This window comes from Hemitrygon akajei, chromosome 1, assembly GCF_048418815.1.
Source record: "Hemitrygon akajei chromosome 1, sHemAka1.3, whole genome shotgun sequence".
NCBI lineage: Eukaryota > Metazoa > Chordata > Chondrichthyes > Myliobatiformes > Dasyatidae > Hemitrygon > Hemitrygon akajei.
Window position 1 is genome coordinate 61195800 of NC_133124.1, and position 1051523 is coordinate 62247322.

At 40.8% G+C, this 1051523-nt stretch overlaps 1 protein-coding gene across 8 annotated transcripts; it reads left to right on the top strand.

Moving 5' to 3' along the window:
* Positions 1-8437: 8437 nt before the first annotated feature.
* On the top strand, positions 8438-954566 carry LOC140726975 (RNA-binding Raly-like protein). Of its 8 annotated transcripts, none has more exons than XM_073044065.1 (8): positions 8438-8707; positions 343740-343799; positions 466740-467011; positions 746761-746836; positions 836081-836128; positions 882237-882400; positions 915886-915999; positions 952760-954566. In XM_073044065.1, exons 3-8 carry the CDS (start codon positions 466756-466758, stop codon positions 952942-952944), a joined length of 843 nt encoding a protein of 280 aa, XP_072900166.1. In that variant the 5' UTR covers positions 8438-8707; positions 343740-343799; positions 466740-466755; the 3' UTR covers positions 952945-954566. The 8 variants fall into 8 exon arrangements, with proteins under 8 accessions (XP_072900166.1, XP_072900176.1, XP_072900148.1 ...); XM_073044047.1 differs by having other exon boundaries at positions 8439-8707; positions 836078-836128; XM_073044075.1 differs by lacking the exon at positions 836081-836128.
* Positions 954567-1051523: the final 96957 nt, after the last annotated feature.

Below are 1051523 nucleotides of genomic sequence, written 5' to 3' on the forward strand. Positions count from 1 at the left end.
CTCCACAGGTGGCTAATGATGAAGCAAATATCTCTACAAGGACGTCTATGATTTCTTCCGTGTTCTCCAATGAGGTCTGGGGGGTACACTTAGTCAGGTTCTAGGGATTTGCCTGCTTTAATGCACTTCCAGGCTGCAAATAAATCCTTCCAGTAATTGGCAGATATTCCAAGACCTCACTACTTTTACCCTAGTTTTTTTTGGCATCCTTTTTTGGATACTTTCCTTAGTAAACAAAAGAAGAACTAAACATTTAAAATCTCAGCCTTCTCCTGTGGCTCCACATACAGGTGAGCCTGATAGTCTTTAAGAGGACCTAGTCTCTCACTAGTCATCATTTTGTTAACATTACTTTAACCCTGTAAACCAAATACATCGCATACCCTTTTTTTGCCTTCCGATTTCCCTCTTAAGGCTGATCTTAAACTGCTTATATTCATCAAAGGATTCATTCATACCCAGTTGCATAAACAAGATGTATGCTCTTCTTTCCTTTCAGTTCGTCCTGACGAAGGGTCTCGGCCCGAAACGTCGACAGTACTTCTCCTTATAGATGCTGCCTGGCCTGCTGTGTTCCACCAGCATTTTGTGTGTGGTGTATGCTTATTTCTTTTTCTTTACCTTAGTTTCAATATCCCTTGTCAGCTAGTGTTTCCTGAACTTGATATGTCTACTCATCACCCGAACAGGAACAGGCTGCCCCTGGACTCTTGATATGAACATTTCAAAAGCCATTTGATGAGATTTTTTTCTATGGATCTATGGTAGTTTGTCTGGGGCGAAGAATATATTGCTTTCACATGAATTAATGAAAGGAAAATCAGGCTCTTTTCCTTTATATATGTCCACAGATTCAAGAAAAACTTGCTTGATAAAATAAAACCTCATGATTTCAGTAGATTTAAAGTTAGCAACATAAAAAGGGCCACACTCATCACTAAATAACATAATTAATTTACTTTAGGTCTGTCAACAAATTTTTCAACAGATGTTTTGGTTGTTTCAGGGCTATGGGTAGACACAAGTAATGCATGCAGATTGTATTTGATTTTGTGAGGTAGAAGATGGAGTACAAAGGAAGATGCATTACTCAAGGTTTGATTATTGCCCGAGGATTTATTTATTTTTATTTATTGAGATACACAGCGCGGAACAGGGCCTTCTGACCCATTGAGCGGCACCGCCCACAACCCACCTATGTAACCCTAGTCTAACCACAGGACAATTTACAATGAACAATTAATCTACGGTATGTCTTTGGACTCTGGGATGAAAAACAGAGCACTCAGAGGAAACCCACATGCTCAAGAGAAGGACGTATAAACTTCTTACAGAGGACGCCAGAAATGAACTCTGAACTCTGCCCCGAGGTATAATAGTGACACGCTACAGTGGTGCAGATTTTCTCATCTGGTCAGTGGTTTTCACACCATTAACCTGCCTCAATATCCTATCTGCATTTAATAAAAAAATAAGATTGAATTAATACTTCTCCACTCATTTTGGCATCTATCTCAACAACCTTCTCAGCACTAATTTTAAACAAGATTCTCATGCACATCATGGTTGAGAGGTTACACACAGTAGGATCCAGACACCTCCAGAGGCAAGCTCATAGATAGCTAATGCAGGCTCTAGCTCAGACATGGAACAGGAACCATCAGAATATTACACAGCCCATTGTATAGCAAGCATCTCGTTACTGTTGTACACAATGAGAATTTACCTTGAAATCTGAAGGCCAATGTACAAGTTTATATACAATCTTGACATGGAGAGGGCTGAGAAATTTAATGACATAACTCACAATAATCCCCAAACATTTGACAATAATCAGCAAACTTCATAATTCAGGAAAAATTACACACTTTAATGTGGATGTCACAATGCATCGATATAGGATGTTGTGTTCTTTTTACTATGTGTTCTTGGGGTAATACCTTCAGTATTCATCATCAACTGCTAGTTAGTCATCTGTGGAAGCAATGCAATGGCTGATGTGTTGGGTCACGACCCTGCAACAGGACTGACTGTGTGGAGGAAATATAACCAGTCATCATGACCCCGTGGGCCTCTCTGACTTGCCCTAGAGTGTTGGTCTTCTAGGTTTCTCTAGCACCAGTATTTACTAATTGTTGTCTTAATGAGTCATTAAGACCATTACTTTCTGATAAATATGGTCAGTTAATTGAGACCTACACTGATTTCCAGCATTCTATGATTATTTAAAGAGGACACTTGTTTAGTGCATTAGCAGAGTCATTTTGTTGGAAAGGATGATTTGTCTTGCAGTATCACTCAGTTGTTCCTCCAAGGCTCTGTTAGTTTTCCTATGTCTAACCTTTTATTTCCATCACTTCATGGGGAATCTGCAGAGTCGAGCCATTGTCAGTAATTCCCATGACTGAGGCCACCTTCTACCACAGCCACATTGAGCCGGTGCCAGCAACTGCTGTGACAGAGAAGAGAGCCTGCTTTCCTCCATGCTTGGGTCTAGATCTGGGAGCAAACGCCATGACAGCCAGTGTAATGAAGTGAGAGAAATAGATGGGGCAAGACCTGATAGGTGTTAATAGGTGCCTTGGGTTAGTGAAGGAGGGATGATGGAAAGACAGGAGAGGATAAGAGGGACAAGTGAGGGAAGAAGAAACCCAGGTAAATCCATGTGTGGGTGATAGGCCTATGGAAAGGGGAAGTCTGAAGAAAGGGAAAGAGTATCCGGGTGGACTGGTAGGAGTGAGCTCCATTGACTGCTTACTCATGATTTCTGGGCCACATTAAAGCAATTACTGCTCAGTTCTGGGAACCTGCATCATAATGATATGATAGAGAAAATAAATTAATTTTCAGAGAAGGTGGGTAAAGGATGGGAAGAACAAAGGGAATATCTCTGATAGTATAAGCGAATTTAACAGTAGGAATATTGGTAAGAATCAGATTATACTGCTTTGTCTGAGTATTATATTGCTAATGGCAAGCTGTGGGTTGTGGCTGGCAGACCAAACTATACAAAAGGAAAATGAAAAACTAACCAAAATTATGACAGATACTGTTGATCATTTTCTTGGTCAACTAACTTAGGTTAGTGAATGACCATATAAGTCCTAATTATTTCAAACTACTTGCAATTTTATTCTATCACCTTATTATATCAAATGAAAATATGCATGTAATTCTAGAATTCTATTGGTTCTTTTGGACAAAATTCACCCAAACAACTTTCTCACCAGCACTAAAATTGGGACAAATGACAGAACCTTCTCCCTGACCCAGACACAAGGGTCATCCTTGCAACAGTCAGTCTCACTTGGTAGTCTCCTGAGTTTTCACTTGTTTGTCTACTCCAAAAACTCTTCATTATTATTTTCCCTCAATCAGTTCTGCACTTCATACTTTGATTCAGTTGACTCATTCTCTTGGTTCATTTGGCCATCCTGTGCCCACCTCTCATTAGTTCTGGACCAAGGATCAAGATGGCACTACTCCTTCCCAAACAAGACATAACTCCAATGCCATTCCTTTGCTTTTTTACTGAAGAAGACCATTTCACCTCAGTTATAGCCAGCTCAGACGCAGGGCTCAGTTTACTCCAGTTCATGGACAAAGATTATTCCTCTTATAAGGCCATGTTGATTCTTCTGCATTATCAAAGAACATCCCACAAATAACTTCTTATTTGGAAATGATTACTGACTAGCAAATCATGTGTAAGGCCTTTGTTATTTCTCCTTTTAAAGTACTTTATCCCAGAAAAGGTTATTTCAGGAAACTTCTTCCACCACCCAGCAATAACAAAGTTTTCTTTTGTCTACTCATGCACTGTTCTTGATTTGTTCTAGCTAGATGTTCTACTAAATTTTTAATTTCTTCAGGCCAACAGCTGAATTGACCAATTTTGTTACAAATAGAAATAAACAGTTGGAGAAATCGATATTGAGGGCTGAAGATCGCAAAATGCTAAATTGAAGATGAGGTCTTCTGCAAAGTACTTTTGTAATCTGCCTTGATTTCTCCATCGTAGAAGAAGCCATATTGTGAATACTCCTGCAATACAGCATCGATTAGCAAACAACAAATAAATCACCTAGAAAGATGGATTAAGACACTGGAAGGTCAGAAAGAAAGAGGTGAAAGAGCACCGATGTTGCCTCACCTGAGGTCATAGACGAAATAGCCATTCTACAGACAGTAGAATGTGAGATGGAAGAATGGACTGTAAAGAGAGCAAGCCTTTCAAAAAGCTGAAAGAGGAGGGGAATATGCAGTATATCTGATGATTTGAGCTAGCAGAAATTACAAAGATTTATCCATTCAATGTGGAAGCTGGTGGGTGGAATGTAAGGACCAAGGGAGCTCTTTCCGTGCTCTTCCCATATCCAGAAAGGCAGGTTTCAAAGATTTCACATTTAATGTCAGAGAAATGCATACAATATATATCCTGAAATGCTTTTTTCTTCTCAATCATCTGCGAGAAACAAAGAAGTGCCCCCATAGAATGATTAACAGTTAAATGTTAGAACCCCAAAGTCCTCCCCCCACCCGCTCCTCACCAGGTGACAGCAGAGGTGCAGGAAACAGGTGAGATACAGTCAACGGCTCTGTCCACTAGTCATGATTTAGGAAGAAGGACGCATCTGTGCTGAATGTCATCAGTGTAGCAAATGTGATGGAGACATTAGAATTGGGACAAGAATCCTTATTGGAGGTGGGGTGGGGTAAAAGTGTTCATGACAGGCACCAAATACATTCTAGTACCTCCACCACTCTAGCTTCAAATGATCAGCATGTTACTGCAAGAAGATTAGTGTCAAAACTCTCAAGCCAGCTCCTTGCAGACAGTGTTCCATAAACAGCTGTCAACTGCTCTGCGGCTCATCATAAGGGGTATCGGAAAAAAGGTTCCCTACAAAGAAGAACTAGAATTCATTTTATAAGATTGATGAGGAGATCATGGAGTTTATCAATTGCAAGTTTTAAGTGTTTCTGGATTGGAAGCTTTACCTTCATTCAAATGAAAATTTAAAAAAATGCCACGGGCACCTGAAGGCAGAGGAGAAAACCTGGAAGAACTGATGGTTATAGAGAGATGTGTTGAGCCAGTCAGGATTCTTCAGTGCTGTTAAAACTATCTTTGGTCTAAACACCCAATTCCATTCCCCATCAAGAGTAAATAGCAATAGTGAAATCATCAGGGAAAAAGAGGCAGTCAAAAATCATTGGACATAATAGTTCAAAGATATCCTTAACATGATACTACCCCTGATATAAGTGTCCTGAAATCCATGCATGAGCCATCCTAGCTACCGGGCCTGACTAGCAAATAGTCAAGAAAGCTTTATCCCAACTCAAAAGTAACAAGGCTTCATGAGCAGACAGGCTGCTTGCTGAGATCCTGAAAGTCAATAGTGAAAAGCTCCAGTCAAAAATGCTCAAGCTAGATATTCATGGCTTAAATCGAACATAAAAGGATATACTGTGGACCCTTTGAAATACCATAATTCTGACTGTATTAAGATAGGAAACAAGGCTAACTGTGTTAATTACAGAGGGGGCTCCTTTCCATTTATCATTGGGAGATAATGATTATTTCATGGGGTAAACTTCCTCTGTGAAGCACTGAAAATGACAGTGAATGCCCCAATTAACCTTAAACGTTATAAGAATTCTCCGAAGCAGTTTTAATGTATTTTGAGAAATTGTTATATGACAGTAAGAATACAAATAAACTCAAAAGTCATCTACCTTTCTTTAGGATTAAAAATTAATCAACGGCAATGGAAGATTCCAGCACTGGCAGATTCGCCTACATGGACAGTATCTTTCAGATAGATGGTGGGACCAAGGATAACATCCAGCACAGACTAAAATTGTCTTCAGATCAAAGCGCAACATAATGAGGATCAACTAATTACAACATTCACACCAAGGTGAAGCTGTACCAGAGCTATGTTCAGTCCACACTCTTGCACAGATCAGTATGCTAGTGTGTGACAAGAAGTGACCTTGCCTAGCTGTTGTCATTCCACACCACAAGCCTTTGGAAGATCCTGTATATTTTCTGGCCTGGAAAGCTGTCCAACCACACCCTACTCCTTCAGTGCCATCAATAGGACATGCCACAATCATAATGAGGAAACGCTGGAGATGGATTGGGCACGTGATTAGAAGACAGGCCAACTCCATCCAAGACAGCACTTCAATAGACCTCTGAAAGGTGGAGGAAATGCAGGAGACCAAAGGCAATTTGGCACTGTACCATAGAGACAGAAGTGAGGTCCCTGACCCACACCTGGGACACAATAGAGAAGATGACCAAGGACAGAAAGAGAAGGAAAACCTTTATTGCTGCCCTAAACACCAATAAAAAGGTGTTAATGTTCAGTACGAAAGTAAGTAAAGGAAGAACCACTGATTAAAATGAACCAGAATGTTTGATTTGTGGTGTACATTTGTAATGTTTTCCAGGCAAAGGTAACAGTAGATTCCACATCCAAATGGATGACATTAGATCTGAAAATGACAGAGTGACACAAGAAATTTTGCAGACACCGGAAGTCTTGAGCTACACACTCAAAGTGCTAAAGGAACTCAGCAAGTCAAGCAGCATCTATGGAGGGGAATAAACAGTCAATGAACAGTACGTTTTGCTGGAAATGGTGAAAGCACTTTTGTAATAAGTGTGTTCCAATTTTCCAATTCTGTTACTTTAGTGTGAATCCTTCATTGATTTTGTCATAGTTGTTATTCTTCGGATTTAGTGAGTATGCCCGCAAGAAAGTGAATCTCAGGGTTATATATGGTGACGTATATGTACTTTGATAATACCTTTACTTTGAATTTTGAACTTTGTTTAATGATGTTGATGTGAAGAAGATTTTACAGTCAAAACAACCCATTGAGTCAATACCCACGAATTTCAAACTGAAATAATTGAAAGGCACAGAAAAACCTGCAAAGCTCATGTCTGCCGCTATAGCTCGAACTGTGGAGCTTACTATTGGAACATTAGATAAAAGGACTGGATTAGGGTCTGAACACTTTGGTCTAATTATCCTTCTCTACTAACCCTTCTCGTCCTGTCAACACAGGACGCATCCGTTACGCAGTGCCAGAAAGGTTCATTTATGTTATAAAATAGACGCAAACAATAAAATCAATACAAATTCTGTTTCGGTACTTTTATATTCTTAGTTTTAATAGTCTTTCCAGTAATAAACCACATAGATGTCTTTAGCTATGATTCCAATTCTCATTACCAAAGAACAATTTAGCTACCTCCCTAGTGGTATTTCCAAAAAAAAATCACTGGCAGTAGTTATTTTTAAACCAGTGTGCGCTTTATGATCAATCTTTCAAAAGCAAAAAGATCTGAAGAAAGTAAAAATGAACCGACGAGAGCGGACGGTTAGGTCGATTTAAGCACACCAATCTGTGGGCGACATGCTTAATTATACTGGGCTTGAGATGATGTTACTTGACAAAGTCAAAGGAAATATACATGTGCATCCGTTATAAAGGACGGATGACAATCATGTTATTGTCGTTAGGTCCACAATTAAATGAATTTGCAAATTTAGTCCATTTAGGAAGAAGCTGGGCAGAAACAAAAAAAACTATTAAAATCGATGTTATTTTAACTATCCCTTTCGTTTACGTTATGATTACAAGTGGTCATGCGCTTGTGTCAGAGGCTTACTATGTGATTGAAGGTTGGTCTGAACATGATATATCGTTTTGATTGCATGTTCTTGTGTGGGGAACAGTTATCAATTGTGAACTCTGAAAGTTTTCTTTTGATTTATATGGGGCGCCGTCCGAAATGATGTCAATGCAAACATGATGTTTCACCTTTTTGGCATTAAGCCTTTTCATCGATGTCTGTGGGCCATGTGTTGTCTCCTAGCTTCAGCACACTCCGAAACTACAAATCGGCGTGGAGTGCAGCGTGCAGTGTTTAATCAATGCATTAAGATACACATACAAACTGTAAAAACGAATAAAATACTCCGCTGCTGGTTAATTTTGTGTCCGCACACCCACGCTCCACAAGACGGCGAGAACGCTCTTCTGCCTCCTGCACCCCACTTGCCACACGATCATAACTATCTATTACCATGTTACAAATAAAACAGTCCGCACACAAAACATGAAATATTTCATGCATTTCGACAGAAGCCGAGTCAGTAACTAAAACGGAATTTCTCTTAGAAATGCATAAGCCGTGTGACAGGTTTACACACGTCTGGACGAGCTGAAAGCCCTGCATTTTGAGAGGCCAGGTGGACAGCCCATGAGAAAGTGCAGAAGGTGAGATGAGTTGCAGCATCTGTCTTCCCCACCTTCCCCTAGACAACGCGCTGCCCCACTGCCTCCCTCCAACCCAGCGGACTGCACCACATGATTCTGAGGGATGCGCAGCCCGGTCTCCAGGAGATGCGCCGATTGCAGCGGCGGCTGCGAGAGCAAGCGGATGTGAAACGCCTGAGCGAAACGTGAAAACGGCTCGACGGACTGGGTGCAGAGCAGATAAATGAAGACGAGCGTTGGTTTTGGGGGGATTTGTGGCCGTGCCATCCATTGAGCGTTGCCGGCAGCAGGTTCTCGCATCACGTGCCTTTGCCTGAGGCTGAGGGAGGGCGCTTCATTACTTCTTCCACCGCCATATTACAAACTTCGCTATTTTTCTCTCTTGAATTTTTCGCGCTTGGTGAGTAGGTTTTTTTTCTATCTGGATTTTTTCGGTGCTTTTTTGTCATTTTAATTCTTTTTTTAAAAGAATCTTTTTAAAGAAAATCGAGCCCAAGAAGCATGGTTTATAAATTCTATTCTGCAGAATAAGTTCTTGCATGCTGTAGAGTGAGAAGTCAGTGACGGCATTGGCAAAAGGAACTGGCTTTATGTGTATATTTTGTAATTTCTTTTTTGTTATTGTCGCCAGTCAAAAATATTTTTAACACGCATGCATAGCCGTAGTTTTTTTAAAAGACAATTCTACTATTGTGCTCATTCTATTTGCAAAGCGTTATTAGTGTATTTTTCCATATCGGTATTGACACAACCTGTGTGCTTCGCTTGGTTGAGCTGAAGTGACAAGCCACAAAAAGCACGACCTGATGCAAGTTTTCATTGTCAACAAAAGTGTTTTGCAGACTTTTCTACATTTTTTAACGAAAAACTTTTCTTGCAGGTTGTTGCTAGAGCACTTTTTTCTTGAAGTCCTTTCCCTAAATGCGTCCATTATTTCATATGGTTGGTTTTTAAAAATTAAACCAAAGAAAGAACAAATTTTGATTTCAGTTGTTAAACTTTTTTTAATCAGTAAAACCCAAAACAAAGTTGTGGATGGCTGTGGAAGGTTTCGGGGGGAAAGTTAAGTGCGTTACTGGTTATATTGTGACAAAGGCACATCAGTTCTTCATGGCCAATATAATGTAACCCTATCACTGTCAGAAAAGATGGGAATAAAATGTTGATAAATAAAGTAAATAACGTGTGTTTCATTTAATGATTTCTTCCGGCTGGTCTGCCTAATGTGTCCATTGCGCTGTAGAGTTATTTCCGTATTTGCGGCATTGCTGCCGAATATTCATTGTGTTTTCAATAAACTGCATCCATGGGAACTTGTGAGATGCTTTCCGATGAAGAGCTTCTGACAACAGTATGGGAGAATCACTGTAAACGGTGCCGCTGCGATGTAAGTAACTGTGGTCTGTCGGCCAAAATGACCGTGACACATTGCGATGCTTGACTTTACCTATATGTGTGTTCGGACGAGAGCCCGTCATCTACAGGAATTGCACGTTTCCATTTTTATCACAAATGATTTCATTGGAAGCAGTGCCGTTCATTGGGCGTTCGGAAGACAGTTTGCCAGTTATTGAGTAAAGGGTATCTATTGAAGAACACTCTTGTCCTGAATTCGATCGTTGTAAGGAATGAGGGTGGCAGGTAAATGGATAATGTCATTTATTAATGCAGAAGTTTGGGAAGTTCTAGCCAAATTCAATATTGTGCAAGCAAAGCGACTGACAAGCATTCTTATCTGTGTGAGGAGGATCTGGCAATGCAGTTCACATCTCCAAAATGTTCTCAGTGAAAGGGAAAATGCTTCCCACTGGTTTTGAGAAACAACATGTTGTAGAAATTAGATCTGACTAGAATGAAAATTGTCCAGATGCATTCTGTTCTTTTTTCAGCAGGTAGCTCTGAAGATTTAATATCAGAGATGCAATCTGCCTTTAAGAACCAATTTCTTTTTTTTTTGATAAGCAATTAACTACTTTAGATTTCTTGACTGGTGAACCATTTTGTCACTAGTGAACCATCTATGTGTGCTGTTTGATGAAGGAGCATACATTGCAGTTGTAATAAGACTGCCAAACACAGATTTGAAATACTTACTGGGAAGGTGCTAACAGTATACTAATGGGTAGAAAGTGTTTAATTATTGAAAGTTTGTCCTTTTTACTTTTTTCAAACATTATCCAATAGTTATATAGAGTCAATTCATATATTGTTAAAAAAGAGAAAATGAATAGAGTTTCAACTGTTAATAATTAGCTTAGCAAAGTTGTTATTTCTTCCAGAATACAATTTAATTTGAGGGCAGCCCTCAACATGATTGATGCCTCAAAAGAGAGTCACAAATGCTTCATTATGACATTTAGTACAAAAGCAGAATGGCAGAAACCTGCTTAAAACATGCTGGAAATACTCTGAACCTCAGAATCTTCCATTCAGAACTCAGTTTCCAGCATTCACTGTATACCGTCTGAATTTATTAAAGCTGCTGAATGTTCTCTTAGCTGAGACGCATCTTGGCTGGCAGTTAATAAAGAGCATTTTTAAACCTGATGATAAAACAACAATCTCGTGATAATTGGCATTGAAACATTATACAAAAATATTAACATAGTAGGATGAACCGCAGTTCCCAAAAAAAAATGGTTCTGTTGGACGTAAAAAGCTCTGTAGCAGGGGCCAGATTTTCAGATACTCCATTTTTAATAGAAACAGGGACAGAGTAGGGCATCCCATTCCGGTGCAGAATGTGTTGGTCTGCTGCCTTCTATTCTTGCCACAAGTGACTGGGTTGCCAGGCCTTGGGAATTTTGGCAGCTGAAAGCAAAGCAAAGATAAGGTAAGTGACTTTTACAGCACTGCTTTGTAAACCAAGAGAAGAGGAGAGTTTACTTCACTATGACAAATTAGTTAGTAAATACTCATCCCACTCTATTCTGTTCCCTCTCAAACCACCATCAACAACATCCTATCTCCTCCCCACCCCCCCAACCAACATCCCAATCTACGCATCTGCTGTTGTACAATTGGTTCGACAGTATAGATATCCCCCGTTACTCGGGGTGAGAGTAGAATTATATCCAATTTGAATTACCTATATTTAATTTCTGCATGAAATTATGAAAAAGTAGTGTCTTAATGCTTTTGTACAACCCAAACTCCTTTGTACAAATCAAGGCCTATACAGACTATTCGATTGGTGATGCACTTGAATGATTTATTTCCCCAACCTGTTCTCCACCCCCCCACCCATATATTATCATTTATTTAGAATTCTGATCATATAAAGTTGGGTAGCAGTGCATTTATCTAGTCTCGTTCTATTATATTTGCATGATGTTAATTTTTGAATATAGATTTATACTTTTTGTCATGAAACTGAATACTAGTGGACTGAGGTCAGGTTCACAAAAGATGAGTGATATCATTTTGAATGTTGCTGCTGGGCATGGGAGTGATAGTAACGAGCAATGAGAATGTTCTGCTTCTGACGATATTAACATTTTCTATATTGATAGTTCAATCAATGAAATATCACCTTTGTAGTTTGTGTTGAATACTGGTTAAACTGCAGTTGATGGGGTGATGAGATGTCAAAAGCTAATTTAACCACAACTAGAAAATGATAAACAGTACCAGGTAATATCAAAATTAAATGTATCAGGAAAAAAAACTTTGATTCTATTTTGAAGTACTGTGCGCCCTTTGTGACTCTGTATCGGGATCTAGGTCATCTGAGGCAGGAGTTGATTTCATGCCATAGCCAACCTTTTTTTAAAGAACTTCATTACAGTTAATGTAAGTGCCACCGGACAGTAGTTATTGACGCAGGTCACCTTATTTTGGGTACTAGTATAATTGATGCCAGAAGTAAGAGATTGAATATGTCCATAAATCCTGCAGCTATTTGGTCGAAACAGGTCCTCAGTATGCCCCTGGACAAGGCAACTTCTACAGATTTGCCCTCTTGAAGGATGCCAGGGCATCAGTCTCAGTGACTGAGATTACGGTATCATTTGACGATGAGGGTGTGTCAAAGGTTTCTGTATTAAAGCATACATAGATACTGAGTTCATCCAGCCATGATGGGTTGTTGCCATTTATGTTAACGGATCTCGCTTTGTAGGAAGTTATATTATGCAAGCCCTGCCAGGGTAGCCAAGTGACCATTTGTGGTTCCAGTTCAGTTTCAAATTGCCTCTGTCCTCCATTGTCCTTCCAGAGGTAAGTACATGGTATCTGGATTTCCTACATAGCTCTGGGTTGCCAGCCTTAAATACCACAGATCTAGTCCTCAGCAAATTTTGAATCAGATCATGCATCCAGGGCTTCTGGTTGGGGAAGACTCAGAATGTTTTGGTGGGTGCACACTTATCCACGCATGTCCTTATAAAGTCACTGGTGATGGCGGTGTATTCAGCTAGGTCCAGTGGTTAATCCTTGAACATGTCTGGACATAATCCTGAACTCAGTCCTCGGCTTCTGCTGTCTAGCTCTTTGTGGTCTCCTTCACCAGTGCAACCCTCATCAGTCTGTGTCTGTCTATGGGCAGAAGAATGGTCAGATTTACAAACGTGCAGGGGTGGGATGGAATGGTAGGCATTCTTGATGGTGGTGTAGCAGTGGTCAAATGCGTTGAGCCCTCTGGTGTTGTAGGTGATTTGTTTTTAGATTAGAAAGCTTTTGACAGGAACAGGCCGTTCGCCCCAACAAGGTTTGCCAAAGTCCTATTTGCATAGTGTGCTAAAATAACTAGCATGTTGATAATCGTCTGACAGAGACTTCTTCAAACAGGGCTGAAGAAAGCTGCCGCAGTGTAACACATGTTGGGGTATGCTGCTTTGTATTACATTGTCATAGGCATTCGTGTGGCATAAATACAATGAAAATTTTGCTTTTTTCAGCAGTGTCACAGTATTTTACCAGACATGGACAAACATAAATTAACATAAAATTTCAGTACTTGGGTGAAAATCGAGCCATAAAGTAAACATAATACGAGTGCAAAACTAAGAGTGAGAACAAATAAAGGAAGCGTTCAGATTTTTCAGGTCAATTGAATCTGCTGGTAGTGGGGAAGAAACTGCTGATGAATCTTAAGGTGTTGTTCTTAAGTCTCCTGTACCTATCACTTGATGGCAGCAGGAGAAGGGCACATGGTTTGACCGGTGAGGGGTTGAGGCGTGATTCCTAGTGATGGATACTGCTTTCTGGAGACATTATTTCTTTAATGATGGAGGTGAGCTGTGACTGATGAAACTAACTGACCCCACCACTATCAGTGTGTGTGTGGAAACCTGATGTTTTTCTTTAATGTTGTTGAGGGGTAGCTTCTGAATGTGTACTTGGTGAGAGCAAAGTATAGCTCCTTAGGCACCACAGCATAGATGTGAGAGAAATGTCAGCGCTGGTTATCCGCTGCCGTGAGTGAAAAGATAACAGAGCTTGACAAATACCGACTGACATAATGGAGTATATTGGTGCTGGATGGTGTGGTCAGTCACATTAAGTTAAGAAACAAAGGGAAGTTATTGTTGTCACAATCACAAAAGGTATAATCTATGACCATTTTAGTACCACATCAGAGACATAAACCTTTGGGGTAAAGGAAGGCACGGAGATCTGGGCAAAGAAGTAGGCACAAGCCTTGAGTGGGGGCCGGTGGTGGCTGCCAATCTATTCAGTCTCAAGATTGGAGGCTGAGGACAGCAAATACTATTAGGCTCACAAGATGAGATACATGTGATTTCTAAACTTTGCATCTAATTCTAGATGCTAATTTGGTGCATGAAGGTGAATTTCATTTTCTGTACCTCTTGCTTAAAGTGGCATGGCAGTGCAGCAGAGAAGACAAGAAGACACGATATCAGAATTAGATAGAACCAACACGTCCAACCACCCAGTTTCAATCGTGACCAATGTGTCTGTGGAGTTTCTACGTTCTCCATGTGATTGCTACGTTTACCCCAGATTCCTTTTGCATCCCAATAACGTGCCAGCTGGCAGTTTAACTGGCTGGTACAAAGTACCCTGCTGTAAATATGTGAAGGGAGAATTGTGTTTGGGGTGGGGGGGTAGATTTAATTGGATGTAAGAGAGAATTGATTGGAAGGCAATAAATGAAGAAATAGGATTGTTCTAGTAAGTAGTGCAGACCTAATGTGCCAGATGGCCTCCTGTATCAGAAGAAAAAAAAATCTAAAATGAGCAACCTAAATTATTTTTTATTCATTTGTTATAGTGGCCAGATCTTGCTGGACACATCCTCCTACCCAAATTTGTTGCTGGAACTTACCTTAACTGGAGAGCTGAGCTTTCTGGGACAATGTGCATAGCAGAAAGGAGATCAGAATCTGATCTGATCAGAATTAGAATCAGAATCAGGTTTAATACCACTGGCATATGTCATGAAATTCATTGCTTTGTGGCAGCAGCACATTGCAATACAGAATAGTAACTATAAATTACAATAAAAACTACTGTATAAAAAAAGCAAAATTTAATTGAATAAGTAGTGTAAAAAGCCAAGAAAAGGCTACTGAGGTAACATTCATGATGGCAGAGGGGAAGAAACTGTTCTTGAAACATTTGAGTGTGTGTTTTCAGGATCCTGTACTTCCTCCCTGATAGTAGCAATGAGAGAAGAGCATATCCTAGGTGACAGGGGCCCTTAATGATGGATGCCTCCTTTTTGAGGCATGACCTTTTAAAGGCTTCCTGGATGCTCGAAAGGATGGTGTCCATGTTGGAGCTGGCTGAGTTTACAACTCTGTGCAGCTTTTGCTGATCCTGTGCAGTGGCCCCTCCATACCAGATGGTGATAGAACCAGTTAGAATGCTCTCCATGGTACATCTGTAGAAATATGCAAGTGTCTTTGGTGACACACCAATCCTCCTTAGACTCCTAATGAGTTATAGCCACTGTCATGCCTTCTTTCTAATTGCATAAATATGTTGGGCCCAGGGATTTAAAACCACTCACACTTTCCACATCTCAATGAGGACTGGAGTGTGTTCCCTTGACTTCCTCATCCTGAAGTCCACATTCAATTACTTGGTCTTACTGACATTGAGTGCAAGGTTGTTGTTGTGACACCACTAAACCAGCTGATCTATCTCACTCCTGTATACCTCCTTGTCACCATTGAAAATCGGTCGTGTCATCAACAAAGTTAGAGATGGCATTTAAGCTGTGCCTAGCCAGACAATTGTTCTAAAACATTTTAAATTTATATGAAACAAAATGCATAAATAATTAAACAATGAAGTAATGTAATTTTGTAAATTTCTTTTTGCCTTCCAATCTTTTGTCCTCTAAACCTTATTGAAATGAATGGGGTTTTGAATTTGGCACCATTTATGACAGTTCAAGAGGCATTTCCCAGAAATCAAACTACAGATGGCGGAAATCTGAAATAATAATAGAAATGTCAGAAACAAGCCGCAGGTCAAGTATCATTTGTGGAAGGAGAAATAGATTTAATGTTTCAGTTCTGTGGGAGGTGGGGAAGAGAAATTTAATGTACAATTTTCAGTTGCAGAGAAAGTGGAGGTAGTATGTGTAGAACAACTGGTATCTTGCTGATAGAGTGAAATTAAATAAGTTAATATAGCAGTTAAAGTTGCTGTTAGAATTATATTATCACTCTTTGTGTAACGTGTTGCTAATAGCAAAGTTGTTAACTATGCACAGTAGACCAGGCTTACTAACAGAAAAGAAAAACTGAGCCAAACTTACGACAAGCAGAAATAAACAGTCATTGTACAGGTAAAAAGTGAGTTATTTAAATTTGGAGAATAGTGATAACTATTTCCAACAGTAGACCTGACCAGTTTCGCTCCACCACTACTCTCCTCCGTCAGGTGGAACTGGTCCTCAAACTCAACGATTTTCCTTTGAACTCCTCCCATTTTATCCAAATCACCATGCAGTATGGGCATACACAACATGAGCCCTAGCACTCCTGCAGTTTGTTGGCTGTGTGGAACAGTCCATGTTCCAAGCCTTCCTTGTTAATGCTCCCCAAATCTTTCTGTGCTACATTGATGACTACATTGATGCTGCTTCATGCACACATGCTGAGCTCGTCAATTTCATTAATTTAAGCTTCCAGCTACCACCTGCCCTTAAATGTACTTTGTTCATTTCAGATGTCTCTCTCCACTTTCTCCATCTCTTTCTCTTTCTCTGGAGACAAACCGTCTACCAATATCACTTATATATAAACCTACCAACTTCCATGGCTATCTTGACTATACATCTTCCCACCTTGCTTCCTATAAAAATACCATTCCCTTTTCTGAGTTCCTTCATCTCCACTGCATTTGTTCCCTGGATGAGGCTTTCCTTTCTAGGACATAAGAGATTCAAAGAACAGGGTTTCCCTTCCTCCATCATTGGTGCTGTACTCAGCTGCTTTTCCATTTCTCGGACATCCTGTTTTCTCCGAAACCTCCACCATCTTCAATGGTATCCTACCAGCAAACACATCTTTATCTTCCCCACCACATTCCACTTTCAGCAGGAATCCCACCCTCTATGATTCCCCTGTTCATTCATCCCTTCCCACTAATCTCCCTTCTGGCATTTATCCCTGCAAGAGGAGAAAGTGCCCCATCGCCCTAATGACCTCCTTCCTCACCTCTATTCAGGGCCCCATAGAGACCTTCCAGGTGAGGCAACATTTCACCTGTGAATCTGTTGTATTCTGTGCTCCCAATGTGGTCTCTTCTATATGGGTGAGACCAGATGTAGACTGGAGGCCAAGCACCTTCATCCAACTGCAAAGGGCAACCATTTTAATTCCAGTACCCATTCCCATTCCAACATGTCACTCCATGGCCTCCTCTTCTGCCCTTTCAGGTGATGTGGTGTAATTCTTGAAGCTTGTATTATGCTCATTGGAACAGTGACGTAACATTTTTGAAGGAGCCCATGGTTGACTGAAACCTGGTGGTCACATCAGTGGAGTTCAAACATTTGTTCTGCAAAATAGTCACCCAACCTGTGTTTGGTCTCTCCAATGTAGACGAGAAAACATGGTGAACACGAGATGCAGTACACTAGATTGGAAATGCATTTGATCAAAGAGATCTTAGAATAGTTTGAAAGTAACAGGTGAAAGCAGAGGTCTTGTCTGTCTTGTGTTGCATATATAAGGGCCAGGAGATAGGAAGTGGTCGGTGATATGACAGGGTGGTCCAAATGGTCACTGAGTGGGCAATTCCCTGCAAAATGCTGAAAGAGTTCGGGAAGGGAATACATGCCGGGTGGTGGAATCTTGCTGGAGCCGGTGGAAATTGCAACGGATAATCTGCAGGTGGAGTCTGAAGGGTTTGAAGCAGTTTTTGCTCTTTCCTGGAGGAGAGTGAGAATAAAGATGAAATGTAGTCAATTCCTCACAGAGTATTCTGAGCAGTGTTGGACCCTTTAGAAAGGATGCGCTGGAACTGGAGAGGATTCAAAGGATGTTCACAAAAATGATTCCAGGATTATATAAGGAGTGTTTGATGGCTCTGGGCCTGTATTCACTGGAATTCAGAAGAATGACGGATGCCCTATTTGAAAGCTATCAAATGGTGAAAGGCTTTAATAGAGTGGATGTGGAGAGGATGTTTCTTATGGTGGGAGTGTCTAAGACCAGAGGACAAAGCCTCAGAATAGAGTGACATCCTTTTAGAATGAAGCTGAGTAGGAATTTCTTCAACAATTTCTTCAGCCAGACAGTGGTGAATCTGTGGAATTCTTTGCCACAGGCAGCTGTGGAGGCCAAGTCTTTGTGTATATTTAAGGCCGAGGTTGTTTGATTCTTGATTGGTCAGGCACGAAGGGATAGGAGGGCTAGGCAGAAGACTGGGGCTGAGAGGAGAAATGGATCAGCCATGATGAATTGATGGAGCAGACTCGATGGGCCAAATGGCCGAATTCTGCTGTTATGTCTTTTGAAATTCAGGCTTTATTCAGTACAGTAGAGAAGAAACCAAGGTGCATATAGATGGGAGGCACCTGTGCAGAATCTGCATCTCATCGATATCTCCCACCTCTGGCTTCGTCTTCTGTGTATTGTTTGACCTATTGAGCCTGTCAGCTATCTATACCTGGCCCAACATATTGATGTATTTACAAAGAAAGCATGACTCGGGCTATATTACATTAGGAGCTGGAGGTGAATTGGTATGTCACAAAGACTCTCACAAATTTCTACAGATGTACTGTGGTGAGCTTTCTAACTGGTTGCATCACTGTCTGGTGTGGAGGGCCCAATGCACAGGATCAGAAAAAGCTGCAGAAAGTTGTAAACTCAGCTGACTCCATCGTGGCAATTAGCCTCCCCAGCGTCAAATACACTTTCAAAAGGCGATGCCTCAAAAAGGCAGGATTCATCGTTAAGGACCTCCATTACTCAGTACCTGCCCTCTTATCATTGCTACCATCATGAGGAGGTACATGAGCCTGAAGACACACACACACATTTCAGGAACAGCTTCTTACCCACCGCCATCAGATTAATGAATGGACAATGAACCCCTGGACACTCAAGAGTATTTTCCCTCACCTTTTGCATTTATTTAATTTGTATATTTATATTTATTATAATATATTGTTTTGTTGCAATGCACTGTTGTCACAGAATAACAAATTTCACGATTCATCCCAGTGATATTAAATTTGATACTGATTCTTGCAGCTTTGCTATCGGGGACACATAACACAAAGAAGCATGCTCTGATTCTAACTGACAGTGAGTCACTCGGACTCCATTTATCAGAGGTATTCTCTTTCTGTGGTCATCTCTTGCTCAACTTCTCTGCTACTGAAACTAATTTGCTTTCTCTCTTTCCCAGTCCTAACAAAATTCTTGGGCCAGTAATGTTAACCCTTTCTCTTTCCGAAAGGAACTGAGTTTCACTGATGGATTCCATGCAGGACCTACTGCAATTTCAACAGGTGATTGCAGCAGTCATAGTTCATGCTACCTAATCTGTTAAAAAAATATAAAAACACGAAAGATTCTGCAGATGCTGGAAATCCAGAGCAATATACAGAAAATGCTGGAGGAACTCAGCAGGTCAGGCAGCATCTATGAAGAGGAATAAACAGTTGAAGCTTCATGCTAACTAAGGCTCTTCATCAGGACTGAAAAAGGAGTTGGAAGAAGCCAGAGGAAGTAGGTGGAGAAGGGGAAGAAGTTGAAGCTGACAAGTGATAGTGAAATCAGGTGAGGGAGAAGGTGGATGGATGGGCAAGGAAAGATGAAGTAAGAAGCTGGAGAGGTGGGAGGTGGAAGAGGTAAAGGCTGAAAAAGGAATCTGACAGGTGAAAACAATGGACCATGGGAGAAAGAAATGGAAGAGGAGAAGGGGAGGATAGCTGGTGGCGTGTAATTTGACTTCACAATCCCATTCTCACATGTCATCAAAGGTTATGGGGAGAAAGCTAGGAACTGGGGTTGATGAGGAGAAAAAAAGGATCAGCCATGATTGAATGGTGGGACAGACTCAATGGGCCAGGTGGCCTAATCTGCTCTCATGTCTTGTGTCGGTCCACTACTACTGTAATGAGGCCACACTCAGATTGGAGGAGCAACACGTTATATTCCATCTGATCTTAATGATCTTTAACTGACAGTAATTTTCCCCCTCCCCCTCTCTGTCTTTTTCCATTTTCCTCCTTCTGTCTCCCTCTTGCCCCTTGTCATTTCCATACTTGCTCCCTCTGGAGCCCCTCCTTCAGCACTTTGTGTGCATTGCTCATGATAAAAATCTTGTGTTGAGCAACTGGAAATTTATTAATGATTCAAGGTACATTTCTTACCAAAGTATATATGCAGTATCCATCCTGGAATTCATCTTCCTGCAGAGTCACAAGACAAACACCATGGAACCCTTTCAAAGAAAGCACCAAACACCCAAAGCACAAAAAAGAACAAATTGTGCAAAAGGCAAAAATAAATGTGAGAGTAACACACAGAATATTAAACATCAAGCTATAGGGTCCTTGAAATAGTAAGGGAATGTTCAGTTTTGTTCAGTTCAATTCAATTTAGCGCTCTGTCGTTCACTGACCAGGCTGCAGAGCCAGTCCAGCCTGATCAAAATCATGCAAAGTAGCAATTTAAGAAATGGAGTAACCAGAAATCAGAAACATAAATAACATGAGCTCAAAGTTCTCTAAAAATGAGTGAAATTCACAAAGCACGCTGAATAAACCTTGTCGGAGACTCCAGCACTTTACTCTGGTTGCAGCGAGCAAAAGGGAAAGGGAGACCAATCAAACACAAGTGGAGGGCGCTGAACACTCTCTTGCTTTCTGCCCTCATCCTCGTTAACTCTCATTGATTACTTTTAATAAGTAATTAAATGTACAAATAGGATATGCTATTGGAGTTGAGTACATTGTGTTAGACAGTAGTGTAACACTGCTCCAATTGGTGTTGGAATTGAGTTCAGCCTGATGAAATAGAAGGTTTCTGTTAATAGTTTGCAAGATTACAACTTTGGGAAGCTCAGTTCAAACCTAATGAGCATGAGCTCACAGTACAGTATCTTACTTATTTGGCCATTAGTTTTTAAATTGAAGAGTAAGAGGAAAGCTTGCTGTATTAGCGTTAAACTGAGACTGTAACTGACACATTGCTGGAACAGAGGAGTGGGTTCCTTACTTGGTGTGGTAATGCAAGTCTGGAGGAAAATGAAAACTTTTTTAGTGACAGTTACCTCTGAGAACAAAAGTATCATGGACTTAAGCTACAACATGAACTCAGTGCATTTGACAACTCAAGGCGTATAAATAACAACGTAATGTCATTAAATGTACTCTTTAACATAATAGACATGTTATGTTCCTGAATTTGATTCTTAAGTATGTGAGAGAACAAAAATAATCCAGGACAATATTTAATTCTGTAGTATTGTATCATGATGATTTGCGTTTCATTCTGTTTAAATTTGTGGGGGCAGAAAATTGGAAAAATAGTTACTTGTTAAAAGGAAACAAAGCCTTTGTCAAATACAGACTTAAGCAGAGGTAGGAGACTTGCTCATTGCCTACACAGAGTGGCTATATGTTTTCCAGGATTGCCAGAATGCCTTTCAGAAGCTGGCAGCACTCCATGAATCCATGCAATGCAAGAACTGCAATACAAATGGAACCCCTGATGCTGTTTTTATGGAGTGACAGATTAGTGAGTTTCTCAACACAAAATGAAAATCAGAACAACTTGACGCTGAAAATCTAAAATAAAAACTTTTCAAGACCAAAATCCTTTGTCAGAATATTTAGATGCTGCCTGACCAGTTGACTCTACCTTGCATTTCCTATCTTTCCTCCCTTCAATAAACATCTGGACATATGACAGGCAAGGAGAATCAGAAATCTGTGTGGCACTGTTACCTTAGTGCTCAACATTGACTGACCGTGCTCCACCACCCTCTTCCCATCATTTTCCTTAAAACCCCAACAAAACTTGTTTTGTTATTTTAACTCCATATTTCCCTTCCTATATCATTAATGTTCATTATTTTAGTATTTTTATCAATTTAAAAATATCCAAGTGCTTCATTTATCACTTTCAGTATCTTACCTGCTCTGACCCATTTTTGAGTTGATGTGAGCCAGTTTTTAGATTATATCAATTAACAAAAAAATCTCCAAATTCAGAAAAAAATTGCTGAAGAATTAATTGAAGCTAATTATTTGAATAAATTCCCCAGTAAAGAAGTATGGAATAATTGGGTATATTATGTTACCCATAAAAATTACTGTGGTGTAATAAATAGTCTGCCTTGCAGCATGGGTTAATGTCTGATTGTGCTTTGCTACACTTCAAATGGAAAGATTTCAGTACAAATTTGTTAATGAGAATGGGTGTAGCACATATTAGGGATTAAGAAGTTTTGTGATGATTTTTGCTTATATTTTAGGATGATGGTTCACAATCAATCTGAAACCAGTAGGATCCTAGTCATGCACATGCTTGTGAAAGCTAATGTAATGTTTTAAGTGTCTACTTTCTTAAAATATTGAGGTAAGACTTGCCTAAGGGTATAAAGTGCTCAAAAGATCAAATACCATGCCCAAACATTTTTTATGCCTTGGTTGGTACAGCACTGTAGTTGCATTCTCTGTGATGTTAAACTAAATAAGATATGAGAAGTCTGCACCACACTATGTTTCTGAGAATTATCGACGTCACATTGAAGTTATTCATTCATCTTACACTTTTACAGACATAATTTCTAAGTAGAATAAATCCTTTGAATATAAGAATTATATATTATTTGCTTAGTCTACTTTAATTTGTAGATATTGATACAGTTGTCATGGCAACCTTTCTAGACTACATGGTTGGCACATATGGTATACAATGCCTTGAAAAAATATTCAGCACCAAACCCTTTGCCCATATAAATGGTACAACCAGGGGTTTTGATCAATTTAACTGAGAGTAAAGCCCAAAAACCTGCGTCATCCCGCTTTGCTCAGTACTTAATTGAACTACCTCTCGCAGCTACTATAGCCAGTAGTCTTTTTGGATAAATCTCTATTAGCTTTGCACAAGATGATGAAAAAAGATTTACCCATTCCTCCTAACAAAATTGCTCAAGCTGTGCCAGGTTAGTTGAGGAGTAGTAGTGGGCATAATCTTGAGCTATTGCCAGAGTTATTCGATCAGGTTAAGTAAGGGACTCTGACTGGTTTACTCAAGAACAGCAATTTTCTTCATTTGAAGCCACTCCATGGTTGCTCTGGCTTTGAGTCTTTGTCCTGCTGAAAGATGAATTTCCTCTCCAGTTTAAACTTTCTGGCAGAGGCTGGCAAATTTTTATCCAGGATCTCTCTGTATTTAACAGCATTCCACTTCCCATCAATCTTGACCAGATTTCCAGCCCCTGCTCCTGGAAAAACATCCCCATAGCATGATGCTACCTCCACCATACTTTACAGTAGGGATGCCGTTGCCTGGCTGATACGCAGTTTTAGATTTACGCCACACATAGCGCTTAATGTTGAGGTCAAAAAGTTCCACTTTAGTCTTATCCAACCACAAGACCTTCTTCCCACATCTTTACAGTATCTTCTAAGTGGTGCTTTGCCAAGCCTTTACAGGCAAGGATATGTTTTTTTTTAGCCAGGGTTTCTTCCTGGCCACTCTTCCATAAATGCCCTTTTTGTGCAAGACCTTAGAGATTGTGGAGCCATAAATTTCATCTTCAGTTGACTTCTGCAGCTTACTCAGAGAGACTGTTGGTGTCACAATAGCTTCTCTTAAAAAGGTTTTAAAGTACATTTGTTATCAAAGTATGTAAAATTATATAACCTTGAGATATGTCTGCTTACACGTAGCCACAAAGCAAGAAATCCAAAACAACCCAAATAAAAAAGAAGAAAGAGCAAGACCCAATACACAGAAAGAGTAAAAACACAGATCATTCAAACGATAGGAGCAGGCAACAGCGTTTTGAACCACATTGAGTCCATAGCCCTGAATCCCAGAGTAGGCCCAAAGCTTTGGTCTCAGTTCTTTGGATTAACAGGACAACACAGACACAAAGCCCAGGAGTCAAAGCCAAAGCGCCAAGGAGACAGGTGTGAACATCATGGGAGACCAAACAAAATTGGCCTGACCCTCGCCTCTGTTCCTGATGCCCTACCTTTCCATTCTATCTAGGCTGGCGTTTAAATTGTCCAAACACTGTATCATACTGCTCATTCTTCTCTGGTGACTAAGTTTAGAGTGGTAACGTGACCTAGTCAGTGTGGCTCTTGTTTTGTGTTTTTTCTACTTTTTCATGATGGACTGCACTGAGCTCAGAGGTATATTCAGTGCCTTTGAGATGATGTTCTACCCAGTGCTTCTCTACTATCATTTCTCTGACTTGTCTTCAATGCGCTTTTGTTTTCATTTTGGTTTGGTCTGTTGAAAATCGCTCATAATTAATACAGAGAAATTAATTCATTGAAAAAAGGTAACTCTCCAATTTTCTACATCAACAGATTGGGTGAGTTGGTCAGGTAATATACAGTGTTGCACCCGAGGAAAGTTAACATATTAATTACAAAGGGTATGAATACTTTTTCAGCCTCACTATGTTCTTTTTTCATTAACTTGTTGACAGGTTTTGGAATTTTTCTTTCAATTTGACATGATCCATAATGTTTTGTAGATTACCTCAAAAATTCTACTTCAATATATCATAAATTTAGAAAATGAGACTGCAAAATGTGAAAATAGTTGTGGGGGCTGTATATTTTTTCAAGCCACTGTATGAATCTATATAAATGTAGCAAGTACTTATCTGGAAATATAGTTATGAAGATCAGTGTTTCACATTTCTGTTGACAATGCTTTTTCAGAAGCAGCAATATTGATTTTAAAGCATGAAGCTTTTCTATTTTAAGTGGCCATTTGTAAAGGATTCTACACTAATACTGATCTTTTTTTTTGAATTTTCACTTGTGTAATTAACATTGCTGAAATGTATTTACCAACAGAAGATTTTCTGGATAAACCTTAACTCTGACCAGCTGTTGTAAACAGAGCTTGGAAATGTTGCACAAGTGTGGAATTGTGAAACTGATTTTTCATGTGGATCAAACTTGTTTATGTTTGAGTTTCATCTCAAATGTCAGCACCCAGGGGTGGAGGAGTAAACTCAATCCCTTCATATCAATATTATATAGCATCTGTTTGCATATGGTCTTTTGATGTAGTTTCCAAATGGAAATTTGTCAAACTTGTACTTTTCCAAATACACCACACTGAGATAGCAGATAATGAAGCAAACAGAATTGGACATGCTGGAAGTCTCATATCTCAATCAGAACGTGATGGGCTTTCTCAGTAGATTAAGTATCCGTAGAAAGAGAAATAGAGTTAAGCATTTACCTTGAAAACCCTTCAACCTGAAATTATAAATGTTTCTCTCTGTCCAACATGTATTCAGCTGACAATATAGGAAGTAAGTGTTGTTTCAAAATAATTGGAATATTGATAATTATGTGAGGAGAAAATTGTTGTGAAGAAGAATGGGTGAAGGGATCTGACGTGGGGTTTGGATCAAAGCAGAAGTTTTGGTTAGGAACTCATCTTACGGAATTGCTGTGTGGCTACCTTTCTTGCATTGATCAAACCCAGAAAACTGAATGTCCACTTTACTTACCTATTTCTGAATGTGCAGTCAGGGCATCTGGAGGCAGACCTTTAACACTCCACCAAACTCATCTGAAACTGAAGATGGCCCTTTTTCATGAAATTCATGCAAATGCCACTTAGCTTATTTTAGTTTAGCTTTTTCTGTAGCTTTAAAATAGGTGCATACACATACACAAGAAGCAAAAACAATAGGGAGACTATATTTACTGTTTAAATGTGCTGGCTATTAGAGTTCACTTTGATAAATTGCAGAGCAGCAGCTGGCATTTTGTATTGAAACTTTTAGCAGGTCTTTGATAATACAGATTGAGATGCCATTGTGGTTGTAGAGGAAGCAAATGAACACTAAGGTATAAGCATCTTTAGATTGACCGCTGCAGTGAGAAGAGTCAAAAGATAGAAGCTCCCTTGATATTTTTCCCCACTTCAGTGCATGTATGAGAACTGTATTAGTTCAGTGCAGCAAGGATTTGTATGTGAGAATACTTCTGTCTACCTGAGAGATCATGGTAGTTTTACAGCCAGTGGTGTGGCAAACACTGCTGGTTAACATGACGGTGTACTCACCCTTCCATACTGCTTTGCATGGCACTGCTGTTCATTTTGATTCTTCCATGCTGTACCAGGTGACGTTAATCAATACACGTCTGTATCTTTGTGCTTCATATCAGAACCTGTGATTTCCCTTCTGCATACAAGAAAATACAGTCCATCCCTAGGTAATGAATGACTTCTGTCTTTTTACTACTCATGTATATGAAGGATGTTAGAAATAAAGTTTCTTAATTTGTAAACATTTAAGAGTTAATTTTGCTCATAAATCTGAAAATAGACAATATGAGGCTTGATTTAGTTGAGCAGAGCTGGGAATGTTGAGCACACTCACTTGCTCACTTATTGAGTGACTGTGGAAGGCTAGTGGCTGCTCTTCCTGCATCTGCTCTCACTCCCATCACACTGATCCTCTGGCGCACATTGTTCGTTTTTGACACGTGAATAGATCAGGTTAAAAAATGCTCTTGGAAACTACCTGTATGGGAGCTTGTTTGTATGTACAAGTTTCCATAAGATGGGTATTCATAACCCAGGAATGACTTGCACTGTAGCTTCTGGGAAGTGAAAATCTGCAGATGCTGGAAGCACTCAGCAGGTCAGGCAGCATCAACGGGAAGAATTTTTGGTCAGAGATCGTCAGCACCACTAATCACTGTTTGTCAAAAAAGAGAGATTGGTTACCCTTTTATATAGGCAACTTGGAAGCTACTTTGGGGTACTCATAAAGCAAAGTAAATGAAAATGCAAATTCTGCTCGGCCGAAACGTCGACTTTCCAAAGATGCTGCCTGGCCTGCTGAGTTCCTCCAACATTTTGTATTGCAAAAATCAAGTCCTAAAGGGACAGGTTTTAGGGCAGAATATAAGTTGTCACCAGGTTCTGTAAGGGTTCCATTCCTGAGGACTGTCAACACATGATATCCCCATAAGTCAAAAATATACTTTTTCTAAAGAAACCCATGTTATATAATTCTACAAACACTTGTTATAGTTCTCTTATTTCATTAAAAATCACCATATTGCTACCCATATGAAAGTAATAGAATATACAGACAACTTCCATGTTGCACCCATATGGGAACAAATTCATTTGTACAGAATTCATAAATCACAACCAAAATAATTAAGATACTGAATAAAAGTTACTCTTTCAGAATTTATGTGGGGAAAGAAAAAACAGTAAATTTTTTCAACATGTGTTTAGTGACGTGCAGATGACGCACCTCTGCATTTCTAAAATTCAAAACATAGACTGTTTATTGGGTGTGTGTCTTCTAATGTTATTAAATTTAAACAAGAACTTGTCTTGGAGGGAATAAAGCCTGTTTACTATAACCTCCCCACAGTAATCAGATACCATTGTCCATAAAGAATCTGCTCTAATAGTTTCACTACAGGAGAGTTGCTTTGGAAATTGACATGTGATTGCTTCTACTGATATCTGTGCACAATATACACTACATCCACTGATACTTCAGGTTCATTGAAACCAGCCATTGCGCGTGGGTTATCCTGATTCGATTCCATTGTAACTGGGCAGTGGAAGGCAATAAAGTTCATGTCAATTTGTCCTCGCCAATATAATTCCGTACAAAACTTGTGGTCAAAATCAACTAATGCACTTGTGAAACAGAACTGGCAGCCAGTCTATATTATGAAACATTGCAGTTATTACTAGCATGAAAAATGCATGGGAAAAATTTGCATAAAGTTGGACTTATGTAGGTCGAGTCCTTGGCAACCTAGGGAACCCCTGCACCAGAATGTAGGGCCTTGTCCACTGAAAATATGGCCAGCAATAGTAGAGGAATCAAGTCAAGGACTACCAAGAGGAAAAAAAATGAAAGTAGTAGATGTCTTGGACTGTAGAGCAAGACAAAACCATGGGGTCAAGGCATCGAAAATATGGTGATCATTTAAAATTTAAGGTATTGCCCAACTAGAAGCTATTACAGGTTAGCAAAAAGAAGGAGCAATGAGGGAATAGAATCTGAGTTAGGACAGGGTGTGGGAAAGCCTTGTCTATGGACAGTATGATCTGAGTTAGGACAGGGTGTGGGAAAGTCTTGTCTATGGACAATACAATCTGAGTTAGGACAGGGTGTGGGAAAGCCTTGTCTATGGACAATACAATCTGAGTTAGGACAGGGTGTGGGAAAGTCTTGTCTATGGACAATACAATCTGAGTTAGGACAGGGTGTGGGAAAGTCTTGTCTATGGACAATACAATCTGAGTTAGGACAGGGTGTGGGAAAGCCTTGTCTATGGACAATACAATCTGAGTTAGGACAGGGTGTGGGAAAGCCTTGTCTATGGACAGTATGATCTGAGTTAGGACAGGGTGTGGGAAAGCCTTGTCTATGGACAGTACAATCTGAGTTAGGACAGGGTGTGGGAAAGCCTTGTCTATGGACATACAATCTGAGTTAGGACAGGGTGTGGGAAAGCCTCGTCTATGGACATACAATCTGAGTTAGGACAGGGTGTGGGAAAGCCTCATCTTTGGACAATACAATCTGAGTTAGGACAGGGTGTGGGAAAGCCTTGTCTATGGACAATACAATCTGAGTTAGGACAGGGTGTGGGAAAGCCTTGTCTATGGACAGTACGATCTGAGTTAGGACAGGGTGTGGGAAAGCCTTGTCTATGGACAAAACAATCTGAGTTAGGACAGGGTGTGAGAAAGCCTTGTCTATGGACAATACAATCTGAGTTAGGACAGGGTGTGGGAAAGCCTTGTCTATGGACAGTATGATCTGAGTTAGGACAGGGTGTGGGAAAGCCTTGTCTATGGACAATACAATCTGAGTTAGGACAGGGTGTGGGAAAGCCTTGTCTATGGACAGTATGATCTGAGTTAGGACAGGGTGTGGGAAAGCCTTGTCTATGGACAGTACGATCTGAGTTAGGACAGGGTGTGGGAAAGCCTTGTCTATGGACAATACAATCTGAGTTAGGACAGGGTGTGGGAAAGTCTTGTCTATGGACAATACAATCTGAGTTAGGACAGGGTGTGGGAAAGTCTTGTCTATGGACAATACAATCTGAGTTAGGACAGGGTGTGGGAAAGCCTTGTCTATGGACAATACAATAAAAGTGGTATTGTTTAGATGCAGCAAAGATGTGGTTTAGGTTTTAGCAGCTTATGAGATGAGGTAGTAAGAGACTAATGCTAAAGAAATGATACTATGATATCCTCATTGAAGTAATGCATGAACTGATTGTTAAGAACAGATGAATGATTTTAATGAGGAACTTTGACAATGTTGCTAGAAGCAACATTTCTGTTCAGGCTTCAAAATGAAGCATTTGCTTTTGTTACACATTTAACTTCATTTCTTGGTATTATAGATATGAGCAGCTCTTTTGTCATCTCAGACAGTCCCCTGTGATTGTGGATGACTTATTTTCACTCTACACCTGTGGTTTCTGGGTTTTGAGGTTACTGATATGGCCAATGTAGCACCTGCTTACTCTGCTACAGATGGAACCAGACTGGCAGGAAGATTGTTGGTGAGGTTCTGTACACGTGTGTTTTATGCTGTACTTCGACATTGTCCTGTTACGTGAACTTGAAGTACACTGTGCTATTCTAAAAGCTGGTTCGCTATTCTGAACAGTGATGGACGCAAAATTCCTATGTTTGTTGTGTGAATTAAACTCCATTTGCCAATCCTTAACACACTTACTCAACTGATCAAGGTCCCAATGTATCTCCTGATTACTATCTTCACAGGCAATGTAAGATTCCTGATTAGCCGTGATTTTAGTGCTAGCATAGAGATCTTTTCTTTAAAAACATCTTTTTCTCTGTTGGTTGAAGCTGTACTGAAATACTGATGGTAATGATGAATGTCTTCACTTAAGGCTTGGATATTAGGTTGTAAGAATTAGTTTACAATTTTCAGCATCTCTTCATGGACCTTCATGCTGGTTTTCATTTAGCAGAAGAATTAATCCTGCCTTATGCTTCACAAATTGAGTTGACAGCAATATTAATGATTTGGAAGAGAATTTATATGACCTAATTAGTAAGTTCACCAATGACACCAAAGGAGTGTAGTTGACAGTCAAGAGGGTTATCTGATCTAGATCTACTGGGGAAAGTATGCCAGCACAGAGTACACAATCCCTAAATAACAGTTTGAGTTACTGTTGGGATGGAGGATCTAGCAGAGGAAAGCCACAGTGGTCAGGACTCTGGCATTGAGTCTGGCTCCGTGGCTCAGAAGGGAAGAGATGGGGAGAAGAGGTGAGTTGTACTGATAGTGCATTCATTGCTTAGGGGAACAGACAGGAGGTTCTGTGTATGAGAACGAGATTCACGGATTATATGCTTCCTCCCGAATGCTAGGGTTAGGGTCATCTCTGACAAGTCTACAATATTTTTTAGTGGGAGGGTGAGCAACCACAGGTCATCGTCGTCCATGTCAGTACCAATGTCACCGTAGGAAGTGTGACGAGGTCCTGCAAAGTGAGTTCAAAGAGTTAGGTGCTCGGTTAAAGGACAGGACCTCCAGGTTTAGAGTCATCGAGAAGTACAGCACAGAAAAAGACTCTTCGACCCATCTAGTCCATGACAAAACTATTTAAACAACTCACTCCCAGCAACCTGCACCGGAACCATTTTCCTCCATACCTCTACTGTCCATGTACCTATCCAAACTTCTCTTAAATGTTGAAATCAGGCGTATATGCACCACTTGTACTGGCAGTTCATTCCACACTCTCACAGCACTCTGAATGAAGAAGTTCCCCTTAAACTTCTCACATTTCACCTTAGCCTATAACCTCTGGTTGTAGTCCCACCCAACCTCAGTGGAAAAAGCCTGTTTGCATTTACCTTATCTATACACCTCATAATGTTGTATACCTCTATCAAATCTCCTCTCAATCTTCTACATTCTAAAGATTATAGTCCTAACGTATTCAGTCTTTCCCTATAACTCAGGTGCTCCAGACCCAGCAACATCCTTGTGAATTTTCTCTGCACTTTCTCAACCTTGTTTACATCTTTGCTGTAGGTAGGTGACCAAAACTGCACACAGTACTTCAAATTAGGCCTCACCAACATCTTGTACAACTTCAACATAACATCCCATTCTCATACATTGAGGGCCAATGCGCCAGAAGTTTTCTATATGACCCCATCAGCCTGTGACATTAATTTCAACTAATTATATACCTGTATTCCCAGATTCCTTTGTTCTATTGCACTCCTCAGTGCCCTACCGTTCACCACGTGAGACCACTGGTTGGTCCTACCAAAGTGCAAAATCTCAGACTTGTCTGCATTAAATTCCATCTGCCATTTTCAGCCCATTTTTGCCGCTGACGCAGATCCCTCTGCATAGCATGATTTCCTTCCTCACTGGCCATTACACACCCAATCTTCTTGTTATCTGCAAATTTGCTGATTCAGTTAACCACATTATCATCCAGATAGATGGCAAACAGCAAAAGAGCCAGCCCAGATGCCTGTGGCATCTTGCTATCTATGAATCATTGCTGAGTCCTAATTTGGAGTATCGTGTGCAATTCTAGTCACCTACTTATAGGAATGATGTTAATGAGATTGGGAAAAATGCTGAGAAAATTTACAAGAATGTTGCCAGGAAGACCTGAGTTACTGGGAAAGGTTGAATAGATTGGGACTTTATTCCCTGGAATGTAGGAGACTGCGGGGATATTTGATAGAGGTATACAAAATTATGAGGCTATACATAGAGGGAATGCAAGCAGGCTTTTTCCATTGGGGTTGGGTGTGACATAACTAAAGCTCATGGGATAAGGATGAAAGGAGAAATGTTTAAGGGGAACATGAGGGGGAACTTCTCTCAGGGTATGGTGAGAGTGTGGAACGAGCTGCCAATGGAAGTGGTGGGTGTGGGTTAGATTTCAACACTTAAGAGAAATTTGGATTGCTACATGGATTGGAAGGGTATTGAGGGCTATGGCCATGGTTCACATAAATGGAACTAGGCAGATTAGTAGTTCAAACTGGACTAAATGAGCTGTAAGACCTGTATCTGTGCTGTAGCGTTCTATAATTCTATGGGCATGGGAATGACAGCTAGAATGTAAATTAGACAAGTTTGACTTGGCAAGTTAAACCAGGGCAGCACATACACAGTGAATGACAGGTCCAGGAGAGTGGTATTGAACAGAGGAACCTTGTGACATACTTCACTGAAAGTGGCACATGGGTAGACAGGATGGTGAAGAAGGTGTATGATATGCCTGCCTTTATTGGCTGAGATACTGAATGCATTTTTAGATGTCATATTACAGTTTCAGTTCGGCTGCACTTTGAATATTGCATGCAGATCTGGTTGTTATGCTATTGGAAGGATGGAATTATGTTAAAGTATATAGAAAAGAGTTACTGAAATAATGTCTGGATTGGAAGCTTGAGTTAAAAGAGAGACAAAAGAGGCTAAGACGAAAGAGGAAACACGAGGAAATCTGCAGATGCTGGAAATTCAAACAACAACACACACAAAATGCTGGTGGAACACAGCAGGCCAGGCAGCATCTATAAGGAGAAGCACTGTCGACGTTTCGGGCCGAGACCCTTCGTCAGGACTAACTGAAAGGAACGATACTAAGAGATTTGAAAGTAGTGGGGGGAGGGGGAAATGCAAAATGATAGGAGAAGACCGGAGGAGGTGGGATGAAGCTAAGAGCTGGAAAGGTGATTGACGAAAGTGATACAGAGCTGGAGAAGGGAAAGGATCATGGGACGGGAGGCCTTGGGAGAAAGAAGGGGGGGGGGAGCACCAGAGGGAGATGGAGAACAGGCAGAGTGATGGGCAGAGAGAGAGAAAAAAACCAAACAACTAAATATGTCAGGGATGGGGTAAGAAGGGGAGGAGGGGCATTAACGGAAGTTAGAGAAGTCAATGTTCATGCCATCAGGTTGGAGGCTACCCAGCCGGTATATAAGGTGGTGTTCCTCCAACCTGAGTGTGGCTTCATCTTGACAGTAGAGGAGGCCATGGATAGACATATCAGAATGGGAATGGGACGTGGAATTAAAATGTGTGGCCACTGGGAGATCCTGCTTTCTCTGGTGAACAGAGTGTAGGTGTTCAGCAAAACGGTCTCCAAGTCTGTGTTGGGCCTCACCAATATATAAAAGGCCATATCGGGAGCACTGGACGCAGTATACCACACCAGCCGACTCACAGGTGAAGTGTCGCCTCACCTGGAAGGACTGTCTGGGGCCCTGAATGGCCTGTTCTCCATCTCCCTCTGGTGCTTCCCCCCTCCCCCTTTCTTTCTCCCGAGGCCTCCCGTCCCATGATCCTTTCCCTTCTCCAGCTCTGTATCACTTTCGCCAATCACCTCTCCAGCTCTTAGCTTCATCCCACCCCCTCCGGTCTTCTCCTATCATTTCGCATTTCCCCCTCCCCCCACTACTTTCAAATCTCTTAGTATCTTTCCTTTCTCGGCCCGAAACTTCAACAGTGCTTCTCCTTATAGATGCTGCTTGGCCTGCTGTGTTCCTCCAGCATTTTGTGTGTGCTGTAAGATGAAAGAGGTTTTCCCTGATGCGAAGGATGGTAAGGTGTGAAGTTTTAGAGATTTAGAAAACTATAAGAAGCGTATATAGTCACAATCTTTTGCCCAAATTAGAAGGCTCTATAATTAGAAAGCACAGGTTTACACTGAGAGGGTAAGAATTTTTTTTTGTAATTTATTTTTTATTGAAGTTCATCATCAAACAAACATTTCCATAAGATGTATTTCAGACATTGTACATAGATATATATATCACAAATCTCCACAAAGTATTTATCTGAGGTATACACTTATAGAAAAGAGCGGAAAGAAAAAACCAGCAGAAGGAAAAAACTATGAACAAGTAGGGAGTGATCTTTTTTTTACGACATATTCATTGATTTGTGAGAATAAAATCAGGCCTATGAGGCATTATGTAGTTAAACCATTTTTCCCAGTATGAATCAAACCACTGTTGCGTTGGGGAAAAATAACCTGCCCCCAGATCCTATTTAAATTCTTAACCTCGCATCTGTTAATCATGAGAGAGGGTAAGAATTTAAATGGGATCTGGGGGCAGGTTATTTTTCCCCAACGGAATAGTAGTTATATGGAATGAGCTGCCAGAGGAGTTAGTAGAGGTGAGTGTACTTACAATGTTTAAAAGACATTTCGACATGTGTGGATATGGGTGAAATGCAAGCTAATGGGATTAGCATACATGTGTTTCTTGGTCAGAATGGACAAGTTAGGCTGAAGAGTTATTTCTGTGCTGTATAAGGCAATGATCCCTTGTATTGAAATGGCATGGTGCTGCATCTCCAAACATGTATGTCCATGAGTGTCTATTGAAATTTGGCTTTTGAGTTTGGGTGATATTGAGTCTGGACTGGAGGTAACATAATTCAAACAGTTTTCACATCGGTCTTGCATTATTTTCACCCCAGTGTGAAACTTGTTGAATGCGAGGTGAGTGACTACACTGGGTGATATTGAAAGATGCTTCAGGTCAGTGATGCTGGTTCGTTTTGGAGACCTGTTGGTTATGATCATGGCATCATGAAGCAAACAGAAGATGGAGATAAATTAGTACCAACAGTCAAATTTGAGGTTAATGCTCCGCTGCCCTTCCTAACTGATGGAGTCAAAGGCTTCAGTGAAGTTGATAAATAACACTGGACAGAAGGATTTCTTTCAGAGGCATTGCTTCCTCAGAATAGTTCTGTAGTGGTGATAGACTGCTTGTAGCTGAAACCAAGTGTAATTTCAGGCTGCTTGTATCACATAGGAATTTGGAGAAACAGGAAATTAACTTTTATTGAATATAATGCATTTAATTGCATAATGGTCTTGACACTTTGCAATAGTTCAACTAAACTAAAAATATTTCGATGATGATTTTCATTTGCAATTACCATCTGGGGCTTCTCACTTAAATGTCCAACAATGATCAGCCAGCATTGATGGATTCCAGTTGCCCAAATACTGTTTCTCCACAACTGCAATGTTCTGGTGAAATCTTCAACATGCTCATCACTGACAGTGCCAAGATTTGGAAGGAGGAAGTCTAAATGGGAATACAGAAACTGAATCTTTAGTGACATATTGCACTTCATGGTCTTGTATGCTTAAAGCATACTGTTTGCACATGGTTTGGTGCTCTGTAAATGCCAAAAAAAATCAACAACATGGAAGAGAGGTGACCTGATGGAGGTGTATAAGATGATGAGCGGCATTGACTGTGTAAATAGTCAGCAGCTTTTTCCCAGGGCTGAATTGGCTGCCACAAGAGGATGCAAGTTTAAGGTACTGGGGTGTAAGTACAGAGGAGATGTCAGAGAGTGGTGAGTGCGTGGAATGGGCTGACAGCAACGGTGGTGGAGACGGATACGATAGAGTCTCTTAAGAGACTTTTGGGTAGGTACATGGAGCTTAGCAAAATAGAGGGCTATGAGTAACCATAGTAATTTCTAAGGTAGGGACATGTTTGGCACAACTTTGTGGGCTGAAGGGCCTGTATTGTGCTGTAGGTTTTCTATGCTCGATTGCCTTTATGCAGTTTTCTCTGGTCCCACCAGAAGTTCTTCGAATGGTCTGTGTCATTGATGACCTGTTTGATTTGTGGACCAAGAAAAATGCCTTCCTTAATCTATTAGTTATTCTGGGAATCATCTGTCTCAGATATTGAAATCCTTCACTGACATTTTTGCACCTGGTTATAGCAGATACCACCCTTGCAGTTTTGAAACCAGTAATTCTGATTTGCCTTTGACAAACCAAAGTTTCTGACCACGTCATTTACAGTAACTCAGACTGAGTTATCGGATGAGGCTCACTCAACATAAGGAGTTCAAAATCTGTATCAAAATTAGTGACATTTTCCATTCCTGGCTCAGGCATCATGGCACAAGCCTCCTCTAGATTTCATGTCTCTGGTGGCTTCAGTACTGGAAGACTATCATGATGCAGTGCCTGAAGGGAGATGGGCGTTGACTTCTGAGTGCCTTGAGCCAAGCTCTCAGATCGACAGTGCATGTTGTGCAACAAATGTGAAGAGCCCAGGTTTTATCTTAGTCACCAATTTTACACCCAAAGTAGAGCTCATAAGAGGAGCCACGCTCTGTCTTTGAGATTTATGCGTACACTCACCACAAATATAACAGATAGTATCACGGCTGTTGCAACATTACTGAGACATTTTGCTATCACTAATACTAATGAAAGTATAATTACTTATGAGTATACACAATATGCTATGCGCATAGACTATGCACATCAATGTGATCGCAAACCAATATACATGTAAATGCAATGCATAGAACGATGTGTGCATGATGCTTTTGTAGCCTTTCTAAATCCTGTCCTGCCATGCAGCATCTGCCTTGCCCAAGCATGCGCAGACATGCCTGGTCAAGATAGAAACTATTCAACTTACATTGTGGACAACATTTTAATTGACTTGAATTATGAATTGAAATAACAAATACTGGTGATTTTAAAAAATAGTGCATGATAGAGAAATTTCATAGTGATTTAGCAGCCCAAACACCATAAGGTACACCCAAAAGTATTAAGGAACCAAAATCTGTGTGGTCCAGTGTAATTGGTGCTTCATCATGCAGTTCTCTTGAAGTTGTGCTGTGAAGATCTTTAAATGGATAGAATTCACCATTGTGATTCAGAAGCAGTTTGTTAGCCACTAAGAATTGCTAGTTGAGAAGGACTGTGACAGTAACTTGCCCTGTGACAGACATCTTGGACACCTCATTGAATACTGCACTGGATTTGTCTCCTTTCATGAACTTTTAATGTTCCTCCATGTTTGATTGACCTTCCATCCCTTTTCCAGATATGGATAACAAGGTTGTGGATGTGTGACTTAAGTTCTTCCCCAAGCATTAGATCTTCAGCAGGGATACTAAATGCACAATGGGTCTTGTAGTTTTATCTTTAGTTGACCTGCATTTTTTAACTTCCTGTTAATTAGGAGTGATGGCAAGATTTGGCTGGATAGATGAGAATGAGGTCAAACACAGAGTCGTAGTTTAGAAAATGTTCAAAGTGACTCTTTCAGCACGAGCAAACTGCCTGTTTCCTTAATGAGTTCGTCTTTGTCAGGTGAAGTATTGGGTGATTGTTGTCAATGGTTTTTACTGGAGAACTTGTGCAAATTTTGGCTGTGAGTGAGTTGCTGCTTTCCTTCTGTTCTTTCCATCCACCTTTTGTTCCTTAAGACACCAGTTTAAGCTAGATCTTCACCTTTAACTTTGAAGATATGGTACGGTATATACAGACATTCTTTCTATTTGTGTTTGTTGTGTGATGGATTCCTGATCTTGTTATGATCCTGTGAGATCAGGAATTGTTTACTTGCACTGCACTTTTTTGGTAGCTTTTACATTTTATTTTGCATTGTTATTGTTTTACCTTATTTTAGCTCAAGACACTGTGAAATAATTTGATCTGTATAAACTGTATGCAAGACAGGCTTTCCACTGTATCTTGGAACATGTGACAATGATAAACCAATGAAATATGAAATTGCTGTGTAAATATTATTTAAAAGGACAAGAGAGATTAAATGTAGCATGGCAATTTATTTTAAGGTTTCTGCATACAATACTAATATGTGATGTACAGTATTTTTGATCAGTTTTCATGTAACTGGCACTCTCCATTCCCTCCAGGTGTCTAGGAGCATTCTGTATTTGCTAGTTGTTGATAATATACTTACTGTAGTTGCATTACACCATGTCAAAGTAGTTAAGCAGCTATTTAATCAATAGGTTCCAAATTGTTAATTTTAATAATGCCCTGTGGTACTGCTAAATAGATAATCTATGCACAAGTAATCAGTAAACAGGACCACAAACAAGAAAAGACAAGGTTCATCTCCACAAAGGGTATGACGTGTCATTCTGCTGAGGAGACTGACACAATGAATGTAAGTCAAGCTATTTTGTTCCCCGTAGAAAACAAAGAAGTCCTGCCCCGAGTTGGTTTAGCACAACTTGCTGCAGTCAATCAATGGCCTGCAAATAGACTGGTAATCTTCAAGTCGGCTGGGATTCATAGCATCGCATCCATGCTAAATCAAATAATGGGAAAGGAACAGAGCAAACAGAATACAAAACATTTTCAAAACCCTGTTCTTTTAATTTTGTTTCCAACCATTAGAATAATTCCACATCAACCTATTGTAATGGTACTGAAAACCTAAAGCAGTGAATATTCAAATACTGACAAATGAACTATTATAAATAATAAGTTAAATATGGAACGTGAACAAGTAAAGATGATTGATAGGAAATAGCACAATTGTCCTATTTTCCATTTTCTATTGCTTGACAGCATACATTTTACAGGTCATTAATATATGAAGTAAGAAATTACCTCAAAATGAAGCTTGCAAAATAATCTCTCTGAGAATAGATAATAAACCACTTAAAATTCCTTCTTTGTTCATTACATGTAAGAGAGCCACCCCTCTTAACCTAGGAAATTTGTTGCAGATTTAGTTATTGGATTTTGTATATTGATGAAATTTACATCTTATGCAACAGCATCATATATTTCATTATGTCATTACATTAATGCTAAACAAACATGGCTATTTTCAGCAAATTCTGAAACTTAATAGAGATTTTGCTCCAGTCACAATGGCTAATGTACATTTTTTTAAACAAATTTGTCTTCAATATGTTAAGGAAATGTGATTACTATATTAGAATACTTTAATACATCAGAAAGAAGTTATTGATGAAAATTAACTAATAGATATTTAAATGTAAAATAAAATATTCTAACAGCAAAAGGGAAATCTGGCAATCACAGACTGTTTTATTACACATTACAGGTGTGTTTAGATGCAGTTTACATCATTCTTCCCAAAAGTCAGATAGAATTACCAATGTATTTTTAATTATATTTAAACTATTAATATGTTGACTGCAGGATACTTTTTTTTGTTTGGGAGTTCAATGGAACAGAATGGTGAGTGAAGTTATCCCCTATGGTTCAACACCCTGATGGTTGAGGGGAAATAACTGTTCCAGAGACTGGTGGTGCAGGTCCTGATAGTCTTGTACCATCTTCCTGATGGCAGCAGCGAGAAGAGAGCATAGCCTGGATGGTGTGGGTCCTTGATGATAGATGCTGCTTTTCTGTGACAGTACTCCATGTAGATGTGCTCAGTAGTGGGGAGGGCTTTACCATTGATGCACGGGCCATATCCATTACTGTTTGCAGGCTTTTCCCTGACAAAGGCATTAGTGTTTCCATACAAAGCTGTAATACATGCAGTCAATATACTCTCTACCAAACATCTATAGAAGTTCTTCAAAATTTTAGATGGCATGCTGAATCTACACAAACTTCTAAGAAAGTCAAAGTACTGGCATGCTTTCTTCATAATACCATTTGTGTGCTGGACCCAGCACAAATCCTCTGATATGATAATACCAAGGAATTTAAAGTTGCTGACCCTCTCCAACTCTGATTTCTCTCCCCCCCCCCCCCATGAGGACTGGCTTATGGGTCTCTGGTTTCCTCCTGAGTGCCAGTGCCTTAAAAACCCTCAGCATTACATCCTTTCCTTTCATATTCCAGTCAATCCAAACTGACTAGGTTACCTCCTAAGAAGGAGGTATATTGTAGGTATAGGCAGTAAGGAACACATTCAGTACTTGAGGAGTGGAAGCTTTAGAGATATGATGAACAAAGTATTTGTAAGCTCAAATGTTACAAATGTATTTCTCTGAGATATGCTACATTCTAGAGGAGAACTAATTATCTCCCAATCCCTGTCCCACTTCTGCCTGGATTGCCCATTCCACGAAGAGTAAGCTCACTGGCTCTCAGATAGTAAATAAGAATTTGTTTTCAGTATATTATGATTTTCTCTGCTATTTTAATATATGTGATAAGCCCATTTATTTTTTAAAAATATATACTGATTCAATTGACTTTATTACTTACATCCTTCATATACATAAGTAAAAATCTTTACGTTACATCTCCATCTAAATGAGCAATGTGTAATTTATAATTATAATAAATAGTACTGTATGTACAACAGGATAGTCAATATAATATAGAAATACAGTTGAATCAGCATGAGTTAATCAGTTTGATGGCCTGGTGGAAGAAGCTGTCCTGGAGCCTGTTGGTCCTGGTTTTTATGCTGCTGTACCATTTCCTGGATGGTAGAAGTTGGAACAGTTTGAGATGGGGTGACTCAGGTCCCCAGTAATCCTTTAGGCTCTTTTTACACACCTGTCTTTGTAAATGTCCTGAATAATGGGAAGTTCACATCTACAGATGTGCTGGGCTGTCTGCACCACTCTCTGCAGAGTCCTGTGATTGAGGGAAGTACAGTTCTCATACCAGGCAGTGATGTAGCCAGTCAGGATGCTCTCAATTGTGCCCCTGTAGAAAGTTCTTAGGATCTGGGGGCCCATACCAAACTTCTTCATCCGTCTGAAGTGAAAGAGGCACTGTTGTGCCTTTTTCATCACACAGCTGGTGTGTACAGACCACATGAGATCCTCAGTGATGTTTATGCCAAGGAGCTTAAAGCTATTCACCCTCTCAACCCCAGCTCCATTGATGTCAATAGGGATTAGCCTGTCTCCATTCTTCCTGTAGCCCACAGCCAGCTCCTTTGTTTCTGCGACATTGAGGAAGAGGCTGTTTTCTTGACACCACTGTGTCAGGGTGCTGACTTCTTCTCTGTAGGCTGCCTCATTATTATTTGAGATTAGGCCAATCAGTACAGTGTTATGTACCCCTAGGGTTCATGTTTTCTGTGGACAATCACTTTCTCACATTCTAGAGAATGAGACTGACTTTTGGACACTGTTTGAGCTGTTACAGAGAGAGAGAGAGGGAGATGTCCAACACAGAGACTTTGTTATTAAGAGAGAGAGAGAGAGACAAAGACTGCTCAGAAGATTGATGTTATGGTTTCTCTACAACCTTGTTTACTTTTCCATAAGGACACTTGCCTGCTTGTAAAGTTCTTACAGAGAGAGGAGGACGGGGCAGATTGATGGACAGCTGGTGTCCAACATGTGGAGATAAATACCAGGCCCGCTGATACACAGACAAACACACGGTTTTGGACACTGCACGAGTTTTGTTGTACCCACAGGAAGGTGAGGTTTTTGGAGGATTGATTCAGGGAAATCGACCAGGGGCTCTTGCAGTGTGAAAAGGTGTGACCGGTGGGGAATTATTTGTGTGTCCACCCTTGCCTGGGTGATAATTCCATCACTGAAAAACAGTCGCATTGTGTTATGGTCACAGTGGGTGACTTCAACAGGATTTCAGAGGACAACAGGGATTTCACAAGACAACGGGAAGATCGACGGCATCCGCTCACCTCTCATCTCTCTCTCTCTCTCTCTCTCTCCAATGCTACTCAACTAACTACCACAAACTGAACTGAACTCTCTTCATCATCGTAAGACTATATCCATCCACCCCTAGGCTTGAAAGAGCGTAGTCTTGTTCCTATTTCCACACTTATGTGTGTTGGTTCTTTAACCCGTCACTGGGTATGTGACAGTAGTGTCATCAGCAAATTTAATTAGCAGATTGGAGTTGTGGGTGGCAACACAGTCATGGGTATACAGAGAGTATAGGAGTGGGCTTAGTACACAACCCTGAGGGGCACCTGTGTTGAGAGTCAGAGGGGTGGAGGGGTGGAGCCCACCCTTACCACTTGCCGGCAATCTGACAGGAAGTCCAGAATCCAGCTGCACACGGCAGGGTGGAGGCTGAGGTCTCTGAGCTTCTTGTCAAGCCTGGAGGGAATTATACTGTTGAATGTTGAACTGTAGTCCAATAACAGCATTCTCACATAAGCATCCTTCTTCTCCAGATGTGTATGGGATGGTGTGTAGAGCTATTGTTGTTAATATTACGGAAGATTAAAGATGTGCATTTTTATCATTTGGTACATCAGATTGTTACCATCATTTATAATGTTATAGTTTTTGGAGAAAATAAAACAATTTGAGGAAGATGTTGAGAAATGGGTAAGTGGAGTAACTATGCCCTTGTGGCATTTTGTAGTTCAAAAACATGAGTTTGCTTCATATGATAACACAAAAAGAAACTTCTTCAACTTCTTGAACCTTTGACAAACTTTTATGGCTGTGCAGTGGAGACGATACAGACTGGTTGTTTTACAACCTGGTATGAAAGCACCAATGCCCTTGAATGGAAAAACCTACAAGAAGCAGTGGATACAGCCCAGTCCTTCATGGGTAAAGCCCATCCCCTAAAAAGAACATTTACAAAAAAGCAGCATCCATCATGCAGACAATACTCTCTTCTCGATGCTGTCATCAGGAAGGAGATACTGGAACCTCAGAACCCACAGCACCAGGTTTAGCAACAGTTAATTCTTCTCAAAGACCAGAGGGGGTGATCACTCAACATCACTCACTCCAACACTGAACTGTTCCTGCAACCTATGGACTGACTTTCAAGGACTCTAGAACTCATGTTCTTGATAGTTATTCTTTATTCATTTATTATTAATATTATTTTGTTTACCTATTTTTCTTTTTGTATATGTAGCTTTTCCTCTTTTGCAAATTGGCTGTTGGTCCATCTTGTAGGTTGTTTTTCATTGATTCTATAGTTTCCCTTTGTATTTACTGTGAATGCTGCAAGAAAATGTATTTCAGTGGGTATATGGTGACATAGATGTACTTTGACAATAGATTTACTTCGAAGTTTGAACTTTGAAATGCTGTTGAACATTTTAACTCTGCACATCTTAAAATTATATGCACTTTGATAAATACTCTGGTTAAGTTATATCTTAACTGTGACAGTTGTGCTGCAATGATAGCATTTTGTCTTCTATATTTGTAGATTGTGAGGATTAATGTTGAGGAGGTGTTAGCTTGTCACTGAGAGCATCTTTTGTGTGATATATTTGAATAGATTCCTTGTCTATATGTTTGGGTCGATGTAAAATTTGCATTGAATAGTTTTAAGAAGAAAAAGTGTATCTCTTGTGTCTTAATGACAGTTTATGGTCTATGAACACCATTTATTCTATAGTCATTGCTTGGATATCCCTATGCACAACTTGGTTGCCATAATCTTTAATGGCAACTATATATATATATATATATCCATTTCATAAGTAAATCATTATTGTTGAAACATTCTGAAGATACGAAATACTGTGCAAATATGAGTAACTTGTGAGCCAAGTCTTGATGTGCATTGGATTCCATTTAATTTTTTCTTATAGGGACCAGTATATTTGATCCAATTAAGCTACCATTTAACTGAGTAACAAATCATGTATTTAAATGAAATGTACAGAACCAATTAGAACATTGCCAATACTACTGTGGTAATATAAAACTGTATTAGTTCCTAATAGTTAACGAGGGAGGATTGAATCCAGAGTGTGCTGACACGTTGTTTTGATTGACTGTAAATGAACAAATTCAGTGCAGACTCCTAGTACAAATAATGGACTGCCTACATATAATGATTTCAATGATTGCATCCTCCAAATCATCACTTTTATTGCAACATGCATAATACATAGTTGACACCTTCAAATTCTTCATAGTTCCTAACTTGTTCAAGTAGTGAAATCGTTTCATTTTCACTCCCAGTAGTTTCTGACATCCTCAAGCCTGAATGCTTGAAACCGCAATGAGGAAAGCAGTTCTAAATTGCCATACTGCTTATTGCTTGTCTGCTATCAGTGACGAAGATCACTGCTGTGTGAGCACAAACACATGTGATTGATAGAATTTAAAAACTGTTCACTCTAAGAACAGTGTAGTGTCTAATGGCCACACAAATGCTAATGACTAACACTAGTTAGAAGTTGTTTAGAACAGTCTCTTGCCCCAGTTAAGCAGCAGGGTGTCCCAAATAAATGAAGGAAATCTCAGTTATTTTCTTGAATAGCTTTTGTTCTTTAAGTGTTGTCCCAAATAAGTGGCTGCCCTGATTAACTGATGCCCCAATTAACTGGAATCCTCTGTACTTGCTCTCAAGTTTGTTGTTTCATTGTATTGACTTTATTACAAAATGCAGTTAAAATTGGTTTTATGGTTGAGCTGTTTTATTGTGTATTACTTAGAATCCATTATTTTAGAGCTATTTTTCTAAATTTCAATATCTGGTTCTTTATCTTTAATTGCCTGTACAACTTAAGGGCTTTATGCCCCAGCTAGCCCATAGACATTTGCCCAAGGACAGTGTGTACCCATTATGAAACAGGTTTGAAGTTCTATAATTTGATATAACCACTTGTTTTTGTTTTGTCTTTGATAACCTGCATATGTGGTCTTCATTAAAGGTCTTTTTATTACATGTAGACTGTTTATGTAATATATTTATCTGCAGCTATGCAATTATCTTTTTCTGCATTCTTAGTTTAGTATACTAATCTGGATAACTGAATGAGGTGTTTAACTTGTAAATGCACAAATCCATTTTTCATTAAAGTTGACTGTATTGTACAACATTGCGAACAAATGGGTTGACATTTTCATATGAAACATCTTTGTCCATCATTTTAAGGAAGCCACTTAACTACTTAGAATAGTGTCTTTGTCCACTACTGAACAAAGGAATGTTATCTGCCTGAACACCATCATTACTCATGCTGTACAGTGTGATTCTGATGTATTCTGAATCACACTGAAGCATTGCCGCGTAATGCATAAGTTACTGAGTTGTAACAGAGATATTCGAAGTAAGGAGTTTATATGCACGTATTGCTGATATTAAGTTGCACCAGAGTGGAAAACACACCCTAGTTACTGAAGACACAGCAGCACTATACATTTGTGATATAAATTACAGCTATCACATATCAAATATTACTCAAGTAGAAATGGATGAAGTATACAGTAAGAGGAAAATGTGAAGGAGTTTAACATCTTGGTCTTTTATCAACTACCACTATATATTTTATTTTAGAAGCTAGGAACTTTCACATTTCACAGTCGATATATTTTATTTTGGAATACATTTGAATTTTCTGTTAGAAGGATAATGAGCTATTCTTGATGATACAGTGATAGAATCTCAAGTCTTAATTACAATTCTCGTCATTCTAATATATTGATGATAAATGAGCAAGTGGAAAATATCAGTGGGTCTCTTGAGTATGTTTAGTACAGACAGGCTGCATGTATTGTGTCCTTTGTTAGTGTCATCCACTAGCAAACCTTGATGTTGGAAGAGACAACTGTTGCTGGGTAAATCCAAGAACACACAATTCATGGAAGTTCTCTCCAACTATGGAAGATCAGAATCAAGTTAATTATCATCAGCATGTGACATGAAATTGGTTAATTTAGCAGCAGCAGTTCAATGAAATACATAATAGAAAAAAACTATATTTAGAACATTTATATTTATAAACATATTTAGAAAAAAACTAAAATAAGATAATAAATAAATCAATTACAGTATACATATATTGAATACCTCTGATACTTTTCTTCCAAAATTGACAGAATCACTTGTACTCCATATCTCAGGCAAAAGGACAAAGACCTGGGAATAAACATGCATACTTGTAATCCTCAGGATTATCAAAGCCTAACATGGGCACATCAACATACCATCAAGCTCCCATAATATTATTAGTCAAAAGTCTGACATGCATACAAACATTTATTTCTGTGAATGACAGAACTAGTTGGCTCTCCCTCCTCATGTTTAGCACATTCACTTTTTCAGAAGGTTGTAAATTTCATTGGCTCCATCTTGGGTACTAGCCTACAAAGTACCCAGGCCACCTTCAAGGAGCGGTGTCCCAGGAAGACAGCATCCATTTTTAAGGACCCCCAGCACACAGGGCTGATTGTTACCTTTTCTCATTGTTACCATCAGGTAGGAGGTACAGAAGCCTGAAGGCACACACTCAGTGATTCAGGAACAGCTTCTTCTCCTCTGCCATCTGATTCCTAAGTAGACATTGAACCCATGAACATTACCTCACTACCAAGTTTATTTTTTGTACATTTTCTAATTTACACACAATACCAATGCCAATGCATGGATATCTGTTAAAATGGAACAAGTTTGTTAACCGGATCCATAGTTCTGGAAAAGGACATCATGGTGGATTATTATAAACAGTGGGTTGATAATAACTGCAGCATTCTGTCCATTTATGGGTGTCACAGTTTAGGAAAGATGTGAAAGCTTTCAAGGTGGGCAAAAGTGATTTACTTAAAAATATTCCAGGGATAAGGGACTTTGTTTATGTGGATAGATTGGAAAATGAAGTATGGTTCTCCATGGAATAGAAAAAGAGATTTGATGGAGGTGTTTAAAATTGTGAAGGTAGAGAGAAATATTTCCTTTGAGAGCACGGATATTGAATAATAACAATAGGCAAGATAACCAAAAATGACATGTTTTCTTTTAACACGGTGAATCGTTAGGGTGTGCAATGGACTGTTGGGGATAGTAGTGGAGAAAGACTTAATTGTAGTACATAAAATTGAGCTGGATAAAAGTCTGACATGAGTTAATTTGTAGGACTTGAATAGGGAGTGGGTGAATTGGATGAACTAGAATGCACCAACCAGTATAGTGTTGATGACTGAATGGTCTCTCCCATTCTTTGTTTAAATTGCAGTGATTCTAATATTGACATCTGGATAACATCAGTTTACAGTCTGATATTCTCTGCTTTTACTCTGTTAGTCAGTTTTATCACTACCGTACATATCCACATTAATGCCACGGGTTTAAACTTTGACTAAAAAAAACCACTCCTGACTAACCAAATGGGCAAAATTTAGATTAGATTAGATTCATTAATAACATGCAAATCAAAATATACAGTGAAATGCATTGTTTGCATTAGCAACCAACACAGTGTGAGGAAGTGCTGTGGGCAGGTTGCAAGTGTCACCAAACTTTCCAGCACCAGCATAGCATGCCTGCAACGTTTAGCAAAATAACATGCAGCCAATGTACACCAAGCAACAATAGCAAAAGAAACTCCTTTCCCACACCCCCTCCATCCATCTACACACATACAGATGGGCCTCCAACCTCAGGGCAGTTCATGTCCAGGGTTTTGACCTCCAGACTGGACTGCAGACATTGGGTTCTGTCCTCTACACTCGCCTGTCTTGGGCTTTAACCATCGTGCTTCGATCTCCAGACTCAACAACATTGGTGCTTGCTGACCTCTGGGCATCTTCCCCTAGACTCGACTATCAAGGGCTTCTGACCTCAGGACCTGCTGACTGATCTCAGGGCTCCAGTGCTGGGACTCGTCTCCTCGAAGATCACCAGCCTTTGTTCTTGTGGCTCCATACACCTCAGACCTCCTGTCTTTAAGGATCACTGGCCTCTGACCTTAGAATAATCTGACCTGAACTCTGAACTCTGGTTCCTTCCCCTAAATCTTCATTTACCGTTCCTGACCTCTCTCTCTCCCCTCATCTTTACCTGACCCATAACTTCCTGCTCTGTTCCCAGGAACCATCCCTCCAAACCTAAACTATCTGAACCATGAACCTGGCAGACATCACAGCTTACATCAGCTCTCACATAAATATGTGAATTTAAATTGACAGTGACAAACTTGGGTCTGCAACGAGGATCTCAGACTTGATAGGCAATTGCATTGAAAAATAGACAAATATAGATTTGGCAAAAGTGGACCAAGAAATTAGAATAAAAGTTGATATGCAGTGGCAACTATTGTAAAGGCTATGTATGTGAATTTGATAAGATCCCACAAAAAGTTCACAAGATAAGGAGCTCGGTATCAAGGATAATTATAAGCATGGAAGTGGATCTGTTAAGTGACAGAAAGCAGAGCGTAGAGAGAAATGGGTCGCTTTCAGACTGGCTACTGGTGAATAGCAGAATGCCACAGGGATCAGAACTAAGATTTTGGATATTTATAGTTTTTACTAATGATTTAAAGAAGATTCCAAGTGTATTGCAATCAGGTTTACTGCTTTAAAAAGAAGTGTCATTAAGCTGTGAGGTGGACTTAAAGTTAATATTAAGAAGAAATAAACAGTTCAAATGAGTGTGATAGAAGACAGCAGTTGGAGCATTATTTCAGTTTGTTTATTTTGGTGGAATGTATTTAAATATATACAAAGTCCTGATGAAGGGTCTCAGCCTGAAATTTCTTAGATGTTGCCTGACCTGTTGAGGTCCTTGAGTATTTTGTATGTGTTACTGTGGATTTCCAGCATCTGCATAATCTCTTGTGTTTAAGTATTTGAATGTTATGTGATGTGGGTGTCCATGTCAGTATAAGAGGAATGGAGAATTAGCAGACATATTCTAAATGCCTTTTATCTTCTGAAGTAATTGTGGAATGGTTTTGGTGTAAGACAGCTGAAGTATAACACTCAGGAAATTATGTTACAACTACCAGGCTTTAGTAAGCTTCTGTCTGGGTTACTGTGAACATTTTTTGCCTTTATTACCGAGGTTATAATGCCTTGTTTGCAGCTCAAAGAAAGTTTATCCGACTTATTGCTGGGAATGGGGTTGTCTTACATGGAAAGACTGAATGCATTCGGCATAAATTTTACTTATTTCAGAAGAATGTAGGGTTATCTCACTAAATCATGTAATATTCAAGCTGCCATGAATAAAGGGCAGAGTTAAAGATAAGGAGGAATTTCTTATAACACTTTTTTTTTACCCAAAAGCTGTAGATGCTGAATCACTAACCATATGAAAGGCTGAGATACACTTTGAAGGGTTAATGTGAAGAGGCAGGAGTTGATGCCAATAATCTGATTATCCACAATTTTATTAAGCAACAAAATAAACTCAATGGCCGTGTGGTTTTCTCTTGCTCGTATTTCTTTTGTTCTTATCTTAATGAACCGGAAAGAACACTAATCCATCCAGCCTGTCCTGCATAATTGTGATCAGTTGTTTATTGCAATCAATGTGTGCTCCATCCTCCAATATAACCTCCTTGTAATCCTCATGTTTATGTTATCAAAGAACTTAAAATTCAAGGTAGTTAAGCACATCTCTCATTTATTCACTCACTTTCTTCCAATAATTAATTTTATCTAGAGTTATCATCTCTAGAGATTGCCTGACATCAAATTTAGGCACATTTGCAGTTTTATCTCCCCAATTTACAGACAGGATTACAGAACAATCACCAGGTGCATCACAAGGCTGCGTGCTTAGCCTTCTGCTCTACTTGCTTTATACTGCGAGGCCAAGTGCAACTGCAATTCCATATTTAAATTTGCTGATAACATCGCTGTTGAAGGCTGGATCAAAGGTGGTGATGAATCAGCATACATGGTGCCTATAAAAAGTATTCACCCCCCCCCCCCTTTGGAAGTTTTCATGTTTTATTTTATTACGACATTATATCACAAGTGGAGCTGACTTAGCTTTGTTGAAACTGAATAACAGAAAAGGACTCTTTTGTGTTGAAGTGAAAACTGATCTCCACATAGTGAACTAAATTAAGCACAAAATAATTGATTGTATAAGTATTCCCCTCCCTCATAATATGAAACACCTATCATCACTAGTGCAGCCAATTGGTTTTAGAAGTCAAATAATTAATTAAATGGAGATCACCTATGTGCCATCACAATGTTTCAATTCATTGTAGTAAAATATACCTGTTCTGGAAGGTCCAACTGCTGGTGAGTCAGTGTCCAGGTAAAAATTGCACCATGAAGGTAAAAGAACACTCCAATCAGCTCTGTGAATAGATTATTGAAAAATGCAAGTCAGGAAATGGACACGAAAAAAAAAAATCCAAATCACTGAATATTGCTGGAGTACAGTAATTCAGTCATCAAAAAAAGGGAAAGAATATGGCACAGCTGTAAATCTGCCTACAGCCGGCTGTCCTCAAAAATTGAGTGACTGTGCAAGAATGGGACTAGTGAGGAAGGCCACCAAGAGAACTATGACAAATCTAGGCGTCACAAGCTTCAGTGGCTGAAATGGGAGATACCGTACAATCAACTGTTGCCTGGGTGCTTCACCAGTCACAGTTTTATGGGAAAGTGGCAAAGCCCCTGTTTTCATATGAATTCTCAGCTAGAGATTGCTAGAAGCATGTGGGAAACTCTGAAATTAGCTGGAAAAAGGATCTATGGTCAGATGAACTGAAAATTGAACTTTTTGGTAATCAGACTAAACACTAGGTTTGGTGTAAGCCAAACACTGCACATCATCCCTACTGTGAAGCATGGTGGTGGCTGCATCGTGCTGTGGGGATGCTTCACTGCAACAGGCCCTGGAAGGCTTGAGGGTGAAATGAATGCAGCAAAATACAGGGAAATCCTGATACAGTCTGCAAGAGAACTGTGACTTGGGAGACGGTTTGTTTTCCTTCAAGACAATCAACTTAAGCATAAATCCAAAGCTACATAAGAATGACTAAGTCAGAGTCCAGACTTCCCTCCAATTGAAAATCTGTGGCTGGACTTGAAAAGGGCTGTTCACTCACAATCTTCATGCAATCTGACAGAGCTTGTGCAGTTTGGTAAAGAAGAATGGGGAAAATTGCAGTGTCCAGATGTGCAAAGCTGATAGAGACCTATCCACACAGACTCGAGGCTGTAATTGCTGCCAAAGGTGCATCTACTAAATATTGACTTGGAGGGGGTGAGTAATTGTGCAATCAATTATTTTGTGTTTAATAATTGTAATAAATTTACATCACTTTGTAGAGATTTGTTTTCACTTTCACACAGAAGAGACTTTTTCTGTTGATCAGTGTCAAAAAAGCCAAATTAAATCCACTGATTCAATGTTATAAAAGAATAAAACATAAAAGCCTCCAAGGAGGGCGAATACTTCTTGTATGCACTGTAAGGGGGACATTGAAAATCTGGCGGAGTGGTGCCAAAACAAACTCTTACACAACGGCAGCGGTGTCAAAGAGTTGATTATTGGCTTCAGGAGAAGGAAACCAGAGGTCCGTGAGCCAGTCCTCATCGTGGGATCAGAGGTGGAGAGGGTCAGCAATTTTAAATTCCTCTGTGTTATCATTCCTGGGCCCAGTAAGTAAGTGAAATAACAAAGAAGCATGGCAGTGCCTCTGCTTCCTAAGAAGTTGGTAAGATTCAGCATGATATCTAAAACTTAAATGGACTTCTATGGATATGTGGTGGAGAGTGTATTGACTGGTTGCAACTAGACTGATATGGAAACACCAGTGCCCTTGAATAGGAAATCCTTTTTTTAAAAAAAATGTAGTGGATACTTCCCACTGCATCATGAGTAAAGCCTTCCCCACCATTGAGCACATCTACACAGAGCACTGTAATAGGAAAGTAGTATCCATCATTGTGGAGCCCCACCAGCCTGACCATGCACTTTTCTCAGTGCTGCCATCGGGAAGAAGGTACAGGAGCCTCAGAACACACTCCACCAGATTCGGGAACACTTGTTACCCCTCAACCATCAGATTCTTAAACCAAAAGGGATAATTTCACTTGCCCCATCACTGAAATGTGCCCACAAACTGTAGACTCACTTTCAAGGACTCTTCATCTCATATTCTCAATTTTGCTAGCTTGATTTATTTATTTATTTTCATAGTTTGTTGTCTTTTGCACATTGGTCGTTTATCCTGTTGGATGTGGTCTTCCATTCATTCTATTATGTTTCTTGGATTTTCTGAGTAAACAAATCTCTGGATTGTATAAGGTGACATATATGTACCTTGATAATAAATTTACCTTGAACTACTGCATTCAGTAATTAAAATAAAAGCTGTTATACTAGAAATCTAAAATAATATTTTTTTTAAAAACAGGCAATACTCATCAAGTCAGACAGCACTGGCAGAGATAGAATGAGAGTTAATGTTTCTGCTCAATGGCCTTCGATCAGTCTGATGTAATTGCAACTCTGCAGATTTATATTGATAACATCTCCACAGTGAAGTTCAAGAGTATGGCACAGCTGTTTTGCCTGTAATCTGTTCCATCATACATGTCCTTTAATATCCCCATTAATTAACCCAAATTCAAACGCATCTTTGGGATGTGGAAGGCAACCAGAGCACCTGAGAATGCAAATTCCACCCAGAGAGCACTTGAAGTCAGGGTGGAACCTGGATCACTGATGCTGTGAGAATGCAACAACATTGAGTTATGGTTCATCTCATTCAGTTCCTCTAATCTGCTCTCCAGCACTGTAAATAATGTACATCCTCCTTAGCGAATATGAAAAGAAAGTTCTTAGTATTTTAGAGATGTTTCATTAAATTAGCTTTTGGTAAATTGTTATTATTGTTTGCAAATGTTCATTTTCATCTTGGCTGCTATTCCCCTCTATTGAATTATTTTTCCTTTCTATTTGAGTTTTCTATACACTCTATTGAACATGTTCTCCAACGTGTTATGAATTTGGCCTTTATGTCAAATGTCCATTTCATCCAAGTACTTCTAATTTTGGATGCACATGTTTCTCTTCATTGGAATGTGCCCATTTTGTATCTGAATTATCACCTCTGTGAAAGTCTGCCATTGTTCTTAAATAGTAATAAGCCATATCTTCCTGGCCATTGCTAACAGAAGCCATGAATCTTACTTATAGCCTCTGCAATTTGGAAGTTGTTTAAATGACTGCATATTTCAGTGGCATTGCTCAGCCCTTGTGTGAGCAGATGGCATTTGTTATTGACGATCCGACAGTGTTGTCATGACTGCACATATTGTCTGCTTAGTGGCAGGAAGCACGTCTGTAACTCCTCATTGCTTGGCATGTATAATGTGCACAGAACAGTGGATTAATTTAAGTATTGTCAAAAGATTTGGGCTGTGGACGTGCATTGGAACTGGGTACTGCATGGTATTCCAGAGATGTATGGAAAAGCTTTTCATCTGGCTAGAAAAGTGCTTAGTCTTGGAGTTCTCTTGATGGTCAGCATCTTCAGCCTCCAGCTCCATTGTTATCAGAAGCAGGCCACCAACTTGCTGTCCACAATCCACTGGACTCCTTACCATTGGGAACATATTGGTACAATGTGAAGTCTGCAAAAGCTGGAACTCCAGAGCAAAACACACATAGGCAGCATCTATGGAAAAGAGTAAACAGTTGACCTTGCAGGCTGAGGCCCTTCTTGAGGACTGGAAAGGAAGGGGAAGATGTCTGAATTAAAAAGGTGGGGTAGGGAAAGGAGGGTAGCTGGAAGGTGATAGGTGAAACCAGGTGGGTGGGACAGCTCAAGGGCAGGTGAAGAAAGTATCTGATGGAAGAGTGGACAATAGGAGAAAGGGAGAGGGAGGGTTGGGGGTAGTAATAGGCAGGTGAGAAGAAGTCAGAGTGGGTAATAGAAGTAAGGGGTTGGGTGGGAATTTTCACTGGAAGGAGAAATCAACCTTAATGCCATCAGGTTGGAGGTACCCAGATGGAATATAAGGCGTTGCTCCTCTACCCTGTGGGTGGCCTCATCTTGATACAAGAAGAGGCCATGGACTGACATGTTGAAAAGGGAATTGAAATGTTTTTCCACTGGGAAGTCGCACTTGTTGCAGATGGAGTGGGAACTGGATGACGAAGTGGTTCCCCCAATACACAAAGGGTCTCACTCATGTAGAGGAGGCTACATCAGGAGCACCAGACAGAATAGACAATCGCAGCAGATTCACAGGTGAAGTGTTGACTTGCCTGGAAGGACTTTTTTAGGATCCTGCTCTGTGTGGCGGAACTGGTCCTCACCCTGAATATTTGTTTCCTTCAGCTGTTCCCAGTTTCTCCTAGCCCAAGCAGTAGCCAAGGGCACTCGCATGGGCCCAATCTAAGCCTGCTTCTTTGCCAGCTATGTGGAACATAATGTTTGAAGCCTTCCCTGATTATACTCCACATCTCCTCCTCCGCTTCAATGCTGCTGATTCATGAACCCATGCTGAGGTTGTCAATTTTATCAACTTTGCTTTTAACTTCCACCCTGGCTTAAATTAAATGGTCCATCTCTGATACCTCCCTCCCCTCTCTTGATCTCTCTGGAGATAAACTGTCAACCTACATCTTTTATAAACCCACAGTTATCTCGACTATACCTCTTCCCACTCTGTCTCTGTCACATCCGTTCCCAGGATACAGCTTCCTTTCCTGTTCTGAACAAGGGTCTCAGCTTGAAACATCAACTGTTTACTCTTTTCCATATTTGCTGCCTGACCTGCTGAGTTTCACCAGCATTTTCTGTGTGTTGCTTTGGTACGAATAGCCAACATCCAATGGTATGTTTATAGCAAGATCAAAATAACATAAATGCCTTTGGAAAACTGAATCCAGTGTTTGGTTCCAATCCACCTATGCCAGATCCCTTTAAAACTCACTGAAGTAAGTCTTTCGGTTGTGAATTTTAATAATTGTATTGTTCTTCTTTTCGCTATAACAGTGCTGAGTGTCATAGAGTTCATTTTCAGTTTGTGTTTTGAATGTGGTACTATTGGCTCAAGTTTGCACTGAACATGAGCCATAAAGCTGCATTCACTGCATGAACAGGTCGATTATTCAAGAAGCCATTGATTTCATGTGTAAAGAAAAACCTGCTGACAGCTAATCTAATAGCTGTCACCTCATTCTGCTAATTTATCTAATTCCAATAATACTTCCATATGGATACAATTGAGTTCTACCATAAATTTAAATACTTCAATTAAATCTCCATGAAGTCCATACTGTTCTCAAGTGTGAAGACCTAGCTCCCTGAACCAGTTATGACAACCAAGTCCATTTAATTGAATTGCCTCCACTGATCCTTATTAATGTCTTTTAAATCACCTACCAAATATTGGGCAAAACATCATAGATAAACTCCAAGTAGTTGCTCAAGTTGATGCTTCAATTTGAATTTGGATGGTTACAGTCTTTGTTACTATGCTGTTCCAATTATCCAAATAATTAGTTTTTTTTAGGTTATTTTCATCACATCGATCTATAAAAACTCTGGGTGTTACAATGTTCTTTTTATTCATCGTGCATTCAGTTTCTCATCAACATCATCCAAAAACAAAGCATCAATTTCTCAGAAGACACGAGGTAGCTTTGCTGGAAATCTGGAGTGTCACGCACAACTCTGAAGAGACTTGGCAAGTCAGTCATTGTCGATGGAGGAAATGAGCAATCGACTTTTCTGGCCAAGACCCTTCATCACGACTTTCCTTCCAAGGCAGAAGCCAGACTAAGTGTTGTGGGTGTAGGGTGATGTCTGCTTACAGGTGAGAGGGAGAAGGGAATGTGAATGATGTGAGAAATTGGGAGGGGATAGGTGGTAGAGGCGAAGGGTTGAAAAGAAGAAACAGTAGACCATGGAATAAAGGATGAGGTGGAGAAACAATGGGAGTGAGATGTGGGTAATGGGCAGTTCATGAGGGAGGAGGAGCAGCAAGGGGCCAGAGAGATAAGGGAAAGCAAACGTTGGGAGAAGTGACTGAAGGGAATGGATGCTGAGAGTTTAGAAAATTGGTGCAGGTTAGAGGCTACCACGTCTTTGACTTCCTTGTCTGTTCATCCATACCCACCAATTATTTCTTTACTTCTTCTTCTCCAGGCACTTAACACTACAACAAATCTAAATGTTACACCTGCTCCTACACCAACTCTGTCACCACTATTCAGGGCGTCCTGAATAACAGTCCATCCTAGCAAGGCAGCACTTCACTTGTGAATCTATCAGTGTCATTTATTGCATCTGGTGCTCCCAGCATGGCCTTCTACTTTGGAGAGATCTGATGCAAATTGGGGGATCACTTCATTGAGCACTTTTGCTCTATCTGCCATAACACCCAGGATCTCCTGGTAGCCATATATTTGAATTCCGTTTCCCATTCTTACAATGACAAGTCTGTCCATGGCCTCCTCTCCTGATTAGTTAAGGCCAGATACAGATCGGAGGAGCTGTACCTCATTCCATCTTGGTAGTCTCCAAGCTGACATTGATTTCTCCAACTAATGGTTCCCTTTCTGCTCTCTTCCCCCCCCCCCCACCTTCATAACCTGCCCACCACTTACTTTCCTCCCCCAAGTTACCTATTTCCTTTATTCCATGGTCTACTACCCTCTCCATCAGGTTCCTTCTACTTAAGCCTTTTGTGACTTCCACATATCCCCTCTCAGCTTCTCAACTCATTCCTTCCCCATCCAATGCACCTTCCTACTTCCCCCATTTCACCTGAATTCAATTATCACCCACCAGCTATGCCCCTCTTTCTCCAATCTTTTATTCTAGCTTCCATTTTTTTCCCAGTCCTAATGAAGGATCATGGCCAGAAATGTTAATATATTGATTTTCCTCTATAGATGCTTACCTGCTGAATTTCCTTGGTGCTGTGTGTGTTGCTCTCAATTTCTAAAGGTATGCTGATCAGACCAACTCACTGTAAATTGGCAAACATTCATTACCGAATAATTAATTGCCCAACATCCAGAACTGAATAAGTAATAATTTCCTCTTCCCTCCTCACTCAACTAAATATTGAAAAGACCAGAAGCACTACTGTTGGTTCCCATTATAAGCTCCATTTACTGTTCTTCAACTCCATTCATTCCCTGGCATTGGTCCGTAACTGACCAAGGCTGGTTAAAATCTTGGTCTCAGCCTTGACCCTCTGATAAGGTTCTGACCACTGGTTTGCATTTCCAGATTGCTGTCCTGCCCCTCCTCTGCTTAGCACTGCTGAAGTCTTTATCTTTAACTTTGTTATCTTAGGATGTGATTATTCCTACTAACTCCTAGCCAGCTACTCTCAATATACCTGTAAATATGGTTGTCCAAAATACTGCAGCCAAAGCCCTGGTCATGCTTCATCTCTATGCTAACAGAACTATATTGCTGCTAGTTGAGCAATACTACAGTTTCAAATTTTCACCCTTGTATCCAAATCTCTCCATCAGCTTGATTTTCACTATTGTAACTTTGAGAGGACTAGAGGAGATTTAACAGGTCAAGCACCGGCAGTTGTATCTTTAGTTGGCAAAGTGAATTCTCAAATTTCTGCCTGAAATCTCTCTTCCAAGACACATGATCACATTAACGTGCATCCCCCTTATCAGGCTCTGTTCAAATTTTGTATGATAATGCTGCAGTGAACACTGGGGTATTTTACTATTTTAATGAAGATTTGTACTTTAAATTGTCATTGGTGCTGATAATAAGGAAGGGGAGTTCATGCTGTTCTTTTAACCAAAATTATGACTTAATACTTTCCTTTTTCTACTTGCAGTGAAGGTCCTTGAGGCAATTTAAATTACTTTCCAGAGCTCACAAAGCTTCTTAAGGATCAGCAGAGAATGACACACTTGGCCCCTGAGGATCATTGATATGGAGAGTGGAAAATTTCAAGTGCTGTAGTAGGGATGTTCCTTTTAAGATTAGAGCTAAAAATATATTTGTTAGGGAGAGAGCTAGCATTATCTATATATGGCTGTCCCCATCTTTGACCTTGGAATGTTTTATGTTGATATGTAAAGTTATAAGTAGAAAATAATGGATTTTGAGTAGCCAATCTCTTGCTTCACAATCATAAGAATATTAAGATTGACAGGATGAGTAAAGCTTTAATTCAAAGATGTATACTTAACTACAGCACAAGAATGGTTTACTTTTAAATAAATTAATAGGTAAATGAAAGTTGTTGTAAAAGGAGGCTTGTATAAAATTTAATTTCCAATACTAATTATGGTAGATCCATTCATTTTTTTGTGTTGAAGGTGAGGATAGTAGCAAAAAAGGATGAAGGGATTAAAAGCAGAGGTTGATGATGAGATAAGGTAACATGGATTACTTTTGCATGACTGGATGATCATAAATTTTTGTGTTTTTAAAATTCCTTTTGGTAGACTTGAGTGAAGCCAGCTGGAGCTGAATGTGAATTGGCCAAATTTTATGGATTTGCACCACATCACTCACAGAGGTAACACTGGTTGCTGTGGTAACTTCTATGGTTGGATAGGGTGGATTCTCTTTAGGGCCAGATCTTTCTATGTAGAAGTAAATTAATGGTTGAGCAAACTGACTAGAGGACAGGTGTTATACCAAAGAGGAGCACAATTAATAGCAATTATATAGTCAAGTTGTTGTAAGTATGAATATTTTCAGGAATGATAGATAAAGGCAATGAACTTCTAAAAAGTGCAGCCTAGATGGTGATGTGATGGGGATAGGTTGAACCATGTGGATTGGAAATATTTAGTGAGTTGTCAAAAATATATAAAAAGACATTTTAGATTTGGATTTAAGCTGTAAATTCCAATGAAACCGGTAGTGCTGTGATGCAGATTAGAATCAATGGAAGGAAGAATTGCGTAGTAGAATGGCTGAGACAATGTAGCTGAGAGGTTTGCTTGGAAGAAGGTAAATGAGTTGATAGCAGAGCACGAGTTTTAAAGGAGGTGGGAGGGATGAAATAGCTGAATTGATTTAAGGGGTGAATTTTGGTTTGGTGATGAATGGCAGGGTGACAGCCTGGTGGGGTTGCACTTGGGCAGATGGGAAGACGTTTAGTCAAATGGCCAAACGTTTGTTTCATTCAGCTTTAACTGAAACTTAGCAGACAGGTGAAAAAGACAGAAGATAGTAGAAATTACCATAACTAAGTAATCTGCTGCTCAAAAAACTGCTTCTACTCACTAATTTCTGAACAGCTTCCTCTGGGAAATGAAAAAGAACCAAGGCTACTTCAAGGTGTTGGGGAGGGAATTCATCTCTGAACGCCACATAATCAAAACAAATGGCAGCAGTATAAATGACCACATAATTGTCTGACTTCGGCTTTATCTGCTTCTCCAAGAAATCATCTAGCTTCTTTGAATGTTTGCTGTCAAACTGTATCTATGGTATTTTACTAGCCAATCTGTTTAGTGTCCAGATGGTTGAAATATATCTTTTCATCAACTCACCAAATGTTAAGCTTGTCTAGATTATACATGTATCCCTGTGTTGGCACGAACTTGTACAAGTAATCTATCCCATTTACATTCTAGTCCTTTAATTATTCAAAAATATGCCCGATTTTCCTCAAGTCTTCATTTTGTTGGAGAAAAATGTCACAATTTGTAAAGCCTGTTAAGAGGGGCTGTGTAAATGGAAAAAAAAATCCTGTAAAACTTATCTGAGTTTAGGGCTTTCAGAATTTCTTGCCACAGAAAGTTTCAAGATTAGGGTAAAAGATAGATATGGCTTCTAATCATATTCCCAGCATGGGACTAGGTGAGCGTCTTTAATTTGAATTTGACATTCATAGCAATGGTAGCAGACTTGAGTAGGTGCTTGCAACTGGTCTCTATGTTGAATTAATGATATAAATAACATAAATTCAAACCAGAATATGCTATTACCTCTGCAGCTGATAAATCCAAATCAATGGCAGAGACCAATACAGTCTGTTGTTGCAGGAGTTTTTCCCTTGGGGTTTATTCCTGAAGCCTTCCCCATGATTGGGTATAGCTGCAAGGCAGTGGAAGTTTGAAACCTAGATGAGCTGCTCAAAGTGACTGGTTTTAAGGCGGCAGTAACCCACCTTCGCCCTTTCTCCTATCAGTAGAAATGGTTCTGCCAGGCTTGGTCGCTAAGCCACACGTGAGGACCAGGAGCTGGGCTTAGTTGTCAGAGGCTATTTGTGGCACATGTTTATCCCCACTACCTCCTTCAGCTATGACAACCTTTACTACAACACTATTAATTGTTAGCTGCCAATGTAGACCATTTATTTATTATTTTTTCTCTCAGCAAGCATTCTGATACCAATACAGATTTTTGTATAGACCACATGAAATAATGTAATGATTTAATCCAGATCATTTATGTATGTTATGAAAGATAACAGCCCCAGTAATAATCCTTATGGTATCCCACTTCATTTCACATGAATTTCTGATGTAACTACTAATGCAGTGTATTGATGTTCAGTCAATTCCCATGCTTCCTCCAGGTCTATCCTTCAATTTCACAGTATATTCAGAAAATACAGAAAACCTTTGAGCGTGCAGATTTAGTGTGTAACAATGCACAACACTTTTCACAGAATAAGATCATTTTATTTAATTACAAAAAATGCTTTGTATTAGCATGATTTGTTTTGTGAACATTCCAGGAGCATTAAAGCTTGAAGTATTTTTGTGTTCCAGTCCCTCAGTGTGCATGGATAACTAGGGTACTTACGGATCGGGCCCTCACTTCATCCATGAATTTACTGACCCCTTTAATAATACAGTTCCTGAGTTCGAATCCAAGTCGGGTTGAGGGTTAAGCTATCAACTCGGTCTCATAAAAACAAGAATAGCTTGCTACAGAAATACTGTTATGACAGTGCCCCGATAACTCCACTGCTGAGTTAAAGGATATTATTCTTCTTCTTTAATAATACGGTACTTTCCTTTAAAGAAGCTATTTTCTAACCTTTCAAAAATATAATTTATTCACTTACTTATAAATTCTCCTGTCAAGGTTATACAGATCATGATAATGATCAAATCAGGGATATTCTTGGTATCATGGAGCTTCAACAGCAGCAAAAAAGTACACCAGAACAAACGGTGACTAGACCTGGCACCTTCCCCCTCCCCCTTCTAACATTGCTATGAAGCCAAGGAATCAAATCTGGCTTGAGGAGTATAGAATCTCATAGAGTAACAGAATACATACATCAAAATGTGGTGAGCTGGCAGCTCTGTGAATCTAAACCTTGGAACTGCATGTGTGCTCATCAACTATAACAGCATTCAACAGACTGAGGAAGAGAACTCTCAAGCAGCGGATCAGATTTAAGCTTTGTAATCTCACCAGATCTGGTTAGAAATGATGATTGTAGAGTTAAACATTAAACATGAGCAGTTGTGTCTGCACCTGGAGTAATGTGTATGGTTGTGGTCACCCTGTTTCGGAAAATGTTAAACTGGAAAGAGGGCAGAAAAGATTTACCAGGACATTGACTGGATTTGAGAACCTGAGGTTACAAGGAGAGATTGTGTAGTCTAAGACTTTATTTCCCAGAACGTAAGAGATTGAGGGTGACCTGATAGTGGCTTTATAGGAACACAGTGATATTGACAAGGTGAGAGCACATGGTCCCTTTCCTAGGGAATGAACAGTTGTTTAAAAATGAGGGCATAGGTTTAAGATCAAAGTTGAGATATTTAAAAGGGACATCAAGGACAACTTTTATTCATACAACAGGTGATGTGTATTTTGAATGAGCTGCAAGGGGGAAAAATAACTGAGGCAAGAACATTAGTAACATTGAAAAGCCATCTGTATAATTACATGGTTAGGAGTGGTTTAAAGGGCTACAGGGCAAATGGGACTAGGCCCCTGGGCAGCACTATTGGCATGGACCAAAGGGCCAATTTCCATGCTGTATGAATTTGAGTAGGAAGAGGAGGCTCCATGAACATTCCCATCCTTAAAGATAATGTAGACTCTGGCTTGTAAGTGTTGGTGACAAGGCTAAGGTATTTGCAACTATGTTTAGTTAGATGTGCTGAACAGATGATCCATCACAGCTTCCGAATGAGATCTCTGCCGTTATTGGTTAAGAAGGGCAATCAGGATCATCTAGAAAATTACAAGTCAGTGAGCCTTACATTATTGGGGAAGATTGTTGGGCCAGGATTTGTTTACATTGGGAAAGGTATAGACTTGTTCGGGATGGTTGGCTTGGATTTGTGTGGGGGGTAGGACACGCCACAGAAACTTGAATTTCTACACAGGATGCTGGCTGTGTGGAACGTGCTGCCAGTAGGAGTGGTAAAAACAGATATGATAGCAATATTTGTCTGGTTGTATTTTTACTAATATTCTATTTGTGCTTGAATATGCAAAGGCTGGGCCTTAAAGCTGCAGTGTTGCCTAGTGGGAGTTGGGGCAGCTTGATATGTATTATTGGTGGGCTGAAGGGTCTGGGCTATATACATACATATTCTGCATCATTGCATTTTACTGATATTCTATGTGGATTTGTTGACTTGTATGTGCAAAGACTGGGCAACAAGCTGTGGTGTTGTGGGGGCTGCATGTCAGGGCTCTTTTATTTTGTGAGTGTGTTCTTGTGTATGACTGTTGGTAAAATGTTTTCGCACCTTGATCCCATAGTAATGCTGTCTTGTTTGGCTGTATTCTGGAGTATTTGTGTGTGGTTGAATGACAATTAAACTTCAATTGAATTTAAGAGGCATTTAGACAGCCACCTGAACAGGCCAGAATAGTAGAGATGTGTGGAGCTTGTGTAGCCAGGTGCAATCAATCTGGGTTGGCATTACGGTCAGCACGGACACTGTGGGCTGAAAGGCCTGTTCCTGCCCTGTACTGTTCTATGTTTCTATGCCTGGTAACAGAAATCAGTCTCAAATCAATCTGATTTGCTCCTTTGTGATATCAAGAAACAACTCAAAGCATTTGATCCAACTAAGGCTAAGGGACCATACAATATTCCTTTTGTGGTGCTGGAAATCAGTCTAAAACTAGCTGCCCCTCTTGCCAGTCAGTTCCAGTACACTTACAATATAGGCATCCACCCAGGAATGACATGTTGGGCAAAATAAGACAAAACCAGTCTGGCTAAGTACTGTGCAAACTACTTAACTTATCGTCAATCATCATTGAACGAGAGTTGATTCACAGGCTTCATAGCAATATTAGAGTGATGAATATGGCAGACTACAAGTTTACAGAGTGTGATGATATGTGTACATTGCTGTTGCTGAAACACTGTGATGCCTCTCTGATGGACAGTTTTCACCATGGTCATGATGTTTATGACCTTGACGGAGGATGGGTAATCAGGTGTCATCTTGCAGTGATATCAAGCAGTATGTATTCACCAGTAACCTCGCACTAACACAGTAGGGATGTCACAGGCTTCGTCCAAAGAACTGAATTCCAAATTCAAGGTGAGAAGGATTGCACTTGAAAATGAGGCAGAATTTTATTAAATATGGCATCAAGGAACTTTGATAACAGGCATCAAGGGAAAAACATCCTTATGTTTGGAGCCATCAGGTAAATGCTTCAGTAAGTAAAATGGTTGTGATAGTTGGAGATCATTACCCTAGTCCTAGGACATCACTGCAGAATTTTCGTGGTGTTTTGTACTAGACTCATCCACCTTCAGTGCTTCATTAAAGACCTTGTTTCCGATGTAAGTTCAAAAATGGAGGAGGATTATACAATGTTCTGTTTCATTCACAACCTGTCAGAAAAAGAATCGGCCCATGCCGCCGTGTCAGTACAACCTGGAAAATATTCCGACATGGGCTTAAGTTTCAAGTAACATTACAGCTACCAAAGTGTTGGGCAATTGCCATTGCGATCAGCATCCTGGGAGTCACCATTGATCAGAAACCCAGATACACCAACTACATACAGTAAATACTAGAGCACGCAAGAACAGGTCAGAAGCTGGGTGAGCCACATCCTAACACCACAAAGCCTTTATACTGTCAACAAATCACAAGCCAGGAGTGTGATAGAATATGTTGCACTTCCCTAGATGAATACAACGTCAGCATCTGAACCTTGACACCCCCGAGGACAAAGAAGTTTGTTTTGATTTGTACCCCATTAACCATCTTTATCATTCATTCCTAAAACCCCAGTCTATGGCGGATGCAGTGTTTCCTCAACAGAGTGGACTGGTTATTCACCTAGGTTATTCTGGGAGCAGTTTACAAACCTGCAGCCATTACCTGAAGTGCAACGGCAGCAGGCATTTAAACACCACCAGCAAAATCACCTGCAACTTGCACATCGAAGTAGTTCTGAAATACATCACCACTGCTTCATTATCATTGGGCCTTAACTGTGGAACCAACAGCATTATTGACGTGACTGCACAAAAAGACTGCAAAAGTTTAAGAAGACAGTTTACTGCCAATTTCTCAAGGGTATTTCAGATGGGCAATAAAGGGTATCCTTGTGAGTGCCTTGCAGATCCTGTAAAATTAACTAGAAAAATCCACCCGAGTAATGAGCTTACAACTATTGCAACACATGGTGTATATCTGAAAACATAATCTCATTTGTTTCACTCTCCTGAGCTTTCCAAGCAAAGCTGCGGATTTCTGTCCTTCAAATATTTATCCAATTTCCTTCTGAAAATTATAATTATTGATTCTGCTGTCACAACACTTTCAGAACTGTTTATTAAATATACTTATTTCCATCTAGTGCTTTTGTTTATTCTGTAACTTTCTTTAAATTTGAATGCTTCACTTACTGAATGTGCAGCCAAGGAAAATGTTTTTCTTATTTTATCAGAACCTTCTTAGTTTGATTGTCTCTGTTAAGAATGTCCTTAGTCTCCTTTGTCGTAAGGAGAATAGTCTTGTTTTTGTACTATCTCCACGCAAGCCCCCTTTAACAACCCTGTACATCCCTCCAGTATTTGAAATCTTTCTAAATTGCACTGTACTGATTGACCATGTAACTTCAGTTGAGGCCAAAATAATATTGTTAAGATCTAGCATAACTACTTTCCTAATATACTGTTATAAAACCAAAGAATCTAAATGTCTTCTCCGGTGGCTTTCTCAGTTTTTGGGACCTGGAGTCATAGAGCAATACAGCATGAATGCAGGCCTTGCATCCCAGTGAGTCCACACGGATCACATTGCCCACTCAGGTAGTTCCAATTTCCAGTGCTCAGCTCATATCGCCCAAGCTCCAATCCTCCAAGTACAATGCAAGTGCTTCTTAAATGATTCTATTATACTTTCCTCTGGCAATTCATTCCATACACTCTGCATGAAGCAGTTTCCCCTTGGGTCCCTTTTTAAATCTTTCCACTTTCACCCCAACCTGTGCTCACTATTTTTGGTATCCCCTTCTCTGGAGGACTTTTTACCATCTACATTATCAATGCCTTCCATAATTTTAAATACTTCTATAAGGTTGTCCCTCATTCTCCTACATATGCAGGATTAAAGACCAACCTCTCCTTGTAACTTGGGCCCTCTGATCTTAGCAACATTCTTGTAACACTCTCCTGCACTCTTTCCAGTTTATTCATGCCCTTCTTACAATGCAATGACCAAAACTGTACATAGTACTTCAGGTGCAGTCTCACTTTCAAGGCCTAGATATTAGATTCTGCAGACCAGTCTTTGTGTTATGTGCTACCATCTTGCTATCACTCTAAATTAATCAGTAACATGATTTACCTCAAGTCATGTCTTCCACAAAATTAGAACCAGCTTCTTCCATGCACCATTCACATTGTAGGTGTTGTTTCCCTGATGTTGGGCCTATAACTAATGAAATAATTACAATATTTAGTTTACACTGAAAAAATGTGAACTCTAAACTCCACGCAGTGACTATTGTAGAAAAATCTCGGGAGAACTTTAAGCATGGTGTGCCAGCTTTTTTTCCTTTCAACTTAAAGGAATATTCTGCTGACATCAGGAGACCTGGATGGCAGATTCAGAGCTGGCTTCAATTTGTTCAAAGCTCACTTCAGAGTGTTCTCAAACACTGCTTTCAAAGAATTAGCTCCTGAACTGTTCAGTCAATAGATAGATAGATAGATAGATAGATACTTTATTCATCCCCATGGGGAAATTCAACATTTTTTCCAATGTCCCATACACTTGTTGTAGCAAAAACTCATTACATACAATACTTAACTCAGTAATAATATGATATGCATCTAAATCACTAACTCAAAAAGCATTAATAATAGCTTTAAAAAAAAGTTCTTAAGTCCTGGCAGTTGAATTGTAAAGCCTAATGGCATTGGGGAGTATTGACCTCTTCATCCTGTCTGAGGAGCATTGCATCGACAGTAACCTGTCGCTGAAACTGCTTCTCTGTCTCTGGATGGTGCTATGTAGAGGATGTTCAGGGTTTTCCATAATTGACCGTAGCCTACTCAGCGCCCTTCGCTCAGCTACCGATGTTAAACTCTCCAGTACTTTGCCCACGACAGAGCCCGCCTTCCTTATCAGATGCCTTGGTGTTGAAAGTACTGACCACATTCCATTACAGGAAACTACAGAATATGTTCAACAGGCCACGCAGGAAGGTTTATGGCCCTTAGGACAAGAGGCACAGACATGTCCTCCTGTGAAGCACCTGGTGACGGGGAGTCTTCGGCAGCATCATATAGTACCTGATTGTTGATGAGCTATCTTTGCTTTTCAAACTCAAATCACAGTCTTCAGGCTAATGTGTTTTATCTTCTTCACAATCTCAGTATCAGGCTCACAGATCCTGGGCAACTGAATCATTCTGGGTCGAGGCAGCACCAGATTTCTGGCATGTTTCTCGATATACCATTCTCCTTGCATTGGAGAGGTTTCTGAGGACTTCTACCAATTAAAGGAATTATTTTGTTGAGGAGAAAGGAATCTCATTTTGTAAAGACCAGGGCATTCTCAACATTTGGATTTTTCAATGTTTATAGTCTATATAAATACATTTCATTATATTTGTTCCCATTAGAAACCCATTTAATAAAAATTACCTATTTTTCAAATGAGATTTTCTATTTCCTAAATGTTCCACAGACTATGGATCATAAGAACATTTTACCATGGTTTCTGGCACTTTCTTTAACTTCCTCTTTTGCTAACATTTGGGATTATGATTTAATGATAATGAATGTTACCCTTATTTAGAAATGAGAAATCTCTAATGGGACTACAGCTGTGGTTTATTGTAAGGCATTAAAGTAATTGACCTCTCTGTTAACTGATAATCTCAAGATCTCAGTTCATGACAATGGGGTGTGATCTATGCAGTGTCACAATTTCCAAAATAAGCACTTTCTCTATTATATCTGTTGATTCAGTCCATATTTAATAGGAGGTACCCAGTGAATGGTCAACATGGAAGCGATGTTTCGTCGAACTATGTGAACTTACTGTACTAATCCTTTTGTAGGAGTTCCTTCCTTAGAGGATGCTATCAGAAGTATTGTAAGATCAGGGGAAAATCCTGAGAAAGGAGTTATCTTTGTAGTAGCCAGAATAATATTTCATCAATCAACGTCTTTCACAATCCTGTACTCCACACTATATAACATCAAGGAAGATATTGTTCAAACATATTGACATATGAAATCCTTTTGGATGAGGCATGTCGCGATGCCAGCAGCTGCTATACCAAGGTGACTAACTTGTGCAGTCATAATGTGCCCTGCTGCTATAGAGAGTATGCTATTTTAAGAGTACAGATTACCTTCTAATCAATAAAGCAATAAAGTGACAAAAATTGTTTTGAATTTTTGAGAGATTTCATCTGGAATCTAGCAGATCACGTTTTCAAGATTCCATCTGGTTGTCACCCACTTCCATTTGATTAATTTTAGAATTTGTTTTGAGGGGTGCTGACTTGGAACTCAAGCTTTTTTGATTTTGTGTGTTCTTCTTGTCACAACACTGGACCCTGCCGCAGGGTCTGGACGCCCACACAGATGGGCTGTGGAACAAGATTGGCAATCATGCTCATGAGTATGCATGTGCCAGCCAATTAGCAGTTAATTGTGGATGGTATTTAACTCCCTTCCTCTTGTTTCAATCTTGTTGAATCTTGACCAGGAGTGCAGCAACGTCAATGGAAATGCGCCCTTAGTCTTTGTTCTGGGAAAGAAGTTTGCCATTTAGATCAAGACTGTAAAGGATAGTATCCTAGTTATAGCCACAGTGTTAGTGTTAGGTTTCAGTTTGAAAGTTTCAGTTAATGGCCCTATTGGCCCAGTGTTTATTATTTTTCCTTTAATTCTGCACAGTTTTTATTAAAAGTCAGAGAACTGTTCACCCACTTCAGTGTGTCTTTCTCTGCACTTGGGGCCATCACTGCATATCCTTGTTACTTCTTGTGTCTTTGTCAATTTCTCTCATGTCTTGAAGGTCAGTGAGTAATTTAAGGTATCAAGGTAGTAAGGAGCACTCGGACTAATTGGATATAACATCAGATGTTAAGACTAGGTGCCATTTAACAAAAATTAGATCCAGCATTTGTAGCAGAGACGTTAGAAAATACTTTGGCATGCACAGCATGGATGCAATTTGGAACATCCTTCTGCTGATAGCATCAGATGCCCATTTCAGTCTTAATTCCTTGTTGGTGAAAAATATTGAGTTCTGAAATAGGTCACAGATCAACCATGAAATCATTCTTCTTATCGTGTCCACGGGCAGTCTCTGCATGGCCCAGCCAGAACAGGACACATTTTTGTGCCTTGTTGTTGAATTCGGCAAGATCTGCAACAGTACAGGGTTCCTCTAGTGACGGGCATTGCAGGAGATGTTGCATAGTTTGTGGCTCAGTTCCACATTCATGAGTTGTCAGACTGGTTGTATATCCCCATTTGCTTAGTGACACTATTGAACAACCTACACCAGTCCTAATTCTGTTAAAACACTTCCAGGTTGCCTGGTTGCAATTAGCTTCTGGGGGAAGGTTTTCATCTGGTGGAATTTCCATCGTTGGGGGTTGTTTGAGACTGGCGAGCCAGTCTTTCCACAAGGCAATATGGGCTTCAGATGGGGTTGATTGTAATGGAACAACACTGTTTGTGAAGCTCTTCCTTGACTTTAGGCAGCTGGGTGTAGGTGTGTGACCATATAGAGGGTGCCTCTCATCTGATGTTTGACGGAGTCGTTCTTTCTTGCTGGCTACTGTTCTTGTATCGGGGGAGCGATACCTACCAGGATATATAGGCTGTTGGTGTTTGTTGGTTTTAATCAACCTGTGATAAGTCGGCAGCTTGCATTCAGAATGGCATCCATCTTCTTAGCACGAGTAGATCTTTCCCATGCAGGGCAGGCATATTCAGCAGTGGAATAGCAAAGAGCAAGTGCACTGGCTCGCAATGGTTTTGAGCTTGCTCCCTATTTTGTGTTAGTGAGCTTACTAAGGATGTTGTTTCGTGCACTCACTTCTGCCTTTGTCTTATTGATGTGGTTCTTGAAAGTGAGGCATCTGTCAAAGGTGACCCCTCAGCAGATAGGGTGCTCGCGATGTGTCAGTGTTGCTCACACCAAGTTACTTTAAGCTGTCGTTTGGCTTCACGGTTCCTGAGGTGGAATGCACAAACTTGCATCTTTGATGGGTTTGCACAGAGGTAGTTTTGTTCCTAGTAGGATGTTAGTCCCTCAAAGGCCTCAGAAAGTATTTTTTCCACAGTGTTAAAATCAGTGCTCTGGGCAGTGATGCATAAGTCATTAGCATATATAAAACAGCATGTGACATCATCTATAGGTTGGTCATTCGTGTAGATGTCGTACAGCAGCAGTACAAGCACACTTCCCCAAGGAAGACCATACTTCTGAATACGCCACCTGCTGCGCTTCCACCTAGTTCAACACAGAACCGGCCATTCTGAAGCATGCTTTCTAACAGCTTTGTTAAGTGAATATCTTTTGTCATCTCCAGGATCTTGCAGAGGAGACGTCTATGGTTCACTGTATCGTAAGCTGCTGACAAGTCTACAAAAACAGCACCTGTTACCATCCCTTGCTCAAAACCATCTTCGATACATTGTGTGAGGTTGAGCAGTTGGCTTGTTGTTGATTTGCTGGGGTGGAAACCTGCTTGCTCTGGAATGATCTTCTCATCAACAGTTTGTGCAATCCTATTGAGTATCAGGCGTTCAAACCACTTATTGGTGTGGCAAAGCAGTGAGATTGGCTGGAAACTCTTAGGATCTGACAGATCTTTTCTGGGCTTTAATAGTGCTATTACATGTGACTTCTGCCAAATACTAGGTAGCTTGTGTGTTGCCAGACAGTGGTTGAACAATTATAGGAGCCATTTCTTTGCTTGCTGTTCAAATTGCTTCATCTGTTCTGATGCTATGTTGTCAAGACCAATTGCTTTCCCGTGTTTTAGACTGGGTATACCATTTTCCAGCTCTTCCATAGTGAATGGTCCAGTGAAGCCAGAGATATTGCTGTATTACTTCCTATCTAGTTGTGCTCTTGGTTGTTTCTTGTTGGTTTTTCCATTTAGGAACAACTGGTGTGCAACTTGGTTAACAGATACATTGGGATGTTGGGCAGCTCTCTTGGGATTGCCTCCAAGTTTGCGTATCAGAGACCATGCCTTGCTGTTTTTTGCAAGATCTGTTGTCTCTATCAAGGTGTTCCAAGCGTTTTGATGTTCTTGAGAGATACTTAACATCACCCTCTCACCGGCAGTTATTGTTTCCTCTGAGAAGGGGTCAGATTCAAACATTGAGACATTCTCCCTGTAAAGTTCAGCATTCTCTTTGGTGAGACCCTTTGGTAGTTTTCTGGGCAGCTTTTGCGAACAGGTTGTAGTGCTCAGGTAGTGGTTTAATATGTTTAATCTTATGGTCAAGTGCTCTTGTGAACCCATTCCAATCAGCCTTATAGATGAAGTGCCTTTTGAATGGTACAATGGTTGGTAACACTGCTGCATTTATCTGAATACCAATAGGACAGTGCTGTGTCTGTGGTATTGGGTCTGTGACAAGCTTATTGCAGAGGCCAGCGATGTCGTTGCTGACAATGGCGAGATCTGGGTTATAACGGTACTTCCAGCGGGCACTGTGGAAGGAGGCTGGCAATTTAGGATCGTGGATGAGACTAAGCTGGTCAATGTCCATCCATTCTTCGACTGCTTCTCCATCGTTGTTAGACTCTTTGTACCCCCATTGGGTACTGTGGCTATTAAAGTCTCTAATGATTATCTGTGGTTTACTATGCAGTTGGATACAGGGTTAGAGAAGCTGAAAATTGTGCCCTGTGGCTTGTACACTGAGGTCACTACTACTTTGCTGAGCTCTACAGTTAGAATTTCAATGTTGTCCTCCTCTGTTTTAGAACAGGCTTCTACGACTGAACCAGCTCTAACAAATACAGTGCTGCCATATTGTCTTTGAGGTCTTTCAATAACCAAGGATGATCCTGGTATTTTTGGGCGGTTGTTTTCACTTTGTCTGTGTATCTCCTGCAGGCAGAGGACATCACACTGCAACTTGTTGCATAATGTAGTGAGGATGTTTTGTTTAGCTGCAGAGAATCCTTCAAAGTTAGCAGATATAACAGTCAATGCCGGTCTTGAAAAAGACCCGTGTTTCTGACATTGATGACCTCTGTCTTCAGGCATGATCAAATCAATGGTACAAAAATGTTGAATACACTACTTGCTGTGTGTGGTGGTAGAATTGGTTGAAACAGGGCCCTGACCTGAATGCTTCTACCTTGGCCCCATGAAATCATTGAAAGCAGGCTTAAGGGGCTTTATTACTGTTTTTTCAATATTCCAATCCAAAACAATTTGAATACAACAAATAACTAACAATAGATTGGAGATGTGCAAAGGGGACACTGTTAAAATAGATTTAGAAATATAACAGTCCCAAAAGTCATAACCAAGATTTAAATAATAAAATAAGAAAAGCAGGCAAAGAAGAGTGGACTTGTTTAAGATTGGAGTCTGGGCTATTAAATGGTATTTCTCATTAACCTTCATCAGAGAGGCAAGTGCTACCAATTTAATGGTAAAGTACAAGACAATAACAATATTGGATAGATTTAAAACAGACACAAAGCAAATACAGTGGATTCTGCACATCATGACCTGTATATTTTGCCCAATTAAGCAGCTGTCCCAATTAGCCAAAGTTTTGTGGAAATTGTTTGAAAAATATAAAAAAGACAAACTGTGTAACAAATTATGTACATAAATGTAAATGAAATCCATAGAAATATAGAAACATAGAAAACCTAGAGCACAATACAGGCCCTTCCGCCCACAAAGTTGTGCCAAACATGTCCCTTCCTTAGAAATTACTAGGCTTACCCATAGCTCTCTATTTTTCTAAGCTCCATGTACCTATCCAAAAGTCTGTTAAAAGACCCTATCGTATCCGCCTCCAACACCGTTGCTGGCAGCCCATTGCACACACTCACCACTCTCTGAGTAAAAAAAAAAATTACCCCTGACATCTCCTCTGTATCTATTCCACAGCACCTTAAACCCGTGTCCTCTTGTGGCAAACATTTCAGCCCTGGGAAAAAGCCTCTGACTATCCACACTATCAATGCCTCTCATTATCTTATACACCTCTATCAGGTCACCTCTCATCCTCCATCGCTCTAAGGAGAAAAGGTCGAGTTCACTCAACCTGTTTTCATAAGGCATGCTCCCCAATCCAGACAACATCCTTGTAAATCTTCTCTACACCTTTTCTATGGCTTCCACATCCTTCTTGTAGTGAGGCGACCAGAACTGAGCACAGTACTCCAAGTGGGGTCTGACCAGGGTCCTATATAGCTGCAACATTACCCCTCTGCTCCTAAATTCAATTCCATGATTGATGAAGGCCAATACACCGTATGGCTTTTTAACCACAGAGTCAACCTGCGCAGCAGCTTTGAGCATCCTATGGACTCAGACCCCAAGATCCCTCTGATCTTCCACACTGCCAAGAGTCTCATCATTAATACTATATTCTGCCATCATACCAAATGATACCATCATGCCACCTACCAAAATGATCCATCTCACACTTATCTGGGTTGAACTCCATCTTCCACTTCTCAGCCCAGTTTTGCATCCTACCAATGTCCCGCTGTAACCTCTGACAGCTCTCCACACTATCCACAACACCAATCTGTCCCTCACCTTCAACTCCAACACCCTGACCTTTTCAATCTGCCCTGCATTTAAATGAGGAAAAAAAACACCTCATTTGTCACTCTTAGGCCTGGGCCCTTCCACTTCAGTTCAACCCCAAGTCCACTCCAACGATGGGCAAAGCACTAACTCATTCCTCACTCTTGGGCCTGGGCTCCGCCACCTCAACTCAGCTCTTAATTGACCTGTTCAATCTGGCCCAGAGCTTAAATCAGTCAGACACCAGCTCACTCTTCACTTAAGCCCAGTACCTGCCATTTTGATCTGGCCTCAAGTCCGCTTCAGCAACTGGCAAACATTGGCTTGTTTCTCACTCTTGGGCCCAGGCCCATCTGCCTTGATTTGGCCCATAACCACTGTGCCAGCACATTGTACCTTCAAGACTCCAGTTCACCAAGTTTTCCAGAACACCATAAGAAAGCCAGGTCATACAGGGGGTTCAAGAGCAGAACTCCAGAAGGGAAGATGCAGACTAACAACTGCAGTGATCATTGTTCAGAAAAAGAATGATTAATAGAGCAGTTAGCAGTGACAAGCTGTCATCACAAATTGGATAACCACGATTTTATCTATGCTTTAACATGCCCTTCACTCTCCATGAAGAATTGCATTATGCTTTTTGGCTGTTGGATCCATGAGAACTGACTTTACGTGCTATCACTGGCATAACCCTATTTCACTGGGGTAAGAGGCCCGGCAACTAATCTCAGCTGGCTTAGCCTGCCTGTCAATGCACTGCACCGGGGTGTGGTCACTGTCGCATGCAAACATCTACTTGGAGGCTGAGTGTCCTGTGGGCCTAAAGGTGAATGTGCTACCCCAACATGGACACAGCAAGCCCCTTCACCAGAGGTGCTACCCTTCCCTGGACACACTATATAGAATGAATTCCTCCGTTGATAACTATTAGGAACTAATGCATAGTTTTATAGTACTGTAGTAGCATTGGAAGATTCCAATTTGTACTGGATTACTGGATTTTCCTTACTCTTTGTGATTTTTATAAATGACTCTCAACCTTTGTGTCATCAGCAAACATACTAACTCATCCAGGTCATGTATAACCCTGAGAGTAATTTTTTACAATAAATCCAATAACAATAGAATCAATGAAAGACTACACCAACAATGAAGACAACCAGTATGCAAAAGACAACAAACTGCAAAACAAAAAGAAAGAAGGATGCGATTTAGCAAATAAACAAGCAATACAAATATTGAGAGCGTGAGATGATCAGCCTTGAAAGTGTGTCAATAGATTGTGGAAACAGTTTAGAGATGGGGCAAGTGAAGTTATCTTCACTGGTTCAACAACCTATTGGTTGAGGGGTAATAACTGTTCATGGACCTGTTGCTGTGGGTCCTGAGGCTCCTGTACCACCTGCCCAATGGCAACAGTGAGAAGAGAGCATGGCCTGGATTGTGGGGTTCCTGATGATGAATGCTGTTTTCCTGTGATGGTGCTTCAAGTAAATGTGCTCAATGGTGGGGAGGGCTTTATCTGTGATGGACTGGATGTTTCCACTACTTTCTGTAGGATTTTCCATTCAAGGGCATTGGTGTTTCTATACAAAGCCATAACACATCCAGTGAATATATTCTCCACCACACATCTATAAAAGTTAGTCAAAATTTTACATCTCATGCTGAACCTTTGCAAGTAGGGGTGCTGTTGTGCTTGTAACTGCAATTGTATTCTGGGAACAGGTCATGTCCTCTGAAATGATAACATTGAAGAATTTCAAGTTCCTGACCTTTTCATAGTTCCTAAATTGTTGAAGTACTGAAATCGCTTCATATTTACTCCTGGCAGTTTCTGGCATCTCTAAGCCTGAATGTTTGAAACTGCAGTAAACAAAAGGGTTCTGAATTGTCTTGCTGCTTATTTCTTGCCAACTATCAGTGACAAAAAACACTGATTTTTGAACACAAACATAGACAACTGGTGCTATTTAAAAGCTCTGTTTTAACCAAAGTGTAGTGTCTAAAAGCCACACAAGTTCACGTGACTGACATTAATTAGAAACAGTTTGGCAATAGTCTTCTGTCCCAATTAAGTAGTATAGTGTCCCAAATAAGCAAATGGAATCCGGCCTCTTTTCTTAACTCGTTTTTGTTTTTTAAGAGTTGTCCCAAACAACAGGCTGCCCCAATTAACTGATGGCCCAATTATTTGGGATCTAGAGTACTTGAAAATTTTGGTCATTCATAAAGTAATGTCACCCAAAAGGGATATTATATAACATTTATTTACTGAGGAAAGTAAGTGTAGCAACTGCATTTCCTCTTGAGTTCAACCTTCCTAGTTGTTTTAGAAATGAAGCTTGCAGGAAAGCACTGGGAAGCTGTACCCATGCTAAAAACAGGACTAAAACATTTGCAGCCAACCAGGCTTCCCACAAATGAGTCCACCATTACAAGAACTAACCTTCAAACAATTCTGTTCATTCAATGTGATATCAGGTAATAGCTAAGTACACAAGATGCTGCAAAATCAATGGAACCAGATAGCATCTCACGGAGATGCACTGTAGGACTGGATGTGCCTCTACTCAAACTGTTCAATGCGGTTACAAGTATTTACTCTACCCAACAATGTGGAAACTTGTCAAACTACGTGCTGTTTATAAAAACAAGGCAAATCTGATTTGGATAATCAATTTATTATCAGTCATCAGCAAATTGATGGGTTGGCATTTTCAACACTGCTATTAAGCATTATTTTCTTGATAATACTATGCAGATTGATGCTTATTATGACTTGCACTGGGTCTTAGCTCTCATCACAGCCTTAGCACAAGAGAGAATAATTCAAAAGCAAGATAAAAGTGGCCACTCATGACATCAAGTCAGCATTTGATTGAGTTTGGAATCAAAGAGCCCTGGTAAACCTGAATTTAATGGGAATAAAATGCAGCATTACCCAGTTTAGCACAGAATATAGTTGTGGTTAGTTTGACTTGTACTAAAACATATGAAATCTATTACCTATTAAATGTGAAACAAAAGGAAAGCTACACTAATTAACTGGTTAGGCCATAGGCAAAAGTTACTTTTAATTCTTAGCCCCACTCTTTTGAAAGGACAATGAGGCCTTGTAGAAGAAGCAAAAGAAAATGGTAGCAGGGAAAGTTGAATAGACTTAATGGAAGTATTAAAAAATCATGAAGACTGTCAAGGGTTGTTTCTAGACAAGTGAGATTTGCAGTCTTTGGCAAAGGAACAAGCAAAGGCATGCAGTGAGCTGTTATGGTCTGAACTACCTCGTGAAATATCCCCGAACACTGATTCAGTGGTAACGTTTAAAAAGTGCTAAGAACTTGAAAGTGAGGGGGGAGTTGGAATTAAAAAGCTACATGGAAAGAAGTATGTGATAGGACTAATTAGATGATGTCACCAAGGTTCAGCATAGGCAAAATAGGGCAAATAACTCCCTTTGGTGCTTTTTCATTCTGTATAGATATGGAGCTTGACTCATAAGGGAACACATTCAATAAAAGTTCAGCTAATTTAATTAAAAGTTTGAGATTTTGTATCGTTGATATTCAGTTGATATTTAGAGATGTGGCAAGGCAGTGATTTCAAAGTTCATTCTACAAATGGCATTTATTAAAGAAATGTGCATATATTTTAAAAAGACATTAAATGGAAATATTACTATTGTTAGCTCCACAGATTTAGTTTAAAACCAGTTACTGAAATTATCATGGCTTCTTTTTCCCTGCCACAATTTTTCAAAGTAAATTTAGGATTGTGTGTGGCTTTCAGTTCTGTCTGATGCAAGCATTTGTAAGCAGCTGCTCAAATAAGGTTTCTGGATGTTTGTATTTATTCTACACATCATGTTATCTTGCCCAGGACTGCCCAGGCAGTGATGGGTTTTTCATGAAAGCCACACTAGATGTTAAACTTATGGGCCAGGAGGACCAAGAGAAATTGAAAAAATAAACTTCAGTATACTGGGAATTATTAATGGGGAATAGATAAATAATGGACAGCAATCTGAGATATTCGGTGAAATAGTTGCAAATTTGGTAGGTGTGCGACTTGGAGAAAAATCTACAAGTGTGTTTTCCCATGTACCTTCTCATCCTTGGTGGTTGATACTGGGGTATTGAGAAATGTTGCTGGACTAGTCTGGATGAGTAATGAGGTATAGTTTGCAGATAATACCCACCACAACCACTGTGTACTCCTTGTAGAAGGAAAGAACGTTTAGGATAATCGATAGAATACCAAACAGGTGCTTAGCTTTGTACTAATGTTGCCGATCATCTTGTCTGTTGGCACAACAGTCATCATGTTCTTAACTTGTGCTTTTTTAATATAGATAATGGAAAAATTTTCCACTACCTGGAAGTGTCATTTGAGGTAAATATTTGGCAGCAATTTATTGGAAAGTACATGGTTCTTAATAGAACCATTGATAATTGAACTGTTGATATTGACTACTGATGGTAAAGTTAGATTTTCCTTGATCAGTATGAATTCCTGGGCATTTTCCAAATTGTTGATTAACAGTGCCTCAGCTATAATAAAATTCCTTGACTTGGCTAATTATCTCTGCCTCCTAGTCTTTTTTTCCCGCTGTGGCACAGATAAGGCGCTGTCTTAGCCTGTAGCCTTGCTACACCCAATGCAAGATCAGAACTCAGCAAGCAGATGGCATCTGTGGCAAAAGAAAGAATCAATTTCAGCATTTATCCATCAATAACTCTGGATTTCTCTCCATTTATCCTGAATAACCTGTGAATATTACCAATCATGACTTTTAGTTTTTACATAGTTTCCTCGCATTCAGGCCTTTTATGCATTCTGTTCATCACAAGTGATAGTTTCACTTATCTTACGACACAGAAGGAAGACCTTCAGACCATTGTGAATATGCCAACTCCATCAGCCCTATTCCCACACTTATTTTCTTTTAACTTAAGTTCTCTCACACATGCAGCAACTGCCTCCAAAGGTAATTTATTGGAACCAATAAACCACTCGTACATTTTTGGGAATTGTGAGGAAACTGAAATATCCAGAGAAATCTGTCAGAATCACGGAATCCAAACTCTAAGTAGCACCAGGGCCAGTTTCTGGAGCTCTGTGCAGCTACACTATCTGATGTGCCAACCACTGGGAGGGCAAGGTAGTGTTGCAGTTAACATAACACATTACAGTTGAAAGCTGGGTTTATTTCCTGCCCCTGTCTGTAAGGAATTTGTACGTTCTCTCCTCTGGATGTTCTGGTTTCTTCCCACATTCCAAAGATGTGTGGGTTAATAGGTTAATTGGTCACTTGGGTCTATTCGACAGTCCTGCAGAAGAGTTTCGGCCTGAAATGTTGAATGTGCTCTTTTCCATAGATGCTGCCTGGCCTGCTGAGTTCCTCCAGCATTTTGTATGTGTTGGTTGGATTTCGAGCATCTGCAGATTTTCTTGTTTCTGATGGGTGGCATGGGATTGTTGGACCAGAAGGTGTGTTACTGTGCCATATCTCTAAATAAAATAAAATTTGAACTTTATTACTCCATCCTCCAAAATGTGTTTTTTGCCTCAGTTATTAATGATTTTTAGATGAGCTGGATGATGCCTCTGGCTGCTTGCAGATGTTTTCAATACTTGGTTGTCATAGAAGTATGAGAGGCATCAGAAACTGAACAATGTACGTTGAGAGATATTAGTATATTTAATATTAGCTGAGAAATAATTACACACACTTGGAGTCCAGAATATTGGAACAGGCATTGGAGGCTGTAGTGATGCATTTATCAAACCACCAAAAGTCATTTTTTATTTTGTTTCCATACATTACATTAATTGCTCCTTATTACAAATGGATCAGTGTCTAGACATGGATTAGCACAACAAAGTAGTACTACAAAGAACAATTTTTGTTTAACACTTGGCTTTATAAACTTAACAATTATATAAAAATGTTGAGCAAAAACTAGAATTACATAAAAGTATTTTTGCCTTGGCAGAATATCGATTTATGATTGACTATCACTGTTCTTGTTCAGAACCTGAATTTGTTAGCCAGTTGGCTTGTTAAAAATGTCCTATGATAAATGAAAAGGACAAACTCGGGTTTTATTTGGAAGTTAGAACAAATTTCTAAGTGGAGGTGCTTTAAAGAACCAGCTTGAGAGAAGCATATTTTTGTAATAATAGAAGCACAATTCTTACAGCTAGAATGCTTCCTATTCAGTTGAACCTGTAAATCATAAGTGTTAGCAAAGAGCTAAGGAATTTATTGCAAATCACATTTGGTTCTTTCAGCTTAGAATAATTTGTATAGTGATTTAATGGCCAGGATTTTCTTTTTCTTTCAGTTACCTCCTTTATGAAAGTTGCATTGAAATATACCAAAGGTGAATTCTGTCTGATGGTAAATCTGATTATCAGTATAATTTCATTTTTTATGGAATACAGCATATAAAATGTGTTTATTTTCAGTAGTGAATTATATGGAAATTATATAGATCAGCCCAACAGGTATGACTCCTTCAGAGTAACGGGTATGGCCTTATGAAGATCTTTAAACTATCACAGCTGTTCAATGTGTGACAGAATGCAGTTTATTCCTGTTGTGTTCTTTACCTATAACTAATGAGACCCAAAGCCCTGATATCGGACAATGTCAGAACTCAAAATACTCCTTTATTCAGTAAACCATGTAATTACATAATCTCAAAAGTCAAAACTCAACTGTACATCCCAACACATGACTAATTAACTGATTCACCCAAGAATATTAAAGATGTTGATCTGAACGGTGATCAATCAGTGAAAGTCAGCCTCAGTTTGGTGTCAGCTGACGATTAGGTGTTGGTTGTTTCAGCTCACCACAGCACCTCCCTCAATGATTACCTGTAGGATTTGAGCTGAGGGGCGATTTGGTTTGGATCAACTGACTTGCGCCGGAGATCAGCCCTTAGTGGTTGCAGGCTAGTGGTTGCTTGCTTGTTGTGATGTTGTTTGTGGCAGTGCCAGCACTGGTGGTTGGTTCGGTTGGGGTAAATTGAACCTTTCCTGGAGAAGATGTAGATCCAGCTCTGTGTTTCATGATCTGTCTGACAAATTTGTGTCTTCAGTACCATGTGGTCAGTACTGGTTGATGCAGCAACACCAACGATGCCCATCTATGATAACTTTGTAAAGCACTTCCCCATTTGTTTGCCAGTCTGACCTGGTACCAAAGGATATTGCCATTGGGATACTGTCTGATTCACACTGTAGCTCCCGGCTTGAATAACTTCATCCATTGACCTAAATATATGTGGCTGCCTTTGTGCATCTGACCATCTTCTGTCTCAGATATTGGACAAGTGATAGCGTTGCATCCAGCACTGTGCGCAGTTTTCTTCCAAAAGCACTTCAGCTAGTGACTTCCCATCAGGCTTAGATGTGTCAGCAGAAATGTGTTGAGAGCCTCGGTGGATGCTCCTTCCTCCCTTAGTTTCGGAAGCGACTATTTGAAGGTATCTGGTTGGGCATTGGATGGAGGTGAGAGGATGTGGATAATGCCACTGTTCTGGGAGAGAGGAGCAAACTGCTGTGAACTGAATTGAGTGCTGTTGTCAGAAACAAGTATTTCTGGCATCCAAAGCAGCTGAAGATCTGTAGTAGCTGTTGAATGGTCAGCAGGGTTAATATTTACTAGACTCCATGGTCTGGTAGTTTGGCTCTACTTGGATTCTTTGTTGCCATAGAACATTGAGTACACTGTCTGTATACAGATGTGATATCTTCATCTATGCCTGGCCAGTACGCAAAGCTTCTTTGCAAAGCTTTCATCTGATTGATGCCTGGGTGACCACGGTGGAATTGTTTCAGTCCTTTTGGTTGAAGTGTTCATGGAATTGCTGTTCTGTCTCCAAACATCATGCAGGAGTCCACAGTTGATGACATCGGTAAAAGAGTGTGACAACTTCTTCAACCTTAACCGGCCACCCATCAGCAAGGTATCTGGAGATGCACTGATTAAGAAGATCTGCAGCCATTTCTGCTCTGATCTTGTTGACCATGACCAGAAGATCTTCAGCAACATTCCATACAACCCAATGGACTTCAGAAATTGCAGCCATGATTCTGTTTTCAGTAACCTGCTGATTCATATGTCTGGAGGAGGCATCTGCCTGACCAAGTTACTGGGTTGATGTGTACTTGATTTCAAATTCTTAGGCTTATAATGTCATTGACCATATTGTAGATGGTTAGCTGCATTCACCCAGATGCCTTAGACCTAAAGATGGACAACAGTGTCTTGTAATTACTCGGGTGAGTGAATTGTCTGCCATAAGGCATCTTGAGGAGTTTCTTTACAGCAAAGATGGTCCCAAGGCTTCCTTCTGGATTTCTCCATAGTTCTTTTCTGCTGTGGTCAGTGATCTGGCTGCATGTATGATGGCTTTTTCTGAACCTCCAGGGAAGATTTGGGATGTGGCAGGTCCCACCCTGTTGATGTTGGATGCATCCATCATGGCAATGATTGGTCAAAACCCTCTTGGTATTGTATGGACCATTTCCACATAACATCCTTGCTCAGCAGGGCAATGAGTGGCTCCCTCAGCCAGTGCTTTGCTGGGAGAAATGCTGAATAATGACTGATCAGGCCCAGGTGGAGGTATCTTTAGATAAGCTGTGATGTTTTTGGAACCTGGACAATGACTGTCCTCACCTATGATGAATCCGAGATACTTGATTGTAAACATCAGGAGGCCGCATTTTTTTCTGCCCAAAGTCATGTAGTTTCTTCAAAAAGTAGTCAACCAAGACAGGGTATTGGCAGAGCTCTGTTTGATCTATGCCCATTACAATGATATTGTAGTGATGAGCAGCAAAACCATCAATGTCACTCAGACTGGCATCCATAACTGTTGGGGAAAAAAGGAGCTGCCCAGATGGAGGACAGAAGACAACCCCTTATCTGCTGTAATGGTGAGAAGCTCCTGTGAAGTTTCTGCTACTTTTACTTGGAGGTAGGCTTCATCCAGTGTCTTTGTACAGACCTCATCCAGAGGAATGCTGCAGAAATCAAGCTTGTCCATTCAGTCAATGCTTAGGAGATTAAGATCTATCTGGTATGTTAGGTAACAGATACCATTGACTTGGTACCATACATGCACAGTGAAACTGAAATTTTATAAATCAGTTGGAGAGTTTCACCTGATGCACTGCAGGCTGAGTGGTGAGTTGATTTCACTAATGGGGACTGAGGTGCCCACTATGTGCATTTCAAGATGGTGATGTATGATGCCATATCAAGTTGTAGCTTGACCAACTATTGATAAATATGTTGATATATTGTCTCCTGGGTGTGGTCAACTTTGAACATGATCAGTAAATTTTTGTAGATTTTAATGGCTTTTGAAAGTTCTTATTCTTGCATTTCACTGGCCAAGGAGGCAGTTAAGAACGGGGGGGGGGGGGGGGCAAAAATACTTGTTGAGCATGGCATTGGCATTTTCTACAAATGTGTTTCTTGTATTGGCAGTTTCTTGCATAATGCCACACACCACAGTTCCAGCAAGTTGTGTTTGGCCGCTTGGAGACTAAGTGATGTCCAGACCACTGGAAACAGCATTGACATGCCTCAAGTTCTACCAGGTTCACCAATTGCTGACACTCTTGATGACACCAGCATATGTGCTGAAGTTATTGGTGTCATGCTTAATGCATTTTAGGCATTGATTGTGAATGCTGAAGAGAGATGACTGCTCTCCAAAAACATTTGTTAGCTCTCAGACAGTTAAGTCAAACAATTAAGTCACACGTGACTTCCACGATTCATCTTTACTGGTGAATTCAACCCAGAATATCCTTTGGAATGTTTAAACCATGATTTAAATGTAACCCCCGAAGCAGTATCGAAATGGAAATCGACAATAAACACAACTACTGACTTACATGAATTCTGTTCAGTGTTTGACCCCAGCATCGTTGGACTCATTGATAAACTGCTGGTCAAAGTTGTGATTAACTTCAACTTGGCCACCTCAAATTGAGATTGCTACTGTTGTAGAATTGCCATGTCAATATATATAGAACACCTCATCACCAATTTACTGTGTTTGCTCACCTATAACTACTGATGAGACCTGAAGCTAGGAGATGGAACAATGCTGGAACTCAAGATACTCCTTTCTTCAGTAATCCACTCCACTACAAAATTTCAAATCTCAACTGTACATCCCAAAGTATGCCTATTTAAATGATATACCCAAGAACGTTGAAGACATTGATTAGAAAAACGATTAAATAGTGAAAGCCACCCTGGAATTGGTGGCCAGCTGACCAATGGGTGTTGGTTATTTCAGCTCACTGTTAACAATTCTTCAACCATCTAAAATTAAGCTAAATAGAGGCAGACATGTCTAGTTTGCTGGACACAATGGTCTGCATGGACAAGTTGGATTGAACAGTCTCAGTGTTGTAATGTACTCCATGTAGATTCCATGAAGCTTTGGCTTTGAAGTGAAGAACATTAGAGAATATGCAACATATTTTAAAGCAAAGCTCAGAAACACTAAATTACTGCTCCTTTATGAAATCCAGAAGCATTACTATTGTCATTCTGTGCATTTACTGGATTGGTGTGGTCATGTTGCAAATAATTGAACTGAATTGACTTTATTTCTAACATCCTTCACATAATTGAGTAAAAATCTTTACATTGAGTCTCCATCTGAATGTGCAAATTATAGTAATTTATAATAATTAGTATGTACTGTAAGATGTACAACAAAACAGTCAATATAGCTTAGAAATACAATTATGTCAGTGTGATTTAATCAGTCTGATGTCTTGGTGGAAGAAGCTGTCCAGGAGCCTGTTGGTCCTGGCTTTAATGCTGCAGTACCATTTTGCGGATAGTAGCAGCTGGAATAGATGGTGGTTGGGGTGATTTGGTTCTCCAGTGATCCTTTGGGCTCTTTTTACATACCTGTCTTTGTAAATGTCCTGTATCGTTCACATCTACAGATGTGCTGGGCTGTCCACACCACTCTCTGCAGAGTCCTGCGATTGAGGGAAGTACAGTTCCCATACCAGGCAGTGATGCAGCCAGTCAGGATGCTCTCCATTGTGCTCCTGTAAAATGTCCTTAGGATTTGGGGACTTCTGCCAAACTTCAGCTGTCTGAAGTGAAAGAGGCACTGTTGTGCTTTTTTTCATCACATAATAGGTATGTACAGATTAAGTGAGATCACTGATGATGTGTATACCAAGGAATGTGAAGCTGTTCACCCTCTCAACCCCAGATCCATTGATGTCAATCGGGGTTAGCCTGTTTCCATTCCTCCCGTAATCCACAACCAGCTCCTTTGTTCTTGTGATGTTGTTTTCTTGACACCACTGTGTCAGGGTGATGACCTCTTCTCCATAGGCTGCCTTATTATTTGACATAAGGCCAGTCAATGTACTATTATCTGCAAATATAATTAACAGATTGGAGCTGTGGGTGGTGACCCAATGACGGATATACAGAGAGTAATGAAGATATCTTGGGACACAGCCCTGAGGAGCTCCTGTATTGAGGGGCAAAGGTGAGGGAGTCCACTCTTACCACCAGCCAGCAATCTGACCGAAAGTCCAGCATCTAGCTACACCAGACAGGGTGAAGGCTGATGTCTCTGAGTTTCTTCTCAAGCCAGATGGGAATTATGGTCTTAGTGCAAGAACAGCATTCTCACATCAGTGTCCCTCTTCTCAGGTGTGCAAGGATGGGGTGTAGAGCTGTGGCTATTGCAACATCTGTCGGTTGGTTGTGTCAGTAGGTGAATTGTAGGAGGGCCAGTGTGGGTGGTAGCATGCTGCAGGTATAGTCCTTGACCAGCCTCTCAAAGCATTTGCTTATTATTGAAGTGAGTGTGACAGGATGCCAGTCGTTCAGACATGTTACCTTGCTCTTTTTAGGTGCAGGGACAATGGTGGATGTTTTGAAGCAGGAAGGCACTCTACACTGGGAGAGGGAGAGTTTAGAAATGTCTGTAAATAGACCTGCCAGTTGTGCCATGCACACTCCGAGTACCTGCCCTGGGATGCGGTCCGGTCCCATAGCCTTGTAACTGTCCACTCATTGCAAAAACATGCGTACTTCAGCCTCGGGGATGACAAAGGTATAGGTCACATCAGCTGTAGGTCTCCTCCAGGGCTCAGTGTTGGCAACATTGAATCAAGTGTTTAAATTTTTTTTAGCTCATCTGAGAGAGAGGCAGAGATGTTGAAAACGCCACTGCGTTTAGCTTTGAAATTTGCGATGGTGTGCAGACTTTGCCATAAGCTGCATGTGTTGTTGGTGGAGAGTTGTGTCTGAACCTTGTCCCTGTATTGTTGCTTCACTTCCTTGATGACTTTGTGTAGATCGTAGCTGTGTTTTTTGAGTTCCTGGTGGTTATTGGCAGCGAAAGCTCTGTCTCGCGCAGTGAATGCAGCACACATGGAACTGTTGATCCAGGGTTTCTGGTTTGGATACACCTGACTGATTTTTTTTTGGGGGGACAACGTCTTTGATGTACTTCTGGATGAAACTCATGGCAGCTTCTGTGAACTTGGAGACATCCTTATCACAAAGGACATTCCAGTTGACTTCATCAAAGCAGTCCTGTAGCATGGAGTCTGATTGGTCGGACCAACAGTGGATGGTTTTAACTGTGGCTGCCCCTTGTTTTAGTTTCTGCCTGTACACGGGCAGAAGCAGGATGGAGGAGTGATCAGACTTCCCAAATGGCAAACTGAGGAGCTCTTTGTAAGCATTGTGGAAGGGAGAGTAGCCTTGGTAGAATATGCTATCTCCCCATGTGTTCACCTGGATGTGTTGACAAAACTTCACAGAGACTTCAGTCAGCACTGCTCGATTAAAGTCTCTGGCAATGATGACAGCCACCTCCAGGGTGTTGATAGTCTCGTACTGTTCCTTAAGAGCCAGGTCAGTATCAGCCTGTGGTGGAATATACACAGCTGTGATAATAACAGCCGTGAACTCCCTAGGCAACCAGAAAGGTCTGCACAGCAGAACAAGGTACCCCAGATCTGGGGAACAAAAGGATTTGAGGGTATGCACATTCCAGGGGTCACTCCAAGCACTATTGACCATGAAGCATACCCCACCTCCTTTACTCTTCCCAGAGAGGGTTTTGGACCTATCTGCCTGGAACAGGGTGTACCCTAAGGGCTTGATAGCATGATCTGGTGTCTCCTCCAACAACCAAGTCTCCACAAAGCACAAAACACTACATTCCTTTGTTTCCCACTGATCGGAGATTCTGGCTCTCAATTCACACAGCTTTTTGTCCAGGGACTGGACATAAGCTAGGAGTATGCCGATTAGCATGCTGCCTCAGTACTTAACCTCAATTATGTAATAATTATTATAATTAAATAATTATTTACTATCTAAATAATGTGAGATAATCAATGGCATAGGCCTAGTATAGTAAGTGTACACATAGGTTGAACTTAAAAGGCTTTGGACATTCTTTTAATGTTTATTTTAAAGGACACTTTTACAAATTCTCCCAACTTCCTTTATTTCCCTCTCTGACTTTTTACCTCTTATCTGCCTATTACTTTCTCCAGGTCCCCTCCTTCTTCTCTTTCTCCTATGGTCCACGCTCTCCTATCAGATTCCTTCCTTTCCAGCTCTTGACCTTTCCCACCCACCTGGCTTTTCCTGTCACCTTCCAGTTCACTGCCTCCTCCTCCCCCCACCTTTTTATTATGGCATCTTCCTTTCCTCATCAGTCCTAAAGAAGGGTCTTGGCCCGAAACGTTCACTATCTATTTCCATAGATGCAGCCTGACCAACTGAGTTCCTCCATTTTGTGTATGTTCCTTTGGACTCCCAGCATCTGCAAATGTTTTTGTTTATTATTTTAAAGTTATTCAGTTTCAATGGACCAAAAACTGCTGGAGATGTTTTTTTGACAGAAGTCAATCATTTTGATAATTGCACTATCCAGTTGATGGCCCTGCATTAATCCTTACAGTACTCTACATTGAAGCAGATCAAACAGTGGATAGTCTGTCATGGCTGCCTTGTATGAAGGCAACAAATAATTAGGAACAATTTCAAGTGGTCGTTGATGATTTTCCAGGCAGACCTGAAGATATGGTCAGGATCAGTATATGAATTTATGGGTTTGACTGAGTAGGAGGAGGGAGTGAATGAAGAGACTAGATTGTTCAGGAAATGATAGCGTAAGCTGTTATTTAATAATGGGGGTTAAATACTGCAGGTTTTGAAGGGACCATTAACACAAGCACTGACGGAAGCACAGCATTTCGAACTGTATTATGAAATTAGTGTGTACAGCTGGCTGACATTATTTCTTAATGTGTATATGACTACCAATGACAGCAGCACAAGGGGTGCCTGAGCTGCAATCCGACCTTCTGTGCACACTCGTTAAGAGAGGTGCTTGTCCAGATTTTTCTGCATTCTTCAGCTGCAGCCTTCTATTATTCCGGTGCAACTACAAGAAAAAGCAGTATGTGTTGGGAATATACAGTGTAAAGGTAGTAAGGTAGAAGGGCTAAAGTGTGTGTACTTCAATGCAAGAAGCATCAGGAACAAAGGTGATGAACTGAGAGCTTGGATACATACATGGAATTACGATGTAGTGGCCATTACGGAGACTTGGCTGGCACCAGGGTAGGAATGGATTCTCAATATTCCTAGATTTCAGTGCTTTAAAAGGGATGGGGGGGGGGGAGGGAGAAGGGGTGGCATTACTGGTCAGGGATACTATTACAGCTACAGAAAGGGTGGGTAATGTAGCAGGATCCTCTTTTGAGTCAGTATGGGTGGAAGTCAGGAACAGGAAGGGAGCAGTTACTCTATTGGGGGTATTCAATAGGCCCCCTGGTAGCAGCAGAGATATCGAGGAGCAGATTGGGAGGCAGATTTTGGAAAGGTGCAAAAATAACAGGATTGATATCATGGGTGACTTTAACTTCCCTAATATTGATTGGCACCTGATTAGTTCCAAGGGTTTGGATGGGGCAGTGTTTGTTAAGTGTGTCCAGGGCTGATTCCTGTCACAGTAATGTGACAGGCCGACTAGGGGGAATGCCATACTAGATCTAGTATTAGGTAATGAACCGGGTCAGGTCACAGATCTGTCAGTGGGTGAGCATCTGAGGGACAGTGATCACTGCTCCCTGGCCTTTAGCATTATCATGGAAAAGGATAGAATCAGAGAGGACAGGAAAATCTTTAATTGGGGAAGGGCAAATTATGAGGCTATAAGGCTAGAAATTGTGGGTGTGAATTGGGATGATGTTTTTGCAGGGAAATGTACTATGGACATGTGGTCAATGTTTAAGGATCTTGCAGGATGTTAGGGAAAAATTTGTCCCGGTGAGGAAGATAAGGAATGGTAGGGTGAAGGAACCATGGGTGACAAGTGAGGTGGAAAATCAAGTCAGGTGGAAGAAGGCAGCATACATGAGGTTTAGGAAACAAGGATCAGATGGGTCTATTGAGGAATATAGGGCAGCAAGAAAGGAGCTTAAGAAGGGGCTGAGAAGAGCAAGAAGGGGGCATGAGAAGGCCTTGGCAAGTAGGGTAAAGGAAAACCCCAAGGCATTCTTCAATTATGTGAAGAACAAAAGGATGACAGGAGTGAAGGTAGGACTGATTAGAGATAAAGGTGGGAAGATGTGCCTGGAGGCTGTGGAAGGGAGCGAGGTCCTCAATGAATACTTCGCTTCGGTATTCACCAATGAGAGGGATCTTGATGATGGTGAGGACAATATGAGTGAGGTTGATGTTCTGGAGCATGTTGATATTAAGGGAGAGGAGGTGTTGGAGTTGCTAAAATACATTAGGACGGATAAATCCCCGGGGCTTGACGAAATATTCCCCAGGCTGTTCCATGAGGTGAGGGAAGAGATTGCTGAGCCTCTGGCTAGGATCTTTATGTGCTTGTTGTCCACGGGAATGGTATCGGAGGATTGGAGGGAGGCGAATGTTGTTCCCTTATTCAAAAAAGATAATGGGGATAGTCTGGGTAATTATAGACCAGTGAGCCTTGCATCTGTGGTGGGAAAGCTGTTGGAAAAGTTTCTTAGAGATAGGATCTATGGGCATTTAGAGAATCGTGGTCTGATCAGGGACAGTCAGCATGGCTTTGTGAAGGGCAGATCATGTCTAACAAGCCTGATAGAGTTCTTTAAGGAGGTGACCAGGCATACAGATGAAAGTAGTGCAGTGGATGTGATCTACATGGATTTTAGTAAGGCATTTGACAAGGTTCCACACGGTAGCCTTATTCAGAAAGTCAGAAGGCATGGGATCCAGGGAAGTTTGGCCAGGTGGATTCAGAATTGGCTTGCCTGCAGAAGGCAGAGGGTCGTGGTGGAGGGAGTACATTCAGATTGGAGGGTTATGACTAGTGGTGCCCTACAAGGATCTGTTCTGGGACCTCTACTTTTTGTGATTTTTATTAATGACCTGAATGTGGGGGTAGAAGGGTGGGTTGGCAAGTTTGCAGATGACACAAAGGTTGGTGGTGTTGTAGATAGTGTAGAGGATTGTTGAAGATTGCAGAGAGACATTGATAGGATGCAGAAGTGGGCTGAGAAGTGGCAGATGGAGTTCAACCTGGAGAAGTGTGAGGTGGTACACTTTGGAAGGACAAACTCCAAGGTAGAGTACAAATTAAATGGCAGTGGAAGGAACAGCGGGATCTGGGAATACATGTCCACAGATCCCTGAAAGTTGCCTCACAGGTAGATAGGGTAGTTAAGAAAGCTTATGGGGTGTTAGCTTTCATAAGTCGAGGGATAGAGTTTAAGAGTCGCGGGGTAATGATGCAGCTCTATAAAACTCTGGTTAGGCCACACTTGGAGTACTGTGTCCAGTTCTGGTCACCTCACTATAGGAAGGATGTGGAAACATTGCAAGAGAACAGAGGAGATTTACCAGGATGCTACCTGGTTTAGAGAGTATGGATTATGATCAGAAATTAAGGGAGCTAGGTCTTTACTCTTTAGTAAAGAAGGGGGATGAGAGGAGACATGATAGAGGTATACAAGATATTAATAGATGGAGTGAATAACCAGCGCCTCTTCCCTAGGGCACCACTGCTCAGTACAAGAGGACATAGCTTTAAGGTAAGGAGAGGGAAGTTCAAGGGGGATATTAGAGGAAGGTTTTTCACTCAGAGAGTGGTTGGTGTGTGGAATGCACTGCCTGAGTCAGTGGTGGAGGCAGATACACTAGTGAAGTTTAAGAGACTACTAGACAGGTATATGGAGGAATTTAAGGTAGGGGGTTATATGGGAGGCAGGGTTTGAGGGTCGGCACAAATGTGCTGTACTATTCTATGTTCTTTATACTTGGAGGCTGTACTGACAATGTGGTTGAGATGCTTGAATACTGTAGATATTGCATGCAAGAGCTATGGTGTGAGAACATGGATATTGACAGCAGGAGGTTCCAACTGTATGAATAGTAGCGGTGGGAGGTGTTGCATTAATCATAGGAAAATGAAGAGAAACGTAAAGGGCTGGCTTTGGATTTTCTATATAGTGAGTCTGAGGTGTGGAAATGGATTATTAAAATTGCTTCTATACTTTGAGGAGTCTGCATTTCTAACAGTAGTAAAGACATGTATTGACGGGTCTGGGCTCCTTGTATTAACAGGATGATAAATGTGTTCCCAACCCATTTTCACCTCACTCCCTTTACAAAGGGAGTAGAATCACTCCTTTTTAGTTCTCTATCTGGAATAGGTCACCATCTGAGAATTAATCTACAGTTTACAGATAATTCACTCTTCAGATGTATTTTCATTTATCTGATGTTAGAGCACATACAATTGTTACTGTGTGTAGATAGCATCACAGATTTTCAGCTTTCAACTTGCCCACATGGAAGAACAGTCAATGAATTTATAGGAACAAACTGGCAACACCCCTGAATGTTTTAAGGAGATCTCAGAACCTGTCCCAGCATTAATAGATACATGTGAGCTATACATTCTGTATTCTATACGTTCTATCCACTATACATTCTGTGCCTATTTGCCATAACTTTTTTTTTAAATGGGAAAACGTGTTGCATCTCTTTCCACATACAGGACATGGCTATATTTATTTATTATAACAACAGTGATGTGGCTTCTCACCATTTGAAATATTTTGACCAGCGGTTCATGACTGCTGAGCTACAGTCTTATTTATTTTGACTCAGCTGGAAGAGATAAATCACATTTGGTCATCGTTTTTGTTCCAATCACACTTGTAACAGATGATGAAATTCCTGAGATGGTGACGTGATCAGAACGTAACTAATAAAATAGTTATTTATGAGGTGCAGCATTAAATTTAATCTACAATTGAAGCAATATTACATATTAAATGACTACTGTTGATGGTGCTTTTGACAAATCTGGTAAATTTTAAGACAAGTGATCCCAGGGGTAATAGTTTCATTTACTAACCCAATGGATTGAGATGCTGTTAAAATTGTAAATCAAGGACACAAGTAAATTCTGCTTGTAAGGCTTCAGGCTGCAGCTAAATTCAGGGATTTTCTACAGAAACTGAGTACTTAAAGCGTGCAAGCTTTGAACACAATTGGACATGTCCCAGAATTAAACTGAAGAAAGAACAGCTGTTAGACAAATTCTTCGTAATGATGAAGAGCATGCTGTAATGTTATTGAATCAGAGGAGCAGTGAATTAGCTTAGAGCATTCGCAATGAGTAGCAAAAAGATCATAAATTTCACAACTTCAAAGTAAGGTTGTAGAATGAAAGAAATTTGAAGGTTATAATTTTACAAAATTACCATCAATAGTTTTTGCACTATTTACAGAAGTGATTTGATTTGCCATTGGAAATATGATGTCAATACTTTCAGTTGACAGCAAATTGTCAAGGGATTAGTAGTTAATCGAGAGAACGTTCTGTGAAATACTAAATGTTAAAGTTGCACAGCAGCAAAGAAAACAAAAATTTAATTTTATTATTGATAGTTGGTATTATGAAAAATAAGACTGTACAGTACATTTCTTGAGAATTAGGATAGGTGTGAAGAAGTGAACAGGATTAAGGAGTTATAAAATGTCAAAAGCATCAAAAAGAAATTAATACCATAAATGCCAGTAAAGCACTCTAATTCGATGGAAGCAAAGATGAATGAAGTCTACACAGATAGGTTCTCTTCAAACGAGAGATTTGACCAAATTCTACAACAGCTGTGGCAAGATCCTTTTTTACGTAGTATACTTTTAACTTAAATTTCAAACAACTTCAAAAGACCTCTATCAAATATAAAATTGGCCACATAAAGAGCTAAAAGCAAAGCAATAATTTGCAAAGATTACATTTTATCAGAGCCAGAAGGAACTTTGAAGGGAGTTCTGAAGTTTAAGGCCTTGGCATCTGAAGACACAATCACTAAGGAGATCCAGACCAGATATGCTATAGACCAAGAAAAAAATGACAAAAAGAGAACATGGGTTTCAGACAGTAAGGATTTTGTAATCAAAATATAAGGTTTATATATATTCCTCCTCGCAGATGATCCTACACTGGTGAACCTCAGGCGTGTGTGCTTAGCCCACTGCTCTACTCTTTGTATTTGCATGACTGCGTGGCTAGGCATTGCTCAAATACCATCTATAAATTTGCTGACAGTACAACCATTATTGGTAGAATCTCAGGTGGTGATGAGAGGGTGTACAGGAGTGAGACATGCCAACTGGTGGAGTGGTGCCACAGCAACAACCTGGCACTCAACGTCAGTAAGACAAAAGAGCTGATTGTGGACTTCAGGAAGGGTAAGATGAAGGAGCACATACCAATCCTCATAGAGGGAGCAGAAGTGGAGAGAGTGAGCAGCTTCAAATTCCTTGGTGTCAATATCTCTGAGGATCTAACCTGGTCCCAACATAGCGATGAGTTATGAAGAAGGCAAGAAAGCAGATATATTTGGTGAGGCGTTTGAAGAGATTTGGCATGTCAACAAATACACACAAAAACTTCTATAGTTGTACCGTGGAGAGCATTCTGACAGGCTGCATCACTATCTGGTATGGAGGGACTACTGCACAGGACCGAAAGAAGCTGCAGAAGGTTGTAAATCTAGTCAGCTCCATCTTGGGCACTAGCCTACAAAGTACCCAGGACATCTTTAGGGAGCGGTATCTCAGAAAGGCAGCGTCCATTATTAAAGACCTCCAGTACCCAGGGCATGCCCTTTTCTCACTGTTATCATCAGGTAGGAGGTACAGAAGCCTGAAGGCACACACTCAACAATTCAGGAACAGCTTCTTCCCCTCTACCATCCAATTCCTAAATGGACATTAAAGCTTTAGACACTGCCTCACTTTTTATAACATAGTTTTTCTGTTTTTGTACATTTTTAAAAATCTATTCAATATATGTAATTGATTTACTTTATTATGTTTTATTTTATTTATTGGTATTATTTTTTCTCTCTCTGCAAATTATGTATTGCATTGAACTGTTGCTGCTGTTAAGTTAACAAATTTCACATCACATGCTGGTGATAATAAACTTGACTCTGATTCTGAAATTGAGGTATGACCAGTGTAAATCTGAAAGCCTTATGGCAGTGGGAAAATTGTTTATGTTGCAAGTTAGGAAGATTGCACAAGAGGTTTGGATGACATTTACAGACTAGGTGTGAATACCTGGCCAGGAAATGTATTGGAATAATCAAACTTGTACATAACAAAGATATGGATTAGCACCTTAGCAGTATGCAGAGGCAGGGTGTTGAGTATTTTTTTATGAGGGCTAAAAGATGGGCAGACTTGATGATTAAATGGACAAGATGTCTGAAACTACTTGGACCAGGGTAGAGGATCCTCTTTATGAAATTCCAATATTAGTTACATAACAGCTTTGCCCATCCAGCACTGGACATCATCCAAAACTTTTAGGTGGCTGTGGAAACTTTAGGGTGGCTGTGGGAACGTAGTGTCAAAAGAATGGGGGGGGGGGGGGGGAAATGTCTTCTGTGTGCAGGTGGAAACGAAACCTGAATTTTCAGATGGCACTGTTGGAGGGGCTTCCCAATATGAAGAAGAAATGGGAGGAAGCTAGAAGTGGATAATTTGATTGGCAGTTGTTAAGGCTTGACTTGTTCCAAAAATAATCATTACAAAGGATTAATATATATGATTAATAAATGGTTTATTAATAATTAGAATTGATCTTGCTTCCGGTAACCACTCTTTTCTGTTCCCCTCCCACTTTGTTTCCTCTTATCCCCTTTGGCCCCTTTACCTCTCTTTCCCCTTGCCTGCCTTCTGAGCAGCTCATTACTCACAGCTTTCTCCCTCTGGTACCTCGCCTCCTTTCCAGTATTCCATGGTGATGCACCATCAATAACTCTCGGAGACGGGAGGCGAACGATAGGCTTTTATTAGCAGCAAGAGCCCACCACACAACATCTTGGAGACTGAGGGGGGAGCCGTGCCTCCAATCGCCTTTATACAGGGGTCTGTGGGAGGAGCCACAGGAGCAGTCAGCAGGGGGGGGGGGGGGGGCGTGTCCAGACAGGTATATGTAGTTCACCACATTCAACCCACCTTTGTTTTAAAAGAGAGTCCCCACGGGGCGAAATTTCTTACAAGTATATTTACAGGTTAAGTCTATCAGGTGGTCTAATCTGTCGCTGCGATCTACATAACACCGGCTGTGATTGTACAGGTGCCGGTGGTGATTGCATCGGAGACGGTGGTTGTGCTGGCTCCGGCCTGACTTGAGGTGTCAGCCCATTATGTGTCAGTAATCCCTCATGCATGTGTGGGGCGCCTGGTATGGGAATGTCGTGAGGAGTCTGTGTAGGGCTTGGTGTGCGCGGTGTCTCGTGGGTATACACCCCGGTGGGTACGGGGTTCATACTCACCGTGGAGTGTTTAGGGTAGGGGTCTGGTGCTCCTGCGGGTGCCAGGTCGCGGACAGAGACTGTGTCCTCCCGGCCATCAGGTAAGACCATGTAGGCATACTGGGGGTTGGCATGAAGTAGGTGAACCCTCTCGACCATCGGGGAGTATTTATTGCTCCTCGCATGTTTCCGGAGCAGCACTGGCCCTGGGGATGTCAGCCAAGCCAGTAGGGTGGTCCCAGTGTCAGACTTCCTGGGAAAAGAAAAGAATCGCTCATGAGGGGTGGCATTGGTGGACGTACATAACAGGGAGTGGATGGAGTGGAGTGCCTCGGGGAGGACCTCCTGCCAGCGAGAGACCGGCAATCCCTTTGACTTAAGGGCTAAAAGTGTGGCCTTCCACACTGTGGCATTCTCTCTCTCCACCTGTCCATTTCACCGGGGATTATAGCTCATGGTCCTACTAGTAGCAATGCCCCGAGCCAGCAGGTACTGGCGCAGCTCGTCACTCATAAAGGAGGACCCTCTATCACTGTGGATATAGCAGGGATATCCGAACAGAGTGAAGAGCTGGCGCAGGGCTTTTATGACGGATGTGGTAGTGGTGTCGGGGCAGGGGATGGCAAAGGGGAACCGCGAGTACTCGTCGATAATGTTGAGAAAGTAGACGCGGTCGGTGGAGGGAAGGGGGCCCTTAAAGTCGACACTCAGTCGCTCAAAGGGGTGGGTGGCCTTGATAAGTTGTGCCTTTTCAGGACGGTAGAAGTGTAGTTAGCACTCAGCGCAGACTTGGCAGTCCCTGGTCATCGTCCTGATGTCCTCAAGGGAGTAAGGCAGGTTCCGGGCTTTCACAAAATGGTAAAATCGGGTGACCCCCGGCAAAGATCTGCATGGAGGGCGTTTAGCCAGTTGAGCTGCACGCTAGCACACGCTCCCCGGGATAGGGCATCGGGGGCTCATGGAGCCTTCCAGGCCGGTACAGGATATCATAGTTGTAGGTGGAGAGTTCCATTCTCCACCGCAAAATTTTATCATTTTTGATTTTGCCCCGCTGTTGGTTGCTAAACATGAACGTAACTGAGCGCTGGTCGGTCAGCAAGGTGAACCTTTTGCCGGCGAGATAGTGCCTCCAGTGCCTAATAGCTACCACTATGGCCTGGGCTTCTTTCTCCACCGCGGAGTGCCGAATTTCAGGGCCTTGAAGGGTATGAGAAGAATGCTACTGGCCTGCCTGCCTGATTGAGGGTAGCAGCCAGCGTGAAGTCGGAGGCGTCATTCTCTACTTGGAAGGGAATGGTCTCGTCCACCGCATGCATCGTTGCTTTGGCAATGTCCCCTTTAATGCGGCTGAGAGGGGGAATGCGGTGGACTTGACCGGGGGGGGGGGGGGTGCTTGTCTGCGTAGTGAGAGACCCATTGGGCGTAATAGGAAAAGAAGCCCAGGCACCGTTTGAGGGCTCTGAGGGTGGTGGGAAGAGGGAGTTCCAACAGGGGGCGCATACGGTCGGGATCAGGGCCAATGACCCCGTTCTCCACGACATACCCAAGGATAGCGAGTCGGGTGGTTCCGAACACACACTTGTCCCTGTTATAGGTAAGGTTAAGAGCTTTGGCCGCTTGGAAAAATCATTGGAGGTTAGTGTTGTGATCCGGCCAGTCGTGACTGCAGATGGTGATGTTATCCAGATATGGGAACGTGGCCTTCAGTTGGCACTGGTCCATCATCCGGTCCTTTTCCCTCTGGAAGACAGAGACACCATTCGTGACACCAAAGGGGACGCGCAGGAAGTGATAGAGCCTGCCGCCTGCCTCGAAGGCGGTGTAGGGGCGGTCCTCTGGGCGGATGGGGAGCTGATGGTAAGCGAATTTCAGGTCTATGGTCGAGTACATCTTGTACTGAGCTATCTGATTGACCATATCCGCGATGCGTGGTAGGGGGTACACGTCAAGCTGCGTGAACCTATTGATGGTCTGGCTATAGTCCACGACCATCCTATTTTTCTGCCCGGTCTGAACAACAACCACCTGGGCCCTCCAAGGACTTGTGCTTGGCTCAATGATCCGACTGAATGAAGGCCCTGTCCCCCACGCTGTACCTCCTGCTTTTAGTTGCCACAGGCTTACAGTCGGGGGTCAGGTTAGCAAACAGCGGTGGGGGAAGGATCTTGATGGTGGAGAGGCTGCAAGTGGTGTCAGTAGCGCAGCTGTTAGCATGGTGCTGGGTGGGATGTGCGGGTCAGTGTGTGTGTGTGGTCAGTAGTGGGGTATATGATGAAGTCCCACAAAACTGAGGATTCCTGACAATGAGTGGTGGGAGGGGCCCATCATACTCCATTGTCACACTTTTCAGGTGGCTCTGGAAGTCGAGCCCCAATAGCACAGGGGCACACAGTTGAGGCATGACCAGTAACGCAAAGTCCCGATATTCTGTGCCCTGCACCACCAATGTCGCTACAAACCACCCCGGATGTCTGTGGAATGCGATCCAGAAGCCATGGTGACCCTCTGGCTTACCGGCTGTGTCATGAGTCCGTAGCGTTGCACCGTGTCCGAGTGAATAAAACTCTCAGTGCTGCCCGTGTCAAACAGGCAGCTAGTCCTGTGCCCCTCCACCAGGATGTCCATCATTGACCTTGCGAGCTGATGTGGAGCGCTTTGGTCGAGGGTTACGGAGGCCAGAGTTGAATCGCTGTCTTGGTGCCTGGTAAGCATCCGTGGGTCGGAGGCGGGGCAAGGTGGCGCCGACAAAGATGGCCGCCCCCATGCCTTGCGTGAGGCAGGCAGGCAAGATGGCGGCGACCAAGATGGCAACCCCCATGCCTCGCACGCGGCGCTGCTCGACCCCGCTCGTGGTTTAGACTTACAGGCCTTGGCGAAGTGGCCCTTCTTTCTGCAGCTGGAGCAGATAGCTTCTCGGGCCAGGTAGCGTTTTTGGGGGTGCTTTGAGTCCGCAGAAGTAATACTGCACGGACTTGCGACTGGCAGCAGCCATGGTCGATTCGCCGGAGGGTTGCAGGGAGTTCACAGACTTGAGAGTGGCAGCAGCTGTGGTCGATTCGCCAGCGGGTGGCGGGGTCTGCAGCGTCCATGGGACCGGCGGGAGATCGCGCGGCTGGACAGCGTGTCGGCCAGCTCGATCGCCGACTGTAAGGTAAGATCGGCATTTTCCAGCATCCGCTGGCGCACGTACACTGACCTGATCCCCGTAACAAAAGCGTCTCGTACCAGGAGCTCCGCATGCTGTTCCGCCGTCAGTCCCTTGCAGTCGCAGGCCTGCACGAGTGTCTGTAGGGCCCAGACAAACTCAGCGCTCGACTCTCCAGCCCGCTGCCGCCGCGTCACTAAGCGATGTCTTGCGTAGACAGTGTTCACCGGCCACAGGTACTGTCTTTTGAGGGTGTCCAGTGCCCCCTGGTAGGTCAGCAGGTCCCTGATTAGGGAGTATACCTGCGGACTGACCCTGGAGAGGAGAACTCTGTGCATGATGGCAGGCTTAGTCACGGGAATCTCTTCCAGGTACGATTGGAAGCATGCAAGCCAGAGTTCAAAGGCAATGACTGCTTCTGGAGATTGAGGATCAATGTCCAATTTATCTGGTCATAAAATGCTCTCCATGTTTTAAAATTGCAGCGAATAAAATTGATGCACCATCAATAACTCTCGGAGACGGGAGGCGAACGATAGGCTTTTATTAGCTTCAAGAGATCACGATTAGCAGCAAGAGACCACCACACAACATCCTGGAGACTGAGGGAGGAGCAGTGCCTCCAATCGCCTTTATACAGAGGTCTGTGGGAGGAGCCACAGGAGCAGTCAGCAGAGGGGTGTGTCCAGACAGGTATATGTAGTTCACCACACATGGTCTACTGTCCTGTCCAATCAGATTCCTCCTTCAGTCTTCCACCCAGCTTCTTACATCATTACCTTTATCCACCCCCAGCACCTAGATTCACCGATCACCTACCAGATTGGGCGTCTCTGCCTCTCCCCACCTTTTATTCTGTTTCCAGTCCTGATGCAGGGTCTTAGCCTGAAGTTTCAACTGTCCGTTTCCCCCCATAGATACTGCCTGACTTGAATTCCTCCAGCATTTTGTGTCTGTTATTACAATTGAAGTTGTTGTTCAGCTTTATTTTCCCATTGATGAACACAACCCACTTTATCAGTTTGTGAGATGAATGTAAGCTTGGATTCAAGCATTTATTAAAAATGTGTCTATATTCTAATGTATTGCCCCAATTTTAATGCAATGTGTAGATAGTGGTAAAGTAATTATATCTGCTGAGTTTAAAAAAAAATGAAAAAACAAAATTGCATGGTTTTGTTTTATTAAGTTATTTATTGGAATGATGTGGTAGAAAGGAATTGAATCTAAAAAGCTGTTAAGTGTTTTTTCCAAGTACATTTAAGTGAAAATAACTGCCTTTAAATAGACAGAAAATGGAAGCTGGCATTTTTCTAATGAGGCATGCATTAGATTGTGATGTACAATGGTGACTTAATAAATAGACCAGATTTATTTGAAGTGAGTTGGAATATATTTAAATTATATATTGTACAAACTGAATTATATTAACAATACAAATAGAATCACTATAATTTAATAGCCTCTAATGGGAATTTGTAATTTAATGTGCAAAATACTCAAGTGAAAGTATCGTCATTACAATGACATTCTGTCAAATAAATGTTTACAATTCTGGCTGATATGGGAAAAGAACTGTTGCTTTATCAATGTTAACTCTACTGTGTGGAGGGATTGTGCCAGATCTTAATGTTAATAGATTTGTATTTATAAGTGAATATAGTTTAAATCTGTGTGATCCCGAAATGCATGTTTTCCTTCAAAATGTATTTTCAATTATTATTTATACAAGTGTTAAGCTTTTATTTGCATTACATATTGAAACCATTTAACGAGTGTGTAACATTGTTTACATAGTGTAAATGGAATGATAAAAACAAATCCAATGATCTATTTTAAAAAAAATCCTGCTTCAAATTTCTGATTCTAGGCAGCCAGAGTATAATCCAATACAGGAAGCTGGGATAATATGGTTATCAATGACACACTTATCATATTCCTGGGTTTCCCCTCACTGTTTTCACTTGTGTAATAGTTAATACCATTTTAATCCTCTTTAGAGAGGAAGACATCAAAGTCATTAATGTCTCTGTAATTGTGTTTCATTAGTTCATTGTAGCAGACTAATAGGCCTTATCATTTAAACAAGGCAAGGCAAACTGTCAGTCAGCTTTCCCTTCTTTCTCCTCCCACTATGCCCTCCCCATCTCAGCCACAAAATAGACTATTCCGTGTATATTTCAGACAGATAATAAGTACAATCAATGGAAGTATAATCAATGTTTGACCTTCGCATCAGTGGACCAGGAGGGATAAATGGTGAATTTTGATAAGCGCTGTGTATGAATGATATGTAATTTTCAATGAATCAGATCACATTTGTTAGTTTAAAATACGGTATGCAGTATAATATCAAAATACAAGCAGAAAGAGATCCAGAAACCTTCTATCCCAAACCACAAAATCAAGAATATTTATTTCCCTTCAACCACTGGGTTTTTGAACCTATGGGCAAAACACTAATCCTAAATTGAGCAACATTATGACCATTTTGACCACCTTGCACTGAAATGAAGATATCTTTGTTCAAATTGGGGTTTTTTTTTGCAAAATGCATTAGAATTTGTTCAACTCGTGTTTTGGTTCTGAGTATTGCTTATGTGATGCTATAGGCCTGCAATGCTGCAGCAAGTACGTTTTTCTTTGCACCAGTGCAGATATGTGTTTGACAATCTCACCTTTGACTTTTATGTCATAATTAGTTTGCAGTTGCTTCATAAGGAAAATGCAACCCAGCTTCTCACAGATAATAAGATAGAATATGGTCTGAAACTAAAGCTGCTGCTGTATTTAATAGTACAAAGCAGGCTTCAGTGTAGGATAAATATTAATATTTAATGAGCCAATTGTAATATATTTCTGGCATCCCTCCAGGTCAGGAACTGAAAATGAATTGGGGCCTTGAGTGAAAATGGCCCCACATTATGCATAGAAAGTACTGAAACCTTTTGTTCTTTAGGAAGTCATAAAATTGGTGTTTTACAACACCTGACCCTTTGGTCAGGCATTTAATGAAATTTCTTTAAAGGTAAATGTACAAACAGTGCAATGCTGGTATTACTTTTGACATTGAGGAGTTTCGCCTTGGGATGGTCAGTCATAGCTGCAACCTTACCTAATCATGTATATGTTTTTTGTTGATAATATGATGTTCATTGATGTTAAGGAACAAAAAATCATTCATCTTGCCAATTATTCAACAATGAAGCACCAAAGATCAATACTTCAGACATGAGTGAAAAAGGGACTTGGGATATGTTAGGAAAAAAACTGTTTATTCCATGAATATGTAACAACTCCTTTTACTAAGGTAGTATAATTGAAGATTATATTAATACTTCTAAAATAACAATTAAATAACAGAAATACATTGCACAGTTAGTCATAGAAACACAGCCAGAAACAGGTCCTTTGGCCAATCTAGTCTGTGCTGAACCATTTAAGCTGCCTACTCCCATTAACCTGCACAATTACCATAGCCCTGCGTACCCCTACCATCCATGTACATATCCAAGCATTGAAATAAAGCACACATGGATGTCTTGCGCTGGCAACTCATTCCACACTCTCACCACCCTCTGAGTGAAGAAGTTTCCCCTCAAGTTCCCCTTAAACTCTTCACCTTTTCAACCTTAACTCATGACCTCTAGTTGTAGTCCCATCCAATCTCAGTGAAAAATGCCTGCTTGCATATACCCTGTCCAGACGCCACATAATTCTGTGTACCTTCATCAAATCTCCCCTCAGTCTTCTATGACCCAAGGAATAAACTTCTAATCTATTCAAATTTTCCTTTTCACTCGGGTTCTCCAGTCCCGGCAACATCTTTGAAGATTTTCTTTGTACTCTTTCAACCTTATTTACATCTTTCCTGTAAGTAGGTGATCAAATCTACATGCAATACTCCAAATTAGGCCTTACCACTGTCTTGTACAACTTCAACATAACATCACATCTCCTATACTCAATACTTTAAGGTGGGACTATTATAAATGTTTCTGTAAAGGTTAAACATCTCTTAAATACTTCAAATGTTCATTCTTTTTTTATGGGAGTATCAGTCCTTCTGTAAGTCAGTGCTAGTCACGCACACATCCAAATCTCAATGACTGCCTTCATGATTACAGTATAAAATGAAATATTAATATCACATCCATATTCTAATTCAAGAATGTTATGTATGAAGCAAGTTGAATCATCATAATTAGATAATCTGATTGCATTAGAAATTTAGATGAACAAATAAGAATGGTGCATCATGGTTTAGTAGTTACAATTGCACAAAACAGAACTGTGGTAATGGGATCTTTTGTTGTGTAAACGACTATGCTAAATCTTAAGGTCAATTTCCAGAATCATGTGTTGTAATTACTTTACAAAACTGCCACCATCAGCAACCTTGACTTCGGTAGTAATACAGTATGGAAATAATTAGTGTAACCTTAACAGATGGTTTTCCTCATCACCTACAAAAACATAGATGCAGAAGTGTTAATTGAAGCCTTGAATATACTGTATGCTTTCTATCAATTTTCCTGATTCTCATAAGTGTGATTGAGTCTGTTCCAGCAGCCAGATATTTTTTCCCTCAATCACAGACCTGTAGGAATATAGGAATATCTGTTTACTTTATGCAAGATCTGTCAGACTTTCTGCTTAAAGCTATTCCTGTTTTTTTTTAAATGAAAACGCAGGGCAGCTGAGTGCATGGGGAATTTGTTGTGTTTGTAAAAACACATAGGAAGAAGTTGTGGCATTTTTTCAGATGGCTAGAATATTTTGATTTCATGGCAAATTGCGCAACTAATATTCGCTGAAACAATCATAAACAAAGTGAAAGGTAAAAACTTGAATTGGAAAAAGCAAGAAAACCTTGAGGTTATGTTGATTATTGACGTGTAACTAGATCACAAACACATCTGTAGCCCACAGTTTATTGATCACCTTACCCTTTCCTCACTCACTGCCAAATGTTCTCATTTGATTTAGAAGGTGCACAGATTAATGGGTTGCCATTTTACAGATTAATTAAGATATAGAAGTCTAATTTTTGAGTTAAAAGCATCAAGCAAGGCTAGCATTTATTGTTATCTATGTATTCTTGAGAAAGAGGTGGTAAACTGCTGTTTTGAATGACTGTATTCCATCTATTAATGATACACCTAAGTGTTATCACAACAGTGATTAGTAATACGAGATATTAATTGAATTGAGCCATCCACCTTGTCAAGTCTGCTCCACCATTCAATCATGGCTGATTTTATTTCTGTCAATCCAATTCTTCTGCCTTTTCCTCATAACCATCAACCTCCTGATGTGGGATATTTATCTAAGTCTAATTGGTATGTGATGTTGAAGGTAAACATGGAAGTGATAGGATACCACTGGCCATGCAGCCTTTGATCTTCAAGGTGTGGAGGGTTTGGATGTATTGAGAACTTAGAGGGAGTTAACCATGAAGCATGATTGATCCCAACTGTGCCTTCGTCTAATATTAGTTTCTGACAGGGATTACTGGATAATGATCGTCAGCAGGCATTTTGGTTCAATGGTTTAATTTAATGTCTGAGAATGTACATAGTATATGTCCTGAAATGTTTACTCTTTGCAGACACCCATGAAGGAGAGAGGGGAAAAATCCCCAAAGAATGAATGACAGAAAAACATCAAAGCGTAAAGCTCCCTCCCATTCACAAGCAAAGCATCAACACTTAGTCCGCCCCACCCCCCCCCCCCAACACACAGCTGTTCCAGCAAAAAAACATCATTTTTTGTTTCACTTTTCCCACCTATGAACATAGGAACTTGTAAGAACACCAAGTTCATTGTGGAGACAATGGGCTCACTCTGGACAGTAAAGACTACGGTGTGTTTTTAACCCAGTTGATATGTACAGCTTAATAAGTGTGTACTCTGAATTGGAAAATTGGGGTCATTAACACAAAAGTGGAGTGAATGCAATCATTTCATGTCCTATAGAGAATAGTAGAACACAATACAAGCCTTTAAGCTCACAATGTTGTACTGACCAAAAAAAACTACTCGATCCATTGAATGCTTTGTTCCTACACACTCCATAACCCTTTATTTCTCTTACATCCATGTGCCTATTTCAGAATTATTCATTTATTTCAAAGTTCACAGTTCAGAAGTAAAAATTATTATCAGAGAACATACCTGTCACCACATACAACCCTGAGATTCTTTTTCTGTGATGGTCCTTAGCAAATCTATAGAACTGTAACTGTAAACATCAGGAACTGTAAACAAACTATGCAAATGCAGATATAAATAAATAGCAATAAATAACAAGCATGAAATAACAATATAACAGTCTTTCAATGAGTGTGGCTATCACCTGTTGTTCAAGAGACTGTTGGCTGAGAGGTAGCAACAGTTCTTGAACCTGATGGTGAGAGTCCTGAGGCATCTGTAGCTTCTACCTGATGGTAGCAGCGAGAAAAAGTCGTGAGGATTTTTGATGCTAGATGCTGCTTTTCTACAGCAGCATTTCATGTAGATGTGTTCAATGGCCGGGAGGATTTTCTACCTTTTATAGGATTTTCAGCTCAAAGGTATTTGTGTTCCCATACCAGGCCGTAATGCAGCCAGTCAGCACACTTTCCACCACACATCTACAGAGGTTGTCAAGATTTTTGACATGCTAAACATCCACAGACTCCTGAGAAAGTAGAGGCACTGTTATGCTTCCTTTGCAATAATATTTACATGATGGGTCCTCTGAGATAGTGACACCCAGGAATTTAAAGTTACTGACCTTCTTCACCTCTGACCCTCCAATGAGCACTGGCTTGTGGATCTCTGGTTTCCCTCTCCTGAAGTCTATAATCAGTGCCTTGGTCTTAATGACATTGAGTGAGAGGCTTTTGTTACTGCACAACTCAGCCATGCTTTCAATCTCCCTCCTATATGCTGGTTCATCACCCCCTTTGATTCAGCTCTCTGATTTATCCTGTGTATTGAAACATACAGTGAAATACATTGTTTGTATTAATAACCAACACAACCTAAGGATATGCTTTGGGCAACTGCAAGTATAGTCACACATTCTGGTATCCAAATAGCATTTCCACAACGTCCAGCAGAACTACATGAGTAACAACAACAACAAAAGCAAAATAAGCTTCTTTTCTTTCTTTCTCCCTCCCTCCTACCCATCCACTCACACGCGCACACCCACAACCAAACCTCCATTTCCAGCCTCCAGACCCTGGCTGAGGAACAGAGACATCAAGCTTCTGACTTCCAGATCAACCACAGTCTTGAAGAGTCTCAAGAGTTAGTCTTGATCCAAGGGCTCAGGGATATTGGGACTTTGAACACTGGGCCTTCTATTCTGGACTTGCACAGGTCTTGAACCCTGCACTCACTGACCTATACAACTTTCTCATCCTCCTTTGATCGAAAGCAAAAAGTCCTAGCTTTCTCAATCTTCCCTCATAAGACATGTTCTCTAATCCAGGCAGCTTCCTGATGAGTCTCTTTTCAACCCTCTCTAAAGCTTCTATGTCTTTCCCACAATGAGACAACCTTATGAAAATTTTGTAACCATTTATGTTCTTTTGAATGCAGGCATTGTTATAATGCAGACAAGAATAAAACTCAAAAGGCTTGGTTAAATTAAAATCACAATAACTATATTTCTTTCTAGCATAACTGTTCATTTGTTATTAAACAGATTAGGCAATCTATGAGTTACATTTACCAGCTGAAAATTAAAATCTTGCACCTAAATGCATTTTAAATTTTCATACGCTTCATTCAGACTTCTACGTCCATCAACTTGCATACTAACTTTGTAGTTGTTATAGCTGATCTTTTGCCGTAACGTCCAGATATGGAAATTACTTCGGTTCTTACTTTGCATCTATAAACACACTCCTTAAACTCAATTGAGAGCTGAGTTTGTATACCATAAGTTGCTATCGATCTTGAGGATCTTGTAATATGCAAGAATTACAAGACAATAAATATTGGATTGATACATTGATAATACAGTGCTTTAATTGCTGAATTTTCTTCTAGAAATAATTTTGATCTTGTATTCCTATTCCTATGTTTTTGTGAGCAGGTGTAATGGTAACTGTGTCCATTGAATACTAGAATGAAGCAACACTAACAGTGTCACTGTATACACTCAGCTATAGCATTTACTGCATTCAGCAAGCACATGTCCTGTTATGGTATTGAAACAGCCGTTTGATGCCATTTTAAATAAAATTGGGAGGAAATATTCTAAAATTTCATTTTAATGAAAATACCTGTAATGTTTTCATTCAGTTTACCATTAAAATTGCCTAATTTAACCATTCCCAATGATAACACTAGACAACAATCATTTTCAAAAGTATTGCTTTCTCAATTTATTTATGATGGTATGCTTGAAGCTGAACACAAATATAATTTCAGACTACTTGTATCAAGTAGGAATTTGGAGAAGCAAGAAATTAACTTTTATTGAACGTAATGTGTTTAATTGAATAATGGTGTTGATGCTTTGATTAGCTGAACTAAGCTAAAAATGTTTTGTTGATGATTTTCATTTCTACTGAGTGTCTAAGGCTTCTCACTTCAGTGTCCAACAATAATCAGCCAGCATTGATGGATTCCAATTGCTCTGATACAGTTTCTCCATGACTGCAATGTCTTGGTAAAACTTTTCTCTATACTCATCTCTGACAACACCAAGATTTGCAGGGAAGAAGTCTAAATGGGAATGCAGAAAATAAATTTTTAGTGACATGCTGCACTTCATGGTTTTGTATGCTTAATGCAGGTTGTTGACCTGCTGCATGTAGCTTGGTGCTCTTCGTTGCCAGTCTGTAGTCAATAACATCCTTGAATGCCTTCCACACGACTTTTTTTCTGGTCCTGCTAGAAGTTCTTCGAATTGTCTGTCATTTATGACATGTTTGATTTGTGCACCGACAAAAATGCCTTCCTAAATCTTGGCGTCGGTTATTCTGACTTGAATTATGAATTAAAATAACAAATGCAGGCAATTAAAACAAATCACGATGCTTGATAGGGAAATTTCATGGTCAGCGGCCCAAACTCCATAAGACTCCATAACATCCAAAAAAATATTCGGGGAGTAAAATCTTTGTCCAGTGCAATTGATCAAAAAATCTTAATGTATCTTAAGAATTTTTACAAAATTTTTGAGAAATAATACTGAGAAACAACTCACAGAAACAAATTGTTCCTTGCTTGCATAGAGAGCATCAAACATTGTATCAACCTGCAATCAGCTCTTTTCAAGTTGTTCAGTCAGATGGTCATTAACAGAGGCATGTATGAATCACCTGTCTCTGCCAAGTGTGGAGTGACAGAGTACCAGGGAATTTATTTAAACAATGAAAGATAAAAGGGAAAGTAGCAAAATTTAGATCTGAATTGCAGAGTGACGAGGAAGTTATGCAGTAGTCATGTAAAATTTTACTTAACTAATAATTTGTAGTCCAAATATTTTCATATTTAGAATTATCTGTCGTATTTAGAATTTTACTTAACCTTTTGGGTTTGTTCAGTTGTATTATAATGACATAGAGTGCAATATTTTTGCATGCAGAGATATTTTAAATAGGTCTGAATTTTACTGGAGCGCTACCTTCAGTAATCTCACATTCTGCAGATCTTCGATTCCTCTGTCGTATTTAGAATATTTTATGCTCAGAGAATTACCTAAGGGGAAAATCAAATTGGTCTGCAAACTCAGGTTATTGCACCAGGAATTTAATAACCCTACTGTTTCATCAATAGCTTCAGTATTCTAAAGAGCTTGGCCTTTTGACACTGTAAGCTAATTAATGGGCAAGTCTGATGTTTACAGTTTTCAGTTGATCAAAGCAATGTGTTTCCTGTGGGAGAAGCTACCTTTGCACAGCAGAAAAGAAGTGTCTGTCAAATTTAGGCATGGTGTGAAGATGATGAATCCTAGAAAGTTTTTAAAAAATTAATAATTGTCAGGTGTTCCTCAGTCATTTGATTGGAATTTTGAAGAGGAATTTAAAAGGAATTTAAGAGGAATTTGTCAGAGCTGGGGAGCAGCCAATACCCGCCAAAAGAACATCGGCAGGCATCCTGACCTCTGCAAGGGACTGGCAGCTGTTGGTGGACCTCGGAGGCAGCTGAAGTTCCCCGACCATATTGCAGCCACCACCCTGCGACCAGACATTGTCCTTGTGTCTGAGTCTACCAAGCAGGTGGTGCTGCTGGAGCTGACAGTCCCATGGGAAGATCGCTTGGAAGAGGCCATTGAAAGGAAGCTCTCCAAGTTCGCAGGACTGGTCAGCAACTGCCAGCAGTCTGGATGGAGAGCAAGGTGTCTCCCAGTGGAGGCTGGTTGTAGGGGATTCACAGCCTGTTCCTTAACTAGAGCCTTCAGCAATTTGGGCATCGAAGGAGAGAGGAAGAGGAGAGCCATCTGCAATACCACCAATGTGGCAGAGAGGGCCTCAAGATGGCTGTGGCTCAAGAAGGGAGCCATGGAGTCATGTGTAGCTAGCCATCTGGACACAAGCTGGGGTCTGATCAGCCCCGGCTGGGTCACCTGGAGGAGGGTATATGATGTTGAAAGACCTGAAACATCCGATGATTCCAGTAACATCACTGATGATGTGTCCAGAGGCATCAGTAGATGTATGTACACAGCAAGATACCAAAACTGTGAAACTAGATTGGAAAATAACACTTATTATATTTTTGTGCAAATTGGTCATAAAAGCATGTTGTGCATGTTTGCACATGCCATTTCCATTTTGTTTTGCATTTTGCACATGTGCTGTGATTAATGAAAACCTCATCAACTTCTGACATAACCAGTGAAATTTCAACCAATGGCCCTCATTGTTCACTCACAGGCAAATGAGTATAGTGCACAACAAGTCAGGAACCACATATGAACTAGAAACACTCTCATCAAACAAGCTTTTTATCTTTACTGATTCCTCTTCCTTGCTTTCCATATGCTGCTTTTCTACACTGTTGAAACTTTTGCTTTCCTTTCCCCTGTTTTATCCCCCCTGCCACACACAGTGCTGCTGTCCTCTTCTCATCTCCCTTTGGTATCATGGAAACTTCTACAGCAGCCATGGAGAAAACTCATTAATATCCACAACCCGATTCCTATTGGACAGTTTGTGAATGGAGTAACAGCTGTCATCTCAACAAATACTGCCATTTGGTATCTTATGCATCTAAATCAAACAAAAGTACAATACCAATCTTTTAAGTAAGGAATTTTCTCATAACATAATTCGCCATTTTGTGCAAAATGCTGACTAGCTGCATTATGTCCTGGATGGGATCACCAATGTCTTTGAGCGGACAATCCTACAACCGATATTGGATTCAGCCCAGTTCCTCATGGATGAAGCCCTCCTAATTGAATACATCTACATGAATCGTTGCCATAGGAAAGCAGCATCCATTATCAAAGATCCTCACCATCCAGGCCATGATCATTTCTCACTACTGCCATCAGGTAGAAGGTATCTTAGGACTCGCATCACCAGGTTCAAGAACAGTTACTACCACTCAACCATCAGACTCTTGATCAAAAGCAGATAGCTACATTAATTTAAGAACTCCGTTATATTGTTCATGCTTATTATTAATTGCTATTTATTTATATCTGCATTTGCACAGTTTGTTGTCCATTGATCCTGTTTACAGTTACTGTTCTATAAATTTGCTAAGTATGCCCGCAGAAAAAGTATCTCAGCATTCTATGTGGTGATGTGTATATACTCTGATAATAAACTTCACTTCGACTTTGAAGTGTGATGCTTTTTCAGGGAATCAGAAATATGTGTAATTCTGAGCTTAAGAATACTGTATAAGTGCTCTGTCACGTGCACGTTGGGACAAGATTAACGTGGCATTAAAGGGAATAAGTGAATAATGTGATAGGGTAAAGGAATGATACAAACCAGTAATTCCATTTGAAATGTTACCATGTTAATCCAAGTAGCCCAGTCAAATCTCTGCTTTGATCCAGTAGAAAACTTCTCTTATTGGAATACTGTGAAGCATTTGTGTTAACCCAATAAAGCTGGCTAATGCATTTTGAAGAGCATTTAAAGTTAACTAGATGTTAAAATAGAATAGGAAATGCACACAGAACAGTTGAACCTAATCCATAACTTTAGTTAATTTCTATATTGAATTGCAATGATTGGTGACATTGTAGAACATGCTATTTAGCAGTGCCTGCATGTGTAGTAAAAAGCATATTCCACCCTGGTGCTTTTGTCACCTGGGACTATATTCACAACACAACTAGAGCTCCTTTACTGTGTGAGGAAGACGTTTTTCATTATGCTGATTGTGTAATTATAATATATTGAGCAGCTGTAGTGCTCAAAATGTAATTTCGGCACATGATACTGTGCTCCATGCATAGAGTATGTCAGGTTTTTACTTATGGGTAAGTGCTTGCAACCTGATACACTAGGTTTCAGAGTGCTTGGCACTTGTCATATATAACCAGTTTATGAATGCAGAAAAACAGTCTCAGAAGGCCTTTGACAAGACACCCCACATGAGGCTGCTTAACAAGTTAAAAGCCCATGGTACTACAGGGAAGATAGTGGCATGGGTAGAGCATTGGCTGATTGAAAGGAGGCAAAGAGTGGAACGTTATGTCAATGACTTGGAAGATGGCAAATGTGATGTTAGCATTCATTTGAGAGGACTGGAATATAAAAGCAAGGATATAATGTTGAGGCTTTATAAAACACTGGTGAGGCCTCTCTTGGAGTATTGTGAACAGTTTTGGGCCCCTTAGAAAGGATGTGCTGACATTGGAGAGGATTCAAAGAGGTTCATGAAAGTGATTCCAGGATTGAAAACATTTTCATATGAGAAGCATTTGATGGCTGAGGGCCTCCACTCACTGGAATTCAGAAGAATGAGGGATAAACCTCATTGAAACCAATCGCATGTTGAAAGGCCTGAATAAAGAGGATGTTTCCTACAGTACAAGAGTCTAAAACCAGAGGACATAGCCTCAAAGTAGAGGGGCATCCTTTTAGAACAGAGATGAGGAATTTCTTTAGCCAGAGAATGGTGAATCTATGGAATCCATTGCCACAGCTGGCAGTGGAGGCCAAACCTTTGAGTATATTGAAGGCAGAGGTTGATAGATTAGTCAGAGCATGAAGAGATACAAGGAGAAGGCAGGAAATTGGGGTTGAGAGAGAAATTGGATCAGCTTGGTGAAATGGCAGAGCATACTTGATGGGTCAAATGGCCTAATCCTGCTTGGATATCTTAGTCTTATGGTCTAAGCTTTACCAACTTGAGTGGAGTTCATGTTGAGAAAAATTTTTTTACTGTCGTTTGACTGGATGTGTTTGGATACAATGGGAAGAGCTTTGTAGAGTTCCTCAGCAGCCCAGGTGTGAGGACAGTGTTGTTGTCAGAGCCCTGTTGAAGTTGAGAGAGAGGATAAAAGCAGATTCGAGCAAGACTGTCTTACTAGGATGTGCAAATGCTGAAAATGTTGGCATCAGAGGCCTAAACTCAGATGCAGATAAAAGAAGGGCAGGGTCAAGTGGGGCAGCCATTGTTGGAGTGTACCAGGGACAGAGTGTGAAAACTTTGGCTTACCAGGCTTCAGCACGAACAGGCAAAGGCACTGTTAAGAAGAAGTAAGCCTTTTACTGTTTTTAGTATAGGGTAGTCAGGATGGAATGCTCCTGTCAGATGTGGGAATTCAGGATCCCTGATGGTTTCCTTCATGACTACATCTATGGGAAGTATAACCCAACTTCAGCACCTGACTGGGTCAAAGAGTTAGAGCTGGAGTTGGATGTACTCAGAATCATTTGGGTGTCTGAAGGTATTATAGACATTTGAAGAGGTGATCACACTCAGTGTACAGGATTTGGATGGTAGATGGGTGACCACTGGGAGGGGAAGGGGATTAAGAAGTCAGGGCAGGGTTACCCTCTGGCCATTCCCCTCAGCAACAAGTATGCCTCTGTGGATACTGTTTGGGTGTGGGGAGTGGGGAATGACCCAACAGATCACAGCAGCAGTGCAAAGGCTGGTGGCTCTGTCTCAACAGGTAAGGGCAAAGTCAGGCAGTGCAAAAGTTATAGTGGACTCAATAGTTAGGGGACAGAAAGGAGATTCTATGGCCACAAAAGAGATAACAGGATGGTATGTTGCCTCCTGGGTGTTAGGGTCCATGATGTGTTGGATGGCTGCAGGACATTCCCAAGGGGGAGGGAGAACAGCCAATGGTTGTGGTGCATATTGGCATCAATAACAGAGGAAGAAAAGTGGAAGAGGTCCAACACAATGAATATATTCAGTTAGGAACAAGGCTGAAGAGAAAGATCTCCAAGGTTTTAATCTCTGGATTACTCCCTGTGCCATGCCCTAGAGCAGGTCAGAATGGGGCGATAGCACAGATGAATGAGTGGCCGCAGAGATGGTGCAGGAGGCAGGGTTCCAAGTTCTTCAATCATTGAAACCTTTTCTGGGGAAGGGGTGACCTGTACAAGAGGGACAGGTTGCACATGAGCTGGAGGAGAACCAATATCCTGGCCTCAATGTTTGCTGATGCTACCCGGAAGAGTTTAAACTCGTTTTGCAGGGGGCTGAGAACCACAACCCAGGTCAGTAAGGGAAGGATTAGGCCAGTAGGTAGATGTCAGGGAAAGTATTAAAAGGCAGTTCGAAGTGTGTATATTTTAACACTAGGAGTATTATGGGTAGGCTGATGGATTTAGAGCATGGACCAGTACATGGAACTACAATGTTGTAGCCATTGTAGTTTGAAATTTGATTGAGAGAGGGGTATGAATTGGTGATTAATGTACCAGGTCTTTGAAGTTTTAGAAAAGATAGAGGAGGAGAGAAAGGGTAGGGGTGGGAGTTACACTACTAATCAGGGAAAATATCACAGCCACACTCTTGGGAGATACATAGAGGGGTCAGACACTGAGACAATTTGGGTGGAATTCAGGAATAAGAAGGGTACAATCATACTGATGAGATTGTACTGCAGACCTCCTAATAGCCACTGGGACATTGAGGAACAAATATGCAATCAGATTGAGGAAATGTGTAAGAATAATAGGGTTGTTGTAATGGGAATTTCAACTCCCCTAATACACACTGGGGCCACCTTAGTGTAAGGGGTTTAGATGGGGCAGAGTTTAAGTGCATCCAGGAGGGTTTCTTAAATCAATATATAGACAGTCATATGAGAGGAAGGTCCACACTAGACTTGATAATTGGGTAATGAGCCTGACCACATGACTGTCCTTTCAGTGGATGAGCAGTTAGGGAATTGTGACCACACTCCTTAACTTTCAGGATGGCTGTGGACCAGGATAGGTATAGTCCTTGTGGGAGAGCTTTAATTTAGAGTAGGGCAAGTGGATTAGGCAGGACCTAAGCAGTGTTCATTGGGATCACTTTTTCTTTGGCATATCCACATCAGACATGTGGCGAGTGTTTAAACATCTATTGCACTGAGTGCAGGAAAGGTATGTTCCTGTTAGAAGAAAGGTTGGGATGGAAAGATGAGAGAGCCTTGAATATTCAGAGAGGTGATGAATTTAGTCAAGAAGAAAAAGAAAAGGTATACAAAGCTTCAGAGGTTAGTAAAAAACAAAGTGAGTATAAAGAAGTCAATAAAGAACTAAAGAAAGGATTTAGGAAAGTCAGGAGAGGCCATGAAAAATCCTTCACAACCAGGATTAAGGTGAATCCTCCTGATGAAAGGTTTCGGCCCAAAATGTCGTCACTACCTCCTCCCATAGATGCTGTCCGGCCTGCTGAGTTCTGCCAGCATTTTGTGTTTTTATTAAGGTGAATCCTAAGGCATTCAATACAGTGCAAGAGGATAACTAGGAAGAGAGTGGGACCATACAAGGATAAAGGGGTGAAAACTTGCTTGAATGCAGAGAATGTGAGTGACGTACTTATTAAGTACCTTGCTTCAGTATATACCAAGGAAAAGGATATGCGGGAACAGGAGATTAGTGCTGAGTGTAAAAATATGTTAAGGTGTTAAAAGGTCAAGGAGGAGGAAGTGTTGAGCCTCCTAATGAGTATTAAGGTGGATGAGTCCCCAGAGCCAAAAGGGTTTCCCCAGGTTATTGAAAGAGGTAAGATTGCTGGGTCCTTGACCAGTATCTTTGTGTCCCCTCTAGCCACAAGTGGCACAGGTAAGGTCCCGGAGGACTGCCAAGTGGCTAATGTTGTACCTATATCTAAGCAGGGAACAAGGGAAAATCCTCCTGGGAACTAGAGACCAGTGAGTCTCACGTCAGTTGTAGGGAAATTGCTGGAGAAAATTCTTGGGGATAGGATACATGAGCATTTGGAAACCCATGGCCTAATTAGCGAGAGTCAACGTGGCTTTGAGCTTGGCAGGTTATGCCTTACCAACTTGACTGAGTTTTTTTGACAAGGTGATGAGAGTAATTGTTGAGGGTAGAGCAGTGGATGTTGTCTCCTTGGATTTTAGTAAGGCATTTGACAAAGTCCCTCATTTTCTGCCCAATCCAGAAATTAAGATGCATGGTGTCCACAGTGAATTGGCTGTTTGGATTCAAAAATGACTTGAAGAAAATGTAGAAATATAGATGGGTGGGTTAGTAAAATTGTGGACGATACAAAGGTTGGTGGAGTTGTTGACGGTGTAGAAGATTGGCAAAGAATACAGCATGATCTAGATCAATTGCTGATATGAGCTGAGAAATGGCAGATGGAGTTTAATCCAGATAACCATGAGGTGTTGCATCTTGGTCAGGCAACTGCAAGGAGATAGTTCTCTGTTAAGGGAATGATCCTTAACAGTGTTGCTGAGCAGAGAGATCTGGGGATCCAAGGTCATAGCTCCTTAAAAGTTGTGACGCAGGTAGATAAGGTGGCTAAGAAAGCTGATTGAATGCTTGCTTTTATTAGTCAAGGCACTGAGTTCAAAAGTCAGGAGGTTATGTTGCAACTTTATAAAACTTTGGTTAAACCACATCGGGAGGATTGCATACAGTTCTGGCTGCCTGACTATAGAAAGGATGTTGAGGCTTTGGAGAGGGGGTAGAATAGGTTTACCAGGATGCTGCTTGGTTTGGAGTGCACATCCTATCACAAGAGGCTGGATAAACATGTTGTTTTCTCTGGAACGCCAGAGGCTGAGGGGTGATCTGATAGAGGTTTACAAGATTATGAGAGGCATAGATAGAGCGGACAAAGTATCTGTTTCCCAGGGTTGATATGTCTAATACCAGAGGGCATGCATTGAAGCTGAGAGGGGGTAGCTTCAAGAGGGATGTGAGGGGTAAATTTTTTTACTCGGTATGATGGATGCCTGGAATGCACTGCTTGGTATGGTGATAGAAGCAAATACATGAGAGACTTTTAAGAGATGTTTTGATAGGCACATAAGTGTGAGGAAGATGGAGAGATGTGGGCATGGTGCAAGTAGGAGGGAGAAGTGTTTGATTTGCTTTTTAGCTGGTTTAACACAACATTGTGAGCTGTTCCTGTTTGTACTGTTCTATGTTCTATGTAGTAGTCAGCTACTGCATTTACATGTTTATGCGTGTTTGGAGACTGAGCTATCATCATCAACTTGCTCACTGAAAACTACGTACAATAACTTGCATCTTACACTCATCCATAAGACCTCCATCAGCCTACGTTCTCTCTGACAATGCATAGTCACAACGAGATCCTGGGAAATATGGACAACTTTCTACATGTCAGAAGCATCCTCGACAAAGACAAGCATCAATTCATGAATTTCATGATGCCTTGAATGGGCCACAAAAGCTTTGGTTAATTGAGGAAAAAGATGTTCTTTTTTAAAAAAAAACAAGAACGCTGACTTCACCTAAAACTCCACATGCTTGTGACCTATGCCCTTTGCATGGTCCATCAAGAGGCACTTCAAGGTTCCAGCCTCCAGCATTTAAGTCATAGTTACACTCAGTTGACACCATTGGGCTGTTACCAGATGGCCAAACAGGCTCCCTGTTCTGAGCTCTGTCATTCCAAGAAGTCTATAAGCAAAAGGAAAGATTCAAGGATGCACTCAAGGCCTCCTTTTTTGAGAAAACACATCTCCTCTGTTCCAGAGAATCTTTGTCCCATGAATGTGCAAAGTGGAGAAGCAGTATTTGAAACAGTGTTTAGAACCTTGAGCTATGTATTGGGAACACACAGAGGTTATGCATAAGTAACAGCTCACCTTGCCCATCAGGCATCTGTGACGATCAAAAAATTCGCATATGAGACAGGAGCAGAATTAGGCCATTTGGCCCATTGAGTTTGTTCCGCTATTCAATCATGGCTGATCCATTTGTCTCCTCCTTAGCCCCACTCTCCGGTTTTCTCCTTGTAACCTTTGATGCCATGTCCAATCAAGAACCTATCAATCTCTGCCTTAAATACTCCCAATGACCTGCTTTCCACAGCTGCCTATGGTTCCACAAATTCACCACCCTCTGGCTAAAGAAGTCATTTGGCTTAGAAGTAGAATAAAACAAGCCAATTTGAAGATATTACAAATAGGAATACTAAGTTACTGCTTTGTTGTTCAAGTATAGGTTCTATAGTTATTGTTATCTGAAAAAATTACTATCTTACAGAATACCTTGCACAAAATTGTAGTAATGTGAAAATATGGACAAATTGTTGGAGATCAGCAAAATCAGCACAAGTTTTGCCTTTACTGTTTATGCATGTAACAAATCTAATTGGTTCACAATGTCACTAGTTAATATGGGTAAGTTAGGCTCTTCTGAGTTTACTCATCTCAGATCCCAATGAGTCTGTATGAAATTGTTATGAAATCATTCTAGTGATTTACTACAATCCATCTTAAAATTCATCCCATGCGGTTCAAGTTAGCAATCTTGTCGTGCGAGGCCCCTTGGGTAAGAGTGACCATAATATGGTGGAATTCTTCATTAAGATGGACAGTGACATAGTTAATTCAGAAACAAGGATTCTGAACTTAAAGAAGGGTAACTTTGAAGGTATGAGACGTGAATTAGCTAAGATAAACTGGCAAATGATACTTAAAGGGTTGATGGTGGATATGCAATGGCCAGTATTTAAAGATCGCATGGATGAACTACAACAATTGGTCATCCCAGTATGGCAAAAGAATAAACCAGGGAAGGTAGTGCATCCATGGCTGTCAAGGGAAATTAGGGATAGTATCAAGTCCAAAGAAGAAACATATAAATTAGCAAAAAAAAGCAGCTCACCTGAAGACTGGGAGAAATTCGGAGACCAGCAGAGGAGGACAAAGGGCTTAATTAGGAAAGGGAAAAAAGATTATGAGAGAAAGCTGGCAGGGAACATAAAAACTGACTGTAAAAGCTTTTATAGATATGTGAAAAGAAAGATTGGTCAAGACAAATGTAGGTCCTTTACAATCAGAAACAGGTGAATTGATCATAGGGAACAAAGACATGGCAGACCAATTGAATAACTACTTTGGTTCTGTCTTCACTAAGGAGGACATAAATAATCTTCCGGAAATAGTAAGGGACCGAGGGTCTAGTGAGATGGAGGAACTGAGGGAAATACATGTTAGTAGGGAAGTGGTGTTAGGTAAATTGAAGGGATTAAAGGCAGATAAATCCCCAGGGCCAGATGGTCTGCATCCCAGAGTGCTTAAGGAAGTAGCCCAAGAAATAGTGGATGCATTAGTGATAATTTTTCAAAACTCCTTAGATTCTGGATTAGTTCCTGAGGTTTGGAGGGTGGCTAATGTAACCCCACTTTTTAAAAAAAGGAGGGAGAGAGAAACCGGGGAATTATAGACCGGTTAGTCTGACATCAGTAGTGGGGAAAATGCTAGAGTCGGTTATCAAAGATGTGATAACAGCACATTTGTAAAGAGGTGAAATCATCGGACAAAGTCAGCATGGATTTGTGAAAGGAAAATCATGTCTGACGAATCTTATAGAATTTTTTGAAGATGTAACTAGTAGAGTGGATAGGGGAGAGCCAGTGGATGTGATATATTTAGATTTTCAAAAGGCTTTTGACAAGGTCCCACACAGGAGATCAGTGTGCAAACATAAAGCACACGGTATTGGGGGTATGGTATTGATGTGGATAGAGAATTGGTTGGCAGACAGGAAGCAAAGAGTGGGAGTAAACGGGACCTTTTCAGAATGGCAGGCAGTGACTAGTGGGGTACCACAAGGCTCATTGCTGGGACCCCAATTGTTTACAATATATATTAATGATTTAGATGAGGGAATTAAATGCAGCATCTCCAAGTTTGCGAATGACACGAAGCTGGGCAGCAGTGTTAGCTGTGAGGAGGATGCTAAGAGGATGCAGGGTGACTTGGATAGGTTAGGTGAGTGGGCAAATTCATGGCAGATGCAATTTAATGTGGATAAATGTGAGGTTATCCACTTTGGTTGCAAGAACAGGAAAACAGATTATTATCTGAACGGTGGCCGATTAGGAAAAGGGGAGGTGCAACGAGACCTGGGTGTCATTGTACAGCAGTCATTGAAGGTGGGCATGCAGGTACAGCAGGCGGTGAAAAAGGCAAATGGTATGTTGGCATTCATAGCAAAAGGATTTGAGTACAGGAGCAGGGAGGTTCTACTGCAGTTGTACAAGGCCTTGGTGAGACCGCACCTAGAATATTGTGTGCAGTTTTTGTCCCCTAATCCGAGGAAAGACATTCTTGCCATAGAGGGAGTACAGAGAAGGTTCACCATATTGATTCCTGGGATGGCAGGACTTTCATATGAAGAAAGACTAGATCGACTAGGCTTATACTCACTGGAATTTATAAGATTGAGGGGGGGATCTTATTGAAACGTATAAAATTCTAAAGGGATTGGACAGGCTAGATGCAGGAAGATTGTTTCCGATGTTAGGGAAGTCCAGAATGAGGGGTCACAGTTTAAGGATAAAGGAGAAGCCTTTTAGGATCAAGATGAGGAAAAACTTCTTCACACAGAGAGTGGTGAATCTGTGGAATTCTCTGCCACAGGAAACAGTTGAGGCCAGTTCATTGGCTATATTTAAGAGGAAGTTCGATATGGCCCTTGTGGCTAAAGGGATCGGGGGTATGGAGAGAAAGCAAGTACAGGGTTCTGAGTTGGATGATCAGCCATGATCATACTGAATGGCGGTGCAGGCTCGAAGGGCCGAATGGCCTACTCCTGCACCTATTTTCTATGTTTCTATGTTTATGTTTCTAAGATCACATCAAATTTAACTGACAGATAACAGACCAGAAAGTGCAAGAAGGGAATTCCCAGATAAGGCATCAGTGTCATTGGTCTTGTCTCAATTCTCTCCAGTGGAGTAGAGTGCCTCCCTTGTGATTTGTCAACTGTATCTAGACTTGATACATGAGCAGTCACTGCACAGTTCAGTCACAGTTTTTTTGAGTTACTGTATATTCTAGCAATTTGTCTATTTCTATTTCAACAGCGAATGGGTGATTATTGCCTATACTGTATATGCAATCATCAAATCTACTGAGGTGTCTTATTCTCTTCGAACTTTGTTATCTTTCAATTGCCCTTTCATGGATTAGCTATATTTTTTTTCAATTCTCTATAATACCATACACTTGTAATCAGAAAAGAGATTGATGAAACTTAATGCATGCATATTCTAACAACTCATACCATTTTACTTGTCTCAGCTGGTGCTGCTGCCTCTATTTTATCAGGCATGCTTTGCAAATATGACCAGCTTGTGAGGGCTTTTGGAGTAGAAGCTATGTAAGTAACTGAGGAACAGAAGTGGCTGTGTCCTGAGAAGTTGCACTTTTTATGCTATAAAAATTGCTGTTGTGCTATGTTAATAAGGAAAGAGTTTGATTTGTCTGGAACGGATTTCCTCCTTTACATAGTAAGCATTCCAAGTCAAGTAGTGGATGCATTTCCCCACCTTAGGTGGATTATTTTAACAACAATGAACTGAGCTTTGCACTATAGAATGTTTTCCTCTTGTAATTGACAATTAAGAAGAAATCCAGTTAGTTTGGAAGCTTTTGCTGGACCTTTGATCCTATCAAAATGCAGATTCTAAATTTACTTTTTGTTGGTTTAAAGGTTCATTTATTATCAAAGTATGTATGCAATATACCAACACTAAGATTCTTCTCCAGATAGCCGTGAAACAAAAAAAAATCAAGGAGCTCAGTTGAAAGAGAAACATCAAACCCTTTCACCCTTACCCGCACAAAAAAAAGAATGGCATCATGGTCATCCACCTCTCAAACCCCCTCCTCCCGCACAAAAATTCAGCAACAATATTGCTCACCAAACCTCCCTCCGCCATATGAAATGCAACAAGAACATCAATCCCCCAAACCCCCTCCCTCTGCACAAAAGAAAGAGAAAGAATGGCCCAAAACACAGAATATAAAAACCATAAGACAGAAAAAATGCATAGTCCAAATTCATAAGCCCAGAACCTGGTTATCATCCTCCAACATAATTGAAAGAGAGAGCCGTGTCTCGAGCACAGTACCTACCCTCTGGGTACAACAATGGGCCACACAGGCTCCTCTGGAAGCAGAGGGATCAAAAGGCAGATAGCCAGTTAGGTTAACCCTAACCCTAACTCTAACACTTGCCTTCCTTTCACATTAGGTGCAATGTTTCAATCTTTCTTATCAATTTAGTTGGTGAATAATGGAAGATTTAATTGGTGAAATGGAGTTGATCATCGGCTCGCATCCTGTCTTGGGAAGTTTCTTCATTTCAAGGTCTTGAGGGTTTGACCTCAGAGCTAGAATCTTCTCGGAGACAGCAAAGCACTCGATCACTCAATCGATCTCCAAACTGTAAATCACAGTTTGGCTCCAACAGTGCCAAAGTGCAGTTGGTGCCTAAGGCAGGGGTTCCCAATCTGGGGTTCATGAACCCTTTGGTTAATGGAAGGTTCCATGGCATAAGAAAAGTTGGGAATCCCTAGCCTAAGCCTATGGAACTAATTATCTGTCCACACAGGGAACGTATATAACACACACAAAATGATGAAGGAACTCAGTAAGTCGGGCATCATCTATGGAGGGGAGTATATAGTCAATGTTTCAAGCCAAGACCCTTTCGTCATATAAGAGTGTTAGTTTATGTGAATATGGAATCGACTGAGTGACTTCCGGTATTCAGGAATCTCCTTGTTGCTGTCTAACTTTAACAGAAGTTATGTTAGGAAATGCACCTTGGTGGTTGGATTAAATTAACATCCCCGTAACAGGGTGTAAATCACATTTTTTTACAGGTTGTGTCTTTGATATTATAATCACAAAAATGAATTGCAGGTTATCCGGCTGTCTTTCATTTGTGAGCCAAAAATTGAGTTTTGCCAAAACTGAATCATCAAAATACTGCATACGGCTTTGAGCTGTATATTGAATTCTCTACTCTACTGGCCTTTTCCATTAATAAATTTCTATCAGCATGCCATGTCCACTGACGTTTTAAAAATGAATTAATGGTGTTCTAAAGTAAATAGTGGTATTAGCCTTTGATATATCATCTGGCATGTACTTTTCCTCTTTTCCTTGAGTAATTTATCTGTGACTAGAACATGAGGTGATACACAGTAATCATCTCATGGAGCAATTTGTAGATGCATCACACTGGTTCAGTCTTTTCAGCTAATATGCAGTTACTGTGCATTTCAGTTTTTCACTATAATTTTGACTTTCAACAGAAGCCTGTTTATAAATCTTGCAAACAGTAATGCGTACAAAAAACCTGGCTTAGATACTATCATTCATTTATTGACTATGGAAGGAATTACATGAAAGATGTTAGTGAGGTATTGCTATGAGTCACTGAAGTTCCCAAACTGGGGGCATGCTTTAGTGCTGTTGAGTAGGGAATTCAGGAAGAACCCAGCATTGGAGGACTAGATTTGGATGTATTTCCAAGTCAAGATAGTGTGACCTGGAGGGAATTTTTAAATAATATTTCCATGTTGTCCTTCTCCATCTTGGTGATGGAAATCACAGGTTTGGCAGGTATGGAAGAAGTATCCTTGACAATTTGTTATAAGGTCAGCAAGGATAAAGATCCTTTGGCCCCACACATCTACGCCGACTGTGTTGACAGTTGAGCTAATACCATCTGCCTGAGCTTGGCCCGTGGCCCTCTAAGCCTCTCTATCAATATAGTTATCTATATGTTTTTTTAAATTTTGCTCATGTATCTGCCTCAACCACAATTTCTGGCAGCTCATTTCACATATGCACCAATATACATATTAACAAATATCTCTAATCCACCAGGGTTCCTGAAACCTGCCAGCTTTGTCTTAATCCCTAAGAGAAATGTGAAGGTCATAGACTCTTAACACTTTACACTCAATACACTTTAAAAGCCTCCTACTCCTTTCTCAGCAAACAATCTCACCCAATCACCCTCTGCAAAATCCTCCCAAATGGCTCCAAAATTTACTCAGCCTCAGTTCTGGTCCCTAACCTATAAACCCATCATATTCTTCTCCATAAACTGGTTTAAAGTTAATAGAGTTATTGTCACTGGACACTTCTGCCCCTTTCACCAACAACCTTGTACTCAGTGTCAGTAGGACCGAAGAATGGATTGTGAATATCAGGAAGGTGAAGTTGAGGGAATACACGTCAGCGGTGGAAAGGGTGAGCAGTTTCTGAATATTATATCCTGGACCCAATATATTGATGCAATTACAAAGAAAACATAACAGCAAACTGTATTTCATTAGGAATTTGAAGAGTCTTGGTATGTCATTGTATTCAATCAGGTTTGTGGGTCCAGAAAGTGAGACAGGAAATGCATTGACTTCATATAGGTGTATTAATCATTTATTTACAGACAGTAAAAATTCGAGCAAACATTCATTTTCCACAAATTACAGACAATACAAAACCACGTACACAACAAACATTCAAGCATTCAACAAGCATACTTAGTTAAAAGTGTGCACAGACAGCATAGCTTCCCAATGGTCTTGCCTTAAAGGAAGAAGAGAGCAAGCCCTTTCCACGTGCTATTTTATATACCCAGGATGTTTGAAACTGGATACCAGGCAGCTATCCAATGGGAAAATTGGCTGCACTTTCTAAACTAACCAATCACAGTGTAAGTGGCTTTTGACAATCAGAATAAGACATGCCCCCACAGGACAATCGCCAGAGACTTGTGCAAATTTCTATAGATGTACCATGGCGAGCATTCTAACTGGTTGCATCACCACCTAGTTTGGAGGGGCTTCTGCACAGGATCAGAAAAAACTGTAGAAATTTGCAAACCAATGAGCTCCATCATGGGCACTAACCTCCCCACCATCGAGGACACCTTCAAAAGACAATGCCTCAAAAAGGCAGTATCTATCATTATGGACCCCCATCGTCCAGGACATGCCCTCCTCTCATTGCTACCATTGAGGAGGAGGTACAGAAGCCAGAAGACGCACACTCATTGTTTCGGAAACAGCTTCTTCTCTGCCAGCAGATTTCTAAATGGTCATTGAACTCATGTACATTATCTCACTACTTTTTTCTCAAGTTGCACCCCGTCTAGTAGGTTTCTTTATATATTGATAAAGAAGGCTTTATTGAACACATTTCACAAGCTCCACTCCCTCCAACTAGGTCAATATTAGGGGAGTTATAATCTCCCACTGATACTGCCATATTATATTTACAGCTAGCTGCAATCTCTCTACCTGGCTGCTCTTTCAATCCCATCAGGATGATCATCCCTTTGTTTGTACATCCTACCCATATGGCCTTATTGGATAATCCTCCATAATTATCCTCTGAGGGCCATTGTTATGTCCTCGTCCATCAAGAAGGCACCTAACCCTCCTCTCCCACCTGCATCTCTGTCACACCTGTGACATCTGTGTTTGGGAACAGTGAGCCAATCCAGCCCTTCCAGCAGCATTGTTTCTGTTATCCCAGTCCCCAGAGCCAATCCATGCTCTCAGTTAAGCCAATTGGATTAACATAAAAACAGTTTACTTCTTTGTTCCTTTACTGAGTTCTTGACTATCTTCATGAATAAACTTGTTCTCATTGGCTACTGAGTTTCCCTTGAGTTTCTCATCCGCCACTCTACTGTTCAGGGTCCTATCCCCTTATCACTCTAGCTTAAACTCTTGAACAGCACTAACAAATCTTCAAGCCAGGATATTTGTTCCCCTCTAGTTCAGATGAAATCACTGGAGCAGACTCGAGGAGCCAAATTGCCTAATTGTGCTCCTATATTTTATGGTCAATCTGTATTGCTTGTACAAGAGAATCTCCTATCCTAGAAGAAATGCCAGTGACTCCAATGGATTGTGGTGTGTTTTTGTTTGTGGTGCAAACAGACACAATAGAGCTCTGGAGGATAGTAGTGAGAATTTAGGGTAGTTCAGTTAAACAAGCTTCTGTGAATCATTGGAGCTGTACTTATCGAAGTAAGCAGAAAGAAATCCATCACAGTCCTGATACAGGTCCTGCAGACTATTGCAGCAAAACATGGCATGTTACGTTTGAATAAGCTGAATCTCAGCTTCAAACAGGTAATACCAACATCTCAACTAAGATAGTGGCAGAAACTGTCCCTGGAAGAAGCAAATTAATATTGTTCTGCCATAGAACATTTTTGATTACAGGCTACCGGTAATAATGACAAAATTTAGGACAGCACCAGCCACAAGGCATCAAGATCAGTTGAAAGACTCTCTCAGACACTTTCTTCTACATGCTGCCCCAGAAGGGAATAAAGGAGAACAAGTTAAGTTCTGTCATATTTCACTGTCTCTAGTAACTTTTCTTTCTTTAACTGCATGTTGTCGTATCTACTAGAGGGTTGGGGGTCTGTGTGGAGTGGGTGGTGGTAAGGAAAAGAGAGGGTCAACATTTAGGGTCAGAAGTCCAATAGGGACCTGGATTTAGGGTTAGAAATCTTAATGGGGCCAAGTCAAGAATTGGATGTCTGACCAGGTGTTGATGAGTGAATCTGCTGCATTGGGGTGAGGGGAGGTGTTGTTAGTGGCTGTTAATTGTAGGAAGTCCAGTTGTTGGCTTGAAGGTGTTTTCAAGGTCTAATAGGGGCTAGGGAGAAGGATCAGAAACCCATTCTGATCTTGGGGAAGGATAAGTCAGATCTCCCATTGGAACCTCATGAATGTTAATCGAATGATTGGCGGATGGAGATATTGACCTATCTTGGAAATCTGGTGAATTGGGAGAGGTCGGGGAGTGGTGGGCACAGAGTCTGAGAAGAGCTAGAAGTGCCTAAATTGTAAGGGGTCCACTGTGCGCATTTCTAATGCCTACACCAAGGAGGTGCCCTTGGTTGCTTTGTAAGTTTCCAGTGTTAGGTATGCTTATAACAATGTGACCTCATTTCCTTGGAACTGTTTAAAGGATTGCTGCATAGGGAATATAATTCCTTAGTGTGCTTAGCATGAAAAGTGGGTCATCTTCCTGAGTGAGATCTGAGGCTAGAAGTGGCTGGTTGAATTTCTAGAATGATCTGATTCAACCAGAAAATGTTTGCAGTTGTAATCTGTTCCAGAGATAATTGATTTTCACTTACTTGGCACTGAAAAAGACAAGCCCGTGTGACTGAATTTCAGTATTTTCACTCAATTGTCATGTACATTGCATTTGTGGATACCAAACTGCAAGTAATTAGCATGTGGGGAGCTGCAGTGCATCCAGTTGGAACCACAATGAGAACTAACAAAAAAAATACTAGAAGCTAGGTTGTACCTAATTAAAATACTTCTCTAACACATTAAGTTATTCCCAGAAATACTTTACTCAGAAAATTAATGGGAGAAGTCAGATTCAAAGAAAACTGAAATTAAATAGTTTTGCTCTGTAACAAACACAGTTGATAAACAAGATTTTCCCAAAGGATAAAATGAATACAATCAATGCAAATATCTTAATGGAGAAGTATACTGGCAAAGAAGATCATCTTAACTCATTTAGTATAATGGTGTTCAGTAATGTTGGAGGAAATTATACCAAATGGTGCTCTAGCGTTTTTCTTCCCTTGTGGTGTGTTACGCAGGTTGAAGAAGGTAATTTGAAAATAGCTCTCCCAGTGACAACTCTATTTTGTCTGTAGGAGTTTGAGACTGACACTTCATGAGAGAGTTCACATATTGAAACAGTTCACCTTGTAAATAATGAATAAATTACCATCTAATTTTCCTGCATACAGGATGCTTTGAAGGTGTAAGATGCATTCAGCGTTTCAGCACTATCACTGGTTTTGTGAATTACAGTCTAATCTCTGAATGGCCTTTAAAGCAGAGCTGGGTGACAGAAGGAGTAGTAAATGAAATCTGTCACTGAGCATGGAGATTGGATGACCTCCCTTATATGTCCATGCCTCACAAACTTTGAGTAATGACAGAGATCAGTGGCATAATCCTGGAATGGTCCTGAGGCTAGGAACTAAGAGTGACTGTAACTAGAGCATCCATGGATAAATGTGTGGCATTGTGGATCCATGGGAAAATGTAGTGAGTCCAAAGCTTTGGCTCTTTAAATACCACTGAGTTGATCATGATTGTTCTGTAACTGCATGAGAATTGCTGATTTTCAGTCTGTGGCAAACTATGTATACCTGTCTGGACACGCCCCTCTGCTGACTGCTCCTGTGGCTCCTCCCACAGACCCCTGTATAAAGGCGATTGGAGGCACTGCTCCCCCCTCAGTCTCCGAGATGCCGTGATCCCTTTTGCTGCTAATAAAAGCCTATCGTTCACCTCCCGTCTCCGAGAGTTATTCATGGTGCATCACAGTCTATGTTGAAAACTTCACGAGGGAGAATTATTATGTATTGCCCAACTGTTACAACTGTCCAAGACACTGGCCTTTGACAAGATGCTATACAAGAGTCATTTTAATAAATTAAAAGCTGATGGTATTACTGGAGTGATTCTAGCATAGATAGAGCCTTTGCTGATTGGCAGGAGGCAAAGAGTGGGAATAAAGGGAGCCTTTTCTGATTTGTGGCTGGTGACTAGTAGTGCTCCACAGAAGTCTATGTTGGGACCGCTGCGTTTTATGTTATATGTCAATAATCTGGATGACAGAATTGATGGCTTTGTGGACAAGTTTATGGGTGATACGAAGATAGGTGGAGGGGCAGGTAGTGTTGAGGAAACAGAGGGGTTGCAGAAGGATTTAATCAGGTTAAGAGAATGGGTGAAAGAAGTGGCAGATGGAATATAGTGTCAGGAATTGAATGGTCATGCACTTTGACAGAAGAAATAAAAGTGTAGACTATTTTCTAAATAGAAAATTCAAAAAAAATCTGAGTTGCAAAGGGACCTGGAAGTCTTCATGCAGGATTCTCTAAAGGTTAGGACAGCTGCCTGAGTCCGGAAGGCAAATGCAAAGTTAGCATTCATTTTGAGAGGACTAGAATATAAAAGCAAGGATGTATTGTTGAGGCTTCATAAGGCACTGATGAGGCCTCACTTGGGGTATTGTGAATGGTTTTGGGCCTCCCTGACACTGGAAAGGGTTCAAAAGAGGTTCACAGAAATGATTCTGAGATTGAAAGGTTTATCATATGAGGAGCGTTTGATAGCTCTGGACTTGTACTCACTAGAATTCAGAAGAATGAGGAGGGATCTCATGAAATCTAATGTTATGTTGAAAGACCTTGATAGAGTGGATGTGAAGAGGATGTTTCGTATGGTAGGGGAGTCTAAGACCAGAGGGCACAGCCTCAGAATAGAGAGATGTCCATTTAGCATAGAGATGAGGAGGAATTTCTTTTAGCCAGAGAATGGTGGATCTGTGGAATTCATTGTCACTGGTGGCTGTGGAGGCCAAGTAAATGGATATATTTAAGGTAGAAGTTGACAGATTCTTAATTAGGCAGGACATGAAGGGTTATAGAGAGAAGGCAGGAGATTGGGGTGGGAGTGAAATGGATCAGCCATAATGAAATGGCTGAGCGGAATCAATGGGCTAAATGGCCTAATTCTGCTCCTATATCTTATGGTCTTATGGAGATCACCTTTGGAGTATTGTGTACCATTCTAGTTGTCTAGCTATAGATAGGATGCCATTAATCTATAAAGGTTGCAGAAAAAATTTGCAAGGGCTGTAGGGCTTGTGTTATAAGGAGAGATTGGATTGTCTGGGACATTTTTCCTCAGAGGGTAAGAAGCTGAGCAGTGATGACCTTACAGAGGCATACAAAATCATTAGGGCCAAAGATAAGTTGCATGGTTACTGCCTTTTTTCAAGGATAGGGGAGTTTTAAAAAAAGATTTAAGGTGAAAGGGAAAGGGGAAAGATTTAAACAAGATGTTAGGGCCAGTTTTCTACATGTTGATTGGTGATCATGTGGAGCAAACTATCAACAGATATTGTAAAAACAGGTACAATAATGCTTAGAAGTCATTCAGATAGGTACATGGATAGGAAAGGTTTACAAGGATATGGGCTAAATACAAATAAAACTAGCTCAGAAAGGCAGTTTGGTCTGTATGGATGAGTTGGGCCATAAGATCTATTTGCATTTGCATCAGAGCTATGTAACTCTCAGTCTATGCTGATATCATTTGTGAAGTTCTGCAGCGGAGAAGGTCAGGGGAGAAGAAAAATCCCACCAAAGAATGCAGAAACAAGATGTTTCAACAGGCATAAGAATCAAATAAATGTGTGTAAAATTACTCTAGTCTGTATTAAACCTTTTTCTTCAAAAGCATATTGTGTCAGTGATGGCACAATTTCAGCCACCATGTCTAATACCAACTATTGAGTCTTCTCTGCTGACCATCGTCCCATCAAAGTTCCATCCCTTCTTAGGTGATTTTTTCTTTATAGTATTCACATTAAATAATGTTAAACTGCCTTTTATCATGATTTATTGCAAAATGTATCCTCCTTTTGCAGCATCAAAGAAAGCTATTAAGCATTTTGAGAACAATGAGAGGTTTTTTTGTTTGGAGCTGTAAAAATGAACTTGTGGCCCCAGATGTCAACATATGCACTAGGATTGATCTGAAGGACATTGAATTAGACAGCACTGTACAGATCATTTGGTCAGTTTGAAGTACATTAAGCACCCTATCTCAGATAGAACAGAGCAGTGACGGAATAGGATCAAAGAAGAACAACCAGGATAATACCAGCCAGAGGGAAGAAAGCTATGAAGAAAGGCTTGTTACAGATGTTATTTATGTTTCTGTAAAGAAGACAAAAAAGAGGCAAAGACACGTCTTTAAAATATCAAGAAACAAGGAAGCTAACTTCTCTTTTATTGGATGATCAGCACTGCATTAGAAGATATATCCTTAATCAAAGTTATAAGTTTTCCTTGCAGGATATTGCAAATTTGGAACGCGTCCCCTGAGAAGGATAAATCCAAAGGAGACAGAATAAACTATACCTAAAAATATTGTTGCCGATAATAACAAACACATCTAGAAATTGGATTATCCTAAATAGAAAGTTCAAAGTAAACATGTCTCGATTTAAGTCAGCTTGGTTTAGATGCAGTATTGGGATGGCTAAAATAGTGAAAATGCTCTATCACATTTTGACTGTCTAGAGCTGCCTTTAAACTCTAAATGTGAAGCCCTGATCATTAGTGACTCAATATCTGCCTATTTATTCTGTTCTAATTAGTCTCAAGTAATTTGCCCTGAAAGGGAGCTCTCAACAAGTCAAAAGACTGGTATATTCTCAGAGCCATTCTAGCAGCAAAGAAAGCTATGCAGGACACTAACCCCAGCCCCTCCCTCCTTGACCATTTACTGATACTGGTATCAACATTTTATACCTGAGATGGTGCTGTAGATCAAATGTGATAGGAGGTGGCTATTGAGATTACCTCTATGATTAACTCCTATCTTCCTGATAATAGTTCTAAAATAAATTTAATTATGTTGGATATGTAAAGGCATGTGATCTGGCACTTCAGAATCATACCCCCATGCGCATCCATGACACACAACTAGAAGCCTCTCTCACACTCCTCAGTTCTTAACTCACACACAGAAAGGCCTATTCTGTTGTACCAGCCATTTTTCTAACTGTTCATTTGCATTCCCTTTATCTCAACTCTTTTAAATAGCACACATACTTACACGTGCACCCAAAAATCCATAAGAATCTTCAAACTCCTTCGCACAAAAAAAGTTGTGTGGTTGAAAATTGACTTAACCCAGAATTGAGCAACATTGCTTCCATTTTTGGATATCATGGTCCTTAAAGGGAAACTTGCCTTCTGCCTTTCAGTAGCCTTTTTGTTCATCTTTACACCATTTTAAAGACAATTCCTCCTCACCAAGTGACATTGAAAATTGTGTAATTTTTCAAAATTTGTTCTCTGACAGATTCTCAGCCTCGTTGATTTGCAACACAATAGTGACATCGTACTCTCAGAACACGCAGGTTTTACTTTCCCCATTTGGATGGACTGTTCCACAGGCTGACTGCCAATATTACTTAAAATGTCAGGGGCAGACATTTCATTGTCAACTTGAAGACAGTGTACTGGTTTACTCCACTTGTGGGCATTTAGTGTTCTTGTGTAGAGAGCATGTGACCAACCAAATACCATGGTCCTCAGCAAATCAGGAATAATCAGCTGCTGCTTGGAGACGTAAGGAAGTTCTTTGGGACAATGAGCTTAAACCCTTTAGAACAGGTTAGGTACAGTGCCTATATGGATGTATGCACAAAGAGGTAGCAAATTTCTGCTGCAGATGTCTTCTAGATCCATTTGTCTTTGGAGAGCTAGAGACAAGAGAGCAGCTTCCTTTGTCTTGGTAAGGTGGAGTCTATCAACATGAACATTCACCTCTTCCCCTGTCTATACTGCAATTACAATCTGATCACTAACTCAACTGGATCTATACCAAGCCTCTCATTGCTAGAGGTAAAACGGATGTGTGGTACTGTACCTAATCCCAAAGCCTTTGGTTGTATCCCTGGAGAATCTGTGTAAAGGTGTACTGAGATGAGACTCCCTGTCATCTTAAGTGCATGTCTTCTCATATTAGACATTTTGACACCTCCATATTGTAAAAACATGTCTACCATAGGCTAACATGATAAAAACAATTCTGCTTTAAATTTTTATTTGTCTTTAAACCTAGCTTACACAATACCTGTGCTCTGTACAGCAGCTTCAATATCATTGTGATCCCTGAATCTGATGGCTTTTAGCAAGAATTGAAATATCTGGTTCAGCAAAAGCCTTAAGTACCTGTGCTTAACAACGTCCAAGGTTTCTGTTTTTTTGTGAGTATGTGGTTCACTGCACTGAAGCCCCTTTCAATAAGGTAGGAGGATGGAAAAGCAACAAAGAGCAGTTTGGCTCTTCTCCAAAGAACAGGAAACTTCATAGGACAGTGTAGCCACATACAGCAAAAGCCAACAGTTTTGAAAAAGCATTTTTGCTTCATTGTGAATTCTAATATTTTTTTCTTGCAAGCTCAATTCCTGTTCTTCCACCTTGCAAAGAAATGGGCTAATTACTTATTCTGGAATTTCCAGGTTGTTCAAATCCTGGTATCAATTCTGAAAATCATTCTTCTGTGACTGCAGGGGTAAGTAGTACTCTTGCAAATCACCAGCTGTGAAAGAGGTGCCAAACTTTCCATCTAGGAAAACTGTGAGAACATTTGTCTCCCAATGTTTTGATTATGTACTTCCAATATTCTGATAAAAGTGGACACTGCACTTTTGCCTGGATTAAGTTCAAATTTTCGCCCTACATTTTCATGTTGAGAATGTTCATTTTGTCATACAGATCGATGAGGTATATCACATCTCCACATAGAAGTTCAAACTTGTTTCTCAAGCTCTTGTTGACTTAAATCAAAAATTCAATCAGTGTCAAAAAGATCACAGAAACGCTTTAAGCAGCAGTGTTTTGACAACCAGTGCACTTCAGTGTGAAGAAGCACGTTTTCAAACACTTCATCATTATCTTGGCATAACTGGTGAAATATTCTGATATTTAATAGATGAGCTTTAATTTTGTTGACAACAGATTCCGGCTTGAGAAAAGTCACTGGCTGAGGTTTTTGGCTGCAAGATGTTGATGATGAATTACAGAAATTGATTGTAAAAAGACTTTGATTTTTTTTTCAAAAATGCCACTAAACCAGCATGGTGACCTGTTATGTATGGTGCTTCACCTGTTGCACAAAAAATCATGTTCCTAATTGGAATGCTTTTATCCTCAATATACATTTTGAGTTCGCTGTAGATTGATTCTCTGTTGATATTTGTTTTTAACTTTTTACAAAATAGAATCTCTTCATAAACTTTTTCATTTTTGATCAACCATACATATGCTATTAGCAATGCCTCATTGTTTTGCACAGTTGACTCACCCAGTTGTATCCTAAATTCTGTTTTTTGTAGCTCTGTGCATTGTTGATACTCAATGTCTTCACTCATTTCATCAATACAATGAGCTACAGAATTATTACGCAGAGGAATTGATTTTAAAGTACTGATGTCTATTTTGAGAACAGCAGTGAGCATTTCTGATACAGTAGGCATTATTAATCTTTCACCAATTGCATGAGATTTTCTACACTTTACTATCATTTTAGAAATTTTATAAGAAGCAATGAAACCAGTGTCAAGGTCATTTTTAGCTTTCTTGGCAAATGACTTGAGTGTGCAGCACTTTTCAATTGCTTCTTTCATCTTCTGAACATAAGGTACCAAAAGTAGCCTTTTCAAGGTGTCTTTTACAGAAATGTTCCTGCAATCTTGATGGCTTCATGACTTCATTAGACAGTACAGTATTAGAAATGGGGCTTCACTGATCTGAGGGGAGTGGAATAAAACCATTCTCCAGGTATGTAACATTGTATTGACACACTTTGTGTAGTTTCTGTTTCTTAGGAAGATTAGAATTCAAGGCTTCACGACCTCCAGACTTATAGAGATTGCTCTGTATATGTTTATCCATCTTTAATAGGGTTAAATTAAAATCAATCAACAGAAACTGGGAATACCTACTGGATGTTGATGATGGCAGCGAATTGACATGGATGGAATGATAATAGTGGCGCGCAAAGGAACGGCAAGGTGATGTAAAAGACGATCACAACATTGAAAATTACGTTGACAAGGATTCAGATTGGAATCTGAATGTTAGTCAGGATAGAGCTGGTGTCAGCAAGCTACCTTTATACTATTCCAGTCAGCATAATTGACCAATCACAGAAGGTCTCTAAGCCCCGAAGACTGACCACACGTATGAAGCCGAGGTCGCTTTGAACACCTCCAGACAATTCCTCTGGGTCTGCAGGTTCACAGATTGGCTCTATTTCACTGCTTGGTTCTGGCCAGTGCAATATCATTGTGTGACCTGTTTTCCATAGATCTGTAGAGAAAGCTGAGAGGGTGTACTTGACTTACCAACTGTTAAATTTCATGAACTCGTTCCATGCCACAAGTCAGGTGGAACTGTTAGGCACCCTGGCTGTTAATTTATGCTTCCCCAATAATGTTAGTTTGGTTGGTAAAGTTGGATTAGAGTGCCGAGGTTCAGATGTGTTGTGACAATGAGTGCTCACTGCCTGCAGAAGCTATGGCTCTCCCTGTGGTCCAGCACCTCATCCTCTTCTTTACAAGTGCCTGCTCTACTGACGGTCGGTCAAGTCTCGTGCCTCAAGTTCGGGTGCCACTTACCACCCCCACCCAAGAACTCCTCCTCAACAATTTCTATTTCCCCAAATGCCCCCTTAGGCCAAGCAGCCGCCCCCTGCTGGGAATCATTGTTGTACACTATCGAGAATGCTATACGTGTAGTGGTTGGTGTGACGCTATTAGAGCCTGGGGTGTTGGAGTTCCGAATTCAGTTCCAGTGACCTCTGTAAGAAGTCTGTACATCCTTCCTGTGGAATGCATGGGCTTTCTCCAGGTGCTCCAGTTACCTCTCACAGTGCAAAGAAGTACCTGAAGGTAGGTTAATTAGTCATTGTAAGTTAGTCTGTGATTTGGTTGGGATTAACTTGCGGGGTGTTGAGGTTTGCTGAGTGATGTGGCTCCGAGGCCTAGTCCATGCTATACCTCCAAATACATAAATAAAACCTTTATGTTGTCTGCAAATTTACTAACTAAACCATTGGCATTTTCCTGACAAACAGTAGACATCCCAGTGTGAAAATAAAGGCTGTGTTCTTTTTCATGTTATTGGAATACAATTTTTGCACCTCTCCTACTATAAATGATTTTAAAAATGTACAAAGTTAAAAGATTATTTTTAATTTTGATATTTTTCACAGCACCATATAAATAATGAGTGATTATTAGGGACAGTTTTATTTTGTGCAGAAGTAACTAAGTGATACTGGAAAATTTTTAAATCCTTTTGTGGTTGTTTGTGGAGACTGGTAATATGTCCGATTATGAAGTATGGAATTCTTCAAAACAAGGATTTTAAAAGACTGCAGAGCAGGGTTTTCTACCTACAGGTTTTCCCCAGGTAATGAATGCTTGACACATGCACATTCCCACATATGAACACGTTCCCATAATATTAAATTTGATGCCTTTTCATATTTTTATCTTTCTGTTCATATTTATTGTTCTTTCTCATTTTTGTATATTTTCTGACTAATGTATAGCATACAGTTATGAATATATGTGAAAGCAGAACTTGTTCATTACCCAGTGATGATTTGTACTTGTGTTTATTTTCTGCCCAGATTCCAATATAATTGATTAAACTAGCATAAATGCTCAGTGAATTTTGAAAGTGAGTGACATTCAGAAACAGTTGGCCTTGTGTTTTGTGCAATATCTCGGCTAGTTTACTGTATTGTTACATACCCTTGCACCCACGAGTGGAAAACAGGTTTTCTTATTGAAAATGTTTCTTCTTGCTGATTTTTGTTTGCTGTGCTGTGGGTCTGGTTATCATTCTTCAATGCATCAAGAAATAGTTGTACTATAAAATCAAAAGTTGGTTATGTTTTATTAGGTTGCTTGAGGACCTATTCTTGTTCTTCCCCTATTTATTGTACCCATCAGGAAGATTTCTGAAATCCTCCTGCATATCTCTGTCAATCTAAGATTTGATAATTCCAGTAAATCCCGAGTTAGCTTCCCACATTCTGCAGTAAATCACCCAAAACATCTTTTGCACACATTTGAAATCACAGTAAGCGGACTTCACAGATTTTGCAGCACTCGGGCCGAGCAGTCTGTCCACTGATCTTGCATTAAAATAAAATATTGCATGTCCAGCAGGTCCATTGATTTCAATGGAAAGAAATGGTATGCACACTTATGTTTCCTTTTTATGAACTGTAATGAAATTGATTTAATTCAGATTATTTTAGTGTATTTGTGTTTTGATGTCTTATGGTGTATTAAATTTATGAAACAATTAATTTAGGAATAGTGTTTGAATGTTTCTGAAAGCCAAAGGTGCGTGCATGGATTTGATTTGAATGGCTGTTTTAACATTTGGTGTGCCTGGGCAGAGAGTTGCCAGTTCTCTAGCGAGTCAATTGGGGGAACAAGCCAGTGATGCTCGGAAAGGCTTCATGGTTTATGAGCTTGGGTGGCTCACTGGTGAATGGAAGGTTCTCCCTCTATTACTTCAGTGGGGATTGTAAGATAAAATTTCAATCATTTCACTGCTATAACACACCACTTCCATGAAGTTGCTGCATCCAATAACAGAAGTGATTAGGACAGAGGTTTGTGCAAGTTTGTTTCTCATACAGTCGATTTGTATCCTTGCATCAGGCAAAGTATTGTGTCTCAATTTAAGGAATTGTCTTGAACTAGAGGATTAGAGGTTCTGTTCCATTCTTTGGTTGTGGATTGATTTGGAAAATTGCCAGCAGCTTGTATCCTCAGTCATGGTATTTCTTAAGGGATGGATGAAAACAGTACTTTTGTTTTCTCGTTCAGGTGTTCTGTTTGTTTAGGTTACCCTTTCTCCTATACATTTTCACAAAAGTGTAACTTAATTTATAGGTACCATAGCAAAGCAAGAGGCTGGCATTTCTGGGATGAAATAGATGATAGATTTCATCCAAACTCATGGATTGAATGTGTGATCAAGTCATGGACACCTAGAAAGTGTGAAGAAACCTCAAGGATCAATTTGATCTCAATTAAGTTGATATATTGATTTTATTGAGTAAACTCAATATCATTCGCAGATTTGCAATTTCAGAAAATTTCCTGTTCATGACAGAATATCATTAATTGTACCTGGATGGATTTTTGCATAAGTAATTTTTGTGCAGATTATGCATTTATCATTAAGAAAGTGAGAGAAATAATTATATCACAGTTGTATTCAGAAATTTTGTGTTGTACAAATGTGATTGATAACTTCTTTGAATCGATAGTCATTATTAGCCTTCTTAAATTATAATCAGCAGCTGTCTGAAGAAATAATGAACTTGTATATCCAAGTTACGGTCAACAGAACAAAAAATTAGACGTTTTTGGACCATGCAGTGTAGTATTCCAGGCAGCTGTTTTTTTTTTCATAAATTATAAAGTGCTCTATCATTTATCACACCGCCATTTATCATTAGATCAATGATTCGCTGACATTTGCAAGGATGTCTTAAATTTCCACATAACTTGCTTTTTCTTGAAAGCCAGTGGGCAGTGTTTTGTACTTGAAGTACTGATGACCAGAAAAGACATGCAGATATGTGACTTATTTTGTCTCCTAAGTAGGATATAATTTAGTAAACACTTGCACCTGGTGCATGTTGTACATTCTGTACTTGAAATATTGTTTTTCATAGCTAAAGCATTACTTATAAAACTAAAGACTGTTGATTACTTAAAACTATCTATTAGACAGACTGTTTTATTATCTGCTGTGTATTGCCTGCAGTGCCTGCTGTAATATATCATGTCGATTGGTGCAGTTCATCATGCCTTTATGGCAGACGTTATGATACAAAGAACAACTAGAGAAAACAAGCTTGAAGGATAAAGATACAATAATTAATATGATAAATTCTACTCAGCTATCAACCTTTGACAAAATCCTAGTTTGTCTACTAATTGCAATCAGTTTTACAGGTGAGCCAATGAATATTAAGCTGATGTATTTTTCTCAAGCATTTTTGCACAGAAAAGTTCCAATGTATTTCAATGTAATTTATTTTGTAAATCATGTGACAGCTTATAGTTCAGAGTTTTCGTCTTGCAATTAAGACATTGTTAGTTCAAAAAGGCATTGCTGCTTTCGATGTCATTATAAGATCTATCTCAACATCATCTTGATAAACACCTGGGTGTCCTAGTTGGGATATAAGTAAGCTTGATATTTGCCAAGATAGGGCAACTGGACAGAAGCCAACTCCAAGCATGTCACATGCCAGAGTCTTGGGCCTAATAGTGCTCAGTTTTGATATGGGATGAATGAAATACAGAGTAGAACTCTTCTTAATCTTCCTGAGCCTCAAGCTGAAAGGAATCACTTGTTCAAGATGATACATCTTCAGACACCAGCTATAGAATGGTTGCTGTGAGTGACGTAGAATCAGCATTGTATTAATGAAAATGAATAGCGTGAACCTGGTGAAAGTAACTAAGCCAAGGCTGAGTACTGCTGTTACATTCTTCCTTCCTTATTTGTATCTCTGTCATGCCTGTAGCATCTGTCTACTGAACATTGAGCTGCCAGTACTGCCTTCTCTCAGCTACTGTATGCTTATGTTATGGATATAACATCTCAGTCCTCAGAGCCAATCCATGCTCTGAGTTTGTCTGTCTTACCTGTTAAACCTTGTGAATTGAAATAAATGCAGTTAAACTGGGTATTCCTTTCCCTGCCTTTACTGTGCCCCTAGCTATCCTGATTACTAAACTTGCTTTTGCTGGCTACTGCTTTATGCCACGGCATGCTCCTGCTCTTGCTCAGAGTCGCACCAGCTTGCCAATGGAGTTGTAACCCTGCGTGTAACACTAGCAAATTTTCCTGCAAGGATATTGCTCGCTTTGGTTCAAGTGCAAACTGTCCCTCTTGTATGCGTTGCCTTTACCCTAGAATAATCCCAGTGGTCTAAGAATTGGAATTCTTGTCCTCAGCACCAGATCTTCAGCCACAAATGCATCTGATTTATCTCTTTTGACCTCGCCAGCATATGGTACCTTTAGCAATCCTGAGATCACTACTTCCAAGGTCCTGGCTCTTAACTTCTTACCTAATTCCCTATACTTATTCTGCAGAATATCATTCCTTTTCTACCTGTGTATGTTATTCATACCAACATGTAAAATAACCTCTGGCTCTTTGCCTCTCTGAGATATTCGTAACCCTGGCAACCATGAGGCAATGCACCGTCCTAACTTCCCCCCTGTGCTGCAGAATCTCCAGTATCTTCCCTGCCACCCATTATCCAGTCTCCTATCAATATCTACTGCACCTTTAGCCTCTGAGCCTCAGAGCTGGTCACAGAGATCTGACTAATGCTGCTAGCCCCCCCCCCCATCTTCTCAACAATATACCTGTAACAAGGGGTATAGTTACAGGAATACCCTGCACTGACTGCCTAACCCACCCACCCTCCCTTACTTTTCCTGGTGGTCATCCTTGTACTTGAAGCCTGTACCTTGGTTGTGATCACCTCAGTAAAAATCTCATCTATCAAGTTCTCAGCTTGCCGGATCACCTGAGCAAGTCCAAAACCAGCTCCATTTCCTTGACCTGCTCTGTCAGTACTTTCCACCGATGACATCATCAAGGAGACCATGACTTCCCACATCTGTCAGGAGGAGCTTTTCTCTTACCTCATCTACCATCCTGTCCTTGCTGTACCAAATACTAAATTAAGCCTCACCTATTCTTAAAACTCAAGTATCTGCTCTTGCTCTAGATGTTAGAATCTAGAGCAAAATCTAACTGCTGGAGAAACTCAGCATCTCTGAAGGCAAAGGGATGGTCAATGCTTGGGGCCACATCAGTACATTTATGAGAAATGTTGACTGTCCCTCTGCCGCCATGGATACTGCCTGACCAGTTGAGTTTGTCCAGTGGTTTGTTGTTTGCTCAATTGGTGCACAGTTTGGTTCCAGCAAGTTTCAATAGCCTCTCCTGTTTTATTGATAATATTAACCTGTTTGAGTTTTTCATGTGAGCTGACAGGCCATTTTCAATCTGGAATGTGATAAATATGTATTTATGCATTCAAAAGCAAGGCCAACTTCGTGGTGATGCTCATCAGAAACTAATCATATCCTTGTGACTTAGAAACCGTACGTGATATTTTCAGCATCAGTATCATGTGGTGAAATGAACTTCAGTGAACCAGCTCCCCACTTTGTACTCTTGCTGACAGTTGATACAGAGTGTGTTGGTTGGTGGGAGAACAAAAGGCATGGGACAGTGAGTGGTACCAGACTCAATTGCTAGCCAGCTGCACATATCTTGGAGCAATTGTTGGACTGAAAACAAGTCGTCGCTCTTGGTTCACAGATGCTGCTGCTTTTGAGAAGCTATTTTGATCATTTGACAATATCTCTGAAAGTCACAGACTGAACCAGAGAACATTCTTTATTGGAATTGCACCCATCTAGGGGGCTGTTGAATTTATTCTTCCAACACCTGTAGCAATTTAGTTGACCCCCTCCAAAAATCTTCCCTAATCGTCTGTTCAACCTTCACTTTCCACTCTGGAGTATTTCTTCTCAGTCACAGGTTTTTATGCTTTGTTTTATGGAGACACTGCAACTCATTATTCCTGCCCTTGCCATATTGGATTTCATGAAAGGACACACTTAATCATCCTATCCAATTTTATCTCCACTTGCACAGAAACTCCAGCAAAACTGCCTTAATGACACAGAACTCTCCCTGCCTAATTTTTCTCTATTTGTTACAACTGGTGAGATAGTAAAGCAGCCTATTAACGAAGCAAGCCTGTGTTTGAAGTGGCAAATCCATTAAGGATGACTGAGCCACAATCTTTCTCTGCCTATCCATCTTCACCTGTTTGAGAGTTGCTATTTACTGAGGACTTTTGGAGGCTAATTGCTCATGTTTAACAATATTTTATCTTCATTTTAGAGCTATCATAAAAATAACCCCCTTTTGGCTTTCAGGAGTGATAGTGTTGTGGAATCTAGAAGAAAACAGCAGGAAACACTAAGTTTTGTTTCCCTTTCATTTCTGAGTTGTGACACGTACTGTAGGGCTTCATATGAAACCAGGACCTGTTGTGTTGTTCTCTTCCCCCACAGCCCACCCTCTCACTCCACCCCCAACTGGGCATTAGTAAAAAAAATGGCAGAATTTATTATCAGTTAGAGGTCTTAAAGTGTGTGTTGTGAAACTGTGTATTGTGAAAGGATTTGGCAACTTGCCTGCTAAGGAGTGAGTACTGGTGGAAAGCACTGACCTGATCTTTGTGAAAATACCATCTCCTTTCCCTCCCTGATACAGGACCATTTCTATTGTGTGTTGGACAGGAAGATCACATGGAGAAGGGGAAAAGACTTGAGGGGAAGGCTAATTTTGCCTGATAATGCCCTTGTACTCCCACCTTGTGTATTTATAGTACCCAGGTAAATGTTGGATTCTGCTTGTGTCTATTGCAGAAACCAAAAGACAGTTCTTCCCAAATAAGTCTTCTTGCCACAGTTCCATCCTGAAAAGAATCCCAGATTGAGGCAGAGACCCTGCCTTTCAAACAACAAAAGAAAGATTGTGGGTAGAGATGGTGATCAAGAGTAACAGGCAGAGATTCATGTGATTGGGTATTAATCTTGTCTCCATAATGTTCTTTCTGGACTTGCAACTGTGCAATGGTATGACTAATTATACTTTTTAAGGAGTCATTGTTGTCCCATCGCATAGAGATTTTTAATGGGAAAATTGTTGCCCCATATATTATGCACCACAGCAAGTTTTAAGAATTTACAGTCCTAATTGTAATGTATGATTGGGTTATCACAAGAAGATGGATAGGGGCAGGAGTAGACTACCAGGTTCCTCAAGCCTAACCCACCATTCAATACAATCATTGGTCATTTACTCTGGCCTCAACTCCTCTTCTGTGCTAGTTCTTTAAACTCTTCAATTTTTTGATCTATCAAATGTTTGTCTAGCTCCACTTTAGATGCTTGTAATGATTCAGCTACTATCACCTGCTGGGGCAGAGAATTCCAGTGATTCACTAACCTCTGCAATTAGTAATTTCTATCTATCACTGTTTTGAATAACCAACCCTCAATCTTGTCGTGTTGCTCCCTTGTACGAGACTCTCCTAGTACTGAAAACATCCAAATTACTACTCTGTCAAGACCCCTTAGAGTCTTCTATGCTTGAATAAGGTCATCCCTCATTCTTCTAAGTGTAGATCATCTTGGCTGAGAGTATTCAGGCTGATTGCAGAATTTCCATTATTGCCTCATCAAAAATCACCAAATTTAATACAAGGACCAAACTGGAGCTTTCCTTCTTTAACCTGTTCTGAGAGGGTTATGAAAAATAGGCAATTTAAATATTTTGCCCATAGAATCTATTTTGATTTCTTGGTATGTGAGAAATAAATGCATATATTGTGTATACTTTCCTGAGTCGTGACCAATATTTAAATTTGAAGTCAATTTAATTTCAGACAATATGGTGCAAATAGATCTTAGGTTAAAAGTTAAATGTTATCCAATGTACAAATTGATTATAATGGAAAAATCCTTAAAGTATTATTGAAAAGAAGCAACTACCTTAAAATTAATCATTAGTAATAGCTAATAATTTATTTTATCTATTACTGCAAAGTCATGGATCAACAAATTTGATTATTTACTTTGTTCTTAATGTATATTGATTAAAAAAAGTATGCTAATAATACTTAAGGTTTAAATTTGTTCACAATTTTTGAGATAATTGACTCAAATCTGCCTTCCGGCATTACAAAGAAATAAATAGAAATTAGAACATGGAGGAAGCCTTTCAAGTCAAATAGGCATTGTCAGCACTTACTGTGCATCAAAGCAAACATTTCTAATCATATTTACCCATCACATTCACTATCTCTTCATCTCATTGGCTTTCATCCACCATCATATCCCAAGTGAAGCAAAATACCAGATAAAACGTGTGTGTGTGTGTGTGTGTGTGTGTGTGTGTGTGTGTGTGTGTGTGTGTGTGTGTGTGTGTGTGTGTGTGTGTGTGTGTGTGTGTGTGTGTGTGTGTGTGTGTGTGTGTGTGTGTGTGTGTGTGTGGTGGGGGGAAGAGAAAGTCAGTGTTTCATATTATTGACAAAAGCACTGCTTGTTCTACTGATTGTTTGCACTATTTTCTGTTCCCCATTTTCCTAATTGACAGACTTCCTGCATCATCCTTTATACCTGGCAGCCAGCCCGTTCTCAGTTCTATTAAATGTGTGAGAATCAGTCATTAAACTTTTTGAAGTTTCTTTTTGCTATTTAATGAGAATTTGGCTGCTATGTAAACTGGCTCTGCATAACTTGTTTTTGTTCCATATCCCTTTAAACACTTGTTTGTAAAGAAACGGAATCAGTCTTAGATTTATCATGAACATAGTCTACCATCCATTGTCATTTGCAAAGGAGAATTCCAAGTTGCCATGATCGACTGAATGTATGAGCATTCCTTAACTTCCATTCTCAAGTCCTGATTCTAACCCCAAGTCTTATACTGCCCACCAATGGAAATAGTTTATATATATCTAGAATAGTGATGAAATTATGTTCTGACCCTGATCACTGTCATGTAACTCCTTCTCATCCTAATGCTCTGCAAAAGTTTTTACATCACTTTCTGGCTCTATAGTTCTGAATTGAATTTCCTGAGGATACAGAGTATGGCATTGAAACAAAAATTAAATAACTAAGTCTTATTTAGAGTCTTGGACTAACAGTTCACAGACCCAAGATCAAGTCCCATAATGGCAGGTGTCATTAGAAACAATGAACTGAAACAAACATTGTATTGTCTATAAAATCACATCATGTTCAATGCGGACCTTCAGGAGCTTAAATTTACCATCCTTCCTTGAACTACTTAATCTGTGATAGCATAGTTCACATTTAAATGCCTCTGTGAATTAACTAGCAAACCATTCAATTTCAGCAAGGCAGACACAAGAGACTGAACAAACTGCTGAACTTTCCATTGATTCTAACCCTAAGTCTTACTCTTGCCACCAATGGAGATAGTTTATCTATATCTTGCATAGTAATAAAATCATATTCTGACCCTGACCACTGTCCATGTAACTCCCTCTCATCCTAATGCTCCATAAAGTTTGTTAGCTCACACTATATTTCACAATCATTCAAGTAATTGGTCGAACCATTTTAATGAAAAGAAGCCTGAACAACCACTATAAATATAATTTTTGTTTGTGTTGCTTCCAGCATCACTATTTGCTGTCTTAAGGTATTTTTTATCCAATTTGTAAGATATCGCCATATTTCAGTTCTTTTTTCCCTGTAGAGTTCTTAGTGCTCTTGGTTTTATTTTCATTACATTTCCTCATGCAAGTCCTCAAGTTTATTTTGCCTAAAATAGCTACACTGTACAGTACTCATAAACTGACCTGTGAATAATATTGTTTCATTTCAGTATATTTTCCTGGAGTTTTGTGCAATAAAAATAACAATGCACAGATCTCATATATACATTTTTCAGATCCAAAACCTATCTACTCCTGTTATTTACAAAGGTATTGCCAGAACTTGAGAGATAGAGAAATGTTGAATTGCTTCGGACCCTGGAGCATAGAAGAATGAGGGAAGATCTTCTAGAGGTATATAAAATATGCTACTATAATATATCTCTGCAGATACCAAAGTTCAACTTGTAAGGAACTACTGTATGTTTCATTAGGCTCCCTGGAATATAAGCTGGTGTATGCAAGATGTCAAGCTAACAGTTGGCAGATTACAATGTTACATCCAAAAAGTAGTGGAGGAGGATACCTATGATGCAGAAATAAAATAATGCAGGTGTGGGACATTGAAAATACAAAGGAAGTTCCTGAAAAATTCAGTGGGTCATGGAGGGGAAAATAATGCCAATGTGTTATTTTGTTCAATAACAAAACAAGTGATTTTCTGTTGCATCAGCAATCATACTGTATCTGCAGCTGTTGATGAAAAAGAGCTGTGACACCAAACTTGTATGTGAAAACTGGCTGCAGCAGTAAGCACACATCTTCTGCAAATGTGATTATCTGCCTTAGTTGACTTGATCAGCATTTCTGATCTGACTACTGTTCATGATTGCACTTAATTTTAAAAAAAGATATGGCAGAAAAAGTCTCAAAGAGCAACTACTTTCATAAGTTCTCCTGAAGTCAAGCACTTCCCTCATACTAATTTAATCTGATTTTCCTTTCTCCCTTAGCTGTTAACTTATTTGTTACTGCTTCAGCATATGGGTTACATAAAACAAGATTCCTGTTATGAGCTTGAGCTCAGAAATTGTTTTGAAGCTTTCCAAGTCGAAAGGAGGTGGCAGAGGTCACCTCAAGGTGGCTGGGATCAAGTGCATATACTGTAGTAAATGCAGGGCAGTACAAAAGAAAGACATTGAGAGAGAGAGAAAAAAGGAAACGTGGAAGCTTTGACTGAGAAGATCAAGAAAAATCCAAAGAAGATTTTCTAAATATATTAAGGGGAAAAGAGTAACTAGAGAATAGAGCAAAGAGATAAAACCAAAGGGGACATATTTGTGTGAAGCCGCAGGAGGACGACATGAAAATCAGATTATGGAATTAGAAAAAGAGGAAAGTAAACAGAAAGGTCTTGAGGATATTCATTAATGGAGAGGAGATGCTAGATGAATTAAGAAATATGAAGGTAGACAAATCTCCAGGGCCTGACCAGGTATATCCTGGAATGCTGTAGGAGGATAGAGAAGAAATCGTGGGAGCACTGGCTGAGATATTTCCATCATCATTTGTCAAGGGTGAGGTGTTGGTAGACTTGAGGGTAGTGAATGTTCTGCAAAGAAAAACCTGGGAGCTATGGTCAAGTAAGTCTAATATCTGTTGTAAGTAAGGTACTGGAGCGGATTTTGGTGGATAAGATGCACATAGATCTGGAAAAATAGGCTGATAACCGGTAGTCAATGATAGCTTTGTGCATGGAAGATCATGTCTTACAAACTTGGCTAAGTTTTTGATGATGTAGCCAGGGAATTTTATTTATTTATTAAGAGATGCAGGACAGAGCAGGGACTTCAGGTCCAAGGAACTGCACTGACCAGCAACTCAGCAACTTGGCCTAACCACAGGACAATTTACAATGACCACTTAACTCTCTAACTGGTATATCTTTGAAATGATGGGGGAAACCGGCACACCCAGAGGAAAACCCCCCTCCTTCACAGGGAGGATATGCCAACTCCTTACACACAACGCTGACATTGAAATCCAATCTAGGATGGCCTGATCTGTAATAGCATTGTGCTTATTGCTGTGCTACTGTGGCACCCAGTTGATGAGGGTAGGGCTGTAGAAGTGGTTTATGGACCTGTCAGATCCATGATAAGGTTACACAAGATAAGCTGCTCTGGAGGGTTAAATCAAATGGGAATCTCACTGGCTAATTGGATACACAGTAAGCTTGAAGGTAGAAAACAGAAGGTTGTTTCTTGGACTGGAGACTAGTTGTGTGCCTTGGGGATCAGTGCTAGACAAGTTGTTTGCCATCTACATCAACAATTTGGATAAGATTATACAGGACATGCTTAACCTGTGACCCTGCTGAACCTCACATCACAGCGCTAAACAGTATTGCACCCAAATTGTACTGTCTCAGTACTTCTTTATTTGTATGCTGTAACACTTACTTTTTATTTGCAATTATCTTGTAAATAACACTATTCTTTGCATTTCTGGTTAGAGAGCTAACTGCATTTCATTGGCTTTGTATCTGTACTCGGCACAATGACAATAAAGTTGAATCTGATCTAAATCTAATCTAATCAGTTTGCAAATGAATTAAAGAAGGTGGATCTTGATCAGCTGAGTAAGAAGAACAAGGAATGGCAAATGGATTTTAAATTGGATAAGAGTGAGGTTTTGCATTATGAAAAGTTGAAGCCTGGTAGGACCTTCACAGTGAATGGCAAAGCAATGGTAAGTGCGTAAGTGTCACGAGCTAGAGAAGGTCAGAACAGGTAGATAGTGCAAACGAATGAGTGGCAGAGGAGATGGTGCATGTGAAAGAGTTTCAAGTTCTTGAATCATTGGAACCTTTTTTGGGGGAAGGGGTGACCTGTACAAGTGTCATGGGTTGCACCTGAACTGGAGGGGGACCAATATCCTGGGAGGGTTTAAATTAGATTTGCAAGGGGTGGGAACTGAAATGAAGAGGCGGTTGGAGCACACATAAAGGCAGATTGTAGGGAGATTGTGAGGAAGGATAGATGAATGATTGAGCAAAAAGATGCACTCAGCCAGATGGTTTGAGATGTGTCTATTTTAATGCAACGAGTGTCATAAACAAGGTGGATGAACTTAGTGTGGATCAATACATGGAACTATGATATTAGATAGATAGATAGATACTTTATTCATCCCCATGGGGAAATTCAACTTTTTTTCCAATGTCCCATACACTTGTTGTAGCAAAACTAATTACATACAATACTTAACTCAGTAAAAAATATGACATGCATCTAAATCACTATCTCAAAAAGCATTAATAATAGCTTTTAAAAAGTTCTTAAGTCCTGGCGGTTGAATTGTAAAGCCTAATGGCATTGGGGAGTATTGACCTCTTCATCCTGTCTGAGGAGCATTGCATCGATAGTAACCTGTCGCTGAAACTGCTTCTCTGTCTCTGGATGGTGCTATGTAGAGGATGTTCAGAGTTTTCCATAATTGACCGTAGCCTACTCAGCGCCCTTCGCTCAGCTACCGATGTTAAACTCTCCAGTACTTTGCCCACGACAGAGCCCGCCTTCCTTACCAGCTTATTAAGACGTGAGGCGTCCCTCTTCTTAATGCTTCCTCCCCAACATGCCACCACGAAGAAGAGGGCGCTCTCCACAACTGACCTATAGAACATCTTCAGCATCTCACTACAGACATTGAATGACGCCAACCTTCTAAGGAAGTACAGTCGACTCTGTGCCTTCCCGCACAAGGCATCTGTGTTGGCAGTCCAGTCTAGCTTCTCGTCCAACTGTACTCCCAGATACTTGTAGGTCTTAACCTGCTCCACACATTCTCCATTAATGATCACTGGCTCCATATGAGGCCTAGATCTCCTAAAGTCCACCACCATCTCCTTGGTCTTGGTGATATTGAGACGCAGGTAGTTTGAGTTGCACCATATCACAAAGTCCTGTATCAGTTTCCCATACTCCTCCTCCTGTCCATTCCTGACACACCCCACTATGGCCGTGTCATCAGCGAACTTCTGCATATGGCAGGACTCCGAGTTATATTGGAAGTCCGATGTGTACAGGGTGAACAGGACCGGAGAGAGCACGGTCCCCTGCGGCGCTCCTGTGCTGCTGACCACTGTGTCAGACCTACAGTCTCCCAACCGCACATACTGAGGTCTATCTGTCAAGTAGTCCACTATCCAATCCACCATGTGAGAGTCTACTCCCATCTCTGTTAGTTTGTGCCTTAAGATCTTGGGCTGGATGGTGTTAAAGGCACTAGAGAAGTCCAGGAATGTAATCCTCACAGAACCACTGACCCCCATCTAGGTGAGAGAGGGATTTGTGCAGCAAATACATGATAGCATCCTCCACTCCCACCTTCTCCTTATACGCAAACTGAAGAGGGTCCCGGGCGTGCCTGGTTTGTGGCCTCAGATTCTGTATTATCAGCCGCTCCATGGTCTTCATCATGTGCGACGTCAAGGCAACAGGTCTGAAGTCATTCAACTCCTTTGGTTGTGGTTTCTTCGGTACCGGGACAATACAGGATGTTTTCCATTGTCTGGGTACTCTTTTCTGCTCCAGGCTCATGTTGAAGATGCGCTGTAGTGGTTCTCCCAGCTCAGTCGTACAGGCCCTCAGTAATCATGGGGAAACTCCATCCGGTCCAGCCGCCTTGCTGGTACAGATCTTCCTCAGTTGACCTTCCACCTGTGCAGCCGTAATCCTGGGCGTGGGCAAGGTCTCCTGTGAGTGGCTATTTTCCTGTGAGGGAAGTAAGCCTAGTGTGGAGTTCTGCGGTGAGGATGAGATTGTGCTGTCGAACCTATTGAAGAAGTTGTTCAGCTGGTTCGCTTTCTCCACATCTCCACTTATGTTTGCCCCCCGCTTTGCACCGCATCCGGTGATGATCTTCATCCCATCCCACACCTCCTTCATGCTTTTTTTCTGCAGCTTTTGTTCTAGCTTCCTCCTATACTGCTCCTTTGCCCCCCTTATCTGTACTCTGAGTTCCTTCTGAACTCTTTTAAGCTCCAACCGATCACCATCTTTAAAGGCCCTCTTCTTCTGGTTTAGGAGGCCTTTGATGTGACTAGTGATCCAGGGCTTATTATTGGGATAGCAGCGAACAGTTCTAACAGGGACAACGGCATCCACACAAAAGTTAATATAGTCCGTTGTGCATTCAGTGACCTCCTCAACGCCCCCACAGAGCCCCCCTTGCAGTACATCCCAGTTAGTAGTACCGAAGCAGTCTCTCAGGGCCTGTTCAGCTTCAGGAGTCCACTTCCTAAAAGAGCGTGTGGTAGTGGGATGCCTCATCACAATTGATTTATATCTGGGCTGTAACAAGACCAGGTTGTGATCAGCTTTCCCCAATGAAGGCAATGGGGATGCACTATATGCCTCCTCTACGTTTGCATACAGTAGGTCAATAGTCCTATTACCCCTGGTGTAGCAATCCATGTACTGGGAGAAAGCAGGTAGTGTCTTGTCCAAAGTCACATGGTTGAAGTCCCCTGTATGGTCATTACAGAGGCTTGGATGTCTCGGGCTGGAACAGTTGCTGAGAGTGTCAGGCTTCAGAAATTTCAAAAAGGACAAGGGAGAGAGCCAAAAGAGGTGGGGGTGTGACATTGCTAATCAGGGATAGTATCACGGCTGCAAAAAAGGAAGAAGTAATAGAGAGATTGTCTATTGAGTCAGTATGGGTGGAAGTCAGAAGCAGAAAGGGGGAAATAACCTTACTGGGTGTCTTTTATAGCCCCCCCCCCCCCCGGAATAGTAACAGAGACATTGAGGAGTAGATAGAAAGGCAGATTCTGGAATGGTGCAATAATAGTAGGGTTGTTGTGATGGGTGATTCTAACTTTCTTAATATTGACTGTCATCTCCTTAGCTAAAATGGCTAACACTAAAGGGCATAGTTTTAAGGTGCTTGGAAATAGGTACGGGGGGATGTCAGAGGTAAGATTTTCACACAGAGAGTGGTGGGTGTGTAGAATGCACTGCCAGTGATGGTGGTAGAGGTGGATACAATAGGGTCTTTTAAGAAACCCTTTTATGGGTACATGGAGCTGAAGAAAAAAAAGAGGGCTATGCGGTAGGGAAATTCTAGGCAGTTTCTAGAGTAGGTTACAAGGTCGACACAACATCGCAGGCCTAAGGGACTCCTGTAATGTGCTGTAGATTTCTGTGTTCTATGTTCAAGTAGAATGGATGAACCTTAAAGTACAAGTGCATGTTTCTCTAAAAGTGAAGTTACAGGTAGTCAGGGTGGTGAAGAAGGCTTTTGGCATGCTGGCTGGCCCTTGTAAGTCAGGGACTTGAGTATAAAGTTGGGAGGTCGTGCTGCGGTTGGACAGGATATTGTTGAGGTTGCCATTGGAGTATTGTGTACACTGTTGTTTGCTATGCTATAGGAAAGGTGAATTTCAACTGGAAAAAGTGCAGCAAAGATCTGCAATGGTGTTGTCAGGCCTTGAGAGACTGAGTTGTACGAAGAGGTATAACAGGCTAGGACTTCATTCCTTACAGCGTAGGAAACTGACAGGTGGTCTTATAGAGCTGAATATGTAAAATCATGAATGGCATAATACACTCTACATTTTTCCTAGTATTACAGAATCAAGAACTAGGGGGTGAGAGGGGTAAAATTTCACAGGAATTTGTTGGACAACACTTTTATACAAACGATCATATGTATGTGGAATGAGCTGCCAGAGGAAGTAGTTGAGGCAAATAGAAAAGCAGCTGTTAAAAGGCAATTTGCCAAGTACATAGATTGGAAAAGTTGAGAGGTTTATAGTTCAAACACTGTCAAATGGGACTGGCTTGGATGGGGCATCTTGCTCAGCTTGGACCAGCTGGGTTGAAGGGCTAACTCTAAGTATCTGTGATTGTTCAAGTTCCTCTGAACATAATCATAAAAATATCACAAGATACAATCAAACAGAAGGCAAACATTCTTGCATTTTTCTTTTCGCAACATTGGCAATAGCTTTAAATTCCATCCTTCCCAGAAGATGTCAAGCATTGGTAGATTAATTAGTGACCTGGTAATTGTTTTATCGCACATACTACACGGGGGTGCTTTTGGATTGTGTGCCAGATGGTTACAACATTGGCAGTGTCTGTGCGATCCAGTCTTTCACTTGCTTTCAATTTCAAGTTCAGGTTTATTGCCATTCAACTGTACCTGTATAGAGCTAAATGAATCAAGTTTGCTCTGGGTCTAAGGTGCAAAACACAGTACATATATCACATGAAGTAATATTAACCCAACAATGTTAACAGATAATGAAAACAAATCTGTGAATGTACAAGTTGACATAAAGTGAATACATGACATCTTGCTAAATATACACCAGTACAATGCTTCTGGTGCTGTCATAAATAATGTGTACTCAGCGGTAGAAGAGTGTTGAAAAGTCTCAGCCTGGGGGAAGAAGCTGTTAATCAGCCTAACAGTCCTTGTGCATATACTGTGGTACTTTGTCCCTGATGGTAGGAGGTCAAAGAGACAGTGGTGTGGATGGGAGCTGTCCTTGATAATGCAGGGGGTTCTGTGGATGCAGGACTTCTGGTATATGTTGAGGATTGGAGGGGTGGTGGGGAAGAGAAACCCTGATGATCCTCTCAGCAGTCTTCACAGCAGTCTTACGCAGAGAGGTTAGAGAGACTGGGCTTATACACGCTGGAATTAAGGAGATTGAGAGGGGATCTGATTGCAACATATAAGATTATTAAGGGATTGGACAAGATAGAGGCAGGAAACATGTTCCAGATGCTGGGAGAGTCCAGTACCAGAGGGCATGGTTTGAGAATAAGGGGTAGGTCATTTAGGACAGAGTTAAGGAAAAAATTCTTCTCCCAGAGAGTTGTGGGGGTCTGGAATGCACTGCCTCGGAAGGCAGTGGAGGCCAATTCTCTGGATGCTTTCAAGAAGGAGCTAGATAGGTATCTTATGGATATGGGAATCAAGGGATATGGGGACAAGGCAGGAACCGGGTATTGATAGTAGATGATCAACCATGATCTCAGAATGGCGGTGCAGGCTCGAAGGGCCGAATGGTCTACTTCTGCACCTATTGTCTATTGTCTATTGTTCACAATCTGTTGCAGGATCTGGTGGTCAGCTGCCTTTCAATTCCCATACCAGTCAGGGATGCAGCTGATCAAAAAACTCTTGATGGGGCTCCAATAGAATATGGTTAGGATAGAGTCAGGGAGCTTTGCTCCCCTTAGTCTCCTCAGGAAGTGGAGGCACTGCTGTGCTTTCTTGACTGAAGAGAGCTGGTGTTGAGGGACCAGGTGAGATCATCCATGATGAGCACTCCAAGAAACTTGGTGCTTCTGACTCTCCACAGAGGAGCATGATGTGCATTAGGAAGTGGTCAGCCTGTGCTTCAAGCTGCCATCCATGAATTGTTTGTCTCTTTCATTTATACCAAGTAGATTAAACATTCTGCTTTGTTACAATTTATTTTCCAATAATCTAACAATGTATTCCGTCAACTCTCCAATGTAACCACAAAAAGCTAGTGTAGGAAAGGAATGCATGATGTCCATAAAGCACTGTGGATAAATGTCTAATGTGGTTGTACTGAGCAATAGAAAACAGGAAAGGTCCAGGGCTTAATCTCTGGCCCGTTGAGATGGGTTATGTTATGTTGGGAGAACAGCGGGAGGATATAATGTTCCAAGAAAGAAGAATGAAAAACAAATTCTTCTGGTCAATATTTAGTGGTCCATACAGCAACATATGCGTGGATCCTGCATGAATTTTGTTTCATGCTTGATTCGGTTTACAATGCTTCGACTCACATATCATTTTTTTTCTTTTTATTCATTGCTAAGTAACATTTGTTGAAAGAAAGATGGGGAGGGATACTAATTTGTAATTATATACGTGGACCCTTTGCAAATGAGGAATGAAAATTTGCAAACAAATTATAACCATGTCTTTAAAGAGTCATGTCTGCAAGCCTAGGATTTGAATACAAACAGTGCACAGATAAAATATAGTCACAATGAAGTAGACTTTTCCACACAAGGAGCCAATTCCATATCTCCTGACAATAGTAATTTTATGTCCTAAGTCAAACAGTCTTTTATTTTTTTTTTAATTTGATACATAACTTTTTCATTAGTGCACCAGCTTTGTGGTAAAATTCTGATATCCCATGAAAAGAATCTGTTGGCTTAAAAGGATGCTGAGTCAGTAGGTTTACCCATTCCAGATGATCCTTTGAACAGGTACATCCAGTGCTGTACCTTTGGGAAAAGATGCACAGGTCGAGGAAAATGATGTAAATGATTTTTTGCCTTTCTACCCCCATCCTTGCATTACATATGACATTACAGCACATGAGGACATGAGGAACATCCATGCAGAAAATCCTCCATCACTATGGAGCTTACTGATAGTTGTACTTCGTATTGTTTAAGTAGGTTTAAAGAAAAAGAACCAGCTTATTTTGCTGCTTTTATTCTTGATTGGACAGGAGTCCTATTTCCAGCTGTGTTTCTGCAAATTTAATGACATAGGTTATTTGCTGCAGTCCAGATTTTCTGGGTGGGAATCTATACTGATTGAGGTTTACCTTCATCCGAGATGCCGTTGTGGCTTCAGTGTTGCTGCAGAATGCTGCAACCTTTGGAAAAGCTTCCAATTCTCTTCAGTTTTTAGGTAATAGTTTCTGGACCGTATAGAACAAACTTGATGCCTAAAGCTTTAGTTAAATATTAGAAAGATTGTTAGCAATTATCAACATTAAAACTTAGAAAATTAGTTGTTGATTATAAAAGTGTTATCAAAGCCCTTCTTTTGGTAGGCAGCGATGACAATAAGCAGATATATCCAACAAGTGGCTGTCACAATAAATGTCAACAGATTAAATCAGTAATGTAAGTATACTATATACTAGTGAGAAATTTAAGTTACTTTCACTCCTGCTGGGATTAAACCAGGGTCGAAGGATTTCGGCCTGAAATGACGGCTATTTACACTGTTCCATAGATGCTTCCTAGCCTGCTGAGTTCCTCTGGCATTTTGTGTATGTTCCTTAGACTTCCAGCATCAGCAGATTTTCTTGTGCAAGTTTACAGCCTTGCTTAATTACATTTTAAACATATTCTGCAGACCTTCCAGGTCTACTGGAATTTTACTGAACGTAGCACACTGGACTCTGCAGTAGTTTCTAATCTATTTTGCTGTAATTAGTATTCAGCAATGTCAATGTTGAAATGGCACAAATGTTGACAGATTGAAGTGAATGAGCATCAGTTAACATAGATTGTGATAGATGTTCTATATGAATCTGACCATGCAGGTATACAAGCAAAAAGAATCCTTTTCAGCAATTAAGCATCTTGAATAGCAAGAATCGGATTGTCTACAATTAAAATGCTTTTAGAAAATGCCCAGGAGTTCCAAGAGTCTATCTGAACACTTTCTAAATTCAGTTTGATTTTTTTTTTTCTAAAACTTACAACTGCATTTTTAAAGTCACACCTGACTAAATTTATAGAAGCAGAAAGTGGGCTTTAGGTGCCACAGTGGTGGTGAGTAAAGCTGCTTTCTCACTGCTTCAGTGACTTCAGTTCAGCCTTGATCTATGGTACTGTGTAGGTGGAGCTTTCACATTTTCCCTGCTAATACATGTATTTCTTTCAGGTGCTCTGGTCTCACCCCATATTCTAAAGATGTGGGTGTTGATAGGTTAATAGGTGACAATGAGTTGCCTCTGCTGTGTTAGGTGAGTGCTGGAACATGCAGGAAGTTGTTGGAAATATGAGGAGAATAAAATGAGATTAGCGTAGATGGTTGCTTACTGGTTAGCCTAGACTTATGGAGCCAAAATGCCCTTTCAACTGCATTTGAATCTATGATTCTGTAATATTTATCTCAGCTACAAAACCAATTGCTGAAATGCTCACCTATTCTTGTATGATAACTCTGCATTAAAACCTGGCTTCTTTCACTGTGGTAGTTCATAAGAGCATAAGAAATAGGAGCAGGTGCTCACCATTTAATAAGATCATGGTTGATCTAGCAATGGACTCAACTTTAGCACCCTGTCTTTTTCCTCATAACACTTAATACCCCTGCTATGCAAAAATTTAACTATTTCTTAAGAGCATTTAATGAGGTAAGATCTATTGCTTTCCTAGGCAAAAAATATTCCACAGATTCACTACTCTCAAGGACAGGCAGTTTCTCCTCATCTCCATTCTAAATCAATTCCCCTGAATTTTGAGTCCTTTGTCCTAATTCTAATTTCACTCACCAGTGAAATTAGATACTTTCCTTCCTCCATCTTATCTATCCCTTTCAAAAATCATTGGACTCTGGTATGGTTCTGGAGGACTGGAAAATTGATAATGTCACTTCACTCTGTAAGAAAGAGGGGAGGCAACAGACCAGTTAGCCTGACCTCAGTGGTTGGAAAGAAGTTGGAGTCAGTTTTTAAGGATGAGGTTATGGGGTACCTGGTGACTCAGGACAAAGTCAGCATGATCTCTTTAAGGGAAAATCTTGCCTGACAAACCTGTGCAGATTTTCCAAATCCTCTGAACAATTTGCTTTTCCATTCAATTTAGTGTACATCAGCAGATGTAGATATGGTGCATTCAGTTCCTTCTTCCAGATTGTTAAAGTATATTGTGAACAGTTGCGGGCCCACCACCAGCCCTTGTGGCCCTGTGCTTACTACTGACCGGCAACCAAAGAAACATCTATTTATCCAAATTCCATGCTAGTATATTACCTCCAACTTTAGGTACCCTTATCTTATGGATAAGTCTTTAGTTTGGCACCTTATTGAACATCTTCTGATACTCCAATACAAAACATTTACCTGTTCCTCCATTCACTGTGATCATTATATCCTCAAAGAAATCCAGTAAGATTGTCAAACATGGTCCTCTTGATTCCATGCTGTTTCTGCCTGATGGGACCACTTTTAACTAGATGTTCCGCTATTTCTTTCTTAATGATAGCTTCAGGCAGTTTTCCAACTACAGACATTAAGTTAATTGGTTTGTAGTTACCCTTGCTGCATGCCTACATACAGTTCACAGTACACCCCAATTTTTGCTGTCAATGCAGAATCCTTCAATGGATGTGCAATGGGCAGTGGATGAGCTGTTCATCAGCAAATCTCTCAGCTTTTCATGGAGCACAATTAGTCTCCATTCTCATTAGCCAAAGCTGCTCATTATTCTAGGATCATGCTGTAATGGAAAAATAATCTCCAGCCTTACTGCAAACAATCTTCCTGAAAAAAATTTGCTCATCCCTGTCTTAAATACCCTGCCTTATCTATTCCAAGTGTGAGGAACTAATGCTCTAATTTGTTACTTAATGCTAAACCAATCTGATCTGTTTGCTGACTTCCTACCCTCTCACTTGATCGTGATGCTGAAATGGTCCAGTGTTACACCTACGCTGGACTTAACTTGAGTCCCTTGCTTGATTTTCCTCTATCTCATGCTTTCACCAACTCATCACACCTTCTGTTATTTCAATTCAACTCCAACCAAAGATTAAATGCATTTTTTTAAATTCCTTCGCCCACTGCCATAATTTCTTGTCTCTCTCAGCCCTGAGTCTTAAACTAACAAATAATTTGCCCTCAGTCTACAAAAGAAGCCTCTCTTTTCAACTTCAGTTGAGATGAGCTTAGTGCACATATTTGCATTGTTACTAAGATTCATCTAGTTCTACTTTTGCAACATATTTAACATATTCACCTAGCAACCTTAAATATTTCCCGTCACTTACAAAGTACAAGTTGGGAATTGGATGAGATACTCTCATATCAGTAAGTGCTATTTTCAAACACCTCCTTGGTCTCTCCAAACATCATCATGATCATTTTTCCATTCCTACAACCGTCCAAAACATCTGAACTCCATAATTTAGTTGTTTATTCCACTGAGGGTAATGCTTTCACCTGCTATGGCTTAAATTATAAAATTACTTATCAATTCCTCCTCCTTTAGGACCCTGCTCAAAAGCCTCATGGGTTCAAGCATTTGTTTTTCAGCCCTAATATCTCCTCTGGTGGAATGTCAAATGTTATGTCACAACATTTGCATGAATCACTGTGGCATGATGAATTACATTTAAAGACATTTTAAAATACCAGCATCTTTCCAGGCCCTGATTCTGAATATTTGGTAACTTCAGTTCACAACACAATGATTTTAAAGCTGCGGAATAAATGTCCAAAACCACCTAAATCTCTGAAACACTTCAACTTCAATGCAAAACACTTCTGTATGACAATAATCATCTAGTTTTTTGTTGTAAGTTGATAACTTGTATACTGAAGAGCAATGTTTCCTCTAATTTTTAGTAGTGTGTGCAAAAATCTTGTACATTTTTTTTCCTGTGACAAAAGTATGTGCGCGCTGAATGCACACGTAGCACAGTTTATGTAGGTTTACAAAATATTTACAATAGACAATAGGTGAGGAAGTAGACCATTCGGCCCTTTGAGCCTGCACCGCCATTCTGAGATCATGGCTGATCATCTACTATCAATACCCAGTTCCTGCCTTGTCCCCATATCCCTTGATTCCCCTATCCATAAGATACCTATCTAGCTCCTTCTTGAAAGCATAAAACATAAAGCATATTTGACATAAAACTGCACAGAATAACAACAAAATAACATATATATTTAAGTCACTCAGTTATTTTTTTTCTGTCTCCTGTCTTTGAAATTTACCCATTCTTTGTAAACTCTATCTGGACTAATAGAACTTCCATCCAATTGATAGCTTTTGATTCTCATTAATATATCCAAATGACATTCACCTGAATGGTTTCTCAGCTTGTTTTTGAGTTGATTCATTAGGCTAAAGCCTCGCTCACAGTCCGCACTAGACGCAAGAAAGGTTCCCCCAATGTCCATCAACTGTGCAAGGTCGCGAAACTGTTCATTTTGAAGTACAAATGCCAACATTTGAGTAAAGTTTGGAATCAGTTTGGATTTAATTTTTTCTTGTATGGAAAATTTGAAATCATTAAACTGTCTTAACTATTACAGTAATTTCAGCTGGAAAATTGTGATATTTTAGACATAAAGCATAACTTGTTCATCGCCAAATGTGAAGTCAGCTAACAACATACTGTCGATAAGAACTTTGATCTCCTCTGGGTTTGATCGTTTTCGCTCTTGCTTATCTGCACTCAACCATAACATGCACAGCACTCCTGTAACGCGTAATGACAAGTTCTGTTGCCTGAGCTTTTGTACACCATACAATTGCGATTCACTTGCCAAATGACGCTTCAAAAAGTCAAGTTTCAAAATATCATCCCACTGCTTTCCACTAGCAAATTCTCCAGCAACTTTCGCATTCAGACAATACAAACAGAGAACTCCAGTTTCCAAATTATACATAAATATTTCTAGCAGCTGAACGTTTATGACCTCATGAGCTTTCAGTGCAGCATTTTTTACTATTTTGTTAAGCCATTCAACTTTAAACAAATTTGCAGTTCTCTTGCACTGCACGCCCTTCGCTTCTTTTGAATTTGACATAGTGAATTAATATTTTTTCAGTAAAAACTTAGTAAGCTATCTACAGGATTTGAAACAGATCTTTGTAAACTTTACGATATGAACACTGTCTGCCAAAGATGGCTGCCACCATGATGCAGCTGTACAAACCGGAACAGGAAAGGTGAGGTGATGTAAATTAGTGACATGCATTGTGGTATTTGAAAAACTGACTAACTAGTTAACCGAAACTTTTAGCTAAAAGATTATTTTCAAAAAGTATAATTATTAATTACTACTTTATTTTAGATAACTAACCTTTTGTGTTCACATTAATTTCCTTTGTGCACTGGTTGAAAAATGTGTGTGCATGCGCACACACGCACAGCTTAGAGGGAACATAGCTGAAGATCAGTTTTAGACCACTTATTTAAGAAAAGATGTGCTGGCATTGGAGAGGGTCTAGAGGAGGTTCATGAGAATGATAACTACCGGTATATAACCATATAACAATTACAGCACGGAAACAGGCCATCTCGGCCCTTCTAGTCCGTGCCGAATGCTTACTCTCACCTAGTCCCACCTACCTGCACTCAGCCCATAGCCCTCCAATCCTTTCCTGTCCATATACCTATCCAATTTTTTTTTAAATGACAATATCAAACCTGCCTCTACCACTTCTACTGGAATCTCATTCCAAACAGCTACCACTCTCTGTGTAAAGAAGTTCCCCCTCGTGTTACCCCTAAACTTTTGCCCCTTAACTCTCAACTCATGTCCTCTTGTTTGAATCTCCCCTACTCTCAATGGAAAAAGCCTATCCACGTCAACTCTATCTATCTCCCTCATAATTTTAAATACCTCTATCAAGTCCCCTCTCAATCTTCTACACTCCAAAGAATAAAGACCTAACTTGTTCAACCTTTCTCTGTAACTTAGGTGCTGAAACCCAGGTAACATTCTAGTAAATCTCCTCTGTTCTCTCTCTATTTTGTTGACATCTTTCCTATAATTCAGTGACCAGAACTGTACACAATACTCCAAATTTGGCCTCACCAATGCCTTGTACAATTTTAACATTACTTCCCAACTCCTATACTCAATGCTCTGATTTATAAAGGCCAGCATACCAAAAGCTTTCTTCACCACCCTATCCACATGCGATTCCTCCTTCAGGGAACTATGCACCCTTATTCCTAGATCACTCTGTTCTACTGCATTCCTCAATGCCCTACCATTTACCATGTATGTCCTATTTTGATTATTCCTACCAAAATGTAGCACCTCACACTTATCAGCATTAAACTCCATCTGCCATCTTTCAGCCCACTCTTCTAACTGGCCTAAATCTCTCTGCAAGCTTTGCAAACCTACTTCATTATCCACAACGCCACCTATCTTAGTATCATCTGCATACTTACGAATCCAATTACCACCCCATCATCCAGATCATTAATGTATATGACAAACAACATTGGACCCAGTACAGATCCCTGAGGCACACCACTAGTCACCGGCTTCCAACCTGACAAACAGTTATCCGCTACTACTCTCTGGCATCTCCTATCCAGCCACTGGATCCCAGGAATGAAAAGGTTAACTTATGAAGAGCGTTTGATGGCTCTGGGTATGTACTCACTGGATATTAGAAAAATGAGGGCAATCTCATTAATACCAATCGACTATTAAAAGGGCTAAATAGAGTGGATGTGAAGAGAATGTTTCCTTTAGTGGTTGAGCCAATGACCAGAGCGCATAGCCTCAGAACAGAAGGATTTCTCATAAGAACAGAGATGTGGAGGAACTTCTTTAGCCAAATGGTGATAAATCTGTGGAATTCTTTGCCACAGACAGCTGTGGAGGCCAATTAATTGGGCACATTTAAAGCAGAGGTTGTTAAGTTCTTGATTAGTAAGGGTGCCAAAGGTTTTGGGGAGAAAGCAGGAAAGTAGGGTTGAGACAGATAATAAATCAGCCATGATGGATTGGTGGAGCAGACTCAAGTGGCCTACCTCTGCTCCCATGTCTTATGGTCTTAAGATACGAAAAGTTCTGGCATTTATTTTGAACTTTCCCTGATCACAGAGCATTCAAAATGTTTTCAAGCCAACGAAGAACCTTTTGAAATATTGTAGGAAATGCAGCAGTCCATTTGTGCACCCGATTCACCGAACTGTGATAATGGCCAGTTAATCTACTTTAATGATGCTGTTCGAGGGATAAATATTCATCTCTGTTCCTAATCAAAATAACACTATGATTTTTTTACATCTGCCCGAAAGACAGAGATGAAAATTGTTTTGCATCTGATCCAAAAGGCAACAAAGAGTGCATAAACAACCCTGCACTCTGCACCAAAAGTAATGTATGTGTTATTAAAAATGATTATACTGCATAGTAGTTTCAGACTATGAGAAAATCGTAGAAGGAATTCATTGTGTCTTCTATCTTAAATTATGAACAGAAATAATATTGAGAGCAGTAATGTATTTCAGAATACATGTGTAAATCCTTCAAGATGGAGCAATAATCATTAAAGAACATTGTGGTCATCCAGTCAGAAGGCTCAGTTGTAGTATATTGAAAAAATAAATTTAAGTGCTTTGGAATTTGTGCTGTCTGTGCAGAATTCTCAAATGGGCTTATAAAAACAAGACACAGGAACAGGACTAAGCTGATCAGCCCCTTGAGCTTGCTGTGCTATTCAGTAAGATGTTCACTGATAAAATCTTGACCTTGGGCATCACCTTCCTACTCTCTCTCTCCATCCCCTTGATTCCCTTGTAATTCAAATATCTGTCAGTCTCTGCCTTGAGTATATTCAATGATTCCAACTCACAGTTCTTTGGGATAGCGAATTCCAGAGTTCTATCATCTTATGAGAGAAATAATTCTTTTCTGTTTTTATATGGACGACCGCTTAGTTCTAAAACCATGCTGTTCTAGATACCCCCCATTAAGGGAAACATCACCTCATTATCCATCCTCCTTAGAATCTTATGCTTTAGTAAGATAATTTCTCATCATTCTACACTCCTGTGAGTGTTGGCCCACCCTACTCATATTTTCTTCATATATCAACCCATTCATTCTGCAAATCAATTTTTAAAAAATGTCTCCCCACTGCTTCCAATGCCATCTTTCTTTAACTTTGGAGTCCACATCTGTGTGTAGTGCTCCAGATGTGGTCCCACCAGTGTCCTTTAAAGTTACATCAAAACTTCTGACCTTCATAAAACATAACTCTTGCAATAAAGCACATTACAATAGCCTTATAAATTATTTGCTCTACCTGTGTGCCAATCGTGTGATTTACACAATCTAACTCTGCAACATTCTGCAGTAAGTAAAAATTTACCTCTTCATTCTTACTACCAACATGGATAACCTCACAACACACACAAAATGCTGGAGGAACTCTGCAGATTAGCCAGCATCTATGGAAAAGAATACAGTTGACGTTTTGGACCAAGACCCTTCAGCAGGGATGGAGATTAAAAAATGAGTAGATTTAAAAGTTGGGGGGTAAAGAGGGAGAAACAAAGGTGATGGGTGAAAACAGGAGGGGACGGTTGAAGTAAAGAGCTGGGAAGTTGATTAGTGACATGTTCCCAGGAAGGATACATGGCTGTGGTAGTGGGTCTGGGTAAGCTTGTGGCCACAGAGGTCACAGAGGGGGAGCAGTGAGAGAAGGTTTCACTGAAATCCCATCAAAGGGAAGATTTTAACTTCTTCAGCGAAGGCATCCCTGGAAGACACTTCACGGTGTAGTAATCAATCACAAACATGAGGAAATCTGTGGATGTTGGAAATCCGAGCAATGCACACAAAATGCTGGAGGAACTCAGCAGGCCAAGCAGCATCTATGGAAAAGAGTACAGTCGACGTTTTGGGCCAAGACCCTTCAGCAGGAGTCACATTTTTCTCACATTTTCCTCGATCTGCCAATTTCTTCCCTGCTCATTTAATCCATTGATCAGATTTTGTTTTTATTTTATTCCAAAGCATGTGTAAAGCAAGCTGTTAAACTTGTTGCTCTGCTTAAAAAAAAGGTTAATTTCAGAAAATCATTATATTGCACAAAACCACCCCTTTGATGCATTTCTGTCCATTCTGAGATGCTGTTTACATTTGCAATGCTGCAGCAGTTGGAAAGAATTTTGGGAGGTTGCAGTAGTCTTTCTTCATCAAAGCTGAATTGGAAAGCAGTATGATAATTACTGTACTTCCTAGTGCAAAATTCTCATCAAAGCTCAGCAAGAAATCATTTGATGTATGAGTTAATTGATGGGGCATAAAACTAGACGCTTCAAATGTTGGAAGTACTCAATAAGTCAGTCCACATGAGGGAAGAAGGGGCTAGGGCTTGAGATGTTCTGAAGGCTTATACATAGAGATGAATTTTTGTTTTAGATGCTGGTTATCTGTTTATCTTCAATATATGTATTTTCAAAATTAGTTGCTTTTCATTACTGTAGCATTTTAAATTTTTTCTAAGATTTAACTTAAAATCAAATGAGCCCTTAATCTATTAAACCAGATATTGTGTGAACACAATATATGAAAATAATTATTATATCTCCTTTGTAGCAGTTGAACAAGAAATGTTCCTGGGTAATGCCTCTTCTGTATGAGATATTTAATTTTTCTGTTCTTCAAATAGAGCACAATGATAGTTTGTGCATTAGCTCGAGTCCATTTTAACTTCTTTTGAAGATTAAGGTGGTAGTGATTGTGGCAGAATGTTTGCGATGATTTAGTATACATTTTATGAGTAGAATCGGCCTGAGTGGTAAATTCTGATACTTTCCTGCATTAGTAAGGATTAGGCAGTATTTTCTTTAATCTTCTGGATTATATATTATGTTACCTGAAAATTAAGCACTTCATTGCAGCATTTTTTCCTGCAATGGGAGTTTGCTCAGTAAATAAGTGATTTTGATGTTCTGAAATTTAAAAAGAACATGTGGAAATGCAGCCAAAACCTGCTTAGAGAAATTCCAATTTAGCTGATCTTTATTGTTAATAATTCTGCCTCCTCAGGCTCCACCATTCTATTGGAAACTTGTCATGATCAACAACTACAGAAAAGTAGCTCTTGTCTCTTCTTCCTTGTAAACTACTGCTCAATTTCCAGCGTTCCTGACTTATTTAGAGTTTTTGAGCATGCCATCATCTCATCTCAGCATGATCGTTCCTGGAACACTTTCTTCGGTTCCCAATAATACTGTTCCTGCCTTAGAATCAAGTTGGCTCTTATGAAGGTCACAAATGGTATTCTGTGTGACTATGACAAAGGTGAACTGTTCTTCTCATTCTCAATATTTGACACTCTTTCACTTAGTCAGCTTTTTCCATTTTTACATATCCAACCACAACTTGAAGAAGATTGCTTTCTCCTCCCTCACATTTAATATCCCACAAGCAGCTATCATGACATTCCTGTCTTCCATCCAACACTGCCCCTTTGTATCTCTATCTTTATGCACAACACTCAACTGTGTTTCATCTCTTTGCTGTATACCTCCATATCTGTAATGTGTTTGACAATCCCAATTGAATGAACTGCAATTTTCTCCAACTAAATGTTGGAAAGTCTAAAGCCATTATATTTGGACCCTTCAACAGACTTGGTCACCTGGTAGTTGATTCTTTCCACTTTCTGGCAAATACTTGAGGTCAGATTAAACTGTCTACAACTTCATCGTTATGACTGACCCTGAGATGAATTTATAAACCACTGTCCCATGCCGGTATTAAGACTGTCTATTTCCATCTCAGAAATGTTCTTTGGTTTTGCCTCTTCTTTATCAAAATATCCCCATTATTAAAATTTTACATATAGGCTGAACTATACCATTACATATCTAGCTAACTTATAAATTTTATTTTCTATAAAGTTGAGGTTACTCAAAGCTACTGAGTGTGTCACTGCTCATATTAAGTCCCGGTCACCTAGCACCTCTGTGTGACTGACTGACACTTAATCTTGCTACTGTTTTTTTTTCTAAACTTACTGTAGCTTTGTCCCTCTATATCAAATAACCTCTATTAGCTATACAAACGGAAAAGTTATCTATGTTCCTCAACTTTAAGTCCCTTGGACTTACCTTGTGTATAATTCTTCACCTGTAAAAGTCTTTCTTTTGGTTCCTAGTGCTTTAAGATATGTGGTATCTTTACCAAACTGCTTTACCTCTCTGTTCTTTGATGTACAGTTTTACCTGAGAAAACTCTTTTCAGGTGACTTGCACTAGTTTAATATGATAAAGGTATTAAGTACAATTTATTGTTGGTTAGCAATGTGAAAATAATACATCATTAGCAAATCCAATCGCCATCATTTCAATCAGGCAATCTTATACCTGTTTTTATGTATTTATATTTGGGATGGCAAGGTAGTGAAGTGGTTAGCACAATGTCTGTCTCTGCATGGGATATGCAGAACAATCTATCTTTCACTCCCACCGGCTGCCTTCCTCACCTACTACTCTGGTGCTCTAATAACTGTTTTGCTCCTTCCTGCTCTCATATGGAGGATGGAAGGTGTGCTGGAAAAACCATAATGCTTGAAGGTTAACCCTACCCTCTCTGCAGATGCTCACTGAATTGCTGAGCATTTCCACCAGGTTTTGGTTTTACTTTAGATTTAAAACACTCTGCGGTTGTTTTGTGTCTCATATTAACACAGATTAGTGTCATTATTGTAGAAGCTTGAAATTCCTTTGCAAGTGTCACTTGATCCTAGGTTGCTCCATTTTATATAAGACTCATAAATGTTAAGTACCAATGTAATGAAAAAAGGGGCAAGCTTGAATACATGGAGTTAGGTGACATCAACTTTTACCTCATTAAATGATGGATGCTGCAAAATTACCTTTTCCAGTTTTTGTGTTCCTACATAAGCATTCAGAACTGCTTGAGGATGCAAAGAATTCTTCTTATTTACTTTGATAACCATGTATAACATGAGCAATAACAAGTAAATTATAAAACGTTGCTTACCTACATAAAATAACATGTTTCTTTCTCAATCTTTTTTATTGAGTTTCGAGTAGATAAACATAATGATACAAAGAGATGGGGATTACATTAATAATAGTTAACATATACAGACACAGACTCTGAGTAACGTATGTAATCTAAGCCTCCCAAAAAGTCCCCTTAAAATAAAAAATAAACAAAATAAAAACAAAATGGAACAGAAGCTGGGCCACCATGTTTCATCGGTTAAAATCATTATTTGTCATTAACTCCGCTCCTCTATACACAAACAAAAAGTTATTGAGAAGGATTCGGAAAAGGTCGGCTTACATCATTTGAAAATGTTGAATAAATGGCCTCCAAATTTCTTAAAATTTAACTGAAGGGTCGATAGTGCCACTCCTAATTTTTTTTCCAAGTTTAAACATGTTATAGTTTGGGAAAACGATTGAAATGTAATAGGGGGATTAGAATCTTTCTATTTAAATAAAATGGATCTTCTGGCTATTAATGTAACAAATGCAATCAAATGGAAAGCTGAAGGGGATAATTGACTAGAGTCCATCACTGGTAATCCAAAAATTGCAGTAATAGGATGAGGTTGTAAATCAATACGCAAAACTGCTGAAATAAAATCAAAAATGTCCATTATTTCCAGTATTTTTCCAAAAGAGGGCAAGACCAGAACATATGTGTCAAGGAAGCTATCGCAGACTTGCATCTGTCACGGACAGGATTTATATGGCAATAAAAACGAGCTAACTTATCCTTAGACATATGGGCTCTATGAACCACCTTAAACTGTATCAAAGTGCGTCTAGCACACATTGAAGAGTGTTAACTAGTCGGAGAATTTCCCCCCATTTCTCTATAGGTAAAGATACCTGAAGTTCTCTTTCCCATTCATTCTTAATTTTATCAGATGCACCTGGACGTATTTTCATAATCAGATAAAATAACATATTTGGACCGTGTAATATAGATTTCCTGATCAAAAAAATTACTGTGAATTTGTATTTGTGAGTCAGCATCTGTGAAACGAGAAAGGTATGCTTGTTCCCTCAGGCCATTTCATTCCTCCCATACTTTCTGTGTCTTCCTGATATATCTTTTGATGGAGAGCAGTTGTGAAGTACAGCAGGAGTTCCATGGAAGCTGTCTTGTGATCACTATCCTCGGCATAAATCAGATTCCCATTTCTCCATGCTTGCAGAAAGAAACTGGCAGTTCATTACTGGATCATGGAGACTCATTCTTTATAACCATGGTAAAATCCCCTGTGAGTTATAAAGAAGGAAATTATAACCTTATGGGTGATTTTTTAATGTTTAAACTTAGTACCTAATTTACTTTCTGCATTAACAAACATAAAAAAATTGCATTCACAATGAGCTTATATTTTATTGCTTTTTTAAGAGTTTTCAGTTCATTTTGTCCAGAAGTTATTGCACAGCACAGTTCCAAAAATATTATTTGAAAACATGTAATAACTTGTATTTAATTATTGTGAGTTATGAAAACAGTAATCTCATGTCATTGTTAAAAAGAACTTGTGCATTGGGACTTTATTTTGATCCTAGTCATTACAAGTGTTTCCAGGGAATATTGTTAAAAAGGGATTTGTCACATATTTGCTGTCTTGTGGAATTAATACATTGCTATACCATTTAAATTCCTTTGTAATTAGAAAGTGCTTGTAGCTAATGAGAGAAATGAGCAGATCGTTTGCATGTAATTAATTGCACAGGCTAATTAGTAATGGTTCGGTGGCTATCTAGTGACTTTCTTTAAATTACTTAACAAATGCTTTGTATTCCAATTGATCTTGTAATTTAAAAACAGAAGATGCTGTATTCACCTTCCACTCTGGGGACAGGTAAAATACTATAGTAGATTCAATTGGAAAAAGACTACATCACTATCTTGGAATTTAAAATTAAATCCTTTATGCAGGTATAAATCAATACTTGAAAATAGTTGATTTTCTATATATTTAACTCAAGAATTTTGCAGCTGTAATGAATATCTGTGGGCCAGTTTTGAAATCGTGGTATCTACCCCAAATGCTGGCAAACAAGCCTGAGGTTCCAGTACATGTAACTCAAAGACTATTTCTTTCTGACATTGCAATGCAGTAGTTAGCACTGCTACTCAAAACTGGATCCAGGTTTCATCCTGACTAGGTAATATCAGTGAAGCATCTGTATATCCTCTTGTAAATGTGGCAGCTTCCTCTGACCTCCCATATACCAAAATCATGCTAGTACGTTAACTGCTGTAAATTGTGCAATAGTATCTGTTGAGCCCCTCCGTTGGTCGTGATCGATCATGGATGTAATATTATTTGCAAATCAGGGCAGTTGGTAAGCAGATGTTGCCCATGTAGCAGGCTCCTTCTCTCCATGCAGCTGATGAATCCAATACAGTTTGGCACCAGCAGCATCACAGGAGTTGTCAGTCACCATTGAGCTCAACCTGGGACAGCTTTCAGGACTCCAGCCCCAGATTTTTCCTCAGGGTTTACTGCCAAAGCCTTCCACATGAATTGAATTGAATTGACTTTATTTCTTACATCCTTCATATACATGAGGTGTAAAAATCTTTACATTACGTTTCTGACTAAATGTGCAATATGCAATCATAATAATTTATAGTAATTTATAATAAATAGAACAGTCAATATAACATAGAAATACACTGGAATCGTGGTTGGGGTGACTCAGTCTGCACTGATCCTTCAGGCCCTTTTTTCACATCTGTCTTTGTAAATGTCCTGAACCATGGGAAGTTCACAACTATAGATGTGCTGGGCTGTCCGCACCACTCTCTGCAGAATCTTGCGATTAAGGAAGGTACAGTTCCCATACCAAGCAGTGATGCAGCCAGTCAAAATGCTCTCAATTGTGCCACTGTAAAAAGTTCTTAAGATTTGGGGGCCTATACCAAATTTTCTCAACCGTCTGAGGTGAAAGAGGCGTTATTGTGCCTTTTTCACCACATGGCTGGTGTGTACAGACCATGTGAGGTCCCTCTCAACCCCAGATCCATTGATGTCAATAGGGGTTAACTCATCTCCATTCCTCCTATAATCTACAACCAGCTCCTTTGTTTTTGTGACATTGAGGGAGAGGGTGTTTTCTTGATACCACTGTGTCAGAGAGATGACTTCTTCCCTGTAGGCCACCTTGTTATTGTTTGAGATTAGGCCAATCGATGTAGTGTTGTCGGCAAATTTAATCAACAGATTAGAGCTGTGGGTGGCTACACAGTCATGGGTATACAGGGAGTAAAGGAGGAGACAGTATACAGCCTTGAGGGGCTCCTGTGTTGACTGTCAGAGGGTTGGAGGTGACTGACTCCCGGCGATCTGACAGAAAGTCTAGGATCCAGCTGCACAGAGCAGGGTCAAGGCTGAGGTCTAGGAGCTTCCTGCCGAGCCTGGATGGAATTCTGGTGTTGAATGCTGAACTGTAGTCCAAGAATAGAATTCTCACATAAGCGTCCTTCTTTTCCAGATGTATAAGTGAGTATAGACGCAAGGCAATGGCGGTTTAAGATCAGAGTGTTCCTTCATCTGCTCGAAACAACTGTTCTTAAGGTGCCTTTGTCCCTTCTCCTGTCAGTCGAAACTGTTCCACTGGGCTTAGTAACTAAGCTGCATGGGAAGACCAGAAGCTGGATATGGTTGTTATATAATTGTTATGTTTATCAGAGGTTATTTGTGACACATGCCATTAGGAGTATTTGACAAATAGTAGGAGCTTATCCCCACTACCACCTCTGGCTACAACAACCTTAAGGAACAAGTATCATTTAATGGCAAGTAGAATTGTTCATGAGAATGTCTGAGAAGTTAAGTTGCAGGTGTACAAGAAAATAAGGAAAGGGGAATGGGACTAATATGGTTGCTCTACTGGGAGCTGACACTAACCAGATGTGCTGGGAACCTCCATCTATTCCACTGTAATTAGGAACAACACCTTATATTCTGTTTGGGTGGCATGAACATTGATATCTCAAACTTCTGGTAATACCCCCAACCCCTCCCCTTTCCATTCCTCATCCCCCTTTTCCCTCTCTCACCTTATTTCCTTTTCTCGGTGCTCCTCCCCTTTTTTCTTTCTTCCATGGCCTTCTGTCTCTTTCACTAATCAACTTCCCCACTCTTTACTTCGTCCCTCCCCCTCTAGGTTTCACCTGTCACCTGGTGCTTCTCACTCCCTCCCCCCACCTGTTAAATCTACTCCTCAGCTTTTTTTCTCCAGTCCTGCCAGTGTTCCAGCCCGAAGCGTCAACTATACTTTGTTTTCCATAGATGCTGCTTAGCCTACTGAGTTCCTCCAGCATTTTGTGTGTGTGGCTAACTATATGTCTCAGACTCTTGCTTCACAAACTCTGTTTTTCCTATCACTCAGTCCGGCAGAGGTGACAGCATAATTGTAGGCAGTCAGGACTAAATGGCTTGCAAGTCGAGACAAATGTAATCAAAATCCAATTTAATATCACTGGCGTATGTCGTGAAGTTTGTTAACTTAGCGACAGCAAATCATTGCAAAACATGATAAACAGAAAAAAAATGTAAATCAATTATTGTAATTATATATATGTATATTAAATAGAGAAATTAAAAATAGTGTACATACAGAAATAATAAAAGTGAGGTATTGTTCATGGGTTCAAAGTCCATTTAGGAATCGGATGAGCAGAGAAGAAGCTGTTCCTGAATCGGCTGAACTTAGGCAAAAAAACCTCTTGTTAATGAACATGTAACATCCTCCTCCCACAGCTGATGTATTAATGTTACTCAGAGTGAACTAGACTTGGAAGAAGCAAGGGTGTAGACAGCTCTCAGGATGACAGATTCAATGCCCATCACCAGGTAGACCATGTGGTAATGATAATATTTTAACCTCATCCTCACTTACATATTATAAATCCATCAGTCCCTGACTGCGTTGGTAGGGGTGGCCACCATGAAGTTCTTGGAGAAGCTGTCTACTATTTTTACACAGAGGCACTATCCATCATATTGTAATGCATGAGCGTCATGTGAATTGAAATTCATTCAAAATTGATCTGCTACCTAAAAACTGGGCACTCATGAGACAGTATTGGCCATCAGCAGCAACAATAATGCAAGCAACCACAAACTTTAATCTCCAGCTCCACAGTGTGCCTTCTGCAGTTAAGCCAACACTAAATCTGGTTGAGTGAGGAGTGAAGACATGCTTTGATGAACCTTGAGACATGGGAGCAGAATTATGCCCATCAAGTCAGCTCTGCCAACACAAGCTGTATCACACAGTAGCAGGAGAGCTCAAATCACAAATGAGAAAATCTGCAGATGCTGTAAATCCAAGCAACACACACAAAATGCCGGAGGAAATCAGCAGGCCAGGGAGTATCTATGGAAAAAAGTACAGCTGACATTTTAGGCCAAAACCCTTCGGCAGGACTGGAGAGAAAAAAAAACTGAGGAGTGGATTTAAAAGGTAATGGGAGGGGAGAGAGAAACACCAGGTGACAGGTGAAACCTGGAGGGGGAGTGATGAAGTAAAGAGCTGGGAAGTTGATTGGTGAAAAGAGACAAAAGGCCATGGAAGAAAGAAAAAGGGGGGAGGAGCACCAGAAGGAGGTGATGGGTGGGCAAGGATACAAGGTGAGGGAAGGAGAAGGGAATGGGAAATGGTGGAGGAGGAGGGTTTGGGGGGGCATTACTGGAAGTTTGAGAAATCAATGTCCATCAGGTTGGAGGCCACCCAAATGGAATAAAAGGTGTTGTTCCTCCAGCCTAAGTGTGGCCTCATCATGACAGTAGAGAAGGCCATGGATGGACATATCGTAATGGGAATGGGAAGTGGAATTAAAATGGGTAGCCACTGAAAGATCCTACTTGTTCTGGCCGATGGAGTGCAGATGCTTGGTGAAGCGGTCTCCCAATCTGCGTCGGGTCTCACAGATATACAGGAGGCCACACTGGGAGCACCAAACACCGTATATGACCCCAACAGACCCACAGGTGAAGTGTTGTCTCTGTTTAGTACCCTGAATGATAGTGAGGGAAGAGGTGTAGGGGCAGGTGTTGCACTTGTTCCACTTCCATGAGGAAGATCAGTGGGGAGGGACAAATGGACAAGGGAGTTGCGTAGAGAGCAATCCCTGTGGAAAGCAGAAAGTGGGGGGAGGGAAAGATGTGCTTGGTGCTGGGATCCCATTAAAAGTGGCGGATGTTTTGGAGAATTATGTGCTGGACAAGGAGGCTGTAGGGTGAGGCCAGCACAAGAGGAACCCTATCCCTGGTAGAGTGGTGGGAGGATGGGGTAAGAGCTGACATACATATGTGATTTGGAAGAGATGTGGTTGAGGGCAGTGTTGTCAGTGGAGGAAGGGAAGCCCCTTTCTCTGAAAAAGAAGGACATCTCATTTGTTCCAGAGTGAAAAGCCTCATCCTGAGATCAGATGCAGCAGACACGGAGGAATTGAGAGAAGGAAGAGCTCAAATTCTTGGCATGTTTCTTCAACAGGCTTGCCACTTACTGTGTGAAGAAATCTGGAGCTGAATTTGGATCTTCAGCCATTTTGAATGGAGCGCCCTGCTCAGTAGCCTATTCCTGCTCCTAATCACTTTGTTTATAACCTGGTGAAGCTACAATGTGTGACAACAGGCATGATAAACAGAAAAGCAGCAGAAACACAACTAAGGAATGGATCACATTAAAGTTGTGCATTCTTGCTACATCCAGCTGCTAACTGTGGTGCCCAGAGGTACAGTTGGTAGTGCTGCTGTCACCTAGGTCCAGCAACCTGGGTTTCATCCTGACCACCTTTGTTACCTGTGTGGGATTTGAACATTCTTCCTTTGATCACATGGGTTTTTCATGGGAGCTCTAGTTTTCCCGAACTTCCCAAAAACCTACTGGTAGGTACTGTCGGTGGATGGGAGAATATGCAAGAGGAAAATAGATGGTATAATGGGATTGCTCTGGTGCCAGGATAGGCTTGATGGGCCAAGTAGCCCCTTACAACATAAAGACCGTGGGGATTATGTAATTTGGTGAACAGTTGAGCAAACGATAAAAGGAATATACTTCATGAGTAGCTACAGTAAATCTTCAGTGGTATTGGTGCATGGTAAGTGAATACAAATGAAGCATTTGCAGTCCCTCTCAATCAGATATGCTAAGTAGATGATTCACTTTTCCCCCTTTCTGAAGGGCCTCACCATCACAGAGGGTAATTTATGCTGATTACTTCACATATCAAGAAACAGCCATGAACACTTGATGCATCACAAGTGATGGGCTTCGGCAGTATCATGGCTGCAGTGCTGCCTCAGCTCTAATTCAGGTTTTCCCGTACAGCTACTATAGAAACCTGTCAATGTGGAAACTGCCAAGTATATCTTTTAAGATTTTTAAACAAAACCAGGGTTAGGAAAGATATCATTCCCATACTAGCTACTCTACATTGGCTTCCAGTATCTTTTAGAGTTGATTTTAAAGCTCATAATGGTCTGGGACTGGAGTACATCACAGCATCATTTGGTTTTATAACCGCACTTGATCTCTCAGGTCTTCTTCCACTGCTCTCTTAAATTTAGACAATCTCCCTCAAAAGATAATTGGCTGGTCAGATTTTTTTTTTTGAACTATGCTCCTAATCTGTAGAACCCAATACCTAAAGCTATAACAAATGGAGACATAGTTGACACTTTTAAACACCAACTCAACACCTAGAGTATTTCTTTAACCTTGCTTTTAACTAACACCTTTTTGTCTTTTCTTTTTATGTCTGTACTTGTATCTGATTGTAAAACATTTTGAACTGCATCATCTGTATGAAAAGTGCTCTATAAATAAAGTTATTATTATCTTTTACAAAAGGCTCAAGACAATGCAATACAACTAACAATTCTTGAAACATGAGAAGAATACTTATACAAGGTTTTGTTGGCAGTATTAACTCACCAATAACTTCCTCACTGACGCTTAACTTGAGTTCTGCCAGAACCTTTTAGGTTCAGACCACTTCACATCCTTGATTCAATGAAGAGTGTTGAAGGAGTCCCATAATCAAAATATGAAATATATTACCTGATGAACCAATGGGCACAACTGAGTATTTAATAAGTATAATATTTTCTTTACCCCCTCTTCTAGGGATGCTGAGGTTAATCATATTGTCTGTTCTGCATTGACTTCATTGATGCCAGACTGAAATCAACTATTTACCCACAGCACTTTTGTTTGGTGGACTTGGTCTGGCAAATGTTTAATTCTGGAAACTTCCTTGAGAATCAGCAAATAAATTTTGCATATGAAATCAAATCAGGGCGAAGCTTGTATCAAAAACTATATCTTTGAAATAAATCATGCAGCTTTTCAGACTGTTTGCCCCAGTCTGACAGCAGTATAATTTAAACCAAACAACATTATAATCCTATTTTAATGATGTAATGTGCTACTTTTGTAAAATAATCTTTCTGTTGTCTGGTCATGGAGTCATAAAATGAAACAGCACAGAAGAAACCCAATTAATCCATCCAACCATCAAGTACTCATCTGTACTAATCCTCACTCTCTCACTTTATTTATGAAGATCAGACAAAGCAGTTGAATCATACCATTGCATCTTCTAGCACTATTGTGCCCAGTCGAACATGGCTAATGTTTTGTTTTAGGCATTAAATGAAGCACACTCCTGCCCAGATGCCTTTGTCATTAAAATGAGTAGTTGTTCATGACTAAACAGAAAATAAGACAGAATGGGACCAGAACATGTATTGGATCAGGAAGAAAATATAACAAAATCAGTTTCTTATTATACTGAAAAAGTATCTTACCACTCCTTGTTCATTTTTTTGTTTATAATGCACATGTAGTTTAATTTCAGGAAAATAATAGTCTAATATCTGTGGAAGGTGAAGTAACAAGACTGGTCTGTGTCACTGTGTAGTTGAGGAATCCTTTACATATAATCCAGATGTTTTTCATTACAATTATCTAAAAGGATGATTTTTGTTTCTTATTGTCAAGTACTTCTGCTAACGAATCTCCAACGGACAATATAAAACATTCCTTTCTTTAAAAAACTGTTAATCTATTCTAAGAAGAAATCTGCTGACTTTCCGATTTCAGACAGAATGGTTCAGCTCCAAGCACTCTAAAGGAGGGCATAACAGTTTTTCTATTCTCACTTGTGATATATTTGAAAACTTGCACCAATACCATTGAAATTATCAGCTTTAGGCTTTTTGTCCCCTTGTAAACTTATTCCCACATTATGTCTTTTTCTTTTTCAAAAATAAGATTCTAGATGAATCCCTTTCCAGACCAATTTGTGAATATATGCTTATATGTTGGTCTAAACTCCCTATGCAAACAGAAAGGCTCAAACATGGTTTTCTGATGCACTTTCCAAGCAGTTAAATACACTGTAAATACAAGCTGTCCCCATCTCTACATTCATTGAATTATCTGGCAATGTGTTAATGCCATTCATGTTTCCAGAAGCAATGTGCAGTTGTAGTGTTTGAGGTGATGTTACATAGAACCCAACTCCTCATTAGGTCCAGTAGGACTCTGAACTGTGATATTCCTCCACAGAGCCTTCGGATGGTTGCACTGATCTTCACTGCAACATTCAGCATGTACTCCTTCACCTTGGAATGTGCCAGTCAAAAACATTTGCCTGTGGCCAAACTTATTACATTGAAAGTCCCAACAAGTTTTGGGAATATCAAGCTATGTCCTTCACCAGGCTGACAATCTTCCAGCAGTTGTCTTAATGTACATCCCTGGGAACTGCCCATAGACTGAAAGTCCTCTGTTATGTAGCTGTTTAAGGTGAACTTCAGCAAAGATCTCTTCAAATATACAGATACCACTTTTAGATATTACGCAGGACTTGGCTTTCCAATTTGACAGTTGATTGAGGAGAACATGCCAGTCACCATAGTGAAATAAAGGTGAGATCATTATGAAGCCGTCAGGAGCAGCATGTATGTTCTTGCCATCTATGATCTCTAGGCCACAAATTTTGCAGCCTGGAACAGACAAACTTTAGCCATGTTTCTATTTTCATGGTGTTAAGAGTCTCAGGTTTTAGTGGTTGATTGGCTGCCCTGTAATTAACGTTAAAAAGCAAACTTGCATCTAAGTAGTGTGTTTCATGACACACAGCAATAGAATCTGACCAGCACAGTGTTGAGGTGCTGTTCAGATGAATATTGACATCGGTGCTGTTGATGTGGAGTTTGCACATTCTCCCCATAACAGTGTGGGTTTCCTCCAGGTCTTCCATGGGTTGGTAGCTTAATTGACCATTATAAATTGTCCGCAAGTGTGTCAGTAAACGGTGGAAGTGGGGGAAAGTTGATGGGAATGCAGGGAGAATAAAATGGGAATGCTGAACCTTTAGTGTAAAAATAGTTAATTGATGCTCAGCACAGACTTGATAGGCCAAAAGGCCTCAGAGTGTAAAAAGAAAAAAAAAGTAATTCAATCCATTTGAAAAGCATATGATCAATGCTGTAATGCAAGAAGACATATTGAGAATCTGTGCACAGTCATGATACAATGATGCTGTTTTCAGATTAATATTGCAGAATTCTAAAATGAAAACACAAAATGGTGGAAACGCTCAGCATCTGTTGAGAGAGAAGCAGAGTAAATGTTTCACGCCAGTGACCTTTGAACACTTGCTAAGTCTAAGCTTTTTTGATGAATACTCATTGCCATGAAACATTTTCTCTCTACGGATGTTGCCTGACCTGCTGGATAGTTCCAGCATCTGCAGATTTTTGCTTTTCAATGAGTAGAATTTCTATACTCTTTTTTTTAATCGTTGTCTCAATTCTTTTATCGGCACGAGAGGGTGAGTGGACTTTGGTTCAATATCATAAGGGAAAGATTACATTTCTGACAAGTTAGCAATCCCACAGTATGACTTGGGAATGTGACAAGAGCCAATAACCAAAATATTCAGCTTCAGTAAATTTAAAGGTGAGATGAAAGGAATGTTTTTCTAGATTTGGAAACTTGGCAGTGTTTGCTGAATTGAAATTTCTTTTAACCAGTGTGACAAGATGCTTGTATTTTGCTATTAATTTGTCACACACTATGATTTTAGTAGAAGTGGAAATGATAATTATGTCAGATTAAATGAAGGGTATTATAGGCACTTGGAACCTAGTACAATTTCCTCTGCGTTCTAATTGCCTTGAAATCTGATGTACAGGCTGGCTAGCAGTAAGTAGTTACAAATCAACTAGCTCAACCATGGAATTAAAACTTAAGTTCCTCTGGACTGTAAGAGTTTCAATTGTTAACTTTGTCTGTTTTTCCGATGTTTCTTATGATTGTAGACTTCTAATATTATTTATAATAATTCATATATTAAAGAATTTGAATTGAATTCTTACACCCTTCGCAATCATACTAAGTTAGAAGAATTTATAATAAATAGAACAATCAATGTAACATAGAAATACACTCAAATCAGCGTGAGTTCATCAGTCTGATGGCCAGGTAGAAGAAGCTGTCCTGGAACCAGTTGGTCCTGGCTTTTATGCTGCTGTACCGTTTCCCAGATTGTAGCAGTGGAATAGATTGTGATTGGGGTGACTTAGGTCCCCAATGATCCTTCAGGCCCTCTTTTCACACCTTTCTTTGTAAATGTCCTGAATAATGGGAAGTTCACATCTACAGATGCACATTGATATATTGAATTGTTTTTTAATTATTGGATCGCACACAAAAATATAAAATTGGCATTTTACCATACAAAGTAAATTCCTAAAACATGTAATCAATTATTTTAGCACATACATTTCATATTTTTGAGGTAGCAAAATTTTTCATCTGTCATCTCCTCAGTACACATCAGACTGAAAATCTTTGTAGTAAAGTTAATGGCAGTGATGATTGTAAGGGATAAAATGCATTCAAAAGGCACATGCATTAAGGACTAGCATTAGTGTTTGCTTTACCATGCCTTATAACCCCTGTAAAATTTATTTCTGGAACTTGACAGCTCTGCATATGTTACATTTTTCTCTACTAACAATAGAGCTATAATAATAAAATATTCTGTAGCAAAGCAATCGAGCTCCCAATAACAGAGAAGGAAAACATTTCACTATGCAGACAGCTGCAGCCAGAAAATGTCAATTATTTGGAGCTCAGTGTTCAGCTTCACAAATTTATCACATCTTTGATGCGAATAGATGAAGGCTCTGTCCAAAGCTACAGAGATAAAAGAAAATAATTTGAGGGTAAATTATTCCTAGATAACCATTACTTCTCAAAGCGCAAAGTTTGAAGCTCAAAGTTAACTTATCAAAGTTCATGTACCGGTATGTCACCATATACAAACCTAAGATTTGTTTTCTTGTGGGCATCCTCAATAAATCCAGTAACTATAATGGAATCAAAAAAAGACTGAACCCATCAGTGCAGACAACCAGTGTGCAAAAGACAATAAACTATGAAAATACAAAATAAAAATTGAAATAATAATAATTAATAAATAAGCAAAAAAAAATTGAGAACCTGAGATGAAGAGTCCTTGAAAGTGAGTCCATAGTTTGAGGGAGCAGTTCATTAATGGGGTTATATTTTAAATATTTTAAGTTACCTAAGCCTTTAATAGGTCAGACTTCAGCAAAGATCTCTATTTTACTGCAGGATATGTTACTATTACTAATTTGTCTCTAAGATCAAAGTCGCTTTCAACAGGCCTTCATTTCCCGTTTGGGATCTTAGCAGCCTTTGCTTATGATGCAGGGCACTTCATGAGTTTAGAGCTTTAGTCATTGCTAATAAAAAAAAACTACATCTTAACGTAGAATAGGAAATCATACCGAGTTTTCTACAGGTCCGGCAGATCAGCGATACTTAGCCATTCGAGGCAAAAGTGTTTTAGATTTGAATTAGACCTTTACTGCTTTATCTGAGTTTTTCCAGTGTAATAAGGGGATTTGAAAGAACAATATTGATCTGGTTATAAGCATTGTGCCAAGTAAATCAAGATGAAATTCAACTGGGCAGAAGTGGAATGGGAACTGGAATTGGTTTATTATTGTCACGTGTACTTGAGTACAATGAAAAGCTTGACTTCCATACTGTTCATACAGATCATATCATTAAATAGTGCATTGAGATAAAACAATAACAGAATGCACAATGAAATATACCTGCGACAGAGAAAACACTGTGCATGCAAACAACAAGGTGCAAAATCATACTGAGGTAAATTGTGGGGTCAACAAACCATCTCATCTTACTAGGGAACATTCAAAATCCTTATAACAGCAGGGTAGAAGCTGTCCTTAAACATGGTAGTATCTGCTTTCAGACTTTAGTAGCTTCTGTCCAATGGAAGAGGGAAGAAGAGAGTATGACCTGGATGGGTGGGATCTTTGATTATGCTGGTTACCTCACTGAAGCAGCATGAAGTATGGACAGAATCCATGGAGGGAAGGCTTGTTTCTGTGATGTGCTGAGCCATGTCTATAACTCTGCTGTTTCTTGTGGTCATGTGCAGAGCAGTTACCATACCAAGCTGTTATGTATCCATATAGCATGCTTTCTATGGTACATCAATAAAAATTGGTAAGGGTCACTAGGAACATACCAAACTTCTTTAGCTTCCTGAAGAAGTAGAGGCATTAGTGAGCTTCCTTGGTCATGGTGTCTATGTGGTTGGACAGGACAAGTTATTAGTAATGTTCATTCCTAGCAACTTGATGCTTTCATTCCTCTCAGCCTGAACACCATCGATGTAGACAGGAGCATGTGCATTGTCCCTTTTCAGTGACTAGTTCTTTTGTTTTGCTGACATTGAGAGAATCAATGAGTCCTGAAGAAGGGTCTCAACTGTTTGTTCATTTCCATGGAAGCTGCCTGACCTGCTGAGTTCTTCCAATATTTTGTGTGCATTGTTTTGGATTTCCAGCATCTGCAGAATTCCTTGCAATTATGTTACTAAGCTCCTTATTTCCTTCCTGCAGTCCAACTCATCATTATTTAAGTATAGTCTTCTACAGGAGTCTCATCTGCAAAAGCAGGGAGGGAGTTAGAGCAAAGTCTGGCCATGTAGTCATGAGTGTAGAGGAGGTAGAATAGGGGACTGAGATGCAGCTTTATGGAGCAGCCGTGTTGAGGAAAATCGTGGCAGGGATGTTGCTGCCTATGCTTACTGATTGTGATCTGTTGGTCAGGAAGTCGAGTGCAAAGCTGCCAGTTTTATGTATAAGTGTTGGAAAACAAGTACTACACCTGTTTGAAATTGGAGCTTAAAAGAGAAAATGTTTCTCCAGGCTGGTCAGCACCAAAGGACAGGGAAATGGAGCCAATATTTCAGATCAATTACCTTTGCATAGTCCTTTTGGCTGCTTTGCTTTGAGTTCTGTCAGGTCAGATCCATGTGGCAAATGTCTGCTCAGTGGACAGTTAAAGTGGCTTTGAGTTTGGTTGCCTCAATTAACACTCCACTCACAAGTTGCATTGATGAATCAAGAGTTATTTAGGAATGAAGTTTCAAGGCACTTGTTTTTGCCCTGCAGAACTCCAGAGGCAAACTTCCAAGGCAATGAAAGAACATAGGATTATAAGTCAGCAAATGTAAGGGATAATAAAACACTGATTAGAAATGGAGAGCATTATTGAAACACGCTTGTACAGCAGCTTTTATCTTACTTTCCGGTTCCTCGTTTTGTTTCTTCCCACTTGACCTGAGCTGAATATTTTCCCATGAAGCATTAGTTTAAGTTTGTCATAGAAATAGATACCCAGATTATATGCAAAATGCCATGAAAATTAGCTTTTCTTCAACTTGCCATATGCACACACATACACAGATACAGATTCACTAAAGGTTTGGTTCAACTAGCTAATTAACTAACATTTCAGTTATGTTTTATCATGCCAAAACATTCACAAATTATCTTAAACACTACCCTATAATCAGTTTCCAGATCTCTTTCCCTGCCACAGATCTAGGGCACTCATATGCCTGACTGATTTCCATTCATGAGAAATGTCATTTCCATTGTATTCTTCCTATTTATCCCTTCTTTAGGACTGTCCTAATTTAATGAGTAATGTTAAGCAACAGGATCCTGAGGATGATAGGCAACAATCAGATAAATGTATCCCTGGTTGATGTTACTTCCCATTTTTTTTACCACTAGTGATTTTTTTTCACATATTTATAAAATTATCTAGATTTTAAGGTGTCCTGAACAGCTTACATGCACCTGATGGCAGCGGTTCAACAGAATACCTGGGACAGAAAGAAGAGATGAGGGATGGAGAAAGTACAAGAAGACCTTTCTATCACCCATGATATGAATAGGTTCTTTATCACACTGAAAGACATGAAATGTTCTATCATACATGCAACCATCCCACTGAGAGCCATGAACTGAGGTGCACTCATCAGGGTAAGAAAAATGGTCAATGCACAAAAAAAAACTTCTTTAACTACAACTCTGTCCTTAACCTGAGTTCTCTGGACTCCATTCAATAGGAATGTAGGCAGACCAGCCTTGCTGCCATTTCTGACTAAAAGGAAGGTGAAATAGCCATATCTCAACTCAACAATAACAAGACCTCCGAGGCAGATTACATCCTTGTTGAAATCCAAAACCAATTCCAAATACACGGCCTAATTATCCACGTCTGGGAGGAGGAAGATTTGCCAACAGATTTCAGAAATGCTGTAGTCCTATAATCTTGACCATTATCAAGAAGGCAACCAAATCCAAAGAGTTCTCTGTTTGACTATGTCAAGTCACTGCCTATACCCAGTGGCCAAAGTGCAGCTTTGTAAATTGCAGTATGGATTTGGTCTATCTCGAAGAACAGTCAGTGTTACTTCATTGCATGATAACTCCAAGAAAAATGTAGGGAGAAGCCGTAGCACTTACCATAGTGACATTCAAGCTCATAGAAGCCTTAACTCCTTCAACTGGGAATGACTGTGCAACTCTGTTCTTAAATATGCAAATAAAGGGCAAAAAAGAAGCACTTTCTGAAAAGTATTCGGGAGGAAATTCAAGAGATTCAAGATCGTTTAATGTTATTTTCAGTACGCAAGTGTAAAAGAGAAAAAAATAATTGTTACTCTGGGTCCAATGTAGCACAGAAAAAAGCACAATAAGACGAAGAATACAATAAAAAAGACAATAAATAAATCTAAATATGTAAGATAGTTTATGTACATAGATTGATTATATGTCCATAAATTAATGTTAGGTACAGAAATGTCTGTACGTAAGGTGGCTGAAAGGAAATGATAAAGGAATGGTCCTGGGGTATGTGGAGGGGTGGATTAGTGGGTGGACATGTTGATCATCCCGACTAATTGGTGAAAGTAACATAACTTCTTTCCCCCCCACCCCCATTTCTGCTTTCCACAGAGATCGATCTTTACATAACTCCCTTTTTCATTCAACCCTCCCCAATGATCTCACTCCTGATACTTATCCTTGCAAGCAGTACAGGTGCCACACCTGCCCCTACACCTCTCCATTCACTCCCATTCAGGGTCCCAAACAGTTGTTCCAAGTGAGGCAACACATCACCTGTGATTCTGTTGGGGTCATCTACAGTATTTGGTGCTCCCGATGTGGCCACCTGTATATCGGTGAGACCCAACGTAGATTTGGAGACTGCTTTGCTGATTAGTTATGCTCTGTCCGCCAATAATTGCTCCCCACTCTTTCACCATTCCCATTCCTGTTTCCTTCTCTCACCTTATCTCCTTAATTGCTCATCACCTCCCTCTTCCCTGTTTTCCATGGTCTTCTACCCTTGCCTATCAGATTCCCCCTTCTCCAGTCCTTCATCTCTTTCACTAATCAAATTCCCTGCTCTTTACCTCACCACTGCCCCTCTCTCAGTTTCACCTCTCATCTTCCAACTTGTATTTCTTCCTCCCGTCCTCCCACCTTCTTGCTCTAAATTCTCATCATTTTTTCCAGTCCTGATGGCGGGTCTTGGCCTGAAAGGTCGACTGTTTACTCTTGTCCATTGATGCTGCCTGGCCTGCTGAGTTCCTCCAGCATTTTGAGTGTGTTGTTTGGATTTCTAGCATCAGCAGATTTCCTCATCTTAGCTTCCTCCCCGATGGGAGTAGGGCAATCAGTCCATTAGCAGGGTGAGTGGGACTCTTCATGATGTCTCTGGTGCTTTTCCGTCACCTTTCTGTATATATGTTCTTGATGGCAGGTGCTCTGGTATTGGTGATGTCTTGGACAGTTTTGACAACCCGTTATAGAGTATTTCTGTCCGCCATAGTGCAGTTTCTGTAGAACGCAGTGATGCAGCTTGTTAGAATGCCCTCTACTGTGCATCTGTAGAATGATGTGCATTACCCAGCTCTCTTCAGCCTCATCAGTAAAAAGTGGCATTGGTGAGCTTTCCTGATTGTGTGGAATGTGTTCTTGGGACCATGAGTGGTAGTGCGGGATGTAAACAATCAGGAATTTGAAACTGTTCGCAGTTTCCAGTGCTGTGCCATTGATGTAGAGAAGGGTGCAGGCTCTCCTGAAGTCAATAACCATCTCCTTTATATTGTTAATATTGAGGAAGAGTTTTTTGAAGTTTTTGAACATGCCATGCCAGCTATTCAAGGCACTTCATGATAATTAGGGTCAGTGCCATTAAGTGGTAGTTGGTTAGTTCTGAAGGAGTAGGATTCTTTGGCACAGAGATAGAGGCTGATTTGAAATTTGTGGGGTCAGCAGCGCGGATGAGTGAAGTGTTGAAGATGTCCATGAAGACATCAGTGAACTGGTGTGCATATTCCCAGAGTACTCGGCCTGGGATGTTGTCTAGCCTGACTGCCTTATGTGGATTTAATCTCTTTTGAGTCCTTCTCACATCTACTGCTGTTACAGACAGTGCAGTGGGAGTGGGTAGCTTTTGTGGCCGGCATTGTATTGCATGCCTCAAAATATGCAAAAAAAGTTGTCACTGGTACAATTAACACTGTTATTCCTCACATAGTCAATAACGCCTTTGATGCTCAATCACATACACTAGTGTTTGTTATCAGAATGTGTTCCTGAATTTTTTCTATGTATTCGGTCTTTGCATTCTTAATGCCTAAGATGAGATTGCGTCTGGCTGCTCTGTGAGGTCTTCTGTCTCCAGACTTGAAGGGCTTTTAGTAGGGTGTGCATGTCTGCTTTCAGCTAGGGGCTTCTGGTTGGGCCATGAAATAACCATTCTTGAGGTACCAGTGTCATCTACATGCTCACCAATGTTGCTGGTGACAGATGAGGCATATTCCTTGAGGTCTTCTTCATTTGTGGCGGTGTCCTTGAGCATCTGCCAGATGGTTCATTCCAAGCAGTCTTGAAGCATAGAGACTGCCTCATTAGGCCATCCAGTGATGGCCATCTTGACTGGTTTCTCCATTTTCAGCTCTAGTCAGTATGGTGGGATTAACACTATGCAAACCAGGTCAGAGAAGCCAAGATGAGGGCACGGGTTAACTTTCAAGTACCATGTCAGTCTTTATAAACATGGTCCAGTCTGTTTGTCCCCCTAGTGGCTACGGTGACGTGTTGGTGGAATTTGGGTAAAATGGACTACCGGTTAACATAATTGATGTCTCCTGCAATTATGAAGAGACCATCTGGTTGCTAGTTTTGTAGAAAGTCCTGATCAATATCCTTATAGACAATTCAGAAGTGATTCTTTGAAGGATATAATACTGGCAAATGAAATTGGGTTTGGCTTCAGTAGGAGAACCTTCGATAATAGTAATCATTGGATCATATGGTAAAGGGGCAAGGAGAAGTTTAAAATTGACCTCAGTTGGAGGAGCAATAACTTCAATAGCCACAAAAAAGTGGAACCAGGTATTTGTCGTGAAAGCTGGAATTGAATTAAAGGAGATGCTTCTGCTATGATCTAGCTTCATTCCCACAAAAGAAGAAAAGGGAAGGCAAATCCAGTATCTCAAAGGGAAGAAAACTGATAGAAAGTATGATGTGCAGGTAAAAAGATGTATGATGGATGCCAACTAAAAAACTCGGGAGAAGAACCAGACTGAATACAAAAGCTGACAGGGACGGAAATCTTAAAAAAAAAGGAAAGTAAAGCAGAAGATAATTACAGATAATATAAAAGGAAGCCCAAAAGTCTTTTGAATGGTAATAGAAGAATGATGGGGCAGATTAAAGACAAGCAACTGTGATTAAGCTAGGGTTACATCAGGGTCCTGCTGGGTGGTGCAACTGGAAGGGCTAGAAGAGCCTATTCCATACTGTATCTCAATAACTAAATAAACATGATGTGGTCCTGGAGGCATAAACACTGGTGAGACATTAAATGATGATTTAGCATTGTTCTGTACCAATGAAGCAGATGCAGCCAAAATCTCAGTGACTGGGAAAGTACTAGAAATCTTGGAGAGAACGCTTTAAAAGGAAGCTGTACCAGAAAGGTTGGCAATGTTCCAACAGGTCACTGGGTCCAGGTGGGTGATGAAAGGCCATTCAGTTGAAACAATAACTGTTTCCCTCTCCTACTGAATCCAAATCCAATTTCATAACTGTCTATGCTTGACTTTGATTTTGAGTGGAAATAATTGATAGTGTTGCGAGAAAAATGTCAGGAATGAGAGAGATGAGATTACCCTACTGGGATCTGGCACAAACTTGATGGGCCAAATGGCCTTCTAGGCACTTATAATTTAATGATTCCAATATGTTCCTGCTACGATTCAGTGCCTGCTTGGCCCCAGGATGTCATATCTTCTAATCATTATACCAGCTGCTACTCCTGTGGTTTCCATTCCTGGTCATGGTTAAAAGTCATCTTTCATCGAAATCTCCACATTTTGGTCATTGATGGTATCCATGCACATTTACCAGATTCATGGCAGAAGAAAACTGTCCATACATTCGCCGAGTGAAGGGATTTTGAGGATAGATCAAAAGCTTCCAAAAACCTATACAGACTAGGCAGGAACTCACATTTTATTGTAATCTTTGATTAATGTTGATTCAACTCAAAGTCCAAATTTAAAGCAAAAAAAATCTTTAATAGCTGGAAATTAGTTATAACAAAATACAAATGTCTTTTTTTGTAGTTTCCTTTTTAAAAATAAGAATGCAATGTTACTGCCAAATAAAAACATCCAGTTCAAATCAGTATAAATTACTGTCATGCATATTTACGCTTGACAGGTGATAACATAAACCTTTTAAAGATCTACTGTCATTAACAAATTGTCTATCCAACGCCAACAACCTGTACCTTTCGGTAATCTTGAAAAGTTACATCAACAAAAGTCAAAAGTAAGTGTTCAGGAAATCAAAGATATTTGGGAAAAATACTTGTATTCTGCCAAGTCTAACCAAAGCTCATCATTTCTGGTCATCGAGTCCATTTTATAAACTACTGCAGTTTTATCTATTTCACTCTGCAGTAGATTGTTCACTTCAGTTCCACTAACGTGGAAAGATTGGCTTTACTTGTTACATGTATATCAAAACACTGGAATGTCAGTGTCTTTGTTTATCTGAAACAGAAATTACTCTAGCTCTTTGCAGGAGTCCTGAGGTGTCTTCATTTGCATTGTATGCATCTATTTGTCACGTTATGACTTCCTTCTCACCCAACCTTGGCAGCTATAAAGAAGGCAAGACAGAGGCTATATTTCATTAGAAATTTGAGGGCATATGGTTTGTCACCTAATACATTTGAAAATCTGTACAGATGTACCATGGAGAGCATTCTGACAGGCTGCATCAGGGTCTGATATGGGGGGTGGGGGGAGGTAGGGGGAGCTACTGCACAGGATCAAAAGAAGCTACAGAAAATTGTAAAATTAGTCAGCTCCATCTTGGGTACTAGTCTCCATAGTATCCAAGACATTTTCATGGAATGATGCTTCAGAAAGGCAGCATCCATTATTAAGGATCCCTATCACCCAAGACATGCCTTCTTCTCATTGTTACCATCAGGAAGGAGATACAGAAGCCTGAAGGCTCACACTCAATGATTCAGGAACAGCTTATTTCCCTCTGCCATGCGATTTCTAAAGGAAAATTGAACCCATGCACACTACCTCACTTTTTTATTATTTCTGTTTTTGCACTACTTTTTAATTTAACTATTTAATATACATATTTGCATACTATTTTTTCCCTATATTATAATGATTTACATTGTACGGCTGCTACTAGGTTAACAAATTTCACAATATATGCCAGTGATATTAAGCCTAATTCTGATTCTGGAGACACAAGAGACCGCAGATGTTTGAGTCTGTAGCAAATAGAAACCGAACTATTGGTGGAACTCAGCAGTTTCAGAAGCATCTTTGGAGGGAAATGGCCTTCCGATATTTCAGGTCCAGACACATCATCCGAACCCAGATGAAGTTTCATAACCAAAAACTGGGATTGTCCAGATTGTCCCTCCACAGATGCTGCCTGACCCATTGAGTTCCACCTGCAGTTCATTCTTTTTTTGCTCTTAGTTGACTGATATTTGTTTTTATCACACAAAAAGAAGCAGAAATTATTTCCTCTCTTTACTGTAGATGATTTTCTTTTTGCTGTTGCCATGAATACCATCTCAATTCCGATTCACTGTTACAGTATTTTCTTTTTTTTTTGCTGGATTATAGATGTCAATCTTCACTTTTACAGCTGCCTCTGTTCCAAACTGAAAAGGAGTTGGCTTACAGTTGGACAAAATTCACTACCAATCAACTTAGATGAGTTGGAAATTTTTCCAGTTCCTAGGTCAATAAAACCATGAGTGGCTAAATTTCATAAATTATTCCATCCTCTGCCTATTGCAATGTTTCCGTCTATTGAGACTTTGATGTAAATGTAACATTTTAGTATAAATTGTAACCAGATTACTTTTTGTGATGAGAGAAAGGTGGTAATAGTTATGGTGTGCTCTCACTAAACTGTTTCTACAATGCATAGCCAATTGTAACTCAGATGAGGAGGCTCAATGTTGGCAAGGTCAGTCAAGGTGAAGGATTTTCTTTTGTTTCTTTTAAGTCAGTAGTAACTTGAGGGGTAGGAATAGATCAGGTGGACTGGTATGCTCGTGTGAAATATGGGAGATCGGGGAGATGTCAAGTGTTCTTGACACTATAATTGCAGGATGTGTGTCCACCTGCAGCTCCTGGCAGACTGTATGGATCAGTTGAAATATCAGTTAGAGTCACCAAGGGGCATACAGAAGGCAGAAAGTATGGATAATAGTTTCACGGAAGTGGTCACAGTGCAAGTTCGCCCAAGTAGATGGATGACTTCCAGAAGAGCCAGGCAGGTACTGCAGAAGCCCCCTTTGGTTGTTCCCCTCTCATGCCAGTTTACTGCTTTGAATTCTGTTGTGGCAGGATGGACTCTCGGGAGAAAGCAACAGCAGCCTAAACAACTGCCTCACAACAGGCCCTGTTTACATGACAGCAGGTCATTTTCTAAGTGGGCAACAGTGATGAGGAATTTGATAGGCAGGGGATAAAGCATTTCTGTGACTGTGTGTGAAACTCCGGGACGGGGTGTTGCCGTTCTGGTGTCAGGGACAAGGAGATTTTTGAGCAGTCTCAGGACTTTCTGAAAGGAGATGTGAGCTGCCAGAAGTCATTGGCCATATCACTACCAATCAGATAAACTGGAAGAGAGATTAGAGATTGAGAATTTATGGAGTTAGACAGAAAGATAAAGGCCAGATCCTCTAGGGCTGTAATTTCAAGATTACTCCCATTGTCACATGCTAATAAGACCAGAAGTAGGAAAATAGTGCAGTTGAATCTGTGGCTAAAGACCTGGTAGGACCAGTACTGGACAGGTTGCACCTAAACTGGTCAGACACTAATGAACTTGCAGGGTGATAGCTAGTGCTTTTCAGGGTGGTTTAAACTTGAGGGGTAAACTTTATGTTCATAGAGGACTTGAGCATGGAATGAAGCGGGCTGAAACGAGCCATGAATTTCCCTTGGCAGGTGGAAATAAAGAGAATCCCAAGGCATTTTATATGCATATTAGGAACAAGGGGGTAGGGTAGGTCCACAGAGCGACAAAGGAGGGGGTGTATGGATAGAGCCAAAGAAAGTGGGTTATCTTTTAATTGATACCAAGGAAATGGCCATGGATGATGACGAGATTGGGGAGGGATATGTCTAAGGCATGCTGATATTCAGGAGGATTATTTGGGTATCTAGAAGAACATTAAGGTGCATAAGTCCTCTGGACCTGATGGGATCTTTCTCAGAATATTGAAGGAAGGAAGGGACAAAATGTTTCATCTTTGTATTCTCTTACACCATGGTGAGGTGACAGAAGCCAAGTGTATTCCTTTGTTTAGGAAGTGCAATAGGTCAAGCCAGGAAGTGTCTAGTGATCTTAAATTAGTTATCAGTAAATATTGGAGAAGATCTTAGGGATATGATTTACTTTATTTTGGAAAAACATGGACTTACTTGTGACAGTAAGACAGGCTTTGTGGTGGGGAGGTCCTTTGTCGCAGACTTGATTGAGTTTTAAGGAAACAACGAAAGTGATTGATGCAGTTAGGTGAGAAGGGAAGTGTTTAAGGAGGATTTGTACTGGATATTTTCATATTCAGATAGTTTTGGGTGCCTGGGACCCACTGCCAGGGAAGGTTGTAGGAGCAGACACAATAGCAGCAATTAAGAGGCGTTCAGACAGACGCATAAACAAGCAGGGAATAGAAGGATACAGACCACGTACAGGCAGATGGGATTCATTTAGACTGACATCACAGTTGGCAGAAACATGAGGGCCAAAGAGGCCCTACTTCTGCGCTATGTTGTTCCATGTTCTGAGAATACCTCATGCAACACATTTGTAAATCTTTTTATTCATGTTGACTGGCTATCAGACTATTTTGAAAAGAGATTATGTAATTAGTAACATGGCCTAGATAACGTGATCCTGTTGGTGTGTATATTAGGTAGAATTTATACTGTAATTCATCTAAGTCTCCTAAAGGAAGAGTGAAAACTACTTTTTCTTGTCTCCAATCCAATTTGGATTGCTATCAAAATTTCCTTCATGATAGTTCAATGTTTCAGTATTGAAGCAAAACAATAAACGTTGAGTGAACGTAGTGCATATTTTTACTTTAATTTTTGTCATGATAATTTACTTTCTAGGCCTTATTTACCCAGAGCTTGTCTACTTATCTACAAACTGGATCCATTATTTTCACTGTATATTTCTTGGACACTTTTTATACTAATATGCAAATATTTCTTGTGTCCTTGAAGTTAGTATATTCTCTAAGTTGAAGTTAGTATATTCTATAAGAATGAATTGTTAAGTTGATTCAGAAATTTGATATTCATTGCAGTTTCCAGTTGCCAGAACATTTTGCACTGTTTCTGTAATACATCAGATTTCTTGAAATGTTGGTTTTTTGACAAAGCAAACTGGCAAAAAAGATGACATTGCATTCTAGTCTTTTATGTCTGGTTGAATTTATTAGGGTAAAATGATTTAGAGCTATCAATGTTATAAAAACAAGAGATTCTGCAGATTCTGGAAATCCAGAGTAACACATAAAAAATGCTGGATTAGGGCCAAAAATTTAGACTGTTTATTCCTTTCCATAGGTGTTGCCTGATCTGCTGAGTTCCTCCAGCACTTTGTATGTGTTACTAAGCTATCAATATTGTCCTCAGCTTTTCTATGTTGTGCATTGTGCAGAAGAATGGAATCTGATTGTGTTTTCAGAGATTGCTGATTAATTTAGGCTGATGAGGGATAAACTTTATTCTAATTTGTACAAAGTAGTGCTTTGATAGAATGAACGAGGAGAAATTAGTTCCACTGAAATCAGACTCAGTAACTAGAGATGCAAATAAAGATAACTAGAGGGTGAGAAAAGTTTGCATTTATATTTTGGAATGTACTGCATTAGAGATAGTGGAAGTGGATCAAATAATAACTTTCAAAAGGGAATAGGATATGTTCTTGAAAAAGACAAAAATACAGGGCTTAAACTGATACTCAAAGGAGCAGGTATAATTGGTAGCTCTTTGAAAACCAGTACAGGCCTATAGACATAATCTTTTCCTTTGTACAGCTGATTGTAATGATTAGGGAGAGAAATTCATTTAGCTTTTATTCATAGCAAAGTTGTAAACATAATGATGCAGACTGACTTTACACTGTCAAGTTGGGGGATATAGGAAAACGAGTACATGTTAGCCAAACATTGTGGAAGATCATAGAAGATGTGCAGTGTGGAGCACTATAATTTATCAGATTTTCAGCTGTGATTATTCTAAAGGGTAAGTGAAATGTGAAGTATGGAAATTAATTTGTGCTGAACTTGAATTCTTTCAGTGCTTTGCTTTGTTTTTTTTTAAAAACTTGATACCTGCCAGGAAGTTAGATCATTTCCTCTCCGTGATCCCTCTACTTACTGGCTTAATGCACAATCTTGTGTTAACCTGGCACCACTTCTGAGCCTTCCCACAAATCCATCTGGATGTAACCCAGGGTCTAACTAATTTCTTTTGCATATCCTCTGTTGTCTGAGCCCTTGACGGAAAGGCAGTCTCTTGTGTCACGTCTATTCAGAACTGAGCTTCCCAGTGGCAGGTTGACAAGCAGAATGCTTGTTGGCCTTCTGCACAGCAACTATTCAGAACATCTTTGACAGCATCAACTAAGCTTCAGGCCATTTCTTTTATTGTGAGGAAAATAGCAAAAACAGATGTTGAGTAAAATAGAAGTGATTTATGCATATGGCTTTGAATTCTTGTAAAGTTCATTTATTAGTTGCAATTAACCTAATTCACAAATGTACTCACTGAACAGTAAATGGTATTCAGCCTTCTGGTCTTTTCAGGCTCTATGTAAGGGTAATCCGGTTAGAACCTCTCTTTTGTGCTCCCTCTCTACCTTGCAATTGTTGTGTTCCTTTCAGAGGCATTTCCAGTTCACTTTGGAACACCTCCCTTCACTACTATCTCTGGCAGTGCATTCTAGACCCTGACAACTTGCTGTATAAAACTCGTATCACTTTTGATTCTTCTGCTGACAACTTCATTCTGCATCACCTGGCTTATCAGCAATTCACCGATGAAAACAGCGTCTCATTTTCTATTCTGTCTTGTTTCTTTCTTTAATAGCTGACTTATTCCTAGATCAATTCATCATCTACAAATGGCTCCAATCTTTTTCTGGGCATCATACACAAAATGCTGGAGGAACTCGGGAGGTCAGGCAGCATCTATGGAAGGGAATATACAGTCAATGTTTTGGGATGAGAAAGGTCTAACCCCAAAATGTTGACTGTTTATTCTCCACCACAGACGCTGCCTGACCCGGTGAGTTCCTCCAGGAATTTGTGAGTGTTGCTTTGGATTTCCAGCATCTAGAGAATCTCTTGTATTTGTACTTTATTGAGCATTATAGCTCAAGATTGATCGACCATATGTAGCAAGTCATTAGGGAATGCCGAACTGAAACTAACAGCTTTCATTCAGTAAAGTAGCAGTTGAACTTCTCATTCTTTGTGCAACTTCCACAGACATACTTAAAGAACATAAGAGTGTACAAATTAGAAGCAAAGTTGTACCATATCATCAACTTTGTGATGTGTCCATTACACAACACATTTCCGAAATCCCTGTAATTATAGTAAGTTCCTCAGTGTAATGATGGTGAACATAAATGTTTCTGGCATCACTGAACTGTAAACTTAGTAGTCTTCATCATGTTAATGGTACACTGCTCTGATGCAACCATATCAGACCTAAGCCAAAACTGGCAGCAGCTAGGTTGACTTCTGCAGTGCAGGAAAAGTATCAAGATGGTCCTCTTGACAGCATATAATTTTAAACCTGTTACTCTTTATCCAATTATCCAGTCACACCAGATGAAGCTTTAAGGTTGGCTTGTCTCTAAATGTTTTTTGGGGTTCAATGTTTGACACACACTCTGATTTGCATATTTACAAAATGCCTACCATCTCAAATAGCAGACCATCTAATAAGAGGCCATTTTATGCTGTGAAGCACGAGTGTAGTTGCCGTTTTCCTTGATGTCAGAGACAGAACTACCCATTTGTGCTCTGTTGAGCTGCTTAAAGTCTCTTTCCATAAGATTTTTGTATATTGTGATGATTCTTCTTGTCACTTCTAAAGTAGAATTTGAGATACAACAGTTGACACCTTCTGTGCAACCCGAAGAGAACTTGATAACAAACTTCACATTGCTGATTCTGATATTAACACGTGTACCCACAGCTTTAAGCACAGCACTGTCAAATTTAGTTATATTGCACACATTTCATACCGGGTTTCAAACTCACTAGGTTTTGAATTAGATAACATTTTTTTTTAGTAGGCTCTTTGGACATTTTGCAGATTGCAGCCAGTTGAAAGCCCTGATTGTCCTGTTGGACTAGTCCTCTGTCTAATAGTTTCTGAACTATGTGTAAAAAATGAGACAGAGATCGGAAGTGCTGGATCTGTGCCTTTGATATTTTTTTCTGGGTGACAAGCAGGCACGAGTAAGGATGTAGCAATATAATTATGCATAAGTAATGCAATAACATCTACTGCATAATGTTTTGACATCGCACTTCTATCATCTGACAGAATGAGCATGCAGGTTGTTGGTTATGGCACAGTTATAAAAGTACTTTAAGTATTAGTAACAAAATAAATGCAATAGTGATTGTGTATTACTTTATTAATTATTTTCTCCATAGATACGGGTTCTCACAGGGCTATTCTTAGGCATCTCAGTACCTTTGTTTTGCTTGCCATGTTTTACTCCTTTTTCTGCAAACGAGACAAAGTGTCTTTACCGTTTATTTTCCAAAAGATTTCATGTTTTTATGCTGGTTATGTAATTTTTCTTCAAACTTTTTAACCCTTTTAAATTCCATATACATGCTGGTTTCTAATCCTATCACTAGAAACATGTATTTGCTCAAATCTCCACTGGGTTCTCCACCAGCCCCTGTCTCTATCCTCTCTTCGTCTCCATGGGACGGGAGGCCTAGGGAGAAAGAAAGGGGGAGGGGAGCACCAGAGGGAGATGCAATTCCCCTCCCTCTTTCTTTCTCCCTAGGCCTCCCGTCCCATGATCATTTCCCTTCTCCAGCTCTGTATCCCTTTTGCCAATCACCTTAACGGCTCTCAGCTCCAACCCACCCCCTCCGGTCTTCTCCTATCATTTCACATTTTCCCCTCCCCCACTTACTTTCAAATCTCTTACTATCTTCCCTTTCACTTAGTCCTGATGAAGGGTCTCAGCCCGAAAGGTCGACAGCGCTTCTTCCTATAGATGCTGCCTGGCCTGCTGCGTCCCTGTGGTGAACTACATATACCTGTCTGGACATGCCCCCTGCTGACTGCTCCTGTGGCTCCTCCCACAGACCCCGGTATAAAGGCGATTGAGGCCTGAGCCCGGCCTCTCAGTCTCCAGGATGTAGTATGGTGGTCAACCACTGCTTGTTCCTTCTTCCAGTCAATAAAAGCTGATATCTCGCCTTTACGTCTCAGAGTGAGTTATTGATGGTGCATCAGTTCCACCGGTGCATTTTGTGTGTGTGGCTTGAATTTCCAGCATCTGCAGATTTCCTCGCGTTCGTCCTAATCTTAAGGAACGTGTTTGAAAATATTTTAGAGTATTTCTTTGTAGCTAGTTTTATTGCATGAAGGTGTTGATTACTGTTATTATAGATATGCATTTGATCTCCAAGCAGAGTTGGGACTCCAGCCATGTTGAGTCACGATGGTTGAACATATTTTCTTTTCTGGGAGCCATAGTTTGCCTGAAAATTGAAGGGCAAATAAGACACAGTGTCGACACAGCAGTAGCTAACTTCCCCAGGAGTGGTAATTTCAGGTGCTTTAGCTTTGTTTGGTAGAACAACCTTCAGCACATCAAGGAGCTTATACTAAAGAGAAGGGATATATTTCTGATAACCATCTGAAGAATTGAATTCCCTTGGTCCAGAAGGTCCTGAAAAACCTCAGTAATTATTTCTCCAGGTTAACAATGGATCTTCCACTGAAATTACTGCAGAAGATGGAAAAAGCTCCTGTGGAAATTAATAGCATAGATGCAACAAGCACCTACGAAGTAATTACTGCTAAGTGTTGCTTAAAGATATGTCTCATGTGCTCGCAATCACGAGCTCATATTGATTTTTGGCTGTCGTCTCATTGATTAGATAATTGGGCTTTGATGTCCTTGGTTTCTGGTTAGAACAGAAAGGGTCAAGTAAGAAAGATGTTGTTGCTTTCATGCTGTGAGCAGCCATTCAAAGCAGCAGCAATTTTTTAGCACACAATACACACCAGAAAACATCAAGAAGTTTACGGACAAACAGGAGAAACCTCCGATTGACGTGAGAGCATTTCCAATAAAGTGCTGCACAAAAAATATTGCAACAATTATGTTTGCTTTATCAATGCAACTAAGTCTGCAGTGGTATCAGGAATGTTCACTAAACAGTAAAAAAAAATGAAAGAATTGGCAAACAACCATTAAATACATCCCCATTATCTCCATTCTTTCTTGGCCCGTGTACTTAGATTTTAGTGTTGTTTTAAATAAATGTTGAAGACAGCCAAAAGTATATGATTAAATCCTTAGATTTGTTCTCGTAATTATAGTTCAGGATTCTCTCCTATGCACAGGAGTTCCTTTGATAGCTATCTATAGTTTCCTATCATTTCTGTTTACCAGATTTCTTGCTACATTTAAAAGAGTTTGTCGGCAGAGTTAGAGGCATTGGAGAGGTAGCAGCCAAGGTTGTTAAAAGAAATAGAAGGAATCCAAAGATCTGAAACTGTTTAGCCTGGTGTTTTCCAGAATGTTGAGAGGGGAATGAAGGCAGAGGAGGTTACTGCAAGGTAATATTTTTCATGGATTGTAATATAGGTAAGTACAGAGCAAAAGAACACCATTTGAGCTGTCACTATCATGAAACTCTTTTAAAAAATCATTTTGCCACTTCTCGATGTCTTTCAGCATTTTTTTATTAAAGAATGTCTGCAGTTACCTTTTGAAAGCTACAATTTATCAATTGATGTCAACCCATCAGGTAGTGCTTTTTAAACCGATCCACTCACTATGTAAAAGATTTTCCATACATCCCCTTTGTGTATTTACCATTCACTTTAGTATGTACTCTCTGACTATCAATCCTTCGGTCACTGAAAACAACTTCTTTATTTGTGTCATCTAAATTCCTTATAGGATTTTCAGCACCATTATCAATGCATTGTCTTCTCTGCCTTATGGAGAACAAGCCCTGTGTAAAATTGTTCCCTCAATCCTTCTTCCCTGCAAGCATTCTAATAGGTCATCTCTACACTCACTCCAATACTTCATATTCATCAAAATATATGGTGGCCAGAACTTCACAGGAGTTCCAGCGTGGGCCAAACTCCTGATTTCTTTTTCTTATTTCCTCTATTTAGAAAGCAATTATTGGCTGCTTTAATAATATGTCCCATTGTTTTCAAAGATGTGTACATTTATGCTCCTAGATAACCTCTTTTCTCACACCCCTTTTAAATTATACTAATTACTTGAATTGATTCTTGTAATTTTTTCCTATCATTCAGCCAATGCTCTATCCATGCTAGTATCTCTCCTGTAATACCGTGGACTCTTAACTTGTTAAATAGCCTCATGTGTGGCACCTTGTCAAAGGCCTTCTGAAAATCCAAGTACACAACATCGATTGATTCTACTTTGTCTATCCTGCTTGTTACTTCTTCAAAAATTCAAACAGAATTGTTAGGCAAGATTTTCCCCTAAGGAAACCATGCTGAATTCAGCCTGTTACCATGTGTCTTCCAAGCACCCCGAAGCCACATCTCTAACAATCGACTCCAAGTTCTGGGTCTGTGGTTTGTGGATTGGATAGTAATTCCTGGCCGCTCCTTTTTCTGTTGTTATTTTGCTCTTATAGGTGACTTTGAACTGGGGTGGCCTGCAGATAACGAACACTCAGCTACACTGAGTATGGACTCTTTCGATTTTGTGTTTCTATATTCAGTGTTTTCACTTGCTCTTTCTTGTTGCCATTTGTGTGGTTTGTTATTTGCGTGGGGGAGGGGGGTTGATGATTTTCTTTGAACAGGTTTCTTGGTTTTCTTCATTTCGTGACTGTCTGTGGAGAAGACGAAACTCAGTTGTATACTGCATACATAATTTGATGATAAATATACTGAATCCTCTGATCTTCCCAACTACTGTGACCGCATATTTACTGTATTTTGCTAATCCCTGCATACAGACCACTGCTTAAACCAGAAGGTGCCACCTCAGTGCAGTAGGACTTCTTCAAAAGCATGGAGACTGGAGCGTATTCAGGGAGGCAGCTACCTACGATCATCACATCGACAATGATGAATATGCATTATTAGTAACTGGCTACATAGTAAAGTGCATTGAGGACATTACTGTGATTAAATGCTACATGCCACAGCAAACCAGGAACTATAGCTGATAACAGGGGTTCGTGCAGTGCTTAGGAATTGGGATTCTGCCTTCAGATCAGGGACGACTCTAAGGTCAGCAAGAGCCGCAATCTCCCGTACCATGAGGAAGACAAAACGTGAGTATGCACAGACACCTTTGTGACAATAGGGACAAACAGAGCTTGTAGCATGTTATAACGAATTGCGTCTACCTTGCATGTCAACAACAGTGGCGCCTTGCTTCCTGATGAGTAGAATGCATTCTATGCATCGTTTGACACATTGGATGATATGACATTGAGGAAAGCCCCCTCTCCACCTAGGGAACAGGCACCCTGACTGGCTGCAGCCAAGGTGAGGAGGATCCTAGCCTTGGTAAACCCATGCAAAGCTGTGGAACAGGATAACACACCTAGTCAAGTGATGAAGTAACACAAGTCTAAATGAACATCTTTAATAACTCTCTGAAACAGTTCCCTGTACCCGCTGACTTCAAGGCAGTCACCATCATTCCAGTGCCCAAGAGAGCAATGGTAACTGGCCTAAATGATTACCGCATAGTGGAACTGACCAACAATTATGAAGTGCTTTGAGTGGCTGGTAATAGATTGTAATGAATCCCACCTTCCAGTTGCAATGGACCCTTTCCAGTTCACCTGAAGCTAAACCGGTCCACTGATGATGCCCTAATCTCGACCCTCCACTCCACCCTGTGAAACCTAGTAAGTAGTGATTCATACACCAGGATGTTGTTCATCGACTTCAGCTTAGCATTTATCATGATCATCCCTCAGAGACTGGTGGGTAAGCTGTTCTTGTTGCAATTCAACACCCCTCTCTGTAACTGGATCTTGGTCTTCTTGATGCAAAGACCCCAATCAGTCCAAGTTGGCAGCAATATCTCAAGCTACATCATGCTGAGCTCTAGCACCCCCCAGGGCTGTGTGCTCAACCCCACTGCTGTTGAGCTACTGATTCATGACTGCACTGCCAGATTCAGCTCAGACCACATTGTTATGTTTGCTGATGATACTATGATGGTTGGCTTCATCAGCAACAGTAATGAGTTGGCATAAAGAGAGGCTTGCCCAATGGTGTGAGAACAACAACTGGACTCAATGTGGACAAGATGAAAGAGATGATTGTAGACTTCAGGAAGACACAGCTTGACCACTCTTCATTGCACATCAATTGCTCTGCCTTGGAGACAGTGAAGAGTGCGAAGTTTCTTGGAGTATGTGTAACAGATGATCTAACCTGGAACCACAACACCACCTTGCTATTCAGGAAGGCACAGCAGTGTCTACACTTTCTGAGGAGATTGAGGTGTGCAAGGTTCCCTGACCTCAATTTTCTGCAGGAGTACCATCGAGAGTGTCCTGTCTGGCTGCATCATTGTGATGCATCTTTGTGTAGTATGGAGCAGCAAGGTATCAAACTGCAAGACTTTATGGAGGACAGAAAAAAGCACTGAGAAGATCTTCAGGGTCTCTGTCTACCTCTATTTGTGACATTTAACTGGAGTGTTGCAAATGAAGGGTCCAAAGCATAATTGAGGATCCCTACCACGAATCCCTCAATTTCTGAGGGGGCTGACATAAGAAAGTTCTACCAATGGCTGTAAATAGCAGGGCTGAGGGATATCACAGAGGTGCTGCTCATGGCTGCACAAGAACAGGCACTGAGCTAAGAGCAAAAGAAGCAGGGCTGTATCACACCAGACAAGGCCCAAGGTGCAGACTGTGCAAGGAATTCACTGAAACCTTCCAGCACATGAGTAGCAGGGTGCAAGATGCAGACAGTGACAGCATACACTGAACGGCACAATCAAGTTGCAGGAATTGTGTACAGGAACATCTGTGCTGGGTATGGAGTAGACACTCCCAAGTCTAAATGGAAAATGCCAACGGATTTACCACCCTCTGACTAAAGTAATTACTCCACATCTCAGTTCTAAATGGACGTCCTTCAATCCTGAGGTCATGCCCTCTTGTCCTAGAGTCCGTACCATGGGAAATAACTTTGCCATATCTATTCTGTTCAGGCCTTTTAACATTTGGAATGTTTCTTTGAGAACCCCCCTCATTCTCCTGAACTCCAGGGAATACAGCCCAAGAGCTGCCAGACGTTCCTCAAATGGTAACCCTTTCATTCCTGGAATCATTCTCGTGAATCGTCTCTGAACCCTCTCCAATGTCAGTATATCCTTTCTAAAATGAGGAGCCCATAACTGCACAAAATACTTCAAGTGTGGTCTCACGAGTGTTTTATAGAGCCTCAACATCACACCCCTGCTCTTATATTGTATACCTCTAGAAATGAATGCCAACATTAAAACATCGCATTCCTCCACTTCACAACTGGCTCAACCTGGAGGTTAACCTTTGTGTATCCTGCACAAGGACTCTCAAGTCCCTTTGCATCTTTGCATTTTGAATTCTCTCCCCATCTAAATAATAGTCTGCCCATTTATTTCTACCACCATAGTGCATGACCATACACTTTTCAACATTGTATTTCATTTGCCACTTCTTTGCCCATTTCCCTATACTATCTAAGTCTCTCTGCAGGCTCTCTGTTTCCTCAACACTACCAGATCCTCCACCTTCCTTTGTATCATTGGCAAATTTAGCCACAAATCCATAAATTCCATAGTCCAAATCATTGATATACATAGTAAAAAGCAGCGGTCCCAACACAGACCCCTGTGGAGCTCCACTGGTAACCGGCAGCCAGCCAGAGTAGGATCCCTTTATTCCCACTCTGTATTCTGCTGATCAGCCAATGCTCCACCCATGCTAGTAACTCCCCTGTAATTCCATGGGCTCTGAGCTTGCTAAGCAGCCTCATGTGCGGCAGCTTGTGAAAATCCAAGTACACCACATTTACTGCATCTGCTTTGTCTACTCTGCTTGTAATTTCCTCAAAAAATTGCAGTAGATTAGTCAGGCAGGATTTTCCTTTCAGGAAACCATGCTGGTTTTGGCCTATCTTGTCACATGCCTCCAGGTATTAGGTAATCTCATCCCTAACAATCGATTCCAACAGCTTCCCAGCCACTGATGTAAGGCTAACAGGTCTATAGTTTCCTTTCTGCTGCCTCCCACCCTTCTTAAATAGCAGAGTATTAATTGCAATTTTTCAGTCATCCGGTACAATGCCAGAATCTATTGATTCTTGAAAGATAATTTTTAATGCCTCCACAATCTCTCCAGCTACTTCCTTCAGAACCCAAGAGTGCATTCCATCAGGTCCAGGAGATTTATCCACCCTCAGACCATTAAGCTTCCCGAGCACCTTCTCAGTCATAATTTTCACTGCACATACTGCACATCCTTGACAATCTTGAATGTCCAGTATACTGCAGATGTTTTCCACCGCGGAGAGTAATGCAAAATATGCATTTAGTTCCTCTGCCATCTCTGCGTTTCTCGTTACAAAATCTCCAGTGTCATTTTCTATTAGTCCTATATCTACACTCAACTCTCTTTTACTCTTTATTTTCTTAAAAAAAGCTTTTAGTATCTTCTTTAATATTAGTCACCAGCTTCCTTTCATAATTCATCCTTTCCTTCCTAATGACCTTCTTAGTTTATTTCTGCAAGTCTTTAAAAGCTTCCCAATCTTCTATCTTTCCACTAGCTTTGGCTTCTTTGTGTGCTCTCTCTTTTGCTATTACTTTGTCTCTGACTTCACTTGTCAGCCATGGTAGTGTCCTTCTTCCAGCTGATTTTTTTTTCTTATTTGGAATATATCTCTCTTACACTCCTCTCATTTTTTGCAGAAGCTCCAGCTGCTCTGCTGTCCTTTCTGCTAGTGTCCCTTTCCAGTCAACTTCGACCAGTTTCCCTCACATGCCATTGTAATTTCCTTTATTCCACTGAAATACTGACACATGGGAATTTAGTTTCTCCTTCTCAAATTTCAAAGTGAACTTGATCATATTGTGATCACTGTTCCCGAAGTGTTCCTTAACCTTAAGCTCCCTTATCACCCCCGGATCATTACACAACACCCAATCCAGCACAGCTGATCCCCTAGTGGGCTCAACAACAAACTGTTCTAAAAATCCATCCCTTAGGCATTCTACAATTTTTCTCTCTTAATGTCCAGTACTGGCCTAGTTTTCCCAATCCAATTTCATGTTAAAATCCCCAACAATTATCATGACATTGCCCTTCTGACATGCCTTTTCTATCTCCTGCTGTAATTTGTAATCCACATTCCAGCAGTTGTATACAACTGTCAATAGGGTCCTTTTACCCTAGCCCTTTACTCAACCCATCGAGACTCTACACCTTCTGATCCTATGTCATCCCTTTCTAATGATTTAATATTATTTTTTAAACACAGGGTCACACCACCCCTCTGCCTACTAATCTATCTTTCCGATACACTGTATATCATAGAACATAGAACATAGAATAGTACAGCACATTACAGGCCCTTCGGCCCACAATGTTGTGCCGGCCCTCAAACCCTGCCTGCCATATAACCCCCCACCTTAAATTCCTCCATATAACTGTCTAGTAGTCTCTTAAACTTCACTAGTGTATCTGCCTCCACCACTGACTCAGGCAGTGCATTCCACGCACCAACCACTCTCTGAGTGAAAAACCTTCCTCTACTATCCCTCTTGAACCTTCATCCTCTTACCTTAAAGCCATGTACTGAGCAGTGGTGCCCTGGAGAAGAGGCGCTGGCTGTCCACTCTATCTATTCCTCTTAATATCTTGTACACCTCTATCATGTCTCCTCTCATCCTCCTCCTGTCCAAAGAGTAAAGCTGCAGACGACACAAAGGTTGGTGGTGTTGTAGATGGTGTAGAGGATTGTCGAAGATTGCAGAGAGACGTTGATAGGATGCAGAAGTGGGCTGAGAAGTGGCAGATGGAGTTCAATCCGGAGAAGTGTGAGGTGGTACACTTTGGAAGGACAAACTCCAAGGCAGAGTACAAAGTAAATGGCAGGATAGTTGGAAGTGTGGAGGAGCAGAGGGATCTGGGGGTACATGTCCACAGATCCCTGAAAGTTGCCTCACAGGTAGATAGGGTAGTTAAGAAAGCTTATGAGGTGTTAGCTTTCATAAGTCGAGGGATAGAGTTTAAGAGACGTGATGTAATGATGCAGCTGTATAAAACTCTAGCTAGGCCACACTTGGAGTACTGTGTCCAGTTCTGGTTGCCTCAGTATAAGAAGGATATCCTTGGGCATTCAACTCCCAATGGCAGCCATCCTTTAGCCAATTTTCAGAGATGGCCACAATGTCATACTTGCCAATCTGTAGCTGAATTTCAAAATCGTCCATTGTATTTCTTATGCTGCGTGCATTCAAATATAACTCTTTCAGTCCAGTATTTGTTGCTTTCTGTTTTAACTGCACCATGCCTCTATTGCCCTGTAACTCATCCCACTGACTGTGATTATGCCTCACCTCCTGTATGTCCTTTCTATCTTCTCTGTTGCACACTGTCTTTGATTTATTTCTGTTTTCCCCTTCCTCAGCCCTATTATTCCAGTTCCCATCCCCCTGCCAAATTAGTTTAAACCCTCCCTAACAGCTCTATTAAACCTGCCTGCTAGGATATTGGACCCCTTTGGGTTCAAGTGTAACCTGCCCTTTTTGTACAGGTCATACTACACCAGAAGATCCCCCAGTGATCCAGTAATCCGAAGTCCTTCCCCCTACACCAGTCTCTCAGCCACATATTAATATACCTGATCATGCTATTCTTGCGCTCATTAGCACATGGCACAGGTGGAAATCCTAAGATTACTACCCTGGAGGTCCTGCTTTTCAGCTTCCTGCCTAACTCCCTGAATTCTCACTTCAGGACCTCCTCCCTTTTTCTACCTATGTCATTGGTACCAATGTGTACCAAGACTTCTGGCTGTTCACCCTCTCCCTTCAGAATACTCTGCGCCCGATCTGAGACATCCCGTACCTTGGCACCTGGGAGGCAACACACCACGCGGGTATCTCTATCAGGCTGACAGAACCTCCTGTCTGTTCCACCTGCAATGGAATCCCCTATGACCACAGCATTCCTCATCTACTTCTCTCTGTCCTGCACCACGGAACCAGGCTCAGTGCCAGAGACCCGATCGCCGTGGTCGTCCTCTGTTAGGTCACCCCACCCCCTCAACAGCCTCCAAAACGCGATAATGATTACTGAGGGGAATGGCCACAGGGGTGCTCTCTACTATCTGAGCTCTTCCCGTCCCTTCCCTGACAGTCACTCACCTATCTAACTCCTGCAGCCTCGGAGTGATTAACTCCTTGTAGCTCCTATCTATACCCTGCTCACTTTCCCTAATAAGCTGTAGATCATCAAGCTGTGGCTCTAGATCCCTAACATCATATCTCAGGAGCTGCATCTCGGTGCACCTAGCACAGATGTGGCCATCTGGGAGACTGGAAGATTCCCATCCGACCCCCGGGGCAAAGTACAAACCCTACAGACGTGTTCTTTATTCCTCTTTTAAAAAATGGAAAGAGAAAAAAAGTCCACTTACCCACTTACCTCGCTGAAGCCTGAATGAGCCAAAGCCCTACCACTCTGCCTCAGATCACTCTGTTAATGACCACTCCACTAGGCAGGGTCTCTCTTTTATGCCTGAACCTCCCCTGCTATCTAACTCATGACTGCTGCTTCAGTTATAGTGACTGATAGGCCAGGTGCAATGGACAAATGCTTTCGAAGCTCCCTTTTTAAGTAACTGCCACTGACCTGTGAGTAATCCCTTTTGGTAAAGCTCTGTTGATGCCACTGATAGGCCATGTACAATGGCACTTGAAGCTGTGACACCCGGACTAGGAGAGTGGCTTCAACAAATCTTGGGAACAACATCTGAGATTTCGGTCCAGAAGAGCACACTACTAGTGTTACGTATCCCGTAACTGGATCACTTACCAGCAAAGATAGAGAGGTCCGCTGAAGTCTGATGGTACCATTTTCAAACGTTTTTATTTATAAAGGGGCACAAAAGTAAGGTTAATACAAACATTCAGATACCATAAGTCGTCAATACTCAATCTAAAGCGCAGGTATAGTAATAACCAATAAGAAATAAACTCTATCATTGTCTAGGGGTAATGTATATATTGTCCGCTGTATATCTGAAAGTCTCTTGCGGTCACTGCAGTTCCACCAGCTGCCATCTGTTGTGGTGTCGCGTTGGTGCACTTTGTTAAAGAGAGAGAGATAGAGATTAAATGAATCAGTTACCCGGCGGGGTTTTCCAACCTTTAGGAGTTCGATTCGTCGGAGTCTCATTGGGGAATGGACGCTCACTTGTGGCCTCCCCTGTAGCTAAGCCGTTCTCTCGTGGTGAGGTTACCAATCCCAGGCAAATAAAAGACGCACACGAACCCCACCACCGGCTGTCGCTATTAAAACGCTGTCGCAGGATTTCTAGAGTGTCTTCTGGTGCGTCAGGGGGGCCGTCTTTACAACCCCTCTTTTATCTGAACTCCCGGGGTCTCAGATGTCAATCAGGTTGGGATGATGCAATCTCTCTCCATCTCTCTACCCACGTTGCCCTGAGGGTATACACGTAGTACAGTTCCCAATTCACAAAGGTGTCTCCACGAGACAATGACCACAGTCGCCAGCTTGGCCTCGCCGTGAAACGAGGGACACCGCACGTATCTCTCTCTTCTCTTGGGTCATTGACCCCCCCTTCACTAGGGCTCTGGCGATTCTCACAAAGGAGGGGGCTGGGATCATAACACGAGGAACAGAGAGGATACTGCACTGACCCTCAAGCTTTAAGGCCTCTGGGAGAGGACCCGAGATTGAGAAAAAAGTACACATACACACCACCCATAAGGGGTGAGAATTGTTTTATTATATGTAGATATATGTAAAAATATGTGTGTATATGTATACACAAACACACACACACACACATATGTATGTGTATAGAGTGCCTATAAAAATGATTTACACCCCCTCTTGAAGTTTTCATGTTTTATTGTTTTAAATCATTGAACCACAGTGGATTTAATTATTTGACACTGATCAACAGAAAAAATTCTTTTGTGTCAGTGTGAAAACAAATTTCTACAAATTGGTCTAAATTCATTACAATCATTAAACGTCAAATAACTCATTGCATAACTATTCACCCCCTTCAAGTCAGTATTTAGTAGATGCATCTTAGGCAGCAATTACAGCCTTGAGTCTGTGTGGATAGGTCTCTATCAGCTTTGCACATCTGGACACTGCAGTTTTTTTCCCTATTCTTCTTTACAAAACTGCTCAAGCTCTGTCAGATTGTATGGGGATTGTGAGTGAACAGCCCTTTTCAAGTCGAGCACAAATTCTCAGTTGGATTGAGATCCAGACTCTGACTTGGCACTCCAGGATATTAAGGTTTGTTGTTATTAAGCCATCCCTGTGTAGCTTTATGTAAGGGATCATTGTCTAGCTGGAAAACAAACTTTCACCCAAGTCACAGTTTTCTTGCAGACTGCTTCAGGTTTTCCTCCAGGATTTCCCTGTATTTGTTGCATTCATTTTACCCTCTGCCTTCACAAGCCTTCCAGGGTCTGCTACAGTGATATATCCCCACAGCATGATGCAGGCACCATCGTGCTTCATGATAGGGATGGTTCTTTTTGATGACGTGCAGTGTTTGGCTTTAGCCAAACATAACATTTAGTCTGCTGGCCAAAAAGCTCGATTTTGATTTCATCAAGCCTTAGAACCATCTTCCAGCTGACCTCAGAGTCCATAGGACCAAACACAGGAGCAGAATTAGGCCATTCATCCCATTGAGTCTGCTACACCATTCCATCATGGCTGATCCCAGATCCCACTCAACCCCATACACCTGCCATCTCGCCATATCCTTTGATGCCCTGGCCAAACAGGAAGCGATCAACTTCTACCTTAATTGTATGCACGGACTTGGCCTCCACTGCAGTTTTTGGCAGAGCATTCCACAGATTTATTACTCTCTGGCTAAAAAAAATTCCTCCTGACCCCTCTGTTCTAAAGGGTTGCCCTTCAATTTTGAGGGTGTGCCCTCTAGTTCTGCATATTCCCACCATCAGAAACAGCCTCTCCACATCCACCCTATCTAGTCCTTTCAACATTCAGTAGGTTTCAAAGAGATACCTCTCCCCACCCCCACATTTTTATAACTTCCAGTGGATCCAGGCCCAAAACTGCTAAATGTCTCTTCATTCCCCGAATTATCCTCATGAACCTCCCACATGCCCTCTGGTAAACTCTAGCCAAGATTTCATGGGAGTTTTTTTTTAATGGAGGCTTTCTCTTTGTCGCTTTCCCATAAAGCACCCAGGCAACAGTTGTATACGCAATCTCTCCCATCTCTAACACTGAAGCTTGTGTCTCCTCCAGAATTGTCATAGGTCTCTTAGTGGCCTCCCTCAATAGTCCCTTTCTTGCACAGTCACTCAGTTTTTGAGGATGGCTTGTTCTAGACAGATTTACAGCTGGGACATATTTTTTTCTATTTCTTGATGATTGACCTAAATGTTCTCCAAGGGATATTCAGTGACTTAGAAATTTTCTTGTATATCCTGACTTGTGCTTTTCAAGATCCTTTTCGTGGACTTGCTCGAAGTGTTCTTTTGTCTTCATGGTGTAGTTTTTGCCAGGATACTCTGTTATGTACCCCTGGGATTCATATTTTTCAGTAGACTGTCACTTCAAAATGCCGGGAGAATGAGACTAACTCGTGGACAGTTTGAACTGCTCCAGAGAGAGAGAGAGAGGTGGAGTTATTTGATGGACAATCAATGTTATGGTTTCTCTGCAGCTTGTTTTGAATATACAAGGACACAGATGCACACAGAGCTGGAGTCAAGATGGATTTGGTCAATGAAAGACACCAGTGAGTCGGTCGCTGGTTTAAACTTTTAGTAGCCCAAAAGGGGTGAGTTGAGATCGATCCTGAGTATTGATAAATAACTCTCACAAGTGCTGCAACTGGAACAAGTTTGCATAGAAGAGGGGAGAGGAGAGGTGTGTCGACCCTTGCCTGGGTGGTGGTTCCCTTGAAGATGGTCCCCTTTGTGATAAGCTACTGTTGGTGATAATCCATACGTGGATTCTGTTTGAGTATCCTGTGGCCACCACTTTGTGACGTCCCGTATCTGAATTCGGGTGTGGTACCACTTGTGTTGAAAGGATATTTTTTTGAAGATCACTGTCAGTGATACTTCGTGTGTGGAGTGGAACAACTTTGGAGATAAAGCCTACTGCTATTGTTATTTTGTATTGTTGTTGTCGAATCTGTGGAATATCGATGTAATTGCCTTCTCACAACATTCGCCTTTGGATTACAAACATCTCGCATTAATTAACCTGTACATTTGAACTGAATTTTCTTACGCACCATTGTAAGATTGTATCACTTATCACCTAAGCTTGAAGAAGTTGGGGGATCTATATATTTATACCTATATATGCATAAACATTAACTCTTAATTTACCTGGTTTAAGTTACTATATGACGTAGTTACTAATAAAATAGTGTTTTGTTTACAGCAAAACCAGACTCCAGGTGTTCTGTTGTTGCTGATACTTTCACAGGGCTGTGTGTACATAACAATGACTCACCAGCAGTCGCACCTTTTAGATTCAGGTGTATTTTTACAACAATTGCAATCCCTTGACTGCACACAAGTCTCCAAGAACACATCTCCATTTAACTAATTATGTGACTTCTGAAACCAATTGGCTGCACCAGTGATGATTTTGGTGTCATACTGAAGGGGTGAATACTTGTGCAATCAATTATTTTGTGCTGTGTATTTGTAATTAACTTAGATCACTTTGTAGAGACATTTTTTCACTTTGACACGGAAGAGTCTTTTTCTGTTGATTAATGTCTAATTAAATCCACTGTGATTCAATGTTGTAAAACAATAAGACATGATCAAGGGGGTTGAGTACTTCTTAAAGGCACAATATATACTGTATATATACAGCCAGACGACAATAAATGTAAAATTATGAGTAGTACATTTTATTATTTTGCTTTCTAAATGGAAGTAACAATACTGAGAAAGAGGTATGGATTGCATATCCAGCAAAATGTTGTTGCAAATAAGAGAAACCAATGTTCCTTTCATATTCCTTTCACTGCCAGTGGAGACGAGACCTCACAGACCTTGCTTGACTCATACCTCTTAAAAGTCTGTGCAAGCCTGCTTTTCAGTACACAGAAGGAATGAACTTGCCTTAAAGTACCTTCTCTAATGACAAATATTGGGTAGAAAGGAGGGCAGTAATTGGAAAAAAGAAGTTATGGGCAGTTGACAAGTCCAAGGCTATTAGTACTTGAGTTCCATTGCCGGAGAGTCGTGAGGATTGGTAAGAGGCACTCAGAGATAAGTAAGGCATTGCAATTACATGCCAATTGAAGGAATCAAGAGCGCAGACAAAGTAACAAATATTTCATAATGAATGGAGTCAGCTAGCAACAAAAGAAAATCTCAAAAGCTTTTCACAAAAACAGCAATTTCTGGAGAAAAAGATGAAGAACTCCTGGAGGAATTTTCATTCATAGACAAAAAAATTGTCATGGTGAGTGGTCAGCATATTTGAAGCTAACAGTGGAATGCTGAGCTGATTTCCATTGCCGAGCATTCAAGCTGTTACTTGCTGAGTTTCTGGCCCAGAGTAGGGAAATGGGCAATTGAAAGGTCATAAGACCTCCACCATGATGCTAAAATAAGGGAGTGAAAAAAGAGATATGGTGGGGACCATTTAGAGATGATATACAGAAAGGATTTGTCTGTACTTGGAGCTAGTCAATGAATTCTTTTGAAGTTTTGGTAGGTTCCCTTAATGCAAAGCAAAGGTTCTTGTACCAGCAACAGGCTTTTGGCTCTTATGCAAGTTGTGCATAAGTATACTTACACATGCTCTGCAGTATCATGGTAATCTTCCATCTAAATAGCACTCTCCTGCACTATCCATTCATCCCTTCATTCTATCGTATTTAGACATCTATTCATCCACATTTTGAAACCAATCAGTGACTTGAGCTTCCACAGTTCCCTGGATCAGAGAATTCATGATCATTATTGAATTTTGTCTTTGTTTTAACAAATTGCTTACAATTTATTTTGAACCTTTGTTGTTTTCTTGGCTAGGAGAACATTCATCCTACATTTACCATGCCAGGTCTTCTAAGTATGTGTCAATGAGGTAATTTCTCATTCTTCTATGATCTAGAGATTTTACCAATAAAAAGAGATTTCATCAAATGGAATGGCCATTCTGAAAGTGGGCCAGTATTAGGAGTGGAAAGCTGAGGATCTGGCTTGAGAGGCTTTGGTGAGGAGGCACAGGTGTGAGGAGCAGATAAGAATCTGGTAACACATGAAAAATGCTGGAGGAACTCAAAAGGTAGGGCAGCATCTATGGAGAGGAGTAAAGAGTCAATGTTCTGGGCTGAGACCTTCATTAGGACTGGAAAGGAGGGGGGTAGAATTCAGAATATGGGGAGTGGAGGGGAAAGGAGCAAGTTGGATGGCGATAGGTGAAGCCAGGTGAGAGCTAAGGTAGGTGGGTGGATGGGGGAGGATGAAATAAGAAGCTGGATGGTGATAGGTGTAAAAAGTAAAGGGCTGAAGAATAAAGAATCTGATAGGAGAAGAGAGTAGACATGAGAGCAAGGGAAGGAGGAGGAGCACCAGAGGGAGGTGTTGGGCAGGCAAGAAGGATAGGGTTAAGAATGGAGCCAGAATGGGGAATGGAAAAGGACAGAAAGGGGAGGATGAGAAATTACCAGAAGTTGGAGAAATCGATGTTCATGCTATCACTTCGGAAGCTACCCAGATGGAATATGAGTTGTTAATCCTTCAACCTAAGAGTGGCAACATCATGGCAGTAGAGGACCAATATGTCAGAATGGGAACGTGGAGTGGAATTAGTATGGTTTTCCACTGGAAAATCCTCCCAGTTGTGGATGGAGCAAAAGTGCTTGACAAAGTGGTCTCTTAATCTAAGTTGAGTCTCATTGATGTAGAGGAGGCTGCACCAGGAACACCAGATACAAGTCTTGCAGGTGACGGACATATTATTTGGAACATGTTGGCCAGGTTTTAGGAAATGAGCCAGTTCAGATGACAGACCTGATAGTGGGTGAGCATTTTGGGAATAGTGACCACAACTCATTATGTTTTGAAACGTCGACTGTACTTCTCCCTATAGATGCTGCCTGGCCTGCTGCGTTCCACTTGCATTTTGTGTGTTGTTTGAATTTTCCACATCTGCAGATTTCCTCATGTGCACGTCATTATGTTTTTAGGCAGTTATGAATAAGGATATAGTTGGATCTGACAGGATGGGCACCAACCTGAGGGAGAGCAAATTATGACAGGATGAGACAGCAGCTTTATGGTGTTGATTGGGAGCAACTGCTGTCGGACAACTCCATGTCTGACATGTAGGAGTTTAAAGAGCAGCTGATCAGAGTTCATGATCTGCATGGTTCGAGCAAAGAGTAAGGACAAGGAGGGTAAGCTAAGGAACCTTGGATGATCTGGGAGGTCCTAAACTTATTTAGGAAGCATTAGGTTTAGGAAGCTAAAATTAGACTGGAGCCATGTGCAATATAAAGATAGCAGGAAAGTGCTCAAGCAGGCAATTAAGAAGGCACAAAAAGGCCATGAAGTGCCCTTGGTGGGCAGGGTCAAGAATAATCCCAAGTCACTTACTGTATCCATACATTAAAATATCCATATATATTCTGTTGTTTGTGAAAAATATCAGTGATTTGGATGAAAATGTAGATGTGTGGATTAGCAAGTTTGTGGATAACACCAAGATTAGTAGAGATGTGAACAGTGTAAAGGACTATCAAATATACTGCAATATAGATCATTTACAGATATGGGCAGAGAAGTTGCAGATGGAGTTAAATTCCAGCAAGTGTAGGGTGTTGCACCTTGGGAGTTCAAAGAGAAGGGAAAATATGCAGTTAATGATAGGCCCCTTAACAGCACAGAAGTATAGAGGGATCTTGGGGTCCAAGTCCATCGTTCACAGAAGGTGGGTGTGCAAGTGGATAAGAAGGTTTTAAAAAAAGGTATATGGAATGCATTTCTTCATTGGTAGGGTGTTGAGTCTAAGAGTAAGGAAGTCATGCTGTAGGTATATCAAACTTCATTTTGTGCAACTCTGGTCACTATTATAGGAAGGATGTGGAGACTGTGAAAATGGCAGAGAAGTTGCTTTAAATTATGAGAGGCATGGATAGAGTGGTCTGTTGTAATAGTTTCCCCAAAGAGACGTCAAATAACAGGCAGCATACTTTTAAGGCTGAACTAGTGATGTTTAAAGGCAGCATGAGGGTAAGTTTTACTATGCAGAGAGTGTTAGGTACCTGGACCGGGTTACTCGCAGTAGTAATGAAATCAGGCAGTTTGGTGAAGTGTTATGATTTTGATAGACGCGTGAATATGAAGGGATTGGGGGCATATAGATGGTAAGCAGGAGGAGGATATTTACTATAAATTGGCATTAAGGTCAACACATTATCATGGACAAAACAGCCTGTCCAGAGCTCTACTGTTCTGTGGCCTATATTCTAATAAAGATCTCATTTATTCATTTGCTCCTTCTATGATAGGACTTCCATCTTCCCGGTGAATCTTCACAGCACTATTCTAATACCTTCTTTAGATAAAGAGACCATAATTGTGTAGAATTCTCTGGCTCTGCTCTCATGAAAGTCTTATTTCATTATACTAACATATTTTAAGGTTATTATAGCCAGCAGTGGTAATGGGGACAAGACCCAACTCTCTATTAAACGTTTCCAATGGCGAGCATCTCAAATAGCCAATGACAACCACATCCAGCTCCTGACCTTCACTTGTGGCTTAGCTAGTAAGCTCAGCGGAATTGTTTCTACTGACAGGAGAAAGGTTACTGGTGCCTTAAAACCACTTGCTTCAGGCAGATGAGGCTCATCAGCCATCATTGGCAGCTCATCTAGGAGAAGGAAAACCCTGATCGCAAACATTCGCTGCCTTGTAGCTATACCCACTCATAGGGAAGGCTTCAGGGGTAAACCCCTATTTTAAAAAAATCCGGTATTGAAGTCTCTAAAGCAGTCCTAAGTTGAGTTCAATGTTGACCGGCTTCTCCAGCTGGTGCCAAACTGTATAGGTGTCTGCCATTTTGATTTATCATCTGTGTAGAAAGGGGGAGGCTGGTATATGGGCAACAGCTTGCTCTCAATATCACACAGCCGTAGCTTGCATACTGACTTGCATATCACGTACAGTGCTGAGAGGCAACATCTATGTTTGACCCCAACCACCAGCGGGCCTCAAAGTTTTTACTAATTTGTTCAAATCCTCTAGGAATAAAAGTCTTCCTAACTGCCTGCAGCAACTGCACATTAGATTATTGATCTCAAAGGAAATCACAGTGTCACAGTAACATTACATGTGCACAGATATACAAATATTAAAAGGGCAGTAAGAAAGAATAAATAAATAAGTTATCTTAAAAATAAGATGTACAAGATTTACAAGTCAAAGATTAGAAGATTTACTTGTTCACACAGATAAGATGGTAGTGCAAGAATTACTGTAATATTATACAGTAATAGGTGCATATTCACACCATCCAGATAAGAAGTAATGGTAATATTGCGATAGCAGGGTGTGGTTAACAGAGTTTAAACAGACCTCTGGTAAACAGAGGTTAATGACAGTCTAACAGGAGGGGTTTGTCACTTCCCTAACTATAGATTGACTTATTTTAGAGTCTAATGGCCAAAGGTAACAATAACCTCATATAGCACTCTTCGGAGCAGTGCAGTTGTCATAGTCTATTACTGGAAGTGCTCCTCTGTTCAGCCAAGCTGGCATGCAGAGGGTGAGAAACATTGTCCAGAATTGCAAGGATTTTCCAGAGGGTCGTTTGTTTTACCACGGGCTCCAGTATGTCCAGTTTGACTCCTATAACAGAGCCAGCCTTTCTAATCAGTTTATTGAGCCTGTTGGCATCACCCGTGTTGATGCCATTGCCCATACACCACCATGTGGAAGATTGTACTGGCAACAACTGCTGGTAGAACATGTGAAGGAGAGGCCTGCATACTTCAAAGGACCACAGTCTCCTCAGGAAATAGAGGCAACTGTGGCCCTTCTTGTATACAACCTCTGTTGGTGTTCCACTCAAATCTATCATGCAGGAGCGCCTCCTGGTACTCGTAGGTCCTCACCACACCCACATCCTCACCATCAATAGTAACAGAGAGCACTGCAGGCTTAGTCTTCATAAGGTCAATCGCCATCTCCTTTGTCTTACTGATGTTGAGCTGCAGATGATTCAGCTTGCACCATTTGACAAAGTCCTCCACCAGGGCCCTGTATTCATCCTCTTGTCCTCCCTTTATACAACCATCTATTGCTGAGTCATCAGAGAATTTTTGTGCCGATGACATGACTTAGTGTTGGATCTAAGGTCTGAGGTGTACAGGAAGGTACCCAATTCAAACCCTTGTGGGGCCCAGTGCTGCTTATGGCCACCTATGTCACAGCTCTGAAGCTGCACAAGCTGTGTTCTGCCAGTCAGGTAGTCCATTATCCAGGATACAATGTAAGTGTCAACCTGCATTGAATGGACCTTTTCATCCAGCAATGATGGCTGGATGTTATTGAAGACACTTTGAGAAATCAAAAGACATGATCTTCACAGTATGCTCCTGTTCATCCAAATGAGAGTAGCCTCAGTTCAGCAGGTAAATGACAGCATCAGCAACCTTAATGTGTTTCTGGTAGGCAAACTGCAAGAGATCAAGGGCTGATCTGACCAGGGGTTGGAGGTGAGCCAGGACCAACCTCTCTCGAGTCTTTATGATGTGTGAGGTCATGGCAACTGGACGCTAGTCATTCTGGATTTTTGGTCGGCCCTTCTGGGGTTCTGGGACCACACATGATGTTTTCCACACAGGTGAAGTTTGAGACAGTAGCATTTGGTATGTGGAGGTATGGAAGGTAGGTGCAGGGCAAGGAAGGGATGTAGACAATGGCAGCCTGTGTTGTTCATCCACATGTTGAACTGGAGGAGGGAGGAAGGGAAGCTTTGATGCTGAGAGAGCATTTGGTGCATCAGCACCTGTGGTGAGATGTTGAGGGTGGGGTGTGAACAGGAGGTCAAACTTATTGAAGAATTGGTTTAACTCATTAGCCCATACATGGCTGCATTCCAAGGCTCTACAGCTAGGTTGATTGAAGCCAGTGATGTCTTCATGCCTCTCCACACCTCCCGTATGCTACTCTGCCTAACTTTGTTCTCTAGCTTTCTCCTGTACTCTTCTTTTGCCACCTTGATCTCCTTTAGCTCCCTCTACACATTTTAATTCCTCCATCTCCTGATCTAATGGCTGTTTATGTGGTTTAGAAGAGCCTTCAGATCATTAGTGACACAAGGTTTGTTGTTGGGGAAGCAGCGAACATTCCTTGAAGGTGTCACTGTGTCCATACAGCAGCTGATGTAGCCAGTGATGCAATCAGTAAATCTGTTAATATCTCCTCATATGGTTCACAAAGCACATTCCAGTCAGTAACCTCAAAGCAGCCCTTCAAGGCCTTGACGGCCTCTGGAGACCTTTTTTTTACTATTTTGGTGGTAGCTAGCTTTCTCTGTACTTTGGGCTTATACAAGGGCATGAAGTGATCCAGGTTGTTATCTAATCTTCCAAGTGCGGGGAAAGCTGTGGAGCTCTATACATCTTTAACATCTGCATACAAAAGGTCCAGTGTTTTACTTTCTCTTGTATGACACTTGACAAACTGGTTGAATATTGCAACGAACAAATTGGGGTGTTGAGTTTGGAGTCTCGCCATGGTAGTGTGTATGACATCACACGCAGCATTAAGACTGTGTCAGGAAGGCGGAATGAAAAAATACGGTGTGGCTAAACACGCGCAGTAGATAATACGGATGCAAGCTCACAGCAAGCAGTTGAACGTCCGGACTGCAGATTCATTCTTTCACAGAAATGTGATCGGGATTGCACCATCTGTTGTTCACAAACACAGCAAGGAAGGTCACCTCTCTTCCTCTTCCTGCACTCTAGAATAACCCTGTCTGCTCGCACTGTTGAAAACACATTCACAGTAGCATTGGAATCTGGGATTTGCTTGTGTAGCCATGCCTTGGTGAAACACAATGCTGCATTCCAGTATTCATTCTATATCCTAGTAAGTATTGCTAGCTCCTCTGTTTTATTTGCCAATGATATTACATTCCCCATGATGATAGATGAGAGTTATGGTTTATATCTCCATCTCATGTTGCACCGCTCTTTACCCGATCTGCTGCCTTGGTACCTCCGCCTCAGCTCATCCAGAGTATCGAGCTTCTGCTGGGTAAACAAAGCCTGCTTCCCAGAGAATGTTAACTGCTCCTTATATACAGCATTGCCTCCACTACTGTAGTCACAGCACTCAATGGAATAAAGCATCCCAACGCCAGAAGGATGGTGAAAGTGTTTTTAAACAGATTAATGTGCATTGTTTTTTCACAGTCTTGCTAGCCAGTACAAAAACAAACAAAAGAAACAAGCTAAATCATGTTAAGACAAGCAAACACATGAAACTACTGTAATGTGCTGCTGCCTCGCACAATGCAAACATTATGCCCAAGGACAGCCTGGTCCTTTTATACATAAGCATTTTCCAATCAATCTCTCAGCATTTCTGTTTTCTCTATCAATGCTGATACTCACATGTTTTCACATTGTACTCCATCTGCCATCTCCTTGCCCAATTTCCATCCACTTGAAGTCTCTGCATTCTCATGACACTTCACATACCTACTGAATATTGTGTTGCCAGCAGATAGAAATCACAATCTAGTATCTGCAGTCTTTGTGTCTCCATAGAAATGTTATATGTAGTACCTCCAGTCAGCCCATTGATGAATAGCAGATGATATGAGAGTTGGTGGTTTTGTGGATAATGAGGAAGGTTGTCTAAGGCTACAACAGATGGATCAGATAAAATGTTGGGCATATTCTTGATAGATGAAATTCAATCCCAACAAGAGTGAGGTGCTGCATTTTGGAAGTCAGATAGGGATAGGCAGTGGTTATCGACTTCATTAAAGCCTGTGTGGATGAGTGTGTGTCTACGGAAACTTGCTGTACATTCCCAAGCCTTGGAAGAACCAGGAGGTCCATCGTCTGCTGATGGCTAGATCTGTGGCATTTAATTCTGGTGACCCAGGCCCGTACAAGCAAAAAAGGGAAGGCTTGTGGAAGGCTCTTTCAAAAGTGAAGATACAATTCCAAGCAAGTTTGGAGGTGATGTCAGGTGCACGTTAACCCCAGCAGGGTTTGCAGGAAGTAAATTCCTACAAAGCAAAACCCAATAGCATGAATAGCTGTGTACAGTTCTGGTCACCGAATTATAGGAAAGATATCAACAAAATAGAGAGAGTACAGAGGAGATTCACTAGACTGTTACCTGGGTTTCAGCACCTAAGTTACAGAGAAAGGTTGAACAAGTTAGGTCTTTATTCTTTGGAGCGTAGAAGGTTGAGGGGGGACTTGATAGAGGTATTTAAAATTATAAGGGAGATAGATAGAGTTGACGTTGATAGGCTTTTTCCATTGAGAGTAGGGGAGATTCAAACAAGAGGACATGGGTTGAGAGTTAAGGGACAAAAGTTTAGGGGTAACGCAAGGGGGAACTTCTTAACTCAGAGAGTGGTAGCTGTGTGGAACGAGCTTCCAGTAGAAGTGGTAGAGTCAGGTTCAATTTTGTCATTTAAAACAAAAATTGGATAGGTATATTGGCAGGAAAGGAATGGAGGGTTATGGGCTGAGTGCAGGTCAGTGGGACTAGGTGAGAGTAAGCATTCCACACGGACTAGAAGGGCCGACATGGCCTGTTTCCGTGCTGTAATTGTTATATGCTTATATGGTTATATAGCTGTGATGCTTCACTAATAGATGAGTTCAATGCCTTTTATTCCTACTTTGAAAGGGAGAATTTAACTATAGCTGTGAAGATCCCTGCTGCACCCAGTGATCTCCAACTTGGAGGCCAATGTCAGGCTGCCTTTCAAGAGGGTGAACCCTCACAAAGTGGCAAGCCCTGATGGAGTACCTGATAAGGCATTGAAAACTTGTGCCAACCAACTGGCAGGTGTTTTTAAGAGCATTTTCAATCTCATTGCTATGGTCGGCTGTTACCACCTGCTTCAAAAGGGCAACAATTATACAAGTGCCAGAGAAGAATAGAGTAAGTTGTCTTATATCATCCAATAGCACTCATATCTATGGTGACGAAATGCTTTGAGAGATTGGTCATGGCCAGAATCAGCACCTGCCTCGGCAAGGACCTGGCCCCACTGCAATTTGCCTATTTCCACAAAAGGTCTACAGCAGATGCAATCTCAATGGCTCTTCACACAGCCTTGGATCACCTGGACAATACAAACGCGTATGTCAGGATGCTGTTCGTTGACTATAGCTCAGTGATAACTCCAGCATTCCCACAGTTCTGACTGATAAGCTTTGAAACCTTTGTCTCTGTATCTCCCTCTGGAAAAAGACCCTCAACTTCCTAATCAGAAGACCACAATTTGTGCGGGTTGGTATTAATATCTCCTCCTAACTGACGGTCAACACTGGCACACCTCAGGGGTGTGTGCTTAGCCCACTGCCCTACTTTCTCTATACCCATGACTGTGTGACTAGGCATAGCACAAATGCGATCTATAAATTTTGCTGATACTACACATTGTTGGCAGAGTCTCAGATGGAGAAGAGAGTTCATACAGGAGCAAGATATGCCAGCTAGTTGAGTGGTGTCACAGTAACAATCTTGCACTCAACGTCAGTAAGAACAAAGAGGTGATTGTGGACTTCAGAGAGGGTAGCACGAGGAAACTAATGCTCATAGAGGGATCAGAAGTGGAGAGAGAGTGAGCAATTTCACATTCCTGGGTGTCAAGGTCTCTGAGTATCTATCGTGGTCCTAAAATACCAATGCAGCTATATTTTATTAGGAATTTGAGGAGATTTGGTTTGTCACCTAACACACTTGAAATCTTATGCAGATATACCACGGAGAGCGTTCTGACAGGCTGCATCACTCTCTGGTATGGAGAGAGGGGCTACTGCACAGTATTGAAAGATGCTACAGAACGTTGTAAAATTTAGTCAGCTCCATCTTGGGTATCATTCTACATAGTATCCAAGACATCTTCAAGAAGCAGTACCTCAGAAAGGCAACAACCATCATTAAGGACCTAGGACATGCTCTCTTCTCGTTGCTTCCATCAGGAAGGAGCTACCTTTCATAAGACAAGGCAAGAATACAGAAGTTAAGATCTTAATTTTAATTTATTAAACTGATTAGAAGTTTAGTAATGTCTACATGAGTAATGATTAAACTCATTGGAGTTGAGAAAAATGAAGGGGATCTCATTGAAACCTATTTAATATTGATATGCCCAGGTAGAGTGAACATAGAGAGGATGTTTCCAATAGTGGGGGAGTCTAGGACTAGAGTACACAGCCTCAGAGTATAAGGACATCCCTTTAGAACACAGAACAGGAGGAATTTCTTTAGCCAGAGGCTGGTGAATCTGTTGAATTCATTGCCACAGACAGCTATGCAGACCAAGTCATTTGGTATATTAAAAGGGGAGGTTTTAATTTCTTGAAGGCCATTTCTTGATTAGTAATGGCATCAAAGGTTATGCAAAGAAGGCAAAAGAGAGATAATGGTTCAGCCATGATTGGATGGTGGAGCAGACTCAATGAGCTGAATGGCCTAATTCTGTTTCTATGTCTCATGGTCTTGTGGAGTAATTGCTGCAAAGGGAGTTTGGTAAAACAATTACATAACTGGAGCTTCTCTTATCTGCATGGGAAGTGATGGGTTAGTTCATTTCAATGTTGCTTTGAGACAGCACTGGTTCCAAAGGAATGTAACTTTACTACTGCCTTGCAGTAGAACTTTCTGTAGTGTGGATCATAAGGAGGTGGAGAAGCTCAGGTCATAATACTGGATGACCTGGCGACATTCAAATTCCTTTTTGTTCTACATTAAGTGCCCTTCAGAAAGACTTACTGTTCAGAATAAGTGAGATCTATGATGGCAAAAGGATCTGCTCATCAATAAATACCATGGTCATGTGTGTCGAGGAGCAGACACTGCCGTGACACTTCAAGAATAAGGTCAAAGAGTAGAGTACAGTTGAACTTTACCTGTTCTTTGGCTCTCATTGCATTCTGCCAATGGAGATTCTATCCCTAACGTCAAAGTGTTTCTCCAGCAAATTTTAACTTCAAAAGGACTTTCCCGGTGTTGCTTCTGTTGCAAGGTAGTATCATATTGAATTGTTTGCTGTTGTTCTGAAAACAAGAATCAATGTAGCAAATTGGTAAGTACATGTGCTTTATATTGGCATTACTGTGAAAGCAAGAAAAAATGACCACCTCAGGGATATGGCTCATGTTAGTGGGCATCCTAATGTATGGAATATAAATTGCTTGGAATTGTAGCTGAATCTCCATACACCACACTATTTATTCAAACTTCTGTCTGAAGACGGGTTTCCACTCACAATTTCAATGCCAAGAAAATAAACGTTATCTGTGTATATATTCTAAAAGAAAATTTCATTTCTGGCACAGATCACTGCACAAAGAAGGCAATTCCATTCATTTGGCCTACACAGATTTAAATGTTGATCTGGATTAAAGGTTTGGGTTTCACCATAAATAAGGTAACAAAATATAAAGGAGATCCTGTTAGCAAAATAAGATCTGGATTAGGCTGCAAATGGATTCCATTGAGGGCCCGAAACAGCTATCAAAAGGAGAATATTTCATCTAATCTTATTTTGGCTGGATTTCAATTGAGGTCCCTAAGGTGACAGCACAGCTCTGTACTCATGATGACACCCTATCCTTTTTTTAAATTGAACCTGTACAGATCATCTCTTCAGGGATAATAAAGCTTTGCTCTCAGACAGGCAGATTATTTTTCAATTAGGTTTTCATCTCCACTAAATTCTTGCTTTACATATTTATAAAATCCCATCACAGCCAAGTCAAATTTATTTCAATCATTTATACCATGCCAAAAATGAAAACAGCTGCAACACCAGATGGGCAAAACGCTAACAGATTCACACGATATAAAAAGCTAAAGCTCCAGAGAAGCATCCATACAGGAACTATGTTTGTAAAGAAGGATTTCATCAAAACCACATTACAAATGGTAATTTTAGTTGAATTATATTTTCATTTAAGATTTTGCTTGCGGTGACATTTTTAATTCCCATTTAGGATCCAGAAGCTGTTGGCAAGGCCGATATCTATTGCCCATCACTTTTGTCACTGTGAAAATGAAAGTGAGCTGCTGCCTTGAATCACTAGTCTTCTGGTGAAGGTACTGCGCTTTATTGTCACCCCAGTCCTAAAAATTTATGTACTACTTTGGTGGACTTGGAAACTCCAATGTATGCCATATACAAAATTGGGTCCACGTACTTGGCATGCTGTTGCAACAGTACCTCCTAATCTCTGATCTCTGTCAAAAAGAAAAATTAGTGGAACAGGCACTTAGGAATCTGGAATTCCCTTGAATGACTTAGAAATATATCCCTGAATTTTCATCATTGCTGGATTTAAATACTGGAACTCTCCATCTAACAACTCTATAGAAAAAGCAGAAAGTCTGTAGTCATTCAAGCAAGCAGTTCATAGCCAGCTTTCTGCTGCCAATTATGGATGGGCAATAAACACTGGCCTGGTCCACAATGCCAACATCACATAAATGTACTAAAAAAGTAGCATCATTTCCATCATTGCAATGAGACTACAGATTCCGCACTTGATTAGAGATGTCATAATTCCCATCTGAACTGTTCTGACAAATAAAATGAATGCAACTACACAGATGCATACTAACAACAGCTCAGACAAGTGCAAAGTGATCTTTTCAAATGGTGGAAAAGACATATAAACTACTGGAACTGAACTCCACTCTGCACTTTGGCTCTCCTGTTTGAGTGATTATATTTATTACAATATTGATTGACGTTGTTACTAAATTTAAGGGAAAAATATGAATTATTAACTTCATTTCAACCATTCCAAAAAGAATACTGAAATACTGAAGTAGATTTTAACTGATAATTAAATTTAAATAAAAACAACAGCTAGATTGAGGGAGGGCTATTTGTTGGGACCAAAGCAATGTAATGTCAATAAATCTATCTAAGTAAAAACTGTGTCTTAAAGCTGTTAAGGAAAACAAACAAATGCAATGTATGGCCAGCTTTTCAATTTTGAAGCTGAGGATAGTGAATGATTTACGAGTGAATGCATCACTGGTCATTCCCAATGACTGAATGTACATGTCTGTCTAATGCTTGTTTTACAGAATGTTTTGTAGCCACCATGAAAAAGTAATTATATCAAGTGATTGTACCATTGGGGTGACTGAAATTATACTATAAGTGTGCATTAAATCAATTTAAAAATATCCACCTAAATTTTTGAAAGAGGAAGTACTGTACTACTACTTAACAAGGTTGTCTTTGAGGCATGCACTACCCTAAGTATCTGTAACAATGGATACTGGAATTCCACAATTAACTTGACTGTGAAGATACCTTTACCAATATGAGTTTTAACAGGAGTTTTTAATGATGGCTCATCAACACCTACTCAAAGATAATATGGAACGACAAGCAAAGATTATGTGAACAAATGATAAAAATATGGTTCAATACGTAAGCGACTTCTACATATTGCAAATCTTTATACTAGCCAGCACCTTAATGACTCTGTCATCTCTAAAACTACTACAACTGTATAGCTATTAGAAGTCTATTGCAAAGACAGATCAGAATGTTCCTATGGTGGTAAAACAGAACAACAAGACCAGGGTATAATGTACATTCAATAGTTGCATAGCTTGTACAAAGTTTAGTGATGTTGTTAATTTGGTGACATGCACTTATCCTCTATTGATTGATTGATTGCTAACCATATGTTAATTCGGTAATGCCCATTACAGAATTACAGCCACATGCACAAGTAGGCCAGATAAATGAATGCTTCATTTCAGGTTGGATCTATATAAAGCACTGTATTCCAGTACATAAACACACCAGAATTCCCAGGGCAAGTAAATTCCTAATTCCTACCAGCTATCTTATTTATGCTTTACATGTTTAGAGACTTATAAATTGTTAATGCAATTTTCACTTGTGCTGTGGAGCTCAAGACAAGAATCAGGTTTAATGTCAATGGCATGTGTTGTGAAATTTATTTTTTTATGGTTGCAGTACACTGCAATACTTAATCAATTTTAAATGGTAAATTACAATAAGAAATACACACACACACACACACACACACACACACACACACACACACACACACACACACACACACACACACACACACACACACACACACACACACACACACACACACACACACACACACACACACACACACACACACACAATTCCTGAAACATTCAGTGTGAGTCTTCAAGTTCCTGTCCCTTTTCCTTGATGGTAGCAAAGAGGGCATGTCCTGGTTGATTACACCTTTTGAAGGTGTCCTCTGTTGTGTATTTAATATTTCAGTAATATTTGAGTAATATTGTAAATATATTGTTTGAAATATAGAAACATAGAAAACCTACAGCACAATACAGGCCCTTTAACCCACAATGCTGTGCCGAACATGTACTTGCTTTAGAAATTAGCTAGCATTACCCATAGCCCTCTATTTTTCGAAGCCCTATGTACCTATCCAGGAGTCTCTTAAAAGACCTTATCGATTCCGCCTCCACCACCGTCACCGGCAGCCCATTAGATGCACTCACCGCTCTCTGTGTACAAAAATTTATCCCTGACATCTCCTGTGATAGCCATTTAAGCCCTGGGAAAAAGCCTCTGAGTATCCACACGATCAATGCCTCTCATCATCTTATACACCTCTATCAGGTCACCTCTCATCCTCCACCGCTCCAAGAAATAAAAGCCGAGTTCAATAACCAGGAATAAAAACCAGGCACGCCCAGGATCCTCTTCAGTTTGCGTATAAGGAGAAGGTGGGAGTGGAGGATGCTATCACGTATTTGCTGCACAAATCACTCTCTCACCTAGATGGGGTCAGTTGTGCTGTGAGGATTACATTCCTTGACTTCTCTAGTGCCTTTAACACCATCCAGCCCAAGATCTTAAGGCACAAACTAATGGAGATGGGAGTAGACTCTCACATGGTGGATTGGATAGTGGACTACTTGACAGATAGACCTCAGTATGTGCGGTTGGGAGACTGTAGGTCTGACACGGTGGTCAGCAGCACAGGAGCGCCGCAGGGAACCGTACTCTCTCCGGTCCTGTTCACCCTGTACACATCAGACTTCCAATATAACTCGGAGTCCTGCCATGTGCAGAAGTTTGCTGACGACACGGCCATAGTGGGGTGTGTCAGGAATGGACAGGAGGAGGAGTATAGGAAACTGATACAGGACTTTGTGATATGGTGCAACTCAAACTACCTGCGTCTCAATATCACCAAGACCAAGGAGATGGTGGTGAACTTTAGGAGATCTAGGCCTCATATGGAGCCAGTGATCATTAATGGAGAATGTGTGGAGCAGGTTAAGACCTACAAGTATCTGGGAGTACAGTTAGACGAGAAGCTAGACTGGACTGCCAACACAGATGCCTTGTGCAGGAAGGCACAGAGTCGACTGTACTTCCTTAGAAGGTTGGCGTCATTCAATGTCTGTAGTGAGATGCTGAAGATGTTCTATAGGTCAGTTGTGGAGAGCGCCCTCTTCTTTGTGGTGGCGTGTTGGGGAGGAAGCATTAAGAAGAGGGACGCCTCACGTCTTAATAAGCTGGTAAGGAAGGCGGGCTCTGTCGTGGGCAAAGTACTGGAGAGTTTAACATCGGTAGCTGAGCGAAGGGCGCTGAGTATGGAAAACTCTGAACATCCTCTACATAGCACCATCCAGAGACAGAGAAGCAGTTTCAGCGACAGGTTACTATTGATGCAATTCTCCTCAGACAGGATGAAGAGGTCAATACTCCCCAATGCCATTAGGCTTTACAATTCAACCGCCAGGACTTAAGAACTTTTTAAAAGCTATTATTAATGCTTTTTGAGATAGTGATTTAGATGCATATCATATTTTTTACTGAGTTAAGTATTGTATGTAATTAGTTTTGCTACAACAAGTGTATGGGACATTGGAAAAAATGTTGAATTTCCCCATGGGGATGAATAAAGTATCTATCTATCTATCTATCACTCAACCTATTCTCATTAGGCATGCTCCCCAATCCAGGTAACATCTTTGTAAGTCTCCTCTGCACCCTTTCTATAATTTCCAAATCCTTCCTTTAATGAGGTGACCAGAACTGAGCACAGTACTCCATGTGGGGTCTGACCAGGATCCTATCTAGCTGCAAAATTACTTCTCAGCTGTTAAACTCAATCCCACTTTTGATGAAGGGCAATGCACCATATTGCCTTCTTAACCACATAGTCAATCTGTGTAGCAGCTTTGAGTGTCTTATGGACTTGAACCCCAAGATCTCTCTGATCCTCCACACTGCCAAGAGTCTTACCATTAATACTATATTCTGCCATCATATTTGACCTACCAAAATGAACCACCTCACACTTATCTGGGTTGAACTACATCTGCCACTTCTCAGCCCAGTTTTGCATCCTATCGATGTCCTGCTGTAACCTCTGACAGCCTCCACACTATCCACAACACCCCCAACCATTGTGTCATCAGCAAATTTACTAACCCATTCCCCCCTCCCCCACATCGTCATCCAGATCATTTATAAAAATCACAAAGAGAAGGGGTCCCAGAACAGATCCCTGAGGCACACCACTGGTCACTAACCTCCATGTAGAATATGACCTGTCTACAACCACTCTTTGCCTTGTGTAGGCAAGCCAATTCTGGATCCATAAAGCAAGGTCCCATGGATCCCATGCCTCCTTACTTTCTCAATAAGCCTTGGATGGGGTACCTTATCAAATGCCCTGCTGAAATCCATATACACTACATCTACTGCTCTTCCTTCATCAATGTGTTTAGTCACAAACTCAAAAGATTCGATCAGGCTCGTTAGGCATGACCTGCCTTTGACAAAGCCATGCTGGCTATTCCTATTCATATAATGCCTCTCCAAATGTTCATACATCCTGTCTCTTGGGATCTTCTCCATCAACTTACCAACCACTTAAGTATTTTGTGTTATTTACATAATGAACACACAGCAGACCCCATACTCAGGTCTCGGGTCTACATGGCCACCTAAAATGGCTGGAAAGTGCAGCAGAAATTCCAGTTCCCCCAGTTTTACCAGTGCTGGGATGAATTTGCTATTGATGGGGATTGACTTGTATGGGGATTGAGAGTTGTTGTACCATCCAAGCTGAGATGGATGATGGATGGAGGATAAATTGTTGGAGGAGCTACATGTTGGTCATCTAGGCATGGCCAAAATGAAAATATTGGCTCAAAGCTTTGTCTAGAGGCCTGGGATAGATCAGCAGATCAAGCAGCTTGCCATATACTGTTCTGGATGCTAACAAGTCCAGAAGATGGCAAGAGTGATAACCGTGACAATGGCCTTCACTGTCATGGCAGAGGATTCATGTGGATTTTGCAAGACCATTCATGGGTATCTTGGTCGTAGTAGATGTAGCTACAAAGTGGCTAGAAATGTTCCCAATAGTTTCACTACAGCCTTGCACACTGCTGATGTGATGAGAAGCCACTTAGCAATGACTGCTGTTCCAGAACACTTAGTGACAATGGACCACAGTTTGTTGCAGAACAGTTTCAGTCATTCCTGAAAATGAATATAGTAAGACATATTACATCTGCACCTTCCCACCGAGCTACAAACAGCTTGGTGGAAAGGCTTGTCCAAAATCTATAGAACACACAGTGAGCAGTGTCAGTAGAGCATACTACACTGTCACTGAACCAGAAGCTCACCAAGTTCCTCCTCGTATATTGCAGCATTGCTCAACTACCAACAACTGACCAGCTATGCTGTTCCTGGGGCATCCCTTGCTTGGATCTCCTCAAACACGATCACAGAAGGAGTATTCCGAAAAAATATCTGAGGCAAATTGAGAGCTCCTCAACAAGGAGGTTTGATGTTTCACTTGTGGACAAGCAGCCCTGGTGAGGGACTACAGAGGTGACCAAAAGTGGGTACTTGGGAAGATTAAGGACAGAACTGGACCACTCTCCTACACAGTGGAGATTGTATCTGATGTCATCTGGAGATGACACATTGATCTGTTGAGGAGAGCAGGGTCAATTGTTAGAGATGAAAGATATTCAGAGCTGTCAGAACCACTTCCTTCAGTCCTAGGGTCAACTCTTACAACCACCAAGGAGGAGGCGCAGAACCTGAGATTGTTTCACAGCCACAAGTCTCACCTGCCAAGCACAGTGACCACACACCTCCCCCCAATCAGGAAAGATGTTATCCTACAAGAGTAACCACGTCTCCACAGCAATTAAATCTTTAGGCCTAATTAGACAATTTAAAATTTAGTGTGCTGTGGATGTGGATATCAATATAGTAGTTGTATTATATACAGTAGTATATATAGGAGGTAAAATTAAATGTACATGAGTTATCCCTGGCTCCCGTGTTTTTCTTTCAGTTAGTTTTATGTTTTGGAATTGCAAAACGTAACATCCTCAGTGTTGGGGAGACTGGTGCCCATGATGGAGTTGGCTAAGTTTACAACTTTCTGCAGCTTTTCCCGATTTTGCGCAATGGCCCCTCCATATCAGACAGTGATGTCATTACAAAGAAGGTATGACGGTGAATTCTTGTAGAAATTTCTGAGAGTCTTTGGTGACGTACCATCTCGTCAAAATCCTAATAATATATAGCCAAATTTGTGCCTTCTTTGTAATTGCATCATTATGCTGGGCCCAAGATAGATCTTCAGAGCTGTTGACACCCAGCAACTTGAATCAGCTCACATTTCTACTGCTGAACCCTCTGAGGACTGGTGTGTGTTCCCTCGAATTCTTTTTAATGAAGTCCACAATCAATTCCTTGGTCTTAATGACATTGAGAGAAGGTTGTTGTTCAACCAGCTAATTTATCTTCCTCCAGTATGCTTCCCCATCACCTCTGTGATTCTAATAACAATAGCTGTATCATCGGCAAATTTGTTGATGGCATTTGAGTTGTGCCTAGCCACACAGTCATGGTGTAAAGAGAGTAGAGCAGTAGGCTAAGCACACATCCTTGAAGTGGATTAGTGTTGACTGTCAGTGAGGAGATGTTATTTCAGATTTGCACTGGTGAGGAACATAAGTATCCTGTTGCAGAGGGAGGTACAACAGTTTTGTTGATTAGAACTGAGCATTTGATTGTGTTGAACGCTAAGCTGCAATCAATAAACAGCAGCCTGATGTAGATATGGCTATTGTCCTGGTGATCCAAGGCTGAGTGGGGAACTAGTAAGATTGCATCTGCTGTGGCGATAGGCAAATTGCAGCGAGTCCAGGTCCTTGCTTAGTTAGGGAATGATACTGGCCATGACTGACCTCTCAAAGCACTTCTTCACAGTAAATGTGAGTACAACTGGCTGATAGTCATTGAGGCAGCTCACCCCCACTCTTCTTCGGCACAGGTATAATTGTCACCCTTTTGAACCAGGTAGGAACCTCCGACAGCAGTAGTGAGAGATTGAAGATGTCCTTGAACACTCTTGCAATTGGTTGGCACAGGTTTTCAGTGCCCTACCAGGTACACCATCAGGACCTGATGCCGTGTGAGGTTTCACCCTCTTGACAGGTGTCGGGCTCCGAGACAAAGATCACAGGGTCACCAGATACTGTAGTGATTTAACTAGGTGTCATTTTATTCTCCTTTCAAGGCATGTACAAAAGGTGTTCAGCTCCTCTGGGAATGAAGTGTCACAGCCATTCACAATATTAGGATTCATCTTGTAGAAAGGAATGGACTACAGAAACCCTGGCAGAGTAGCCTTCTGTAGGTTGTACTTGTACTTGTTGTATAGTTCTGAATCACCAGTCTTGAATGTCACAGATCTAGCCATTGGCAGACCCTGACTCTGCTGGTTCACCTACAGCTTTTGGTTTGGTGATGTCTGGTACACTTTATTTCGAGATGCAGTGTGGAACAGGCCCTTTAAGCTGCACCGCCCAGAAAAACCCCTGATCACCCCAACTTAACTTTAAACTAATCATGGGACAGTTTACGATGTTCAGTTTACAAACACAGTTCATCTTTGGATTTTGGGAGGTCGCTGGAGCACCTGGGGAAAACTCACGCATTCCACAGGAAAGATGTACAGAGACTCCTCAAAGGCACACGTTCATCCATACAGGGCCTTGATGAAGCTTGTGACAACTGTGGCTTATTCATTCAGATTCACAAATGAGTTCCTGAATATTGTCCACTCAAAGCTGCTCCAACTCCCTTGACCATACCTTCTTGGTCCTCACCACTAGCGTTGTGGTCTTTAATCTCTGCCTACACACCAGGAGTAGAAGTACAGCCATGATTGGACTTGCCAACATGTGGGTCAGTGGTCGCAACGCTTACTTTGCCAAATCACAAATGGACAGTTCATACATATATTTCCCAATACTTACGATGGCAAAGTACATGGTGCACACATTTAGGTAAATGAATGGAATATCTGGTATCAGCAGGTCTTTAAAGTGCTCTTGGCTAAGCTTCTAAAATTGCTGAGACACCAAACAGCTTCATTTAGTGAACAAGTACCGGTGTTCTTATTATTTCTTTCTGAAAGAAAGACTCTCCAAGCAATAATAGAACAAGTCACCTTTTATCAAGTCTGGCTCATCGATAACCTAAAAATGGGTAATAAGTAATGAAGAAATTATTTAGCTTAACCAAAGACACCAAGGTATGTCAATAGATATACGTTTATTTCACCAATCCTGTTATTGATTGTCATATGACAAAGAATGTAGGTATTTTGTTAATAATGATAAATGCTGTAGTGTTCTCGCACAGCTGTAACAGAACTCTGAACTAAACACCAAGCTTAAACCAGTCAATGAGGCGGTCCCAGTAAGATTAACCGTTTGCTGTTCACTCTTCCACATTAACGTATGGTGAAAACTGTTGATAAAACAATACAAAATATATACAGTATTTGTTTCCTTCTTGATATCACATTTACATCATAAATACTTGCAAAGTCAAACTACAACAACTATATTACATTAAAGTGCAACATACAGTCAGAATCTACCTACGCCATCGACTGCTTTAAATACACTTCAACACAAACTATCCGCAACTCTTTAAATAACAAAAACATAAACTTTATCAACCGTCATTACTTTTAACAGAATCAGCGTTAACATTTTTAATTCAACATATCAATTATCTCATGAACTTCACTGATGTTTCTAGTGCGTAGAAAGAAAACTTTTCTCGCGCTGATCCTGCACACATGAGCCCCCTCCTTCCCATTTCTCCAAACCGGTATTTTCCCACAAGACGCGGCGAAACTGGGTGTGACATCATCGCATGCCGCGATATATCACAGACAACAAATTTACTTTAAACAATCTTAACTTTAACTAGAAAACGATAACAAACGAATTAATAAAGCGTAAGTATAATAAACTAAACAAGTGCCATAAAGGCAACACACTTCCCGCCTGACCGTCATAGGGTCACAGTGAACATAATACAAAACTTCAGTCTCTAAATCAGTCCTTAGGTATTTTGTTAATAATGATAAATGCCTTTGCATTTTTGTCAACATTCACTCTGTGCATCTTTGTACATGTATAGGTATGGCTATTTTAGGAATTATATAGATCAAGGTTTTACTAAATATGGGAACTCAAAAATAATCATAGCTACAAAATAAATAACAACAGCAAAGATATTTATTAAAAAAACTAAACCAGTATCAAGCCTGCCCATGGAAAAGATTGCACTTGATTTATGAAGGTTGATCTAGATTTTAGATTTAGATTCTTTCAGGATGGTAACAGGCCCTTCTGGCGCAATGAGCCTGCACCACACATTTACATCCGCACATATGATGTGAGCAATTAAGCCACTTGCCCATACATCTTTGAGATGTGGGAACAAACTGGAGTACCTGGAGGAAGCTGCTGTGGTCATGGGCAGAATGTTGTGTATTTAATATTTCAGTGATATCTAAGTGAGATTTTAAATACTATATTATAATATGATATTAAACAGTCTTTGTTATTTAAGTAATTCACTACAGGATATAAGTAAGAGTACGTGAATGGCATATGGCATTATGCCACCACATCATATGTCAGCATTTCACTAAAGTAAAAACAAAACTAACATGCACACATTCTAGACACCCTTGTTTTTCTTTCAATTAGTTTTGTTTTGGAGTTACAAATTTTAGCAGTAGTGATGAGGAAGTTTTAATTGAGACAGAGACATATCTACTATTGAAGTGCAGTGAGATGTTCAAGTTGAAAACAAAATGCAGCCCAAGTTCTTCAGAAGGAAGGAGATGACCTAGTTTTAAAAAAGGCACAAAATGGACTAATTCACGGGTTCCTTAATGATGAGTACAGAGTGGTAATAGTAACAAATTTAATTAAAATAAAGCAGAAATGGCTGGCTACATTGGAAAGTTAGACACATTCAATTGCACAAGAACTAGCTGGATATTGTATACTGAGTGAATTGAGCAGCAGTACTTTGAAGCAAATGAAATTGCCAATAAAAAGTGAGTAGCAGTTTTGCTGAGTGCATGAGGTGGATAAGCATTCAGTTTGCTTAGATGTTTGATGGCTCCAACCAAACCAGCTGAAATGAAGTTTGCTGATGTTGTGAATGTTATGCAGAACTGGCTTGAATGCAGCAATGTACTGTTTGGAATGCCAACACATCCGAAAGGAACCTGTCCAGAGCTGCCAGAACCTCTTCCTTCAGTCCCAGGGTCAACTCTTACAACCACCGTGGAGGAGGCTCCAGAACCTGAGATTGTTTCACAGCCACAAGTCTCACCTGCCAAGCAGAATGACCCTCAGGAAAGATGTTATCGCACAACAGTAGGAAATCCTGCACAGCAATTAAATCTTTTGGCCTTAATGGGACAATTTAAAATTTACTATGCTATGTATGTCTATATAGCAGTTCTATTGTATACAGTAGTATACATATACGTATATTCATATGTACATAAGATGCTTTCTATATTGAGTTGGAGTTTATAGCTAAGCAGGGAGAACTGTGTATTTCATATTTCAGTAATATTTGAGTAATATTGCAAATACATTTGATTTATCATTCTTTAAGTTATTCATTATGGGTTATATGTAAAAGTACATGAATGGCACACATCATTACACCACCACATCATATGTGGCATCTCACTAAAATAAAAATTAAACTAAGGTACATGCATTACAGGCTCCAACAAATGGTGCAAATGTGTGTCTTAAATGTTTATCTTATGATTACAGGTCCCTGTTGAACATTGGTAGTATAAAATACTGCAAGTCCAGTGCATTGGATCATTGGCGAGACCGACAGTTGATGAATTGCGTAGCCTTGATTGTTACGCAAATCAGGCCCTGAGCCTTCATACCATGGCATTAACTGTTACAGCCATCCAGGGAGGAGCTGCTGGAGGTGTTGTGGGAAAGAATAGAGGAGTGGGGGGCATGATAGAATCCATGCTGAGTTGAGAGCTTGCCCATCCAATGTTCGCTCCCAGCAGACAAGTTGGATTGCCTGCAGCTGACTCAACGCGAGTGAAGCCCATTTATCTTCGTCTATACGAACCAGTGCAAGATGAGGAACTGCTGCATACTTGTTCTTGCAGAAACTTAGCTCTAGGACAACATCCCATCCACCATCAATCTTAAGGCCATGCCACCCAGGGACTTGTGCTAATAGTATTTTTTGTGACTACGTGTTGTGAGCTGCGTGTGACTGTATGAACTGTGGTTTGCACCTTGGCCCCAGAGGAACATGGTTTTGTTTAGCTATATACGTATGTATGGTTGAGTGACAATTAAACTTGAACTTAATGATGTAGTAGGTCAGTTGTAAAGCCATTCCAACCCAATGCCATGAAAAAATCATGGGAAGTTTTAAGCTCTGACCTGCAATTAGCTGTCAAGTGAGATGATTAGCAGCCATTTACTGTAGCTCTGAAGAACATGTTGCAGCATTGTAATCTTGATGTATTTTAAGATTTCAGGCTGTGTGAATTTATGGTTGAACATATCTAAACATGCAAGATCTAATATCTGAGTGACCTCCAGAAATGCAAAGGAGGTTCATCCAGTACTGCGTGTTAGTGTTAATCTATATTTGGACATATGACAGGAACAGTAGTAGAAGCTCCAATGTAAATCCAGGTAAGCAAAAGTGTTATGAGAAATAATTATAGTGGGAAACTGCTGCTGTTACTATAGGAAATGCGCAACTCTTGGTGCAGAGATAGAAAACATTATAGGCTGTCCAAAGATTGACAGTGAACCAGAACGCTGGCCGTACAAGTCCTAATGAAAAGGATGAACTATAGCAGAAAATCATGAAAGGCAAGGGGTCACAACACAAGATAGAAGAGCAAGGCAAGAAATAGTTTGGATACTACCTACAACTCTTGACAATGTATAAATGAGGCAATCATAGTCTGTTCTACCAGAACAGAGGCACTTGTATTCATAAGTTTAGTCAGATATCATGAGTACCTCAAAATTAGGAAAATATTCCCAAGAAAATTAGAACAAATAGACTGATGATCCGACATAAGACATCCGACCTCCGATGATCGAGCTTCACTCCAAGTGAGGTAAGGCCGGGTAAGTTCCTTACAAAGGAGAAAGTTTCAAAAGTTGAGGCAAGTATTGGGTAGGTCATGGCAGCTGAGATTGGCCCCGTGGTTTGTTCATCCTGCAGCATGTGGGAAATCAGGGATACTTCCAGTGTCTCTGACGACTATGTGTGCAGGAGGTGTGTCCAACTGCAGCTTCTGGCAGACCGCATTGAGCATCTGGAGCTGTGATTGGATTCATACTGAAGCATCCGCGATGCTGAGAAAGTCGTGAATAGCACATTCAGTGAGTTGGCCACACCGCAGGTAAAGGCTACACAGGCAGAAAGGGAAGGGGTGGCCACTAGACAGCGTAGCAGTAGGCAGGTAGTGCAGGAGTCCCCTGGGGTCATCTCCCTCCTAAACAGATATACTGTTTTGGATACTGTTGGGGGAGATGTCTCATCAGGGGAAGGCAGCAGCAGCCGAGTTCATTGCACCATGGGTGGCTCTGCGGCACAGGAGGGAAGGAAAAGGAGTGGGAGAGCTATAGTGATAGGGGATTCGATTGTAAGGGGAATAGATAGGCATTTCTGTGGCCGCAAACGAGACTCCAGGATGGTATGTTGCCTCCCTGGTGCAAGGGTCAAGGATGTCTCTGAGCGGCTGCAGGACATTCTGGAATGGGAGGGTGAACAGCCAGTGGTCGTGGTGCACATAGGTACCAACGATATAGGTAAAAAACGGGATGAGATCCTACAAGGTGAATTTAGGGAGTTAGGAGATAAACTAAAAAGTAGGACCACAAAGGTAATAATCTCTGGATTATTACCAGTGCCACGTGCTAGTCAGAGTAGAAATAGGAGGATATTTCAGATGAATACGTGGCTTGAAAAATGGTGCAAGGGGGAGGGATTCAAATTTCTGGGGCATTGGAACCAGTTCTGCGGGAGGTGGGACCGGTATAAACAAGACGATCTGCACCTGGGCTGGACTGGAACCAATGTCCTAGGGGGAGCGTTTGCTACTGCTGTTCAGGAGGCTTTAAACTAATGTGGCAGGGGGATGGGAACAAGTGCAGAGAGACAGAGGGGTGTAAAATGAGGGTAGAAGCAAAAAGTAGTAAGGTGAAAAGTAAAAGTGGCAGGCAGGCAAATCCAGGGCAAAAAGCAAAAAGGGCCACTTTTCAACATAATTGTATAAGGGCTAAGAGTGTTGTAAAAACAAGCCTGAAGGCTTTGTGTGTCAATGCAAGGAGCATTCGTAACAAAGTGGATGAATTGAATGTGCAGATAGTTATTAATGAATATGATATAGTTGGGATCACAGAGACATGGCTCCAGGGTGACCAAGGGTGGGAGCTCAACATCCAGGAATGTTCAATATTCAGGAGGGATAGACAGGAAAGAAAAGGAGGTGGGGTAGCATTGCTGGTTAGAGAGGAGATTAATGCAATAGAAAGGAAGGACATTAGCCTGGAGGATGTAGAATTGATATGGGTAGAACTGCATAACACTAAGGGGCAGAAAACGCTGGTCGGAGTTGTGTACAGGCCACCTAACAGTAGCAGTGAGGTTGGGGATGGCATTAAACAGGAAATTAGAAATGCATGCAAAAAAGGAACAGTAGTTATAATGGGTGACTTCAATCAACATATTGATTGGGTGAACCAAATTGGTAAGGGTGCTGAGGAAGAGGATTTCTTGGAATGTATGCGGGATGGTTTTCTGAACCAACTAGAGAGCAGGCCATTCTAGATTGGGTATTGAGCAATGAGGAAGGGTTAGTTAGCAATCTTGTCGTGCGAGGCCCCTTGGGTAAGAGTGACCATAATATGGTGGAATTCTTCATTAAGATGGAGAGTGGCATAGTTAATTCGGAAACAAAGGTTCTGAACTTAAAGAAGGGTAACTTTGAAGGTATGAGACGTGAATTAGCTAAGATAAACTGGCAAATGATACTTAAAGAGTTGACGGTGGATATGCAATGGCAAGCATTTAAAGATTGCAGGAATGAACTACAACAATTGTTCATCCCAGTTTGGCAAAAGAATAAACCAGGGAAGGTAGTGCACCCGTGGCTGACAAGGGAAATTAGGGATAGTATCAAGTCCAAAGAAGAAACATATAAATTAGCAAAAAAAAGCGGCACACCTGAGGACTGGGAGAAATTCAGAGACTAGCAGAGGAGGACAAAGGGCTTAATTAGGAAAGGGAAAAAAGATTATGAGAGAAAGCTGGCAGGGAACATAAAAACTGACTGTAAAAGCTTTTATAGATACGTGAAAAGAAAAAGATTAATCAAGACAAATGTAGGTCCTTTACAGTCAGAAACAGGTGAATTGATCATAGGGAACAAAGACATGGCAGACCAATTGAATAACTACTTTGCTTCTGTCTTCACTAAGGAGGACATAAATAATCTTCCGGAAATAGTAAGGGACCGAGGGTCTAGTGAGATGGAGGAACTGAGGGAAATACATGTTAGTAGGGAAGTGGTATTAGGTAAATTGAAGGGATTAAAGGCAGATAAATCCCCAGGGCCAGATGGTCTGCATCCCAGAGTGCTTAAGGAAGTAGCCCAAGAAATAGTGGCTGCATTAGTGATAATTTTTCAAAACTCCTTAGATTCTGGATTAGTTCCTGAGGATTGGAGGGTGGCTAATGTAACCCCACTTTTTAAAAAAGGAGGGAGAGAGAAACCGGGGAATTATAGACCGGTTAGTTTGACATCGGTGGTGGGGAAAATGCTAGAGTCGGATGTCAAAGATGTGATAACAGCACATTTGGAAAGAGGTGAAATCATCGGACAAAGTCAGCATGGATTTGTGAAAGGAAAATCATGTCTGACGTATCTTATAGAATTTTTTGAAGATATAACTGGTAGAGTGGAAAGGGGAGAGCCAGTGGATGTGGTATATTTAGATTTTCAAAAGGCTTTTGACAAGGTCCCACACAGGAGATTAGTGTGCAAACTTAAAGCACACGGTATTGGGGGTATGGTATTGATGTGGATAGAGAATTGGTTGGCAGACAGGAAGCAAAGAATGGGAGTAAACGGGACCTTTTCAGAATGGCAGGCAGTGACTAGTGGGGTACCGCAAGGCTCAGTGCTGGGACCCCAGTTGTTTACAATATATATTAATGATTTAGATGAGGAAATCAAATGCAGCATCTCCAAGTTTGCGGATGACACAAAGCTGGGCGGCGGTGTTAGCTGTGAGGAGGATGCTAAGAGGATGCAGGGTGACTTGGATAGGTTAGGTGAGTGGGCAAATTCATGGCAGATGCAATTTAATGTGGATAAATGTGAGGTTATCCACTTTGCTTGCAAGAACAGGAAAACAGATTATTATCTGAATGGTGGCCGATTAGGAAAAGGGGAGATGCAACGAGACCTGGGTGTCATTGTACACCAGTCATTGAAGGTGGGCATGCAGGTACAGCAGGCGGTGAAAAAGGCAAATGGTATGTTGGCATTCATAGCAAAAGGATTTGAGTACAGGAGCAGGGAGGTTCTACTGCAGTTGTACACGGTCTTGGTGAGACCTCACCTAGAATATTGTGTGCAGTTTTGGTCCCCTAATCTGAGGAAAGACATTCTTGCCATAGAGGGAGTACAGAGAAGGTTCACCAGATTGATTCCTGGGATGGCAGGACTTTCATAGGAAGAAAGACTGGATCGACTAGGCTTATACTCACTGGAATTTAGAAGATTGAGGGGGGATCTTATTGAAACGTATAAAATTCTAAAGGGATTGGACAGGCAGGAAGATTGTTTCCAATGTTGGGGAAGTCCAGAACGAGGGGTCACAGTTTAAGAATAAAGGAGAAGCCTTTTAGGACCGAGATGAGGAAAAACTTCTTCACACAGAGAGTGGTGAATCTGTGGAATTCTCTGCCACAGGAAACAGTTGAGGCCGGTTCATTGGCTATATTAAAGAGGAAGTTAGATATGGCCCTTGTGGCTAAAGGGATCAGGGGGTATGGAGAGAAAGCAGGTACAGGGTTTTGAGTTGGATGATCAACCATGATCATACTGAATGGTGGTGTAGGTTCAAAGGGCCGAATGGCCTACTCCTGCAGCTATTTTCTATGTTTCTATAATGAAGGCAAGGTTGTTGAATATAGTGATTATGTTGACAGACTGACTTTGTTAGGATAAGATTGGTTGAAGGAACTGAGAGTAGATGAGAAATATTTATTTTATGTTGATTTGCAAAGCCATCTGTGGCAATATGAAGATGAGTTTATATATTCAAATACAGTATCTGGATAGACAGAAGCATTAAGCCTATATACATGTATAACCAGATGGCAGACCAATCTATTGTAAACCCTGGCCCGTGCCCTGTACATGGAAAGTTCCAGCAGTAGAAAAGCTATGTAAATTTAACAGATCAAAGTATTGGTGGAAGTTGCACAAAGTAAGTTGCCGATGTCCAGCAGAGTGATTGGAGGAAAGTATCCAACTCATCATACATTACATATTGAGCTTTAATAGAGTAGCAGATGATGAATAATCCCCTCTACCCAACATCCCAAAGGTGGTTTACTGAAGCTACTGAAGAAAACTGGCTAACTGCCAATGCTTCACAGACTGATCTGCTGTTTTCAGGAGGGATAAGGTCAGCTACGACAGGGTAATATTGGAACCCTTTGAGATCCACAATGAGGTCAAATAGTGTTGCTTTCTGGAAATGACACTCTTTGGAATTTTCTTTTCCTGACTGCTGTCATGTTTTTGGCTCGTCGACAGCGGGTGTCTATTTACACATCAGAACAGAAGGAAAGCTGTTCAGCCTCACATGCCAGGCTGCCAAGACATAAAGTGTGCCAGCCTTTCATTAGGGAGGAATCCCATGGCACCAGTGAAATACTAGCATCCCATACTTAGGCTCACCTTTAGAGGCTCATGGATAACCTCTCTCATGCTTACAGATTGATGATAAGCATCTAAAATAGAAAGATCACTGTTCAAAGTCTGCAATATCACCATTAATTAATATTGAACCATTTGATAATGTGCTGCCGGATTTGCTGACTGTTTCACAAGACTGTACAGTTACCAGCAATCCATCACATGGTGTTCAAATGAAAATGTACATCACAAAAGCAGTGGCTATTTGTCTAGGCTCAGCAAGAGGGTGTGGTCCAATTGGCAACAGAGTATAAACTGAGTCTCCCAAGCCTTCGCCCATAGAACACTCATATTCAACGCCGAGGCTTGGAAACATATGGCAGACATGAGAAAAAGCTTAATGCTTTTCATTTTTGATGAATCAGATGCATCTTAGGCATGGCCTGGTGGAATAAGAGCATCTTGAGAGTTCTGACTCCCATTTGCTTGTTTTGACTGCCATTCGCAGTGATCAGACTGATGACATTTGACACAATGAACCAGCTGCATGGTCATGGAGATATGGGAGATAGATAGATACTTTATTCATCCCGATGGGGAAATTCAACATTTTTTCCAATGTCCCATACACTTGTTGTAGCAAAACTAATTACATACAATACTTAACTCAGTAAAAATATGATATGCATCTAAATCACTCTCTCAAAAAGCATTAATAATAGCTTTTAAAAAGTTCTTAAGTAGTTTACTTAAATACATTAAATACAATCAACCCCGGCACTTTAACATATCTTACTCCTGGTGGTTGAATTGTAAAGCCTAATGGCATTGGGGAGTATTGACCTCTTCATCCTGTCTGAGGAGCATTGCATCGATAGCAACCTGTCGCTGAAACTGCTTTTCTGTCTCTGGATGGTGCTATGTAGAGGATGTTCAGGGTTTTCCATAATTGACCGTAGCCTACTCAGCGCCCTTCGCTCAGCTACCGATGTTATACTCTCCAGTACTTTGCCCACGACAGAGCCCGCCTTCCTTACCAGCTTATTAAGACGTGAGGCGTCCCTCTTCTTCATGCTGCCTCCCCAACATGCCACCACAAAGAAGAGGGCGCTCTCCACAACTGACCTATAGAACATCTTCAGCATCTCACTACAGACATTGAATGACGCCAACCTTCTAAGGAAGTACAGTCAACTCTGTGCCTTCCTGCACAAGGCATCTGTGTTGGCAGATATGGGAGAGATAGCTCCCAATGGTCGAGCCTTTGGAGGCTGACTGACCAGGGGACATATTGGAAACAGTGAAGCAAAAAGGGAAGTTTGCTGGTGAGAAGAGGGCCAGCAGTCCACAGCCCTCATTTTGGAGTACTGTGTCCAATTCTGGTTGCCCAATTGAAGGAAGTTGGTGGAGGCTTTGAAAAAAGTGCAAAAGTGCTTTAGCAGGATGTTGCCTGGATTAAAAGGTATTCAGTTATAAGGCTGAGCAAATATGGACTGTTTACTCTGGGACATCGGAGGCTGATGGAGACTGACAGAAGTTGATAAAGTTATGAAAGACATAGATAGGGTAGATTGTCAGAATCTTTTGCCTAGGTTAGTAATGTCAAGTACTAGAGGACATTTAAGACAAGAGTGAGGACATTTAAAGGGTAAGTTCTTTGCACAGAAGGTGGTCAGTGGCTGGAACGACTGCCAGAGATAATGGTGGAAGCAGATAAGATAGTGGCTTAAGTGACTGTGAGACAGGCAAATGCATATGCAGTAATGGAGGGGTGTGGATCATTTACAGGCAAAAGAGATTGAATTCGATTCGGTATCATGTTCAGTGTGGACATTGTGGGCCGAAGGGCCTGATCCTCTGCTGTACTGTTCTATGTTACTTTTTGTCCACATCAAGTGAGGCAAAGCCTGCTCTGGGGCTCCAACTAGACAAGATGATGCTCAGCACTGATTTATTCACCAGGACTCAGAGTTTCTGCAAAAAAATGGCAGGAAAAAAATATTTTTACAGAGATAAACTTGCTCTCTCATTTATATGCTCTGCTTGATGTTGATTTAAAAAGGAAGGTATTCACAATTAATGCCCTTGGAGAGTTATTATTGTCTTCATAGGCAGATCTTCAGGGTGTGTAATGATTGTTCTACTCCAGTCTTGAAGAGTAGAGGATATCTGCATGGTTGTTCTTTGTGTGGAGGAATTGTGTATTACCACACAGTCATGACGGAGCAAGGTCTTTGCCAAGACAATTGGAGACCAGCTTATACTTGGTCAATGTACCACATACTTTATCTCAGTAATTTCCATTTCTCGTGGTTATCTTTTGTCTCTAGAAATCTATCAATCACTTTTTAAAATACAAACACTTTGTATATTCAGCAACATGACCTTTGCAAGCTTTTGTGGGAGAGAATACTACAAGGCCACTATCTTCTGAATGAAAAGAAAATTTGTGTCTGTCCTAAATGTCATACCCCTTGAGACTGTGACTTCTGTGATCTTCTCCGCATCTAGCCTGTTGAGCTCTGTAAGAATCCTATATATTTCAATCAGATCACCTTTCACACTTCATCACTGTACATACAAACTAATTACCCAAACTCTCCTCAACAGTTCTTGCTAGGGAGCATTTTGTGCACACCTGTTGTGAGGGTTCCTTTTTTAATTAAACAGAAAAAATGAAGCATACAATATTCCAGGATATATTCCCTCCAAAGCAATTTACATAACTGTTACAAGGTACAAATGTTGTCCATTTCCTTTTCTCAATACGGCCATTATATTGAGTATAGAACACTGAAACAAAATGCCTTAGTGACACCTTGTCACAATCTCAGGACAGTAGCCAGATAATTTGTCATGGACATAAACAAAGGAGCCTAGATGCAGATTATGTTAGTGCTGATAAGTACAACCCACTAATGTGCCACTTCAGATGGAAAAGAGCTTTTCCCTGAATTTATATCAGCAATTATGAAAAATATGTGGATCACCTTTTGGTACTAATTAACAACCATACAAAATGGCTTGAATGCATCGATGTGAGTCTACACAATAATCTTTTTCCCCATGTGGTGAATATGAAGTCTTACTGAACAAGAGTCCATGGTTCAGATTGTAACTGAACAATTTATTAAGAGTATTAAAATAAAACATTAATTAAATATCATAATATAAAAGAAAGAATCACTACTTCCAAAGCGGAGACATGAACCATTGCAGCATTCATTCTACTGGAACATAGCTTGTTAGATCATAACACAATCCTGAGAAGGATAGAATCCTGCTGAAAAACCGATGAATCAAAGACTTAAACAAAGTTGACCCCCTTCTCAAACGCATCTCTCCCATTTCCCGCACATCTGCCCTCACCCCATTCGCTCACCACCCCACTCGGGATAGGGCTCCCCTTGTCCTCACCTACCACCCCACCAGCCTTCGGGTCCAACCTATAATTCTCCGCAACTTCCGCCACCTCCAACGGGATCCCACTACCAAACACATCTTTCCCTCCCCTCCCCCTTTCTGCTTTCCGCAGGGATCGCTCCCTACGCGACTCCCTTGTCCACTCGTCCCCCCCATCCCTTCCCACCGATCTCCCTCCTGGCACTTATCCTTGTAAGTGGAACAAGTGCTACACCTGTCCTTACACTTCCTCCCTCACCACCATTCAGGGCCCCAGACAGTCCTTCCAGGTGAGGTGACACTTCACCTGTGAGTCGGCTGGTGTGGTATACTGCGTCCGGTGTTCTCAGTGTGGCCTTTTATATATTGGTGAGACCCGACGCAGACTGGGAGACCATTTCGCTGAACACCTACGCTCTGTCCGCCAGAGAAAGCAGGATCTCCCAGTGGCCACACATTTTAATTCCGCATCCCATTCCCATTCTGATATGTCTATCCATGGCCTCCTCTACTGTCAAGATGAAGCCACACTCAGGTTGGAGGAACAACACCATATATACCGGCTGGGTAGCCTCCAACTTGATGGCATGAACATTGACTTCTCTAACTTCTGTTAATGCCCCTCCTCCCCTTCTTATCCCATCCCTGATAGATTTAGTGTTTTCCCCCCTCCTTTTTTTTCTCTCTATCTTTCTGCCCATCACTCTGCCTGTTCTCCATCTCTCTCTGGTGCTCCCCCCCTCCTTTCTTTCTCCTGAGGCCTCCCGTCCCATGATCCTTTCCCTTCTCCAGCTCTGTATCCCTTTTGCCTATCACCTTTCCAGCTCCCAGCTTCATCCCACCCCCTCCGGTCTTCTCCTATCATTTTGCATTTTCCCCTCCCCTCTTACTTTCAAATCTCTTACTATTGTTCCTTTCAGTTAGTCCTGATGAAGGGTCTTGGCCCGAAACATTGACAGTGCTTCTCCTTATTGATGCTGCCTGGCCTGCTGCGTTCCACCAGAATTTTGTGTGTGTTGCTTGAATTTCCAGCATCTGCAGATTTCCTCGTGTGAGACCCTTCCAAACTGATTTGGAGGAGAAAATTGTGAAGGAGAAATGAAAGCATTAACCATAATGACACAAGCCACAAGGAAAATCTTTAATGATGGACGCCACCTTTTTGAGGCATCACCTTTTGAAGATGTCCTTGATGATGGGGAGGCTAGTGCCCATGATAGAGCTAGCAGAGTTCGCAACTTTCTGTAGCTTTGTCCAATCCTGTGCAATGGCCTCTCCATGCCTGACTGTGATGCAACCAGTTAGAAAACTCTTCATGGTACACCTGTAGGAATTTAGTAGTCTTTGGTGACATACCAAGTCTCTTCAGACTCCTCATGAAATATACTCGCTGTCATGCCTTCTTTGTAATTGCATCAATATGTTGAGCCCAGGATAAATCTTAAGAGATGTTGAAACCAGGAATCTGAAACTGCTCAACTTTGCCACCACTGTTCACTCAATGAGAACTGATGTGTGTTCCCTCGACCTCCTTTCTAAAGTGCGTGATCAATTCCTTGGTTATACTGACATTGAGTGCAAGGTTGTTGTTGCAATGCCACTCAACCAGATGATCTATCTCACTCCTGTATGTATCCTCCTCACCATCTGAAATTCTGCCAACAATAGTTGAGCCTTCAAAAAAGTTATAGATGGCATTTGAGCTGTGACAGAAGAGAAATCAGCTAAGCATGCATCCTTGAGGTGCTCCAGTGTTGACTGTCAGTGAGGAGCAGATGTTATTTCCGATCTGTGCAGACTATGGTCTCCCAGTAAGGAAGCCGAGGGTTCAGTTGTAGGGGGAGGTGCAGAGGCACAGGTTTTGGAGCTTGTTGATTAGAACAAGGTACACTTGTGTTGAGCACTTAGCTCTAGACAATAAACAGCAGTCTGACATAGGTATAACTGTTGTCCAGGTGATCTAAGGCCACGTGGAGAGCTGGTGAGGTTACATCTGCTGTAGACCTATTGTAATGATAAGAAAATTGCAGTGAGTCCAGGTCCTTGCTGAAGCAAAGGTTGATTCTGGCCATGACCAACCTCTCAAAGCGCTTCATCACCACAGATGTGAGTGCATCTGGGCGATAGTCACTGAGGCAGCTCACTCTGCTCTTCTTGGCCACTGGTATGATTGTCGCCCTTTTGTAACAGGTGGGAAACTCCTGACTGCAGCAGTGAGTGATTGAAGATGTCCTTGAACACTCATGCCAATTGATTGGTTTAGGTTTTCAGAGCCCTACCAGGTACACCATCAGGGCCTGACCATTGAAGTGTTTATCCTCTTGAAAGATGTTCTGACATTGGCCTTCAAGACGGAGTTCACAAGGTTACCGGATGCTGCAGAGATTTGCACTGGTGTAGTTTTATTTTTACACTCTTTCAAAACATGCATTAAAGGTATTGAGCTCAACTGAGAGTGAATTATCACAGAGGTTCATGATGTTCGGTTTCACTTTGTAGGAAGTAATGGTCTGCAAACACCTCCAGAGCAGATGTGCATCTGATTCCATCTCTAGACTCAATCAGAACTGTTTCCTCACCCTTAAAATAGCCTTCCAGCGCTTGGACATGGACATCTTAGATAGCTTTGGATCATCAGTCTCGAGTGTCACAGATCTAGCCATCTCTTGTTCATCCAGCTTTTAGTTTGGGTATGTCCAGTATATCGTCTAAGGCACTCACTCACCCACACAGATCTTGATTAAATCAGTGAAAACTGTGTTACATTCATTCAGGCTCAAAGATGAATTCCTTAATGTTATCCAGCCCACCAACTCAAAGCAGTCCTGTAATTGCTCCTCTACTCCTCACCACCAGTGCTGTGCTTTTTAGACTATGCCTGTATGATGGGAATAGAAGTACAGCAGATGATTGGATTTTCCAAAGCGTGGGTGTGGGATGGCACAGTAACTGTATATGATGATGGTATAACAGGTCAAGTGTGTTGACTCCTGATTCCACAGGTGATATGATTGTGATGGTTGTTCAGAGACTTCTTCAAGCTGACCTGTTTAAAGAAGTCAAAGCTAGTTGAATGCATCAGCATGTACAATTTAGTACCTGCTGATAATGTTGCTCAGCCCCTTCAGTGCCTGCCTGACTTTGCACACTGAGGTGGAATGTACACTGCTACCAGAATGACGGTGGAGAACTCTCTCGGTAGATGAAATAGACGAAATTTGACCACTAGATTTTCCAGGTCGGGTGAGCAGGACTGAGATGGAACTCACCACATTCGTACACCATGATGAGCTAATCATAAAGCATACACCACCTCATTTGCCTTTAAAATACTGAGCCGTCCTGTCTTTGTTGAGAATGGTGACACCATCGAGCTGCAACGCTGTATCTGGAATGGTGGGGAATAGCAATGTTTTCACGAAGCACTGTACTCAGCAGTCTCTGATGTCCTTCTGGTACTGCAATCTTGCTCTGAGGACTTCAATTTTATTTTCCAGAGACTTTACATTTGTCAGCAGGATAGTCAGGAGAAGAAGTCTAGTTCAAAGTACGTATACAATATACAACATTGAGATGTGTCTCCTTACAGGCAGCCACAAACAGAAACCCAATAGAACTCGTTAAAGAAGACCATCAAACACCCGTTGTGTAGAAAAAAAATAACAAATGGTGCAAACAATAAAAGTAAGCAAAGAATGTTCAGAACTGAAGTTCACAAAAGTGAGTCCACAGCCTCAAAGCCAGTCATGGTCACTCCATTAGTTGTCGGTCACAGCCTCAGTTCAGTAGTGCAAAGATGAGTAAACCTAGTGGAGCAGTGAGCTGAACACCAGCCCATGTTTCATCTCCATCCCCAAAAACCTGACCATTTCAATCTGGCCTAGCACTGAAATCCTTACTCTTGGACCCAATACCCACTGCCCAGATTCTGCCCATACCTGGCCTTTACAATTCAACCCGGTTTAGAAAATCTACAGCACAATACAGGCCTTTCAGCCCATAATACTGTGCCAAACATGTACTTACTTCAGAAATTACCTCGGGTTACCCATAGCCCTCTATTTTTCTAAGCTCCATGTACCCATCCAGGAGTCTCTTAAAAGACCCTATTGTATCCACCTCCAGCACCATCGCCGGCAGTCCATTCCATGCACTCACCACTCTCTGTGTAGAAAACTTACCCCTGACATCTCCTCTGTACCTACTTTCAAGCACCTTACAACTGTGCCCTCTTGTGTTAGCCATTTCAGCTCAGGGAAAAAGCCTCTGACTATCCACATGATCAATTCCTCTCATCATCTTATACACCTCTATCAGGTCACCTCTCATTCTCCATCGCTTCAAGGAGAGAAGGCCAAGTTCACTCAACCTATTCTCATAAAGCATACTCCTCAATCCAGGCAACATCCTTAAAAATCTCCTTTCTATGGCTTCCCCATCCTTCCGATACGACCAGAACTGAGCACAGTACTCCAAGTGGGGTCTGACCAGGTCCTATATAGCTGTAATAGTTGTTTAAGATGGTGTTGGTGAAACACAGCAACAACGTGCTGGCAGAAAACACAACTATTACTTCATTACTCACACTTTTTCTCAAAAATGATCACTGCATTCAATAGTCTGTAACTTCCATTTCAGAGTTTAGCTTTTGAATCGCCTAGCGACCTGGCATTTTTGCAGTATGAACTGAAGTTTAAGTCCTCTATGGTTCATTCATACCTGTAGACCAGCTCTTCCAGCATACAGTACACTGGAGTATAACAAGAAGACTGTGAGGTTAAAGGTCTTTCTACTATGACTGATCCTGTAATATTAGTGATGAAAAGCTGGATGAGATTGTGTCATGCAATGCAAGGTTGGACCATCTTCTAGCAAACTCTATGTTCTGAGCAGCAGCCATCAACACTTTTGGGAAGTTCAAAGAGAACATGTAAATTACCAACTGCCTAATATCATAATGTATAAATATTAATTTATCCTAAATGTGGCCTTTTATTTAAAAATGTGGTAGTGATAATATTGGTCATGCACAGATATTGTTCCTTTAAGGTAGTTACTTGTTTAAAGTTTGTGTTACATGACAAACTGTTGTTTGAATTGCAATGAAGTCAATAGAAAGTTCGGGAGAGGTGGCCTGTGACAACTCCTTGAATAAAGTGGACACATCTTGGTTTGAGCATCTTCTCTCTTGTGTGTATTCATGGAGGCTGCACATTTTATACATTTGGAATGTACAGGGTACACATATCCCACAACAGAGGAATTTTCATCGTCTTTGTTTCAAAGGGTGCAACAGTGAAAATGCAAGGTAGTTTGGCAATAATTCATATCTCCATAATGCAAATTGGTTATAGCATGATTGATGGACCAGTAAATGCCATCTGCAGACCACAGTGATCAGAAAACCTGTTTAAGTCTCTGCTTTGAAGAAAGGTGCATATACCCTGTTATAACTCGACTTAGGAATATTACTATTGAGTTACACCAGAGATGCCTGAATGAGGAGGCTTACTGTGACTTCTTCCTTTGGGCACCAAAGTATTTATAACAGAAGAGCATAGGAGCAGGAGTCGGCTATCTGGTCTGTCAAGCCTGCTCCATCATCCAATAGGATCATGGCTGATCTGGCCATGGACTCAGCTCACCTACCTGCATTTTCCACATAACCCTTACTCCTCCTGCTATATATATATATATCTGTATCTTAAGTATATTTAATGAGGTAGGCAGTACTGCTTCGATGGGGAGACAATTCCATAGATTCACAAATCTCTGGGAAAAAGTTTATTGTTATCTCCATCCTACATCTATTCCCCCAAACCTTGAAACTATCTACCTCATTCAACCATGGAACCAACTTCCCTGCCTCTATCTTATCTGTCCCTTTTATAATTATGTGCTTCTGTAAGATACCCTCTGATTCACATGAATAATAGCGAGAATAGTCCCTGGCAAGCCAATCTCTCCTCAAAGGTTAACCCTCTCATCCCTGTGGAATTAACCTTGTGAACCTTCTCAGCACCATTCCCAAAGCCAGAGTGTCTGCTCAAGTAAGGACTCTAGAACGCATGCAGTACTGCAGGTGCAGACTCACCAGTACTCTATACAGTTGCAGAAAAAAAACTTCCTGCTCTTAAATTCAATTCTTCTGGCAATGAAAGCCAATATTCCAACTGCCTTCTTGATTACCTGTTGCAACTTCCAACTAACCTTTTACAATTCCTACAGAAGTGCTCCCAAATACCTCTACACAACTACATTCTTCTAGCCCTTGTAGAATGTTTCATGACAGTCCTAGCTTCAGTGTAAATGTGCCAAACCATCTGTAATGTTACACCATGCTGACTGTACAAAATAGGAGTGCTGTTGGATATATGTTGACTGCCTACTTTCCCTCCATAGGTGCTGCATGACCCCTGACTTCCTCTACCTTTTTGTGTTTGTACGGAGCTTACTCCAAAGTCTATGCTGTAGAGAACAAAATATATTGCAGATGCAGGAATCCGGAACAATCTCGCTCTCTCTCTCTCTGGCTATCCATCCCATAGGATGATGATGGTTCCTTTCAGTCAGTTAGTGGGGTTTGATATGTGCGTCCTGGAGTGGCTGTACAGGCCGATCCTTGACAGGCACTGCTTGCCATATACTTGGCAGCTGAGGCCTGGAGGGGCAGCAGGGGCAGAAGCTCTGTTGTGGCGCTTCCTGTGCCTTTCCTCTGTTGCCTCTATGAGCTTCTTCTCAGCAGCGTCCACATCTTTTCTGATGGCGTCCCTCCACTGTGAGCAATCTTGAGCCAGATCCTCCCATGTTGATGGAGCAGTGTCAGCTTTCCTGAGACTCCTGTGCAGAACATCCTTGTACCGTGGTCACTGGCCTCCTCGTTTTCGGGTACCACTGGACAGTTGGCCCTACAAGATGTCCTTGGGCAGTCTTCAGTCAGGCATTCTGACAACATGTCCTGCTCAGTGCAGTTGGGCTGACATCACCAAGGTTGAAACTGCTGGGATTCCGGCTCAAGAGAGGACCTCGGTATTGGAGACCTTGTCTCGCCAGGTGATCTTCATCAGAGAACGTAGGTGACTCTGCTGCAGTTGGTCAAGCTGGCGTAAGTGACTCTGATATAGGCACCACGTCTCACACCGGTATAGCAAGGCTGATATGAGAATGGCCCTCTATACCTTGCACTTGGTGGCCAACCTGATGTTCTGTGACCAAACTCGATCTATCAGCTGAGCAAAGGCAAAACAGGCTTTTCTGGTTCTTCACTCAATCTCTACATTCAGAGAAGCTGAGGATGTTATTATGCTGCGCAGGTAGCAAAACTTGTTGACAGCATTGAGATGGGTGTCATCATAGCTTGAGCCAGGAGCTGGTTGGTACAAAATGTCCGTCTTTTTCAGGCTGATTGTCAGTCCGAAGGTTTTGGCTGCACTGGCAAAGCGACTGGTGATCTCCGTAAGTCTTCGAGAGAGTGGGCACCCAGTGCACAGTCATCAGCAAACTGTAGCTCATGCGCCACAATGTCCCTGTCTTTTGTTTTTGCTCTCACTCTTGCAAGGTTGAGGAGCCCACTATCAACCCTCATTTGTAGGAAGACCCCTGACTTCAGGTCTGATGTGGCATCCTGAAGTACAGCAGCGAAGAATAGTCCAAACAGAGTAGGAACCAAAACACAACCCTGTTTTACACCGTTGCTGATGGGAAATGGGTCTGACAACTCACCACACATGTTGATGCGGCCTTCCGTGCCTTTGTGGAACTGACGGATAATGTTGTTCAGGTGTGGGGGGCAACCGAATTTTGGTAGGAGCTTCCACAAGCCATCTCTACCAACAGTGTCAAATGCTTTGTTTAGATCAACAAATGTGACATAGAGACTTCACTGCTGCTCAACAAATTTCTCTTGGGGCTGCCTCAGTGAGAAGCTCATGTCCGCTGTACTACGGCCTGTTCGAAAACCACACTGGGTTTCTGGAAGGATGTTGTCACTGATGTTAGGCACCAAGCATCTAAGGACAATCTTCGCAAGGCATTTTCCTGCAACTGACAGAAGAGAGATGCCACAGTAATAGTTGCAGTCTCTCTTGTCTCCCTTGTTCTCCAAGATGGTCATGATTGATGCATCTTTGAAGTCTTGTGGTAGTTCTGCAGCTCCCACAACTTTGTGAACAGCAGGCATGATATCAGTGTGTTATCACCATACTGGTAGATACCGTCAGGCCCTGGTGCTTTGTTGGGTTTTAGCTGTTTGATGGCTTTGATGACCTTGTGAAGAGTAGGGGGAGCATCTAGCTCGAACGGTATGGGTCGAGGGTGTACTCTGCCCTGTGCTTCATCTGTGATGGTTCCTGGTCTGTTCAGCAGCTTGTGGAGGTGTTCTTGCCACCTTTTCATGTGCTCTGACTTCTCAGTGAAGTTGGATGTACTGTCCTTGCTCAGGAGGTGTGAGGAGGTGTGAGGTGTAGGTGTTGCTCAGAGAAGTTGGATGTACTGTCCTTGCTCAGGAGTTGTGAGGTGCCTTGTTTCGATGGACCATACACAACCATGATTGCTTCATAGAAGCTTCTTGAGTCATTACAGTCAGCGAACAATAAACAGAATCTGGAAGAACTCAGTGGGTCACATCGTATTTGTGGAGGCAACAATGTCAAGTTTCTGCTTCAGTTGTTGAGTTCTCTCTACAGAAGAGACTCTCCAGCCCTGACTGAGAGCTCAGGTTTTACTTCTCTCAGTGGTGTTTTGAATGATTTTATGAGGAAAAATAGTTCCAACCTGCCCTCTGAACTTACCACAATGACGAAGCAATGTCAAGGCATGAATCAGGAAAGTGAGACCCTGTAGATCAAGGGAAGAGCAGCAGCAGGGAAATACCTAAGGAAGTGAAGCAGGAACTGCAACAACTGATCTCTCTGTGTCCGAGCGAGTCTCTGGTACAAAAAGTCAATGTGCCTGTAACTTTTATAGACATAGAACTGTCAATGAGTCAGGACGTCAGTGCTTATCAAACAGTGGAACTAGCCATTACTTTGTGATGGTTTGTTTGTGGAATTAATTGCTCTGCTGCCTAGAAAACCTGGAGGTGAAATTTGCCTTGGGCTGTAACACAAGATGAGCAAAAATAAATTAGCAGTGTATTCTATGTTCCCCCTCACTGGAGAGAAAAATTTGGCCAGATTGTAAACGGGCTGCTGTTTGTTAATGGATTAGTTTACACAGCCTCCAAAGATTAATTTCTTACCTAGGTTTCATTTGCTCACTGATCTATATTTTCTAAATTCTGAATTATAAAGAAAAGTAACTTAATTGGTGTATATAATACTGTAAATATCTGTAAGATATACAGCTGTGTAACAATTGCAGCTTAGTAGTGATTAAATCTCCAAAGAGATATTGCCACTTCAATGTAACATAACAATCGATGTGCTTCCAGAAGTTATAGCTGTGCCTCAGAACTACACCTCCATTAAAACTTACAGAAAAAAGATCTAAACACCATGTCCCTTTCAGCTTCAGCAAGTGGTTTATCAAGTATCCTTTCCAGTGTGCTATAGTATAATACACAAATAAAGTCACAGAAATGAAATGGATAACAGTGATGGGTTAGTGATCAGTATGCCAGGTCAGTGTTTCCAAGCACAGGATGGAATGTGGTCCAGGTTTTCATGTTTTTTACACCTCAGGTGTAGAGGTGACAGAAGCATTTGCACATCAAGAGTCCAATTAATAACTGACTGCATACTGCTTGCTCCTAACTTTGAAAATATCACTTTCAAATGTCACCCAAAGACTACATGGCCATAAATAAGATAGTTCTGTATTCTGCTTTGAAAACGTGCCTACATCTCCACATAATATATGTGTCTCCACCTGGTAATTTGTATCTCTATTTTGGGAATAATTCTGTTTCCACCTTGTTACAGTTATTATGGTCATTTGAGTTATAGAAATATGCCTTAAGGAATGCGAAAATAACTACCCTAAAATTCCAAGATATAGAATAAAATTTGCTTTTATGATCATTTTTGAACTTGTATTTCTTGAAGCATGCACAGATAACGTTGCTTTTATTTAGCATGGTAGGTATATCTGTAGCAGTTATTTTTTCATGTTATTGTTCCTCAAGACATCCAAAGGCAAGGACAGAAAATTTAACAGTAAGTTGTAAACCTAAATGGCTACTGTTATTTGTTGTAAGTGATATTATTGAACTACTTTACTTATATTTGATATATGTTTAAAAGTATCTGTCTCCATTCAAATTTAAGGCTATAAGGCAATAAGCATCTACTTTTGTGTGTGTTTTCAAATGCAGCAAATCTCTATGTGGGACCCCCCTCCCCACTGTGAACTAGCCACTGCGGTGCACTTCATTACTGTTAAGAGAAAAACATCCTGAAGGAAAATATCTTCACTTACAACATGAGATACAATGGGAAATCAGGTTTTATGAAAAATTATACATTAATTCTATACTATAAAATTTATTAATTATAACTAATATTAGTCTCTATATTAACTTTAATTCCAGGTGAACAATTTTACCTTATCTAGCTATACACTTACTGGGATTTAATTACACAGGATAGTAGGTCAGGGTTTATTTAGTAATAGGATTGGTTGCTTTTTAATCTGAATAGTTATAGAAGTTTTTTAATATTTGAAAAAGGAGCTTATTTCAAAAATATGTTCAATACTGAATATTCAAATTTCCAAGTACATTTATATTTTAAATAATGCAAGAATATTGAGAATATTACCGCCCCTTGTAAAGTCTTTAGAATATTGCACCAAATCTCTCAAAATGTTAAAGATCATAAAGTAACATATACTGCATGTCTACCCCTCTGAAGATAGGTAGAAACCTAGAAACATAGGAAACCTACAGCACGATACAGGCCCTTCGGCCCACAAAGCTGTGCCGAACAAGTCCCTACCTCAGAACGACCTAGGCTTTACCCATCGTCCTAAGACCATTTGTTCTTTATTTCATCAGACTTAGTTGGTTTGTGTGATAATATGTTTGCTTTATTTTGCAAACTTGAGCCAAAATGAAAAATGTCATGAATGGTTAGATTTGAATTGATAAAAAATATTTTCATACCCAACCATAAGGTTTGCCATAGAAAATATAAAATGAGAAATGAGTATTTTTTTACATTTCACTGGGAACAGATTTATTCTTCTTCTAATGCTTGTGCAAGATGTGCTACATATTATACCCTTTCAAATATTTATGCATTAGACCAGGTTTCAAGTCACAGAAGCTACCTTCAATTAAACCTTGGACAAGGAGTTTGATGACCAGCAACTGAAACTTCAGCTTGAGGTATTCAGAGGTTAGATTTTGTGGTGACAAACTGAAGTTTGATCTCATAAGAGCAATGTTTACAAAGCATGGTATCCAGGAGGACATTCAACTTCTTCTATAAATTAGAAGAATGGCTTCAAAATGTAGCTATCATATTAAACCCCCATCAATGAGATGCTGGTGAGCAATCATAAAAACAGATTTATTCCTGTGTGCTTAACCTATCATTCTGCTTCTATTCAGTGGCAGACCAGGCTAAGAAAAGAATTGCAAAACCTTCTTCAAACTTCCTTGATTAAATTGTAAAGAGACCTAAGAGAGCTATGTGACAGTCAAACGTATTATTGGCCAAGCAATTAAAATAGGTCTACAGGACAGAAGATGCGGGAATTACAAAGCAATGTCAACACATTTTCTGCAGATTTACTGGAGAAGAAGGAAAGGGAAAAGGCTATCTTAGATTGGGTGTTGAGTAATAACCCAGATCTTATTAGGGAGCTTAATATAAAGCAATCTACAGGAGGCAGTGATCATGATATGTTTTGAATTCATACTGCAACTTGAGAGGGAGAACCATAAGTCACATGTATCAGTATCATTATGGAATATAAGGAATTACAGAGGCATGAGCAAGGATCTTGCCCAGCTAGATTAGAGAAGGACACTGGCAGGGATGACGGCAGAACAGAAATGGCTGAAGTTTCTGGGAATAATTCACAAGGTGCAGAACAGATATGTCCTACAGAAGAAGATGCTCTCAAATGGCAGGACTAGGGATCAGTGGCTGGCAAAAGAAGTTAAGGACTGCATAAAAGCCAAGGGAAAGGTTGTTTAAGTGAGTGGGAAGTTGGACGTTTGGAAAGCTTCTAAAATCCAACAAAAGGAAACTAAGAAAGCTATAAGAGGGGAAAAGGTGAAATATGAGGGCAAACTAGCCAATAATATAATGCAGGATATTCAAAGTTTTTTCAGTTATATAAAGAGTAAAAGGGAGGTGAGAGTTGAAATTGGACCACTGGAAAATTATGCTGGTGAGGTAGTAATGGGGGACAAAGAACTGGCAGATGAATCTAAGTACTTTGTTTTGATCCTTACTGTGGAAGACACTTGCTGTAAGCCAAATGTCTGTGAGTGTGAGGGAGCAGGAGTGAGTGCCATTGCTATTACAAAGGAAAAAGTGCTAGGCAAACTGAAAGGTCTTATGGTGGAAAGTCACCTGGCCAGATGGACTACATCCCAGAGTCCTGAGAGAGGTTGCTGAAGAGATGATGGATGCATTGGTTACGATCTTTCAAACATCATTTGATTCCGGCATGGTCCTGGTGGACTGGAAAACTGCAAATGTCACTCCACTCTTTAAGAAAGGAGGAACACAAAAGAGAAAATTATAAACAAGAGAAAATCTGCAGATGCTGGAAATCCACGCAACACACACAAAATGCTGGAGGAACTCAGCTGGCCAGGCAGCACCTGTGGAAAAGATTATAATCAATGTTCCGGCAAAGACCCTTCAGCAGGTCCCTGAACTTCCATCTAAAATCAGGACTGATTTCTATAGATGCAGTCTGGACTGCTGAAATTCTCCAGCACTTTGTGTGTGTTTCAGGGGAAATTATAGGCCAGTTAGTCTCACCTCAGAGGTTGGGAAAGTGTTGCAGTCCATTATTAGGATGCAATTTCAGGGTACTTGGAGAATAATGATAAAATAATTCAAAGTCAGCATGGATTCTATCAAGGCAAATCTTCCCTGACAGATCTGTTAGAATTCTTTGAGGAACTAATAAGCAGGGTGGACAAAGGAGAGGCAGTGGATGAAATTTACTTAGATTTTCAGAAAGCATTTGATAAGGTGCCTCACGTGAGGTTGCTTAACAAGATAAAATCCTATGGTGTTACAGGAAAGATACCGGCATGGATAGAGGAATGGCTGACAGGCAGGAAGCAATGAGAGGGAATAAAGGGGCCTTTTCTGTTTGGCTGTTGGTGACTAGTGGTGTTCCTCAGGGGTCAGTATTGGGACTGTTTCTTCTCACATTGTTTGTCAATGATTTAAATAATGGAATTGATGGCTTTGTGGCAAAGCTTGTGGATGAGATGAAGATAGGTGGAGGGCTAGGGAGCTGAGGAAGCAATGCAATTGCAGCAGGACTTACACAAATTGGATGAATGGACAAAAATGAGGCAGGTGGAATATGGTGTTGGGACATGTATGATAATGCATTTTGGTAAAAGGAACAATAATATGGACCATTATCTGAATGGGGAGAAGGTTCAAACATCAGAGGTGCAGAGGGACTTAGGAGTCCTCGTGCAAGACTCCCAGAAGTTTAATTCACTGGTTGAGTCTGTGGTAAAGAAGGCAAACACAAAGTTTCCATTTAGATCAAGGGGAATAGAATATAAAAACAAGGAGATATTGCTGAAGCTATAGTAGACATTTGTCAGGGGAGTATTGTCTACAGTTTTGGGCCACATATCTCAGAGAGAATGTATTGCCATTGGACAGAGTCCAGGGGAAATTCATGAGGATGATTCCAGGAATTAAGGCGTTAACTTATGAGGTGCGTTTGGCAGCTTTGGGTCTCTACTCTCTGGAATTTAGAAGAATGTTTGGCGATCTCATTGATACTACCGAATGTTGAAAGGACTAGATAGGGTGGATGTGGAGAGGATGTTTCGTATGGTTGGGGTATCTAGAACTAGAGGACACAGCCTCAAAATTGAGAGGAGACAATTTAAAACAGAAGTAAGGAGGAATTTTTTTTAGCCAAAGAGTGGTGAATCTATGGAATGCTGTGGAATTTGTGATAGAATGCTGATTGGTCGGGACTTCAAGGTATATGGTGAGAGTGCAGGTGTATGGATTGAATGGGATCTGGAAGTAGCCATGAAGAAGTGACAGACTGGACTCAATGGGCTGAATGATCTCATTCCGCTTCTGTGTCTTATAGATATCTGTCATGTGTAGATTGAAACACCCGTGCTTCCTCCTGTCCATAAGATCCCTCCTTGTAGCTTGCTTGGCATTCACCTGCTTCTGCAACAAGGTGATGAAGCAGTGGGTGATGATAATGGGCATCAATTTTCTCATTAGATGCAGAGCACTTTGTGAGGATAGCTTTCAAGGACAGACACCAAATTGTACAATGATCAAGTGAGTGAGGGAGCTGGATGGATAATTAGGGGATATGAGTAATTTGATAATGGAAGATTCTCTGTCTTGTGACATAAGTGGTTCTAAGGACATGAGAGACTCAGCTTGCCAATGTGTAATGAAGGAGATTGATTAGCTGCAGATATCATCATACATTGATTTAAGGGAATAATAGATAAACTCATAAGGTAGAAAAGAATAGAGTGATAGAGTGATTAGATGAAAAAGAGTAAGGGGAAGATGGATGGAGTCTAAACAGCAACATGTATCTGTTGTGATGAATGACTTGTATCTGAGTTGTAAATGTGACATGAAATTATACATCCTAAGATTAAAGACTAGTGGTGTGCTCTTGACTATTATGTTTTTATTCAATAATGGTTGCTTTGGGTGTCAGTATCCCAAATGAAATAAAATTATCAACAAGTTATATTTTCCTTAACAATATCCTTGGCAGCTATTGTTCAATAAGCCGCTCACGTTGTTGAGGGAGTTTTACTCATTTAAATGATCAACATCAACTTCCCGAAATCAAAGGAAGCTATCAGAATGGAGCCCACACTGAGGTGCAGATTTAAGAAGATGAAACATTAGGATCAAATGCAAGAGAAAGCATTCTTGTTCAGGCTTAAATTGTTATGAAAATGATCTGTCATATGAGTGATTCTGACTCAGGATCATGTAGGTGTTCTGAAATAAAGCCTTGTTTCTTTAGAGTGCCCGCAGACATAGAACTATTTCAAGTCAATTATGGCAGTAAAATTCTGACAAGAAATAAGGCAGGCAATGTGTGGTATGACTGAAACAGTTGATCTACAGTCGATTAAGGGACAAAGTAGGAACATCATGTTTTCAGAGATAAAGCCTGACATACTGATTAGTTTACTACTTTCTGTTTCTCTTTCACTATGTGGCAAAAACTGGAGGCAACAGCCATGCGTTTAGAAAGAGCTGGTGGGCTATAGCCTTCAGTCTGTGTTAGAATGAATGTTTATCTGCCATTCTCACCACCCTCACTCCCCCCTTTAGTGTTTAAAGAGTAAATTGGTCCTTAACACTTCCCTAAGAAAGCATTGATTATATACAATCTTTACAAGAAGTACCACAATTAGGTCAAAAAGAAACAAGTTCATTGTAGGGCAAAATGGTACAGGCTGGGTGAATAACTGTATGGTTGAAGGGAAGTAGCTGTTTCTGAACCTGGTGGTGTGGAACATCAGGCTTCTGCACCTGCTGCCCAATGGTACCTCAGAGAAGATTGATTGGTTTGGATGGCAGGGAAATTTGATGATAATGTTGGCTTCTTATAGATATTACCTCATGTAGATATTACCATTGCTGGGGAAGGATGTGCCTTAGATATATTGGCCAGTGTCCATTACTCCATGCAGTTTCTTATATTACTGCGTACTTGTATTGCCATACCAGACTATGAGGCAGCCAAATTCTATGGATTGGCAGCATAATCTTTCCTTCAATTATTGATTGGCATTTGAAGAAGATATTCATATATTAGATAAAACGTTTGAAAGTAAACTATGAGGAGAATCGGTTACAGTTTCCTGAACGATGTTGAAATAGACACCATTCTGTTAACACAAATTGCATCAATATGGATCTCAATGCTCTACCGTACTTTGAAAAACAAGGCCCACCTTTGTGCATTTGTTATCATGATCTGATTTTCAGATCTTCCAATGAAGTTACGATGTTTAAATCCCTTTTCTGTCTTGCCTTAGCTAAACATACAGTAGCTAAAATCCCACAAATAGCCACAGAAGCCTAGTTTATGGAGCGGCAGAAGTTCCTCTCTTGAATACAAACACATAGGCATTGAAGTGGGTAAAACAAGAGTTTTGTCTCAGTTATAATGCCCACTACATTTTACTTGTAATAAATGCTTACTTATTTCAGTGCAGATTGAAATTAACATTCCTTTCTTGCTGACAATCAACATACGTGCACCTTAGCATACTTAGCCTGCTGCTCTACTCTTGCTACACTCATGACCGTAGGGCTAAGCAGAGTTCACTGCCATCTATAAATCTGCCGATGACACAACGGTTGTCAATAGAATCTCATATGGTGCTGAAGAGGTCTACAGGTGTGAGATAGATCAGCTGGTTGAGTGTATCTCAACAACCTTGAACTCAACATCAGTAAGACTACACAAATGATCGTAGAGTTCAGAAAAGGGAAACTGGGGAAACACACAGCAATTCTCACTGATAGGTCGGCAGGGGAAAGGCTGAGTAGCCTTAAGTTACTGATGGAATAATGATGCAATTATGAGAAAGGTACCCCAACAGCTGTATTTCATTAGAAGTTTGTGGAGATTTGATACTCTAGCAAATTTCTACAGATGTACTGTGGAGAGTATTCTGACTGGTTGCATCACTATCTGATATGGCTGATGTACAGGATCTGAAAAGGCTGCAGTGAATTGTAAACTCAATTAGCTTCATCATGGGCACTAGTCTCCACGCCATTGAGGTCATGTTCAAAAGGCAATGCCTCAAGAAGGCAGCATTTATCAAGAAGAGCCCTTCAAAATTTTGCTCTGTTTTTGCACTACATACAGACATATACTGTATGTACTTCTTGTAATTTATCATAATTTTAAGTATTGCAATTTACTGCAGCCGCAGAACATCAAATTTCATGACATATGTCAGTGATAATAAGCCTGATTTTGATTTTATCCTATCAGCAGCATTTTAAATGTGTTTTGAAACCATGATACTCCTTTCACAGGTTCAGAAGCCCAGATAAATTCTGCTAACAGGACATGATTTGGCAGTTGTTTTTAGGTCATAAAAATGCTATTTATATCAAAGTTGAAATTAAACAGGCTTAAATTTTTAGGTCTTTTTAGATGATAGAGCAAAAATAATTTGAAGATAATCTAATATTTATATCTGGACATGAGTAAAATTTTATTTTTACTATTTACTTCAAAGAATGGGTGTTTGAAAAGGGACAATTTAGCCTTGTATACAGTGATTTATGCATGCACTTTGAGTCTTTGCAGTGCAGTCCCCAGTGCTTCAAGCATTGCTGAAGATCATTAATGAAACTACCAACGTCCACACTTCTTTGCACCAGTTAATAGGCCGTAAGGAAAAGCTCATTGAGATCACTGTAGTTTCATAGCCTTAGTGAATAATCTCCAGTACATTGTGAGAGATCAGTCAGTGACTGATGATTGACTAGCAGACACATATCATGCCACTATTTAAATGCCTCTGGTGTGTATGAAAGACGCTAAATTTTTGGACTACGTAGCAAAAGACAAGTGATGAAAACAGGAGATCCTATTTACTGGAAAACCACCTTATACTGATGACACTTTGCTGGCTTTCTTATGGATGGTAAATGTCAGTGAACTGTGTTGTGCAGAGTAATTGGTGCATGCTCAGAATTAATTGAGAGGCTGAGGGATGATGACTATGTGGAGAGCACTGACATTTTTTGAATGGTAGCAATAACAGCAGATGCTTCTATTGTAATTCACCCAGCAGATGTGAAAGGAGAAATCTGTTTGGCATTAAAATGCAAAAGCAGATGAATTTTTTTCAGCCTCACACAATAATTTAATATGAATACCAACAATAGCGCTTACGATTCAAGTCATCTGTACAACAGGTACACATCACAGGCATATCTGGTGAAAGGCACCATTATTTGCTCTGAAGTGAAATTGTGCTTGGTTGCAGCTAGTTACTGGGCCCTTAGTTTCAAAACAGTAACTACAGCATGTGTGCACACCCCAGTGAAATAAACATGTTGCATTTCACCTTGGTAAAAGACTTAGAAAGAAAGAGCTACTTAAATTTATATATAGCTCCTTTTACATTCTTTTCAAGACATTCCAGAGGATGGGAATTTGACGGGATAGTCAAGAAAGAGAAAAATAATGCTGTAGTTGGAAGTTGGAAATGAGTAAGCAAAATACTTAAACGGCAGAGCCAAATGGCTGATCAGATCGGACTACAGAAAACGGTGAAAGGCCAACTGTAGTTGTATTACATTTAAATGCATGCTGTATTTTCAATAGTGTGGATGAACTAGGGGCTCAAATATATGAGAGAGAAGTTAAACAAATGCTAGTGTCAAGTTTCACAGAAGCAGCTGCAAAAACCCTCCCAGATACACTGACAATACAATGATGAAATAAACAAAATTAGTATGAATAAGAGAACTGGAACAATTAATGAAATTTAATTTGAAAACCAAAAAATCCCAAGCCTGTGTTAATGTACATCTCAAATTCTGAAAGAGGTAATTATGATGACAGTGTTATGTATGGTTATTACCTTCCAAAATTCCATAGATTCTGGAATGATTCCAGTAGATCGCATAATAGAAAATGTGACCTTGCACTCCCCTGCTTATGGAAAGAGGCAAAGAGAAATTAGGGATCTCTCTGTGGCTCTGACATTGATCATAGGGAAAATGTTGGAATAGAAGATGTAATATCCAGCTACTGAGAAATTAGTAGTATGACTTAGCTGTGTCAAAGTGGATTTATAATAGGAGAATAATTTTTGACAAAAATCTTTGAATTTTCTGAGGATGTATAATATCTGAATGAAGAAATGAAGATAAACCAGTTAATAAACTGCACTTTGATCTTCACTGGACTTTTGATTGCTGATTCAGGCTAAACTTGCTGAGTAATATACTAGTGTACATTAAGAGTTAGCTAGAAGATAGAAAGCACAGAGTAGGATTAAAGAGTCAATAGATTGGCATACTGTGATTGGTAGGATACCAGAAATATCGATGCTAATCTATTCTTGTCACCATCTACACAGTATATCACAACTTAAGCAAAGAGGGCCTAATATAATATTTCCAAGTTTGTTGGTAAGTGGAAATGTGTGGAGTGGGGAATAAACAGAGAGATTTAAAGGATTTAAACAAACTAATAGAAGGAAGTCCAATATACAATGGGAATCACAGGATTATGCACGTCGTGGAAAAAAACTGAAGTGCTGAGTACTTGGTTAAATGGTGAGCAATTTGAAAATATTGATGTTCAATGAGACCTGGATGTCCTTGTTGACATTATTGAAAGCTAACCTGCAGCTGTAGTGAGTAATTAGGAAGGAAGACAATATGTTGGCCTTTACGACCAGAGGACTTTAGTACCAGAATACAAATTAAGACTGAGATTCCTCCCCAATAGTTTGCACACCACTGACGTAAGACTCATTGGTTTACAATTCCGAGGATTATCCTTGTTAACTTTCTTGAAGAACGGAACAATCTTTGCTACTCTTCAGTCTTTCGGTACCACTCCTGTGACCAGGGAGGTCACAAAGATCGTCATCAATACCACAGCAACCTCTTTCCTCACTTTCCATAGTGACCTAATAATAGTGTTAGAGCCTTAGAAAAAGATGAAGAGAGATAAGAACCAATCTGGACCCAGGTTCTTATCTCTCCTAATGTTTTTCAGAAGCTCTAACACTATCTTTTTCTTAACCTCAACATTCAAAGCATAACAACCTGTCCAATGCTGATCTCACATTTGTCAAAATCCCCCACTTCAGGTGACACTAAATCAAAGTACTGTATTCATTAAGGATCTCCTCTGTCTCCAGGTACATGTTTGCCCTTTTATCTCTGAGTGCCCTGCTCTCACTCTTGTCGACTTCCTGTTCTTCACATACATGTAGAACTCATCTGGGTTTTCCTTAATCCTAATCACCAAGGCCTTCTTGAGTCCCCTTTTAGCTCTTCTAAGGCCTTTCTTAGCTCCCTTCTGGCTACCTTATAACTCTCAAGAGCCTTGCCTGATTTTTGTGTTCTCAACCTTAAGTCTTTTTCATCCTTTCTCTTGACTAAGAGTTCCATTTCTCTTGTCAAACATGGTTCCTTTACCCTACCATTCTTCCCTGACTCAGTGAGAAAAACCTATCCAGAACCCTATCAAGCTCCACATATCTGTTGTTCATTCCCGTGAGAACATCAGTTCCCAATTTACACTCCAAAATTCCTGTATAATACCGAGGTATTTAAGCCTCCTCCAATTAAAAACTTTCCTATATTATCTGCTCCTATGTTTGTTTTATTTATTTTGTTGTTTGTTTTTCCTGGAGATACAGAGCTTGTCCATGGTTATACCAGAAGTCAGTAAGTTGTGGTCACTATCATACACTTCAATATATCAGTCACCTGACCAGGTTGCCTTGTAGCAGATCCAGTATGGCCTTTCTTCTAGTCTGCATGTCTACGTATTGTGAAGGGAATCTTTCCTGGTCACAGCTACCAAATTCTCCCCCATCTAAATTTTTTGCACAAAGGCAATGCCAATCAATATTGGGGAGTTGAAGTCGGCTATGAGAACAACGCTGTTATTTTTGCACCTTTCTAAAATATGCCTCCTAACCTGCTTCTCAGTGTTCCTGTTGCTATAGGGGGTTCTATAGGATACTCCCAATGGAGGGATTGCTCCCTTTCTGTTTCTGACTTCCATCCACTCTGATTCAGTTGACACTCTCTACATCATCCTCCCTTTCTTCAGCTGTGATACTATTCCTGATTAGCAACTCCACTCCCCCACCTCTTTTACCTCCCTCCCTGTTCCTTATGAAACATCTAAATCCTGGACATGAATCAGTCAATCTTGCCCTGGCAACAACCAAATCTCTGCTACGGCCACAGCATTGTAATTCCATGTACTGATCTAAGTGCATCACCCTCATTCTTAATACTTCTCGCATTAAGGTAAACATATTTCAACCTATCAAACTGACTATATTTATGCTCTATTTACTGCCTATCCTTCCTCACAGTCTTTCGGGATATGGTATCTATCTTTACGCCAATAGCTACATCATCTGATCTAACATTCTGGTTTTCATTTCCCCTGTCAATGTAGCATAAATTCTCCTCAGCAGCTCGAGCAAACCTTCCTGCAAGGACATTGGTCCCTCAAAGTTCATATGTAACCCATCCCATTTGTACAGGTCATAACCTTCTTAGAAGAGATCCCATACAACATTGGAACATAGAATAGTACGTCATAGGAATAGTCTCTCCAGTCATGATGTCCCAAATTAACTAAACTTAATAATTAAATGCTTAACTAAACTAATCCCATCTGCCTACACATCGTCCATATCCCTCCATTCTCTACACAGTTATGTGCCTATTTAAGAGTCTCTTAAATGCCTCTATTATATACATCTCCACTACTACTCTTGCCAGTGTTCTGCAGGCATCATTATGCTTCATGTACTAAAAAAATACTTACTACACATATCTCCTTTGAATATATCCCCTCTCACCTTAAATGTACGCCCTCTAGTATTAGACATTTCGAGCCTGGGAAAAAGATTCTGGCTGTCTACTCTATCAACACCTCACATAATAATCTCATTAACTTCTCACTGGTCTCCCCTCTGCCGCCACTACTCCAGAGAAAACGACCCACATTTGTCTACACTTTCCACATTGCATATGCCCTCTAATCCAGGTAGCTTCTTGGGAAACCTCTTCTGCACCCTCTTCAAAGCCTCTGCATCATTCCTTTATGAAGTAACCAGAATGGAAAGTAATAATGCAGATGTGACCTAACCAGAGATTTATAAATCTGCAAAATAACTTTCTGAAACTTGAAAAGAGAAAAAGAAAAATAACAGGAAATGTGAGAATCAGTCAGCAGGCCTGGTAGCAAAAAGCCTGACATATCCAGAGTTCTGTTTGTTTCAGACTTGGATGGTATAAACACTCAGCTGCTACATTATTGCTGGGTCAATAGATTTATTGATGGAGTTGTCCACAAGTTCCATGCTGGAGAAGGTGGTTTTAAGATTTTTGCAAAGAACTGCTTTTGATTTGGTTGCAGGCCTCTCCAAAGCATCTTATTACTCTGTAAGAACATAGAACATAGAATAGTACAGCATAGTACAGGCCCTTCGGCCCACAATGTTGTGCCGACCCTCAAACCCTGACTCCCATATAACCCCCCACCTTAAATTCCTCCATATACCTGTCTAGTAGTCTCTTAAACTTCACTAGTGTATCTGCCTCCAACACTGACTCAGGCAGTGCATTCCACGCACCAACCACTCTCTGAGTGAAAAACCTTCCTCTACTATCCCCCTTGAACTTCCCTCCTCTTACCTTAAAGCCATGTCCACTTGTACTGTGCAGTGGTGCCCTGGGGAAGAGGTACTGGCTGTCCACTCTGTCTATTCCTCTTAATATCTTGTACACCTCTATCATGTCTCCTTTCATCCTCCTTCTCTCCAAAGAGTAAAGCCCTAGCTCCCTTAATCTCTGATCATAATCCATACTCTCTAAACCAGGTAGCATCCTGGTAAATCTCCTCTGTACCCTTTCCAATGCTTCCACATCCTTCCTATAGTGAAGCGACCAGAACTGGACACAGTACTCCAAGTGTGGCCTAACTAGAGTTTTATAGAGCTGCATCATTACATTGCGTCTCTTAAACTCTATCCCTCGACTTATGAAAGCTAACACCCCATAAGCTTTCTTAACTACCCTATCTACCTGTGAGGCAACTTTCAGGGATCTGTCGACATGTACCTCCAGATCCCTCTGCTCCTCCACACTACCAAGTATCCTGCCATTTACTTTGTACTCTGCCTTGGAGTTTGTCTTTCCAAAGTGTACCACTTCACACTTCTCCGGGTTGAACTCCATCTGCCACTTCTCAGCCCACTTCTGCATCCTATCAATGTCTCTCTGCAATCTTCGACAATCCTCTACACTATCTACAACACACCAACCTTTGTGTTGTCTGCAAACTTACCAACCCACCCTTCTACCCCCACATCTAGGTCGTTAATAAAAATCACAAAAAGTAGAGGTCCCAGAACAGATCCTTGTAGGACACCATTAGTCACAACCCTCCAATCTGAATGTACTCCCTCCACCATGACCCTCTGCCTTCTGCAGGCAAGCCAATTCTGAATCCTCCTGGCCAAACTTCCCTGGATCCCATGCCTTCTGACTTTCTGAATAAGCCTACCATGTGGAACTTCGTCAAATGCCTTACTAAAATCCATGTAGATAAACTGCTCCCTTCCTGTTCATGACTTCTACCCATACTGACTCAAAAGAGGATCCTGCTACATTACGCACCCTTTCTGCAGCTGTAATAGTATCTCTGACCAGTAATGCCACCCCTCCTCCCCTTTATCCCCCATCTCTATCCCTCTTAAAGCACTGAAATCCAGGAATATTGAGAATCCATTCCTGCCCTGGTGCCAGCCAAGTCTCCGTAATGGCCACTACATCATAATTCGATGTATGTATCCAAGCTCTCAGTTCATCACCTTTGTACCTGATGCTTCTTGCATTGAAGTACACACACTTTAGCCCTTCTACCTTACTACCTTTATATCCTTTATTCAGCTGCTCTTTCCTCAAAGCCTCTCTATATGTTAGATCTGGCTTTACTCCATGCACTTCTTTCACTGCTCTATCACTCCGGGTCCCATCCCCCTTGCAAATTAGTTTAAACCCTCCCGAACCATGCTAGCAAACCTACCAGCAAGGATGTTGCTCCCCCTCGAGTTCAGGTGCAACCCATGCAATCTGTACAGGTCCCACCTTCTCCAGAAGAGATCCCAAAGGTCCAAAAATCTAAAACCTTGCCCCCTGCACCAACTCCTCAGCCACGCATTCAACTGTCATCTCCTCCAATTCTTACCATCACTATCACGTAGTACTGGCAGCAATCCTGAGAACGCCACCCTTGAGGTCCTGTTCTTCAGCCTTCTGCCTAGTTCCTGAAACTCACACTTCAGGACCTCATCCCTCTTCCTGCCTATGTCGTTGGTCCCAACATGTATCACGACTTCTGGTTGCTTTCCCTCTCGTACCAGGATGTCATGCACCCGGTCAGAGACATCCCGGACCCTGGCACCCGGGAGGCAACAAACCATGCAGGTTTCCTTCTCATGTCCACAAAATCTCCTGTCTGCTCCCCTGAATATAGAGTCTCCAATGACGACAGCCCTCCTCTTCTCCGTCCCATCCTTCTACACCACAGGGTTAGACTCAGTGCCAGAGGCCCTGCCACTGTGGCTCACACCTGGTCAGTCATCCTCACCAACAGCATCCAGGACAGTAAACTTATTATTCAGGGGAATGGCTACAGTGCCTGCTTCCTGGCAGGTTTTTCTATTCACCAAGGGTTGTAATGTCTTTGCCAAAAAGACTTTTAACACAGCCCAGCCCAGTTAGTCATAATCTGGTTCTTTTAGAATAGAATTCATATATGATCATACCAACTGGTGAACTGTCATCTGTACACCTGCATAATTTCCTCTAATAAAAATTATGGGGCCAGAATCTGAACTAGTACAAAGGATCTCTTGCAGTCCTTGTAAGCAACAAGTGATGTCGGTTAAATTGTGAAAGAAAAAGATAAAGCACAAGTTAACTGCTTTGATTATCTGCAGCTACTCAGTCAAAGAGGCGGTAGGATGAAGTAAAGTTGGAAAGTGAAAGATAGAATAAACATATCTAATAAACATAACTAATCTTTAAAGATTCAACCCTACTGCTAGCTACAGATTCAGTAGTCAGCCAATATCCAGTTTTCTGTTTCAGCTGATATCACCCTCTCAACAGAAGATGAAACAAGTATTCTTCCCTTCTCACCTGCAGTTGTTTTTTTTTGTGTTATGTTTTCCAATAAGCAAAACAGATTTGGTGCTGAAAACCATCTCGAGTGCTCTGGTTGAGAACCCAAGATTATCTTCACAATCAGCAATCACGGTGGACTTCAAAGTAATCAAGTATGTGAACACACTGTGGTTCTTTTTGTTAGGTCATCTGAGAGATGTTAGCTTGGAAAAATTTTCTTTGCTGGTTCTTTGACACCTTGATTTGTTCAGAGTGACACTTCTGTTGTTAGTATAATTTGTGGTCAAACTGTGAGGATAATAGAGCAAATTAAACAGTGGTCAGTCCATTTGTCGTTGGTAATTATAAACTGTGATTACAGTCTTTTGTTACAGTCCTTGCAGTCTCTTGCTTGGTGCATAATCTAACAAGTGCCTGTCCAATTTCAGTTAAAACAGCTGCCATTCTGCTCTTTTCCCCTCTGCTTATGATCTACCCAGTTTGTTCAACAACTACCCTCAGCCTCCCAACACCTTTTTCCTTACCTCTTCTTTCTCCTCCTCCACCCACTCCATCTGTCAATCAACCTCTCACTCCTCCCACTGGGTCTCTTCCACCATTGTTCCAATCTGCTCACCCCAGCACCATTATTTGATTTTACTATCAGACTTCAAGGTTTAAAGTAAATTTATTATCAAATAATATATGTCACTATATACTGCACCACCCCGTGATTCATTTTCTTGTGGAAAATTTTCATTTTCTCACTACAGGAAGTATGTGGGAACTATAGAAAGGTTGCAGAGGAGATTTACAAGGCTGTTGCCTGGATTGAGGAGCAGGCCTCATGAGAATAGGTTGAGTGATCTCAGCCTTTTCTCCTTGGAGTGGCAGAAGATGAGAGATGACCTGATAGAGGTGTATAAGATGATGAGAGGCATTAAGCGTGTGGATAGCCAGAGGCTTTTTCCCAGGGCTGAAATGGCTAACATGAGAGGGCTCAGTTTTAAGGTGCTTGAAAGTAGGTACAGAGATGTCAGGGGTAAGTTTTTTATGCAGAAAGTGGTGAGTGTATGGAATGGGCAGCCAGCAACAGTGGTGGAGGCGGAAACGATAGGGTCTTTTAAGAGACTCCTGGATAGGTACATGGAGCTTAGAAAAATAGAGGCTATGGGTAACCCTAGGTATTTTCTAAGGTAAGTACATGTTCAGCAGAACATTGTGGGTTGAAGGACCTGTGTTGTGCTGTAGGTTTTCTATATTTCTATGAACACTACAGCCAGTTGATCAGCACAGGTCTTCGGTACTTGGTCAGGTAATCCATCTTGGTAAGACACTGTCCGTGGATTCACAGTCCTGAAGGATGTTGTCACATTGGCTTCAGTGACTTTAATCACAAGGTCGTCAGGGCAGTGGGATTTGGTGAGTTGCCTCTATGTTTTGTCTGTCAAAGTGAGCATAAAAAGGGCATTGAGCTCATCTGCGATTGAAACCTTGTTGTCACATATGCCATTTGGTTTTACTTTGTTGGAGGTGATAGAATTCAAGCCCAGGCACAGCTGTTGAGCATCCTTCTATGAATCTGGTTTAGTCTGGAACTGCCAGTTCGGAAGCGAGATGGTTTTGTGGAGGTCTTGTATTTTCCTTGGTCGCCAGACCTGAAGGCCACTGATCTGGTCCTCAGCAGATTGCAGGTCTCTTGGTTCATCCAAGGATTTTGATTGGGGAAGACTCTAATTGATTTTGTGGGGGCACACCCATCATGACTGAGTTCATAAACTCCGTGGCCACCATGACATAGTTGGCCAGCTCCTCTGATGAGTCCTTGAACATGGCCCAATCCACCGACTAAATGCAGCCCCACAGCCACTCCTCTGCCTCTCACAACCACTACGTCATTGTTCTTACCTCTGGAGCCTTACACTTCAGCCTCTGCCTGTATGCGTGTTAGAGGAGCATAACCAGATGCTCAGATTTCCTGAAATGTGTTCTAGTGATGGAATGGTGGTCTAACAGTGATCAACTGTGTTGAAACCCTAGGTGCTGCAGCTGATATATTCATCTTGTTCAGCCCTTTGTCCCAGACTGTGTTGCTTTTTCCACTTTTGCCCCTTCCATTGCCAGTCACTTCTCCTTGCTGGGTACTACTTAGCTTACACGCTTGCCATCTTTTGCTCCACTCCTTTCCCTCACCTCCTTATGCTGGCAGTGTCCTCTCTATCTTTTGGTCCAGATGTAAGGTCTTGGCCTGAAACATTAGCTGTCCATTTCCTTCCATGGATGTTGCCTGAGCAGTTGAATTCCTTCAGAACATTGCATGTTGCATTGGATTCCAGTGTCTGCAGTCTCTACATCTACAGAAATTGTTGACAGATTAATGATGGGGTGTGGTGAACTGAGGAGATGATGAGATGGTTAGTACAATAAGGCCTTAAGCCTGACTGCTCAAATGAAGTGGTTAACTTAGTCCAGTAGATCAACTCTATGACCATCTTTCCTATTGCCTTCTTAAAATGTAGATAGTGTTTTCTATTGTTGTCAATATATTTCATCTCTCTGCCCTTTCATCTTCTCCTCCATGCTTTCTAGCCCATGGTCTCACTCAAAATTAGTTACTGTTCTTTCTTGCATAACAATGTTTTCAGCAACCTCCGTGGGCTTTACCTTTTACCTGAAGCAGACTAGTTTAAACAATAGCTTGAACTAGAGCTGAAATACAGCAATATGGGCCGTTGATTAATTTGTACAGCCGATTAACACTGAATAGTTGCAGAAATTTTTATAGTGAACAGGCAACACAATTTGACATGCTGCCTGCATAACATAGATTGGACATGAGGTAATTGTGCACCACAGTCCTCATATCTCTTTGATCCATTATATCAGGAAGTCTATCAATCTGTGCTTTGAATTAACTCAGTGATTAGGTTTCCGTATTTCCCCAGGGCAGAGATTTCCAAAGATTTGCCACCACTAGTCATTAAATAAAGAAGTGGGTTTTTGCTAGGTTAATGTCTCTCTGCAGCCATTTCATAGCTTGAAAAACATAACCATTTTACCATCTCTGTTCTTTGTTCTTATGAAATAAGTATTACCCAAAATAGCTAAATTCATGTCTCTTTGTGGGAGTAATATTCTATTATAGGGGCTCCAGATTTACTAAAAGGGCCATACAATTAGGACAAACATGACAGGTTTCTTTACTTATTGATTAGGAAGTTTTTTATTGATTTATTTACCTTTGAGTGTTGTTCATGATCAGTCAATTACTTTATTCTGTGCTGACAATGATCGATTTTTAACCTATTAGGAATCAGGAGATACGGGGACAAGGCAACAAAGAGATGATGCAGTAGTTCAAACCTTTTGAAAGTTATAGTAGGCTTGATATGCCCTCAAGCCTGTTCCAGCTTTTATGCCTTGTGTCTTTATGTTCCTTGATAGAGGTGTTCAGTATATTAGGAATCTATATTTAAAATTTTAATCAAGAGTCAGATCATTTGCAATGTCTTTGTTGTAGCTTTTGGATGCAGTTGTCCATGAGACCTCATGTGCTATTCAACAATAGAAGGGATGAACATTGATAAGTGACTAGCTTTTCTCATCCTTGAATATTCTATTCTTATCAACTAAAATGATAGTATGCTTTCTTGTGTTACATTGAACCATATCCAATCAATAAACATCCTCCATTGTCAAATGGATACATTTACTAAGGTATCAGCTGATGCATCAATTTTCTGTTCAGTACGTCAGCATCACTGATTTCAGCAAAAAATCGGTAATGGAACAAATGGGGCCAAAACTATGTGAAAGATGAACAAAAATCACCATGCACAATGAAAAAAAAAGAAATCAATTGAACCAGGGACGAAGAAAAAACTTACATTTATATTGTACCTTTCTTCTGGGAGTCCCAGTGTGTTATATGCAGGAAAGTACTTTGGAAACCTAATCAACATTGGCATAGCTTTACCAATAAAGATATCCTCTACATGAGGAAAAAGCTAGCTTAACATCTCATCAGAAAGATGATATGCAATATTTCCCCAGTCTTATAGTCTAGATTTATGTGCTCCAGTTTCTAGAGAAAAGAATCAATTCCACAACTTTCTAATTCTATTGATACTGCTAACAATTGAGACAAGTCTGATATATCATCTATATCTAATAATATTGAGTAAGATATATCACTTTTAAGATGACAATATTTTATTTAATAAAGAAAATAACTTGGTAGAGGAAAACAAGCAAAGGTGTACAGAGTAAATAGGTCATTCAGTTGTTTCGTTCTGTCAGTATGGTCTGCTTTAACATGAGCTATGTTCCACTTTGTTAATCTCCTCAAGTGTAGTTCAACAAAATACTTCCTGAACATTCCAGGTAGAATTTGAGCCATAATGGTCATAGTTTTTGACTGTGGTTGGGTCGCAGAGCCTGAATTTCTCTAACAGTTAGAGATAGTGCGCAAAAAATTCAGTCTGTCTTGTTTGATACCTATCCAAGTTGAAAGTTCCAGGTCGATATTTGCTTATTTTCCAGCTGCACAAGAATCAATGCAATCCTTCATGTATTTGATTTTCTTTCTGTACTTCCATTTCTAACCTCAGTCCCATCCCTATTAAAATATTTATCAAGGTTTGTAAATGTATTAGCTGACTCAACATTGACAATTTTGCTGGGAGTCAACTTTAAGGATGTCCTACCTTTCTGTGCCTAACAGCAGTTTTGACTCAGTTCTCGGGTTCCAATTCAGCAAAGTTCAAGACTAATATTTCAATCCAGTATTGAGAGTTGGCTACACTCTTGGCATTATCATATTATAGAAGAGATGTTTAACTATGACTCAATTTTCCCTCTCAGTTGGATATAAAAACTTCAATAGCATTGACCAAAGAAGAGTCAGAGAATATTTTGATGCCTTTGATAGTTACCCATCAACCAATACAGTGCTAGCTCTTTGCTGTGAATCCTTGTTATGTGCAAATTGGCTTCTGACTAATGACTAATTAATTGGCAGTGAAATGCATTGGGATGTCCGAAGATTATGAAAAAACCTTATATAAGTACAATTTTGTCCTTTGATGCTTAATCTTCTATGAAACTTATTAAATTTATATATGTAGCTTCCAGTTCTATGCTCCCAGTCCACATTAATTAGATTATCTTATATATATCTCTCAGTATTTTGTGAACCCATTTTAAATCATTCCTCAGTCTTCCTTTTTCTATCATGGGCAAATTCAGTTCAGTGAGTACATATTCAAAATTGAATGTACAGGCCTAGGTTTATTCTTGTTACTTTCCCTCTAAGCTTTCATTTGTTTGCCAATATTCTTCTGAAAAATAGCTGTTCAGTGAATTAAATGAGTTTTACAAAGAGTATGTCAAGATGAGAGATTTTGTTTTTCTCTCAGAAATTGAATCAAGATTTCCTGTAACTAGTAGTGTGTCACAGGGATTGGTGCTGGATCCTTTGTTGTAGCATCTCATTCCACACTCTCATCATACTCTGAGTGAAGAAGTTCTCCCTCTTGTTCCCCTTAAAAATTTCACCTTTCACCCTTAACCCATGACCTCTAAATATAGCTTATAACCTGTTTGCACTTACTCTATTTATACCCCTCATAAGTTTGTATATCTCTGTCCTCTCCCCTCATTCTTCTATGTTCTAGGAAATAAAGGTCTAACCTATTCAACCTTATCGTATAACTCTGGATTTCAAGTCCTGGCAACATCCTTGTAAATTTTCTCTGAATTGTTCAATCTTATTTACATCTTTCCTATAGGTACATGACCAAAACTGCACGCTATATTCCAAATTCAGTCTCACCAATGTCTTATACAATTCAAAGGTTGAAAGGTCAAATTTAATGTCAGAGAAATGTATACAACATACTTCCTGAAAAGTTTTTCTTCGCAAACATCCATGAAAACAGAAGTGCCTCAAAGAATAAACAACAGTTAAACGTGAGCGCCCCAAAGTCCCCCCAGCTCCCTCCTCCCGTGCATAAGCAGCAGCGAGCAACGATCCCCCCTCCCCCACCAGCAAAAAAAAAACTCGCATCGGTACCATCACCGAGCCCAAGTGTGTGCTAAGCAATAGCAAAGACACAGACCAAAGTTACCCCAAAGGCTTCGTATTTCATCCAAAATTCGACAAACCACAAGTTCTCTCTCTCTCCCTGGCAAGAGAGAGGGAGGTGTCCCCCATTTTCACAGCAAGTGGAAGACATAACAACAACCCACTGGTTTACGATGTTAAAAGTCCATTTCATCGCTTTTCTTTGAGCTCTGTGTCTGAAGATCGCAAAGACCTCAGGTCATCTCCAATTTCAACATAATATCCCAACTCCTGTACTCAGTACATTGATTTATGAAGACCAATGTGCCAAAAGCTTTCTTTATGACTAACGGAGATGGGAGTAGACTCTTACATGGTGGATTGGATAGTGGACTACTTGACAGATAGACCTCAGTATGTGCGGTTGGGAGACTGTAGGTCTGACACAGTGGTCAGCAGCACAGGAGCGCCACAGGGAACCGTACTCTCTCCGGTCCTGTTCACCCTGTACACATCTGACTTCCAATATAACTCGGAGTCCTGCCATGTGCAGAAGTTCGCTGATGACACGGCCATAGTGGGGTGTGTCAGAAATGGACAGGAGGAGGAGTATAGGAAACTGATACAGGACTTTGTGATATGGTGCAACTCAAACTACCTGCGTCTCAATGTCACCAAGACCAAGGAGATGGTGGTGGACTTTAGGAGACCTAGGACTCACATGGAGCCAGTGATCATTAATGGAGAGTGTGTGGAGCAGGTTAAGACCTACAAGTATCTGGGAGTACAGTTGGACGAGAAGCTAGACTGGACTGCCAACACAGATGCCTTGTGCAGGAAGGCACAGAGTCGACTGTACTTCCTTAGAAGGTTGGCGTCATTCAATGTCTGCAGTGAGATGCTGAAGATGTTCTATAGGTCAGTTGTTGAGAGCGCCCTCTTCTTTGTGGTGGCGTGTTGGGGAGGAAGCATTAAGAAGAAGGACGCCTCACGTCTTAATAAGCTGATAAGGAAGGCGGGCTCTGTCGTGGGCAAAGTACTGGAGAGTTTAACATCGGTAGCTGAGCGAAGGGCGCTGAGTAGGCTACGGTCAATTATGGAAAACCCTGAACATCCTCTACATAGCACCATCCAGAGACAGAGAAGCAGTTTCAGCGACAGGTTACTGTCGATGCAATGCTCCTCAGACAGGATGAAGAGGTCAATACTCCCCAATGCCATTAGGCTTTACAATTCAACTGCCAGGACTTAAGAACTTTTTAAAGCTATTATTAATGCTTTTTGAGCTAGTGATTTAGATGCATATCATATTATTACTGAGTTAAGTATTGTATTGTATGTAATGAGTTTTTGCTACAACAAGTGTACGGGACATTGGAAAAAATGCTGAATTTCCCCATGGGGATGAATAAAGTATCTATCTATCTATCTATCTATCTATCTATCTATTTACCTGTGATGTCACTTTCAATGAATATAGATCTGTATTCCCAGATTCCTCTGTTCTTCTGCACTCAACATGCAAGACTTACCCTAGTTAGTCCTCCCAAAGTGCCACACCTCAAAATTTTCTGCATTAAATTCCATCTATGATGTTTCATCATACAGCTGGTCCAGATTGCACTGCAAGCTTTATAGTTTTCCTCACTCTCCACTAACTCCCAGTCTTGGTGCCATCCACAAATTTGCTGATCCAGTTCACCACATTATCATCTCGATCATTGATATACAGTAGCTAACAAACAACAACAGACCCAGCACCAATCCCTGCAGCACACTACCAATCATAGGCCTCCAGGCAGAGGGACAACCATCTACTACCACTCTCTGTTCTTTCCTGTAAAGCCAATGTCTAATCCAATATACTACCTCATCCTGAATGTCGAGTGGCTGAACCTTCCTTGCGGGACCTTGTCAAATACCTTGCTAAAGTCCATACAGATAACACATCCACTGCTTTGCCCTCATCATCTTTTCTGGTAACATCATCAAAAAAGCTCTATAAAATTGATTGGACACTACTTAGCATGCACAAAGCTAGTTGACTATCCCTAATCAGTCCTTGTCTATCCAAATACTTATACTGTATATCCCACCTCTTAGAGTCTAAATTAGAATACCATCCAATAACTTTTCCACTCAGAATATCACGCTCATCAGTTTATAATTTCCTGGCTTATTCTTAAAGCCTTTCTTAAACATCAGAACAACATTAGCTGTAGTCCAATCCTCCAGAACCTCTCCATGACTAAAGATGTTTTAAATATCTCTGCTCAGGTCCCTGCAATTTCTGCACTTGCCTCCCACAGAGTTCCAGGAAACACTTTGTCAGGCCTTGTGGATTTATCCACCCTTATCTGCCTCAAAACAGTTAACACTTCCTCCTCCATAATCTGTATCAGGTCCATGAATACCCCACTGAATATCTTCACATCTATAGGCTCTGTGTTCATCTCCCAAGTAAATACAGATGCAAAAAATCAGTTTAAGAACTCCCTCATTTATTTTGGCTTCATGCATAGATTACGACTCTGATCTTCCAGGGAACCAGCTCTGCTACTTGCTACACACACAAAATGCTGGTAGAACACAGCAGGCCAGGCAGCATCTATAGGGAGAAGCGCTGTCGACGTTTCGGGCCGAGACCCTTCGTCAGGACTAACTGAAAGGAAAGATAGTAAGAGATTTGAAAGTAGAGGGGGGAGGGGGAAATGCAAAATGATAGGAGAAGACCAGAGGGGTTGGGATGAAGCTAAGAGCTGGAAAGGTGATTGGTGAAAGTGATACAGAGCTGGAGAAGGGAAAGGATCATGGGACAGGAGGCCTCAGGAGAAAGAAGGGGGGGGGGAGCACCAGAGGGAGATAGAGAACAGGCAAACAACTAAATATGTCAGGGATGGGGTAAGAAGGGGAGGAGGGGCATTAACAGAAGTTAGAGAAGTCAATGTTCATGCCATCAGGTTGGAGGCTACCCAGCCGGTATATAAGGTGTTGTTCCTCCAACCTGAGTTTGGATTCATTTTGACAATAGAGGAGGCCATGGATAGACATATCAGAATGGGAATGGGATGTGGAATTAAAATGTGTGGCCACTGGGAAATCCTGCTTTTTCTGGCGGACCGAGCGTAGGTGTTCCACGAAACGGTCTCCCAGTCTGCGTCGGGTCTCACCCATATTTAAAAGGCCACACCGGGAGCACCGGACGCAATATACCACACCAGCCGACTCACAGGTGAAGTGTCGCCTCACCTGGAAGGACTGTCTGGGGCCCTGAATGGTGGTGATGGAGGAAGTGTAAGGGCAGGTGTAGCACTTGTTCCGTTTACAAGGATAAGTGCCAGGAGGGAGATCGGTGGGAAGGGATGGGGGGGACAAGTGGACAAGGGAGTCGCATAGGGAGCGATCCCTGCGAAAAGCAGAAAGAGGGGGGGAGGGAAAAATGTGTTTGGTAGTGGGATCCCGTTGGAGGTGGCGGAAGTTACGGAGAATTATACGTTGGACCTGGAGGCTGGTGGGGTGGTAGGTAAGGATAAGGGGAACCCTATCCCAAGTGGGGTGGCGGGTGGATGGGGTGAGGGCAGATGTGCGGGAAATGGGAGAGATGTGTTTGAGAGCAGAGTTGATGGTGGATGAAGGGAAGCCCCTTTGTTTAAAAAAGGAAGACATCTCCTTCGTCCTGGAATGAAAAGCCTCATCCTGAGAGCAGATGCGGCGGAGACGGAGGAATTGTGAGAAGGGGATAGCCTTTTTGCAAGAGACAGGGTGGGAAGAGGAATAGTCCAGGTAGCTGTAAGAGTCTGTAGGCTTATACCTTGGAGGTAGGTGCTTAGAAGTAGGTACAAAAGAAATGTCAGGGGTAAGTTTTTTACACAGAGAGTGGTGAGTGCGTGGAATGGTCTGCCGGCAATGGTGGTGGAGGCGGATATGATAGGGTCTTTTAAGAGTCTACTGGATAGGTACATGGAGCTTAGAAAAACTAGAGGTATATGGGTAACCCTAGGTTATTTCTAAAGTAAGTACATGTTCAGCACAACATTGTGGGCCAAATGGCTTGTATTGTGCTGTAAGTTTTCTGTGATTTCTATGTTTCTATCTGGTTAGGCTTTCTACGTACTGATTAGACCGGAAGACCATAGGAGCGGAATTAGGCCATTCAGCCCATCATGTCTGCTCCGCCATTCCATCATGGCAGATCCTGGATCCCATTCAACCCCATACTTCTCGCCATCTCCTTTGATGCCTTGACTGATCAGAAAACGATCAAACTCCACCTTAAATATACCCACGGACTAGGCCTCCCCCGCAGGTTGTGGCAGAGCATTCCACAGACTTACTACTCTCTGACAAAAAAAATTCCTCCTTACCTCTGTTCTAAAAGGTCACCACTCAATTTTGAGCCTGAGCCCTCTAGTTCTAGATACCCCCACCACAGGAAACATCCTCTCCACATCCACCCTATCAAGTCCTTTCAACATTCGGAACATGAGATGAGATCCCACCCCCTCCCCCCATTCTTCTAAATTCCAGTGAGTACAGGCCCAAAGCAGCCAAATGCTTCTCATATGTTAACCCCTTCATTCTCAGAATCATCCTAGTGAACCTCCTCTGGACTTTCTCCAATGACAACACATCCTCTCTGAGATATGGTGCACAAAATCGTTGACAATACTCAAGTGCAGCCTGACTAGTGCCTTATAAAGGCTCCGAATTATATACTTGGTTTTATATTCTATTCCCCTTGAAATAAATGCCAACATTTCATTTACCTTCTTTATCACAGGCTCAGCCTCTAAAGTAAACTTTTGGGAGTGTTGAGCGAGGACACCTATCCCTCTGATGTTTGAACCTTCTCCCCATTTAGATAATAGTCCACACTATTGTTCCATTTTACCAAAATGCATTATCATATATTTCACAACACTGTATTCCATTTGCCACTTTTTTGCCCATTTGTCCAATTTGTCTAAGTCCCGCTGCAATTGCATTGCTTCCTCAGCACTACTTATGTCTCAACCTATCCCCGTATCATCCACAAACTTTGCCACAAATCCATCAATTCCATTATAAAAATCATTGACAAACAATGTGGAAAGCTGCGGTCCAATACTGACCCTTAAGGAACACCACTAGTCACTGGCAGGCAAACAGAATAGGCCCCTTTTGTACCCGCTCACTGCCATTCATTCTGCTCTCCAAGCCAGTATCTTTTCTGTAATGCCATAGGACTTCATCTTGGTAAGCAGCCTCACGTGTGGCATCTTATCAAACACCTTCTGAAAATCCAAATAAATGGCATCCAATGCCTCTCCTACATCCATTCTGGTTGTTATTTCATTGAGAAATTCTAACAGATTTGTCAGGCAAGAGATCCCTTCATAGAAACTATACTGACTTTAACTTAAACAACAACACACAAAATGCTGGTGGAACACAGCAGGCCAGGCAGCATCTATAGGGAGAAGCGCTGTCGACGTTTCAGGCCGAGACCCTTCGTCAGGACTAACTGAAAGGAAAGATAGTAAGAGATTTGAAAGTAGTGGGGGGGAGGGGGAAATGGGAAATGATAGGAGAAGACCGGAGGGGGTGGGATGAAGCTAAGAGCTGGAAAAGAGACGGCCTATCTACTGATATCTACTATAAGCTACCTCCTGTGGTACTTCCTGTGGTGGGACTCTCACAGCTACCTGGACTACTCCTCTTCCCACCCTGTCTCTTGCAAAAAGGCTATCCCCTTCTCACAATTCCTCCGTCTCCACCGCATCTGCCCTCAGGATGAGGCTTTTCATTCCAGGACAAAGGAGATGTCTTCCTTTTTTAAACAAAGGGGCTTCCCTTCGTCCACCATCAACTCTGCTCTCAAACGCATCTCTCCCATTTCCCGCACATCTGCCCTCACCCCATCCACCTACCACCCCACCAGCCTCCAGGTCCAACATATAATTCTCGTAACTTCCGCCACCTCCAACGGGATCCCACTACCAAACACATTTTTCCCTCCCCCCCTTTCTGCTTTTCGTAGGGATCGCTCCCTACGCAACTCCCTTGTCCATTCGTTTCCCCCCATCCCTTCCCACCGATCTCTCTCCTGGCACTTATCCTTGTAAACGGAACAAGTGCTACACCTGCCCTTACACTTCCTCCCTCACCACCATTCAGGGCCCCAGACAGTCCTTCCAGGTGAGGCGACACTTCACCTGTGAGTCAGCTGGTGTGGTATACCGCGTCCGGTGCTCCCGGTGTGGCCTTTTATATATTAGTGAGACCCGACGCAGACTGGGAGACCGCTTTGCGGAACACCTACGCTCGGTCCGCCAGAGAAAGCAGGATCTCCCAGTGGCCACACGTTTTAATTCCACGTCCCATTCCCATTCTGATATGTCTATCCATGGCCTCCTCTATTGTCAAAATGAATCCAAACTCAGGTTGGAGGAACAACACCTTATGTACCGGCTGGGTAGCCTTCAACCTGATGGCATGAACATTGACTTCTCTAACTTCTGTTAATGCCCCTCCTCCCCTTCTTACCCCATCCCTGACATATTTAGTTGTTTGCCTGTTCTCCATCTCCCTCTGGTGCTCCCCCCCCCCTTCTTTCTCCCAAGGCCTCCCGTCCCACGATCCTTTCCCTTCTCCAGCTCTGTATCACTTTCACCAATCACCTTTCCAGCTCTTAGCTTCATCCCACCCCCTCTGGTCTTCTCCTATCATTTCGCATTTCCCCCTCCCCCCACTACTTTCAAATCGCTTACTATCTTTCCTTTCGGTTAGTCCTGACAAAGGGTCTCGGCCCAAAATGTCGACAGCGCTTCTCCCTATAGATGCTGCCTGGCCTGCTGTGTTCCACCAGCATTTTGTGTGTGTTGTTGTTTGAATTTCCAGCATCTGCAGATTTCCTTGTGTTTGCTGACTTTGACTTATTTTGTTATTAGTTTCCAAGTACCCTGAAACCTCATCCTTGATAATAGACTCCAACAGTTTCCCGAACATTGAGGTTAAGCTAAGTGGGCTATAGTTTCCTTCCTTTTGTCTTCCTCCTTTCTTAAAGAGTGGAGTGACATTTGTATTCTTCCAGTCCTCCGGATCATCCCAGAATCAAGTGATTCTTGAAAGATCAAGACCCTTACATCCATTAACTCTTCTGTAACCTCTCTCGGGACTCTGGCCCAGGTGATTTATCCCTCTTAAGACCTCTGAGTTTGCCAAGCACTGTTTCCCTTGTAATAGCAATGATGCTCTCTCTTGCTTCCTGATACTCATGGACCTCTGGCACACTGCTAGTCCTTCCCATAGTGAAGACAGATGCAAAGTACACATTAAGTTCATGTGCTATTTCTTTGTCGCCCATTGCTACATCACCAGCATCATTTTCCAGTTGTCCAATATCAACTCTCACCTCCTTTTTTTCTCTTTATATAACTGAAAAAAAAACTTCTGGCATCCCACTTTATATTATTGGCTAATCTGCCCTCATATTTCATCTTTTCCCTTCTTATAGCTGTTTTAGTTGCCTTTTGTTGGCTAGCACGAGAGGGCATAGTTTTAAGATGCTTGGAATTAGGTACAGAGGAGATGTCAGGGGTAAGTTTTTTATACAGAGGGTGGTGAGTGCATAGAATGGGCTGCTGGCGGTGGTGGTGGAGGCGGAAACATTAGGGTCTTTTAAGAGACTCCTAGATGGCTAAATGGAGCTTAGAAAAATAGAGGGCTATGGGTAAAGCCTAGGTAGTTCTAAGGTAGGGGCATGTTTGGCACAGCTTTGAGGGCTGAAGGGCCTGTATTGTGCTGTATGTTTCTATATTGGTTGGATTTTGCTGGATTTGATGGATTAAGAAAACTTTCCTGAATACAACTGACAAATTCTTTCCCATCCAGCCCTTTTTCTGTGTGGGAAGTCCCAGTCAATATGTGGAAGGTTAAAACCATTTACTGTAATAACCTTATGTTTCTTGTGATCTGTCTACAATTATGTTTTCTCTAAATTCCTCGGATTGTGTGTGGTCTATAATGTAATCCCATTAACATGGTCATACCTGTCTTATTCTTCAATTCTACCCATAAGTCCTCACTAGATGGGCTCTCCCATCTTTCCTGACATAGCACTGCTGTGACATTTTCCCTGGCTAGTAATGTCACCCATCCCCTTTAATCCTTCCTGCTCTATCATGTGTAAACAACAGAACTCTGGAACATTGAGTTGCCAGTACTGCCCCTCTTGCAACTGAGTCTCTCTAATGGCTGCAATGTCATAATTACATGTGCTGATCTATAACCTAAGCGCATCAGTCTTTCCTACAATACTCATTGCAATTAAATATGCGCAGCTTAAAACATAAGTCCCACCATATTCAACCTTTTGATTACTGACACTGCATGTAGGCTTATGAAGATCTTTCTCCAAAACTAATCCACTATCTGTTCTGGCACTCTGGTTCTCATTCATGACAACTGTAGTTTAAACACTGGTGCAGCACTAGAAAGCCTTCCCGCAAGGGTATTAGTCCTCATACAGTTCCGGTGCAAACGTTCCTTTCTGTCCAGGTCCCATCTTTCTGGAAAAGAGCCCAACGATCCAAAAATCAGAAGCTCTCCTTCCTGCATTAATTCTTTAGCCATCTGTTAAACTATCAATCCTGAGATCTCAACGCTGCAGGTTCTGTTCTTCAATTTAGTACCTCCCTCGATGCAATTTACAGCACCTCATCACTCAACCTACCCATTTCATTGGTACCAACGTGGACCATGATCTCTGACTGCTCAGCCTCCAACTTAAGAAAGCTGGAGACTTGATCCAAGATGTCCCTGACCCTAGCATCCTGGAGGCAACAACCCCTCCAGGAATCTTGTTCTTGTCCACAGAACATCCTTTCTGTTCCCCTAGCCAATTGAATGCCCTGTCAATAAGTCTGCCTCTTTTCCCCCTTCCCTTCTGAGCCACAGAGCCAGACTCATTGCCAGAAACCTGCTTGCTGTGGTTTCTGCTGTGCCTGATTGAATTTTTTGAGGATGTGACTGAACACATTGATGAAGGAAGAGCAGTAGATGTAGTGTATATGGATTTCAGCAAGGCATTTGATAAGGTACCCCATGCAAGGCTTACTGAGAAAATAAGGAGACATGGGATCCAAGGAGACCTTGCTTTGTGGATCCAGAACTGACTTGCCCACAGAAGGCAAAGAGTGGTTGTAGATGGGTCATATTCTGCATAGAGGTCAGTCACCAGTGGGGTGCCTCAGGGATCTGTTCTGGGACCCTTACTCTTTGTTATTTTTATAAATGACCTGGATGAGGAAGTGGAGGGATACATTAGTAAGTTTGCTGATGACACAAAGGTTGGAGATGTTGTGAAGAGAGTGGGGGGCTGTCAGAGGTTACAGCCGGACATTGATAGGATGCAAAACTGGGCTGAGAAGTGGTAGATGGAGTTCAACCCAGATAAATGTGAGGTGGTTTATTTTGGTAGGTCAAATATGATGGCAGAATATAGTATTAACGGTAAGAATCTTGGCAATGTGGAGGATCAGAAGGATCTTGGAGTCCAGGTCCATAAACACTCAAAGCTGCTGCGCAGGTTGCCTCTGTAGTCAAGAAGGCGTACGGTGCATTGGCCTTCATCAACTGTGGGTTTGAGTTTAAGAGCCAAGAGGTAGTGTTGCAGCTCTATAGGACCCTGGTCAGACTCCACTTGGAGTACTGTGCTCATTTCTGGTCGCCTCACTACAGGAAGGATGTGGGAGCCATAGGAAGGGTGCAGAGGAGATTTACAAGGATGTTGCCCCGATTGGGGAGCATGCCTTATGAGAATAGGTTGGGTGAACTCGGCCTGTTCTCCTTGGCATTGATTGTATGCATAGTCAGAGGCTTTTTCCCAGGGCTGAAATGGTTGCTACAAGAGGACGCAGGTTTAAGGTGCTGGGGAGTAGATACAGAGGAGATGTCAGGGGTACGTTTTTTACTTAGAGAGTGGTGAGTGAGTGGAATGGGCTGCCAGCAACGGTGGTGGAGGTGGATACGATGGGTTCTTTTAAGAGACTTCTAGATAGGTACATGGAGATTAATAAAATAGAGGACTATAGGTAAGCCTAGTAATTTTTAAGGTAGGGACATGTTCTGCACAACTTTGTGGGCTGAAGGGCCTGTATTGTGCTAAAGGTTTTTTATGTTTCTATGTTTCTCCATAGCAGCCCCCCCCCCCCCCACCAACAGTATCTAATGTGCTATATTGAGGGGAATGGCCACAGGCATACTCTGCACTGGTTCCCTGCTCCCTTTCCCTCCCCTGCCAGTCACCAAGGTGCATGCCTCCTACAATTTCGGGGTAACTACCTCCTTGTAGCTCCTATCTATCACCTCCTCATTATCCCATATTATGATGATGCTGCTCCAGTTCCTTAACATGATCTGTGAAGAACTGGAGCTTGATTCACTTCATACAGATGTAGTTATCAGGGAGACTGGAGGTCTCCCAGAGTTCCCACATCTCAAAGAAAGAACATACCTCTAATTCTGAATCCATTCTCACTGCACTAGCAATGTACTAACAGAAAACATTTCTTACTACAAACTAGTGCCAAGTCCTTGAGTCTAGGACCAGAAAGCATAGCGTCAGAATACAAAGACATCCCTTTAGATTAGAGATGAGGAAGAACTTAGTTCAGGAGAGGGTGGTTAATCTGTGGAGTTCATTGCCATGGATGGCAATGGAGGCCAAGCCAGTATGTATTTTTAAAGCAGACCTTGATAGATTCTTGATTATTAATGGTGTCAAAGGCTATATGATGAAAGTAGGAGAATGTGGTTGTGGGGATTATAAATCAGCCATGATGCAATAGTGGAGCAGACTCGATGGGCCAAATGCCACAGTTCTAATTCTATGTCTTATGGTCTTATGACTTTATAATAAACTGATTTACTAATTTATAGGGTAGAACTCTACCCGCGCTGAAAGTTTCAGGAAGGAGAGAAGAAATACATTAAGTGCAGAAGAGCTAATGGAATTGGTGACTACAAGTGATGACTTATTAGATTATCAATACAAACTGAAATTACTTATATCAGACACTTAAGAAATCAAAAGTGTGTGACAGGCTCCTAACCTTTAGAAGAATCTGCTTAAGGAGTCAAATGTTCTTTTATTATTTTGTATTTAATACAGTTGTTGGTGTATAATTCACTGCAGGCAACTGGAGCTATCAACTCCAATTCTTTTGTTCCTTTTCAACACTCAAATAGATTGCTTGTGGCATTGATTATGAGTAGTCTAAACCTGGAGAGCAGTTTATGTGGCTTTGTTGCAGTCTAAATGTGGTTCACAGTAGGCAACAAATTTACTGAAGTATTCCATGTCTGCCACAAGGTTAAAAAAAGTAGACATTTTACTGATGCGATAGAACAAGGCATGTAGATATATCCTTGATTTGCTAATATGAATCTTCATGCCTCTACAAAGTCTCTTATTACAAAGGAGTTATATGATTTTATTTGGTCTTCAATGGTGGCAAGATTTTTATTATCTATGTCTAAGATATAGATGTTATATCATTGAACTGCTATCTTTCTCTTTTTCCCTTTCTCTTCTAATTTTTTTCTTGATTGTTAGATGTTAGAGAAACTGAGTGAAATGGGGCTAATGCAGAAAATCTGTAGTGAAAAAATAATCTTTTGTTAATAGATGGAGTCATTGTCAGCAACTGGATGGTCTCTTGCTGTACCTATATCTCATGATTATTAAGGTTGCTTTTGTTTGCTTTATTTGTCCTGCTGGTATTGCTGATTTTTTGAAGTATTTGTAAGTCTAGCATTGGGCAGGGAACATTTCCCTAATTTGTTTGCTTTTCAGTGAGGACCACCAAAACAGGAGTACCGACTGACTTATGTGTTTCAAATTCAGAAATTGGCAAGGTTGCCTTAACATTGGCTTAATGATTCCTTTTCGCTGAAAAGAAGTTCCCTACAGTGACTTAATAATAACAGGAGAAACCATCGACTAAATATTGTTATTTAATAACTCAAAGTATAATCTAATGTAAAATAAGTGATTTTTTATTCCAGGATGCATTTGGGAATTATTTTACTTCTACATATTTGAATCATTTAACTATTGTTAATCTAACAATGAACTGGCTTAAATAACAATGTTGGTATCAATCATGATTTTTCTTCACAGTCACTGATTTTTTTCACTGATTCCATCTGGGATCACATCATCAAGTATGAAATCTTTAAAATTTGTGATGCCAGAAGTTCTTCTTGAGAAGATAATTCTGTGTTCAGGTTCTTGCATAACATACAGTTTGCAAAAGTTTCAGCAAGTTCCAGACGTTTGGATCAAAACCACACATTTATGCATAAAGCAATGGAGGGGGGAGTGGCAGAATTTGAACTGCTGTCTCATGGCTCCAGCTATTCAGGTTCAGTCCTGACCCTACGTGCTGTTGCTGTGGAATTTGCACATTCCCCGGTGACCATGTGGGCTTTCCCGAGTCTGTCAGGTTTCCTCGCATATCCCCATGATGTGTGAGTGGCAGACTAATTTGTCACTGTAAGTTGTGCCTGCTGTGCAGATGAGAGAGGGCATCTGAGAGAGTTAATAGAAATGTGAAGAATTTAGTTTGCAGGGAAAATTAGCAGGAGAATGGGATTGCTTCGTGAGCAGGTATAACCTAATGGGATGAAATGGACTCTTTCTATGTCACAATAAAGTATGAACAATTTGAAAGACTACTTTATTCATAAATAGGTCATGGACATTATTGGCAATACCTAAATTTATTGTGCATCACTAATTTCCCTTGACATGAGAAGGTAATTAAATATTAACCACGGTGGAGAGTCCAGAGTCAAATACAGACTAGACTGGGTAAGGATGGCAGATTTTCTTCCTTTAAGGATATTTATTAACCAGATGGGATCTTATAACAATTCTGTAGTTTTGTGATGACTGCTCCTGAAATTAGTATTTTTTCTTTAAGTTCCAGATTCATTACTTGAATTTAAATTCCCTGATTGCCATGATGAAATTCAAACTCATGTCACTGAATTAGAACTCTGCTGGTGAATCCTGTAATTAACCCATTATGGAAATACCAACCTATTAAAACCTGGTTGGGCTGAATGTGCACTTCAGGGTCATGTGGCAAATTCAGGCCAAGCTCCAAACAAGCATTAGCTGGGGAATAACATCATTACATGCACATCTGACAAGGAAAGCACATCATCTGTGCAAACACGATTCATGACCACAGCCTGATTAAATTTCCACAGTGGCGGGAATCACCATAGAAACCAATGTAATGGTTTCCACTGTGAAAAAATTACTATCAAGCATGTAGCTCTGTGAAGAACAGCCGTATTCAATCAGATTTCTAGATCTGGTTGTTTGAATGGATCCAGCATTGGATGGAATTATATAAAGCGAAAGCACCAACTGGTGGATTTTTTGTAAAATACGACCATCATCAATTATCCCAGAAAAACTGAGTTCTGTCCATTTGGATAGGTTATTTGTTCTGTTACATATTAAATTGATTTGAGTCTGTGATCTGCAAATGATATTCTTCTCAGTTCCCAAGATGCCAAGTTTAATTTCCTCAAGAGTTATAATTTATTACTGTTATGTCTAGATGTTGATCAGTTTGACTTTTAGACGTTCTGAATGCAAGTATCTTTTGAAGTCAGCAGTTCAGGAAAGAGAATGCATAGTATATATTACTATTTGTTAATGCTAATGACTACATGACAACAGTTCTATTTATCTTCCATGGTCACATTATTAGGTACACCTGTACACCTGCTCATTAATGCAAATATCTAATTAGTTAATCATGTGGCAGCAATACATGCATAAAAACATGTAGACGTGCATCAGGAGGTTCAGTTATTGTTCAAACCAAACTTCAGAATGCTGGAAAAAATGGGACCTAAGTGACTTTGACTATGGAATGAATTTTGGTGCTAGACAGGGTGGTTTGAGTGTCTCAAAAACGGCTGAGCTACTGGAATTTTCATGCACAACAGTCTATAGAGTTTACAGAGAATGGTGCGAGATAAAAACAAATCCAGTGAGCAGCTGTGCTCTGAGCGAAAATCTCTTATTAATGAGAGAGGTCAGAGCAGAGGATACTGGCTAAAATGGTGCAAGGAAGGTGACAGCAATTCAAATAACCGCATGTTACAACAGTGGCATGCAGAAGAGCATCTCTGAATGCAAACATGTTGAACGTTGAACTGGATGGGCAGCAGCTGCAAAAGAACATGAATGTACACTCAGGAGATACGTAATAAAGAGGTCACTGGCTGTCTATCCCTTGTGATATACAAACTAGCCAAAAATGCAAAGATCAACCAGCAAAGCATATACAAATTACAAATATACAAATGTTATAAATATTCTAACACAGGACACAATTTTTGAAAGTAAAACAGTGAAGGTGCATGAGATCTTAAACAAAACAAACATAAAAATGCTCGAAATACTCAATGGATGAGGCAGTATCTGTGGAGAACAAAAGTTTCAAGTTAATTACCTTTTTTATAAGAACTGTTTCACCGTTTCAATTCTGATGTAAATTCATCAATCTGAAGTGATAGCTGTTCATCTTTTGACAGATGCAGTTTGACCAGCTGAGTCTTTCCAGATTATTCTGTTTGAAAGTTCTATGATGAAGGTCTCAGCTTCAAGCTAGTTGAGTGAGTTGAATCACAAATGAGAAAATCTGCAGATGCTGGAAATCGAAGCAACACACACACACAAAATGCTGGAGGACCTCAGCAGGCCAGGCAGCATCTATGGAAAGGAGTAAACAGTCGATGTTCCAGGCCTGAAATTTCACCTGTTTACTCTTTTCCGTAGATGCTCAGTTTCTCCAGCATTTTAAGTGTGTTGCCTGAGTGAGTTGAATATTCTTTTTGAAGAACTTTCCTTGTTTATTTTCAGAATATATTCAGTCAGATTAATCTTAAAATACTCTTACCATCTTTCAGGATCAATGATTGGGAAAGGTTAAATTTATCTGAGACCCCTTGCTCCTTATTGGCTCACATACATCTTTACTAACATTGAAATTGTTCATGGCTCCTGCTGAATATTGACGCAGTGGCAATAAGAATCCAAATATGTGGTTTAATGATGTCATTGGTAACACTGTGACAAGTTAGCTTTGGTGTTTAAAGTCAAAGTTGAGTTTATTGTCATAAGCACAAGTACGCTTAACTGATTTGCTGCAGCATAATGGGCACATAGCATCAGATAAGCAGTTTTCACTAGGGAAAAAAATATAAATTATACACAACCTTAACAAGAAAGAACATAATTAGAACAAAAAAAAGTCCATTTTTGTGCAAAATAGTCCAAGTGGTCCAAGTATTGCTTTACTGAGGTGGTGATTAGAGTTGTGCAGGTTGGTTCAAGAAGTGAATGGTTGAAGAGAAGCAGCTGTTTTTGAACCTATGGTTTGGGACTTAAGGCTTCTACACTTTCTGCACAATGGTAGCTGTGAGAAGATAGCATGACCTGGATGGGGGAAGTTTATTGATGGATGTTGCCTTCCTGAGGCAACCCATCATGTAGATACGACTGATGGTTGGAAGGGATGTGCACATGATGCATTGGGCTGAATCCATTACTCTCATTACATTTTAACATTCTTTTGCATTTCAATTGCTCTACCAGACCATACTGTAGATATTTTCTACAGTACATCTGTAGAAGTTTGGTAGTGTTTGGTGACGTGCTGAACTTCCTTAACCTTATAAGAAAGTAAAGATGCCAGCACACCTTCCTTGTGCTGTAACGTACCCCGTAACTGGGTCACTTACCAGCAAAGATAGAGAGGTCCGTTGAAGTCTGATGGGACTATTTTTAACAGTATTTATTGATAAAAATACACAAAAATAATATCAATGCAAACATACAGATAATATACGTCATCAATACTACATCTAAAAGCGCGGGTATAATAATAATCAATAAGAAATAGCTCTATCATTGTCTAGGGGATAATGTATTGTCCGATGGAAATATAAAAGTCACTCAAGTTCATTTAGGCTGCAGTTTTTGGTTGGAGAGAGAGAGACGGAGTTTAGAACTTGCCCGTTTTCCTTTCTATGATGTCGATCCTTCGAAATGTCGTCGGTGTCCTTTTCCTTTTAGCTAAGCCGTCTTCCGTGATCAGCCCCACCAATTCCGAGGCAAATGGAAAAGGACGCATGTGGGCTTTCCACCGGCTGCCGCTATTAAATGCAGTCACGGGATTTCTATTGTTTCTCCTGGTGCGTCTGAAAGGGGGTTGTTCCCCAGACCCTCTTTTATCCTTACTCACGGGGTCTCAGATGTCAATCAGGTTGGGAGGATGCCATCCCCCAACCAGCCCATGTTGCTCATTCCTTGAGGACGTCGATGAATAGCACAGTGCTCAATACACAATTCCGTCTCCAAGAGACAATGGCCGTTTCCCGTAGCTTTGTATCGTTGAGGGGCCAGGACATTCCAAACCCCCTGTGGATTCTGCGTCTCTCTCTCATTTCCTGGGTCTCCTGACCTGACTTAATAGCGATCTTGCGATTCTCAAAAAGGAGGGGGCACAGGCGTAACAGTGCTAAGCCCAGCACTGATCATCTGATGCGTTAAAACTCAGAAGTTAAAACAGCTGACTTTCTCCACTGTAGATCTTCTGCCAAACTGCTGGATATTCACCCTTTTTACCCTTCCTGAGGTTAATCTGCTCTTTAGTTTTACTGGCACTGAGCAAGAATCTTGTAGCAGCACACATACCCTCATTCACAAGGGGCAGGAAAAAGTTATGGTACATTAAAATTGATGGTCCCTCACCTCCTTTGTGTTTTCAGGTACGCTACTTGTTTTGGTTCTCTCACCCCAATTTAAAAGCAAACCTTGCAGCTTAAACTATGAATAATCTTACCTGACTGCAGCTAGATTAATCTGACGATGGTCGAACATCCCAAACTTTATTGATTTTATTTTACCAGCAGCCTGGGCAGTTCTCACAAGGTCATGTTGGAGGAGATTTTTGATCAGGCGTCAAAAGCACTGTCTTTACGTACATCAAACATGACAAATGGTGCCTTGATAGGGTGGCTTTACTCATTCAGTTTGACACCGGTTACAAGCAGACGAATGAGTGGGCCACAAACTTCCAGGGTGTCTTTGGATTAACAAGTCTTTTGGAGTTGACAACAGCCCTCACGGAAATTCATGCCCCAAGTGTGAACTCCATAATTATGTGAGTTAAATAAACTTTCACTCCCTGAGCTACAGTTACTGTGTGATCATTGAGACAAATTCATCTCTGTTAATGTACGTCAAGCTGGGAACTGCCAGAGCACATTTATACTCTGTAGACTTGCTTCCTTTTGTTTATTTCAAGGTCAAGTAGCAGGGTAACTGCTAAATGACAAGAAACAACAACATATCTCATGGTTTGGCAGGCCACAGCATAGACCCTGTAGATGAGTGTTGAAGACTGCCATAGATTCAAACCAGAACTGTTGAATTATAAAGATGCAGAGTTGGATTACAATATACATGGAGTACATGACACACGTTATAATAATATGTATTAGCCTCAGAATTGTGCTCCCTATCAAAGGGCTATTGGTGGAAACCCCAGATGATGTTGAAGATTTGCTGTCGGGGACTGTTCTCTTACTGCAGAGAGAGATTGGGATATCTCCATAAATGGCAAAACAAATATTTATTTGCAACACACACAAAATGCTGGAGGAACTCAGCCAGCCAGTCAGCGTCTTTGAAAAACAAATACTTATTTGTTGTCTTACCCCAAATAACTCATGTAGTTTCAACTGATGTGAAGTTTCTTCAAAGTGCAACTATTGTCGCTTACATCCAGTGATTTCATTAAAAAATAATGCCAGAGCACAAGAACCACACAATGCTTTTCCCAACTACTTCAAATCTAGGCAAGCATCAAGCCTTCACTAGCTGCATCCACTCTGATATTTATTTTTACAACATTACTCATTTCCCTACCCAGGCAGACTGCTTGTGTCTTCACAACATTTTTTTTTCCCTCTCTGTTGTTTATTCTGGCACTTCTTCCAAGTGTTACCTGAAGACATGAACATCAGCTCTCTTGGAAGAGAGTCTTGAGTTAGTAAGTCCTGAAATGAATTCAGCAGTATCTGGCTTTATCTCATAATCCCTAGAGTACAATCCAGGCAAACCACTGAAAAAGGCTTTGAATTGCCCAAACACTTCTACATTCTGATATCCAGCCACATTGGAAAGCACTCCTGCTATTCCATTGATAATGAGCACAGGACATGGGGCATCAGTAGTCAGCTGGAGAATAAATGTAAAAAATCCAGTTCTTTAAATCCCCTAGAAAGATTAAATTGGATGTTGTATTGGTTCCTTGAGTTGCTATTCATGGTTATTTTTGAAAGCTGTAGTAAATCAAGCACTCCAAATGGTCTTTCAAATACTGCATTACATCATTCATCACATCTGTGCTGGAATGGCTAGCTAAACACAGCATGTGGGATATGTGAATTCTTGAAACTTGTTTTCTCCACACTGCAATGCAGTGGTGAAAATACCTCCTAAAAATCAGTTTATAACATCCAGTGGACTCTTCTGTTATCCCATGCTGTTTTATGTGATAAACATTTAACCTTGTGAGGAAATGAATGGTTGTTTTTCTTCAGACTCTGTAACATTGTTCACCAAATACTGTATAAAATATTTGTGTAAAGGGAAGTCCTGACATGTATTACTATTGAGTGATTTCTCACAATTAAATAGCATCCAAACATCACATCAATCACTCTCCTCTTTCTGCTTTTTCATGTCCTAACTATCTCTAAGAATTCAATGGGTTGAAAGGCTGAAAAATGAGAATTTCAGAACTGTTAGATGACAGCATTTAAAAATATACCAAACCATTGCATTTTCTTGATATTTTCTTTATTTACTGTGTGTAGGCATTGCTGAAAAGATCAGCATTTATTATCCATGCCTAATTTCTTTAGGAAAATTTAAGAATCATTAATCTGCTTTTTATGTTGCAATTGAGTAACTGCAGGATGTGTTGGAGCGTGTCGAGTGTGTTAGTCATGCCATTAACTGTCAAAGATAGTTAGAGACTTTGTTGATGTAATTGGCCAGTCCCTGGCAGTTGTATGGTGGGTACATCTTTCCAGTTACTTGACCATGCTGAAGCCATCAAGGAAGGAGGAGCATTGATCCAGCTGAAGATGATTGCCCATCAACCTTGAAGAATCCAGGTTAAAATATCTTGCAACAGGGATAATGGTCCTCCAGTATTCATTCCTTTGCTCAGGAGCTGACACTATTGGATGGAGAGGCTTCCAAATCCCAGTGAATTAGGTACTCATAAACAAATGCTGCCATATTGTTTGAGACAGTCACTTTAGGAATTATATTCTTTTCTCCAACTTTGCACCAAAGCTGTAATAGGGTCTGGATCTGAGTGGTGCTGATGAAGCTCAAACTGTGCATCATTGAACAGGTTAAGAGTCAGTTAACTACTGCTTGATAGTATCAAGATTGTTTGTCATCTCTAGTATACACATGCAAGGGAGAACAAAATAATCGTTACTCCAGATCCGAATCAGCACAAGTAAAAACACCATATTTTTAAAAATCACAATAAATATAAATATATAAGATAGCTTATATACATAGCACTGTCAGCCACAGGTCCTGTCACTTCATTGATGGTTGGCAGTTAGAGCAGTGATCGGCTTAATTGAATTGCTCTGTGTTTTATGATGATGACATATCTAGACAGCTTTCTGCATCATCGCATGGATGTCAGTATCACAGATAGGCTGGAATAATTTGACTAGGGATGTGGTTAGATAAAGAAAACAGATCTAAAACACTATATAGATATTGCTAGTTACCATTATTTTGCTGTAAAAAGTGGTTTCCTTCTTAATTTCATATGGAGTGAATTGAATTGGCGGCAGAATGGACCTTGTGATAGTCAATCATGGAAAACCCTGAACATCCTCTACATAGCACCATCCAGAGACAGAGAAGCAGCTTCAGCGACAGGTTGCTATCGATGCAATGCTCCTCAGACAGGATGAAGAGATCATTACTCCCCAATGCCATTCGGCTTTACAATTCAACCGCCAGGGGAAAGATATGTTAAAGTGCCGGGGTTATGACTGAGCTTAAGTTACCATTCAATGTATTTTAGTAAACTATTTAAGAACTTTTTAAAAGCTATTTATTAATGCTTTTTTTGAGAGGGTGATTTTAGATGCATATCATATTTATACTGAGTTAAGTATTGTATGTAATTAGTTTTTGATACAATAAGTGTATGGGACATTGGAAAAATGTTGAATTTCCCCATGGGGATGAATAAAGTATCTATCTATCTATCTATCTATCTAGTGGAAGCCTTGGAAGAGAGCTGAGATGGATCAGCCACTTGGTGCTTCTATCTGAGGAGTTTGCAGTTGGTTTAAACTCGTCTTTACTTCTAGCTTCTCCCATCTGTTGTTCAACTGTCTATAACTATGCTCACCATGAAAAATATATACTCAATGCAAATCTGAAGGGTACATGGTACCTGAAAAATGTCAGAACAGTACCTCGTGAAGAAAGGAAATATAGTGAAAATAATATCAGTGATCACTATACATATTTCATAAAGCACTTACAATTTTCCTATTCAAAGTTTGCACTGCTCTGGAGATAATGGAAAGGTCACATTTAATCAATCAAATGTTAACAACCAGCATTACTTTTATTTGTGTCATGTGCATTTTTAGTTGCACATGAAATTTGTATATTATCAGAGTGATTCAGATTGACTGCATAATTGTAAAAAGAAATGACTTTGTTCAAGGGTAATTTTCTTTTTCTTGACACTCAGATGGTATCTAAAAGGCAGAATTTTTGTTGGGTGATTCATCTTACATATAATTTTAGGAACATTTGCTGATTCAAAGCTATTAAAATAGACATGAATTATGCATAAATTATTAGTGAATGATATACCTGCTATATGTTGGAAGTATACAGTCCAGTTCTATATAAACACCAAATAAAATTGACCTAAAAAGGCACATGTGATTTTGAAAGCTAACATTATGTCAGTGTAGGACAGGGACTTAAAAAGATTTAAGGAGCTTATTAAGATGAGGAGCACTTAAAACACTATGTCAATTCCTACTCTTCCTGGTAATGACCTAAATTAAAATCCCCTGTATTAATGGCTTAGGTTGTCAATGTGATGAGGAACACTGCTCAACACAAAGTTAGCTGCTCTTAGCCAGTCAGTAATTGATAATGCAGCTGCTCTCAATTCCCATTTTGAAAAAGGCATGTGTGAGAATGATGATTGACACCCAGTTCAGGTAGATTTAATCTCACTTGTATACCCAGCATCAAGATAGTAATAGTTACTCCTGCCATCTAGATGAATGTAAGTATGGCTATAAAGCAAAAGGGGGAAAAATCAGATGAGTTTAATGCTTTTCATTGTCTGTATTTTAGAAGCTTTATAGCTTTTTAAATGTCTCTGAATGTCAGAAATATTTTTTAAAAATTACTAAATATTCCTGTCAGTTTTTGCAGCTTGTAAAACTAGGTTAGGGGTTTATCAGCCAGTAAAGACTTCTGAAAACATTTTGGGAACAGAATTTCTCCAGTACACCATGGTGGAACTATGTATCACTTAGGGCTCACTGGTGGAGTCCAAAATGCTGGTCCGGCCCTCTCGTTCAGATAGTAAGTGCAGATTCAGGATCGGTGGAGATCAGAAATGTGTGCAATGAGGTCGTGGCAGCAAATTTTGGTTCAGCATGTTATCACTTCTGCATAAACAGAACTTCTTATTGTGAAGGAATGTGCAAAAATGTATTTATATGCTAAAGAAAGGGCAGAACTGAACTTAATCTTGGGAAATATTGCTGCACTGTGGTTGGAGTGTTAGAGGGAGAGTATTTTGGAGATAGTTGAATTTCTCAGTGAGGTAATGGAATATACTGATGAAGGCTGAGTAGTTGATGTAGATCACATTGACTTTGGTTAACCCTTTTACAAGGTCCCACAAGGTAAACTGGTCCAGAACATTAGAGCCAATGGAATCTAAAACTATTTGGCAAATAGGGTCCAAAACTGATTTGGTAGCAGAGGGACCTTGATTAACAAGTCCAACAAAACCTAAAGGTGGAAGCACAGATAAATAAAATGGCGAAGAAGGTATACAGGATACTTGCTTTCATTAACTGGGTCATATAAAAACAGTGAGGTTAATGTACAACTTTACAAAACACTTGTGGGATTGCAACTATATCATTATTTATAGTTCTGATCACCACAAATAGAAAGCATGTGATAGCACTGAAACAGATGCAAATAAAAATTCATGAGATACTGTCAGGGATGGAGTGTTTTCTTTATGGAGTGGAATGAAATAAGCTGGATTTGTTTTCCTTAAGAGTGGAAGAGGCTGATGGAGAACATGTTTAATGGAGATACAATTATAAGGCACATAGAATGGTAGGTAATTGGAAACTTTTCCCATTGCAGAATTGTCTAAAGACTAGATCCCATTAGTTTTAATACAATTGTTCAATACAATCATTTAATTCAATTTCCAAATTATAAATTTAAATATTTATTTTATATCATTGTATAAACATTTTCAGTTGGAATAACCAAAATACTGAGTTAATTCTGTTTCTGTGGAAAATTTGGAGAAAAGGCTGAGCTAGGCTGTGACTGGGCTAAGTTTAATATTATTCATATGAAACAGTCCTGTTTAGAACTGCAAGCATAAAAAGTCCTCAAAGAGTTTAGAAGAACCTCCTTCCAAGCAATAGATTGACTGTTGGGTCTCAGGGAATCAATTTTTACTGATTTAGAGAAATCATTGTTGAGGAATCCAGAATGAAGCTTTCATTAGCCTTAAATATCATATGCTTTTCATTGAAACAATCTTGTTTTGCAGCAAAAGTTGTCTTAATTTAAATTGGGTTATCTCTGACATGAATGAACTTTGAATGAACTTCGTAAGAATGAAATGTAAAATGTAGAAAACAGATAAAGCCCATGCAAAACTTTGAAACTGTAAAAACCTACAAAACATGATGGCTGATCTGATTTCAAAGTTCAAGGTACACTTATCATCAAGTATGCATGCAGTATACAACCCTGAAGTTCGTCCTCCCACAGATCGCCATGAAACAAAGAAACACTACGGAACCCGTTCAAAGAAAACATCAAACACCTAATGTGCAAGAAAAAAAATAATTTTGCAAATGGCAAAAATGAGCAAAAAACACAGAATATAAAACATCAAACCACAGAGTCAAAGAAACAATCTAGGAATGTTCAGTTTAGGTCAATTTAGCGCAGTGTCATTCATTGACCGCAGGCTGCAGAGCCAGACTGTCGCGAACAAAACCTCACTAAGTAGCAATAAGAAATGGAGTAACCATGAACGACCTAGTCCTGTCCACAAACCACATCGATTAAACCTTGCCTAAGACCCAAGTCTTAGAGACAGACCATTTAAACGCAGGTAGACAGTGCAGAAAACCCACTCACCTTCTGCTCTCATCCTCGATTTCAATCTTGTTCACTGCTTAAATTGGCAAGATTGAAGAAAAATAGAGTTGATCATGGGCTCACACCCCCTATCCAGGCTTCTTGTACTTCAGGCCATACACTCTGCTTGAAAACTCGCCAAACTCCCTTGGAGACAGCAAAATACCAGATCACTCAGTCGGCCCGAGAGCACACAATCAAAATGTAAACCACAGGCTCTGATAGTAGCAGAATCATATCTGAAAGAAGAAGAAAAAGCAAAAGAAGTCATTTTGTGAATGGTCTGAAGGATGTCGCCTTTAGCCAAGTTTAGTTTCACCTTAACTTTCCTGGATATTCCCCTTTACTCTTGTGTCCACTGCTGACTCAGAATCTGCTGACCTGAGCCTCAAATACATTCAATGTTTCAGCTTCCATAGATCTCCAGGATCAAGGATTTTATGATTCATTATCCTCTGATAGAAGAAATTCCTCATAGAAAGGTGACTCAATATTTTTGAACTACATTCCCCATAGTTCAAAGATAAGGAGTCACAAATTTAGAAAGGAATTCTACATGTTTCGATAAGATCTTGTTCTGAACTACGAAGGCATAGACCCATCTTGCACAGTTATTCCTCATAAAACAGTCTTTCATCCCTTGAATCAAGCCAGTACATCTCTGAATTGTGCTTTCCTAAATACTTGCAATTCAGCATCAAGTTGTAACAATAACAATTAAATCAGTTATATTGTTAACCATACCAATCACATCATATTTCATTATAAATTAGGCCTGCTCCCCAACAAAGTTGGCAAATACAGTCTATATGTTCCTAGAAGAGCGAAGCATGCACCTGCAGATAAAAGGTCTTGACTTGAAACGTAAAACATTCATTTCCCTCCACGGATGCTGCCTGACCCATTGAGTTTCTCCAGACCTTGTATGTTGCTCCAGATTCCAGCATCAGCAGTTTCTTGTGTCTCCAGTGTTTAATTCCTATTGGACTTGGTGTCAATCCTTGTTCCTTAAGAGAAGACTTCATTGAAAAGGCATGCTGATCCTCAGGCCCATTTACATCATACTCTCTTACACTTCCTCATGTTACGTTTGTATTAGGTCCCTAATCTAAGTTTTCTTCAGAGACTAAAATCCGATTGAAAGGAAAAACACGGAGCCAGGAATAACATGTCATTGTCTCATTTTTACTTTTAGTGAATATATATATATAAATAATCTACTATATAGACATCTACAATAGATGTAAAAGGGAGGTGAGTGCTGATATGAGACCACTGGAAAACGATGCTGGTGAGGTAGTAATGGAGGATAAGGAAATGGTGGATGAACTTAATGGGTACTTTGCATTTGTCTTCACTGTGGAAGACACTACCAGTGTGCCAGATCCTGTGAGTGTGAGGGAGCAGGAGTGAGTGTCATTGCTATTACAAAGGAAAAAGTGCTAGGCAAACTCAGAGGTCTTAACGTGGATAAGGCACCTGGATCAGCTGGACTACATCCAGAGTCCTGAGAGAGGTTGCTAAAGAGAAAACAGATGCATTAGGCATAATCTTTCAAGAATCAGTTGATTCTGGCATGGTCCCAGAGGACTGGAAGATTGCAAATGCCACTCCAGTCTTTTCTTTTTAACTTTATTTTTATTGTTTTGCCAATAATAGAACAAACAGGTTAAAAACAGATAGACAGGGTCATCATAGGTGAAGTAAAATCCTTATCTTATAATAGAAAAAAATGAATAGAGAAATGGGCTACATTACTGTATCAAGGTTAACCAAACTCTTATGTCCATAATTGTCCTTTAAAGTCTCAGGGGACCTTAAGATCCATGACTTTAAAGTCCATTCTGCAGGTTCCCTCATAGAAAGAAATAAAACAAAGTTCTTCAAACCAAATAAATGTACAGTGAAGAAGTCATTTCAGGTTCAAATAAAATGTCCAATTTTCCCAGTATCTTTCAAATTTTTTAGTGGCACGTCTCAGAGATAGAGAGTCAATCATTCCATAATATAAATTTCTTGAACTATTTCTATCCATTTCAGGACTGTAGGAAACTCTTTGCTTAGCCACTTCCTGGTAATTACTTTCTTCCTAGCTACTAGTAGTATTTCTAACAAACACCTTTCATGCTTTCTGAGCCCATTTGGCACATTACCCAAATAAATAACATTAAAAGTCAAAATTAATCTCTGGGCTCACTCCAGTCTTTTAGAAGGGAAGGTAATTGTCTTGGGTTCATTTAAAACTTCCTCATTGCCACTCTTATGTTTTGTAACTTCAGAAATTAATTTTAAAAAAACATAGGGAGCCCAGGGAATTAGTTTCAATTTTTATTTTTAACGAGACACGCACTTATGACATGGTGACATGCAGATGTATGCCATTCATGTACATATAACCCATAATGAATTACATAAACAACAAGAATGCTTAATCAAGCAATGTATTTACAATATTACTCAAATATTGCTGAAAGGTTAAATACACAATGCAGCCTGTTTTAGGTGTGGGATTTTTTTCCCTCATAGCTTGAAGATTCAATTGGGAACATAGTTTCTCCAGCTGAGTTTTAACTGCTGTACTGCTGATCTGAAACCAGGCAGAACAAGTTAATAACTCCCCAGACATTTCTGATACAGTAGTAAAATCCAAGCTTTCACTGAACAAAAGCTGTCTGGCTTATTTTTTAATTCTTCTAATACAAGAGAGGTACATTCTTCTGATTCCATTTGTGTATACATATATTCATATGAAGTCATACAGAAAACATAATTGGGGAAAGGAGAATGAAGAGAAAACAGAAAGAGTGTATAAGACATGGCATATAATTTGAATTCTAGTGCACAATTGGAAGTTACTGATGATGCAGTTACCTAGAACCAGTTTGAATGAAGTGCATACACCAAGCAATACAAATGCGTTGCAATTTTATTTTCTTTGCTATGCATTTGGAAATTGATTTTTTGTGGAGTGGTACATGATCACAATCATTTCATGGTAGAATCACAACTGGGTGCTTCTGAATAGAAATCACACTTATACTAGAAGAAGCATATGGATAGCAAGAATCCATATTCTGTCTGAGCTCTACCTGTCTTTTGTCATCATTCTGGCTCAGAGATTTAACTGCAATTTTATTATCTGTCATTATGCTAGGTTTTGTATCAAACTTTCCTACTTTTATCTGTCAGTCTGGACGTTGAAATGCCAGTAATTATTTCTCCAGGTTATAAATATAATTTCAAATCATTGCCAAACATTATTAGATGTCCACTCTTATGCAGCAATCAGAAAGCTGACAGTTCATCCAGCTCTGTTCTGTAGCATATGCTGTCATGTAATGACTTGAGAAAGTAACTCAGAAAACCATGAAATCCTTCCTTCATCCAGTTAAAATGCTGCTGATCGAGTTTGCTAACAGAACAAAGAAGCTGGCATTTAAATTCTCTTGTCCATCCCTCTGCATTTTAAGGCCATTATCACATCAGCATTCACAGATTTGTGGGGTTTATTTTAGTCCCAAATAAGGTGATTACAGACACCCTGTTGATCAACTAATTATTGAACAGTCATAAATTGGGAAATGTTTCACAGTATCTCTGCATATTTAGTCATTTCTGAACCTATCAGAATGACTGTAGTTCAATCAACATTATACAAAGACGGGCAATGAATAACAAAAGGTATTCCTTTGAAGATAAATAACTGCAGTTAGGCACAGGGAAAACTCTGCACTTTAAACAGCAAAACTGACAGGCTATTAACTAAGCCATTTCTCCATTTCTGGCATCAATTTTAATTGCTGCACTATTAGTAATGCTGCCTTTAGTTGCATGGCTCTGGGCTTTGGGATCACTTCCCAAAGGCTCTTACCAATGCTGTCTTTGAAGATTCTCCTTAAAACCTACATTTTCAACTAGTCCAAATATTTTCTTATGAGATGCAAAACACAACTTGCTTGACCTTTCCACAATGTGTAGAGTGGTGCGACAAAACATCATTTCACATTCAGTTGCACGTTGTTGTCCTGACCCTCATTCTCCATATTCAAACCCATGGGTGTATAGATTATTTTAAAAATGAGCTGTAAAGTAATTCCTTGCTCAAATATTTATGTCCAAAATGGTCATAAAATCAAATAAGGGTCAACACTTTCATATAAAACCTGCTATGCAACTGTTAAAAAGGAAAACTTTTATATCAGTGAGAAATGAAGATACATGAATACAAATTGAAAGTGTTGAGCAGCATATTAATTTTATTTTGATTAGGCTTAATTAAATTAATGTCATTGCAATGAAGTTGTTCATGTTGAAGGGAAGGTGCTCTAAAATGTTACAGTTTATACTTTGTCTATCCAGTACTGTGAGAATGATTGTAAGATCTCCATATGTGGTGAACTACATATACCTGTCTGGACACGCCCCTCTGCTGACTGCTCCTGTGGCTCCTCCCACAGACCCCTGTATAAAGACAGTTGGAGGCACTGCTCCTCCCTCAGTCTCCAAGATGTTGTGTGGTGGTCTCTTGCAGCTAATAAAAGCTTATCGTTCGCCTCCCATCTCCGAGATTTATTGATTGTGCATCAATTTTATTCGCTGCAATTTTAAAACATGGAGAGCATTTTATGACCAGATAAATTGTACATTGATCCTCAATCTCCCAAAGCAGCCATTGCCTTTGAACTCTGGCTTGCATGCTTCCAATCGTACCTGGAAGAGATTCCCATGACTGAGCCTGCCATCATGCACAGAGTTCTCCTCTCCAGGGTCAGTCCGTGGGTATACTGCCTAATCAGGGACCTGCTGATCTACCAAGGGGCACTGGACGCCCTCAAAAGACAGTACCTGCGGCCGGTGAACACCGTCTACGCAAGACATCGCTTAGCGGCACGGCGGCAGCGGGCCGGAGAGTCGAGCGCTGAGTTTGTCCGGGCCCTACAGACACTCGTGCGGGCCTGCGACTGCAGGGGACTGATGGCGGAGCAGCATACGGAGCTCCTGGTACGAGACACCTTCGTTACGGGGATCAGGTCAGTGTACGTGCGCCAGCGGCTGCTGGAAAATGCCGATCTTGCCTTACGCTCCGCGATTGAGACGGCCGACACGCTGGAGGCTGCTCTGCACAACGCTGACGCTGTCCAGCCGTGCAATTTCCCGCCGGTCCCATGGACGCTGCAGACCCCGCCACCCGGCCAATCGACCTCAGCTGCTGCCACTCGCGAGTCCGTGAACGCCACGCAACCCTCCGGTGAATCGACCACAGCTGCTGCCACTCGCGAGTCCATGAAGTCCCCGCAATTGACCATGGCTCCTGCCAGTTGCAAGTCCGCGCAATGTTAGTTCTGCGGACTCGAAAAGCACCCCTGAAAACGCTGCCCGGCCCAAGAAACTACCTGCTCCAGCTGTGGAAAGAAAGGCCACTTCGTCAAGGCCTGTAAGTCTAAACCACGAGCGGGGTCGAGCAGCGCCGCCATCTTGGTTGCCGCCATCTTGCCTGCCCGCCTCGTGCAAGGCATGGGGGCGGCCATCTTTGTCGGCGCCACCTCACCCCGCCTCCAACCCATGGGTGCTTACCGGGCACCAAGACGGCAATTCAACTCTGGCCTCCGTAAACCTCGAAAAAAATGCTCCACACCAGCTTGCAAGGTCAATGATGGACATCCTTGTGGAGGGGTACAGGACTAACTGCCTGTTTGACACGGGCAGCACTGAGAGTTTTATTCACTCGGACACAGTGCAACGCTGCGGACTCGTGACACGGCCGGTAAGCCAGAGGGTCACCATGGCTTCTGGATCGCATTCCACAGACATCCGGGGGGGTTGTGTAGCGACATTGGTGGTGAAGGGCACAGAATATCGGGACTTTGCGTTACTGGTCATGCCTCAACTGTGTGCCCCTGTGCTATTGGGGCTCAACTTCCAGAGCCACCTAAAAAGTGTGACAATGGCGTATGACGGGCCCCTCCCACCAATCACTGTCAGGAATCCTCAGTTTTGTGGGACTTCGTCATATACTCCGCTACTGACCCCCCCCCCCCACACACACACACACACACACACACACACACACACACACACACACACACACACACACACACACACACACACACACACACATCCCACCCAGCACCATGCCAACAGCCGTGCTACTGACACCACTTGCAGCCTCTCCACCCTCAAGATCCCTCCCCCACCGCTGTACGCCAACCTGACCCCCAACTGTAAACCTGTGGCAACTAAAAGCAGGAGGTACAGCGCGGGGGACAGGGCCTTCATTCAGTCGGAGGTGCAGCAGCTGCTCAGTGAGGGGATCATTGAGCCAAGCACAAGTCCTTGGAGGGCCCAGGTGGTCATTGTTAGGACAGGGCAGAAAAATAGGATGGTCGTGGACTATAGCCAGACCATCAATAGGTTCACGCAGCTTGACGCGTACCCCCTACCCTGCATCGCGGATATGGTCAACCAGATAGCTCAGTACAAGGTGTACTCAACCATAGATCTGAAATCCGCTTATCACCAGCTCCCCATCCGCCCGGAGGACCGCCCTTATACCGCCTTCGAGGCGGGCGGCAGGCTCTATCACTTCCTGCGCGTCCCATTCGGTGTCACAAATGGTGTCTCTATCTTCCAGAGGGAAATGGACCGGATGGTGGACCAGTGCCAACTGAAGGCCACATTCCCATATCTGGATAACATCACCATCTGCGGTCACAACTGGCAGGATCACGACACTAACCTCCAACGATTTTTCCAAGCGGCCAAAGCTCTTAACCTTACCTATAACAGGGACAAGTGTGTGTTTGGAACCACCTGACTTGCTATTCTTGGGTATGTCGTGGAGAACGGGGTCATTGGCCCTGACCCCGACCGTATGCACCCCCTGTTGGAACTCCCTCTTCCCACCACCCTCAGAGCCCTCAAACGGTACCTGGGCTTCTTTTCCTATTACGCCCAATGGGTCCCCCATTACGCAGACAAGGCCCGTCCCCTGGTCAAGTTCACCACATTTCCCCTCTCAGCTGAGGCCTGCGCAGCATTCAGCTGCATTAAAGGGGACATTGCCAAAGCAACGATGCATGCGGTGGACGAGACCATTCCCTTCCAAGTAGAGAGTGACGCCTCCGAACTTCGCGCTGGCTGCTACCCTCAATCAGTAAGGCAGGCCAGTAGCATTTTTCTCTCGTACCCTTCAAGGCCCTGAAATTCGGCACTCCACGGTGGAGAAAGAAGCCCAGGCCATAGTGGAAGCTATTAGGCACTGGAGGCACTATCTCGCCGGCAAAAGGTTCACCTTGCTGACCAACCAGCGCTCAGTTGCATTCATGTTCAGCAACCAACAGCGGGGCAAAATCAAAAATGATAAAATTTTGCAGTGGAGAATAGAACTCTCCACCTACAACTATGATATCCTGTACCGGCCTGGAAGGCTCAATGAGCCCCCGATGCCCTATCCCGGGGAGCGTGTGCCAGCGCGCAGCTCGACCGGCTATACGCCCTCCATGCAGATCTTTGCCACCCGGGGGTCACCCGATTTTACCATTTCGTGAAAGCCTGGAACCTGCCTTACTCCCTTGAGGACATCAGGACGATGACCAGGGACTGCCAAGTCTGCGCTGAGTGCAAACCGCACTCCTACCGTCCTGAAAAGGCACAACTTATCAAGGCCACCCTCCCCTTTGAGCGACTGAGTGTCGACTTTAAGGGCCCCCTTCCCTCCACCGACCGCAATGTCTACTTTCTCAACATAATCGACGAGTACTCGCGGTTTCCCTTTGCAATCCCCTGCCCTGATACCACTGCCACGTCCGTCATAAAAGCCCTGCACCAGCTCTTCACTCTGTTCGGATATCCCTGCTATATCCACGGTGATAGAAGGTCCTCCTTTATGAGTTACGAGCTGCGCCAGTACCTGCTGGCTAGGGGTATTGCTACTAGTAGGACCACGAGCTATAATCCCTGGGGAAATGGACAGGTGGAGAGGGAGAATGCCACAGTGTGGAAGGCCACACTCTTAGCCCTTAAGTCAAAGGGATTGCCGGTCTCTCAATGGCAGGAGGTCCTCCCCGAGGCACTCCACTCCATCCGCTCCCTGTTATGCACATCCACCAATGCCACCCCTCATGAGCGACTCTTTTCTTTTCCCAGGAAGTCTGCCACTGGGACCACCCTCCCGGCTTGGCTGATGTCCCCAGGGCCAGTGCTGCTCCGGAAACATGTGAGAAGCAATAAATACTCTCCGATGGTCGAGAGGGTTCACCTACTTCATGCGAACCCCCAGTATGCCTATGTGGTTTTACCTGATGGGCGGGAGGACACTATCTCCATCTGCAACCTGGCGCCTGCAGGAGCACCAAACCCCTACCCTGAACACTCCACGGTGACTATGAACCCTGTACCCACTGAGGTGTATACCCACGAGACATCGCGCACACCAAGCCCTACACATACTCCTCACAACACTCCCATACCAGGCGCCACACACATGCATGAGGGATCACTGACGCCTAGTGGGCTGACACCTCAAGTCAGGCCGGAGCCAGCACAACCACCGTCTCCGGTGCAATCACCACCGGTGCTACGTAGATCGCAGTGACAGACTCGACTGCCCGATAGACTCAACCTGTAAATATACTTGTAAGAAACTTCGCCCCATGGGGACACTCTTTTAAAACAAACGGGGGGTGAATGTGGTGAACTACATATACCCATCTGGACATGCCCCTCTGCTGACTGCTCCTGTGGCTCCTCCCACAGACCCCTGTATAAAGGCGATTGGAGGCACTGCTACCCCCTCAGTCTCCAGGATGTTGTGTGATGGGCTCTTGCTGCTAATCGTGGTCTCTTGCAGTTAATAAAAGCCTATCGTTCGCCTCCCGTCTCCGAGAGTTATTGATGGTGCATCACCATAGTCAGGAGTATAAACCCTTTGTTGTCCCAAAGACAGCTGATCACAATGCACCATTTTGCTCAAGCATTCTCTTCATCAACACCTCAAAAGAAAGTCTTGTATCTTTCACAACCATTTCAAGATATTCCGGACTAACTTGAAGCCAATAAAATACTTTTGAAATGTGGTCAAGTCGGAAAAGAAGTGGTGAAAAGCAGTTCTGTAAGAATGACCAGATCATCTATTTTTAGTCTTGTGTGAGAAACATTTGTTATATCTATCAATTGCACACTTTTCCTGCTGTCCAAAATAGTCATCTGAGAGCACAGACAGAGCCTAGATTTAATCTTAGTTTAGCAGGTATCAGAAATTAATTTCCTATCATTATTGTAAAAAGTAAATGTTTCATTTAATTGGGTTCGTTGGATTGAACATTGCAGGACACAACTATTGCCAGTCTAGGACACTATAGAAACGTAACAGTTAGTGCAATACTATTTCAGCTCAGGGTATTCCGGATTTTGGAGTTCAATTCAGGCATTGTTCTGTAAGGAGTCCCTGTACAACCTCCCTATGGAATGGAGGGATTTTCTCCGAGTTCTCTGATTTCCTCCCACAGTCCAAAGATGTACCAGGTTGTTGTGAACTATCCCGTGATTAGGTTCGTGTTAAAGGGTTTCTAGGAAGGCACTGCTCAAAGGTGCAGGAGGACCCACTCCACACTGCATAGCTAAAACAAACAAATCAATAAATGTTTAGTATTACTTGTCAGGAAAGAATCTTGAATTCTGCAGCCAATAACTATGCGACACTAGAATTAAACCTGAGTTTTGAGCTCATGTCTCTGGAGAGGCATTTGATCCCACAGACACTGAGGTGAAAATAGTATATACTGAACTAAGCCTGCCTTAGCTTGGGACCAAACTGATTTTGTATTTGCCTAAGGAAAGTTTCTTTTAGGAGTAAATTTGGTTTTCCTTCCATCTTCGTACAGCAACTGAAAGATGCATGCCTTTTACAATGTAATGGATGTTCCTCATTGAAGAAGTGAAAACCGAAAAGAGCTGAGCTCGGTTCCACTGAACTGTGCAATTACAATGAACTGTCACTATGCATGTGTAACATCCACAAGATACGAATACACCTGGGGTTTCAGCTGGTTCAAAGTGCTGCATATTTTTCTGAAGCCACCTTTTAACTAGTTATCTATTCATAAATATAAAATGCAAACAGATGATTTCTTTTCATTCCCAAAACACCGCCTTTATTTCTTTCTGACTTGCAACAGAACTTTTTAAAAAACTAATAACTGGGCATCAGTTTCGTATGTTGTCAAAAATTATTTTACTGTTATGTTGAAGTAGTTGATCTCAGAGGGAGTCCAGTAGGAACATGGTAATTGGCATGGAATGAGGGGGTACAAACAAGCCAATGACTATGATTGTAGCCACACTGTGTGAAATATGTTTCTCTTGGTATTGGATATAGACACGAACAGCCTGTTCATTTTGTACTTAAGTGACAGATGACATTCGCTAACAAGACATATAACTGAAAAATGACTGATATACAAAATGCGATTAGCATCACTGTGAGTAAAATAAAAATCTCAGATGAGTGCCTTTAGGAGCAGTAGATGCTCCTGGATAAAATAGAAAAAAGGGCACTATATTTTGTTGGTCACCTAAATTATTTTTGTTTAATTGAACCTTTGAAACCTTTTCAGCAAAGACATTATCATCTTGCACTATATCTCTAATGACATCTTTATGACTGAAATGGGTTTTACTGAAAAGGTTTGAAGACAATGGATATTATATGAACGTTAGTGGAGTGTTGCATTCAAAGATGGTTGCTGTGCTAACAGTTGGGTACATGTGTCAGACAGAGTTTAAATATTCATCTGTGCTCTACAAATATATAATTTCCAGCAAAAGTTTTTTTTTCTTGCTCAACCAGGCTCATTTTAAAATTTGAAGTAATAGGTGGTTAGCAGCTATACAAAGGTATAATTATCTAAAAATTCAATTGCATAACACTTTCTTTCTCCCCAGTGGTATGCAATAAAAAATCATTTTTCTTCTGGTGTGAGATACGATAACAATCATTTCTGGGTCATGTCACATCACTAGTAATTTGAATGGACATTTCTAGGCAAATGAGTTTTGTGCCATAATTCCCTGCACAATCTTTCAGAGCAAATACAGGAAACGGAATTTGGACCAGCCTCTGCAGGGAGCACTCACTATTAGATGTTACAGGACAACTTACCCAGCAGAGTGGCAGACAGAGATACCTCTTAGTTAAATAGTTTATTCTTCTTTTCCCTGCTCTCACATCCCATCTGCCACCAAGTGGAAAACTGACCTGAAATCCACCATCTCATGTTTCCCTCCTTGCCCCACAAATATCCAAAACTCTATCAAGCCTCCCAACCTTCACTCTAATCTCATAACAATTCAACAATGATCACATCTCTGCAGACCTCAAATCACTATTTGTGACCTGAATTGGGCAACACAAGAAATAATGAGAGTGGTGGATCTTCGAACATTGCCTCAAGACATGACTTACAACTGAAGGTTAAAGGCATGAGTCATCGGGTCATAGAAAAGTGCAGCACAGAAACAGGCCCTTCGGCCCTTCTAGTCTGTGCTGAACCAATAAACGTGCCTTCTCCCATCAACCTGCACCCATACCATAATCCCCCATATCCCTGCCATCTTTGTACCTATCCAAGCTTCCTTTCAATGCTGAAATTGAGCTTGCATACACCACTTGTTCCACTCATGATTCTCTGAGTGAAGAAGTTTCCCCTCATGTTCCCCTTCCTAACCTATTCAACCTTTCCACATAACCCAACACCATCCTTGTAAATTTTCTCTGTACCCTTTCAAACTTATTTACATCTTTCACATAAGTAGGTGACCGAAACTGCACACAATACTCCAAATTAGGCCTCACCAACATCTTATATAACTTCAACATAACATCTTATCTCCTGTACTTAATACTTTGATCTATGAAGGCCAATGTGCCAAAAGCTTTCTTTATATCCCTATCTACCTGTGCTACCATGTTCAATGAGTTATGGACCTTTATTCCCAGATCCCTTTGTTCTACTACACTCCTCAGTGCCCTCCCGTTCACTATGTAAGACCTACCCTGACTGGTCATACCAAAGGGCAAGACCTCACACTTATTTGAATTAAATTCCATTTGCCATTTTTCAGCTCATTTTTCCACCTGGTCCAGATCACACTGCAAGCTCGAATAGTCTTTCTTGCTGTCCCCTACATCCCCAATTGTCAGAGACAGAATCAGAATCAGGTTTATTATCACCAACATGTGACGTGAAATTTGTTAACTTAGCAGCAGCAGTTCAATGCAATACATAATCTAGCAGAGAAGGAAAAAAATAATAAATAAAATAATAATAAATAAACAAGTAAATCAATTACGTATAAATTTACTTACAGATTTAAAAGAATGTGCAAAAACAGAAATACTGTATATTTAATAAAAGTGAGGTAGTGTCCAAAGCTTCAATTTCCATTTAGGAATCGAATGGCAGAGGGGAAGAAGCTGTTCCTGAATCACTGGGTGTGTGTCTTCAGGCCTCTGTATCTACTACCTGATGGTAACAGTGAGAAAAGGGCATGCCCTGGGTGCTGGAGGTCCTTAACAATGGATGCTGCCTTTCTCAGACACTGCTCCCGCAAGATGTCCTCTTTGTAGGCTAGTGCCCAAGAAGGAGCTGACTAGATTCACAACCTCCTGCAGCTTTTGTCGGTCTTGTGCAGTAGCCCCTCCATACCAGACAGTGTTGCAGCCTGTCAGAATGCTCTCCACAGTACAACTAAAGAAGTTTTTGAGTGCATTTGTTGACATGCCAAATCTCTTCAAATGCCTCACCAAGTATAGCCGCTGTCTTGCCTTCTATATCGATATGCTTGGACCAGGTTAGATCCTCAGAGATCTTGACACTGAGGAACTTGAAGCTGCTCACTCTCTCCACTTCTGATCCCTCTATGAGGATTGGTATGTGTTCCTTCATCTTACCCTTCCTGAAGTCCACAATCAGCTCTTTCGTCTTACTGATGTTGAGTGCCAGGTTGTTGCTGTGGCACCGTTCTACTCGTTGACATATCTTACTCCTGCATGTCCTCTTGTCATGACCTGAGATTCTATCAACAATGGTATCGTCAGCAAATTTATAGATGGTATTTCAGCTATGCCTAACCACACAGTCGTGTATATAGAGAGTAGAGTTGTGGACTAAGCACACATCCCTGAGGTGCGCCAGTGTTGATCATCAGCAAGGAGGAGATGTTATCACCAATCCACACAAATTATGGTCTTCCGGTTAGGAAATCAAGGATCCAACTGCAGAGGGAGGTACAGAGGCTCAGGTTCTGCAACTTCTCAATCAGGATTATGGAAATGATGGTATTAAATGCTGAGCTATAGTTAATGAACAGCATCCTGATGTAGGTGTTTTTGTTGTCTAGGTGGTCTAAAACCGTGTGGAGAGCCATTGAGATTGTGTCTGCCATTGACCTATTGTAGCGATAGGTAAATTGCAATGGATCCAGGTCCTTGCTGAGGCAGGAGTTCAGTCTAGTAGTGTCATCGGCAAATTTACAGATCCAATTAACCACATTATATTCAGGTCATTGATATAGATGACAAATAACAACAAGCCCAACAGCAATCCCTGTGGCCCTCCACTAATCACAGTCCTCCAGTCAGAGAGACAACCATCCACTACTTTTCTCTGGCTTCTCTCAGGAAGTCAATTTCTAATCTAATCTACTACCTCATCTTCAATGCCAAGCAACTGAACCTTCTTGACCAACCTTCCATGTGGGCCCTTGTCAAATGCCTTGCTGACATCCATGTAGCCAACATCCACTGCCTTGCCTTCATACACTTTCCTGGTAACTTCCTCGAAAAATTCTATAAGATTTGTTAGACATAACCTACTACACATAAAGCCATGCTAACTATCCCTAATCAGTGCCTGTCTGTCCAAATTCTCACATATCCGATCCCTTAGAATAACTTCCAATAATGTTCACACTACTAATTTCAAGGTCACCAGACTATAATTTCCTGGTTTATTTTTAGAACCTTTTGTAAACAGCAGAACACCATAAGCTATCCTCCAATCCATTGGTACCTCACCTGTTGCTAAGCATGATTTAAATATCTCTGATAGGGCTCCTGCAATTTCCACACTTGCACCACACAGGGTCTGAAGGAACACCTTATCAGGCCCTGGGGATGTATCCACACTAACTTGCCTCAGGACAGTGAACACTTTCTCCTCTGTAATCTGTATACAGTCCATGTCCTCACTGCTGCTTTGCCTCACTTCTGTAGGCCGTATGTCCGTCTCCTGAGCAAATACAGATGCAAAATTCCCTTTAAGGTCTCCCCCATCTCTTTTAGCTCCCTGGATAGATTACCATTCTGATTTTCTAGAGAACCAAATTTTGTCCCTTGCAGCCATTTTGCTTCTAACATTATCTGTAGAATCCCTTGGGATTCTTCTTCACCTTGTCAACTCGGGCAATCAGGAGGCCTAAATTCTTACATTTAGCCCTTCTGATTGCTTTCTTAAGTGTTTTCTTGCTGTTCTTATATTCCATAAGTACCACATTTGTTCCTATCTGTCTACACCTGCTATGCACCTCCTTTTTCCCTTAACTAGGGCCTCAATATCTTTTGAAGACCAAGGTTCCATAAATCTGATCCCTTTGCCTTTTTATTATGACAGGCACATACAAGCTTTTTACTTTCAAAAGTTCACTTTTAAATACCTCCCACTTACCAAGTACACCTTTCCCAGAAAACAGCCCGTCCCAATCCACACTTGCCAGATCCTTTCTTATAACATCAAAAATGACTTTTCTCTAGTTTAGAATCTCAACCAGTGAATTGGATGTATCTTTTTCCATACTTACTTTGAAACTAGTGGAAATGCAAAAGATTCCCCTATGCAATCTTTTGTCACCTGCCCTGCCTCATTCCCTAATAACACATCAAGTATCGAGCACTCTTCCATTGGGACTTCCATGTACTGATTAAGGGAATGTTCCTGAAAACAAATGATAAACACTATCATATCCAGTCCTTTACAGTATGGTTGTCCCAATTACTATGTGGAAAGTTAAAATAACCTACTATAACAACCTTGTGTTTCTTGCAACTGTCTGTGATCTCTCCACAGACTTGTTCTTTAAATCCTGCCAACTGTTGAGTGATCTATAATTTAGCACCATTCATGTAGTCATACATTTCTTATTCCTTAGTTCTACCCATAACTTCTCAGTAGACAAATTCTCCAGTCTGTCCTGACTGAGCAGTGCCATGACATTTTCACTGTGTAGTGACACCACCCCACCCTCTTTAATCCTTACAGTTCTGTTTCATCAAAAACTACGGAACACTGGAATATTAAGCTGCCAGTCCTGCCTCTGCTGTATCAAAGTCTCACTAATGGCTACAATATCATAATTCCATGTGCTGATCCTTGTTCTGAACCCATCTGCCTTTCTCACAATGCTTCTTGCACTGAAATATACACAGCTCAGGATATTAGTCGCATCATGCTCAATCTTTTGATTTCTGATTTTGTCTGAGTTCTTAACAACATGTCTTCACAACCTCTAAACCATCTGTTCTGAAGGCTTAGATACCATTGTTACGAAAACCCCGTAACCAGGTAACTTACCAGCAAAGATAGATGGATCAGCTGAGTCGGATGCTACTATTTTCAAACGTTTTATTCAATAAGGGCACAAACGTATGGTTCATACAAAACATTCAAATCGTCAAAACTCAATCTAAACACCGGTGTAACCATAATCAATCAGAAATAAGCTCTTTCGTTGTCTAGGGTATATAATACTGAGTCCAATTGGAAATATAAAGAGTCACTCTGAAGTCTGCAGGCTTTTGGTTTCACGTGTTGGAGAGAGAGAGAGATAAAACGGAAAAACTTGCCCAACACATCCGTGGAATCAGGGGAGCGATCTTCCCCGTTGTTAGTTAAAAGCGATCTTCCGTTGGTTCCAGCCACAAACCCCGCATTCGGAATTTAACGCACGTGGCTTATTTCAAAATGGCTTCCCGTTCCCACGGGAAGCGTTATCGTGCTTCTTGGTGTCTCCTTGGTGCGTCTGAGGGTCGTCCTCTTTCAGACCCTTCTTTATACTGCCTCACGGGATCTCAGGTGTCAATCAGGTTGCAGGTGATGCAATCTCTCTCTCAACCAGCCCACTTTGCCCGAGGGCTTTACAATGTCCCTGCGAGTTGGCACGTCTGCAGTTCCCAGGTGTCTCCTGAGAACAATGCCACAGTCACCAGCTTTTGTCCCAGTGGAATGTCTTTCCATTTCCTGTGTCCATTCAGCCTGTCTCTCTCTCTCTCTTGGGTCATTGACCCCCCTTTCCCTAGAGCTCTTGCAATTCTCACAAAGGAGGGGGCTGGTATCATAACACCTCCCCTCTTAAAAAGGTTTTTACCAGCGGTTAAAACCCAGAGTGGTACAGTCTTACAGAAATTTTGAATCTAATACAATACAGCTGCTTTTCTTTTCACTACAGAGTAATACAGTTATACATTCAAGTCAGCATCTAAACAGTTAACAAGTACAGTGCCCCTTTTCTTTAATACCTTAACCTCATGTGCCCTACTAACGCCTGGTAGCATCAAACTTCAGCTCAATAACCACCTTATTTATTTGCTTTCTTCGGCAACATAACTAAGGAGGTGTGATCTTAGCTTACATACATCTACAAAGGTTCATGCAAAAGACAAATTTTTATGCTACTTTCAAACTTAACAGTCAAGCTTCCATGGGTGTTGTCTTTATTATTCACATACTTTGTCAAAATCCCTTAAAACCGGCTTCTGCTATTTTAAAAATCGCGCCCCCATTAACCCTCGCCCTTTTTCCGGTTAATTCCCTCGTGGCGATCTTGGGCACCCTGGCGAAATAAGCTTTCGCCCGCTCCTTTCATAGGAGTTATTTTATCAGCGTGTTCCAAACTTAGACCACCCAATTCCTTAATTTTAGGCCATTTGTCGTTTTTCTCTTCAGGACCCGTCATGCTATTAGTTTCCAATTTAAGATCCGCAAGCGATCTCGCTTTGTTCAGACAGCATTTCAAATTCTGCCTTTTCACAGCACCCTCTTGAATAACAATAGCGTGTGGGGCACCTTTACATTCCAAATCAACCTGTAATTGATTCGCAGGCACCGTGTTACCAAGCCATTGTCTCTGCAGCCTGGTTGCTGCTTCTGACATCAATCCAGACATTAAATTTTCTTCCTTTGATTTGGGAATTACAGATTTCCCGTCTCCCTCCACAACAACAGTTATCTCCCCATTCGTAAACTCCACATTAACTCTGAAGACCCCCTTCTGTACAACCCTCTGGGAACTCACACTTCCCAAGGTTAACCCCTTTTTCCCCGAACCAGGTCTATCTGACTCACGAGGACGGCCGCCCCGTCCCCCTGAATCAAACACCTCAGACTTCCCCTGAGCTCTGTTACCAGGTTCAGCACCACGTGCGCCCCCATCTTGGACACACTCAAACGGGACATTGGCCCCTTCCAGGCTTTCAATACCCGTACCTTTTTCAAATTCTAACGTCCCCCGATCCTTCCAGTTACTCTCTAGGCAGCCCCCCGTTGGGGAAGGCGCAACCCTGCGAGCTGAAACAACCTCCTCGGCCATTTCAGCTGACTTCTCCACGGCAAGGGTACCCTTCTCCTCTAAGACTGCCCTCATTTCACTCTCGGGACCATCGAGAACATCTTTAGGACTCTCAACTTCTCCAAACAATTCTGCCAAACCAGACAGATCAACCACGTCCAACTCTGGACGTTTTAACAGCTTTATCCGTTTCTCATCTTTATTTCCTACCTCTAGGACCTTTCTCTTCACTAAGGGGAGGGCTATCTCCTTACCCTTACCCCATTTTACTTTACTACCTTCCGTTTTACCACCCTCTGAACCCTCGTGGTGTAGGGTCGGTAAAAACGTCTGGGCCAATTTCAAACTGCGCGCGGTCCCAGTCGCCGCTCTCGACAGGCTGCGAGTGACCGCGCATGCGCGATAGCTCGGGGACTCCATGGGCGGGGCCTCAACTATCAGGGCGGTTCCCATCTTCCCACCCGCGAGGTCATTACCCAACAGGAGGTCCACGCCCTCCCCCGGTAACTCCGGCAGGACTCCTAGCTCCACAGGTCCCGACACCAACTCGCAATCGAGAAAGACCCTATGCAAAGGCACGACCGCGGTCTGGTTCCCGATTCCTCTCAGGGCAACCTCCCCCGTCCGAGGGCCGAAATTTAACACATTACGGCTAATTAACGATAGTTCCGCCCCCGTGTCTCTCCAAATTCGTACAGGGATGGGGGGGTCCCCTTCCCTCAAAGACACGGTTCCTTCGGAACTAAATGTCTCCCGCCCCTCCGGTACTCCATCTACCTGGGGCCCTCTTGTCAACGTCCTGATTACCACTGCACGCCCGATAGGGATCGCTGCTCTCTCCCTCTCTGGCTCCTTTCTCAGAGCAAAGCACTTTGATGCAATATGTCCCACCTTTCCACAATTAAAACAGTTTAAACCAGGAGATCTCCAGGTTTCCTGTCTGCTATCCTCACTTTTTGTGCTAGCTCCCGGTGGAGTCTCTCCCTTAGCCGGCGGACTGTCCCTACCATTCCGACGGTCTCTCGGGTAACTTTGTGGCGAGGAAAACTTTGTCTTGTGGGTTAGGGCATATTCATCTGCGAGCCTAGCCATCTCTGAGATGGACTGATTCGTCCTCTCACTTAAATACATTCGGATCTCTTCCGGAACGCAACTTTTAAATTCCTCAATCAAAACTAGCTCCCTGAGACGCCCATAGTCCTCGGCCACCTTTTCAGCTGTGCACCAACGATTCAAGAGCACACCCTTCTCATGGGCTAGCTCGGTATACGTTTGATTCCACCCTCTTTTTAAATTTCGGAACCTTTGTCTATACGCCTCAGGTACTAACTCGTAACCTCGGAGAATGGCCTCCTTTACTTGATCATAATTCCCGTCCCTTTCTGTGGGCAGCGCGGCATATACCCGCTGTGCTTTTCCTCGTAACACACTTTGTAACAACGCCACCCATTGCTCTCTGGGCCACTGCTGATTCTCTGCCACCTTTTCAAAGAGCAAGAAATAACTATCAACATCCGTCTCCTCGAACGGGGGGACCAACCTCAACGCCCGACTAATATCAAACCCCTCTTTCTCTCCCCCTTGAGTTCTTCGCTCTTGTTTTCGCCTGTCCAGCTCCAATTCATAGTTCCTCTGTTTCTCTCTCTCTTCTGCTTCTAGCTGCTTTAGTTTGAACACCTGCTCTCTTTCCCTCTCGGCTTCTCTTGCCCTCTCGGCTTCTCTCTCTGCAGCCTTCTGAGCTGCGTCTATTTCTAGCTGCTTTATTTTAAACTCATGTTCCAGCCTTGCTTTCTCCAACTCTGCCTGATTTGTCCCACTCACTAATCTCCTTTCGGGAATATTTTCCAAATCCTCAGCTGTAAACACCTTCTTCCCAACGTAGTGCTGTTGTATGACCCTTAGCACTTCCTGCTTTTTCATTGCTGGCTTCACCGCTGTGAGGTCTAAGGCCTGCGCCAAACTTACTAAGTCTGATTTTGTAGCCTTCCCTAGCGCCTCTACCGTCGGGTTTCTCCTAAATTCCGACACATCCATCTTTGCTGGTTTCCCGTCTGACTACCTGCGTAACCAGATTTAAGTTTGGACTTACAGCCCGATTCACTGACCTCCCCCCTTTTTGGTGTCAAATCCCGAGACGAGAACCCCACTTGTTACGAAAACCCCGTAACCAGGTAACTTACCAGCAAAGATAGATGGATCAGCTGAGTCGGATGCTACTATTTTCAAACGTTTTATTCAATAAGGGCACAAACGTATGGTTCATACAAAACATTCAAATCGTCAAAACTCAATCTAAACACCGGTGTAACCATAATCAATCAGAAATAAGCTCTTTTGTTGTCTAGGGTATATAATACTGAGTCCAATTGGAAATATAAAGAGTCACTCTGAAGTCTGCAGGCTTTTGGTTTCACGTGTTGGAGAGAGAGAGAGATAAAACGGAAAAACTTGCCCAACACATCCGTGGAATCAGGGGAGCGATCTTCCCCGTTGTTAGTTAAAAGCGATCTTCCGTTGGTTCCAGCCACAAACCCCGCATTCGGAATTTAACGCACGTGGCTTATTTCAAAATGGCTTCCCGTTCCCACGGGAAGCGTTATCGTGCTTCTTGGTGTCTCCTTGGTGCGTCTGAGGGTCGTCCTCTTTCAGACCCTTCTTTATACTGCCTCACGGGATCTCAGGTGTCAATCAGGTTGCAGGTGATGCAATCTCTCTCTCAACCAGCCCACTTTGCCCGAGGGCTTTACAATGTCCCTGCGAGTTGGCACGTCTGCAGTTCCCAGGTGTCTCCTGAGAACAATGCCACAGTCACCAGCTTTTGTCCCAGTGGAATGTCTTTCCATTTCCTGTGTCCATTCAGCCTGTCTCTCTCTCTCTCTTGGGTCATTGACCCCCCTTTCCCTAGAGCTCTTGCAATTCTCACAAAGGAGGGGGCTGGTATCATAACACCATCCATCTACAACTCTTGTTTAACTGCACCCCACCCTTGCCCCGCTGTGCAGCAGGAGCTAACTTTCCAGCTAGGATATTATACCCCTCATGTTCAGGTGCAAACAGTCTCTTCTGTGAAGGTCCCACCTTCCTGGGATGAGAGCCCAATGATCCAAAATTCAGACACACTCTATTCTACACCAACTCCTTAGCCATGTGTTAAACTGTATGATCTTCCTATTTCTGAGCTCACTGGCACGTGGCATGGCAAACAGTACTGAGATCACAACCTTCAATGTCCTTTCCTTTAACTTAGCACCTAACTCCCTTGACTCAGTTTGCAGAAGCTCGTCACTCTTCCTGCTTATGTTATTGTTAGTTAAATGGACTATGACCTCTGTCTGCTGACCATCCATCTTAATAAAGCTGAGGACTTGATCCAAGATGTCCCTGGGAGGCAACACACCATCTGGAAATCTCATTCTTGTACACAGAGCCTCCTTTCTGTTTCCCTAACTAACAAATCCCCTATCACCACAGCACGCCTCTTCTTCCCCCTTCACTTCCGGTTCAGTGAGCCAGACTCAGTGCTAGATACCTGACCGCTGTGACTTTCCTCTGCGAGATCATTCCCCTCTACAGTGTCCAAGTGGTATACACTTTGTCAGCCTGAGTGAGGTACATCCTCATTTGCTTCCAATTGCTGATAGGCCACTGACTACAGCATTTGCAGCCATTGTTGTAGATGGATAATTCATCATGGCCTCATCGATAAGACCATAAATTATATGAGCAGAATTAGGCCATTTGGCTCATAAAGTCTCCTCTGCCATTTCATCATTGCTGATCCATTTTTCCTCTCAACCCCGATCTCCTGCCTTCTCCCTGTATCTCTTCATGCTTTGACCAATTCAGAATCTATCAATCTCTGTCTTAAACATACATAAAGGCTTGGCCTCCACAGCTGCCTGTGGCACTGAATTCTGCAGATTCACCACTCTCTGTCTTAAGAAATTCCTCCACATCTCCATTCTAAAAGGATGCCCTGCTATTCTAAGGCTGTGTCTTTTGGCATTAACTCTCCCACCATAGGGAACACCCTCTCTACATCCACTCTGTCAAGGCCTTTCGCCACTCAATACCTTTCAATCAGGACCTCCCTCATTCTTCTGAATTCTGGTGAATGAAATGATCAATCCTGGAACCTCCTTTGAACCCTCTCCAGTGTCTAAGATAAGGGGCCCAAAGCTGCCCCCAATATTCCAAGTAAGGCCTCACCAGTGCCTTATAAAGCCTCAACATTCCATGCATCTTCAAGTTTTTACTAATATGGAAGCAAGTTATTCAAATACATATTGTATGTTATTTGAATGATATGAGTCCATTGCAACAACAAAAGCAATGGGTATGACAGAATCCCAGATGTAGTTCTGTAGTTGAAGCTTTGTGCTCCTGAACTAACTGTGTCTCTAACCAAGTTGTTTGTGGACAATTGCAATTGCCACACCCGTGACAATTATGAAGCCTAATTCTCCCTAGGAATTTCTCACACAAAAAGTAGAGCAAATTCAATCCAGAAAAATAGCACCATACAAAGTGGTGGTAAGCATGTTTAACAGTTTGTCAAATGCCCACTGATGTGTGGTTCAGGTTATGACAGGACTGCTCAACTCTAGATCTCATTACAACCCTGGTCCAATCTAAAACAAATAATCCTTTATGCCAATGCAGTATCTGATTAAGTGTGGCATCAAAAATTCTGATTAAAAATTAATCACTGGGAAATGGCGGCAATCTCTCAAGTGAATGGAATCAAACTAAAAGTAAATAGCTATAAGACCAGACATCTCTGCCATTGATGTACAAGTTTCTTAAGGTGATTTTCAATGCCTATCAATCTTCATCATTCTAGGATGTGCAAGTTCAGTAGTGGAAATCCTGGGGTTTCCTCTCTATCATTATGGGTGAATAAATTTCATAACAATGACTGCAACAGATTAAAATCAAGCCTCACTATCAACTTATTATGCAATTAAGGGCAGTCAACAAAAACTGACCTTACCAGAGAAATTGACATCCCTTATTCCCAGAATCATTTTGGTAAATCATTTCCACACCCTCTTCAAAGATTTCACATTTTTCCAGGAGTGGGAGCTCTCAGCTGGGTTATGGATCAATCAATATTTTATAAAGACTCAATGCTTCTATATATTTTACCTTTATTTATAAAACCCAGTAGCCCAAATATTTTAATCCCTTCCGTAAGTGAAGCACCTATATTCCCAATACTTCCTGCTCTTGCTCCCATTGTAGAATTGTACCCTCTTTGCATTTTTCCTACCAAAATGTAACATCTCACATCTTTCAACATCAAATTTTAGCTCCTATCCTACACCCAATATGCAAGGCTATCTGCATCAACTTGAAATCAATTATTAGCCTTCCCATATTTCAGTGGCCATCCAAATTTGTCTCATGTGAATATTTGGAAATAATACCCTATATACGTACAAATCCAAAATCTTTATGGAAACAAAGGAAAGTTTTGGTTCTGGACTAACCTCTGGGAGCTCCACCATTCTGAAAACAAATTTTTCTACTTTTTTTAACCTATTTCCAGTTCCAAATGCTGATAGAGGAATTGGAAATTAGTCTACTAAATAGGACAAGTGAGGTAATCTCGAGTTCCTTTAATCACACAATGATAAGGTATGGAAGTAATCACCCTTAATAATCAGTTCCAAGAGCTAAACCCCAAAGATCTCAATGCAAGAAGCATGATTTTATAGGAATGTTCAAAATCAATGAATGAAATGCCAGATCCTACGAATTGCATTTCCGACCTCAGTTAATCTTCAATTCATTACAATATTATCATATGTTTATCAATAATCTCTGTCAGTCTGGAATTGGATTCAACATTCATATGCTGTACCACAAATCAGCAGCTTAAAATCGCATGCCCAAATCTTAAAGCTTGCACACATCTTTCACCCAGGATACAGGACAATTTCCACAGTCACATCACCCAACAACATTTTCCAACAATTATTGACATACTTTCCTCACTCATACAAAAGGAAATCTTGAACAACTGGATGCAGCATATCCTATTCTACATGGAGAAAATCTTATCGGTCATTCTTTGCATTTGCTGAGGCTGAAATCATGAAAGACATTGCTATTCTTACTTCATCATCCGCTAAATTCCTATGTCTCATGCTTTTAACTTTATAAGGGCTTCTTCCCCGTTCCCACTCTTAGTTGGTTCCCATTTTCACACCATAGTTTCATCCTTGTCCCTCTTCCTTTTCAGGGAATCATGACCATAAGATATACGAGCAGAAATTCTCGTATGAGCAGGATTAGGCCATTCAGCCCATTAATACTGCTACACTATTTGGTCATAGCTGATTTACTATCACTCTCAATCCCATTCTCTTGAATTTTCCCAGTAACCACTAATGCCCTTACTAATCCAGAGCCTATCAAATTCCACTTTAAATATACCCAATGACTTGCTCTCCACATCTGTCTTTGGCAATGAATTCCACAAATTCACCACCCTTTGGCTAAAGAATTCCTCCTCATCTCTGTTCTAGAGGGATCTCCTATTCCGAGGCTGTGCCCTCTGATCCTAGACTCCCACACTATAGGAAACACCCACTCCATGTCGCCACTATCTAGGCCTTTCATATTTGATGTGTTTCAATGAGATCCACCCCCCCCCCCCCCATTCTTCTAAACTCCACCAAGTATAGCCCTAAAATCATCATATGTTATCAAGATCTAGAGAAGAGGGGGAGGGGCAGCAAAAAGATAGTGATGATAATAAAATGCAGTTTTCATTGGAGTATACACTTCACACCACCAGCTCAGTTAAATAATTAGCAGGTTAGCATGGAGATGCGACTCTATATAGGTGGTCTGTAGTCGGAACACAAATCAAGGATACAACCCTTGTCAGCTTACTTAGAAGCCACATGAGTTCTGTTGGAGAGCATTTAAGTTAGGACATTGTGGGGCAGCTGTAGAAGAAGGCTGATAACTGACGTGTTCAGTGCATTACAAAGTCATCTAAAACTTTTGTTCAGTAACAAAGAATATGGAGCAATTTAGCACAGAGTTTGGACTTCACCTTTTGTAGCCTTGAATTCCATTAACCTAATGAGGATTAATGTTGCAGTTTCCATTTGAGCAGGACCACCCAACATCTGAGTGCTGCACTGGAGGCTCGATCGTGAGTCTGGATTATAACATATATTTGGGTTTTCAAGCTGTTCTAGCTGTTCATCAATCTATCCAGCAATCTTCTAACTAGTAAATTACCAGTTTGCTGAGGCATCTCACCTGGCCCCATAAAATCTGACCTGCATTCCTTTTCAGGAAGGCGGCATTCATCTTCAAAGCCTTATATTCTGCTTGGAAGCCCCTTGCTGATACAGTGCACACATTTAGTCAGGACTGACTGCTTCATCTAGAAACTAATGAAAGCTGTTCTCAATCCGCAGCATCTCCACTGCAAGTCAGCAGCCTTTCATCAACCACTGAATAGAAATGAACAGAAGCACACCCTGCGATAAAGGAATGTAAAACGTTAATTAATTGATTTTCCATGAATGTTTATTTTGTGATGGTTTTTTTATTTGTGATGGTCAATGATGGAAGCAGAATTAAATTCTAACTTAACTCAGGCAGTAAAAGATTCTCAATATTTCAGGTTCCCTTTCATTAACACCACTTCCTTTTCCTATTGGTGCCATACCACATCTAGAGTTTGAAATAACTAAAAAAATTTCCAATTGCCTATAAAATAATGACAATGGCTAGAAGAAATTAATTGCCTATTAGCAGTAATTTATTTATTATGTATTTAAGTAGTACTAATGAGATGCCTCTCTATTGCTGATCATGTTGTCTATTAAACTTCAAAACTGTTTCAATATTGTCAAATCAGTATTGCAAACTGATTGAGCTGGCAACCTGTTTTGTATTCTTCTACCATATATTTGTTGTACATATTTTAATCCCCTTACTAATAAATCATTCAGTGCAATTCACTCTTCAATTGTGAGGCACATTGTACACATAATTTTGGAACTCTGGGAATATTCTATGGCCAAAAATATGTACAAGTGAACTCAGTTCATCACTGCTTATCTCTGAATATGTATTATAAATGCAACATTTAACAGGGGATTTGATTAAATATTCTTTGTGCTGACATTTATATTCTTTAATTGGGCATAGGATATAAATCACAACAAATATCTAGGCTGCTAGAGTGGCTTTGTCATATCTGAAGTATCAGAAAAGCAAGCAAGCATTAACAGCACTGGGAACAAATTAAATAACTGGGGGGAGTTGCTTCATTTTCAGCAAAGCTTTAACAATCTTTTACTCCAGTAATTGTAAGTAACTTCAGTAACTAGAAATCTACTTTCATGGTGAAAGGAGTTTGTAAAGCATTTGGGTCAATGCATATTAATATGTTTAGCCAGTCTGATTTTTATCAGATGCTTATCTCATTTCACTGAAGAATACATGCTTGAAGGTTGGATGGTGCAAGGCTGAATTACTCAGTTAAGAAAGCGCTGCAGGAAGTGGGTGATCCATGTGGAATCAAAAATGGAAGGATGGCAAATTTTGGCAGACAAGATTCATTAAAAGTGTCACTCTGAATCTTAAAAATTAAAATTGTAAGTGCATAGCCTGGCATTCTGAGGGAGTCGGTAGTCAAGCAATTTCTTTATGACACCCTGAAGAACACTCAAACTGGTCTCAGCTCCATATGGGTAAAGTTTGTTCAGATTTTCAGGCATGGCTTTATGTTTGGTGATTTACTGTCTTCCTCTTTAAGACAGCACTAAGGTCTTAGTTCTAGAGGCACATCAGGTAGCATATCTGGAAAGAGTCTATCTTTCCACAGGTGCTGTCTAATAGAACCAATTCCTATTATCTGAAGTTTTTTTAAAAATTTGTATTTAAGATCCCAATAACTTAATGGCATTCACTTGTTCATGTGTATGAGGGGTTCTGACCTAGCTCACATAAAGTTTTATGGAAAATATCAAGGAGGTCTGAAGGTTCTGAATCCATACCAGTGATAATGCCAGGAATTAGTTGTGCTTTTCTGTGGATGTTACTGCTTCCAGCACTGTGTACAGATGTAAACTATGTGTGCTACCGTCTATCCTGCCAGCTGTTCCTGCACTGCACCTGTGAGCTATACTGGGAATCAGAATCGTGTTTATTATCACTGAGATGTGATGTGAAATCTGTTAACTTAGCAGCAACAGTTCAATGCAATACATAATATAGAAAAAATAAAAATAATAATAAATAAATAAGTAAATCTATTACAGTATACATATAATGAATAGATTAAAATCATACAAAAAACATAAATACTGAATATTAAAAAACTAAGGTAGTGTCCAAGGGTTTGATGCCCATTTAGAAATCAGATGGCAGAGGGGAAGAAGTTGTTCTTGAATTGCTGAGTGTGTGCCTTCAGGCTTCTGTACCTCCTACTTGATGGTAACAGTGAGAAAAGGTCATGCTCTGGGTGCTGGAGGTCTTTAATAATGGATGCTGCCTTTCTGAGACTCTGCTCCTTGAAGATGTCCTCGGTACTTTTTAGGCTAATACCCAAGATGGAGCTGACTAGATTTACAACCTTCTGCAGCTTCTTTCGGTCCCGTGCAGTAGCCCTTCCATACCAGACAGTGATGCAACTTATCAGAGTGGTCTCCATGGTACAATTATAGAAGTTTTTGAGTGTATTTGTTGACACGACAAATCTCTTCAAATTCCTAATAAAGTACAGCTGCTGTCTTGCCTTCTTTATAACTACATTGATATGCTGGGACCAGGTTAGATCCTCAGAGATCTTGCCACCCAGGAATTTGAAACTGCTCACTCTCTCCACTTCTAATCCCTCTATGAGGATTGGTATGTGTTCCCTTGCCTTACCCTTCCAGAAGTCCACATTCAGCTCTTTCATCTTACTACGTAGAGTGCCAGTTTGTTGCTGCGACACCACTCCACTAGTCCGCATATCTCACTCCTATACGCCCTCTCGTCACCACCTGAGATTCTACCAACAATGGTTGTATCGTCAGCAAGTTTATAGATGGTATTTGAGCTATGCCTAGCCACACGGTCATGTGTTTATAGTGAGTAGAGCAGTGGGCTAAGCAAACACCCCTGAAGTGCACCAGGGTTGATCATCAACAAGTAGGAGATGTTATCGCCAATCCACACAGATTGTGGTCTTCTGGTTGGGAAGTCAAGGATCCAATTGCAGAGGGAGGTACAGAGGCTCAAGTTCTGCAACTTCTCAGTCAGGATTGTGGGAATGATGAGCTATAGTCGATGAACTGCATCCTGACATAGGTGTTTGTGTTGTTTAGGTGGTCTAAAGCCATATGCAGAGCCATTGAGAATGCTCTACCATTGACCTATTGTGATGACAGGCAAATTGCAATGGGTCCATGTCCTTGCTGAGGCAGGAGTTCAGCCTAGTCTCTCAAAACACTTCATCACTGTAGATGTGAGTGCTACCGGGCGATAGTCATTAAGGCAACTCACATTATTCTTCTTAGGCACTGGTATAATTGTTGCCTTTTTGAAGCAAGTGGGAACTTCTGCCCATAGCAGTGAGAGGTTGAAAATGTCCATGGATACTCCTACTAGTTGATCAGCACAGGTTTTCAGAGCCTTACCAGGTACTCCATTGGGACCTCCCACCTTGTGAGGGTTCACTCTCTTTAAAGACAGCCTAATCAGTCTCTGAGAAGATATCACAGGATCACCAGGTGCAGCAGGGATCTTCACTGCTGCAGTTGTATTCTTCCTTTCAAAGTGAGCATAGAAGACGTTGAGTTCATCTGATGGTGAAGCATTGCTGCCAATCATCCTGTTGGATTTCGCTTTGTAGGAAGTAATGTCTTGCGAACCCTGCCAGAGTTGTTGTGCATTTGATGTCGCCTCCAACCTCATTCAAAATTGTCTCTTCGCCCTTGAAATAGCCCTCCACAAATCATACCTGGTTTTCTGGTACAAGCCTGGGTCGCCAGACTTGAATGCCACAGACCAAGCCTTCAGCAGATGGCATGCCTCCTGCTTCATCCACGGCTTTGGGTTTGGAATCCACTGATTTCCCAGTTCTCAAAATGGTAATCTCACTGCCCCAGCCCCAGATCAATCACCACACACTCTATTTAATTGAATGGGAGACTTTGGCTCCAGTAAAAAGGTATATAGTCTTCCTTTATTATTTATTGATACTATTTTCAATGTTCTTAATTGATTTGTGGAATGTGAATTTGTTTTGTAGAATGTTAGGTGCCAAGCTATATCGGCCCTTGCCCTTCCCTTGTACAACATCGGTGGCGTGGAAAAGGGAGACTTGCAAAATGGGCAACAGGTGGTCTCCCATACATCCCTGCCCAGGCCTGCGCCCTGGAAACTTCCCAAAGCGCAAATCCATGGTCTCTTGAGACTAACAGATGCCTATAAGTGCAAAACAAAATTAGCCATCTTTTTGAATGTTTAAGTCCCATTAATATGGACATCACTGTCAGTCTGTGAGCCTGGGGATTGAGCTCTGTGAATGCCTTTAGCTATCTTCACTGAGAGAGGTACTGTGCTACTCAGGGCGGTGCTAAATTGTAGGAGCCAGACATCCAGAGGATGATGGGGCCACAATGGAACAAAAAGCCTGTCATCAGTTCTAGGCCAGCAGAAGATCTTGATCATGCTTTGGTGAGGTTAAGTACAGAAAGTTTTGGGTAGCACAAACATCAGCATGCATTAAGTGGACTAAATAACTTGTTTCAATTGCATAATAGTGAGCAAAATCATGTAACATAGCACAAAATTATTTGAGAATATTCTTTCAAAAGGTCAAAAAATACTGTACATTCCAGGACTCACTATTTGAAAGGGACTGATTAGATTAGCATAATTATTCTTTCCCTTCTGGAAAACTGGGATGCTGTAATTATTTTCCATATGTGAGGAAAGGGCGAGGCAAAACTCCAAAACTGTTTCAAACCAGTGATCCATTATGGTAAGTGTGAACATCAGCAAGACCAGGATCTGACTTACCTGCGTAATCAAACTAAGAACTGTATTATGCTTTCTAAATCTCAGCTTGATTACCAGACAGCAACCAAGCAAACCTACTCCAACACAAATTAATTTCATTAGGAGGGGAGTGGGGAAAATACATCAGCAGTATCAGCTTCAAAATATGTTAATGAAGAAAATCAAAACTGCATGTGAAGTACTTGATCCTCTTTGCTTTTGTGTTTGGCCACTAAGAGAGATAGATTAATAGGCATGTTATACATGAACACAGTGCAGTGTTATGACATTTATGTATTTAGTATAATCGCAACAAATCTTGCTGTTCTGACAAATTTGCTGATATTGCAACAAAAGAAGCAGCTCTAAAGCCATTTTCGAGGTTTAATATTCTAATCAGCACTTTCAATTTTATAACTTGCTAACCATTTAACACACCACTGATTGAAAGACATTAAATTTGCATAAAATTTAAATTTTAATTTTTAAAGATTAAATTTAGTGCTTTCTCATAATGATCCACATTAACATAAACTACATGTATTGGACTAATTCTGCAGTATATGAATTTTTTGATCAAAGAGTTTTGTTTTTATGTTTACAGAGTGTGAATATTTTCTTTAATTCACACTTCAGCTTACAAATGAAAACATCACAATTTGTTCCCCTCAGCCAATTTGCCGACCAAATTGAATTTCTCTATTTATATTAGTCTTGATTTCAATCACTGCCTTAGAAACTTGGTGATACCTTCATCAACATTTACAAGCAAGTTTCTTTGTGATAGAATTTAGTGATTACACAATGTATGAAAATAACAAATATTCTACATGGAGCTTAATATACAAAAATAAATGACTCAAGGTACACTCAGGTATTTCAGACCGTTCAGTTTTTGGAGATCAATAATAAATGTGGTGTGCTACATTCTGCACAAGTAATAGAATGGACTGGAGCCATTGCAAAGTAATACCACTCTTCATCCTCTCTTCATCAGAGAGGAATGCGTTGAAGAAGGTGACCAGATTACATATAACGTACTAAAGGTTCAGAAGACCATTATTTTAACGACTTTTTCTTGATGTAATGGTTAATTATATTTTAATGTGAAATTTCTTTTTAACAAATTATTTTGAGAAGATGTTTCAAAGTCTTACTAAAAAAGAGTTAAACTGAATTGTTACTGTAGTTCCGTTTGTCATGAAATGGAATGACAACTTTTTTTCCATTGCTAGATTTGAAAATAAACATTTTAGTTTTGCAATTGTAGACTTTAAGATTGGCTGATTTTTGTTGAACTATTTTGTCGAGTAATGTATAAAAAGGTTTGTGTTTAGACATGGCTGCCCAACCTGAGCACAGAAGGACCTTACCTTGTGTGCCTGACATTCCACTTCCCCGTCAAATTAAGGTGAGCCACAGCATTGTCACATATGAGGAGTAACTATGAAAGCTGTGATTGAAAACAAGTGCAAGAATTAGACAAGTGCAAGATCAAGAGTGGCCTTGTTTAGCAAATCCTAGATCAAGCCCCATTTGTATCCCCAAGCAAAGTTCTACAGCGTATGCTACTGTTCATGACCTTAGGAAACTCCTAGATAGTTATACCCCTCAAAGTAATTTAGAATTAGGATCCTATTGCACTGACAGAAGCTTGGCAATCAATCACGAAAACAACAATATGGTAATGATTCTGTTCTGTGATGGAGTTGGTGTGATGCCTAAATGCAGGTTATGGTACTAAGGAAACTGGCTTTTTTTGAAATTACATCTGCTGAGACGGTATTTCATCTAAAAGACAGGACCTTCTGATGAAGGGTCTTGGCCTGAAATGTCGACTGTTTATTCCCATCCACAGGTGCTGCTGGACCTGCTGAGCTCCTTCAATGCAGTGTGTATATTGCTCTAGATTTCCAGTATCTGCTGTGCCTCTTGTGTCTATAAACTTTCAACTTGTTGATAATCAAACAAAAACCTGCTGGTTCTAGAAATCTGAAACAGAAATAGAAACTGCTGGAAATACTCACAGGTCAGACAGTAGCTATGGAAATAAAATGCAATCTGGCTTATTGAGTATTTCGGCATTTTCTGCTTTTACCTTTCATTTTAAGCTGCCTCAGATCTCCCTATTATTTTTCTTTTTGATCTGACACACACACAAAGGAAAATCTCTAAGAGCCTCTCAATGGCGCAACTGCTACTACTGAACTCCCCAACAAAAAAAAACACATAGGTAGCATGTTCCTTGTAAATGTTTAAAGTATCACCCTTCTGAGGTGACAAATTTCTAAACCATCCAAATTTATAGGGTAGTGACACATTGGCAGGAGTTTTTACATTGTAAGAATATTCCCGGCTGTACTGGGCATTTATTAAAATATAAATATGCTGGTTGGTTATAACCAACTTTGTACTTATAATCTTCAGCTCTATTGCAAACACTGATGGTGGTGTATTTACAATATTTACAGTATTTATTTAGTTCTATACTTGGATAATATATTCTGTGTTGTGGTTGCGAATGTGTGATATCTAATTTGATAAAAGGTGTACGTATGGAGCAGCAATTCCAGTTTGAGTTTACTCTTGTGTGTAAGAAATAGCAAGTGAGTTATTTCCTTAATAAACTAAATTTGTTTATTTGAGTAATTCTGGCAGTTCAAGTATATTCCAGGTGATGAGCATCTAGCTGAGTAAAGGATACTCAGGACACAACAATGCTCTTGCAAAAAACTTGCTCCAAAACATAATGTGCATAAGAATCAACCATCTGGGAGCCATTTGCTGAATATTAAATTATTGTCTCAGCAATTACTCATATTCCCAATAGCCTTATATTTTTCATGTGAATTTGTATTGCAAGATTCTGTTTTACTCCTGGCTTCTCATCTAGCACGCATAAAGATTTTTATTGTCGCAGATGTAACATTCAAAGTTGTAAAAGGCTGGAAATTGGGAATCAAGACTGTATTTAAAGAAAGAAGCAGTTAATTCTGAAAACTCCAACAGGATGCAAATCCATCTGATTTTTCAATTTTATCAGAAAATATAAGGACATGTTAATGAAGATTGTTATTTCTGTTTGATTGTCTACTCCAGTTCCAATTTTTGTCCTTTGCCTTTTTGCTCCACTGCACAACTGCTTGAATCTGATTGATGCAGTTGCACATATATTTTACATGAGATTGAACACTTTAAAATTAGAAGACTCTGTGGAGAAGCACAAGCAATGGTCAAATTCAACCAGCCTCAGTGAGTTATATATTTTGATATGTGCTGGTATAGTAAAGCTTTCCTAAGGGCAGTGCATTGAGTAGTTTGTTGTGTTGACTGCAGACAGGATATTCCTGCCATGAGCCAAAGTTTAGATAGGTCTTATGGACTAGATTCTCTTACAATATTTTGTTTTTGCAGATCCTTGGTTGTTCATTTGATAACTTGGCAGGGGAAAATTGCATTGAGGTAAAATAAAAATGAATAATGGATTCTCAGGATTAGCAAATTGAGTAAATATTCTCATGAAAAGTAAACATGCACATCCACAAACAGAAGGCGAAATAGTACTTTAGCCGTATTGCTGATAAATTCTACATGTTATATCTGATCATCTACATTTACAAAATTAAGACCATTGATAACAACATCTTGGGTTTCTTGAACCTTAATGAAGACTTACTCAAGCACTTTGGATATTAGTGAGCCATACCTCCTGGTGTAAGTCCCATTTTACATTTCCCACTATTGATAATGTCAAAATTGATCCTGCCCAGGGCTCACAGGTAAGACATAAGGCAGAGGAGTAGAATTAGGACATTTGCCCATTAAGTTTATTCCACCATTCAATTACGGCTGATTTATTATCCTTCTCAATCCCATGTCTTTTCCATGTAACCTTAGACACCCTTCCTAATCAAGAAACTATCAAACGGTCACAATTAATTCTTTTGATTTACTACCCTATGGCTAAAGAACTGCCACCTCATCTTTGTTCTAAAGGTACATCATTCTATTATGCAGCTGTGCTCTCTGATTCTAGACTCCTCCACAAGAGGAAACGTCCTTTCCATGTCCACTCTACATGGAACGTTAAATATTTGAAAGGTTTCAATGAGATCCCCACTCATTCTTCTAAAATCCATTAAGTACAGGTGCAGAGCAATCTAATGCTGCTAATATGTTAATCCTTTCATTCCTGGGATCATCTCAAAAAGCCTCCTCTGGACACTTTCTTAGATAAGGGGCCAAAAACTGTTCACCATATCCCAAGTGCAGTCTGACCAGTGCCTTATAAAGCCTCAGTGTTACATCCTTGCTTTTATAGTCTAACATTCATTTGCCTTCCTTACTATGAGTCAACATGCAAGGTAACCTTTAGGGAATCCTGCACTAGGATTTCCAAGTTCCTGACACCAAAGGAGTGGATGCAAAGCACGAGAAAGCTATCCCACTGCGGGATGATGGCTTATGAATGCTGAGTGGCCCTGGTAAAGCCGTTCTGGGATTCGGGCTTCTCAAACTTTTATTCCACTTTTACTCCAACTACAATCCAACTTTCCTACTTCTATTCCTTGTCATATCACCAGGGACAAGGGGAATTACTTTTGTGGTGAAAACTAGCATAACTGCTAACTCTTGTATCTTGAGTAGACTTCGAATAATTCTTGTGTAATAGTAGTTATGTTGCTGGGTTGGTATACTTGAGCACTAGATTCTTTGTATGTGGATGATATTCTGAACAAGTTATGAGACCATAAACATTCCAACTGAAGACTCTTCAAGGCTGGTCATGCTTTTTGTCAAGCTGTTTCAGTGCAGATACACCATGGCATCAACTCTCCATGTAGAAAATTTCCCAAGTATGTCATATTCATAAATGCAAGACAAATCCAATCAGAATCCTCATCTTTCTCTCAAGTCCTGATAAAAGGGGCTCAGCTTGAAATATCAACTGTACTCTTTTCCATAGATGTTGTCTGGCCTGCTGAGTTCCTCCAGCACATTGTTTGGGTTGCTTGGATTTCCAGCATCTGCAGATTTTCTCTCGTTTCAGAATCAAATTCAGGTTGGATATCATTGACATATGTTGCAAAATTTGCTGTTTTGTGGCAGCAGTACATTGCAATACATAATAATATAGACTATAGATTACAATAAATGGCCAAGTGGTTAAGGCGTTCATCTAGTTATCTGAAAGTCGCTAGTTCCAGCCTTGGCTGAGGCTGTGTGTGTGTCCTTGAGCAAGGCACTTAACAACACATTGCTCTGCGACGACACCAGTGCCAAGCTGCATGGGTCCTAGTGCCCTTCCCTTGGACAACATTGGTGGCGTGGAGAGGGGAGACTTGCAGCTTGGGCAACTGCCGGTCTTCCATAAAAAAAAACCTTGCCCAGGCTTGCGCCCTGCAAACTTTCCAAGGTGCAAATCCATGGTCTCACAAGACTAACGGAGGCCTACACATATATAGTGCAAAAAGAGAGGGAAAAATATTGAAAACAAGAAAAAATCTGCCGATGCGGGAAATTCAAGCAACACACACAAAATGCTGGAGGGACTCAGCTGGCCAGGCAGCACCAATGGAAAAGAGTAAACAGTTGACGTTTCCGGCCGAATACTTTCAGTGGGAAAATATTAAGATGGCTCTCATGGGTTCATTGTCCATTCAGAAATCTGAAGCTGCTTTTGAAATGATGAGTATGTGTCTTCACGCTCCTGTACCTCCTCCTTAATAGTAACAATGAGAGGGCATGAACTGGGTGATAGGAGTCCTTAATGATGGATGCCATCTTCTTGAAGCATTGCCTTTAGAATGTGTTCAGGATGCAGGGGAGACTAGTGCCCTTGATGAAGGTGGCTGCGTTTATAACTTTCAGCAGCTTTTTCTGATCCTGTGCAGTAGGCCCTCCATACCAGGCAGTGATTTAGAATGCTCTCCATGTTACATCTATTGAAACTTGCAAGTGTCTTTGGTGACATACCAATTCTTTTAATCTCTTAATGAAGTATAGCCACTGTCAAGCCTTCATTGTAATTGGATCAATATGTTGGACCCAGGATAGATTCTCAGAGATGATGACACCCAGGAATTTGAAACTTGAAACCCTTTTCACTTCTGATCCCTCCATAAGGTCTGAGGTTTCCTTGAATTCTCCTTTCTGGTGTCCACATTCAATTCCTTGGTCGCACTGACATTGAATGCAATGTATTCTATTTGATTCCTGTATGCTTCCTTGTAATTATCCAAAATTCTGCCAACAAGAGTGGTGTTATCAGCAAATTTAGAGATGGAATTTGAGCTGTGCCTATCGTGGGTGCAGAGAGAATACGGCCCTGGTCTAAGTACGCAACCTTGAGGTGCACCACTGTTGACTGTCAGTGGGGATGAGGTGTTATTTTCTATCTGCACAGACTGAGGAAGTCAAGGATTTAGTTGAAGAAAGAGGTGCAGAGGCCTAGGTTTTGGAGCTTAGATTATAATTGGGGGTATGATTGTGTTGAATGCTGAGCTGGAGTCAATAAACAGCAGCTTAACATACTGTAGGTATTTCTATTTTCCAGGTCATCCAAGGCCAAGTGGAGAGCCAGTGAGACTGCAGGCACTGTAGACCTATTGTGCAAATTGCAGTGGGTTCTGGTCCTTGCCTAGGCAGGAAATGATTCTAGCCATGGCCAACCTCTCAAAGCACTTCATCAATATAGATGTGATTGCTACTGGCATTCTAATTAGAATAGACCAATTAGTTCATTATTACCAAATATCCACTCTCAGAGTATTGGAATGTATCATCCACATGCTATCAAATGATGTTCACATACCAGTAATCTGCTCTACTATGCCAGGGCCACTCAGCTCGGAAAAACTTATCACGGATGTAATACAAACATGATCCTAAAATCTAAACTCCAGAGATGAGATGAGGGAGACTTTGGTGGATTTAAGGCAGCATTTGACCAAAGTCATGTCAATTATCCCTTTCAAAATTTAACTAAATGGGAGTCAGACCAGGAGATTAAGTACCCATAGAGTATTGCAGCATCTCTGTTAAAGAGTTAAAGATCATTGGTGTTGTCTCATGACTCCATTGCATTTACACCAGCATCTTGTGGTTTTCAAACCATTGTAGCTCATTTTCTTTTTAAATATTAAGAAGGTTAGGAACAGATCTTCTTCTTCAGTATGCAGCTTTTGCATCCTGGGAAATACAAATGTGAGCCCAGTGCCTCTCACTGCAGATGTCCTTGCATGGATCAGCTTAATAAATTCAAAGCATGTCCAAACCTAGATATTGCACTAAAATTGCTGATCTGCCAGAGTGCCCATGCCAACCTCTGCCTGTCATAAACACAAGGATTTTGCAGATGCTGGAAATCCAGAGTAACACACAAAAAGTGATGGAGGAACCTGCAGGTCAGGGAGTATCTATGGAGAGGAGAAAAGAATCAATGTTTTGGGCAGAGGCCCTTCATTTAGATCTCTCATTAGGTCCTGGCCCAAAATATTGACTCTTTATCCTTTTTCGTAGACACTGCCTGACCTGCTGAGTTTCACTAACATTTTGTGTGTGTTACTCTGTCTGCCATTGTGCATCTGTGTGGGTAGTTAGCCACAATTGTTAATAATGTAATTTTGTGATTCTTCTGATCTCATGTCCTATCACCCCCTATCTAAGTGTTTCACTTGAGTACATACATAACACTGTGATGTTGCCAGTGCAGGGAATGCTATTAAACCTTGCAATAGAAATGAATATAAATGTCTACCTGTGGTTGAATACACTGCAGCTATGTCTATACTTTTTGCTAACACATCACTTTTAACTTTATATATCTTAATATTACTAGACAAATAACCTCTTCCTCAATGTCAATAAGACAAAAAAGATGAATACCAACTTCAGGAAACCTGTACCACTCACTGATGGAAACTGCGAGGAGTTTCAAACTCCAAGCAGTGCACATCTCACACAATCTCTCATGGTCCCAGAATACACACCTACAGTCAAGAAAGCTCAGCACCACCTCTACTTCCTGAGCAGGCTGAAGAGAGCTGGTCTATGTACACCAGTACTCATGGCCTTTTACAGATGTACAGTGGAGAGCATTCTAACATGTTGCATCACTGTGTGCTACAGAAACTGCCCTGGAGTGGACAGCAAGAGCTCTACAATGGGTAGTTAAAAATGTCCAGTGCTTCATTGGCACCAGTCTACCCACCATCAAGAACATATTTACAGAAAGATAATGGGAAAGAAACAGCAATAACATGAACACTCCCATCAATTCTGCTTATTTGTCCCGCTCCCAACAGGGAAGAAGCTATACAGTACCCATGCTGGGACCAGGAGAACATCATTGTCTTCTTTACGGTTATTGTGTTTCCTTATGCTGCATGGGATCCAGAGTAACAATTATTTTGTTCTCCTTTACACCCATGGAAAAAGATAATAAACAGTCTTGGGCCTTGAAATTACATGTCCTCCCTTTTTCTGAAGCTCAAGCAATTGTGCATGCTTTTTCAAATGGAACAGTGTTATATTAAAGGGCTTAGCCTGACTACTTTCAACTGTAAGTCCACAGACACAAAAAAAATCACTTAATGCATGGTATCAAAACAACCCAAAATTATAGTTGTGCAATAAATTCTTTAGCTTAACAATAGAACCACCAATCATTTCTCAAAGCTTTTGACTGTGACTACAGAATATACAGCCAACAAAAATTCTGAGGGCACTGGATTGAAGGAATTTCAACAGCTTCATTAAATGAGACATTGATTGCCTCTGAGGTACTAATAAATTAACTAGCACTTTTCTGGGTACCTGACCTTAATTCCATCAGTAGGGTAGCTTTCTTACACTTCTGAATATCAGTTCACTGTCACTCCCTTCTGAAACTTATACAATGTTATTAGAACAGTGAAGCCTTTTTATTCATTCCACATATTATCATTTTATCAAAATTATTCAGCCTTCAACCACCCTTCTGTGAGCTCTGCATGATTTCATGACTCACAATTTGAGTGACTAAAATTCTACCCTTGGCATCTTCTTTTTTGTGGTCCTTTGAGGTTCCCAGCTCAGATCACTCTCACTTTCTGATGTTCATCTTCACTGCCTGTATTGTGATAGGCTCCTTATGTAGCTTTGTGGCTGATGAACTGAACAGATTTACAAGCTCAGCCAGCATAGCAGGGGTCTCTCCAGACTAGTTCAGCAAGCCTCTACAGACAATTGCCTGCTTAATGGCACTCACCCTTTTACAGCCAATATTAAATACACTACTGAAACACTAAATAAACATTTGCTGAAATCATGCCACAAAATGAAATGCATCAAAATATCTAACATATAACATTCCACAAACGTTATCAATTAGTAATGCATAATGAACTTAAAAGACCTTGTAGGGATCATAAGTATACTCAGCTGCTAAAACTGTATGTAAAGTGCTCTATTCACAGTAGAAATAGAACCTAATCAATTGAATCATAAGAAGATTATCCCTCACACCAGCAGTTATCAAAGAATAATGAATGTTGGAAAACACAAAATAAATCCTATTGAGCTGAAAAAAAAATGTATGGAAGAATAAAGGCCTAGAACAAAGCACAGAGAAGAAATTTAAAATGAAAGGTTCAATGAAGCAGTACAACAGCATAAAGCACAAATAAATAATGCATATTAAAGAAGAACTGCATCATCAGATACTTGGACAGTGCTTCCCACAATGTTTAATTTATCCTGCTGTGTTAACTAGAATACAAGTATGGTTAACATATTCTATAACAACAGAGGATGACTTGGTTGTGCTTTGGCTTTGGCATCATTTGTACAACCTGGCTTCAAACCAAATACAGACTGTTGCAATGTAAGTTACCCTTGCTATTTATTGGAAAGTAGTATCGCTGCAGTTTTACCTGCAGCAGAAACCATTGTCAGTATCATACTGTTGTCTCCACCGTTCATCAGGGATTTTGATTTTAAAACCAAAGGCCTATAATATGGAACTATCCACCCTGATTTAAAGCTACAGAAAAGCTTAGCATAATCAGTCAAAATAATAGGGAAGCCTAATGTAATCAGAACAAGTCAGCATGCTATTATGAAAGGTAAATCATTTGGACAAATTTATTAGGGTTCTTCAAAAATGTAACAAATAGAGTTGATAGAGGGGAAACTGTAGATGCAGTATATTTGGATTTCCAGAAGGCATATGTTGCAGAAGAAAAAAGCTCGAGGAGTTGTGTTACTGTAGATCAAAGGCATAGTTGACAGTGAGTCTAAATTGGGGGATCCCATCTCTTTTTATGCAACAGACCAATAACATTAAGCAAGGACGAGGAAATCTGCAGATGCTGGAAATTCAAGCAACACACACAAAATGCTGGTGGAACACAGCAGGCCAGGCAGCATCTATAGGAAGAAGTATAGTTGACGTTTCAGGCCGAGACCCTTCATCAGGTCTAACAGAAAGAAGAGATAGTAAAAGCTTTGAAAGTGGGAGGGGGAGATCCAAAATGATAGGAGAAGACAGGAGGGGGAGGGATGAAGCTAAGAGCTGGAAAGTTGATTGGCAAAAGGGATACAGAGCTGGAGAAGGGAGAGGAACATGGGACAGGAGGCCTAGGGATTAAGAAAGGGGGAGTGGGGCACAAGAGCAAGATGGAGAGCAGGCAAGGAGTGATTGTGAGAGGGGCAGAGAGAGAAAAAAGGGAAAAAATAACAAACAAACAAACAAATAAATAAATAAGCACTGGGGTAAGAAGGGGAGGAGGGGCATTAACGGAAGTTAGAGAAGTCAATGTTCATGCCATCAGGTTGGAGGCTACCCAGCCGGTATATATGGTGTTATTCCGCCAACCTGAGTGTGGCTTCATCTTGACAGTAGAGGAGGCCATGGATAGACATATCAGAATGGGAATGGGACGTGTAATTAAAATGTGTGGCCACTGGGAAATCCTGCTTCCTCTGGCAGACCGAGCGTAGGTGTTCAGCGAAACGGTCTCCCAGTCTGTGTCGGGTCTCACCAATATATAAAAGGCCACACCGGGAGTACCGGACGCAGTATATCAGACCAGCCAACTCACAGGTGAAATGTCGCCTCACCTGGAAGGACGGTCTAGGGCCCTGAATGGTGGTGAGGGATGAGGTGTAAGGGCAGGTGTAGCACTTGTTCCGCCTACAAGGACAAATGCCAGAAGGGAGATTGGTGAGAAGGGATGGGGAGGACGAATGGACAAGGGAATTGCATAGGGAGCAATCCTTGTGGAAAGCAGAAAGTGGGTGGGAGGGGTGGGAAAGATATGCTTGGTGGTGGGATCCCGTTGGAGGTGGCAGAAGTTACAGAGAATATGTTGGACCCAGAAGCTGGTAAGGTGGTAGGTGAGGACAAGGGGAACCCTATCCCGAGTGGTATGGCAGGAGGATGGGGTTTCATGCACAACTGGGAGCAGATGTGCATGAAATGGGAGAGATGCATTTGAGAGCAGAGTTGATGGTGGAGGAAGGGAAGCTCCAGAACGAGGGGTCACAGTTTAAGGATAAAGGGGAAGCCTTTTAGGACTGAGATGAGGAAAAACTTCTTCACACAGAGAATGGTGAATTTGTGGAATTCTCTGCCATAGGAAACAGTTGAGATCGGTTCATTGGCTATATTTAAGGGATGTTAGATATGTCCCTTGTGGCTAAAGGGATCAGGGGGTATGGAGAGAAAGCAGGTACAGGGTTCCGAGTTGGATGATCAGCGGTGATCATACTGAATGGCGGTGCAGGCTCGAAGGGCCGAATGGCCTACTCCTGCACCTATTTTCTATGTTTCTATGTTTATTTCTTTAAAAAAGGAAGACATCTCCTTCGTCCTGGAATGAAAAGCCTCATCCTGAGAGCAGATGCGGCAGAGATGAAGAAATTGCGAGAAGGGGATAGCATTTTTGCAGGAGACAGGGTGGGAAGAGGAATAGTCCAGGTTGCTGTGAGAGTCCATAGGCTTATAGTAGACATCAGTAGATAAGCTGTCTCCAGAGATAGAGACAGAAAGGTCAAGAAAGGAGAAGGTTTAAGCAAGGGGTCTGTTTTATTTTGGGAGGATGTAACTTGGGCAGTAGCCCAAGAATCAATTCTTGGCCCTCAATTATTTATCCAATAATATTAATGACCAGGAGGAGGGTGCAAAGAATAAGGTATTCTAGTGTGCTGATGGCATAAAAACTAGTTGACCACAATGTTGCAATGAGGGTGTTGTGACTCTGCAACAGGATATAGATAGATTTAGTATGTGAGTGAAAACTTGGCAAATGGAAATTAGTGTGAGCAATTTGTGAGGTTTTACTATCGTTAGAGATTAATACTATATTTTCCATGAATGAATGTACTATGTGTGTGAAAATTTCATGTTACTTAAGAAAGAAAAATGTGGAAAGGAAAATTCTGCCTTTGCCTCTGAAATGGAACATGGCCACAGAATCTGATATCTACTGGAAGCAGTGGATCTAAGGCAGCTCTGATGTCCATAACGACAGGTGTGGAGGCAGGCAGTCTGTTTCACCAAGATACCGGTGGAAGGGGTGGGTAGTAGAAAGAACCCTGCATGCTGGGTGGCTCAAGAACCACCGAGAGCTGAACTGAAGTTAGTGGGAGGAAATTATCACAGAGCTCGCTGAGGGTTTAGGACCAGGAGTGCAACAAGGTTATGAAGTTCATCCTTGTGGTTAAGATTGCTGAAAGCAGCAACAGATCCCATCTGCCATAAATTCCATCACCATATTTCCACACTCAACCTTCACTTACAGGTTAATCTCAGATATGTGTCCATATATTCAAGCATAAGATTTATAACAAAGTAAAAACAATCTGCAGAAACATAATAAGCTATCTCATCCATATAATTAGTCAGCTCCTTCCTTTTCATAACTTCATGGCACTTCATTAGCTTTTTATTCACTAATTAAGATCAATTCTACAGCTACGGTTCTTTCAAATCAGCACAAATAATTAAGGGCAGGACTCTGGAAATCACTCTTTAACCCAATAGACTAATTAAACTGGTGATGTATGGAGACTGAAGGAGGAGGTTGCACTGAGTGCAGAGCAAGGTGCCATGAACTACAAACTGCAACAGAGGATTCTAACCATCTCCCAGTGGTTTAGTCAATTGGAGGAGAGGGTTCTGGCTACTATGGACTTGGCTTACACAGAGTGAGTAGCCAGAAGTAGATCAGAGATGATTGAGGATGAGCTGCCCAAGTGTGCCCGCTGCAATAAGTTGAAACATGTTGTTTGTTCCATTGTCTTCTCTGGTGTGGCAGATGCCCAATTGATGAGTGAGGCTTTGACATCTGGCTTCTCCCCTCTGTCCTTTCCAGTCCTGATGAAGGGTCTCATCCCGAAATGTCGACTGTTTATTCCTTACAATGGATGCTGCCTGACCTGCTGGGTTCCTCCAGCATTTTGTGTGAATTACTCTGGATTTCCAGCTTCTGCAGGATCTCTTTGTGTTTTTTCCATGTGCAGCCTCTTTCCAGCCAAGTGATTGGTCTGCCTCACTATAGATTTCTGAATTTTGTGATCTCTGGCAGCAAATGATAATAAAGAACGTAAAATAAGTTTAACTTCAAATAAAATTGCTGAAACAAAAATATATCTGGGATCTTACAGATGACATTGAAGGTGTTTAAAATGGGTATTCATAAAACCTATGGAAAAATTCTAATGTACTCCTAATTGATCTTCCTAGCCATGTCCTAAGAGAATTCTTGCTGAATTTTCATATTATATGATACTCGGCACAACACATACAATGCTGTCCACCTTCATCGGCTCAAACCCACACTGAATAATTTAGTGAGGGCAGACCCAAATTCTTTCTCAGAAGCAGACTTTCTACACTACTGTTTAAATTAGGTTTTAGTTGTCAAATCAATGTGATTAAATTCATAAAACTCGATGAAATTATTTTGTCCATTTTTGACAGGTTCCAAAGCACTGTTAAGTTCTGGTTCAAATTTGGACAGTCTCTATTAAATAATCTTACTGCTCTTGCTGTTTTGGAAGACAAACTCAGGACTATAAACTCCAAAGTGACCAATATGGGTCATTTGGTCTTGCTTGAGCCTGCAACAGCCTGGGCTGAAGGACAGTAGGGATGAATATGCTTCATGTCGTTCATTTGTGCCAGTGTGGGGATCACTATCATGGCTTGTTACGTGCTGTGCCTTGCGCCTTACACTGCTGTGTGAGGATAACAAACACAGAGCATCCACAATCTTGTAGGCCCATCTCCTTTCCCCTCAACACATCACAGTTTAATGAGTCTGATGGATCAAAGAACAACTTCCTGACCCCCATCTTTATTTGTGTTGGCTTGAAAGCACAATGGCAGTAGGTCTTACGTGGTGAATGAAAAGCCAGTGAAGTGTCATTGAGTGGGTGAATAGGAGCCGGTTAATTGTATGAATGAGATAGTTCATTTATGTCTCTGTAGAGTATTCCTTTTGCAGACATGTATTTTCAGTTGTGTTGCAAGTGAGACGCAATAATAGAAAAGGAAGGCTCAAGGAGTATAGTATTTTCTGGTATCCTTCTATTTTGTAGTGTATAAGGTGCTGGAATTCTTGGTTGTGGTTGAAAATTGGTTGGGAACATCCAATGTGAATGTTGAGAACATCACTGAACCCAATATAATCCCATTATATATGGTGGGAAGGGAGTCTTCTCATTACTCTTAAATACAGAGAACTAACATTAATGGCATTATTAGGACTTCATGCCTTTAGAAAGGTATAATGATTAACTGAGAAATTTTTTATTCCACACTATGACTAAGTTCTGCTAGGATCCTTTCCCAATCTCGGTTTTGCTTTTGGAACAAGGCCACTTTACTACTAACAAAGCAGCTTAAGCACCAAAGAAATGTGGGCCAATTACAGTTACAGTGTAAATGACCTGTTCCTGCAAATTTAATTTGAGTCTGTAAACTTACATTTTGATGGATGGAGGTTAAATTTTGCCTTTATTATGTCAGGAGCATTGTTCACGTTGCAATTTCAGACACCAATGGAAAAGAAATCTGGCATGCTAATGGTGGAAAAAGAAATATGATGGATGGATAAAGTTGGTTGAGTGATAATAGAACAAAAGTTGTTTTTGTGCTAAAAAGGGTCTGATCTATGTTCAGGATGGATACTTTCAGGATATAAAGGTGAACAGACAGACCAGGATATGGACATTGAAAAAAGAGCACAAATCTCTCTTTGCTGATTGTCTGATTCAGTTGTTAGGCAGAAATGAGTCTGGATTAACAATAAAAACACTAATAATTCAGTCATAATTTATGAAATTCATATAAAAGACAAATTACAATAGTGAGCAGCATATAGACCTGTAGAAGGAATAATGTATTAAGACAAAATATTGTGCTGTGTACAATGCTTCACACATTACCTAGAAAAGATAAATTTATAAACACAAGAGATTCTGTAGATGCTAGAAAGGTAAGTTTAAGATTATTTCAAAAATGGATGTGGCTGCACATTCTACAAAATTACTATTCTTCTGATTTTCTTCAATGCAGAAAAAGTATTGAAGAAAATTACCTTTGAGCCTGACCTCCATTTCCTTATGCATTACCAACTGCTCTGCAGCCACGGAGCAATTTAAGCAGCTCAAAATCTTGGTCAGACTTTCCTCATCAATGAGAAATATTTCTGTCATTTGTCAGCTGAAACTAAAAATCATATTTCCAAACCTTGAGAAAATACCTCTCTCACTCTTGCTCTCTCTCATTATTACAAAATATTTTTGATGGTGCTCTGTCAGCTCTCTAACAATTCATCTGCATCCATGTATTACTACTATTCAATGAGATCTAGCCAGGTGTTTTGGCTGCATTCAAGAAGGCAGAAAATGAATTCCAATTATTGATTTATTTAGGGCATGACAATAAATGTATTCTGTAATTAAGTAGCTTTTCCATGGACCTGTTTCAGCAGTAGGGGAATTACAATGGGTTGAGGTTGTTTGTGAGGCTGAAGATGATGTGCGTCATGACCAGCCTCCTGAAGCACTACATTATGATGGATGTCACAGCCACAGGGCAGTAGTCATTAAGGCACAGTCATGTGGAAATCTGGCTTTTTGTTCAGTGGTTTCACTCCCAATAAAAAATAAATGCATCTTCCATTAGCCTGCATTTGCATTGGTATAATTGTTGATAATATTTGACAGTATATGTGATTGATTTACTGAACTGGGAAATTAGGTCATTTAACTTTATGCTTCTGTCTATTCCAAACTCCCTCATAAGAGTGAACAGTACATTTATCTTCCACTAAATACCATTCATATACCTGTCTAATGAAGAGAAAGGATAGGCAGAGACTGTAATCCTTTTATTTAATAGGTAACTATGGAGGTTCTAATAGAAAACATTAGAGAAGTCTGATGAAGTATGCACACAATGCCATTTCAATGCTCTTTGGACAGGATGCTACATTTCTGTTTACATTTTTAAAAAACATTTAATGGAGTCATTACTCCATTTTCATTTTGCATGGATGTCATGCAACAAACCGAAAAAAATATTGTGCAACAGACACATACTGTTCTGTTTGTCCATTTTCCTATCCCCATCCCTCCTTACCCCCAACCATGGCCCACCCAAAACCTGAAAGGCTTAAAGATTTAAGACATCTCAAACATGGATGGTTTAAGTTATTAGTCTATGGTTTCATAATATTCCGGAGCTAAATAGCTGAATGAAGAGTATTAGTGAGTAAATATTATACTTACACTCCTCAGGGTTATTGTACTTCTTGGACCCATACTGTTTCTTTTATATCTGATTTGATATTTCTCTTATGGGTTTGAGGCTATGTAGCAATCTGAGCTATAAAATGGGTTGTAGCAGATGTTCAAACACATAATAACACATCTGGAGGGCAATAGTTTTATTCTTTTAGAATATGTTGGAAAGCCCAGCAATTATTGCTCAATCATAATTGCCTTTTCACCATTTCACCACATCCCATAAAAAACAACAATTAACTCAGAGTGCATCAATTATGTGCATTTATTTTACTTGCAGCAAGGGGAGACCATCACTGCACAAACACCGGTGATGGCCTCCAAAAAAAAAAAAGACAATATAGCCACCCCATTGTGCACAAGTACAGCTACCCATGCTTCAGTTCAAGGAAAGGATATATTCTGTCCTTCTGTTCAATCAGTGTATTTGGCATTCTTCCAGTAATGCATATCCTACTCTGCAGTTTGTCAAGGACTCAGTTTCCATCAGCAAAATGTTGCACAAACTCTATTAGCAAAGCACTCTGGTATAATACAGGTTGCATTTTGTTAGAGATGAAAATGCCGTTTTGTTACTACACATAAAGTACATTTCAACACCCTGAAAGTGATAAACCTTTGTAGTCTGTGTTATAGATTCTTAGCTTGTTTGCTGTTACATAGGATGTCCTAGGATTTGAAGGAGAATTTAAGAGTGTCCTTTGCCTTTCAGAAAAAAAAATGGAAATCTCTCAAATGTTTTGAAAAGTTGCTGTGTCCATAGTGTATCAGTAGTAGAGGGAGTAACCATACAATGTGATGGATGGCATATCAATCAAGCAGGATCGTTTGTACTAAATTATATAAACTTTTGAGGACTGTTTGAGTTTCATTCTTGCAGTCAAATGAAGATGATGAAAAGGATTTATTAGGAGATGAGTCAAATGCCATGAATTATCAAATGTGGAGACACAGAGGATTCTGCAGATGCTGGAAATTTTGAGTAAAACACACAAAATAATGGAAAACTCAGCAGGGCAGTCACCACCTACTGAGGGAAATGAACTGTCAATGTTTTTGACCAATACCAGGATATCATACCTCAAAACATCAACTGATCATTATCCTGCATAGATTCTGCCTGACGTATTAGTTCCTCCATTATTTTGTGTGTCTTGCTTTAGTAATGAAGATATACTTAACATGCTGCTTGTTTCTAGCCAGTATATACCTGATAATTACAATAGTGGGGATTTCTTCTTCAAATTACTTGTCAGATGTGCTATTGACTTTACCTTCACCCCTTTCTGCATTTCCGTGCTTCATACATTGTTAGATGATGGCTATACAAGTATATAATAAAGTCTGAATCCAAATTGAACAGAAGCAGAAAGACTGATAAGTAAATGCTGAATAGAATAGACAATAATTTCCTTCCATCCTGTTGATCTTTGAGATTAGACTGAATGGGTTGGAAATGGCCAGATTAGATTTGTCCTGCTTTTTTGTACACAGGACATGGGAGAACATGTTTTACTTTGTTGCATAATTTCCATTGTACTAGAACAGCATGGCTTGGGTACAGTTAGGCTGTAGTACAGTTCTTCTGCACAATGGTGCTGTTGCTGCCAAAGTTTAGTTGCAAACAGCTTCTTTTTGGTGTCATCTAAAATACATCAAGTTTGAAGCTTCTATAATGCTAAGAACCTCGAGGAAAGATTGTGATATACCATCACACTCCACACCATTGCCAAAGTTTCTTGCAATTCTTGTGTGTATCATAAAATTCAACATCATATTTCTGAACTATCATTCAATTGATGGAGGAATTTTTTCCCACTGTGAAGTTGTTGGACCCTTTCTGAGTAGATATATGGCCTGTAGCAAACACATCTTCTGCCTCCACTTTTTCAAAGCTGTAGGAATACCATCTGGTTTCTGCTGAAGCATGAATTATAATAGCTGGTAGCATTATTGGTTGCTGTTTTATTTGGGTGTTCTTTAATACCATTTATTGTAGGTTTGTTTTCTGTTCCCTAAGGGAAAAAAAGGATTAGATTCCTCTTGAAAAAGGATTAAAAATAAATACTGATTTACCTGTGAGAAAAAAAATGGAAAATAGAATGACATCCCACTCTCCTTTCCTCTGTCAGCTTGTCATTTCTTTCATTGAAAACCGTTTGTTACTTTTAAATATCTTGGGTAATGCATTGAGAGCCTGCACATCACGCTGTAGTTGTACATTGACAACTTAGTTATTTTATTTAATCATTTGGTTCTAGTTCATTGGCCTAGATCAATCTGAAAAATTTGATGTTCACATTTGGCTTATTGTTTCCTGATGATATCCAGACCTTAAATGTATTTAACCTCAATTAAACATGTTTAATGTCTGATTTGTTTTGTTATTGTGCCTTCAAACCGGATCTTATTTTCACATATTGGAATTCTTGAAATTATTTCTAGTCTTTCCATCATACTGCTTGGGGAAATAAGGGAAGGGTGCCTTTATTAATCTGACTGGAGTCCTTTTTCTTTGTGGATGTCATAGCTTCCTATATCTTGTAGGTGCCTGATGGTGAAGATATATGGATTAGGAGTGAGGAGAACTTTAGAAACAATCTCTGGGTAAGTGATTCTTTAACCGCTCATATTGGTTTTTTTTCTTAATTGGAGTGTGTGTAACCACTTATTTTCATCTTAATGAGATGAACTGCAACTATCCTATGGACCATATCTGGTGAAAGTTTGAACATGGAGAAAAATATGAGGATAAATGTTTTGTGTCAACATTTAAGTATAAAATGCAGTGCCAATTACACAGATTTTCAAAGAGAAAAAAAAATGAAAGGTTGAATAGGAACACAAATTTCATGAAGGATGCAAGCTGACAGTGCTCCAGGATTGCTGCGTTTCTTGGATCAGTGCTATTTGTTATCTTGAAGTAGACAGTTATTAGACTGCATGAACTATAATTTAAGTTGTATCAAGCAACCAAAGATACTATAATTCACATCCTTTCAAATTTCTATTTAAACACTCATTAACCAATTTAATTTGAATTTCCATAGAGTCAGTTGGGTATTGTAGAAATAGCAAGGAGTCCGTGATTGATGGTGGATCTTTATGTTCACCACATAAGTGGGCTGAATCTAAAGCTGTGGAACTTGCATGGTATCTAAAGAGTGTAGTAACTATCAGAGTGCAGTAGGCCAATAACCAACAAAGGTGCCGAATTCTATTAAGAACACAACCCTGAAGTTTTATGTACTATAAGATAGAGGTTATAGGCATAGGAACTCAAACACCTTTATTCTGTTCTGTAGTAATTGCCTAGCAATTGACATAGTGTCTTGGTTGAAAAGGATGGCCAGGCAATTGTTTGTGGAGTTTAGAATTGGGTTTCCAGAGAGGGCTGGGTGAGTGGGAGTTGCGTCAACCCAAGGTATAGTTAGGACATCCCAGGAAGGGTAACTGAGGGCATGAGGGGCAGAGATCTTGATGGGAAGAAATTTTGTTTAAAAGAAGTGATACTCCAGCATTGAATTCCATGATCTTGGTAATTCAATGGTAATGAAGCAGGCCTCACAAGCTATCTGAAGCCCTGTTTCTGCAGGAATAAGGCAAAATAATGCCGCTATGATTTGGGCATATATTACACACTTTTATAAATCTACATATGACTGGGTCCTTTAATGCGGTAGAGTGTGTAAAGTGCATAGAGGATCCACAAGAAAATTGCTTTACCCTAGAAAATGTAGTAAATTCATTGATATCTCTGTACAAACTTATTGAAATTGTATTAAATAGCAAACATAAATATGTAACCCAACTTCTTGGCCAATTGCTCATGAATAAGAGAATTTTTCAGCTGTTAAGAAGAGAATGACAAAAGGTGTTCCACAGATATGTTAAATTTTGCTTATAACATTTACATAAAAAACAATGTATGGAAAGCAATTTTGCAGGAAGAATATGTATGGCATTAGAAGCTCAATTATAACTCAAGGTGTATGACATAAATAGGATGAATGAGAAGATACAAATGGAAAAATAGGTTTACCGTTTTGTTTTGATGGTAACACACACAAATTGCTGGAGGAACTCAGAAGGTCAGGCAACCTCTGTGGAGAGGAATAAACAGTTTATGCTTCAGCTGAGACCCTTCATCAGGACTTGAAAGGAAAGGTGACAAAGCTTTCATCAGGACTAGAAAGGCCAGCAAGGAGTGCAAGCTTACAGTTAATAGGTAAAACCAGGTGAAGGGGGAAGGTGGATGGATGGGTGAGGGGAGATGAAGTGTGAAGTGGGGAGGTGAGAGGTGGAAAAGGTAAAGGACTGAAGAAGGAATCAGAGAGGAGAGGAGTGCAGACCATGGGAGAAAAGGCAGAAGTAGGAGGGGCACTAGGGAGTTGATAGGCAAGTGAGGAGAAGAAGAGGGATAAGAGGGGAGCCAGAATGGGAAATGGTAAAAAGAGAAGGGGAAGTGATGAGAAATTACCAGAAGTTAGAGAAATTGTTGTTCATGCCATCAGGTTGGAGGACTCCTAGATAGAATATGAGGTGTTACTTCTCCAACCTGATAGTGATCTCATCGTGACAGCAGAGGAGACCATATGGACCAACATATGGGAATGGGAAGTAGAATTAAAATGTGTGGCCATTGGGAAATCTCACTTGCTATGCAGACAGAGTGATGGTACTCAATTAAGCAACGTTTCAACCTGCTTTGATAGACATCTCTAGTTTGCCATCTATTGGAAAGTAACAATTATCTTGTAAATAAATTCACATAGGTCCTGATATTGTGAAATAAAAAGGAATGGGATTTCATAGTGGATCACAAATCAAACTCATGGCCTGAACTAATGTAAAACTTTGTGGCATTGGTTGGACAAACTAGCATATCTCGAAACTGCATCCTGTCACCCTGTGTTGAAGTTCTTTGATTATATAATCTGTTCCATTTAATGCAGTGCATTCACAGGGTGCTTCAGTGTTCCCAGCTTAAATACTTAGGATTTACTTTGCTCTTACGAACATCACAGCTTTTCATAGGCATTGTGTTACTCTACTCCTTGTGATGGATAGAACTATAGAACACTACAGCACAGTACAGGCCCTTCAGCCCTCCATCTTGTGCTGACCCATATAATCCTTTTAAAAAAAGTACTAAACCCACACTACCACATAACCCTCTATTTTTCTTTTAGCCATGTGCCTGTCCAAGAGGCTCTTAATTACCCTTAATGTTTTAGCTTCCACCACCATCCCTGGCAAGTCATTCCAGTCACTCATAACCGTCTGTGTAAAAAAACTTATCCCTGATGTCTCCCCTAAACTTCCCTCCCTTAATTTTGTACATATGCCCTCTGGTGTTTGCTATTGGTGCCCTGGGAAACAGGTACTGACTATCCACCCTATCTATGCCTCTCATAATCTTGTAGACCTCTATCAAGTCCCCTCTCATTCTTCTACGCTCCAAAGAGAAAAGTCCCAGCTCTGCTAACCTTGCTTCATATGACTTGTTCTCCAAACCAGGCAACATCCTGGTAAATCTCCTCTGCAGCCTCTCCATAGTTTTCACATCATTCCAATAATGAGGTGACCAGAATTGAACACAATATGAATTATAGAATGAAGAAAAAATCTATAGCAACAACCTGGAGAAATAATCTTGACATGTTTAAAGAGAAATGTTAAGGCTGGAGGGGGTTAGTACTCACAGTTATCTGTAAGTCAGTCCACAGAGAACACTGATCAAGATTTTCCTTTGTTGGTATTCTTACAAATCTAATGGAAGAGGTCTTCAGTAGCATATTGTTATTGCTTTAGAAGGACCAGTGGTTCTCAAAGAGACCACTGGCTTTGGTTTCTCTTTTTTTGCCAGCAAGCTGCTTCCAGGCTGTCTTGGTCTTTACTTGCAAGAGATGATCAACATATTAAGATTTCAATGGACACCAATATCAAGAATGAGAGGTCTACTACAGTGAGCAATATTCTTTATGTCATGATAAACACACACACATAGCTTTAAAGACACTAGAAAAGAAGCTTGGATTTAGATGACCATTGAGAGCCTGCATGTCACCATTATTTCACTGATGTGTAATCATGGCAAAGGTATGTGAGTTACTGCAATGCTGTGACCATCAACATGTCTTTTAAATTTTTCCTGATGTCTAGAGCAAGACCACTAGAACACAAGGGATACCTCTTCCAAATTTGAATAATAGGCGCTATCTAAACAACACATGTGTAAAGCAAGCTATGGGAAGCACAAAGCAACATTTTATGTGTTTTTCTTGCTTGAGGGGCTTACAGCAATGTAGCAAATATAAGCATGCCAATGATAACCATGCCATTTGTTGGATTCTGCACAATTAACATTAAGGTAGAACAGCATTTTTATTGCCTTCTCTGCATCGTCCCTATCTGAAAGAGTACTAACAGTGTTAGTACTTGATTTGGCATTGGAGGACTTTGAAACAGTTAGTGTCCTTTCATTCTGACAAAGCACATAAAGAGATTCAGGTGAAGAAACCACAGGTCAAAGCGGTGGGTGTATAATGGTATTAATAATCATTTCTAACACAATACTGGCTAACTCCATTTATAATAATAGACAATAGACAGTAGGTGCAGGAGTAGGCCATTTGGCCCTTCTAGCCAGCACTGCCATTCACTGTGATCATGGCTGATCATACACAATTAGTACCCCGTTCCTGCCCTCTCCCCATATCCCTTGACCCCGCTATCTATAAGAGCTCTATCTAGCTCTATCTAATATTAGTTGATGGTGAGGAATCAGACTTGCTGATATTCTATGAAAAGGCAGTAAGTGACATTCCTGCTGAACAACTGCCATTCCATATTTCCATTAACTTGTAGGAAAGCAGGCTGCAGATAAAAACAACAGGAGCTGTAAATCTGAAATAAACATGTTAAATGCTGGAAACAGTCAGCAAATCACACATCTGTGAAAAGGGTCCTCAACCTGAACTATTAATACTGTTTCTCTTTCCATAGATGCTGTCTGACCTGCTGTGTGTTTCTGGCACTTTCTTCTATTACTGAAGATGAGTGATTTTTGTGAAAACTTCTGTGCACTGACTCCTTCAGTCTATCCAAGAATGATATTCACTCCTACACCATGCAGTTTCAAGCCCAGAGTCTACATGTCAGCTACTTGAGCTACCATAAAAGCAATAGTAGTTTTGAAGCTTATGTCCCTGGAGAGTGTTAGACGCATCAGGATAGACTGCAGAATGCTAATGCTGTGAGGGTTGACCTAGAGCCCAGTCGCAGATTCTTACAGTCATAGTCATAAAACTCCTGTACCTTGCTTCACTTAACTTCTAAAAAGGCAAGGTTTAAAAGCAGATGCTCAAGGTGCATGTGTGGAAAAACATCCTTTTCCATTGCTCAGGAACAATCCTCATCTGAACCTGGAGAGAATTTGCAGGCCCACGACTTGATGGTAGCTATCCCTGCCACAAGTAGCTGAGTTATCTCTGCCATTATTAGCTGCTGTTGAGCAATAGAGCTGGGTGTTTCATTACATTGCAATAAAACTAAATTAATTAATATGTGAATTTTTCAGTTTTCTCATAAGGATTAAATTTTTCAATGTCCATTAATAAGGACTGTAATGACCAAACAAGAAATAAATTTAGTATCATGTAAATGAAAAGCTAAATAGCACCAAATGATTTTAGTGACCGTACTACATATTTGTGCATTTCTCTGAAATTCATTATGATGTACAGATAACATTCAGATACCACCTTCATAGTACCTGTATGCCTTAAGAAATCTCATCATGATTAGTGTTGCAGGATCACTAATCACTACTTGTTCCTTCTTGAACAGTACCATTGGCCCATGTGATCCTCTTTCAATATCTTTTGTTTGTATGCTGCCTTGTCTTTCAGAGGTCAAGGGGAAATGTTAATTGAGGGCTGAAGAGATGTATGAGGCTTTGATTAAATCTATAAATGCAAAATGTGAGTCAAGTAAGACACAATCAGAATGTGTTGGATCAAAAATAGGTAAAGAATAAAATGAGAAAAGAAGTATGAAGGCAAATAATTATTGCTTAAAGACTAGAAAGAATAAATGATGCTGATGGGAAAGACCAAGGAAGAGATGGATGTGTGTCTGCAAAGGGAATGTGAAGTAGAGTAATGTAGGCTGGCTGAAAAAGATGTTGGAGAGCAGTGAATTCCTGGTAGGGTGTGAGGCAAAGGACTTTTCATTCTTGTGTATCTTTTTATGTTGTGGGTTCATCACTATGCTTACTGATATTACGGCTTTTTTTCTAGATGGCCTCCAACTAGGCCATGCTCTCTTGCTGCTACCATAAGAAAGAATATCCTCACCACCAGGTTCAGGAACATGTATTACCTTCAAACATCAGGCTCTATCTGATTCCACAACCTATGCATCTACTCACTTTCAAGAACTCTACAACTTGTTCTCGGTATTATTTATTTACTTATTTTACTTATTTATTATTATTATTTGTTTCTTCTTGTAACTCATGTTCACGTTTATCTGACTGTATGCATTTATATAATAAATAAGTAAAGTAGATAAATAAATAATGCAAACACAAGGAAATCTGCAGATGCTGGAAATTCAAGCAACACACACAAAATGCCCATGGAACGCAGCAGGCCAGGCAGCATCTATAGGAAGAAGCACTGTCAATGTTTCTGGCTGAGACCCTTCATCACGACTGTGAGAGAGGGTTTTACTGAACTCCCGTCGAAGAGAAGATTTAAACTTCTTCAGTGTAGGCATCACTGGCAGAGGCTTCGCAGTAGTGAATTTAAAGAGCAAACACAAGGAAATCTGCAGATGCTGGAAATTTAAGCAACAAAATGCTGGTGGAACGCAGCAGGCTTGGCAGCATCTATAGGAAGAAGTACAGTTGACGTTTCGGGCCGAGACCCTTCGTCAGGACTTCCACCAGCATTTTAAATAAATAATAATACTGAGAACATGAGTTGTAGAGTTCTTGAAAGTAAGTAGGTAGGTTGTGGAATCTGTTCAAAGTTGAGGTGAGCGAACTGGAGCCTAATGTTTGAAGGGTAATAACTGTTCCTGAAGCCTGGTGGTGTGGGACATAAAGCTCCTGTAGAGAGAGAGAGAGAGAGAGAGAGAGAGTGTGTGTGTGTGTGTGTGTGTGTGATATATGCTATTTGGGTGCACTGTGGTCTGTAGGAACATTGCTCCGTTTTTCATTTGGTTGTATATATTACTATAAATATTAAATATCATTCAAAATGCATATAGTAAAGCACAGTACAGGAAAACAGTAAACAGTTTGCTGTCATAGTAGTGGCAGTGGATTCATTAGTTTCATAGCCTGAGAGAAGAAGCTGTTATTCAATCTGGAAGTTCTAGTCCTCACACTTCTGTACCTCCTTTCTGATGGTAGCGAGTTAAAATTACTGTGAGATGGGTGGTAGGGATCGTCAACAATACTTTGGACCCTTTGTCTGCAACACTCCCAGTAAATGTTACAATGAGCAGAGGGAGGGAGAGAGAATTCCATGATCCTCTCAGCATTTTTTATTGGCCTCTGGGGGAACGGTGGTTCAATGCCTTGCAGCTTCTGTGCCACACAATGATGCAGCCAGACAGGACACTCCCGATGGTGCTTCTGTAGAAAGTTGTTAGAATGAGGATAGGAAACCTTGCACACCTCATTCTCCTCAGAAAGTGCAAACGCTGCTATACAGTTTTGTAGTTTCTCTTCTTTTGCACATTGGATGTTTTTATTTGTGTATAGTTCTTCATTCATTCTAATGTATTTCTCCATTCTACTGTGAATGCCTGAAAGAAAATGAACCTCAGAGCAGATATTGTGTCAGAGGCTCAGTCACTTTCTTAGGGACACCAGTATGCCTGCTTGTTAATGCAAATATCTAATCAGCCAATCACGTGGCAGCAACTCAATGCATAAGAACATGCTGACATGGTCAAGAGGTTCACTTGCTGTTCAGACCAAACATCAGACTGAGGAAGAAATGGGATCTAAGTGACTTTGACTGGTTGATCGGTGCCAGACGGGGTGGTTTCAGTATCTCAGAAACGGCTGATCTCCTGGGATTTTCATACATAACAGTCTCTGGAGTTTACAGAGAATAGGGCAACAAACAAAATAACATGCAGTGAGTCGCAGTTCTGTGGGCAAAAATCCCTTGTTAATGAGAGATGTCTGGCCAGACTAGTTCCAGCTGACACAAAGGCAACGGTAACTCAGATAACCACACTGTTGTGATGTGCAGAAGAGCATCTCTGAACACACATCAAAACTTGAAGAGTTTTGCTACAATAGCAGTTGACCAGGAACATACACTCAGTGGTCAATTTATTAATTACAGGAAGTACCTATTAAAATGACTACTGAGTGTATGCATACTTTGATAACAAAATTTACTTTGAAATTTGAAATTCTTTCCATTCTTGTAAGGTCATCAGTATGCTTCTGCACTGAATGCATCTGAAGATAAGAAAGACAGCAATCTTATCCATGCTTGGTGGATAGATTTTGGTGCCCACCTTATAATGAGGACCCAGACTTCAAAGAAGCCTGTCTTTGGCTCCTTTGGTGAGCTTTGAACTAATATCAAACCTAAACCTCAAAATCTAGCCTAAAGGTAAAGTCAAAAGTCTAATTCTCAAGATCAGTTGCATTATACTGTAGCGCTTCAGTCACTAATTCCCTTATGTATGGTCCTTTCTCTGTAGATGTGCAGCATAGAATTCCCGAGTTGCTGGGTAATATCAAATGATCATTTCAAAAGAACTGATGAAAGGTCATCAGCTTGAAATATTTAAATTTTTATTTTAAATTAATTCAGTGACAGCATTTTACTTCCATAAAGAAGGTATATGCACTTACATAATTTTTCAAGACAGACATAACATCAGGATTTCAGTGTAGAGATTCAAGATTCACAATCTTTTAATGTCCTTTCCAGTACATAGGTGTAATGAAGAACATAATAATTGTTACTCTGGATCTACTACAACGCAAAAAAAACACAATAAAATAAGGAACACAATAACAAAAAGCACAAAAAATATAAATACGTGAGATAGCTTGATTTTATGTCCATAATAGATCAGGAATGTCTGTACATATAGTGGATAGGAAAAGGTAATGTTGTGCTGGTAGGAGCTGTAATGATATGGGTTAGTGTTGGAGGTCTTGAGCAGCTTTACTGTTTAGGGAAAGTAACCATTTTGAGTCTGATTGACCTGGCAAGGCCTCTTTCCTGATGGGAGTGGAACAAACATTCCATGAGCAGGGCACTTTTGATTCTTCATGATATTAGTGGCCCTTTCTCCAGTACCTTTCTTTATACATGCCTTTGAAGGCAGGTAGGCTGGTGCTACTGATGCGTTGTTCAGTTTTGATAACCCATTGTAAAACCTTCCTGTCTGCTGTAGTGCAGTTTCTGTACCATACATTGATACAGAATTTAGGATGCTCTCTACTGCAGAACTGTACAATGACATGAGTATAGGTGTGCATAGTGCAAATCTCTTCAGTCTCCTCAGGCATTGTGTACTTTCCTGATTGTATGGAATGTGACCATGAAAGGTTGTGTGAGATGTGCTCTCACAGGTGTTTGAAACTCTTCAGTTTCCACTGCTGTGCTGCCAATGTGAAGAAGGATGAGCATGCTGTGAGTTCTCCTGAAGTCAATAACCATCTCCTTTGTTTTGTTGATATTGAGGAAGAGGTTATTTTCCTGGTACCAAATCTCTATAGACTGCCTCATTCTTTTTGGTGATAAGCCCTACCACTGTTGTGGTATTGGCAAACTTTATTGGTAATTTGTACATAGAAATATTGAAACATCAAGCGAAATGTATCATTTACATCACGACCAACACAGTCCAAAATGGCCGAACCACAGTCCAAGCATGTGCTGGGGCAGTCTCCAAGTGTCCCCACATTCCGCCACCAACATAGCTTGCCCACGACTTACTAACTCTAACCATTATGTCTCTGGAATGTGGGAGGAAATTTTAAAAAGCTGAGGAAACACCCGTGGTCACAAGGAAAACATTGAACTTCCTTACAGAAAGCAGAGGGAATTAAACTCGAATGTTTGGCACTGTAAAATACGCACTATCCACTATGCTACTGTGCTAATCCAGCTTTCTCTCCTCCTCTCCAAAATCCACCAACTGGAGACAAAGAGAAAAATAAGACATATTTAAGCAAAGAGAAGCAGACACTTCTAATGTAGAGAAGTGAAAGGATGATCTGAAATTGTTAAATTCAATAGTAGATACCTATCATAAATTACAAGTTACGGAGTTTCAGATACTTAAGTGGTATCCATGGAGCATACTTTCAGCATTAAGGACATAATTAGGAGTATAAGATAAGATATAGAAGCAGAATAAGACCATTCAGCCCATAGTCATTTTTCTACCATTCAAATATGGCTTTTTTTCAAACCCATTCTCCTACCCTCTCCGCACAAACTTACCCCTCTTATCTATATAGAATAGCAAATTTTGCCATAAATACACCCAATAACTTGCCCGTCACAGCCCTCTGTGGCAAAAAAACAAATTCCATAGATTCACCCCCCTCTGGCGGAAGAGATCCTTCCTCATCTCAGTTGCAAAAGGACATCGCTTTATTCTGAGGTGACACTTTCCTACAAAAGGAAGCATCCTCTCCATACCTACTCTATCAAGACCTTTCAGATTCCAGCAGGTATCAATGAGATTGTCCTTTGTCCTTCTGAACTCCATCGAGTATAGTCCCAGAGACATCAAACATTCCTTGTCCATCAATAGAGGAAGAAGCAACAACACACATAGCTTATGGCAAGGTCTGCACACCATCAAAGCTAAACGCAGTGGAGTTTCCAGCTTCGCTGCCTCTCTCCCAGAACAGCTAAAACTTTTTTACACTTGATTCAATGTTGCCAACACTGACGAGCCCCTGAGGGGAACTGGCTGATGGGACCTGCAGCTTGGTCATCTCTGAGGATAAAGTATGTAGGTGTTCTCAACGAGTGGACAGTTATAAGACTGCGGGACCGGACGGCATCCTAGGGCGGGTACTCAGAGTGTGCATGGTACAACTGGCAGGTGTGTTTGCAGACATTTTTAGTCTCTCCCTCTCCCAGTGTAGAGTGCCCTGCTGCTTCAAAACATCCACCATTGTTCCTGTACCTAAAATGACCAAGGTAGCGTATCTGAATGGCTGGTGTCCTGTCACACTCAACTCAATAATAAGCAAATGCTTTGAGAGGCAGGTCAAGGACTACATCTGCAGCTTGCTACCGCCCACACTGGACCTCCTACAATTCACCTACTGACACAACCAACCAACAGATGATGCAATAGCCACAGCTCTTCACACTGTCCTTACACACCTGAAGAAGAGGGATGCTTATGTGAGAATGCTGTTCTTGGACTACAGTTCAACATTTAACACTATAATTCCCTCCTGGCTTGACAAGAAGCTCACAGACCTCGGCCTTCACCCTGTCTTGTGTAGCTGGATCCTAGACTTCCTGTCAGATCACCAGCAGGTGGTAAGAGTGGGGTCCCTCACCTCTGCTCCTCTGATCCTCAGGCCTTTGTCCTAAGCCCCCTCTGTATACCCATGACTGTGTCGCCACCCACAGTTCTAATCTGCTAATTAAATTTACTAACAACACTATATTGATTGGCCTAATCTCAAATAATAATGAGACAGCCTACAGAAAAGAAGTCATCACCCTGACACAATGGTGTCAAGAAAACAACCTCTCCCTCAATGTCACAGAAGCAAAGGAGCCGGTTGTGGATTACAGGAGGAATGGTGACAGGCTAACCCCCATTGATATCAATGGATCTGGGGTTGAGAGGGTGAACAGCTTTAAGCTCCTCAGCATAAACATCACCGAGGATCTCACATGGTCTGTACGTACTGGCTGCGTGGTGAAAAAAGTATAATAGCGCCTCTTTCACCTCAGACGGTTGAAGAAGTTTGGTATAGGCCCCCAAATCCTAAAAACTTTCTACAGGGGCACAATAAGAGAGCATTCTGACTGGCTGCATCTCTGCCTGGTATGGGAACTGTACCTCCCTCAGTCGAAGGACCCTGAAGAGAGTGGTGCGGACAGCCTAGTGCATCTGTAGATGTTAACTTCCCACTATTCAGGACATTTACAAAGACAGGTGTGTAAAAAGGGCCTGGAGGATCATTGAGGACCTGAGTCACCCCAGCCACAAACTGTTCCAGCTGCTACCATCCGGGAAACGAAACTGCAGCATAAAAGCCAGGACCAACAGGCTCCGGGACAGCTTCTTCCACCAGGCCATCAGACTGATTAATTCACACTGATATAATTGTATTTGTATGTTATATTGACTGTTCTATTGTACATACTATTTATTATGTTTCTATAAATTGCACATTTAGATGGAGATGTAATGTAAAGATTTTCACTCCTCATGTAAATGAAGGATGTAAGAAATAAAGTCAATTTAATTCACTATAATGGATAATTTTTCACCTTTTTCATATCTGGAATAAAGTATTACCCATTCATTAACATACTTATTGTAACACATTATCAGCTTTTACTGCAGAAGACATAGAAAATAAAATTTTGTATCTTTACAAGGCACTGGTGAAAGTGTACAATTTTGGTCTGCATGTTTATGTAAGAATCTACTGCATTGAAAATTAATAAATTGCAGGTTGAAAATATAAAATAAAGTTGGAAAATACTGGATACACTCAGCAGTCAACACAAGAAAAGCAGTTAGTTTCTTGTCAAAGGTTATTCATCAGAATTTGAAAAGTTAATAAAACAAATTAGCTTCAGCTCCAGACAAGTGGGGGAGGGTTAGAAACCATAAGAGCTAAGGAAATATCTCTGATATAAGAGTGATAGGGTGAAGCTTAATAAATCTGCTTAATGAATGGATGAGGACAGTTGGTAGCTTAACATCCAAGGATACACATTGTTTTGAAAGCACAGGCAGGTAGGCAGAAGGGTTTGGGTGGCAAACCAAACCCTTAGGATCAGAAGATGAAGAATCTTTGTGGGCAGAGTTTAGGTCAATGTTACAATAGTGATGGGGGATTTCAACATGTAGATAGATTTGGAATATCCAGCTGGTTCTGGATCCTAAGAGAGCGAATTTGTAGAATGGCAATGAAATGGCTTTTTAGAGCAGCTTGTGGTTGGGTTCTCCAAGGGAATGACAATACTGGAATGTGTAATGACCCAGACTGAATTACAAGGCTTAAGGTAAAGGAGGTAGTGATCATAATATGACAGAATTTACCCTGCACTTTGAGAAAAAACAGCTAAAATCAGAAATAATATTGTTACAGTGGAGTAAAGGGAATTACAGAGGCATGAGAGAGGAGCTGGCCAGAGTTGATTGGAAGGGGACACTAGCAGGTATGATGGTAGAACAACAATGGCTGGTGTTTCTGGGAGTAATTCAGAAGGTTCAGGAAAGGTATGTCCCAAAGATAAAGAAGTATTCTAAAGGAAGAATGAGGCAACTGTGACCGACAGGGGAAGTCAAAAGAGAGGGCATATAATACAGCAAAAATTATTGGGAAGGTAGAGGGTCCAGAAACTTTTAAAAACCAACAGAAGGTGACTAAAAAAGCCATAAAGACAGAAAAGAGAAAATATGAAGGTAAGCAAGCTAATAATATAAAAGATACAAGAAGCTTTTTCCAGATACACTGTATATAAGCAGTAAAAAAAAAAGATGAGTGTGAATATCGGACCACAGGAAAATGACACCGGAGAGGTAGTGGAGGACAAAGAAATGGCAGAGAAACAAAAAAAATATTTTGTTGTCGGGCTTCACTGTGGAAGACACTAGTAGTATGCCAGAAATGCGAGAGTGACGGGGCAGAAGTGAGTGTCATTGTTATTACTAAGGAGAAGATGCTTGGGAAGCTGAAAATTCTGAAGGTAGCTAAGTTACCTGGACCACATGGACCACACCACAGGGTTCTGTGAGAAGCAGCTGAGAGATCATGGAGGCATTAGTACAGAGCTTTCAAGAATCACTAGATTCTGGAGTGATTCCTGAGAACTGGAAAACTGCAAATGCCAACCTACTTTTTGGGAAGGGAGGGAGGCAGAAGAAAGGAAATTATAGACTAGTTAGCCTAACTTCAGTGGTTAGAAAGATGTTGGAATCTATTATTAAAGATAAGGTTTCAGGATACTTGGAAACATATAATAAAAAACGCCTGTCAACATGGTTTTCTAACAGGAAAATCTTGTCTAACAAGTTTGTTTGTATTCTTTGAGAAAATGACAGGCATAGATGACTGTGTAGGCCAAATCATTGGGTATATTTAAGGAAGAAGTTGATAGGTTCTTGATTAATCAGCCCATCAAAGGTAACAAGGAGAAGGAAACGGAATGGGGTTGAGAGGGAAAATAAATCAACCATGATGAAATGGCAGAGTAGACTCAATAGGCCAAATGGACTAATTCTGCTCATAGGGCTTCCAATCAAAGGGAGGGACAATACATAATGGGACATGTCAAAGCTGTGAAATGTTGGTCAGAGCTGTTCAAGTGTGTTGGTAAAAGAAAATGCCCAGCAGATCAAGCAGTATCTATGGGGACAGGAACATGAAGGTATTATGGCCAGCTCTTACACAAAGAGAAAAAGTGAGTTATCTGAAATTATTCAATTTTATATTGATTTCCAAAGGCTGCTAAAACCTCGAAAGAAGCTGAGATGTCATTACTCAACTATATATTGGGCTTTGCTGGAAGAATACAGGAAGCTGTAGTTAGATAACCAAAGTTGAGAAGAGAATTAAAAGGCCAGACAACTTGAAACTCAGAGATTTCAAAGTAGACTGAACTCAACATGCAGTGTGTTTTCTTTATTGTACATATATTTCAATTTTTATACTTGCAATTCGATGAGAGTTCATTTTGTTGATTTCCAAGATGAAAAGGTTAATGTCTGAATGATGTCTGGGTTTAGACTTTCAAAGAATACATTGTAACCTTATGGAAACATAGAAGAATCCAAAGGGGTTTGACAAGATGAGTGTTATGAAGATGTTTATCTCTTAGAAGTATATTGAACAATGTATAAGCTCAAAGTGTAATTTGATTTACTCCAACCCCTGTCTCGTATGCTCTTCCAATATATTTGCACATACTTAAATTCCCAAAGTATGGGAAGGTTGATGATTAAAAATTCATCTCACTGTTGCAATTCCTATAACATTTTCTCCTAGATATCCTGAATATTTTACCAAGATCCACATTAACATTTAAATGTGTCTGCAAAATACTAAGCAGTACTTAATTTTAGATCATAAGCTTTAAGAGCAGAATTAGGCAATTTGGCCCATGACGTCTGCTGCACCACTTACGGTAATCATGGTCGATTTATTTTCCTTCACAACACCATTTTCCTGCCTTCTCCTTGTAACCTCTGTTGTCCTTACTAATCAAGAACCTATTAATTTCCACAACAAATTCCAAATATTCTTCAACCACTGACTGTAGAAATTCTCCATCATCTCTGTTCTAAAGGGATGTCCTTCTTTTCTGAGGCTGTGCCTTCTGGTCCTAACCTTTTCCATTTTGGAAGCATTCTCTCCACATCCACTCAATCTGGGCCTTTCAATATTCAATAGGTTTCAATGAAATTATTCCCTCCCCCATTCCTCTAAATTCCAGGGTGTACAGGAACTAGAGCCATCAAACACTCTGCATACGTTAACCATTTCATTCCAGGGATTATTCTTATAAACCTTCATTATCCAAGTTGTTGACATATAACATTAAAAGAAGTGGCCTCAACACCAATCCCTGTAGAACTAATAGCCGGCATCCAACCAGAAAAAGATACCTTAATTCCTATTATTTGCCTTCTGTCTGTCAGGCGGCCCATCTTCTATCCATGCTAGTATCTTTTCTGTAATACCAAGGGCTCTTATCTTGTTTAGCAACCTCATGTACAGCAGTTTGTCAAAGACCTTCTGAAAATCTGAGTAAACAACATCCACTGACTCTCCATTGTCTATCCTGCCTGTTATTTCCTCAAAGAATTCTAACAGATTTGTCAGCAAGATTTCCCCTTAAGGAAACTATGCTGACTCCTGGCCTATGTTATCGTGTGCCTCCAGGTACCCCAAAACCTCATTCTTAATAATAGGCTCTAGCATCTTGTCAACCACTAAATTCAAGCTAACTGGCCTATAATTTTCCATTTTTGCCTCCCTTCCTTCCTAAAAAGAGGAATGATATTTGTAATTTTCAAGTTATCCAGAACCATTCCAGAATGTAGTGATTCGTGAAAAGTCACTACAAATGCCTCCGCAATCTCTTTAGATGCCTCTTTCAGAAAGCTGGTGTCAATCTGGTCCAGGTGACTTATCTGCCTTCTGGCCTTATGACTTCCCAGGCACCTTCTCCTTAATAATAGCAACATACTCACTCCTCCATCGCTGTCCCCCCTCCCAATCGATACCTTTATATTTTGGGCGTACTGTTGATAACTTCCACAGTGATGACTGACACAAATACTTGTTCACTTCATTTGCCATATCTGTTTTCCCGATTATTACTTCTCCACCATCATGTTCCAGCGGTCCAATTTCCACTCTTATCATTCTTTTACTCTTTATATATCTGAAAAACTTTTGGTATCTTCTTTCATATTATTAGCTAGCTTATTTAATCTTTTCTCTCCTTTTTTTATAGTTACCTTCTGTTGGTTTTTAAAAGCTTCTCACTCATCTCTGCTGTATTGTCTGCCCCCTCTTGTTTTTATGCTGTCTTTGACTTCCTTTGTCATCCACGGTTGCCTCATCCTCCCTTTAGAATGCTTCTTCATCTTAGAGATGAACCCGTCTTGCATTCTCCAAATTACTCCCATAAACTCCAGTCATCATAAAAATTATGATTTTAGAAGTCATTTGCTTCATGAATTATTCCTAGCATAATTACAACTGTTATTTTCACATTTTGTTTTTTTTTGACTAAGTTCACCATTCATTATGTACTGACCACATTCATTAGTTTTGCATTGACCTATAATTTTAAGTATGGCATATTTGTAAATGTCATGCCTGCTGTTAATAACTGCCTCCAATGTCTGCAAACACAAAGCTCCAATACAGAGTTCTCAAATTTAAATAGAGACCAATTAACAATTGCTATTTGGTTATCAAGAAAATTGTTTTGAATATCTGTGCCAGACACTTGTGTTTGCTTCTTTATTCCAAATTATCCTATGTTCATTTTCTGTATCTGCATTTCTTTACTTATATTCTGTTCGACACAGAATATTTTTTTCCTAATATGATATGGGAATCATGTCTGAAAGTCAAAACTTTTGGAATCCCATCAAAAAATATTCATTCAGAAGTGATAAAAGGTCATCACCCAAAAATATTACTTGTTTTCTCTCTCACCTGACCTGTTTTCATTTTAGATTTCCATCATACATTGTATTTTCCAAATGCTTAGTTGCAGTTTATGTACTTGTCTTTTAGCAGCATGACATAATGTATTCAGAATTCCTACAGCATTGTGATGTAGGAAAAGAAATTCAGATATATTAAAATCACAGAGTGAGATTTAGAGTCATAGAAAGGTACAGCAGAGAAGCAGGCCCTATGGTCCATCTGGTCTGTGCCAAACCATTTAACGCCATCGACCTGCACCCTCCATACCCTTCCCATCCATGTACCTATCCAAACGTCTCTTAAACATTGAAATTGAACGTGCATACACGATTTGCACAGGCAGCTTGTTCCACACTCTCGTGAGCTTCTGAGAGAAGATATTTCCCATCATATTCCCCTTAAACATTTTATCTTTCACCCTTGACACATGACATATAGTTATAGTCACACACATCCTCAGTGGAAAAAGCAAGTTTGCATTTAACCTTTCTATACATCCCATAATTTTGTATTCCAAATCTCCCCTCAATCTTAAATGTTCCAAGGAATAAAGTCCAAACTTATTCCTTCAATCTTTCCTTGTATCTCAGGTCCTCCTGGTTTTGGCAACATCGTTCTAGATTTTCTCTGTACTCTTTCAACCTTATTTGCATCTTTCTTGTAGGTAGAAGACCACAACTGTACACAATACTCCAAATTAAGCTTTACCAACAATGTGCACAACTTCAATATAATATCCCATCTCCTGCTTTGATTTCTTAAGGCCAATCTGCCAAAAGCTTTCTTTCCAACCCCACATATGAATTCTGGACCTGTATTCCCAGATCCCTTTGTTCTATGGCACTCTTCAGTGTCCCACCGTTTGTTGTGTTAGAACTACCCTGGTTGGTCCTCCTGAAGTGCAGTACCTTGCACTTGTCTGCATTAAATTCCATCTGTCATTTTTCAGCCCACTTTTCCAACTGGTCCAGATCCCACTGCAGGTGGGTAGTGTTTCTTGCTGTCCATCACACCCCCAATCTTGGTGTCATCTGCAAATTTGCTGATCCAGTTAACCACATTATCATCCAGATCATTAATATAGATGACAAACCTCAACGAACCCAGTGCCAATCCCTGCAGCACACCACTAGTCACAGGCCTCCCGTCAGAGAGGCAACCCACAAAGGTATTCCACAAAGCCAATGTTTAATCCAATATGTGAGAACTGCCTTGCCTTCCTAGGTATTGGAATCTTCCAGTGTTTGAATATCTGCCTGGCCCATATTTTCTTTTTTTTACCTTGCCCATTATCCTTTTTTTCCGATTTATTATGTTCACATTAATGTTGGATTTATTCTACATGCCTTTAAAAATAATTAAATAACTCACTTTGTACTTTCTGAACTGATCTTGACTGGTTGGTTTGATGCCAACAATGGAACTGCTCCATCTATCTTCTGTGAGGATGTGAAAGTGCCAATGTCATTATTCGAAGAAGAGCAACAGAGTTCTCATCCCTTGGCTAATGAGTACGCTTCAACCCACAACTATAAGGTAATCTTGGCTGAGGATCCAGGAATTAGGATGGCAGTGAAAGAGCATTGGCTGCAGAGTGTGGAGTGAGCTGGAGCCAACAGAGCAAGCCACAAAGCAAGAACAACAACGTCTTGAGTTTGGAGTTTACAAAGATGTAGATGAGCTTCACAGCATTAGTTCAAAGTTCAAAGTTAATTTATCATCAAAGCACATATATGTCACCATATATGACCCAGAGATTCATTTTCTTGCAGGCATTCACATTAAATACAAAGAGACACAATAGACTCAATGAAAGACTGCAAGTAAAACCAAAGTGGAAAAGACAAAGAAATGTGCAAATACAAAGCAAAAAAGCAAAATAATAAATAAGCAATAATATCGAAAACAGGAGATGAAGAATCTTTGAAAGTGAGTCCTTAGGTTGTGGGATCAGTTCAGTGACGGGACAGGTGAAGTTGAGTGAAGTTATCCCTCTAGTTCAAAAGCTTGATTATTAAGGATTAATAACTGTTCCTGAACCTGGTGGGATGTAAGGTTTCAATTTCATCTAACCAAAGAGGCCTGGATTAACAGAAGATCCAAAATCAAAGTACTTTTATCCCTATTATCAATGTGTGCTCTGATGTTGGACTTTCATTGGGAACCCGTACAGTCACAAATGCTGAGACTACCAAAACTGTCACTTGCATTCACAAAATATCTTGAACATCTTTATGTTGATAATTCCATTGTATTTCAGCAGAATTTTCAAAATAAATTTTGAATTGACCAGCTGCAACATTATAGGCCTTTTCTGATTATTTACTTAATTAAACAACTCAGATTAATGTGAAAAATATGTGGGATTTTTTTTACTGAGATAAACACCAGTAATGTAACCAGAAATGGGCTTACTGCTTTGAATGAGCTTGACAGACAGGATCAAAAGTGTGTGGCAACCCGTAGATGGATTAAACAGTGGGGAGTAATAAAATGGACTGATGCACTCAATGTACCAACAAAGCCTGGAGAAAGGAATAGGAAATGATTGGGTTCCCTAAGGCAGCACCATGCTCAATTCTGTATGACAATGAATGGCTGCACTATTCATTATCTCTGATTGCTAATTACCCCTCTGAAAGATTCAGCTGTGTCTGCTGCTGGATAATTAGCTTAGAAATTTATAGTTACAGTTCAGAGCAGTGTTTCCATTGCAAAGATTCTTGATATCTGATTTTAAAATATTCTTCTTTTCTTTCCTGCTTCCATTAACCCTTTAAATTAATCACATTTCTATGGTGACTCCCAGCCAGTGAGTAGGATGTCCTGAACTGATTTTAAAATTCATTTCCCAAATCATGTTTCCATTTCAAAAGTTATTGAAAATTGAGAGCTACTTGCTGAAATTATATCTTTGACCTGTTTGGAGAGGCAAGGAAGGAATATTTTTGGATTTTATGTTTAAGAGAACGAGCTGTATATTTGCCAGAGTCTGTTCCCTGATTAAGCCAATATAGTCATGGGATACTTCAACATGCAGGTCGATTTAGAAAATCAGGTTGTAAGTGGATCCCAAGAGAGTGAGTTTGATGAATGCCTATGAGATGGCTTTTTAGAGCAGTTTGTCTTTGAGCCTACCTGAGGAGCAGCTATACTGGATTGGGTGTTATGTAATGAACCGGAGGTAGTTAGGGAGCTTATGATAAAAGTACATTTAGGAGGCAGTGATCACAATATGATTGGGTTCAACTGGAAATTTGTTAAGGAGAAAGTAAAGTCTGATGTAGCAGTATTTCAATGACAGTGATATGAGAGAGGAGTTAGCCAAAGTAAATTGGAAGGAGATGCTGGCAGGGATGACAGCAGATCAGTAATGGCTTGAGTTTCTGGGAAATATCAGGAAGGTGCAGGATAGATGTATTCCAAAAACAAAGAAATACTCAAATGGCAAAATAGTCACAGTTACTGACAAGGGAACTCATAGCTAATGTAAAAGAAAAAGAGAAGGCATACAACAAAGCAAAAATTAATGGGAAGACAGAGGATTGGAAAGCTTTAAAAACCCTACAGAAAGCAACTAAAAGAATCATTAGGGGGACAAGATAAAATATGAAAGCAACTTAGCAAACAATATCAAAATGAATAGTAAAAGCTTTTTCAAGTGTATAAAAAATAAAAGAGAGATGAGAGTGGATATAGGACCACTAAAAAATGAGGCCAGAGAAATAATAATAGGGGACAAGGAGATGGCAAATGAACTAAATGAGTATTTTACATCAATCTTCACTGTGGAAGACACCAGCAGTGTGCCAGATGTTGAAGGGTGTGAGAGAAGAGAAGAGAGTGTTGTTACTATTACAAGGGAGAACATGCTCAAAAAGCTAAAAGACCTAAAGGTACATAAGTCACCTGGGCCAGATGAAGTGCACCCTAGGGTTTCAAAGACTGTGGAGGCATTAGTAATGATCTTTCATAAATCATTGGACTCTCGGTTCAGTTAAGTTTCAGTTTATTGTCATTTAGAAACCACAAATGCAATGCAGTTAAAAAATGAGACAATGTTCCTCCAGAATGATATCACAAAAGCACGTGACAAAACAGACTACACCAGAAAATCCACATAACGTTTGGCAATCCCCAATCCAGAGTCCGGAGAGGCTGCTGCGTATTAATATCACGCTACCATCTTAACGCGTTCCCCGGAAAGGAGCTCCAAACCCACCAGACAAAACAAGACCAAAAAACTAAAGCTACAAGACCTGCACAAAGCCACATAGTTACAACATATAGTTACAACAGTGCAAAAAACAGCATAATTGATAAAAAAAAAGACCATGGGCACAGTAAAAATAGTCCAAAGATGTTAAAAGACTATAAGTTCAAGAGAAACCACCACACAGTTTCCACAAGTCCTCAGGGTCCCGATAGACTCGTCATCCCACGCAGGTGGCAGAAGGGAATACCCCCGCTATGGACTTCCACAGCACTACCGGACTCAGCCTCGCAGACACAGCACACAATGAAAGCTCTGGCATGGTGCCAGAGGACTGGAAAATTGCAAAATGTCACTCCGCTCTTTAAAAAAGGAGCAAGCAGCAGAAAGGAAATTATAGACCAGATGGCCTGACCTCAGTTGTTGGGAAGATGTTAGTCAATTGTTAATGATGAGGCGAAGGAGTATTTGGTGACATCAGACAAGACAGGTCAAAGTCAACATGGTTTACTTAAGGGAAGATCTTGCCAGACAAAACTGTTAGAATTCTTTGAGGAGATTACACGCAAGATAGAAAAAAGGGATGCAGCGGATTTTGTATATTTGGACTTTCAGAAGGCCTTTGACAAGGTGCTACACATGAGGCTGCTTATCACGATAAGAACCCAGTTGATTGGTAGGAGGCAGCGAGTGGGAATAAAAGGATCCTTGACTGGTTGGCTGCCAGTGACTAGTGGTGTTCTGCAGGGGTTGGTGTCGGGACCGCTTCATTTTATGCTGTATCTCAATGATTTAGATGATGGAATAGACAACTTTGTTGTCAAGTTTGCAAATGATATGAAGATTGGTGGAGGAGCAGGTAGTTTTGAGGAAACAAGTAGGCTGCAGAAGGACAGACAGATTAGGAGAATGGGCAAGTAAGTGGCAATTTAAATACAATGCTGGAAGCTGATGATCATGCACTTTGGTAGAAGAAATAAATGTGCAGACTATTTTCTAAACAGGAAGAAAATCCAAAAATCGGAGATGCATGTGGACTCGGGAGTCCTTGTGCAGAACACCCTAAAGGTTAACTTGCAGACAGAGACAGTGGCGAGGATGGCAAATGCAATGTTAGCATTCATTTCAAGAGGTCTTAAATACAGGTGTGGAATATGATGCTGAGGCTTTATAATGCACTGTTAAGGCCTCACCTTGAGTATTGTGAACAGTTTTGGGCTCCTTATCCAAGAAAAAAATTTGCTGGCACTGGAGAGTGTTCAAGGGGTTTCACAAGGATAATTCCAGGAATGAAAGGGTTATCATACGAGGAATGTTTGATGGCTCTGGGTCTGTACTCACTGAAATTTTGAGGGATGAAAGAAAATCTCATTGAAACCTTTCAAATGTTGAAAGGCCTAGACAGAGAAGATGTTGAAAGAATGGTTCCCATGATCGGTGAATCTAGGACAAGGGGGCACAGTCTCAGGATAGAGGGGCATCCATTTAAAACAGAGATGAGGAGAAATTTCTTTAGCCAGAGGGTGGTGAATTTGTTGAATTACCGCAGGCAGCTGTGGAGGCCACATTGTTGGATTGTTTATTTAAGGCAGTGCTTAGTCGGTTCTTGGTTGGACATGGCATCAAAGGTTATGGGGAGAAAGCTGTGGAGTAAGGCTGAGAAAGGGTAAAAGAAGAATCAGCCATGATTGAATGGTAGAGCAGACTCGATGGGCCAAATGACCTAATTCTGCTCCTATGTCTTATGATCTTTTTATTATTGAAGCCTACTGGATAAAAATGTGTGGCCACTTGATGACGGGCTTAACGTCATAAATGTGAACAATTGTAAAGTGATCCAACGCAATCCAGAAACAAGGCAAAAGCGGAAAGTTTTCAAGGGGACAAGAGGGGAACGTTTTTCCCACAAAGGGTCAGGGTTATATGGAATGAGCTGCCAGAGGAAGTGGCAGAGGTGGGCAGAATTTCAATTTTTAAAAGACATTGGACAGGTACACAGATGGGAAATGATAAAAGAATTTAGATGAAACGCTGGCAAATGTGACTAATTCTGGTAGAAAACTTGGTTGCCTTGGATGAGTTGCTTTTAAAACCAGACTTATTCAACATCTATCAGGTAGGAGACATGGTGCACTTCGTCTGGCTTTGCCTACATGTGACTGCATTTCCATAGGGAACAACTGGCCAACTATGAAGAAGTTAATGTTTCTTTACATTCTACAAAGAAGTAAAGGCCACCAGTAAAGCAGATTCATTATCACCTTCTCAAATGCAATTGGAAATAAGCAATAAAAGCAACTTATCCAGCTGTCTACACTCTACATTTTACCACAAAACAGTTGTTTGGTAGAGATGGGGAAATCCCTGTTTCTGGTAAAGTTTTACATGTTGAAAATGGCAGAAAAACAGCATATAAACCAGATATTTGTAATGTAGAATCTATTAAGTATAGCCTTTACTTCACTTTAGCATTTAGGATGTTCTGTTTGTATGTGCTCAGTCATAACCAGAAAATCAGAAACACTGGTATCAGATGAATCTCCCAACCTGAGCAACACACACAAAACGTTGCAGGAACTTAGTAGTCAGACACCATCAATAGGGACAGATAGGCAGTGTTCTGGGCTGAGACCCTTCATCAGGACTGGAAAAGAAGGGGCAGAAGCTAGAATAAGAAGGTGAAGGGAGGGGAGGAGTTCAAATGCCAGGGGATAGGTAAAATCAGGTGAGGGGAAGGTAGGTTGGTGGGGAAGGGGAATAAAGTGAGAAACTGTATGAAAGAAATAAAGGGTTGAGAAGAAGGAATCAGATAGGAGAGGACAGAGGAATAAAAGGAAGGAGGTGGGGAACCAGAGGGAAGTGATGAGCAGGTTGGGAGGTTGGGGAAAGAGAAGAGAAAGCATAAGAAGGCCACCAGAATACGATAAAAAGGGTAAGGGTGAATGGCCTTAGTTTATCAAAAATATATCTCCTTTTGTTTTAAGAATGTTCAATAGCCCTTTGAGAGAAAAAGCCTCTGTTTCTACCCTAATTGAACAATGTGTTAGATTTAAACAACTAGTTTCAGACCTACCCAGAAGAGAAAATATTCTCTCCACATCATTTCTGTCATTTACCCTCAGGAGCCTTGTATCTTTCATCCAAGCACCCTCTCGCTCTTCTAAACTACTACAGATACAAACCCAGTTTGTTCTCTCTTTCCCCATGAGACAACCTGGGTATTATGCCAGAAATTCTCTGAGCTGTTTCTATTGAATTAACATTCATGCTTAAGTATCAAGACCAATACAGTATATGACATTTCAGTTGTGATCCCACCAATGTTCTATATAACTTAAGTGGAACATCCCTGCCTATGTATTCAATTCCTCTAGCAATAAAAAGTAAAACTTTGATATCTTTCACAATTCCTTGCTGTACTTACATATCAGCCTTTTATGAATTATACATTAGGACACCAAGATTCCTCTCCAACTCAGAGCTTTCTGATCTCTCAACAGTTCACTCACATATTTTACATATTTTTTACCAATAACTTCGTAATTTAGAAATTCATTGTTGAGTTTGAAGCAGTGAAAAATATTTCCGATCACTTGTTTTTCCAGTGCCTCTTGATTTGAAAAGGCTTCTTAATATCTTTTCAAAGCATATTAAATTACCTCCAATGGATTAATAATTTGGAATCTTACAACATTTTTTAAAGGTTTGAACATGCTATGCACCTTATACATTGTAAATGTCTTGGAAAATTATTCTTACACTGTAAAGGGCTCTGACATATTTTGAATGACTGATGGCTGATGCTTATTAGTAAGCAGACTTGTGAGATCTTATTCTGAGATGCCAGCACAAAGGTTTCAAAATGGCCTTGCTGTCAAAATACTGCTCATGTAGTTACTAATGTTTGTGCCTGCTTTGTGTTATTTCCTCCTGCAACTTCCTGTCCACTATAAAGCAAATACAACTGTGCTGCTGGATGCCACTAAAGTAGGCTGGTGCAGAGGAAATGCCACTTACATAAATAAGTTGTTTTTTCTTTGCATTTATGGTGAAGTTCCAGTGACAGCAAAAGCAGCCCTGAGGAATTCCTAAAATACCATGCTGCAAGGAATGAAAAATCCAGTCAGTGTGAAAAAGCCTTGTGAAATTGATGGCTGTGGTGGCATCTTGGAAGTTCAGGAAAATAAATCGCTGTTCTTATATAGCATCTTTCACATCGCTCTCAAGATGTTTCCTTATTGTTTAGAACCAATGAAAAACTTTCAAAACGCAGCACTGAACATTTTGCAAGATTGAGGCTATGGTCTACCCACGACTGATTTTCATGACAGTCAAAAAGCTAAACAACTGAAAGTTCTACCATGTGTTCTCCATAGCCTTAATGGCCTTATCCAGCTTTCTCAGTCTTATGTATTAACATTAAGTTTGTGCAAATCAAATGGTGTGCTGAGATGGTGATGCCAGCTGATTCATGAGGGATCATCGGAATTTCTGAAGCAAGAAATAATTTTTCTATATCCCAATGACCTACAGATCTTACGTTTAAATGGAAGTCAATGTCATCATGGAAATGGCAATTAATAATATAGCTTTATATTGCTAAATATCAAATAGAAAAATAGGTTTGTAACTTTACAGTTGAAAGGCTAAGAAGTTAAATTTCTTTTATATCTGAAACAGTTTTGTTTAAAAATACCTCAGTAGAAACATACTTGGTTTTTGTAAAAGATCTGAGCTGTTGTAGGCGGGATTGTTGTTCTTCCAAATAAACCAAACACATGATGATAAATGAGCTTTGTAATGTGTTCCACCAAATATCTAATATTGTGTCTTAGAAGCAGAAAAAAAACGAGGAAACAAGTAACTGTCTGCATATTAAAACTGTGGAATAACAGCACATGCCCTTTGGCAACCAAACCTTTGTGCTGTCCTTGCCCGTCCTGCAGAAATGAAGAATGAAGGCACCATGGTCAAATTCCCCTTAGAGAGCACATTGTCTTTTATTTATATGTGGCGACTATGAGAGTAAAATCAAGTTTCTGTGTATCATTACTTTTGTCTCTCTCTACTGCTTAACCACTTTATAGTTGAAATTGAGCGACTAATCTTTCAACATAGTAAAGGTTGGACACATACCATTTTAATAAAGGGAGTTTCATCGGTGGGCTGTATGTTCCACAACCACAAGTTCCAGCAACTATGAGGCTCTGTGAACAGGCAGTTTTAGCTCCGGATTATAAATTCTAGTAATTAATTTATTTTTGACAATCAGAGCCTTTTTCTCTCAGGTTTATGGTGCAGGAACAAGTGCTGAAGTTGGCCAGCTTCCTGGTGCTGGTGCTCAATGATCAGGTTACGGCTGACTGAATGGTGAGAAAGTTCCTTCTAGCACTGACTACAGCAGTCGGGACAGTTTTTTGAAAGAGGAACTAAGCTGAAGGTGATATACTCTCTTTCAGCAAAAATATTTGTAGATTTGAGCTCCAGAGGTCAGTCATTTCACCCTCCTCCGTACCTTCACTCCCATTCTTCAGAGCAGAAAATGCAAAAGTGCTTGCTGGCTATAATATGTTCTTCTGTTTCCTCAATAAGGGCTTCCTGAATTTAATTCCAATTCTGTTCAAACTAACCCCAGTCTCTTGTCACTCCCTGCACCTTTTACTATCCTAGCATGCAATTTCATTCTCTGCTCCCTCTCTGTAGCCTTCAACACAATTTATTCTGATCTGATCCTTCCCTCGCCCCTAAGACCTTTCAATGTCCTATCCATTCTCATCCCACTGACTACTCTCTCTTTGTGCCCTACAGTATCCCACCTATTCTTTTGCTCAGCTACCTTAACTTCCTGAACCTTTCAATATGGCACCAATACCTCCCTTTACTTCCTGTGCCCTCAATATCCAGGTCAAATTTGAGCATCAGCAGTTCTTTCCTCCACTGCAGGTGCACCACCACAGTCAATTAGTTCTTGTGTCACAGTTTGCTGTAGTAAATATGTCTGAATATATAGGGGAATGAGTTTGGCAGATTGGGCCGTTATGGGCGAATTTATTCATTGTGTTCATTGAGATGTGTGTGTGAAGATTATAGTTCAGTTTGTGAGGGAGTGTTGGGAACAAATCTAGATGAACTGAAATAATTGTTGGGTTCATTTTTTTAATTTAGTTGACATAGTGTGTGTAGAATAGGTCCTTCTGGCCCTTCAAACCATGCCACCCAGTTTAAGCCTGGCTTGAAATCCTAACCTTTACCTCTGCTGTTAGTCATCCCACTGTCATTCCATAATGATTCCATACGACTCTCTGTTTCCTTATACATAATAAAACAAATGTTCTTTTGATTTCCTTCACCATGTAGCACCACAAACTATTGATGGCTTTTCCCTATTTATCAGTTACACTACACCATTCCAAATAATGTTAATCCCTCCACAATCATATTGGAAACACAATGGAAGATTCAGATTGGTTTTAAACAGTGCATATCATCTTTATATAAGACCATCAAATATTGACTTTCCACACCCCTCCCCACCCAACCCCCACCCCCCAGCTAATTCAGCAGTCAGTGAACAGTAACGTTAGCAATCACTGGACACAGACATCAGGCAGCAAAAAGTAGTATTAAATGAGAAAAGGGCAGTCAACCATCACAATCCTTTGTCCTGTATTCCAGAACTGCTTTAGGGGCTTATTTAGTGTTAACAGTGTTTTTTTCTTTAATAATTTGAAATTGTTATTTATGGTGAGAATTAAACTTTTTTATTAGTCCAAATTGACACATTTTTTAATCCAAAATGCAGAGGGCAAAGAGGCAGCTTAAAATGATAGCAGCTTGCACTGTGTTCTTGGTGTCGTTCTGCCAATCACGCCACTATCCTAACTCAGGCAAAGCAAAGAGAGAAGGTTGTAATAATCTTAGCCTAAGACACTTATAGTGTTACAGCTTTGGGACACAGCCACTCTCTCCCATCACAAACTTCCCCCATTCACTGAATCTCTCTCAACCCACAGACACTCCTTAACACCACAGGCTTGGGATTAGTCCAGACATTGGAGCTAAATGTGAGGCTTTTGCTCATTCTTCATGTGGCCTCATGGGTTTCCTCTGGGTGCTTTGCATTCTCTCACATCCCAAAAACTAGGAGATTAATTGACAAATTACTCCTCGTCTCTAAGTAAGTAATTCTGGGGTAAGTTTATGTGAATGTGGGAAGCATAACATGGAATGAGTAAAGGTAGGTTCTCAATCATTGACCAGGTAGTCCAGGATTGTGTTTTATGATGTTCACTCTGAGAATAAGTCAATTTCTGAAGGTCTGCTCCTGGCATGATGTCACACCATATCTAGGGGCAATTGACTCTCCTGAGGATTTGCACAGTAATGGTTGTCTGGGCTCTACAAGGAAACCAATCCTGCCGAGCTTTAGTATTACACTTCCTTCCACTGCAGGAATCTCCTGCGAAACATGTACTGACCCACAACACAGATTAAAGGTTAGCTTTATTTGTCACATATACATCAAAACATATAGTAAATTGCACCATTTGTGTCAAATCTGTGACACACCTATGACGCACCTGGGGCCAACATAGCATGCCAGCAGCTTACTAATTAACTCACTAACCCTAGACAGACAGACATACTTTATTGATCCCAAGGGAAATCGGTTTCGTTACAGCCGCACCAACCAAGAATAGTGTAGAAATATAGCAATATAAAACTATAAATAATTAAATAATAATAAGTTAATCATGCCAAGTGGAAATAAGTGCAGGACCAGCCTATTGGCTCAGGGTGTCTGACACTCTGAGGGAGGAGTTGTAAAGTTTGATGGCCACAGGCAGGAATGACTTCCTATGACGCTCAGTTTTACATCTCAGTGGAATGAGTCTCTGACTGAATGTACTCCTGTGCCTAACCAGTACATTATGGAGTGAATGGGAGTCATTGTCCAAGATGGCATGTAACTTGGACAGCATCCTCTTTTCAGACACCATGCATACATTTTTGGAATGTCAAAGGAAACTGAAGCACCTGGAGGAAACCTGTGCAATCACAGGGAGAACATTCAAACCTGTTACCCACAGCAGAGGGAATCAAACCCTTATCGGCGATGGCTGGCGTGGTAAAGTAATTGCGCTAATTTCTATGCTACCATGCTGTCTATGACATCATAAACCACCTGGGGTTAATTTGCTTCCTCCTCTGATACTTTCAGACTATGTCCCATCTTCTTGTTTTATTAAAAGTTCACCATCCACTGAGCCTTAAAAATTGACCTTTTAATAATTTAGGTTTTCAGAAATATAGCAAATGATTCATCATAAAAAGCATCCCTCTCATACTGGAGCTGTTTTTAATAAAGAAAAGCACTTCTACCTGAATTCCATCTGCCATTTTATGCCTTCTCAATAGGAAGAATAATTACAAGCATTACATGTCAATAAACAATAAAAGAATATCATCTGATTTTAAATTTTTTATAAATTGTTTTGGGATCGGAAGGGGTTCATCAGATACTGGGGCTTGATATGGGTAGTAAAACTGATACTTCTCCAATAAATTGTTTTCACATTACATCTTGGTGAGATTGTCTGAATGCACAATGATTCTTGATTTTTAACAACATATTAGAGAAAACTTGCCTGTGGTATATGAGAAGTGACCCATAGTGTTCCGATATCTATGCGATTGGAGCCAGTGAGAATATATTCTGACAACAGTAACTGCCACAGACCTTATGCATCATGGGATACAATCTGTCCCACTGCAGCAAAGCAAAAATAAAATTGTATTGCATTCAGCAAATCCGTTCCTAATGAATTTTAGTGTTAAGCCCTCCAACAACAACTAATATCCATTATTAGCAAAACATAGCTTCTTCAACATTCCAAGCCTGATAGAATTATGGAATAGCTGTGATAGCATAGGCAGCTGTATGGTCCATTGAATACATGCCAGCCCCTAGCCTTATTCTTTTCTCTTTCCACATACCCTAGCAAATTATTCACTCTCTCAAGTGCCTATCCAATTCTTGTTAAGAAACTGAATTATTGATTCAGTTTCTACAAGGTAATAACTTCTAGATCAAATCTGCTCTGCATGAATTGTTTTATTTTCTCAGATGGTCATAGAAGATAAAACATTAGTGCACATTACGGACGCTTTGGCCCATGGTGTTGAGCCAATCTTTTAATCTTCTCCAAGATCAATCCAATGCTTCCCTCCATGTGGTTCCCTCCACGTGCCTATCTGAAGCTCTTTTAAGAATCAGAATCAGGTTTAATACTACTGGCATATGTTATGAAATGTGTTGCTTTGAGGCGGCAGCACATTGCAATACAGAATAATAAGAACTATAAATTACAATAAATAGTATGTATTAAAAAAGAAAATTAAATTAAATTAATCATGCTAAAAGAGAGGAAAATCATACTGATGTAGTGTTCATGGTTGATTGTCCATTCCGAAATATAATGGTGGAGGAGAAGAAGCTGATCCTGAAATGTTGAGTGCCTGTCTTCAGTCCTTAATGTATCTGCATCTGGTAGCAAGTTCCAGGTGCCCACCAATCTCTGAGTAAAAGCATTGGCTCTTTGAATCTGATGCTTATTCAACAGAAGCAATTACTTTCATGACCACATGTTCTGCAGAAAGTCCTGACTGCCCCCTACAATCCTTCAATCTTTTGTCATAGAATGTAATGATTGCTCAGGTTCTTGAATCAACTGTTAATAAGATCATCAGTGACAGGAGCAGAATTGGGCCATTTGGCCCATCGAGTCCACTCCACCATTTCATCATGGCTGATCCGTTTTCCCTCTCAGCCCCGATCTCATGCCTTCTCCCCATATCCCTTCATGCCCTGACTAATCAAGAATCTATCAAAGTCTGCTTTGAATATAGTTGCATGTGCCAACGAATTCCACAGATTCACCACTCTCTGACTAAAGAAATTCCTCCTCATCTCTATTCTGAAGCTGCATCCTCTGGTCTTAGACTCCCCCACCATCCTCTCCACATCCACTGTACCAAAGCCTTTCAACATTCGATAGGTTTCATTAAGGTCATCCCTCATACTTCTGAATACCAGTAAGTAGAGGCTCAGCGCCATCAAACGCTCCTCATACGATAACCCATTCAATCCCAGAATCATCCTTTGAACCCTCTCCAACATCAGCACACCTTTTCTTTGATAAGGGGCCCAAAATTACTCACAATACTCCGAGTGAGGCCTCACCAGTGCTTTATAAAATCTCAACATTACATCCTTGCTTTTATATTCTAGTCCTCTGAAAATGAATGCTGATATTACATTTGCCTTCCTCACCACTGACTCACCACTGCTTGTTACTTCTTCAAAGAATTCCAGCAGATTTGTCAGGCAAGACAGATTTTCCCTTGAGGAAATGATGCTGACTCCTGCCTATTTTATCATGTGCCTCCTGAAACCACATCCTTAACAATCAACTCCAACATTTTCCCAACCACTGAGCTCAGACTAACTGGCCAATAATTTCCTTCCTTCTGCCTCCGTCCCTTCTTGAAGAGTGCAGTTCCATTTGCAGTTCTCCATTCCTCCAGATCCATGCCAGAATCAATTGATCCTTGAAAAATCATTAATAATGCCTCCACAAACTCTTCAGCCACCTCATTCAGAACCCTGAGGTGTAGTCCATCTGGTCCAGGTGACATATCTACCTACTTTTAGACCTTTCAGTGTCCCAAGAACCTTCTCCATTGTAATGGCAACTCCACATACTTCTGTCCCCTGACATTCTCAAACTTCCAGTATACTGCTAGAGTCTTCCACAGTGAAGTCCAATGCAAAATACTTATTCAGTTCATGCGCCATTTCCTTCTCCCTCATTACTACCTCTCTAGCAGAATTTTCCAATGGTCTGATATCTACTCTCGCCTCGCTTTTACACTTAATATATCTGAAGAACTATAGGAACCATTCCCTCTATTTATGCACTTCTATCAAATTCCTGTCAAGCTTCTATGCGTCAAAGATACCATGCCAGCTTTCCAGATCTGACTGTACAGGTCATCCCCCATTTGTGGTGAATTGTTCAAAATTCGGACAGTGCACAAGTCAGAAATGTAACCAGAAAATGACTTCCCATGAAGCAGAAGATTTCTGTACTCCCACTGTAGTGAGTAAATCTATACAGCTGCTCTCCCAAATCCTAATTTGTATGTACAAACTATATACAAAGCTAACATTTGAAAGATGGGATGAATGTGTATACCTAACTGTTTCATCACTCAACTATTCAAACAAATCTTGCGTGTACCCTGTGATGGATATTCACTGTCCAGGGCCCGGGTGGGGGCATTTTGTCACGTTTAGCTTTCTGGCACAGCTGCTGATCCTTCCAGGTGCCAAAGAGTTGTTTTTGATTACCGTAAGTTAAACATCCAGGTAATATTCTTTGCTCAGCCTCTTGTCATAAACAAACAAAAGGGGCCTTGTTTAGTCCATTATTTAATCCAGAGAAAAGAACTACAGTTTAACTGAACAAATCACATGTGTGAAAAGTCACCAAGTAACAAAAAGAATAGCATAAATGTTTGATGGCAGTGAAGCTTGTTAGGAATGGTCAAGGAATGACAAAAGGTGTGATAGAAAAACTGTGTGACTAGGATACATCCCTCTGCCTTCAATTTCTGCAGCAAGTAGCTCATTAGTTTGCAACTTTTTAGCTTAAGGAATTGTACTTGTGTTTTCAAAATCCTTTGTGCTTAACTAATTGTAACTTGCAAATCTTTTATAAGATAAAAATAAAACTCTGTGAGTCTTAAATATGCTTTAAGGATTTTATCTAAATTTGCAAAAAGCTGAAATTAAACGAACTGTGTTTAAACTTACTTGTTTTCTGGATGTATCGCCTCCTTGGTAGGGAGGAGGGACCCACCATTCAAATAGTGGGTATTGACATCATGCAAGATAAACAGGAAAGTGATCTAACCTTTGAAGACTAGATGACTATAGTATAACCGCTCTTTAATGAGGGCTCCCGTAGCCATCTACGGTATATTGCATAGGGTTTAAGATTCTGTACTCGCTTGAGTACAGAATTTCGGGGACAGCAAACCCAGTACCATTATTAACCCCTCCAGGACCTTAACTTCCTCCCTAAAGTTTGATAACCAGAATTGGATGTAGTGTCCCATCTGCAGCTGAACCAGTGTTCTGTATAGGATGAGCATAAATTCCCTCCTTTTGTTTCTCATGCCTTTATTTTCTGAATCCTAAGGACCTACAGTATGTTACCAATCATTCTCTCAACATGCCCTGGCACTTCTAAGAACTGAAACCTACACTTGTTCAGGATTCAAATTAATTAGCACTGAATTTTAATTTTCCTGTAAACTGTAACTTGATAGATGATGATAATCTTTAAAGATTTTCCAAAAGGATTCAATTATCTCCAGTTACAGACCAAACAGCTGGAAATGCTCAGCTGGTAATACAGCAACTGTGAAGAGACAAACAGAGTTAATGTTTCAGTTAAAAATAAAATGAATCAGAAATGGATAAATGTAAAAATGCACTAGTTTTGAATGAAGTACAGAGTCAGGGAAAGTGACTGAGCAAGAGAGACCTCTACTGGACTGAAAGTGGTTAGCTTTCAGCAAAAATAAAAGGGAGGTAGTAATGGCATAGGGCACAAAACATGATTCTAAATTGCAGCTTTAAAACCAGCTCTTGAGGTCAGAGGAAATAACAATAATGGATATAGTCTAAAATTATTGAACCCTATATGGAGTCAAGAACCTTGCAGAGCACTGGATCAGAAATTGTCACTGTTCCTCTAGCTTCCTTTAGCTTCATTGGAATAAAGTAAAAAAAAAATTGAGATATATCAAATCAGAAGAAAGTTTCAAAAGTCAAAAAAAGTTGTTTGCCACACTAAAAGGATATGTTCAACAAACTCTGGAGACTGCATTGTAAATACTAAAATGAAAGAAGTACAAGTAAGCCATTTTTCCATACATGAGGGAGGATTGTTTGGGTTCTGGGTGATGGTGAGTTAAAGGGCAATTGCTGGAAGCAGAATGGGTATTGGAGCTGAAGGAAGAGTATTATGTCACACCCTGGTCCAGTCAGTCTATTTAGAGCAATGTAAGCCGAGGGGATGAAAAGATACGTTCACTGAGGAATATCATGCTGAGCATAGTTCAAATAGCAGTGGATGATCTATTCAATATGGAGGTTGGTGTTCTGGAAGATGAGGACAGGAGGAACATTATTATTCTTCTGAGCTGGAAAGGAATCAGGGCAGAAATATGAGATGGATATGGTTGAATATCCAATGATCTATGTGAATTGAAAATCTGTTTGAGAATGAAAGGAACACATGTCCAAAGCAATAGGAAAAGTGGCATTTCAGGGAAAATAATATTTTTATAAATATTGATTAGACTTCAGGAAAAGAGGTTCAGAGGTTAATTAAAACCAAGAAGAATTTGGAAGTAAATTGTGTGAGGGCAAGAGACAAGTGGAAAAGAAATAGAGGTAAAATTGATGCTTTCTGATTGAGGTGAGACAGGCAATTAATACTGAAATCTAAGAATCTTATGGGTTATTTTAATGACAGTGAGCAGAGTCAAAGGAAACAATATTGATCGTAAGAACAAGATCAGTCAGCCAGGGATGGGTGGTCATAGAGGAGGGCTGTTGAACATTCAGGTTTGAAGCTAAGATCCAGCAAGGTGTAGAAGTTCATTGGCTTGAGTTTGCTAATTTTGAGAGACTGGGTGGCCTGTCTAAAAAGACTGGGAAACTGAAAAATACTACAATGTGAGAGAGCCCAAAAGAGATCCAGATACACGTCAGAATTGAGTCGGTAATGGGGTGGGTCGTCCCAAAGGGCAAGGAATGGGATGAAATGATAGAACAATCAGAGTACTGCTTGTGGATCTTCAGTGTGTTGTGTGATTGTGAATTTGAAGATAATAGGTCAGTGGGGGTTAGCAGGAAGTGTCAAAACAGTTGATTTTCAGTTTCAATGAAATAGAAATTTCTTCAACCATTATGCAAAATGCTTCTCTTGTCAGTAAGTTTACTGAACATGTCAGAGTTGAATCAGTGCAAATGGAGTGTTCCAGGTTGAGAGAAAGCTAAATGAGAGTATGTGGTGGATTAGCAAAACTGAAGTGCCCTATATGTCATACTGATAACGACCTCTGAAAAGGGCATGGGAAGAGGCCAGAGGGGCTTTCCTATTAGAAAGTGAATTTTGATAATCAGAGAAATTAGAGAAGTATTCCCTAAAAAGACTTCATACCCATCGACAGTTCAGTTCCATGATGCTCCACAATATTGATATTTTTGGAAAGAAAATAGGCGATATCCATTCCCAGCAAAAATTGAGAAACTATGCAACTTTAGCTTGACAATTGGCATAAAATTCACAAACAAGAGAAATCCCAGACAGATACAGTTATTTATCTTTCAATATTACTGTAATTACTGAACCTTCACCATCAACATCTGAAAGGAAAGTACATTATATTTTGAACAATGATTAAATAAACCCAGGGCTAGCTAGTTAGAAAATAGGTAATCACCTTATCGGATATAAGTTAAAATGAGTAACTGATAACCTCAGTGTCATCTGCAACGCTAATGTGTTCAAATGAATGGCATTGCACTGTATCAAGCCTACTCTGCAGTATGATGCCATGGAATTTATTGTCCATCACGATCCTCATTAACATGCTTTTATAGGTACAAGTCCATCCTTAAACAGGACGTTATTGACTTCAGTGGCATTGAACTGGGAAATATTAATTCTGATTGCTAGCTGCACTTGAATCTACAATGAAGGCATAAATCAAATTTAACAAGAATATCCATTAAGTGAAAGTCACAGCTAGCATCATAATATATAATATCAAGAATAAAGACTGAGTCACACTAATAAAATTCCTTCGGCCAGTAGTCTAACAAACTGAATAGCATACTTAAAAAGAGCCAACAGGAGAATTTCATATGTTCTGATTATCACAAAAAAAGTTTCTTTTGATTTCCAAAGACAGCAAATCAATATTGACTGTATAGTTAAAATAAAGAGTGCGTATGACTGTAATATGCTTGAACACACTCTTTAACTTAAAATGATGGCAAAATGCTCAAGGAAAAGCATAAACAATTCACTGTATCTCAGTTCCCTGGGAGATCTAGAAGGATCTCAGTGGAGTATGAGCAGCAAATTCTATTTGTCTGTAATGCACTGGGACTTTGTCCACAACAGACAACCCTGACTGGAGAATGGAAATCAGAAACTAACTACTTATAATATTTCAGTAACACATAGAAACAAAAGATTTATAGTTTTAACAAAAATGGGGAATGGCTCCTACATTTACTGTCATCAAAACTATTGTTCATCGGACTGATACACATTGGCATAGTCTACACATTGACCTGAGATAGGGAATTAGTTTAATCAAACAAATAGCATGTAATGAATAAAGATAGAGTCTGGAGGGTAGAAAACTCATGATACTGTGTTCACATCGAATTTCTTATGAATTTTTTAAGTTCTGTCTGTGTCCAGTTTTCTATTTGGAAAGCATTAAGAAATTGCAAAGCATGAAGTGTAGAATTTCTATTCCAAATAACCTGCATTGCATATGCAATAAATAGGCAAATTCAGATATACTTGGTGTGTGACCAATTTCACTTGCATCACTTGTAGCTTTGATGGCTTATTTAGCAATTAGTGTCAGCAGCTAAAGGCTTGGTTTGAAGCAGTGGAGATCTCAAAAAGTCATAGATGCGTCCTAATACTTGATGCGTTAAGAGATCCCCTGCAGTTGTCACCAGCTTTGTTTTTATGCAACTGGTCAATGCAAAATTACTCATTATTCCATGTGGTTATGTATGGAATATAACATGACAGCACATCACAAAAGAAAATGCCTGAGCTGTATCCTCTTTGTAAGCTTATAAAATTAAATGTGTTTCAGAAGTAGTAGGTAGAATGATAAGCAACCCATACAGAATGCTGGAGGAACTCAGCAAATTCCTGCATCAATGGAGAGGAACAAGCAGGTGACTTCTCAAGGTGAGGCCCTTCATTTGAATTACTTCATCAGAACTTGGCGGTTTGTTCCCTCCATAAATGCAGTTCCTCCAGCATTTTGTGCGTGCCGCTCAAGATTTACAGCATCTGCAGAATCTCTCGTGTCTCTAAGTAGGATGATAATTATAGGTTACTTCTCATGAGGCAAGGAGTTTATCAGTGCTGTGTTATTGGGACTGATCCCCTCTGAGCCAATACAGATTCTCATTTGAAGAATGAATGAGAAATACTGTAGGAGCGAATCTGATTCCCACTCAAGCAGTATTATTTAACAAATGTCTGTGTTTAAAAATAACTTCAAAATAATTCATCTTTGTTTTTCTCTGCATACATTCAAATTAACAAATAGGATGAGATTCTTTGTGCTCCTGCACTACAGAAAATTGGAGACCTCTTACACCCATAAGCCATTAATGATCATCCAGTTGGCACCAAGCACGATAGTCTAGGACCTGTAGTGATAGAGGATTAGATAGTGAAGAGGTCTGAAATTAAAACAGACTATATTGGAAATACTTAGCAAATCTGTCTGAATCTGGAGAGGCAGAGTGAAATTTTCAGTCAGCTTTTCATGGGAGTTAGGAAAATTGCAGAGAAGGGGGCAAGGCAGTGAGAATAAGAGAAAATTTTGGAGAGGCTGAAGGATACAAGTGGTGATAGTGCTGCTGTTGGTTGACAAAGGCTGATATGGAATTCTATGGGAGCAATGAATGGGAGGAGATGAATGAGGACAACGAGGGGGATAGAGAACAATGCTGAATGAAACACTACAGCTGCTGGGAATCTGAAAAGTAAGACTACTGGCAGTAGTCAGCAGATCAGCTATCACCTATGAAGAGAAGTTGATTACTTTTTATCAGATACAAATTGGAAAGGCTGGTTATCTGAAATTGATAAATTCATTGATGACTTCTGAGAGCTGGGTGATGAAACATTTCAGTTAGATAGGAGAGCAGGAAGCAGCAATGATGCTGCTTCTATTGTATTGGGAATGGAAGTGAGTGAGAGGTCCTGTCTAAGATTGAAATAATGTTTGTTGAAAATACTACACAGCGACCAGTATGCTGTGGACCCGTGTTAAATCCCTAAGCTGTATTTTTGATTCAGAATTTTTAAAAAAACGAGTTGCTAATTATTGAAGCAAAGGACAGTGGTGGAGTGAAAACTCTGTTCAAACAGAAAGTGAAAAGTCCTCAGACTATTTAACTGAGTGATGAAGAATTGAAGAATCTTGTCATTCTTTGGGTAAGTAAGTCAGCTGGGAAAGGAAACTGTCAAAATAATGGAAGGGAAACAGGAAGAGATTGCGCAAGGATGTGGAAGCTATGGAGAGGGTGCAGAGGAGATTTACCAGGATGTTGCCTGGTTTGGAGAACAAGTCATATGAAGCAAGGTTAGCAGAGCTGGGACTTTTCTCTTTGGAGCGTAGAAGAATGAGTGGGGACTTGATAGAGGTCTACAAGATTATGAGTGGCGTAGATAGGGTGGATAGTCAGTACCTGTTTCCCAGGGCACCAATAGCAAACACCAGAGGACATATGTACAAAATTAAGGGAGGGAAGTTTAGGAGAGACATCAGGGGTAAGTGTGGAACGACTTGCCAGGGATGGTGGTGGAAGCTAAAACATTAGGGGTATTTAAGATCCTCTTGGACAGACACATGGATGAAAGAAAAGTGGAGGGTTACAGGGTAGTGTGGGTTTAGTACTTTTCTTTTAAAGATTATATGGGTCAGCACAACATGGAAGGCTGAAGGGCCTGTACTGTGCTGTAGTGTTCTATGGTTCTAAGGGGTGCAAAAGATTGAAAATAGGATTAAGTCTATCTGTGGAAAAAGAACAAGCTGAAATGAAGCATATACCAGAACAATCTGAATTGTGGATCTTGGGGAGGATATAGATCCGTCCATGTGTGGACCTAGTACTGTGAGCCTTAGACTGTTGACCGAAGATCTCCAGAGAAATTAGGTCAATTGCTATCAGGGAAATATTTGGTGACGAGGCTGTGACCCAAAATGCAATATGAGAAGGAGTCAGAAAGTTGGCACTTAGCCTTAGTGAGATGGGTCACTCTGTCAAAAATAGCAGTAGGTTTGATAATGTTAGGTTGGTACATGTGCAACATACTGCAAGCTTAGAGTGGGAGAGATAAGAATGAGTAGATGTCTGTTCAAGTATAGAATTAAAATCCAGTCCAATCCTGAACAGGGACAATTGAAACCTAACTTATAAATTTAAGTTTGTTGGGTTTGAGTTAAGTGTCTGGGGTCAACAGCTGTAATATTACACTACATAAACCAATGGCAGATTGTTCTAATTGTAATTTACAAACAAAGATTATACTAAGTTGCTCAAGTTCAATTTTATTGTCATCTGACTTGTATATACAGTATGTATATATACAACCAAATGAAACAATGTTCCTCCAGACCACGGTACACCCACACATCATATATCACACACAGCACATAAACTAAAATATTACACTATAAATAAGTTAACAAAATATCATTCAAAATGCATGTAGTAAAGATCAGCAGTGGTGAACAGTAAACATCAACGATTTAGATGAAGGCATTGAGAATAACATCTGCAAGTTTGCTGATGATACTAAGCTGGCTGGCAGTGTGACATGTGATGAGGATGTTAGGAGAATTCAGGGTGACTTTGATAGGCTGAGTGAGTGGGCAGATACTTGGCAGATGACGTTTAATGTGAATAAGTGTGAGGTTATCCACTTTGGGAGTAAGAACAGGAAGGCAGATTATTATCTGAACTGTGTAGAGTTAGGTAAGGGAGAAATACAAAGAGATCTAGGAGTCGTTGTTCATCAGTCACTGAAGGTGAATGAGCAAGTGCAGCAGGCAGTGAAGAAGGCTAATGGAATGTTGGCCTTTATTACAAAGGGAATTGAGTACAAGAGCAAGGAAATCCTTTTGCATTTGTACAGGGCCCTGCTGAGACCACACCTGGAGTATTGTGCACAGTTTTGGTCTCCAGGGTTAAGGAAGGACATCCTGGCTGTAGAGGAAGTGCAGCGTAGATTCACAAGGTTAATTCCTGGGATGTCTGGACTGTCTTACGCAGAGAGGTTAGAGAGACTGGGCTTGTACACGCTGGAATTAAGGAGATTGAGAGGGGATCTGATTGCAACATATAAGATTATTAAGGGATTGGACAAGATAGAGGCAGGAAATATGTTCCAGATGCTGGGAGAGTCCAGTACCAGAGGGCATGGTTTGAGAATAAAGGGTAGGTCATTTAGGACAGAGTTAAGGAAAAACTTCTTCTCCCAGAGAGTTGTGGGGGTCTGGAATGCACTGCCTCGAAAGGCAGTGGAGGCCAATTCTCTGGATGCTTTCAGGAAGGAGCTAGATAGGTATCTTATGGATAGGAGAATCAAGGGATATGGGGACAAAGCAGGAACCGGGTATTGATAGTAGATGATCAGCCATGATCTCAGAATGGCGGTGCAGGCTCGAAGGGCCGAATGGTCTACTTCTGCACCTATTGTCTATTAACATAATAACTATTAGCTTGATGTTTACAGTAAACAGTGATGAGACCTCAGGGTATTTATTGGTCTCACGGCCTGAGGTAATAAACGGTTACCCAGTCTGGCGGTTCTAGACCAGATGATTTTGTACCTCCAAGTGGGTCAGAGAGATTGTGGGAAGGGTGGTCAGGTTCCTCAACAATGCTTTGGGCCCTTCATCTGCAATACTTCCAGTAAATATAACAAATAGGAGGAAGGAAGGCCCCAAAGATACTCTCAGCAGTTTTTAATATCCTTTTTAGGGTCTTGTGATCCAATGCCTTGCAGCTTCCATATCACACACTGATGCAGCCAGACAGGATGCTCTCGATGGTGCTCCAGTAGAAAGTTGTTAGAATGTGGGCAGGGAGCCTTGTACACCTCAATCTTCTCAGAAAGTAAAAATGCTGCTGTGCTTGTCTTGACTAGTGAGGAGGTGTTGTTGGTCCAGGTTAGATCGTATATTATGTGCAAATCAAGAAACTTTGTGCTCTTCACTCTCTCCATGGCAGAGCCATTGATGTGCAAGTGATCATCCTGTGCCTTCTTGATGACTGCAATCATCTATTTTTTTCTTGATTATGTGGAGACTCAGGTTGTTGTACTCATACCATCCAACAAGCCTCTCTCCCTTCTGTCTGTATGCTGACTTATCATTTTTGCGAATGAGTGAACACTACAATAGTCGACCATCAGATTGTTCAGGGAGAAGAAGTAATCCCACCTTGTACTTGAATAGAAACTCACTGTCATGGAAGAATGCTCAGAGACCATCCTGGTGACCTGGACTGCAATAAACTGGAACCTCTGATCCTGTTGTCCTTCTTTGCCAACCAGTCTGTTTCCCATGTTATACCTTAGGCTTCCTAACAAAAGATGAAGGAGTTGGTTACTGAGCAATAAAAATTAGGAAAATGAGACAGAATCTTGTAGGTAGTGAGTATCAGAGGAAGTGGAGATTGGGGTTGAACCAATAGGCGTAGGCAAAGACAGGCAAGTTTATTTTACTAGTGTGCTGCTTGTTGGTTACTATGGTAGCAACTACAAAGAATAGCTGGCCTTCAAGAAAAATCTCTGTCTTAACATCCAAAGATTGCGTAGGACATGATATAGATGCAAATTTTCCTCTCTGGACACGTAGAAACATTATTTCCAGAACTAGAAGGTGTATCAGAAATTGATAAGGAAAGGACATATGTTTTCAACCTGTGAAAAGAACTGAATTAGTCTCTATCTCTATAAATTCCTATTAAAAGTTAAAAACAATGTGGACTTTTCAAGACATAAACGTGTAAGCTTTTGGATACCAAGGGAAATAGGGTTAGTGAAGAAAGAGGTACTGAAATAAAGGATTGATTGTAGTTTTATGGAATGGCAAAATAAGCATGTGGCCAAAATATCATGAACTGTTTCATTTCTATTTCTTACATCATTGTTGTTATTTAAAATATATTTTTAGTTCCAATCCTGTAGAACATTTGAGACTTGATTATTACTTCAAGGTAATTTTGATGACAGTTGTTAATAAGAAACTGTCTGTCCCTCTCCTCCTCTATTTATTAATGTATCTTCCCACATTCTAGTTACTAATTATGGTGCTGGGTTTGTGTTGGAGTTGAAATAAAATGTTTCTCTCTCAATTTAAATGCTGAACTGCTGTATCTAAAATGTAATCCAGAGAAAGTAACACTTAGTACAGAAATTATGGGGAGGGAAGTTGATTATGCCCCAATGGTTTAGGAGCCATTTTTATCACCTTCAGAATATGGTATGAAAGAAAGAACCAAGAGCATGTTATCACTGAATCCTTAAATAGCCAGATATACAATTTGCTCTGATGAATGGACAAAGGAATTTTCTGAAAAATAACAGGCTTCCTGATCAAATTTATAGCGTGGGGACTAAGGTTCTGAGCAGTTCATTTATCAATTTGAAGATGAGAAATCATGGAGTCACAGAATCATAAGACCACAAGACATACAAGCAGAATTAGGCTATTCGGCCCATCAGGTCTGCTCTGCCATTCTATCCCTCTCAACCCCATTCAGGCCCTTTGACCCATCTAGTCTGTGCTGTTCCATCAACCGGCACCCAGACCATAGCCCTCTATACCCCTCCCATCCATATACCTATTCAGATTTCTCAAATGTTGAAATTAACCCCACATCTACTACTTACGTTGACAAATTGTTCCACACTCTCACCATCTTTTGAGTGAAGAAGTTCCCTGTCATGTTCCCCTTAAGCATTTCACCTTTCACCCTAACCCATGACCTCTAGTTGTAGTCTCACCTAACCTCAATGGAAAAAGCTGGCTGCATTTATCTTATCTATACCCCTCATGATTTTGCAGACCTTTACCTAATCTCCACTCAGTCTTCTTAGGAATAAAGTCCAAACCTATTCAACCTTTCATTATAACTCAGGTCCTCAAGCCCTGACAACATCTTGTCAATTTTCTCTGTACTCTTTCAATGCTACTTACATCTTTCCTGTAGGAAGGTGACCAAAACTGCACACAATACTCCAAATACGGCCTCTCCAATGTCTTATACAATTTCAATATAACATTCCATGTCCTATACGCACTACACTGATTTCTGAAGGCCAATATGACCAAAGCATTCTTTACAACTCTATCTACGTTTGTACTTGTGATGCCATTTTCAAGGAATTATGTACCTGTATTCCCAGATCCTTCTGGTCTACCACACTCCTCAGTGCCCTACAATTCACTGTGTAAGTCCTACCATGGTTGGTCCTACCCAAAAGCAACACCTAGCACTAATCTGCATTAAATTCCATCTGCCATTTTTTAGCCCAATTCACCAGCTGGTCCAGATCCCACTGTTATCTTTATAGTCTTCCTTGCTGTCCACTACACCTTAATACTTGCTGTCATCTGCAAATTTGATGATCCATTTAGCCACATTATCGTCCAGATCATTGATATATACAGGAGGTGACAAACACAATGGATCCAGCACTGATCTCTGTGGCACTCCACTAGTCACAGGCCTCCAGTCAGAGACGCAATCATCTACTACCACTCTCTGGCTTCTTCCGCGAGGCCAATAGCTACTCCAATTTACTAACTCATCTTGAATGCCACGTGACTGAACCTTCTTGACCAACCTCCCATGCGGGACCTTGTCAAGCCCTTGCTAAAGTCCACATAGACAACATGTACTGCATGGCCTTCATCAATGTTCCTGATAACTTCCTCAAGAAACTCTATAAGATCGGTAAATCACAACTACCATGCACAAAGTCATGCTGACTAACTCTAATCAGTCCCTGTCTTTCGAAATACTCACACATCTGGTTCCTTAGAGTATCTTCCAATAACTTTCCCACTACTGATGTCAGGCTCACTTGCTTATAATTTCCTGGCTTATTCTTAGATCTTTTCTTAAACAGTGGAACAACACAAGTGATCCTCCAAACCTCTGTTGCCTTACCCATGGCTAAGAATGCTTTAGATATCTTTGCTATGGCCTCTGCATTTTCTGCACCAGCTTTCCACAGGATCCAAAGAAACACATTATCTGAAGCTGTGGAATTTATCCACCCTAATTTACTTCAAGACAGCAAACACATAAATCTGCATAAAGTTCATGATTTCGTTGTTGCTTTGTCTTTCATCTATAGACTCTGTCCTCGCTTAGTTAAGTTCAAATGCAAAAGAATAATTTATGATCTCCCCCAGTGCTTTCGACTCCCCTTACAGATTACCACTCTGATCTTCCAGAGGACAAATTTTGACCCTTGCTATCCTTTTGCTCTCAATATACCTGTAGAAGCCCTTTGGATTCTCCTTCACCTTGTCTGCTAGAGTAACCTCATGTCTTCTTTTAGCCCTCCTGATTTCCTTCTTAAATGTTCTCCTGAATTTGTTATACTCAACAAGTACCTTATTTGTTCCTACTTGCTATATGTACTATGATCCTTCTTCTTCTTCTGAAACCAGGGTGTCAATATCTCTCAAAAACCATGATTCCCTATCCTTGTCTTTTATCTTGACAGGAGCACAGAGATCTCAAAATTTCACTTACTAAGTACACCTTTGCCAGAAAACAACCTGTCCCAAACCACACTTGCCAAATCCTTTCTGATACCATAAAAATTGGCTTTTTACCAATTTAGGATCTCAACTTAAGTGCTATACCTATGCTTTCTATAATTACCTTGAAACTAATGGCATTATGATAACTAGATGCCAAGATTTACCCTACACAATCTTCTGTCACCTACCCTGTCTAATTCCCTAATAGATTTCATATTTTACTCTCTCTAGTTGGGACTTCAATGTACTGATTAAAGAAACTTGCCTGAATGCATTTAACAAACTGTTTTCCTTGCAGCCCTTTTACAGTATAGAAGTTCCAGTGAATATGAGAAAAGTTAAAATCACCTACTATCACAACTCTATGTTTCCAGCAACAGTCTGCGATCTCTACAAATTTATTCCTCTAAAACCCGTGGACTATTGGGTGGTCTATAATATAATCCCGTCAATTTAGTCATATGTTTCTTATTCCTCAGTTTTAGCCTGACGAACTGTCCAGTCTGTCCTGACAAAGCTCTTCCGTGACATTTTCCTTGACTAGTAACATCACTCTCCCCCTTTAATCCCTCCCACTCTATCATGCCTAAAATAACGAAATCCAGGAACATTGAGATGCCAGACCTGCCCCTTTTACAACTGAATCTCACTAATGGCTACAATGTCATAATTCCAATGCTGATAAGTGCCCTAAGCTCATCTGCCTTTCCTGCATTGAAATATATGCAGCTCCAAATGTTACTGTCACCGTGTTTGACCTTTTGATTCCTGACTTTGTGTTTAGGCTTAGCAACATCTTTCTCCACAACCACTCCACTATCTGTTCTGGTGCTCTGGTTCCCATTTCCCTACAGCTCCAGTTTAAATCCCCAGTGCAAAACAAGCAAACCTTTCCACTAGGATATGAGTCCCCCTCCAGTTCAAGTGCAAACCATTTCTTCTGTACAGGTCCCACCTTCCCTGAAAGAGAGCCAATGATCCAAAAATCTGGCGCTATCCCTCCTGCAACAACTCCTTAGCCACATGTTAAACAATATGATCTTCCAATTTCTGGCCTCGCCAGCACATGGCACAGGTAGTAATCCTGAGATCTGTCCTTTAACTTAGCAGCTAACTCCCTGAACTCACTTTGCAGGACCTCGTCACCCCTCCTACTCTTATGATTTGTCCCAATGTGGAGCACAACTTCTGGCTACTCAACCCCACTTAAGAATGCTGTGGACTCGATCTGAGACATCCCTGACCCTAGCACCCAGGAGCCAACATAATATTCAGGAGGACTCTTGAAAATCTGGATCACTTTCCATAATTCAAGAGACATTTTTCATTGAAGGTACATTTAATGAAGAACTACATTACTAGCTCCACTGCAGTATAACCTTCACCAGCTGAGGAAAAGGATGTTCAAGTGAGCCCTTAACCCAAGCCCCAAGCTTGCTGTCTGTGTCTGCCATGTAGGAGTGACCCTCACACTCCTCCATGCTTCAGAGCTATAGATATTCCACACAAATATTATATGTAAATGACAGAGGGAGCACAAGATCTGACCCTGTCAAGCACCACCCGCCCCCGATGTGTCAGAGTTTGAAAATATCACACAGGATTCTTCAGCCAACCTACAGCTCAGTGAAATGGAGTAGAAACTAATCATGCACAACCCAGAGTGACTACCTAAGAAGGGCATATCCACTAGGAACATCCAATCCAAAGATATGTAAGGAGTAAAACACAATTTTTATTTAACTTAGGTGTTGAGACTAATTGATGTCAGATTCTCAACATCGTTCACCACATCAGCTAACTGTTAAATACTGTTACCACTTATATGTTATTCAACAGCAGTACTGATGATTTAGAGACTAATATATTTAATGGCATGCCCTTGTCTTTTGGAAAATACTGGACTTCTCTTTTTTAAAAATGCAATTCTTCAATATGTTTTTTTTAATCACATTTGGTATGGAGTTTCTCTACTGTGAAATTAATCTAACCCAACAGACTTTAAGTAATTTTCTGAAGCAGCACAGTGTGGAAAGAATGGATACCCACTTTATGCAAAACAGATGATCAAGGAGCGCCATCTCCATCTTGATTACTTAAATCTCTCATGGGTTTCATGAAAAGCCTTTAAAGGACTTTTAAAATCATTAATAGCTCTGTGAAAGTGTGAAGTAACTATCCATCTGCACCCTAGCAAATCTGTTTCTTGACGCCATTAGTTCTACATAACAATGGTAGCTGCTTACTAAAAAGAAGAATCAAAAGTAATAGAGAACACAAGATCAGTTTTTTGTGTTCCATTAATCTAACTAACAAAGCGTAGCATCTCAGCAATGTTATTCTTCTGCCCCTGATACCATAAACTGGATTTCGTTAGTTTGAGGCTGGCTGGCTTCCATGCTGCATTGGCCCTGTCCCTTCTTGCCCACAGCCTGCAAGCTGCACTTTCCAGGAAACTAAATTGTTTTTGAACCTGTGGTGCTATTTATGCAAAGCAATCCAGTTTTAAAAAAATATTTTGATATAATTAAGAGCAACTCTTATAAGAGAAACAATTTAGAATGATTCAGCACCAAAGTCAGCTAATCAACCCAATGTGACTGTGCAAACTTTTTGAAAGAACCAGCCAGTTAGTGCCACTCTCCTAATTTTTCACATAGCCCCATTTTTTGTTCTTTTCAAATATTTATCAAATTTATTTTTGCAACTTTTTGTTGAATCAGCATCCATTTCCAGGTCAGCATTTTAATTTGCTTTGTAAATCATCCGCCCTTTATCTTTTAGCTAATTATCTTAGATCTGCATCTTTTTGGGGACTGACTTCTTGCATCCATTACCCTCACCCATGCTTATAGCAAATGTAGAAAAAAAATCAATGATAATGTTCCATATAATATGAATCAAATCTTCCTATTTTATAGATGTGAAGGCAGAATAAAAGTCAAGATTGAATGAATACTGTCTGAACACAGCAGAGGATGAATCATGCTTTACAGTTATTAATGGCTCTCTTGAAATAGATTGAAACTATTGAAATTAACATTACAATATGTTATATATATTGGCCTTCCCAATAATGTCCATATCAAATGAGTTAATTAAAAATACATCATATCCTGAAAAACATTCCAAAATAATAGCCATGTTCGGAAATTAAAGTTCTTAGCACAGCAATGGTTTCCATACCTCAACAAGTACGCTGCATATTCAAAATTCAAGGATACACCATTAAAAATGCTTGGTGAAAGAAATATTGCTTTTTAACTTTGTTAAATGGGTTCATAATCCACGTGCAGTAGCCATTGGTCCTTTCCTTCAGTTAAATGCTCAATGGCCTTGTTAAGAATGAAGTCATTTGCTGACTTTCAAGGACACAGACATTAGGCTGATTTTTTGAGAGTGAATACGATCCATTCATTTTCATGTACATTGTCTGTACAAAAGCAAAATACTGTACAACTGATGATAAAGTGAAAGAATTAAATTTCTTACAAGTTTTCAAACCATTTGTAATTTCTCATTGGATTTTTATTATTTTACCTTTAAACTTTTAAGAGCATTAATATAGTTTGTGAATGAAAGATCATAATCAATCTTGTTTTGCTACAGAAATCCTGACTATCTGAAGGCAGAACAAAATTAAAACTCAAATTAATAGTGAAAGAATGAAGCAAATGCTGAACTTGCATTTGTTGTGAAAGGATCTTTGTTTTAAAATGATATGTTCAGGTACATTGCTAATAGATATCCTGTGGGGTTATTCAAAAAGAGAGGTTCAAAAGAGAAATGATTTATAAACATGCAATTACTATGTTCCAAACACATTGATTGCTTTAGGTATCAGGCAGCTTCAAAAGATCAAGTCTCCATGCCATTTCCTGTGGCAGAAATATTCGAGAGCCATGCTGGATTTGAAGCTCTGTACAGAGTTATCCTGCTTTTTAGATGTACAGTCAGCCCTCCTTTTCCATGGGGAATTGGTTCCAAGGACCCCCTGCAGATACCAAAAAACGCGGATGCTCAAGTCCCTTATTTAACCTGTCTCAATGTGGTGGTCTTTAAGACCCAGTGGAACCCCGGACCTTATTTAACATGTATCAGTGCGGTGGAGTCTAGGACCCGGTGCAGGGTTTCTGTTCATGAAAATAATCACAATCACAATTGAAAATAAAGTGGAAGTAATAAAGAAATCGGAAAAAGGTGAAACGCCATCGGTCATTGGAAAAGCGTTAGACTGCAGTCGGTCAACGATCGGAGCAATTTTAATGGAGTGTGTGAAAGGCCCTGCCCCATTGAAAGCTACAATTATTACTAAGCAACACAGTGGTTTAATTATTGAAATACATATGTTTCTTAAGTGTTTTATATGCATAGAAAGGTAAAATATATATTATATACTAAGACCAACATTTTACTAACTGAGGCTACATAATACCGGACGTACCTGTTCTGACTTCAAATCTGACTTAAAGACGGACTCAGGAACGGTATTCGTTCATAACCCGGGGACTGCCTGTACTTTTAAATCATCTCTAGATTACTTACAATACCTAATACAATGTAAATTCTATGTAAATAGTTGTTATACTGTATTGTTTAGGGAAAAATGACAAGAAAAAAATAGTCTGTGCATGCTCAAACTACAAGTGCTGGAGAGAAAACTTCCGGGTTTTCCTGATCCACGGTTGTTTGAATCTGCGCATGCGGAACCCGCGGATAAGGAGGGCCGACTGTATTGCAGACATCCAAGTAGTACTATAAATGCACCCAAAGCTTCAAGAAAATATTTGAATAATGGTCGTCTACTTACAGTACATTTATTCCCTTTCATGGATCTGATCCATTGATTGGTCAACACATGATAAGCTCTTTTATAATGCCAACGCTTGGCGGGAACACTGCAGCAGTTATTTAAAGTACACATTCCCTCCATTCAATTTAGATGCTGATTAGTTTTCTCAGATTCAATATGTTATTTTGTTTTCGACTTTCATACGAAAATGATGAAATTAAATAACAGCTTTGAGTTTGTACGGGACTGGTCTTGAATGCAAAGGAAAGAAACAACTCCGGTGATAGGTGATCTCCTAGGCCCGTCTCGAGATGGAATGCAGGAAAAATAAAAATATGGGAAAGAGCAGGAGATGGAAGCAATGTGCACGAGACTATGCGACCATGTTCAGGAAGCCATTCTCATACCTCACTGAAGCAATATACACTGTGTGATGAACATGCTCCAATAATAGTCCTTGTTGTTTTTCTGTAAATCACTGTCTCCAGGAGGAAATAGAAGGCTGTCTACATCAGGAAGAAGGTACATACAATACATTACCAGCAGACAAGACAAAACAGGATATGAATGCAAGATGATTAGCCATGATTGTAAGCTCCCTCAAGTTCCATTGCAAGAACCCACATCATCTTGTATGTTCCATTTCAACAGACTGGCAATATCACTGATTCATCATTCTTCAGTGGAGAGTGATGAATTGATAAATGCATTTTCCTGTGGCTACCAGCAGTTCAGCAAATAACTTTAAGCTTGTAAGCAGTGAAAATGAATTTTTCCTGCACGAGTCCTCTGCATTGCCTTTACACTGATTAGCACCAAATTCAAGAAATTGGCTGTAGCTTAAGAAATAGCTTGTGATCAATGTGGAGCCCAAGCACAGATATGCATGTTCCATGTTTGTGCAGAATGCAGATGAAATGTAACTGAGCAGATATATCACATGTTCAGACAAAACTTCCAGTGTCGGTGCAATTCAGAAAGATTGCTGCATCCTTGATCCTGCTTTAGATTTTGTGATTTATTTTTTCTGAACTGAAGAACCAGTCTTTGTCATCACCAAGTCAAAAGGAAGTGGGCAACGAGGAAAAGAAGGAAGAACACCACAAAGAGATATGTCTCAATATCTGATTTTGTTCACTCATTAAGATGCTGGAGATAGCAATACTTTGAACTAACGAGAGTATTTGTAAGTTACATTGTACAAAGCTTCATTTCTGAAACTAATAGCTTTCTCAACAGAGACAGATATCTTATGGAATTGTCAACCCAAATCATTGCAGCCACGCACAGAGAACAGTTGGTAAAACTTTACAGTTGTAAAAATGGTGATCAGAATTACATTTGTTAAAAGATAGCAAAACTTGAGTGCCACAGATACAAGAACTTTTTGTCAATAATAAATCTCCTACAGTACGTCCAATGCACCAACTCTGGAATTAATTTTCAATCTTCTTTGATAATTTCTAAGAGTCAAAATATACTTTTGATAGTATATTTCCTTTAAATTTCAATTTCAGTTTTTATGTTCTTGCTTCCTTCATGAGGATCATGTCTCTGCTTATGGATGGGGTGTTAATTGCAGTGTGAGCGAGTGGGAGAGAAAACAATCAGCTGCAGTCTTACTGTTATTTCCATCTGTGTCTCTGATGCATATTTAGCATACAAAATGGCAGTGTCATTAAACTGGTTGTGCATTGTGTAGACCAAAGTAAATCTATTAAGTCTGCATCGCCTGATCTGTCGAAATAGGTTAATTTTATGGTAGATTGAAGATAGGATGGTGTTATAGACTGTTGAGGAAGAAAGTGAATGGGGAAATAATTGAACAGACACAACTGTATTTGTTGTTGCAACCAATTATCGCTAAAATTTATTTGTTTCTGTGCTTGAAGAAATAAAACTGCGGTTCAGTTAATGGACTGTTGCCATGCACAACAGTGGCAATGTCCCTGCAGGTGCCTGTGGCAAAGAAATGGAGTACTCTGGTTTCCGGGGATGTGTGTGGCACCAGATGGTGCACCTCCTTCATAGCTTTCCAGCTGATTCTTTTTCAATATATCTCTTCCCTAGGGTAGTTTGCTGTATGAGTGATGGCAAATATTGCCAGGTACATTAGCTTTTAGTTCACTTTTTATTATCACATTGCTACAAAACAGTATATCACTGTATCCATTCTTTGAGGCTCAGAGGAATCTTGGAGTAGCTGCTCAACCATATGGTGTTTCTTGTTAAAGCACCAAGGAGTCTGAAACCAATTGATGATTATTTTTGGATTATATTGCAGAAATATGCCTGGTGTGCATTTGATAAGATTTCCACATCAGGTACATGTTAACTGATGTCATTTCTAATGGAGCGGACCTTTAAAAGCATTGCTGGGGGAATTACGCTACGTATTCCAAAGATTAAGAACTGATACATACTTCCCACTTTATAGTATTATCTTCTCCCGTCTTTGCAAACCACATACTTATATCAGGCTCCAGCCTCTGATCTCCCAATGGCTTCCTCATTCCTTCTATATTCCCAGTGTTCTAACCCTTTAAAGCTTCTATCTTCTAATTCCAGATGGTCTCCACCCTTCCATAGCCAATTACACGATTCTTCCTGCCAATCTGAGTCTAATCCTCTGAGGTCCAGACAGATCCAAACTCCTTCATCTGCCACAATACTCTCGTCTTTTGATGGCAAACCTGACCTAATGCAGCTCAGATCAACGGCCAACCCAACTTACAACTCTCCTGACTTCAGTTTCTGATAGCTGAACTCATGTGCCAATCCTCACATGCTGACCCGATCACTCTTCGCCAACCTCACTCTTCCAGTAATGAATCTGCCCTCAGTTTCTAACCCCAACCATTACTTGTAAAGTAAAAGGTACAATGTTGGCTCAGTTACAATGATAAACTCATGACCCAGATGGTATTACAATGCTGTACAAGAACAATGCAGCTAGATTTTACCTATGCAGTAAGATGTCAAGGCCATTACCCATATCCTGTAATGTTTCTAAATCTATACATGATACCCGGCTGGAAGCCTGAGAACATAGAACATAGAATAATACAGCACAGTACAGGCCCTTCGGCCCACAATGTTGTGCTGACCCTCAAACCCTGCCTCCCATATAACCCCCCATCTTAACTTCCTCCATATACCTGTTTAGTAGTCTCTTAAATTTCACTAGTGTATCTGCCTCCACCACTGACTCAGGCAGTGCATTCCATGCACCAACCATTCTCTGAGTAAAAAACCTTCTTCTAATATCCCCCTTGAACTTTCCACCCCTTACCTGAAAGCCATGTCCTCTTGTTTTGAGCAGTTGTGCCCTGGGGAAGAGGTGCTGGCTGTCCACTCTATCTATTCCTCTTAATATCTTGTATACCTCTATGATGTCTCCTCTCATCCTCCTTCTCTCCAGAGAGTAAAGCCCTAGCTCCCTTAATCTCTGATCATCTGAAGAAGAGTTTCTTCATCTACCCATGGTGTTATAGCATAAATTCAACACCACAGATAATCATGAACTCCCTCTTTGTTTTCATTAACCTTCCACTTCAGTGGACGAGATAACATTTTCTTTTCATGGGCAATTTTCAAAGACAAGAGCTTTTAGCAGCATATATTTATAACTAGTGGAAGATTCTGAATATTAGGAATATGAATGTTAAATCTTTCCCCTATTTCACTCTTCTATCACAATCCTCTAATATCAAAGCATTTGGCAATTAGTAGGAAATATATGACTAGTTTCCTACATTTGAAAGTTCAAAGTAAATTTACTATCAAAATACGTATGCTGTATGTCACCATATACTACCTTGACATTCATTTTACAAATACCAGAATATTTTGAAACTATATTTCAAGGATAACCCTTTATGCAACATAACTTATAGTTCCTTAGATTATTAAATCCAAACTAGATTTAATTATTAGACTTCTCAATTCAATAGATATTCTTTCTCAAGCAAAAAGGCTTTGAATTCAGCACTGTTTTCTGTATTATCAATCTTTACATATTATATTATTTTAACTTATGGTCTTCATTATTAATAGGTACTTTTGAGCAATTAGTGTCATATAGTAAGATTTGCTTTATTTGATCAAATTAGGATTCAAGATTCAATTGTGTTTAATAGTGCAACATCCAAATTATTTCACAAATGTGAAGAATTAGAAATAAATCAGATTTTTCAGGTCAGATGCAACAGATCAGGCAGCATTTGTAAAGGAATGAAAAGGTCATGTCTCATTTTAGGATATTTAATCAGAAAGGCAGCTTCTCCATTGAAGCTATCCAACATGTCGAACATTTCTAGCATGATACTGGTTTTGAGCTGCTCCATAATCCAGGAAATTAAAAAATACTGTCAGTGAAGCAATGCCAATGATAGTTTCTAAGTTTAATCATAGTTTGACAGTAAATGAACAGCTGTACAGCACAAAGAGTTCCCAGTTACTTCTTTAAAAAATGAATTTGAATATTAATTGTTTAAGAGATGTTTCAACTTTATTGTACATTGATATTATAGTGTAGAGAAACTAATTTTCATCAATTATATATCTGCTAAGTTACTGTCTTTCATGATTTTGCTCCATGCTTCACTCTTTGAGATACTTCAAGAGTATTTATATTGGTTTATTATTGTCACATGTATCAAGATAAAGTGAAAAGCTTGTTTTGCACACTGTTTATACAGATTAAGTCATGACACAGTGCATAGAGCTAGAATAAGGTAGAACAATAACAATGCAGAAAAACGTGTAAAAGCTGCTGAACAATGTACAGTGCAGGTAAATGATAAAGTGCAGGATCATAATGAGGTAGATTGTGAGACCAAGAGTCCATTTTATTGTACAAGAGGTCTGTTCAAGTGTCTGATAACAGCGGGATAAAAGCTGTCCTTCAGCCTGGTAGTACATGCTTTCAGCCATTTGTAGTTCTGCCCGATGAGAGAGGGGAAAAGCAAGAATGTCCAGGGTTGGGCAGGGGGATGTCTTTGATTATGCCGATTGCTTTACTTCAAGTAACTTAAATGTTCTGCATGTTTATTATAAAGACAATTGATTTTATCAGTGTGAAAGCTTGATGATTCAAAACTTTGAAGATTTTTTTAATATAAGACCATAAGATATAGGAGCAGAAGTAAGCCATTCGGCCCAATGAGTCTGCTCCGCCATTCAATCATGGCTGATCCGATTCTTCCAGTCCTCCCCCCTCCCCTGCCTTCTCCCCATACCCTTTGATGCCCTGGCCAATCAAGAACCTATCTATCTCTGCCTTAAATGCACCCAATGACTTGGCCTCCACAGCTGCTCGTGGCAACAAATTCCACAGATTTACCACCCTCTGGCAAAAGTAAATTCTCCACATCTCCATTCAAAATGGACATCCTTCAATCTTGAAGTTGTGCCCTCTTGTCCTAAACTCCCTTACCATGGGAAATAATTTTGCCATATCTAATCTGTTCAGGCCTTTTAACATTCGGAATGTTTCTATGAGATTCCCACTCATTCTCCTGAACTCCAGGGAATACAACCCAAGAACTGCCAGCCGCTCCTCATATTGTAACCCTTTCACTCCTGGAATCATTCTCTCATGAATCTTCTCTGAACCCTCTCCAATGTTAGTATATCTTTTCTAAAATAATAAGCCCAAAACTGCAAACAATACTCCAAATGTGGTCCCATGAGTGTCTTATAGATCCTGCACATGACAATCATGCTCTTATATTCTACACCTCTAGAAATGAATGCCAACATTGAGTTCACCACCAACTCAACCTGGAGGTTGAACTTTAGGGTATCCTACACAAGGACTCCCGAGTCCCTTTGCATCTCGGCATTTTCAATTCTCTCCCCATCTAAATAAAAGTCTGTCCGTTTATTTCTTCCACCAAAGTGCATGACCATACACTATCCAACATTGTATTTCATTTGCCACTTCTTTGCCCATTCCTCTAAACTATCTAAGTCTCTCTGCAGATTCTCTGTTTCCTCAACACTACCTGCTCCTCCACCTGTCTTTGTATAATCGGCAAAGTTAGCCACAAATTGATTAATCCCGTAGTCTAAATCATTGATATACAGCGTAAAAAGCAGCAGTCCCAACACCGACCCCTGTGGAACTCCACTGGTAACCGGCAGCCAGTTAGAATAGGATCCCTTTTTTCCCCACTCTCTGTTTTCTGCTGATCAACCAATGCTCCACCCATGCCAGTGTATATATATATAAAATACTTCATTGTAGGTGTACATGACTAAGCATATGAACCATATTGTAACATTAGGAATAGAAGTACAGTAAGGTGAAGAGCTTAATTTTATTGTAGAACTATGTTTTGGTCTTTGATTTGTCATGGTTGTGAAAGTATGGAACATTTATTGTAATCAAATTTGTTAGCGAATTGTTTTTGTTTGCATGTAGACATTTGTACAAATGAATAATTGTAAGTAAAAATAGCTCAATATCTCAAATATCTTGTTAAAATTTGATGCAGTAATTAGCAATAAAGAACCATGCAGAGCAAAGAGAATCTTCATAATTCATCTCACATTTCCACAGTTTGATTAGTTTCATTCTTTTGTAAAATGTTATTAACTTGAGCAAATTGACTGGCTTGCTACCTACTTCTGTAAAGCCTGCACATGCAAGCTCCTCCAAGTCTCTACTCAGCTAACAAGAGGCACCTGTCAGTCATTTTCAACTGATCACCTGCACCCTATTTAAACCCAGCTTTCACCCACAATCCTTGTTAATACATATGAACCAACCAGCCTTAACCAATTCTCCTAGCCTTCATTTACCTCATTGCCTGTGGTGTTTAGTACCTCTTCTCTTTTGTTTTGTGGCTCTCCGTGGCTTGTAACTTTGCAATTTATTATTAAAGTTATTTCTCACCAATAAATAGTCATTGCTCCTTTATAAAGTCTGAACATTACATCCTTGTTTTTATTTTCTAGCCCTCTTGAAATGAACACTAACATCACTTTTGCCTTCCTCACCACTGTCTCAACCTGCAAATTAACCTTTAGGGAATCCTGCACAAGGACTCCAAAGTCTCTTTGCACCTCCACTTTTTGTATTATCTCTTCATTTAGAAAATAGCCAACCTTTTCATTTCTTCTACCAAAGTACATGACACATTTCCTGACACCGTATTCCATCTGCCACATCTTTGCCCTTTCTCCTGATCCATCTAAATCCATCTGTAGCCTCTACTTCATCAAAACTACCTACTGCTCCACCTATCTTCATATCATCTGGAGACTTTGCAACAAAGCCATCAATTCCGCCATCCAAATCATTGATATGTAACATTTAAAAAAAAACCCAGTCCCAACACAGACCCTTGTGGCTCACTAACAAGAGAAATCTGCAGATGTTGGAAATCCAAGCAACACACAAAATACTGGAGGAACTCAGCAGGCCAGGCAGCACCTATGGTAAAGAGTGCAGTCAACATTTCAGGCTGAGACCCTTGAGCAGGGAACTCTACTAGTCACCAGCTGCCAAACAGAAAAGACTCCCTTTATTCCCACTCTTTGCCTCCTGCCAATCAGCCACTGCTTTATCTATGCTAGAATCTTTCCTGTAATTCCATGGGTTCATAACTTGTTAAGCAACCTCATGTGTGGCACCTTGTCAAAGGCCTTCTGAATATCTAAGTACACAACATCAACCAATTATTCTATGTCTATCCTGCTTGCTAGTTCTTCAAAGAATTCCAACAGATTTGTCAGGCAAGATTTTCCCTTGAGGAAACGATGCTGACTATGGCCTATTTTATCATGTGCCTCCAAGTACCCAGAAACTACATCCTTAACAATTAACTCCAACATTTTCCCTACACAGGTCAGACTAACTGGCCTATAATTTTCTTTCTTTTACTTTTTTCCTTTCTTGAAGAGTGGAGTGATGTTTGCAATTTTCCACTCTTCCAGAACCACTCCAGAATTTAGTTATTCTGGAAAGATTATTACTATTGTACACCATCTGATAATGACATCCTCCAAGACACGTTACACAGGTATGTGTTCATCTACCTCAAAACTACTTTCATCTTTCCAAGGACACCCATGACCATGTCTGTAATCTCCATTCAATGCTTCAGCATCTCCTCAAAAACCAACAGTACTGCAAGTTAGAAAACTGCCAGGTTCATACATATCATTTTATTCCTGGGTTATGTCCTTTCACCTCAAGGTATAACCCTGGACACAGAGAAAGGGAATGACACAATTGAATGGCCCCAATCACACTCCCTCAAACAGCAACAGCACTTTTTGGTTCTGTAATTTCTACCGCTGTTTCATCAGAAACTACAGCCAAATTTCCACTTCTCTCTCCTCGCTCAACATGGATAACTTACCTCATGGATAAACTAGTCTGCTGTTGTAGACAATGCTTTCGAGGAGTTCAAGACATGCTTCTCGTCCACTCCTATTCTCTACCATTTGACCCCCTCCAGACCTTTTGTGATAGAAGTGGAGACATCTGACATGAGATCTGGGGTCATCCTCTCCCAGTGAGCTTTGGACAGGAAGACATATTCCTCATGCCTTCTTCTTATGCAAGTTCAACTCTATTCAGCATCATTATGGAATAGGAGACAGGGAGCCACTTGCTATTAAATGGACCTTGGGGGAACAGAGATATTGGCTGATGGGAAACACCAAGCCTTTCCTGATATGGACTAACCATCAGAAACTTTTATCTACTGCAAACCTGCAAACTCAGCCCACGTTAGGCTCACTGGGCCCTCTTCTTTGAGGAATTCAACTTCACCATATCCTACCAACTCTGCTCCAGGAACATTGAAGGGGATTCTCTGTCATGACAGTTCAATCCAGCCGCAGTGGAAATTGACACACAGCCCACCCATTCCACCCTCCCAGATGCACTCTGAGGGGCTCCCCTGGGACCACTCCTCATCCCTCTCCAGCCATCCAGTGCACAACAGACTTTCTGCGATGCTGCTTCTGGTGACCCACCATAATCACAGATGTACGTCACTGCCTGCCCTCAATTTGCCCAGTTCAATCTCTCCAACTAGTAGCCCTCTGGGCTCCTACAGCCCCAGCCAGTCTCTCAACACTCATGCTCCCACATCATTATGGATTTCATCACAGATTTGTCGCCTTCCAATGGGACCATGGTGATCTCGATAGTGGTGGACCGGTATTCCAAGCCAACCCACTTCATTGCTCTCCCCACACTTCTGTCAGCCACTGAGGTGGCAGACCTGGTTCTCCAACGTGTAGTCTGCTTCCCTGATTTCCCCAAGGACATTGTGTCAGACTGGGGCTATAGTTCATCTCCCACCTCTGGTGAGACCTTTTCCCTCCTTTGCACCTCAGTGACTTTGTTCTCTGGCTATCACCTGCAGACCAATAGACAGTCAGAAAGAACCAATCAGCAAATAGCAAAATTTCTGCAATGCTTTGCCGCCTCTGACCCTTTCATGTGGGAAAAATATCTGCCCTGGGTTGAGCTGTTCGACAATCTACGTTCATCCTCTGCCACAGGTATGTCACCCTTTAATTGCTTTAAGGCTACCCCCAGCCCACACTGTGGGCCTGTTTCGCCAGTGGCGGAATGTTTGGGAGAGGGAATGGAAGGTTGTCCTTGTTGCCAACCATACCCAACAGCCACCAGGCGAACCGCTGTCAGTGCCCAGCTAGACTACTCTGGCTGTCCACCTGAGATCATCTGCCCCACGCACTGATTCCCACAAGCTCACACCCTGGTTCATTGGTCCCTTCATGATTACCCATTGCATCATCTCAGTCATTCAACATCTCCGGCTGCCACTGTCTTTCAGGATCTCAGCTACCTTGCAATTGTCCTGCCTCAGGCCTGTTGTCCATGGACAAGTCAACCCATCTGAGCCTGCGCCTCCAAAACCCAAGGATGGTGGAAGGTTGTCCAGTGTGCGCTGTTCACCAGTTAGTGGATTGTGGACAGGGTGTGCAGCACCTGCTTGACTGGGAAGGGTATGTCCCGGAGGAGAGATCCTGGCTACCGTTCAGTTACACCTTGGATCCATCACTCATTCAGGAGATCCAGTGGACCCATCTGGATCATCCTGGCCTGATAACGGCCAGTTATCAGGGTGGTGGGTCCTGTCAGGGTTGCACACACAAGCTTCTCCCAGTTTCCATCCAGTTATCAGGAGTCACTTGCCAGTCATTTCTAACTCAACACCTGCAGCCTATTTAAACCCAGCCTTAACACATTGCCCCTAGCCCTCAGTTACCTTGTTGTCTGTGGTACTTGGCACCTCTTCTCTCTTGTTTTGTGCCCCCCCCCCACAGGACTTGTTATTTTGCAGTTTATTTTTAAAATAATCACTCACCACTAAATTGTGTCCACTGCTTTGCATTGGGGTCAAGCCTCCTCTATGTTTCCTGACAACTTTGGAGTGATTACCAAACTGAAACAGTACTTCATTATTCCTTCAATACTCCAGCTTAAGTTAGGATACTTTATATGTTTTTGGAGATCTTGACTATAAATGTGCTATTTAAAGAACCTTGAACAGTCAAATTTCCAAACACTTTCATTGTCCTACAATAAAAAGAGAGAAATATGGCAGGGGGATGGGAACCCACACAAAAATGAAAAGGGAAGTGATGCAGAGACCAAAGCTAGAGTTAGTGAAGAAAAAAGTAAGAGTAGAGTGCGTAAAAGTAAAAGGCAAAAATTGCACAGGTCACTAGATTCTAAAAGGACAATGGGTATAAGGGCACTTAATCTAAATGCCTTGTATTGGAAACAAGGTTAGTGAACTTGTGGCACAGATCAGTACCAAGGCATATGATTTAGTGGCATTACAGAAACTTGGTTGCAACGTGGAGATGACTGGGAATTAAATATCCAAGGGTATCAGGTAATACGGAAAGATAGGCAGGAAGGGTGGGTGGCGCTCTTGATTAGGGATGAGATCAGGGTGATTGTGAGAGACGATATAAGATCTACAGAGCAGAATCTCCATCTGGGTAGAGATTAAGAATAGTAAAGGGAAAAAAATCACTGGTGGGAGTTGTCTATAGGCCACCTAATAAAAATATTGCAGTGGCAGAGGCGATTAACCAAGAAATAACTGAGGCTTGTAAGAACGGAACGGCAGTTGTCATGGGGGAGTATAACTTCCACATAGATTGGGTGAATCAGGTTGGTCAAGGAAGTCTTGAGGAGGACTTCATAGAATGCATCCGTGATGGCTTTGTTGAGCAGCATGTTAGTGAACCTACAAGGGAAAATACTATCTTAGATCCAGTCCTGTGCAATCAGACAGGTTATTAATGATCTTGTAGTCAGGGATCCTCTTGGAAAGAATGATCATAGTATGATTGAATTTCACATTCAGATAGAGGATGAAATAGTAAGATCTAAAACTAGTGCATTATGCTTGAACAAGGGAGACTACAATGGGATGAGGGAGGAGTTGGCTAATGTGGATTGGCAGCACAGGCTATTTGGTAGGACAGTTGAGGAACAGTGGAGTACTTTCAAAAAGATTTTCCACAGTGCTCAGCAAAAGTATATTCCAGTCAAAAGTAAGGACAGTAGGTGTGGGGTGAGCCAGCCTTGGATAACTAGGGAAATAAAAGATAGTATCAAATTAAAAGCTTGTGTGTACAAAGTCACAAAGAGTAGTGGGAGACTGGAGGATTGGGAGAACTTTAAAAAACAACAGAGAACAACTAAACAAGAAATAAGGAAAGGGAAGATAGAGTACGAAAGTAAATTAGCACAAAATTTAAAAACAGATAGCAAAAAGTTTTTATAAATATATAAAGCCGAAGAGGGTGGCTGAAGTCAATGTAGGTCCCTTAGAAGACGAGAAGGGGAGATTGATATTGAATGATAAGGAAATGGCTGAGGTGTTGAACGACCATTTTTTGTCAGTCTTCTTGGTGGAGGACACGTTTAATATGCCAAAGAAGGATGTTATGGATGAAATGGGAGGTGAGGACCTTGATAAAATCACTATCACTAAAGAGATAGTGATGAGCAAACTAGAGGGCCTGAAGGTAGATAAGTCCCCTGGCCCTGATGGGATGCATCCCAAGGTGCTGAGGGAATTGGCAGAGGTTGTAGTAGACATGTTGGTAATCATTTATCAAAACTCTCTAGACTCTGGGCAGGATCCGGTGGATTGGAAGACATCAAATGTCACGCCACTTTTTAAAAAAGGATTTAGGCAAAAGACAGGCAACTATAGGCCAGCTAGCTTAACATCTGTAGTTGGGAAAATGCTTGAAGCTGTCATTAAGGAAGAAATAGTGAAACATTTAGAAAGGAGTGGTTCCATTAGACAGACACAGTATGGATTCAGAAAGGGCAGGTCCTGTTTGACAAATTTACTGGAGTTCTTTGGGGACATAATGAGTGAAGTGGATAGCGGGTAACAGATGGATGTCATATACAAAGATACTTGGATTTCCAGAAGGCGTTTGATAAGGTGCTGCATAAGAGAATTATAAATAAGATACAGATGCATGGAGTTGGAGGAAGTGTATTGGCATGGATAGAGGATTGGTTAACCAATAGAAGCAGAATAAATGGGTGTTTCTCCGGTTGGCAGTCAGTGGTGAGTGAGGTGCCGCAGGGGTCAGTGCTGGGCCCACAGCTGTTTACCATTTACATTAATGATTTGGAAGAGGGGACTGAGTGTGGTGTAGCAACATTTGCTGATGACACTAAACTGAGTGGAAAAGCAAATTGTACAGAGGATGTGAAGAGTCTGCAGTGGGATATAGATAGGTTAAGTGAGTGGACCAAGGTTTGACAGATGGAATACAACATTGGTAAATGTGAGATCATCCATTTTGGAAGGAATAATAGAAGAGCAGATTGTTATTTAAATGAAGAAAGATCGCAGAATGCTGTTGTGCAGAGGGACTTGGGAGTGTTTGTTCATGAATCGCAGAAAGTTGGCTTGCAGGTGCAACACATTATTAAGAACGTAAATGGAATGTTGGCCTTCGTTGCTAGAGGGATTGAATTCAAGAGCAAGGAGGTCATGTTGCAACTATACAGGATACTGGTGAGGCCGCACCTGGAGTACTGTGTGCAGTTCTGGTCTCCATACTTGAGGAAGGATGTACTGGATTTGGAGGTGGTGCAGAGGAGGTTCACCAGGTTGATTCCAGAGCTGAAGGGGTTAACCAATGAGGAGAGATTGAGTCGCCTGGGACTATACTCTCTGGAGTTCAGAAGAATGAGAGGGGATCTTATAGAAACATACAAAATTTTGAAAGGCATAGATAAGATAGAAGTAAGAAAGTTGTTTCCATTGGTAGGTGAGACTAGAACTAGGGGACATTGCCTCAAGATTCAGGGGAGAAGATTTAAGATGGAGATAAGGAGAAACTGTTTTTCCCAGAGAGTGGTGAATCTGTGGAATTCTCTGCTCAGGGAAGCAGTTGAGGCTTCTTCACTAAATATATTTAAGAAGCAGTTAGATAGATTTTTACATAGTATGGGAATTAAGTGTTATGGGTAAAAGGCAGGTAGATGGAGCTGAGTTTACGGACAGATAGGCCATGACCTAATTGAATGGCAGGGCAGGCTCGATGGGCCGGATAGCCTACTCCTGCTCCTATTTCTTATGTTCTCATGTAAAAGCTGGAAATACTCATCAGGTCAGGGCACTTCTGTGGGAAGAGAAACAGAGTCAATATTTCATGTCAAAGACCCTTTGATAACTCTGTAACAAGAGAAAATCTGCAGATGCTGGAAATCCAAGCGACACACACAAAATGCTGGAGGAACTCAGCAAGCCAGGCAACATTTATGGAAAAAAAGTACAGTCGACGTTTCAGTCGGAAATGTCAACTGTACTTTTTTTCTATAGATGCTGCCTGGCCTGCTGAATTCCTCCAGCAGTTTGTGTGTTGTTAACTCTGTACATCTTCCCACAGATATATTGCCAGAATTTTCTATTTTGTTTCAGTTTTCCAACATCTACAGTGCTTTTAATTTTTCTTTCCATTGACCTCACGCTGAAAAGTTGTGGAAAAAGTTAAAGCTTGTTTACACTACAATATGCATGTATTGTATTATATTTCAATGAGGTCTAAGTGACTACATTATTTATGGAATCTTTCATCAAAGTGAAAAGAAATATATCTGAATCAAAATCTAATTTTTTTTTTCTCCAGTCCTGATGAAAATTTTTGGCCTGAAAGATCGACTGTTTACTCTTTTCCATGGATGCTGCCTGACCCACTGAGTTCTCCAGCATTTTGTGTGTGTTGCTCAAGATCTAATAGATTGATACTGCATTTTTAAACAACCGCTAAATTTGACAGCACAGAAGCAAAGAATGCTTCATGTCTAGCTACAGTACTCAAACCCTAAGATTTTAAAAATCTGCAGAGTACAGTATGCAGACCAGCAAAGGGAGGTGGAGACTCAATTAAGCAAAGAAATTAATCTAAAATACTGATGGCAGGCACAATGAAATAAATTTGCATCATGTCATGGAAAAGCTCATTCTTGTTTTTACAGTTCAGCATTTTTGTCAGACCACTGGAGGATTCCTTACTTAAATTGTGCATTGTGAATGACTGAAAGCAGCTCGTTTCTTCATCTGAGTCTGATGAGTAAAATCTGAGCCTATTGCAATAACCAGTGCAGAGAAATAATGGAAGCTGTATGCTAAAATGAAGCAATAATCTGAAAACATTTCAATTTATTTGGTATTCTAAATTGTTTTTCAATGTTCTTTTCATCGAGGTTGTCAACATTGAAACAACTTAACATTCTATCATGAAGGAAAGGTCACAGGAAAGAACGAGAAATTTTATTGTGATGCCATCATGAAAATATTTTAAAAAACTGAATTTGTAATGTCAGACTTTAATGTCAAAACATTTCTTATTATGGATGTGTGCCAAATAATAGTTATTTGGAATAACTGCATGCTATCCTGATACAAATGCTATTATTTTTTTGAAGTAGTGGGGCCTAAATTCAACAAGCAGGTACAAAAGAAATGCCATGGAAATAATGGAAAGCAGGCTTTCCAATTTCAACTGGTTCAAGGCCAATTACAAGGTCAGCACCACCACAATCATGGAGCTTTCATATGCAGATGACAACACCATCACTGCAAACTCTAAAGGGGACCTTCAATATACTGTATCCTGAATGCCTTTGCCAAAGCATATAATGCTCTGGGTCTTATTTTGAAAGGACACAGGTCCTGTATCAGTCACTGCCCAACCTTCCATTTATCCACCCCTCCATAAAAGTTGACGATATCACCCTTGAAAATATAGAACATTTTCACTACTTTGGCAGCATTCTCTCCTCAAAAACAGACACGGATTCAGAGATCAATCCACATCTAAGCAGTGCTAGCGAGTCAATGCAAGGTTAAGAAGAAGTCTTTAAACACTGCAACCCACAGTTCTAAACAAAACTTTTGGCCTATCGAGCAGTCATCCTTCCTACATTACTGTATGGAACAGAATCATGAATCAGGTGTCTGAAAGCCCTGGAACAATCCCACCAAAGATCCTTACAAACGATCGAGGATCAGCTGGAAGAACAGATGCACTAACACCAGCAAACTGGAGTGCACCAGCATGAACAGCATTTCCACCATTATAAAGCAACACCAACTCCGTCTTGTCATTCAGATGCCTAATTCACGTCTCCCCAAACAAATCCTTTACTCCCATTTGAAGGAAGGTCAGCAAGCTCCTGGTGAGCAACAAAAATATTTCAAAGATAATCTCACAATCATCCTGATGAAATTCTATAAACTGCGAAGATATTACACTCAATAAATACACCTGGAAGAAATTGTTCAATAGGAAGCTGCGCTACAAGAAAGCGACCTCCATTGTGTCACAGAGAACAAGTGGCTTTTGTGAAAGACGAGACTGAACACCCACAGCCTCCACTTATCCCTGCCCACACTGCACCAGAACATTTGGATCCTCTTACAACCACCTGAGAACCCACCAATAGATAACCTCTTGGGAGAACATCATACTCAACTCAAATGTTTGCACTGCTTCTGAAGAAGTTTGTTTTACTTTTCAATGATAAGCCACACCTCCTTGACCTCCAAAGAAGTAAAGGATGCTGGTGTACCTTCCTTGTGGTTGCATCTGTGTGCAGGACAGATTATCCAATGCCCAAAAATTTAAACCAACTGACTTCAAATGTGGACTGACACATGCTCACCCATCTTCTGCATCCTGAAGTCAACATGCAGCCCTTTAGTTTTAATGACAATGAGCAAGAGGTTGCTGTTTGACATCTCTCAACCAGGTGTCCTAACTTGTGCTTGTATGATAACTCATCACCACCTGTAAATTGTCCAACAAGAGTGATGGTGGATGAACAGATGATCAAAACAATGGATGAACATCGAGAGATGAAGAATAGAGATAACAATGTGAATCTCTACAAAATTCTGGAAACTCTAAGCAGATCAGGCAGCATTTGTAGCATGAGAAATGATGTTAGTATTTTGGGTCAAAGACCCTCATCAGAATGGGAAAAGGCAGCTTCTGAGGAAAGGGTAACAGAGTGAATATATTGGTAGCTACTGAAGTTACTGTTGGTATTTAATCAGACTTCTTGCTGGTCACACCTTGTACCTCTGGGAGCTTAATCACCTCACCTGGGAGTCTTCAAACTGTAATGTATGGATCTATTTCTTTTAGAGCAATGACTCCCCCCCACCCTGCCAGCACTGCATATTGATCTGCTGTCTGTGCATGTGCTGTTGTCTACACATGCACATTGTTTTCTCTCTCTCTCCCTCTCTCATTCCAATGTGAATACACCAGTTAAAACCATCTTCCAGCGTGCGTGCCTTCATTTGATTGATAGGTAGTTGTGCACAGACACAACACGAATGGCCTCCCTTTCAAGGCTGCGCTGAGATTTTTCCATGCACCTGGTCTACAGAGCAGCAATAGGCCTCACAGTGGGGGACACCAAGAGGAAAAAATGTTTCTAGCCTAATCAGGGACTCAGTGAATAATTATGGGGTGGGGATTGATTGGTGATTTTGATGTATCCTAGCAAAGGGAAAGCAGGCTGGAAGTTTCATATATATTTTAAAAATATATACCTTTCCTTTCCATGTTATTGTCCCAGAAAACCTAAGTGATCCTTAACAGTGCTCCATTTTCATGCAGGTGGCCACGAGGCCATGCTCCAGTTTAAGAAATTCCTCCAAGGGTTTCTCTGTCAATCACCTGGGAAACATGTCATTATGCACACAGGGCCTCCCTGCTACCCTCTCCAATGACTGACAAGTGGTGTGGAGTTTGCTAAGACCCAACCTGCAGTACAGTGAGCAGAGACATTGTAGTCACTCACTAACTGAGTCATTGGCAGATTTGTAACTGAGTATTTAGAAATGGATATCTGGAACTTTCATTTCCCTGCCACAAAATATTGTTAAAGTAGATTCCATTAAAAGCTATTCAAACAGTTGTTGAAAAAAAGAGCTAAATTAGCCCCATTGTTTCAGATCAATAAGAGAAAGAATGAATTGCATGTGTAGAGTGCCTTTTTCCAAGCAATATAGACAATGAAATACTGTTAAAACAGAGTTGCTATTGTAAGGTAACAGTAGAGGGATAAACAGATTGAAATGTGAGTGCGATGTAACAAAATACAAACTGAACATCGAACAAAGAACAATACAGCACAAAAACAGACTATTTGGCACACAATTTTGTGCCGAACCAGCAAAAAAGCAAATCAAAATCACCCAAATACTAATCCTTCCTAATTACATAATATCCAGAATCCCTCCATCTTCCTTATGTCTATGTGCCTACCTTAACATTCCCTGAAAAGCCTAATGTATTTGCCTCTATCACCACACCAGACATTGCATTCCAGGCATCCATTCCTCTTTGAGTAACAACCTGACACCTCAAAACCCCGTTTGAACCTACCCCCTCTCACCTTCAATGCATGTCAAGTCAAATCAAGTCAAGTCACTTTTTATTGTCATTTCGACTATAACTGCTGGTACAGTACACAGTAAAAATGAGACAACGTTCTTCAGGACCATGGTTCTACATGAAACAGTACAAAAACTACACTGAACTACGTGAAAACAACACTGAAAAAAACTACACTAGACTACAGACCTACCCAGGACTGCATAAAGTGCACAAAACAGTGCAGGCGTTACAATAAATAATAAACAAGACAACAGGCACAGTAGAGGGCAGTAAGTTGGTGTCAGTCCAGACTCTGGGTATCGAGGAATCTGATGGTTTGGGGGAAGAAACTGTTACATAGTCTGGTCATTTGAGCCTGAATGCTTCGGTGCCTTTTCCCAGATGGCAGAAGGGAGAAGAGTTTGTATGAGGGGTGCGTGGGGTCCTTCATAATGCTGTTTGCTTTGTGGATGCAGCGTGTGGTATAAATCTCCGTAATGACGGGAAGAGAGACCTCGATGATCTTCTCAGCTGACCTCACTATCTGCTGCAGGGTCTTGCAATCCGAGGTGGTGCAATTTCCAAACCAGGCAGTGATGCAGCTGCTCAGGATGCTCTCAATACAACCCCTGTAGAATGTGGTACAGTATCAGGTATTAGATATTTCAACCCTGGGAGACAGATACTCTATCTATGCCTCTCATAATCTTATAAGTCATTATCAGATCTACCTGCAGCCTCCCCGGCTCCAGAGAAAACAACACAAGTTTATCCAGCCTCACATGATAGCACATGCCTTTGAAACCATTCAGCATCCTGGTGAACCTCTTCCGCACCCTCCCCTAAGCTTCAACATCCTTCCAATAGCAGGGCAACCAGAAATGTAAGTAATACTGCAGATGTACCCTAACTGGAGTTTTATAAAGTTGCAACGTCACCTCTTGACTTTTGAACTCAGTGCTCCGACTAATAAAAGCATACATTCCATTAGTCTTCTTAACTGCCTTATTGATCTATGTAGCCCCTCTTAAGGAGCTGTGAACTTGGATTCCAAGATCTATCTGCTCAGCAGTGCTGTTAAGGATTTTCCCCTTTGTGTACTGTCTCCTTGCTTTTGCCCTACCAAGGTACAACACGTCACACTTATCAGGGTTAAACATCATCTGCCATTTCTCTGTCCATATCTGCAAGTGATGTATATCATGCTGTATTCTTTGTCAGTCTTCTACACTATCCACAACTCCCAATCTCGGTATCATCCGCAAATTTATGAACCCACCATCTACATTTTCATCCAGGTCGTTTATATATATCACAAAGGGTAGAGGTCCCAGCACAGATCCCTGAGGAACACCACTAATTACAGATCTCCAGCTCAAATAAGTCCCATTACCCATTGTCTTCTATGTGCAAGCCAGCTCAGAATCCAAACACACAATTTGCCTCAGACTCCATGTATCTTAATCTTCTGGATTAGCCTCCCATGAGGGACTTTGTCAAACACCTTACTAAAATCCATATAGACAACATCCACTGCCCTACCTCATCAATAATCTCTCTTGTCACTTCGTCAAAAAACTCAATCAAGTTGTTAAGTCACGCCCTGTCCCACACAAAGCCATGCTGACTCTTCCTAATTAGGTCATGGATTTCCAAATGCTCATATATCCTATCCCTAAGAATTTTCTCCAGCAATTTCCCTACAACTGCTGTGAGACTCACCGGTCTATAGTTCCCAGGATTTTCTGTTGTTCCCTTCTTAAATAGAGGTACAACATGTCCTCCGGGACCTTAGCTATGGCTAGAAGGGGCCTGAAGATAATGATCAATCTTGTCTCTTGCCTTTTTCAGTAATCTGAGATAGATCCCTTCAGGTCCTGGGGACTCATCCACCTTAATACTCATTAGGAGGCCCAACACTTCCTCCTCCTTGACCTCTAAATGTCTTAACATATTTACACACACAGCACTGACCTCCTGGTCCTCCATGTCCTTTTCCCTGGTAAATACTGGAGCAAAGTACTCATTAAGTACCACACTCATTCTCCGCATCCAAGCAAATGTTACCCACTTTATCCTTGAGTGGTCCTCTTGCTCTTGATGTATGTATAGAATGCTTTGGGATTCACTTAATCCTTCTTGCCAAGGACTTCTTATAGACTCTCCTGGCTTTCCTCATTCCTTTCTCGAGTTCATTTCTGGCTTTTTTATATCCTCATTTGCTTCATTTGAAACTAATTTCCAAAGCTTTACATACTTTCCCTTTTTCTTCTTGACTTAATTCATCAGCTCTCTGGACATCCAAGGTTCTCTTATCCACCCTTTTTTTCTAACAGGAACATACCTGTCCTGAACTCTGTGCAATTGTTCTTTAAACACCCCCTGCATGTCTGATGTAAACATGCCAGAGAAAAGGCATTCTCAATTAACTCTTCTTAGGTCCTCCCTAATGGCCTCGTAATTTGATCTACTCCAATTTAAAACTCTCCCACAAGGACCATACGTATCCTTATCTAGGGCTATCCTGAAAATTAAGGAGTTGTGATCACTGTTCCCTAACTACTCACCCACTGAAAGGTCAGTCACCTGGCTCGGCTCATTGGCCTTTTCTCTCATTGGACCATCTGTATATAGATTTTAGAAACCTTCCTGGATACACTTAACAAATTTTACCCCATCTAAACCCCTTGCACTAAGAAGGTGCCAGTTTATATTCGGGAAGCTGAAATCACCCATGATGACAACCCAATTATTTTTACACATTTTCTTAATCTGATTACCTATCTGTTTCTTAATGTCCTGGTGGTGATTGGGCAGGGGTGGTGGGGGTTTGTTGTACAATCCCAAAAGTGTGATTGCATCCTTCCTATTCCTGAGTTCTATCCAAACGGACTCAGAGCCTGACCTCTCCAGTATGTTTCTCCTGAGTGCAGTTGTGATATTATCCCTGATTAGTAGTGTAACTCCCCCTCCCCCAACCCCACAACCTTTATCTCTTTCTCTATCTTTTTTAAAAACATTGAAAACCTGGTACAGTAATCACCCATTCCTGCCACTCTCTCAACCAGCTTCAGTAATGGCCTTAACGGCCATAACATCGTAGTTCCATGACCTGATCCAAGCTCTAAGTAAATCACACTTACCTATAATACTCCTAGCATTAAAATATACACACCTTACACTATCCAACCCATCATACCTGTTATTTTGATTTTGCCTTTCAATACTTTCCCTGACATCTACCTTCAGAATGAGAATCACAATCAGGTTTATTATCACCGACATGATTCGTGAAATTTGCTAACTTAGCAGCAGCAGTTCAATGCAATACATAATATTGAAGAAAAAAATAAAATCATAATTATAAATAAATAAGTAAATCAATTACAGTATACATATATTTAATAGATTAGATAGATAGATAGATACTTTATTCATCCACATGGGGAAATTCAACTTTTTTCCAATGTCCCATACACTTGTTGTAGCAAAACTAATTACATACAATACTTAACTCAATAAAAAATATGATATGCATCTAAATCACTATCTCAAAAAGCATTAATAATAGCTTTTAAAAAGTTCTTAAGTCCTGGCGGTAGAATTGTAAAGCCTAATGGCATTGGGGAGTATTGACCTCTTCATCCTGTCTGAGGAGCATTGCATCGATAGTAACCTGTCGCTGAAACTGCTTCTCTGTCTCTGGATGGTGCTATGTAGAGGATGTTCAGAGTTTTCCATAATTGACCGTAGCCTACTCAGCGCCCTTCGCTCAGCTACCGATGTTAAAATCGTGCAAAGACCAGAAATAATATATATTAAAAAAGTGAAGTAGTGTTCAAGAGTTCAATGTCCATTTAGGAATCAGATGACAGAGGGTAAGAAGCTGTTCCTGAATCACTGAGTGTGGGCCTTCAGGCTTCTGTACCTCCTACCTGATGGTAACAGTGAGAAAAGGGCATGCCCTGGGTGCTTGAGGACCTTAATAATGGACATTGCCTTTCTGAGACATTGCTCCTTGAAGATGTCCTGGGTACTTTGTAGGCTAGTACCCAAGATGGAGCTGACTAGATTTATAACCTTCTGCAGTTTCTTCCAGTCCTGTGCAGTAGCCCCCCCCCCCCGACCGCCCCCCGTACCAAACAGTGATGTAGCCTGTCAGAATGCTCTCCACAGTACAACTATAGAAGTTTTTGAAACTTCTCTTCGAACTCCTAATGAAGTATAGTCACTGTCTTGCCTTCTTCTGGTCCAGTCCTTCCCTTCCTGACCTTGTGCTGCAGTTCCTTGTCCCCTGCAAAATTAATTTAAACTCTCCCAGGTACCATTACGAGATTGGTCACCCTCCAGTTCAGGTGCTAACCATCCCTCTTGTACAGGTCAGCTTTCCCCATAAATGGTTCCAAAGATCCAAGAACTTGAAGCCCTGTCCACTGCAGTACCTCCTCACCCGCTTATTGATCTGTGATATCACCCCATTCCTACCCAAAGCCTGTGTCTTTGGGAGTAATCCGGAGATTACTATCTTAGCAGTCCTTCTCTTCAGCCTCTTTCCTAACTCTATTTATGCACTGTGTGGGATCTCTTCCCCTTTTCTGCTGATATCATTGGTGCCAATATGCTCCATGACCTCTGGCAGGTCACCCTCCCCTTGAGATTCTGCAGCTGTCCCAATACACCCTGGACTCTAGCACCCGGGAGGCAACGTGCCATTCTGGCATCACTTTTGCAGCCACAAGCTCTCTTTTCTGTCCTGTTAACTATCAAGACCCCTATAACTACCTGACTGCCTGATTTTACCCTTCCCTGTGAGCCTCCAAGCTGGCCACAGTGCCAGGAGTCTGGCTGCTGCTGCCAAGCCCCGATGGGTTACCCGCCCTCCTCCACAGCCGTATCCAAAGAGGTATACTTGATACTGAGGGGAATGGCCACAGGGAAACCATGCACAAACTTCCTAATCTCCTTTCTTCTCCTGCTAGTCACTCATCTACTGTATGAAGCCTGGACACTAGTTATGACCACCTCTTCAAAAGTCTCATCTATAGCATCTTCAGCCTCTTAAATAATCCTGAGTACATCCAACTCTAGCTCCAACTCCTTGTTCCGGTCAGCCAGGTGCTGAAGTTTGGTGTACTCCCCACAGACTTAACCATCAGGTACCCTGAATTCCTACACCCGACAGGAGGAGCATTCCATCCTGGCTACTCTGTACCAAAAAGGAAATGACTTACCTCTTCTTATCTGTGCCCCCACCTGATCATGCCGATATCGGTTCAGCCAAAGCCTTCCCACTCTATCACTGACACACATTAAATAATTTCATGAAGAAATGAAAGATTAGAATAGTAAGATTCTAAATGAAAGTGTAAGTCACAGAGAAAGTACTGACATTTAAAACAGGTGTTGTACCTAGAGGAATAGAATACTGAACAAGGGCTTTCATCTTGTACCAGGCCTTACTTGAGCTTAAATGAAAGTCCACAGAGCACAGGAACAGTCCCTTTGTCCCATGACTTTTGTGCTGACCTTGATGCAAAATGAATCTAATCCCATCTGCCTGCACATGATGCATATCCCTCCGTTGCCTTTATATTCATGTGTCTCTCTAAATATATCTTAAACACAGCTATTGCGTCTCCTTCCACCTCCAAGCCAGCAGCACATTCCAACACTTACCACTCACTGTTTACAGAGATGCTGACCCCACACATCTCCCTCTTCAACTTTCCTCCTCTTATCTTAAACCTGTGCCTTCTAGCATTTGACATTTCTACCTTTGGAATGAGACGCCGACTGTCTCCCCTCTCTTTTATTTATTTATTCATTCACAGTAGTGATACAGCACAGAGTGGAACCTCCTTGCCCCTTGAGCCATGCCACACAACCACTGACAAACCTGATTAACCCTAACCTAATCACAGGACAATTTATAATGAAACGGTTAGTCTTTGGACTGTGGGTGGAAACTGGCGCTCCCAGGAGAAACCCACGCATTCCATGGGGAGGACATACACACTCCTTACAGAACAGCACCAGAACTTAACTCTGAACACCGGAATGCCCCGAGCTGTAGGAACATCACACTAATCGCTCTACTACCGGGTCGCCCCTTTGCCTCTCGTACTTCTATAAACTTCCATCAGGTTCCTCCACAACCTCCACCAATCCTAGCCAATACTCTGAGTCTGTCCATTCTTACCTTATGCCGAATTAGTGCTTAAAAATTTTTAGAACACAATTAGATGAAGAATACACTGTAATACAATGTAAAGCTGCAATATAGATTCAATTGATTTTTAGCGTGGATGAAGTGGGATTTGAAAATAAAGTTTGTACTTTGTTTAGGTTTATAAGGTTAATGGATAACAAAATTATCAAGAATAAGGGAAATGTAAATAATAATGGAATGCATCCTCAAGTCAGTAAATTGTAACAAGACAAGCACAAAAGAAGGAAAATTTGTAAAAGGCTAAGACGTGTACATAGAATTTGACCATTGGCAATATCTTTATTTTCCAGTACCAAGACTTCGCAATTAAATTTCCACAAGGACTCACTGTAAATTTGGTGGAAATCATGTGGAAACCATGGAAAAGGGTGCCAATCCTTAATATTCAAAAGTAATAATTGAGTATTCCAATGCAAAGTGGTTCACATTTCATTCCACCTCCACCCTGACTGATTTTCCATGAGCACTTCCCCCTATTCCAACAATTAGCTAAATCTATAATCCGTTTAAGTAATAGCTAAAAAGCACTGCATGAAGACAGGAAAAATTGTATTTGTGACACAATAGGAAGGTAATTATTTATTTCTGAAATGATGGTGTGCTCCAGTACTTGGCTTAACAAGCTGTCGGAAAGAGAAGTGTGTTTACAAAGGAGAACCGATTATTTCTGTTAAATAATACTCTATTTGGCTAAAGGTCATGTAGGATAGAGCTGTTATTAAAATTTATGTGCTCTTTAAAACTGGCAACTTCCAACTTTAGTCCCCCTCTAGAGTACCTGTTAAAGTTGTTTTTTTTTATTTATATAAAAAGCAAAGTTCTGGATTGAGCTTTCCTGACTGTAACTAAACTTTAATAAGGCTGCTCAGCATGAAAGAAACAGAGCTGCCAAAAGGTCACAGCATAATAGGTAAATTGATTTCTCTGAGGAAATAAGTCAGTCTAACTAACAACCTTTCTCTGATTGAGACTATCATTCTGAATAGTGTAGATCTGTCACATTTTGAGATCTAAAACAATAATAAAATAATGGTGTTATTTCCAAAAGGTGTATTCCACTTCCACTGAACCACATCTTATTCTCTTTAATATGTAGTGTTACTGTTGAAATGTCTTTTTTGAATTGTGGAGCAAATGTTGCTAACAGCATTCATTGTAAATAGCATAGAGAAAGTGAGGGTGAAATTAGATAAAATGAACCATCGTGTGCTATGTCACACGTAATATTGGATCTTATGCTCCATTATAATTTGACCAGTGATCAGTTGACACATCTTTGTGTCCAAAGGTGATTTGCTAACAGGGATTCCTCTTTTTTTGCTATTACAGGCTTGTTTCTTACTGTTGGAATCATTTTTCTCCATTTGTCCAAATTCAACTGGCTTTTCTGCAATCTACAGATGAACAATTTTAGGTTGATTGGACCAATTCATCGGTACAAGATTAGGACAGGCAAAATGAGAGTACAAAGAGCAAGTTCAGGTCACAGGCTGTTTGAGAACAGTTTAGCCAATTAATCTAACTCAGAAAGCAGTCCAGACTGGAAGGGGGCAGTTTTGATTTGGAAAACCAATATGGGTTGAGGTATAAATAATAGAGATGAAGTAGGAAATGAAATTCAGGAAAATGTAATTGGGTCCAGACACCACCAGCAGAGTGTTGCCTTCTGGGTTTAAGTCGGGTAGTTCTGGCAGATTATGCATAACCTCCTCTAGAGAGACGTGTTACTGATATGAATGTTTAAATTACTGCTGTGTTATTTAATTGTCATGTAAACGTGCCATTGAAACCAAGAAGGGAAAACAACTGCAATTCATAGGGCTCATTAACATTTAGACGTATAATACCAATCAGCACTCACAGCTGCCTTCTTGTCTGCCACTGATAAAGACTTTGAGAGAATATGTAATGTGAGATTAATTTCTGCATTTTGAGGGTTATTGGTACTCAGAATGTGTGACATTGTGGCTGCCTTATGTTGAACCAGATGAGGAGAAATAGTCTGTGGTAGACTTGCCATTGATTGGCATTGAGAGGAGCAACAGTAGGGTGAGATGGTGGGAGGCACGGCCTGCGTTATACGGTGCACTGGCTGACTCAGCTTCCTTAACCTCTTTAAAGGCAGAGATTGCTGTGCTAATTGGTACAAACATCAAAAGCCTCCTACAAGAAAGCCTGCTGCTGAGCTTAATGGCCATGACTGTGGAAGTGAGCACTGCTCCCAATTTTACTGCTTCTGGGTCCTCTCACTGGAGGCAAATCCAGCATCTCCCAGTCGCTGGATGTGGATTTTTTTTTCTTGTCAGGTCTGCTAATTAAGTCAGCATTGTCTGCAATGAAATTAGTCAGAATGCCTTGGCACATTAGGGATTCCATTCTGCCAATATGCAGCTGGTGTGCAATGACAGAGAAATGTTTCTGCAGCTGTGCACCAAATTCCTGGGGAGCAGGCCTCCCTGCAAGACCTGCACCTACCTGGAATAGAGCTCAGAATGGCATCTTACAGAAGTAAAGTATAACTAATCTGATCTATAAGATTCCCAATACTGTTGAATTGTAAATCCCATGCTAATACTTTGATAGCTTGTCAAGCCAAGCCCTCAAACTATACAGCCTGACTAACAACTTAAGTTTTTCTGTGCAACATACACAAAATGTTTTAGGAAGTCAGCAAGTCAAGCTGCAGATATGGAGGTGAATAAACAGTTGATGTTTTGGGCCAAACCCCTTCATCAGGAGTATGTTTATTCATTTCCCTCAACATTGCCTGTCTTGCTGAGTTCCTCCAGCATTTTGTGTGTGTTGCTCAAGATTTGAAGTATCTGCAGAATCTCTCTTATTTTACATTTTTGTGCAAGTCTTCAATACATATTAAAAACATGCATGTCCTTTTAGCAATATGTTACAATGAATGAAGCTGTTTTGGCGAGTGCAGGTTTAACAGGAAGTTTGGGCTTCACTACTGGTCTCTGTGACGAGGCAAAATGTCAGAATTCAGTACAGTACAGATATTAGTAATGAGAACCTGTCAACAAATTTGGGACCTTCATTTTCACAGGGGATCTTGAACCCATATTTTCAGTGGGGAATTGCTAGTATTATACATAGAAAATCAACAAAGTTTAGGCCAATCCATATTATGCGACTCACTTATCAATAGAAACTTAACCACAAAATCAGTTTGTCAAACACTTGTGCAAGTCCTTGGTTTTTCTGTAGCCACTATTCCTAGTTGATGTGGCTTATTAGTTGTACAGGCAGGCTGTACAAGCTCTCTTGCCATGACTGCTGAGATGACCTTGGCCAGATTACACTGTACGTTGGAGCTGTTACAGATCTATCAATGATGATATCACCATCCCTTGCACAGGAACAGTCAAGTCTATTAAGAGTGGAAGCAGCAAGTAATGGTTGAGGCAGAAGGAGAAGGTGTCAATTGGTAAGAAAAAGAATGGAGGTATTTTTGTTAGCATTCTCATTTCTGCGACCTCTGTTGCTTACTACTTTACTGTTAAATCTGTGAATGAGCTTGCTTTTAAGACTATAAGACCATAAGACAAGGGAGCAGAATTAGGCCATACAGCCCATCAAGCTTTCATAAGTCGAGGGATAGAGTTTAAGAGTTGCGAGGTAATGATGCAGTTCTATTAAACTCTGGTTAGGCCACACTTGGAGTACTGTGTCCAGTTCTGGTTGCCTCACTATAGGAAGGTTGTGGAAGCATTGGAAAGGTTACAGAGGAGATTTACCAGGATGCTGCCTGGTTTAGAGAGTATGCATTATGATCAGAGATTAAGGGAGCTAGGGTCTTACACTTTGGAGAGAAGGAGGATGAGAGGAGACATGATAGAGATATACAAGATATTAAGAGGAATAGATAGAGTGGACAGCCAGTGCCTCTTCCCCAGGGCACCACTGCTCAATACAAGAGGACATGGCTTTAAGGTAAGGGGTAGGAAGTTCAAGGGAGATATTAGAGGAAGGTATTTTACTCACAGAGTGGTTGGTGCATGGAATGCATTGCCTGAGTCACTGGTGGAGGCAGATACACTAGTGAATTTTAAGAGACTACTAGACAGGTATATGGAGGAATTTAAGGTGGGGGGTTATATTGGAAGGCAGGGTTTAAGGGTCGGCACAACATTGCAGGCCAAATTGCCTGTACCGTGCTGTACTGTTCTATGTTCTAACCATTCCATCACGGTGGATCCCGGATCCCACTCAATCCCATACATCTGCCTTCTCGCTTTATCCTTTGATGCCCTGACTGATCAGGAAACAATCAACTTCTGCCTTAAATATATGAATGGATTTGGCCTCCACTGCAGTCTATGGCAGAACATTCCACAGATTCACTACTCTCTGGCTAAAAAAATCCTCCTTGCCTCTATTCTAAAGAGTCTCCCCTCAATTTTGAGGCTGTGCCCTCTAGTTCTGGATACCCCACCACAGGAAACATCCTCTCCACATCCACCCGATCTAGTCCTTTCAACACCCGGTAGGTTTCAATGTGATCCCCCTGCATTGTTCTAAATTTCAGTAAATGCAGGCCCAAAGCTGCTAAACGCTCCTTAACCCTTCATTCCTGGAATCATCCTTGTGAACCTCCAATGATAACACATCTTTGCTGAGATATGGGGCCCAAAACTGTTGACAATACTCCAATACACCAAGTTCGAGTATGGGAGTATTCCAAATACTCCCATTGAGTTATTGTGTCATACAGCTTTGCACAAAACCAGCTGCTGTAAAATTAATCCTTAAATATATCAATACCTATGTGGTTGTGTTAAGATGCTAAAGATCTAAGGCTTATAGTTCTTCTGGGTAACCAACATTACATCAGTTGTCACTTTAGTTCTAAAGATGTGTCTGAATTTTTGGCAGTGTTGGCAAGTTGAGTTGTTTGCTTTCATTTGCCCCAAGCAATTCGGATTGAAATTCCAAGGGTAATGAGATTGGTGCCTCTCACTTACACATATTGGAATGAGTTTATTTAGTACCCAGTCATCGATCTGGAGCAAAACAGCATATGCTTTGGAGTGGGAGTTATTGTAGTCAATAATGAGCCTAGGGGTAAGATGTAATTCCTCTAATGAATATTTTAAGACTGGATATAGGGAGGATATTCCCAATTGCTGAAGAGTCCATAATCAGATCTGTTGATCTGGCTGTGACCTCTAGAACTGCAAACAGAAGAAATTCCTTCACCTGAAAGCTGGTGAACATTTGGAATTCACTGCCACAGAAGACAGTGGAGGTCAAGTCATTAAATAACTTTGCCAATGAGATCAAGGGGTATGAGAACAAAGTGGAAACAAGGTATTGAAATGGAGATCAATTATGGTTGTGCTGAATTTACAGAGCAGGCCAAAAGGGCTGAATGGGCAATTCCTGCTTCTATTTTTAATCTTCCTATGTATTCATACAAAAGCATTCTTTTAGAGTATTTTATTGAGATAAAAATATACGTTCAATTAATTCTTATGGGAGTAGCTCAGTAAATTTTCAAAGAGATGCATAAACTCACTGTCAATTAAATTATAATTAAGATATGATTGCAAGTTAATGGTTCAAGAAAATTGTATATGGATTTTTCCCCACATATTCTTAGTTAAAAGAGATTCTGGCTTTAAAAGCAACAAACATTAGAGAAATTAAAGGATTTAAATGATGTAGTAAAAAGAAAGGTGACATTGAACTACATCTCCAGTTTTTGACTTGACTTAAGGACTGAAGTTGTAATTATATTTGAAGAATGACCAGATCCTTTATAAAATGAAAAAAAGTCATTTTTGGTTTATTCTGAATTACTGGACTAATTTTTGTTTTCTAATTATTTTGTCTTTCTGCATTGCCAAAATGGTGATTCTCTTCATCACCCCCTTAAATTGACACTGCAGTTTGATCAAAATCTTTGTTAGTCTCTGTGAATTAACTTAAGCAAATAGGAATTTTCTTTAACTATTACATTGCCCGATTTTGGACTGAGACCGGAAATTATACCATAAAACTCACGTTACAGCAGCATTGTGTGTCAGACCCAGACTAGTTTTGCAGCCAAATTTTATGATATAAATCGTCTTAGACTTCATGCACCATAGAATAGACCTTGTATACTTCAATATATAAAAAAGTCTTTTCTCCACTGGCTGCACTTCTGCTGTTGGATGTGGGTCATCAGAATGTCTTGTTGATGAAAACCTTCTTTCAGAGAAATATGTCGATAAAAGGTCTAATGAGAACCCCTATTGTACAGTCAATAGCTCCCTGCATTCTTGTGAAGACAAGAGCTCTCACAAATGACAGTACCTGAGATGCCATCTGACATTCATTGAAAATAAACTCAGTGAGTTCACTTCTGATGAAAACAATGCCAAGATGATTTCTCTGAAGCAGTCATGTGTAAGAAATTGAGAGACATGGGAAAGATCTGCTGCTGCCATTTGGAAGGAACGTGTTGACTGGGAGAAATTGAGAGTCAAGTTGATCATGATCTCCAATAGAGAGAGCAATCTAGACACAAAAGTGTGGCTGAAGATCTTCCAGTAACGTTTTACATAGCCTTGGAAAACCTAAGCTTGCAGATACCTTGGACAGGATTGCATTAGACCTGAGTCTGTCCTTACTGGCACATCAAGAAGTTATGAATCTGAGGGTATAAAGTTACCTTTGACATCACACACCAATTTAGAGTCCTACCACAAGAGTCATGCAATCGCCAGAAATATGATGAAAAAATTCCTCTGGTCTTCTGAAAATGAGTTTCCAGTGTAGGTATCAATGTGTGTGGGGAGGGGAGTGCTGGAGTTCATACCAAGTAAGTGCAGAGATTTAATTTTATTTAGTTAGTGATACCTCACGGATCACGTCCTTCTGGCCCTTCAAACCATGCCACCCCAACAACCCCACAACCGTGATTAACCCTAAACTAATCACAGGACAATATCAATGACCAATATCCCTACCTGGTATGACCGGACTGTGGGAGACAACCGGAGCACCCAGGGAAAACCGGTACATTCTACAGGGAGCATGTACAGGTAGTCCTTACATGGACTGAACTCTGCACTGGAATTGAACTCTGTAGTAGCATCATACTAATCACTACACTACTGTGGCGCCTGCTTCATTATCACATGATTTCTGCTACACAGCACAACAGTGTGAGAACAGCAGCCAGAGCCAGAGGAAGAACCGTATGCAAACCCAGAAGAACGCACACAGCACCATCTTCCCAGCAGAGACAAAGAAAGAGGCATTAATTACACAGGCAATTAAGGATAGCCTGACGCAGATAGTTTTCATAAGGAATCAGTCCCTCTTCAGACAAGGAGATCTGCACATTCCAATCCTAACACCAACATGATTTGCAAAGAACGAGTGCCCATATGAGGCATAATAATTCCTCTCATCTCCTTTGCAGGACTAGCTTCACTGATTCAGGACACAGAATTGATACATTTCTCAGATGCCTGTATAGTAAATTGTTGGCTGTTGCATTCGTTTGAGCCTGGGTCTGACCTGTAAATGCACAGGTCTTCCTACAGGGATAACTTTATTGTAAACCACCAATCTTTCTAACTTAGTTTTGGCTAACTTCTGTGTGATTTGATTGAGCATTATTGCTTGATACTGTTAATATTTAGTCCAGCAAACACAGGTGAAAATTCAACTTCAAAGCAAAATACCAGCAATAAACTGGCAATTTTCCAACTTCTTTTTACAAAAGGAAGTGTTGACTTTTGGCAATGATGTAAAACACTTGATATCAGCTCAGGCATCCAGTAAACACTTGTGTGTATCAGGAGTGACTGACCGGTGACTGTTTCACACAATAACCTAAAGTTAAACTTACACAGGGGAGTGCTTATACAAAATTGGTGCCTGTGCAGCACATAGTTTCTTTTTACAAGACCATGAATTAACACTACTTTCCATTTACAATGTAATTCCAATAATCGACTTTCTGATTTTTGGGAGATCCTGATAGCTCACTGGATGCTGATTCCCACACTTTCTTACACTCACAGGGATTCTCATTGCCCTGAACCTCACTGGAACCCCAAGTCCCAGGTGACACTCACCTGGTTCTGTTTTTCATAATGCCTTGAAACTTCCCAGGGCTTTGTATCCCTTACTCTGTTTAATTGATCACTTTCCCTGGAAGATGTATTATACCACAGTGTAAAATTCTGGAAAAAAATAAATTAATAGTCAGTTGGAGTATTAGTATCCAATAATCTTGAAAATCTGCTATTCCTGCTCTGGCAAAGTCATAAATGTGCTAAATTCATGCAGATTTACTGTACTGATTTTCTTAAATCCAATGAACCTGGAGACAATGCAAAGAATCTATTCCCCAATTATTTCCCCAAAACTTATGATACATGTATGTGATGAAGCATTGAGGCTAGCTATCTTCAAGATTCTTTAATTTGATTTCCAGTATACAAGTGTGAAGGAGAATGAAATAATTGTTACTCTGAAGCTGATACAGCACAAAAAAAATTCTATGATAAAGAACACAACTATAAAAAGCACAATAAATAGAAATACCCAAGATAGTTTATATACATTCTGTAGATTGATTGTACAGTATGTCCATAAAGTGACACTAGGCACAGGACTGTCTTTACATAAGTACTGGCAGAAAATGATAAAGACATGATGGTTTGGGCAAGAAGGGGTAGATTAGTGATGGAGGTATTAATCAGCCTTTTTGCTTGTTTTTAGAGTCTGATGGTCTTGACGTGGATGCTATATAGCCACCTCCCTGATGGGAGTGCATCGAACAGTATATCATCAGCATAATGTTACTGACCCTTTACTGGTAACTTTCTATATATATCCTTGATGGTGGATGGGTTGGTGGCGGTTGTGCATTGGGCAGTTTTGACAACCCATTTTAGAGCCTTCCTGTCCACCTCAGGGTCATTTCCAGACTCTGCAGCGATGCAACCTGGTAGAATGCTCTCTATTGAGTATCTGTAGAAGGATGTGAGTATAAATGTGCATAGTCCAGCTCTCTTCAGCCTCCTCAAAAAAACAGAGGTGCTGGTGAGCATTCCTGATTGTGCAAGGTGTTCTGGGATGATGAGTGTATAAGATGCGCACCCCAGGCGTTTGAAACTGTTTGCAGTGTCCACTGCTGTGCCACAAATTTACCGAGGGGTATAAGTGGTGCAGGTTCTCCTGAAGTGGGTAACATCTCCTTTGTCTTGTTGATATTGAGACTGAGGTTATTTGCCTGGCACCAGGACTTGAGTTCTTTCTCTACCTCTTCTCTGTAGATGGTCTCAGTGTTGTTAGTGATGAGCTCCACCACTCTTATGTCATCAGTAAACTTGACAATGTGATTAGTTGGGTGTTTGGCCATACAGTAATGTTGTGCAGAGTGTACAGAAATGGGCTCAGAAAAAACTCTTGGGGCACCATGTTGAGGAAGATGGGAAGGGAGGAATAGTTGTGCCTCCTGACTATCTGAAGTCTGTTGGTTAGGAACTCCAACACTTAGTTGGACAGTATTGTATTTAGACCAAGGAGTAGGAGTTTTGGCGAAAGGTTTTGGCCCAAAACATCAACTGTACTTTTTTCCATAGATGCTGCCTGGTCTGCTGAGTTCCTCCAGCATTTTGTGTGTGTTGAGTAGGAGTTTGTTCACCAGGGTCTATGGAACAATAGTGTTGAATACTGAAAAGAAATCCAGAATCAGCATTCTGATGTAAGTGTCCTTGTTTCTAGTTGTGTTAGGGCCAGGTGCTTAACAGATACTACGGCATCAGTTGTAGAGATGTTCTGTTGGTAAGCATATTGGTGTGTCCAGTTTGGCAGGAATGGGGTTGTTGATATGTGCCATAGTCAGCCATTCAAAGGACTTTACGGTGACTGGCATCAGTGCCACTGGGCAGTAGTCATTTAGTTCTGAAGGTATAGAGTTCTTTGGTACAGGGATGATGGTGACTGATTGGATGAAGAGTTGAAGATGTAGATGAAATCAGCCTGGGATGAATTCTGGCCTGGCTGCTTTAGGGGGGGATTCTCTGCAGAGTCCTTCTCATGGTTCTGTTGTTACAGACACTGCCTGCTCACCCTCACCTGGGAGTCCCCTTGTGGTCAGCAGTTCAGCTTTTCAGTCCCAATGGCATTCCACCATCCATAAAATACAAATATTTTATGGGAACGTGATGGAATACTCTTCATTTTCCTGGATGTGTTCAGATGCAAAAAATACTAAGCTACAAACTTGATGCCTGTCCAAGATAAGACCATAAGACATAGGAGCAGAATTAGGCCATTCAGCCCATCGAGTCTGCTCTGCCTTTCCATCATGGCTAATCCCTCCCAGATCCCACTCAACCCCATACACCTGCCTTCTCACCATATGCTTTGATGCCCGAACTGATCGGGAAACCATCAACTTCGGCCTTAAACATACACACGGACTTGGCCTCCACCTCAGTGTGTGGCAGAGCATTCCACAGATTCACACACTCTGACTAAAAAAAAATTCTCTTTACTTCTGTGCTATAAAGTCACTCCTCAATTTTCAGACTGTACCCGCTAGTTCTAGATACCCCCACCATAGGAAACATCCTCTCCACATCCACCCTATGTACTCCTTTCAACATTCAGTGGGTTTCAATGAGATCACCACGCATTCTTCTAAATTCCAGTGAGTACAGGCTCACAACTGCCAAACGTACATCATATGTTAACCCCTTCATTTCTGGAATAATCCTTGTGAACCTCCTCTAGACTTACTCCAATGACAACACTTCCTTTCTAAGATATGGAGCCCAAATCTGTTGACAATCCTCCAAGTGCGACATGACTAGTGTCTTATAAAACCTCAACATTATCTCCTTGCTTTTATATTCTATTCCCCTTGACATAAATGCCAATGTTGCATTTGGCTTCTTTACCACAGACTCAACCTATAAATTAACTTTCTGGGAGTCTTGTACGAGGACTCCTAAGTCCCTCTGCACCTCTGATGTTTGAACCTTTTACCGATTTAGATAATAGTCTGTACTATTGTTCCATTTTACCAAAATGCATTATCATACATTTCCCAACACTGTATTCCATCTGCCACTTTTTGCCAATTCTTCCAATTTATCTAAGTCCTACTGCAATCACATTACTTCCTCAGCACTACCTACCCCTCTGCCTATCTTCATAACATCCGCTAACTTTGCCACAAAGCCATCAATTCCATTATCTAAATCACTGACTAACAATGTGAAAAGCAGCGGTCTCAATACTGACCCCTGATGAACACTATTAATCACCGGCAGCCAACCAGAAAAGGCCCCTTTATTCCCACTCACTGCCTCCTGCCTGTCAGCCATTCCACTATCCATGTCAGTATCTCTAAAGGAGCAAATAATCAGCATGCATAAACCTAGTACTGTACCAGGATAACTTTCCTCAGGAACATGATACATCTTGATTACACCTAAATCCAGGAACTCCTCCTCACAAAGGGAAAAGGCAGCCTGTGGGGAGCAACATCACCTCCATGTTTCACACCCCATTCTGACTTGGACAGATACTAGCACTCCATCATCATTGTTTTACCAAACCCCCAGAACTCCTGACTGAACAGACTCTGGAAGTACTTTAACAAACTAGACAGCTGCACTCAGTAGGGCCTCCAGCATTTTCCTTTAGGATTGCTAGAGATAGACAACCACTGGTAGAGTTAAGGCCATCGTCTATCTCTTGCTGTTTTCTTACCGTGTATTCTGACAGTTGTGTTTCGTTGGAATGCTTGGAATGAATATTAACCAGGGGAAGCCCACAGCCCATGGGTTTGTTACTGCTGCCCAGTTAGCTGAGCAATATGATTATCTTGATCCTAAATTAAAAATGGATGCAATCTGTCAGTTTATAGTTGATGGTTGGTTGCAATCTGAAGAGGTGATGAAATCAGGTCCCCTCACATCGTTTGATGCACATCTGGACAAGTGCATGGATTGCCGCGACATATCCTGAGACATCGTTGCTTACCGTATTATCTGGCTATAGAATTCAGCTCCAGTAGTTCTAAACGGAAATACAAGATCATTCCTTTACACACAAATGTTCACCACACTCCAGCACCATCTTGCTAGAAGGCCACAGCACAGGAATTAGTAAAAATAATTAATGTACATGGTGGCTGAAGGGTTGGCTTTGGTGCTAAATGACTCCATGGCTCCTGTATCTCACTGGATTTGAACTACCATAATACACATAAAAAATGAAGGGGCACTCTGGGGCTACAACCTTTTTGAAGAAACTCAAAATGTACCAGTTCATAGGTTAATTAGCCATTGTTAAATGTCCTGTATTTAGGCTAACAGTAGATAAGTGGGTTGCTAGGTGGTGTGGCTCACTGGGCTGGAGGGGGCTGGAGGAGCCTGTTATGCACAGTATCTCTAAATAAATAAATAAACTCCAGTTTCACTTTGCTACACAAAAACTACTCAGAAATGGGTTGGAAGCTGTTTTGGGGATCAGGCTGCTGTGCTCCCTTTAAAACTATAGGAAAAGGGGAAGAATGAAGGGAGCAGGTACAATACAGGCTCATGCATGCAAATCATACAGTATGTTTACAATAGAGCAATAACTACAGTTTTAAATCATACCTTATATTTGAGTTGCTGACAAGAAGGTGTATTTATGAATAGCAACAACCAGAATACCAGCATTAAGGGGCCATGAGTGTACCAATTCAATTTGTTCCTATTTGTGCCTTAGGAATGGCAACAGCAGCCTGCTTAAATGATCCCACTGATCTTTCAGAGCTGGTGTAGAGAGCCGAATGAACTTCTTATATGTGATTTGGAAAGAATTATGAGAACTACTTTTGTTCACTAGGGTATATTCATTGAGATAAGAGAATTATTTTCCTTTGTTGAAAAAGGATATCACAATGTGTAAAACCTTCGGTGACATGAGGCAGAATCATTTATGAGCAGTCATTCAATTGCTTTGCTTGGATTCAGAATGTGAACTGCTGGCAGTTTCTTACTTGGTTTAGTGGAAGTGGATAAGCTGACAGATAATATAATGGTTAAGACATGATGTAACGTCTAATGGCTTTAGCTGAGCTTTGGAACAAATCCTTTCTGTACACATGCTTTGGAAAATTCCCTGTATTAATATAATGAATGTACCGTAATCTCCATTGTAATGGTGTTCTTTTGCAAAGGAATTGCTCTGCAAGGTATCTAGTTATTGCCATTAAATTAATATTATTTTATTACGAAAAGGAAAAAAATGCTATTCAATACTACTGAAAGATGAGAGCGTCATTAGGATTTTATTTCTATATAAATAATTTTTTTGTACATTCTCATGTGTATATTTTACACAGATTATTGGAAATGAGAAAAAGTTAATCAAATCAACCCTGATCTTCTGATCTTGGGCATAACAAGCTTGAAGAACTGAGTGGCCTCAAAAAATCTTGGTAGTGTCTGAATCTCAATTTATAATTTAATTTTGTTTCTTTGTTCAGCAGCTCTAAATTTAGCAATGTAAACCAAATAATAAAAATCTTCTTACCATTTCTAAATGTAATATTTACAGATAAAGCTTTAAATACTTTAAAAGTATATTCTAAAAGTAATTCCTCTACCGCTCAACATCAGTAAGACAAAGAAGATGGTGATGGACTTTAGGAAGACTAAGCCTGCACTGCTCCCTGTCACTATTGATGGTGAGGACGTGGATGTGGTGAGGACCTACAAGTACCTGGAGGTGCGCCTGGAAGATAGATTTGAGTGGAACACCAACACAGAGGCTGTATACAGGAAGGGCCAGAGGTGCCTTTACTTCCTGAGGAGAATGAGGTCCTTCGGAGTGTGCTGGCCTCTCCTTCACATGTTCTACCAGTCTGTTGTTACAATTAGGACAATCTTCTATATAGCAATGTACTGGGGCAATGTTATCAACATGGGTGATGCCAACAGGCTCAATAAACTGATTAGAAAGGCTGGCTCTGTTATAGGAGTCAAACTGAACACACTGGAGGCTGTGGTAGAACAAACGACCCTCCGGAAAATCCTGGCAATTCTGGACAATGTTTCACACCCCCGTCATGCCACCTTGGAGAAGCAGAGGAGCATTTTTAGTAAAAGACTAAGAGAACTGCACTGTGCCAAAGAGCGCTAAATGAGGTCATTCTTACCCTCGGCCATGAGGCTCTACAATAATTCAACCTATCGCTAGAGATGTGATGATCTTTGGGATCAATAAAGTATGTATCTATCTGAATTAACAAATAATTAAGCATCTTTAGCAACTTTTAATGGCACAAATAGAGCTGCAAAATAAATTTCTATGGATGTAAAATAAATTAAACTCTGAATGCAGTCTAATTCTTCAGCAGGCTTGAAATTTATTTTAGACCTATTTATGGCAAGGCACACATATTCCTTTGTATTAAAATTCTGGATATTTAAAGGGCAACGTACAGCCATACCTGGCAGCTCATAAAATTGTTATCGGAGCAGGAAATATCTGCCAGTTGCTTAAAGAGAATAAATTAGTTTGTTAGTGATGAGGAGAAGGAATAGTACTTGTGACACTACATCAAATCATATTTGCATGAAGTGCTTCCAACAGCAAATATATTTTTTCAAAGAATTCCTGTTTTGCGTCATTCAATAGCAGCTGTGGGAAACCAATCTGTCACGATTGACAGTATGTGAAACAAACTCGGGTTTTATACTAAAGAAATAATAGTTTCCTAGGAGAGTTAGCAACTCAATTGAATTTCTGACGTCAAAGCATCAGAAGGGGTGGAAAGTAGCTTTGCCCAATATACATATAGGAATTGGTGCAGGTGTTCAAATGACAAATGTATTATTGATCTTCAATGGGTCAAGAATTTTTTAAGTTAATTCACTTACAGTTGGGATGTGCAGAGTATTTCTTTGATATGATAGAAATTAAATGGTATTTTATACTTGTTCCTAATAACTCTCTTATCAGACCAGCAGAATTGAATGAATCACCGTAAATACCATCAATTGGCTTCACTTATTTTAATCCTTGAAAGTTGCCTCTTACTGGCTTTATTCAGAGTTGCACTGAGTGACATCTCAGTGAAATTACATAGAGTTTGTGTTAATTATTTTGCCCACATGCAGCTTCTCACAGCCTCTAATTATTCTGAACCCACATGCAGGAGGAAAAGAATTTAATCAATGCTTATAGGTGTTGAGATTTCAAAGCAACAGTCATGACAGTTTAAGTAATAATACATTCTACGAGCTCCCTCTGAAACTACAGACTGGCATTTACTAGGATTTTATTGAATAGATGTTCTGAAGTATAATACTCATGTTTTACATTAAAGTGAAGTAATAGGAAGGAATCAGAGGTTTGCTGTGTCCTACATTATAATTATTGGCCTGTTTCATGTCAGTACTTTGTGGCTTCTCCTAACACTGCAGATATTGGAAATCTACAAGAAAAACAAGCAACGTTTGAAATATTTAGCAGGTTAAACAGCAGCAACATAATAGAGCCATTTAATGGGTAGAAAATCCTGCTCAACTGCTCATTCTAAATGCTTCACCTGGAAATTTGATCACTGACCTCCATGTATCTATATTCTGTTGGCAACTGCAATAATCTTCAGCTGGTGCAATATTGTTTGTTAAGCATAGTGACTGAGGAGAAATTTCTACTCAAGAACTTTTGGGAGCTGGAAAAAGTACACAATCAAGAATTCGGCAGAGGGGAAGTAGAAAAAGTGCATTGGCTGACTTACAAAGTACATACTGCTTTCAATTTTGAATACCAAATTGAGTTATCACAATGCAATCACCTCAATATCTGTGTCACTAAATCTGGAATGAATTAACACCTTGGAAGATACCTTTATTCAGTATGCAAAGTGACCCATTCGGCTAACCTTACTCTGCCTTTTCCACCTTTGCCTTGTACATTGTGCCAATGAAAGTCAACGCAAGCTTCAGGAGTAACACATCAGCAATCAGTCAGACATATTACAGCTCTCAAGACTCACTGGGTTCAACAATTTCAGATCATAATCATTACTGCTATAATTTTGGTATAGCAGCTGTTGGGAACATTTGTACAATTCTATTTTCACCCTCTGGGGCACGCCTTATCTCTTGTATTGTTACTGGTAACATTTCCATTCCTTCTTTCTTTGTACCCTCACCCCAGTTAACCAAGCCTGCTATCAATCCTGTAAAAGACCTCTTTTTATTTCTGCACTCCCTCATTCCCTTTCCTCCATGCGTGATTGAAATCTGTTATGACTCTACCTTTTCCCAGTACCACTGAGGGATTTTAAAGACCAACTTACTTGCTATTACAAGGTAAATACAGTTTTATCTTTTCATGTTACCATTGTCTAGTTATCCAGATTCTAAATGGTGACAAGGTGTTTTGTGATGTGGGCCAGAACAAACTCCACCACAAATTGGTTGAAATATGTAAAGACAAATCATTAAGCTGTCAAAAATATCACCAACAATGAAGGACACCAAATGTCCTAGACTCTCAGAAGAATTCAAATACCATTGAAACTCAATTACTCAAACAAGTACATAGAACATAGAATAGTACAGCACAGTACAGGCCCTTCAGCCCACAATGTTGTGCCGACCCTTAAACCCTGCCTCCCATATAACCCCCCACCTTAAATTCCTCCATATACCTGTTTAGTAGTCTCTTAAATTTCACTAGTGTATCTGCCTCCACTACTGACTCAGGCAGTGCATTCCATGCACCAACCACTCTCTGAGTAAAAAACCTTCTTCTAATAGCCCCCTTGAACTTTCCACCCCTTACCTGAAAGCCATGTCCTCTTGTTTTGAGCAGTTGTGCCCTGGGGAAGAGGTGCTGGCTGTCCATTCTGTCTATTCCTCTTAATATCTTGTATACCTCTATCATGTCTCCTCTCATTCTCCTTCTCTCCAAAGAGTAAAGCCCTAGCTCCCTTAATCTCTGATCATAATGCATTCTCTCTAAACCAGGCAGCATCCTGGTAAATCTCCTCTGTTCCCTTTCCAATGTTTCCACATCCTTCCTATAGTGAGGTGACCAGAACTGGACACAGTACTCCAAGTGTGGCCTAACCAGAGCTTAAAAGAGCTGCATCATTACATTGCGTCTCTTAAACTCTATCCCTCGACTTATGAAAGCTAACACCCCATAAGCTTTCTTAACTACCCTATCTACCTGTGAGGCAACTTTCAGGGATCTGTGGACATGTACCCCCAGATCCCTCTGCTCCTCCACACGACCAAGTATCCTGCCATTTGCTTTGTACTCTGCCTTGGAGTTTGTCCTTCCAAAGTGTACAACCTCGCACTTCTCCAGGTTGAACACCATCTGCCACTTCTCAGCCCACTTCTACATCCTATCAATGTCTCTCTGCAATCTTCGACAATCCTCTACACTATCCACAACATCACCAACCTTTGTGTCGTCTTTAAACTTGCCAATCCACCCTTCTACCCCCACATCCAGGTCGTTAATAAAACTCATGAAAAGTAGGGGTCCCAGAACAGAAACTTGTGGGACACCAGTAGTCACAACCCTCCAATACAAATGTACTCCCTCCACCACGACCCTCTGCCTTCGGCAGGCAAGCCAATTCTGAATCCACCTGGCCAAACTTCCCTGGATCCCATGCCTTCTGACTTTCTGAATAAGCCTACAGTGTGGAACCTTGTCAAATGCCTTACTAAAATCCATGTAGATCACATCCACTGCACTACCCTCATCTATATGCCTGGTCACCTCCTCAAAGAACTCTAACAGGCTTGTTAGACACAATCTTTCTCCCTAGTAGCCTTAATCTGTATTAAAATGAATGGGTTAATTGTTTCTGCAAAAAAAAATCTAACGTGGCAGATGTTTAGAGTAAATACTGGAGAAATTTGGACATATACACTCTGCTAAGCACAGTGAAGAGTCAAACATGAGAAAATCCCATTATAAAACATCCCACATGCTTGGTGCTTCCATACTGACTGTGAATTCAGAAATTCTAGTTACTTAAAATGAAAGATGTTCACATTTCAGTGTGAATTTGCCAACATGCTCCCTTGCCACCAGTCTCCTAAAATCAACACTGTTTCTCTGTCCATGGATACTGATTGAGTTGATGAACATTTTTCTGCCTCTCCATGCTAAACTGTATATATCATTGAGTGTATATCATGTATCTATTTTTAGTTGTTGTAGGAATTTCATGTTGAATATATGATCAAAAGTTACTAATCTTACACAATTTAGGAAATAACAGACTAAAAGCAGATTTGGTCCTTAAGATTAAGATAAAACTAAGGATTAAGGAAAAAATTAAGAATTAAGATTAAGAATTTAAGATTAAGGGCAGGATTAAGAACTAATCCCAATGCTCTTTATTCATTTTTATGGATGCAAGCATCACTCACATGGCCACCATTTAATATCTATCCCTAGCTGCCCTTCAGAAGATGGTATTGAGCCACCTTCCTGAGTCACTGCAGTGCTTTTAGTGAGGGTGCCACCGTGACATCGTTAGGTAGGAACTTTAGGATTTGATCCAATCCATAAAGGAGGAATAAAATACTTTTTAAATCTATTTTGCAAAGTTCCTACATGGATGTGGTTGTACTCATTCTGTGCAGTAATGAATCTGCAAATTTTGTTGTGAATGTTTAAAGAAATCATTCAGGATGTTTAATATATTGTGTTTTCCTTTTGTTTGCTTCCTTTATGATGCACAATTATTTCCCAACTGACCAGTTAAGGTTGAAGTATTAAAATATATTTTAAACTCAGGTTGTATTCATTGGTCAAGTCAAGTTTATGGTCATTTAACTATATACATGTATACTGTCAATCAAGACGTTTCTCCGGACCAGGATGTAAAACACAGTAGTACACATAACACACATATAACTTCTGAAATTCGGGATAAAAATCTACAGATGAATTACACATAAATAAACAAAGGAAAGTGCAAAACTTAAATATTGATAGGTGCAGAACAGACTAATTGGTGACATTTCAAATGTGATGTGGCCGTGAGTTCAGAAGCCTAATGACCTGGAGGAAGAAGTTGTTTCCCATCCTGACCATTCTTGTTTTTAATGCATCAGAGACTCCTGCTTGATGGTAGAAAGTTAAAGAAGATGGATGGGTGGGTGGGATCCTTAATAACACAAAGGGCCCTGCATACGCAACACTCCTGGTAAATGTCTCCAATGGATGGTGGGGAGACCTATGATTCTCTCAGCCATTCTCACAGTCCTTTGTAGGGAGTTTGGTCTGATGCTCAGCTGCTTCCATACTAGAATGCTTTTGATTGACTGACACAACATTCCCAAGCTGAACATCACAACCCCTTATCTTTAACTGAAACCCAAATACCATCAGCAGGAGACACTGCTTCTGCAGCAGGCTACTAAATGAAATACCCTACAGCATCAGCAGTAAAAATCTTAACCAGGACATTACACGTTGTTTAGTAATGTCTGTTAATTCACACTTACATTTATTTTCTATTTTGCTTAACATTTGGAATACACTTCCTTGTTCTTTACCCCTGTATATTGGCAAAATTCAGTAGCGGTGGATTGTTATTTAAATTTGATAAACTATTGTGGCAGTCCTCTCAATGTTCCAAATGTTTTAAATGTCATTTGCATTTATGAATTCCAGTGTCTTCCTAATTTTTAAACCCTGTTTATGACAGGAAATAAGGAAATGAATAAGAAGTAGCACTTTTTCTTTTTAGTGTTATTAAAATTCAACATAAAATTAGTAATAGCAAAACAGGCATATCTAAGCTTTATTTATTGGATTATGCATATAAATCACTCCAATAAATGATCATCTACAGTATTGTGCAAAAGTCTTAGGCACTTCAGATTTGTTATATAAATATTGTTTTAGATTTTGTTTGTCTTTATTGAACATTTCTGCATTAGTCAGTAGAAAAAAGCAAAGGTTAGATTTTAAAACATTCATTATCCAAAAAATTAAATGTTACAAAGATATTTTATGTATTCTGTTAAAAAAAAGTAACATATTAAGTAACAGACTGTTTTTCAAATAAAAACTTGATTATTTTTGGGAGAACTGACAGTTCCTTGGAAGACCAAATTGAGAAGGCATTTGAGTGTAAGAAAACCAAATACTAGGAGCTGGTAGATCAGTGCCAGAGAGGGATGGAGGATACAATACGAACCTATAGAGGTGGGGTGTAGAGGTCTTGCTGGCTGCTCACTGTGCAGAATCCACTCTCTCCTTGACATTACAGGGGCCATCAGGGCTGTCACAGAGGCTGCTGAGCAAACCTCCAGATGTCTATGGATCAAGAGATGAGACCCGTAGATCAAGAGCTAGGCCCCCAAGCCAGGACATGATCAACCAAGGTTGGGTTGCTTGGTGAGAGCAACTGATGTTGAAAGACCAGAAACCCGATAACCCCAGGTTCCATCACTGATGATGTGTCTCAGGGCATCCCAGGCTGTACCTCAGCAACATACAGTCAATGCATGATTAAGCAAAGATAAGAAACAGGTGCTAATGATCTAAACTGATTAACTGAAACAGAAATGGGTGTAGAAGGAATCAAACTGGGCAAAGGAAAACTAAACGAAGAGGTGAGTTTATGGCAGATGTGACAGTTTAACCTTCAACTAATCAATTTATGCGCCATGGCAAGAGTGATCAGAGCCATAAGACATAAAGAGGTCATCCTGCACCAGCAAGGTTTCTCCCAAGCAAAAATTTTGCCACAGACAGGAATTTCAAGATGCATTGTCCAAGCCATTCTAAAGAAGCACAAACAATGGGCAAGGTTGAGGACCAGAAACATGATGGTTGGCCATGGAAACTAAGTGCAGCAGACGAGAGATACATCAAGCTGACTTCCCTTCTAATCAGACATCCAGCACTGCTATCAGCTCTGAACTCACAGAAACCAGTAGAATCCAAGTACAGCCCTCTGCAGTGTAGAGATGTCTTGTCAGAAGCGGTCTTCATAGAAGAGATGCTGCCAAAAAGCTATTCCTCTGAAGTGGAAACAAAGCCAAGAGATTCGGCTACGCACAAAAAACAAAGGACTGGGGTGCTGAACAATGGCAGCAAGTGCTCCGGACTGACAAATCAAAATTTCAAATTTGTGGCTCAGGCAGGAGGCAGTTTGTCTGTAGAAGAGCTGAAGAGTGTGACATGAATGCATGTCTGCAGCCAATAATGAAGCACAGCAATGGTTCCTTACAAGTTTGAGGCTGCATATTTGTAAATGGAGTTAGTGATCTGGTCAGAATTAATGGAATCTTCAAAGTGAAGTCAGGATTAGGTTATCATTAATATGTATTACAGTTGAATAGCCTACCATCACTCATTATCATATGTACCTGACCAGAATTTTGAGAATATTTGATTGTTGTTCCTTTCCAACCAGGATGTTAGCAGAATGGAACAACTAGTGGAGGCACTGTCCCACAGCCTTAATGAGCCAGGTTCTATCAGGATCGCCAACATTGCGTTCAAGTGCAATTTGCATATTCTCCCTGTGTCCGTGTGGTTTTCCTCCCAAGTCATAAATACTTGCAGGTTGGTAGGTTGATTGGACAGTGTAAATTGTTCCAGTGTGTGGGTGGGTGATAGAATCTGGGCAGGGGTTGGGGAAGTTGATGGGAATATGGGGACTATCGGTTACAGAGCTAATTAGTAGAAACATATAATTGCTTTGTGAATCAGTATAGACAATGAACCAAAATAGACTCCTAATTTATTGTAAGGTAACATGAAACATGAAAATGACAATATGGTCACATATATGTACAGTGATAATAAATTTACTTCGAACCTGGAAAAACTATAATTTGATTATACCTTCCTCAAGTGCAATGTAATAATCCTACTTCAATTTAGATTTCAGATTTACTTATGACATAGGAGGCGATTCAAGGGATTGAGTGTATGCCAGCTCTCAGAGCATTCCTATCAATTTCATTCCTGCACGCATTTATTTTGTCTCACACAACATCAACACAACAGTGATTCTTTCACCAGCCATTACTCTAGAGGGAATTTACAGTAGTTTAATACCTTAACAATCAGCATGTTTTTCAGAAGTGTCAGGAAGTCAGAACCCCATGCCACAGGAGAGAACGTGCAAACTCCACATAAACAGCACTAGAGATCCAGACTGACCCCGAAAAGCCCAGGTTTCATTTCTCCCAGTCTTATGAAAAGGGGGGAATAGTTTTAATATATAAAATCTGGGAGATTTTGTAAAGTAAGATTAAAATACAGGGCAGCAGATGCTCTTTTGATTACTTACATTTATCACTGTTGCTAATTATTTTAGTGTTTGGTACATTTAGTGTTTTGCCTGGAAGGAATAGTTATTTTCTGTTATCTAGTCTCAATATTGGTCTTCACACTTTGGATTTCAAAGACACAAGATTATATCTCGAAAGTCATTCATAAACATCTCATTAAATGTGAGAGTCTCATTCTGAGTGCTTAAACTGAGTGTTTTTTGTTTAGGATAAGATAACTTTTGGAAAATGTTCCAAATGAGCAAAGCAAGAATTAAAATTGTTATGATAATAATTGATATAAAAACAGATGAAACACAGATAATCTGCATGCTAATGATCTAACACCATATAAGACTGTTAAGAGTATAAAAAGAAACAAAATGATAAACATGAACATAGCATTAACAAAAGCAATAGCCAAGGGCAAACTGTATTACATGGAAATTTGCTGGATGTTTCTGAACATTTGAGTGAAGAAAGGATTGAATAATGTAATGATAAATTCTTGGGATTGTGATGAGCTCTTGATTCTTAGCCATATTGGTAGTTCAAATTCAGTGTTACATTGTATAGTCATAATACAGTAACTTTGGAATCATTTTCACACCAAGTTGTCCTAATTGTAACAGTATGCAAAATAAGAATAACTACAAAGTGATTTAGTTTTTGGTCATTCCACAATATGGCTGTTATAATAAAATACCCTCTATCAGAAGAAAAACATCCTCCTATTTCAGTTTTAAAGGGATGTCCCTTTTGTGGAAGCTGTGCCCTCAGATCTCAGACACTCCTAATGATAATATCATCTCCACATCCACTCTGTCCAGATCTTTCAGTATTTTGGAGATTTCAGCCAAGTCCCCCAACATTCTTCTGAACTCAGTCGAGTAAAGGACCAGAGATATCAATCATTTCTCATATGTTAAGCCTTTCATTCTTGGAGTCATTCTTATGAAGCTGCTCAAGACTCTCTCCAGGGCTAGCACATCCTTTCTTATTCACTGTAGATTTTTATCCGGATTTTACAATGATTTTTTATACTGCACTTAATTGCAAAATAACCCTCAGGACAAATTACTGGAGGTAAAAGAGTCAGCATGGTTTTGTGCATGAGAGACCATGTCTGACAGATGTTTTGGCATTTTTGAAGAGGTAACTAGGGGGAATAGATGAAGATAAGGTAGTATTTGTTGTCTAGATGGACTTTGGTGAGGCCTTTGGCGAGATCCCATGTGGCAGGTTGATCTGGAATGTTAGGTTGCATGGGATCTGGGATCCAAGGGAGCTAATGAGGTGGATTCAGCATCGGATCAGTGATAGGAAGAAGAGGATGATAGATGAAGGTTGATTCTATGACCGGAGGTCTATGACTAGTGGAGTGCTCCAGGGAGAGTTCTGGGACCTCTGCTATTTATTATTCATGCAAATAGTTTGGATAGGAATGTACGTGCCACAGTTAGTAAGTTTGATGATGGTACTACATTATGGAACTTATTGATAGTGAAGCATGTTACAATAAATCACCAAGAGATCTTGATCAGTGAGGGAGATGGGCTGGAGAATGGCAATTGGATTTCAAGTAGATAAATGCGAAATGATGTATTTTGAGCATTCAAATCAGGGTAAGACCTAAACAGTGAATGACAGGGCACTGACAAGTGTTGAGAAATAGAGGAAGCTGGGAGTACAAATGCACAGTTCACTGCACCAGTAGACAGGGTGGTGAAGAAGCAATTTAATATGTTAGCTTTCATTGAGATTAGGAGTAGGGACATTATGCTGCAGTTATACAAGCTGTTGCTGAGGCCACACTTAGAGTATTCTGTAACGTTTTTCTCACCTCATTATAAGAAAGATATTATCACACTGGAGAGGGTGCAGAACAGACTTACAAGGAAGCTGCTTGAACTAAGGGGCCTGAATTCTAGAGAGAGGTTGACTATGCTGAATCTTTACTCACTGGAGAGAAGTCTATAAAATCATGAGGGGTGTGAATAAGATGGACAGTCAATGTCTTTTTCCCAGGGCTGGGAAACTCAAAAGTAGAGGGCACAAGTACAAAGTAAGAACAAAATAAGAGGGGTGATTTTAAAAGAGACATGAGAAGTAACTTTTCTACAGACAGGGGAGAGAGTACCTGGAATGAGCTACAAGTAGTGGTCAAGCGACTTGGATAGATACTTGGAGGAGAAGGGCTTGCCAAAGGGTTTCGGCCTAAAATGTTGACTGTACTTTTTTTCATAGATTCTGCCTGGCCTGCTGAGTTCCTCCAGCATTTTGTGTGTGTTGCTCAGATTTTCAGCACCTGCAGCTTTTCTCTTGTTTGTGGCTTGGAGTGTTTTTGGTCAAATGTGGTCAGAATGGACCAGTTTGGCTGAAGGACCTTTTCCCATGCCATATTACACTATGACCTATCCAACTCAAACAAGTATTATCCCATTTCTCTCTTAGGCAATTTGTGAATGTTATGCACTTCAATTATTTAGACTACTTAGTTACTTTTTTGTTTTGTTTTGGATGTACATTATCTAACTTAACTTTTCTTCTGTGGACAGTAATCTCCATGTCCACTGCATTACTAGGGTGCCACCTGCAGCTCTGCAAAGTGGTGGATTTCATGGTGGACTGGTTGTGCCTCTTTTCACCTGCTTGCCAACCCCCTACCTCCATGCACAAAATGTGATGTGATAAGGCAGGTGGCATTCTTTCACACATGTTATATGCTCCTTTTTCACGAGTCAGTTCCTGACCAGTATTACGGTGCTCCTAACTTCAAGCTATAACTTTGGCACTTACTAGCTTTCTTGACTTGGAAGCTTTGACATGCACCTTCCAAGGGATGCCAGTGAGGTAGCATCTGCACTGTGACACTGAGCACTTCCAATAGTAGGAAATAGACTTGCTACCTTCACATTCTCCTACCTCTCCTCAATTTTGACTGCACTGATCTGTGTTTGCACAACAATATAGATGGTGGAATATCTTTGCAAAGTTTAGGTTTAGGTAAACAGTTTTCACAAGGACGTCCACTGAAAAGTTATTTTACAGAAAATAACATTAATAAGTGCCTTTGACTTTGAACAGAATCCCTGTGGAACCCACAATGTCACAGCATCACACTCATGCCTGCACTCCCAGTAGCATACACTGCAGTTTCACTCACAAAATTCTGGAAGCAAAGCTGTTAATGGCTGCATTTGGGACACACTGGCACAATGAACTCCAGGCTAGAAATTCCTCAGCCAAATACAAACAGCTGGAGGAACTCAGTCAGGCACATCTTAGGAGTCAGAGGGATAGTGAATGTTTCAGGTCAAGCTCCTGCAGCTGGACCTTCACTCAAAGCATCAACTATTCCTCTGCCTCTACAGACGCTACTTGACCTATTCAATTCCTCCTGTTTTTGCTCCAGTTTCCAGCATATGTAGTCTCTTGTGCTTGTGAGAATTCCTCACTTTGACATTGCATAACCCTACCAGGCCTTTTTTACTGGTGACTATTGCTCTAATTATTTCAGGGTCATGACTTATAAAAGATAAAATTAATCAAAGTGCTTGGATATCAACAAAAATATTTTTAGGAGACAGGGAAGTCAGAACCTTTTCCAGTGTAGAATTGTCAAATACTAGAGGTCATTATGTTTAAGGTGAGAGAGGGCAAGTTTAAAGAGGATGCCTGAGGGTGGTAGGTGTCAGGACTGGTGGTAGGTCGTAGAAATGGAACGCATTTCTGGGGGAAGTGGTGAAAGAAGATAATAGATCAACATTAATGAGGCATTTAGACATGAACAGGCAGCAAATGGAGGAATATAGATCATGTGCAGACAGATGCGCCACCGTGATCCAAAGGGCCTGTTCCTATACTATTCTATAGTATTTATTTAATATTTTTGCTTAATTAATGAACAGCAATGAAGTAGATCGCACTCTCAATGCAATGCATCTGGGCCATTCAGATTGCTAGCACCAGGGACACCAGTAATCATTGAGCATAGGAGCCAAAACATACCAGTTTCAGAGCATTCAGCAAGGTCTCACATTTGCTGGGAACTAACTGCCCATTGGAAGGTCATACCAGGAATCACACTTGTATAAACAATAGTCCCAGAGCAAGCAATTACTGACACTAGGCAGTTTGCTGGCCAGCTCAGAATCCAAATTCATCGTCTTTACTCATACTATTATCTCCAATTCTGATGAATAAACATTTGGCTTTGTCTTCTTGTATTATTATAGGTGCTTAATTGCTTCCTAATTGCAATTCACATCTGATTAAAACAATTTGTACCTCTTTCATTTCATTGGCTGCCTTCCTGTGAATGACAATTTGCCAATAGACTGAATACCAGAATTGTGAGTCATCCACAGCTAATATCTGATTCACACTCCAAATGCAATTTCTAGCCTTAAATAAATACAATTAAAAAAAGATGCAATTGGTTTGGCAGGCAGGCAACTTCAAAAATTACATTGAGAAAGTTCTGATTAAATTACGTCAATTCAAAAGAAAATTTTATTTCCCCCTCTGCAGATATTCCCTGTTTTCATTTCTGATTTAAGACATTTGCAGTTTGCTCCTACCATAATTTCTAGACTTGTTTTCTGGCATCTCAAAGCTGTTCTACATCATTGACTTGTCCTCTACCGAAATATTTTTTATACTTTCATTTCAGGCTTCTTATAATGAACAAACTAATTTATCCTGATTTACTTTTTTTCTTTCCCTAGCCCTAGAGAGAAGTACTGTACAGAATAGTATTCTAATTTCATAATAAAATGATAACTCCATACTGGCTTTTTTAAAGAATGAAGTATGTAATGTAATTACCTTATCCCTATAGATACTTTCAGTTGAATTTAGGGCTTCTGGGAAGATTTATAATGATATTTTAAAAATACAGATGACTCTTATTCAATATAGTCTTAAGTTTTCTTTTAATGTCTGTATGATCCTGAAAGTGCACACAAAATTATCAGGTCATGTTGTGTGATTCTAACCTTTAAGAGGGATTACCATTATATACGGGTTTTCCTGGGGATGCCAAAGCTTTTTCAAATGAATTCTTAGAATATGTTTGCATTGGTGAGGCCAATCTTTTTCAATGCAACCCAACAGCCACAAAATTTTGGAGGAGCTCACCAGGTCTGGTAGCATCTATGGAAATTAATAAATAGTCAGTGTTTCAGGCCAAGACCTTTCTTCAGGACTGCAAAGGAAGTGGGGAGAAGCAAGAATAAAATGGTGGGGGAAGGGGAAGGAGGATGAGGTAGAAGATGGAAAGGTAAAGTGTTACAGATGTAGGTGGGGAGAGAATGAAACAAGGGGAATAGAATGGAATTGAGGTATGCTGACATGAGTTCAGTGGGGCAGGAGCATACCTGGATAGTCAGGTTTGTGGGCCTTGTGTAGGAGATAGAAATGAGCAATGCTGGATATGAGTTTGATGGCAGTGGATGGGAGTTCACCAGAGTTGATTAGGTTAATGATGGTGTCGGAGACAATTTTCTGATTGTCTGGAATGGGATCATTTTCAAGGGGTAATTAAGAGGATATGTCTGAGAGTTGCCATCTGACCTCAGGAAGTAGAGGTTTTTCTATCTATCCTTTGTCTTAAAAATATGGTGAGCCGTCAAGAACTGGTCATATTGATTTGACGTAACTCAGTTAGACTATTTCAGAAGATGATAGTGTTCTCATGCAATTAGAGACATGGACTGGGTAGGGAGGGAAGTTTTCCTTTCCCAAAGAAAGCAACTAGATGCTGGTGACAGACAATAATTCCAGGGCCACTTTTAACAGAACCAGGATCTTGCTTCTATTCTTATCTTTAAAGTAGTGGTCAACTTTCAAAATCTCTTGGTGAGATGTAACTTTAATGTTCTCTGGATTAATGACTCTTCTCTGAGAGTTCCTGTCCAATAACATAACCATAAGCATAAAAAACCCACAAAAGAAAAAGAACACAATAATATATTTTAACACAATAAATATAAATAAATAACATAGCATATGGACAACAACACACACAAAATGCTGGTAGAACACAGCAGGCCAGGCAGCATCTATAGGGAGAAGCGCTGTCGACGTTTTGGGCCGAGACCCTTCGTCAGGACTAACCGAAAGGAAAGATAGTAAGAGATTTGAAAGTAGTGGGGGGAGGGGGAAATGCGAAATGATAGGAGAAGACCGGAGGGTGTGGGATAAAGCTAAGAGCTGGAAAGGTGATTGGTGAAAGTGATACAGAGCTGGAGAAGGGAAAGGATCATGGGACGGGAGGCCTCGGGAGAAAGAAGGGGGGAGGGGGGAGCACCAGAGGGAGATGGAGAACAGGCAAACAACTAAATATGTCAGGGATGGGGTAAGAAGGGGAGGAGGGGCATTAACGGAAGTTAGAGAAGTCAATGTTCATGCCATCAGGTTGGAGGCTACCCAGCCGGTATATAAGGTGTTGTTCCTCCAACCTGAGTTTGGATTCATTTTGACAATAGAGGAGGCCATGGATAGACATATCAGAATGGGAATGGGACGTGGAATTAAAATGTGTGGCCACTGGAAGATCTTGCTTTCTCTGGCAGACCGAGCGTAGGTGTTCAGCGAAATGGTCTCCCAGTCTGCGTCGGATCTCACCAATATATAAAAGGCCACACCGGGAGCACCGGACGCAGTATACCACACCAGCCGACTCACAGGTGAAGTGTCACCTCTCCTGGAAGGACTGCCTGGGGCCCTGAATGGTGATGAGGGAGGAAGTGTAAGGGCAGGTGTAGCACTTGTTCCGTTTACAAGGATAAGTGCCAGGAGGGAGATCGGTGGGAAGGGATGGGGGGGGAAGGGATGGGGGGGAGGAGTGGACAAGGGAGTCGCGTAGGGAGCGATCCCTGCGAAAAGCAGAAAGAGAGTTACAAGGATAAGTGCCAGGAGGGAGATTGGTGGGAAGGGATGGGGGGGGGGGGGAACGAGTGGACAAGGGAGTCGCTTAGGGAGCATAGCATATAGATGTAGATTGTTTATGTCCATAATATGACACTATGTTAGACATAAGGTGACTGACTGGAAATAAAAAAAAGGAGTGCTGGAGTTAGTGGGTGGAGGTGTTGATCAGCCTTACTGCTTTGAGTTTGGTGGTTCTGGTGTGGATGCTATGTAGCCTCCTCCCGGATGGGAGTGGGATAAACAGTCCATGAGCAGGGTGGGTGGGATCCTTCATGAATCTCTGTAACAAATATGGCATGTGCTTTTTTTGTGTCATATTTTAAGTGAAAAGTTATTTACGTTAATTAAGGTTCTTAGATTAGTTTTTGAACAAGTGATAACGGTGCACTTTCCATATGATGTATTATTTAATATCATATCTTGAGTTTGGCCCATATTGCTGCAGGAGTAGAGTACAGTATGATTTGGTCAGAACAGAACTTAGATAAAAGTTCTGCTTCCTTTGAAAGTAGATTTAAACTAGATTTTTGGTTCCAGTGGGAACTACATTTTCTGGAACTAAATTTAACAGAGGAGAAAGAGTTGCTTGTAATGTCAGGTCATTGACAGACATCATCCTCTTCCAAATCCAGTTTTTCCACTTTTACAGTAGTCTCCTGCAGTAGAAATAACAACTTGATTAATGTAAGGAGGTAATGCTTTCGAGAGATAGAGTGATTAAAAGAGGCTCCTGCAGGAAATCTTCCACGTAATTTATATGTCTCCTGTCAAAGAGTCAAGGAATCATAAAGGTATCCTGCAGTGGGAGGGAGAACAGCCAGAGGTCATGGTACATACTGGTACCAATGACATAGGTAGGAAAAGGGAAGAGGTCCTGAAAAAGTCTACAGGGAGTTAGAAAGGAGTTGAGAAGCAGGATCGCAAAGGTAGTAATCTCGGGATTACTACTTGTACCACGTGACAGTGAGAATAGGAATAGAATGAGGTGGAGGATAAATATGTGGCTGAGGGATTGGAGCAGGGGGCAGGGATTGAGATCTCTGGATCATTGTGACCTCTTTTTGGGGCTGGTGTGACCTGTACAAAAAGGACAGGTTGCACTTGTATCCTGCGGGATCAATATCTTGGTGGGAAGGTTTGCTAAGTTTACTAGGGAAGAGTTCAAACTAGAATTGTTAGAGGGTGGGAAACAAACTGAAGAGACTGGGGAAGAGGAGGTTGGCTCACAAATAGAGAAAGCTTGTAGACAGTGCGAGAGGGAGGATAGGCAGGTGATAGAGAAGGGACGCGCTCAGACCAAAGGTTTAAGATGTGTTTATTTTAACACAAGGAATGTTGTGAACAAAGCGGATGAGCTTAGAGCGTGGATCAGTACTTGGAGATATGATGTGGTGGCCATTACAGAGACTTGGATAGCTCAGGGACAGGAATGGTTACTTCCAGTGCTGGGTTTAAATATTTCAGAAAGGACAGGGAGGAAGGCAAAAGAGGTGGGGGCATGGCACTGTTGATTAGAGATAGTGTCATGGCTGCAGAAAAGATGGATGCCATGGAGGGTTTGTCTACAAAGTCTCTGTGGGTGGAGATTAGGAACAGGAAGGGGTCAATAACCTTACTGGGTGTTTTTATAGGCTGCCCAATACTAACAGGGATATCGAGGAGCTGATAGGGAAACAGATCCTGGAAAGATGTAATACTAACAGAGTTCTCATGATGGGAGATTTTAATTTCCCAAATATCGATTGGCATCTCCCTAGAGCAAGGGGTTTAGATGGGGTGGAGTTTGTTAGGTGTGTGGAGGAAGGTTTCTTGATACAATATGTAGATAAGCCTACAAGAGGAGAGGCTATACTTGATTTGGTATTGGGAACTGAACCCAGTCAGGTGTTAGATCTCTCAGTGGGAGAGCATTTTGGAGATAGTGATCATAATTCAATCTCCTTTACAATAGCATTGGAGAGAGATAGGAACAGACAAGTTAGAAAAGCATTTAATTGGAGTAAGAAGAATTATGAGGCTATCGGGCAGGAAATTGGAGGCTTAAATTGGGAACAGATGTTCTCAGGGAAAAGTACGAAAGAAATGTGGCAAATGTTCAGGGGATATTTGTGCTGAGTTCTGCATTGGTACGTTCCAATGAGACAGGGAAGTTACAGCAGGGTACAGGAACCGTGGTGTACAAAGGCTGTAATAAATCTGGTCAAGAAGAAAAGAAAAGCTTACAAAAGGTTCAGGGAGCTGGGTAATGTTAGAGACCTAGAAGATTATAAGGCTAATAGGAAGGAGCTTAAGAAGAAAATTAGGAGAGCCAGAAGAGGCCATGAGAAGGCCTTGGTGGGCAGGATTAAGGAAAACCCCAAGGTATTCTACAAGTATGTGAAGAGCAAGAGGATAAGACATGAAAGAATAGGACCTATCAAGTGTGACAGTGGGGAAGTGTGTACGGAACCTGAGGAAATAGCAGAGGTACTTAATGAATATTTTACTTCAGTATTCACTATGGAAAAGTATATTAGTGATTGTAGTGATGACTTGCAGCAGACTGAAAAGCTTGAGCATGTAGGTACTAAGAAAAAGGATGCGCTGGAGCTTTTGGAAAGCATCAAGTCGGATAAGTCACCAGGACCAGATGAGATGTACCCCACGCTACTGTGGGAGGCGAGGGAGGAGATTACTGAGCCTCTGGCAATGATCTTTACATCATCAGTGGGGACGGGAGAGGTTCCCGAGGATTGGAGGGTTGCGGATGTTGTCCCGTTATTCAAGAAAGGGAGTAGAGATAGCCCAGGAAATTATAGACCAGTGAGTCTTACCTCAGTGGTTGGTAAGTTGATGGAGAAGATCCTGAGAGGCAGGATTTATGAACATTTGGAGAGGTGTAATATGATTAGAAATTGTCAGCATGGCTTTGTCAAGGGCAGGTCGTACCTTATGGGCCTGATTGAAGTTTTTGAAGATGTAACTAAATGCATAGATGAAGGTAGAGCCGTAGATGTAGTGTATATGGATTTCAGCAAGGCATTTGATAAGGTACCCCACGCAAGGCTTATTGAGAAAGTAAGAAGGCATGGGATCCAAGGGGACATTGCTTTGTGGATTCAGAAGTGGCTTGTCCACAGAAGGCAGAGTGGTTGTAGACAGGTCATATTCTGTATGGAGGTCGATGACCAGCGGTGTGCCTCAGGGATCTGTTCTGAGACCCTTAGTCTTCATGATTTTTATAAGTGACCTGGATGAGGAAGTGGAGGGATGGGTTAGTAAGTTTGCTGATGGTACAAAGGTTGGAGGTGTTGTGGATAGTGTGGAGGGTTGTCAGAGGTTACAGCGGGACATTGATAGGATGCAAAACCAGGCTGAGAAGTGACAGATGGAGTTCAAACCAGATAGGTGTGAAGTGGTAAGTCAAATATGATGGTAGAATATAGTATTAATGGTAAGACTCTTGGCAGCGTGGAGGATCAGAGTGATCTTGGGGTCCAAGTCCATAGGACACTCAAAGCAGCTGTGCAAGTTGACTCTGTGGTTAAGATGGCGTATTATGTATTGGCCTTCATCAATCATGGAATTGAATTTAGGAGCTGAGAGGTAAAATTTGCAGCTGTATAGGACCCTGGTCAGACCCCACTTGGAGTACTATGCTCAGTTCTGGACACCTCTCTACAGGAAGGATGTGGAAGCCATAGAAAGTGTGCAGAGGAGATTTACAAGGATGTTGCCTGGATTGGGGAACATGCCTTATGAGAATAGGTTGAGTGAACTTGGCCTTTTCTCCTTGGAGTGATGGAAGGTGAGAGGTGACCTGATAGAGGTGGATAGAGGAGCAAATCCTTTCTAAGATAAGGGGCCCAAACCTGCTCACAATACTCCAAGTGAAGCCTCATCAAGGCTTTATGAAGTTTCAATATTACTATAAGGTTTTTATATTCTAGTCCTCTTGAAATGAATGCTAACATTGCATTTGCCTTCCTCACTGAATATTAAACCTGCTCCCAAGTCCCTTTATACCTCAGTTTTTTGTATATTTTCTCCATTTCAAACATAGTCAACCTTCCATTTCTTCTACCAAAGTGCATGACCATATACTTCATTATCCTCCATCTGCCATTTCCTCACCCTTTCTTCTAATCTGTCCAAGTCCTTCTGTAGCTTCTCTACTTCCTTAAAACTATCTGCCCCTCCACCTATCTTCATGTCATCTGCAAACTTTGCAACAAAGCTATCAATTCCATCGACCAAATCATTGATAGATAATGTAAAAAGAATTGGTCCTAACACAGATCCCTGTGGAACACCACTAGTCACTGGCAGCCAGCCACAAAAGGCTCCTTTTATTCCCATTCTGGGGTGTACACCGTCTGGTCCAGGTGACTTATCTACGTTCAGACCTTTCAACTTCCCACGAACCTTCTCTCTAGTTATGGCAACTTCACACACTTCATGGCCCCGACACCTGGACCTTCCACCTTGCTGTTAGTTTCTTCCACCCTGAAAACTGATGCAAAATACTTATTCCTTTCATCCGCCATTTTATTGTCACCCATTACTACCTCTTCAGCATCACTTTCCAGCAGTCTGATACCCACTCTCGCCTCTCTTTTATACTTTATGTATCTGAAGAAAGTTTCCGTTTGGATAGTCTCCAACCTGATGGCATGAACATAATTTCTCCTTCCAGTAGTTTTTTCCCTCCTCCCTTCTCTTCTATTTCCCACTCTGGCCTCTTACCTCTTCTCCTCACCTGCCTATCACCTCCCCCTGGTGGCCCTCCTTCTTCCCTTTCTCCTATGGTCCACTCTCCTCTCCCATCAGATTCCTCCTTCTCCAGCCTTTCCTACCTACCTGGCTTCACCTATCACCTTCTAGCTGGTCCTCTTTCCCATTCTCCCACATTTTTATTCTGGCAGCTTCCCCCTTCCTTTGCAGTCCTGAAGAAGCATCTCCAACCAATATGTCAACTGCTTATTCATTTTCATAGATGCTGCCTGTCCTGCTGAGTTCCTCCAGCATTTTGTATGTATTGTATGATTCCCATTTACCAGCCCTTGGCCCCGCACCTCCAATGCCTTGGCAAATACTGCTTGTCCAGATACCTCATAAATCCCACTCACTTCATCTGGCTATACCCTATTGCAGAATCACAATGTCCTCATCACAACCTGCTCTTACACCATTATGAATCATTGGCAAACTTGTAAACCCTACATTTCAACCCTTCTCCAGGTTATTAATATAAATATCAATATTAGAGCTTCCTGCTTCACACTTACTACTGTGTGGCTAAGCACAGCTCTAATGCCATGTTCAAGGTTGCTGATGACACCACTACCACGGGCCAAATCAAAGGTGGTGATGAATCAGCATCTAGGAGGGAGATTGAAAATCTAGCTGAGTGGTGCCACAGCATCAACCTCTTACTCAATGTCAGCAAAACCTAGGAGATTAGAGGTGGAGAGAGTCAGCAACTTTAAATTCCCCAATATTATAATTTTGGACAACCTGTACTGGGCCCAGCACATAAGTGAAATTCCCTAGGAGTTTGCAAAGATTTGGTATGACATCCAAAACTTTGTCAAACCTCTATATATGTGTATTGGAGAGTATATTGACCGGCTGCATCACAACCGGTTATGGAGACACCAATGCCCCTGAATGGAAAATACTACAAAAGGTAATGGATACGGCCCAGTCTTTCATGGGTAAAGCCCTCCTCACCAGATCTACACAAAGCGTTTTCTCAGGAAAGCAGCATCCGTCCTTAGAGACCCCCACCACACAGGTCATGCTCTCTTCCCACTGTTGCCATTAGGTACACGAGCCTCACAACTCTCACCACTAGGAACAATTATTATCCCTCAGACATTGGCCGAAAGGGCCAATCATTGCCCCATCATTGAAATGTTCCCACAGCCTGTGGACCCACTTTCAAGGACTCTTCATCTCATGTTCTCAATATTTATTGCTTATTTAGTTATTAACATGATTTATTTCTTTTTGTATTGGCACAGTTTATTGTTCTTTTGCACAATGGTTGAACACCCAAGTTGGTGCACTCTTTCATTTTTCTATTATGGTTATTATTCTATTATGGATTATTTGAGTATGCCTGCCAGAAAAAGAATCTCATTGTTGTATTTGGTGATATGGTTATTGTTGTATATTCACTTTGATAATAAGTTTACTTTTAACTTTGAACATTGAGAACCAATCCTGCAATGCATTTTGAGTTATATCCCTCCAACCTGAACAAAAACCTTTATTCAAATCCTTTGTTTTCTTTGCACCAACCAATTCTTAATTCATGATTATGCACTTCCTCCTGTACCTTAAACTCTTAATTTAGATAGATAGATAGATAGATAGATAGATAGATAGATAGATAGATAGATAGATAGATAGATAGATAGATAGATAGATAGATAGATAGATAGATAGATAGATAGATACTTTATTCATCCCCATGGGGAAATTCAACTTTTTTTTTCCAATGTCCCATACACTTGTTGTAGCAAAACTAATTACATACAATACTTAACTCAGTAAAAAATATGATATGCATCTAAATCACTATCTCAAAAAGCATTAATAATAGCTTTTAAAAAGTTCTTAAGTCCTGGTGGTTGAATTGTAAAGCCTAATGGCATTGGGGAGTATTGACATCTTCATCCTGTCTGAGGAGCATTGCATCGATAGTAACCTGTCGCTGAAACTGCTTCTCTGTCTCTGGATGGTGCTATGTAGAGGATGTTCAGAGTTTTCCATAATTGACCGTAGCCTACTCAGCGCCCTTCGCTCAGCTACCGATGTTAAACTCTCCAGTACTTTGCCCACGACAGAGCCCGCCTTCCTTACCAGCTTATTAAGACGTGAGGCGTCCCTCTTCTTAATGCTTCCTCCCCAACACGCCACCACAAAGAAGAGGGCGCTCTCCACAACTGACCTATAGAACATCTTTAGCATCTCACTACAGACATTGAATGACGCCAACCTTCTAAGGAAGTACAGTCGACTCTGTGCCTTCCTGCACAAGGCATCTGTGTTGGCAGTCCAGTCTAGCTTCTCGTCTAACTGTACTCCCAGATACTTGTAGGTCTTAACCTGCTCCACACATTCTCCATTAATGATCACTGGCTCCATATGAGGCCTAGATCTCCTAAAGTCCACCACCATCTCCTTGGTCTTGGTGATATTGAGACGCAGGTAGTTTGAGTTGCACCATATCACAAAGTCCTGTATCAGTTTCCTATACTCCTCCTCCTGTCCATTCCTGACACACCCCACTATGGCCATGTCATCAGCGAACTTCTGCACATGGCAGGACTCCGAGTTATATTGGAAGTCTGATGTGTACAGGGTGAACAGGACCGGAGAGAGTACGGTTCCCTGCGGCGCTCCTGTGCTGCTGACCACCGTGTCAGACCTACAGTCTCTCAACCGCACATACTGAGGTCTATCTGTCAAGTAGTCCACTATCCAATCCACCATGTGAGAGTCTATGCATTAGTCTCTTATATAGCACCTTGTCAAATGTCTTTTGTGAAATCTAAATAAGCTGCATCTATAGGGTTCCCTCTCACCTCTCCCTGGTCATACCTTCAAAATAATTCAAGCAAATTATATTAACACTTTATCCCATGTGCACAAATTTTTCCCTGTTATTTTAAATTAATCCATCTGTTATCAGAGATATTTACAGGATCTCATGGTGAATACTGATGCAAAAAAATGGATTTTTACACATTCTTTCTTTCTGCATCATTAATTTACCAACTTCATTCCCTACAGGTCCCATACGTACCTTAGCAACCATTTCCCTATTTATATTTCCATAGAAACTCTTACTGTTTGGTTTATTCTACTTGTGAGTTTTCTCTCAATTGCTGTTAGAAATTTTAATTAGACACCAATAGCCAAACACTGCTTTCTATAGTTTGACTGCTAAGGTTGGAAGTGAACTTGCTTCTGGAGTGGAGGCAACATAAATTAAACAGTTCCCATTAGTTCTGAAAAATCTCTCTTTGTGTAGCAAGTTTTTTGGAGGTAGGGATTACAGCAGGAAAGATTGAGAAACAAAACTGTAGGAATTATGCAGCCTTGAGTGACACAAGTCTTCACTATGTTGTAGACAGATTGATGATGTGGGGCCAAACTGGTGTAAGTAATTAGATAGATAGATAGATAGATAGATACTTTATTCATCCCCATGGGGAAATTCAACTTTTTTTTTTCCAATGTCCCATACACTTGTTGTAGCAAAACTAATTACATACAATACTTAACTCAGTAAAAAATATGATATGCATCTAAATCACTATCTCAAAAAGCATTAATAATAGCTTTTTAAAAAGTTCTTAAGTCCTGGCGGTTGAATTGTAAAGCCTAATGGCATTGGGGAGTAATGACCTCTTCATCCTGTCTGAGGAGCATTGCATCGATAGTAACCTGTCGCTGAAACTGCTTCTCTGTCTCTGGATGGTGCTATGTAGAGGATGTTCAGAGTTTTCCATAATTGACCGTAGCCTACTCAGCGCCCTTCGCTCAGCTACCGATGTTAAACTCTCCAGCACTTTGCCCACGACAGAGCCCGCCTTCCTTAAGATTTGCATTTAGAAAGTGTTCCTCCTAGTGCAGAATGTCCCAAGTTGTTTGACTGTAATGATGTGACATAAGAAATGTGACAGCCATTTTGAACCCTCATCTACCAACGTGCTAGTGACCAGGCATTAAAGGCTTTCCAGGGCAACTGGGATAATTGCCTTGCTCGGCAAAGTCCTTTTTAAACAGTCATTTTTTTCCGCTTTAAAGACCAGAAGGACATTGTGAATGTTTCAGCAGAAAGATAGCAACTGTAGGAGTTACATTGGCCTAGATACAGTATGTGTATGACTGGAGGTTGTGCCCATAACCTCCAGGGACAAACTTTGTCATCTCTCCTTTCTCTCCTTAGCAGCCCCTCAGGAATAAAGAATGCCTACTTCCACTAGCTTTATGTGTTTAGAAATGAGACCAATGTGGGAACACAGACTCTATCACAGATGAGGCATGGGGATAGGTTCTGAGGCCTCTGTACCTTCCACTTCTTACAAAGGGTCTGTTTATCCTGTGACATCTTGAGTACACCTTCTATAATTTGAACAGACTTGGGACAGAATTTCCCAGGAACCTGTGGGGATGTTCCATTTCTTTATGGATCCAGGAATATTTTTCTCTGTCTACCTTGTCAGCTTTTAAGTATGGAGTGTCAATGTTAATGGAACATGCTGCAGTCAAAGCTTAGTAATCCTACAAAAAATAGATTATCTCAACATCCGCAGTTCTACTGTGGCCACTTGCGAATAGCAGTCCATGTTCAAACAACTGGAGGTGAAGGGCGTTAGAGTACTGCACACAAAAGACAAACTGAGCATTTGTAATCAGCCATTTAGTCCTTGGGCCCTGGCATGCATCATCACCCTGGCAGTCTTCAGCTAGTCTGATAAAAATAGTTGGCTGGATACACCAGAAAGAGCAAATACTAAGGACCCTAAAACCATTTTAAGAATGGTGCAGAATATACTCTCTAGAATCAGCCACAACTATAGCTCAGCTGTTTCAGTACAGCAACAAGGCTGACATTTAAACAACCAAGTGAAAAATTTTCCAAACATCTCTTGTCCAGAAAGAGCAGATAAATCCAATCTGGCCAATTACCTCCCCATTACTCTCCCCTCATCAACTGTAAAGTGACGGAATGAGTCATCAACTGAATTATAGACATTTACTGCATGGGAGGTCATTTAGATCATGGCACCCATGCTGACTGTAAAGACAGCTATTTAGGATACTGTACTTCCATTTTCCAGCTTTTTGTGTTATAGACTTTTGAACACTCATCCAGATTACTTTTAAATCCAGTGAGAGCCTGTCTCTCCACCAGCATGTCAGATAAAAAGACACAAAAATACATGCAATAAATAGTAAGACTATGACTTACTTTTTAACTCAGCAGCCCTTTCCCAGTTTTTCTTGATGCTCTTGAATATACTCAGTGACTGCAAATTCCAGAGATTCACTGTTGCTTCTCAATTCTGTGCCAAATGGCCAACTCCTTATCTTGAGAGTGGTATCCTCAGATCTCGACCTCCCCAGCCAGGAGAAACTTTAACTCCACGTCTATAGCCTGTAAAGCTCCATAGAAATTGAGTAATTTCAATCACATCACCTCACATTCTTTTAAACTTAAGGTCATGGGTATAACTTCTTGTTAAATGATAAGGCTGCGATTTGAACGATTCAATCTGGGGGTTTCTTTGCTTTACTTTTTCAAATATATAGAACATAGAACATAGAATAGTACAGCACATTACAGGCCCTTCGGCCCACAATGTTGTGCCGACCCTCAAACCCTGTCTCCCATATAACCCCCCACCTTAAATTCCTCCATATACCTGTCTAGTAGTCTCTTAAACTTCACTAGTGTATCTGTCTCCACCACTGACTCAGGCAGTGCATTCCACGCACCAACCACTCTCTGAGTGAAAAACCTTCCTCTAATATCCCCCTTGAACTTCCCTCCCCTTACCTTAAAGCCATGTCCTCTTGTACTGAGCAGTGGTGCCTTGGGGAAGAGGCGCTGGCTGTCCACTCTGTCTATTCCTATTAATATCTTGTACACCTCTATCATGTCTCCTCTCATCCTCCTTCTCTCCAAAGAGTAAAGCCCTAGCTCCCTTAATCTCTGATCATAATGCATTCTCTCTAAACCAGGCAGCATCCTGGTAAATCTCCTCTGTACCCTTTCCAATGCTTCCACATCCTTCCTATACTGAGGCGACCAGAACTGGACACAGTGCTCCAAGTGTGGCCTAACTAGAGTTTTATAGAGCTGCATCATTACATTGCGTCTCTTAAACTCTATCCCTCGACTTATGAAAGCTAACACCCCATAAGCTTTCTTAACTACCCTATCTACCTGTGAGGCAACTTTCAGGGATCTGTGGACATGTACCCCCAGATCCCTCTGCTCCTCCACACTACCACGTATCCTGCCATTTACTTTATACTCTGCCTTGGAGTTTGTCCTTCCAAAGTGTACCACCTCACACTTCTCCGGGTTGAACTCCATCTCCCACTTCTCAGCCCACTTCTGCATCCTATCAATGTCTCTCTGCAATCTTTGACAATCCTGTACACTATCTACAACACCACCAACCTTTGTGTCATCTGCAAACTTGCCAACCCACCCTTCTACCCCCACATCCAGGTCGTTAATAAAAATGATGAAAAGTAGAGGTCCCAGAACAGATCCTTGTGGGGCACCACTAGTCACAACCCTCCAATCTGAATGTACTCCCTCCACCATGACACTCTGCCTTCTGCAGACAAGCCAGTTCTGAATCCACCTGGCCAAACTTCCCTGGATTCCATGCCTTCTGACTTTCTGAATAAGCCTACCGTGTGGAACCTTGTCAAATGCCTTACTAAAATCCATGTAGATCACATCCACTGCACTACCCTCATCTATATGCCTGGTCACCTCCTCAAGGAACTCTGTCAGGCTTGTTAGGCACGATCTGCCCTTCACAAAACCATGCTGACTGTCCCGGATCAGACCATGATTCTCTAAATGCCCATAGATCCTATCTCTAAGAATCTTTTCCAACAGCTTTCCCACCACAAACGTAAGGCTCACTGGTCTATAATTACCTGGACTATCCCAACTACCTTTTTTGAACAAGGGGACAACATTTGCCTCCCTCCAATCCTCCGGTACCATTCCCGTGGACAACGAGGACATAAAGATCCTAGCCAGAGGCTCAGCAATCTCTTCCCTCGCCTCGTGGAGCAGCTTGGGGGAATATTCCATCAGGCCCTGGGGACTTATCCGTCCTAATGTATTTTAACAACTCCAACACCTCCTCTCCCTTAATATCAACATGCTCCAGAACATCAACCTCACTCATATTTTCCTCACCGTCATCAAGTTCCCTCTCAGTGGTGAATACCGAAGAGAAGTATTCATTGAGGACCTCGCTCACTTCCACAGCCTCCAGGCACATCTTCCCACTTTTATCTCTAATCGGTCCTACCTTCACTCCTGTCATCCTTTTGTTCTTCACATAATTGAAGAATGCCTTGGGGTTTTCCTTTACCCTACTCGCCAAGGCCTTCTCATGCCCCCTTCTTGCTCTTCTCAGCCCCTTCTTAAGCTCCTTTCTTGCTACCCTTTATTCCTCAATAGACCTACCTGATCCTTGCTTCCTAAACCTCATGTATGCTGTCTTCTTTCACCTGACTAGATTTTCCACTTCGCTTGTCACCCATGGTTCCTTCACCCTACCATTCTTTATCTTCCTCACCGGGACAAATTTATCCCTAACATCCTGCAAGAGATCCTTAAACATCGACCACATGTCCATAGTACATTTCCCTGCAAAAACATCATCCCAATTCACACCCACAAGTTCTAGACTTATAGCCTCATAATTTGCCCTTCCCCAATTAAAAATTTTCCTATCCTCTCTGATTCTATCCTTTTCCATGATAATGCTAAAGGTCAGGGAGCGGTGATCTTGGGTATGGAGGTCACAGCTATCAACAATATTCCAGTTGTAGCCTTGCAAGGGTTCTATAAAATAGAATGGAGCTTTCCATTTTTATACTCAAATCCTCATATAATAAAGTCAATATAATATTTTATTTCCTAATTGTTGTATCATATGTGAATTTTGATTGATTCATATCCAGGAACACCTTTCAGTTTCTCATCACTTAAATTACACTAGTCCTTTCCATATGTTTCATAAAAATAGATGACATGACATTTCCCATGATCCTTTCCCTTCTCCAGCTCTGTATCCCTTTTGCCAATCACCTTTCCAGCTCTCAGCTTTACCCCACCCCCTCCGGTCTTCTCCTATCATTTTGCATTTCCCCCTCCCCCTCCTACTTTTAAATCTCTTACTATCTTTGTTTTCAGTTAGTCCTGACGAAGGGTCTCGGCCTGAAACGTCGACAGTGCTTCTTCCTATAGATGCTGCCTGGCCTGCCGTGTTCTACCAGCATTTAGTGTGACATGACATTTTACCACATTCCATTCCATTTGCCTGTAGTAGCTTAGTAGATTTGGAATTAGGCAATACGTAGGAGCTTTCAACTAGTGAAAAATCTCTTTCAACTTTCACTCTCTATCCATCACTAATTAAATTTGCTTTTGATAGTTACAAACATCTCTGCTCAGTGACACAAGTCTTTCCTCTTCAACTAGCTGAGGTGACTCAATGTTAAACATCTTGATTAAATTTGACCTCTATATCCTTTGTTTAGAAGGAAATAATTCTAGTTTAGAGAGTTTCTCCTCTCTATTGATTAAAGATTGGCAACTTTAATCAAACAGCTCTATTTTGTTTATGTATATGCTCTCAACAATTATGCTTACATTATTACAAATTATTATTTTATTTAGAGAGATAAAGCATGGCACAATGAGCCAGTGCTGTCCATTTGTACCACGTGACCAATTAACCTATAATTAACCTACTAAACTGTGTGTCTTTAGAATGTGGGAGGAAACCCATATGGTCATGGGAAGAACATGCCAACTCCTTACAGACTGTGGCAGGAATTGAAATAATAGTGATACACTAACCACAATGCTACCATGCCACCACAAGTCATTCTACTTGCAAATCAACCAAACCACTATTGCATACAGAAGTTTCCAAATTTGTTTGTGGTTGCAGAACACATGAATATTATCAGGTAGTTAGTGTGGGTCAACTATACTTTCCAAAGTCATCTGACTATATTGACTCCCAAAATGCAGCACCGATTGCTAATACTTCCCTCCCTTCATCCTCATTATATACTGAGATATTTGTATGATTATCTACTGATTGCCCATCATGTCTACAATGTCATGTAGACCTGGTTTATCAACTCCTGTGAACGGTCCTGTTCTTGATAAACCCATGAAGATCCGGTTTATTAATTTATTCTCTTTCACTAGTGGGAGTTGCTTCTTGACTTAAAAGCAAATTGCACACATATAATTAAGGTTATTGCTTATTAAGTTTCCACAGTTGAATTTTTCTATACTTTCCCTCAAAAAAACTTTTATTTATCTATTCAACCACATATTTACAAAAAGATATTTAATTTTCCCTCCTCAAATGCATGCTGTTGCTTTCACCATGAAAATTGTCAAACAAGTTGAACCTTGGCACGCAACCGCAATATCCAAGACTGGATCTGTCTTATTCTACTTGATTTCAAACAAGTTAAAGATGTAAATCAATCTATTATGTATATGCACGTTAGCAGCAAAGTCAAATTACTGACATGAATTATATTTCTTAAGGTCTATGAGTTCAAGACTGACCATGTTTAGAAGATTGACACATAAACAGAAATAATAAAGTAATCTTACCAGAGAAATTGAAAACAAAATACATTGTAGTCTGTCAAACCCATCAGTAACTTTCAAAACCATGGGTATGCTCTAATGCTGTACCTTCTGTGCCAATCTAACCATCAAATTCCTTATTCCATGTCATTTTTTGCTGGATTAAATGTACTGTGTAATTTCCAGAGCTTTTACTTTCAAGGCTTGATTTAAGATAAAGTGAGAAAAAGAGTTGGAAGAAAAGGAGTTGGAGATGGTGGGAGAAGCCAAATTGTGGAAGTATTTTGATCACTTCATGCTACATGAGGATGTCTCTGTGATGTTGTGAGCCACGTTGAAAACCAATTCCTTTGGTTATTATTATAGTGAAAAATATTGTTAAAAAAAAGCTCTTCTTGTTCCTGTGTTTCATTATCTTTATGAAAGAAAACAGTCTTATTAAGAAAAGTTATCTTTGAAAATATCTACCAAACACTTTAAAACTACTTCCTAACGTACCGATCCAAAATTTATATTTGTCAATAAAAATATGTGGGAAATGCATATGCATAGTTTGATACACTTACATAACATCAGATTTACACTTGTCTATTCTGGATTTTTGGTCCTTATTCTTTCCAATATTAATTTAGCTCAATATTTCTTAGGCAATAAAATAAAACCAAAAAGAAAGTCAATACAGATAAAGAAAGCTTGCGCTTTTAGACAAACTAGTAAACTACATGCAGCTGTTCTTTTTTAAGGACAATGGATTCTTCAGTGATTAAGATAAAACCTAAAGAGAAATGAAGAAAATTAATGATCACATTAACTAAACCAACATATGTTTTAATGGAAGAATACAAAAATCATTGGAGCTTCACATAGTTTAAATACTTTCATTCAAAGGGTGAAAAAATTCAGAGATTTGTTTTACAAATACAGTATAAAATAAATTGATATATGGATTTTTGGTAACTCGTCAACCAGATTTAACATATTTCAGCTATGGGAGGAGTTCGTCTGAAAACTAATTTACAGCTTGCAGTTATTTCATTAAACAGTCATATAAAGTGTGTTCAAATCACTGCAAAATAATACTGTTAATGCTACTCTTCCTAATTCACATTCCCTGTAATAAGAGCAATTTCTTTACTGAAGCCAAATTAAAACACATTTTCTTTAAAAGATTCATTGATTTAAAATCAGACTCTGTTATTTTCAATTTCATCTTCAAAGTGACTATTTATCTTTAATTCCTCACAGCTGTCAAGACACCTGTTGATTAAAAGCAAACATGACAAGATTTGAAAAGAAGTGTTTGGTTTTAGTTCAAAATTCCTTCCAAGAATGTGGGTACAAACTTAGAAGAATTAACAAATTAAGAAAAAATAATACACCCCTTTATATATTGTAGGTGATGGGTTAGAAGCTCAAACACTAGCCGTCTTTGAAGGAGCATACTACAAGGTCACGAGTCCAAAAATTAATCATATTGTTTGAAACCCAGCACGTGACACATGATCGTCAAAAAATGTGCATATTTTGATGCAAATCTTGGCTACTACCTCAAATGCTGTGGTGAACTACATATACCTGTCTGGACACGCCCCCCTGCTGACTGCTCCTGTGGCTCCTCCCACAGACCTCGGTATAAAGGCGATTGAGGCCTGAGCCCGGCCCTCAGTCTCCAGGATGTAGTATGGTGGTCAACTACTGCTTGTTCTTTCTTCCAGTCAATAAAAGCCGATATCTTGCCTCCCGTCTCAGAGAGTTATTGATGGTGCATCAATTGCTAAGCTAGTAACAATCATAATTCCTGACTGCTGACCATGAAAAAATCAATCTAATTTAATAATGAGATAATGGTATGTTTTGTATACTATTTTGTTGAATAGAATATTGTACTTTATATCTCATTCTCCTGGAATGCAAGTATTTTAATATCAAATTAATTTTCACCCTATCATCATAATATGTTATTTCATCAAATGGAAGTTTCTGCACCTCATGATCCAGAGAGTACCCCAGTATGCATAGATAAGAATATATTAGGTTAACAGAATTTCAGATTTCAGATTTAACACTTTTCAGATATGTACTTCTACATTAAGAATATCCAGGTAAACATTAGGCAACCTTTCACCCAATGATTGCCTATGCTCATACATTTTCATGTTTAATCTTCCTTTGCATCAATAACTTGACTAGCGTTCACATTCTGGAGATCAAACCAAACATGAATCTTATCCCTATCCCCAATATTCCAGATAGCTCAGATTTGGAGTCTGTAGTTAAAGGGCATCATCCTGGGCTCTCTCATATATGGACCTCATAAGTGATCCACAAATGTCCACAGGCTCTCCTGGTGCTTTTTATTTAGTTCAGCAAATGGACTGCCTGTACCCGGTTTTATTATACTTTCTGCCTTTGCACTCAATCGTTCTGTGGTGAACTACATATACCTGTCTGGACTGCTTCTGTGGCTCCTCCCACAGTCCCCTGTATAAAGGCGATTGAGGCCTGAGCCCGGCCTCATTCTCCAGGATGTAGTGTTGTTCATTCTTCCAGTCAATAAAAGCTGATATCTCGCTTCTTACATCTCAGAGTGAGTTATTGATGGTGCATCACCTTCACAATCTGTTCCTGGAACTTGTGACTAAGTGTTGTCATTCTATAATGTAAATATTGAATGATTTTCCTTTATCTTTTCTCTCTTTTATGTCTTGTTTAATTCTTTCAGTGCTTAGGTAAGAAATGCCTCCTTTTCTTCAATCCTCTCCTCCAAGTTAACCACTGTCACACTGAGTGGTATTGATCTGCCGTCTCTGTGAGTCTTTGACCCACTGAGAAGCCTTTTAGGTGATCGCTTCTGCCTTAAAATATATATCCTATGCCCATCTCTCTTCTACGTTGATCTCCTGAGCACAGTGTTCAAACAGCCATTAGGATTGTGGATTCAGTAAATCAGAGCATTTCCAGCCACCATTATTTGTCTTGAAATGCAAAAGCTACCAAGCTGCGGGAACTGGAGTTTTTCCAATCACTTTTAGAGTTTGGCTTTGCGCCCTACAGCACGTGGCTTGTGTTTTCAACAAACTACCTTTATTTTAATTGTCTGTCATATGTATTACAAATACTATCAATACATCTGTCACTATTACAAATCACTATTCTATTTACAAATCAACTAAACTACAATCAGCTCACAGATCCCAAAAGATGTTAATAGTAGTTGTGTACAGAGATTCCTGAATTGAGCTGATCTTACTTTATGTAATGAACTGTCTCTGTTGATTCTTCTTTGAAGTGCAGTGGTGCTGGCTGTTCTTCGTCCTCATTGTCCATTGCTTTTGATGTATGTTCATCCCTCTGAGTAATTATTAAGGCTTCAGTCTCCTAGTATTTTAATTACAAGATGTGCCATCTGTATTTGTGGCTTCAGTTTATCTTGCCACATGAGCCTGGGTTATAAATTCCTCTGAACAGTTTAATGCTCCTGCTGATCACACTGTAGTGCCCTTCACAGATCCACAGTTGTTCCTTGATGTAGCATAATCAAAATCAGAATCAGATTTATTATCATTGACTTTGATAATGTGAAATTTGTTGTTTTGTGGCAGTGGCATATTGCAAAGCATAAAATTACTATAAATTGCAAAATAAATAGTTCAATAAAAGGAATAATGAGGCAATGTTCATGGGTTCAAGGAATGTTCAGAAATCTTCTGGCAATTCAAGGTTCTTGCTCTTTAAGTTTCCATGCATATGCTGTTCTGTGAATGTTTTACTGTTCTTTTTAACCATTTATATCAAAGAGGGTAATTCCGCATTTAAGCCCTCACATTCTTAAATATTGTCAAGTACCATGTACTGTACCAATAATTTATTCGTTAATATTCAGCTTGGGATAGACCAGAAACTCCTACTCCACACCTCCATGGAGGCATGACACAAATAAATAAAAGATAGAAATCAAAAATAAAGTCTGGTTGACTCCTGTTTGCATTACTACAACATTTGTTAGTGTAATTTCAAGGTAGTCAGTAAAACTGAAGGCATTTGGCACTGGCTGGAAGCGTATCTTGCATCAATGGAGGTGACTGTTATTGGAAGCCATTCAGCTCAATCCCAGGACTAACCCTGTAGGAAATGTAAAGGTCAGTCTTCTAGACACAGCTATCTCCAAGTTGGTGAATTCTCTGGTGATTGGACAACACGGTGGTACATCAGATAGTGATGCTGATTTCCAGCTCCAGTAGCTAGGTTCAATCCTGACCTCTAGTGCTCTATGTGGAGTTTGTATGTTCTCCATGCTAGAAGGTAGTCTCTCCCAGGATCTCTGGTTTCCTCTCATATCTGAAGGACATGCTACCCAGTAAATCAAATGGTTACTGTGTAAGTGGCTGCAGGAGAAATCAGGGGAGAGGTGTTGGGCATGTGAGAGAAATTTCAGAGAACTAAATAGGGGAATGGGATTCAAAGGACTGCTCTGATAGCTACAGAGTTGCTGGGCCAAATTACTTTTCTCTATGTTTCAAGGGAATGTGAAGCATGACTGTATTAGTTTCACTTTCCTTTATTGATCCTAGTGCAGCAGCCCAGGTCTACATGCAGCTTTACTGGGAAAATATTTGCGTATTGACTGGTAAACCAGATGTAACAACACTGACACACAGATTCCAGGCAATAACCTGAAAGAGGGAACCTTTCTTCTTGATGTTTAATGACATTGCTGTCATTGTCTCCCCTGCCATTAATATTCCAAGAAAAACAGCTTACCAGAAATTTAACAGCAGCGGTGACATAACCTCAAGCTATGAAAACAGGTCAAAGAGTAGGACTCAGATCTCATATTTTATGTATTTCTGATAGGTCAGCCTTCAGCTTCCTGTGCTCCAGGGATAACAAGCCCAGCTAATCTGATAACTAATATCTATCAATCTGGTAACATCCTGAAGAATCTCCTCTGCACTCTCTTCAGTGGAATAATATCCTTGGTTCAAAATATGGGAACTCCCTACACCAAAATATTCTGAGAGGATCTGCTCTGCCGAGACAACATCCATTCAGGATGGTTTCTCAGCAACATCTGTTCAAGAACAGTTGACGATGGGTACAAATGCTGGCTTTGCCCCAACACAAGCATCTCAAAAATGTATAAACAGGAAGAATTAAAGGAATTATAAGGTGTGCTGTTGGCAGTTGAGGAAAGACATCTAAGAGATATTTGCGTTCACATTTTCTGCAACTTTTGTTTTCAGACTAACTTCAAGTTAGACTGTTCAGCATATTAATAGTGCAATTTTGGGGTGAAATATCAGCACAATTATGAGAAAATCTTGGGTGGTATTAAATCATCTCATTTTAGAGCTAATGGACACATGACTGGGTCTATTAACAAAAATGTCTCACACAAATGATCTTTCATTTAAATATTGGCTGATCCAAGTATTATAGAATATGCAAAGTGCAAATTACATTCGACTTGTTTGGATGATAACAGATGAATTAACAGGCTCCTGAAGCATTTCCTCCAGTGGGTCTTTGTCTCCTTGAGACTTTATTCACCTTTGCTGCTGCTGAGTGACTGCTATTATTTTCAGATGTTCAATTATGTTTTCTTCTCTCAGGCGAAGATAATCTACCATGACTGGCAAATCACAGACCAGCAATGTTACCAATAAGAATGATCCCAGATCCATCAATTCCAGAGTCTTCATTGGCAACCTCAACACAGCCATTGTGAAAAAAGCTGATATAGAAGCTATTTTTGCAAAATACGGAAAAATAGTTGGCTGCTCTGTGCACAAAGGATATGCGTTTGTACAGTACTTGAGTGAAAGGAATGCACGCGCTGCGGTGGCGGGGGAAAATTCCAGAATAGTTGCGGGACAACCCCTCGGTAAGATTACATTATTTTTTACTTAAAGAATTTTTGTGTAGTGCTCCATGTGTGTGAGAATCAATGCAAAGAAATGTTGAAGTAATACTGTTTAGGACTTTATATTTACAACATGATCAATGCTGGTTTGAATTTGAATTTCACCATAAATGGCATGCATACTGGGTGGTCTGCATTTCCCAGTGCTCAAAAATAATAAAATAAATGAAATTTGCCTTTGAAAAATCATTATGATGCTTATTCCCAATTTTGTTGTGGAAAACAATTCCTAATGGCAGCTGTCTGCATTATCACAGCTGCCACATTATTGTTGCTAGGAATTATGGGAAGTAAGTCAAGCCCTAAGGTACACTCTCCATGGTAGCCATTGAACTGTCTACCAGGCTTCCACAAAGTGAAGGGAACACACTGAGGAAACAGGAACACCTCTTTGCTGTGTCAGATGATATCACCTCACCTGTGATTACACCCAGGACGACTTCTATATGCTAAGTAGCTTCAAGCCACTGCAAAGCATGTAGTCATAATACAAGTAAGGGTTCAGAACAGTGACCTCTGCAATGAACGTCTGCTGGGAACTACACAAAACTGACCTTCTGGACAAGTAATCAAACAGGTATCATATGAAAACAAAAGGTTAATGTCCCAGCTGGAACACTTTAATTCATAAATGGTTTGCAATTTGGTGCAAGGTCTGCAGTTTTTTTTTGACAGAGTGTGAAAATGTAGGCAGAGTGTTGCATATATTTGTACCAGATCCAGTCATTAATGTAGAAATAAGCATTGACAGTGTTTTTAACATCATCACATATCTGAGTGACACCAGCAAAATAATTTCATGCCAAGGTGAATCACAGTTGGAATTCTCAGTCCAATATTTCAGTTGTCAAAGTTCCCACTAGAAATGGCACACCCTCACGTAAAAGACTTTTGTATACATTTTGTGCATGCAGTAAGTTCAGATCTGACCAGTTTTCAGGAATATATTTTATTTGAAGGTTATAATTTAAATGAAATGCTGAAACGGGAGGAGTAGCTATAACATCTTTGTGTATCTTTTCTCCTGAAGATGAGTCAACAATAGATCGATATTGCTTAAGCACAGAAGGAACAACAATAATAAATTTGAGCTTCAAGCTCTGATCAGCATCACGACAGCAAGCAGTAATCTCTGTAGATTGCCAAATAAAGCTGATTTTATTCACATATTAACAAGAAGAATTAACAGGTTTAATTAAGAACATAAGAAATAGAAGCATGAATAAGCCTTTCTGCTCCTCATGCTGTCAATTTGATCATTGCTGAGCAGTCCCAGCTTTCCCGGACTAACCTTATAGCCCTTGATTAAAGATTAACAGATTTTATAAATGCACTTGCCTTTTAAGAAATAGTTAATCTTTGAGCAGATTAATCTTTTAATTAAATGTGCACATTGATGGGTAACATAATCATCATGTCGTATTAGTCTCATTGTCAAAGCATGTTTACTTAAGAGTTTTAATGTTTCTGAAGCTGGGATGAAATCATAAATCAGTCAGTCTACTCAAATGACTTCCTTCCAGGACATGAAAATGACTTGGTAGTTTGTCTGCTTGATACAAAGAACACTCAATTCCAGTCCATGGTGAAAAACAAATAAGGTGAATTCTATGAAGAGGCAGTGAATCTGAATCAGGTTTAAGTAAATAATGCAAAAGATGAATAGCAAGATAGGTTTCATGGACCATTCAGATAATTGATAATGGAGGAGAAGAAGCTGTTCTTAACACTGAGCCTGGGTCTTCTGTATCTCTTCCCTGTTGGTAGTAATGAAAAGATGGCGTGTCCCATATGGCAATGGTTCTTATTGATGGATGTTGCCATCCTGAGGCACTGCCTATTGAAGATATCGTCAATGGTGGGAGGTCTGTGCCCATGATGGAGCTGGCTGAGTCTGCAACCCTCTACAGCATCTTTTGTTCCTTCACATTAGTTCCTGCATACCAGCCTGTGATGCACAACTCAGAATGCTCTCTACTGACCATGGCAAGAGCACTTGCTGACATACCAGTCGCCCCAAATTCCGAATGAAGCAGAGCCACTGGTGGGCCTTCTTCATGATTGTATTAATGTATTGGACCTGGGATAGATCACCTGAGATCTTGACACCCAGAAGCAGATGCTGGTGCAGGGGGCATGGCTTCAGGTTCTTGGATCATTGGGATCTCTGCTGGAGGAGTTATGACCTATATAAAAGTGTCCACTTGCACTTGAACCTGAGGAGGACAAATATTCTTGCCAGTAGGTTTGTAAGAGGGGAGGGTTTAAACTAGTTTTGCAGGGGGATGGGAATGGGAGTTCAGGAGGGAGGCAGGAGAAAGGAAATTTTGGACCAGTTAGCCTGACCTCAGTGGTTGGGAGGATGTTGGAGTCAATTGGTAAGGATAAGGTTACTTGGTGACCCAGGACAAAGTCAGCATGGTTTTCTTAAAGGAAAATCTTGTCTGAGAATCCTGTGGGAATTCTTTAAGGAGATTACAAGTAGGATAGATAAAGGGGATGTAGTAGATGTTGTATATTTGGATTTTCAGAAGGCCTTTGACAACGTGTCACGCATGAGGATGCTTATCAAATTATGAGCCCATGGTACTACAGGAAATTTACTAACATGGTTAGAACATTGGCTGATTGATAGAAGGTAGCGAGTTGGAAGAAAAGGATCCTTTTCTGGTTGGCTGCCTGACTAGTGGTGTTTCACAGGGACGACTTCTCTTTATGCTGTTTGTCAATGATTTGGATGATTGAATAGATGGCTTTGTTGCCAAGTTTGCAGATGTTACAAAGATTGGTGAACCAGGGCAAGTAATGTGGAGGAAACAGGAAGGCTGTAGAAAGACATAGACAGATTAGGAGAATGGCAAAAAGTAGCAAATAAAATACAATGTTGGAAAATGCACGGTCATGCACTTTGGTAGAAGAAATACTTATGTAGACTATTTTCTAAATCCAAAAAGCTGAGATGCAAGGAGACTTGGGAGTCCTTGTGAAGAACTCACTAAAGATTAATTTGCAGGTTGAGTCAGTGGTGAGGAAGGCAAATGCAATGATAGCATTCATTTCAAGTGGTCTAGAATATAACAGCAGGGATGTGATGCTGAAGCTTTCTAAGGCACGTGTGAGGCCTCACCTTGAGTATTATGAACAGTTTTGAGCTCCTCATCTAAGAAAATATTTGCTGGCACTAGAGAGGGTTCAGAGGAGGTTCACAAGGAAGATTCCGTGAATGAAAAGGCTATCATATGAGGAACGTTTGATGGCTCTGGGCATGTACTCACTGGAATTTAGAAGGATGAGGGAGAATCTCTTTGAAACCTTTTGAATGTTGGAAGGCCTAGACAGAGTAGGTATGGAAAGGATGCCTCAGGATAGTGGGGTGTCCATTTCAATCAGAGAAATTTCTTCAGTCAGAGCGTGGTGAATTTTGGGAATTTGTTACCACAGGCAGCTGTGGAGGTCAGGTCGTTGGTGTATTTAAGGTGGAGCTTGATTGGACATGGCATCAAAGGTTACAGGGAGAAGGAGGAAAGAAGATCAGCCATAAAATGGCGGAGCGGTCTCGAGCTAAATGGCCTAATTCTGCTCCTATGTGTTATGGTCTTCTGGTCTTTTCCACCACTGACCCCTCATTGGGACTGTAGTGTGTTCTCCAGATTTCTAGTTCTTGATCTCCACATTAATTTCTTTAGTATTGTTGATATTGAGTGCAAGGTTGTTGTTGCAGCACCACTAAACTAGCCGATCTATCTCGCTCCCATATATCTCCTCATTGGCATTATCAGCAAATTTATAGATGGTGTTTAAGCTGTGCTTTGCTATACAGTCATGAGTATGGATAGCCTAGAGCTGTGGAATAAATACATTTCCCTGAGGTGTGTCTATGTTTATCGTCAGTGAGGAGGAGTTTGTGAAGCCTTTGTGGTGGTGGTGGCATCCGTCGGTCTGGAGAGACCATGGATCTGTGCCTGGAGTTTCCAGGGCGCAGGCCTGGGCAGGGTTGTATGGGAGACCGGCAGTTGCCCAAGCTGCAGGCCTTCCCCTCTCCATGCCACCGATGTTGTCCAAGGGAAGGGCACTAGGACCCATGCAGCTTGGCACCGGTGACGTCGCAGAGCAATGTGTTGTTAAGTGCCTTGCTCAAGGACACAAACACGCTGCCTCAGCTGAGGCTCGAACCAGTGACCTTCAGGTTGCTAGTCTGATGCCTTGCCCACTAGGCCACGTGCCAACACAAGCCCTTGTAATATTGGTAATTAGGGATATTCAATGATTTAAGGTTATCAGCCCTTTTAGCATTGTGTCATTAATTAACTTGTCTCTGTTACAATAGTGTGAATGAGAAATACAGGAGACTACACCACATAATACTCATACATAAATTCTGAAATGGGCTGTACCTTTAGCATGAAAACTTAGAGTCCATGTAGCATACATACCCTTATAGCATCAAGGCACCTTAGAATTACAGCCTGTAACAATGACAATGTTTTTGAGAGTCTCAACTGACTCAGTAATTGTGCTAATGGAGTCTGAGTGAGAAGCTCTGCATTAATCATGGCCAGCCTGCAGTACAGCCATGAAAATGAGGGAGAAAAAGTGGGAATAGTGATTGTTGGGACATTAATGGTAAGCCTAATATGTATTAAAGTGTAAGAGAGTCCAATGATGTCAGTGATATTAGTGTTACCTTAGTGTTTAAGGCAATGATCAAGAACCCTTCCATTTGTTTATTGAAGAAATTGAAAAAAAAAGTTGTTTGAATAACATCATCAAAATAGATGGTAAGAATAAAATTCAGTTGAAAAATTTTTAAAAAGTGAAGTTTCTAATAAGGCTGAAAGGTGTTGCTTATCCTGGGGACAGGAACCTTTGGCAACTAGGATTACAATCAATATGTTTGTTGCCAAAGGATTTGGTAGAAGAACATAGACATTTATGCCAGCTTATATAGACCTCTGGTGAAACTGTATCTGGAATATTTTTTATTGGTTTTATCTCCCTACCAAACAAAAAGATTATGCTTGTGATTGAGAACGTGTAGTGAAGGTTCACTAGACTAATGCCCGGGATGATTAGTTTCTCATCTGAAGAGAAGTCGAAGCCCCTAGATCGGTTTGGCTGGAGTTCAGGGGCTCAATGTCTGCAAGGCTAACAGTCCGAGACCAAGGACAAGACGTCCTGTGATGGTTTCTCCTGGGGTTGGAGGCTTGCCTGTGTGTCTGAAAGGGTGGGAAAGGGACTTGTTTTGCTGTTCTTTTGGTGTTGTTCTTGTTGTTGTTCTGCTGAACATTGGAGGCATTGCTATGTTGGCCCCAAAATGTGTGGTGGCATTTGTGGGCTGCCCCCAGCACATGCTTAAGTCTGTTGGCTGTTATGCAAAAGATGTGTTTCGATATGGATGTGATACGTAAATCTGAATCTCTAACATACTAAGCCTTGATAGGCTCATGAGGGTTGATGCAGAGCTGGTTTTTCCCCTGGCTGACATGTTGGAACCAGTGCTCACCCTCCAAAATAAGAAGCTGGTCATTCGGGAGAAATTACATCATTCAGTGGGAAGTGAGTCTTGAGAATTTTCTACACAAGTACCAAAGTGGGCTGTGTAGACTCATAATTAAGGAAGATAAATTGTATTTTACATATTAGGAGAACTAAAGGGTGAGGGAGGAGTGCAGGAAAGTAGCTCTGAGTAAAAGATCAGCCATGATATTATTGGATGAAAAAAACCCAGATATCTATTAAATGTTAATTGGTCTGGTCTGCTTCTATTTCTCATATTCTTACGTGAGGTTAATTGTTAAGTCACATGTGAATGCAAGGAGGTTAAGCTATTAGGAATAGATCAGATACTATTCATGATAATTGTCCCCATTTACTGAAGCAATAGAAATGCTGCAAAACAATTTAAACTCATGCCATCAGAGACTGTGGAGTAATACGTTTGGAAAATGAAGTCAGGATGGATCATTAGCAAATGACATAGATCTGAAATATCTTTCACAGAGCTATAACTTGGATCACACACTGCAATATAATTTCTGAGTGTAAGCTAGCTAATGATCACATCCTGTCCGAGGCAATGGGCATGCTCAACTTAACATTTAAACCAACATGCAAGACAACTGCATCTAGAGAGAAGGCCTCCTAAAATACAAAGAAACCTCAGCTGGCAGAAAATATTAATGCAAATGCTGCATACAGACCAATGGCAAGGGCAATAACAGGAGATCCAACCTTGAATTTGGGTTCTGTGAACATCAAGCTTGACCACAAGAACAGTAAGTTGCAGACGGAAAGTACCTGGGTGACCATCAAGAGTGGGAAAGGCAATAGACAGCTGGTGAGCATACCCCTGTGGCCGATCCCTTTAATAATATGTATACCGCATCCTGTGATTACAAAAGCGGACGCTCAATTAGTGCTAATCACAGGATGCTAGCTCTGAGAATGTTATGTTTTGCAGTGTCATTTGGCTAAGTCATCCCTACTTGCCATCTCCACAGGGGAGTCTGCCTTTCTCCACACTTGGGTTCAGCCATTTCCAGCCCACATCATGACTGGGAAGGCCAAGCAAGAGTGGCATTTCAGGCAAGTCAAGAAGCTAGAATGAGAGTTGTACCCTACGGTTGTCTTCCAGCACAATTTGGAAGGGTTCTGTGGAAAGGTGGATCTTGCCGGTGCCCAGAGGCACAATCGATATTCTCTCTCAATGGCTGAGCTAGAACTCTCCATCTTTGAGCCAGAGAGATATCCTGGAGGTTCCCGGCTGCCCCGGAGTCAATAAATGCCTGAAGCCCATGGGTCTGAAACCACACACAACAAGGAATTTGGGACCATTACAGGATTAGGGGAAGAAGCCTGCAAGGAGAATGGACCTGTCAGAATACCCCTTCCTGCTGAGGAGTATCCTCTTTTACTGGGCGCTTGGGACAGGATGCCCGGAAGTGTCCTGTATTGCTGTAGTAGAGGCAGGAACCTGTTCTCCTGCGCCAATCTCATTCCTACTGATATAGGTACACGTGTTCCTCCATGGATTGTGTGTTGGATGATCAGTGAGAGGGTGAAGATTGATGGTGATCTGAAGAGTAGGAAGCTCGGGACAATCTTTCTCTGTGCCCTCATTTGCCCGGTTGTGAATTTGAACAGCCGGATTTATCAGGTCAATCAGGCTATCCTGCTCATCACGCACTGCAATCTCATCCCGAACCCTTGCACCCAGCCCATGCTGAAAAGCATTGAAAAGTGATCCATTGTTCCGCCCCGTCTCAACGGCAAGCATATGGAACTTTACTGTGCAGTCTTTCACTGTCCCTTTCCCTTGGCATAGGTCCAAGAGTTGCTGGGGAGCCTCTTATACTGGAAGATCAAACTCAGCTACAAATATTGGAAGGGCTAGGCTGCAGGGGAACCTTGTTCTCATAGAGAATTGAGCAGGCTGAGTCTCACAGATTCAGTTTGCACGCATCATCAGTGAACCAACCTGGCTGGGTTTGGAACGTCAGCTCACACTGGTTAGTAAGGTTCCTGCAGCCATGGGGTCACCGGAGTGTCTGTCTAGTAGAGGGATACTCAGTTCTGATCTGGAAACTGCTACAGGAATCGGGGCATCAGTGGCTGAGGCTGATGAGACTGTTACAGAGGAAGATGTGGGAGATGCTGGGAGTGGGACTGTCCTGGCTGAAGGCTGCTGCTGCTAAGTTGTGGCAGTGAGAGCAGCAATGTCTGCCATCTGATTCTGGCTGTCTGTAGAGAGTTGTTAAAGTGTCACTGCGAGTGCTGACACCTCTTCTTCCTATTCGGACGAAACTTGCCACTCTGAAAGTAAGTGTGGTACTGCACGAGCCATTTCTGCCAGCCCAGACTCCACTGACTTCAACTTCTCCTCTATTTGACCAATAATTTCAGTTTGGATGGGGCTTGCCGCTCTGTGAGAACAGTAATTGTCACACTGTACAAACCACTTCTGCCAACCCAGCCTCTGCTGACTTTAGCTTCTTTCTTACCTGCCCAATAAAATTCAGGGCTGATATCAGCTGTTCTCTCTCCGCTGGGTCCATTTATGCGGTCAAGTCTTGCTGATACCAATGTGCAGTTTTGGCAGAAATGCAGAAGGAGAGACGCTGAAGCAGATGAACAGTTTGCTGAATTTAAATAGGAACTGTGCAGAACAAAAGGAAAACCAATAAACGCTAGGCCAACAGGGCTATTAATTAACTGTCTCAAACTGAAAGCTAACGCCAAAACTGTGGCTCAGAAGCAGTCATTTAATACTGAGTAAACACCGCTCCTTTACAGCATCAATTTAAACGGTAGTTTCCCTTCCTGGAACAAGGACAAAGGTAAGCAGGGAGTATTGACATCACTGTGCTTTGTTCAAGACTTGACAAGACTGAAACAAGATAATGGGAGTTAAATACAACCAAAGGAAACATAATTTGCGGAAAGTGCATACTCAGGAGTGTGATTCAGCATCCCACTTACCAGGGGGCCTAAATTCTGCAGTAGAGTCTGTGGCTGTGACAGGACCAATATTTGCTAGGTTTGCTAGAGCTGTTGGGGAGAGTTTGAACTAATTTGGCATGGGGATGGGAAGCTGAGTGATAGGGCTGAGGATGGGGCAGGTGGTATACAAGCAGAGGCAGTGTGTAGTGCGGCTGTCAGAGAGGACAGGCAGATGGTAGCGTGAAATTGCAGTCTGTGGAATGAGTTGCAGTGCAACGGGAAACAAAATCGAAAAGGATATCAATTACAGGACTGAAGGTGCTATATTTGAATGCACACAGTATACAGAATAAGATAAAGGATCTTGTAGTGCATTTAGAGATTGGCAGGCATTATTTTTATGGGCATCACTGAGTTATGGCTGAAAGATTTAATTTGGGAGCTTAACATCCAAAGATACACATTGTATCAAAGGGACCGGCAGGCAGGCAGAATGGGTGGCATGGCTCCGTTGGTTAAAAAAAAACACAAATCGTTAGAATGATGTAGCATAGGATCAGAAAATGTAGAATCATTGTGGGGAGAGTTAAGGAACTGCAAAGGTAAAAGGACACTGATGGGAGTTATATACAGTCCTCCAAACAATAGCCAGGATGTGGACTACAAATTACAACGAGAGATTGAAAATGCATGGCAAAAGGGCAGTTTGAGAGGGAGGAGCTAAAATCAGATGTATCAGTATTACAGTGGAGTAAAGAGAATTTGAGAGGTATGAGAGAAGGACTCACCATAGTTGATTAGTAGGGGACACTAGCAGGGATGACAACAGAGCAGCAATGGCTGGAGTTTCTGGGAGCACTCTGGAAGGTGCAAGATGAATGCATTCCAAAGAAGTATTTTAAAGGCAAGGTGATGTAATCATGGCTGACAAGGGGAATCAAAGCCAATACAAAAGCAAAAGAGAGGGCATATAATAGAATAAAAATTAGTGGAAAGTGAGAGCATTGGGAAAATTTAAATACCAATAGAAGGCAACTAAACAGAGCTGAAGAGATTGTGGAGGCATAAGGAATGATCTTTCAAGAATCACCAGATCCTGGCGTGGTTCCAGAGGGCTAGGAAATTGCAAGTGTCACTCCACTCTTCAAGAAGAAAGAGGGGCAAAGAAAGGAAATTATAGATCAGTTAGTCTGATCTGTGTCGGGAAAATGTTGGTGTCAATTATTTAGGATGAGGTTTCCTCAAGGGAAAATCATGCCTAACAAATCTGTTGGAATTTTTTGAAGAAATAATAAGCGGGATAGACAAAGGAGAATCATTTGAAGTTGTGCCCTTGGACTTTCAAAAGGTCTTTGACAAGCTGCTGCACAAGATGAAAGCCTATGGTAAAACATGAAAGATACTAGCATGGATAGAAGATTGGCTGAGTGGCAGCCAAAATGTGGGAAAAAGTGGGCCTCTTCTGGTTGGCTGCAGGTGACCAATGGTATTCCACAGGTACTTGTGTTGGGTCCATTTCTTTTTATGTTATATGTCAATGATTTCTATGATGGAATATATAGCTTTGTGGCCAAGTAGATGGATGGTATGAAGATAGGTGGAGAGAGTGTTGAGGAAGCAAGGGTTCTGCAGAAGGACTTGGGAAAATTTAATTCTGCAGAAGGACTTCGGGAGAATGGACAATGAAGTGTCAGATGGAATATAGTATTAGGAATTAGGTCATGCACCTTGGTAGAAAGAATTAAAGCGTAGACTATTTTCTAAATGGGAGGAAAGATCAAAAATCAGATGTGCAAATGGACTTGGGAGTCCTTGTGCATGATTCTCTGAAGGTTAACTTGTAGGTTGAGCTGGAGAAAAATAGGTCTGTTTCACAGTTAATACCCACTAGACTTTATGCTTATATAATAAACTGCTGTTTAGAGTAAAATAATCACCCAGATGCTGCAGCAGTCCAGCATTGTGCAACCAAGGAGTAGATCATGTTTGGAAAATGCTGAGAATATTTGTAAGATAAAATAATGTTAAGATGAAAAAATAAATAAATGCAGCTTCATTCAGAAGAAATTTATTTTTCTGCAAATAGATGAAAACAGGTTGTAGTTAATGAGCTCCTATCATCTTTAGGGATGTTCAGACATTACTTTCCTATCTGACCTTACACAGTGTCGACAGTACTCTTTCAACCAGTAAGAAAGATAAACATGGTGGTATGAAAAGGATTATTGAAAGATGTATGATCTTTGCAAGAGAAATTCATGACTAAGTTGTTGCTCAGCAACATTTTTGAGTTTCAAGTTTTGGCCTCAACCTTTCCTTTAACTGCAACCAACCATGTGCTTAAATGTACCTACAATGCATCCTACGATGAAATAGATACAGTGATTAATCATGTTGTGAACAGTTGCTATTGTATTTGACTCAAGCAGACAAACCATAAGTGAAAATATGTGTCCTGACGAAGGGTCTCGGCCCGAAACATCGACAGTGCTTCTCCTATACATGCTGCCTGGCCTGCTGTGTTCCACAAGCATTTTGTGTGTGTTGTATGAAAATATGTACATACATTTAGATACCAGAGGAGATTATACTTGGGATGATAGTACCTTACCACTCTTTCATTCAAACTGGTTTCTGAACCTGTTGGCCTTTTTGGGTTAAGTTCTGTATTTCCTGTGAATGTTACTTCCAGATTGCAGTGGTCAGCCAGTCTATTATTTCAGTACAGATATGACTGAGTACAGAGAATCTAAACCAAATACTGCAGAAAATGCTTTGTTGAGACCACCGTATGGAAATGCATGGAGCTTCACGAAAAGCCCTGACTTCAGGGCAAATGAATGAATACCATTTGAATAGAGGGCTAATTCAGTCACAGGTCTGAATTAAACAATTGCATTGCAGATGGAATGAACTCTGCATTCACAAATGACAGCACAAGGTACCAATACTGAAAGAAAAGAAAAGCAAGTTTATGGAAAAGCTCCATGCAGAGCACATAGCCAGTAGAAGTATGCTATGTCTGGATAGTGAAATATAGCCCTCTAATGCACTATTCCATGTGTAGAAGTACCCTGCAAGATATTTCCAGTGGATCCATATAGATAACTGTAAAACGACTGTGGACAAATTAGTTATGTCAATTGACAATTATGCAATGTATTTGGAATCATAAACACCACCCCACACAATGAAGATTTCTTTTCCACATACGTTGGCTTCTAGGAAAAGTCATAACAAATAATGGTGGAAGGAATATATTTAAATTTGAGCAACTTTGAAGAATAAAAGAATAAAGTATGGCTTTGTTTTATATGGAAAGTGGAAAAGAAATACTGGAACATGATGGAAGGTTAACAAATGATCATATATGACAGTGACATGCAGCATTGCCTCTTAGTTATGGAACAATATCTAGAGAGCTAGGAGTACTAAGTTTCTGGGAGTGCACCCAGAATCTCACCTGCTCCCTCAACACCACCTCTTTGGTCAAGATAGTACAGCAGCACCTCCACTTCCTGAAGAGACACAGGTCAGTGAGGCTACACACCTCCCCCCCCCCCCCACCCATTCTAATCAACTTTTACAGGAGCACCATCCAGAGAGTCATGACTGGCCACATCGCCATCTTGCATGGGAATTGCAAGGAATCTAACTGCAGGTCCTTACAAATGATCATGGATACTTCTGAGAAGATCATCAGGGTCCCTCTTCCAACCATCAGAAATATTTCACCAGACACCTATGTATGCAGGACCATTAGCATTGTCAATGATCCCACCCATCTATCCAACAACCTCTTTGACCCCCTACCATCAGGTAGGAGGTATTATAGCATAGAACAAGAACTGTTGGGATGGGAAATGGCTTCTGTCCCCAGGCCATAAGACTACTGAACTCTCGGCCATCACCCAGGTCTCATCACATATGAAGCGACAGTAACATTGTACTATTTACTTTGTAATTTATGTTGTAAATGCTTCTTATTATTTGTTAATTTATTGATGATATTGTTACTTTATGCATTGTGTGTGTGAGTTATATGTACTGTGTTGTATACCCTGGTCCAGAGAAATGTTGTTTCATTTGGCAGTTTGCATGTGTACAGCTGAATGACAATAAACTGAACTTGCAGACTAAAGATAATTGAGTGACTGTCAGGAGAAGGAAGGGAACTGCACAGCCATTCACCTTAATAATAAATATCTAGCTTTAAATATGTTGAGAGAGACGACCTACCGGGGGAAACCACGGTGACTGGGTCTTTGGCACTGAGACTGGTGCTGTGGCTCAGAAGAATAGAGAGGTGAGGAGTGTTATTTTGTGAATGAAGTCACTACAGCAAAGTACTGGTAGATATGAAACAGTCTCTTTATTTAGACCATAAGATATAGGAGTGGAAGTAGGCCATTCGGCCCATCAAGTCTGCTCCACCATTCAATCATCAGCTGATCCAATTCTTCCAGTCATCCCCACTCCCCTGGCTTCTCCCCATACCCTTTGATGCCCTGGTTAATCAAGAACCTATCTATCTCTGCCTTAAATGCACCAATGACTTGGCCTCCACAGCCACTTGTGGCAACAAGTTCCACAGATTTACCACCTTCTGACTAAAGTAATTTCTCTACCTCTCTGCTCTAAATGGACATCCTTCAATCCTGAAGTTGTGCCCTCTTGTGCTGGACTCGCCTACCATGGGAAATAACTTAGCCATATCTAATTTGTTCAGCCCTTTTAACATCTGGAATGTTTCTATGAGATCCCCCCTCATAGACAAACTGATATACAATAGGCATCATATTGAGACCCATTTGGTGTAATGGTCTTCTTGGCCCGGCCCTACAAAAAATTTTATATGCTAAAGGTCAAAAACAAATTCAGGACAATTCAAATAAACCATGCTTACAAAGCTTCCTTTGAACTACACACCCCTTTCACACTTCCCTCCTTTCCACCCATACTAGAAACACCCAAATAATCACAAATAACAAATTTAAATTATTGTTCAGAGTTGCATTTTAAATTTAATCTTCAATTTATGTCCGAACCCCAAAAACCCCCTAACAGTCCCTCCTCTTGGCCTTCCTGAACAAAATAAAACTGTACCTGGAAAGGTCAACCTAAAGGAATATCTACTCAAATAGGGCAGCATACACAGCCTGTTTCGGCACCCTCTATGTGTATCTACATCTACCCTATCATTCCTAATGGCTACCTACAAAATGCCAAGCAAAGAGATTGTTCCAGAAATCTGAACAACAGTCTTCAGAAATCCAGTTTAATTTATATGCCTGTAAGCTCTTTTTCCCTGCTGGCTGATTGTAGCTTAATCACATTCCTTGTCTTCACCCTCTGATGTAACTTCAGTAGTATCTGCCTAATACAAGGTGGGGCCACCACGACTCATTTCTCCCAGTGGGTCCAACTTCCACCAGGTCCCTCCTTTGCTCTCTTTCTCCTTCTCTTCTGCCCCCACCTCTTAATATAATTTTACTAAACTTACTTCAGTTGTTTCCTCCTACACACTTGTAATTTCAATTGCCCTCTTGTTCCTCTGATAGCTTCTCCACACTGGTGTCTGCCCACTCATTTCCCTTCTGCTCCTTACTTTGCCCTTTCTGGTGAGTTTTAACTTTAATTTCCACCTCTGCTGGCAGACTCACTGCTTCCAGCAGTTCTTGTATTAGGTGCCCTTGCTGAATAACTGCCCTGCTGAAGTTAAAAACCCTCGTTGTGCCCATGCCAACAGATAATCATTCACCACCCCGAAGGTATACCAGCTGTCTGTAAGTATACTTACTCATCTACCTTAACTGTAGCTGCCAGTTCCACTGCAAGCCCCTTAGCAGTGTTTCTGCAGCTAATTCTTCACCTGTTTCCTTTACCACGGCCCATCCAGTCCTCGGCAGCCCATCTATGTACAGTACCTCTGAGACCCATCTCTAACAACGTACTCGGCTTCCCCTTCCAGAGTTGTTTCCTTCACACCAATATCTTCTTCCAGTTCTATTTCCATTTGGCACTCGTGTGCCTCCCCCTCTGTTAGGATGGTGTTCCAGTGTCCCTAACTATTGTTACTGATTTGCCTTTGGGGATGAGAACTGCCTCCCAAGCTGCCCTTCTGCTCTCAGGATTCTGTATTCAGGAGCTCTACAATGGTATGGGGTGTGCGTAGTATGAGTTGCCCCATCATTACCACTCGTTCACTTACTCGCACTGCCATGCTGCACAGTCTAAAGCTGCTATGCAGCGAGGAAGTCCAGCAGCAGTGGGAGTCTGTTTCATTGAATAATATACCACTGGTCTTCTTGAGTCCACCACTACTCTGTTGTAATACCCTCCCTCACTGCTGCAGTATAGGTGAGCCATATCTAGTAAATCCTAGCGTGGGTGCAGAGAGCAGGGCTTCCTTGATATCTATAAAAGCCTCTTCTTCATCTGGCCCCCAACTTACTTCCCCCAGAGGGGGCTTCCCTCCTTGAATCAACATGTGTATTGGTCTTATTAAGGGCAGTAGTCTATTGTAGTATGATCCGTCGGGCTTCTGTACTGTCCATATAGGCAAGTGAGTAGTTGATGCAGTCTCTCTTAATCTCCCCTGGTGTTTTAGTTCCCGTGATGTCACAGCAGCTGCATCCGCTATAGCCGCTGTATGATTTCTCTTGCATTTTCTTTGGTCTACTTTATTGGCCCAAGAAACTATTGATTGCACAGTAGGTCGACCACACCAAATCTAAAACTTCCTGGTAGGCTGAGCTCAGGCCTTCCTTTATCATTCTCAGGAAGGCTGTGCCATCCCACCCTAGATTATCCAACCCTGAATACTCCTCACATGCTCGATATTTATGTTTTGCATAATCCATGGCCGTCTCATCAGCTCTTTGAATCACTGCCATTATCATTCCCCAGTTATTCTCACCTCCCCTTTAAAAGAGCATTATCTTTCTTCATTGCTGGCATTCCCAGAAGTTGCCTATGCACCATCCCACATCCCCTGGGCCATATTGTTCCACATTTTGCTTAGGCACTTTACTTTTACCAACACATGTATATCTTTAGGGTGCATCTGGTGATTTTCAACCATGTCTTCGAGCTTGCACCAGAATTCTGAATTCCCATATGTGACTTTAATTATGGGCAAGCCTGACAAAATGGTCTGTTTCTTCCCAAGGGGTAAAGGGCTTATAAATGGTCATAATCAGGGTCAAGGGATGGCTCGGATCATCAGGGTTCTCAACTTGACATTGCTTGACCTCAATAGATGCCATCCTGACAGATATATCTGGGTAAAACCTTTCTCTGAACTATGTCCATACTAATTCCCACAACTTACAAAATATAAATGATGGGTAGCAGTTAAACAGTACGTACTTAAATATTCATACTTCACAATCTGTCATTTTCATGTGCCTGAACTCATGATGCTCGCTGATTTCCTTGCATCGTACTTGTAAAACTTCATGCTAAAATGCAGCCCCCCAGAACCTTCAGTAATCAACTGGTGGCTCCATTTCACCATCTTAAGACATCAAGTATTGTCTCTTATATAAACACTCTTGCATGCACACACGCTATTTTTATATCCACCAGTTCAGGTCTCTGTGTTTGTGGTACCTCGCATTCCCGTGTACCACCGACCAGAACAAGTCCAAGTGTGAATGTTAATTTTAAAGGCATTCATCCACTTAGGTCGCTGGTCACATGATGGGACACAAGAAGATATCCCACTCCTGACACCAAATGCTGTTGTGTGAATGAAGTCACCAGAGAAAAGTACTGGTAGATATGAAGCAGTCGCTTCATTCGACAAAACAACATACAGCAGGCATCATATTGAGACCCTTTTGGTGGAATGGTCTTCTTGGCCCAGCCCGACACATTTTATGTGCTAAAGATCAAAGGTGAATTCAGAACAATTCAAACAAATCCATATTTGCAATTCTTCCTTTGAACTACACACCCCTTTCACACCTCCCCCCTTTATACCCATATGACACACACCAACATAGACACAAATAACAAAATTTAAATCACCATTGTCTGCTCATTGTTCAAAGCTGCATTTTAGATTTAATCTTCAATGCATATTCAGATCTGAAGTTTAGTCACAGAAGTCAATATCGACTTGATGTCCTAACCTCAAAAACAGCCTAACAAAGAGGTCTATGTTGTTGATAGGAGATTCCATAGTCAGAGGAACAGAGACCAGATTCTGTGGGCGTAATAGAGACACCCGTATCGTATGTTGCCTCCCTGGTGCCGGGGTAAGGGATATCTTGGATCAGGTCATTCTCAAGAGCAGGGGTGAGCAGTCAGAAGTCTTGATACATATTGGCACCTATAACATAAGTAGACAAGTTGAGGTCCTGAAGAGAGATTTTAGGGAGCTAGGTAGAAGCTGAGAAACAGGACCTCGAGGGTAGTAATTTCAGGATTGCTGCCTGTGCCAAGTGCCAGTGAGGGTAAGAATAGGATGATAAGGAAGGTGAATGTATGGCTGAGAAACTGGTGCAGGGGCAGGGATTCAGATTTATGGATAATTGGGATATCTTCTGGAGGAGATATGGGTTACACCTCAACCCGAGGTGTCTAATATCCCAGGCTGGCTAAAGTTGCTGGGGAGGGGGATGGGAACCAGAGTGCTGAGGATGAGGTGATTGGTTTATAAACAAAGGCAATATAGTGAGACTCCAAACCAGGAGAGGCTGATGAGCAGGAAAAATTGCAGTCAACAGGATGAGCTGTAATGTAAAAGGTGGGCAAAATCGAAAAGAGTGAATACATGACTGAAGATGAATGCACTCTATACAGAATAAGGTAGATGAACTTACAGCACAGTTACTGATTTGCATGTATAATGTTGTAGGAATCACTGAATCATAGCTAAAAGAAGATATAGCTGGGAGATTAAAGTCTAAGGATACACATTGCATCAAAAAGACAGGCAATTAAGCAAAAGGGGTAGTGTGGCTCTGTTGGTAAAAAATGAAATCTAATCATTAGAAAGAGGTGACGTAGAGTTGAAAGGACTACAAGAGTTATAGTATGTACAGACCTCCAAAATATAGTAAAGTTGTGGTCTACAACTTATAATGGGAGATAGAAAATGCATACCAAAAGGGGCAATGTTACAACAGTCATGGGGAATTTCAATCTACAGATTAGGTTGATGCTGGATCCCAAGGGGAGGAATGTAGAATGCCTATGAGGTGGCTTTTTAGAGCATCTTGTGGTTGTCCCACTACAGCCCATCAGGAGATCAGCAGTTCTGGATTGGGTGTTGTGCAATGAACTAGAATTGATTCGAGAGCTTAAGGTAAAAGAACCTGAAGGAGAGTTAACCATAATATGATCGAAATCACCCTGAAATTTGAGAAGGAAAAGCTAATGTCAGATGTATCAGTATTACAGTGGAATAAAGGGAATTATAGAGGCATGAGAGAGGAGCTAGCCAGAAATGATTGGAAAAGAACACAGGCAGGGATGACAGCAGAGCAGCAATGGCTGGAATTTCTGGAAGCAATTTGGAAGGCACAGGATATATACATCCCAAAGTGGAAGAAGTATTCTAAAGCCAGAATGACAGAATGACACAACTGTGGCTAGCAAGAGAAGCCAAAATCAACATCAAAGCTGGACAGAAGACATAGAATAGAGCAAAAGCAGCTTCAGACTCCTCAGTATCAAGATCTCAGAGGATCTAACCTGGTCCCAACGTATTGATGTAGTTATAAAAAAGGCAAGACAGCGGCTATACTTTATTAGGAGTTTGAAGAGATTTGGCATGTCAACAAATACACTCAAAAGCTTCTATAGTTGTACAGTGGAGAGCATTCTGACAGGTTGCATCACTGTGTGATATGGAGGGGCTACTGCACAGGACCAAAATAAGCTGCAGAAGGTTGTAAATCTAGTCGCTCCTTCTTGGGCACTAGCCTACAAAGTACCCAGGACATCTTTAAGGAGCGGTGTCTCAGAAAGGCAGCGTCCATTACTAAGGACCTCCAGCACCCAGGGCATGCCCTTTTCTCACTGTTACCATCAGATTGGAGATACAGAAACCTGAAGGCACACACTCAGCGATTCAGGAACAGCTTCTTCCCCTCTGCCATCCAATTCCTAAATGGACATTGAATCTTTAGACACTACCTCACTTTTTTTAATTTACAGTATTTCTGTTTTTGCACATTTTAAAAAATCTATTCAATATAGGTAATTGATTTACTTGTTGACTTATTATTATCATTTTTATTTTTTTATTATTATTATTTTTCTCTGCTAGATTATGTATTGCATTGAACTGCCGCTGCAAAGTTAACAAATTTCATGTTACCAGCTGATGATAACGAACCTGATTCAGATTCTGAAAAATTAATGGAAAGTTAGAGGATCGGGAAGCTTCTAAATACCAACAGAATGCAATTAAAGAAAGTAATTACGAAGGAAAAGATGGAATATAAAAGTAAGCTAGCCAATTGTATTAGAGAAGATACCAAAGGTTTCCTCAGGTACAGTGCCTATAAGAAATATTCAACAACCCCCCCCCCCCCACACCCCCAGAAGTTTTCATGTTTTATTATTTTACAGCATTGAATCACAGTGGATTTAATTTGGCTTTTTTGACACTGATCAACAGAAAAAGACTCATTTGATGCTTTAGATACTTTTGTGGGGGATGACCTCTTGGAAGAATCCCACGGTGACCGGGTTACAGGCACTGAGCATGGATCCGTGGTGCAGAAGGGAAAGAGAGAGAAGGGAGCAGTGGTAATAGAGGACTCAATAGTGAGGGGAACAGACAGGAGATTCTGTGGATGTGAATGAGGCACCTGGATGGTATGTTGTCTCCCAGGTCAGTGATGTCTCAGATCACGTCCACAACATTTTGGAGAGTGAGGGGCAGCAGCCAGATGTCTTGGTAGATATTGGTACCAATGACGTAGGAAGGAAAAGTAATGAGGTCCTGAAAAGAGAATTTAGAGAGCTAGGTAAAAAGCTGAGAAGCAGGACCTCCCAGGTAGTAATTTCTGGATTGCTGCCTGTGCCATACACCAGTGAGGGTAGAAACAGGATGATTTGGCAGATAAATGCATGGCTGAGAAGTTGGTGCAGCGGGTAGGACTTCAGCTTCTTGGATCGTTGGGATCTCTTCTGTGGGAGGTATGATCTGTTCAAAAGTGATGGGTTACACCTGAACCCAAGGGGGACCAATATTCTCGCGGGCAGGTTTGTTAGAGCTGTTGAGGAGGGTTTAAACTAATTTGGCAGGGGTGTGGGAACCAGGATGAAGGGACTCAGGATAGGACAGATGGTAAAAAAGTAAAGGTAACATGCAGTCAGACTGTCAGGAAGGGCAGGCAGGTGATAAGACATAGTTATAGCTAACAAGCTGAGTATCAAATTATTAGGGAAGCAAAATCAGAAAGGACTGCAAATACAGTTTTCAAGGTGTTGTACCTAAATGCGCGTAGTATAAAAAATAAGGTGAGAACTAGTGAGCGAAGCCACCAAGAGACTTATGACAGCTTTGGAGGACTTCGGTGGCTGAGATGGGAGAGACTGCGCATACAACAACTGTTGCCCGGGTGCTTCACCAGTTGCAGCTTTATGGGAGAGTGGCAAAGAGAAAACCACTGTAGATAAAACGCACATGGATTTTCATCTAGAGTTTGCCAGAAGGCATGTGGGAGACTATGAAGTTAGCTGGAAGAAGGTTCTATGGTCTGATGAAACCAAAATTGAGCTTTTTGGCTATCAGTCTAAACACTATGTTTGGCATAAGCAAAATGCAACACTTCATCAAAAACACACCATTCCTACCATGAAGCATGGTGGTGGCTGAATCATGCTGTGGGGATGTTTCGTTGCAGCAGGCCCTGGAAGGATTGTGAAGGTAGAGGGTAAAATGAAAGCAGCAAACAACAGGGAAATCCTGGAGGAAAACTTGATGCCGTCTGCAAGAGAACTGAAACTTGGGAGAAGTTTTGTTTTCCAGCAAGACAATGACCCCAAACATAAAGCCAAAGCTACACAAGAATGGCTTAAAAACAACAAAGTTAATGTCCTGGAGTGGCTCAGTCAGAATCCAGACCTCAAGCCAATTGAGAATTTGTGGCTGGACTTGAAAAATGCTGTTCCCTCATGATCCCCATGCAATCTGATGGAGCCTGAGCAGTTTTGTAAAGAAGAATGGGGAAAAAATTGCTGTGTCCAGATGTGCAAAGCTGATAGAGATCTATCCACACAGATTCCAGGCTGTAATTGCTGACAAAGGTGCATCTACTAATTACTGACTTGAAGGGGGAGAATACTTATGTAATCAACTACTGTATTTGATGTTTTATATATGTAATTGATTTAGATCACTTTGTAGAGATCTGTTTTCTCTTTGACAGAAAGGAATTTTTCAGGATTACTATCAAAAAAGCCAAAGTAAATCCATTGTGATTCAATGTTATAAAACAATAAAATATGAAAACTTCCAAGAGGGGGTGAACTTTTTTGTAGGCACTATACATAAAATGTAAAAGAGAAGCGAGAGTGGATATCAGACCACTGGAAAATGATGCTGGACAGGTAGTAATGGGAGACCATGAAATGTCGGATGAACTGAATAAGTATTTTGCAACCGTCTTCACTGTGGAAGATCCTACCAGTATGGTGGAAGTTCCAAAGTTTTAGTTATCCGAGGTGTGTGAAATTGCCATTAATAGAGAGTAAGTTCTGTGGAACTGAAAGGACTGAAGGTAGATAAGTCATCTGGATCAGATGGTGTACACCCCAGGATTCTGAATGAGGTGGCTAAAGAGATTGTTGAGGCATTTGTAATGATATTTCAAGAATCACTAAGTTCTGGAATGATTCCGGGAGACTGGGACATTGCAATGTCACTCCACTCTTCAAGAAAGGAGCAAGGCAGAAGAAAAGACATTATTGGCCAGTTAGTCTGACCTCAGTGGTTGGGAAAATATTGGGGTCGATTGTTAAGGATGTGAATTGAAGGTACTTGGAGGCACATGATACAATAGGCCTTTGTCAATATGGTTTCCTCAAGGGAAAATTTCGCCTGCCTGACAAATCTGTTGGAATTCTTTGAATAAATAACAAGTAGAATAGAGAAAGGAGAATCAGTTGATCTTGTGTTCTTGGATTTCTGGATTGTCAGAAGACATTTGGCAAAGTGCCACGCATGAGACTGCTTAACAAGTTAAGAGCCTATGGCATTACAGGAAAGATTCTAGCATGGGCAAAGAATTAGTATCAGGAAGTCTATGGTCATGCACTGCGGTAGAAGTAATAAAAGGATAGACTATTTTCTAAGTGGAGAGGAGATACAAAAATCTGAGGTGCAAATGAACTTGGGAGTCCTGGTACAGGATTCCCTTAAGGTTAATTTGCAGCTTGAGTCAGTGGTGAGGAAGGCAAATGTGATGTTAGCATTCATTTCAAGAGGACTAGAATATAAAAGCAAGGATGCCATTTTGAAGCTTTGTAAAACACGGGTGAGGCCTCACTTGGAGTATTGGGCCCCTTATCTGAGAAAGGATGTGCTGACACTTGAAAAGAGTTTAAAGGAGGTTCACAAAAATGATTACAGGATTGAATAGCTTGTCATATGATGAGTGTTTGATGGCACTAGGCCTGTATTCACTGGAACTCAGAAGAATGAGGGGTAACCTCACTGAACCCTATTGAATGTTGAAAGAGTGGATAGAGAGAGGACGTTTCCTACGGTGGAAGAGTCTATGATGATAAGACTCTTAACCATAAGACAATAAGATCATAACCTTCAAAATAGATGGTTGTCCTCTTAAAACAGAGATGTTCTTTAGCCAGGGAGTGGTGAATCTGTGGAATTCTTTGCCACAGGCAGCTGTGGAGGCCAAGTCTTTATATATATTTAAGGCAGAGGTTGATAGATTCTTGATTGGTCAAGGCATGAAGGGATACAGGGATAAGGCAGGAGATTAGGGTTGGGAGGAAAATTGGATCAGCCATGATGAAATGGCAGAGCATACTTGATTGGCCAACTGGCCTAATTCTGCTCCTCTATCATATGGTCTTGGCCTTGAACAATGCAATTACAGGAAATGTTTATACGTAGGAGACTCAAGGATCTACTGAGCCTTGTTTAGCTCATTAGGAATGCAATTGGAAGGAAAGCTGTTTGGATTGTGCATCATAACATAGCCACAAAATGACGAGTCTCAGTTTACATAATGGAGTCTGTGTGCTAAGACAGTCAGCTTGTAGATGGGAAGATGCTATTTCATGGAAATATTAGTACAGGTCCACAATCCCTTATCCAAAATTCTGAAATCCAAAAAGCTCTGAAAACCGAAGTTTTTTCACCAACAGCTGACGTCACTCAGGTGTGACATGGCAGCACGAGCAGAGGCCGTAAGACATCAGTTGTGGCTCAGCGGTTGTACTGGTTACAAGTGCATTTGCAATTTACTGATATTTTGTGTTCACTATTGACTTTGTATTTAATTTCACTGTGAAAATGTCAAAAAGAGTGACAAAAAGGGTGCAGATACCCCTATGGGTAACAATGAGAAAAAGAGTAGGAAGCATCTATCATTATCAATAACGCAGAAAGTGGAGTTATTGCAGAAGCTTGATCGTGGTGTGTCTGTGTGGTGTCTTACTGAAGAATATAGTGTCGGAACTACCACTGTATATGATTTAAAGAAACAGAAAGACAAGTTACTGAAGCTTTATAGTAACAGTGACATTCTACATTTATTCCAATAGCTTATTTACCATGTGTTTGATTTGGTTTGTTTGAAGCTCTATATTTTTATGTTTCTTTTTTAATATTTTTATTAATTTCGTACATAAAAGCATACAGGGTACAGTAAGATATATAATATATATCAATTACAATATATTGAAATCATAGATGAAGTGTAATTACCCCATATCCATATAAGTTAAATTTAAACATAAAATTGAAAAGAATTAATTTTATTATATAAAAAATCTAAACCCACTACAGGTGTCCCCCTCCTTTACAAAGGTTAAGCGTTCCTATGAAACCTTTCTTAAGCTGAAATGGCATAAAGCGAAGAACCATTAATTTATATCAGAAATTTTTCGTAAATGCAAAAATCCTCTTTGTAATGCGAAAACAGTTTACTAATGTAGGTCTTTTGTAAAAGCGAAGTGTCGTAAAGTGAACATCTGTGAAGTGAGGGATACTTGTACCAGAAAAAGAACAGCTGTTTGGTTAAAAAAAGAGGAAAGTAAAACATATTATTAGCTAACATCTGTGCTTAATAGCAAGTCAAAGATTTTGAAAGTAATTCAAAAAGGGTCGCCACAATGTTAAAAAATTATGTCTAGGTTCAGAAATTGAACAGTGAATCTTCTCTAAATTTAAACATGACATAACATCATTTAACCAATGAGTATGAGTAGGCAGAATAGCATCCTTCTACTTAAGTAACAATGCCTTCCTCACTATAAGAGAAATAAAGGCCAAAATATGCAAATCATATGTCTCCAAAATAATATCATTTCCTCCAACAATACCAAGTAAGGCAGTCAAAGGATTAGGCTTAAAATTTACTTTAAAAAGCACTGAAAAAGTTTGAAGTACTTCCTTCCAATATGTTTCAAGACTCGGATAAATCCAAAACACATGGATTAGTGAAGCTTCTCCATTTTTACATCTATCACAATAGGGAGATATATCCAAATAAAAACAAGACAGCTTAATATTTTTATGTTTCATTGAATGTTTTTGTTGGAAATAAAATATTTTTCTTGTCATTCCCTAAACAATACGGTACAATAACTATTTACATAGCATTTACATTGTATTAGGTATTATAAAGTAATCTAGAGATGATTTAAAGTATACGGGAGGACGTGTGTAGGTTTGGAGCTCTGCCGGGTCCTAAAGTCCAACTGCAGTGAGACAGGTTAAATAAGGGACTTGAACATACTTGTTTTTTGGTTGATCCCAGAACCAATAAGGAGGGATTCTGAAATCTGAAAAATTCTGAATTTTGAAATGCAACTGGCCCAAGGATTTCGCATAACGGATTATGGACCTGTAGTATACAGTTCTGATAAATATTCTGCGAAGACGAAAGAAAAATTCTGAATATTCGATTCATTCTGGTGTCCAGGAGAATAGTGAGGACTGCAAGATTCGAGGTGAATCTCACGATTATTTTGAGAACTGAAAGCAGTTGCAGCTTTATGGCTGTTACACATTAAGGCTTGTGTCATCTGACTAACTGCTACCTATGATATTAATTGATGTCTGAAAAACTCCAGAGGCAACTACATAGAGCCCTTAATTAAACCATACATCCCTGATTCATGTGTATAATTTTATACACTCTGAATTGCTTTTTGTTGAAGGTTTTAAAGCCCCCAAAGCATATGCATTTACATAGTTCAGAACTGCAGAGACAATGGAAGACAGCAAGGAATTGTGTTAACAAGGAAGCAGAAGCAATCCTCAGCAAGCCGCTTGTTTTTTCCATTCCTGTGAATGTTGGAAAAACGGTGATTGATTGTTATACAATGGTGGTTGCGAGTTCCACTACTGAAGAATTCTTGCTTGGTTCTGATGCACAAAGTTAATCAAAGTTTGCTCTGTAGCTTGCCTGGGAGGGAGCATACCTGTTGTCAGATTAGCAACTGGAGATCAAGATAATTGGAAGCATGTCCTACACAGCATATTGAGGTATTATTTTAATATTATAAAGTTTAATCACATTATTTTAATAAATACATTAGTTAACATAATAAATAATCAATTCCTAGAGAATCATATGTTCATTTAACCTTTTTTGGGAAATAGTATACAGTATTGTTGAAAAGAGAGGGAAGTTATTAGAAACAAGATAATTTAAGTCTGATTTTTGATTACTGCATGTGTCATAAATTTTATTTTAAGGCTATTTTTATAGGTTTTATAAAAATTAAATAGTGACATTCACGTGTATATTAATTATAGAATGTATTAGAATTAGTTAATTGGAATGTAGAAGACAGAGATGAGCTGTGAGGGAAAGGAAAACACTTTCTAACAATGAAGAAGAAAATAACTAACAGCAAATTAATGTGGAAAAATGTTGCAAGGTTGTAAAAATTGATATTTATCAATATCATTTTCCTTTCATAAAAGCAATGTAGTTGAGTCATATATCATGGAAAGCGGCCATTTGGCCCACTATATCCATGCTGACCTGTGGTCACCAATCTGTATTAATCCTTTCCTGCAGCACTTGGCCAGTAACTTCCAATGCCAAAGTGTTCATGTGATCATCCGGACACTTGTTCTATACTGTCAGCAACTCTCCCCGCAGTGCTTTCCAGGTACTCACCACACCCTGGGTGAAAAATATCCTTTCTAAATCACTTACCCTTACCCTAAATCTGTGTCCTCTGACTTTATTCATTTCCAGTAATGTGAATAGTTCGAAGCAGTCTGCACTGTACACACCCCTTGTATTTTATATACTACTACAATCAAGTCCCACCTCTGGTCCAGCAGAAACAACTCCAGTCTCTCTCATAGCTGAGATACTTTGCTGCAACAACAGTAACTAATTTGTTAGCCGCAGAGGGATTCTGTATTAACCAATAAACAACTTTTTTAGATTAGTTAACAAATATGCAACTCACACAAGTTAGGTTTTCCTGACTCTCCTTGAAAAGTTGAAGAGTAGAAAAGGTAATATTTGGGAATAGGAGTCTACACTGGATGTTTCACTTGATCCCAGCATAATCTCCATGTTTCCAGTGCGAGGTTGTCCACCTGTTGGTGTCAAGAGTTTTGCTGCTTCTACACCCAAAATCCTCATCCTCATCCTCCTCCTCCTCATCCTCTTCCTCATTCTCCTCCTCCTCCTCATCATCATCATCATAGTGGTTGGCAGACCAAGACTCAAGGTTCAAAGTTCAAAGTAAATTTATTATCAAAGTACATATATGACACATATATGAACATGACATTCATGTTCTTGCAGGCATAATCAATAAATCCAATAAAGATCATAGAATCAATGAAAGACACACCCAAAAGGGCAAACAAACAAGCAATGTGCAAAAGCCAACAATTTGAAAATATAAAAGAAAAAAAGAAATTATAACTCCATATACCTGTCTAGCAGTCTCTTAAACTTCACTAGTGTGTCTGCCTCCACCACTGACTCAGGCAGTGCATTCCACGCACCAACCACTCTCTGAGTGAAAAACCTTCCTCTAATATCCCCCTTGAACTTCCCTCCCCTTACCTTAAAGCCACGTCCTCTTCTTCTGAGCAGAGTTGCCCTGGGGAAGAGGTGCTGGCTGTCCACTCTGTCTATTCCTCTTAATATCTTGTACACCAAGGAATTTAAGGTGGGGGGTTATATGGGAGGCAGGGTTTGAAGGTAGACACAACATTGTGGGCTGAAGGGCCTGTAATGTGCTGTACTATTCTATGTTCTATAACAAATAAATGAGCAATAAATATTGAGAACTTGAGATGAAGAATCTTTGAAAGCGAGTCTATAGATTGTGGAAACAGTTAAGTGATGAGGTAAATTAAATTGAGTGAAATTATCCCCACTGGTCCAACATCCTGATGACTGAGGGGAATTAGCTGTTCCTGAATCTGCTGGTGAGAGTCCTGAGGCTCTTGTACCTTCTTCCTGATGGCATTAGTGTGAAGAGAGCTTGACCTGAGTGGTGGAGGCCCTTGATGATGGATGCTGCATTCCTGCGACAGCGCCCCGTGTAGATGTGTTCAGTGGTGGAGTGGGCTTTACCTATGAAGGACTGGACCATATCCACTACTTTTTGTAGGATTTTCTTTTCAAAGGCATTTATGGTTCCATGCCTAGCTGTGATGCAACCAGTCAGTATTCTCTCTATCACATATCAGTCGAAATTTGTCAATGATTCAGATGACATGCCAAATCTTCGCAAACTTCTGAAGAAGTAGAGGAGCTGCCTGCTTTCTTCATAATTGCACATAGGCTGAGGACACTGAGGAATTTAAAGTTGCAGACTCTCTCCACCTCTGATCTCCTGATGAGGATCTCCACTTAACTCCAGCTGAAGTCAATAATTAGTTCTTTGGTCTTGCTGAATGTGAGTAAAATGTTGTTGTTGTGGCACCACTCAGTCAGGTTTTCAATCTCCCTCCTGTATGCTGATTCATCACCATCATTGACATGCCCAGTGGCAGTGGTGGCGTCAGCAAACTTGAATATGGCATTGGAGCTGTGCTTAGCCTCACAGTCATAAGTGTAAAGTGAGTAGTGCAGTGGGCTAAGCCCCAGCCTTGTGATGAACTTGTGCTGATGGAGATTGTGGAGGAGATGTTGTTGCCAATCTGAACTGAATGGGCTCTGTAACTGAGGAAATTGATTATCCAATTGCACACGGAGTTATTGAGGCCAAGATCTTGAAGCTTATTGATTAGCTTTGAGGCTGCATTACCTGCCATCTACTGAGCATCATTCAAGCACACCAAACACATTCTCTTCTAGAAAGTCTTCCTCGCTTTCACATTTGTTCCACTAAAACCCCATACAATATTATGAGCATTGAAGTACCATGTCCATTAGCTAACAAATTGCTAGTGTTACGTACCCCGTAACTGGGTCACTTACCAGCAAAGATAGAGAGGTCCATTGAAGTCTGATGGTACTATTTTTAACAGTATTTATTGATAAAAATATACAAAAATAATATCAATGCAACCATACAGATAATATACGTCGTCAATACTAAATCTAAAAGCGCGGGTATAATAATAATCAATAAGAAATAACTCTATCGTTGTCTAGGGGATAATGAATTGTCCGATGGAAATATAAAAGTCACTCAAGTTCATTCAAGCTGCAGCTTTTGGTTGGAGAGAGAGACGGATTAAAACTTGCCCATTCCTTTTATGATGTCAATCCTTCGAGAGTCGTTGGGGGCCGATTTCTCCTTTGTTGTTAGCTAAAGCCGTTCTTCTGTGGCAAGGCCCACCAATTCCGAGGCAAATGGAAAAGGACGCACGTGGCTTTCCACCGGCTTTCGCTATTACACTGTTATAGGATTTCTAGCGTTTCTTCTGGTGCGTCTGAGGGACTGTTCCCACAGACCCTCTTTTATCCTGACTCACAGGGTCTCAGATGTCAATCAGGGTGGAATGATGCCAGCCCTCCACCAACCCCCCTCGGTTCATTGCCTGGGGGCTTCGATGAATCGTACAGTACTCAATACACCATTCCGTCTCCAAGAGATAATGGCTGTTATCCATGGCTTTGTCTCTCGGAGGCCCAGGACGCATTCCAAACATTGAGGAATCTGCGTGTCTCTCTCTCATTTCCTGGGTCTCCTGACCCGAATCAATAGCGATTCTCAAAAAGGAGGGGGCCACAGGCGTAACACCCCCTTTCTTCAACGCGTTCTTACCATCGGTAAAAACGAAGTAATACAGAGTCTTACAGGATTTTAGAATCTAACACCATACAAAAGTTTTTTTTTTTCTACAGGGTAATACAGTTATACATTCAATTCAGTATTTAGATGGTTACCGATTACATTGTCACTTCCTTTAATATCTTAACATCTTGTACCTTACTAAAGTCTTGTAGCATCAGACTCCAATTTAATAACCACCTATTTTTAGGTCTTATTTTTCTTTAGCCAACAAAAACTAAAGAGTTGTGATCTTAGCTTACGGGTATACTACAACAGTTCATGCAAATACTAATCTTTATGTTGCTTTCAAACTTAACAGGCAGGCTTCCATGGGGGTTGTCTTTTATTATTCAGATGCTTGGTCGAAATCCCTTAAAACCGGCTTCTGCTATTTTAAAATGGCGTCCCCATTAACCCTCGCCTCTTTTCCGGTTAATTCCTACGTGGGGAGCTTGTGCACCCTGGCGAAATAGGCTTTCGTCCGCTCCTTCCATAGGAGTTATTTTATCAACAATGTGTTCCAAACTTAGACCATCTTCTGAATTTCCACCCAATTCTTTAATTTTACGCAAGTTGCTAGTTTTCTCTTCAGGACCCTTCAGGCTATTAATTTTCAGTTCAAACTCTTTGTTCAAACAGCATTTCAAATTCTGCCTTTTCACACCACACTCTGGAATAACAATAGCGTATGGGGCCCTGTTACCTTCCAACTCAACCTGTAATTGATTCCCAGGCTTTGTGGTACCATGCCATTGTCTCTGTAGCCTGGTTGCTGCCTTTGATATCAGTCCAGCCTTTAAATTTTCTTCATTCAATTTGGGAACTACATATTTCCCTTTTCCTTCAATAATAATATTCATCTCCCCACTAACTTTTAACACACCTTCGAGCACAAACACCTGGGAACTCTCACTTCCCACTATTACCAAGGTTAACCCTTTCTTCACTGAACCAAGTCTATCTGACCCACAAGGACTGCATTCCTTTTCAACTGAATCAAATACCTCAGACTTTTTCTGAGCTCCATTACTAGGTTCAGTACCACGTGCATCCACATCTTGGACACACTCAAACGGGACATTTGCCTCTTCCGGGCTTTCAAAACCCGTACCCAGTCCAAATTCTAAATTCCCCTGATTCTCCCAGCTACTCTCTGGGCAACTCCCTTCTGGGGTAAACTCAACCCCGCGGGCTGAAACAACTCATCTGCCAACCCAGCAGACTTCTTCAAGGTAATGGCATCCTTTTCATCTAGGACTGCCCTCATTTCATTATCGGGAACACCTTTAGAATTTTCAACTTCTTCAAACAGTTCTGCCAAACCAGACAGATCATCCATGTCCAACTCTGGACCTTTTAACAGCTCTATCTGTTTCTCATCTTTATTTCGTGCCTCTAGAACTTTTCTCCTCGCTAAGGGTAGGTCTACCCCCTCTCCCTTACTCTCTTTCACTTTCCTATTCTCCGTTTTCCCACCCTCCTGGTACAGGGTTGGTAAAAACATCTTGGCCAAATCGATACTGGCCTGATTTAAACTGTTCTCTGTCTCAGCTGCCTTTCTCGACATGCTGCGAGTGACCGCGCATGCGGGATAGATCTTGGAATCTAGGGGCGGGAACTCCACCGGCTGTCTCGTTAGCTTCATTGCTGACCAAACCTTACCACCGGCTAAATCATTACCAAGAAGGACGTCCGCATCAGTTCTCGGGAATTCTGATCGCACCCCCATTTCAACTGGTCCAGAGACTAGCTCACAATTCATAATGATCCTATGCAAGGGCACCATTTCCGTCCCTTTTCCTATTCCTTTCACAGCTACCATTCCTGTCTTGCGACCAAAATCTAGTACCTTACTGCTAATCAATGACAGTTCAGCGCCCGTGTCTCTCCAGATCCGTACTGGAACTGGTGTACCTCCCTCCCTCACAGACACGGTTCCGTTTGACACACAAGTCTCAAACCCTTCTCGTACTCTGTCTACCCGGGGATTTCTTATCGATTTACTGATTACCACGGCACATCCGATAGGGACCGCTGCTTTCCCTTTTCCTGTCTCCTTCCTTGGAGCAAAGCACCTAGATGCAATATGTTCCCCCTTTCCACAATTAAAACAGGTCAAGCCCGGAAATCTCTGGCCGTCTTGCCTCTTCTCCCTAACCTTACCACTAGCTCCCGGCGGGACCTCTGCCTCAGCCAGCGGACTTTCTCTATCGTTCCCACGGTCTCTCTGGGAACTTTTATTCGAGGAAAACTTTGTCTTGTGGGTTAGGGCATATTCATCTGCAAACCTAGCAAATTCGGAGATGGACTTATTCGGCTTCTCATTCAAATACATCCGGATCTCCTCTGAAACACCACTTTTAAATTCCTCAATCAGAATTAACTCCCTGAGATGCCAAAAATCCTCTCCCACTATTTCTGCTGTACACCAGCGATCCAAGAGCACACCCTTCTCATAGGCAAACTCGGTATACGTCTGATTCCACCCTTTCTTTAAATTTCTGAACTTTTGTCTATACGCCTCAGGTACCAATTTGTAAATCCGGAGAATGGCCTCCTTTACTTCGGCATAATTCTCCGCTTCTCCCTCCTCCATGGACAACGCCACATATGCTTGTTGTGCCTTCCCCTTTAACACACTTTGTAACAACGCCACCCACTGCTCTTTGGGCCACTTCTGATTCACTGCCACCTTTTCAAAAAGCAAGAAATAACTATCAACATCCGTCTCCTCGAACGGAGGTACTAACCTCAACTCCCGACTAACATTAAACCGCTCCTCTCGGTCTGACTCTTGATCTCTTCGCTCTTGCCTTAACTTCTCCATCTCCAAGTCATGTTTCCTCTGTTTCTCTGCCTCCCTCTCCTTTTCAGCTGCTTCCAGCTGTTTTAACTGAATTTCATGCTCTCTTTGTTTCTCATCCCTGTCCTGCTCCCTTTTCACCTCTAACTCTTTTAGCTGGAGCTCATGCTCCCTTTGTTTCTCAGCTGCTTCCAGCTGCTTTAATTTAATTTCATGTTCCAACCTTAATTTCTCCAACTCTAACTGAGCCGCCCCACTAGCTGGTACCTTTTCAGGGATATTTTCCAATACCTCAGCTGCAAACACATTCTTCTCAATATAATACTGAGTTATGGCCCTTCGCACCTCCTGCTTTTTCATTGACAACCTCACCTCTGCGAGGTTTAACCCCTTCGCCACATTTATCAAGTCTGATTTGGTGGCCGCCTCTAGCGCCTCCAGAGTCGGGTTTTCTATAAATTCACCCACGTCAATCTTTGCTGGTTTCCCGTCTGGCTACCCGCGTAACCAGATCCAAGTTTGGACTTACAAGCCCGATTCACTGGCCTCCCAATTTGGTGTCAAATCCCAAGACGAGAACCCCAACTGTTACGTACCCCGTAACTGGGTCTCTTACCAGCAAAGATAGAGAGGTCCGTTGAAGTCTGATGGTACTATTTTTAACAGTATTTATTGATAAAAATACACAAAAATAATATCAATGCAACCATACAGATAATATACGTCGTCAATACTAAATCTAAAAGCGCGGGTATAATAATAATCAATAAGAAATAACTCTATCGTTGTCTAGGGGATAATGAATTGTCCGATGGAAATATAAAAGTCACTCAAGTTCATTCAAGCTGCAGCTTTTGGTTGGAGAGAGAGACGGATTAAAACTTGCCCATTCCTTTTATGATGTCAATCCTTCGAGAGTCGTTGGGGGCTGATTTCTCCTTTGTTGTTAGCTAAAGCCGTTCTTCTGTGGCAAGGCCCACCAATTCCGAGGCAAATGGAAAAGGACGCACGTGGCTTTCCACCGGCTTTCGCTATTACGCTGTTACAGGATTTCTAGCGTTTCTTCTGGTGCGTCTGAGGGACTGTTCCCACAGACCCTCTTTTATCCTGACTCGCAGGGTCTCAGATGTCAATCAGGGTGGAATGATGCCAGCCCTCCACCAACCCCCCTCGGTTCATTGCCTGGGGGCTTCGATGAATCGTACAGTACTCAATACACAATTCCGTCTCCAAGAGATAATGGCCGTTATCCGTGGCTTTGTCTCTCGGAGGCCCAGGACACATTCCAAACATTGAGGAATCTGCGTGTCTCTCTCTCATTTCCTGGGTCTCCTGACCCGAATCAATAGCGATTCTCAAAAAGGAGGGGGCCACAGGCGTAACACTAGCATTCCATTGTGAAAAAAGAAAAAAACATTAATCTTTCTTTGAAGTCCCCTTCTTGTAAGGCACCATTTATAACATATAGAGTTAATTCTTTTATCTCTGTATTTTTTTGCAGTTGTTAAGATAATTGTTGCTGTCTTATTTTAAGTTTGTGCTGTACAATTTACCACACCTACCAAGAAAGTTTTAAAAAAAAGTTTATCAACAATCAACAAATCATTTTTTACGATATCATGTACCTTACACACTGACTTTAATCTGGATATTAATACATCCCATTGACACAGTCTTCTGTGCTTTCTGAAGATCCTCTGCATATGATATGCCCATTTCTACCCAGGCATGCCACACTTCCACAGCTTTCTTATGTACAGTTCTCCCTGCATTCCCCTCCATAATTGTTACATTTTGGCCTAATGCCTACAATAATCATCCACCATATCTACCACATTGCTTTTTACCCCTATCACAGCTGCTACATGACCAAAGGCTTGGCACTGAAAACATCTCAGAGGGGGTGGCATATGGACTCAAACCATGTAACTTAGAAGATATCTCATATAACTTGAACTAACCCTATCCAGCAACTTTTTCCATCAAATTTAATCAACTCCGATAAGCAACCTGTTCTTATTTTCCATATAAGATCTACAACTTTATCCCTGACTAAATTATTTTAACTTGCTCCATGGCTACATCTAGAGACACTCCTGTGATTATTCCTCAAAGCCACTGTCATTCACAATAATTCTTCGCTGTTACTTTCCTTCCTCCCAGAACCTTTAATCCTACATTTCTCATATTGCTGACTATCTTCACAAAACATTAAGAAAACCCCACCTCTTAAAGGTCTTGTGCACACAGTATCTCCTAATATTTTTAAAATCCTGTCTACTGCCTTCATCAATAAGCCACTACAATTATCAGTTTGGCACTTATTTTTCCATTTCCCAGAGACCTGCCATTTGCCTTCTTCCATACAACTCCCATCACATAATACCACCTCTCATTCACTCCTTCCATTTTCTTCATCACTTCCAGACACCTTTACCCCACAATTCTCCAGAACCCATCTGAGCTGGTTTCCCATCACCTCAATTCCATCCTCCTCTTACCAACTGAAAGGCCACCACAAATCCTCCTTATCATCTTTCTTATCAGATTGAACTTCTGTCTTTCAATTTCATTGGCTCAAGCTTATTTGTCTAGCTTGTGTCACTTCTTCTGGGATCTGGCCCAAGGCTATAAGCAGCATTACTTTATCACTTTTCCACCAGACCTGTGCACTGTTTCACTTTCTTTATTCTCCCTGAGTCAGGCCAGTTCAAACTAGTTTAGCCAGGTCAGTTAAATACTGGGCTCAGGTTGCCTCAGGTCATGGGCAGTTCTTTTCATAAACCTAAAATAGGTCAGGACTTCATTCCCTACAGTGAAGGAGAATGAGGGGAGACTTGATAGGGGTATAAAAAAGTTACGAGCATGGAGATAAGGTAAATGCAAGCAGGCCTTTCACATTGAAGTTGGGTGAGATTAGAACTAAAGGTCATGGATTAAGGGTGAAAGGTGAAATGTTTAAGAGAAACATGAGGAAGAACTTCATCAGAGTGTGGTGAGAGTGAGAAGCTGCCCTCAGAAATGATAGATGTGGGTTTGATTTCAACATTCAAGAGAAATTCGGAGAGGTACATGGAAGGGAGGTCTATGGTGCAGTGCAGGTTGGTGGGAATTGGCACTTTAATAGATTGTCATGGACTAGAAGGGCCGATTGGCTTGTTTCTGTGCAGAAGTGTTTTATGACTCTTAGACTCCAGCTGAGGTTTGGCCAGTATTTTATAAAGTTGGAACTTAACCTCCACGCTCTTGAATTCAGGTTTCCAACCCATGAAGGCCCGTATCCCATATGCCTTAACCATGCCATTTACTTTCTGCTGCCACCTTCAAGGATCAAGGATCCTTCTATTTCTCAATAATCCCTAGGATCCCACCATTCAGGTGTACGTCTAGCCTCATTCATACTCGCAAAACAGTGGAGTTGCTGACAGTGCGAAGGTACTCTAAAGTTAGAGACTTTTTGGTGAAATTGGCTGAAAAATGACAGATGGACTTTAATCCTGATAGATATGAGGTGATGTGTTTTGTAAGTATGAATAACATACATAACATTCCACTGAAATGACCATGCTCTTTACATTCACATGCAAATCATTTATATACATTGAAAACAGCAAGGGACCTAGCACTGATCCTGCAGAATTCCATTGGTATTCAATTACAGAAACAACTCCCTACGACCACAGCAACACACACAAAATGCTGGTGGAACACAGCAGGTCAGGAAGCATCTATAGGGAGAAGCGCCGTTGCCGTTTCGGCTGAGGCCCTTCGCAGTGCAGTGTTGCTTGAATTTCCAGCATCTGCAGATTTCCTCGTCTTTCCCTATGACCACCTTCTGTTCAAAGTTCAATGCAAACTTATTATCAAAAGCATATTGCCACAACAATTTCAGATCCAGTTTGCCAAATTGTCCTGGATCCCAAGCCTTTTAGACTATTGTCATATGTGAGTTTGTCAAAAGGCTTATGAAGTCCTTATAAACCACATTTACCGCACAATCCTCAGTACACTCTGTTGTCTCAGTCAAGTTGCTCAGACTGGATCAGCCCTTGATAAAGCCATACTGACAATTTCTGACTAATCCCTACCTTTCCAAGTGATCATTAATTTTTGCCTCTCAGATTTTTTCCATTAACTTCCTTATTATTAATGTTAGGTGGAAAGGTCCCTAATTACTAGGCTTTTTCCTACTGCCCTAATTGATAAAGGGAATCACATTTTCCCTCGGGTGCCTCATTTGTGGTTGGCAAAGATTTAAAATTTTCCGTCAGTGTGCAGTCTCTTGCAAGAGCCTGGGATAAGTCTCATTTTCCTGTGGGGGTTGATCCACATTTAAGTTCACCAAGAAATGGAATCATTCCTCTTTATTTATGGAGACTTAAACGAGCTTTTCATCTTTCTCTTTGTGAAGTTCTCCAACTACAAAGGCCATTCCTCTTGTAAAAAAATCCAATGAAAGGTATTTATTTAGGACCTCAATACCTTTTGGCTCTGTACACAGGTTTCTCCTGTTGTCGTTAATGGGCCACATTCTGTCCCTGGTTATTCTTTTGTCTTTAATATATTTACAAACTACCTTATGATTTATTGTAATCCATTTTGCCAGTGACAATTTATCACCCTTCTTTGCTTACCTAATTTTATTTTAAAGCACAACCTTTATACTGTTAATGAGAATCCGTTGTCTTTAGTCCTTCGTACGTGCTATAAGCTTCCTTTTCTCTCTGTCCAGCCATTGATCACCCTTGTCATCTACTTCTTATCTTTGGCTTTCACCCTTATAGGAACTGGTTGCTCCTGAAGTCTATGCATTAATTTCATCACTGAACAATTAAGATTTTCTGCATATCTAACTATATGCAATTTAGCTGTTATTTTAGTAGTTTGGAGTTGTATATGACGAATAAACTAAAATAATATCATATGTATTTCTGGTCACCACACCATAGGAAGTTATAGAAAATGCAGGAAATGCTCACTTGGATGTTGCCCTGATTGGATGACTTGAGTTATCAGTAGAGACTGAATGGGCTAAGATTTTTGTTTTTCTGTGGAGCAAAGAAGTCTGAGAGGTGACATAACAGAAGTATACAACAATATGACAGGCATGGATAGAGACAATACGTCTGCAGGTGGACAATTGTCCAGATGCAGTGACTTCTTCCTGACCGGTGCTTAAAATGCAACCTTGGAATAATACTTTGTTAAGAAATTATGCACCATGAGAATAAACATACTGGTAGATAATTTAATATGTTGTATCTATTAATTACATCTGAATCTCATCATATCATACATAGAGTCTTGTCACGTGGAGCTGTAGCCAATTATTTTGTGGCTATAAATCAAAAATTTTTTCAGCTCATTAAATCTTTGAGACATATTTGTGTTGTAGGGTTGGTATGATTTATGTCAGGAGTCAATATTACCTTGAACATAATGCTATATATGAACTTCATTAAAGTAGAAATAAATTATTTAAAAATGTTTAGATTTCAGTTGTTGACTTAATAAAGGCAAAAGTTTGCTGAGTATTCTATCATGCAGTATAACATCAATTGATAACCAAGGACTCCACTATTATTTTCTTTACAGAGTGATTTCTTATAACAATACGATAATATGGTTATATTAATTGGTTGTCCTGAGTCATGTTCTGTATCGTTGTACTGAATTTTGACTGCACCTTATTATTGTTTCATGATTAGGGAAAGCCCAGAACACTTTAATGTGCACCTATGGAACATGAACTGAGCAGAATCCTGTTATTCTATTCATATTACATTCCAAGGAAAAGCACTAATGGTGTCCCTTTGGTAGTTAAGAAATTCTATTACCAGTTAAATTTTTCCTCAAGTTGGCATTCGTTTGAGTGAACTATTCAAAATTATTTTTTCATTTAAAGTACTGTGTGTAACAATTTCTTGAGCTTATCAAAGGATATTAAGATGTTGTAGTTGCATTTTCATAAATATTACATAAGAATACAGCTTGAGATAATGCATAAATAATATTTAATGATGTTTTAGAAAATCATCTATCCATCTGCTTCACATCTGAAAATAGAACATCAATAGATGCTGTCCAGTGTAGAATGACCTCTCCTTGCTAAGGAGCTTACATCTATGCTAGTTGTGGTTCATTAATCTGTAGACGGAGTGTTTAGTGCTGATAAAGGCAAAAATGTTGAATATCTAGGCATCAGAAAATCAAAAATCATGATAAAGTAAATTCCACTTTGGCAACTTTATTTGTAGAGATCTCCCGTACAAAATCAGCCATTGATTACAGATCAAGTTTGTCTAAAATCCTTAAATAGGTTGAATATGAATTAGAGTATGTTTTCTATGTAAATAGTCATTTTTAATATTAATTGGGAGAACTGAATGTATGATCTGAGCATCTGTCCAAATAAACTGAATTCCCAGAATCATTTCAGAGTTTCTCAGTTGCACACAATCAGTTAAATTCATGTTTTATGAAATTAATACATTTTAAAAAGTTACAGAATAGTAATTACCTTGAGAGGCAATAATCCCTGTTACAGAGCTATTCATTGAAACTTCTTAGATCATAAGGCAAAAGAGCAGAATTAGGCCATTCAGCCCATCACCTTCTCTCCCATTTCATCATAGCTGCTATATTATCGCACTCAGCCCCACTCTCCCCTCTTCTCCCTGTACCTTTTGATGACCTGACTATCAATATCCACTGCTTCATCATAAAATCCAAATGGATTCCCAATGACTTAAAACTTAAATCCTCATCTGACAAAGCACAGATATGAAAACTGGTGGAGGGGCAGGTAGTGTTGAGGAAATAGGCAGGATGCAGAAGGACTTGAACAGATTAGGAGAATGGGCAAGGAAGTAGCAAATGAAATGCAATGTTGGAAAATGCATGGTCATGTACTTTGGTAGTAGAAATAAATGTGCAGACTATTTTATAAACAGGGAGAAAATCCAGAAATCTGAGATGTAGAGGGACTTAGGAGTCCTTGTACTGAACACCTTGAAGGTTCACTTGCAGGTTGAGTCAGTGGTGAGGAAGGCAAATGCCATGTTTGCATTCATTTGTAGAGGTTCAGAATACAAGAGCATGGATGTGATGCTGAGGCTTTATAAGGCACTGGTATGGCCTCACCTTGAGTATTTGGGCCCCTCAGCTTAGAAAAGGTGTGCTGGAATTGGGGAGGGTCCAGAGGATGTTTGCAGGAATGACAGGGCTATCATACGAGTAACGTTTGATGGCTCTGGGTCTGTACTTGCTGGAATTCCGAAGGATGAAGGGGGATCTCATTGAAACCTTTCGAATGTTGAAAGGCTTAAACAGAGTAGATGTGGAAAAGATGTTTCCCATGGTGGGAGAGTCTAGGACAAGAGGGCACAGCCTCAGGATAGAGGGGCATCCTTTCAAAACAGAGATGCGGAGAAATTTCTTTAGGTAAAGGGTGGTGAAGTTGTGGATTTGTTGTCACATGCAGCTGGGGAGGCAGCATTTAAGGCAGAGATTGATAGGTTGATAGGTTCTTGATTGGACATTGCATCAAAGCTTACGGGGAGAAGTCCAGGAACTGGGGTTAAGGAGGAGATTAAAAAAAAGGATCAGCCATGATTGAATGGTGGAGCAGACTGTATGGGCCAGATGGCCTAATTCTGCTCCTATGTCTTATTTCCATAGAAGCTATGTTTTGAAGGAAATGACAGATACATAGTTCTTAGGGTAAGTGAAAATCAAAAAAGCTGCAGATGCTGGAAATCTAAAGCTAAAACAGAAAAATCTGGAAATACTCATCAAGAGAGGCCTCCATATTAAATGTTAGCTCTGTTTGTCTTGCCACAGAGACTTTTTTCCAGTATTGTCTCTTTATTTAATATTTATATGTAGCAGTTACTTTGCAAAACAGTCAATGCATTAACTATTACAAAGCTGAAATTCAACATTATGACTGAATTAAGTATAACTGGTTTATTTATGCAGGATTACACTGAGCTCGTATTTGACCACATTAATGAAGTAAATTAAGCAGGCAAAATTGGATGAGTTCCTAAGAGTCTGTTCCTCTAATATGACCAATAAACTTGAGGAACTAAAGCATAGCGCAGCAGGAGTTTATTGAATTTTTCATTCAGTCAAGATAAATTACACACGTGATTTCCATTGTGCGGAGTTATAATTGAAAACAAAATACTTTTATGCATCCTTTGTTTTAAAAAACAAACAAATGAAACACAGGCGTACTGTACTAGTGCACATGATCATAAGGGCTGTGCATATTTTTGAGGTTGGAAGTAGATGATTCAGGATTGGAATAGAGTAGGGGCCAGCAGCAGCTGTACAATGCCTGAGTTGAGATGGACTAATTGGTTGGCAGGAGTGGGAGAATTCTTATTGTTGTTGAGGCAGGGTAGGCCATCTTCGGGCTGGGGTTGTGGGATGTTCTACAAAAGATCAGTTGCTCCCTAGCCAACTTGGTCTTATTTCTCCCACGGTATACCAAAATATTTCATCCCATATATTTTTCAGATAGTAATTACAGGCAACTGACTAGAAATCAAGGGGTAGAGCATAATTGAAAATGATTGGTTGAATTCTTAGGTTGGCCTGATCCAATCCAGAATCCTAAACAACATTCCTTTTTAGATTTGCTGTGCTGAAGCAAAGCAGCAGTGCTCTTGTATATCACTCAGCTACAGCTTTTAATGTCTGTTTGATGGTATGAAATGTCATACCAGCCAGATTTATGTATGACTTTGAAATGTGATCATTTCTTTGCAAATTACTGGATATATTAGATACAAGGTAGCAAGGTACAGAAGAGAAAAAACACAAGTTGCAGTATTTTCCTCTTTACAGCATCTGTGATTCACCTGCCACTACAACAATATGTGAAGAAGCCTTGGAGTCCGATGCTCGTGATCAGAGAGCTTTATGTCCGTTGAAAGTTGTGACAAATAGTAGCAAATAAAAAAATAAGAAGAACATAGCATATTAAAGAATAGTAACATGCCAGAAGAGCCTTAGGTTCAAGAAGGGTGAAGAACGGCATATAGAGAACAAGGTGTAGCAATTAAATTGGGATTTAGAGTACATGGTGTTACGTACCCCGTAACTGGGTCACTTACCAGCAAAGATAGAGAGATCCGTTGAAGTCTGATAGTACTATTTTAACAGTATTTATTGGTAAAAATACACAAAAATAATATCAATGCAAACATACAGATACTATACGTCGTCAATACTAGATCTAAAAGTGCGGGTATAATAATAATCAATAAGAAATAGCTCTATCGTTGTCTAGGGGATAATGTATTGTCCAATGGAAATATAAAAGTCACTCAAGTTCATGCAGGCTGCAGCCTTTGGTTGGAGAAAGACGGATTTTTAGAACTTGCCAGCTTTTCCTTTTTATGATGTCGATCCTTCCAGAGTTCCGTTGGTGTTGGTTTCTCCTTTTAGCTAAAGCCGTTCTTCCGTGGTAAGTCCTGCCAATTCCTTGGCAAATGGAAAAGGACGCACACCGGCTGTCACTCTTAAACACTGTCACGGGATTTCTAGCATTTCTCCTGGTGCATCTGAAGGGGTTGTTCCCCAGACCCTCTTTTATCCTTACTCACGGGGTGTCAGATGTCAATCAGGTTGGGATTATGCAATCCCTCAACCAGCCCCCTCTGGTCATTCCCTGAGGGCTTCAATGAATAGTACAGTACTCAATACACAATTCCGTCTCCAAGAGACAACAGTCGTTATCAATGGTTCCGCCTCTCTGGGGGCCAGGACACATTCCAAACCCTTGTGGATTCTGTCTCATTTCCTGGGTCCCAGACCCGAATTAATAGCGATCTTGCGATTCTCAAAAAGGAGGGGGCTACTTTGTACCCTTCGGCCCCTCAGAGTTGTGGCACATTCGTAACAATGGTTTGATAAATTTATAAAATGTAGTGAATAAAATATCATAAGACAAAGGAGATGGTGATGGACTTCAGGAAGATTAAGCCTGCACTGTTCCCTGTTATTATTGATGGTGAGGACCTACAAGTACCTGAGGGTGCATCTGGATGACAGGTTTGAGTGGAGCACCAAAATAGAGGCTGTGCTCAAGAAGGGCCAGAGTTGCTGAAGAGGTTGAGATCCTTTGGAGTATGCAGGCCTCTCCTTCGTACTTTTTACCAGTCTGTTTTTGCCGGTACAGTCTTCTATGTGGTGGTGTGCTGGGGTAATATCATCAGTACAGATGATACCAACAGGCTCAATATACTGATTAGAAAGGCTGGCTTTGTTATGGGAGTCAAACTGGACACACTAGAATAGTGGTCGCCAACCCGTCGATCACAATCGACTGGTCGATCTTTGAGACTTTCCCAGTAGATCCCAAAAAAAAAGAAAAATAAATACACAAATACTGTTGAGAGATTGTTTCCAGGTTGTGGGGTTTTAGTTCTGTTCTTTCTGCCCAGTGCGTATGCGTGTAGCTCCCCCACACTACACAGTGTAATTCAGTGGTCCCCAACCACCAGGCCACGAGGAAACAATATGAGTTAGTTGCACCTTTCCTCATTCCCTGTTACGCACACTGTTGAACTTGAACCTATGCGAGGTCATCAGTCACCTAAACGCAGTGACACCCTCGCGTGGCCGGTGGGAACCGCCAATGCTACTGGCCCGGAGCCTGGCCAGCTGGAAGTGCCGTTGGTACCGACCTGGAGCATGGACAGATGGGCGCCGCCTTTGAACCTGTTCACCACACCGTTTGTTCGTGGGGAACCCAGTGCTAAAATATTCGCAAACAACCTAATTCGGGCTCAGCGTTTTGTAAATATCAGAGCAGCTACCTCGCTGCAATCTACTGAAACAAACTTTTGTCGGCCGATAGATCCTACAAGGTTGGCAGACGTGCACCCTGTCGCACTCCTTGCTCAGTCGGTCGGTCGCTCTCTCTGGACTGCGACTGCTGCGGCCCCAGTACGGGTATCTCCGGCCCTGAACTTGTCCTCTCACCCCACCCGCACCTGGCCAAGGTGTCTGGTGGCAAGTGGGCGGGGAGGCCGGAGGCTGTCTAATGAGGCAATGAAGCCCTCAAAACTGCTTCGATACCTTGAGTCCAAGCACCCTGCACTTAAAGACAAACCGGCTGAGATTTTTCAGCGGAAAAACCGTGAACAAGCGGGACAGAAGCTAAGTGCCGAGAGCCGCGAAAACTAAATTGCGGAATAGACTGGACGTAAGGAACCTGCTTCGAGTATCGCTGTATTCCGGTCATGTTTAACACCCCCACCCCACCCCACCGTTGGCCAGTCCACAAGAATATTGTCAATATTAAACCGGTCCGCGGTGCAAAAGTGAGTGGGTACCTGTGGTATTTATGCATTATTTCTACTTCCGGGTTGTGGGGTTTTACTTCCGGTCTTTTCTGTCTCGGTGCGTATGCATGTAACTAATTGATCTGGGGTTGATTTTGCCTTTCACTAAGGCCGAGGTAGGGGATCTTGGGCTTGAAGATGTTAGTGACCACTACACTAGAGGTTGTGGTAGAACAAAGAGCCCTATGGAAATCCTAACAATTCTGGACAATGTTTCTCACCTTCTCCATGCCACCTTGGCATTTTTAGTAATAAATGAAGACAACTGCTCCTCCAAAGAGCACTATATGAGGTCATTCTCACCCTTGACCATTAGCTCTAGTATGAGTCCACCTATATCCGGGCAAGTGATGAACCACTCCTGTTAGACTGTTTGAGGTAACTTATTTTTTATTCTTTCTTTCTTCTCTTCTAATATTTGTATATCTGTGCACTTGTAATGCTACTGTGACACTGTAATTTCCTTTGGGATCAATAAAGTATCCACCTACCTGTCTATCTATAAGGTTGGTAGGTTACAATTCAAATAAATGTGCAGTTGTGCCAGCTGGAACATAGCTCAAAAAACATCAGTCCTGAATGCCTAACATTCAAGGATACAAGTAATTGAAGGTTGGATTGTGAGAGTGAAACAGCCTACATTCATCAAAATGTATTATTGAAGCACAAATGTAGATATGTGCTGATATGTGCTAACACATTCAGACCAAAGAGTCCTACTATAATCTTACTGCAGTTGGTCATTCTAAGGTTCTTTCATTAGAAAAGATTACCTGAAAAGTGACGTGGTGATTATTAGATTTAAAAATAAATCACAAGAGAATTCATTGCCAGCATGAGCCTCACCAAACACCCTCCTGCCAGACTATTCAGCACTGGGTAGACTTGACACCAACAACTTAGCAGTTCAGTTGAATTTTCAGCTAATTATGATCAGAATCAGAATTAGGTTTATTGTCACTGTCAGAAATTGTAAAATTTGTTGTTTTGTGGTAGGAGTACAGAGCGGATATAACACCATATGCAATAAACAAACAAACAAACAATTAAATAAATAAAGCAAAATGAGATAGTGTTCATGGGCCATTCAGAAATCTGATGGCAGAGGGGATGAAGTTGTTTCTAAAGCATTGAGTATGGGTCCTCTGGATCCAGCACCTCCTCCTTGATAGTAGTAATGAGAACAGGATATGTTTGGGTGGTGAGGATGCCACCTCCACCAGGCACTAGCTTTGGATGATATCCTCATTGATTAGTTGGTGATTGTTGATTAGTACTGAGAGGATTATGATGTTGAATGCCAAAGGGCGATAAGCAGTAGCCTGACATAAGTATTGCTGATGCCCAGATTGTCCAAAGCTCAGTGCGGAGCCAGTAAGATTGCTTCTGCCATAGATGGTAGGCAAGTCTATGTCCTTGCTCAGGCAGGAATTAATTCTAGCCATCACCAATTTCTCAAAGCATTTCATCACAGTAGGTGTCAGTTCTACCAGTGATGTTCAATAAGGCAGCTCTTCCTGCTCTTCTTGGGCACTGTTACGATTGCTGCCTTTTTGAAGAAGGTGGGAACCCCTAAGTACGGGAGTGAGAGGTTAGAGATATCCTTCAACATTCCAGTTTAGTGAGTGTATGTAGACAGCCTTAGATCAAGACTTTCTAAATAGAAGTTATTTTAGATGAAGTCAAGAGAAAGCATCCAAACTTCTCCCCCAATCCAATATCAAGCAGGAATTACAAAGTTAAAGTCAACTTGAGTTTCTGTGGCATGCACAGATACATGAACGCACAGGTGAAATGCAAAAACTTGCGTGCAACAGCATTAGAACAAAAAATAATTGTACAAGTCATTAGGAGGAATAGACAGAGTGGACAGCCAGCGGCTCTTCCCCAGGGCACCGCTGCTCAGTACAAGAGGACATGGCTTTAAGATAAGGGGAGGGAAGTTCAAGGGGGATATTAGAGGAAGGATTTTTCACTCAGAGAGTGGTTGGTGCGTGGAATGCACGGGCTGAGTCAGTGGTGGAGGCAGATACACTAGTGAAGTTTAAGAGACTACTAGACAGGTATATAGAGGAATTTAAAGTGGGGGGTTATATGGGAGGCAGGGTTTAAGGGTCAGCACAACATTGTGGGCCGAAGGGTCTGTAATGTGCTGTACTATTCTATGTTCTATGTTGTATAATTAAGTCCATTTCAGTGCACAGTGATCAAAGTGTTGCTAAAATGTATTGATTAGGCTTTTACCGGTTGACTCAAGAACTGAATAGTTGAAAGGAAGCAGCTATTTTTTAACTGGTGTTGTGAGATTCTAAGCTTTCGTACTTTCCACTGACATAAGCTGCAAGAAACTGGATGACATGGATGGTGGGGATCTCCCATGAAAAGTGTTGCCTTCACAAGGCAGTGATGCCAATGGTGGGGAGGTGGTTAGACCAAGCAACACTGCAAGATAAATCCTTCTTGAAGCACACAGGAGCTCCACAATCAGTGCTATTAGGGAGTCTACTTTATATAAGTGCAATATGCTGAAACCCCCTGCCAGTCAAAATAAATTTAACAAGATTCAGCAGAAAGCTCAAGGGTTTAACAACTCTAAATAAGTCACCAATTAACAGGCCGGAAGGGCATATGGCAGTATCTCCCTCCCTGAGGCCAACACCTGACCATCCAGGAAGTCCTCGGGACCTTAAGATAGGGCTAGTATATTCAAAACAGACCTGGTTATTTTGGGACAGGCCTGATGCTCTGGAGACTCACCTGGAAAACTTGGGAACATTGCATATAACGGCAATATTGCATGTAACTTGGAAACATAGAACCAAACTCAGTAATATAGCATCAAATTCAGGAACAAAGAATAGCCATCAGAAACAAGGACTAGTTCTTGGGAAAAATGGAATAGTCCTCAGAAACCCTGGAGGGCCACGGGAGACTCAGGACACCTTGACGGCTTTGAACATAGACAAGAGAAGCTCGCAACGTGGACTCAGAACATGGAATGGAGAAACTCGGAACTCAGAACAAACAGTGAGAATAGAAGGCACCCTTGCCTCCAGCTGATGTCCAAGCTGCTGTGAGCCGCCGCTGGGTACATTTATGGTGCGAGGTCCTTCTGTCACAGTGTGCACTGACAGATGACTGAACCCAGGTGTGAGGAACAACAGACTCCCATGTTGAGACAGAAACAAAAGTTTATTCATCAGAACTCCAACTGAACATTTGTGGCTTGACTCAGTGACTCCACAAGATGAATCCTTCTCAAATCACACTAGAATCCCACAATCAGCGCTAATGGGGAGTCTGTTTTAAATAAGTGCAGTGCACAGAAAACCTGTGCCAGTCAAAATAAAATTGACAAGATTAAACAGAACGCAAAAGGGGTTAAGACAAAAACTAACAGTGCACATGGCAGTGTTCAGTGATAAACTGGCACGCTTTCCTTAAGATCAAATGCTGGTGTGCTTTCCTTATGATTGCGCTTTTGTGCTGGGTCCAGGACAGGTCATCTAGTATGTTAATGCTAGGGATTTAAAGTTGCTGGTTCTGTCCACTACTGATCCCCCAATTACTGATAAATTATGAGTAAATTAAACATATATCTGCAAATCTACAAACATGAACAACCTTTGAATTCAAAGAATCAATGAATAATCAGAATCAGGTTTAATATCACTGGCATATTTGTTGCTTCGTAGCAGCAGTACATTGCAACACATAATGACAATAAAAACTAAATTTTAAAATGTAAATAAAATAAATTGTCTTTGTTCTACCTCAATGCACTTCATAATGATCTGATCTGTATGAACAGTATGCAAGACAAGCTTTTCACTGTATCTTGGTACATGTGACAATAATACACTCAATTCCAATTCCAGTTCCACTCTCCAACAATCAAATGAATAAAGTCCTAGCTCGTCCAACAACTCCCAATAGCTTAGTCCCTTAAGATTCGGCACCACCACCGTAAATCTTTTCTAGACTCTTTCCAAAAACAGGGTTTTCAAAAGTCCTTGAAGCATCTCTGCAGTCCTCTAGTACCCCATGGTGCCTCTCAGTCTTTGATCATTAGCACTCGCCCACACTTTGGAGATAGAGAGGAAGAAGGACCACAGAAAGGACAGCCAACCAAACTTCATCAACTTCATCAGGACTGGGGAACACGCTGCAGCAACAAACAAGCTGGAACATTAACAGGTATCTGAGAAGGTGGCTAGGAGTACCACAGTGCTTCTCTTCAACAGGGCTACAGAGCAAGTCAGCCAAGCTCCAGTTGCCCCTCTCCTCAGTTGTAGAGGAATTTAAAGCAGGGAAAGCACGCCTCATCATGACCCTCAAAGACTCCAAGGACGACAAGGTCAATAAAGCAAGAGTCAAGATATAGACAGGGAGCAAACAGAAGGCAGCAGAGGCGGTAGAAGGAGCAGAGTCTCGACTTCACCACAGAGGCGTTGTCGGAATAGTGTGTAAGGGCAGACAAGGCCTGGGATTTGAGTCAACAACCAGGTGGAGGGAGGCCAACCCTAAGGACAGACGGCACTTGGTCCAGCAGGAGATAAGGAAGAATGAGGAGGAGGCTAGATATGTGTGAGCAGTGGAGACGGGGAGTCATGGGACCTGGACAAAGTGGGAAACAGAACAGAGAGTGTTGACATGGGATGACATATGGAAATATACATCTTTCCAACTCTAGTTCTTACTGAGGGCTGTGTATGATGTACTACCAACTCCTTCAAACCTGCGGAACTGGGGAATAACAGAAGACCCAATGTGCCATCTGTGCCAGAAACCAGCCAACCTAGAGCATATTCTTTCTTCATGCCAGGTTGCCCTTTCCCAGGGACAGTACAGATGGGGACACGACCAGGTTCTGAGAGCACTTGCCCACACTTTGGAGACAGAGAGGAAGAAGGACCACAGAAAGGACAGCCAACCAAACTTCATCAGGACCGGGGAACATGCTGCAGCAAACGAACAAGCACAGAGACGGTATCCTGAGCATGGCAAAGGACTGGGAGACGAAGGTCAATCTTGAAAAGAAGCTGATGTTCCCACCAGTAGTAGAGACCAGACTTCAACCAGACGTTCTACTATTGTCGGAGAGTGCAAAGAAGCTCATGGTGATAGAGCTAACAGTACCACGGGAGACCCGATGCCAAGAAGCCCACGAGAGGAAGCTGGCGAGGTATGAAGACCTGGTGGCGGACTGCAGACGGCAAGGCTGGCAGACGTGGAACTTCCCTGTCGAAGTGGGGGCAAGAGGATTTCCCACCATGTCATGCTGGAAGATGATGGCAGCTTTAGGGATACGAGGGAGAACCAGGAAGAGAGCCGTTAACAACATGGCCCAAGCAGCAGTGGGAGCATCCAGTTGGCTTTGGCTGCGAAGGGACGACAGTAGCTGGAAGTCTGACCATCGGGGGTAGAAGACTGATCACCTTCTGCTGTCCCACCATCCTGGGTTAGGGGATGAAACATCTGGAGACAGATGGACCCGGCTGATGACTCAACGGTCCAGCAGCAGGAACATCACAGCTGTTTAAGGTAATCATCGAAATCACTGATATGGATTGCGAATGGATTCCAGCATCAGCTCACTGGTCACAGCTTCTCAAGCCAAAAAAACTATACCTGCTTTCTGATTTCCTTATGTAAACTAACTCTAAGAGATTAAAATTCAAAATAAATTTATTGCCAAAGTACTTATATGTCACCATATACAATCCAGAGATTCAATTTCTTGTGGGCATTCACAGTAAATACAAGAAACGCAATATAATGAATGAAAGATTGCAGCCAGCAGGATGGACAAATAGCCAATGCGCAAGACAACAAACTGTGCAAACATGAAAAGGAAAGAAGAGATGATAATAATAATAATAATAATAACCTGTTTAACTCAATCTGATTACTTATACAGGCACAATCAGGTGGCAAACATCACTCATCAAAATCTTGCTTTAAAATACAAACTCAGAAAAGAAACTACACCTTACTATAAATGCAAGCCTGATCCTGTTTTAGAGTCAGAATCCCACAAATTATTTTATGACTGATCCTTTATTATAGATAGGACAGTCCATAATAACTGCCTAGATACAATGATACAGGATAAATGAGCAAAAACAACTTAATAGATATAGCCATTTCAAACACACATAACTTACAGAATTCAGTAAGTAAAAAACACCAGAAATATACTGAATTAAAAGAGGAAATTGAAAGACTTTGGAAGATGACCAAGGTATACATTGTCCCAATAGTAATATCTACAACAGGTACCATCCCAAAGTCACTACACAATAGAATTAAACAATTAGGGTTACACAATAATATCTATGTAAATCTTCAGAAAGCCACAATACTAAACATCACTAGAATTGTCTGAAAGTTCCTCGCAATTGAGAAATGAGCGTGCTTGGCTATGCCCATATCTCAGGTTTTTTGAAGGCTTTTCTATTGAAGAGTATTTCATAACAGGCACAATACTATGCACTCAAAGTCTGTTGAATTACCTTGTGTTGTACCTTGTCAAGATATAAATCATCAGCTGGCTCAACCTTTACCATTCTATTAGTGACAACTTAAAAGATTCCTGCGAGTTTGTTAAGCCCAATTTCATAATCCACACTGATTCAGCCCAATCCTTTTATTATATTCCAGGGGCCCTTTTACCATTTTCTTCACAATGGATTTCATTATTTCCCCTACTACTGATGTCATGTTCACTGGCCATAGTTCTCCCATTCTTCCCTCTAGAGTTGCATTTGCTACCTTCTGGTTGAGGAAATGATTCTGACAACTTGAAAAATAGCTAACCTCTTCAAAACCCTAGAGTGCCTAGGGATTTATTGCTTTTCAGGCAGATTAACTCCTTCATGCTATTTATTTTCACTGATGTTAATTTCTTTGCTCATTCTAAATATGTAGCTTTTGACTATTTCCAGAATCCTATGCTTGTCATCTTTCATGAAGTGAGACAGAAAATAGCTATTTAATTTTTCTATCCTTGATTCCCAATAAGGGACCCACATTAAGTTCAGTTAATCTTTACATGTCTACAGAAGCTCTTGCAGTATGTGCTTCATTGCAGCCAGCTGTAGTTCTAACTTCCCTTTCATTCTTTGTCGAATTTGCAGTCCTCAGGTTTTTTGTTTGATAACAACTTACACCTTTTCCTTTGATAGAATGCTACTTTTATCTTCTGTTCATTGTCACATTGTCCACATTCCCTGTATTTTACCTGATAGCATTATATATACCTTGTGAACTTTTTGTTATTACTTTAAAAGTTAGTGAATATTTATTTATTATCACACCATTTAATGTAGATTTTCAATCTATGAAAGCCAATTTCATGCCTTCATAGTTTGCTTCATTCAGAGGTAAGACTCTGCTTTTGGATTTACTTCACTTTTTATATAAAATTCTATTGTATTACCGGTATTCATTCTTCCTAAAAGGCCCTTAACTACCAGACTACCACTTAATCAGTCCTGAAGAGGGTCTCAGCGTGAAATGTCAACTGTTTACTCTTTTCCATAGATGCTGCCTGACCTGTTGAGTTCCTCCAGCATTTTGTGTGCATTGTCAATTAACCTTCTCTCATTCTGTAATGCTAGATCTAGAGGGACATGTTCCTTCATCGATTTCTCAACATAATCATTTAGAAACTTTCTGAATTAATCTTCCAGGCTAGAACTGCTAATTGGGTTTGCCCACATTATATACGGAATAAAGTTCCTCCCTGATTGTTGTATTACTTTTTCTATTTGCATCTTTTATTTCATGATTTACACTGTGCCTGTATTGGGAGTGTCCCTCCTATGGCCCATCTAGTTTGTGCCAAACCATTAATCTGTCTAGTCCCATTGACCTGCTCCCAGACTATAGCCCTCTTATCTAGGTATCTATCCAAACTTCTCTTAAATGTTGATACTGACCATGCATCTATCACTTGCACTGGCCACCAGTTCCATACTCTCACCACCCTTTTGAGTGAAGATGTTCACCTTCATGTTCCCACTTAAACATTTCACCTTTTACCCTTAACTCTTGACCTCTAGTTGTCAGATCAGCTAACCTCAGTGGAAAATGCCTGCTGTATCCCTCATAATTTTGTATCTCTATCAAATCTCCCCTCAGTCTTCTACATTCATAACCTATTCAACCTTCCCTATAGCTCAGGTCCTCAAGGCCCAACTGGTGTATTTACTATTTTAGTAATATCTGAGTACTATTGTAAATATATTTTTGATTAAGCATTCTTTGTTTGCATAATTCATTACTAGTTATATGTACTGTAAGAACTACATGAATGGCAAATGTCATTACATTGTTTTGCCTTATTGGGAATGCCAAAATTCTCTGCTTTTTCTTTGTTTTCCAATGTTCAACTTTTTTTTGTACTTTATTTGAAATTTTGTTTTAATTCACTATAACACAAAGACAGCATTATGTTCTTTGCCTTGTGTTACTGATACTGAAGAGGCACCAAGTCAGATTTTAGAAAAAAGGAGTTTGATGCCTCACTTGGTAAGAGTCACATTGGTTTGAGAGCAGCTGTGACAGCTCCAGGGAAATCTGCCATCCTGAAATTTGAAGTGGTAATTTCTAACACAAAATTTCTGCATGTTAGTACACATTCAATTTACGTTGAAAAAATTAAACAAAATGAGTGTTTTGCTTCTCTCTTTAAGGAAGCTAAACACCATTTGGTATTGAGTACATTTAGGATCTTGTCTTCGTGTTGTCAGTTGAATAACCAAGACATTTTCTGCAAATTGGTCTTCAGTTTGATTTAAAATGAACAGATTTTGTATGAAAAAAGACTATTGAACAATAATACAGGCGATTTTGAATATAGATATACTGATCAATGGTAACGTCAGTTGTAAATGTTTAACAAGTTCATAGCCTCAGGCTACAGGTTAAGTTGATTATGATGCTGATCTTGTCGTGCTAAGCACTGATCATTCTTGAACTGCTTAGAGGTGATAGCTGATGCACAATGCACCAGTGTCTGCTTCTATTTATAGCACAAGTGTGCACATTTGATTTATCAACTATAATCTTTGCCTGCTGTGGACTGCTAATACATTATCCAGAATAAGATAATTGGGCAATATTGATTATCTTGTAATTTATAAAAAAAACATTGTTAGTGGTTTAAAAGCATTCCTTTAAATATTTTGTGGTATTTTACTTTCAGTCATGATGCAAAGAAATTATTGAATGCCGTATCATTACAAATGCAGCTCATGCACCTGCAGGTTTCTGCCTTCTTGTATCAACGTTTTCCCCAATTGTGTTTCTTCAAGAAAGGGAGGGTGGTTATATAAACTAACAAAATGGTTAAAAATGATAAACCCATGATCAACTGTCAGCACCCATAAATAACAAAATAAGATGATTGACAGAACTTTGAAAGGATTTAGAACCCTGTTATTTCCCTTCTGCTGTGAGTATATTACTGGGTGTACAGTGTGTTGAAAATAGCCCGGTGCAATTGATAGTTCTTTTCATATTCTGCATGATCCCTTGTCAATTTGAAGTTGACAGATTTGTTCCTGGTGGGAGTACAATTCTTTTATTGATAGGTACCTAAAATGAATTGAAATATTTGATTGGTTTAACTCAAGAAGGAAAATATTATCAAGTTTATATTCCTGATAATTTTTGGTGCTTTCAAACATTTGAAGAGAAATACACAAATATTCTGGTCAAGTATTGAGTTTCCCAGCGTGTACATTTTAGTATATGCAACTCTAAAGACATCTACTTTAGACCACAAAGATGTACAAAACATTCCCCATCATCAGGATCTCACCACTATTCACTTAACCTAACAGCACTATAAGAAGTGAGTGGACAAACATTTCTTGTGGACCACAAAAATTACACATTTGCATCCAAGAGTGAAGAGATTGTTGGTGCTTTGCAGAGATTCTTGCATCTTTGTTAGCCGCAAGTGAGGTACTGGAAGGCAGGAGAATACCAAATGTTGTGCCTTTATTTAAGAACAGCAGGAGGGATAAACTAGAGAGCTAGAGCTGGTGAGCATTATATTAATGGTGAGAAAGTTATTGGGAAGGATTCTGAGAGACAAAATTTATTTGCATTTAGAAGGCTAAAGACTGATTAAGGACCATCAATGTGGCTTTGTATGAGGGAGATCATGTCTCACTGATTTGACTAAGATTTTTGAAGTGGTGACAATGGTGACAAAAGCCTTGACAATAGCAGGGCTGTAAAGATTGTCAACATGGATTTTAATGGGGGCCTTGACAATGGTATGCATGGCAGGCTGGTGTGGAATGTTAAAATACATGGGATTAACGGTAGGCTAGCAAATCTGCAACAAAATTGGCTTGATGAAAGCGCTCAGTGGGTTGTAGTGCAAGACAACTTTTCAGATTGGAAGCAGTAACGTGCTGCAGGGATCACTGCAGGGTCCTCTGGTGTTTATCATTTCAATGATTTGGATGAGCATGTAGGTGGTGTGATTAGTAAGCTTGCAGATGTCACCAAAAATGATGTTATGGTGGAGTAGGTTTTCTCATAGAACATAGATGAGCTGGGAAAGCTGCGAGGAAGTGGTAAATAGAACTTTACTAAAGCAAGTGTGAAGTGATGCTTTATGGGAAGATAAACCAGGACAGGGCATAAGCAGTGAATGGCAGAACTCAGGGAAGTTTTGTTGAACAGAGAGACTTCGAGTAGAGGAATATTGTTCTCTAAAAGCGGTCATGCAGGCAAACTGGGTGATGAGGAAGGCATGATGTATGGCATGGCACTGAGGGGAAAGGGTCAGTTATTTTAAATTTCTCAGTGTTTTCATTTCAGGGGACCTGTCCTGGGCCCAGCACTTAAGTGCAATTATGAAGAAAGCACAACAGCACCTCTATTTCCTTTGGAGTTTGCAAAGATTTGGCATTACATCTAAAATTTTGAGAAAATTCTATAGATGTTTGGTGGAAAGTATATTGACTGGCTGTATCACAGACTGGTATGGAAACCACCAATGTCCTTGAATAGAAAATCTCACAAAAAGTAGTGGATATGACCCATCAGGGGTAAAGCCTCCCCACCTTTGAGCACATCTACATGGACCTCCACCATCTAGACCATGCCCTCTTCCCACTGCTGCCATCAGGATGAAGGTACAGGAGCCTCAGAATTCACACCATCAGGTTCAGGAACAGTTATAACCCTTCTACCATTCAGGGTGTGGAACCAAAGGGGATAACTTCACTTACCCCATCACTGAAATGTTCCCACAACCTGTGGACTCACTTTCAAGGACTTTTCATCTATTGTTCTCAATATTTATTGCTTATACATACACACACACACACACACTCACACACACACACACACACATATATAATTTATTATTATTAATAATGTTTCTTCTTTCTTTTTGTATTTGTTTGTACAATTTGCTTTCTTTTACACACTGGTTGTACACCCGGTTGATGTGGTCTTTCATTGATCCTGTAATGGTTATTAAATTTAATGAGTATGTCCACAAGAAAATGAATTTCAGGGTTGTATATGATGACATGTATGTACTTTGATACTAAATTCACTATGAGCTTTGAGTATACGTTATGTTGCAGTTATTGTTTAGGCTGCACTTGGACTACAGAAATGATCTGGAAGGATGTGAATAAAAGGAGATGGTGGAGGCAGGAGCAGTCATGCCATTTTAAGAGGGACCTGGACAATTAGTTGAACGAATGAGATACAGAGGGAGGTGGCAATTGGGAGAAGCATGGATAGGCATGTAGTTTGGCATGGTTGTGGTAGACCAGAAGGTTTGTTCTATGCTACACAATTCTATGACTCTGTGGCTCAAAAAGCCCAGGAAAACGGATGTGTACTTTTCAGCTACTGTATATGTAAATGTTTGCTTTGCTGGGAATTTACAGGTTATTTATAGGCAGATTTTCTGGGATAAGGATTTTCTGGCAAGCAGTAAATTTTTTTCCCAATTTAACTTTCCAATTCGAACTGCATGGGAAGAATTTGTCATTGAACAGGAATGTAAATGCTGAAATTCCTTTCCTTGAGCATTAGGAATGAAAAATCATAAAAATCATAACCCAATAGGCTACTAGGTAAATGAAGATTATAAAGGACGGGGGTGGCACAGTGGGACTGCTATTGGAGCTACTATCTCACAACTCTGGCAACTTGGGTCCAATCATAGCTTCCATATGGGCGGAGTTTACTCTGTGATTGCTTGAGTTTCCACCTGGGACTCTAGTTTCCCGAGCATAACAACATATGAGTCCTTCTGACATTTGGGCATTAAAAATTGCCCTAAGTATATATTTGAGTGGAAGAATCTGACGGCAGTTGATAGGATTGTTGGGAAAATAAAATAGAATTAGTGCTTGATGGTTGGTCAGATTTGGTGAGTTGAGAGTCCTGTTTGCATGTGGTACAATTCAATCTATAGTACTCTTTGCTGTGATGAGACTCCTCAATACCCAAATTATCACTGACAGGAATTATTAAGCCAGCATTAGTTTAAGTATTTATCCCATGGGTTGTATCCAGTGCATTCTAGCCTGCCTATTTACCCTCCAGAACAGCAAGGAGCAGTAAATATACAGGAGCTCCAGCTAGTTCCTTGTCAATGCCAAACTTTCAATGCTCTAAGCAAACCATCTGATGGTCAATTATCCTTCCATGAAATTTGACTGTTGCCTTCAACACAGCCACTTGGCACATCTTATAATTAACTAAATATGCCAGCCGCCAGTTTCGAAACACCAGTTTGTCCATTCTGAATCATTCAAGACAATTGAGTTTTTCATCTTCCAATGATGCTTGCCACTTGTCCCTTGTCTCCAAGAGGTCGCCAGGAATCAAGAACCATAGTTTAGTAGAATAAACTCAATTTTCTTTCAATCAGTGCTTCAAAACATTGTCCTGGCAAAGAAATCATTTCACAGCTAGTCAGTTAGCACCTTGCCAGCTCTGTTACTGGAGCGGCATATTGAAGACTGGGAAGAATTTTATTCACTGTCCTGGATATTTTCCATAGGATATGGAGGGGAGGGTCCTTCCTTTGATTTGTTGCATTGTCTTTTTTAAAATGGTGTAAATACTGGGGATGGGAGCCCAGTGTAAATTTTCAGTCTGTTTCTAAGAATTCAATCATTTTCGAAAGGGGCCGGTAGATGCAGAGCCAAGATAAGAGCCACTTTGACAGGTACTTGGATAGGAAGAGTGCAGATGCGTATGGGCCTAATGCAGGTATTTGGTATTCATATAGAGAGGCATCATGGTGGGCCTGTTTCATTCATTCTATGATTCTGTAATGGGAAGTATGACTTTATGATATATGTTTGTGGATAAGTAGGGGAGGCAGTTGCACTGTTTTAATGACTAATTGATAAATCAAATGGAGTGAAACAGAATTAATGACCAAGGTGCTAAGGAGTTTCCAGGACTAATAAAGGCTATAAATAATTATAAGTAGTTTATGCCATCAACAACATAAAAGGGTTAGTAGTAATCCTCTGCTTCTTCAGTAAGGAGACTATTGTTTAATAATTCTATGAATAGAAACTAAACTGTCCCTAAAGTCTTGTGTATGTGCCTTTTTGTACTCAATACTAAACTATCAATATCAGACTGTGTGGTAAAAATAAACATATTTCACACAAGTGGCCTAAAAAGAGATTTTGATTGGGAATTTTATTTTAAAAAGTTATGTACTGCTAAAACAGAAAGTCAGTCACTAAAGTTAGGTTGAAATAGCAGCAGCTCTGGTCTAAGTTTATCAGATTTCCAATAAGGTAGCATTGCACTGGTGTTCTGCAAACTTATTAGTTATATTCAGGGGATTTTGAAACTTTCGGTTTCTTGAATAGCATGGATATGTTAATACTTTAACATGCATGGTGGTTAAAATTCTGGTCAATCCTATTGATTAAAATTATTGTTTATTAGTGATGAAGGCCTGTTGTAATAATATTTCATCATGCACACTGTCTTCTCTGCTTGGATGTTTAATTTCCTCATATTCACAATTGGCAATTCCATGTATAATTTTAAAATATTGAATAATGTTCATATAAGACTTTTATACTCTCTGTGCCATATCCCACTATTTTAATAGTTATAGAATTTTTATTTGCCTAACTTTGATTGTGAATTCACTATGTAAACATATAACAACATCTCAGGTACTATTAGGGCATTGCAATCTTTCTGAAGATGCCATAAATCCAAACGTTCAAAAAGATGCAAACTATTGCCATATAGATCAAACATATTAATCTGCAAAAGCTCTGTCCTTTGTATCATACTTAAAGCATCACCTCAATGACAGATTTCCAATGCTGCATGTGATTGATGTCAGGTTAAATTGATCTTTCTGCTTATATGATGGTAGATACCCTGGAGCAACCTTTGTGTGGATCTTACAATTCTATTAGAAGCTTTCTTCTTCTGTGTTAATTTTCAGGATGCTTATTACCAGAGGCAAAAAACAATGCCTGAAGGTAGAGAGCCTCAAATTGACAAAAAAAGAATTAGTTGAGGCTACGTAATTCCTATTTGGGATGTCGTGTTGAAGGGTAACTGTCAAATGATATGGGTAAATAGAACAATTTGTCGAGACACTTACTCGTCAGCAGTTGAATTGAACGGTTTGAGAAATGACCCTGAGGTCAGATACTTCTGAATGTCACAAGTCAGTTAGATTGATTACAAAATAATTTATTCATGCAACTTAAGACTAGCTCCTGCCCTCTTCACCCTCCCCACCTCACCCCAACTCACCCTGCAATCTATCTCTTTAAACACTTTCAGCATTTTTCCTGTAAGATACCCTGTCCCAATTCCTATTTTAAAGTTAACAATTGCTATTGCTAACATTATTTTTAATGACTACTTATGTAACAAACCATAATTACTTTAAATACTTAATATTAGAGCTTTTGTCACTCTTCACGGCGATAACTGCAATGTCTTTACAAACGCTTTCAGACACATTAGCTGAAAGAGTAAGGATTGATTTGCCAGGCTTTAAGCATTCTGCAAGGTTTCGATCAGGGCGGTGCATGTTACAAACTCTGCAGAACGTTGCCAGCTGTCTGACAGTGTTGCCTTGCCACAAAGCAGTTGCAGCATATGATTTGCTCTATAGTTGGGTCACAGCCACGAAACGTATAAAAGTACACAGAAAATGGAATGCCAAACAAAAGAAAATCTGTAGTTCCTGGAAATCCAAGCCACACACACACACACACACACACACACACACACACACACACACACACACTCTCTCTCTCTCTCTCTCTCTCTCTCTCTCTCTCTCTCTCTCTCTCTCTCTCTCCCTCTCTCTCTCCCTCTCTCTCTCTCTCTCCCTCTCCCTCTCTCTCTCCCTCTCCCTCTCCATCTCCATCTCCATCTCCATCTCCAGGCTGCATCTAAGGAAAAGAGCAAACAATTGATGTTTCTGGTGGAGACCCTTTATCGAGATAAAATAGAATGGCTCTGCTCAAGGAGAGACTGAGATGCTATTAAAACCAGGAAATGAAATAAACAAACTGTTTTGGTTTAACCTGTCCTCACTGGAACAACATACTAATTAATAACTTTTGAAAGTTTGCCAGTGACGCTGAGTGGACAAAGGCTATAAATATGCACAGCTTTAGAACATTAACATAAGTTGCTGGCCATTGATTTAGCTATTGTCAATATGTGTGGCTAGGCATAGCTCAAATACCATCTATAAATTTGCTGATGATGCAACCATTGTTGGCAGAATCTCAGATGGTGACAAGAGGGTGTACAGGAATGAGATATGCCTATTAGTGGAGTGGTGTCGCAGCAACAACCTGGCACAAAACATTAGTAAGACGAAAGAGTTGATTGTGGACTTCAGGTTGGGTAAGATGAAGGAACACATACCAATCCTCATAGAGGGATCAGAAGTGGAGAGAGTGAGCAGCTGCAAGTTCCTGGGTGTCAAGATCTCTGAGGATCTAACCTGGTCCCAACATATTGATGTAGTTATAAAGAAGGCAAGATGGCAGCTGTACTTCATTAGGAGTTTAAAGAGATTTGGCATGTCAACAAATACACTCAAAAACTTCTAAAGTTGTACCGTGGGGAGCATTCTGACAGGCTGCATCACTGTCTGGTATGGAGGGGCTACTGCACAGGACTGAAAGAAGCTGCAGAAGGTTGTAAATCTAGTCAGCTCCATCTTGGGTACTAGCCTACAAAGTACCCAGGGCATCTTCAGGGAGCGGTGTCTCAGAAAGGCAGCGTCCATTATTAAGGACCTCCAGCTCCCAGGGCATGCCCTTTTCTCACTGTTACCATCAGGTAGGAGGTACAGAAGCCTGAAGGCACACACTCAGTGATTCAGGAACAACTCCTTCCCCTCTGCCATCCAATTCCTAAATGGACATTAAAGCTTTGGATACTACCTCACTTTTTTTTAATATATAGTTCTTCTGTTTTTGCATGATTTTTTAATCTATTCAATACACATATACTGTAATTGATTTACTTGTTTAGTTATTTTTTTCTCTCTCTGCTAGACTATGTATTTAATTGAACTGCTGCTGCTAAGTTAACAAATTTCACGTCACATGCCGGTTGTAATAAACTTGATTCTGATTCCGATTCAATTAGATGGTGTTTCACAGTGAACTTAACTAAGTACATGTAATCTTTTTTAAAATGTGTTTTCATCATGGAGAATATTTTTAAGCATTCTAAAATATGCTGCAACCCATTCAGCAATAGTAGTTACAGGTTTTTATGATAGTTTTCATAGGTGACTATGAGTAGGTTTGATTAGTAGGAATATTGTCAAAAACAGCCAAGTATTTGCTAAAGTAAGATTTAATTACAATGAATTACAGTATAAGTATTGGAATGTGATGGTCATGTTAATCCAGAGTATATTTAGGGATTCAGCTGTAAGTTCAGGGTCGGATAATTTGGTTCAGACTTTGCACAATTATGAAGAGATTTGTTGATGAGGGAAGCCTAAAACCTTATTCTGAGATATAACTGAGTAGACATTGAAGGACTAAAACAGAAAATGCTAGCAACACTTAGCAGAGCAGGCAGGATCTGTAGAACACAGTAAATTTTATTTTTAGTTCAGTTTTCCATCATCTATAGGATTTGATTTGATTTTTGGATAGTAAAGGAAATCTTCTGCTGATAGATAGGTAAGTGATGTGAGCTCTCGGGTCACGTGTCTTTGGGGCATGCTACTCTTTACCATGTGCCCAGGTGCAGTTTCCCAATGAGAAACCACAGTAGTTCCTAGCTGGTTGTAAAGGCTAACATATAGACAGCAAAGCCTCTGAACTGTCTTGACAGTTGATGAGGCCCCATTCTTGGTCTCATTGATAAATAAAATTGATAAATTGATAAGTAAAAATAAATACTTTTCAAAAACACTTTAGCACCATTGAAAATAAAACAATGCCATTAAATTTAGATTTATTAGCATTCACTTCAACGAATTTCTCACCATCAATTAAAAAGATTCAAAATTTAAGGTCTTTTAAGAGACTCTGAGATAGATACATGGAGCTTGGAAAAATAGTGGGTTATGCGGTTGGGAAATTCTAGGCAGTTTCTAGAGTAGGTTATGTGGTCGGCACAACATTGTGGGCCGAAGGGCCTGTAATGTGCTGTAGATTTCTATGTTTCTATGTTTACTTTTATTATCAAAGAATGCATAAAATTATACAATCTTGAGGTAGCCACAAAGCAAGAAACCCGAAAGAACCCAATTAAGGAAAATAATAAAAATAAAAGACCAACACCCAATGCAAAGGAAAAAGAAAAAAAACATAAATCATGCAAACAATTGAAGCAAACACCAACATTCCAAACCTAACTGAGTCCTCAGACCTGAACCTGGAGCAGCCTGGAGTAGGCCCCAAGTCTCGCTTATCTGTTCATCATATTAGCGGGCATGGAGCACTGTAGCCGGGGCAGTCTTCGTAGCCTCAGCACCATGTCAGAGGAGTGACCATTGTGGAGAGCAAGCAAACTCAGCTGTCATCTCAGATCCCAGTGCCCTGTCCTTTCGGTCTATCTGGGCTGGCATTTAAATTGACCAAACAACAGCTCCTGCCCCTGATCTGGGCCAGACTGTAAATTGTCTGAACAGCGGATCATACCTTACATGAGGACTCGGCTACTGCAAAGGGCTCAGGGCCTAGACCACGCTGCTCAGAGTCTTGCTTCAGGCCCAGATTTTGCCACCCAGCTCAAAGCCGTCCTCAATGTGTTCAAATCAGTTCAGCACCCAGAGAGATCCCCATTGCACCTGGGCCAGTTGTTCAGACATTGGAATTCCTTTTCCCCAACCCCAATTTCTCTCGGTGCCCACAGTGAGCCAGCCTCACCTCGGGCCAGTTGTATGAGCATCAAATCTCCTTTACCCTGACCTCTCCTCTCTGAATGGCTCACTCCGTCAAAATTGATTCTGCAACACACCTTCTCAGTTCATCCCCCAAACTCGCCTCGCCATCACTTGTCCCCTTACTGTTTGCAGCGATAATTTAACACAATTTACCTCAGAAAAGGTGTTTATAGTGATGTTTTTAGTCAGACTGCTTAACATTTTAACTACCAGTGAGTTGTTGCAAGCTGTGCTTACCCTTTGTAGTAAGCACAGGGTTGTGATTGTGGTAGATTTTAATTTTCCGCACATAGACTGGGAAGCCCATTTTGTAAAAGGGCTGGATGGTTTGCAGTTTGTAAAATGTGAGCAGGATAGTTTTTTGCAGCAATACATAGAGCTACCAACTAGAGAAGGGGCAGTATTGGATCTCCTGTTAGGGAATGAGATAGGTCAGGTGACGGAGGTATGTGTTGGCGAGCACTTCAGGTCCAGTGATCACAATGCCATTAGTTTCAATATAATTATGGAGAAGGATAGGACTGGACCCAGGGTTGAGACTTTTGATTGGAGAAAGGCTAACTTTGAGGAGATGCGAAAGGATTTAGAAGGAGTGGATTGGGACAATTTGTTTTATGGGAAGGATATAATAGAGAAATGGAGGTCATTTAAAGGTGAAATTTTGAGGATACAAAATCTTTATGTTCCTGTTAGGTTGAAAGGAGAGGTTAAAAGTTTGAGAGAACCATGGTTTTCAAGGGATATTGGAAACTTGGTTTGGAAAAAGATAGAGAGATCTACAACAAATATAGGCAGCATGGAGTAAATGAGGTGCTCGAGGAATATAAAGAATGTAAAAAGCATCTTAGGAAAAAAATTAGAAAAGCTAAAAAAAGATACAAAGTGGTAGAGGCAGGTTCGATATTGTCATTTAAAGTAAAATAGGATAGGTATATGGACAGGAAAGGAATGAAGGGTTATGGGCTGAGTGTAGGTCGGTGGGACTAGGTGAGAGTAAGTGTTCGGCATGGACTAGAAGGGCCGAGATGGCCTGTTTCTGTGCTGTAATTGTTATATGGTTATATGGTTATATATGGTTGCATACGTTTGGTAGCACCATCTTAACCAGAAGTATGCTTGGTTGAGTTTTTTTCTTTGTTTAATTTTCATTATTTCACTGTTCATTTATGTTTTAAATAATTCACAGAGTTTAATGCATTTACATTAAATTTAAGTTGGAGCAGGGTGCACTTCTTAACTTTTTTTCTTTGCATCATTTATCTCTTTTGTTCTTCCATTTACTGTTCCATTGAACTTAATATTCAGACATTTAATGTTTCATCATGATAGATGTATGCTTCTTGGCTATTCGCATGTAAAATCTGCCTCCTGAGCACAATGTTCTTATTCCATTGCTGTACCATGGAAAATTCCACAGTAAAATACTTAAAAGGTCGATGGCCAACTGCAACCATAATCAAATCGGCTGGAAATGCTCAATGGATTAGGAGCATCAATGAAGAGAGAAATGAAGTTAATTTTGTTTAGCTGGTAAATTTCGTTTAGGGCTGTTCAGTATTAGTAAGTTTTGAATGCAGAGTCGTGGGGTGGAGTGGGGTTAAGTGTAAAGTTAGAGAGAACGAAGGAAGGATCAAAGGTGGGGGAGAATCTAAGAGTTCCTGCATTGTTGTCCTTTCAATAACACATGATAACTATTACACTGGGCAACAAAGATTTTGCTTCCTGAATACCTTTAGATGTATCTTATGAATTTTGGGCTACTGATCATGAAAATCACCATGAAATTTCCCTATCATGCACCATTTTTTGAATAAACATGTTTATTATTTCAATTCATAATTCAAGTCAATTAAAATGTTGCCTACAAAGTGAGCTGGAAAGTTTCCTATCTTGTCCAGGCATGCTTGGCATGCTTAGGTGGTGTGGCTGCTGTACGGCAGGACAGGTTTTAGTAATAATTATTGGGTTCAGGACTGTAAGGAAGGAATTTGCTATCACCATGCACAAAAATTTCTATGAAGGATTTTGATATTTGAGACAGATGCTTCCCAGAATAACTGATGACAAGATTAAGGAAAGCATTTTTGTTGGTCCACAAATCAAACAGGTCATCAATGATAGGCAATTTGAAGAATTTCCAGTGGGTACGGAGAAAATCACATGGAAGGCATTCAAAGAAGTTGTTGAAATTTTTCTCGGCATTACAGAGCACCAAACTGCATGCAGCTGGTTGAAAGCATGCTTCAAGCATATAAAACCATGAACTGCAACATGTCACTAAAGATTCATTTTCTGCATTCCCATTTAGACTTCCTCCCCGCAAATCTTGGTGCTGTTAGTGATGAGCACGATGAAAGGTTTCACCAGGACATTGTGGTCATGGAGAAAAGATACCTGGGCAACTGGAATCCATCAGTGCTAGCGAATTATTGTTGGACACTTAAGCGAGAAGCCTCAGACACTGAGTATAAATGAAAATCATTAACAAAATATTTTTAACTTAGTTGAACTATTGCAAAGCATCAGCATCATTATAAAACATATTATATTCAATAAAAGTTAATTTGTTGTTTCTCCAAATTCCTATGTGATACAAGTAGTCTGAAATTATATTTGTGTTCATCTTCAAGCAGTCTATCATAAACAAAAGAAAAATTCTGAGGAAGCAACACTTTTGAAAAAATTTGTTGTCCAGTGTTATTTGTTCAAAAGAAAATCCAGCTTGTTTTTCTACCACTTGCGTAGTTTAACATTGTGACTAAACTGGCATACAGATGTTCTGGATATTCATTCATCGTATGAAAAGAAAACAAAATCATATCCCATGAAAAGAAAAGCAGTCTCTCATTCATCTTGCTGATATTCAATGCCTTTAATAATAGCATGGATGATTGTGCTGCTAGTACACCCTGCCAATGTTAATGTGACCGGTGTGTATGGTTGCTATTTAATTTATGGCATGTTTTATATCTTGACGTGAGGAATTATTTTGCAAAAATATGTTCATTGGCTCTAAGTACTATAAAATTGAAATCTGAATATTTAAGCCCTAAAGATAATTTATTTATTTTGTTTCAAAACTAAATGTTTGTTTTTCACGATCACCTTGAAAAATTCTGATGATTTTTGACTCTAACAAGTTGATCCCGTCACAGGTAGCTTCACAGTCAATAACCTTCCATCAGAATAGGTTCAAATTGAAGTTCAAGTTTATTATCATTTATCTGTACACATGTATACAGCTAAAAGAAACATTTCTCAGGCACCAAGGTGCAAAGCACAGCACATATATCATTGAGAGCACATGAAATAATATTAACAGATAAGAAGAGGATTCTGTAGATGTAGTACAGAGGTATTCTGTAGATGTAGCAGATGTACACGATTAACACATTGAGTAGTTACAACCTTTTTATTTTTGGTTCAGATATCCCAGCATCCTCAATATCTTGCATTCTGCCATCTTCCCCCTTCCTTTCCAGTCCTGAAGAAGGTTCTTGGCCCGAAACATTGGCTGTTTATTCATTTCCATAGATGCTGCCTGACCTTCTGAGTTCCCCCAACATTTTGTGAGCGTTGCTTTGGATTTTCCGCATCTGCAGAATTTCTCGTTTTTATATCTTTTGTGTCTTTGGCATCATTCTGAAACATTGAATCGTACATTTAGCCAGGACCAGGGCACAGATTGATAGACATGTATTTCATAGAAGCAGCGATGACAAGGTCACTGTTAATTTTCTTCATACTTTCTGATCTGATTTTCTTTTTTAATAATTATCTTACATAATAGGTTATATTTGACATTCAGTACTTTATGATCTAGATGTAACATAGCAGAGAGATTTATAACAAATAATAACTTGTCTTCTACAGGTTGAAGTGAATTATATTCTCCAGTGAAATGTAATATCAGTCTAAAACTGAGACCCAATAAAATTACTTGACTTTGGTTCAAAAGAACACAGACCTGCCAATGGCTTAAATCAAAAAAGAAGTTGGAAAATGAGAAAGTTGTTGTGATTAACCCAAAATAGATGCAATATTGGGGCCATAGTGAAACTCTTTCAGATGGGCTCAGCCTCGTTCCCCTATAGACATGAACCCTATTGTAAATCAGATGCTCATGATGTCGTAATCATGAGTGATGGCCTGACATACTCACTTTGAGAATTTGAAGTGCTACAGAAATTAATATTTTAACATTAGTGAATTAGACATTATGTCTTTTTTCAGTTTAGACTTCAAAAACTTCAACCTAGAAATCCCCCTCTCGAATGATATTACTGCATCATAATAAGCACTTAATACATTACTGTTAAATTATGTCATCTACTAGTTTAATGCTTACTATAAAATAGAGTAATGCCATTGTTGAAATAACAAACAGAAGATGTGGGACTGATATATTTTACATTCATCATTTCCTGTGGTTTCTTTTCAAGTCCAAACTTGCAATCTCTTACTTCCAAAACTGCTTTTCTTTACATCCAGTGAAATTCATGATAATTTCATTCCATTAAGAGTATTTTTCTCTCCTAAATATTTTCCTCCTGCCTTAAAAAGATGAAGTTCACTGTCTCCTACCACTTATGAAGAAACAACAATTCAGTATCTAGCCCAGATGCTTGTGAACCTTGAAAACCTTGGTGAACCTTGAGTACCAGAAAACTATGCACCGTCAGCACGTCTATCATTCGAGATCACTCGTGTTGTAGCAGCAGCTCAGAGAATTGAAATTGCAAGGTTTTATTTTTTTTTCTTCCATCCTTACTAAATGCTAATATAACTGGTTAAATGGCAAGCTATGGAAAGAACCAGTTTTGTAGTTATCTTTTAAGAGTTGTGTCTTGAAAACACTAGCTCATCTTTAGCTTCCTGTTGTACAAGTGCTGTTGGATCTGCTGAGAATTCAAGTCATTTCAGTTTTCACTCTTAGGCATGGATATGATCTAGTGCACTTGTGTGTGGAATCATTGGTCTAACTCTCAACTTCCTGCAATGAACATTTTTGCTGTTATTGTACCAGCTCCCAAGTAATGTTAACAACAACAAAAAGGAGTAAAACTGGAAATATTAAATGTCAGCAGCGTTTATGGAGATGCATTAGTCAACCAAGATCTGAGGTAAGCAATGCCATATACGTCAAAATTAAAATTGAGTTTATTGTCATATGCACAAGTACATACTGTATATGCCAGGTGCAATGAAACACTCACTTATAATGGCATCACCAACACATCATACAAGCAGCATTCACAAGCAAGACATAAATTATTCAGAATTTTTACAAGAAAGAACACAATTAGAACAAAAGTAAAGTCCATTTTAGTGCAGAATGATCAAGAGTATTGATAAACTCCAGTGATTAGGACTGTGTCAATTGTTTCAAGAACCAAATGGTTGAAGGCAAGTGGCTGTTCTTGAAACTGGTGATGTGGGATTTCAGGCTTCTGCGTCTCCTGCCCGATAGTAACTGCAAGAAGATGACATGGCCCAGATAGTGAGGATTTTTGATGAAGAATGTTGCTTTTTTGATGCAGTATCTCCTGTAGATACAGTACTACTAGTGGTGAGATGATTCCCAGAAGTGTTATAGCTGGATATGCATGTTGCATATGGGTGATTTAGAAACTGAGTGCACATCTACCCTACACTTCTGCACTGGAACATTATCAGGCCAAAATTCCACTAAGTATATTGATTGTGAAGCAAAAACCTTCAAATGATGGAAATCCAAAGCAAACCAGATCAGGTGCCATTTCTGATGAGAGAAATGGAGTTAACACTTCAGGTCAATGACCTATCCGCAGAATTGATAAATTGATTCTAATGAAAGGTCATCAATCTGAAACAATAAGTCCACCGTTTCTCTCCAGAGGTGGAGCCTGACCTGATGAATAATTTCCATCATTCTCTGTTTTATTTTAATTTTTTGATTCCATTATGTCTGCCATCTGACTGTAACATCACCATTAATCTTAGCCAAATCAGTGAGTGTAACATCAATGATAAATCTTGACCTTAATGAATCTATGGGATGCTTACTAGCCACTTTATCAAAGAAAGAGAGCTCAATGATTAATTCAGCATTTATAACTATGATCCATCTGGCAGCTTTTCAGGCAGAGATATATATATTTAAAAGTTCAAAGTCAAAGTAAATTTATTATCAATGTCATCAAATACAACCCTGAAATTCATTTCTGGTGGGCATACTCAATAAATCCAATAAGCAAAATGGAATCAATGAAAGACCACACCACAGGGAGGACAACCAGTGTGCAAGAGGCACCAAGCTGCACAAATACGAAAAGAAAACAGAAATAATAATAAATAAATAATCAATAAAATCCAAGGGCCTGCTCTGGGCCCAACATGTAAGTGCAATTATGAAGAAAGCACTGAAGTGCCTCCACCTCCTTAGGAGTTTGCGAAGATTTTGCATGACATCTAAAACTTGGACTAATTTCTATAGATGTGTCATAGAGAGTGTATTGACTAGCTGCATCACAGTCTAGTATGGAAACACCAAAACCCTTGAACTAAAAGTCCTGATAAAAATAGCGCAAAAAGCCCATTGTTTCATGGGTAAAACCTTCCCCACCATTGAGCACAATTACAAGGAGCATTGTTGCAGGAAAAAGCAACATTCATCATCAGCGATCCCCATCACTCAGGTCACATTTTATTCTTGCTGCTGCCATTAGGAAGATGATACAGGAGCTTCAGGACTCACACCACCAGGTTCAGGAACAATTATTACCTGTCAACCATCAGGCTCCTGAACCAGAGGAGATAACCACTCAATTTCACTTGCCTCATCATTGGACTATTCCCACAACGTATGGAATAACTTTCAAGGATGCTTCCTCTCATTTTCTCTATATTTATTGATTTTTTTTGACATATATGTACTTTGATAATAAATGTAATTTGAACTTTGAACTTTTGAATATATATACCTCTGCATGAAATACAGCCAGGTGGATCATAGTTCTAAATGCTGAATTAATAATTGAATATATTTCTTTAATAAAGTGGCTGGTAAATATCACAGGGGTGAGTGAAAAATGGCATCTGCATTGGACCTGCTGTGCCGGTAGGCAAATCAGAGCATATCCGAGTCATTTCTCAGGTAGAAGTTGATCTGTTTCATCACCAGCCTCTGAAAACACTTCATCTCAGTGGGTGTAAGTGCCACTGGATGGCAGTTATTGAGGCAGGTTACCGTATTCTTTTTAGGCACCAGTATAATTGAAACCTGCTAAAAGCAAATGGGTAGCACAGACTGCCAAAGCAAGAGGTTAAATATCTCGGTGAACATTCCAGCCAGTTGATCAGCTCATTTTGTGTGCGTTGCAGGTCTTTAGTACTTGGTCAGATACCCCTCCTGGCGCAAATGCTTTTGTGGGTTCACCCTCCTGATGATTGTTGTCATGTCAGCCTTAGTGACTGAAATCACAGGATTAATTGGGGGCCGTGGGAGTTCATATCCCTTCCATAAAATAAATCTGACACTCCATATTCTGCTTTAATGGGTCCTCACCTCGACTACCATTTCACTTGGGCAGCAGAAAACAGTAAACTGATTGGCAATTACGACATTGACACTGGAGGAGGAGGCCCACTGTCGGCTGAGGTTTACGATGGATGTTGCGTTCTAGCTGTTTACGTTCAATACGCAAGCCAGGGCAGTGCAATATGGAGGGCAAGTTGTTGTTCATGTCGCAGTCTCTCCATCTCCATGCAGCTGATGAATCCAAAGGAACGGCGGAGACTGATTCAGTTTGGCACCAGTCGTATTACAGCCAGCCAGCCAGCATTAAACTTAACAGAGTACTGCTTCAGGGACTACAGCTCCAGATTGTTCCTCCCCCATGAGTGGGTATAGCCACAAGGCAACGGAGGTTTGAGATCAGAGTTTCCTTCTCCCAGATGAGCTGCCAAACATGGCCTTCAGGCCTCATCTGCTTGGAGACTGGAGGAAGTTAGGCATGATCATAGTTATTGTTGTTGGTGATGCAAGGATCAGTCTTTGTCAATTTTGGGACTCCTCCAAGAGGACCACAATCTTGTTGCAGGGTTCGGAGGCTCACGTGCCTCAACAACCCAGTGAGCTATGTTAGCTGAAGTCAGGGCTTTATCCTTCGGCTCTTGGTAGGGTCACCCATGCCACACAAGTCAAAGGATAGAAGCTAGACTAAGTGTGGTCCACTGGTCCTCCAGATTTGGGGGTTCAGCTCAAGGCTAACAACCTGGACTGGCAAAACGAAATTGTTATGGAAAAAGCAATGAAGAATCCATCTCTATCTGTCTGTGATGATATGGACAGACAGATGAAGGACCTTCATTGCAGCCCTAAATGCCAGTGGCGCAACGGGAAATAAGTAAGTAAGTTTGGGTTGCAAATGATGTGTGAAAATGTGTGAAGTAAAACGTATTTACTTGCATGTGAAGTCTACTGGAGAAATAATCCATAGTGATTGAGAGTAGGTAAATATAGGGGAGTAGATATTGCTAGAGAAGAAAATAACTATTGAGATACTAAGTTTGTAATTGAGAAGATGAAAACTTTAGTGGATATATCCTTGTGTAAGTACTCAGTACATACATGTTTTAATAATTAGTTAAATGTAAAAATATACATGTAAGTAAATAGTTGGTTGATTTCAATCAAATTAAATAAAACTGCCCTCCAGAATCTTGCACTTGACCCTGCAAGTACCTTTGTTCTGATCAGTAATTAAAGGATATTCAACTGTTACTTGCAAAACTGCAAGCTTAAATTGGTTGAAACTGATTGTTTTAAATACCAGTAATTTCTACATCCATTTTCAATCCCACTGCCAAAATGAATCCTGACATTTACCAGTTATTAACGAGAATCTCATCTTCCATATTATTTCACTTAATTTCTGTTTTTATTCAGTATTCTTCAGAGGATAAATGGTGTCTCTGTTAATAAGTTATTTTGTCATCAAATGGAATAATGCAGACACGAGGTTATGGGTCATTGTTTTACATGGTTATAAGCATTGTTCTATATTGTTAACATTATAAAGATTGAAAATGAACTGAATAGTAATTTGAAAAGATGGATCTATTTTTTTCTTTATTGATGATAAACTGAGACCTTATTCCAGATAACTAAAAGAATGAAGTCCAAGGATTCTGATATGCCCGAGAGTCTGTTGGCTCATCAATGTATTAAGGAAAATTATTGTGATATGTCAACCATTTTTACTGATGGATCAAAGATAATTTAACTTGGCATGCTGGTGTGGCTGTTTTTGTGACTGAATTACAGGTAACAATAATGAAACATCTTACTAACCATTTATCAGTATACACAGCAGAATTCGTTACCATCATTTTGGACTCAGAGTGGGTGGAAGAAATATGTCCCTGCAAAGTTGTAATTTGTTCAGATTCATTTTTGCTTTTGACTAGTCTTAAAACAGGTCATTTTAGCAGTAGGTCAGATTTAGAACATAGAACATAGAAACATAGAAACCCTACACCACAATACAGGCAATTTTGCCCACAAAGCTGTGCCAAACATGTCCTTACCTTAGAACTACCTAAGCTTACCCATAGTCCTCTATTTTGGTAAGCTCCATGTATCCATCCAGGAGTCTCCTAAAAGACCCCATCGTTTCCACCTCCACCGCCGCCACCGGCAGCCCATTCCACGTACTCACCACTCTCTGCGTAAAATTATCCCTGACATCTCCTCTGTACCTACTTCCAAGCACCTTAAAACTATGCCCTCTCATGCTAGCCATTTCAGTCCTGGAAAAAGGCCTCTGACTATCCACATGATCAATGCCTCTCATTATCTTGTACAGCTCTATCAGGTCACCTCTCATCCTCCATTGCTCCAAGGAGAAAAGGCTGAGTTCTCTCAACCTATTCTCATTAGGCATGCTCCCCAATCCAGGCAACATCCTTGTAAATCTCCTCTGCACCCTTTCTATGGTTTCCACGGCCTTCCTGTAGTGCAGCAACCAGAATTGGGCACAGTACTCCAAGTGGGGTCTGAGCAGGGTCCTATATAGCTGCAACATTACCTCTCAACTCTTCAATTCAATCCCACGATTGATGAAGGCCAATGCTCCGTATTCCTTCTTAACCATAGAGCAAACCTGCATAGCAGCCTTGAGTGTCCTATGGACTCGGTCCGCAAGATCCCTCTTATCCTCCACACCACCAAGAGTCTTGCCATTAATGCTATATTCTGCCATTATATTTGACCTACCAAAATGAACTACTTCACATTTATCTGGGTTGAACTCCATCTGCTACTTTACAGCCAAGTTTTGCATCCTATTGATATCCCACTGTAACCTCTGACAGCCCTCCACACTATCCACAACACCCCCAGCCTTTGTGTCATCAGCAAATTTACTAACCCATCCCTCCACTTCCTCATCCAGGTCATTTATAAAAATCACAATGTGTAGGGATCCAAAAACAGATCCCTGAGGCACACCAGTGGTCACCGGCCTCCATGCAGAATATGACCCGTCTACAACCACTCTTTGCCTTCTGTGGCAAGCCAGTTCTGGATCCACAAAGCAATCTCCCCTTGGATCCCATGCCTCCTTACTTTCTCAATAAGCCTTGCATGGGGATAAGGCACCTTATCAAATGCCTTGCTAAAATCCATATACACTACATCTATGGCTCTTTTCTTATCAATGTGTTTAGTCACATCCTCAAAAAATTCAATCAGGCTCGTAAGGCATGACCTGCTCTTGACAAAGCCATGCTGACTATTCCTAATCATATTATACCTCTCCAAATGTTCATAAATCTTGCCTCTCAGGATCTTCTCCATCAACTTACCAACCACTGAAATAAGACTCACTGGTCTATAATTTCCTGGGCTATCTCTACTCCCTTTCATGAATAAACGAACAACATCCACAACCTTCCAATCCTCCGGAACCTCTCCCATCCTCATTGATGATGCAATGATCATTTCCAGAGGTTCAGCAATCTCCTCCCTCGCTTCCCACAGTAGCCTGGGGTACATCCCACCTGGTCCCGGTGACTTTTCGAACTTGATGCATTCCAAAAGCTCCAGCACATCCTCTTCCTTAATATCTACATGCTCAAGCTTTTCAGTCTGCTGCAAGGCATCTCTACAATTGCCAAGATCCTTTTCCGTAGTGAATATTGAAGCAAAGTATTCATTAAGTATCTCTGTCATCTCCCCCAGTTCCATACACACTTTTCACTGTCACACTTGATTGGGCCTATTCTCTCACGTCTTATCCTCTTGCTCTTCACATACTTCCAGAATGCCTTGGGGTTTTCCTTAATCCTGTCTGCCAAGGCCTTCTCATGGCCCCTTCTGGCTCTCCTAATTTCCTTCTTAAGTGCCTTCCTATAGCCTTATAATCTTCTAGATCTTCTAGATCTCTATCATTACCTAGTTTATTGAACCTTTCCTAAGCTCTTCTTTTCTTCTTGACTAGATTTACAACAGCCTTTATACACCACAGTTCCTGTACCCTACCGTCCTTTCCGTCTCATTGGAATGTATCTACACAGAACCCCATGCAAACATCCCCTGAACATTTGCTACTTTTTTTTCCGTACATTTCCCTGAGAACATCTGTTTCCAATCTACGCTTTCAAGTTCCTGCCTGATAGCCTCATATTTCCCCTTACTCCAATTAAACATTTCCCTAATTTGTCTGTTCCTATCCCTCTCCAATGCTATGATAACGGAGATAGAATTGTGATCACTATCTCCAAAATGCTCCCCCACTGAGAGACCTGACACCTGACCAGGTTCATTTTCCAATACCAGATCAAGTACAGCCTCTCCTCTTGTAGGCTTATCTACATATTTACTGCTGGAAGCTCTTCAAACTTTATTTCATATTCCAAGTATTGCTTTACGTCTTTTTATTCTGGGTCCCTGCACATAGATGTGTTGAGGGGAACAAGAGGGTTGATTGTTTCGCCAAAAAGCTGTTAAAAGTTCAACTGTGGATAGCTACCTTCCAGTTAGCAAATCAGAAGCCAAGGGGTTGGTGGGCTAAGAATTAGGGGATTATGGCAAGACTTGTGGGTTAATGGACATTAGGGGAGATATCTGTGACTTCTGGCTGGTAGCTAATGAAACAAGAATAGCAACTAATACATTGTTAACCACACTTTTTCTGGCAAATGATCATCACAAGTAATAGTCTGTAACTTCCCTTTGAACTTGGCAATTTGATGTGGCAGAATTGGTTACCATCATTTTGGACTTACACTGGGTGGAAGAAATAGGTAAGGTGGCAGGTCGGTTGCTGAGAGCATGGAATAGCATGATAGATCAGGCACAGGCTGAATCAAAGTTGCAAGGTCCAGGTGCTAGATGCGATGGAGCACCATCTGCAGTCACAGGCCGAATGGAAGCAACAAAGCCTGGCGTATCCAAGCCGTAGAACTCGTTCAGACAGAGAGTTAAGCACTGGGCCAGATTGAAAAGGTCAGGGTGTCATGGCCCGAGATGACACCAGTATCGACCAGTTCAGCTCACTGCTCGAAGTGGCAGACCCGAATGTTCAGAAGGAGCTAGACCAGATTGAAAAGTTCAAGATGTCAGAAAGGTCAGAGTCTCGGGTTCCAAGGTGAGGGGCGGACTGATTAAGATCACTGCTCCATGACATTCACTCAGCTGTTCTGAACTATGGGACTCTCCTGCAAACTTCAGTTCTGAAACACTATTTGCTTGTGGTTATTGTTTGTATGACCTTTTTTCCATTGCACATTGGGTGCTTGATGCTCTTTTTATGGGTTATATTATTCTTTCATTTTTATGGGCATGGTGTGTTTTTTATCCTCTGCACATTGGGTGTTAGACAGTCTATGTTTCTTATATATGGGGTTTGATTTTGGGTTTTTTTGTTTTGCAGCTGCTGTTAGGAGAAGAATCTCAAGGTTGTACAATGTATACATACTTCGATAATAAAATATACTTTGAAATCTGTGAGCTAGGGTCTGAAAATTGGCATACAATGGATTCCAGTTAATTGGGCCATCAATTAATGGGTAAGCCACTTATTTGGGACAACTCTTAAAGAACAAAAGCTAGTTGTGAAAATAGCCGGGATTTCCTTCATTTGTTTGGGTCACAATGCCACTTAATTGGGGCAGGAGAGGAAACAGTTTCTAAATAGCGTCAGTTACATGTACTTGTTGCGCCTTTAGACACTACGTTGTGCTTAAAGCAAACAGTTTTAAGTAGCGTCAGCTGCGTGTCTTTCTGTTCAAAAAGCAGTGACTTTTGTCACCGATAGTTAGTGACAAAAAAGCAGTTTTGCTAACTGTGGTTTTAAATGGCCAGGAGTGAAAATGAAATGATTACACATCTTCAGCAAGTTAGGAACTATGAAGAATTTGAAGGTATTAATGATCGTCTTGAATGTTACAACAAAAATGAAAATTTGGAGGATGCAACAGTTTCTAACTAACACACACAAAATGCTGGTGGAACACAGCAGGCCAGGCGGCATCTATAGGGAGAAGCACTGTCGACGTTTCGGGCTGGGACCCTTCGTCAGGACTAACTGAAAGGAAAGATAGTAAGAGATTTGAAAGTAGGAGGGGGATGGCGAAAATGCGAAATGATCGAAGAAGAACGGAGGGGGTGGGATGAAGCTGAGAGCTGGAAAGGTGATTGGCAAAAGGGATACAGAGCTGGAGAAGGGAAAGGATCATGGGACGGGAGGCCTAGGAAGAAAGAAAGGGGGAGGGGAGCACCAGAGGGAGATGGAGAACAGGCAGAGTGATGGGCAGAGAGAGAGAGAAAAAAAGGGGGGGGGAACTGAATATATCAGGGATGGGGTAAGAAGGGAAAGAGGGGAATTAACAGAAGTGAGAGAAGTCAATGTTCATGCAATCAGGTTGAAGGCTACCCAGCCGGTATATAAGGTGTTGTTCCTCCAACCTGAGTGTGGCTTCATCTTGACAGTAGAGGAGGCCATGGATAGACATATCAGAATGGGAATGGGACATGGAATTAAAATGTGTGGCCACTGGGAGATCCTGCTTTCTCTGGCGGACAGAGCGTAGGTGTTCAGCGAAATGGTCTCCCAGTCTGCGTCGGGTCTCACCAATATATAAAAGGCCACACCGGGAGCACCAGACGCAGTATACCACACCAGCCGACTCACAGGTGAAGTGTCGCCTCACCTGGAAGGACTGTCTGGGGCCCTGAATGGTGGTGAGGGAGGAAGTGTAAGGGCAGGTGTAGCACTTGTTCTATTTACAAGGATAAGTGCCAGGAGAGAGATCAGTGGGAAGGGATGGGGGGGTTGAATGGACAAGGGAGTCGCATAAGGAGCAATCCCTGTGGAAAGCAGAAAGCGGGGGGAGGGAAAGATGTGCTTGGTAGTAGGATCCTGTTGGAGGTGGTGGAAGTTACGGAAAATTATATGTTGGACCCGGAGGCTGGTGGGGTGGTAGGTGAGGACAAGGGGAACCCTATCCCACCCCCTCCGGTCTTCTATCATTTCGCATTTCCCCTCCCCCTCCTACTTTTAAATCTCTTACTATCTTTCCTTTCAGTTGGTCCTGATGAAGGGTCTTGGCCCGAAATGTCGACAGTGCTTCTCCCTATAGATGCTGCCTGGCCTGCTGTGTTCCACCAGCATTTTCTGTGTGTTGCTTGAATTCCCAGCATCTGCAGATTTTCTCAAGTTTCTAACTAACATTAGTCAGGTGCATTAGTGTGACCATTAGACACTACACCATGCTCAGAGAGAGCAGTTTTTAAATGGTGTCATTGCATACGCTTGTGTTATGTTAGTCATTTGGGCCGGATGACACTAAATTAAAACCAGTGATTTTTGATGCAGGAAGACAACGAAAGCCGTCCATTATCTCCACTAGGTGGCTGCGCTGATTTTGTTCATTTACAGTCATTCAAAAGAACCCGGCAGTGAGCAGCACATAAAATTCCTCCATTGTTAACCATTAGGAATGAATGCATCGTTTTATAACACTGTAGTAATGTTGGTAGTGTTTGAATTTGTTCCATATTTCATTTAAATGCATAATTTGCAACTCAGTTAAATGGAGTTTGTCTTTTTTAAACTATTTACATGAAACTTTGGCAAGTAGAGGCAACCGCATAAAAAGGCCGAAATATACTGTAATCCACCATATATAATAACTGACCATCACACATTGTCAGCCAGAGACTCCTGATACTGGATTAAGCATAGCATGAGAATAGGAAAAAACATGACTGCTCCTTCATCCTGTGTAATGCTGAAAATGTTTAGTGGTAAAGGGTTCCCATCAAAGGAGATCAGATTTTTTGTGGAATTCATGAGTCTGAAAGCTACAAATAGGCATGCATATCTGTGGAGCTACCCAAAGCCAGAGAGAGATGTTGGATGTCAGCAAAAGGTGATGAAGCACAAGGCAACAGACAGAACAGAGAACGTACAGTCAAGGTGATTTTGATGTTGCAAGTATTGTTGAAAAAGAAATGGCCAGGGTATTGAAACGATTTGTGGAATGGGAAATAATTTCTACACATAATGACTGATGCGGTGGATGCTGAAACTCCAGGGAGCAGACAGTCTAAACCATGTTGTGACAGAGCTAGATTCAGATTCAGAATTGCAGGCAAACACTGTGCATCTGTTGCCAATTCTGTGTGAAAGTAGCACTCACTAGATGTATCTGAAGGAAGATGTTGGTGCAAAGGCAATCAATGACATTTCAGCTTGACTCAGGAGTGACATATAATGTTCCCTTGAAACAAACCATCATTTAGGGTTTTGTGCCTGAAGTTACACAGAAGCCTGCCAGTGATGCTCTCTGGAGATGGTGAACCTGTGAAAAGAGGAGACATGTGATGTGGATTTCACTGGGGTGGATCAGAAAGATGTCATACCCATGCAGTCCAGCAGTTCAGACTGATAAAAGTACACAACAAAAGGTTCATGAACGTTGCTTCAATGCAGTCAATTCAGTGCACAGCTCACACAGGTGAAATGTTAATGTTATTCACAGAACAGCCAAGATGACTTAAACATTGCAGTATTGCAGGCAGTGGCACTATAGCTTTGTGTTTAGTGATGCTCATTGCTAACACACAGTTCCAGTGTTGAGGACCCTAACTTCCGGTGGAGATTGCACATTCCCTTAAAACAGCAAAGATACACAGGCAGGATTAATGACTATTTGCAGTATTATGAGAATATGTTTCTTGATGTATTTCCTGGAAAATTTTAGCTGCTAACCAAAATGATAGAGACAAATTTATGCAGCAATTTTGACAGAATCTGGCAAAGTCGTTGGAAACTCATTTGGGACTCAGGTGGACTGGCTTCAATCTAGAGTCTAATTCTCCAAACTGCGTTGTAAGGACAAAGTTTCCATTTGCTCTTTCCTTTCAATATTTTAAAATTTGAATATAGATGTTATCCTGGAAGTTATTAAACTTAAAGGATATTATGATCTCCTGGATGAATGATGCCTCTTCTACCTAGTAATTGATGTATGAATTTTGAATGAATTTGGCTGTGTTAGAAATGTAGGAATTCAGCAATCCTGGCCTTATGACAAAAAGGGTTATAGAAGAATATACATTTTTTCCTAATTTACACAGCCTATAGTCATATATAAAAGTCATAAATATATTGCAAACTGCATGTTATGATGTAGGATCTATGGCCCCAAAAGGCAATCTAGTCTTTCATATTTATGGGTTGTGATAAAATATTGTAATATGTTTTTGTAGGATACTGACCATTTTTATCACACCCAAAATTAAAAGTCAAAAATATATTACAACAGCTTAGCAATGTTACCCATCAAAGAATGAAGTGTGCAGAGAAACCTGCATGTGCCACTAAATGTTCCTACTCTGAATAATTCCAGTCATTCAGATTCCAATGATGGAAAGATTGGATAAGCTGGACTTGTGTCTGCTGGACTTTGAAGGAATCTGAGAAGAGAGAGCTGACCTGAATGAAATATGTTTGATCTTCAAAGGTCTTTCCATGCACTACTGAAGATAGCTACAATTGTTGAAGGCCAACAAAGAGCAAGATTTCCCAGCCAATATCATTCCTAGTCATAAATCTACTGAAGAAACATTAACTCTGTTTCTCTTTATACAGGCACTGCCTGATTTGTGGGGTACTTAGAACGTTTTCTATTATTCTTTGGAGAACTTAGAGCATTTTTTTTTTGTTCTTTTAGATGTTTAGCATCAGCAGAATTCTGATTTTCAACATCTGATTCTCAATTGATTATTTTAACTGCTTTATCAATAACTTCAGGATACAGAAAGAACAAGGACATATCTCTATGTTCAAATCAACCTCACTCTTTCAGCTAAGCACTTCCACGAAGTATCAAGGTCATTCACCATCTACAGCAAAGCTTACTGGAAAATCTATCACAAAACAACAGAGTCATAGAGTCATAGAACACTACAGCACAGAACAGGCCCTTCAGCCTATCTAGTCTGTGCCACACTATTATTCTGCATAGCTCCACCCCGACCATAGGCCTCCATATCTCTCACATCCATCTAGCTATCCAAATTTCTCTTAATAGCTGCACCTTGCATAGAACTATTTGACAGTAAAGTGTTTCAAGGTATCCTGGGATAACATATCAATGGGGCCTAGAAGAATGAGGGGAGACTTGATAGAGGTATCATTGGGTATCATTGGTATCACTGGGTATCAATGGGAGAAGTCAGAGAGTGGTAGTGGAGGATTGCTTCTCTGAGTGGAGGCCTGTGACTAGTGGTGTGCCACAGGGATCAGTGCTGGGTCCATTGTTATTTGTCATCTATATCAATGATCTGGATGATAATGTGGTAAATTGGATCAGCAAATTTGCTGATGATACAAAGATTGGAGGTGTAGTGGACAATGAGGAAGGTTTTCAAAGCTTGCAGAGAGATCTGGACCAGCTGGAAAACTGGGCTGAAAAATGGCAGATGGAGTTTAATACAGACAAGTGTGAGGTATTGCACTTTGGAAGGAAAAACCAAGGTAGAACATACAAGATAAATGGTAGGGCACTGAGGAGTGCAGTAGAACAGAGGGATCTAGGAATACAGATACAAAATTCCCTAATAGTGGCGTCACAGGTATTTAGGGTAGTAAAGAGAGCTTTTGGTACATTGGCCTTTATAAATCGAAAGTATTGAGTATAAGAGTTGGAATGTTATGGTAAGGTTGTATAAGGCATTGGTGAGGCCGAATTTGGAGTATCATGTGCAGTTTTGGTCACCAAATTACAGGAAGGATATTAATAAAGTTGAAAGAGTGCAGAGAAGGTTTACAAGGATGTTGCTGGGACTTGAGAGACTGAGTTACAGAGAAAGGTTGAATAAGTTAGGACTTTATTCCCTGGAGCGTAGAAGAATGAGGGGAGACTTGATAGAGGTATATAAAATTATGATGGGTATAGATAAAGTGAATGTAAGCAGGCTTTTTCCACTGAGGCTAGGGGAGAAAAAAACCAGAGGACATGAGTTAAGGGTGAAGGGGGAAAAGTTTAAAGGGAACATTGGGTGGGGGGGGCTTCTTCACACAGTGAGTGGTGGGAGTGTGGAATGAGCTGCCAGATGAAGTGGTAAATGCGGGCTCACTTTTAACATTTAAGAAAAACTTGGACAGGTACATGGATGAGAGGTGTATGGAGGGATATGGGCCAGGTGCAGGTCAGTGAGACTAGGCAGAAAAATGGTTCGGCACAGCCAAGAAGGGCCAAAAGGCCTGTTTCTGTGCTGTAATGTTCTATGGTTCTATGGTTCAAGTTTATTGTCAAGTGCACAATTACATTTATGCACAGTGTAATGAAAAACTTACAGCAGCATCGTAGGTGTCATATAAGCAGCACTCACAATAGAAACATAAAATAAACAAAATATATAAAATTTTAAAAAGAAAACACAATTAGAACAAAATAAAGAACAATTTTAGTGTGAATTGGGCATAGGGTTGCTAAACCGTAATAATTAAGGTTTATCTGGTTGGTTCAAGAAAAAAAAGATGTTTAAGGGGAAGTATCTGTTCTTGAAAGAGGTACTGTAGGGGTTCAGGCTTCAGTACCTCCTGCCTAATGGTAGCTGCAAAAGGATGACATGATCTTGACGGTGGAGTTCTTTGGTAATAGATGTTTCCTTTGTGAGGCAGTGCCTTCTGTAAATAGTACCAATGGTGGGAAGTGATGTGCTTGTGATGTATTAGGAGGTAGATTCCATTACTCTCTCCAGCTTCTTATGTTCCTGTGCATTAAAATTGCTGTAGAAGGTTGTTCAGTGACAAACTGAGCCTCTTTACTCTCTGAAGAAAGTAAAGACACTGGCACGTTTTCCTTATAATTGTATCTATGTGCTGAGCCAAGTACAGGTCTTCTGCTATATCAACACCCAGGAAATTAAAGCAGCTGTCTCTCTCTCTCCAGCACTGATCAACCAAGCAGAATGGCACATGTTCTCCTTTCTTCTGCTTCATGAAGTCAACAACTAGCTGTTTAGTTTTGCTGACATTGAGTGAAAGATTCTTGTTGCAGCGCCACTCAACCGAGTGACCTAATTCACTTTAGCAACCTGAGTCATCACCGCCTGCGATTCATCCAACAGAGTGTGTCATTAGCAAATTCGAGGATGGCATTGGAGGTGCCTATAAGGTACTAAATAAATTAAAAATACTTTCACCTTGCTTTAGGTTCCTAAAATTCAACACTTTAAGAATTAGAATTAGAATTAGACTTTTATCTCTTACATCCATTTCACAACACGAGGGAGTAAAAATCTTTATGTTGTAGTTCCGTTGCTATGTACAAGCAATAAGGAAGGAAAATATGGGAGGATATTGCTCAAACACTAAGACTGTATACATAATTGTTTTGTGTACATGTAAGTACAGTCAGATATGCATCAGATCAATGTGTATTGGTCAATCTGATGGCCCAGTGAAAGAAGCTGTCCCGAAGCCTGTTGGTCCTGTGGTTCCATTTGGCAGACAGAAGCAACTGAAACAGTTTCTCACTGGGTGGCTGGAGTCCCTGATGACCCTCTAGGCCCTTTTTATGTGCCTGCTGCTGTAAATATCCTGAATAGAGGATAGTTCACATCCACAGATGCACCTGCACCACTCTCTGCAGTGCCCTGTGATTGAGGGTGGTACAGTTCCCTTACCAGGCAGGGCTCAGTGGTGCCCCTGAGGAAAATCCTGAGGATCTGGGGACTCATGCCAAGATTCTTTAGCCATCTGAGGTGAAAGAGGCGCTGTTGTGCTTTTTTTCACCGCACAGCCGATATGTGTAGTCCAGGTGAGATTCTCTGTGATGTGTATATCAGGTTTACCCAGATTGATTCCTGTGATGCTGAGTTTGTCATATTATGAGATATTGCTTAAATTGGCTTTATGTAGTCATGAAGAAGGGTTTGGCAGAGTAAATGCAGAACTGGTGTTTTCCTTTGCTTTTACATCAAAAAATATGGGCTACAATCTCAAAATAAGTGTTTGGAAATTAGGAATAAATATGAGAAGTAACTACTTTACCCAGAGATTAATGAATTTCTTGAATTCTTTACCTGACTGAGTATCTTCAAGATTGAAAACAGTAGAATTTTAGAAACTGAGTGGATCATGTGAAATGGGATTATTCTGTGAAATTGGTACCGAATTAGGAAATCAGCTATGATCTTACCGAATATCAGAGAAGGTGCTTTGGGCTGAATGGACTTCTCCTGCTTCTACTTCTTAGTTTCTTGTCTGTGATGTAAAAGATAATGTTAATGGAACGCTCAGTATTAAATTTGAATGGTCATTTAGCAACTAATACCAAACATTTACAAATCTACTTTAAAGTACTGCCTTCTGCTTTATGAATAAAAATGTTCTTCATTCTTTGAATTGACGATTATCAGACCAAAGCGATTTTCTCCCATTTGAGCTATAGACCATCAGCCATTTTTTGGATGATTTATTTAAGTGGCCTAAAGAGTAAAAGAAAGAACTTTTACTTCCTTAGTCTGTAAGCATGTCCTCAGGATGCTTCCTTTATACTTTGCCTAAGTAGCATTGAAGTGGTTCTCCTCAGATAATAAGAATATCTTAAGCTGTCTGTGCACCAGAACTTATTACATGAAAAATTAAATCCCATATGTAAATTGGGTTTCTGCATTGTAGCAATGTAGAGATATCTGGAAGACATCTGGTTTATTTTAGTGTAAGTTTAATTTTGGCATCCTGCCTTTGTATGAGTCGGAAATTTGATGATCAGCCTTAAACTTCACTTCTGAAATTTACATGTACTTATCATTCAACTGCTAATGTTCCAGTTCAGTGTCAAGTCAGGTTTGAATGGAGAGGTAACTGATTAGTTTCAATTTTGTATTTAAAACCCTGATGTGAAATTGCCAATTTGCTTGGATATTACAATGTGATTGATGCTGTGCGGAAATGTATATCATTTATTTGAAGAGAATAAAACAAAATCTGACCAGTTGTTTGGTAAATTAATACTTGACCATTATAGCTTACAGATTGCAAGCAAGGAAGCAACCAGTGACAAGCAGAACAGATGTCTAGTTGTTAATTAAGTGCAGTGATATCTCCAAACATAGCACCACGGTTTTCTATGATACAGCACTCAAGGCATTCCTTAGCTAATGTACAGTATGCTTGACTAATTATTTTGTTTAAAAGAAAATCATTTTCTCTTTCTTATGACTTGATCCAAAGAATTTAATGTCATTGCTCTCTGCTCATTTGCCATATTGCCAGGTTGATCTTATGTCCACTTGTATTCTTTGTGATTTAACATAATGTTGGTATCTATGTGAATTGATACATCAAGCCTTACTTTGTGTGAGTTGTTATGTCGGTATTCTTATACAATGGAGATTTCTTTTCACAAAGCAGTTTCGTAAGATTTGAAATGCATAATACAGTGAGTTTTGTATACCAGCATCTGAGTTGCAAGATATATCAAGCCATTTGTTGACAAGATTCACACTATATCAGCATGGCATCTGTTCTTTCTTTCACACGCATTTTATGAGCTACATACACTGCAAGTTTAACTTTGGATTTCCAGCATCTGCAGAATCTCGTGTGCTTATCATTTCATGAACTAGATATCTGACAAATCTTTATGTAATTCCCAGTCCCTTTGTGCAATGATGGGAAGGCCATAATCTCTTGTCTTTCCCCACGGTGGCTGTATCAAACTTTGCATTATTTCCCAACACAATTCTACATCACTGAATGTGCCAATCTGCAGTTTCCAGTTGTACGCGGTTTCTTGCAGCAGGACATTAGTGAATCTCAGGCAGACTGAAGAGTCCTTTTCATCAAGTTCATAATCTTCCAGCTGTAGCTGTTACTTGCCCCAATACGTGTTCTGAGAGCAGCTCTAGACCAGAATCCTGTATTATAGAGAGCTTCAGGATGGACCCCAGCAAAGACCATATTCCATCTTTCCAAATTTTTTTGGAAAATGTTCCTTCCTAAGAAGTGACAGATGACCTTCTTATCCCGGTGTCCACCATCTCACGGGCATCACAGTGATACTGAGTCTCTGGCTTCATGTGTCAGATCTCACATGGAGATACTTTCTCATCACTAACTAACTAAGATTATGATGCGAGTTTACAATCTTGGTGAAAAGGTTTTCATTTTGTTAAGTGATATTGACTCGGGGAGGAATTCAATAGGATCCACTACACCTTTTCGCACAGGGCCTTAAGCACTTCTTGTGAAGACCACTGCCTGACTAACTTGGAGTCAAAGCTGTACAATAGCAAAGTCAATCTAAGAAGGGCAGGGAATATGACACAGCCCAACTAAATTCTTCAGCAGCATAGCCAACTCTATCTTTCACAACACCAGCAAGCAGAAACTCGTCACTTAGTGACTCCCGGGTGGTATCATACCCAGGGCCATCAGGCAGCTTGATGCAGCCACTCACAAAGGAAGCCATCTGCATGTCACCTCCCTTCCCTGGAGATGTTGTATCTCACATCCCAATGGACATGACCCATTGGTATCTCTAGGAGAAGAAGTAGGTGGTTGGGATGACTGCTACAGTCGAGTAGTGATGGGCCACACCAACATCATCTAAGCCTTCTCCTTCCCCTTCAAGCTCTCCCTTCACACCCTCCTCCCAATCTGTACACCTCTCTCCACCTCCCACCATCTCTCCCCTCTCCCATTCTCCACTATGATGCCAACATTGTTCTGTAACCACTTGGTGTCTCTGCATTAACTGAGAGAATTCTGACGGTTTCTAGAAATTCTCACTCCAAGCATCAAAGAATTAGCCAGCAGTGTTAATTGCTGACTGCAAAATCAGCTACTTATGGAAGAGAAAACATCCAATTAATGCTCAACTTGGACTGGCCTGCAACTCTCTCCTTTGCAGGTCTCTCTGCATTACCTTATTCACCTTCTCTTGCTCTCCTCTGAGCAACCTTTTTCACTTCCTGCTCCCTGTCTCGCACAGGCACCTATACCCTTTCTTTCCTTCCCCCTCTTTCTCCATATCCTACCCCTTCTATCCCTTATGTCACACTCCCTTCTCTTTCCCCTTCCTTCCCCCTCTCTTCCAATTGCCCTTCACCACAATCTTTGCTCACTCTCCCACCATCTCTCTTCTCCAACCCCTCTCTGTCCTGTTACCTCCCCTCACACTCTCTTTCCCCCACCTCTGCACCTCTGTCCTTTCTCTGTCCCCAACCTCTCTCTCTCTCTCTCTCTCTCTCTCTCTCCTCCTCCTCCTCCTCCTCCTCCTCCTCTCCCCCCCCCCTAACCATTCACCATTTTTCCCTCACCACATTGCAATGCTTCTCCAATCCACTCCCCCTGCCCTCCCCATACCACATGTTATGTATGTTTCTCTTGGGGCAAAGGCAAAGGTCAACCCATTGATAAAACTGAGAAACCAAATGTTGCCTATTGCGAAATAATCACCCAAGTTACTCAGCCTGAGTGTGTGTATGTGTGTTGTAATTTATTTAAAACGTGTATGTTCTGCTCTGCTAACAATTATAACACTGTATGGATCTTGTTGCAAAAGAAACGTTGCTTCCTTTCCAACAACATACATATCTGTTCATGATTGACAGGGTGTGAAATAAACAAAGAATTACATTGCCTATCACTGAATAGGAAATGTTATTACGTAGCTAATATCCATTTATCACAGGCAGCTACATATTTTATCATGTGAGAAAATGAGAATTATAAGTATTTTCTAACATGGAAATCAGTGTGCTTTAACCATAAGCAAGATAAACTAGTAAGAATAAGCTATAATGCCAACATAGGTTTCTTCTTGGGGCAAAGCCAAATGTCAGCCCGCTAGTTATATTGAGAAATATCTGCCCTCTAATTGGACTTCACCCTTTTTGCAGTACTAACTGAGCAATATGCTTTAGCACTTAACCTCAGTCAGGCTACTCACACTCCATTACAAAACCTAGCAAAAATGCCTTCTAGAAAACGTAGCCACACAGATCTCTTGTTTGTGTCTAGAAAATGAAGGTCAAGTTTGCGCTTATTGTCGTGCGCGAAAATGGGACTTGCACCATTCCCAAAAACCCGATGCAGTCCTGACGGAGGAGTTCGACCCATATTGTTCAACTCCTTTCCTCCCATAGATGCTACTCGACCTGTTGAGTTTTCGCAGCAGTTCATTTATTCTCTCAAAAACCTTACCCTGTTTAGCACAACTACAAACACTATCCTATTCTACACTTCAAGAAGATTGTCAGCCCAAAAGTCACAAAAGCAATTGCAGCCAGACAGTGGTAACATTCATGAGGGTGCCATGTTTCATGGAAAGGAGCACTGATATGCCAATAGCTCAGCTCAATGTTTGGAGATAGTGAGCCCAGGGACCAGGGAACAAAAATAGTTGCTGGCATTGTTATTGAAATAGCAGACAGAAATTTGTGTTTTCCATAGATACCACCTGGCTTGCTGAGTCCCTTCAGTATTTTGTGTTGGCTTGGATCCCAATCTGCCAATTATGTCATTTTCAAGGAATTATGGATCCTATTCCTAGATCCCTCTGTTCTATGGCTCTCCCCATTCTCCTACCATTCACTGTGTAAGTCCTACTTGGTTTGTCCTGCAAAAGTACAACACCTCATACTTGCCTGCATTAAATTCTACCTGACATTTTTCAGTCCTTTTTCCAGCTAATGATCACCTTCCTTACCTTCCACCAAGCCCCCAATCTTGGTTTTATCTGCACATTTGCTGATCCAGTTTACTACATTGTCATCCAGATTGGTGATATAGGTGACAAATAACAATGGACCCAACACTGATCTGTGTGGCACACCATTAATCACAGGCCACCTGTCAATGAGGCAATAATCTACTACCATTCTCTATCTTCTTCTGTAAAGTCAACTGTGAATCCAATTTACTACCTCTTCCTGAATGCCAAGTGACTGAACCTTCTTGTCTAGCCTTTCATGTGCGACCTTGTCAAAGTCTATTTAGACAACATCCTCTGCCTTTCTTTCATTAACATTCCAGGAAACCCCCTTGAAAATTTCTAAAAGGTTGGCTAGACACAACCTACCGCACACATAGCCATGTTGTCTATCCCTACTCAAGTCCTGTCTATTCAAATACTTATATATTCTGTCCCTTATAACACCTTCCAATAATTTACCCACTACTGACATCAGGCTCACTGGCCTATAATTTCCCATCTTACTCTTAGAACCTTTCTTGAACAACAGAACAACCTTAGCTATCCTTAACCATGGTTAAACTCACAAGTGGATAAGAATATTTTAAATACCTCTGCCAGGGCCTCTGAAATTTCTGCACTCCCACAAGGCCCTGGGAAGTTATCCACCTTAATTTGCTCCAAGAACATATGCACCTCCTCTTCTGTGATCCATACAGAAGTTACAGAATCTATGTTTTGTCTCAGTTCTATGTCCATCTCCCAAGTAAAGGTCTCATGGTAAATAAGAATATATAAAATAGCAACGAGAGTATCAATCTGACCAGTCGAGCCTTCTCCGCCATGATTAATATGATTCTGCCTGATCTGGCCGTGGTTTCAGCTTCATCTCCCTGCTTTTTCCCCATAAATGTTAAATCTCTTATTATGCAAATAAAAACAGCTAATTGTATCTTGAATATATCTGATGAGATTGCCTCTATTGCTTTCTAGGGCATAGAATTCCTCAAATTCACAATTGTTTGGCAGGGGAGTGGGGATGACTGGAAGAATTGGATCAGCCCATGACTGAATGGCGGAGCAGTCTTGGTGGACCAAATGGCCTACTTCTGCTCCTATATCTTATGGTAAATACAGATGCAAAAAAGCCAGTTAAGATCTTCCTCATCTCTTTCTCCTCCATGGACCAATTCTGTTCCTTTCTATCAGTGGAGGAAGTTTGCCATCCTTAGACTGTATTATGTGTTGCTCTTAAGAACATTGAGAGTTAAAGGACACGTAGGGATAGATAATATATATTGGCATTGCCAGCTGTGCCCATGTACAATTGAATGAATAAAGAAAAATGAGAAGCCTGTCAAAAGGCTGATGTACTGGTTTCCCATTGTGTGATTTCAGAAACCACGAAGTACTGATGGAAAGGAACATCATGGTATCACAAGATGAAAGCGAACATTACACGCATGTAAATACTGTTGATTTATGCTGACATTTAGACCAAGCATGCATGCACATACATACACACATAACCAACCACAGACAGTCACAAGATGCTAATTTGTCTGCACGCCAATTGTCATAACACTACATTGATATTCTGTCCTTAATACCACTGTAAACAGAATCTACCAAAGGAGCAAGGGTTAAAAATATATTCCATACCCTTCAGTTCTTTTTTAGGCAATAGGAGGGTGGGCTAGCTACTCAGGAGACAAACTCTCCCAATTATAGCATCTCATCACCAAAAAGGAAGCCTTACTGTAATTAATAGGCAGAGTGGTGTCCAAGATGCCACCTGTATTTGGCTAAGCATGCTCTCTAATAATGTTACTTACTGAGCAGCCAGTAAAGTGTTTCAATTACTGCTTAAAAGTACACTTACCTTTAATTGAAGTCATTCTTCCTCCCTGCAAGAGGAGGAGACTGAGCAAGAAGGGACGCTGAAAAAGGAGAAGCACAAAGGAGCCCAAAAGGGGGAATAATAATAATAATGAAGAATATGACAACATCATTGTGCCTGGAATATGGCTGCACCAACTCAGAGACTGGCACTATGGAGTATGAGTTTTCTTGGATGCCAATCCAGTGACAAAGAGAAGTTAACAAGATCTGAAATAATATTGTTTCTGCATCACTGAAGTGTCAAAATCCTTGATTGTTTGACCTAGCAACATGAGAGAATACCTCGCCACACAGACCAGAATGATTCAAGGAGGTAATTCACCACCTTCTCAAGGGTACCTGGGGATGGTGATAGATGGTAGTCATGCCAGCACGAATGAATTCAACAAACAAAAATGTAAAAAATCACTTGAGGATAAAATTTCATCAAAATAAGACAGAAATATGATTCAGTTTGTCACATTCTAAATGTTTATGTTTCTGCTTTCTACATTACTCTGAAAAATGATGTTGACAAAAGTTTGCTATCACTTGTTTACAAATGAGATCATTGTTAAGCATGTTCAAGTAGAAAGATCAATTAAATCCAGAAACAAAATTGTAAGTCCTATCTAGGAATAGAGATGGATTGATTAAAAGAGACAGTAGCAGTTTCTAGTGTGAATGGAATATTTATGAAATGATATGTCAAAAGGGATTAAATGTAAGTTTGTTATGTCCCTCACAAAGCAAAATGAAGGTTAAAAGAGATCCCTTTTTGCAAATTTTTTGCTGTTTTATGTGAGGGAAATATCAAGGAATCGAAGACAGAATGCAGAAATAAAACTAAAGGATTTGAAGAAATGCATCAATCAACATCAGCAAGTCCAGCTTGTCATGGAAATAAATAAAGCTTCAAATTTTCTCATTGCAACTTATTAGCAGTGTATTTTTGACCTTTGCAATTCCCATCATTACTTAACTCCTGCAGAATGCAGGAGGTACTGTACACATAGGAATTGAAGTTGATCTGAATAAGTGAGCATTGTCAGCATGATAATCAGGTAATGCAGAAGCCAGTTTAAGTCTTCAGGAAAATTCTCAGTCTATTCAGCCAGCTTTTTCTTTGTCCCTGATATTTCAGGTATATTCTGCTGGAAATAATGAAATAAGCCCCCAAAGTCGGATTCATCAGGTGCCAAACAAATGAACGGTGTACTTGTAACTTAAAGAAACTTTAAGTTCCCATAGTTACAGTACTGTGCAAAAGTCTTGCACATCCAAAATCTTTTATATAAATGTTGTTCAGATTTTTTTTTGTCTTCTGCATTAGTGTCATAGCCAAGAGCAAATTTTATGTATCCAGACATTCATTTTCCAAAAAATTAAATCTTACATTGAATTTTTTGTAACACACACGAGATGCTGGAGGAACTCAGCAGGGCAGGAAGCTTCTATGGGAAAGAGTATAGTTGACATTTTGGGATGAGACCCTTTGGAGAAAAAGTGATGAGGGTCCCAAAGCTGAGGCGGCACTTCACCTGTGAGTCTGTTGGGGGGGGGGTCATATATTGCGTCCGGTGCTCCCAATGTGGCCTCCTGTATGGCGGTGAGACCTGATGTAGACTGGGAGACTGCTTCACCGAGCACCTACACTCGATCCACTAGGAAAAGTGGGATCTCCCAGTGGCCACCCACTTTAATGCCACTTTGCATTCCCATTCCGATATGTCTATCCATGGCTTCCTCCGCTGTCATGATAAGCCACTCAGGTTGGAGGAACAACACCTTATATTCTGTCTGAGTAGCCTCCAACCTGATGGCATGAACATCGATTTCTCGAATTTCAGATAATGACTCCCCCCACCCCTCCTCTTCCCTCTTCCCTCTCCCCCTTCTCCTTCCCTTTTTCCTCTGTCACCTTCCCCCTTTTCTTCCATGGCCTTCTGTCCTCTTCCGTCAGACTCTCCCTTCTCCAGCCCTGTAGCTCTTTCACCAATCAACCTCCCAGCTCTTTGCTTCACCCCTCCCCCTTCAGGTTTCACCTGTCACCTTGTGTTGTTCTCTCTACCCCCACCCCTTTTAAATCTACTTCTCAGCTTTTTTTCTCGAGTCCTGCTAAAGTGTCTCGGCCCAAAATGTCAACTTTACTCTTTCCATCGATGCCTGCTGAGTTCCTCCTGCATTTTGTGTGTGTGACTTGGATTTCCAGCTTCTGCAGATTTTTTCACGTTTGTGAGTGAATTTTTGTATTTTATTAATAGACCATTTTTCAGATACAAACCTGATTACTTTGCAGATGCAGTCTATAGCCAAGTACTGTACATGATTAAACAAAGATAACAAACAGGTGCTAATGAGTTGAATGAACTAAACTGATTAATTTGAAACAGAAGTTGGTGTAGAAGGAATCACACTGGGCAAAGGACAACCAAACTAAAAGATGAGGGTGTGGCAGATGTGACAGTTTAACCTTCAAATCATCAGTTCTTACATATGGCAAGGGTGAGCATAGCGACAAGACTTAAGATGATCATCCTGCATCAGCAAGATCTCTCACAAGCTGAAATTTTGCAGCAGGCAGGAGTTTGAAGATGTATTTCTGAAGATGCACAAAGAAATGGGCTGGGTTGCAGTAGTCAGCCATGGAAACTGAGTGCAGCACATGAAACATACATCAAACTACATTGGAAGAAATTCAGCACTGCTATCAGCTCTGAACTCACAGAAACCACTGGACCCCAAGTACACCCCTCTACGGTCTGGAGAGGTCTAGTCAGAAATGGTCTTTATAGAAGAGTTGCTGTCAAAGGGCCATTCCTCCTAAGTAGAAACAAAACACAAGAACTGCAGTGCTGAACAATGGCAGTATGTGCTTTGGACTGACAAGTCAAAATTTGAAATATTTGGCTTGAACAGGAGGTTTCTCTGTAGAAGAGGTGGAGAGTGCTACATGGATGAGTGCCTGCAGCCAACAGTGAAGCATATTTGGGGCTGTATTTCTGCAAATGGAGTTGGTGATCTGGTCAGAATTAATGGAATAATCAATGCTGAGAAGTACAAGTAGATTCTCATCCATCATGCAATACCATCAGGGAGGTGTCTGATCGGTCCCAAATTCATTCTGCAGCAAGACAATAGCCCCAAGCACAGGGCCAAGGTCATGAAGAACTACCTTCAGTGAAAAGAACAACCAGGAGTTCTGCAACTGTGTGGTATGACCTCCACAGAGCCCTGATCTCAACATCAAGGCTGTCTGGGGTTTCCTGAAGAGGAAGAAGCAAATGAAACAACCAAAGTATCAAAAAAAGCTGTGGCAAGTTCTCTAAGAAGCTTGAAACAACCTATCAGCTGCTTTTCTTATAAAACTGCACACCAGTGTACCTAAGAGAATTGGTGCACTTTGGTGGTCACACCAAATATTGATTTGTTCTTTTTTTTAACTTTTTGCTGCTCTTGACAGTAATTTTTTTGATATTTAGGATCTTTTCATTTCATTATTTTTTGAAAGCATGTTCATCTTACAGAATTTTTTTTACATGTGCCTAAGACTTTTGCACAGTACTGTAACTCCCTGCAAAATTGAATCTAGGGAGCATATGTAATAATCCTGTGCAAAATGTAACAATCCAGGAAGTCTAGGCAATAAGCAATGGGGTGATTGATGGTAGAATCCTGAGTATGCTTTTAAGAAAGCGATTTTGTTCCGGCAATGAGCATTTCTGCAAAGCTGACAAAGAGCCTGACCTCAGAAAACTAGGCAGAAGTAAGAGTTTACTCCTACTGAGCTTCATGTCTACCAGAACAATGGATGAGTGAATAATTTAAGCCACCGCCCTGTTTTAGTAACTCAGTAGTAGCCATTCAAGTTTTGTGGTATCTTTTATTGAAATAGCTACCTTGATCAGAAGCCAGCAGTTTGATGTACCTTTACAAATTTTATGGATGTTTCGAGTGGATATGACAGATACATCAAAACATACAGTGAATTATGTCATTTGCATCAAATCAAATCTGAGAGAATGGGCCGGGCTGCCCACAAGTGTAGCAACCCAGGCAGCAGATTGCCACGTGGGACAATTCTTAAATGTTGCTTTAAGGCTGTCATCCTTTTATCAGGCACATCCAATATTATACACACCACAAAGCCTTAAAATTAGCCTGTCTGCTCGGATATGTATCACAATAAAATAAAATAAAAGATATGTATAGCAGACATATCCTCCAAATACCTGATATTCAGACAAGACAGATGGTGTTAATTTTTTTCATATTATGATTGAAGGGACAACAGCACAATTTAAGACAAAATTGGCTATGAGACAGAAAATAATCTTATGGTGAACAGCTGTTTCTCAGAACGGAGGGAGGTATGGAGTGTGGATCCCCAGAGCACATTACAGGATTCATTGTTGTGTATAGGGAAGAATTTCAAAGTAGCAGGTAGCTCAGACCTCATGTTTTTGAACTATTAAATAGACAGAGTGTTTGCCAAGAAGTATTGTCTGAGACTGATGACTTCAACCACAGATTATAGAAGTAGTGGAGAGTGATGTTTTGATAAGAATTGGATCCTAACTTCCAGAATTCAGAAATACTATTTACCCCAGGTATGGTGGCTTTTCTGCCCTTTCCTCCCTGCTTGCAACAAGAAAGGAAGAATAGGGAAACTGCAAACAGAACAGTCTGTCTAGAGAGGGAGCAGAGACCACTGTGAAATACATTCTTCAGCAAAGGTCCTTCATGGACATTTCCCCATTAGAAATCTCAATGCTTCAGTTGACTCAGCTTCTTTAGACAAGTACTAATGGTGACAAGACTGACAGAGCACCCACACTCAGTTGCTGAGCAGAGCCATCTGTTCTATGCATGTTGACCTTTACAGGTTGGATCTAACAGCATGAACAACATTGAGAATATTTGCAATAGATTGCTTTGGATACTCACTAATGCAAGTTAACAGAACTCATATCTTTCTCCCCAGTGAGAGGGCACCGAACAATAAGAGCATATGCCAGCACTATTGGCTTCATCATAGCACTAAGGACTATTGACTGTACCCACCTAATCTTAATGATGCCCTGTGCCATTCTTGAGGTATTCTGAAACACAGGCCTTTCATCCTTAAGAAAGTGGCTAGCTTGTAACTAACCCCTAATGCTCACAATATTTCACTACTGGATACCTTTCTTTTGATGGTGATGAACTGCTGCAGTCCCTGAGGTGTAGGCACACACATACCCACAGTGCTCTTGGGGAGAGAATTCCATGATTTTGACCCAGCAGCAATGAAAGAGTGGTAATTTGTTTCCAAGTCAGGATGGTGAGTGACTTGGAGGGGTGGTGTTCCCAGGTGTCTGCTGTTCTCGTCCTTCTAGATGGTAGTGGTCGTGGGTCTGGAAGGTGCTGCCTTAGGAACTTTGGTGTGTTGTTGTAGTGCATCTTGTAGATAGTACACTTCAGCATATCAGGCACCTGTCCTTTATGTTCTGTACCCTTTACAACAGATGACAAAGGCCTTGTCTTCATATCACTGGAGTAACAAAAAATAGGAACAGAAAATCTAAGAATCACTCAATAGTCTGCCAGCACCTGTGGAAAGAGAAAGAGATAACGTTTCAGGTCTGGGACCCTTTCGCAGAAGTCTTTCCCAGCATCTTTTATTTCAAATTCCAAGCAACTGAAGTTTTTTTTGATTTTCATGAGCAAGAACAGAGTTGCTCCTGCTTTGACAGTTACGGATTATTCTTCAGAATATCCATTAACAGACATATCATCTCCTTACTTCTCCTGACAGTTCAAGGAGGCCCTTCCCTTTATGACTCTCTGGTCTGTGTTTCCATGCTCACCAATTGCTCCTCTTCTTAAGAACCATTATTACACAAAGGCAGGATATATAAGATCTGTCGCCCCATCTCATCCCTGCTGACCACCAAGGAACCATCAGGTGAAGCAGCAATTCACCTGCACTTCTTACAACTTAGTGGACAGTGTTCACAATGTGGTCTCCTTAACATGGGAGAAACCAAAGGTAGATCTGGTGATTGCTTTGTGTTGACTCAGGAGTACTCAGAGTTCCCTGTTGCCTGTTACTTTAATTCTCCAAACCACTTCAATTTTCACATGTCTATTCATCTGTGGACTGCAGCAATGTAAGCCTGAGGATCTTCTGACTGGCAATGTGCTGCCTTCTAAACCCAGTATCAAATTCTCCAACTTCAGATAACTCACATTCTCTGTTTTTATCAGAGCCGGCAATTTCTGGTGTAAGACATCCATCAGCTTAGGTTTCCTCTCTCCGTTACCACGTCCTGACTTGATGAGCATTCCTGGAATATTACATTTCACAACCTTTGCTTGGATTATCACACCCTAGCTGCCCTCATCTTTTCATTGCTTTTCTCAACCTGCCCCATCACCTGGAGGATCACGTTTACAGCTTATCCTCAGAGCAGCTGTGGTCTTACCCTATCCTATCCATCTGAGCCTTATCTATCGTTTTCTGATGAAGAATCTTCGACCCGGAACGCTAACTTTGTTTCTCTTTCCACGGGTACTAAGTGAGCATTGTGGGCACTGTATGTTGCTGGTAATATTTGTGGGCTGCCCCAGTGGTGTGCTGTTTGTTAATATAAATTACTCATTTCACTCTACTGTCTGTTTTGATATACATGTTGTTGTTCAGTCATTAAGTCGAGTCTGACTCTTCATGACCTCATGGACCATAGGGTCCAAAGGGTTTTCAGGGCAAGATACGGAAGCAGATTGCCAGGCCCTTTGTCCATGCAGATACTGCTGCTGCCCAGGTTGGGACCCGGCTGGGTTTGAACCCAGGACCACCTGTCTTGAAGTCTAGTGTTGATGCCACTACACCACCAGCTGGCCTTTTGATGTATGTACTTGTAATAAATAAATAAATCTGAATCTGACCTGATTGCTATTCCTTATTTCCCCTGAGAAGCAGTTGTGAGCTCTACCTTAAACTAGTGCACTCTTTCCAGTGAAGGTACTCAAACAATCCTTCTGCCTCAGGAGTTACAGGCTCCCAGTACAGTTACAACGAAAAAAGGCAGAAGTTTCCAAAACAATTTAGTGAGCAGCTTGATGGGGAACATTCAGGTGGTGGTTTCCCTGCTTACCCAATCTGGGTGAAGGTGGGTGGATGTTTATGAGGTGTTGTTGGAGTAGCCTAGGTGAATAACTCCAGTTCACAGTGCAGCCACAATAGTGGCACATGGAGGGAATAAATGATTAAGGAGGTAGAAAGATGTCCGCCAAGGGGGCTGCTTTGTGCTGCCCTCAACTGGATTGTGAGTCGCTCACTGGGCTGATAACTTGTAAGCAAGACAGTAATTGGTGGAAGGTTCAACAGGTCACACAACATTCTGTAAAAAGAGAAATAATGTTAAATTTTCAGACTAATAACCAAATAACCTACTGAGTATGTAAAATATGTTCCGTTTTTATTTAATACTTCTGGCACCTGTGATTTATAAACACTTTAGACATTATTTCAACTTGATGGAAAGCCTTTGGTCTATCTATCTATCTATCTATTTATTTATTGAGATACAATAGGCCCTTTCGGCCCTTCGAGCTGCACCAGCCAGCAACTCCCGATTTTAACTTTAGCCTAATCACGGGGCCATTTACAATGGCTCGTTAACAGATACGTCTTTGGACTGTGGGAGGAAACTGGAGCACCCGGAGAAAAACCTATGCATTCCACAGAGAGGATGTATGCCTCCCATGTATGCCTTACAGATGGTGCCGGAATTGAACTCCAAACTTTGAGGCCCCAGGTTGTAATAACATTGTGCTAACCGCGACAGTTGGGTTTCTGGTCAATTGGATAGAGATGTTGAGAGCCTCAGCAGTGGTATTGGTGGTTAGACTCTTGTTGCAGATGGTCATGTTCTAGCACCTTTTTGGTGGATATGTTTCTCGCCATTTATCAACCCAAGCTGAAGTGTCGTGTAAGTCTTGCTATGTGTAAGTTTGGATGGTTTCATTTTCTGAGAAGTTACACATCTCAGCAATCATTGTTCAGTTTTCAGGGAACATCGCATTTTTATTACACGATGAAACAAAAGTAACTGAAAAGCAACTGAACATCGTTAGACTTCATTCACTATCCTTGAGGTGCTCCAGTAGTGATGTCATGGGTCTGGGATAATTGAACTGAATAATTAAATTGAATTGGTTTATTATTGTCACATGTACCAAGGTACAGCAAAAAACTTGTCTTGCAGACTGTTCACACAGATCAAATCATAACACAATACATTTAATACATAGTAATGCAACAGCAAAATGCAGAACAACTTGCAACAGCTACAGAGTAAGTGAGGTGCACAAGTAAGGTGTAATATGATAACTAGGTAGATTATCAAACCAGGGAAACATTCAATAGTCTAAAAGAGTTGTCCTTGAGCCTGGTGGTCCATGCTTTCAAGCTCTTGTATCTTCTATGCAATGGAAGAGGGGAGAAGAGAGAATGTCCAGGGTGGATAGTGTTTGATCATGTTGGCAAATGTTATGACATATGCCAGTGATATTAAACCTGATTCTGTTTTACTGATGCAATGAGGAGTGTAGACAGAATCCATGGAGGGGAGGCTGCTTTCAATGATAATCTGATCTGTGTCCACAACTCTGGAGCTTCTTGCAGTCACAGGCAGAGCAATTGCCATACCAAGCTGTGACGCATCCACGTAGGATGCTTTCTTTGCTGCATTGAAAAATATATTTCCAGGGACGGATGAAGCAGCAGATTAGAAACAATGTCTGGAATAATCTTCTAATCATCTGCTAAAAGCTGATGGCACTTTAATTCCACTGACTGAATCTCCATATCTTTGTTTAACAACTAGTCCCATGTTCCTTTCCTCGCAAGTTCCACTTTGGATCTCATCGCAGTCTCCAGTTAAGACCATAATAGTCAACCATTATTCCAAAGTGTTTTTATACATCCAAACATGTTAAGAAATGTATAAACATCATCACTTCTACCTTCTTGGAGCTTTGCTAAGTGACCCCTGTGGGGTGCTTTAAAAATGGCTACAGCTTGGTTGCTGGAATGAAGGCTACTGACTAGCAATTGAGGAGGCTGCAGATGACCTTGGTGGAAGACTCCAAGCAGTGCAGGTCTCAGAGGTTTGGCTTCAGAGTGCTCAAGTTTGCAATACATAGCAGCAGTCTGGGTTGCATGGCTGACAAGATATATGGTGGGCAGTGCCATGACAGAAATGGGGAAATCAAGATCAATGAATTTACGTTGCATAAGTCTCCCACCATCTTCAAAAGATCGGCTAATCCTGGTCGTCTGCTAGTGGAGAGATTCTACTGAGTTAATTCAGTATCCAAGTGTGCGATTTCCTCTGGAATTCCATGGAGTTTCTCCTTTTGGGTCAGTCTCTCATGTAGCCCATTGCCTTGCTAAAATCCATGTAGACCACATCAGTTGTGTTACCCGCATTATCCTTTTGAATCAGATGTGCTATCCCACTGGCTTTCTTGAGAAAAAAAAACAATAGTTTGTCTGACACAACCTTCCTTTAAAATATTCATGTTCACTGAATGTTAACTTTTACTGCCTCTCAGAATGTTTTGTAGTACTTTGGTTATCAGTGATTTCAGGTTTACTGACCAGTAAATTGCCCAGTCTATCCTTTCCTTTCTTAAACAACAGTGTTGCACTAGTAATTATTCAATCATCTGGCACCATGTCACACTTTCATCCAACCAACAACTTGCCCCAAGTGGTCTTGACACATAGCCGCAAAACCCAATTTCAGTGAAAGCTACTCTTACCTGGTCAGTCCAGATTTAGAAGTTAAAAGGAAACCTTATGTCACCTGTATATGCCCAAGACCCATTTCATACTGAGGTGACAAAAGACTATGGAAGGAGCTGCCAGAAGAAGTAGTTATCATTTAAGTAGCTCTAGAACAGGTGCATAGAAGGGACGGACATGGAGAAATATGGGCCAAACACAGGAAATTGGGACTAACAATGGATACCATGGAGTTATTAGGCCAAAGTGCCTGGATACGTCTTGTATTGTTCTATTACTCTGTCATTCTAATACAGCTTCAAAGATTATCTGAGGGGTACTAACCCAAAAGGTTACTATAAATTTGAAATGCTGAATGCTGATACAGACTGAGATAAAATGCAACATACAAAAAACTTCTTTAATATATAATCCCAATTATAATATCCATTTTTAATTGCATTAATCCTATAGTCAGAGATTACCTAATACTCAGCTATTAATTTAAATTCTGCCCCTTCATTTCAACATTTGTTAAATCCCCTAATTGGAGTAATCTGTTTAGTTTACCTACGGTGAGTGTGACAGAGCCATGATAATATAAAACCGTGGTTACATATGTTATTTTATATTATTACCACTGTATCATTTTGTGCTATTTTCAATAGCTGTGCCCAAGTCCAGAACTTCAGTGCAAGTTCCAGTTAGGTTAACACATGCAGGTCACATGTAACTAATCAGCTTTGTGTGTCTACCTTAACCCATTATCAAGCCACATGATCTGCCTGATACAAGTCGTCTTTCAGATTTTAGATGATTGCACTGAAAGATCTGAGTAAGCCTGTAGATCATTGCTTTTCTTATCTCTTTGATGTTTGTAGCAGGTGGTGGTGAGGTTATCAGATGCAATTCTTTTTAAGAAAAGTCTGCATAGGGAAAAAGCCAGCATTTCTAAGGGTAAACAATATTTTTAATTATAATTTCCTAATGTTCTCAGAAATATACTAAGGCATGCAGTCACACATCTTTCAACCAGCCAGTTGGATCCTGCACCTTGTGTGATTTTCCAGTGTCTAATTTAAAATATCCTCAGTAAGACTGCAATTCCTTTTTCAGGACCCCTGAAAGAATGTTACTGTCCAATATTGTATTTTAATGGCCAATGTGCAGAACAAGAAATGCAAACTTCTTTTTAATCAGCTTTGAAGTAATTTTATGTCAATTCTCACAGCCCGATTATCAACCACTGCAGATCTGAATACTTCATATTCACAAAAGACAAAGCTGTGTCACATTTTACTCTGCTCTGTACAGATATTTCCTTGAACAAGTGCTGACTTTTACACTTTTCAGAGTCAGATTTATTGCGCAGTGAAATTTGTTATTTTGCAGCGGCAGTGCAGTGCAAGACATTAAGTTGCAATAAGAAATATAAAACATAAGTAAATAGTGCAAAAAGAGAGCAAAAAGGAGATCATTTCTCAGCATTATGCATAAATATTTATCCTTACATCTCTCTTTCACTGTTTGGAACCTATAACTCACTCCTAGCACTGTGATAGCACCCTTTTATTCCTTGTTTAGCCTTAAATGTTGTTCTTTCTGCCATTTTTATTTAAAGGTCAAAGTTCAAACTAAATTTATTAAGAAAGTACCGGTACATATATGTCACCACATACAACCTTGAGACCCATTTTCTAGTGGGCAAGAATCATAATAGAATCAATGAAAGACTGCACAAACAACCAATGTGCATAAGACAAATTGTACAAATACTAAAGGAAAAAACAATAATAAATAAATAAATAAATAAATAAATAATATATATATATATATATCCAGAACATGAGATGAAGATTACAAAGGTATCTTTCCATACCTGTAACTACTTCTATAACTGATTTGCTGATTTCCAGTGCATGATTAGGCCCTCTGTTTTACATCAGAAAATCCCATTGTCAGGAATATTAAGATATAATTTCTATCCTTCAGGCTACATTTACATTATAATTACAATAAATTTCCAGATGTCCACCTGTGCTCTATACTCAATAGCCTTATTCCCTAGACTCTATCCTTTGAAATGTCTACCTATAAACATTGTGAATTATCTTTGTTTCCTTTTTGCTTTAAGATTTTAGCAGATGATAGGATCTACTGTATTTTACAACCAGCAATGTGCCTTCTATCGATTATGAAGTTGGGATTCCATGCCAATAAGTGTGCTATTCTTTGATCTTTCTCATGCATTGAGCACTCAGGTCTATCAGATAAATTGGTCAAGGTACATCAAGCTCTTTGCAGGATCCAGCATACATTGGATATGCTAGAAAAGCTTTGCCACTACTATTGTCATACTATTCGACATGCTTTAAAATTTAACAGAAAACTCAGCAATTAGGCTGGTGAGAGCATAGCTTTATATCTGTGCTCTATTTCTAGCCATGGCTTTCAACAACCAACATCAGTGTAATGGCTTCCCTGGAGCTATAAAACATAGAACAGTACAGTATTCTATAGGCCAATCAGCCCACAATATTGAGTCAAACTTTTTTTCCTACTCCAAGTTCTACCTAACCCTTCCCACCCACATAGCCCTTCATTTTTCTTTTAACCACGTGCCTATCTAAGAGTCTCTTAAATGTCCCCGTAGTATATGCCTTTACCACTATCCCTGGCAGAGCATTCCGTGCACCCATCCCTTTCTGTGTATAAACATCTACCTCTGACATCTCCCCGTACCTTCCTCCCATCACAACTTAATTATGCACTATTGTTAGCCATTTCCACCCTGGGAAAATGTCGCTTGATGTCCACTCTACCCAAACCACTTATCATCTTATATACCTCTCTCAATTCTCCTCTCATCCTCCTTTACTCCAAAGAGAAAAGCCCTAACTCATTCAATCTATCCTCATAAGATATGCTCTCTTGTCACGGCAGCATCCTGGTTTATCTCTGCACCTACTCTAAAGCTTCCACATCCTTCCTATGTTGAGGTGAGCAGAACTGAACACAATTTTCCAATTGTGGCCCAACCACAGTATCACAGAGGTCAACATTACCTCACAGCTCTTGAACACAATTCCCCACACCCCGACTAATGAAGGCCAATACACTATTAACCTTCTTTAACTGGCTATCAACTTGCACAGCAACTTTGAGGGATCTATGGATGCGGACCCCAAGATCCTTCAGTTCCTTGACACTGCTAATGATCCTTCCATTAACTATGAGTTCTGCTTCTGATTCAACGTCCAAAGTACAGTATATCACTTTACTCTTTTTCGGATTGAATTACATCTGACACTTCTCAGCCCAGCTCTGCATCCTGTCAATGTCCCATTGAAACCTACAACAACCTTCTACCCTATCCACAACACTACCAACCTCGTATCATCTGCACCACGATGTCTCTGCTGCTACTTGTGGGGGGAGAGGGGGAATCTAGTCAATACTCCCAAATAAAGTGATTAATCCCTTCCTGCTTCTGACATCCACACTGATTCAGTGGACAATCCCTCCACAACCTCTTCCCTTTCTACTGCTGTGATACTGTCCCTGACTAGCAATACCACTTCTCAACCTCTTGTACAGCCTCCACCATCCCTTTTGAAAAATCTAAACCCTGGAACATCCAGCAGCCATTCCTAACCTCGTGACAGCCAAATCTCTGCAATGACCACAACGCCGTCATAGTTCCATGCACAGATCCATGCTCTAAATTCATCACCCGTGTTTCTGTTACTTCTTGTATCAAAGTAAACACATTTTAACCCATCCAACTAACTGAAATTATTCATAGCCTATCCTTCCATACAGTCCCTCTACACTTTTCATCTACCTTTAAACCAACTCCTCTATTTTTTGACCTATCACCCTGGTATCCATTCCTCTGCCAACCTAAATTAAACACTCCCCAACAGCTCCTACCTAGCTGCCTATATTTGCTCTTCAGGACCTCTTCCCTTTCCCTGCCTAAATCACTGGTATGAATATGTAGCACAACTTCTGGCTGCTCACTCTTCCCCTTAAAAGCGATGTCAGCTTGATCTGACTCTGGCACCTAGGAGACAACATACCATCTGGTAGTCTTGTTCACATCAACAGAATCTCCTGTCTGTTCCCCTGCCTATTGAATCCCCTGTAACCACCACTCGTCTTTACTCCCCCCTTCCCTTCAGAAGCTCAGCTTCAGACTCAGTACCATAGACCCAGTCACTGTGACTTCCCCCTGGAAGGTCATCCTCAGTATCCAAAGTCATATACTTGTTACTGAGGGGAAAGCCACAGGTGTACTCTGTACTGTCGATTCCCTTCTCTCTCCTGAGAGTCACCCAGTTTTCTGCCTCCTGCAACTTAACTGTGACTGCCTCCCTGTTGCGTCGGTTTATTAACCCTTTATTCTCCTGAATATGGAGATATGTCTCTACCAAAGGAAGTATTAGCTCCCCGATCAGGGACATCTGAAGCCATGGGAGCAGTTGGTGGGTGGTCAAGCAGATGGAGTGTATCATAAGTCCTGGTTATGCAACCACTGATGCCAGGCAGACAATCTCGGAAGAATATTGGTAACGGCTGGGGTCACCCGTTTTGTAAGTCACTGCCCAGAAGAAAAAGGGAATAGTAAACCACTTCTGTAGAAAAATTTGCCAAGAAAAATCATGGTTATGAGACCATAACAGCCAACATCATACTACACAGCACACGATGATGATGAAAATGATTCTCATAAATGATCCTTAGATTGTCCAGCTTCAGCTCCAGTTCCCTAGCACGATCTGTATCAGATGCTCTTGATATTCTCCGTTCCTTCCACATGATGGCACTGTCACGGTATCAGCAGTTGTCATCATGATAAAGATTGCTGACATGAGTGGTTGCCATGATAAAAATCATTCAGCTTTTTGTGGACAGGTTGAGTCCAAGTAGTTTCCTGCATGGTCAGGTAACTGCCAGTGTTGGAGGAGCCTGGCTACAGAGACTTTGAAATTTGGATGAGAAATCCGTGATTCTACAAATGGAAGATGGTCCCAGTTCATGGTCTTTTCTGAGAATACTCAGTCATTTCTTGCAAGCACATGGATCAAGTTGGCTGATGGTTAGTTTCTGTGATGGTGGAGAGCTTGGGTGGAAACCAAAATAGATCATTCACTTGGCTTTCTACTGCCTTGTCTTTACTGCTCACATGTTGGATACTGCCATTCCTGGAGCTACTGCTTCTCATTCAGATCTGTTGCTATGCAGATATGGTATGGCAGAATTTATGAGATATGATTTAATTATGAGATATGATTTATTAGCCATGAGATTGCTTAAGTTTAATTGTCAGTAACATTCTCTTCCTGGTATTTTGCAACTGAGTAGAAGAATTTCTTATAACTTATAATTTCACTCTAGACACTAGACACTAAAATAGTGACTAGACACTGAATTTCCTCAACATCCTCTCGAAACCTCAGGCAGTGTTACTCTGATGATAGTAGCAGAGCGAGAGATGGAAGGCCATGAGATTACATGGGCTGTTGCTAACAAAGCCTCATAAACATCCAGTTTTAATTTGCTGGATTTATATTTATTCTTGCAATGATTGTAACGCATCACACAATGCAAGGTGTCCACATAATAGCCATGATGGGATTTAGTCACCAGCAGAACCTTGTGTTAATTAATTGTTTCAACATTGTCAGAGATCATGATGACATGATGCATCATGATGGGTAGATGAGTTCAGCCTGTGTCCTTCAGGAATTGGTCAAGATTACTGTGTATTGTGTGGTTCTTGGTAATGGACATCTAAATCCTCTGCCTGAGTATCCAGCATTGTTGCTTCTTCCAGATTATTTACAAAGCAAAGAAGTACGGATTCACTGGCTGAGGGATTTGATGGGAGCCCACTGCAGAGCAGGTTTCCTATGTTTGCTGAGGTCCGTGAAGATAAAACTTCAATCTCAGTATTTTTATGGCATGAGCTTGGAACTCTAACATCAGAATTGGGTTTAATATCGCCAGCATAAAATAATTGAATTAAGTAGTGCAAAAAAGTAGGAAATAATAAAGTAGTGAGGTATTGTTCATGGGCTCAATGTCCATTCAGAAATCGGTTGACAAAGGGAAGCAGCTGTTCCTGAATCGCTGAGTGGGTCCATTCAGGCTTTTACCTCCTTCCTGATGGTAAAAATGAAAAGTGGTAGGACTCCTTAATGATGGCATTTCTGAAACATCACCTTTGAAGATGTCCTGGATATTACAGAGGCTGGTACCCATGACGGAGCTGACTAATTTTGTCAATTCTCCGTAGCTTACTTCAATCCTGTGCAGTCGCACCCCACCCACCATACCAGATGGGTAATACAGCTAGTTAGAGTGCTCTCCACTGTACATGCATCTGTAGAAACTTGCAAGCGTTTTTGGAGACGTATCAAATCTCAAACTCCTAATGATAATATAGCTGCTGTCTTGCCTTCTCTATAGCTGCATCAATATGTTGGGTCCAGGTTAGATCCTCGAGATATTGACACCCAGGAACTTGAAATTGCTCACTCTTTCCACTTCTGATCCTTCTGATGATTGGTTCATGTCCCCTCACCCTACCCTTTCTGAAGTCCACATCAGTTCCTCAGTCTAGCAAGGACTAAGTACAAGGTTGTTGCTGTGACACCACTCAACTAGCAGGTATATCTCACTCCCTCGCCACAGTTTGAGATTCTGCCTACAATTGTTTTATCATCAGCAAATGTATAAATATGTACATGTGAAATTTGTTGTCTTCGCGGTAGCAGTACAACGCAGTACATAATAATAGAAAAATGTGAATTGCAGTAATATATATAATATAGTACTATATGTGTGTGTAAATTAAATAAGTGGTGCAAAAGTTCAAAAATAAAGAGAAAAATTAAAAAAAGCAGTAAGGTAGTGTTCATGGGTTCAATGTCCATTTAGAAATCAGATGGCAGAGTGGAAGAAGCTGTTTCTGAGTGTGTGCCTTTAAACTTCTGTATCTCCTTCCTGATGGTAGCAATGAGATGGGGGTCCTCAATGATGGATACCGCCTTTTTGAGGCATTGCTCCTTGAAGGTATCCTGGATACTATGGAGGCTGGTGTCCATGATGGAGCTGAGTAGGTTTACAAATCTCTGCAGCTTAGTTCAATCCTGTGCAGTAGCACCCCACCCCCCACCACCTTCACCGTACCAGACAGTGGTGTAGCCAGTTAGAATGCTGTCCAAGGTGCATCTATAGAAATTTGTGAGTGTCTTTGACAACATACTAAATTTCCTCAAAATCCTAATGAAGTAGAGTTTCTGTCATGCCTTCATTGTAACTGCATCAATACGTTGGGTCCAATTAAATCCTCAGAGATATTGACACCCAGAAACTTTAAATTGCTCACTCTTTCCACTTCTGATCCCTCTATGAGGACTGATGTGTGTTCCCTCTTCTTACCCTTTCCGACATCCACAGTTAGTTCTTTGGTCTTTCTGACATTGAGTGTGGTTGTTACTGTGACACCACTCATTGAGCTGATATATCTCATTCCTGAATGCCCTCTTGTCACCATCTGAAATTCTGCCCACAATCGTCAGCAGATAGATGGCATCTTTGGTGTGCCTAGCCACGCAGTCATGGGTGTAGAGGGAGTAGAGTAGTGGGCTAAGCACTCGTCCCTGAGGTTCGGCACTGTTGATCATCAGTGAGCTGGGGATATCATTTTCAGCTGGATCCTTGGCCCCTTTTCCTGATTGCTTATATAACTCTAAATCAAGTTTTCCTCCTTTAAGTAACTGACTTTGAGTACCGTAGATTCCGGACTACAGAGTGCACCTGATTAAAAGCCGCTGGCTCTAATTTTAGAAATAAAATCAATTTTTTACTTGTAAAGGCCGCACCGGATTTTAGGCCGCACCGGATTTTCGGCCGCAGGTGTCCCACGTTGTAATATGAGATATTTACACAGAAAGATATTACACGTGAGGATTTTTTAACTTTTAATTAAATCCATATGGTAACAAAAACAAATACATATTGCAAATGCTTTTTTTCGAACCGTGCCCGTAACGCGGCTACTTTTAAATATACGTTGCGTATACTTCTTTACTGAACAACATTCCAATATCTCCTAACGACTGGTAAAAAATATATATACTGCAGCCTACCAGGAAAAGTTATTGATCGCCTTTAACTTAAAAGCAGCGTTTTCGCTCCGCCGCTCCGCCGCTCCCCCCCGCCGTCCTGTTTATCGCAAACCGGTATCCCACAAGACGCGGCGAAACCGGGTGTGACGTCATAGCATCCCGTGATGTAGTACAGAAAACAAATATAGTTAAAACTCTTCTAACTTTAACTAGAAAATGAATTACTAAGCGAAAATATTATAAACTAAATAACTGCCATAAAGGCAGCACAATGCTTTTCTTCGAGTGTTTTCCATGTTGATGAGGGTGAGTACAAATGACTGATTTACAATAATTTAATTGTGAAAGTGCGCTTGATTTATCGTACAATTTCATTGGACCTCTGTGAACTACTCATCAATTTTATTGGTCTACTGTTACGAGGCAAAATGTTTTCGGCGGCATGAAAAAAAATAATACATTAGCCGCTCCGTTTTAAAGGCCGCAGAGTTCAAAGCTGTTCAAAATGTGGGAAAAAAGTAGCGGCTTAAAATCCGGAATCTACGGTAACTCTCCTGTAGTTCCACTTGCATTTGAAATGTTTTGACATTTTTTCTATGACTTAATTTAATGAAAATGTATAATCCTTTATCATTTTATAAGGATCTTATTTCAAATACACCCAGGCAGAAAGGTCAAGTAATTCATCCCTGCTTAGTATGAAAATGGCATCAAATTTATCAATTGAATTTTTTTTAGAGAAAAGTGAAATATATCCTCTAAAAACCTCCGTTAGTTTTTCCTGTCATTTCTAAGTTAAAATAATGCATAGATAATTGAACATTATCCTAACTGTGGCTCTACTGAATATTAATATCATTTTCTGAGTAGGCTTTTGGACATCCCATTGAGAATAAATATTGCAGCAGTGTCTCTGAAGATCATCAGAGATGCTTTATGTCTGCATTTGAGAACCACAATTGACCTAAATGTAGGCTTCCTGCATTCACACAAATGATAAGTAGGGAAAGCAATTAGTTATCATTAGTTATCAAAACAAGAAGTCCTGTATGGAGATGATTATGCATCATATTTGGTAAGAGGAATAGATATAGCAACAGAAATTGATCTTTTTTCATCTTTAGGAATTACCCTTTTGTCCGGTGGTTACTTAAACTATCAAGATGCATTTTGCCAGCAATGGTCCCGTATAGATACTCCTGTGTTAGTTTTCTGATTAAATACATGTGATACTGGTTGAGTTTGGAAAAGCTTCATTATCCCAGGTTTCTACCAAATCTTTCTTCAATGGCAGAGACAACCTGAACATTTTGGGTGATCACCCAGTTGAGAAGAGACCGATATAATGTCACACACCCAATTACTTCCTTATTTTCTCCTTCAGTTGTCCAGTTTCCTACTTTTTATTTTCATTAGACAAGTACCAGGATTGCTTGGCAGGGAAAAGATGAAATAGAACTGATGGAAATGCAGGCTGGGGAAGAGTCGTCGACAAAGGGAGATACTACACCAAACCTGCAAGGGAATACCACTGAGTTTATTTAAGGAAAAAATCTAAGTTACAGATATTAAACTTAAAGTCACAAGAAAGATGAATATTGAGTTTGGATGTGATAAGGACAAAGGAGATGAAATGGAAATCTGATATATAAGCACAGAGGGACTGAGTGTAAGATTTCTAAAATAATAGTGTCAACTGGGATAATTTGGAACAGTAGCTAAGAAAGGGGCTCTTTTTCTAATGTATTTTTGCTAATGAAGGAGAACGTTCTTGTACCAATTAAGCACTGGCTAACAGCTGCTCTCTGTTCAACATAATACCTGTTAGACTATGTACTTAGTCAAAAGCCATCTGCTTGTCATTGAAATTTATACAAAGTCACAATGCCCTAATTTTCTTTCAGTTTTTCTGATTACAGAAGCAATTAGTTTTGCACTGGAAGGGTGCAGTATTCCCTGTCCAACCACCTTCAAATCCTACCTCAGCATCTGGGATATTCAAATTAAATTAATAAAATAATCTGGAATGTAAAAGCTGGTATCAGTAATGTTGATCATGAAACTGCTGGATTGTCCTATAAATCCATCTGTTGTACTAATCCCCTTCAAAGAAGGATATATTCCATATGTGCTTCTTCATTATCTCTAGTCTCAGCTTTTCTCTCTTTGTTGGCCTCCTGTACTATTCAAAGTACATCCAACTTTTGCCATCCATATCCTGCATTGCAGCGCACTCTGCAGTTTATCAGTCAGGTCCTTGCCAGGCACAACTGATTCACCATTTCTCCTTGACTTCAAAATCAAATACCTAAACCATTTCTCTAGACCTTACCATGGTTTTAACCTCTCTACCTCTGCAATACCCATCCAGTTATACTGTACATCTTATGACTTTAAGCTCTTTGATTCTTATATACAGTGACAACAATTTGCAATGGTTTCAGAGTGACCAACTTTCTCCTCACACTTCCCCATCTGCTCACTTTCCTAACCTCAAGATGCCAGTCTACTTTTACTGTTGGGAATTTCTTTATCCTTTGTACCTTGGAATGTTTAACAGAATAACATAAAGGCGCCTTGCAGTTAGATTCTTAGATATTCAGGGGGTATATGATCTATTCCTGCTCTGATTTATATTGTTATATAAGCTCATTACCAACACTTCTAGGCAAATGTATGTAAATCCACATTTTTCAAGCAAAGAAATTTTGAATGTTTTCTTTTTCATTTATTTCAAAATTTATTTTTATCGATTTGTTTTCTGACAGACGCTTCAACTTAAACCGAGCAATAGACTAAGAAATGACTGTGATAAACTGGGATAGATTAACTGTGACATAATGTTTTAGGGACTGATTTAGTATAACAATGACAATCAGGATTATTTTTTGGTTTAAATACAGGTCTTAAATACTTATATTGCCACCTAGTGGTTATGTATGTACATAGCAATTGATTAACACTCTCTTACTCTGACTCCTCATCTTTTTTTTCCCAGTCCTGATGAAGGGTCTAAGCCCAAAATGTCTGCACTCTCTTCCATAGATGATGCCTGCCCTGCTGAGTTCCTCCAGCATTTTATGTGTGTTTCTCGGATTTCCAGCATCTGCAGCTTTTCTCTTGCTTCTCAGTTTAATCTAAAAGTTTGCTGGTTACTCCCTGGCCTTTAATAACCAGTATGAGTAGAAAACTGGTCTTCAGCTTTAGTTAGATTTTTAAGCATGGAGAAAATTAAGCCCAATTTGATTCTGTCCTCTGCCAGTCTACAAACGTGTATTACCCTGATCTTTCTCATCCATCACATCTCTTCCAGTAATGCGATGTTCCACACACGTACCCTGAGTGGTCTTCTTTCTGAAACACGGCTTCCCTACTGCCATGGTGGACTGAACCCTTGACTGCATGCCTCCTCTTTTCCCGTTCTCTGCTCTCAGACCCTCCTGCACAGAGAAAGCATAGAGTTGCCTCGGTCCTCAACTTCCACGCCATTAGCCTCATGTTCATTAGATCATCTGTCACAATTTACACCAAGTTCAACAAGGTTACACCACCAAACACATTTTCTCCTTCCCTTCTGTTTCAGGATTTCAAAGGGATCCTTCAGTTTTATTCCTCTCAGGTCCTCACCAACTGCTCCCTCAAAACTCTTTTCCATGTGTCCTCGGGAGATGCCACACTCGTCCCTAATCACGTCACACCATCCAGATGAAATGGTGATATACTTGCACTTGTCCCAGTCTCATGTGTATTCACAATGTGATTTCCTCTCCACTAAGGAAACCAAATGTGCACTTGTTGATGAGCTTTCAGTGCCGGGTGTACCTGAGAGATCCCCGTTGACTGCCACTCTCGTTCGCCACTCCACTCAGTCAGTGGTCTCAGGGACTGTTTATAACAAGGCCCAACTGCAGATGAAGGAAAAGCCACTCATTTTCCATGTGGACATGTTGCTAACTTATGGACTCAATTTTGAATTCTACAGCTTCAGGTAAATTTGTTTCTCCTGTCTGTTTCAGAACAGGCCAGACTCTGTGATACAGGCTCAGTTTTTCTCTTTCCAATTACATAGTTTGACTGGTGTGAACTATAGACCTGAAATTTGCAAGTTTTCTACTGATTTGTTTACATTCTCTATTGCCAATTGCTCTCATTAAGCTATCAGACAAATAACCTCAAAAATGTGACCTTACCCCATCAAAAATTCCCTTTTATCTAAACTGAAACAATTGTTTTTCAACTGCTTAGCATTTTTGGCTTGTTCCATTTTTTAAAAAGCAACCATTCACTGTTCAGTATAAGTTGCTGAGTTAGAATTGGAACAGCCATTCACAACTTCACTTTCTTTGTTCTAGGTAAGGAGAAAGCATGAAACAGTTAATTTACCGCTCTCCTTGGTGATGGTGTTAATCTTTCTATACCTCTATAGCAAAATTTGACTCAAAAAGCATTACAAACTGTTGTTTTTGATCATAAGACCTTGAGTCATAGGAACAGAATTAGGCCATTCAGTGCACCAAGTTTACAAGTTTACCATTCAATCATGGCTGATTTATTATTCCTCACAACCCCATTCCCCTACCTTCTATCCATAACCTTTGATACCCTAACTAATCAAGGATCTATATACCTCTGTTTGGAATATACTCAATGACTCGGGCACCACAGCTGTCTGTCAGTATTAATTCCAAAGATTCACCAACCTCCCTTTAGCTGGCCAGTGGCTTTGAGGCAAATGATGGCAGGTTCAAATCCGGCCAGGTCCTTGCACACTTTTCATCCATGCTGGGTTGAGCATCGAGCTAGCAACTTGCCCTTGTAAAAAATAGTCAAATGCTACAGAAATGGCAAAAATGCCACCTAGTGCACCACGGCATGAAAAGGAACAACAACTCACCACCCTCTGGCAAAAAAAGTTCCTCCTCATCTCTGCCTGAAAAGGGCATCCTTCTGTTCTGATGTTGTGCCCTCTCGTCCAAGACGCATACACTCCAACCACTGGTCACCAGTAGCCAATCAGAAAAGGCTCCCTTTATTGCCACTCTTTGCCTCTAGCCAGTCAGCCAATCTGACAATCTTCCATCAATTCTAGTATCTTTTCTATAATACCATGGGTTCTTATCTTGTTTAGCAGCCTCGTGTGTGGCAACTTGTCAAAGACCTTTGAAAAATCCAAGTGAACAACATCCACTGACTCTCCTTTGTGTATCCTGCCTGGAAGAATCTGTTGGAAGAATTCCAACAGATTTGTCAGCCAAGATTTAGCCTTAAACTGACTTTGGCATAATTTATCATGTGACTCCAAGTACCCCGAAACCTTATCCTTAATAATAGGCTCTAACATCTTACCAATGCCTGAAGTTAGTCTAATTGGCCTAACATTTCCTGTCTTTTACCTCCATCCCTTCTTAAAAAGTGGAGTGAAATTTTCAATTCTCCAGGTCTCTAGAACCATTCCAGAATCTATTGATTCTTGAAAGATCACTACTAATGCCTCCACAATCTCTTCAGCAACCTCTTTCAGAACCCTGGAGCGTAGACCATCTGGTCCAGGTGACTTATCTACTATCAGACCTTACAGCTTCCCAAGCACCTTCTCCTTAGTAATAACAACTACACTCACTAAAGGGATCTGACATTTTCGAATTTCTGGCTTACTGCTGTTGTCTTCCAAGGTGTGACTAATGAAAAATACTTACTAAGTTCACACTCCATTTCTTTGTCCCCCATTACTGCCTCTCCAGTAGAATTTTCCATACTCTTTATGTATCTGAAAAAAACTTTTGTTGGTATTCTCTTTTATATTATCAGCTAGCTTACTATCATATTTGATCTTTTCTGTCATTGTTTCTCTTCTTATAGTTGCCTTCTGTTGGTTTTTAAAAGCTTTCCAATCCTCTAGCTTTCCACTTATTTTTGCAAAATTGTATACCTTCTCTTTTGCTTTTATGCTGTCTTTGACTTTTCTTATTAGCTTCATCCTCTCTTTAGAATACTTCTTCTTTGGGAAGTATCTGCACCTTTGGAATGGCTCCCAGGAACTCCAGCCATTGATGTTCTGCCTGTCATCCCTGATAGTGTTCCCTTCCAATCAAATTTGGCCAGCTTCTCTCTCATGCCTCTGTAAATTCCCTTACTTCATGGTAATACTGATACATCTGACTTTATCTTCTCTGTCTCAAAACTGCAGGGTGAATTCTTTCATATTATGGTTGCTACCTTGTACGTGTTCCTGAATATTAAGCTCCCTGATCAAGTCTGGTTCATTACACAATACCGAACCAAAAATTACCTTTTACCTTCTGGACTCAACCACAGCTGATCTAAAGAAAAATCTCATAAACATTTTACAAATTCCTTCTCCTGATTTTCCCAATCTACCTGCATATTGAAATTCCCAATGACTATAATAACATTGCCCTTTTTACATGTCCTTTAGCTCTCCCATTATAATTTGTACCTCACACCTGGCTACTGTTCGGAGGCCTGTAAATACAATAACTCCCATAAGGGTCTTTTTACCCTTGCAGTTTCTTGCCTCTACTCGCAAGGATTTGAAATCTTCCAATCCTCTGTCACTTCTTTCTAAGGATTTGATTTCATTGTTTTTACTAACAAAGTCACCCCCTCTACCTACCTGCCTTCCTTTTGATACAATGTGTATTCTTGGTTGTTAAGCTTCCAACTATGATCTTCTTTCAGCCACGACTCAGTGGTGCCCACAACATCGTACCTGCCAATCTCTAACTGCACCACAAGATCATCTGCCTTATCCCATGTACTGTCTGCATTCAGATTTAACACTTCCAACCTGTATTCATCGCCCTTTTCCAATTTGCCCCCCATGATACTGGAAGTTAAATTCTTATCCTTTTCTAAGCTATACACTGCAGTTACTTGTATACCAACTCCCTCATCCTCGCCCCTATCGCGCAGGTTCCCATCCACCTGACACTCTCCCCAACAGCTCGGGCCAACCTGCCTGCAAGGATATTGCCCACCCCCCACCTCGAGTCAAATGTAATCCATCCTTTTTGTGATACAAAATAGATCCAATGATCTAGAAATCTGAAACCCTGTCCCGCTGCACTAGTTCCTCAGCCATGCATTCATCTGCCAATTCATCTTATTCTTACCTTCACTGACGCGTGGCTCAGCAGCAATCCAGAGATTACTACCATGGAGGTCCTGCTTCTCAGCTTTCTACCTAACTCCCTGTATTCCTTCTTCAGGACCTCCTCCTTTTTCCAAACTAGGTTGTTGGTACCAATACATACCAAGTCCTCTGGCTGCTTGCCCTCCCCCTTTGGAATGCTGTGGACCTGATCTGAGATGTCCCTGACTCTGGCACCTGGGAACCAACATACCATCTGTATGTCTCTCTCATGTCCTCCAAATCTCCATTCTGCTGCTTTAACTATGGAATCCCCTTCACTACTGCACTCTTCTTCCCCCCCCCCCCCCCTCTGAGCCACAGAGACAGACTCAGTGACAGAAACCTGGTGGCTGCGAGTTTCCCCGGTTTACTGATTTCCCCCTCCCCCCCCCCCCCACCCCACCAACAGTATTTAAAGCAATGTACTTGTTATTGAGGGGAATGGACACAGGGGTATTCTGCACTACCTGCCTATTCCCTTTTTCTTTCCTGACAGTCAGTCAGCTACCTGCCTCCTGCAACTTAGAGGCAATTACCACCCCATAGCTCCACTTATTCTCCCATAAGATCCAAAGCTCATCCAGTCTCAGCTTCAGTTCCCTCACATGGTTTGTAAGGAGCTGCAGATGCAGTTATTAGGAAGACTGGAGATCTCCCAGAGTCCCCACATCTCACTCAGAGAAAATACCACCAACCCTGGGCCCATTCTCACTGCATTATCTATGTACTAATAGAAGCCCACAATGGCTGCTCCACCTTTATAACATTTCTTTTTACGGTTCAAGTAAAACTCACTCCAAACAAGACAAACAAGAAAGTCTGCAGATGCTGGAAATCCAAAGCAACACCCACAGAATGCTGGAGGAACTCAGCAGGTCAGGCAGCACCTATGGAAATCAATAAGCAGTCAGCATTTCAGGCTTGAACTTTTTTCAGGACTGAAGTGGAAGGGGGAAAATGCCAGAATAACATAGTTGGGGAAGGGGAAGGAGACGAGCTAGGAGGTGATAGGTGAAGCCAAGAGGGTGGGAAAGGTAAAGGGCTGGAGAAGAAGGAAACTGACAGGAGAGGAGAGTGGGTCATAGGAGAAAAGGAAGGAGGAGGGGACCCAGGGGGAAGTGATAGGCAGGTGAGAAGAAGTAAAATGCCAGTGTGGGGGGAGGGAAAAAAATTATTGGAAGGAGAAATCGATACTTATGCCATCAGGTTGGAGTCTAACCAGACGGAATATAAGGTGGTGCTCCTCCAATCCGAGGGGCGGCCGCAGCTTGGCACGAGGCCATGGACCAGCATGTTGGAAAAGGAATGAGAATCAAACAAGACTTGCCATTAAGTAGCTCCCACTCTACAAATATCTTGTTCTCTCCCTCATTACCTCTACTTAGACGGTGCTAAATAACTCCATTTTGCCTATTTTTGAGGGGAATGGGGGAGGGTGGTGGGTGAATTTCCTTTGTTAACAATTCAACAGTTTCATACTCAGAAATGTTACTATCTTACCTTTCTAGAACATTACCACAACCACATCAAATAGAAAAAAAATGTAAAAAAGCAATGAAATGAGGGAAATCAATCACATACCAGATTGAAATTAAGCCATACTTCACATAATGATTAGACAATATTTAAATCGTCATCTAAATGATCCAAGTATATTTAAAACAAAATCCAGAAGCGGAAATTTGAAGTAACAAGAGCATCACTATTTCTACACCACAGGTTAATTGATGATTGCAAGGTTGCACAAGAGTCATATCTACGATAGTAGATTTTGGAAGATGTATGTACTTTTTGTTTTGTGATGTCCGTATAATAAGATTGTAATGAAATCAGTGGGACATTGAGTCAGAGGAGCTGGGAGGAGGCCACACATAAAATATGCCACTTCCAGATATCAACCCTTAATTCAGAGATACAGCAACAATATCTTCTTGCAAGACCAGTCTGATTCAATGTTTGTCTCGAAGACAACATTAAAATCATTAAATTGAAGTCCAACCCAAACTCTAATGAGTCTAAACATTTTCTTGCTTCAAGGAGACGTCAGATTCTCCTTTAAATGATTTACCTGTCTCTGTATCCATTGAAACTGGCGATCAAGTGTAATTCCTTGCAGACTCATTTTCCATTTACATTTATTTCACATGCCTACAGCCTTACTCAATACATTCCAGATCTTCCAGTTGACCAAGATCAGTCTTATACCCTAGTCCAACTGAGCTGTCATGTCATCACTGCCAACCAGAATTAATACTTGATTTCCACCATGCTGGCTTCAATTCGCTGATTAGAGTTCTAATGCACTTAATATCTCCTGGAGTCCCCTGTGCAAAATACTTCAACCCTATATATGATATTGAACTGGCCGCATTTCAAAATTTAGCTTATTTCGCAACTCTGCTTCCATGTTGGCCGGATGTATGATTGACAATTCAGCAGCCATAGCTTTTGTCAAAGACTTACGCTTCACTGCTTCCTGACTGACTTGAATGACTGTGCTTACAACATCTTCCAAGTACCTGGTTGACTGTTTCCTACAATCTTTAAAGCTCTAATTCACCTCTCCTTTCAGAAATTCCTTGGATTATTTCATATTAACTACTTGAGAATTGTCTAAAGAATGGTCCATTCTGTTTATAGCTAAGAAATTCGAGGGAGAGGGAATTCTATTTCAGATATTAAATATGTTCTACACAAGTGCTCCATGTCCAACAATTAAATCAAGTTTGGTATGGATGAGAAAAGTTAGAATTTTAAAGGATATTTTAAGAAAATCTGAGCATATATGGACATAAAGAAAGCAATCAATGTCTACACAGTATACACAGCCGGCCTCTTGCAGCAGGAGAGTAAGGATCTTCCTGATAGATACCATTGGTTAGGAGATCTTTTACACCCAGGGCTCTGTACCATGTTCCCTCTTTATTTCCATTTGAACATGACTCTTTCATGTACAGAGTCTGCAGTGTTGGGAATGGTGGGCGTGGAGCGGAGCAGAGCAGAGAAGGACTGCTTAGTGGGGACATGTTGCAGACACACCCAGCCCTGAGACATCAGGCAAGATCATTTGATTCCAAACAATTGGTTTATTGATCATTACAAAATGACTCTCTGGTTCTTCCTGTTCCCTCCCGTCACCCTTCACTTTTACCAGCCATTCTTCCCCTCTCCCTGCCCCGTTCCCACCCTCAGTCCACAATGGAGACCTATATCAGAATCAGGTTTATCATCACTCACATATGTCACGAAAGCAACACATACAAAATGCTGGAGGAATTCAGCGGGCTAGGCAGCATCTATGGAAAAGAGTACAGTCGATGTTTCGGGCGCAAAGTGTTGACTGCACTCCTTTCCATAGACACTGCCTGGCCTGCTGAGTTCCTCCAGCATTTTGTGTGTGTATTATTTGGGTTTCCAGCATCTGCAGATTTTCTCTTGCATGTGTCATGAAATGTGTTTTTTTGTAGCAGCAGTGCAGTGCAATACATAAAATTACTGTGCAAAGGTCTTAGGCACCCTACCTATATATACTAGAGGGCACAATCTCAGAATAAAGGGATGTCCATTTAGAATGGAGATGCAGAGGAATTTCTTTAGCCAGAGGGTGGTGAATCTGTGAAATTTGCTGCTACAAGTGGCTGTGGAGGCCAAGTCATTGGGTGTATTTAACACAGAGTTTGATAGATTCTTATTAATAAGTCAGAGCTTGAAAGGCTATGGGGAGAAGGCAGGAGAATGGGTCAGTCATGATCAAATGGTGGAGCAGATTTTATGGGATGAATGGCATAATTCTGCTCCTATGTCTTATGGTCTTATATATGTGCCTAAGAACTTTGCACAGTACTGTCACTTAAGGCTCTTATTTTTTTTAAATGAGGTATAGTTGTGGTGAACTAGATATACCTGTCTGACTGCTCCTGTGGCTCCTCCCAAGACCCTGCTGACTACCCCTGTGGCTCCTCCCACAGACCCCTGTATAAAGGCGACTGTGGCCTGCTGCTCTCCCTCATTTTCCCCAGGATGTAGTGTTGTTCTTCAGTCAATAAAAGCCGATATCTCACTTCCTAAGTCTCGGCGTGAGTTATTGATGGTGCATCAATAGTACAGGCCCAAGTTCCCCAAATGAGAACCAGCTCGTAAAGTCCAGGTGCAGGAATCGGCTATTTGTAAAATGACTCCTCATTTGCTGTGTACTTTTGCTTGTCACTTTATTTTAATAATTGTGCCTTGCCTTTCCATGCTATGTTCAGCACTCCATGTAATGCTAAACAACATCTGAATGTACTGCTGCGAGACAGCACGGACGTTTGAACTATGCATCAAATGAAACAGACTCATTTGATAATAACCAAAGTAGAGATCATCACTAGTCTGTCTCTGAAAAAGCGGCCAGAGAGACTGATTCATGAAAGGCACAATTATGTGAAATAGGCAGGGTGAGATGCAGCTCAAGTTTCAAGAAAACCTATTAAATCTGCACTGGCCACAAGGTGGCGATCCTTATTTACTTTTTGATTCATTTCAGTCACTCAACTAAAAATAGGATTTCAATTGAATTAGATCTGTCTGGCATATCACTTTACTTGCTTGATTAATTTATAAATCTCTTGTTGTCAGAAGATCAGTCAGCAGCCCTTGACCAGTATGCCAATCATTTGTAAAGCCTGTGGATAAATTGATATCAAACAGGGAAAGCAGTTTATTTCCCTGGTGATTCCACTGGGTTTGGGTCACTTTGCCAGTACAAACTAAGATCATATATGGATAGTTTCCTGAATATAATTATCTTGAAGAGAGGGGGAAGCTTTAATAATGTTCTATTTAATTTAGTTTACCATCCACTTTTCATTTTGCCCTAACATTTTTAGCAATGATGCAACTAGCATGTTCTGAGAAGCAGGATCAAAGTGAAATTTTGAAACTCATAACAACGGTATCTTGGAAGATAAGGTAAATCTCAGTAACTGAAGAAGTTGATATTAATGAATAATGATGGATAGTTTTTTTGAAAGTTAGCAGCTAAATCACACAGGTTTTCTGTTGCTGACTCTCGTTGTGGACTACCTTATGAAGAATGTGTACACTAAAGATAACACGAGATGACATAGAAGTTGAAGTTTACAATTAAAGGAAAATAAAAGTTCTATTTCTTTGATATTTTTAATCAGTGGTTTACATTTGTAATTAAAGATGTCAAAGAAACAGCTTTTAATTTCCTTTAATCAATTATGTGTAAATCATATTGAAATATAATGCTTTTCAGTTATCTTCATTGTTTATGGTTATTTTTCAATCGAAGTGACTGCAGGGAATAAATAACCTGAAATCCAGTTACAAAAGGACATAAAGGCTCTGATCACCATGGAAAAGACAGCACTTGATTGTAGAATAGCTAATACTAAATCAATTGGTGGGGTGCATTACCTTAGAATGCACTATCAAGATGACAGATAAATAAGCTGGTTGTTACAAGGAAAGAGAAGCTCAGATTGGGGCAGATTCATGGATCAGGGCTGAATGATGGATGGAAAGGTAAGTAACTAGATAATAGCAGATGGAGTTAATGGCCAAGGAAATTATCTTTGGACCTAGGTTGGGATCAGAGTTGAGAGCTGAGTAGATGATAGGTAAGGTGTGTGATGGCTTGGTGAGCAGAGGAATTCTATGAAGTCCCAAGTGCACCAATGATATATATTTCATATATTGGTAATCCAGAAACTAAAGGCTCAGGTTGTCTGAATCCCATTCTGTAAAATGACTAGATTGGATAGAGTTTGTCAAATGCGTTCAGGAAAGCTTCGTTTATCAGTTTGTAGAAGTCCTAACAAGATAGTGTGTAATACTGGATCTGCGATTAGGGAATGAGACAGGGCAGGTGACAGAAATTGTGTAGGGGAACACTTTGCAACCAGTGACCACAATGCCATGAGTCTCAAAGTAAATATGCAAAAAGATAGGTCTGGTCCATGGGTTGAGATTCTAAATTGTAGAAAGGCCAATTTTGATGGTATCAGAAATGATCTGGCAAGTATGGATTGGGATAGGTTTTCTGGCAAAGGTGTCTTGAAAAGTGGGAGACCTTCAATTTTGAGAGTACAAAGCCTGAACGCACCTGTCGCAATAAAATGTAAAGATAACAAGTGTAGGGAACCTTGGTTTCCCTAAAGTGTAAAAGAAGGGCGAGAGTGTATATCAGATGCTGGAGAGGTAGTAATGGAGGGCAATGAAATGACAGACGAACTGAATAAGTATTTTGCATCAGTCTTCACTGTGGAAGACGCTAGCAGTGTGGTGGAAATTCCAGATGTCAGGTGGCATGAAGTGTGTGAAGTTACCATAACTAGACAGAAAGTGCTTGGGAAGCTGAAAGATCTAAAGGTAGGTCGGTCATCTGGACCAGATGGTGTACACACTAGAGTTCTGAAAGAGGTGGCTGAAAATATTGTGGAGACATTAGTAATAATCTTTCAAGAAAGAGTAGATTTTGGAATGGTTCTGAAGGACTGGAAAATCACAAATTTCACTCCACTCTTTAAGGAAGGAGAGAGGCAGAAAAAAGGAAACTATAGGCCAATTAGTCTGACCTCAGTGTTTGGGAAGATGTTGGAGTTGATTATTAAGTTTGAGGTTCCAGGGTTCTTGAAGGCACATGATCAAATAGGCTGTCATCAGCATGGTTTCCTCAAGGGACAATCTTGCCTGACAGATCTGTTGGAATTCTTTGAAAAAATAACAAGCAGGATAGACAAAGGAGAATTGTATGACGTTGACATGATGTACTTGGATTTTCAGAAGGCCTATGACAAGGTAGCAACATGAGGCTGCTTAACAAGCTATGAGCCCATGGTATTACAGGAAAGATTCTAGCATGGACAGAGCAGTGGCAGGTTGGCAGAGGGCAAAGAGTGGGAATGAAGTGAGCATGTTTGGCTAGCTGTCGGTGACTAGTGGTGTTCCACAGGAGTCTGTGTTAGAACCAATTCTTTTTACAAAATATGTCTATGATTTGGATGATGGAATTGATGGCTTTGTTACAAAGTTTGCAGACAATATGAAGATAGGTGGAGGGGCAGGTGGTTTTGAGGAAGTAGAGAGGCTACAAAAGGACTTAGAATAGGGGGAAAATGGGCAAAGAACTGGCAGATGAAATATAGTGTCGGGAAATGTACAGTCATGCACTTTGGTAAAGGAAATGAAAGGGTTGACTATTTTCTAAGTGGAAAGAAAATACAAAAACCTAAGTCTTTGTGCAGAATTCCCTAAAGGTTCACTTGCAGGTTGACTGTGTGGTGAGGAAGGCAAACGTAATGTTAGCATTCACTTCAAGAGGACTAGAATATAAAAACAATGATGTCATGTTGAGACTTTATAAAGCATTGATGAAGCCTCACTTGGAGTATTGTGAGCAGGTTTGAGTCCCTTATCCTAAAACGGGTGTCCTGAAGCTGGAGAGGGTGTGGTAAACTATGCATACCTGTCTGGACACGCCCCCCCCTGCTGACTGCTCCTGTGGCTCCTCCCACAGACCCCTGTATAAAGGCGATTGGGGCACTGCTCCTCCCTCAGTCTCCGAGATGTCCCTTTTGCTACTAATAAAATTGATGCACCATCAATAACTCTCAGAGACAGGAAGTGAACGATAGGCTTTTATTAGCAGCAAAAGGGACATCTCGGAGACTGAGGGAGGAGCAGTGCCTCCAATCGCCTTTATACAGAGGTCTGTGGGAGGAGCCACAGGAGCAGTTAGCAGAGGGGCATGTCCAGACAGGTATATGTAGTTCACCACATTCACCCCCCCCCCCTTTGTTTTAAAAGAGAGTCCCTACGGGGCGAAGTTTCTTACAAGTATGTTTACAGGTTAGAGGGTTCAGAGGAAGTTCACAAAAATTATTCCAGGATTGAATGGCCTGTCATATGAAGAGCATTTGATGGCTCTGGGCCGGTATTCACTGGAAATCAGAAGAATGAGTGGTGACCTCACTGAAACCTATCAAATGCTGAAAGGCCTTGCAGAGTGGATGTTTCCATGCTTCCTATGGTGGGAGAGTCTAAGACCAGAGGTTGGACAGAATAGAATGGAAATGAGGTGGGTTTTCTTTAGCCAGAGTGTGTTGATGGTCCAAATGGCCTAATTCTGCTCCTATATTGTATGATCTTACGGTTTTCAAGAGATATTGAGGCCCTGGTTTAAGAGAAAAAAGAGCTATGTAGCAGATATAGACCTGTAGGAATAAATGATGTGCTTATAAAGTGCAAGCAATGCAAGAGAACAAGAGAGAAATCAGGAAGGCTAAAAGAAGGCAGGAAGTTGCTCCAGCGGACAAGGTGAAGGGGAATCCTAAGGAATTCTACAGATATGTTAGCGTCAAAAGGATTGCATGGGGCAAAACTGGTCAGCTGGAAGACCAAAATGGTAATCAATGTGTGGAACCAAAACAGATAGGGGAGATCTTAAATTATTTCTTTGCGCTTGTATTTGTCAGGAGAAGGACACAGAACCTATAGAAGTGAGGCAAAGCGGCATCAACTTCAGAGGAGGAAATGTTTGTTACCCAGAGGCAAATCAGAGTGGATAATTTCCCAGGACCTGACAAAGTATTCCCTCAGACCCTTCAGGAGGCAAGTGCAGAACTTGCCATTGCCCTCTCAGAGATATTTAAAACATCTTTAATGACAGGAGAGGTAGCTAATGATTGGAGGATAGCCAATGTTGTTGGCTGTTGAAAAAAAGGATCAAAACGTAAACCAGGAAATTATAGGCCAGTGAGTCTGGGAAAGTTATTGGAAGGTATTCTAAGAGACCAGATGCATAAGTATTTGGATAGTCACGGACTGATTAAGGATAGTCAGCATGTCTTCTTGCTTGGTAGGTTATGTATAGACAATCTTATAGAGTTTTTCAAGGAAATTACCAGGAAATTGGATGAAGGCAAGGCAGTGGATGTTGTTTTCATGGTCTTTACTAAAACATTTGACAAGATCCTGCATGGGAGGCTGGTCAAGATGTTTCAGTCGCTCAATATTCAGGGTGAGGTGGTAAATTGGATTAGACATTGGCTTTGTGGGAGAAGCCAGAGAGTGGTAGTTGAGGGTTGCCTCTTTGACTGGATACCTGTGACTAGTGGTGTGCTACAAGGATCAGTGCTTGGTCCTTTGTTGTTTGTCATCTATATCAACAATCTGAATGATAACGTGGTTAACTGGATCAGCAAATTTGAGAATGATACCAAGACTGGGGATGTAGTGGACAGCAACGAAGGCTATCATAGCTTACAGAGGGATTTGTGTCAGCTGGAAAAACGGGCTGGAAAATGGCAGATGGATTTTACTGCAAACAAGTGCAAGGTTTTGCACTTTGGTAGGACCAAACAGGGTAGGTCTTACACAATGAACAGTAGGGTACTAAGGAGTCTGGTACAACAGAGGGATTTGGAAATTTCAGTCCATATTAGTTGAAAGTGGCATCACAGGTAGATAGGGTCGTAAAGAAAGCTTTTGGCACATTGGTCTTCATAAATCAATGTATTGAGTACAAGAGATGGCATGTTATTCTGAAGTTGTATAAGACACTGGTGAGGACTTATTTGAATTATTATGTGCAGTTTTGGTCACCTACCTACAGGAAAGATCTAAACACGAGGAAACAACACACACAAAATGCTGGTGGAAAGCAGCAGGCCAGGCAGCATCTATTGGAAGAAATACAGTTGACATTTCGGGCCGAGACCCTTCGTCAAGACTAACTGAAAGATCTAAGCAAGGTTGAAACAGTACAGAGAAAATTGACAAGGATGTTGCTGAGTCTGGACAACCAGGAAAGATTGAACATGTTAGGACAGTGTTCTTTAGAATGTAGAAGATTGAGAGGAGATTTGATAGAGGTGTACAAGAGTATGAGGGTTATAGATAGGATAAATGCAAGCAAGCTTTTTTTCATTGAGATTGAGTGGGACTACAACGAGATGTCATGGGTTAGGGGAGAAAGATGAGAAGTTTAAGGGGAACATGAGGTGAAACATTGGGTCGTCAGAGTGTGGAATGACCTGCCAGCACAAGTGGTGCATGCGAGTTCGATTGCAAAGTTCAAGAGAAGTTTGGATAGGTACATGGATAGTAGGGATATGGAGGGCTATGGTCCCAGTGCAGTTTGATAAGTGTTGGCAGCTTCAGCATGGACTAGATGGGTTGAAGTGCCTTTTCTATGCTATGTTTTTCTGTGACACAGCAGAACAATCCAATAGTGGGTCCTGAAAAGAAAGCTGTGCCTACAGAATGTGGCAGATTTCAGTATCCACTTTTTTTTATACATCTTAGCCTTTGGGTATCTTGGTTTGCCAGAAGGTGAACAGGTCTGAGGAACTGTTGCCCCTGAAACCTCTCCTGCTGCTGGTTACGCTGAAGCCAAGTGGCACCATTACTGATGTTCAAAACTTGAATGAAAAGGAGCCTTCATATATGCCAAGAACACAAATCACTTCATTACTTACTGCTCTGCTCTTAAAACAGCAAACCTTCAAGTCATTGAGGGCCGTACAAAATAATGTGGTTATCTTCAAATACGTTTTCTTGTGCTTAGTGTATTTGGCAGGTTCAGTTCAGCATTGCACAAGAATTGGCATCACTCTACAGTGTTCTTCTGGTACAAATGTGTGATACATGTGAAACCATAAAATCACGATGATATACACAAATAGTGATTCCTGTCTTGCCTTCACTATTCTCTCTGACTTTCTCCTCTCTGAGGCGGAGTGCCTGTCCCCAGCGATAGCCTTAGTTTTGTTCCCCTTTGCCTTTAACTTAATGAGGTCTGCACCCACCACCGCTCTGAGATCTTCTTCCATTGCCTCTATCTCCAAACCCATTTCTGATTTAGGAATTCCCACCATGCACTAATGATCCCTTCTCCTGTCTCCATCCATCCTCCTCTTCTCGGATAACCTGCTGTGTTCTCTGCCTGTTTTAGACCTTTTCATCTCTAATTGCTGTTGAGACTTCAACCACCTCGATGTCATCACTCTTCTTTCCTTCTCGAACCTTACCCCCTCTGAACGCACGCGCTTCACTCTCTCCAGATCAACCTCAGCCTTGCCATCAAACCTGCAGACAAAGAGGGTGCTGATGTAGTGTAGCAGACTAACGTCCACCCTGCTGATGCCAGGCGGCAATTCTCGGACACCTCCTCTGATTCACCCCTTGAAAAGAATCCTATTCCGGACCATGCCATCACTGATCTCGGACTGTCTGGGTAGGCCCATTATCTCTGCCCGCTCCTCCCCCACTGAACCCATGTCCACATACCCAATTCCATTCTATCTCCCTTGGTTCCGTCCCTCCCACCTACATCCCTGCAACAAAGTTCAGAGAACATTTATTGCCAAAGTGTGTATAAATGTACAACCTCGAGACTTGTCTCCCACAAAAGAAGAAACCCGAAAGAACCCATTAGTAATAAGACCTACAAACACCCAAAGTGCAGAAAGTGAAAGAAAACACAAATTGTGTAAACAATAAAAGCATAGCATGCAGCAGCACTTAGAATGAAAGCGGGTTCATAGAGTGGCCAAAGCCTCCACCTCAGTTCACTATAGAGTGAGGCGAATCATCGTGAAGCTCACAGACACGGTGCCTGAGGCATCCAAAGCAGGGCACAGCCCCAGCCTCAGTCCGCAGAGAGCAGAGTAAACATCGCAGAGTTGCGAACAGAACCAGCTCACGCTCGCCTCTGGTACCTGACACCCAGCCTTTTCAATCCGTCCAGTTCGGCGTTTCAATCATCCAAGCACTGTGTTATTTCTTGCTGTAAGTTATGGGTACTGTCATTTTGATACGCTCTGGGCCTGGATCCCACAAACAGGTTCTGGCCACTGTCTGATCTTTCCAAATTAGCCCAACGTTTATATCGATCAAACTTCGCTCTTGATTTTGGTGGATGGGCTCCAAAACTCCTCAGCTCTGACTTACCTCAGCTTCTCATGCCCTGACTCCATTTTGACCCTATCACAACCTCACTCCGACCACTTCTTCTTGAACATGCCTCATCTCGCATCAGCATGTCTCATGTTCTCTTCACATGTTCTCAGTCTCCTTAATGATTTTCAATTCCCTGGCCTTTTCTGCCTCATTTTCACCAAGGATGGCCAGTCCCTATACACTGATCCCCAACAAGAAGGCCTTGAAGCTCTCTGTTTCTTTCTCAACAATAGACCCATCCAGTTCCCCTCCACTACCACCATCCCCTGTCTGGCAGAACTGGTCTTTACCATCAACAATCTCTCCTTCAGCTCCTCCCACTTCCTCCAAATTCAGTGGATAGCCATGGGCACCTGCATGGACCCTAGATATGCCTGCCTTTTTGGCTACATAGTCCATGTTCCAAGCCTTACCTAGTACTGTTACCAACTCTTCCTGTGTTATATTGATAACTTTGTCTCCAACTTCCACCCTGCCCTTAAATTGGTCCAATTCTGATATCTCTTTCCCCTTTCTCATTTTCCCTGTCTCCATCTATCAACATCTTTTATAAACCTGTCGATTCCCATGGCATTCTTGATGATATCTCTTTACACCCTGTCTCCTGTAAAAATACTATTTCCCTTTACTCAGTACGTTCGTCTCCACCACATCTATTTCCAGGATGAGGCTTATTTTCCAGGACATCAGAGATGTCTTTCTTCTTCAAAGAAAAGGGTTTCCCTTCCTCCACTATTGATGCTGCCCTCGCCCTCAACTCCTTTTCCTGGACATCCACTCTCATTCCATCTTCCCACTGCCTGAACAATGATAGAGTTCCTCTTGTCCTTACCTACCACCCCATTAGTCTTCATATCCTCAGATATGCTCCTCAGACAGGATGAAGAGGTCAATACTCCCCAATGCCATTAGGCTTTACAATTCTACCGCCAGGACTTAAGAACTTTTTAAAGCTATTATTAATGCTTTTTGAGATGGTGATTTAGATGCATATCATATTTTTTTTACTGAGTTAAGTATTGTATGTAATTAGTTTTGCTACAACAAGTGTATGGGACATTGGAAAAAAGTTGAATTTCCCCATGGGGATGAATAAAGTATCTATCTATCTATCTATCTATCTATATCCAACATGTCAGTCTCCACAACTCCCACCATCTTCAACAGGATACTACCACCATACATATCTTTACCTCAACCCCTCCGGAACTCTCCACTTTCTACAGGGATCACTCCCTTTGTGATTCCCTTCTGCATTTGTCCCTCCCTCTAATCTCCCTCCTGACAGAAGTGCTACACTTGCCCCTACTCCTCCTCCCTTACCTCCATTCATGGCCCAAACAGCCCTTTCAGGTGAAGCAACACATCAGCTGTGAATCTGTTAGAGTTGTCTATTGTATCTGCTGCTCCCTATGCAGCCTCCTCTACATCGACGAGACCTGATGTAAATTGTGTGGCAGCATTGTCAAACATCTCTGCTCCGTTTGCCAAAAGTGTAATTTCCCAGTGACCAACCATTTTCATCCCTATTCCCATTCCCGTTCCAACATGTTGGTCTATGGCCTCCTCTTTGGCCATGCTGAGGCCACTCTCAGGGTGGAGGAGCAACACCTCATACTCTGTCTAGGTGGCCTCCAGCCTGATGGCATGAACATCTATTTCTCCTTCAGGTATTTTTATCCTTCCTCCTTCCCTCTTCTTCAATTTTCCACTCTGACCTCCTACCTCTTCTCCTCACTGGCTTATCACCTCCCACTGATGGCCCTCATTCTTCCCTTTCTCCAATGGTCCACTCTCCTTTCCTATCAGAGTCCTTCTTCTCCAGCCTTTTACCTTTCCCACCCACCTGATTTCACTTATCACCTTCTAGCTATCCTCCTTCCCCTCCCCATGCCTTTTCATTCCTTTGTCCTCCCTGTTTCTTTCCACTCCCGAAGAAGAGTCTCGGCCCGAGACATCAACTGTTTATTCATTTCCGTAGATGCTGCCTGACCTGCTGAGATCTTCCAGCATTTTGAGTGTGTTGAACCAGATGGAAGCACACTTCACCATTTATTTTGCTGGAGGTTTGTAGTTTACGAAAGATCAATAAGCCAGGACATTCTGCAGCTCTCCATTCTATCAGCAGTAATCAGTCTGATCAGTAGAGGATGAAAACATCACAGCTCTGAAAAATCAGAACACGTTTTCCTGCTTAATAGTCTGCAGTTAAAGTCTATTGATATAGTAATGCCTAACTTTCTGAAAATAATGTCTTTTGTCATTTTTTTTGTTCCACCAAACTCCATATTGTGTATCAAATACTGTCCAGATAATTAATATATGGAAATAGTGCTTCGGATGCAAAGATGCTTCAGCATTCACAACAATGACCAAATATTACAGATGAACTGGAGTTGAATCTGGCCTTGGGCTTTAATGCAAATTGAGTAATAGTAAATTCAACCTCTACTCTGCACTTCATTGGTATCAATTGAAAAGAAAACTGACTGGAGATTTGCCTTGTCCTGGTTAAAACACAGCCAAAATGAATTTCATAGAGTCACAGAGAAGTACAGCACAGAAACAGGCCCTTCAGCCCATCTAGTCCAAGCCAAAACCATTTGAACTGCCTACACCCATCAACCAGTATTGGAACCATAGCCCTCCATACCCCAACCATCCATGTACCTATTAAAACTCATTTTAAGCATTGAAATTGAGCTTACATGCACCATTTGCACTGGCAGCACATTCCACACTCTCACAACCCTCTGAGTGAAGAAGTTTTGCTTCATTTTCCCCTTAAACTTCTCACCTTTCACCCTTAACTCATGACCTCTGGTTGTTGTCCCACTCAACCTCAGTGGAAAAAGCCTGCTTGCATTTACCCTGTCTATACCCCTCATAATTTTGTATACCTCTAACAAACCTTCTCTCAGTCTCCTATGTCCTAAAGAATAGCGTCCTAACCTATTCAATCTTTCCTTATAACTCTGGTCACCAGACCTGATAACATCCTTGTAAATTTTCTCTGTACTCTTTCAGCCATGTTTACATCTTTCCTGTAGGTAGCTGACCAAAGCTGCACAAAATACTCCAAATTAGGACTCGTTAATGTTTTATACAACTTCAGCATTACATCCCATCTCCTGTACTCAATACATTGATTTATGAAGACCAATGTGTCAAAAGCTTCCCCTGTGATGTCACTTTCAACAAATTATGGACCTGCATTCCCAGATCCCTTTGTTCCACCATGCTCCTTAGTGCACTTCTCTGCATTAAATTCCATCTGCCATTTTTCAGTCCATTTTTCCAGTACATGCAGATCCTACTCTAAGCCATGGTGCTCTTCCTCACTGTCCACTACACACCCAATCTAGATATCATCTGCATCCAGTTAACGGCATTATCATCCAGATTATTGATATAGATGACAATCAACAAAGGACCCAGCACATATTCCTGTGGCACACCACTAATCACAGGCCTCCAGTCAGAGAGGCAACAATCTATAACCACTCTCTGACTTCCCCCCTAAAGTCAGTGTCTGATCCAATTTACTACCTCATCCTGAATGCCAAGGGACTGAACCATCTTGTTGAGCCACCCATGTGGAATCTTGTCAAATGCTTTACTTAAGTCCATGTAGACAACATCCACTATCTTATCTTCATCCACTTTCCTACTAACTTCCTCGAAAAACTTGGTAAGATTGGTTAGACGTCACCTACCATGCACGAGGCCACACTGGCTATCCTTAATCAGTCCATGACTATCCAAATACTTATATATCTGGTCCCTTAGAATACCTTTCAATAACTTTCCCACAACTGTTTTCAGACTCACCAGGCTAGAATTTCCTGGTTTCTATTTACAGCCTTTTTCAAACAGCAGAAGAACATTGGCTATCCCTCAATCCTCAACTCCTCCAATCCTCTGGTACTTCCCCTGTCGCTAAGGATGATTTAAATATTTCTGCATTAGCCTCCCGTAGGGTCCAGGCCCTGGGGACTTATCCACCCTGTTTTGCCTCACTTCTATAGACTCTGTGTCCCTCTCCTGTGTAAATACAAATGCAAAGAATTCATTTAAGATTTATCCCATCTATTTTGGCTCCACACATGGATTACCATTCTGGTCTTCCAGAGGACCAATTTTGTTTCTTGCAATCCTTTTGGTCATAACATATCTGTAGAATCCTTTAGGATTCTCCTTCACCTTGGTCTGATAGAGCAACTTCATGCCTTCTTTTAGCCCTCCTGATTTCTTTCTTAAGTGTTCTCTTGCATTTTTATATTCCATAAGCAGCTCATTTGTTCCTGTTTACTCTATCCCTTCTTCCCCATCGCCACTTTCTAGCCCAACATTCCCATTCCCTATCAACTAATTATCTCTCCACCCAGGTACTTGACATCTCTCATGTAGGTGGTTTTCTCTGTTAACTCATCCATGTACAATTCTCATCTTCTGTACCGAACAGTGGATCCTGCTGACTACGCCAAATGTAACATGGGAGACCAGGTTCAAGGATCCAATGAATGAAACAAGAGACGCTGATTTATAAAAGGGTGTGAGAGGTGTTTATTTACAAATACTAAGTTGGGGAATGAGCTAAACAAATATTTGTGTAAGCTATCTAAAACCATTACACCATCCATTCAGTTACCCTTTACATGAAAAGATACTCTGCTAAACCTCTCCAATTTATAAAACCCAAGAAGTAAGCGTACTACGAAGAGACACTTAACTAAACAAACCATGGGGGGGGGGTGGGGGGGCATCTATGTCTGTAATTCTCTTTCTCAGTGGTCCTTCAGGCCTGGTTGTGAATTCAGCCTGAATTCAGGCCCAGTGGGTGGCAGAAAAGGAAGAGAGTGAACCCTCTGCACGTGCCATCTTTTATGCTCCAGGGTATGCCCAGAACCAGAGATGGTTTCCATTGAACCCAAAAGCCAACCAATGGGAAAAACAGTACTGCAAAGTTTGAACGAACTAATCAGCACGATGGAAGCGGCTTTCAAACAGAATAAGCCACACCCACTGTAGGAAAATGGATTTAAAGCCCACCTCCACACTTCTTGGTCTCGAGGCTGCACATTTCACTCGAAGCCTCATGGAAGACCCTTGGAGACAGCAAAGTGCCAGATTGCGCAAAAGGCCCAAAAACACACCACCAACATGTAAATCACGGGCTCCAACTGCAGCAGGACCACATTTGAAATGAAAAAGAAGATGTAAAAGAACTGAGAAAAGTAGTTTTGTGAACCATCTGAAGGACCTCACCCCTGATCACATTGTTCACTGGTGCCATGTTCTTCCAGAGCATGATTTGCAACCATGTCGGGCCGTATTTCTGACCAGGCATGGGATTATATATAAATTTTAACTAAGTGTAACAGAAATTATGGAAGTAAAGGAGTGAGTATATTGTAGATAGTCATCAACTTGCAAATTCATCAGATGATAAGCTGAAGTTTTCTTCAGAGAAGCTGGAAGATTATCTTCCTGCCTACACAATTGCCCCAGTTTGTAATGCTTCTGGCTTATCTTGTATCCATTCATTGACTTTGATTTTTACATAGATGAGGTTCCATCTCATTTGTGTTGAATGCTGAACTGTCAATAAACAGCAACTTGGCGTAGGTATTGCTATAGTCCAAATGATCCAAGGCTGAGTCCAGAGCCAGTGAGATTGCATCCATTGTAGATCTATTGTGGTTACAGGCAAATTACAGAGGGTGCAAGTCCTTGGTTACACAGCAGTTGATTCTAGCGATGAGCAACCTCTCAAACCACTTCATCACAGTTGATGTGAGTGCGACTGTGCGATAGTTATTAAGGCAGCTCATCCTGCTCCTCTAGGGCACTGGTATGATTGTTGCCCTTTTGAAGCAGTTGAAGCAGTTAGCAAGAGATTGAAAATGTCCTTGAACATTCCCACCGGCTGGTTGGCACAGGTTTTCAGAGCCCTACCTGACATGTTACCTTTGCTTTGTAGGAAGTAATGGCCTGCAGATCGTGCCCGATTCCATCCCCAATCTCAATCAGAATTGGTCTTCTGTGCTTAGGTCATACCTGGGAATTCTTGTATATATCTGGATCACTAGTCTTAAATACCACACATCTAGCCCTCAGCAGACTACAAACCTCCTGGTTCATCCACGGCTTTTGGTTTGGGTATTTCTGGTATGTTCTTGAAGGGAAACACTCATCCACACAGGTCTTGATGAAGATGGTGGTAACTGCCGCATATTTGTTCAGATTCAAAGATGAATCCCTGAATATTGTCTAGTCCACTGACTCAAAGCAATCCTGTAACTGCCCCTCCAACCCCTTGACCATACCTTCTTGGTCCTCACCATTGTTGCTGTGGTCTCTAGTCTCTGCTTGTACGCCGGGGGTAGAAGTACAGCCAGGTGATTGGTCTTTCCAAAGTATGGGCGTGGGATGGCACAGTAAGTGTTCTTAGAGGTGGGATCGCAGTGGTCGAGCTACCCTGATTCCACAGCTGATATATCGGTGCTGGTTGTTCAGAGACTTCTTCAAGCTGCCTGATTGAACTCTATTGCATTGTTAGGGAAGGCATCGGGGGCGCAGTTTCGTGCCTGCTGATTACGTTGCTCAGTTCTGCAAAAGATGGATCTCTTCATGGTTGCAGTAAAGTGTTGATGCTAAACAACATCACTGTTTGAAATACAGGCCTCATGAACTTTGAATCCCAGCACTGTACAGCAGAGGGAGGCTGTGAGCCAATTCAAAACCCTCAGTTTATTGATCCACTTGTGGAACATGAACATGTCTCACTACACACACATCATCCAGTCCTTAAATTAGCTAATCAATTCATAGCAGATAAAAATATATAATTCATTCAAAGGATAACATCACATTTGAATTATTCTATGAACTCTAATGTTACTTATTTTCACTGCAACCTTTTCAGCCATCATCTATCCATTCTGGGCAATTAGCTTTCTGAAAACATTTTAGATTATGGGTCTCTTTATCTGCTTAGCTTTCACTATTTATTCAGTTTTCTTATATTATCTATATAATCTTATATCACTGCATATCCTGTTTTTCTTTGAAATAGCTACATAAAGTACCCCTGCAACTAGAATCTGTTAACCATATCAATCTTAAGTAAATTCACATTGAATAAATCCAGACTCCCTTCAGATTTGTATATATTTTACCTATTTAGAGCTGTGATGACAGCTCTACCCCTTTTACCATAGCGCTGGAGAGAGATAGGAGCAGACAAATTGGGAAAAAATTTAATTGAGATGGGGGAAATATGATGCTGTTAGGCAGGAATTTGGGAGCATAAATTCGAAGCAGATATTCTCGGGGAAATGCTGGGCAGAAATATGGCAACTATTCAGGGAACATTTGCATTGCATGGCGTTCTACAGAAGTACGTTCCATTGAGGCAGGGAAAGGATGGTAGGGTAAAAGAACCATGGAGTACAAAGGATGTGGAAAATCTAGTTAAGAAGAAAAGAAAAGCTTCTGAAAGGTTTAAGAAACTAGGTACTGTTAGAGCTCCAGAAAATTACAAGGTTGCTAGGAAGGAGCTTAAGAATGGAATTAGGAGAGCCAGAAGGGGTCATGAGAAGGCCTTGGTGAGCAGGATTAAGGAAAACCCCAAGGCCTTCTATAAGGACGTGAGGAGCAAGAGATGAGCTGTGTGAGAATAGGACCAATCAGGCGCGATAGTGGAAATATGTGCATGGATTCGGCTGAGGTAGCTGAGATATTTAATGAATACTTTGCTTCAGTATTCACCAGGCAAAAGGACATTGGCAGTTGTGGGGATGACTTACAGTGGACTGAAATGCTTGAGCATATAGACATTCAGAAAGAGGATGTACTTGAGCTTTTGAAAAGCACTAAGTTAGATAAGTTGTTGGGACTGGACAAGATATAACCAAGGCTACTGTGGGAAGTGAGGGAGGAAATTGCTGAGCCTCTGGCGATGATCTTTGCATCATCAATAGGGATAGGAGAAGTACGGGAGGACTGGATGGTTGCAAATGTTGTTCCCTTGTTCAAGAAAGGGAGTAGGGATAACCCAGGAAATTATAGACCAGTAAGTCTTACTTCAGTAGTGGGCAGGTAGTTGGAGATCCTGAGAGGCAGGATCTATGAGCATTTGGAGAGACATAGTCTGTTTAGGGATAGTTAGCTTGGCTTTGTAAAGGGAAGGCTGTGCGTTACAAGCCTGACTGTATTCTTTGAAGATGTAACAAAACACATTGATGAAGGTAGAGCAGTGGACGTAGTGTATATGGATTTCAGTAAGGGATTTGATAAGGTTCCCCATGCAAGGCTCATTCAGAAAGTAAGGAGGCATGGGATCCAAGGAGATCTTGCTTTGTGGATCCAGAATGACCTTGCCCACAGAAAGCAAAGGGCAGTTGTAGATGGTTTGTATACTGCATGGAGGTTGGTGACTAATGGTGTTCCACACGGATCGGTTCTGGGACCCCTCCTCCTTGTGATTTTTATAAATGACCTGGATGAGGAAGTAGAAGGGGTGGGCAGTGAATTTGCTGATGACACAAAGGTTGGAAGGTTATCAGAGGTTACACCGGGACAACAATAGGATGCAGAACTGGGATGAGAAGTGGCAAAATGAGTTCAATCCAGATAAGTGTGAAGTGGTCATTATGGTAGGTCAAATTTGAAGAATATAATATTAATAGTAAGGCTCTTGGCAGTGTGGAAGACCAGAGAGATCTTGGGTCCCTGTCCACAAGACACTCAAAGCTGCTGCACAGGTTGACAGTGTTGTTAAGAAGGTGCATGGTGTGTTGGCCTTCATCAACCATGGAAATATGTTCAAGATCCATCAGGTAATGTTACAGCTATATAAGATCTTGATTAGACCCCACTTTGAGTCCTGTGTTCAGTTCTGGTCACCTTACTACAAAAAGGATGTGGATACTATATAGAAAGTGCAGAGGAGATTTACAAAGATGTTACTTGGATTGGAGAGCATACCTTATCAGAACTCGGCCTTATCTCCTTGCAGTGACAGAGGATGAGAAGTGACCTGATAGAGGTGTATAAGTTGATGAGAGGCATTCATCATGTGGATAGCTAGAGGTGTTTTTCCCCAGGGCTGAAATAATTAACATGAGGGGGCATAGTTTTAATGTGTTTAGAACTGGTACAGAAGGGATGTCAGGGGAAAGTCTTTCCACACAGAGAGTGGGGGGTGCGTGGAATGCACTGCCGGCAACTGTGGTAGAAGAGGATACAATAGGGTCCTATTGTATCCTACAATAGGATACAAAGAGACTCTTAGGTATGTACACAGAGCTTAGGAAAATACAGGGCTATGCAGTAGGGAAATTCTAGGCAGTTTCTGGAGTAGGTTACATTGTCGGCACAACATTGTGGGCCAAAGGGCCTGTAATGTGCTGTTGGTTTCTATGTTCTAACCCTGTCATCAAAATCAGTGTTTAGCAGGCAAGCTCATAGCTATGTTACTTTGGCAAACTTTGCTGCGATAAGATATCTGAAATCTGTTAGAATTTTCATTGCATGCTTTTAATTTTCTTTTGCATGGCAATATGAAAACTGTGTACAAAGGAGAACTCAGGTACTCTAATCTGGTGCAAAACAGAAACAAGTTGTTAATCAGCATGTCTGGAGGCAAAGACGTGTTCAATATTTCAGGTTGGGACCCTGCATCAACACTCATTTTGATGAAAGCAGGAGCTGATAATATTGTAATGAAAATCTTAGTCATTTGGGATCTGAGCAATAAGGAGACTTCTAAAGAAAATATCAATTGTGAAGTCGGCTGTGCAGAGAAACTGAGAAGCAACATTTATATTATTGCAAAAGATAAATTGAACACAATTTAACGTTCTGTGATGTTATTAGTTGTCATCTACCATGCAATACAACTTTGTGGTGTTTGGTTATGCCAAAATGTGCAGACAAAATGATGCTTTTTTTTTGAGTTTATGGCAGAGTGGTGCATTCTGAACAACTATCTTTGGGATTCCCATCTTTTCTCATGGAACTTACTGCATCTGCTGGGTTACCTATAGCACTCGTCTATAAATAACAATGTGTGCTATTATCAGACATTATATTAATAGTAAATCATGGGCAATAATCTATGCAATTTAAAATAAGGGTTAGAACTTCAGCTCCAAATGTACATGCTAAAAATTAGAATATAATGCCAATTGACTATTGTAGAGATACAACAAAGACTGCAGTTACTGGAAATCTAGAGCAACACAAAATATGCCAGAAGAACTCAGACCTGAGGAAGGGTCTCAATCAAAATGTCGATTTTCCATTTACCTTATAGATGCTGCAGATTTCCTGTGGCATCTGAATATTGTACACTGCCTCTGAAATTTTTTTCCTCCTCTGTGAAAGTGAGAATATAATAATAGATTACAGGTGAAGCCTCAAAGTGTTTGAGACTTGGGACTGGATGTATCAGGTTAAGAAGGTTAAGGACTAGTTGGTAATCTGGTATAGCGAGAGGAGTAACACTAATGACTGAGAGGTTCTAACAAGAGGAGAGTTGTCAGTGAAGACTTTATTGGTTGATTTAAAGAATTGAAATGGATTTAAGACTTTGTTAGTGAAGCTGTGTAATGGCCCTAAAAGTCTTTAAAAAAAGTTAGATCTGGAAATCTGAAATATAATGCTAGAGAAACTCAGCAGGTCAAGCATGGTCATCCTGTAAAGTTCATCATTTTTCTCTACACAGATGATAACTGACTTGCTGGCTTTTCTAGCATTTTCTGATTTATTATTGTGCACTGGTTCTCAGGTAGGGAAATGACAGAATACTGTAACGAAGAGATTAGAAAAGTATGAACCAACAGTAGGTTAATTGTACTGGGAGATTTAAACATCGACATTAAGTGAGATAAATTTTCATAAACATTGAAGATTGTTGAGTATTGTTTAGACAATAAGTCATAGGAAAAGAATTAGGCCATTTGGCCCATCGAGTCTGCTCTACCATTTCATCATGACTGATCCAGTTTTCCTCTCAGCCCCTGAGAGTCAGTATGAGAATGAGCATTGAACCAGATTTGTGAACATTTCACACATAGTTGATCGAGCACAAACTAAATGTTGAAAGAAACACAGAAATCCCTCAGCATATTAAATTTAGTGAAGACTGAATTTACTTTATTACAGGAGAGGACAGGTAAAATATGTTCATGTCTAAAACATTAGAAGCTTAGTGGGTGAGGTCATAAAATATTAAAGTGATGCAAAGACACTTTATACCTAGAGCTCAACTTGTCAGAAACATCAACCAGAAACCCAGCCAAGGAGATAAGTAATATCAAAAGACATACAAAATCACAAAAATATGAATACATGCAACTAGAGAGATTCAAGGAAAAATAAAATGTGACAAGGCAGACACTAAGAGCAAGAAAAGTTTGAAAGGAAACAAGTAAAGAATTTCAAAAACAACCAATGTTTTGCAATTATCTTAGGAAAATAAGGGCTGCGACAAGCAATGTGAGCCCCTTAAACTATGAACTGCAGTATTGTAAATGAGAATATTAGCGGGAATATTCAATTATTGCTTTGCTTCTGCATTTAGAGGAAGAGAATGGCATATCAATTTATAGGAATATTAACTCTGAATTGGGGTCATGGGTTCAACAAATTAACGATAATGAAGAAAATAATGGTACAAGAAGTAAACAACTTGAAGGGCTAAGAAGATTTTTAAAATAAATTGGTAAAAGTACTGCAGCTGCCTTTATTTTAATCTTCAGAAAACTCAAGAATAAAAAACATCTTATTCTTTAAATTGTGGATGTTACTCTACTATTTAATAAAGGTCATGGGAGGAAACCAGAAAATTATATTCTTGTCAGACTAAAAACTATTGTCAGAAAATTTCATGAGTCTATAATTAAGGACAGAGTATGTGGGTGCCTTGATTTCATTTCAGAGATAATTGAAGTCCTTTTGAATATTGCTAAATGTCTGTCACCCCCACCTACCAACTGTATCTCTGATTAGTGATTTTATCCCCAGCTACTCATTCTAGCAACTCATGAGTATTAAACTCAAAAAAATCACTACAATCAAATTGCAAAATTAACCATGATTACTATGCCTACATACCCAGTACCAAGACAACCACTAAAACCTGAATTAATAAAACTAACTCCCCCCCATCAACTAGTAATCATACACCCTTTTGTTGAATTTTCGAGGGTGAATTATCCAATTTCATTAGTGATCATACCTTTTTAACTATCAAGGTTACCAGCTCTGACTACCAATGGAGCCCAACAATTCAGTCCCATTTAAAATGCGTACATCCCAAGTGGCATTTACTAAATCTTGAAAAATACAAATCATATACTGCTTCCCACACTGCTTGTAGGTGCTATTGATTTGGCTTCTCAGGATCTAACACAGGTGTAGAAAATATCTGATATTATAATTTAGCTTCAGAATTTAACATTTGGGTTTAACAACTTCTTCTAAAATTGAAATCAGACAGGTGTTCAGACCCAGTTAACTTTGATTGCTATAGGGACCAGGTTTAGTGTGTGTGAGTGATTGGGATAAAATTGTTGCTCTCTGTATCCATTCTGGCACCCAGTCTGATCAGAATGTTGAGCTTCTCACCTGTGCTGTGGCATCATTGGGGTCATAGTCCTGTTTGTAGATGAGTCTACAAGTGGAGATGCTCTCCCTCCCAAACATGGAGCCAGCCAGCCCTGGTGGCCCCAAACTACAGAGATCAGTAGCAGCATTAGGGCCAAAGATCAAGGCCTCCATGACCTGACCTGTGCTCAGTGCTGCCAGCAATGATTTTTTAAGTTATTAAAATGATTGGAGAGAATTACTGAAATTGAAAAATGAAATTAAAGGCAAGACACTTTAAGATAGGTAAGTTATACTACATGCAGTATGATTTACCCCTTGTTGATCTCTGTTAAATAATTGTAATCTTATCATCCAGTTTCTGTTGGTTAAGTAATTAATGGCATTGTCACGTGTAAAATACCCCAGAGAAATTACATTAGGGTGAATTACAATAGATAACGCCCAATCAAATTTTCTGATAGTCTGGACTATGGAGTCAGGGTCATAGAGAGATACAGCATGGAAACAAACTCTTTGGCCCAACCAAGATGCCCATTTAAGCTAGTCCTATTTGCCTTCGGACCTGCATTTGGTCTGTATCTTCCTAAACCTATCCTATTCATGTTCCAGTTGGAAGTGCCTTTGAAATGTTGTTAATGTGCCACCTTTTATGGCAACTCAATCCATATACATGCCCGTTAACATGCACTGATGCAAAGACACTGAATTATGCACAAAACAATTCTTATACATTTCTTAATGTGAAAAGATCGGCACAAATACATCCAGTTTCCAGCAAATATATTACTAAGTGCAAGGCCTATTCTGTACCCCATAGATTTACATTTACAGTTCAGGCTCAGTCTCTGAAACATTTTACATAACATTCAGATTGTTTTTTTCAAACCACTAACAGAACTGTTTAGACATTGTGTTTTCACTGGCAGAATATGATTAACCAGGATGAAGCCTAGTTTATTGAAAGGAAGGGGTAAGCATTGTGTAGTTTCTTCATCAATAATGGATTTTTAATAAAAGCACATTTGAGCATTCAATTGCAAGGAAGCACATCATTTTTAACAGCAGGGAACAATGTAAATTATCTCAGTCAAATTAGAGGAGACTGTTTTGCTCTGTCTGTTAATGTAGGCTTATTGGCTTTCGATTTCAAAGGCTGGCTGAAACTTAAATCTCTGCAAACTAAACCAAGTTTCAGTATGATGAGGATGGTAGGTAGCTGCAACATCCACCATAGTCTTTTGCTTTACTAGTGTAATTAATCAAGAAGGTAAAATATTGCACAAACAATATAAAATTATCCAACATTTTGATGAAATATTCTTCATCATCCTTTAGTACACATAGAATGATGGCAAAAGCAAGGTCACTGTCTACCTTTGATGTACCACTCATAAATCAAATCATTGATATTGAGCTGAACATAGTTCATTTCTGTCCTGATTTGATGATATGTATATAATATAATGATTAATTGTCCAGCTTATATTCTAGTTTGAAGTATTTTAATGAATTGCCATAATATTTAAAATTAACACTCTTTCACACAAGAAAGATTAAAATTAGATGGAATGTGCAATTAACTTTATGTATTTTGAAGTGCATCAGTAATAAGTGCACTCAACTAAAGGCTGAATTAAGGATGAATGGTTGTGTTGGAAATAAGTTGGCTCTGCAACTCTAAGCTAGCACCAATTCTTCTTTGTAACAGATTTTTTTTTAAGATTGATCGCAAGGAGTCTTTGAGGTTTCCTTCAAAATCAGTCATTTAATCATTTCAGTATGATTAGAATGCTCAGTAAAAGTTTCACCTCACCAGCTGTGTTCACTTGCACCCCAGTGAAATGCCTCGTGTTCTGCTTTCCACGATCCAAGCTGCTTCTGTCATTTGCCGTGGCAACAATGCTTCAGAAGATGATGACTCTGCTGAAATACCAGGACGTCGTAGGAGATGGTGCTGAGACAAAAAAAAAATCAGCCGTAATCATATGTGTGGCAGAGCAAGTACAAAAAAACCAAATGGCCTTTCCTCACTTCTGTTTTTAATTGGCAATTGTTTTAAAATTGTATAATTATTTCTTTTGCATGCCATCCATATAGATCATGTCAAAACACAAGTACATCAAGGTAGTATAAGGGAAAAGCAATAACAGAACGCAGAAAATACAGTTTCGGAGTAAGAGCTGTACAGGCAGACAATATGGTGCAAAGGCTATGGCATGATAGATTGTGAAATGAACAATTGTTGCAGAAAATCTTTTCAATGCTCCTATAACAATGAAAGGAAACTGTTCTTGAACCTGGTGATCCTACCCAGCAACTTTCACATATGCAAAGTATGTCAGTGTTTTCTTGCTCGTGAGAGGAAGTAGGATGAAAAGTGTTGCACCACCAGCAGTGGGTATAACTTCAGTCCTCCGGGATCATTCTCAGAAAATCGACTGTGGAAGCAGGTGGCACACACAGTCAAACAGTATGTAATGGCTGCTGAGCTCCAACTGCAGCTCACCAGGAGAAGTGAAATATAATCGCAAAGCTTGAATTAAGCCCAGTCCGATTTATCAAAAGCTTGCACTCTCAGTGGGGCTGACACATCTTGTAGTCGTTTATCCAACTTCTTCCCATAAGCCTTAGTTGAATCAACTCATGTTTCTGATATTAGATTTCATATATTCAACAGGTTTCTCAGCACGATGTCCCTGTGGGCAGTCAGTTCAGTGTGCTTCCAGGCTGCCCAGCATCTCTCAATGTCACCCTGTAGTCAGACTGAAGTGATCAAAAGGATTATTCAGGTTACACACCGCAGTGTTCCCAATTTAGACAAAAGTGGCTAGCCACAGTTCAGAAATAAACAGACAATATTTTTGAACTAATATGTATCAGATTAAAGATTATAATAGCTTTAATGGAATAAGACTATTTTCATATTTTTATTTAAGATCTAAATATTAATTTAACACAATTGCCAAGTACACAAGACCAAGATCCTTTAATTTCCTTTTAACCCATAAGACCATAAGACATAGGAGCAGAATTAGGCCATCTGGCCCATCGAGTCTGCTGCACCATTCAATCATGGCAGATCTTTTTTTCTATCTCCTCCTCAACCCCAGTTCCTGGCCTTCTCCCCATAACCTTTGATGCCATGTCCAATCAAGAACCTATCAATCTCTGCCTTAAATACACCCAACGACCTGGCCTCCATAGCTGCACGTGGCAACAAATTCCACAAATTCACCACCCTTTGGCTAAAGAAATTTCTCTGCATCTCTGTTTTGAAAGGGCACCCCTCAATCCTGAGACTATGCCCTCCTGTCCTACACTCTCCCACCATGGGAAACATCTTTTCCACATCTACTCTGTCTTGGTCTTTCAACATTCGAAAGGTTTCAATGAGATCCCCCTTCATCCTTCTGAATTCCAGCAAGTACAAACCCAGAGCCATCAAACGTTCCTCATATGATAACCCTTTCATTCCTGGAATCATCCTTGTGAAACACCTCTGGACCCTCTCAATTGTTAACACATCTTTTCTAGAGATGAGGGGCCCAAAACTGTTCACAATACTCAAGGTGAGGCCTCACCAGGGCCTTATAAAGCCTCAGCATCACATCTTTGTTCTTGTATTCTAGACCTCTTGAAATGAATGCTAGCATGGCATTTGCCTTCCTCACCACTGATTCTATCTGCAAGTTAACCTTCAGGGTGTTCTGTACAAGGACTCCCAAGTCCCTCTGCATCTCAGATTTTCTCCCCATTTAGAAAATAGTCTGCACATTTACTTCTACTATCGAAGTGCATGACCATGCATTTTTCAACATTGTATTTCATTTGCCACTTCCTAGCCCATTCTCCTAATCTGTCTAAGTCCTTCTGCATCCTACCTGTTTCCTCAACACTACCTACCTCTCCACCAATTTTCATATCATCTGCAAACTTGGCAACAAAGCTATCTATTCCATCATCTAAATCATTTATATTCAGCATAAAAAGAAGTGTTCCCAATACTATCCCCTGCAGAACACCACTAGTCACTGGCAGCCAAACAGAAAAGCAACCTTTTATTCCAACTTGCTGCCTCCTACGAGTCAGCCAATGCTCTAACTATGTTTGTAACTTTCCTGTAATGCCATGTGGTACCTTGTCAAAGGCCTTCTGAAAGTCCAAATATACAACATCCACTTCATCCCCTTTGTCTATCCTACTTGTAATCTCCTCAAAGAATTCCAACAGGTTCGTCAGGCAGAATTTTGTACTATCTTGTCCTGTGTCACCTCATCCTTAGCAATTGACTCTTATATCTTTCCAACCACTGAGGTCAGGCTAACTGGTCTATAATTTCCTTTCTGCTGCCTCCCTCCTTTCTTAAAGAGTGGAGTAACATTTGCAAATTTCCAGTCCTCTGGCACCATGCCAAAGTCCAATAATTTTTTAAAGATTATTTCTAATACCACCATAATCTCTAACACTACTTCTTTCAGAATCCTAAGGTACAAATCTTCTGGTCCAGATGACTTATGTACCTTTTGGTCTTTCAGCTTTTTGAGCACCTTCTCACTTGTAACAGTAACTGAACCCACTCCTCTTCCTTCACACACTACAACATCAGGCATACTGCTAGTGTCTTCCACAGTGAAGACTGATGCAAAATACTCATTTAGTTCATCAGCTATCTCCGAGTCCCCTGTTATTATTTCTCCTCCCTCATTTTCTAGCGGTCTTATATCCTCTCTGTTCTCTTTTATTTTTAACATACTTGAACAAACTTTTACGATCTACTTAGATATTATTTGCTAGCTTGCTTTCATATTTCATCTTTTCCCTTCTAATTTTTTTAGTTGTTCTTTGTAGGTTTTTAAAAGCTTCCCAATCCTTTATCTTCCCACTACTAATTTTTGCTTTCTCATATGCCCTTTCTTTTGCTTTTACAATATCTTTGACTTCCCTTGTCAGTCACAGTTGTACCATTTTGCTATTTGAGTATTGTTCATTTTTGGAATATTTACCATTTGAGTATTTCTTCATTTTTGGAATTAGTGTAATTTGTGTTGTTAAGTAAAAATCATAATAGCTAAGCAATGCATTCCATTAATTCATGTTGTTATTTAGCTGCTGATGCATACGGTATGCTACTAAAAATAGTTAATCAATTCTGGGATAAGGACTTCATTTTAGGAAGTTATATTTTCTTTCTCTAGTCACAGAAGAGTGAGTACACTCAGTGGTCAATTTATTAGATACCTCTATACCTAATAACGTGGTCACCAGTGCATGTCTGTGGTCTTCTGCTTCTGGAGCCCATCCACTTCAACGTTCAACAGGTTGTGCCTTCAGAGATGCTCTTCTGCACTCCTCTGTTGTAATGTGGTTATTTGAATTCCTGTCAGCTTGAACCAGTCTGGCCCTTTTCCACTGACCTCTCTTACCAATGAGGCATTTTTGCCCACAGAAATGCTGCTTACTGGATGATTTTTTTTTGTTCTTCACACCATTCTCTGTAAACTATTGAGATTGCTGTGTGTAAAAATCCCAGGTGATCAGCAGTTTCTGAGATACTCAAGCCACTCTGATTGGCACCAACAATCATTTCACTTAGATCCCATTCCTTCCCCATTCTGTTGTTTGGTTTGAACAATAAGTTAACCTCTTGACCATGTCTGCATGCTTTTATGCATTGAGTTTTATGCATTGGTATCTTATGGATAGGGGAATCAAGGGATATGGGGACAAGGCAGGAACCGGATATTGATAGTAGATGATCAGCCATGATCTCAAAATGGCGGTGCAGGCTCGAAGGGCCGAATGGTCTACTTCTGCACCTATTGTCTATTGTCTATTGAGTTTCTGTCACATGATTGGCTGGATAAACATTTGAATTAACAATATACCTAATAAAGTGCATACATCTGTTTTTAAATGAACTTTGAATGATCTATATATTATTCAATTTTGAGTTTTGTTTGCTACCTTATCTTACAGGGATACCAAGGGCATGGAAAGAGAGTAACACAGTTTTATTGTTGACACCAGAATGAGTATTGCCAATAAAACTCTGTTGCTCCCACTCCATAGATAATGATGAGAGTTATTATATAAATAGACCATTTTATTGAGCCTGGTAAGATGTCTTAATAATGAACCAAATTAGGATTAAGTTACTCTGATGTATCTTAATAATAAACCAAAATCAGAATGAAAATCAGCTTTATTATCACTGACAGGTTTATTATCAGAGAGCAAAGCAGTAAGGTAGTGTGTTCATGGGTTCATTGGGTTCATAGACTGTTCAGAAATCTGATGGTGAGGGAAAGAAACTGTTCCTAAACTGCTGAGTGTTTCTTCAGGCTCTTGCACCTCCTCCCTGATAGTGGTAATGAGTAGAGGACATTTCTTGGAGGTGAGGTTTCTTAATAAAGTATACTATCTTCTTGAAGCACTGCCTTTTGAAGACATCCTCAATTATAGGGAGGCTAGTGCCCATGATGGAGCTGGCTAAATCTTCAACCTGCACCCTCTTTTGATCTGTGCATTGGAGCATCCATACCAGCCAGACTGGTTCCCATCATATATCTGTCGAAAAGTTCTAGTCTTCGGTGACATATAAAATTTTCAATGAAGTATAGACTCTGGTTTTCGTTCTTCATAATTGCCTTGATATATTTGTCCAGGATAGATCTTCAGAGATGTTGATTCCCAGGAACTCAAAACTGCGTACTCTTTCCACCGTTGACCCCTCAGTGAGGGCTGGTGTGTGTTCTTCAGACTTCGCCTTTCTGAAGTCCACAGTCAATTCCTTGATCTTACTGATGTTGTGTGCAAAGCTGTTGTTATGCTACCACTCAGGAATAAACCTTCTTAAGCTGGTTAGTGCAGACTAGATGGAATTCAGAAGTCCAAAGATTCAAGTTAAAATCTTTAAGATTTATAATGAAATTGAATCAAATTGTAATGAACATTAACAGGCTGAACAAGAGATCTCGTGTCTTTCTAGGGTTTCAGTTAATCAGAGACCTCCTTTCATTCAGTCGTCCAGGCACAATAAAAATCCTAGCAGAGTGTGAACCACTGTAGGGGCCAAGAGACCTGTTTCACTGGTGGTTAGTAGTTGCAAGATCTCTGGTTCATCCATCTGGCCACCCTCTAACTGAAACAATGGTCAATCTCGCAAGTTACAACAGTCACAATTTCCAAGCCTGCAAATCTTACTCAAGGATACCAACATCAAATAATGCTGCACAACAAAAAATATGATGGGGAACTTAGCTGGTCAAGCAACATCTGTAGGGGAAATTAATTGTTGATGGTTCAGGTCAAAATCCTGCATCAGTGTCTAGGGAAAACAGCCAGTATAGTGCGGAAAGAGGAAGTAGTGAGATAGGGACTAGAGGTGATTGGTGGACCCAGAAGGGGTGAAGCATGGTGGGCAGATGGAGCCAGGTATGAGAGATGGAGGAATGATGTTGGGAAAGAGAGGCAGGTGGATAATAGATGGAGGCAGAAAGAGAAAGAACAGATGGAGCCAGATGGAGGGGAGAGTGAAGGTAGAGACAGCTATGAGGGTGAAACACAAGAACACAAAGGCTACTGTGTCGGAACTCGATAACTGGGAAGTATTTGAGAAGAGGCTGGAGCCAGTGGTGAGTGTGGAGATCCTATGGATAAAATGAGTCAGTAAGACCATAAGACAAAGTATCAGAAGTTGGCCATTCGGCCCATCGAGTCTGCTCTGCCATTTCATCATGAGCTGATCCAATCTCCCCTTTAGTCCCATTCCCCCGCCTTCTCACCATAACCTTTGATGCCCTGACTACTCAGATACCTATCAATCTCTGCCTTAAATACACCCAATGACTTGGCCTCCACTGCCACCTGTGGCAACAAATTCCATTGATTCACCACCCTCTGGCTAAAAAATGTTTTCATATCTCTGTTCTGAATGGGCACCCTGCAATCCTCAAGTCATGTCCTCTCGTACTAGACTCCCCCACCATGGGAAACAACTTTGCTACATCCACTCTGTCCATGCCTTTCAACATCCGAAATGTTTCTATGAGGTCCCCCCTCATTCTTCTAAACTCCAAGGAGTACAGTCCAAGAGTGGTCAAATGTTCCTCATATGTTAACCCTCTCATTCCCGAAATCATTCTAGTGAATCTTCTCTGAACCCTCTCCAACGTCAGCACATCCTTTATTAAATAAGGAGCTCAAAACTGTACACAGTATTTCAAGTGAGGTCTTACCAGTGCCTTATAGAGCTTCAACATCACATCCCTGCTCCTATACTCTATTCCTCTAGAAATGAATGCCAACATTGCATTCGCCTTCATCACCACCGACTCAACCTAGAGGTTAACCTTAAGGGTATCCTACACAAGGACTCTCAGAACTTTGAATTCTCTCCCCATTTAAATAATAGTCTGCCCGTTTATTTCTTCTACCAAAGTGCATGACCGTACACTTTCTGACATTGTAATTTATTTGCCACTTCTTTGCCCATTCCCCCAATCTACCCAAATCTCTCTGCAGACTCTCTGTTTCCTCAGCACTACCGGCCCCTCCACCTATCTTTGTATTATCAGCAAACTTAGCCACAAAGCCATCTATTCCATAAACCAAATCATTGATATACAATGTAAAAAGAAGCGGCCCCAACATGGACCCCTGTGGATCACCACTGGTAACCAGCAGCCAACCAGAATGGGATCCCTTTATTCCCACTCTCTGTTTCCTGCCAATCAGCCAACGCTCTATCCACATATGTAACTTTCCCGTAATTCCATGGGCTCTTATCTTGTTTAGCAGCCTCATGTGCGGCACCTTGTCAAAGGCCTTCTGAAAATCCAAATACACAACATCCACTGCATCTCCCTTGTCTAGCCTACTTGTAATTACCTCAAAAAATTGCACTAGGTTTGTCAGGCAGGATTTTCCTTTAAGGAAATCATGCTGAGTTCTGCCTATCTTGTCATATGCCTCCAGGTACTCTCCGTAACCTCATCCTTGACAATCGACTCCAACAACTTCCCAAACACCGATGTCAGGCTAACAAGTCTATAATTTTCTTTCTGCTTCCTTGCTCCCTTCTTAAATAGTGGAGTGACATTTACAATCTTCCAGTCCTCCGGAACCAGGCCAGAATCTATCGACTTTTGATAGATCATTGCTAATGCCTCCGCAATCTCCACTGCTATTTCCTTCAGAACACAAGGGTTCATTCCATCTGGTTCAGGAGATTTATCTACCCTTAGACATATTCAGCTTCCTGAGTACTTTCTCTGTCGTAATTGTGACTGCGCATATTTCTCTTCCCTGACACCTTGAATGTCCAGTATATTGCTGATGTCTTCCTCAGTGAAGACTGATGCAAAATACTCATTCAGTTCCTCCGCCATCTCCTTATCTCCCATTAAAATTTCTCCAGCATCATTTTCTATCGATCTTATATCTACTCTCACCTGTCATTTACTCTTTATGTACTTGAAAATGCTTTTAGTATCCTCTTTGATATTATTTGCTAGCTTCCTTTCATAGTTCATCTTTTCCCTCTGAATGACCTTCTTAGTTTCCTATTGTAAGCTTTTAAAAACTTCCAAATCCTCTGTTTTCCCACTAATTTTTGCTTCCTTGTATGCCCTCTGCTTTACTTTTACTTTGGCTTTGACTTCTCTTATCAGCCACGGTTGCATCCTTTTTCCATTCAAAAATTTCTTCTTCTTTGGAGTATATCTGTCTTGCACCTTCCTCACTTCTCGCATAAACTCCAGCTACTGCTGCTCTGCCATCCTTCCCGCTAGTGTCCTTTTCCAGTCAACCTTGGCCAGTTCCTCTCTCATGCCACTGTAATTTCCTTTACTCCACTGAAATACCGACACATCGGATTTCGGCTTCTCTTTCTCAAATTTCACAGTGAATTCAATCATGTTATGATCCCTATCTCCTAAGGGTTCCTTCACTTCCATCTCTCTAATAACCTCTGGTTCATTACACAATACCCAATCCAGTACAGTCGATCCCCTAGTGGGCTCAACAACAAGCTGTTCTAAAAAGCCATCTCGTAGACATTCTACAAATTCTCTCTCTTGAGATCCAGTGCTGACCTAATTTTCCCAATCCACTCGCATGTTAAAATCCCCCACAATTTTCATAACTCTGCCCTTCTGGCAAGCCTTTTCTATTTCCTGTTGTAATTTGTAGTCCACATCACTGCAGCTGTTTGGAGGCCTGTAGATAACTGCCATCAGGGTCCTTTTACCCCTGCGATTTCTTAGCTCAACCCATAAAGATTCTGTACCTTCCGATCCTATGTCAACTCTTTCTAATGATTTATTATCATTTCTTACCATTGAAGTAAGAAGTGGATAAAACCCAGAGGGAGGGGTCATGAAATGTGTAATAAAGGGTTCAGGGTGCATAAGAAAGAGGAACAAAATGAGAAGATTGGAGTGGATGGGAAAGAGCGAGAGAAGAGTGGGAATTCACAGAAGGTTGGAAAATTCAGTGTAAATGTTCAACCTTGTCAGATAAATGACAGCATTGTAAAGGTACTAGAACAGTTTGGTTAGAAGCAGAGTTAATTCTAGTGTGCAAGTTTTCAGGTGTTTTCTGATTCCATGGCCTTTGCTCTCAAGCATTTCATACTGAGAAACACACCAGAGTCACTTTAGTTCCAGATGCTTTCTTAAGGACGAGAATGAACAATCAAAAATTTTAAAACCAAAGCACAATTGGGCCCCTTTTTCATTATGATATTAATTGGGTTCCTGTTCCACCTCTTTTGTGGAAGTAAAACTATTCAGTCAAACACAAAGAGGCAAAATGAAAATTAAATGATGTACTGAAATGCAAGACAATACAGACATATTTTGCCATGAGGATAAGTGATAAATGAAGCTTATTTCTTGTATGTTGGAAGTGAGCCATTGGACTGAGGTGCATTCCAAAATTCATAAATAAATGGAAGCATAAATTCAATATGTGGCACGGGTGCCTCAATTTGCTAAATTAATTCAGAACCTAAGGTCAATAATGACTGTTGTAAGAAATAACTTACAAGGCATTTTTACGAAATTGATCTTTCAAATTAACCCTATGATTTTCATGTACTGCACAGCTTGCCCATATTTTAAATGCATCTAGCTATTTAGCTAATTTGGAATTGTAACTCATACATTTGAGTGGAACTGCAGCTTTTTCATCCGTCATAGTCAGAATAAATCAGCATTCCTCCACAAAAATAAAATTTGACATACAGTATTTCCAAGGAAAGCAAGGATTTCTGATGAGTTTATTGGCAGAAAACATGCTAGACTAGATCTGCACGGATCCTGGTCAATGCCTACAATACCCATCCACATAAACAACTTTCTGGATACAGCGAGCTTGCCAAGCTGAGCCTTAATCATCCTGCACAGTGGAGCAGTTAGTGAGTGAAACTAAACCTTAAGTTAATTATCATGAGACATTGTCTAAAAGATCTTTAAACTATTCAAATAGATTTAAAAATTAAATAGTTTATGAACACCTTAATGTAATAGTAATTAATGAAAATATTAAGATAAATTAAATGAAGTCCACATGTTACTGTACTAGCTTTGCATTCTGTGTTAGTGACTCCATTTGAAATGAGTGGGATCACCATTCATCCATCACTCAGTATGTGGGTGGTGAGTCCAGCAGCAGAGTGGGAGTTGAAGTTCTGGAGTCTGACCCTGAGCTTATCTCTCACTTGTGCATTTTAATACGTGCACATGGAAACTAAAGACAAGCCAAAGGACAAAGATAGATAACCAGTAATTCTTCACAGAACTATCCTCTGGCCCAGTGCATAAATTCTTGTATTAGAGCCTCAGGTCAATGTTCATGGTTATATATTTTAACAATATCTAAAGCACCAGACAGTGTAAAATTTAGACACTGCTATTTACTGGTGAAATCATCATGAGTTGAACATAAGCAACTGAATTGCTAGTTTGATCTGATATGTGTTTATTTTTCATCAAGGACTGCAAAACTGCAGTCAGCAACATGAGTGTAAGTGTAAGAGGACATCACTGAGTTGTGGCTGAAAGAAGATCCTAGTTGGGAGCTTAATATCCAAGGAGCCACCTTGTATTACAAAGACAGGCAGAAAGGCAGGGGAAGTGGAAAGACTCTGTTGGTACAAACTGAAATCAAATCCTTAGAAAGAGGTGACATAGGATTGGAAGATGCAGAACCCTTGTGTAACCTTCGTTTGGCTAGCGGCTTAATCCAGGGGATGATAGCCCCTGGCCCGGCCAAACATAAGAAACCTCGTTTGGGTGGATGCTGCATGATCTGGCCCCTTTCCCAAGTCAGTACCACGAAATAACAAACGATACACAATATGCAAATAAATGATTGAGATTTATAATTCTTAATTTGACTATATGGTTAGTAAAGAAACAAAAAACAAGAGACCATTCTATGAAACAGTCTATTGCGCAAATGCTGGAGCTCACAGTGTCGTCCATTTGTTCACTTCGACCTCCTCGGAGCGTAGCCGACCCTCGGACCCTCGCTCCTCAGTCCACTCCGTCTGGCCGTCTACCAACTCTTTTCATTCGCGTCCTCTCTCTTCATCGCTCCCTGACCAAGGACCGCGAAATCCCTGCTCCCAGACACACAAGAAAGAACAACGTCCTGCTCATTGGCTAACAAGACCCATTATCTCTAGTCATAACTCAAACATTGCTGCTACAGAGAAACCATTAGCCTTAGCAGTGAAATATTACAGACAGGCTGTTACATTCGCAGTGAAACCTTACAGCGTGTTACACTTGTGGGTAGAATTTTAAAAACTGCAAAGGTAAAAATAGGAATTATATACAGGTGACCGAACAGTAGCCAGGATGTGGGATAAAAATGACAACAGGAGATAGAATGTTAAAAGTGCAATATTATAATATTCAGTGGTGGATTTCCATTCAAGGTTTGGTGCTGGGACCACAGCTATTTACAATATACATTAATGATTTAGATGAAGGGATTAAAAGTAACATTAGCAAATTTGCCGATGACACAAAGCTGGGTGGCAGTGTGAAATGTCAGGAGGATGTTATGAGAATGCAGGGTGACTTGGACAGGTTGGGTGAGTGGGCAGATGCATGGCAGATGCAGTTTTATGTGGATGAATGTGAGGTTATCCACTTTGGTGACAAGAACAGGAAGGCAGATTACTATCTAAATGGTGTCAAGTTAGGAAAAGGGGAAGTACAACGAGATCTAGGTGTCTTTGTTCATGTTACAGATTCAGCAACAATAAATATATGAGTGAGGCAGGGGTTTTTATAACAAATAAAACATTTATTAAACACTGAAAAACAAACCCCCAAAAGTAAACAAACCACTCACGTAACCGGAAGTCAGCTGCTGTGCGGCAGCTTAAACAGTTCTTAAAGCAATGAAGCTTAAACAGTTTTTAAAACAATGTTGCAAAAACAGTTCTTCAAAGTAGTATTGCAAAAGTTCAAAATGCTTACAGTCCATTTAAGGAGAGACTTTTAAAAACGATTTAAATTCTCTTTCACGTCGTGTTGTTGCGATTCCCAGTCGAACTATACTTTTCCCACGGAGAATTTACGAAGATGAAAAATGAAACGGCTTAAAGGCACTGACCTTTCCTTTACAAAACTGTACTCAATCCTTTCTGCTATTCACAGGGATTAACACGAGCACAGTCAACGAATTCCTTCCGAATGAGGATCAAACAAGGTCGAACCTGTTTCACCGTCGAAATCGACTTTCCTCGATCTTTTAACTCCCGAACTCCGATCTTCACTCTCCACTGATTTTTAACTAGCAGTGTTATAAAGAAACTGCTGGCAATGACCTTTTAAACTTTAGGCATTAAATAAAACTCCATCTTTCAACTAAACTGCGTCATAACATTAAATCACGCAGTGGCATGAAGTCAACATGGCAAATCCAGCCACGAACTGCTTCTCCTCACAGGGAGGGGTCCTCCTTTTATATCCTGTAAAAAAAAACCTGTCACATGGCCTCTATTGGCGGGAAAATGATGTCACTCCACCATCACAAGACCATTACCTCAAGTCCAGTATAGCTTCAACACTTGTCACGTGACAAGTACACCACTGTCACATGTCACGGGTTCGTAACAGTTGATCAGTCACTGAAAGTAAGCATGCAGGTACAGCAGGCAGTGAAGAAAGCTAATAGCATGTAGGCCTTTGTAACAAGGGGAGTTGAGTATAGGAGCAAAGAGGTCCTTCTGCAGTTGTATAGGGCCCTAGTGAGACTACACCTGCAGTATTGTGTGCAGTTTTGGTCTCCAAATTTGAGTAAGGGCATTTTTGCTATTGAGGGAGTGCAGCGTAGATTCACGAGGTTAATTCCCAAGATGGCAGGACTGTCATATGTTGAAAGATTGGAGCGAATGGGCTTGTAAACACTGGAATTTAGAATGAGAGGGGAGCTGATTGAAACATATAAGATTATTAAGGGATTGGACACGCTAGAGGCAGGAAACATGTTCCCGATGTTGGGGGACTCCAGAACCAGAGGCCACAGTTTAAAAATAAGGGATAGGCCATTTAGAATGGAGTTGAGGAAAAATTTTTTCACCCAGAGAGTTGTGGATCTGTGGAATGCTCTGCCTCAGGAGGCAGTGGAGGCCAATTCTTGGATGCTTTCAAGAAAGAGTTAGATAGAGCTCTTAAAGATAGCGGAGTCAAGGGATGTGGGGAGCAGGCAGGAACGGGGTACTGATTGTGGATGATCAGCCATGATCACAGTGAATGGCAGTGCTGGTTCAAAGGGCCGAATGGCCAACTCATGCACCTATTGTCTATTGTCTATTAACAATACATGCCGGTGATAATCAACCTGATTCTGATTATCATGACGTACACAGAAAACTAGTTATCAGTTTCCTCAAGTTGAGTTTCTGAGCACACCAACAGTGAGAGCTGTCAGGTACAGAGGAGAAGGGTGCAGGCAGATGGCAATGAAGGAAAACTTTTGGTCATGCTACCAAATTACAAATCGCTTCCTGGATATTGTTGAGGAACTTGTCCTACTGACTGTGTGCACTGGCAGGAAAGTAACTATACTGATCTTTCTTGAAGTCACCCTCAGACCTTAATATTGTTCAGAATCGCCAGAGCCCTAGTGAAGGGGGGGTCAATGACCCAAGAGAAGAGAGAGATACGTGCGGTGTCCCTCGTTTCACGGCGAGGCCAAGCTGGCGACTGTGGTCATTGTCTCGTGGAGACACCTTTGTGAATTGGGAACTGTACTACGTGTATACCCTCAGGGTAGCTTGGGTGGAGAGATGGAGAGAGATTGCATCATCCCAACCTGATTGACATCTGAGACCCCGTGAGTTCAGATAAAAGAGGGGTTGTAAAGACGGCCCCTGAGACGCACCAGAAGACATGCTAGAAATCCTGTGACAGCGTTTAATAGCGACAGCCAGTGGGGGGGGGGGGGGGGGTTCATGTGCGTCTTTTCCTTGCCTGGGATTGGTGACCTCACCACGAAAGAATGGCTTTAGCTACCGGAGAGGCCACAAGTGAACAGCTACCCCCCAACGAGACTCCGACGGATCGAACTCCTAAAGGTTGGAAAAACCCGTCGGGTAACTGTTTCATTCAATCTCTATCTCTCTCTCTCTAACAAAAGTGCACCACCGCGACACCCCAGAAGGCGGCAGCTGGTGGAACTGCAGTGAACGCAAGAGACTTTTAGATATACCTTACCCCTAGACAACGATAGAGCTTATTTCTTATTGATTATTACTATACCTGCGCTTTAGATTGAGTATTGACGACGTATGTTATCTGAATGTTTGTATTAACCTTACTTTTGTGCCCCTTTATAAATAAAAACGTTTAAAAATGGTACCATCAGACTTCAGCGGACCTCTCTATCTTTGCTGGTAAGTGATCCAGTTACGGGATACGTAACAATATTCAATGGACAAAGTAACATTTTGGGTGTTTATTTAATGCGACTTTGAACTCACAATAGATCTCATCACTTGCCATTGGAGGATAGACAGGTTGATGAGTGACTGGAAAGGGGAGTTGCAATGGTATACAATTGGGAGGTCAGGATGGCCATTGCAGATGGTGCATTGCAAATTGGTTGCCTAGGCATTATTTCGCTGGATTGGATTTTCCCTATTGTTTGGAAACAACTGATGTCAATAGACAGCAAAGATTTTGCTTTCTGAATACTTTTGGGTGTAGCTTTTGGATTTTGGCTGTTAATCTTGAAAATCACCATGAAATTTCCCTATCATGCACTATTGTTTTTGTAATTGCTTATATTGTTATTTCAATTGATAATTAAAATGTTGCACACAATGTTAGCTGAAAAGTTTTCTGTCTTGTCCAGGCATATCTGAGCAGGGCAGATGCAGCACGGCTTTAGAAAAACAGCAGTGTCTACAGAAGGCAGATGAAGTTGTCATGATGCATGAGCCAGGAATGGAAAATGACACAAACTCTGATACAGAGTTTAAACCCCTTATGTTGAGTGAGTCTCATCTAATAACTCAATCTTAGTTAAATGATCCGTTCAGAAACTTGGGATTGTCAAAGGAAATTGCAGAATTTCTGGGTTCAAGACTGCAAGGATGGAATCTGCTGTCACCAGGGACAAAAAGTCTCCATGAAGGATTTCAATACTTGAGACAGATGTTTCCCAGAATAAATTATGCCAGAATTAATGAAGGGATTGTTGTCGGTCCATAAATCAAATAGGTAATCAATGACAGGCAATTTGAAGAACTTCTAGTGGGACCAGAGAAAATCACATAGAAGGCATTCAAGGATGTTGTTGAAAATTTCCTTGGCAACTACAGAGCATCAAACTACGTGCAGCTGGTTGACAACATGTTTCAAAAATACAAAAACATGAAGTGCAACATGGTACTAAAGATTCATTTTCTGCATTCCCATTTAGACTTCTTCCTTGCAAATCTTGGCACTATCAATGATAAGCATGGTGAAAGGTTTTGCTAGGACATTGCGGTCATGGAGAAATGGTGTTAGGGCAACTGGAACCCATCAAGGCTGGCTGATTATTGTTGAGCTCTTAACCAAGAAGCCTCAGACACAGAGTACAAACCAAAATCATTAACAAAACATTTTAGCTTAATTGAACTATTGCAAAGCATCAGCGCTGTTATGCAATTAAACAAATTATATTCAATAAAAGTTAATTTCTTGTTTTTTCAAATTCTTACATGACACATGTAGTCTGAAATTATATTTTTGTTCAGTTTCAAGTCATAAACAAAAGTATAGATTTCTGAGGAAGCAACATTTTCAAAAAAAATTGTTGTCTAGTGTATCAAGGGGAATGTTCAACTTTGACAAATCAGAATCAGTTTTATTATTCTGATATGTTGTGAAATTTGTTATTTTGTGGCAGGAGTACATTGCAAAACATAAAAAATTATTCTGAGTTATTATAAGAAATAAAAATAAATAACTAATGTGAAAGAGTGGTGGTTAACCATTCATAAATCTTATGGCAAAGGGGAAGAAGCTGTTACTAACAGGTTGAGTGTATGTCTTCAGAATCCTGTATCTCCCAGATGGTAGCACTTGTTGCAGCTGGTCAGGATTCTTAATAATGGATGCTGCTTTCCTGAGGCACTGCATTTTGAAGGTGCCCGTGATTGCTCGGAGCCATGTGCTCATGATGGAACTGGCTGAGTCTACAACGCTTTGCAGCCCCTTTTGATCCCATGCCTCCAGGTTGTAATGCAACCAGTTGGAATGCTCTCCACTGTACATTTGTAGACATTTTCTATAGTCTTTGGTGAGACACAAAGTTTCCTCAAACTCTTGATGAAGTATAGCATTTGGCATGATTCCTTCTTGATGTCAATATGTTGCACCTTCGATAGATCCTCTGAGATGTTTACTCCCAGGAACTTGAAGCTGCTCACTCCTTCCACTGATGACCCTCAATGAAGAATGCTGTGGTCTCTCCAAACTTCCCCTTCCTGATTCCTAGGGAATGTCCAGCTTTGCTGGATAGATGCCATTTTTGCAAAGGTATGGAACGAGTTGGATAGAAGCAAAGTTAGTTTTAGACTGTAGGTCTTCAGTGTTTTCTGATCCCATGTCCTCCGCTACATCCAATGCTCTCAAACATTTTATGCTCAGAGACCCACCTCAGTCACTTTAATTCCAGATTTCTTAAGAATTAAAATGAACTATCACAAATTTTACAGCCAAAGGATAACGTGACACTTTTTTTCATGATGATGTTAATTGGGTTTCTGCTCCACATCTTTTATGCAAGTAAATCAGTTCAACAAGACTCAAAAAAGCAAAATGACAATGATTTGATGTATAAACACACCTTTTGCCATGAGGATAAGTGACGAATAGAGCCAAACCTTGTATGTTGGATGTGAGTCACTGGACTGAGGTGCATTCCAAAAGTAAATGGGTTCGTAAACTTGGTATGTGCCACGGGTACAGTACTTGAAGAACAATTGAAAGATTAATGACTGCAGCACAATCTAGACAGAAATCACTCAGTAGTAACTCAGGAAGAACTTCTACAGATTTGGAGGAAATTTGGAAAGGAAGATTTATGTTTTTATTGGCAGTTCCTATTGTGTTAGACTGGGTTGATCAAACCTAAACAATTTGTGTATCCTGGAGATGTGGTAATAGAAGCACAACAGAGTAACTTAAGCCTAATTTATTATCATCGAATAGTAAGCCCAAATGTCACACAAAATGCTATGTAGCAAGCCACAAAGATTTCCATAAGGATTTCAGGTCTCATAGTTCTTAGTCACCAATTGATTGTTGCTGTTGTTGGGTGAACTCTAAATTCTAACTCAATCTTGAAACCAACCCTGGGCCCTCGGCTGAAGACCAATAAAACCAGGAAAGGCACCCCAATAAATATAAGCTTCACAAGGCAGAGACACACAGAGACAGACAAGCTCTTTGATCTTTTGTCTCAGCATGGTCAGTCTTTTTTTCAAACACATCCTGTATCCATTAACACAGTTCTCATAAGGTAATTAAGCACTGTAATGGTTGCTCCCCATAGCATATAATATTCCTTGCACTTAAAAAAGAACATTAATATTACATATAAGTGATAAGCCCAGCATCCGAAAAGAATCCATCAAGTCAGCTTGACAGACATTTACATTTTAATGCTGCCTGAGTCTAAGAAAGAATCCAGCAGCTATCAGTAAACACTAGACATTAAAAGACCTACAGCATTTACCTTGTGTGCAAACATAACTCAACCAGACAAGCAGACCCCACATGCCAAGGGTTCAGAAAGAGGTAAATTTTCCTTTTGAATTGTTCAGATATTCATTCAATGTCTTACAAAATTTAATAGGACATGTGTATGATCTCGGAATATCCCATGATGTTTTGCAGCCAATGAAGCCCTTTTGAAGTGTGTTACTGCAGCAGTCAAATATGGCAGGAAAGCTGTTCACATCTGCATTGAAACAGTGACAAGATAAGTTGTTTCACTTATGGGGAATTGCTTTTGGTCACAACACTGGGAATACTTCTTTGAGCTACTGACTTGCGATTGTTCATGTGTACATGGGAAAACACATACAGTATCTGTAGGGTGTCTTCTCCAAAAATGTAGCATTTTTATAGTACAGTATTACATTAAATTGTCAACATACTTTTTGCTAGCACTTAGGGTGGGTAGAGAAACTATATTTGGTAGCTTTTCAAACTATATGTAAAATGGGAATTGAGTTAACTGATACAAAGCAAAAACCAAAACAGGGAAATGACAGAGTAATAGAGACCCTTCAGGTCTTGGCCGAAATGTCTACTGTTTATTCCTTTCCATTGATGCTGCCTGGCCTGCTGAGATCCTCCAGCATTTTGTATGTGTTACTCTGGACTTCCAGCATCTGCAGAACTTCTTGTGTTCAGAGAAATAATAAATTATGTAGAAAAATAAAAAAATCTTCTTGTTCAAAGTCTGTATGTCAAAATGATCATGTTATATCAAATCAGATTAATCTTTACAGTATTTGAAGCTATATTACCTTTCATTGTTGTAGCATTATGTGGAAATTCAACCAATTAATGTAGAGCATGGTAATTCTGTGACGTTGTGCTTCCAGCAAGAAATTGCCCTCAGAAAGATCACAGGCAGGGTGTCGAGGCTACAAAATATTGATCCTTCCTACAACACATTCTCCCCCTATGTGTAACTTCCCTCCTGAATCTGGGGTTCACAAGAGAAAATCAGTAACTCAGAAATTCAAGGGTTTCTGTAGATTCCTGGTAATTTCTAGTGAAGAACCAGCAGAAGCTGCTGACAACAGTATTTGTACTGTTTCACTGGGATCCTCTTGTGGTCATTCTCTGTGTTTCAAGACTCTGGTGACCGATAAAACTGTCTTTGAGTACCACTTGGCGCCAAAGTAACTGAAGTGCTGGAGTTGTGAGGAGGCTAGTGATCAGTTTTTGAACACTGTTTCTTATTCTACAATGATCATAGTGGCTCACAGCTCTTCCTGATATCAGCTATTAAAGAGTATTTCTGTGACCATTGTATTTTTACAGATGGTGTGTATTGCCATAATATTCATTAATGCAGATGGAGCAACTCAAAACAATTTATGGGCTGTAATTCTTAACATTACTCTGATCCATATGTGCTCAGATTTGACAGATGTCTCCTGGAGTTGCTTGAAGAGCTTTAGTGAAATAAACTCTTAAGCCTAGCAATTTTGATATTTGTGAAACAGATGTTATTTCAGCTTGAGCAACTTCCATGTTTGCATCACATTGCTTGCAAAGGTAACCTGAGAGGTTGACTCATTGGCTTTTCCAAATACAATGTACCACAGGCTGTTTCTATTAGCATCTTACATGTCATCAATTTTAATTTTATGAGGTATTTCTACCAACGTCGTAAAATTGTTAGTATTTCACTTCAAAATCAGTAATAAAAATCACAAATTACAGATGCTGGAAGCCTGAAAGAATACCAGAAAATCCACACACTCCAGACATTGTCTCTTCTCCCCCTTCCCATGCGGCAGAAGATGAAAAACACTTGAAAGCAAGAACCACCAGGCTCAAGTACTGCTTTTATCCCACAGCTTTAAGGCCATGATCAATCATCAAGAATGATAAAATGGACTGCTGACCTCACAATCCACTTCACTATGCCCTCGCATCTTATTGACTGCCTGCACTGCACTTTCTCTGTAATGTAACACTTTATTCTGTATTCTAACATTGTTTTCATTTACCTCAATGCACTGTTGTGATGAAATTACCTGGATGGATGGCATGCAAAAACTAAATTTTTCACTGTACCTCAGTACAGGTGACAATAAGAAACCAGTTTACCAAATGATGAAAACATTCGAAAGGTGGAAAAGACACCAAGTTAATATTTCAGGATGAGGGCCTTTTATTATGAGCGACATGTAACCAGAAAATACGCAGGTCTTTCCAAAAACATAAGAGAGAACAGATGCTGGAATCTGGAGCAACAAATGAAGAACTAAGTGGGTCAAGCAGCATATGTGGGATGAAAGGAATTGGCAATGTTTTGACCCAAAACATCGACAATTCCTTTCCTCCCACAGACCTCACAGCTGCTGCTTAACATGCTAAGATCCTCCAGCAGATTGTTACAACAGTTCTTTGCAGTATGTTCTGGTTCAAAGTTAATAATGAACCCTATGCAACATGAAGAGACTAGATATAAGAGAAGCCTTTTAATCAATATGAATGTACTTTTATCAAATTTCCTTGTTCTGCATATCTGTATGACTTTTCAATAATACTGTCCCACCCCCACATATAACTTGTTTACTCATACTCAATATTAAGGGTGCAATGAGAATTTCTACTGTTTTATTATTTATTTCATTTAGTTTTTTAAAATGTATTGGTCTGGAAATTCTACTGTCTATTACATGATTTGTATATCAATTGAGGCAGAGAAGTCAAGTCAAGTCAAGTCACTTTTATTGTCATTTTGACCATAACTGCTGGTACAGTACATAGTAAAAATGAGACAACATTGTTCAGGACCATGGTGTTACATGACACAGTACATGATCACAAAACATGTTTGGAGCTTCTGAACTGCATAATACCATGTGCCAACCATTCCTACATGTGAAACACATAGAGTTGAAAAAGTAAGGTTAATCCACATGCAATACTGTCCCCTTAAAAATATGAATTTACACCCTTAGTGAATCATATATAACAACCCATCTTTGAACAGCATGTACAAGTCCTATGGGTTTGTGGGTTTGTTGGGGTATGATTAATAGATAAGCTCATTGGATACTATAGGAATGTAGACTCTAATTTTAAACATTGGGATGGGTTTCAGGGAGAGATGAGCTCAGAGTAGCTTTTTGTTGCTGCATTGATAGTGAGACTGCTTGTGGTCCAATACTACCCGTGGAAGAAGGGCAAAGGCAGGGCTGACTTGTTAGAGGAATCCAAAGGCATGGGACGGAGGCTTATTCTAAAAGAAATCTTCCAGGAGCCACATTTCCAGTTTTCATTATGCAAGGAATATTGCATTTCAAATTTTCTAGGATTAGTGTTAACAGAGATGCATCAATGCCTTACGGGCGATAGTCCACACATGCCAAGCAGCATCAATGGATGGAAATGGACAGTTGATGTTTTGGGTTGAGAACCTCCATCTGGACTGAAAGATTGAGCATAAAAAGGTGGAAGGAAGGGGTGGACCAAGAGCTAGCAGGTCATAGATGGATCCAAGTGAAGAGAGGTAATAGGAAGGTGAAAGAATCAGAAGCTTGAAGATGTTGAATCTGGAGCTATTATGATCCAGAAGGTCCATCAGAAGTCAAGAATGAAGCATAAATCTTGTGGTTAAAGCTTTTTTGTTAGGAGTTCATAATAGTAACCAATTCATCTACTATAAGGAAGAGAAAATGCAGAGAACAGAGAAAGAGAATCAAATGAAGGAAGTCATAGTTGTATTTTACCAACAGGCATCGAAATTCCTCTGCCTCGACTCCTCCTCTCGCAATCGCTCACTCCATCACACAGCAGCACGGCTCATCCCTCGAATTCGCTTCGCCTTCACATGTCTCTTCATTCTTCATGGTGATAATTTACCACAATTTCTATCAAAAAAGATGTTATTAATAATGTTTTTAGTCAAATTTCTTGCCTTTTGAACTGCCAGTAAGCTGTTGCACATTAAGCAACAAAGTAAATATAAATCTAGACTCTAATCCAATACAGGTGATAAATGAAATTTGATGATGGAATTTGACAGGACAAGTAAGTGGAACATTGGATTGAAAGTGGGAGATGGAGGGGGCAAGTGGGAGAGGTAAAGAGGGGCATCTGTGAAAGGATTGCGTGATTTATGGGCAAACGGATTGTGTCAATTTCAAGTTCATGTTAAAGTTTAATTATCTTTCAACCATACATGAATACAGCCAAACAAAACAGTGTTCCTCCTGAACAAAGGTGGAAAACACAGTACCAATAGTCATAGTCAGCACAAGGCACATATGTATAGCACATATAAGATAGCAAGTAAACATACATTTGTACTATATATATACTTCAGCCCAAGTTCCTCCGTGACATGTTTGTAAATTGATGGTGCATGAGTATTATTGGCAACAACAAGCAGTTCTCAGCAGTCTGCAGATGAGCGTATGTACGTACATGTGCATGCAATCCAGCTTGTCATTTTACTGATTGAAACTGGAGGGCCGCGTTGATGGGAGGAGCCAGCCCCCAACGCAGCAGGGACACCACTCTATACCACCTCCAGCATCTCCTTTCCTGGACTGCTGGAAATGTCAAGCCTGTGGCTTGAAGCCTAGTCCTTGGGACCACAGAGCTCCCCCACAAACTGTTTCATCAACAGACAAGAGAAATGGATTTACAGCATTCCACGTTACTAATGTCAAACTTGGTCCTGCGATGGCAAGAGAAGCATTTAAGACTGCACACCACCTTCATGCATCGACTCCAAAGACTTCCTGCAGCAGGCAGTAGAACAGATCACACCAAGACCTGCTCTTTCACCAATGAACAGCTCGCTGATGGAGTAGACCCACATTACCTGAAGTACTTAATGTCCAGCATTGTCTGGCGATCATAAAATACATGTTTTAAAAAGACAAAACCACCTTTGGTTGGCCCTCGAGAGGCTGCTGAGTTTGAGTCCAGCGCCATCTTGCTGGAAGATTCCAAGGGGTAAGAAATAGAATGATGGGACTGGGCTGAGTGAAGGAAGAACTGAGCAGAACAGGAAAGGATAAGGAAGAGGAGTATATCAGAAGATGAAGAATTCTGTTGGGTCTGTGTTTAGCCACATCCTGGCAGGGAAACACACAATGGACTTGTCCGTGTGGGAATTAGGAGAAGAATTAAAATGGCAGGCAATCAGAGCCCCAGATAGCCATGGGAGACAGAGCACAGGTTTAGCCAGTTATGATGCAAAGTTGTAAGACTGATATTGTTGAATTTAATCTACACCCTGAGGGAACTAAGATGCTTTTTTTCTGAAGCTGATGTTAGACTTTATCGAATAACGTAAGGACTAAAGGTAGAGATTACAGAGGGGAATTAAAGTCAATGTAACTGCATCTCAAGATCACCCTTCCAGACTAAGTGGAGGTGTTCTAAAAACATGTCATCCAATAGGCATGTAGCTTCACCAAAGTTGAGTAGTCCACTTTGCAGGCACTGAATGCAACATGGCAAATTAGGTGATCTCTGTGTTCCAATGATTTTTAGATATCCAGGCAGTCAATAAGAAAACATCATGATCAATGCCTGCAAAGTGCATAAGTATTTGCACAAGTTCAGAATGTGAATGTAGGAACTAACAAAATCATTTCAAACTGGCATTAGACACATGGAGTGCAATTTCTGGGCATCTTTTCATTGGCTAATAAATTTATAGCCCAAATGTATTTGGAAATCATGATTATAGCATATCATCTATCCCAATTAGAAAAATGTAGTTTTTGGTTATCACTTACTTTGGTATAATTTGGTTTTGCCATCAATTTTGCAAGGGAATCTGGTCTGGAATCTTGTACCAGGTTAAATCCAGGGAAGAATGTGCAGCTCCATTCAGTTGAACAGAGATACTGCTGCTGAGTCAAGGTCAACGTTATTACTTTTAAAGTCATAGAAAAGTTCAGCCAAGAAACAGGCCCTTCGGTCCATCTAGTCTATGCCGGAGTATTTAAACTGCTGACTCTCATTGACATGCACCTGAACCATAGTCACCCATGCCCTACCATCCATGTACCTATCCAAACTTGCCTTAAACGTTGAAATCAAGCTTGCATTCACCACTTGCACTGGGAGCTCATTCCACACTTTCACAGCCCTCTGAGTGAAGAAATTTCCACTCATGTTCCCCTTAATCTTTTTGCCTTTCACCCTTTACCCTTGACTTTTAGTTGTACTCCCACTGAAACTCAGTGGAAAAAGCCTGCTTCCATTTACCCTATCTATGCCCCTCATAATTTTGTATACCTCTATTAAAACTCCCCTCAATCTTCTACATTCCACTGAATAAAGTCCTAACCTACTCAATCTTTCCCTATAACTTAAGTCCTCCAGATACAGCAATATCCTTGTAACTTTTCTCTTTACTCTTTTAGTCTTTTCTGCATCTTTCCTGTAGGTAGGTGACCAAAGCTGCACACACAACTCCACATTAGATCTCACCGATGTCTTGTATAACTTCAACATGACATCCCATCTCCCGTACTCAATGCTTTGATTTACGAAGACCAGTATGCCAAAAGCTTTCTTTATGAACCTACCTACCTGTGCCACCACTTTCAATGAGTTATAGACCTGAACTGCCAGATCCCTTTGTTTTACGGCATTCCTCAGTGCCCTACTGTTCACTGTGTAAGACGTATCCTGGTTGGTCCTACTGATGTGCAAAACCTCACACTTGTCTGCAACAAATTCCATCTGCCATTTTTCAATCCATTCTTCCATATGGCCCATATCCCACTGCAAGCTCTGATAGTCTTCCTCACTGTCCACTATACTCCCAATGTTGGTGTCATCTCCAAATTTGCTGTTTCAGTTAACCTTGTTATCATCCAGATACTTAACAACATAACGATGTAAGAAATAGGAGCAGGAGTAGGACATCTGGCCCTTTGAGTCTGTTCTGCCTTTCAATAAGATTATGGCTGATCTGGCCATGGACTCATCTCCACCTACCTGCTAATTTCCCCTAAAACCTTAATTTCCCTACTATGCAAAAATCTATCCAACCTTGTCTTAAATTTATTTACCAAGGTAGCCTCCACTGCTTCTTTGGGCAGAGAATTCCATAAATTCACCACTCTCTGGGAAAAAGCAGTTCATCCTCATCTCTGTCTTAAATCTACTCCCCGGAATCTTGAGGTTATGTCCCCTAGTTCATTGTTATAGATACATAAAACGGACCCAGCACTGATCCCTGTGGTACTCCACTAGTCACAAGCCTCCATTCATAGAAGCAACTACCTACTACCACTCTCTGGCTTCTCCCACAAAGCCAAAGTCTATTCCAATTTACTACCTCATTTTGAATGTCGAGAGACTGAACTTTCTTGATCAATCTCCTATGTGGGATCTTTTGAAAGGCCTTGCTAAAATCCATGTAGGCAACATTCACTGCCTTGTCTACATCAACATTCTTGGTAAGTTCCTTGAAAAATTCTAAAAGATTGGATAGACATTACCTACGATATACAAAGCCGTGGTGACTATCCCTAATCAGTCCATGTCTATCCAAGTATCTTTATATCCAGTCCCTTAGAATACATTCCAATACCTCTCCCATTACCAATGCCAAGCTCATCGGCCTGTAATTTCCTGGTTTATTTTAAAGTATTTCTTAAACAAAAGAACAACATTAGCAATCCTCCAATTCTCCGATACCTTATCTGCTGTTAAGGATAACTTGAATATCTCCATTGGGGCCCCTGTAATTTTGGCACTTGCCTCCCACAGGGTCCCAGGGAACACCTTACCAGGCCTGGGGGATTAATCCACCCTAATTTGCCTCAAGACAGCAAATGGCTCCTCCTCTGCAATCTGTAAGGGTCCATGACCTCACTTCTATAAACACTGTGACAGTCTCCTGAGTAAATAAAGATGCAAAAAATCCATTTACGATCTCCTCCATCTCTTTTAGTTCCACAGATAGGATACCATCCTGATCTTCCAGAGAACCAATTTTATCCCTTGCAATCCTTTTGCTCTTAACATATCCGTAGAATTCCTTTACCTTGTCTTTTCAGACAACCTCATGCATACATTTAGGCCTCCTGATTGCTTTCTTAAGTGTTCCCTTGCATTTCTTGTACTCCATAAGTACCACATTTGTTCCTACCTGCCTACTCCTGCTATGCACCTCCTTTCTTTTCTAACTAGGGCCTCACTATCTCTTGAACAATAAGGTTCTGTAAACCTGTTATCATTACCTTTTATTCTGGTAGGAACATACAAACTTTGTACTCTCAAAAGTTCAATTTTGAGGGCCTCCCACTTACCAAGTACACCTTTGCCAGAAATCAGCCTGTCCCAATCCACACTTACCAGATCCTTTCTGATACAATCAGAATGCCCTTTCTCCAATTTAGAATCTCAACCCGAGAATCAGAACTATCTTTTTCCATATTTATTTGGAAACGAATGGAAATATATCAGTAGTTACAAAGAGTTCCCCTACACAAACTTTTGCCACACTTTCTCATTAGGACTTTTACATACTGGTTGAAAAAACTTTTCTGATCACATTTGACAAAGTCCATCCCAACTAGTCCTTTTACAGTATGGATGTCCCTATCAATATGTCACTTTCTATAACAACCTTATATTTCTTGCAACGGTCTGCGATCTCTCTATAAATTTGTTCCTTTAAATCGCGTGGACTGTTGGGTAGTGCATAATATTAGCCCCATTAATGTGGTCATACCTTTCTTAATCCTCAGTTCCACCCATAAATCTTCACAAGACACGTTCTCCAATCTGTCCTCACTGACCGTTAGCTCAGGACATTAGTCCTACCATGCTCAACCTTATGATTTCTGACTTTGACTTTGTCTGAGATCTTAACAACATCTGTTTCCACAACCTGTCAACTCTTTGTTCTAGCACTCTGATTCCTACCCCCCTGTAACTCTATTTTAAACACCACCGCCCCCCCCACACCTCATACAGCACTAGTAAACATTCCGGCTAGGATATTAGTCCCCCTCCGGATCAAGAGTAAACTCTTTCTTCTGTACAAGTCCTACATTACTTGGAAGAGAGCCCAACGATCCAAAATCTGACACCCTCCCTCCTACATCAAATTCTTAGCCATCTGTCAAACTGTATAACTTTCCTTGTTTTGGCCTCATGAGCTCATGGCATGGGTAACCATCCTGAGATCACAGCCCTGGAGGGCCTGCCATTTAACATAGCACCTAACTCCGTGAACTCTCTTTGCAGAACCTCATTATTCTTCCTATCTATGTCATTAGTACCTGTTTGGACCATGACCTCTGGCTGCTCACCCTCCCACGTAAGAATGCTGAGGACTCGATCCAAGTTGTTTTTAGTTGTTATTGTTTTGGTTAATATTTTATTTTGTTACTTTTAAGGTTATAAGTTGATTATTTCAGTTTGAAGTATACTTAATGCACATTCAAAATAAACTGTGGTAGAGGGGCAGAACTGCATTAGCTGTCAAAGATTTCCTGGGAGATTTATTGGCAGAGCTTCAGCATATTCATTTAGAATTTATTTAAATCTTACATCCATCCCACAAAGCAAGGGAGTAAACATTTTTGCATTATGACTCCGTTGCAATGTACAGATATGTGAACTTAAAAGTCTAATGGCTTGTAGAAAGACGTGGCCCTGGCTTTAACACTGCGGTAGCGTTTGTCTGACAGAAGCAGCTGAAGCAGTTTATGTTTGGGGTGACTGGTGTCCCCAGTGATCTTCCAGTCCTTCTTTCTGCACCCGCTGCTATAAATGCCCTCAATGGAAGGAAGTTCACTGGAGGGAATAATTTTCTATTTACAAGAAAGTTATGTCAAGACTTCACTGTTTGGTTCTAAGACTGTATGGGCCTGCGAGACCATCCTTCTGGATCTAAAGGAGTTAGGATTGGATGAATGGCAATTTGGGTGGCAAACAGGACACATTCAGCGTGTTATTAATACATTTTTGGGGCTGTGTTCTTGTGCTTCTCATCTCTTTTTATCAATTATCTTTTTGTCTCATTTGTATTTTGTTTGTTCCAATGTTTTTTTTCAAACATCCTGCAGTCACTTGCTTTGTCAGCTCCTTTAATAATGTTTCATGGAGCCTTTGACATTCCCAAATGTAACTGTCACTGTTTTGGTGCCAGCAAGGTTCAATCTTGAAGTTGATGTACAATTGTATTAAAATATTAAGCTGAGCTTCATTAAAATGTCTTCATAGTCATAACTTCTGCCTTTTATGGCCACCAGGAAAATAGAATGTGTGCATTTATATAGGCAAAGTGACTGATTACAACTTGTCTGTGTGTTAAATTTAAGTGATTTCAGCAAATATTTAATGATAACTTAATTTACCTATGCCAAGAAGATGTATTTCCAGTTAACTAGATTGGTCATGCTGGTAAATTTATTTTGTAAGATAATATTTTTTGCTCTCCTCACAGAGTGATAAGCAAAATTAAAAAGGTTCTGAAAATACATTTTCACTAATGTATTTGTTTTAGATTTAGCAAAACAAAATGCAGTAAAATTACAGAGGTGATCAGACTAGATTTGTGAAGAAAAAACGGATCAATGAATGTTTATATCCAATACATTAATAATCTCTTTCCTTTTCCCAGATGCTAACTTACTTGCTGAAAACATTGCTTCCTTTCTTTACTTAAGACTTCTTTTTTTTCCAATTCTTTAAATGTTTACCGAATGCTGCTACCAGAATATAATTTTCTGTTATGATAGGTGTCATTTTCCATAACAGAAGTATTTGCAAAGAATAACCTGCATTAACGAAATGTTTTACCTGTGAAATAGTTGGACATTTTTCATGAAGTTGATATTTTTAAGCATATTTCAGAAGAGCATGTACACACTAAGTTGACACCAAAGGAATCCTTCCATCTTTCAACAGAGACATTAAGTCAATTTTATGTCCTGTCTGGCAAGCATAAAAGATCTAGGGGGAGTATTTGAAAGGAGACAACAGAAGTTATCTTTGTGTTTTCGCCAACATTTATCCCTCAGTCAGCAGTAGTAAAACAGATTATTGGAATATTAACTCAAATCGGTGTTTGGGAGGTTGCTGTACCCAAAGTAATTTCCTGTTTCCTCACATTGCCCCAGAGACTGGACCTCTAAAACAGTTCATTATCTGGAAGGTGCTTTGGAACAATCTGAAAACCACAATATCAGTACGTATTTTTTCTTAAGTACCAATTTATTCCATTTAAAATGCCTTGGCAAATCCCAAAACAAATATTATAAAGGATGTCAGCATCTTTCACACATGGTGAATTATTTTATTATCTTTTGTATATATATTTACCATCTTTACTTTTCTGAAAATCACTTGGCTGTGGAGCTGTGAGCATTTACTTACAACAATATTGCACTCATGCTTCACATGTTCAACGGAAAGCTACCTTAAGGATCGCCTTAATTTGCAAAATCCATAAAATGGAAGTTCAGTTTGTGATCAACATTTATAATTACATTTCCTTTCTATTTTGAATGGCGTAGCATTTTCTGATTCTACACTTAGTGGCCACTTTATTAGACCATAAGACATGGGAGTAGAATTAGGCCATTTAACAGACTGAGTTTGCTCTGCCATTTAATCATGGCTAATCATTATTTTCCCTCCTCACCCCTAATAAAGAGGCTAATGTCCAAGAACTTCTGCGGCTGTAGCCCATCCACTTCAAGGTTCAATACGTTGTGTATCCAAAGATCTCTTCTGCACACCACTGTTGTAACATGTGGTTATTTCAGCTTCCTGTCAGCTTGAACCAGTCTGGCCATTCTCCTCTGACCTCTCTCAATAACAGGTGTTTTCACCCACAGAACTGCTGCTCACTGCTGCTGGAGAAATTCCGAGCTTCAATAATACACTCAGCAAAAGAAAACAGACTAAATATAAATACAAAGAAAAATCAAAGATAAGGAGGGCAGTGTAGTAAAGTCTATTCTTCAAGTAGTAAAATAGGAAATGAAGAGCATAATGAAATAAAGGGAGAACATAATGAAATAAAAACAGTAGGTGTTGAAAATACCCAGGCAGCATATGTGCAAAGAGAAGTAAAGTTAATATTGTAGATTGAAGGCTCTTTCTCCAGGGTACGGGAGTCTAAAACTAGATGGCATGGGATTAGGGTAAGAGGACAAACATTTAAAGAAGATACAAGGGGCAGGGTTTCCATGTAGAAGTTTATGGCTATGGGGCCAGATGAGGATACAATTACAACGTTTAAAAGGTATTTGGATAGGTTCATGAATAGGAAAGTTTGAGAGGCAAATATAGCCAAATGAGACCAGCTCAAGTAGATGCATTGGTTGACATGGATCAGTTGGGCTAAAGGGATTGTTTTTACAATATACTATATAACAGTACAGCATAGGCCCTTTGGCCCACAATGTTGTGCTTGACTAATTAAATTAGTATTCGGATGTCCACTAAACTTATCACTTCTGCCTACACAATGTCATATCCCTCCATTTCACTCACAATCTAAAAGCCTCTTGGACCCCGAATCACATTTGCCCCCATCACCCAGGCAACTCATTACAGACACCCACCACTATCTGTGTAAGTTAAACTTACCACGCCTATCTCCTTTGCACTTACTCCCTTTCACCTTAAATGCATGCCCTCTAGTATTAGACATTTCAACCCTCGGAAAAAAAATACTGACTGTCTACTCTATGTATGCCACTCGTAATCTTATAAACCTGTATCATTTCCCCCTTAGCCTCTGTCACAGAAGAGAAAACAACCCAAATTTGTCCAACCGCTCCTTTTTGAACATGCCTTCTAATCTAGGCAGCATCCTGGTAGACCTTTTGCATTTTTTACAACGCCTGACCATACTTCTTACAATGAGGTGGCCAGACTGCCGGAGCTTTATAAAGTGGCATCAAAAATCACCAATTCTTGAAGAACTCAGTTCCTGGACTAATAAAATCACAAAATGTTGAATAAGGTAAATATGCCATATATGTCTTCTTTACTATCCTGTCAACCTGTGTAGCCACATTCAAAGAGCTATGAGCTTTGACCCCAAGGGTCTTGCCATCAACACTAAATTGTCTCTTCAAATATAATCTCCAAATGTGCAACACTTCAGATTTAATAGTTATTGTATGCCTAGATTCTCTGACTCTGCAAAAATCTAGCTCGGACTGGAATAGAGAAAAGGCAATTTAGTTTTTTGGCTGCAAGCAGGTGGTGATGCAGTGGTCTTCCAGTAAGATGGCTGCATGTTTGATCGCAGCAGCCACTCCTGGTCTAAGTAAAGGCAACTTCTTTCCACTTGCCCTTAAGAAAGAAATCAGAAAGACTAAAAGAAGGCAAGTAGGAACAAATGAGGTGCTTATGTAATATAGGAAATGCTAAAGAACACTTATAAAAGGAATGTAGAAGACTATAATAAGGCAGGAAGTTGCTCTAGCAGACAAGGAGAAGGAGAATCCTAAGGGTTTCTACAGATACGTTAAGAGCAAAAGGATTGCAAGGGACAGAATTGGTCCTCTGGAAGACCAGAAATATAATCCATGTGTGGAGCCAAAACAGATGGGGGAGATCTGAAATGAATTCTTTGCAGCTGTATTTACTCAGGAGATGGACACAGAGGCTATAGAAGTGAGGCAAAGCGGCTTCAACTTCATGGACCCTGTACAGATTACAAAGATAGATAGATAGATAGATACATTATTCATCCCCATGGGGAAATTCAACTTTTTTTCCAATGTCCCATACACTTGTTGTAGCAAAACTAATTACATACAATACTTAACTCAGTAAAAAATATGATATGCATCTAAATCACTATCTCAAAAAGCATTAATAATAGCTTTTTAAAAAGTTCTTAAGTCCTGGCGGTAGAATTGTAAAGCCTAATGGCATTGGGGAGTATTGACCTCTTCATCCTGTCTGAGGAGCATTGCATCGATAGTAACCTGTCGCTGAAACTGCTTCTCTGTCTCTGGATGGTGCTATGTAGAGGATGTTCAGAGTTATCCATAATTGACCGTAGCCTACTCAGCGCCCTTCGCTCAGCTACCGATGTTAGAGCTGTTTGCTATCCTGAAACAAATCATGTGGATAAATCCCCAGGGCCTGACAATTTGTTCCCTCAGCCCCTATGGGAGGCAAATACTGAAATTACTGGGGGCCTAGCAAAGATATTTAAATCCTATTTAGTGGCAGGGGAGATACCAAAGGATTGGAGGATAGCCAATGTTGTTTCACTGTTTAAAAAAGGCTCTAAACATAAACCAGGACACAACTGAGCCTGTTATCAGTTGTGGCAGAGTTGTAGAAGGTGTTCTAAGGGAGCGGATATATAACTATCTGGATAGATGTGGTCTGATTAATGATAGCATGGCTTCGGGTGTGGTAAGTCAGTTTTCAAAGAAGTTACCAGGATAGTGGATGAAGGCAAGGCAGTGGCTGTGGTCTACATGGATTTTAGTAAAGTACTTGACAAGGTCCTGCATGAGAGGGTTGTCAAGAAACTGCAGTTGCTTGGCATTCAGAAATAGGTAAGAATTTGGATTAAACATTGGCTTTGGAGGAGAAGCCAGAGAGTGGTAGTAGAGGGTTGCCTCACTGACTGTTGGCCTGTGACTGGTGTGGTGCCGCAGGGATCGGTGCTGGATCCTTTGCTGCTTGTCATTTATATCAATGTTCTGGGTGATAATGTGGTTAACTGGGTCAGCAAATTTGCGGATGACACCATGTTTGGGGTTGTGTGGATAGCGAGGAAGCCTATTATGGCTTGCAGAGAGGTCTGCCTCAACCAAGAAAAAGTGGGCTGAAAAATAGCAGATGGAATTTAATTTAGACAAGTGCAGGGTAGGTCTTACACAGTAAATGGTAGGGCACTGAGGAGTGTGTTAGAACAAAGGGATCCCATAATTCATTGAAAGTGGTGTCCCAGGTAAATGGGGATGTAAAGAAAGCTTTTGGCATGTTGGCCTTCATAAATCAATGTATTGAGGACAGGAGATGGGATGTCATGTTGAAGTTGGATAGGGCATGGATGAGGCCTAATCTGGAGTATTTTGTGCAGTTTTGGTCACTTACCTATAGGAAAGATGTAAACAAGATTGAAAGAGTACAGGGAAAATTTACAAGGAAGTTGCCGGGTCTAGAATACCTGCATTATAAGAAAAGATTGACTAGATTAGGACAGTTATCTTTAGAATGTAGGAAATTGAGAGGAGATTTGACATAAATTTACAAAATTATGAGGGGTATAGGTCGGTAAATGCAAGCAGGCTTTTTTCAGCTGAAGTTGGGTGAGACTACAACCAGATAGTCTACAACCCAATCTGTCTAAGTCCTTCTGTAGACTCCCTACTTCCTCAACAGTACCTGCCCTTCCACCTATCTTCATATCATCCGATAACCTGGCCACAAAGCCTTCAATTCCATCATCCCAGTTATTGACATGTAATGTACAAAGAAGCAGTCCCAATACAGAACTCTGCAAACCACCAGCTGATTCTGCCAATCAGAAGTGTCTCCATTTATTCCCAGTGTCTCCTGCCAATCAGCCAATAATCTATCCATGCTAGTATCTTTCCTATCTTATACCACACGGTAAGGAAAAGGCTGTGCAAAACAAGGTATTAGTGAAAAAAAAGACTATTGTTAACTAGTCCATGGCAGTGCAAAAGTTCCATCATCATCATTAAAAACATGTGTTCCACTGCAACAGGATTATGTAAATTCAATCGTAAGTCTTGTCTCAGAAAATGAAAATAAGTTCATCAATAATAAATGATAAGCTTGAGTAGCTCACAAGTGAAAGCAAAATCCACAAACACAAACTCACAAAACAGCACCACATCTTTCTGTGTGTGGGGGAGAGAGAGAGAGAGAGACAGAGACAGAGACAGTTCCCTCAAAAAAGCAATTACACTGTAGCACATTTTCAGATTTCACTCTGAGTTCTCCCATCTCTTGGACATGTATGCAATCTGTCTGGCATGGATAATGAGGTCAGAAGATGTACAGTGTTTGATCGTTATAACCCACTCACATTCCAGCACTGTGGGCTGTGAACATTAAGCAGGTCTGTATCATTACTTAAAGGACCCAGAATTATCACAAGGAATCTGGGAAATTGATTATCCTTTGGGTAGGTTCCTACTTCATCCCTCCAATGATTATTCCCTTCTATTCACAGCAAATTACATCAGTCCTCAACAGTATCTACCTGATACCATCTCCTAACCCTATTCCACAAACTACCTCTCTGACTGCACATTTCCTGTGCTACATCAACGACTGTATTGGTGCTGCTTTCTGAACATGCGCTGAACTCATCAATTTCATCCCGCACTTTTCCAGCACTACATCGATGACTGCATTGGTGCTGCTTTCTGCACCCGTGCTGACTTTGTCGATTTCATCCACCTTGCCTCCAACTTCTACCCTGACCTCAAATTCACCTGGTCCATTTCTGACACTTCCCTTCCTTTTCTCAATCTCACTGTCTCTATCTCCAGAGACAGCTTATCCACCAATGTCTATTATAAACGAACAAAGTCTCAGAGCTACCTGGACTATACCTCATCCCACCCTGCTACTTGTAAAAACACCATCCCCTTCTCTCAATTCCTCTGTCTCCGCCATATCTGCTCTCAAGATGAGCTTTTTCATTCTAGAACAAAGGTGATGTCCTCCTTTTTCAAAGAAAGTGGCTTCCCTTCCTCCACCATCAACACTGCCCTCAACCGCATCTCTTCCATTTCACTCACATCTGCTCTTACTTTGTCCTCCCGCCACCCTATCAGGGATAGGGTTCCTCTTATCTTCACCTACCGCCCCACTGGCCTCCACATCCAGCATATAATTCTCTGTAACTTCCACCACCTCCAACTGGATCCCACTACCAAACACATCTTTCCCTCCCCCCCAACTTTCTACTTTCCGCAGGGATTGCTCCCTATGTGACTCCCTTGTCCACTTGTCCCTCCCCATTGATCTCGCTCATTGCAAGCAGAACAAGTGCTATACCTGTCCCTACACCTCCTTCCTCACTACCATTCAGGGCCACAAACAGTCCTTCTAGGTGAGGCAACAGTTCACCTATGAGTCTGTTGGTGTCATATACTGTGTTCGGTGCTCCTGGTCTGGCCTCTCATGTATCAGTGAGACCCGATGTAGAATAGGAGACCGGTTTGCCGAGCACCTACCTCCATTCACCAGAACAAGCAGGATCTCCCAGTGGCCACCCATTTTAATTCCACTTCCCATTCCCAATCCGATATGTCCATCCATGGCCTCCTCCACTGTCAGGATAAAGCCACACTTAGGTTGGAGGAACAACACCTTATGTTCCATTTGGGTAGCATCCAACCTGATGGCATGAACATTGATTTCTCAAACTTACAGTAATGTCTCCCCCCCTTCACCATGTCCCATCACTTGTCCCTCTCTCATGTTATCTCCTTGCCCACCTATTGTCTCCCTCTGGAGCCCCCCCCCCCCACCTCTTTTTTTGCTTTCTTCCATGACCTTCTGTTACTTTCACCAATCAACTTCCTAGCTCTTTGCTTCATACCTCCCCCTTCAAGTTTCACCTATCAGCTGGTGTTTCTCTCTCTCCTGCCCCACCTTTCAAATCTAATCCTCAGCTTTTTTTTTCTCCAGTTCTGCCGAAGGGTTTCGCCCGAAACATTGACAGTACTTTATTTCCATAGATGCTGCCTGGCCTGCTGAGTTCCTCCTGCATTTTGTGTGTGTTTCTCTAAAAGTTTTCTTGTTTCTCTCCCTAGTCCTGTAACCAATTCCTATCTATTCATCTAACTTTAGCACTAACGTCTTTTCCCCAAATTCCGCCTCTGATAACCTATCTCCCCTGCCCTTTACCAAAGCTTCCAATTATCCCCTGGGATCTGTTCACTGTCATCCGCAATATTCCTCCTAATTTTCCCCAATCTCCGCAACCCTTTTCCCATATTTAGACTATTCCCACCCCAATCATCTCCTCAGTGGACCTCCAATCTATACATATTCCAGTGTATCTTCCGTTCTCTCCACTCTTATAAAATTAAATATTCAGATAAGAAGCTTTTGTGCATTTGAGGCCCTTGCAACCCTACACAATGTCTTGGGTTTCATCACCAATAGAAAGTCAGGGCCTAGCCTAAAATTGACATGCCCCCGACACAGCTCAATTTAGCACACATTTTACGCATGTTCAAATATCTAGCCCAATATCAACAGTGTAGAAAATGCTGAGGATTCAGTAGCAAGTGAAATAAACAAATAAACTTTGTTTTTAAAAGAAACAAAGTTAAAGTGGAGGTGAGCAAATAAGAAAGGAAGCAAACAAAACTTAAAATTGCTCCGTTAAAATTAATATTAGTGAGGTGAACCACTGAATAGCAGGCAGATTTACATTATCAGGTTGCCAATCTACTAAAACATGTTTTACAGAAAAGGTCCATAGTTATTCAATTTCTGACATTCATTCTCAATGTTTGTGAAAAATACTTTAATTTGATAGGTAGAAATAGATCTATGTAGACAAACCAATAAGAATTCTTATAGTAATTTTGTACGGTAAAATTGTTATAAATTTAGTTATGAATTTTATGATTTCTATGGATATAAACACAAGGACAGAACAGAAGAATACGAGGGGTGATTGATAAGTTCATGGCCTAAGGTAGAAGGAGTCAATTTTAGAAAACCTAGCACATTTATTTTTCAACATAGTCCCCTCCTACATTTACATACTTAGTCATCGTGGCTAGCCCTCAAGGTCGAGGATGATGGTCTTTGTTCCGTTTCCACAGAGTGAAGATGCCTGTGCGTGTATTTGTTTAATGTGTACTTGATGTTGCACTCCAAGAAGCACACAATATTTCACAAGTCAACCAACAGATTCCAATGGCATGGAAACCACGACGATTTACACACTTAGTCCAGCGGTCGTGTAGCATATGGATCTTGGACCTCCAGAAAGTATCCACAGCAGGGGTGATTGATAAGCTTGTGGCCTAAGGTACAAACGTTTGTAGAAGGAGATGAGTTATTAACTTCAAACTTTCTGCATAATCACTCAAAGAGTTGACCTGCATGTACATGTAAAGAGAGCTGTATAACTCATCTCCTTCGACCTTAGGCCACAAACTTATCAATCACCCCTGGTATGTATGTAGAGTATCAGCATATAATTCCGCTTTCCTGTCATAAGACTAAACTATTTCAGAAATTATTGAAAAATGTATCTGAATTTGCAATTTATAATTGTATCAAGAAAGGATTCAAACTGGAGTTCTGGTTTGTAAATTTATTTGTATTTTAAAGAATAATCTTCATATAATACAGTGTATCAAGTACAGGCATAAAATAGTGCATAAGGAAAATGTGGACACTGAAACTGGGATCAGAGGTAGGGGTGTTGGTGTTGGCTGGTTGGACATTAGAAGCCCAAACAGTAACTGGGAAGGCAGGCAGTGATAACTGGTCAGATACTGGTATGGGGGCTGAGAAATGGTGGCTCTTCAACGGTGGTAGATCAGCAGCCAGTGGGAACATTAGAGCCTCATGTTAGGAGAAGTAGGAAGCTCAGAGGTGAAAGTGATCAAGAAGTTGATAGAGTCTGGAGCAATCAGGGTCAGGGTCTGAAATTAATGGGTAGCGGAGGGGTTTGTTTTATTGAAGTGGGTTAGGATCAATTCAAAGGATACAAGTAATAAGACTTGACAGAATGAGGTTATTAAAACCTGATTGTCATGGAAATGTCCTATGACAGACATTCCCAGGCAATGCACACCTCTCCTTCCACAGGTGCTGTATATCCTAATCTACTGAGTGTTTAAAGATTCAATCTTTATTATCAGATTTCCTGTAGACATTTGAGCAGTGGGCTAAGCACAAATCCTGGACTTGTACCGGTGTTGAATGTTACCAAGGAGGAGATATTCTTTCCAATCTGCACAGACTGTGGTCTTGCAGTGAGGACGTCAAGGATCCATTTGCAGAGGAAGGAACTGAGGCCCAGGTTTTGGTGCTTATTAATTAGAACTAAGGATATGATTGTGTTTAACACTGAGCTGTAGTCAATAAACAGCAGCCTGACATAGGTATTACTTTTGTCCTGGTAAACCAAGGCCAAGTGGAGAGCCAATAAGATTACATCCACTGTAGACCTCGCAGAAGGTCCTTGTTTAGGCAGAAGTTGATCTAGCCATGACCAACCTCTAAGGGCACTTCATCATAGTAGCTATGATTGGCACTCCATATTCCATTTGAGCCATATCAAAAAGGACCAGGAAGAGCCCACTGGGGACAAAGCAAAAAATACACTGCCAGAAGAATTGAGTGGGACAAGAGCATAATGGAAGTGAAAGGAAGTCACTGGACTCTAGTTGAGTATTCAATAAGATCGTTGGCTTGTATAGATCTCCTCAAATCTGCTTTTCTCTTCTCTCCCCTGGTTTCCTTACTGATTAAAAGTCCATCTCAATTTTTGAATATAGATTTTGGGGCAAGAGATTCAGTAGACTAATAACCCTTTGAGAATTAAAATTGTTCTACATTGCAGCCTTAAAATAATATGCTCGTATTCTGAGAGTATGTAGTCTCCTCCTAGACATTTGAATAAACAGAAACATCTTCCAGTAGTTACCCAAAAAGTCATATTTTGTTTTAAGAATTGCCTGAGTTTCAATAAGTATATACGGACTCTCTTCAAAGTTTCCACATGAGAAATCTCCAGGTTTGCCCAATGTGAACCATCTCAGAACTGTCTCAATAATAACTTTTTTTTTTCATAAGTATAGCAAATCAAAACTGCTCACAGTTTTCTTGATGTGGTCTTAATCATGCCTTGTACAATGGTAGACTTCCTTACTTTTATTCTTTGATTTCCTTTTTCAGTAAAAGTCAGCATTTTATTCAGCTTCCCAATTATCTGCTGCTTGCTTTCTATATTTCATATAAGATACCCTTCACTTTTCTGCAGCTTTTTTTTCCCATTTAACTAATCTGTGTTATCATTCCTCCCTCCAAAGTGGACAGATTCACATTTTCCACATTTCACCCCATTTGCCAACATAATCTACCTCACAGCTTGTCTTCCCACCTGTTTATGTATTATCCAGAATTTTGGCTGAAGTGATTCTTTCCATCCTCTAAATCATTAATATCTGTTGGAAACACCTGCAGTCCTAGCACTGATCACTGCAACACTCCACAATTTACAAGTTTCCAGGTTGAAAATGATGCCATGTTTCTACACACTGTTTCCTGCTGGTTAAAAAAAAACACTATCCATATTAAGACATTATGCTCAGCAACATGAACTATTTTGCACCATAGTCTTTAATACATAGCCAAAGAATTTCACTAGATTTGTAAGTCCATGGTACTGAAATAAAAAGATATGGAGATCCAGATTCCAAGACAACTGTGTTCTGCCCTTGTTTCAAAGTAAGAAAGAGTTAATAATTAAGAGATATAATGTACAGTGAAGAATTATGGATATGTTTTGATGAGCAAATTAACAAATATTCTGTTTGAAATACACAGTGAATTGATTATTGATGGCCAGATGATATGCTTCATGGCTTGAGAACGATGGTATTCCATCAAATTCTATTTACTCCTGACAGCTTGCAGAAAGTAAAAGACATGCACTTATGTAATGCTTTTCATGATCTCACTGAATCCCAAAGGGCTTCATAGACAATGAAGTACTTTTTAAAATGCACTCAATGTTTTGATGTATGGAAGCCACAGAATGCTGTCATGCAGATACAGCAATCATTGAAGAAGGCGAATGGTTTCTTAGTCTGTACAGCAAAGAACTGGAAATACAGGGGTTTGGGAGCCTTGATTCAGCTGCTTAAGGCTTTTATCATAGAATGAGGAAATAGGAGCAGGAGTAAGCCATCACACCCCTCCAGCTTGCCCCAGCATTCAATGTAATCATAGTTGATCAGTCACAGTCCTTGGAGCGACGGTGGATGAGAGGTGACCTGATAGAGGTGTATAAGATGATGAGAGGCATTGATCGTGTGGATAGTCAGAGGCTTTTTCCCAGGGCTGAAATGGCTAGCACAAGAGGGCACAGTTTAAGGTGCTTGGAAGTAGGTACAGAGGAGATGTCAGGGGTAAAGTTTTTTATACAGGGAGTGGTGAGCGCTTGGAACGGGCTGCCGGTGACAGTGGTGGAGGTGGATACAATAGGGTCTTTTAAGAGACTCCTGGATAGATACATGGAGCTTAGAAAAATAGAGGGCTATGGGTAACGCTAGGTAAGTATTTATGTTCGGCAGAGCATTGTGGGCCAAAGGGCCAGTAGTGTGCTGTAGGTTTTCTGTTTCTATGTTTCTAACTGCTCTTTATACTGGAAGAACTATATGCATTTCAGGTATATGAAGTTAAAGTACATATAGTTGCTGTATAGACAGTGTGCAGATGATTTACTAGAGTGCTTCTTGAGATGAAGCTATTGTTCTCTGGGGAGTGATGAGCAGGATTGACTTCCAAGCTATTGGAGCTTAGTGATGAAGTGAAGCTGCCTCAGGATGAGTGGTTGGCAATTTAGTTCTGGGATGACGAGAAATTACTTTACCAAGTTGGCTGTGAATTTGTTAGAATTTTCTACACTAGAGAATGATTGCTTAATCCATTTTCAATGGATTGTTGGACACCGATTTGTGATAAAGTATGTGAATCAACACAGAAGATGAACATAACAACAGAGAAGATCATCCATGAACCTACTGAACAGTGAAGCAGCTTCATCTGCTACAAATCTTATCTTTTTTGTCCTTAACATTCAAAAACTGCAACGGAGAAGTACAAGGAATAGGAAAATAGAGAACTATGCAGTAGGGAAATTCTAGGCAGTTTCTAGAGTAGTTCCATGGTCGGCAGAACATTGTGGGCCGAGGGGCCTGTAATGTGCTGCAGATTTCTATGTTCAATGTTCTAAGGTAAGGTTGGTTATATGAAAGGTCACTCTGTTTCTTTGCCCTCTGATGTTGCCTGATTTGCTGAGTACTTCTGGCATATTTTGTTGTATTATTGAAGCATTTAAAGCAAATAATCACTGAACCTAATGGGATAAATCCTAACTGCTGAGAGAAGGGAAAAAAATTGCAAAGGCTTAATCATAATTTTCCAGACATCTGTTAGCTCAGTGATGTTGGAAAATTGCAAATTTTACATGCTTGATTTCAAGGTTCATAGTTCAAAGTACATTTGAACAAAATTCAAAGAAAGGATGAAGGATTAAATCCGGTAATTACAATCTAGTCTGAAAACTTCAGTTGTAGAGAAAGATCTAAAAACAATAATCAAGGCCATAATTAGCAATCACATAAACAAGAGTTGAGTGATTAGGGAAATTCTTTGTTAAAGATGAATCATACCTTTCCATGAAATAACAAAACACAAATTTACAAAATACTTTTGATAAATTGTCAACAAGACTGAAGCATATGGAATGAAGGGGTCTGTAACAAGGTGGTTATAGCTATTAAATCTAAAGCCCCACATCATTAGAGACATGTGTTTGATCCTGACTGCCAGTGTTGTTCATATGGAATTTGCACATTTTGTGACTGCATGGGCTTCCTCCACGTGCTTCAGTTTCAAGAATGAGTTGTGGATACCTCCTAGTTGTAGAAGAGCTATTTGTGGTGGGGGGGGCGGGGATGGGGAGAGGAGTTGATGAGCATGTAAAAAGCATAAAAATAAGTGGGATTATTCAGACCAAACAGCAGAATGGCGACAAAACCTGATTTAAGCGGCTTGGGCCATGAATTATTTGTGGTGCCGGATGTAGTGCTTTGAATATCTCAGAAACTGCTGATCTCCTGGGATTTTCACTGACAACTGTCTCTAGAGTTTACAGAGAATGGTGCAAAAAACAAGAAAACATCCAGTGAATAGCAGTCCTGTGGGTGAAAATGCATTGTTACTGAGATAGGTGAGAGGAGAATGGCCAGACTGGTTCAAGCTGACAGGAAGCAAACAGGAGGCCTAAGAAAATGGCTATTGTGTATATATTAATTTATTTGACCCTGGGTGTACTGTATGTAATTCTCAAATTTGCAAGGGTGAGGCATACTGAACCCTGAAGAGGACAGAAATAAACTAAGGAGATATAACCAGGCAGCTGGAATGGGCAAATAGATGGCATATGAAACTCGGTGTTGAGTGATATTTAATTTGTAGGAAAGGAAAGGTAATATGATCTAGAAAGTGATATTCTAAAATGTTTACAAGAACAATTATTGGGAGTATATGTAAACAGTCATTAAAAGTAGGAGGGTATGTTTGAGAAAATGGCCTAAAATCCTGAATTTTTTTGTGAGGCTTTCAGTATAAAAGTGAGGGAGTCACGGTGAGCCTTTATAAAACACTGGTTCAGATAACGGGAGTATTGTGTGCCGTTCTGGGCAACATACCTTAGGACAGATGCTAAACCTTTGCTAAAATTAGCCCTCAGAAATAAAGTCCAAAGCAGACCACAAGCTCAACCTTAGCCTCAGTTCAGTGCAGAGTGAAATAAACATCGCAGAGGCCTCAGACACAGAACCCGAAGCAGGCCCAACTTCAGCCTCAGCATCGGTTCAGCACAGAGCTAAGTAAAATTCATGAAGCAGCAAGCAGAACTGGTGCCAACATCCGACCTTTTCAATCCATCTGGTCTGTGAATCGTTGGAACATCGGGTCATTGTTCGCACTGGGACCTGGGCCCTGTTGCTTCGATACGCTCTAGGCCTGAGCCCTGCTGCCACGTTTCAGCCATTACCCGACCTTTCCAAATCAGCCTGGTGCTTAGTTCAGTCAAACTTCACTCTCAGTTTAGGTGGACGGGCCTCAAAACTGCCTCTCTTCTGCTCCGACTTTACTCCACTTCACTCATCCTCATCGCAACTTCACCTCGCACCCACATATTCTGACTCTTGACTCAGCCTCATCTTCACTCACCTCTCCATTGTTTGCGCTGATCACTTACTATAAATTCTGCAAGAAAAAGTGGTATTAATGAAGTATTTAGTTGTATTCTTTATTTTGTTTGCCACCAGTAGGTAGTCACTGGGTTTCACCAGTGCCATCTTAAACTGCATGAGGATTTAAAATCTTCTGCTGGAGAAAGCATCCTCCATGGACTCACCATGCTGAGCCCTGTATGTTTCAATGAGATCATCTCCCATTCTTCTAAATATTAGTGAATACAGGCCAACACTACTAAATTTTACTTCATACAGTAAATCCATCATGTCACAAAAATGTCCAGTATTACCTCATTGTACTCCTTCCATGGAAATTAATATTAATCTTCACCTGAAATTATCTGCCAATTTAAAAAAAACTCTGCTTTCCTCTTTCAAATACAAGTGGATGATCTCACATTTTCCAATTATATTCTATCTGATAACTTTGTACCCATTCATTTAGCTTGATAATAACTCCTTGAAGCCTCTTTATATCTTCCTCTCTACACATAATCTCTACACACACTCCCACCGAGTTTTTGTATCATTAATAAAGTTTGAAACATGACATATGGCCAACTCAGCCAATTTAATAATGTAGATAGCTGGGACCTACCACTGATCACTGCAGTACACAACCAATTACAGCCAGCCAACCTGAGAAAGACTTGTTTATTCCTATCGTGGGTTCTGTCTGTTAACAATTCCTGAGTTCATGTCAAAATATTATCCCCCCAATTCCATGTAGTGTAATTTTATTGACCAAATTAGGTGCACGATCTCTTACTTAAAATATAAATATACCATATTTGTTGATTCTCTCTCCCATCTATTCCACTAGTCACATCCTCAAAGAATTGTAAAAGATTAGTCAAAGATGGTTCTCTTTCATAAATCCATTTAGACTTGGGAGAGTCCAATTATTCTTTGCTAATAGTTCTATTATTACATCTTGCATTTTAGATTCCAGCATTTCTCCTATTCCTGATGTTTTATTAATGGATCAGTAGTTTCCCATCTTCTCTCTTCCCTCGTTCTTAAATAGTGAGTTCATATTTGCTTCCCTCAATCTGCAGGAATTATTCTGCAGTGTGTTGAATTATTAAATATGATTGCCAATGTAACTGTTACCTCTTTGGCCATATCGCTTCTAACTTTGGGATATAGATTTCATATTTGGAAAATGTGAGATTATCCACTTGTATTTGAAAGAGGAAAGCAGAGTTTTTTTTTAAATTGGCAGATAATTTCAGGCACACATTAATATTAATTTCCATGGAAGGAGTACAATGAGGTAACACTGGACATCTCATTTACATCAGTCCCATTTTCTTTCCTGTTTTTATGTTTACTTACAACTTAGAAAGAGTCTCTTTGGACCATAGATTCTGTGCCAGTTATTACATCAATTGCATTTCCTTTGTTTTCTCTTGAAGTATATCATATGATACATGCCCGTTAATAGCTCCCTCATTTTTCTATTCAACAACATCAGCTGAGGTATTTTACCAATGGCAATTAAGTTAACAATTAGAATGTACACACAATGCTGGAAGAACTCAGCAGGTCAGGCAGCATCTATGAAAACATACAGTATTTTGGGCTGTGGAAAGAAATAGGTGCACACCAGGAAAATCCATACAGTTATAGCAACCAAGTGCAAACTCCATATGCTGATCCGGAAGTCATGAATAAACTCAAAATGCTGAAACTTTGAGACTTCTGTAATTCCACTGTGCCACCTCGAATCATTACATCCCTGGGGTTTACCAGACATCAGTCTCAATAACTTCCCAATTACTTATTTTTACCAATACCAAATTCTTTCAGTTTCTCATTCTCATCATAAGACCAAGGGGGACCAATATCCTTGTAGACAGGTTTGCTAGAGTTGTTGGGAAGGATTTAAACTAATTTGGAAGGAGGATGGAAACTGGAGTGAAAGGGGAGAAGATGGGTCAGTTGGTATACAAGTAGATGCGGTGTGTAGTGAGACTGTGAGGAAGGGCAGGCAGAAGATTGGGAAAAAATGCAATCAGTGGGATGAGTGGAAGTGGAACATGGGAGCAAAATTAAAAATTTCAAAGTTCAAAGAATTTATTATTATTGAAGTACATATATGCCATCACGGATTCATCTTCTTGCAGCCATGCTTAATAAATCCATGATAGAGTAACAGCCATAACAGAATCAATGAAAGACAAGTGTGAAAGTGTGCTGAGCACAGGACAGAAGCTGTTATATTTGGATGCACACAGTATAAGAAATAAGGTAGATAAATTTGTTGTACAGTTAGAGATTGGCAGGTATGATCTTACATGCATCACTAAGTCATGACTGAAAGAAGATCATAGTAGGGAGCTTAAAATCAAGGGTACACATTGTATCGAAAAGACAGACAAGCAGACAGAGGGTGTAGGGAGGCTCTGTTGGTTAAACATGAAATCAAATCCTTAGAAAGAGGTGACATAGGATCAGAAGATATATAATCCTTGTGGATAGTTAACAAACTGCAAGGAGTTACATACAGACCCCCAAACAGTAGACTGGATTTGGGGTACAAATTACAACAGAAGATAGAAAAGGCATGTAATAAGGACAACATTGTGATAGTCACGGGGAATTTCAATATGCAGGTAGATTGGAAAAATCAGTTTAGTGCTGGATTCCAAGAGAGAGAATATGTGGAATGCCTGTGAGATAGTTTTTTAGAGCAGCTTGTGGTTGAACTCACTGGAGAATGATGACAATTCCAGATAGGGTTTTATGGTAATAAAACAGATTTGGTTTGGGAGCTTAAAGTAAAAGAACCCTTAGCAGCCAGTGATCATAATACAATAGAATTCACCCTGCAGTTTGAGAGGGTGAAGCTAAAATCAGATGTATCAGTATTATAGTGGAATGAAGGGAATTTCAGAGACATGAGAAAGAAGCTGTCCAAAGCTGATTTGAAGGGTCACTAGCAGTGATGACAGCAGAGCAGCAATGGCTGGAGTTTCTGGGGTCAATTCAGAAGATGCAGCATAGATACATTCCAAAGATAAACCATAAGACCATAAGACATAGGGTCAGAATTAGGCCATTCAGCCCCTTGAGTCTGCTCCGCCATTCCATCATGGCTGATCCTGGATCCAACTCCATCCCATACACCTGCCTTCTAAAGGGAGCATGAAGCAACTGTGGCTAATATGGGAAATCAAAGATAGCATAAAAACAAAGGAGAGGGTATATACTATTGCAAAAATCAGTGGGAGGTTTGAGGATTGGGAAGCTTTTAAAAACCAACAGTAGGTAACTAAAAAGCCATAAAGAGAGAAAAGATGAAATATGAAGGTAAGCTAACCAATGCATGGGTCCCTGGAATACACTGCCTGGGGCGGTGGTGGAGGCAGAAACATTTAGATAGGCACACGCATGTGAGGAAAATGGAAGGATATGGACCTTTTGTAGGCAGAAGAGTTTAGTTAGCCACTTGATTACTAATTTAATTGGTTTTTCACAACATTGTGGGCCAAATTGAATTGAATTGAATTGACTTTATTACTTACATCCTTCATATATGTGAGGAGTAAGACTCTTTATGTTACGTCTCCATCTAAATGTGCAATGTGCAATTTATAGTAATTTATAATAAATAGTATGTACAACAGGACAGTTAATATAACATAGAAATACAGATGTGTCAGCGTGAGTTAATCAGTCTGATGGCCTTGTGGAGGAATCTGTCCCGGAACCTGTTGGTCCTGACTTTTATGCTGCAGTACCATTTCCTAGATGGTAGCAGCTGGAACAGTCTGTAGTTGGAGTGACTCGGGTCCCCAATGATCCTTCAGCCCATTTTTACACACCTGCCTTTGAAAACTTCCTGAATAGTGGAAAGTTCACATCTACAGACGCGCTGGGCTATCCTCACCACTCTCTGCAGAGTCCTGTGATTGAGGAAAGTACAGTTCCCATACCAGGCAGTGATTCAACCTGTCAGGATGCTCTCAATTGTGCCCCTAAAGAAAGCTCTTAGGATTTGGGGACCCACACCAAACTTCTTCAACCATTTGAGGTAAAAGAGGTGCTGTTGTACAGACCACATGAGATTCTTGGAGATGTTTATGCTGAGGAACTTAAAGCTGTTTACCCTCTCAACCCCAGATCCATTGATGTCAATAGGTGTTAGCTTGTCTCCATTCCTCCTGTAGTTCACAACCAATTCCTTTGTTTTTGTGACATTGAGGAAGAGGTTGTTTTCTTGACATCACTGTGTCAGGGTGATGACTTCTTCTCTGTAGGCTGTCTCATTATTATCTGAGATTAGGCCAATCAGTGTAGTGTCATCAGCAAATTTAATTAGCAGATTGGAGCTGTGGGTGGTGATACAGTCATTCGTATACAAAGGGTAAAGGAGGGGGCTTAGTACACAGACCTGAGGGGCTCCTGTGTCGAGGGTCAGAGGGACAGAGGTGAGGGAGCCCACTCTTACCACCTGCCAGTGATCTGACAGGAAGTCCAGGATCATGTGTTCCACCACAACCACCATTACTACTGTTTGAAAATTTAGCTCAGAAAATTGGATTAGGAAAATGAAAGGGAAAGAAAACCCAGCTAAGATAGATGAGAGTGCTTTCTTCAGTGTGTTTTCAATGTTCTAGTGTAACAGCTTTATAAAGCATTGTTTCTTCATACTGACTATTTATGTCTATTTGGATGGGTAGACGTTCTAATTTTATATCCTTTGTAAGTTGTGTCACCACTGCATCCACTTAATACATACAGGTATATCTTGGTAACAAATACACTCAAAAACTTCTGTAGTTGTACTGTGAAAGCATTCTGACAGGCTGCGTCACTGTCCGGTATGGAGGGGCTACTGCACAGGACTGAAAAAAGCTGCAGAAGGTTGTAAATCTAGTCAGCTCCATCTTGGGCACTAGCCTACAAAGTACCCAGGACAGCTTTAGGGAGCAGTGTCCATTATTAAAGACCTCCAGCACCAAGGGCATGCCCTTCTCTCAATACTACCATTAGGTAGGAGGTACAGAAGCCCAAAGGCACACACTCAGTGATTCAGGAACAGCTTCTTCCCCTCTGCCATCCGATTCCTAAATGGACATTGAAGCTTTAGACACTACCTCACTTCTGTTTTAATATACAGTATTTCTGTTTTGTACATTTTTAAAAATCTATTCAATATACGTATGTAATTGGTTTACTTCTTTATTTGTTATTATGTTTTATTTAACTAATTTTTATTATTATCTTTTTTTTCTCTCTACTAGATTATGTATTGCATTGAACTGCTGCTGCTAAGTTAACAAGTTTCACGTCACATGTCAGTGATAATAAACCTGATTCTGATTCTGATTATTGTTCCTTCAATACAAATTCTACAAGAAATAGGGTGGTAAAATTGCATTAAGCTCTTTATGAAAAATAATGGTTACTTTTTTTTGGAATTAGTTACCTTGAAATATTCGGTCAGATCAATTACAATGGAAAGGTTTTCATGCATCATAATTATTCAGTATTTACACTGAAGGGCAACGACAGGACTTAATTGAGTACTGAAAACTAGTAAGTAGTTAAACAATTAGAAATGCATTAATTTAAAGATTTCTAATAACAAATAATCTATGTGCAATTGCAGAAAGCTAGACTTAAAGAAGCCACTCCCACAAATGAACTGCAGCAGTCTTTCAGGTGAATGTACTCTCTGAAAATACAAGCTCCAGTATTTAGACCCAACCGTGATGGAGGAACAGAAATAAATTTCCAAGTCAGGATATCTTGGAGAGGATCCTGCAGGGTGAAGTGATCTCTTTAGTCGGTTGTTCTGATCTCTTTTGAGATTTTTGTCAGGCATCAGAGAAGCCAGACAGTGCGCTTTTCAGATGGTACACTCTGCAGAAACATTGCACTAGTGTTAAAGGAAATGAATGCTTCAGTGGCAGTTGAGTGCTAAATTAATGGCTTGTATTGTCCTGAAAAGCTCTAGCTTCTTCAATGTTATCAGAGCTGCACTCAGTCAGACAAATTATGTGTCTTCTATCTCAATACTGACTTGTACATTGTGGAAAGCCTAAAACATTGCAGAAGATAATTCATTCACTGATCTCTGACTTGCTTTTGTACAAAAACAGCCTGATGGACTGTGTAGTGTCAGCATTTTCTGTTTTAATGTAGATTTCCTGAATCTGCAGTGTTTTGGACTTTTTCTTGTTTTGTTGGCACTGTTGTTCAAATTGTTTTCTTCTCTTTGCCTCTTGATTATCCGCCGACAATTATGACTAGTTATGGAAAGGGGAAAGAGCTTTGATCTAAATGCTTTGTTGTGGAATATTTTAACCTTGGCTACCATATGCAGTTATAATTGTAAGTATCCGATATCATTGTTTTGCAAGACCGGCAAAATATTACAATTAAAACTAAACAAAGCAGTTAAGGATTGCAATAGATCCAAATAAAATTGCCAGCAAAAGTAGCAAACCTGAATATTGGTAGTTTAGATTTCAGCAGAGGAAGACAAAGAAAATTAATACAACACAAATAGTTTGATTGTAAACTTGCAAGTAACATAAAAGTAAAATGTAGAAGCTTCCATAAAATATTTGAAAAATAAAAGATTGAGGTTAAGTGCAGGTTCCCTATAATCAGAAATGGAGGAATCTTATAATAGGAATGGGCAAATGACAGAGCAATCAAACATGTATTTTGGTTACTAAGATGCATGCAATCTTTCAGGAATTCCAAAGATGTACAGGTTAGTAGGTTACTTGGCCATGTGGGCAAACGTGCAGTGTAAGCTCGTTGCACCAGAAGGGCCAGTTACAATGTTGCATCTCTCAATTAAATTACATTAAATTAATAAATAGATACATTCATACATAAACAAACAAACAAATAAATAAATAAATATAAGCAAGTAAGGGGAGCTTGAATGAAATAAAAGCAAAAATAAATTGAAACAAGAATTGGAAAGAAAATAACACTGAATGAATTAATGTCTCTGAAAAACAATAAAATCCCCAAGGCATGATCATTTGTATCCACGAATACTAGCAGAAGTAGCCATGGAAATAGTGGATGGGTTGTTTACACTTTCCAGGATTTTAGAAATTATGAATAATTGCTACAGATTGGATGGTGGCCTGTGTTATCCTACTGGCTTAAACAAAATATGGGAAGACAAACAGGGAAACACAGACCAATTATTCTGACAACAGTATCAAGGAAAGTTCAGGATAAAGGATAAGGTAAAAATGGTATAAAACATAACATAGACTTCTGAAAGTGAAATAGTGTTTAACAATCCTGCAAGACGTAACTGGTGAAATAAATATGGGAAGATCTCTAAATGGAGTATACATGTCCTCCCCAGGGTACAAATGCTGACTTGTTTATAGCAGCTGCAGGGCTGCAGACAACTTCTGTCACCTGGGAATTCACTCTGTGGTCACATTTTCCACTTGTTGAACTGCCCAGGTTACAAATAATTCACAGGAATGGAGACCTACTGTATTCTGGATAACACCTGTACAATGATTTTCAGAAAGCTAAGTTAGTGCTATATCAGGGGCAATATTTCAACCTGGATTAAAATTTGAAAGCAGAGACTAGGAATAAATGCAAGAGATTCTGCAGATGCTGGAAATCTAGAGCAGCATGCAAACAAAATGCTGAAGGAGCTCAGCAGGTCAGACAGGATCAATGGAGGGGAATAACCAGTCAGCAGAAATAGTGTGTTGTGGTTGGAGTGGGTCCAGAGGAGGTTCACGAGGATGATTCAGGGAATGAGGAGCGTTTGGCAGCTTTGGGCCTATACTCACTGGAATTTAGAAGAATACAGGGGGGGAATCTCATTGAAACCTACTAAATGTTGAAAGGGCTAGATAGGGTGGATGTGGAGAGGATGTTTCCTGTGATGGGGATATCCAAAACTAGAGGGCACAGCTTCAAAATTAAGGGGCAACCCTTTAGAACATGGGTAAGGAAGAATTTTATTAGCCAGAGAATAGTAAATCTGTGGAATGCTCTGCCAGAGACTGTGGTGGAGGCCAAGTCTGAGCATATACAACTTTGTATTAAGCAGGAAGTTAATTGTTTCCTGATCGGTCAGGGCATCAAAGGATACGGCGAGAAGGCAGAAGTATGGGGTTCAGTGGGATCCAGGATCGGCCATGATGGAATGGAGGAGCAGACTTGATGGGCTGAATGGCCTAATTCTGCTCATATGCCTTACATAAGCTTGCATCAGACACAACTTTCCACGCAGCTCATGGCAAGGTCTGCACACCATCGCAGACTTCAAAGCTGCCTCTCTCCCAGACGAGCTAAATGTATTTTTATGCTCAATTCGATGTCGCCAATACTGAGTCCCTGAGGAGACCTGCAGATTATGCGACCGGCAGCTTGGTCATCTCTGAGGCCAAAGTATGAAGATGTTTCCAACCAATGGACAGTGGCAGGGCTGCAGGACTGGATGGCATCCCAGGGCAGGTACTCAGGATGTGTGTGGCACAACTGACAGATGTGTTTACAGATTTTTAATCTCTCCCTCTCCCAGTGTGGAGTGCCCTTCCTGCTTCACAACATCCACCATTGTTCCGGTACCTAAAAGACCAAGGTTACATGTCTGAACAACTGGCGACCTGTTGCACTCACCTCAATAATAAGCAAATGCTTTGAGAGGCTGGTCAAGGATTACATCTGCAGTTTGCTACCACCCACAGTGGACCCCCTACAATTTGCCTACCAACACAACCAATCAACAGATGACGCGATAGCCACACACCATCCTTGCACATGTGGAGAAGAAGGATGTTTATGTGAGAATGCTGTTCTTGGTCTACAGTTCAACATTCAACACTATAATTCCCTCCAGGCTCGACAAGAATCTCAAAGACCTCGGCCTTGACCCTGCCTTGTGTAGGTAGATCCTGGACTTCCTGTCAGATCGCTGGCAGGTGGTAAGAGTGGGCTCCCTCAACTCTGTCCCTCTGACCCTCAACACAGATGCCTGCAGGGCTATGTACTAAGCCTTTACTCGCTGTGTATCCATGACTGTGTTACCACCCACAGCTCCAATCTGCTAATTAAATTTGCTGATGACACTACACTGATTGGCCTAATCTCAAATAATAATGAGGCAGCCTACAGAGAGGAAGTCATCACCCTGACATAGTGGTGTCAAGGAAACAACCTCTCCCTCAACGTTCGCTAAAACAAAGGAGCTGGTTGTGGACTACAAGAGGAATGGAGATAGGCTAACCCCTATTGACATTAGTGGATTTGTGGTTGAGAGGGTGAACAGCTTTAAGTTCCTCAGCATAAACCAAGAATCTTACATGGTCTGTTCATACTGGCTGTGTGGTGAAAATGGCACAGCAGCTCCTCTTTCACCTCAGATGGTTGAAGAAGTTTGGTATGGGCTCCCAGATCCTAAGAACCTTCTATAGGGGCACAATTGAGAGCATCCTGACTGGTTGTATCACTACCTGGTATGGGAACTGTACTTCCCTCAATTGCAGGACTTTGCAGTGCAGACTGTAGATGTGAACTTCCCACTATTCAGGACAATTTCAAAGACAGGCATGCAAAAATGGCCCGAAAGATCATTGGGGACCCGAGTCACTCCAACCACAAACTGTTCCAACTGCTACCATCCAGGAAACGGTACCGCAGCATAAAAGCCAGGATCAACAGGCTCCGGGACAATTTCTTCCACCAGGACATCAGACTGATTAACTCACGCTGACACAACTGTATTTCTATGTTATATTGATTGTCCTGTTGTACATACTATTTACTATAAATTGCACATTGCACATTTAGACAGAGACATAACAAAGATTTTTACTCCTCATGTTTATGAAGGATGTAAGTAATAAAGCCAATTCAATGCAATTCTTATGGCTCCCAAGTGCAACAACTACTCTAAGAGCAGCAAGCTGGGCCGAAGCTGGAAGAACGGGCACTGGCATTCGCAATGGCATTTCAGCAGCTGGAATCAGGCGGCAGTCTTTGCTGTTCTCACTGCCGCTACCCAGCAGCTCTCTGCCAGTACAACTCCATGTCCAGCTCTGGCTCCTCCCCTGTCCTCTCAACTGCAGTCTCATCAGCCTCAGCCACTAATGCCCCGACTCCCTTGGCTACTGAATCAAGCATTCCTCAACTAGGCAGATATTCTGGTGACCCTGACAGCTGCAGGAACTTTATTACCCTGTGTTATGCCTGTGCCCAACTCCGAGGGGTCGAAGGGTCCCAGAGTAGCCCCCTCCTTTTTGAGAATCGCAAGATCGCTATTAATTCAGGTCAGGAGACCCAGGAAATGAGAGAGAGACGTTTGGAATGTCTTGGCCCCTCGGCGATACAAAGCTACGGGAAACGGCCATTGTCTCTTGGAGACGGAATTGTGTATTGAGTACTGTGCTTCGTGGAAGCCCTCAGGCAACGTGGGCTGGTTGGGGGATGGCATCATTCCACCCTGATTGACATCTGAGACCCCGTGAGTGGGGATAAAAGAGGGTCTGTGGGAACAGCCCCTCAGACGCACCAGAAGGAACGCTAGAAATCCTGTAACAGCGAAATAGCGAAAGCCGGTGGAAAGTCCACATGCATCCTTTTCCATTTGCCTCGGAATTGGTGGGCCTTGCCACGGAAGAACGGCTTTAGCTAACACAAAAGGAGAATTCAGCCCCAACAACTCTCGAAGGATTGACATCATAAAAGGAACGGGCAAGTTTTAATCCGTCTCTCTCTCCAACCAAAAGCTGCAGCTTGAATGAACTTGAGTGACTTTTATATTTCCATGGGACAATTCATTATCCCCTAGACAACGATAGAGCTATTTCTTATTGATTATTATTATACCCGCGCTTTTAGGTTTAGTATTGATGACGTATATTATCTGTATGGTTGCATTGATATTATTTTTGTGTACTTTTATCAATAAATACTGTTAAAAATAGTATCATCAGACTTCAACGGACCTCTGTATCTTTGCTGGTAAGAGACCCAGTTACGGGGTACGTAACACCTGCGTGAGCTGACCTTCCAAGCCAAGGCACGTTGGTTCAGTGATGATGCACGTAAGCTAGCTCACATGGTGAATCCTTTCGATGGACCCCGACTCAGCCTGTTCAAAGCTCTATGAAAACAAGGTTATCCTGCAACCCAGTCTCTCCAGCAATCTGTAGTTGAGTTCAAGAGAGTGTTTGACCTTCCAATATGGGGTCAGAAGGCTGCCCACCAACTCCTGGGCTTGCACCAAGAGAGAGGGTCTGTGGAAGGCTACACAGTAAAGTTCCACACTCTTGCGGTTGAAACAAGGTGGAACGAGAGATCGCTCATCACTGCTTTCCAGTGTGGGCAGAGCACAGAGGTTGCAGTGAGTGATGAACAGGACAGGCAGCCTGGATGACCTTATAAATTTGATCATTCGAATAGGTAACCAGGCAACAGAGCGATGAAGAGAGAGAGAATGCCCCGAGACTTCTACTCATCAGATTACCGTATGTCTTCACTCTTCTTTCATCACCCAGTACAAAGTCCACGGAGGAGCCCATGTGGGGGGGGGGGGGGGCTGCACCTATCTCAGAAGGAATGAGATTGATGCAGGAGAATAGGCTGCTGCCCCTACTGTGGCTCTCCAGGTCACTTCCAGGCATCATGTCCCAAGCACCCAGTCAATGAAGAAGAACACTCAGTAAAAAGGGGAATTCTGATTGGTCAATTCCCCCTGCAAGCATCTTCCCTTAATCCAGTAGTGCTCTCAGCTTCCTCGTTGTGGGGGTCCCAGTCCCTTGAGGCTCTGGCATTTATTGACTCCAGAGCAGCCAAGAGCCTTATAGATAATTCTAGGCTCAGAAATGGGGAATTTCTACTCAACAACTGAGAGAGAATAATGATATTCTTTGGGACTATATGATCAGCATCTAGGAGCAAGATTGAAAATCTGACTGAGAGGTGACGCAACAACAAAGTCTCACTCAATGTCCGCAAGTCCAAGGAGCTGACTGTTGACTTCAGAATAAGAAACTGGAGGTCCATGAACCAATCTTCATTGGTGGATCTGAGGTGGAGAGGGTCAGCAACTTTAAGTGTTATCATTTCATAAGTTCTGTCCTGGGCCCAGCACTTAAGTGCTGTTATGAAGAAAACACAGCAGCACCTCTACTTCCTTAGAAGTTTGTGACAATTTGGCATGACATCTAAAACATTGACAAACTTCTATAGTTGAGTAGTGAAGAGTATATTGACTGGTTGTATTGCAGCCTGGTATGGAAACAACAAAGCCCTTAAATGGAAAATCCTACAGAAAGTACTGGATATGGCTCAGTCCATCACGGGTAATGTCCTCCCCACCAATGAGCACATCTACACGAAGCACAGTCACAGGAAAAGCAGCATCCATCATCAAAGACCCTTCACAACCCAGGCCTTGCTCTCTTCTCACTGCTGCTATCAGGAAGAAAATACAGGAAGTTCAGGACCCATTCCACCAGGTTCAGGAACAGTTATTGCCCCTCAACCATCAGGCCCTTGAACTAGAGGAGATAACTCTGCCTCACTTGCTCCATCACTGAACTGTTCACACGACCAAGAGGAGTAAAGATTTTGAGTATGGTGTGACTAGTGTCCTGATCTGTGTACATTTCATTGCAAGAAGTATCACAGGGATGGCTCAGGACATGGATCAACAATTGGAATCATGTCATTGTAGCCATCAGTGAGGCTTGATTGCTGGAGGGGCAGGACTGGCAGCTCAGTATTCTGGGTTTCCATTGTTTTAGACATGACAGAGCAGGAGGGATTAAAGGAGGAGGGGGGCATTACTAGTCAGAAAATCTTGCGGCAGTGCTCCAACTGGATAGACTGAAAAAATCAGCTAGAGAGACATTATGGGTGGAACTGTGAAATAAGAAAGCTATGACCACGTTAATAGGACTAGATGACAGACCACCCAGCAGTCCTAGGGATTTAGAGGGGAAAATTGTAAAGATATCACAGAGTGTTGTTGGACACATAAGGTTGTTACAGAAGATGATTTTAACTTTCCACTTATTGACAGGGAAATCCATACTGTGAAAGGACTAAATGAGAGAGTTTATCAAATGTGTTCAGGAAAGTTTCCTTCATCCGTATGTAGAAGTCCCAATGAGAGAGCATAGGATACTGAATCTGCTGTTAGGGAACGAGACAGGGTGGGTGTCAGAAGTTTGTGTAGGGGAACACTTTGCATCCCGTGACCACAATGCCGTTAGTTTCAAAGCAAATATGCAAAAAGATAGGTCTGGTCTGTGGGTTGAGATTCAAAATAGGAGAAAGGTCAATTTTGATGCTATCAGAAATGATCTGGCAAGTGTGGACTGGGACAGGCTGTTTTCTGGCAAAAGTGTACTTGGTAAGCGAGAAGCCTTCACAAATGACATTTTCAGAGTACAAAGCTTGTATGTACTTGTCAGAATAAAAGGTAAAGATAACAAGTGTAGGGAAATCTGGTTTTCAAGACATAGTGAGGTCCTGGTTAAGAGAAAAAGGAGGTGCATAGCAGGTATAGGCAGGTGGGAACAAATGAGGTGTTTATGTAGTATAAGAAATGCAAGAGAACACTTGTGAGAAATCAGGAAGGCTAAAAGAAGGCATGAAGTTGCTCTGGCAGGGAAGGTAAAGGAGAATCCTAAGGGTTTCTACAGATACGTTAAGAGCAAAAGGATTGCAAGGGACACAATTTGTCCTCTGGAAGACCAGAATGGTAATCCGTGTATGGAGCCAAAACAGATAGGGAGATCTTAAATGAATTATTTGCAGCTGTATTTATTCAAGAGGTGGATACAGAGTCTATAGACATGAGGCAAAGAGGCATCAACTTCATGGACCCTGTCAGATTACAGAGGAAGAGGAGTTTGCTACCATGAGGCAAATCAGGGGGGGTAAGTCCCCAGGGCCGGACAAGGTGTTCCCTTGGACCATACAAGAGGCAACTACAGAAATTGTTGCTGCCCTAGCAGAGATATTTAAATCATCCATTGCCACAGAAGTGGTACCAAGGGATTGGAGGATAGCCAATGTGATTCAGCTGTTTAAAAAAGACTGTGAACATAAACCAGGAAATTAGAGGCCAGTGAATCTGACATCAGTTGTGGGAAAGTTATTGAAAGGTATTCTAAGGGACTGGAAATATAAGTATCTGGATAGATATTGACTCATTAAGGATAATCAGCATGGCTTCACACGTGAAAGGCCTTGTCCAACCAATCTTGGAGTGTTTTAAAGAAGTTACCAGGAAAGTGGATGAAGGAATGGCAGGGATGTTGTCCACTGTTAATAATAGACTTTATTAAAGCATTTGATGAGGTCCCACATTGGAGGCTGGTCACTGAGGTCCACTGAGGTTGGGTGGGACTACAATCAGAGGTCATGGGTTAAAATGAAAGGTAAGAAATTTAAGGGGAACATGAGGGGAAACGCTTTCACTCAGAGGGTCATGAGAGCGTGGAATGAGCTGGCAGCACTAGTGGTGCATGTGAGCTCAATTTCAACACTTATGAGAAGTTTGAATAGGTACATGGATGGGAGGGGTACAGAGGGATATGGTCCCGGTGCAGTCGACGTGAGTAGGCAGTTTAAATGGTGTCAGTATGGACTAGATGAGTGAAGGGCCTGTTTCTGTGCTGTACCTCTCTTTGACTCTAACCTGTGGACACTTTCAAGGACTGTTCATCTCATAATCTCAATATTTATGGCTTCTTATTATTATTATTATTTTAATTTTAATGTTGTACTTGTACAGTATGCTGTCATTTGTATATTGGTTGTTTGTCCGTCCTGTTGGGTGCATTCTTTCATTGATTCTATTATGTTTCTTGGATTTACTGTGTATGCCCACTAGATAATGAATCTCAGGGTTATATACTGTATGGTGATGTATACGTACTTTGATAATACATACCTTCAACTTTGAACTTTGATATTAAGTTGAACTGTTGACCTCTGGGCACCAGTAAGATCCATCTTTCCACAGTATCCCTCCAACTTGTGCTAGAGGGCAAGGATACGGAACAGGTTTCCTTCTATTTTATTGATTCATCTGAACTGCTGCTGGTGCTTGGTCTTATTGACAGAACCCATGGATCAATTGGTCCCTAAAGGCAATCCATGAGTGGGGACTGGTATGCTTGTCTACCTGTAATGATCCAGTTCAAGCCCCCATCGGCATATCCCTTCCTGAGCAAAGTGCTGTTGTGGACCTGTCTGGTTTTCCAGCTGAATATACTGACCTTCTTGACGTCTTCAGTAAGAAGGGAGCCACCTCCCTGCCTTCACACTGGCCATGCGACCATGCTATTGACCTTTTACCTGGTTATAGTTCTCCACAGGGTTGGTGCTTTTCCCTCTCTCGTCCTGAAAAAGTGGCATTGGAAATAGGCATCGGACTTATCTGTCCATCTACCTCACCAGCAGGGGTGGCCTTCATTTTTGTGAGCAAGAAGAATAGCAAGCTCCACCCCTGCATTGACTATTGGCCCCTCAATGACATCACAGAGAAGAACCGCTTCCCTCTTCCTCTGCTTGTCTCTGCATTCAAACATCTCCAGGGAGCAACTGTACTCTCTAAGATAGACCTCGCAATGCTAACAGCTTGGATGGAATCTAAGAAGGGGACGAATGAGAGATGGCACTCAACACCTCCACTGGTCACAATGAGTACCTTGTGATGGCATTTGGTCTGACCAGCTCCCCTGCTGTTTTTTCAGGCCATGGCCAATAATGTGTTCCAGAACATGTTGCAAACAAGAGAAAATCTGCAGATGCTGGAAATCCAAGCAACACACACAAAATGCTGGAGAAACTCAGCAGGCCAGTTAGCACCCATGGAAAGGGGAACGGTCGACGTTTCGGGCCAGGACCCAGCAACAGAACCCTTCAACATGTTGACCCAATCTACTTTTGTCTATTTGGATGACATTCTTAACTATTCCCGCTCTCTCCAAGAACACATCCAACATGTCAGGAAGATTCTCAAATGGCTCCTTGAGAAGAAACTTTGCGTCAAGCCACAGAACTGTGAGATCTACAGAGAGCAGGGTGTCGTTCTTGGGCAATTGCTTCATCCCTGCCACTGTCTAAATGGACCCATCTATAGTTCAGGCAGTTATAGAGTGGCCCAAACCATCTACGGTCAAACAGGTGAGGTGCTCCATGGGGTTTGCAAATTTTTATTGTCACTTCATCAGAAACTTCAGTTTGTTGCTGCTCCCATAAATGCACTCACCAAGAAGACTTCTGCAGAATTCCAATGGACAAGTGAAGCAGATCAAACCTTCTCAGAGCTAAAGTGATGCTCCACCACTGCCCCAGTGATGCAACATCGAGAGCTACCTTGTCCATTGGTCGTGTCAGCATTGGAGCGCTTTTCTGCTGATAATCAGCTGCTCCTCTTTGCTTTTCTTTCCTGTCATTTGACTCCTGCGGAGCGTAACTACATGTTGTGAATTGAGAACTTCTGGCTGTTAAGGAGGCCCAGGAGGCATGATGACACTGGTTGGAGGGAACAGAGCATCACTTTCAGGTATGGCCAGATCACGAGAACCTCTCCTACATTCGTAAGGTGAAGAGGCTCAACTCCGGTCAAGCCCACTGGGCTCTCTTCATCATCCAGTTTCATTACACCTTCACCTATAATCCTGACAGCAAGAATACCAAAGTTGATGCTCCCACTTGCCAGTTTGAGGACAACGCCAATCCAGAGTCCATCCTTCCCCACACATGCATAGCTGCTCTGGTGATTTGCAGAGTGGAAACAGAGGTGAAGGCTGCCCAACAGCCAGGCCAGACCCAGCTGGCTGTTAGCCCCTGTCACTGTGCACCCCAGAGAGCTGGAGTGTGGTCACTTTTCCCAACCGGTTGACAACCCAGGGATTCAACACACAAAAATTCTGTGTCTCTACTTCTGCACTTGGGTCATCTTTGAACTCCTGTCGCCTTAGCCTAATTTAATAAGTGAGCCAAAGAATCATAGAAGCTACATAACATGGATAAACTGAAAGCAACAAATGCAGGGCTGGACTGGGAATTTTTACTGGGAATTTTGATTTGGAGCAAGAAGGCTGAGGATGTCCAGGGCGAAGGCAGTTTTACTACTTGGGGTAAAAGAGAGGCAAGACTGCGCAGGCGCGTGATGCAGGCTATTAGAGTGGGAAAAGTTTAAAAAGAAGACCGCCATATTCAGCGGAGTGGGAGGTAGCAGAGTGATAGGGCTTTGGCAGTAACGAGGCAAGGTAGGTCCACTTGTGTTAATTGCAGAAAGGAAGTAGTATGTGTGAGAGGCCGATTTTCTGTGCTCGCTGTCAGATGTGGGAGGTCCTAGAGTCTCCCAGCCTCCTGGACGGCCATATCTGCACCCGGTGTGTCGAGCTGCAGCTCTTAAGGGACAGCGTTAGGGAACTGGGAACTGACCTTCGTCTGGTCAGGGAGAGCGAGGAAGTGATAGAAAGGAGTTATAGGCTGGTGGTCACACTGGGGCCACGGGAGACAGACAGCTGGGTAACAGTTAGGAGAGGGAAGGGGAAGAGTCAGGTACCAGAGAGTACCCCTGTGGCTGTACCCCTTGACAATAAGTACTCCTGTTTGAGTACTGTTGGGGGGACAGTCTACCCGGGGGAAGCGGCAATGGCCGTGCCTCTGGCACAGAGTCTGGCCCTGTGACTCAGAAGGGTAGGGAAAAGAAGAGGAAGGCAGTAGTGATAGGGGACTCTATAGTTAGGGGGTCAGACAGGCGATTCTGTGGACACAGGAAAGAAACTCGGATGGTAGTTTGCCTCCCAGGTGCCAGGGTCCAGGATTTTTCAGATCACGTCCACGGTATCCTGCGGTGGGAGGGAGAACAGCCAGAGGTCGTGGTACATATTGGTACCAATGACATACGTAGGAAAAGGGAAGAGGTCCTGAAAAAAGACTACAGGGAGTTAGGAAGGAAGTTGAAAAGCAGGACATCAAAGGTAGTAATCTCGGGATTACTGCCTGTGCCACGCGACAGTGAGAATAGGAATAGGATGAGGTGGAGGATAAATGTGTGGCTGAGGGATTGGAGCAGGAGGGAGGGATTCAGATTTCTGGATCATTGGGACCTCTTTTGGGGCAGGTGTGGCCTGTACAAAAATGACGGGTTGCACTTGAATCCCGGGGGACAAATATCCTGTCGGGGAGGTTTGTTAAGGCTATTGGGGAGAGTTTAAATTAGAATTGTTGGGGAGTGGGAAGTGAACTGAAGAGACTGGAAAAGAGGTAGTTGGCTCACAAATAGAGAAAGCTAGGAGACAGTGTGTGAGGGAGGATAGGCAGGTGATAGAGAAGGGACGTGTTCAGACAGACAGTTTGAGATGTGTCTATTTTAATGCAAGGAGTGTTGTGAACAAGGTGGATGAGCTTAGAGTGTGGATCAGTACTTGGAACTATGATGTGGTGGCCAGTACAGAGACTTGGATGGCTTAGGGACAGGAATGGTTACTTCAAGTGCCAGGTTTTAGGTGTTTCAGAAAGGACAGGGAGGGAGGCAAAAGAGGTGGAGGTGTAGCACTGCTGATAGTGTCACGGCTGCCGAAAAGGTGGAAGTCATGGAGGGATTGTCTACGGAGTCTCTGTGGGTGGAGGTTAGGAACAGGAAAGGGTCAATAACTTTACTGGGGGTTTTTTATAGGCTGCCCAATAATAACAGGGATATTGAGGAACAGATAGGGAAACAGATCCTGGAAAGGTGTAATAATAACAGAGTTATCGTGATGGGAGATTTTTATTTCATATAACATATAACAATCACAGCACGGAAACAGGCCATCTCGGCCCTCCTAGTCCGTGCCGAACTCTTAATCTCACCTAGTCCCACCTACCCGCACTCAGCCCATAACCCTCCACTCCTTTCCTGTCCATATACCTATCCAATTTTACCTTAAATGACACAACTGAACTGGCCTCTACTACTTCTACAGGAAGCTCATTCCACACAGCTATCACTCTCTGAGTAAAGAAATACACCCTCTTTCCCTTAAACTTTTGCTCCCTAAATCTCAAATCATGTCCTCTCGTTTGAATCTCCCCTACTCTCAATGGAAACAGCCTATTCACGTCAACTCTATCTATCCCTCTCAACATTTTAAATACCTCGATCAAATCCCCCCTCAACCTTCTACGCTCCAATGAATAGAGACCTAACTTGTTCAACCTTTCTCTGTAACTTAAGTGCTGAAACCCAGGTAACATCCTAATAAATCGTCTCTGCACTCTCTCTAATTTATTGATATCTTTCCTATAATTCGGTGACCAGAACTGTACACAATATTCCAAATTTGGCCTTACCAATGCCTTGTACAATTTTAACATTACATCCCAACTTCTGTACTCAATGCTCTGATTTATAAAGGCCAGCGTTCCAAAAGCCTTCTTCACCACCCTATCTACATGAGACTCCACCTTCAGGGAACTATGCACTGTTATTCCTAGATCTCTCTGTTCCACTGCATTCCTCAATGCCCTACCATTTACTAAATATTCTAAATTTCCTAAATATCGATTGGCATCTCCCTAGAGCAAGGGGTTTAGTTGGGGTGGAGTTCGTTAGGTGTGTTCAGGAAGGTTTCTTGACACAGTATGTAGATAAGCCTACAAGAGGAGACACTGTACTTGATTTGGTATTGGGAAATAAACCTGGTCAGGTGTCAGAACTCTCAGTGGGAGAGCATTTTGGAGATAGTGATCATAATTCTATCTCCTTTACAATTGTATTGGAGAGAGATAGGAACAGACAAGTTAGAAAACTGTTTAATTGGAGTAAGGGGAATTATGAGGCTATCAGTCAGGAAATTGGAGGCTTAAATTGGGAACAGATGATATCAGGGAAAAGTACAGAAGAAATGTGGCAAATGTTCAGGGGATATTTGTGTGGAGTTCTGCATAGGTACGTTCCAATAAGACAGGGATGTTATGGTTGGGTACAGAAACCGTGATGTACAAAGGCTAAAATAAATCTAGTCAAGAAGAAAAGAAAAGCTTACAAAAGGCTCAGAGAGTTAGGTAATGTTAGGGATCGAGAAGATTATAAGGCTGACAGCAAGGATGTTAAAAAGGAAATTAGGAGAGCCAGAAGGGGCCAGGAGAAGGCCTTGGAAGGCATGATTAATGGAAATACAAAGGCATTCTGCAAGTATGTGAAGAGCAAGAGGATAAGACGTGAAAGAATAGGACCAATCAAGTGTGACAGTGGGAAAGTGTGTATGGAACTGATGGAAATAGCAGTGGTACTTAATGAATACTTTACTTCAATATTCACTATGGACAAGGTGATTGAAGTGATGACTTACAGCAGACTGAAAAGCTTGAGCATATAGCTATTAAAAAAGGGGATGTGTTGGAGCTTTTGGAAAGCATCAAGTTGAATAAGTTGCTGGGACCAGATGAAATGTACTCCTGGCTACTGTGGGAGGCGAGGGAGGAGATTGCTGAGCCTCTGGTGATGATCATTGTATCATCAATGGGGATGGGAGAGGTTCTACAGGATTGGAGGGTTACAGATCTTGCTCCTTTATTCAAGAAAGGGAGTAGAGATACCACAGGAAATTATAGACCAGTGAGTCTTACTTTAGTGGTTGGTAAGTTGATGGAGAAGATCCTGAAAGGCAGGATTTAAGAACATTTGGAGAGGTATCATGTGATTAGGAATAGTCAGCATGGCTTTTTCAAGGTCAGGTCATGCCTTACGAGCCTGATTGAATTTTTTGAGGACGTGACTAAGCACATTGATGAAGGAAGTGTAGTAGATGTTGTGTATATGGATTTCATCAAGGCATTTGATAAGGTACCCCATGCAAGACTTATTGAGAAAGTAAGGAGGCATAGGATCCAAGGGGACATTGCTTTGTGGATCCAGAACTGGCTTGCCCACAGAAGGCAAAGTGTGGTTGTAGACAGGTCATATTCTGCATGAAGTTCGGTGACCAGTGGTGTGTCTCAAGGATCTGTTCTGGGACCCCTTCTATTCATGATTTTTATAAATGACCTTGAGGAGGAAGTGGAGGGATGGGTTAGTAAGTTTGCTGATGACACAAAGGCTGGAGGTGTTGTGGATAGTGTGGAGGGTTGTCAGAGGTTACAGCAGGACATTGATAGGATGCAAAACTGGGCTGAGAAGTGGCAGATGGAGTTCAATCAAGATAAGTGTGAGGTGGTTCATTTTGGTAGCTCAAATATGATGGCAGAATGTAGTATTAATGGCAAGACTCTTCGCAGTGTGGAGGATCAGAGGGTTCTTGGGGTCCGAGTCCATATGATGCTCAAAGCAGCTGCGCAGGTTGACTCTGTGGTTAAGAAGGCGTACAGTGTATTGGCCTTCATTAATCGTGGGATTGAATTTAGGAGCTGAGAGGTAATGTTGCCGCTATATAGGACCCTGGTCAGACCCCACTTGGAGTACTGTGCTCAGTTCTGGTCGCCTCACTACAAGAAGGATGTGGAAGCCATAGAAAGGGTGTAGAGGAGATTTACAAGGATGTTGCCTGGATTGGGGAGCATGCCTTATAAGAATAGGTTGAGTGAACTCGACCTTTTCTCCTTGGAGCGATGGAGGATGAGAGGTGACCTGATAGAGATGTACAAGATGATGAGAGGCATTGATCATGTGGATAGTCAGAAGCTTTTTCCCAGGGCTGAAATGGTTGCCACAAGAGGACACAGGTTTAAGGTGCTGGGGAGTAGGTAAAGAGGAGATGTCAGGGGTAAGTTTTTTACTCAGAGAGTGGTGAGTGCGTGGAATGGGCTGCCAGCAACAGTGGTGGAGGTGGATACGATAGGGTATTTTAAGAGACTTTTAGATAGGTACATGGAGCTTAGAAAAATAGAGGGCTATGGGGAAGTCTAGTCATTTCTAAGGTAGGGACATGGTCGGCACAACTTTGTGGGCCGAAGGGCCTGTATTGTGCTGTAGGTTTTCTATGTTTCTATTACTGTACAGAGAGATTTAGGTGCTTTTGTACACCAGCCAGTGAAAATGAGCATGCAGCTGAGACAGAAGCAAGGATGCCTTGCTACAATTCAAAGTAAATTTGCTGTTAAGTACATATATATCACCATATACCACCCTGAGACTCATTTCCTTGCAGATATTCACAGCAGAACAAATAAATACAACAGAATCAATGATAAACTACACACAAACAATTTACAGGGCCTTGGTGAAACCACACTATATGCAGTTTTTATCTCTATGCTGAAGAAAGGAAGTACTTGCCAAGAATGCAGCTAAGTTTAATCACACTGATTCCTGAGATGACATGACTGCTGAATGAGAAGGGATTAAGTCAACCATTCATATATTCAGTAGAGTTTTGAAAAAGTGAAGAGGACTTAATGTTGTCATTGCTGGATAGATTTGGCATTAGGGAATGGATGTTTCCGCTGGTTGGGATATTTAGAGTGAGGAATGGAGTCTCTGTTACTGTAAAAAGATTCAGGACAAAGCTGAATTAAAATGCCTTCATTCAGAGGATTGTAAACCAGAGTAATTTGTTGTTGAAAACAATTGCAGAGATCAAGTAGTTCAATATTTTTTTAAGAGGGGCCGCTATATTTCAAGATGTGGGGAGAGAATGGACAAACACATGAGAGCTGAGTGAGAGTCATGAAATCAGACAACGCAGAGAAACGCCAGTCATCCTGCAGCAATCATCAAACATTTACCCCAGCACTCTCTCTGTGTAGTCTACCACACATTGGTGATGCAAATGCTCAGGCAAATCTTGTGAGAATATCTGAGTGGACTATGAAATGGTCAATTTCAGATTCCAACCACTGTCTGGACAAAAAAAAAATTCCAGTGTTCTCCTCTGAATTGCTTAGCCCTTATGCTCTCTGGTTTCTACATCCCTCTTCTATGGGGATACATTTCACCTATATCTATCCTGTTATTGTCCCTCATAAACTGGCTCACTAAACTAATTAGAAAGGCAGGCTCTGTGAAAAGAGTCAAAATGGACACACTGGAGGCTGTGGAAGGACCCTGTGAAAATCTTGGTAATTCTGGACAATGTTTCTCACCCTCTGCATGCCACCTTGGCTGAATAGAGGAGCACTTTTGTAACAGACTAAGACAACTGTGCTGCTCCAAAGACCGCTATATGAGGTCATTCTTACCCTCAACCATTAGGCACTATAAAGATTCAACCTATAACCAGGTAAGTGATGACCCCCCTCCTGTTAGATTGTTTGTGGTAACATTTTTATTCTTTCTACTTCTCTTCTAATATTTATATCAGTGCACTTATAATGCTACTGTAACACTGTAATTTCCTTTGGGATCAATAAAGTACCTATCTATCTTTCTATCTATTTATCTATACTTTTGGCACCTACATCAGAACCACTTGGCCCCCACTGCTCTGAGATAAACAGACCATTCATTCTCTCCTCATCCCAGGCAACATCCCAGTGAATCTCCTCCACACCCACTCTAGTGCAACCATGTAGTTGACAGGAGCAGCACACAATATTTCAGTTGTGGCCAAGCTAATATTTAATAAACTTGAATCATAGCCTTCCTGTTCTTATATTCTATGTCCCAGCCAATGAAGGCAAGCATCTCAACAAGCTCCTTCACCACTATTTATCTCTACTAGCACCTTCAGGATCCTTCAATTTGTCCACTAAGGACCTTCTATTCCTCAATAGTCCCTTTGGTCCTACCATTCACAGGGTAGGGTAAACGATTTGTCTTCCCAAAATGTATCACCTCATACACATCAGGATAAAAATTCTAACTTACTTATTGATCAATATCCAACTAATCCATATCATACAACTATTGTCCCCACTACCAGTTGAATGGCAAAGGAAACTCAGTGGCTGAATGGTCTACAACTGCACCAATTTCATATAGTTCTTCTACACGTCATTTTTAAATAGTGAATCTGCATGGATGCTTTTCCACACCCCTCATTAGTCTCTCTCTCATATACAGTATTTTCTCTTGTCTCACAATAACTTTTCACTTTCTCTTTTTCTATATTCCTTTTCTTTATCAATGTCTAGGACAATTACAAGAGTTCAGGCTCCTCCAATGCTACCTAATGGATCCTCATACTCATGTCACTTAGAGTCACACTTTTCCAAACCCCCTTGACTGGAACTGATCAGTCAAGGGGGTTTGGAAAAGTGTAACTATGACTCTCTTGAAGCACAGTGCCCAGGTGACTCCCACTCTTCCTGATGTGCAGTGGTGTCTCAACATCAGGTGCCTGCTCATTAACACTGAGCCAAAGTCCCTCAAGTTCTCTTTGTACAGAGTCTCAGATATAGTAGATATACTAATGCATATCATTGGTCCTGTACAGTCAGAAAAAGATCCATTCCTGGTATAATGCTTCATCTCACTATAAAGGTAAAATTCAAAAGTCATTTCCATGCTTGGTATTCATAAACAGTCAATGAATCCTTGTCTTAACAACTGGAAGAACATTTATTGACCAACAGCAACAGACCTAGTTGAAAGAAGGAATGTAGAGTCATGTCAGTTTTTTTTCCCATTTGCACTAGCTTTTGTAGTTGGCCATGTTTGCTTAATTTAGCAATTTAATTTATTTGAAGGGTTTTAATTACTGCTGACGTCTTTGTCCTCATTATGCAACCTTGCAGTAAGTTGCCATGGTGCACCTTTTTAGTTCAGGTTGAAGTAACAACCATTACAGTTGATACCATGTCTAATTATCATTGTAATATACAACAAAGGTTACTTTGATCAAAATTATGGAACGCAAATGATTTCTATTCATACTCACCCTTGTCACCATGTAATGTAATAACACTTTTCTTCTAAGGAATATAGCTTATGAAAGATTTTAATGTTCCTACCCTGGTTAATGTGTCAGATGAAGAGCTAAATAATGGGATATTTAGTTCTGTGAAAGAAACAGTTTTTTTTTCCTCTATGAAGGCATGAGCATCATAAGCTGCAAGTCCTTCAAGTAGAAACTGTTAAGATTTAGCAACATGCTTTCAATTTTTTTCATTCGAATTCCCTTGAGCGTTTTGCAAACTAAATCATAATCTATGCATTGTCACAGCTCATGTCAGCATTTAGTTTCAGCTCAATTACCGTGATAATTACTTTGAGCTGTGACTAGTCAAGAAAAATGTGACAATTTCTATGTGGCATGGGCACCAGGTATAATTGCCATAAGCATAGTTTATGTGCTGCTTCCTCTGTAGAAATTATAGTGTTGCCATTAGAGATCCAAAAAAATATTCCCACTGTACTTATGTGGATTGTTTTCTTTTGGTACAAAACTATGTTTCGTTTTTATTTGCATAGTTTATTTGCTAATTTGTAGTTTGCTAATCATAAAACTCTTTTCACAAGAGTGTGCCATTACTCTTAGAGCATATTGTCCTATGTCTTTTGTGCAAATCAACCTGATATCATAAGGAACATTTGAAAGAGTCATTACAGTTGCATGTTTGATAATTCTATTCCTCCTCCCCAGTTCTTTTTATGTGCTATAGAGCAATAAACAGAGAAATTACCTAATAAACTATAAAATTGCTAATTAGTGTTGTGTATCTCTGCTTCATCTCACAGGCTCCATTAAGATTACATTAAAATCATTTATAGAATTTCTGGCACTTGACATATTGATAATGATTAATTATTATTTAAGTCATTACATCAATATACTTTTGATTCAGGTCCTACTATATTCAACAATTTGGACTATTAAGATTAGTTTATCACGAGTGGATTTAAAGTTGCAGCAAAACCTGAACTCATTGGGGAATTCAAATCTTTTACCCTGAATTGTTAAAATGTAGCTTTCATAATTTGCTTGTAAATGAACAGTAATGGAGAAACATCTATTTAAATACAAATTAGGAGAACTGCAACAAGTTCTAAGTGAAAATTGAATATACACTTAGAAAGAATAGTATACAATCAATTTACAATTAAAGTTAAACAATCAAAAGAATGGAAGTGCAGGCGCTTCCTGAAGAGAATGAGGAATGACGAGTTACAGTCAAAATGCAAGAATGTATTTCTTGGTTTCATTCCTCTGTTAAAGGACCAGCACAGGAACTATGGGTTCAATGTTCTCTCGAATGTGAGATCCTTGAATGGCTGAAATGATGATATTTATATCATTTTATGCAAATGTAAATGAGAGAAATTTTCCAGCATGTGAGGTGAATGGAAATACTATCTTTTTCAGAATGTTATGGTAGGCATGATCAGTTCAAGAGCCACTTTATTAGTTCAATTAAGAATTAAAAAAAACACCCAAGTCATATTGTTGTTGACTGACTACAATTCCTCCTTCAGTATGATAACTCCAGCTCATCACCAAGCTCTGAGACCTGGAAGTCAACCCTTCCCTCTGCAGCTGGATTGTTGATCTTCTAGCCAACAGAGCACCATCTGTAAGAGTAAGCAGCAACACCTCTGCAATGATTATTATAAACACTCGTTCTCCGCAAGGTTGCAGCATCAACCCCCATTCTGCTCACTGTGCTCTCATACCTGTGTGGGCAGATTCTGTTCTCATTCCATCTGCATTTTTCAGATGAAACCACTGTAGTGGGCTGTATCTTAAATAATGATGAGTCAGAGTACAGGGAGGCAATAGAGAGCTTAGTAGAATGATATCATAAGTACAATCCTTCCCTCAGTGTCAGCAAAACAAAAGAGCTGCTCATTGACTTCAGGAAAGGGACCAGTGCGCACACTCCTATCTATATTAATAGTGTTGAGGCAAGAGTTTCTTGGAGTGAACATCACTAATAGCCTATCCTGGTCTAACAATGTAGATGTCACAGCTAAGAGAGCTCACCAATGCCTCTACTTCCTCAGAAGGCTAAAGAACTTCAGCATATCCCATTGACTCTCACCAATTTTTATCAATGCACCATAGAAAGAGATAGTTGGATCATTGACAATGCTAAGGGCCCTGCATATGCAGCGCTCCTGATAAATATCTCTGATGGGTAGAAAAGAGACCCCAATGATAATACAATAAATTGTACTCTTGACCCCACAATCTACCTCGTTATGATCTTCCACCTTATTGTTTACCTGTACTGCACTTCCTCTGCAATTGTTCCACTTTACTCTATGTTGTTATTGTTTAACTTGTTCTAATTTAGTGCACTATTTAATGATGTGATCTGTATGAACAGCATGCAAGTCGAGCTTCTCATTCTATCTTGGTACATGTGACAATAATAAACCAATTTCAGCGCTAATAGTATCCTGCCCCGTGTTGTTCAATATTAAAATGTGCAACTTCATCTAATGATACCGTATCAATATTTAAAATTTGTGAAATTATGTTTTCTTAATTTAGTGTGCAGCCGAGGAACCAACCATCTCTGATTGAAGAGAAAAGGATTGCAAAATTATTTCCCATCAGCTAATTATGTTGTTTTCTAGCCTGCTACCCACAAGCATGCAAGAATACAACAGATTAGCCACTCCAGTTTTTGATTATGTTCCCTTTAGAGGTAACTAATCACCTTTACTCGACATGTTATTTCCATTGATTTAGCTGAGACCTGATGCTTTCTGTATACCGCTGTCAGGCTGTTGATCCAGATAAGATATGTAAACTTGCAAAATCATTCATCTTATATTGTTTGAAACCACCTCCCAAACTGATATGAACTATTAATACGTAAACAGTTTATTGTTATAGATGGATTAAATTGTTTTGTACAAATGCTGGGAATGCAGAACAGAACCTGAAAACATGGCAAGTGTTGTTCTGAAAGAATCTGTGAAGCAAGATACAGAGTTATGATTTCATTTTGATGACTTTTCATGAGAACTGGGAAAATATTAGGGATTATATACATTTTAAATTGAGGGAGAGGGTAAAGAGAAAAAAAATGGCCTGTGATTGGAGGTGATCCAGAGATATAAAATGACACAAGTGGTGGCAGTGTTGGCTAAAATAGTATCTCTGAAGGAGTTCAAAATTGGAGATGGGAATGAATTTTTTAACTATCAGGAGAGAAAAACAAAAACAGCTGCTTGAAATGTGAGATAGAAGGATGGCATTTCAGATTATCCGAATTTGCTTCTGTGTAATTGGTTAAACATCTGTACCAGAAGAAATCCATAATAAGAAATAGTGTTTGAATATTGGCTACAGCATGTAAAGCTGACAAATTTGTGTGGCCAAAAATTAGCACTACCAAATGGTAATCTCATCACCATTGGCACACGATACATTCGGATCTCTGCCTCCACTGCACTCTGCCACCCTACCCCCAACTGAAATCAAACGCGGTGTCTACGTTTACACACACACAGACACACAATGATGTTTGTTTGCAATCACTGCTTGCATGATACGTGTTTTTCTCTCTGCACATTGGGTGTTTGACAGTTTATTTAATATGGGTTCTTTTCAGTTTCTTTGTTTCTTGGCTTCCAGTAAGGAGACAAATCTCAAGATTGTATAATGTATACATACTTTGATAATAAATGTACCTCGAGCTTTGGACTTTGAACACAAAGAGAAAGATGGGAGGGTTGGGAGATTACCTCAAGGACAGAAAGACAGCAAGTAAGACAGACAGACAGACAGACATACTTTATTGATCCCGAGGGAAACTGGGTTTCATTACAGCCGCACCAACCAAGAATAGTGAAGAAATATAGCAATATAAAACCATAAATAATTAAATAATAATAAGTTAATCATACCAAGTGGAAATAAGTCCAGGACCAGCCTATTGGCTCAGGTTGTCTGACACTATGAGGGAGGAGTTGTAAAGTTTGATGGCCACAGGTAGGAATGGCTTCCTATGACACTTAGTGTTACATCTCGGTGGAATGAGTCTCTGGCTGAATGTACTCCTGTGCCTAACCAGTACATTATGGAGTGGATGGGAGTCATTGTCCAAGATGGCATGCAACTTGGACAGCATCCTCTTTTCAGACACCACCGTCAGAGAGTCCAATTCCACCCCCACAACATCACTGGCCTTACGAATGAGTTTGTTGATTCTGTTGGTGTCTGCTACCCTCAGCCTGCTGCCCCAGCACACAACAGCAAACATGATAGCACTGGCCACCACAGACTCGGAGAACATCCTCAGCATCATCTGGCAGATGTTAAAGGACCTCAGTCTCCTCAGGAAACAGAGACGGCTCTGACCCTTCTTGTAGACAGCCTCAGTGTTCTTTGACCAGTCCAGTTTATTGTCAATTCATATCCCCAGGTATCCATGGTAATCCTCCACCATGTCCACACTGACCCCTTGGATGGAAACAGGGGTCATTGGTGCCTTAGCCCTCCTCAGGTCCACCACCAGCTCCTTAGTCTTTTTCACATTAAGCTGCAGATGATTCTGCTCACACCATGTGACAAAGTTTCCCACCGTAGCCCTGTACTCCACCTCATCTCCCTTGCTGATGCATCCAACTGTGGCAGAGTCATCAGAAAACTTCTGAAGATGGCAAGACTCTGTGTTGTAGTTGAAGTCCGAGGTGTAGATGGTGACAGAAAGGGAGACAGGACAGTCCTCTGTGCAGCCCCAGTGCTGCTGACCACTCTGTCTGACACACAGTGTTGCAAGCACACGTACTGTGGTCTGCCAGTCAGGTAATCAATAATCCATGACACCAGGGAAGCATCCACCTGCATCACTTATGTTAGTGACCATGAAGTTATTAAGTGGAATATAATGTGGTAAATTGTGAGGTTATCCACCTTGGAAGGAAAAAAATGCTAATTATTATTAAAGTACAAAATCTTGCAAGACTAGGCATAGGAAGCACAAAAATTAGTTAGAAAGGCTAATGGAATTAGCAACCTTTATTGCAAGAGATATGGACTATAACATTTGGGGGGGCTTTGATGCAACATTCCCAGCACTAGTGAGAGCACACCTCGGATATTTCACACAGTATTGAACTTCATATTTACGCAAGGATATATGCTAGTTGTAATGGAATGCAGTGCAGAGGAATTTAACTGGTTTAATTTGTGGCATAAAGTGGGTGATGCATGAAGAAACAATGTGCTGGTTTTACTCTTTGGATTATGAATGAAAGAAAGGTGATCCAATTGAAACATTGAATTCTGATGGTATTGACAAAGAGGATGCTGAGAAAATGATCCCTCTTAACAGTCATCTATAACTAGGCGGCATAGTTTAAGAACAGGGTGCTACTCATTTAGCATCATGAGGAGAAATTACTTCTCTCAGACAGTTATGTTGCTTTTATTCCAATGTTCTGAGCAAAGAATGGGATATCTCAAGGAAGTACGTATCAATTCCAGCACAAGCAATAGACAGCACCTCTTCCTGCAAGAGATGGAAATTGATGGTACCTCCTTATAGAGATAAGGGGTGAACATTTCGGATTCCCACTGCTCTTGGTTTGACTTGGGAGCTCCATTAATTGATCTCAGGGATCTTCATTGTTTATAATGCTTTGTTGGTGGTGGCAGGTGTGGAGGAGATGGTCAACAGGCTGACAGAGAAGAATAATCCAGATGGGTAATGTACAGGTGATCCGAGAAAGCAGAGGACAATTGTGTTGAGAGGCTGGAGTAGAGGCAGTCAAGTGATGACATCTCCAACATACATCCAACTAGAAATGGCAACACGACATAAGATTAACGTCATCTTAGATTGTTTCGTGAAACTGCTGTAGGGTCTGTTCACATGCATCTTTTCGCTCCTGGATTAAAACAGGTGTTTCTCCATCAGTGAATCAATCCTGGGTAATTGTAAATGAGCCTGGAAATAATCAGTCCACCTCACCTTGGCTCCGGAGTTAACCTGCATGTAGAATAGAATGTATTATCTGATTCCGAATGTATTAACCGTTGATGACACGGCCAGATCTGTGCTCAGTAAAATTGCTCATAAATTGTATTAAGTAATGAACTCTTTTTGAAACACACTTAGAATGGTGCGAAAAGCTGTTCCAAGAAGAAACATTTGGCAGGGCGACAGTGTAGCATTTGGGTTTATGTTTTTTGTGAAAACATAAACAATACGACACAGATTCGTCTTCTGTTTAATTTGTTCCTTTGGAACTTTTTTTGTTGCTTCGAACTAGAATCAGGCAGAGTTCTGTCTTTGGGATAAATGGTGAGGAAGGCTGCAGAACAGCAACGCTTACTCCCCAGATAAATGGTATCACCCAGGCTGCTGCTGTTTGATGACTGGCTACTTTCTGTCAGTGAGTGCAATTACTGGCTCCCCGAAAAAGAAGCAGAAGCATTTCTATTCATTGTCCCGGAGTGTGATTATTACTGAAGAAACCTGGACTCGCATAGAATGAGTATGGTAAAGGGCAAGCGCCGTAATCAGAGATGTAAGTATTGGCGCTGAAACAATTCCATTAAATACACGTAGACATCAGTGAACGCAGCTGGCCTGCAGTCAAATGTTTGTTTAAATTACATGTGGACAAATCAAGATATGAGACAACTGCGCAAATAAAGTAATTATCAGACTAGATTTTTTTTAATAGTAGTTAAGAGTTGCGTTTCCTACTTCTAAAAGAAATATTTTTTTCCCCCGCTTCATTGCCGGAGTAAGTGTACAGAAGTATCTGTCAGAACTTTCATTACTTGTCGCCTGGAAACTTGCTTTCATTAAGTTCAGAATTAAAACTTGGGCATCGTGAATAACATAGGTAAAACATCCGTCTTTGCGAATTTCAGTGTGAGCTTCGTGCGGCCACCGAAACGTTGGAAGGTAGGGTTGATTTTTTTTTTAAATGTAAACGTTGCAACTGCTAGGTCTTTTTGAAATGAATGAAACGTGAAAATGTACTAAATGCCCTTCAGCTTTCCAGAGCACACGAGAGGAATGTCGAGAAGGAAAAGGGAGGAAAGGTGATAATTTGACATAGAATAACTGAATCAGTGAATACGGGCACGGTGTTTCATAGAGGGATTCTGTTCGAATCGAAACAACAGTCATCCCCAAACTTCCTTTACTTACGGAGGATGTAAGTCGTCTGAGTGGAAGTTCAATCAGCTTAACATAATAGGCGAAATCTATCTGCAACGGAGTGTTTTCCGCTGAGATAAATACAGAAGTTAATGTAGCACCTCTTGGGTAAACTAGGCAGTTTTCGCACTTTGATACAAATTGCCCTGAAAAAAAAATACAGCAGCAGTGCCATCATTCCATTGAACGAGACCGCAGGATGACAGCATTTAGAGCATATTTCATCCATTAGTGTGGCAACTTTTGTCGACAGGCATCTAATCTTTTATCCAGTGGGAAAGAAAATGAATGCGCAGTATCAGGTGTTTCTGATGGATTACAAACAAGAAAAAATGTTTTGTATTTTATATAGAATGAAAAGCCTTTTTATTACATACTTGTAATATAGCCTCTAAACATGTCCTGAAGGTTTCAAACGTTGTGTTTATCTATATAATATAATATGATTTACATCTATTGTTTATTATATATTGGGTTCTTATAAACAGTATATTATCATTCTGCCAAAAACACTTTTGGTAGTGAACTGATTCTTGAAGATATATTTCCTATTAACTATTGGCATTTGTTGCTGAATTATTTACCTTTTAATACATACAGTGCCTATATTGTTATACACCTGAGATTATTCAAAGATCGAGACTAAAGAATTAATACTCAGTTACAGTTACATTTATTATGCATACACTATTTTTGAGCTTTAAAATGTGAATTTTAATGCCTCCAGATTTTTGTTTTAAAATGATGAGTGGTAACCATTGTGATGAGGTTTGGGAGGCTACAAAATTAAATCATGTCCCTTTTTTAAGTACAGAAGTCTAGTCTCGTGCTTGAGGAAAACTCCAGTAGCCTCAGAGAGTGAGATGGATAATTAATCTGTCCCCATTGATGGTAACGAAAGCACCCTCATGCTGCTTGTTCAATTGGATGTTCTGAAGATGTTATCCAGACTCCTCAGCAGGGGGGCAATATCATCAGTGGCTTAATAGAGGTAACGCCAGCCTGCTGTACGTGAGCTGTGGTGCATTCTCATCTGGCCCACCAGAATGAGTCGTGAGCTGTCTGTGCCCAACACTTCTCCGCAGCAGTAATTTGCTTCTCAGTCTTTGAGGCCGCTAACAGCATTTAAGCCACATTTGCGTTAGCCGAATGTCAGGAGGATGAGTAAAGCGTTGGATCAGCATGGTGCAATGAGGCCTTCCTTGACAATGAGACCAGACAGCTGTGTAACTCAATGACTGAAGGACTTGGAGGAAATACCTCCAGTTCAATTATCTCACATCGGTGGTCAAGGAATGTGGCATTCCCTAACAACTGCACCACTGCTCAATTCATCACAGCACCAATCAGTAATCAATGGAGACCCATGCCCCACATTGCCACAGAACCATACAGTTGGCCTGATATTCATTCACATTGCAGTCTTTACATAAACCAGTTGGAAGCTTCCAAATCACCCATGCAAATTTCACAGCATTCACTGACACACTTTTCCCTCCATTGAAAAGGGAAGTGATGTCAAGCCACAGGCAACAGGAATGAACTGGAGATAGAATAGCCATTTTATATGTCCTAACCTCTATGGACAGTGCTATATTAATCAATGTTGGAATTGCCTTGACGTGGTTAAAACTATCAAAGACTATGTTACGCTTGTGCCTTGTGTCGTACTTCAAAGCTTTCTGATTTACAGGATTCAGGCTACAAATAAAGAATATCCCTCATGATTCCAACCCCCTTGTAATCCACACCAAAACCACGACCTTCTTTAAAATACCCAAAATGCCTGGCAAGGAATGGAGTGAATATTGAGAAGGAAGGAACAATGTAGAAAGCCTGTCACTCACTTTCAGGCCCCGCCACCATCTCAGGCACTGAGTTGATGTATAACTAGAGGGTGGCATTCAGGTGGATGTATGCACATAAACATACGTTGGTCTTTAGTCAGAACGGGAACAAGGATATTAAGTCTAGAGGATCTCCTGAGGCGTGGCACTGGACAAACAAAAACAAGGAATTATGACATTCTTTGCACAATTTTAACACCAAGGAGTATAGAGCTACATGCGGAGGTTGTGGCCCATTCCTTTCCTCTGAAAATGGTAGCCAATATCATTGGGCAATCTATGCGTCCAACAATTAAACAGAGTTTGCCAGCTGATCTGGATGTTCAGAATGCTGTCCTGTAAGCAAGACTATTCCTATTGTGACTGTAGTTCATGATATTTCCATTGTATGTAAGTGACCCAAGTGTGGGTATAATTGTCGTGCTTCAAAGTCATTACATATAATATAATTTAAATTGGTATACTATTGTCACAGGTACTGAGATAGAGGGAAAAAACATGTCTTGGTCAAACATATCAATTCATTATCGGAGTGCATTAAGGTAGTACCAGTATAATAACAATGCAGAATAAAGAGTACAGAGAACATGCAGTGTACGTAGACAGTAAAGTCACAGCTTGGTAGATTAGTGAGATTAAATATCCATTTTATCATACTAGGGAATCAGCCTTGTAACAATGGGATAGAAGCTATCCTTGTGCCTCATGGTACATGCTTTCAGCTTATTGTATCTTCTGTTTGAAAGGAGGGGGGGAGAAGATAAAATGTCCAGGTTGGGTGGGATCTTTGATTATGCTGGCCGCTTTAAATACTTTAAGTCATAGAAACGTGAAACCACAGCTGAACATCCAATTTCAAAAGCCTGTTCCTGCTTTCTCCACATGCTTTTCACTTTAGCCCATAAAACTATATCTTACTCTTTCTGAATATATTTAAGTGTTTGGCTTCATCTGCTTTCTGCAGTAGACAATTCAATGCATTTACATTCTCTGAAAAAATACTTTTTTCTTCTGCTCAATCTTGGATGACATGCCCTTTATTCTTAGACCGTGACTGTGGTTCTACATTCACTGACCACAGTTCTTCCTATGGTCGAGAACGTCCTTCCTGCATTTGATCTGTTAGAAGTATTCACCTAATATAAAATCTGTTCCCATTCTTCTAATACCTAATGAATATAGGGCTTTCTGACCTAATTTCTTGTTAGTTCTGCCATCCCAGGAATCATTCCAGTGAAACTTTGCTGCTCTGCCTCCATTGCAAGAACATCCTGCCTCTGAAGAAAGCAGAACTGCATGGAGCACTTGGGATCACACTGCAGAAATACATGCAATACTTACAGTAAGTCTCATTAGGCCTTGTATAATTGCAGCCAGGAGCCCCTGCTTTGTTTCAAATCTTTTCATTTTGAAGTGGAACATACATTTTCACTACCTGCTACACATGCTTTCAGCAATTGGTAATACAAGGGCATGAAGACCTGTCACATCTCCATCGTTCTTAATCTTCTGCCTTTCAGATAGTTTGCCACCCAAAGTGGATAATTTTGCATTCATTCATACTATCCTGCATATGCCCACTCGCCCACTCACCCGCTCAGCCTGGACCTTCTCGACATCTCCCTCACATCTGCTCAACTTTTTGTCATTTGCACAGTTGGACATATCAGATGTGAAGATTAAGTAGCCGAGATCCCAGCATTGATCCCCGTAGTAGCCCATAAATCACTGCCTGCCACTCGGAAAGAGACCGTTATTTCAATTCTTCCTGTCTGCATCAGTACCTTAACCACCCCCAGCTCTCTGCCATCCACCCAGTCCCAATTGCTTTAATATTGCAAGCTAATCTCCTATGGGACTATACCAAACGTCTTCTGAGAATCCAAATGCACAGCATTCAGATGTAATGTTAGTGGCATCCACAAAAATTCCAGTAGATTTGTCAAGTATTTCATCCAGTATCCAGTATCTGGTTTCTGTTGAAAGTCAGTTGGTAAGGAATGAAGGGATCGTGACTGCAGCCTGCATACCTGCTGTACTACCTGAACATTGTAAAGCATTGTTTTTGTGTTTACAAAGAATTGATGTGTTACCCACCATGTGATTCCCCGTTATATTAATACCTTTGAGGATCACCAGCAAAATTATGTACTCTCCACTAGCTGGTAATGAGGGAATAAAAATTAGTTCACTCTATGTTGAATGCAGCACCTCGGAGACCCCTACACCCAACTTTCAACATCAGGGAATTTCAACATGACCTCAATCTTTAGCAAGCTGTTATCCCTGCCCTTGGCTGCAATCTGAATTTGAACAGTCTGTCATGCTATCCAAATTGAGAAATAGTGCAGATATTTCCCATCTGGTCGGAGCCAGACACACAGAAGTTCATCCCCCTAATGACTGTTAGAACATTAAGGATACAGAGTGGTAGTAACAAAAGGTTCCAATTTTTTTTAACAGTGCAAGCATGTATGGAATGATGGTGTCTGGAACCATAATGAAATAATCTTGTAAAAAGTATTGATAGTTGTGTGCATGATTCTTTGGGCTATAGATCCAAAATTAGATGTGATTAATAACAGATGTAGCAGATGAGAATCTAGTCATTTTTGAACTGAATGTGTTGAAAGAGTAAACAGAATATGAGAATAACAGTAGAGATTAATATTGCAGTACAATTATCTTCTGGGGATGAGAAGGAAGAAATGGATTGTTCATTTATTCTCAACAAAATGTCATCAAGTTCTAAACATTTGCCATTACACCTTATTGTTTTAACTATTTGTGTATGGGATAGGAATAAAATGTTATATAATTAAAATGAAAAATATGGACTTTAGAGTTCTATTAAAGACAAGGTTCTAAATGTGCATTAATAGGAAATACTGTAGAAGTCTTAGATTGTAACAATGTGAAAAAATTCTCTTACAATTGGATTAATGTGGGCCTTTCCAAAACTACATGAATACATTTATAATGGGCTGAAGCTCTTCCAACACCATGGAAAAAAAAAAGAAAATGCTAGAAATACACAAATGAAACAGCAGTAATTTGAAAACTTGACTTGATTTTGCTCTCCATAAATGCTACTTGATCTGCTAATTGTTAACAGCCTCTTCTTTTGCAGTTTTGGAGTATTTAGCAGGATTTTGTACTTTTACCAGTGAGATAATGTTTAATCTATGTGTGAATACTGCAAATGATTATGCTTCATGGCCATATAATTTTATTTCATTGTGACATTTTTATCAAATGTTTTAGTATGTGTTTCAATATTGGCTTCCATTAAATCACACCTGATTTGTATTTCAAATTTAGTTACCTACTCAGTCAATATATTTTTATACACTAACAGAATACAAGCATCTCCTATTGCTTTACACTTCTTTGTCCCATCTAAGCAACTTGTAATATCTACTTGTGTATTTCATTGACATGAAACCTGCTAATGATGATCATCAGTCTCTGGTCTGTATTTTTTTAAATAATCTTAAGCAACATAATAAGTATCTGCAACAAAGCTAAAATTTATCATCATAACCCAAGGATTTTTTTAAACAAGAGAAAATAGTTGTAATTGCTGCTGATATTCAATGGATTTGTAACTTGTCATACTTCGTGTGCATCAACACAATTGCTGACATAACAATTGGTTTCTGGAAAAGAGAAATGGCAATTTTGTTAAAACTATTGAGAGATATTAGAACCATAGAACACTATAGCACAGAAAATAGGCCATTTGGCCCTTCTAGTCTGTGCCGAAACTTTATTCTGCTAGTCCCATTGATCTGCACCTAGTCCATAACCCTCCAGACCTCTCCCATCCATGTATCTATCCAATTTATTCTTAAACCTTAAGAGTGAACACACATTTACCATGTCAGATGGCAGCTTGTTCCACAATCCCACCACTCTGAGTGAAGAAGTTCCCCCTAAACATTTCCCCTTTCACCCTAAAGCCATGTCCTCTCGTGCTTATCTCTCCTAATCGAAGTGGAAAGAGCCTACTCGCATTTTCAGACTATACCTCTCAATTTCGTAAACCTCTATCAAATCCCCCCCTCATTCTTCTACGCTCCAAGGTATAAAGTCCTAACCTGTTCAATCTTTCCTTGTAACTCAACTCCTGAAGACCCAGCAACATCATAGTAAATCTTCTCTGCACTCTTTCAATCTTGCTGATATCCTTCCCATAGTTAGGTGACCAGACCTGCACACAATATTCACAAAGATATTGATCCTATTGCTATCATCAGAGGTTTTGTAGTTCATCTGTGGTCTTAAAGATGAACTCTTCAGAGAAGAGTTTTGAACCATGCTGCATGGCTTACTTATTTGAGGACAGGCAGAATGCTCAGCAGTTCCCATTTGGTGCATATTCAGTGAATGTTCCCTTCTCCTGTGAATCTCTACTCTTGTAGCAGCACATATACCCACTGCAGAAACTGTATAGATCTTCAAAAAATATAAGGTACAACTTCGCAAAAATGGTCATGGAATGTGCATTGACTATTTCTTGGTGGAAAAACACGATAAGATAAAGGAGCTGAATTAGTCTATTTAGCTATCGAGTCTGCTCCATTATTCTGTCTTGGCTGCTCCCGGATCCCACTCAGCCCCATACACCAGCCATCTCACAATATCTTCTCAGGAAACTATCAACTTCCACCTTAAATATACTCATGGACTTGGCCTCCTCACAGTCTGTGGCAGAGCATTCCACAGATTCATTATTCTCTGGCTAAAAATAGTACCTCCTTACCTCTATTCTAAAATGTCACTCCTCAATTTTGAGGCTGTGTCCTCCAGTTCTGGATACCCCCACCATAGGAAACATCCTCCCCATATCCACCCTACCTAGTCCTTTCAGCATCCAGTAGGTTTCAATGAGATCCCCACCCCACCCCCCACATTCTTCTAAATTCCAGTGTTAAACCTGCCAAATACTCCTCATATGTTAACCCCTTCATTCCCAGAATCATCCTTGTGAACCTCCTCTGGACTCTCTCCAATGACAACACTTCCTTTCTGAGATATGGGGGCCAAAAATGTTGACAATACTCTAAGTGCGGCCTGACTAGTGTCTTGTAAAGCCTCGGCATTATCTCCTTGCATTTATATTCTAATATAAATGACAATGTTCCATTTGCTGCCTTTACTACAGACTCAACCTATAAATTAAACTTCTGGGAGTCTTGCACAAGAACTCTTAAGGCCCTCAGCCCCTTTAATGTTTGAATTTTCTCCCCATTTAGATAATAGTCTGCACTATTTTTCCTTTTACCAAAATGCATTATCAAACATTTCCGAAAATTTTATTCCATCTGCCACTTGTTTGCCCAAAACTTTCCCAACCACTGAGGTTAGGCTAACTGGCCTATGGTTTCCTTTCTTCTGTCTTCTTCCCTTCATAAAGAGTGGAGTGATATTTGCAATTTTCCAATCCTCTGGAACTGTGACAGAATCAAGTGATTCTTAACAGATCATGACTAATGCACCTGTTATCTCTTCGGCAACCTCTCTCAGGACTCTGGGATGTAGTCCATCTGGTCCGGATGGCCAATCCACCATAAGACCTTTGAGTTTGCCTAGCACTTTTTCCTTTGTAATAGCAATGACACTCACTCCTGCTCCTTGACACTAACAGACCTCTAGCACACTGCTATTGTCTTCCACAGTGAAAACTGATGCTAAGTACCCATTAAGTTCATCTGCCATTTCTTTGTCTCCCATTACCACCTCACCACCATCATCTTCCAGTGGTCCAATATCAACTCTCATCTCCCTTTTACTCTTTATATAACTGGAAAAACTTCTAGTATCCTGCTTTATATTATTGGCTAGTTTGCCCTCATGTTTCATCTTGCCCTTCACAGAGCTTTTTTTAGTTGCCTTTTGTTGGATTTTAAAAGCTTCCCACTCACTTTTGCTACCTTATGTGTCCTTTCCTTGTCTTTTATGCAGTCCTTAATTTCCCGTGTCAGCCACAGTTACCTACCCCTGCCACTTGAGAACTACTTATCCAGTGGGGCATATCTATCCTGTGCCTTGTGAACTATTCCCAGGAATTTCAGCCATCTCTGCAGTGTCATCATCCCTCCATTCCACCTGGCAAGCTCCCTTCTCATGCTTCTGTAATTCCCTTTACTCCATTGTGATACTGACACATGTGACTTGTGCTTCTTCCTCTCAAATTGCAGTATGAATTCAATTATATTTTGATCACTGCCTCTTAAGGGTTCCTTTACATTAAGCTCCCTAATAAGATGTGGGTTGTTACACAGCTCCAAATCTAAGATAACCTTTCCCTGAGTAGGCTCAAGCACAAGCTGCTTTTTTTAAAAAAAATCTCATAGGCATTCAACAAGTTCCCTCTCTTGTGATCTGACACCAACCTGATTTTCCCAATCGCCTTGGATATTGAAGTTCCCCCATTACAATTGTCATTACCCTTATTACATGCCTTTTCCAGCTCCTTTTGTAACCTCAACCCCACATTATTAAAGGCCTGTATATGATTCCACTCTTGTTTTTTTTTTACCCTTGCAGTTTCTTAACTCCACCTACAAAGATTCAACATTCTCTGACCCTATGTCACTTGTTTCTAAAGATGTAATTCCATCTCTTACCAACAGTGCCACACCATCGCTATGCCTTCCTGCCTGTCCTTTCAATACAAAGTCTATCCTTTGAAGTTAAGTTCCCATCTGTGGATTTCTTTTTTAGTCAAGACTTAGTGATGCCCACAATGTCATACCAACCAATCTCTGTTGGGAAGGACAAGCCAATGATTGGGTACAAATGCAGACCGAGCAAAGAGTTAAATTGTACCACAGAGGCAAAATTCAAAAGGGTATAGAATGCAGGACTGAAGGTGTTGTATTGAAATTCCGAATTTTAAACATTCTGAATGTTAAAAGGCCTGAACAGATTAGATATGGCAAAGTTATTTCCCATGGTAAGGGAGTCTAGGACAAAGGGGCATGACTCAGGATTGAAGGACGTCCATTTGGAACAGAGATGCGGAGAAAATACTTTATTCAGAGGGTGGTAAATCTGTGGAATTTGTTGCCACGAGTGGCTGTGGAGGCCAAGTCACTGGGTGCATTTAAGGCAGAGATTGATAAGTTCTTGATTAGCCATGGTATCAAAGGGTATGGGGAGAAGGGAGGGGAGTGGGGATGATTGGAAGAATTGGATCAGGCCATAATTGAATGGCGGACAGATTCGATGGGCCAAATGGCCTACTTCTCCTATATCTAATGGTCTTATGGAAATGAGTGTAATTACAGATTGGTTGGTATGACAATGCGGGCATCACTAAGTATAGTGTCCCCTATTACTATTGCCATTCTCTTCAGTTCCCTACCCTTCTGAGCTACAGGGCCATAGTCAGTGCCAGAGATACAGCCCCTTTTGCTTCCCTCAGGTAGATCATCCCCTGACTACTAATCAAAATGGAGTACTTACTGTTGAAGGGGATGGCCTTGGGGGTATTCTCCACTATCGAAATTCTCTCTTCCTTCTCCTGACAGTCACCCATTTATCTGTCTCCTGTAGCCTTGGAATGGAATGGATCTAAAATTAGGTAAGAGCAGTTCAAGAGCTAGTAATTATTAAAGTGAGTTAGTTTTGTGATCCAAAACACCAAATAGGTCTTTGTGCAACTGCTGGAATCAATGTGTTTTATGTTTGCACAGTGGAGCTCAAATATAGTTTTGGTAGGAGGGGATTAGGAAAATAGCCCAGCAGAATAATCATTTCGAATTTTTAGTCAATGTTTGTGGTTTGACTCTGCTAATTTGGCCCTCTCTGTTTTCCCAACTGAAATAGCAGGTAAGCAGAAAGCTGCTATGTATCCAGAAGGCTTGTCACCAGGCTGTACAAAGTGAGGAAGTAATAGGATTTGAAAGAGCAAGGAGGGAAGCTCAGATATAGTATGCCCAAGGTTTCCATGTAGTGCTCAGAAGGGTATTTCTCCTACCTGGCTTACAAGGAATATTTTTTTAAAAGAAAAAAAAAACACAATACCTTACAGGATTTTTTTTCTATCCCAGAGTCCCCTTGCCAATGTAATATGTCACAAAAAGTAACTAACAGAATTTTACCTTTGATATCAGATAGATGACACAATCAACTTGTTCCATATACTTTAGACTGTTGCTGTGTGAAGTGTGCCCGACTTGCGATACTATTCATTATGACACTCTGATGGTATGGTTATCATAACAAGTGATTTTTACCTTTCTACCAACTTATGAACAAAGTTGACTTAGGAACATTTGTTTAATTGGAACCCTTTCATTACCTGGGTTTGGCCAGTACTGAGTAAATTTAAGTGAGGATCCTCTTTTATTTAGCATGTGACCAGGATGGATAAAATGTACTTTGCATTTCAGCCCAGAGTACTTGATAAAATTCATTACATGCTGATCCAAATAATTCAGTTAAATTAGGTCTCATTTTTTGCAGTACACTTGATTCTTTACCTTTTTTAAGCACAAGCTTTTATGGAGGTATGGATAATGTAGAATTTTAAAATTTTATAAAAATAGCAGTGGCATTATTGGGAACTGAATTTTTATAAATATTAAAGAATCATTGTATTCAATTATGTTATTTATTACATTCTCACCATTCTCAGTGAGATTTTTCAATTGTAGCAATTATGCATTTTATTTAAATTAATGAAATTCTGAAATGGGCAAGTATAAATGAGAGTTAGGCCCACAGGTTAGAATTCTAGAATGAATGCAAGAACGTGCCTTTTGGCCCATCACACCAAATTAGTAATTATCACTTTATAATTGGCATGAAAATATATTCTACATTTAATTGAAAAGCAAGTGAGGCTTTTTTTGCTTCTGTAAGATGTCTCTTTTTCTTTATATTTTTATATGAAAATTAGATGTCAGGTTAAATGATGGGCCCATTTAGGAGAAGGCTTTTTAATTGTTTTTTTTTACAAATAGGTACAGAATTCTATTGAAATAAGGAAATAATTCATTAAATAATAATTTTCAATTAGAAAATGATCAGCCGTTTTATACAGGAAGGGGAAAGTCAGGAGAACATATACAAGCCCTCAGTGAGGGATCAGCAATGGAATGAGTGAGTGGCGTCAAGTTGCTGGGCATTCATATTCAGAGGCTGTATTCTGGGCACAATCACAGAGAAGGCACACCAGTGGCTATATTTCATTAAGAGACTGAGGAGATTTGTTAAGTCACCAAAGACTCTGGTAAATTTCTACAGATGTACTGTGGAAAGCATCTGACTGGTTCTGTTACTGCTGGGTATGGCCGCTCCAATGTACAGAATCACAAGAGGCTGCAGGGGATTTTAGATTCAGCTGGCTCCATCATGGGCACAAGCCTGTCTTTCTTTGAGGACATCGTCAAATCACAGTGCTTCGAGAAGGTGCCATCAACATTAAGGACCCTCACCATCTGGACATGCTCATTACTATCATCAGGGAGCAAGTACAGGAGCCTTCAGGCCCACACTCAGTGTTTTAGGAGCAGGTTCATCCCCTCTGCCAACAGATTTCTGAACTGTCCATGAACCCATGAACACAATCTTGCTATTCTCTTGTGCATTATTTACTTTTGTTGTACCTTCTAGTGTTTTTTTTATATGTCCTGCACTATACTGCTGCCACAAAACAACAAATCCTACAGCATATGTCAGTGATAATAAAGCAGAGTCTGACTCTGAAACTCCAGTGCAAGGAGATTTTTGTTCTTGGGTAGCTCCTTGGATTTGGAAAGTGTTGAAGGGTTCTTGTGGGATCTGCAGACTTCAGAGTGTTGGCGCTTGATAGAGCGGAGAGTTAAAAGTGGGTTGTTTTGTGCTCCTTCTGCTAGACCTGATGAAGAGACTCAGACAGAAACATCAACTCCTTCATTCATCATGCTCTATCCCAAACCATCATGGGAAAAGCACTCCTCTCCACTGAGCACATCTACAGAAAGCGTTGTCACAGGAAAGCAGCATCCACCATCAGGGGCCCCCACTACCCAGGCCATGTTCTCTTCTCATTGCTACCATCAGGAAAAACCTATAGGAGCCTCAGGTCGTATACCACCAAGTTCAGGAACAGTTATTACACCTCAACCATCAGGATTGTGAACCAGAGCGGATAACTTCACTCAATTTCACTTGCCCCATCATTGAAATGTTCCCACAACAAATGAACTCAGTTTCCAGGACTCTTCATCTCATGTTCTTGATATTATTGCTTGCTTATTTATTTATTTATTTTCTCTTTCCTTTTGTATTTGCACAGTTTGTTGTATTTTGCATACTGATTGAACACTCAAGTTGGTGTGGCGTTTCATTGATTCTATTATGGTTATTATTCTATTATGAATTTTTGAGTATGTCACAAGAAAATGAATCTCAGTGTATATGGTGCCATATAATAAATTTACTGTGAACGTTGGACTTTCTGCCTGACCTGTTAAGTTCCTCCAGCATTTTGTATGTGTTATTCTGGAAGTTTCCGAATGCTATATATTCCTTCAAGGATGGCCCTTTTGCATTTTGATTACCGATGTTTCAGGGACTTCCATGAATTGGTGAAGTGTTGCAATTTTTTTTTTTTTGAAGGAATCTTTATGAATGTCCTTAAACATGTCTATTCTTGAGCATTCTCGCTCTGATAGAGAGCTTGGAAAGTAAGGTTTATTTCAGGAATCTGGTGACAAGCTTATGGATAGTGTGGTCCTAGTCAAGAATAATTAGAACCTTCAAAAAACTGTGTATCAAGGTAGAAAGGTGTCCATGAAGTATTTTTTGTAAATGGTGAAATTAACAGCTTCATTTAAACAAAAAGATGGGCCTGATTTTTGAATTGGGTGCGCAGCAGAAAGATGACAGGTCATTGATTCTTTAGGGACTGGTACCATTCTCGTGATTCCTGGAATGGAATTGGCATGCCATGATTACTCACTGAGTTCTCACCAAGCACTTCAAGACCAAGGAAAATAAAATCCAGTATGTGTTCACAGAGCTGAGCTTGGTGTGGAATGGGCACTAAATTTTTGTAGGTTACTCAGTAGAACAATTATGTCAGTTTCCAGAACAGCCTCTTTAAATTACGTCATGCTAATTTACATGTTTTAACAAAAATTTTGACTAAGAAGCTTGGCAGAGAACAGTAGCTTTCATTTTCTTGAATGCCATCTAGCTATACCCTCCAACTTGAACAGGAAGGCAGATTACTATCTAAATGGAGTCAAGTTAGGAAAAGGGGAAGTACAACGAGATCTAGGTGTTCTTGTACATCAGTCAATGAAAGCAAGCATGCAGGTACAACAGGCAGTGAAGAAAGCTAATGGCATGCTGGCCTTTATAACAAGAGGAATTGAGTATAGGAGTAAAGAGGTCCTTCTGCAGCTGTACAAGGCCCTGGTGAGACCCCACCTGGAGTATTGTGTGCAGTTTTGGTCTCCAAATTTGAGGAAGGACATTCTTGCTATTGAGGGAGTGCAGCGTAGGTTCACAAGGTTAATTCCCAGAATGGCGGGACTGTCATATGTTGAAAGATTGGAGCGACTGGGCTTGTATACACTGGAATTTAGAAGGATGAGAGGGGACCTGATTGAAACATTTAAGATTATTAAGGGATTGGACACGCTGGAGGCAGGAAGCATGTTCCTGCTGATGGGTGAGTTCAGAACTAGAGGCCACAGTTTAAGAATAAGGGGTAGGCTATTTAGACCAGAGATGCGGAAAAACTTTTTCACCCAGAGAGTGGTGGATATGTAGAATGCTCTGCCCCAGAAGGCAGTGGAGGCCAATTCTCTGGATGCATTCAAGAGAGAGTTAGATAGAGCTCTTATAGATAGCGGGGTCAAGGGATATGGGGAGAGGGCAGGAACGGGGTACTGATTGTGTATGATCAGCCATGATCACAGTGAATGGCGGTGCTGCCTAGAAGGGCCAAATGGCCTACTCCTGCATCTATTGTCTACTGTCTATTGAAGGGAGCCGTACTCTGATAAAAAAAAATTGCTCAGAAAGGATATGAATGGGTGTGTTATGAATGCATGGGTGTTTCATTTTGAAAGCTAAATATTGCTTTGTTGAAAAGAATGATAGTAGGTGTGTTGGCACGTGGCCTAGTGCGCAAGGCATCAGACTAGTAACCTGAAGGTCACTGGTTCGAGCCTCAGCTGAGGCAGCGTGTTTGTGTCTTGAGCAAGGCACTTAACAACACATTGCTCTGTGACGTCACCGGTGCCAAGCTGCATGGGTCCTAGTGCCCTTCTCTTGGACAACATCGGTGGCGTGGAGAGGGGAAGGCTTGCAGCTTGGGCAACTGCCGGTCTCCCATACAACCCTGCCCAGGCCTGCGCCCTGGAAACTCCAGGCGCAGATCCATGGTCTCTCGAGACCGACAGATGCCACCACCAGGTGAGGAAAATGTTTCAATGTGTGCAATCAAATCTAAGAATTCATAGTCATTTCTTTCACAGTAAATGTGCAAAATGTACCTACATGTTAGTATTGTGTACATCTGGGGATTTGTAAAACAATTTCTACATGAACGAAAACTGAACTTTTTGAAGATGTTTGTGTGATGAATATGCTGTAGCTTTAGAAGAGGTAACCTAAAACCTTCCTATTATTCTTTTTCACACACTGCGTGGAATGTGTCTATCAGGGAGATGATTAGTCAATGGTGAAGGAGCAGAATTAAATTAACTGTGTGGATGTAGTGATGGAATTGCTGAACCTTTCCCTGGAGTATTTACTCTTGAGTTTTTGAATCACAGAAAAAAGTAACAATTTTAATTTGTCGTTAGTCATTTCTAAAAAAGCTTAAAGAAACAATTTTTTTGTAGAACCGGAGCTTCCTTATATTTGATACAAAGCACACAGTGCAGTGAAGGTACAGTGGATGAAGTGATTTGTCTTACTGTGTAAACAAGTCTAGCAGCCACTTTTTTAACACATAACATGGAAGCAGGCAATGGGTCTAATGCAGGGTTTTCTTTGGAGCTGAATTAAAGTAATATTTTGAGGTATTCAAATACTCATGGGAGATTTCAACCTGTAACTTTCAGACGAGGAAGCAATAATTCCTCTAATTGGCCCAAAATGACATTAAGCAGTGTTGAAGAAAACAAATTTGAATGATTGGTGAACTTGACTTTTATCTCTCCCATGTTTAAGCTTACCTATAATTCTCATGGTAGAGAATAGTTCTCTACCAAGGTCAAGGGTGTCAATGGTAAATGAGCTTTAAATTACTTTAAGGAATGAAGAGAAAGCCTAGCGAGTCATTCATACTGTAGAAATATGCCCTTTTCCCATAACCTTCATGCAGACCTTATTGCTCATCCACAGTAGGACTGTATCCTGCCATGTCTTGCCTATTTAGGTGTCTGTAGAAATGCCTCTTAATAGTGGTGATTGTTTCTGATTCCACCACTTGTGTCAGTATATTCTCAATGTCAACCATTATCTGTGTAAAAATAAACACCTTACCTCTCAGGTCCCCTTTAACATCTCACTCCACTTATGTTTAAACATAAACCCTCTTAGTTTTGATAACCCTCTCTAGGGGAAAAATTTGGCTATTTACCATATTTTATGCTCTCATAATCTTGCATGTTTCTATCAGGTCACTCTTCTACCTCCTTCACTCCTCTGTTAAGGGAGAAAAAGCAATTTCATGTTTTCTGTTTAAAAAGAATCCAAGGTGGACTGGCAAAAAAAAACAATTCTTCTGTTAAGCATGCTCTCCTTCCAGAGATATCATGTTTCTCCCCTTCTGCAATAAACATTTTGAATTTCTGATTAGTGTGCGTTAGTCAATCTCAGGCAAGCAGTTGGATGTAAAATGATGGGCAGATCTGTATGGTAGTCTGAAAGTGGTAACAATGTGATGGTTTCCATAGCAACAGATGTGCATTGGTTTTTCAATACTGTGATTAGACAATGTGGAAAAATCGTTACTGAAAAAAAAACTCATCTGCCATTGTTCAATGGTAGTGAAGACAGAAGCACATCGGGGAAAATTTCCAAATTATATTCCTTCAGCTGCAAATTAAATTGCCTTTGGTAATGTATTTCCAAGATCATAAATAGGATATATACTTAGTCAGATGTCTGGCATTTTCATATTTCTCTGGATCACTCTACTTCATAATCCAAAAAGTCAGACATACATAAACTTCCCATAAATTTTAAGGATGAATTCAATATTGATTATTTTCTAATTATATTAATAACTTTCATAAATCATACACTTTAAGCACAGAACTTCCTATAATATTCGCCAGCTCTTTTATTTTATGAACCTCTTGTTGTAAAGTAGCTCACCCACAAACACACTGCAGTATCTCAGCACCGTGTGAAAGAGCACTAAGAAATAACAAAAATATGAAATAAAACGCAATTTATGTTGAGCATGTCCACAAATCATTTGGAAATGGTTCTCTAAATTTTGCCAGTGTTTTTATGATCACTTGTTCAAATGTGTGAGGGGAAATAAGATAAATGACTGCCTTTTAATACTTTTTTTAATGAATGATATTTGTACGTATACACCTGAAGAGAGATCTCAAATTATACTCATAGCAAAGCTGAATTATTTGAACTTTCTTTAACTAGTGGTGCTATGTGGATGATGTATCTGTTTCAGTTTGGGGGTCCCTGTCATTATACTCAATTTGATTCACCCCAAGTTTATGACCTAACTGAGCAAAAGCTATGGGCCCTGGAAACTTCCCAAATCCTGAGCTGAAGCCTTGTGCTCCTGAACTAGCAGCATCTCTAAGTAGGCTGTTCTGATGTTCCTCCATTATTAACATGCAATGTGGGAAATTGGACAGGTGTGTCCTGCTCAGGAAATGTGGAAAAGGTCCAGGCTGGCCAATAACTGTTCTAAGAATCTACTCATAAACATCTTCACTGATGGAAGATGTCATTGACCATATTTCCAAGCAACACCAACTTTCTAGAACTTTGACTAACTGCTCAGGTTAGGTTCTGTCAAGAACACATCTCCAGCGATCATTATAAACATGGACCAGTCATGGAACAACATGCTGAATTCTCCAGGTGAAGTCAGAACTAGTACTAGTTGTAAAGGGTAATTGTTGTGTGTTGATTTAAGACTGCTAGTGTAGTATTGGTAAGATAGAATTTTACAGTGTGTGGCATCAGGTAGCCACAATGTTTGGAAGCAGAAACTGGATATTCTCAAACAATAGACATTGCTATTGGATAGCACTAGCTTGAAAGAGTGGTTGTTGTTCCAAGGTTCCCATCATTTCAAGTAGTACAATTCAAATGGATGACTGCTCCCTTGGCAATAATACTGTGAATGCCGTAGTCTGGAGAGGTGTTTGAATAAGCAGGTATGTTGTAGCCTTATCATCTCAGGATGTTTACTCAACTCATCACTCTAACGCTGTACCTTCTGTCACCTACTAAACCATTCCACAAAGTATTTTCAAGAATATGTTGGAATAGTCTCGATTTCTTTGGACAAGTTCAGCTTCAAAAATGTTTGAGAAGATCAATGTCATCCAGGTTACAGCATCCTGCTTGATTGGGATTCATTTGACAAGCATTCCTTCCGTCGCATGTGAATTGAGTGTTGATGCTGAAGAATCAACTGTAATAACAGTTGTACTCAGTAACTTAATCAGATTTCATTAACAAACCTCTGCCACTCGAGGACAAGGGCAGCAGGATTACCATCTCTAATTGGCACAAGTCACACAATATCCTGATTTGGGAATGTATTTCTATTTAGTTTTCATCATTGGACCTTAATCCTGGAATATCTGTGTTCAACAACACTTCCTGAAGGTGGGAATTGAATTATGTGGTTTGCCATTACCTTCACAACTTAATGTAAATGCTAACCTTGGCAGTAATGCCTGTGTAATACAGATGGTGTACAAACCGGTTATTTGTTTTCTGAAGCAATGTTTCTTTCTTAAAATGTAGAATTTAAATATATATCAATGCATATTATTCCTGTATCTTCCAACTAACTACCGAAAATTAAGTTCTTAACTGTGAATGCATAATACTTGTTCTATGTGTATGATGTTGTCTGGATGTAGTGATATGCATTAACATAGTGGTTGCTCCACTGACTCCAGAAATGTGCTTGCTACAATGAGAATATCACTGGCATTTCAATCATATGCAGTGACTTATATGTATTACTCTGCTTCAGCATGTCACAACTGTTTATAATCTTTAATTTTTTTGCGGTAGTTAAGTAGCTTCAACATTAATAAAGTGTGTGTATCGATATCTGTAGCCTCCTGGTCTGGTTTTGCACAAGATATAATTTGTTTACTTCATGTTAATTTTAGAAAGAATTAGAATTCTAAAATATTCCTACAGTTAAGTGAGTTTCTAAGATATTTGTTGTTGAATAGTAAGTATAGAAAACCAAGAGTTTAAGTTTGAGGTGTTTTTTTTTCAGTCTATAACCTTTCTAAGGACATAGAATGCTAGCTATAATTACTCACTTCCATTGGGTGAGTGGGAGTGAGGTCAGCTTGGTATCTAGTAATTCCCATCTATGACGAATCGGTTGCACTTTAGATGGGTGTAGTATTGGATATAACTTGGATTTCTGAATATTAATAACAAATTTCCACTTACTTATGACTAAGGTAGACTATGAAAACCAGATAAATGGTAGAAGTATCAGAAAGTGACGAGCACACACAGAAGCAGCCAATGCTTTCTGCTGATGAGTTGGTGAAAATAAGATATTGAAAATGATACTTCTGATCCATTTGCTATGTTTGTTTATCTTTTCTGAATAAAATGGAGTAGTGAAAATGAAGAACCCTGAAATGCTTAGCTGAAGTCAATTAGCTTCATTTAAATTCAAGAGACCAGTCTGGTTTGGATTCTCATTAATTCTTAGCACCTTAGGAAAAGCAGTAATGATATCTTAAAATTATTGATTACAGATGCATCGACAAGGTATGTTATATAATAAATATTGGGCCTTGCAGGAAAATATACCTAGTGGAAACGTCAAGAGCTGAAAAATCATGGATGGATAGATGGCAGAGGTGATAAAATGGGGTGTTGGGAGAATCTGGAAAACAGTGGGGTTATCATATTTTTAAAAAACTGATGTCAGATTCAGACTCAGAATCATGTATAATATCACCAGCATATGCTGTGAAATTTTTTTGTTATGCAGTAACATTGGCATTTCAATGCATAACAAATACTGTGATTTGGAGTAAGAAATATATATTAAATCTGATGGCAGAGGGGAAGAAGCTGTTCTTGAATCATTGAGTGTGTGCCTTCAGGCTCCAGTACCTTATTCCTGATGGTAGCGATAAGAGGGCATGTCCTGGGTGATGGCGGATCTTAATGATAGATGCTGCCTTTTTGAGGCACTGCTCCTTGAAGATCTGCTGAATACTGGGGAGGCCAGTTGCCATCATGGAGCTGATTGAGTTTACAAGTTTGCAACTGAAATTTGCAACTGTCTTCGGTGACATGCTAAATCTCCTCCAAACTCCTAATGCAATATAGAAACATAGAAAACCCACAGCACAAAATGTGCTGAAAATGTCCCTACCTCAGAAATTACTAGACTTACCTATAGCCCTCTATTTTATTAAGCTCCATGTACCTATCTAAAAGCCTCTTAAAAGACCCTATCGTATCCGCCTCCACCACCGTTGCCAGCAGCCCATTCCAAGTGCTCACCACTCTCTGAGTAAAAAAACTTACCCCTGACATCTCCTCTGTGCCTACTCCTCAACACCTTAAAACTGTGTCCTCTTGTGGCAACCATTTCAGCCCTGGGGAAAAAGCCTCTGACTATCCACACAATCAATGCCTCTCATCATCTTGTACACCTCTATCAGGTCACTGCTCATCCTCCTTCACTCCAAGGAGAAAAGGCTGAGTTCACTCAACCTATTCCCATAAGGTATGCCTATCAGTCCAGGCAACATCCTTGTAAATCTCCTCTGCACCCTTTCTATGGCTTCCTCATCCTTTCTGTAGTGAGGCGACTATAACTAAACACAGTACTCCAAGTGGGGTCTGACCAGGGTCCTATATAGCTGCAACATTACCTCTTGGCTCCTAAATTCAATTCCATGATTAACGAAGGCCAATACACCATATGCTTTCTTAACCACACAGTCAACCTGCTCAGCTGCTTTGAGCAACCTATGGACTCGGACCCCAAGATCCCTCTGATCCTCCACAGTGCCACGATTCTTACCATTAATACTATATTCTGCCATCACATTTGACCTACCAAAATGAACCACTTCACACTTATCTGCGTTGAACTCCATCTGCCACTTCTCAGCCCAGTTTTGCATCCTATCAATATAGCCACTGCTGTACCTTCTTTGTAACTGCATCAATATGTTGAGCCCAGGATAGATTCTCAGAGATGTTGACACCCAGGAACTTGAAAATTCTAACTCTTCCTGCATCTGATCCCTATACGAGGACCGATGTGTGTTTTCTCATCTTACCCTTTCTGAAGTCCACAATTAATTATTTGGTCTTAGTGATGTTGAGTGTAAGGTTGTTGTTGCAACACCACTCAACTAGCTGATACATCTCGCTCCTGTACGCCTTCTCGTCACCATCTGAAATTCTTCCACCAATAGTTGTGTCATCAACAAATTTATAGATGGCATTTGAGCAGTGCCTAGCCATACAGTGATGGATATAGAGAGAGCAGAGCAGTAGGCTAAGTGCATATCGCCGAGGTGCACCAGCATTGATTGAAGTGGGGATGTTATTTTTGATCTGCACAGACTATGGTCTTCTGGTGAGGAAGTCAAGGTTCCAGTTGCAGAGGGAGATACAGAGGCCCAGGATTTGCAGTTTTTTTTGATCAGACCTGTAGGGATGATTGTATTATATGCTGATTTGTAGTCAATAACCAGCAGCCTGACATAAATATTAGTATTATCTAGGTGATCCATAACCCCATGAAGAGCCAATGAGATTGCATCCACTGTGGACTTATTGTGGTGATAAGCAAATTGCAGTGGGTCCAAGTCCTTACTGAAATGAGTTGATTAGCCATAATCAAACTCTCAAAGCATTTCATCTCTGTAGATGTAGGTGCTATTGGATGATAATCATTAAGGCAGCTCACTCTGCTCTTCATTTTTTTTGGTATAATTGTTGCCCTTTTGAACTTCCAACTGTAGTAAGGAGAGATTGAATATGTCTTTGAACACACCCGCTAGTAGTTCAGCTTAGGCTTTCAGAGCCCTACCAGGTACACCATCGCCCCTGTTGCCTTGCGAGGGTTCACCCTCTTGAAGGACGTGGGCCTCCAAAATAGAGATCACAGGGTCACTGGATGTGGCAGGGATTCTCATAGCTATAGTTTTATTCTCCCTTTCAAAACGTGCATGAAAGGCATTGAGCTCATCATGGAGTGAAGCATCACTCCCATTCATGATGTTAGGTTTCACTTCGTAGGAAGTAATGGCCTGCAAACCCTGCCAGAGGTGACGTGCATCCGATTCTACCTCATTCGGAATAGTTTTTTTGCTCTTGAGATAGCCTTCTGTAAGTTGTACCTGGTCTTTTTGTATAGTCCTAGGTTATGAGACTTGAATGCCAATAAAAGACAATGTGAAGATAGTGTTGCACTGTGTATCATTTTACACCGATTGGAATGGGTCATTGTTACAATTTAGCCTCCTGCTATGAACACTAGTGATGACAGATGACTAATTCCAGTGGATGAAGTCCTATATATTTTTGATATTTGCAGCAATTAAGATAATATGTCACAATTAATATTTACCATTTAATAAGTAATGTAGTACCAATATTCAGTGACATTTTGTTAAATTACACTGTATACTAAATGACACTGTTATTAACAGCTGTCTAAAATTAACAGATTTATTTATGATTAGGATAATAACCAGTAGTGGTGAGACACAAAGTATAATTTTAAAAAAGCTGGTGCTAGAATTTTGAAATAAAAACAAAAAGTGCTGAAATGTTCAACAATGTAGGTAGCATGCATGGAGAGAGAAATAAAAAATATGTTTCAGGTTATGACCTGTCACTAGAATAGTATTGCTTGACTTACTGTAATCTTCCGGGAGTTTTGCAAAAGAGGAATTCAGAAGTATCAAATACCCTGACCGCTAAAAGTTAATATATCATGTTTAGAACATCCTGTCCTCGTGTGTCCATCTTGCATCTGTCAGATGAAGAGTGCCATATATGAGCGCTCCGTTAGTCAGAGATGACCATGGATGTTGCATCCTAGCTGACTAGATATGTAAGCCAGGGCAGTACAATATGGAGAGCAAGCTGTTGTCCAAGTAGCAAGCTCTCACGCCCCGTGTATCTGATGAATCCAAAGGAACAGCAGAGACTGATACAGTTTGGTAGCAGCAACATCGCAGGAGTTGCCAGTCAGCTTTGAACTCAATGTAGGACTGCCTCAGGGACTCCAGCTCCGGATTTTTCCCTCTGGGTTTACTTCTGAAACTTTCCCTGTGATCTGAGTTTCCTTTCTTCTAGATGGGCTGCCAGCCACGGTTGATGAGCTTGCCTGAAGCAACTGGTTTGGAGACGTCAGTAGCCCACCTTTGCCATTTCTCCTGACAGTCGAAATGGTTCCGCTGGTCTTAGTAGCTAAGCCATATGTGAAGGTCGTCCCCTTTGGGAGCATTTAATAGGTAGTGGGAGCTTGTCCCCACTACCACTCCAGTCTATGACTTAAAGAACCTTAAATTGAGTGCTACAACTCAAGCTTAAATCAATAACCGCACTCTCCTTGCAACTTCTACATTTGAGAGCAAGAATCATAACTTCATTAACACACCCACCAACATCCCGTGCTTCCACACAAATTTTATCAAGGTTGCTGCCTTTCTCCGCACATCATTCTTATTAAGTACTAACCCAAGCGTCTATAAATATTTGTGAAAACATGTGCCAAGGTCATTTTTGTTATCCTGCATCTTAAGAACAGTACCACTTGAAATTAACTCTTTGTCTAAGAGCAGCAGTTTGCATTCGATTATCTGTCTTAAACGTTATCAAATGTGTCTCTGCTCATTTCACTACTCTTTTTGTCATCAATACCATCACCAGAAATCTGTTGCTGTGACTTCCATTATTATGCACTCTGCATTTTGGAAGCAAAATTGAAAGAATTATGCCCACCATCAGATTACATACATGCAACATGTATAACAATGTCTCTAGCCATTAATATTAGAGGTATCCCAGCTAAATTTCAAAAAGATCACTGTTCATCATGACTGTTTGTCTTATGCCTTTTGTCACTATTTTTGTAGATAAGTTGCTACCACTGCTTTGGTATTATAAGTTTCAGTTTTCTGTATGTTAGATTCTTGTTAAATGACCCTTGAATACAACATTTATCTCGTTTCTTGATGCTGTTATGGTTATCCATTTCAAAAAAAAGTAGCAATGATTTTGTTTTAGTTCTCTCTAGTGCTTCTGTTGATTATGAATCCAGCCAAGTGGAATGACAAACTCATAAGCTCTTAACACATTTCAACTGAAGATAAAGCTCCAGAAAACATGGAAATAAGCTTAATCCCTCTCATACCCTCATAGCTTCTATCTTCATTGGAAGCAAGAGTCGTGATAACAAAGACACCAGCCTTCACACCATCCTTTTGCACTGATCTACTTGATGTTGCAAATGGCCTCGATGGTGAAAGCAAATAAAACACTGATGGCACCTCTTTAATGTCACAGCAATGCTGTAGAATAAGCCCATTTTACCTTCATGATGTTACAATTTTCATCAATCTATCAATCTCCTCTAAAGGTATTGGGTTTGCTGACTGCTAAGTTCTAACCTCAAAGACCTTAAGCCCTATCCTATGTTCATAGCCACTAGTACTCTCACTAAAGGGAAATTATACTCTACTGGCCAATCTTCAAAGACTAGTCCACTTCCCTGTTTATTCTCCACAGCGAGTTTAGCTGCCAATGCTCACTATTCAAGGAGAAGATGCTTCCAGCTAACAAAGTAGTTTAAAACACTTTCGATTTATTCAGTGATATATGTTTAAATTCAAACAGCATCCTTAAAATCCATTTAAAACTCAGAGGATTTCCATCTTAAACATTTCTAAATTAGATACCTTTTCTTAAAAATACAAAGTATTCAGAATCAGGTTTATTATCACCAGCATGTGACGTGAAATTTGTTAACTTAGCAGCAGCAGTTCAATGCAATACATAATCTAGCAGAGAGAAAATAATAATAATATTAAATAAAATTAAAATAATAATAATAAATAAACAAGTAAATCAATTATGTATATTGAATAGATTTTTAAAAAGTGCAAAAACAGAAATAGTGTATATTTTAATAAAAGGTCAGGTAGTGTCCAAAGCTTCAAAGTCCATATAGGAATTGGATGGCAGAGGGGAAGAAGCTGTTCCTGAATCACTGAGTGTGTGCCTTCAGGCTTCTGTACCTCCTATCTGATGGTAAAGTGAGAAAAGGGCATGCCCCAGGTGCTGGAGGTCCTTAATAATGGATACTGCCTTTCTGAGACACCACTCCTTAAAGATGTTTGGGTTCTTTATAGGCTTGTACCCAAGGTGGAGCTGACTAGGTTTACAAACTTCTGCAGCTTCTTTTGGTCCTGTGCAGTAGCCCCTCCATACCAGACAGTGATGCAGCCTGTCAGAATGCTCTCCACAGTACAACTATAGAAGTTTTTGAGTGTATTTTTTGACATGCCAAATCACTTCAAACTCCTAATAAAGTATAGCCGCTGCTTTGCCTTCTTTATAACTACATTGATATGTTGGCACCAGGTAAGATCCTCAGAGATCTTGACAGCCAGGAACTTGAAGCTGCTCACTCTCTCCACTTCTGATTCCTCTGAGGATTGGTATGTGTTCCTTCGTCTTACCCTTCCTGAAGTCCACAATCTGCTCTTTTGTCTTGCTGACGTTGAGTGCCAGGTTTTTGCTGCGGCACCATTCCACTGGTTGGCATATCTCACTCCTGTACGCCCTCTCGTCACCACCTGAGATTCTACCAACAATGGCTGTATTGTCAGCAAATTTGTAGATGGTATTTGAGCTATGCTTAGCCACACAGTCACGTGTATACAGAGAGTAGAGCAGTGGGCTAAGGACACATCCCTGAGCTGCGCCAGTGTTGATCGTCAGCAAGGAGGATATGTTATCATCAATCTGCACAGATTGTGGTCTTTTGGTTAGGAAGTTGAGGATCCATTTGCAGAGGGAGGTACAGAGGCCCAGGTTCTGCAACTTCTCAATCAGGATTGTAGAAATGATGGTATTAAATGCTGAGCTATAGTCGATGAACAGCATCCTGACGTAGTAGGTGTTTGGATTGTCCAGGTCTAAAGCTGTGTGGAGAGCCATTGAGATTGCGTCTGCCATTGACCTTTGTGGCGATAAGCCAATTGCAGTGGGTCCAGGTCCTAAACATAAAGCATTTCCAAGACACAAAGGACTTCCAAAACACAAGTACAGTTCCTAAAGAAACTGAAAAGATATACCCACAATGCAGAAAATAAATGGTCCATCGCAGAAACCGAAGCTGGAGGAATGGATTCCTGTTCACCCCATGTTTCTGTCATGTTTACCCCATTCTTAAGAAGCCAGAACTGCTCTCTACATTTACACCCCTTTCTACCACTTGGATGACTTCACATGCATCTGATATTTCCTCCGATATCCTTTAAACACAAAGGGTCTAAAAGCATTCTTGGAAACACAGACCTCAACTTAATATTCACAGACCACAATTAATGTTGTTAATTGTGCATTAATTATAAAGCTAACTTCTGAGTATATAAGCAACATACATCCGATGTCGGAGGAACTCGGCAGGCCAGGCAGCATCTAAGGAAAAACGTACAGTTGACTTTTGGGTCGAGTTCCTTTGGCGAGTCTGTTTGGTTCTGAGTATATAAACCTCTTCTAACAATAAACATCAGTTATTGATAAGCCAGTTTATATTATCCATCTGTTCGGCAAGCTTCCTTGAACTAAGCAACTCAAAGTCAACTTGTATGTTTGAAGAGCAAACACGAGGAAATCTGCAGATGCTGGAAATTCAAACAACACACACAAAATGCTGGTGGAACACAGCAGGCCAGGCAGCATCTATAAGGAGAAGCGCTGTCGAAGTTTCAGGCCGAGACCCTTTGTCAGGACTAACTGAAAGGAAGCATAGTAAGAGACTTGAAAGTAGCCTGGCCTGCTGTGTTCCACCAGCATTTTGTGTGTGTTGTATGTTTGAAACAAGTAACCTCTTGAGTAACAATAGTGCAAGTGCAGTGATTAACATCTGCTTTCTCTCAGACAGAGCATCTGCAAAATATAGAGTTTGTTTGCAAAGCTGTGCTTTCACTTCAAGCTGATTACTGCTGGCCACTTACATTTTAAGAACTAAAGACTGACTTCCATTTACAACCAAAAACTGAACAATCTGTTAGTTGGAAGTTTACTTTTTGATCTTTCAAATAGCAGCTGCTATTTAGAAAGAAAGCTGAGCAAAAAATGAAAATCAATAAATAAAATATATCACACACCTATATGTGCTTTGTATTTCCTAGAAAGAAGTTGGGTCATGTGCCTCTGGCTTATGTCTCTGACCTGTTCTTTGACTTACAAAGTTCCATGTTTAGTTAAAATTTGGATCAGTGTGTGGTCATCAGCATTAGATGATGAAAGATCAGGTTATTGGTCATTGAGAGATGATTGAATTTGCTCTTCCATGTCTCATCACTTGTGTCATGCTAATGATAATTGTACTTACTATCTAATATCTGAATGGTTTAGATGCTACCACTGTCGCCAAGGACTGCTTCATTATGTGAAGACGTGCAAGTGAAATTGATGAATTTTAAGGGATGTATACTCAAATAAGCAATCGAAAGGGCTTTTTAACTTAGTCAATGGCACATGTAGTTTACTAAATTTTGTACAGTGAGTATGTGGGACAGAGGTAGGTCATGGCATGTGTATCCAAGATGACACATGCAAAAAAAGTTGGTGGCATGTGGCATGCAGTGCTGCCCCTTGATTCTTTAAACCCTATCCATAATAAAAAGATAATTATCATTCCTGCCAAATGATACGGCAAATGATTTTTTTACAACCCAAGAGCAGTGCGATGTTTATACAGGGAATATCTCATGCCAGCTTGGCACAAGTTTGATGTTTGTGAGAACACATGACATTGGATGAAATGTTTTGACATCTTTGCAGATCTGGTGTACGTATCAGTATTTAGATTGTAAATACTTAAAATAATAATACTATTTAGAAACTATATTGTCAATTTTTATAAAAATATTAATAGTTTTTGAACAGGTTTTCTAAGATGCTTCATTTATTTCATATTTCTGTTACTCATTTATTAATAATAAAGCAAAGAATACACATAAATCAGCAACAGGGCTCATCCTTTTTCTTTAAAGTCCATAATCATTGTTTCTAATTCATTGGTCAATGATGATCTCTGCTCAGAATTACTATGGCACATAACGGAATTGTTTAGAAGATTATCACCAATTAGGCACCAATTTGTGCTTTCCCTGATCTCAGGCTTCCATATCCTCTGAGAACAAGTTTCACTAAATTGTAATCTGACTGTATTGAGGCATTCCTTGAGCCATAACCTTGTGCAGGCTAACAAGAAAAGCTATAAGCTCTGTTAGTAAAAGAGAAGCATAGGGATAAAAGTAGAAAACCTGCTGATAACTCTTCGACAAGACTACAGTGTGTCATCTAGCAGAAGGTGGAATGGTGAGATACATGCTGTAAACATGCATGGGCATCTGGGATGTTTCACAAAACATGTCATTCGTTAAGTAACCTTGGCAAACAAATTTGCCCAATGCTATTTAATGCTTCAAATACTATTAGGCTTTTGCACAGCTTCACAATTCTTTTGCTGTAAGCTATTCTTAACTTTACTTAAATTGCAGTTGTGACTTGCTCTCACATGCTGAAAACCATGCTTCATGTGATGTTGCAACTGTGAAACATGTCAGGATACAACAGCGTTTTGCATTTTGGAGACATACACTGTCATTCAGTGGGAATGGAGTTGAACATGCAATGCTGAATAATGCGCCAGGCATTTAATTCATCCATAAACCAAAACAAGTTGATTTCTCATAGATCATTTCCAAATCCTGCCATGGCAGTAAAGGAATTAGAATTAAGTTACTTAGAAAAGTTTGGAGGGAAAAAATAGCTAAATTTAATAGGGTGACCCATTGGGGAACCCTTTGAGGGAAAGGTAGTGCAGTCTAATGTGATGTGCTTTGGAAATTAAAGAAGAAAAACTCAGTTTATTAAAGAAGAAAGATAGCAAGACAAATATAACTCCTCGTTTAATGAAGGACACTTTTGATGACATCATTTCTGGTTGATCTGTCACCCTTCAATGAAAGACGTTTTCATTTCTTTTTTCCCCAGCATAATGCCAATGCAGCTGACCATGCTGGAATACCGGTTTCTCCAAATAAATCAACACATTCTTCATGGTTCGGCCATGTACCTTACGTATAGTCATAGCAAAGCATGACTATATCGGGAACTGGCTGCGCTGAAGAGGGACATCTTCCCCTTCTGATAAATTAAGAGTAATTCTTGGGATCATGACAATGTCATTTTTGAACGCACCATTATTTACCTTTGCTGCAATGAGATTGTTGTGCAGTTCTTCCACCATCATTCGCATTCAATTGCAAAGCCTTGGTGGATCCAAGTTCCTCATTGAAATGATAGGAGATCCTCTCTTCAATTCCAGTTTATGTGGTGGGAATCCAGAGAGTTCGACCAAATCAAGGAATTCTGTTGAAAAATGAGCGGCGTTAGCTCCTTCACTTACGACATTGAAGGAACAGTATTCTTTCATGATTCCAGGGAAGCGTCTAATGCATGTGAAGTTTATTTTTTGCATTATTTCATTGAGAAGAACCAAGATAGAATTCCTTGAAAACAGTTCTGCAGGATTGTTGAATGTCGGGTAGATGAAATCAATGCATTCTTCCATAGTTTTTGTGGCAGAATCATTTCTTCAGGTTAGGAATCGGGCTTGCTAGTTGGGGCTGGCATTAAACGTCCGATGTAATGATGGATTTGGCCTTGAATAATCACAGAAGGATTCCATCCATTCCTAGTTGGAAGGACTTCTTTGGCACCAAAGGATGTAATTTGGAAGAGGCATTTGTATTGCTTGATATTCTTCTTGAACTCGTTTGCGATAGGATCATCATTGCTGTATAAATTGAGGAGTTCATTGGGTAGAGGTTGCAAATTGCCTATCCTGACCTTTCCCTTCATACAGCAGAAATTTGCAGTTTCTCCAGTGAATAGGAAGGCATGACAGTGAGGGCATACTCTGGTCATCGTACCAACATCAGCAGAAATGTTACGCCATGCAAGTCGTGCATTTTGCTTTGCTCTTTCTCTGTCGAGGTTTTGTCGTTGAAAGCGGCCATTGTCGTCTTCAGCAACTCTCCCAATAATTACTCTTTGCCGCATATTCTCTAGTTGATCTTTCCTTTTCTCATCTGTCGCTTCCTCGCTCCTCCTTCTCTCACTGTTTTTGTCATTCTGGAGATGTGCACCCCTTTCATCCTTCGTCTCTTCATCTCTTCTACCATTTGTTCTTTCTGTCTGATCCTGGAGTCATGTGGCCCGGGCCTGATCCGATTCTTGTTCTCTCCTCCTTCTATGCCTATTGTTGTCATTTTGGAGACGTGCATGCCTCTCCTGCTCTGTCTTTTCTCTCTCAATTTTTTTTTTATCCTGGCCTCATCCGATTCTAGTTCTCTCCCTCTCCTTTCCACTTCCCGATGACATTTGGCATCATCTCTTGACCATAATGTCCCCCTTCTCTTTCCACGCGGCATAATTGTGCTGTCCATATTTTTTTACCCTAATCTTGGATAGAAGATATGAAGCAATAACACCAAAGTGTCCAGGATGCTGATTTTTGATGATGTGGTTGGCACTCTCCTAAATGGACATGATAGCCCTTCCCTTTTGCTGCGGTTGGTGTAGCTGCTCTGAGCATCGTGAGGCGCTGCTGAGGCTGGCCGTGCGCATGCGACGTGTCGCGTCGCGGTTTCCATGAAAGGTGGAATCGGCTCTGAACATCGTGAGGCGCTGCTGAGGCCGGCCGTGTGCATGCGTCGTGGTGTCGCATTACGGTTTCCATTAAAGCTGGAATCGGCTCGGGTTGTGGAAAGCGGCGTCTGTTGATTGACAAGTGAGCAATTTTATACGAATATACAACCCTGAACTTTGCATGCGTTCTGTAAGTTAGCGCATTTTAAGTTGATTTAGTCAAAAAAAAGTGCTGCTGTAATGCGCCACTTGGGCTAATTGGAGGTCACAAACAGACAGAGCATGGGAGTTTTAGTAGTATATAGATGATCATGAAGCAATTGAATTCCTTTCAATTTGCAGAAGACCTTTTGGGAAGGCAATTTTGTGTCTTCTGATCCTTAGCAAAATGGTGGTGGTCCATCGTGTTTGATGTTGACAGGAAACCTGTGTGAAGGAGTTTTTAAAGTGGAAAAGCTGTTGCACTAGGGCAGTTCCACTCTTTCAACCTCGAAGTACAGTTCCAGTGGTACAAGCAACCTTCACAAATTGCAGTCTTACTTGGTTGCAGTGGATAACCGTAACGTCTTCTATGCCTTGCCATGCCCTTCACTCTCCATGAAGCATGGCAGAACGACATTCCTGGCCGTTGCATCCACCCAGTCTACCGGAGATGACTAAACACGCTAGGACAGGCATATCCGTATCCCACCTGAGCATGAGGCCACCAGCTACCCTTACCTGGTTTAACCCGCCTGCCGAAGCGGTATACTGGGGTGTGGTAGTACAAACAGCTCCTTGGAGCCACAAGTGAGAACTGAGTGCCCAACGGGGACCAATGGTGAGTGAGAATGGACACGACAAGCCCCTTCTCCGTACACCCCAATAACAATGCACTTGACTCTATATTGTTGCCTAAAATAGTCTAACAAGCTGTATAGTTCAAGAACAATTATAATGCGCAATAAATAATAAACTTGCCAGCGATGTTCAGAATGGATTAGTAAATAACCTTGCCACCAACCTGAAGTATAATAATTTAGGCCATTGTCATTTGAATGTTGTAATTAGCCTACAGCTGCTTGCTGCAGATGGCAAAGTTCTGCTGACTCACAGGAGGTACAGGAAATGATCCCAGTCAGTGACATTTAAATCTGCCAAGTATCGGCATATTGGGTGAGAAAGTGCACTAGGAGAAGTGTGATAAAGCAATAGTAGAGGAGGTTGGTAAGCCCCACATTAACAGTGCACTTTATCATCTGTGAGGTTTTAAATATGCTGTACAATGCAAGGCAGTATTGATTGAAGCAGGCATCAATGATCAAGTATTGATAGAGATCAAACACCAGGAAATCGGCAGATGCTGGAAATTCAAACAAAATGCTGGTGGAATGCAGCAGGCCAGGCAGCATCTATAGGAAAAAGCACTGTCGACGTTTCAGGCCGAGACCCTTCATCAGGACTAACTGAAAGGAACAATAGTAAGAGATTTGAAAGTAGGAGGAGGAGCGAGAAATGCGAAATGATAGGAGAAGACCGGAGGGGGTGGGATGAAGCTAAGAGCTGGAAAGGTGATTGGTGAAAGTGATACAGAGCTGGAGAAGGGAAAGGATCATGGGACGGGAGGCCTCGGGAGAAAGAAAGGGGGAGGGGGGAAGCACCAGAGGGAGATAGAGAACAGGCAGGGTGATGGGCAGAGAGAGAGAAAAAAAACAAACAACTAAATATGTCAGGGATGGGGTAAGAAGGGGAGGAGGGGCATTAATGGAAGTTAGAGAAGTCAATGTTCATGCCATCAGGTTGGAGGCTACCCAGCCGGTATATAAGGTGTTGTTCCTCCAACCTGAGTGTGGCTTCATCTTGACAGTAGAGGAGGCCTTGGATAGACATATCAGAATGGGAATGGGACGTGGAATTAAAATGTGAGGCCACTGGGAGATCCTGCTTTCTCAGGCGGACCGAGCGTAGGTGTTCAGTGAAACGGTCTCCCAGTCTGCGTCGGGTCTCACCGATATATAAAAGGCCACACCGGGAGCACCGGACGCAGTATACCACACCAGCCGACTCACAGGTGAAGTGTCGCCTCACCTGGAAGGACTGTCTGGGGCCCTGAATGGTGGTGATGGAGGAAGTGTAAGGGCAGGTGTAGCACTTGTTCCGTTTACAAGGATAAGTGCCAGGAGTGAGATCGGTGGGAAGGGATGGGGGGGATGAGTGGACAAGGGAATCGCGTAGGGAGCGATCCCTGCGGAAAGCAGAAAGGGGGGGGAGGGAAAGATGTGCTTTGGTGGTGGGATCCCATTGGAGGTGGCAGAAGTTACGGAGAATTATACGTTGGACCTGGAGGCTGGTGAGGTGGTAGGTGAGGACAAGGGGAACCCTATCCCAAATGGGGTGAGGGCAGATGTGCGAGAAATGGGAGAAATGCGTTTGAGAGCAGAGTTGATGGTGGAAGAAGGGAAGCCCCTTTGTTTAAAAAAAGGAAGACATCTCCTTCGTCCTGGAATGAAAAGCCTCATCCTGAGAGCAGATGCGGCTGAGACGGAAGAATTGTGAGAAGGGGATAGCATTTTTGCAAGAGACAGGGTGGGAAGAGGAATAGGTAGAGATACTTGGAATGCCCTTTCCTCGCTGTTACCATCAGGTAGGAGGTACAGAAGCTGGAAGATACTCACTCAGCAGTTCAGAAACAGCTTCTTCCCCTCTGCCATCCGATTCCTGAATGGACATTGAAGCTTTGGACACTACCTCACTTATTTTAATATGCGGCATTTCTGTTTTTTGCACATTTTTTGGTAATCTATTCAATATATGTAATTGATTTACTTGTTTATTTATTATTATGCTTTATTTTATTTATTATTATTTTTTCTCTCTCTCTGCTAGATTATGTATTGCATTGAACTGCTGCTGCTAAGTTAACAAATTTCATGTCACATGCCGGTGATAATAAACCAGATTCTGATTCTGAGATGTGGAATGGTGAGTGATGTGTCCAAGTGATCACAAGGTCAGGAAGAATCCTATGGAAACGAGGAATACCAATTGATCAGACTCTGATCCAGAGTGGGAGTTTGACAAGGATCCTACCCATAGGTCAGCAGTTGCCTTAATGTAATCAGCGGGAGTCTGTTTTTGATGTGCAGTGAGCTCACTTCAGCTCAATTATGCATTGCTGTGATGTGAGTAGTCTGGGCAATTTTGAGCTCCTGAATGCAAGCAGAAAGAAATTACAGTATACAGTTGATGTTTCACCACAAGTTGCGCACTGAAATTATTGTACACAAGTCAGCAGTATCCCTCTTGAAGTGAATACATAAGGAGCTCGAGATTATACTTCTCATGTGCATTTTTTTATAGATAAAATTCCATCACATTGCACAGAAAACTATTTTGCAATATGAAAGAATTGCTAACCTGTGGTTTGCAGTGAGCTAATGTCTAGCCTTCTTGTATCAGTTTGAGGGACTTTTTTTGAACAAAAAGGAAGCTTTTTAAAAAAATAACTTGTATAATAATTTAGTCTGTAAAGATTTACACTTTCATTGTGTGCAATAAATCATGGGGGAGAATCCGTAGACAATAGACAGTAGGTGCAGGAGTAGGCCATTCGGCCCTTCTAGCCAGCACCGCCATTCACTGTGATCATGGCTGATCATACACAATCAGTACCCCATTCCTGCCCTCTCCCCATATCCCTTGACCCTGCTATCGACAAGAGCTCTATCTAACTCTCTCCTGAATGCATCCAGAGACTTGGCCTCCACTGCCTTCTGGGGCAGAGCATTCCACATATCCACCACTATCTGGGTGAAAAAGTTTTTCCCTTTAAGAACTTTAATACAATTCTAGTTTATATGACATATGCCTTTATTGTTGATCTAAATAGTCAAGTGGAATTTGCCCATTATTGTGGTACAGAGTGACTTAATAAATAGCTGTTACGTAAATGGATAGTGCAGTGTAAGTAAATGAAGGTCAACAGAAATTACATCAGAGTCTGTTTTAAACATTGGCTGATGCACATTAGGAAGAATATGTTATTTTGTTTAACCCCTAAGTTAACTATTCCCTAATTCTATCTTCAATGATTCCAGGATTTTACCTCAAGTTAATTTCAACTATTAATGGAGTAGAGCATCCCAAGGTGCTTGAAGGGTATTATCAAACAAAACCTGGACTAAACCATGTAAGGAAATATAACAGATGACAAGGCTGGTTTGCTGAGCTTTTGCGGGGAACCTTTATAGAGTAGGTCTGCTGAAGAGATGGATGGTAGAATGAGGAGATTTTTTTTTCTCCCCACGTACCTGGATGTTAATCCTACATTCAGCGTCTATTTGCTGGTCTGTGTCTTCAGGTACATGCAGTACTTAGTCAGTACCTGTACCCTCAAAGCAGATAACATAGTTAATCCCTTTGATGACGTGCACATCCAATAAATTAGCGTTTGCTATAATGGACATAACTACTAAAGTGTTTGTTACTTTGCTATAAGTACTCCTAATTGGTTTAATTATTCTGTTTGTTAACAGTGACAACCAGTCTCAATTATATCAGGAGCTGTGCAGCTGGTATTAGACCTCTCTTATGGTAAATTTGTTTTGGTGTTTAGGGGGCATAATGTGGCAAACTTTTTGCATGAGTCAATTATCACATCTGCAGCAGATACAACAATAAAGAAAGAAATTTAACCCCTTCAGGGACTTGTAGTTCGGCTTGTTAATGTTCTTAAAAGTTCTTAATAAACACTTCAAAGTTAGTACTTAGCAAGGATTAAAGAGATTTTCTAAGCTCCACTTCTGTACCTTGCAAGTGTCATGGTAACTGCTGTAATATTTGGTGTGATTCTTAAAATGTGAGTTGCTAAAGTTAAAATACAACAGAATTGAATTTAATCTTGCATTCTTTCATCGTGGTCTGTTTTAGAAAGAAATGAATACAATTAATAAGAATTTCTTTCAGTATGGTTATAGGGACTAACCCTGATTAGAATAATTAAAAGAGATCAACTGTTTTGCACATCATTGGGGAAACGGAAAACAACAGAAGAATAGACAATCATATTTGAATCCTGTAAAATGTAAATCGTAGCTTGGAAAAGTAGAAAGGAAACGCTGCCATTAAAGATGAACTAGTTTCAGATTTTCCGCAGAGAGCCTCAGATATTGGTTCTTGATATTGTGTTGGATGACATTTTAGAAGTTGGTTGGAAATCGAGCTTATACCCAGACTTTTTAGTACAAAAATCCTGTATATGATACCTCCTCTGGAAGTGTGAGAAGAAAACAACAAAGGTTCCTTGCCTGTGTGTATCTAGACAATTCTTTGTTTCTGCTAAGAAAATGTTCATGGGGAAATTTGCTGTTTGCAATGTTAATCTATGAAAGTTCAAACACAAGAAATTCTGCAGATGCTGGAAATGCTGTTGCAGAGGGACTTAGCAGTACAGTACTCTTGAAGACTCCCAGAAGGTTAATTTACAGGTTGGGTCTGTGGTAAAGAAGACAAATGCAATGTTGGCATTTATTTCAAGAGGAATAGAATATAAAAGCAAGAACATAATGCTGATGCTTTATAAGATACTAGTCAGGCCACACTTGGAATATTGTTAACCGTTTTGGGCCCCATATCTCAGAAATGATGTATTGTCATTGGGGAGAGTCTAGAGGAGGTTCACGAGGATGATTCCAGGAATGAAGGGGTTAACATATGAGGAGCATTTGGCAGCTTTGGGCCTGTACTCACTGGAATTTAGAAGAATGCAGGGGAACCCGCATTGAAACCTACCGACTGTTGAAAGGACTCGATAGGGTGGATGTGGAGAGGATGTTTCCTGTGGTCGGGGTATCATAGCCCCATAGCCTCAGAATTGAGAGGTGACCTTTTAGAACAGAGGTAAGGACGTATTTTTTTCAGCCAGAGAGTAGTGAATCTGAGAAATGCTCCACCACAGGCTGCTGTGAAGGCTAGGTCTGCGGGTATATTTAAGGTAGAAGTTGATAGTTTCCTGATTGGTCAGGGCATCAAAGGATATGGCAAGAAGGCAGGTGTATGATGTTGAGTGGGATCCAGGATCAGCCATGATGGAATGGTGGAGCAGACTCAATGAGCTGAGTGGCCTAATTCCGCTCCTATGTCTTATGGAAATCCAAAGCAGCTCGCAGCAACACATAGACAATGCTGGAAGAACTCCACAGATCAGGCAGCGTGAATGGAGAGGAATAAATAGTCAACAAAGTCAATGTTCATGCTATCAGGTTGAAGACTAACCTCAGAGCGATCTCAGACTATCCTCCAACCTGAGAGCGATCTGATCGTGAAAGTAGAGGGGGCCACAGAGTGACATGTCCGAATGGAAATGGGAAGTCAAAATGAAATGGTTGACCACTGGGGAAACCGCACCTATTGTGGCAGATGGAGCAAAGGTGCTCGATGAAGTGATTTCTCTAATTGATCTCTCTAATTCTGTTAAGTTTTTCCATTTCTCCCTCTCTATATTTCATTGTCCATTTTGGCTCCCCTCTTACCCTTTCTCTTCAACTCATCTGCCCAACCCCTCCCTCTGGTGCCTCTCCTTCGCTTTCTCCAATGCTGCACTGTCCTCTCCTCTCAGATTCTTTCGTCTTCAGCCCTTTACCTCTTCCATCTATCACCTCCCAGATTCTCACATCTTCCTCCTCCAGCATTCTGTCTATAAAAGTTTATTTACCACATAAAAATATTTTGTTGGCTTTTTAAACATAGGAATGAACTTCTTTAAAAGTATTATTTGCATTTGGGCTGCAAGGAATGTCTTACAAATGATTCAACTGTCCATATATTAGTAGCAACATTTATTTTCCTAAAAAATAACCTATTCATGGGGGGGGGGGGGGAAGAGGATCAAGGTAAAGGAGATAAAAACACAAAATCAAGGATTACTACTCTTTTTTGCAATACCAGCTAGCAGTAATGTAAGCCTAGTGTTGCTCTTTAAACGAGATACAAATGTCACTTATTGTCTTTGCAGCTTTTCATCCTCCATCCTAATCAACGGGATGCTTTCATCTATGATACCTCAAAAATCAGTAATCCTTGCAGTAGTGACTGATGGGGAATGACAGCAGTTTAGAAAATAAGATAGTCTTGTTTTCTGCAACCTCTGCAGATCTTTCAGGCCCAGAAACCATCTGGTTTCTGTCCCAAAAAGCAGCTGCAAAGGCCCCAAGAATTATGGCAAATAATTTTGCTTTGCTTATAGATGGCACAACTATAGATTCATTTATTATCCATTCTTAGTTACCCTGTTTATTTCACATTGTCTTGCAAGGTCACTTCAGAGCCCATTAAAAGCCAATCACATACTTGACTGATGTAATTTATGAACCAGTCCTGGAAGGGATATTAAATTTAAAGGAAGTTGGTGAGTTATTTGAATTTTTAATGTCTCCTTTATAGCTTTAATGATCGTTTATCTGGTGCCAATCCAGAGATAATTAATTCATTTTAATCAGTTTCACACCTTAATATTGTGGGTCAAAATATTATGTTCTCTCAAGAACAAGTTATTCCCAATAGACTCTAGCTTATCACCAATGCTGCACATAAATGCTTTAATCATCAGAAAGTAACAGCAAATATAAGCACCTGACAAGAGGACGAGGAGGTGACTGCAAGACCGAAGTCAGCCAGAGAAGCAATCAAGACAGACCATTAATCAGTTTCGTTCAGGTCAATATTTTGACTTGACATTTATGAACTGAGGCTAAGCAGTTTGTCAAGTAAAATTTAGTAAGTTGTGTGGCTAGATCTACAGCTTGGATCCCATTTAAATTATCACTGTACTGGTTTATTGCTTAGATGATCTCTATTAATCCCATTAAAATTTGAGCTCTACATGAAATGGTTATGAAGTTTAATAGGAAATGTAGATCCAGACTTATCATAACAAATGTTATCCTTTTTGGCAAAAACCCATGAAAAATCTTAAGGACAAAAAGGTACAACTGCTTAAAAATGCTTCCTACCATTAAAGGAATGATTCTCCATAATTGTACTTAATAATCTGATCTGATAGTATTAATTTTGCAAAAAACACAAAATAAATGCAATAATATTTCTCCCTTTGTATGTAACCGACCTTTTAAATATAGTTACTTTATAAACTATTGCTTGAGATTTTGTATTGATGTTGAAGAAAACAAAGTATGGACAAAGGGCAGAACTATTCCTAGTGTCTGAGCTTTGAATAAGAAATTTATTTTGTTTACAGAAGTTTTGTATTTGGAATTTTATTTAGTTTATTAACATCTGCATTATTACACATCCCACATGCTGTTAAAATTATTAAGTCATAAAGAAATGCTGTACACCTACAGTTTAAATCATTCGCAGAAGGATCCTGGTATTATTATTTGCAAGAATGAGTTAAATCTATATGCTTTTGCTAGGCAAACTATTTATTGAACTGTGATACAAACTAGCCTGCTGCATTGTGTCCCATCTCACATTGCATCTCTCAGTAGCACATGGCAATTGTTCTTACTTAAAATAAGCATGATGTCAGCTGTAGGTTTGAATCTTCAAGTGTAATTTAGAAGCACGGCTTTCAAGATTGCTGTAGAGTAAAATAATCACTCACACGAGTCCATATGTGGATCAAGCAGAAGATTATTCTTCATCAAATTAATTTCTACTACAGGATGGAGAGAGGCTCAATCATCTTTTTAACCACATTCTATGCACTTTCCCTATCTGTACACAGAATGGCATTTTTACATTTCGGAGATGGAGATGAAGTGCAATAATTCCGCCAACGCATAGTGGCTTGCAACCAGTCCAAACCCCAACTGTGTCATTTCTCACTGGCATGTGCCTTGAAAAGCTCTCCTGTGGTCCTGACAGAAATATTCCCACTGATTCAGCTTACTCAACAGACCTGTCATCAGTATCCATGTTCCCCTAAGGTCATCAATACACAGCCAACCATGTATTCCCGTGATTAATTAACTTAGGAACAAACTTGCTGTTCCTTTATTTTTTCAGAGTTGCCATTCATCTATTTTGCCTCTTTCTCTTGGGCAAGAGCTATTCTCCCTTTTTCAGCTGTAGCTATCCCACTGCCTGCCTACCTTTAGACAGCAGATCAATTAACCTTTCTTCCCTCGCTGTTGCACTGCTTGATGTTTTCATGTGCTGATTCAGACCCCTAATTGTCATGAAGCTAATGTCAAGACTGCTATTCCCATGACCAGTGGAGAAGAGAGGACATCTCTAAACAAACAATCTCATCGGCTGTCTTTTTTGTTTGCCTTAATTACTTTAGTTATGCAAACTAAGTCAAAATTTTAAGGAACAGAAATATATTTTGTCATACAAGATAGGGAAGACAAATGGTGAAATGGGAAAGGTTTGAAGGGAATCTGTGAAATGCTTTTCACACAAGAGGTAGCGTATACTTGGAATGTACTTCATATGAACTGTTAGAGGAAGATGCAATTATGAAGTTTAAAAGCCTTTAGGGAAGATTGATGGATAGGAAAGGATTAGAGGGATCTGTGGACCAAAAGGAGACAAATTAGTCTGGCTGAAGAAGGCATATCGGTTAGTATGGATCTGAAGGATCTGTTCCCATGCTGCAGACACTATGACATTATATTTTACCTTAAAATATACAGTTAACTTTATGTTATCCCTAGTCCAAGAAAACAACATGCTGGCTGAGAACAGGTGAATGAAATCCCATGCCGCGCAATGAAATGCAGGATTTGACTCATGAAAGGATGGATATGAGCTTTGACAATGCTATGTCATGAAAGATATCTAGAGTGTCTGCAATTCCGACACCTAACAAACCTCTGAGGCCAATAAAGTTGTAGAGGCATTTGGCAAATTTACCTGAAGCTCTGAATGAACAATCAATGATTTTCCAAATGGACTGGGTGAAGAAGAGGCCAGCTGTGTGCACTTGTGTGCAGGACAGACAGGACTGGATCTTCACAACAACTGAAGAACAAGCAAATCAGGTCGTAAAAGTCCTGACAAATTCAGCAAAGACCTCAAGCTGAAATTCGATCATCAGATCCATAGATGTTAGAAGTTTCAGAAACACGGACAGAAAATGGTGCAGGAGGCGTAGAAGACAATTTGAGATCATAGCCAAAAATATTGGGATCAAATAGCAGGTAACGTTTCAAGGTCAATTGTTGAGAGAAATTGTACAAATCATAAATGAAAATATAAGACATAGCAGCAGAATTAGATCACTTGGCCAATTGAGTCTGCTCCACCATTCTATCATGGCAGATTTCTTATTCCTCTAAACCCCATCCTCCTGCTTTCTTCCCATAAGCTTTGATGCCCTGACTAATCAGGAACCTATCAGCCTCCAATTTAAATATACTCAATGACTTGGGCCTCAACAGCCATCTGTGCCATGATGAGCCATAGGTTCATCATGGTCTGGCTAAACAAATTCCTCCTCACCTTTGTTCTAAAGGGACGTCCTTCTACTCTGAGGCTGTGCCCTTTGGTTCTTGACTCTTTCTCATTATTAGAAACATCCTCTCCTCTGCATATCCACTCTATCCAGAGTTCCCAGAATCATTATCATGAATCTCCTCTTCAATGCCAGCACATTCTTTCTTAGACAATTGCCCACATAATTGCCTCACAATACTCCCGTGCAGTTTGACCAATGCCTTATAAAGCCTTCAGCAATATATCCTTGCACTTCTTTTCTAGTCCTCTCAAAATAAATGCTAACATTGTATTTGCTATCCTTACCACCATCTCAACCTGCAAGCTAACCTTTAAGTAATCTTGCACAAAGACTCCCAAGTCCCCTTGAACCTCTAATTTTTGAGTTTATTCCCTGTATAGGAAATAATTTATCCCTTTATTTTTTCTGCCAAAGTGCATGACCATACATTTCCCTGCAGTATATTCCATCTGCCTCTTTTTTTGCCCATTCTCCAAATCTAAGTCCTTCTGCATACTCCCTGCTTTGTCAACACTATCTGCCCTTCCACCTATCTTTGATTTGTCTGTGTAATTGGCTACAAAGCCATCAAATCTGTCATCTACATTGTGGACATATAATGTGAAAAGAATTTGTCCAAATACAGAACCCTGCAGAACATTACGAGATACCGGCAGACAAACCGACAATGTCCCTTTTATTCTCCCTCATCCTTTCTTTCAGTTAGCCAATCTTGAATCCAAGCTAGTAACTTCCCCATAATATTATGGGCTCTTGTCATGTTAAGCAGCCTCATGTGTGGCACCTTGTCAAAGTCCTTCTGAAAATCCAATTAAATAACATCCACTGACTCTCCTTTGTATATTATGCCTGTTAGTTCCTCAAAGAATTCTAATAGACTTATCAGGCAAGATATCTCCTTAAGAAAACCCTGCTGACTTTGGCTTACTTTATCATGTACCTTCATGTACCCCAGAGCCTCATTCTTAAAAACATACTCTAACATCTTCCCAACCAAACAACTGGCATAAAATTTCCTTTTTTTCCTGCCTCCCTGTCTTCTTGAATAGTGGAGTGACATTTACAATTTCAGAATCTAGTAATTCAGGATAAATCATTACTAATGCCTTCATAATTTCTTCAGCTGCCTCTTTCAGATCCCTGGGGTGTAGTTCATCTGGTCCAGGTGACTTACCTGCCTTCAGATCTGTCAGATTCTCAAGCATCTTGAATTCAGTTGACTTTATTACTTACATCCTTCACATACCTGAGGAGTAAAAATTTTTGCATTATGTATCCGTCTAAATGTGCATGTGCAATTTATATTAATTTGTATTAAATAGTATGTACAATAAGACAGTCAATATAACATAGAAATACAATTATATCAGTGTCAATTCATTAGTCTGATGGCCTGGTGGAAGAAGCTGTCCCCGGAGCCTGTTGGCCCTGGCTTTTATGCTTTGGTACCGTTTCCCGGATGGTAGCAGCTGGAACAGTTTGTGGGTGGGGTGAGTCATGTCCCCAATGATCCTGTGGGCCATTTTACACACCTGTCTATGTAAATATCCTGAATAGTGGGACATTCTCATCCTCATCTACAGATGCACTGGGATGTCCGAAATAAAGGGATAAATTTTCCGATCCCAGTCGTTTTTGGGCTGTATCTATCCTGCGCCTACTGAAATGCCCCAGAAACCCCTGCCATTGCTGTTCTGCTGGCATCCCTGTTAGTGTTCCCTTCCAATTAACTTTCACCTGCTCCCCTCTCATGACTGTAATTCCACCTACTCCCCTGTAATACTGACACATCTGTCTTTAACTTATCCCTTTCAAATTGGGATGGATTCTATCATATTATGATCTCTGACTCAACTCCTATGTGTTCCTTTACCTTAAGCTCCCTAATCAAATCTGGTTCATTTCACAACACCCAATACAGAATAGCCTTCCCCTCATGGGCTCAAACACAAGCTGTTCTAAAAAACCATCTCATATTCATTCTACAAATTCCCTTTCTTGGGATCCAGCACCAACTTAATTTTCCCAATCTACCAGCATATTGAAATACCCCTGATTATTGTAACATTGCCCTTATTACATGCTTTTTCCATCAACCATTGCAATTTATATCCTACATCCTGCTACTGTTTGGAGCCTGAATATATATCCCATCAGGGGATTTTTACCCTTGCAGTTTTGTAACTATACCCACAAAGATTTTATATCTTCCAATCCTATGTCACCTCTTTCTAAGGATTTAATTTCATTTTTTACCAATGGAGCCACCCAAGCCCCTCTGTCTACTTGCCTGTCCTTTTGATACAAGGTGTATCCTTGGATGTTAAGTCCTAACTATGATCTTTTAGCCATGACTCAACGATACCCCACAATGTCATATTTGCTGATCTCTAACTGTACTGCAAGATCATCTACCTTAATCATATACTGAGTGCATTCAAATATAACACCTTCAGTCCTTATTCAGCACCCTTTTCAATTTTATCCCCCTTTTACATTGCAGCTTACCCCTTTGACTCCAATTTTGCCCTATTGTCTGCCTGTATTTCCTCAGTCTCACTCATAGTACATCGACTTGTGTACCAATCGCCCTATCTTTAGTCCTATGATTCCAGTTCCCATCTCCCTTCCAAATTAATTTAAACCTTCCCCAACAGCTTGAGCAAACCTGCCCACCTTGGTTCGGGTGTATCCCATACTTTTTGTACAGGTGATACCTACCCCAGAAGAGATTCTATTGATCCAGAAATCTGAAACCCTGCCCCAATTATTCCATCAGAAAATAAATTTCTAAGCACCTCTGTTTTAGATAACTAGCCCCTTATTTTGCCACTCATTCATCTGTACTGTCATCCTACTCCCACCCTGACTAGCACGTAGTATTGGGAGTAATCCAGGGATTACTACCTTGGAGGTCCTGCTCTTCGGTCTCTATCCTAACTCCCTATACTCACTCCCCCCTTTCTCCCTGTCATTGATGCCAATGTGCACTATGAGCTCTGGCTGCTCTCCCCCTTGAAAATATGAAGGGAAAATAGCAAAGGGTGAGCAGAAGGGCCAATGGAAAGGAGCCACAATTAGATTGTATGTACCATGGAGCATGACAAGGTGTGAGGACACAGTATGTTGGCCATGGGGTGAGTGAATGTGGCACTTCCCAGAGAAATAGAATTGATACGATTGTCTAGTTCAGGAAAAGTACAAGGAACTACCCTCCAATCATCAACAAAACTTTGTATCACTTGATCTCCAAATGAAACTATCTTTCCACATTCCATGTGAGTTGAAAAATAATTTCAAGAGATGGAGAAAAATTCAGTAAACCAACTGAATGCAATGAGAGAGAAACCTAGAAGGATGAGTGCTGGACTTACTCAATCATCCTGAGGGCACTTGACAGGTAGGTGCTGAGATATTCTTGCCAGTGCAAGAATCAAGATCAAGGGGATGTAGCTACAAAATAAGGGGTTAGTTATTTAAAACTGAGGTGCTTAGAAATTTCTTTTCTGAAGGATTGAGGCTCTAGTTTTCACTACCACTGAAGGCGGTGAACAATAACATATTTGAGGAGGAGAAAGATAAATCATTCTATCAAGAAGGATCATGGCCCAACTCCAACCTGTAGTGACAAAAGATCATCATGCACAAAATGCTGGAGGAATTCAACAGGTCAGGCAGCATCTATGGAGAAAAATGACCAGTCAACATTTTAGGCTGAATCCCTTCACCAGGACTAGAAAGGAAAGGTGCAGAAGCCAGGATAAAATGTTATGGCAGTATAGACAGATGGCCAGATTTTCAGCAAATGGGGAGTAGATCTTGATGAGGAACTTCCACTATTGACAGGATTTTAAAAAATTGTTTGAAGAATATAAACTGCAGAATCTTAATTTATCAGTCAGAAGAGGTTATTTGATCCATGCTGGTCCTGATGCAATCTCCTTATTTTCATTCACTCACTCCCAGGTCATCTCATTGTCCCATCAGCCCCTCTTTGATTATTTTGCCATACACTCACCCTTAGGTAATGTAAATTTTGCTACCTGAAAATCTTTGGGCTGCGGGGCGGAGGTTGCAGAATCTAGGTTACCTGGGTGAAGCAGGCACGCATTTACAGAGTGTAGGTATAAACACAGAGAGCACTTGAGGTCTGGGGATAGAAACAAATTCCCTGGAACTGTGAGCACTCTTTAAAAATAAACAGGGATAAATTTACACAGACAGTAGGCCAGACTTGCAGAGATGCAAAGAATCAATTTTTTCAGCAGATGACACCAGGTTTGTGGGGTAGATGACAAAGTCATGATGGCCATCATCTTGAGAATCTGTAAGGACCAAGAGTAATGGCAGTTCAGCAGAATTAGCTAAATTAAAAATACAGCTATAGCTGAGATAAAAGCATCAAAAGTCAAGGAAAAACCTAGAATCTTTCTTGACTAACAATCTGCCACCACCATTTTCAAGGACAGAGAACTCAAGTGATTCACTACCCTCTAATAGAAGATGAAACATGAATTATTTCATTCTTGACACATCAGAATCTGAAAGAAGTAGTAGAACAATAGTCACAATCTGATGCAGCAAGTTTTAAGAAATTTGTAAAGGTATAATGCACTAGGACAGGCTTCCTATTCTACAGAACAGGAAAAATAGTTCATGGTAAATGCCTTGACTCAAAGCTGATTGCAAGGTGCGGGCTAATAGCTTTAGTAGGCATAACACGTACAGGCATTGGCAGCAAAGAGAAGAGAGCTGTTAGCAGTTATATATTGATGTGAGAAGTTTCACAGTATTTCCATGGTAGAAGCTTCATAATAGAAATGTTTTCAGACCCCTAGAGCAAATTACAAGAAGAACTTAGATAGAGTGCCAACAAGACTGCATTGATTATGTTGGAGATTTCACATTTCTGGTTTTACTCGGTGTAAACAAAAACAAAATGGTGCTGGCAGATGGACTTTTTCTCATCAGTTATCATAGGAGCAACATGCAGGTATGAGGATACACCACCTGGTAAGTGTGAAACCAACAAGCTGGTAAGATGAGAAGAATCTGATAATGACTTTTCTTTTCAAAGAATGACTCAGGCTAGCCCAGAAGTGAGAAAAAGTAAAAGAAGCAATAAAATGTTATGGATTAATCAAAGATGACATCTTACTGGAAGACAGTGTTTAACTGGCTGGAGCAAGAGTTGTAACACCCAAAAATGTACAAGAGTTATTTCAGTTGATGCAGGAAGGTTACAATGATGAAATAAAATGCACTCTGAGATCTGGTTAGCAGTATTCTGGATAAACATTTCCGAAGATGTGAAGTATATGTTGTTGACGTGCTGTTTATCTTAGAAATCTAGAAATACACCTGAAGGAGAGTATGATGACTACTGAGACCATTGGTCAGCCTCTGGGGAATTTGGAGAATTTAAAGAGTGATAAGAGTTTACCATTGTGACCTCATCCATATGCTACCCAAGAGGAATTCGTTTCATAGAGAGGCATGTCCAAACAGTATAAAGGACCTCGCCAAGAGACAAAGGAAAACCTTAACCGTGTGTTATTTTCACTTTATGCTACATCCTTTAAAACTGACCTGAAATCGGAATCTGAGTAACTAAATATCAGAATGTACAAGGCAATTTTGCCAAGCAAAACATATCCTCTGCAAGACCTGAAGAAGTAAGACAACAACTAACTGATATGCAAGTGAAAGGAAGCCAACACTACATCAAGCAATATAATTAATTTCCTGTGTTATTGACAAGGATCACGCACAAGATCCAGTCACGAAAACCTGGAACCCAGCTAAAGTTATCAATTAAAGTTAGTGCTGCAAGGTCCTCATTAAGAACTAGATGGTCAGCGGATGAGATGGAACAAAATTACTTGCAGCTTGCATCCAACAAAATGGTAGAGAATTGGCACTGAGTGCAGCTTTTGCAATAGTTGGAGTAATGAGTCTACATCTATGCACTAGTTCATTGCAGAAAGGAATAACTGGATACAGTACTAAATAATGAAAATGAAGTGTCTTACACCTGAGCAATTATAGCGAATGAATTTTTGAATAGTTTGGCAAGCAATGAATGCATTTGAGTTTTAAAATATAGTCGATTCGGGTTAATCGGGACACAGTACATTAAATGGCTGCCTCAATTAGCCAAAGTTTCATGGAAATAATCAAAAATGTATAAAAAAGGACGAACTACCATTTGAGTAACAAACTATGTATTTAAATGAACTACAGAACAAATTAGAACACTACCAATACTACTACACTACTATCAAATGGTGTATTAGTTCCAAATAGTTATTGACAGAGGAATTCATCCATTGAGCACTGTGTTCTTTTGATTGAGTGTAAATGAATAAAATCAATGTAGACTTCTAATTCAGATAATAGATTGCCTTCATACAATGCTTTTGATCATAAGCAAAGCAGTTCTGAGTTGTCTTACTGCTTATTACTCATCATCTATCAGTGACAAAAATCACTGCTTTTTAAACATAAACACGTACCACTAACGTTAATTAAAAACTGTTCATTCTAAGCACAGTAGAGTGCCTAACGGTTATGTAAGTGCACACGACTGAAACGATTCGGCAGCTGTCTCCTGTCCCAGTTGTGTGGCATAGTGCCCCAAATAACTGAAGAGAATCCCAGCTAATTTCTTGATTAGTGTTTGTTCTCTAGCCAGAGAGTGGTGAATCTGTGGAATTCTTTGCCACAGGTAGTTGTGGAGGCCAAGTCGTTATGTATATTTAAGACAGAGGTTGATAGATTCTTAATTGGTCAGGGTATGAAGGGGAGAAGGCAGGAGATTGGGGCTGAGAGGAACATTGGATCAGCCATCATGAACTGATGGAGCAGGCTCGATGGACCAAATGGCCTAATTCTGTTCCTATATCTTCTGCTCTTTAAGAGTTGCCTCAAATAACCAATGCCCTAATTAACAGGAATATATTCCAGTTAAACATTTTGAGAAAATGTGTGTTGAAAATTTAAAAAGGAATATTATTATTGGAAGAATCAAACGGGATATGTTATAGACACAGCTATATTAACTGTCCTTATTTTACCTTACACTGTGCAGAGATCATGTGTTTAATCTCTTGGCTGCATGTGGCCTTACAGAATGACCAGAGGCCTTTGGCCCAGAACGTCCATCCTAACATCCTGCATTAAGCCCATAACCCTTTAAGCCTCACCCTTCCATGTACCTTTCCAGGTGCTACTTATATGATGCTATTGTACCTGCCTCAACCACATCTGGCAGTCTATTCCATGTACTCACCACCTTCTGCATGAAATCTATCCCCCTCGTAATTCTAAAACATTCATGTAAGGTTGCTCATCATTTTCCTACATTCCAAGGAACAAAGAGCTATGCTGGCCAACCTCTCCCTTAACTCAGGTGCTGTAATCCTGGCAAGCTCCTCAAATCTTTTCTGCACTCATTCTAGTTTAACCATATATTTTCTGTAATATGGCAACCAGAACTTTACACGGTACTCCAAATGACATATACTGCAATATAATTTCCCAATCTTACTCTCAATGCCCAGACTTATGCAGGCCAACATGCTAAACACTCTCATCACCCTGTCTTATCTGTTGAAGCTATTTTCAATAAAGCTGCTCCCTCACTTGTTCCATTACACTCTCCAGTACCCTACCATTCAGAGTTTAGGCCATCCACTGGTTTGACTTTCCAAAATCAACTTGCCCTACCCTCATCTATCCTTTAGGTTACTTCTCTAAGCGAGCTCTAAGAGATGTGTTGAGCACAAATTTTGATTAGGACAAAGCCATGCTGACTCTTAATCAGACTCTGTCTATCTGATTGTTGGTAAATCTTGTCCCTCAGAATTTCCTCCTGCAACTTCCCCATCATTGATGTCAGGCTAACAGGGCAGTAGTTCCCTGGATTCCCATCTTTGGAAGGTAGTCCTCACTACCCTTTTTAAACAGTAGAATAATATTAGCCACCTTCTATTCTTCTTGAATGTCACCAGTGACGAATTGTAACATTAAATGTTATTAAGCTTACAGACTTGAATCTTCTAAGCGTAACTTGGAAACAAAAGAGAAATATAATAACAACCCACCCTCAAAACTAGTTACGAAACTAATCCTTGTCCCACAAAATTAAAGTAATTTAGCATAGTATTAAACAAACCTCATTCTGAAGATTTTAACAGCATCTTAATGACTGCATTAAACATACTATAAGATCGTTTAACCATCTGAATATATGCAGTCACTCAGTGAATGATCTTCTGTATCTCTTATCATTCTATACCTAATACCTCATACCAATTTTGCTCGAGAATATGAGAACTGGAAATCAATGAAGTGACCTGATGGAACACCATAGTTGGGAAAAGTTATTTGTTTTACATGGAAGCCAAATTGGTTTAAGAACAACTGTGATCAAACTTTTGAAAAAATCATTATGCTTAGGTTGCACATGACATGAACCAAAGCCAAATAGTTTCTACTCTACTGTGTGTTGTGTGGCATCCATTAGCCTCGTGAGACCATGGATCTATGCCCTCTCCAGGACGTAGGCCTGGGCAAGGTTATATGGAAGACAGGCAGTTGCCCATGCAGCAAGTTTCCCCTCTCCACACCACTGATGTTGTCCAAGGGAAAGACAAGGGCCAATACAGCTTGGCACCAGTGTCATCGCAGGAGTTGCCAGAGCGAGGTTGAAGGCAACGTCAGACTGCCTTAGGGACTCCAGCTCTGGATTTGTCCTCAGGGTTTACTGCCGAAGCCTTTCCCATGAGTGGGTATGGCCGAAAGGCAGCAGAGGTTTGAAATTAGAGTTTTCTCTCTCTTAGATGGACTGCCTTCCCAGGCTGACGAGCTCCATCTACCCGAACTGTATATTAGAAGCAATTAATTCAATGGATATTTTAAATGGACTTAAATTAAGAATCACGAAGTTTTTGTAAAGTAGCAATGGGATAAACTTATTTTCAGTGATAAAATTGTTATTCTAAAGCAGAGTTTTAATGAAAGGACATTGGCCTGAAACATTGAAACAGTGACTGTTTTTATCTCCACATGTGCTGCCTAACCTGGTAAGCATTTCTAATAAAAACACAAAATGCTGGCAGAACTCAGCAGGCCAGACAGCATCTATGGGAGGAGGTAGTGACGACTCAAAATGAGGCCACACGCAGGTCGATGGAGCAATATCTTATCTCCCGCCTAAGTAGCCTCCTACCTGCCGGCATGAACATCCAACTCACAGACCTCCGTTGATACCCCTGCCCTCCCTTACCCCCATCCCTATCTATTATTTTAGTCTGGTTCTCTTTCTCTCTCTTTTTTCCCCCCTCACGATTATCTCCCCCCACCCCTACCTTTCTTTCTCTTTTATTTCCCATAATTCTCCACCTTTCCCCTAGCCCATTTCCCTTCAGCCTATCACTTCCTAGCTCTCTACTTTATCCCTCCCCCCACTTCTTATCCCCCCTCGACCATCCCATGTTACTACACTCCTGATGAAGGGTTTCGGCCTGAAATGTCGTCACTACCTCCTCCCATAGATGCCGTCTGGCCTGCTGAGTTCTGCCAGCATTTTGTGTTTTTATTTATCTCCAGCATTTGCAGATTCACTCGTGAAGCATTTCTAATATTTTCCTACTTGACAGGATATAGCTGATTCAAATAATACTTATCACCATTAAGGACCAAATAATTCCTGTTTTCCTTTGATCTTTAAAAGAAAAGGGTGCCACAAGACAAGTTCTGTTACTAAATTAAAAGATGCTGACAAAACTTGATTTTAGAGGGACATGACATTCCAGATTCACATGCCTGTTCATACAGAATACTGTATATAATGATTGTTTAAATGATACTATTAGTTCAGATGTTCAACGGAAGGGAAGTATGTGCTATTATCCTAGCCTTTTAGGACTTTATTATTTTCTCCACTTCCCCTGAGCTATCCTACTTTGAACCTTTTCAATCATTTTCTCCATGAAGAGCAATAATGCAGCTGAGCAATAGTTTACTGTATGTTTGCTCTCCATTCACCGAGCAGTAGATACTACTCATTGCACTCATTTTAGTTAATTTTGTAGCACAGATCTAACCATTAAAAGCATGCAAGGTGTGACTAACAGTATATACTATGCTTTTTTTGCACATTGTAAATTATTTGATCATAAGCAATGCTGAGTCCATTATAAATTTGCAACTTATTGATGAAGGCTGCTGAGAGAGGTATTCATGCATATCAATTTGTAACAGCAATATTTACATCCTAGTAGAAAAGGAAGAAAAAGATCTAGAAGCAATGTTAAACAGGAGCTTAATTTGAAAAAGGATCTAGTGCTTCCCCTATGTATATGATGAATAAACTCATCTCAGGCTTCCAGCAAGCTACAGGTATCGATTTTAATCAATGTTTCAATGACAAACTCTGCCATCTTCATCGGGGATGATGCCTGGGCATGTCTTGTCCAGTGGTATTTATGCCCCTGTCATCTGTCCCTCCTGATTGGTTAGTACTGATCCAATCAGATTTCCTCTGTCCATCTTGTTTACAATCAAATTTCAGTTCTTTCTTAGAGTGAGACCTTCATCCTTGTTAAAATTCTTTTCCTCTAGATTTATTTCAATGGCTTCCTTCACCAGGCAGTCCCAAAAGCAATTGATCCAGCACAGTAGTTTTGTGGTGTTGAAATCAATCCTTTGGCGATTGCGAATACAGCATTCTGCTATTGCTGAATTTCTCCTGGAAGCTCAAATGGATGCACATCCTGTGCTCCTTGATGCAGGTTTCCACTGTGCGTCCCATCTGGGAAGATGGGCGGTAGCGACGGGTTGCTCCTCATTGTTAAAAGGGCCGACAGAAAAACCAGGAGTCAATTTTCATATTACTATTTTCACATTTTCGGCATCTACACTAAAAGGAACATTTAAAAGCCTTTGAATATAATGTAATAAGGAACTGGCTCTATAATTTAATTTACAGTAATTTCAAAACTGTTTATCTGCAATAGCAATTGTCAGCACTTTAAAAATTGTTTATAGTTTTGTGATTAAACCTATTCTTGGTTGTATTGATTAAAATGCATCAAGTTCTCATTCTCCAAGTTTCAAGTTTATTGTCATCTCACTGTACACGTACTGCATATAACCAAACTAAAGAACATTCCTCCTGACCGTTGTGCACCCGTAATAAAATATAATTCAAAATGCATGTGAAGTGTGCAGCACATGTAATAAACAGTAGAATAAACTGCTCATTGTCCTAATGATGAGACCGCGGTGGTGGCAGGGTATTCTTAAGTCTTACTGTCTGAGGAAAGTAGCTGCTATTCAGTCTGGCAGTCCTAGCCCTGATGCTCCTGTACCTCCTTTCTGGCAGTAGTGGGTCAAAGAGATTGTGGGATTGATGGTAGGGATCCTCACCAATGCTCCGAGTAAATGTCACAAAGTTTTTTAGGATCCTCTACAGGGTCTTATGGGTCTTGATGGTGCTCTTGTAGAAAGTTGTTAGAATGGGAGCGGGGAGCCTTAGGTGCCTCAAACTCCACACAAAGTGTAGGTTCTGGTGTGTCTTCTTAACTAATGAGGAGGAGGTGTGGGTCCAGGTTAGATCATCCATCCTATTCACACCAAGGAACTTCGTGGTCTTCACTTTCTCCACGGCAGAGCCATTGATGTGCAATGGAAAGTGATCAACCGGTGCCTTTGTAAAATCCACAATTATTTCTTTTGTTTTTTTTCCACGTTGAGATTCAGGTTATTGGTCTCACACCACTTAATGTATCATCAGCGAACTTGATGATGGAGTTTGAGGTGGATCTGGCAGTGCAGTTATGAGTTAGCAGTGTGAACAGCAGCAGGCTGAGCACACAAACCTGGAGGGCCGCCAGTGCTCAGCATGATGGAGCTTGAGATATTGGACTGACTGGGGTCTTTCCATCAGGAAGTCCAAGATCTCGTTACAGAGATGGGTGTGGAGTCCCGAGGACAGTTTACCCACCAGCCTCTGAGGGATGATCATGTTAAACGTAGAGTCAAAGACAACGAACAACATCCTGGCATGTGAGGCATCATTTTCCAGCTGCGACCAGATGGAGTGGAAGTCCAAGGCTATGGTATCATCAGTGGACTGGTCTGAGGGGTAGGCAAACTGGAGAAGGTCCAATGTAGCTGGCAGATCCATTACCAGCCACTGGGGGATGAAGCAGCTAACCAGGGTGGCAGTCCTAGTCGTGATTGCTGAGGTCGGTGCCACTGGTCGATAATTGTTTAAGCCAGTTATCATCAATCTCTTGGGCACTGGAATGATGGTGGTTGCCTTGAAGCCTGCAGGAACAGTGGACTGTTGCAAAAGAGATGTTAAAGATGCCCGTTAAGTCCTCTGTTAGCTGGGTAGTAAAATCCCTCAGTATCTTACCAGGCATGTTGTCTGATCCTGCAGCTTTGTGTGGGTTTACCCTGGCTGAGATCTTCCTCAACTCGATGAAACCACCGGGTGCCTGTTACTCAAGGGGAGAGGGGACTTTCCTCTGTTGCACTCAGTGTGTCAATCTGTACGTGAAAGGCATGCAGCCTATCAGGAAGGGAGGTGCTGCTGTCATTGACAAGCAGGGTGGACTTGTAATCTGTTATGGTTTGTATACATTGCCGCAAGTCCTTGGTGTCACAAAGTTGCCTGTGAAGTTTTCTGTGAGTACTCTCACTTTGCCTTCCTGACAGCATGCGAGACTACGGCTTTTGCTGACCTTCAAGTCATCTTATCCCCTAGTTTGAAAGCAGTATTCTGTCTTTAAGCAGTGCACGAACCTCTGCAGTCAGCCATACCAGTGTAGAGTTTAATCACGGAAATGGTCTCAGTGGGTTTGCTATGTAGCCAGTCACTGATTCCACATTTTCATCAATGTTGGCGTGATGATCGTAGGCAGATGCCTCCCTGACTATACTCCAGTCCCCATGCTTTCAAAACAGTCCTGCGGTGCCGAGGTAGCACCTTTTGGCCAGGTTCTGATCTCCCTCTAAACTGGTTTGATTCATTTATACATTGGTCTGTACACAGGGACTAGCAAAATGGATATGTGGTCTGAATATCCAAGGTGGGGTCATGGGCCTGTCTTGTAGACTCCTAATACGTTCGCTCCTCTGATTGCGAAGTTGACATTCTGGTAGAACATTGGCAGGGGTGTTTTTAAGTTGGTGTTGATTGAGGTCAGCAGCAACAGTAAAGAAACCATTGAGGTGAGTGGCTTGGAGGTCACAGATGGCAGCACGGAGCTCCTGCAGCTCTTCCCCGGCAGTAACACAGAATGGAAGAGCTGGGGGGATGTAAACAGCAACAATCACAATGGTATTAAACATCCTCAGTAAGTAGAATCGCCCTCACCTTTAAAATCTCTATCTGCCATGAGCAGTGGACCATTACTACCATGGTATTCACACACCAGTTCTTACTGTCATAGACACACAGACCTCCGCAGGTCTTACCAGAATTTGTAGCATTTCTGCCTGCCCAAAAGGAGATTAGATCTTCTGGCTGAATGGCCAAGCCTTGTATGGTGTCCTGGAGCCATGTTTATGTCAAGACGAGTGTGCAGCAGTCCCTCATCTCCCACTGGTTCAGACATGGATGCTGGTAATGTAGCTGATGCACCATCAATAACTCACGCTGAGACTTAGGAAGTGAGATATCAGCTTTTATTGACTGAAGAACAACACTACATCCTGGGAAAATGAGGGAGAGCAGCAGACCACAGTCGCCTTTATACAGGGGTCTGTGGGAGGAGCCACAGGAGCAGTCAGCAGGGTCTGTGGGAGGAGCCACAGGAGCAGTCAGACAGGTATATCTAGTTCACCACATTCACCCCCCCTTTGTTTAAAAAACAATCCCCAAGTATATTTACAGGTTAAGTCTATCAGGTGGTCGAATCGTTCGCTGCGATCTGCGTAGCTCCGGCTGCAATTGCACAGGAGCCGGAGGTGGTGATGGCACAGGTGCCGGAGGTGGTGTTTGCACCGGAGGTGGAGAGTGGGTTGGTTCTGTCCCAACAGGAGGTGTCAGGGATCCCTCGCGTGTGAGCGAGGTCCCTGGAATAGACGCGTACGAGATGCCCGGTACATGAGCGTCGTGAGGAGTCTGGGTGTGGCACGGTGTGTGCGGTGTCACCTCGGGTACAGGGTGCATAGTTACCGTGGAATGCTCGGGGTAGTGGTCTGCTGCTCCGGCGGGCGCCAGGTCGCGGACAGAGACCGTGTCCTCCCGCCCATCAGGCAAGACCACGTAGGCATACTGGGGATTAGCATGCAGGAGGTGAACCCTCTCGACCAGCGGTGAGTACTTATTACTCCTCGCATGTTTACGTAGCAGCACTGGCCCCGGGGACGTCAGCCAAACTGGTAGGGTGGTCCCAGTGACAGACTTCCTGGGAAAAGAGAATAGGCGTTCGTGAGGGGTGGCATTAGTGGACGTACACAACAGGGAGCGGATAGAGTGGAGTGCCTCAGGGAGGACCTCCTGCCATCGGGAGACCGGCAACCCTTTTGACTTAAGGGCTAAAAGTGTGGCCTTCCACACTATGGCATTCTCCCTCTCCACCTGGCCATTCCCCCGGGGATTATAACTCGTGGTGCGACTAGTAGCAATGCCCCTAGCTAGCAGGAACCGGCGCAACTCGTCACTCATAAAGGAGGACCCTCTATCACTGTGGACATAGCAGGGATATCCGAACAGAGTGAAGAGCTGGCGCAGGGCTTTTATGACCGACGTGGTAGTAGTGTCGGGGCAGGGAACGACAAAGGGGAATCGCGAGTACTCGTCAATAATACTGAGAAAATAGACATTGCGGTCGGTGGAGGGAAGGGGGCCCTTAAAGTCAACACTCAGTCGCTCAAAAGGGCGGGTGGCCTTGACAAGCTGCGCAGTGTCAGGACGGTAGAAGTGCGGTTTGCACTCAGCGCAGATCTGGCAGTCCCTGGTCATCGTCCTGATGTCCTCCAGGGAGTATGGCAGGTTCCGGGCTTTAATGAAATGGTAAAATCGGGTGACCCCCGGATGGCAAAGTTGGGCATGAAGGGCATACAGCTGGTCGAGCTGGGCACTAGCACACGTTCCCCGGGATAGGGCATCAGAGGGTTCATTGAGCCTGCCAGGCCGGTACAGGATATCATAATTGTAGGTGGAGAGTTCTATTCTCCATCGCAAAATTTTATCATTTTTGATTTTGCCCCGCTGTTGGTTGCTGAACATGAACGCAACCGAGCGCTGGTCGGTCAGCAAGGTGAACCTTTTGCCGGCGAGATAGTGCCTCCAGTGCCTAATAGCTTCCACTATGGCCTGGGCTTCTTTCTCCACCGCGGAGTGCCGAAGTTCAGAGCCTTGAAGGGTACGAGAAAAAAACGCCACTGGTCTGCCCTCCTGATTGAGGGTAGCAGCCACTGCAACGTCAGAGGCGTCACTCTCTACTTGGAAGGGAATGGTCTCGTCCACCGCATGCATCGTTGCTTTGGCAATGTCCCCTTTAATGCAGCTGAAGGCCGCGCGGGCCTCGGCAGAGAGGGGAAAAGTGGTAGACCGGACCAGGGGGCGGGCCTTGTCTGCGTAATGGGGGACCCATTGGGCGTAATAGGAAAAAAAACCCAGGCACCGCCGGAGGGCCTTGAGAGTGGCGGGAAGAGGGAGTTCTAAAATTTCTGCGCGTCCCATTTGGTGTCACAAATGGGGTCTCAGTCTTCCAGAGGGAGATGGACCGGATTGTGGACCAGTACAAACTGAAGGCCACAGGAGCAGTCAGACAGGTATATCTAGTTCACCACAGTAGCTTACTTTCCAGTGTTTGGAGATTAGTGAGTAGAATTGTTGGGAGTCTGCAGAGATCCACTTTAAGATTTGCGCAGATACCGGTGTGCTTATCCCACTTCTGACCTTGTTACCTCACGCACCACTTTCGACGTCTGCTTTCACGAGTAGCAGTAGTAGGCTGTGGCACAGTGTGAGGGCCCGCTACACTCGTTATTTATTTATTTGTTCCTTTGTTTATTAGCGATACAGTGTGGAGTAGACCTTTCTGGCCCTTCAAGCTATCCTACACCATTAACCCCTGGCAAACCCGATTTACTGTAACCTAACCACAGGACAATTTACAATGACTGATTACCCTACCTGGTGTGTCTTTGGACTGGAGGAGAAAGCCAGAGCACCTGAAGAAAGCCCGTGCATTCCACTGAAAGGACGTACAGAGACTCCTTACAGATGTCACCAGAACCGAACTCCAAACTCCCGAATGCCCTGAATTGTAATAGTGTCACGTTAACTGCTACGCTAACATAGGCTGTAACTGTGTAGCACATTCACTTTTGAGTTTATTAGCAAGGCAGACTTGCAGATTTTAGCGTTCTTGGTAATCATCAGGATTTTTCAATCATAGTAAAAATTACTGAGATGAGAAATTTCAATGTTGATTGGAGCTGGGGAGGCTGCTGCAACTATACTGCAATCATCCTGAGAAGCTGAGGAATAATTTCTTGTTCAGTTTTCCTTTAAAGTTTTTAAAATGTTTTACATGCTGCTTATTGCCCTCAATATTGCCAGAATGTTTGCATTCTTTTATAATTATAATAGTTGCAAATGAAGTTGAGCAAAACATAGCATGGGGTAAAAGAGACACTTTAAAAGGTGGGTAATTTGGCCCTGAATTGCCAGTTCTGGCAAAAGCATAAATTCTACTGGAATGTTGTTTCTGACACATGATTTGTTAGTTTATTCGTGCTGTTGGCTCTAAATATAATCCTGGTACAGCTTTATGTCCAGCCCAGGTTTTCTAAACACAAAAATATCACGCATGATTATTGGTGTGAATAATGTCCAACAACTTACTGTGGGGGAGAGACGCACCATGAAATGTGAATCACCTCAGGATGCTCTGCCAGTAGCTTTGTAAAAACAACATCTGGTTGTTAACCTCTCTTGATTTTCTTGAATTTGCTGCAGTAGCTCATTAATAACCCATTAAACGTGCCACAGTTTTAAAATGATCTCCACATGTACCTATTTAATAACAGGATGGTTGATAATTCCTGCTTAACCCATCATTCGTGCTAAGAAAGTAACCAAATACAGATGTTGTATCTCATTCCTTTAGGTTATAATAGTTCACAAATTTTAAAATGTCACTATTCCTTTACATACATTTTCTTTTTCTGTTTTTCTCTATTTCATTTTTTCACTCATTTGCTTTCCTGCATCTGCTTCAGCATGGATTTCACCCTTTCTAATTCATCCACATCCTAGGTTTATCTGCAGTTTATTGCTTAATTCCATTATTAACATATTGTTTACCAAGGTCCTGGCTGCCCTCTAGACCAAACTATAGTACATTGGTATTTGCTCTTCCTTGCAGAGGGTGAAATCTCATAAATCTGAAACATCCAATTGTAACTCAAATTGACTGCACATTTTGTGAGATGACCCATTTTGTACCCTCTAAATCAGGGGTTTCCAACCTGGGGTCCACGGACCCCTTGCTTAATAGTATTGATCCATGGCATGAAAAAGGTTGGGAATCACTGATCAATAGGAACGATGGTTCTCTCTGATTTCTGGGGGTGCGTTGGCATTGACTGTTCTTGTGCTTCTTTTAGAGACAACTGTGTTAAGTGTGATTTGCTTTACATTTACTGTCATTGCTGTAGCAAATCCCTCAATTAAAACTTGTGGTTTGAATTCTGCCATTCTTCAATATATGCAGTGGTTTTGCATGAATCTCTTCAAGTTATCAAAGGTGCCATGATTAAAAATTGAAAGGAGTTAAGTGTGACAGAGTTACCATAGAAATTATCATCTGATGAATGAGATATTTTAAGGGAATGTTGAATGCATTTCTGATCACTACTCAAATAGACAAAGGGAAAAAGCAAAAGATTTTAGGCCTCCTTGTGTTTGCTTCATTTTGAGGGCTCTTGAAATTTCAAGTGCAAATTGCTTCATTGAGAGAAAAATGATGTGGTTGAGGGTCTTTCAAAATGGAAAAGATTCTTGTGAGACTGGAATTGAATACTGATTAGAACAGTCATAGATTTTAGAAAGCTCATTCAATAATTATGCATAATATGCTGTGTTTCAATAGAAACTGCATTACTTAGATTTTAAGCTTTAAAATGTATGAAAACAGGATTAAGTTTTAAGATTTTTAAAAAATATTGACACCAAAAATATGGTAAGAAGGAAAAAACGGGGATTTCAAATTGTGTTGAATTCTTTAACATTCTATTGAAGTAGATTCAAAGTCTGCCTTTATTTTAACTCCAAGCTGATACGAAACTCCTAAGTCAGCAGGTTAATGACAGCCTCATAAGACTTAAAGTGCAGAGTCCCACAAGAAAAAAAACATTCAACTTTGTTATTTATATTAACTTTGTTCATATTAACTGCACTGAGTATTGTCTGCCTTTGAAAAGTTGCCACAGATTGCATCACTAGCAAGAGGAAACCCAACAAATTATTACTAGGACGTTTACACATGAGTATTTTGCTAAGAATCCTTGGGCCTCCTTTTCCTACATCATTTCTTGCAACTCCACCTGGAAATGTTTTGGCCTGACCAGTTCTGGGTGTCTCTATCAATGCTTTGCTCTAGTCCATCAGCCATACTATTTCTGTGTATTTGGCAGGTGCTGTGTCCTAATATGCTTGAACATAGGCTCAGGCTTTACATACCAAGTCAGGGTGAACCCCAATGGTTCTACGTTTCTTTCTCATTTTGGGTTATTTTTGGGCCTTGTTTGTTAGAACCATAGAACATTACAGCACAGAAACAGGCCTTTTGGCCCTTCTTGGCTGTGCCGAACCATTTTTCTGCCTAGTCCCACTCACCTGCACCTGGACCATATCCCTCCATAACCCTCTCATCCACCTGTCCAAGGTTTTCTTAAATGTTAAAAGTGAGCCTGCATTGACTACTTCATCTTGCAGTTCATTCCACATTCCTACACTCACTGTGTGAAGAAGCCCCCCCCCCCCCAATGTTCCCTTTAAACTTTCCCCCCTTCACCCTTAACCCATGTCCTCTGGGTTTTTTTTCTCCCCTAACCTCAGTGGAAAAAGCCTGCTTGCATTCACTCTGTCTATACCCATCATAATTTTATACACCTCTATCAAATCTCTGCTCATTCTTCTACGCTCCAGGAAATAAAGTCCTAACCTATTCAACCTTTCTCTGTAACTCAGTTTCTCAAGTCCCAGCAACATCCATGTAAACCTTCTCTGCACTCTTTCAACCTTATTAATATCTTTCCTGTAATTAGGTGACCAAAACTGCACACAATATTCCAAATTCGGCCTCACCAATGCTTTATACAACTTCACCATAACATTCCAACTCTTATAGTCAATACTTTGATTTATAAAGACCAATGTACCAAAAGCTCTCTTTACGACCCTATTCTACCTGTGACGCCACTTTTAGGGAATTATGTATCTGTATTCCCAGATCCCTCTGTTCTACTGCACTCCTCAGTGTCCTACCATTTACCTTGTATGTTCTATCTTGGTTTGTCCATCTAAAGTGCAATACCTCACACTTGTCTGTATTAAACTCCATCTGCTATTTTGCAGCCCATTTTTCCATCTGGTCCAAATCCCTCTGCAAGCTTTGAAAACCTTCCTCACCGTCCACTACACCTCCAATTTTTGTATCATCAGCAAATTTGCTGATCCAATTTACCACATTATCATCCAGATCATTGATATAGATGACAAATAACAATGTACCTAACACTGATCCCTGTGGCACACCACTAGTCACAGGCCTCCACTCAGAGAAGCAGTCCTCCACCACCACTCTCTGACTTCTCCCATTGAGCCAATATCTAATCCAGTTTACTACCTAACAATGTATACCTAGCGACTGAATCTTCCTAACTAACCTCCCATGTGGGACGTTGTCAAAGGCCTTACTGAAGTCCTTGTAGACAATATCCACTGTCTTCCCTTCATCCACTTTCCTGGTAACTTCCTCGAAAAACTCTAATAGATTGGTTATACATGTTGCCCAAGTTGAAAATATATTTAAGTGGAAGACCATCTAAGCAAAAGTATTCCAACTCCTATCTGACACTCCAATTATTAATTACATGACACTGATGTTTACATGACTTTGTGACTTTCATATATTGATCATTCTTTGTGTAAGGGAAGAAGTTTCATATCATCCCCACATTTAACTTTATTAATAGTTTAAACCCATAATTCTAATCCTCATTTTTAGGCTTTGATTTAAATTTGTCTTTCAGATTTTGTGTTGTGCCCTTTGCAAGATGAAAAACCCAAATACGTCAGGACTTTTCTTCATCATGCACACCATGCACAACCTCCAAGATTAAATATTTACCTTCTCACTTGGTGCCTAGAAATAAATGTGGCACTGGAGAGATAATGCTGCATTGCCTCATTATGTCTTCCCTCAGATACTAGTGTGACTATAGTTCAGATTCCCTTTGGTTATTTAGTCATATAATACTGAACACTTTGACCATGTTAATTAACACAAATTCTTGTTCATGTTATCTCAACACTATTCCCTGTTTTTTTCACACATGTAATGCAAGTCAAAGTTTTTCTGGCTTCTGTTGTAACTCCTAGATCAGTATTCCTTGCATATTTGACAACTTTGTAATCTTTTCTCAAATATTGATATGACTTAAAAGTAGGACAATGATGAGACTTCCCGCCTAACTTTCTACGCTTCTGAGTTCTCCCAAACAGCATTTCTTGTTCCCAGTTCTTGGTCAATATGCTTTCTTGCTCCAATTAAGTCTTTAATATGAAACACTCAACTATTTTCTGGAAATTTCATGCTCACTGTCAGAGAGCTTGAAATGGTCCACTTCATCTTTCACTTACTCAAAACTGTCAGGAAAATTGAGTACTGTACAGCGAAATCTGTGAAAACTGTTCCTAAATCATTCTGCTAATGATTTTTCCTGAGTTAATATCTAATAATTCCATCATTTTTGATAGAATGTGTTTTAATCCTTATTTTTATGTTATTACTACATCTCAAATGCTATACTTATGTCAAACCTTTTGAAAAGAACATAAATAACGCAAATGACTGCTACTTTGTGTAATTACACAGGCTGGCTGGTGTGGAAATTTGAAAGGTATCAGGGAAATTTTGTTAAGAATCATTTAGTTTTATTAACTTTATGATTTTTTTGGATTGTACTGGAACAATTTCATTTTTAAATTCACTTTTTTTAACCTTTGACATGCATATGAAATATAATATTCCATTAACATATTCAAAGAAAGTTCAAAGTAATTTTCTTATCAAAGTACAGATATGTCACCATATACAACCCTGAGATTCATTGTTGTGTGTTCATACTTAACAACTCTTTAGAATAATAACCCTAACAGAATCAATGAAAAACTGTACCTACTTAGGTGTTCAACGGGTGTGCAAAAGACAACAAACTGTGCAAATAAAAATGAGAGAAATTATATAAAAATAAATGTGCAATAAATATTGAGAACATCAGAGAGGTGTCCTTGAAAGTGTGTCCATTGGTTGTAGGAACATTTCAATAATGGGGCAAGTGAAGTTGAGTGAAGTTATCCCCTTTGATTCAGGACCCAGATGTTTGAGGGGTAGTAATTGTTGCTGAACCTGATGGTGTGAGTCCTGAGGCTCCTGAACCTTCTTCCTAATGGCAGCATTGAGAAGAGAACATGCCTCTGTGCTGGGGTCCCTGATGATGGATGCTGCTTTCCTGTGACTGTATTTCATGTAAATGTCCTCAATTGTTGGGAGGGCATTACCCATTATTTTTTGTTGGCCTTTCCATTCAAGGGCATTGGTACTTCTATACCAGGCCTTGATGCAGCCAGTCAGCATACTCAACACACCACATCTATAGAAACCTGTCAAAGTTTTAGATGTCATGCCAAATCTCTGCAACTTCTAAGGAAGAAGAGGCACTGCCATTTTTTCTTTATAATAGTACTTGCATGCTGAGCCCAGGACAGGTCCTCTGAAATATAACACAGAGGAATTTAAAGTCATTGACCCCCTCCACCTCTGTTCCTCCAATAAGGACTGGTTCATGGACCTCTGGTTTCCTTCTCCTGAAGTCAATAACCATGTACTTCGTCTTAGTGACATTGAGTAAGAGGTTGCTGTTATGGCACCCCTCAACCAGATTTTCAGTCTCCCTCCTATATGCTGATTCATCGCCACCTTTGATTCAGTCTTTGACAGTGGTGTTGTCAGCAAACTTGGATAGACATTGGAGCTTAGCCACACAGTTCACATATGACAACAATATATGTAATACCGCAGTATACATGTCATGAATGAATGAGATTGACCATTAGGAGATATTGGAAATGGCATGCAGATTATGTTATATGGAACATTTTTAAATATATAGCGTAAACAAAATAAAATAATGGTATTATTGTGGTTTGCCATGGCTTATGAATTACCATCTGCATGTATTCTGCACTGAAATTAACACAAACTTGCTGGAAGTACTTAGAGCAAATAACATTTGTGGAAGGAGAATTGGGAAGAGCTAGAGGAAGAGTCGTAGGATATAGAAAAAGGAAGGAAGGAGTTATTGAAGACAAGATCCATGTTGGGGTGAAAGACAAATTTTCAATATTTGCATTTATTTTATGTTCAACACTAGCAAATTAAAGATAGAACAAGGCAAAATATGTTCATCCTTTGGAAAATGAAAAATAGAGAAAACTGCAGATTCTGGCACAATACCAACCCAGAAACTTTTGGAGTCATTCTATTAAATCTATGCACTTTTCCAGGCTTTCAGTGTTATCTCTGGAAAACTTTAAGGGTTTCATAGCTTGGATTCCCGCTGTTACTGTTCTCATTATTTCCCTATTTACTGCTGCAGCAAAAAGAAGTGCACTCTTAGCAACATTTTGTTTTCCATCTCTGAATATTGTGTGGCTCAGTGAGATCATCTCTCATCTTTGTAAACTCTCATCTCATTCAAACTATCCTCAGGATGATACACTTCCTTCAAGAATTAAGCTAGTAAGTTTGCATTCATTTGTTAACTTAAATTGAAGTTTATTTGAGCCACGATATGCTTAATTTGATGTGCTGAAGAATGGACCTAAGAAACAGGATTGCTAGGTGTGAAGTGCATTGTGGTTTGGCCTAAGTTCCAATGGGCCTACTCATTTGGTAAAGAGTGGAACCCTCATTTATCCAAATTGTATAGATCCTTGCTGGAAGGAACTGTATCAGCAGAATTTCCTTTCTACCCAAAACCTTCTCTGACCCCATACTTCATGACAAATTGATCAAGGAATTAAAAAGGCCAATAGAGGACAATAATCTCTTTTACAAAAATACAAAATTACATTGAGGAGTAATGGAATGGACAGGGTTTTACTGACTGGAGAACTGTAAGATTCTGCAGAGGTTTGTACTCGTCCCTAGGTTTTCATGGTCTGTGTAAGTAGTTTGAATTTAAATGTAAGAGCCACAAATAAGAAATGTGTCATTTTGTGGCATCATTGGCAATATTATTTAGTGAGGGTAAAAATACTGGTGGACTGGTTAGAAAAGTAAAATGTTAGTGAAAAGAATTCAACCAATGCCTTTGAGCAAGAGAAACAAAGCAAGCAAATGACTGAGAAATGGTATGATAGGCAAATGAACAGATTGATCTTGCTGTGCATTTTTGGAGATCTGTGGACAGAATAGATCAGGTGGAGATAAGGAAATGTATATGATTTTGGTTTAGACAAAGGATGTAAGGTTTGAGAGGTTATGTTAGAGCCATGTGTAATATCCAGTAGATGACAATTAGTGTGTTTTGTGCAGTCCTGGTTCCAAAGCTCTAGGAAGGTTGTGATGGCCCCAGAGAGGATGCAAAGGCACTTTAAGAGGATATTGCCAGAATTTGAGAATTTATGAAATTGAAGGCATTGTCTTGGCTAGGATTTATTTTCTCTTTCAACCAAAAACAAAGCAAGAAATGTAGTAAATTCCACAAATTTTAATAATACTGTTTTATTGTGATAAATTGATTAGCAAAGAGTGATTTATTTTTGTGCACTGTGTAAGTGTGAATAGATTGAAGTAGTTAACAGCAAGTTGATTGGGACCTGAAATTTGACAAGATTAATGCAAAATGTGTTAATCTAGACCACAAAATATGTAAATGTGTATCTTTTACAACATATGCTGTTGAAAGAATCACTATCAGTGCACAGACAAAATCATAATTATTGACACAAAAGCTATATGTTGAATGAAAACACTAAAATAATATAAATCACCAAGTCAAAAAGACTAAATGCTGTCTATAAGGAGTTATCCCTGTGACTGCATGGGTTTCCTCCCACAGTCCAAAGGCGTACCAATCAGTAGGTTAATTTGGTCATTGTAAATTGGCCTGTGATTAGTCTACTGTTAAATAGGTGGGTTTCTGGGGTTGCTGCTTATTGGGCCAGAAGGGCCTCTTCCACACAGAATCTATAAATAAAATAAATATCAACCCACCTTGCTAAAGATAAAAGTTGAAGTGACCTGCCTTAGAAATTTCTTTGTAAGTGTGAATCAACAAAACCAAAAACAGGTGCAGCTAGAGTCTCACTGTTTGGAATACAGATTAGCTATCCTATGGCTTTGATGCAATTTTATGAGTATAATTATTTGTGGTATTTGGTGCTACATTTGTGCACTTAAATTCCTAAACTTAATGGTATATTAGAAATGTAACATAATATTTTGTGACAAACTTAATGTAAACCTCTCAAGTCATTGTGTTGTCATTAGTGTCCTTTCTTTCAGATATCAATATGGCCGGTGAGCCCAAGCCTTACAGACCCAAATCTGGTACCAAACGCCCTCTGTGTGCTCTGTATGGGTAAGTGCTTATCAGTTTAGTGGTATCCTTACCAATGTATAATGCTGAGAACAAAAATTATTTGCTAGGTGGGGAATATAAATCTATGCATTGTTATCAAACAAGTTTAGATCTTTCTGGAGTTTGTATGAGAGAGAAATATGAAAAAAAAATTGTTTCTCCCCAGTCAATCCATCAATGTGACTGTAAGCTACTCAAATGAAATACAAACATGAGCAAGTCTACAGATGCTGGAAATCCAAAGCAACACATCCAAAACACTGCAGGAATGAAATATATTGTTTGGTTTTTGTGAAATGCAGAAATATGCCATTCATTTGCTATTCAAAATCTGCTTTGCTTTCAGAAGAGTATGTATATTAAAACCATAAGAGTTTATACTTTCTAATATTGCGAAAAATTTATAAGATACTTCAACCAGAACTATATTGAAGATCAAAGTCTAAGGAATGTCCTTTTTTATAATGTGTTACTACTTTGGATAAGCATTCCTTTACATAGCCATCCGAGACTACCTTTCTATTTCCTTGCCTATTGATTTTGTAAATGACCAGACAGAACTGTAAAAGAGCTCCCCAGATACACCCTGCTCCCTCCTCCCAATCCTCTTTACTTCCACTCCACCACTTGAAATTCTAGCTGTCTGTAAGGGTGGGAAATGGACCAACTAATCAATTGCAAGTCTAATTCTGAGAGCAACCCATAGAACAAAGAACAGTATGTAGAAGAAGAGGCCCTTCATCCCATGATGTTGTACCAAACTAATTGAACTAATCCCTTCTGTCTGCACATGATCTATATCTCTCCATTCTCTACCTATTTATGTACTTACCTAAGAGCCTGTTAAGCACCTCTCTCAGCTCTGTCTCCACTACCACAGCTGGCAATGTTTTGAAGGCACCCACTACTCTATGCTTATTAAAATAAAACTTGCACCCGACATCCCTTTTGAACTTTCCCCCTCTCATCTTAAATGCCCTCTAGTATTAGACATTCTGACCTTGGAAAAACATACCAGCTGTCTACTGTATCTGTGCCTCTCAATATTATATCAGGTCTCCTCTGGCCTGCGCTGCTCCAGTGAAAACAAACCTAATTTGTCTAACCTCTCCTAGTAGTGTCTACCCTCCAATCCAGGTGGATCCTGGTAGACCCAGCTGACCTTTGGCCTTTATTTTGGTAAAGAGTTGGGGTGGGTTTAAAGCCTAATGTCCCAACCACAACCACATTAAGACAACATCAGGGGGACTTCCAACTAGCTGGAAATTTCACTGTGATATAACTTCAAAACTCTTATCCAGACTCTTAGATTAAATGGCTTCTTGTGAAAGCTGAAAATTTCAGCATTTTTCCCCCCTTCTCATGTCCACAAACGCCTGGGTTACACAGGTACTGGTTATGCTAACATTCAATGATGGATCAGTTGTGAAGGGGACATACAAAAAAGAAGCAAATAAGCTTTTACCAAAATTTGTGGTAGGTAATGGTTTTCTGAAGGACTAAGTGATAATTCCAGTGCCACCACTCCTGTCTAATAGCCATCATGTACAACTCTGAGATTTGTTTTCTTGTGGGCATTCACAATAAATCCAAGAAACATAATAGAGTCAATGAGAGATCGCAGCCAACAGGATGGACAAACAACCAATGCAAAAGTCAGCAAATTGTAAATACAAAAGAGGGAAAAATAATAATAGCAAATAAATAAACAATAAATATTGAGAACATGAGATGAAAAGTTCTTGAAAATGAGCCCATAGGTTGTGAGAATAGTTCAGTGATGGACCAAGTGAAGTTACCCCATTTGGTTCAAGAGCCTGATGATTGAGGGGTAATAACTGTTCCTGAACCTGGTGGTGCGAGTCTTGAGGCTCCTGTACCACCTCCCTGCTGGCAGCAGCAAAAAGGGAGGCTGACCTGGGTGGTAGAGATCATTGATGATGGATGTTGCTTTCCTGCAACAGTGCTCCATGTAGATGTGCTAAATGGTAGAGATGGCTTTACCCAAGATGTCCTGGGCCATATCCAATTCTTTTTGAAGGATTTTCCATTCGAAGGCATTGCCACTTCATATATGAGGTGCCTTTCTGGAGATTGTACCTGGAACTCTTGTAACTTACTTAGTTGACAGACCTGAGTTCTACTGATCAAGCTCTCGTAAATTGCGGATCTCATGGTTCATCTGGGGAAGACCCTGAATGACTTTGTAGGGATATTCTCATCTACGAGTGTTTTTATAAAATCTGTGATAACCGTAGTGCATTCGTTGACATCTCTGATGAGTCCTTTAATACAGCTCAGTCCACTGACTCGAAGCAATCCTGTAGCTGCTCCTTTGCATGCTGTGACCACCTCTTTGTTGTCCTTATCTTTGGAGCCTTGTTCATTAGCCTCTGCCTATATGCAGTTAGGAAAAGGACAGCCAAGTGATCAGATTTCCCAAAATGTCATCTAGCCACGGAAAGGTAAGCATTTCTAATCATAGTAAAACAGTTAGGACCCCTGGTGCTGCAAGTTATATGCTGATGATAATTGGGCATAGATTTTTTGAAAAAAGCATGATTGAAATCCCTGACTACAATTTGAAGTGTGTCAGAGTGGGCTGTTTCTTGTTTGATGGCAACATTCAATAACTTGAGTGCCTGATTAACATTGGCTTTTGGTGGTATGTAAACTGTGATCACAGAGAAGAACTCTTTGAGTAAGTATTATTTAATTGTTTGATGTTCCAGATCACGGGAACAAGTGTGTGACAAAATCACCACATCTGAGCACCAGAAAGAAGTTATCATGAAACACAGACCCCCACCCCCCACCTTTTCTCTTCTCGAGTTCAGCTATTCAGCCCATCCTGTGTATCAAGAAGCCTATAGCTTTTACCAAGGTATCTGGTATGTCCAGAGTAAGCCATATCTCTGTGAAAGACAGAACATAACAATTCCTAATTTCCTTCCGATACAGCAATCCTGCCCTTAGGTCCCCCATTGTGTTCTCCAATGACTGTACATTCGTTAACATGATGCCGATTAGAGGAACTTTCATCACTAGACATTTGCATCTGGCTTGGAGTCCCCCCCCTCTCCTGCATGTTTGAGAGTTGAGTCCGCCAAGACCTTCAGAAGATCATGAAGTTGCTCGTTCCTTGAGACAGTTCAAAACTCTGTTGCTTAAAGTGAAATTACAGGCTGCAGATTGCAATGAGAGTAATTCAGAAGAGGTATATTTAGAACTGTTGTAAGCTGCTGTAACAGATAGCCATGGTTCACCAGCACCATCTTGGCAAAATTTATGCAAATAGATCATTTTTTTTCTTAAAAGGGAGAGCAAAACACTGAACATTTAATGTTGAATGTATTCTTCATTACTGTTTCTGTAACATTTGCTTTTTTGACCAGTCTGGATTGTTAGCCCTGAGCTGAACCCCCGAATCTTAATCTGGCCTTTGACCTGTTTGACATGGGTCTGGCCTGACTCCAGACAACATAGCTCTCTAGGTCATGCAAGCCTCCAAACCCTACAACAAGGTTGAGGTTCTCTTGGAAGAATGAAATACAGTTCAACAAAGAAAATCTTTAACACTTCGTGAACTTTTTCTCATATTTCAATTATCATTCTAAATATTCATTGTATGTATATTACAATAATAAAAACAATGTAAGTGCTGCGCAGTTTTCAGGCCATGCTCAGAGCAATGGTTAGTCCATGCCGCTGTAAAATAAATCAGAGAGAACGTAGTTTATCAGGTTCAGTCCTGTGCTCTGTACTTCACCCTGTCAGCCTGGGTATACTTCCTTTAGCATACAACCTCCACTCTCCACAGCATTGTATCTGCCTTGCTAGAGACAATGCAAACCCCAATGGTTATATGCGCGGGAACATTTCAAATACTGTGCACCCACGCAGCTTAAAGAACAGCGCTGATAAACCAGTGGATCTACCCATACACAAGGAGGGTCAGCTGGAACCAGTGTTGTATGGAATCAAGTTATTAACCTTCCACTTCCTAACATTCCAGGAAAAGTATACCCCTTGCCACTTACTGCTAGAAATATTACCTGAAACTGTCCATTAATTTTCTTCTGAAGACATTCTTTTGCATTTATCATTAATTACATACTTGGCACATGATTTTGCCAAGCCTATATTGAATTAAGAATCAGCATGATAGTAAACCACTTATAAACTGAGAAATTGTAAGCATAATTCAAATCTTTCTACTCTGTGGCATAACATGTTACAGCTCCCACATCTGTATAGTATTTGAACATTTTCATAAGAATGCACAAGTGATTTATTCCAATTGTCCAAACATGTTTAACTGATGTATATACTTGACAAACATATGTGGCCTATAATTCTTTAACTTGTTAGTCTATCAGGAAAAATATTCCAGATATGCATCAATTGATTTAACACATAGCACAAATTCTACTTTGAACATTGGCAACATTTGTTTAGTCACGTGGAAACCTAGTATGCTTGTAGTTTTTGTTCTCACATTTTGTTGCTGTGATGTTCAATTGAGAATCCTGCAGGAGGGCTGTTTTTGAATCTTTATGTGCATTGAAAAAGAATTATATTGCCAACATCAATTAACTTATTTATAAAATTCTGATGGCATCACACATTGCTAAATTATTCATGCCAGCTAATTGAATTGTCTGAAGAAACCTGACTGTAGTTATTATTAAGGTATTTGTTGAATTATGTCAATGGCAAAAGAAGCTTGCAATGTATGTCCACTGCAGGCACATCAAAATATGTAATAAGAAGGCTATTAAATATTTTCTCCTATATATGAGTCATTAGTGCCCTGCCTGCTCTATTTCTTTCTACTCTGTAGTTTATACAAACATCTATCTTTCTTATTTGTACTTTTCTGTGCCAGATACAATTCTAAAGCAGTTTTACTAATTTGTTTTTGTGGGGAGGGGAATCCTGTATAATAGGATAAAGGAGAACTCTCCACAGCATTTAGAAGTTGCTTCTTTGCAACCTTTTGATAGGGTGACAGTTACTTATTGATCATTATTGTTTTGATCAGAATTTCTTTATCAAAAATTTTATAGTTGTAACCATTTTTCAGACACAGTTTGGTACTCTTGTCAACAACTTCAGCATTGAAAATGGATAAGACTGATCTGACTCTCTGTCAAATTCATGTGGACAACTTTTAGTAAAAAGCCCTAATTGTGGCTGCAGCCGGCTTGTAAGAAGGCTGTTCCCTTTCACACTGTATTGAAGGATTGCTCTGAGGGTCTCTGGAAATGTCGCTGCCAGCTGCAACATCACTAGCAGAAGGCTTGGACCCCGGAATACTTTGCCATGTGCTGTAAGTATTATGTGCAGTGTTCTGGAACCAGTGGTGAGAAAGATTGATATCAGTTTTTGAATCCAAACAAGCAAGTCTTCATGGATCTCATGTGCCTTAATTTTCTGAACCTTATCCAAAGCTTTATTAAAGTCCATGGAACAACATCTAGAAAGCCACCCTCATAAGTCATCTTCATTACGTCCTCAAAAGAACTAAATTAAGCTTATTAGACATGACTTCGCCTGCACAAAGTCATGCTAGCTAGCCCTAATCTGTTTTTCCAGATGTCAGTAGGTCCTATCTCTAATCCCTTTCCTAGGATCCTGAGAATAGTTAGTTGAAAATCACCTGCACCAAGATGTGCTCATGTCCTCAGGACAATACCAAATGGATAGCAGCTCTGCATGGCTTTTTCAAAATCACAAGCTGCTACTGAGCAACAACAGGAAAAGTATTATTTGGAGTGGTCTGAAAATCCATTGAGGTATGGAATCAAAAGGAGGCCTCAACTTTATTACTATTTGCAAAGATACCTGTCACATCAATATCTACCCCTGCATGTTTCTTTCCTACTCTTTCTCCATAAAAGAGGCAGAATTAGTGGTTGACCTCTCGAGAGAACTGGACATGGGTTTCCCAATCCCCCAGATGATTGTGCCAATCACAATTGTGTCTCCATGTGAGAACTTGCATCTCTATTCCAGTGTGTTCAGTACTCACCAACATAGACACCTAGTCTAACATCTGACCACGTGCTTTATGGTGTCAGGCACTATGATCTTTCTCTGCTACAATATTGTCCTTTACACTTAAGTATAGAGAGGATGGCTGTCAGGAAAGTGTGTGATGTTGAATATTATTTATTGGAATCAATGCATTTGGAACAAGAAAGCAATGTCACAAGCTCAAAACCCTCAGATGGTTTCATTTTTATAGTCATTGAATATTATGTCTAACCTACAACTGATTGAGCAAGTAGAGGTTAACTGTGCATCAGAGGTATAGCGCTTCTGTGTAGGAATAATTTCATTTTTTAAAGGGTTGGCACAACATTGTGGGCCAAAGGGCCTGTACTGTGCTGTATTGTTCTATGTTCTGTGTTTAAAGAAAGCGCTTTCCTTTAAAGTACAATAATAGTTAAGGTTTATAAGCCAAACTGTAGTAATGTGATGTTTTTTAGCTATTCTGTTCAGTTTAAAGATGACTTGGCCATTAATCACCTTTTTGGTATACCTATGGTGCATATTGGAGATGAATCCTTGGAAAAAGGCAGATGCAAAATAATACACACAAAATGCTGGAGGAACAGGCCATTCAGCATCTATGGAAAAGTACAAACTGTCAATGTTTTGGGCCAAGACCGTTCTTCAGGACTAGGCCCAAAACATAAAGTGTTTATTCTTTTCCGTAGAAGCTGCCTGACCTGCTGAGTTCCTCCAGAGTTTTGTGTATGTTGCTTTGGATTTCAAACATCCACATACTTTCTCATGCTTGAGATACAAAGTAAGATTAGAGGAGCTGGTCTAGACAGCACCATGGTTTGAATTGGCTGAAAGTATTCTTACAGCAGACGGTGAAGATCTGAAACTTCCCACATGTTGAACCAATGCCTGCAATGCAGATTCCAAACATTTGTTGCTGTACTAGGATCTACACAATGGAAGATTCCTTGAGATGGATCTCTGCCTCCTAATCTTCATATCATGCCTTATTTCATCCTGTGCTGCTCTAGTGTTGGTCTTCAAAGTATGGATCCACAGTTAACATACAATCTTCTCTCTTCCTATGTGCCATTACAAATTAATTCTCTATTCTCTCCCCCTTCAATTGTGGAGAAGATACAAATTCCCTAAAGCACACACTAACAGGCAAGGACAGCTTCTGTTCTACTGTTCTGACTATTAAATGGTCCCCTCACAGGACAAATTGGACTCTTATCCTCACAATCTATCTTGTTATGGCTGTGTACCTTATTGTCTCCCTGCAGTGCATTTTCTCAGTAACTGTAACTCCTTATTCTGCCTCCTTGTTATTGTTTTCCGTTGTACTGCACTGCTTCAATGGGCTGTATGAAAGCATGCGAAGTAAAGTTTACCACTGAACCTCAGTACGTGACAATAGTAAACTAATCCATATTGTTATATCTACTGACTCTCCTTGCTTTGGGGACACCCATAATGATTGATTTCATTTAAATTCCTCTTTCAAGTGTTGTCTTTTCACTTGTAAACTTAGAGATAGTTTGTGAAAGGAGGGCATCACTGAAATCTACTGCCTAGGTTAAGTGTTGATGAGCCATCGCCTCCATGTTGTTGTGAAGGTAGTTCCGCAGTACCATTAGGTAGTGAGTTACAGATCTTACATCCAGTAGAGGAGAAAGAAGAATCCTTCTGTTTTTGTCCGCAAATGTATCAGTCATTAGTACTTTCATGAATTAACTGAAAATTCAGCAATTGTCAGCTCTGTGAGCAACTATGTGAAAACTAATCTGTTACAGTCATTCTTAATATAAAAATATTGACCGCTTTAAAGCAAAACTAACTTAGAGATCCTAGTTCTATATTGCTGCACTTACCATATCCATTCTCTTATCAAAAACGACAACGTGCCCATTGCAGATTTATCTTTCAAATGGCTCCTTCATTGCAAATCATTCCGCTCCTTTACTTCGGGTGGAACTGTGATTCTTGAGGAATGCAAACACATTTGAAATGCAAAACAGCCTCCCTGTATAATGTTCTTTGGAGGTGAAAGTGAATTCCATTTGACAACACAAAAGCAAGGAAGAATATCTGTCAGGGGTTACAAGAAGCTGCTGATGAGATATTGCCCATTTTTGTGATTTTGATCGAGATCATGTTGATTCATTTATGTTTATCATATTGATGCACAATTCTCAAAGTTCAAAAAATTAATGTGAATTTATTAAGTTATGTACTGTATGTATCACCATATACTACCCTCAGATTAATTTTCTCACAGGCATTCAAGTAGAACAAGAAACTGATATAGGATCAATGAAACTGCACACAAAGACTGACAAACAGCGAATGTGCAAAAGAAACTGTGCAAATTAAAAACCAAAAATAATTATCTAAGAACATGAGTTGAGAATTAGTCCATAGGTTCTGTTCAGTAATCAGTTCAGTGTTGAGGTGAGTGAAGTTATCCACACTTGTTCAGGACCAGATGGTTGAGGAGTAAGAACTGTTCCTGAAGTTGGTGGTGTGGGACCCGAGGCTGCTGCAGCAGTGAGAAGGGAGAATGGGCTGCTTTATGGGGGTCCTTCATGATGGATATTGTTTTCTTGTGGCAGTGCTCTATGGTAGGAAGGGTTTTTTCCTGTGATGCAATTCTTGCTTCATATCTGTAATTCCAATTGAATTCTAAGATCTGAATTCAATATTCTCCTTTGAATTTCTACATAGTCCTCAGGCACAACCAGAGCAAGGTATTAAATAATGTTGATTTTTGCTTCTTTTTATACTTTACCAGATGCAATGACCCATGGATTCTTCAATACTTTGTGACCAAAGGCCATGTTTGTATCTGAGTGGAAATAAAAGTCAGTGTATAGAAGTAGTAACCAACTAGCATTCAAGTACATGTAATAAAAGGAACAAATATAAAACAATTTGTATGTATTATTTTAAGGAGTTAAAAAGGCAATTAAACACTAAATCCCGATAAAGAGTATGCCATGTTCCATATGGCACCATTAAAACCTTGGAGAAAATCTCTATTTATCTAAGAGGCCAAATAATATCAGAACTGATGGAATTTGACAGTATTTTTTCAGAAGGGATACTTGCTTGAGTAATAGCAAAAAACAATGTAAATTGAGGGGGGAAGAACATGTAATACAGAAAATACTGAACAAGTCATGCAGCATCTGTGGAAAGAGAAATGGAGTTAATGTATCAGGTAGAAGATTCTTAAAAATTGGACAGGAGAGAGCGGAAGCTGGGTTTTAAGATGTAATGTGTGTTGGGGAGTGAAGAATAGCACAAAGGGAATATTTCTGATAAGCAGAGGTCAGGTTTAGATTTTTTTAAAAATTTCTTTGCCTTTACGTTGCTTTGTTTAGAATTCAGGGGTGTCAAACTCATTTTAGGTCACGAGCCGGATTGAGCAAAATGCAGCTTCATGCGGGCCGGATCAGTCGGACGCGTGCGAACGCAGCTTTCGTTGCCTCCGTTTTTTCAGCCTGCTCTCATGTGTCTCAGTCTCTGCTATAACTACAAAGTGTTTCACTTTACAAATTCCATTTCTTATGAAGAAGACTGCCGAGCAAGACTGCCAAATAAACACTAAAAACCCTGAAAACCTGGTACCTGAATAAACTCAGCATTAGCCATATCATATGCCATAGGCGCTTCGATTACTGGGGCCAGCTTTAATAGTAATTAGATATTATCTCGCGGGCCAAAGATAATTCCACCGCGGGCCGGATTTGGCCCGCGGGCCTTGAGTTTGACATATATGGTTTAGATTCTCTCTGACTGCTGCCATGAACTGAAGAGCTTCATTTACAGCTTATCTTCGTGGCAATCCTAGTTTCAGTGCTATTGATTTTTGTCCTATCTACCCTTCTCCACAATTTAATAACAGCTTGTGTTTTCCCTCACAACACACGTACACAAAACTCAGCAAGTCCGGTGACATCAATGGAGGGGAATAAGAGTCCCCTTTGTTTATGACTAGGACCCTTTAGCAAAACTCGAAAGGGGCAGAAGCCAGAATAAGAAGATGTGGTAGGGGACAAGGAGGAGTACAAGCTAGCAAGTGGTAAGTAAGACCTAGATGAGAGGGAAGAAATCAAATAGGAAGGGCAGTGGACCATGGTAGAAAGGGAAAGAGGAAGGGAACCAGATGGGGTGAGAGGGTGACCAGAATGGAGAATAGATAAAGAGAGAAGGGGGAAGAAAAAGAAATTACTGGAAGTTAGAAAAATCGATGTTCATGATGTCAGATTGAGGTGATGCTCCTCTCACTTGATCTTGGCCTCAGGAAAACTGCATTGAAACGTGTAGCCACTTTTTTCCCCCTCTTTCTCAGTTCTGATGTAGTGTCTTTAATCAGAAACATTAACCCTTTTCTTTTTCTACAGATTCTGCCTGGCTATTTCCAGCATTTTCTGTTTTTATTCAATTTTTACAGCTTTTATTGTTTGTGTAATAGATAATGAATTTGCTTAGTGAAAGGTTTCAAATTAATGTTATAGGTATTCATAAAGAGCTAATTCCATATTACATATATTAAAAAAACGAGTCTCCTGAATGTTTCTCCTTTTCTGCAAATTTCTGCAAGTCTATCCATGTTAAATATTCATAGTAGAATTTAACTTCAGCAGTTACTTTAATGGAAAACTGAATAATGACACCGTCTTGGATTCAGTGATTGCTGCAATCAATGTTCAAACCAACCACAGTCTAATGGCAGTGATTCCTCATGAAAACCCAGCAGTCAAGAGCTGTGAATTCTGGAAACGCAAGCTGAACCTTGGAACAAATTTTGTACATACTTTTCAAGATTTTAACAAAATAGTTAGTGTGGATAATAAGAGCATGACTGATTCTAATTGAGCTTTCCCTTCTTCAATAATCATTTGTACTTGGTTGATAGATGAGGATGTTTATGTGAACCAGGTCAACTCCATGATAGGACAAATTCTTTAAGGAGCAATAGTTCAGTGAGCCACATAGTGAATCTGTGCGGACATTATTAAGGACTTGCAGCACCCGAGGCATGCCCTTTTCTCATTGTTACCATCTGGTAGGAGGTACAGAAGCCTGAAGGCACATGCACAGTGATTCAGGAACAGCTTCTTCCCCTCTGCCATCCGATTCCTAAATGGACATTGAATCCTTGTACACTACCTCACTTTTTTAATATACAGTATTTCTGCTTTTTTTTTGCACTTTTTAATGCATTTAATCTACATACACTGTAATTGATTTAATTATTATTATTGCGTTTATTTTATTTATTTATTATCTTCTAGTTTATGTATTGCACTGAACTGCTGCTACTAAGTTAACAAGTTTCACGTCACATGCCAGTGATAATAAACCTGATTCTGATTGATTCTCTATTTCCATATTTGAAATATCCATTGAAGAAGTTAGATTAATACTTCAGTTCAGAATGCAATCGAAAGTTTCAACCTTTGATAAGATGGAAAAAAGAATCAAGAGGACATAGATAATGAAGTCTGGAAAAATATTAATAGTCATATCTGTTAGAATTTCAACAATTTAAAAAAATACCAAACTTTAAAAATATAAAATTTGAGAGGCAATAAAAAGTGTAGCTCTTCACATTTTAGTTCAAAGGTGTTTACTAGGTGCATCAAAAATCAAACTTACAAAAATTAGAGAAAATTAATGAAGAGAAATATGTCAATAGTTACAAAATAATCTTTACAAGAAAACACAATAAAAGTTCCATATTAATTCTTGTCCAGTGAGAATTCCTGGCACTCTGTATCTCTCTCTCATACTGAAAACTAGGAGCTCCATTTTTGTTTCGGCACCAGGACATACCATCTTTTATCACCAACTTAAGACTACATATGAATTAGAATATGATGCACCATACAACGTAGTTACAATCATATTACTAAATAAGCAGAAGTGCCTACCTTAAATAGAGTATGCACACAACATATACACATTTACACATCCCAATTACTAAAGAAATGGAATATTCTGCCATGTATGGCGGGAAAGGCACCATAAAGTCAACCAGAGCACATCAGCTTGCTTTATGACCCAACAGACGCCAATTGACTTGGGAAATAACAGTGTGAAACAGCAGAATGCTTAACACTTACGATAAAGTACAAATAAAAAATGAAATAAAATTAAACTTTGTGCCTGACTCTGAATGTGCAGCAATGTGGATGGAAACCAATTGGTCAATAATGAGAATATACCAGGGATGGCATAGCAGTGCATACACTCACTGCAATGACAGCAGAATGACAAGGCAATGTTTGTGTGCCAGTGAATGAGCGTCTGTAAGGAGTGCGCTCCATCACAAAAATTAGAACATGAAAATACTAAGCTGCGTTTTCAACAAACATCAGAAGCATCCTGTTAACAATTTTGAGCATGTTAATATGGCACTGCTGCAGGGCTAGACCACAAAGTGGCAGCTTTTCAGAAGTGAATCATCTGATTTGATTTTTATCCAGATCCTTTCACCTAAAATGAGCATGAATTAGCAGGCTGTACATGCTTATTTCATTTGGTACAATTTTTGTTTACAAAATGGTGTGTATATATAAAGCAAAAAATTATGCTGCCCCACCCACAAAACTTGAAACTGTAGAGTTAAGTAATTACAAATTTGAATTGTGCTAATTTAGAATTTGTGGAGGCTCAAGAACCTAACCCAATATTATATTTGTTCAAATATTAATAGATATTGATCATGATTTTTACTTTATTATGTACTTCAATTGAAATAAATTATTTTATATATTTTTTTAAATAACCTTTACAATATTTTAAAATCGGCTTCCTTGCAGGTGGTGGATTGACACTGATCAACAATACTTAACTGCAATAAATCTGTTTTCAGTTATATTGGTAAAACTGCACAAAGATAAATAAAGGAATATTTATGAAAATGATTTATTAGAATAAATTTGTCCATGTTAAAGCTACAGAGTATTGGCAGATTCTTCCTTTAAAGACATGCAAATCAATTTGTGCAGAAACTCAGAGCTCTATTTTTCTGAAAATGGCTCTGCAGTATGTCACTGTGTTCCCCGGTATTCCTGAAATCATATTGTTTTTGGTCATCAGAAAATGAGAGCACTGCTTGTGCTCTGCATGTTCCTATATAAGAAAAATAGATTGATAACAGAAATTAATTTCAACAGATAGAAAGAGGGATCTGATTTTTTTCTCCCTCAAGCTGATTAGCAGTATACTGTATTTAAAGCTACTTGCAGACTTGAGCATGTGCTGCACTCACTTATCAATCATTAATCCTGACCAGAGATGTGTGATTCAGAAGAGCCACATGAAAATTGCTTTATGGTAAAGTTAACATAGATAGATTGTTTTCCCTGGTTGATAACTTAACAGCAAAAATGCACATATTAAATATAATTTCAAAATTAATTCGATCTTAACGTGATTCATCAAAAACTCTTGTCAGTATATGAAATACATTTTGGGGAGTTGTAGTCCCAGAGAATCAGAATCAGAATCAGGTTTATTATCAATGGCATGTGACGTGAAATCTGTTAACAGCAGCAGCAGTTCAATGCGATACATAATCTAGCAGAGTAAAAATAAAAATAATAAATAAAATAATAATTATAATAAACAAACAAGTAAATCAATTACGTATATTGAATAGATTTTAAAAATGTGCAAAAACAGAAATACTTTATATTAAAAAAAAGTAGTGTCCAAAGATTCAATATCCATTTAGGAATCGGATGGCAGAGGGGAAGAAGCTGTTCCTGAATCACTGAGTGTGTGCCTTCGGGCTCCTGTACCTCCTACCTGATGGTAACAGTGAGAAAAGGGCATGCCCTGGGTGCTGGATATCCTTAATAATGGACGCTGCCTTTCTGAGACACCACTCCCGCAAGATGTCCACTTTGTAGGCTAGTGCCCAAGAAGGAGCTGACTAGATTTAAAACCTTCTGCAGCTTTTGTCAGTCTAGTGCCGTAGCCCCTCCATACCAGACAGTGATGCAGCCTATCAGAATGCTCTCCACAGTACAACAATAGAAGTTTTTGAGTGTATTTGTTGACATAACTATTCTCTTCAAACTCCAAATTAAGTATAGCCACTGTCTTGCCTTCTTTATGACTACGTCGATATGTTAGGACCAGGTTAGATCCTCAGAGATCTTGACACCCAGGAACTTGAAACTGCTCACTCTCTCCACTTCTGATCCCTCTATGAGGATTGATATGTGTTCCTTTGGCTTACCCTTCCTGAAGTCCACAATCAGCTCTTTCGTCTTACTGACGTTGAGTGCCAGGTTGTTACTGCAGCACCACTTCACTAGTTGGCATATCTCACTCCTGTACACCCTCTCATCACCACCTGAGATTGTATCAACAATGGTTGTATCATCAGCAAATTTATAGATGATATTTGAGCTATGCCTAGCCACACAGTCATGTGTACATAGAGAATAGAGCAGTGAGCTAAGCACATACCCGAGGTGCGATAGTGTTGATCGTCAACGAGGAGGATATGTCATCACTAATCCGCACAGACTGTGGTCTTCTGGTTAGGAAGTTGAGGGTCCAGTTGCAGAGGAAGGTACAGATGCCCAGGTTCTGCAACTTCTCAATCATGATTTTGGGAATGATGGTATTAAATGCTGAGCTATAGTCAATGAACAGCATCCTGACGTAGGTGTTTGTGTTGTCCAGGTGGTCTAAAACCGTGTGGAGAGCCATTAAGATTGGGTCTGCCATTGACCTATTGTGGCATTAGGCAAAATGCAATGGATCCAGGTCCTTGACCAACCTCACAAAGCATTTCACCACTGTTGATGTGAGTGCTACCAGGCGATAGTCATTAAGGCAGCCCACATTATTCTTCTTAGGCACTAGTATAATTGAAGCAAGTGGGAACTTCTGCCCGTAGTAGTGAGAGGTTGAAAATATCCTTGAATACTCCAGCTAGTTGGTTGGCACAGGTTTTCAGAGCCTTACCAGGTACTTACCTTGACTGCATACAGCTCTCCAAAAGCAGATCTCCATTTAACTAATTATGTGAATTCTAAAATCAATTGGCTGCACCACTGAATACTTATGCAATAAATTACTTTGTGTTTTGTAATTAATTTAGATCACTTTTTAGAGATCTGTTTTCACTTTGACACATAAGATTATTTTTCTGTTGATCAGTGTCAAAAAAGCCAAATTAAATCTAGTGTGATTCAATGTTGTAAAACAATAAAACATGATCATTCCCGGGGAGGGCGAGGGTGAATACTTTTTATAGCACTGCATGTTGTTTTATAGCTGCAGCAGATTGCAATTCTTAATTCTTAAAGATTTTATAAAGCATTGGTCAGACTACACTTGGAGTATTGTGAGCAGTTTTGGGCTCCTTATCTAAGAAAAGATGTGTTGGCATTCAGGAGGGTCCAGAGGAGGTTCACAAGAATGATTTGGGGAATAAAAGGGCTAACATATGAGGAGCATTTGATGGCTCAGGGCCTGTACTCACTGAAGATTAGGAAAATGAGAGGGAATCTCATTGAAATCTATTAAATATTGAAAGGCCCAGATAGAGGATGTTTCCTGTAGTGTGTGAGTCTATGACCGGAGAACACAGCCTCAGAATAGTGGGACGTCCATGTAGAAGATAGACGAGGAGGAATTTATTTAGCCAGAGGTTTGTGAATGTATAGTTTTCATTGCCAGAGATGATGTGGAGGCCAAGTCACTGAGTATACTTAAAGCAGGCAGTTGATAGGTTCTTAATTAGTCAGGGCATCAACGATTACGGGAAGAAGGCAGGAGAATGGAGTTGAGGGTTATAATAAATCTATCATTATAGAATGGTGGAACAGACTTGATGGACTGAATGGCCTAATTCTGCTCCTTTGTCTTATGGTCTAATTGAGGTAAGTAGTGAGGTAGAAAATTAGAATGGAACAGAGCGAGTATAAGTAACAAATAGTGAGAGAACAAATGCAGATATTAAACAAAGCAACACACACAAAATGCTGGAGGAACTCAGCAGGCCGGGCAGCCTCTTTGGAAAAGAGCACAGTCGATGTTTTGGGCTGAGACCCTTCATCAGGACCAGAAAAAAATGATGAGGAGTCAAGTGTAAGAAAGCAGGGAGCGGGGAGGAAGAACCACAAGGTGATAGCGAATTTCACATCGCGTGCCAGTGATAATAAACCTGATTCTGATTCAGTAGTAAATACTCTGAGTTGTTTACAGCACCCCGGAGGCTGAATACCCAGAGGCTGCCTTCATCATCGCTGGTGACTTTAATAGAGTGTTGCTGACTAAAGTCTCTCCAAAGTTTTGCCAACGCATCCAGGTGAGCTCACAGGGAGGTAACATACTCGACCACTGCTACTCTCCCCTCTGCAACGCTTACAAAGCACTCCTTCATCCTCCATTTGGAAAATCAGATCACTCCTCTATTTTTCTGGTGCCAAAGTACAGGCAGAAGTTGAAACATGAGGTGGCCATAGTTAAAACCATCCACTGTTGGTCCGACCAATCGGCTTCCATGGTGCAGGACTGCTTTGATGACGTCAACTGGAATGTCTTCTGTGATGAGGACGTCTCTGAGTTCACGGATGGGGTCACGAGATTTATCCAGAAGTGCTGAAATCGGTTAGAGTCTTCCCGAATCAGAAACCCTGGATCAACAGTTCCGTGCGAGCAGCACTTAAGGCGCGAGATAGAGCTTACATTGCCAGTAATCAACAAGAGCTCAAGAAATGTAGATACCATCTGCACAAAGTCATCAGGCAGTGAAACAACAATGCAGAGACAAGATTCAGACTCAACTTCCTACCAACAGCACACGCAGCTCATGGCAAGGTCTGCACACCATTGCAGACTTCAAAGCTGCCTCTCTCCCAGACGAGCTAAATGTATTTTTATGCTCAATTCGATGTCGCCAATACTGAGTCCCTGAGGAGACCTGCAGATTATGCGACCGGCAGCTTGGTCATCTCTGAGGCCAAAGTACGCAGGTGCTTCCAACGAGTTGACAGTGATGGCATCCCAGGGCGAATACTCAGGATGTCCATGGCACAACTGGCTGGTGTGTTTGCAGACATTTTTAATCTCTCCCTCTGCCAGTGTAGAGTGCCCTTCCTGCTTCACAACATCCATCATTGTCCCTGTACCTAAAAAGACCAAGGTAACATGTCTGAACGACTGGCTTCCTGTTGCACTCACCTCAATAATAAGCAAATGCTTTGAGAGGCTGGTCAAGGACTACATCTGCCCACACTGGACCCCCTGCAATTCGCCACCGATACAATAGCCACAGCTCTACATACCGGCCTTACACATCTGGAAAAGAAGGATGCTTATGTGAGAATGCTGTTCTTGGATTACAGTTCAGCATTCAGCACCATAATTCCCTCCAGGCTCGACAAAAAGCTCAGAGACCTCGGCCTTCACCCTGCCTTGTGTAGCTGGATCCTGGACTTCCTGTCAGATCACCAGCAGATGGTAAGAGTGGGCTCCCTCACCTCTGCCCCTCAATACAGGTGCCCCTCAGGGCTATATACTAAGCTCCCTCCTTTACTCTCTCTATACCCATGACTGCATCACCACCCACAGCTCCAATCTGCTAATTACATTTGCTGATGATACTACACTGATTGGCCTAATCTCAGATAATAATGAGGCAGCCTACAAGGAAGAAGTCATCACCCTGACACAGTGGTGTCAAGAAAACAACCTCTCCCTCAACATTGTCAATGGATCTGGGGTTGAGAGGGTGAACAGCTTTAAGTTCCTCGGCATAAATATCACTGAGGATCTCACATGGTTTGTACATACCGGCTGTGTGGTGAAAAAGGCACAACATTGCCTCTTTCACCTCAGACGGTTGAAGAAAGTTTGGTTCGGCCCCCCAAATTCTAAGAACTTTCTATAGGGGCACAATTGAGAGCATCCTGACTGGCTGTGTCACTGCCTGGTATGGGAACTGTACTTCCCTCAATCACAGGACTCTGCAGAGAATGGTTCGGACATCCCAGTGCATCCGTAGATGTGAATTTACCACTATTCAGGACATTTACAAAGACAGGTGTGTAAAAAGGACCCAGAGGATCATTGGAGACCCGAGTCACCCCAACAACAAACTGTTCCAGTTGCTACCATCTGGGATATGGTACCACAGTATAAAAGCCAGGACCAAAAGGCTCCAGGACAGCTTCTTCCACCAGGCCATCAGACTACTTAATTCTTGCTGACACAACTGTATTTCTATGTTATATTGACTATTCTGTTGTACATAATATTTATTTTTAATTACTATAATTGCACATTTGAACGGAGACATAATGTAAAGATTTTTACTCATGTATATGAAGGATGTAAGTAATAAGGGCAATTCAATTCAAGGTATAACAATCATGTGAGGGTCATTAAGAGTCGTCGAGGTAATGAGAGGGTCATTAGTCTTATCTTTGCATGTATGGAGGTGTGAACTGTTGTGGAGAAGCCCGAGTAGAGATGTTAGGACTAGATTGTCTAAGAAGCTGATAGGTGGTTTCGAACCCCGCCCCATCTGTCCAGGGATGGGTTTTCCAGTTTGACAAAGATGGCTTCTTCAACTCCTATTTTAAACCACCTTTCCTCCCTGTCCAAGATGTGCACATTGTTATCATCAAATAAGTGTCCCTTGTCCTTTAGGTGTAGGTATACAGCTGAGTCTTGACCTGAGGACTCAGCCCTCTTCTGTTGGGCCATCTGTTTGTGAAGTGGTTGTTTTGTTTCGCCGATACACAGATCTGTGTGGTTCTCATTGGAATGGATAGCTTATGCAATATTGTTCTGTTTATGTTGGGGTGTGGGATCCTTGGGGTGGACAAGTTTCTGTTTGAATGTGTTTGTAGGTTGAAAAACACAGGGATTTAGGGTTTATTGAAAATCCTGAATTTCACTCCAGCTACATATGGGATGACTATGTTTTTCCATCTGCTTTGCTCCTTACCTCTGTCTGTTGGGCTGATGTCCCTGCTGCTCTTTGTTGCTGTCTGGATGTCCCCACAACAGTTCACAGTTCCATTCATGCAAAGGTAAGACTAATGACCCTCTCATTACCTCTGTGACTCTTATAACCCTCATGTGATTGCTATACCTTTAAACAGCTCAGAGTTTATAAGCCAGAAAACTACCCAGCATGGATTAGAACTGAAGAAGCCTCTCGGATGAGTGGCGAAACATCTTCTAGACAACACAGCAAGTCCAGTTGCCTTGACTTACTACTGCTTGATATATAATGACCTGGATGACTGAGAACCTTCAAAGAGACAAGGTGATTGGTGAAACTGGGAGCGTGTGAATGGGTGGAGTAAAGAGCTGGGAAGTTGATAGGTGAAAGAGATACAGGGCTGAAGAAGGGAGAATGTGATAGGAGAGGACAGAAGACCTGGAAAAAAGAAAAGGTGGGGAGGAGCACCAGAGGGAGATGATAGGCAGGTAAGGAGATAAAGTGAGAGAGAGGAGTGGGAATGGGGAATGGTGAAGGATGAAGGAGGGGGCATAGCCGGAACTTTGAGAAATCAATGTTCATGCCACCAGGTTGGCATATATACCCAGACGGAATATATGGTGTTGCAATGAGGCCAAACTCAGATCGGAGGAACAACACCTCATATTCTGTCTGGGTAACCTCAACCTGATTGCATGAACATCAATTTGTTGAACTTCCGGTAATGCCTCTTTCCCCATCCTTCACCATTTCCCTCTCACCTTATCTCCCTACTTGCCCATCACCTCCCTCTGATGGTCCTCCTCCTTGTTTTTCTTCCATGGCCTTCTCTCCTCTCATATCAGAATCCCCCTTCTCCAGCCCTGTTACTCTTTCACCAACCAGCTTCCCAGCTCTTTACATCAGCCCTGTACCCCACTCCCAGTTTCACCTATCAGCTATTGTTTCTTTTCCCCTCCCCCACCTCCGAAATCTGACTCCTCTTCTCTTCTTTTTTTTCTCCAGTCCTGATGAAGGGTCTCAGCCCGAAACATCGACTATACTTTTTTCCATGGATGCTTCCTGGCTTGCTGAGTTCCTCCAGCATTTTGTGTGTGTTGCTTGAATTTCCAGCATCTGCAGATCTTCTCTTTTTTGCAGATGTTAACTTAGTTATTTTACATATATACCTTCTTGGTTTGGAAAGTGCATTATACAGTTTTAAGGGTAACAGCGACCTAATCAAAAACTGGCCCAGAGTTAAAAGTAGAAAATGTTGGAGATACTTGGCATTTTCTGATTATTATTTTGTTTCTAAATTCCAGTCTAAGCCGTCTTTGCTTTAAGGTCTAGAACAGTTACACAATGCACAAAGGAAATATAATACCAAGACCAGAATCCCATCTGATTTTGGAGGTGAGAGAGGGTCAGGCCTGCAGGCAGGCAATTGTGCTGGTTGTCTGGAGATCAGTGCCATTTGTGGAGTGTTTCAGATGGAAGAAGGACGGTAGTCAGTGTGGTCTGTGATTGGACTCTCTATTGGGATGCTGTAGTGGGTCTTTGTGTAGTTGAAGCTCAGGATGCTGAAGATGCTTGTTCAAGATGACAGTTCCTTGTTCACTCAGAATGCTGGGGAATGAGATTGGTGGGTATGTTGGAGTGACACCATTGAGGAGCAGAGGGTATTAATGGAAGAAGCTTCGTAAGGGATTGAATGGGATGTAATTTAATGTGTATACATTCTAATGACATCCATGACCTCAAGGATATTTGCTTACCTCACTGTTCTACTCTCTGCTGATGACTGGTGGCTTAGCATTTATAAATGATAACACTGTCATGGTAAAATCTCATGGCACTGAAGAAGCTTACAGGAGTGCGATAGTTCAGCTGGTTGAGTAGTGTCAAAACTACAACTTAGCACACAATGTCAGTGAGATCAAGGAATTGATTGTGGGCTGCAGAAAGGGGAAATCAGGAGAGTACACACCAGTCCTCGTTGAGATATGAGTGGCAGAAGTGGTGAGAAGCTTCAAGTTCCTGAGTGTCAGTATTTTCAAACATCTGCCCTGGAGCCAACACATTAATATAATCACAAAGAAGGCATGTCAGTGGCTCTTCTTCATTGAGAGTTTGAGGAGATTTGCTATATTCCTAAAGATACTTTAAATTTCTGTAGATGTATGATGAAGAGTATTCTGACTGGTAACATCACAACCTGGTATGGAGAGTCTAAAGCAAAGTGGCTGCAGAGGGCTGTTGATTTAGCCAGTTCCAAAACAGGTACAACCCTCAATTGCTATTAAGGATATATTCAAGAGACAATATCCATCATTAAGCAGCCTCACCATCTGGGAGATACCCTCTTCGGGAGATAAAGAGAAGAGCTTTGCTTGTCGCATGTGCATTGAAACATACAGTGAAATATGTCTTTTGCATAAAATTAAATTAGCAAGGATTGTGCTGGGCTGCCCGCTTGTGTTGCCACGATTCCAGCGCCAGGATAGCATGCTCACAACTTACTAACACTAACCCGTACGTCTTTGGAATGTGGGAGAAAACCCATCCAGTGACAGAAACCTGAAGAACCACACTAAATGATTTAGGAACAGTTTCTTCCCTTCTGTAATCAAATTTCTGAGTGGTCCATGAAAACTATCTCGTTATTCCTTTAGTTTTTGTACTATTTATTTATTTTGTAATTTACAGTAGTACTCTGCACTCCTCCCTCACCTTCACTCAGGGCCCCAAGTGAAGCCACACTTCAGCTGCAAATCTGCTGGGGTCATCTGTTGTGTCCGACGCTCCCAGTGCAGCCTCCTCCACATTGGTGAGACCCATCATAAAAAGGAGAGTCAGTTTGATTGAGCTCCTCCATTCCATCTGCCAAAAGCAAAACTTCTTGGTGGCACAACATTTTAATTCCAATTCCCGGCATGTCAGTCCATGTCCTCCTCTTCTGCCATAGTACAACTACCCTCAGGATGGAGGAGCAACACCTTGTATTCAATCTTGTTAGCCTCCAACCTGATGGCATGAATATCAATTTCCACTTCCAGTGAAAAATTTTCCTCCCACTCCCCTCTTCTCCTATTCCTCACTCGGGCCCTTACTTCTACACACCTGACTATCGCTTCCCCTTCCTCCTTCCTTTCTCTTATGGTCCAGTCTCCTCTCCGATCAAATTCCTTTATCTCCATCCCTTTATCTTTCCCACCCTCTTGGCTTGACCTATCATCTTCTAGCTATCTTTCTTCCCCCCCACCCCCCATCCTTTTTATTCTGGTACCTTCCACCTTCCTTACCAGTCCTGAAGAAGGGCCTCGACACAAAACTTTGATTGTTTGTTGATTTCCATGGATGCTGCCTGACCTACTGAATTCATCCAGCATTGTCGAGTGTGTTGCTTTGGATTTCTTGTGTTTAATTTTCATTATGTTTTCTTTAATGTAGAAAAGTAAAATTATTTGATAGATTAAGGCTTTTTATTTCATTGAATGTTTATATGATTCCAAGCTGCTGACATTAGTTCTTCAGTCAGAAAGTGCTAGAGACACATTTACAAAGTCAAAGTTCACTTCAGGTTTTCAAACTAAATCAGTCTCTGTTCCAGAAATATTCAGCAACATTTGATGCATCACATATTTTTGTGTGAGATGCTTATTTGTCTCTTATTATACTGTTAATTATTTCTGTTTTTGTTTAATCTACATAACTAAAATGAGTAAACAATGTTCTCTGCTTTAATTGTACAACATTCACTATGAAAGAAGTAGTTGAAAAGTGCAATCAAGCTATTTGACCTGATGAATTATATTTTTATATCCCTATAGTAACAAGCACGTACAAGGTAGAGGATGCCTGATACATATTTTAATTGGGACAGGCTTTATCTTTGAAATGCCCTTTGTGTGTCCATTTACAAAATGTAACCAACCAGAAGAATGTGCTCAGATCTGCAACTTAATATTTCCATCCCATTTGCCGCATGATTTGCAGCTCTGCTAAGCTTGGAAGCAGGCTATGAGGAAGCGAACAACATATTCACTCTTAATATTCAAATATCATGACTGGTACATACTACCTTGTTTTTTTTTGTTTGCTTCTCAGGTCATTCAATTACAATATTACTTCAATAAAAAAGTGTAGCACTTAAGAAAAAAAATGTCCATCCTTTGAGTCTTGATTGATTCTTCATTGAGAGGTCAGTATTGGAAAGGAAGAGCAAATTCAAATTCTTGGGTGTCCTCTTCTCAGTATACTGGGCCCAGTATACTGCTGCAATCACAAAGAAGGCACACCATTGGCTGTTCTTAAGCAGGACTTTCATGAAATTTAGTTAGTCACCAAAGACTCTTGCAAATTTCTACAGATGTACCGTGGAGTGCATTCTGAATGGCTCTCGGCCGTCTGATACAGAACCCCAATGCAATCCAACAATGCAGTAAACAAAAATTTGTTCCACATTAAAGGAATTTTTTGTTTGTATTTTATAACTGATTCACAAAGGGAAAATAGCATCTTGTAATATTGTCATGCTATGATATTTTTTGTAAAGCTGCTCTCTGACTCAAATGAAGTACTCAAAAGAAATCTTTTTCATTCTTTCATTACATCATTCAAAAATTTCATTATAATGGGTTCTGTTAAATTAAACTATTTCTGGAGGGAGCAATAAGAATAATAGCAAAAGTGAATGACACTGATGGAAGGCAATTTGGTCAAATGGAGCAGTGTAATCACTTGGATCAGTTGCACTGACAGTAACCAATTTGATAAAGCTGAGAGGTATAGAGTTGGGGAATCTAAAGGAAATGAAACTACTTCTCCCTTCCTCATCACCCATTTAAACAATATTCACCAAATCACAATATGTTTTACTTTGGTGATTTTTTTTAATGTAAAGGATAAGCACATTCTCAGTTAGCAACTGAAAAGTGTGCTCGTAAAGTGACTCTAGAAGATTATTCTATTCCTTTGTTTTTTTGGTTTGCTAAATAGTCACTGAAATTTTGCTCTGCGCTAATGGTCGACAATTCTGGCTGGATTATTTATTGCACAATTTCTCATCTCATCCAACTGAATAACCTATTTTCAAAAGAAATGAAAATAAAGAAATGCCTTTTTTTTAATTATGTGTAATGTCACCAGGTTACTTACCATTGTGACCAGGAGGTAGATTTTCATTTTGTGCAAATGTCACAGCAGCTCTAGTGCAATGGCAACCCTGCCTGGATACTTCAAGCAAATAAATCTTTCAAATTCTTTTCTTCACAATTTCGTATCTCTGGCACTTCACAACTTTCCTGTTTGCTTCAGAGATGGAGGTTGTTAAGAACATAGGTGTAGATGTAGGCTCTAGCCTTTTGAGCTTGTGCTATCTAATGAGATCATCGCTGATTTGTGACCCAACCCCGTTTCTCCACATCTCTTAAAACTGTGGGTTAATAAATATATATCAATTTCTGCTGTAAAATTAACCATTAACAGCATCAATTGTTGCTTGCTGAAAGGAATTTTAGCTTTTTAGCATCGTCTAAATGGATAATATCCCCTGCATATTGAGTAAACCAACATTTCTAATGGCTTTAATTTTTTAAGACTGTGCCTTACTTCAGCCAGAAGCAGTTTCACTTTAAGTAAATTGTAAGTGAGAATTAACATATCATTTCCATGAACTAACCTTCATTCTTTGATCAAATCACCTTTCAATCTTCTAAATCACAGGGGATACTTCCCTAGTTTCAGAATCATATGTTCGTTCCTTTCAATTACAGACTCAAATTTCCCATCAACCGATAATAGACCACAAGTCTAGAATTTCCGTTTTTTCTTTCACACTTTTTTTTTCCTTTGTATGTAATTTTCCAAACTAACAGTCATTCTTCAAACAAAGAAACTTTGGAATTTTATACTGTATCTAGGGTCACTGCAATGTATTTTACTTACAAAACACTGGGCAGAAAACCAGCTGATACTTGAGATTTGGCAGTCTTCATTTCTGTGGTTCTTGTATGAAATGTTGTCAGGTCTCTGTCTCTCCTCCAATATTTGCTTCCTCAAATGACTGGGATCTTTCTTTTTACACAAAATACTTTTACAGAGGAGCCGTCCAACATGTCTACCTTTTTAGTTTTGCTGGCACAGTTCATTTGTAATTCTTTTAGTAGGATGTTTTATTTGCAGGTCCCTTTTAATGTTCACATTTTACAGTTCGTTGTCTATTTATCATCTTTCACTGTCTCTGTCTAGTTATATAATGTCAACCTTACCATATTCTAAAACTCTGTAAGCTGTTTTTCATCCTTTTGAATACTGAATTGGACTTAACTATATTATGATTTCTAGATGAACCTTCATATGTTGTTAGCAAAAACTGGTTTATTTCTAAATCTATCATGGCCTGCCATGTTGATGGTGCTAGAAGAATGTGTTGCAGAAAAGAATCCTGATATCTCTCTCCAAATATTCAATAACTCTTAGCAATGTTAATATTTGCTTTTCGATCCAACATAATTTTTTTCTATTCAGTATATTTCAGCTTTTCTGTAATGTTGTCTTATTTATATGTTCTTATTTTGTAGTTATACAAAAATTATTAATTATTTTTCAGGAACTTTTAAGGTGTTCTATTTACCATTTCTTTAGGATTGACTCGATTTAACAATATATTATTCTTTCCTATCTCAAACTAATGCCAATACCCCATGAAATGTAACACAACTTTCCCACATGTGATCACCTCTGGAACTTGCGTATCCTGCATTAATGTGCACTTGCTTCAGGTGATGTCCAGCAATAATGTTCCAAAAAGTCCATTTCTTTAATTTCTACCACCTGTGAAAATTCAAACAAGTCTTCTTGCATTGTTTCATCTACGGCTGGTCACAACAATGAGATCCTGCAATTTCTTCACCAAAACCTTGCAAGCTCGGAAGGAATATATCAAATACATAAGTTTGTGATTTACTATTCTCCTTACCCGTAGAATTTTCCCATTTACAATATTAGGTTCTCTCTTCTTTACCCTCTAGGCAACTGTGGTCAATATTTGGCTCTTTGCTAGGTAATTATTCCTGTCTTCTCAAACAGCAGTAAAATTTTACCTGCTGGAAGAAACCAGTCTCCATTGTTTCTCATTCTGCATCTCACTACTTATACACTTATTTTGTACACAGGTTGCTTTACCTTGTCCCATCTGTCTGCAATGACACCATACTCTAAAGTAATATTGGTAAGTAATCTGGCTTTTCCATTTGTGTCAGAGCACTTGCAACTTCTATAGCAGCTCAGCTGGGGCAAGATGTTTACTGCTGTCATTTTGGCTCTGCATAGCCGTACTATCCACAAATCTCCACAATCCATTTAACTTCAATGTAAACCAAGTTATAAAGGAAAATAGTGGATTTACTGTGAGAACTACAAATTCTACCATTCTGCTTCTTGGCTGTCCTAATGCACTAATGCACGGAGAGGATCAAACATGTGTAACAATGTTCCAGGATGTGCAGTGGGTGCCACTTGCATGATTTGTGGCTTTTACAGGCAGATTGCACAGAGTTCTCATTATTACTATGAAGGAACTACCTGAGTGGATCTCAGCTCAAAGAGCCTGTCTTTCAGGTAAATACCTTTCTTACATGGCAATACTCTGTTGGCCACTGACCTTAGCTCTTGGCCTTGCAAATAGTTGAATTTGTCATCCCAACCTAATTTTTGTATCAACTGATCCATTCTCAACTTCCACAGCAAATTGCCATCAGCATGGAAAATTGTGTGAAGGAAGGACCTTCAAGAGCATAGAGTCTAGACCAGTGTAGTACAAATATTTTAACATTTAGATCCCTGAAAATGTGTTGAGCTGTTTTATCTTTGTCCAATTATTGACTATTGAATATACACACTAATTCTTCGATACAAACATACAATCTTGTCTGTATAGGTTTTTGTAATTAAATGTGTATAAGATTGGTTAAGATTTTTCAATGTGCTACTTTAGCGGCAAGTGTTTTCCATTTGACCAAAATCTCAATTTTACAATTTGTTACGACACCCCTATGATCACTATGAAGTCCTGCCCCTCCAGTTCACCATAAACTGAAATGAAAAAGTCAGAGGCTTTTTCCCAGGGCTGAAATGGGTAGCACAAGAGCGCACAGTTGTAAGGTGCTTGGAAGTAGGTACAGAGGAGATGTCAGGGGTAAGTTTTTTACGCAGAGAGTGGTGAGTGCTGCCAGTGGCGATGGTGGAGGTGGAAACGATAGGGTCTTTTAAGAGACTCCTGGATAGGTATATGGAGCTTAGAAAAGTGGAGGGCTATAGTAAGCTTAGGTCATTTCTAAGGTAAGGACATGTTCAGCACAGCTTTGTGGGCCGAAGGGTCTGTATTGTGCTGTAGGGTTTCTATGTTTCTAAAATACTTAAATTTTAAAATATATTACCAAATATGGGGGATGAAGTTATGAAAGGGAATTTGAGTAACAAGATCTCATCACAGCTGAGAAATTAAATATCTGATGAGGTAAAGGCATTCAAATTGAGGATTTATACTGGTTATCCACTATTTTAAACTGGTAAATAAGTGAAAAAACACACAAATTTAACAATAGTGTAATTGAAGTGAGATATTGAATTGAATTGACTTTATTACTTACATCCTTCATATACATGAGGAGTAAAAATCTTTACGTTATGTCTCCATCTAAATGTACAATATGCAATTTATAGTAATTTGTAATAAATCATATGTACAACAGGACAGTCAATATAACAGAGAATTGAATGGGAAACATCACCTGATCTTTTACATTTGCGTGACAGGGCATTGAATTTCAGTTCAATATCTCTTCCAAAAGATGATGAGTATTTTAGCTTTAAGTATCAGAAGTAGAACAAAAAATATAAATTTATCACTTATGCGTCTGAACAGTTTTTATGTCCATGGGAAGGGAGCTGAACTGATGATGGAGGACAAAATTCATGACTGATAATTAGATTTCAGTTTTTTCATTATTATATGCTGATGATTTTTTTTCTTTCAGTTAATGATGCATGGTTGCAGTAAACATTAAAAATTATAAATATATCTTTTTACATCTAAATCATTAATGGGATCACTTGAAAATCAAGCAGACGCACAATTGTATCCCAGTAAAATCTGTCTCTCACCTTCATTACTATTTTAATCCTTGAAAAAAAACTAAACCTAAGCATTGCACTAACCTAATTAGGGCTGTATGATAGAAATACTGAAAATGAATCATTTCCTCTTTAAAGTGCGATTCTGTTATTGTCTGTGTTGAAAGCTTAGATAAGATAAGTTTCATCTGTCTACACGTTTTATATTATTTGCACACTTGTTCTAGTCATAAACAGAACATCCCACCTAGAACATGGAACAGAGAACAGTACAGCACAAAAACAGGCCCTTTCACCCCCAGTGTGGTGCCAAACCAATTAAATTAATACTCAAATGGCCAACTAAACTAATCCCTTCAGCCTACACAATCTCCATATCCTTCCATTTCCCTCATACTCATGTGCCTATCGAAACTTTTCTTAAAAGTCCCAAATGTATCTGTCTCTACCATCGCTCCAGACAGTGTATTCCCGGCATCCAACACTGTGGGGAAAAAAACTTCCCCCTCACATTTTTGGTACTAGACGTTTCAATGCTGAGGTAAAGATACTGTCTGCCTGCTCTATCTCTGCCTTTCACAGTCTTATAAACCTCGATCAGATCTCCCAACAGCCTCCATCACTCCACAGAAAACAGCCCAAGTCTGCTCAACCTCTTGTAATAGCACATGCTCTCTAATCCAGGCAGTATCCTGATAAACCTCTTCTGCATCCTTTCCAAATCCTTCCTATAATGGGGAGCCAGAACTGTATGCAATATTCCAGACATGGCCTAACTAGAGGTGTTTTTGGGTAATTTATTTTTTTATTGAAGTTCATCATCAAACAAATATTTCCATAAGATGTATTTCAGACATTGTACATATATATATCATATAATCATATATGTCACAAATCTCCACATAATATTTATCTGAGGTATACACTTATAGAAAAGAGAGGAAAGAAAAAACAAGCAAAAGGAAAAAACTGTGTACAAGTAGGGAGTGATCTTTTTTTACAACATATTCATTGATTTGTGAGAATAAAATCAGGCCTATGAGGCATTATGTAGTTAAACCATTTTTCCCAGTATGAATCAAATTGTTCCAGCTTATGATTAACAGTTGCTGTTATCTTCTCCATTTTGTAAATGTCCATTGTAATTTCCATCCATGCATTTAAAGTTGGGCTCGCCTGTGATAACCATTTCCTAGTAAGAGTCTTTTTACCAGCCACCAACAGTATATTCATTAAATATTTATCTCTTTTCAACCATTCTTGAGGTATATATCCAAAATATATGGTCTTTCTCTCTAAGGGTATTTCACATTTAAAGATGTCTTGTAGGGCATTGTGTATCCCCCTCCAATAATCTTTGATAACAGGGCAGTCCCAAAATATATGATGATTTGCATTTTGATTTCAACAATTTCTCCAGCAAGCAGGGAGGTTACTATCATAATGGGATTTCTGACAGGGTGTAGTAAAATATCTTATCAAGTTTTTCAATCCAAACTCCCTCCATTTCTGTGAACTGGTACACTTCCATTGATACCTCCATATTATTGTCCATTCTTCCTCAGATATAATTATCCCTCCTTCCTTCTCCCATTTTGTTTTAATCTATGAAGTTGAATGTGTTTTAAGATTTGACAACCCCTTATACATGCTTGAAATGATTCTACTACCGTTATCTGAATTATATGCTTTTCTAAATAGCTCTATCAAGCATGTACTTGCCTTGGTTACATTTTTAAGTGTCTCATTAACATATTGTCACATCTGTAAATACTGATAAAAATCTTGTTTTTCTAATAAGTGTTTCTCTTTAAGCATTTCAAAACTGAACAGTGTTCCTTCTTTCATTATGTTGCAAAGAACTGTTATTCCTTTAGCTGTCCATTCCTTAAATCTAGCATCCAATTTATTTGGTGTAAAATCCGAGTCATATGCACACCATTTAAGAATTGCAATATCTCTCTCTAGATTATATTCTTTTACAGTAGTTTTCCATATTTTACAAGTCAATTTCACCCATGGGTTATCAATAGTATTTATGTACCTTTGCAGGTTGTTATCAGCCAAAATTGCTTGTATGGGGATGGGAAATACCCGCTCCTCAATGTTTTTCCATTGAGTGTCATATAATGGGTTGCACCAACATATCACAGCTCTCAACTGTGCTGTAAAATAATAATCTCTAAGAGAAGGTAGGCCCCACCTCCCTTTTCCTTTGCTAATTGCAAAGTTTTGAGACAAACTCTAGACCTTTTACTCTGCCAAATATATCTTGATAACATCTTGTTCCATTCATTGAATTGATTTTGATTAATCTCTATTGGTAGAGTCTGAAAGAGATATAACAGTCTGGGCAGTATATTCATTTTAATAGACTCAATCCTTGAACTGAGACTGAAAAAAGGAATCAGGTTCCATCTTGCCATATCTTCCTTAACTTTTTTTATATAAAGGCTGATAATTACATTCTGATAATTTTGCCAAATCTTTTGGCATAATGATGCCCAAATATTTGAAAGACTCTATTTGCCATGCCCAGGGGTATCGACTTTCAATTTCTCTTGGTGGGCTATAGTTATATGAAGGTAACTGGGTTTTATCTATGTTGATCTTGTATCTTGATAATTGACCATATTGTTCGAAGGATTGCATCAATTTAGGTAAAGAGTATGTTGGTTACCCTAGATAGACCAAAATGTCATCCGCGTAACAAACCAGTTTAGGCTCTGTCCCTTTAATAGTAATTCCCCTGATATCTTCATTTTGTCTGATGTGTTGAGCTAATGGTTCCAGATATAATGCGAAGAGTAGTGGTGACCATGCACAACCCTGTCTCGTGCCCCTTTCTAGGGTAAGACTATTTGATAAATATCCATTGATTTTAATCCTAGCAGAAGCGTTGTCATACAGTGTCTGTATAGTTTTAATAATTGTCTTGGAAACCAGATCTATGCAAAACTCTGTAAAGAAAATTCCAATTAACTGAATCAAATGCCTTTTCAGCGTCCACGCTTATCACTATTGCTTTGATTTTTTTTTGGTATATGATCTGTAATGTGAAGTGTCCTTCTTATATTGTCTTGTGTTTGGCATTGTCGTATAAAACCTGTCTGATCGTTACATATCAGTATGGGTAGAAACTCCTCTAATCGTTTGGCCATGATGGAGGTAAATAATCTATAATCTACATTAAGAACAGATATTGGTCTAAATGACGTGCATTCCATTTTATCCTTGCCTTCTTTCGGTATAGCTGAGATTATTGCTTCCTTCCAACTGGGTGGCATTTGTGCCTTTTTTAGAGCCCAGTTCAGTGTGGGGAGTAAAACAGGAATTAACTTATTTTTAAATTCTTTGTACTACTCTGCCGTATACCCATCTGATCCTGGGGACTTGCTTAATTTAAGCCTACTAATTGTAGCTTTTAATTCAACTTCAGTTATGTCAGCAGTCATCGTTCTATTTTGTTCTTCGCTTAAAGTGGGTAACTCTAGAGAATTCAAGAAGGTGTCAATTTGGGTTATGCTTCCCCCTGGAACTTTGGAATATAGAGTTTTGCAAAACACTCAAAATCTCTTGAATTTCACTTAGCTTTTTTTTTAATCATTTTCGTTCTTGGGTTCCTAATTCTATGAATTGTATTTTCTGCTATCTTTTTTTTCGGTTTCCACGCCAGCATTTTCATAGACTTTGATCCACTTTCATAATGTCTCTGTTTCAGAAACATTAAATTTTTCCTGATTTCTGGTGTAGCCAAACTATTAATTTCATTCCTAATTTTTAAAATTTCCCCAAATGTATCCTGTGCCAAATTCAATTTGTGTTTTTTCCATATAACATATAAATATAACAATTACAGCACGGAAACAGGCCATCTCAGCCCTTCTAGTCCGTGCCGATCACTTACTCTCTTTCTCTAGTTCCTTCAGCCTATTTTGTAATTGTATTGTATAGAAAAAGCAGGATCTTCCAGTGGCCACACATTTTAATTCCACGTCCCATTCCCATTCTGATATGTCTATCCATGGCCTCCTCTATTGTCAAAATGAATCCAAACTCAGGTTGGAGGAACAACACCTTATATACCGGCTGGGTAGCCTCCAACCTGATGGCATGAACATTGACTTCTCTAACTTCCGTTAATGCCCCTCCTCCCCTTCTTACCCCATCCCTGACATATTTAGTTGTTTGCCTGTTCTCCATCTCCCTCTGGTGCTCCCCCCCTCCTTTCTTTCTCCTGAGGCCTCCCGTCCCACGATCCTTTCCCTTCTCCAGCTCTGTATCACTTTCGCTAATCACCTTTCCAGCTCTTAGCTTCATCCCACCACCTCCGGTCTACTCCTATCATTTCGCATTTCCCCCTCCCCCCTCTACTTTCAAATCTCTTACTATCTTTCCTTTCAGTTAGTCCTGACGAAGGGTCTCGGCCCGAAACGTCGACATCACTTCTCCCTGTAGATTCTGCCTAGCCTGCTGTGTTCTACCAGCATTTTGTGTGTGTTGTAATTCCTCTAATGTTTTGTTCCTTATTTTTTTCTTATATGAAAATATTGCTATAATTTTCCCTCGTAAGACAGCCTTCAGTATCCCATAAAATGGGAGGTGAAACCTCTCTATTATCATTAAATTCTAAGTAGAGACCAATTTCTTTCTTAATTTGTTCCTTAAAGTACAGATCATTGAGTAGACTTGAATTTAGTTTCCAAATAGTATTCTTTGGTTGTAGGTCAAAATCAACAGATGAATATATAGGTGCATGGTCACTTACATCCTTTGTCCCAATTCCACAGGTGTTTATTTTATCTTTGTCTTTTCCAGGTGTTATGAAATAGTCTATTCTTGTATATCCAGAATGGGGTGCGGAATAATAAGTGTAATCCCTTCTGTCAGGGAAAAGTTCCCTCCATATATCAATTAAACCAACATCCTCAAAAAGTGTATTAGCTTTCTTATGTAAGGATTTTGTTTCATAGGTTTTTCTACTGGAAGAGTCTAAGTTTGGTTGTAATTGTAAATTTAAGTCTCCCCCACATATCAGGAGACCTTCTGTTTCCGCTACTTCCTAAGAAGGTTGGCGTCATTCAATGTCTGTAGTGAGATGCTGAAGATGTTCTATAGGTCAGTTGTGGAGAGCGCCCTCTTCTTTGTGGTGGCGTGTTGGGGAGGAAGCATTAAGAAGAGGGACGCCTCACGTCTTAATAAGCTGGTAAGGAAGGCGGGCTCTGTCGTGGGCAAAGTACTGGAGAGTTTAACATCGGTAGCTGAGCGAAGGGCGCTGAGTAGGCTACGGTCAATTATGGATAACTCTGAACATCCTCTACATAGCACCATCCAGAGACAGAGAAGCAGTTTCAGCGACAGGTTACTATCGATGAAATGCTCCTCAGACAGGATGAAGAGGTCAATACTCCCCAATGCCATTAGGCTTTACAATTCTACCGCCAGGACTTAAGAACTTTTTAAAAGCTATTATTAATGCTTTTTGAGATAGTGATTTAGATGCATATCATATTTTTTACTGAGTTAAGTATTGTATGTAATTAGTTTTGCTACAACAAGTGTATGGGACATTGGAAAAAAGTTGAATTTCCCCATGGGGATGAATAAAGTATCTATCTATCTATCTATCAGTAATTTTCTGAAAGAAACCAATATCACTTCCCAGGGGTGTATATATATATTCAATAGAGTAACTGAATTTCCATCTATATTCCCCCTTACCAGAATATATCTGCCCTCTTTATCTCCCATTTTGAATACTTTTTCAAAATTTAGCTTACTTGAGATAAGAATAACAACTCCTCTCCTATGTCCTGATTTATATGAGGAGAAAAACAAATTAGTGAAGCCCATTCTCTTTAGTTTTCTATGCTCATTATCACTTAAATGAGTCTCCTGTAAATATACTACTTGGGCTTGATCTTTTTTCATTTTGGATAAAATTCTATTATGTTTGATTGGATTTAATATCCAATTTGCATTAAAAGAAATGAATTTTACCTTGTCCTTAGCCATCTGTATTTATCAGTCAATGGATCACTGAAATTAGCAGAATAAAACTTAATCGATCTACTCCCTGAACAAATAAGAACCAAGAAACACAAATAATAACAAAAATGGCAACGAATGTGTGATTCCAAGGCTGAGGTCTCTGGTAGATGACCCTGCGTTGAGCTAGAGGAAATGTCTAGCTGTGGGGGATAACCCCTCCTACTTGTGAGTTGAGGGCCCCCATTGCAGTATTCATAAAAGTCAGTGAACAAATCCATTACACAGAAAGGATTTCCTTGTGTACTCCTATATATATATATATATATATGTATATACACACACACACACACACACACACACACACACACACACACACACACACACACACACGTATATATATTACATACATTCACATATATGCACAGATATATATATATTCTCATTTTGGTGGGGGAAAAGGAATAAGTGAGCGAATAAAGAAGAATAACTAAGTAATATAAAATCCACATTATAATAAGTATTTATCGAGATAGGTATATCACCGTCTACTTTTGCTTCCGTTTAGCTTCTCAACATTTTTAAATTTAGCCAAACCTTATGGCTCTTCTAGAGGGAGTGAGGGCTGCCTTTGGAAAACTCCCAGTCTCTTCCTGATATACTTCTCTCGGCCTCCTCCCATCTCCTGCCTTCTCGATTCTCGCACTATTTCCCAAGCGGAGCAGGATAATTCCTCAGCCAGGCTTTCCCTCGGTTTGATCACGCTGACGGGCAACCCTCTGGCCTTCATGTCTGTAGTCGCCTCTTCCACTGTCTGATACAGTTGGATCCCATCTTAATAAAACACTCGAAGTTTAGCAGGGTACGGAGTTTGAAATCTAATCCTTTCTTGCTTTAGTATTCGCTTTACTTCAAAGTACTCTTTATGTTTCTGCAGGACCGCGGGGGGGGGGGGGTAATCTTGGTCAAAATATATTAATTTATCACCTAAAAACACCCTCTTCTTACCTCAGGCCCTTCATAGAATCTCTGCCTTGCTACTGTATCGAAGGAATTTAATTATTATTGAGCGTGGCTTATCTGCTCTATCTCGAGTAGGCTTCGGGATGAGCACGCGATGCGCTCTCTCAATTTCCAGCTCCATAGTCGAGGGAAGCTCCAGCGCATCCCGCAGCAACTTTCTGACAAACTCCGTCATAGACAAGCCCTCCTCTCCTTCGGAAACGTTGTATATTCTGATATTTTTCCGCCGTGATCTTCCCTCCAGGTCAAGCAGTTTACCTTCTTGTTGATTTAATATTTTTATCATCTTACTTAGTATCCGTTCCATGTTTTGAATGCGATCTTCCACCTTCTCAATTTGAGTCTCTGCCACCGCTATTTTTGATTGACGTTGGCGAGCTCTGACTTATTATCGTGTAGCTGCTGTTTTATATCTTTCTAGAACTCCCTTATCTCTTTCAAAATTTGGATCATATTTGCCGCTTTGCCTGAACGAGGCCCAGCGTCCGCCTCGCTAGCATGCGGTCGGGTAGGAGAGCCGCTCGCTGCACTCCTCTCGGACGCAGGCTCTGCAGTGTCGCTTTTTTAATTTCCATTCTTTTTCCCCGTTCTTGCCCCTCTTATCAGTTCAAATAATTTCGAAAAATACTATATTTGATGGGTTAATGGGGCTTAATATGCATTTTTCCGGAGGAGCTAGTGACTTAAGCTGCCATTCTCAATGACGACATCACCGGAACCGCCGCCTAATTAGAGGTTTATAAAGCTGCACCATATGCCTTCTTTGTCATTCTTTTGAACTCCAGCGAGCGTAGGCCCAGAACCATCAAATGCTCCTCAAACATAGGACATAGAAATACACAGCACATTACAGGTCCCTCACCCATAATGTTGTGCCGACCATGTACCCTTCTCTAGAAACTGCCAAGAATTTCCCTACCATGTAGCCCTCTATTTTTCTAAGTTCCATATACCTATCTAAAGGTCTCTTAAGAGACCCTGTTGTATCTGCTTCTACCACCATCGCTGGCAATGCATTCCATGCACCCACCACCCTCTGTGTGGAAAAACTTGCCTCTGACAAGCACCTTAAAACTATAACCCCTCGTGTTAGCTATTTCAGTCCTGGGGAAAAAGCCTCTGGCTATCCACACGATCAATGCCTCTCACCATCATATACACCTCTATCAGGTCACCTCTCATCCTCTGTCTCTCCAAGGAGAAAAGTTCACTCAACTTTTTCTCATAAGGCACACTCTCAATCCAGGCAACATCCTTGTAAAACTCATCATCACATCCTTCCTCTAGTGAGATGACCAGAACTGAACACAGTACTCTGTGAGGCCTAACTAAGCTCTTATATAGCTGTAACATTACCTCACGGCTCTTGAACACAATCCCATGGTTGATGAAGGCCAACACACCATACACCATCTTAACACTGTCAAACTGCGCAGCAGCTTTGAGTGTCCCATGGACATGGGCCCCCAAGATCTCACTGATCCTCCAAACTGCCAAGAGTCTTACTATTAATATCATATTCTGTCTTCAGATTTGACCTACCAAAATGAGCCACTTCACACTTATCTGGGTTGAAGTCCATCTGCCACTTCTCAGCACAGTTTGCATCCTATCGATGTCCCACTGTAACCTTTGATAAACCTTCAGACTATCCACAACACCCCCAACTTTTATATCATCAGCAAACTTATTAACCCACCCTTCTAGTTCCTCATCCAGATCATTTATAAATTTCACAAAGAGGAGGGGTCCTAAAACAGATCCCTACAGAACACCACTGATCACTCCATGCAGAATGCGAACTTTCTACAGCCACCCTTTGCCTTCTGTAGACAAGACAATTCTGGATCCAGAAAGCAAGGTCTCCTTGTATCCCATGCTTTCTTACCTTCTGAATGAGCCTTGTATGGGGAACCTCATCAAATGCCTTACCGAAATCCATATACACTACATCTACTCCTCTAACTTCATCAATGTATTTTGTTACATCCTCAAAGAGTTCAATAAAGCGCGTAAGACACAACCTACCCTTGACAAGGCCATGCTGACCATCCCTAATCAGATATGTCTCTCCAAATGCTCATAAAACCTGCCTCTCAGGATCTTCTCCAACCCTACTGAAGTGAGACTCACTGGTCTATAATTTCCTGGGTTATCTCTATTCCCCTTCTTGAACAAAGGAACAACAGTTGCAACCTTCCAATCCTCTGGTACTTCTCCCGTCCATATTGATGGTGCAAAGGTCATCGCTAGAGGCTCAGCAATCTCCTCCCTTGCTTCTCACAGTAGCCTGGGGTATATTTCGATCAGTCCCAGTGACTTATCTAACTTAGTATAGAAACATAGAAAATAGGTGCAGGAGTAGGCCATTCGGCCCTTCGAGCCTGCACCGCCATTCAGTATGATTATGGCAGATCATCCAACTCAGAACCCTGTACCTGCTTTCTCTCCATACCCCCTGATCCCTTTAGCCACAAGGGCCATATCTAACTTCCTCTTAAATATAGCCAATGAACCAGCCTCAACTGTTTCCTGTGGCAGAGAATTCCACAGATTCACCACTCTCTGTGTGAAGAAGTTTTTCCTCATCTCGGTCCTAAAAGGCTTCCCCTTTATCCTTAAACTGTGACCACTTGTTCTGGACTTCCCCAACCTCAGAAACATAATACCTTTCAAAGTTCCATTATATCCTCTTTCTTAATGTCTATACACTCAAGCATTTCAGCACTCAAGCATCCCACAATTGCCAAGGTCCTTTTCAATGGTGAATACTGAAGCAAAGTATTCATTAACTACCTCCACTACCTCCTCCAACTCCATGCACCTATTTCCACTATTGCTCCTGATTGGTTCTATTCTCATATGGCTCATCCTCTTGCTCTTCACATACTAGTAGAATGCCTTGGGGTTTTTCTTAATCCTGTTCACTAAGGTCTTCTCATGACCCCTTCTAGTTCTCTTAATTTCATCCTTGAGCTCTTTCCTGGCATCCTTGTAATTTTCTAGAGCTGGTTTCTTGAACTTTTTGTGATCTTATCTTTTCTACTTAACTAGATTTTCTACATCCTTTGTACTCCGTGGTTCTTTTACCCTACCATTCTTTCTCTGCCTCAATGGAACATACTTCTGCAGAACGCCATGCAATACAAATGTTCCCTGAACATTTGCCACATTTCTGCTGTGCATTTCCCTGAGAAATCTGCTCCCAAATTATGTTTCCAAGTTCCTTCCTAATAGCATCATAACTCCCCCTACCCCAGTTAAACATTTTCCCAAATTGTATGCTCCTATCCCTGTCCAGCGCTACGGTAAAGGAAATAAAATTGTGATCACTACCTCCAAAATGCTCTCTCACCAAGAGTTCTGTTACCTGACCAGGTTCATTTCCTAATACTAGATCAAGTACAGCCTCTTCTCTAGTTGGCTTATCTACATGTTGCGTCAGAAAACCTTCCTGAACACACCTAACAAACTCTACCCCATCTAAGCCCCTTGATCTAAGGAGATACGTGTCAATACTAGGAAAGTTTATATCACCCATTATAACAACCCTATTATGATTGCACCATTCCACCTACCTGCCTATCTGCTTCTTGATGTCTCTTACTATTGGAGGGTCTATAAAAAATCAACCAGTAGAGTTATTACCCCCTTCCTGCTTCTGACTTCCACCCACAATGATTGAGTAGACAAACCCTCCATGACTTCCTCCTTTTCTGCAGCCATGATACTATCCCTGATTAGCAATGGCAAGCCCCACCTCTTTTGCCTCCCTACCTGTCCTTTTTGAAACATCTAAAGCCTGGCACACTCAGCAGTCATTCCTGCCCCTGAGACTGCCCAAGTCTCTATAATGGCCACAACGTCATAGTTCCACGTATTGATCCACACTCTAAGTTCATTCACCTTGTTTATGATACTCCTTGCATTGAAGTAAACACATATTAAACCATCTGGCTGAGTGCATCTTTGCTTTTTCACTGCTTATCCTTCCTCACTAACTTGCTCATAGCTGTCTTTATTTGTGTGCCAACCACCCCATCCTGTGCATCTTTACTTTGGTTCCTACCCCCCCCCCCCCCCCGCCAATCTAGTTGAAACCCTCCCCAACAGCATTAGCAAACCTCCCTCCCAGGATATCGGTTCCCCTCCGTTTCAGGTACAACCCATCCCACTTGTCCAGGTCACCCCTTCCCCAGAAAAGGTTCCAATGATCCAAGAACTTGAAACCTTGCCCCTTGTACCATCTCTGCAGCCACTCATTCATCTGGGCTATATTCTTGTTCTGACCTTCCCTAACTCATGGCACCCGAGATTACCACCTTGGAGGTCCTGTTCTTCAGCCTCTTTCCTAATTCCATAAACTTATTGCGCAGGATCTCTACCCCTCTCTTGCCTGTGTCATTGGTATCAACATTTACTGCAACCTCTGGCTGCTCACCCTCCCCTTCAAGAACATTCTGCAGATGCTTAGGGACATCCTGGACCCAGGCACCCGGGAGGCAACACACCATCCTGGCATTTCTTCTGCTGCCACACAATCTCTTATCTGTCCCCCAAACTACTGAGTCCCCTATGACAATTGCTCTGCCTGACTTCACCCTACCCTTCTGAGGGTCAGAGCCGACCACAGTGCTCCTGCCTTGCCCAGATAGGTCACTGCCCTTAGCAGTGTCCAAAGGGTATACTTGTTGCTGAAGGGAATGGCCACAGGGGGACTCTGCAGTGACCTCTTTAACACTTTCATTCCTGAACCTCCTCCGGACACTCTCCAATGCCAGCACATATTCTTAGATAAGGGGACCGAAAATGCTCACAATATTTCAAGTGTAGTCTGACCAATGCCTTATAAAGCCTTGGCATCAACCTCCATGCTCTTATATTCCAGTCCTCTCAAAAAGAATGCTAACAATGCATTTGCCTTCCTTACCACTGACTCAAGCCTTTAGTGAATCCTGAATGAGGGCTCCCACATGCCTTTGCACCTCTAGTTTCTAATTTTTTCTTCCCATTTATAAAGTAGTCTCTGCCTTTATTCCTTCTATCAAAACACATGACTGTACACTTTCATCGGCCACCAATCTTTGTATTATCTACACATTTTTAACCCATCCATCTATATTTTCACCCAGGCCTTTTGTATACATCTCAAACAGCCAAGGTCCCAGAATACTGTTGATTCCTGTAGAACACCAGCAATCACAGACCTCCAACTTAAATAAGTCCCTTCAATCTCTACCCTTTGTTTCCTATGGGCAAAATAGATCTGAATCCAAATGACCAATTCACTATGGATCCTATGCATCTTAATCTTCTGCATGAGTACCCCATGAGGGACCTTGTTAAACACCTTACTAAAATCCATGTAGACAGTTATGTTTGTTCTTGATAAACTTTTCATGGGTTTAAATGCTTTTATTAATAGGAGGCTCCAGTCATGGATTCTAGCTCCATACTTTAGAGTGTGCTCCCAGTTCAATGTCTCTTCCGGTTTCGGGTGAACCGCCTGAATTGTACATGGCGAACTGAAGTTCTTTATTATGTATACAATCACAATAACGTATCTTCCCCCTTTAAAGCAAAGAAACAATGATATGCCTTCATAAACTTGCAAGAAACAATAATGTTTTCCAACAAAGATATTTACATTAACTTTAATTGAAATGAGCAAATGCAGTCCCTTATTCTCTCATCAACTCACAGTCAGTCTCTGTAGTGGTTTAATTTCTGGGAATTCTGGTCAACAAATTTATTCTTTACGTCTGATGGCTCCTTTGGTGTACTGATAGGTGACATGTCACAGCTATGGGCTGGAGCTTATGGTCATAGATCCACACGGTTCCTTCCTAGAAGTGTTCCTCACTCCATCCAGATCTGGTAAGAATGTGGATCAACTTCCTCTTGCACATACACTTGCAGGGACCATATGCCAGAATTGTGATCTCAGATTTGCATGACCTCCAGGCTTCAGGACTGGTAGGCATTTTGCAGTCTTGTCATGATACTACTTCTGTTTTTCTTTCCCTTTTACTTTAGCCAATTTGACCTTGTGTGCTCTTTTGGGTGTCAAGTGGAAAAGGAATTATTCTCTCATTCACAGTTACTGGAAGAATCCATTCTAGATTAGCAGCACCAGTAGCCTGTAGAGAATTTACAAAGACTTCTGCCATTTCCTCAGCAGCAATATGCACTTTACCCTTGGCAGCCCCGGTTTTGAAGCACTTTGCAAAATGATTCTTCCCATAATGATTGCAGGACTTTCTAGACACAGGGCATGTTTTTGGGGAATGTGCCTGCCTCCACATTTGCTGCATTTACTGTCTGAGCCTACCCCTTGGCTGTGCTGTTCCTTTGGGAAATGCCTTGTGCTCTGCCCCTCTGTTTCCACAACATGCATTGTTGTTTCTGTTTTGTGCAACTCCTTTGCTTGGACTTGTGTGGCCTCTGCTGCCCTACACATATTCACAGCCGTCTCTAGCATGAAATCTTTTTCATGAAGCAAGCTTTAACTGAGCCCATTATCTGGGATTCCACAAACTATTTGGTCTGACTAGAGTATCTCTCAAATCTCGAAACTCATGGGACTTGCACAGTGTGTGAAGCTCAGCTAAGTATTGGTCAAAGTGAACACCTTGTTTCTGTTCATAGGAATAGAACTTATATTTCTCAAATGTGATGTTTTTACTTAGGACCAAATACTCCTCAGATTTTGTCATCAGAGTGTTCAACGTCAAGGCTGTGTCATCAATTTGAAAGCTGTTAAAAATGTCTAAAGCATCTTTGCCAATTATATATAGAAAGATTGATGCTTTCAATTTTTCCTCCGTGCTTCTGGCTCTACTCGCTGCTAAATATATATTGAGTCACTCTTGGAAGTTTTTCCAGTTACCTGTTTAATTGCTGGTAAACTGCAATACTGCTGGAGGACTTAGGTTATCCATTTCAGGGATTTTCAGTGTCTCTCACCTTAATCTCTTGGTGAACTTCTGGAACAATGTTCTGGAAAAATCAGGCCACCAACCTCACTTGCTTCTTGCACAGTCTTATTTTCCCGTCGGAACTAGCACCTCTTTCTTAGTCGCACACAGTATTCATTTACTGTCCGTGTTTAGACCTCAGGCCAACCTCTGACACCATTATGTTTGTTCTTTATAAAAGACAAACTTTGTGTGGGTTTAAATGCTAACACATTTATTAACAGGAGACTCCAGTCATGGCTTTTAGGTCCGCACTTTAGCATGCACTCCTAGTTTACCAACATTGGTTCCAGTTCCAGGTGAACCATCCGCACTGCACACAGGAAACTAAAGTTCTTTATTATATACTGTACACATAATAACAAAGAGACAACACCACAGCTCTACCTTCATCAATCTGCATCATCACCTCATCAAAAAAATTCCATCAGGTTAGTAAGACATAACTTGCTCCACACAAAGCCACTCTGACTCTCCATAATTAATATTTGGTTTCTAAATGCTCATAAATCTTATCCCTAAGAACTGTCACCAGTAAATTCCCTCCCACTGACATGAAACTCACTGGTCTATAGTTTGTAGGATTATTCTTGGTTCCCTCCTAGATTAATTGAGCAAAATTAGCTACTGGCCAGTCCTCTAGAACCTTGCCTCTGGCTAAAGAGGACATGAAGATATTGGTCAATGCCCTAGCAATACGATCTCTTGCCTCCCTCAATAACCTGGGGTACATCCCATTGTGCTCTGGAGACTTATCCACCTTAAGGGCTCTGCTTGATTCTAGCTTCCTATGTTTTATATACTTTTCCTTTTTCTTCTTGACTAAATTCATCACCTCTCTTGACATCCAGTGTTTCTCTTACCTTGCCATTCTTGTCCTTCCAGCTGACAGGAACATACCTGTCCTGTACTCTGTGCAGTTAGTCTTTAAACACACTCCACATGTTGGATGTGAACTTGTCCTAAAAAAACAGCAGCTCACAATTATTTCTCCCTAGTTCCTGCCTAATGCTTTCATAATTTGCCCTGCTCCAATTGAATCCTCTCCTGCAAGTTCCATACTTATCCTTAGCGATAGCTATCTTAAAATGTAAGGAGTTGTTGTTACTATTCCCTGACAGCTCATCAACTGAAAGGTCAGTCACTTGGTTAGGCGCAATACCCAACACTAAATCCAGTACAGAGCCTCCTCTGGTTGGACTATCTACCTATTGATTTAAGAAACTATCCTGGATGCAGCTTAACAAATTCTGCTTCATCTACACATCTTGTACTAAGTTTATATTAGGAAGTTGAAGTTCCCTCATGACAACTACCATATTAGTTTTACACCTTTCTGTAATCTGCCTGCATATCTATCCCTCAGTGTCCCAGTGGACGTCGGGAGATCTGGAGTACAAGCCCATCAGAGTGATTTCACCCTTCCTCTTTTTGAGTTCTACCCAAATTGACTCAATGGATGAGTTCTTCATTATGTCCCCTCTGAGTGCAGCTGTGATATCGCCCTTGATTAGTCGTGCAATTACCCCCACCCTTTACCTCCTGTTCAATCTTTTCTAAAATATCAAAACCCTGGGACATTAGCAACCCATTCCTGTCCCTCTCTCAACCAAATCTCTGAAATAGTCACATCATCATAGTTCCATGTACTGATGCATGCTCTAAGTGCCAAAGTAGTGAAAACTGCCCAACTCATCACCAGCACCAGCCAACCCGCTCTCAGAAACATATATAGAGAAAAGTGCTGGAAAAATGCCAGACACATCATGAAGGATCCCATCTACCCTACTCATGGACAATTTGGGCCGCTCCCAGCAGGGAGGAGGCAAAATGGCATCCATGACAGGACCTCCAGACACAAAAACAATTACTTTTCCCAGGTAGTAAGACTGATCAACGCCTGCACCCACTACCCCACCCCTCCACATCCCCAGCCACCGCGACTTCATCATTTCCAGTCAGTCACCTGAAGTACAGACACTCCTGTGCCTAGCGCCACTTTATGGACATACGATCCATCTATGCAGATAAACTATCTTACATATTTTTATTTATCTTGTTTTTATTATTATTGTCTTCCTTATTTTATTGTGCTTTTTTATGCTGCATTGGATCTAAAGTAACGATGATTTTGTTCTCCTCTACACTTTTGTACTGGAAATGACATTAAACAATCTTGAATCTTGAAGTATTGAATCAACTTTATCTATAATACCCCTGGCATTAAAATACACACACTTCAGACTATCCATCCATTGTATTTTTTACTCTTCTCCTGCCTGTTTTAACTGGACCTGACAGCTACCTTCCTCTTCATCCCCCCCCCCCCCCCCCCCCCAACATTCTGACTTGGTGCTCTAGTTCCCATCTCCCTGCCAAACAAGTTGTGGAACCTGTTCCTGTTTTCCATTCTTATGGAATTTTATCTGGGTTGCAGATTATGATTTATTTCCATTTAGAAACTCAGCAATATTTAATATATTCAGCACATTCACAGGCAGTGGCTTGTAAATTGTGCATTTCTTTTAAAAACATACAAGATAAAAAACATTAGACAAGTTGAATGATGTTCATTGAGAATGTAATCAGCAATAAAGGAAAAATCCACTTAGGAATTGAATCCATCCTGTAACTGCAATTCTCCTTTGTTTTGTAAAGCAAGACATTAGTTAACATTTTTTCCCAGCAGCCTATATTGAAGAGTTTAAGGTATAACTAAAATGTAATAAATGCATTTATGGATTTGCTTTTTAACATCCAACAAATCCTGTGGCCAGTTGTGGTGATTTAGCACAGACCATAACATTGGAAGGACTCTGGCTTCATTTAGCAAGTGTTTTGAGTGATCTTGATATCCTAAGAATGTTTAATTTAAGAACTTTTATTGAGAATTTGGCTTAATAGATTTTTTTCAGATATCAGCATTATCTGTTTCCAGAACGCTCGATGTGGAAGTGGGTCTCGCAGTAGCTTTTTCCCTCTCAAAGCTCTCCGTTACATAATGAAGGTGGTCATTTCATTCAAGAGTGCTCAGAAAACCAATAATTTCATGGTTGCCACCCTGTGCAGTTTCAAATGGATTACAGTGTAGTTGCATGAATTAAACATGCGTTGATGAGCATTTCCTTCACAAGCAATTTCCCAGCATGCTAAAACCTATTCTTGGGGGAATCTGGTTATCCATATTTAATTCAAACATATGCTAGTCTTCTTTAATTTTGAGACATTATTAAATTCTAGTTTGTGCCTTGGATGATTGCTGTCAGATTCTATAACTGGTTTTAAATTTACATTACCTTTTTCCCTTCAAATAAATTCAGTTAAAAGACAAAGTGGTCCACAGATAACTGAAAAAGGATTTTTCCAGGGGGATGGTTTCCTGTTGTCAGTCCCTACCATCAACGTTTTGCCTAACCTCTGAATCTAGGTCTGTACCTGGGATCCGACTGAGGCTGGACCAGACCATTCATAACAAAGCATATTTAACCCCAAGTTGAATTTCTGACCATGTTACTGTTCTGTGCCTATAACCCACCTCTCCCACCTGATGGAACTTTTAGCAGAGCTCATCGCCAGCAGCATTATACTGCTGTATATTTCAAATATGCACTTTATATCAAGTTGTACATCTACAGAATATTTTTATCTGTTTATATTATCGTGTCAATATTATTTTACGTGTTGTACTGCAGATAATATATGTACTGTGTCGTGCACTTTGGACCCAGAGGAACATTGATTTGTTTAGCTGTATACACGAGTATGGATGAATGACAATGAACTTGAACTGTTTCTGAGACCCTCATCCCGTGTTGCCTTAGCCTATCACAAAAATTGATGGTCTTGTAGAGAGTGAGGCGAATAGTCTTATGCCATAGAATAATATTAATCAACTGGTAAATTGGACAGACAAAGGCAGATGAAATCTAATCCTGATGCTTGTGAGGTGATAGAGTTTGAGAGGTGTAATAAAGGTAGAAGGAATGCTGTGAAAGGTAGGGCTGGGTTGTGAGAAACAGTGGGACCGTGGAGTACAGGTCTGAAGTTCCCTGAAGGGAGGCAGTATGGGTAAAAAATGGTGGGAAAGAAGGCACTGGGGATTCTTCCCTTCATTAGTGCAGGCATAGATTACAAGAGAAGAGAGATCTTGGTACAACTATATAAAGCATTGGTTAGGCCACTGCTGGAACATTCTGTGCACTGGAAAGGGAAAGGATGTGGAGGAGATTTGCCAGAATGTTGCTTGGAATTGAGTGTTTCTGTTGGTATGGGTATGGGGAGGGGCAAGAGGCAAGCACCTTTTAGAGATGTGCAGGTTTATTAGAGATGTAAGTTATGTAAATAGTAAGAAATTTATGTCCTTGGTAGAGGCGTAAGATGTGTATCATGGATCTGAATATTTTTTCCATTCGGAAGGTGGGTACATAGATAGAGAGCAAGAGAAAGAACATCACAGATTCAAAACAATTCATTCCACCCACATTCTATTCCTCAGCTACATGAGATACAGCTTACAGTGGCAACATCTTTGGGATATGGGAGGAGACCAGGAAAAAAATGTGGTCAGAGGGAGAATGTGCAAATTCCACACAGGCGTCACCAGAGGTCAGGTTTGAACCTGGGTCACTGCTCACTCAGCTGCAACACTGGTTACAATTTGGAATGCACAGCCTGAGAAGGTGGTTGAAGCAGGTACTTACTACAATATTTAAGAAGCAGTTGAACAAGCAATAAAAGTATAGTAGCCTAATGACCAAGTGCTGATAAGTGGGATTAGTATGGATAGACATAGTTGTTGGTTTGTGTGCATGTGCCTGGCAAAGGGACAGTTTCTGTGGTGTATTCTTCCATGGCTCTATAGGGCTAAGCATATTCAGTACTTTGCTGGCCAGATCCTAGTCCTCACCAAACCCTGTACATCTAGCATACTTATATTCTGGCCAACATTGCTTCCTCTGCAAGAACATCTCATTTTAAGTTCTTATCTTTGTTTGCAGATCTGTGCTTGGCTTGAAGCTGGCCACAAGGACAATAAATTGAACTTTGTAGTAAGAGAATGTTACAGTCTGTGCTGTGGATGACTATGCTGACGGCCCCTTCAATTATAATACACATTTTATAGAAATGTCATGTGACCATGGTTAAAAATGCCCAAAAAAGGCACGCCAGCAGCTATGCTTCATTAGGATTTGAGGAGATTTGGAACATCATCAAAGGCTATGAAATTTTTTCAAATGTACAGGGAAAAGCTTTCTGCCACTGGTTGCAGGATCGAAACTGACTGCAGAGCTTTGTATTTTCAGCCAGCTCCATAAAGGACACAAAGAAATCTTTGAAGTGCAGGGCCTCAGGAAGGCAGCATCCTTCATTAAAGACCTCACCATCCGGGATATGCACTCATCTCATTAGTACCATTACAGAGGAGGTACAAGAGCCTGAAGACCCACGTTCAATGTTTGAAGAATAACTGGTTTCCCTCCTCTGTCAGTTTTCTTCATGGTTTATGCTTAGCAGAGGCCTCTCCTGGATGGTATTACATCGTCTTTTCTCAGGTCTGCTGGTGAGGTCAATTGCAAATTGCTAACAGTAACCTTCTCCTTAACTTGGCTACCGATTCCTTTTTTTATGGACTGCACTTGTGTGTGCCGATTAGGACAACACTCTTTCCTTCACTGTCACAACCTCAAAAGGCATTGGCCACAAATAAGACCATTCAATTCCAGAAATTCCCTAATGGCATTATGGTGTCACCTAGTCCTTTTATTTCACATGTAACAAAATTTAATTAAGGAGATTTAAAGAGTAGAATTTCAAAGGATTTCTATCATTTATCTAATGAATGCTGTTTTATTTATTGTTATGATGTAGGAGATCATGGTCCCTTGATCTTAATTGTTTTTGGCAAATTTTTCTACTTAAGTCACTTGCTATTGCCTTCTTCTGGGCAGTGTCTTTACAAGATGGGTGACCCCCAACCGTTATCAATACTCTTCAGAGATTGCCTTCCTGACATAAGTAGTCGCTTAAGCAGGACTTGAGAAATGCACCAGCTGTGCATATGACTATCTACCACCTGCTACCTGCTGCCATGACTTCACGTGCCTTGATCGGGTAGCTAAGCAGGTGCTACAGGCTAGCAGAAGGAAGGAGCACTTTACCTCTACTTTGGTAGAGACATATCTCAATCCCAACACCAAATATATACAGTACAAAATCTCTTTGCTTACTTACCATTTGTTTTGCAATCACCTTTTGAAGTCCAAAATAGTTGTTTCTAAAATGATTCTGCACTGCAGAGCAAACTTGGACCAAGTAATCTCAGCTAATTGGAAGACACGGAAGCTGATGCATGTGCCTTACCCCGAAAGTTCATCCCACTTTAAAGAGTGAAAGAAAACGCTACTCATATCAGCACTCTATACTCTTGCCGCAAATTGTATCCATCGACTTCTGTGGGGTGAATTATTAAAACAAAGTAAATTGTGCTGAAGGTATTACATACAGTCAGCAGGAGTGCAGGTTGAAGGCTTTTGAGCAGGAGGTGCAAAGAAGAAAAAATTATCAATTAGAATTTGCATCATTTATACCCTCCAGCCAGTCTCTCCCACATAACACTCGTGCATGCGGCAGGCCCATAAACTCATCACTTCTATACATTGTTAGCGACTCACCGTGAAGGGTTGTCACTCAGCACATCACATGACATGACACGCTGCTCTGACTTGTGGTACATGTAGCATCTGATATCAGATGGTAGCCACCATCTGGCAAGCAACAATGTGGTGCCACGGCCAGCCACCATTCAAGTAATATTGCTCAATTTTATTTCTTCTGTTTTGAAGTGCAGCTGTTATAGTAAAGCCAGCATTTAAGGCCCATCCTTAATTAACATAAGACATAAAACAGTACAGTACAGTACAGGCCCTTCAGTGCACGATGTTATATCGACAGTTTAACCTACTCTTCTATAACCTAGCCTTCTTTCATCCATGTGCCTAAGATTTTGTTAAATGTCCCAAATGTATCTGCCTCTTTCACCACTCTTGGCAGCATGTTCCAATTACTTAACACTCTTGGTGTAAAAAAAATCTTACCACCAACATCCCCACTATACTTTCCTCCAAGCATTAGTCCTTAACTGGAACTAATGCTGGAAATAGCGAGGAGGCATTGTGTGCTTTATTATAAAAAATAGGGGCAAGCATCACACTTGCCTAATGCTGGATTTGATATTTGGCAGCAGAGGCAGATGCCTGGGGTTTGACCAGCTGACCCTCCTCATAGAAAGTAAGAATAGTGTCTTTCTTGTAAAGTGATGTGAAATCTGGTGCGTCCTTGTGCAGTTGAATACATCATTGTCAACTGCTGGTCACCCAGCTAGAGAGCAGGTAAAGTCTATCCCTTTTGCACGACTGGTTCTGCATCTCTGTTAGACTCTGCAGTTTCCAAGTTGCACTTCCTGTTTCCAGTGTTGCTGTAGTTAATAAGTTGTCACAATGGATAAAGTAGGTTGATTGATCTCATTGCTGCATGCCCTGGTCCTCTTTGTGCATGGAAGCCTGTGATTCAATTGTATTATATATCCTAGGAAGTGTGGATCACATTTTGCTATCGATTTTACACCTCCATTCAGTCATTAAGTACTCTACAGAACACGTGACGTACAATTTAATTTCTAAGCCATCAAAATTGTCCATACTTTCTTTGTTCGCTTACAGCAGCATAACTTAAAACTTAACAACTGCATACCTTCAACTCTTTGATGCTGAACAGCAGCAGAATTTTTTCTGTCACCCTGCTCCAGTATCTTTTAAATCTTCAAGGTGACATTGAAAAAAATCCTACTTTTATTCAATAGGCTTTGTCAAAAGCTTCAATAGCAACCCAATGTTATTTTGCCTCTCCATCGCCAGCTTCAATTGACAATTACTATTAACATGTTCTTTATTTTATATGCTATATTATGTATTCTAGCACCATTTCTCATTTAGACCATAAGATATAGGAGCAGAATTAGGCCATTTGGCCAATTGAGTCTGCTGTACATGGCTGATCCAATTTTCCTCTCAGCCCCAATCTCCTGCCTTCTCCCATATCCCTCCGTGCCCTGACCAATCAAGAATTTATCAAACTCTGCCTTATTTATACATATTTTAGCTTTACAGTATATGAATACTTATCTGCTCCGTACTTTAGCTCTGGAAATGAGCCATTCATCTAAAGAGGATACACAACATCGGAATCAGATTTATTATCAGTTTTACATGACATTAAATAGTTTTGTGCAAAGACATAAAATTACCACAAATTACAAAATACTGTAAACATAGTGCAAAGAAAGGTACTATCCATGGGCCATTCCGAAATCTGATAGTGGAAGGAAAGAAGCTGTTTCTTGAATTGCTGAGTATCGGTTCTGAGGCTTCTTATACTTCTTCCCAGATGGTAGTAACGAGAAGAGGGCATGTCCCGGATGGTGAGGATGCCTAGTGATGAATGCGACATAGATCTTTGGCTAAAAATTAACAGCAAATTCTAGTTAGTCAGCTGCCCAGCCACTGATGGCTCAATGGATTGTTGTGAGCATGCAAAATCAATCTCTGACCTATTTCTTAATATTCCAAGTTATTCATCAAAAATATGATTGATGTCCAGGAGGCCAATTACTGTGAACACTAAACTAAAAAAGCATTTTTATTTTAATTGTATAACAATTGAATTATGGACATTTTAGCTAAATATTGTTAAAAATCCATAAATAAAAATAAAATTTATATAGCACCTTTCATACATTAAGATGCAGGTTCAAAGTGTTTACATAGATTATAAGGTTATATCAATATCATCATAAGATATGAGACAAAATTGAAAATCATATGTAAAGACAAAGATTATATAGAATAAAATGTAATTGAATATATAAAATTATATAAATATAATCAAAATCTACAGACATTAAGTAATTCTATAGGGAGGACAAATTTAAAAACTAATTTTTTAGAAGAGTTTGCAATGTTTCACAGTACTAGACTGGCATATCTCAGTCGAAAGAGTATTCCAGATTTTGGGTGCATAAGAACAAAAAGCTACATCACTGGTCCTTATATGCTTGGCTCTAGGAACACTAATCAAACAAGTATTCGCAAATCTAAGATTACGATGAGGGATGTAAGGGTTTAGGCATTCCAAAATATACAAAGGAGCTAGATTATTCAAAGCTCCATATACAATTAAGAGTAATTTTAAAATTCATCCCAAAGGACAAAAGACATCTATTGTAATGATGCCAAAACTGGTGAAATGTGCTCAGATTTTCTTTATTTGGTAAACATTCTTGCTGCTGCATTTTGAACAAGCTGCAACTGATTTATATCTTTCTTAGGCGGTGCTGAAAAGATCATTACAGTAGACAAATCGGCTAAAAAGAACAGTGTGCATCAATTTTTCTGCATTTTGAAATGCTACTTAAATGAAAGAATGCAGTGATTATGTGATTTGAAATTTAACTCAGAGTCAATTATAATACCAAAATTCTTTATTTCTGGCTTGATTTGATGATCAAGTTTATTTCTAAGATTCACACTTTTTTTATTGCTACCAGTGATGAAAATTTCTGTTTATTTCCTTATTTAGTTTAAGGAAATTTGAAATCATCCATTCTGTAATGCTAGTAAGACACAGGACCAGAGGGTTTCAAGTCTCAGGGTCATCTGGCTTAAAAGACAAATATTAATGTGTTATCTGCATAGCTGTGGTAATTCACCTTGTGTTTTGAAATAATCAGACCTAATGGGAGCAGGCAGAGTGAGAATAACAACAGACCAAGGATTGATCCTTACAGCACACCAAACACATTATCATGGATTTTGGATTCACAATCACCGCAGTTAATAAAGAATGTTGTTCCTGTTAAATAAGATTGAAACCAGCTTAAGGCAATAACAGAAAGACCTACCCATTGACGGAGGTGGTTTATGAGTTTCCTGTGATCACATTGAAATCTAAGAGAACAAGAACTGATAGATAGATAGATAGATAGATAGATACTTTATTCATCCCCATGGGGAAATTCAACTTTTTTCCAATGTCCCATACACTTGTTGTAGCAAAACTAATTACATACAATACTTAACTCAGTAAAGAATATGATATGCATCTAAATCACTATCTCAAAAAGCATTAATAATAGCTTTTAAAAAGTTCTTAAGTCCTGGCGGTAGAATTGTAAAGCCTAATGGCATTGGGGAGTATTGACCTCTTCATCCTGTCTGAGGAGCATTGCATCGATAGTAACCTGTCGCTGAAACTGCTTCTCTGTCTCTGGATGGTGCTATGTAGAGGATGTTCAGAGTTATCCATAATTGACCGTAGCCTACTCAGCGCCCTTCGCTCAGCTACCGATGTTAAACTCTCCAGTACTTTGCCCACGACAGAGCCCGCCTTCCTTACCAGCTTATTAAGACGTGAGGCGTCCCTCTTCTTAATGCTTCCTCCCCAACACGCCACCACAAAGAAGAGGGCGCTCTCCACAACTGACCTATAGAACATCTTCAGCATCTCACTACAGACATTGAATGACGCCAACCTTCTTAGGAAGTACAGTCGACTCTGTGCCTTCCTGCACAAGGCATCTGTGTTGGCAGTCCAGTCTAGCTTCTCGTCTAACTGTACTCCCAGATACTTGTAGGTCTTAACCTGCTCCACACATTCTCCATTAATGATCACTGGCTCCATATGAGGCCTAGATCTCCTAAAGTCCACCACCATCTCCTTGGTCTTGGTGATATTGAGATGCAGGTAGTTTGAGTTGCACCATATCACAAAGTCCTGTATCAGTTTCCTATACTCCTCCTCCTGTCCATTCCTGAGACACCCCACTATGGCCGTGTCATCAGCGAACTTCTGCACATGGCAGGACTCCGAGTTATATTGGAAGTCTGATGTGTACAGGGTGAACAGGACCGGAGAGAGTACGGTTCCCTGCGGCGCCCCTGTGCTGCTGACCACCGTGTCAGACCTACAGTCTCCCAACCGCACATACTGAGGCCTATCTGTCAAGTAGTCCACTATCCAATCCACCATGTGAGAGTCTACTCCCATCTCCGTTAGTTTGTGCCTTAAGATAGATAGATAGATACTTTATTCATCCCCATGGGGAAATTCAACATTTTTTCCAATGTCCCATACACTTATTGTAGCAAAACTAATTACATACAATACTTAACTCAGTAAAAATATGATATGCATCTAAAATCACCCTCTCAAAAAGCATTAATAAATAGCTTTTAAAAAGATATGTTACCTGCATCAGCACTGAGCCATAAGTCATTAACTATTTTAAGCAATGTAGTTTTTGCACTATGATTTGATCTAAAACCTGACTGAGACATGCCAAAAATTGTAGTTTTTATTCAAGTAATCACTTAATTATCCAAAAAACACATTTTATAAAATTTTACTAAGAAAAGACAGATTGGAAACATGTTCAAAATTGTCCAAAATAGAGTAGTCTTGATTATTTTGTTTAAGCGAGGACAATAATGAACTTGAGGAAGTGAATATTGTTGTAGCTGTCATTACTGTTTTTATTGAACACACCCATTTTAACTTATAGCATTGAGGCACCTCTTGTTGTAAAATTAACATAAGCAGTTTACATGACCCTTATCAAATAAAATATCACACAACAGCACAAAAAAATCTCCAGATGGTAGGTTTCATTGCATGATATAAAAGAGGAGAGAGAACCTGGAAGGCTTAGGGATAGAATTCCAATGTTTGGAAAGTCATTTGCTGCAGGCACAGTCACTGAGAGTGGAGCAATTACAAGCACCCTTGCTCAATTTTCCAGAATTGAAAGAGCACAGAAATCCTGGGGAATTGTAGAATTGACAGAGTAAGGGAGGGGTGAGACCATGAAGTAATTTGAAAGTGAGTTGAGAATTTTAAAACAGGAGTACTATTCATTTGGGACTTTCCAAATAAACAGTGTTTTGACAAAAGTCTCGAAACATAAATACCTTCTCATTCATTATTAACTAACTAGCCACCCTTAAAGAAAAATTGTATTAAATTATGCAACTAAATTGACAACTCAAAACAAATAATACTAGTTATCTACATTCAATTGTTTGGAGTGTTTCTGTTGAACGCAGTCAAAATAATTTTCGTGACAATATTCCAGTTTCTGCAATGTATAACCTCTGTCAAATCAAAGCCTGTGACTTTAATATTAATCTGAAAACTTGCCATGTCATAAAATTTTCAATCATTTTGTCATCATCTTGTCAATGACCACCACATTCAATGCAGAGTAATTGTCAAACTCAGTTAAATTAGAGATTGGTGAGATATACAGTGATGATACAGATTTAGCTGACAGCTCATCAAATCTCTGAAAAGCAATAATCGAGGAAATATTCATTTAAACAGCTTAACATGTCAGCAAAAGGACATAATGACTTTTACAAAAGAAGCCAGAATTGACTAGTAAATGCCTCATTACTCATCATCATCCTGTTCACAAATGTAATTAAAAAGGAAGATTTCCAGGTTGACAGAGCTAGCAGGGTGAGTGTGATACTTGAGGTCCCATCAGTCCAGCAAATTAAATGTCAAATTATCAGATTAATCATGCCTGCTTCAACATCCTGCATTGACGGAAATGAAGTATTATCTCTGTAGTTCTAAGGCAGGACCCTTCTATTATGATACTGGGGTAAATAAAATAAGCTGTAGAAAAGGAGTTTTGTAAATACAAAAGATTAAAGTATTGAGCATATAGCATTAATGTATGCAATGTCTCAAATTACATTCATAGTTCCACTGATTCTATATTCTTTGTCATGTAATTTGATTCAGTATTGGAAGTGAATCAATTCACAGCAATCAATCCCCCAACCCTGTATGTCCACACCCAGCATAATGCAACCATTTGACTAAACAGCAAAATGCATCTTAATCAAAGTTTGCAATTGATTTGCTTTCATACCGGAAAAGTACATTGTGTTGGGGATTTTGTACGTGCAATGTTGAGTTACAATGTTCAGCCTGTATTTGAAAAATGCAGCACAGTTTTTGCAATTGACCCTGGAAACTTTCTCCATGCTTACAGACTAACATTGTAAGGTCATTGCAATTATTTCAATTGTTCTTACACCAATAAACATTGGCGTTTACTTTCTAAGGTTCTAAATTATGAAGTTTTAGATTGGGATAATTTAACCTGCCCTTACAATGGGAAACTGAGAGACTTTCATGTTTGGCCTAATTTTCTTTGTTGGAAGTGATTGTGTCCATATTTGTGATACTCTCACCATATTTGACAGTAGAGGTCTTAGAACTGGTGCAGCCTGTATATCATACTTAGTGCAGACATGGTTTTCCAGAAGTTGAAATTAAGAGGTATTCAAAAAACTTCTCTGTCCTGGACAGTGTTGAAAATCTTGCTGATGCTACCACAATATGACAGGTATAGTCTCCATTTTGTGAGAAGACAAAAGTATTTTTCCTGTGTCAGGAGGTGTTTTACAGGCACATAATATGTAGATAAGCCTAAAAGAGGAGAGGTTGTACTTGATTTGGTATTGGAAAATGAATCTGGTCATGTGACACATCTCTCAGTGGGAGAGCATTTTGGAGATAGCAATCATAATTCTATCTCCTTTTCAATAACATTGGAGAGGGATAGGAAGAGACAAGCCCAAAACACGGCGGCGCGACACAGCACGCAGCAGCCACTCCAGGAATGAATATCTGTTATCTGTAAGTAGGGGCCGTGTACAATCCTGATTTGATGGAGATGGACGTGTGAAGCACGGAGGAACATCTGGTGGAACTTTTGAAACGCCTGTTTCGCTGCCGCTGCTACTGTGTGATCGGAGAAACCTCCGGGAGGAGGTTTCAAAGCCGAATCCTCGGCTTTGCCTGTTGCTTGGCGGCCGGTGCCGGGGTCGAAGCGCTTGGCAGAGATGGTGCTCGGTGTCGGAGGGCTAGTCGGAGGCTCGAAGTTTTCGGATGGACTTGGAGTTGGCTGTGGTCGGAGCTCCCAAAGTGCTGTATCGGCAAGCTGCGGCACTGGAGGTTCAGGACAGGAAGAGTTTTTCTTCCTTCTACTGTCTGCGTGAGATGATGGGCTGTCGGGACTTTGAGACTTTCTTTAAAACCGTGCCATGGACTGCTCTTTATCAGATTACAGTATTGCTTTGCACTGTTGAAACTATGTGTTATGATTATGTGGTCTTTGTCAGTTAGTCTTTTATCAATTATGGTATTGTCTGCACTGTTGAAACTATATGTTAACTATAACTATATGTAACTATTTGGTTTTGTGTAGGTCTTGTAACTTTAGTTTTGTCTGATGGGTTTGTAGTTCCTTTCCGGAGAACGTGCTAAGACGGTAGCGCGATATCAATACGCAGCAGCCTCTCCGGACTCTGGATCGGGGATTACCAAATGTTATGTGGTTTTTCTTGTGTGGTCTGTTTTGTGCTTTTTCGTGATATCATTCCGGAGAACGTTGTCTCATTTTTAACTGCATTGTATTTGCGGTTTATAAATGACAATAAACTGAATCTGAAAAGCATTTAATTAGAGTAAAGGGAATTATGAGGCTATCAGGCAGGAAATTGGAAGCTTAAATTGGAAACAGATGTTCTCAGGGAAAAGTACGGAAGAAATGTGGCAAATGTTCAGGGGATATTTGTGTGGAATTCTGCAAAGGTACGTTCCAATGAGACAGGGAAGTTATGGTAGGATACAGGAACCGTGATATACAAAGGCTGTAATAAATCTAGTCAAGAAGAAAAGATAAGCTTACAAAAGGTTCAGAGAGCTAGGTAATGTTAGAGATCTAGAAGATTATAAGGCTAATCAGAAGGAGCTTAAAGAAGGAAATTAGGAGAGCCAGAAAAGGCCATGAGAAGGCCTTGGCAGGCAGGATTAAGGAAAACCCCAAGGCATTCTACAAGTATGTGAAGAGTAAGAGGATAAGACATGAAAGAATAGGACCTATCAAGTGTGACAGTGGGAAGGTATGCATGGAACTGGAGGAAATAGCAGAGGTAATTAATGAATACTTTACTTCAGTATTCACTATGGAAAAGGATCTTGATGATTGTAGTGATGACTTGCAGCAGACTGAAAAGCTTGAGCATGTAGATATTAAGAAAGAGGATGTTCTGGAGCTTTTGGAAAGCATCAACTGGATAAGTCGCTGCGACCAGATGAAATATACTCCAGGCTACTGTGGGAGGCGAGGGAGGAGATTGCTGAGCCTCTGGTGACGATCTTTGCATCATCAATGGGGACGGGAGAGGTTCCGGAGGATTGGAGGGTTGTGGATGTTGTTCCTTTATTCAAGAAAGGGAGTAGAGATAGCCCAGGAAATTATAGACCAGTGAGTCTTACTACAGTGGTTGGTAAGTTGATGGAGAAGATCCTGAGAGACAGGATTTATGAACATTTGGAGAGGTATAATATGATTAGGAATAGTCAGCATGGCTTTGTCAAGGGCAGGTTGTAATATTAAGTATATAGGCAGAATATATTATTAATCGTAAGAATCTTAGCAGTGTGGAGGATCAGAGGGATCTTGGGGTCTGAGTCCATAGGACGCTCAAAGCAGCTGCACAGGTTGACGTTCCAGTTAAGAAGGGATATGGTGTATTGGCCTTCATCAATCGTGGAATTGAATTTAGGAGCCGAGAGGTAATGTTGCAACTATATAGGACCCTGGTCAGACCCCACTTGGAGTACTGTGCTTAGTTGTGGTTGCCTCACTACAGGAAGGATATGGAAGCCATAGAAAGGGTGTAGAGGAGATTTACAAGGATGTTGTCTGGATTGGGGAGCATGCCTTATGAAAACAGGTTGAGTGAACTCGACCTTTTCTCCTTAGAGCGACGGAGGATGAGAGGTGACCTGATAGAGGTGTATAAGATAATGAGAGGCATTGATCATGTGGATAGTCAGAGGCTTTTTCCCAGGGCTGAAATGGTTGCCACAAGAGGACACAGGTTTAAGGTGCTGGGGAGTATGTACAGAGGAGATGTCAGGGGTAAGTATTTTACTCAGAGAGTGGTGAGTACGTGGAATGGGCTGCCGGGAACAGTGGTGGAGGCGGATATGGTAGGATCTTTTAAGAGACTTTTGGATAGGTATATGGAGCCTAGAAAAATAGAGGGCTATAGGTAAGCCTAGTAATTTCTAAGGTAGTGATATGTTCGGCACAACTTTGTGGGCCAAAGGGCCTGTATTGTGCTGTGGGTTTTCTATGTTTCTATATCTGAAAGTCGGATTGGACAACATCTTTTTTTCTCCAGTGCTGTGGGATGTCAAATTTATTTTACCTGGAGAGAGTAGTTATTGGGTGAAATTGCACCACTCAAGCTATGATTGAACACGAAGAGCAATACCTCCAGACTCTCCCGAGAGGGAGTGAAGGATGAGAAGCTCAACAGGACAGACGTACCGGCAATGGCCAGGACAGGAAACACAACCACGAGGAAGCTAAAGCAAACAACACTGACCAGAGAGGAATTCACGGTAAGGTGTCATTGCGGGAAAGTCTGCAAAAATATCAGAGGGCTCAAGATACACCAGAGCATGTCTAGATGTGGATCAATAGTGACCCAAGTGTAGCGCACGGACTTAGTATCCAGTGAGACGAAGGAGAATGTCAGCCAGGAAGCACCCCACAGAGCTGAAGATCTCTCCGCATTTGAGTCGCCTCAGCACCAAACAACAGACCAAGTGAGTTTCCCTTATGCTACCCCAATCCATTCGTCAAGGAAAGACAGGATCAAAAGGCCTAGATCATCAGACAACATTGCCTGGATACAGTTTGATGATGATCTTGACAACATCCTGGAAGCTGCTTTAGCAGGCCCAATACACAGAAAGATCGACTCACTCACAGCCATGGCGTACATTCTAGCTAAGGAACGATTTGGGCCAATAGAGCAGAGAAGTCAGCCCGAGTTACCGTGGCAACCAACTAGGAGGGAAAGGGAGGTTCATCGCTTGAGAGGCAAATTGAAGATGCTTAACAAGAGGTTTAAAACCAGCTCACCGGCTGAAAAAGAAGGTATCAAGGACTTAACCATCATGTTGCGGGAACAGCCGTGTGAACTTCAGAGGACGGAACATCTTCAACAGCAAAGAAGGAAGAAAGAGAAGAGGCGAGCGCAGTTTGTGAGAGATCCATTCAGCTTCACCCGGGCTCTTCTCGGCCAACAAAAATCTGATATGCTATCCAGATCGAAGCCAGAGGTAGAAGAGTTCCTGCAGGAGGCACACAGTGACCCACGGAGGGGTCAGGGACTAGGAACCAATGGGGCTGTGCGTAGACCAGAAAAACCATCAGTTGAGCTGAATGTGAAGGAGCCTACATGGCAGGAAATCCAGAACATCATCCGGAAAGCTAAAGCATCAGCTGCCCCAGGCCCAAGCAGCATACCTTATAAGGTATATAAGAAATGCCCAAAACTTCTTCCGAGGCTGTGGAAGGTCATGAGAAAGATCTGGGCCAAAGGTACTATTCCATCAAGTTGGAAAATGCAGAGAGATGCTTTATTCCAAAGGAAGAGGACTCTTCCACAGTTGCCCAGTTTAGGACAATTTCTCTCCTGGATGTGGAATGTAAGATTTTCTTTTCTGTGCTTGCAAGAAGGCTGACTTCTTACATGATGCAGAACCACTATATCAACACATCCATCCAGAAAGGCGGCATTCCAGGCTTTTCGGGGTGTCTGGAACACACCTCAATGATTAGCCATTTGATCCGTGAGACCAAGCAGAAAAAAGGCGACCAAACAGTTGTCTGGTTAGACCTCGCAAACGCCTACGGGTCTATTCCACGTGACCTCATCCTAGAAGGACTTGACCACTACTACATCCCAGTGGCTATTCGAGACATGATCACCCAGGAGGATTCATACGCAGATTTACATCAGCCCATTTCACAACTAGTTGGCAGAACCTCCAGAAGGGGATTCCAACAGGGTGCACCATCTCCCCCACCCTATTTATTGTGGGAGTGAACATCCTAATATCAGCAGCAGAAGGCATAACCCACGGCCTGACGCTGGAGTCAGGCATTGCCCAGTCGATTCTACGAGGGTTCATGGAGGACATCACTGTAACAAATGTGTCACATGTCCAAGCAAGATAGGTATTGTAAACCCTGGACATTGTAGCCACTTGGGCGAGGATGTCCTTCAAGGCCAAGAAGTCCAGGTATATGGTGATCAGAAAGGGCAAAGTAACTAGAAAGCGTAGCCTCCAAGTTCAGGGTGAGGTTATCCCTTCCATTGAAGATAACCCGATAAAATGCTCGGGGAAGTGGTTTAATGCGTCATTGACAGATGGGGCCAAAGTCACCAATGCTGTGAAGCAGACAGACGAATGGCTGAAAAAGATCAACAAATCCGTACTTCCCAGTAAACTCAAGACCTGGCTGTACCAATACGGCCTTCTGCCCAGGCTTCTCTGGCTCTTCAAGCTTTATGAGTTCCCCATGACTGCCGTAGAGGGCATCGAGAGGAAAACCAACAAGCACCTGCGGAGATGGTTAGATGTTCCCCCAAACTTCTCTTCAGTGGGCCTCTATATCCGATCCGGGCAACTGCAGCTTCCCCTGTCCTCTGTTGTGGAGGAATTCAAGGTGGCTAAATGCAGAGCCTTATTAAGCTTGAGAGATTCCAATGACGACCTGGTAAATCAAGCAGGGGTTACAACCGGATCTGAGCACAAGTGGGCAGCCAACGCAGCAGTAGAGCAGGCAGAGTGTTCTCTGAAGCTGCGAGATATCATCGGCAACCCCCGCGTCGGGCGGCAAGGCCTCGGCTCAGTTCACTTCCAGCAGTGGGGAAATGCAGGCATAAGGAACAGGCGAGACATGGTACAGGCAGAAGTACGGATCTGTGAGGAAGAGAAGCAGATGTCAAAGGCAGTGGAACAAGTATCCCAGTGTGCCTGGACAAAATGGGATCTGCCCAAGCGCAAGATCTCATGGGCAGAGTTATGGAGACTGGAGCCCTTCCGTATTTCCTTCCTCTTGCGATCCATGTATGATACCCTTCCTTCGCCATTACATCTGTACACATGGGGGATGAGAGAGGACCCGAACTGTAAGCTCTGTGGGACACTGGCTCATATACTGTCCGGGTGTAAAACAGCTCTAATTCAAAGGCGGTATAGGTGGCGCCGTGATAAGGTGCTGCTGGCTCTTGCTGACACACTAGAGCAAGAGAGATGCAAGAAGAGGATGGCTGGCACAGATTTGAGGAAGGCCATCACCTTCATCAAAAAGGGAGCTAGTCCTTTCGTAACCAAACAACCAAAGCCAAATCTGCTGCTAATGGCCAGGTCCTGGGAGATGAGGGTCGATGTGGGAAGGAGGCTGCAGTTCCCGGAGGTGGTGCACAGAACCCTCCGCCTGGACATTGTATTGTGGTCAACTGAAGACCAGGAAATAATTCTGGTTGAGCTGACGGTGCCGTGGGAGGAGGGATGGGAAGAGGCCCACGAGAGAAAGGCCTTGAAGTACCAGTCCTTAGTGCAGGAGTGCAAAGACAAGGGATGGCAGGCATGGTTGTTCTCTGAGGAGATCAGCTGCAGAGGTTTCCCAGCCAAATCATCATGGCAGTTGTTATTAGCTCTGGGCCTGGACGAAAGAAGCGAAAAATAAGCAGCTCATAGGAGGGGGAAGAGGAAGAATGAGCCTCTTGTTGGATTTGGAGTAGGTGAGAGGAGGGAAGCTGGAAGCCAGGAGCAGATGGGCAGTGATTTGGCCACCACTGCCAGCCCACCAACTGGAGAGTGTTGTGGTTAAGGGTCGAAACATTCTGTGAAGGTTGCGAACCACCTGATGACATCTGCCCCTGGCTGAAGGCTACGGTATCTGGAGAATGCACCCTAACAGGTGTATGTAACAAGTAACAAGCAACCTTTGCAAAACAGGACCAGACACTTCTGCTTGCTGCTCACACTAGTCAATCTGACCTTTATTCAGTTAAGTAATAGGTTTGGCACCACGTTTTTCGCACCCTATGCAAAACCACATCTCTCAGATTAAACAAACAACTGTGGTTTAGAGCAAGATAAGCAGCCCCCCAAGAACACCAAGGAGATGGAAGTTAAAGGGTCTTTATTATGAAATTTGCACGCTGCATACTTTACCTGGAAGACTTACCTTGCAATATTTTAAGATTTTTTCAAATTCGCAATTAGTTAATATATCATTAATAGCCGCCTTTTAAATTTTAGGCCCCTTATTGTATTATCCTGTGATCTGTTTTTCATTAGGTACCTCACACTGCACATCCCAGTTGCATAAGGCATAGGACAATGTCAAGACAGACAGTCACACCAAGACTTCCTGCTGCCAGCATTGTGCCCCTCCCCCATGCAGTTTCTATTCATTCCAAATTAGCCACTTACACAGAGACACAAGAGGCTGCAGGTGCTGGAATCTGGACCAGAAAACAAATTGCCTGAGAAACTCAGCATGTTAGCCAGCATCTGCAGAGAGAAATTACAGTCAACCCTTTGGGACCAGGCCCTTCATCTGAACTGGAAGAACAGAGAGGAGATAGCCAGTATAAAGTGGTGAAGGAGGGCAGGGGAGGGGTAAAATGGAGCAAGGAATAGGTAGATCGACCTATAACTTGCCAGCTCTTGCCACCCTCCTGCCTCTGCCTCTTCATACTGCCTCTGTCTCCTCTACTCCTTCAGTCCAGATGAATAGTCTTGAGCTGAAGCACTGACTGCCCATTTCTTTCTACAGATGCTCACTGACCTGTTGAGTTCCTCCAGCACGTTTTTTTTTGGGTTGCACCAGATACTTGTGTTGTTGCTCTGTGGATCCTTTAAAATGACTTTTCTGTGACCAGTGTGGTAACCACAGCAACTGTAGATTTTTAATGTGGCTCCTATTGGGAAAACATGAAGCTCAGGATATTTCAAGGTAAGGCAGGGGATAGTGCGCTTTCAAAGAACTGCTTGTCCATTTTAGTTGTTACAAAAAAAAGTGAGTATTTAGCCAATCACATTCACGTTGGCTCACAGAAGAGAAATCTCATTTGTTCTATTCCTCCTGCTCATTTTCCCAGTACCATTGTAAGTTACTCTGGCTCATCAACTCCCCTTTGATTTGCTCAAAAGAGTAATTTTCAGTATCTAGTTTCTAGTTAACCTACCAGTGCACCATTGAAATGTGGAATAAATTCAGAGCACCCCAGCAGAAACCCAGGCAATCGCTGAGTGATCTTACAAATTCTGAACTGACCATTACCTGAGATCAGGATTAAACCCAGATCCTGGAGCTGTGAGGTACAAATAATTACAACACCTAATTGAGTCCAACTCACTTTTGGCAGTTACATTAATGTGGTCTGTTCAGTGAAGTTTCTTCTTAATCACAATCTTCAGTGTTTTGGCCGGTCAACTAAAAGGTAGTATCGACAAGCACGGGGTTGCTTGATGTTTATAGAGGGGCGCCCTTTCAAAACAGAGATGCGGAGAAATTTCTTTAGCCAAAGGGTAGTGAATTTGTGGAATTTGTTGCCACATGCAGCTGTGGAGGCCAGGTTGTTGGATGTATTTAAGGCAGAGATTGATAGGTTCTTGATTGGACATGGCATCAAAAGTTACGGGGAAAAGGCCAGGACTGGAGTTGAGGAAGAGATATGAAAAAAAGGATCAGCCATGATTGAATGGCAGAGCAGATTTGATGGGCCAGGTGGCCTAATCCTGCTCCTATGTCTTATGGTCTTATCATGCTCATTACATGGCTCCCATTGAATATAGTGACACAGCATGGTAACAGTCCCCTTCTGGTCCCACACCCAATTGCACCACTGTGATTAACTAACCTACTAAATTACACATCTTTGAAATGTGGCAGGAAGCTAGAGCACCCAGTGGAAACTCATACAGTCATAGGGGAAATGTACAAACACCTCATAGGTAGTAGCAGAATTGACCTTGGGTCGATGACTCTGTAGTAACATTACACCAACCATTCTGTTACCATAGCACTCATCTATGTAAGTTCCAAGTAACACACACAAAATTCTGGAGGAACTCAGCAGGCCAGGCATCTATGGAAAAGAGTACAGTCAATGTTTTGGGTCAAGACCCTTCAGCAGGAGTGGAGAAAAAAAAAATATGAGAAGTAGAGTTAAAAGGTGAGGGAAGGGGAGGGAGAACCTCAAGGTGATAAGTGAAACTGGGAGAGGGAGGGGGCGAAGTAAAGAGCTGGGAAGTTGGTGAAAGAGACACAGAGCTGGAGAAAGGGGAATGATAGGAGAGGACAGAAGTCCATGGAAGAAAGAAAAGAAGGAAGCACCACCAGAGTGGTGCGATGGGCAAGCAAGGGGATAAGGGGAGAGAGAGAAAAGTGGATGGGGAATGGTGAGGGGGGTAATTAGCAGGTTTGAGAAATCAGTGTTCATGCCATCAGGTGGGAATCTACCCAGACAGAATATAAGGTGTTGTTCCTCCAACCAGAGTTGGCCTCATTGTGACAGTAGAGGAGGCCACGGATAAACATATCAGAATGGGATGGGAAATGGAATTAAAATGGGTAGCTGTTGGGAGATCCCTATTTTTCTGGCAGACAGAGCATAGGTGCTCGGTAAAGCGGTCTCCCAATCTACATCGGGTCTCACCGATGTAGAGGAGGCCACATCGGGACACCGGACACAGTGTATGACCCCAACAGACTCATGGGTGGAGAGTTGCCTCACCTGGAAGGGCTGTTTGGGGCCCTGAATGATAGTGAAGGAGGAGGTGTAGGGGCAGGGGCAGCACTTGTTCTGCTTGCAAGGTTAAGTGCTAGGAGGGAGATCAATGGGAAGGGACAAATGGACAAGGGAGTCACATCGGGAGCAATCCCTGCGGAAAGCAGAAAGTGGGCGGGAGGGAAAGACATGCTTGGTTGTGGGATCCCTTTGGAGATGGCGGAAGTTGCAGGGAATTAAGTGCTGGATGCGGAGGCTAGTGGGGTGGTAGGTGAGGACAAGAGGAACCCTATCCCTGGTAGGCTGGCGGGAGGATGGGTGATAGCAAACATGCGTGAAACAGGTGAGATGTAGTTGTGATTAAATTCCAATCTGTTGGTTTCAAACCAAAGCTTGAGATGGCATCCAGCTTCTGTTGCAAGATAGATTCATCATCAGCAACATAATAACTGGAACCAAAAATGCTCAACACGAAACAGGCTAATTCACAACTTTTTTACTAGAGAGAATATGTAAACACTTGACAGTTAGCAATGAGAAGACTTTCCTAATGGAGAATCTGCAGCAGTGTTTTGAATTGCAATACCTATGACTTGCTGAGTATTTGGATCTGTCAGATAATGCCTATTTTCATCACTCTGGACCTATCACATTCCAGACCTAGCAATATTTTCAGCATGTTACTCCAGCTGCTGTTCACATTGTGGAAATCAGGGAAGCAGCAAGGTGGACAAGGTAAGTGGTGGAAACCTGGGAAGAGCAGATGGAAATAAAGGGAGGATATCTCATTGAGTACTTCGCAATGCTAAGGTTTTTATATAACTTTCTCGTTAGAGTATTCAATTCCTTCATCTCAGCTTAATCACCCATTTCCCAAACCTCAAAGGAATGTCACCATTATAATTCTTGAGAAGCACATGACAATAATATATCAATGTCCATATTAGTCCATCTTTAAAATCTTCTTCCCCGCAAACAGTTTTTGCCATTTACTTGAGTCACTGTCTCCGTCACCATTAGTTCATCAGGTCATCAGGTCAAATGGCAATGTCTCTCCATATGCTGAAGAAAGTTCATCTCTTTCACCGGAATGTTTGCATTGCTTTCAATGCAATGCATGACTTTACTTGAGTTTCCTAAAGACAAGTCTTGTAAATAAGTTACTGATTGTGTATTTCTGTCCTCTTTTGCCTAAGGATTAATAATCTCACATTTTAGTTACAGAAAATTATATCCATCAGCTACATGATTTCAAAATATAATAACATACAGAAAAAAATCCCCATTTATATAAGTAAGGAAGAGTGCAATTCCTCTGTTGAAAATTCTGACAATACTTTTAATTCTAGAGTCCCAGAAAGAGATGTCAGAACATAAGAGCTGGTTAAGTCCCTCCCATGAGACTAAACACCCATTGGTATACTGTAACTTAACATTCTGATACCAACAATACCAGCTGCATAAGTTTCTTCCCATTTTAGTGACTCTGGGCTCTATATAATTTTTCAGCTCTTCCCCCTTTACGTTGTTATGATTTGGACCTGAATGGGAAGAATTGATACATCTTCCCAACTTTTACCAGAAAACTTTAACTGAGCCAAGATTACGCAGTCTGTTCTATCAAACCATGGGATTTTATCAACCAAATTACCAATTATTTTAGTAGCATTAAATATAACATAAATAGCAGTATTCCTATTTGTTGTCTTGTAGTAGTATCACATACAAAATAGATTTAGTACTTATACACAAATAATGAAGCACATTCAAATAGCTGTACCTTGTGACAATATAGTGCTATGTAGACATTGGAGGCCCTAGAATTACATTTCCATTTCTGAAGACATAGCAGAACAGATGAAAAAATGTTACTAAAAATATAACATTCCTCAGGGTTAGTTAACTTGCTCCGCCTTGTAAGTCTTTTACCATTGAACACACAAGGTATAGTAAGATAGAGTCAAAGGTCATAAAACACTACAGCACAGAAACAGGCCCTTCAGCCCAACTAGTCCATGCTGCATCATTAATATGTCAAGTTCCACTGGGCTGCACCCAGATCACAGCCCTCCATATCCCTTCCATCCATGTATCTGTCCAAATTTCTTTTAAATGTTGAAATTGACCCTGCAGCCATCACACTGGCAGCTTGTTTCAGACAAGCAGCAGCCTCTGAGTGAATAAATTCCTCCTCAAGTTCCCCTTAAGCATTTCACCTTTCACCTTTACATTTGACCTCTAGTTGAAGTCTCACCCTACTTCGGTGGAAAAAGCCTACTTGCATATACCCTATCTATACCCCTCATAATCTTGTGTTCCCAGGTCCCTGTTTTATCACACTTTTCAGTGCTCTATTGCTCACCATGCAAGTCCTACACTGATTGGTCCTCCCAGTGTGAAACACCTCACATGTACCTGCATTAAATTCCATCTGCCATTTTTCAGCCCATTTTTCCAGCTGGTCTAGACCCACAGCAAGCTTTGATAGTCTTCCTCACTGTCCACTACACCCCAGATCTTGGTATCATCCACAGATTTCCTGATAAAATTTACCACATTATCATCCAGATCGTTGATATAGATTACAAACAACAACAGAGCCAGCACCAATCGCTGTGGCCTGCCACTAGTCATAGGCCTCCAGTCAGAGAGGGAACCATCTACTACCACTCACTGGCTTCTCCTGCAAAGCCAATGTGTAATCCAATTTACTACCTTATCTAGAATTCCAAGCAACGCAATCTTCTTGACCGACCTCCTATATGGGACATTGTCAAAGGCCTTGCTAAAGTCCATGTGGACAACATCCACTGCATTGTCTTCATAAACCTTCCTGGTAACTTCCTTGAAAAAATACTATAAAATTGGTTAGACATGATTTACCATGCACAAAGCCATATTGTTTGTCCCTACTCAGTCCAAGTCTATCCAAATTCTTATGTATCTGGTCCCTTAGAATACCTTCCAATAACTTTCCCACTACTGATGTATATCTCAACAGCCTATAATTTCCTGGTTTATTCTTAGAGGCTTTCTTAAACAATGGAACAACATAAGCTATCATCCAATCCTCTGGAACCTTACCCGTGGGTAAGGATGCTTTAAATATCTCTGCCAAGGCCCCTGCAGTCTGTGCATTGCCTCCCACAAGGTCCAAGGGAACACTGTGTAAGGCTCTGAGTATTCCCACCCTAATTTGCCTCAAGACAGCAAACAGTTCCTCCTCTGAAATCTGTATAGGGTCCATGGCATCGCTGCTGCATTGCCTCACATCTATAGATCTTCGTTTGTTTCCCAAGTAACTACAAATACAAAAAAATCCATTTAAGATCTCTCCCATCTCTTTTGACTCCATGCATAGATTACCACTCTGATCTTCCAGAGATCGATTTTGACCCTTGCTATCCCTTTTCTTCTAATATATCTGTAGAAACCCTTAGGATTCTCCTTCACCTTGTCCGCTAGAGAACCTCATGCCTTCTTTTAGCCCACCTGACTTCCTTCTTAAGAGCTCTCTTGTAATTCTTATACTCCATTTGTTCCTGCCTGCCTGCCTATACCTGCTAAAGATCATGGCCTATAGCTGGTGTCTAGCTATCTAGCTTGACGGTGAATATTTCTACCTAAGGCAGGCAGCTTCCAGGGAATTAGTTTGATTTGTTGATTACACCTTCCCTGCTGAGGAGCTGGTGTAGGAGAATGCTGTGAATGTGATCGACCCAAGGAATAAGCTTGGTTTATTGACTTGTTACTGATCCTACAAGTCCTTAAAAGGGAAAAGGGCAGGACTCTGTATTGGCACCTCATTGCCCTTGGGAATGAGCATTAATTCTGCTACCATCATGTGGGTGTGCAAGATCTCCTCAACAACCTGAAATCGTTCATGTATCAAGTGTTAAGAGCTGATATGAACGTGGTGCAGAGGTTTGCACTACAATAAATGGATAACATTTATAATGAACAAGGTCCCAATCTGCCCTTGCCGTTTGTTCTCTAACCTTATAGGCTATTATTAAACCCCAGCTTTAGACTATTTTACTCAATATATCCCCCACATATACCTCAACCATGTAGTTGTTTAGAAATCCATGCATATCTGATATGGATTTCCTCACTCGTGTGGAGGTGGGACCAAGGCTATGAGAAAAAAAGTAAAAGGATTGCTGAGTATGCTAGGGAGAATGACAGGCCTAGAAAGCCTGTAACCTCACACCATTCTGAAGCAAGCACTCCAGAATTCCTTGAGCATCTGTTGGAGAAGTGTGAATACTGCCTGCAAACTCTGAATAGTCAAACGTCCAAAAGCTTGATGGGAAATTTGTACTGAGGAAGCTGCGGTGACTCCCTGTACTCTTCTTTTACTGGCTTTACTCAATCGTTTTAGTAATTCTATTGTATATTCCCAAGCATCTGTTCTCCAAGCTTCATTACCACATCTAGGGTTTACTGGTGTGGATGCTACCTCATGTGAGTCCAGAAGGAATACACAAAATCCCCGTGCATGGGGTTTAAGATATGGGTCACAGGTTCCATCATATGAACAAGTGGTCCCCATCCAGGTGGTTGGTTTCTACCAAAAAAGGCACGGATTTGTTGTCTCCAGGCACAAGTTATTACTAAATTGCTGAGATTTTGGACAAATTGTGATGGTCAGTCCAGCAGGTCATACAGCGGGGGTTTGGTCTGTCTAATCTACATCCTATTCTCTGCTCTGTCCCTTCATCATTCTAGTCTCTGAATTGAAGAATAAAATATTCATCATATTCCTTTTGAGGAGCAGACGGAGTATCCCATATTTCTAATATATTATTAACATATTCATAATATCAACCAGCATTTGTCTGCAAAATTGCTGGAAACCAGGATGTCAACCATTTTATTAGTAATAGGTGGGGTGCCATAGAACTTGTTAAAAGGACTCTGAGTTGGACTGCTGCAAAATAATAACTCATTCTAAAATAATACTTTTGGCATAATGTGACCACACATAGTGCCAATTGTGATACTATTGGGTTTGCAAATCATGAAATTCTAAAGCCCTGTCAGATGTAAATAACCATGAGTACTCCCGTAAAGGGAGATGATAGAGTAACAACTCAATCTTCAAAGACTAGTTTATTTCTCTGTTTATTCTCCATGGCGAGCTCAGCTGTTGAGATGCACTTTTCGAGTAGTGAGTCTCTCCTCCCTACCAAGGAGGAGATACTATCAGCTACCGTAATTCCTCAGATTAACCTTTTTACACAAAGAGTCAATGCATCTTGGAGACACAGTCCTCCATTTAGTGTTCAGAGTTCACAATTACTGCTGTAAAGCTAACTTCCTTGAGTACATTAAACTTTCAACATTAATAGATCAGAAAGAGAAACAACAATACAACACAAACCAAATGGTGATGAATAAATATAGTATTATTGAAGACACTCGAAAGCAACAAACACAAAATGTTGGAGGAACTCAGCAGGCCAGTCAGCATCTATGGAAAAAGAGTAAACAGTCGATGTTTTGGTCCAAGACCCTTCTTCAGGCCTAAAGAAACTGATTTGTTTAAGATTGTTTAGATAATTATCATTCCAAGCAAATAGAGAAAGAGGCAGGTATGTGTTTATACTTCATCAACAATAGCAGAGCAGATTCAATGGCATTGTTTAAATAATGTTTCTCCATGCAACAAAACTGACATCTCAATTAAAATGAATTGTTCTTCAAACTGAGAGATGTAGCCCATTTTTCAATTTCATGTGTTAACTATCTCTTGCACATGGCTATAATTACAGTTCAATGATGATGAATCTATTTGTAATTGCTGGCATTATTCTGTGAAAGTGACAGTCAGATTTCCATATTTATAATTTAATGCAAATTCTGTAAAGTTGCAGTAGGTTATTCAACCCCCTGTGCTGCTTTACAGACCTTTCCACTTCCATAAGAAAGATTAACTGAAATGACAAAGATTTAAAGTGTTTAAATGTTAGACTTCTGTTCTACAAGGTTTAGCTGAATGTTAATAATAAGCTAAGGAATCATTACAGTGGTATAAATTCTCTGGTCTTCAAATAATTAGTTTCATAATGGTAATTTTCTCAAATATTTTAGTAGGTTTATACAAAGTTTATTTCAGCTTCCAGATTAATGCATGTATGAATTTTAATCTTTATTTTCCATGACATAGAATGCTTAAAGCTGAAGATGGTATTTCTTTATCCTTCTTAGGTTGCTGTACATTAAAATTTTTTAATGTGGTTGGGTCCTCAGCCATCTTGAATGGCATCATAGCTGCTGGGTACTGAGACCAATTTGAAGTGATGCCAAACAGCACCTGATGTCCATAAAAGGAAACTCCAAGCCATATCTTTAGGTTATTGTGTACAGCTTTCTTCCAGGTCATCCTATGAATTGTTAGTTCACACAAGTTACATTCACAAAACTCCACGTGAGACAATGGTAAAAATTTCAAAGAAAAGATCCAAATAAAGTAAGTCCCATCACTACTGTTTGTTTGAAAAATAAGCACCTACGTTTTTGCTCACACGATTGCAACAATAACAAATGCAGTTTACGGTTTGGTGCTCTGCTTCTCTTGAAAAGTGATCTATATTTTCAGGAGCTTTATGTCTTCCCTCTATCTAAGCCCCTCCTCTCTTCAGTATTTGCAATTATAGATGGGTAATGGTTGGGGAATTCCTGGATGTTTATTCTGTTTCTAATTCTTGGTCAATTATCTTCTGTAAGGTATGGACCACACAAAGCCTTCAAATTTCTTTCTCAGCAATCTAAAGAGAAGTGATTTAATTAAACTGTAGACACTGAAACATTGGGAGTAGACCCTGATGACAGTGTCAAGGTAACAGAGGAACAAAACAGACTTAATGGACTTTAAATTTAAAAAAAACACAAGCATTATTTTCAGACAGATGGGCAGAAAATGTAATTGATGTTAATTAATTATGTTCTAACACACTGGATCAGATCTTGATACTTGTGAAATAGTGTATTAAATATCTTCTGTACTTGACTGCCTTTGCCTGTGGAAGAAACCTAACCAAATGCATAAGATCAAATTATTTTAAGTCAACAATGCTTCCCAAAGATTGCAGAGTATAGCAGAAGCCATCACACAGTTAAACGCTGGACCAAGGGGGCAACATTGCACTCAGTAACCTGGCAGACGGTAAAATGATTGCCCCTAAAGCAAATCGAGTGATGGCCCTTCAAGTCCAGTTGTCAGAAAACTTTTATTTTCCAATGAAGATACACTCAATTAGTTTGATAACTGGACTGGTGATAAATCCACAACTAACCTTGCCTTGCTCTGTATGTTGCTGAAGCCTGCTCAAAATCTTGAAATGCTCAAAGAGTTAGGCTAAGATCAATGAATCTGTGGCTTCTGTGCTTCTAATAATCTTTTGAATAGTGGCTTCTCCCAAGATCACAGCCAATTTGTAAAGAGGCTCAATAGCTTGATAAGCAGGAAAGCATCAATGTTATTAATTATCATATTCTTAGAATGCCCATTAATCAGTTGTTTTTATAATTATACATGTTCAGAATATTAAAGTATTAATAAGAACAATTTAAAATACTTCTTTACTAATGAATTTACTTTGAATTTTGAACAACGACATGTGCCTAAAAATCCACTAGTACAAAAGAAGTTAACATTTTGAAGTGATTGGAACAAGTAGCCACTGCTTTATAGCTTGTGTAAAGCATCTTACAAGCAATGAAGCTGTTCCTGAACATGAAGTTTAAATGTATTTTCATACACGTGTAAGGCAGAAGAGTATTTTCATATATCTTTACAATATAAACTGTCAGTGGACAATTTATTAGATACCTCTTGCAGCTATTAAACTAGCCAGTGAGTGTATCTTCATGGTCTTCTGCTGCTGTAGCCCAACCACTTCAAAGTTTGACGTGTTGGGCATTCAGAGATGCTTTTCTGCGCATCACTGTTGTAACATGGGGTCATTTAAGTTAGTCATCTTCCTGTCAGTTTGAACCAGTATAGCCGTTCTCCTCTGACCTCCCTCAATAACAATGTATTTTCACACACAGAACTGCTGCTCACTACATGTTTTTTTAAAACTTTTTCTCGCTATTCCCTATAAACTCTGTAGACTGTAGACTATTCCCTGTAGACTGTTGTGCATGAAAATCCCAGGAAATCATCAGTTTCTGAGGTACTCAAGCCACCCCATCTTGCACCAATGGTCAAAGTCACTTAGATCACATTTCTTCCCCATTTTGATGTTTGGTCTGCACAACAACTGAACCTCTTGACCATATGTGCATGCTTTTAAGCACTGTGTGTGCTGCCACATGATTGGCTGATTAGGTATTTACATTAACGAGCAGGTGTACAGGTGTATGTCATAAACTGGCCATTGAGTGTATATTAGGATCATCTATAATACACTGTAAATGGCCAATATATGCTTGAATTGCATTCTCTTTAAGATTTATTTGTTAATTATTTATTACCCTTTGCCCTACTATTTTCTGATGTTTCTATGAAAGAAAAAGTAATTAAAATGACTAATGGAATGTTAGTCTTTATCTCAAATGAATTGGAATGCAAAAGTGAAAAAGTTACACTTCAGATGTATGAAAGCATGGTCAAACACCATCTGGAATACCATTCTGGGCACCAAGTCACAGGAAAATTATGCCAGCTTTGGAATGGATAAAGTGATTATTCATAAATATCTGGACTCAGCATAGATGTTGCAAGCCATTTAACAGATTAAGATATGTTGTGTAAATTTAATTGGTCCAGCCCATAATCATTAAAGACACTGGCATTCTTAATTTATTTGAAATAAAGGTTTGTAACCACAATAAAAAAAAGTGTAGCGGAATTTGCAGGAGTGCCATTAACATCTAGGCAGAATAAATTGCCAACATCCTAAAAATAGAATTCTGAACATTTCTCTTTAAAAACACAGTCAAAAGGTACTTTTAATTAAGTTAAGTGAGTGTTAAATCATTGTGATTCACGTGTCATTTGATTGGCCTCTTCTATCACAACAGAGCATTGAAAAAGCGTGAGTGAGACAATCAAGTCAACCACAAATAGGATGGCATCTGCCAAAGAAATAAATTATGCTAAAGGACACATGATTGTGTTATTTCAGTCATTCAGTTAGGCACTGAATATTCAAGCAAGCTACATTCTTACACCATTAAATACATTCATCAGTGACTATTGAAATAAATAAGGTCTACAATGCATACATAAATAGTGCTGACTTTAATTTGCAGCAGTAGTGCTAAATGGTTGATAATGTTGCACGATCCATTTTATTCCCAACCCGATTTTCTTTTCTTGTTAACTTTAATCAAAAATAAAGTAAGGCAGACTGTGAAACGATCTGTATGTAAAATAGCCTGCCAGTTTGCTAAAGCCCATATTGTTCTACTGCTGAAGGCCAATTTCACTTTCAGTGTAGTTGTTCTGGAATGGAACTGTAATAGAAGCTGCTGTTTACAGATAATTTTATTGTTTGACCATCTATGTGACCTTGAGATAATCCAACAAGTTATCTGTAGAAATAAAGCCTCTTTGAAAAATGTTCATTTTTTATCAGATAGTCAAAAGTAATCTACTTGTGCAGCATGACACACAGAAAGGTGAAATTTTCTATGAAGTAACAGGATTAAGTGCAGAATGGCCTATTCTGTTATCATTAAAACTATCTGGAAATAGTCAATAGATGATGTGATCTTTTCAGCTGAGTGAGCCAGGGCTGATGCAACAACTAGTATCTGGTATCTGATTTTGCAGATACCACAATCTGGAGTATCAAACATTCTGATTTTAAACCTGATTCTGAATCTGATTTTACTGGAAGAACTCAGTAGGTTGAGCAGCATCAGGTGGGGGAGAGGGAAGGCAAGGAATTGTGAACATTTCAGGTTGAAATCCTGCATCAAGCAGAGAGTGGAGAGGGGAGATAGCCGGTATAAAGAGAAGAGGGACTGTGAGGTAGGAGCCCAGGGTGATTGGTAGACTGAACACAGGTGAGGGATGTATAGCAATCAAAATTGAAAAGGGAGAGGAGGGAGGCAAGTGATTCATAGTTGGAAGCAGGAAAAAAAAACAGATGGAGCAAAGTTAGGAGAGATGGAGTCAGCTGTATGAACATGAAGGCGACCAATGCAGGAATCTAATAAGCAAGGGAGGCAAGAGCAGGAACTATTATGGGAGAGGGGAATAGCAGATCGAACCAGAACCAGATGGAGGAGGTTTGAAAGGGGATGTGGTGGGGTAGGAGAAAATACATGAGAGGAGAGTTACCTAAAAATGGAAAAGTCAGTTTTAATGGCATTGATGTGTTACTCAGGTGGAATATGAAGAATTCTTCCTCTAGTTGGGTCTCATTCTGGCAGTGGAGAAAGCTGACAACAGGCAGGTCATTGTTGGAATGGAAAGAGGAACTGAAATGGCATGCAACTGCGAGCTCAAGATGGTCTTTGCAAACACAGCGTAGGTACTCTGCAAAATGGTTTCCCAGCCTATCTTTGTTCTCGCCAATGTAGAGAAGGCCACATTGGATGAATGCAGTAGACAAAGATAGAGGAGATGTACGTTAATTTTGGCCTCACCTGTAAACATTGTTTATATCTCTGGATGGTGGCAAGGGTGGAAATATAAGGGAGGACAATGGCATTGCTAAGGAGTGGTCCATCTGGAAGATGGAATTGTTAGGGTGAGAAGATCAGGTTGGTGGTGAGATCTCATTGCATCTGGAATAAGTGACAAAGACTAGTAGGATGGAAATGTGAGAATGGGAAGAACTTTGTCTCTGTTCTGCCTGGAGGGAGGTGTGGTGAGAGCAGAGATATGAGAGAGGCTTCCATCAATTGTTGTTGAAGGGAAGCCATATTTCCCATTCTCAGGAACATTTTGGATGTTTGCTCAGTTTGCTTCCTGAGATGGAAACAAAGAAATCTAGGTGTGGTGACATTCTCCTTTAGTGCTGTTAAGCAGTGAGTACTTCTTGTCAGGGCAGGATGGTATATGGGTCAGTACCATAGTTCAGTCATGATTGTGGTAATCAGTTTAAAAGTCCATAAAGTACATTGAATGTAGTTAGAACAGTTCTACAAGAAATTGGTGTAGCCGCAAATGAAGTATTGCATACAGTTTTAGTCACATCATTATCAGAAAGAATACAAAAATCTATGAGGATGTTAGTCATGATCTTTCAAGAATCACTAGATTCTGGAATGGTTAGAGAGCACTGGAAAATTACAAACATCACTCTACTCTTTAAAAAATTTGAATTACAAAAGAAAAAGAGGGAGGCAAAAGACATGCAATTATAGGCCAGATAGCCAAACCTCAATGGTTGGTAAGGTGTTGGAGTCCATTATTAAGGATGTGTTTCAGGGTATTTGGAGGCACATGATAAAAAGGCCAAAGTTAGGATATCCCCTTAAGGAGATATCTTGCCATGTCTGTTGCAATTCCTTAAAAAAATAAGAGGCAGGATAGACAAAGGAGTTAGTGGATGTTGTTTAATTGGATTTTCACAAATCCTTTGACAAGGTGCTGCCAATGAGGCTGCTAAACAAGATACGAGTCCATGGTATTAGAGAAAATAAACTATCATAGACAGTACATGGGCGACTGGCTGAAAGCAAAGAGTGGGAATAAAGGAGGCCTTTTCTGATTGCTGCCCTACATGCCACTAGGCATAGCGGGCAATAAGTAAGTAAGTAAGTTTCTGATTGGATGACAGTGACTAGTGGTGTTTCCACATAAACAACTATATTGCACTTTATATGTTAATTATCTGAATGATGGAATGGATGCCTTTGTGGCTAAGTTTGCAGATGATATAAAGGTAGGTGGAGGACAGGTAGTGTTAAGGAACGCTCCTCCTGTAGGGTATGGGAATTCATGGAACCTCATGATCTCTGTGATAACTACACCTGCAGGTAGTGCAGCCAACTCTATCTTCTGATAGACTGCATTAAGGAGCTGGAGATGGAATTGGATGAACTGAAGATCATCCGGGAGGCAGAGCAATTGATAGATAAGACTTTTGAGCAGGTGATTACAACCAGAATGCGGAATTCAAGGAATAGATGAATGAACATCGAGAGAGGTCATTATTGAAGGGAAGCCATATTTCCCATTCTCAGGAAAATTTTGGATGAGCTGGAATGAAAGGCTTCATCTTGATGCAGCAGAGATGGAGAAACTGGAAAATAGGAATGGAATCCCTGTACAATACACGATGGGAAGAGTTGTAAATCCCTGTACAATACACGATGGGAAGAGTTGTAATCAAGTTAGCAGTGGGAGTCAGTGGCTTTATAGTAAATGTAGGTCAATAGTTTGCTTCCGGTGATGGAAACAAAGAAATCTAGGTGTGGTGACATTCTCCTTTAGTGCTGTTAAGCAGTGAGTACTAGTTGTTATACAAGCAATGATGAAGAACCAGCAGTGTACTTCCTGTCAGGGCAGGATGGTATATGGGTAAGATCTCTCGGTGGGAGAGCATTTTGGAAGCATTAATCACAGCTCTAACTATTTTACCACAGCGCTGGAGAGGGATAAGAGCAGACAATTTGAGAAACCTTTAATTGGGGTAGGTGGATGCTATTAGGCAGAAACTTGAAAGCATAAATTGGGAGCAGATGTTCTCAGGGAAATGCACGACAGAAATGTGGCACATATTCAGGGAATATTTGCATGGACTCCTGCATAGATATGTTCCATTAACGCAGGGAAAGGATGGTAGGATAAATGAACCATGGATGTGGAAAATCTAGTTAAGAAGAAAATAAAAGCTTACAAAAGGTTCAAGAAACTAGGTACTCTTGGAGTTCTAGAAAATTTCAAGATTTGCAAGGAAGAAGCTTAGGAATGAAATTAGGAGAGCGAGAAGGGGCCATGAGAAGGCCTTGGCGAGTAGGATTAAGGAAAACCCAAGGCATTCTACGGGTATGTGAAGAGCAAGAGGATGAGCTGTGTGAGAATATGTTAAACGTTAGTCAGATCAGACTTGAGGCATTATATGCAACTCTGGTTGCCTCATTGTAAGAAGGATGTGGAAACTTTGGAAAGGGTGCAGAAGAGGTTCCCTTCAAAGTCTTCAATCATAGTCCTTTCATCAGGATTATGATCTGAAGAGAATATGTATACTTTGATTCCATGTAATTGAGTGCACGTGCTGCACAATTTTCAAAATAAAGGAAGCATTTGCTGAAGATTTCTCAAAATATGCCATAATGCCTGCCATGGAGAGATTAGTCTCTAATGTTTTCATTTCTACCCGGTGTCTGCATTCTGGAAATGAACCAATGGACATTGAGTGTTTTGGGAAATGATTGGTTGGTGATGAAGATTCCCATTGGGCCTGTAATAGCTCTCTGGTACATTCAGTCATGATTTTCTTAACATTGACTGAATCGCTGAAAATCAATTTCAGGATATCCTCATAAATGGAGACATAAGGAATTAATATTTCTGTGCTATGAACATGAAATTTATGAGAGCAACCTAAAATTGAGGCAGAACATATTTTAATGCCAGAGTGCATTGAGATTTAATTATTTTAATAAAATTACTGTAACTAGAACTGACCTGAAAGGCAATTTCTTCACACGAAGGTATACATGGGATGAGTTGAGAGAGGAAGTGGTTGAGGCAGATACAAAAACAAGCTATAAAAGTCATTTGGACAGGTACATGGATAGGAGTGATATGGGCCAAATGTGGGCAAAAGTTACAATCCTAGGGGGGTATTTTCGTCAGCATGGACAAGTTGGGCCAAAGGGTCTGTTTCCATACTATTATTCTATACCCTTAATGTACAACTCTATGACAAATTTCTTCAGTTTCAGAATCATAGAGTAGGCAGCACTGAAACAGTCATCTCGGCTCAACCTGTCTATGACAACCAATTTGAATTTGAATTGACTTTATTACTTAACATCCTTCACATACATGAGGAGTAAAAATCTTTACATTAAGTCTCCACCAGAATGTGCAATGTGCAAATTACAGTAATTTGTATTAAATAGTATGTACAACAGGACAGTCGGTTTAGCGTAGAAATATAATTGTATCAGTGTGAAGTAATCAGTCTGACGGCCTGGTAGAAGAAGCTGTCCCGAAGTCTGTCGGTCCTGGCTTTTATGTTGTGATACCATTTCCCGGATGGTAGCAGCTGGAACAGTTTGTGGTTGGGGTGACTCGGGTCCCCAAAGATGCTTCGGGCTCTTTTTACACACCAGTGTTTGTAAATGTTCTAAACAGCGGCAAGTTCACATCTACAGATGTAGATGAGATGCGCTAGGCTGCCCGCACCGCTCTCCGCAGAGTCTGCGATTGAGGGAAGTACTTTCCGTACCAGGCAGTGATGCAGCCAGTCAGGATGCTTTCAATTGTGACCCTGTAGAAAGTCCTTAGGATTTGGGGACTCATGCCAAACTTCTTCAATCGTCTGATGTGAAAGAGGCGCTGTTGTGCTTTTTTCGCGACACAGCTGAGAAGTACGGACCACATGAGATCCTTGGTGATGTGTATGCTGAGGAACTTAAAGCTGTTCACCCTTTCAACCCCAGATCCATTGATGTTGATAGAGGTTAGCCTGTCTCCATTTCTCCTGTGGTCCACAACCAACTCCTTTGTTTTTCCGACATTGAGAGAGAGGTTGTTTTCTTGACACCACTGTGTCAGGGTGATGACTTCTTTTTAGGCTGTCTCATTATTAAGTACTCATTTATTCTTATCCCATTTACCTTCCCTTGGGCTAAGGCTTCTATGTCTCAATGATTCAAGTGCTCATCTAGATACACGACAAGAGGGTGCACAGGAGTGAGCTATACCAACTAGTGGAGTGGTGTCGCAGCAACAACCTGGCACTCAACATCAGTAAGATGAAAGAGCTGATTGTGAACTTCAGGAAGTGTAAGATGAAGGAACACATACCAATCCTCATAGAGGGATCAGAAGTGGAGAGAGTGAGCAGTTTCAAGTTCCTGGGTGTCAAGATCTCTGAGGATCAAACCTGGTCCCAACATATAGATATGGTTATAAAGAAAGCAAGATAGTGGCTGTACTTCATTAGGAGTTTGAAGAGATTTGGCATGTCAACAAATACACTCAAAGCTTCTATAGTTGTACCATGGAGAGCATCCTGACAGGTTGCATCACTGTCTGGTATGGAGGGGCTACTGCACAGGACCAAAATAAGCTGCAGTGGGTTGTAAATCTAGTCAGCTCCATCTTGGGTATTAGCTTAGAAAGCTCTTTTCTCACTGTTACCATCAGGTAGGAGGTTCAGAAGCCTGAAGGCACATACTCAGTGATTCAGAAACAGCTTCTTCCCCTCTGCCTAAATGGACCTTGAACCCTTGGACACTTCCTCACTTCTTTTTTAATATACAGTATTTCTGATTTTTGCTTGTTTTTTAAATTATTATTATTATTATTATTTTATTTTTTTCTCTTCTATACTGTGTATTGCATTGAACTGCTGCTGCTAAGTTAACAAATTTCACATCACATGCCGGTGATAATAAACCTGATTCTGTTGTTAACCTTGTGATAGTTTCTACTCCATCAAGCTCTCAGGAAATGCATCCCAACTCTAACCACCTTCTGTATGAAAACTATCTTCCTTGCATCTCCTATAAATCTCTCATTCATGACTAGATATGGTAGCACAGCAGAACTTTATTGGATCCTTCCAAGTTTAGTTCTGATATCATTTTTCATACTTCCTTGAATTAACTGTGAGGCTTACTGTGTTAAATATTAGCTAAAAGCTAAGTACTTGGTTGTTGATTTGAAATCATACAAAAGCTCAAAAAGATAACAACAATGTGTTTCCTTCAGTGAAGGACACTAGTAGAAAAGATGGATTCCTAAAGTCACCTGTTAGTTCATGTTCAAAGACTCAGCCCAGTTAAGGATGTCACCACCATCACAAACTGTGTGTTGAGGACTGTGTACCAAACTGGAAACCATGGATGAACAAAGAGATCCACTCACTACTAAGGATTAGGACTTCAGTGTTCAAATCACTTAACCATGACATTTACAAGAAGTCGAGACGTGACCTCTGTAAAGCTACCAGAGATGCCAAGACATGATCCCAGTCCAAAATCCAGTCCCAGACCAGTTATCAGTTGTGATAACATGCTGTAATGGGTAACAAAACAAAGTGAGGCAGCCTCTCCAACAATAGCACATTTCTTCTTGATGAGCTTAATGCATTCTGTGCTCATTTTGAACAGAAGAGGAATGGAATGTCACCACCACCTGTTGCAGAGATAAGATCAGTCTTCCAGAGAGTGAACACGAGGAAAGTATCTGGCCTGGATGGTGTTCTTGTCTGTCTCCTTAGACCTGTGCAGATGAGCTGACGTTTTAACCTCTCCCTGCTTCAATCTCATGTTCCCACCTGCTTTATGAAGACCTTTATCATCCCAGTACTTAATAATAACTATGTAACATGCCTTAATGACATCTGTCCAGTGGCTTTGGCATCCACCATCATGAAGTGCTTTGAGAGGCTGGTCATGGCACAGATTAACTCTAGCCTCCCAGACAACCTCAATCCATTGCAATTTGTCTACTGCTGAAACAAGTCTACAACAGATGCCATCTCCCGGCACTGCACTGATCTCTGAAACATCTGGACCATAAAGACAACGCATTAGACTATCGATTATTGACTACAGCTCTGCCTTCAATACAATAATTCCAAGCAAACTCATTTGCAGACTCCTAAATCTGGGATTCAACACCTCCTTTTGCAATTGGATCTTTAAATTCTTGTCCACCAGATCACAATCAATAAGGATAAGTAGCATTATCTTTGCCACGATTATTCACAACACTGGCACCTGCTAGCTAGGGGCATTGCTACTAGTCGGACCACAAGTTATAATCCCCGGTGAAATGGACAGGTGGAGAGGGAGAATACCAGTGTGGAAGGCCACACTTTTAGCCCTTAAGTCAAAAGGGTTGCCGGTCTCTCGATGGCAGGAGGTCCTCCCTGAGGCACTCCACTCCATCCGCTCCCTGTTATGTACGTCCACCAATGCCACCCCTCACGAGCGCCTATTCTCTTTTCCCAGGAAGTCTGCCACTGGGACCACCCTACCGGCTTGGCTGACGTCCCCAGGGCCAGTGCTGCTCCGGAAACATGTGAGGAGTAATAAATACTCCCCGCTGGTCGAGAGGGTTCACCTTCTACATGCGAACCCCCAGTATGCCTACGTGGTCTTACCTGATGGGCGGGAGGACACGGTCTCCGTCCGCGATCTGGCACCCGCAGGAGCAGCAGGCCACTACCCCGAACACTCCCCAGTAACTATGAACCCCGTACCCGAGGTGACACTGCGCACACCAAGCCCTACACAGACTCCTCACGACACTCATATACCGGGCGTTTCATACTAGCAGCACCGCATGCTGTGAGCTCCGTGAGCGTTCTGCAGTCACAAGTTCGGACGAGTGTCTGTAGGGCTCGGAGAAACTCAGCGCTCGACTCTGCAGGCCGCTGTCGTCGCGTAGCTAAACGATGTCTTGCGTAGACGGTGTTCACCGGCCGCAGGTACTGTCTTTTGAGGGCGTCCAGTGCCCCTTCGTAGGTCGACAGGTCCCTGATAAATGAAAAAACTTTTGGGGTGACCCTCGAGAGGAGAATTCTGTGCATAACAGCGGGGTCAGTTGCACGAACCTCCTCCAAGTATGATTGGAAGCATGCAAGCCAGAGTTCAAAGGCAAGAGCTGCTTCAGGGTCTTGGGGGTCCAAATCCAATCTTTCCGGACGTAAAACGGTTTCCATGTTTTAAAACTTCCAGTCAATAAAATTGATGCACCATCAATAACTCACTCTGAGACGTAAAGGCGAGATATTGGCTTTTATTGACTGGAAGAAGGAACAAGCAGTGGTTGACCACCATACTACATCCTGGAGACAGAGAGGCCGGGCTCAGGCCTCAATCGCCTTTATACCGGGGTCTGTGGGAGGAGCCACAGGAGCAGTCAGCAGAGGGGCGTGTCCAGACAGGTATATGTAGTTCACCACAGATAAGTAGCATTATCTTTGCCACGATTATTCACACACTGGCACCCCACTAGGCTGTGTCCTCAGTCCCCTTCTTTACTCCCTGTACAATCACATATTAAATGGATGGATTCTGCTCTAACTCCATCTTCAACTTTGCAGGTGATACCAGCATAATCGGTTGTATTTCAAATAACAATGAATTGGAATACAGGAAGGAGACAGAGAGCTTAGTGGAATGATGTCATGAAAACAATCATGTCAGTAAAACACATGAGCTGATCTTCGATTTCAGGAAGTGGGCCATGTACAGTACATGTTGCTGTTCACATCAGTGCCCTTGAGAACATCAATAATAGCCTGTCCAGGTTCAACCGTATTGATGCTACAGCCAAGGAAGCTCATCAGTGTCTCTAATTCCTCAGGAGGCATGTCCTCTTTAACTCCCACCAATTTTATCAATGCATCATGGGAAGCGTCCTATGCAGATGCATCTTGGCTTGGTTATGGCAAGTGCTCTCTCTGTGACAGCAAGAAGTTACACAGTTGTGAACACAGCTCAGCACATCTCAGAAACCACCTTCTCCTTCATGGACTCTGCCTACATTTCTTGCTGCCTTAGTAAAGCTGACAGCATTATCAGGCCCCACCCACCAGGGCACTCTCTTATCTCATCCCTCCCCTGAGGCAGATGATACAAAAGCTTAAAGCGTGTACCACCAGGTTCAGAGTCAGCTTCTTCTTGCCACTGGACTGTTTCCTACCATCAATGTACGTCCATATAATCAAACTATGTGTATCAACTAACTTATGTATTTATAATTATTGTGTTTTTCAATTATTGTGTTCTTTATTTGAGTGTGTTTTTTTATCTGCGGCATTGCATCTGGAATAACAATTATTTTGTTCTCCTTTACATTTTTATCCTGGAAATTATATTAAACAATCTTGAGTAACAGGAACAATTGACCTCACAATCCACCTCATTATGTCCTTCCACTTTATTGTCTATTTGCTCTGTACTTTCTCTGTAACTAAGTCTTTACTCTGCCATCTGTTGTGGTTTTACCTTATAGAACTATTGTAATGAATTAATCTGTATGTATGATTTGCAAGATAATTTTTTACTGTATCTTGGTACATGTAACAATTAATAAAACAATTTACTAATTTTGTTTCCAGATCACTATTGCTGAATTATTTATTTAACTCAATTTAAATTGTCTAGTTACTTGGATTTAAAAATTTGTCCTTTAGTTATTTAGCCTGGCCTCTAGATTGCTAGCAACATTATCACGTTCTATCATACTCACAAACCTAAAGCAATTTTCACATATAGTTTTTTTAAGCCATTTTTCTGGCAGTTGGAACTGAATGAAAGAAGATCAAGCTTATGCAAAATCAATACTGCTTATGGGGTATACTGATTCATATTGATTCAGCTAGTATTATATCTGCTCTGGAAGTATATCGTCAAATAATTCATTGAAATATCATCACTTGAAAATAATGAACCCAATTATTCTATTTCAGGACATAGATTATCCACATTATAAATTTCTATTATAAATTTGGAGCTTGTGGATATTTCATTTGTAAAATTGTCCTTTTCAATGACATGTCAGTTTCTTTGTTTGGTGGAAGGGATGAAGTGGGCATTCAGATGCCTAGCATCCTTACGTCATTCTCATCTAAAACACTGTACCTTTTTGAACATCTTTTTGTCTCTAAAAAGTTTTAAGGAAATTTGTATAACCGCATCCCTGCTTTGTTGAATGGAAGATTTTATTTCCCTATTTGTACTATATTGTATGTAACCATCTTCACTTTTTATTCATCAATCAACTACGTAATTTCATTCCATCCAATTTAATAGCTTTTTAATCTATAATTTGGGTTGTCACTTAACTGCTTATTTGCAAAAGATGAGAGAAAGAATCTGTAAAATTATAAACCATCTGTTATGGTGATGTCATTGGAATTCAGAACACAATGGCTAAGCTCTTTGAAAGTATATACTGTAGGTGAGTAAAAAAGTATTGGGAGTTCGACTTATGTCTAAGTCTTTTTTATTAGGTATTGTCCAATGGGGAACATAGGCTTGAAAGTCTTTACCCCAAATTTGTACATGGCTTAAGCCTAATATAGTGAAAGGTATATTTCAAGGCTCTGAGTTTGTATTATTGGTAACATGAATAAATTCAAGTAAACATTTAAATATCTCAGCAGGATTTGGCAGTGCAAGAGGATATGGAATGATTCCTAATAGTCAATTATGTAGACTATTTATAGCATTTCTCTTCAAAAACAAATCACCCAGAGCAGGAAGTAAAGAAGATAAATGAGTAGGACTGGAAAATAGAGAAATATACAAAATTGTGACGAAAGAACATTGAAACTCTGTTACTCTAGAGACCAATAAGAGTATTTGATGCATCACAGCAAGGATTTAGGATAATTGATGACAATCTGTTCCTTCATCAACTTCATAGAAATGGAATGAATGATGCTATGTGAAGTTTAACCTTATTCCACTCATGGGATCCTTAAGATAGTTATAATGAATTCTTATCTGCATTGCTTTTATGATCTAATCATCATTAATTTGCTTTCTTTAAAGCCAGGTGTTTAAGAATACACAGATATACATTATATGTTTATCAGAATCTGGTTAGTTATCACTGGTACACTGTGAGTCATGAAATCTGTTGCACAGTAGCAGAACATTGCGATATAGAGCATAGAAAGTAGAAAACCTACAGCACAATATAAGCCCTAGAGCCCAGAAAGCTGTGCTGAACATATCCCTACCTGTGAAATTACCTAGGGTTTACACATAGCCCTTTTCTGAGCTCCATATACCTGTCCAGAAGTCCCTTAAAATACCCTATCATATCCACCTCCACCACTGTTGCCAGCAGCCCATTCCACGCACTCACCACTCTGTATTAAAAACTTAACCCCTGACATCTCCTCTGTACCTACTTCCCAGCACCTTAAAACTGTGCCCTCTTGTTCTAGCCATTTCAGTTCTGGGTAAAAGACTCTGCCTATCCACACAATCAATGTCTCTCATCATCCTATACACCTCTATCAGATCACCTCTCATCCTACATCGCTCTAAGGAGAAAAGGCCAAGTTCACTCAACCTATTCTAATAGGGCATGCTCCCCAATTGAGGCAACATCCCTGTAAATCTTCCCTGCACCCTTTCTATGGTTTCCACATCCTTCCTATAGCGTGGCAACCAGAACTGAGCACAGTACTCCAAATGGGGTCTGACCAGGTTCTATATCTCTGCAACATTAACTCTCGGCTCCTAAACTCAATCCCACAATAGATAAAGGCCAATGCACTGTATGCTTTCTTAACCACAGAGTCAACCTGCACAGCTGCTTTGAGTGTTCGATGGACTCGGACCCCAAGACCCCTTTGATCCTTCACACTGCCAAGTCTTAACATTAATATTATATTCTGTCATCATACTTGACCTACCAAAATGAACCACTTCACAGTTATCTGGGTTGAACTCCATCTGCCACTTCTCAGCCCAGTTTTGCATCCTGTCAATGTGCCATTGTAACCTCTGACAGCCCTCCACACTATCCACAACACCACCAACCTTTGTGTCATCAGCAAATTTACTAACCCTTCCCTCCATTTCCTCGTCCAGGTCATTTATAAAAATCATGAAGAGTAGAGATCCCAGAACAGATCTCTGAGGCACTCCACTGGTGACTGACCTCCGTGCAGAATATAACCTGTCTACAACCACTCTTTACCTTCTGTGGGCAAGCCAGTTCTGGATCCACAAAGCAATGTCCCCTTGGATCCCATGCCTCCTTACTTTCTCGATAAGCCTTGCATGGGGTATCTTTTCAAATGCTTTGCTGAAATCCATGTACACTATATCTACCGCTCTACCTTCATCAATGTGTTTAGTCACATCCTCAAAAAATTCAGTCAGCCTCATAAGGCACGACCTGCATTTGACAAAGCCATGCTGATCATTCCTAATCATATTATGCCTCTCCAAATGTTCATAAATTCTGCCCCTCAGGATCTTTTCCATCAACTTACGAACCACTGCAGTAAGGCTCACTGATCTATAATTTCCTGGGCTATCCCTACTCCCTTTCTTGAATAAGGGAACAACATCCGCAACCCTCCAATCCTCCGGAACCTCTCCCATCCCCATTGATGATGCAAAGCTCATCGCCAGAGGCTCAGCAATCTCCTCCCTCGCCTCCCACAGCAGCCAGGGATACATCTCATCTGGTCCCGGTGACTTATCCAACTTGATGCTTTCCAAAAGCTCCTGCACATCCTCTTTCTTAATATCTACATTCTCAAGCTTTTCAGTCCACTGGAAGTCTTCTTACAATCACCAAAAACCTTTTCTGTAGTGAATACTGAAGCAAAGTACTCATTAGGTACCTCTGCTATCCCCTCCAGTTCCAAACACATTTTTCCACTGTCACACTTGATTGGTCCTATATATATTGAGAAATATATAATAATAAAACTAGGAATTACAGTAAAAAATATATACATAAAGTTAACTTAATTAGTAGTGCAACAAATAGTAAGGTCATTTTCATGGGTTCAGTCTCCATTCATAAATCTAATGGCAGAGGGAAAGAAGCTGTTCCTGAATCGTTAAGTGTGTCTCTTCCCTGATAGTAGCAATGAGAAGAGGACATGTCCTGGGTGATGGGGGTCCTTAATGATGGATTCTGCCTGGATACCGCCTTTTTGAGGCATCACTCCTTGAAAACATCCTGAATGCCAGGGAGGCTAGTGCCCATGATGGAGCTGGCTGAGTTTGCAACTTATTTTGATCCTGTGCAGAGCCACCCCCCCTCCCCCCAGCTCCCGCTCCCAATACTAGATGGTGATGTAGCCAATTAGAATGCTCTCCATGATACATCAGTAGAAATTTGCGAGTGTCTTTGGTAACATGCCAAACTTCTGATGAAGTAGAGCCACTGTTGTGCCTTCTTTGTAACAGCATCAACATGTTGGGCCCAGGATAGATGCTCAGAGATGTTGCCACCCAGGAACTTCAAATTGCTCACCCCTTCCACTTCTGATGCCTCTATGAGGATTGGTGATTTAGTTCAGTGCTATTTCTGTGCAATCTCATACAGATACGTTGAAGTTATTACAACCAAATATAATTCTGATATATTTATGCTTGTCTTCTTGGAGCAATGGCTTTTGGTTGCTTACTTTCTCCTGTCCTGGCTGGCTGTTGTAAAGTAAGTTGTTCACAAACACTCCCAACAGTTGAATTTTCAGCTACTGTATGTCACTCCTGCAGAAGGGGGTTATGACTACATGCATCCAGAGGGAGCAGGGTGAACAAGTCACAGAGTTGGACTGAATGACTTTCTTATTGACATTGTAACCTTCAAAAAAGAGTCAGATAAATACAGTGATGTAGGTAAGTTTGGTACTAACACAATTTTTTTTAATTTAAGGCTCAATGCAGACTTAGTAAATTGAACAATTGCTTCCTATGGACCTTCTCAAAGCTGACAGGATACTGCTTTAAACTTGCACATAATTACAATGATCTCATTGATCCCTAGCTGCAGTTTAAAACCTAGGCCAGAATGGAAGTTGATGTAACCTTGTCACCCTTTGAAGGCCCATCAAGAGTAAATCTGAAATGGCAGTGTCCTTCAAAGGTCTTTCTATTTGACTCTGTAGGACTAGGCAGACGAATGTGCCTCAGGGCAAGTTCAGCCCCATAACACTTAGATTGGTACTCGCTCATGTTTTCTCCATGACTTTTGATGTACACCAATCACAGCTCTAAAAACACTTGGGATATCTGGCAGTTGCCCTAAGTCTGCAGGTCAGGAGTTCTACATTAATCTGAGTTTACAGAAGCCTCTCGTTCACTCTCCAGGTAACCTGAATTAAATGAATGCTTTCACTGGAGACAAAGAAATGTATTTGTTTGATGATAGGATGACCTTAAGAGCAAGTCTGAAAAGACAGCACATCTTAAATAAAGATTATGACTACTGGATATTTAGAAGAAAATCAGAACACTATAGAAATGCACAGAACAAACTTCCAGCAAGTTTAACATATTTTCATCTGAAATGAAAAATTGAAAAAATACAGGATGTCTGAGGGTGTGTTTCTAGCATTTCCTGCTTTCTCTGTATCTTTCATGTTACAACTGTTAATTTGCCACCTACCTTTCTGTGTACTGTTATTTTCTGCTTTGTATTCAATGTCATCAGAATTAATCCACTCTATCTTTTAAGCTTGGAAAATGGGTTGTTATTCTGCAGCATCTCATTAAAGTTGTTTTCTCCCTTTTTCAGCAGTGGTTACGACTTTGACTATGATTATTATAGAGATGATTTCTACAGTAGGTATGTATGCTCTTTGCATTTTTACTTGGCACAAAATATGTTAAATTGTACAGTGTAAATTTATAAATGAACAATAACTAGCACATGACCTTATGCTGTCATTGCAAATTCAAGTGCAATTAAGCCCTGCAAGGATGATTGAGAGATCAATGAAAATAAGAAAGTAAAGTCAGTTCAAAAACACGTCAAAATTATGCTGTGTTATGTCAAAATTATCCTGAAGAGGAGCAACTCATAGTTTTGCCTAACCATTAAAGTTAAGAAAAACTGTAAAAAAAAACCTGTGGAGAAATGTACTTTATCATTCTTGGGGTATATTTGGCTCAATTGTAACAGGTGTATGGATAGGTTTATATAAATCTTGTCATAAAAGTTCTCAGTTGCTCATAAATAAAGCCTGAAGGAATATCATCTTCATCAGGCTTGACAAAATTCAAAATACAACAGGCTAATTGACTGATACCCTACCCACCACTTAGCTATTTAATATTGTTAGCACTGACACACAATGACTGCAGGGGTGTGTAATCCACAAAATGATAAGTAGTTGCTAGTTTAGACCACTCAGACAGCACCCTCCACCAACATAGGAGAGGAAGGTTTCAGGATTATTGGAACACCATCACCTGCAGATTCTCCTCCAAGTTGCACAGCATTTTGACTTGGAAATGTCCTTCATTGTTACTACATGTAAATCCTAGATTTCCACACCCACCAACACTACGAATAGGCTTTCTTGAAAAATACTGCAATGGGTTAAGAATGTAGCTTACCATCACCTTCCCAATTACATACGTTGAACTTGCCGACTAGATATATCAGGGGTACTCTAAAACATTTGAATATTGTTGAAGATGCATTCATCCAGACAAGTATAGCATGTTATAACAATCATCCAAATTATGCTTACAGTAGAAGGGTTCTGGGGTGTCACAAACACAGATCTAGGCGCTGCCCTGTTCTACCAGTCACGTTATCCAGTTGAAACAGATTAATGGGGAATCTGGTGTCTTGGCAGCATTACCAGCAATACATTCCTGTTCTTTGCTGATCATTAAGAGCAGAATGATGAGGGAGTAATTGGTCTGATTGGATTTATGGATAGAAAATACCACTGAAATTAGATCCCTTATTGTCAGGATGCTGGTATATTGCTTTATTAGACGAACGTAACAAGAAGCATGGCTTGTAGTGGAGAACAAAAATTCAGCATTGCAAATGAGAAAGCTTATGTGCTTTGTTGTATCCAGTGTACTCACCAACTCTTGAAATAATGCAGGGTGAAATAAAATAGTGGAAGGCCAGCTTCTGAGATAGTGCGGATTGCAAAGGGGAACTAAATGGATCACTCACTCAAGTTCAAAAGTGGTTGGTAATGTTTCAGAATTATTATTTTCAAAGGTACAATTTAATGTCAGAAAAATGTATACAATATACATCCTGAAATGCTTTTTCTTTGCAACCATCCATGAAAACAGAGGAGTGCCCGAATGAATGAACGACAGTTAAATGTTAGAACCCCAAAGTCACCCCCAGCTCCCCTCCCTCCTGTGTGTAAGCGGCAGCAAGCAACATTCCCCCTCCCCCCCACCGGCAACAAAAAGGATTGGCACTGCCACTGAGCACTCAACCGTGAGTAAAGCAATAGCAAAGACACAGACTTGCAGTTACCCCAAAGACTGCATTTCACCTAGTATTTGACATACCACAGGTTCTCTCTCACGCTAATAAGGGAGAAAGAGGTGTCTCCATTTTCCTAGTGAGCAGGGAGACATAACAAACAACTCGCTGGTTTATGATGTTAAAAGTCCATTACATCGCTTTTTTTGAGCTCTGTGCCTGAAGATTGCAAAAGACCCGAGTCTCCAGGCACACAACAGATATTCCGACACCCCCAACAACACACTGGTCTTCTGTCATGACACCAACCCTCGATCTGCCCATCTCCAGAGCCCTGAGGTCCTAGGCTTCCAAGTTGGATCCGGACTATTGGGCCAAGCCTTTGGCGTGCCGAACGGCCAGTGATGAAACCCCCCGAGAGTGGGTCCCATTCCTGCAAAGAACCATAGTCAGTATGTAAATCCAGGTCAGGGTCTGCAAAGGAACCCTGAAAGGGAAAAATAGAGATATTAAAGATGGAAATAGAGCTGTTTCTGAAGATGCAAGCAAAGGAGTTGCCGTTAGGTGCCATTAACCCCACCCCCCAAGCCTTTTTTACCCCCCAAGCCTATACTTAACCTTTGTTGTGAATAAAGATGTTCCAGGAGTTCCTTCCTCCTGTTAGCTGCTTACATGTCCGGCTCTGCAAATGAGTGTGATAGGAACTGCAGATCTCCAATCTGCTCTTTACAACTGCTGCAGAAAACAACATGAATACAGAACAATTGGCATTTACTATATTTGTACTTCATTTTGTGCCTATCTAGTGCTGATCCTAGCATGCTCTTCTACAAGCTTCATTAAATCAGAGTGAGGAAAATACCTTGAGTCTTAGATCATGATGGAATATGGTTCGGCTGATGCTGGTGGACCTCTTGGTTGTTTCTTAAGCTGCAGAACATGACAAAGAATAACCTTGGTAAAAAGACAGGACTTCCTTGCTAAGAGCTGAAATTTGATCACAATGCTGTATTGACAGATTGTTTGATGAGGATAAGCTGGATGGGTTGGCGAGCTGGGTTGTTTCTTTACTGTGGTGAGATCATCTCAGGCAACCTAGTACTGATATACTTTTACCCCAAGCCAGCTCTATCATTCATGGTGGCACTGATCCATTATTGCTGCTTTAGGAGACTCAGACTTCCCAAAATAAATCTCAAAGATTAATATAAGACCATAAGATATAGGAGGAGAACTAGACTATTTGGCCCATCGAGTCTGCTCCGCCATTCAATCCAATTCTTCTAGTCATCCCCACTCCCCTGCCTTCTCCCCATACCCTTTGATACCCTGGCTAATCAAGAACCTATCTATCTCTGCCTTAAATGCACCCAATGACTTGGCCTCCACAGCCGCTCATGGCAACAAATTCCACAGACTTACCACCCTCTGACTAAAGTAATTTCTCTGCATCTCTGTTCTAAATGGATGTCCTTCAATCCTGAAGTCATGCCCTCTTGTCCTAGAATCCCCTATCATGGGAATTAACTTTGCTATATCTAATCTGTTCAGGCCTTTAACCATTTGAAATGTTTCTACGAGATCCTCCCTCATTCTCCTGAACTCCAGGGAAAACAGACTAAGAGCTGCCAGACATTCTTCATTCCTGGAATCATTCTCGTGAATCTTCTCTGAACCCTCTCCAATGTCAGTATATTCTTTCTAAAATAAGGAACCCAAAATTGCACACGATACTCCAAGTGTGGTCTCACGAGTGCTTTAAAGAGCCTCAACATCACATCCCTACTCTTATATTCTATACCTCTAGAAATGAATGCCAACATTGCATTCACCTTCTTCACCACTGACTCAAACTGGAGGTTAACCTTCAGGATATCCTGCACAAGGACTCCCAAGGACTCCCTTTGCATCTCTGCATTTTGAATTTTCTCTCCATCTAAATAATAGTCTGCCTGTTTATTTCTTCCACCAAAGTGCAAGACCATACAATTTCCAACATTGTATTTCATTTGCCGCTTCTTTGCTCATGCTCCTAAACTATCTCTATCCCCTAAAGTCTCTCTGCAGGCTCCCTGTTTCCTCAACACTACCCACTCTTCCACCTTTCTTCGTATCATTGGCAAATTTAGCCACAAATCCATTAATTCCATAGTCCAAATTATTGATATACATCATAGAAAGCAACGGTCCCAACAACGAGCCTGGTGGAACACCACTGGTAACTGACAGCCAGCCAGAATAGGATTCCTTTATTCCCATTCTCTGTTTTCTGCCGATCAGTCAATGCTCCACCCATTCTAGTAATTACAGTAATTCTAGTAACTCCTCTGTAATTCCATGAGTTTTATCTTGCTAAACAGCCTCATGTGTGGCACTTTGTCAAAGGCCTTCTGAAAATCCAAGTACGCCATGTCTACTGTATCTCCTTTGTCTACCCTGCTTGTAAATTCCTCAAAAAATTGCAGTAGATTTGTCAGGCAGGATTTTCCTTTCAGGAAACCACGCTGGCTTTGGCCTATCTTGTTATGTGCCTGCAGATATTCTGTAATCTGATACCTAACAATCGATTCCAACAACCTCCCAACCACTGATGTCAGGCTAACAGGTCTATAGTCTCCTTTCTGCGGCCTCCCACCCTTCTTAAATAACAGAGTAACATTTGCAATTTTCCAGTCATCCAGTACAATCCCATAATATATCGATTCTTGAAAGATCATCATTAATGCCTCTACAATATCTCCAGCTGCTTCCTTTAGATCCCAAGGGTGTATTCCATCAGGTCCAGGAGATTTATCCACCCTCAGAACATTAAGCTTCCTGAGCACCTTCTCAGTTGTAATTTTCACTGCACATATTTCAGTTCCCTGACACTCTTGAAAGTCCAGTATACCGTTGATGTCTTCCACTATGAAGACTGATGCAAAATACGCATTCAGTTCCTCTGCCATCTCTGCGTCTCTCATTTCAATACCTCCAGTGTCATTTTCTATTGGTCCTATTCCTAGCCTAAACTCTCTTTTACCCTTTATATACTTAACAAAGCTTTTAGTATCTACTTTGATATTAGTTGCCAGCTTCCTTTCATAATTCATCTTTTCCTTCCTAATGACTTTCTTAGTTTCCTTCTGCAAGTTTTTAAAAGCTTCCCAATCCTCTATCTTCCCACTAACTTTGGTTTCCTTGTATGCCCACCCTTTTGCTTTTACTTTGGCTCTGACTTCACTTGTCAGCCACAGTAGTGTCCTTCTTCCATTCCAAAATTTCTTCTTATTTGGAAAATATCTGTCTTGCACTTCCCTCACTTCCCTCAGCAGCAGACTCCAGCCATTGCTGCTCTAGCATTTGACATTTCTATCCTTGAAAAAAAGTCATGAACTTAGAACAGGATAGCACAGGAACAAGCCCCTTGCCCCACAATGCTGTGCTGAACCAGTAAACTGGTAATTGCCTAACTAATCGCTTTTGCCTACACGATGTCCATATCCCTCTATTCTCTGCACATTCATGTGTTTATCTAAGAGTCTCTTGAATGTCACTATCATATCTACTTCCACATCACCCCTGGCAGTACATTACAGGCACCCATCAATCTCGGCATTTAATAAAAAACTTGCCCTGCACATCTGTGTTTGAACTTATCCCATCTCACTTTAAGTACCCTCCAGTATTAGACATTCCAACCCTGGGGTAAAGAAACGAGCTATCTACTATATCAACACCTATTTTAATCTTATAACCTGCTATGAGGCCTCTCCTCAGTCTCCACAGCTTCAGAGAAAACAATCCAAGATTGTCCAACCTCTCTTCATAGCACATGGACTCTAATCCAGTCAGCAACCTCTTCTGAACCTCTCTAAAACCTCCACTTCCTTCCTAAAATGGGGCAAGCAGAATTAAATGCCATACTAAAGATGCGATGTTTAAAGCTTTGTAGTTTTATAAAGCTCCAAGGCCTTCATTGTAATTATATATGTTTCTGCCATCTCCTCTGGCAGTTCATTCCAGATACATTTGAATAGTTCTCCTCAGCACCACGCCCACTTTCCAGTCTTCCCATTTCTCTTTCTCCTTCTGATCCAGTTCCACCCTCAGTACAAATGCTGTTATATAGTTTTATATAACTTCTCCACAGCTTAGTGTCTTCACTAATAAAGTCAAGCATGCCATAAATCTCCTTTACCATCTTACCAACGTGTGCACCATTTCCAAGGAATTTTGAAAATGGATCCCCAAGATCCCGCTGTTTCTTTACTGATAAAGGTCTTGCCATTCACAGTGTACTATTACTTTACATTTGCAACACCTCACAGTTTGCCTGCTTAAATTCTTCCTGCCATTTCTCTGCCCACATCTGCAACTGCTTTCTGTCCACCTATATACCTGGTCTTCTACACTATGCCCAAAATCCTCTTGTTTCATAAATTCATATGTTTTACTAGGTAAACTGAAAACCAGTAAAATGGATAAATTCCCTTTTGAAACTGCAAACGACAAATGATTTTAAAACTGTTGAAGCAGAATATAAAAGATATTTAGCAAAGGTACTTCAAATACAATTTAACATCTAACTCTAGGATGGAACCAGCACTGATTCTGGGCAGCTTTCCACCAGCATGAGCTGCAGGTGATGCCACAGCATCATTGTCAGCTAAAAAGGCAGATTTATTTGTGGAATATACTTCAGTGATGTGTGATTCACCCTTTAACTTGTTCTCCTCCATGTACTTCAAATTTGTCCACCATACATTCTGCTTTCTCACGTATATTGAGTTATGCAAATGTTTACACAAACAAAATTCAAAAATCTGGAATTCCAGATTCTGGGTATTTAAAAAAATCAAAATTCAAAAAATTATGAAATAGAAACAATTGAACAAATTGCCAAAAGAGACCGATAATCACTAATGCTTTCTCTTTAATGTTTTGGGTTATTTTTAAATGTCTGAACACTGCACTGTGAGAGCCCAGGACTTTGGAACAGTGTTCTGGGAGGAAATGCAAATATTGAGTTTAGTCATTAGAGTCACAGAGTTATACAGTATAGAAACAGGCCCTTCAGTTTAACTCAACCAGGTCAACAACGTGCCTACCTATGCGAGTTCTGTTTCACTGTTTTGGTCCCATATCAGTCAAAACCTTTCCTGTCCAGGTACCTGTCTAATGCTTTTTCAATTATATATACGTCTCTGCCACCTCCTCATGAAGTTAATTCCAGATAGTTTCAACAGTTCTCCCCACCACCACCACCACCACCCATAATTTTCAATCCATCTCTAGTTCTCCCGTTTCTCCGTCTCCTTCTGATCCCACTTCACCTCAATCTTAACGCTGAGTTTCAACCCAGAACATCAACAATTCTCTCCATATACTGATGCAGCCTCATCTGCTGAGTTCCTCTAGCAGATTTTTACACTCGCTTCCAACATCTGCAGTCTCTTGTGTTTTCTTTCCAGGTCCTTACTATTTTCTATGTGGAAAAACTCAGATCGTCTTTAACTGTTTCTCGTCTCACCTTATATCTCTGTCCTTCTGTTTTGAAATTGCCTACACCGGAAAATGGGTGCTCTATCAATTCCTCTCATGATTTTATAAGCCACTATAATGTTGTCCTCAGCCTCTTTGCTCCAGACAAAATCATCCCAACCTATCCAATCTCTCTTCATAATTCAAGCTCTCCAGTCCTGGTAACTTCCTTTCCTGCACTGTCTCAACCTCCTTGCAGTATAGCAACCAGAATTACACACACTCCTCCAAATGCAGCATCACCAACATCTCGTAGAACTGTAACATGACATCCCAGCACCTGTGGTCAATGCCCTGAATGATGAAAGCAAGCATGCCATGTGCCCTTTTCATCACCCTGACTACCAATGATGTCATTCTCATGGAATATTGTATTTATTGTCTTAGCTACTACTGTTCGACAGCTCTTTTAAAATGCTATCATTAACTGTGTATATCCTGCCTTTCCTTAAATTCCCAAAGTGTGCCACTGCAGAGACAGCAGCCTACAGAGTCACGCAACAGAGAATTGAGCCCTTTTGCCTGACATTTCAATGCTGACATTTTGACTACTTTCTGAAATCTAATTTGTCTGTGTTAGGACCTTGTCCCTCTGTTTTGCCTTCTCTCTTTGTCTCCTAAATGTAGTATTGCATCTGATTCTACCATATCCTCTGGTAGTGACTTCTGGGTATCAACCACTCTGTTTTTAGAAAGCTTACCTCTCAGGTCCACTTTAAAACAACTCCTTCTCATCTTAATCGACGTCCTATCTCCATCTTTTGTTATCCTTACCACAGGAAAGAGACGTTCACTATCTACCCATTCAATGTCTCTCATGATCTCATAGACTTGTTTCAGATCACCATTCCAGAAAAAAAGAAACCCAGGCGATCAAAATATTCCCAAAAAGTTAAGTCCTCCAATCCAGGCTACACGCTGGTAAATTTTCTTTGAATTACCTCCAGCACAATTACATTCTTATAGTGCAGCAACCAGAACTGCACAAAATACTCTAAACTCTAAAGTCTCTGCCCTGACCTATGAAGGCCTGCAGACCCATTGTCTTCTTTACCACCTTATCTACCTGTAATGCTACTTTCAATGAACTATGGACTTAACACCATTTAGTCTCTCTGTTCATTAAAATTCTTTAGTGCCTTGCCTTTTGCTGTATAAATTTCACCTCTATTAGACCTCACACATTATTTAAGAATGAGATAACCAGGTTTCTACAGGCTTCAAGGTATCAAGGGGTATGTAGCAGAGTGGAGCATGGCGTTGAGATAGTGACACAGCCCTGATCACATTAAATAACGGATCGGACCTGCAGGGCTAAATGGTCTACTTCTCCTCCTAGTCTTCCACATTCCTATTTTAATCTTTTTACAGAACCATAGAACATTACAGCACAGAAACAGGCCTTTTGGCCCTTTTTGGCTGTGCCGAACCACTTTTCTGCCTAGTCCCACTGACATGCACCTGGGCCATATCCCTCCAAACCCCTCTCATCCATATACCTCTCCAAGTTTTTCTTAAATGTCAAAAGTGAGCCCGCATTCACCACTTCATCTGGCAGCTCATTCCACACTCCCACCACTCTCTGCGTGAAGAAGCACCCCCCCAATGTTCCCTTTAAACTTTTCCCCCTTCACCCTTAACCCATGACCTCTTTTTTTTCTCCCCTAGATGTCAGAGTTGGACTTGTTGGAGTATTCTCGCAAAGAACTGATATGGACTCGGTGGTCCGCATGGCCTCCTTCCTTGATATAACCCTTCTGTGATTCTATGAAATATGAACAGAGAGCTAGGAAGGGACCATTCAGCCCTTCAACCCCATTCTACATATTATAAGACCATGGATGATCATTTTTCTAATTAAATTTACCATCTCTAATCAATAAGGAAATATTTGGGCAGATAACCTAAGGCTTGGTCAATGGAGTCAGCCAGTTGAGTGCGAACAGTTTAAAAAGAAGGCAGCCATATCCAGCGGACAGCGTTGGGAGCGGGCTGTGGAGTGAGAGGCAGCAGAGTGAAAGGGCGTTGGCTCCATGGGCTTCAGAGGTAATGGGACGAGGTGAGGCAGTTGTTAATTGCAAAAGCAAGTAGTATATGTGTGAGGCCAGTTTTCTGTGGTCGGTGTCAGATGTGGGAGGTCCTGGAGTCTCCCAGCATCCCGCACAACCACATCTGCAGCCGGTGCATCGAGATGCAACTCCTAAGGGACCATGTTAGGGAACTAGAGCTGCAGCTAGATAACCTTCGTCTGGTCAGGGAGAGTGAGGAGGTGATAGAGAGGAGTTACAGACAGGTCTCGTCACTCCGGGGCCACGGGGGACAGAGAAATGGGTCACAGTCATGAGAGGGAAGGGGAAGAGTCAGGTACTAGAGAGTACCCCTGTGGCTGTACCCCTTGACAATAAGTACTCTTGTTTGAGTACTGTTGGCGGGGGACAGCCTACCTGGGGGAAGCGACAGTGGCCGTGCCTCTGGCACAGAGTCTGGCCCTGTGGCTCAGAAGGGTAGGGAAAAAAAGAGGAAGGCAGTAGTGATAGGGGTCTCTATAGTCAGGGGGTCTGACAGGCGATTCTGTGGATGCAGAAAAGAAACTCGGATGGTAGTTTGCCTCCCAGGTGCCAGAGTCCGGGATATTTCTGATCATGTCCGAGATATCCTGCAGTGGGAGGGAGAACAGCCAGAGGTCATGGTACAGATTGGTACCAATGACATAGGTAGGAAAAGGGAAGAGGTCCTGAAAAAAGACTACAGGAAGTTAGGAAGGAAGTTGAAAAGCAGGACCTCAAAGGTAGCAATCTCGGGATTACTGCCCGTGCCACGCGACAGTGAGAATAGGAATAGAGTGAGATGGAGGATAAATGTGTGGCTGAGGGATTGGAGCAGGGGACAGGGATTCAGATTTCTGGATCATTGGGACCTCTTTTGGGGCGGCTGTGACCTGTACAAATAGGACAGGTTGCACTTGAATCCCAGGGGGACCAATATCCTGGCGGGCAAGTTTGATAGAGCTGTTGGGGAGGGTTTAAACTAGTTTGGCAGTAGGGTGGGAATCAGAATGTGAGTGCAGGGATTAAGGTAGAAGGACAAGGGCATGATGCTAAGAGTTCTGAGTTGATGAGGAAGGACAGGCAGGGGACAGAACATAATTGTAGCCAGTTAAAGGGGTTGAAATGTGTCTATTTCAATGCTAGGAGTATTAGGAACAAGGAGGATGAACTTAGAGCATAGACTAGTACATGGAACTACGATGTTGTGGCCGTTACTGAAACTTGGTTGGAGGAAGGGCAGGATTGGATGATGCAGGTCCCGGGGTTCCGGTGTTTTAAAAGGAATAGGATGGGAGGTAGAAAAGGGGGGGGAGTGGCATTGCTGGTCAGGGATAGAATCACGGCTATAGAAAGGGAGGATGCTGCAGAAGGAGTGTCCACGGAGTCAGTCTGGGTGGAAGTCAGAAATAGGAAGGGATCAATCACTGTGTTGGGAGTAGTCTATAGGCCCCCAAGTAGCCCTCGGGACACCGAGGAGCAGATAAGCAGGCAGATTTTAGAATGGTGCAGGAATACAGGGTAGTAGTTATGGGTGATTTCAACTTCCCTCATATTGACTGGCACCTCCTGAGTGCAAGGGGGATAGATGGGGCTGAATTTGTCAGGTGTGTTCAAGAAGGATTCTTGACACAGTACATGGACTGGCCGACGATAGGAGAGGCTATACTGGATCTAGTTTTGGGTAATGAACCTGGTCAGGTGACAGACCTCTTGGTGCGGGAGCATTTTGGTGAGAGTGACCACAACTCCCTTAGCTTCAGCATAGTTATGGAAAGGGATAAAATCTGATGAAGTGGTAAAGTGCTTAACTGGGGAAGGGATGAGGCAGGAACTAGCAAGAGTAAATTGGAAACAGATGTTCAAAGGGGAAAGCACAGAAGTAATATGGGAGAAATTTAGGGACCACTTGAGCTGGATTCAGGATAGGTTTATCCCACTGAGGTAAGGAAAAAATGGTAGGAAAAGGGAACCGTGGCTGACGAAACACATGAGGCAATTCATCAAGAGGAGAAAGGAAGCATATGTTAGATATAAGAAGCAGGAAGTAGGAGAGGCTCATGAGAAATATAGGGTAGCCAGGAAGGAGCTAAAGAAAGGAGAGCTCGAAGGGGGCATGAGAAGGCCTTGGCATGTAGGATTAAGGAGAACCCCAAGGCGTTCTATGCGTATGTGAAGAATAGGAGGATGATGAGAATGAAGGTGGGACCGCTAAAGGATAAAGAGGGCAACATGTGCCTGGAGGTGCAGGAGGTTGGGGAGGTCCTAAATGAATACTTTGCTTCAGTATTCACAAGTGAAAAGGATCAGGATGAGGTCAAAGTTGAGCAGGCCTGTGTGCTGGACAATGTGGAGATTAAGGAAGAAGTAGTGCTGGATCTTCTTAAAAACATTAAGATTGATAAATCCCCAGGACTGGATATGATACATCCCAGGTTGTTGTGGGAATTGAGAAAAGAGATCACAGGAGCATTAGCTATGATCTTTGAATCCTCTTTGGCTATAGGGGAAGTGCCGGAGGACTGGAGAATGGTAAATGTAGTTCCCTTGTTTAAAAAAGGTAATAGGGAGAAACCTGGGAACTATAGACCGGTGAGTCTTACGTCGGTGGTCTGCAAACTATTGGAAAGGATTCTTAAGGATAGAATCTATGAGCATTTGGAGAAGTACAGTCTACTCATGGATAGTCAACATGGCTTTGTGAAGGGAAGATTGTGCCTCACAAGCCTGATTGAGCTTTTTGAACAGGTAACAAAAGAAATTGATGAGGGTAGGGCAGTGGATGTGGTCTACATGGACTTTGGCAAAGCACTTGACATGGTCCCTCACGAGAGACTCATCCAGAAAGTCATGAGGCATGGGATAAGTGAAACCTTGGCTGTTTGGATAAAAAATTGGCTTAAAGGAAGAAAGCAGAGGGTAGTTGTGGAAGTAAAGTATTCTGCCTGGAGGTCGGTGACTAGTGGAGTGCCGCAGGGATCTGTCCTGGGACCCCTGCTATTTGTGATTTTTATAAATGATCTGGATGTAGAGGTGGAAGGTTGGGTGAGTAAATTTGCGGTTGACACGAAGATTGGAGGAGTTGTAGGTTATCGAAGGTTACAAGAAGATATAGACAGGCTGCAGAGTTGGGCAGAAAAATAGCAGATGGAGTTCAATCCAGACAAGTGTGAGGTGATGCATTTTGGAAGGACAAACCAGAAGACTGAGTACAGGATTAATGGTCAGTTACTTAAGAGTGTGGATGAACAAAGGGACCTTGGGGTTCAAATCCATACATCCCTCAAGGTCGCTGCACAAGTTGATAGGGTAGTTAAGAAGGCCTAGGGAATTCTAGGCTTCATTAATAAGGTCATTGAGTTCAAGAGTAGAGAGGTCATGTTGCAACTCTACAAATCTCTGGTGAGACCGCACTTAGAGTATTGTGTTCAATTCTGGTCACCTCATTATAGGAAGGATGTGGAAGCTATGGAGAGGGTGCAGAGGAGATTTACCAGGATGTTGCCTGGTTTGGAGAACAAGTCATATGAAGCAAGGTTAGCAGAGCTGGGGCTTTTCTCTTTGGAGCATAGAAGAATGAGTGGGGACTTGATAGAGGTCTACAAGATTATGAGAGGCATAGATAGGGTGGATAGTCAGTACCTGTTTCCCAGGGCACCAGTAGCAAACACAAGAGGGCATATGTACAAAATTAAGGGAAGGAAGTTTAGGGGAGACATCGGGGTAAGTTTTTTACACAGAGGGTTGTGAGTGCCTGGAATGGCTTGCCAAGGATGGTGGTGGAGGCTAAAACATTAGGGGTATTTAAGAACCTCTTGGACAGGCACATGGATGAAAGAAAAATGTAAGGTTATGGGGTAGTGTGAGTTTAGTACTTTTTTTTTAAGGACTATATGAGTCGGCACAACATGGAGGGCTGAAGGGCCTGTACTGTGCTGTAGTGTTCTATGGTTCTATGTTCTATGGTTCTATGGAGTTATTTATAAGGCAGCAATTTAAAAAGAAAGTGGTATAAATGATAGCGTCTGCAGATGAAGGAAACAAAATCTGAGATGAGAAATGAGGCTTTAGTCAGAGAGTGGTAAATCTGTGGAATTTGTTGCCATGAGTGGCTGTCAAGGCCAAGTCATTGGGTGCATCTAAGGCAAAGATAGGTAGGTTCTTGATTAGCCAGGGCATCAAAGGGTATGGGGAGGAGGCAGGGGAGTGGGCATGACTGGAAGAATTGGATCAGCCCATGATTGAATGGCAGAGCAGACTCAATGGGCTGAATGGCCTACTTCTGCTCCTATATCTTATGGTCTTATAGGCAGAGCTAGAGAGAAAGTTTGGCGGGTCAAAGAGCTTTAGGAGATTTGAGGTACAGAGAAGCATCAAAGATGTGTTGAATGGCCAAAGGCTCAGAGCATAGGGTCAATTCTGACTTCCAGTTCTGGCTGCTTACACGTTCTCCCTGTACCAGTTATTTTCCTGAGTACTCCGGTTTTCTTCTGTGTCTGGTAGATTATTTGATGACTGTAAATGACTGTACCTAGCGTGTAGGTGAGAGTTGGAATATGGTTGGGGGGTTAATGTGAGTGTCGAGGGAATAGGTTACCGTGGAATTTACATCCTGTCCTAGATAGCCCATGCTTGGGACTGAGTGTGTCATGGACAGCAAATCTCAGCATGGGTGAGAGAGGGACTGGGTGACTGGGTGACAGACAAAGAAAAAAAAGGTCATGGGAGTGTGCTGTCTAACCAGTATTTGGTTATGAGTACCAATGGGAGAAGGTGGTCCCTTGAAGAGTATTGTTGCAGCTCTACCGTCAGTGGCTGTACTTCATTGGAAAGGTAGAGGAAACTCAAAAGAGGAACACTTAGTGAAGTAGGTAAAAGAGATGGAATTTCTGCATTGCAACCTTGTTTTAAGGATGTTGCATTGTCACCCAAAGGCCAGGGACAAGGCTGTAATTGAGTGGTGGCATTCAGAAGGGTGAAACAGAATCTGTGATCCACGGTGATATCAATTACATGGATAGAAAAGTGCATGACCTCCTGTAAGCGGATATTAAGAAGTTGGGAATGAAATTAGAGCATGTAAAATTGTAGGAAATCTTTCCCCATGACAGAAGAATCTAAGGCTGAAGAAATAGGGTTAAAATGAGAAGTATGAGGGTTAAAGGGATCTGAGAATTTTTTTAACCCAAAGGGCGTGGAGGATGGTTGAGGTCTAGAATGGATGACACAAGTGGTGGTGGAGGCAGATGCTTACACAACAAGTCGAGTAAAAAAAAATGAAATGTGTTAGATGTACATAAAGAACAAAAGAAAATCAATTAAATGGTTAGGCCTATTAGAGACCAGAATTAGTACTTTGGAACACCTATATTCAAAATGGTATTGAAGAAGTTCACATTGTAGTTAAAAACATTGAGTGTGGAATATTGGATAGGTTAAGTGTAGTGGAAAAGAAAGCTGTAATGTGATTTACTTCTTGAAAGTAAATAAATTTCTAAGTCCAGATGAAATATGATCCTGTCTGCTTAAAGAAACAGAGACTGATCCACCTTGTATTCTCTACCCCGCTATAGTGGATTCATTGTATTGGATTCGCAAGACCACTGCCATGTTTTGTGCATACATTTGATATGTGTGTAATGCTGATATTGTATCCTACGCTTAGTTGCTGGAGATTGACAAACCATTGACTAAATTTTATTTGTTTTTGCAACCCCACAATACCTTCACACCCATCCTCTAGAATCATGCAGCGGTCCCATATCAGGAACAATCAATGTCTCTGTTAGATTGAAAGGCCAAACTCAATACCTGAGAAAACTCAAATACAGCTGAGAAGTTAACGTTGATCTGTTAGCTGCTACACAGGTACAAATTACACATTTTATTATATTTTTATCATCAGAATTCCTCCATTCTGGTTTCTGTGTTGCTCATGGCAGCAAAGGTGATGAGAAACATCACACAGTGTTTCTTCCCCAACTTAGAAACACTGTCCTTCCATTTGATAATTATTTCCATAAAATGCAACTAAAAACTTACAGTCATCAAAGTCCACATGGCTTTTAATACTTCCACTTCACAATCTGACATACTTATGATTCCATTCCTGCTGATCACTGTTAATCTTATGCTAATGTATTTGTGAGAAACAAGTTTGACCCTCAAATGCCTTTGAACATAATCATCTGAAAGAAAGGTTCGCAACAAGCTTTTTTTAGAAAAGCTGTCTTTCAATCTTGCTATCAAGAAGCATGTTATGACTCACTTTCCTAAAAAGCTATTGTGGCTGGAACGATTAGAAATTTCAAAGTTATTATGGGGAATCAGAAATGTTGGAAATACTCAGTAGGTCAGGTGGCATCCATAGAGAAAAAAACAAGGTTAATGTTTCAGCTCAGTAATATTTCATCTGAATTAGGAAATGTTAGAGATTGAAGATGTTTTAAGTTGCGGAAAGCTGTTGTTCAGCTCAGTGAAGAACTGTTAAAAATTGTATGGGAATAGGCTTGAGAAGGCTGTTTATATTTATACAATATAGATGGCCATTTCATTGTTTTCCTCGACTTCCCTCCTCACTAATGGCTCCTTGTCCCAACTCAAGTAATTACCATGTTTGTGACTTACCCTAGCAGCTACTCACCCCTAGTGTTGGCCATGTCTCCTCCCATGATACCTAATGCATGGAAAATTATTGAAGTATAGCCTACTTCAAACATTTACAGGGTTTTATTATTAATATTATTCAATTATAAATTATTAGTTTATTTATGTAAACTGCTAATTATCATGTCCTAAGCTTGTAATTTGAGATAATGATTATGAATGCACTTTCTTGAGAATTCTCTGGGAAGAAATGGATTCTGGATCATGGCTGCTGAAGCTGAATTATGGAAATCATGTTTCATTCACTGAGAAAAACAGATTCTGTTTCAGAAATTGATTCTATAGAAAAGAACAAATGATAACGACATTTGAAAAGCTGTGACAAAATTCAATAGACCTAATGAATATTCCATTGTATTTTATGGTGAAAAAATGAGAGTTATTTATTTTAAAGTACATGGGATAGAAGGCAAATTATGTCCAAAACTGGCTGATGATAGGAGACAGAGGGTGATAGTGGAGCAATGCTGTTCTGATTAGAAATGGGTGTCCAGTGGTGTACAGTAAGTATCCATGCAGGGACCTTTGCTGTGGTGATATATATATATAATTGACGAATAAGTTTGCGGATGATATGAAAATTGATGTTGGTGTGTGTAGACTGAAAGTCGCCTAAGGCTAAAGCAGGATATACGAATATCAGATAGAAAGTTGGGCAGAGCAGGCAGATGAAATTTAATCTTGACATGTGCAGTGTACATTTTGTGAAGTGAAATAAAATCAGGACATATACAATAAATGGTAGGCCGCTAAAATATGTTGATGAACAGAGGGACCTTGGGATTCAACTCTATGGTTCCCTAAAACTGAGAAGATAGGTGGATAGGATGATGGAAAGGTTGTTGACATGCTCATCATAGGTCAGTGCACAGAAAATAAAAGTGGGACATTAAGTTGGGAGGTTATGCTATAACTCTACAGACACTAACTTGAAGGCATCTGGACAATTGTTTTCAGGTTTGGAGGCCATGAGATTGGAAGTTATGGTTGTGCAGGACAGAGTACACAGGAGACTCACCAGGATGTTATCTGGTTTAGAGGGCTTTAGTTATAGGGGAGATTGCAAAGGCTGAGCTTTCTTTCCCTGGATCAAAGGAGATTGAGGGGTGACTTGGCAGAATAAATCAGAAACATGCATAGAATGGACAGTCAAAATATTTAGGGATATCTATAACAAGAGGGAATAGATTTAATGTGAAAGAAAGTAGTTTTAAAGGGGATTTGAGAGAAAAATGTTTTACACAGACATTGGTTAGTATCTGGAACATGCTGTCAGAAGAAGTGATGCAGATACAATTACTTTGCCCAAAGTATGTTTAAGTGGCCACATAACTATGCAAGGCATAGGAAGAGCTACAAGAGGCTGCAGATACCAGAAGCTGGGGCAACACACTAAACTCTTGAGGAACTCAGTAGGTCAGGCAACATTTATGGAGGGAAATTAACAGCTGACATTTCAGACATGACCCTGTATCTGGACTGACAGGGGTCATAGGATGATACCGATATAATATGATATTTGGGATTAGTGAAGACGTGTAAAAGGATTGGCATTAGCTGGAGATCTGTTTCTATGCTAGACAATTCTGGGCTCTGTGACCCTAATACTTAGATATCGCTTATCCTATAATAAACCCTCTATCAATGATTCAATGATAAAAATGCCAAAAGTTATTAGATATGATGGTAATTGGGATAAGCTCTCACTATCTATTAAATGCTCTCAATAGCATGCGTCTCAAAAAGCCTCTGACAACCAAGTGCAGCTCCTGGTCTTCACGAGTAGCTCAACTACTAAATCCAGCAGAATCATTTCTACTGACAGGAAACAAGGCAAAGGTGGATTACTGCCTTAAAACCAGTCACTTTGGGCAGATGGTTAGCAGCTCACACAGGAGAAGGAAAGCTTTGATCTCAAGCTTCCACTGCCTTGCGGCTGTACCCACTCATGGGGAAGACTTAAGGAATAAACCCTGAGGAAAAATCTAGAGCTGGAGTCCCCAAGGAAGTCCTACATTGAGTTCAACACTGACTGGCAACTCCTGTGACACAGTAGTGCCAAACTGTATCTGTCTCAGCTGTCCCTCTGCATTCATCAGCTGTGTGGACAAAATGGACAACAGCTTGCTCTCCATGTCATATTCCCCTGGCTTACATATCATGTAGTCAGCTGGGACACAACATCCGATCAACAGAGGGCCTCATTTTCATTGAGGGAGCTACTTTTTCATCTTCAGTTCATGATGCTAGAGTTAAGTTGAATTATTATAAATGGTTTACTTCAAAGCTCAATATTCCACTGATTTTATTAGCAGCTCATTACTTACAAAGGAAAACAGAATTCTTATCGAATTATTAAAAGTTACAGCATGCATTTTCATTGCTGGCAGTTCATCCTAACCTTTATTTTCTTAGCACGGCTAACAACAACATTAGATTGGAATAGGAATCGCCTCACAGTGCAACAAGTGCATAAATTGAAGCACATTTTTAAAAATTGTTTTAATAAGTTTTAGTTTTCTGTCTGCTGCTGATATTTTAATAAGAATGGTTGCCAGTCAATTAAACCCCAAAATAATTGCATATATTGACTATTTACTGAGGGTGAGGCATATGGCTGAGGTTATGTAGGAACCTATAAAACTAACAAGTGCCTTCACACTTTAGCATCATCTTTCAGATGGACAGCAAATATATTAAAACATGTGTCTCTCCACTCCTTACTGATTTCTACATTCAAGATACCCAGTATTATCAAGATACAGTATTATTCAAACATCTGGATCACTGACTTGCCACCTTACAGCTGAATATCATTAAACACAAGAAGGGACTGAGCTTCTGCCTTTCTTCAGGGAAGGGAATAATTTCTATGTGTTCGATACCCTGTACTTAAGGTTCTGCACCAGAAAATCCTCTGCTTCAGGATCTGCGTGCTTTAAGGAGTTTACATAAGGTTGTTAGCCATTGTTAGCACTGTAGGCCCCATAAGCTTATAGACCTAAAATCTGGGGCACTTCTTTCAAAGCATTAGTTAGATGAAGTACACTACTTTAAATTCAGCTACACTTTGGCCTGCATGTGAAAAAGATGCTTGGAAGATCAGGGCTTTAAAACTCACGGTCCACCAGGCAGCTGTGCTTCCTGCACTTTTATCTGCTTCTGAGAACTGAATTACCTACAGCAGACACTGAGCAGGTTGCACTTGAGGGTTACCATCATACTGTATCCCCAAAGTCCTCCAAATCATTTGGATGGAGAAGCGAGACATCACTAAGGCCCTAACTACTCTCTAACAGCACCACAGGACAGGCCACATTGTCTGCCTACACAATAGCAAACTCCTGAAACATGCACACTATTCATTCTGAGCTCCATCACAGGAAGAGATTATCTGAAGAGAGCAAAAAGTTCACGAATGTTGTCCAAACCTCCTTGAAAATAAATGGAACTTCCTTACAGACACCAGTGAATCACTGGTTAGCATCTACCCAAGTAGAGAAGTAGCATTTGGACTGGTATTAAGAACCACATGTTTGTACATCGGAAGCACACAGAAGCTCTGCATAAATAGCAAGTTAAGTGCACCACTTCACAAACTATACCCCACCAGGCATCTCCTGCCACACTTGTGGAAGATTTTGCATTTCCTATATCACTCTCCTCAATTACCTTGGAACACAGAACTGCAGTGGTAACAATCCTGAGGATAGTTTAGGGCTCCCTAGGAAGATATAACTGAAGTATAATCTTCTTAGCTTTGTATTTAATTTCTATCACAAATAAACAAAAACCTTTTATTATCTTTCCTGATTATTTGATTCACCTACATTCTAATCATTTGCACATCATGATGCGACCTTTGAAATTCCTCTGCTTAGCAGAACTCTGCAATTTCTCACATTTAGGTAATATGTTTCCTTTTCATATTTCCTGCCATAATGGACACTTTAAATTCTTCCTTCTTTATACACTATTTCCCAGATCCCTTTCAACTTACTTTACCCATCTTTTTTTTTCCCCTAGAAACCTCCTTATGTTCTCTGCACAACTTACTTTCCCATTCACAGTGCAGGAACTTCATGGTCTGTAGAAGTCCTTCAGACCCCATACGTGATACCAACAGTCCAGAAGACATCAAACTGAGCTTTCACTACACCACCAGCATTGCATCACTTCTGCCTCTATCATGATAAAAGCTGAGATGTCTGACATCAAATGTTGCACGTAGAGCTGGCCACTAATACCACTTTGGAAAGACTGGGCTCCAAACTTTGAGCAAAGCCATCTATACAGTTGGATCTGGATTCCCTCATGCCAATAGACATCTTGCACAGACTTGCTTGTGGACATGATAATGTCCAAACATCAGAGCAAATGTATATCTCTCTTGGGCGATGGACTACCCTTTCAAAGTGCTCAAACAAGCCCTACTGAATAACTGTGGCTTCTGCAAAAGTCTACAACCTCAAGCTTCCATGAAGATGGCATACTAGCAATTCTTTCACCATGACATGACTCCAGACTTGGTTATTCATGATGTGTATGCCAATCATTAATGTGATTGCATGACGTGCTTAGCTTTGACTGTAATGGCATCATCAACTTTGTGGCAACATAAATTTCTTCCAGTTATGGAGTCATAGCACCCGAGACCTGCACAAGTGATTCTTAATGATTACCTCTCAGTAAAAAGGTATTTGGGTCTAATTAGGAGAAGAAAGGGAAATACACAAGAGCATGCAGTTTAAACCACGTGACTCTCATAAACCAGCGAGATTGTGGGTTGAGAAGTAAGTGGTAAGGGCAATTAAATAGGAATATGAAGTCCTCCTCTGTTGTCTCCAATCTCTAGCTGCCACTGAATATACAGTGCCAGACCCCATGATGGCCACCTGCTTCCCCTTAAGGTAACTTTGTATAAAATGGTCCTCCAATTGGTCTCCAGTTGCTTTCTATGGGTTCTCAACACCATCTCCTACAGTTCTGCTTTTCTATGACTTATATGTTCTGGTGCTATCTCTGTCACAGGATAAAGGCATAGATATACACAGGTGCAGTTCTTTAGAGAAGATAATACCAACAAAATGAGCACTTTCTGTATATGAACAGGAAAGACGTAAATGCATTTTCAAATTACCTGCACCATTTTCTACAAAACTGTGTTGGGAAACTATGCTTGAAGCCTCCCAAACTACTTTCAGCATCTGCAGAATTTCTCATGTTTATGAGATGAACTATTATGTTTCTGTTAGAGACAAATGGGTCAACGGGAGATGGAAGGGACTGCAGACACTGTAATCTGGTGCAAAAAGCAACATGCCTGAGGAGCTCAGAGGCTGATGTTTCGGATTGAGTCCCTGCATCAGGACCAAATGGGTCCAGTTGCCATTGTAGTTGAAGCCTGTGAGCTGCATCAATCCTCAGAAATGGTCAGATTCAGGAACACTGTTTTTGAAACGTTCAGAGGATAATTTTTGGCAAAGAGAGTATCCAGAAACCTCTCACCAAATTTAGTCCAACCAGATTATAAGGAGACACTTGCAGACCAATGTTACAGCGGCAGTTCAAGAAAAATAGCTAAGGAAAATGATACTTTAAATACTACTGTGCAACTACCTTAGAACAGAGAATAGCTATTTTGAAGAGCAACTCATTAAGACAAAACATTTAGCAGGAATCAACTGAGACTTTGTAAAATCTGAGGAGAACATAGAGAGAAAGGACACTGAGTGAGCCAGCAGTGAATAGAAACAGCTCACCCAACAAGTGCAAACGTGGTGGTGAGACACTGTCATGGCAACACAGAGCAAATTTAATGACATTACATCTGGAGTGGATTGTGATCCTTGAGCTGAGAGGAAAGCTAGGCATCTGTATGCATGTGGAACCTTTGAGGAAGGAAGTAAAACAGCAGTTCACCTAAAATATGCATATGTTGTATGGTAAGAAAACTGAAGACAAGTCATATGGCATCGAACATATGCTGTGGTCTCAGGTAATGTTATTACCTCAATATCAACTGAGACTTTGTAAAATCTGAGGAGAACATAGAGAGAAAGGTCACTAGGTGAGCTGGCAGTGAATAGAAACAGAATTCTGTGGGAAATTTCAACGTCTAAATGGCTCTTGCTTTTTACAAAATTACTGAATGGTCTGAATCAAGAACAGATCAAATTGGATGCATTGCAAAGTGAAGGCAGGTTGAAGATCCTCTTCAGCATTTTACAGTTGTGGGTTTAGTGATGCCAGCCTGATTAAAGTTGGACAGACTAAAAGGAGTTGATATTCCAAAAATAGAAAGTCAGACAAGTTGTCTCAGACAAGTTGGTAGTGGAAATAGAGAAAGTGCTTGGTGTCTACATGCAGAGTGAAAGCAGGGGCACAGAGGTGGAGAGTTTTAACAAGTAGAGAATTTTCAAATGAATTCATGTTGTCCAGCAATGGGAGCAAATGTAATACCTAAACTTAACTATTGCTGTTATTGATTTAATTATTAGATTCTGTGTGCAGTTTTAGTGCACTTTGGTGACACCAAGAAGATTATAGTGCATAGACATAATATAATGTATTCAAGGACATGAATTATGTTGAGTCAATGATTGCAGAACAGGATATGAAACGAGAATGTGTATGAGGACTGCTTGACAATTGCCCCTTTGGAAATGTGTTTAGAATAGACAATTTAGAGATATTAAATGCAGCTTGTAGTCAAGTGTTCTGTGAATGATGGGACCCATTGAATGAGTAAATTTATGAGCACTTGAATGTAAATGTTTAGCTCATTGCATAACATCATTTGTGTAGCACACACAAAATGCTGGAGGAACTCAACAGGTCAGGCAGCATCTATGGAAATGAATAAACAGTTGACGTATCAGGACAAAGCCCTTCATCAGGATTTGTTTAAGTTATTTAATTAATTGAATATGATTTATTTCATTTTTTTAAATAGGAAGTAGTGTTCTGCTTTAAGAGTTCATTTGTGTCATGTGGTCTAAATTCATTGCTATACTTTACTGCTGTTCTGTTGAGTGTTGCCGCCTTGAACAAAGAGTATTTGTACTTAGTATCTTTAACCACTTAATTGTACTTGTAGCAACACAAACAGAACCCACAGACAGATCTGCAAGTAATAGAATCACAGAACACCCCAGCACGGAAATAAGCCCGCTATTATTATTAGAACTATTATTCTGCCTCGACCCAGTGACCTGCACCTAGACTATAGCCTCCATACCCCTCCCATCCATGTGCTTATTCGAACTTTTCCTGAATGTTAATTCTAACCCTCATCCATCACTTCTGCTGGCAGCTCATTTCACTCTTTCACCACCCTCCAATTGACTGAGAAGCAAGACACTCAGTCCTCTGACTGGCTAAGCACTACTCACAAGAGTCCATCCCAAGATTTCCCACTGGAGATGGAACTGAGCAGCATTATGAGGAAACCCAACAATGACTTTTGATAATGTTATTTATTAACTGTTTGCCTCGGACTTTATTTTACTTATGGTTACCGAGAGCAAATGTGTAGCGCAATGCACATCAACTCTTATATGGCATAAATCAGTGAAAAAGAATTTCCGGTGGCAAAAGTAAAAAAACTGCAAGTCCCTTTGCACAGAACCATTTTAGCATGTGTTTTAGATGTACATTAATTTGCAGGTCCACCTCGTAGATATTCTACTGTTTGAGATCCTTATTTCAAAAGGCTACTTCTTTTAATAGAACCATGCAATCATTCAAATGTTACAATGCAGGAGGAGATGATTTGACTCATTGATTCCATGCAGAGACCTGGTTGAGAAAATTCATTTCTTCCATCCTCCTGTTCCTTCCCTATTGCTCTCCAAATTATTCTCATTCAAGTTCCAATCAAATTCACTTGAAAAGCTGTGATTTTGTTTTACCATCACTACAAATATTGGCAGGAGAATAGAGAAAATTTCCACATATCATCCTAGAACATGGGTAAATAGTTAAAATTATGGCAACAATAGAAAATACAGAAAGAATCATTTCTTCAAAACTAAATGAAGAGAGATTTATGGGATGGGTTATTAGTATGGGTAGTGAACAAGAAACCATAACGGGTTCTAAGAAGGAACAAGAGCAAGACCCTGTCAACAAATGGAATTCAGAGTTATTAGAATTAAAGAATATCATAGAAGCAGCCATTGCGTTTTGCCCAAAAACTGTTAATATATTATGAGATCATAAAATGTTTTCATGGCAATTTATTTTCTGAACTAATTTGGCCTGGGAGCTGTTCAACATTTCAAGGGCAAGGCTTTCAAATGCACTTCCTAAAATGAGTCAATTAATTATTCAACCAGCTAATCTACTGTGAGGTATTTGCAGCTGTCCTGCACGGTTTTTATAGCTGCGAGGGATCTGACAAATGTAGAAACATTGAAGAATGTTCTGAATATCTAGTCAAAGATATGATAGAAAAAAATAGCTTCAGTCTACAAGGAATTTTTTTAAATGGATTGGTTGAAAGATTAAACAATGCTCTCATTGCTCAGTAACTCACTCATCGTCACTAGTTTGGAATAATACTGACAACTGATTTTCAATAATTATAAAAGAACAAGGCAGATGGAGTTCAACCCAGATAAGTGTGAAGTGGTTCATTTTGGTAGGTCAAATATGATGGCAGAATATAGTATTAATGGTAAGACTCTTGGCAGTGTGGAGGATCAGAGGGATCTTGGGATCAGAGTCCATAGGACCCTCAAAGCAGCTGCCCAGGTTGATTCTGTGGTTAAGAAGGCATATGGTGTATTGACCTTCATCAATCATGGAATTGAATTTAGGAGCCGAGAGGTAATATTGCAGCTATATATGACCCTGGTCAGACCCCACTTGGAGTACTGTGCTCAGTTCTGGTCGTCTCACTACAGGAAGGATGTGGAAACTATAGAAATGGTGCAGAGGAGATTTACAAGGATGTTGTCTGGATTGGGGAGCACGCCTTATGAGAACAGGTTGAGTGAACTCGGCCTTTTCTCCTTGGAGCGACAGAGGATGAGAGGTGACCTGATAGAGGTGTATAAGATGATGAGAGGCATTGATCATGTGGATAGTCAGAGGCTTTTTCCCAGGGCTGAAGTGACTGCCATGAGGGGGCACAAGTTTAAGGTGCTGGGGAGTAGGTACAGAGGAGATGTCAGGGGTATGTTTTTTTTACACAGAGATTGGTGGGTGTGTGGAATAGATAGATAGATAGATAGATAGATACTTTATTCATCCCCATGGGGAAATTCAACTTTTTTTCCAATGTCCCATACACTTGTTGTAGCAAAACTAATTACATACAATACTTAACTCAGTAAAAAATATGATATGCATCTAAATCACTATCTCAAAAAGCATTAATAATAGCTTTTAAAAAAGTTCTTAAGTCCTGGCGGTAGAATTGTAAAGCCTAATGGCATTGGGGAGTATTGACCTCTTCATCCTGTCTGAGGAGCATTGTATCGATAGTAACCTGTCGCTGAAACTGCTTCTCTGTCTCTGGATGGTGCTATGTAGAGGATGTTCAGAGTTATCCATAATTGACCGTAGCCTACTCAGCGCCCTTCGCTCAGCTACCAATGTTAAACTCTCCAGTACTTTGCCCACGACAGAGCCCGCCTTCCTTACCAGCTTATTAAGACGTGAGGCGTCCCTCTTCTTAATGCTTCCTCCCCAACACGCCACCACAAAGAAGAGGGCGCTCTCCACAACTGACCTATAGAACATCTTCAGCATCTCACTACAGACATTGAATGACGCCAACCTTCTTAGGAAGTACAGTCGACTCTGTGCCTTCCTGCACAAGGCATCTGTGTTGGCAGTCCAGTCTAGCTTCTCGTCTAACTGTACTCCCAGATACTTGTAGGTCTTAACCTGCTCCACACATTCTCCATTAATGATCACTGGCTCCATATGAGGCCTAGATCTCCTAAAGTCCACCACCATCTCCTTGGTCTTGGTGATATTGAGACGCAGGTAGTTTGAGTTGCACCATATCACAAAGTCCTGTATCAGTTTCCTATACTCCTCCTCCTGTCCATTCCTGCCAGCAACAGTGGTGGAGGCGGATACAATAGCTCTTTTAAGAGACTTTAGGATAGGTACATGGAGCTTGGAAAAATAGAGGGCTATGGGTAAGCCTAGTAATTTCTAAGGTAGGGACATGTTCGGCACAACTTTGTGGGCCAAAGGGCCTGTATTGTGCTGTAGGATTTCTATGTTTCTTAATAACAAAACATCAATAAAGTGGGTCTTTCTTTAAGTTTAGCTTTGGATGATATGAGTGTCTAATGCCTGTGCACCCTTCAACACTCCCAGATTAATTGATCCAGGTAATTAGTTAATTCACAAAAAATGAGTAAGTACTTTCCAAACTTAAACACTGAAGATGTTTATTAAAGTTTGGACATTAGGGAAAAATAGTCCACGCATTAAAAATAATCAAAACATCTAACATCTTTCATAGCTTTCAACTGCATTATTTGCATTCATTAACAGGATCTAGGGGTTGGCAGAGAAGAACAGAATTCATTGCCCATTGTCTAATTGCCAGTGAGAATGTGGTGGCAATCCTCAATAGTGTAATGCTGCAGTCTTGATTGTTGTATAATCACTTAGTGCTCTTGCAAGGAGTGTCTTGGCAATAGTAATGGAACTGTTATGTATTCTGAATAAAGATGGTGCAGTTTGGTGAGTAATTCGATTCTTGTAGCACATACATGTACATAGATGTGCGGTAACGTGCATCTCAGTGTATAGATGTACTACACCCTGGAATGGAAGAGTCATTTGATATGCCTGCTCTGTGACAGTGAATGGATCATTCAGTCCTTAGTAGGAATATGAAGAAACAATGAATATTCTACTCTGCAAATAAACTATTACCATTTTTGGTTTCAAGTACTCTGATTTGTGAAGATAACGTATTGAAGTCCCAATAAATCTGCTTCCTTTGTCCTTCAAGTTAGTGAAGACTGGATTTGACAAGTTCTATCACAGGAGTTATTTGTGGGAACATGAAGCACCCTTGAGAAAGCATGTGCTGCTGCTGGTTAGGAAGTGATAGCTGGGGTGCAAATCAGGCATTCTACATTATCCTGAGTGAAGCAAAGCCAGTTATTACTATTGGTTCTGTTATTCTTCCCCTCAGTTTAATCCATGTCTGCTTTCAGTGTTGCTGCTACTGTATATTGCTACGTGTCCTGCTACATGTGCCTCGCCACACATTTTATGAACTTAGACATAAAACTCCTGTCTTTGTGAAGGATTTTTGAAAATTCAGAATCAAGTGACATGACATATGACTATTTCCTCAAAACTGACTTAGATCTACACAATAAAAGTATCTGATTTTGATCCTGAATAATTTAACAAATGTTGCTTCAAAAAACTATTGTGTGGAATCTAAAATTTAAATGAGAAATATTAGATTTCACTGACCCTCTAAGCTCTTGAGTTTCATTCAAGTTGATGCAATTAGATATTCCAGCAATATTTAGCTGTAAGATTTGCTGTGCGACATTACAGTGCATAAAATGGTCTGCCATCTTTCGCAGGAATAATAATTACAATTAGGACTTAAGTATCTCTTGGTTGAAAAATACAGTTTGACAAAACTCTAGACAATGTGACCACTTATATATATATTTGCATGTTGCTATTAAATCAATCCATAGCCTTGCTCTTCCTCTTCCTTTGCAGTTTTCTATTCATGTGTGATGATTCCATAATACTGTATATGCCTTGTGGTGCATTAACTCAAGCATTTCTGCTTATTATGAAGTTTTCTTCTTAAACCTCTATACTTTGATTTCCTACCCAACAAGACAACTCCATGCTTGTGCCTTGGGCAATACCTTCAGCAGTCTTCGTCTGAATTGGAATTGTTCAAATGCAGGACAAATAATAATGACTAAGTTAGAATCTGTTACAGACTATTACTGCAATGTTATTCAAACCTTACTGTTTTCTCAGAAGAAATGACAATTAAAATACTCTTGGCATACTGAATACTTAATATTCTTTCTGAAGAGTTATATTCCTTCTTCAAAGGACATGGCATAAGATATAGCTTTGCTGTATCTAAAAAAGGAAAAATCAGAAGTAAAAAATAATTAATTGAAATAGACCAATGCAATTGACCAATGCAAATAGACCAAATTCAATGCAATTAGAAAGGACCTGAGCTAGGTAAACTGGAACTACCAAATCAATCAAATCAAATCAAACCACGTTTAATGGTCATTCAATCCATACATGGATACAACTTTCCTCTGGGGCCTTAAGGTGCCAAAATATGCACGAGCATTCAAATGAGCAAGAAAGAAAATAAAGAACATAGTCACCATAGAAAGCTCATTTTTAGTCCAAGACCCTGAGCGACAAGTCCTGCAAATTGATGGTTCTCTGAAGTCCAGTCTGTGATTTCACTGATCCAACACTGGAGGGCAGCACCAATAGAGAGGCCACTGTCAATCAAGCATGGACACCACGCTACAACACAAGCCTGAGGCTTGAGGCCTAGTCCTTGCTACAGCTGAGGTGACACTGCTGCATCACCACCTGTTCTTTCCACCAAACAAGTGAAGCAGAACTGCGGCAATCAATGACCAACATGATCTTGCGATCGCAAAGGTAATCTCCAAGATAGTCACTCATAGTTTCACTACACACTGCCTTCTTGCTAACTTGAAGTCACCAATTGCAGTGCCTCTGAGTAGCAAGCAGCAGCATGGTCAGCAGCCAGGTCAGCTCTTCCAAATCCAATCTGGCTCCTCGTCCTGCCCAGCAGCCTGACTTAAATCTCTCAGCCTGACTACCTAACTCAAATCCCTCAGCCCAAAGGCCCGACTCAAATCCCTCGACCCGATGGCCTTCTCTGAACCACCAGCCAGCACTTATGCCACCTTGGCCAGCTACTCCCGAACAATGAGCAGCTCACTGATGCGGTAGAGCTGCTGTAAACATAGTTATTGGAATCAAGGATAGTCTTACTATGTACAAAAACATATTTACAAATGAAAAAAGCACCTTTGGTTGGCCTCTGAGAGGAGACATCTTACCGTAAGTGAGCAGGCAAACTCTTAGCAGTAAAATGGGCTACCTTTTGAAAGGGGATAGATTGAACCATAAGATGCAGGAGAAGCACAGCTTTTCTTTGTTAAGGGGCCAAAACTGCTTACAATACTTCGTGTAGTCTGACCAATGGCTTATAAAGCCTTATCATTACATCATTGCTTTTACAGTATATTCTAGTCCTCTCAAAATGCTAACATCGCATTTGCTTTCCTTATCACCAGCTCAACCTGCAAGCTAACCATTAGGGAATTCTGCACAAGGACTCCCAAGGCCCTTTGCACTTTGATTTTTGAATTTTCTCCCTGTTCAGGAAATTGTCTGCACTATTATTCATTATACCAAAGCGCATTACCATTCACTTCCCTACACTATATTCCATCTTCCACTTCTTGGCCCATTCTCCCAATCTGTCTAAGTCCTTCTGCAGACACCCTGCTTCCTCAAAATTACCTTCCCCTCCACCTATCTTCATATCATCTGCAAATTAGATCACAAAGCCATCATCCAAATCAGTGACATATAATGTGAAAAGAAGTGGTCCCAAAATAACTTTTTTTTCCCACTCTTTGCCTCCTGCCAGTCAGCCAAAGTTCTATTCATTCTAATTCTTTCCTGCAATACCATGGGCTCTTATCTTGTCAAGCAGCCTTATCTGTGACAACTTGTCAAATGTCTTCTGAAAATCCACGTAAACAACACCTGTTAATTCTCTTTTGTCTACCCTGCCTGTTATTTTCTCAAACAATTCCAACAAATTTGTCAGGCAAGATTTCCCCTTATGAAAACCATGCTGATCCTTAATAATGGATTTCAAAATCTACCCAATCAATTATAGGCCCAACTGGCCTACAATTTCCATTCTTCTGCCTCCTTATCTTCTTAAACAGTGGAGTGACATTTGCAATTTTCTACTCCTCTGGAAGTATTCCAGAATGTAATTATTCTTGAACAATCATTACTAATGCCTCCCCAATCTCTTTGCCTATCTCATTCAGAACCCTGGGGTATAGTCAATCTAGTCCGGATGACTTATCTGCCTTCAGACCTTTTAAGCTTCCCAAGCACCTTCTCCTTATTAATGGCAACAACACTCACTTCTGCCCCCTGACACGCTCCAATTTCTGGCATATTGCTAGTGTCTTCCACATTGAAGACTGACACAAAATACTTATTAAGTGGCTCCGTCATTTGTTTGGCCACCATTACTACCTCTCCAGTGTCATTTTCCATTGGTCCAATATTCACTCTTGCCTCTCTCTTACTGTTTATATATCTGAGAAAACTTTTGGTATCCTCCTTTACTGTAATTGTTGGCTATCTTATCTTTATATTTCATCTTTTGTCTCTATATGGCTTTTTTAGTTCCCTTATGTTATATTATATGGCCTTTCTTTTGCTTTTGTAATGATTTTCTTCCCTAGACAACCATGGTTGCATCATCCTCCCTTTAGAATACTTCTTCATCTTTGGGAAATAACTACCCTGTGCCTTCTGAATTGCACCCAGGAACTCCAATTGATGCTGTTCTGCTGGCATTCCTGTTAGTGTTCCCTTCCAATCAACTTTGGTATAGCTCATCTCTTGTGCCTCAGTAATTCTCTTTATTCCATTGTAATACTGATACACCTGACTTTAGCTTACCCCTCTCAAACTGCAGAGTGAATTCTATCACATTATGATCATTGTCTCTTAAGGGTTCCTTCACCTTAAGCTTTCTAATCAACTCTGGTTCATTTCTAAAGCTCCAAACTCTTTTTAAACCTTGCACTGCCTCAACCAAACAAGCGACTGCTTCTGATGATTGCAGCCCACCGGGTAAGATATACGTGAGGCACATTCCCACGAGGAGCAAGGGAAGAACATGGAGCTTCCTGAATGATGAATGAAATGCAGAAGAACATAATACAAGAAGGCTTCTAATGTGTTGGGATTGTTAATTTCAATGAGAGCCAGGCTGATCATCAAAGGGAAAATAAAAATTTTGAAAAATAAGTTTTAGAGAAGAAAATCAGTTGCCCATGTAGACAAAATCTCAGTGCTCCATAGATTGACAAATAGTAAAAGGATGGTGCAATAAGATGAGAACTTAAAAGTGTATACTGACTGTTCTGTTAAGGTACATAATTAACACTTCATATGTCTTCATCATGAAAAGATGTGCTTTTAAATTAGGTGTGAGGGAGGGGATAGTTAAAACAACCAGCAAGTTAAAAATAGTAAGGAGGCATTAGAAAAAAATGGCTGAATTTAAAGGACCGGGTGCATTGAGGTACTTTTGAAGGAGGTGCAGGAGAAGACCACAAGGGCACTGATCATAATTTATCAATGTTCCTTGGATGCAGGAGTGTTGCCAGAGGATGGGAGAGCCATAAATTTTGCTTCCATGATCAAAAACAGAATAAAGATAGTACGGTAACTACAGATCATTCTGTGTAAACTCAGTGGTAAGAACAATTTGAAAAACATTGATCCAGAACAGAGTTAATAGACACCCAGAGGAAAATGGATTAATTGAGGCAAATCAGCCAGATTCATTGAGGGCAAATTGAGCATAATCACTTTGATAGAATTGTTTGATGAGATAATGAGGGTAGTACACTTTAATGTTGTGCCTCATAACCTACTCTTGAGTAAATTTGAATCATATGGGATATTGACAGAGTGGACACGAAGCTGGCAAAATAACAAACAACAGAGGATTAAGGTGAATGAACATTTTTCAGAATGAAGGAGGGAGAATGGTGGCATTCCACAGCGATCAGAGTTGGGGAGAGCAATTGTTTTTTTGCCCCAGTCTGTATTAATGACCTAGACTTGTTGGTCAAAAACCACAACTTCCAAATTTGAAGATGACACAAAACCTAGCTGTGCTTTGAACTGCAAAAACGATAGTGACAGATTGTAGCCAGATATAAACAGGCTGGTGAAATAGGCAGACGTGTCATAGATAATGTCGTGAAACGTAAGGTGATGCACTTTGATAGGAAGAATGAGAAGATACAATATAGAATAAAAGTTCCAGTTCCAAAGGGATGCAGGATCAGAAGCATGGTGGGAATGTGCATGCATAGGACATTGAAAGTAGCAGAGCAGCTTGAGGAATGGCTAATATTACATACATAATTCTGGGCTTTATCAATAGGGTCATGGAATCTAAACGAGCCTAGTCAAGCCTCAATTGGAATATTATGTTCAATTATGATCACCAAAGATGTGAGGCACTGGAAGATTCAAAAAAGATTAATAAGATTATTTCCCATGAAGAGAGACTAGGATAGATTAGAGGCACTGAGACTGACTTCTTTGGAGGAGAGAGGATAAGGATAAATTTGAAATATGTAAAATAATGAAGATCTGAATAATGTGAGGCTATTCCTTTCAGTAGAAGATGTGAGGATCAGAAGTAAAAAAAAAGTAGATTAGATTTAAGAGTGACATTGGAAAACCTTTTTGAATGTAGAATATGGAAGGCACTGCCTGCAGATAGAACATACAGGCCCTTCGGCCCACAATGTTGTGCAGACTCTAGAAGCTGCCTAGAATTTCCCTACTGCATAGCCCTCTATTTTTCTCATCTCCATGTACCTATCTAAGAGTCTCTTAAAAGACTATTGCATCTGCCTCTACCACCTTTGCTCGCAGTGTATTCCACACACCCACCACTCTGTGATGGAGACGGTGGAGGCATGATCTACTGTGGCCTTCAAACATAGAAATGAATACATAAAGGGAGAAAAAAATTGCCAAGGTACAGAGAAAGGACCTGTGGGTGAAACAGAGAGCTAACATGAACACCATGGGCAGAATGACCAGGTTCCATCATGCAGCCATTTCCTGATTCTATTAAAACGTATCTTAAGCAAGAAGTAGTTTTAATTTTTACAGAACCATAAAGGTGAGCCACAGAAGGAATCAGCTCAACCCATTGTGTCCATAAAAGAACAACGCCTAGATATCAGTGTGTGCTGTGATTGGCGAGCTCTTCAATCTTTTTACGGGGTGCCCACTACAGTTTTAGTCATGGATCCAAGGCTCTCAGACACTTTTGAATCAGAATATACAGTACTTCTTCCTTACACCAGTGGTGCTCTGTCAAGGATCTGTTCTGGGACTCCTCCGTGTTGGGATTTTTATAAATAACTGGATGAGGAAGTAGAAGGGTAGATTAGTAAGTTTGCTGATGACACAAAAGTTGGGGGTGTTGTGGTTAGTCTGGAGGGTTGTCAGAGGTTACAGCAGGACATCAATAAGATGCAGAACTGGGCTGAGAAGTGGCAGTTTGAGTAAAACCCAGATAAGTGTGAAGTGGTTCATTTTGGTAGGTCCAATTTTAAGACAGAATATAGTATAATATACAGAATATAGAATGCTCAAAGCTACTGTGCAGGTTGACAACGTTCTTAAGAAGGCCTATGCTGTGTTGGCCTTCATCAACTGTGGGATTGAGTTCAAGAGCCGTGAGGTAATGTTACAGCTATAAAAGACCTTGGTCAGACCCCACTTGGAGTATTGTGTTCAGTTCTGATCACCTCATTGCAGGAAGGATATGGATACTATAGAGAGGGTGCAGAGGAGATTTACAAAGATGTTGCCTGGATTGGAGAGTTTGCCTTATGAGAATAGGTTGAGTGAAATTGGCTTTTTTTCCTTTGAGCGATGGAGGATGCGATGTGACCTGATGGAGGTGTATAAAATGATGAGAGGTATTGATCATGTGAATAGCCAGAGGTTTTTTCCCCGGATTGAAATGTCTAACACGAGGGGGCATGGTTTTATAAGTGCTTGGAAATAGGTACCGAGGGGATGTCAGAGGTAGGTTTTACACACAGAGAGTTCTGAGTGTGTGGAGTGGACAGCCAGTGATGGTGGTAAAGGTAAATAGAATGGGGTCTTTTAAGAGACTCTTCAAAAACTAGAGGGCAGAGCCGTAGTGAAATTCTAGGCAGTTTTGAGTAGGTTACATGGTTGGCACATTGTGGGCTGAAGGGCCTGTAATGTGTTGTAGATTTCTATGTCCCATGTACACATACTGCAGAGTAGGCAAAGGAAAGTAAGCCATCAGTACTGTGGTTGGGTTCAGGAGGGACAATACGCAGAGACTCCAATAGGATATCCCTGGGCAGATCACAGTATCAGAACCTCTAAAGGGACAACCCTCATGAGGGTCCATGCACTGAGGCATTGAAGGATCCAGGGATTGAGAAGGGTGAAGCCATATTGATGATCTAGAAGTAGATGAAGCAGAGGTTTCACCTGCAGAGTGGAGACAGAGATCGTGAAGAACACAAGGTAACAATGGGTCTAGGTGAATTCTGGGTCAGGCAGCATTCTGCTCTGAGAAAACATGGTTTTCCCATTAGTGATCGATATTGATTGTACTCTGGAACAACATGGACTAATAAGGGGAGAACAAATTTTGTGTAGTCTCACATTGAAACAGAAGTGATCTCATAGCAAGGTGGATTTTCTAAAATGCTCTCCCATTAATAAATTCTTCTCGGGCTTCCAGCTGGGTAAAGGTATCAATTTTAACTGACATTTCAACGGCAAGCTCTGCCATCTTCACCAGGGATGATGCCTGGGCAGGTTTAGTCCGGTGGTATATATACCCCCATCATCTGTCTCTCCTGATTGGTTAGTCCTCAAGCAATCAGGCTTCCGCTGTCCCACCTTTTTAACAATTGAATTCCTGTTCTAACTAGAGTGAGACCTTCACCTTTGTTAAAATTCTTTTTCTCAAGTTTTATTTCAATTGCTTCCCTCACCAGGTGGTCTCAAAAGCCACTGGCACAGCACAGTAGTTTTGTGCTATCAAAGTCAATCCTATGGCCATTGTGAATGCAGTGTTCTGCTATCGCCGATTTCTCCGGGTAACCCAAATGGATACACCACCTATGCTCCTTGATGTAGGTTTCCACTGTGCTCCCTGTTATACACTGATACACACTGCCCAACATTCACAGGGAATCCTGTAAATGCCACCCATCCTGAGTCCCAGGTCATCGTTGTCCCGCATAAGCTAGGATTTGAGCTTCTTTATGGTTTTGCAGGTGGTATTAATCCAGCATTTCTTCAGGATCCTGGTGATCTATCCAGAAACTGTGGAAATATAGGGAAGACAGGCGGTAGCGACAGGCTCCTCCTCGTTGTTAGGTTTCCTGGTATTTCCACGGCCCTTTAATCGATACCTGTACCTGGCTGGAAGCCCAAGAAGAATTTATTCATTACATGTATCAGGAAAGCACGAGATCCTTTTGCTCTCCTGTTGATAACCTTTCTACCTGCGCAGGCTCTTTCCTGAACTCTAGAATTAACCTCTTCTTGTTGGTTTCCCACAATGCTGATCAAAATATATCTCATGAATATATTGTAAGAATCCTCCCCCTCTATATATTTACTAATTTTATCCAAATTGCTTTCAAATATTTGAAATTCCCTGTTATCACTTCCCTTAAAATACCTCAGCTATATTATTTATTCAACATTGTGTTTAATATTGCTTAAATCTAAGCAAAGCAAAACATAAAACTACTGTTTGTAAATTTTGTTTTTACTTATGAAAAGGCAGATTCTATCACAATGAAAGTATTTCCTCCGCATTTTCTGGCATTCCACCTAATTCACTCCACACACTGTGATTTTTTTGTACCATTCTTTTACTTTCCAGAAAGTATCAATGAATGCATTCATCGCAACTAACTGAACAATTACCATTATTAATCTGTCATTCAGTTCCTGAAAATACTTTTGTAATTTGGATAATTAGGCAGATAAAAAGAAACTGCCAAATTAATTCTCAGTCACAAAGTTTATCAAAGTCCCTTCTGTGCAAATATTTCAGCACAAAATTACTTTGAAATCATATTTGTTTTTAATGATTTGGTCATTAGATTTGTTAGAACTAAAAGCCTACTCAGTGTTCAGATTATTGTTTAGCACAGTTAATAGAGTGTCAGTCAATGTGCATAAATAAGATGCAATTAGAAACAATCTAATAAATATAATGATCAGTTGTCTCTGGTATTCTACTGTATTTTTTATTTACATCTTAATACTCCTGAATATGTTTACAAAGAAAATCACAAAAGCATAAATTATGCTCATAATTTAGTGGCAACTGGAAGAATAAGAACATAAGAAAATAAAGGAAGTAGAGGCCGCTTGGCTCCTTATGCCTGCCTTGCCTTTCAGTGTGATTATGGCTAATATGTCTCAGGTCTCATCTTTTTCCTATAGTTTTAATTCCCAATTCAAAACTGTATCTGTCTCATTTTTAAGTACCACCAAAGATCTAGCCTCCACAACCATCTGGGGAGAGAATTGCAGAGATTCACGGGCCTTACTGAATTTTAGACGACCACTTCCTAATCTTGTAACTACGCCGCCTTGTTCAAGATTGTTGCAAGCATCTCCACATTTAACTTGTAACCCCCTGATGTTCAAATAAGATCACTCCTCATTCCGATAACTTCCAAAAATATAAATCTAATTTCTCCAGCTACTCATGATTCAACAAGCCTCCCTTCCCGGAATCAGCCTTGCTGTACTGCCTTCAATTCTAGGGGACTACATACAGATGTGTATAGCATAGCATATACGCACAGCACTCCCGCTGTGTCCTTGCCAGTAATCTGTGCAGTTGTAACAATATGTACATAGTTTTTTATACTCCAGACCTTTTTCAATAAAAACCAATAAGCCATTTACTTTCACAACCACTTGCTACACCTGACTGCTAACCTTTTGTGATTCATTCACAGGAATGTATAGTTCCTTTGGTACCTTGCTCATCCTCTATAATCTTTCTTTATAAGAGTCTTCCTGAAGGTTCCTCTTACCAAAAAGCATGAGCTCACACTTTCCAACATTAAACTCCATTTGCCAAATTTTCACCCATTTTGTGTGGTTGTTAACGCAAAGGTACATTTCACTTTATTTTTCGATGTGCATGTGATAAGTAAATGTGAATTAAAATTCCCTCAACCTATCTATATCCTGTTTCAGGGTCAAAGTATCCTCATCACAACAGATACATTTGATACCTTACTTTCCGCCCCCCCACCTCCATTTGATAAATATGATTCATAAGGAACGACCAAGAGGTGATCCTCGACTTGTTACATATTCCCAGCCTGCAAAGCACACGTTTTCTAAACTCTCTTCTATGTAATAACCAGTCTTCAATCAATACCAACACACTTTCCCCAATAGTGCTGGGCTATCTTGTGCACCAGCCTTTTATATGGCATCTTGTCAAATTTCTTCTGAATATCCAAATACACTACATATACAGTTTCCCCTCTATTGACTCAGTTTTCCAGACATGACTGACCTTTCATAAAATCATGCTGACTCTGTTTGATTACATTAAGAGCAGTAGTTTCTTCCTTGATTATAAACTCCAGCTTTCTAACTGTAGATGTTCTGCTAGCAGTCCCATTGGACAGCATTTTTCCAATCTGCCTATACCTTCACAGAGCCAGTGACTTTTGAAAAACCTGAATAAATGGCGCTGCTACTTCTGCAGTGCCTTTATTTAAAACGCTAGGGTCCAGGCCATTGGGACCTGCCAATTGTGTCCCTTTAATTACATTGTATTGTTTTCAGACCTTTCCCTCATGATAGTGATTCTTACAAATTCTTCCATATTATTTGAAACTAGTCCCTCAGATATTAGCAGCATTGCTAGTGTTCACCCTCAGCAACAAGAATTGGTTAGGCACCAAGCGAATCAGTATTAACTACATACCCCATTTCCAGAAAAGTTGGGATATTTTCCAAAATGCAATAAAAACAAAAATCTGTGATATGTTAATTCACGTGAACCTTTATTTAACTGACAAAAGTACAAAGAAAAGATTTTCAATAGTTTTACTGACCAACTTAATTGTATTTTGTAAATATACACAAATTTAGAATTTGATGGCTGCAACACACTCAACAAAAGTTGGGACAGAGGCATGTTTACCATTGTGTTACATCAACTTTCCTTTTAATAACACTTTTTAATCATTTTGGAACTGAGGATACTAATTATAGTAGATTTGCAATTGGAAATTTTGTCCATTCTTGCTTGATATAAGACTTCAGCTGCTCAACAGTCCGTGGTCTCTGTTGCCTGATTCTCCTCTTCATGATGCGCCATACATTTTCAATAGGAGATAGATCTGGACTGGCAGCAGGTCAGTCAAGCACACGCACTCTGTGTCTACAAAGCCACGCTGTTGTAGCCCGTGCAGACATCCTGGGAAGAGACGTCGCCTTGATGGCAACATATGTCTGTCTAAAATCCTAATATACACCTCAGAGTAAATGGTACCTTCACATACATGCAACTCACCCATGCCGTGGGCACTGATGCACCCCCATACCATCACAGATGCTGGCTTTTGCAGCTTTCGCTGATAACAATCAGGATGGTCGTTTTCATCTTTGGCACGGAGAACTCGACACCCGTTTTTTCTGAAAACTAGCTGAAATGTGGACTCATCTGACCACAGCACACGGTTCCACAGTCTTTCGGTCCATCTGAGATGAGCTCGTGCCCAGAGAACTCGCCGGCGTTTCTGCATGGCTTCCTCCTTGTGTAATACAGTTTCAAGTTGCATTTCTGGATGCAGCGACGGACTGTGTTAAGTGACAATGGCTTTCCGAAGTACTCCCGGGCCCAGGTGGCTATAATTGTCACAGTAGCATGACGGTTTCTTAGGCAGTGCCGCCTGAGGGCTCGAAGATCACGTGCATTCAACAGTGGTTTCCGACCTTGCCCTTTACGCACTGAGATGTCTCTGAATTCTCTGAATCTTTTCACAATATTATGTACTGTAGATGTTGAAAGACCTAAATTCTCTGCAATCTTGCATTGGGAAATGTTCCTTTTGAACTGACTAACAATTCTCTCACGAATTTTGGCACAAAGGAGTGAGCCACAACCCATCCTTGCTTGCAAAGACTGAGCCTTTGAAGGACGCTACTTTTATACCCAGTCATGATACCTCACCTGCTACCAATTAGCCTGCTTAATGTGGAGTCTTCCAAACCGTGTTACTTGAATATTCTGTGCACTTTTCAATCTTATTTTAACTCTGTCCCAACTTTTGTTGAGTGTGTTGCAGCCATCAAATTCTAAATTTGTGTATATTTACAAAATACAATTAAGTTGGTCGGTAAAACTATTGAAAATCTTTTCTTTGTACTTTTGTCAGTTAAATAAAGGTTCACGTGAATTAACATATCACAGATTTTTGTTTTTATTGCATTTTGGAAAATATCCCAACTTTTCTGGAAATGGGGTTTGTAAATATGACCTATTCTTTTGGTTCTTTTAAAACCAAACTGTGAGCTATAGACTTGGACCCCAAGACCCAAAGCACATCTGCATCATTAAGTGTTCTACCATTAATGGTGTACTGTTCCTTTATGTTTGATCACCCAGAGTGCAACATTGCACATTTGGCTGGATTAAACTCCATCTTCCATTTCTCTACCCCTATGTATAACTGGTCTATATACCATTATATCACTTGGCAGTCTTCTACACTATCCAAAACACAGCTAATCTTATTGTTGACTGAAAACTTAATAACCCACCCATCTATATTTTCAATCAGATCATTTATACATATATATATATCACCTGCACTTGAGCTGACAGCTTGTTCCACACTCTCCCCATTGAAAACATTTCCCCTCATGTTTACCATTAAATATTTCATCTTTCACCCTTAACCCATGACCTTTGGTTGTAGTCCTACCCAACCGCAGTGGAAAAAGCCTGTTTGCATTTAACCTCTCTATACCCTCATACTTTTGTATGCTTCCATCAAATCTACCCTCAGTCTTCTATGTTTGAGGGAATAAAGTTCTAACCGATTCAATCTTTCTTTATAACTCAAGTTCTCCAGTCTTGGCAACATCCTTGTCAATTTTCTGTGCAGTCTCAATTTTACTGATGTGCTTCTTGTAAAGGTATGTGACAATACTTAAAATCAGGCCTCACCAACACCTTATACAACTTCGACCTAACATCCCATCCTCTGTACTCAGTACTTTGATCTGTGAAGGCCAATGTGCCAAAAGTCTTCTTTATGACCTTATCCACTGTCACACCACTTTCAATGAATTATGAAGCTGTATTGCCAGATCTATTGTTTTACTGCACTCAGTGCCCTACCACTCACTGAGGCACTCCACTATCACAGACCTCTGGTCAGAGAGGCAACCGTCTACTACCACCCTCTGGCTTCTCCCACAAAGCCAATATTTAATCCAATTTACTACCTCACCTTGACAGCCAAGGCACGGAAGCTTCTTGACCGACTTCCTATTTGTAACCTTGTCAAAGACCTTGCTGAAGTCTGTGTGTACAATATCCACTGCCTTGTCTTCATCAACTTTCCTGGAAAGACTCTATAAGATTGGTAAAACTCTAATAAACCCAACAAATACGTGCCACGTGGACTAGCCCTAATCAGCCCTTTTCTGTCAAAATACTCATATAACCAGGTCCTTAGAAGACCTTCCAATAACTTTCCCACTACTGATGTCAGGCTCATTGGCCTGTAGTTCCCTGGTTTATTATTAGTGTCCTTCTTGAACAGCGGAACAATATTAGCTATCGTCCGATCCTCTGATACTTCACTTGTTGCTAAGGATAATTTAAATATCTCTGCTAGGGTCCCTGCAAATTCTTGCCTTGCTTCCCACAGAGTCCAAGGGAACACCTTGGAAAACCCTGGCAATTTAGACACCCTGATTTGCTTCAATACAGCAAAAACCTCCTCCTGGAATCTTTATCAAGTCCATGCCCTCCCTGCTGCTTTGCCTCACTCCTGTGGACTCTGTATCCCTCTCCTGAGTAAATACAGATGCGGAACATTTACTGAAGATCTCCCCCATGCTCCACGCATTGATTGCCATTCTGGTCTACCAGAGGACCAACTTTGTCCCTTGCTCTTAAGATATCGATAGACGTCCTTAGGATTTTCTTTCATCTTGTCTGCTAGAGCAACCTCAAACCTTCTTTTAGCCCATCTGATATCTTTCTTAAGTGCTCTCTTGCATTTCTTATACTCGTCAAGTACACCATTTATTCCTACCTGCCTGTACATAACTCCTTTTTCTCTTAACCAGGTCCTCAATATCACTCAAAAATCAAGGTTCCCTAAACCCGTTATCCTTGCTTTTATTGTGACAAGCACCTACAAGCTTTCTCTTCTCAAAATTTCACTTTTGAAGGTCTCCCACTTACCAAGTACACCTTTGCAAGAAAACACTGTTCCAAACCATAATTGCCAGATCCTTGCTGATACCATCAAAACTGACCTTTCTTAAATTTAGAATCTCAACCTGAGGACCAGACCTATTCTTTTCCATTATTACCTTGAAACTGATGGCATTTTGATCACTAAATGCAAAGTGTTCCTGTACACAAACTTCTGTCACCTGCACTGTCTTGTTCCCTAATAGATCAAGTATCGCACACTCTCTTGTTGGGAGTTCTATGTACTGATTAAGGAAACTTATCCTGAACACATTTGGACATACTCTATCCGATCTGCCATGTGGGATTCCCAGTCAATATGTGTCAAGTTAAAATCACCTACAATAACAACCTTATGTTTCTTGCAATAGCCTGCAATCTCTCTACAAATTTATATCTCTAAATCCTGCAAACTGCCAGATGGTATAGCCCGATTAAGATGGCCATACCTTTCTTATTCCTCGGTTCAGCCCATAAAGCTTCACTGGATGTGTTCTCCAGTCTGTCCTGATTGAGTGCTGCTGTGATATTTTCCCTGACTAGTAGTGCCACCCTCCCCCTTTACTTCCTCTCGCTCTATCACATCTAAAACAATAGATTCCCAGAATATTGATCTGCCATTCCTGACCCTCCTGCAAACAAGTCTCACTAATGGCTACAATATCATAATTCCATGTGTTGATCCATGCCCTGAGCTCACCTGCCTTTCCTACGACTCCTCTTACATTGATATATACACAGCTCAGGACACTAGTCACACCATGCTCGACCTTTTGATTCCTGACTTTGTCTGAAGTCTTAAGAACATGTCTCCACAATCTTCCACTATCTGTTCTGGAACTCTGGTTCCCATCCCCCTGCAATGCTAGTTTAGCCCACCCTCCCCAGCCCCTATGCAGTACCAGCAAACATTCCCGCTAGGATATTAGTCCACCTCTAGTTTAGGTTCAAGCCATCTCTTCTGTACAGGTCCCAGCCTCCCTGGAAGAGAGCCCAATGATATAAAAATCTGAAGCCCTCCCTCCTAACTAACTCCTTAGCCATATATTAAATTGTATAATCTAACTATTTCTGGTCTCACTAGTATGCGGCACAGGTAGCAATCCTGAGATCACAACCCTGGAGGTCCTCAAGTCAAGTCAAGTCACTTCTTATTGTCATTTCGACCATAACTGCTGGTACAGTACACAGTAAAAACAAGACAATGTTTTTCAGGACCATGGTGCTACATGAAACAATACAAAAACTACACTGAACTACGTAAAACAACACAAAAACGACACTAGGCTACAGACCTACCCAGGACTGCATAAAGTGCACAAAACAGTGCAGGCATTAGAATAAATAATAAACAAGACAATAGGCACAGTAGAGAGCAGTAAGTTTGTGTTAGTCCAGGCTCTAGGTATTGAGGAGTCTGATGGCTTGGGGGAAGAAACTGTTACATAGTCTGGCCGTGAGAGCCCGAATGCTTCGGTGCCTTTTCCCAGATGGAGGGAGAAGAGTTTGTATGAGGGGTGCGTGGAGTCCTTCATATTGCTCTTTGCTTTGTGGATGCAGCGTGTAGTGTAAATGTCTGTAATGGCAGGAAGATGATCTTCACAGCTGACCTCACTATCCACTGCAGGGTCTTCCGATCCAAGATGGTGCAATTTCTGTGATGCAGCTGATGCAGTTTAATACAGTGATGCAGCTGCTCAGGATGCTCTCAATACAACCTCTGTAGAATGTGGTGAGGATGGGGGGTGGGAGATGGACTTTCCTCAGCCTTCGCAGAAAGTAGAGATGCTGCTGGGCTTTCTTTGCTATGGAGCTGGTGTTGAGGGACCAGGTGAGATTCTCTGCCAGGTGAACACCAAGAAATTTGATGCTCTTAACAATCTCTACCGAGGAACCGTCAATGTTCAGCAGAGAGTGATCGCTCCATTCCCTCCTGAAGTCAACAACCATCTCTTTTGTTTTGTTCATATTCAGAGACAGGTTGTTGGCTCTGCACCAGTCCATTAGCCGCTGCACCTCCTCTCTGTAAGCTGACTCGTCGTTCTTGCTGATGAGACCCACCACGGTCGTGTCATCGGCGAACTTGATGATGTGATTCGAGCTGTGTGTTGCAGCACATTCGTGGGTCAGCAGAGTGAACAGCAGTGGACTGAGCACACAGCCCTGGGGGCCCCCCATGCTCAGTGTGATGGTGTTGGAGATGCTGCTCCCGATCCGGACTGACTGAGGTCTCGCAGTCAGGAAGTCTAGGATCCAGTTGCAGAGGGAGGTGTTCAGGCCCAGTAGGCTCAGCTTTCCAATCAGTTTCTGGGGGATGATTGTGTTGAATGCTGAACTGAAGTCTATGAACAGCATTCGAACGTACGTGTCTTTTTTGTCCAGGTGGGTTAGGGCCAGGTGGAGGGTGATGGCAATGGCGTCATCTGTTGAACGGTTGGGACAGTACGTGAACTGCAGGGGTTCCAGGGGGTCCTGTTGCTTAAATTAGCAGTTAAGTCCCAGAATGCTGAGGACATGATCTGAGGTGTCCCATACCCTGGCACCCAGGAGGCAGCATATCACCTGGGAATCTCATTCTCATCCACAGAATCTCCTGTCCGTTTTCCCAAGTAACGAAGTCCCTGTCACCGGATCTCAGCTCTTCTCCCTCTTCCATTCTGAGCCACAGAACCAAACTCAGTGTCAAAGACCTGACTGCTGTATCTTTCCTCATCCCCCCTGACAGTACCCAATGTGATATACCTGTTGTTGAGGGGGACGGCCACGGGGGTACTCTGCACTGGCTCCTTAATCCCTTTCCCCTTCCTGACTACCACCCAGTTTCTTGTTTCCTGCACCTTGGATGTAACTACCTCCCTAAATGTCCTGCCTATCACACTTCAGCCTCCTGAATGATCCAGTTTACTTATTTGTAAATCATACTTCAGACCTATTTCCATCGAAATTCCAAGTTAAAATGGCTACGAACCAAATTCAGAACTTGTAGTTATGCTGGCCAAGCTATTGTTACCATCCTGGTGATGTTTTTTGTCATCATGCATTTTGTCTTCTTTCTTATAAAAATGTCAATACAGAGAGAATTCTTTCAGTTTATACCAAGTTTTTGGTATTCTGTGCTTCTGATAACTGAAGGTTGTAATAATGGTATTAGCTAAAAATATTCTTTATAATGAGTCATTTGCATGAATGATTCTTGGTACTAATACAAAAAGGTTATCAAACCATCATTGTCTTCTCAAGTTCTAGTAAGATAATGTGTGAAATTACTGTATTATTAAAATCTACAGTGAAAGTCACTGAAACATGGATTGGTTGTGCCAAGTGAGATTTTTTTCCTGCACTGTAGATTTTATGTAAAATATCCATTATAGACATGCCCTATCAAATCTGAATTTTGTGTGACAGTTGTACAATAGATAAAATTAAAGTGTAATACAGGAAAATGACACTGCAGTCTGTCATGGCCCACGCTTTGAACTATGAAATATACAGTATGTCTCCCAAGTACTCATCAGACTACTAAGGCTTCACTTTAGTGGAAAGGTGTCAGGTACACATTTCTGTCTGGAAGGCTGTCGTCCCCAAAACTGGAAAGAGACCTATAAAAGCTGTTCTTTAAACATATATGGAACAGAGATTAGAATATTACTCCATGCAAAACTGATCATCAAAGATGTTTGAAGTCCTGTTGCAAAGTTGTGAAAGTACAAAGCAAATTTACTATCAAAGTACAGATATGTCATCAAATACAACCCTGAAATTTGTTTTCTTGCGGGCATACTCAGTAAATCCAAGAAACATAATAGAATCAATGAAAGACCACACCCAAAAGGGCAGACTAGCAACCAATATACAAGACAACAAACTGTGCAAATACTACAATACATAAATAAATAAGATAGATAAATAAGCAAGCAATAAATATAAAGAACATGAGATGAAGAGTCATTGAAAGTGAGTCATAGATTGTGGAAACAGTTCAGCCTATGGACTCACTTTCAAGGACTCTTCACCCACCTTAGCAAGAGGTTAATTTAACAGCAACTGTCAGGGAAGGAAAATATGTGGCTAGGTTTTCTGTAGGGAGCCTGGACCAGAATTTGGTATTGATATGAGGCTTTAAGATTACCAGGTGAAGAGGCTATCAATAGTTGTGTAAGACTGACCGCAGAGACCAATAGATATTGCTCTGGATCCTCCTAGTTTAGAGGCAACAGCATATGATATGTTTACCTGCCTATGCAGAAATATGAGGGGTGATTGATAAGTTTGTGGCCTAAGGTAGGAGTCAATTTTAGAAAACCTAGCATATTTATTTTTCAACATATTTCCTTCCTACATGTACACACTTAGTCCAGCGGTCATGGAGCATACAGATCCCTTCTTTGTAGAAGTGGTTCACAGCAGGGGTGATTGATAAGTTCATGGCCTAATGTAAAAGGAGATGAGTTATACAGCTCATGTTACATACACGTGCAGTTCAACTCTGTGAGTGAAAATGCAGAAAGTTTGAAGTTAATAATTCATCTCCTTCTACCTGAGGCCACAAACTTATCAATCACCCCTGCAGTGGACCACTTCTGGAGGTCCAAGATCCCGACTTTTACAAAGAAGGGATCCGTATGCTCCTCGACCGCTGGACTAAGTGTGTAAATGTAGGAAAAATAAATGTGCTAGGATTTCTAAAATTGACTCCTTCTGCCTTAGGCCACAAACTTATCAATCACTCCTCGCATACTATCAATGAGGCATAATATGGCTGTGGCCATTTAGTACAGTAATTTTAGTGTCCCAAGGCTCTGATAAAGATGCTAACCTTGTCACATTAATATTGAAGGAGACCAGTATTTGCATTTTGCATTCTAAATGTGAATGTTTGATTACATTTCAGGATGTTTGACTACCATGGCCGTGTCCCTCCACCTCCTCGTGCTGTCATACCAATCAAGCGTCCGCGTATCACAATACCCGTCACACGCAGAGGCAAAGGTGGTTTCCCCATGAAAGGAGGTCCACGATCTACAATCACAGGGACAGCTTCTACAGGACCAAAGTGTAAGGCACTGACATAGATAAAGTCCTCAGCTAATTTAAATTTTTTGTCAAGTCTTTAATTACAGCATGCATAAGTATTCATTCATATTAGTAACAAATTTCACCTCTCCCTCTTGGTTCGTGAAATAATTTATGTGACAACTTTAAGGCGCAAAGTTTATAGTTAGCATATTATTTGTGAGTGGATGTTAAAATGGTATGTGATAGAGCTTTTGTTCTCAGAACAAAAGGAGGTAATTTGGCTCATGGAGTACATGCAACTCCCATTTGAGTAATCCTATCTGTTGCACTCATTTTTCTCTCTAACCCTGCAATTTATTCTCACTCATGCAATGCCCATTAGCTCCCATTTGATTCTTTTTACCATATCTTAATGGATATTTAAGGATGTGCGCTTAGCCAATAGCTCTACTCTCTACACCCATGAGCCTGCGGCTAGGCACAGCTTAAATGCCATCTAGGATTTCACTGATGACACAGATGGTTGACAGTCTCAGATGGTGATGAAGAGGCATACAGGAGTGAGATAGATCAACTGATTGAATGGTGCAAGAACCTTGCACTTAATGTCAGTAAGACCATGGAATTGATTGTGGACTTTGGGAGCACACACAAAAATTCTCATCGAGAGTCAGCAGTAGAAAGGGTGAGCAGTTTCAAGTTCCTGAGTATCAACATCTCTGAAGATCTACCCTGGGTCCAACATATTGATACAATTATGAAGGAAGCACACCAACAACTACATTTCACAGGAGTTTGAGGAGATTTGATGTGTCACCCAAGGCTGGCAAATTTCTACAGTCAATATTCTGACTGGTTGCATCAACATCTGGTACGGAGAAACCAATGCACAGGATCGGACAAAGTTAAGGAGGGTTCAAAACTCAGCCAGCTCCATTATAGACATCATTGAGAACATTTTAAAAAGGTGATGCCTCAAGAAAGAAGCAACCATCATGAAGGCCCCTTATGGCATGCTCTCTTCTCATTACTACCATCAGAGAGGAGGTACACAGAAACAACATCTTAGTAACAGGTTCTTCCTCTCTGACATCAGAACTCATGAACGCTACCTCACTATTCAGCTCAACTGGTGCTCTACTTATTTATCTTCATTGCAATTTGTGGTAATTGTATGTACTACACTGTTCTGCTGCTACAATACTACAAATTTCATGACCTGTGTCAGTGATAATAATCCTGATTCTGATTTAAAATAGCCAATTAACATTATAAACTGGGTCACCATGCTGACTGAAGATGTTATTGGGGGATCTCCCGGTGGCCACCCATTTCAGTTCTACTTCCCATTCCCATTGTCAAACCTCTACTACCACAGTGAGGCCAAACTCAGGTTGGAGAAACAACACCTTATATTCTGTCTGGGTAGCCTCCAGCCTGACAGCATGAACTTCGATTTCTCAAATTTCTGGTATTTGCTGCCCTCTTCACTGTTCTCCCATTGCCATTTCCCTCTCTCACCTTATCTCCTTGCCTGCTCATCAGCTCCCTCTGGTGCTCCTCCTCCTTCCCTTTCTTCCAAGGTCTTCTACCCTCTCCTATCAGATTCCCTCTTCTCCAATCCTTTATCTCTTTCACCAATCTACTTGACAGCTCTTACCCCTCCCGCTCTCCCGGTTGCACCTACCAACGACCACCTTGTATTTATTCCTCCCGTCCCCCTTCTTACTCAGACTTCTCATCTTTTTTTTTCCAGTCCTGATGAAGGGTCTCAGCCCAAAATGTCAACTGTTTACTCTTTTTCCACAGATGCTGCCTGACCTGCTGAGTTCCTCCAGCATTTTGTCTGGGTTGCTTGAATTTCCAGCATCTGCAGATTTTCTTGTGTTTGTTTCATTACTAATGAAGTAATTAATACCATTGGTTGAGTTGGTGGACAGGTAACTGAGCAGGCAATCCAGAGTATAAGAAAATAAAATGCTGAAAAGAATCAGCAGGTCAGGGAGCATCTATGGAAAGGGAAACAATTTGCATTTCATTTTAAATTCCCTTATGTTAACTGGACCAACCATTTTGTAAAATACTGTGAAAGGTGTCCAAGAAAGCTTCCTTCATCAATATATACTGTAGATGGACCTACCAGAATCAGAATTAGATCCTGAAAGACTTCCACCTGGGAAATAAGTGGCAGAAGTGTCCATCGATGAACACTTTTGGTCCAGTGACCATTATTCTATTAGATTTTAAATAGTTATAGAGAAGGATACAACCAGTTCTCTGCTTAAGGTCCTTAAATGGGACAAAGAAAATTTTGGAGCTATTAGTTGTGACCTTGCGGAGGTTGATCAAAGTGAGATTGTTTGCCGGGAAAAGGGTATCAGCTTAATGGAAGGTTTTTAAACAAATAATGTCAAGAGTTCAGGACTGGCACGTTCCTGTTAGGATGAAGGTCAAGGCTGAGATGTTTTGTAAATCCTGCTGAGAGTTATTGAGATTCTGGTTAAGAGAATGAGGTGTTTGTTACTCAAAATTTCCACCATACGCAGATTCTCTTGGGTTCATGAGAGATATCAACATGATTCTATCTTACAATCCCTCTAGAATGTCCTTACAATCCATTCAGTTCAAAAGGATCAAATGATAATTGATAAATGTTGGTATTTCCTGTAGTTCATGTTTCAGGATTTTGCAGATCATGAAAAATAAAATTTAAGGAAAGTTAAGGATCTAAGAGTAAAAGGAATTGGGGTAATAATAAGACCATAAGATATAGGAGCATAAGTAGGCCACTCAACCCATTGAGTCTGCTCCACCATTCAATCATGGGCTGATCCAGTTCTTCAGGTAATCCCCACTCCCCTGCCTTCTTCCCATATCCTTTGGGTGCATTTAAGGCAGAGATAGATAGGTTCTTGATTAGCCAGGGCATCAAGTGGCCAGTGGCCTTCACAGCCACTCATATCAATGAATTCCACAAATTTACCACCCTCTGACTAAAGTAATTTCTCCACATCTCTTCTAAATGGACATCTTTCAATCCTGAAGAAATGCCCTCTTGTCCTTGACTCCCCTACCATGGGAAATAACTTTGTCATATCTAATCTGTTCAAGCCTTTTAACATTTGGAATGTTTCTATGAGATCCCCCGCCCCACCCCCATTCTCCTGAACTCCAGGGAATACAGTCCAAGAGCTGCCAGAGGTTCCTCATGCAGTAACCCTTTCATTCCTGGACTCATATCTTCTCTGAACCCTCTCCAATGTCAGTATATCCTTTCTAAAATAAGGAGCCCAAAACTGCAAACAATACTCCAAGTGTGGTCTCACGAGTGCCTAATAAAGCCTCAACATCACATCCCTGCTCTTATATTCTATATCTCTAGAAATGAACGCTAACATTGCATTCACCTTCTTCACCGCCAACTCAACCTGGAGGTTAAACTTTAGTGTATCTTGCGCAAGAACTCCCAAGTCCCTTTGCATCTCCCAATTTTGAAGTCTCTCCCCATCTAAGTTATAGTCTGCCCATTTATTTCTTCCAACAAGTGCATGAACATACATTTTCCAACATTGTATTTCATTTGCCACTTCTTTGCCCATTCCCCTAAACCAGGGGTGTCAAACTCATTTTAGGTCACGGACCGGATTGAGCAAAATGCAGCTTCATGCGGGCCGGATCAGTCGGACGCGTGCGAACGCAGCTTTCGTTGCCTCCGTTTTTTCAGGCTGCTCTCATGTGTCTCAGTCTCTGCTATAACTACAAAGTGTTTCACTTTACAAATTCCGTTTCTTATGAAGAAGACTGCCGAATAAACACTAAAAACCCTGAAAACCTGGTACCTGAATAAACTCAGCATTAGCCATATCATACACCATAGGCGCTTCGATTACTGGGGCCAGCTTTAATAGTAATTAGATATTATCTCGCGGGCCAAAGATAATTCCACCGCGGGCCCGATTTGGCCCGCAGGCCTTGAGTTTGACATATATGCCCTAAACTATCTAATTCTCTGTTTCCTCAACACTACCCACTAGTCCACCAATCTTTGTATCTGTGGTAAACTATGTATACCTGTCTGGACATGCCCCTCTGCTGACTGCTCCTGTGGCTCCTCCCACAGACCCCTGTATAAAGGCGATTGGAGGCACTGCTCCTCCCTCAGTCTCCGAGATGTCCCTTTTGCTGCTAATAAAAGCCTATCGTTCACCTCCCGTCTCCGAGAGTTATTGATGGTGCATCAGTATCATCAGCAAATTTAGCCACAAATCCATTAATCCCATAGTCCAAATCATTGACATACATCATAAAAAGTGGGGTCCCAACATTGACCCCTGTGGGACTCCACTGGTAACTGGCAGCCAGCCAGAATAGGATCCCTTTATTCCCACTCTCTGTTTTATGCCGATCAGCCAATGCTCCACCCATGCTAGTAAATCCCATCTAATTCCAAGGGTTCTTATCTTGCTAAGCAGCTTCATGTGCGGCACCTTGTCAAAGGCCTTCCGAAAATCCAAATACACCACATCTACTGCATCTCCTTTCTCTACCCTGCTTGTAATTTCCTCAAAGAATTGCAGTAGGTTAGTCAGGCAAGATTTTCCTTTCAGAAAACCATTCTGGCTTTGGCCTATCTTGTCATGCGCCTCCAGGTACTCCATAATCTTATCCCTAACAATTGATTCCAACTACTTCCCAACCACTGACGTCAGGCTAACAGGTCTATAGTTTCCTTTCTGATGCCTCCTACCCTTCTTAAATAGCAGAGTAACATTTGCAATTTTCCAGTCATCCGGTATAATGCCAGAATCTATTGATTCTTGAAATATCATTTTTAATGCCTCTGCAATCTCTCCAGCTACCTTATTCAGAACCCAAGGCTGCATTTCATCAGGTCCAGGAGACTTATCCATCCTCAGACCATTAAGCTTCCTGAGCACCTTCTCAGTCGTAATTTTCACTGCACATACTTCTCTTCCCTGACACTCTTCAATGTCTGATATCTGCAGATGTCTTCCTCTGTGAAGACTGATGCAAAATACGCATTCAGTTCCTCTGCCATCTCTGCACTTCTCATTACAGGCAGTCCCCAGGTTACGTACGAGTTCTGTTCCTGAGTCCGTCTTTAAGTCGGATTTGTACGTAAGTCGGAACAAGTATATCCAGTATTATTTAGCGTCACTTAGTCAAACATTTGTCTTAGTATATAGCATACATTTTACCTTTCTATGTATATAAAACATAAAAAACATATGTATTCCAATAATTAAACCACTGCATTGCTTAGTAATAATTGTAGCTTTTATCGGAGCAGGGCCTTTCACATGCTCCATTATTCTCACTTTATCCGTTATCCTTTAAAATTGTTCCGATCGTTGACCGACTATAGCCTAACGCTTTTCCAATGACCGATGGTGTTTCACCTCTTTCCAAGCGCTTTATTATTTCCACTTTATTTTCAATCGCGATCACTTCCCGTCAATGGAACAGAAACACCGCGGGCAGTGGGTCCCGAGCCCCACCGGGTCCTAAGGACCACCGCACTGAATTCCCCGGGTCCTAAAGTGCACCGCACTGAGACAAGTTATATGGGACAATTGGGGGCTGGGCTGGGTTTGGGTATTTGATCCTCCACAATATTCCGTGTGGGAATTTAAACTGGAGGTGGCAGTGTTATTTTTTTACGAGGTCATGTTGTGAGCTCGACATCAACCTAGCACGGATGGTACGGGAGTCACTGGATCGACATCAACCCAGCACAGGAGCGGTCTGTCACTAAATCGAACTCGGGAACCAATGTTCTCCAGCCTGGCGCTGATCTCATTGCACCACCAGCCGACCAGAATGGGGGGGGGGGGGGCAGTGTCAGGGTGAATCTTACTGAGAAACATTTAAGCCAAATACAAAGTTAAACACGCAACACAGTGTCAACAGCAACAACTTAAAATGGTGGACAGCGTTCTCCTTCCTCGGTTCATAAGTACGAGTTGTCCGTAAGTCGGACGTTCGTAACTCGGGGACTACCTGTGCAATATCTCCAGCGTCATTTTCTATTGATCCTATATCTACCCTCAGCTCTCTTTTACTAATTTATATACTTTAAAAGCTTTTAGTATCTTCTTTGATATTAGCTGCCAGCTTCCCTTGATAATTCATCTTTTCCTTCATAATGACCTTCTTAATTTCCTTCTGCAAGTTTTTAAAAGCTTCCCAATCCTCTATCTTCCCACTAGCTTTGGCTTCCTTGTATGCCCTCAATTTTGCCTTTACTTTGGCTCTGACTTCACTTGTCAGCCACTGTAGTGTCCTTCTTACGTTCAAAAATTTCTGCTGATTTGGAATATATCTGTCTTGTTTCTCTCATTTTTTGCAGAAACTCCAGCCATTGCTGCTCTGCTGTCCTTCCTGCTAGTGTCCCTTTCCAGTCAACCTTGGCCAGTTCCCCTCTCATGCCATTGTAATTTCCTTTATTCCACTGAAATACCAACACATTGGAATTTAATTTCTCCTGAAATTTCAACGTGAACTCGTTCATATTGTGATCACTGTTCCCTAGGGATTCCTTAACCCTAAGTTCACTTATCAGCTCCAGATCATTGCACAACATACAATCCAGCACAGCCAATCCCCTAGTGGGCTCAACAACAAGCTGTTCTATAAAGCCATCCCTCAGACATTCTACAAATCCTCTCTCTTGGTCATCTAATAATGACCAAATTAGAGCTGGAAAAAAAGAGAGCTTTAAAAGGTACCTTTGGATTTGATAGTGGGATTCTGTGCTGTAATTTTAAAACAAAACAATTCAATTGTACAATAAGCAGTTCATTTGTTGTAGCTGGCAAAATCAACATAATGAGAAGGCAATTTTGGAAGATGGACACTATATCATAATAATCTAACTGTACAAACCTGAAGCCACACGATCCCAATAATACAACAGAGGGGAAAAGCCTGAGGATGTAGTTAAAGTCACTATCTAAACGCGTCACCTTTACAATTTCTGTGTGGTACCAGCCATGATGCAGAATTATAATGATGAGGTTAGATATGGCACAGGAATTGTGCAACGAATAGCAGGGCACTGGGGATTGCAATGGAATAGAGGGATCTAAGTGTACAAGAACATAGTGCATTGAAAGCAGAATCACAGGTAGACAGGGTAGTGAAAAGAGTGTTTAGCCCACTGATTTTATCAGTCATGGCATTAAGTATCAGAATTGGGATATTATGTGGCAGTTGTATAAGTCACTGATGATGCCACATTCAGAGAACTGTGTACAATTTTGATCACCTTTTTTTATAGAAAAACTGGAAAGAGTGCAGAATAAACTTGTGAGGATGTTGTTGGTACTAGAGAGCCAGAATTGTAGGGAAAGATTGGCCAGGAAAGGTCTTTTCCCTTAGGTCATAAGAGAATGAGGTGTGACCTCCTAGAGGTTTAAAATTTATGGTATAGTAGATGAAAGCAGACTTTTCCCCAGGGTAAAGGTGTTCAAAAGTATTTTAACGGTGGGAAGGGTGGTGAACAGCTTCAAGTGCCTGGATGACAACATCTCAGAGAACCTATCATAAAGATGAAGAATGCACACGAGTGGATTTATTTCATTAGGAGTTTGAAAAGATTTGGTCGGTCACCAAAAATTCTTGCAAAATCCTACAGATGTGCTGTGGAGTGCATTCTAACTGGTTGCATTAATTGTCTGATATAGAGGTTCAAATTGCTGAATCAAGAGGTGCAGCTGAGCTTTGTAGGCCCAGCCAGCTTCATCAAGGGTATAAACCTGCCTGCCAGTGAGGACATCTTCAAGAGGCTATGCCTCAAGAAGGCAGAATCCATCATGAAGGACCCTCACTTTCTGGACAATTTCTTCCTCTCATCATTATCATTATGGATGAGGGACAAGAGCCTAAAGACCCACACTCAACATTTTAGGAACACCATCTTTAATTCTACCATCAACTTTAATAATGGTCAATGAGGAGAATCTTGTTATTTCTCTTTTGCACTGTATATTTATTTATTTTGTGACTTAATCTCAGTTGCTGTTTTATTAGGCGCCTCCTGTACCTAATAGAGTGGCCACTGAGTGTACATTTATGGTCTTCTACTGCTGTAGCTCATCCACTTGGTTCAATTTATTGTGAGTTCAATGATGTTCTTCTGCTGTTGTAAGGCATGGTTATAAGACCATAAGACTTAGGAAAAAAATAGGACATTCAGCCCATTGAATGTGTTCCGCGATTCCATCGTGGCTGATTTATTATCCCTCTCAAGCTCATTCTCCTACCTTCTCCCTGTAACCTTTGATGCTCTGACAAATCAAGAAACTATTAACCTCCACTTTAAATAGATTCAATGACTTGGCCTCCACAACTGCTCATGGCAATAGATTTCATTGATTCACAATCCTCATCTCTGTTCTAAAGGGACATCTTTCTAATCTGAGGCTGTGCCCTCTGGTTCTAGACTCACCTACTATAGGGAACATCTGCTTCACATCCACTCTATCTAGGCCCTTCAATATTTGACACATTTCAATAAGATCACCCTTTATTCTTCTCCAGCAAGTAGAGGCCCAGAGCCATCAAACTCTCCTCAATTTTGGTAGCAGCAAAATCGATCCAAGGTCAAAACAAAACAATTGCTGCCAGCCTGCGACGCCAGACAGTGTTGTTATACTTGCGTGACATGGTCAGAGCTCCAATGACTGCTCCACAGAGTCAAATTCTTTATTCTGATCCTTTATTAGCAATTAGCAAACATACAATTAAGCATTACTGAGCATTATCTCAGCAGTGAGTCTTTATGACCAGGTTCCCAGACAGATTGGGGATCGAAAAGCATAGTACTAATAATCATGCTGAGAACTTAGAAATGGAAATAAAGCAACCACAGAACTCATTTCCCTATCTATACTTGTAATAGAATTTGGGAGCGTTTGTTTCCAATATAGGCACATGAGCTAACTGAAACTGCTTTAATAGCACACTATTTTTTTTCAGTAGATATCAATGTAAGCACATGATCAAACCCTTGTGTCAACTAACAATAGAAGGTGCGGAGTTCCAAGCCCATGAAAAACCTGAGGTGTAGCACATACCAGGACTAAAGTCGGTTGCAAAGCAAGTCCATCAGAAAGCAAATATACCATTCACTATAGTACATGGGGTCAGAGATGGTGATGGCACCAAGCAGCACCATTGATCGCACAAGTGCCACACCTAGATTGGTCTACATAATCTAATTCCAGGACTGTTGTACTAATTGATTGTTAATCTCTACCTGAACAGGCCATTAGGCCTATCAAGTATGCTCCATCGTTCCACGACAGCTGATTATTTAGTTATTGAGATACAGCATGGAATAGGCTCTTCCAACACTTCAACCTGCACCACCCAGCATTCCCACAATTTAATCCTTGCCTAATCACAGGACAACGCACAAGGATCAATTAAGCTAATGACCAGTACATCTTTGGACTGTGAGAACAAATGGGAGCACTCGAAGGAAACACATGTGGTCACAGGGAAAATATAGAAACTCCTTACAGACGGTGGTGGGAAATGAACCTAGGTCTTTGGTACTCAATGTCAGCAAGACCAAGGAGCTGATTATTGATGTCAGGAAGAGGAAACCAGAGGCCCATGAACCAGTCTTCATCAGAGGATCAGAGGTGGAGAGGGTCAGCAACTTTAAATTCCTCATTGTTATTGTTTCAGAGGAGCAGTCCTGGGTCCAGTATGTAAGTGCCACTATAAAGAAAGCATAGCAGCACCTCGACTTCCTTAGAAGTTTGCAAAGATTCTACATGATATCTAAAGCTTTGACAAACATCTGTTGATGTATGGTTGAGTAGTTGCATCATAGTCTGGTATGGATACACCAATGCCCTTAAATGGAAAAGTCTACAAAAAGTAGTGGGTAAAGCCCAGTCTATCACAAGTAAAACTCTCCCCAGCATTGAGCACATCTACATGGAGCCCTGTCACAGGAAAGCAGCACCCATTATCAAGGACCTCCACCACCCAGTTCATGTTCTCTTCTAACTACTACCATCAGGAAGAAGGTTCAGGAGCCTGAGGACCCACACCACCAGGTTCAGAACAGTTATTATTTCTAAAATGTCAAGCTATTGAACTGGAGGTGATAACTTCACTCAACTTCACTTGCCCCATCATGGAACTGTTCTCACAATCTATGGACTCACTTTCAAGGACTTTTCATCTCAAGTTCTCCATATTAATTGTTCATTAATATTTTTATGTATTTGCACAGTTTGTTGCCTTTTCCTTATTGGTTGTTCATCCATTCTGTGGGGCACAGAGTTTCACTGATGCTATTGTGTATCTTGTATTTCCAGAGAATGCCCACAAAAAATGAATATCTGGGTTGTATATAGTGACATATATGTACTTTGATAAATAATTTTACTTTGAACTTTGATGTCTGCACTTCTAGAATAAACAGCTAACTGTCATGCTGCACTGGCCAGCTGTTCAGAAGTCACAATAAAGAGTTTCATTATTTCTCTCTGTATGCTTGTCATGTCAAATCATGAGCACCAAGAACAGAACCCTTTAAAGCATCAAATCCCCTAATACCTCATGTGTAGCCTAATGTCAACTTTCAGTGTTAAGACTCTGTGAAACATCTTTGGGCATCTTAAAAGTATCTTGTATTTATATACCACTTTTGCCATTATTGCTGTTGTGCTCTAGACTATCAAAATCATTGACATGAGTCAGTGCAGTGCCTCATTTTATGAGCTGTTGAGCTTGCAGGCTTTGTACTGTTTCTTTTATTGATTACCTGCTGGCAATTTGTAAATAACCGTTCAGCCTGATTTTCAGACTGACTCAGTTGTGCTGTTTATCTCAATCAAAACAACCCTATTCTATTTCATTCCAGTCTCCCTTCACTTTTGTTAATGTCAAATGTTTTCTACTTCAGATAAGTATAAATTTATGCATGACTGTGTGCTGCAGCAGTGAGATCTTCTTTTGAAAATCATCAACAATATCCTATTACTATGCGCAGTATATAACCCAGAATATTTCCACTGCTTTTACTCTTTATATTCCTTTTTCTAATGTCCTTGGAGTGCATCAGTTTTTATTTAAATTTTATCTCACTGTGTAAGAATGACCTAGATGTAGGAGAATAATTCTTCCTATCTTTTTGCAGTTAATTAACAGTCTTCTTCAAGACTGATCTGAATGCTTTCAAATACGATCAAAGGAAACAGAAGCTGGGTATTGTTGAATGCAGAATTTATTAATGTTTTCCTCATAAATAATACAAACCTACTAGTCCAGTCATCACCACTGACATTTCCATTTATTGTGTAGATTTATATAAGTAGTTCAAATGAAGGCCAGTTTTAATTTCCTTATTATATAATCATTACTTGACAACTTAAGTGACTATCATACTTTTATATTGAAATAAGCATCCTAATCTATTGCACAACTCAAGAAATAAACTGGATATCAGTTGCAAAAGAAAATTTAAAGATTGGGTTTAAGGGACAAAAAATATTTGGAAAAACTAGGTCTACTCAGCTAATGAAAAATTTTGATTATAAAAAGGTTTTTTGCTTTACAGCTCAAGATAAAAGAATATTGTGGTTGAAAGAGGAAATAATGGAGAAAAAGATAACCAATGAACTGAGTAGATCAGTAACAGAATGAAGTTTGTTTCTATGCACGTGAACAGGCAATGACTTACGATCGAACAATCTGCTGAAAGCTGTAAAGATCTTGAAATTGGGTTGAAGGGCCCAAGGAGCATGAAAATTCTAAGCTTGTAAGGGGATAAATCCAAGGAGAATGTTGACCTGAAGTTTACAGAGCATTTGAAATTAAACTTAAACCAAAATTACAGCAAGCACACTTTCAAGACAGAAGGGATAGTTGAGTTACTAACAGACTCACGGGAAAATTAACAACTGACCAAATAAGCTGGTTTGGAAAAATTTTTCAGCAGGTAATCAAGCAGATGGAAATGTTAATACATTCATATTTTGAGAGCAGGGAGATGAGAATAAAGCTGTTAGAGAGATTGCACTATGGTGGAATTGAAGAAATCAGCTAAAATGTCAGAAAGTAGATAGACAAAACCATACCAAAGGCATGGACATCAAGGTTAATGCAATCAGACAGACAGACAGACATACTTTATTGATCCCGAGGGAAACTGGGTTTCGTTACAGCCCCGCCAAACAAGAATAGTGAAGAAATATAGCAATAGAAAACCATAAATAATTAAATAATAATAAGTTAATCTTGCCAAGTGGAAATAAGTCCAGGACCAGCCTATTGGCTCAGGCTGTCTGACACTCCGAGAGAGGAGTTGTAAAGTTTGATGGCCACAGGCAGGAATGACTTCCTATAACGTTCAGTGTTACATCTTGGTGGAATGAGTCTCTGGCTGAATGTACTCCTGTGCCTAACCAGTACATTATGGAGTGGATGGGAGTCATTGTCCAAGATGGCATGCAACTTGGACAGCATCCTCTTTTCAGACACCACCGTCAGAGAGTCCAGTTCCACCCCCACAACATCAATGGCCTTACGAATGAGTTTGTTGATTCTGTTGGTGTCTACTACCCTCAGCCTACTGCCCCAGCACACAACAGCAAACATGATAGCACTGGTCACCACAGACTCGTAGAACATCCTCAGCATCGTCCAGCAGATGTTAAAGGACCTCAGTCTCCTCAGGAAATAGCTCTGACAGATGTTGTCACAACTTTGAAATCCAATATTCTTTACACTAGTCTCTTTCACAGCCCTGAATAAATTATGGATGCAAAGCCATTAAGTGGTGGTACAATGTAGTAACTCAAAAAAGAAGGAAATGGTAGAAACTAGACATTAATTAGAAAGGATGAATGCATCTTTTTCACACGTTTAGAGAGGGCATTGGTGATGCTCTTATAGCAAGAAGGAACAATCAGAAAAATTAGAGGTTAATTTTATTACAATTCATGGAGTTAATACAGAGGAGTGGGAGCTCAAAGAATTTGTAGGTTTTTAAGTTTGATGGGTAAACTGGATGAGAAATTGCTCATGGAGAAAGCTTGGAATGGCTGAGAATCACAGAGTCAGAAAAGTACAGCACAGAAATGGGCTCTTTGGCCCATCTAGTCTATTTAAACCATTTAGTCCATCTAGACCATTTAAACTGCCTTCTCCCATTGACCTGCACTGGGACCATTGCCCTCCATATCCCTACCATCCATGTACCTATCCAAACTACTCTTAAATGTTGAAATCTAGCTTGCATGCACTACTTGTGCTAGCAGCTTGATCCACACTCTCATGGCCCTCAGAGTGAAGAAGTTTCCCCTCATGTTCCCCTTAAACCTTTCACCTTAACCAATGAACTCTAATTGTAGTCATACCCAACCTCAGTGGAAAATCCCTGCTTGCATTTACCTAATCAAAACCCCTCACCTATTCAGTCTTTCCTTATAACTCAGGTCCTCCAGACCCAGCAACATCCTTGTCAATATTCTCTATATTCTTTCAACCATGTTTACATCTTTCCTGTAAATAGCTGAGTTTGGAAGAAAGATTAAAGAGGGAATCAAAACAAGAAGAAAAGGGAGACAAATTATTTCTGTAAATAGTGTTCACTTTGACATTGAAGAAATCCCATAGATCCTTGAATTTAGAGTAAAAGACATAGAAGTTTGAATATTAATAGATTAAAAAAGAGTGGTGAAGAGTAGGTCTTTTCCAATAATCTGGGGGTCTAGAAGTGATTTTGATCTGGAAATTCAATTAAAAGTAAAACTGTTATTTTAGGCTGTATCTTTCAGAATGCAGAATCATTCTAAAACTAAACCAGACCATTTCCAGCCTTTCATTGTTAAATTTGTTACAGAGATGAGTTGCCATGCAATTTTCACACCATCTCTACAACTGCCTCTTGCCACTGACAAAACATCATCAAACAAGACCCCGACTTACTTATCCTGTTGCTAAAAGCTTCATGCATTCCTTTGTTACCCAAGGATATTCCATGCATTCTAAGCTGCTTTCCCTTGTTCCACCCACTGAAAACTTGAGGTCATCCAAAGATCCACCATCAGGTCATTAAAAGCATTGCCTCTTTGCCCATTAGAGTTTGATGCCTTATATTGTTTATGCAGGGCTGTATTGGTTTAAGAAAGCTTTTATTCAGAATTTTCCACAACCTCCCACTTTAATATCACTGCAATCTCTTCAGTCCTGACAAACCTTCATTGCTACACTCCTCAAATCCTAATCATTTAACCACTCCACATTTACTGATTTCACTGTTTACTGATTGCCCAACTTTTACTGGCGTTGCCATTAGCAACTGTGCCTTCAGCAACTGAGGTCTCAAGCGCGGAAATTCCATGTGTTGGCTTTAGTGGAAGTGAGTATAAAGTACATACGCCACAAAACAGCATATGTGTTTGGAGATAAATCTGTATCTCAGAGTTCAACCTAGATTTAGTAGATAGTAACTAGGTCAGTCATACCCCAGTTATGTTAGAATTTATGAGTATTTGGTAGGTCAAATATGATGGCAGAATATATTATTAATGATAAGACACTTGGCAGTGTGGAGGATCAGAGGGATCTTGGGGTCCGATTCCATAGGACACTCAAAGCAGCTGTGCAGGTTGACTCTGTGGTTAAGAAGGCATACGGTATATTGGCCTTCATCAATCGTGGAACTGAATTTAGGAGCTGAGAAGTAATGTTGCAGCTATATAGGACCCTGGTCAGACCCCGCTTGGAGTACTGTGCTCAAGTTCTGGTCACCTCACTACAGGAATGAGGTGGAAGCCATAGAAAAGGTGCAGAGGAGATTTACAAGGATGTTGCCTGGATTGGGGAGCATGCCTTATGAGAATAGGTTGAGTGAACTTGGCCTTTTCTCCTTGGAGCAAAGGAAGATGATAGGTGACCTGATAGAGGCGTATAAGATGATGAGAGGCATTGATCGTGTGGATAGTCAGAGGCTTTTTCCCAGGGCTGAAATGGTTGCGACAAGAGGATACAGGTTTAAGGTGCTGGGGAGTAGGTACAGAGGAGATGTCAGGGGTAAGTTTTTTACTCAGAGTGCGTGGAATGGGCTGCCAGCAACGGTTGTGGAGGGGGATATGATAGGGTCTTTTAAGAGACTTCTAGATAGGTACATGGAGCTTAGAAAAATAGAGGGCTATGGGTAAGCCTAGTAATTTCTGAGTAAGGGACATGTTCAGCACAACTTTGTGGGCCGAAGGGCCTGTATTGTGCTGTAAGTTTTCTATGTTTCTATATAAATCTTTGCACTGGAAATGTTTGAATCAAGCAATCATCCAGGAGTTATTGAGGATGAAGTGCTTACTAGTTTATCAGACCTTTCATCTTAATATAGAAGTTGACATGAGCTGAAGGATAAATGACAATGCAAATCACCTCCCATCCCTCTGCTGGAATCATTACCAAGTCTAATGGACAAGCATTGCCGCTTACTTAATTGTTTCTATTTATCTCTCTCTTCAAGTTTTAAATTATAAGGTTTCATTTAAAGTGTCTGTAATTAAATGTAATCATATTTATCTCGTACATCTTTCAGAAGTCTTTAAATGTCTTCCATCAGAGACTCTTAAAAACGGTTCCAAAGGCCTTTGATAGCAGTGAGCAGTCAAAGGCCATCAGGACATTCTGGATGTATTTCAAAGCCTAGGCTTCAGGAGCCAACACCTGAGATTAGCTAGAAATATGGATGCCCCTCTGCTCTGTGAGACATCTGTCAAGTGTTACCTCCATTTCTAGAACAGGTGAGAGTGAGCAGGTGCACCTCGTGGGGGGCAAGTTTAGACAGGAGAAAGCACTGGAGTCAGGATGATATTTTATCCTCTGTCATTGGAATTAAGTAAGAGCAAAACATTAGAAAATAATGACAGAATTGTGCTATCTTATTACGGAAATTAAAAACATGGGTAGCAGGGGTGGATTGGTCTAATATCATCCATTAGATCCTGTTATAAAACCAAAAGACCATAAGATATAGAAGCAGAATTAGGTCATTTGGCCCATCGAGTCTGTTTCACCATTTCATCATGGCTGATCCAATATTCCTCTCAGTCCCGATTTCCTGCCTTCTCCCTATATCCTTTCATGCCCTGACTAATCAAGAATCTATCAACCTCTGCCTTTAATATACATAAATACCTGGCTCCATAGCTGCCTGTGGCAAAGAACTCCACTGATTCCACACTCTCTGGCTAAAGAAATTCCTCCTCATCTCTGTTCTGAAAGAATGCCCTCTATTCTGAGGCTGTGTCTTTTGGTCTTAGATTCTCCCACCGTAGGAAACAGCCTCAAGGCCTTTCACCATTCAATAGGTTTCAATGAGGTCACTCCTCATTCTTCTGAATTCTAGGCAATACAAGCCCAGAGCCATCAAACACTCTTCATATGACAAGCCATTCAATCTGAGAATCATTTTTGTGATCCTCCTTTAAACCCTCTTTAGTTTCAATGCATCTTCTCTAAGATAAGGGACACTAAACTGCTCACAATACTCCAAGTGAGGCCTCACCAGTGCTTTATAAAGTCTCAACATTACATCCTTGCTTTTATATTCAAGTCCTCTTGAAATGAATGCTAACATTTCATTTGCCTTCCTCACCACACTCAACCTACAAATTAACCTTTAGAAAAGCCTGCACAAGGACTCACAAGTCCTTTTGCATCACAGTTTTTTTGTATTTTCTCTCCACTTAGAAAATAGTCAACCTTTTTATTTCTCCTACCAAAGTGGATGGCCCTACAGTTCCCAAAACTCTATTCCATCTGCTATTTCTTCACCCATTGTCCTAATCTGTCTGTCCTTCTGTAGCCTGTCTACTTCCTGAAAACTACCTGTCCCCCCACCGATCTTCATATCAACTGCAAACTTTGCAAAAAGCCATCAATTCCATCATCCAAATCATCGACATATAACGTAAAATGTATCGGTCCCTACACAGATTTCTGTAGAACACCACTAATCACTGGCAGCCAACCAGAAAAAGTTCCCTTTATTCCCAATATTTGCCTCCTGCCAATCAGCCACTGGAGAATCTTTCCTGTAATACCATGGGCTCTTAGCTTGTTACCTTGTCAAAGGCCTTCTGCAAATCCAAGCACACAACATCAACCAATTTTCCTTTGTCTATTCTGCTTGTTATATCTTCAAAGATATCAACAGATATGTCAGGTGTTCCAGATTTGTTATGGTGTTAGAATCCATTGGATTACATCAGACTCGATCCAGCCCACTGCTTACATTTGCTCCCAAGCTTCCCTTCCTGTGACCACATATTTTCTCTAGGCCCTCTCGGACAATTGAGCTCCAGGCTTTTATTGTTTGAAATAGGACTCAAAGCAACTACCCCAGGCAGCACATCCTCAAGTCCTGCTTTTAGGCAGCTTGCTGCTGTCAGTCCTTGTATAAATGTTACATATCTTTGACAATACTGGAGATTATTTCAAGACCTATAGATAAGATAATAAACAAAAAGCAACTATTTACTTGCACTTCGCAATCATGTTTAGTCAGCCCTCCTTAAATAAATGGGACTATGATACAGTTACTTCTGTGCTCCACCTCTGGACTCGGCAATAAACCCTGTAGCAGAGCAATATATCAGTAGCACGTGCAAGTGGCCTCCACTGGTATCTGGCTTCTATGTGGCAATGCACAGACACAGAGATCAGAAATGACTGGAGCTGCAAAGAGAACATCACAAGTAGTTGTGTACAGACCTATTAGCAAAAGGTAACACTTTTACAAAAGGTATGACAAAAGGTAACTCATCCAGTCAAGATGGCGCCCATGTACAATGCTCCCTCGGTCGACATCTTCCAGACAGCAAACAAAAATATATCTTTTACTTCTTTTATGTCTGTATTTCATCTTAAATGTGTTAGAGCCTGCAATTTGCAGTTTGGAGATTGTTTGAGTGACCCAGCACTTTGCTGTCTCTGAGAAGATTCCAGAAAGCGAGCACATACTCAGACGGCCTTAATGCAAAGAAACTTCGAGACAGGACACAAGCCGATGTTCGACTCTATTTCATTATTTAAAGCATCGAGGAAAATTGAGACATCGAGGCGAATGCAGAAGGCGAGAGAGAGTTCAGCACCAGCTGCCTGCCTTCTGAGCGCTGCTGGAGAAGGAAGCTGTGAACAGCCTATCGCTGTGTGGCTCACTGTGGCAAGCGGGGTAGGTGCACTACCCCACAGTCTGCGCACGTTGTGTGTCCCTCTCTTTCAGTGACTGTCGGCGACATCATAGGATGGTATCATGGTTCCATGTTTATGGATTGGACCGTTGCATTTATGAACTGTGGAACTTTTCAGACTTGTGGGTCCTATATTCTGTGGTTTTGTATCGCCTTTCCCTTTTAGCATTTTGTTGTGCGAGAGGAGGATGTTTGAAGGTTGATGTCCCGTTCGCGTTCAGTTCGTCTTTTGTGTGGGGGTTGTTTTTGGGGGTCGATGTTCCTGTTCTGCTTTGTGCAAGGGAGGGTGGTTTTCGAGGTGGGTTGATGATCAGGATGCCATTCTTTTTTTTTAGGGGGGGTGGGTTTGATGTCCCTCTCCGAACAACTTTCATGTTCTTTCTTTGTTTCGTGGCTATCTGGAGAAGACAAATTTCAGAGTTGTATATGGATACATGCTTTGTTAATAAATGAACCTTCCAACCTTTGGTTACAATTCAAGCCCATTCTAGTCTATAAGCATATTAGTGGTTCTTTCTTTAATGTTACTCTCTCTGCTTCACAACCACATTCGAGCATCGTGTGGCTAGAAGGAAAGAAAGCTTTCTCTACATGTCTACTGATGTTTCATTATTAGTAATCAAACAATAGTAAACATTCAGTGTGGAGGAAATGAAAATTATCAGGTTACAACTCCTCATATATAGTAATGAGGTGCATCTATTACTGTGTTGGTGACCAAAAATGTTCACAGAAGATTTAATTTAGAAAGTAGATGGTAAATATATTTTAGCCTCAAGCATATAATCAGAACACAGTAGGTCTTAAATGTAAAACTTAATTGAAATTCATGAATTTTCCTAAGAATCGTTTCAACAAATTTTAATGAGGATGATGCTCTATTAATAGAGCAGTCTGAAATCAAAATGTGATCTCTTAAATTGAAGTGTAATGCAGTGAAGTATGAAGTTAGCAAGGCTGATGACACAAAGATTGGAAAGTAAAGAAAGAGCACATCAGGAGGCCACAGGATGATTCTGTTGGGGTAAATGAATGGGCATATCTGCCAAATGAAGAATAATGTGAGAAGATGTACAACTGTAAACTTTGGCAAGACACACAAAAAGAAGTATTAGATCTAAATGGTGAGAGTTTGCAGAGCTCTGAGAAGCACCAGGACATTCAGACCCTTTTCCATAATTTGCAAAACTGAGTGGGCAGGTAGAGCAAATAAATAGTGAGAGTTCATCTGTGATTGTAGCAAGTGGGCGCTTTGGGCTGAGTAGTTCATCTCCACAAAGGGTACCTCAGGGGCTTGTTTTCAGCCTGGCAGGAATTTTTCTGGGGGCAATGGATAATAGGAAGGGCAGAGTTTTAATGCCGAATCAGGGACATGAACCTGCTGCAATTTGCCTGTCGCCACAATAGGTCTACAGTTGATGCAATCTCAGTGGCTTTCCACTTGGTCTGAGTCACCTGGACAATAATAATATCTACGTCAGGCTGGTGTTTATTGATTCCAATTCAGCATTCAACATAATCATACCAGCAATTCTAATTAACAAGCAGCCTTCACTTATACCTGTGTCTAAGAAGAACGTGGTAATCTGCCTCAACGTCTTTGTCCAGTAGCACTTATATCTACAGTGATAAAGTGTTCTGCGAAGCTGGTGATGAAACATATCAACTCCTGCCTAAGAAGTGACTTTGATCCACTTTAATTTGCTTACCAGCACAACAAGTCCACAGCAGATCTCACTGGTCTTCACTCAACCCTGGATCAGCTGGACAACAAACGTGCATATATCAGAATGTTCTTTATTGGCTACAGTTCAGCATTCAATGCTATCATCCCATCAAAACTAATTAACAAAACTTCATGAGTTTGCCTCAATACCTCCTTCTGCAATTGGATGATTGATTTCCTCACTTGCAGACTCCAGTCAGTTCAAATTGACTACAACATCTCTTCCACAATCTCCATTAGCACAGGTGGACCAGAAGATTGTATGCTTAGTCCTCAGCTCCCTTTACACTTATGACTGTGTGGCTAAGCACAGTTCCAAAGCCATTTTCAGGCCGGCTGATAATACCACTGTCATTGGCCGAATCAAAGGTGGTGACAAATCAGCGTATAGGAGGGAGATTGAAAGTCTGGCTCAGTGGTGCCACAACAACAACCTCTTACTCAAAGTCAACAAGACCAAGGAGCTTCAAGAGGAGGAAACCAGAGGTCCATGAGACAATCCTCATTGGATGATCAGAAATGGAAAGGGTCAACAACTTTAAATTCCTTGGTGTTATAATTTCTGTACTTCCTTAGGAGTTTGCGAAGATTCGGCATGACATCTAAAACTTTGACAAACTTCTATTGATGTGTGATGGAAAGGCTGCACCTAAGCCCTTGAATGGAAAATCCCACAAAAAGTAATGGATACGGTTCAGTCTATCATGGATAAAGCCCTTCCCACCATTGAGCACATCTACGCAGAACATTGTCGCAGGAAAGCAGCATCCATCATTGGTGACCCCCACCACATAGGTCATGTTCTCTTATCGCTGCTGCACCAGGAAGAAGGTACAGGATCCTCAGGACTCACAACACCAGGTTCAGGACCACTTTTAGCCCTCAACCATCGGGCTCTTGAACCCAAGGGGATAACTTCACTCAACTTCACTTGCCCATTACTGAAATGTTCCCACAACCTATGGACTCACTTTCCAGACCTCTTCATCTCATGTTCTCAATGTTTATTGCTTTTTTATTTACCGTAGATTCCGGATTTTAAGCCGCTACTTTTTTCCCACATTTTGAACAGCTTTGAACTTTGCGGCCTTTAAAACGGAGCGGCTAATACATGATTGTTTTTCATGCCGCCTCGTAAACATTTTACCTCGTAACAGTAGACCAATAAAATTGATGAGTAGTTCACAGACGTCCAATGAAATTGTACGATAAATCAAGCGCACTTTCACAATTAAATTATTGTAAATCAGTCATTTGTACTCACCCTCATCAACATGGAAAACACTCGAAGAAAAGCATTGTGCTGCCTTTATGGCAGTTATTTAGTTTATAATATTTTCGCTTAGTAATTCATTTTCTAGTTAAAGTTAGAAGAGTTTTAACTATATTTGTTTTCTGTACTACATCGCGGGATGCTATGACGTCACACCCGGTTTCGCCGCGTCTTGTGGGAAAAATGCCGTTTACGATAAAACGGGACGGAGGGAGGGAGCGCATTACGCGAGCGGCTTTGGATCTGAGCGAACGCTGCTTTTAAGTTAAAGGCGATCAATAACTTTTCCTGGTAGGCTGCAGTATATATATTTTTTACCAGTCGTTAGGAGATATTGGAATGTTGTTCAGTAAAGAAGTATACGCAACGTATATTTAAAAGTAGCCGCGTTACGGGCACGGTTCGAAAAAAAGCATTTGCAATATGTATTTGTTTTTGTTACCATATGGATTTAATTAAAAGTTAAAAAATCCTCACGTGTAATATCTTTCTGTGTAAATATCTCATGTTACAACGTGGGACACCTGCGGCCGAAAATCCGGTGCGGCCTAAAATCCGGTGCGGCCTGTACAATTAAAAAATTGATTTTATTTCTAAAATTAGAGCCAGCGGCTTTTAATCAGGTGCGCTCTGTAGTCCGGAATCTACGGTATTATTATTATTTCTTTTTTTTGTATTTACAGTTTGTTGTCTTTTGCACACTGGTTGAATGCTCAAGTTGGTGTGGTCTTTTATTGATTGTATTATGATTTTAATTCTATTATCAATTAATTGAGTATGCCCTCAAGAAAATGAATCTCAGGGTTTTATATATTGACATATATGTACTGTAATGATAAATTTACATGGAACATGGAAACCTGGGCCTCTGTACCTCTCTCTGCAACTGGATCCTCAACTTCCTCATTTGGAGACCACTGTCTATGCAGATCAGAAATAACATCTTCTCCTCGCTGACAATCAACACTGCAGCTCAAGAATACAGGCCTACTCCTTTACTCTCTCTACATCTATGACTCTGGCTAGGTACAGCTCAAACATCATTTATAAATTTGCTGATGACCAGACTATTGTTGGCAAAATTTCAGAGGGTGACAAGGAGGCATACAGGAGATAGGTCAGCTGGTTGAGTGGTGTCACAACAGCATTGCACTCAAGATCAGAGAGATCAAGGAATTGATTGTGGATTTCAGGAAGTCAAGGGAACACAAACCAATCCTCATCAATAAATCAGCAGTGGAAAGGGTGAGCTGTTTCAAGTTCTTGGGTGTCAACGTCTCTGAAGATTTATCCTGGGCCTGACATATTGATGCAATTACAAAGAAAGCATGACAATGGCTATATTTCATTAGGAATTTGAGAAGACTTGGTATGTTACCAGTGATACTCGCAAATTTCTGCAGGTATACTGGGGAGAGCATGCTAACTGGTTGCATCATCAGCTGGTATGGAGGGGCCACTGCACAGGATTGGAAAAGTTGCAAACTCAGCCAGCTCCATCATTGGCATTATCCTCCCTAGCATCAAGGACACTTCAAACGGCAGTGCCTCCCTAATGCACTTATATTCACCATTCGATCTGCAATTTTGACCTATCACCTGCCTGCCTTTCCTAACAGTTAGACTGCACATTATCTTTGCTTTTTATCTTCCATGCTATCCTGAGTCCTTTCATTCTGAATCTGAATGAATATTAGCCATCAATGACTTCATCAAGACCTGCGTCAATGAGTATATACCTTCGGAAACAAACCAAATTTTCGAATACCAGAAGCCTTGGATGAACCAGAAGATATACAGCCTACAGTGCTCTAGATCTGTAGCACTCCATACTGGAATCCATAGTCCTTCAAGAACTCTTTGTATGGCCTACAGAAAACCATCATGAGAGCAGAAAAGCAATTCAGTGTGAATTGGATGCACAGTGGCCGTGGCAGGGTTGTCAACCATTGCTTCCTCCAAGGTGAAACATAAAAGCATAATGATGCTTCACTCCCAGATGAGCTCAATGGCTTTTATGTACACTCAGAAAGGGAGAATAATGCTACACCTGTGCAAATCCCTACAGCTTCTGGTTACCCTGTGATCTCTGACTCGGAGGTGAATGTCAGAACATCCTTTAGAGGTTAAATCCTTGCAAGGCTTCTGATAGGATTATGCTGGCTGCTTTACAGATGGGTGACCCCAGTCATTATCAATACTCTTCAGAGACTGTCTGCCTGACGTCAGTGGTCGCATAACCAGGATATGCACCGGCTGCTCCACAGGCTTCACGTAGGGGCTTCCCCAAGGGTCAGCTCCAAGCTAGCAGAGGTAGAGATGGATTTCCTCTCTGCCATCCAATAGATAAAACTGTAGTTGAAGGAAATAGATCATTAAGTTCACTTCACAGTAGCCTTAGCTGAAGCAGTGTTTTTTCTGACATATTGACAAGAATATAGAATCAAGTGGATAACCTTTTTATAGAGCTGGCATGGGTATAAACCCAGACTCCAGCGCCATCACCGCGAGTTCCAACGGCCATGGATTCACCCCGGCTGTCGATCTCAGATGCCCCAGCGACCCAGGGCATTTTGAAAACCCAGACTCCAGCACCATCAACGCAGGTTCCAATGGACATGGACAGCTTCAAAGCGATTGCGCAACCACCGACTGCGACTCCAGCCTTGAACTCCAGGCCGGGTCTTCACATGCTGTGATTGTGACTCCCATCTCCCCTTCCCCCACCACCACTCTGCAAGCCCCTCTCCCTCAGATCCCATCGTCAGCTCTTAGGCCCTCAGAGGCTCCATCTTCCTCTCACCCCAACCCTTCCCTCTCCACTGACACTACCAGCCTCCCTCCCCCCTCTGATCCCATCTCTCATCCGTGCCGGGTCTTTACCATTCCCTCCGACCTTCAACTCTCTGAGGCAGAGCGCTCTGTCCTCATTAAGGGCCTCACCTTTGTCCCCCTTCACCCACACCTCAGCGAGTTCCACGTACGCCATGATGCTGAACTCCTCTTCCGCCGTCTCCGAGCTTACTTCTTTGACAAGGACTCTCCTACACCCACCGATGACCCCTTCTCCCGTCTTCAACCCTCCTCCTCTTCAAGGACACCCCGCTCTGGTCTTCTGCCTGCTCTGGATCTCTTTGTTGCTAATTGCCAACGGGACATCAACCGTCTTGACTTCATCACACCCTGTTCCAATTCCAACCTCACTCCTTCCAAACGCTCTGCTCTCCGCTCCCTCCGCACCAATCCCAACCTCACTATAAAACCTGCTGATAAGGGGGCAGCTGTTGTTGTCTGGCCGAGGCACAGCGACAACTCTCTGATACCTCCTCTTATTTATCCCTTGATCATGACCCCACTAAGGAGCACCAGGCCATTGTCTCCTATACCATCACCAATCTTATCAGCTCTGGGGATCTCCCATCCACTGCCACCAACCTCATAGTTCCCACACCCTGCACTTCCCATTTCTACCTCCTACCCAAGATCCACAAACCTGCCTGTCCAGGTAGACCTATTGTCTCAGCTTGCTCCTGCCCCATTGAACTCATTTCTGCATACCATGACACTGTCTTATCCCCCCTTGTTCAATCTCTTCCCACCTATGTTCGTGATACTTCTCACGCTTTGAATTTTTTCAATGATTTTAAGTTCCCTGGCCCCCACTGTCTTATTTTCACCATGGATGTCCAGTCCCTATATACCTCCATCCCCCACCGAGATGGTCTCGAAGCTCTTCGCTTTTTTTTTTGGATTCCAGACCTAACCAATTCCCCTCTACCACCACTCTTCTCCGTCTAGCGGAATTAGTTCTTACTCTCAATAATTTCTCCTTTGGCTCCTCCCACTTCCTCCAAACCAAGGGTGTAGCCATGGGCACCCGTATGGGTCCCAGTTAAGCCTGCCTTTTTGTTGGCTTTGTGGAACAGTCCATGTTCCAAGTCTATACCGGTATCCATCCCCCTCTTTTCCTTCGCTACATCGACGACTGGATTGGCGCTGCCTCTTGCACGCATGCTGAACTCGTCGACTTTATTAACTTTGCCTCCAACTTTCACCCTGCCCTCAAATTTATCTGGTCCATTTCCGACACCTCCCTCCCCTTTCTTGATCTTTCTGTCTCCATCTCTGGAGACGGCCTATCTACTGATATCTACTATAAGCCTACAGACTTTCACAGCTACCTGGACTATTCTTCTTCCCACCTTGTCTCTTGCAAAAAGGCTATCCCCTTCTCACAATTCCTCCGTTTCCGCTGCATCTGCTCTCAGGATGAGGCTTTTCATTCCAGGACGAAGGAGATGTCTTCCTTTTTTAAACAAAGGGGCTTCCCTTCGTCCACCATCAACTCAGCTCTCAAACACATCTCTCCCATTTCCCGCACATCTGCCCTCACCCCATCCACCCACCACCCCACTCGGGATAGGGATCCCCTTGTCCTTACCTACCACCCCACCAGCCTCCAGCTCCAACGTATAATTCCCCGTAACTTCTGCCACCTCCAACGGGATCCCACTATCAAACACATTTTTCCCTCCCCCACTCTTTCTGCTTTTCACAGGGATTGCTCCCTACGCGACTCCCTTGTCCACTCGTCCCCCCCATCCCTTCCCACCGATCTCCCTCCTGGCACTTATCCTTGTAAACAGAACAAGTGCTACACCTGCCCTTACACTTCCTCCCTCACCACCATTCAGGGCCCCAGACAGTCCTTCCAGGTGAGGTGATACTTCACCTGTGAGTCGGCTGGTGTGGTATACTGTGTCTGGTGCTCCCGGCGTGGCCTTTTATATATTGGTGAGACCCGACGCAGACTGGGAGACCGTTTCGCTGAACACCTACGCTCGGTCCACCAGAAAAAGCAGGATGTCCCAGTGGCCACACATTTTAATTCCATGCCCCATTCCCATTCTGATATGTCTATCCATGGCCTCCTCTATTGTCCAAATGAATCCAAACTCAGGTTGGAGGAACAACACCTTATATACTGGCTGGGTAGCCTCCAACCTGATGGCATGAACATTGACTTCTCTAACTTCTGTTAATGCCCCTCCTCCCCTTCTTACCCCATCCCTGACATATTTAGTTGTTTGCCTGTTCTCCATCTCACTCTGGTGCTCCCCCCCTTTCTTTCTCCTGAGGCCTCCCGTCCCATGATCCTTTCCCTCCTCCAGCTCTGTATCACTTTCGCCAATCACCTTTCCAGCTCTTAGCTTCATCCCACCCCCTCTGGTCTTCTCCTATCATTTCGCATTTCCCCCTCCCCCCACTACTTTCAAATCTCTTACTATCTTTCCTTTCGGTTAGTCCTGACAAAGGGTCTCGGCCCAAAATGTCGACAGCGCTTCTCCCTATAGATGCTGCCTGGCCTGCTGTGTTCCACCAGCATTCTGTGTGTGTTATGGGTATAACAACCTTCCTTTATTACTGTAAAAATCCATAATATGAATTGACAATGTCCCATTGTTAATTATAATAAACTCTATATTCAATGGGTTACGCACTATTTATTAAATTTAACTGTATACAAAAAATGAGAATTCAAGAAAATGTAAAATTATGATGTTAGGACATTATTGTATTTTTGTTTGTATTATTGCCATGTATAATGCAATGAGATGCAAGAAAAGATTTGTGTTTGGACTCATCGTTGCTGACCTTATGAGTTTTATCGTGAGCTTCCTGGGGTGGGTGTGGTGCCCAAAGTGACAGTGTGGCAGATGAGAAAGGAGCAAATATGGAAGATGAAGCAAGTGATTGCAGCAGGCAGGACAGGAAGATTCAAGACCAAATTGTATTTACTTTCATGCATGAAACATGGCAGATAAGGCCAATGAATCTGGGCCATGGTAAACATATAGGACTGGGATATCATACAGAAACATGGTTGAGGAACAGGCAAGCCTCAAAGCTCAATGATCCTGGTACAGATGCTACAGGCGTGATAGGGGTAAATGTAGGAGAAGGGGGGTAGTTGCATTTTTGATTAGGGAGAATATCATGATGTTACTTAAGGAAGATAACCCTGTGGGATCATACAATGAGACTTAGAAATAAGTTGGGCTTGTACTATAGGCCCCTTGATAGTCAGCAGGAATTAGAGGAGCAGTCATGCAAAGAGATCACATATAAGGGTAGGAAAAATAGGTTTGTAATGCATGATTTTAACTTCCCTAAATTCAACTGGGACAGACACTGTGCTTAGGGTATGGACGGGTCAGGATTTTGTTAAGATTGCCTTGGCAATTTTTCTCAAGTATTATGTAAATGCTCCTACTGGATTTGTGATGGAGGTGGGGATGAGAGAACTAACATTTGACCTGCTGTTGGTAAATAAGACAGGGCATGTATCTGAGGTTGCAGTGAGGGAGCACTTTGGGACCAGTGAATCTGTAATTTTATTAAAATAGCTATGGAAGTAGATAGACCTGTTTCACTAGTTGAAGTCCTAAATTACATCAAGGCTAATTTTGATGACATTAGACAGAAAACTTGCAAAGCATGTTTGGGTAAGATTATTAAAGTAAAGGGATAATTGATTAGAAGGAAGTTTTTAAAAGAGAGATAGGGAGAATTCACGGCCACGTGTTCCTGTTAGAGTGAAGGGCAATGCAGGCCAGGTTAGGGAACCCTGGTTGATGAGGGACATTGAAGCTCTGGCCAGAAAAAGGAGGTATATGTCAGAATCAGAATCAGAATCAGGTTTAATATCAATATCATATGTTGTGAAATTTGTAATTTTTGTGGTAATACACAATAAACTAAAATAAGAATATATGTAAAAAAACAAAATTAAGTTAAATAAATAGTGCAAAACAAGAGGAAAAATAGTGAGGTAGTGTTCATGGGTTCATTGTCCATTCAGAAATCTGATGGTAGAGGAGAAGAAGCTGTTCCTGAAACACTGAGTGTGTGTCCTCAGGCTCCTGTACTTCCTGGAAAAGGGCATATTATGGCTTTTTCTGATCCTGTGCAGAGGCCCGTCCATGGTACATTTGTAGAAGTTTGGCTTGTTTTAGTTGACAAACCAAATCTCCACAAACTCCTAATGAACTATAGCTGCTGTCTTGCCATCTTTATAGTTGCATCAATATGCTGCATTCAGATTATGTCCTCACCCAGAAACTTGAAATTGCTCACCCTCTCCACTTCTGATCCCTCTATGAGGATTGGTTTGCGTTCCCTTGTCTTACCCTTCCTGAAGTCCACAATCAGCTCTTTGGTCTCGATGATGTTGAGTGCAAGATTGTTGCTGCAACACCACTCAACTAAATGGTATATCTTGCTCTTGTATGCTCGCTCGTCTCCATCTGAGAATCTAACAACAATGGTTGTATCATTAGCAAATTTAATGATGTTGTTTGAGCTATGTTTAGTTGAATGCAACCTAACTGGAATGTTATAAAGCTGGAATGTTACTTCCTGACTTTTGAACTCAATGCCTCGACTAATAGATAGATGGATAGATACTTCATTAAACACAAAGTACACTGCAGATGCTGTGGTCAAATCAACACGTACAAAAGCTGGATGAACTCAGCAGGTCGGGCAGCATCTGTTGAAATGAGCAGTCAACATTTCGGGCGGAGACCATTCGTCAAGAGAAGATTTAAACCTCTTCAGGGTAGGCATACCTCGAAGAGACTACGCAGCGGAGTAACAAATAATAAACACAAAATACACTGCAGATGCTGTGGTCAAATCAACACGTACAAAAGCTGGATGAATTCAGCAGATCGGGCAGCATCCGTTGAAATTGGCAGTCAACGTTTCGGGCTGAGACCCTTCATCACATTCCCATTTGGATATGTCCTTACATGGCCTCCTCTACTGCCATAATGAGGCCAAACTTAGGTTGGAGGAACAACATCTCATATACCGTCTGGGTAGTCTCCAGCCCATTGGTATGAACATCGAATTCTCCAACTTCTGGTAATTCCCTCCCTCTCCCTTCTACCATTCCACTTTCACTCTGTCTCCTCTTCTAGCTGCCTATCACCTCTCTCATGATTCTGCCTTCTTCTACTACCCACAATGCTTTCTCCTTACATTCCTTCTTCACCTCTCCTGTCTATCCCCTCCCTGCTTCCCCTGCCCCACCCCTTGATCTTTCCTCTGATTGGTTTTTCACCTGGCACCTTCCACCCTCCCCCCACCTTCTTTATAGGGCCCCTGCCCCCTCCTTCTTCAGTCCTGACGAAGGGTCTCGGCCCGAAACGTTGACTGCTCATTTCAACGGATGCTGCCCGACCTGCTGAGTTCATCCAGCTTTTGTATGTGTAGATACTTCATTGATCCCAAAGGAAATTACAGTGTCACTGTCACAACAGTAGTCACAATAGCGGCAAACATAATATATGTCTTCTTAACTACCAATTCATCCCATATAGCCACATTCAGGGAGCAATGAACTTCGATCCCAAGATCCTTCTGTTCATCAACACTGCTAAGGGTCTTGCTCTTAACAATGTACTGTCTCTTTATATTTGACCTACCGAGGTGCAACACTTCACACTTGGCTGGGTTAAACTCCATTTGCCATCTCTCCAAACATATCTACAACTGATCTATATCCCATTGTATTCACTGCCAGTCTTCTAAGCCATCCACAACACTACTAATCTTCACATTATCTACAAACTTTCTAACCCATCCACCTACATTTTAATCCAAGTCATTTACATACATCACAAACAGCAAAGGTCCTAGCACAAATCCCTGTGGAACCTACTAATCACAGACCTCCAGGTAGAATAAATCTTTTCAATAACCACCCTCTGTCTTCAATGGGCAAGTCAGTTCAGAGACAAAATAGCTAATACACCATGGATTCCATGTACCTTAATCTTCTGGGTAATCCTGCCATTGTGATCTTGTCAAATGCATTACATACTTAAATCCATGTAGACAACATCCACAGCTCTGCCTTCATCAATCACCCTCATCATCTCGTCAAAAAACTCGATCAAGATAGTAAGACACAATTTACCTTGCATAAAATCATGCTGGCTCTCTCTAATTAGGCTATTTTTAAAAATTTATCATCTATATTAATGATCTGGATGAAAATCCAGATGGCGTCTTTAGCAAGTTTGCAGATGATACCAAAATTGATGGTGTAGGTTGACTATGATTACAACAGGATCTAGATTGACTGAGGAAGTGGTCCAGGGAAGAGCAGATGGAATTTATCTGCAGAGTGCTATATTTTAGTAAGTTAAACCAGGCAGAAGCTTATCAGTAAATGGTAGGGCCCTGGAGAATGTAAAGGAACAGAGAGACTTAGGGATACAAGTATGTAGTTCCTTGAAGGAGGCAGGGTGATTGTTGGTAGGACTGACAGCTTGAATTCTAAGGAATAGCCTTGTCCTGGAACATGGGGAGCTGAGCAGTGACAAGGAGGTATATCAGATCATGAGAAGTTAAAAAAAGGTGCATAGTTTCAGTATTTTTTTCCTGGGGTAGGGAAGTAAGTTTAAGGTGAGAAGGTAAAGATTTAAAAGAGGCAAGTCTTTCCAGACAGACAAAGGATGACATATGAAAAGAGTTGCCAGGGAAGCTGTTAAGGTGAGTACAATTACAACACCTAAAAGAAATTTAGACAGATGAATAGACAGGGAGGATTTAGAGGGATGGAGGCCCCAAAAGCAGACTAGCTCAGGTACACATCTTTGTTAGCATTAATGTGTTGAACTCAATGGCCTGTTTCCATGCCTTATAATGCAATGACTCTATTCTGCTCTTTTCTGCTCTATTCTCTATTCCTTCTTCCTTTCCCTTTGGCGTAAAACACAAAGAACTGCTACAAGAGTGATTGCACAGACAAGGTGATGGGATGTAAAGCAGCCCTGCAAGGAAAGGATACAGGAAGCCCTAAGCTATGTGTAGATTCAGGATACCACCAGCTGACCGAAAAGCACCATGTTTTGCATCACTGCTTCATAAAGGGTAGTCTCAATGAGCTATGCAATCTATTGCATCACCTACTAAGACATGGACAGCACTGCCTATAGTTGTCAGCACAGTGCAAACTTTCATTTTTATTCTGTCCATACAACTGGCGACTTTACCTGTTTTCAGTTTACTCTTACAGAAGTGATCTAGCAGAAGTGTTTGACTCCAAGAGGATTAGTTTGTCTAAAACCAGGGACCCAAGCCCACAATAGGTCTCCAATGTCAGAGTACTTACTCTCATAACCAGAGCTTTCTAAAGAGATTCTAAGATCACCCCTTGCGGGATTGTCACGCTCTTCATTGTCTGCCACATTACATCCCCTGTCAATTGCCGTGCAAAAAGATTAACCATTGGAAACTTATCAGGAGAAAACTGTATAGGATGTCAGAATACAATCAAAAAGCAAGGACTACCAATCCCACAGGATGTCAGAGCTGTTAGGAACCAAATATTCACAGACTTTAATAATTTTCCCGTATCATTTAACTACCTGCCTATCTGGTGTGAGTGCCATTTCAGTGATATGTGCACATTACTAGAGAAACAAATTAAAAATCCAAAATCCCAAAATACTGCATCTGCCTCAAACCAATCAATATTATTTGAGTTTGTACTTAAACTTGTGCTGTATTAATGTATTGGTATTTTCATAATTATTGTTCTTAGTGTGGCTGAAATGACACTCATTACATTATTGCACATATCTTCATCCACAACTTGATCATTCATCTTATAATTACTTTTACTAGCCAATAGTAGATGAATTTGTGTTTGTCCTTGGGACTGAGAACATAATGTCTAGGCTGTTTGCAGCTTCTTGCCAGACACATGGCCCCGGTAATGTTGATCTCTGCAGTATCAATGATGTCTCTTTTAATTTGACCACAACGTCTGCAAACTGGTATTGGAGCTTCATACGTGAAATGTGCATTGCAAGTGTTTGGAGAATTCTTCTTAACCCCACAACTGTGGTCCAGACAGGTGGGCTGACATCAATGAATGTTCAAAGTGCAGCACAATTGTTCAGATATGCATTTCAGGTGTTAGCATTGTATCCAACAAAAAAATCAGTAAGTTTCATGTCGAGGATATTAGCTGAAATAAATCTGAAGAGTAGAATGCTAATGAACTGAGAACAAAAGGGACAAACAAAGCTTGATGTTCCATTTAATTTACTTCAGTTAATTAAATCCCAACTCTTATTTGTATTCAACACCAGGCACAGTCATGTAAGCTTATTAAGCATGTTATTGACCTTCAGATCTAAGGTCATAGGTAGCCCAGTAAATGGATCAGATATATCCCATATCTACCTGAATATATCAAAGATAAGCATTGCAATCAAACTGCTTCAGACTGGAATTAAAGATGCCATTTGAGTTTATAATCTAAATACCATCAAAATCTCATCGTGCTTGGTGAATATACTTGACATCTGAAGAACAGAATTGGTAAGATGCAATGTTTATGTTCTTTTCATTAAGACTTTTCTGTTATTGCAAGTGATTATAAACACGATATGTACATATGAGAACCATAATGGAAAATACAGATTTGTTATCTTCTCATGTATTTTATGCAACAAACATATTTAATTTTCTTGTAATAGGATATAAACTACTTTCTTCATTTTAAAGTGATAACATATCAATAAGATTAACAGGATGCATTCATCCAGCTATAATTCCCAAGTTAGCATGGATAATGATTTGCAACTGAGATTGAACAGAGTAAATATGATGTGGCAATTTTAAGTTTTCTTAAATGTCACGTCTATTGCAATAATAGTAAACTGATGGCTGGTGTATATTACGCAACAAATTTTTATGTTACACTGGTTAAAATGTATCTACATAAACGAGATTGAATCCCACTGTGATAATGTTCATGAAAAAGAATAGTGTGTTGAATATATTTAGTGTGTATCCTGTGAATTTTATCCTGAAAAATAGAAGAAATAAAATCTGAACTATAATTTAAATGTGTTACCAGCTAATATAATAACCCATGGTTTACGGGTATTCAATTCCTAGAATATTAACGGTAAATTGTTTATCAATATTATTGCTCAAGTTTTCACATGATCTTATTTTGTTTTTTGCATGAATTATGAAGATTTGTACCTTAAACAATTAAAACAACTTTAGTCTCTTCAATGTATGTAGATGTTTAAACAGTTAGCAAATGCATAACTCCCAGCGTTAATCAGAGTTTCTGATCTGCTCTGCCAAGCAGAGGAAACAAACTATAGGATTGTTGTCTTATTTGAACAAAAGATGAAATGGCATGCATTTCGATTGTACGCTTCTCTGTCCCCAGTGAAATCAGATGAGCTGCAGACAATCAAGAAGGAACTGACCCAAATCAAAAACAAAATTGACTTCTTGCTGGGAAGACTGGAGAAGATTGAGAAACAACAAAAGGCAGATGCCGGTGGGTAGAAATAAGCACCAGTAACAGACAAGTCATCCTGGGATAAATTAAGCCGCCACAGAGTCATCAGTCACTTTGACATATCAGGAAAGATACATGGCCCAAAGTGATTTTCTTTATATAACAAGTTCTTAAAATTTTATTGTAACGTAATAGTTACCTTAAATCATACTGCTCCAACAAATGAAGCCTAAAACTGAGAAGACTGTCGGTCTTGCTCTATTTTAAAAGTACTTACGGGAATAAGGGGAACATTATTGTAATTTAAATTGTAAGTGATCTGAGCTAGAGGGTTCTGGGTAAATTCATAAATGTCACTTTTTGAATATTTAATGGTTAGTTTCTGATTTAAATAAAAACAAATTACTTCACCAGAGGGAAAAATGACATAAATTGTTCTATGGAGATACTGGTTTTCATAGACCTGGCAGGGAATGAAATTAGAGCCACAGCAATGGTGTTTAATCTTAAACTTTCTCTTACTGAATATTTTTCATGCATCCCTGGAAATGTAATTGGAGGGGAAAGGAGCTAAGATTAGGACATTCATGTGGTGAATCTATACATCAGGGATTGAAATACTAAGACATTTGATATCCAAGTCCTTCCACACATTTGTATTTTCATCTTAATTTCATAATACTGAAACTTGTTGCATTATTGTTCAGTCTCCAAATTAGATATTTTAGTGTAATGAACATTGTACCCTTCCAGGTACCACAATGCTTATATTTCATTGTTCTATTTCATAAGAATATGTATAAAACCATGATATGTTACAAAAATAACTTTTTCTCATGTATAAAACTTAAGTGATGAGAAATAAACTCTACTGCCACAATGAGGCCACATTCAGGTTGGAGGAGCAACGCCTTATATTCCGTCTGGATAGAATCCAACCAGATGGCATGAACCTCGATTTCTCAAACTTTTGGTAATTGCTCCCCTCCCAAGCCTTTCCCATTCCCATGTCCCTCTCTTACCTTATCTCCTTACCTGCCCAGCACCTTCCCCTGGTGCTCCCCCTTCCTTTTCTTCCATAGATTCCCCCTTCTCCAGCCCATTATCACTTTTACCAATCAACTTACATAGAACATAGAAAACTTACAGCATAATACAGGCCCTTCGGCCCACAATGTTGTGCCAAACGTGTATTTACTTTAGAAATTATCTCAGGTTACCCATAGCCTTCTATTTTTCTATGCTCCATGTACCTATCCAGGAGCCTCTTAAAAGATCTTATTGTGTCCGCCTTCACCACCGTTGCTGGCAGCCCATTCCACGCACTCACCACTCTCTGAGTAAAAAACTTACCCCTGACATCTCCTCTGTATCTACTCCCCAGCACCTTAAACCTGTGTCCTCTTGGGCAACTATTTCAGCCCTGGGAAAAAGCCTCTGACTATCCACATGAGCAATGCCTCTCATCATCTTTTACAACTCTATCTGGTCACCTCTCATCCTCCACTGCTTCAAGGAGAAATGGCTGAGTTCACTCAACCTATTCTAATAAGACATGCTCACCAATCCAGGTAACATCCTTGTAAATCTCTTCTGCACCCTTTCTATAGTTTCCACATCCTTCCTCAAGTGAGGTGACCAGAACTGAGCACAGTACTCCAAGTGGGGTCTAACCAGGGTCCTATATAGCTGCAACATTACCTCTCAGCTCTTGAAGTCAGTCCCACGATTGATGAAGGCCAGTGTTCCGTATGTCTTCTTAACCACACAGTCAATCTGAGCAGCAGCTTTGAGTGTCCTATGGACTCGGACCCCAAGATCCGTCTGATCCTCCACACTGCCAAGAGTCTTACCATTAATACTATATTCTGCCATCATATTTGACCTACCAAAATGAACCACCTCACACTTATCTGGGTTGAACCCCATCCACTGCTTCTAACCCAGTTTTGCATCATATCAATGTCCTGCTGTAATATCTGACAGCCCTCCACACTATCCACAACACCACCAGCCTTTGTGTCATCAGCAAACTTACTATCCATCCCTCCACTTCTTTATCCAGGTCATTTATAAAAATCACAAAGAGAAGAGGTCCCTGAGGCATACCACTGGTCACCAACCTCCATGTAGAATATGACCCATCTACAACCACTCTTTGCCTTCTGTGTGCAAGTCAGTTCTAGGTCCACAAAGCAATGTCCCCTTGGATCCCATGCCTCCTTACTTTCTCAATAAGCCTTGCATGGGGTACCTTATCAAATGCCTTACTGAAATCCATATACACTACATCTACTGCTCTACCTTCATCAATGTGTTTAGTCACATCCTCAAAGAATTCAATCAGGCTCATAAGGCATGACTTGCCTTTGACAAAGCAATGCTGAGTATTCCTAATCATATTATACCTCTCCAAATGTTCATAAATCCTACCTCTCACGATCTACTCCATCAACTTACCAACCACTAAAGTAAGACTCACTGGTCTATAATTTCCTGGGCTATCTCTACTCCCTTTCTTGAATAAGGGAACAACATCTGTAAACCTCCAATCCTCTGGAACCTCTCCCGTCCCCATTGATGATGCAAAGATCATTGCCAGAGGTTCAGCAATCTTGCCTCCCACTGTGGCCTGGGGTATATCTTGTCCAGTCCTAGTGACTTATCCAACTTGGTGCTTTCCAAAAGCTCAAGCACATCCTCTTTCTTAATGTCTTTATGCTCAAGCTTTTCAGTCCACTATAAGTCATCCCTACAATCGCCAAGATCCTTTTCCTCAGCCTTAATGAACCTCCCTGCCAGGATATTGGTCCCCCTTGGATTCAATTGCAACCCATCCTTTTTGTACAGGTTATGCCTGCCCGAAAAGAGGTCCCAATGATCTAGAAATCTGAATCCCTGCCCCCTGCTCCAATCCCTCAGCCACGCATTTATCCTCCACCTCACTCTATTCCTTTACTCTCTGCTGTGTGACACAGGAAGTAATCCCAAGGTTACAACCTTTGAGGTCCTGCTTCTCAACTTCTTTCCTAACTCCCTGTAGACTGTTTTCAGGACCTTCCCTGCTCTTTCCTTCATCCTTCCCCCCTCCTGGTTTCAACTATCATCTACTACCTTGTATTTCTTCCTCGCTCCCCCACCTTCTTACTCTGACCGCATCTTTTTTTCTCCAGTCCTGATGAAGAGTCTCAGCCCAAAACATACCCTGTTTACTTTTATCCATAGATATTTCCTGGCCTGCTGAGTTCCTCCAGCATTTTTTGGATTTCCAGCATCTACAGATGTTTTCTTTTTTGTGATTATTATACTTATATTGCAACCAGTGATTTTCCTGCCCTTTATGTTATCATGGAATAAAACCAAATAATAGATTATGCACGAAATCCCAATCTTCATATTCCCCTAGTCAAAAAAAGTGATACAGTTAAATTATTTTCATTGTCCTGTGTGGAACGTATGAGCAATTTGAAGTCAATGTTGTTAAAATTTGCATTCTCAGCATTTTTCTCTGAGAGTCATCTTGTGCTTTGAAAATATCTTTGACATTTTTCTTTGCTTTATTTTGTTTAGATAGTGGGAATGCATGCTTTCATGGCTCTGTCACTTCTGTGTACCTTGTTTCTACTATCTAATTCAAGACTAACGGAGCAGATTATAACTCATTGCATTGAATAGTTGGTCAGTGGACAACCATCTGGCCAATCCAGCAACGGGGCCAACTGGTTGAATACAAGGGCCTGGCACGTTACCATTCTGTTGATAAAGTCGCACACCCTGACAAGCTCCTTATGGAAGAGGCAGCTCCGAGACAGATGGCAGCTGATTGTGGAAGCTGGATGGTAGTTGGGAAGTACTCTCAATTACTGTGATCCATGACATTCTGAATCCCTTTCACCCCACTTTCTTCAAAAGATACTTCTGTATTTATGCAGGGTTAAGTCACAGTGGCCACTTCTGGTTTACCTCAAGTGCGGCTGGATTGACAATGTAAACAATATTCCCTCAAAAATGTATTGGCATTCTATCAAACTCAAAAAAATTCTGTGTGCATTTAATGATGAGCCATCTGTCTGGTTCTGGCAGATACACCTGTTTTACTCACTGGAAGGCTCTGGGAAGTCTAAGTGGGTGAGAACTACAAGGGAATTAAAAACTGTGCAGATTAGCTACTTTAAGAGTGCTGCTAATCATTGAACCAGAAAAGTCAAGATATAATTCTCAGCAATTTTAATGCTACTAAAGTCATCTTTTCATCATGATTGCCATATTAACTCAACCCCAGAATGCAGTTTAAATTGGCACTTTTACAATATTGCCAATAAATATCAGCTTTGATTCCTTCAGGTTTTATAATTTAGGTTTCAATATTTTATGAGTGTTTTAGAACAAATAATTGATAAAGCTGCTGATGTCTCTTCAAGAACATTCAATAGGTAATATACTGCACTATAGGGATTAGGTCTCTTACTGAAGATTGTTTATTTCTGATTTTATCTTCGTGACTAGTCATTTTTACTGCAAAGATTTTGTTACCATTCATGATTCAAGATTCAAGATTGTTTAATGTCATTTCCAGTATTAAAGTGCAAAGGGGAATGAAAAAATTGTTACTCCAGATCTGATTCAGCTCAAAAAAGAACACAATAAAGAACACATTGATTAAAAAACACAATAAGGTAAAGAACATGTACAATGTACTGTGTATGTTAATCAAAATGGCTTCTTTGTTCTGTTAAGAGTAGGAATGCTTCTTTGTATGATAAGTGCTTTCTCTCGCAGTTGTTTAGCTTTAGACTTGCTGATATCGGGATTGTATTCATTTGTTGACCAATGGGGAGTGTTATTTTGTCTTGTGGGGCTGGGAGCTTGGGGGGTTTTGCGGTCTTTTCAGGGGAGTCGGGAAGAAGACGCCGAGGAAGGTGGACGTGTGCCGCACTGCTCGGTCGACCACCCGGGTGGTCCCAGGTGCGAGGACGTGGAGGTCAGAGGAAAGTGACGAGGGGTCTCATGGTTCGATGGTTGAACTCCAACGATGTGCACTAAACTGACTGAACTTTGATAAGTTGGCACCTTTTACTTTATTTTCTTTTCCTTCATATATATTGTATTGCATAGTACTCTTTTAATTTTAGTAAAATCTTTAAAGTGTATTCCATAACGGTATCTGGTGTGAGTTTGATATGGTGTGTGTGCGCACGGCATAAACTTGATTCTCACAGCACCTGCATGTACGGGAGGTGGGATTGGTGTGTGGCTGGATCTCCTTTTCCCCTAGACATATACCAGCCTGTTGGGTAAGTGTTACATTTGTGGGGGCTCGTCCGGAATTGGATTGTCAGGGGCTGTGGAATCGCGCAGGCAGCAGTGCGGAGATGGACAGAGATAAGATTGTTAGCTGGTGCGAGTTGGAAGATGTACCGGTGCAGTATGCCTGTGTAGTGAGCGGAGTGGATTTTTGAGTTTCGGGAGACGCGTTAGTGCGGGGGTTAAGTTTGGTAAAAGGTATTGGGCAGGTCGAATTGGTAGCTAGGCGGTGTGGTAAAGAGGTAGAGTCTAGTTGGGTGTTGGTTCATACGAGTGCTGATGTCATGACGTTGGAACTGCCAGTGACAGTCAGTGTTCCGGGCGAGGCGGGGCCGTGGGGGCTCCACACCCTCTCCGAGGATGAGGATGATGAGACACCGGAGGAGGGAGCCATGACTAGGCCCTGCCCCCCAGGGACGGTGGAGGCCTCGGAGCTGGCAGCCGCACTTAACTCCCTGGTGGGAGTGGCCGAGAGGCCATGGCTGAAGCTGGGGGTGTTCTCCGGAGCCCAGCCTACTCCAGATGGGGAGGTGGACTATGAGACCTGGATCGAGCATACATCTCTGATGTTAGAGGAGTGGCCAGGCTCGGAGGAGGAGAAGAGGCAGCGATTGGCAGGAAGTTTGAAGGGTTCGGCAGCCAAAACAGTCCGGGAGTTGGGAGTTGAAAGCTGAAAAGCCTGGGGCTTCAGTGGGGGAGTGCATTGACGTTTTGGAGGGAGCGTTTGGGTTGAACCCTGGCTGCTTTTAGCAGAGTTTCAATGCCTGGAACAACGGAGAGGGAAAAAGCTCTCCGAGTACATATTTCGGATGGAGGGGATACTTACGGGACTGCGGCACAGGGGGGCAGTGAAGGCGCCTGACATGACTAGCCTGAGGATAAGTCAGATATTTAGTGGCTCTCTGGAGGAGGACAAGGTGGCGTGGACTTATAGAAGGCTTATAGAAAGGGCCCCCCTCCATCATTCAGGCAACTGATTAGAGAGGTGTGGGAGGAAGAGGGAGCGCTGGGGCGGAAAAGGGGCTCGGGCCACCGGGAGCGATCCTCAGTGATACAGGAAGTGGTGGCTGGGTGGTGGACCGAGAAACCCCCAGGGGAGTAGGGACCCCCCTCTGGAGGGGAAGAACAGGGAAGGTACTCACTCCCGGGGGCAGCCCGTGTAGTGGGTTGGGAGCGGGGGCCATCCTGGGAGAGGAGGGACGGCGGGCAGCATGTGCTTTAACTGTGGGAAAAAGGGGCATTTCAGGCGGGACTGTGGGCGGCCGAGGGTGTGCTATAGCTGTGGAGAGGAGGGACACTTTTGGTGGGATTGTGAGAGACAAGGAGGGCAAGCCCCTCTGTGACTAAGAAGGGAGAGGTGTCGGGAAACTTAGGAGAGGCTCAGTGAGGGAATGGACTGGAGCCTCTGGAGGAACACGTTCCCAGAGATCAGCCAGGGGACCACCGGGTGCCCACGCCTCTATTCCGGATGGGCTGGTAGGACCCCATGCCAGTGTGGGTCTACGGATAGAGGGAGTTTACGCAAAAGCCGTTCTTGATACGGGATCGCAGGTGACCTTATTGTACCGGTCGTTCTACAACCAATATCTAAAGCATTTGCCCGTAACCCCATTTGACGCCCTGCAGATTTGGGGTGTGAGCGAGGGTGATTACCCGTACGATGGGTACCTATCGGTGAGATTGGAGTTCTCAGAGGGCGATGTGGGAGTGTCCGAAGCTATTGAGACGTTGGTGTTGGTGTGTCCTGACCCGGTGGAAACCGGTGGTGTTGCCCTCCTGGTGGGGACTAACTCCCCCGTTGTGCGACGGCTCCTGGGAGCTTGTAAGGAGAAAGGGGGGGGAACACTTTCTGGAGACCCTCTCGGTGCATCCAGTGTTTCGAGCGGTATTCGAAGGAGGGATTGCCCCACAAGGGCTGGACCCGGAGTGTAAACGAGGGACGGTGTGGTGTACGCAGGCGAGGCCCAAGGTGATCCGACCAGGGGAGGTAGCATTTGTGATGGGGACCCCCAGGTTCCCTGGGGTGCCGACGGGTGAAGCCCTGTTGGTAGACGTCCCGGACGATCTTGAAGGGGAAACACGATTTCCAGCGGGGGTGCTGGTAAGGCCCGAAGTGCAGAGACCAGGGGTGGTACATGCGAGGCGTATAGCTGTAAGTGTCAGGAACACCACGGCAAGAGAAATCACCTTTAAAAGGGGAATGCCGCTGGCACATCTGTTCCCGGTGACGATAATGTCTAGCGCACCAGTGAGGACCCCTAATGGGGAGGGGTTGGAGCATCGAGGGGAGCTGACCGCTGAAGCCTTTAACTTCTGGGATTCTCCTGTGTGGCTGGTGTGGTGAACTAGATATACCTGTCTGACTGCTCCTGTGGCTCCTCCCAAGACCCTGCTGACTGCCCCTGTGGCTCCTCCCACAGACCCCTGTATAAAGGCGACTGTGGCCTGCTGCTCTCCCTCATTTTCCCCAGGATGTAGTGTTGTTCTTCAGTCAATAAAAGCCGATATCTCACTTCCTAAGTCTCGGCGTGAGTTATTGATGGTGCATCAATTTTATTGACTGAAAGTTACAACATGGAAACCGCTTTACGCCCAGAACGCCTAGACTTGGACCCCCAAGACCCTGGAGCAGCTCTTGCCTTTGAACACTGGCTGGTGTGCTTCCAATCATACTTAGAGGAGGTTCGTGCCACCGACTCGGCTGTTCGGCACAAACTTCTCTTCTCGAGGGTCGCCCCAAAAGTTTATTCGTTCATCAGGGACATATCCACCTACGAGGAGGCGCTTGCCGCCCTCCGAAGACAGTACCTGCGGCCAGTAAATCCAGTTTATGCACGGCACCGCTTGGCAACACGAAAACAGCGGCCTACGGAGTCGACTGCTGAATTTCTCCGCGAACTACAGACACTCGCGCGGGCTTGTGATTGCCAAGCGCTCACAGCAGAACAGCATAAGGAACTCTTGGTCCGAGACGCTTTTGTGACTGGGGTTCGGTCAGTGTGTATCCGCCAGCGGCTGCTGGAAAAAGCTGATCTTACCTTACGCTCCGCGATAGAGACGGCCGATTCGATAGAGGCTGCGCAGCGGTACGCCGAAGAAGTCCAGCCGAGCGATTCCCCGGTTCCGAGCGAATTCGCCAACGCCGCTGCCAGTCGCGGTATCTCAAACCCCACGAATTCGCCAGGTATGAAACTCTGTTATTTTTGTGGGCTTCTGAAACATGCCAGGAACAGCTGTCCGGCTCGCGACGCGACTTGTTCCAGCTGTGGGAAGAAGGGCCATTTCGCCAAGGTCTGTAAATCTAAACCGCGCCCGGGGTCGAGCAGCGCTGCGTCTGAGACCTGGGGGCCGCCATTTTGCATGACCGGATGTGGACAACCATCTTTGCCGGCGTCACCAGGCCCCGCCCCCGCCTCGCCATCTTGCATGCCCGGATGTGAGCGGCCAACTTTGCCGGCGTCACCAGGCCCCGCCCCCGACACGCCCCGTTCAACGCTGGCTTCCGTGACCCTCGATCAAAGCGCTCCGCACCAGCTCGCAAGGTCGATGATGGACATCCTGGTGGAGGGGCACAGGACTAGCTGCCTGTTTGACACGGGCAGCACTGAGAGTTTTATTGACCCGGCCACAGTGAAACGCTGCGGACTCGTGACACGGCCGGTCCGTCAGAAGATCACCTTGGCTTCAGGGTCGCATTCCACAGACATCCGGGTGGGTTGTGTAGCGACATTGGTGGTGCAGGGCACAGAATATCGGAACTTTGCGTTCCTGGTCATGCCTCGGCTGTGCGCACCTGTGCTATTGGGGCTGGACTTCCAGAGCCATCTCGAAAGTGTGACTATGGCATATGACGGGCCCCACCCACCACTCACTGTCAGGAATCCTCAGTTTGGTGGGACTTCGCCATATACTCCGTTACCACACGCACATACACCCCGAACCCCACATCCCGCCCAGCACCATGCCGATAGCTGTGCTGCTGACACTATTTGCAACCTCTCCACCCTCAAGATCCCTCCCCCATCGCTGTTCACCAACCTGACCCCCGACTGTAAACCTGTGGCAACTAAAAGTAGGAGGTACAGTGCGGGGGACAGGGCCTTTATTCATTCAGAGGTGCAGCGGCTGCTCAGGGAGGGGATCACTGAGCCAAGCACAAGCCCATGGCGGTCCCAGGTGGTCGTTGTTCGGACTGGGCGGAAAAATAGGATGGTTGTGGACTACAGCCAGACCATCAATAGATTCACGCAGCTTGACGCGTACCCCCTACCCCGCATCGCGGATATGGTCAACCAGATAGCTCAGTACAAGGTGTACTCGACAATTGATCTGAAATCCGCTTATCACCAGCTCCCCATCCGCCCAGAGGACCGCCCCTACACCGCCTTTGAGGCGGGTGGCAGGCTCTATCACTTTCTGCGCGTCCCATTTGGTGTCACAAATGGGGTCTCAGTCTTCCAGAGGGAGATGGACCGGATGGTGGACCAGTACAAACTGACGGCCACATTTCCCTATCTAGATAACATCACCATCTGTGGTCGCGACTGGTCGGACCATGACGCCAACCTCCAACGTTTTTTCCAGGTGGCCAATGCTTTGAACCTCACTTATAACAAAGACAAGTGTGTGTTCAGAACCACACGACTCGCTATCCTTGGGTATGTCGTGGAGAACGGGGTCATTGGCCCTGACCCCGACCGTATGCGCCCCCTGTTAGAACTCCCTCTTCCCACTACTCTCAAGGCCCTCCGGCGGTGCCTGGGTTTTTTTTCCTATTACGCCCAATGGGTTCCCCATTACGCAGACAAGGCCCGCCCCCTGGTCAGGTCTACCACCTTTCCCCTCTCTGCCGAGGCCCGCGCGGCCTTCAGCTGCATTAAAGGGGACATTGCCAAAGCAACGATGCATGCGGTAGACGAGACCATTCCCTTCCAAGTAGAGAGTGACGCCTCTGACGTCGCGCTGGCTGCTACCCTCAATCAGGAAGGCAGGCCAGTGGCGTTTTTTTCTCGTACCCTTCAAGGCTCTGAACTTCGGCACTCCACGGTGGAGAAAGAAGCCCAAGCCATAGTGGAAGCTATTCTGCACTGGAGGCACTATCTCGCCGGCAGAAGGTTCACCTTGCTGACCGACCAGCGCTTGGTTGCGTTCATGTTCAGCAGCCAACAGCGGGGCAAAATCAAAAATGATAAAATTTTGCGATGGAGAATAGAACTCTCCACCTATACTTATGATATCCTGTACCGGCCTGGCAGGCTCAATGAACCGTCTGATGCCCTATCCCGGGGACCGTGTGCTAGTGCCCAGCTTGACCAGCTGTATGCCCTTCATGCCCAACTTTGCCACCCGGGGGTCACCCGGTTTTATCATTTCATTAAAGCCCGGAACCTGCCGTACTCCCTGGAGGACATCAGGACGATGACCAGGGACTGCCAGATCTGCGCTGAGTGCAAACCGCACTTCTACCGTCCTGACACCGCGCAGCTTGTCAAGGCCACCCGCCCTTTTGAGCGACTGAGTATTGACTTTAAGGGCCCCCTTCCCTCCACCGACCGCAATGTCTACTTTCTCAGTATTATTGACGAGTACTCGCGATTCCCCTTTGCCGTTCCCTGCCCCGACACTACTACCACGTCGGTCATAAAAGTCCTGTGCCAGCTCTTCACACTGTTCGGATATCCCTGCTATGTCCACAGTGATAGAGGGTCCTCCTTTATGAGTGACGAGTTGCGCCGGTTCCTGCTTGCTAGGGGCATAGCTACTAGTCGCACCACGAGTTATAATCCCCGGGGGAATGGCCAGGTGGAGAGGAAGAATGCCACAGTGTGGAAGGCCATACTTTTAGCCCTTAAGTCACAAGGGTTGCCGGTCTCCCGATGGCAGGAGGTCCTCCCTGAGGCACTCCACTCTATCCGCTCCCTGTTGTGTACGTCCACTAATGCCACCCCTCACGAACGCTTATTCTCTTTTCCCAGGAAGTCTGTCACTGGGACCACCCTGCCAGTTTGGCTGACGTCCCCGGGGCCAGTGCTGCTGCGTAAACATGCGAGGAGTAATAAGTACTCACCACTGGTCGAGAAGGTTCACCTCCTGCATGCTAATCCCCAGTATGCCTACGTGGTCTTGCCTGATGGGCGGGAGGACACGGTCTCTGTCCGCGACTTGGCGCCCGCCGGTGCAGCAGACCACTACCCCGAGCACTCCACGGTAACTATGCACCCTGTACCCGAGGTGACTCCGCGCGCACCGTGCCCCACACAGACTCCGTATGCGTCTGTTCCAGGGACCTCGCTCACACGCGAGGGATCCCTGACACCTCCTGTTGGGACAGAATTAACCCACTCTCCGCCTCCGGAGCACACACCACCTCCGGCACCTGTGCCGTCATCACCTCCGGCTCCTGTACAATTGCAGCCGGAGCTACGTAGATCGCAGCAAACGATTCGACCACCTGATCGACTTAACCTGTAAATATGCTTGGGAATTTTTTTAAACAAAGGGGGGGTGAATGTGGTGAACTAGATATACCTGTCTGACTGCTCCTGTGGCTCCTCCCAAGACCCTGCTGACTGCCCCTGTGGCTCCTCCCACAGACCCCTGTATAAAGGCGACTGTGGCCTGCTGCTCTCCCTCATTTTCCCCAGGATGTAGTGTTGTTCTTCAGTCAATAAAAGCCGATATCTCACTTCCTAAGTCTCGGCGTGAGTTATTGATGGTGCATCAGCTGGAGTGGAAACGCAGGCTGGTGGAGAAGATGCTGAAGATGGAAGCTGTTTTTTCTCGGGGCGAGTTTGATGTGGGCTGCTCCAAAAGCACTCGCCACACCATCTGGGTGACGGAGGACACCCCGTTCCGAGAGAGATCCCGGCGGCTGGCCCCGGCAGATGTTGAAGGTGTGCGGCAGCACTTGTGCAAGTTAAAGGAAGCTGCAATCATAGCTGAGTCCCGAAGTCCCTATGCGTCCCCAACAGTGGTGGCACGGAAGAAGAATGGGAGGGTACGCATGTGTGTTGACTACAGGACTTTGAATCGGCAAACTGTCTCTGACCAGTATACCGTCCCAAGGGTCGAGGACGCGCTGGCCTGCCTGAGTGGAGTGAAGTGGTTCAGTGTGCTGGACTTGAGGAGTGGATATTATCAGATCCCAATGAGTGAGGGTAATAAAGAGAAGACGGCCTTTATCTGCCCGCTGGGGTTCTTTCAGTTCGAACGAATGCCCCAAAGCATATCGGGGGTCGCAGCCACTTTCCAGAGGCTCATGGAGAGGACTATGGGGGATATGAATCTGCTGGAAGTGCTGGTGTACTTGGACAATTTGATAGTGTTTGGATCGACTTTGGAGGAACATGAAGAGCGGCTGTTAAAGGTATTAAACTGGCTTAAGGAGGAACCGCTGAAGCTTTCCCTGGACAAATGCCAGTTCTGCAAGTCGTCGGTCAGCTACGTTGGCCATATCATTTCGCGAGAGGGAGTGGCTACTGATCTAACCAAGATAGAGGCCATGACCACCTGGCCGAGACCCCAGAAAGTGAGCGCTCTGAGCTCATTTTTGCGGTTCTGTGGGTATTATCGCCGATTTGTGAAAGGATACGCTAAAATGTGTCACCCATTGACTCAGCTGTTGTGTGGCTATCCCCCAGTGGGGAAGAAAAGGACAGGGGACCAGAGGCAGGACGCTGGAGGATACTGGAACCCGGCGGAACCTTTCGGCTCAAGATGGGATGATCGATGTGAAGAGGCGTTCCAATCTTTGAAAAGGGCGCTGACCCTGGCCCCGGTGTTGGCTTTTGCTGATCCCCAAAAGCCATATGTGCTGCACACAGATGCCAGCCGAGAGGGTCTCGGGGCTGTTCTGTACCAGGAGCATGGCAAAGCATTGAGGCCGGTAGCCTTTGTCAGCCGAAGCTTGTCGCCATCGGAGAGAAACTATCCCACTCACAAGTTGGAGTTCCTGGCGCTGAAGTGGGCGGTGGTGGACAAGTTGAGCGATTGCCTGTACGGAGCCAAGTTTGAGGTGAGAACGGATAACAATCCTCTCACTTATATTCTGACTTCAGCTAAGCTGGATGCACAGGACATCGGTGGCTGGCGGCCTTGTCGGCATATGATTTCAGCCTGAAGTACCGCCCAGGAAGCAGGAATGTCGATGCGGATGCTTTGTCACATCGGGAGCCGGGGGAACCGGAGAAGGACGAGGAGTGGGAGACTGTCCCTGCCCCTGGAGTGAAGGCGATGTGTCAGTTTGCTATCACCGTGAAGGCCGAGGGAAGAGGAAGGCTGGAGCGAGCCGTGGACCATTTGGGGGTTTTTGATGACGCCATACCCCTAGCTTACTGTGACTTGATTGCACTGCAGACTAAACAGTTGCCGGAACTGAGTCCGGGGGAAGTGGCAGCTGCTCAGCAAAATGACCCGGGTCTTGGCACTGTGGAGAGCGGTAGAGAAGGGGGATGTGGCGTTGGCTGAGAAGGCGAAGCACCCATCCGTGCCTCTGTTATTGAAGGAGTGGTCTCGGTTAAAATTAAAGAACCAAGTCTTGTACCGGGTCACGGCGCCTCCGGACCAATCCCGCCATTGGCAACTGGTCATGCCGGAGAAGTTTCGGCAGACTGTACTCCAGGCCTTACATGATGATTCCGGACACTTGGGGGTGGAAAAGACCCATGGATTACTCAAAGACCGGTTCTACTGGCCCCGGATGAGGGGGGAAGTCGAAGAATACTGCAGGGGATGCAGTTGTTGCATCCGGAGGAAGACCCTGCCAGCGTCGGCGGCTCCACTGTCGCACTTGCAGAGTGCGGGACCTCTGGACCTGGTATGTATGGATTTCCTGTTGACTGAGCCTGACACCAGCAACACCGCGAATGTCTTAGTCATCACTGATCATTACACTCGCTATGCTCAGGCATTTCCCACTAAGGATCAGAAGGCGACGACAGTGGCGAAGGTGTTATGGGAGAAGTATTTTGTTCATTATGGCCTTCCCAGACAGATCCATAGTGATCAGGGGTGGGACTTTGAGAGCCGCTTTATCCATGAATTACTGACTATGCTTGAGATTGAGAAATCCAGGACTACCCCGTATCACCCACAAGGAGATCCTCAACCTGAGAGGTTTAACAGGACCCTGCTGGATATGCTCGGGACGCTGGAGACTGGGCAGAAAAATAAGTGGAGTCGTCATATTGGACAATTGGTTCATTGTTACAATTGTACTCAAAATGATGCTACAGGGTACTTGCCCTATTATCTAATGTTTGGGCGGGAAGCGAGGTTGCCCATTGACTTGTGTTTTGGGGGTGAAGTGGGTGAATTACCCGGGAAGTCCCATCTAAAGTATGTGTCCGATATGAGGACGGAGTTGGCCACGGTGGCGGCTACCAAACAAAATCAGAGGAATAAGAGGAGATATGATCAAAAGGTGAAGTTTGCTCAATTATTGCCGGGTGACCAGGTCCTTTTACGGAATTTGGGACTCCCTGGTAAGCACAAGTTGGCAGATCGATGGGCGGCCAGCCCCTATGTAATAGAGAGCCAGATGCCGAATCTACCAGTTTACCGGGTGAAACCTGAGGATGGGAATGGGCCTAACAAGGTACTCCATCGGAATCTCCTGCTGCCCCTGGGTCAAGCAGTGCAGGTGGACAAGGAGCCAGAGTGGGAGGTTGCGCCTAGTACCAGGACTCTGCGAGGGCGCGGAGCAAGGGAAGAGGCCGCTGCTGAAGAGCCGGGACGGGTCCTTAACTCGGGAATGGATACCGATTTGGAAGATGACGACTCAGATGAGTGGCTCCTGTTCCCATTCACTGGCGCTCCAGTACCAGAAGAAGAGGCTCCTGGCCCTTCCCATACTGAGTTGGGCGAGAGGAGGGAAGGTGTTGCCGGTCAGATGGAGAGGCAGCCAGCGCTGGGGGGAGAGAGGGTGGAACCCGAACGTGAGCCGGAGGGTTCTGAGGTGAGGGGGGATCCCCGTGAGGGAGGGAGTGAGGATCTGACAGGTAGACCTGGCGTGTCCGAGGCAGAGGGTTCGCAGGTGAAGGAGCCCAGTGAGGGGGAGGTTGAGGGTCCGACAGGAATGTCCCCCGCGGGGTCTGATGCTGAAGGGTCGGCAGAAGGGGTACGGAGATCTCAGAGGATTAGGCGCCCCCCCGGAGCGGTTGACATATGTGGTGCCAGGAGAACCGAGTGTGATTTCTACTGCTCTGGGTAGTTATGTCACTGCTTTCTGCACCTGGGTTGGGTTTTGTGTGTTGCAAGAAGCATTGGGGAACTCTGGTAATGTCATGAGGGCGTGACATTTGCTGGTGGGGAGAGAATGTACAATATACTGTGTATGCTAATCAAAAAGACTTCTTTGTTCTATTAAGAGTAGGAATGCTTCTTTTATGATAAGTGCTTTCTCGCGCAGTTGTTTAGCTTTGGACTTGCTGATATTGGGATTGTATTCATTCGTTGACCAATGGGGAATGTTATTTTGTCTTGTGGGGCTGGGAGCTTGGGGGGTTTTGCGGTCTTTTCAGGGGAGTCGGGAAGAAGACGCCGAGGAAGGTGGATGTGCACCGCACTGCTCGGTCGACCACCCGGGTGGTCCCAGGTGCAAGGACGTGGAGGTTGGAGGAAAGTGACGAGGGGTCGCATGGTTCGATGGTTGAGCTCCAACTATGTGCACTAAACTGACTGAACTTTGATAAGTTGGCGCCTTTTACTTTATTTTCTTTTCCTTCATATATATTGTATTGCATAGTACTCTAGTATGTGCGGTTGGGAGACTGTAGGTCTGACACAGTGGTCAGCAGCACAGGAGCGCCACAGGGAACCGTACTCTCTCCGGTCCTGTTCACCCTGTACACATCTGACTTCCAATATAACTCGGAGTCCTGCCATGTGCAGAAGTTCGCTGATGACACGGCCATAGTGGGGTGTGTCAGGAATGGACAGGAGGAGGAGTATAGGAAACTGATACAGGACTTTGTGATATGGTGCAACTCAAACTACCTGCGTCTCAATGTCACCAAGACCAAGGAGATGGTGGTGGACTTTAGGAGATCTAGGCCTCATATGGAGCCAGTGATCATTAATGGAGAATGTGTGGAGCAGGTTAAGACCTACAAGTATCTGGGAGTACAGTTGGACGAGAAGCTAGACTGGACTGCCAACACAGATGCCTTGTGCAGGAAGGCACAGAGTCGACTGTACTTCCTTAGAAGGTTGGCGTCATTCAATGTCTGCAGTGAGATGCTGAAGATGTTCTATAGGTCAGTTGTTGAGAGCGCCCTCTTCTTTGTGGTGGCGTGTTGGGGAGGAAGCATTAAGAAGAAGGACGCCTCACGTCTTAATAAGCTGATAAGGAAGGCGGGCTCTGTCGTGGGCAAAGTACTGGAGAGTTTAACATCGGTAGCTGAGCGAAGGGCGCTGAGTAGGCTACGGTCAATTATGGAAAACCCTGAACATCCTCTACATAGCACCATCCAGAGACAGAGAAGCAGTTTCAGCGACAGGTTACTGTCGATGCAATGCTCCTCAGACAGGATGAAGAGGTCAATACTCCCCAATGCCATTAGGCTTTACAATTCAACTGCCAGGACTTAAGAACTTTTTTTTAAAGCTATTATTAATGCCTTTGAGTTAGTGATTTAGATGCATATCATATTATTACTGAGTTAAGTATTGTATGTAATGAGTTTTTGCTACAACAAGTGTATGGGACATTGGAAAAATGTTGAATTTCCCCATGGGGATGAATAAAGTATCTATCTATCTATCTATCTATCTATCTTAGTTTTAGTAAAATCTTTAAAGTGTATTCCATAACGGTATCTGGTGTGAGTTTGATATGGTGTGTGTGCGCACGGCATAAACTTGATTCTCACAGCACCTGCGTGTACGGGAGGTGGGGCTGGTGATTGGCTGGATCTCCTTTTCCCCTAGACATATACCAGCCTGTTGGGTAAGTGTTACAAACACAATAATAAAAAACACAATAAATATAAATATATAAATCAGTATGTTCACGGGCAGCAAAGTTATTGGAAATAGTCTAACGTGTTCCAGTTACAGTGAAAAAAAACTTAAAAGGTCAGGTTACCTTGAGAGTAAGAATCTCTATAAATGTCACTTTATTTTATTTATTGACTTGTTATTTTGGATTTCAAGGATCTTAGTGCACTCAGAACTAATGAACTCCTGAATTGCTGAAACACAAGTTTCAAAAGATTGTCAGTGCATTAGGAGGTTTTAATTCATTGGCCATGACAATGTGTTTCAGGAGCATATCATACCTTTCTGTGTTTCTTCTGCTCTGTCCATTTGTGGTTTAACCATTCTACTTGTCATTCTCAACTCCTGGGATGCCTTGCCCTGACAGCCTTCCTCCAACTGAAAGCAGAGTAGATAATAGAGCAAAAATGTTCTTTAATCAAAAATTAATCTTTCCAATGAAGTAAGCATTTCTGGTTGTATCCTTAAAATGGAAGATGGTTGGGTTCTTGTTGTGGATGTGAAGTGGAACCAAATGAATCTATCCAGCTGTGTAGGGTATCTCCTCCATCAAGCCCACATAGTTTTAGCAATAGTCTGTGTGCAGCTAACTGTATCAGCATCCAGGCATTTCACACAATGATTTCATTATGAAATACCTGATAATGTAGAGTCTAATCACAAACAAGAGAAAGTCTGTAGATGTGGGAATCCAAGCAACACACACACAAAACACTGGAGGAACTCAGCAGGCCAGGCAGCATCTATGGAAAAGAGTAAACAGTTGATGTTTTGGGCCAGGACCTGATGAAAGATCTCAGCCTGAAACATCGACTGTTTACTCTTTTCCAAAAATGCTGCCTGGCCTGCTGAGTTCCTCCAGCATTTTGTGTGTGTTTAATGTAGAGTCTCTTGATTTTACTCAAGATGCAACTTGCATTGTTTATGAACTAAAGGTTACAAACTTTAAGAGATCTTAATTGAAGACTTGAAATACAGAGGCATAGCACACCCGGGAATTAATGTGGTTTCACCATTTCAATAGGTTCACATATTAGGTGTACATATATGATAAGGTTGTCAGTTCAAATTGAATATTAATTCCTGCCTCCTATTGTTGCATGCCCACAATGCTGCCTTTTCTTCCTCAAAACACCCACCTCACCGTACAACACAATTCCATACTTCTTATATGTAAGTAGATTTCTTAGTATTTGCCTGACTGTCAGTCAAAATCGTCTTCTGTCTTCATTATTTTATAAATAATAACCACAATATTTCAAAGCAAATGAAAAGGAAACACTTATTTCAGCATTTCATCACTTCTTTTCAGATTGCTTGGAGCAGGGTCACATCAGCTCCTGCAGAATCCAGGCTGACCCTGGGAGACTGAATTTCCTACACTTTGAGGATATCTTTATATAATTCACAAAATAGGATATCATGACCATTTCTTTTGATATCTGACTGTAATGAAGATTTCAAGGCCAGTTAGAGCTTCATTAAAATAGTGCCAGAGACTAGCACTGAGGAAAGAGTGGAACTTGTTTTATTTCAAAAGAACACCAAAAGTGAAGAGATGTTCTATTAATCGTACTTAAATAATGAGATACTTAGATGTGCGAGAGACCCAAATCCTTGGAACATTGATCACCGAAGGGCATACCCTCTGAACTCTTTATATGGGATAGAATTCCATATAAGACAAGCTTTTTGCAAACTGATGGATGATTGTGTGAAGCTTTGTGCTTTAGCTTCTTCTCCAACCTTTTACCAGGTGACTTGTGCAGACATTTTGACCCTCAATTTCAAAATGCTTTCAATAAAGAATCACAACAAAAAAACCCTGCATTTCTGAATAGTTATTTCCCATCAATTGGATTGAACTGAATTGAATTGACTTTATTTCTTATATCCTTCACATACATGAGGAGTAAAAATCTTAAGTTACGTCTCCATCTAAATATGCAATGTGCAATCAAAGTAATTTATAATAAATAGAATAGTCAATATAACATAGAAATATACTCAGATCAGCGTGAGTTAATCAGTCTGATGTCCTGGTGAAAGAAGCTGCCCTGGAGCCTATTGGTCCTGGCTTTTATGCTGCAGTACAGTTTCCGGGATGGTAGCTACTGGAATAGATTGTAGTTGGGATGACTCAGGTCTCCAATGATTCTTTGGGCCTTTTTCTCAAACCTGACTCTGTACATGTCCTGAATCATGGGAAGTTCACAACTACAGGTGCGCAGACCACGTGAGGTCCTCGGTGATGTGGATGGCAAGGAATTTAAACCTGTTTACTCTCTCAACCCCAGATCCATTGATGTCAATAGGGATTAGCCCATCTCCATTCCTCCTGTAATCCACAGCCAGCTCCTTTGTTTTTGCAACATTGAGGGAGAGGTTGTTTTCCTGACACCACTGTGTCAGAGAGATTGCTTCTTCCGTATAGACCACTTCGTTATTGTTTGAGATAAGGCCAATCAACGTAGTGTCATCGGCAAATTTAATTAGCAGTTTAGAGCTGCGGGTGGTGACACAGTCTTGGATATACAGGGAGTAAAGGAGGGGACTTGGTACATAGCCCTGAGGGGTACCTGTGTTGAGAGTCAGTGGGGTGGAGGTGAGGGAGCCCACTCTTGCCACCTGCTGGTGATCTGACAGGAAGTCCAGGATCCAGCTGCACAAGCCAAAGAATAACCCAGAGAATTTTACAATCTGAAAAATAACTTTCTAATGGTTCAATTACTTTTTTTAAATCCAAGAATAGGAACTGCATCCAGCAAACCTCTATAAAAAACTATGAGGAAATGAATGACCAGAAGATCTATTTTGCCCACTGGTGTTAATTGAGAGAGACACTTAACAGTCACCTCAGGAAGAACTTATCAGGTTATTGTCAAATAGTCATGGGTTCACTTGATTTCTCCTGGGTTAGCAGACAAGCCTCTATTTCGAATATCACACGAGAGGCAAGAACAATTAAACTACAGCTAGCGCAATACCTTGTTCAGCCCTGACTCTAGTGCTGTCTATGTGAAAGCTTGCATGTCCTCATTGAGACCCCATGGGTTCCCCTGTCACTCATATCCAAGAGATATGCAAGTGAATAGGTTAACAACAAGGCCCTTGGCATGTAGGTAAATGGGAGAATCTGGGGAAGGTTCATGGGAACGTACTGTTAGTCAGTGTGGACTTTTTGCACTGAAGAGCCTGTCTGCATGCTGTATAACTCTGTGACCCCATCGGGACATTGTGCCTGAGCAAATTATATCTGCAAGCAATTTAGTCTAAACTAATGCAAATATTAACTTATGTCTAAATATAATAGGGTCAGCTTAAATTGGGTTCCCAGTGCTACAATTGTACTTGTATAAATATGTTAGATGCATACAGTCTACTTGAAAGTCTTTAAATCGCTCTGCAATATTTCACGTCATTGTGTTTTTGTAACCTAACCTCTATCTATATTTTTGGCTTCTTTTTTTTCTGTACTATTTTTAGTGTTTCTTCATTCATCCAACCCAGTCTTTTCCGTGTTTTCGCCTTTTGCCAAGTCTTTTCAAACTCTTCATGTACAGCATTCTCAATACTTCCCCTCAATCGGTTGTGTTTAGAGCAGCGAAACAATTGTTCAGGCCATCTGCTGGAATATTTTGAAGATCATATTTTGGTATTCTGGTGAAAGGCTTGTGCTTCCTCAATTTTACTTTGAGCTTGAATATTAGTTGGTGGCCTGAGCCACGGTCAGCTCCTGGTTTTGTTTTAGTTGACATCATTGAGCTTTTTCATCCGCAGATATAATCCATTTGGTTTCTGTGTAATCCATTGGGAGAGGTCCAAGTGTACAGTCTGCATTTGTGTCATTGGAAAAACGTGTTTGAGATGAACAAATTGTTGGTTTTGCAGAAGTCGATTAAACAGTGTTCAGCATCATTTCTGGTATCCAGTCCATATTTCCCGACTTCTTGACCGTCCTTTCCACTCTCAACATTTGCACTCCAATCTCTCATATCTATCAGTTTATCTTGTTTGCATGTTCCAGCAAGTTCAGCCTGCACTTGCTCATACAACTGATCTATTTAATCTTCCTCTGCATTTGTTGTTGGTGCATATATTTGTACAATGGTTATGCTGATAGGTCTTCATTGTAGACAAATTGAGATTAGGCAGTTGCTAGCTGCACTGATTTTCAAGACAGCTTCAGCAAGCTCCTGCAGTACTTGTCATTTCTGGCATAGCATATCCAGTGTTGATGGGATTGAAATTGTCCCGTATCAGTCCACTTCAGCTTGCGGATTCCAAGTAGGTTAATTTGCAAGCATTACATTTCTTCTTTCACCATTTCTAACTTTGCTTGATTCATACTGTGTATGTTCCATGTACCTAACATCAACATATCTTTGCAGCGTCTGATCCTCATTTTGTACACCGGAACATCAGCAATTGAAGGTCCCAAAGGCTTTACTCTGACTGCATTATACATCCTGGCCTTACTCTGGAGGGTCATCTGGGGGTCTCATTTTCCAGCACTATCTCATAGTCTATATGTGTTTTACTGTAGTTGCCTATTGGGTTTTCGTGGCAAGATACAGGAGTAGATTGTCAGGCCTTTCTTCTGCTGCCGAGGTGGGTGGTTTGTCTTATTTTGATACCTCAGCTGAGATCTGTCTGTCATGGGAGATCCTGCCCTGCCAACAGATGAGCTACCGATGACTCAGCTCCCCACATCAGTGATGCACACGAGCCCTCGCGGCATGACAAGCCGACAAACCACGCGAGGGGCTTTCCTATCAAGCCCTCTAAACCACTGATGTGATACATGTTTTATGATTAGCATTCAACTTTGGGTTCTCTGCTGAAACTGCAATTTGATGATTTTTCCTTTTCATACACAATAAGGGTTAACAATGATTTTTTATTGTTGACGGTTGCTGGAGCATTTGTGAATAAATAAGCTTAATGAGGACTCAGCAGATGGCCTTTGTTTGCCCCTGATGCATCAGCTTATGCTGTTCTATCACCAAAGACAAAGCACATTTCTGCAATCATGACTTAGTCTCCAAGGCAAGATAAAGACAGAAAGAGCTTAAGTGCAATTCTGTCTGTCAGGGTATGTGTCTAAGCTGCTCCCATTGCATCTGCCAAGCATTTATCAAATGCTTAGAACCAGAATCCAAGGAGTCCATCACCTTACAGCAAAACTCCAAAATAACTGCAGAGTCCTACAATAGAAAAGGATTCCCATTTCTGAGCCCTCTATGCAATTTGGATACTCTTTCACCGAACTCCAAACAATATGAACCATATTGGCCAGGAATACAATGAGTATTCTAGCTGAACGTTTGTAAAGTTTTGTTTAGACAGCTTCTAGTTCAACTTGTACAAGCATTCAGTGTTATGCAAATGTAAGCTCATGAAATCATTAAAAATCTGCACTACAGCCCATAAATTATCACAGCAGCAGATAAAGAAATGCAGCTCCAAATTCTGACAGTGTAGCACCCAATATTGGATGATAATTTATTTCTGGTTAGACAAGTGATGTGTACCATGCACACTTAACACCAGCTAAGTTCTACTCCACATCACTCCACCTGTGATGTTTACAGCTGCAATCGATTTCATGATTAATGCAATCGAACTACTGTACTACATAGTGTTCCCATGTGTGCTTGCAGCATGTGAATTCTATAGGGAGTGCTGCACCAGATATAATATTTACATAGAGTCATAGAACACTACAGTAAGGAAACAGACCCTTCAGCCCATCTAGTCTAGTCCCTTCTACCTGCACCTGGACCATATCCCTCCATGCTGTTCCCATCCATGTACCTATCCAAATTTCCCATAAATGTTGACATCGAACCAACGTCCACCACTTCTGCTGGCAGCTCATTCCACACTCCCACTACTCTCTGAGTGAAAAAATTCTCCCCCATGTTCCCCTTAAATGTTTCACCTTTTTCCCTTAAGTTATGACCCCTCATTCTAGTCTCACCCAACCTCAGTGGAAAAAAAGTCTACTTGCATTTACCCTATCTATACCCACAATAGCTTTTTATGTGACATTAATACTGTTCAGGGTTTCAGAGTTCGGAGTTCAATTCCGGCCTCTTCTGTCCATTCCTTCCTGTGGGTTGCTTCCTGAAGCTTCAGTTTCCTCTCACAAAACAAAAATATATCACTTAATAGGTTAATTGGATTAGCTAGGGTTAAATCAATGGGTTGCTAGGTGGTGAGGCTTGAAGAAGGGACTGTTCCATGCTGCATCTCTAAATAAATTCATTTTGTTTACCTCCATCAAATGTCCCCTCATTGTTCTACGCTCCAGGGAATGAAGTCCTAACTTAGTTAACCTTTCTCTATAACTCTGGTCCTCAAGTCCTGGCAACACCCTTGTAAATTTCCTCTGCACTCTTTAAATCTTATTGATATCTATCCTGTGGGTAGCTGACCAGAGCTGCACACAATACTCCAACTTAAGCCTCAACAATGTCTTATACAACTTCAACATAACATCCCAACTCCTGTACTCAATACATTGATTTTGAAGGCCAGTGTGCTTACCTGCCATCTTTCAATGCACTTTGGTCAGCTGGTCCAGATCTCATTGCAAGTTTTAATAGTCTTCCTCACTGTCCACTACACACCCAATTTGGATGTCCGTAAAATTGCTGATCCAGTTTACCATATTATCGTCCAAATCATTGATATAGGTGACAAACAACACGTCCTTACTTCAGAGAGATCCACTTGTTCTTAGACACAGATGCCTTTAGCATCACTGAGTCTGCACTAACTAGTTATATTAATAACTTTTTATTCTCCCTGCATTCCTATCCAATCCCCTGCATTTACCAACATGCCTGGGGAATTTACAGAGGCCAACTGAGAAACCAACCAGCCCATTTTTAGGCTGTGGGGGAAGCTGGGCCAGAAAGATAAAACCCATGCAGAATGTGACAAACTCCACACACCCAGGTTATGAGGAAGCAGCTCTGCATCTTTTCTGGGGCCATGGCCAGAATTCTCCAATTGTGACCTAATCAGTCTTTTATATACAACCTTTCAGTTTCTATATTCTATATCTCTAGCCTAGGATCCCAGTCATGTTAAAAGCTGCTCACTTGTAAGCCTTCCTATCTGCAGAGATTGGTGTACATGTACACCCAAGTCTCTTCATCTTTGCGTACCCTTTGGAATTGCTGCTTGCCTACGTTGCTTGCTGAATTTCTTTTCACAAAGCTGCTAGATGCAAGCAGAATGTAGTTGTGGTCTCACAAAAGACACGTATTTTTCCAGCAAACGGTCACCCTTTTGTATTACAACTCATTTGCACTGCGGGGCAACATTATACTTGCTCAGAGACAGGCAAAATTATAATCTGAGAAACAAATAAAAGGCAGAGAAATTCATGAATTATCTTGTACAATGTAAACATAGAAAATATCTTTGAAATAGTAAAGAGCAACAAACCTAGACTGAATGAATGCTTAAAGAAATTAAACATTTACCGAAATATTGTGTTGGAAAATTAATGGGAGAGAAGGCCGATAAATCCCCAGAATCAGATGATCTGCATCCCAGTGTTTTGAAAAAGATGGCTTTGCTGATAATGAATGCACTAGATGGCCCTGCCGTTCACAATCAATATTAATAATTTGGAAGGTAATACTAATGCGATCCAGTCAAGTCTACCAATGATGCAAAAACTGACTGACATTTTGAGTTATAAGGATTCAGAGAGGTGTATTAATAGGCTAAGTCACAAACAAGAGAAAACCTGCAGATGCTAGAAATCCAAGCAACACACACGATTCTGGAGGAACTCAGCAGGCCAGGCAGCGTCTATGGAAAAATGTACAATCAATCTTTCAGGCCCAGACCCTTCTGCAGGACTGGAGAAAAAAAAGATGAGGAGTAGATTTAAAAGGTGGGGGGAGGGGAGAGAGAAACACAAAGTGATAGATGAAACCGGGAGGAGGAGGAATGAAGCAAAGAGCTGGGAAATTGATTGGTGAAAGGGATACAGGGCTGGAGAAAGGGGAGTCGACAGGAGAGGACAGAAGGCCATGGAAGAAAGAAAAGGGGGAGGTGCACCAGAGAGAGATGATGGGTAGGCAAAGAGATAAGGTGAGAGAGGGAAAAGGGGATGGGGAATGGTGAAGTGGGGGCATTGCCAGAAGACATTATCTGAGTGTTCCCATTCCCATATGTCAAACCATGTCCTCCTCTACCGTTGCGATGAGGCCACTCTCAAGTTGGAGGAGCAACACCTTGTATTCCATCTGTGTAGCCTCCAACCCGATGGCATGAACATCGATTTCTCAAAGTTCCGGTAATATCCCCCCCCCCCCACCCCCCACTTCACCATTCCCCATCCCCTTTCCCCTCTGAGTTCCTCCAGCATTTTCTGTGCGTTAATAGGATAAGTAATGGTCAAAGATTATAGCAGATGTAATACAGTGTGGAAAATGCTAATTTGTCAAAAGCAGCATAAGGATTGGAAAGTATGACCTTCCACAAGGATTGTTGAATATTAATAAGCCAGTAGAGCAAGCAATTAAAAAGGGAAACAGTAATAGTCTTCATTGTAACATTAGAAGAATTAAGTCATTCTAATTCCTGAAGAAGAACAGATATACTGAGTGTTCAGTACTGAGCTCTGCAAATTTTTGGAATTGAAGAGAATGGAGGGTTATGAGGCTGGTGAGGAAAGTGATAAGATAAAAGATCAGCTATGATCACATTGGATAGAGGAGAAAGTAGGAGGAGCTACGTTATCTCCTGGTAGTTCTCTTGCTTATATTCTTTAATTGCTGTCTGAGTTTGTGTGTTTCATGAACCAATTCGCTAACATCTCCTCTGTACATCAACATTTACTAGTTTCTCACTGATAAAATATGGTGTTTCTCCACTAATCCTGTAAAAATGAATAATCTTGCACTTGCACAGTTTATACACTATCTGCCACCTTATTTCATATTTGTTCAACCTATGTATGTCCTAATACAGATTTTCTGTCTTCCAATCAACTAACTTACTCACTAGGGTAATATTATCAGTGAACTTTATGTTACTAAGTCATTAGCATAAATCATAATCATCTGAGGGCACAGTGCTAATATCATCAGAACAAACGAAGTAGCAACCTCAAATCTGAGAAAGATCCATTCATTTCTATTCCATTTTCTGCCTTTAACTAATATTCCATCCATGCTAATATGTAATCCAATGAGCCCTTTCTGTGTGATGCTTTATCAAAAGCCTTTTGAAATTCCTTTTACATCAACCTCACTGTTTCCGCACCTCAGCTGCCCGATAGCCACATTTTCAGTATTAGATTTTTCTTAAATCAGTAAAAATTACTCAATCATATTATGACATTTTAATTGCCCTTCCACCACATTCCTAATCATAAACTCTAGCATTTTGCCAATAACTGCTAACAGATTGTTTTATAATTCCAAACACTAATTTTCTCTTCCTGTATTGCTGTGTACATACATCTACTGATGCTTCTGGACACATCGTCAGTGATGTTCCTGGAATCATCGGGTGTTTCGGGTCTTTCAACATCATACACCCTCCTCCAGGTGACCCAGCCGGGCCTGATCAGACCCCAGCTTGTGTCCAGATGGCTCGCTACTTATGACTCCATGGCTCCCCTCTCTTGAGCCACAGCCATCTTGAGGCCCTCTCTGCCGCATCAGTGATACTGCAGATGGCTCTCCTCTTCCTCTCTCCCTCGATGCCCAAATTGCTGAAGGCTCTGGCTAAGGAACGGGCTGCGAATTCCCTACAACCAGCCTCCACTGGGAGACACCTCGCTCTCCATCCAGCCTGCTGGCAGTTGCTGACCAGTCCTGCGAACTTGGAGAGCTTCCTTTCAATGGCCTCTTCCAAGCGATCTTCCCATGGGACTGTCAGCTCCAGCATCACCACCTGCTTGGTAGACTCAGACACAAGGACAATGTCTGGTCACAGGGTGGTGGCTGCAATATGGTCGGGGAACTTCAGCTGCCTCCGAGGTCCACCAACAGCGGCCAGTCTCTTGCAGAGGTCAGGATGCCTGCCGATGTTCTTTTGGCAGGTATTGGCTGCTCCCCAGCTCTGACAAAGGCAATGGCCTGCTTGGAGGGTCGGGACCACCTCGCCCACTCAACTTCTGCACTGATGGCTTCAGCAATGGTCTTCAGGACCTGATCATGTCTCCATCGGTACCGTCCCTCACCAAGTGCCCTTGTGCAGCTGCTGAGGATGTGCTCCAGGGTTCCTCACTTGGAGCACAGTGGGCACGCTGATGACTCTGCCTTGCCCCATGTGTACAGGTTTGATGGGCTTGGAAGCAAATCATACGCTGCCTGGATGAGAAATTGGATGCGGTGTGGTTCGGCTTTCCAAAGCTCAGCCCAGGTCGCTTTCCTCTCCACCGCATTCTCCCATCTTGTCCAAGCTCCCTGTTGCTTCATTCCCACCGCCTTGCAGGTTCTCCTCTCCTCCACTGCTGATCTCACCTCCTCTTGAACTAGGCGGCCCCTTTCCTTCCCTCTGATGGTGCCCATTTGGGGAGTTGGAAAGGATCCTAGCCCAGCTCGGCCTCGTGTGACCACTCCCACCAGCCTCCTATGACGCAGCCTTTCCTTAGCTTCCTCTGCCCTCCACTTCCTTCCAGTCCTCACTTGGATCCCTGCTCTAGCCACCTTCGGATCACTTGAGTCCCTGTACTGTACCACTTCTCTGGCTCTTGTTACCTTGAATTCCTCCTCCAGGGATTTGAAGGGCAGTTGCAGTTTGTTGTGATGTCCATCGAGTGTGATGCTGCTCAGGCTCCTTGGCAGCCCCAGTATCTATAGTAGTCTTACATTTACTGCTTTCCATTCTGCTGAGATTATTCTGAAATGCAGTTGATTTTAGATGATTACTAATACATGCAGAATCTCTGTAACTTGGAACCTTAGAGGATTTTCCACTCACCTGCATTTCTGCAGAAGCTCTGCTTTAGTTATGTCAATTAGTTTATTTTTCTCCCAAGTTGGACTGTTGGTTTCTTATAATTAAATTTGGCTTCTTTAAATGAAGTCTGGAGTATGTAACTTCGGAATAGCTCCCTCTTTTCCCCATTGATATCAATAGTGTCATATAATTCAAACATTTCCACCTCCACTCTTCTCAGTGTTGAATCTGGCATTCAACATTAACATCTACTTAATCTTACAGTAGAATGTGCAAACTTCCGTTAACAATCTGCAATTAATTGTCCTTCAAACTCTTTTAATCCCTCAGCAGAACCTTATTTCTTGTTCTAGCTACATTGCTAGTTCTATGTGGGCTGTGTCAATTGGATCTTTGTACCTCTCTCTACAGGTCCTTCTCCAGACCCAAAAAGCTTTTGTTACCCTTTCATCATCAGCTAATCGCCTTTAAAACTCACCATCATAAGTCCATAAGATGGGAGCTGAATTAAGTCATTTGGTTCATTGAATCTGTTCTGTCATTCAATTATCTCTGATTTTTTGAACCCCATTCTCCCACCTTCTCCCCATATCCATTAATTCTCTTACCAATCAAGTACTTATCAATCTCTGTCTTAAGTACATCCAATGACTTGCCCTCCACAGATGGAGGCAACATATTTCACAGACTCACCACTGTCTGGCTGAAGAAATTCCTCCTCATCTCAGTTCTTGAATCTGAGACCATATACTCAGAACTTGGGGCTCTCCTACAAATGGAGACATCCTCTCCACGTCCACTTTCTCCAGGCCTTTCATTGGTCCACTAGGTTTAAATGAGATCACTCTCGTCCTTCTGAATTCCATCAAGTACAGGCATTAAATACTTGCATGTGTTAACCCTTTCATTCCTGGAGACATTCTTGTGAACCTCTTCTGGAACCTCTGTAGGGCCACCACATTCTTCCTCAGGCTCTCAAAATTGCTCACAATATTCTAAGTCTGTGTCTTATAATGGCTCAGTGGTACATCCTTGCTTTCATATTCTAGTCCTCTCAAAATGCATGGTAACATTGCATTTGCCTTCCCTACTATCGGCTCAACTTGCAAGTAAATCTTTAGCGAATCCTACATGAGGACTCCCAAGCCCTTTTGCACCTCCAATTTCTGAACTCACCTACCATTTCGAAAATTATCTTTGTCTTTATTCCTTATCCCAAAGTAAATGACCGTTTTAGTTAAACTCTTACAATTATCCAGAGGTACTTTTATTCTGTACTCCATGAAGAGTTTGAATCAAGGAATCTTATTAGTCTTCTGAATTCATTTTAAGCTAGTTAAGCCCTAAGATGTTCTAAGTCCTTATATCTGCCCAGTTAGGCTGCCCCATTGCTCTACTCCTTTATTCTACCTATCGAAGGGCATAACATAGAAACATAGAAAATAGCTGCATGAGTAGGCCATTCGGCCCTTCGAGCCTGCACCACCATTCAGTATGATCATGGCTGATCATCGAACTCAAAACCCTGTACCTGCTTTCTCTCCATACCCCCTGATCCCTTTAGCCACAAGGGCCATATCTAACTTCCTCTTAAATATAGCCAGTGAACCGGCCTCAACTGTTTCCTGTGGCAGAGAATTCCACAGATTCACCACTCTCTGTGTGAAGAAGTTTTTCCTCATCTCAGTCCTAAAAGGCTTCCCCTTTATCCTTAAACTGTGACCCCTCGTTCTGGACTTCCCCAACATCGGAAACAATCTTCCTGCATCTAGCCTGTCCAATCCCTTTAGAATTTTATATGTTTCAATAAGATCCCCCCTCAATCTTCTAAATTCCAGTGAGTATAAGCCTAGTCGATCCATAACCAATAAACAAATCTATAACAGCTAACTGAAATTCTGAAGTTGGCTCTTCGCTATCTGAGCCATGACCCTTCCTGTGCTTCTTCGTTTTCTGACACTTCCCTATGTTGCCACTTATTTGCCAAATCTCCCAACTTGACCATATCCTTCTGCAACTTCCCTGCCTCATCGATACTACCTGTTCCTCCACCTGTATCACTTGAAAACTTGTCCACAGTGCCATCTGGCCTAGAGTATATTATCCCTAAATCCCCAACTTTGTATGGTTTTTAGTACCCTGGAACCCTGTCCAACAGTTTTTGTTACTGTTTACAGAAGTAGCAAGTACATCATAGCTGTTCAAAAAATATCAAAGGCACTATTGTATTCTTATAGCTCATACCAGTCTGATCTGTGGTCACATTCTCCAGTTCCTGACCACTGTCCATTCCCTAGACTGCTTTCTAAGCTAAGGGAGGTGACTGCCTCCTGGATCAAATGCTCCAGTTCTTTCTGTTTTCAGTATGCAATTCTGACCAGCTCCAGTGCAGCATCTAGATCTGAATACTTCCTGAAGAGGCAAACCATTCCGTTTTGTGTCTGCTCTCTACCAACTCCCACCTGCCTCAGCTTCAAAATGCTACTGCCATTGCTGTCAACTCTTGTTCTTTACAATGAGGTGGTTATTCATTTCATAATTATTTAAAATAAAAGTAAATGAAAATTTGGAGCCTTGGAGACAATTCAATCTGCTTAGTTTAATCTGTTGTAAATTATTCATTCCTTAATATGATAAAATAATGGCTGTTATTTTTTCAGTTTTCTTAATCTAACCCAGGTCCCCCACTTAGAAAGACAATAAAAAGTAATGATATTCACAAATCACTCTTAGCTTTCATTTAATGAATTTTAGGCCATTAGAAGTTGCTCCCAGCGCTCCACATAGGCAGGTTGATGTTGGCCTACTGCTTCCATCTTCCTTTGTGTTCAATTAACACATGTACTGCCACTCAGGTAGCTTGCTTTCCTTCTGCTGTAACCATTACAACAAACATCACATTTGCATAATAAATGCCAACACAAAAATCAACATTCTTGTTCAAGTTATACATCAAACCAAATCAAAATAAAGGATAGGAGATACTGAATGAATGGCCCATGTGGTCCCATCAAGTCTTGCTGAAGCACTATTTGGATTTGAACTACCATGATCAAAAATAGTAATTACACTACTACTGTTCTTTCTGCTTTGACTTTGATTATCTTAGCTGCAGCCTTTCTGATGGAAAGCTGGTGATTTGCAAAGAAAAGGTTGCAGCAATGCCCAGCTCGCACTATATATTCTTCCCTTGAGTCTAACCACTCAGGCTGCGACAACAAGTGGTGAGATAAGGACAACTATCTGGATAACAAATTTGTGCCTCTTGGATCCGATGCCAAATCCCTAGGGTGTTGCATTAACATTTCCAGCAATCTGATGGAGTCTTTGATATGTTCAAAGCTATTTTTGAAAGGATTTTCCCCAACTAATGGAGCTTCCTCCTCCATATTCAGATGTGAAATGGCTTCTTGTGTGGCAGTGGAAGTTGAAATAAGAATTATCGTTCAGTCTGCAAGTGCTGAAATGGAGGTCTTTGTCTCATCTGAATTATCTACCGCAGAGAGCCAAGACTGCTTCATCTTATAAAAGCTAATCTTAGCCATCCTTCATCCCACTAAGGTTGCAAGCTATATCAGCCTCAGCATTTCATTGCATGATATTGTAGTCTATGCAAGGTAACCCAATGGCTGTAGTGGTTAGATTAAGTGGCATTGTGCTTCGTCCTTCCTTCTCTCCTTCTCTCTCACTTCACTGTCTTAGTCATTCTCTCGTTCTCTATCTTCCTCAGTTCCCCCCTCATTCACTCTATCTTTCTCTATCTGTCTTTTTCTCTTACAGTCCTTCTCCCTTAATCTGTCTTTCCCGTGTTCTTTCCTACTACCTTTTTCTCTCTGACTTTCCCTTTCCTTTGTTCTCTTTCTCCTAATTTCATTTCATTCATTCATTTATTATTCAACACATGTGCATCAAAACATACAGTGAATTGTGTTGTTTGCATTAGCAACCAAAACAGACTGAGGATATGATGGGGACAGCACTAACATAGCATGCCCATATTGTTTAGCTGGACAACACACACAACAACAAAAACAACACAGGAGTCAAAAACAAAACAAAAACAGCAAAAAGAAGCCTCCTACTCACTCACGAACAAGAGAAAATCTGCAGATGCTGAAAATCCGAGTAACACACACAATATGCTGGAGGAACTCAGCAGGCCAGGCAGCATCTATGGAAAAAAAGTACAGTTTGGGTTTCGCTCCAAAACGTCAACTGTACTTTTTTCCGTAGATGCTGCCTGGCCTGCTGAGTTCCTCCAGCATTTCTGTGTGTTGTTCGCACTCACTCACTCGCACACAATCAGGCCTCCAACCCCAGGATAGGCTGCCTCTGAAGACCTTGGTCCGGGACGCTCAGATTGCAGACTTGCAGACATTGGGCCCCCACTTCAGACCTGCTAACCCAGTGCTTCAACCATCAGCCCTTGACTTCTGGACTTGCCAATTTCTGTCTACAACCATTGACTTTGATCTCCTCTTTATCATCTCTATCCTTATCTATTTTTACTTCCATTTATCTTTCCCTCTTCCCTTCCTCTTTCTCTTTCATTTTCCACTCTTCCAATCTCACCTAATATCTTCTCTGGAAATTAGAGAGGCAAGTGTAATAATGAATGTGATATAATTATCTGTAAAATGACATTTCCATAGTTGTAATTAGGAGAATTGAAAGCAGGCATAGAAACATTATGGCTCAATTCTGATTGATTGAGATTGTTGGTAGGTGAAATTTGGGAGTATATTTCACTGAGCCATGAACAAGTCAAAAGAAATTACATTTCAAATTGTATTTGTGGTGATATCATGTGCAATGACGTGCCAGTAACTGATTGGAGAGAACTGAGCATGCGTGGGGTTTGCCAGAATGTATATCACCGTGTGGCGGGGTTAAGATGTGTTTGTTTAATATCGGTAAATAAAAGTTCTCTAATTATTCCAGAATATGATTCTTTATTGTTAACCCACGGTATGTTTAAATAGAAGTAACATAACATGGTGTCAGAAGTGCTTTTGGAAGAATAATACAGAAGAATTGAGAATCGAAGATAATCGAAAAAAGAAGAAAAAAGGTTTGAACGGTAATTGGTGAAATGGAAGGTTTACAAACCCCACAAAAACTGCAGCTAACTGGCAATGTAGCTGAGAATTGGAGGATATTCAAGCAACAATTTGAACTGTACTTATCGGTGATCAATTATGAAGAAAAATTGGACAAAAACAAAGCGGCAATCCTGCTCCACGAATCAGAAATGATGCAGTAGAGGTGTACAATAATTTTGTCTTTGAAGATGGAGATAATTTCAATTTAAAGTCAATAATGGACAGATTTGAAGTATTTTGGATACCTAAGTGTAATTTAACAGACAAATTTAACGTGTGCGCAGAAGGTTGCTGAAACAATTGATCAGTATGTTACGGAGTTAAGAAAGCGTAGTAGAACGTGTGAGTTTGGTTTGCTCACAGTCTCTCCCATTAAAGATAGACTGGTTTGTTACATTCGAGATAATGCTCTGAGAGAGAGGCCTTTGCATGAGCAAGATTTAAATTTTGAAAGAGATTTTCTGCTCTGCAAAGCTTCGGAATCTGTAATGTCGCAGGCTGAAGAGCTTTTTGTTGAAAATTACAATGTAAACGCTGTAAAAAAGCACAAATATATCAAGGAATATAATAATACATCGACAAAACTGACAGAGAGCAAGATGGCATTTGGAAAAAAAGTCATGTGATCGCTGTGCGTGGGAACACCGTCCAAATCAGTGTTTCACATATGGCAAACTTTGTTACAGTTGCGGTAAGATTAATCATTTTTCACACTGTTGTAGAAGTAGAAAGAAGGAAAATGAAATCAAACAAGTAAATGCAGTGATTGAAGATGAACGTGAGGAATTTTATATCGATGCGCTTTATGAAAATGCTGACATGGAGAACATAAAAGCAGTAGCTGCAGTGTCTGAGATGACCAAACAGGAGGCAATTGATGATGTGAAAAAGCAATGGCAGGAAGAGGTTGCTTCAATGCAAGCAATAGCAAAAGAGACACTGAGAGAATATGAGATTCAGTCTAATCACCGTCTAGAGCAAGAACGCTCCCAGTGGGCACAGTATAAGCAAGAAGTGAAAGCACAAGTAACGGAATTGAGAAGTTCTATTGAAATGATGAAGTCTCAGCATAAAAAAGAGATTACACAGTTAATGAATGAACTAGATGAAGAAAAGAAGATTCGTATTTCATTACAAATGGAAGTGGAAGGAATTAGGAAAGATACAGTCCAAACAGAAGCAGGGAAGCAGATTGCTGAGGAGGATAATGGGAACTGTTTACCTGAAATTCCAAATTCTAACTAGGAGACATGTGAGAGTATACCAAAAAGTTTAGTTGATATACATGAAGAAAAGCTTAAAGCAGAAAAGAAGAAGAAAACAAAGAAGCACAGGAAGGGTCATGGCTCAGATAGCGAAGAGCAAACTTCAGAGTTTCAGTTAGCTGTTATAGATTTGTTTATTGGTTAATGTTGTTATTTGTTTTTAAGGAAAAGATGTGATTCTTCAGAGATTCCGTTAACAGATGCAGACAAGAGAAACTATATAAATAATAACAAGGAAACACAAGATCTGTGTGTACTACTTAGAAGTAGTACTCATGTTCATAAACCCACAGACAGACTGATAGAGACTTGTTGAATTATGTATTTGTTTTGATTAATGTTGTAAATTGTTTTTCTTTTTAAGGAAGGGAAGATGTGGTGATATCACGTGCAATGACGTGCCAGTATCTGATTGGAGAGCACTGAGCATGCGTGGGGTTTGCCAGAATGATTCAGCATGTGGCAGGGTTAAGATGTGTTTGTTTATTTCTGTAAATAAAAGTTCTCTAATTCTTCCAGAACATGATTCTTTATTGTTAACCCATGGTATTTTTAAATAGAAATGTATTTAGAGTTTAAACTCTCCAAGTAGCCCAAAGGGGTGAGTTGAGATCGATCCAGAGTATTGATCAATGACTCTCACGGTTGCTGTAGCGGGAGGCAGCTGCAGAGAAGAGGGGAGAGAAAAGGTTTGAAACAGAAGAAACCTAGTGACAAAGAAATCATTATTTGGACTCTCTCCAAGTAGCCCAAATATTAACTGAACCTGAGCATATTTGTGAGACCATTGAATTTTTACCCGCACTGCATCCACCGTCTTGGAATTCGATTCCTAACATTGATCATGTCTGTTTTCACTAAGTATTACTTTGGAATTGATCTGAAGATCTTCCTGACACCTGCAGTTATTGATCTTTCCTTCACCTCATCCTCCATTACACAGCAGCAAAACATCTGAGAGCCCTTCTCATTTCTAATCATCCATGGCTTCCAACAAGCCTACTGAATGATTTTTACAACTAGTTTAAGTCTTAAATTACCTGCCTTTTATGTGGTGCATTGGACTTTGACCAGCACTAGCTTGACCTGAACCTAGGCTGTAAAAATTAATTTGATTTATAGTGGTATGTTAAAGCAGCAAGCAGCCTGGTTAGAACTGGCAATCACTGACCGAATCTACAGCAATAAATCTGTAGCACTCCCTACACTATGGTATTGCCAGTTCAAAGTACATTTATTATCAAAGTACATACATGTCACCATACACAACCATGAGATTCATTTTCCTATGGGCATTTTCAATAATTCCATAATACAATAATAAACAAATGTAGAATCAACAAAACACTGCACTGTTTTAGGCATTCAGCCAGTGTGCAAAAGACAACAAACTGTGCAAATACAAATAGAAAGAAATAATAAATAAATAAATAAATAAATAAATAAATGTGCAATAAGTATCATGAATTTGAGATGGAGTCATTGAAAGTGAGTGAAGGGCCAATAAGATGGTACCTGCCGTTTAGCTGTTGCTCCAGTAGGCAAATTGGAATTGATCCAAGTCACTTCTCAGGCAAGAGTTGATATTCTGTGATCCAGTCCTGCTGCCTCATCCCAACTTTTGTACTTTCCAAGACTTTGTGGCCTTCTTTTTCCTTTTAACAAAACGTACCAACTTGTATTTAATTATTAGAGGGTGGTATGTTAGCTTGGTGCTAGTGAAAAGCTATTACAGCACCAGCTGTCTGAAAGGAGTTTGTACATCCTCCTTGTGACCACCTGGATTTTCACTGGTGCTCTGGTTTCCTCTCACATTTCAAAGCCATACAGGTTAGTAGGTTGATTGGTCACATGGGTGTACATGGGTGTCTCCTTGGGCCAAAAGGGGCTGTTACTGTGCCATATCTCTAAAAAAAACCAGATAAGTTCAATGCTCATTGAATTCAGCATATTCTTGGGCAGCTGACATAACGGATTCAAACTAGAATAAGGCAACATGTGACTGTAGTGACAAGTGCAGAAAGGTCAGGCCATTATTATGCTGTTTAGTAATCTTAATTGTTTGTTTTATGAACTTATTATCAGTTCAGATGATGTCCAAGCACACACCTTCTATGTTTTTATTCTATTTTAGTATCGTCTGTGAATCTCAGAAGTAGCGAAGGTGATGTTCCTGTGTTTTCTCTATAGAGTCACAGAAGAAGCAGCTTGAAGAAAATTCGGAGTCTGCACATGAAGAATCCATATCAGAGAATGCAGAAACCTCCACAGAGGAACAAGTGGAAGGGGGCCCTGACATTGATGCAGACGGGGAAGAGATGACTGATGGTATTGAAGAAGATTATGATGACGTTGGCAGCAATGAAATGGTATGATCCGAAAGAGCGGATACATAGTAGGAGGTGATTCTTCTTGCAAGACTGTATAATTAGTTCCAAAAATAGTCAACTTAAAATACCATTGTCAAGAGCCATGCAAGAATATGTTGAAGCAGAAGGCACACGTGATTGTCATTGTGTGAGTGCAGCATCTGCATTATGATACATGTATTGAACAATATTTTTGATGTGGTCAGATCGTTACTATCTTATTAGCATTTTTTAATGAGGTGTTTCCATTATTTGGGGAGATTTCAAATGGACTACTTTGCTGGCTTCATCAGCAATTTGGTCCTTTGAAAGATGCACTGAAATTGCAGTATTTTCAACCAGGGTAAGTTAACACATTGTATTCCGCACTGTGACAAGATTGCTTTTCAGGTGGCTTTACACTAAATAAGAAAATATATATTCTTTAACAATGATTTGGAATGGCAAGCCATTTTCCCAGTAAAATGTCAGGGGGTGAGACCAGCTGAAGTCAGGGAACTGTGATTTAAAAAGAGAAATGAAGAGGAAAATGGACACCTAAAGTCTGATATGGTACACCTTCCCACACTTTCAGGAAAATCATGAGGTTGTATCAGGCATGACCAACCTAGTAGAATACTAATGAGACTGCATTAAAACAGCTTTTTTAAACTTAACATTTAAAGTTTAAAAGAATGCAGATCTAATGCGCCGCCTTTCCAATTCCCATTATTTGTTTTCTTCAATAGACAATGGACATGCCACCAGCATCCATAGATCAATAACTGGAGCTCCATGAATATACATCTTCATGATCAGACTCCATTTCCCACTTCCTCCAATTTGCAACATCTTTGCACACCAATTTTCAGAAAGTGTTGGTGTAAAATTAAGAGTTATAGTGTTGTTATACAATATGTTAAACCAATTATCTGGGTTTACTCTGAACTCTGCATACCTGTGCAGGATTTTTAATGTTATTTAATATTCTACATCATTCATGAGTTTGACAATTGTATATATTTAAGGATGATCAATGTATTTCTAAAGATTAATTAAAAGTAATGGCTACTTAATGACGTTATAGTGAATGAAAATGGATTTTTTTTACATATGTAACATACTGTATGTCACCTTGCAAATCCAGAGTTAAAATGAACATTTGTGCTACAGAATTTCTGCAGATAGCATTTGTCAGTACACTGAAGGATGAGATATATAAACAGCTGCAGAGATGCAGTCATAATGCAGCAGAATTGTCAAGAAACGATTCTCCCTGTTTATAAGCACATACTGTGATAATGTTGGTTGTGTTCTTGGCATTTTGAAAATGTCATTGTGTCACTTGTGAATAACATTAACACAAGAAAAATCTTGGACTCTTTCACGATCAATCAGTTGGAATTTGATCCTCAAAGCTAGAGCAATCCTCTTTTATTCAAAATCCTGTCATTACACTTGCGCATGTTAATTCATCTCTATCTCACTGTCAGCTTTAATTTTACCTCTGACTTACTTCTAGTAATTTCAACAGCATTGATTGTTTAAATAACAAAAAAATCTGCAAAAATAATTGTTATACTTGTAATTGATCCAAAAAATGGCATTGATGGAAAACTGAATAAATTGGCCGTCCCTATTGCCGATAATCCTTCTCTGGTTTCTTTATTTCCAGTTGAAGTATTTTGTTAACTTCAGAATAAGAATTATTTATCAGTCATAGAGGATACACAGTAACTGCTTCACTTGATAGGGTTGTTTTGATTATTATAACTACAAATTATTTTCTTAAAGAAAGCATCAGACAAATACAGTCAATGTGATCAATAGATTTTGAAGTTTTGTAATAGTGTACTTTCAGCTGTTCAGTTATTTTTCAAATTTTTTAACCATTATGTTACTGAAACAATCTTTGAAGTCTTGTTATAATACAGCAAATGAATTATACTAAGAATAATTTCACAACTGCCAAGATATGTAAATATTTTCACAGAAAAGGCCATAAGCATGTTAATTAAGTTTTTTATTAACTCAGAATCTTGCAAACTTAAATATTTCACTAACATCATCTTTCATAATAGGTCCTATAACAGTAAAATCCAGTTTTCTCTCACATTAACTGGAAAAAAAGGCAGAATTACATCATTCACCATGGCACAATGGCTTAATTTTCACAATTCACATTAGCAAAAAAAAACATTATAAATTATGTTTCAATCTACAGCTTGTATAAAACATCAATGAAGCAAATTTCCATGGATACCACAGAGGCCTGAGGACTCACGCTGCCTGCCCTGGGCTAGGAGCAAGAGCTCTAATCATTATCAACTTAAAATACAAACATGAAATAATAAGATTAATAAGCAGTTGCTATCCTCTGAATGCTGGCAGGAACTCATAAATTTGTGAGCAGGGTGAGGAGGTGGATCTCCAGAAACCAAATAAGAAGCATTAATTTATAGGAGGTGCTCAGCCACACAGAGGTTAGCAGAGCAGGAGAACTAGCCCTAGCCTAAATTATTTCTGAGGTGAGGGAGAGCATGGATTCGCTTCCTGGCTCCACACACAGATAGTATTTCAATATGCTACTACATTCTTTGGCGTATTCTGTGGTGGTTTCTTTATGTCCATTATCAATGTCTCTTGAAAGATATGTGAGGGGTTTGATGCATTCTATCCATGTTAACAAATGGTATTTGGCATTCCACCACATAAGGAGAAATGGGAGTATTTAACCACAAATATTCAAATAGTAATTTGCGACTAACAGAAATACACAAATAGTATTTAGTCAGAGATAGTTAACAAACTTGGAAAGAGAGAATTATTAGGATTATCAGCTAACATTGGGTAAGGTAGATGCTGGAAAATAAAATAATACAGCACAAGAACAGGCCCTTCTGCCTACCACATTTTCCAGTCTATGTTTTTTATTCTTTATTTTTACTATGTTTTTATTTTTTATTTAGTCTATGCTTTTATTCCTTCTACCAAAGTGTATGACCATACACTTCCCAACACTACATTCCATCTTCCACCTCTTTTCCCACTCTCCTATTCTGCCTAAGTCCTTCTGCAGCCTCTCTGCTGCCGCAACACTACCAGGCCCTCCACTATCTTTGTATTGTTTGCAAACTTGAGAACAAAGTCATTAGTTTCATGTACAACATGAAAAGAAGCAGTTCCTACACTTACCCTTATGAAACACCATTAGTCACTGGCAGCAAATTGAAAAGGATCCATTTATTCCCTGTAATACACTTGTTTAACAGGTTTATGTGTCAAAGGCCTTCTGAAAATCTAAGTACACAACATCCACCAATTCTCCTTTGTCCATGTACTTGTTATTTCTTCAAACAATTCCAACAGATTTGCAAGGTTTCTCCTTAAGGAAAACCATTGTGATTTTGGATTGTTTTGTCATGTAACTCCAAATAGCCTGAAACCAAAACTTTAACAATCGACTTCAACATCGTCACAACCACAGAGGTCAGATTAACTGGCCTATAATTTCCTTTCTTCTATTGCCCCCCCCCCCCCCCACCTTCTTGAAGGATGGAGTGATACCTGCAATTTTCCAATACTCCAGAACAGCTACCTCTTTTAGAACCCTCAGGTGTAGTCCATCGGGTTCAAGTGACTTATCTACCTTCAAACCTTTCAGTTTCCCAAGCACAATTTCCCTATTAATAACAACTACACTCACCTCTTCCCCTTGGCACTCTCAAGCTTCTAGCATACTAGTTATGTCTTTCAAAGTGAAGAATGATGCAAAACACTTATTCAGTTTATCTGCAGTTTCCATTATTATCTCTCCAGCATCTTTTTCCAGTGATCTACTATCTACTCTCACCTCTCTTTTACTCTTTATATATCGGAAAAAAACTTTTGGATTCATTCTTGATATTATTGCCTTGCTTACCATTGTATTTCATCTTTTTCCCCCTTATGTTTTTTTTTAATTGCCTTCTGTTGGTTTTTAAAGTTTTGCCTTTTATGTTGGATTTGACTTCCCTTGTCAGCTATGGTTGTGTTATCCTGCCTTTAGAATACTTTCTCTTTGGGATTTACAGTACCTATCCTGGGCATTCCAACTTGCTCCCAGAAACTCCAACCATTGCTGCTCTGTTGTCATCCCTGTTAGTGTTCCCTTCCAATCAACTTTGGCCAGCACCCCTCTTATGGTCCTTTACTCCACTATAATACTGATACATCTGACATTAGCTTCTCCTCTCAAATTGCTGAGTGAATTCTGTCATATTATTATCACTGTTTCCTAAAGGTTTCTTTATCTTAACCTACCTAATCATATCACTTCATTACACAACACACAATTCAAATTTGCTGTTCCCCTAGTGAGCTCAACTACAAACTTCTCTAAAAAGCTATCTTGAAGGTGTTCTACAAATTCTCTCTCTTGGGATCCAGCATCAATTTGATTTTCCCAATCTTTCTGTATGTTGAAATCCCCCATGACTATCGTAACATTGCCTTTTGGACATGCTTTTTCTATCTCCCTCTATAATTTGTAGACTACATCCTGGCTACTGTTCAGAGGTCTACAAAAAACTCCTATCAGGGTCTTCGTACACTTGCAGTTTCTTAAATCTACCCACAAGAAATCCTACATCTTCCGATCCCATGTCACCTCTTTCTAAATATTTGATGTCATTTTTTACCAGCAAAGCCACTCCTCCACCTGTCTACCTGCCTGTTCTTTCAAAAGATTGTATATCCTTGGATATTAAGCTCCAAACTACCATCATCTTTCAGCCATGACTCCATGATACCCACAAAGTAATACCTGACTATCTCTAACTGCACTACAAGATCAGCTAGCTTATTTTGGATACTGTATGCATTCAAATTTTACATCTTCAGTCCTGTACAGTATTTGTCACCCTTTTTAATTTAATCCCCCTTTTACACTGCAGCCCATCCTATTGACTGCAATTTTGCACTATCATCTGTCTGTCCTTCCTGACTCTCCCTGTACACTAACTCTGCTTGCAAACCAATATCTTTATTCTCAGCCCAATTCCTCCAGTTCCCATTCCCCTGCCAAAACATTTTAAATCCTCTCAACAGCTCTAGCAAACCTGCCCACAAGGTTATAGGTCCCCTCAGGTTCAGGGGTAGTCCATCCCTTTTGTACAGGTCATACGGTTCCTTCCCCAGAAGAGATCCCAATGATCATAAATCTGAAGCCCTTCCTCCTGCACCAGTTCCTTTGCATTCATCTGCCAAATTATCCTATTTGTGTGCCCACTGGTGTGTGATACAGGCAGCAAACCAGAGATTGTTACCCTGGAGGTTCTGTTTTTCAGCTTTCTCCTCAGCTCTCTAAGTTCTATCTGTAGGTCCTCCTCTCTTTTCCTTTCTATATCATTAGTAGCAATGTTTACTAAGATGTCTGACTGCTCACCTCACCCCTTTAGACTGTTGTGGACATGTATCCCCGACCCTGGCACCTGTGAGGTAGCATAACATCGGCTGCATGCACAGCCTCTCCTTTCTACTCCTCTAATTATGGAATCTCCTGTATTCAATGCATTCCTCCTCTGCCCTCTTCTCGTCTGAGACAATATCACCCCACCAAACACTTTGCTATATACTGTACCCTTAGGCATTTCTTAACATCACATTGAATGACATTAAGTATTTCATTGTGTCTAGCTGCTATGATGCTGGGGATCTCTGGTGTAATGCTGATCATCTATTCAGCATTTCTGGTTGAAATGTGCAAGTCAATCTATTATTTGACACAACATGATAAACAGCCCTACTTGGAACCAATTTACCAATTCAAAACTGGACATCTCTGAAATGATTTGAGCTATCAGCTATGGCAGAACAGTCTTTGGTATTATCTAATCGTACTCTCCTAGCTATTGACTCAAGGGAACAACCATGGTTCAAAGAGGAGAGTAAAAGAAATGTAGAAGGATACTGTAATCTAAAAATGAGGTGCCAGACTAGTGAACCTGCAATACAGTATGAACCTGCTGTCTAAATAACAGATGAGTACATCCGTGAACAGATCAAGGCAATCCACAACCATAATTTTCCTTTACCTACCTGTTAATTGTGTTAGAATCTAAAAGGATGCCTCCACAAAAAATGTCAGAGCCCTCTCATTGAGTACAAAAGGCAAAAGGCAAAGTGAGCATTTGCAACTATCCTCAGCTGGAATTGAGGATTGTTCTTCTTGAGATCCCCACCTAAAGTTTAAAGGTTATCTTTAACGAAGCCAGTCTTCAGTCAACTGGTGTAATATGAAGAAACAGGTCCTGGATATCGTAAAGAATATAAAAGATATTGATGCCAGCTACATTGTATTGAAGATACAGTATGCTTCAAAAACCAACTAACTTGTAGCCAAACTTGCCAATAATGATGAAAGGTCTTGGACCTGAAATTTCAATTGTTACTTTTACCACACATGCTGCCTGGCCCACTGAGTGTTCCCAGCTTTTTCTGCTTTTATTTTAGATTTTCAGTACCTATAGTTTCTTGATTTTCTTGTACCTATACATCTGCCTCTCAGAGTGGAAGATTATCCAGGTATGGATTGCCAATAGAAAGCTGAACAAATCCAAAAGGCTATTTGCTGCCCTATCATCAGCAAAATGATGTAAGTTATACTGAATGTCATTTACTTATCCATAAACTAAACACTGGTGCTTAATTTAATTGATTTGGCTCCAGAATCCAAGATTAGGATCCTTGTCTTTTAGATAAAAAGGGATTTTGGCTTCAAAGCCAACTATACACTGATACTATATTGTGACATTCACGGAATATTTCGGGAGCAGCAGTGTCTTTTTTCAGATGAATTGTTAACCCAAGTCCCAATTGCTCTCTCCGGTGGAAGCAAACAGTACCATAGCATTATTTTAAAGAAGAGTTAACGTTGATGTCTTGACAAATATTTATCTCTCAACCAATGGCTAAACCAGATTATTTGTTTATTGCCATGTTATCATTGCTGGTAGCTTACTGTGCCCACATCTGTTACAATACTTCCAATACTGCAATAGTGAGCCTATTTCAGAACTAGCTAATTGTCTATAAAGGGCTCTGGGATTTCTTCTTATTGAGACATTCATAATCCAAAAGCAGTCAGAAGAGGTGAGGATGACTGATCTTAGCAAGACAGCATTTGATATAGAGAGTAACATCTAGCCCAAATGATATTAAGTTAATGGAAATGAATGGGAAATTCTCCCAGTGGATTGTGGCATACAAAGCCCTGGCTCTGTGGTTCATGGAAGCTAATCATGACAACCACAAGTTGTTGCTGCAGGATTTCTTCAGGGCGATGCTCGGAGCTCAATCATGTGTCAATGCATCATTAAGGACCTTACTCAGTGTTCAGTCAGACTCAGAACAGCACAGCTATGAAGCAAATTTTGCCTCTAAAACTGGAACAACATTCACGCTTAAGTTTTAAAATGACAAGTAACTTAAATTTGAGAAAATGACTATCAAGGCTGCTTGAATCCCATTGCAATCTATCTGACCCAGCCTGTTTCCATGTCAACCAACAAAAAGTTGAATTTGTCCGCAAAATAAAACAACAATATCTCAGAAGCTGAAATTCTAAAACTTAGTGGAGAGAATCTTCAGGCATAAATTAACAATTTCATTCTCACATGTGCAAAGAGGACATGCCTGGAATGCACACATATATTTAAATATTAACCAGGAAATTATAGACCAGTCTCACTTCAGTTATGGGAAAGTTTTTAGAAATGATTCTAAGGGACCGGATATATAAGTATTTGGATAGATAGGGACTGATTAAAGGTATTCAGCATGGCTTCGTGCATGATAGGTCATGTCTAACCAAATATATAGAGTTTTCCAAGGAAGTTACCAGGATAGTGAATGAAGGTAAGGCAGTGGATGTTGTCTACATGGACTTTAGTAAAGCATTTTAGCAATAAGTAAGCTAGCACAAAATATAAAAACGAAAGTAAAAATTTTTATAATTATATAAAGCAGAAAAGGGTGGCTAAAGTAAACTAGGTTCCTTGGAGGAGAAGGGGGAATTGATTTTGGGTAATAAGGAAATGTCGGAGGCTTTGAATATCTATTTTACGTTGGTTTTCACAGTGGAGGACACATCTAACATGCCAAAGAGAGATGTTATGGATGCGATGAGAGGTGAGGACCGCGATATAATAGCTATCACTAAAGAGATTGTGCTGAGCAATTTTACAGGTCTAAAGATAGATAAGTGTCCTGGTCCTAATGGAATGCAAACCCAGGGTACTGAAAGAAATGGCAGATGTTATAGTAGAGTCTTTGGTGATAATTTGCTAGAATTCTCTGGACTCTGGGCAGGTCCCAGTGGATTGGAAGTAGGCTACTGTTCAAAAAAGGATGTAGGCAAAAGACAGGCCCTTTAGTTTAACATCTGTAGTTCAGAAAATGCTTGATACTATCATTAAAGAAGAAATAGTGAGGCATGTGGAAAGAAATGGATTCATCAAGCAGACACAGCATGGATTCAGCAAAGGCAGGTCCTTCCTTTTTCTACCTACATCATTGCTACCGATATGCACCACGACTTCTGGCTGCTCACCCTCCTTTTTTAGGAAATTATGAACACGTTCAGAAACATCACAGACCCTGGCACCCAGGAGGCAAACTACCATCCATGTTTTTTTTCGCGTCCACAGAATTGCCTATCTGTCCCCCTAACTATAGTCTCCTATTACTGTTGCTATCCTCTTCAGTTCCTTAACTTTCCAAGCCACAGGGCCAGACTCAGTGCTGGAGGCACAGCCACTGTTACTTCCCCCAGGTAGGTCATCCCCCACAACAGTAATCAAAATGAAGTACTTATTGTTGAGGGAGATGGCCGCAGGAGTGCTCTCCACTATCTGATGTTCTCCCTTCCCTCTCCTGACAGTCACACATTTATCTGTCTCCCGAAGCCTTGGGGTGACTACCTCCCTGTGGCTCTATCACTGCCACACTTTTCCTCACATGGTCTCTAAGGAGCTAGATCTTAAGGCAACCTACTACATATGTGGCCATTGGGGAGGCTGCTATCTCCTGGAAATCCCATACCTGATACCCAGAGCAGAGCACATGCCCCCTATTCTCAGCTAATTCAGTAAAAAAAAGGAAATAAGAATTTGTAGTTCTAAGGTAAGGACATGTTCAGCACAGCTGTGTGGGCCGAAGGGCCTGTATTGTGCTGTAGGTTTTCTTTGTTTCTATGAACTTACCTACTTACCTTGCCGCTGCCTGTTCTCGCTGAAGCCCTGTTGATCCAAAGTCTTACAACTCTGACACAGACTACACCGATAACAAAAGCTCCCACAATTACCACTCCAGTAGGTAGTACCTCTCTTTTGTGGAGACGGGGTTTTAAAGCTATTGCGCAGTACTCCAATTGATAACATAAGGAACGGCAATGACAAGTTTCTAAAGAGGTGCTCTCTGAACAGCAGATAGAGACACAATGGCCTTGACCTTCACTGCATGAAAATTGAAAATGCTGAGAGCAGCATCAACCACAATTCACGGCCATTTGTTGACCTCACAAAGCCTTTGACTCCGTGAATGGAAAAGGTCTATGGAGAAACTTCTAAAACTCAACTGCTCTCTGAAAGTTCCCCATTTCTACATCTCCTATGTGAAAGCATGAAGGCTGCGATTCAAGATTTGTTGACTGCAAGATAAATAGTTATAATTCACTGTTTGCAAGTTTAATAAAACCAGGAACTTCTGTGCAAATGCATATCCTATCTCCAGGTACCAAAGAAAAGTTAAGCCACAAGAGTGCTACAACTATTGCAAATATGCAAAGCCTCTTGGTACTTGTTGCTGCCTCATAATTGGAATAAATTGAAAGTAATATTAACTAACCTTATGATTCCATATGGAGTGTTACCCACCAAACATGTAGTATTAGTTTTATTTTCTTCCTCATTATTATTGAGATATTGTGAAGATGGAATAATTAATCCAATGGTCCTCAAAAAAATTAACTAAAAACTCAAAGAACATTGCGCAAGTACACTTATTTTCTGTTCATTTTTCTGCTATATGAATTAACCTTAAACTATGGTCTATATTTGTACTTCTGTTTTATATGTTTATTTCACTGTAGGATGTTATTGAAACTAGCCTGGGAACAAATTCAATAATTTTCTTTTTGTCTTGATTTAAATCTAGTTGATGTGACTTACATTGTTAATTTGAGAGCAAAGAGCCATAGAATCATACAGCATGGAAACAGGCCCATAGACCCTGTTCGTCCATGTCAATTGAGATGCCTTTTTATGCTAATTCCATTTTCCTGCATTTGACCTATATCCCTCTATTCCTTTCCTATCCATCTGCCTTTCTAAACATTTTTAAACGCTGTCATTGTACCTGTTCCACTTGTTCCATATACACACCACACTGACCACAGGCCATCTACACTATCTAGGTCCCTCATAATTTTATAAACCTCTATAAAGAGTCTCCTCAACCGCTTTTGCACTTGTCCCAAACTTTCCAATCTCCCCTTGTAACTAAAGCACACACCCTCTCCTATTTTAGGTGACCAGAACTGCACACAGTATTCCAAATGTGGCCTGATCAATAACTTGTACAGTTGCAACATGGTGCCACAAATATTAAACTCAATACCCCTACCAATGAAGGCTGACAAGCTAAAGGTCTTTTTCATTGCCTCATCCGACAAGATCACCATTTTCAAGGAACTATTAAAGCTCTCTCGGTAATCTACATTATTAATGTATGATTTTAGTTAAAGACTGCTACAAATGAAACATTTGGAGAGTTTTGACTACTCTTTGCATGCTGAAACAATGTCCATGTAATAACACTGTTCAGAGATAAATTTTATTTTGAGAAAAAGAAATAACAGCTCATTTCTAATAAGAGAATAAATATGTTTTTTTTTCTGATCAAGTAGTCACTGACGGTTCAGTAGGTCTGTATTAGTGGTATGATTGATTGATTGATTGAAAGGATAAAATATAGGTACTTAATTAGTCATTGGGTTTATTCTTAATGTAATAATGATTTCAAAATGGATGAACAAGATCATTGGGTGACAGAGCTTTAGGCTATATCTAATATAAATGATTTCTCTTAGACAATGATGAGCTGAGATTTTAATAAGAAATGATTGTTTTAAGTTCTTTGCCCTTAATCATAAATCTTTCTAATTACAAATATTGCTTTGTAGGAAATTTCAGTAACATTTTTTAATTTAAATTGCTTTGCTAGCTTGCAGTGTGAATGCAAAGACATCAGCACCAGAGTGTGACAGGAGAGCAGGTGGTGCTTGATAGGTTGGTTGGCTTGTTGCAATGTGTGAAGGTGAATACCCAAAAAACCTCACATATTTGAAGATAAATGGAACGGCAAAAGGTAATGTTCACATGATTAATATCAGTGTAACCCATTGGAAGCATGTGCAAGTGGAAACAGTCATTAACAGCAAGAGATTTGACATTTAAAAAATGCAGTCTACTTACGGGTCACAGACTAATGTGTGTTCAGGGAGACAGTTAACAGAATGGGGGGAAATGGAAAAAACTGACTTTCGATTTAGGATAGTTCTATCATTTATCTGATCTGAGAAGAAAACAACACTTCCCTCTGATGACATTTCACAACGCTTCATTATATCTTACATGAAAATGGTAATCCATCACTCACAATGAGATTGCTTTTCAAGCAGCCATTTGAAAAACATTGTGCCTGCATTTCTATAATTTGGTCAATACTTACATGGCTTATTTAAACCCATCAGTTTCCTCACTGTCAATAAACTTCCTTTGCTGTCTTAGAATATTTCTGGAGAAATTCTCCACGCTGTTTAGTTAGACTGGTGGTTGAGCCACACAAGAATTCTATTAAAGATAAATGTCAAGGACCAGTAAATTGCAGGAAATGGCACTGCCAATGGAAATGAGAAGCACTGTTCCATTATTTTTCATACAGTACTTGCAAGATCAGCATTTATTACTTATGCTTAATTGTCCCTGTGCTATTTCAGAAGGCAAGTAAGAGTTGACCACATCTCTGTGATCACATTCGGACAAGCCTAGAAACAGATATAGAACAGATTAAGAAGGCAGGTTTCTTCCTCTGAAGGATATTAGTACAGTACTCTGCAAAAGTCTTAGGCACATATGTATATATAGCTAGGATGCCGAAGACTTTTGCATGGTACTATAGTCGATTTATGTATTGTACTGCACTGCTGTCACAAAAAAAGTCAAATTTCATGACATATGTGAGTGATGATAAACCTGATTCTGATATATGTCTCTCTTGTGGTCTGAGAGTGGGAACGGGAGCTTGGAAAGGGAGCCATGGTTGGAAAAGGGGGAAGGGGAAAGAGGAGGGATCAAGAAGCACCAGAGACATTCTGTAATGACCAATAAATAAATTTCTTAGAATCCAGTGACCTTGCCTGGTGTCTCAGAGCTGAACGTATCTGCACTTGCTCCTCCACCCTGGCACGCTTTCTCTGTCAACTCTCCCCTCACTCCAGCAATGCACCACCCTGGCCATTCCCAACATCCTTTACTCCCAACAGATGTACAAACTTGTTCTCCTTTCCATGATGGCAAATACAGTACTGTGCAAAAGTCTTAAGCACCCTAGCTATATACATTGCCTTAGACCGTTGCACAGTACTGTTTATCAGGTGTGGGTTTTGTAACAATCTGTGTATTTTATCATCTCCAATACCAATAAAAGATGTTTTGAATTCCAATTTCTCTAATTAATTTGTGTCCAATTAGCTTCCCATAACTAATAAAACTGTGCTATTAGCCATGTATTGGGGATGTGTCATTGAGAAAAGCCTGAATATGCCAGCTATCCAGTTGAAAGAATTCAAGGAATCAGCTGTTTCTTACTATAACATGGTAGAATAACTTTGTATTTTACTACTACCAAAATATTGGTGTAATATTCATTAATCACTTATGTTTTATAAGTAGAAAAATTACTTAGCACATTAAAGCTCTTTTTTCTATGATATTTGTCTCCCATAATGATAATTAGATAAAGAGATTATAAAAGGCAGGGTGAACTTCCTTTATGTGAGGTTTGGAATTGTTACTATGGGCTTTAACTAATGCATTGCTGTTTATAAATAAATTTTCAAGAGTTTGGACTTATGCATCAATAAACTTTCAGGGAAGAAAGTGGTTTCAGTAATTATTTAAGAGTCTGAAGTAGTGAAAAGCATTTGGCACAGTGAAGCTCTTTTCTCGGTTACATTAACAGTTCTAAGATGGCATCCAGTAGTATTTGGAATTATTCCAAGGCTTTGACCTCCATTATCTTAACCAATAGATTGTAATAAACACATCATCTTGAACAAATGTTCCTTTCCAGTTTTCTGAATTAATATTTAATCATTTATTTCAATGTCTTTTGCTGCTTCTCTTGGTGTACTTTGAAGATATAATGTGGCTTTATCTATCCAAATTGTTTTATGATTTGATAAAACTCCCTTCATGAATATGTTTTAGGTATAAATGTGTGATGCCTTCACTATTAAATGTGTAAGTATTTCATGGAAATAAAATCAGTATTATAAGTATTATTTTACATTTCATTTTCAAACTCTTCCCATTTTGATTATAGAGTGATGATAGGTGTAATGAAGCTTCACATATTATTTAAATGGCCAGTTGTTGATGACAAGTGCATTGACTATATGAAGTCTCTATCTCAGTCATACTTTCTCAATCATACTGTTCACAATCTTCCTATTCTTCTTGACTCTGACATTAAAGGTCATAATAAGGAAAGGTGCTTGTTGCAGTAAAATTATTTTATTTCTGTGAAATTGTCTCCTTTATGTTAAAAAGGGATGGAGAATTGTTATATGCCATGTGTAGCCATTGCTAGTTCTAATTAATATATGAATAGATTTTAAATATTTGTACTTTCGAGGATCAAGTGGATTTTTGAAGGACAATGATTCCAGTAATAAATTCAGATTCAAAAATACTTTTCACATTAAATATCCCTTATCCTCTACATCATCAACTAATTCTTCCCTGTGTCTAGGCCTTTTTTAAATTATTCCACCCCTCCAGTGACCTTTGAGGGCAAATGGGTGTCATTTGAGAAAGTGATGGTAAGCTGCCTTCATGAACTATTACCATCATAATGGGGGTGATACTTCCATAATGCCAATAAGGACTAGAGTTCCAGCATTTTTGAGCAGTAACTTTGAAGGAACGGTGACAAGTTTCCATGAGAGATCGGTCAAGTGGTGCTACTATGTCACACTTAATCTATGTGACCTTCTTCCTCAACTCTGAAATCAAGTTCTTTAGTCTATGTTTGAACCACGCCCATATGGTGGCCAGTTCTTGGAGTTAACAAAACTGAATACTAGTAAACTGTCAACTAAGTACATCTCATGAGATTGCATATGTAACTAAAACATATTGCATAGTTTAGTGGAAAAAATAAATTCTGCAAGTTAAAAGCATTTTTGTATCATGTTATTTTATTCATTTTATTTCATTGAATATTACAGAACAAAACTATCTTGTAAGTTATAAATGAACTTGACACTGCAGAAACTTATTTAGGGAAAACAACTTTGCTTCAGCATCGCTCAAGGACATTCTGTCAGGTGCACTCTGGTGTGTTTCTCCAAATTGCTGTCCTAGTCAAAAAATATTCAAAACACTGTGTGATGAGGGGCTGGTGGAAGAGTGAAGTGTTTTATGTTATTAATCCCTGTGTCACCTATACCTTGCTGAAAGAGCTTTGGATGCAAGCAAGAGATATCAAGGGATACAAATTTGTCATAGAATCCTTGCAATGTAACTTACAGTTTAATTAAAAACTACTGTGTGCAATTTCCTTATTTTATATTACCTGATCTTTTATAAAACAGAAATAAATCAGCTGATTCTATGAAATGATTAAAGGTCTATAATATGTTATAAAATTACAATAAATTGTAACATTACATTCTGACATTTTTATCTACAGTGTTATGAAATATAGCAGCATTTGTGGAATTTAGTAGTTGTCACTACTGTTTTAGAAAAGTAATATATTTTTCAGCTTGCTTCACACCAGTGGAATCCCAGTGGATCTGCAGAATACGCTGAACAGTAAAAAAAAATATTGGGCGTAGTTATAAAAAGAATCATGGACAGCAATTTTTGTATTATGCAGTTTAGTGGTCTGAATCCAGATCCTACCTTGTATTACCAACCAATATAACTCAGAGGATAGATTCAAGCCCAAAAAGCATCATTTCTCAGAAGTTTACCAAGATATTGTAGGCTCAGTTGTTCTATTCTTTGGAGAAAGATCTGTCACTCAGAAATGAAATGATTCCAAATCTAGGTTTAAAAAATATTAAATGACCCATGATGGCAAAAGGAAATTTGTTCTGGGTGATATTAGCAATCCCGTTCTGCTTAATGTCCTAGACAAATAAACACCACTGATAGTTCAAAAGTATATATATTAGCTGAGCCATAGATTATAGGATTTATTCAGTATTGAAATAATCATCAGCCCAGCTCGTCCATGCTGACCAAGGTTCCAACCTGAGATTATCCCATTTGCTCTTATTTGCTCCATATCCCACTAAACCTTTCCTAACCACCAACATACCCATATAAATTTTAAATGTTGTAATTTTACCTCCCTATATCACCACTTCTGGAGGGCTTGTTATATTTTCCTACTATCCTCTATGTGAAGAACTCGTCCCTCTTTAAATCATTCCCCTCATAACTTAGATTTATCTCCACTAACTTAAGAATTCCCTACCCTGGAAAAATACACTTATCATCTATCCTTCCAAATTTTATGAACCTCTTTAAGTCTAGCTCTCAGCTTCCTTTGCTCCAGGGGAGGAAATTGAGGGGAATTTATAAACAAGTAATACTGTCCTTTGGAATATCTCAAGAATAAATGTTGAAGCTGTTTTGTGCAAAATTAATCACCAAGATGTTGATTAGGATATCTGTTTTAATGGTATGTTTGGATGTCAGATTCTTTCGATGCAGTCTTGTTTTCTAGCGGAATATCCAGGGAATGAAAAATAAAGTGAAATTGCTCTTCAGGTTGTCTAAATAATGAACAAATTGTGGAATTTTTCTTTCTTGCTTGAAGCATTTGAGAATCAACTGTAATTTTGACCTTGAATTGTTAAACACAATGAAAAAAAGCCCAAGGTGGTCACAGCAGGTTTTTCAACAATAATGCTCCCTCCTTTCAACTCAGTAATGAGTTAAGTTAATGTCTATTTTGTTAACCTGATTCAATTTCTAGTAAAAATCCATAAGTGCTAGCAATTACAGGTGAGTCACTGCAGTTTACCATTGTACTTTGTGCAGGTTTGCAGAACAAAGGAGAGTATTTTCCAAAAGAAACTGACCAGCAAAATAGCTTTGGTGTGCCTGCTTTGAGACATCTTCAGGCAGTTTGAAGCGAGCAATTGCAAAGAGCAGACACTTGTTGCCGGTGCTCAAATGAGGAAAGAGTCGTGAAATGGCTTCCCTGACGGGTGAGGGAATATAACCATATCACATATCAATGGTCACACATTGGACACATTTTGTTTTAAGAAGCACAGCATCTTAAAATGATTGCAGCATTTTAAAATGATTGCAGACAATCTGTCACACTGCCCTGAAACTAAAATATTCCCTAAATCTGAACATTAAATTTATCATCAGATTTTGGATGGCGACCATAGGATCCATTTCATCTGAATTAACCAGGTGATAGCAGAAAATTGAGTCAATTATATAAAGGTTTTCCATCGAAGAATGTCTCCTAGGTTGATTATTATCACCCTCAATTGAGAACCTTTGCATATTTGACTCAACTTTGACCAATATTTTTATCTCACACTATGCTTCCATCTGATTCTCCTATGTATTACTTTCACATTGATATAATGGCCCGGGCTGGAGGAATTACCAGCACATGATGACTCACCAGGCACATACTCACACGAGCAAGGAGAAAGGAGTAGAATTCCAGCTCCTACATTAGATCTGCAGCAAGGGAGTCAGCTACAGATATCAAGAACCCAGTCTACCAATTACTGGCTAACCACCAGTAAATCTATGTCTACCATAGACTTTGAGAGAGCTTCCAGGGCAGAGAAATTCACCATATGGTTTAAAATAGAGTATGGAGGTTATTCGGTCCAATATGTACAAATTGATACCTTCCAATAGCACCACAGTAGAACATAGCATCATTTAGCATGAGATTGAATCCATGACAGCTTCTGCTGCAGAAAACATTGCCCTGGAAGATCAGAGGCCTTCTCCATTATAGCTCATACTGTTGTCATGGACAGCTACTGTCTTGCATTTTGGGGATACTTTTATAAAGGGCCTCAAGAGTATTACTGCATTTTGGCAGTCTGTGCTGTACCAGAGGTCGAGAAACACAGTGCAACACTCCAATAGGTGAATATTGTTGTAACCACATGACACCCTTTATCAGTTAAACATTACTAATTACTCATGTTATCAGTTAAACATTACTAACTAGACATGTTATCAGTTAAACATCACTAATTACTCAATTTAGTGCAGCGCAGCCTGCTGGACGAGATGCTCAAGTCTGCTCGAGGTTGCGCTAAGGTGATAGAAGTTTCCTTGACTGAACTCCCACCTGAACATTCTGTGGAAATACTTTATAGGAGCATGAGGTCAGGAAATACAAAATGGGGGCTAACACGTACAGGAGAAATTCATAAACATTTTTAAAAATAATTTTGTTTTCTAGTTCTAAATCTAATGTTGCTATTTGCCTGTCCAGTGAATTGAAGACAAGCCTGAAGCGAAGAGAGGAAATGGCTTTGATTAGGTCTGCAAATCATGGAATCTGATAGGTGGGGAGGATGGATCAAGGAATCAAGGGAGGAGGTGAGTGGGGCAAGTGGGAGGAGTTTGTGGATGTGATGGGCAGATGGTGAGGGTGGGGGAGGAGAATGAGATGGTGATAAGGGCCAGATAGATCAGGAGAAGAGAGTGGAAAAAAAGGCCAGAAAGGAAATAAAGAGACAGACACTGTAACTGGCTGGATTAACACTAAACTCTCTAATTTCTATTAACTGTTGCTCCTGTCTCCATTTTTTCCTTCAGGTAACTTTCAGATTATGAGGATGGGGTGCAAGGGAGAGAGGCCCTGAGCTTGGAGATTGAGGCAGCTTTTGTGGGAGGGTGTGAGTATTGAGTCTTTAAGTGTAAGCAGGAGCACTGGGGAGCAGATTATTATTGGCTTCTGAGGTTGAAAATGTGGTGGAGTTGAAGTTAGGTCACAATAATCAGGGGAAGTGGGAGCATGAGATAAAACTGCCAATTTTCATGCATTGTTTTCACTTAAAGGGCCTCTGCATGAAGCTAGTCCCAGTGCTTGAGTACATAAGGTTTATAACGAGGGTTTTTTTCCCAATAAGAATGGTCTTCTCCATCCCAATTACATCCAGACATTAATTGGACACCATATCTCAGCACTGCTTATCTCAGTAGAAACTGGCAAGAAAACTGGTCTTCAAAAAACAAGCAGTAAATACAATACGATAGATTTCTCAAAATATAGTGGTGCACAATTGTTCGGGCATTTTCAAGTAGCACAGCTTTTAATGTACTTTTAAATAGTTTCTAATTTCTATTTATGTGAAAAAATCTATTAACAAGGGGAAGACTATTTTGGCATTACCATTTTTTCTATTATAATTACTGAACTTTTCAAACATGCAATTACTTATCTTTTGTAGCTACAATGGGGCGATTCATCAAAGCTGATGTGTACTAAAATGCAAAGTGATTTACGTCAGGAAAAAGACAGGAATGCTAGGTATCCTGCATTCATAACTACTAACAATAACTTGTTTTAATATTGTGGAACTGAAATGAAAATCCTTCCTCTCAAGAGTTATTTAATTATCCAGTTAACAAACTTATTATAGCTTATAAAATGTACTAAATCAAAACCTGCTGAGTAAAATTTAGCATGAATGGGATCAAACCACTGCAGATGGCTCTCTGCCTTCTGGTGTTACGAGGGGTGATTGACAAGTTCGTGGCCTAAGGTAGAAGGACTCAATTTTAGAAAACCTAGCACATTTATTTTTCAACATAGTCCCCTTCTACATTTACACACTTGTCCAGCGGTCATGGAGCCTACGGATCTTGGACCCCCAGAAAGTGTCCACAGATGGGTGATTGATAAGTTTGTGGCCTAAGGTGTAGAAGGAGATGAGTTATACAGCTCTCCTTACAAGCAAAGGCAGGTCCACTCTTTGAGTGATTATCCAGCAAGTTTGAAGTTAATAACTCATTTCCTTCTAACTTAGGGCATGAACTTATCATTCACCTCTGGTAGTGTGATTTAAAAAAAATTTTGATCATTAACGTAGTTTCTTAGTAAACCGGAATACAATTTAAGTCTATGTTATCTTTAGTGGAAGTTGGGTATTCTGACGTAGTTCATTATGTATGAACATCACTTCCTATACTGTATGTCAGCATTTTGTTATATCATTTCCTGGGCAGGTTAGTTTTTTATTCTATTTGAATGGCACAGTGGAAAGACATGTATCTCCATCCACTCTATTTGCCCTTGAAACAACTTAAGTTTTGCTTAATATTGGTACATATAGCATTTGGTAGCTATATTTGAAGAATTCAGAATCAGGTTTAATATCACTGGCATATATCATGAAATACGCTGTTTAGTCAATCTGGTCTGTCACTCAAACTATGATTTTAAACCAGCAGTTTCAATTGAAGACAAGGTCTTCCTTCACATCATGAACAAAGAGCTTAGCAAAAAGCTATCAAACTGTTGGGTAGCGCCCTTCCTTTTTGCTGTCCATGACAGCTTCTACCAAACAACAGTGAGCAGACCCTTAGTCGACCCATGTCCAAGTTCAAAGTACATTTATTATCTCGGTAATTATACTATATACAACTTGAGATTCATCTCCTTTCAGGTAGCCACAAAACAAAGAAAAACACTAGAACACATTAAAAATAAAGGCAGGTTAACACCCAGTGTGCAAAAGAAAAAATCAAATTGTGCAAATAATAAAAGTAAGCAATTTACATTCCGAGCTGAAGTTAACGAAAGAGCGCCCACAGCCACAAAGCCAGTCATAACTGCAGCCGATTTAGGAGCCTATTAGTTACAGGCCACAGCCTCAGTTCAGTGCAGACAGGGGTATACTCTCGGAGCAGCAAGCTGAACTGACCCATTTCTCGCCTCCAGCCCTGACACTCTGACCTTTTCCATCTGACCCAGTACTTACATCATCCAAACCTCAGGTCATTCCTTGCTCTCAAAGCCAGATGTTATGTTTTGTAATTTCAAAACTTTAAATGTTCAAAGGAAGACCCAGGAGTCCAAAATACGAGTCTAGCTTTGTGTTTACTTTAAGCGAGGCACACGCTTATCACATGGCAGCATTATGACGTATGCAATTCACGTATTTATACATAAAACATGTAATGGATTATTTAAATGAATAAGAATGTTTAATCAACAACATATTTACAAGATTACTCAAATATTACTTAAATATTAAATACACAACATTCATCCCTGCTTAGCTATAAACTCCAACTCAATAGAGAATGCCTCTCAACCATGTATATAGTATAATATATAATACCACTACTATAGACAGACATCCACAGCATAGTAACATTTAAATTGTCCCATTTGAGCCTAAAGATTTAATTGCTGTGGAGGGTGACTTATTACATTTTAGGATAATATCTTTATCAATAATGGAGAATCACTCTGCTTGGCAGGTGAGACTAGTGGCCGTAAAACAATCACAGGTTTCAGGGCTTCCTCTGTGGTGGTTGTAGGAGTTGAGTCTGAGACTGCAGGAAGGGGTTCTGACAGCTCTGGGCACCTTTCCTCTCCATCCCTTTCCGTCTTCCAGTTTGTGCATCTTAATCTTGGGAAGTTGCATTTAGTTCACCGCAGTCTTTTCTTAATACTCCTTCTGATGCTCCCTTTATGAACTGATCTTTCCTCTTGGTTTCCTCATTCTCAAAGTCATCTGATGAATCCCTTGTCTTCCTGTCTCCATTGACTCCTTTCTTTTTGGCTCATTCATCCAGCTAGGCTTTGGTCTTTGCATTTACTTTTGCAAGCACCATTTTGTCTCCCACTTGAAGTTCATGTAATAACCTTGATGCACACAGAGTAGATTCTGATTCTTCATGCTCACAAAAGCTGAATGCTTGCAACTTTCCTGAAGCTTTCCAGCTTAAAACTAAGACATATTTTACAAGTAATTGCCTGATTAACATATCAGATGCTTTCTTGGATATGTTGCCTACAAAAACTGTGGTGCGTTCATCACTTTCACGCTTCTACTAAGTAGCACGGTCCTTCCTTGGTACAATATGCGTACCAACCAGATGGCACTAAGGTTGGCACCGACACCTGTCTGTCCTCTGTTGGGCAGCAGTTCATGTTGTACAGTATGGAAACAGTTGAGGCATTGTCCAATAGTATTCTTAGTTCACTTTCAGTTGAGTTCATGACAAGGGATGTGGCATGCAAATGGTGTATGGATCTCCAATCAAGTTGACTGACATTCCCACAATGTACATCCTGCTGTTTTTACTACATTCAAGCCCAAATTGGGTTGTTGGTTGATGTATTTCACTGTGACAAATGTCATTCCCACTGGAGTTATCTTTTCTCTGGTATAGGTTCTTAGATGGATATCTGCAGGGTTCAATTTAGTATCTTTGAAATGCCTCTCTTCTCATTTTGTTGAATGGCAGAAACAGCTGAACCAGTGTCTAATCCCATTTTAATTAATTTCCCATTCACTTCTAGTGTAAGCCACATTGCTCATCCACTGTTAGTTTTCACATTGTAAATCTTGAGGCTACAGAGTCCTATGTCACTCTCATCATTATCAGATTTTTCATTGATAACATGCAGACTAGTGCTCTTTTTGAAACTGCAACTTGATGTTTTGGCTTTTTCTCTTTTCTGTATAGTCCATTTATTTTTGTCTGCCCGACATACTCTTTGTATGTGTCCTACTCTAATGCACTTTCTACAAGATACCGAGAAAGAAACCTGGTATTTGCTCAACATTTGCATTTAGCACCCCCAGAAACCTGCACAAATACAAATTGTCGTTTCCACAGTTCAAAGACATATCACTGAACAATGTGCTCCTTGGGGTCCACTCCTCAATAACAGTCTGTTCAGTGTCCTCATGTGTTTCAGAACTGAGCCCATCACAGTGATAGCAGACATTGAACAAATGTTTCACAGCTCCCTAGTGAGAGAGGATCATTGAGACTACCTCATATTCTTGTGGTTTCGTGACCACCACTCGACAACAAGATTCTTGAGTACTGCAAGAAAGTTCATGTAGTTGGTAACTCTCCCTTAACAGCTGTGGCAGTCTATGGCCTTAAGAGGGCAGCTATTGAGGGAGGAAACAAATTTGGGACTGAATCACAGAGATACAGAGAGGCATTTCTATGTTGATGATGATCTTAAATCATTTCCTAGTGCAGAAGAAGCAGTCAGTGTGCTGAAAACAGTGCAAGACATGGTGGCACAGTCCAATCTCAAACTGCATAAGATTGCATCTAATGATGTTCAGTTCATGCAATATTATGCATCTGAAGATCTGGCCAAATGTCAACAGAATCTTGATCTCAGACAGGACCTCCTTCTGATGCAGTGCAGTCTGAGCCTTGGATGACACCCCATTTCCAACACTGTTACTTTTCAGATCTGATACCAAAAGACCACTTATGCATTGTGGTGTGCTATCAACTATCAACTGCCCATTTGACTCTCTTGTATTTGCTGCTCCAGTCAGTATCCAGGGCTGCTTGATGTTATGAGAACTGACCTGGGACATATTCCCTAAAGAGGAACATGACCAGTGGCAGAACTAATGTTCTTTACTTCCGGGTCTTAAAGGTTTGAAGATTCCAAAAACATGCACATCAATTCCACTATCTACAGTCCAACAGAAAGAGGTCTGCACCTTCTGTCATAGAAACATAGAAACATAGAAAACCTACAGCACAATACAGGTCCTTCGGCCCACAAAGCTGTGCTGAATATGTCCCTTCCTCAGAAATTACTAAGTTTATCTATAGCCCTCTATTTCACTAAACTTCATGTACCTATCTAAAAACCTCTTAAAAGACCCTATCATATCTGCCTCCACCACCATTGCCGGCAGCCCATTCCACGCACTCACCACTCTCTGAGTAAAAAACTTACCCCTGATATCTCCTCTGTACCTACTCCCCAGCACCTTAAACCTGTGTCCTCTTGTGGCAACCATTTCAGCCCTGGGAAAAAGCCTCTGACTATCCACACGATCAATACCTCTCAGCATCTTATACACCTCTATCAGGTCACCTCTCATCCTCCTTCACTCCAAGGAGAAAAGGCTGAGTTCACTCAACTTATTCTCATAAGGCATGCTCCCCATCCAGGCAACATTCTTGTAAATCTCCTCTGCACCCTTTCTATGGCTTCCATATCCTTCCTGTAGTGAGGCGACCAGAACTGAGCACAGTACTCCAAGTGGGGTCTGACCAGCATCCTATATAGCTGCAACATTACCTCCCGGCTCCTAAATTCAAATCCACAATTGATGAAGGCCAGTACACCATATGCCTTCTTAACCACAGAGTCAACCTGCGCAGCTGCTTTGAGCATCCTATGGACTCAGACCACAAGATCCCTCTGATCCTCCACTCTGCCAAGAGTCTTATCATTAATACTATATTCTGCCATCATGTTTGACCCACCAAAATGAACCACTTCACACTTATCTGGGTTGAACTCCATCTACTACTTCTCAGCCCAGTTTTGCATCCTATCAATGTCCTGCTGTAACCTCTGACAGCCCTCCACACTATCCACAACACCTCTAACCTTTGTGTCATCAGCAAACTTACAAACCCATCCCTCCACTTCTTCATCACGGTCATTTATAAAAATCACAAAGAGTAAAGGTCCCAGAACAGATCCCTGAGGCACTCCACTGGTGACCGACATCCACGCAGAATATGACCCATCCACAACCGCTCTTTGCCTTCTGTGGGCAAGCCAGTTCTGGATCCACAAAGCAATGTCCCCTTGGATCCCATGCCCCCTTACTTTCTCAATAAGCCTTGCATGGGGTACCTTATCAAATGCCTTGCTGAAATCCATATACACTGTATCTACTGCTCTTCCTTCGTCAATGTGTTTAGTCACATCCTCAAAAAATTCAGTCAGGCTCGTAAGGCACAACCTGCCCTTGACAAAGCCATGCTGACTATTCCTAGTCATATTATACCTCTTCAAATGTTCATAAATACTTCATCTCAGAAGCTCCTCCATCAACTTACCAACCACTGAGGTAAGACTCACTGGTCTATAATTTCCTGGGCTATCTCTACTCTCTTTCTTGAATAAAGGAACAACACCCTTAATCTTCTAATTCTCCAGAACCTCTCCCGTCACCATTGATGATGCAAAGATCATTGCCAGAGGCTCAGCAATCTCCTCCCTCACCTCCCATAGTAGCCTGGGGTACATCTCGTCTGGTCCTGATGATTTATCCAACTTGATGCTTTCCAAAAGCCCCAGCACATCCTCTTTCTTAATATCTACATGCTTAGCTTTTCAGTCCACTATGAGTCATCCCTACAATCGCCAAGATCCTTTTCCATAGTGAATACTGAAGTAAAGTATTCATTAAGTACCTCTGCTATTTCCTCAGGTTCCATACACACTTCCCCACTATCACACTTGATAGGTCCTATTCTTTTACATCTTATCCTCTTGCTCTTCACATACTTGTAGAATGCCTTGGGGTTTTCCTTAATTCTGCCCGCCAAGGCCTTCTCAAGGCCCCTTCTGGCTCTCCTAATTTCCTTTTTAAGCTCCTTCCGAGTAGCCTTATAATCTTCTAGATCGAGGTAGATCTAAGTAGATCTTCTAGATTACCTAGTTCTCTGAAACTTTTGTAAGCTTTTCTTTTCTTCTTAACTAGATTTATTACAGCCTTTGTACGTCACATTTCCTGTACCCTACCATAACTTCCCTGTCTCATTGGAACGTACCTATGCAGAACTCCACACAAATATCCCCTGAATATTTGCCACATTTCTTCCGTACTTTTCCCTGAGAACATCAGTTTCTAATTTAAGCCTCCAATTTCCTGCCTGATAGCCTCATAATTCCTCTTTCTCCAATAAAACGCTTTTCTAACTTGTCTGTTCCTATCTCTCTCCAATGATATTGGAAAGGAGATAGAATTATGATCACTATCTCCAAAATGTTCTCCCACTGAGAGATTTGACGCCTGATCGGGTTCATTTCCCAATACCAAATCAAGTACATCCTCTCTTCTTGTAGGCTTATCTACATACTGTGTCAAGAAACTTTGCTGAACACACCTAACAAACCCCACCCCATCTAAACCCCTCATTCTAGGGAGATGCCAGTCAATATTTGGGAAATTAAAATCTCCCATCATGACAACTCTGTTATTATTACATCTTTCCAGGATCTGTTTCCCTATCTGCTCCTCAATATCCCTGTTCCTATTGGACACCCTATAAAAAAACACCCAGTAAAGTTATTGACCCCTTCTTATTCATAACCTCCACCTACAGAAACTCCATAGACAATCCCTCCATGGCATTCACCATTTCTGCAGCTGTGACTCTATCTCTGATCAACAGTATCATATTTTTGCTTCCCTCCCTGTCCTTTTCTGAAACATCTAAAACCCAGCACTTGAAGTAACCATTCCTGTCCCTGAGCCATCCAGGTCTCTGTAATGGCCACCACATCATATCTCCAAATACTGATCCATGCTCTAAGCTCATCCGCTTTGTTCACAACACACCTTGCATTAAAATTGACAAATTTCAAGCCTTTGGTTTGAGCGCGTCCCTTCTCTATCACCTGCCTATCCTCCCTCTTGCACTGTCTCCAAGCTTTCTCTATTTGTGAGCTAACCTCCTCTTCCCCAGTCTCTTCAGTTCAGTTCCCACCCCCCCCAACAATACTAGTTTAAACTCTCCCCAGCAGCCTTCGCAAACCTCCCCACCAGGATACTGTTCCCCCTGGGATTCAAGTGCAACTGGTCCTTTTTGCACAGGTCACACCTGCCCCAAAAGAGGTCCCAGTGATCCAGAAATCTGAATCCCTGCCCCCTGCTCCAATCCCTCAGCCACACATTTATCCTCCACCTCATTCTATTCCTACTCTCACTGTCACATGGCACAGGCAGTAATCCCGAGATTACTACCTTTGCAGTCCTGCTTCTCAACTTCCTTCCTAACTCCCTGTAGTCTTTTTTTAGGACCTCTTCCCTTTTCCTACCTATGTCATTGGTACCAATATGTACCATGAACTCTGGCTGTTCTCCCTCCCACAGCAGGATATCTTGGACGTGATCTGAAACATCCTGGACCCTGGCACCTGGGAGGCAAACTACCATCTGGGTTTCTTTCCTGCATCCACAGAATCACCTGTCTGACTCCCTAACTATAGAGTCCCCTATCACTACTGCCTTCCTGTTCCCTTCCCTACCCTTCTGAGCCACAGGGCCAGACTCTGTGCCAGAGGCACGACCACTGCCACTTCCCCCAGGTAGGCTACACCCCCAACATTACTCAAACAAGAGTACTTATTATCAAGGGGTACAGCCACAGGGGTACTCTCTAGTACCTGACTCTTCCCCTTCCTCCTCCTGACTGTGACCCACTTGTCTGTCTCCCGTGGCCCCAGTGTGACCTGCCTGTAACTCTTCTCTATCACCTCCTCGCTCTCCCTGACCAGACGAAGGTCATCGAGCTGCATCTCCAGTTCCCTAACATGGTCCCTTAGGAGCTGCAGCTCGACGCATCTGGTACAGATATGGCCGTTCGGGAGGCTAGGAGACTCCAAGACGACGGACATCTGACACCGAGCACAAACAAACTAAAACGAAATGCATCAAATAAAGCCAGTTCTGCCGTTGCATACCTGAAGGTCACAGGCGCTACTGGATATAGTAAAGTTGGATTCATCTTGGGCAAGGCAAACCAGATCTCACCATACCAAGGCTTGAACTTGGGGCTGCTGTTCTAGCAGTTGAGATGGCAGAAATGACAACCAAAGAGATGGACACAGAACTAGATGATAGCAAGTTCTTTATTGACAGCAAGGTTGATCTCAGTTAAATATTTAATAAAACAAGGAGATTCTATGCTTATGTACATAATAGGATCCAATGTATCAGGCAATTAACCTAGATGTGCCAGTGGGACTATGTTCCTACTGATCTGAACTCAGCTGGAGCCAAGAGAGGGCTCCAAACTCATCAGCAGGAAACTTGTAGCTCAGCAAACCCCGAGGCAGATGTCCTTAAAAGTTGACTTACATCGCCACTTCGACATGGCAGTGCATGCTTTTCAAGATGGAAGTTGCTTACCAGAGCAATTGCCCAGCTCTCACATATTGCTTATTCTTTTACAGGAATAGCCAAAGACAGCTTTTGCAATAGTTGGTACATTTGTAAACAGCCTCTCAGCGCAGAGCAACTGAATCCCTCTTGTTGTTCAAAGTCAGGTTTATGCAAAGGAAATGCAGTGCATCTCCCAAAATAAAATTACCTTAGGAAGCTCTATCCCTTTTGTGACTCTGAGGGGCTACTGCAAATTGGAAGACATATTAAGAAGGCAACACTCACTTCAGAGATAACTAACCAATCATTATTTTGGATAAGCAACATGTCACCTCTTTGCTCATTAGACATTACCACAAGCAGCTTTGTCATCAAGGGCAAATTTTCTAAGTGAGAATGGCTGAAGGCAGTGAAGTAAAGCTGTTTTCAAGACCAATCAATGAGAATATCCTTCTTTTGCCAAAGTCTTTGTGAAGTTATCATTTGATCTTCAATTTTAGTCATTAAGTTTGACATCCTATGGATGCCAGGTGGGGAGTGTTCTGGCCTCTAGAGTCATAATTCATTTTGTATGAGCATCATTTCCTATGATAAGCTGTTATTATATCATTTCTTGGACAGATTAGCTTTTATTCTAATTGAAACACATGGTAGAAGGACATACATCTCCATCCACTCTTTATTTGACCTTGAAACAGCAATATCTGTGAGTCTTAAGTTCTTGGTAATATTGGTAAATATTTATCAGGCATATTTTGAAGGAGGTATTATGCTTACGTTTATTTTAGCACCACGAGTTTACTCTTCTTTACACTGCATAGTTATGGAGTGTTGTGTATGTATGCTGCCTCAGTTAACACTGGTTGTGAGAAGAATCACAAATTTAATACATATTTCTCTTACTTCTCTGCAGTTTCGCATAAAAGAGAACTCATTAAAAACCCTAAAGAAAGATTCTGTCTTGAGTGATTTACCTACTTAAATTAGATAAACAATGTAATTGCCTGACAAAAGGTTGATGGCATTCTTATGACGGCAATGGGAATTGAATGGAAATGGATGGATACATTATTGGGTAGTTATTTTAACTGCACGGTCATCTCATTCTCAATGGCTAAACATGCTATGCTGCATTCCCCGGCCTGATGCTGTATGATTGGAAGACTGGCTTTAAATGAACCAATCATAGATATTACCTCAAGATAACAATAGACAAAATATTTTAACTATGCAAAGATTGGGAAGAGAGCCACTAGTGAAAAGCTCTTCGTGGGTCAGCGAGTTCCAAACTGTTGTTTCTGAACACAACATGAAAGTCAGGATTGATCTATAGGTCAAATACCAGCTTATCTGACCTCCCACTCTTCTCTTGGACCTAACACTGAATCCAGGATTGGAGTTCAGCTGGGCTAAGCTGGAGAGCTGGATTAACTTCCTTTCGGTTTATGGTCATGCATATTGTACTCCCATTTATTTAAGGAGGCTTCTAATTTGGATTGAGGAAGTAATTATTTTATTTTAATTAATATTAGTAACTAAAATTAATTGTAGTATTTTTAAATCAATTAATGATTCATCGTGATCTCTGTAGATCCCTTTCAATTTAAATGCCATGACAACAGGTCAATAGCAGATGCCATTTCATTAGTTCTTTACTCAACTCTGGAACATCTGAACAGTGAAGATGCATACAGCAGGGAATTCTTCATTAACTATGGCTTGACATTCAATACCATCACCCCTTCAAATCTAGTCAATAAACTTCATAACTCTGACATTGATATCTCCTTGTGCAACTGGATCCTTGAATTCCTCACTTGCAGACTCCTGTCAGCTCGGATTAGAAACAAAATCCACCTACAAAAAGTACAGCTCGGCTCAGTCCATCATGGGTAAAGCCCTCCCCACCACTGAGCACATCTACATACATCGCAAGAAAGCCGCAAGTGGCCATGCACTCTTCTCATTACTGCCATCAGAAACGAGGTATAGGAGCTTAAAGACCCATACCATCTGGTTCAGGAACAGTTATTAATCCTCAACCATCAGATTCTTAAACCAGAGGGGATAACCTCAATCAACTTCGCTGCCCCATCTCTGAAATTTTTCCACAACCTTTAGACTCTTCATGTCATGTTCTCTATATTTATTGCTTATTTATTTATTGTCATTATTATTACTATTATTATTCCTTATTTTTTTGATTTGTATTTGTACATTTTGTTGTCTTTTTCACATTGTTCATTTGTCCATCCTATTGGGCAGTCTTTCATTGATTCTATGTGCTCCTTGTATTTATTGTGAATGCCCACAAGGGAAGAAATCTCAAGAGTATGTAGGGTGACATATCTGTGCTTTGATAATACATTCACTTTGAACTTGATCTCTGAAGTCTCATCACTAAGACAGTGAGTTGTTTACAGTTAACTGCACTGTTTACTGTTTATTTGTGCAGTGCATTTTACATGCATTTTGTTTCATATGTTATTAACTCGTTTGTGATAATATTTTTATATGCTGTGTGTGATATATATATATTGTGAGAGCACCATGATCTAGAGCATGCTGCACCCACAAGACATTCGATTGTACTTTATTTATGTTTCATTGATTGTTTCATTTGGTTGTATATATGTACAGTCAAATGGTCATAAACTTGAACTTAATTTAAATAAATGAGAGTATTTGTACATAAACGTATTATTATTTTATTCTGTTTTAATTATTCCTAACTTTTATTATTTGAATCTATTTCAATATGTTTTCAAGTTTTCCATATTAAATAACAAATTTAGAAATTACTGAAGAGGCCTTATTATATTTAAAAATTATAGTGTCTCTGGTGCCTTGGGATCTGCCACCTGAGCTTTACATACCTTTCAAGAACCACTTTGCATCACAGGGCAGCACACAGCAAAGCCTCAAGCTTACGTGGACAATTGGGTTATGAGGTGTTAGTGTAGCCATGGGGATTGTGTGAGGGCCAATGTATTTAAAAGAAAACAAAAATATTCTTTACAGCAATATCCCAATCCTTAATTTAATAAAAACAAACTATACGAGAGCAACTTTTGCAGGTAGCATTGGGCTCTTGTACAAGTTCTATAATATCTCACTTTCTCACTAAGAACCAAGATCTTTACAACCATTAGGTCTTCACACTTTGTTAATACAACTTTCTTTGAAGAGTGTGCAATATAATGTAACTTTAATGGTGCATGATGTGAAACAGTGGCATGAAAAAGACATTAATTGCCTACATAGAAAGTGATTTGCCAGAAATCACGTATTCTGTATGCCAGCGGCAAGCTCTCACATTGAAGCTGATTTGGCCTCAACAGCCATTTATATTGTTAGAAATAATTCATTACTAGGCAAATGAATATGTATAGAGGCAAGCAAAATAATGTCTGGTTAATGGCTATTTACTGCTATCTGCTCAATAAATTGGTTCTTTAGTTGTGGGCACTTACTAAAATGTTTATTTCATTGTTACTTAAAAGAGGTTAAGTTACAGAAGAAAAGGATTTCTGTGCCTCCATTTGCCCCATATGTTATCTGTGTTTTTGAAGATAAGCTTTTTGAGATGCCTTAACAAATGCTAAAGATATAAAATAACCAATCCTTGATTTCAGAGGCAATTTTTCAGTGAAACATGTAAAATATTGTGATCAATAATGACCAGAGAAATTCACGTCTGACTATTTTACCCAAAATGAAGTGGAAATGGTTGGAATTGAATTGAATTTTCTCGTGTTTTCTTAATTTGTTCTTTGCAAGGTATTCTCACCAGTAAGGGTCAGAAGGCAGCTCACTTGAGGTCATTGGTATTTCTTAAAATAGAGTTTCAGCTGAAGGACATCCTGCTGTGCTCGTGCAACAAGTAGGGTAGACAATCTCAGAGATCTGAGAAAAGTCGAGTTTCATTTCCCCATCATTCAAGTGCCTACTGATAAATCTGGTCATTTCCAGAAGTAGAGCAGATCAAACACACTGTATGATTTTCATGTTTTTCATGTAAAAGTCATTGATAATAAAATAGATATTTCAGATACAAAATATTCTTTTGTTGGTTTCTCAGTTTTGTTTTTTATCAGTAAGCTGCCTTTCTTGTACAAAGTTTTTTTTCTTCCCCCAGATTGTGCTGATCCAGTTTATTTAATTACCCTTGGCATAATTTCTGATAACATTGGTCTGTACAAGTGCCCATTAAAATTTTAATGCTTCACTGCATGACTAATGCACAACAGCTGCTAATTTTTGAGATGGTAATGAAGGATAAACCTGATTGTGATGGCTTTGTGTATTAATGCTTCACAAGGGCTGATAATGAATGTACACCGGTATGGTTTGTGTTAGCTCAGTTACTCTTAACCAGATTGGCAAAATGTCCACTATAAATGACCACATAGATCCTTAGTTAAAGAATGGAAAAATCAGGATAACATTCTTCTCCTCATCAATAGGCAGTATTCATGTTCCAGGAGTCTGGAATGCAGATGAAAGAACCATGGATGAGTATGCTGCTTTCCATAAACCACACATTACAATTATCCATCTTCGAAACTGGGTGAAAACAATTCTGAATGATCTCAATTTTCTTTTCACTTGACTATTTCTTCTGAGTGAAAGCAAGATATCTAAATTCTGATGTGACACGTGGTTCAAAGGAGTTGGTGATGCATGCACAGTGATAACTAAATTACCTTCAACAGAAACCGGTTGCTAAAGTGAATTCCATAGTACTTCCTGTTTAGATACCAATCAGCTTTCCTGGGATAGAAAATTGGGACCCAGATACATAGCTCAGTTAGAAACTGCACTCACATCATTTGGTTTCAGTAGTTTTTTTTCCATTATAGAATTCAGACCTTCAATACAGATTGTGACCTTAACACCAAAATACAACTGCAGATGCAGTGGATCAAAGAATACGAACACAACGCTGGAAGAACTCAGCAGGTCAGGCAGCATCCGTGAGAAAAGAGTAGCCAACGTTTCGGGCCAAGACCCTTCATCAGGAATAGGCCCTGATGAAGGGTCTCGGCCCGAAACGTTGGCTACTCTTTTCTTGCAGATTGTCACCTTGTTCTTCAGACTGTTACTCTAACTTGGTGATGAAGTTACTGATTAGAGTTCTGAACTATTAATCCAGAGATATAAATGCAAATACCATCAGGACAGGTGGGGATTTAAATACAAGTAAATCTGAAAATATAACAGCTCTTAGTAATGGTAGTCCAGAGTCTACAAAATTATTGTAAAATAATCAGCTGGTTCGCTTATATCTTTCAAGTAATTTAACCACTCTGCTACGTTGCACTGTGAAGGTAAGGACCAGTGTGTGCTTTGAAGGACCGAGTTGACTAACAACAGAGCAATGGGAGTGTAGTGAGTTAAGAAGTGTGAGGATGTAAGAAAGTAAGAGGGTTTTTAATAAAATAACCCACATTAAGAATTGTTGTCGTTCCTTTCCACGCCTCGTGGCACATCAGGCAACAACCTTGCCATTTCTTTTAGCATTTCTCTGTTTTTTTTACAAGGCCGGGTTGCCAGATTAACATTCAACCCAGCATGGATGGAAAGTGTGCAAGGAGCCAGGCAGATTCTAACCCAGGACCACTCGCCCCAAAGTCCAGTGTGGAGGCCATTACACCACCGGCTGGCATATTGAGAATAATCCACTAATTTTCATAACTCAAAATGGGTTCTGAATTTCTGCACTGGGGTTAACCAATATTTCCTCCTATTGCCTCTCAAGCATATATCTGGAGTGTCTTCTTCCCAATTAATTCTCCTTTCTTCTGCATCTTGTACCAAAACATTCAGTACATACTCATAAAACCACACTGTATGTTTTTGTACATGTTCAATCACTCCTCAAAGAATCACAACTGAAAATCATTTTGAAAAATAATACTACAGTGCAGTGCATTTCCCTTTAAGAGTTTCAGGCTTATTTTAAGTAGGATAACCACTCACGATTTCAGGTCCCTTGCTGAAATGTGTAGATAATGAGCAATACAGCCAGTGCTAGCAATCATTAAAACAGCAGTGCATGCAAATTTAACATGCTGCCTGCATGCCAATGAAAGGCCAAGCTTAAATCGTATAATGCAGTCCCCTTGCCTGATTTTGAAGGCTGGGCTATTTAAGCCCTGCTATCTTTAACCAAAAGAATTTCCAACAACCTTGTCCTTCCCTGCAAACATTATTTTGGTTTCTTGCCCTTTGGTTCCTATGAATTCTTCACATTAACACTGAAGGAAAAATACGAGCAATCAAGGGCACTAGAGCTAACCATATTTGGTTGATCTTTAACTAAGATATTGATCATTACCCTTTCTCTTTTTGTTAATCATATTTGGTCTTCATAATCAATGATCAAGGATAAAGCTAAGCATTTGTAACTGTTAAATATTTCATGATAATTTTGTACTCTCATATATAAAACAAAGTATTCCATAGCAATTTAGTGGTGGAAGAAGGAAAATAGTACATAATCTCTAAATAAGAGATTTTAAAAAAACCTCCACTTTAATCCTAACTCGCCTCCAACTTTCCCACCCTCTGTTCATGGAGGCAAGTCAAAAACCAGGCGATCAATTTGTTCTCAGAAGTTCAATGAAAGTGTTAAAGGATGCTGTACATCCTTGTTTTTACATTTTGTTTATTTATAACCCACAGGGACTGGCAGATAAAAGGAGGATGCATCCAAGACATAATGCATTAGCAGCACTTCCAGTGGACTAGGAACAAACTAAATATTGACACCCAGTGGCACAATCTAATTACAAGGCCACTACATCTTGGTAAACAAATCCCCCGTTCTAGTTTCAAGCTCCCTCCACCCACGTGTTTGTCAACAGCAACGAGCTACCTCCACGGGGTCTGGTGCTTCCCATCTTCTTGACCTCTGATAACACACCCACTTACCATGGTTTCTGATTGCCCCTCCCTCTCGCCACTCTCACAACCTCCACCTGCCTCTCCCATTTGTTATATTGCCTCCAAGTTCCATTTTCAGCTTTATATCTGATACAGTCTTCCCAAATGCAATCTCCTAATAACAGCTTATGAAACTGTTTTGTTGCCTGTCAGTCAGCTTTCTTTCCAGTAGAGAAGCCATCAAGTAAATCTAACACTTGTAGCAAGGCTTGATGGCAGGATTCCCGTCCAGAAGACCATCTTCTTTTCCCTAACTCCTGAGTAAATATCAAGCTGTTCTTTCCAGTATTTTTTTCAGCCAGCTAGTTACCAGCAGACTGTAGATCTGGTGTAATGGAGCTTCTTGTACTGCTGACAGCTTAATTTATTGGCTGCCATGGAGCATGAAGCCAATTCTGGCTAAATGCCACTTTGCTGATCTCTCACCCTCTTCCCCTCATGGAAAACTAATATCAGTACAATCAGTCAGTTACGTTTCTTTAGTGGAATTTGGTTCCAGTCAGTCGGTTGTCTGCATATAAAAAAGGCACATAATTCAGTAGCCAAATCTTTAACTGACAGTGAGTAATGCAGCAAGTACTAATGACTGAGCAAATGCAATGTTGTTGATGTTTATGGGAGATTATTTTGTGCAGCCCATTTGTATTGGCAATATGTGATAAAGGGAAAACTACATCTAATGGCATCAGTCCATAAAGGGTTAATTTAACTTTGTGGAGGAGGGAGAGGGTAAAATCTGCATCCCATTTCAAAATGGAAATGACTGTGGATTGGGATTGACAAAGTAATTAGTATCACACTGAAGCTTCCACAATCAGTACACCCCACTCAGGTGTGGATTCCATAAGTGATGTGCAGTTTAATGATCAGTGGTGCTGGAAAATCTGGCAGGCATTTGCAATGATCTTACACTTATTTAAAGTTTCGTCACAGTAAGATTCAAAAATTTCTTCTCCTCAGCAGAGATGATTATGTATGAAACCTGCACAATCAAAACAGATTCAGAGCAGGAAATGCCAGCTAATGCTGTGGGTGGGTCTCTTCGTTGGAATCCAAGACACCCAATTCTAACAAAGTTTCACTTGAAAATATAACCTGTTATGATGCCGATCATATGATTTGTTTATCTCTATTTTCTTCTGGAGACATAATAGACTACAGATGCTGTAATCTGGAGCAGAGAAACAAACCGCTGGAGGAACTCAGCAAGTCGAGCTGCATCCGTGGAGACAGATGGATAGTCAATGTTTTGAGTCAGCCCTTGCATCAGCACTGAGGTTTTAGAATTTTTTTGTTTCATTTTCTCTTGTTTAATGTTTTGATCAAAGGCTTTTGACTTGTTACCCTTTTATTTTGAGAAATATTTTTCGCCACTCTCTTTCCATTATAAACTCAGCAGTTCTAATCTGATTGGAGAATGGTGACTTAGTACCAATACCCACTGATTAGCTTCAGTACGCCGACATCGGAAGTACTAGATTAATTTCCCGATCCACGCTGAGATGGCTGATCTCAGCCAGAGATAAAGCTAGGAAAATACATTTTGGTTTCCTGGATTGGAGTGAAGAAAATCAAATCTATTTATCTAACCAACAATCAATGGAGTAGTGTATATGTGAGTGAGGGATTGAACAATTTTACCTAAGAAACCTACATCAAAGCTGAGCTATCACAGCCACTCATTTTCAGTGTGAGAAACTGGGTTTGCTCTTGAAAATTTTATCAGCACTAGGTAGGACTTTGAGATGATGTTCTCAGTACGTGTGAACATTTCTGGGATGAATCACAAGCACTATATCATTGAGAACCTCCAGTCAAAACTCCAGATAACAATCTGCCAGTGCAGCCATTTAGAAACTCATTCCATCGATCTCCACTCCAGCTAGCTTCGCACTGCTTGACATGAAAAGAGTGATCACCAGCAGCATTTAAAAGAATCATCCACCAGTTTAGAACATAGAACATAGAATAGTACAGCACATTACAGGCCCTTTGGCCCACAATGTTGTGCTGACCTTCAAACCCTGCCTCCCATATAACCCCCCACCTTAAATTCCTCCATATACCTGTCTAGTAGTCTCTTAAACTTCACTAGTGTATCTGCCTCCACCACTGACTCAGGTAGTGCATTCCATGCACCAACCACTCTCTGAGTGAAAAACCTTCCTCTAATATCCCCCTTGAACTTCCTACCCCTTATCTTAAAGCCATGTCCTCTTGTACTGAGCAGTGGTGCCCTGGGGAAGAGGCGCTGGCTGTCCACTCTGTCTATTCCTCTTAATATCTTGTACACCTCTATCATGTCTCCTCTCATCCTCCTTCTCTTCAAAGAGTAAAGCCCTAGCTCCCTTAATCTCTGATCATAATGCATACTCTATAAACCAGGCAGCATCCTGGTAAATCTCCTCTGTACCCTTTCCAATGCTTCCACATCCTTCCTATAGTGAGGCGACCAGAACTGGAGACAGTACTCCAAATGTGGCCTAACTAGAGTTTCATACAGCTGCATCATTACATCACGACTCTTAAACTCTATCCCTTTTATGAAAGCTAACACCCCATAAGCTTTCTTAACTACCCTATCTACCTGTGAGGCAACTTTCAGGGATCTGTGGACATGTACCCCCAGATCCCTCTGCTCCTCCACACTACCAAGTATCCTGCCACTTACTTTGTACTCTGCCTTGGAGTTTGTCCTTCCAAAGTGTACCACCTCACACTTCTCTGGGTTGAACTCCATCTGCCACTTCTCAGCCCACTTCTGCATCCTATCAATGTCTCTCTGCAATCTTCGACAATCCTCTACACTATCTACAACACCACCAACCTTTGTGTCGTCTGCAAACTTACCAACCCACCCTTCTACCCCCACATCCAGGTCGTTAATAAAAAATCACAAGAAGTAGAGGTCCCAGAACAGATCCTTGTGGGACACCACTAGTCACAACCCTCCAATCTGAAAGTTTAGAGATTAGTTGCTGATTGATTTTGTACAGCATGTTATTCTGCAAAGCTTTGATGTCTTCTATAGTTATTTAAAGTTACATGAGTCCGCTGAGAGTTGTTTGGCCAGGGATGAAGGACCTAGGCTGACTTCAAGGTTTCTGCTGAAGCCAATTCCTCTGCTCTTGTACTAGTCAGAACTCCCGGTGGGGCAAAGCAGAACTGGCACAATGAGCATGGGAAACTGGAAAAGTTCTTGAGAAGGGTAGGAGGAGGAAGAGGTAAAGAGAAGCTCTTCCAAAGTACAAAGTTCTGTTGCAGATGCTGAATATCAGTCTCAGCGAACAGAGGTAGCAAATCAGGCAGGCAGTCAGTCATTAAGTGCTTTGAGAGGCTGGTCATGGCATGCATTAATTTCAGCCTCCCAGGCAATCACTGCAATTTGCCTACTGTCAAGCCAGGTCTACAGAAGTTTTGGCTGTAGGTGATTTGCAGTTGGTCAAGGTTGCTGTCATCTCCCTGGCCCTACACTTATCTCTGGTGCATCTGTACTGCATAGGCACATGGTTTAGTCTATTGTTTATTGACTACAGCTCTGTCTATAGTTCCTATAGTTCCAAGCAAGCTCATCCCAACTCCCAAACCTGGGACTCAGTACCTCCCTTTGCAACTGGATCCTTGGTTTTCTGACCAATAGACCACATCAGTAAGGATAGGCAGCAATATCTCCACCACAAATATCCTCAACACTGGTGCCTGGCTTTGCTGCATGCTCAGCCCCTTCTCCAAGCCCTACACATTCACAGGTATGTGGCCAAATTCTGCTCCGACATCCTACCCAGAAGCATCACAGCTTGGTGTGGTAACTGCTCCGTGTGTGTGACCTCGAGTCTACGGAGAGTTGTGGACACAGCTCTGCACATCACAGCCTCCGCTCTATGGACTCTGTCTGCCTTAGTCAAGCTGCCAGCATAATCAAAGATCCCACCCACACCAGATATTCTCTATTCTGCCCCCTCCCATTGGACAGAAGATGCAAAATACTGAAAACCTGTACCACCAGCCTCAAGAAAACCTTCTATCCTGCTGTTATAAGACTATTAAATTGCTTCCCTATTACTCTTGACCTCGCAATCCACCTTGTTTGCATCTTACCTGCACAATACTTATTCTGTGGTGAAACACTTCATTCTGTAATCTGTTATTGTTTTACCTGATATTATCTCAATGCTCTGTTGTAATGAATTGATCTGTATCAACAGTATGCAAGACAGATTTTTCACTGTACCTTGGTGCATGTGACAATAATAAATCAATTTACCAGCCTTTATCCTGGCAGCAACCATCAGGCTCAAAATCAGATCTTATGTGGCACGGGGTTTTGGCCACTGAGTGATTCAATTTAAATAAAATGACAATTGCAAAGGAAAGTTGTGAACTTGAGTGACTTCCACAAAGTCCATACCCTCTCCCCAGCCCCTAGCCTTTCATGAGTCTGGCATGTTCATTTGGCCAAGATGTGTGGGATGTTACTACATGCAATAAGTGACCAAATGCTTCCTCACTTACTTTAGAGCATCATACATCATAGAGGATGTGGGCCACTCTTTGTGGTGTTTATCACAGCATCTGAGAAACCTGCTTTGTTCTTTGTTCATGTGACCTGAACGAGGAATTCTCTAACTCTGGGGTGTGATGTAAGAAATCCACTTTGAGTTGGTCCTCTTTATCTGATTTAGCTGATCTCCCTCTGGATCCTGTCCCTGGCCCTAAATGCAACCCATATGTCTCTCTACATGCTGTATAGATCATTCTCTGGATCATCTGATGTAGCCCTGTACAAAACCCTCATCCTGTCCTATGTAACTGTCACCAGATCCCCATAACTGATTTGTCATCTCCCTCAAGTTCTGCATTTGCCATATGACTCTCCATCCACAACCCCATCACCCATAATCCTGATGCTCCACTTATCTTCTTGTGTTAACCCCATCAGCCCATCAGTGACCCCTGATTTGGAACCCAAACATCTGAATCAAAACTGTCCTTTCCCCTCCTCCCCCCCCCCTTCTCACAAGTAACCCAGACTCACAACCTTCCTGGTTTCTTTCACATACTCCTTGGCAAGGGAAAATGCTACGACAGTGATCTAGGCCTTGGGCCTTGTGGGTCTTCATGCAAAGTCTGCTCTCACCGACAGCTTAGTGAGCCTTTTCAGATACCATAAAACTTGGAGGTTATGATGTCTCTCTTTTGAAACATTACACAGTCTTACGTGCAACCATGCCACTACAAAATATCAAAGACTGGCGGCTGGATGATAAAAGGCAGATGGTTGGAAATTTCAGCATTTGCTCAGGAGAGGGAGGGGCTGAATGGCCTACTCCTGATCCTGGTTCTTATCAACAAAATGTTCAGAATGCTGTTGCATAATATCTGACAGGAATGGACTTTGTCGTGCCTTTGCTGTCTGGAAAATTCTGGATGAGCCTTGTAATACTCGGAGGAGTGCTTGCCTGAATTACGATGACCTAGTGCAAGCTGCATGCACCTCACCATCACAAGGGGACACCACCCGCCCCCAGCTATGTGATGAACTGATAAAGCAGATGAAACAAGAAGGACTGAGGCTGAATTAAGTGAATCTTTTAAGTGCAAGCTTCTTATTCTCACTCTTTACCTTTCTTCTGTTAATGAACATCACAGCACTGCTGAGTGACAAAGCATAAATAAACACCATTAAACATTAACATCAAAATTTATGAATTAAGGTATTATATCCATGCAAAATTCATTTTGTTTAATTCCTAACTCTGCTGTGTTTTTGACCATTTTGGTATTTTATTGTGTTAATGTAATACGTTCTTAATCATTGCTGTAATGAGTTCTTATTCAATGTTGTAACATGTACTTTTAGAATGACTGCTGGATATCAATAAAAGAAATTATGTTGACCCAGGGAGATCATTTTGGTAGTCTCAGCCTAGGAAGCCCAATCACTGAATGCATCATCTCAACAAGTCAATAGTATCAATGGAAGGAGGAAAAGACAGCCCAATCAATCACAGGCTGATCATTTCCTTCCACCCCGTTCATCTCCATGATGCATTGCCTCAGGTGTAGTCAAGCATGCCTGATGCCCCGGCATTCCATTTTCCCTCTTCTATTTTCTAGGAGAACATACTGAAGTTGAAAAGCTCCAATATCCAGACTTAAGAACAGGTTCTTCCACACTGCTGGCAGAATCATCAGTCAACCCCATCTCTCACACACCCCTCCGGGTAATGCTGTCATATTCCCATTCTCTTAACACGTCTTCCTTCAGTTATTCCACAACTAACTGTTTTTATTGCACTCCTTCAGTTAACGTGACAATCTTTGCACCATTCTTCTGTTATTTTGTGCTTGTCACTGTATTTATTATTACCATACCTATAGTTTACTCTGGGAACCTCATTTATACGATTAACAAATCTAATCTACAAGTTAACATGAGGAAATCTGCAGATGCTAGAAATTCAAGCAACACACACAAAATACTGGTGGAACACAGCAGGCCAGGCAGCATCTCTAGGGAGAAGCACTGTTGACGTTTCGGGCTGAGACCCTTCATCAGGACCCTTCGTTAGTCCTGATGAAGGGTCTCGGCCTGAAACGTCGACAGTGCTTCTCCCTATAGATGCTGCCTGACCTGCTGCGTTCCACCAGCATTTTGTGTGTGTTGCTTAATCTACAAGTTAATGTTTTAGGTCCAGTATCTCGCATTTGAACCTTTTCTGTTTTCATTTCAGATTTCTGGCATCTGGTTTATTTTTGATTTCCATGGCAGCAGATTGGATTTGCCTAATTTCACTCAGATATAGGGTATCCTGTATGTGCTGCAGTGGGAATTACTGCACTGGCCACAATGCACTACATCATAGTTGGGTATACATATACACAGTGACCACTTCATTAGGTACACGTGCTCTTTAATGCAGATATTTAATCAGCTAATCATGCGGCAGCAACTCAATGCATAAAAGCATGCAGACATGATCAAGAGGTTCATTTGTTGCTCACACCAAACATCAGAGTACAGAAGAAACATGATCTAAGTGACTTTGACTGTGGAATGATTGTTGGTGCCAGATGGGGTTGTTTGAACATCTCAGAAACTGCTGATCTCCTGTGATTTTCATGCATAATAGTATCTAGAGTTTTACAGAGAATGGTGTGAGAAACAAAACACATCCAGTGAGCGGCAATTCCATGGGTGAAAATATCTTGTTAATGAGAGAGGTCAGAGGAGAATGTCCAGACTGGTTCAAGCTGACAGGAAGACGACAGTAACACAAATAACCTGACGTTGTTATCAGTAGTATGCAGACGAGCATCTCTGAATGCACAACATGTCGAACCTTGAAGTAGATGAGCTACAAAAGCAAAAGACCACAAACATATTGTCAGAGTCCACTTTATTAGGTACAAGAGAGTGTATTTGCAAGTGGGTTTGCTGTTTATTTCCACAAAGGAAAGATGAAATCTAGAGCTCTGCACAAAGTCCTGTGAGAAGCTGATGATGGGCTGTACTGTCCAGTAAACATTATCCAAAGCATTTCATGATGCAAACCTTCCATTTTCTTTCTACAGCCTGTCCTTATTTGATCTATATCAGCACAGATCATGGGATGAGGAGGAACATGGTGCACAAAGGAAATTTAGGAATAAGGATTCCAGGCTTTCAGCTTGTGACTGGCCATGATCTCGTAACAACCACCAGTATGGTAGAGGGTGCTGCTGACAAGTTTGCGCCACCTTGAGCTAAGGGAGGCAGGAAATGTGTTTGCACATGCTGCACAGTTATCTCAGCTGATATAACTGTCCTGGTTGAACGGCTGGTAACTTGCTCAAGCTGCAAAATGTGCTATGAGACTTAATGTGCAAGGGGGAGTTGGGACAAGTGAATGTTAGATACTGAGTATAGTTCATTAGAGATTGTTGGTAGGTATGAGACAGTTGAGAAGAACTGGGCAAAGGGTTAGGCTAGTATATTTGTGAGGATCAGATATTTGCATGAAAATCAAAAATTGCAGATGCTGAAAATCTGATTTAAAACAGAAAAAAATGGAAATTCTCAGTAGATCAGTAAAGAGAAACTGAATTACCTTTTCAGGTTGGAGACCCTTCATCAGAACTGGGAAAAAGTAAAAAAAAGCAAGCAAAATTTAACATTGCTTCTCTTTCCAAAGACACTGCCTGATCTGACATATTCACATTGATTAATTTCATGCAGGTCGGAGTTTTATGTACGGTTCTGGTCATCCCATTATAGGAAGGATGTCAAGGCTTTGGAGAAGGTGCAGAAGAGGTTTGCCAGGATGCTGTCTGGATAGAGAACATGTGCGATAACAAGTGGTTGGACAAACTTGGGTTGTTTTCTCTGGAACAGCAGAGGCTGAGGCGAGATCTGGTAGACATTTATAAGATTATTGGAGGCACATATAGAGTAGATAGCCTATATCTTTTTCCAAGGGTTGAAATGTTTGATAGCATTGGACATGCATTTAACATGAAAGGTGTAATTTCAAGTTTTTTACACAGAGAGTATGGGCGCCTGGGGTGGTGGTGCAGGCTGAACCATTAGAGACTTTGAAGGAGGCATTTAGGTAAGCACATGAACGTGAGGAAAATGGAAGGAGATGGACATTATGCAGTCAGAAGTGATTTGTTTAGTTAGCCATTTGATTACTAATTTAATTGGTTTGGCACAACATTGTTGGCTGAAGGGCCTATTCTGGTGCTGTACTGTTCTATGTTCTAAGGCCTCAGCCTTGACCTCCAAACTATTATTATTTATAAATGTGGAGGGCCTTGTCTATCCTTGGGGCGCAGGACACCTCTTCTACCTTCCAAACCACCCCCACCATCCCCAGCAAGACCTGCAATGGCCAATAAAAAATCTCATTGCTTTCTGTTTCCAACATCTTACAACTGTTCACTATTTCTAGGTCTGCAAAATCATTGGCATTTTCTCCATTCTCAATGCATTTCTCATTAGGCTGCAGAGACCAGCTTGAAACTGTTCAAGCCAGCTTTCAACGGAGTAAGTGATCCACGATATTGGCACTTGCTGAGGCACCCAATGAATCAATGGCACAATTAGTGGACACTAGTTGATGACATCAATTAATTGAGGAGACAGCACAAAGTTGGTGTGGCATCTGGATTGTATTCGATGCGCACAAGTTAATCATTGAGCATAATCTCCAGGCCCATTTTCAGGGTTATTGAATTTAGCCTTCCAAGTGTGATGTCAAGACTATTATCTAAGGCTGAATAAACTCCATCACAAGTGCACTCATGGGTTATGCATCATACAGTCTCCTGAGCTGTGAGCTGAATACCTTAAACATAAAGCTACCAGCTTTTGAAGTGAGACTAAGAAATCTCAGTAAATTTAAATTAAATGATTTTTTAAAAATATGATCCTAACCATTAAACAATTAAAGCGATGCTGGACATGATCTCATACTAAATAAACAAATGTTCATAATCAAAATACATTTAATTATACAGAAACAAAAATCTAATTTCTGATTATGATATGCTTTATTGGTACTGCACTGTATGCTTCGTGCTTTGACAAGTATAATAAAGGCTTATCAATTACATATCTTTTGTTTATACCTCAATGTCAACAGTGTCGCAGAGACTTAAACACAAATCCACCTTTCAAATCATTTACAGTATTTATTTGTGTGGAAATTGCTTGACTCCATGAATTACAAGTAAAAGTAGAAAATAGTCATTATTTGTATCTATGACATGTGGAAACAATAGTTTGGGAAACTTTCAGAATGTTATCCTGTTTCTACCGGTCACCAGTGAATTCAGCGCTTCATAAAAAAAAACTCAAAGTAAATTGCTCATTCAAAATTGATGTAACTCGTGGTGACTTATTCAGCATTGTCAATAAAATTCAAAGTGTGGAATCTAGAACATTTCTCAGTCAAAGAGAACTCTCACTCAACCTTTGAATTCCAGAATATTGCAGAAATCTATTTGGATAATGTAAAGATCTACATCAGATAGCAAACACAGTGTTGCAGACTAGGTACTATTAAACCAAATAGTTTCGAGTCAGGTCAAGTTTACTGTCATTCAACTATATACATTAATATAACGTATATAGAAACGAGACAATGTTTCTTCAAACCAGAGTGTAAAGCACAGCAGTACACTTAGCACACATTAGCACATAACTACAGGTGAATCACACATAAATAACAAGCTAAAGTGCATTGATTTTAAATATTGGAAGGTCCAGAACAGATTAACCAGTGACACTTTGAATGAGATGCAGCCGGGAATTCAGAAGACTAGTGGCCTGAGGGAAGAAACTGTTTCTCATCCTGACTGCTCTTGTTTTTATGCATCATAGTCTCCTGCCTGATGGTAGAAATTCAAAGAGGATGCAGGATGGATGGATGGAATCCTTAATAATACCAATGGCTCTGCATGTGCAGCTCCTGATAAATGTCCCCAATGGATGGTAGGGAGACCCCTGTGATCCTCTCAGCTGTTCTCACAGTCCTTTGTAGGGACTTCCAATCCAACACTCAACTGCTCCCATACCAGATGGAGATGCAACTTGTCAGGATGGTCTCAATGCTGCTCCTGTAAAAACGCATTTAAGATGGGGGCGCGGGTGTGAGGGCCTTGCTTACCTGCATCTTCTTAGGAAGTGGAGGCACTACTGTGCCTCCTTGTTCAGGGAGGTGATATTAAGGGACCAGGTGAGGTCGTCCATGATGTGAACTCCCAGGAACTTGGTGCACTTAACTCTCTCTATGGAGGAGTCATGTAGTCACAGAGGGGATTGGTTTATCTGCACCTTCCTGAAGTCCAGAATAATTTCCTGAGAGATATGAGTTACATAGAAATACTTCAACTAACATATGGTGAATTTAGATTAGATTAGCTTCAGTTGATAAATCTATTTCACAAAGGCCACGAAGGATTTAGTTATTAAATCTAATTCCCAGAAATCAGAGTGTTAGTCTAGTTCTAGGTTCACACTTAATGCATCTGCTCCATTTCCTTCAGCCAGTCCACATGGCAGCAAGTTTTGTACATCTACCAATACCCCCACTTCCTCCCCTCTAACTCTCCTGAATAAATAAATGTCTTCCTTCTTTTCGAGATTGCCGGATGTTTGAAAGTAACCAACAGCCTGAACTTCAATTAAGGTGCAGACAGCTAGATAAAAGGAAGCAGTTCAAAGCAGAAATGACTGAGGACATCTTGTAACAATGGGTCTCAAGTTCTTTCTATTTAAAAGTAGTGCAGCTGGAATCCAATTTGCTTGAAAATAAAAAAAAATCAGATGCCATCAAGGTTAGTTTCAGAACAGTGGAGTCATGATTTTTTTTGTGATTTTTCAACTGCAATCTCAGTCAAAGTATGTATAGGACAGTAATAGGTCATTTGGCCCAAGTGGGCATTGAAAGTTTTTATGCTCCTTTCTCCTTTATTTAACAGCATAGTAAGAATGTCAAAATTTTTTAATGCTAGGATATGGACATCTCTAGTGTACACCGTATTGATTGCTCATCTTTAATTGCCCTTGAATTAACTAATCAGTTTTAAAAGGGGAGTTGAAAACATTTGAAAATGGAATAAATTCTGAAGGCAAAGGACAATGCAATGGTAATAAAAAGAAAAATGTTGGAAATAACTCATGAGGTCAAGCTGTGTCTGTGGTTTCGAGAAACAGCTACTATTTCAGGTTGAAGGCCCATCTCCCGAGCTGGAAAGGGGGCAAAAGTACTGTGTTAAACTGCAAGGATGGTAGAGGAGAGGTGCTTCTTGATAGGGTAAAATTGGGGCAACTAATGGGTTTTCTGGTTAGATTTTAGAATTCCAGCATCTGCGTACATGATTCCAACAAATCATTCAAAATGGTATTTTTAGGTAACTTTTTAACCATTCACTGAAATCTATAGCATACAAATTAAAGACAAAACCTAAAAGTAAACAAAAGATACATTTAGTGTATTAGGGTTACTAACGGGAGACACTTATTAGGGTTAAAATGCTTAAAATGTCTTAACGGTATTTTATTTTATTTTGGTTCCTCTCAAAATCCAAAACTCATTGACACCTTTTGAGCAAAGAGAAATGCGAACAGAAGGAAATGCAATTACAAATAAGGTATGGAAGCAGGGGTGGGGAGTGTGAGCTAGTAGTGGTGAGGAATAGAGATCCAGCCATTTGTCAGTTATTTTGAAAAGTTGCAATATTCTCGGAAAATGGTGTGGTAAGTGAAATGAAATTCGATAAGTAGCTTCTGTTGGGAAAGAGAATGTTGTTTGAAAGGATTGAGGTGGTACTCAACCCTGAGTACCTCCAGCAGTTTATTTGTTGTTAGTGATGATAGGACAGTTGATGTTGGACAGGAAATGGTAAAAAGGACTTGAGTGTACGAAACCATTGAGCAAAGCTAGGGGAAACTATGTGTGTGTGTGTGTGTGTGTGTGTGTGTGTGTGTGTGTGTGTGTGTGTGTGTGTGTGTGTGTGTGTGTGTGTGTGTGTGTGTGTGTGTGTGTGTGTGTGTGTGTGTGTGTGTGTGTGTGTGAGAGTGAATGTGTAATAACTCTTCATACTATGTACAACACATAAATCCACCCTCATTCAGTCCTATAGAGGAAACAAAGTCAATTTATAAAGATATACAAATCGATTTAACATTTTTCATTTGCTGCAAGGTTATATTTTATAAAAGGGTCAGTTTTTGTCCTGCTGTTTCCAGATTGGGATGTAGAGCAGAGTGAGTGCCTTAAGGAAGTGATCTGAAAGATTATGGGAATATTAGTGTGAAAAGATTTCAATTCAATTTTAATTGTCATTTAACCATATATGAATACTCATGAATACAGCCAAATGAGACAGCGTTACTATGGGGTCAAGGTGCAAAGACACATAACCAACAGTCACACTCAGCCATACAGTAAGCACACACAAGATCACAATCACTTGATAAGAGTCCCGAGGCCCAACAACAACACCCCCCCCACCCCCCCCGCCGCGATGTCACGGCTTGATGCATACAGGTTAAATAAAAACATAGAGTATCAGTAAAAATGCAACAGTGCAAATATTCCTGTATATACAGTCCAGACCCCTCCCAACCCACTGATATCATCTCTCAGCTACACCCCCCCCCCCCCCATGCCCGCCAGGCGATACTGTGATCTTGAGACCCAGTCCTCATATATACAAAACACAACCAGACAGCTATATATAGTCCAGACCCCTCAGTCTATTTTAAATCTTCAGTCAGCACAACTGTGCTACGTCATATCCGGTGGAGCACAATATGGCTCGGTTGCCCCTCCTCCAGCGGCTGAAAAGCAAGCAACCCTGCAGCTTGAGGCCGGAGCCCATCGAGTGCTGCTAAAAACTCTGCTGTCGGCCACCACAGAGCTTGTCTTCTGCTGAGCAAAACCCTGGGAGGGCAGCTCCAACTCCGTTCTAGACACCACACCACATCGCCCCTGGTGAAGCACAATAGCTTTGTCCCCTCACTCCAGATGGCTGGAAACAGGCAATACTGTGGTTTCGAGCCTAGCCTTTACTACGCCAAGTCCTCCTCCATCTGCCTCTGCTCACATCCAATGAATCAGCGAATCCAACTTGCAGCGTACCAGATTAACAATTCCCTGAGGGAGACTGGCACACTACTCCCACAAGCACTTTAAATTATTTTGAGGATTTATTGACTATGTAAGATTTTTATTTCTATCAGTGTCCAAAGCTGCTGGATAGCTAGGACAGCTAGGATAGCTGGATAACTTCAAGTTCCCAGTCAAATTGGTACCCATCAAGACATTGGCATCGACAAAGTTCTGAGTCTTGTGCTTCTACTTTCATTGTGCAATTGTTCTGTTTCTTTGTGAATACAGAAACAAAAACTAAGACTCAAATTTTATTTTGTCAAGCTGCAATATAAAACATGTCATGAATAATTTAGAGAACAATGATTTTGTGAAATTTGTCTATGAGAGTTCTAATCAAAATGCTATTAACTGGTATTATATGCTATCACAGTCACATTAACAGCAATAATGTTCTTAAAGATCCCCAGTATTGGTGAAGGTAGCACACTGGGCTTAGAGACCAGTTTGGTAACTTAACTAATATGATAAACAGGGATGTGCCACACTTTTACACATTCAGTTCATCTTCCACACTTCAGGGAGGGTTAGGGAAACCCACTGGGTGTCCACACAGACATTTAGTTTCATATGACTTGTATGTTTGTTTTTAACTGAGCCAATAAAAATTATTGTCAGTTTAATTAAAAATAAACTCTTTGTGCCTAATCAATTACCGTTGTTGAGGGTGGATACCTGGAACAATTTAAAGGAGAAATGAGGATTCCCTTTACACAGAGGGTAGTGGGTTTATGGATTGAGCAGCTGGAGACACTGGGAGAAGTGAGCTTAGTTACAACATTTAAAAGACACATAGACAGTTGGAAAGATTTTGAGAGATAAGGGACAAAGACAGGCAAATATGGCTGGTTCAGGAAGGCCTTGTGGTCGCAGTGGACAAGTTGGGCTGTGCTGTGTAACTGTGATTCTGTGACACTTTCCAACACTCATTTCGCTGATGGAATTAACATTCTGAGCAGAGTTCCATCACTTCCACTTCAACGTTAGAATGTTTGGCAACTGCAAAGCGCAAAGTAAATTTATTATGAAAATACTTGTACGTCACTGTACACAACTATGAGATTCCTTTTCTTGCAGACATACACGGTAAATCCAAGAAACACAATAGAATCAATGGAAGACTGCATTCAATAGGACAGATAAAATGTGCAAGAGACAAAAGCCTGTGCCAATACAAACATAATAATAATTAAATAAATAAACAAACAATAAATATCAAGAACACAAGATGTAGAGTCCTTGAAAGTAAGTCCAGAGGTTGTGGGGACGGTTTATTGATGCGGCAAGTAAAGTTGAGTGAAGTTATTCTCTCTGGTTTGAGAGCTTGATGGTTGAGGGTTAATAACTGTTCTTCAGCCTGATGAAGTGGATACTGAGTTCCCTGCATCTTCTTCCTGATGGCAGCAGTGAGAAGACAGAATGGCCCTGGATGGTGAGAGTCCTTGATGATGGATGCTTCTTTCCTGTGACAGCACTCCATGGAGATATGCTCAATGGTGGGAGGGGGTTTACTCGCAATGGTCCTGGTTGTATCCATTACTTTTTATAGGATTTTCCCTTCAAGAGTATTGGTGTTTTCAAACCAGGCTGTTATGGAATCAGACAATGTCCCCTCCACCATCCATCAATAGAAAAGACACGCAGATATTTATATGCACAGAAAGAAATTAGTCATAGTCATATTAATAGAATTATACCATACAGGAAGAGGCCCTTCAGCCCTCCAAGTCTGTTCTCACCATTAACTACCCAACAATTCGAATCCTATTTAGCACCACTTAGTCCAGAGCCTTATAAATGTAGGTGATTCAAGTTTTCAGCTTTATAAATGACCTCTGTTTCCACCATCAATTCAGACCTCTCCCTAAACTTTGCAAGCCTTACCCTAAACTTATGTATCTAGTTCTAGGTACCTTTATAAGATGTAGTAAAGTTAAGAATTCTGTATCAAAATAAGTTTTGATACAGTTCTGGTTGCTGCTCTGTAGGAAGGTTGTGATTGCACTGAAGAGAGTACATTCACCATTACATTGCCTGGATTGAAGGACTTCAGTTATGAGGGGAAGTTGGATAAGTTAGGTTGGATTCCCTTGGAGAGAATGAGGCTGAGCGGTGACTTAAAAAAAGTACATAAGATTTTCCAGTGAATAATTAGCCTACAGAGTAGACAGTGGAAATTCCAAATGATTATTTTTCCCTTTTAGATAATGCACCAGTAGAGCCAACAGCATGAGAAAAGTCTTAACAATCTCTTAGCAACCAACAAGTGCTTTTTGAATAATTTGACTGAATTTCATCTGATAATGCTGAAAAATTCTGTTGCAAGACTGTTAGGTATGAGTCAAATACTTGAAAGAATGCAAATGTGAATCCCTCCAGAAAGTGCCCAGTTGCTCTTCCACAGGGAAACTATTTGGAACTAGTCGTTATTAATGATTGTGCCATCAGATTTCTGAGCCTGTGTATTATTACTCATACAGGAAAACCCCTTTGCATCAGATACACTTCCCATCAGTATATATCTCATATTCTATTCCATCTGCGATCTGCATGTTACACAATAACAATGTTGGTCAGACTAATTCTCAGATTAGACTACTTAATTGTTATTTTCATTGCATTTTAACAATTAATGATCTGTTTGTATTTTAAGTAGTTCTTATATACAAGTAACTGCTTACTATGCTTCCTAGTGGTTACAATGGGTATATGCAAGTTCAATGTGTCCTCTGGTAGCTACAAAGTATGATTTTGGAAGCTTCTTTCAGTACTGCACTACTTGAATAAGAGTTATCTCATTGGTTAACTCCTATCTACAAATTTAAATAGAATTTCCTTATCTTTGGGTATTAAAAGAGCTAACTACAGGCAGTGCGATCTTAGTTCTTTTGGCTCTCCCTTTACTTAGTAGAGCTTTATCACTGTTCACTTGAATTTCTCTTTGTTCTATGAATGCTTAATAAAATAATCATAAAGTAACAAGTTCCCTGCATCTTTCCTGACTTCAGAAAGAACTTTGGATTAAAACATCAGAATCCAACAATTGGTGTAGTTGGCAGGGTGGTTTAAGGACTTGGAACAATCACAGACATAGTGGAATTTTTAGCAAGCAACAAAGGGGTAAGAATGTCCTCTCATGTTCCAATTTGTCTAAGAGAAAACTTAGTTCTGGCTTCAACTTCATCAGATGGGAGTTAGGAGTAAGGAACTGTATGTTACTATTTTTAAAAACCAGTTCTGTAAAAAAGAAACACAAGCCAGTAGAGAGAGAAAAAAATTAGTTTACACGAGCAGCAGAACATGGATAAAAAAATAAAATTTGTGCAAGTCATTAGAGTGTGTGAGAAGACTACCTGCAAGCTAAGAGAAAACGTAAAATTTTGGTAGCAGTCTATTAATACTTCAAGATTGAGGTCAATATAATAAAAAGTATGTACAAATTAAGACTGACTCAGAACAATGTCCAATATTATGAAACCTGCTAAAAGCTCTTATTTAGATAAAACATCTCAGTTTGATAAAAGTAATGAAAAAGTCCAGATGAAGTACACCAACAATGCTAAGTAATTATGATTCAGAAAATGCCCGAGGGAAATGAAATGGCTGCTATTAACTTAGAGGTAAAATTAACTCTAAATTGACTTGTGGTTGAGTTGATTGAATATACAAATGAATTAGAAGGTTAATAAGGTGAGTAAAGACTTTTATTAATCAATTAGGAAAGAAATACAAAACTTGTGACAAACTACAAAAACAGCATGAAAAAAGCCTAAAGAGCAAATCTTTGCATGAACCAAAGGTGCGAAGAAACAACATGATAAAATTAATGTGCATTGTATGGAGATCAGACGCAAACTAAAGCAGTTTGGAGGAATGCAATCAGAATCTCAAATGGGCAGCCTTGCTAGTGACACTTCTAGTGACATTTACAGTGAAGCTTCTAGTAATGCCAGTGATGCTACCTCTGAAGCTCTACCCTGGAGCATCGAAAAGTCTCCTGTGACAATGCCACTATTCGAACTCCAAAGACTTACAGCCTACATTGGACACTCCCGATATAGTGCCACCATCTACAGGATAGACATGACATGGATTCTACAGCAACCCTTAGCGACGCAAGTGAGTATGACATTGATGGAACAATAAGATTGAAAGCTCTGTCACAACTTGTTCCAATAAAGACTAAGGAAGTGAAGACACACAGAGCTGAAAATAAAGCCATTATTAATCAATGTATTGACAAGCTAGTGGTAGATTCATCAACTATTGCCCAACTACTCATCACCTGCTGGAAGGCATTAAGACAATCCTATGAATCTTAATGAAGAAAATCAGAAAGCTTTTCGAACTTTCAAGGTGACATTGTGTACTACACTTACATTAAGCATCCCTGATACAGGCAGGCAATTTATCCTGTATGTCAATGGGAAACACATGACAGTAGTCTTAACTCAGGAACATGGAGACCGACAGCATCTTGTTGTTTATTACTAAGTCAAAGATCTGATTCTGTTCACTGACGACTCCTCAACGATTGAGAGAGGAATTCAAATGGCTGGATGGCCCATTGTCTCTGAAACTAAAATGCTGCCATCAGGAAGCATGGTTCTTGGTACCTCTGTGCAACAGACAGAACTGAAAGGTTTGATTGAAGCCTCTGGGTTGGCATAAGGAAGATCAGCCAGTGTCTACACTGACTCACAATATGCTTTTGGAGTTGTTCATGGATTTTAGGAACTTATAGAGATATAGAAGATTTCTTACAGCTGTAGGAACCCCAATCAAGAATGACCAACTAGTACTTGAAATTATGGATATCATTCAACTGCCAGCAGAAGTTACTGCATTAAAATATAAATGCCACTCCAAACTGACTGCAATGGAAAGCCATGGAAATGCATTCATGGATGAAATTGCACAAAGGACAGTATGAGAAAGAGTAAAAGAAGTACTACGAACACATGCAGTAAAGCCCATGAATGGAATTATGGAAATAAAGTTGAACCCTGTATCACAGACAAACATACAAGATATTCAAGAGATGCAAGCTCAATGCTCTAGACAGGAAATGTGGTTCTGGATGGAGAATGGTTGGACATTAGACAGTGATGGAGTATGGAGATATGGCACTTGTTATAGACTGGTAGATCCAATATGTTACTTCCTTATCTGGCGGAGCAGGTACACTCCCTAGGTAATATTGGAATGAAAAAGATGTTCAACAAAATTGGTGGAGCCAGAGTTCAGTACACAAGCTTGACAAATGTTTAAAATATGCATGACATGCCAGGAAACTAATTCTGGAGCAGCAGAAAAGCTGCCACAATTAAGTGCTCCTGACCCACCTGGTCTACTTTTACACTTACTGTACAAGTGGACTACATTTCTTTATCAAGTTGTCAAGGATACTCAGAGGTACTGGTAATGGTGGACAAGTTTTCAAGATTGGTGGAAGGTATTCCAGCAAGGAAAGCAACTGCCACATGCACAACAGATGTTATACAATCCAATTTAGGCTCCTAACTCTCAAGATGCTTATATTTGATTTGAATAGTAAATGAAAAAGACAGTATAATTTCTTTAAATATATCTAAAAGAAACAGCATTCAGTTTCAAAAGAATACAATTGCAATGTGAATGCTTTTGCTGCTTTTTACCAGAATTGACATAAGTTGAAAATAAAAATTAAACAAAGGGAAGTGATCTACAAACGTACTTACTACAATATAAGTAACTGCCTATTCAGACCAGTACAGCATTTCTATGTATACTACAGGAGATGGAAATTAATGTCTAAGTATCAATATATTCACAAAGTCTAAAGAAAATGATTTTGAAGAAGAGTGAATAGAATAAATTTCTGCCCTGGCATTAGTGTTTTTCTTTTCAATGTTTGGTATCTGCAGACCACTTTAAGCAATAAATTTTAAAGAATGGGACAATATTAATTTATCTCCACTTGGAGGTCATGAAAGTAAATGTTATTAGCTGATGTAATGGAGGTTAAGCAATCTGTAGTAGCAATAATGAACTCTAAGATTTCCTGATCCGATGTTTTTCCAATTCAAATGCTTTTACTGTTGCTTCACTAAACTGAAAACAAATTTGTTATTAAAACATGCCACTGGGCTTGTCTAAACTTATGAAGCAGTAACGAATTAATTCCAGTTTCAGGTTCTCTGAAGCAGGCTTTCTCTGTAGTCTTTTTTCTAAATCTCAGTGGACCTACCGTTTAAAGAATCCTAGATACCTCATTGACCTTGGCACATTCTTACCAATTCTTACTTCCAGCAATTTGCAGTGTGAAAGCAAAATAACCTGAAGCATAATGGAAAACAAAAACCCAATTCACAATGTTCATTACAAGATGTAATACTCCACCAAATTTTGGCCTATTATAATGTTTAAATTGGGTGAATAATGCATTCTCAGTAATCATTCTGGATAGGAATTCACCTTGCTATACCAACTTATTTTACATCTGACTGCATTAATACCTTTTCTTAATCACCTTCCAAATCATGTTATTACTGACCAGATTGTTTTTCTAATTATAGGAACATTTAAAAAAAACTAATAAAAAATTGTTACTTTCTCAAACCAAATGAAATTAGAGCCTGTAAATCAAGCAAAACTAACCCAAAATCATTTATACAGAAGTCACCTGTGGTCTTATTTCCAACATGCCCTCTTTACTGATGCAAATATGTTTCTGAGGTTTTTTAGTTCTGAGTTGTTAGCTTTCCCAGCCATAGTTAACCCAAACTTTCAGTGGGCAATTTCAAAAAAAGCTTTGATTTCAATGTCATCTTCATTCCAGATATTTTCATAGTAAGGACATAGTTTGAAGTCTAGAGGCGAAAGCTTTAATAAGAACCTGAGGGGCATGAATCTTACATAGCATTTTACTTAGGTGGTTAAGGCAGGTACATTACATAGTTTCAAGTATGTAGACGACAAGAGTTTAGAGGGATATGAACCAGGTTTTTGGAAATGGGATCAGCTTGAATTACACCCTGGTCAACATGGACAGTTGGAGGCTAAAGGACCTTTTCCCATGCTTTACAGCTCTTTGATTCCATGAATGACAAAACTTTGGAAGGACTAAACAACTAGCCTTCAGAACATCCTGCGGTAAATATATTGCCTTTAAATCTATTTATCAGACTTCAAACTACGGCTATACTACATTTCTTGCACTGATCTGATGTGAAAGTTGCAGCACACCAATAAAGAGCTGTCAATATAAATGCTCAAATGGAAGGAAATCCTTTCTAAGGTTAGTGCAAGTGCTGGAGCTAAGATCAAATGAGAGAAATTAAACCATTTTGCATATGGGATTACATTTCAAACAGCCTCAAAAATGAAGTATCTATAACAATAGAAACTAGGTAACATGGAGCTGATAATGTAGTAATCATACATATAATGCCTGTTGTGCACAACTATCCGGTCTGACATTCCATTAAGTTATATAGTACATTGGAGACTATCAACGTTGAATGTAAAGTAGAAGTCCTTTGGTCCTGTCCAGATAGAAGAATGGTTATCTTTTGTGCTATATAACTCAATGACTCTCAGTCCTTGGAGTTATCTTCCTTTACTGACTTCATATCAAAATGCCCTAGTATGCAGGGAGCATACTGCTCCCTGATCTCACTGCCCTCCCTGTTCATCTTATTGAATACTCCCACAAAGTATCACTCCTGCACTGATAATGCATACTTCAATTTGAAATAGGGTTTTGATAATTGGACAGAGCAGTTGAAGCCCTCCATTGTTTGGGGTTGACCATGGATCTTGCGTCCTAGCTGTCTACATCTTTGATAGGCAAGCCAGGGCAGAACAATATTGGAGTTGGACTGTGACCAGTTACTGAGTGGGAGTACGTAAAAGGAGCTACCTTTTCAATCAGGTCCACAATCAAGATTTAAAAGGCAGAACTTTGCAGCAGTTTCTCGGAGTTGGACTGCGACCAATCACTGTGCGGAATCCATTCTAAAGGACAAATAAAAATAGCGGAAGTGCAAGTGGAGCAGTCATTCATTCAAGTGTGCTAGGGCTTAAAGTGGCTTTGGCTCATCAGGCTTCAGCGGGATCAGGATTGGGCAAGGTAAAGTATCTGGTAAATTTCTCTTTTTGTCCTTAATTGTTCATTCCTCATCTGCTAGAGCATGGTAGTGTAGAGAGAACGACTCCGGGGCAGTGTTTTGTACTGTGTGTGAGATGGGGGAAATCTGGGAGACCACTGGCTCTCAGATAAACATTTCTGAAGCAGGTACACTGAACTGCAGCTCCTAAGAGAACGTGTTAAGGAACAGGAGCTGCACCCTGATGACCTTCGGCTCACAGGGGAGAATGAGGAGGTGATAGATAAGAGCTACAGGGAAGTAGTTACCCCTAGATGGAAAGAGTCAGGTAACTGGACGATTCTCAGGAGGAGGAGGGCAAACGTACAGCTAGTGCAGAGTACCCTGTGGCTGTTCCCCTCAATAATAAGTATACATGGTTAGATACTGTTGAGGGGGCATGGCCTGCCAGGAGGGAGCTACAATGACTGGGTCTCTGGCATTGAGTCTGGTGCTGTGGCTCAGAAGAGCAGAGAGCCAGAGGAACAGAAATGAGATTCTGTGGATAGAGATAGAGACGCCTGGATGGTATGTTGCTTCTCAGGTGCCAGGGTCGGAGATGTCTCAGATCGTGTCCATGGCATTCTCAAGGGTGAGAGTGAGCAGCCAGAAGTCTTGGTACCTATTGACACCAACGACATAGGTAGACAAGGTGAGGAGATCCTAAAGAGAGAATTGAGGGAGCTAGGTAGAAAACTGAAAAGCAGGGTAGTATTCTTTGGATTGTTGCCTGTGCCACACACCAGTGAGGGTAAGAATAGGTTGATTTGACAGGTGAATGCAAGGTTGAGGAAGTGATGTAGGTGGCAGTGGATCAGATTTATGGATCATTGGGATCTCTTCTGTGGAAGGTACAACTGTATAAAAGGGACAGGTTACACCTGAACCCGGGGGGCGGGGGGGGGGGGGGTGCCAATGATAATGCTGAGGATGAGGAAGTTGGTTTACAAAAAAAGACAATGCGTAGTGAGACTCCTAGCAATGAGAGGCTGATGATTGGGCAAAATTGCAGTCAACAAGATGAGTTGCAATGTAAAAGGTGGACAAAATTGAAAAGAGTGAATACAGGACTGAAGGTGTTATACTTGAATGCATGTAGTATACGGAATAAGGTAGATGAGCTTGTAGCACATTTTCATATTGGTATGTATGATGTAGTGGGCATCACTGTATCATGGCTGGAAGAATATAGCTGGGAGAAATGTCCAAGGAATCATATAGTATCAAATTGTTAGAAAGAGGAGACATCAGGTCAGAAAGTGTTGGGTCATTGTGGTTAGAGATAAGGAACTGCAAGAGTAAAATGACCATGATGGGAGTTCTATACATATGCCCAAACAGTAGTAAGGATGCAGTCTACAAGTTACAACTGGAGATAGAAAATGCATGCTAAAAGTGAAATGTTACAATATTCATGGGAGATTTCAATATGCAGCTATATTGGGAAAATTAGGTTGGTGTGAATTCCAAGTGGGAGAATTTCTATATTGCCTAATTAGAGCGATTTGTGGTTGAGTCCGCTAGGGGATCAGCTTCTCTGGATTGGGTGTTGTGCAATGAACTGGAATTGATTAAAGAGCTTAAGGTAAAAGAACCCTGAAGGGTAGGTGAACATAATATGATAGAATTCACCATGAAATCTGAGAAGAAAAAGCTAAAGTCAGATGTATCAGCATTACAGTGTAGTTAAGGGAATTACAGAGGCTTCAATGTGGAATTGAACAAAATTAATGGGAAAAAAACACTGGCAGGAATGACAGCAGAGGAGCAATGGCTGGAATTTCTGGAAGCAATTTGGAAGGCACAGGATATATGCATCCCAAAGAGGAAAAAGTATTCGAACAAGGCATGATGACACAACTGTAGCTAACAATAAAAGTCAAAGCCAACATAAAAACCAAAGAGATGGTATACAATAGAGCAAAAATTAGTGGGAAGTTAAAGGATTGGGCAGCTTTTAAAAACCAACAGAAGGCAACTAAAGAGACATTAAGAAGGAAAAGATGAAATATGAAAGTAAGTTTGTCAATTTTATTAAAGAGGTTCTGAAAAGTTTCTTCAGATACAGAAGTGTGAAGTTGTCTTTACTAGGGAGAAGGATCTTGGGAAATTGAAAGCTTTGAAGGTAGATAAGTCACTTGGGCCAGATTGTGTACACCACAGGGTTCTGAAAGAGGTGGCTGAAGAGATTGTGGAAGCATTAATAATGATCTTTCAAGTTTCTCTAGGTTCTGGAATGGTTCCAGACAAGCAGAAAATTGCAAATGTCACTCCATTCTTCAAGCAGGGAGAGAGACAGAAGGAAGGAAATTATACACCAGTTAGTCTGATCTCAGTGGTTGGGAAGATGTTGGAGTCAATTGTTAAGAAGCAGGTTTCAGTGTACTTGGAAACACATGATAAAATAGACCGTAGTCAGCATGGCTTCCTCAAGGGAAAATCTTGCCTGACATATATGTTGGAAGTCTTTGAAGAAATAACAAGCAGGATAGACAAAGGAAAATCAGTGGATGTTGTGTACTTCAATTTTCAGAAGGCCTTTGACAAAGTGCCACACATGAGGTTGTTGAACAAGTTAATACCCTATGGTATTACAGGAAAGATACTAGCAGGGATAAAGCAGTAGCTGATTAGAAGCAGGCAAAGAGTGGGAATAAAGGGAGCCTTTTCAGGTTGCCTACTGGTGACTAGTGGTGTTCCACAGGGGTCTGTGTTGGGACAGCTTCTTTTTACAATATGTGTCAATGACTTGGATGATAGAATTGATAGCAAAGTTTGAGGACGATATCAAGATAAGTTCAAAGGCAAGTAACTTTGAGGAAGTAGAGTGACTACAGAGAGACTCAAACAGATTAGGAGAATAGGCAAAGTGGCAGATGGAATACAGTGTCGGGAAGCATATGATCAAACACTTACAGTAAGATAGTGGCATGTGGGAATGCAGCAGCCTCTTGGGGACCAACCAAAGGTGCTTTCCCCTTTGAAATGATCCAAAGACAATTCTACTCCATCAGTGAGCTGCTCGTTGATCGGAGTAGTTGGATTGGTGTTGGCTGAGGAGCTGGCCGAGATGTCGAAGGGATGGTTCGGGATGTTGGGAGAGAAGGCAGTCAGGATATCAGAGGAGCCAGCCAGGATGATGGAGGAGCTGGCTTTGGTACGGACAAGCTAACATGGCTGCAGGCCATGTTGCTGCCTGTTACTCGGAAGCATTAAAGTTGATGCAGGATAAACGTGTGAGATTGTCTCAGACATTTCACTTACGATCCCAAGAATCTGTTGGACAGGGGTAATGTAAGTTGCCACAGGCCCATTACCTTTGTTTGGTGATGAGACAGATGCCATGGCAGTTGTGTAGCCTCAGTTATAGTGAGGACTAGGCCTCAAGCCTCGGGCTTGACTGCTGCTACAGATCAGGTGAGAAGGCGCAGAAGCATTACAGTTTGGCATCCACGCTCAGCTGGGGCCTGGTCCCTTGCACTGGTGCTGCCCTCCCATGTTTGAACAATGGATTGCATTCATCTGCATACTGCCGGGAGACCACCATCGTTTGCCGGACATTGTCGCTCAGGGTCTTGGACTATACTGTATATACATTTTTTCCTCTCAAGTAAATATACTTCTTTGTTCACTATTTTGAATTATGTTGCTTGCTATTTTGAATGTCACTCACTATTTTTGAATGTTTGCTTGCTATTTTGAAGATATTGCACCTCGGTCCCAGAGTAACTCCATCTTGTTCAGCTGTGTCTATGTATGGTTTGAATGATGATTAAACTTGATTTGATTTGATTTTGAGAATAAATAAAAGGGTAGAATATTTTCTAAATAGATAGAAAATTCAAAACTCTGAGGCACAAAGGGACATGGGAGTCCTTGTGCAAGATACCCGAAAGGGTAATTTACAGGTAGTCAGAAGTGAGGAAGGTAAATGCAACGTTTGCATTCATTTCAAGAGGACTAGAATATAAATGCAAGTATGTAATGTTAGACATTATAAAACACTGACGAGGCCTCACCTGGAATATTGTAGTTTTGGGCCCTTTATCTTAGAAAGGATGTGCTGAACCTGGAGAGGGTACAAAGGGGGTTCACAAAATTGATTCCAGGATTGAATGGCTTGTCACATGAATCAGAATCAGGTTTATTATCATTGGCACGAAATTTGTTAACTGAGCAGCAGCAGTTCAATGCAATACATAATATAGAAGAAAAAAAATCAATCAATCAGTTACAGTACATGTATATTAAATAGATTAAAAATCATGCAAAAAAGCAGAAATACTGTATATTAAAAAAGTGAGGTATTGTCCAAGGGTTCAGCGTCCATTTGGGAATCAGATGGCAGAGGGGCAGAAGCTGTTCCTGAATCACTGAGTGTGTGCCTTCAGGCTTCTGTACCTCCTACCTGATGGTAACAGTGAGAAAAGGGCATGCCCTGGGTACTGGATGTCTTTAATAATGGACACTGCCTTTCTGAGGCACCCCTCCTTGAAGATGTCCTAGGTACTTTGTCGGCTAGTACCCAAGATGGAGCTGACTGGATTTACAACCCTCTGCAGCTTCTTTCAGTCCTGTGCAGTAGTCCCCCACAACCACCCCCCCCCCCCACCACTCCCCCATACCAGACAGTGATACAGCCTGTCAGAATGTTCTCCACGGTACATCTATAGAAGTTTTTGAGTGTATTTGTTGACATACCAAATCTCTTCAAACTCCTAATGAAGTATAGACACTATCTTGCTTCTTTTAATAACTGCATCAATATGTTGGGACCAGGTTAGATCCTCAGAGATTTTGACACCCAGGAACTTGAAGCTGCTCACTCTCTCCACTTCTGATCCCTCTATGAGGATTGGTATGTGCTCCTTCATCTTACCCTTCCTGAAGTCCACAATCAGCTCTTTCGTCTTACTGACGTTGAGTGCCAGGTTGTTACTGCGGCACCATTCTACAGTTGGCATATCTCACTCCTGTATGCCCTCTCGTCACCATCTGCAATTCTACCAACAATGTTGTATTGTCAGCAAGTTTATAGATGGTATTTGAGCTATGCCTAGTGATGCACCATCAATAACTCACGGAGACATGAGTCGAGATAGGCTTTTATTAGCTGGAAGAAAGCACCGTCAGCAGCAAGTGCCCACCACACAACATCCTGGAGACTGAGGGAGGAGCAGTGCCTCCAATCGCCTTTATACCGGGGTCTGTGGGAGGAGCCACAGGAGCAGTCAGCAGGGGGGGTGTGTCCAGACAGGTATATGTAGTTCACCACATTCACCCCCCCTTTGTTTTAAAAGAGAGTCCCCATGGGGCGAAGTTTCTTATGAATATATTTACAGGTTACGTCTATCAGGTGGTTGAATCTGTCGCTGTGATCTACGTAGCACCGGCTGTGATTGCACAGGTGCCGGTGGTGATTGCACCGGAGACGGTGGTTGTGCTGGTTCCGGCCTAACTGGAGGTGTCAGCCCACTAGGTGTCAGTGATCCCTCATGCGTGTGCGAGGCACCTGGTATATGCGTGTGCGAGGCGCCCGGTATGGGAGTGTCATGAGGAGTCTGTGTAGGGCTTGGTGTGCGCAGTGTCAGGTGGGTATACACTTCGGTGGGTACAGGGTTCATAGTTACTGTGGAGTGTTCAGGGTAGGGGTCTGGTGCTCCTGCAGGTGCCAGGTTGCGGACGGAGACCGTGTCCTCCCGCCCATCAGGTAAGGCCACGTAGGCATACTGGGGGTTCGCATGTAGAAGGTGAACCCTCTCGACCAGCGGGGAGTATTTATTGCTCCTCACATGTCTCCGGAACAGCACTGGCCCTGGGGACGTCAGCCAAGCCGGTAGGGTGGTCCCAGTGGCAGACTTCCTGGGAAAAGAAAAGAGGCGCTCATGAGGGGTGGCATTGGTGGACGTACATAACAGAGAGCGGATGGAGTGGAGTGCCTCGGGGAGGACCTCCTGCCATCGAGAGACCGGCAACCCCTTTGACTTAAGGGCTAAAAGTGTGGCCTTCCACACTGTGGCATTCTCCCTCTCCACCTGTCCATTCCCCCGGGGATTATAGCTCGTGGTCCTACTAGTAGCAATGCCCCTAGCCAGCAGGTACTGGCGCAGCTCATCACTCATAAAGGAGGACCCTCTATCACTGTGGATATAGCAGGGATATCCGAACAGAGTGAAGAGCTGGCGCAGGGCTTTTATGATGGACGTGGCAGTGGTGTTGGGGCAGGGGATGGCAAAGGGGAACCGCGAGTACTTGTCGATAATGTTGAGAAAGTAGACATTGCGGTCGGTGGAGGGAAGGGGGCCTTTAAAGTCAACACTCAGTCGCTCAAAGGGGCGAGTGGCCTTGATAAGTTGCGCCTTTTCAGGACGGTAGGAGTGCGGTTTGCACTCAGCGCAGACTTGGCAGTCCCTGGTTATCGTCCTGATGTCCTCAAGGGAGTAAGGCAGGTTCCGGGCTTTCACGAAATGGTAAAATCGGGTGACCCCCGGATGGCAAAGATGTGCGCTCCCCGGGATAGGGCATCAGGGGGCTCATTGAGCCTTCCAGGCCGGTACAGGATATCATAGTTGTAGGTGGAGAGTTCTATTCTCCAACGCAAAATTTTATCATTTTTAATTTTGCCCCACTGTTGGTTGCTGAACATGAACGCAACCGAGCGCTGGTCGGTCAGCAAAGTGAACCTTTTGCCGGCGAGATAGTGCCTCCAGTGCCTAATAGCTTCCACTATGGCCTGGGCTTCTTTCTCCACCGCGGAGTGCCGAATTTCGGGGCCTTGAAGGTACGAGAGAAGAATGCTACTGGCCTGCCTGCCTGATTGAGGGTAGCAGCCAGCGCAAAATCGAAGGCATCACTCTCTACCTGGAAGGGAATGGTCTCGTCCACCGTATGCATCGTTGCTTTGGCAATGTCCCCTTTAATGCGGCTGAAGGCCGCGCGGGCCTCGGCAGAGATGGGAAATGTGGTGGACTTGACCAGGGGGCGGGCCTTTCTGCGTAATGAGGGACCCATTGGGCATAATAGGAAAAGAAGCCCAGACACCGTCTGAGGGCTCGGAGGGTGGTGGGAAGAGGGAGTTCTAACAGGGGGCGCATACGGTCGGGATCAGGGCCAATGACCCCGTTCTCCATGACATACTCAAGGATAGCGAGTCAGGTGGTTCCGAACACACACTTGTCCCTGTTATAAGTAAGGTTCAGGGCTTTGGCCACTTGGAAAAATCATTGGAGGTTGGTGTTGTGATCTGGCCAGTCGTGACCGCAGATGGTGATGTTATCCAGATATGGAAATGTGGCCTTCAGTTGGCACTGGTCCACATCCGGTCCATTTCCCTCTGGAAGACAGAGACACGATTCGTGACACCGAAGGGGACGCGCAGGAAGTGATAGAGCCTGCCGCCCGCCTCGAAGGCTGTGTAGGGGCGGTCCTCTGGGCGGATGGGGAGCTGGTGATAAGCGGATTTCAGATCTATGGTCGAGTACACCTTGTACTGAGCTATCTGGTTGACCATATCCGCGATGCGGGGTAGGGGGTATGCGTCAAGCTGCGTGAACCTATTGATGGTTTGACTATAGTCCACGATCATCCTATTTTTCTGCCCGGTCCGAACAACAACCACCTGGGCCCTCCAAGGGCTTGTGCTTGGCTCAATGATCCCCTCCCTGAGCAGCCGCTGCACCTCCAACTGAATGAAGGCCCTGTCCCCCGTGCTGTACCTCCTGCTTATAGTTGCCACAGGTTTACAGTTAGGGGTCAGGTTGGCGAACAGCGATGGGGGAGGGATCTTGAGGGTGGAGAGGCTGCAAGTGGTGTCAGTAGTGCAGCTGTCGGCATGGTGCTGGGTGGGATGTGCGGGTCGGTGTGTGTGTGTGGTCAGTAGCGGGGTATATGACGAAGTCCCACAAAACTGAGGATTCCTGACAGTGATTGGTGGGAGGGGCCCATAATATGCCATAGTCACACTTTTTAGGTGGCTCTGGAAGTCCATCCCCAATAGCACAGGCGCACACAGTTGAGGCATGACCAGTAGCGCAAAGTCCCGATATTCTGTGCCCTGCACCACCAATGTCGCTACACAACCCCCCCAGATGTCTGTGGAATGCGACCCAGAAGCCATGGTGACCCTCCGGCTTACCGGCTGTGTCACGAGTCCGCAGCGTTGCACCGCGTCCGGGTGAATAAAACTCTCAGTGCTGCCCGTGTCAAACAGGCAGCTAGTCCTGTGCCCCTCCACCAGGATGTCCATCATTGACCTTGCAAGCTGGTGTGGGGCGCTTTGGTCGAGGGTTACGGAGGCCAGAGTTGAATCGCCGTCTTGGTGCCCAGTAAGCACCCATGGGTTGGAGGTGGGGCAAGGTGGCACCGACAAAGATGGCCACCCCCATGCCTCGCACGAGGCGGGCAGGCAAGATGGCGGCGACCAAGATGGCGACCCCTATGCCTCGCACGCGGCGCTGCTCGACCCCGCTTGTGGTTTAGACTTACAGACCTTGGCGAAATGGCCCTTCTTTCCGCAGCTGGAGCAGGTAGCTTCTCGGGCCGGGCAGCGTTTTTGGGGGTGCTTTTCGAATCTGCAGAAGTAACACTGCACGGACTTGCGACTGGCAGCAGCTGTGGTCGCTTCGCTGGAGGGTTTTGGGGAGTTCATGGACTCGTGAGTGGCAGCAGCTGAGGTCAATTGGCCGGGTGGCGGGGTCTGCGGTGTCCACGGGGCCGGTGGGAGATCGCGCAGTTGGACAGCGTCAGCGTTGTGCAGAGCAGCCTCCAGCGTGTAGGCCAGCTTGATCGCCGAGCGTAAGGTAAGATCGGCATTTTCCAGCAGCCGCTGGCGCACGTACACTGACCTGATCCTCGTAACGAAGGCATCTCGTACCAGGAGCTCCACATGCTGTTCCGCCGTCAGTCGCCTGCAGTCGCAGGCCCGCACGAGTGTCTGTAGGGCCCGGACAAACTCAGCGCTCAACTCTCCGGCCCGCTGCCGCCGTGTCGCTAAGCAATGTCTTGCATAGACGGTGTTCACCGGCCACAGGTACTGTCTTTTGAGGGCGTCCAGTGCCCCTTGGTAGGTCGGCAGGTTCCTGATAAGGGAGTATACCTTCGGACTGACTCTGGAGAGGAGGATTTTGTGCATGATAGCAGGGTCAGTCACGGGAATCTCTTCCAAGTACGATTGGAAGCATGCAAGCCAGAGTTCAAAGGCAAGAGCTGCTTCTGGGGCTTGAGGATCAATGTCCAATTTTTCCAGACGTAAAATACTTTCCATGTTTTAAAATTCCAGCTAATAAAATTGATGCACCATCAATAACTCTCGGAGACGTGAGTCGATATAGGCTTTTATTAGCTGGAAGAAAGCACCGTCAGCAGCGTCAGCAGCAAGAGCCCACCACACAACATCCTGGAGACTGAGGGAGGAGCAGTGCCTCCAATCGCCTTTATACAGGGGTCTGTGGGAGGAGCTACAGGAGCAGTCAGCAGAGGGGAGTGTCCAGCCAGGTATATGTAGTTCACCACACCTAGCCACACAGTCATGGGTATATAGAGCATGTGAAGAAAATTTGGTGGCTCTGTGCCTGTATTGACTGGAATTCAGAAGAATGAGGGATGACCTAACTGAAACCGATCAAATGTTGAAACACATCAATAGAGTGGATGTGGAGAGGATATTTCCTCAGGTGTGAGAATCTAGGACCAGAGGATACAGCCTCAGAATAGTAAGGTGTCCTTTTAGAAAGGAGATGAGAAGAAATTTCTTTTGGCAGAGTGTGGTGAATCTGTGGAATTTGTTGCCACGGGTGGTGGTGGAGCCAAGTTGTTACATATATTTAAGGCAGAGGTTGATAGATTCTTGATTGGTCAGAACATGAAGGAGTACACGCAGAGGGCAGGAGATTGGGGCTGAGAGGAAAAGAAGATCGGCCATGATAAAATGGCGGAGCAGACTCGATGGGTCAAATGGCCTAACTCTGTATGTTATATGGAGAGCAAGCTGCTGCCTTTGACAGGCTCCCCATCTCCTAGTAGCTGATGAATCCAAGGGAACGGCAGAGTCTGATACAGTCTGGCACCAGCAATATCGCAGGAGTTGCCAGTCAGCTTGAACTTAATGTAGGACTGCTTTAGGGACTCCAGCCACAGATTTTTCATTTGGGTTTGCTCCCAAAGCCTTCCCCATGAGTGGGTCTAGCCACAAGACAGTGGAGGTTTGAAATGAGAGTTTTACTTCTCCCAGATGAGCTGCCAATCACGGTTGATGAGTCCTATATACCTGAAACAACTGGTTTAAAGATACCAGTAACCCGTCTTCGCCCCTTCTTCGGTCAATAGAAGCAGTTCCGCAAGGGTTAGTAACTAAACCACATGTGAAAGTCAAGAATTGGACTTGGCTGTCAGAGGCTATTTGAGGCGCATGCTCTCGGGAGCATTTAATAGGTAGTGAGAGCTCATCCCCACTACCCACACCCCATCCAAGCTATGACAACCTTAAGGAACTGACTAAGCAGTAAAATTATAATAAAATAATTAATCAAAGATGGCACCAGTGGTTTTTGTAGACCCAGGCAATTTCTTCCAGTTCATCCATGAAACAGCCTATTTTTCCTCTCTTGTATCTTTCTTTTCTTTTCAAGGTGGTCGGGGTTCTGTTAGAGTCTGTGATCTACAGCTCAAACTACGGTTCTTCACAAGCAGTGCGTTTTTGGACCAGATGTGCAGCCTGACACTTCCCTATCTCCAGGGATGGCCCAGAAGACGTGCACCTTTGGAAAGTGGCCCTGTAGATGACCGAGTTCCTCACTATTTTCGCCAACTGCAATGCCACTGTAGACTGAAACATTGGGACAGCAGGCAAAAGATTGTAACATAGGAACATATCACTCACTCTCTCTCTCTCTCTCTCTCTCTCTCTCTCTCTCTCTCTCTCTCTTTCTCATTCTCGAGAGACAGAGAAAGAGAAATCGCCTGTCTGAGTTATGGACTGTATTTGCAACAGACTCTAGATCAAGGTCCCTTTGGAGGGCTTTTGCTATTGCTTGCATGTGGAGGGGTGGGAGTGCTGGTGCTTCTGCAGGCACAAGTGGGGGGAGGGGAAGGAGGCGGGTTGATGCTTCTGTTGGTGCTTGTCCGCTTTGGGGTTCTGATGTTGCTATCATTCGTTCTACTGGGTTTCTTGTTTCGTGGGTGTCTGTGAAGAGTAAGGATTTCAGGTTGTATACTGTATGCATTATCTGACATTAAATTGAACCTTTTGAACTAAGCAACAGATTGAAAATGAAAAACTGTGTTGAAAAGAGAGAGCATCCTTTGACAATCCTACTACTCAAGTAAGCTGATGAGAGGTGCATTTACTCCCCTTGTTGGATAAATTAGTTCTGTTAATTTTGCACAGATTTTTGAGGAATGCAAAACCAGCCAATATCCAACTTATGTACATATTTCACTTTGATACTTCATTCATTGGCAATCCCTTATGCAACAATTCATTTTAACATCAGCCTCCTTTGCTAATAATTTAATTGTTCATGATATTCTGCATTTAAAGGAAAAAATCTTTGAAAAGTTCAGAAAAAGAAAAAAATGGCATGAAAAATTGAAATAAACATTTTTAAAATGAGTGGAAAATTAAATCAAGAAAATTAGAAATTTCAAAACCGTGCTTGAAGCAATGCAGATCATTAAAATATATATGAAGTTGGGTTAAACATTATCAGCGGGTTAAATATTATTGCAGAAATTATTGCACTCAAGCCAAATCCTTTCTTGATTATTGTAATTAAGTCATTAACCCACTTAAAATGAGTAGGTTAATGCCTCCATTTAATCAACATAACAGCAGCAAGAGTAATTTCTACCCTGAAAATGAAGACAAAGAAGTTGCTTCACTGTTGGCCACCAGTCATATAGCCTAATGTAAATTAATTTTTTGTCTTACTATTCAATAATAAATTTAAGATTCAGCATGTTTTTTTGAGATAAGCAAACCTAAGGTGGACAGATGGTACTCCAAATCTACCTCAGAAATAGAGCTCATGAAATAATAAAAAAGACATTTTTGCTTATTCTGCCTCTGCTTGCATAAATGGATATGCTTCAAAGTGTGAGACATGCCTGTGTAGGTTGTTCTCGATACACTGGATGAAGTGGACTGCTGATTCAGAGAAGTCAAAAGGTGGGGGTCTATGTTTCATGATGAATTCTTCGTTGTCTTCGGACATAGCAGGTTTGTCACACTCTTGTTCTCCACACCGGGCATACCTAATAATAAAGAGCCAACCATTCTACTTACCAAGAGAGTCCTCCTCTCTTATCCTGACCACAGTGTACCCATCAACAAAGGCAAGGTGTTAACCAGGCATTCAAAGGATTGAGTGCCATGATCAGCAAAGAAAGAAAAGGCCCTACCCCAACACCTTTCCAGTCATTGGCAGTGACTTCAATCAGGCTTGTTTGAAGAAATCTCTGCACAATTATCATCATCTTATCACCTGCAGCACAAGAGTCCAAAACCACTCAAATACTATTATACCTAGGAATTCCTACTGTTCCATTTCTAGACTGCATTTTGGGAAATCTGACCATCTGGCTATCCTCTCACCTGCATACAAGCAGAGGTTAATTAAAAATACTACAGGGGTAAGGACAATAAAGAGGTGGTCATGGGAGGCAGAGAAGTGGCTACAGGATTGGTTTGAGTCAACGGACTGGGCCATGTTCAAGACACATCTGTGGATCTGAATGAATATGCCATGGTTGTCACAGACTTTATAAAAACAGTTGTGAATAAGTGCGTCCTCTCAAAATCAAGAGTCTGAGGTCTTCCGCTACCAGAAGCTCTGTATGAATCATAATATCAGCAATCTTCTGAGGACCAGATAAGTGGTGTTCTGGTCTGGTAACCAAATAAAATGCAGAGATATCCAGGTACAACCTCTGGAAAGCCACCTCACATGCGAAGTGGGAATTCTGGACCAAATTTGATTCACTGAAGAATGCTTGACAACTGTGACAGGGCTTGAATGCTAACACCTCCTACAAAGTGAAAACAAGCGAGATAGGTGACAACAAGGTGTCGTGAACCCTTCAGACCAGCAAGTGGCACCGGGTAGCAGTAGGTCTTGATGCACCTGAACGTCATTCATTTGAGGTTATTAGGATTGTTTAATAATTCTTTTTTATCATTAAGCTTCATACTGTTTTTTGTGATGCTCATTATGTGAATATGGTTGACTTATGCTTCTTGTTCTTAAGTGATTAGTTTTTGATTTTAGCCTGCATAGGTTTCCTGTGTTTTATGTTCTATTTAAGGTTATTCTAGACCAGTACTCATCACTGATCCTGAGTTTACTCCATACCTGGGTGTCTCCATCTGAAGATTTGTTACCGGAGGACTCAGCCAATCGTGGATCCAGCAGTGATTGATCAACTTTGCAAGGCTTTGGCCTGCCAAGGATAAGCAGTTGGGTGGCATGAGCAGTTTCTCCAGGAGATACTTGCATTGTTGCAGAACTCTGAGACCAGCAGGTAGGATGCATGTCCCTCAGGGATGGACTGTGGTTTGGAGCATTCAACTGTGTGTCCTGCTATGTGTTCCCAGAACCACCATTAATTAACCTGCCAGCCCCAGAGAGGTACAATGAGTCTTTCCACAGGTTCTTAAATCAATGTTCCCTAGTCTTTGAATTACAACCTGCAAAGTTCCCCCCGGACTAGAGTAAGGTGGCCAATATAATTTCTCTGCTCTCAGTCAAGGTCTTTTCATGGGCAACAACTATGGGAGAAGAACACTCCCATGTGTTCTGATATAAATTTATTTCCAAGAATTATGAGGAGGGTATTCTTTCATCCTGTCAGGGGCTCAGAGACTGCCAGCAGATTCCTCCAGCAGTCAGAGTGCAATCCATGGACAACTGTTCCATTGATTTCCATATCCTAGCAGCAGAGAGTGAGTGGAACAATGAGGATTTGGTTGCTCTGTTTAGACGAGGATTAAATAACTAGCTTAAAGAAATTCTTGAGGCCGGGGACCAGGTGAAAGATTTGGAGGAACTTATGGACATGGCCATAAGAATCGGAAACTGTATTTCTGAAAGGAAGTTCACCCGAAGGGCCAGTTCTCAGATCTACCCAATGTCTATTGCGGTTCCTCAAACTGATAACCAAAGCAGATTCCTACATTAATCTCCAGAATAACCCATGCAACTTGGAAGAACCCAAGTCTCCTCAGTGGAGCAAGAAAGACATATGAGTAACCGATACCCCAAGTTGTCAGAAAACTCCCAGGACCTTCCAATGAGGGGAGAACTGTAAGGGTCTCAAGTCTCTCCAATTTTGACAAGTCCTGGAGTGGTTTTAACATCCCTATTATGTTGGGAGACTTGATAGAATTTGGTTTGGTGAGGAATTTTTTGGACATTGGACTTTAAGAAAGAATCCAAGTTCCTAAGGTATGCCTCGACCAGTCTGTCTCTGTGACAGCCCAGGATGGTAGACTGTTGGAACCTGGGCAAATCTTTTATCTTTCTGCCACTCTCAGTTGACTTGAAGGGCACAAGAAGATGATTCATTTCCATCTTATTCATTCTCCAGACATTTCCCAAATCCTTGGTAACATCTTCATACACTCTTGAGAAGTTAGAGTAAGACCATGAGAAGTCCCAAGCGATATCAAATTGGTCATAAGCTACGTCAGTCAAACAGCTCTAATGCTTTTTTAGGGTTTCAAGTTTCTATTGGGGCTTCATTCGTTCCACTTGCCAACCTCAAAAAAAAATTCACTCGGCCATTCTGTTGGACTCCAGAGGCAGAAGCAGCTTTCTGTGATCTCAAGAACAGATTTATTATAACACCCATACTTGTTTCCCCGATCCGGGCCAATCTTTTGTAGTGGAGGTTGAATCCTCAAACATCGGAGTTAGAGTTGTGCCATCTCAATGAACCATCTCAGACTAGAAGCTACACCTATGCCTTCTTCTCCCAATGTCAGCATTCAAAGAACACTGCCAATTCATTCACCATTTTTCCTCTCAGTCCCAATTTCCTGCCTTCCCCCTACATGCCTTGAGAAATCAAGAGTCTATCAATGTCTGCCTTAAAAATACATAAATACTTGGCTTCCACAGCTGCCTGCAGCAGCAAATTCCACAGTATTACCACTCTGGCTAAAGAAATTCCTCCTTATCTCCATTTTAAAAGGACACCCCTCTATTTTGAGGCTGTGTCCTCCGGTCTTAGACACTTCCACCATAGGAAACATCTTTGCCACATCAACTCTATCAAGACCTTTCACCATTCGATAGGTTTCAATTAGGTCACCCCTCATTCTTCTGAATTCCAGTGAATACAGGCTCAGAGCTATTAAACACTGACAAGCTGTTCAATCTGGAATCATTTTCATGAACCTTTGAATGCTCTGCAATTTCAGCATATAGTTTCTAAGATAAGGGGCCCAAATCTGCTCACAAAATTCCAAGCGAGGCCTCACCAGTGCTTTATAAATTCTCAACATTACGTCTTTGCTTTTATATTCTACTTCTGTTGAAATGAATGCTAACATTGGATTTGCCTGCCTCACCAGACTCAACATACAAATTAACCTTTAGGGAATCCTGAACAAGGACTCCCAAGTCCCTTTGCTGCTTAGATTTTTGTATTTTCTCTCCATTTAGAACATAGTAACCCTTTTGTTTCTTCTACATGACCACTACTTCCCAACATTGTATTTCATCTGCCATTTCTTTGCCCATTCTCTTAATCTATCTAAATCCTTTGGTAGCCTCTCTACTTTCTCAAAACTACCTGCCCCTCCACCTATCTTTGTATCATCTTCAAATTTTGCAACAAAGCCATCAATTCCATCCTCCAAATCACTGAGATATAATGTAAAAAGAATCGGTCCCAACTGACCCCTGTGGAGCACCACTAGTCACCAGCTGCCATCCAGAAAGAGCTCTCTTTATTCTCACTCTTTGCCTCCTGCCAATCAGCCACTGGTTTATCCATGCTAGAATCTTTCCTGTAATACCCTGGCCTTGTAACTTGCAAAGGCCTTCTGAAAATCCAAGTACACAACATCAACCAATTCTACTTTGTCTATCCTGCTTGTTATTTCTTCAAAGATTTCCTTTGAGGAAACCATGCTGACTATGGCCTATTTTATCATGTGCCTCTAAGTACACCGAAACCAGATCCTTAATAATTGACTCCATCTTCCCAACCACTGAAATCAGACTAACTGGTCTATAATTTCCTTTCTTCTGCTTCTTGAAAGATCATTACTAATGCTTGCACAATCTCTTCAGCCACCTCTTTCAGAATCCTGTGGTTTACACCATCTGGGCCAGTTGACTTATCTACCTTCAGACCTTTCAGTTTTCCAAGAACCTTCTGCTTAGTAATAGTACTTAACACGCTTCATGAGCCAGACACTGGAACTTCCACCTCTCCAGCATTGTTTCCAATGCGTTGCCTGGATTTCAGGATTTTAATTATGGGGAGAGATTGAAGAGGTTGGCATTGTTTTCTTTGTATTGAGTGAGTCTGAGGTGTGACGTGATAGAGGTACATATAATTATAAGAGGTATAGATGGGTCTATAATCAAAATCTTTTACCCATGCTGGGGAGCCAAAAACAAGAGGGCCTAAGTATAAGATGAGAGTTTAAAGGGGATCAAGAGAGGAAAATCTTTTACACAGGGAGTGGTTGATATCTGGAATACACTGTCAGAGGAGTTGGTGGAATCAGATACAAATATTAGGTTCAAGAGACATTTCTGCAGGTATAGTAAGATATGCACATCGTGTGGGCAAATGCAGTTAAAGCAGATGAACAAAAAAACCTGGACATGATGAGTTGGAAAAGCCCATTTATTTGCAGCCCAACATCATGGCTCTATGTATCCAGTACATTTGAAGCATGTCACATTGGCTACGTTACTAGCTACGTCATCAGTATGTTTGAAAATAACACGTACTGGAAGTATACAGGCTTACAGATGATTAAGGCAATTGCAGTTTAAAGCTGAGCTGATGCCACTGCTGAAAAATTGGATCTCAGTCCCTAACTAACATCCTTTCTTAACCCATTCTGTGGACATGTGCTCGAAAATCTTTGTTCTTCCACAGTTCCTGGAGTATTCACGCATTCCTTTATTTAACTTCCTGAAGTTTTCCAATGGAGTGATCATTGTCATTGATTGAAGAAGCCTTTTATGAATTATTGTAGGCTGGAAAGCATTCAATTATATTGTAGACTAACCACTTCAAAAATTCTCACTGACAAAAGCATAATTTCTATATAAAAATATATCCCTGGGCTACAATAAGTACTAAATGCACCAGAAAGCTATCAAGTGTCATTAATAATGTAATCTGACTTTAGTGCAGAGCAAAAATGTTATGGGAATTGAACTGATGGATTATCATAATGCCAAAAGCCAGGGTTATATGGATGGTAAATATAAAGGTTTCTTTGACCTTTCAGGTAATAAATGATTCTCATCATTTTAATGATTATTTTAAATATTCTGTGATAAACAATCTTACAGTGAATCTGTTTTTCCAAAAAAAAATATTTTATGAGATTTTAATCACTGTATTATGAATAAGAAAATGATACAAGTGAAAACTAAATTTGAATCACATTCTGTATAAATTCACTGTATATAGAAATTGTTTAAAATGCAAAAGAATCATAGTAATAAAATTGCTTAATAAGGAACAGTGGAATTATAAAGCAGTAAATATCTCTGTACATTTTGCACTAACCTGAGGATTCGTTCTGTCCTGTCCAAAGGAAAAAATACAAAAATTTGATCCGAAATTGTTAGAAGCATCAGCAAGGGCTGGAAGGAAAGTGTTGGTATTTATAGAAATGGGTGAGGAGACTGTCAGAAAATAAAATGGAGACTGAGGAAAGGGTTTGAGTAAAATGTTATAGTGAGTCGTTGGAAGGGAGAAGCATGCCAATATAAACTAGAGATATGAAAGGAGTGCCTTTGTGTGCGATGGTGCATGTTGGGTCTAAAGGAATTCCACCACTGTTTAAAGCTGTCTAATCCATTCATTTCTAGCTGTCAGCGGGGTAGGAGTTTTCTAGCAAGCACATTTATTATTTAGATTTTACTCCTGTGAAAATAAAATAATTGGTTTCTCCTGCTGAAGTACAGCAGCATGGAATATATCTAATGAATAAAAGTTAAGGTTGTTTGTCACCTTGTTACCTACCTGGAAATCTTGTGCCTTTGAAGAATTTTTTTTCCCCTGGAACTTGCAGTAAAACTTCATCACAGCCTATATTTCAATCAGGAAGTGCATAGCAATGGACTCTTTGACAAATTTTTGAGTACCATCCGATAGGTTCAGGATAGCTCTGAAGTAATCTGAGTCATGTGAAAACACTCTGGTATTCATTCTCTCAATTTTTAAATGTGTATAAAAAGGCTTATTGTAATTGGGAAGCTCACTATGCCATCATTATTTATATTGGAGAAAATTACAATCCCACAGCAATCATAGTAAGTTAAACATTGGCAAGAAGAAGAGCAATTCGTTCCTCAGCCCCTCTCCACTCATAAATGGCTTCACTGAGCTCCTACTTATGTTGCTTTAAAATTTCTTCTATTAACAGCTTAGATCTTTATGATTTTGGATATCCATATGAGATGATACTGTATATGAACTGGCAACTTCCAGCAATGATCCCAAGTCTGTTAAATTGCACTAATATATTATCATTCTGTTATATATTATAAGCAGCAAATTTTCAGGCCATCAACATCAGAACAAAATCTGAAGGCAAAAGTTAGTGGTTGCTAAACTGATGAAGCGTCAGGGTGATGAAACTTTGCGCTTCTTTCCAATTGTTCTGGCTGGTTTTTGAGCAAATCCACTTAAAACATGACAGCTGCTGTTTCAATGAAATAATAGCATAGCTGCTCATTTTATGACTCAGAAGCATTCAGCAAAGTTGCTGCAAGTAATTTCTCTTTGGATGCAGTAGATAATTCCCCTAATTTGAATAAGATTTGCAAGCTAATGAGATCGGAATACCTCTTTAACAGGAGACATAGCCAGAATGTAAAACTGCATGGTTTAAGGTTCAGACAAAGGAATGTCTAAGTATTAACTTTTAATTTTCCAAAACAGTTTGATGACATTATCTCTTGTCAGATTGACTGGTGACATCTAAAAAATGGCTTCTATAATTCAAATTTACTGCAGCATAAATTATTGGTGCAAGAATGTTCTCATTTACATTAAGAATGAATTTTATTACATATCCCTGAATTTACTTTAAAATACTCTACTGTTTTACAGGATGATTTCTTGGATATTTGGCAAGGAATTAATCATGAACTAGGTAAACCATTTAAATTAGCTTAAGGGAAGTGCTATTGTTAAGGAAAGCTTTAAAGTGGAGTGTCTTATGCTGAATATTTTACTACTGTTCTTTTTGTGAGTTTCATTATTTTGCTTTATGAACTGATGTAATGATTACAATTGGAGTTTTGAGTGATTTTTTTGATATTGAACACACAATGTGGTGTGTGCACATTTCTATTTTTGAGAAGATGCTCTTAAATTCAAATTGGAACAATTTTCTCATAATCAACTTGTGTAAGAGAACATCTATTTCCCTGCATTCCATGATACTGGGAAATCTGCAGATCACTGCAAAATATAAATTAATGTTGTTTAATGCTTTCTATTATGACACAACTGCTCTTTATTCATGTTTTAGTTTGCTTAAAATTAGCAAAAGATCTTTAGCCTATTTCAATTTGTATCTTGACATACTTCAGATGTACTGTCATGGATATTTTATTTCATTTCATAATGCAGTGAATAAAATCTAATAATGATGGCAAATAAATAAATATAAATAAACAAGACAGAAAGTTATAAACTATTTTGAAAATATGGATAAAATGTATAGATTTTGCTATCATAGAATATGAAAAATGATCTTAAAGCTGTTTAAACTCTAACTGGTGAATTACATTCTCATACTGACTTCAGGCATGATAATTTTGCAATTCTGTTCTCTCAAGGTAGATCTTATGTGGCATGATTCTCCTTACCCACTGTTGAATATAGTTGGTAAGTTACATTACATTTCCTTTATCACACCAAAGCTGAAATATTGGATCATATGGTTCCGACACTATGGAATTGTGTATGTGATTTTGACATTACCCAGAATAGTTCATACTGCACCATTTCAGAATGAAATTGCACTAGAGGGGAAATTATACTGTTCACAATAGTGTCTATTTTCTGACATGGGGAATACATCAAATATCATGACGTTTCATATAACACCCATTTGCTTCCCTGATGTCATAAACTGGAGTAGGTAACTGTAACCTATAACCACCGTGGAACAAACATGAGCAGAGTCATTGCCAGCGACATTGGTGACACCCCAAGCAGTACTGTATTGTTTATGTTAAGACTTAGAAAGATTGATCATATATATCATGGAATCAAAGGTGATAGAACACTTGTCAATAGCTTTCATAAGGCCAGTATGTTATAAATAAATATTATAGGAAAACAACAAATCAAGGGTGAAGGTCTCATTTGAAAATGATTCATGGCCACCCCTTTAATCTATAGGAACAAGAAAGAGTATTTAAAATGTACTTTCCATTTCCACAGATGGCTTTATCTGTAATGTTATTCCTTCATGATGCCTGATTGTCAAAAATGTCTTCCCTTGTATATATACGTCTTTTGATTATCATTGAAGTTAGAAACTCATTTTTCACTTTATATCTGTATATTGAAGTCTTGGCTACTTCTGTAGAAATTGCATGTTACAAATTGAATAACATTTCATAAAACCAATTGCTCAAAGGAGCTTAATGACAAATCCACAGAAAAGCTCTACAAGTTAAATATAGATCCCTTCAAAGACCTGGAATCCTTTACACTTTTACAAGTTACAGAGATTACTTTTGGGATTCCACACCAACAATAAGCCTAAGAAGAATTTATGTTCTAATAGAATCAAAATCTGGTTTAATAGCACTGGAATGCTGTACATCATGAAATTTGTGGTTTTGCAGCAGCAGTACATTGCTATATGCAAACACTTAGAATACTCTTCACGGTACTTCTGTAGAGATTTGCAGGTGCCATTGGTGACATACCAATTCTCCTCAAAATCCAAAGGAAATATAGCCGCTGTCACATCTTCCTTGTAATTGCATCAATATGTTGGGTCCAGGATAGACCCTCAGAGACGATGACACCCAAGAACTTGAAATTGCTCACTCTTTCCTCTTCTGATCACTCTATCAGGACTGGTGTGTGTTCCCTCATCTTGCCCCTTCTGAAGTCCACAATCGATTCTTGGTCTTGCTGATGTTGAGCACAGGGTTGTTGCTGCAACACCACTCAACCAGATGATCTATTTCCCTCCTCATCACTATCTCATATTCATGTGACCAAACTGTGATGTGTGTTAGAACTGGAAATCTTAGGCTTGTGTGCATTTTCGCACATAAACTTCACAGTTAACCTTGCATTTGATCTATAGAAAGTGGGAGGAATTGCAAAGATGGTTGAAGATAGGAATAAGTTCTGCCAGGCTGCTGTATCTTACCTCTTCATAGCGTGGCTCTGTCATGTCTTCCCTTATCCAGCTCCTTCCCACTTATATCCAGAATGGTCTCCAGAAATTGAATAAATTGTCTGGTCCCAAGAACATCTTCTTTGCCATGGACATTCTAATAGAAAGGTCCTAGGGGCCTCTGCTTTGTTCTGGAATAAAGACCCAACTCATTCTCCTCCACTATCACTCTCACCTCCCAGGCAGAATTTGCTCCTTTCCTCAACAATTTCTCTTGTGATTCCTCCCACTTTCTACAAAACAAAGCTGTAGGCATGGGCTCTTATATGGATTCAAGCTATGCCTGTCTTTTTGTTAAATACATGGAACAGTGCTCGCTCCAAACCTTTTCTGGCATGAAACCCTGGTCTAGGAAAGACCCTGGTCTCTTCGCACTATTGACATCAGATAGAAGGTACAACAGCCTAACAACTCATACCACCAGGTTCAAGAACCATTACTACCAATCAACCAGCAAGCTCTTGAATAGAAGTGAATAACTACACTCACTTGCCCCATTATTGAAATGTTCCTACAATCAATCCCCTCACTTTAAGGATTCTTTATCTCATTATTTCATTATATCATGTTCTCATTATTTATTGCAATGTATTTATATTTGCATTTGCACAGTTTGTTGTCTTCTGCACTCTGGTTGATCATTCATTGGTCCTGCTATGGTTACTATTCTGTAGATTTACTGAGTGTGCCCACAGGAAAATGAATCTCAGAGTCATATATGGTGACATGTATGTACTTTGATAATAACATTTACTTTGAACTTTGAACCTCCATCATGTCATAACTGAATTGGTGTTGCTTCCTGTACTCATGTGAAACTCATTGATTTTAGCCCCCAGCCACCAACTTCCACCCTGCCCTCAAACACACCTGCATCGTTTCTGACATTTCTCTTTATTTTCTGGATCTGTCTGTCTCCATCTCAGGAGCCAAACTATCTACTGGTATCTACCAGAAAGCATTGATTCCCACAGCTATCTTGACTTCTCCTCCTCCCACCCTATCTCCTATAAGCACATCATCCCTGTATCTTAGTTTCTTCTTCTCTGCTACATCTGTTCTCAACATGAGGCTTTCCATATTAGGACTCCAGAAATACCTTTCCTCTTTGGGAAACATGGCTTGTCCTCTGTCATAGTTGATGGAACCCTCCATTTCCCATACCTCTGACCTCACACACTGGTCTTCCCAGACAGAAATGAGGTAGAGCTCTTAGTCCTCACCTGTCATTTCACTAGCCTCCACATCCAGTATATTATCCTTTGCCGTTTGCAAATGGCACTACCCACCCCCCTTTTTTGTCCTCCTCTCCTCTTTCTTCTTACCACAGAGTTCACCCTCCCTGTACTTTGCTGTTCATCTTATCACTTTCCCACCTCCACTCCTCCAGCATTTTGAGTCTGTTATTTAACATTTCCACTCTCTGCAAAACCTCATGTGACTCCTCCCCCCCCCCCCCCCCCCCCATCTAATGGTACTTTCTCCTGCAATGTATCTCTGTCCTGCCTCTTTCATCACCATTCAGGGACCTAAATCTTTCACATGCATCTCTTCCACACTGCTCTATTACATTTGATACTAATGATGTAGAATCCTCAACATTGACGGGACAGATTATAGACTTATTGACCATTTTGCAGAGCGTCTGTGCTAGTTCCATAATGGTCACTTTAAGTATCCAGTAGCCTGTCATTTCAATGCTCTTTCCCATTCCCATGCCCAGCTGTCTATTGTCAGCCTTCTTCACTGCCACCATCAAACTTGAAAAACAACACCCCATATTCCACTTAGGTTAGCCTAGAAGCCAACGGTGTGAAAACTAAATTCCCTACAGTATTTTTGTATAACCCAATCCCTCTGTGTTCCTTTCCCACACCTAGATCATCCCTCCCTTTGTTCACCTATACCAACCATTCCCCACCACCACTGCCACTTCCACATCTGCTGAATCTAGACATCACAGACCATCTTCTCGTTCCGTCTATGCATCTATGTTCATGCATCCCAGCCCTTCCCTGTGTTTCTATATACTGACAATTTTTCCTCACCTCCACTCCCCCCAGTGCTGGTGCACCCCCTCAACACAAAATGTTGTTGCATCCATTTTGTCAGCACAGATACCCTGTTGTTGTTACTGTAGTCTATTTTTTTTTTCTATTCATTCTGTAATTTGGATTTTATACAACAAAGAACATAGAACAAGACAGCACAGTATGGGTCCTTCGGTCTGTGATGTTGTGCCAACTTATGTAAACCTACTTCACAATCCATCTAACCCTTACCTCCTACATAGCCCATAATCATCCATTTTTCTTGCCTCCATGTATCTAAGTCTCTTAAATCTCCCTATTTTGTAAACCTCTACCACCATCCCCGACAGTGCATTCTAGGCACCTACCACTCTCTGTGTAAAGAATCTACCTCTGACAATTCCTCCATAATTCCCTCCAATCATCTTAAAATTATGCCCCATATTATTAGCCATTTCCACGCTGAGAAAAGATCTCTGGTTGCCACCCTATGTATGCCTCTTGCCATTTTGTACACCTCTAATAAGTCACCTCTCATACTCCTTCAGTCCAAAGAAAAAAGTCCTAGTTTGCTCAATGTATCCTCATAAGACAGGCATCTTCCTGGTAAGTCTCCTCTGCACCCTCTTTAAAGCTTCCACATCCTTCCTGGACTGAGATAACCAGAACTGAACACAATATTCAAACTGAGGTCTAACCAGAGTTTTATACTCTTTAGGAAGATTATTTCAGCAACATTTCCCTGGATCTCATGCCTCCTGAAATTTTGAATGAAGCTACCATGGAAAACCTTATCAAATGCCTTACTAAAATCCACGTACACCAAATCCACCATTCTATATTGATTCATTTGATTTGTCACAAATCCTGAAAATGGAAATTGATCCTGAACAATATGTTTCACTGGGTTTATTTTCCTTGGAGTAGAGAAGGCTAAAGGAGCAGTTAATTGGGGTACACAAAAATATGAGGTGCCTAGAAAGGGAAGATAGTGTAAACCATTGCCCCTGGTTGATGTGCCTGTAATAAAAGGAGATAGGAAAGGAGTAGGAGATACAGCAGCAACCAGAGGATAATTTATTTTACACCCATTAGTATATCCAACGGGGGTATTGGAGATACTCTCACAATAACTAAGTAGTATAAATGTTACAAGTCAAGTGATGGAAAAATTGAATTAATATCAATAAACACTTCTTGACCAGGAAGATGCACTGGTTGAAAGTTCCTAAAAATTAACCCTGACTCTGACATCGTGGGGAGAAGACAGGAAGATAATTGATAAGCTGGAGGTAGGAAAAGAACATTGAGGATAGAAAAGAGGTTCAAAAGATTCAAAGCTTTTGGTAGAATGGAAGTGAACAGAAATGTGGCAGGAAATGTTAGGTGCAAATAGGAATCTTCTGTAAGGATGAAAAATTCATCCAGAGAAATGCTGCATTACCTTTAGCAGCCAGTCCTTTATCATGCAAAGGAGAAACAAGCTTCATCTGTCTAACATAAATTTATTTCTGCAATCTACACCCAGGGCTTCTGTGGAAATTTATGCAGGTAATCTCAGTGAGGTTGATTGAACACTGACTGACATCAATGCAAATGCTGAGCTGATTTGAAGCTTACTCTGACAAAGAATTTGTAGGTCTCAATATTAAATAAATAGCAACTTGCTTGCTAAAGTTACTGAATAATTCCACTGAGCATAAACATTTTATTTGTACTTTACAGAAATAGAACAGCTCACTCCCGAATTCAGAACATGTATGTATATTCAGAACATATTATAATACATATAATACCCATTATCATTCTTTGTCAGAAAATCTCTCCGATTTAAAAAAATTTTAAAATCGGGGATGAAGTAAAGAGCTGGGAACTAAATTGATGAAAGAGACAGAAGGTCCTGGAAGAAAGAAATGGGGAGAGGAGCACTAAAGGAAGGTGATAGGTGGGCAAGGAGATAAGGTGACGGAGGGAAAAGGGGATGGGAAATGGTGAAGGAGAGGAGGGTGGAGGGCATTACCAGAAGCTCGAGAATTTGGTGTTCCTGCCATCAGGCTGGAGGCTACCCAAGCGGAATATAAGGTGTTATTCCTCCAACCTAAGTGTGGCCTCATCATGACAGTGGAGGAGGCCATGCATAGACATATCAGAATGGGAATGGGAATGGGGAGTGGAACTAAAATGGGTGGCCACTGGGAGCACCCATTGTTTTTTCTGGCGGACGAAACACAGGTGCTCAGCAAAGTGGTCTCCCAATCTACGTTGGGTCTCACCGATGTATAGGAGGCCATGCTGGGAGCACTGGACACAGTATATGACCCCAACAGACTCACAATGTCACCTCACCTGGAAGACTCATAGAATGTCAGATTGCTGAGGATGCACCTCGTATCTGTCAGGCATAAACATCAAAGCCTCAAGTACGGTCAATTCTTTCAGAAGAGGTAAGGCATGTCTGATGCATGGCCATGGAGTTTGACACTTAGATCTTCCTACAAGTAGGTCTCATTTAAGATTTTAACTTGCCCTTCAAATCTATCATTCCTCTATTACCACTAATTGGAAATTTCACTCAGGCTTGGAACCATTGGAACGTGATTTCATCGCATCCCTGGCCCTTTTTATCAACAATCAATCACAATTACTTCTATTTCCCCTCCTGATATTCACATTAACAGTATCTACACCTCAGATGTAGAATATAAACCTACATAGTATGGAAAATAGATCAATCATGGAAACAAGCACACCAAGTTCAAGCTGACCACCAAGCACAACCAACATTTAATCCTTCACTAATCCATTTTGTTTCTATCCTCCTGATACACATTCCCATCAGATCTTCCCTCTCCCCTTTTCCCCACCTATCTTGCATCTCCTGACTCAACCACTTTCACATCCCACTTACACACACTTGGGGCAATTTACAGTGGCCGAACTCAGGACTGAACATTGCTCACTGTGAGGCAGCAGTTCCACTAGCTGCATCACTTTATCATGTGTAGATCTGATCCTACTAAAAACCACAGCCCCATTTCACAGTCTAACACCAGTAGTGAGTAGCATTCTTACATACAAAGACTGGAACGTCAGTCACAGGATAATATGCCAGCTGAGGGCTCATATACAACATGACACACACATCATTTTGCATGTAGTCCTTTGCAAAGTGAATGCACTTATGAACTAATAACTTAATTTCCTCTTAAAATTCTGAAACTTTTTTGCACATTTAAAATATTTCAATTGTTCTTTGATTTTTTTTTGCTTATGTTTTTTTTTACCTGCAGAGGATTAAAAGAAACACAGAATTTATTAAATCTGTGCAAGAATGACTCCCCATATTATCAAAAGCAAGGTCTCGCAGCAGAAATGGGTACAGAACAATGAACGAGATCAAGAGGGTGAGTTAAATGTACACAAGCACCTTGGGAATAATAGATGCAATATTATGAGGTTTAAGACTCGAAAAGAAATGGAAATATTCAATACAAAATGGAGGCACCAGATTGATATTGAGCTAAATTACGAAAGATGGAGAGCAGAGGTGCAATGGAAGGAAATATCTTCAGGCAGGATCAACAATAAAATGTGTAAAGAAAGGAAATTAAAAATGTTGCAGAATGCTCATATACCCTTCAGAATAAAAGGAAACTAGCTCACTTTGCAAAATACCACGGTATAGTAGTCAGGAAAAAAAATAAAACTGAGAACAAAGAGCCTATTGATATGGTGAGAAAATAGAAAATAAAAAAATTAAAGTAAGCATAATGAACAAGGAAATACGAAAAATAAATTAAGATATTTAATTAATGAATATATTCAATAAATAAAATTAGATTTATCAATTGTCAAATTAGTAAAAAGTAATCAATTGACTTTCATTTCATTTCTTTATTTATTGCAAAAATTAGTGGGAAGGTAGAGGGTTGGAAAGCTTTTAAAAACCAACAAATCAACAGAAGGAAGCTAAAAAGCCACAAAGAAAGAAAAGATAAAATATGAAGGTAAGCTAGCCAATAATAGAAAAGTGGATACAAAAAGTTTTTCAAATATATTAAGAGAGATAAGAGTGGATTTTGGACTGCTGGAAAATGACACTGGAGAGGTAGTAATGTGGGACAAAGAAATGGCAAAAGGTATTTTGCATCAGTCTTCACTGTCAAAGACACACAAAGAAAACCAGAAATGCAAGAGCGTCTGGGGGGCAGAAGTGAGTGTCATTGCTATTAGTATGGAGAAGGCAGTTGGGAAGCTGAAAGGTCTGATAGTAGATAAGTCACCTGGACCAGATGGCTTACATCCCAGGATTCTGAAAGAAGTAGCTGAAGAAATTGTAGAGGCATCAGTCATGATATTTCAAGAATCGCTTGATTCTCGAATAATTTCAGTGGACTGGAAAATTACAATTGTCACTCCACTCTTTAAGAAGAGAGGGAAGCAGAGGAAAGGAAATTATAGGCCAGTTAGTCTGACTTCATGGCTGGAAAGATGTTGGAGTCTATAATTAAGGACGATGTTTCAGGGTACTTAGATGCACATGCACATGCACATGCACATGCACATGATAAAATAGGCTAAAGTCAGCTAAAGGGAAATCGTGTCAGACAAATCTATTGTAATTATTTGAGGGAATAATAGGTCACACATAAAGCTGCTTAACAAGATATTACAGGAAAAATACTAGCGTGGATTGAAGGTTGACTGACTGGCAGGAGGCAAAACCTTGTAATAAAGGACACCTGTTCTGGTTAGCTACTGGTGAGTAGTGGTGTGCTGCGGGGACTGGTATTGGGACTGTTTCTTTTCATAGTATATGACAACGATTTGGATGAAGAAATTGATGGCTTTGTGGCAAAGTTTGTAGATGATACAGAGATAGGTTGAGGGGCAGATGGTGTTATACAAGCAGGGTGTCTGCTGATGGGAGAATGGGCAAAGACGTGGGTGATGGAATGTAGTATAGGGAAGTGCACAGTCATGCCCTTTGGTAGAAGCAATAAAGATAGAGATTATTTTCTAAATGGGAGAAAATTCAAAGATCAGAGTTACAAAGGGACTTGGGAGTCTTTATGCAGAATTCCCTAAAGGTTAACTGGCAGATTGAATGGGTGGTAAGGAAGGTAAGTGCAATGTTAGCATTCATTTCCAGAAGATTAGAATATGAAAGCAAGGAGGATTTTTAAGGCATTGGTCAGACCACACTTGGAGCATTGTGAGTAGCTTTAGGCCCCTTATTTAAGAAAAGCTGTATCACAAACGCAAGAAAATGTGCAGGTGCTGGAAATCCAAAGCAACACACACAAAATGCTACAGGAACTTGGCAGACCAGGCAGCATCTATGGAAAAGAGTAAGAGTCAATGTTTCAGACTGAGACCGTTCATTGGGACTGGAAAGAAAGTGGAGAAGTCAGAGCAAGAAGATGGGAGGAGGGGAGGAAGAACTACAAGGTGGTAGGTGATAGGTGACACCGGGGGACGGAAAGGGGTGAAGTAAGGAGATGAGGCATTGATTGGTGAAAGAAATAAAGGCCCAAAGAAGGGGAAATCTCATAGGACAGGGCTGAAGACAATGGAAGTAAGGGAAGGGGGAGGAGCACCAGAGGGAGGTGTTGGGCAGGCAAAGAGACAAGGTGAGAGAGGGGAATGGTGAACGAGGGTGGGCGGGGGGGGGGGGGGAATTACTGGAAGTTCGAGAAATCGATGCTCATGCCATCAGGTTGGAGGCTTCCCAGGCAGAATATAAGGTGTTGCTCCTCCAACCTGACTGTGGCCTCATCGTGGCAGTAGAGGAGGCCATGGACTGACATGGTGAAATGGAAATAAGAAGTAGAATTGAAATGGATGACCACTGGGATATCCTGCTTTATCTGGCAGACGGAGCGTAGGTGTTCAGTGAAACAGTGTTCCAATCTGCGCTGGGTCTCACTGATACACAGGAGGCCATACCTGGGGCACCAGATACAGTAGATGACGCCAATAGACTCACAGGTGAAGTGTCACCTCATCTGGAAGGACTGTTTGAGCCCTGAATGGTAGTGGGGGAGGAGATGCAGGGGCAGGTGTGGTACTTGTTCTGCTTGCAAGGGTAAGTGCTAGGAGGGATTTCACTGGGGAGGGACAAACGGACAAGGGAGCTGTGTAGGGAGCAATTCCTGAAGAAAGCGGAAAGTGAGAGGGAGGGAAAGATGTGCTTGGTGCTGGGATCCTGTTGGAGATAGCTAAAGTTATGGAGAATTATGTGCTGGACGCAGAGTTTAGTAGAGTGGTAGGTGAGGACAAGAGAAACTCTATAACTAGTGTGGTGGCAGGATGATGGGATGAGGGCAGATATGCGCGAAATGGAAGAGATGCGGGTGAGGGCAGCATTGATGGTGGAGGAAGGATAGCCCTTTTCTTTGAAGAACAAGGGTATCTCAGTAGTTCTAAAATGAAAAGCCTCATCCCAAGAACAGATGCGGTAAATCGAGGAGAAAGGGGAGGGAGGTGTCAGAAATGGATCATGGAAATTTGAGGGCAGGGTGGATGTAGGAGGCAAAGTTGATGAAGTCGATGAGCTCAGCATGGGTGCAGGAAGTAGCACCAATGCAGTCATTGTCATAGCGTAGGAAGAGTTGGAGAGCGATGCCAGAGTAGGATTGGAACATGGACTGTTCCACGTAGCTGACAAAAGGTCAGGCATAATTGGAACCCATGCGAGTTGAAACCTATTGAATATTTAAAGCCAATATAAAGTAGTTGTGAAGAGGATGCTTCTTCAAGTGGGGGGTATCTAGGACCAGACAGCACAGCCTTAGATTAGAGGGATATCCATTTAGAACAGAGATGAGAAAAAATATCCTTAGTCAGAAGGTATCTGTGGAATTCATTCCCACAGACAGCTATGCAGGTCAAGTTGTTGGGCATATTTAAGGTGCAAGTTGATGGGTTCTTGATTAATCAGGGCATCAAAGATTAAATGGAGAAGGCCAGAGAATGGGTTTGAGAAGAATCGTAAATCAGCCATGATGGAATGGCGGAACAGACTCGATGGACAAAATGGCCTAATTCTGCTCCAAAGTCTTGTGGTAAAAGAGTTGCATAATGGAAAAGAATTGGTGACATGAAAAAGGAACATCATGACCAAACAACAGGAGAACTGAGTAAAACTAAATGAGATTGAAGTGGCAAGATCTAATGAGATCTATCTAATGATTTCAAGGAATATAGGTGAAGAAATAATGGAGTCTCAGGTTGATTCATTAAGGTAAACAGATAAAAGCAGGTCCTAGATGGATGCTTCACTATTATGGCAGAACCAACCAGAATTTTAAAATAAAATTACAGATGCAAGAGTTTTGAAATAAAAACAGGACACCTTCAAACACCAAGCAATCAGGAAGTAGCTATGGAAGAAATAATAGGATTAACACTTCAGGTCAAAAAATTTCACCTGAATTGTTTAAAATCTTTTCTGCATTCAATTTTGGTTCTATACCTCATATATTAGTTAAGTCCTTTTGCATAGGGAGCATTTACTAATTTAACAAAATTGATAAACAAAAAGTGACTGACTGGCCTATAATTGTCAAACCCTGAGGATTTATCCATCCTGATTTGCCTCAGGGTAGCAAACACCTCCTCCTCTGTAATCTGTACAGGGTCCAGGAAGTTGATTCTGCTTTGGCTCACTTCTATGGACTCTGCGTCCCAAGTAAATACAGATGAAAATAATGTATTTAAGATCTTCTCTCATCTGTTTTGGCTCCAATTTTCCAGAGGACCAATTTTGTTCCTTGCAATCATTTTGCTCTTAACATACCCGAAGAATCCCCTAAGATTCGCCTTCACCTTGTCTGCTAGAGCAACTTCAAGCCTTCTTTTAGCCTTCCTGATGTCTTTCTTAAGTTTTCTTTTGCATTTCTAGTACTCCATAAGCTCTTCATTAGTTTCTCCCTGCCTCTCCCTGCTATGTACCTCCTCTTTTCCTTTAACCCAAGCCTCAATGTATCCTTAAAACCAAGGTTCCCTACTCTTGTGATCTTTATCTTTTATTCTGACAGGCACATACAAGCTTTGTATTCTCAAAGTTTTGTTTTTGAAGGCCTCCTACTTTTAAAGTACACCTTCGCCAGAAAACAGTCTGTCCCAATCCACACTTTCCAGATCATTTCTGATACCGGTGATTCTGATTTTAGTGAAATCCTCAACTGGTTTTTTAGTAAATGTTGCAGAGTTCCTTTACAAGCCTTTCAAAACTTTAGCAGCGACTGAGGCGTGTGTTCAGCAAAAATTTGTTTCTTTCCAATTTGTAAAAAAGAGAGGATTTAAAGAAAAACAAAATGTCATGCCATTTTATTAATGTAGACTAGCAAGCAATTTATATAACAATTAGCTATGTAACGATCCTCTGGGTAGCTGTTCCTAGTGCATGCTTCATCTCCTTCATCAATGCTTTGTCCTGAAGGCTAAACAACCAAATCAGCTCAAGATTTGCATATCTGCCGAATGAAGAGGCTTGCAGTTCTTTATGCCATCTGGGATGATCTTTCTCCATTTTGAGTGATTGTAGTACAGGGACTTCCTTGAACTGCTGGGGGTGTTATGGTTTCTCAAGAAGCATTTGAAGTTTCAATCAGATCCCTTCCAAAATGGAAGGTAGAGTAGAGTGACTGTTCCAGGAATCTGGAGCTGAGCTGTGAACAATTCTGCCTGCCCATCAGAGTTATCTGAGTGTAATTAGAGCCCTAAAGTGGAGGCAGTTGGCCTGAAAGAAGAAGCTGAAATTGGATCATCTTTGAATTTAGATGATTTAGTAAAAACTGCATTGATACTATTTCTCCAGTCCTTTGAGGTGTCAGCTGTAGGTAGTTTGAGTCCTTAGAACCATCCAGGTTCTTCATAGACCACAAGCTCTCCAACAAATGATGCAAATAATTGCCTTGTACATTTTTGTGGTGATGACGAAACCCTGTTAGACGTTGGCAATCTAGACTATTGCAAATGGGGTTCACTGGTTCATTGGTGAGACCGATGGCAGGGGAACTGTGTTGCCTCAGTTGGTGCGCAGATCAGGCCTTCATACCACAGTGTCGCCTGTTGCAGCTGTCCAGGAGTGGGGACACCGGAGGCGGGGTGGGGGAGAACAGAGGAATCAGTGGGCATGCTGGAATCCATACTGGGTTGGGGGCTGGCCCCTCCCACCAGTGCTGCTCTCCATCATTTGCTCGATGGAAGACAAGCAACACCAGGAGAACATCCCATGCACGGTCAGCGTACAGGTTGGGTCTACGGGCATGGGCTATATTATTGTTTTTGTGACTATCATAATTATATGTGCTATATGTTGTGTACTGTGTGATGTTGATACTCTACCTTGCACCTTGGCCCCAGAAAAATACTGTTTTGTTTGGTTCTATTCATGGGTATGGTTAAATAACAATTAAACTTGAACTTGAACTCTCTAGAGGGTATTGTGATGATTTGGGCTTTGCTAGCTGCAAAGTTCAAAATTCAGACTAAGTTTTTAAGCCCTACTTGATATAGATAGCTATGGGTACCTTCATTAAATGGAGGTTATACTGTAGCTAGCTATTCTTCAAACACTAAATTCCCCTGACGAAGGGTCTCGGCCTGAAACGTCGACAGTGCTTCTCCTTAAAGATGCTGCCTGGCCTGCTGTGTTCCACCAGCATTTTGTGTATGTTGTCTAAATTCTCCCTGTTTATTCTGCACAGTGAGCTTAGCTGCCAGTATCCACTATTTGAGTGGTGGGTTCCCCCTCCCTACCAAGGAGGAAATACTTCCAGCTAACAGTGGTTAAAACACAGTTCATTTATCTTTAGTGATGATGAAATTCTTAAAACTCACAAAGGTTTTCTATCTTATAAAGCATTTCCAAATTACAAACAATTTCTAAAGCACAAAGGATTTCCAAAACACAGGGACAATTCATTAAAACTAAAAAGACATACTAATGAGTTCAAATGAACAAATCTTCCATCGCAGAAATCAAAGGCAGAGGGATAGATTCCAGTTCACCCTGTCTTTCTGTCATTCCTCTTGATGTTCCAGGACTATTTCTAATAAGACTGACTGCTCTCTTACATTTATACTGCTTTCTTGCCAGCTGGATAACTTTACACACATGTGCAAAATGCTGGTGGAATGCAGCAGGCCAGGCAGCATCTATAGGGAGAAGCACTGTCGACGTTTCGGGCCAAGACGTCGACAGTGCTTCTGCCTGACCTGCTGCATTCCACCAGCATTTTGTGTGTGTTGCTTGAATTTCCAGTATCTGCAGATTTCCTGTCTTTACACACATGTGATTTTTTTTCAGATGCCTTTTTACACAGGTGGTCTGAAAGCTTCCGGGGCAGAGATTCCTAGATACCCACAATTAATGCTGTGATATGGAGTCTCTGAGTACCCAAGCTTTCCGATTATTAACAGATCATCTTTTTCATGTGCTATGTGATTGCATCAATCAGGTATGCAAACTTCCTTGAACTAAATAACTTAGCCAGTTTGAGAAAAGACAATTAACATAATCACATTGTTTTACACTGTATCTCTTGGGAAATCAACCCAGGTGCTGCAGGTCAGCCTCCTGTGTTCTATAAATAGTGCTGCTTGTTCGCAAAGCTGTCCTTTTAACTTCAGACTGATATGTTGCTTGCCACTTCTGTTAATAGCTGAAGACTGGCACCCATTTATGACAAGAAGCTGAACAAAGAGTATTGATTGGAAGTTTAACTCATTCAAAAACAACTCTTTATCCTTTAGAATTTCATGGCAGCTGTTTGAAAGCTGAATTTGTCAAAAAGACCCAGCCCTGGCCCTGGGCAGTGAATATCCATCACAATTTGTTGTCCTGAACATTATTTGCTTCAGACTCTGAACATTTTGCCAACTGGAGGCAGTAGTAAATTTCATTATTAATGTCTGCCTTTGATGAAAGGTGGCATCTGCGATATGAAGACAGTTTCCTATTGTCCTGGGTTTTGATATGACTACCCCTCTCGAGAGCCACTTCTTGAGAAAGGCAGAGAAATGATGTTAGATAAACAATAACTATGTGTGCAGGAGGCTGAAAGTAACAAATTCCCTAGCGCTCACTCTTCCCACTCTAGATTATGCCCATCACCAGTAGCTAGCTCCCACACAGTATGTATAAAATAATTTGCAATGAAAATCCTCTACTAAACAATTACTAGCTCTCAAAGTGAGATGGGAAGGATTTCACTGGGAATAAAATGGTTTTAAGAGAACAATGAAAGAGATAATTTGATAGCTGACTTCACAGTACGTAAATAATTTAACAGAGTAATGTACTCTGAATCTGAAACAAGAGATACCTATGTCTCATGATGTTACATGTTAGAAATTGAAAGTATCTCTCAGTAAATTTTAAAATGTAAAATATAATAACTTCAGTTGTTTAAGTAAACTTTTAATTAAACAAAAACCTACCTGTGAAATATAATAGATAATATTAAGTATAAACTGTGAAATTGTAAGTGAAGGCATATTATTCCTTAAGCATAGAAAGAAAGTATGATTCACTTAAGTTAAAATAGAATAAGAGTCCAAATAAAGGATTTGGAGAAAGGAGAAAACACCATAAAAGAGAAAAAGGAGTGAAGATAGAATTAGCAGGAAAGAGAAAGAATGGTAGAAAGGAAATTTCTTAACATATGCCAGTGATATTAAATTTGATTCTGAGAATATTCATCTATTGCCCCTTTTGAAATGATGCAGTTATTGCTAACTAAAGGCACAGATATTGTAGCTGTGACTGAGGTCAATCTGACAGCAGTTGCAGTAATTATACCATCTGCCTCACACAATCTTCTGACAGTGATACTTGCTCTGTTGTGGGTTTTCAAATGTTATAGAACATAGAACAAAGAACAGTCGAGCATTCAGCAGGCCATTTGGCCCAAAATGTTTTGCCAATCTTGATGCCAATTTATAGTAAATATGCTTTTCCTGTGTTTCATCCATATCAGTCCATTACTTCATGTGCATGTGTCTCCATAAAAGTCTCTCAAACTCCGCCAAACCGCTTGCTTCCACTACTATACCTGGTAACCCATTCCAGATACCTACCACCCTCTGTGTAAAAAAAATGCCTTTCAAGATTCAAGATTCAAGATTACTTAATGTCATTTCCTGTACTCAAGCGCAAGGAGAATGAAATAATTGTTACTCCAGATCTGATGCAGAGAAAAAAACACAGGAAATAAAGAATACAATAATAGTAAGAAAAAACACAATAAATATACTATACATAGATTGTTTTTTTCACTCATTTATGGGATGTGGACGTCGCCAGCTAAGCCAGCATTTATTGCCCATCCCTAGTTGCCCCTGAGAAGGTGGTGATGAGCTGCCTTCTTGAACTGCTGCAGTCCATCTGGTGTAGGTACACCCACAGTGCTGCTAGGGAGGGAATTCCAAGATTTTGACCCAGTGACAATGAAGGAATGGCGATATGTTTCCAAGTCAAGTTGGTGAGTGGAAAGGGACTTCCAAGCGCTGGCGTTCCCAACACTTGTATGTCTATAAAGTGACACTAGGCTGTACATAAGTTGACTGATGGGAAATAATAAAGTAGTGGTGGAGTTAGTGGGTGGAAGTATTGATCAGCTGTACCACTTGAGGAAAGTAACTGTTTTAGAGTCTGGTGGTGACGTTACTTTTAAACATCAGTGGTAAGGAATCTATTGGAGATGATACTTATGGATAGGATTTATCCATCTATCATCTATAGGATTCATCTATCCTATCTATTCCTCTCATAATATTAAAGATTCCTGTTGGGTCTCCACTCAGCCTCCAAAACTCCAGGGGGAACAACCCAAGTTTGTCCACCTTTTCCTTATGGCTCATACCCTTTAATCTAAGCAACATCCTGCTAAAACTCTTCTACACTTTTTCAGTCTCCACATCCTACCTATTATATGGGGTGAACAGAGCTGTACACATATTCCTAGTGCATTCTGACTAAAGTTTTATGTAGCTGTAGCTTGACTTCTTTGCCGTTATACTCAAAACTGCTACCAATAAAAGCAAGCATGTCATAGTCCTCTTTACCACCTGTGGTGAACTAGATATACCTGTCTGACTGCTCCTGTGGCTCCTCCCAAGACCCTGCTGACTGCCCCTGTGGCTCCTCCCACAGACCCCTGTATAAAGGCGACTGTGGCCTGCTGCTCTCCCTCATTTTCCCCAGGATGTAGTGTTGTTCTTCAGTCAATAAAAGCCGATATCTCACTTCCTAAGTCTCGGCGTGAGTTATTGATGGTGCATCACCACCACATCTGCTTGTGTGGCTATTTTCAGTGAACTATGAACTTGGACCACAAACCCCTCTGTACTTCAATGCTATTAAGGGGTCTACCATCAACTGCATACTTTTCTGCTTTCATTTGATATCCCAAAGTGTAACACCTCATACTTGTCTTGATTAAACTCCATCTGTCACTTCTTTGTAATTGATCTATGTATATCCTACTGTATCCTTTGACTGTCATTTATACTGTCAACAACTCTGGTGACATCTGCAAACTTGTTAATTCACTCATTTACATTTCATCCTAATCATTGATATACATCACAAACAGTAGAGGTCCCAGCACCAATCCTTGCAAACACCTCTGGTCATTGACATCCGGCAAGAGTTAAGGGCTTTCTGCCCCTACTCTCTAAGCCAGTTCCAAATCTAAGTTTGCAATTTACCCTGGATCCCATATACCTTCATCTTCTGAATCAAACTATCCTGAAGAACCTTATCAAGTGCCATACAAAAGTCTATACAGACAATGTCTACTGACTTATCCTCAACAAATTCCTTTGTCAGTCCCTCAAAATCTCTATCAAGTTTATAAGCCACGATCCCCCAGCATAAAGCTATGCTTTTCCTAATCCAGGATGAGTACCTCTTATCCATAATGCTTGGGGATAGAAGTGTTACAAATTTCAGAATTTTTCACATTTTGGAATATATAATGAGATAGTTTAGGATCGCTATCATTTTTGACTCTGAATTTACATGCTACCGATAAGCAGTCTTTGCCTTACTCTTGTTCATCACACATATGTACTGATGCAGTCATTCAGCATGTTAGATTTTCATCAGAGATGATCATGGCAAACTCATTAATTAATTTCTCTGCTACTACTTGGTCAGCAGATGCTTTATCATCACAAATCTTTAAAAATTTAATGCCATGCCTTTTTTAAATTTTTGCAACCAGTCTGCAGAATATTCACTCTTTCAATATGCATCGATATCTTCATTTTTTGCTTTCTGCAGTGTTTTTCTGTTTTTCATTAACTTCTGTCCATTACAGATGTGAGGTCACTTCTCGGAACTAACTGTGGTGCACAGAGACCCATGTATCATTTGGGAAACTTCCCAGCGTCTTACTGAATTTTCCATTTATGATGCACTCAAAAATGTTCAGATATTGGAGGTTTCTGGATTTTGGAATTTCGAATAAGGGATTCTCAAACATGGATAAATCCTATCCATAAGTATCATCTTCAATAGCTTCCTTACCACTGATGTGAGGATTACTGACCTGTAATTACCTGAAATATGCTATTTCCCTTCTTAAAAAAAGACACAATATTTGTTTCATTCCAGTTCTCTGGGACCTTGTCTGTTACTAGTGAGGACAAAATTATCTTTGTCAAAACCCCAGGAATCTCTTCATTTGCTTCTATCACTATCATGGTTGGGCCCAGGCATACCTTTCCATGTTAGTGGTTTTCAGAAGACCCAGTATTGCCTTCTCTTTAATCTCAAAATGTCCCAGCACACTTGTATTTTCCGCACTGTTTTCACAATAGTTGGATTTCTTCTTCTCAATACTTAAGCAAATCACTCATTTGGTATCTCGGCCACTTGCTCTGACTCCAAGCACAAATTCCCTCCTTTATTCTTGAGTGAACCTACCCTCTTCTCAGTTATCCTCCTTTTCTTAATACAAGTATAAAATGCCCTGGAATTATCCTTGGTGCTGTTCACTAAAGGCATTAAAGTGCAAGCACCAAAACAATGTTGATTGGGAGACTATAAGATATAAGAGCAGAATTAGGCCATTTGGCCCATTGAGTCTGCTCCACCATTTCATCATGCCTTATCCATTTTGCTCTCAGCCCCAATCTCCTGTCTTCTACCCGTATCTCTTTATGACCTGGCTAATTAAGACTCTGTCAATCTCCACCTTAAATATACCCAATAACTTGGCCTCCACAGCCACCTGTGGCAACGAATTCTACATTCATCACTCTTTGGCTAAAGGAATTCCTCCTCATCTCTGTTCTAAATGGATGCCCTTCTATTCTGAGCTATGTCCTCTGGTCTTAGACTTAGACATGGGAAACATCCTCTCCGCATCAACTCTATTGAGGCCTTTGACATTTGATAAGTTTCAATGAGATTATCCGTCATTTTTCTGAATTCCAGAAAGTACAGATTCAGAGGTATCAAATGCTCTTCATATGAACAATCTAGTTGTTTATATTTTAGGTTTAAGAGATCCATTCAAGAATCTTATAACAGCAGGTTAGAAGTTACCCTTGTATCAGGTGGTACACTCATAAACTTTTGTATCTTCTGCCAGACTGGAGAAGGGAAAAGACAGAATGATCAGGGTGGACACCATTGACACTTTGAAAAGAATTAATCTTTATATCTCATTGAATGAGAGGTATAAATATTAATTCTGGTTTCAATTGGAATGCAAAGCCATAATTACCACTGAATACTTCCTCTAGCTTTGATTAAAAATATTTAATGTTAAATATCTTTAGCATAATTATTTCACAATTCCATGTATTCGATGTTTTAGTTCCTGATCCTTTTAAGCAAACTAATTTACATTAAATTCATTTCTGTGTCCTAATAATATTTTATTCTCTGTTTATAGGTTCCAAGATAATGTAATGGCTTGCATGATGCTATTACGCTTCATAACATCAGAGTTTGGAGTTCAATCCCAGCGTCCTCTGTAAGGAGTTTGTTCATCCTCCACATGGTACGCATGGGTTTTCCCTGGGTGCTCCGGTTTCCTCCCCCAGTCCAAAGACATATTGCATAAGAACATGAGAATATAAGAAATAGGAGCAGGAGCAGGCCATCTGGTCCATCAAGTACGCTCCACCATTCAATAAGATCATGGCTGATCTGGCCACGGACTCATCTCCACCTGCCTGCCTTTTCCCCATAACCCTTAATTCCCCTACTAAGCAAAAAGCTATCCAACCGTGTCTTAGTATATTTACTAAGGGAGCCTCCACTGCTTCATTGGGCAGAGAATTCCAGATTCACCACTCTCTGGGAAAAGCAGTTCCTCCTCATCTCCATCCTAAATGTACTTCCCTGAATCTTGAGGCTATGTCCCCTGGTTCTAGTTTCACCTACCAGTGGAAACAACTTTCCTGCCTCAATATTATCTATCAGTTCATAATTTTATATGCTTCTATAAGATCTCCTCTCATTCTTCGGAATTCCAGTGAGTACAGTCCCGTGCGACTCAATGGCTCCTCATAGTCTAACCCCTTCCTTTCTGGAATTAACCTGGTGAACCTCCTCTGCACTGCCTCCAAATCCAGTATATCCTTCCTCAAGTAAGGTTACCAGAACTGCACGCAGTACTCCAGGTGCGGCCTCACCAGTACCCTGTATAGTTGCAGCATAACCTCCCTGCTCTTAAACTCAATACCTCTAGCAATGAAGGCCAACGTTCCATTTGCCTTTTTTATACCATGCTGCATCTGCAAACCAACCTTTTGTAATTCATGTACAAACACTCCCAAGTCCCTCTGCACAGCAGCATGCTTAAATTTTTTACCATTTAAATAATAATCTGCTCTTTCAATTTTCCTTCCAAAGTGGATGACCTTGCATTTACCAACATTGTACTCCATCTGCCAGACCCTTGCCCACTCACTATTTCTCTCTGTAGACTCTCCATATTTTCTGCAGAGTTCGCTTTTCCACTCAATTTAGTATCATCGGCAAACTTAGATACACTACACTCAGTGGTGTGACATTCACCATCTTCCAATCCACTCAGTTTCCAGAAAATGTTGGTATATCATCAACAAAACCTCTACTGTAACTTCTGCCATTTCTTTCAGTACCCTGAAATGCATTCCATCAGGACCAGGGGACTTATCTATCTCCAGGCCCACAAGTTTGCTCAGCACTATCTCTTTAGTGATCACTATTGTATCAAGGTCTTCACCTCCCATCACATCCATAATATCTCTTTTTGTTACACAAATTATCAGTTTGCCCAGTTGCAACAGATAAATTTATGACATTGCTAATGTGGATGCTCTGACTTTGAAATTCAGCAAAATTATGGCATTTAGCCCAACAGTAGTTTGTGGGATGATTTCTTTGACATAGATGGCAAGTTCCAGAAAATCTTGCCCACTTAAATAATACCTTAGAATCATTATTGGCTTAAAATTATAGTGTATGGAATATCTCAAAAGTAGCATAGAAACACTAAAAAATGAATCTATTGGTTGACTGAGTTAAAATTAGCTTGTTTTGGACAAGAAGCAATGTGGGATAAGCTTGTGTGATTTAAACTACTGTCTTGAATGTTCCTAATTTAAATTTTCTGCTTCATTCACTGTCAAGCAAATGTAATGACCAAGAACATATGATTTATGAAAGATTCCTCACTTCACAAGGTCATTAGCATCTCAATGACATTTGAAAATGCCCTTGTTTTATCTGTGGTTTCTTTAAATTCTAAATATAAGATTGAATATACATATGGGGCCTTTAATTTTTTTTTCAGAAGGAAGCAGAGTTCAATAAAACTGCACATTTTCACTCTTTATGTCTCTTTGCAGTTTTGGGATTTGCAGCAAATTTCTTATGAAGTCCCTCGCTCTGAACATCTAAACTTGACCTAAGTGAGTTTATCTTGCTTGCTGCATTACAGAGTATGCTTTGTGCCAAGGGCAAATCCATATACAGTATCTTTATTAAGATGTTAAACTACCACATGCATAAAATGTGTAAGTTGCACTTTCAGCAATTATATCTATTCTGTTGCTCATGTTGGAAACAGATGTATTGGTCTGAATTTTAGGTTGGAATTTTGTAATAATCCTCTACAATTCTCCCTACTTGTCTTTGAGTAATCTAGTGAGGACTCAAAGTTCACTCACTGAAACAATTCATGAAAAAAATATGATTTATAAAATATGAGTTATTGTCCAGCAATGACTTGTCTTATCCTCTAAGGCAAATAGTAAATCATCTACAATTGTAGAATGGTCATGTAATAGAGGGTCAGGTTGAGCTTTCCCAACATCTGTGCCATGCCTTTATGAAAAATGGCTACACTATTGTAGAGTCCCTGGGGCAGTCTGGTCTATATATACTGCTGCCCACTTAGGGTGATGGCAAATCACTCTTGGGACTCGTGCTAATGGCAGACCACAAAATCCAGTACTGTGAAGATTTTCTGGGCACAGGCTGTTCAGGATTGTGGCAGGACCACTTGCCATGGTCTTATTGAGGATATAGTCTATTGTCAACCAATATTATCCATCCACTTTCTTTACTGGTCATATAAGTGAGTTAGTGTTTAACGAGGTCTCTTTTAGTATCCCCTGGTATTTTAATTCCTTCACTGTACTATGGACAGCCATCAGTACATCAGCTTTATGGGGTACTGATTATTGAGCTTATGCAGATCTTACTTTATTTTAAGAGAGTCTGTC

Excerpts from the sequence above, each read along its gene's own strand:
- LOC140726975 (XM_073044047.1), top strand. The coding sequence starts at position 466,756 with ATGACTGGCAAATCACAGACCAGCAATGTTACCAATAAGAATGATCCC. Across the intron at positions 746,837-836,077 it reads CCTCTGTGTGCTCTGTATGG|CAGTGGTTACGACTTTGACT; the intron begins GTAAGTGCTTAT and ends TCCCTTTTTCAG. Across the intron at positions 836,129-882,236 it reads AGAGATGATTTCTACAGTAG|GATGTTTGACTACCATGGCC; the intron begins GTATGTATGCTC and ends ATTACATTTCAG.